Below are 890,561 nucleotides of genomic sequence, written 5' to 3' on the forward strand. Positions count from 1 at the left end.
CTTGATAAGTTTATGGAGGAGATGGTATGATGGGATTTTGGTAAGTAATTGATCTTTAAATATTCAGGGTAAATAGGACTAATCCCCTGACATGGGATATTAGATGGATGGGATCTGAGTTACCCAGGAAAGAATTTTCTGTGGTATCTGGCTGGTGAATCTTGCCCATATGCTCAGGGTTTAGCTGATTGCCATATTTGGGGTCGGGAAGGAATTTTCCTCCAGGGCAGATTGGAGAGGCCCTGGGGGTTTTTCACCTTCCTCTGTAGCATGGGGCATGGGTGACTTGAGGGAGGCTTCTCTGCTCCTTGAAGTCTTTAAACCATGATTTAAGGACTTCAATAGCTCAGACATAGGTGAGGTTTTTTGTAGGAGTGGGTGGATGAGATTCTGTGGCCTGCGCTGTGCAGGAGGTCGGACTAGATGATCAGAATGGTCCCTTCTGACCTTAGTATCTATGAATGTAGACATGATGGTTTGTCATCAGGGTGAAGCCCAAAATGGTCAGCACCAAAAATCATAGCACTTGAATTAAAGAAGTAACTCCACTATCTAAGAGTAATTTTCTTATCCTGATACTGGTCGGCCACTAACTGGAGACATAGTCAAATACCCCATGTCAATGCATTACATGTCCATAATGTCAATCCCTCCTATTATGTGCTAGAGCTAGTCAGAAAATTATTTTTCTTTAAAAATTTTCAGGTTTTTTTGGTCAGAAAACTGAAAAAAAAAGTTTAAAAACAGAAAAAGTTTATTTTTGGCTTCCCAAACCCCCCCACCAACCATTTTCAGTTCTGTTTTATGTTTTTTCAACAAAAAAAAATAATTACAGAGATAGTTTTGCAGAAGTTTTCAATTTGTTGACAAACCATTTTCTATGCAGTGTGGATACATCAGTTTGTAAATCAGTGAAAATATGGATTTTTTAGCCATAAGCGAAGCTGGATAGCTAGGAGAAAGCAGAGGAGCACCCACAACAAACCAAAGCACATTCATTTGCCAGCTAAACTGACCATTTTGTAATAATCTAATTTTGTAAGCAGGAAAGTAAAGGAAATAAAATGGGTTTCCAGGGGGGGATTTTGTAAATCCATTGCAAAGCCTTGAAGCTAGCGTCTAATTGGAGTAACTCACACAACTTTAACTATAGAGACAGGGGAAGTTACAATATAGGAAAGTGGCCATTTAAAAAGCAGAACAAGATGGCAAAGGTTTTTTGTTTTTTAAGAAAGGAATCATATATCTTATTAAATATGTTACCCTCACCATATACTAAACATCTGTACAAGTTATATGTTGGCTGTGACAAAGTTCCTGCTCTACCTTGGTGGGTCTTGAGCTTATTGGCAGATTTGCTTGCCTTGGAGCTTCACAACAGTCCTCAGCTTGGCTGTTTTTCTGAATTCACAGTCCAGGTTGACTCCTCCTGTGTCTGACCAGGAGTTGGGAGAATTTGGGGGGAACCCGGGCCTGCCCTCTACTCCGGGTTCCAGCCCAGGGCTCTGTGGAAGGCAGCTGTCTAGAGTGCCTCCTGGAACAGCTGTGCAACAGCTACAACTCCCTGGGCTACTTCCCCATGGCCTCCTCCCAACACCTTCTTTATCCTCACCATAGGACCTTCCTCCTGGTGTCTGATAATGCTTGTACACCTCAGTCTTCCAACAGTCCATGTTCTCACTCTCAGCTCCTAGTACCTCTTGCTCCCAACTCCTCACACGCACACCACAAACTGAAGTGAGCTCCTTTTTAAAACCCAGGTGCCCTGATTAGCCTGCATTAATTGATTCTAGCAGCTTCTTGATTGGCTGCAGGTGTTCTAATCAGCCTGTCTTACTTGTCTCCAGAAGGTTCCTGATTGTTCTGGAACCTTCCCTGTTACCTTACCAAGCGAAAAGGGACCTACTTAGCCTGGGGCTAATATATCTGCCTTCTATTACTCTCCTATAGCCATCTGGTCTGACTGTCAGATGGCAGAGAGAAAAATACATGTATTTTATATAGGAAAAGTGCATACACAGAACCATACACTATATATTGAATTGGAAATGTACCAAACTACATGTCAATGATATGAACTGCAAGTTCCACATCACTTACCTGTCCTCCATTTCAGTTGCATGCTAAAAGGGGAGCAGTGTTCAATCTGTATTCATATTATGGTGTTCAAGCCAGGATTGGAGTTCTTCAGGGGATAGAACTTTCTTAGCACTGAGATTTAAATTATTATGAACCTCATGTCAGATATTAGCCCAGAAGTACTTCAGGCATTTTTATCTAGGTTGGAACAAAAAATTTGCACAAACAAATCTTAATGTCAGTATGTGCTGCTCTTCCCATTTTATGTTACTTTGGGTATAAGGGGTTATAGAAAACAAGGAGTAGTTTAAGAAAGCATGTTCAAAACCATCTCTCTCCTCCAATTTTAAGAGATGCTGCCATACCACCCGATAGTCTCACTGTGATTAGATAGGTTTCAGAGTAGCAGCCGTGTTAGTCTGTATTCGCAAAAAGAAAAGGAGTACTTGTGGCACCTTAGAGACTAACAAATTTATTAGAGCATAAGCTTTCGTGAGCTACAGCTCACTTCATCGGATGCATTTGGTGGAAAAAACAGAGGAGAGATTTATATACACACACACAGAGAACATGAAACAATGGGTTTATCATACACACTGTAAGGAGAGTAATCACTTAAGATAAGCCATCACCAGCAGCAGGGGGGGGGGAAAGGAGGAAAACCTTTCATGGTGACAAGCAAGGTAGGCTAATTCCAGCAGTTAACAAGAATATCAGAGGAACAGTGGGGGGTGGGGTGGGAGGGAGAAATACCATGGGGAAATAGTTTTACTTTGTGAAATGACTCATCCATTCCCAGTCTCTATTCAAGCCTAAATTAATTGTACCCAGTTTGCAAATTAATTCCAATTCAGCAGTCTCTCGTTGGAGTCTGTTTTTGAAGCTTTTTTGTTGAAGGATAGCCACTCTTAGGTCTGTGATCGAGTAACCAGAGAGATTGAAGTGTTCTCCAACTGGTTTTTGAATGTTATAATTCTTGACGTCTGATTTGTGTCCATTCATTCTTTTACGTAGAGACTGTCCAGTTTGGCCAATGTACATGGCACAGGGGCATTGCTGGCACATGATGGCATATATCACATTGGTAGATGCGCAGGTGAACGAGCCTCTGATAGTGTGGCTAATGTGATTAGCCCCTATGATGGTATCCCCTGAATAGATATGTGGACAGAGTTGGCAACGGGCTTTGTTGCAAGGATAGGTTCCTGGGTTAGTGGTTCTGTTGTGTGGTGTGTGGTTGCTGGTGAGTATTTGCTTCAGATTGGGGGGCTGTCTGTAAGCAAGGACTGGTCTGTCTCCCAAGATCTGTGAGAGTGATGGGTCGTCCTTCAGGATAGGTTGTAGATCCTTGATGATGCGTTGGAGAGGTTTTAGTTGGAGGCTGAAGGTGATGGCTTGTGGCGTTCTGTTGTTTTCTTTGTTGGGCCTGTCCTGTAGTAGGTGACTTCTGGGTACTCTTCTGGCTCTGTCAATCTGTTTCTTCACTTCAGCAGGTGGGTATTGTAGTTGTAGGAATGCATGATAGAGATCTTGTAGGTGTTTGTCTCTGTCTGAGGGGTTGGAGCAAATGCGGTTATATCATAGCGCTTGGCTGTAGACAATGGATCGAGTGGTATGATCTGGATGAAAGCTAGAGGCAGGTAGGTAGGAATAGCGGTCAGTAGGTTTCCGATATAGGGTGGTGTTTATGTGACCATCGCTTATTAGCACCGTAGTGTCCAGGAAGTGGATCTCTTGTGTGGACTGGTCCAGGCTGAGGTTGATGGTGGGATGGAAATTGTTGAAATCATGGTGGAATTCCTCAAGAGCTTCTTTTCCATGAGTCCAGATGATGAAGATGTCATCAATGTAGCACAAGTAGAGTAGGGGCATTAGGGGACGAGAGCTGAGGAAGCGTTGTTCTAAGTCAGCCATAAAAATGTTGGCATACTGTGGGGCCATGCGGGTACCCATCGCAGTGCCGCTGATTTGAAGGTATACATTGTCACCAAATGTGAAATAGTTATGGGTCAGGACAAAGTCACAAAGTTCAGCCACCAGGTAAAAGAATGAATGGACACAAATCAGACGTCAAGAATTATAACATTCAAAAACCAGTTGGAGAACACTTCAATCTCTCTGGTCACTCGATCACAGACCTAAGAGTGGCTATACTTCAACAAAAAAGCTTCAAAAACAGACTCCAACGAGAGACTGCTGAATTGGAATTAATTTGCAAACTGGATACAATTAACTTAGGCTTGAATAGAGACTGGGAATGGATGAGTCATTACACAAAGTAAAACTATTTCCCCATGGTATTTCTCCCTCCCACCCCGCACTGTTTCTCTGATATTCTTGTTAACTGCTGGAATTAGCCTACCTTGCTTGTCACCATGAAAGGTTTTCCTCCTTTCCCCCCCCCCCTGCTGCTGGTGATGGCTTATCTTAAGTGATCACTCTCCTTACAGTGTGTATGATAAACCCATTGTTTCATGTTCTCTGTGTGTGTGTGTATATAAATCTCTCCTCTGTTTTTTCCACCAAATGCATCCGATGAAGTGAGCTGTAGCTCACGAAAGCTTATGCTCTAATAAATTTGTTAGTCTCTAAGGTGCCACAAGTACTCCTTTTCTTTTTGTGATTAGATACTATCTCTGAAAACAATTATATTTAATGATCATTTCTGCTTTCTGAGAACTTTGGTACAGAAAGGGAAAGAACCCCATGATTTTTTAACCTCTCCCTAAAAGGCAGTTTGGTGAGTGTTCCTCATTAACAACAAAGCTTTTGTTTTGGTTTGGTTTTTGCCAGGAAGATAGAACTGTGCACCACAGGAGAGGACAGGAAAGGTGGCAATCAAAGAGTGCCTTCCATTTGCTGCAAAATGATTTGGCAGGTTAAATATTAATGAGTGGGTCTGTAAATGAGAGTCTCGGGGACAACAAAATGGAGGGAAAAGGAATGGAATGAGTCCGGGGCACAACATAGGAGCCCTTCTAGCAATATCATCAAGGAATCTAAAAAGTTCACTTCAATTTAAAATTACAAGAGAAGCTACTGGTGCTATTATGGATCCATTTCCTCTGAATGATGAAAGCAACAGTGTCAGCTAAAGTAAGGAGTTTCTATTTGCTTTGAAGGTGAAGATCTGCTCAATACAAAGCCATAAAATATCAGGGTTGGAAAGGACCTCAGGAGATCATCTAGTCCAACCCCCTGCTCAGGACCATTCCCCAATTTTTGCCCCAGATCCCTCAATGGCCTCCTCAAGGATTAAACTCACAACCCTGGATTTAACAAGCCAATGCTCAAACCACTGAGCTAAAGGAAAGGGCGAAGGAGCCTGGTGAGACTGTGACTGGAGGGTGGAGGAGAGAAACTGTGAGTGGCAAGGCAAGGAGAGGGGATACTGAGACTTGTTGAGTAAGAAGAGTTTGAGACTTGGACAGTGAACATGGCGGAGGAGACTTAGGACTGTCTGGACAAGGCGCCTGCGACTGGGACAAGGAGCCAGAGGTGGCAAGAGAGAGGACTGGTACAGGAGCAGATTGGAGGGGACAGGGCAGAAGGTATCAAGTTGGGGGGGGCGGAGGGGGATGAGCAGAAGAGTCTGTGCCCACTAGAGAGGACATTTCCTTTCAGACCCTGGTATGGAAGCCAAGATTCCCAAGTCTCACCTTTTCTCTACAGTCAACAAATAGCTGTGACACCAACTGGCAAAGTGCGTGTCTTATCCCTCGCTACTGTTGGTCCACCAAGAGGATGACACTGTACTAGCACTGTCAGTTACTCTGTTAGCTCATAAGGCAAAAGCCTGTGCTGTGGATTTAGCCATTCCAGCCCTGCTGGTAAACTGTGTGGATGTCAATATGATGCTACATGATTGGAGCTGGGTAGAAAATGGACTTCCATTTCTGTGAAAAACTTTGGGCATTTGGAAAATATTTTGTCCTGAATTGGAGCATGGAAGCCCTGGGAGTCATGACTCTGCAGCAGCTTGCCAGGCAACCTGATGAGGAGTCAGGGAGCCTAGAAGCCCTAGAATCAATAGAGTCTGAGCTTCCCACAGCTTGGCAAGCAGGCTACCGAGGAGTCAGATGGGTAAGCGGCTGATGAACCATGTGATGTCACATGAGTAGAGCTGGGCAGGAAACACACTTCCAGCTACAATTCAGGATGAAAAAAAATGTTATGGAGCTGTAAATTGCAATATTTTATTTCAGAACAATCAAAATGTTCCCACTGCAGGAATGATTTTTAGAGTTTCCAAATGAAATATGGTCTCCAGGAATTGGAAGCCCTTGGAGCCCCGGCTTTATGATATCCTGCCAGACAAGCTGCTGACAGGCCAGTTAGCCTGGAGAACCACATGCTGCTCAGGAGTCAAAAAGGAAGGCGGGTGAGCTGGCAGAAAAGGTTGCAATGAAATTTCATTTCAGGGAATAAGTCACTTTCTATAAATCATCATTTTCTGACAGGAAAACATGTCATCAGAAAGTTTCTGACCAGCTCTACATATGATGGAATATCTAGTTTTCCAGTTTGCTTTTTTAAACCTGAGGAAATTACACACAAGAAAACAATGTTAAAAGACTATTAGTAATTTCACAAAGTCCAACACTCAGAAGTTAGGAAATACCAGAAGGGTTGTATGTGTACCTTGTATGGCAAAGGAGCCCCTTCATGAGGAACAGCTTGCAGGATCAAGGCCTTCAGGCAGAGCTGGTTGAAATATTTTGACAGTTCTTTGAAAGCCAATCAAAATAAATTGTTTTGTTATTTTCCACCTTGGGCAGTAAATAGGCCCTCTAGGTTATGAAGAAAGTTGCCATCCCAGAATGATAGCAACAAAGCCTTTACATCACCCCCAAACCATCATGCATTTTGCTTATGCCACACCTCTGACAGAAAAACTATTTAAGAAAATGTCAGTGGTGATATTTTTTTTTCATATTCCTTCTTCTATGAAGCCAGATTGTCTTAGTGTCTTGAGTTCAATTAGTGCAAGCCTTGGAGAAAGAGCAAAATTAACTTTGAAAAGTTCTAGACACCTAAAACTTATCTGAAATAATTTCTCCATACAGAATGAGATACACCAAGTCCAGACACAAGTTCTCTCTTCCTTTGGAGAGCAGCTCTCCAATTCTAGGAAGCTCTCATTTTTTGGGGCACATGATGAGATTAGAGCAGCACTGTGCCCCCTTGGGACACACTATTTCTTGTTGTTTCCATTGGGGCAGGATATTAGTTCACAGTCTCATGGCCCCCAGTTCAGATCCATGCCTATCAGGCACAACTGAGGCCTTTATGATTATAGCATTCACAGACAGTTCACATATTCATTCTAACCAACAAGTGAGGTCTAGTGCTCCCAATAGGATTCATAAAGAAGCGTAGCTTTTCCTTAGATGAGATCTCTCCAGGCTCCTTTTTGCTCGGCCAGAATTTTTCTCAGCAACTGAGCAGAGATAAAAATAGTATCTACTCTTACTTCAGTTATCACTACAACAACAAATCTTATATTCCCCCCAGGGGCCCTGCCATATGAGATTGACTTTTTAAAGTGATGTCGCTTATTGATCTCTTATCTACAACAACATTTAAATAGGTTGGCCAAAGCATGCTCTAGACATGTCCCCCAGGCTATTCAATGGGGAAATTATTTATCAAGTGCATATTCCATGAAGCCTGCCTTGCATGGGATCACACTCTGCAAGCCACAGTTGTTGAGCAGCATACCAATTGCACATATTGCTCAAAGATATATACTAGGAAAGACAGGCATCTGAAACCCCCCTGGTTACTTATTACTTATGACTATAGGGAGGAGAGAAAAAATGGAAACAGCTCTTGTTGGGGGCTTTGGCTGTTACTTCTATACAGATATTTGTTCCTAGCTGTTTTTTTATTTAGAATTCTGCATTCTACAGTCAGCATGTGCTTTCACAAGATCAAACTGAAAGTAATGATTCCCAGACAGATACCTGCGGGACATTAGTACTCTACAGCACACAAACATTCAGATTCACTGAAATACACTAATAGGAAAGAGAAAACGTACACCTAGATGAAAGCCTCAGCTCCCAAGGATGGGCAGATGATGTGCAAACAAAGCTACATGAATGGATCCCAACAAATATGTTGGAAAGTTGGATAAGAGAGATGCCATGCTCTGATGTCCTGTGAGAAAGGATGGGCTGGTAAAAAGGTAAACAGGGATTAGTAATGACTTTGTCATGCACTATGGTATTCCTAGCTTTCCGGTTTAATTGAATGTGTCTAGGGATTGTCCAAAACATTCATAGTGAAACTTGAAATCAGACATACATCCCCATGTTCTTCATAAAGTGCCTTTTAACATCTCCTGTACAGGTAGGTGAAGTAATAACCTGTTACCTGATATCCCTTCCTCGCTTCCTCCTTGACAGCTTTAGGGTGAGGCCAGCTGTCATGCTCCCCCATCCACTCTTCAGTGATAAGGAAGCAAAAATTAAACCCAGAACCAAGAACCGCAAGTCAGTGAAGTTTGCACAGCTTCAGTGTTGACCTTTGTGTTTCCAAAAAATGAACAATGTAGCAGAGTATCCTGGAGAATTGTCTGATAATCATATTTAGTGCTTCTCTAAAAAGAATTTATCTTCTCCCACATCTCTTCCTTCCCCCCCACCCCCAAATACACACAGCAGCAACAAGAGACACATACAAGAAGATATAAAGAAGGATAATCTACTATGCTCTGATCCAAAGCCATTGACAGCCATGGAAATCTTCCCATTAACTTCAACGGGTTGCGAATTGGGACCCAAATCCTTTACAAGCAATCTCTGCCAAGCAAACAGAGCTCTCTGACATGAATATTGGAAGGAATCCTAATAGTAAATTGTGCAGCTCATGTCAGGGGAACACTCAGTGAGTTTTCTGCAAACTGATGGGTAGCCAACCTTTGGGTGAGAGATTGTGTCACTCATGTTTAAAAAACTCCTAACCATGAGGGCAGCCCATCTGAGTAATCAGCAGCCACCTGAGCACATGGATGGGCTGCTGGTAATATATCATGATCAATGAGAAGGGACTGTCCTGCCAGTTTTGTGAAAAGCATACAAAGCTATCTGCAGGCATCAATTCTAGGAAAAGACCAGCTGGGTCTGGTATTTTGTCTCTCCTGCTCTTTTAATCAGAATTTTGGATTTGGCAAAAAATTGCATAACTTCATAATACTCAATCCTGGCTATTGTGTAAGGTTTAAGGAGTAAATATTGACTTATTTAAATATGAATATGTTATGTTCATTTCTCTTTGTCTTGCCTTTTGTGACACTATTGAACATTCTCCTTACTCTGATTTGGATTCTCTGAACAATTATAGCCATCTTCTTAGGCTCTTTTCTTACATTCCTATCAAAGATTATCCACCCAAGTGGAGAATGAATCCCTGTAACTCTAGACTAGAGGCTCTATGTTCCATCTTTCCCTTTTTACTCCAGGAACATCTACTCACATGACTTTCAGGTTAGTCATATGAATAAAGTCTGGAGGATCAGACACTTCATTAGTCAGCCATCATTAGTAAACTTTGTTGGATAACATCCATGATTTAAAAAATAAAATAAAAGCAAGTGGCAATATAGCAACAAATTAAAAATGTCTAACACCTTGGTAACAATGAGAAACACATGGTGTTGTCAAAAAACTCAGTAGAGATATTGTATCCAGTGTATCCAAATGCAAACACACAGCCACTCAAGTGGGGACTGAAATGATATTCAGCACAATTATAAGATGCCATTAGTTTCTGACATTTACACTGCACTGCAGTGTTAATAACACTTCCTCTGATCCTGTTACTGATCAAGTATTCTACTAATTTCCTAAACTAACGTGGATTCATTATTGGTTTGTGTTCAGTAACATCACATGTCTCATCCAAATGCAGCTGTGCAGGAATCTGAGGAAGTTTACTCCCTGTTTTTGATACTAACCTATTTTTTGATATTTCTGTATGATCTGTATTTAAGATAGCTTAATTTTCCTAGTCTGTGTTACAGCTCAAGGAAATGTTTCATCACATGGAAAAACCAGTAAAGTTTTGGTGTCTTGGGTATTTAGCTTTTTAGCATATATATAGGCAAGTATCTTCACATCTTCTTCCTTGTATCTGTATGTCTGTCACACTTGCATTCCGAGAAGGATGCAGTTTAGAATGTTTCTAGGTTTTTGCAGCCATCAACCATGTTAAAAGACATTATTCAAAGCCTGGCAAAATAAAACAAAAACCCAGAACACCGGGCAACATGTGACGGTTCTAAGATAAAGCTGAGCCATGCAAAACAATATATTCTCTTTGTTTGAATGTCTGTTGCTAACTCATCATAGTTAATATTTTATGATTTTTTTCTTTAAAATGTTGGTTGTTTTTCAGCAAAATTCAGTGTACAGAGTAGACAAGATATGGAAATATTTACATACACTATATATATTACACTATTTATTTTTCACATTGACATATAATAAATATGACTGGCAGCTTGCATTTGTGATGTCAAGCAGAGAAACAGAACTTCTACAGTGAAAACCCAGTTTCTTTGAAGATTTACCATGCTACCATGAGATCTTCTCACAGGTAACATAAAAGTTAATCAGGGTCAAGCTGGGAAATCAAAATTATCTGTGTTTCCACTATAAAATTTTGTTTTAAAATGTTTATCAAATGTCTCCTTGTGTTGGGAGTTTGGTGGAGAAGATTGTGTGACCTTAGTTTCCTGGTGCAGTGGAGCCAGAGGTCTGGCAAATTGTTGCCAATACACTGTCCAAGAATCCCATTATTGCCATTGGGGTGACTTATACGGGAGAGGAGGTGCTACCCAGGACTTATCCCACCATTTCTAATGTGGGCTAGGGTATTTGTCAAAGTATGGGTTCCTGTAATGACGCGGTACTAAGTCAAGAGGTTGAGGCCTCTGACACTATAGACGTAACAGGAAATTGGGACTTCTTGGGAGCTGGCTTCTTGTGGTGGATGCCTAAGCTCCACCTCTTTGGAGCCTTCTCTGAGTCATCTGAGATCTTCCCTTTCTTAGGCGAGATCTTAGCCAAAGTTGAAGGGGAACTGGATCTGTCTGGAGACAGATGTATAGGGGAGGGTCTCCTGACCTTACTTGAAAGCAGGTCAAAGGAAGCACTCCCACAGCAGCAGCTTCAGGTTGGTTTTCTGAGTCTTCTGAGCTCTGGATTTTAGAACCGGGCTAAAGTTACACTTTTGGGAGATATGGGACTCTGCAAAGCAATGGCTACACTTAGAGTGGCCGTCAATGATTGGGATAGGCTCCTAACAAAGGAGGCAGTGTTTGAAACCTGGTGAGCCAGGCATGCTCAGATAGGCCAAATAAGCTCCCTGGAAAAAAAATGTGGAAAAAAGGAGGAGAGGAAAAACTGAAACCTCTCAGAACTATCTAGTTAATTCAATACTAAACAACAACTACAAAACAAGCTGAGGCATACACAGTGCAGACTTCAATTCATCACTCTCTACTTTGTGAAGTTAAGCGAGATTTACAGCAAACAGACAATTTGGAATCTGGACGAAGTAGAGGTCAATGGAAGCCATAAACATGGACCTAATGATTCAACACTGTTCAGCAAATGTAGACTTAATTATTTAAGTGGTTATTTAATTAAGTGCATCTGATACTAAAATGAACTTGCTTCAGTAATGGTTTTTGTAATGGTTTTATCTGAACATTCTTTGTTCTGGTTGAAGTCCTATTATATGGGTGGTTAGTGAATCTAATCATGTAGTTTAATAGTATAGTAAGTGGTTGCATTGAACCCCATGGTTTAAATGGGCAAATTCAAGAAACCAGCTTTAATCTGCTAAAATCAGGAAGGAGACCTATGGCGGCAGAGTTCTTATTTGAGAAATACACCATAGATACTGAGTTTTATACATCCAATCAATGGTCATGATTTTTAAGTCACATTCTCCAAGAATAACTACTTATTATTTACTTTGCATTGCAGTAGCATCTAAGATTCCCAGTCGTGTGTGGCACTCTACAAACACAGAACAAAAATACAGTCTGAAATAAATTCTGGTCTGAGCCAAACTTGAAATCACTTGAAAGATTACCATTGCCTTGGATCAGGTCCTTAGTTCCAGCACTGAATATTGGGAAATAGCTCAAGTACCTCATGTACCAGAGGGTGGGTATCTCTTGGTAAACACTGATTTCCTATTGACAATTGGACTCTAGGGTTCTGTCTGCTCGGACCAACATGACATCTTTATTTGTTAGAAGCACAGTTCTTAATAAGCTAATTCCACCGTCCTTATTTGATCTTCAGCATTCATGTGCAGAGATGCTTGTTGCGTCAACCAAACTTTAATCCTAACAGTAAGAGCTTCTCAGCTGTGAGCTATGACCTCTCCCATTTCTTTTTCCTTGTATTTGTTAATATTTCCCAAAACTGCCTGGGTACTGCAGAGTCAAGTGATTAGTCAGACTTCCTCACATCCCAGCCATGTTTGTTCACATCATTTGCCCTCATCTGAGTTTGCAGCCTGTCATTAAAAGGGATTAGTAGGGAGAAAGAAGAAAAAATCTCCATACAGCCAGAAACTGCTTAAGAGAATATAAAGAACGAACAGTGAGTTTGTTCAAACCCAAAAGAAAATAGAACCAAATGCACAAACTATGATGGATTGGTTCAATTTAAGCTTGTAATGACATCTTAAAATACAATTACAGTTTTATCCTGGAGAGAATAAAACCACTGGCCCAATGTGAGACTAAGATAGAAGAGGAGGTTTGATAATACGCCTTTTTCTTTAGTTTGCAACCATCAGCATAGAAGAAAAATGGGGCATTTATTGGTCACATTAAGAACCTGTTGTCATCTGGCCTGCACCCAGGACACTATCAGCCAAGTTCTTTATCAATTATTGTGGAATGATATCTTTGCTAAAGTTAGGAATTACAGACAGTAGAAGCATACAATAATTCTACCTCAGCTTCAAAGTTAAAATCCAGGAAGAGAAATGTAACAGTTTGATGTTGCCAATATATTAAAATCCCCTAGAGAAAATAAAATTATTCCAGTGCTCATTTGCCCAGTGGTCTGTCATTCTTGAAACTATGCGTTAGAACTGATTGCAGTACCAAGCAGAAAATACATGACAGATGTCAAAATGTTTTAAATAATGCAGTATCTTAGGGAGAGAGAGACGAATGGACGAAGGCTGATAAATGAGAACAAAAGACCTGAAAGAAACAGAAAGGAGAGATGAAGGATGGTCTTGTGCTTAAGGTACAAGACTTTTACTCAGGAGATCTGGATTCTATTCCCAGTGATGCCGCAGAATCCCTTTTTGATCTTGAGCAAACAGCTTTGTCATGGTCTTCTATGGGTGCAGGAACAGACCTTTAATCTCATTGACCTTTGCATAAAATGGGAATAATACTTCCCTAGAGAGGAATTGTGGGGAAATGTTTGGATACTCTGATGATGAGCACCATAGAAAATCATAAATAAAGGTAAAGGGAAGTTTGCATTGTCACTCATCAGTATGGCTGTCAGATATTTAATTAAAAAGTCACTTTTTACATTATTTGACACAAAGGAGGGCCATTTTAACCCCTCTTTTCCATTAGCAGATGAATGGGTGCAATAAGTTGGCTAAAAGCAAAATCCAGTTGGTGTTACAAAGCCCTAACTCTGAAAAAAAGAAATTACTCAATGAACAGCTTCTTGTCAGGCTTTTGCACTGGAAAGTCAACTGATTTTTAACATTTGAGTATGTCAGTTGTCAACATACTATGCAAGTATCATCAATTAACAACAGTGAATTTATAGTCTTTGCTATGACACTCATCAGTGTAGTATCTGAGCACCTCACAAACAATAATACAGATATGCTTACTTTACACAGGTATTGTGAGTAGATTGTTGCCCCATTTTACATTTGAAAAACGAAGGCCCAGATATCTAAGACTAAATTTTCAAGACCACCCACTAATTTGGGATGTCTTGATTTTGGAGAGTCTAACTGCAGATAATTGCAGAATCAAGGCCTTTATTTATAGCCGTCTCTAGATGATATATAAGGGCAATATCAATATTGCATTTCTTGGTCATATAGCAAGAGTCTGCTTCACCTAGATACAGCTGTCCCCTTTATACTCTGACAGACAGACCTTACTCATGAAGGCATCCCACATACATCCCTGCATTCAGTGTCTACTGTATATTCAACAGCCCATTCTGTGATTCTTCAGGTCGGGCCAGGACTTAGGGTGATCCTGTGTGGTGATGCTATACAATACAAACTGTGATAATCAATTTGGGAGCTACAGAACCAGAGTCTAGCAACTTCAGTAAAGCATCCATGTTGTATTGAATTGAGTCCTCTCTCTTTTCGACGTCAAAGGACATTACAAGGGCCTAAGGTGATTCTCTTTTCAGAAATAAGGGCCCCAATTGGCTCCCATTCAAGACAGGCAGAGAACTGAGCCCTTTAGAGCAACCAAGCTATTCTAGTAGAGAAGACTTCATTGTCATGGAGAAAATGCAGAGAACATAATTTCAAGACAAATACAAATATGATTTAAATATTGCAGGGAATGTAACTTAAATGCCCCCCCCCGCGATACTTCTAGATGTGTTGTTGGGCTTCCTCCAGTAGTAAGGGTAACAAATACACAATCTAGAACTCAAAACTGTATATTTACTAAATAAGTGACTATAACACTGCTTCTATTTTCAAAATTGGGTGAAAAGTGGAGATCCAAAAGGAAATTAAATATCTTGGCCACAAGATACTCAGAGTTAGTTCAGTCATATATTAGTATTACTCAACATGACTAATACATTTGACATCTGTCAGCAGAAGCACTAGCAAATGCTGAGGGTTGAAAAGTGGAGAGTGAGCCCAAAACGAGCATTTCAAGAGAAAAAATACTGACACTGTTAAAAGAGCCAGAATCACCACATGATATTTTTCAGAGAATTTTTCTTTCTAAATCTCCTTACAATAGAACACCGCCAATTCCCTGCAAGATCTATGAACTTCACTACACAATGCCTGGTGCAACACGGTCACTCTGGCTGGCGCAACGGTCTTTAGTAGATAATGCATGTTTGATATAATTCTCTACATGTTGATCTGCAAACCTGGCGACACTCTGAAAAAGCCACCTGTCTTACCTCACATCTCCATGAAGATTTTAGGGCTAGATTATGCCACTTAGGCACTGTCAGAGTCATGCCATTCCAGAGAGCTCTCTGTGATTGGTGCAGCCTGCTACCACCCAGAGAGTTCAACTTGCTTCATGAGGTGGGGGAACATGGGGGCCTGTTACGAATTCCACTGAAGTCAGTGGGAATATTGCCACTGGCAGCATGGCTGGACCAAAAGCAGTGAAAGGTGGGAGCTGTTCCTGTGCTCCCCTGAGTACAGGGACTGTGATCGTTTCTGGACTTTGTGCCAGGTGTGGAAAAGACAGTTTCCTTGCACCCACACTGCTCACCCCTCCACCCGACTTCACACACATAGGAAGGTCCATCTCTCCCTTATTAGCAGAATGCTGCAGTGGATTTCACATCACTCCGATTGTTATTTAAAAAAATTAATTCAATATTAAAAGAGACAATGTATATTACATGAAGAGAGAGCCATGAAGCAGAACTTGTAGAACATATGCTTACTGGGTATTTTTACAGGGGCCCAATCGTGAAGTCTTTATTTAGGAAAAACCCCCATTTATATTGGTGGGTAAGGACTATAGGATCAAGCAATAAAGTTTGAAAGTTTTCTCAGAGATTAAACAATTTGTCCCCTGGACTACAACTCTTTTATCGAATATAACCATACCATCTCTTAAAGCACAGATGCATTCTAGGTTTACTAAAAGCAAGATTGCAGAGGTGAAAAAAAAAACCCTGCAGATGTTTAAAAATTGAATTTAGTTTGCAGCTTATTGAGGAAAAAAATTCTAAAATATAGGAAACCTCCACTTTGGCAAGACTATATTCTCTACCAATCAGGTCCCTGGCATCTGTCATACACCTTGAGAAATCTACTACAGTAACAGAAACAGAACAGCAATAACAAACTCAAATGCAATGAAAACAAATAGAAAACAAATGGATTCAAAGGTCTCCGCAGGGATCCCAGCCCATAGTAAAGAATTAGAACATAAGTACCTGTACTACAATTCCCATGAAGCACAGTGGCAGCATTTTGAATTTTTAAAAAATAAATTTTTGGCCAAAAAAATCAAAATTTTCTACCAGAGGGAGGGCACAGGACACTATTTTCCCCACTAGCTCTTAGTCAGTCAGTTGCACTATCCCTATTTTACAGAGGAAGGGAAGTGACATGCTCAAGATCACATAGGAAGCCACTGGCAGAACAGAGATTAGAATTCAAATCCTCCTGACTCTGCTCATTCAGCTCGGCCACATGAAAATCTACTGGTGTTCCAGAAGTGTCTCTTGAAACACTAGAGCTTCCAAAAGGATTTATCCAGACCCATTTTTTTAATATATAGCTTTTATGCGCCACATACTGCATATATTACTAAATTTTGGGTCTGACAGAACATGTATTTAACCTGCTGATAACCCAAGTAAAATTTAGCCACTGAAAGGGATCGAAAAAACCCAGTTAGTTAAAATGGCTTTTGTAGAATTGTTTTTGTTTCAATCATCCTTTCTTTTTGTATAAAGTGCTCAGCTTCACAATGGTACAGAAACTGAAATGCTTTGTGGATGCACTATACATAATATTCCCTAAAAAGCAACTGAAATGATGCCAAAGATAATGCTAGCTTTTAAACATCCAACCTGTGTTATCCAGTCTAAGATAGAGAAAGAACTTCAATCTTTATCTGAACTGAGCATTTTTAAAAATCTTTTCCCCTTCTGTTTCTGCTCCACCTCCCTTACAGTCCCTCCCCCTGACCCCCCATCATGAGAATCTAAGCTCTGTCCATGGACAGCTAGCAAGTGCTTACATCGGCAGTTCAGTCTACTGCAATCAGACTTTGATTTTTATTAGTTTGTTCATGATTCAGAAATTCACAAATGTTTTACACAAACATATTTCTTCCTATTTGATTGTTCATGAACTATTCAATTCAGCTACACCTTAGGCTCTTTGTTGATCCCAATATGCAGTTGGTCACCTAAGTCACATGGCATTGTTTCTGTTCCCTCACTGGATCATATAAACAGAAAAAGAGAAAGCAAATAGTTTTCAATAAGGACCGTGTAAACACTTTTACATCTACCTTCATGCAGACACATTTGTACATATACATGAGGCTTTCACTTTCCACAAGCACTCATTCACGAGGGAAAAAAAATCACCTGTAAGAATGGTGACAAAAACTAACAAAAAGGGCCATGAACTGAAGCTAAGTCATAGGTGTAATGGAAAGGGCAGTGGCCTAGCACTCAAGAGGCCTGCATTCATGTGTCTCAATGGACAACTCACTTAATCTACCTGCTGCCTCAATTCTCCACCTGTAAAATGGGGATAGTACGTCCCTAACTCACGAGGATGGTGGGAGGGCAAAATCCTTTCGTAATTGTGAGGTTCTCAGCTATTACTCTGATAAGCAAATAGACTTTATTTGAAAGAACAATCTTCCTCCACTACTTGGCCTCATTTAATCTACTCTTTGCCTCATTTCCCCGTCTGTAAAATGGGGATAACAATACTTTTGTCCTGTCTATTTAAAGTGAACACTCTTTTGAAATGCCTAGCAGAGTGGGGCCCCCATACACTACTTTGCCATGAAGACCACAAAGAACTTGACAACAGTTAAACTACTGGTGTGCCGAGACCTCTGCCTACCAATATTGTTTCATTGTTTCTTTGTACTTCCCTCTCCATCATTTTATCTGTACCTATCTGTTGTCTCTTGTCTTACATTTAGGTTGTAAGCTTTTGGGGGCGGGGAATGTCTTTTTTGTTCTGTGTTTGTACTGCACCTAGCACAATGGGGTCCTCAGAGGGGCTACAGACCAGGGCTGCCACCGAGCAGCAAACCTGTCCCACTGGAGAAGGGGGCTATTGAAGCTCTAGCTCACAAGGGATCACACCCACAAAGTTCCTAACTAGCAGAGATGTCCAGCCCCACTAATTGGCTGGGAAGCACCATTTAAGCCAAAAAGAGACCCAGGAAGTTGTTGGAGCAACTAGACTAATCCCTGGCTGGCTGCTATGGATGCTGTCTACTTGTCTGATTCCTGAACCCTACCTACCAGCCTGTTCCTGCACTCCTTATCCCAGAACCCTGTCTGTGTCCAGTTCCTGCTTTCCTGCCTTGCTCCAGGTTCCTGCTCCTATGCCTGACTCTGTCTCCAGCTCTGACCACTGACTTGGCACCCGACTAACAATTAGGCATGACCACCCATGCCCCGGTCCCTACATGAAGTTCTGGAATAATATCCAAGTTGCAATTTTTAAGATCATAAAGAGATAACTAACATTCCAACTTCCTCAACAATTTATATCCTGGCAAACTACTTGGTATTCTCAGAAAATCAAAATGCAAAGACCCAAGTGGGTTTTACTCTGCTTAATTGTGGTAAGAATCAAACAAGAATTCCTTAGGGGCTGGAAGGGTATACGAGTCTATACAAGGGAGGAATGGATTTCAGCTATAAGGGAATTTGTATCTTGTAGAAAAGTAATTTGTGATACATAGAATAGAATGGGAGGTTACAATTAACTATGGGAACAATTTCTAAGTTATCATGAGAAAGGAGTAAATATAGCCATCAAACAGACCTCCAAACACTGAAGCACATACATCCAGTTACAAAATTGAAATTATGAAAAAATATTTCCCCCCGCTTACCTGTGCTTGTTAAAGTTTAAAAAAATGAATTAAAAAAAAAAGCCAGAAGGCTTCAGCTGGTGTAAATGGAACCATGCTGTTTTCCACCAACTGAAGATCTGGTTCTCTGTATTATGCTACATATGTTAAAAATTTCAATTCAGATTTAAAAAAAGAAATGTTAGTATCAGACTCTACTGGTAATGTAAATCCCAGAGTGCATAACTCGCTCCTTTGCATTTGTGTCAAGCCTCAGAAACAAAGGAATTTCCTCTTAACATTGTTGGAAAAATACCCAGAGACATGATCAATACTCTTAATTTCTGTAATGCAATTGTATGGCTCATGATGAACAACATGCATTTAGAGTCATTATTGTACAACTGAGCATCTGTTCCCGTATACGGCAATATCATTTTAAACAAAAAAGAATTAGTGAATTCGTAGAACAATACAAATGGGCCCTATTAGTCAAATATAGGTTCTACAGACATTAATTCTCATGAGATGGTGTTGAAAGATGAGAAGCCAGTTTGAATTCACAAGGTATTCAGAAATAAAACCAAGATTCTATCCCCCAACATATTCCATTGCATCTAGATACTGCAGCTCTTCTAGTATATTGACTCTCTAATTTTCTCTGCTCTCCTGATAGTGGATCAGATCATAGGAGGCAACCCTGCTTCTGCTCAATGACAAAACTCTCATTGAGGTCAGTCAGTGCAGCAGTAGGGTCTAAATTCATGCTAACTACAGAAATGGTGGATATACTGAATGCGCTGAAATCAGTTGATTTCAACAGGACTATTTGAGGAGTAAGGTGCTTTTCAGTGTGAGAGTGGCAGAATCTGGTTTTAAGTGTTTATACACTTGACAACTACAATGCATTAATGCAGATGGTTTATAACATAAGAAATTCATGGTCCTTAACATTTTGCTTCATAGATATGGGAACCAGCAGTGTTCCAGTGTTTCCTATGATTACTATACAAAATGTCTGAATATACAAATATGGAGGTTAGATGACTGTAAATACTTATTTAGGCTAAAATTTTCCAAAAGGGACCACTGACATTGGATGTTAATTTTTCAGTGCCTAACCTGAGATACCTCAGGCTTGATTTTCAGAGATGCTAGGGCACCCAGGGCCTCATTGAGGGTGCCTATCTCCTCTGAAAATCAAGCTTGAAGAGTCTCAAATTGGACACCCAAGAACTGAGGCACCCCAAGTCAGAGGCCATCTCTGAAAATGTCACTAGATGGTTGTCTAGAGCAATTGCAAAGCATTAGGGCCACCACTGCATCACTGATAGGAAACCACAGTGGCAGGAGGGAATACGCTCACTTTCAAGTTACGTTGCTGCTGTTTATAATGTAAATTACAGCCTGGTACATATTCCAGGGCCATGTTTTATCCAATATGTAACTCTCCAAGAATGAACAAATTAAAGCAATTGTTTTACATCTGTTCTCATTCTGTAAAGTCTTTCTATTCTCACCTACTCAAAGGCATCAGAAAACAATTGTACCCTTGAAACAAAACAAAAGATGATTAACATGCGATTTAATATTAGAATTATAAGATCTTCCACTCTGTTTAACTAATCTCAGATATAAATTAAAAATATTTTCAAAACAAACTAGTAGAGATTCTAAAAGTATTAATGAATAATAAATAATAATAAATAAAAATAATAATATATTGCAGCTTTTCTTCTTCTGGACTTCAGATCTGCAAAGGTCAGTAGGCATTATTGTCGCCATTTTACAAATGGTGAAACGGATGTGCTAAAAGATAAAACAGTTTACCCAAAGTCACTCAGGAAGTCTGCTTGCAGAGCCAGAAATAAAATTCAAAGGTGGAATCCTGGCTTCATTGAAGTCAATGTCAATACTCCCATTGATTTCAGTGTGTCCAGGATTTCACTCCAGACCTCCAGTCTCCCACTCCTGAGCCTTCTTCATTGAGCCACATCATTTGATTTTGGTCTGGCTCAAAGTCTCTCTACTCCCTATCTGATCTTGGGTACAGCTAACACAAATGTCCATGAACATGTGGAGGCTTATGTTGGATGGGGGAGGTCTAGGTTGGATGTTAGGAAAAACTTTTTCTCTAGGAGGGTGGTGAAGCACTGGAATGGGTTACCTAGGGAGGTGGTAGACTCTCCTTCCTTAGAGGTTTTTAAGGTTAGGCTTGACAAAGCCCTGGCTGGGATGACTCAGCTGGGGATTGGTCCTGCTATGAGCAGGGGATGGCATCCCGAGGTCCCTTCCAAACCTGATATTCTGTGATTCTATGTCAGTCTCAGCCACTGACTAGTTTTTCCGTCATAGTAGAGAGACCAGGTGGTCGGGATAATCTCTTTTATTGGACCAACTTCAGCTGGGGAGAGAGAGATGAGCTTTCCACCTACACAGAGCTCCTCTTCAGGTCTGGAAAAGGTACTCAGAAGTCACAGCTTAATACAAGGTGGAACAGATTGTTAAGCATAAGGAGTTAACACATGTTGCAAGACACCATTCAGGGTGAAGAGGGCAGTTAACAGCTCTGCAGTCCTAGGACGAAGGAGGATTAGTGGGTTACAGATTGTTGTAATGAACCATAAATCCAGTTCATGGATTTGAATCCATGATTTTTAGTGTCTAGCAAAGTTATTAATGTAAGCTCACAGACTTGTCTTTTGAAGGTGTCATTCAGGTTTCCTTAAAGAACAAGGACTGAGAGGTCAGATCTGTTATAAAACAAGTTCTCTGCTCACTGTGAGTAAATTGATTGGCTCCTTTCTTTCATTACAATTGTATTAGTTGAAACCATGCTAGAAGGTAAAGGCCTAATACTTCTCCCATTGAAGTTGCTGGCATAAGACAAATTCAGTGGGAACACAACTGAGCTGTAGGTTTCTAGCAAGGGTTCAAAATACTGTTGTAATCCAGCTAGTACAATAACCTGCTGTCTAATGTACTAATAAGATTTAACTGAGATCAATCATGTAAGGCTGTTGAAGAGATTGGAGAAAAGTAGACTCACCACATGCGTGCCCTCTCACACCTGGACATGGCATAGCAGGCTCTCTTTATCTGGCACCTCCTGCCAATATCTGCCACCTCCTGAGTCGAAAGAATAGTAAATATGGCAGGCGACCAGCTTGGCTTAATGGTGAAATCCTAGCGGATCTTAAACATAAAAAAGAAGCTTACAAGAAGTGGAAGGTTGGACATATGACCAGGGAAGAGTATAAAAATATTGCTCGGGCATGTAGGAAAGATATCAGGAGGGCCAAATCGCACCTGGAGCTGCAGCTAGCAAGAGATGTCAAGAGTAACAAGAAGGGTTTCTTCAGGTATGTTGGCAACAAGAAGAAAGCCAAGGAAAGTGTGGGCCCCTTACTGAATGAGGGAGGCAAGCTAGTGACAGAGGATGTGGAAAAAGCTAATGTACTCAATGCTTTTTTTGCCTCTGTTTTCACTAACAAGGTCAGCTCCCAGACTGCTGTGCTGGGCAACACAAAATGGGGAAGAGATGGCCAGCCCTCTGTAGAGATAGAGGTGGTTAGGGACTATTTAGAAAAGCTGGACGTGCACAAGTCCATGGGGCCGGACGAATTGCATCCGAGAGTGCTGAAGGAATTGGCGGCTGTGATTGCAGAGCCCTTGGCCATTATCTTTGAAAACTCGTGGCGAACGGGGGAAGTCCCGGATGACTGGAAAAAGGCTAATGTAGTGCCCATCTTTAAAAAAGGGAAGAAGGAGGATCCTGGGAACTACAGGCCGGTCAGCCTCACCTCAGTCCCTGGAAAAATCATGGAGCAGGTCCTCAAAGAATCAATCCTGAAGCACTTAGAGGAGAGGAAAGTGATCAGGAACAGTCAGCATGGATTCACCAAGGGAAGGTCATGCCTGACTAATCTAATCGCCTTTTATGATGAGATTACTGGTTCTGTGGATGAAGGGAAAGCAGTGGATGTATTGTTTCTTGACTTTAGCAAAGCTTTTGACACGGTCTCCCACAGCATTCTTGTCAGCAAGTTAAGGAAGTATGGGCTGGATGAATGCACTATAAGGTGGGTAGAAAGCTGGCTAGATTGTCGGGCTCAACGGGTAGTGATCAATGGCTCCATGTCTAGTTGGCAGCCGGTGTCAAGTGGAGTGCCCCAGGGGTCGGTCCTGGGGCCCGTTTTGTTCAATATCTTCATAAATGATCTGGAGGATGGTGTGGATTGCACTCTCAGCAAATTTGCGGATGATACTAAACTGGGAGGAGTGGTAGATACGCTGGAGGGGAGGGATAGGATACAGAAGGACCTAGACAAATTGGAGGATTGGGCCAAAAGAAATCTAATGAGGTTCAATAAGGATAAATGCAGGGTCCTGCACTTAGGATGGAAGAATCCAATGCACCGCTACAGACTAGGGACCGAATGGCTCGGCAGCAGTTCTGCGGAAAAGGACCTAGGGGTGACAGTGGACGAGAAGCTGGATATGAGTCAGCAGTGTGCCCTTGTTGCCAAGAAGGCCAATGGCATTTTGGGTTGTATAAGTAGGGGCATAGCGAGCAGATCGAGGGACGTGATCGTTCCCCTCTATTCGACACTGGTAAGGCCTCATCTGGAGTACTGTGTCCAGTTTTGGGCCCCACACTACAGGAAGGATGTGGATAAATTGGAAAGAGTACAACGAAGGGCAACAAAAATGATTAGGGGTCTAGAGCACATGACTTATGAGGAGAGGCTGAGGGAGCTGGGATTGTTCAGTCTGCAGAAGAGAAGAATGAGGGGGGATTTGATAGCTGCTTTCAACTACCTGAAAGGGGGTTTCAAAGAGGATGGCTCTAGACTGTTCTCAATGGTAGCAGATGACAGAACGAGGAGTAATGGTCTCAAGTTGCAATGGGGGAGGTTTAGATTGGATATTAGGAAAAACTTTTTCACTAAGAGGGTGGTGAAACACTGGAATGCGTTACCTAGGGAGGTGGTAGAATCTCCTTCCTTAGAGGTTTTTAAGGTCAGGCTTGACAAAGCCCTGGATGGGATGATTTAACTGGGACTTGGTCCTGCTTTGAGCAGGGGGTTGGACTAGATGACCTTCTGGGGTCCCTTCCAACCCTGATATTCTATGATTCTATGATTCTATGATTCAATGGCCACTCCAGCCCTCCAGTGGTCTTCCTCTTCTCATGACTCAGTCCTCTCGCCAGGTTACTTATAATCCCCTACCCTCCCTTCCAGGGTAACAGAGTCCAGTAAATAGAAGTCCAATGTACACCAGATCTTCAGTCCCCAACTCTGACCCCAGTGGGCCTTACAACCTCTTATCTCAGGACACTCAGGAATGCTTAGCCTCTTATATTGGGGACTTTACACCACTTTTCCGAGTGACCGGCAGGGGAACCGAGCTCTCCCTCTCCTTTGGATTCTAGGCCAGGGACACCATAGTGAGCAGTCAAGGTGTGTCTGTTTAGATCTGGCCCCTCTTACGTTTCCCCTGCTTGAGCACCTCCCAGGGCTCTCTCCCTGGAAGTCCAGATCCTGCCTTTTTTTATCAGAGCTCACCACTGGAATTTGCGGTACACTGGTAGCTGCTCCATGTCACCAATTTTTTCTCAAGAAAGAACCCCAAGACCTACTCTTCCCCTGGGCTTCCTCATCCTTCTGCCATGCCTTTACAGTAACCACTTCCACAACTGGGTCTCATCTGATAGTGATCCTGGCACATCCTTTGTGTGCACTATTAGAGCTCTCCAGCTCCTCTTAACCCATTCAGTGTCACATTATAACTACAGCTTGGTAAAAAAGGAAAAATCAGTTTCATAAAAATGTTTGAAATGTTTTTCATTTTTCAGGGTTCAAAATGGAGCAGTAGTTTTTATGCAGAAATTGTCATGATTTATTTTTCTGTTCGCCTTCCGCTTGCTCCCCATTTTAAAAATGAGAGGAAAATAGGGTTTTCAGCCATTTTTAAAAAAGAAAGAGCAAAAGGGAAAAGGAGAGAAGGAAAAGGGGAGAACTAATTTGTTGGGGAGCTAATATTTTCATTTTCCGTTTTGTTGTAAAAGTTCTAAAACATTTAAAATGAATATTATTTGCAAAACTTTTTGATTTTGAAATAAAGGCAATTTTTTCAATTAAATCTTTCATAAAAAAAATAAAACCTATTGATCAGCTCTAGTTACAGCCAAGTTTGAAAACTGAATTTTCCCCCAAGTCAGATTGGCAGAGACCCTGGGTTTTTTTCACCTTCTGCAGCATGGGGCACGGGTCACTTGCAGGTTTAAACTACTGCTAATGGTGAATTCTCTGTAACTTGAAGTCTTTAAACCATGATTTGAGGACTTCAGTAACTCAGCCAGAGGCTAGGGGTCTATTTCAGGAGTGGGTGGGTGAGGTTTTGTAGCCTGCAATGTGAAGGAGATCAGACTAGATGATCACAATGGTCCCTTCTGACCTTAAAGTATGAGTCTGAAAATTGTTGCCAGTGCAGTTACAAACCATAGCATAGACCAATTAGCACACAGCGGCAGCCGAGCTCAGCTGTGTACTAAAGGCCAGCCCCCGTGCCGGGGTCCCAGCTTCCCAGCAGCCCGTCACGGAGGGTTCTGGGTTTCCCCGCGGCTCAGTGCGGCACGTTTGCGGGGCTAGGGCTCCTGGTGGGCCCTGCGGGGTTGAGGGCCTAGGGCAGCTGCTCAGCCCCGCAAGCTCTGGGGCAGCCGCATGGCGGGGAACCGGGGAAGCCAGCCAGTCCGGGGAAGCTGTGTGTGAGGGGACCGGGGCAGCCAGCCTGCCCCACAAGGTCCAGGGCAGCCAACCGGCCCTGCAGGATCCATGTCTGGGGCAGCCGTGTGGCCTCACAAGTTCTGGGGACTGGGGCAGCTGCGGGGCAGGAGTCCAGGGCGGGCAGCCAGCTGGCCCAGGATTGGGGTCTGGGTTGCCACTTCCCTACCACCCAGCCCCTGCATGTAGACCGAGCCTGACCTTTCTCAGACACTGTAACACAATCCTTCTTAAGAAAAAACCCTCAGATCTAAATGAAAACACACAACCGTTTGCTGAAGTCCCATCTACACTTTACTAAGTTCTAGTATATGTGGGCCTTGGAGAAATAAATTCTCCTCTGAAATCATTTCTTCCCACACTCAGATCAGTTTGAATTCTCCAGCTCCTTTACCTCCCTGGTTTCACTTAGTTAACAAAGGCCTCCCTTTGATGTAATAATCTCTCTCTTACTCTCTTCAATCCAATTTTAATTTCAGGAACTTTATTGGCATGATAAGATGCACAAGTGCTGCCAAAGTTAATACATCAATGTCTGTGTATAGGGCAGCCTTGACAGTGGTAATGAGCTAGATGGGTTTTAGATCATGTATCCCACACTGAATACTCTCCATTTCTGATTCAGTGGCAGGATGCCATACACGTCCGCCATACTGACCAGATCCTGCAATCTTCACTCATTCAAATAGTCTTATTGAATTCAATGGGACAACTCAGATGAGTAAACATTGGAAGACCCAACCAGGCTGATTCTGTTGCCTCCTTTCCCTCAAAGACATGCAGCACTGTCCTTTCTTGCATTCTAATGGAAAATCTCATTTCTGATAGCTAGAGGAAATATTTTTCTCATACTTCTCCCTATATATATATATATTTAAACAAGGAAGAAAACCTCTCTCTCTCTCTCTCACACACACACACACACCTGCACATTCTGAAATGTGGCAGAAAAATGACTTTCCGGATAAAATCATTTTGTGGTGATGTCACTATGAGCTCAAGAGCACAGTAACAGCACCCTTGGCACCAACACGCAGGAGATTGTTTTCAATATCTTTCTCAGCAGTATTGCAGCATCCTGCCGTGCACTAGGCACCCATAGGAGAATGTCAGTAACTTTTCTGTAGAAAAGCTTGGAGGGGTTTGTTCAACAGAATTTTAATCTCTCTCAAACAGCTCGTTACAGCCTGTACGTGAGATTTTTCTCGCAAGCGAATGTGTTGCATATTTTATGGCTGGCTGAAAATTGGCTTATTTAGAGGCTGCCTGATTTTTCACTGGATGTTTTATTCAAGAGTCACACTGTGCATTGTGACCCCAGTGGACCTAAGTCCTGACGCTTTTACTCTGGCTCAACTCAGTAATGAGGAGGGCCAATCATCCCTCTGGGTGAAGAGAATAGAGAAGGGAACTGTACCGTACTCCGTAAGATTAGCTCAGGGAGTTTTTGAATGCCTGTTCCACTGAAGGGCCTGTTGAGGAAAGGCCACTTTGAGATGGGGAACACAAAGTGATCCTGTGAGGCATCAGCAAATCTATGGTATTGCATAAATGTGTTGTGGGGAGACAAATGGGGTGCAGCTTCCAGCCCTCTTCAGTTGAAGCAAACCAGCTCAGTTGGGACCTGAGTGATTTAAGGAAACAGTTACTGAGCAGCCTATTTCACTAGGGCTAAGTGCAGGTAGTAAGCACAATAGAAGATAGGCCAGGACTCTATACGTAACCTTCTGTCAGATACAAATGGGTGGGCTCAATCTGTCCAGGATTCCTTTTCTTAAATTAAATAAAGCTATGGCCTGAGGCCCCACACAAAGCCATGCTACTATTTATGGCTCTGGGAAATTAAAAAACCCAACACTTCTTTGGTCACCTTTCCAGACATCTTCCCCCGCCCCTCCCTGCTCCCCACAAGCACTCCAAAATCCGTTGGGAACATGGCACATAAAAGTATCTTTTTATTTGGGGGAAAAAGGGAAAATAAGTCAAAAGAAACATGAAAATTCAGCATATATACTGGCATATGAGAAATTTCAGCACCTCCAATCAACACCTCAGTAGTTTGCTCAATGCCCTGCCCCCAACTCGAAAAAATAAACGTCCATATTATAGGGGTCCAGAATGGTCTCCACCAATGCCACCCCCCTAAAACCCTATTCATAAAGCAAATAAATCTCAGTGGTAGTCAGGGCATTCATGGTGGCACTCTTCTCTCTGTGCCAGACCAGACAGAACTGCGATTGGACCAGTTCTTTGATTTTGACTCTGCTACAACCAGCTTGGTAGGCCAGAGCTCTGTGAAGTCAGCACAGTATTGTTACCACCAGGGGTCCAAGTCAGGCCTTGCCATGACATCAGTTCTGCCCCACCACCCCTTCCTATCCATCTAGGGCTTTCTGCAGAGTTTCTGCTGATTCTGCTGCTGCTGGCTCAACCCAGTCCTGCAGATTCCTCCACACGGGGTACCAAATTTCCATGTGGGGAACCCATCACAGAACAAGACCTTTAGACAAAGCTTCTGATCTTTAGGACAGAACCCTTTTTCTTGGCTGAGCTGAGGCTCCATTACCCAAGCAAATCCATTACTTGTACTCTCAGGCTGACCCCTCAACCCAAGGCATATTCTGCACAATTGTATGCCTTTTCATCAGCCAAAACAAGACACATCCTTGTCCTCTTATATTAAGAAGCTGTCAAGGTTCCTTCCCCACTCTGAACTCTAGGGTACAGATGTGGGGACCTGCATGAAAGACCCCCTAAGCTTATTCTTACCAGTTTAGGTTAAAACTTCCCCAAGGCACAGATTTCCTTCTTGCCTTGGGAACCAGTTTAGGTTAAAACCTGGTACACTGCCACCACCAAGCGATTTAACAAAGAATCCGGGAAGAGCCCACTTGGAGACGTCTTTCCCCAAAATATCCCCGTAAGCCCTACACCCCCTTTCCTGGGGAGGCTTGAGAATAAACAAGATGAGCACAAACCCCTTGGATTTTTAAGACCCAAAAACCCAATCATATTCTTAAAAATCAGAACTTTATTAGAAGAACAAAAAAAAGATAAGAGAACAACTCTGTAAGATCAGAATGGAAGATAATCTCACAAAGTAATCAGATTCAAAACTTAGAGAACCCCTCTAGGCAAAGCCTTAAGTTACAAAAAAACACAAAAACAGGAATACACATTCCCTCCAGCACAGTGAATTTCACAAGCCAAAAAACAAAAGAAAACCTAACACATTTCCTAGCTAGATTACTTACTAACTTTACAGGAATTGGAGAGCTTGCATCCTTGATCTGTTCCTGGCAAAGGCATCACACAGACAGACTGACAAAAACCTTTCCCCCCCACTCCAGATTTGAAAGTATCTTGTCCCCTCATTGGTCATTTTGGGTCAGGCGCCAGCGAGGTTACCTTAGCTTCTTAACCCTTTACTGGTGAAAGGATTTTGCCTCTGGCCAGGAGGGATTTTATAGCAATGTATACAGAAAGGTGGTTACCCTTCCCTTTATATTTATGACAGAAGCCAACTTACCCAGTAGAATTTTTGAAGAAATTTATTCAAAAGAAGAAAAGAATTGACAAAAAGAGCAGAATCCAATTATTCAGGGCAGTGCCTTTTCACTTAATCTCAGCCCTGGATAAATGACAGCATCTGGAAACAACACAATCCCTTACAGGTGTCAGTAGTTGTGATGGGGGACCATCTCCCTAAATTATGTCCCCTAGTGGTCACAGCACTGGCTAACCTTATCATCTAGTGGGGTCAAGTCTGGAGGTTAGTGGTAGAGGAACTTGGGCCTCCAACTCCTCAGGTTCCAACCCAAGGCCCCGAGGCAGGCAGATCAATGTGAGCCCTAGGCCAGGGCATAACCCAGCCTGCTCCCTGGGTTACTTCCTACTACGTCCCTTCCTCTCCAGAGGCACAGTGAAGGCCTGGCCAATGGCCTGCAATGAATCCCCCCCAGAAGGGGTCAGGAGGTTCCCATCTCCACTCCTATGTAGATGCTCTACTGTCTTTTCTATGGTGGCTGGCAGCTCTGAGTTGAGATCTGCTTCAGGATGGTGAGGAGGTTCTACTAGATTCCTGCAGGAGCTACCAGTGCAGGTCTGCTCCCTTGTACTGACCACCCTGGCTGAGCTGTGCTTTGCCCATTTAAGCTCCACTGAAAGCACACCTAGCAGGCACTGCTGGGTGGAGCCTCCTGTGACCAGAGCTGCTCCTTAACCATCTATTCTCCAGTGTGCGGTTGGCACACTCCATCACACATCCTCCCACTCAGACTTGGAACTGAGGTATTGTCATCTATCTACCATTCCCCTCCAGCCCGAGACAAGAAATCTGCATTCTGGTGTGTCTTTCCTGGACAATAGAGTAACACTGTCTAGGAAAACATAAGGTAGTAGGGAGAAATACCACCTCATGATCCAGGCATTGGTATCCTTCATGGAATTCAGCCAACAGAGACATCATGGTCCCCTCCAGTAGGAAGGGACTCCCTAATAAATAATAATGGAGAACATCTATGGCCCACTTCAGAGCCTGGACTTCCTTTTTGATGGTTGAATAGTTTACTTCCTGAGAGAACAGCTCTCTAGTCATGTAGCGGACTGGATGTTCCTTGTCATCAATGTTCTGGGATAGCACTGCCCCAAGGCACACATTCAACACATCCATCTGTAGAATGACCTGTTTCAAGAAGTTGGGATGGAAAAGGACTGGGTTGTGGGTTAGAGGATTCTTTAAGGCTTTGTATGAACTCATGCAAACTTCCATCTATTTGACCTTTTTTGGGCTAGTGTCCTTTACGAGGTCTGGAATGGGGGCTGCTACTGTGACAAAGTCTGGTACAAATTGCCTGTAATAGCTGGCCAAGCCCAGAAACTGTCATACCTGTTTCTTAGTAGATGGTACTGGGCAGTTCACTAGTTGTCAATCAGTGGATTCAGCTGGTCTTTCCCCATGATGTATCTGAAATACATCACCTCCCTTTTCCCAGTGGACACGTAGCCAGATTTGCAGTGAACCTAGCCTTCTCAAGGGCCCAGATGTTCTCTCAGCTGAGACTATAGATGACTATTGTCACCAATATAGGTGGATGCACTTGTTCCATTAAGCTGCTGAAAGGTGACCATGGCCCCATGGAGACTGAATGGCATGGTCACAAATTGGTACAGGGCAAAGCGGAGAAGAAAGGACATCTTTTTGCACAATTCTGCCATCAGCAGGATCTGCCAGTATCCCTTTCCCAGATCTAAGGTGGAGATATATTCAGCTGTCCCCAGCCTCTCATCCAGCCAGAGCACTGGGTACATGTCAAACCTGGATATTGTGCTCACTTTCCTAATGTCGATGTAAAATATAGCTGACCTGTCCATCTTTGGCACCAGCATGATAGGGCTCCTCTGCTTGCTGTGGGACTCCTTGATGACTCCTAGATCTAGCAAAGCCTTCAGATCTTTGTGAACCACATCCCATATCCTTCTTCGCAGGGGCTGATGGCTCTCCTGGACTTTCTGCCCCTGGCTGATCACAAAGTGGTGGTAAATTAACTGTGTCCATCCTGCGAGTTAAGAACACTGAGGAAAATGTCTGGACCAGTTGTAGCATTTGTGACCATTGTTCATGTCAGAGCATATGAACCAAATTCAGGCCTGGAGATGTCAGGGCTTGGGGCCATAGCTCCAGCTTGAGTGGAAGTGATGTTATAAGCAGGCCTTCCTGATCTCTCCAGGCCTTTAGGAAGTTAACAAGGTATATCTGTGTCTCCTTTCTCTACCCAGGTTGATGAATCTCAGTCATTCAGCCCTACTCTTCTTATCACCTCCCATGGTCCTTGCCATCTGGCCAACAGTTTTGACTCACAGCTCTAGTAGCACTAATACCCTATCACTGGGCTTGAACTCATGTAACTTAGCTCCTCTAGTGTAGGTGCATTCCTGGAAATCTGAGATTTAAGTGAGGTTTTCCTTTGGAAAACACTCTAGAACTTTAGCCTCTCCTCTTTATACCTCTGGGTTCCTGTTCCTCCCAGGCTTCCCGATGGAGGTCCAAAATCCTCCTGGACTGTCTCCCATGCAGCAGTTCAAACAACAAAAACTCTGTGGAGGCTTCAGGGACCTCCCGTAGGGCAAACAGTCGGGGAGGTAACAGTCAGTCCTGGTAACGGACCACAAACTTCCTCAGCATTGCCTTCAGGGTACCGTTAAACTGCTCCACTACCCTGTGGTATACTGGTGTCTTGAGGGATTTAATCTTTAGCAGCTCACACAACTCTTGCATCAATCCTGATATGAAAATGGACCTCCAGTGTGTCAGGATTTCTCTCAGTATCCTAACCCTCGCGAAGAACTACATGAGCTCAGCTGCAACAGTGGGTGCATTTGTCGTGCATAGAGGAATAGCCCCACTTGTGAAATACTGCAAATGTTTCTATAAAAGTGCAAAAGAAACATTTTGCAATGCAAATTTTACTACTCAGAGTTTGTGAAAGAGAATTTGTAAAGAAAAATCTTAACGTGGTAAAGCTTTAATTTTTATTTTATTTTTTTAAGGTAAAATGAAAAGTTGAAGTATTACGGGTCAAATTTTCAAAAGTGGCTTGTAATCCTGCATGCCTAACTTGAAACACCCCAAAACTAGGTTTCAGAATAGCAGCCGTGTTAGTCTGTATTCGCAAAAAGAAAAGGAGTACTTGTGGCACCTTAGAGACTAACAAATTTATTTCAGCATAAGCTTTCGTGAGCTACAGCTCACTTCATCGGAAGCATTTGGTGGAAAATACAGTGGGGAGATTTATATACACACACAGAGAACATGAAACAATGGGTTTTATCATACACATTGTAAGGAGAGTGATCACAAAACTAGAGCATCCATAACTACAGATCACTTCTGAAAATGTAGCCCTTAAGATTACCCAGATTAGAGTGTTATCAATGACAAACGCATTCCTGCATGCATGTAAAAGGAAGTTTACATAGACAACTGGGATCACATTTTTTTAAATGAACTTCCAAAAAGACTTCAAGCAAATGTATAATTAAGAATAAGAATCCTGTCAGTATACATTGCTTGATTTAATCACTAACTATGCACACGTCCATAAAGAGAAGAGACACTATATTAGGAAAAAAAACTTTCCAGCAATTACAAATTTATTTCAATTATTCATTGTTACAGTCACTGAACTCTTCATGCTCATAACATTGACTAATGGTTTGCAGTTTTTACTCATTCTGAAACTTCATGTAGGCCCCAGTCCTGCAAACACTTAGGCATACGTGGAACTTTCCCCATGTAAGTAGTACCATTAAACTCAATGAAATTACTCACATGTGCAAAGTTCCCCATGCATGTACGTTTTCACAGGATCCAGGACTTAGGACTTTGTCAGTGTTCAGAATGAATTTATGTATAATGTACAATTCTATACTGCATTAATGTTGCTGTTTTCAGTGTTTGTATTACTAAATATTTTTACTCACTAATCTCCCTTCAAACAAACCAAAAACACAGAAAAGGCTGGTGGAAGAAAAGCACATCTGTCTGGAAGTCAGATCTTTCTCTATTGTTGTAAAGTTAACTCCTATTAAAATTGGTTTCCTTGGATGAACTGCATTTAAATCACAAAGGGTGTACATAATAATGTCCAACTTCTTCTTCAAGAACATAGGTAGTTTAAAGAACGTACATAGCAGACTGTATAATTCAGACCTCCAAACGAGTACACATCCCAAAAGAATAAACAAACGTCATCTTACCATCAGCAATCTGCTTCTGCTTACAACCTGTGGTAAGATGTGTGTCATCATCTTGTACTGGAACATATAAAATGCAATGGCAATAAATGAGGACAGCAAACCTGATTCACAAGTAGCAGACCCAAATTAGTCTAATTATTATATTTCTCCCTTACACAGCATTTTTATCCAAGATTTCTTTTTTATAAACATTAATAACCTAAGCTTCAAAACACCCTTTAGATAAGTGTTATTCCCATTTTACAATGAGTTAAATGAAGCACAGAGAGGACTTGCCCAAGGTCACAAATAAAGCCAGTGTCAAAACAGGTCAGATAACCTAGAAGCCCAGTCTCCAACACCTCTGCTCTCACCATTAGCCAACTCTTCCATCTACCTTAAATACTGGGAAATCCTTTTGATTTAACTGAAGTTCCAAGTCATCCTTTTATAAACCTCCTGACTGCACCATCTAGAAGTAAACACTGTAGACTGTTACCATGAGATCAATACTCCTGCAGCATTACCATCCCATTTTACAGATAAGGAACCAGAGAATTTAGCTAACCATCTTACAATGACAGTGTTAAGAATCAAGAATACAACCTACATCTCTTGATTCACAGTCTCCTTTGGTAATACTTCTAGATGATGAGCCTCCCTGGAAGTCTGGAAGTTTGATTTGAATATGTGGCCAGCTTTCTCTAAAGGAGATGAGTCTGTAAACTAGGCTAAAGTCATGCAAGAAAAGCCTATTTTGTTGATATTCCAGTCCTTCCACCTTTAGTTTCAACTGGAATGAAGAAGAGCAGAGATATGTGAAAAAGATACCGGGACCTTTCAATAAACAGTTTATCCAAAAGTAATTGCTGAATAAGTGAGATGCAGGTAACTAACAATGAACAATACAATTCTAAAACTCTAGTTACAAAGCTAGAAAAATAAAGATGTAGAGGCAAGGCTAAAAATGAAAAGCAAGCTCATTAACTTATGGTCAATTATGGATTACTTTTTCTATAAACAAACCAAAGTAGGCAGTAAGCATGTTTCCCCTTAGTAACAATACACCCTCATATGGAAGGAATCTCTTCACCTAACATCAAAATGCAGCCACCACTGCTGTGGAACATGGCAGCTGTTTGATAACACATAAAAACTCCACACAACAGTTTAAAGAATGAATTGAAGCACAATATATGCAGTTGAAATTGAGAGGGGGTGAAGCAAGCAGAAGCAATGGGAAAATGGGGTACTAAATCTGTCAGATCTCTATGACAAACAAGTAAAAGGAAATGAGTGAGACTCAATTACTGAAACCCTAAGCAGGGTGTAATTTAGGCAGCCTTCTCAGTTGCTCCCCAGCAAAAAGCTGATACAAACATTCTGAGGGTATCTTTAGGGATATTAATTTATTTCAGGTGATATCCTAAATCACAAACTTTTTGCCACAATGTTGGTGGAAAAAACGGTTCAGTAGAAATGCATCAAGTCCAGTAGAATGCCCAGTCATTCATAGTGATGAATGCTCTCAATTCTCATTAATTTATCATTTATATTACACGTCACCTAGAATACAATTATGATATTTAGCATTAATGTAACACATTATAAAGTGCTTTACAAATACTAGGTTTGTCTCTTCAAGACCTTGTTCCTTATATAACTACTTACAGCAGTGCAAGATGAGTGGAAAGTGGGTGCAAAGCACTAACAGTGCTGCTTTGTTAGCATTTCACATCCACTTTGCATAGCTGCAATTGACTAGAAAAATGCAAGGCAATGGAGACCGGGTTTGCACTAGAATCTTTTGCCAGTATAACAATGTTGGGTAGGGGTGTGATTTATTTATTTATAAATTTTTCCATTTATTTTCTGTAACATTTTTATGCTGGCAAAACCTCTAGTGCAGACACATTTATAGTGGCATTAAAATGCTTCTGCTGATATACTTGTTTCACTCTATGAACTGCTATAAACCTACACAACCAAAAGTAATTTTGTGCTGCATCTGCACTAGCCACACTGCTATAGTGTTGGTCTACACTTGCAGCAGCATGTAGGGCAGACATTGCACACCCAGCGAGCCTGGGTATAAATAGCAGTGTGCTGCTTAGGCAAGTAGAGACACATCAGAAGCCTAGGGTATGTACCTGACATGGCTCTCTACACACCCAAGCAATGCCTCCCCACATCTACACTTCTATTTTTAGCAGTGTAGTGTCCCACTGGCTCCCCCCGGCCACAGCCTGTCACAGCCACGTGTAGCTATCCACCACAGTGAGTGTGGATGCAGCCTTTCACTGTGCTGTGTAGCTACAGCTATCCTACCATCACCAAACATAGCCAAGGCCATAGTTGTATGAGCAAACCTTTTAAGTGTAGACCAGGCCGGAGAACTGGGTCAGTTAATTTCAAGAGGACTAACCCGCTGCCAGAGACTCAGGAAATGAGAGTCATTGATGGGAAGGAGTATAATTATTGGCACTGTGCTGTATTAGAACAACAGCATAAAACTTAACTCTCCCCCTGAAAAATAAAGGTGCTAAAATAGCAACTGGAGGAATAAGAGATAATAAATGAAAGTGGCATGACTCACTAGATTCAAATAAAAGCAAATAATTATTTTTCAGAATTGATCTTATTTGAGGGAGCCTGCCAGTTTAAAATGCAGTGGTGTTGCAGCTGTGTTGGTCCTGAGATATTAGCAATACAAGACAGGTGCGGTAATACCTTTTACCAGTCTGATACTAGTAATAACCCAGATGACTAAAAGTGATATATTGCCTCACCCACCTTATCAGTTTAAAATTTGCACTGCAAACAAACCAATCTATGATACTAGCTAATAATTCAGATAACTAAACTTGACTGCTTCTAGTTTATCAGTGATTATTTTTGCTTATGTTTTACCTTTCTCTCTCAGTTTAGACATTACATTTCAATACAGCTTCACTTTTGTTTACATACAGTTATACTTGTCTGACCACTGCAACCCTTTGGTTCCAACCACAGCAGAGCAATATTTTGTTTACACACAGTTGTCTCCTTGGAATTTGTTTGCAAAATGTGGAAACTTTCTATTGGTCTGCTGTTTTATAAAAGCTTGATTCAACAATATTTTAATCTGGAGCCAGATTTACATTGACAGCGTCTCTGTACATAGTCTAATATCACTATACTGTGGTCAAACAATTGATTAAGTAATTTCTTACCTGCTAAATGGATACCAACACCACTGACATTGCCAACCAGAGAAATGGAGACAGGAAAAATAAAGTGTTTTAAACCTCAGCCCTTATAAAGAGGACCAGGCCACCTGCACACAGTTTTCTTGTAACATCGTGATTTTAGACATTGTTTCAATTCCACATTCAGAGTGGTAATGAGACAGAAAGGATTCTGGTCACTCAAAATGAATGAAGTGAAATTTGCTAACTAATATACTTAGTGAAGCTACAAGGTATAACACACACAAAAGAATATTTTAATATAATATCTATATATTTTGGCTGACATTCACATCAGTGCAGAAGAGACTGCACAGATTCCACGTATGGACCTCTTCCAGTGTTGCCAACTCTTGCAGTTTACCACAAGTCTTGTTATGATAATTGGTGATTTTCTTTTAAAGCCCAGGCTCCTGGAGTCATGTGATTACACAGGACTCTTAGGTTCCATTATAAGGAAAAGTAAGTTTTTTAGGCCTTCATGATCACAGAAAAAAACTTGACAATATGAAGGCTCAAAAACCAGAAGGAAACTAAGAAGAAACATTGTTTTAAAGCCAATCAGTGCTTGGGGTTGGCAATATTGCTTTTAAAGAGTTTAAGAAGGGATGGATTGCAGCATTTGGATTAGATTGTGCCTGGGTCTCATGCAGGGATACAAAGTGGCGGGCACAAAGGCCCAGATCCTTAAAGGTAGTTAGGTGCCCACTGGGAGTTAGGTGTTTTAAATCCCTTTGATGATCTGGGCCAAAAAGCCAGCATCTCCATATGAAGCCACGAGCAGCAGCAGTTCTTATATTCTGCTGAGCACAAGAACTACTCCCTGATAGCTCCCCAGAGAGTCCACACCACTTGTATGGGCCACAGAAAATAGTGTACCCATTTCTCCTAAAGGGCTGTTAAAAGGCCAAGCTCCAGGAAGCATTGGACCAGATTTTCACTGCCTTGCATGTAGTGTGAAATGGTACCATTCTGATTTCACTGCACACACTTTGTAAGTAACAAGATGCAAGGCAATGCAGAAGTAGACCTAAGGCTGAGTTAATCTTGCAGCTCCTGTGGAGCAATATAACTATACTCCTTTCCCATGATGGACCTATACCTGAACATCACAGTCTGGCTTTTCATAGGGATGGAAATTCATAGCTGTTGAACAGTAAACCACAAACTACATTTATTGCTATTTAATACTAAATCCGAGGAAGCCTGTGTGATGGCCACCATATTGGCCAAGACCAGGGACCAGACCAGTGACCTCCGGACCTATAGGCAAGAGTCCTTATAGCCTGAAATAAAGAACCAGGGCCCAGGTGTTAAAGATACTTAGACATTGCTCTGCTCAGTATTGCAGTTCCTAACTCTTTGTCAGCCTGCTGCCCAGGGAACTTTCAGCCCCACGCTAGGCACTCAGGCTCCCCATACAAAGCATGGAGAGAGCTAGGTGCCCGAGGAAGGGATTTTCAGATGCCATCCACCTAAGCTGGAAAGCTGGTCAACAACGAAAGCGGAGGAAGAAAAATTCGCTATCACCCAGAGAGCAATGGAAAGGCGAATGTGCAGGATATCGCTTCATGACCATATACCGAATGAGGAGATCAGAAGGCATACAGAGATGACCGATGTAGTGCAGGAGATGTACGATGCAAAGTGAAGATGGGCGGGTCATGTAGTTCACAGGTAAGACAATAGGTGGACAACCCGCATCAGTGACTGGATCCCCGGAGACCACAAACAACTGCAGACTGAAAATGCGCTGGGCCGATCCCGTGACAAAACTCTTTGGCCAGAAATGGAAAGAACGTCTTCACAACAAAACGGAATGGTCTGGCGTTGACTTGAGCGATGGACAAGGACAAGCCGGACAAAGGTGATCCACCTAAGCTAGCCAGGAGTGAAATGCCTAAAAAAGGGATGGGGAGGGGAGAGGGCTTAGGTGCTTAATCAGCTGCTGTGGTTGACATGCCAGAGATACGTGCCTCTCTGCTTGAGATCCTCCGCTACAAACCCTCTCCTGGAGATAGGCACCTAAGGTAGGTCAGCTGCTTAGGTAGCCCATGTCCTCCCAGCCAAAACCATTTCTCTCACCATTGAGACCTCTTTCACACTCCCCTACATTTCTGTGTCCCTGGTTATCTACTGTTTTCCCCTTTACCTACTGATAGGCTGCCTTCAACCCTCCTGCTGTGGGGGTTGGCAGGTAACAGGTGTGAGGCCTGCTCTGAGTCTGCCTGTGGGATGGGCCTTGCTGAAGAGACTGGCAAGCCCCTGACTACCTAGACTAGAGAATCCCCCTTTGGGGCCTCCAGGCCTTTGGCTTGAGCTCTAAGCATCTCATTAGCTGTGGGATGGCATCAGCAATTAGGTGTCTTTGCCAATTCCAATAAGCAGCAACGTAGGTACCTAGGAGACATGGGCACCTCCAGGTTTCAGGAGCAGTGGCTTTGAAAACGTCAGTGGTGCCTGAACAGTAAGCTTGGGCCCCTAAATATGCAGATAAAGGGCTACATTCCTTTAAGGATCTGGGCCCTGGTTCTGTGTCTGGGAGCAGTAACAGACTCACCCCCTTGCTGCATAGAGGAAAAATAATTTGTGCTCACCAGTGGGTTAAAATTGCTAGTTATAAACATCTTAATTTGTAAATGCTGGCAAAGTACCCTTCAGGTATGAAGGATAAAGCTACCAATGTTTATTAAACTGACATGATTACTATGCAAGTCATTTTGTTAGGAGTTATTTTCTTTTCTTTAATGATTTACAGAAATAATTGTGTCCTGGAGTAATGTTCCCTGCCAAAGGGAATTTATTATTAGTTCCCCTGATTCTTTTCATTAGTTATTTTTCTAGGGCTTCTACAGTTTAAAGTGGGATCTCTTTTTACCTTAGTGGGTGCACTGATAAGCAGGAGGGCTGTTGGTAAGGTGAGGGGAATGTCGCATTTGCTGGTCCTGCCGGACCTCCACCTACTGAGTGGATGTTATTTTCTCAGAGGGAGAGGAGAGAGTCCCTAAGGAGATCAAATAGTCCAAGTACATTGTATTGCTGCTTATCAACAGTCAGAAGAAGGTGAAAAATATTTAAAGCTTTCAACGGAAGGCAGGTGAGCTCCTCCCAGGATCACTGAACTGTTCATTAGAGGGGTTCCTCATTTCCAAAACCTTTGACTCCACTGTTTAATAAAGTGAATTCTGTACCCAGGTGGAGAATTTACAGGAAAAGTTGTCAGATGAATGGGATTTATTTTTTAGGTCCCAATAACGCAATGAGCTTCACAAGACCCAGACCTCGCACATCAGATCCTTTTATCTTTCTACTTTGGCTCCATCTGTTTTTCAGTAGGGTATTAGACCAGAATGATAGCACATTGGGACCCGGCTGTGTAAGGTGCAGAATGCCCTCAGCTCCCTCTGACTCCCAAGTGGCGTTCAGCACCTTGCAAGATCTGGCCCTTTGCTCCATAAAACTTTTCTTTGTAACAGGTAACAACCCTAAAACTAATAGAAATGTCCAAATGGATTTAATTTGACAGTGCTCAGCTAATACAGAGTCTGTGGCAGCGTTATCTCCTATCTGGAAAATGGGGATGAGAATATTTACTAAGGTTCTGATTCTGCAAAGACTTGCACACACTTACAGATACACCCCCCACCCCCTTCACATACTGTCAAAGGCCCATAATTTCACTGGGCCTATACACAGTTAAGTATGTGTGTTTAATCAGCGCAAGACTGGGGCATTATCTATTGAATATAGATGTTTTGAGATTCAATATTTATATAGTTCTTTAAAAATATAATGCATTATGGAAGTGTGATTTTTATTATTTCATCTATGGGATGCCTTTACCACATTCAAGGAGATTACAACTGTTGAGCTGTTTAGATTTTTGGCCAGGAGAGCTGGATGTGCAAAAAATCCTGGCATTATTGGATACACAGATAATCTCTTACAAATCCAACCTAGTGAGTTTACACATGAGATTCTGAGTCACAAGATCTTGAATTTTGGCATACATTTTATCCTCATAATTTATAGCTATTGGCCTCCCATCCAATTAGTGGAATCTCTATTGGGATTTTCAGTAATAAATGCTTCTGAAAACAATTCTGTGGGTTTTTAATGACAAGAATTCATTATAAAGATTTGACAATGTATGGGTTAAAATCTCTCTCTACTTTGAGAAGAATTCTGCTGGGAAGCCATCTCACCCTGGGGCTTTTAAAAAAGCTTTATTCATTTCTGTTATTGCTTTATTAGGTATGGGAGCATACATGTTACTGCTGCTGGATAGGTTTAAAGCTACGTTAGGGAATTTTTTAAAAAATGATTTGAACATCTCACAGCATGCTTTAGCCTCAGGAGTGTTTAGCTGTAACATTTTCAAAATTTTGTTGATGGCTTTGCCCTTTATTAAAAAAAACTATCATCAGATGGTTTAAGTGAAGCAATTTTATTTGTTTTATTCTTTCATATAAGTAGGTAAGTGACTATCAGTTTTGCTTTTTTCAGAGCAGCAACTTGCATTTAATATGAAGGCAAAGAGACAGTATTGCTTGTAAATTCAATTATATTTATATTATAGTGCACTAATCTATTTCTTATTTTATTAGTCTTTATAAATTGACTTTCCAGAACTTCCACTTTCACTTTCCATTGTCTGTTCTGTACTGTTGCATTTTTCATGCTGTTTGGCTGTAATACATCCTGTAGAACTTCTCTGCTTCCATAACCCTTCCAGGCATTCAGATGTTAGGTTAGGACTTCCCATCTATCTTATTTTCCTGACAGATTGGTAGGAATAGGAGAGAAAAATGTTAATTCCCTTTCTATAATATTCAGCCCTCTCCAAGGTCCCAGTTAATTAAGATAATTTATTATCAGATCAATAACAGGCTTTCAACAATTTAACTTTGTATAAATCTAAATAAATAAAAGGTAATAAAAGTAATTTAATTCCAACAGCCAACACAAGCCTCACACAAAACATAATATACACATTAATCAGTTCATTATACTAAATCCCTTTTATAACTAGCCACCATGCTGGTATCGTGCTCACTCCCTGGGTTCTATTGCCTATTGCCTGGGTTCTATTGCTACATATAAGACCAGGATTGGGGCTGTAATGCAGTAGACCTATTGCATCTCCCTAAGGCTGAGTGGAAGGATGAGTGCATCTATCCAGGAAGGATGTAAACTGAATGTATCCAAACCCAATCGTTACTTGAAAATGCCTTTTTCTACCATAGTACAAACTTATTCACTTTTGACTCAGTGAGGATAATGACGAACAGGCTGAGAATTGTTATTGGATTATCAGGATGTGATGCTAATTAATCCACATGATCAGGAACTGTGTTAGTAGCTGAAAAAAGTTAATGGTTCTTTATTATACAGTCTGTAAAGTCCCTAACTTTATAAAGAGAAGAGACATTTCCACTTAGGTTCAGAATAAATGCAATTCTGCAATTTTATGATCAATTGTGGAAACAAATACAATTAGTGTTTACTTTCCCAAAGGAAACGGACATCTTTTTAATATAAAAATATACAGCACTAATATACAAACAGCTTCAGGGTATGTGATCATAATATTGCTAACACTAGGCATTCAAAAATGATGAGTTATGCTCTAAAAATCATGATTGTCTTAAACATCATGAGATCTTTAAAATAATAAATTTTGCGTTGTTTTTATTTGCCTTCTGGTGTCAGTGCCTCTATGGTTCATATTTTCAAGGCTCTCCTTCCTCCCCCCCCCATTTGAGGGCTAAAAACTTATTTCTTAAATAATGAACAGATTCTCATGGATTCACGTGAATCCAGGAGCTAGAGCTTTCAGAAAACACCTACAATTGTGAGAGTTGGTGTGGAAGGGTGGACTAGGTCCAGAGGCCCCCTGGCTGGAGGCCTTGCAGCCCTGCATCACCCAGCTCCACAATAGAGCAGTGAGAAGTCCTCCTGGCAGCCTAGAGTGGAAGCAGAGGAGTGGACAATCAGAGGGGTTGCTGGAACGACCAATTAGGGGCCAGAAGGGCCAGATAAAAGGCAAGCAGCAGAGCAGAGCCCAGGGAAGGCTGCCAAAAACCAGGTGCTTGGCTGGCTGAATACAGCACCAGCAGGACCATGAAAAGGTCAGTGTGGGCAGGCTGAGCCCAGGGGACTGAGCACAGAACCTGGCCAGGCCAAACAAGGGTACCAAATGGGCCCAGCTGGTCTGGTTGCAGACTGAGACCAGGGAGGGCTGCTGAAAGGACACTAGCTGAGGTTACCATGATAGGCCCCGGCTGGGCAGCTGAAGAAGGCAGTGCATCAGAGAGGAAACCTAAGGGCTACGGCCCCATACCAGGGTCATGATAAGAACTCGGGACTGTATACCCCAGAAGGAGGGACAGTGTGTGAGGCTCAGCCGGAGGACTGAACTTCTGAAGACCCACCTAAAGAACACTGGCCGGGGGAGGCGGCCGCTTGCGAGAGGCGGGTGCCACCCCAATGTAAGACCAAAAAACAAAAGCAGGCTCACAGGCTTACCCAACCAACCAAAGGGGGCCATCACAAGAGGTGAGTGCTGCATTGTGAAAAAGAACTGTGATTGCAGGTACACTGGCCAGAGAAAGGGGGCGCTCATGAGAGGCCGATGCCATTACAGTTGGTAACGCTGTGATCATTAATGCCTTTGGAAAATAATATAATTCCCATTTCCCCCCTTTATCTTTGAGCAGATACAATATTGTTGCTCCACTACTACAAAGATTGGGCCAAATTCTTTGCACACTTATGCCTGAGCTGAACTCACAGTCAAGTTTAGGGAAGCTGGTGAAAAACTGAAGCCAATGGAACTACTGTGGTGAGCAAAATTAAACACATCCATAAGTGTTTGGCAGATCTAGCCCACTTGCTGTAATTTTAGAAAGCAGTTTGCAAAAATAAAACCAAATTTATAGTGGTTATTAACAAACTATTTATTAATAATTACCACAGTTATCTGGTATACAGTTTTTCCTTATCTTTATCTTTATTTAGTACTGTATCCTGCAATAATTAATCAGGGGTTGAAATCACATAAGTTACCACAACATATAAACAATAATAAAAATATAGCAAACAGTCAAATCAGTATTCAACAGCAGAGTACAGTGCTTCTGTCAGCTGTTGCTCATCTCACATGAGGCTGGTCAACATAGAGCTTAACAAAGCTATGCACATTGTTACCGGGATGTTATGTGCAACGTTGCCATGGCTGCCAATACTTAGTAACATAGCACCAGCCCATATTCGCCACGAGGGGGTCTCCATTATGCTCCTGGCCAAGATCTGTGAGAAATGTGACTTGCCTCTGTACTCAGACCTCTTCAACCACCTGGTAAGTTCACCTGCCTTCTAGATACTCTTTATGGTCACTTATACCACAACAAGATATGACGGTGGAATCTGCTTGGCATAATGAGTGGTCAGCGATGATTGTCGTTAATCATTCTCTCATCACCGACCCAACCATCTGACCTGCCACATGTGGGCTTCCCTGAACCCGTTTCAAACAGGACAGGGCAATTGTGCGGCCAATCTCTTCAAATGGGGTTTCTCTAACGACCCACAATGTAGATGTGTTTCAGAGTAGCAGCCGTGTTAGTCTGTATTCGCAAAAAGAAAAGGAGTACTTGTGGCACCTTAGAGACTAACAAATTTATTAGAGCATAAGCTTTCGTGAGCTACAGCTCACTTCATTGGATGCATTAGATGTAGATGTGGTCAACTTCAGACTATGTTGCAGATCCATGACAAGTGCCTGCTGACTGCGAGCTACCAGCTCTTCACCTGGCTGAAGACAATGCTATGAAATGGCTAGGACATTGCGCATACACTGAGAGTACAAAACTGGTGCATTGTATTATATGAGCACTACATCCTGCCCTCAGTTATGTAATGTGCATCACAGAGTATGGCAAAAATTCACCTACTGCTCCTGCATGCACTAAAACAATAGTTAATAGATATAGATTGTGCACTGCTGGATGACAAGAGCACAAAATCCAGTTCTAAGAATAAAAACTATTTACGATGCAAAAATCAAACTATTGCAACTTATACAAAAATTGGTTTTTTTTTAACAAGGTTTCAGATGATTTCACCGTACACCAGCTCCTTTTTCATGACCCTTATTTGGAAATAACCTTTGTCTCACTAATTGATGCTCTGAATGGCTATCTACCTCATTAGCCGGAGTTTGCCCATGCAGCCTTCTTTGAATTTAGGAAGTTCTTTTTCTTTTTTCTTGGAGAACTATGCAAAACAAGTATGGGATCCCTTTGATCACGGAACAGAAATATCTTCTCCCCTGTGTCTAACAGCTCAATGGCTTCTGCAGCAGAAGCATTCAATGAATCAGGCTGGCCAGAAGGTTCCACAGGAGGGTGTCTAGACAAACATCCGAGATGAGAGAATGATGCTCTTTCCATGAGTGCAAGTTGCTTCTTCTTTAGCAGGCTATATTAAGAAACGGAAATTGAATTTAAAAATGATTTATAAAAATAATAGTTCCGGCACAAAATGGTTTGATTGACTGTATAGTCATATCCTGGCAAAAAATATTCATTGTACTTTGGGAGACTAATGTAAACCATATTTATAAATTGACATACTGTATGCATCATTTTCACCACCCCAACCCAATTTCCACTTCACTGTATGAAATATAGCATTCAATGAGTAAGCAGCACAAATCAGAACAAATGTTACATACAAGTGGGCAAAACATATGGAGCATCAATATTTCCCTTGAAAGGACTTTAATATTATTGTACAGTAAAAGTATAGGATGCTTTATGAAATAGGAGTTCCATATTCACATGCATTCTGAGAACCGGGACAACAGTGGTAGAAGATACGTGTTTGTGAATATTTTCATGAATTCTAAAACACTTCTCAAAAAAAGGACAACTCTTGGGAGATATGAGGTACAAGGAGTTGTATTTTCCCCCATATCAAGTATTAATTTTTCTTTACCTTTCTTTTCTCCTGTTTGCAGAATGCATCTTCTCCAAGCCCTTGCTTATCAGATCCTGCCTTACTTTGCTCTCTAATGCTTGCCATGACCCTTGGTGCTTCCTGAAGGAGTAAGGGGGGGAGGGAGGGAAACAAAAGAAAATCCTGAATTTTACATCCCCACCTTCAAAACAAAACACACCAAAAACAAACAAATAAAAATCACCACCACCATCTGGTTTTAGGTATTAAAATGAATGTTAATAATAACTTAAATACATTCTGCAGGAATGTTCAGTTATTTTTGCTATAATTTCCTGCCCAACAATATTTATTATGGGAGAGATCCTGGCTCACCCTGTGCTCCCCAGCAAGGAAGTGAGGTAGTGTAAGTTTCCTCCTTCATCCTCTGTGTGTTTCCCACATTCTAGGTTGCATTCGCCTTTGTGGATCTGCTACCCCCCTTCCTGTGCAGGTGGACAAGGACTGTGCAAAGCCTGGACTCCATTCTCACAACATACCAGCCAGCACAACTGAGCCAGTGCAGAAAGGAAAGTAATCTCAACCAGGAAAGACTGGGGAAAGATTACATTCCCCAGGGAGTGAGGGGAAAACCACACCAAACCGTGCCTCGGGACTGGAATTATGAGGTTGGACAAGTGCATAAATGTTTGCAAGACAGAAGCCTTGGAATGCAGCTAGTTCTCCATGGGGTATTGTCACTTCGCTAGACTTAAAAGAAAAAAACCAGTTACCTACCTTTTCGTAACTGTTGTTCTTCAAGATGTGTTTCTTATGTCCATTCCATTCGAGGTGCATGTATGCCCACATGCACAGGCATTGGAGATTTTTGCCTCAGCAGTATCTGTAGGGTCGGCTGTGGCGTCCCCTTGAGTACTGTGCTCATCTGCTGGTATATTGGGCGCCACCGACCCTACACCCTCTCAGTTCCTTCTTACCAGCAACTCCAACAGAGGGGTAGGAGGGCAGGTAATAGAATGGACATGAGCAACACATCTCGAAGAACAACAGTTACGAAAAGAAAGGTAACTGTTTTTTCTTCGAGTGTTTGCTCATGTTGATTCCATTCTAGGTGACTCGCAAGCAGTATCTCAGAGGTGGGCTCTGAGTTCATGGTCTTGCGGCTTGCAGCACGGCTCTACTGAAGCCAGCATTGTCCCAGGCCTGCTGGGTAAGTGCATAATGGAATGTGAACATGTGGACGGATGACCAGGTGGCTGCCCTACAGATGTCCTAGGCACCTGGGCTAAGAAAGCTGCTGAAGAGGTTTGCGCCCTGGTTGAGCGGGCAATCTCCAGAGGGGACACCTTTGCCTGATCGTAGCAGCAGCAAATGCAGGCAGTGATCCAAGAAAAAATTCTTTGAACAGACACTGGACAACCTTTCATCCGGTCAGCCACCATGACTAACGATTGCATCGATTTGTGGAATGGCTTGGTCCTTTCAGTGTAGACGGCTAGCACCCTCCTGACATCTAGGGAATGCAACCTACGCTCCTCCTCCAACTTATGTGGCTTTGGAAAAAAGACAGATAAGTAACTGTCTGATCACTTTGGGGAGGAAAGCCGGGTGTGTCCGCAGCTGGACCTTGTCTTTGTAAAAGACTGTATAGGGCGGTTCCGAGGTAAGCACCCTAATCTCAGAGACCCTGTGGGCCGATATTATTGCAACCAAGAAAGGAGGAGAGAGCAGGAAGTTAGAGGCTCGAAGGTGTGTGTGGGGGGGTGTCCCATGAGTTGTGATAGCACAAGTTTCAGGTCCCACAGAGGGACGGAGTCCCTGACGTGTGAGTAGAGGCACTTGAGGCCCTTGAGAAACCTGGCAGTCATGTCCTGGGTGAAAACCGACCTACCCTAGAGGGGTGGATGAAGGGCTGAGATAGCGGCCAAGTGGACGTTAAAAGATGAAAGGGACAGGTCTTGGAGCTTGTGATGCAGAAGGTAGTCCCGGATTAACTGCAGTGAGGCCCACTCGGGCTTTATTCAAAGTCCAACAAGCAAACCGCTTCCATTTGGTTAGGTAGGTCACTCTGGTGGAGGGCTTTCTACTGCCCAACAGGACCTGCTGGACGCCAGCTGAGTCCTCCTGCTCTTCTGTGTTTAATCATGCAGCAGCCAAGCCATCAGGTGCAGTGCCACCAGGCTCGGATGCAGAAGACTGCCGTGGTTTTGGGACAACAGTTCTGGCCGGAGCAATAGCTGTAACAGAGCAGCCACCAAGAAGTCCAGCAGCGTGCCGAACCAGTGCTGGAACGGCCAAGCTGGTGCTATGAGGATCATCTTTGCTCTGTCCTGCTTGATCTTCATGAGGACTCTTGAATTAACGGCACCGGAGGGAAGGCAGAGCCCCCGACCAGGGGAGTAGAAAAGCGTCCGACAGCAAGCCTGACGATCCCCCGAATCAAGCAGAAAACATGGCACTTCCTGTTCTGCCTGGACACGAACAGGTCCACCCGGCGAATTCCCCACCTCTGGAAGATGATGCTGACCACTTCTGGATGGAGGAACCACTCATGGTGAGATAAGAAGGTCCTGCTGAGGCCATTTGCCAAAGCGTTCCTGGCCCTGGGGAGGTATGCGGCTACGAGATGGATGTCGTGTTGAACACAGAAGTCCCAGAGCTTGAGGGCTTCTTGGCAAAGGGCAGACAATCTGGCTCCGCCTTGCTTGTTGATATAAAACACAGCCACTGTATTGTCCTTCAGGACCTGGACCACCTTGCTTTTTATGTGAGGTAGGAAGGCTTGGCAGGCCAAGTCAACCACGCTAAGTTCCCTGACATTGATGTGTAGGGAGCGATCGTAAATCGACCTTGCATGCTGAGATTGCCCAGGTGGGCTCCCCACCCCGAGACACTGGAGACAAGGGTCACCGACAGGGCAGAGAAGGGAACTCCCTCCAACACCAATGCAGGATTCTGCCACCCTGTTAGTGATGACAGCGTGTGGTCCGGGACTCTGACTACATGGTCTATGCTGTGTCTGTTGGGGACGTAGACTGATACTAGCCATGCTTGCAGGGACTTGAGGTGGAGCCACGCGTGCCGGACCACGTAAGTGCAGGCTGTGATCTGGCCCAACAACTGCAGACACGTGTGAGCAGTGGTGAGAGGGTGGATTTGCATGCACGACATCAGGTCCACCGTGGCTTAAAACCTGGCGTTGGGGAGGAAGGCTCTGGCCTGAGTAGAGTCAAGGACCACTCCAATTACTCTATGCACTGCACTGGAACTAAGGTTGACTTTTTCTTGTTTATTAACAGCTCCAGATTGCGACAGGTGGAGTAAATCAGATCGAGATGGCGCAACACCTGATCCTGGGACCTTACCTTTATTAGCCAGTTGTTGAGGTATGGGTAAATTTTAACACCTCGACGCCTCAGGTAAGTGGGCACTGGCGCTATGCACTTTGTGAACACTCTTGGGGCTGATGAGAGACCAAAGGGCAGCGCCGTGAATTGCAAATGGTGGTGGCCCAACATAAAAAATGGAAGAAGTGTCTGTGTCCTGGGAAAATGGAAATATGCATCCTTCAAGCTGAGGGTGGCATACCAGCCTCCCGGATCCATAAAGGGGATGATGGAGGACAGGGAGACCATGCAAATCTTCAACTTCTTGAGAGACTTGTTGAGGCAATGCAGATCCAGAATGGGTCTGAGATTCCCTTTTTGCTTTCAGGATTAGGAAATAGTGGGAGTAGAACCCTTTCCCTTTCATGTCAAGGGACCTCCCCCACCGCCCTCAGGCACAGGAGATTCTCAACCTTCTGAACGAGGAGTTGCTATTGAGAAGAGGGATGAGGAGGGACAAGACAGGGGGCTGGGAGGGAGGGTCGGCCATGAGCTGCAGGGTGTAACCCAAAGATATTATGTTGAGCACCCAACGATCCAACATCAGCTGTAACCAGGCTGACCGGAAGGGGCACAGGCGGTTGAGAAAAAGGTAGGAGGGTGGATCCTGGGATGTCACTGGGGTGTCGTCCTCATGTGCACTCTCAAAATGCCTGCTTCTGGCCTCCTTCGTTCCTGGAAGGGCCAGGCTGAGAGATGAACGGAAAGATGACAGGTAATGCCGCTTAGACCCCTTGTCTCTATCCTTTCTTGTTGGTGCTCAGCTGCGAAGTTCCCCTGGACCTAGACTGGGGGGGCAGAAGAGGTGGAGGACAGAACGACTTCCTGGCCTACTGAGGGGTATGAAGGCCCAAGGAACAAAGGGTGGTGTAGGAGTCTTTAAGGCTGTGGAGTTTTGCGTCTGTGAGCTCGGAGAAGAGCCCTGCCCCCTCAAACGGGAGGTCCTGAATGGTGGCCTGCATCTTCTGGGATAACCCAGAGGACTGTAACCAGGAGCTGTGCCTCATGACCACCTCAGAAACAACTATCCTGGCTGCCAAGTCTGTAGCATCCCAGGCCATCTGGAGGGCCTCTCTCGCCACCGCTGTGACCTCTTCAACTAAAGCATCGAACTCCTAGGCTCGGTCCTGTGGGAGGGCCTCCTTGTATTTGTTAAGGGAGTCCCATAGATTAAAATTGTATCCACCTAAGAGGGCCTAGTGGTTAGACACCCGAAATTGCAGGCTGGCCGTCAAGTAAGTCTTTCTGACAAATTAAATCCAGTCTCTTGGCATGCCACTGACTTTGCCCTGCCTGTCCCTTTCATTAACAGCAGACACGACCAGTGATGCCGCTGGAGGGTGGGTATACAGCTATTCAAACCCTTTTGCAGGGATGTAATACTTGTTTTTTGCCTTCTTAGAGGTAGGCAGAATGGAAGAGGGGGGGTGTGTCACAGCAGTTTGGCTATCTTAAGTACCCCTGGGTGGATGGGCAGCGTAACCCAGGCCGGGGTGGCTAGCAAGGGGCTAAACTGCCAGTCTGACTCGGACCATTGCCCTTCCGGTGACCAGGGCAGAGTTGTCGAGGCCTGAGTCTGTGAAATGACCCTGGTTGGCGACCAGCGAGGCGAGGATCGGTGCCTGCCCGATGAGAGGAAACAGAGAGGTGGAGACCAGTGCCGTGAATGGGAGCACTCCTGCTCTGTTGGGCACCAATGTCTGGGAGACCATGATGGTAACCTGCACCGCAGTGATCTTAGGCTGGAAGCTCACCAGTACCAGAGGTACGGGGACTGGTGCCTTGACTCCAGTGTCCCATGCCTCGCAGAGGGAGAGCGTGGCATCGGGAACCTGAGCCTACTGACCGGAATGCGGTGCCGGAGTCCTAGGCTGTGGAGATGGGGTTCCATGCCTACCGTCTGGAGACCAAGGATGCTCCGCTGCCCTATGGGGCAGTTCCATGACCAGCTTGCCCTTAAGTGTTGGTGTCTTAACCGAATCTGGCGCCTGGTGTGGCGTCTGCGGTGCCGGCTGGCCTGCTTGATCTTTCGCCACTGGGGCCACTTTGGGCAACAAGGGCCCCAAGAGAAGCCAGGGTCCCCTGCTGCCCCTGGGAGTGGGATACCTGGCCGGGCTAGGGGCCTAGGGAGTCTGACTGCAGCGGTACCCCTATGAAGCGGTACTCCTGTGAAGCTCCAGGGCTCTTCTTCTTTTGCAGCTTCTTAGGCACAGGCGAGGGGAAATGGTGCTGGGCAGAGCCCGGTGCTGGCAGAGCACTCCACACCGATGCCAAGGTGCTAGGCACAGGCTCCGAGTGGGACGGCTCCGACGCAGGACGAAGCGCAGTCTCCATGAGGAGGGCCCTCAAGCCGATAGCCCACTCCTTTTGGGTTGTAGGGTAAAAGTTCTTACAGATTCTGCACTTTTCCTTCCTATGGGACTCCCCCAAGCACTTCACATAGCTGTTGTGGGCATCACTAATAGGCATCAGCCCGTTGCATGACGAGTATGGTTTGAAGCCAGAGAACGGGGCATGCCCCACCCCAGGGTGAAGTCCCAGCCGGGACTCTAATTGCTGAACTAACCTAACAGTTAACTGAATGGCTAACTAAGTACCTACAAACTGTAAACAAAGAAAACAGACAATGGGTTGTACAGAACTGCTAATGCTCTTGCACTGCCAGTCATGGGCGGTAAGAAGGAACTGAGAGGGTGTAAGGTCGGTGGTGCTTAATATACCAGTGAATGAGCACAGCACTCAAGGGGGCCTCACAGATACTGCTAAGGCAAAAATATCCAACGACTGTGCACATGCGTGTGCACGCACCTAGAATGGAATCGACATGAGCAAGCACTTGAAGAAAAAATTAAGATCCCTATATTGCAAAAGCATCTGCATAAGCATGGAGTCCCACTTGCTTGAATGGAACTCAGGTGGGAGACAAGAATTTGTCTACATGGATTTCTTTGGAGACTGGGGCCTAAAATAGAAAAGTGATGAGCAATTAACCGTTGGTTATTGAGTTTGCTCTGTGAACATTTTAAGGATTTCTGCAAAACCTAAGACAGCACTGCCCACTATGTAGTGTGTTTATATTACCCTATAGGATTCAGGGAGAACCACACACTTTGTTCTGTCCAACCTGATGAAAGGCTGGCCAGGGATGGATCTATGGTGTTTCTTGCAAGGACTTAAAAGGGGAACTGATTACTAAAGCTGGGTTTGTATATGATGATACTGAAGCCTCATTAACTGTTTGGACCAAAGTGACAGTTATCTTATGAGACAGTTGATTATGTAAGATTTTTACCAGCCAAAACAGTGGAAATTTAGCTAGGTTAGCTCCTTTCCTAAGATCGCTATCATCCTGGGCTGAAATTTTGTAAGCACAGTTGTTCTTGCGAGTTGTCATCTCTGCAACTGACCTGGAAATTTTAGCTCCTGATTTTTGTTCAAACACAGAACACCAGACTGTTAAGGCCATGTCTCGATCTAAAGCCATACATACCTATATATTTAGTGTAAAGGTTTAGATTCGAGCTTCTGTGTGTAGTGCTTTGTTAGAATTGTGAGCGTCAAACTGCAATTTATTGCTTACTTTACATTTTATTTCCTGTTACATATAAGGTCAAATATATTTAAAATAAATGAAAAACTTTAGAAAGGACTACAGTAGAACCTCAAAGATACAAACATCAGAGTTATGGACTGACTGGTCAACCGGACACCATGGGGAACCAGAAGTAAGCTATCAGGCAGCAGCAGAGACAAAAAAACCCCAAAACAAACAAGCCAGCAAATACTGTACTGTGCCTGTATTTGCATCTTAAAGGTTGGCACATCTGGGCTGCCTATCCCTACTCCCACCCCCAACTCCCCACAGCCTCTTACAGGTAGGAGGTAGTGAGTGCTGTTTTCCCCTCTCCCTTCCCGGCTGGGAGGGGGACAAGCTTGCAAGCTCAGAGCCTGAGAAAGAAATTTCCCAAGCTGCTACTGAAAGCTGGCCTGGAGTGTAAGCTGCTGGAGCCGGAGCCCGAGCTCCTGCCTGCATCTTGTGCTCTGGAGAAACAGCTCAGTTTTAAAGGACCACAGCCTGCACTGCGCACTCACTGAAACTGCAGTGCCCCAGGGTGCCTCACTCATCACCCTTGCAGACAGGGGGCTAGAACCAGCTGTCTGTCCCCACCCTCACTCGCCAGGCAGCCACTGCAGAGCTATGAGCCCCCACTCTGAGCAGTCTACCCTGAGGAGCATCCCATAATGTCTTGTTCAGAGTTACGAATAACCTCCATTCCCGAGGTGTCCGTAACTCGTAACTCGGAGGTTTGACTGTAATTTACAGATCTTTTTACTCCATATACTGCATACCTCAGTTTCTCACAGCAACAGTTTACAACAACTGAAGCCTGCCATATTTAGTATAAATATTACTAAAATAAATGGTGAAAAGAAAAGTGTATAGATAAGCAAATGCAAATTAAAACCACTAAAATACATCAAAAGAAAATGTAGAAAATAAGAAAATGGAGGAAGAATATCTAAAAGCAAAGAATGAGTTGTTACATCTATGAACTATACAGATCACATTTTTCCTCTGTTAAAGTCAGATTGTAGTTAAGATATGTATAACTATGAAAAAGTGATCTAGTTCACATGATTTAGTCCCTCCAGGAATAACATTTCAGCAGGAAAACCCATTCATTTGCTTAACTGCTGCTCCTGTTGGTTCAATGGATATATATTCCCTTAAAGTAATAACCTTCGGCTGGAATTTTCAGCTATAAACTGATGCACACTTACCTCTTTCTACAGCTGTCAGCTTCCTCCCCGTTGATGTCACTTTCAATAACACTGTCTGAATATTTGTCACTGATTGAATCCAGAACAGAAAGAAGCTCAGTCTGTGAACTTGAAGGCAGCAGTAAGTTCAGCAGTCTGTGCAACATCCCCACTGGTACCATTGTCAGTTTGGTTAAATAAGCTGCCAATCGGAGCTCCTAGAGGAATCAATGATAAAAGTTCAGACATGTTCGGCATACCATGACGGCATGCCTCTCCGGCATGTGCTATTATGGGCTGTTGTGCCTTGCAGGTACATTGTACTCAGCACCCTTTGGATCTTTTCAAACAATTACCCAGACCACGTTAGTTCAACCCCTCTTTGCAGGGTCAGGTTTATTTACCATTCTAACATATACCCCTTAACAGAGTCAGGTTTATTCCTCAGCAGTAACTCACTTGTTTAGCCTCTCTAGTTCACGCCCTCTCTGGGACCATGAAAAAGTCCTGTTCAGTTTCCTGCACTGTTCAGCAGGCCTAGCCCTCCTCCCAGGGCTGGGTTGTACGTCACACAACCCCCCTGTCCCTCTCCCTCATACAAGAACTTCCTGGATCTCCTCCTTGAAGCTGGAGTTAGGCTTCAGGACAGTAGTAGGGTCTTATGCAGCTTCTCCTCCTGACCCTTTTCCCCAATCTGTCCTAGCCTCAGGCTGGGAGGGGTCAGCAGGCAGACCTTTCCCAGCTGCTGTCTTCTCCCTGTTAACTCAGGGTTCCTGCAGGAAACTCTTTACCCCCTGCAGTATCTACAGGCGTCTACCTGGCTTTTGAGGGAAGAGGCAGCATTTATACTGGCCCCTTCTCCCAGCTCATTTTTCTATTGGCCTGTCTAGTAGCCCTGTGCCTCTCTGCAAGGCTCCTGGCCCTACGGCCTTAAAGCGACAGTTATAGGATCTCTTCTCCAAACACTATTCATTCCCAGAGACGCTGTCCCTCTAGCTCTATCCCCCTTATGTCTCTATCTCTCTCTATTGGATCCTTAAAGAGCCATGCCACATGGCAGTGTAGACTGACCACTAGACACTACTATCCTTAAGGGGCAGACCTCCCCATCACACAACACTACAACAAAATAAATGATCAGTAACTTTTAATTTGAAACATTACAAAATTTACCACTTTGGAGGAAAAAGAATTCAACGAAAATCATTTTAAAGTCAATGCCTTTAGAAACCAGTGCTATTATCACTTGCTTCGTCACTTCCACCATGGACCCGTGTGTGCATGAAGATCTTTCACTTCTGGACACTGGGACTTCAGGATTATAGCCAGCCTGACTGTGCATTAAGTCATTATGCAGCCACATAAATGGCTGTGCAATGCCCCATTGTTTGGAAATTACCATGTAACTGTGTTCTAGAGCAGGTGGGGCCAACCTGTGGCTCCGGAGCTACATGCGGCTCTTCACCTAGGCACCGATTCCAGGGCTGGAACTATAGATGCTAACTTTCCAATGTGCTGGGGGGTGCCCTGCTCTGTCCTAAGCCCCGTCCCCACTCCACCCCTTCCCCCAAGGCCTCTTCCCCTGAGACTTGCATGCCCTCGCTCCTCCCCCTTCTCCCCCATAGCCTCCTGCGCATGTGAAACTGCTGATTGTGGTGGGAGGGGGGAGTACATGCTGATTGGTGGGGGCTGCCGGCAGGCGCGGAAGGGTGGGGAGTGGATGGGGGTTGTTGACGTATTACTGTGGCTCTTTGGTAATGTACATTGGTAAATTCTGGCTCCTTCTCAGGCTCAGGTGGCCACCCCTGCTGTAGAGTCTAAGCCTTCATTTTAAAAAAATTAAGTCTCTAGCCCTTATTATTGAAAAGAAAACCTTCAAAATGGGAAAGGAATGCACAACTATGCATATTCCTCAATCGGCAGACAGCATGGAGCAATTGCTAAGAGAGAAGTGTGAATGACTGCCATTCATCTCAAAGGGGCTACTAACTCTGAAGCCTAATGATGACAATTTCAATGTTAAGTATTTCACTTCTTTTCATTTCAGCAGAAGCATCGAGCTAGTGTGCTTATCCACTGTTTCCGGGCGTAAGGGCAGACGTTGGCACAGGCTGCCAACAAAAGCATGTTGCTACTGCCAAGCAGGGCTGCCCAGAGGATTCAGGGGGCCTGGAGCAAAGCAATTTTGGGGGCCCTTTAATTAATTAAGCGCCTTTTTAATTTTTACTCATCCAGCGGCACTCCAGGTCTTGGGCAGCGGGTCCTTCACTCGCTCTGAGTGTGTTCGGCGGCACTGAAGGACCAGCTGCCAAAGTGCCGCCGAAGATCCAAAGCGCCGCTGGGTAAGTAAAAGCGCCGCTGGGTGAGTAAGAGCACCGCAGAGGGTGGCCCTTTTTTTGTGATCGCTCCCCCTGTTTGCTCCACCTGGCTATGCCACTGGCCCTTCCATAAAAAAAGCTGCAATACTATAGAATACTATACTCTCGTGGGGGCCCCTGTGGGGCCCAGGGCAAACTGCCCCACTTGCCCCGCCCCACCCCCCCCGTGCAGCCCTGCTGCCAAGGGCTTCTTGTACTGGGAATTCAAACCTCCATTCCCTCAAATTTAAAATCATCTCTGCTCCTGTCTAAAGCGGAAAAAAAATCAGAAATACTCTGTCGCCTCTTGGATACTGCAAACAAACTCAGTTCACTTCCCACTCCTTTTTCGTTGCCAAGAGCCCTTTGTATGTCTGGTCCAGCTGTGAAAACTCCAGCATCCACCTGACAATTTCTACAGTGATCCTGTGTATTTCAGTACAAAAATCTATAGCACTTTGAAAACCTGGGGCTAGATGAAAACAACAAATTAAATGACCACCACAAAGGATGCTGCATTGGACGACATGAGAAGAGTTCGTGAGGATGGGGGGAGGGCAATACCACGTGTTCAGAGAATGTCCCACTGCGTAAATGTAGCTATAATGTGCAGTTCTAACGAGTATTAACTGCCATTCCCTCTCTCTATCCTATTCAGCTCTTCTATCTGCTCCCAGTAGATCTGCCATAGTTACACACTGGGCCAGCTCCCATCAGTTATAGCTGTTCTAAACTACCCACTGCTAGCACAAGCACTCCTGTGATAATCCCCCAGGGTCCTTAGAAAGCCAGCACCACTTCTGCACTGTTTACCAGCCTGTTTTTAGCAGATGCGGGTGATTAGTACCAAAGCCAGGTCACAGGCACAAGAAACCGCCAGGAACAAGTGAATACAGAACAGGAAAACAGCCAAAATCAATTTCTTTGTCCTGAGAGGATTCAAAATGTTACAGCTGCTGTTAGAAGTCTCACTCTTCTCTGTAACAGGCATTTTATACAGCAGTATAGAATGAATTTGCAGAAGAGATCAGGCAAATCCAGAGTTTGACTATCGTTAGGATTCTCAGAAAAGGGAAAGTTTTGCAGAGTAAGCCTTTCTATCATAAGAACAACACTCCACATTTACTCCCCTTCTACCTCTATTAAAAAAACAAACACGCACAACCCTCAACCCAAAATCAAAGACGCAAACAAAATTAAACTAATAATCAATGAACCAGACTAAAACATAATCCTACCCCAAGCAGAAATTTTACCCTGAAAAGGGAGCAGAGCCAGCTTCACTAATACTATCAGTTTTACACAGAAGGTGCTCAGATATGATGATGGGCAGCAGAAAAAAAAATCTATCCTGAACTTTGTGTGATGGTTTTGGACACCGTTGGCCCTTATGAAATCTTGCAAGAACCACTGAGGATTAAGGTAGGAATAAAATTCTTATTTCAGCCTATGAACCACCATCCCCTTTCCCTAAAAGTGAGGGGGCCTGCGGTAAGTCATTTAATTCAATAATGTATATATACATGGATGCCAAAGAATTATGACTGAGTTCTTGGCTTTCACCTTCAGCAGTTTACTCTTAAATGTTCTTGGATGTAGACTTTTTCACACTCTCTGACCTTTAACTTTCTGTATCAAGAATCATTCGGATTGAAGCAAAATATGTGCTGGTATTCTAAAACAGCAGTATTCAGTAACAGTATGATTTCTATCAAGTGCAAAGTGTCAAAATTCTGTCAAATGCAAGAAGAGTGACACCCACTAAACAGGTGCACATAGTATATGCCTGAACACAAAAGTGTTGATGTGTGTCTGTTTTCAGGTTGCATACAGAACCAACACAGATGCCCCCAGCCACCTTTCAACTAAATGGGAACAATGAATGTGCGAGAGGGAAGTAGGGTGGGTGTGCTAAGCTGGTATTGCTGGTCAGGGAGCATAAAGGCCTTGATTTGAGGACTACACTTGCCCTGGGCCAGAGCAGGTACTCCCAGCTGAGTCAATTAAGGGGGCAGGGCTGCACCTGGGCTATAAAGGGTCTGAGGCTGTTCATGAGGGCAGAGCTAGGAGGAGGACTGTAGCTGCAGAAGATGACTTCCTGCAGTGGTCCCTGAAGAATAGAGTTGGCTGCTCAGACAGCACCTCAGAGAAGAGGCAGCATGGAAGATTTGTTTTGTGTTTGTTTTTTGGAGGGAACTTTGTAAATAAAGAAACCAGACCCCAGGAAGTCTGTGATTGATTGAGAAAGACTGTATGGGATTTAAGGAATCCCGAAGAAGGGGAAAGCAGAGGTGGGGACACTGCAGAGGAACCCCTGGTCCAGAAGCAGGGCTCAGGTGGCGGCCATTCTGTTAGAGTCCCTTTTGAGTGGTTGGACCACATAAAAAGATTTGAACTAATGGATTGTTAGATGGAGAGGTCCAGAGTTAAATCTCTGCAGAAAGCCCAAGTAGGTGTCTTATTTAGGGTTGCTAGGTGTCTGGTTTTCAACTGGAACACCTGGTCGAAAAGGGACCCTCCCCATCCCGGTGAAAATGAGCGAGCGAGTGAGGGTGGGGGAGAGAAATTGACTGAGGGAGGGAGGATGGAGTGAGTGGGGTGGGGCCTCGGAGAAGGGGCGGGGCAAGGGTGTTCAGTTTTGTGCAATTAGAAAGTTGGCAACCCTACGCAGAAGGGACCATCATGATCATCTAGTCTGACCTCCTGCACATTGCTCACCCATTGTGCTCACCCACTCCTGTAATAGACTTATAGCCTCTGGCTCAGTTACTGAAATCCTAAAATCTTGATTTAAAGACTTCAAGTTGGAAAGAATCCACCATTTACACCATTTAAACCTGCAAGTGACCCATGCCCCATGCTGTAGAATAAGGCTGACTCTTGCAAAGTTTGGTTGAAAACTGCAATATTTTGAAATAAATTCATTGCAGTTCATAGGACATACTCAATGCTCTATGCACCACTCAAAGGCTGTGATATCACATAAAGTCCTCTGGCCTTCAAAGATGGGGTGAATTCAATGCTATATGAGTACTATACAGTAGCTCCATGGGAACAACTGTATCAGACAACACCAGAGGTTTCTTGCATCAGCAGCATCTGAGTTTGTGTTTCTTGAATTCGGTCAAAACAACCAATAACATAAAATTGCAATTTAAAACAGCAGAACTACTGTACAGACATCACATTGATTTGGACTGAATAACACATGTTGAAACAACTAATGCAAAATCAATGAGCTCTGTCCATGCTGTGATTTCACATTTGCTTTGCCCTTTTCACATGAATGTCTTCCTATATCATCTGTTGTATCTACAAACAACAGCTAGAGTACCTGGAGTATAACTGTGTGCTTACTCAAAACTAACCTTTCTATGGGCAGCAAAAGAGCCTGTGCTCAGCGTAACTCAAACAAACCTTTAATTGACTTAAATGGGAAATCTTCCTAAATAGGAACACTAGAGCCAAACCACTGAAACATAGCAGTCTAAGTTAGGCATCTGAATAAGTGGCCTGCTTTTTCAGCGCTGCTGAGCACCTGGAGTGCCCATTAAGTTGAGTGGGAGATCTTTCCACTTATGGCAGTGCTGAATATTTGCCCAATGGGGAAAATTCCATTTAACATTAAGAGGAAAATGGATGACTTGAAGAGGCAGAGGTAGCAACTCCTATAATTACGGCTGCCTAACACTTGCCATTCTAATCTATATTCTATACATTGTAAATCATAGATTTTATATGGTTTCCAACACTATTGCTTTGCTTTCTATAACACAGGATTAAACACTGAAAGACTAGGAACATGCTACACTATGTTTTATTAAAAAGAAAAGGAGTACTTGTGGCACCTTAGAGACTAACAAATTTATTAGAGCATAAGCTTTCGTGAGCTACAGCTCACTTCATCGGATGCATTTGGTGGAAAAAACAGAGTAGAGATTTATATACACACACACAGAGAACATGAAACAATGGGTTTATCATACACACTGTAAGGAGAGTGATCACTTAAGATAAGCCATCACCAACAGCAGGGGGGGGAAGGAGGAAAACCTTTCATGGTGACAAGCAGGTAGGCTAATTCCAGCAGTTAACAAGAATATCAGAGGAACAGTGGGGGGTGGGGTGGGAGGGAGAAATACCATGGGGAAATAGTTTTACTTTGTGTAATGACTCATCCATTCCCAGTCTCTATTCAAGCCTAAGTTAATTGTATCCAGTTTGCAAATTAATTCCAATTCAGCAGTCTCTCGTTGGAGTCTGTTTTTGAAGCTTTTTTGTTGAAGTATAGCCACTCTTAGGTCTGTGATCGAGTGACCAGAGAGATTGAAGTGTTCTCCAACTGGTTTTTGAATGTTATAATTCTTGACGTCTGATTTGTGTCCATTCATTCTTTTACGTAGAGACTGTCCAGTTTGGCCAATGTACATGGCAGAGGGGCATTGCTGGCACATGATGGCATATATCACATTGGTAGATGCGCAGGTGAAGGAGCCTCTGATAGTGTGGCTGATGTGATTAGGCCCTATGATGGTATCCCCTGAATAGATATGTGGACAGAGTTGGCAACGGGCTTTGTTGCAAGGATAGGTTCCTGGGTTAGTGGTTCTGTTGTGTGGTGTGTGGTTGCTGGTGAGTATTTGCTTCAGATTGGGGGGCTGTCTGTAAGCAAGGACTGGTCTATCTCCCAAGATCTGAGAGAGCGATGGCTCGTCCTTCAGGATAGGTTGTAGATCCTTGATGATGCGTTGGAGGGGTTTTAGTTGGGGGCTGAAGGTGATGGCTAGTGGCGTTCTGTTGTTTTCTTTGTTGGGCCTGTCCTGTAGTAGGTGACTTCTGGGTACTCTTCTGGCTCTGTCAATCTGTTTCTTCACTTCAGCAGGTGGGTACTGTAGTTGTAGGAATGCATGATAGAGATCTTGTAGGTGTTTGTCTCTGTCTGAGGGGTTGGAGCAAATGCGGTTATATCGTAGCGCTTGGCTGTAGACAATGGATCGAGTGGTATGATCTGGATGAAAGCTAGAGGCATGTAGGTAGGAATAGCGGTCAGTAGGTTTCCGATATAGGGTGGTGTTTATGTGACCATCGCTTATTAGCACCGTAGTGTCCAGGAAGTGGATCTCTTGTGTGGACTGGTCCAGGCTGAGGTTGATGGTGGGATGGAAATTGTTGAAATCATGGTGGAATTCCACCATGATTTCAACAATTTCCATCCCACCATCAACCTCAGCCTGGACCAGTCCACACAAGAGATCCACTTCCTGGACACTACGGTGCTAATAAGCGATGGTCACATAAACACCACCCTATATCGGAAACCTACTGACCGCTATTCCTACCTACATGCCTCTAGCTTTCATCCAGATCATACCACTCGATCCATTGTCTACAGCCAAGCGCTACGATATAACCGCATTTGCTCCAACCCCTCAGACAGAGACAAACACCTACAAGATCTCTATCATGCATTCCTACAACTACAGTACCCACCTGCTGAAGTGAAGAAACAGATTGACAGAGCCAGAAGAGTACCCAGAAGTCACCTACTACAGGACAGGCCCAACAAAGAAAACAACAGAACGCCACTAGCCATCACCTTCAGCCCCCAACTAAAACCCCTCCAACGCATCATCAAGGATCTACAACCTATCCTGAAGGACGAGCCATCGCTCTCTCAGATCTTGGGAGATAGACCAGTCCTTGCTTACAGACAGCCCCCCAATCTGAAGCAAATACTCACCAGCAACCACACACCACACAACAGAACCACTAACCCAGGAACCTATCCTTGCAACAAAGCCCGTTGCCAACTCTGTCCACATATCTATTCAGGGGATACCATCATAGGGCCTAATCACATCAGCCACACTATCAGAGGCTCCTTCACCTGCGCATCTACCAATGTGATATATGCCATCATGTGCCAGCAATGCCCCTCTGCCATGTACATTGGCCAAACTGGACAGTCTCTACGTAAAAGAATGAATGGACACAAATCAGACGTCAAGAATTATAACATCAAAAACCAGTTGGAGAACACTTCAATCTCTCTGGTCACTCGATCACAGACCTAAGAGTGGCTATACTTCAACAAAAAAGCTTCAAAAACAGACTCCAACGAGAGACTGCTGAATTGGAATTAATTTGCAAACTGGATACAATTAACTTAGGCTTGAATAGAGACTGGGAATGGATGAGTCATTACACAAAGTAAAACTATTTCCCCATGGTATTTCTCCCTCCCACCCCACCCCCCACTGTTCCTCTGATATTCTTGTTAACTGCTGGAATTAGCCTACCTGCTTGTCACCATGAAAGGTTTTCCTCCTTCCCCCCCCTGCTGTTGGTGATGGCTTATCTTAAGTGATCACTCTCCTTACAGTGTGTATGATAAACCCATTGTTTCATGTTCTCTGTGTGTGTGTATATAAATCTCTACTCTGTTTTTTCCACCAAATGCATCCGATGAAGTGAGCTGTAGCTCACGAAAGCTTATGCTCTAATAAATTTGTTAGTCTCTAAGGTGCCACAAGTACTCCTTTTCTTTTTGAGAATACAGACTAACACGGCTGCTACTCTGAAACATATGTTTTATTAATAGACTATTCATGCTACAAGGCCCATCTTTCTTCTCAGGCATATGGCAAGTTGGCAGGCTAAGCATTGGTGCGTTTTTACTATTATAGCTGTTGTGTAGTGGGATTTTATTTTATTTGTGTACTACATCTGTAAGGCTGTATCTGTACATTTATTGTGGAAGTTGGATAATGCAAGCATGCCCAAAGCAAAGGACAACTCCTTGCTCATGTTTTATATAACCAAATTAAAGCTCAATTCTCCAAGCATATGCTGTATAGAGTAGCTGATTTTCAATTATAATAAAGTGCTGTAAATTCTCTCTGATCACAAATGTCTTTGTCTTACTAAACTGGTAAATATCCAGGGTCACTTTGTTCACTTGCTAGAGTGCTAAGTTTGAGGAAACCATAAGATACATACAAGCAAGATTATCCGTCTGCTGAACCATGCTTTGAAACTTCCATTTAGAAAAATTCATACTATGTTCCTTCCAAGTTGCTTTATAATGCATCTATGCCGCTTGTTAGAAATGCAGCAAAACTCATTACAGGTGTGTTGCATCTTAACCACATTTAACATGCGTGAATTCAGCTTTGGAAAGAAAAAAGAAAAAAAGAAAAAACAACAATTTAAATACTTTACCTGTAGTGCGAGCGATTCCGCCCGCCATTACACTCAATGTAATTTTGACTATACGTGATTTTCGCTGACTGCAGAAACTATACGTGATTTTCGCTGACTGCAGAATAAGACTCGCCTGTACAGGAAGGCAATACCTTCTAGCTGGCTGCACTGTCCATCTACTTTCTGGTGATGCGAGACTTCTGGAGCAGCATCACAAAGAGTATTAAAAAGTTCCAAAACTTCCTATCATCCTTCTGCGGTAATTAGCACAGAAGAGCCATATTCTCTCCCCCTCCATTCAATCAGCGAATTAGTTACTGCTAAGCTACAGGACTTCTAATTCCTGTGGTCACTCGGGTTATGAAACGTCTTTATTTGCTTTTGGACCTCCTTTCCAGTTCATACAGACCCCAAAAGAAAGACACCACCTTTCATCTGAAACATGGAAAACTCCTTTAAAAACTAACACAAGGACAAAATCGATTTGGGGAAAATGTTCCCATTGAGTACAACAGCAATGGTAGTACTCAGCTATTGTTAGGGGGTTGTTTTTCCACCTTTCATCATGCATTAGGTGAATGCACCAACCGCTGGCTCTTTAAATGCCACAGAATCTGAATAAACACACACACTATCAGCGATATAGATGCCTGGAGCTGTAGTGGAGATAGTGTTTATCCAAACTCTGATCCTTCCAGATAACAGCAACAAAGGAACAACCTCTCCAAACATCCTAAAGCATTCCCTATAACAGGGAACATTTCAGGATAGAACTCTTCTGTAAATGAGCTATGGAACTGAGGAGCTGGCTTGTCTTGCGCACCCTCTAACTATGCTTACCCATGTATGCTCAGTAACATGGAAAGCGAACACCCAGACTGAGACCCTATTGTACTATTCATCCTCTGGTTTTAGTGTTCTTGATCCACAAATGCTGAGTGGATTCCCCAGACCACTTAATTGCTAAATAAGCTATATGATGGTAAATTTGAAGCTCTAAACTATTCTCCTAATTAGTCTAAGTGTTTATCAGACAATAGCATATTTAAATGCTTGTAATTCAACCAAGAGAAGATATTGGGAGTGTTAATAGTGGAACAGTGGACCTATGCTGTTTAAAGTCTGCACTGTTTGCAGCAACACCATATGGTGCAGAATAAATATTGTGACAGGGTCAGGCCAGATGGCTACAAGAGAGTGGTCAAAAGTAGATACATTAGTTCCAGGTTAAACAGGTCCCTTTTCCCTGGGTAAGATAACAGGGACTATTCCAGAACACTCAGGAACTTTCTAGAACTAATTAGGGCAGCAGGCTAATTAGGACACCTGTAGCCAATTGGGAAGCTGCTAGAATTAATTAAGGCTAATCAGGACACCTGGTTTAAAAAAGGCTGTCACTCCAGTTAGTGAGGTGTGCGCGTAAAGAGCTGGGAGTGAGAGGACTTGCTGCTGGAGGACCGAGGAGTACAAGCGTTAACAGACATCAGGAGACAGGTCCTGTGGTGAGGACAAAGAAGGTGCTGGGAGGAATCATAGAATCATAGAATATCAGGGTTGGAAGGGACCTCAGGAGATCATCTAGTCCAACCCCCTGCTCAAAGCAGGACCAATCCCCAACTAAATCATCCCAGCCAGGGCTTTGTCAAGCCTGACCTTAAAAACTTCTAAGGAAGGAGATTCCACCACCTCCCTAGGTAACGCATTTCAGTGTTTCACCACCCTCCTAGTGAAAAAGTTTTTCCTAATATCCAACCTAAACCTCCCCCACTGCAACTTGAGACCATTACTCCTCGTTCTGTCATCTGCTACCACTGGGAACAGTCTAGATCCATCCTCTTTGGAACACCCTTTCAGGTAGTTGAAAGCAGCTATCAAATCCCCCTCATTCTTCTCTTCCGCAGACTAAACAATCCCAGTTCCCTCAACGTCTCCTCATAAGTCATGTGTTCCATTCCCCTAATCATTTTTATTAAGAGAGGGGAATGTTGAACAGGACAAAAGATATATCTCCTTCTCTCTTGGAAAAGTACCCTGCAATCTTTAATTACCAAGCATACTGTTACCAGGGATTAGCAGAAAGGGCCTCACTTGAACAAACCACCCCAAGGATGATGCAAGTTTAGCTGTTCCTTAAAATGTAGCTTCTTCTTCTTGTCAAAACAATTTTGTTCCATGAATAAATAAATTATTAAAAATAAAGTTGGAAAGTCTCTTATCAGTATTGTGCAAATTACAAAAAAAGGTTATGAGTATGTACAGAATTTACAGTTTTACAAATTTAGAACTAAGCTTAAAAGATACCATCTCATGAATATTTATAATGTTGTGGGAAATAATCTACAAAAGTGTGCAGCGGAAATTTTTTCTCTCGCTGCAAGCTTTTATTCCTATCACTTGCACAAATAGAGTCTTGACAAAATGTTGTGAACTCTGTGTGCAGTAAGCTGTAGAGATGGAAATATAATGGGAGGCAATTTATTGACGAAACAGAATTCAGTGATTACTGGCAGCCATGTCTGCTTTCCGTATGTCAAACTGTCAAAGCCAGCGTGCTGTGGAGATGGTTTGATAAAATGTTTTAGATACAGAAAAGCAAAGAAGAAAATCAAACACAGCAAAGGGATTGAAAAAGTCTGAATTTAAAAAAAGTAGGTTGATAATGCTGGTCATGACAACTTTGAGAAAACATTTGTGCAATGAGCACAAACATACAGCAGAATAATGAGCTTTAAAACACACTAAGGCTTTGTCTAAACCAGCACTTTTATTGGTAAAACATTTGTTGATCAGGGGTGTGCAAAACACACGAGCCTGACCAACATAAGTTTCACCACCAAAAGCATCAGTGTGGACAGTGCTATGTAGGTGGGAGAGCATCTCCGGCCAACATAGCTACCGCCGCTTGTTGGGTCTGTAGTGTAGACATAGTCAAAGACACAAAACAACCTAGTCAAAAAAACAGATAGGTTATCTGGTATGTTGTCATCATCATAACAATGTTTATCCTTTGCTAAGTAATCAACAATTAATATTCTATTCTGTTAATTCACAGATGAAGTGGACAATATAACCTGCATCATGGTGGTGAATAAGTGACTTAAGTCCCAAAGAACTATAAGTAAAAAGATAGCAAGTCTTTCTTGGAGGAAAAATTTGGAAGGGAGATAATATGGCTGAGACTTTGCGTATTTGAATGTGGATTATGAAATTTGTTTCTTTAACTCTAGAGAGATAATAGTTAAAGGGACATTGCCAAAGTCAGGACTCCTAAAAATACAGCTATTTTGTTAAGCTTTTTACTTTCAGGAGCCCATTGGTTTTTTTAAAAAATTGGTTTAAATAATCTGTTGTGTATGTGAAAGATTATAGAGTGAGAGCCCTGGAGGCTGTCTTTTCCGTGGATTAAGGACAACACAGGTAGTAAAACTACCAAATTTCATAGCACTGCCCAGAAACCTCAGTCATGGCCTGGAGAGAAAACCTCTGAGTGAGGGACAGTAGTTCATTTTTTCATGCCGTTTAAGCTCAGACAGCCAACAGGAGTGACGAATAGTGTTAGCTGAAGACGTGGTTTTGTGATGTCGAAACCTGTTTATTTCTTCTTAAATAGCTGTGTGTGAGCATGTGTGTGTATATATATATATATATATATATATATATATATATATATATATATAAAAAAAAGAGAGAGAGAGCATGGTGTTTATTAATGTTCATAATACTGTTGGAGAATATTCACATCTCTGTATATGTGTACATATACATTTTTCAATATAAATATTCTCCAGCAGCATCAGAAACCTAAACAACAGCATTGTTCTAACACATGAAAACCAGAAAGTGAAACTGTCCATACACAAGTAACTCACCAGACAATTTTCACTGTCCAAACTGAGTGAAATGCAAATTGTATACAGACATGATAAACAATGTATTTACTATTGAGCACAGTGTTTACTATTATGATCTCAGAGAAATTAGTCTTTTTGTTCACTTAACTGATTTCCAGATACAGCAGAGATAAAAAGTGGGAATTCATTTAAATACACTCTTACCTGGCTGTAAAGTGCCAAAAATGTATCCATTTCTATATTCTCCAGAAGATCTTCAAGCACAACATCATTCCATTGCTCTTCTTGTAAGCTGAAGGGAAAGATGAAATTAGTATTATCTTCCCAGGCATAGTATTTCATATGATAAGAAATCAATGTCCAATTCATCCATTCAGAAAACATTTTACTGGCAGATTTTGTTAAAAGCTTTACCGCACACCTCTTTGAACAAACTAAGAACACCACACTTCTTCCCCTTTTCTCCAAGAGCCAGACCCTGCTGTGTTACTGTTCAACATATCTGATGACAGCAAGGCATCTCACGTGTTTTGTTGTGGCTGCATATTCCAATCTACAAGGAGCAAGGTAACGAACAAATGTTGCATGGGAATGAGTAGACTCCTGCTGAAGACTTGGCATGAAGCTTGGCCCTTTTTTCAATCAGTTTTCACATCTGTCTTAAAGTATTTACAACCTTTATCGATAGTTTCTTTCCATTCAAGTCTGTCTTTGGCTGTGTCTTCTATGTTCCCTATATTTATGCCGCATGAGTTGAGATTCTACTGAAAGTTTTTATGTTGACAACTCTTCCTGCTCACTGAGTTTCAGCTCACTACAGAAGATGTTTTTCAGGAGTCTATCAGCACCTATTCTGATAACATTACCTGTTCATCTAAGCTGGGCTTTAATAATCACTACCACAATGCTGGTTGTTTTCGCTCTTTCAAGGGTGTTCATGTTCAACACTTTGCTTTTCCAGCAGATCTTCAGAACAGAGCAAAGAGAGTGACATCTTTAAGACTCTTATCAGAGCCTGTACACCAACTATGAACAGCACAGGGGAAATAAAAGAACCGTTCTGTTCTGATTTGGATGACAATCAAATTTATACCCAGTGAAGACAATCTTCTACTTTTGGGAGACTTTAATGCCAGAATTGAAAAAGAAATGAGACTTGGAGTGGTGTAATAAAAAACAGAGTCAGAAAAACGAAGAGCAATAGTCTCCTGCTACTCAGCAAGTGTGCAGAGCATGAATTACAAAATTCAGATCTGAAACATCTTCAACACATGCAGATAGCTGATTCCGCTCTCCCTCTGTGACCTTTTCAAAGCTCACATACATTACTTATCAGGTTGTGAGTTTTCTCAGGCTAAGAATTGCTCACTCTAACTGATTATTTTCTTTTTTCAGACTCAAGATAATTTTTAATCTTTCTAAGTCATTTGGAACTGGGTTGGACACTTTTTGCCTCCACCAAGTTTTAAAGTTAGATTGCTCTATTTACTGTTTCTTTAAAGGGCCTGCTGACTGGTTTCCTTGGACTTCTGTCCTGGGACTGGAGGGAGAGTAATGACCTACCTACCTACCTACTTATTTTCCCCAGTCTTCTGCAGCAAGACACAGAAACATTCCTTTAGATCCCACTGTGGACTGGCCCTTTAACAATTAAAATAGCTCTGGGGATTCACATACCCCAGACTGCAAAGGACCCAATCTGAAATTCTTGATCAGGAAGTCAGAGGACAGGACTCTTTTTGAAGCCTGTCAATGCCACTCCTTACAAATCAGTCCAAGTGACACCTACTTAGTAATGCAAAGCTCTCTCTCATAGTGCGACATGAAACTCAAAGCATGTGTGTGTCTGCAGGTCTCTGTGATTCATACGGGTATTATTTCATTTTGCAAAATCTCACCCAGTTTACTTTGTGACACTTTTGTCGAGATGGCTATTACCACATAAAAAATATAAAAAAACTTTTACATTTTTGTTGCAGACACATCTTTGCTTTAAAACATGGTGGTTTTGCTCATGGTGGTAACTAAAAATGGCCTCTTTCACTAGAACAATTTGTTTATCTAAGCAACACTCATAACAGAAAAGTATGTTCAATGTGCAGCAGAATGGATGCAGGGTGGTGCTGGAATTGAAATTCAAGTGGCTTGCATTTGATTGGAAAAATTTTCCCAGAGACTATGGCTTTCATTCTGTTTTCTTGAGCCTGAGTGAATTGGAACCAACCCTGGTCTCCTGCTTGATAATGTGGGGTATTAGTATTAGCCCACTGGTTGATCCCAGAGAGACTGATTGTAAGGTAAAGCTCTGCATTTCAAATACATTTTCACAGTCAACAGATTTATTGTTATTGATATGGTATATTGCAATTGTGTCCAGAATTCCTCAGCAGAGAAGGGTGTTCTTCATGAAGAGGAAAACCCTTGCCCTGAAGAGTTTACAGAATGAATGTTTAGCTTGCTGGTTCTATATGGTATATTACATTCTCTGAAGACTGCTTGCAATGACTAAGATATAGAAAAAGGCTGTCATACTTAATACCAAAAAGCCTTACCTTTGCCGATGAAGATTTACTAATTTCTTACACTTATTCAATGCTTGATACAGCAGAGCAGACACCTGTCTCTCTGCATTACTTTCCACAACTTCATCTGAAAATCCCAATCCATCTGGAGTCCATCTGTGCCTATTCAATAGGTGCTGCTGCTGAGCCGTCTCCTTATGTAACATTTCATATTCCAACTTTCTGTCAAGTTCTTCAATCTCCTGGAGTTTGAAAATGTACAATGATAAGAACAATTCACAATTCACCTTGGAAGAACAATTTTCATTAGGAGTCAAGAAAAAGATGGTATCATTGGTTTGCAATATTACTTTATTCTGTTCTCATTCTTTCCAATCGCTTGTAGTTCATTGTGATGGCTTCACTAAACATGACTAGTATGCAATGAGCATCAGAACAATGCTTAAAGATATCAGTAAATTGCTGCTGTGCTAAAGGGCAACATGTCTGAAACCTTGCAATGTCGGAGACACTTGGAATGTATAATATCCATATGACTAAGACTGAAATGTCAGACAGCTACCTCATTTATAAGCAGGGTAAAATTACTGAAACACAACGTGAGAAATTCATGCAGACAGTTTTTAGTTATACTGAATCTACTACTAATACTAAATAGGTTTCAGATTGGAAAATATTTACCACTACTCAACATAATAGAATCAGAGTAACAAAACAATATCTCTACAGTCAAACAAGAATCCTTTCCAGAAATTATTTAGGAGGCCTAGCTTAATAGTGTTATCTTTGTCTTAACTGCATAATTAATATGAAATCAGGATAGCTGTGTGGTTAAAGCCATTAGACTAGGACTAAGGAGATGGGGCTCAGTTCCGAGTTCTGCCACAGACTTCCTTTCTGACCACGGCCAAGTCACTTAAGATCTCTGTGCCTCTGTTACCCATCTGTAAAGTAGAGAAGATAAATATTTCCTTTCTCCCATCCTTTGTAGGCTCTCTCTACTAAGACTAAGATCATGAGGGCAAGGAATGTCCCTAACTAGGTCTATGTTTAGGGTGACCATATTTCCCTAGGCTGAATACTGGACACCTGGTAAAATTACTCGCATTCAAGTGAGTTCAATCAATCAGAACTATGCAGTATAAATAGTCAAATTAACATCAAGTTGACTAAGCCCCTGTTAAAAGAAATACTGTGTAGTTGGATTCTTTTTATTTACCTACTTATCTTTAAGGCTTTAGGGTTCACACAGGGAGAGGTGACACACACTCCTGCACACCTCTCTCACACATGGGGGGTGACCAATTGACCCGACCCTTCCTGCCCGGCACTCTCCGCCCTCCATGCCCGGCTGGGTCCCTGGGACGGACCTGTCTCTCCTGGTACCTGGTGCCACATCTTCCCAAGGCAACATGTGAGAAGACATGCAGGGTCACATGTCCCCCCTCCCCAAATTTCTGCCAGGGTTCACACCAGAATGTGGCCAGCAGCAGCCTTTCAGCACTGTGCAGGAGGGAGGGAAGGGACAGGAGCTGCTTCCAGCTGCAGAGGAGGAGGAGGTGGGGAAGGGATGACCTGGCCCGTGTCTTTGCAGAGCTCATCTCTTCTCCCTCCCCCTGCCCTCCATGTGGCTGGAAGCAGCTTGTCTCTTCCTGCCGGCATGCACAGTGTTGAAAGGCAGCTAACACTTCTAGGCTGCTGCTGGCCACCGACATAACCCACCTGTCTCCATCTACAGCATGGGCAGGAAGAGGTTAAGCCCTAAGGATGCATCAGAGCCCAAGGAACTTGACTACAGGGAATCCAGCCAGAGAGGTGACTCAGCAAGGGAGGTTGCCTAGGGGACAGAACACTTCCACGCTCCCTGGGGGCAGGATCCAGGGTGTGTGTGTGTGTGTGTGTGTGTGTGTGTATAAAGGGTGTTAAGCCTCTGCCCCAGGGGCTGCTGTGGAGCCTGCATGTTCGTGGGGGGAGGAGGGGTGAACCCACTGGAAATCGCTTCCTGACCCTCCCCCCACTATTCCAGAGTTTAGCTGGGGGCTGGAGAGGCTTCCCTATGCCAGTGCTGTGCAGGGCTTTGGTACATGCAGGGCTAGCCAAGAGCTGGCACACAGTGGGGGCTGCACTGGCGGACCAGCAGGGGGGAGCAACTGGCCCCGCACGCTACATCTTTGCCCCGACACCAGCCTTGCACACCCACCCTCATTGTCGGCTACTGGACCCCTCCCGCCGCCACACTCACCACTGGTGGGCAGGAGGCTGGTGAGCAGGGATCTGGCCAGCAGCAGGGTCTGCCAGTACTGATGGGGGTGGGGGAAGCATGGGGGAGGGAGGTGGAGAGACAGAAAATATGGGACAATTTGCCTATTTTTTAAGAGAAAGTCAGAACATCTGCAGGAGGGCTTAAATAAAGGACTGTCTCTTTAAAAACAGGATGACTGGTCACCCTATCTATGCTCCCCACTTAATACAATGGGGCCCTATGCACGTCTATAACACAAATAACAAATGCAGACTAACTGCTAGTGCTGGAAATAAAAACATGCTATCTGTAGAGAGATTAATGAAGTTAACATACAGTTAACCATTAATTTGTTCTACTGAATGGTTACATCAATAGAGTTACAAGTTATCATCTGATGTGGTATTAGTGGTTTTTAATTAACAGGTTTCTAAGACCTTAAAAAATGTAGTGACAGGCAGGGAAGTTTAATCAGCAGGAGACAATCTATATAAACCAAACAAAACAGGTAGCATAAGCACAAATAGTAACAAACAGAAACTTCCCCAATCTAGGTCTCAACCTGCACTCACAGCCTGGATAAGAAACTCTACATACTCGCTCTCTCTCTCTCTCTTCTACTTCTCCTGCAGCCCTATTTATATCCTTCCTCTGAACACTGTGCAAGTGCTGTAGTTAACCCTTTGTGTATTAGGGTAGTGTCTCTGCATCCTGTTACACTGTTGTAATTATTGTATTATTTGTATTTTTGCAGAGCCTAGGAGTCCCAGTCAAGGATGAGGACCCCATTGTGCTAGGCGCTGTACAAACACAGAACAAAAAGGAGGCCCCTACTCCAAAGAGTTTACAATATAAGTATAACATAAGAGACAGAGGGACACAGACAGACAGATGGAGAAGTACAAGGAAACAATGAAATACCATTGGTCAGCATGACAGACAGTGGTCTCAGCACAACAATGGCTTTTTTGTAGGTATCACAGCAAAGATTTCAAAACAGGCAGTAAACTAAATGAAATTACTTTTAATGCTTTATCAGCATTGATCTTATTTCTCTTGTCACTGTACATAGCTATGAGAGTTTTAATACACTGTTTCATTAAACAAACTCAGAACAGCATGTTTAAACTAACATACTGTCACTTTAAGAAAGGCTCTCTGGAGAGGAAAGTATTAAATTTTAAGTTGGAGTTTTCACAGGGATATCTGTCTAAGGATGCCCTCTAGCAAAAAGGTTTAACTTTTAAAAACCCATTCTGTTTCTTCTACTTCAGTGCTCTGCCAATTCCCACTTTGATAGTCACAAATGGGAGACAAACAAACCCACACTTCCCTATGACTATATAGCATAGAACTAAAAAAACCAAACAGGATTCTGAAACTGCCAAATCTGTAAAAATTTGACAAAAGGAAGCAAAACCTTTTTCTGAATATTTTGTTATTTAAACTGTGTGCACATGCACAACGAGAGAGAGCGCCAGAGATAGACTGGATATACTCTGTGTATACAATAATTCAAGCTTATCGCATGACTGTGCAATTTATCACATAGCTCTCACTACCACAAATGTGACAAACTTTGAGAGCTGGTCATGAAAATTATTTACCAGTCTTTGCTCTAAGTTACTCCCCTGCCCTTTACTGTTTGATAAAAGAATGAAATATTAGTTAGTTATCCATTAAAAATATTACTTCATCTTATCAAGAGAGGCTGTGATATCAATTGGGACCTATTGGTGCTACTGTAATACAGATAATAAATAATATTATCTTTCTAGCTATAATATTCATATCTTCTGTTTAAACAGTATTGTAACTTTCTATCTGTATTTCTTTCACATAAAGCTTTTATATAAATGCACACACACATCCTGCCAAAACTATATAAATAATGGGCCAAATTTTCAGCTGGTATAAATCAACCTAGTTTGATTGCAGTCAATGAAGCTACACCAGCTGATGATCTGGCCCATGAACAGTTTACCCTTCTCAGCACTTTGTTACTTACAGGATTATGTGCCTCTAAAATCTGGGTACATTCTGATTCTGATAGTATTTTTGATGTGCTCAATTCTTCCAGAAGCAAAGCTTGTACACTTATGACAGCAGTGTAAACCTCCAATGTTCTGGACTTCTTATCAGTCTTTTGGAACTGTACAGCAGCAATGGACTCTCCAAGTTTATTCTCCCGAGAATGCAACTGATCCTCCTTTTCAAGCAGCAGCTCATTATGGACCTGGAAAATAATGAAACACCAAATGTAATAAGATTAACAAAAAACCTGATAAGCTTTTCTAGGGTTTTCAAAAATATATAATTATTTGGCTGCCACACGATTGACATAATACGCAAGGAAATTATCTGGGGTGGGGGGAAGAGGAGGAGAGAGAAAAAGAACAGTCATTGCTTGCACATTACTCAACACAAAAATATTAATTTTATTTAAAATATTTGTTTTCTTTAAAACAAAATTCAGATTTCTTAGCTACAGTGGTCATATACATAAGTTTCCCTTAGATAAGCTTGCCTCGGAATTTCAAGCAAGTCCCACAATTTACTATATTTGGGAAAAGACTGCATATGCTGAACTATAGTTATTTAAGGTAAGTGACAACTTTTTGAGTGAATTACTATCATTGCAGAACCCTGAAATTTTTACTGTTTCTATTGCTGTGTAGGACAGTCCCCTGTGCTCTCCCTGTCTTTTTGTCCCATCCATGGCTGTCTCTTGTCTTAAATTTAAACCATAGGCTTTCCTGGGAAGGGACTGTGTTTTAGTTTAGCACAACCCTGGCTTCCCAGTGATAGTCTAGTGCAAATAATAAAAACATAAAGTAACTATTGCTGAATGGGAGACTCATAGGAGACATCTCAAAAACTTTAATATGTTTTGGATGAATTTATTGCCACCAGTGATTATGGTACCTGACTGTAGCCACGTCTGGAACCTTGAACATATTTATGTTCTTCCCCATGCCTGCATTAGCCTATGTCTGCTTCTTTGCAACACCATGTGGGATGGGATCGTTCAATTACCTTGACTTGGATTCAGTTCTCAGATGGTTACTTCTCTCCTATTTCTGCCTTACTTGAGACTAAAAAATCTCTGTGTATGTCACAGTACAGATAATGGGGAAAAAAAGATCCAATGTCTAGTGGATAAAAGTATGTCAGAGGAGGTTTTTTTCATCTAACAATGGATGCATTCAGAAAATACCCAAGTTTAGTAGTAATTCTGTGTATTGTGTGTGAGACAGCGATCTTGTGGTTAAAGCACAGGGAATCAAGAGATCTGAATTCTAGACCAATTTCTGCCACACAGTCTTCCTTTATGTTTTTGAGCAATTCACATGGGTTCAAATTTTCAAAATTGTCCACTAACTTTTGGTGCCTAGGTTTTCAGATGCACAACAATAGATATGGAGGCCTTAATTTTCATAGCTGTCAAAAAAATCAATTGAAATCAGTGGGAGTTGCTCAACACCTCCAAAATCAGGAGCTTGGTATCTTAAGTCAGGAATCCAAAACTTGAGGCATTTCAAATTAGCAGACACTTGAATATTTGGGCTTCAATCTCTCTATGTATGTTCACCTGTCTGTAAAATAGGAATAATACATTCCTAATCCAATGATTTAATCATCATCACCACCACCATCATCATCCAAGGACATAATTATTGCTTTTGAAGTGCTCTGAGATTCTCAGATGTAAGGCATCATAAAAGTTTCAAGTTATAAAATATTAAAGTTATTGTATTTCAAAGGAGTTTTGTTTAAAGTTAGCTAATTAATTCCAAGGTGTTTCAAATTAATATAAATCCTTCCTTCTCCCCAATAAGACATTTTGTTGGATTGTCTCCTTTTGGTGAGGCTACCACTCCTGTTAATGGAAATGGGAATTGTGTGTTAACATGCAAAGGAGTCTATGGGCCTGATCCTCAACTGGTGTACACTGGAATAGCCTGAAGCCTAGACTGAAGTCAATGGTAATTACAATTTACACCAGCTGAGGAACTGGCTCTATATCCCTAGTTATCTCTGCACTAATGAACAGAGACAAGGCATAGTTATTCTCAAACTTCATAACTATATCACCTGTCTATTTATGCTAATCATAATTATATTAAACAATATATTAACCCCATTCATTACCTTTTAAGAATAATTTAACAGACTGTCACAAGGTTTTTCAGAGCCCTAAAATGACACACAGATAATGTGATGCACGTGAATTTTTCTCTGGCATTATTACTGACAAGACTGCTGTCGAGAGTGGATTGCATATCATTCAAATTTTGTTATCCAATATATAAAGCTAAATTCAAAATGTGATTTCAACCGAATCTTATTCAAGAGGATTCACGTGGCATTATCTAAAATTTCCATTGAATTATATGGGATGTCCTTGAACACAAGAGGAAGAAAGTTATCTGCAGAAAATTCTTCTGACCATCATCAACTAAGCCTAGCAGTACAAAGCTCTATTAAAGAGGAAAAGTGCATGCATCAGGTACATTCTAGATATTACTAGCATAATTCTGCCTTAACAGACAGAAAAATGTATCTTAATCATATTGTTATTCAATATAAATCTCTATCTTAAACAATAAAACAAAGCAAATATGGGGAAAATATCTGGAAAATACGAAATTGTCCCTCCCCACAGAACCTTTAGATTCTGCACCCTTAGCTAGTGGCCCAGAAATGAAAAGGAGGCTTAAAATAAATGCTGCTTTCATAATTTCACAGTATTGTGGAATTTATGAGGGCCTTGATTTTGATGGTCACATGGGACCACATATAAACTCTGGTTCTAGACTATCAGGGAAGTTTACTTAGAAATAAACTGGACTAGCTGTGGTGATACAGTGTTGTCAATTCCCATGGTTTCATTGTGCATCTTGTGATTGTTGATGTTTTTCATTAAAAATCCAGCTCCTGGAATCCAGTGATTACATAGGAATCTAGGTTTTTATTAAAATAATATAATTTTAAATCCTCATGGTTGTGGAGAAAAGCTTGAAAAATTTACCAGAAGGAAAACAAAAAGAATGCAACATTTATTATTTTTAAAAACTGCATGATTTTGGGGCCCAGCTCATGGTTTTTGAATGCGTTGGGTTGGTACTGTTTTGTCTTTGCCTATGCCCTATATTCAGTTTACCACATATTTCCGTGACAGGAATAGAGAAGAGCTGTTTCATGATAATCTTTTTCCCACTGTGCAGTCGATACTTTCTCTGTACCTGTGTGAATCTCAAGAAGATCAGACAGTTTTGCAAAGGGGCAGCTGGAATGTGTCAGATGATTACAATGGTGCAGACCGCTCAACATGGGGGGGGGGGGGGGGATTGCCAAGCTGCACAAATGCTTCTTTACAATATCAAAACACGTTAAAAACACCAAACATAACCATAGTAAGTCTCAGTACTGGCAGAGGAAGAAGCAGAGGGAAACATCCTTAAGAGACCCCTCAGATACGCCTCTTGTGAAGGAGGAGACTCCAAAATGATGTTAAATGGCTCCACTGTCCACTTAGGGTATGTTTACACTGCAATAAAAGATTAGCGACACGGCCGCGACTGACCCAAGTCAGTTGACTTGGGCTCGCTGGGCAATAGAATTGAAATGTAGATATTTGGACTCGAGCCAGAGCCGGGCTCTCAGACCCTGTGGGGGATGGGTCGTACATATACACTGCAGTTTTTAGCCCCAAAGCCTGAGTTAGCTGACCCAGACTCAGCCTCTGTGCAGCAGAGTTTTATATCGCAGTGTAGACATACCCTAAAGAATCTGCGATGGGACCTGGGTCTTTTTCCTCCAGAAGTGGACTGAACTAGGACGTTGGGGGAAGTTTTTAGACTTACTTTTGAGAGGCCTTGACCAGTGGGGATAATCCAGTTTACTGAGTTCTATGGGCAGAAAAGGACAGACATGCCCTTGCAGAGCACATCCACTGATGTGGGAGGCCCAACAAGTAAGTCCATATTCTCAGCACCTTCCTCCTGGCAGAGCAAGGGTTTGGAGGCTGGGAATAATAGTGGCAGAGCCCTCCTGTTGTGGCTCCTGCGGTCTCCTTACACATGATGCATGCACTACGTGGGCTTGTTTTCTGCTGATCTATTTGACTGTCTCCGCCAGAGTGGAGAAGGGAAGTAGCTCAGCAGCTGCTCTCATTCATTAAGGCAACAATCCCCCACCCCAATTTTTCATCTCATACATGAAGAAGGATTGGGGGCAGGAGGAGCGAGTGAGTGGGAAGAATACTGTTCACTCCTGCCCCCCAAATTATCTTGCAAAGCCAAGATGCTAAAGGCTAAAGCAGGATTGCTGAACTACTGTGGTAGAAAATGGGAGAGAAGGTGGAAGGTGCATGGGCAAACCTTGGAGCTCTATGGACAAATCTGAGCTGCCTCTAGTATCTGGAGAACAGCCCAAGTATCTCAGTTTGGGCCCAGACATACCCGTTTCTCATTTTTATGTCTCCATTTGTATAAGGGAGGACTCAAAAAATAGAAAAGTCTGGATATTCTTTGCAGAAAGGTAAGAAACCTGTTAAAATGGAATTGAGGCCCTTTGGTCTCTGTGCAATGCTTTCCATTGAAATGCTAATAACTTTACCATTTCTTTCATATCCTCACAATTCAGCAGTTCATGAGCATTCAGAGATGTATGCTGCATTCCAGCAGCCCAGATAGGAAATCAAATAAAGATAAAAACTTCCGCAAAACATCATGCAAATCAGGACTTTGATTTAGATTATACAAGACAGCCAGTTCCACCATGAATCAGAATTTTTTTTATCTTGTCAAAGCGAACTTCCTTTCAAAATTCAGATTGTTATTTCAAGATACTCTTACTTATTAACTAGCTGTGTAAGAAAGGCCAGGTGGCAGGACTGTGCCTGACTTCAATATCAAGGCAAAAAAATTGAACGCTTTCTTAGCATATGTCTACGCTGCAATCAGAAGTGTGGTTACAGCACATGTGGAGAGCTCTGATGTAATTATCTCAAATAACAAGAGCAGATAAGCTGCGGCAGCATGAATTGGGTATGTACTTGAGCAGCTAGCCTGTGCTGCCACAGCTTCACTGCTATCCGTACCATGCTAGATAGATCAAAGCTAACTCAGGTGTGTCTACATATGCTGTGGTGATGGAGTTTGAGGCCAGAAGGGACCACTAGATCAGAGCTCTGCCTGCACAGACTCTTCTCCCCACACAGCAATAATATCCAGCACCTCTTGTGTACTCCATGCTGGAGTGCATTTCCAGCCTTGAGTCTCCATGTGCTCCAGCTGTGCTAATGAGCTCTCCACACAGATCAAACAGGAACTCAACCTTTAAAAGTTCCCAGGGCTTTAACAGGGGAGCGGTTGTTTCCTGTGTATCTGACTGATGTGCAGTGGAGTTGAAAGTGCTCTCCAGAGTAGTCACAGCGGAGCACTGTGGGACATCCTCTGGAAGCCAATTCATTCAAATTATACAACGCAGTGTCTACACTATCCCCATGTTGACAAGCACAATGCCTCTCGTGGAGGTAGAATACAGAAGTAGATTTTACAAGCCACTAAGGTGGGCAGAAGGGACTCAATAGTGTAGACACATACATTATTAAATCGACCTAACACAGTTTATGGCTGTGGAACACTTGCTAAAGAATGTTGTGAAGACCAAAACGATAACAGTGTTCAAAAAAGAACTAGATAAATTCATGGAGGATAGGTCCATCAATGGCTATTAGCCAGGATGGGCAGGGTCCTTAGTGGTGTCCTTAGCCTCTGTTTGCCAGAAGCTGGGAACGGGCAACAGGAGATGGATCGCTTGGTGATTACCTGGTCTGTTCATTCCCTATAGGGCATCTGACATTGGCCGCTGTCAGAAGACAGGACCCTGGGCTATATGGACCTTTGGTGTGACCCAGTATGGCCATTCTGATGTTCTTATGTTGACCTAACTTTGCAATGTAGACCAGGCCCTAGTCTGACCTCCGGTATAGCACCATCCAGCACCTGCACATTAACCTAACTGAAATGAAACTAGAGTATTACAATTCACAGGAAACTAGAATATTATGTGCTACAGGCAGAGTATAGGAGAGACTAAGATGCACCAGAGGCCGAGGCCCCTGCAATGGCAGGGAAAGAATTATGTGACATATACCCAGATAATCCTGACAAGTGACCCGCATCCCTATACTAAAGAGGAAGGCAAAAAAACAAAAGAACAAGGTCCACCACGAAGCTGACCTAGGAGAAAATTCCTTTCCGATCCTACATATGGCAATCAGTTAGACCCTGAGCATGTGAGCAAGAACCAGCTAGCCAAGTGTCTGAGAAAGAGAATGTTCAGTGCCACCTCAGAGGCACTGACCTACCCCACAATGCCCCATCTCCAGCTGTGGCCTTCTCCTGATGCTTTAGAGGAAGGAGATAAAAGAAATCCTCTCAGAATACATGGGGGTTGGGAGGGGAGGGAGAATCCCTTCCTGTCCCCTGCTGGTGGCTGGCTGAAACTCTGAAGCATACGCTTCAGGAACAAGATTATAAACCAGAAGTGATCCCCAGGGATGTCGAGCCCTGCCCCTACCATCACAAATAACCCCATCATACAATTACACTCAGAAATGTGTCCAGCTCACTCTTAAAACTAATTACGTTGTTTGCCCCTACAACTCCTATTGAGAGACTGTTCCAGAACTTCACCCTTCTGATGGATAGAAACCTTCTAATATCCAGCCAGAATTTGTTCAAGCCCAGTTTATATCTGTTTGTTCTTGTGCGAGCATTGTCTTTTAGCTTAAATAGCTCTTCACCCTCTCTGGTATTTACTCTCCTAACGTGTGTAGAGAGCAATCATATGTCACCTCAGTCTTCTTTTTTGCTAGGCTAAACAAGCCAAGCTCTTCCAGTATCCTCTCATAAGATAGGCCCTCCATTCCCCTGATCATCCTAGTAGCTCTTTTCTGCACCTGTTCCAGTTTAAATTAATCTTTCTTGAATATGGGTACCAGAACTGTACATGGTATTCCAAGTGAGGTCTTACCAATGTCTTGTACAATGACATTAAATACTTTTCTATCGCTACTGGAAATGCCTCATACATCCTAGGATTGCATTTGCCTTTTCACAGCTGCATTACATTGGTGGCTCCTAGTCATCCTGAGAGTGATTCACATACCCAGGTCTCTCTCCTCAATCACTTCCAACTGATGAGCCCCCCTTATAGCAGAAATTCTTCCTATTAGATCCTAAGTGCATGACCTTGCACTCGTACAATTGATCTTCATCCCACTTCTGCAACTCCAATCTTCAAGGCCACCCAGAACTTCCTGTATAATGTTTTGTCCCCATCTGTATTGACGATGCCTCCCATACTGTGTCATCATTAAATTTTATAAGCATAATCCTAATTTTTGTGTCAAGGTCATTAATAAAATATTGAATAAGACTGGTCCCAAGACTGATCCTTGAGGAACTCCTAGTAACTTCCCTCCTGTCTGAATCAGAGTCTCATCTCTGATTACATTGCAGACCTAGCCTTAGCCTGAGCATATTGACTTGCAATGGGCTAAGTCTTTTTTGGAAAGAGTGCTGGACAAAGTACTATACTGTTGAGGATAGCTTCTATATTACCACTTTTCAGACATCAGTATTGCAATATGACAAGGTATTTCCAAAAAGAAAAGGAGTACTTGTGGCACCTTAAAGACAAAAGGTATTTCCAAAATGACTAATTTGGGGTGCTTCAATTTTAGGTTGCCCAGCTTGAAACAAGAGGCCAAAGGTAAAATCTTGACCCCACTAAAGTCAGTGGGAGAACTCTAAAGTGCAGTTACAGACTGAGAACTGAGATGCAGAGAGACATTAAGTGCCAAATTTTTAAAGGTATTTAGGTGCCTAAAGAAGCAGATAGGCACATTCATACCTTTAAAAGCCTGGCCCTAATTGACTTGCTCAAGGAAGTGACTTGACAGAGCAAGGAACTGAACTATGGTCTCTGGAGTCCTAATCCAGCACGCTAACTGCTTCTGTTATGACATCCATTCTACATATTAGGGCAGTTCCTCAGCTGGTGTGAACTGTTGTAGCTGCACTGACATAATTGAGCTATGACAATTTATGTAAGTTGAGGATCTGGCCCATTGTTTTCTTCCAGCTTTTATGTACACATGGAGGATACTAACCACGAGCATGCATTTTATTTTTGCAGTATCTTCAAAATGAGAAAAATATGCTTGAAGCATGATTTGTTTCATATGCACAATAGCAGTAACATCTGAGGGGTCTCTGTGGGGAAAGGAATGTCTTCAAAGAAGTTTACAGTGCATCTGTAAAAAGCTATGCAAAATTATTATAATAGAAGTATAAACACAATAGGACTAAATGTTTCCCTCTTTCTTCACAGGAAGCTCACTTTTAGATGTAGGATTTAATGAATTATACATGCATGAAGTCTGGAAGTGAATGAATGAATAATGCATAGATGAATGAGTAAATGACTGATTACCATCAATACAGGTTTCAAACTCATTAAAATATTAAAATAAATAATGAATAAGCAAGAAAATACAGCTTGATAGCTCACATTCACTTTATAGCTGAGGCAAGGACGTGAGCTTTGATAGTTGCGGAATTCGAAGGGGAAAAAAGGTGACAGTCACTGGCAGAAATACACACACTTTGTTGTAACTCAGTTACAATGAATCAGATGATCAACATTCTAAGGTTTGTTGCTCTCCATCCAATTTGGTAATATTATAGGGAATTTTTTACCTCGAGAACCAAATAGCCAGAGAAAGTAGAAATTTGGATTCCAGTTGTATGTTATTAAGCACCATCCTCAATAAGAAACATGTTATTGTGTAATGGGGATTCACTCAAGTGTGTTCAGCCACTTCTTATTTATGTAAAGCATTATATAATTAACAACTCTCAACCAAACAAAATATAGAGCTATTCAGACTGGCGCTCAAGATGTAACCATCAGCACAAATTCTTCTTAAGAGTAACCTTCTGTCCCCTCTCAGCTTCAAAGGCTACAATCATGAAAACACTTCATATTTGCTTAATCTGAGTAACCTCACTGAAGTCAACTCATGTGTCACACTGACTTCAGTGGAAGTTGGATCAAACCCCCAATTAAATAACCCCTAGCCAAAAGCAGAGGACTATTGTAGCACTAGACAGTGAAAACAGGCATATAAAATGCTGGTTCCTACTATAACAATCTAAAAGACTTTAAGGTCAGAACGGACCATCATGATCATGTAGTCTGACCTCTTAGGCACATTGCAGGCCACAGAAACCTCACCCACATCACTCCTGTAATAGACCCATAACCTCTGGATGAGCTACTAAAGTCCTCAATCATGGCTTAAAGACTTCAAGCTACAGAGAATCCACAATTTAAACTAATTTAAACCTACAAGTGACCTGTATTCCATGCTGCAGAAGAAGGCAACCCCCTCATCCCCCAGGGTGTTTGTCAATGTGTCCTGGGGGAACATTCCTTCCCAACCCCAAATATGGTGATCAGTTAGACCCTGAGCATGTGGACAAGACCCACCAGCCAGATACCTGGGAAAGAATTCTCTGTAGTAAATCAGAGCTCCCCTCCATCTAGTGTCTCACCATTGGCTGTTGGAGATATTTGCTGTTAGCAGTCGCAGATCGGCTAATGCCATTGTCAGCAGTTTCATCATACCATTCCCTCCATAAACTTATCAAGCTCAGTCTTGAACCAAGTTAGTTTTTTTTCCCCCACTGCTCCCCTTGGAATGCTGTTCCAGAACTTCACTCCTATGATAGTTAGAAATCTTGCCTAATTTCAAACCTAAACTTGTTGATGGCCAGTTTATATCCATTTGTTCTTCTGTCCACATTGGCACTTAACTTAAATAACTCCTCTCCCTCCCTGGTATTTATCCCTCTGATGTATTTATAGAAAGCAATCATATCTCATCTCAGCCTTCCTTTGGTAAGGTAATCAAGACAGCTCTTTGAGTCTCCTCTCATAAGGTAGATTTTCCATTCCTCAGATCTCTGCTGAAAATGCATCAAATTATGTGTCTTTGACATACTCTCCTGCTGCTGATTCCATCTGCAATTTCCTAATCAACTTATTTTCTTTAAATTTAAATGAACAACAAAAATCCATTAAAATAAGCCCTTCACTTGAAAGTGTTAACTTCCAATTTCCGTATTTGTTACTGACTTTAGTTGCTACTTGTGCCGTTTCTCTCTCACTTAATTTTTACAAATAAAGGAATTGATCCTAAGATGCACTGACCATCGTTTGATGAGGTCTATTAATATTAATTACTACTTGCAGTCCCAATAGTACCAAGAGGCCCTAGTTAGGGTCAGAGGCTCATTGTGCTAAAAGCTGTAAATATTTTGTGCTTGATTTCTGTACGTCCTATAGTCTTCTTGCTTATCTGCAGAACAGCACCAGACTCGTATTGGATCTCTTTTATAACGCCCTTTGTCTTTTGTCTTGTACAACTGCCACTTCCTCATGCCATGTACATGGGACAGCCTGAAAGCTGAGCAACTAAGACACAACTAGAGAAGAAAGGACATATTCTGTTTGAGTCCAACCTGGAAAACTATATAACAGATTTGCAGGCACCTCTCAGAATCAGGCCTCAAAACTCTTTCCATATCCTCCCAACACATTACCTCCTATCTATAATCCTTGCTCTCACAGCCCTTTTGGAAGACTATAAGAAAGACTATATTCTCCTGCTCCTTTCTTCTTCAGGTACCACTTCCACTCACTGAGTTCAGGAGCCTTCTGCAGTACTGAGCAGCTCAGAGCCAACGCTTTCACCCAGCATTCAAATTGTCAAAAAAACTCAGCAGAATAGTAGGAAGTGGCAGTAGTCAATGGGAAAGTAGTAAGATTTAACATTGTTCCATTTTTACATTTCTCCCCCACCCTCCTGAACTGGTCATACAATTTTGGGTGGCAAAGTGAGTGAGAAGAGGAAAACCATTTATATTAAAGAAAAAAATATAAAAAATACTAATGGGTTGGAATTTGAATGAGGACCTAGACAATGAATTGCAAAGGGAAAGAATGAAAACTTTATTTATACTCACAAGATAAGGATTTTTGTTACATTTCTGGTATACTAGTGATAATATGTGATCATTTTCCTTAATAATAATCTACTCTCCTCATTGGGATAAACTAGGTGGCCTTTGGTAGCTAACATGCGGCTCAACTCAAAAGAAGACAGGCAAGGACATTACAAAAGAACTCCAGAGTGAGCCTGGTGCTCTATCAAAATTGAAATAAACTCTCCATCAATGAAATGATAAAAGGGCTATAGAAGTTACACAAATCAAGCACATTTACTGCCTCAAAATATTAGTGTCACATTAAAGCAGAATTTTCCATAAATAAAACATACTGCATCAGTATTTCCTATTCTCTTGGGCCCCCTGGTAAAGGATATACAGATTGCAGGAAATGTAATCAAACACACTACACTGTCTATCTTAAATATATGAAAACTAATCTTGATAAGGCAATCATTTAACAGATTATTATTTGTATTATGTATCTATGGTATTCATATGACACTCGTTACTATAGTATCTCAACACCCACCTCATAATCTCTAAAATAAAGAGGCTTTTATCCCCACAACACCTCTGTGAGGTAAATAAGTGCTATTACCTGCATTTTACAGAGGCATGGAGAGATTAAGTAACTTGCCCACTATCATGTGGGAAGTCTCTGGCAGAGCAGGGTGCTGAATCTGGGTTGCACAAGTTCCAGGCTAGCACCCTAACTGCAGGACCATTCTTTCCTCCTGTCAGTATTATTATACTTATTGTAGTATTCTACTTTATCTTAAAGTAGAGGCAGGCTACTATCTTAATCTTCACTGTACAAAACCAAAGTAAAAGTTGGTCCCTGCCCCTCTGGCTTTACACTCTAAACCCCTGAGTCTGGCTTTCAGTGGAGCTGGAGCTATCAGAATTTGATGCTGCTCCACTAAGTCAGTGGGGCAAAACTATTGAGTTGGACAGACAGTGGGCACTAAGGGAAATTTTTACACCACTTCTGATAGGTCTATTGTGCAAGGTAGCAGCAGCAGCATCTGTGGAAGTCATGCAGTGGGTGTGCACCTCCTGTGTGGTGTGCAACCTGCTTCACAAGGGCTCCTTGTGTCTAGGCACACTGAAGAGAGTGGAACACGGGTGATTCAGAGACACGTGGAGCCTTGGGATCTGCTACAGTACAGATACTCTATTTTCTACCTGCGCTGAAGTCACAGAGGGTTATTTTTTCCTGGCACAGGGAGAATTCCTCCCCTTCATGCACCCAGTCCAACCCAGCTGTTCAGGCTGTGTTTCAGCAGAAGGATCTGAGTTTTAATGAGGGAGGATTTTGGTGATCTATGTGAAATGAGGTAATGGCCTACACTCAGTTCCCAGTGAACAGATGTTCCTATCATCATCACAGGCATCCTTGTTTCAGTAGAGAGGTCAAGGATCAAATCAGTCTGGAACCTGAATCATTCTCTCAGCCGTGAAGTGAGCTTTCCAGAGCAGAGTATTTCAGGCACACTGGAGGGGCTGTGAGGGACTTGTATTGTTATACCCTGCTCTGACACAGATGTACTGGAGGGAGCTCTCTGGGTCTTGCAGGGAGTCCCTTGTTAAAATTCTGCCACCTTGATTTCCTTTTCTCTGCCTCAGTTCATCCCTATGTTGATACTCTTGAATCGTCCCTGTTGAAATAGACTTATCTATGCTGCTCCTAAAAATACTTTCAAAGAGTAAATTATTTTGCCTTTAAAATACAGCAAAAGTCAAATATTTTGAAAACATTTTCCTAGCGGAAGAAACTTTTCAGGTTGCCCTATAAGCATTGTTACTGAAAGGGGTAAGCAAATTGATAGATTCCCCAGTTCCTCCAAGCTCATCTTAGTGAGTACATGCACCTCTGGGAAACTAGGTTTGTCACAGGCAAGATGAGAAATTTTTCCAGAAGCTCATTGTTGTGGTAGCTTCCTCACTGTGTTCTTGTGATAAACAGGAAACACCAGTATTCAGATATGGGAACTAGCCACCTTTCACAGAAACAAAATGAACTCTAAAATTTACAACTAAAATCACAAAGTGATAATCTATTTTAAATGCAACATAATCTTGAAAGTCCAGGAGACAAGCACAAAGAGAGATGAAATATTTTCCATACTTATACATATCACAGACTTATAGACTTTAAGGCCAGAAGGGGACCATCATGAACATCTAGTCTGAGCTCCATGCCTCTCTCTATCTTGGTCTTGCATGTATTTATAGGAAATTATTGTTATTTTGTAATTGTTGAGCATCAATGTACAGAACAACATTTACGTTTACCTTGCTCAAATTTTCATCTGTAATCGATTCATCATAGATGTGAATTTTATCCTCCAAAGATTTTTTCAGAACATCTATCTTATTTCTATTCTTGGATCGTTGTTTTTTTATCTTGGGCTGTGGCTGTAAAAAGTCATCACATTGTTTAATATTTTTAAAACGTATATGACATTACTATGTATTAGTAATATTACTATTATTTGTGGGCAATTTCCCAGTTAATAATACAAAACTGAAATCTTGACTTTCATGACAAAATGTTCCTTGGAAATGCATGTTCTATCTATGGCTTTCAGAGGACCCATTCAGTAATTTCAGACCAAGCCACAAAATGTGCCTAACTTTTTTTAATGCAGGTTTACATATTCATCCCTTCTATGAAAAGAAGATGCAATTGCCAAGTTGCATTTTTGTAATTTTGTCCTGCTAGCATAGGAGTGACAAATTTGGTTTTACACAAACATTTAGTGAATACTATATGCAATGACTTGATGAAATTTTCCTCATCCTTTTTGAAAGCCATAAAAAAAGAATGAGATATCATATTCATTTAAAAATTAAATTGTTTTCAAAATGCACTGTATGAATCACAAATGACCCATGATAATATTAAGGAGCACCCTACTACGTAATCTGATTATTCTTGACCTTTGTATTCTTTACAGGAATATAAACTGAGCATAATGTGCTCTCAGGGAAAAGATAACATCTATTCAACTCTATGGCTCTGCAAAGTCATTTCCTTTTTGAAATACAGAGCATTTTGGAAATCATTAAGGTTTTGAACTAGGCTAATTCCTAGTGCAATTAGCCTAAGTTAGTTTACACATTAAGAAAAACACAGTCAATCAAATTGCGGTCAGAGGGAGACATATCACCCTTTGTTATAGTGCTATGACCTACAATTCATAGAAGAAACATGTTTCTTTTTCTGTGGAGAAAGTTAAGGTAAAGAATTAATCTGTAGTTTATAACATTCAAGGCAATTAAGCATCCTCTACACAAAGTTAAATAGCCAAATAGAAAATTTGTTACCCAATTATCTAATACTTTCCTGGCTAGGACTGACTTCTTTACACCAATTGACCTCTTCTGAGATGAGAATTCCCTAGCTTCTGTTATGTACATTAGAAAAAAATGAAAGAGTACATCCTTGGGAGAGTCATGATTCTCCTCTTGGAATGGCAAGTCTGAAAGCAAGCCATTACCCACCCTAGAACAGAAAAGGGGACCCTCAAGCTTTTCTGTTTTTAAGTGGATTGGAGTGGACTTGGATTTTCCCCCAAAGAATCTCTAACTGACTCAGCAGTAGAGTCAGACTGAGTCCCAGATGCTGAAGAAGAATGACTCAGCATTGTGGATATGTCTCCAGAGGAGTCTCAGTTTGGGACATGGCGGTCCCAACAAATCTCCAGTTTCAGACTAAGGATCCAATAGGCTGGGAGCAGACAAAACACAGCTCCATTTTTTTTGGCTTCAGAAAGGGCCTCTTTAGAGATGGATCACCTCCTGGCTTTCTGCTTATTCCCATTATAGGGGATAGGGCCTTAGGAACAATTAGTCTACAAAGGAAGGGAAGGATGGAGGAAATGCATTTTCTCATTGCTGCTTGAAAAGCACCTTTAAATGCCAAAACAACAAGGAGTATTTGTGGCACCTTAGAGAATAACACGTTTATTTGGGCATAAGCTTTTGTGGGCTAAAATCCACTTAATCAGATACATTGAGTGGAAAATACAGTAGACAGGTATATATACACAGTGCATGAAAAGATGTATACTAATGACAAGGCAGCACTGAACTACCACAAATCACATTGTAGGAGGCAGGGAATCTGTTATGCAAGTGGAAGGTGCACTGGACCTCTGTGAACAAATCTGAGCTGCATCAAGCATTTATTGGAAAGGAGGCTGTTATGCTCCAATGCACCCCGGAATAGCAACCCATAAGAACATAAGAATGGCCACACTGGGTCAGACCAAAGATCCATCCAGCCCAGTATCCTGTCTACCGACAGTGGCCAATGCCAGGTACCCCAGAGAGAGTGAACCTAACAGATAATTATCAAGTGATCTCTCTCCTGCCATCCATCTCCTCTCTGACAAACAGAGGCTAGGGACATCATTCCTTGCCCTAAACCCCAAAACCTCAAATAAAACAAAGCAAGACATGCAGGTAGGTTGCCAATCAAAACATGTAATAATCATGAACTAGTTAGGTTAGCAAATGTCAGAACAAAACACAATAACAGTCTGAACAGCAGATATGTAGCACCAGACCCTGAGTAGATGCACACACCCACTGTTCAGCACACAAACAGAGCCTTAAACAAGAACAGGAACACCGACACAAAACAGGAGCAGAAACAGAGAAGAGGAAGCAGGAAGGCAACTCATCAGTCATCACAATTTCCTTCCTTCTCTCCAAAAGTTGAGTGGTACCTGGCCAGAGGCACCAGGTGATTCTAGGGTCATAAATTTATACCTCTGATTCAGCTCAAGAGATGGATGCTATTGCTGTGTACAACTTCCCCAACTGGTCAATGATATCAACGTACCAGAAAGAGTGTCCTCTTCCCTATCTGTTCCCCTTTCAGTAGGCAATATATCTTGCTATTCGAGAGGACATGCTTCCATGCTGATGATGCTCGTTAAAAAAATTAGGCGTTAATTACATTTGTGACTGAACTCCTTGAGGGAGAACTGAACATTTCCTGCACTGTATTTTTCCTGCATTCTGCCATATATTTCATGTCCTAGCAGTCTCAGAGATGACCCAGCACATGTTCGTTTTACGAACACTTTCACAGCAGATTTGACAAAACACAAAGAAAGTACCAATGTTAGATTTCTAAAAATAGGTACAGCACTCAACCCAAGGTTTAAGAATCTGAAGTGCCTTCCAAAATCTGGGAGGGACGAGGTGTAGAGCATGCTTTTAGAAGTCTTAAAAGAGCAACACTTAGATACGGAAACTACAGAACCCAAACCAGCAAAAAAGAAAATCAGACTTCTGCTGGTGGCATCTGACTCAGATGATGAAAATGAACATGAGGTGGTTCACTCTGCTTTGGATCGTTATCTGGCAGAACCCATCATCAGCATGGATGCATGTCCTCTGGAATGGTGTCCGAAGCATAAAACGGCATACGGATGTTTAGCATAACTGACACGTAAATACCTTGCAACGCTGACTACAAAAGTGCCATGCGCATGCCTGTTGTCACTTTCAGTTGACACTGTAAACAAGAAACGGGCAGCATTATCTCCTGCAAATTTTAACCAAACTTGTTTGTCAGAGCGATTGGCTGAAGTAGGACTGAATGGTCTTGCAGGCTCTAAAATTTTACATTGTTTCATTTTTGAATGCAGTTTTTTTGTATATAATTCTACATTTGTAAGTACAACTTTCATGATAAAGAGACTGCACTACAGTACTTGTATGACGTGAATTGAAAAATACTATGCCTTTTGTTTTTTTACAGTGCAAATACTTGTAATCAAAAATAAATATAAAGTGAGCACTGTACACTCTGTATTCTGTGTTGTAATTGAAATCAATATATTCGAAAATGTAGAAAACATCCAAAAATATTTAAATAAATGGCATTGTATTAACAGTGTGAATAATCACAATTAATTTTTTTAATCGCGCGATTAATTGCTATTAATGTTTTTAATTGCTTGACAGCCTTAATTATTATTTTTGATTACAAAACTTTGCACGGTAAAAATGACAAACAAAAGAAACAGTATTTTTCAGTTCACCTCATACAAGTACTGTAGTGCAATCTCTTTATTGTGTAAGTGCAACTTACAAATGTAGATTTTTTTTTTTGTTACATAACTGCACTCAAAACCAAAACAATGTAACTTAAGACTAGCCTACAAGTCCCCTCAGTCCTACTTCTTGTTCATCCAATCGCTAAGACAAACAAGTTTGTTTACATTTATGAGAGATAATGCTGCCTGCTTCTTATTTACAATGTCACCTGAAAGTGAGAACAGGTGTTCGCATGGCACTTTTGTAGTCAGCGTTGCAAGGTATTTACATTCCAGTTATGCTAAACATTCGTATGTCCCTTCATGCTTCCATCACCATTCCAAATGGTATTCTATTATTGTTTAACAGCACGATTAATCATTCGATTAATTGCAATAAATTTTTTAATAGTGCGATTAATCACAATTAATTTTTAATCGCTTAACAGCCCTAGAAATTATGAATGCAAAGGGATAACATCAGTAATCATCTGTAACTGTTAGCCGTGCAATCATGGGGTGAGTAATATCCACTGCAATTCTCTGCCGTGGTCTGTTTATAACTACCCATTTCAAAGAGGCCAGAGGAACAATAGTTCTATGCATTGTGCAGGCTGGGCATGCCCTCACATGATGCTCAATGTCCAAATGCAGCCCTGACCACCAAGCATAAACTACACCAAAGTTCCTTGCTTTTCATAACTCCCATGTGTCCTTAATGAGCCACATCCAGGACTGCTTGTCAACATGCTGCTGGAATAGTCACCCACACTCCTCTGTATAAGATATGTTGAGTAACATGTCTTCATTGTGAGCTCAGAAGGAATTTTGTAGAACATCGACAAAGTTTTCTTAAGAACAAGGTTCATCAACCTGCTTGTTCAGCACATATCACCTTGCACATGTCAGCATCTTCAAGAGTGGTATTAGTGGTCTACCCTAAATCTGTTGGCACATCTTTCAGTAAAAAGCATATGGGGTATGTGGCTGTTTCTGCATACGAGAGTGCCAACAAAGCAGAATTTCTCAAAAGAGCATCAACAATTAAATTATGTCTTCCTCTGATATATACCAAATCAAAGTTATACTGCTACAGCTGAATAATCCACCACTGTACCCTCACACTCAGCTGATCAATGGCCTTATGACAGAGACACAAATGATCAGTTTCTAAGGCGAAATGTCTTCCCACTAAGTAAAACTTCAAGTGTATAATAGCAAAAAACGTCGCCAAGACCTGTGGTTCAATCTGGGAATATGTCACTTATGTTGAGGTGAGAGTACAGGATGTAAATGTAACTGACAGTCCCTCCTGGAACAGAACTGCACCCAGCCCCCAATTGTATGCTTCACTTTGAATCACCATGGGTTTCTATAGAACAAAATAAGCATGGGATTGGATCCACCAGAGGGCTTGATGCAGGGTTTCAAAAGCTTGCTTTGCTTTTTTAGTCCAAACCAACTGTCCCTGGCTCTGGGTTAAACCCCACAGCAGTTTAGCAAGGGTACTAAAATGGGGCAGAGCACAACCACCTATATATTGAGCTAGGCCACGGAACAAACATAAATCAGTATCAAAGCAACAGCTGGTATCTGCTCAGGCATCAGTTTCACACCACTGACAGACAAAGAATACCCTAGAAACTCCATAGCATCCTTTGCAAAACTGCACTCGGCCCAATCAACTTTATGCCAGCTTGTTGGAGTTGGGTTAGCATCAGGTCCAGAATAACATTATGTTCAGAAAGAGTCTAAGCAAAGATGAGAATGTCATCCAAATAGCAACATGTACACTGGTTATTATCCAGGTGCTGAGAGACCACTCTGTAATACCTCAGGAGCAGAGACTAATCCAAAAGGGAGCTGTTGATAGCAATATTTCCAAATGGTTTGCTGACAAGTCAATAACAACTGCAAACTTTCAGGTACTTGCCAATAACTGGATTGGTAGTCCAACACAGAGAAAATCTGGGATCCATTTACCCACCAAGTCACCGCATTGAAGACAATTGAAACTGCTCATGTTTCACATATTTATGAAGGTCCCTAAAATCTGTGCTCAAATGAATATCACCACTCTTCTTGTATATGATCACAATGGGTGAGATCCAATCCTTCCACCTTCCAAAAGATACCCAATTCTGTTTGGATCTTCTCCATAATTGCAGGAAGAATGCAATGTGCAGGTGGTGCACATTTCCATGTTCAAATCCACCTACAGAGAGTATGCATATCCTATGCTGTCTCTCAATGAACTGGCCAAGGTAATTAAGGGGCCTAGGCAGCATAGGAGACCAGCTTGCCTAGGGCTGACCCTTTCATATCCCCTTCTGGTCTAGCCAACATAATCCCACCTGAAATATCCTGTGCAAGTTCGTAATACCAGGCAGAGCATCTGATGGCTTAAGAGGAGACACAAAGGTAGCAGCAGTCTGAAACACAGAACAACTTTCATCCGAAGTGCTAGCTAAGGCCTCCCTCTTAGCAACTGTCGAATCAAAAGTTAGCATTCTCACATCTTCAACCAGTAACTGTTCATCCAGTATGGTCAATCAGAAAAATATCCCTGAGCATGATCATCATAACATCCCCGAATTCACAGTCCCTGACCCATTACTGCAAATGACATGCAAACTCGTGTATGGTTTCGTAGGACTGCTGGAGAGCTTCAAAAAACATTTCCCTCTTTACCAGAACAGGTTTTAGAGTGGTAGCCATGTTAGTCTGTATCAGCAAAAGCACTTGTGGCACCTTAGAAACTAACAAATTTATTTGGGCATAAGCTTTCGTGGGCTAGAATCCACTTCATCAGATGCATGGAGTGAAAAATACAGTAGCAGGCATAAATACACAGCGCATAAAAAGATGGGAGTTGCCTTACCATGTGGGAGGTCAGTCTAACGAGACAATTCAATTAATAGTAGGGATACCAAGGGAGGAAAAATCACTTTTGTAGTGGTAATGAGAGTGGCCCATTTCAAACAGTTGACAAGAAGGTGTGAGTAACAGTAGGGGGAAATTAGTATGGGGGAAATTAGGTTTTCTAATGACCCAACCACTCCCAGTCTTTATTCAGTCCTTATTTGATGGTGTTCAGTTTGCAAATTAATTCCAGTTCTGCAGTTTCACATTAGAGTCTATTTTTGAAGGTTTTTTGTTGAAGAATTGCCACTTTTAGGTCAGTTTTTGAGTGATCAGGGAGACTGAAGTGTTCTCCTACTGGTTTTTGAATGTTATAATTCCAGATGTCAGATTTGTGTCTATTTATTCTTTTGTGTAGAGACTGTTCAGTTTGGCCGATGTATATGGCAGAGGGGCATTGCTGGCACATGATGGCATATATCACATTGGTAGATGTGCAGGTGAACGAGCCCCTGATGGTATGTCTGATGTGGTTACGTCTTATGATGGTGTCCCTTAAATAGATATGTGGACAGAGCTGGCTCTGGGGTTTGTTGCAGGGGTTGGTTCCTGGGCTGGTGTTTTTGTTGTGTGGTGTGTAGTTGCTGGTGAGTACTTGCTTCAGAACAGACTGTCCAATGCCAAAACGCTTGTTGCGGTACTGCATAGCTGCATCAAAGGAGGACTTGGGGTCCAGGAGCCCACCATAAATATCACTGCCATCACATGGCACCATGGAGCATCGGAGAGTTGTATAATCTGCAGATAGTTCCAAAAATTCTGAATAAAGTATCACCATTGAAGGCTGTGCCGGCAGCATGGGTTGCAGAACAGAAGCACTCATTGCCATGTTACACTCTGGTGTACCCCAGAATAGCAATCCAAAAAATCACCCCAAAGTAAGGCATGCCAGTAAACCGTGAGTCAAAACATGCAATAATCATGAACTGTTAAGGCCAGCAACAGTCTGAATAACTCTTGATAACAGTCTGAATTGCAGATATGCAGCAGCAGGCCATGAGTAGCTGCACACACACAATGCTAAGGCTCTGTGTGTGCACACATAAACAGGAACAAGAACATTGAATCCAGGTAGCAGGAACCAGGAAACAAAACAAAACAGGGATCAGGAAGGCAACGCACACACCAGTCATCACAAGAGGCATCGTGCTAATATGTTGGACTTGGGGAGAGGCCAGGATCCAGCTTTTACCTTCAGTAACTGACAAATAAATCAGGCCATACAGTTGGGAACTGACCCTAATTACATTCTGCTTCCAAAACACATGAAAAATGGTACATGTGGGGAAACCCACTCCTGAAAAAGAGGCAGAGAGTAAAAGTACACATTTGGGAAATGTAAAGCATTCCCATACTGATCCCACCTGTTTGTCGGATACTGCTAAGTTCTGATCCACTTTCAGCAGCTCCGCTTCCCTCCACGCCGACTGATACGCCTGAAGCAAAGCTCTTCTCCGAATCTTGGGCAAAGCTAAGTTATTGTCCATCTGAGAATAGCAGCAATGGAACTCTTGCCTCATTCTAAGCAATTCCTCTTCAGATAATGAAAGGGGCAAACTCAAAAGTCTCCTGTTAAAAAACAAAAACAAACACACGCTATTCTGTGGTATAAGCAAACTGGGACAGGGAAGAAACGCCCCCCCCAACTATCTTTAGAGATCCTAGGAACCTGCAAAATGTGTTCCCCTTCCCAGAAGGCCAGATTCTCCAGACAGCAGGGTGTTAGAGCTGGTAAAAAAAAAAGATTTTGGAAGAAATTAATTGTTATGAATTTTTTACATAAAATTTTAAAATATTGTCAACATAAATCAAAATGAAAAATGTTCAGGGTGGTTTTTGTGTGTTTGCACTCTCTCTGTGTCATTTTTCCATAGGGAGATATTGGGGGGAACGTGTAAATAAACCTGGAAATGGGGAGGGATGGGGGAGGACCTTTTGATTTGTTTTGAAAAAAAAATTCAAATGATACAAAACATTTCTCAGGAAGATTCTAATATAGTTCTAAAATCCATTTTTTCACTGGACAACATTGGTGAAAATTTTGCAACCAGTTCTTCTCTGCTCATTTCCTATTTTGAGGGCTTGCAACCCAGAGTGCACTATCCGGGGTGTGCATGGACTTCAGTAAAGGCTTATCTCCTGAACAGGATGTATAAAGAAGTAAAGCCCTTTGTGCCCTCCTTACCCTTACGGGCCCATATAAGGACCAGGCATGATGAATGTTTACTGGTAAATTCTCATTTTAGATCACTATAGAAAACCAGAGTTTCTTAGATACACATTTGTAAACATTCATAGAATCATAGACTATCAGGGTTGGAAGGGACCTCAGGAGGTCATCTAGTCCACCCCCTGCTCAAAGCAGGACAAATCCCCAACATCCCTATATCAGTTTTTTTAAATAGAAGGAATACTAGAAATTATTAAAATTCTTAGTAACATTTTCAAAATACCGTAGAGATAAGTAATAAATGAGAATGCTAATTATTTATCAAATCCCTATAAAAGGAAAATCTGCCAGCTCTGTTGGATGTATATGGATCTGTTACAAAAATGGACAGATTCCTCTCAAATTTAATCTGTTTACTTTCTGTTCTAGAGTTCATGTAACTACTGACTATTAATCTATGATATATAATATTTACCATAATGGTATGTCATAACCCAGTATTCTGTATTTTGACACATTCTCTTTCCTGTCTCCCTAAATTTCTACAAACAGAACCAGCTCAGAAGCAGGGAGAATTAATTTTTAAAAGGGCAGATTGATATTGCTTATTTTTCAAAGTGTGTGTATATATACAGAAAATAAGCAAATGTCAATCTGATAAACGATATACCACCTTTTTATGCCTACCTTTTTCAACAAAGCTATTGGGTGGGAATAATAATACTAATATCTTAAGCTTGTATCTAAGGCTTTGGCTACACAGAGTTAGCGAAGAGCAAACTGGGGTGTAAATCAAAGTGCATTACAGAACTTTGAGTTCATAGTGGCAGAGTCCACACAGCTGATTAATGTATGGCAGGCTATTGCACTGTAGGTTTACACCCCAGCTTGCTCTCCATATAGACAAGTCCAGAGCAACTCAAAGCACTTAACAAGGATGGCTAAGTAGTATTTCCCCATATTTATGGATAGGAAAACTGAAGTACAGAGAGTGTAAGTATCTTGCCCAAATCACTGGCAGCAAGTCATTGGTAAAGTCAGGAAACAAACCTAGATGTCTCAAAGACCCATCCTTTAACCACAAGATCCACACTGCTTCCTAGATTAGGAAAAGGGTTAATTAATGCACAAAAAGTTCTTATCCCAATTTTTATTAGGTATTATTCCATTTCATTCATCTTGGGACAGAGATTTTAAACAGAAAATGGCTAAAGAAATGGAGCTCCCACTGACATCACTAATACAAAATGCACCAGCAACTTTCAGCAGCGGCACAAATTGGGTAGGTTTGGGGAAGAGAGCATTTTTGCATTTGCCATAGGCTGCGGAGCTGGGAGGCCATGGCCTGACTACTTTTAAGCAATGGTCCTGTACTAAATCAGTACAGCTGCTGCCGGAGCAGTCTGGAGCATTGATCCAGATGAGCGGTTGCAATGCCACTGAAATTTGACCTGGCCACCTCTACGGGCAGACAGGGGGTGGTTGGTTTAAATTTCGGTGAGTGGCATTACAATCTAGTTCACAGGCTCACAATGCCACTGAAATTTGACCCTCTGTCCAGATGGCAGGGTAGGTGGGACAAATGGTGTTGCAATGGCACACAGGGAGTCTATTCCTGTATGGCGGAGCACAGGAGAATCCACTGAGATCTCAATTTCTGGTGGCACTGGCTCAAGCACTGTGTGAGTAAGAGAGAGGGGTGACTCCCCAGTCGAGGGACACCCTGGGTTCCTGCAGGAGAAGGGGGTTGGAGACTAGTGAGATTGGAACAGGGTTCTTGCTATGGGAGATGACTGGAATTTACTCCTCCCAAGAAATATCTGAACTGGCACCACTGACTTTCAGGCTTGGAAAACAGAAACTTTCCATCTGGTGACAGAAGGTTAACTCTTACTAGGACAGACTACATGAGATCAAATATTGAGTGTACAGCTTTATTCCCACAGTTCTCCAATTTCCCTCTGATAACTGGTGGACTCTGACATTTTAAACTATTTCATGGCTTATCTTTGTGTTATGAACAGTTCAGTGAAGCACAGAGGGCCAGATTCTGATTTCAGTAACTTTGGGTGTAACTATAACCAGGGTCATGGAGTTACTCCAGATTTACACTGGTGCAGATGAGATCAGAATCTGATTCTCCCCAGCGGAACAGAAGGGAATCATCTGAGTCCTGAGACTCCCCACTACTTTTACCTTTTCATCATTCTATTTTACCAGCAATACCACTTTGGATTGGTTAGGGTATATTAGGTACCTCTCCCCTTTAGAGTAAATCAACATAACTACTAAGTCTTGGGTGAGCGAAAAGAGGTTGGTTGATAGAAAGCAAACTGAGGTGCTCCCCATGTGTAAGTAATGTGGACTGCCACCAGATCACTCCAAGCTTCAACCAGCCCAGAAGGGACCTTAAGGCCCAAATTCTGATTTCTGTAGTGGCAATGTGCTGCTCTACCACAAGGCCAGTTTTAATACCTTTCATGCCATTGGGTCAGGAACAGTTCAGAAAAAACACATTTAACTTTAATTTTGCAGCAAATGAAAGGACCAATTTAATATTGGATGCTAAGTTGGAGCTCTCCCTCTTAAATTTAATTCTTGGATATATTTCTGATACCTGAAGGTTACCTGATAACAAGGCACTGTGTTACCTGACAACAAGGCACTGTGTTTCCAACATACAGTTTTGGTCGCTAAAAAATTAATCCTGCAAAAGTGGAAAAGTTGATCTCCACCAAACATCAATGCCTGGCTCAATGATATGGTGATCTTTCAGCTAGTGAATTACTGGCATTCCATAGAAGGGGAATGCCTGAAAAATTCAAAGCAATTTGTTCTGACTTTTTATGGGTCTATGACCCTGAAGATAGATAGCTTGTTTCACCTGCCCTCCCTTTATCCTGACCCTCTTTATTTACTTTGTGCATTATGCTGAATCTTGTATTTTGGTATATTTGTTATATATGAAAAAATTAATAAAAATTATAAATATATATATAACATTTGCAGCTTCCCCCTGCCCCAGTAGTTCTAAAAAGGAGGATATAGCCTATTCGTTTAAAGATTAAACAATAACTAATTCAAGCAGTTTTTAAAAACAGCACACTGATGCACTAACAAAGAGTTTCAGTTTTATAATTACAATATATTGTCTCCAGTGTTTTAGAAGAATGATTTTACTTTAGTTAATCACAGTGCCAACAGGTTGCCATTATTTCCATAAAATATGCCTATGATGTTTTTAGAAATTCTTCTCTGAATCAACCGAGTGTAGTCAGTCTCTAAATTAAAATATACATATTTACAATATTTTCATCCACCTAAGACACCTATCTGAAGGCATCATTTCCCCAACAGGCAGTACTTACTACTCCACAATATTGACTTAGATTTATACATAGAAAGGTAGTACATAGAAAAATCAGTGGATTAGAAACTACGGCAGATCTCTCATGCCATGCCTATGTTAGGAAAGGATTTTAAAGTGTTAATATTTTTGGCACAGAATGACTTCATAGTATCTTGAATGATCAACAAAAATAAAAAGCTATCGGTCAAAATAATTCTTGGTAAGAGACTAGAGCTGGTGTCTGGTGATCAAAATATTAAAACTAATACACAGTGTCAGAAAATGTAAAAACAGACATTTTTTAAAGAGCTTTTGATGGAATGTTGCATAATTGTTGTGTAGAAAAATGTACTGGAAAAATAAGCAGCTTTTAAGAATCTGATCTTTACTGTTGCTGTGTGAATAAAGATGGTATTTGACAGGTCTAACAGCAGCACTGCCAACTGGAATACATTGTCATAGAATCATAGAAGTTAGAAATGGAAAAGACCTAGGTCACCTAATCCATATCACTATTGGTGCAGGATTGTTCTCTACAGTATATTTAGAGATAAGAAGACGGTATCTGAAAGATACATTGAAATGGTTTATGGAAAATTATTTTCAATTTTGAAAAACCAAAAGTCACTGAAAAGTTAGAAATGAATGGATTTATTAATAAAAGACAGTTACCTTTTCCGTAACTGGTGTTCTTCGAGATGTGTTGCTCATGTCTATTCCACAACAAGTGTACGTGCCACGTGCACCGGTGCCGTAAGTTTTTCCCCTAGCAGTACCTGTAGGGGGGGAGCGCCTGCCACAACCTCTGGAGAGGTGCCTGCCTGGCGTGGTATAAGGGGAGCTGTGTGCTCCCCGCACCCTCAGTTACTTCTTGCCAGACAATTCCAACAGAGGGGAAGGAGGGTGGGATGTGGAATAGACATGAGCAACACATCTCGAAGCACACCAGTTACGGAAAAGGTAACTGTCTTTTCTTCTTCGAGAGATTGCTCATGTGTATTCCACAATAGGTGATTCCAAGCTATATCTGTTGGAGGTGGGTAGGAGTTCACAAGTTCCCAAGATAGAGGACACCCTGGTCCGCTGCCTACCTAGAAAACTGGGACCACTTCGACAAATAAGCATGGCGAGCGGAGGCCCGTCTACTTTCGAGGAGGACACACTGAACCTGCTCTGAGCACGTCTTTTCTTCTCCACCTAACCACTGAGCAGCCACGCCGCGAGGTGAAGAGCTGCCAGGTTGGGGTGGAGGAGGTGGCCCTGGTCCTGAGAGAGGAGGTCCGGGCAAAGCAACAACGGCCACGGTGGAGCTATCTCCACCCCCGTGAGGATCCCGTACCAATGCTGCCTGGGCCATGCCGGGGCAATCAGGAGCACCCGGGCCTTGTCTGTCTTTATCTTCTCCAGGACCCTGCTGATTAGAGGGAACGGGGGAAAGGCTTAGAGAAGCCGGCCTGACCAGGATAGGAGAAAGGCATCGGAGATAGCGCCCCTCCCAAGGGTCTCCCCTGGAGCAGAACCCGGGACATCGCTGGTTCTGCCGAAACACGAACAGGTCCACCTAGGGAGTTCCCCGCCTTTGGAAGAGCTGGTGGGCTACTTCTGGGTGGAAGAATCACTCATGTTGTGAGGAAAAGTCCTTGGTCAAGCGATCCGCCCTCTCATTCTGGGCGCCCGGTAGGTGAAAGGCCTTCAGGTGGATGTTGTGGGCTATACAGAAGTCCTACAGCCTGAGGGCTTCGCAGCAGAGGATTGAGCCCAGCCTTGCCTGTTGACATATTGAGGCCGTGTTGTCTGTGAGGACCCTGACTACCTTGCCCTCCAGCTCCTTGACGTTTATTTGTAAAGTCAGGTCTTGAGCTGACCACAGGCCTTGAGTCTGAAAATTCCCCACATGGGCCCCCCAACCCAGGTCTAACGCATCGGACACCAGCTCCAACGACGGGGCCCTGTCCCTGGACAGGACCCCTTGGAGCATGTAGTTTGGGGCGGACCACCACCGTAGGGCGGTGATCACAGAATCTGGCACAGTGAGGACCATATCCATCCTGTCTGTGGCCTCGGAGAACTTCAATGCCAACCAGAGATGGAGGGGCCTCATCCTGAGTCTGGCGTAACAGACCACATATGTGCACGCTGACATATGACCCACAGGTTATAGGCAAACCCTGGCTGTTGTCACCGGGAACCTTGTGACAGACTCGAGCCCCCCTTTGGCCTTCGGGATAAGGAAATAACAGGAGTAATACCCCTTGCCCATGAACTCCTTGGGCACCGCTTCTATTGCTCCTAGACCTAGGAGCCGCTCCGCCTCCTGCTTGAGCAAAGCTTCGTGCGAGGGGTCCCCCAAGAGGGGTGGGAGTATGGGGGGGTGGTTGGTTGGGGATGAAGTAAACTGGAGGGTGCAACCCTGGGAGATGGTGTTGAGGACGCATTGGTCCGAGGTTAGCCACGACTATTCCGGGAGGAAAGCACACAACCGGTTGGAGAAGAAAAGCTTTACTGGGGTGGATCCCTGATGAGGACTGGTGGGGTGCCCCCGAGCGTCCCGTCAAAAATGCCTTTTCCCCGCCTGCTTGCCCTTGGAGGGCCCAAGCTGGGGGGCAGGCTGAGACTGCCTCTAAGGGCACCTCTTATAGTCCCGCTGCTTCTTATGGGCAGCCTTGTACTTTGGGAGGGTGGCCTGGGGGGTAGTCTGCTGCGGCTTGAACTTAGGTTTTGCTGGAGACGGGACATAGAGGCCCAGAGTCTGGAGGGTCGTGTCGGAGTCTTTCATGCCATGCAGCCTTGTATCGGTTTCCTCCGCAAACAGCTTTCCCATCAAACGGGAGATCCTGCATGGAAGACTGCGCCTCGCTGGACAGCCCAGAGAGCAGGAGCCATGGACACTGCAGAAGCCATTGATCGTGCAGCCGTGTCCGCAGCATCTGAGGCTGCCTGAACGGATGCCCTAGTGGCCGTTGCCCCTTCCTCCACTAGCGCCTTGAACTCCTTCCTATCGCGCTCCTGCAGGAAGTCCTCAAACTTGGGCAGGGAGCCCCACAGTTTGAATTCGTACCAGCCCAGGAGAGCCTGATGGTTTGCCACTCGTAACTGGAAGCTCAAAGATGAATATACTTTCCTTTTGAAAGAGTCCAGTCTCCAAGAGTCTTTGTTCTTTGGGGTCAGGGCTACTGACCCTGCTGTTTCCTGTGGATGACTGACTCGACCACCAGGGAGTTGGGCGCCAGGTGGGTATACAAGTACTCATGCCTCTTAATGGGTACAAAGTACTTGCGTTCTGCCTTTTTAGAGATGGGGACCAATGAGGTTGGTGTTTGCCACAGGGCATTTGAAATCTTAGCCACCCCTTCATGGAGAGGCAAGGCCACCTTACCCGGCGCTGATGGGGACAACACGTTAAACAGGGAGTCCCAGGGCTCCTCCATCTTTTCTGCCTGGAGGTGGAGGCTTGCTGCCACCCTCTTTAAGAGTTCTTGGTGGGCCCTGAAGTCCTCCTGCGGGATGGAGGCGGGTAGGGACACTATCACCTCCTCTGGGCGGGGCGAAGAGGCTGGTGCGGTGCTCTGGGTGTCAGCCGGCACCAGAGGGTCCACCACCTGTTCGGACTTCGGGCACGGTGCTGAGGATGCACGTCCCACTGCCTCCTTTCTCGAGGGTCTGGAGAGGGAGGCCGAGACCAGTACCAGGATGGAGGCGACTGCGGAGATTCCAGCGGCGGCTTGGCTCTGGAGAACGGGGCCAACATCAGCAGTGCTCTGGGCACCGGCACGGAAATAACGTCTCGGGCTGCCTGGAGGGCTTCAGGCATGGACATCCAAAGAGGCCTGTTCTGAAGGGGCCAGGCTACTTCGCTCAATGCGAGTTGGAGGCCTGGGGCCCGGTGGGGATTGAGGACTGCCCGACATGGGCCTAGCCTCTGTCCCAGACTTCCCTCAGTGCCGCTGCGAAGAGGGAGTCTTCCTGGCCCTCCTGGCGTGCCCCATGGTCGGGGAGTGGTGCCAACTGGTTGATGGTACCGGAGGGTCGCTGCGTACCAATGCTGCTGTGCCAGGTACTGGTTCGGAGCAGCGTGCCGGGATCAGTGCCAACTCCACCAGGATGGCCCAGCGTCTAATGTCCCTTTCTCTTTTGGTCTGAGACTTAAACAACTTCCTCCTTTTGCTGATATGGGTTTCTCTCAAGCAGTGCAGTCTTCGTGCAAGTCACTTCTTGGCATAGAACACCTACAAGAGCCGCACGACTTAAACCCCAGGGTGCGGGGCATGCCCCGACCCGGGCTCACTGACTAACTAAACTAACTAAACAAATAACTAACTATACGTACTAACGCTGAACGAACGAACAGTTCTGGGGATGAACTACAGCAAAACTGGAGCAGAGCAGTTCCGCACCTTCACTGGCGACAAAAAGGAAATGAGGGTGGGGGGAGCGCGCAGCTCCCCTTATACCGCGCCAGGCAGGCACCACTCCAGGGGTTGCAGGGGGCGCTCCCCCTACGGGTATTGCTAGGGGAAAAACGTCCGGAACCAGTGCATATGGCGAGCACGCACAACTATTGTGGAATACACATGAGCAATTACTCGAAGAAGAAACAGAAGATTAAAAAAACCTCAGCCAAATACACTTGGTAACACAGACCTTTCTCACTTTCCCTGTCTGGGAAGAGGGAGGACACATCCTTGCCCACTACATGACCCTTCTCTGGCTACCATGGAGAGATTCATAGATACTAAGGTCAGAAGGGACCATTCTGATCATCTAGTACGACCTCCTGCACAGTGCAGGCCACAGAATCTCACCCACCCACTCCTATGAAAAACCTCACCCATGTCTGAGCTATTGAAGTCCTTAAATCATGGTTTAAAGACTTCAAGGAGCAGAGAAGCCTCCCTCAAGTCAACCATGCCCCATGCTACAGAGGAAGGCGAAAAACCTCCAGGGCCTCTCCAATCTGCCCTGGAGGAAAATTCCTTCCTGACCCCAAATATGGCAATCAGCTAAACCCTGAGCATATGGGCAAGATTCACCAGCCAGATATTACAGAAAATTCTTTCCTGGGTAAGATCCATCTTAATGCTTCTGTAGTCTGGATCTCTCTTGTCTGCTACCCCTGCAGAAAGCCTAATATCAGAAGCTCAATCCCAGTCGTACGCCCTCAAACTACAACTTTTAAAAGGTAAGCACCCAAGCACCAGGGCCCTGGTACAATGTCTCACATCAAACATTACATTTCTACAATAGCGTAGCTTATCTTAGATCGATTTACCTGGCCGTGAGGATGGTGGTGAGTGGACCGCTGCTGCTCCCCTATCAACTCTGCTTCCGCCTCTCGCGAGCTGGAGTTCCGGAGTCAATGGGGAGCAACGTTCGGGGATCAATTTATTGCGATAAATTGATCCCCGACAGATGGATCACTACTCGCCGATTCGGCGAGTAGTGAATACCTGCCCTGCCAGAAAATACTGGGAATACTTCTCTTACTTGCCAATAAATATTTCTTTGTTGTATTTGGGGAAAAACAGATGATATAGTCTCATCATATGGTGATAACACTCTTTCCATCCCACTAGTGTCTCTGGACGATGTTAAACAGAAGCTACTAAAGTTAGACATTTTAAAATCAGCAGGTCCAGATTAATTTGCATCCAAGAGTATTAAAAGAGCAGGGGTAGGAGCTTGCTGGACCTTTAATGTTGATTTTTAGTAAGTCTTGGAGCACTGTGGATGTTCCAGAAGACTGGAAGAAAGATAATGTTGTGCCAATTTTTAAAAAGGGGAAATGGGATGACCCAGGTAATTACAGGTCTATCTTGAGCAAGATAATGCAGTGGCTGATACAGAACTCAATTAATAAAGACCTACAGGAGAGTAATGTAAATTAATGCAACTCAACATGGGTTTATGAAAAACAGATCCTGTCAAACTAACCTGATACCTTTTTTTTGATGACGTTACAAGTTTGGTTGATACAGGTAATAGTCTTGACGTAACTTACTTAGATTTCTGTAAGGATTTCTGTTATTGCACAATTTTTTGATTAAAAAAATTAGAATGATATCAAATTAACATGATGGCATACATTAAATGGATTACAAACTGGCTAACAGATAAGGTCTCAAAATATAACTGTAAATGGGGAATCATTATCAAGCGGGTGTGTTTCCAGTGGGGTCCCGCAAGGATGAGTTCTTGCCCCAGCACTATTCCACATTTTTATCTGTGACTTGGAAGAAAGCATAAAATCATCACTCAAAGTTTGAAGATGACACAAAAATTGGAGGAGAAGTAATAATGAAGAGCAGAGGTCACTGATTCAGATCAATCTGGACCGTTTGGTAAATTGGGCACAAGCGAACAAAGTGTGTTTTAATATGGCTAAATATAAATGTATACATCTAGGAACAAAGAATGTAGCCCACACTTACAGTATGGGGGACTCTTTTCTGGGAAGCAGTGACTCTGAAAAAGATTTGTGGATCGTGGTGCATAATCAGATGAACATGTGCTCCCCTGTGATGTTAATGTGATCCTGTGATGGATAAGCAGAGTAATCTCCAGTAGAGGTTATTTTACTTCCATATGTGGCACTGGTGTGACCACTGCTGGAATACTATGTTCAGTTCTGGTGCCCACAATTCCAGAAGGATGTTCATAATTTGGAGAGGTTCCAGAGAAGAGCCACAAGAATTATTAAAGGATTAGAAAACATGCCTTAGTTTGAGCTCTTGGAGTCGATCAGTGTATTTAGCTTAACAAAGAGAAGGTTAAGGGGTGATTTGATCACAGTCTATAAGTATCTACCTGGGAAACAAATATTTAATAATAGGTTCTTTAGTCTAGCAAAGAAAGGTATAACACAATCCAGAAGCTGGAAGTTGAAGCTAGCCAAATTCAGACTGAAAATAAAGCATAAATGTTTAACAGTGAGTGTAATTAACCATTGGAACTATTTACCAAGGGTCATGGTGGATTCTCCATCATGACAATTTTTAAATCAAGTTTGGCTGTTCTTCTAAATGATATGCCCTATGAATTATTTTTGGGGAAGTTCTACAGCCTGTGTTATACAGGAGGTCAGAGCAGATGTTCATAATCATCATTTCTGGTTTGGGGATCTGTGAATCTCTGAATACTGAGAGTTTTGCAAACAAAGCATGGCATACACTGAATTAAAGCCTAAAAATTCTAAATCACCCTTATAATTTTAACAAATTCAGTTTCTTGGAATTTTCATTAAAAATCCCCAAACAAACCAAAGGGGCTAATTTTCACTAGCACAGAGCAAAGACAGCACATATTGACTGCAGTACAAGTGGTAGGTACTGTGAACTTGTGAAACTCAGGTCCAAAGTTTATAGCAAAGAATTGATAGTTAAAAATTAAGCCCACGTGTGTGTTAAACTCATACTTACTAGAGGCATAACCAAGAAAAGAAAATGGACAGATACTTACATGAACATTAACTGTTCCCATCTCCTTAGTTTTTTTTGTTCTGCAATGCTCTGTTCCAGCTCTTGGCTCAGTTTTTGCCTGGTATTCTCAAGCCATTCCCCAGTGGCCATATTTTTGTCATGTTCTTCTTTTTCAAGCTGTTCAGTCTGAATAGCAATTTCCTTTTTATGCTCCTCAACAATTTGTTGCAGGAACGGCTTTGGCACACTCAGTTTTAAAAGTTCTTGAGTGATTACTCCATATTGAAAGCGTTTAAGTTCTTCAATAGCTTTCTCTGTCAAAGTAAATCTAAGCACTTTTATTTCTTCACTGGCATCATTATCAAGCTTTTCAATAAGCTCTTCAAATTCAACAGCATGATCAGTCAGGAGCTTTTGCCAGTGGTTCAAGTAGTGGCTAACCTCTTTAGTGGTTTTGAAAATGTCGCCTATCAACATCTGCTCCCTTCTTTGTTCTTTCTGCTGATTCATTTATAAAAAAAAAAAAGATACAAGGTAAATGGAAGGTTTCAGAGTAGCAGCCGTGTTAGTCTGTATTCACAAAAAAGAAAAGGAGAACTTGTGGCACCCTAGAGACTAACAAATTTATTTGAGCATAAGCTTTCACGAGCTACAGCTCACTTCATAGAAGAAACCTCTTTTTAGTTCCAATCCCCCAAAATTATACATAACAGTTTTTTGTAATACTCAAAATGATAATTGCATTGCATAATATCAGCTCTGCATTCATATGTGTCCAAAAGGCCACTATTAATTTAGGTTGAAGTTAGACAGAATGCTAACACCAACAAAAACGCAGTGTGAAATTTATCTCATGCCCTGACACATTTTCAAATGTCTGAAAGGGTCAGAAATCTAATGAACTGGTAAAATTCCAAATGCAAATTCTGATCAAAGAAATAGAGGAAAGAAAAGAAAAATGTTTTATTGCTATTTCATATTACATTATGCAATATTTTCACTGTAAAGCTAGCCAAAGCTACCCTTGTTTTAACACAATTTATCATTTAAGACCACACCAGTGGGAAGTACAGAGAATACAATGGAAGTGTTGGCCCTCTGCATGATTGCCAGAGCTCCAAGGCATTTTATTCCATAGAGTTTGGAACCTCAGTGGGTTTGGAAGGTCATGCCGCCTGCTCCCACTGTGGTAGAATCTAACCCTGTAATCCCGACCTGATGAAATATCAAATTCCACAAATGGAAACTCAGCATTTTCTTCATGTATATCACTTACCTGCAGGTTTTCCCAATGTAGGGAAGGATCTGGTCTTCTACTGTCAGGCTATGAATAATTGCTCAGTTAAGACAATACAGTAGAACCTTATAGCTACGAATACCTCAGGAATGGAGGTTGTTCGTAATGCTGAAATGTTCATAACTCTGAACAAAACACTATGATTGTTCTTTCAAAACTTTATAACTGAACATTGACTTAATACAACTTTGAAACTTTACTTTGCAGAAGAAAAATACTGTTTTTAACCATCTTAATTTAAATGAAACAAGCACAGAAACAGTTTCCTTGCTTGCCAAATCTTTTTTTTAAAACTTTTCCTTTATTTTTTTTAGTAGTTTACGTTTAACGCAGTACTGTACAGTATTTGCTCTTTTTTTTTTGGTCTTTGCTGTTGCCTGATTGTGTATTTGCAGTTCCAAATAAGGTGCGTGGTTAACCGGTCAGTTCATAACTCTGGTATTCATAACTCTGAGGTTCTACTGTATATTGTGGTAATGTCACTAAAAATTATGAAGACTGATTTTCCTCTACTGTCCTAGCATGGATGTTTGTTATCTTCATCGTCATAAAAGAATTAGGCTTTATCTTTCAATTCAATCAGGGCTTTTTTCAGCATAATCCCAGGGTAAATGGTTACACTGTACATAATTACCTTTTGCAACATTTCTCGTCTTCTCTTAGTAAGGAGTTTCTGGTGAAGCCTTTGCTTTTCCTGTTTTAAATTATGATCCAACTTCTGTTTAACAGAATGCACTTCTGCCTGAGCTTGGTCTAGAAGTGGTCCCAAATGATTTTCAGACAAATGACCAGCTCTGTAATAAGAGTATTTAATACCTGTTAACTTGAATACTTAACAGTAGAGCGAGTGTGTGTGTGTGTGTGTTTGTACAAAGGCACAAAGTTATTATTTATTTCTGTTGCTGTAATGCTTAAGAGCCTCTAACAAGGCTTAGGATCCCACTGTATTGGACGCTATGCAAGCAAATAATACAAAGACAGTCCTTGCCTCCGAAAGCTCACAGTGTAGCATATAGATAGTACGCAAGAGGTGAATAAACAAATAGGAGTGTGAAAGGAGACTGGGAAGGAAGGAGGGGGAAAAAAACAAGGAGACCCGTACAAATATAGAGTTAGTGTTAGACAGAAGATGCTCAAAGTAATGTGCATAAACGAAAAAATTAGGGCGTGCAGGCTCAGGTGGTTTGATCACAGTCCTCATGTAAAGCACAGTCCTGACAACTAGTGAGAAAGAATCCAATGGCTCAAGACTGAAGGGGAAAGACAGGTGCCAACCCAAGAAGAAGTGGTGGTATGTCATAAAGGAAAACATGTTAGCATGTGGTGTGATAGAAGATACGGCACTGAAATGAGCACTTTGGAAGGAGAGGATTTGTAGTGTAGGATGGGATTAATGCAAGGAAAAAGAAGAGTATTGTGCAGAATTTTCAAATTAGATATGTTTTATATTTCTACATTATAGTCTGAAAATGTAAAAAGTCTCCTTTATATGTTACATTTATATATATATATATATATATATATATATATATATATATATAAAAATCAATCACACATGCACAATAATTTTATACACACTACAAATGATAGTTAGCAAAATCTGTGCAAAGACTTTCACTCACTTCTCCTATAATTTTCAAAATAAATCAAAAGAATTACCAGGATTTTGGATGAATAGCTAAATATAGCTACTGCACAGACCAAACTTTCCCAGTTTTACACATACAGGACATCTTTTGGATTCAGGGTAGACTTGCAAGATTATGACACCAGTCTAACTCCATTGACTTCTCTAATTCACACGAGTGCATAGGCTAGACGCAATAAAGTATAGTCAGATAAGTCTCTCTCCCCCTATAAACAACTCTAATTGCATTATAAAGACTGCTGTTATTCTTGTCACTCAAGAGTTCCCAAAATACTTTTGAACAATAGGGATATAAAGGAGGATCTTAAATCAACCAGGTTAGGCTTTTGGATTTTCTCAGTTATTACCATGACTCACAAGAAATATTTCTAATATTAAATACTGAGTATTCCCTAAAAGGAGGTTAAAAGGGTCAAAATGGAACCTGGGCTGAAAGTACTATCCCTAACACTGTGGATTTTTGTTCAAACACTTCCTCAATTATTCTCCGAGTACACGATTTTCAGAAGGGCTGAGCACTGTGCAGCTCACATTGGTTTCAAATGGAATTGTGTGCGCATAGCCCCTCTGAAAATGAGGACCTAATAACATATAGGGCTCACATGCCACTGTCCCAGCAAAGTCTCCAACACACTTCAACAGTTAGACTATGGGTGAAATCTTGTAGTCCTTTATTCAGACCTTTCTCAGGAAAGGATTGAGACCAATTCCCATTGATTTTGTGAATTTACCTAGGATTTGTCCATATGAATTTAGCTGTCCCACATTTGTTCCAAGTTAGATTTTACCTCAAATTCCCAAAATAATCAAATTAAAGCAAAGTTGAGGAATATTTATTTAGTTGTGTGGCTTTTGCATTTTACCCAAAGTGAACAGAGAGCTCCTGTTCAAAGCCAGCACCTGTTTCTCCATCTACTGTTTGAGAGTTTATAGTCAATTAAATGAGCAAGAGAACACTGTCCCCTGCCTATCAAACTTGCTTTAAATTCTAATGAGGAGCTCAGCTCAGCCTCCCTCCTTATCACGTAGGTTTGCTAAGTTTTGCAGAACTCAATTTTTTCAACTTCCATCCATCACCTTTTTTTAAAAAAAAAATCTTCTGTGGGAAAAAGTCCTCAAAGCAATCCCACCAACTGTCAATGTGCTCTACCTAAAGCCAAATAATATTTGTCCTTGCCTGAAACCAATTGATTATAAATTCCAATGATGCGACAGATAGATTGTGCAGTGCCAAGCCTCCCTTCAGCTTTGTGAACTGCAAATTCCATATATAGGCTCCTTTCTGTGCCAAATACAAGGGAAAACAAGGTAGTATAACATGTGGGTGGCGGAATTAGGAGGAAGAGAAAGTTATGCAAAATAATAATCAATCAAGCTATTACTTTTAAATACCTTTAATCTATTTTGTGCTGTGGGAATTACCCGGGAGTCTTTGCAGCCCCTTTACAATACCTACCCAGTGTGGAGTAAAAGAGGCTGCAGCAGGAATCAGTATTGAGGTCATGAGATGAAAGGTGGAGGGAAAGTGATGTAACATTCCAGCTAAGTGAACAGGGTGGTGATAGATACACACACTGATGATGGGGACTATGATATACACACATCTCATTAGTTCCAAGTTGATTTATTCTGTGGAATTTTTTTACACGTAAAAATCAAAAAGGCACTAAGATTAATTTGTAGGTAATTGTGGGTTCTACAGGGGGCCAGTAAAAAGGAATACGGATTGAGTTTCCAATGACACAAACAATAGAGACAAGGAGGTGTAGCCATCAGTTCAAGCAGAAGCAGAGTGTCAGTTAAATAACACTAATAATATAAAAAGAAAAGGAGTACTTGTGGCACCTTAGAGACTAACAAATTTATTTGAACATAAGCTTTTGTGAGCTGCAGCTGAATGCATCTGATGAAGTGAGCTGTAGCTCACGAAAGCTTATGCTCAAATAAATTTGTTAGTTTCTAAGGTGCCACAAGTACTCCTTTTCTTTTTGCGAATACAGACTAACACGGCTGCTACTCTGAAACTAATAACATAATGGTTGTACCTCTAAGACAAAAATGAAAGTGTCTCCAGGCTACAGCTCAAGACTTAAAAGTCAAAACTAAAAAAGGAGCCAATTAGAATGCCCAGTATAATTGGCAATTCAGAGTTATGATTGACAATTAAAAAAAATAGCAAAAGGGCTTCAAACTATAGTTTGTCTGATAGATAGGTTAGCTTGTGTAGAGTTGCATTATATCTGAAGGAGTAAAGGAAACCACAACTATTTTAGAAAGATCACTCCAGTGTGGACATGACTAAGGGATGGAATCTATTTGATTAGAAAGCCCATGTGATGGAAACAATAGGTGAAATCCTTGGCCCACTGAAGTCAATGAGAGTTTTGCCAAGGACTTCAGTGGGCTCAGGATTTCACCCAACTGGATCAGTATTCTGCAGATGTCCAGATCAGAATTGCAATGAGTAATTCCTCATAGTAAAATCCAGATCCAAAGAGCTGCTAAGCAAGTAATTAACCTTAATACAGATAGCAGGTGCTCAGCACCTGGTGGGGTCAGGCCCCAAGAGATTAAAGGCTTGTGCTCTGCTGACGCAATGATGATAACAATGGGTAAGTTAGCTACCGCAGTTCTATCTGGTGGAAGAGGACATCAAAGGACTGTTTGGAGAAATATTTATTGATGCAATAGACTCCACTTAAATGGAGAAGAATAAAAAGTACACTACTAAAGACATCAGTAAGAGGAATGTTTTGATTTGGACTTTACTGTAGATGATGGTAGGATTTAAGGCCACATATCACAGGAAATTATTGTGGTTTTATTAGAGATTAAAATCCATGGAAAAATTCATATTGCAATAGGAGTTCTTCAAATTCAGTAAATTGCCAGAACTGGATGATGTTATCAAAGGATTATGAAAGAAATGCAGTGTGAAGGAGCACAGTGCTTGGCGAAATGAAGCCATAGCACTTTAAAACTAGCAATTGTTCGGAAAAAAAAGCTAATCTGGTGCCTTTTTGACTATCTAGAACACAGGAATTACAGAATGGTGGGGCTCATTGTGCTACTGGGGAAACCGGTTATTAAGAGTTCCAGTAAGGTTAAAAGAAGAAAAGGAGTACTTATGGCATCTTAGAGACTAACAAATTTATTTGAGCATAAGCTTTCGTGAGCTACAGCTCACTTCATTGGATGCATTTGGTGGAAAATACAGAGGGGAGATTGATATACACACACAGAGAACATGAAACAATGGGTTTTATCATACACACTGTACGGAGAGTGATCACTGAAGATGAGCCATCACCAGCAGCAGGGGGGGGGGGAGAAGGGAGGAAAACCTTTCATGGTGACTTTGTGTAATGACTCATCCATTCCCAGTCTCTATTCAAGCCTAAGTTAATTGTATCCAGTTTGCAAAGTAATTCCAATTCAGCAGTCTCTCGTTGGAATCTGTTTTTGAAGTTTTTTTGTTGAAGGATAGCCACCCTCAGGTCTGTAATCGAGTGACCAGAGAGACTTTGTTCTCACCCATAACTATTTCACATTTGGGGACAATGTATACCTTCAAATCAGCGGCACTGTGATGGGTACCCGCATTGCCCCACAGTATGCCAACATTTTTATGGCTGACTTAGAACAACGCTTCCTCAGCTCTTGTCCCCTATGCCCCTACTCTACTTGTGCTACATTGATGACATCTTCATCATCTGGACCCATGGAAAAGAAGCCCTGGAGGAATTCCACCATGATTTCAACAATTTCCATCCCACCATCAACCTCAGCCTGGACCAGTCCACACAAGAGATCCACTTCCTGGACACTACGGTGCTAATAAGCGATGGTCACATAAACACCACCCTATATCAGAAACCTACTGACCGCTATTCCTACCTACATGCCTCTAGCTTTCATCCAGATCATACCACACGATCCATTGTCTACAGCCAAGCTCTACGATATAACCGCATTTGCTCCAACCCCTCAGACAGAGGCAAACACCTACAAGATCTCTATCATGCATTCCTACAACTACAATACCCACCTGCTGAAGTGAAGAAACAGATTGACAGAGCCAGAAGAGTACCCAGAAGTCACCTACTACAGGACAGGCCCAACAAAGAAATCAACAGAACGCCACTAGCCATCACTTTCAGCCCCCAACTAAAACCTCTCCAACGCATCATCAAGGATCTACAACCTATCCTGAAGGAGACCCAACACTCTCACAGATCTTGGGAGACAGGCCAGTCCTTGCTTACAGACAGCCCCCCAATCTGAAGCAAATACTCACCAGCAACCACACACCACACAACAGAACCACTAACCCAGGAACCTATCCTTGCAACAAAGCCCGTTGCCAACTCTGTCCACATATCTATTCAGGGGACACCATCATAGGGCCTAATCACATCAGCCACACTATCAGAGGCTCGTTCACCTGCACATCCACCAATGTGATATATGCCATCATGTGCCAGCAATGCCCCTCTGCCATGTACATTGGTCAAATGGACAGTCTCTACGTAAAAGAATGAATGGACACAAATCAGACGTCAAGAATTATAACATTCAAAAACCAATTGGAGAACACTTCAATCTCTCTGGTCACTCGATTACAGACCTGAGGGTGGCTATCCTTCAACAAAAAAACTTCAAGAACAGACTCCAACGAGAGACTGCTGAATTGGAATTAATTTGCAAACTGGATACAATTAACTTAGGCTTGAATAGAGACTGGGAATGGATGAGTCATTACACAAAGTAAAACTATTTCCCCATGGTATTTCTCCCCCCCACCTCACCCCGCACTGTTCCTCTGATGTTCTTGTTAACTGCTGGAAATAGTCTACCTTGCTTGTCACCATGAAAGGTTTTCCTCCCTCCCTCCCCTGCTGCTGGTGATGGCTCATCTTCAGTGATCACTCTCCTTACAGTGTGTATGATAACACCCATTGTTTCATATTCTCTGTGTGTGTATATCAATCTTCCCTCTGTATTTTCCACCAAATGCATCCGATGAAGTGAGCTGTAGCTCACGAAAGCTTATGCTCAAATAAATTTGTTAGTCTCTAAGGTGCCACAAGTACTCCTTTTCTTTTTACAGATTTATTTGAACATAAGCTTTTGTGAGCTACAGCTCACTTCATCGGATGCATTCAGTGGAAAAGTAAGGTTAAAGTAGTACAACACCTGGACAAGTATTGACTGGACAAGTCAACCCCTGCATAGTTTTTGTAAGGAAAATGATAAAAAGAGCTTTCTATCTATGAGAATTCTTTGGAAATGTTAACAAAATGGTAGATAAAGCAGTATGAATGTAATTCACTTAGATTTTTCCGAATGCTTTTTTGAAAAGGTCTCTCACACGAGAATATTAAGGAAAATGACTAATAAATGAATAAGGGCAGTCCTGCAGTTCGAACCAGTAAAGCAATTTAAAAAGTTACAGCGATGGCTGTTCTACAGTTCAAATGTCAGGGTACCAAGGTGATTGTCAGTATTTGATAAAAATTATTAAATAGATTTTGAACAAAAAGTAAAAGGAGTTGGTAAAGTATGATAATGACACTAAGTCAACTTGTTTAGTAACATGGAGGATTATGAGAAACTCTGGATGGATTTAAATATATAAATGAAATGGACAATTTGACAGCAGAGGACATTTAACTTGCATATATGTAAGAAAATGTGTATTAGCAGCAATGGTCTAAACTCCTAATGTGCTGATGAGCACTGAAGCTGTGGAATCTTCTGAAGCAAGAGAGGAGGTTGACTGTGGAGAGTTCAATGCAAATATCTGCTCACAATAGCACATGTATAAATAAAATGGCTCTATGAATTAAAGGACAGACAACAGCAGAAAATATTGCAGTGACATATCGTGGATAGGCCTCTGATTACTGTAATTACTGTTACTGAGGGTCTTTTTATACAGTGTTCTAGCATCCACTTGACCACACAGTTCTGGTTAAACAATAGGCTTTTGATGTAACCTTTTTCTTTCTGAATACCATCAGTAATTAGTTACACAAAGACAGGTTTCAGAGTAGCAGCCGTGTTAGTCTGTATCTGTAAAAAGAAAAGGAGTACTTGTGGCACCTTAGAGACTAACAAATTTATTTGAGCATAAGCTTTCGTGAGCTACAGCATCTGATGAAGTGAGCTGTAGCTCATGAAAGTTTATGCTCAAATAAATTCATTAGTCTCTAAGGTGCCACAAGTACTCCTTTTCTTTTTGTAGTTACACAAATTAACATAGGGCAATTTATCCATTAGGCAGTCTATTATAAACTTCAAAGAGACATATAAACAATGACATTATTTTACCAAAGATTCATCTAAATGTTAATATTCCCTTTTGATCTCTGAATCAGTAGCTATAGTGACAGACAGGAACTGTTTATTTACATGGCTAGAATTAAAGATACACACAATGAGTACAGCTTCTAACAGCATAGGTTTGCATTTCAAAGTTCTAGCCTATTTAGCATGAATGGCCTTAATTTCCATTTGCATACCTTTCTAAAATGTCTTTAAAGGTCACTTTGGGTTAGTTAGGCTGTGTCTACACTGCCACTTTCAGCGCTAAAACTTTAGTTCTTCAGGGGTGTGAAAACCTCCCCCCCAAGTGACAAATGTTTTAGTGTTGAAAAAGCAGCAGTATAGACAGCCTTTATCGATGGGAGCCGTGCACCCGGCAATAAAGCTACTACCCCTCATTCGAGGTGGTTATTTTTTATTCCTGGGAGAGCTCTCCCCCAGCCATAAAGCACGACTATCCTGCCCTCCTCACAGCACTGCTGCAGCCACGCTGTAACATGGGCAGTGTAGATATACTCTTAGCCTGCAAGCTGTTTAACCCTTTCTGGCAACATGTTACACTTTGCATATGGTTTGTTGCAATTATATAACAGTGGTAGAAATAATGGCTTGTGTAATTATATTTTAATCAAACGTCACACCTGTCCTCTTGCGTCTAGGGAACCATGTTCAAGGTATAAAATTTCTTTGTAAAGACAGAGTCAGATTCTCCTCCACATTCAGCATAGAGAAAGGGAGGCAGACTAGGAGCTGTTTATGGCTGATTACAGCTCCATAATTCACAGATCACATCTGCTCCAGCCCAGCTCCCTAAGGGAGCCAGCTGAGATTTGGCAGAATGCAGCTACACTCCCCCTCAACCCCTAAGCCAGTGTTTGTATGGGGGGGAGTGAAGGGACATGGTTAGCATGGGAACCAACTACACCGACTTTATGACAACTGAGAGCTCCCTAACCCTTGGCAGAATTCTCAGTAGTTTGTCCAGGCCAGACTCCAGCCCCTTTGCGCTGAGTGATGCAAAGAGGGCAGAATGGAGAGGGAATCTGGCCAAGAGACATCTGACTATCCATCCTTGCCTACTATATTATGGGCAAAATTTTCAAACTTGTATACCTGAAGTTAGAGACACACAATGGATGAGGTAATATCTTTTACTGGGTCAAATTTTGTTGGCAAAAAGAGACTAACTCGAAAGCTTTCTCTTCCACCAATAGAAGTTGTTCCAATAAAAAATATTCCCTCACTCACCTTGTCTCTCAAATATCTTGGGACCAACAAAATTACAACAGCACTGCAAATACCTAGAGTTAGAGTAAATCCATATTTAGGCACCCAAATCAGCAGCTTGATTTTCAAAAGGAGCTGAGCTATTCAGAAAAATCAGGCTTCTTATTTAATGCCAACTTTAGACAGTTAAGTTTCAAAATACTGGCCTCTAGATTTTGTTTGAAATTTTCTCTAGAGTCTTAGAGTGGCTGTTTTTATAACTGAAGCCCATTTACTTATTTTGTTAACATTCTTACAGTATCTTTTTCACATGAATCTCGATTGACTTTTTACCCAATATATTTTAAACATTCTATTAAGCTCTGCTTTTAAAAGTCCTTTACAGCATTTATGTCATGCCTGTTTTATGCTACCTCTTAATTTGTTTATGTGTATTCTATCTCATCCACATATTTTCCCAATTTCATCTCTAGATATAAAACAATTATGCATCTCAAAATTCCCTTTAATCCCATCCATAAGTATACGTTTAAAGTACCTAATCTACTGTATACTGGTTTTGATAAAGGAACATCTACATGTTGGATCATATTAAAGAAGTTCTGTATTAAAATCACGAGTTTGATTCCCCATAGTTTAAATTCCAGGGTATTACTAATTAAGAAGTCTCTTGGTTTTTGGTATTGTTTCTCTCCCTGTATGTGTGAAGCCATCAGGAATGTGCCATTTGCTGATTGATTCAGCAACAGCATGATGAAGCAATTCCCATAGACTGGAATAGGAAGAAATTCCTATAAAAATGCACTCTAGAAAGTGAGAACTTTGGGGTCTGATTCTGCAGACCAACTTCCAGGAGCATCAGATGTGCATCTGACAAGGCCCTGCTCCCTCCTCATGTCTAGGTCACCTGGCCAGTGGCTTGGCATGAGCAACTCTAAGACTGGAAACTATGATAACAACCTTGCAGAACCTGTGTGTGTGTGTGTGTGTATGAATGAATGTGTGAATAAATATGAAATTGAATGGAATGTTATAGCTATAACTAACTGCTTACTATGATTCTTTCTGTATTCACAATAAATGTGGTATTTTGCCTTTTCCCCTTTAATAAGATCCTGCTGGTTTTCATTTTATTGGTATATCATTTATTTGTAATGAGAGCAGTGGGAGTTGAAGGTTAAGATGAAAAAGCAGAGGAGATTAATAATATAATTTAAAAAGACCAGAATTTTGGTTCAGACTTTTCTTGCTCTTAATATTTCTTCTGCTCTGGTCTGTAAATATTCCCCAATTCCCCTTATAATTAAAGATTGAAATTCTGGCCGACCTACCATGGAATTCTTCTTCTTCTGGGTTTTGGGCATGATTCTCAGCTTTGCCTGCAGCAGAATGACTCTGGAGAATGTTCAGAAATACTACATTGTGTAGTTTTACAATATCAACGTCCAGAGAATGAAAAAATAGGCACAGGTCTTGCCAATCTTTTGAAAGCAAACATGCTGCGTGAGTGTGGGGGTGTCTGAAGTTATGGGAGGGTCACACAAGATAACAGAGTAATGTCACTTTGTTTTGCGAGGGTGACTAACTTTGCAGAATTTAGTTTAAAATTTGACACTATGAAAAAAAATCTGGGGAATCCTCCATCCAACCTTCCTATTACTCAGATAGTGAGAGGAAACACCATTTGCTGATGTTGTTTGTAGCTCTCGGTGCAAAACTAATCCTGTTGTAAGAAACTCAACTGCAAGATTTCTTTGGAAAGTAGATCCCTCCCCCAACTTGTAAATTCTTCCTCACCACTCTGAAATTATAGGCAATGAATAGCATGCAAAGTTAGAGAGAGAAAAGCATTGTTTTACATTAGGATTTCCTTACTACTCATGTTAGTGCTGCAGTATTTTGTGCAAGTGAATATCACACTGTATCACCACCAAAAACTACCCAGGCCTTGCCTTTCCACTACTGAGATTTTTTTCTTCTAATTCTCCTCTCTCTCTTTTCTAGTCATTGATTTTTTTTTTATTTTGCAACTCAAGTTCAATATCAGTTATTAAACAATGAACTAAAGCTACTTTTCCCGTTTAATAAACCCCACTTCTTCCTTCATTTTAGTAATCGGCTCCTATGAATTCATGATTAAATCTGCACAGTGGCCTATTTAATTACAGCTTCTCATTAAGGGCCTTCCAAAAGTAACAATGTCTACAGAACAACCAAAGAACTTTTCTCAAGGAGACCAAAAGCATAATATGATTTGAAAGTGATGTGAAATGATGGAAGGGTACAGGCTGCAGAAGTGGGGTCTTCATTACATTACAAAGGAGATGGTAAGATTGGTTTTGGACACGTAGTTGCACATACATTATGGTACCACCCAAAACGTGCAAAGCAGAGTAGAGGCATATAGGAAGACTGTCCTTGCTCAACAGAGCTTACAGTCTAATGGTAGTCATGACTAATCAGGTGACAGCTACTGTAATAGGTGGCTAAATAGAAGAGCAAAGGTTACAAAAATAAGGTAAGGTACTTGGCTCTAAATGAACAGTTATCCAGTCTCTAATGAAGAGCTGTTAGTTTTGCACTACTTGCAGATACAGAACATGATCTTTGGTATCTCATATCAATCTTCCTTTGGGCCTCTGAACTAGGGCTGTCAAACAATCACAGTTAATGCCTGCAATGAACTGAAAACAAAATTAACTGATTAATTTTTTAATGCGTTAATCGCATTCCTCTAGTGGGGAGGGATGCATCGGCGGTGAGGGGAGGGAGCGGAGGCCAAAACCCCAGCCCACAGCTCCACTGGCGGCATGGGGGCTGAAGTCCCAGTGTGCAGCTCCACGGGTACACTGAAGTGCTGAGCTGGAGCCCCGCACCCCGAGGGGGAGCTGAAGGCCTGAACTCCGTATGGGACCGGACCTCCGAGTCCTATGGGAGATGAAGCCCAGAGCCCTGAGCAGGACTGGAGCCCTAAGCAGAGCTGAAGTCCGGAGCCCCAAGACTATCTTTGAAAACATAGAAAATATCCAAAAATATTTAAATAAATGATATTCTATTATTGTTTAACAGTGTGATTAAAATGTCTATTAATTATGATTAATTTTTTAATAATTTGACAGCCCTACTCTAAATCTTATATTATTTTTACCTTTCAATTGAGAACAATAGCAGGAAAGAAAACAATTTAAATAGTAATATGTCTATATGGTCCTGTTACTGGCTGAGAAGTTTGGATTATATTAATCTATTTTATATTTATTTGTGCAATACATGGCACCCAGATGACTGGCAACTGGCACCATATAGATGTCTAAAATATATAAAGAAAGATGTGGGCACAGGATCAACAGAAAAATTAGTAATTTGCTTTCCTGCACACTGACACATTCTACTTTCCTGGCACATTCTTCATAGTTTCTCCACTTGCCAGGCTAGCAGATGCTTCAGCTCTCTTAGTACTAGCTAGAGTTCTCCCTCAAAGTGCTCTATATTGTCATGTAATTTTAACTGCTCATTTCACCAGCACCATTTCATCATTTTTATGTCTCCGTATTACCTTCAGGGATATTTCTACGGTATCCTCAAATACAATATCTGAATCAGCCCAGAGCCTATATGACTTAAAAGAAATACCCCAAAGCAGTTAAATAAATATTTTTTCTTCAATTCATTTTTACTTATTACTTTAGCCAACATTTATTCTTTACTATTCCCAGCAGCATGTGGCTTGTCTGCTAATAAAGATCTATACCAATTATATTATTTATAAGCTCAGTCAACTGTGGAGATCATCTTTCCTTTGGAAAACTTTTATGCATGCCAATTTGAGACCATATATCCAGCTCCTCACCCTACATGCTAAATTTAGAAGTGAATCAGAGCTGGACTTTTCATCTAGGTCTAGATTTTCATGTACATAGGGTCCTGTTCAGTAATTCTTATTAAAATATTCCCATTGACTTAAATGGGCTATTCACATCTGTGAGTACTATCTGAATAAGTAAAGGATCTATAATCAGCCCCAAACTCTTGCTGGCTTCACTGGGAGCCATAATCCTCCAGCAGCAGAATCTGGGCATCTGTTAATAAGTCTAACTGTACATGTTCCCATCTGTCAAGGAAACTGATGAAAATGCTTTATCTGACTCTACTTATAAGACACTGCATCAATCTAAAACTAAATGATCCAGTTAAGCAAATCACATATTAAAATCAAACATGGAAGTCGTTCTCTTGGACATGTATTTGTATGACATAGAGTGAGGCTGGGAGGAAAGAAAATAACCAAGATCTTATTTGAACACATTTACAGCAACACATAATTCAGATCTAGATCACACACAAGGTTTGGGACTAGAACCCTTAACTAATAGCTCCAAAAGCACATGCTTCTACCACTTGGGCTAAAGAATCTCTCTAGCCACTAATATTAGTAGAAAGTACCTTATTCTCTCAATGGGGCTGCTACCAGAGGGCAATATTAGTCACTCACACACAATGACCCTGATCCTGTAACATGCAGCACAGAAATAAACTGATATACCCATTTAGAGCCCCACTGAAGTCAATGAGCTCTAACTGGATATGTGGGTACTTCTGTGTTGTGGGATTAGGGCCAAAGACAGTATATTATACTAGGATGCTGAATAATCAATATGTTACTAAATATTTTATTGAATTATTTTAAAAATAATAAATCTTCTCAGTAAACTTTTAAATTCTATTCATTAACCTTTATTAGATATAGCTAAAATTATTTTTGAGGAATACCATAGGTCACTCAGATAACATAGGAGTGGAGACACCAGAAATAGTTAAAATAGAGATTATGTTTACCTTTCCATCTTGTTAATGAGACTTGTTATCTGGCTTGCTGCTGTGTTCAAGAGAGAAGAGGCTTGAGAATCCCATAAATGTATATTATTTATTAGGTACTCTCTGTAAGCAAATCTTTTACTCAGATGATACTTCTTACTAGCCTGCAAAAAATCCATTAGCTCTTCAATGTCCTCCTATAGGAAAGAGTGTGAACACATATGTGTCTTAATTAGAAGTTACATTCATTTTAACTAACACCAGAGAGAGTGCTATTTAGACCAGTTTTGTGCATTAGAAAAGAATAATATTAAACAGCCTTTACAAATAAAAAACAACAGTGAATTTCCATACAAGTTAGTTAAAAGTATTGTAAATTAGATGATTGGGTCAAGTTATTACAGTTGCATCAGTCTAACATAGTTTGTTGATCTTTGGGCCTGAACAGCCAGCTACTGAGCACAGTGCTTACTACCCAGAGTAGTCCATGGAGGTAAATGAGACTACTCAGGGTCCTGATTCAACAAGATACTTGAAGAACGTGCCTAAATTTAAGCACACGAGCAGTCCTGTTGACTTTAGCAGGACTACTCATGTGGCTAAACTAGACACATGCTTGCTGAACTGGGGCCCAAGGGTAGTAAGCTCTATGCTCAGTAGAAAGCATATGCAGAGCCACGCTCTTTTTAAAAAACAAAAAACATTCTCTTTCCCTAGAGCAATTTTCACTTTAAGATATAGTGTGAAATTTCCAAAAGTGCCTATGTAACTTAGGATCCTAAGTCTTAGGGTCTAAGTCACTTAAGCACCTTTGAAGAATTTAAAAAACAGGTCACGTTTTATTCAGATTTATAATGTAAAACCCAATTAGCCGGTACAGACTGCCTGAGTGAACATGCACAACTCCCATCATTACTGGGGACGGTTATGTACATGCATTAATAATTTTTGTCTAGACTTTAAAATTTCAAAATTATGGGACTGTAGTTTTGTATCTTATTTCTATTGTCAATCAGTTATAAAAGTGATAACATAGCAAAGCTCTACAAGTGGAGATAATTAGAGAAACATTTCACAAACATTACTATGTGATTGCTATCTGTTGGGAAGTTAAGAGTGGAATATTTACCTGTATTTTAGAGTAATCCTGCACTAATGCTTTGGCTGCTTCTAACTTCAATTCTCCCTTGAAAATGGCATTTTTTATCTGTGTAAAAAAGACATTATGGAGCTCTGTTCTCTGGAAAATAGCCAGCTGTCGATAAGCTTTCGCAAAGTACTCCTCCTGCCTCACCAAAAGGAACCTCTTCATGTGGTTCTGCTCAAGTTTGTGAATTTTTTCCAGAAGACATCTGTATTCTATAGCAGACTGGGAGAGGACAAAAAACAAAAACAAAAACACCAAATGATTACCAGTGTTTAATATATTTTAAAAGTACCAATATTACTGAGACCAATGTATTACTGAGACTAAGCTCACATGCATTCCATGCATACTATGCGCATTCCTCTTTACGTGATCTGAAATGAGCAGCTGTTTTGAAATAAAATAATATTAACATTACATCATAGTTTCAATATTCAACAGAAAAGCCAGTGCTAGAAGATGAAGTTGTTCATCTATCCATAACACAAAGGGTTACACATATTCAGCTAATAACCCAGATCACATTGCCAAGGCATAATGAAGACTTTTTGGAACTGAAGAAGTACCCTATAAAATTATTTACAACAAGTCACATAACATTCAATAGTGACCAAATATATATGAAATGTATCTCTCAGTCTACATTAATTCAGGAACAGTAGTAAAATGGAACACAGCCATACTAATCAGGACAGTGAAATGGCAATATGCATTACAATATAAATGCAATGATATGAAATTAGAAAACAATCAATTCTACTGCAATCCTTTAAAAGTTTTTACTAATAAAGTAGCTTATACATTAACAGACTATGTTTCTACTAATTAATCTGAAAGCATTATTTTAGAGCCACAATAATGGAACAGAACTAAATAGCAATTAATTTAAAAGCTGCTTTACAATAAATACTTTGTCATCTATGTCTAGTTAGAGTGAAATGTACTGAGGTTCAGCCTCAGATTGTATATAATAATTAAAAAAAAAGACACATGCATGCCCCACCATGCAAAGAGTGCTTCCTGGGTCATTAAAGGCAACAGTTACACTGGTTACATTGGTAACACTACAAATTTCAAACTGTTAATCTGGTGAGGTTTGCCCTTTGTACTATTGTACACACACACACACACACACACACACATTTACTCAATTCTACTGCAGAGAATAAAATAAGTAAATAAAAATTTCCAGCAATGGCTGTTTAAGTAATGCTGCAAAGACTTATTTACATACTTAATTCTACAGACTGCATATAGCCTCATTAAATTTGATGGGGCTTCTTGCACTGTGTGCAGCCACGCTTAAATCTTTTGGGGGGAGAGGGGAAGGAGGAGGGGCTTAGACCATAAATGTTGTGCACTACCATTCATCAGTCAGCAGAGGGAGCACAACGTATCTGGCAACTGTTTAGACTGTTTCAGAGTAGCAGCCGTGTTAGTCTGTATTCGCAAAAAGAAAAGGAGTACTTGTGGCACCTTAGAGACTAACAAATTTATTAGAGCATAAGCTTTCGTGAGCTACAGCATCCGATGAAGTGAGCTATAGCTCACGAAAGCTTATGCTCTAATAAATTTGTTAGTCTCTAAGGTGCCACAAGTACTCCTTTTCTTTTTGTTTAGACTGTGAATCCAGGTTCTAATAATGGCAGGACATACATCACTACAGTATCAACATATTACCTGTTTGCCATCCAAGATAAAAAAAAAACAAACACAAAAACCACAAAACTGACATCTTTGTTTTCCTCCTGTGCTGGCAAGAGGCAGGGCTTAGGGCTTTGTAACTCTTGTTTTTAATCCTTTACAAATTACTCAAATCAACATTTCTACTCTTCCATACACAATAGTAGGTTTATTTACTCTGTGAAAACTTGGCAAAAAAGTGAATTTTGCCTATATGTTTTAATCCTATGCCATTGAACTCCTTGGGAGATTTGCCATTGGCTTCAGTGGGAGTAGGAACAAACCTTTAAAGCTGAATGTGGCAAGGTAAGTGGTCCCAAAGCTACCATATGCTGATGCACAAAAAGCAAGGGAGCAACAAAATAATAACAACTCCAAATTCCACTACAAAAAAAAAAGCAAGAAAAAGAAATTTTAGCTAGACAAAAATAGTGTTGTAGCTCCTAAAAAGGACAATATAGACTATGTGATCATTGGCAAGGGAAGCATCTAGATGAGAGGTTCTCAAACTGTGGGTCAGGACCACAAAGTGGGTCACGACCTGTTTTTATGGGGTCGCCAGGACAGGTGTTAGACTTGCTGGGGCCCGGGGCCGAAGCCCGAGCCCCATCACCTGGGGCTGAAGCTGAAACCCAATGGTGTCACCCCTGGGCAGCATGGCTCAGGTTACATGCTTCCTGCCTGAGGCTGAAGCTCTTGGGCTTTTGCTTTGGCCCTCCCTCCCCCGCTCACCTGGGGCAGTGGGGCTTGGCCTTTGGGCCCCCCTATCCGGGGCGGCAAGCTCAGGCTTCGGTCCCCATTCCTGGGGTTGTGTAGTAATTTTTGTTGTCAGAAGGGGGTCACGATGCAATGAAGTTTGAGAACCCTTGATCTAGATACAAGGTAGCTATAATACATAATAAAACATTAATATGCATTTTGAATAAATCTGTTGTTTGGGGTAAAGCTTCATATAGATGTATGGGACAGAGAAAGCATCAGCAGTACACGAGTCCCTTTCTGTTCATTAGTCAGATACGTAACTCTGGTATTCGCATTTCTGAAAAATAAAGACGCTTAGCTTTTGCTTGTGCCTTATTAGCAATGTAAAGACATCTCCAAAGCTTACAACACAAATGTTGTCAAAAGAAAAGAAGTACTTGTGGCACCTTAGAGACTAACAAATTTATTTGAGCATAAGCTTTCATGAGCTACAGCTCACTTCATCGGATGCATTGTTAGTCTCTAAGTTGCCACAAGTACTCCTTTTCTTTTTGCAAATACAGACTAACACGGCTGCTACTCTGAAAGTTGTCAAAAGAATCAAACTTTCTCACAGTAATTTGTTGGGTGAAAATGAACAAATGATAGCTTACTTTTCAATCCAAATTAGTTATAGATTTAAACACACACATTTTTGGCTCGATGTAATGGCACAAAAAAAGAAAAAATTCTCTGCTTGTACCCCTTTGTGGTCCTGGAATAGCAATGGAATCCACTGGCATGGACCACTGCACAGATTTCAGTGCAGATGCCATTGAAATCACTGGTACTTGGAAGAGATGCTGTGGTCTGTTCTTTTAGAGCCCATTCAGAATCAGGCCAATCTTTCTAAAATAAGAAATCCTGGTAGATGTAGTGGAATATATCTGATGCTCCTTGTACACTTGTTAAAAAGTAGAAAAACTTAAAAAGTTAATTAGAGAGCAACTGTTCAATTAAGATTTGAATGACAACTAAACAGGTTGACAAGGTGGATGAGATATCTTTTACTGGACCAACTTCTGTTGGTGAGAGAGAAAAGCTTTCCAGCCACACACAGCTCTTCTTTGGGTGTGGGAAACACTCAAGAGTGTCACAGCTAAATACAAGGTGGAATAGATTGTTTAACATAAATAGTTAACACATCTTTCAAGGGACCATTCAAAGAAACGTGCATCTCATCCAGTGGACTAAATGCTCCAATAATAATTATGTGGGTGAAACCAGACAACCACTACTCTCTCCAGCGAACTCACACAGGAAAATGATAGAAGTCAAAAACACAATATCACCTGTGGTGAACACTTTTCACAAAACAATCACTCGATATCTGACATCTCAGTTCTCATTCTCAAAGGAAATCTGCACACCTTCAAAGGACAACTTTGGGAGCTTAAATTCATAACTTTGTTAGATACTAACAAAGATGGATTGAATAGGGACACTGGATTTATGGCATATTACAACAATCTATAACCCATTAACAACCTCCCACCCCCCAGGGTGACCAGACAGCAAATGTGAAAAATCGGAAAAGGGGTGTGTGTGGGGGGGGAAATAGGAGCCTATATAAGAAAAAGACCCAAAAATCAAGACTGTCACTATAAAATCCGGATATCTGGTCACCCTACTCCGCACTCCCCAGCTGCTTTTTTTCCTCCCTCTCTTCTTCTGACTGGAGGGCTGTTAATGGGTCACTTCACCTTGAATAATTCCTTGAAATATGTGTTAACTACTTATCCTAAACAATCTGTTCCACCTTGTATTTAGCTGTGACATTCTAAGTACCTTTCCCAGGCCTGAATAAGAGCTGTGTGTAAACTGGAAAGCTTGTTTCTCTGACCCGCAGAAGTTGGCCCAATAAAAGATATTACCTTACCTACCTTGTCTCTCTAATATCCTGGGCCTAACATGGCTACAACAACCCTGAATATAACTAAATAATTGAAACATGCAGTTACCTGCTTAAATGTATGACTCAACCTTCAGAACTGCCCAGGTTTCCTGCCCCGCACAGTTTGTCATTAAAGTACAAAATAGTTTTGGATATTAAGAGCCTTTGTTTAGACAAGCAAAACCCCAGTACCAAAACATTGTAACCCAGAGACATCTTTGTGAAAATGTGCCCCCGTTAAAATCAATGATTACATTCTGGTGAGAACATTTCATTGTCTGAATTTCCCAATCAATAAAAATATGCACCAGATAAAAAAGGAAATGGGGACGCCCTTTAAGAGCCACATCTGAGAGTTCAGTTCAGAAATTACTAGTGGCTGCTCTGGGAGATACTCATGCCTCAGCCAAGAATACACATCAGAAATAAAATCCAAGGCCTGCTTCCTCCCATGCCCATGGAATAATAGGAAAATGGGGGTTTTAGAGTAGGATTCTCATAAGCACTCAACACGGGCCTCACTCTGCTCCCAGCAGTTAAGCCAAGCTGAGCACTTCTGAAAAACACCACCCTTAGATTTTTAGCCATCTTCTGCACCCAGAGACAAACTTACTGTGTGAGAGAGAGAACAGAAGGAGGGCTAATCCCATCCAACTAACCCCATGTTTCCTATCTTAGTTAAGGTCTATATTGGCACACCAACCTTCTCCCTTCTGCATCTGGTGTCTCACCCACATTTCTCCACTTTGGATTGCTTCATTTTATTCCCCTGCAATGCCACTTTCCTCCACATTCCAGAGGAAAAGTAAATGACATGAAATATAGTATCTCTAAAGCTAGTAAAGATTCTTTCATAGATTTTAGTCCACTTCTCTCTGCTTCTATGAGTGCAAAGAGCACAACAATTGAGGGGGGCGGGGAGGAGAGGGAAGAAGGAGATAAGTGGATCAGCACAAGAACTGAAGGGTCTGGCTTTGAATTCTTCCCCAGCCCCTATCCTTAAGCCAGGATCTTTTAGTGGCTCCCATCACTTGGGACTTCTAAAACCAAACTGGACAAAGCACTAGAAAAGGTACAATGCTGGAAAGGTAGCTGGAGCAGCTTCAATGAGAGGCATGGCCAGCAAATTTCAGCTGAGTCCTTCTACCTACTAGTGTAAATATGTCAAAATAACAAGCAAATCCTCCCAAGAGTCACAGCTCATATACTTATTTGTTCCTATGGAAGAGTTCAACAGGTCTGCACCACCCTGCATCCTCATACAATACTCCTCCATCCAATAGGCCTTGCATCAAATCCTTTCCCACCAACCCCTGTACACTGCTATTATCTTTGGTGGGTCATTTTTATCAAAGTAACCATTTCTGCAAAAAATCAGTTTTATTAATTACCATAAAAGCACTAAACAACAACAAGTACACTGCATTCAAATAAAACATGATTTTTTTTTGGTAGCATATGCAAGCATGTGACAAAGAATTTAAGACACTGTGGTGGAAGTTTTCACATCTTGGTCTGTGGGAATATGTTCCTGATATGAATTATTTTATCTCTACAACTCACTGGAAAATGGGAAGCTTGAACAGCAGCAACATTACATTCAATACATAAGAATACACGTTCATGCAGGAAGTGCAGCACCAGTGGCAAATAATGAACTGTGTTGGTTACTCCTTCTGAGCCATCTTCTTAATCGAAGTTATGAGGTTTGACAAATATGAAACAATAATTTGGGAGTTTTCTTTTTTACGTTAACAGGGGTGAAATGTACAAAGACTACTGGAATTCTCACTAGGTAGCTGCACTAGCAAGAAAACAAAAACAGTGTGGCCATTACAGTCTAAAAGAGAAACCACAGGAAAAATAACATGGAATAATAGGAAAATGGTAAACATACAAATTGTTATGTTATTTTCATACCTGATTTACCTTCTCATTCAGTCGCTTAATTAATTCTTCAGCCTCATCATTTGCAGCTCTCTCTCGTTGGTGCTGAACCTCCATTTCTTTCCTAGTCTCTAGATTACATTCGGCAGTTAAAGCCACCATCTTCCTTGTATACTCCTCCTGAACTTCATTCTCCATTGCAAAAAATTGTTTTTTGAAAATTGAACCCATCCTTTTCTCCACATTAGGAGAGAGATTGTGTCTGAAAACCATGTTCTTCATCAACATGGCAATCACCTCTTTGCACATCTGAATTCGATATGCTTCCAGATCAGCATCTGCACGAGTCAGGTTTGCTACCTCCAAGCTGTAAAATATAATTAGGAGTGCTTAGGGCTTCCAATGACACACAATTTCCATCACCAAAAAAAGTTAACTAGCCCCGTTAGATTTTATACTACTGAATGGCATTCAGATCAGAGCAGGAAGATCACACAGTATTAGTCTAATAATAATAACACAAATTTGTCAGAGTGAGTCAATTTCAATAGTGTATCTTTAATGGAATCTGACTATTTTTAGGTTTCAGAGTAGCAGCTGTGTTAGTCTGTATCCGCAAAAAGAACAGGAGTACTTGTGGCACCTTAGAGACTAACAAATTTATCTGAGCATAAGCTTTCGTGGGCTACAGCCCACTTCATCGGTTGCACAGAATGGACCATATAGTAAGAATATATATATATGTACACATACAGATAAGTTGCCATACAAACTGTGAGAGGCTAATTAGTTAAGATGAGCTATTATCAGCAGGAGAAAAAACTTTTGCAGTGATAATAAAGATAGCCTATTTAGACAAAAAGAAAAGGAGTACTTGTGGCACCTTAGAGACTAACAAATTTATTAGAGCATAAGCTTTCGTGAGCTACAGCTCACTTCATCGGATGCATTTGGTGGAAAAAACAGAGGAGAGATTTATATACACACACACAGAGAACATGAAACAATGGGTTTATCATACACACTGTAAGGAGAGTGATCACTTAAGATAAGCCATCACCCACAGCAGGGGGGGGAAGGGAGGAAAACCTTCCATGGTGACAAGCAGGTAGGCTAATTCCAGCAGTTAACAAGAATATCAGAGGAACAGTGGGGGGTGGGGTGGGGGGGAGAAATACCATGGGGAAATAGTTTTACTTTGTGTAATGACTCATCCATTCCCAGTCTCTATTCAAGCCTAAGTTAATTGGATCCAGTTTGCAAATTAATTCCAATTCAGCAGTCTCTCCTTGGAGTCTGTTTTTGAAGCTTTTTTGTTGAAGTATAGCCACTCTTAGGTCTGTGATCGAGTGACCAGAGAGATTGAAGTGTTCTCCAACTGGTTTTTGAATGTTATAATTCTTGACGTCTGATTCGTGTCCATTCATTCTTTTACGTAGAGACTGTCCAGTTTGGCCAATGTACATGGCAGAGGGGCATTGCTGGCACATTATGGCATATATCACATTGGTAGATGCGCAGGTGAACGAGCCTCTGATAGTGTGGCTGATGTGATTAGGCCCTATGATGGTATCCCCTGAATAGATATGTGGACAGAGTTGGCAACGGGCTTTGTTGCAAGGATAGGTTCCTGGGTTAGTGGTTCTGTTGTGTGGTGTGTGGTTGCTGGTGAGTATTTGCTTCAGATTGGGGGGCTGTCTGTAAGCAAGGACTGGTCTATCTCCCAAGATCTGAGAGAGCGATGGCTCGTCCTTCAGGATAGGTTGTAGATCCTTGATGATGCGTTGGAGAGGTTTTAGTTGGGGGCTGAAGGTGATGGCTAGTGGCGTTCTGTTGTTTTCTTTGTTGGGCCTGTCCTGTAGTAGGTGACTTCTGGGTACTCTTCTGGCTCTGTCAATCTCTTTCTTCACTTCAGCAGGTGGGTATTGTAGTTGTAGGAATGCATGATAGAGATCTTGTAGGTGTTTGTCTCTGTCTGAGGGGTTGGAGCAAATGCGGTTATATCGTAGCGCTTGGCTGTAGACAATGGATCGAGTGGTATGATCTGGATGAAAGCTAGAGGCATGTAGGTAGGAATAGCGGTCAGTAGGTTTCCGATATAGGGTGGTGTTTATGTGACCATCGCTTATTAGCACCGTAGTGTCCAGGAAGTGGATCTCTTGTGTGGACTGGTCCAGGCTGAGGTTGATGGTGGGATGGAAATTGTTGAAATCATGGTGGAATTCCTCAAGAGCTTCTTTTCCATGGGTCCAGATGATGAAGATGTCATCAATGTAGCGCAAGTAGAGTAGGGGCATTAGGGGACGAGAGCTGAGGAAGCGTTGTTCTAAGTCAGCCATAAAAATGTTGGCATACTGTGGGGCCATGCGGGTACCCATCGCAGTGCCGCTGATTTGAAGGTATACATTGTCACCAAATGTGAAATAGTTATGGGTCAGGACCAAGTCACAAAGTTCTGCCACCAGGTTAGCCGTGACAGTATCGGGGATACTGTTCCTGACGGCTTGTAGTCCATCTTTGTGTGGAATGTTGGTGTAGAGGGCTTCTACATCCATAGTGGCTAGGATGGTGTTTTTAGGAAGATCACCAATGGACTGTTCACCTGCGCATCTACCAATGTGATATATGCCATCATGTGCCAGCAATGCCCCTCTGCCATGTACATTGGCCAAACTGGACAGTCTCTACGTAAAAGAATGAATGGACACAAATCAGACGTCAAGAATTATAACATTCAAAAACCAGTTGGAGAACACTTCAATCTCTCTGGTCACTCGATCACAGACCTAAGAGTGGCTATACTTCAACAAAAAAGCTTCAAAAACAGACTCCAAGGAGAGACTGCTGAATTGGAATTAATTTGCAAACTGGATACAATTAACTTAGGCTTGAATAGAGACTGGGAATGGATGAGTCATTACACAAAGTAAAACTATTTCCCCATGGTATTTCTCCCCCCCACCCCACCCCCCACTGTTCCTCTGATATTCTTGTTAACTGCTGGAATTAGCCTACCTGCTTGTCACCATGGAAGGTTTTCCTCCTTTCCCCCCCCTGCTGTGGGTGATGGCTTATCTTAAGTGATCACTCTCCTTACAGTGTGTATGATAAACCCATTGTTTCATGTTCTCTGTGTGTGTGTATATAAATCTCTCCTCTGTTTTTTCCACCAAATGCATCCGATGAAGTGAGCTGTAGCTCACGAAAGCTTATGCTCTAATAAATTTGTTAGTCTCTAAGGTGCCACAAGTACTCCTTTTCTTTTTGCGAATACAGACTAACAGGGCTGCTACTCTGAAACCTATTTAGACAGTTGACAAGGTGTGAGGATACTTAGGGAAATAGATTCAATATGTGTAATGACCCAGTCACTCCGAGTCTCTATTCAAACCCAAGTTAATGGTATCTAGTCTGCATATTAATTCAAGCTCAGCAGTTTCTCGTTGGAGTCTGTTTTTGAAGCTTTTCTGTTGCAAAATTGCCACCCTTAAATCTTTTACTGAGTGGCCAGAGAGGCTGAAGTGTTCTCCTACTGGTTTTTGAATGTTATGATTCCTGATGTCAGATTTGTGTCCATTTATTCTTTTGTGTAGAGACTGTCTGGTTTGGCCAAAGTACATGGCAGAGGGGCATTGCTGGCATATGATGGCATATATCACATTGGTAGATGTGCAGGTTAACGAGCCCCTGATGGCGTGGCTAATGTGATTAGGTCCTATGATGGTGTCACTTGAGTAACTATGTGGACAGAGTTGGCATGGGGCTTTGTTGCAAGGAGAGATTTCTGGGTTAGTATTTTTGTTGTGTGGTGTGTGGTTGCTGGAGAGTATTTGCTTCAGGTTGGGGGGCTGTCTGTAAGTGAGGACTGGCCTGTCTCCCAAGATCTGTGAGAGCGAGGGATCATTTTTCAAGATAGGTTGTAAATCTTTGATGATGCACTGGAGAGGTTTTAGTTGGGGGCTGAAGGTGACGGCTAGTGGCGTTCTGTTATTTTCTTTGTTGGGCCTGTCCTGTAGTAGGTGACTTCTGTACTTAGACAGTACCCATATCTCTCAGATTAAAATAAACAAAAACATCCTACAAATGAATGCTGTGAGGAGAAATACAGTCCTATCAGATCAAATATTTTAGTGAGTGTAAGCTGCACAGACTTTATGAAATGATTCCAAACTCACTATCCACCCACAGTAATACAGGTCTTGCCTGAAGTATTTACACTCCTCTGAAAGCACCACAGGAAAACAAAAAGCATGTGTTTTGATTAGTTGTTGATAAAACAAATTAATATAGCCATTATCTCTTTCACATGGAAATGAATCTAGTTCCAGAAAAGAGATTAGCAACACAAAGAAAAATAATATTTTCTACAAAAGGCCAACAGGCAATAAATATCATGCAGCATGTGAAGAGCCACTCATTTGTCACTAGAGTTAATTAATTCAGAAGGACAATTATCTTTTACAGAATATTTCTTTTCTAAATTCCCTGTCTCTGCCATTCCTGCACTAGTTGTAAGTCAATTCAGTATTAGAGAAATGGATTTCTTGCCCTTGCATGCACTTTGCATGAAAAGATAGCACTGCATGCTTTTGCATACAGACTATAAAAGTAGATTTTAATATACTATCACTTCTACGTGTTTGACAATGTAAGTCTTGAACACATATTTGCAGCTTAAATCTGGTTAAGTGTGACTGATATAAAAATTAAACCAAAATGAAAATAAAATGCATTACACATAATAAATATTTTTTCCAGTTATGGCAAATTACTGGTTTGATTGGTTCTTCAAGGTAAATCTCTGATAAGTTTCAAATGAGACAGCAAAGGCCCTGGAAAAGTTTGCAACATGTTTACCGTAATAATAAAATGCAGCTGTTTTACCTTAAGGAGCCTAAATATTAAATCCTACAAATTGTTCAGTTTCTTTCTCAAGCAATTCTTCATTTTTAAATTAAAAAAAAGAAGAAGTTTTTTTGGGAAACGTAGTTGATCAACAGGACTGGACAGCAAGTTCCTCCATTTATCCACTGAACAGGTACAGAATTGGCAGTGACAATGATGGTTTTTAAATCCCATACCACCAACTATGTCTCAACTGAAGGGAAGGGGCTATTTAAGCTCTATAACATTCAGTCCTTGGTCTCTTTGCAAATACTACAGTCAGTTGTACAACCAGTGCACACCAATCCCCATGGAATTAGATAATGCCAATGACCTTATTTCATTCATATATTCAGATATCAAACATGTTTAACTCTCCAAATATGGTTTCTTACTCTCCATAGGATTCTGTAGAAACAACAGGTTTGCAATACACACACACACACACACACACACAAATGTTTTTGTGCGTACGTGAATCCCCCTCGCCACTCCCCCAACTCAAAAAATAAAATTATGTTAAAAGAGTATTACAGTTACAAAGTCAAGCACTCGAAAGTTAGGAAATACTGAAATTAAGGATGCTTGTGCAATAGTTTGTGATCATGTAATTAAAGACTGTACAAAATGCATATATACAAGGGGGTTGAATTATCTCCCTGCTCTGAATTCTGGCACTCAGGGCCACCGCATTAGGTGGCTGCTGAGAGAAGCAACTGTATGAACAGTTCTGGTCCAGCCCCTGCAGCCCCAGGACGAAGCATGATCAGTTGCTCGGTGGGGTTGATACATATGCAGTCTAGTCAGTACACAGGAGCTATGAGGGGATGGAGCACGCTCGGTGTAGATGGAATCTTCAGACAATTTAGCTGCCAAACTCTAATAAAGGCATGTCCTCACTTGCAGAGGTAGAGCGCTAGGAGTTAAACCTGCCTTTGGAGACCGCAGCAGGGAAAACGCTGTCGTGTGTTTTCACTGTCAGCTGCAAGCACACTGGCATGGCCACATTAGCAGCTCTTGCAATGCCACAAAGAGCAGTGCATTGTGGTAGCTATCCCAGTGTGCAAGTGGCTGCAACGTACTTTTCAAATGGGGGTGAGAGGGTGGAGTGTGACAGGGAGTGTGTTGTGTGTATGTGGGGGGGAGAGAGAGTAGGTTTTTGGGGAGCTGAGAGCGTGTCAGCATGCTGTCTTCTAAGTTCAGACAGCAGCAGACCTCCCCGTCCCCCCCACACACACTCACAACAGCAGCATTCCACACTAATGGCTTGCTTTGTCCCGGAGCAAGTAAGCATGCTGGCTGTCAGAAACAGAGCTTTGAAAGGGCATATCTGCATTCCTGTAGCCGATTTCAAAACAATGAGAAGAGTGGCCACTTGACTTCAGGGGATTATGGGACGTTTCCAGAGGCCAATCACAGCGCAGGAATGCAACACCTCGTTCATACTGATGCCCGGGCGTTTCAGCTGGGGCGCAGCAAGCTTTATGCTTCTCGTGGAGGTGGATTACCAGGAGCGCTCCAGCTGCAGAGTCCAGGAGCTCTACGTGCTTTGCCAGTGTGGACCCATCAGGAGTTAGGGCACCCAGGGCTGCTTTAATGCACTCTAACTTGCAAGTGTAGCCAAGCCTTAAGTCTTCACTGAACACGTGCAAACAGATTTTTAGATGTTCATAATTTGGCCAAAATTGGGCACATTTTCACAGGGACAGCAAAAAGCAAATTCTTGACACAAAGGACATTTCTCTGCCAAATTTCAAGTCCATGCTCCAAAGCAGTGGCTCTCAACCTTTCCAGACTACTGTACTCTCTTCAGGAGTCTGATTTGTCCCAATTTTTACCTCACTTAAAAACTATCTGCTTACAAAATCAGACATAAAAACACAGAAGTCGCACAGTACATTATTACTGAAAAGTTCCTTACTTCCTCATTTTTACCATATAATTATAAAATAAATCAATTGGAATATAAATATTTACTTACATTTCAGAGTATTTTATATATCATAAATAAGTCATTGTCTGTATGAAATTTTAGTTTGTACTTTAGTTTTTATGTAGCCTGTTGTAAAACTGGGCAAATACCTACATGAGTTGATGTAGCCCCTGGAAGACCTCTGCGTTCACCCAGAGGTACGTGTACCTCTGGTTGAGAACCACTGCTCCAAAGCATGGGGGGGCACGTAAGCTTCTCAATAAAATGGTTATGCAATTTTTTTTTTAACATAGACGAAACAAATATTTTTCTCTAGCATCATTCTTGGAAAAGAGGAAGCCACTTTTGCTGAAGTTTTCCAAACAAATTCAGCCTTGGGCAGAATTCCAGCATGAAAAATTTCAGCCCAAAAATAGTTACAGTTTGGCAAAGTTATACAACCCCGTTTTCAGATGCTTCTAATAGGATGCATCAAGCAACCTCAGCTATAGGTATCGCTATGTGAGCCACCTAAAATATATTTGATTTCTCTTGAAAATACAGCAGAAAATAGGTAATTCCCACAACGTATATTTCACGCTTCAAATCTACTGGACAGATTATAACTACTTAAAGGTCAAGCTAACTTGACCAAGGCTATGAATGCCACATTAGGTTCTATTATAACCTGCGATCAAAAAAAATCCCCAGTAAGGAAATTAAATTTAAAATATCCATACAGTTAACCCATTATTAGTTCTTTATCTGCTCAAAAGCGATGAGCTTGTCACATATACATTTCATTTCTAGCCATTTCTCATCCTATTTCTATCATCAGAGGGGTACAGTGCAGCCAAGACCAACCCTTTACCTTGCCCCCACACTCCTGGTATATTTGCAGCGGTGGTGAATTGGTTGTCATACAAATGTACAGCTGCAGGGCTGTAAACTCTCCATATCTCCTACTGCTCTCTCTTCATTACCGTTTTCAGTATTCTTCTAAGGTGACACAAAACAAGCCCTACACTCACTGGCTAGTGAGATCTGACAAGAGTACACCCCAATGAGGTCTGGCTGCAGGTATATTATTCTCACAGTAACTTTAACTGACCTCTTGTGCATTACCACAAGATTTTTCACTGTGTGAATGCTTTCAAGATTCTTTGTAATACACACATGCAAGAGGGTTGCATTAAGGTCACTCTATGAAATTTATCTCTAAAGTGCACAGATTTCATGTGACTAAATCTCAGGGTAACACTGTAGTATTTCCCCTTTGCTAAGCAGATTTTGGGGCCTTCCAGGTCAGTTTCCCATTTGAAGCAGAAATTGGTGAGCCAAAGTGAGGGTTTTTTCTTAGTGTAATTTGAATATTTACAAACTATACACAAGTCCTGTTTCCTCCAACAGAAGTGGCCACAAACTACATGTTTGCAGAGACACAAGCTAAGATATTACAGGTCAATCATAAACTGACAGCTGAGCTTCTGTCTCTTTTGGAGTCTCCTGAAATCCCTCCTCTTCTTCAATACATTATTCCACATCTCTCTCTTAGCCTCTGGGCTTTCCATCTGGAAATCCATTTAGCCCAAACCTGCTCACTTAGAACCACATGGCTTCAAAACAGAAGCATTGTGTCAACTCTTCATTTGTGCAGCTGCTTTGCAATCCGAAGAAACCACAGAAAAGATCAGACTTCCCAGACAATGGGTGCTTTACCCCTTGATGACTGCCTGTGCAATGAGTTTCACCTTCATCTACATCAACTCATAACATGCATTGTATTTGTACTTTTCTTCATAGCAATATGAATTTAAGAATTTTTTTCCATATGATTGTAAGTAACATCAGTACAAATTGCAACTGAACTAGTAGAAGACAGCAAATATAAACAGGTTTTCAATATCCAAAACATTCACAGACAGCAAAATCTGTGGATCCACACTTTAACAGAGAATGATTAATGCAAGAGAATCAGACAGTCTAGAGAACCCTGAAATAGCCTGAAAGCTCACTCTTCAGATACAGAGTCACCCATCCACCACTCACTCTGCTTTCTAGTCCTTCCTACTCACTTAAGTGATACCCACAAGAAGTGAACAAAACCAAATGTTATAAAAAGTCCTCTAAGTTATTCCTCTCCATGCCTTAACAGGGCAACCTGTCCTCTTCTTTACTGTCTGGTTTTCTGGACAGGGACTGTTTTTAATTTGAGCTAGAATTTCACAGCCCCTTACTTGGTTGCAAAGGAGAGCAAGATTACTCCCCTCCTCAGCTGAATAAGGGCTGCTCACACTGTGATGCCAAAGGCAGGAGAGACAGCAGCAGTTGCTGGCCTGATGCTCCCCTTATGAACAAGTGGGTTGGAAGGAGGCTGAGATGCCCTAGGATAAGGAAGAGCCTTAGCTTTGCAACTCCCATCTCCACTCCCCAGGCAGAGCAGTTGGGCAGGCACACAGTGGAAGGGAAAAAGAAATGAGCTACTCCACAAAATGGAGCAAAGTAATTTATACTCCCCCCACATCGTCTGCTCTAACGGGGGGGGGGGTATCAAGGAATGAACTGAGCCACAACTCCTCCCTTGTCTCCTCCTGGGGTAACCCGGCCATACCATATCCCAGGGGTGGTCAAACCATAGCTCTTTTAAAGTTAAAGTGTGATTCCCGGAACCCCCCACACCTCACCATTTTCCACCTACCAGATGGAGGGTGGGGGGTTGGAACGCAGGGCTTTTGCCCTGCGGCAGGGCAGTGGTTTTCAAACTTTTTTTCTGGCGACCCAGTTGAAGAAAATTGTTGATGCGCATGACCCAATGGCGCTGGGGATGAGGGGTTTGGGGTGTGGAAGGGGGCTCTGGGCTGTGGCAGGGGGTTGAGGTGCGAGAAGGGGTCAGGGGTCTGGGCTGGGGGTGCAGACTCTGGGGTGGGGACAGTAATGAATGGTGTGAGGTGCAGGAAGGGGCTCCAGATTGGGTGGGGGGCTCAGGGTTAGAGCAGGGGTTACCCCAGGCGGCTCCCAGTCAGTGACACAGCAGGGGTACTAAGGCAGGCTTCCTGCCTGTCCTGGCACCGCGGACCGTGCTGTGTCCCAGAAGCAGCCAGCAGTCGGTCCGGCTCCTAGGCGGAGGCACACAAGCAGCTCCACATGGCTCTCGCCCGCAGGCACTGCCCCCCCCAGCTCCCATTGGTCAGTTCCTGGCCAATGGGAGTACAGAGCCAGAGTATGGGGCAGAGGCAGAGTATGGAGCCCCATGGCCCGCCCCACCGAGGAGCCGGACCAACTGCTGGCTGCTTCCAGGGTGCAGCGCAGTGTCGGAACAGGTAGAGACTAGCCTGCCTTAGCCAGATAGCACCTCCGAAGGGACTTTTAACAGCCCAGTCGGTGGTGCTGACCAGAGCCGTTTCGACCCAGTGCCTTACATTCTGCAACCCAGTACTGGGTGGCGACCTGCAGTTTGAAAACCACTGGGCTAGGGGCTTCCGCCAGAGATGACTGCTGCCTGCTATGAGTAGGGGGAGGGGGCACAATTTAAAGATTCGGCTCTTCCAATCGCTTGAGTCACATACCCCCAGGCAAATCCCCCCTTCTTACCCTCAGCGACCCCTCCCTTTAACTCCCAGGTGTTAGCTCTGCATGGAAAGACCTCTGCTGTAGCACCTTGGGGAGAGGCATCAGCAAAAGAAGCTAAAGTCCCGAGCCTGGGCAGGTGCCTCCCACGAGGCTGAAGCTCTGAGACACCCCCTCCCCACAACGCTGAAGTTCCGAGCCCTGGCAAGTGCCCCCCGGCTCTCCAACTTCTGAAGATTGTCATATGCAGCTCAGAGGGTCAGTAAGTCTGGCCACCCCATCATCTCTTTGCTCAGGACTGGGGACAAAAAGAACAATCTTTGTGTCTTGTACAGCAGGGAGCACGCTGTTAGCACCTAGCTACAATCCCTTAATAAGTAATAAGGCAAGTAGTTTCAGGTGAAGTCCCCCAAAAGACCAATGTTTACAACTGCTTGGATCATATGTGCCTTCACTTTGAGGTACATATTTCTTGAGAGAAAAAGTTCATAACCTGAGAGTCTGTGCATCTCTAGATCCAGGCAGGTGTAATAAAATGCTTTGTACTCTCTGTATTTTTCCTGCTCATCTTATTCATGTTTAAAAGGTCTCCCACCTCTTGCTGAAGCGAATTCACCATACCAAAAAATATGAAAGATAATGAAACACAATTGGCAGATGGAAATCTATTGATGAAAGAGATCAAAGTTCCAAATTTGGAAGTTCCAAAGTTCCAAATACTGGACAAATTGTGCAGTAAAGGACAGCAGAGAGATAGGTGACAGAAGGGGAAGGGAAATAGAAAAAGAGAAAAGATGTAAAGAAAAGGCTGCTGCAAATATCAAATCTACAGATTTTTTAACTCACTTGAATAGCCACAAGGTTTAAAGTGCTGCCAGAGAAGTACTGAGAGAGGAGAATCCCAGCTGTCAAACATGAAGAGGTAGAGAGTGGCTGAACATATGATGTTTTCAATAGCCCTGAGCCTCTAATGAAAGAAGAGAGCAAAGCAACCAGTGTCATGAAAGAACTGAGCATAAAGTGATAAAAAATGAAATCTTTCATTAACTATTAAAATAGTTGTAGGGAAAGGGGTGTTAATCAAAGCACATCACTCAAACTACAGACAGTACTGGATATACATAGGCTTTTGGGAGATATAATTTTGGGAGAAAGAACACATTTATAGATGTCAAATGTGATGCCTTTAAAAAAAGACAAATGAATTTATTTCCTTGTGACATGCATTTTAAAAAAATTTCTGTGTGAATCCAGAGCTCATGAAGATGAGGAACTCTAGTGGCATTGGCTTCAAAAGGCTAGAGGGAGGCAAGCTCTGTACAAGTTTTCCCCACACAACATTTTCTCACTAAGATGAGACCAACCTTATTTTCAGTAGACATTCATGTCTAGCTGTGGAAGACTAGTGAGTGATTAGTATTTGCATTACAATAACACCCAATGATGAGAGGTGTGTACACACTCACATAGCAAGAGACAGTCCCAGCCCCGGACATTCTGAGGAGATGAATGTGACTTGCCTTGCTCCCCTCCCAGAAGTGCATAAGGCAATTCCCCACCACCACCACCCAGTCTCTTGTACTGGCAACCCACATCATGGAATGGGGAAAACAGCCTCTGTGGGGCTGCTACTGCCTCTCCCACACAGTTGGGCGCAGAATGGGCAAGGGTGAATAACAAGCAGGGCCTTGACTCTGCCTCCACAAAGTTCCAGCCAGTGAGGGGAAGCAATCTCCTAAAGGTACAGTCTGAGAGCAAAGAGCGGGAAGGTGCATTTACATTCCGCCTGTTGCTCCGATTGTTAACTGTAAAATTAGTCCTCAATACAAAAGGCAAACAAAGCGTGGGAACTGAGACACATCTCAATTAAAGGACTTCCCTAAAGTCTCACAAGAAGAACGTGGTTATATCTAACTGCAATCGCAGGTGTGACTGCAGCTCAGGTAGGCGTACCCGCACCAGCTGTAATCTATACAGCATGGCTAAAAATACCAATGAAGACACAGCAGCACAGATCCCAGCACGGGCTAAGAACACGCTTGCACAGCCACATCTTCCATGCTATTCTTAGTCACACTATGAAGATTATATACAATTGCAGTGTAGACATAAACATATGGCACAGCCAGCAACTGAACCCAGATCCCAGTCTGGTGTCTTCACCACAACCTTATCTGTTCCTTTCATTAACCTCTCTAGCATTAAAAAAAATGTTAAGATAAGAACACTAACTATAAAAAGCAAATATTAGTTTATTGCTGTTGACAGATTAAAACAGGTATGAAAGGAATAATAAAACAGCAATAATGTTTATTTGCTAAATCATAAACTTGTAAGCATACACATAATCACAGGATTAATACCATAAGAATCTAGAAAGGTTTTTTTGTTTGTTCATTTGTTTTTTTAAATATATAAAGCTTCTGGACTATACTGAAGATTTTCAATTCCACAGAATACTTTACCATTACATGTACCAACATTAAAGTCTTATAAAATTGTCCAGCTTTAGGATTAGTTGCAGTTAAAGTAGAGAAAGAAGACAGAAGATATGAATAATCTCTCCTGAAAACCTATTTATACAGTAAAGTTTATAGGAAATTGTTCACTAATAAACATTCAGTTTGTACTGCTGTTAATTCTTCTATTTCCAGCAATATATAATTGTTCAACTGATGTGGAACCCTCAAGTTACGAAGCAGCAGCTAACCGTGTGATATTGTTGTTGTTACCCTCACCCTCTGTTTCCCTTCCAATTGTCTGTCACACTTTCTTGTTGGGCCTAGTCTGAAATGAGACTTTTAGGGCAGGGACCATACTTTCCTATGAGTTTGAACAGTATGCAGACCTATGCTGCCTGTGGGTATTTGTACAATACAGATAATTAGTAAGTAACATAACTAGTAAGCAGGCCTGAGAACAGGTCTTGTGATGCTTCAGATGGATAAGGTTTAGCCATGATTAACAGATAAAGTGCCAAATTCTCAGCACTTATTCCAACAGCTTCATGCTTCTGAAGTTGCACAAAGCCACTAATAAAGCCGTGCTAAAGGAGCAGCTAAGGGTCCCTCTTACCACAGAGGAACCCTCACTTGGTGTAAAATCCATGTAAGCTGACTCTATGCCACCTCTCTCCTCTGTGGGTGCAGGCCAGAATGCATGGTTCTCTGCCAGATCCCCACCTAAAGCAGTGACTGGCTGTAGCCTATATAACCAAGAGCACCCTCAGCGCTGCTGTAAATTATGCCAAGAGCCATTTCAGGCCCTGGCCAGTTCTGGAGAGGGGACATAAGAATGGCCATACTGGGTCAGACCAAAGTTCCATCCTGTCTTCTGACAGTGGCCAGTGCCAGATGCCTCAGAGGGAATGAACAGAATAGGTAATCATCAAGTCATCCATCCCTTGTCACCTATCCCCAGCGTCTGGCAAACAGAGGCTAGGGACACCATCCCTGCCCATCCTGGCTAACAGCCATTGATGGACCTATCCTCCATGAATATATCTAGTTCTTTTTTGAACCCTGTTATAGTCTTGGCTTTCACAACATCCTCTGGTAAGGAGTTCCACAGGTAGAATATGCATTGTGTGAAAAAATACTTCCTTTTCTTTGTTTTAAACCTGCTGCCTATTAATTTCATTTGGTGATCCCTAGTTTTTGTGTTATGAGAAAGAGTAAATAACACTTCCTTATTTACTTTCTCCACACCAGTCATGATTTTATAGACCTCTATCCTATCCCTCCTTTGTCATCTCTTTTCCAAGCTGAAAAGTCCTAGTCTTATTAATCTCTCCTCGTATGGCAGCAGTTCCATCTCTCTAATAATTTTTGTTGGCCTTTTCTGAACCTTTTCCAATTCCAATATATCTTTTTTGAGATGGGGCGACTACATCTGCGCGCAATATTCGAGATGTGGGTGTACCATGGATTTATACAGAGGCAATATGATATTTTCTGTCTTATTATCTATCCCTTTCTTAATGATTCCAAACATTCTGTTTGCTTTTTTTACTGCCACTGCACATTGAGTGGATGTTTTCAGAGAACTATCCACATTCACTCCAAGATCTCTTTCTTCAGTGGTAAGACCTAATTTAGACCCCATAATTTTATATGTATAGTTGGGATTATGCTTTCCAACATGCATTACTTTGTATTTATCAACATTGAATTTTATCTGCCATTTTGTTGCCCAGTCACACAGTGTTGAGAGATCCTTTTGTAACAGTTCACGGTCGGTCTGGGACTTAATTATCTTGAGTAGTTTCACATCTGTGACGCTATATGGAATCTGGGGGACACTTGAGGATATTATGAATATTAATATTGTAAAATTGCAATGAGTTGTGCCAGATATGCCATGTCAGACATCTGCAGAAATGTTATTATTTGCCAGATATGATAATCTCATTTATGTGTTTGTAACACCTTTGTATTTTGGGTTACAGATATGTATTGTGACGTGGCAAGGCCAGATGGCTATAGAAAAGTAGTGGGAGATAGATATATTAGCTCCAGGCTAAACAAATCCCTGGTACCAGGATAAGTGAAATGGCAGCTGTTCCAGGTCAATTAAGACACCTGCAGCCAATTAAGAACTTTCCAGAAGGCAGGGAGAAAGCTAGGTTGATTGGGACACCTGAAGCTAATCGGGGCTGGCTGAAACGAGTTAAAAGCCTCCCAGTCAGTCAGGTGGGGGTGCATGTCAGGAGCTGTGGGAAGAAGTTGCGCGGTTGGAGGGGCCGAGTAGTACACACCATATCAGGCACAAGGAAGGAGGCCCTGAGGTAAAGGTGAAGTGGAGCTTGAGGAAGTGGGAGCTTGCTGTGGGGGAAGTAGCCCAGGGAATTGTACATGTCATGTTTCTAAAAGGTCAGCTACCATAGCTGATACTATTAGGGTCCCTGAGCTGGAGCCCGGAGTAGAGGGTGGGCCCAGGCTCCCACCCCCCCGCTTTGCCCCCTGATTCATCACTGAGACTGGGAGACAACAGAGACTGTGCAAGGAAGGATAATTTCTCCTCACCTCCCTCGCTGGCTTATGATGAAAATGGCTCGGTAGACTGTGACCCTTGTCTCTAGAGAAAGAAGGGTTACGTGGAGGGTCACAGTGAGCCTCTGAGGCTAGTGAAATCCGCCAGGAAACGTGGAACCCACTGATGCAAGGACAGAGCTTTGTCACAGTATGTATTACAAAACTTGTGCTATGTTTCTAGATGACATCCCCAGACAGTTTGGCATGAGCACTGCCTAGCTTTGATGGCCCATTAAGAATAATCAGCTATACAACTAACCCATTGAGAGAAGGCAAGGGATATACCTTATGACTCAGCAAGGCATGAGGGGGCATGCCTATGGACAGAACTATAAGGCTTCCAAGCCACATGCTGAGCAGTATGTGTCTGAATCAAAGGAAGCACAAGCCACATGGCAAAAGACTATAAAAGGCAGCTTCATCTTCTCCATTTTGTCTTCAGTCCTGCTTCTTACCTCTGGAGGAACTTTGCTACAAACTGAAGCTCTGAACAAAGGACTGAATGAACCATCCAAGCTGTGGATGTGTTCCAGAGGGACTTTCAAGCCAGCAAACTAACCAATACTGCTAGGAACCTGATATATGGACTTTGAAGTCTTTGTATGTCTGTGATTGTTTTACCATTTAATATCTCTCTTCTTGTTCTTTCTTTTCTGTTTATAATAAATCTTTAGTTTTAGATAGTAAAGGATTGGCTGGCAGCAAGATATTTTGGGTAAGATCCAAACCTATACTGACCTGGTGACGTGGCTGACCTTTTGGGGTCTGTTTTGTATATGTGCACAGAGTTTAAAGTAACTTCTCAATGTAATGGACCTAGGTGCTGATTGGGAGCCAGAGAACTGAAATGCAATAAAGGGAGCTGTGTGATTTCATTTTTGCTCTTAATAACCAGTGTGGGGGACCAGAAGCACAGTTTGACTGGTTGAGGAGAATAACTTCAGTGTTACCCACCAGTCTTGGGGTATTTGCTCTCCCTTTTTCAGCCTGCCTTGACCTTGGCATTTCCAGTGAGGGCTGCCCCAGGCATCATGGGTCACAGTATCATCTGCAAATTTTGCCTCCTCACTGTTTACCCCTTTTTCCAGATTATTTATTAATATGTTTAATAGGACTCGTCCCAGTACAGACCCCTCTATTTACCTCTGTCCAGAAGGTGGTTTAGAGCCATCTTCCACATCCCTTCAGCTCCTCCAGCATAAACTCAGCATGGATGAGGACTAACCCACTGAATACAAGACAGTTGTAAAGTTACTAAGAAACCTTCTATGATTATCTGAGGATCCTCCAGCCTTGATCTGTTATGTCTGCTACTCCTTATTGCAAACATGTTTCACTAGAAAATTCACAGACTGAACAAACCTTCAAAAAAAATTAAATACTGCAAGGCACTGATGAAATAAGAGAGAGAATTCTTATGGTATATGGCAAAAAATAACTTGGAAAAGATGACAAATTGAGATAAGAGGTTATTAGATAAAATTCATGCTCTTCAGGGAGGAAAAAATGGGAAACGTACATGACTCATGGTAAAAATGTCAACAGACTAAACTATAGCTGTGCTAACAGGTGTCAATCTTAAAATCCTTTGATTCCCTATGGCTTACTGAACAGAGAAAAGGTGTTTCAATTACTAAGTTTACCCCTTTAAAAACTATTTAAGAAAGACCCTCAGTTAAAGGTCAGTTTAAGAACCTTAAAATAGATTTCATATGCATGAAGAATTATGAATTAATGGCTAGCTTTAAGAGTTCAGTTTTAGCAATAATACTAGTTATGCTACCACTATGGAGGAATTATAATTCTGAATCATAGTATTTCATGAAACAGTTATCATGCTGAAGACAGCAAGCTGAGGTCACAATCCTTCTTTCAATGAAGTTAATGGGAATGTTGCCATTGATTTTTAAAGAATCAGGATCAGCCTGTGATGTTGTTAGCTTAACAAAACCACATACAGACAAATATTATAGCATTATGCCTGAAGACCTGCTACCTTTTGCAATGATCCACTCAGATCTCACAAGCTAAGCAGGGGTGCATTGGGTGAATATTTGCATAGGAGACATCTAAGGAACACTAAGTGTTGTCAGAAGTGGTAATATTCCCCCATATCAGTGCCTAACAAATGCCCCACCTTGATATGAAGGGGCACTATTCTACCAGTGGCATCTGCTTTTAGATGACATGTAAACTGAGCTCTCACGGCTTGTAATCAAAGATCCAATGGTTCTTTTTTGAAGAATAAGGATATTTATCCTGGTAATCTTGGCCAGATGCCACCTGTAATTTCAAATAGTTATTTCCCCCTTCCCTCTATAAACATTGTGCAGTTTCACTGTAACATATTAAACATCTATCACATTTCACCCTCTGATAGCTTGAGTTTCAATGGTGGATGAAATGTGCAGCTTTTGTTGGAATTAAATTTGTACAATCATTCAGGATACAGAGCTAAAAATGCTGTGTGTATTTGCATGTGCTTACGTGCACATACTCCCAGTATGCAGTTATTAAAATATTAAAATTATCTATATTGGGGTAGTGTCTAGGAGCCCCAGTCATGGTTCAGGACCCCATTGTGCTCGGTACTGTCCAAGCACAGAACAAGACTATCCCTGTCCCAAAGAGATTACAATCTACAATAAATGTTTCCAATGTATTAAATCCAGAAGCTTTGAGTCCCTCTGTTTTGGCGTCCAAACTGAAAGCAACTTTCAACTGCTTATTTCCGATTTCTAATTTGGTGACTTCAAACTCTAGATGTAACGACAATCTGATCTTTACTCCTACTTTCCATCTGAATTCTGTGATAAAAAGAATCCATTTCCTTAGTGGAAAATTAAATTGAGATGTACAGTGAGAAATTTACATTTAGAAGGAAAAACTGAACTTCTAATATAGGAGTAAATTGTTTTTGACTTCCCTGCCAGTGCTCTCAGGAAATAGTTTGATCCTATCCTCCAATACATTGCCCTCATTACCCTGTGCCATGAGAGAAAATCAACTGCAGTGCATACGTATTAGTGATTTGCCAAGATAATTGGCAATATGTATCGTGTATCCGAGAGCAGGATCAAGTGCCATATTCAACTAGAGCTTTGTCTACATTGAGGGAAGGCAAAAATGTATAAAATGAGGATAAATAAAGTCAGAGCAAGGGCAACCCATTGGAAACTCTAAGATACCTTTGAAAAAATGGTTATTTCAGGGGTTTTGCAGAGGTCCTAACTAATAGCGCTCATCACACTGAGGATGCAATCAGTCCCCTCAGCTCTCCTTTCATTCTGTTTCAGACATAGCAGAGAAGACCTACAACAATTCTGAACATGATTTCCTACTGCATACTATTACAACATACATATTTGTTAGTCTCCAAGGTGCCACAAGTACTCCTTGTTTTTTTTTTTAACATACATACAGTTTATTAAGTTTCCTCTTGTTAGCATTCACTGCCAATGATCTAGCACTTGGAAATATAAGCAGGAAGGGATCTACTGAGAATGCAAAACAACCATATTAGTGGCATATCTTATAATGGGCATCCAAGATATGACAGACCACCAGATCACCAAACTAGATAAGTACCTATGAAGTACAACTAAATAAGTACCTATGAAATGTCTTGATGAAATATTAAAAATAAGTTTGGTTCTCAAAGTTATTCTCTTGACATTGCAAAATGTCCAAATTCCAAAGATATCCCGAAATATAAATACTGATCTAGTGCTCCTAGTATATTTATACCACGCTTATTTGATGCAGTAGTTACAAAAGACCAAAAAACTCTGCCATTTATGAACTCCTGAACCATCTCCTCAGCTACGTATAGACTGCGAACAAAACACCAAGTCCATTCCAATACAAATTGAGAGGAAAACACGAATAACTATGACAGGTGTATATGTGTAGAAGACAGACAGAGTCACACACAGAGAATGGATCAGTGAACCAAATCTGAATACAATGAATGTAGGCCATATTTCTGGCAAGTTGAAAACATACTGGCTAATATTCAGACTACCTACAGCCCATCCCTGAGAAGACAACTTCCCTACCTGAATACCCCATCTTTTGGCAGGGAATAATGACAAAGCTAGTCCTAGGTCAGGGAGCCTTAGACCTGCTCCTAAGAGTGGGGCTTAAGAGTAGGCCATCTCCTATACCCATGAATAAAAGCTATGTGCTTGCTCCTGCATATCCTGCTTTCAATGAAGTCAATAGCCAAACTCTCAATGACTTCACTTGGATTGGGCCCAAAATACTTGGAACTCAGAAACATCTAGTTAAATTGCTCTCTAACCCAGAACCAGCTCATGTCTTCCTCCCTGGACAGGAGATCGGCTTCCCAGGTGGGGAATAAGATGCACACAAAAGTTATGCGTGTTTCATCAAAATATGACCCCAAATATAAATTTCACCCCAATTCTGAATATCAGCCTATTTGCCAGTTCCTGTTATACAAGTACAGCCTGATTCTCCACTGCTGTACAACTTGCATAGCCATTTACTGATATGCAGAGTGGTGTAAAACTCAGCCCTCCTAATTTGGTAGCATTACGTACCCACTTCGCAGCAATACAACAACACAAGGTGTAAGGGTTCTTAAATGCTACAGTAATACAAATAAATAAAGCAGTGGAGAATCAGGCCCCTAAGTAACTAGAATTTGTTTTTTGTTTTAATTTGGTGTAAAGAAGACATTCATTTTCAGTATAAAGTCCATTGGAATTGCAGCTGTGACAGTTCAGTAGTAAAACACAAATGCGATCACTCTATTTTCAGCTTTTTAAATCTCCATCCTTGAACTGGACTGCCCAACTTTAATATTCTATCCTAGTATTAATTTGTGTAGATGTACACTGATATTTATCATTGGTCACAAAAATCCTCAAGAGAATGTTTAAGGTTGCATCCCATAGACCAAAGACACCAGAAAATATCATACCCTGAAGACAGCGAAAGATATCAGTACACGGTAGAGAAACCCCCAGTCATTAAGAAAATAAAAATTAAGTGCTTTGTAAACAACACACTGGTCAACTACACCTCAGTCTACCATATATGGACAATTAAGTTGGCAATCAGCTAGAAGCCACGAGCTGGACCAGATTAAACTGTCATTTAATCTGAATTTGGCTACTGTTTAAAAGTAAATGTATTATTGCTGTATTACTTTATTATTGTTGTATTATTGCTATACAACATTTACACTGGTTACTATCCATTCAGTAGGTTATCTGGAAGACAGCATCCATAAGAAACAACTGGATCTACGTCAACTACGGTGTATCACAGAACAATGCAACCCATGGAACAGAGAAGCTAAACAATCCTGCTTCTTGCCTTGTAAAGTTTACCAGAAGGTGACAAACAGCAGTAAGGGTAACCTATAACATGAATGGACAGTACTGTGTAGTAACTAATTACAAAACATTTATATATAAAGGCCTCATTTGTAATGTCACTACTCAAATTTCTGTTTTACTTTTCAGAAACGTAGCACTGTGGGACACATTATAATAATGCCTATCCCAGTATTTCAAACACTCAGTCTACTACTAATGATGATACAGGTGATAACTGTAATTGCCCTAATAGGAGTGTGTTGCTATCTGCAGCACCAAAGTAAAAGGGACAGACTACAACCCCAGATTGGAAAAACATTGCTATGATTGGAAATAAGGTGGTGTCCTATGTACACATACATACTATACGTATATACCCATATACACTACAAATATATACACATCATAGCCATATTACTCAGATGTATTAATTATCTGGGAGTGTCCCCAAGGCTCAATCATAAAACTACATTCCTCAAAGTCCCACGCCTAACATTTCCAGGCTCACCATAAGGGACTAGACACAATTGGCAAATAAAATCTGTCCATCAGTCATACAAGGGAATCTGTCCATCAGTCATACAAGGGACAGATGGGGCATGAATGTATTGATAGTAAAATAAGGTGACCACATAACAGTGTTTAGCCCACTGGGTCATCTCCAGTCCATGCAGTATGCTCTTCCGGGATGATGAGTAACAGGGCTGATATTGCAAAAGCACACATTCCTAAGAGATGCTAGACCAAGAGCACTGACGCAAACACATTCCAGAAGGGTGGTATCAGAACACCTCGATACCAACACATTCCCTAAAGAGAACAGGAACAGGCTGACCCATCCTAAAGATAAGTTCAGGATGACAGTGTGATGGATAGAAACGTATAAGGTGATGGGTGGTAACCGGCTATGTCACAGGAACAGTACGTAACTTGTTGGTATTGATGTATAAAATGGAGTCTCAGAGAGAGTGTCTTTGGCTGGCTAGGGGTTAGTGGAAAGTCCCGTCACTAACTAAGCTAGTCTATTGCAACAGGCATATATGTGTTAGCATACCTGTAACCGTTGAGCCACGGCACTAGGTCCGGGCTTCGTTGACAATAAACTTCACCAAGCGCCCTCGCTGAAAACTGTGGCTTTACTGGGCAGTTCAGTTGGAGCCTGCTGTATGGACTATCTGGCCAGAGTCGGTACAGCATGCAGAGAGAACACACACACGCAGCCAAACATCTGATGATATCTGGCTGGTGGGTTTTGTTCACATACTCATGGTACAACTGATCACTATATTTGAGGTTGGGAAGGAATTTTCCCCCAGGCAGAGATCCTGTAGGTTTTTTGCCTTCCTCTGCAGCATGGGGCCCTTTTCACTTGCTGGTTTGGACTAGAGTAAATGGTGGAGTCTCTGTCACTTGAAGTTTTAAAGATTTGAGGACTTCAGTAACTCAGCCAGAGGTGATGGGTCTATTACAGGAGCACGTGGGTGAATTTCCATGGCCTGCAATGTGCAGGAGGTCAGACTAGATGATCAGGATGATCCCTTCTGGCCTTAAAGTCCATGAGGTTAAACAGAGATAGCAAGTTGACAAGAAAAGCATAGCATTGCTTAATTGAAACTCGCACTAAATCATTTAAGTTTGCCACTGAAAAATTCATCTCTTCTCTCACCCTTTAATTTATTCCGATATTTGGTACTTCTCTTTTTCCTCTGAACCCCAAATGAAACAGAGGAAGTGGGCAGGAAAATCTAATTTTCTCTATCTACTTGGAGCAGTCTGTTTCTTTCAAAACATGGATTCCTTGGATAATACAGGCCACTTCTAAAAATAAACTTATTTAAAACAAAAGATCCTTACTCCAGAATAGATCAATGTGTTAGATACAGGAAGCCTCCTCAAGATAGCACCTATCAGAAGAAATAAGCATAAAATCTGAGTTTGCTTCCTATCTCCAAATGAGATTTTTGTTGAAGTTTGTTAATTTTTATCACAGAGAACTCTCTATTTCCTTGACCATTTTCATATCATAATATAAGATTATAGTTCATAGAACAGAAATATAATATTGGCTTGTGAGACACAAAATACTACAACATACCCTGGTGGGCATCTTGTTTTAATTAAAGAAATGGAATATGCGATACCTATCTGAAAATCCATGAAGAAATTGAACACAATTAAAGAGAAAAAGCAATTAATCTAAAATAATGGGGGAAGTTATTTTGGTAGCAATTGACAAAAGTAGAAGTTGTTTCATAATTTCCCTTTAGGGAATATAGAGTATGTCCTGCTTTCCCCCTCCGCCCCCCCCCCCAGGGAAATGCTGGTTAGCTAGCAGAAGTTTTGTTAAAAAGAAACCAATGAAATCTCATACAAATCCCCTCTCTTTTCCAAAAAATCCCCTAAACTCCACAGGGAATATCCATACCGTCAACTGCAGACAATAAGATTGATTCTATAAAAGGAAGATGTGGGACATTGTCAACAGCCATAATTCCTCCACCGTGAGATCATCAGAGATTAGGTAAGCAAGCACTGGCTGGATCAATACTTGGATGAGAGAGCTCCTGGGAAAAAAAGCAGGTGTGACAAGGTAGGTGATTTATTAATGAGGCACTCTGTCCTCAGAGATGATATTGAACCAGTGCTCCAGAAGGATATTAGAGGAGAATTCTGTTGCCAAAGGGTGCTGTCTTTCAGATGAGTTATTAAAAATCCTATGATCCTTCTCATCCGCCCAAGAGCAGTGGATTTAGCTTGGGTGTCCAGACAAATTCCAAATTAGGTAATGACACTCTGTTAACCTAAAGTTTACAGTGTCATTTCATTCAAAGAAAGCCTTCTTCACTTATGGCCCTCACTTGTTATGCTGGGTTGATGTGTGCTCATAAACTGATGCTCTGTTTCACCCCAGAGGGGGCTGCTGTGCACTTGTGGGAACCAAAGTGATTCCAATGGAGTTTATATGCTGTATAAATTAGTTAATAAAGTTTGTGAAGCATATTAGAATCCTAAGACTCTATACAGTAAAGTGACAGGAATTCCCCAAACCATCAAGCGAAGGCTTATCAACTGGGATATATGGATCCATATGTGCTCCCCAAAGAAATGCCAAAGGGTCTAGTCGGCAGCAGGCAACCAGCTACCTGAAAGGCAGGTTGTGTATGTATGTATGCAGGTATGGAATGAATGTATGTGTGTGGCATATGGGGAGATACAGTACAGCAGCTAGAGAAGACCAAACCTTTCCACATTGGTTCTTTTAACTTGCAAAGGCCTTTCCCCCCTGTTATTTTAGACGCTATGGCTGGAGCAAACCCTGTTATTTTCTTGTTGGATCTTCAGAGGGCAGGGCATTCTTTGCACTTTTGTTTTAAAATCTATCACCAACTCACCCACCACTTGCAGGGTAATATTTTCAAAATCACCTCCATGACTCAGGAGCCTAAGTTACATTTGGTATTAAGTCACTTACATGATTTACCTGCGTAATCTGCCCTGTGACCAACCATCACTCCAAAGAGCCTGTCACAAGGACTTCTTAAAAGACCTCCTCTGGTCCAATGGAGCTTAACTAATGAACAGTGCTCTGTATAATAAGTCTACTATTGTTGTAAAACACTTTTGTTAAATACTATGATAAAAAACCCAGTTAAAATAATTATACAGATTCAAACTGTCCACCTGGGGAAGGATGTTGGGCAAAGGGAGAGATAAATGAGGGAGTGCAGCTATAAGAACATATAAATGGAAGGGAGAATAAGAAAAATAATTTGGGAGGAAAGAGGTGAAGGGCAAAGACAGACAAAGATTTGTTTAAGCCAATGAAGAATATTAAAATAGCACATTCCTAAGTAATTTACACAAACTGAGGCTTTAATCCACTGTATGATTCTAGTTACACGAACATTCCCATTTGCAAGAATATTTACCTTTCTCAGATACTTTATATCTGAGGAATAAGACATTAAAGAGTCTACTTTCTTTTTCAAATTAGCCAAATATTTCTCATTTCCAAATGAAATATACTAATCCTAAAATGAGCTACAAAGATATTTGATCCGCTACTCTTAACAATCACACTGCAATTTTCTGAAAAAATAATCTAAGTTACTATATAGCTAGAAAGGACAAGACCTGCTGTGCAATTTACAGGGATAAGTATCCACATTATCACTGCATTACACAAGTCAAGGTTTCATTTATTTCACTTCCTTTTTCAATCTGAATCAAAATATAAGAAAAGCAATGATACTGCTCATTAGGATTTTGTAACTTTTTAGAAAAAGAACAGAACCCTTCCCTGCCAAAGTATCAATATTCCAGCACTCTCATAATTTTGCTTTTGGTTTTTACAGATATTATTCCATTTTTATTTTATATTTGCAGAATATTACCTGCCTCTTGACTTTCAGGAAGGTCATCATGAGATTGCACAAACAAATCCACTCTGTTCTCACAACAGACCTTTTTCAAGTTCTGCCGGAGAAAAGAAATGACCTTTAATAGCTGTGTGTCTGTCATATAATCCTGACCTCCCTTTCAACAAAATAAGCAGGATTCCTAGCTGTTGTCTACTGCCTTTTCTGACTCCACATACACAATATTTTCCTTTGAAAGCTGCAAATTGTTGCTCTTTAGATTCTGATCCAGGTATTTAAAGGCCCATGAAAGTTAAAAAAAAAAAATTTCCAAGAAATACTGCTGCACAAAAATATATGAACCCAGAGCACATCCTTCTTCTGGGTAGGAACAAGGCCATGCTGTTCTAAAGGCAAAATGTGCTCAAGAATAACAGAACAGATTCTCTATAACATTTTCCTGTGTTCAGAAAAATGCCCTTTGGCATGGTGAACACTTCAGGGGCTGAGACCAGAAATAGTGGATTTGTTCTTTTAGCAGCTTAATGAAGGGCTTGCCTACACAGGGAGTTTGGGCGCCGTAAGCCAAGGTGTGAATCTACCGCACACTACCTTGCCCCTCACTAACTCATCTCGTGGACCCTGCTACAGGCACAATAAACGTTTCATGGGAGTACATCAAAGTGTACTATAGAACCTCCAGTGTGCGGTAGGGTGCATAAGGCCATTTAGTGCACAGCAAACTAGTGCACTGTAGATTCACACTCTGGCTTGCACTAACTTGCCATGTAGACGAGCCCGTACAGTGTGTTTGATTCAGAAAACATGTGCCTAAGATCTAGATTAAGCTGCAATTTCTATATACAAGGCAATGTACAATATGCCTGTATTAGTTACCATGGATGCCCCTTTATTAAAGGGGTCAACAGCTTCAGGTAGTGCAGACGCGTGTCTGAAGAGACTCCATCAGAGAGAACTACAGGGCAGATATTCAGTATCAACTTTATGAGTCATTTTGTTGCTATGAAGTATAATGCAATAATAGTGACTTCTTACTCTTCTAAAGCTTGAAGCATGTTCTTGGAGTCTTCAAAAGCCAGTATCTCAATGATTTGGTCATTCATAATGATATCTTCATTAAATGGATCTCCTGAATTCAACTGTGAATACTCCAGTTTGCGATCTAGAGTAGGATCATATCGTATCTCCTAAGTAAACACAAAAAAAATCTTATATTATAGCAGATCAACTCTTAGAGTGGATACAACTCCTATTGTTGTCAGTGGAAAGACTCCCATTTACTTCAATAGGAGTTTGTGTGGATGCTATGTTTTGATATATAACTGAGCAGGAAACGAAAAGATTAAACCGATCAATGGAATTTAGGCGCTTAGCTCTCAGGCTCCTAAATCAGTTAGGCATTGCAATGCTAAGCACCGCAACACCTAAACAGCTTTAAAATTTTGGGCCAAAGCCCACTGAAGTCAATAGGAGTCTATCCATTGGCTTCAATAGGCTTTGGACCAGCCTCAGTGAATTATTTTCCACTCTAAATCTCTAGGACCATTCTATTTGTATTATGGTACATACAACCTTTTATATATACTTGTTGAACAAAATCACACATAATTCTGTTTGCAGTGTTGTTGTACACATGTTGGTCCCAGGATACCAGGCATTTGATGTGAAAAGGTTGCTGAGGTAGTATCTTTTAAATGGGCCAACTTCTGTAGGTGGATGAGACAAGTTCTGGAGCCACGCAAAGCTCTTCTTAGAATCATAGAATCATAGAATATCAGGGTTGGAAGGGACCCCAGAAGGTCATCTAGTCCAACCCCCTGCTCAAAGCAGGACCAAGTCCCAGTTAAATCATCCTAGCCAGGGCTTTGTCAAGCCTGACCTTAAAAACCTCTAAGGAAGGAGATTCTACCACCTCCCTAGGTAACGCATTCCAGTGTTTCACCACCCTCTTAGTGAAAAAGTTTTTCCTAATATCCAATCTAAACCTCCCCCATTGCAACTTGAGACCATTACTCCTCGTTCTGTCATCTGCTACCATTGAGAACAGTCTAGAGCCATCCTCTTTGAAACCCCCTTTCAGGTAGTTGAAAGCAGCTATCAAATCCCCCCTCATTCTTCTCTTCTGCAGACTAAACAATCCCAGCTCCCTCAGCCTCTCCTCATAAGTCATGTGCTCTAGACCCCTAATCATTTTTGTTGCCCTTCGCTGTACTCTTTCCAATTTATCCACATCCTTCTTGTAGTGTGGGGCCCAAAACTGGACACAGTACTCCAGATGAGGCCTCACCAGTGTCGAATAGAGGGGAACGATCACGTCCCTCGATCTGCTCGCTATGCCCCTACTTATACATCCCAAAATGCCATTGGCCTTCTTGGCAACAAGGGCACACTGCTGACTCATATCCAGCTTCTCGTCCACTGTCACCCCTAGGTCCTTTTCCGCAGAACTGCTGCCGAGCCATTCGGTCCCTAGTCTGTAGCGGTGCATTGGATTCTTCCATCCTAAGTGCAGGACCCTGCACTTATCCTTATTGAACCTCATTAGATTTCTTTTGGCCCAATCTTCCAATTTGTCTAGGTCCTTCTGTATCCTATCCCTCCCCTCCAGCATATCTACCACTCCTCCCAGTTTAGTATCATCCGCAAATTTGCTGAGAGTGCAATCCACACCATCCTCCAGATCATTTATGAAGATATTGAACAAAACGGGCCCCAGGACCGACCCCTGGGGCACTCCACTTGACACCGGCTGCCAACTAGACATGGAGCCATTGATCACTACCCGTTGAGCCCGACAATCTAGCCAGCTTTCTACCCACCTTATAGTGCATTCATCCAGCCCATACTTCCTTAACTTGCTGACAAGAATGCTGTGGGAGACCGTGTCAAAAGCTTTGCTAAAGTCAAGAAACAATACATCCACTGCTTTCCCTTCATCCACAGAACCAGTAATCTCATCATAAAAGGCGATTAGATTAGTCAGGCATGACCTTCCCTTGGTGAATCCATGCTGACTGTTCCTGATCACTTTCCTCTCCTCTAAGTGCTTCAGGATTGATTCTTTGAGGACCTGCTCCATGATTTTTCCAGGGACTGAGGTGAGGCTGACCGGCCTGTAGTTCCCAGGATCCTCCTTCTTCCCTTTTTTAAAAATGGGCACTACATTAGCCTTTTTCCAGTCATCCGGGACTTCCCCCGTTCGCCACGAGTTTTCAAAGATAATGGCCAAGGGCTCTGCAATCACAGCCGCCAATTCCCTCAGCACTCTCGGATGCAATTCGTCCGGCCCCATGGACTTGTGCACGTCCAGCTTTTCTAAATAGTCCCTAACCACCTCTATCTCTACAGAGGGCTGGCCATCTCTTCCCCATTTTGTGATGCCCAGCACAGCAGTCTGGGAGCTGACCTTGTTAGTGAAAACAGAGGCAAAAAAAGCATTGAGTACATTAGCTTTTTCCACATCCTCTGTCACTAGCTTGCCTCCCTCATTCAGTAAGGGGCCCACACTTTCCTTGGCTTTCTTCTTGTTGCCAACATACCTGAAGAAACCCTTCTTGTTACTCTTGACATCTCTTGCTAGCTGCAGCTCCAGGTGCGATTTGGCCCTCCTGATATCTTTCCTACATGCCCGAGCAATATTTTTATACTCTTCCCTGGTCATATGTCCAACCTTCCACTTCTTGTAAGCTTCTTTTTTATGTTTAAGATCCGCTAGGATTTCACCATTAAGCCAAGCTGGTCGCCTGCCATATTTACTATTCTTTCGACTCATCGGGATGGTTTGTCCCTGTAACCTCAACAGGGATTCCTTGAAATACAGCCAGCTCTCCTGGACTCCCTTCCCTTTCATGTTAGTCCCCCAGGGGATCCTGGCCATCTGTTCCCTGAGGGAGTCAAAGTCTGCTTTCCTGAAGTCCAGGGTCCGTATCCTGCTGCTTACCTTTCTTCCCTGCGTCAGGATCCTGAACTCAACCAACTCATGGTCACTGCCTCCCAGATTCCCATCCACTTTTGCTTCCCCCACTAATTCTACCCGGTTTGTGAGCAGCAGGTCAAGAAAAGCGCTCCCCCTAGTTGGCTCCCCTAGCATTTGCACCAGGAAATTGTCCCCTATGCACCAGGAAATTGTCCCCTATGCACCAGGAAATTGTCCCCTAAAGAAGATCTCTGTGTAGCTTGCTTCCATCAACAGAAGTTAGCACATAATTCTATGAGAAAGGAAAAGCGGTTCAGATAGTATACAGTATCTATGGATTCCCTTGAGATTAAGGATTAATAAATTCACCAGACAAGAAAACCTTTATAAACCTCTGATGCTGGGACAATTCTGCTACACTTTTATGATTTCTGCATCAAGCCTTATTCATAAAAGGGAGACTGATGTGAGCTATTTTCACTTACTGTGATTTCTTCTGAATTAAGAGAAATGAAAAAGTTAATAGAGCCTTTTTTCAAACACGATGCACACTGATAAGTATGGAACTTTCTTTCTCTTAATAAGCCATTATTTTATAATAAATGCAGTATTTATTGTAAATGTAAATAGGACACATGCCCATCCTTCTCTAACACTTGCAGAACTCTTCCAGCAGAAGTTTACGAGACACAAAAATTAAAAAAAGACACTGAAAGAACCATTTAGAAAAGGTGAACTGCAAAGACAAAATAACTGTACATTGTTCCCTCCCTCCCTTTGTTGCTCCTTTCTGATATATAAAGATGGCTTTGCATGCTTTTTTCTTGAAGGTTTATTCTGTAATGTGGAGGATTATATTTGAAATATTAGATCATCATCTCCAGATGAACCTTAGTCTAAATGTATGTCTACAGTTGCAACTGCACCTGGTACATGTGCGTTGTTGTTCCATATTTCCCCCCTATTGTTCTAATCTTAAGCCCTGAAGCACAGTCCTGAAAGACAGCACAGTGCAGGAAAGCTAGCATGCATGAGGGGTGTGGATGTAGGGCATGGCCTGGGTGCTCTCCAGGGCTGAGAGAACTGAGACTACAGTAAATCATGACCATTTCCTCAATCCCGCTAGCCTCATTGTACGAGCTGATGCCAATCAGAGGCAGGGTGAGGAGGCAGCAGGGGCCTCAGAGGAAGAGGAGCACGTTATTCTGCACCTTTACCCGGTGGACCCGATTGAGGAAGCCCCCCCGCCCCCCGAGCTGCAGCAGGAATCAGAATCCAAGGCTGCTAAGGATTTACTCCCTGGAATAGCCTCTCTTGCTCCGGTAATACACACCTGAAGCCAGCCCCCTCACCACACCCCACCCATGCTCTACCACGACATGGTCCCCAAGCAAGACAGCTGTAAAATCAATGATTTTATTGAAAACCCATGAACCATCATAAAGCATTTAGAGGAAGCTATAACAGATTATTAATATGCAGTCACTGTGCCCCTGGGTCTGAACAGCGACAGTCACTGGGCCACATGGACCAGAGGGAAAAGGGAGGGAAAGAGGGGACCTGCTGGGCAGGGGTGAAAGTAAGTCCAGTGACTTACCAGTACACTGGGGCCAGCTCTGGCCCCCAGAAGGGGCGGGGCCTAGGGCAGATGGGGCGGGGCTGAGGGGGTCAGAGCCAGCCCCAGCCCACCCTGTAAGGTAAGTGCCCCCCCGGGTAGCAGCAGCAGCCGCCCGGGGCTGCGTGGGCTACTTAAAGGGCCTGGGGCTCCCCTGCTTCTACTGCCCCCGGCCTTTAATTAGCCACCGGAGCCCTGGGGAAGTGGCGGGGCTCAAGAGGCTATTTAAAGGACTGGGGCGGCAGAGGCAGCTGGAGCTCCGGTCCTTTAAATAGCCCCTGGAGCCCGCGCTACCCCAGGGCTCTGGGGGCTATTTAAAGGGCCTGCGGCTCCCCTGCTTCTACCGTCCCGGTCCTTTAAATAGCCCCCAGAGACCTGGAGTAGCAGCAGCAGGTGGTGGCTATTTAAAGGGCAGGGGCAGTAGAAGCAGGGGAGCCCTGGGCCCTTTAAATAGCTGCCAGAGTCCCGCAGCTGCTACCACAGGGCTCCAGCAGCAGGCTCTGGAGGCAGTTTAAAGGGCCTGGGGCTCCAGACACTGCTGGAAGCCCCAGGCCCTTTAAATTGCCCCCTGGGGAAGCCTGGCTGCCCCAGTATGGTGCTCTGGCTCTTGCCGGTACGCCGTACAGAGATGTACCAGCTTACTTTCACCTCTGCTGGTGGGGAAAGAATCATATTATGACATTTATGATTGTCCAAAGATCCCAAACCACCTCCTTCCCCACCCCCTTTCCTTCCCCTTCCAAACAGGAGCCACATGGAAGGAGAGTGTGGGGGTGGGAGGGTTGATGATGGCCTGCCTAGGTCTGGGAAGGGAAACGGAACTGTTTGTCCGAGGAAAGTCAGTGTGTTCCATTCTCCCTGTGACCACTGCAAATGTTTACTACTGTTCCCAGTCCCTGGTGTGTCGCCTCTCCCCGTGCTGAGCCACTCTGCAGAAGCCAGGAGAAGTGGGGGTGCGTGGCTGAAGCATCCGCTCTGATGGTTCCACAAACACAGCACCGTGTCCCTTAGCAATGTAGAGGCAACTGGCTTGTGGTTCTAATCCGAAAGCTCTGGGAAGAAAATACACTTGTGGTGCTATGTTTCCATGTTCCTTTCAAATACTGTTCACTGGACATAGCAGCCAAGACTTTCTGGTGATGAAGCGGGGGGTGGGGGGATGTGTTGACATTCTCTGTGGTTCTTTGTACCTCTTCCACTAGCTGAGAATACAATCAATTTGCTCTCGAATTGCCTCCCAGTCCTGTAAGCATAATTCAGCAAATTTTCAGTGTAGAAGAAATTCAAGCTGGTTCTTCAGATTTAACTTCAAATGTACTTGGTCCACCTTCGTAGCTCACCACATCTCTCCATTGAGTAATATGTATAGCGTTGACCATCAGCAGGAACATCTCTCCAGCACTGGTGGCTAGGTGTCCTCCACAGGACCGGAAAGAGTTCTTTTTTCCATTCTGGTACCTTGAACACTTATGTTCTCCAAATGATGGCCAGCCTTTAATGAAGAGGGATAGCTCAGTGGTTTGAGCATTGGCCTGTTAAACCCCAAGTTGTGAGTTCAATCCTTGAGAAGGCCATTTAGGGATCTGGGGCAAAAATTGGGGATTGGTCCTGCTTTGAGCAGGGGGTTGGACTAGATGACCTCCTAAGGTCCCTTTCAACCCTGATATTCTATGATTCTACGATTCTATAAGAAATAGGTAACTAGGCACCGAATCCCACCCCAATTAGCCACTTGATGCACTATAAACCGTGCAACATTTTAACAACTGTACTTCACTTTTAGGCTTAGCTGGTTCCTGGTGGGCCACAAAAATAGTCTGAAGGAAGGAGGCATTTCTGGGATGCTGAAATGTATCAATATTCTGGGAAGGTAACAGTAGCATTTCTGGGATGCTAAAAAGTATCAATATTGTGGCCTTAGGCAACAAAGATATGATATGTGGTGGAGGAGTTCTTAGGTTCCTTCAAAGGAGAAATGACAGAGAATGCTAGGCTTGTGTTTGACTTGCAAGGACATTCCAATGCCAACAGGGAACCCATTCCACCAGGAGGGCAGGAGTGGCACTGCAGAGATAGCAGAGGAAGACTGAGAAGGATCCCGGAAGACCAGCTCATTGGCACTGACAGGAGGAGTCAGGAGCAATTTGAGTGCTTTAGGGCAAGGGAGGATTGGTTTCTTAGACAGGAGGAGGCACTCACAAATCAGTTCATGGAGCTGGAGTATGCCCAGAGGGAATGGGACCATCCACTCCCTGGTACAACTGGTGATAGAATGTTTTCGGGGCCTGCTGCCACCAGGGGGTGTTGCTCCTTCCTGGAATCGGGCAGCTTCTCCTCCTCATCCAGCTGCTGCCCAGGCTACAAATCACATCCACCACCTCACCGGGAAGAGCATGCTGGATGCCTAGCACTGCATACTCAACTGGCACCCAAAATCCCTCACAGGGCTGGGAACTGACAGGTAGCTATCAGCTGTTTCCGGCTTTCTAAGGGCAATACCCATCACTGGTATGGGTTATTGCACTGGTATGGGTTTCCAAAATCAAATGGTCTGGTGCTGGAGGGTTGGTGCAAGATGCTCACACAACTCCATGAAGGTCTGCAGCCACTGGTCGTCATCCCAGGTTTCCAAGATGATGTGGTCCCACATACCATGCTGGTTCTCCAGGGCCCCAAGTGGAGGTCCACCCATGGGAATACCATTGCTATCCCACCATTCAAAGCATCTGTTCCATGTGACCCCAGTGGATTTACATTCACTCTCTCAGTCTGCTGTCTTTCTCATCTCAGATTTTTCTGAACCCATTCCATTAAGAATCCGGTACTGCACCACATAACCATCTGTCCCATGAATAGGAGCAGAACTACATCATCATGGACTTGCTTAATTTCTTCAACACAGTTAGGCAGAAAGGAGAGATGACCGGGAACTGCCATCAACAAACATGTGAAGGAGGCGTACAGGACCAGCAACACGCAGCAAGGTGATTCCCAGAGTATCTTCTGTGATGCATAGGACTTGGGGATACTGCCTGGAAATGGGCTACGACTGCATACCAAAAAGGGGCAGTGTGGATACAAGCATATACCTGTACCCAGCATAGGATATGAGGACACTTGGCATTGGTATGGGGTACATGTTCTAGCAGTACGTGGACCCAGGGTACAGTGCAAGTGTAGACAAACTGTAGGGCTTGCCTACAGTGTGTAGTAATGTGCACTAGGGGTTGTAAAATCTAATGCACACTGCATGTTTTGCACTAACTGGCCCATGTAGACCTCAACAGCAAGAGTGGCCCAGCAAGGTCTACATGGGCCAGTTAGTGCGCAGCACATGCAGCTTTAGAATTCACACCCTTCCAGAGTGCATTGCCATGATGGGTAGACAAGCCCTTCTTTTGGCAGATGGAGAGGTTCCAGCATTATGTAACGTCACTAGTCAGGTCCTTCAAAGATCCTGCCAAGATCCTTGAGCAAAGAGAGGGTCATGAAAACCTAATATTTTAATTTAAATAATTACAGTAAATGGTGAAAAGTAGAACAAAACAACTTAAAAAGAGTTTGAAACATTCTTTGTATATCACAAAGAAGGAGAAAGGGGATTTTTTAAAATTAATTATATTTTGCTTTACATTTTGCCTTTAAGTATGGTTGGTTAAAAAAACAAGGTTGCAAGGCCCGCAATCATTTTCACTAAGACAAGGGAAATAAATATTGCACATTTGTACAAATCAAAGTACATACAGGTATTCAGCAAAATAAACTGGTGCCAGCTAGGCCCTCTGGGCCTTTGAAATTTGATATGCTGCACTGGAACACTTCCCAGAACTTCTGCCCCCAAGAACAGGAGTCTCAAATCACCTACAGTAGAACCTCAAAGATACGAACACCAGAATTACAGACTGACTTGTGGCACCTTAGAGATTAACAAATTTATTTGAGCATAAGCTTTCGTGAGCTACAGCTCACTTCATCGGATGCATTTGGTGGAAAATACAGAGGGAAGATAGATATACACATACAGAGAACATGAAACAATGGGTTTTTATCATACACACTGTAAGGAGAGTGATTACTTAAGATGAGCCATCACCAGCAGCGGGGGAGGGGGGGAAGGAGGAAAACCTTTCACGGTGACAAGCAAGGTAGGCCATTTCCAGCTGTAACAAGAACAGCTGAGGAACAGTGGGGGGGTGGGGGCGGAAAATAACATGGGGAAATAGTTTTACTTTGTGTAATGACTCATCCACTCCCAATCTCTATTCAAGCTTAAGTTAATTGTATCCAGTTTGTAAATTAATTCCAATTCAGCAGTCTCTCGTTGGAGTCTGTTTTTGAAGTTTTTTTGTTGAAGGATAGCCACCCTCAGGTCTGTAATCGAGTGACCGGAGAGACTGAAGTGTTCTCCGACTGGTTTTTGAATGTTATAATTCTTGACGTCTGATTTGTGTCCATTTATTCTTTTACGTAGAGACTGTCCAGTTGGTTTTCCTCCTTTCCCCCTCCTGCTGCTGGTGATGGCTCATCTTAAGTAATCACTCTCCTTACAGTGTGTATGAAAAAACCCATTGTTTCATGTTCTCTGTGTGTTTATATAAATCTCCCCACTGTATTTTCCGCCAAATGCATCCGATGAAGTTAGCTGTAGCTCACAAAAGCTTATGCTCAAATAAATTTGTTAGTCTCTAAGGTGCCACAAGTACTCCTTTTCTTTTTGCGAATACAGACTAACACGGCTGCTACTCTGAAGACTGACCTGGCAACCGGACAAACTGTGAAACCGGAAGTAACCAATCAGGCAGCAGCAGAGATTAAAAAACCAAAGCAAGTATTGTACTGTGCCTCTACTCTGTCTTAAAGGTAGGTACATCTGGGATACCTGTCCCCACCCAACCCCCACTCGTTGGGCAGCCACTTATAGCAAGACACTGGGGCTGCCAGCCCAAGGCAGTCCGAGACAGCAGACCAGGAGCAGCACTGGGAGGGGGACAACACACACACACAGGGACAAGCTTGCAAACTCATGCTGGAGCTGACTAGATTGCTTAGCTGCTGCTGAATCCTGGCCTGGAGTGTCAACTGCTGGATCTGAAGCCTGAACTGCGCTTTGTTCAGAGTTATGGACAACCTCCATTCCCGAGGTGTCCATAACTCTGAAGTACTACTGTACTTTTCCCATACAGTTTTTCCGCATCCAGTCTAAGGTATGCCCTCCTTGTGTCACCATCTTCCACTGGACTGTAGTGTTGGGCAACTCCCTATCTCCTTCAGTCAGTCAGTCTCAGACTAAAATGAATACTTGAGACAACGTGTGATGAAAATAGGCATTTTATAGCAGAGAGCAACAAGCACCATACCCACCAGCAAAAACAAAGGAAGACCCTTAGGCAACAGCAGCTTCCCCTAGGTTGAATAAATCTGTTCTCCAAGTTCTAGTGTCCTGAACCAAACCCAAAGCATCAAAGGATTCTCCGAAGTATATTTGTCCCAGTGTGGTGCCTATCTGGTGTCCTCCAGATTTCCTGTAGTACAATATTTGCCCCAGGGAACTACAGCTAAAGGGCTCTTCTGGATTTAAACCTAATTCAAATAGAAGGAATAAAACAGTCTCCAAGCCAGCCATAAACCCCCCCCCACACACACACACTCTCACTCTCCCCCTGCAACTACAAAAACCCTACCCTACATATACAACAAACCTTTCTAAAAGCCTTCATTCAGCCATTCACCCTGGAGATTCAGCAAAAACAGTGAGAAAGCTTTAAGTTGTAGAAATCAATAGGTGAACCAAGAAAAAACATCATGTTAAATCTTCCAGTTTAGGAAATAAGTCACAGTCACTCCCGCAGTTAGTGTGAAGGAAGTATGGATTGGCTTTAATACCACCTCCCTCCTTCCAGGCATAAACCTCACATTTGCTCAAAACCATACACATTTACATAGCTTGCCATCAAATTATCAATTATCCCTCATACTCATAGATTCATAGATACTAAGGTCAGAAGGGACCATTCTGATCATCTAGTCCGACCTCCTGCACAGTGCAGGCCACAGAATCTCACCCACCCACTCCTACAAAAAACCTCACCTATGTCTGAGCTATTGAAGTCCTTAAATCATGGTTTAAAGACTTCAAGGAGCAGAGAAGCCTCCCTCAAGTCACCCATGCCCCATGCTGCAGAGGAAGGCGAAAAACCTCCAGGGCCTCTCCAATCTGCCTTGGAGGAAAATTCCTTCCCGACCCCAAATATGGCAATCAGCTAAACCCTGAGCATATGGGCAAGATTCACCAGCCAGATACCCAGGAAATAATTTTCTATAGAAACTCAGATCCCATCCATCTAATATCCCATCTCAGGGGATTAGTCTTATTTACCCTGAATATTTAAAGATCAATTACTTACCAAAATCCCATTATCCCATCATACCATCACCTCCATAAACTTATCGAGTAGAATCTTAAAACCAGATAGATCTTTTGCCCCCACTGCTTCCCTTGGAAGGCTATTCCAAAACTTCACTCCTCTGATGGTTGGAAACCTTCATCTAATTTCAAGTCTAAACTTCCTGGTGGCCAGTTTATACCCATTTGTTCTTGTGTCCGCATTGGTGCTGAGCTGAAATAATTCCTCTCCCTCTCCTGTATTTATCCCTCTGATATATTTATAGAGAGCAATCATATCTCCCCTCAACCTTCTTTTAGTTAGGCTAAACAAGCCAAGCTCCTTAAGTCTCCTTTCATAAGACAAGTTTTCCATTCCTCGGATCATCCTAGTAGCCCTTCTCTGTACCTGCTCCAGTTTGAATTCATCCTTTTTAAACATGGGAGACCAGAACTGCACACAGTATTCTAGGTGAGGTCTCACCAGTGCCTTGTATAATGGTACTAAAACCTCCTTATTCCTACTGGAAATGCCTCTCCTGATGCATCCCAAAACCGCATTAGCTTTTTTCACAGCCATATCACATTGGCAGCTCATAGTCATCCTATGATCAACCAATACTCCAAGGTCCTTCTCCTTTTCCGTTACTTCTAATTGATGCGTCCCCAACTTATAACTAAAATTCTTGTTATTAATCCCTAAATGCATAACCTTACACTTCTTACTATTAAATTTCATCCTATTACTATTACTCCAGTTTACAAGGTCATCCAGATCCTCCTGTATAATATCCCGATCCTTCTCTGAATTGGCAATACCTCCCAGCTTTGTATCATCTGCAAACTTTATTAGCACACTCCCACTTTTTGTGCCAAGGTCAGTAATAAAAAGATTAAATAAGATTGGTCCCAAAACCGATCCCTGAGGAACTCCACTGGTAACCTCCCTCCAACCTGACAGTTCTCCTTTCAGTAGGATCCGTTGCAGTCTCCCCTTTAACCAATTCCTTAGCCACCTTTTGATGTTCATATTGATCCCCATCTTCTCCAATTTAACTAATAATTCCACATGTGGCACAGTATCAAATGCCTTACTGAAATCCAGGTAAATTAGATCCCCTGTGTTTCCTTTATCTAAAAAATCTGTTACTTTTTCAAAAAAAGAGATTAGGTTGGTTTGGCACGATCTACCTTTTGTAAAACCATGTTGTATTTTGTCCCATTTACCATTGACTTCAATGTCCTTAACTAATTTCTCCTTCAAAATTTTTTCCAGGACCTTGCATACTACAGATGTCAAACTAACTGGCCTGTAATTACTCGGATCACTTTTTTTTCCTTTCTTAAAAATAGGAACTATATTAGCAATTCTCCAATCATTCGGTACTACTCCTGAGTTTACAGATTCATTAAAAATTCTTGCTAATGGGCTTGCAATTTCAGGTGCCAATTCCTTTAATATTCTTGGATGAAGATTATCTGGGCCCCCCGATTTAGTCCCATTAAGCTGTTTCAGTTTCGCTTCTACCTCAGATATGGTAATATCTACCTCCATATCCTCATTCCCATTTGTCATGCTACCTTTATCCCTAAGATCCTCTTTAGCCTTATGAAAGACTGAGGCAAAGTATTTGTTTAGGTATTGGGCCATGCCTAGATTATCTTTAACCTCCACTCCATCCTCGGTGTTTAGCGGCCCCACTTCTTCTTTCTTAGTTTTCTTCTTATTTATATGGCTATAGAACCTTTTACTATTGGTTTTAATTCCCTTTGCAAGGTCCAACTCTACTCGACTTTTAGCCTGTCTCATTTTATCCCTGTATGTTCTGACCTCAGTTAGGTAGCTTTCCTTGCTGATCCCTCCCATCTTCCACTCCCTGTATGCTTTCTGCTTCTTCTTAATCACCTCTCTAAGATGCTTGCTCATCCAGCTTGGTCTACAACTCCTTCCTATGAATTTTTTTCCCCTTTCTTGGGATACAGGCTTCCGATAGCTTCTGCAGCTTTGATTTAAAGTAATCCCAGGCCTCCTCTACCTTTAGATCCATAAGTTCTTCAGTCCAATCCACTTCCCTAACTAATTTCCTTAATTTTTGAAAGTCAGCCCTTTTGAAATCAAAAACTCTAGTTGCAGATTTATTTTTGTTAATCCTTCCATTTAGTTTGAACTGAATTAGCTCATGATCACTTGAGCCAAGATTGTCCCCTACAACCATTTCTTCTATGAGGTCCTTGCTACTCACCAAAATTAAATCTAAAATGACATCCCCGCTAGTCGGTTCAGCAACTACTTGATGAAGGAATCCATCAGCTATCGCATCTAGGAAAATCTGAGCCCTATTATTATTACTAGCACTGGTCCTCCAGTCTATATCTGGGAAGTTAAAGTCTCCCATGATCACGCAGTTTCCATTAGTATTTATTTTATTAAAAACATTAAAAAGGGCTCTATCCATATCCAGATTAGATCCCGGAGGTCTATAGCACACCCCAAGCACTATCGTAGGAGAGGCTTTATAGTTATCTTCCCCAATGTAATTTTTGCCCAGACGGACTCTGTCTTATCCATTGCATCGCTTCTTATTTCTTTACATTCTACCTCATCATTGATAGACAATGCTACTCCACCACCTTTACCTTTGTTTCTGTCTTTCCTAAACAGCACATACCCTTCAATACCTGTAGTCCAGTCATGACTACTATTCCACCATGTTTCTGTTATCCCTATAATATCTGGTTTCACTTCCTGCACCAGTGGCTTCCAGTAGCTCCATTTTGTTACCTAGGCTCCTCGCATTGGTGTACAAACATCTTAATTTTTGCTGTTTGGCCTCACTCACATTTTGTACCCTATTAGGCACAGTCATTCTACAGCCAGTATAACCTATTAGACTAGTATCCACATCGCCCTCACTCCTTATATACATTCTTCTACCCACGGCTGTATCCTTTCTTACTTCGTCTTCTTCCCTCTCAATGCTAAAATCTGGCGTGGAGATTACCTGGACATCTCCCAACCGTGTCCCCCTAATTCCTAGTTTAAAGCTCTCTTTATCAGTTGTGCCAGCCTCGATCCTAGAAGTCTATTTCCTTCCCTACTCAGATGAAGTCCATCCCGAGAGAACTGTCCTCTGTCCAAGAATGCTTCCCAGTGGCCATACATCCCAAAGCCCTTCTTATAGCACCACTGCCTAAGCCATCTGTTGACAGTCATAATCTTGTCACACCTTTGTTGCCCTTCTCTAGGAACAGGAAGGATCCCACTAAAGATCACCTGAGCCTCAATTTCCTTAAGCGTCTTCCCCAGCCTTCCCCATAGTCTCCCTTAATACTTTCCAGCGAGAATCTAGCCGTATCATTTGTTCCCACATGAAGGATAATTAGGGGATTCTTTCCCGCTCCCTTTAGGATCCTTTTCAACCTCAGGTCTACATCCCGTATCTTAGCACCCGGAAGACAGCACACCCTTCTATTCTCTGGATCAGCTCTAGTTACAGGCCTGTCTATTCTTCTCAATAAAGAGTCCCCTATCACATAGACCTGCCTTTTCCTGGTGACAGTGCTATTCTCCAGTCTCTCCCCTGTTCCCTCTGGCTGCAAGTTCTTTCCATTCCTATTTACCCTTATAATCCTCTTCAACCCATCCTGTATCCTCCTGGGGCTCATATTTGGTGTAGTCTACCTTGACTCTTCAGCTTTTCCTATAGGACTAGCCTCTCTTCTCTTCTTCCTTACCCTTCCACCTTCAACAAGTACCTGCTGAGCCCCTTCTTCATTTTCCAACTCTGCAAACCTGTTCCTAAGCTCTATTTCTCCTTCACTAGCCCGTCTTTTCCTCTGCCTGGTTCTTTTAGTCACATCTTCCACTGACCACTTTCCTCACCCAGTCTCCCCTCAAAATTCCCCAGCCCTGTTTCCATCTGTGAGTCTGAGCTTTTCTCTTCAGATACCTCATATCTTTGCTCCATCATCTGCTCAAACCCCTTCCTAAACTCAACGAGACTTTCCACCTGCATCTCCAAACCTCGGATCTTTTCCTCCATCAGCTCTATCAGACGGCATTTCATGCAGAAAAAACTCTTACCGGGTCCCCCCTCCAGGATCATGTACATACCACAGCTTCCACATCCAGTCATCCTCAAACTGTCTTTCACTACAGGAGTCACTCCCACAGCTGCCTCCGTATCTGTCATCGCCTTCCCACCTAAGTCCTGTTAATCTGGGAAACACAAGTCACACCAAAAAGACCACCCCCCCAGCAAAAGCAAACCCCAAACAAGCACCACAATACAAACTCCCACTCAAACTCCCGTTTACAGCTCTGTTTGCTAGCTCCTGTGCCGCTGCAGCTGTCTGTGATACTCATTTGATAGATTACAGTATACTGTTAAATTTTGAGGCCACCAGCAAAATCCACACTGCAAGCAAGGAAAAAACAGCTATTTATCTATTATCAGCATATCGAGATTAGGAAAAATGGTCATGTTTTCAAATGTGTTAATAATTCATATATTTTTCAGTACAATTTAACACATACTGTAGACATGGATTAACACCTTTAAAATTTGATAGATGATTATGGCCAGTCCCAGGTTCCCTTCTAAGGTTGCCCATGCCAAACACAATGGAGCTATACAGATTTACATCAGATGAGATTCTAACTGAATATTTCAATTTATTTTTCCACTGCCAACTTTTCAAAATTTCAGGATAGTCACTGCATTTCTTAACTCTGGAAATCATTTTGAGAGACCATTTATGAGAAGATGAGAAAGTTTTATTGTAGAAAATATGACTCACCTGGTTTTTATTGAGGAAACTCCATCTTAATCTTCTAGTTTTGTAAACAGCAAAAAATGCAACGCATGTTAATACAAGAGAAATAACAAAAGCAACGAAGAATCCTGAAGCATGGATGCCATGGCTGTACAAAATCTGAAATTGAAAGAATGTAATCTGTAAACCACATTTCTTCCCAGAGATACATATGCACAAAAATCAGACACAGATTATAGCTGTAAACAATACAGTAAATTACTTTTAACAATCTTCACAAGAATATGGAATGACTAAGTAGTAAGACATAATTATAATAATTCTATTCAGATTTTCAAAAACAGTTTATTTTTTTCATAAATATTAAGGCCAGAAGAGACCATTATGATCATCGAGACTCACCAACTGCATAACACAAACTATAGAATTTCTCCAAGTTAAATATTAGGGAATGCAACTTTTGAGTGGCCAAATACTTATTGTCTAATTTTCAGAGGTGCTAAGCACTCACAGGTCCAGTTGAAGTTAATGGCAGCTGGGAATGTTCAGCAACTTTGAAACCCAGTCTGAAGCTGAGCACCTGAAATTAGAGGCCACTTTTAAAAAATTTGCTCCTAAACAGACTAATCAGCGAGGTAAAAAGGTTTTAATCAGCATATGTTTGTGATAAGAAAAGGAGTACTTGTGGCACCTTAGAGACTAACAAATTTATTAGAACATAAGCTTTCGTGAGCTACAGCTCACTTCATCGGATGCATTTGCTGGAAAATACAGAGGGGAGATTGATATACACACACAGAGAACATGAAACAATGGGCTTATCATACACACTGTAAGGAGAAAGAAAAGGAGTACTTGTGGCACCTTAGCGACTAACAAATTTATTAGAGCATAAGCTTTCATGAGCTATGGCTCACTTAGTAATTAATTGTATCCAGTTTGCAAATTAACTCCAATTCAGCAGTCTCTCATTGGAGTCTGTTTTTGAAGCTTTTTTGTTGAAGGATAGCCACTCTTAGGTCTGTAATCGAGTGACCAGAGAGATTGAAGTGTTCTCCAACTGGTTTTTGAATGTTATAATTCTTGACGTCTGATTTGTGTCCATTCATTCTTTTATGTAGAGACTGTCCAGTTTGACCAATGTACATGGCAGGAGGCATTGCTGGCACATGATGGCATATATCACATTGGTAGATGAATTTGCAAACTGGATACAATTAATTTAGGCTTGAATAGAGATTGGGAATGGATGAGTCATTACACAAAGTAAAACTATTTCCCCATGTTATTTCTCCCCCCCACCCCACCCCCCACTGTTCCTCTGATATTCTTGTTAACTGCTAGAAATAGCCTACCTTGCTTGTCACCATGAAAGGTTTTCCTCCTTTCCCCCCCCTGCTGCTGGTGATGGCGTATCTTAAGTGATCACTCTCCTTACAGTGTGTATGATAAAACCCATTGTTTCATGTTCTCTGTGTGTGTATATCAATCTCCCCTCTGTATTTTCCACCAAATGCATCCGATGAAGTGAGCTGTAGCTCACGAAAGCTTATGCTCTAATAAATTTGTTAGTCTCTAAGGTGCCACAAGTATTCCTTTTCTTTTTGCGAATACAGACTAACACGGCTGCTACTCTGAAACCTGTCATATGTTTGTGATGAGTGTTTTATTCATAAATGACAAAGCTACTCAATTTGGTCACACACTTATGCTAACTGCATGTGCCAGAATCAGGAATGGAATCCAGGAGTCAAGAACCACAAGCCAAACTGCCTTCCTTTTCAAATATATCCTTCAATCGCATCCTTAGGCTTAGGGTTTAGTTAACCTCTTTTAAATTCATTTTGTTTCTATAAAATGGGCATGTCTCACATGAGAATGGGAATATACAACTCAACTCTGAGATATTTGGATGAAAGGTAACATATAGCCACTGTGATAACGTTTCATTGCACAGGAATCACTTTTGTCATGTCCGCAACTTTTAAATAACTAACATGCGATCTCTAAGCATGGTGCATTCTATTTCTTAACATGCCGCCTGGTAAGCATGGTGCATTCAGTTTGAAAGCACTCCAGGAAGTCAATGGCAACTGGGTTTGTGTGAAGCATTTATCAAATCTGGCACTTGTTTTCAAATGGATTTATGTCAGTCTAAAAGAGCGGAATTTAGTACCTTATATTCAGGTTTAGGCCAAAATCCTGCAAACTTAACTCACATTTTGACTGTTTAATATATTTAATATATTTCTGGACTATGGTCCAGTTCACTAAAGAAAGAATCATTCCCAAACCTAAAATAGTCTACCCTAGTTCAGATTTAGTAGCTTCTTTGTATTTAGAAGATACTTGAACGATTAACTCAGGCCATTAATTTGCCACTTTAAGAGATTTAGAAAGTGGGTCCCAAGGCTCAATTCACAGTATTGTATTTGAAAAGCTCTTGACTGACAATTAATCTAATTGACAAAAATCTGTATTATTTTCAGTCATGCTTATTCTACAATAATGAAATACCTGGAGCATTTAAATCAATTAGTACAAAATGAGTTAAATAGTTATATGAATAATTTTACTATGTCTTGAATCCTTTCATATGCCCATCAATGCCTGAAATTACTAAATGAAAAAAGTACCAACAGTCATTTACCCATTTCACTAATAAATTACTAACATCTTAATATCTAGAAGTTTTTTCTCATCTTAAATTTCCTCCCTTCTGAAGTTCAGTCAGTTACTACCAGTTATGTCCCTTTGTATTATCTTCTACTCCTAAAAAGTACATTCAGAAAGTACAGGCTGATATTAATACCACTCTTACCCCACTCCTGTTATTATCCCTACTCCAAACCCCACACCAATCTTTTTCTGGGTTTAATTAAAGTTACAAATGTTTGATATTTCTGTGCTGAAAAAAGTATCATATTCATTTGTAACATTATTGTATAATGTCCAACAACTCCTCTCCTTTATGCCCTTCATAGAGTTGCAGACTTATATCTCCTCCACTCCACACACACTTTGAATAAAAAGAAAAGGAGTACTTGTGGCACCTTAGAGACTAACAAATTTATTAGAGCATAAGCTTTCGTGAGCTACAGCTCACTTCATCGGATGCATTTGGTGGAAGCTCACTTCATCGGATGCATTTGGTGGAAAATGTTTTTTCCATCAAATGCATCCGATGAAGTGAGCTGTAGCTCACGAAAGCTTATGCTCTAATAAATTTGTTAGTCTCTAAGGTGCCACAAGTACTCCTTTTCTTTTTGCGAATACAGACTAACACGGCTGCTACTCTGAAACCTGTCATTATGCAAGGCACTGAATTTAGCGGTACAGAGTTTTTTTTTCCACCAAATGAATCCGATGAAGTGAGCTGTAGCTCACGAAAGCTTATGCTCTAATAAATTTGTTAGTCTCTAAGGCGCCACAAGTACTCCTTTTCTTTTTGCGAATACAGACTAACACGGCTGCTACTCTGAAACCTTGAATAGTCACTTAGCTAACCTATACATACTTATATCTTTTAAAAAATATTTCCTCAGATGTCAATTATCTCCAATCCCCTAATTACTTAGGTTGCAGAGCCATAAAGCGACCGGCACATCCCTCTGGCAGCAGCTCCTAGGCGGGGGGCCAGGGAGCCTCCGCGCACTGACCCTGCCCACAGGCTCTTCCCCCAGAGCGCCCATTGGCTGATGTTCCCCACCAATGGGAGCTGCGGAGTCGGTGCTCGGGCTGGGAACAGGGCACAGAGACTCTCTCTCACCCACCCCCTGGACCACAGGGATGTGCTGGCCGCTTCCGGGAGCTCTTCCCCGGAGTGAAGGAGGCACTGGGAAGAAGGGGGGAGGAGTTGATCAGAGGGGCCCGCAAACCCCCTGGAGTACTCTCAGAGACCCCCAGGGATCCGCGGACACAGTTTGAGAAATGCCGGTCTTAGGGGGGATCAGTTCTCTGGCAGGACAGACAGCAAAACCGTAGAGCATCCTACCTTGGGCAGGCGACAGACTAATGCAAGCCTCTTGGCCTAAAGGTGGGGTGGCAAGGGGGACGCAGGCCCACCTGACTCCACTGGGTCTGCCACTGGGTCAGCGGGGAAATCTGGCCGTAACACAGTGTCAGCTTGCAGTCAGTAACCAAGCCGAACCCTATTCGGCTTCCCTGGGCTCCTTCCTACACTCCCATTCAGGGGATACCTGGGTTCTGGAGTCATCACTTGTCTCGCTGGGGTAAACGGCAAGTGGCAGCCACAACAGCTCTTCAGTGTTCCCGGTGCCTGGCAGCTCCAGCAGTCACTCCCGGTCTCTAGCACTGTAGTGGCCTCTGTCGGGTCTGAGGTCCAGCAATGGGGGAGAGACGTCCTGTTCCTCTGGTAGCTCTGCCTCAACTGAGCTGGAGGGTCTGCCTTTTATATTTCCAGTTCCTGTCCTGTCCCTCTGCTTCCAGCGGGGCAGTCACGGGTGTCCCGGCTCTGCCCATCAGGGGCGGTCACAGCTCTCTTCCTGCCCATCAGGGAGGAAGACCATGCCCCCTCACTACAAATTGGGATTATGTTTTCCAGTGTGCATTACTTTGCATTTATCAATACTGAATGTCATCTGCCATTTTATTGCCCAGTCACCCAGTTTTGTCAGATCCCTTTGTAGCTCTTCGCAGTCTGCTTTGGACTTAACTATCTTGAGTAGTTTTGTATCATCTGCAATTTTTGCCATCTCATTGTTTACCCCTTTTTCCAGATAATTTATGAATATGTTATAAGGACTGGGCCCAATACAGACCCCTGGGGAACACCACTATTTACCTCTCTACATTCTAAAAACTAATCATTTATTCCTACCCTTGGTTTCCTATCTTTTAACCAGTTGATGTAGAAAGCATCAAGAATATGGGTGGACTTTGTAAAAATTATATGAACTTTAAACTGGCAATTTCAGCAGCTAACAGAGTGTTGATGGAGAAATTACACCTTGAGAATGCATAACTGCAAAGTTGTTCAAGGGATGCCCTACAGAGGGGCTCAAGGAAAGCAACCTGGGGAGGCAAGTAGCTGACCAGAACAAACCTGCCTGTGTTCAAGGTATGTCCCACGTTGGTTGTACCAACAGTTATAGCCTAACTTGTCTTACACAAGCTGGTGTAACAAGAGGTGTTGCACAAAGAAACTAGATGATTCAAGCCCCAGTTATAAGAACTCAAAAGGTGATGTCCTGTTCTCTGATCGGATAGTGAGAGCAGACAACTCATTTTCATGGACTATTTCAACTCTTCAGAAGAAGCATGTGTTACCATATAATTGGTCTACACTAGCACCTCCAAGAAGAGGAACAAGGTTGGACCAGCCAGCAGAAATAGGATGAAATGGCCTCGCTCCTTCAGCACATTGCTACCCGAGGGAGTCTCAGTGATAAATTCAATAGGCACCACTGCAGTACAGAGGTTAACAGCATATGGGCCAGGGATGCTTCGGGATGCCAGCAACAGCAGAAGCAGCTGTGCTCTCTCTGCCTTTGTTACCCTCAGGAGTGAGATATTAGTTAAAATCACCCCCGCCTCTGGAAAATTGGGCCAGTATTCGGTGCCACTCCCCTATACTCAGTTTCATGCAACTGAGCGATTCTCTCCTCATTTCCCATGCCTCTGGCAGGCCTCACCTTGGCTGGTGCTGTGAGTGGTGTCATGCACAAGCATGCCAATGAGCACATCTGGCTTTGGGGAGCAAGCGAAGAGAGTTCTGACTCTTTAACTTTTGCTTTCTGTTGTGACTATACTGACAACGGTAGCACCGTGTTTTATCTGCAGCTGCCCCTGTTGCGGCCTTGAGGGTTCCCCCTCCACACCTGTGGAATGCCTGCGCCAGATAAGGAGGAGAAACATGTGGACTTGGGATGACATGTTCAGTGAGGTCCTGCAAGCCGGCGCTGCAGCACACTATGAATAGAGGGTCTGGAGGGTGAACACTGCAGACAGCCTGGAGAAGGACAGAGTGGAGAGAAGAAAGCCCCAGGAGTCACTGCCGGAAAAGGAGAGGGAGATGCACCAGGACATAATGGGTCTTCTCCAGCAGCAAACACAGATTCTGCAGACCCTGTTGACCTACATGTTCAAAAATCCCTTTGCATTCTATGGACATCTCCATTGTAGCACCTCCCTTCAAACACCACTCGACATTCCACATGGTATCACAGGCCATGTCTCTACTCCTACAACTCCACCCTGGGGGGACATTAAGGACAATGACAGCTTCACATTCACTGACCTGTGAAAGCCATGCTAGCTGTATATGTAGCTAAAATGGTCATAAATGTTCTTTCCTCTTGAAAAGTTCTGTTTTATTACTTTATTGAATTTTAAACATTTTCTTTTACATTGCACTTATTTTTCTTTTCAAATGATGTTGTTACTGAATAAAATCCCATTATTTGGAACATAATTCATCTTTATTAGTTCACAACAAATGCTGCAGGGTGCCTAGCAGTCCCAAAAGCCTCCACTTACCTGTTACTGTACAGTGTGACATAACTCATAGGATCAATGACAAATACAGTGTAATAATAATAAATGTACCGCAAGCATCTCAAAATTAATAAATACATTGACAGTGTTATATCCATAGATGTACACCAAGCACCATAAAATTCTTAACAGGCGCCAAAACGGCAGGGACAGGTAGAGCACAGTATACCACTAAGTGTTACTGAAGCTCACTGTTAAAGAGCTCCTTCCAAGCCTCCGTGAGCCACATTGCTCTGCACTGAGCACTTCATTGAGCTCTTCTAATAGCCCTGGTGTCTCGCTGTTCAAACTCAGAGCTACTCTATCTCTCTCTGCCCTCCACTCCAGCAGCAACTTTTCTCTCTTTGCTTTTTCCCCCTATTATGCAGGCCACAGGAGCAGCCATAACCATTGGGATAATTTTCTCTCTGAGATCCAGTCTTGTGAATAAACAATGCCAGCATTCCTTCAATCTACCAATACGACATTCCACAGTCATTCTGCACTTGCTGAGTCGGTAGTTGAATCTTTCCTTGAGACTTTCCAACTTTCCAATCAAGTTGGCCAACGTACGGCTACACAACACACAGGAGCAAGGGGTAGGCTGGGTCCCCCAGGATGACTACTGACATTTCAACATTGCCAATGGTAATCTGGAAGTCAGGAAAAAAAGTCCCTGCTTGTAGCTTTCTGAAAAGTCCTCTGTTCTTAAAGGTGCGAGTGTCATGCATCTTCCCTGATCAACACACACTAAATTTGGTGAAGCATCCCCAGTGATCCACCAGTGCTTGCATAACCACAGAGAAGTAGCCTCTCTGTTGATGTACTCTGTGGCAAGGTAGTCTAGTGCCAAAATAGAGATGTGTGCGCCATCTATTGTTCCACCACAGTTCAGAAACCCAATTGCTGCATATCCATCCACTATGTCCAGCACAATGCCAAGAATCTCAGTCCTGCATAGCAGGCGGCAATAAATGGCCTTGCATGCTTGCATGACAATTGCTCTCACAGTGGATTTTCAAACTCCAAACGCATTTCCCACTGACAGGTAGCAATCTAGCATTGCAAGTTTCCACAGTGTGATCTCCACTTGCTTCTCCATTGTCAGTACAGCTCCCATTCTGGTGTCCCTGCGCTGGAGGGCTGGTGCAAACTCAGCATTCAGATGCAGGAATGTGGCCTTGTGCATCCAAAAGTTCTGAAGCCACTGCTCATCATCCCAAACCTGCATTACGATGCAATCCCATTGGTCAGGGCTTGTTTCTTGGCAATGCAATGTCTGCAGTTGTTCCATGAATGCCACCAACAACCTTGAACTGGTTCTCGCTATGTCCCAGAGAAATCTGTTCTGCAACAAATCATCATGTGCCCTGATTATTCAGTTATTCTTGCAGCTCTGCAAACACTTGAGGCTTGCATGTCCTGTGCTTGCAACCCTTATGACAACAGTGAAGAGCTGTTCAGGCTCCACGTTTCTGCCAGAGATGGCAGGTAGCGAGGCAGGCCATGTAAATTCATGTGATTTTGAAAAAAATTATGGAATATAGATGATATTTTATGGGGTGGAACAGTTGCATGCTGGGAAGTTGACCCTTTGCACCCTGTCACCTCTGTTCAACTTGTGGCCCCACCATGTATTGCCAAAGCTTCCCAAAAGACAGTGGGCTGGACCGTGGTGGCTTCCACATCGGGATACCTACCCATGGTGCACTGCACTGTGCATCAATATCAGAACTCTTGGTGAGTATCCACTGGACTGACGCACGGAGACAAGTATTCATGCGCACAAGAGATATATTAACTGCAGCAGTAACCAAAATTTGTAGTGTAGACATGGTCTTATTCAAAACATTAAAACAAAGTCACCATCCACCATTAAGCAATAGAAATTCAGAGAACCCTAAGAAAGGTGGTATGGGTAATCAGTTAAACAACTGCTTAACTAAGGTTTATTTTTTGCCCTCTCTCTCTTACTCCTGCCACTCATTCATGGTGTGAACTTCCAGAAGTCATTATTGATCAGATTTTCAGAGATGCTGCACTCCCATTGACTTGAATGGAAGTTATAGGTGCTGACAATGATGGAAAGTCAGGCCACAGGTGTGCACAGTATTTATTATTATGCCCAGCATGGGATGCACAGAACAGGAGAACTTTTTGCGTGCAGTTTTTGCTATCTAAACAGCTTCTTACTTAGCATTAAAAACATTCAGCCAGAAACAAAGGCAAGCAGTTTTCACAGACCCTAATGAGCAGAGCTGCAAGGCATCTGCATGCCACTCAAATAGCACTCACATTTTTTTCTAGGCCATGGAACTAACTTGTTTTAGGCAACCAAGCATTTTACTCCAGTGAAGCAGAAGAGAAAATGCACAAGGTTTATAAAACTTTAAAGAGTGGTATGTCAACCATGTAAGGTTTCAGAGTAGCAGTCATGTTAATCTGTATCCGCAAAAAGAAAAGGAGTACTTGTGGCACCTTAGATACTAACACATTTATTTGAGCATAAGCTTTCGTAAGCTAATGCATCCAATGAAGTGAGCTGTAGCTCACGAAAGCTTATGCTCAAATAAATGTGTTAGTCTCTAAGGTGCCACAAGTACTCATTTTCTTTCAACCATGTAAGTAATCAGACCATTTGAGGGCTGACAGCTCTTTGGGACTAACTTAAAACATGGCACTATCATAAATACATTATTAATTATTTAGCACTCTGTGCTAAAAGTCAAATTACTGCCCAAATATATAAAACCATTGCCTTCACATGGATTGCATGCACTTGGGGCAGTCTTGCATATAAGAAACTAGACCGGGAACATTAGTGACAGCTGTTGTTAAGGATGAACTACAACCCACCTCTCCTTTTTTCCATTACTCATAAATTTCTCATGCAAATCCAATTTTTTCTGAAATGTTTCATGCTTGGTCTCAGCCCAGAAGGAAATATTGTGTATGGAAAACAAAATCCATTCAGCCTTTTTGAGCTCTATAAATATATTTTTAAACAACAGAATATACCACATACTTTCCGCCTTAAGTTCTAATGACAAATGTTGTGCATGTGTAGCTCAAAAAATAGTTGAATCAGTTTTGTTCGAATATCGCCTGTTTTGCAGATCTCAATGAGGTCTAAGAATCAGGCCAGAACTGGAAAATAGTAGTATAGAAGTTTGAAGTTATAGTAATATTCTGCGGGAATTGCAATACTAAATCAGACCAGCAGTCCAGCACCTTGTCTCACACTATGGCTAGTAGCAGCTGCTTCAGACGAACTTATAAACTACCTATAAAGAATGTTTTTCTTAATCCTGTCAGTTAATGAATGACTAATGCCCCTTAGCAAGAGAACTTAGAACCTAAATTTTTAAAAGTTCTTTCTAAAGTAACTGTGAATACTGTTATTATCCATTTAAATGCCTATTTTTTCAAAAAAAGTCTAAGCTCTTTTTCAGTGGCACTGAGTCCCCCACCTTAATAATGCACTATAGGAAAAATACTTCACATTATAAATTTTAAATTCTTTGTCTTTCAATTTAACTGAACATCCCTTGTTCTTGTATTATGAAAAAAAATGGCAAATAAGAGCTCCTGATTTACTTCCATGACCTGAAGAAGAGGTCTGTGGAGCCTGAAAGCTTGTCTCTTCCACCAACAGAAGTTGGTCCAGTAAGAGATACTGCCTTTCCCACCTTACCTCTTCCAATATACCAGTCATTATTCTGGTTACCTCTCTCATGCACCATTTAGCTGTCCCATCTCTAAACTAAAACAGTTCCAATATGCACACTTTCTCCACATACAGCACTCTTTCTAAGCCTCTAATCATTTTTGTGGTCCATCTCCTGACTCTTTCTATTTCTGCTCTATCAATGAGCATTAGGGTAGGAATAAAATAGATGGGAAAAGGAGAGCAAATGAAGAGCAAAGGAAACCATCTTATTAACTTATTTTTTCAATAGGACAAAACACTGATCACCTTGAAAGCAGCCAAAATTATATTACATACAAAAAATTACATTAAAAGAACATTATTTAAGTTGCAAAGTCAAGCACTCAAAAGCTAGGAAATGCCAAAATTAAGGTTGACAGTGCAACCTTAATTTGGTCCCCTTGTCTGTATGCATTATTTATACAGTGATTAATTATATGGTTACATATTATTTTCCCCACGGGATCCCAGCCTCATTCAGTAGGCAGGGGAGATGGTCCTCACTTAAGGAGCAGCTATTCAGTATTTTGTTCTAACCTCCTTTTTTAAGCAACATTCAGAGAACCCTAACTCTGGAACTTTTGAGTGTTCAGAAATTTCAAAAGAAACTTAGGCACTTAGGAGCCTAAGGGTTTGTCTACATGGTCCCGCAGTTTGGACCAATGGGGTGTGAACTGAAGCACACATTAGTGTGCTGCACTGTGCTATAACTGCCCTGCGTAGACCCTGTGGGAGTGAACTAAATGGTACCTAAATTAAATTTGTTAGTCTCTAAGGTGCCACAAGTCCTCCTTTTCTTTAAATGGTGCCTAGTTCGCGTTATGTAGTCCTGTAAACTTTGAGAATTAAACTAAACTGAATTAGGGCCACTTTAATTCTGAAAAAAGAAAAGCAGTACTTGTGGCACCTTAGAGACTAACAAATTTATTAGAGCATAAGCTTTCGTGAGCTACAGCTCACTTCATCGGATGCATTTGGTGGAAAAAACAGAGGAGACATTTATATACACACACAGAGAACAAGAAACAATGGGTTTATCATACACACTGTAAGGAGAGTGATCACTTAAGATAAGCCATCACCTGCAGCGGGGGGGGGGGGGGGGGGGGGAGGAGGAAAACCTTTCATGGTGACAAGCAAGGTAGGCTAATTCCAGCAGTTAACAAGAATATCAGAGGAACAGTGGGGGGTGGGGTGGGGGGGAGAAATACCATGGGGAAATAGTTTTACTTTGTGTAATGACTCATCCATTCCCAGTCTCTATTCAAGCCTAAATTAATTGTATCCAGTTTGCAAATTAATTCCAATTCAGCTGTAGCTCACGAAAGCTTATGCTCTAATAGATTTGTTAGTCTCTAAGGTTTCACAGTAGCAGCCGTGTTAGTCTGTATTCGCAAAAAGAAAAGGAGTACTTGTGGCTCTCCTCTGTTTTTTCCACCAAATGCATCCGATGAAGTGAGCTGTAGCTCACGAAAGCTTATGCTCTAATAAATTTGTTAGTCTCTAAGGTGCCACAAGTACTCCTTTTCTTTTTGTTAGTCTCTAAGGTGCCACAAGTACTGCTTTTCTTTTTGCGAATACAGACTAACACGGCTGCTACTCTGAAACCTTTAATTCTGAGTAAGAGCGTACATTCAGGGGTTTAATACAGTTTAACTAACCCACCTTAAATTCACACCTTTAGTTAATTTGTATTTACCTTCCCGAGTGTCCCTGTTTGACAAGCCCTTAGGCTCCTCAGTCCCTTTTGAAAATGGGACTTAGGTGCTTTTCACTCCGAATCTATAAAATATTTTATCTGCCCTGGAACTTTTCTTGACTATGTAAAAATATGAAATCAGCTCAAAGGTCAAGCCAACACTTACTGGTGGCAGAAGAAACAATTTCAATTTTGAAAGTAACCTGGACATATTGTTATCCTTTCGGCTTTGAGAAATCCAAGACGGTGGAGTATTTGCTAGTAATTCCCTTCCCCATACAAATCATATAACAGAAAAGAAAATATCAAACTTGTACAGTAGCCCTTTAATTCTCACTGTTCTCTTTCCTTGAAGATTCCATAACTTCACCTTCACAGTGGAATGCCAGTTCCTGTTTACTCAAACGCTGCACAAATGCTGCTGCTTTTATGCAGTACTCTTCTGCAATATTTCCTCTCCATTTCCACTTGTTCTGCAATTGTCCTATCTATATGACCTTTAGACTTTAAATGACACAGCCATGGCAACATAGCTTTGCAGTGAAATAAACTATTTTCTACTGCCTGAGTGCAAGTGATCAGTATTCCCACCACTCTGGCCACCACTACTTAATAAAGATTCCCTACAATGAAACAGCCTGCATGGGTAACAAAAGGAGGGAGGAGACGGGGGGAGACAGAGAATGAGTTTAGGTGAAGAAATTACTCTAGCAAGGTAAGCGATAGATGCAGAGAGACGTTCTCTAATGGAAATTTGAGAGAAACAGCACTGCTTGCTGAAATCACCTTATTCTGCAGGCTTATTTGGACCATTAGCAGCCACATATGTCACTAGTAAAAGAACAGAAATACATATTGGAGGGATGACTGATCAAAGAGCAGGATGGAAATTAAACTATTCCTCTTCTGCTGAATTTTTCCCCATCCAGTCCCCCAGCACAGGTATTTGAATCAGCAGAGTGTGTAGTGCCACTCCTTAGTAAATGTAAGACAACTTGCACCCTTCTGGAATGAGCACTGGAAACAAAAAACCCAATTCATGCTGGATCTGCCCAGCAGCAAGTTAGCTTGCTCATCGCCATTCTCTGGGGTTGAACAGCCTTCCATTTGGAAAACTGGATCTGAATATAGCATAAAGCCACAGAGCTTCTACATTAAGAATTCTGGTGCTTAAATATAAGCCTCTCTTCTGCCTGCTCTGTTTGGGTAACAGAAGGAAAAATCTCATTTGCAATTCACAGTCATAAGCATTGGCCAAACAAACCAAAGGCCAAATTGTGATTGCCTTATTCACACAAGTAGCTCCTTAATTTAACTTCCTGTAACTGACTTCAATGGGACTATTTTATAAGTAAAAGAGTCACAATTTGGCACTTTTTTATTATCCAAAAGAGGTAAGCAGAGGAATCCTTAGAAGTACCACATATAGTCAATTATCTATGATTCAGTGTTACCTTAGTCTTTTCCTCTCCTGTTATGGTGAATGATGCAGTCAAACTATGCTGTATTTTGTTCTGGAAAAGACATAGAAAAGTATCACAATATTATAAAACAAACTTAATTTATAAAACTGACACGCCATTCAATTACTGTACAGAAGCTTCCTTCACACACAACTCAGAGGCAAGCATTTTTATTAATTATTATCATCACTTATAACTACAAAAGTCTAATAGAAAAATGCAACATACTTATCTACTGCTAACAGGCAGGGAAGCAGCTGTTCTATGGGGCATACTCCCCTCCTAACTGTATGGCCCCACAGAACTTAATGGTGCTCCTCATAGCATTAACTTCTGCCTGGAGGAGTGAAGGTGAACCAAAGGCAGCATGGCTCCTAAAGGGACCACAGTAGAATCATAGGGCTAGAAGGGACCACAAGGGCCACCTAGTCTAACCCCCTGCCAAGACGCAGGATTTGTTGTGTATAAACCATCTGAGACAGTTTGTTCCATTGTCCTACTTTTTCTTACAGTGAGGAAATTTTTCCTGAGCTTTAATCTAAATCTGCTATGCTATAGTTTGAACCCATTCAAAATCAAGCTGGTTTGGCATGATTTGTTCTTATTAAATCCATGCTGGCTGCTAGTGATCACCCCTTCATCTTCTAGGTATTTGCAAATTGAATGTTTTATACATTGTTCTAGTAGCTTTCCAGGTATCGAGGTCAGGCTGACTGGTCTATAGTTTCCCGGCCCTTCCTTTCCCCCCTTTTTAAAGATGGTCACTATGTTAGCCCTTCTGCAGTCTTCCAGGACCTCTCCTGTCATCCATGAGTTTGTCAACGTTACTGCCAGTGGCACTGAGATTTTTTCAGCTAATTTCTTCAGCACCCTAGGGTGAATAGCATCGGCCCCACTGACCTGCATTCATTCAAATTGGTCAGAAGACCTCTGATGAGTTCTTTACTTATCCCAATCTGCATTCCTTCCCCTTTATTGTCCATGTTAACTTTGTTAGTTAGTTGTCTGGTCACATATTATTTTTTTGTGAAAAGACTGAAGAAAAGTTGGCACTGTGAAGCTCTGCCTTCTTATCATCTTCCATTACCAGCTCCCCTTCTCCATCCCTGATCTTTCTTTTTTGTCTAACATATTTGAAGAACCCCTTCTTGTTGTCTCTAACATTTCTTGCCAGCTGTAACTCATTCTTTGCCTTAGCTTTCCAGATTTTGTCCCTACATGCTTGCGCTATTCCCATGTATATTTCCTTGGTGACATGCCCCCCCTCCATTTCCTGTATGTATCCCTTTTGTTTTTTAGATAGCTAAAAAACTCTTTGTGCAGCCACACTGGCTTCCTGTGGCTCTTCTTCTCTTTCCTCTGCATTGAAATAGCTTGAACTGCCAGTCCCCTTTGACTTCTTTTCTTTCAACTGATCTAATTCAGGGGTTCTCAACCTTTTTCTTTCTGAGGTCGTCCCCCACTCCCCCCAACATACTATAAAAACTCCATGGCCCACCTGTGCCACAATAACCAGTTTTATGCATAAAAAAGCCAGGACTTGCATTCATCATCATCACTCCCATAACTGCATTGGTTGTTGGGGCACCATTATTGATGAGCAATCAACCAATTGTCTCCACCCCTGACAATTGTATGTCAGTGCTTGAGTCTCCGAAGTCCATTCCTGTCCACTCTTTTATGTTGTAAATCCATCTCTTCTTCTATCTACCTCTTCTTCTCTTCCCCTGTACTGTCCCTTGGAGGATGATCTTAGATCGGCCAGATGATCTTGTTATGACTAACTTCAGCCTGCACTTCTTCATGGTCGTCAGGAGGTCTTCATATGACCCAGCGCATTGGGTGATGACGTTGTGGACCTCTTCATTAGTGATGTGGTCGAAGTAGGAGGTGCCCAGAATTTTACGGCAGCATCTCATGTCTACTACCTGTATTTTCCATTAAAGTTCTGTAAGGGTCCATGTCTCGCACACATACAGAAAAATGGAGATGACCAATGCATGCAGCAGTTTCAGTTTGGATTCCAGAGAGATGTTCTTATTCCCCCAAATTGGCTTTAGCTTTGCCACTGCTGCTGCTGTTTGTGCAGTTCTTGCCCGAATTTCTGCCTTGGATCCTTCATCAGTGATGACTGCCCCCAAATACTTGAACTGTTCCACTGTCTCCAGCTTTTGTCCACTGACAGTGATAGGTGAACTGATCCCATAATGTTTGCTTGTGATCATCTTGGTTTTCTCTGCACTGATTTCCATGCTATATTTTAGGGAGGTTTCAGCCAATCATTTCACAAGGTTGGCAAGTTCATCTTCGCTACCTGCCAGGCCATCAGTGTCATCAGTGAACCAAAGATTTGAGATTGGTCACCCCTCAAATGCTAACTGTGCACATGTGATCTTCTAGTGCATCAGTCATTATGTGCTCCAAGTAGATGTTAAACAGTGTGGGCGAAAGAAGGCAGCCTTGCCGGACTCCTACAGTGGTGCAAAACCACTCTCCTATTTTGCCATTGACGAGAACTGCACTGCTGGCCTTGGCATACAGTTGTTTAATGGTAAGAATAAGCTTCCAACCAACATTGTACATCTTCGTGGTTGCTCAGAGAGCTCCGTGCCATACTCTGTCAAACGCCTTCTTGAAGTCAACAAAGACGTGGTAGATGTCCTGCTGGTGTTGTAAGTACTTCTCACATAGAACATGAAGGTTGAAAATCTGTTCTGTGGTACTTCTTCCAGCACGAAAGGAAGCCTGTTCCTCAGCAATGATATTCTCTGCTTGTGGCTTCAATCTGTTCAATATGACTTTCAACATCACTTTACTGGGATGGCTAATTAAACTTAAGCTCCGGTAATTCTGACACAATTGCAGGTTGCCTTTCTTTGATAGTGTGATGATTAGGTATTATGTCCACATGGTCCGCCAGGTCTTGTTGCAGATCTTGGTGAGTACATCTATTACTATTTCTCCTCTGAATTTCATTAATTTGGCTGGGATGTTGTCAATAGCTATAGCCTTTCTGTTCTTGAGTGATTTCACAGCTGTCTCCACTTCTTCATGTAGTACTGGAAAGTTATCCTCCTCTGTTGAATCTGGGCTGTCTAAGACACTGGGATCTCCATTTGTCTGGTGGTTGTATAGATCAGAGCAGTAGTTTGTCTACCTGTTGATGATGACCCTTTCTTCAGTAAGACTGTTCCCTTCTTTGTCTTGAATTGCATTAGCTTTGGTCCATCTTTCCTTTGTCATATCTTTTACAACCTGGACCTGCGTTAGGAGGTGGCAAGTAGGGCAACTGCCTGGGGCCCCATGCCACCGGAGCCCCCATGAAGCTACATTGCTCAGGCTTCGGCTTCAGCCCAGGTGGCGGGGCTCTGGGTCCTGGGCTTCAGCCCCATGTGGTGAGGCTTTGGCTTTCTTCCCAGCAAGTCTGATGCTGGCTCTGCTTGGCAGACCCTCTGAAACCTGCTCGTGGCCCCCAAGGGGGCCCCAGACCCTTGGATGAGAACCACTGGTCTAATTAATACCATGAAAAACCTCAAAGGGACCATGATGCCACAAAACCAAGCAGAATCAGAGGGATAGACTTACTGCGGAGTTGGAGCTGCTTCTCTTGTGAATCCCCTGATTTTGGACACCGTTCAATCTATTTCCTTAGTGAGTCCCCTCCCCCTTCAGCAAACTCCTTTCCCCCTTAAAAGAGGAATAGTTGGCAACGGAAGATAAACCATGGGGAGTTTCCTGGGCCTCCAGTCCTTTTCCAGTGGGCTAGAGGCAGTAAAGGGGGTTTGATAAAAGGACATAGACAGCTTTTTTTATTTGGGGAGGGCCAGAGTTAAATAATAGAACAACAGCTGTTAAATATAGTTGTATATAGTTGTTAAATATGGCTTTAATACTATGATTTAATAGTTTTATACCATGACTAAATTAATCCACTTTTAATAAAGTGAGAAAAATGATCTTCTGTTCCAAACTCAGTATTTCCTTTATTTATTAATGGAATCCCTAATTTTGGGGCCAGGGGGGAGGGAGGACGCTAAAGACCTCTAAGTCCCACTTGTCTATGCCTATGTGATATGGCCCTAAGTCTTCAAACTTCTCAGAAAACTCAACCCCAAGCAACTTCTAAACCAAGACAACAGGAAATACAGTTAGGCCTGAATGCACAAAAGGAGTTAGATACCTAACTCCCAGTTTTGCGACCACAGCAATGCATGAAACACCCACTGAACCCTGTAGGTGCCTGAACTTGCTTGTCATCTAATGTTTTTTCAGTAAAAGTTCCCGAGGCACCTATGTTCCTGCCTCTGAGCGTAAAGACTGCTGCCTCCCTCTAGGTGTCCAAAGGCCTCCCTCTAGGCATCCAGAGGCCTATCTCCCACCTAAGTCCCAGAGCAATTTACAAACCAGGAGATGACAGGCATTTAGCCAGCTATGTTGTGTGTGGGACCCAATCCAGTAAGCATTGTCTAAGCACACTTACCAGATCAGGACCCTCAGATGAGTTCACAAAAAAACAGTGGAGTGGGTTTGGGTCGGGGAAGAGGCAGCCCTCCCTCATAACTCACCTGAGAGGTGGCAAAATCCTGTTCAAATCCCTTCTCTCCCTCAGGTGGAGAAGGAGCCTTGAACTGGAGGTCTCCCACATTTCAGGTGAGACTGCTAACCACTGGGCTAAAAGTTATGCAGGAGGTCCTCCCTCCCCAACCTCCACCTCCAGCTTCTTGCTAAAACAGCATAGGTACCTAAATACAGGAAAGGGTTCACAGCTGAGAATTGCTGGTAGAGATAGGCACCTCCCTGCAGCCAAGACTTAGGTGCCTAACTCTGTGAGAGGGGTGAGGCTTAGTGCACACACACCTGGTCAGCATCTCCCATTGCCTAGCTTAGGTGGCTCCCTGCCTAGCATACTGGTGTTTGTGGAACACTGTCTAAGGCATTTGTGTCTCCCTATTCATTTTATTAGGAGTCTGGGCATCCAACTCAGGCTTTGTGAATTAGTGATTTTCTGGATGCTGTGATATAATGCATCACAATACCTCACTCCTTTCATGCCTGGCCTTAACCCTTAGGAAAACATTCACAGACAACTCATCTTCAGATCACAAAAAAATTGCACTATCAAATCAGTTTAGTGGTCCATTTAGTCTCTGACAGTGGACACTACCAGATGTTTCAGAGGGAGGTGCAAAACCCCCAAAAAGGAAATATTGCAAAAACGGGGAAGTTGTTTCCTAGCCCCCCATCAATTAATGGTTGACTTCTTTTTAACTATGTCTGTTCCAATTAGTCATTAAATGCTGAATGAAAAGAGAGACTGCTGAATTGGAATTAATTTGCAAACTGGATACAATTAACTTAGGCTTGAATAGAGACTGGGAATGGATGAGTCATTACACAAAGTAAAACTATTTCCCCATGGTATTTCTCCCTCCCACCCCACCCCCCACTGTTCCTCTGATATTATTGTTAACTGCTGGAATTAGCCTACCTGCTTGTCACCATGAAAGGTTTTCCTCCTTCCCCCCCCTGCTGTTGGTGATGGCTTATCTTAAGTGATCACTCTCCTTACAGTGTGTATGATAAACCCATTGTTTCATGTTCTCTGTGTGTGTGTATATAAATCTCTACTCTGTTTTTTCCACCAAATGCATCCGATGAAGTGAGCTGTAGCTCACGAAAGCTTATGCTCTAATAAATTTGTTAGTCTCTAAGGTGCCACAAGTACTCCTTTTCTTTTTGAGAATACAGACTAACACGGCTGCTACTCTGAAACATTTAAAGAATTGTCATAGATCATTCTTACTAAGATAGTCAGTCAGTCTTTACATAAAAGGGATTTTAATATGTATTTGTTTACATATATACAAAGACATGGTAAAAGAAGTGCCACAAACAAACAAGTACATTAAGAATGCCCACAATTAGGAAAGCAAAGCCATAGGGTAAACCTGAGACCATATTATAAAGTCAAATGAAATTACATTTCCACCAGCATATGGCACAACTTCCAACTCCTAGGAGGCTACAAGGAGTTCAAGCATGAGCATTCACACATTCAGGTTACATTATAACATACACATAAAACAAATGGATGAAACTTTGCTATTTTCTGAATGCACAGATAAAATGGAGAGAGATCCCAAATGTAGGGAGAAAATTATAGGCTAATACACAAATAATACAGCTCTAGCTTCTTTCATCTATTGAACTTGAGAGGCCCAGTGCTAAGTCACTCCCATCATTAATGTATAATACTCATGTATTTACAGATTCATCACAGTCATTCAGAGAATAGTGTCTAAAAGATTGCATCACTATGTGCTGATCTTATCATTTAGGCAACCAAGAGCAGGTTCCAGTATTCCCATACTGTGTGTACATAAATTGTAAAGGATAAAATAAAATGGAAAATGAAATACCAGTGATGAACTGTTGAAGGTCAGTTTAGCAGGCAGTGTCAAGACTCTGCCATCCCAGGTTTCTTTTGCATCAAGAAATGCAATGTAGTTGATTGAGTAATATTCTCCAACTGTTATAAGAGAAAAATCAGTGTGTAAACTAAATGTAGATGAGTGTATTACAGAGTCATGTCTTTATTTTCTTTATTAAAACAGTAAATACAAAAGGCTTGAATAGAATCTAGTAGAGTTACACATCCTTGGAGTTTTATAGGAAAATAATGGGCTTGATTTTCTGAAGTGCTGACAACCCACTTGAAGACAATGGAAGCTGCAGGTTTTCGGCACCTCTGAAACTCAGGCTTAACATAAATAACAGATAGCAATACCATTTTAGGTTCCACTTGTAGAATCCAAGCTGCGAGTCTGCATCAGCAGAAAGACCCCTTAGAACATGGATGCAGCAGCATAAGCCACTTGCAATCCTCACTTTACTAGAGGCATGAGGGGCAGGACCACCGAGCGCAGTGGGCAACATGGGCAAAAGCAGAGCAGAAGGGGATAGGAGAAAGTTCATTCTCTCTTCCACGAAGCCTCTACTGGTGAGGCTCCAATGGAGACTTGGATGGACCTTGGAGCGCCCTTCCCTAGGTGGAATCTGTGGGGAAGGCCAGCAGCAGTATCACAGCCTCCATTTTCCAATAAGATAAACCCCTCCCCCATCCAACCCCACACACACCAGCCACCAACACATGTTTAGCTGTCCCTGCAGTTACAGGGAGTACATATGCACAGTTCACCCCCTGCTTGGTACTTACAGTAGCAAATCTGGCCCACTATGTTTTGTGACATAACTGCAATGAAATCTGTATTAAGTGAGCATTCAAGATACCAATAAACATTTGCTTCATGGAGATGGTCTTAATAAAAGTGGAGAAGAACTGTACTCATTACTTGGGGGAAATACTTTGAGATGGCCTCTTGAAATGAGAATTAACTAGTAAGAGTGGTCTCCTGTACAGGCTTGTAGTTGATTCTGGGGTTGATCCTGCTCCTATTTTATACTTTCATGGAGTTTAAGGCCAGAAGGCACCATTAGATCATCTAGTCTGACCTCCTATATAAACACAGGACATTAACTTTCACACAGATACCCTTATTTTAAGCCCAATCAGTCTAGTTAGACCAAAGCATTTGAGTCCTCCAGAGACTGAACTGTTGTGTACCACGAGCAGAGAACAAGAGGGACAATGGTGTTACCAATGCCCAAGGCCCCTACATAGCAAAGAATTGATTAGGCAAGATATGCCTAGTAAATCCTAGCAGGTGACCAGCACCCCATCCTGCAGTGGAACATGAACCCCTACCCCCACTAAGATCCTTGCCAATATTACCTGGGGGAAAATTATTATATGGGCAAGACACATGAACCGGGCATCTAAGAAAGAGCATTCTCTATACCACCTCACAGCACTGGTCCACCCTGTCTGGGGTCCAGTCTCCAGCTGTGGCCAATCTCTGATGCTTCAGAGGAAGGCGAATCTTCTCCCCACCGCATACATCTGCAGGGTACTAAAGCCAAAAGGTTTTGTCACTGACTTCACTGAAGCGGAAATAGAATTTTAACTTAGAACACCTCCAAGCAATGAAGTTAACTGTGTATAACACACACTATCTGCAGACACACCTGTAAGTCATGGCATAATCTTTGTGCCCATCACTGGGAGATCAGTTTAAGGCGAGATGGGGCTGACATATCAATGAATGAGAGTACAACAAATGAGCTTTGTTCTTTTATGTCACTCTAGTTTAGATTTCTTCATAATGCATAGAAACCCCTTCCATTGGCATGGAAAACAAAATTCAATTCCAGCCTTTAATGAAGCTGTGCCAGATGTGACAATTGATCCGCTTTGTTTGCAATTCAGTACTGTAAGTAAGTTCTTTTCTCAGGAGGTAATTCTTTCTAAAGAATCTCTGGGTTGAAAGCCAGTAACTCACTGCCAGCAGTTCCAATACCCCATGATCTATGCCACCAACCAGGCCTCCATTATCAGAAATGGGCTGCAGTTATTAACTCCCTACCATGCTAAAGTCCCACATGGACTAATTTTACTTCCCAGGTTGTAAAGTATTCAGTTTTTAGCTATCATGCCATTGCTTATTTACTTTAAAAAAGTAATCATAATTTAACACCTCTGAAGATGTACTTCAAGAGGGTGCAGGGCCAATATCATGACCCAAGGAAGCAAGAAATTAATTTTGGCTTCCTTCCTTTCCCCTCACACAGGAAAATAAGGGATATAAGAACAGCTACTGGGAATCAGCAAGGGGAGATTTCCTGCAGGAGGGCAGGGCTCCACACCCAGTTTTTAGGTAGGGGATTGAAACCAAGCCTAGAGAGGGCTTGTATTTTGCTTTCATTTATGGGTATAAAGACTTGCTCTTATTTGTGGGTTGAACCCTATATATTTCAAAAGTCTCCCTTATCTATATTTCAGACAATGCTTTAGGTCCAAATTCTACAGTCATTTCCAAGCAGGCAAACACTTATGCCCAAGCAAACCCAATGGCAGGATCAGAGTCTTAGGTTATTGTAAGAGAGAATTTTTAAACATATAATTTCATTTTTTACTGAGTAAGTTATTTGGTTACCATCTGCATGACTCTCAGCTTGGATAAAGAAATTATCCAGATCAGATTTCTTTTGATATTGATCATCCAGGATTTTGTTTTTAAAAAAAATCTTTCTATTGGAATTAAAGTAATGCAGAAACGTTCTTTACTTGTGTCAGGTTTTGAAAGGGCTAAGTGTTACACAACGGAAGAGTCCAATTCTGCATCCACTGACATCAGAGAGAGCTCCAAGCTTGGAGACAAATTTGGCCTGACTCTCACCTCTGAGTTAAAAGAATATTACAATTGCAGCGTAGAAAACAAACCTTTCTGGAATTAAGATATATTAACTGTTAAAAGGTGCTTTTGTTTTAACCTAAATCACCAGAATAAACAATTAAATATCCTAATTTGAAATTTTCTTGTCACAAAAATTGTCTTCACATATTGAAAAGCAGAGGCACTGCATAATTAGTTACCTTTCAGGAATCCTCTCTTATATATCTGGAACCCATCTGTAGTCTTATTACCACTGGTTCCTTGAACATGGAGGCCAGTAATATTGTCCAGCAGAATGAGATCTGTGACATTGGATGCAGATGGTGTGTTGGTATTATTTATCAGAAGTCTTACATATGCGGTTTGGAGATCATGTTGAGTAGCCACCTAAAACCAGAAATACCAATAGTTTTGTTTTGGAGCAAAATGGTATTATTTAGCTGCAAATTACTAGACCCACTTAGTTCAGAGTGTGTGCGTGCATGTATGTGTTAAAGCTTTTTCTTTGAGGGCATTTTGAGTGACCTGCCGACAACATCACACTCCATTTGATTTCAAACTCCCAAAGAGATTTTAATCTCCTACCCGTCAAGGTGTTGCTTGGCAACAGTGCAATAGAAAAACCTGTAGGTTTAAATCCAGTATAACAGCTCATGCAGAGAAAGGACTGAGTGAAAACAAGAATCTGAAAATCCCAGAGAGATCTCATACAGGAGAATTGTAATGCAATGTTCTAATCAGGTTCTGGAAAATTCATAACACTCAGCTTTGGCAGCATGAAGAGAGGGCTCTTAATGCACTTCACACTTGATATCACTTCATTCTCTTGATGCAGTTTGATCTCCTATTTAGCCCCCTTCTGGGACACCCCGGTCTGCAAGGGTTATACTGCCCCTTATTCCTTCCATCTTAGGGGCTTTCTAACCCACCTTAGGACCTAGAGTTAAGGCTACGATTTAGTCACAGAGGTCATGGCAGTCGCGGATTCTTGGCCTTTACTGGACCTCCATGACTTCTTCTGCTTCAGCTGCCAGCAGCTAAAGCAAGGGCTCGAGGCAGGATCATATGCCCCTGCCCTGCTGCAACAGCTTGCAACTGCAAGCTGGATATCTGGAATCACGACCCTGAAGCCCCAAGCCCGCAGCTTCCACTGAGGGCTGCAGCCAGGGCCGTGCACCCCTACCCTGTGGCATCCCAGGACTGTGCACCCCCTGCAACTGTGGCCAGCTCCAGAGCTGTGGTTGCGCATCCCCCGCTGTGCTTCAGCACCACGGCTTCTGCCGGTGGCTGCAGCCGGGGTCGTGTGCCCCAACTCTGTGGCACAGCTGCAACGGGGGGCTGTGCACCCTGTCCCGCAGCATCCCAGGGCTGTGCGCCCCCCTAGCTGTGGCCAGCTTCAGAGCTGGGGATGCCCACCCCCGCTGTGCCACAGCCCCGCAGCAGCCAGGGGTCATGCTGCAGCTGAGGCCATGCGCCCCAGCCCTGTGGCTTCTGCCAGGGGTGGCAGTCGGGGTCACGCATCCCAGGCACCTGGCAGGAGCTGCAGCAGGGGCTGTGCACTCCTGCCCTGCGGCCTCCCCGGGCCATGCACCCCATCCTGGCTGCGGCCAGGGCTTGGGAGGGGCTAAAGCTGGGGCCACACACCCCTATCTCGCAGCTGCAGCCATCTCTGGAGCCGGGGGCTACACGGCACCCACACTGATGGGGGTCTTGGCCTATCAGTCCCCTGCCCACCCATTGAACTCCATTCCTCTCCCGTATTTAGCCCTGCCCTGGTTATTTTTAGTAAAGTCAGGGATACGTCATGAGCTCTGTGAATTTTTGTTTATTGCCTGTGACCTGTCCATGACTTTTACTAAAAATAACTGTGACAAACTTTTAGCCTTACCAATGGGTCCTGGGTTCTTGGCACTAACTGCCTCCACCTGGTGGCCAGGTGCATAAATTAATGGACAATAGCTATGACCTCTAAGGGTATGTCTATACTACCCGCTGGATCGGCAGGCAGAGATCAATCCAGCAATCTAGACGTCTAGTCTAGACGCGATAAATCGACCCCCGAGCGCTCTCCTATCGACTCCGGTACTCTACCAGGGCGAGAGGCACAGGCGGAGTCAATGGGGGAGCATCAGCAGTCAACTCACCGCAGTGAAGGCACTGCGGTAAGTAGATCTAAGTATGTTGACTTCAGCTATGTTATTCATGTAGCTGAAGGTGCATAACTTAGATCGATCCCCATCCCCCACCAGTGTAGACCAGGCCTAAGACATTACAATTTCTAAGAATAGATGACATTTTATTCTCCAAAGGGATAGAGTTAAATTGAAAGAAGTGAATGGACACATGTAACGAAATCAAGGATTCAAATGAGCAACCAATACCATAGCCCTAAGTAAATTAAGTAAAAATAACAAAAAAAAATGTGTTCGAGGTCTCCCCACAGACCCTAGGGGTTTAGTGGAGTTGGGACTCAATGAAAAATGCTGGTCTTCCTTGCTGGGAAGTAGACAGCTCTCCCATTAGGGTGGATTGGATCCCAGATTATCTCAAGCCCTGGCTGTTGATACAGGTGAGTGGAGTCTTTGGGTGCAGGCACAGTGGGAGTCTTTGGGCTCAGAGTCAGTCTCAATTCCTTGGGCTGAGAGTGACAATATGGAACCTCCCTGTTCTGCTGCAGGGCACAATTACTGGACTGCTTCTCCTCTGGCTGCTCCTCCTTGCAACCAGCTCTCTCCAACAAACACTGGCCTTACTGGGCTCAGCCCACCTATTGGGAAGTCCAAGCCATGTACTTGCTCTCTGGGGCCTATAGTTGGTCACCAGGACATGTCAGCTAGACTCTGGCCCCCGTAACTCTTCCTCATCCCAAACATGAGCCTTTCTATATTCAGCTCACATGTTGGGGCATTCCCAGCCGTATCCAGGGTGTTCAGATTCTGTAGTAGATGTAGGATGTATCTGTTATTATTTTCTTTCTGTGTATTGTACCTTTAAATTTCTAGGAGTCTAGGCTACAGCTCAAAGCAGCCATTTTGTGAGTAAGTTTAGAGCAGATTGCTACTGTGGAGACACACACTATTATGCTCTCTCCCTTACTCTGATTCTTCTTGTTTTTATAGATTATTACCGTTACTGTTATTTCTAGTCTAAATTTGTCTAGCTTTAACTTCCAGCCACTGGATCATGTTATACCCTTGTCTGAATAGCCAATTATCAAATTTCTGTTTTCCATGTAGGTACTAACCGACTGTGGTTAACCTTCTCTTTGTAAAGACAAACAGATTGAGCTCCTTGAGTCTTTCACTACAAAACATGTTTTCCAGTCCTTTAATTATTTTCATGACTATTCTCTGAACCCTCTCCAATTATTCAATAACCATCTTGAATTGTAGACCCAGAACTGGACACAGTGTTCCAGTAGCAGTCACACAAGAGGTACTATAACTGCTCAACTCTTACTCCATATACCCCTGTTTATACATCCAAGCCCTTTTGGCCACAGCCTCACACTGAAAGCTCATGTTTAGCTGATTATCCACCATGACCTGCAGTGTCACTGCTTTTCATTATCACTGCTTCTCAGGATGGAGTCTCCCAACCTGCAAGTGTGGTCTCCAGTTTATCCCACAGTTACATCGTTCAGCATTGGCTAAGAGGCGGCAGTCACACAATAACTAAAACCGGAGCTTCTTCTCTCACATATTTACACAGATTCAAACCTTCCACAACACTGTTCCATCTCTATTTAGCAGGCCTTGGCCTGGATCCACAAAGGGATTTAGCTATTATAATACCTAACTAATCTGCGTCTTGGAAATCACAAAACTCCACAACTCCTTTGTTAGGCATCTACGCTCTCTACTATCCAATGGATGGGGAGAGACAGGTGCCTGAGAATGGAATCCACAAAAGTCAGCATACACTAAGTGGGGGAACCACCTAAGATAGCCAATGGGAATTGCAAACAAGAGGGGTGTGGATTACAGAGTCATTCTCATCTCTCTCTCAATCTGGCCCAATGCATACTATTTCTATAAAAATTCAAACAGGAGAGACTGACCTCCCATCAGAATATCCCACAATCCAGTGGTTAGGGCCCTGACCAGAGAGATAAGAAGTCTGTTCCAATCTCTTCTTCTCATCAGGCAGAGAAGGGAACTGAACTGAGGTCTCCTACACCCTGGGTGAGTTCCCTAACCATTAGGCTAATGCTTACAAAGGAGGCTTCCTCCTGCTCCCTCGCCGTTTTGTGTGGAGGTAGGCATGCTCAGAGCACACCTACTGGATCAGGCCCTATACGTTTAATTCCACCCATGCTCTGCAAAAAATGTCTCCACTGTGAGGACAGGGGCACAAACAGGCTTCCATAGCCACCTTTCATGTGTGGCTCCTGTGTACACAGACGTGTGCTGTTTCTTTACACCTGTATCCGGGGGGGGGGGGGGGGGACTGGAGAAAATTCTAGGCAAATTCCCTAATGTGAAGTAAAAAGAGAAAGTAGTTTAACGGATAATCCTATTTTCCATACTCTAATAAAGTCCTTCATTCAGTGTTTGGCCCTAGCAACTCCTTACCACTTTCACAACAACAGCTCTTGCCTCTGATTGCAATTCTCCTTAGCTGGCCAAAGGGATGATGTCTTTGGATACATCTGCACATTTTTGAATGCTATAATAATAGTTAAATTGGAGTTCTGCCTTCCTCACTTCTGATTAGAAAGAGCCTGAAGATGAGTAGTTGGGAATAATAGGAGAGCTTAGATATTTCACTGACAAGCACTAGAGAAAACACTCAAACAGATAACAAAGAAGAGGGAAAACCCTTATACCTCACCTTCACTGAGGAGAACTTCTTACAGCTGCAGCTATCATAAGGAACAGATGCCCAGGGGCCACAATCTCCCTTAAACTGCTGGTCCTCACATGCACTTGCAACCTGCAGCTCTTGTTCCTACAGCAGACCCTGATGCTGTCGGCCTCAAGCAGAAGCAGCATCTCACAGAGACACTTGAGCAACTATAGCTTCCTGGGTTTTTTGTCCTCTGTTTCTAAAAGGAAATCAGCAAATGCTATCAGTCCCTGGACTAGCGCACAGAAGACTGGGGTGAAGAAGCAACAATGGGGGAAAGGTGGAAAGGAAAGGAAACAGTCAGGACAGAAGGGATGAGGGGGAGAGTAATCATGGAAGGGAGAATGATCAGGACCTTGCAGACAGAATCTTATGTTGGGGAAAGGGTGGAAGAACTTTAGGAATGATTCCCACATATCTGGTGTGCAAAACATGGGAATTCAGGTTACAGTAAGCGGTGTCATTCACCAAAAAAAACAAAAGGAAAAGAATCATTTATACCCTGCATCTTTTTATAAAGATTTACCAGGGCCCTGTATAAGATTATTGCAACTGTAAAGCACTAACATTGATGTTCTCATAATTTGGTGAATGACACAGTTTAAAGGGCACACTGATAAAATTGGGCCCCTTTTCCCCCCACCCCCAACATACAAATGGAGGAGCCAGGCCCATTACATGTGAGTCATCTGTACACCCTGGTTTCAGTGGCATTATCTACATGAGGAAGGGACTAAAGAATATGTCCCTGAATGAGTAAATGTATGTCATTTCCTTGCTGGTTTTGCAAAAGAAATGTCTCAGAAACATTCCTGAGATGGGGGAACAAAGTAGATCTTACTTTTCCATTTAAATTACTAGAGACTGCCATATGGTCAGACAGGTGTTAGGAGGAAAATGTCTGTTCAGATGTATTAGGATTCAAAGAAGAGGGCAAGATATGCAAGTTGAAATAAAATATGAATTTGATCCAAAGGTGGAAGACAATTCACATATAACCACTTTTTTTTTAATTTACAACTGGCAGCATTGAAAGATTATTTCCCGATAATCCTACCATCTGGAGCAAACTAGCTTTGATCTTGCGCAGCAAGACTTGGCCCTTTTTAACAAGACTGCCTAGGTTGTACTATGAGTAGCAGAAAGAATCAAATATGCAAGTGTTTCAAAACTCTCTCTCTCCAATATCTTCTTATAATAAAGGAGTAGTGAATCTGCTCTATAAAGCTTTCTGAAGTGGAAGGTTTTGTCTCATCACTTCATGTAACTGAAATTATCAACATTCAGTCTTGCTAATTATGATCTATGGCCATTTTGATAATAACACTACAGTTAATTAGGCTCTGCAATGTAATGCATATGTATTCTCCATTTCCTATTTTCCACTCTGTGCATATGATCTCATCCAGTTCATCAGGTCAATATTTTCAAACCAGCTGCTAAATTCCCAAGGCTTCTACGCTGGGTCATTTGAAAGGCTGAATCCAAGCTTGACTTAAAGCACGACACGCTATCTTTCTCCATGCAATGGACAGGCAGAGTGAATTGGCTGTAATTACAAATATTCAAACCTGATCTGACCAGTGTAAAAACGAAAAAGCAAATTAGGTGGATTCGTTAATCCATTCCACCTAAACACATTAAAAATTTCTTCAAATAAGATGGACTCTTCCTGCCATATGGACTTGGCAGTAGTCAAACGAAACCTACTTTAGGTGGATAGCTACTTTTTAGGGTTGTATAAAATACTTGGTCAATTCTACACCAACTAGCCCAGGGTTTAAAGGAGTCTTAATGGTTATACCAGACATTACAGAGCAAGGTAGATAAAAATCAGGAACAGAAACTGAAGGCTGTGTTTTCTCCCTTTGTACCTAGTCATCAATTGCTCCTGGGTGCTTCCTGCTTCGCTGGGAGACCCCATTTGGCCTCAATGGGATGCTCTTGCTTCAATCAATATCTACAGGGGAGAGCTCTTATCTTGCTCTTGAAAGAAGGTCTTTATAAATCCCTTGATACCCAGCCTCTTGCCTACTATTTACAGTTCAATGTTACATATTCACATTTATACAATATATTTATTCACGTTATTTGGTCATCTTATTCACTTGGGCCCTGAGCCAAAGTCACTGAAATCAGAATTTGAATCAGGTTTTTGCACATTAAGAAAAGTGCTTTTGTTTTAAAGGGCACTATCTTCTTAAAAAACAAGGTTGGGACTCACCCAAGTGCTCAGCATTGGTCTGATTCTGGTCTCATTGACATCAGTAGAGATGGGCAATAGCTGAATGTAATTGAAAATATTGCCCCAAGCAGTTAAACACATTTTTGTAAACCTACTCATGTTACAAGTAAAACTGAAAGAAAAAATAGCTATTTTTCCAGTTTGTTTATTTTGGACTAAATTTTTAAAAATCTGGCCTAAAATAAACGAACTGGAAAAATAGCCATTTTTCAAACCCAGCTAAGCAGTTTAAATGCCTCAATGGGAGTTAGGCATCTAAACTGCTGGTGCACTTCTAAAAATCCCACTAGGGGCCTATCTGCATCTTTAGGTACCTAAATATCTTTGAAAATCTGGCCCTTTGTGCATCTAACAGCAGTCTTTGTGTATAGTTATTTTCACTGTTATCTCTCTCAGTTTCCCTCCATTTGTGTGAGTTTTTCAAACAGCAGAAGGAGAGAAAAAATAGTTTTTTTAAATTGGAAAATGAGATTGTAAAGACCCAAATATTGCCAGATGTCTCTTTCACTCTATGTTTACACTAGATTTCCTCCACAGTATTGCTGTGGCTTATCACCTTATATACACATCTAATGGTGTTATCTATTTTTGTGGTTAATTTATGTATAATTAAATGTGGTGAACAGATTTAAATTGTAGGCATAGGTAGAGCAATAAGTAGGATAGTATTGTAGAGGTGTAAGATTGACAAGCATTTATGAGTGCGCATTAGGTTTATAAGCAAAGTCGGGCTGTAATGCAAGGCCAGCAGGCTGAGGCCTGTAAGATTTTAATCTTAGACACATTAGGCCTTAAAAGATAGGCATGAGCAGGTAACCAAGGAGGTACCAGTGAAGTTACAAGGTTACTGTAAAATATATGCTAAGAGGTGAATTTTGGAAAATATGCCACTACGTACCCATCAATTCTGCAAGATGCTCGATTGTAACATCATGGGGAATTCTGCAGTGATGGCAGGTTACCATGGGAACTTATTGATGTAAATGCTAATTAAAATAAGGGGAACTAAGAGGATAGCCTATGAAAAGCGAGGCACCCCAAATTTTATGGAGTGTGGAACTCCAGATAAGGGAAAAGGGATTGGAACCCTCATGCATATAGAATCATAGAATCATAGAATATCAGGGTTGGAAGGGACCCCAGAAGGTCATCTAGTCCAACCCCCTGCTCAAAGCAGGACCAAGTCCCAGTTAAATCATCCTAGCCAGGGCTTTGTCAAGCCTGACCTTAAAAACCTCTAAGGAAGGAGATTCTACCACCTCCCTAGGTAACGCATTCCAGTGTTTCACCACCCTCTTAGTGAAAAAGTTTTTCCTAATATCCAATCTAAACCTCCCCCATTGCAACTTGAGACCATTACTCCTCGTTCTGTCATCTGCTACCATTGAGAACAGTCTAGAGCCATCCTCTTTGAAACCCCCTTTCAGGTAGTTGAAAGCAGCTATCAAATCCCCCCTCATTCTTCTCTTCTGCAGACTAAACAATCCCAGCTCCCTCAGCCTCTCCTCATAAGTCATGTGCTCTAGACCCCTAATCATTTTTGTTGCCCTTCGCTGTACTCTTTCCAATTTATCCACATCCTTCTTGTAGTGTGGGGCCCAAAACTGGACACAGTACTCCAGATGAGGCCTCACCAGTGTCGAATAGAGGGGAACGATCACGTCCCTCGATCTGCTCGCTGGCATGAGTGTAACACAGAATAAAAAGGGCTCCTCAGCACGAATAGGGAGGAAGAATCCATCAGGAGACCCTCTACAGAAGGGTCTTTTTCTTTCTGAGGCCCCCCCTTCCCACTTGCTATAAAAATTCCATGGCCCTCCTGTGCCACAACAACTATTTCTCAGTAGATTAAAAGCCAGGTTTACAGTACGGGGTAGAAAGGAGAGCAATTGCCCAGGGCCCCATGGCACTGTGGTGCAGGGAGGGATATGCGAAGCTAATTTGCTCAGGCTTCTGCTTCAGTCCTGGGCCCCAGTGAGTTTAACACTGACCCTGCTCTCTGGTTTATTTTGGCAGACCCCTTGAAACCTGTTCACAACCCCCAGGGGGGGTCCCCTGGTTGAGAACTACTGCTTTACAGGTAACTATCTTGATGGTACCCTTGGGGATGCAAGATCAGGTTGAACCTCTCTAGTCCAGCACCCTCGGGACCTGACCGGTGCCAAACCAGAGAATTTGCTGTACCACAGGAGGTCAATATTGTGGCGAGTGGGTCTCTTTTTATTTTTATCTCAGTGAGGCGAATAAATGGAACACTGCTTGCAACACCGCCTAGCCAAGGCTTATTGGCTGTCTTCATAACAAAGTGTTAGTGTTGTTACAAAATTTTATTGTATGGCACAAGGAAATAAATAGATAAAGCATAAAAAACATAAAATAAAATCATGCCAAAACACAGATGTTGCTGGACCTGAGAGTGCTGGACTAGAGAGGTTCAACCTGTATGAAAACACTGATGTTGGATATTTTATGATATTTTGCCATCTTCACTTATGTATCTATAGCTGTGGCATTGAATATATGTGTAGTAAGGTTTTTAATAAAGGGAAGATTGATCATTTGCAGATGCTGTAGTGGTTACTGCTATCATTCCTCATGGGCTCCTAGAGTCTCCAGAACTAATGATATTTCTAATAGTGGTTCTCACCCTGCTAATTCTGATACCGGGATCTTTAGGGAGCATGAACCCATGAAATAAGTTACTATATTTAAGATACCATTGGCAAAATCAACTCATCAATAATAGAAAGACTAAACTGCTCAGTAATATTCTGTACTCTGTACAAAGTTAGTAAATGCTGCTGACTATTGTTTCAAAGCTCATTCCTCACAGATAATGTTGAAGTATTAGATTACATTTACTGTATAACAACTTACTCTCTTTATTATACAATGTAAAAGTATTTGTTTGTGTGTATTGGCTTTGGGTTATATTAGGGTTCTTATTTATATAACTGGACAAAAAATATTCACAGAAGATTTGGATCTTAATACTTCCTCAAATAAGAGAAAGCAGTATCTCAAAACTTACCACTGCACATTTCTGAAGAGTTATCCCATACCCAGAAGACACTGAAATTCTTGGCACATCTTCCAGCTGGGGAGGGAAAAAACAAAAATCTATGTTGTATATGGACCAATCTCAATATAAAACTACAAACACAAGTTGTGTAATGTAATGGAGAAAGAGAAAAAAGTTAAACCAATTCACAACCTTGGCATTTAAGAGCTCTGCCATCCCATCAATGAATCTTCTTTTATCTGTCTATACAAATTTGTTTAAACTATCTACTCCCACATATACTTATTAGCCTAAGTGACATATGTTCATTATTCTGTGACCAGACTTCCATGACAAAATGCATAAAGAAACAAATTCATCAAATGGTACAAATTCATTTTATTACTTAGAGAGTTAGAATGTATATGATATACACCTGACTGTACCTGTCACCTCAGGTTATAAGAAACTCATGCGTTTAGAAGATGTTACTGCTGAAGGTACCAAAGGTGAACATAATCATATGAGACACAATTAGAAACTGTATACTAATTAAGCAGTAAATTCCCAGTGATAGACTACTGCTGATCTTACTTCTCTACAACCCTTTCAGATATAAACATCAGCCACCTCTTACTGACCAGCTGCTGGCTAATGGTAGACTCTCGTTTGAACAAAATCTTCTTTGTCCATGAGGGGATCAAGGCAAACAGTGAATGGATCCCGTAAATATCTGGTGCTGCAGAAGTCAAAAGCAGATCATAGTCTTCATTTGTTCCCTTTAATTCTGTTCCCAGTAATTCTACAGCTGAAAGTGAAAGTAATACACTATGTTAGAACTAAAGCATCTGTCTCACGAACTCTAGATCCCATATGGCAAAAACTTGCCACTGTGCCTAGCAGTAGCAAAGAGGATCCAACCATTTTAAGAAGAGGTTAGATAAATACCTGTTAGGGATGTTCTAAGTTTACTTGCCCCTGCCTCAGCACAGGGGATGGACTAGATGACCTCATGAGGTCCCTTCTAGCCCTTCATTTCTGTGATTGAGGCCTGTCATAAATATAAAGGGAAGGGTAAACACCTTTAAAACCCTCCTGGCCAGAGGAAAAACCCTTTCACCTGCAAGGGGTTAACAAGCTAGGATAACCTCGCTGGCACCTGACCAAAATGACCAATGAGGAGACAAGATACTTTCAAAAGCTGGAGTGGGGGAGAAACAAAGGCTCTCTGTCTGTGTGATGCTTTTGCTGGGGACAGAACAGGAATGGAGTCTTAGAACTTATGAAGTAATCTAACTAGATATGCATTAGATTCTGATTTCTTTAAATGGCTGAGAAAATAAGCTGTGCTGAAGGGGATGTAGATTCCTGTTTTTGTGTCTTTTTACAAAAACTTAAGGTTTTGCCTAGAGGGATTCTCTATGTTTTGAATCTGATTACTCTGTAAGGTATTCACCATCCTGATTTTACAGAGGTGATTCTTTTTACTTTTTCTTCTATTAAAATTGTTTTTTTAAGAATCTGAATGCTTTTTCATTGTTCTTAAGATCCAAGGGTTTGGGTCTGTGTTCACCTATGCAAATTGGTGAGGATTTTTTTAATCAAACCTTCTCCAGGAAAGGGGGTGTAAGGTTTGGGAGGATTTTGGGGGGAAAGACGTTTCCAAACTGGCTCTTTTCCAGTTATATACCTATTAGACGTTTGTTGGTGGCAGCGATAAAGTACAAGGACAAAAGGTAAAACAGTTTGTACCTTGGGGAAGTTTTAACCTAAGCTGGTAAAAGTAAGCTTAGGAGGTTTTCATGCAGGTCCCCACATCTGTACCCTAGAGTTCAGAGTGGGGAAGGAACCTTGACAGGACCCTATTTTGCTAGGCAAATGCAGTATGAGACAATCCCTTCCTGAAGGAACATGACAAGGCAGGCACAGGGCAAGAAGAAAACCCAGGAACAGAGAGATGAAGTGACTTGCCCAAGATCAGGCAGCAGGTCAGTAGCAGACACAAGAACAGAACTAGGTTTCCTGATTTCCAGTCTAGTGCCATAACTGCTGGACCTTACTCCCTCTCACACCAAAGGAAACAACCTTAATTAGCAGGTTCTGTTCTCAGTGGGAAGTGTGTGCAACACTGGAACCAGTATCACGTTCTAAAATAATAAAACTATACAATTCATAATAAACTTCAGACAAAATTCTGCCCTCAGATATGTGCACACAATTCTTACTGGGAGCCCAGAGAAAAGGTTTCGTATGTGTACTGTATCTCCAAATGCAGAATTTTGTCATTCAGATTTAAAGCAAATTATATCTCAATTAACGGGTTTCAGGCTTAAACCAACTATTAATAATTTCAGCCCACAGTAAGATTTCAGAAAAGCATGAATAATTGAAGAGTTTTATAAACATGAGCTACCTAAATATAAAAAGCCTTGTGCTTCAAAGACAGTCTGCTAGTAAACTATTAAACATTCAGACTGTATTAAAATATTTCTAATTGGTGCTTTGTTCTCAAATGAGTTTCCGTTAAATTGTAACAGAATCAAATCAAGGGCCCCAATTCTAAAAAACAGTAATGCCAATATTATCTTAGAACATGCTGAAAAAAGATTTGCCTATGACGAATATCTCTGAAAATATAAACCAAAATAATTTAATAGCGTTAGTCTATTCAACACAAGTTCTTATATCACACTCACCACTGTACTATCTAAACATCTTCCAGATATGGATAAGGTCCAGTATTACTACGAATGTACACTCATGCTAAAACTTAGTTTAATCAAACTGGAGTTGATCAATAAATTGGAAGACAATTTAAATTAAAAATTTCTAAATTATTTCTGTTTGCGGGGTTTGCAATGGATATGTCCCATCTTTTGTGAAATGTTCTCACTACTTTTTACTGAATTTTTTTTAAATCAAACTCACGTTTGAAATCTTTCATTTAAACAAAAAACATGTTTGCTTACTGAAAACCCATGGTTTCAGTAAAATTTTTGATAATTTTGAAAACAATTTCCATATGAATTTCAATTAAAATAGTGCAGTAAAAATATTCTGGAAAATTTTGTGAGAAGGAGAAGGTTTTCATATTGTCCACTACTTTTTATTAAAAGTTTCATTTCAATAATGCGGTTTTTTCAACAAGAAAATAAATGTGTGTAAAAAATTTCAACCAAAGAAATGTGAAACAAACAGCATATTTTCTGCATATTATAAAGGATATTTTTCTGTTGTATTTTGTTGGGATTAGTTATGCTGAATTATGGCCCAATCGCATGTAGTACTTTTTGTAAGGTTCTGTTTGCACCTCACACCTCCTCACACCTTTCAGGACTAAGCCCTTAGAAGTGAATTTGGTGACTTAAATCAAAGCCCTGGTGAGCAGGATTTAACTAAACAATTATGATTACCATAATAAATGAGATGCCAATATAGACTCCAACCCTGAGATGAGAGCACACAGATGGACTTCTATACCCATGAAGCAACCTGTTGACTTCATATGCAGAAGTCAAAACTTATTATCAGTTGCAAAAGTTGGAACCCTATTGTGCTCATGAAGCACTTTATATTGAACTGCAAAATAAAAATATTGGAAAACTAAAACAATAAAGTCATTGCAACAGGTGAAAGGTGACACTGAATATTTTGCCATCAAGATTACAGTTAGATTCACTAAATCCCATATATTCATATTATGCACAATATCATATTACCTAGGTGTCAGATACATGAATTATTAAGAAAAATCTTTGCTGTCCAATTACAGACCATATTCTCTGCCCCCTTTCCTATGAGTTCAGGGGATAGATATGTAAGAGAAGAATCTGTTAGCCATTAGTAGTCTCTTCCATTTGGGTAATCTATGTGCAAAGAAATGGATCTTGCATTTGCAATAATCTCAATTACTGGTCATCATTAGGGACCGAATCTTGGAACTCCAGTGTTAAGAGGATTTACTTCTGTAGCTGTCATGTGTAGTAGACTTTATCCTCTAAGGACCAGCCATTATAGGGGGTATGAATGACACACATGAAGTAAAATGGGTCACACATTCTTTTTAAGAGAAAGCTGAAATGGAGGCAGCTATTAGTCACAAAAACAAATGCAGTAATCTGGAATTTAAGAGGTTCAGCTATAGTCTGGCAGGCAGTGGGTGCAGAACCCTGGAAGTCCACTCTTTGACAATCATAAACTTCTGCACCACATCCGAACTCATACAAACCATACTGGTGTTGTCAGTGTCAGAATTACAACAGATTGTAAGATCCTCAGGGCATGGGCCAGGTGTTAGATGTAAAGGGCCAAGCTCAGTGCTGATGCTCAGTTACCAATAGAAAAAAAATGTGCATTTTTAACAAAAAATACAGTAATTCTAATGGTTAGCCCTTCCCCCAAAGCTGCAAATTTGGAATCTGTTTTTCCTAATGAGTCCTAACATCAACAAATCTTTCAGTTACCTGGTCTTATTTTTGTTTTTCAAAAATGCATTTGTTTACTATATTTGTTTCCCCCCCCCCTTGGAGTTATTCTGTGTCCTCAAAAGCAGCCCTCACAAGAGCCAATTTAAAGTCCCTTCAATTACACACACCAATGAACAGACAAAGGTAGTAACTTACTGCACTTCAATTTCCAGTGTTGCCATTAGCTTTTCTGGTTTCAAAGTCAGATTAAACCAGAGGGTAGGAGGTAGGAAAAAAAGAGGGTGCTTTTCAGCAAAAGCTTATGTTACTACTGCTATGCCCGCCCTCTACACCAAACCTGTAGAACCAAGTCCTGAATCCATGCAAGTCAACTTGGGTCACCCGGGTCATGCCTGACCCTGGAGGAGAAGGAATGTTCACAGTAACTGAACCTGTTTTCACTGTGGGGAGCCAGGACACACCCTTTCCTCTTGTCTATCTTGAAAGAGCTCGGGGAAGTAGACCAGCCCAGGTCCAGTAGTGGGGGTACAACCTGGGCATCACCAGACTTCCATGCTCTGTAGAACCCAATTCAGGAACCGTGGGCTCTCTCCACATTTCCAATTGCCACTGCAGTTGCAGGTCTTGGAGCAAGCGCAGGAGACTCCCCTGCAACTAGCGATGACAGACTCCAGGGCTGCTGCTGACTTTATACGTGTCAAGACAGCCCAAACCTGTCAGATCCCTCTCCTGCCAAAATCCACACCGGACCTGGTGGACGTAATTGATGGGTTATCCCTATCATCAGGACTGGTGACCTAAGAGACAGTCCCCTTAGAGGTTGAAATGGAAGGGCATCAAGAAATAGTATGTTCTGATGTGATCTGCTCTCCATTCTTTCCAATAATTCTTGGCATTCCTTGATTGGAGCTGCATTCTCCATGGATCTCCTGGTGGCGGAGGAGCATTAGAGTCTCTTCCGAATATTGCCAGATAGCTTGCCTCCAACAAATCAACCAACCCCAGTGGTCGCATCCAGGGTCCCAGGATTGGATAAGACCCTAACAAGCAAGACCCTGGACTGTGCGGGGTAACCAGAAGAGAGCAGCCCCAGACCAGAAGCTCAGCCTCCTCGACAAGTACTGAGACTACCTGGATGTGTTTGAAAACAAAAATGCAGATTCATTATCCCCACACAGGGACTACACCTGTCCAATAGACCTATAACCCAGGACAAGGTGCCCTGTGGATGGATAGACACTATGTCTAAACCAGAGCTGGATGCATGACACGTGTATAGCAGCACAATCTCACAATGGACTTCATTCAGAGATCCACTTCCGTAGGAGGGGCACTAGTCCTCTTTGTTTGAAAAAAGGATGGGCCACTATGCCTCTGCATAGATCTTCATGCATTGACTCAGGTGACTATTCAAATCGGTACCCCCCACACCGCATCCTGGAATTGCCTGACTGCCAGCACCTTTTCAAAGACAACTTTTCAGACCTGATATGGGCACTCTGAATATTTAGTAATGCTGTTTGGTTTAACCAATGCCCTCACAACATTTCAACATTTCATAAACAATGTTCAGGGACATCCTGGATCACTACATAATCACCTACCTTGATGATATATTGGTGTTTTCTGAGAAGCCCTGAGCAGTACTGCCATAATGTCAGTCTGTCCTGGAGAGACTATGAAAGCTTAGTTTCTACGCCAAACTAGAGAAGTGCACCTTCAACCAGACCACCACTGAATATTTAGGTTACATGGGGCATTCAGATAGATATGCAGTAGGTGGAAGTCATCCATAACTGGACAGCACCCCAGACCCATTGAGAACTTCAGTGCCTCCTAGGCTTTGCAAATTTGAATAGGCGATTCATCGCCAAGGACTGTGAACAAAGAGCCCCCTGACTTGCCTCCTTCATAAAGCCATTTGATTCACTTGACTGCCTGAAGCCCAGCTTGCTTTCAACCAGCTCAGGACTGCCTTCACCACTGCCCCGATTCTGGCACACCCTGACCCAACTCACCCATTTATAGTGAAAGCAGATGCATCCAATGTGGCCCTCAGGGTGGACTCTCTCAGTGACTCAGACCCCAGTCAGTTCTTCAGACCTGTGCATTCTACTCTCAAAAAAATCATCCCCGCAGAGATGACCTATGAAATATGGGCAAGAAGCTGCTCCCAATCAAAACTGCATTAGAAGAATAGCAACATCACCTTGAGGGAGCTCAGCATGCAGTACAGGTATTTACTGCCCATAAGTACCTCCATTACCTCTACAAGACCTGAGCTTTGAACCCCAGAGGCAACTAAGGTGAGACCTGTTCTTCTTTTGATTCAAGTTTACAATTACCGGCTACTCGGGAAATTGAAATGGGAAAACTGACACTATCTGTCTGATAATCAAGAAAACTGACTATCACAAAAAGGGGAACACTACCGGGAAAAGGAGGACCTACTTCTGAGTCCCTGTTCCTCCACAATTCAGCAAGATGGGCTCTCCCTTATCTGATCTGCCTCAAAAGAAGATTCGCTTGCCCAAGTAATACAGTCTATGCTATTAGGAGCTAAAATGCACAGTTCCGTGCGGGATGGGATGACATATTTTGATGAACTCATAAATGTTCCCCTGGGGTGCCTTGACAGGAGGTGCTACAGCGGTGCCACGGTGATCCATTGGTGGGTCACTTTGGCTGCCCTACACCTCCCGCATGGTTGCCCTTTTTTATGGTGGCCCTGCATGCTGGCCAAAGCCCAAGCTTACATAGACTCCTATGAGTGCTGTGAATGTACCAAGATGTCCTGGACCAGACCTCTCGGAACCTTAGTACACCTGGAGACCCCAGCTAGGCCTTTGTCCACCATCAGCCTAGACTTGTGGAACTCCCAGCATCTGATGGTCACACAATATTCTTAACAGCCATAGACCATCTGACTAAAATGGCTTATCTCCTGCAACCACCTGTGTCGAGACAACAGCCCAACTCCCGGTCCATCTCCATGGACTTCCAGACCACATAGTTTTAGACAAGGCCCACGTTTACCTCCCGCTTCCGGCACAAAGTGTTCAGATTACTCAATGTCCACATCTCCACCTCCACCATCTACCACCAGAAACAGATGGATGAACCGAAAGGGTGAACCAAGTATTGGAACAGTACTTGAGGCATTTTGTAAGTTGTCATTAAGATAACTGTAAGCCATGCCTGCCTGATGTGGCACTCTGTCCCTCTCTAGCTGCACGTAGATCATCTAGAGATTAATGAATCTGCTACAGCCTTAACTAAGAGCCATGTGGTTTTAGCTCATGCAGTAGCGGCTCATACTCTAAACTTCCAAGGTCCTAGATTTGATCCCAACGCCTGGGCTCTATCGGCATTACAAGCAAGGGCTCATCCGGGATATCAACTGGGAAGTCTCTGAACCTTGGGACGCGCTTCCTCAGCTAGGAGAAATATGTAAGCCATGCCTGCTTGATGTGGCGCTCTATCCCCCTCTAGCAGCACTGAGACTATCTAGAGATTAATGAGTCTGATACAACCTTAGCTAAGAGGCATGTGATTTTTAGCTCATGCAATAGAGACTCATACACTAAACTTCAGAAGTCCCAGGTTCAATCCCGCCCAACTGCCAACCAGTGTCTGTCAGTGTTACACTCCACGGGTCGGAGCCTCTTCTTTGCTAATTATGAGTTCCAGCCCTGTTTTTACCCAGCACTACCGCCAGCCTCCCTGGTGCTACCACCAGCCACCAAGTGAATCAAACAGATCCATCTCGTTCAGGAGAAACTCAGGAATCACCTAGAAGAGGCAAAGACAGAGTTTCTGCTGGAGGACCCTATGAGGACAAGCACTACAGAAAGAATCACCCAGCAGGGCTTGAGTGGCAGCCCTTCCACAGCCCACTGATTATATTATGCTGGTATATAAATCAGGAAGCCACTGTGGGGAGCTGTATGAGCAATGACACAGACTGCCAGCTTGCTTCCTCTCCAGACTTTGCCTGGCTGTGGACCCTAGAATCTGCTTCTGACCTTGGTTTGTCCTTGACTCTACTATTTGCCTGTTGTCTGTAACCCACTGGCTGACCCTGACTCACTGATATCCGCACCCAGCTCTACCCCAGAACCACTACTGATCTCCTGACCACAGCTTGGTAGCTGACTGGGGCACACAGCCTCTTTCAGACTTCAATAGAGCACAGATATTGAAACTGTAAGCTGATTTTATTACAGCGGAAATTGTCTGAAGCAAATGAAGCTTCCATTAAAATATTTTTCAGACACTATATGTCTGGAGGAAATCTGTGAAATTCCAGTTATGTCTACACTGCAATACAAAACCCAAGGCAACGAGTCACAGTGCCCAGGTCAGCTGACTTGGGCTCACCGGGCTCAGGCTGTGGGGCTATAAAATGTCAGTGTTGGTGTTTGGGCTCAGACTCCAGCCCAGACTCTGAGACATTCCCCCTTGTGGGGTCTCAGAGCCCAGGCACCAGCCTGAGCCCGAACACCAATACTGCAGTTTTATAGCCCCACAGGCTGAGCCCCACACGCCTGAGTCAGCTGACTAGGGCCAGCCACAGGTCTTTTATTGCAGTATATACATATCCTAAGACCAAGCTCTGACTCAGCTTTGAGCTCAAGCCCCCCTTCTATCCACAAACAAATCAGTCTGACTCAGATCAGCAAGCACTCAGGACCTGGGTTCTAGACCCTGCTGGTTGGGTGGGTCAGACCCCAAGTCCTGTTGTGACTCAGGTCCAAGCCCTGTCAGTTTGCAGTATGAACGCAGCTCAAACCGCAAACCCAAGTCAGGTCCGCCTAGTGCAGTGTGGACACATAAGCACAGTTGTGAGACCCAGGTCCAGGAACTGTAAGCCCTGGTTTAAAATGCAGCGTGGATGCTTCAGCATGGGCTTGGAACGACCAAGTCCACAAGCCTGGATCTCACAGGCCCGGGATTACTGTGAAGTGCAGACATAGCTATAGCGACTGAGAAACAGAGATGCATCGTGTTTTATGATATGGCAAATGTTATTATAAAAACAAACTTTTTAAAAGCATCTGGCTCCCAGGATTCTCCAGCACTTCGAGGTTTAGAACAATTGGAAGGGCAGTTAAAATGAATACATACCTGTCATACCGAAGCAGTCTCTCTTTTTTTGAATCCGCAGCTTATCTGTAACAACCTACAGTTAACACAAAAGAAGAGTGACTATAAACCCAGGACCTTCTTTACAAAGTACATTTCGAATACAGTTTAATCTGTCTCAAATTGGAGATGTGCTTTACACTAAAGTACAAATTCTGATTTCTGTACTCAAAACGCATAAGATTATGAGAAGTGGCAGTGACTAGTGAATAGTGCACTAGACCTGGGGTCTGCGTTCTTATGCCTTTGCCCTAGCACTGATAGTAGCTTCCACGTAAGTATAAAAACCTCCAAGATTTGTGTATTATAGACTGGCTTTGTCGGAAACTCTTTTGACAGTCTTAAGCCCTGTCTACATTAAGGAAATTTGTACCAGAATAATACTTGCCTGCCTGCCATATTGAATTATAAAGATTAGATTTGAGATCTGTGCGGCAGGAACATCAACATTTTAAACCTAACCAGTGTCCCTTAAGTGACTTGATACAAGACGGCAGAACACGTTAGTATTAGAGCCAGAAATGTATCTCAACCCTGATCCCCATTCTGCTACTCTACCCTCTAGACCGCACACTCTTCTAGCTGATGATTTAGAAGATGGATAAGAAGATTGTTCTTTGACATATCTTGTATGTCCAGCCTGCCCAAAATAAACGTGGGATTTTCTTTAAGTCCAGTTGTGGTCAGAAAAGCAGCTCTGTAAAAAAACATCACCACAATTAAATACATACTTTCTCTATTTCACATCAAATCTGTTTATTTTATGGATACAAACATGTTTTTACTCTCAGTGGTGCAGGAACCAATATCAGTCAAGAAAAGCAAGCTGTATTCTGTCCGGTCTCATACATCAACAGAATTATTCAATGCATTATTGATGAAGATGAAAGAAACAAAAAGAACTCAATTTGCCTTTAAGGGTTAAGCAAGGGCAGGGAATTTAAAAATCTCCCTTGTTAATTGATCAAATTTAATCTGGAGTGAGAGGACAAGCAGCTATGGGAAAGCAACATTTAAATATTAAATAGTAAATAAAATATTTAAACATGAAGTAAACGTAAAATTACAAAGTATTATATTAATCTGTAAACGTGAGTTAAAAGGAGATAAACTAAGATGAACTAAAATTAATTAAAAACAAAGGTTCATTTTTAAATACATTCTAACCAGTACGTCATTGTTCTGTGGTCTCACTGGAGATTTACAGTAGATACCTAGCTCCTGGTAAAGATGTCTATACTTCTGTAAAATGTCTTTTGTATAACGCCAGTTGTCAAATGTGACTTAAAGTGATCTGTGTGGTTACAAATGTAATCCACAGTTTCAGTGTACAATAAAAATATTAACTCCAAAAATGAGTTTATGAAAGTCAGTGAACTGAAATTAAAACAGAGATCTGTGTTTTAGTGACTTAGAAAATGATTTACTGGTATGCAGTGGCATTGGAATAATTAGTATAGTGGGGGTGCTAAAAGCCATTGAATAAAACTGTAAACCTGGTATATGATGGAAACCACTTCAAGTCAAAGGGTGCTGCCGCACCCCCAGTACCCCTAATTCCAGCACCCTTGTGGTATGTGATTTCCTTATATGTAATCATTGATTCCCGCCCTGTCCCATCCACCCCCCCCAGCAAATGACAGTTTAGTCAGGGCTGAGTGGTTAGATTTGGAGTGGAGGCTAATGTATTGAAGATCTAAATTATAAGAATAAATCAAAATAGGAAACATGAAGACTTAAATAAAACTTACTCACATCTCTGCATACAGAATAGAAATTCAGCTCTCATGACTATTTACCCCGCCCCCATTATCAGAGCAAATGGAAGAGTGCACACAAATTAAAATCTGACAACCTCACAGAGGATGGGTTGAGGTGACTCTTGATTTAGGTAATACTATCCTACTTTCCAGAAGAATAAACTGATGCACAGATACTAAGTCTGACAATGGCCTTGTCTGCACTAGGAAATTCATGTCCATAGGAAGGGACTGTAGAAGAAGTTCCCCACCGGAGCTACCAACATTGTAGCTGGGAGTCCTGATGCAGACAAGGTGCTACCAGCCTCTATTATCATCAGATTTAAAGACATGTCTACACAGCAAAAGCTGTGCATGGGCTTGTCTGTTCAACTTGAATCCAGCTAGCATGGGTAACAAAAGAAGTGAAGAGAGCATAGCACAGGCTTCAGAATGGACTAGTCAGCCAAGCATGCACCAAAAGTCCATACCAGACTTGCACTACCCAGCCTGAAGCCTGGCTGTATTGCCTTCACTGCTATCACTACCTGGGCTAGCTGGATTCAAGCTACCTCACAGCTAACCTGTACACAGCTTTTCCTCCGTAGACACAACCTAAGTGCCAATGGTAAAAGACGACACACCAAGTATTTTTCTGTCCTTGTTGATGAAGCTAAAGGTGCACCAAAAAAAGAACAGCTGTGTCTCCTTTTACGCTTCTGTGGAAAAAGGAACCATTCAGAAAAGAGCTCCGGGAGGCTGCTTCCACGTGGAAAATCTAAATGCTGAATCTGTCTCAAAAACGATTATTGAAAAACTACAGCATTTGAAGCTCGATATTAATTACATTTTTGCCCAGTGCTACGATGGAGCTTCTGTGCTGAGTGGGCATTTAAAAGACGTACAAGCTCAAATTCAGGAAAGGATTACACATGCCTTTTATGGGAAATGCTGTCCTCACAGGCTTAATCTTGTCATTGCAAACACATGTTCCAGCATCACCCAGTGTCAGAGAGTCTTTACATTTGCTCATGCACTGTACATCTTCTTTAGCAGTAATTACAAGTATTGGGAACTGTTTGTTAAGGCACAGCAGGACCTAGGCCAGAAGGTATCTGAACTAGGTAGATTATATGAAACTCAGTGTGACTCCCTCTGGAAAATGCATGCATGATTGGCACTGTAGTGGAAAAACTGGAAGCCATTTCAGTTCAGAGAGCTGATGAACCATCAGTTAGTATTGCAAAGGGCTTGATGGCAAAGATAAAGAGATCCTTTCTGTTGAGGCTCTTGGTTTGGAAAGAATATTCAAGATTTTGCACAGGGCTTCAGAAGAACTGCAAAATGAAAACTTGAATCTATCAAGTGCCATGGAATTAGTAGCAAGCAATGTTGCTGCTCTTCAATAAATGAGAACATCTGAAAGCAAATGGAAGGAGATGTGTGATGAAGCTGAAATCATTGCCAAAGAACTTGAAATTGATATTCCAGGTCTGACAATTGCAACTGCTGAGCACAGCAATACAAAAATGGCAAGAAGACCTAACAAAATACCTCCAAGCTGGCCTTGGTTTTTGTTTATAGTACACTGGGTCATTCATCAACACATGATATTCCCAAGAGCACTCAAGAACCTATAAAATCTGATCTCTACTATCCTATTCTGGACACAATTCTTGCTGAGCTTGATAGACGATTCACCTCCAACTCCAGTTCGCTTTTTGCAGTAATTGCTTGTGTCCCAAAGAATGAAAATTTTCTTGGTTATGAGAAACTGAAAATAACTTCAGATCACTATGGATGACAGGCACCAATTTTGGCGATCTGGATGCAGAATCAAAGTTGCCAAGAAGCACATTGCACCAACAATCTGACTTCAATTTCTGAATTCTGGAACGTTCTCAATGACTTACCAAGAGGTTACCAGTCTTTGCTATCTACTGTAGATTATTGTGTTGAGCCTTCCAGTTTCTACAGCATCAAAAGAGAGGTAATTCTCTGTGCTCAAGAGAGTTAAGGACTACTTAAGATCCACAATGGGAGATGGGCATGTAAGAGACTTGGTAATTTTAGCCTGTCAATATGAAGCTTCAGAACACCTGGATTTTGCCAAGATGAGACCATAGCATTATCGATTGTTTTAGCTCCTATCTGGAGTGTGTGTTTGTTTTCAATAATTTACCTTTAAACATTCCTGGAACAAATTACCTGTCTCATTCTCCTCTTCACAATTTGGAACATAAGACATTTAGAAAACAACAGTTGCAGGCATAAGCAGATTTTATTGACTTTTATTTCTGTCTACTAACGATAGTGTACAAACTATGTTGCTGATATCTGTGTTAAGGCTTCAAAGCGGATACCTCAAGGTTTGGGATTATCTTGCTGTATTTATTTTTCGATTGTTCTAAATTTACATATAAATTTAACATCTGGCTTTAATTGCTGTATGTATATATTTTTTTCATCTTTTGCATAGAAATTAGATACACTGATCCTGTCAGCTAATTTCTATGTTATGTGTTTTTTTTTTTCTTAAAAAAAGAAAGCCCTAGAGTTTTCAAGTGCCTATGTAGTCCCTGGAATCATGGTTCAAATTGCCCCACCCCCTTAATTTGTGCCAGGGCTTGCCAGGGCACCGGCACCTATAGGCTTGGCAGTTCATTGCCCCGGCACCTCTGGGCTTGCTGCATCGGTTATGAAAATTAAAAAATTGCTTGAGTCCCAGTACTAAATTGCTTGGGCCTTGGCGCCTCTTCCATGACAAATTAAGCACTACCCCTGCCCCCAAATCTGAAATGGTGCCCCAACACCAAGGGCCTCATTTTTAGAAATGCCAAGTGCTCAGGATCTCTGAAAATCAGATCTGAAGTAGGCTAACGTCGGGCACCCAAGGTTAGCGGACGCCTTTGAACATTTGGACCTTTCACGTCTCTACAGTTCAGCTTCCTCATTTGACAAAATGGGACTCAACGCCTCTGTCCTAGGTAGGGTGAGGTTAGATTCGCCGCGGCCACGGGTGCGCTGGGAAGGCAAAGCGGTGTCAGATCACCCGCAGCCCTGGGCTTCTCCCCAGGCAGCAGCTCACACGCCTCGGCGAAGCGTCCTCTTACCTGGGCTGCCGTCGGGCGGCACCATCCGCCGCTCGGGAGGCGGGGAGCCCGGCCGCGGGGTGACTCCCCGGGGGAAGGAAACCGCGAGCCAGCGGCAAGGGCCACCGAGAGCTCGTGCCCGGCCCCGAGAGCAGGGGGATCTCCGTGCACCGGGCGGCTCGCGGGCCGACGCTGCCGCCCGGCGAAGTCTTTGCAATGGGGAGGATGCGGCCCGAGGCGAGGGGCGTCTGCCGCCGGGGAGGCCCGGGCTGGGAGCAGCAGCAGCAGCAGCACTCGCACAACGCAGCCAGCCGCCAGCAGAGCCAGCGGCGGGGAGCGGAGCCCCCCTGCAGCCGCTGCTCGCATGAGACAGGCGCTGGGGGGGGGGGGGAAGCAGCCGCCGCAGGCGCAGGAGCCCCCCCAGTGGAGCGCGGCTGCCGCGGCCAAGTCACGGGCCTGGAGAAAGTTTCTTTCCAGGGAGTCCGGCTCCAAACCAGGCCGAGCTGCCGAGCCACAGATCTGGCGCAATCGACTTCAGCCGCGATCGCTCTCCCCCCGGCCCGGGGAGGGGTTGGCGGGCGGGTGGGTGGGTCCCGAGCGGAGATTCCCCTTCCCCCAGGCCCTGCTGGAGTCCCTGGTCCCCAGCCGCGAACCTCGGCCCGCAGGGAGAGGGCTGGGAGCCGGGATGCCCTGGGCTCGCCAAACGGGAGCTGCCCAGCAGCCGAGCTCGCGGCGCTGCGCTGCGCTGGGTCCTAGCCCGGGGCCCCTCCCCCGTCCCAAGCGGAGTTGGTCCCCCCCCCCCCGCCCCGAGCTCTCTGTGCGGGCTCGCTCATGGCCTCTGCGGCTGGCGAGGCGCTGCCTGGGCCCTGCCGAGGGGAGGTCGGGCTGCAGTTCTGGGTGGAATCCTTGCAGCTGGTTCCCGGCTTGCTGGCTCCCGCTGTGCTGCTGGGGGTCGCCTTGGGCGTCGGCGCCGCGCTCCTGCTGTGTTTCTATGTGATCGGGCCTCTTCTGCAAAACAAGGTACGCGTTGCTGGATGGGATCCTTTGCAGGAGAAGGTTTTGGCTTCGGGCGGATTGAGTGGGTTTGGGTAAATACTCTGGATCCTACCTGATCCTGCCAGCCATGGCCTCCGCCTCCCAAACTGGAGTACAACAAACTGTCAGGCCACTCTTCCGACTCTAAAAAAAAAACCCCCCAAACCAGTGCCTGATGCACAACAGCAACCGGGTCTGTCACCTCCTGAATCAAGCCTGCTTTGGGCCTCTAACTCTCCAAATTGTAATGGGTACACAGAGAATACATGTTTCAGAGTAGCAGCCGTGTTAGTCTGTATTCGCAAAAAGAAAAGCAGTACTTGTGGCGCCTTAGAGACTAACAAATTTATTAGAGCATAGAAAGCTTATGCTCTAATAAATTTGTTAGTCTCTAAGGTGCCACAAGTACTGCTTTTCTTTTAGAGAATACATGTAAATGCTTCTGCTGTATCAGTATCTGGAGCATTACACATTCTGGTGCAACAGCATTGCAACCCCACAGCTGACACCTGGATTCTACTGGATCGAGCTGGCAGCACAAGAAAATCTGCACCCAACCACAATAATGCTTCAAAATCCCAGGTCTGACACATAGACCCTGCTGGATGCAGCCAGTTTTTGGCCCTCACTACCCAACTTCCTTTACTTAAATAGAGAACAAACGTAGGTGCTCCTGTTGCTCAAGCACATTTCTAATCAATGCATTTTGTAATGCAGCAACACTCCATAACTTGGTTCCTCCTGGATCCAGGCAGTTGTTGGCCCCAATTGTCCAAATTCCACTCGCTATATACAAAGCATCTTTAGCCTGCCTGCTGCACCTTAAAACTCCAGACTGACTCTGACATGCCCCAGAGCAGAAATGCCACAAAACTTGGATTCAGCATTGGAATCCTTTTGGACCCCACTGAGTTTTGTGTACCGCCCCAGAAATTACACTGCCAGAATTAAGAATAAGTGTACTTTTCTACACTTTAATACACTGACACATTCTGGTACAAGAAAGTGGCAAAAGCTCTGATTTGATCTAGGCGAAGGGTTCTCACAACCAGTTTTTTGGTGGCCTCAGAGCAGTGGTGGGCAACCTGTGGCCCACCAGGGTAATCTGCTGGCCGGCCACCAGATTATTAGTTTACATTTGCACAGCCGCCTGGAGCTCCAGTGGCCGCCATTCGCCGTTCCTGGCCAATGGGAGCTGCAGGAAGCAACACGGGAATGGCGAATAGTGGCTACTGGGAGCTGTGGGCGGCAGTGCAAATGTAAACAAACTGTCTGATGTCCTGCCAGCAGCTTGACCTGATGGGTCACAGGTTGCCCACCACCGCCTCAGAATGTGGCCACCAACTCTTGCTGGTGGCCACTCTGACAGTTTTTCCTAAAATACTTAATTAACATTAGGAAAAATAAATAAATATGCATATATACATGTCCAAATCATTGTAATTTATTTATACAGGGGGTTGGGGTTTTTTTATTTTTTTTGCAAAGTCAATAATAAAAATAGTGTACAGTTGTCTCTGTTCTTTACTGGACTTAAACAGAATATAAACAAAAATAAGGTGCTTTGCATGTTCTTTGTCCTTTGATGTTGTTTCTTTTGGGTTTTTTTTTTTTGGACTTGCTAGCTAGTAAGTCTGCTATTATGAAAAGTGATATTTGTATGTTTATTAATATCATTTTTCACAGAAGCAGGCTTGCTGGCTAGCTGGGAGGCAGTGAAAAGTGATATTAACAAACATACAGATATCACTTTTCACAGCAGATTTACTCAGTCCTGGCAAACTGGGGGACAAATTAAGCCCTGGATTGGGAAATGAGTGGGTGGGGAGGCAGCAGGGACCAGGGGTGATGGAACAGGAGCTGGAGGAGGCAGTGGGGGCCAGCAGCGATGGGAGGGGTGTTGAAGTGAGCCCGGGGCTGAAACCCAGGGGCCAGGCTGGAGCCCAAAACCCAGGACCAGGGCCAGAGGACATAGCAGTGGCCAGGGGCGATGGGGGGGGGGGGCGACGAGCCAAGGACCAGTGCCCAGAGCCCCATGGCCGGATCCTGGGTCCTGCGGCTGGAACCTGAGATGGAGGATGCAGTGCGGGCCAGGGGTGACAGACAGAGGGTCATGAGCCTAGGGTCAGAGCCCGAACCCCCATGGCCGGATCCTGGGGCCCCGCAGCTGAACCCCAGGGGACAAAGCCCGCTGCCACACAACCAAAGCTCAGAGCCAGAGGACATAGCGGGGGTCAGGGGTGATGGAGAGATACAAACCTGGGGCCAGAGCCTTCAGCCAAAGCCTGAAGCCCACAGCCAAATCCTGGGGTCCCATGGCCAGAGCCAGAGCCGCGTGGCCGGAGATGGAGCCTGCTGCTGCGCAGCCAAAGCCCAGGGCCAGAGAAGAGGCAGAGGGGGCCAGCAGTGATGGAGGGAGTGGTGAGCCCAGGGACAGTGCCCATTGCCACATAGTTGGAGCCCCAAGCCCCATCGCCGGAGCCTGCTGTCCACCACCCCAGGGCTGAAGCCGGAAGCCCGAGCCCCACTATCCCCGGGAAGGTGGGGAACTCACATTGGCTGCCTGCTCCTCTGCCAATTCGGGCTCCAGAGGGGGGCAGGGCCCAACTGCTGCTTCACTGCCCCCCACCCTCCTCCAACACCGCCCAGGAGGCCTTTACTGCACATTTGACAAACGCTGATCTAGGCAATTTTTCGCTCCTCAGTTTTACCATCTATATTTAATACAGATGCAGCTTCTTCTAGTCCACCACAATAACGCCAATTACCAGATATCATGGGGCAACAATACTACAAGAACCACTGTGAGCAACTGAATTCAGCTAGGTCAAGCTGGGTTTTGGCACTGAGCACCTGAATTAGAACATTACTATGCTATCATATTGGAGTTTTCACTTATACAAAGTCATCTCCTTGGAACAAGAGGATACCTTTTGGGACCCCATATATATATATATATATATATATATATATATATATATGTCAGTAACATTACTTATGAGATAAGATAAGCACTGGATGAAAAGCAGCTATCTCAAACTCGGTCTGTAAAACAGAGGTAGGAATTGAGTTGTAGTTAAAGGACCTGCAGGTCTGACTCCATCACCCATTGAAGACGTATTTACTCTATTTGTCAAGAAGGGGCACAGTCTGTGGTTCCTTTGAGACTTTTTTCTTGCTCCTTGATACCAAAAAGCAGTGGCCCAGAAGTGCCATTTTCCAATTTCACCTCAGTTGGAAAATGTGCCCTTCCTTAACTACTGCAAACTACCCATTCTGATCCACATATGCACCATCTTTCCACTACACTCCTTCAGGGTGTTCTCTACTACATTGTACTCCAGGATGTTCAGGTACTACAGAGATGAGGGCTGTAAAAGTATCTAGACTGTGTGTGGCCATACAAACATTTCAGATGGCCTGACAACAGCCTACTTACTGGGATATTTAGACAGACATGAGGACATCACCCCAGTTTTCTACATTTTCTGCTGGCTCCCTATCCAATAGTGGATCTTCATCAAGAGCCTGTTTCTAGCAGATGAAGCCCACAATCGACTGGAGCCAGTCTGTATCCAAGTGTCTCTTTCTCTGTCACCCACCTCATCAGCCCCAATCAACAGGAGTGATAAGACTGACAGAGTCTCAAGTGAAACTTTTGGCAGCCTAACATTCTCGGATACAGACTCTCAACTATCCAACTTCTAATATAGATGCATGCATTTAAACTGATTTAACCCTTGCTTAAATTAATTTAGCTTCATTTGGTAATGTACTGACAGAAGCTGGGATTTAAGCAAGGATTAAACTCATTTAAGTAGGTGTGTGTTAGGAGTTTTGCACCAGTTTAATTGTTGCTCTGCAGACGCCATACAAACGAGAGAGACCTGTTTAATTAGATTAATTTAAATCGATTTAGCTAATCCGCTGTCACTTTTCTTGTACAGACATGGCCTCTGGCTTTTCACTTTAGGGCACAACGGAAGACTTGCCTGGTTTGCAGAAGTCTTCCTGAAATAACATTGACCACAGAATAGCCATCAATGTCTTCTCCCAGAAACAAATAAGAACAATCCCACTTACAAAGCAGCAAAATGAATGAAGTATGGAGAGAATTCTCCCTTTTAAATTGAGACTATGTACCTAGATCCCATGGTGTTTTAGAAATATATGAAGTAGAAAAATAATGAGGCATATTGTATACATTTTACAACTTGCTTGGGGTGAAACTGCTATGTAGTGTTTTCCAAAGCACATGCTCTTTCTGATGTTTAACATGCACTTGTCTGATTTTAGTCCTCTTTGGAGAACTATGTACATTTTCATCATCTTTTAAAGAGTAATCCTGGTTGTTCCTTGCTCTTTATCACAACTGTTTCTTGAGACTCCTGCATTATGTACATTGTACATATCCATAGAATTATTTATATTACACCAGTTATTTTCTGAGAACAGCATTATTGATTTCTTTTGCATCAGACTTAGACCTATATAATATTGAGTTAATTTAATGTAACAGTGGTTGGCACTGACACAGTTGGAGGATCCAGTGCCATGCAGAGTGTACTCTCTGCATTCAGTGGGTGGTTTGTTTTTCTTTAGCCACACCTCTTTTACAACGATAACTCTGCACACACACACACGGAACAAGACTGATCATAATTAGGCCTGGTGGGAGAGAAGAATACTTGTGTAGCCATCTGCTTTCAAGACGAAGATTTGAAACTCTGCTTGAAGCCATGCTTTTGCTTGGTAATGGATGCACTTCAGGTACTAGATCAATGCATCCTATGGAGGTGGAAGCTTCTCTGATTCAATACCTCAATTTTTATATTGCTGTCACGGTTGGCTCAATATAGCAAAGTACAAATGTTATCTTTTGCTGTCTTCACCTGTCTGGTCATTCCAATACTGTGGTCATAAGGTATGAGTATTTAAAAAGAAGTCATTATTGCCAGTGCCTTCCAGCAGTGTTCTGTTCTTCTGTAATATCCTCCAGTCAGTTTTACCCTGTACCTGCAAACTTCCTTGTTGAGATAGAGCTTGTCCAGTCACGAGATTCTGGTAGATTAGCTTGATGAGGCGCTACTGGGATTGTTCTTAAATGTTATTTTATTCAACATCTTTATTAATGATCTATAAGAAGAGGTGGAATGGCACTTTAACTACATTCATAATACATTGGGAGGACAAAAAGAAATAGAAAGGAGTGAACTAATGGGGTAATAAATGTGGAAAGGAACTAAAGAGATTCAACTTGGAAAAATGCAAGTATTCACTGGGGATAAATAATCCAAGTTATAGGTGTTCAGTGGGAAAGAAATTCTTGTGAATAGTATTGGTGAGAAACACTATGGCTGAAAGTGGGCCACAAACTGAATGTGAACTTGCAAGGAAATATGAGACAAGAAAAGCAAATGCCTCTTTTGGGCTACATGTGCAAGAACATCTTGTCACGGTACTAGGAAGATAAAAGCTTTTTTCTTTTTAAACTATCTCGCACTGATAAAATTGTACATAGAATATGATGTACAGTTCTGGACGCCTCAATGTCTGAAAGATGATGGGAGGGAAGTCAGTGGAAAACAACAAAAATTATTGCGATAAGTAGGGGCTGAAGGGATTGAATAATATGGAAAGGTACTAAAAGAACTAATTACATTCTATATTGCCTGACCAGTCAACTACTAAAAGGAGAGTTTAAGTTTCTATAACAAGACTGGACTGAGAGGTAAAAAGTGGCATAGGCAATATCTTTTTAACAGCTCAACAAACAGCTAGTAAAATGGAGATATGATAGGAGATGGAAATGAAGTCAATGTAGGTAAGTTGAAGGGCATTTGCAGGGGCTGCAGAGCCCCTCCTCTTCTTTCCCCCCCAAAAAACATTGAGCCATCATGTTTGCCTAAACTGAGTAACCATATTATCACATTCTGTATAGGTTCTTATACCATGCTCACTACCGTAGTATCTGAGTGCCTTCCCGTTAAAGTTTATTATGCCATATGTCAAATGTGGTTTGTTCTCTCATCTTCTCTGCAGGGAGAAAGTGTGTACAGTGGAGGTTTTGGTGGGGGTTTTGTTTAATATACATGTTGCTATATGGTTGTAAGAGAAGGCAGGTCAAAGAAGTGCACCTTACACTTGGAGTGGAAGTTGGTGATGGACCTTAGCTCCCCTAGATACTCTTTCCCTAGTCTTAGATCCCCATCCCCTTCAGAAAGTTCTGTCACCTGCATCAATGAGATTTACCCTTATTAGAAAATGTTTCACTGAGAAGCAGCATGGAACAATGGTCCTCATCCAAGAGCTTTAGGTGATCTTTTGGATATCCTAGACCCACGTCATTGAGTGCCTTCAAGATACAGACCAAGACCTGGAACTTGACTCATTAGTCTATGAGAAGCTAGTCTGGAGAGTGGTGGACAGGTTTGATGTGAATGCAGTAGCCCGTACTACTGAGATGACACACTACAGCATTCTGTACTGGTTGAAGTTTCCTAAGCACTGATGCTTTCAAACTTGTAGCTTTTCTCACCCATCCTATACCTGGTGCATGGTCTATTCTCACTGATTTTTCCTAGTCCATTACTTGGGTCCAAAACACTGTGTGCACCTGTGTAACTTCATCACATGAGTAGTTCCATTGCCGCTCCTCAATACTGCAGTCATTTGATGCTGTGGGGTGGGGGTGGGAAGAAGGCGTCTTGGCACTGAATGTACAATTACCAGAGTCTTTCACCTTTCCATGGGCCAGATCTCCAGCTCTGGGGAAGAAGAGTAAATCAAATGTAGAAAGAAACTAAAGAAACTAAAAAATGTTCCCTCAGTCTATAAGCTTATTACTCATTTTCAGAAAACTGAAATAATTAGTCTAAAATAATCATTTGTACCTACTTTGTAACTTTCACAGGATATTACTATAAATAAAACAGGACCATCTAAGATGTCAGATGAATCGAGGTGGTTTGAGTTGCATTTTATTTTCCTGCTTTGGGATTTCAGAAAGATGATTCCCAAAGGCTTCTGGAAAGCTTTCGCTCGGATGTACACGGACATCTTGATGAAAATGTACCCTTACCCAGAAAGAAGAAAACAGAAACTCAAATGTCAGAGGAGGAAATGGTGCTCGAAGTAAGAATTTATTCCTTTTGTAGACGTCTATTTTGTCTGATATTCTAGCCTGCTTTACTTAGCAGCTGATCTAAATGCCATTGATTTCAGCAGGCCTGGGATCTGGCCCTTCAAAAGTTATGATAATTCCCATACAGATGTAATAAAGAGATTGGAAACTGAACGCAGTAAATCAGAGACTCAGTGAACAAAGGAATAAGGACCCTGAACCTAGAATCTGTTGATACCTGGAAATATGATTTCACTTACATTTACCTGGCACAATTTAACAGTCTTTACTCAGGCAAAATCCCATTCAAATCCACTGGAATTATTTCCCACTCTACCATCATATTACGAATTTGAGGGTAGCAGCCAATATTCCCGCTTCTTTCCCACAACTGCCTTGCCAGCACCCAGCAAATTTGGGTATTTCCTGTGAAGCATTTTCATCTGACTTTAAATTATTAGAATTCACAGCTGAAGAGGAGCCTGTAATCTAATTGCACAAATCCACTAAACTAGGGAAGTTTACTATAAAAGATTGAGAACCACTGGACTAGAGCATCAAGTCTTTAATCAGACTTAATATCAACTCATCTAGATATTTGCCTAGTTTTGTGACAGGCTATATAAAAAGCACTAACAGTCAGTACAAACTAAAATTTCATGTAGACAATGACTTGTTTATACTGCTCTATATACTATACACAGAAATGTAAGTACAATATTTATATGCCAATCGATTTATTTTATAATTATATGGTAAAAATGAGAAAGGAAGCAATTTTTCAGTAACAGTGTGCTGGGACACTTTTCTATTTTATGTCTGATTTTATAAGCAAGTAGTTTTTAAGTGAAGTGAAACTTGGGGTATGCAAGACAAATCAGCCTCCTAAAAGTGGTACAGTAGTCTGGAAAGGTTGAGAACCGGTGCTCTTGTCCTTACTCAGGCAAGACTCCCACTGAACTCACTAGGACTCTTTCTTGAGTAAGAACTGCAGGACTGAGGCAAAAATATCCAGCCTCTGGGTAAAATGGATCACAAAACCGTTATGTTAAGGTTCCACTCAGTTTGTTTAGATACTGAGAGTTGGATTCTTAGGGTTCAGTCCTGCTCTACTGTAATCCTATTGTTTCATATATCTTAGCTGATCTGTTTCTGTGTATGTGGGTACAGGTTTGCTCATTCATTTTTTAAGTGATGTGCTTTGAATATTAAAGGGCAGGTCAACTTTTATCATGCTACAGAGTGTTTACTTCATAACCCTTTAGAAGAAAACTATACTGATGAGATTCTTTCTTTGGCTCGTATGAAAGAGTTGTTTCTGGAATACATCCAACATATCTTTACATTAAATGGAAGAATATAATGCCTTGTAATTCAACATGTGAAAAATATAGCTAAGTTTTTCTTCTGTTATATCAAATTTCTGGAAAAGTGTCTCTTCTAGCTTGTGAAATGCAATAGCCTTTGCAATATGGTCAGACTTCTGTAATATGTATGGACCAAAACCTAACCCTGATACTCCCTAGGAAAGATCTGCCCAGGCCCTGTGCCTGAGGAGCGCTATTTCAGGCTGTGACAAAGGTCCAGTGATTTTGGAAAATGTCTTAGGTGTCTGAGAAATCCCCCAAAACCTGAATCTCAGGTCCCAAGTCAAAAGTTAGGTGGGTATGTATAGCTGCCAAGTTTTGTGTTGCTCCATTTGTGACATTTTATGCAAATCAGTTCATTATCTTTACACATTTGCAAATTTTTAAGCTGAAGTCAATGGTCATATAAGGTCAATACACTCCCTCCCAAGCAGTGGTGTGGATAAGACATTGAGCTGAACAAATTTTGACATCTGAAGAGTATCTGGGGAGTGTTTGGAAGCTTAGGCAGCTAAACTTGTGGTGTGGGGGGAGTATCTGTTTGGAATATGGGGGTAGTTAAGGCAAATTACACATATGCTCAGCTGGCCTCATTTTACCCCAACCCATTGAGCAAATCCAACTTGCCTTAGCTCCCCCGCAATCTCCACAAATTTAGCTATGTCTTCTAGCCCTCCACCTACCCTCTTCAGACTTCCGTACATGGGCATCAGTCTTTCCAGTGACAGCTGAAGACAGAGTGCGGGGTCAAATGAACAACCCTGTTGAAACCTCCCCAGAGCTGGCAGCTGGGACTAGAGGACTATCAGGGAGCAAGGAGCCCCCTCCAGAGACAGTTGAGAACAGGGAGAGCAGAAATTCAACAAGTCACAACCAAAAATTCAAAAGGATTGGGTTTTTTGAAGAGGTCTGATTGAGCCTCCCCTTCTGCTAGGGCCCACGTTTTCCCCATTCACAGGATGCTCTGGAGGGATTACTGCAGCTCCATGATCTTGGGAGATACAGAGGCCAGGGTCTGCAGATGACTGGTAGCTGGGAGAGGAGCTAATTTTACACCCCCTTCTGCAGCTCCATGGAACCCAGTTGTAACTAAGATGTTCATATGGCTGTCTGTAGGATTGTCAGACTGGTCTGGAGCACCCCCATAGTGGTACCAGGGGCTTTTGTATCCCAACTTAGTCAGGAGTTGGTCCACTATTGCAAAACCCACAAAATGTGTAAAGGAATCAAAGGAATTACTTTGATGATCTCAGTTCACTGCCTTTCATTTAAAACTGAGTTGGCTGCGTTCCACACAGTAAAGGGAGTCAGGAATGCAACTGTTTTAAAAATGTGTAGTTAAGCAGTGCTCCTCATTCTGCCTATAAAAAATAAGTTATGCTCACCCACAGCATGTCGGTCCTGTCTAGCCAGCCCAGTCCTTAGCTTGCAAATGGAAGTAGGTACAAGCGTTTTAACTGTAGCCAGTTCTTGTTATAGACACTTTAAATGTACTGTAAAGTTCTGATGGGAAATGAATTCTCATTTCAGATGTGTCCAAGATAGATGACAAATTTATGGCTGAATGGCTGAATGTTCTTGGACTAGTCGTGAACAGAAAATATTTTCTATTCATATCAATGATTAGTTTTTCCTTTGGGGAAAAGTCATAGAATATTAGGGTTGGAAGAGACCTCAGAAGGTCATCTAGTCCAATCCCCTGCTCAAAACAGGACCAACAACCACTAAATCATCCCAGCCAGGGCTTTGTCAAGCCAGGCCTTAAAAACCTCTAAGGATAGAGATTCCACGACCTCCCTAGGTAACCCATTCCAGTGCTTCACCACCCTCCTAGTGAAATAGTGTTTCCTAATATCCAACCTAGACCTCCCCCACTGCAACTGGAGGCCATTGCTTCTTGTTCTGTCATTTGCCACCATTGAGAACAGCCTACCTCCATCCTCTTTCGAACCCCCCTTCAGGTAGTTGAAGGCTGCTATCAAATCCCCCCTCACTCGACTCTTCTGCAGACTAAACAAGCCCAGTTCCCTCAGCCTCTCCTCGTAAGTCATGTGCTCCAGTCTTGTGCAAATACTTTGGCATGTACATAGCTTCATGCATAGCAGTAGTCCCATTGAAGGGCAGAATCAGGTCCTTAACTACAGTAATTTCTATAGTACACATGTCGCAAATATGAGAACACTTCTATAACACATTTAGGGCTAGTCTACATTGGCAAAGCTAAAGCAGTGCCACAGCAGTGCTTTAACGTGGCCTGTGTGGTCTCCCAGCACTCTAAACAAAACCACCTCCACGAGGGGCGCGGCACCCAGTGCTGGGGCACTGTCTACACTGGCGCTTTACAGCGCTGAAACTTGCTGCACTCAGGGCGGTGTTTTTTCACACCCTGAACAAGAAAGTTGCAGCGCTGTAAATTGCCAGTATAGACAAGCCCTTAGTGTATAGCCTTGTTATTTGTAGGGTGTTTTATCCCCTCTCTTTTTAAAAAAGGCCAATTTGTTTCAATTACTGCTGACAAAAGGTGTTCAAAGGCTAAGCCACCAATTCATTAACTAGCATAGATGAAAAATGCGCTTGGTTATGCTAGTACTTTATCCATTGCCATGCGTATATGCATATAAATCAGTGGGACTACTCAGTGTGAGCAGGGGTATGACGGTCTAGACGCCTGGCCCTCTCTGTCTTGCGGTTGTTGTTGAAACAAAAAATAAAGTTTGGAAGTGAAACAGACATTATGTGCAGCCACAATGCATGACCCATTTTGATTTTCTCTGCTCATTTCAGTGTTTGTTGTTGGGCTCCCTTAGTGCCTTGCCATTTCTTACAAAAATCCTTGAACTAGCAGCTGCATAAATTTCAGCAAACCAGATTGTTCCATTAGTAATACAAGAAATGCAAGAGTTAAAAAATCTCCTAAAACTTTGTTTGAAACAGTCTCAGTTATTGTATGTAGCCCACATTCCCAGTGTACTTTGTGTAACCCAAAGCTGATCACCACACTGCAGCTATGCGTGAAGAAGAAATGAACTAAAAAGCATGAACAGGAAGTCTGACTGGCTGTAATTTGCAGCCAACAGGCTGAACAGAATATATGATCTATAAAAAGTCCTTTTGAAAGAACCTCTGTCTTTTCTCAGGGGCATAGTTAAGGGTTTTCCAGTATTTATATTTTAAGTCATTCTTGAAAAATTATTTAATTTAATTTAGTTCTATATCATCTATTGTTTCTGTATTTAAATTTAAAATTTCTATTCAGACCATGGTAGCCTATCCTCAGGCATCTCCATTAGCCATATATATTAAAGAAATTTCAAAATGTCAAGGAAAACTGGATTTCTCTTTCATTGGGGGCGGGGGCAGGCACGGGGAAGAGAAGGAAAATGAGCTATGGTCTATCATCACTTGCTGGAGCAAAGTTCTTTTTGGAGATGGAGCTGTGGTAATAAACTTCCAAAACAATTACAAAACCATAGAAGGTTCTCCTCTTCTTTGGGCTTCATGCTCTGACCTGGACCATGAGAAGACGGTTCGTGTCAGAGTGTAAGTCCAAAACCAATCTGTGATCAATAAAATTCCTAAGCTATCCAACCAAAAGGGCTGCATGGAACTTCTGCTAAAGATCTAATCATAGCTGCTGTTCTTACTTAAGCTTACAGTACTTTTCTGTTGTTTCCATACAGGGAAATGAGTCTTCTTTGAACAGTAACATCACAGCATTTGCATTAAAAGCAAAAGTCGTCTATCCAATCAATCAAAAATTTAGGGTAAGAGTTTAGACTGTTTGTGAAAAGTAGTGACAGTCTTTCTGTGACTGTAAATTGTAAAGTGGGAAACACTGGAAGAAATTTACTATTAAGCCTCTTACCTTACAGTGGGTTGTTGTTTATAGCAAATTGATACAGCCTTATCCTATGTGGTGCTAGCGGTCCTCAACTGGAATGGAAATCTTCAGCATTTCACATGGGCCTGATCCAGTTTCCACTCTAGTCAACTGGAAGTTTTCCATTGACTTTGGCCCAAGAGACATTCAGCACTTTGCAGAATCTGGCCCTTAAACAGGCAATATATTCATAATTTAGTAGAAAAACATATTTCCCAGTTAAAAATATAAGTTCTGAATAGACATTTTGTTGTGTACAGTATTGCAAAAAATTGTGAAAGTATCCAGTATTCATGAGCTGTTCATCGTCTTAATATTATTTGGTATGAACCACGTACATTTTCTTTGTCCCTAGCCCCTTGCAGATGGATCATCCAATCCATCTTTGCATGAGAATCCAAAGCAGGCTGTTCTGCCTAATCAGATAATGGAAACTTCTACTTCAAGCAGCCTTGGATCCTTGAGTCATGAAGATAAGGAGGACTGTAGTTCATCTACAACAATACATTCTGCAACTAGTGATGACAGATTTCAGGACCGAGCCTTCCTGAAGGTGACCTGTTTCCCTGAAGTTCTGACTTGTGAGAGGTACAGAAACAACTTGCAATAAAGTTTGATCATTTGAAAACACATGCTTGTTTTTTTCAGACGAACTTCTATAGATTTGGTATGGATGAAGAATCAGGGTTCTTAAATCCATGTGTTGAAGCCATACAGTCCAAACTTAAATAAATTTGTTAGTCTCTAAGATGCCACAAGTACTCCTTTTCTTTTTGCGAATACAGACTAACATGGCTGCTACTCTTAAACCTTCTTGGAAACCAAGTAAACTGAATAATATTGTGTGTTGCAAATTGGTTTACTTATGACAGAATTCTGGGGAAAAGAGTACAGGCAACAATAACCTTGTTTAACAGCATTATGATGAGAAAAAATCCTTGTTACTGTATTGTGATAATACTACAATATTAGCTTTGAAAGGCTGTTGATCAGATAGGATCCAATCCTGCCAGATACTGAGCATGCTTTGTACAGGATGCTGAGCCCCCTCCACTCCCATTACAATCATTGGGAAGTAAAAGGATTCAGCCCCTCACAGGATCAGATTCATAATAAGCAACATTTTCAAAGATTCCTAAAACACTTCCTGCTGAAAATGATTGTTATTGTCTTTCTCACTCCAAACTGCATTGATGATACAATCATTTTATTGTCTTCATTGATTTAAAAACATTGATACAAATCTATACATAAAAATAACTATGGATGAGCAATGCACATAGTACAGTCTGAACTGCTACTACTTTCCTTTCAACACCTCCCAGTCTTTTAAAACCAGGATGCAAAAGCTTTTCCACCTACTAAGGATCAATCCCTGGACAGCAGTTTTTTTTAATATACTAGTAACTTAGGGTTTGATTCTGTCATGCTTATTCATGCTTGTTAGTTCCTTACCCAATCAGTAGTAGCACAGAAACAAACATGAGTAAGGGTGTCAGAACTGAGTCCTTAATACTACGAAGCACATATTTAGGGCCAGATTCAACCCTTACTTAGGGCTAGTCTATACTGGCAATGTTAAAGCACTGCCATGGCAGTGCTTTAACGTGGCTTGTGTAGTCACGGCAGAGTGGTGGGAGAGAATTGTCCTGGCACTCAAAAAAAAAATCACCTCCATGAGGGGCGTGGCTCCCACCGCTGGGGCACTGTCTACACTGGCGCTTTACAGCGCTGAAACTTGCTGCATTCAGGGGGGTGTTTTTTTCACACCCTTGAGCAAGAAAGTTGCAGCGCTGTAAATTGCCAGTGTAGACAAGCCCTTAGACTGAGCAGTACCTTACTCTTTAGTAATGACTAATAACTGCGAGCTGAGTCCTGCAAAGTGTCCAGTACACTGTTCCCAGCCCAGTGGGACAGCTCACATACTTAACCTTAAGCATGTGCTGAATTGGAGCCAGAGTGGTCATTACCCTGCAGGATCTAGCCCTGTATCATGGGGCGTGGAGGCAGGAACTCATGGGAGCCTACTCTGCCCATATCAATCGGCAGTTACTCATCCTGCAGTGGGGGAAATAGGTCCCTGCTCAGATACCATAGTGACAGTCATGCTGTAATAACACCGAGTCTATCCAGGTTCTAATTTTCGCTCTGCCACTGAGTTGCTGTGTGGCTCTAGGCAAATATCTATGTTTACCTCTTCGTATCCCCAGCTGCAACATAGGGAATAAGAAACTTTGTCACAGGGTGGGACATGGATCAGTCAGTTAATGTTACTGCAGCACAAGTGGAGATGTAAAACATTAAATACTAAGTGTTATTATTACCATTTTAAATTACAGCTCCCCCCCCCTTATTCTAACCATCCATCCATATTGTTTAGGCTTGCTGTTTATTTGAAGGTTGTTGTGTCTCTAATGTGTTAAAGCATTGTGTCTTTTTATCTCTTATTCCGCAACATTTTGAAGTACTTTGTATAAAAAAAATACAATATGAAAATTGAATTGACTGTTGTTCCAGGAAGACTGCTTTTGTGAGAATTTAGCACTTAAAAGAAAAAAGGAAACAAAATTACAAGAGTGTTACCATTTTCTATCAGTTTTGTTTTTGCAATGATGCTTTAGCACAGTGTAAGTAGATTGCTGCTAATGAATGTTAAACCTCTGCTTTATTTTAGTTTTGATTTTAAACTGTGCCTGTATAGTCTTCTTTTGAAAGAATTGCTGCTGCTTGATACCGAACTAAGAAGGGAAAAACAGGTGGTAGGTACAAATTTTTTATATATAGCCATTTGAATTAGAGATGGGGGCTCCTTTAGAAAGCTTAGGAACTAGTCAACATAATTCACTCTGCCTATCAGACTCCACTGAGGAAAGTATTGTATTTTTACTGCACTATATTTTATTTGTCTGTATGTCATGAATATATGGGCTCAATACAGGAGTGACGGGGTAAAATTTAATGCCCTGTGTTATACAGAAGGCCAGACTAGGTAATCTAATGGTCCCCCCGGCCTTAAGAAAGAAAGAAAGAAAGAAAGAAAGAAAGAAAGAAAGAAAGAAAGAAAGAAAGAAAGAAAGAAAGAAAGACTATAAATTTTGCATAAAATATGTTGTCCTAGAGCATGTAGAGAAACAAACATTTTGTAGATACATTTATGTCTTCAATTATGGGTGTTAATGCTTTGCAATGTCAAGGATTGTGCATTCTTTAGGTAATATATGAAAAGTCAATATAACACATCCATTACCACTGTGATGGGCACAATTGCCCTGATTCAGTTTGGTATAGAAGTCAAAGTACTCCCTTATTCTGCTGCATGGGCTACCCACATTACAAGTTACAAGAAGAGAGCAGCCTCCATTGGTTGGGGAGTAGGCAGACAGAGGTGTAGGGTGGATGGAGTCTTAATTGTGTCCCACAATGCATTGGGCAGCACAACTGAGCTGGGGCAGAATGAGAAGTATTCTGGTATTACAGAGGATTGTTTAACCCTCTGAGAGTCAGAATTAATTCGCTGGTCTGTTCCAGCATTGGCCCAGGTATGCAGCACCCCTTTCTCACATCCCATTGGAAACAAACCAGATGATTTTTTTGTTAACACAAATTGCAAATATTCTCATGATTTGTAAGCCAGAGTCAATGTTTTGTTTTTTTAAAGGGGGAGAAAAAAAAAAGCTTAAGGCTCTATTCTTCTCCAGTGGAGAGAAAAATAAAACCTGACCCCAATTAAAAATGTGGATGGGGGGAGGAGTAGAAGGGGAAATAAAAATAAAAGAAGCCTTTAACAAGGAGAGAAGGACAAACTGGGCAAAATGGACTTCTGTGATTAAAACAAAAGAGTAAGGATTTAATACAGAATGCAGACGGGATACAGATACGGTGCAATACAGAACTATTGTTACTGTTATGGGTGGGGTTAAACCACATTCAAATAGGAGGGTATAACCACTACCCTCATTTAAGTTGTAATAAGCAAGAGGTGCCTCCAACCAAAACACAGATACATGTCACTTGTCAGGATCCCAACAAGGGCAGTCAGGGCCAAGAGTCAGAGTAGGGGCAAATCTGGGTCTGGGAGGAGCACAGGCATTCATAGTCAAGTCCAGGCCAGGGTCCCAAGGGTCAGGGTCTGAGTCAGGAGGCAAAATCCAAATCAATCCAAGGTCAAGCCAGGAATTCAAGAGCAGGAACAATCATGGCGACCATAGAAGATCCCCACTGTTGCCTGAACACTTCCTGAAACACCCCTTGGATTTATATAGGGCAGGGAGTCAATCAAGAGCCATGGGGCTGCAGTCTGTCAAACCCTTGCGGTGGAATGTCCCACAGTCAGTGTCCACAGAGGGTTATGGGAAGTGGAGCGCACCATGGTTACATCTGCTGCTGGGTAGCAGCCTGGAGCTGCTAGCTACCTGGTACCTCTGTAGGCCTGGGTTCTAGACCCAGAGGGCCTTATGGTACCACCCAACACAAAGGCACTGGAAAGTCTGCTCAGGAATTTGATATATGTGGGCAGGAGCTTATGCTGGGTATTGCTTGGTAGAGTGGTGTGTATGTTGAGAGAAGCATCAGCAAAAAAAGCCAAGGACAAGCACTGGGAATGTGGCCCTGAAAAAAAGCTGTGATAAAGCTTTTGGGCTAAATGGAAGAAAGGGGCTTGAAACTGTGAGAAAGGATGCTATTGTTTGATCCCTGCTGTGTTCAGGAAAATGAGACATCACACATGCTTTGTAAATAAACAGGATTACATTGAAGAAACACCTGACTCCATCACCAATTTCTGTTGTTAACTGGATCAATCTACAAAATCCCAAATTTTTAGGTAACTGATCAGGTCAAAAGGGGGTAACATTACAATTATAGCCTAACTAAAGCAATCGAAACACTGGGTATAATCCTTTCACCCCCACTCCCACCACACCCAAACCTCCATTATGCTCACATTATGTCAGAAACAAGTAAATCTGATTAATGCAATTAGCATGTTTCAAGAGGTAGCATTTTCTAAACAGACTTTTAAACACTCTTGGGAAGGAGAGGAACCAGAGTAAGCCTGGAGAGTAGATTTGACCCATTCACGTGTCCTCTCTTGGTGGGCTCCTCCCCATCTTCTTGAAAAGGCATCTATGGGAGACTAAAAGAATTCTGGGATCAGTGTCTAAGATGATCTTCAATTTGTGTGAATTAAGAACAACGAATTTGATCTCAAGATCAATAACTAACTTGTAGACAGGTCTAAAAGTTACAACATTGTGCCATAACATAACAGAAACCTTGAAAGGCAGCTGATTAGACCATTTGATTGCTGACCAGAAGCTCCACTATTCCACAAAAGGCAGAGAAAAACTTTGAGTCATAAAACTGCACTCTGAGTAGCAGGAGTTGGTTTTCATTAGTAGGCTTTTGGTCCAAGGCACGGTCTTGAAGGTTCCATTTTAGTGCTTCTGAGAGTCAGGTCTCAAAGAAAGAAACTTCAGTTTTGACTTCATTATCTTCATAGTTTGCTTTAATTCTGATATTTTGACAGTATTTGAAATATTAGCATTTTGTCTTCCAGTTTGATTTTCAGAGGGTGCGTTCTGCCTTTCATACCCATAGTGTCAGCAGGTGAGGTACAAGTCATCATCTCTTGTAACCTACTGAGTCTTGTTTTACCAACCAGTCTATTGATAATAAGTTTTCCAAATACTACTCAACTGCAACGTTGACTTGTCAAGCGACTCCTTGAATTATTTTTTGTTAGCAAGGAATCCATCCCTAAGGATTTTAATAGCTTCCTCCATTTTGGATCCAGTATGCTAATGTTTCCCTTTCTTCTTGTCCTTTGAAGCCACACTAATGGCAAAGAGTTTGGAATTCAGCCATCAAGTGTTAACTTAAAGCTATTCCACTTTTTGAATATGTATTGTGGAGATTTCTATGGTGTCTACTTGGTGTAAATGAGAGAGGAAAAAAAAAGAGAGTCATATATCCTGCCGCTAAGCTGAACACATTCAAACAACAACTTTATTTGTTGACTTTCAAGATTAAGATTTAAAAACCCCACAATAATCCATTTACTATCTTTTCTCTCTGGCTTTCAAGGAGATAAGTGGGAGAGACTTGGGTGAAGATTCTGCCAAAGATTTAAAATATAATTTGTTATATTTTTGCTATTGTCGATATTGTGATCAGGGAAGTTGATCAGAGTCTATTTAATTGAAGGTCTGTTTTCAAGAGATCTTCCCAGGGCCTGGGATTTTCCCAGATCCTGTAACTCTTTGGTTACAGATGGTATACAAATGAGTGGCTTGGTTACAAATGGTAAACAAATACAGTTGAGCAATCCCAAGATGGCAGCTTAAAGGTGAAAGCATTACACTACAGGCATTTGTGAGGACATTACAGATGGGCACACATAAAGTTTTAGAAAAGATCCACCCTAATTTGAACATGCCGTTGTGTGATAGCTACCCAAAGCAGAGACATGAAGTCTGATGTTTGTGAGTCCCTTTGTTATCCTTCGATGAAAGGCCTTGCGTATGCTTTAAAATTTGTCAGTTGCCTTAGATATGTAAAGTTACATCTGTCCTTATAGGAGTGTAGGAAGTGTAAGAAATACTGGAAGATAATGAATGTTATCCCAGGAAAATTGGGAGAGTCTGAGCATGACTATTTTAAGAGTAAATTATATTTTCTGCTATTAATATATTTTCACTTACAACTCATCCTCATTCATACATGTAATCACCAGTAATGATTATCATTGTGACCTTACAAGTCTTATCAAATCGATTATGTTTTATATTTATTTCTCCTTTTTCACCTAGGTATTTTTTCAGATTCTCAGAACATACCTCTCTGATTTTTACCTTAAAAAAAGGATTACTGAAGGTTTGTACCAGCAAATCATTTTGACGCAAGAAACTGTAAGTGTCTCCATTGTTTAATATTTCAACCAATAGAAAATAAAAGTTAATGCAAGCAGTTTGTGAAAGTTCAGCAATATGCCCCTCCTGTGTTGATCTCTTTTACATGGAATAATGTCATTTGTAGTGTATTTCAAACTTTCCTCTTTTTGGGAGTGGGAAGAGGCAAAATTAAGTGAAAGATGTGATTGCTGAACCTCTGTGGTAGATTGTCCATAACAACTTGTGGCTGAATGTCTGTCTGTATCAAAAAATACCAATTACTACAGTGTTGTCTCCAGTCTGTTATGAGAAAAGCCTTTTTCACAGTTTATTCCTGTCAGGAAAACAGTGTTTTCTAGACCTTAGCATGAATGATTTCTAGGGGTATGTCTACACTACGAAATTAGGTCGAATTTATAGAAGTAGGGTTTGTAGAAAGCATTTTTATACAGTCAATTGTGTGTGTCCCTACACAAATGCTCTGTGTGCATTTAGTCAGCATTTAGTTGGCGGAGTGTGTCTACAGTACCGAGGCAACCTTCGACTTCCAGAGCGTTGCACTGTGGGTAGCTATCCCACAGTTCCCGCAGTCTCCGCCACCCATTTGAATTCTGGGTAGAAATCCCAATGCTTGATGGGGCAAAAACATTGTCGCAGGTGATTCTGGGTACATATTGTCAGGCACCCCCTTCCCTCCCTCCCTCCGTGAAAGCAACGGCAGACAATCATTTCATGCCTTTTTTCCTGGGTTACCCGTGCAGACACCATACCATGGCAAGCATGGAGCCCACTCAGCTCACCGTCACCGTATGTCTCCTGGGTGCTGGCAGATGTGGTACTGCATTGCTACATAGCAGCAGCTCATCGCCTTTTGACAGCAGACAATGCAGTATGATTGGTAGCCGTCGTCATTGTAGTCCAGGGTGCTCTTTTAACCCACCTCGATGAGGTCAGGGGCACCTGAGCAAACATGGGAGTGACTCAGCCAGGTCATTACCCTTTTAAGTTTCCTCTCATGGCGATTCAGTCCTCCTGGAAGTCCTACTGCACTGTCTTTTAATGAGCAGCCAGGAGACAACAATGGCCAGCAGTCATACTGCACTGTCTTCTGACGAGCACCCAGAAGATGATGATGGCTGGCCGTCATACTGCACAGTCTGCTGCCAGCAAGATGTATAAAGATAGATGAAGTTGATCAAAACAAGAAATAGACCAGATCTGTTGTGTATTCATTTTCTCCTCCCTTCCTTCCTCCCTCCCTCCGTGAAATCAATGGCCTGCTAAACTCAGGGTTTTGAGTTTTATCTTTGAGGGGGCCATTCTGTTTCTCCTTGATGCAAAGCCATCCTCTTTGTTGATTTTAATTCCCTGGAAACCAACCCTGTAAGCTATGTTGTCAGTCGCCCCTCCCTCCGTCAGAGTAACAGAGACAACTGTTTCACGCCTTTTTTCAGTGCAAACGCCATAGCACTGGGAACATGGAGTCCGCCCAGATCACCACGGCAATTATGAGCACTATAAACACCACACAGGTTATCCAGCAGGATATGCAGAACCCCATAACCTGCAAGAAAAACAAAACCAGGCGAGGAGGAGGCAACTGCAGCACGGTGACGAGAGTGATGAGGACATGGACATAGACTTCTCACAAAGTACGGACCCCTGCAATGTGCACATCATGGTGTCAATTGGGCAGGTTCATGGCGTGGAACGCCAATTCTGGGCACGGGAAACAAGCACAAAGTGGTGGGACTGCATAGTGTTGCAGGTCTGGGATGATTCCCAGTGGCTGCGAAACTTTCGCATGCATAAGGGCACTTTCATGGAACTTTGTCACTTGCTTTCCCCTGCCCTGAAGCGCAAGAATACCAAGATGAGAGCAGCCCTGACAGTTGAGAAGCGAGTGGTGATAGCCCTGTGGAATCTTGCAACGCCAGACAGCTACCGGTCAGTTGGGCATCAATTTGGAGTGGGCAAATCTACTGTGGCGGCTGCTGTGATGCAAGTAGCCAACGCTATCATTGAGCTGCTGATATCAAGGGTAGTGACTCTTGGAAATGTGCAGGTCATAGTGGATTGCTTTGTTGCAATGGGATTCCCTAACTGTGGTGGGGCGATAGATGGAACCCATATCCCTATCTTGGCACTAGAGCACCAAGGCAGCGAGTACATAAACTGAAAGGGGTACTTTTCAATGGGACTGCAAGCACTGGTGGATCACAAGGGACATTTCACCAACATCAACGTGGGATGGCCGGGAAAAGTACATGACGCTCGCATCTTCAGGAACTCTGGTCTGTTTCAACAGCTGCAGCAAGGGAGTTACTTTCCGGACCAGAAAATAACCGTTGCGGATGTTGAAATGCCTATAGTTATCCTTGGGAGCCCAGCCTACCCCTTAATGCCAAGGCTCATGAAGCCATACACAGGCACCCTGGACTGTAGTCAAGAGCTGTTCAACTATAGGCTGAGCAAGTGCAGAATGGTGGTAGAATGTGCATTTGGATGTTTAAAAGCGCGCTGGCGCAGTTTACTGAGTCATTTAGACCTCAGCGAGACCAATATTCCCATTGTTATTACTGCTTGCTGTGCGTGCCACAGTATCTGTGAGAGACATTTATGGCGGGGTGGGAGGTTGAGGCAAATCACCTGGCCGCTGATTATGTGCAGCCAGATACAAGGGCAGTTAGAAGAGTACAGGAGGGTGCAGTGTGCATCAGAGAAGCTTTGAAAACCAGTTTCAGGAATGGCCAGGCTATGGACTGAAAGTTCTGTTTGTTTCTCCTTGATGGAAACCTCCCCTCCCCCCTCCCCAGTTTCACTCTACTTTCCTGTAAGCTAAGCACCCTCCCCTCCCCCCTTCGATCACCGCTTGCAGAGGCAATAAAGTCATTGTTGCTTCACATTCATGCATTCTTTATTAGTTCATCACACAAATAGGGGGATAACTGCCAAGGTAGCCCGGGAGGGGTGTTGGAGGAGGGAAGGACCGGGTGGAGGAGGGAAGGACAAAGCCACACAGCACTTTAAAACTTATTGAATGCCAGCCTTCTGTTGCTTGGGCAATCCTCTGGGGTGGAGTGGCTGGAGGCCCCCCCCACCGAGTTCTTGGGCGTCTGAGTGAGGAGGCTATGGAACTTGGGTAGGAGGGCGGTTGGTTACACAGGGGCTGTAGCGGCAGTCTGTGCTCCTGTTGCCTTTCCTGCAGCTCAACCATATGCTGGAGCATATGATTTGATCCTCCAGCAGCCTGAGCATCGACTCCTGCCTTCTTTCAGCAAGCTGATGCCACCTACCATCTTCAGCCTGCCACGTCTCCTCGTGGTCATATTGTGTTTTCCTGCACTCTGAGATTGTCTGCCTCCACGTATTTTGCTGTGCTCTGTCAGTGTGGGAGGACAGCATAAGGTCAGAGAACATTTCATCACGAGTGCATTTTTTTCATCTTCTAATCTTTGCTAGCCTCTGGGAAGGAGAAACATATGCAGCTGGTGGAGGGGGAAAAAAGGGAGAGTGGTAATTAAAAAGGCACATTTTATAGAACAATGGGTACACTTTTTCACAGTAAACCTTGCTGTTAACATTACATAGCACGAGCTTTCATTACAAGGTCATATTTTGCCTCTTACTGAAGGTATGCCGGTTGGGTGTGAGAGATCACTCATGCAGGGCCAGGCAGCAGAATTCGGCTTGCAGGCAGCCATGGTAAGCCACAGTCTTTTAGCTTCTTTAACCTTAATAACATGTGGGAATGGTTTCAAAAAGCAGCACCCTCATTTCCCATATGAAGTAGCCATTGGGTTGGCAATTTAAAAGGAGGGGCTGCAGTTTCTGGGTTCACGTGCAGCAGAAACCCAACTACCCCCCCCCACCCACAATTCTGTGGGATGATGGCTTCACCCCTCCCCCTACCGCGTGGCTAACAGTGGAGAAGATTTCTATTCAGCCACCGGCAAACAGCCCAGCAGGAATGGCCACCTCTGAATGTCTGCTTACTAAAGCCACCCTATTTCATCCAGGTGACCATGAATGATATCACTCTCCTGAGGGTAACACAGAGAGTTAAAGAATGGATGTTGTTTGAATGCCAGCAAACACCAGGACCATATGCTGCAATGCTTTGTTCTGCAACGATTCCCATTACGTACTACTGGCCTGGCGTGGTAAAGTGTCCTACCATGGAGGACAGAATAAGGCTGCCCTCCCCATATACCTTTTGCAAAGGGTTTGGGAGTACATCCAGGAGAGCTTTATGGAGATGTTGCTGGAGGATTTCCACTCCATCCTCAGACACGTTAACAGACTTTTCCAGTAGCTGTACTGGCCGCAAATGCCAGGGCAAATTAATCATTAAACACGCTTGCTTTTAAACCATGTATAATATTTACAAAGGTACACTCACCAGAGGTTCCTTCTCCGCCTTAAGGGTCCGGGAGCCCACCTTGGTTGGGTTCGGGGGGTACTGGGTCCAGGTCCAGGGTGATAAACAGATCCTGGCTGTTGGGGAAACCGGTTTCTCTGCTTCCTTGTTGTGAGCTATCTGCAGCCTCCTCCTCCTCCTCCTCCTCATCATCATCTTCCTCACCCCCAAAACCCGCTTCCTTGTTACCTCCCACTCCTTGGACGGAGTCAAAGCACAGGGTTGGGGTAGTGGTGGCTGCAGCCCCTAGAATGGCATACAGCTCATCATAGAAGCGGCATGTCTGGGGCTCTGAACTGCAGCGGCCGTTTGCCTCTCTGGTTTTTTGGTAGGCTTGCCTGAGCTCCTTAATTTTCATGCAGCACTGCTGCAGGTCCCTGTTATAGCCTCTGTCCTTCATGCCATTGGAGATTTTTTTCAAATATTTTGGCATTTCGTCTTTTCAAATGGAATTCTGCCAGCACAGATTCATCTCCCCATACAGCGATCAGATCCCGTACCTCCCGTTCGGTCCATGCTGGAGCTCTTCAGTGATTCTGGGACTGCATGGTCTCCTGTGATGATGAGCTCTGCATGGTGACCTGTGCAGGTGAGCTCACCACGCTGGCCAAACAGGAAATGAGATTCAAAAGTTCACGAACCTTTTCCTGTGTACCTGGCCAGTGCATCTGAGTTGAGAGTGCTGTCCAGAGCAGTCACAATGGAGCACTCCGGGGTAGCTCCCAGAGGCCAATACCGTTGAATTGCGTCCACAGTACCCCAAATTCAACCCAGCAAGGCCAATTTCAGCGCTAATCCCCTCGTCGGGGTGGAGTAAAGAAATCGATTTTAAGAGCCCTTTAAGTCGAAAAAAGGGCTTTGTCGTGTGTATGGGTGCAGGATTAAATTGAGATAACACTGCTAAATTCAACCTCAGCTCGTAGCGTAGACCAGGCCTAGGTGTAAATTAATTATTTATGCTCACCTATTATTGTCAACAACAACATACTAGGGGGTGCAGTACCTGAAGGAAATTCTAAGCTGTTATCAAGAAAATGTACCTGTTTTTCTCTCTGTGCAATCATTCTCCTACCATATACTTTATCGAACTCCATTTCTGGGATTGAGGCTTTTCACACTACACACTTATAATTAATGTACATTGCTGAAAGCTGCTCTTAGTCACAGTTTGGATCACATTATGTTTGTGAGAGAACAGAAGAGAAAAAATGGTTCAGCACTAAGAAGAAATTGCTGGAAGGTTACCAGCTGTGCCTCACTTTTTTTAAAAAAAGAGGTAGTTAGTCTAGAATTAAAATTTCTCATGTTACGTCAGTACTAGTCAGTAGGGATTTAGATTGATCATGCAATCTCACAGTCAATGCATTAACACTGGAGCTCTCTATAATTTTATCTGATAGCCTATATCTCCATGGTTTTCTGTATTAAGGTCACTTCACTGCCTTTGATCCTCAAATTTAATATTAAAAGTTAATCATATTTAGAAAGAAAAGAGATTCAAGGAATAAATCCTTGTTTCAGAAGTAGATGCTGGATAGTGACAAACTTTAGACACATGAATATTACCAGGGTAGACAACTTCCATAATGTCTCCTAACCTTTAGGTAACGATGTTTGAAAGCACTGGCCTCTTCCTTCATCTAACAGAGCTACTGTAAGACATGTCAAGAGTTAAATATTGTTTTTATCTGAGGCACGCAGTGCAGTCTGGGGGAGCCTGGGGAGGAAGGATAGTCCAGTGGTTAGGACACTACCCTGGAACCTGGAAGATTATTGTTCAATTCCCTGCTCTGCCCCCAATTTCCTGTGTGACTTTGGGCAAGTCATTTAGGTTATGTCTACACTACAATTAAAAACCCACAGCTGGCACATGCCAGCTGACTTGGAGTTAAGGGGCTATTTAATTGCACTGTAGATATTTGGGCTCAGGCAGGAGCTGCGGCTCTAGGACCCTGTGTGGTGAGAGGGTCCCAGAGCTCAGGCTAACCCCAAGGCTAGTCAGGGGGGACTGCTTGTACACTGCAAAACAATAGGGCTTGAACCCTGGGTCCCAGCTTGACTCAGGCTCAGACCCTCCACCTCTGGGGGGTCCTGGGATCCTGGGTTAGCCTGATTGCTTTGTAAATGAAAGAGGGTTAAACTTGAGCCTGAGTTTCACCGGGGGCTTACATTGCATGTAGACATACCCTTGCTTTCTCCATGTCTCAGATCCTCAGCTATAAAATGGGAATAATAATCTCAATGCACATAGACTGCATGAGGGTGGTAGTTGTAGGATTATCGTTTCCCCACAAACAGACCAGGTGTTCCCCCCCTCCACAAAATACTTAGAATTTGTCAAAATGGAAGCCAAGAAATTTTTCAGTTCTCAGTTGCCTAAATAAAAATATATATAAATAAATAAATAAATAGTGATGTTATTCCATAAAAATCCAAAAGTTATAGACAGAAAAGTGAAATTTTCATGAGAAACTCTGATTTGCTGAAAAGCAGTTTTCTATTCAGAATGCTTCCAATCTCAGACGACTTCAAAATGTACACTTGTGTAGTTCAGAAAACCACATATCACAGCTGGCTCTATTCTTTTCCTAATGTAATAGACACGCAAGTTGTAATCTACACGGTTGCCTTTCTCAGCCACTCAACAAAATGATGCTGAGGGGCTTTGGTTTAATAACAGCTAGAGAACTTCCAGCTCTGGGACTATCAACCCAGCACATTTCAGAAGCACTAACTCACATGGAGATAGATTTTTTTCAGAAGAGCTCAGCTCCCGTTAGGCACCTAAAAAATAAGGGTCAGATTTTCAAAAGTTCCTGTTGTGGCATTAATGACCAGACTTTTTCTAAAGAGATCAGTGTCTAACATGTTGAGCCTCTTTTGAAAAAGAATCTACTCGCTTATTTTGATGCCTGAATGGGAACTGAGCTCTTGACAATCTGGTCTGTAACGTTTACAAATGTTACAAACATTGGGTTGTGGCATGACTGAATGGAGAAGACTGATCCTCAAACACTGTATTTGTATAAAGGGAAAATTACATTGGCAAGGAGCAATACCACTGGTATTAGCAGAAATATTACATTTAATATTATATTTAATCCTGCATTAGCAGGACAGTAGACAAGACACCTTGCTGTAATTAGCATTTTTTATTTCTTCATTCGCTGATTCTACATGAAAGCTTAATGGGATTTTGATGACAGAATATTTTTAAGGGTCACTAAAATGTGTTTGCAGTTCTTTAAGACATAAGATATTAATGTAATTCTTTAGGAGACAAAATCATGTGGCAGAAAACGGCTTGAGATAGAAGGCATGTTTGGGAAAGTGTAGAAATATGCATCTTGGTGGCAACCCATGGAAGAAAGATGAAGGACTGAGTTTTTTGTTTATTAAATCTGTTGGAAGACATTATTTCACTTACTCCATTTAAAAGTATTTGCTTACAAATATTAAAAGTCAACATTTTCAAGTGACATCTAAAAATGCACCTTACTGTTTTGGCAAGTATAAGTAAAAGTAAGTGTGTGTGTGTGTGTGTGTGTGCGCACCCACTGCTAACCACCTACATTTGCACACATGGATCAGGTATTCATACACCTACCATCCCCAAGCACAGCATGTGCATTTTAGAGACCAGTAAAAGATGGGGAGCCAAAATTGCAATCTTCTTGAAAATACTTGTGGGTGCACTAAAAGGGTTAAAAATATGAAGACTTGGATCAATGCTTAATGGTATCCAAAGTCAGTGGAAATGAACACCAGGACGGATTCTGATCTCACACTGGTTTAAACTGAGTTAAGTGGAGTTACACTTGTGTAAAAAAAGTGTAAATCAGGGCTGACTCATGCCTAATGTCTGATGTTTTCTCTATTTACTGCAAGAATGGCAGTACCTAGAAATAAAACTTCCTGAATTTATTTGTTGAATTTACTTTCATGAAGAATCATGGGAAGACTCAAACACTCTAATAAATTAGCATTTTTTAAACAGAAGCTGTGTGTATATTATTATTTTCCAAGTAATACTTTTTTCCTATTCAGACAAGCTATTTTCCTGTGTAACGGGTTTTTTATTTTTCCAGGATTTGAAAGAGTTACAGAAACAACTTACCTCCAGACTACTGAGTACTGAGATGTCGGGCGCTCGTAATTCAGAGTACCAGACCTTAGAAGACTTAGAAAGGAAAGAGAGGGAATATTCTGAACATATCCTCGATAACGTACCTATATCATTTTTATTCATCTCTGTATTTCTAATTAACATTTGTTCTGTTGATAGGGGAATCAATATTTTTTTTCTTTGTGGTCACTACTCCAGGATCAGTGTTTTACAAGTCCACTGATTCTGAAAGCATGTGTACATTCATCTAGCAAAGTGTTTCTAACTCTGGCCAGCAACTAGCATCTTTCTTTTCTGAACACTGGTTCTTGCACAATACACAGAGATGTCAAAAGCTTATTACTTTATTGGACTAGTAAAATATTTCAAGCCTTTGTATAATATGAGCTTCGGACCTTATCACATAATTCTTATTATAATCTTATGTTCTTTCCCCCACCTTAATTTAAATAGGATTTTAGGACCTGATATATCTTTTGAGCCACTAAGAGAATTAGTTATATATTTTGAAAAGATTACTGGTACACTTTTATGTAAAATATATTTCAGTAAAGGGCGACTTAGAACTGTATTTAATAATGTAATAGATTAATGCTTTATGTCACAAAATCTCAGATTAGCTATATCTTCAGCACTTGTATGAGGTGCTAGCTGTAGTGGTTCTCAGGATAAAGGCTGCTAAAATCATGTTGTAATTGAAGTGGCATTAGAGTGGAATAAGCAGGCTGGTAGTCAGAATTAAGTGATTCCTCTAGTTTTCATTCTTAGTGCATTTCCTGTTTTTCAAAAATGCACTGTTTAAATAAACCATACAGGCATAGACTCTAAACTCTTTTATACTCATCTGAGTTCAGTGGGATTATACTTGTGCAATGAAGGCAGAATGTGACCTGTAATATTTTTCCTTACATCTGATGCTCAGTTGTACCCTGTAAAGTATGCACACTTCATAGATAAACTTTTTCAGTTGATATAATTAAAGTATTACTAACACCTCAGTAACTCTTCTGGCTACGCTGCTTTGCACAGTGTAACATGTTTAAAGTGCTTTTAAATGCAAAAATATAATTTTACTGTTGACATTTGATCCTCATGAAATGATAATTTTTCAGTTCAATAGCACTAGTGTGTCAAAACTAATTTCTGAGCCAGGAAACCCGGAGATGGAAAAAGATCTTATTTATCTAGTCTGCTGGAAAATAAGAGGAGAATCTCTCAGACTGTCTTTCTCTCTCCATTTTTTTCAATATTTGAGTTAATGAGTATGAGAGACCAGTCATACTGTCTGGCTATGTATAAGCTTCCCCACTCTAATCTGTCAGTGCACTTTAGTCCTGACTTGAACAGCCCATATATCCTAGCCCTGGGCCTCTCTGACAGAGAAACCGACAGTAATTCTGACATGTCTGGTAGTTTGTGAAATGTGCAAGCATGAACTTCTATGATTTTCTATTTAATCTCTGTTCCTTTCACTTGATAACAGAAGTCCGACAGACAGAGATAGAAGCATGTGACATTTCTTGTGAGACTGTGAAGGCAATTCTTTAAAGAATTTATTGTTTAATATTCTGCAGAGTTAATCATGTGAAATGGATATTATTAGTGTCATCTAGCCTTACTGAGCTCCATGGGACAACCATTAGCGGATGTAAAATGTCATTTAATGGAGGTGTAATAACTTACATCAGATGAGGATCTGCCCCCATGTGTGGAGTTGCTCCTCACATCACAGTTATTATGTTATGGAAAGATTCTCATTGACTTCAGCCACAGATGGATCAGGCACTTGAAGAGCACCTCTTTTCCCTCAGTACTATATGGTTTTTCCTTTCCTCACCATGCACAGCAAATTGGCACCTCCAGAAAAAGCACCTAGAATGTAAAAGTACAATTCTTGGCTATTTTGGGGAACATTTAGTAGCACAAGTCCCGTTGAAAATTAAGTGCCAGTTGCTAGTCACAATCTCCCGCTTTATTATTATTATTACTATTACTAATAAATATTTATGATGATAGCACCTAGAGGCTCCAGTCAGGATTGGGGCACCCTTGTGTTGCAGCAATATAAAACCATTAGATGGCTGGACACTGCACAGACCCAAGCCCCTGTCCTGGAGAGCTTACAATATAAGGCCCTATTCTACAGATATACATGTGTTTAGCTTTATACATGTAAGTCATCCCATTGAAGTCAATGGAATGACTCGCATGTATAGAATTAAGCGCGTGCACAAGTATCTACAGGATTAGAGCCTAAAGCTGGTGATCTGTAGGTGGGGTATATAAAACTTTCTAAACCACATAATATGCTTACAATTTCTGAGAAGTTAATATAATGTTTACAAACTGAAAAGCTGCAAAAACCTCAGCTGTTAAAAAAACTTCTGCGTTTTAAACTAAAATCTTTCTAGCCATGCACTCCCACACTGCAACATTGTTAATAAAGTAACGTGTTAGAAAGTAATGACTGGCTATTAGCCTTTCTTCTGTCCCCAATTGTACTAATTAGCTTAGAGGTCCCCAAATTGTGGGGCCCACCCCCAATGCAGAGGAATATTTGGGGGGTGCAGCGGGCCTGTGCCAGTTCCCAGGAGGGACTGGGAGGGAGACCCCTCCTGCTGCGGCTGTGCTCCTGGCCCTAGATCCACCCCCAGCTGCAGCCCCAGCTTCGACCCCATTATCCCTGTCCACGTCCCCCCTGCCTGAGAGCCGCATCCCCGCTTCTGGCCCTAGCTCCAGGGGTGGAGGCGTGCATGACTCTGAAAAGTTTGGGGACCACTGAATTAGCCTGTTTTTAGTGTGTTGTGTGTGGGGAGTTCTTTTAAATAGCAATCTTAAATAAAATTGTATACTCTAACCTCCATAAAGACTCAGAATTAGCCAACAGGTACCATACACTGGTATCTGACATTACCAAGGGTGCGTCCCCATGTTTTAAAATATGAGATTTTTGTGAAAATGGTTTTGCCAAATGGTGACTTTGTAATGGCTTCATCGTGAATTACAATGGTTTGCCTCCCAGAATAGAACACCTTTCTGTGTTGCAGGGTAATTAATTTCTCAGGTTTTTAAATAGTATGGGGGAGTTTTAGGAAAAGGGGAAAATAATTGATATGTTTTAATTCCTACTGTGCAGATGGAAGCTTTCTGGAAGCAGGCAGACAAAGCCGAGCAGTTTCTCCTGAGCCTATCAAATTGCTCAAGTGCCAAAAGAGGAAAGATAATGATGAATCTGACTGAGAGAATGATTGCAGTAGAAGGATTATTAAGCCAGTCTCAGGATTTGCAAACAATGGTAAAGTACAAGAGGAGAGAAAGCTGAAGAGAGACTCAAACAGTCAATCCTAACTCAGAGCATAATGAGAATGTGTAATGTTTATGTTAGTCAGAATTTATGAATTAGGTAGACAACTTACCAACTGTGGCCTGTTTACTTTAACCTGTTATAAGGAGACTAGCTTTCTTGGTAGTTTGTAAAAACTCTTAAGTGAATGACCTCTCATCACTTTGATTCTGATTCTGAAAACACGACTATCCAGTCATGGTGGAATAAAAATGCTCTGCAAGATTTTAATGAGAGCAATGAGCAAGCAGCAAGAGTACTACACCTAATGATGGGGAAGAGAAATATTAACCTGCGCATTGAGACATCTTTTTTAAATGTATGTATTCTACCGTGCCTGGATGGCCATACTTCAAATTAAGAAGGGTTCCGAGCGCTCTCCTGACTTCCTTTGGAAATGAAGACCCTCAGCACCTCCTACTAACCTGGCCTTGAGAGAGGAAGCAGTAACATTTACAAGTATATTCATTTTAATGCAACAAAAAACACATACTGTTATGCATAATTAACATGTAATTGGACCAGATCCTTCTCAGTTATACCGGATATTAATGTAGAGTAACTCCACTGAAGTCACTGGAATTATTCTGGATTTACAGAAGTATAAATGAGATCAGAATCTGGCCCGCTATGGCCTCTAGATGCATTTTTTTCACCCATAAAATATTTAGTGGTTAGTAGCTAATGATTTATGATCGTGCAATCTAGGAGTCAAATAAAACAAATGACCTACATTGACAAATAATCTTTATAGGTGGTCTCTCTGCACTGTGGTCCACAGAAATACATGGACTTTCCTCAACTGTGCCTGTTTAATATGAATGTTCATAGAATAGAATATCAGGGTTGGAAGGGACCTCAGGAGATCATCTAGTCCAACCCCCTGCTCAAAGCAGGACCAATCCCCAATTTTTTCCCCAAATCCCTAAATGGCCCCCTCAAGGATTGAACTCACAACCCTGGATTTAGCAAGCTAATGCTCAAACCACTGAGCTATGTCTAAATGAATTATTTCTTATGTTTGGGTCCAACATTTAATAAGTTGTTCTACCTGACGTTGCCTTCATGGACCTTCTAGCTCTTTGAAGAAGGACCATCTTCTTCTTTAGTTGCTAAGGGTCACCCTGTCACGCTGTCTGAAGTTGCTCACGACCGCCTATCTCAGGGCAGACTGTCAAAAACAGGGCAGACATCCCAAACTGGTAGTGTTTTCTATAATTAGACTTCAACTCTGTAACAGATGTGAATTCCTTCAGTAGTCTCAGTGTATTAGGACTCACTCCACAATGGTATTGTAATCCTATAGCCGTGCTCATTCTTAAATGAAAACTGACCAGCGGGGCAGTATTTTAGGGGAAAAAAATCCTTAGATCTTATCCTTTTGCTCCATCTAGTGAATCTTTTCCCCCTCAGCATCAGGCTGTGTTGAACATTGAAATGTGCGGTGCTCACTTATTATTCATATTGCTTTATTCATTTTAGATTTATTTTCATTCCTTAAGGAGCCAGGAATCACTGGATGGAAAATGTAGACAGCTTTACTTAACCCTTTCCATGGTGCAAGTAAGCCCACACAATCAAATGAATGGGTCGCTGGAGGGCATAGTTTGTCTAGTGTCACTGGTTTTGTCTCTTGCATCATTGAGTATTGAATGGGTTAATGAAGGGCTCAGCATGTTACAGAGATTCAGCACTCTGCTTGCACTTAATTTTTTACATAGTATTTTTGTTTTGTTTTCAGGACATTCAGGAAAGAATATTTAATTGGGAGCGAACGGTGAAAATGGTTGATTTTTTGAAGACAAAGATACAAGAAGAAAGTAAATGTAGACTAGATGCTGTAGCTGGTATATTGGACCAGTTAACTATAAAGAGCAACCTCTCTCTTTCGCAGAAGGAAGAGCTTTTAACAGGCCTGCACAAGGCCTTCTGGGAGCAAGTAGCACATTACAATAATGGTAAGTACTTTTTAAACAGACATTTCCAACCTTCATCTTTAAAATTCATTGACCTATGAGCTTCATTTTGTTATTGACTTGTCTCACTTTGCTATGAAGAGTAATAACAGTACATGAAATCTCACTCTTTCGAAGCATACTAATGGATAAACTAGGAATGCTGGTCCAGATGCTCAAAGGAATGGAAGTGAGGAGCCTAAATACCTTCTTTGAGGATCTGGACTGCCATTCCTAGGGAGGGTATATGCTCTGGGAACAGGGAGTAAAGCCATCTAGATCTTGTTTCTGGTTTTGCCATTGACTTCCTGTGTGGTCTGTATAATCTCTCTGTGCCTCACTGTGCCCATGTGTAAAATGAATATAAGTTACATCAGCCTCATAAGGTGTCAGGGTTCCCTCCCCACTCTGAACTCTAGGGTACAGATGTGGGGACCCCCATGAAAGACCCCCCAAGCTTATTTTTACCAGCTTAAGTTAAAAACTTCCCCAAGGTACAAACTTTGCTTTATCCTTGAACAGTATGCTGCCACCACCAAGTGATTTGGACAAAGAACAGGGAAAGGACCACTTGGCATCCTATTCCCCCAAAAATATTCCCCTAAGCTCTACACCCCCTTTCCTGGGGAAGGCTTGATAATAATATGCTTACCAATTGATACCGGTGAACACAGACCCAAACCCTTGGATCTTAAGAACAATGAAAAAGCAATCAGGTTTTTAAAAGAAGAATTTTATTTAAAGAAAAGGTAAAAGAATCACCTCGTAAAATCAGGATGGTAAATACTTTACAGGGTAATCAGATTCTAAACATAGAGAATCCCACTAGACAAAACCTTAAGTTACAAAAAGACACAAAAACAGGAATACACATTCCCTCCTGCTCAGCGAATTTACAAACCAAAACAAAGAAAGCCTAATGCATTTTCTAGCTAAATTACTTACTAACTTTGCAGGAGTTGAAGGCTTGCATCCTTGATCTGTTCCCGGCAAACGTATCACACAGACAGACAGAAGCTTTTTTCCTCCCCTCCAGATTTGAAAGTATCTTGTCCCCTCATTGGTCATTTTTGGTCAGATGCCAGCGAGGTTACCTTAGCTTCTTAATCCTTTACAGGTGAAAGGATTTTGCCTCTGGCCAGGAGGGAATTTATAGCACTGTATACAGAAAGGTGGTTACCCTTCCCTTTATATTTATGACATAGGGGTATTGGGAGGGTTTTCTAATTAATGTTGGTAAGGGCTTGGAAATCATTGGATAAAAAGTGTTCTTAGCATCACAGAGTTTAAGGCCAGTGGCGGTTGCGTAAGTGCAAACCATTGTGTTATGTTCGCCTAACAGCAGATGGAACTGGAAAGTTTAAAACAAAAAACACAGTTGTGGCATCAGCCCTTTATAAAAGGCTATTTGGGGCTGATAATTGCAATTCAGTTCATCTCTCCATCTTCCTGAGGCTAAAATGAGTGTTCAGAATTAGCTTTTGAGGGATAACCCCCCCCCCCAAAGAACTAAACTAACTTTGAATGGGGGGAGCATTTTAGCTCTCTCCCCTCCCTTCCCCCTGCCATGAAATTTTGTTTAAACAGACAGGTATTTTGTAGCTAGAAAATCTGGAGCAGAATGGCTCACTCACCTGAAGTCCCTCATGCGCTGCAGAAGCTGGGATCTCCCAACAAACTAATAACTCCTGGTATCCAGGTTCCCCATTATACTTTTCAAGGGCAGGATGAAAGAGTCTTGTTTTCATATATTCAGTGCCATACACAGCAGGGAAATAGGAAGTATAGGCCAATATTTTCAAAATTGAATAATAATTTTTGGAGCCTCAATTTTGGAGTGTGTAAATTGATACTCCTTAAGGAGGCCTGGCTTTAAGAAAGTGCTGAGTAGCCACCCTCTGAAAGACAGGATTCTAAGTTGTCTTAAGTTGGACACCCAATACTTCAGGCACCTAAAATTACTAGTAATTTGGAAACTGTGTCCTTAGACTCTGTTCATGCAGTCATGGTTCCCACCAGCTCCCATGTATCAAGGTCCTGCATCTATTTGCAAGATGAAATCTTCTAATCCTGCAGCTCACAGTTACTTTGGCCTTGCTCTGCATTTTCACATCCCTTGGTGGGTTTTCACTATCTACAAGATTGAACCAAAGCTTGTCCCCCTACTGCTAAGTCCATATGAATAGATGCAGCACATAATAGTTCCCTACTCAATATGGATGAATGCTGACTCTTGGCCACATAGCCTACTCAGGAAAAAGTGAGGGTGGGGTCATGGAGAAGAGCACTGTAGTTTACTTTTCAGGCTCTCCATTGTTTCCCATGCCTCCATGCCCCATGGCTGGGGTCTGGGAGGGGGTAGGGGATTTGTCCTGTTCTGATTAACAACTGTTCTACTTTGACTTAAATCAAAATACTTTGACAGACATATCTAACCATCATTATCGCTTTGCTCATCACATGTGAGGAATTTATTACAGTTATGTATTTGATTTTTTTTAAACTGACTTTGAAGCCTACCGAGTTTTAACATATCTTGGAGTGATACCAGTTGAATTTAGGAATCAGAGTTCCACTGTCATTAATGGGAGTTGTGAACCTGTGCATTGCTCTGAATATTTACCACTTTAAATAAAGAGTATCTAGTCAGTTAGGAGCAAAGGTTTAACATATCACTACATTATTCCGTATTGATTTAATTCCGTGGTTTGCCACAAGAGTATTTATGTCTCTCGTCCCCTTCATAACATCTTGATTCAGCATTCCATTCCCCAATGGAAAGGGGAATCTTTCCATTCAACTCAGTGGGCACTGGGTCAAGCACCAAGTGGTGTAAGGTTGGAAGCTGGTTTTATATATTTATATTTGAAAGTTAAATACTTGCTGTCTTTGTTAAATAATTTTGATTCTAAAGTGATCAGTCTGGAGTAAAACCCTTTGTTTGCTAGCAATGCAAATCTGGCTTTCTTAGGATAATTGATTCTTTACCTGCCCTTTTGGCATGCTGTCCATGTCAAAGCTCTAGGAGCTGAACAGCCTGAATGTAAATACTCTCACTGGAGAGTTGCTTGTATTCTCAGCTAGTTTTGAATTGTGAGTTTTGCCATATCTAAAGGCCATCAATCCCCATTCCGCAGGTTTTGTCCTCTCTAAAAAAATTGGGAAGTAGTCATACGAACAACAGTTTAAGCAAAGAGTTTAATGGATGTGCCCTGCTAGTTCTTTAAAAGGAGGACATATATGCCTACCTCGGGGCTGTTGTGTGTTTCTAAAAGTAAGCCCTTAAAGTTTGAGTTCATTCCTTTTGTTTTTCTCTCAGTCATATTTGCATTGTTGCAAGACAGAGATGCAGCTGATAAGGCCTTAGTTTTATGCGAAGTAGGTACTTTTGTCCATAAGAGTAAAATCTGTACACACGTATTAAGCAACCTACTGTATTAAAAGATTATCTCAAACTTCTTGCATACAAACCCTCCCTTCGACATAGCAATTGCTTACACTGTGAGTTCAGTTGATAAAACTGCGTCACTCGGGAGGGGGGATTTTCCACACTCCTGAGCAATGTAGTTATGCCAACGTAAGTTTGTAGTGTAGACTAGAACTGTATTTCAAAATGTTTTTTTAAACCTCCAAGATTATTTTAGACTTTTTAGGGGGTGGCGGTTGGAAATGGGCACTGCACTATCTTGATTTTTAATTAAGGACTTTCAGTGCATTTTCAAATGATTTGTAAGAGAATTTATGTTCGGCGGCAGGCTGATGTTTATAATAAATTAGCACTGGGCATGAGTAATGCGCAGAGTTTATATAATGCACTGCTTTATCTCCCCACAACAAGAAACTTCCCATAGCTAAAACACCTTGATATGGTGGCAGAATAGCTGCCACAATGTAACATTCATTGTCTGTATTAATCTTTAGCTGCATGGTTTAATTGGGGGAGTAGTGAATTATTGAGGTATCTATAGAAAAAAAAGGTTAGTATTTTTTTGAGGGGGTTAGGTGAATAGCAGATGAAAAGACAGAGGTCAGGGAGGTTTGGATAGCAGACGTCTGGAACTGTAAGGCAAACTCATCTGGAGCTGGGGAGTGTCTGAAAGTTAGGCCTCAAATGTCTCAAGCTGGCACCCACCCTCACCAAAAAAAAAAAAAAAAAAAAATCAGTGGATACTGAAAGCTTTGGCCTAAGTGACTTGTCCAAGATCATGCAGCAAGTCAGAGGCACAGCCAGAAATAGAACCCTGAAGTCCTAGCACCCAGTCTAGTGCCCTATACACTGGACAGTGCTGCCACCCCTACAATAGAATATATTTATTTAAGAAATAAAAGTCAAACTGCTTGAACACAGGCTTTTTTTTAACCTATATCCATTTTTAAACCAGAAATGAAAGTTCACACACTTATTTTCCCCAAATTATAGATTTGTAACACCTAATCATTTACATTTTATATTCCAGAATGTGTCCAACAAGGTAAAGACCTAATCGTGAAACTCCTAGCATGTCGTGCAAGGAAGATAAGAGAGCTCAAACAAGCTCAGAAGGATGAACAAGGGGATCTCCTCAGTAAAACTCAGAAAATAGGAGAACTCGATGAATTTCTGAAGGTGACTGTGTAAAGATTTATATTCACTATTTGGTTTGTTTTAGGGCCATTGTAACGTTCTCTGAGGTTCTCGCAGTCCACCAGAACTGCCAGCTTGTGTCCTCATTTGACATGTCTACAGTAGCCTAGGGCAGAGTTGGGGATGGGGGACAGGACTGCAAAGGCCTGCCCCAAAATACTAGGGTTGGTTCTGCTTGTTAAAATTTTAAAGCCCTCTCTGAGATTGGGACTTAGCCACCTCTTGCTTGCTTGGGCAGCTGCCATGCTCCTAGCTCTTCTATAAACTTCCGGGGTACATCACTTAATCTCTGTCCCTCAGATCCGCCTCATGTAACATGGGGATAATAATACTTATGATGTGTTGTCTTTTGAGTTCTTCAAGGCAGGGAATCTCTCTTATTTTGTGTATGTACAGTACCTAGCCTGGCAGAGCATGTCTGGGGCATCTAAGTGCTAATGTAATACTAATAATAAGGAATAACAATGCTGTGGTGGCACCCTCCATGGCTGTAGCAGCTGCTGCAATGGGAACTCTCATACTGTGTCCGCAACCAGTGCCAAAAGGAAGTCCATGCAAAAGGCGCCCTGAAGTTTCCGCACTGTCAGCAGCACGCAAAAAAGAAGGAGAGGATGCAGGGCCAAGGGTTGGTCTACACTACAGAGTTAGGTCGACGTAAGGCAGCTTACATTGATCTAATTATGTCAGTGTCTACACTACAGCCTTGCTCCTACTGATGTAAGTGCCGTACCACACTGACATAATAAGCCCTATTCCTCACGTGGAGGTGGAGTTGTGGCAGCGTAGTTAGGGCAAAGCAGTGTCTGGGTAGACACTGCAGGTTACTTACATGGAGGAGCCGTGAAATTGACAAGAAAGTTGGACTGTCACCCCAGGATGGGTGGAAACAGCTAGAGGCTGGCTGGCTCCCGGCACCCAGCTAGGCTGCTGCTGAGGCTCCCCACAAGGAACAGGGAGCCTCCATGTGGCTGCCAGGCTCCTGGCAGGAAGCAGAGAGCCGGAAGCCTCTGTGCAGCCAGTGGGGAGCTGGGAACTTCCATTCAACTGCTGGGCTCCGTACCCTGGTGCAGCTGCTGGGCTCCCGGTGAGGAGTGGGGAGCTAATATCTGGGGGTGGGGCGGGACAGCCAGGCTCCCGGTGGGGGGCCGAAAACCTATGGGAGCTGGGAGGGTGGGGCAGTCAGGCTTCTGGCGGGGAGCTACACACAGAGCTGAGAGCCTGGATTCTCAGCCCCCCCACACTGGCCCTCTTAAGTTGGCAGAAATGCTCCTGGTGAGGACACACACCACCAACTGAAGGATGGTAGAGTGGACATGAACCACTGCAGTAATTACTGTGATGGCTGTAAGTCAACCTAACATAGGTCAACTTACGTATGTAGTGTAGACATGCCCTAGGCTACTTTCATATTGAGTGGAAATCCTGTAGCTTGCTGGTGCTTGTCTGCCCAGCTCCAGCAAGGAGCTAAAGAGCTGGCACTGGGAGATGGACCAGAGCCTGCCTCACCCAACTTTCCCACTACCACCACAATAGGAAAACACACTCCTCCTCTTGGTCCCACTCAGGCCATCTAGGACAGGCCAACACCTGTCAGGGAAGAGTGCCATTCTCAAGAATCTATTCCCTAAGTGACCAGTCCCTACAGTCACCCATCCCGATAACCAATCTGCTGCTACCACTGACAGCAGACACTGTAGAATGACTTGCCTACCCCACCAATGCTGCTGTGAGGAACAGCTGCCAGGTAGGGGGACATATCCAAAGGAGACCTTCTTCAGGTGCTGAGGACAGGGAACTTTGGTTGGTCAAGAGGAGTGAAGGAAATTGCTCTGGTAGGTGTGTTGGCTGAAAGGATTTGTGGAATTTGGGAGAGGAAGAGGATGGGATTCAGTGAAGACGGGATGCCTTTCTGGAAGATATGCTTTAGTCACACACATGTTTTTGGTCTCAGAAGGGTAACTAAGTGAAATTCTATGGCCTGTATAATCCAGGAAATTAGAGTAGATGTTCTAATGGTGCCTTCTGGCCTTAAAAATCTATGCTCGAAGCTTGTGAAGTAGAGGAGAATATTTAATTTCACATGAGGGGATAATCGAAGGGGTCCCCTGTTAAAAATTTTGGCAACACACGGCACTTGGCAGGGCACTTTGCTTTGAATTAATGTTAGTGGTTGTTCATGGATACTTTGATTTAAGACATGGCATTTTGATCAATAATTATATTATCTTACAGCAAAACTGGCAAAGTTAACAGTGATTTTATCACTGTTATATTTATTTATTTTATGAAACCCTAAATGGGGAAAGCAACAGGACTTCTGTAATTGCTGAGAACTATAGATTTTACATTATTTTAAAATTCATTGTCAACTATCAGGAAAAGAAATGATTTAAGGGCAGCATGTCTACTTACTAAGGTACCACCCCACAATATTAGATTGTTCCATTAATTTTAAAAAACAGTTTAAAATGTAAAAACTCCGCTAGATTGTTTGAGAAAACTTTTTTCTCATTACAACAAACTGACAGATTTTGCTGATCTCAATGCTACAACTTCTTATTGCAGTCCGAGTTTTGTAATTACATTGTGTAAGTTAGATAATGCAATTACTATACTTGGTCTGCAATGTTTCCTTGATGAAGTTTGGTTAAAGAACACTCCATGATGTACAGGGGGAAAAAACAGTGTAGGAGCAGGCTTCCCGCCATTTAAAACACGTATATCTTTAGTGGCATTTTATATCTCTTAGGCTCTTTGTCTTGATCAGATATAAACAGTTAATTTTATTATGCAGTTTTCTATTCACTGGACACTTTAATGTTTGTTTGTACTCCTATTTAATGGACTTCTTGATAGACATCCAGAGCATGTTAACTGAAATTAAGGAATTTTGTATCAATACTTCCTTCTGCAAAGGCAAGAAAAATTCAGTTGTGCAAAGAAAATGCCTTCATTTTTCCATACCATAGTCTTATAAATAACTTTGTCATCTAACCAGTAAATTGCATAGTAACAGTTGAAACCAATAATACATTTGTTGCAGGCTGGGGGATTTATAGCTGTTTTCCAATTTTTCAGCTTTTGTATTGTAGCACAGGATATAAAACTATGATGTTAAGAAATTCCTCCATGAAATATAACTGAGCCATGAGACGCTCTCACCCTTCTGCCCCAATAGTGAAACGGGTCCTTGTGAGCAGGTGACTCTCTCCTCTGCTCTAAGATAAAGTCCAAATGCTCTATGGAGAAACAAATGAACCACCTTCCTCCAGTATGACTATTAACAACCAAATAAGTGGGACTCTTGTTAATGCTATGCAGTAGCTTAGTGGAAATTTTCATGCTTTGTGTTCAAGTTCAAACCTGCCTAAGCTATCACAGAGATGGTGAATATTTATTTCCCTCTAAGATTATGTCCACACTTCAAGAAGGATGTTGAAAGATTAGAAAGTGTTGAGAGGAGAGCCATGAGAATGATTAAAGGATCGGAAAACATGCCTTATAGTGAGAAACTAAATAGATTGTTTCATAAGTTTATAAAAGAGAAAGGTGACTAGACAAATTCAGACTAAAAATAAGATGTAATTTTTTTTTAAACAATGAGGGTAATTAACCAGCAGAACAACTCAACAGACAAGGTAGATTCTCCATCAGTTGAAATTTTAAAATACAGATTGGATGTTTTCCTAAAAGATATGCTCTAGTTCAACCACAGCTATTGGATTTGAAGCAAGAATTGATTCAGAGAAGTCCTGTGGCCTGTGAGATATAGGAAGTCATGTGAATTCTTCTGCCCATTCTGCCCATATAGTCTGTCTTTTGACTGTAATGATATATGACTAAGTAGTTGAGCTACTATCATCAGCATTACCTAGGATTTTTGCTGCTTCTTTTTATATTGAGTATAGTGCCCATGAAAGGTGAACAGACTGAAAATACTAGAAAGTGAAGTTATCAGTTCACAGAACAGCTTTGTATACAGGCTGGTAGACTAAACATCTTTTCAGTGACCCACCCATTTTTCTCAACCCAGTTCTGGAGTGTTTATCTCTTTGGAGTGAGACAGTAATTCAGTCTATGCTGATTTAATCCTTTCTTCTTTGCTAAAGACTTTTGTTGACACCTGCCTACTTTAAATAGGTACAGAAATCGCCAGTTTTCCTTGTGTGAGCCAGTTTTCAGCTATACTGTACTGTACTAATTCTTTTCAGTCCTTGCTAATGATCTTCTACCACTCAGCTAGGACAGTATGCTGTTTTTCCCTACTAGCTTTTACAGTACTTGGATCCCTGATGCTGTCAAAAAAGCACCCTTGCTTTATTTGTCAGTCAGTAGCTTTCATGTGGACCATGGTTTCAGCTATTTAAAAGATATATTTTTACACGTTTTTTTTCCTATTTTATTTCTCTTAATCTTAGGCCTGCCATGAAATGTTAGAGAAGCAGAGACAGACACTGCATGATCTGGAAGAAGAGGATGACTGCCAAAGCACTGAGGCCGTTGCAGAGCTCCATCAGGTGATTTGTGCTAGTGGCTGCAAAAAGTCTGAAAATCTCCAATCCAGTTACAAAACAGAACTAGACTTCAGGCATAGAAACTTCAGAGATTTATCATTCATTTGATATTCTGCAGCTTTCAAGAGGCTAGGTTAGTGCAATAATGGGCTTGGGATTTAGTCTTTTACTCTAGGAGACCTGGATGTCACAAATGAAAATGAATTTGGTCTCCTCCTACTCAGTGATAGATGTGGGGTTCCTAGCACTCTAGATGAAGAACACTCATGACTTATTCTCTGACCACATGTCAGCTCTTGGTAATATAAGGGAGAACTTTCCTTTGTAGACTTGAAGAATTTTTCCTCTCTAAGTGACCACACATCTTTATGCTTCCACTAGAAAAGTTTGCCTACACAATCTCCCAGGGGTAACTAAAACTAGGAAACATTTTTAAATACATGTCTACCTTGCCAGATTACCTTGATTTGAATCCTATTTGCATAGTACATCAAATGAGACAACAGCTCATGCCGTGGTAGATCAACTTGCTACAACAGCCTGCCACACTATAGTGCCTGCTCCCCTTCTTTTGGCTTGCAGTATTCAGCTAAGAGTATAGCCAAGTGGTGAACCCATCAACCAAGGGACTCTGCAGTCACACCAGCAAACAAGGCTTACAGCAGGAAGACACCAGTGCCAGATACAAGGCAGGAAAGGGAAAATGCATCTCATGCCCTAATACTTTTCCCAGACAAGGTGGTTGGGCAGGGGTCGGCAACCTGCCGCGTGTGTGCCAAAGCCAGTACGCGAGCTGATTTTTAGCGGCACTCTGCTGCCAGCCAGGGTCCTGGCCGCCAGCCCCACTCAGCCCGCTGCCGGCCTGGATAGACGGAACCCTGGGCCGGCAGTGGACTGAGTGAGGCCAGCGGCCGGGACCCCGGCTGGCAGGGGTCGGCAGACGGAACCCCAGACCAGCAGCACGCTGAGACACTCAACCCACTGCCGGTCTGGGGTTCCATCCGCCGCCGGCCCCTGCCAGCCAGGGTCCTGGCTGCTGGCACCGCTCAGCCCACTGCCAATCTGGGGTTCCATCAGGGGGCCCCCGTAAATGTAAAATTTATTACTGGCATGCAAAACCTTAAATTAATGAAGACTTGGCACACCACTTCTCATAGGTTGCCGACCCCAGTGCTAGGGTGACCCCAGTCATAGAGGAAGTGCAAGAGAGACAAGGAAAGCATATGAGGCTTCTCGATTTACTGATAAAGTTCTAGGTACTGAGTTAATTTATTCACAGTATTGGTTCACTGACACTTTTAAATGAGGATCTGAATTTGTAATATTTAGTATTGGTCTTGCTAATTGGAAATTGTTGTTATTGGCAAAGTATTCATGCTTTGTCATCTTGTTATTATGTGTGTAAGATTAATGCTATCTAATGGTAGCAAAAATCAATGACCTTTGATTGAGCTGAAAGTGATTAGTTGTAATCTAACAGGCTCTGTTTTGATTAATTGTGACCAGTCTGGTGTGTCATATCTTTAGTCCATATCACACCTGGTTGCATGGGCATCTTAGTAAATGCTAATTATAGGATTGTGCATTTGTTCCACATTATCAGAGTTTTCATTGCCCTCTGCATTTTTTGTCTATCAGGTTTTGATAAAGTTTGAAAAAACAGAGCAGTGGCACTGTAGTTAGTAGAGGATGAACGCCTGCTGGAGTAAGTTTGTGTAACGGTTCTAGGAAAAATATATTTGAAGAACAAACTACTTATTCAGAAAGGGGGAAAAACAATTTGGATGGTTGTGTTTGTGAATCTGAATAGGTGCTTTCTTCAGGTAATTTTTTAATTTAAGAAGAGCAAGTCAATATGTTGACTGGTATTACATGTGATATGTATGTTCTGTACCGGAGTCATTAACCTTTGTCATTTCATTTGATGTCCTTAGCATCAAAGATATTTCCCCCTGAAGACAATACTTATGGAAGTTGTATTCCATTATTGGAAATTCTACTTCATGGACATTTTGAGACCAGTTTAAAATCCTATTTCTTGCAGCCTTGCTTTTGGCTAAGTTTTGTTTTCCATTAAAAATATTTGGGTGAATTAAATGTTTCTAATATTGACAGGTTGACAGAAAACTCCTTCTCACTCAGCCATAACTTGCTACATTCTGCTATTCCACTCCTGGGTCAGTCCTGAGTTGAGACTGCCAGTCATGTAAAACTAAAGCAACTTCTTCAATGGTTCAGCAAATCGACTGATATCTACCAGGAATTTACATTCAGAAAACTAAACTCACACCTGTTTTTACAATAAGCAGCCTTTTATCCATGTCCATCAAATGTGATCAGCTAATGCATCAATATCAAGTCCCCCTTACTCTCCTAGGCATAGCTGCTATTGATCGTATTAAAAGGATGACATCAGAAAGTACACTACATAAGAGGCATGGGCTGTGATTGAAAAGGAACTTACTGTACTCTCCAAAAGCTTAAAGTACAGGCTTGATCTTCAACTGGTGTAAACCAGTGTATCTCCACTGAAGTCAAACAGAGCTACCATGATTTCCACCAGCTTGAGTGTACAAGGAATAGTCATTATTAAAAATGTCTATTACGTGGGGCATGAAACAAAGGCAAAGGAGAATCCCAGGGAAGAAATTATGTCTCAGAGAAGCACAATCTCTTCCCCGTTTCCTCTTCTCTCCCTCTGCTGCACCTCTTGCTCCAGGGGAAGAGTAATTTATGTAGTTTCTTTATCTTTGAATCCCAGATGCTTTGGCTAGCACGTTAGAAAGCCAGAATCAAGGCTCCCCCTGCCCACGCTCCACTGTCTTGAAGATGCCATGCACAGCCCACTCTCCACCCATCATGCCTGGAAGTGAGGTGCAGCAAGGCTGCCTAGAGGAATGAGGGAGCTTATTCTCCTGCGTGGTTGTACTACGGCCAGGCACAATCAGGCCCTTCATTTCCGTTTTGCCATTGCCATTCCATGATATCTCCACACTCCTTCACAATGCGAAGACAAAGATGGCATGCATCACCGAGGCATGAGCAAGTGAGAGGCTCAATTCAAGAGGTGAAGAAACAGTCAAATAATTAGTTTGTTGTTCAATTAAAACTTCACATTTTCCTAAATGCAAATGTACGTTACAAAGGAGGGTAAAATAGTAAAAAATTGCTTTTCATTAAATAGATTGGAGCAAACAAGTCCTCTTCTCTCATTTGATTTTTAGAATCTCATTGGAAAATGAAGCCCAGCTACATTCATGAAAGGTTAATAAGTGTAACCTTCTGGTCACTCAGTTACATTTCCTCTTCTGTGCCTCATTCACTGGGGATGTGCATATGTTATAACTCTCACATCTTCTGTGGATCGGACACAGAATATGACACAGTGCAAAGTGACTAGTGTATTACATTGCTCAGTGCAGAAGAAGTATGTAATCTGGTCCTGACCATTTGAGGCTCACAGCAGTGTGAATCCCAGACAAGACACCACTAATGCTGGCTGCGGTCTTGGCTCACACCACAGATTGAACCAGGGATCCTCAGAGCTAGATGATTGAATCTCAGCAGCCCATCCATATTCAGGGAAGGTGGAAAATGGCAGTAGAAACATGCCCTTTGTCATGTAAAGCCTGGTAGAGTCTGCCATATTGAACAGGGTGGTTGTGTTTCTTCTCTTTTTAAAATGTTTGAGAGTGATTTAAGGTTTCATTCACCACAGACAGCAATAAGCAATACAAATTTTCCCTCGGTGCCCTGCCTGGAGGTGCCTCAACCTGGACCATCTACAAGGATGAGTGGAGTCCAATGTACATAATCAGATCTTTCAGTCTATGGCTGCTAATTAGAAACCCTTAAGTTATTTTTAACAGTCCTCCTGGAATTCAGAGCTAGTTTGGATGGTAGTTTGAATAAAATAGACAGTAATCCTTTAGGAAATGGACAGATTATAGGATTATTGGATCAAACTCATGGGTCCATCTGCAACAGTATCCTGTCTCTGACAGTGACCAGTAGCAGACGCTTTGGAGGAAGGTGCAAGAAATCCTGCAGTATATAGTATATATATAGACTCGTGATTTCCTGAGGGACAATTTCAGCTGGTAAAAATGCAATGACGTTTGACCCTGGCAGTTTTTAAACCAGTGACCAAATGGCACAAAGGCCTCTGTTCCACTATTAATTATCTGAATCATCCAATCGTTCATTTAAACAGTTCATTAAATTTATACTATAGACTCTTTTAAGCCTGAAGGAATCCACCAGTGAAGAGGTAGAAGGCTAGCGATATGGAGCTATCACACTGATTTTTTTTTAAGAAGCTGCCAGTTCTGCACCTTCTGATCAGCTCACTGACTTCTGCATTTTAAGAGTCACTGAAATTCTGTTCAGTAGTGTGGTGCTTTGCAAGTGATTTGCCAGTCAAGCCCTAATCCCTTACAACAAATGGGAGAAAGGATTTGGCATTTAATGTGTATAGACAAGCTAAACATGGTAGTCGATATGGAGCCCATCTGCCTTATTCTCCTGTCGCCTACAGTTTTATACCGATGCAACAGTTAAGTTCAACAGTTACTCCTGATTTCATAGATGCTGGAACTGGGGGTGCTGCCACACTCCCTGGCTTGACGTAGTTTCCATCATATGCAGAATTTACGATTTGGTTCAGTTGCTCTCAGCACGCCCACTTGTTCCAGCACCTCTGCCTGATTTACCTTGGTATACATGAACAGAGAACCTGACCCGTAGATTCAAGATCATGAAGAATGACAGGATAATCTCTATGCTGGTGTTGGCGTTAAAGTGTTGTGAAAGGGGAGTGCGAGTTTGACTGAATGAACTCTCTGGTGACTAGATGAAAGAATGTCAATTGATTGTACATGCCACTTACTATTTCCCATAGCTACGCCCCTCGTTGAGGTGGTTTTTTTAGAGTGCTGGGAGAGCGCTGTGCCGCGTTCCCACAAAGCATGTTAAACCGCTACCATGGCGGTGCTTTAGTGTTGCCAGTGTAGACTAGCCCTTAGATATAGTCTGTGGACCCCTAGGGGTCCGTGGACCACAGGTTGAAACCACTCTTGTAGGAGATCTGGGAATGCCTTGTTAGTTACATTTAGGCTCTAGAAAGCATGTTAAGGTTTTGTTTTATATGCAACTATTTGCTTTCGGTATTCTTACTCTGAGGCCAACTCTGCATTCAAAAGCAAAGTTGACCCAGGTACATCACTTAGGGGTATGAAAAATCCATACCTCTGAGCGATGTAGTTAAGCCGACGTAACCTCCGGGATACACAGTGTTTGGTCAACAGAAGAATTCTCCTGTCAACCTAGCTGCTGCCTTTTGGGGAAGTGGATTAACTACATCGATGGGAGAACTCCTCCTGTTACCGTAGGGAGTGTCTACGCTGAAGCATTATAATGGCACAGCTGTAGTGCTGCAGCTGTACCTCTGTAGCATTTCAAGTGTAGACAGGCCCTCCATCACTTGAATCTGTTTGTTGATAATAAACTTATTCTTGTTTTGACTACATACGAAGTAAACTTGTGATCTTCAGTTGCATATTATAATCTAATCTGTATTATTCCTCTGGAAATAGTGGCGCTAAGAGTTCTGTGAGTGGGATAGAGGCTGAGCACTCCAGAGGGAAGCTAGGTGGACTCAGGGGTTGCGGTGTGAGCCTACCACTGACCAGGCACCGAGAGCAATGCCCGCAGAGGCCTGGAAGGTAGCGCTTTTGTTGCCAGAGGCAGATGGTTTCAGGAAGCTGATCCACAGCATGTACAGACAAGACCTCCTCACAGCAAGGGTGGGTGTTGTCAAGGTACCTCATAACTCTGGCTGCGCCAGGAAAGCCTGACAGTAGTCGACTTCAAACAGTGGGGATAGACTGTGATGGGGTGGGGGCTGGGGGGAAGAGAAGAACTGTTACAATCTTTTTAAATAATTTGTGAAAAAGTTAATTGACATTTGAGTTATGCAGGTATTTTGTGCCCTTTGTACAAATGTTAATTTATCCAATCTACAATAATAGAATGGAGAAGTAGAGTAAAAATTAACTGAAATTTTTAGATTCAAGAAAAGGTGTCAGAGAAATCCTGATCAGTTAGAGGAGCATAATATATTGCAGGTTTGTGTAATTTATGAATTGCAGGGGTGTTTATTGTGTCATTCTCTGTTATCAGGCAGTAAAAATTACCTCTGTCCTGCCCTCTTGTGGACACTGAAAAAAGAAAATGAGGTGCTTTTTGCAGTTCTGCTTGAATTTTAGTGCCTCAGATGTTACCTAATCTGTAATCTTATCCTCCTCTTCTTCTGTGTGCTATGCTGTAGAGATATGAGAAGAGGCTGGTGGCTAACAATTCATTATGGAAAACAGAAGTTCATTTGAGGACAACCAAAAAAAGTAACTAGCAGCTGAGAGTTACAAAGTCCCTTGTAAAGGACTCATTTTTAAAGTATACTTCATCAAGTTTAGCATTGAGGCTATGGAAACTCACACTTTAATGTTGTCTCTAGTTCTCCTTCTAACAGGACTTCAAGAAAATAGTATCCTCTCTCTCTCATTTGATAAGAAGTAAAGATGCATAGGAATGTACGTTAAAACATTGTAACTAGTGGATAACATTAACAGATAAGTCAATAAACATTTTTGAGTGATTAAACAGTAATATGAAGCTAGCGTTAAGTGTAATTTTTTTTCCAGCTACAAAAAGGGCAAAATATGAAATTTAGGAGGTAGCATGTTGTAATCCTGTTCTAGGTTCTTAGTCCCAGATCTTCAAAGGTATTTTAGGCTCCTAACTTCCATTGATTTCAGTGGAAGTTAGGAGCCTAAAGACCTCTGTGGATCTGGGTCCTAGAGCCTTATTTTTCCTTCATATTCTCTGTGCAATCCTATTAACTAAAATATAAGGTTTCAGAGTAGCAGCCGTGTTAGTCTGTGTTCGCAAAAAGAAAAGGAGTACTTGTGACACAAGTACTCCTTTTCTTTTTTTAAAATATAAGGGTTGCATTTTCTAAACTGGACTGTAATTTTGGGTGCCCACTTGAGCTAGATGTCCAAGGTGCCGAGTACTCACTGCTCCCATTTACTTCAGGTGGATCTACAGGTATTCGACACCTATGAAAACCAGACTATAGAGGTCTCAGGTTGAGCAACCAAACTTTGAAGGACCCAAAATTTAAAGGTTTGGCATTGTGATTTACTAGGAAGTGTTGGAAGGCAGTGTGGAATAATAGATTAGGCATGGAAATTAGAACCAGCTGTCCAGGTTGTATCTAATCCTGGTTCTGGCACTAATTTGCTGATTAAATTTAAGCAGGTCATTTTAATTTTACTTCAAGCTGGGGGGTGTGATTTTGAGTTTAGCCAGGATGAGTATGCACCACAGCTCTCCGCCCTGTGTAAGTGCCTAGGGTCTTGGCTGGGCACACACTCGGGGCAGCTATCCCATGTCAGGGTATGTTAGAGATATTGATGTTTACCTCCCTCATCAGAGGGTTGAACTTAACAAAAAGCCTAATTCTGCAGTGCCTTGAACAGTCAATTACTCCCTTGTGAGGCATTTCTCTAATGTTGGTCTTAGATATTGCCACAGCCACTTACTGTATGTAGACCAGGGGTTCTCAAACTTCATTGTACCAAACTCCCTTCCAACAACAAAAATTACTGCACGACCCCAGGAAGGGGGACTGAAGCCTGAGCCCACCCAAGCCCTACCACCCAAGCTTGGGGGGCCAAAGCCCAAGGGCCCAGGGCTGATGCCCTCGGGCTTCGGCTTTGGTCCTGGGCCCCAGCAAATCTAACACCAGCCCTGGTGACCCCATTAAAACGGGGTCATGACCCACTTGGGGGTCCCAACCCACAGTTTGAGAACTGCTGAGCTAGAGACTCTTCCCCCCAATTGCCAATGCCCAGTTTATATGAACTACAACTCTGTGGAGTTGCTTGGGTAGGCTTCCAAACAAGATACCTGTTTTATTTTCTGGCCAGATGGGTAAACAGATTAATTTTTAAAACCAACCTGATTATCTTCTTAAATTTAAGCTTTCCCCTTCTTTATACACCAAGCTAGACACTGTTTCCTACTCTTTTGGGAGTCCCTTTTCTTTCTCCATCCCCCCCCAAAAGACTTTTTACCATAAATGTGTACCTCTATTTGTTATTCATCACTTTTCAGTGGAACAAGTAGTGGCATAACAAGAGTGCACTTGTTTTATTTTTAAGTGCAGCTATGGTAAGAAAAATTGTAATAGGATTCCTTCTTCCCCAACAGACTTGTTCCCTGTGTGTACTCATATATGCTTACTTTTAATCACTAAAATAAGTTTTTACTATTGTTTGTTCTGTTAGCAATTCTGGTTCTACACTGCTATAGGTGCGTGAGCTGGTTTCTGTTCTGATTTGTGCATCATGGATAGAGTTAATAATAAAGGCCTTGTCTTTATATCTATTTACCAAAATTATATTATAAAGTTAGTTTTACCACTATAACCTTCTGTTAGGTCACATTTATTCTGGCATGAGAGGGCTTTTTTTTTTTTTTTTTTTGGTTCAGAATGTGAGATTAACCCCCACTTGCAAGCTAAATTGAAAAAAAGCCACTCTTACACCAGAATAAGAGTGTCCACACAGGTGGTTGTACCAGTATAACTATACATTGTAGACAAGTTCCAACTGCAGGCAACTTCCCTCCAACTTCCCTCTTTTCCAGTCACTTTTTGGCGTAAACCAACAATACATAATACATATTAGTCAAAACTTGGAATCCAGCTCAGTGTTTCTCAAGGGCCTTTTCTCCATTATAATCATTCTTCACCTCACCTCACCAAGATCTAAGTTTACAATGTGTCTCGTGTTTTAATGTTGCTCTTTTGTTTGCGGTTAGTGAAATTCCATCAGCTGTATATTTCCCTTCTTTTTCCTGCGTGATTATATATGTCTCCTTTTTTGAAATTCAAAGGCATCCAGCATTTATCCAAGACCATTTCACTTCTGCATTTAAATTATGATATTTATTTATGCTTGATGAATTTCTAAGGACGATTTTTGAAAAAGCTTGAGGTTGGTGTCATTACAAACATGTTCATTAAACTCTGCAATCAGCTCCTCCATTAGTGGAATCAATTTGAATAAATTGCATTCAGTAAAAGTTCTGAAAAAAATATGATATGTCAAGAGATATTTGATGACCAGTCCAAAAATAAGATATGTATTGGAAACAGTACTTTGTTTCTCTTGTATAAAAGAAACTTAAAATTGCACTGGCTCATTAAATAGCAATATACAAAGCAACTTCTCTGTTTAGAGCCACATTCCACCACCCTTATTTTCATTGAGTAATACCTTACTCTGCAAGTAGTTCCTTGCAGAACAAGTGTATATTCAGCTTGAGTCAGACTGGCAGAATCTGGCCTCCATTAGCACATACAGAAGCTTTTTCCTAGGTAGGTTCTTACTTTACCCTCATCACCATAGTAACCGAGCATCTTCTTATGATGCAGTAGGCAACATGACTAAGGTCTGTCACAAAGGTTCATTCTTTCCCCACTTCCAGTCATAGGATAAAACTGTGTGTGCAGTGCATTGTTTGGTTTGGTAAGGTGGTGGATCATGTGGGGTTTGTTTTTTAATGTACATACTGCTCTGCATGTATGTTAGAGAAGGCAGGTGGAAAATGTGTGCCTTGCACTCGCAGTAGATGAGGTTTGTGATGGTCCTTATTTCTTATAGGAGCTCATTCCACAGTTCTTTCTCAGATCAGCCGCACAACATGCTCCTGACAGATGAGCTTCCCCCTTATGGTAGGACTTTTGAGAAGGGGGTGTCATTACAAATTAAATATCACACTTTCAGCAGCTAAAGGTTATTCAAATTTTTGCATATACAAATCATCATGGGTGCAATTATTAATCATTAGATGTCCAAGTTCTTATTTGTGTACTGTATTTATACCCATAGTTTTGTTCTTGGGAAAAATAAAAGAGGGAGGTCTGGCTGTGGCTCATCTGAAAAACTGTCCCTATAATTGTATTTTGAACTTCCATAACCAAAAAATGTCAAAGTGCTTTACAAAGAAATAATTAAGCCACTTTGATCTAGGGATCACCCCTTTCTCTCTCTCTCCCATATGCTATTCTATGAAGCAAAACACACAGCAAAACACAGTTCAGTTGGGTAGAATTGCTGTGCCCTGCTAAGTAGTGCAAGACAGGTTACAACATCTGTTTGAGCCTGCAGGAGGTACAGGCGGAACCCAGGCCCCTGAGAAATATTCAGGATATAATTCCTTTACTCCTTAAGCAGAAAGCCATGAGATTCTCAGTGACAGCAAGCGATCAAGACCTCTGCTTTCCATTTCATGCAGGAGATTTCCTTATGAGAAGCAATGCGATACCAGCACCATACTAGGGCAATAAATCTGGGGTGCCACCTATAGAAAGCCCAGTACGACTAAGTGGTGTGGTAATGGTAATCGGAAGTCTCTCATTCAAATATCAACCCGGTCTGACTCTGCTTGAGAGCTAGTGGAGCTGCAGTAGAAACAGGTCTGGCTGCAGACTACTCTAGGTACCTTTTAAACCATGTTAGTCCATAGGAAAGAAATAAGAACCGTAACAGGATCAAGAGGGTTAACTGCTGTTGAAAAGCTAGAGAAAACCCGATATTTACTCAGGGAAAAAATGAGTTAGAAGAGAGATAACTGACATTGTTAAAACATTAAAAGGGATCGTGAGATCAGATATGGAATCTTTTTGAGCTAATGCTAAATCCCAGGATTTGGAGACCTGAATTTTAGACTAAAGAAACAGCAGCAGAGGAGAGAATTTAAACAGGCCATTCTGCATAGAGATTAAGCTAAAACCGATTCACAAACTAGATAAGTAACTACAAAGGTGCAAGCCCTGCCCCCTCAGGTGAGATGGGAGCTTGTGGAACAACACAAGCTGGGGGTGGAGAGGCAAGGTTAGGGGTCCTGCAAGATGGAGCCACCTGAATGGAAGATTCTGTGTGCACTGATAGCTATGGACAGGCCAGAAAATCCACTACTGTTTGGATCCTCCTTGTCCTTGCCGTCATTCCTGGGCAGGCAGGAGTGTGTTAGGCCTGCAGAGACTACTTTAGCCATTAGACTGAACAAGGAGCCACTGAGCAACTCTGCTCCTGCTCCACAGAATAGGGTTGGAGGGATTCTTTCCCTTTCCATGTTTCCCAGTACCCAATCTAGTTACTTAGGCTGGGCAAAGGTCTCCCAAGTGCTCATCAAAACAAAAGCCTTTTGGGGCTGGAAACCCCTTCCCCAAGCTGGGGAGAATAAAGAAGAAACTCTATAAGGAGACCTGCATGGAGATACTAGTTGACTCTCCCCCAAACCTCATCCCTCTGTGGGTGTTTTCATGGGAGGAGATGTTCTGGACCAAATATGTTCATGTCCAGTAATATAACTTCACTAATAATTGCATATTGAAAGTGCTACCACAGTCATTTTAGATCATTTTACCTTTTTAAATTATTGTATTGGTTGTTAGCAAAGGGCCAAAACCAGAAATGGGGGAAGGAAAATGGTACTAGAACTGTTCTAGCTGATCATTGTATCCATGACCACCAATTCTGTGTTCCTTATTTTCTGAGTGCCCAACTTGACACAAGTTGACAGTTGGGCCCAACTTCCTAACGTGTTGAGATCTCACAATCAAATGAAGTCAATGAGTGCTGTGTTCTGAACATATCAAGTGCTATAAAAATGGTAACTATTTTGAAAAACCAGCTCCAAGACATCTCAGGCTGAATGGTTGGTGGACACTTTGGCCTTAACCTCTGTGCTTTAGTATCCCATCTGTAAAATGTGAATACCACCTTCTCTCACTGGGTTATTAGCCAGGATGGGTAAGGAATGGTGTCCCTAGCCTCTGTTTGTCAGAGGGTGGAGATGGATGGCAGGAGAGAGATCACTAGATCATTACCTGTTAGGTTCACACCCTCTGGGGCACCTGGCATTGGCCACTGTCGGTAGACAGGATACTGGGCTGGATGAACCTTTGGTCTGACCCAGTATGGCCATTCTTATGTTGTGATGATAAACTCACTTTTTGAAACGTACAGAGGGTATAGTGATGAGTGCCATAAAAGAGCCCATGAGAAAATTAATAATTCTGCATTTAGTGCACAATTTGGACAGAATGCAGTAGATGGGGCATGGAGCCACACATTGAATGCTAAGGTTCAAAAGAAATATGGGGGTGACTGAACGTTTGGTAATGGGATATGGAGTGTGATATATCTAGATGTCCAGTTCAGATCCAGGATGATGACCTCTGATGGCTGTTTGGCAAGATTATATATTACATAGAATGAACTGGTACTCAGTTCATAAAAGTCCACATCATCTGGCACTAGTCAGAATTTACCACCTGCCCAGTCCTTTCACTGGGGCCAAGGATCAAATGGGTACAGAGACTGAATTCCCCTCTCAGTCATAGGGTAGTTCCTTGGGTTGGTGCACATAGGCGGACTAATGAAGTTTACCCTACAACTGCCCACAGCTTATTTGTCTGTGTGTCTGACATACATTTTAGGTATTTTCACCATGACATATAGGTGTATGCAGAATCAGCGAGAGTTCAGAGGCTAAGAATTGTAAAGATTAAAGAGACAAAGCCAAATCCCCATTTATCAACAATGAAAGGAAGGAACAAACAAAAATAAAATTTGACACGACCCATAGCTCCAACCTGGGGTCCATTACTAGCCATTTGCTGTAGTACTGCAAGCCTGTCCTTCATCAGAATCTGAACCAAACTGCTGTCCTGCTGCTAATCTCTTACTTTATTATCCTGGAGGAGGTTCCCAGCCTGCCCTGCTTTTAAAGGGATAGCACCCTTTCCACACACAGTATGGTACTTATTCTTTTGCATCTTTTACAAGCACAACATTTAGTAACAGCCAAATCCTGTTTACCCTAATGTCGTTTGGCAAAACTGCCATCTGTGATCTCACTGTGTCCTCCACTTGGTCTTGAATTACTTAGATTTTCTTTTTAAATATTCAGTGATTTCAGTGGTATTATGCATATTTTAACATTAAACACATCAATAAATATCTGTGGAGTCAAGATCAGACTCATTAACTCATTGAGAATATTACAATTCACAGACCTAATCATGTAAACACATAGGTACATAACTTTTTACTATGCATTTGTATTACAGTGGGGCTAAAAAGACCTATTGGGGTCCCATTGTGCTAAGTGCTGTATTTACAGTTCCTCTCCCAAATAACTTGTTTAAGAAAAAAAAAAGACAGACAGGGAGTATAGTTACCATTTTAGAGATGGTAAACAGAGGCAGAAGGAGATTAGGTAACTTGCCCAGCATCACACAGGAAGTCTGTGGCATAGCCAGGAATTAAACAGATATATTTTGAGTGGTAGGCCAGAGCTTAAAGCACAAGACCTATCCTTTCCCATAATTCCAGTGGACTTACTCATGTGCATAAAACTTAGCATGGGCTTAAGTGATGGAGGAATTGGGGCCTAAATAAAACAAGATATGGGGGAACAGTTCAGGAGGAGGATCTGGGAGTTACTAATAATAAGGGGGAAGTATTTCCTAAAGAGCTGTGCAAGGAGGCAGGGAGATAAGGATAGTTTTCAAGGAGAGAGAGAGAGAGAGTGTATAAGAGAACAGGAAGCTAGATAGAAGCAGCAAGATAGAAGTCACTAAACCAAAAGTGGGAGAATGAAATGAAGGGCTGTGTAAGGCAGGAGAATTGGGATGTCAAGAGAGAGCAAGAGGAGGTGGACAAGGGAATGAGATGTAAGCAATGACAAATTAATCTGTCTCTCTGTTTTGCTAGGAACTGTGTTCTGGAACCTCCCACACTTTAGATGAGTTGATGCAAGAGTTATTTCTTCAGACTCTTCCTACCAAGACTGGTCTGTCTTTAAGAGAATGTGAACTTCTAAAAGAAGAATGTCAGGAGAATTTGATCCTTCAGTTAGAGAAATGGGACAGCTGTAGACAAAAGCAGTGGAAGCTCTTCCAAGAACAACTGCAAGAAGAAAAACAGGTATGGATTCAAAAATTGCGGCAGGTATCAAAATTCTCATGTCACAAACTATTTCATACTTATAGTCCGTTACAACTAGTTTTTCAATGTTCTCGGTTTCTTGGCTTTCACTTTGTGCCATCCTTTTAAAATGTATTAATGGTCCTGCTTGATTACATAGCACCTCTGGATATAATTTACATATGTAGAAGTCACACAATACTACCTTGCAGTGATCTCTTCAGCTGATTAAATACATAGAATCCAGTGAGATTATTTTCTCAAATCGGATAAAAATTAAGGTAATGATTGGTAGTAATTAGCAAATCAACTGCCACTAGGTGTTTAAGAAACTGTTTTCCACAACCATTCTTATGAGTTTCTCCATGAAAAGTGATGTGTGTGAGACCATATTAAGCGTCCTACTAAAGTTAGTTGTGTGATTTACCATACAGTGGTTTTACATCATTTAGAAAACTTGAGAATATAAAAAGCTTAAACAATAAATTAAATTAAAGTATGCTCCACCTGCCTTTTCCATGGTTTTGAGTTTTTCCATGTGCATCTCAAGTGGTGATATTATCTTTTCTTTCATAGGAGAGCGGAACAAATAGCTAGCCTGTTATTTCAGCTGTTCTGAAAAATAGTTATTTTAGTCACCTATTCTATTTCTATGTTGCACAAACATTTGGAACTCCAAAATGTTAAAATACACTAAAAAGTTAGGCTCCAATCCTGCAAATGCTTAAGTTAGCTTTTGAGTGGTAGAAGCGGAAATGCTAGAGGAAGGGTAGTGACTAATGAGAGAACATCTGACTTCAAAACTTTACATCTTTGCCAGCGTCTAAGTCTATTTAACAGTGATCATATGTAAATCCTATATTTCCCTACCTTTCTTGAATTTATAAAACCTGTTCTACCTTCTGATTATATGTTGGAGAAAGTCTCTTTAAAATATGTATAAAGCCAGTACTGAACTGCACTCCATTTGACAGAAAGACCCAGTTTTTGGAAGCTTTTGAAAGGGTCATTTCAGCTCTTTGAATGAAAGGTAATCGGTCCTGGGCGACATACATGTTTAGTCAATGAAGTGACAAAGGAATTAGGGTCCAATCCAAACCCCAGTGAACTCAATGACAGCCTTTCCATTGATTTCAGGAAGCTTTGGATTAGGCCCACTATGAACAGAAAAGGAGGTGGGAGTTTGAACTCGGGGACTGAGATTTCATGAGCCCGATTTCCCTCTGGTTGAATGGATCCTAGCCCAAGGAGAGTTGCAATACAGAATTGCCATCAAACAGCTGTGCATGATCAGGGAAAACAAATGTTTGAAAGTGGTGGCCAGAAATAGAAAAATCAAGACAAGGTGGCATTTTAGCCTGGAATAAGTGAGAGAGCAGAGAAATTCAGAGTTGTAAGTGGGAGAGGAAAGAAGAAAGGAAATTAGAAAATGGAGCAGAGGAGGAGGGAGAGAAGAGCTACAAGGGGAAAACAAAGAAACTGATGGAGAAAGAACAAATAGTCTGGAATCCCTTCATAATGATGCCATTTAGGCAACCACAATAATAATACCACTGGCATTCATTGACTAGAGAGCTAAGGAGGTAGTTTCATTAGCTCATCTTCTAAAGATCTGAAATTAGCTAGTGATAAAATGTATTGAGATATCAAGCTTGCTCGCCATACTGCCTTATTTCAAAGTCATTTATATTTATTCTAACCTAATTCTAACTTATTTATTCTAACGTAACCTAGGGGCCTTCAGCACATCTTCAGAATAACTGTATCTGTGTGGAGCATGTGTATGCGTCATTGCATGGTGAAGAGTACATTACATATCTTCCTCAGGGCAGGTCTACACTACGGCAGGGATCGATGCTCTGAGATCGATCCACCGGCGGTCAATTTAGCGGGTCTAGTAAAGACCTGCCAAATTGACTGCAGATCACTCTCCCGTTGACCCTTGTACTCTACCCCCAACAAGAAGAGGAAGGTAAGTCAACCCTGCGGTAATTCGACCTAAGGTACGTAGCTGGAGTTGTGTAGCATAGGTCGACTTACCGCGGTAGTGTAGACATAGCCTCAGTGGGGTTAATGCTGCTAGATAACGGCTGTTTAGACAGCACTATAAGACAGAATTCAGCAGCCATTCAGTTCAATCCCAAGCATGTATTCCGAATGTAAATGAGGCAGTTGAATACCCTCCAGTTTTAGTGCATCTCAATATTCATAATGTGATGATAATCTCAATATTCATAATATCATAATGTGATGGCTGAGTATAGGATAATGTTTCATATACTTTTTTTAAAAAAAGAATAAAGGCTTTAGCAGACAATTATGTTAATTATCATAGAATTATAGTATAGGAATATCTATTATAATACAATTATCACACCCCTCTCTAAATTGCCATCATAATTGACAGGTCATTTTTCAATGCAACGCTTTTCTATACAAGAGTTTTCATGAGAGCCTGTCCAAAATTGTGGAACAAACTTTCACAGGAACTAAGGGCTTATCTGCACTGGGAAATGGACAGACAGAAATGCGCCAGTCTAATTATACTGTTATAGCTATGATGGTATAACTGTCCATGTGGATGCTCTCCAAGATTTAGTGTCTTTTTTTGTTGTTGATTTTATGTCTCATTGGAATTGGTTTAAATTAAACCCAAAAAAGGCACTCAATCCCCGAAGAGAGCATCCACACAGGTATACAGCAGAGCTTAGCAATATAATTATACCAGCACAGCTGTGCTGGTAAATTTCCCTAAGAATCATCAAAGACCTCACCACGTTCCACTCCAAGTGTAAGGTGCACATCTTCGACCGGTCTTCTCTGATGTGCACGTTTAAAAAAAATAACCGAAAAAGAAAACCCAACCAAAACAAACATTTCACTGCAGACACAAGTCTTCCCCAGGGGCAAGGATGAGAGAATGAACCACATGACAAATGTTAATCATGGCACTTAATACCCTACTGGAAGGCACTCAGCTACTATAGTACTATATAGGAACCAATATATACATATAAAATACAATTTACATGGCATAATTATGTAGGGCACACAGCTCTCATCTGCATTTTGAAGAAAGTAAGAGCATATGATCAGCTATTCTATGTAATTCTTTAGTCTCTTCATTTCCAAAGTACTTTTCATAAGGGGACTGCATATTTCTTACTAAGGTGATTCAAGATGCCTTTAACATGTAGTGGATTGTATTTCTTTTTAAGTGTATTTTTCTTTGCATTTAGCGATTTAGAGCACATCTAGGATGGGAGTCCCTTTAGAAAAAAATCCTCTTTATTTCACTGCTTTGTGGTTTTTTAAGAGACATTTTGATAGTTTAATTTTGCCTGCAACCTAGAGGATACAACAGGTGCAAATGGGAATAAATTAAGAATGAAAAGAAGTGCTGTGCAATTTGCATGATAGCCCCCTAGCTCACAATTTAGAGAAAATAAAGTTAGGGTCTGTGCACTAGTTATACACAGTCAGATGCTGGGCTTGGTTAACTGTGTTACTTGGCATTCAATATGCATCACACACCATCTACAGGCTGGCGGAGCAACATTCCTTCCTATGTGCTAAAAATGTCAGCATCCTCTCCTCCTTTTTAAATTCCCCGGGGGAAAAAAGAGGGGAGGGGGAGGAGAACATGAAAGTGAGCTCATAGCTGTGTTCAATTTGCCATTGTGTCTGAGGGTAACTCACAAAATTGTATGGTTTTGGTTGCATAGTGGAGAGCTATTCCACTCTCTTGTTGGCTGAGAGCAGTGCCCACAGCTTCAGCAGATCACATAATTGGCCTGTTGCCAGGAAACAAAGCTGTAGCAAAATGTACAGAGACAGAGGAGGAGGAAGGGGCTTCCATCAGTGAGCCTTCCAGATCCGTAGTTTGGCTCCCAAAAAGGTCAGAGTCTGCTTATACAATCAATTTTGACATACCATGTGCATCTTATCTCCCTCTCTGAGTCTGGTGGATGCTCAGTATTTCAGTGACTGAAATAGCTCTTCTTTTCAAGTAGTCTAGCATGCCTTCTAGTTACATTCCTCTCCAACCTTAATACTCCCACTTCAATTATTGTTCCTGGATTGAGAGTGGACTGTAGTGGTTAGAAGGGGATGAGAAATCAGAGCTTTTAAGTTCCAGTCCAGCTGTTGACTCTCAGTACCACAGAGCGAGTCACTTAACCCATCCACTGTACCGCAGTTTACCCATCCTTAAACTGGGTATAATACTAACCTACCTGTGAGATTTTAATAGTATTTAGGGCCAAATTGAACCACTTAAACACAGGTGTGTACTGAAGGGGAAGTGCTTGGCATGCCACCTCAGGAGAGTTCAGGGAAGGATTGTGCTTCAGGAACATATAGTCACTCCTCGTGCAGCCTCATGCACAGGAGAATGGTATAAGCTGCACCAGCCTTCCTGATAGTCCCACTTTCTTCCTTCAGTGCTCCCAGCCTGCTTTGCAGGCTGGTACGAGGGCAAGGCCATGGAGTAAGAAGCACACTCAGAGGCCATACTCAGGTGGTGGAAATTAGAGCAGCCCCGTGGCGTATCTAACCTGTGCTGGGGCTCAGAGTCACACAGAACCACTCCGAGAATGGAGGAAACTGTAACCAGCTATAAGTGTTAACACCTTACACAGCTCCCTAACAGCCTGGTGCAGCTGTGGAAGCTCAGTGCAGTAGAGAATCCAGTCTTGTCTCCAGGCCTTCCATTTCAGTTTGCCTGACAAACACTTATCTGACTAGGGCCCAGATTCTCTCTTGACTTTGGATTTCATTGTGCCACATCAGTAGTACAAAGCATATACATATATGCGTATAAGGGGAGACCCTCTGTAGGCACAGAGCCAGCAGGTGAACCAGGAGAAAGGGGATATGGTTAGGGCTCCCTGGACTCCAGCAAGGCCAAGCTGCTGTCTTGGGACATTGGCATAGTTTAAAAGAAGACTGCATGTTGCTCTGGCCTGTAGCTGGAACAGACCAGTGCAGAGTTGACTGAGGACAGGAGCGCAAAGGAGGTATCACACTACCTTTGTGCACATGGCCTCGGTGTGTTCCTCTCTCTTATGACCGAGGATCTGGGCCTACGTGACTAGTTCTTTATGCAAGCCTGTTTGCAAGGGTTTTCATTGAGAGGGAACCTTGGAAACAAGGACCATTAAGAAGCTGAAAAATACGTTTTTATGTCTAAGGAGTCACCACAGGAACCTTTATCAGTATTTATGATCAGATCTTGTGCTAGATATTCTCTCAGTGAAAAATATGACTCACTCATTTTCTCTAAGGGGAAGTTTACCTAGCCTTATACACAATGGTGGTGCTCAACAAATAATTAACAGCAATGAATATATTTCCCTTCTTTATGATCATTCTGAGTTACTTGGCTTGTTTGCAGCCTGTCGGGAATGGACAAATTTGACTTTTTGTTTGATTGCAAAAATAGAGTCTCTCCTTAATAATTTAATCCACAAAATATTAGAGAATAAACTGGCATATAGACACCTAAAAATGACTTCTCTGTCAATAGCCAGCTATCCCAAAAACAATGGCAAGAGAGCAGCCTCTCGCTGTTCATCTCTAAAATCCCCTTCTGAAAATTAAAAAAAGTCTGCTCAGCTCTTCTCATAAGAACTGCTCAAAGAGCGAGAGTGAGTGCACAATACACAGCATAGTGGAGAAGTTTTAGAAACGAAAGGGCTCTGTAGGGATATGCAGTTAGCTAGGAAACAATTGGTAGCCTTTTCACAACCTAAGGTACAATTCAGATCAGATTTGTGTCACTCCCTGCTCTGTAACACTGACTGCTTAACTGCTCTGCTGCTGTGGCTCACAGCCTGGACACCAGCAGACAAGCATACAGTATCCTGAGTGTCTGTGTGCTGTGCAACCCTGATTCAGTACACTGAATTCAGCAGCCTGCCTACAACACCCCTACACTGGTTTCCACCAGCTTTGGTTACAACTGGCAAGAAGACCCCAAAACCCTCATCCCAAATTTTCCCAAAATCCTGTTTGGTCTGCAACGTCCAGCCCTTTCCTGGACCATTCAGAGAAATAATATAGTTTGTTTGCTCTTTTAAATAGATAATACTCAGCAGGTTGCCACATTAACTGCAGTTAACAATTACTTCCGTTCAAACACAGCACTGGGCTGGTTTAGCTTAAAAGTAAACCAAGTTGATTAACAAAAGGACATAGGTTATGTGATGCAAAGTAAAAGAAATAAAAGTTAAAGAGGGTTACAAACTAACAAAAAGTAAAAATGCACTTTCTAATGGCTAAGATTTAATTCAATAAGTTACTTTCATGGTTCAAGGTAGATATGTTATCAATCTTTTGTTCCAGGACACTTCAACCCCATTGGTTAAAGGGCCCATCTTTCCCAGCTTGCCAGAGCTCTGGCCCCTTGTTCAGTGATGGATGCCACAATGGCTTATTCTCTTTCTTTAAAACTTCCCAAACTCACACACTCGAGATGACCTCATGCTGTTCTTCCCTTCCTGTTCTTCCATCCTCCATGTTTTGGGTCACAGTTTGGTTAATTTCATTGGAGACATGTAGATAGCTGCCTTCCCTCCTGTCTGAGAGAAAACCTGTTTCTCTCTGTGTTTGGGCACAGACTTTAAAGTTTAATATGATTAATTATCCACATTTCCTCATATAGTATTAATACATATCTTTCACAACTATATTGATCATCAGTGTGTCTTTAGCTTCCAGAAAAGACCTTTCTTGATACACTTTTACAATATAGTAATATTGTATACAATTAGTTGATTCAGTTATTTATTTGAAGTTTTTAGCCCTATCCACCCCAAGGCAGTCTCCCACACACACAAGATGGCTTGTTTCCAGTTTGTGTAAATGTGCTTTCATGATCTGTGCCTGAGGACAGTATAATACACATTTTCTTTGTCTAGGGCAGACTGGGCTTATGCGCTGCTTGCCAAATACATTTCTACAACGTAATTCTAGCACATACTCATAACTCTTTGTACATACCCTGTACTCACATCATGGAAGACTATTCATGATCAGGGAGTTACTGCATCCGATGAAGTGAGCTGTAGCTCACGAAAGCTTATGCTCTAATAAATTTGTTAGTCTCTAAGGTGCCACAAGTACTCCTTTTCTTTTTGCGAATACAGACTAACACGGCTGCTACTCTGAAACTAGTTTTCCAGTGGTATCTTACATGGCATCATTTAGCTACAGATTATGACAATAGTGTGTTATGTATAGCGAGTATGTCAGTCCTGCCACAGGTTGCTGATACAGAGTAGTGAACTGCAGGTAGGTCTTTTTGTCACTGCGCTATCCATGAACAGAATGGCCCAAAAAGAGATATTGGTACAATTATTTTATTATTACAGGCATTTAGTTGGCACCCATTCCTGTTGTATCCAAGGGCTTTTTAAAGTTTAATTTGACACCGGCAGCTGCACCCTGCTTGCAGCTTTACCATTCAGCTATGAATCCAGGATTTCATCATTTTGGATGTCCTGGCCAAATAGGCTTGCAGCCCTTCCAAAAGTGGCTAGGTGGGCTCAGTAATGTCCACAAGGAGTGAATATCAGATAGGAAGACTCAGTATCAAGCTTTACCATCAGCATCTGCAAGCTTCTCACCTTGTCCAATTCTCTTGCACCTGCAAGAGTCTCATCTTGTTCCAGGGTCCAATTCTCTGCTGGGGTTAATGGGCTCAGCTCTCTCAACTTAACCAGTGCTTTGTCCACTTATCCAGAACATCTTCTGCTGGAGTGAGCACAGATCTCAAAGTGGATGGGAAGCAGTTTTTGAGATATAAAACTCTAAATTAAGTTTCTCTCTCAGGCTAACTAGTACCTTGAATTTCACCCAATAGTCATTTGACTCCAGTGCAGCCTAAAAATATAATGCTTCAGCCTTCAGTAATAGAAGAGCTTAGGGCATAAGTGCCCATATTGTTATAGGTTTAGTGCCGGCAGTATTGTTAATACAGCATAAGACAAAGTTAAGGACAGTCCCTGCCCCAAAATGTTTACAGTCTAAAAGACAGATATATTGATCAAACAAACTGCACTGGGAGAGCCAGGGGAGGAGAGTTAATTTAAATTTTGTTTCACAGATGCGTAAATTGAGACATCTGTAGATTAAACTCCATGTCCAAAGCAGCACAGTGGCTGAGTGGTAAAGTCGTAAATGGAATCTGTAAGTCCAGACCCCAATCTCCTTTTCCAACCACTAGACAACACTATCTCCCTTACCTTGTGAACTGTATAGAATATGCATTATTGTTATAGCCTGTTGGTCTCAGGATATTAGAGAGACAAGATGGGTGAGGTAATAAAAGATATGGTCCAATAAAAGATATTACTTCACCCACCTTGTCTCTCTGTATGGAATATGGCATCTGATGCAAGATGACAAAATTTTCACCTTGTTCAGGGAAAGTAAAAAACACACTGCCCTTCAGAAAGGATCTTCAGGTATGATTTTATTCAGGTGTTCCAAAAAAATCTTTGAAGCTCACAGACATCACTCATTAACATATTATTGTGCCTGTTTGTTTGGTTTCCCTCTGCCAGACAAATGAAGAGACCACAAAGTCAAATCAATGGGAAGCACATCTCAGCCCTGATCCAAGCTTTGGATCAGGCCCATATATATTGGAAAAAATACTCCTGAACAGCATAGCTTGACAGCAGGGGCATCTATAAATACTGCAGTGTGAATTCTGTATTTGAGAGCAAGGGAAATGAGGGTCTGTAACAGTGTTCATAAACACATAACAGAATAAAAACCCAATTAATAGTATTGCACCATTTAAAAGTGATTAAAATGAGGAAATCTTAACATTGTGGGGTTTTCCCCCTCTTCTCTTAGCTATGGACCAAGGAGTATGCTCTGTCTGCTGTGATGCAAAAACACCTGTATGAGAAACATGAGAAGATTATCCAAGGTGTTTTAAGCCGATTAGGTGGCCTCAGTGAGGAGTGAGTATGGTCTTAACACTTTTAAGAAATGCTGTAAAACTGCAGGTGTAATGCAAAAAACTCTAGGATAATCCAGGCTTGGGTGGGAGTGATGAAGAGGTTTTGAATTGAATGAGCATTAATTTTTCACTAACTAAAACTCCAAAAATCCTTTGATAAGGAAAAGCAAACATCCTCACTGTGTCATATTAATGCTTACTAGTAATCATGGTGGGTTACACATGGACCTTTCCTCCTGGTAGGACAATCTGTAGTTTGTCCTCAGTATATTTATTCTTGTTTCTGAATCATCCCTAACTTTGCACTCATAAATTTGCCTGCTACCTAGGAACTTGATTTCTCTGCCTCACTTTGTAGCAGGCCAGGGTTCCTGCTATACGCCAACCATTGCCTCCCACAAGATGAAGTGCTCAGTTCACTGGTATTCTCGCTTGACCTTTAATCCTTTCTGCTTTTAATCTGATACACAACGGTACATATCTGTTAATACACTTACTTCTTCCTGCCCACTCTCTCTTCCTGTCTTGATGAAGAAAACTACAACTTCATCCCCTGTCTTTCAGCTAAATGTCTTAGAGAGATACAGTTCCTTTGGGCAGGAGTAGCCTTCTCAATAAACACAACTCAACTTCTTCTCTCTGACTTTTTTCAGTAAGACACCAAGTGTCTTCATTGGACCATGACTTTGACATTGTCTGTTACTTTAAAATCTTTCTCCTAAAGTATGCATGCAAATCTGCCTATCACTATCTCTGCAATATTACCACTATATACCACAGTCTTAACACCACCTTTGCATAAGTCCTCATGTATTCCTTTATTTCCTCTGACTATTGCAACTCTTCTCTGTGACCTCCACATCCTGAGTCTCCATTATGTTCAGAAAGCTGATGCCACCCTTCTAACACACACAAGCATGCCTACTTTGCCCCACATCCTGAGACAACTCCATTAGCTCCCCATCCATGTCAGGAGGTGGCTCAAAATTGCCCTCTTTATTTCTTAAAATGCACCATGAACTTCCACTACCTGCTCCCCTCCACTCAAACGCTTGTCTCATCTCTGTCCCACCACACAGTACCATCACTGCTGGTGGCAAAGAGTGTTGTGCAGCTCCTGAAATTTGGAATAGCTTTCCCATATATCCACCCGTATATACATGCACTTTCCATCTCATTTCAAATGAAGAGATCTTTTACTGCATTATATAGGTTTCTTAATTTCTTTCCCTCCTCTCCTTTTATTTTTACTTTGTCACGACAATTTTCCAATTTTGTAATAATGACATCTATACTGTATAACTCTGTAAAGCATTTTGGGATACAATTTGTATGACAGCCCCTGCATTGTATTTGTTGTAACTCTTTCATCTATGAGCCATGACCATCACTGTTGAACATAAATACGCACAATATAGTAATTTGGTTGATAAATGGAGATTAAAAAGCCATGATCCCTTTCACAGGTCTGCTAAATACATATTACGGAAACACAGGCTCTTGCTGTGTTCAGTTCTCAGAAGGTTAGCTGTCCGAAATGTTGCTATGGCTACTCTGACTCACATGAAAATGTCCCAGAAGAAAAACTTGCTTCAGGAGCTAAGAGAGCAACATACTCTGCAAAAGAGTTCCTCACACTGTCAAGATGAACACCAGTGGCAACTACAGAAAGCAATGGTATTTATAGTTTCCTGACCGTTTTCACCATAGTTCTTGCCTTGTATAATGTCTGGCATTGAAAGCAGCATTGGGAGTCCCAAAAATTAAAGAAAGAAATACCCTCTATTCAAAAATTTACCCATCATTGACATGTCAGGTGCCTTAGCACAAGTATCATCATTTCAATAGAAAATTACGGTTTCCTGCAACCTTAGGTATACAAAGGACATCACTCCTCCTTTAACGGTAAGGCTCCTCTAGCAAGAACAACAAAGATTTTTGTTTTTTATTTGATATGAAAGCTACAGTTGAACCATACAGTGCTAGCATGTAAGGGAAACAAGCCCATGCAACAAGGTGAGAAATTCCCACCAGAGCAGCGAGTAATCATGCACTGTAAAGACCTTTCGTTGGGGTAAAGGGTTCTTATGTCTCTCAGCAGACCCAAAAATATGTTCTGTGGTGGTCATTCACTCCATTCTGACCATCTTCTCTTTTTCCTTCCCTAACTTAGCAATGTCATCTAGTTGATCTATTTTATGGGTTTCTAGAGTTGATGGGAGTTAAATATATTCATTGGCCCTTCTTGAGTGTCTGTCTCGGGGAAAGACGTATAGTTTGTATCTGCATGACCTTTCTGGAACGTTAATCTTCAGTTCAGTTATTTTCTTATGTATACTTAATATAGATTTCAAATATCAAGGTTCCCATCAAGCACTCAGGTTAGTCCCCAACCTATCCAACACTGCTGGATATGTAAGGTTGAATTTCCTATGAAACACAATGTAGTTGTATGACCTATGGGAAGTGCCTTCAGAAGCTAACTACACCTGTAGCAGATGAGTAGCTTCTGTGCAACTCAATCCTGGTCTTTCTTCAATTGCCTGCCTATTATTTGACTCTTTCTTTCATTCTGTGTCTTAAGAAGGAGGGTCAGCAACTTTGTCTGCAACCAGATGCCAGTATAATTTGGATACCCATTTGGTATGGCTTTGTCCATCAAAATATTCCCTATTGAATGTAAAGAGTCTTGGATATTATAAATAATGCCTCAGGTTAAAACAAACACATTTTTACCACATTCTTCCTGTTTTTTCATTTAACCTACCTCCCACTTGATACCCACAGGGACACTGATCTGCAGCAGAGACTATGTTCTCCAGCAAGATTCTGGATAGATCAGGTGCAGGGCATGAGGCATGTCCTTTTCACCCTCCCCTCTTGTACTGCTCTGTAGAGGCCAGCCACAAACTGGCCCTCTACAGAAGTGTACAGAACAGCACCTTATGATTCCCCCTGTCACAAGAGAAAGGGGAAGGAGCAGACTAGCAAAAAAAGACAAAATCCAAGAATGTTAAATGGGATCCTCCAAAACTAGACTCCAGAGCCCTTACATGAGCAAGGGTGGGAGGGGATAACTTAGATTGTCTGACAGAGTCTGTAAATTGTTTACTTTTTAAAGTATTTTTTAAAACTCATTTAAATTTGAGCATATGCCATTTTAGATGAGCTGCTAGATAGCGTAATGGGGGCAATGAATCTTCTAATTTAGTATAAAAATGTAAATGTCATTCAGGAAAACAGCAGCACAAACCCAAAGTTCAACTATGATGAGATGACATTTGTGCTTTGTAAAAAAAGAAAAACAGGTAAATAAAATTCCCGTTGGCTTAAGAAAAGAAAAAAAGAAATCAGAAACATCTGCCTGATTATAAATAAAGATGTGTCAAAACAGTCCAGCGTTAACATGGGCACCCTCACTCTCCAAAATACCTGTGGGTAGTTATAGTTCTACTCTAATTTCTTACTTTCCGTGAGGAATGTAGTTACTTCGAGCAGCTGCCAGATTAATTTTATTTTGTTGGAAGCTTACCCTCAAAATAAAAAGAAAGGGAGAAAGAAAGAAAGTGTGTCCACATTTAATTCTAAACAACATTGGTTTGAAATGCAGTTTTTGTGAACACTCTCTTCAGTGTTGTTCTGTTTTATCCCATCCTATCCCCTTACTCATATTAGTGTCAGGTTTCAGAGGGGTAGCCGTGTTAGACTGTATCAGCAAAAAAAACGAGGAGTGCTTGTGGCACCTTAGAGACTAATGAATTTATTTGGACATAAGCTTTTGAGGGCTAAAATCCACTGATTAAGTGAGTTTTAGCCCATGAAAGCTTATGCCCAAATAAATGTGTTAGTCTCTAAGGTGCCACAAGGACTCCTCGTTTTTTCATATTAGTGTGATATTTTGAAAGAACAAGATGCGTCACAGCATAAGGACTCAATCTGAAGGATTTGAAATCTGCTGTAATCATGGGACTCATCTGAATAATCTGAGCTCTACATAACATATTGTTTTTAAATACTGAACTATTTCTCCTGGAAGCTGTCTGCTATAATGACAGTACCTTGCTCTTATTTGGCACTTTTCATCAGCAGATCTCCAAGCGCTTTACAGAAGAGGTCAGTATTAGGACTCGCTGGTAAACAATTCAATTTTGCAAGAAGTTTCAAGGTTTCAAAATTAATTTTTGTTCCAATGCAGAACAAAAATTAGAGCTTCTGGAATTTTTTACAAAAAACATGAGAGACAGAGACCAACCATTCCCCACCACACACCTCCCCAGCCAATAGCCTAGTAGTTAGAACATTTACGTTGGATGTAGGAGACCTGGTTCAGTTCCCTGTTCTGCCAATTAAGAGCGAGTTGGTTTCTCTCTCTCTCTCTCTCCCCACCTTCAGAAATTCCAGCCTGGACCTGAGAAACTTCCTGATGAAATTTTCATTGAAACCATCACATTTGCACAAAACATTTCAGTTTTGGCAAAACAACAGTTTTCAATGGAAAAGTTTTGTTGAAAATTTTTCAACAAGCTCTAGTCAGTATCATTATCCACATTTTACAGATGGAAAAACTGAGGCACAGAAGTGAAGTGACTTGCCCAAGGTCACTCAGCAGTGAGCTATGCCATGTTATGTGTTAACTTTCTATATGCTTACAGGTGGGTAGCAAAGAGAATTTGCTTCAAAAATCTGGTATCTTTTCAGTGCTTCCCATTTGGGGGGACTTCTTGGGATCCAGCAAATCCCTAGATTGCTGTGTGTAAGCAGTACCTGACCAGCTTCTGCCATCACTAATAGGTATCAATTAAGTAAATAGCATTTATAGCAGACAGAGTCAAGGGATATAGAAATAATTGCAGTGCTTGGAACATGTTCCTTTGTAGAAAGTCTTTTTACGTTACTTATTCTCTCTGGCTTTTACTGAATATATGTTTAAAATGTGCCTCATTTTCCCCTTCTCTCCTCCTATACCCTCTGCTAGAGAAAACAGGTGTTTTGCATTACTGTTCTCTTGAAGGACCTTACAATTTACTGCCCTCATCAGCCTCTTATCTGAGTGCCTAAGCATAGTTCTTACTTAGTGTCTTGCACTGCAAAGGATCCCAAAGTAGTTTTCCTACTTTCCATATAAAAATTGCTTCATTCAAAATGCAACTGCCTCTGGGATGAAACACATCATCCTTTTAACAGTGCCTAGCAAAACTGAACAACAGTTTAGGACAAAATAGAAAAAAAATACAAAACAATTGAAACTATGGTAAGCAATTGTAGTTACCCAGATTGAAATAAAGCCAGGTCATTGAGGTTAGCACACTAGCTGTTGAAAGTAGTCAAGACCTCAATTTCAAATCTCATCTGAAAGAGGGCACCTTTACAAACACACTACCCCCTAATAGTACACATGGTGAACATTCTAAATACACAACCACTCACCCATCTCTGGAGGGAGCCAGAAATAGGTACATTTAGATGTAGTCAAAGATAGCCTTGTTGCAGGGGTAAAAGGAATTTCCTTTAAAAACCATATATACAATAGGATCAACTTTGATATAGCTATTAAGATCAATAGACTTATCCCAAGGATGTCTGTCTCCTAAAGAATCAAGAGTCTAATGTCCAGTTATTTGGCATTAAAGGTATGTAGTGGAATGTTAGCTCTCATAGATTTTATCTGATTATCAGGAATCTCACATTCTGGAAGAAGAGGAGAAGTTGGAGGAGGAAACTCAACAAACACGTTTGGAATTTCATCAGCAGTTAGTTGCAGAAATTCAAGAAGCTCTTCAGCTTGTGCAGCAGCACATGGAACAAGTGACTGGGCAGGCCTTGCTCCAGCATGCCCGGCAAGAAGCTGCTAATCAAAGCTCTGAAGACGGAGAGGACTTCAAGGTATTTGATCAGCCTTTTTAGGAAATGGGAAATACTTTGTCCGATAAACTGGAGGGACACTAGAGTAATTTATTATCCAGCATAAGAAAGCATCACAAGCGGAAGAACTACAACCTGTTATATGATCTAACAAATGCTGTATAGAGATGCAGAGCTCTTCTGCTGACTCATCCTGGCAGCCAGACCAGGTCTTAGACCCAACTCAGGAGCATAAGAGAGTTGAGAGCTCTCTCCAAGACAGATTTAGTATGGTTAGGAGCATATTGGGACCATTTACTACCCAACACTACCCATTTACGAGGAGTTTAAGGTTAAATACTATGAATTAAACAGAATTATTGCCAAGTCAGTCAAGATGAAAATTGGTTTACCCATATTAAAGTATATATCAAGATTGACGAGATAAGAGGAGAAGCTGCTTAATTTACTGTACAATGAAAAAATGGGAGAGCTGTGTGTGCATTGTAGCTCATTAGCAGTCTAGGGTGGAATGGGTTATGGAGACTGAACCCCTCCATCATAAAGGGGTCCCCTCCAGATGCAGATTGAAGCATATTAGTAGGGAAGTTTGCACTGTCACTATTCATATTGTACTGTTCTGTGGATAAACAGAGGGCCCTATTTTCCAGAACATCAATCTGGCACATTTCACAAGTACTAAATTCACAGACATGCACTTGCACACATACACACTCATACTTAGAAAATGAAGATTTCTGCAAGTCTTCTATTTTGCTTCTTAAGCAGACAGACATTTTAGTTATTCCCTTAATAAATTCATAGCTACTTGTACTGTATTGCAGGAGAGACTGACAGAAGCAGCTGTAGAGAGTGTATATGTGACCAGCAATGGTGTCAATAGACTGGTGCAAAGCTACTACCAGCAAATAGAAAAAATCATGGACAGGCATGAAGACAGAAAACTTCAACAACTGAAATCCCTTCAGGGTATGAAGAATAGCAGTAATTATATGGTGTTAAGCTTTACAGTTGACAAATGCCATTAATGTATGTGCAATATGTGACAGGGCCCCCTTCTTTGCTACCTGGTAAACCTCACTGCCTGGCCAGTTCACGTGGTTCTGCAGTCACAAATGTATACCAGGCTATTTATCTTTTGCTAAGGTGTATCCTCTTACATAAGAAAACTATGCAACATTGGTTTGTAGCAAGGACAAGCTTCCCCTGCAGCCCACCCCCACCTAAGCTTCCTTCTCAGCCACCTATGCTTCCTGTTTCCTCTCCTTATATTCTCCTCCCCCACCCCCACCCCCAAATTACCTTGTTAACCCAGGTGACTGTGACCACCTGGGTGGCAATCCCCTACCAGAAAGTGTATAATTGCCCTCAGCTGGGCCTGCAGCCTTCCTGAGGCTGCAACACTGTCAGTGATCAGGGTGCTGCTGTTAGCACCCTGTCACAGCATATAAAGATATCTTTAAATATCACAGAATGTAACAGTACATCACAAAGTAAATTGAATTTGTAATTTGCTTGCACCTTCAAAAACAATACAAAGTGCTGGAAGTATAATAATTATAGGCTTTGGTTTCCAAAATGTTACCAGTTTACCAAACTCAGACCTTGGCTGTACCAGACAATGACCACCACCTCCCATTCAGTTTTCTATGCTGAAGCATGCGATACAAGGGGTAGGAATGCATTTTAGAGCCTGCATTGTTGAACAGAAGCCATGCAGTAAAGCGTCCCGGTATGTGTCATTCAGGGTCTGATCCTGAAAGATGCTGAGTGAGTGCCCTCAACTCTTGAAGGCTTTGGCCCTAATTCAGTAGTGCATCCCTAGTCAGCTCTGAACTTAAAAACCTGCTTAAATCCCAGTGTCTTTGCTGGGCCTAAGCAGCTGGCTACAGTTAAGCATGTGCCAAAATATTTTCCTAATAGGGATGTATTTAAGCAAATGTCTAAATGGTTTGCTTAAGCAGGGCCTTGAATATCACTCATGACTGAGTGACAAAATATAGAGTGAGAGTTATGTCAGTTGCTCATTTTGTTGTCTGTCTGGGTAATATTAATGGTTCAACACATCAGTATTACTACTTACAAGCTGTGTGAGATTTAAATTTATAAGCAGCTGCTAAGAATGTGGTTTTGCTCTTTGATTGAAGATCCAGTTGGGGGGGGGGGGGGAAATACTGTCATTGCATTACTTGAGTATAAACCTACTAGCATGATAGAGCAGAAATTTATTTATGTTGGTAATAAAAACAGGAGTGTATTAGGCCCTCGATAATACTGTCTAGACCTGTGTTGCCCAAGACACACCCAGTGAAGAATCACAAATCAAACAAAAAGCAATCATGAATTACTAGAGTGAAAGAATAGTGAAGACCCATGTGCTTTTACTGCTATCCATCTTAGGTTTCTAATATCTATGAACCACTTCTTCTCTTTTGTGATTCTTGTTTTTATTGTGTTAGGAGACAGAGTTCTATAGCACTTTCATCTATCTTTTAATGCTTGCCACTGGCCATTAACCATAACCTGCCTGAGAAACTTCAAATTGGTACATTTTCTTCAGATGCTGCCCTGTGACAGCTGCTTCTTGCTCCTCGCTTCTTGTTTTGCTTTCTCCTTATCTTACGGTCTACTCTAGGTCCAACCGTGCCTGATGTACTGCTTGGAAACTGCTGCCATCTCGTCCACTTGGAAGTCTGCCGTACTATGTTCAGGAGAGGATTGGGCTTGTGTTTGCATCAAGTGCTCCCCTGTACTTAGGAAAACAAGGAGCCTGCTGCAACAGTTAGCACAAGTGGTGCCTGTACTCTTCATTAAAGCATAAGACTAATAAAACTAAAGAAGTTTAGAACCCGGGGACTACATCCATTCCTTGTTTTTTACTTCAGTGTAGTTAATCCCAGAATGGATTAGGCCCTTGAGTTTAGCTGGGCTTGTTCTTGCCTTCTTCACCACCCCCTCAAAAAGAAATCAAAAGGGGTACGCCTTGAAAACTTCACAACCTAGTTGTTAGCATGAAGGACTTGTAGCTAGCAGAAGTCTAGATTGTAACCTGGGCTGAGTTCTATGACCTGTCACTTGACTTTCTTGTGCATCAGTCTACTGGAAAAAGTGGATAAAAATAATAATTGCCTGAAAATTACCACCTACATCTGAGCCTGTCTGGAAAAGTGAATTACAAAAAGACTGACCAATTTTTCAACAAATTACAGTAGCATAAGTATACACACCAGGTGTATGTAAGATGTACTTTACACATTAAAACAGCACTAACTTTGGAAAGACTGGCATTGTATTGAATTGTGCCGATAAGAAAATTAAATTAATATATTGTCACAACTCAAAGTAAAAACGTCACAGGATTTGTTATTTTGAGCAAAAGATTTTACAGAAATGTTATTTTAGCAGAAAGAACTGAAAGTAACAGACTCAGAAAAAAACTAGAAGAAAATGACCAAACCTTGAAAGTAAAAATGAATCAAAGCACCCTGAACATGTCATCGGCAGTCCATCAAAGGTGAGAGCAGGCGGGAATATTACTTATTCTTGATATTTAAATCTTGAGAGTTGTTTCGGTTTTGTGAACTGACACACTGTGATTAAATAACTTCAAACAACAGACCACAAAAACTTGTTCTTGACATTTATTTGTGTTTTGCCTTTAAAGAAAAAGGAAAGTGTATTCTCAATTTGTGTGTATCCGAGCTCAGAGAATTGCTCTGTCACTATTAAAGCTGCCCCTACCCCATATAAACCTGTCCTGCGACCCCAGGTTGAGAAACACTGCTCTAGGAGATCAAAGGCACTAATAGTTCTCAGGAACCTCGTGAGTGATTAATAGCGCTAATAACTGATCGGAGGAAAGAAGCATTTCACATTCAGCAGAGTTACAGAAATTCAGGTTCTACTGTACTAATATTAATCTTTGGCCAGCAAAACAAGTCAAGCAAAGAATACATTTGCTAATACAAGTTTGGCTTAGTCTCAACTAAGCTGTGTAATACCAAGAGTGAAATTCCTAATTCTTTTCTCTTCCACAAGTAACTCCTCTTGGCACGTGGATGATACAGGGAAAGACAAAAGAGCTGATTTGAAAATACCATGCAGAATATAACATTGTTTTTTATGTCAGCCTCTAACCTTAGAACATTACAAAAGAGGGCCTGAATCTTACCAAAAGACTATCCAAAGCAACATATGCCCCTGCAGTTTGGAGGAAGAGCAAATCTACCAAAAAAGAAAAAAAATCATATTGCATTTAGTGACTATGGAAGCTGTTAAAATTAATTGCTTTGGCAAAATTAATGGTCTCTTTATGGCTGCCAGGGGTTATTTTAGTAGTTGGAATTTCTCACTCTGTAAGAAACTTTCTAAATAGCACAAAAATAGATCTAATCCTTAGGTTAAACTCGCTAAACCCTCTTGAACTAGCCTGCTTTCCTTTACCAGGATGTTGTTACAACAACAAAAATTCTTGGCTCAGTTTGATGTGCAGCAGCAAGTTCGTCTGGACTCTCTAAAACAGAAGATATTGGTATTGCATCATCTAGAAACACAGCTTGAAAATCAGCTAAAGGTAAATCAAGGTAAAACAAGTTGCAGGTATAGCTAGCTGAGGACCTGCACCTGCTTCTATTGAAGTCAGTGGCAAAACTTCTGAGAGGCTCTGGGGGCTTTTTCCAAAGCCCATTGAAGTCAACGGAAAAATGCCCCATTGACTTTAGTGGACTGTGGATCAGGCTCTCTAAGTTTGCAGAAGCCTTTTCAAGAACAGATCAAATAATGTGTTAAGTCCAATCCTCCTAAAGGGTATTGCATTTGCACAGAATACATTTGATGAGTAGTTTTTATTTTAATATGCCTTTTTCTCACCTCAAATTCCCTCTGGAGCCAGTTGTGAGCATGCCCACCCTATCAATGAGAACATTTTTGTCATCTCCACATCACTTTCTCTTTGCTGAGCAAAAGCAGAGGATATAGCCTTCTTATTATTACTACTACTAGTACATACTTCGGTTCACAGATGTGACCCTGGTGACTGCCTTGCTCTTCACACTTCTAAACCCACCTGTCCTCTCCATGAGTAGGCTAGGATGGCCTGGAATCAAACTGTTTGAACTTTGTTAGCATTCTTCTCTTTTTATAAAGTATCATAATAAGTCTTCCTTTGTGTTCAGCAAGCAGAACAGGATTTCATCACTGAGCTGGCTGCCTTGGCCCGAATTCCCCTCACAGTGCGCAAGCAGCCTTTAAATAGAAGCATTCAATCAGGTTAGTGTTGAGATGCTTGCTTGCTTGCGGTTTTGTTTTGTTTTGTTTTTTAAAAGCTTCATACATGGTAAGGGATTTGCAAATTATACTTACACCGTCTTTTCTTATAAAATTAGCTCTGAAAACAGGCAATATGTTTAGCCAATTTAGATTCCAATCTAGGCTCATATAGGGCCTCAGATTTTCAGGCCAGCACTTTTACCCATTTACCATCCCCAGATCAGTATACTCAGTGGGAAAATAGAGAGAAAGGTATTTAAAAAATAAATGCTCTTGGGGACCCCTCTGTTTAAATGGATTGAATTATTTATCTAACAGAGGACCCTCCTAAGCTCTTTCAAGCCCAGGACATTAGTTCACTGGCTATCCTCCTATCTGACCACACTAGGAAGGATATTCTGAAAGGCACAAATGGCAGTGAGGCACCCATCTCGCACTGAAAATCAATGGGAGTTGAGGACATAATTGCCATTAGTACCTTTGAAAACCTCCCCCTGAATGGGAAAGGGTTCCAAGTTATCTGCCACTCCTAGCTGAAAGTGGTGGACTTTCCTGCTGGATTATATCTGGTAAAAGATAGATATAGGCACCAAATAAAAAGATTCAGATCTGAACATACATCAGGGAAAAGAGAGAAACTCTGCTAAGTAGAGCTGCTTCATGAAAGTTACCATATCATCTTACACATTTGTGTGAGTCTTACCAGAGATATATCCAGCAAGTTAAGGCCTTAGCTAGCTTAATTCTTCAACCCAGAATTACTTTGACACCTTCAGCATCCTCTTCAGAAACACCTGACCATAAAGAAGGACTCAATTCACAGATTAAAGTTATTTACAATCAAACAGGCATCAGAACTGAATCACCCAGGTTTCTCTCTCTGAATGGGGAGGAAGGAATAATCCTCCTTCATTCCCCACCAGCAGCCGAAAAAAGTAAACTCCTATGAATAAGTACAATCATAGGGGCTTTGCATACTTACAGGAATTAACTGCAGCCTTAATTAATTCACTGTTTAAACTGGCAGGGACAAATTTGTTAAAATGAATCTAGTTTTGTGCCCTCCATTGTGGAGCCAAAACTGCAGGTGCAGTTAAATGAGCATGCAACCTCCAGAATGAAAATCCCTGACCATGTTGAATCCACTAATCGATTGCTGAAGTGAAATATTTAGGGTGAGGTTTCAGTTAGGAGCACAAGTTCAATTAAGAGTCAATGGCACTAATACTCCTAATTAACTCATTTAGGCACTTTTGAACCCACCCTATCTCATCCCCATGCTATCATCCTCCCCGCAATCATTGTTTGTGGTTTAACTATGAATGCAAAACTAGAGGCATAGTTGAGACCACACAAAAATATGGATCATTAACATCAAGTTTGTCTACATGTTTCCTTAAAATTACAAAGCAATGGCCTTTATTCTTTTGGTTGTAGCTCACAGCAATCTCCATTAGTTTGCTAATACACTTATCTGCTTAAAAACTACCTAATTGTGGCATAATGTCTTAAAGCACATTCTAAAACATGTCAGCCTTTGACAGGTGTGAAAAGAAAGACATGCTCACTGCACGGTAAATCATAATTGAAAGAAGTTACTGTGGTGATTTTAACCCACATTTCCATGCCTTTTCAGGAAAAAGCCAAAAATCAAAAAGGAAGAATCCCCACTCCTGGGGAAAAGAGGATTCTGGTGACTTCAATGAAAAATGACCAGATGCCTCCCAGGAACAGACTTCTGGATCAATCAGAAGCTAAAATGGATGCCTACTGAAAAGCATGTTTATAATAACTGATAAAAAATCTGTTTCTTAAGAAAATACATTGATTGAAAAAATATAGTATCTACATTCTTTCCTCTTTTGACCAGTATTCTTGTTAAAGCATGAACATACTCACTCTTCCCCATCATCCTTTTTAAAGGGAGGAAGAGCTTCTAAATTTGGCTTCCTAGTTTTTTTTCTTTTTAATTTTCACTTTAATTTTAGATAACAATAAGAAATTGTATGTTTCTGTCCAAGCTTGGTATTCCTTTCACTGTGTTTCTTACACATGGGGATAGTTTCACAGCTGGTGTAATTCAGCCTAGGTCTATTGAAGTCAGTGGAACTACGATGATTTACATCAGACAAAATCTGGCCACTAGTATCTAAATAGCCACTGCCTCTGTTTCCTGGACAAAAGCAGGTTTGTTGGTTGTTGGCTTCTGGAGGATCAGAGCTGACAGCTTTTGCTATCAACATAATCACTGTTTGAAACATCTCCTAGGGTGCTAACTAGACAAGTAGAAAGAGGCTCAAAGCTGAAGTGTGCCAGCTGCTTACTGGGGGGATAGCTCAAACTGGTTCACTGATTGCTGGGGCTTAATGCATTGAACAGATCCTTCTGACAGGCATTACAAATAGTTGCTTCTCAAGAACCCTATGGAGCCTTTAGGAAGAGTATTTATCCCCAGAGTGACCTTGGGCTGGGTTTGCTTTCAGAAGATGGCTCTTGTCCCTGATAGCATGATTACCATGCTTTCTTGCACCCTGCTTTCCTTCAGCAAACAGAAGACATTTGTAACAGGGGGAAAGAGCACAGGGCACATCAGTGTATATTTATCTTGTATGTTTTGGCAGGCCTAAGTCAGTTGCAGCCAGAAAGTGAAAGCCTAATATTACAATGTAACAAACTCCCTTCTGTTATTAAAATGGAGAATTTTGGTCTGAAATTTTATTTTGTTGGGTTTGTTTTGTTTTCTAATCAGAAACAAATTGCAGAGGCAGCATTAAACTGAAATTGATCAAGGGGAGAATTCAAAGATGCAGAAGAGGTGCAACATGTAGTGAAAACAGTTCTCAGAATTGTCTGTCAGCCTGACTGTTGAGTCCCAAAGCATTTTTCTGGACAAACTGAACTACTGCAAATATTTACTGAGCAGGATCATTGGGGAACAAATAAGGACCTCATTAAAAATTCTTATTCCACAACTGTGAAGCAGTATAAACAAAACTCCACTATATGGAGATACAGCATGTAGCCATCTTCCTTAGGCTGATAATGCAACATTCCTACTTGGTTCTGTACAAAAGAACAGGAAGCCAGCTTTGTCCACCAGCTAGAGCGCTGAGAAAGGTTTCCTTTTTGTGAAAAGTAGCTGGACTTGCAGAAAGTCCCCAGCTCGCTGAAATCAAGGGGAAAAAAAAGGGTTGGGGGGGGGTCACCGCCTCCAAAAGGAGAGCTTATTAGAGCTGGGGGGGGGGCGGGAGGGGAGGAAGAATATTCTGACCCTTTGGCCAGCCAGGATCCAGGAATTAGAGTTCCAGATTGGCATAAAAACTTTGCATGGTAATGGGTCTCTCTTAAAAATCTGTGCCTTTAGGTTGAATAAAGATCTGAGTGTAGCCACAAGCAAATTCAAGCCCATCATGTTGGGCAGTGGTACAAAGGGGGCCTCTTTCTGGCAGGGTGGGGATGGGAAACGAAGCCTGGAGAGGATAGATGGTAGATCTGAAAGGTCAAACTACAAAGTAAACAAAAATCATTTGTAAGTATTGACTGATAATAAGCAGTATTAGTTAACAGTAGACAGCATTAAAAATGAGGAGTAACCATAGCAAGGCCCTCATTGCAAAAGTACTGTCCACTGCAGCTCCCATTGAATTCTTCTGATAAACCAGGCAAACAGTTTCAAAAGAAAAGGAGTACCGGTGGCACCTTAGAGACGAACAAATTTATTAGAGCATAAGCTTTCGTGAGCTACAGCTCACTTCATCGGATGCATTTCAAAAGAGTTTCAAAAGAGAATGCGGAAGCAGTGTGCATTCATAACCCCAGCTGAAGTCAGATACTCCGCACTTCTGGAAATCAGATGGAGACAACAATTGAAAACCTGACAAGTGTTTGAATAGATAAAAACTTAAATCTAGGGGAAACCTGTGACAAAGTGACTTGTTCCCATAGAAACTGGAGCAAGTGACAAGTGAAGCCCTGTTACTAGAGAGGGCTCTGTTTGAGCAAGAATAGTACTCAGCATTCAAAGCAACAGGTATTTAAGCCCATGATTACTGAGGTGAGATGACTGTTGATTAGGGCAACAGAGCCCAACCACTCTCATTGTAAGAAACAGAGCTGACACTGATGACAAACATTTCCTTTTACATTCCCCCCCCCATCCTTTCCTTATCCTGGGGTACTGCATTTATTTAGCAGAACCTAAGGCTCTTATAGGCCCTTTCCACCTAGCATCTCAGGTCAGATGCATCTTTCTGAGCCATTAAAAAGCAAGGAAAAAAAGAAACAAACAGTTTAAACCATCACTAAATCCCCCCTCCTCAGCTCTTTTGGCCATAGTCCTTGTACAGGCCTTCTAGCATATTCTGCTGATCTCTTTAGAGCCTTTCCTAGCAAAGGTCAACAGGTTATATACTTCCTGATATGTAAGGCCAATTAACAAGGGCCATCTCCCAAAAGTACTCCTAAATGTTTAACCCCTGTTGGTCCTGGATACTACCCTGTAGTGTGTAGAGAGGAGTAGTACATTTTATTTCCAGGGACCAAATTATGGTGCTTTTACCATGGCTGGTTTCTCCCCTAAATGCCAAAAGAGCCATCACAAAGCCATCAGCCAGTGCAAATTGGTGTGTCACTCCGTCAAAGTCAATGGAGCTATGCCACCGTCTGAGGATCTAGCACAATACTTAGGTAAAGGGTTGATGCAATGGCACAATGTGGAAGTTATTACCGTTAGACAAAAGCATGTTACCATTATTGCAGGTGACATTTCCACTTAGCTTCAATGTAGGCTCTTACCTTGAATGTCTGGGTTTTGATCAGTGGTTCCCATGCAGAGCTGGTAGCATTCAGGCTGCAACCAGGTGGTAGCTATGCTGATTAAAATTACAATGGTGGCACACCAAGGGCTTATGGAGTTTAGATTTGGTGTGCTAGTGCTTAACATTGGAATGGCTGTTTTAGATTAACAGAATCAATAAAAGTCTAAAAGATATTTAAATGGACATGAGATGTCTACCGTAAATACAGTAGAGTGGGATTTGATCTATTTTTTATTTTATTTTGAAACAGTGTTTTACATATTGCTGTTTTTCTACTTGCACCAAGATGTAGAAATGTTATTCTTCATGGCTATCTCAGATTTGTATGTTATTATTATTATTGAGAAGAAGCAAGATGTAGTATCTGTTATATTTTTGCATTCCCTAGTCTTTAAGTCAGCTTTCAGTTTTCTGCGTGCTTTTTTATTATAGTTCATTATCTTTCTCCTTTTTTAAAAAAATTTCATTCCAAGCAGCTAATTGTTGTTGGCTGCATACAGTACCTAGATAATGTATTTAACTATGTTCATATCATATGAAATGTGTATTTAGTTAATCAATTGTAAAGTTTTCCTTAAAAGCACCTTTTAACCTATTTAAAATAGATTTATACTTTACTAATCACAACATGGTCCAGTGTTCTGTGTATTAAAGTACAATATAGTGTTTGCAGTTAATTTCTGAAAATGGAATAACCAGACCATGCACTTTATTAAACATGTTACATGCCACTGTAAATAGGTTAATCATTCTGTCAGTTAAGATCAAAATAATGCATGGTCTTTCCAAATTATACCTCTTACAGTGTTTTGCTCTGCTATTTGAATGGATTGCTGAAGTGCAACATTCATATTAACCTACTGGCTATACATTTTACTCACCTATTTCTCAAATGTTTTTAAATTGATGGAACATATTTGCCCATATCTGAGAATGGCCCTGCTGACCCTCCTCAGCTATCAGAGCTATGTAGCTAGCAAGAATGCAGTTTTTAAGGTTCAAGTGGCACATGCATTTTATACACTATTGTAAATTATACAAGAAAGATGCAGCATCCCATCACAATTAATATGTAGTTTAATCAATAAAACCTAGTTGCATTATAGCCATTGTGACTCATCCAGAAATTACTGAATTTTAATAAGAGAGACTGGAGATGACATTTTTTCTTCAGGAATGTGGAAATGTGCAAAAGAAGATCTCAAAATTTAGCCAGCAGTGCCCCCTTATGGCAGCGAACATAGTTGTTCTTCCTTCTGATAAAAAGTAGATCCAGATTCTCTGGTAGGGCCAAAGAGAGCAAATGTAGCTTCACATCACCTTTCATTCCCTGGCTTTTAGGGCTGGCCAGGGACTATGTCAGCTCCCTCCCCCACATAAGACAGAGAAGCTCCAGGGTTGCTCTAACTCAGTGTTTCCCAAACTTTGGATGCCGCTTGCTCAGGGAAAGCCCCTGGCGGGCTGGGCCAGTTTCTTTACCTGCCATGTCCACAGGTTTGGCCGATCGCGGCTCCCACTGGCCGCGGTTTGCCGCTGCAGGCCAATGGGGGCTGTGGGAAGTGGCACGGGCCAAGGGACATACCTGCCGCTGCTTCCCACAGCCCCCATTGGCTTGGAGCGGCGAACCGCGGTCAGTGGGAGCCATGATCAGCCGAACCTGCGGACGTGGCAGGTCAACAAACCGGTCCAGCGCGCCAGGGGCTTTCCCTGAACAAGCAGTGTCCCAAGCTTGGGAAACACTGCTCTAACTTATGCCTGGCTTCCCCTGGCCACTCCAACTGCTAGAGAATAGAACCATCTCACCCATCCCCTCACCTTTTCCCCAAAAATGCCATCTGTGTCTTTGCCACTGTCATAAATGTAAAGGGAAGGGTAAACACCTTTAAAATCCCTCCTGGCCAGAGGAAGAACCCTTTCACCTGTAAAGGGTTAAGAAGCTAAAGATAACCTCTCTGGCACCTGACCAAAATGACCAACGAGGAGACAAGATACTTTCAAAGCTGGAGGGGGGAGAAACAAAGGTTCTCTCTGTCTGTGTGATTCTTTTGCCGGGAACAGAAAAGTAATGGAGTCTTAGAACTTAGTAAGTAATCTAGTTAGATATGTGTTAGATTCTGTTTTGTTTAAATGGCTGAGAAAATAAGCTGTGCTGAACAGAATGTATATTCCTGTTTTTGTGTCTTTTTGTAACTTAAGGTTTTGCCTAGAGGGATTCTCTATGTTTTGAATCTGATTACCCTGTAAGGTATTTACCATCCTGATTTTACAGAGGTGATTGTTTTATTTTTTCTTCAATTAAAATTCTTCTTTTAAGAACCTGATTGCTTTTTCATTGTTCTTAAGATCCAAGGGTTTGGGTCTGTGTTCACCTATGCAAATTGGTGAGGATTTTTATCAAGCCTTCCCCAGGAAAGGGGGTGTAAGGTTTGGGGAGGATTTTGGGGGGGAAAGACGTTTCCAAGCGGGCTCTTTCCCTGTTATATATTTGTTAGACGCTTGATGGTGGCAGCAATAAAGTCCAAGGGCAAAAGGTAAAATAGTTTGTACCTTAGGGAAGTTTTAACCTAAGCTGGTAAAAATAAGCTTAGGGGGTTTTCATGCAGGTCCCCACATCTGTACCCTAGAGTTCAGAGTGGGGAAGGAACCTTGACAGGGTTCCTCACACAAGGATTTTCTCACTTCCCTTGGAAAATTATTCTGTTGTCTAATAGGACAATTCCATTCTTAAAAATATTTTCCTACTAATCAACTTAAAATTTTCCTTTGAGTTTCAACTCATTACTCCTAGTTATTTCTCCCTTTTTTCCATGGTAAATATGCCGCTCCCACTTTGATGGTGACACTCTTCCTGTACCTATAGACTCTAATTCACTGTCCACTGTCACTGCTTGAGTGGAATTCACACCTGTGCAGAGGGCACTACATGACTTAAGTCCCACTTCAGTCCTTTTTTGAGGGTGTAACTGGTTCATAGTCCTTTTGCTGCCTCTGTGCACAGGAGTGAAAGTCACCCTTTTTGCATTACAAAATTTTCCGATCTCTTCACCACATCGTGAATACACTTCACAGGTATTTTTCCCCAGGTGGCGTAGCTCATATTATCTAAGCAGAATCTTATTGTGTTACCTTCTGTCCATATTTCTAACCTCGCAGTCTCTTTGCATTACTTCCCTGTTTTCACATCCTAATGCAGTATCGTGTTCAAATGTCACTAATATAGAATCATTGAAATGTAGAGCTGGAAGGGGCCTCGAGAGGTTATGTAGTCCATCCCCCCTCTGCTGAGGCAGGACTAAGTATATGTAGAATGCTGCTTACCCCTTTTCCTGAAGGATCAACAGGGATGTTAAACAAGACCGCACCTATTGTCCTCTACTAGAACCACCCCCCAGCTCACACCATCATTGTATGTTGTTAATCTCTGTGTTCATCTGATATCTTTCAGTCCTGGTGACAATATCCTTATCCAAACCAATTTGGATTACTATTGTGACCATGACTGTATAACTGTAGCAGGTTTCACTCGGAGGCCAGCAAGCCCAGTAGACAGGCTGTGGTTCAACAGCCTTCCTGCCAATTTATAGGGGGTTTCACTCAGAGTCCAGAAGATGTAGTGGTCAAGCCATGGTCCATCATTTCCAATACTCCAGAGTTCTCCAGCAAGATGGAGTGGGGCAGGGCACAGAAAAGGTAGGTGAACCCAGTTCCTGCCTCTCCACTGGGTCCCAAGCCAGGGCCAAAGGAGGAGAGGCATGGAATGTCTCAGTTCCTTCTTTCTAGTACACCTGCCTAGCTTCCCCTGGGTTGCTTAATACCTCCCCTCTGTCTTTTCAGTATGGGCCATGAGCCTACTCCCCCCACTCCTAGCAAGAGTTCCCAATCAATCTCAGCAGCATAGTTTGTCAAATATATTTCCTTCCACAGTGCTTAGTGGTTCTCTGTAAGCAGGGAGCCAGGATGGGAAAAGGGTCAGGCCCCTATCCTCCCAGCTGGGGAGGTCTTATCCTCAATCCAGACTCCTCTTCTGTGTGTTGCTGTGTCCCCAGAAGCTGCACATTGGCTTCCTCCCTTTAGACAGCCCCTCACACACTCCCCCTGCTTGACATTGAGTCCCCTTTTGAGCAGATCCTCCATTTGGAGCATGTGCTGCAGCTCCTGCAGGGTGGGGTCCTCTTGGCCCAGTATTGCCCCTTCACTCCATTTATGGGTCTGTAAACCCTAGCAGAGTGACACTATATCTGATGCTTTACTGGCATCCACATATTAACATTTGCTGCATCCGCACTGGTCTTCTGTTGAGGTCCCTTCCCGCCTCTAAATATTTATTTTTAAGTAGGGGTTGGCCTTAGATTTACTAGTCAAGAAATGTTTTGCTCCTGCTTTAGTTAAGTGCACTGTCTAGCATGGTTCCCAGTACTAAGAGTCCTCAGGATGCTGCTAAGTAGCTTTGTCAGCTGACAGCAAGGTCGCAGGATATAGTCGATGCAAACTTAATGGGAAGGTACCAGGGCTTAATTTGTGCCACAGCTGATCTCCCGCACCTGTAGGCTGGGTAGTTCAGAGCCCCCGCACCTCTGAGCTTCCACGTCAGTTACGAAAGTAAAAAAATTACTGTTTTAAAAAAGAGGAGCCCCGTCACCTCTTTCATTACAAATTAAGCACTGGAAGGTATTCATCTAAACCCTGATTAACATATGGAAAACATGCCTTTTAGTGAGAGACTGAAGAAACTTGATCGATTTAGTATCTCCAGGAGACAGTTAAGAGGTGACTTGATCATAGACTGAAGGACCTTCAGGGGGAACAAAAAAATGACATTAAAGGACTCTTCAAGCTAGCAGACAAAGACATGACAGGATCCAATGGCTGGAAGTTGAAGCTAGACAAGTTCAGACTAGATAATAAGAGCCAGAGTTTTTTTAACAGTGAGGGTCGTTAACCACTGGAACAATTTACCAAGGGTCGGGGTGGATACTCCATCACTGGCCATTTTAAAATCAAGATTGGATGTTTTTCTAAAAGCTGCGCTCTAATTCAAACAGGCAGTCATTCAGGGAACTCTTATGGCCTGTGTGATGCAGGAAATCAGATTGTCTGATCACAATGGTCCCTTCTGGCCTTAGAATAAAAAAATATGCTGTAACTCAAACAGAAGTTATGAGTTTGATGCAGGAATTACATCAAGAGGCCCATGTTATGCATGACATCAGGCTAGATGATCATAATGGGTCCTTCTGGCCTTAATCAGTGAATCCATCAAAGGCCTCTCCAATGAGAGCTGCCTGGGCAGACCCCACTGAAGTCAGTAGATTCCACCTACTGAAAGCATATTGTAGGACTGGGATCCTATCGACTGGTATGGATGAGTGTGTCTGGGAATTATAGTGTTCTTTTTGCTGGCCACCAATCCATTTGTCTCCTGTATAAAACCTGGGCATAAACACAGCTAGCCTCTTCCCGACACAAAAATCCTTCTTAAAGGTGCCCTGCAAAGATTTAATATTGGTGTGGATTATAACACTTTTACTTTAACTTGATACTAGCAGCCTGGAACCAGCTAAACATGCAGTGTGCTACAGATTCATCACTGACTTAAAGCAAAGACTTCTGTGTATTGAATTCATTGGGCACAAATTAATGAAGGACAGTCATGTTTTATTTAGAGATTTAGGGCTAGGAGCGTCATGCACCTGAGAGGGGTGCAAAAATGGCGTTTTATAACCTTTACACACACAAACCTGGCCAGGCACTAGTTTAGCCTCCAGAGCAACTTAGAGCAACCTCAGAGCTGCTCTAAGTGATGCACAGCTGCACCAATCTCCAAGAGGCCATTTGGGCAACCGAATATCACAGAAGTACAGTAGCACTCTAATCATGCGTCTTTCCCCTATGTACACCCCTACACCAAGCGTTATGAGGGACGTGGCATGGAGCTGACTACTCTGGCTTGATGCTACCTGGGAATTCCCTTTATACTAGGGGCATCCCCAGATAGCTGCTTGTGCTGATTTTCCATCATCTTGGCAGCACTGGAGCAGTGCAAAGCCCCTGGAGCGTGGATCAAGGATCCAGCCTCTGACACCTAGAATGTGTAGCTGTTAACTTACTTCCTGAAATAGCGCTCCTATTCTTCATGGCCTTGCAGGTCTGTGTTTGTTTAACCTGCTCTATGCAGAAGAAGCTGCTGGACTTAGAGCTGTTTAAACTTTATGAATTGATACACATCATTTCATGTGCATCTCATCACACAAGTGTGTCACAGAATAACACATGTCACAGAGTGTGAGAACCATGAAAGTGAGTAGGTCTAATGTCTACTGTATTTCCCTCAAGACAACACCTGGCATCTGATTTAAAGAGGAAGTACCCCTACACTGCGCATCTTAGATGAATTAGAATACATTATTTTCGCTCAGTGGTTAATTTGCTTTTAAGTAAAGATGAGAATATTCCCACTGGAACTGTCATGGGCAATGCACGCAGGAACTCAGATAACAACATGCAAGAATCACACAAATCAGTTTGATTAGAAACACCATCATGAGGATTTAATGGTGGCCAGTGCAATGTACACAAAGAGTAATGATAAACTTCAATGCAATGATTTGTGGGGAGGCTGTTTAATGGGTAACACTATACTGGTTAAGGGCCAGTCTTAATGTCATCATTAACAGCACAACTGTAGCTTTGCCAAAGCCCTGAATAAGGGGCATCATGTTAACCATCTCAAAGAGTCATAACATTGTCCCTGGTTCCTCTCATGTGCTGGATGGAGCATTGTAGAGAGAGGGGAAATGGAGCCAGTTCTTCCTCCACTTCCCACAACACACACACACATGCACAACAATGGGAGAAGCAGTCACATGGAGGCTGCGCTCCTCTCCTTATGGCTACCTATGATGTGAGAAGCAAGGGGGCTTCCTACTCCCTGGCATGGAACCATAAACAGTGTCACAATCTGGCCTTTTGTTTATTCAGTTGGGAGGGGAGAGACCATTTACCTCAGCCTGCTCAAAGCCAGTCTGAGAACAGCATGACAACACTCGGATGTTTTAATAAAGCAAGGGTCCAGGAAAAGACTCCTGATCACTGCTTGGCTGGCGACGATGTAACAAGTTAACTCTGTTTAATTCACTCCCAGGTACTACTGCCTGTCAGAGAGGGATAAAACAGACACAGTACAGAATCCAAGTCCTATACTCCACTTCCTTAAAGAAGCAGCATAAATACCACGGAAAAGGTAGAAAGGCTTCTAGAAGGTTACAACTTACATGGACACATTAGCACCTCAGTCCTCAAAGTAATCAAAGCAGAACTACACTGACATACACTGACAAGTATTGAGCTCAGAACCATTAAAATTCAGAATAGAGGGCTTCAAAGTTGCCTTGTGTGTGTTCACGGCCACTTCAGCATGAAAAATATCATGAATAGCCAGTAGAACATTTCCTCTGGTTAGCAATGAATCTTTTATATTTTCCAAATAGCAAAAAATGGCGTCTTTGTCAATGTGAGTTACATTGTGTTTATTCTCATTTGTTTAGTCAAGTAAAAGCTCAATTGCTAAGGTCCCACAGAAATGGCACGACTGTCAATCTCAGGGTCAAACGTGGAGATGAGAGGCAAAGCTTTCTAGGGGACTGGCTCTTCTTCTGGACACCCCACTGTCTTCAGCACAAGGTGCAAGGTAGGTGGATTTTCAAAAGACTCTGTGGCTGAGATCCACAAAGGTAGTTAAGACTCCTAATTTCTGCTGAAATCAATGGACACTGTGCCTATCCACATGCGTCACCTACATGCAGTGCTACAGGCCTTTTGTCATGCAGCTTGATGCTGTGTGGGCACAATGCCCTGAAACAAGCGGTTGAGCGTGAATGAGCTCTGATTAAATAGTTTTGTTGGTGGCACTGCCCTGGCAGAATTTTTACCCCAGTACAACTTTCTAGTGTAGTTAAGCCTAAGAAGCACAAGTCCCACTGAAAGACATGACAATGGAATTTGGAATTTATGCTCCCAAATTACTTCAGCTCTTTTGACAACCCCCAACCTCAATCTTTTAGCCTGGCCTCCCCTTAGCATCAGCAGCACAAGCAAATAAGGAAAAGGAAATAGAAGGAGGGGCAAGGAGAAGGTCTCTTTCTCACACACTTACACATTGGAAAAGAGGAGGGAGGACATTTCCATCACACTCCCAAAGAAGAAGACAGTCCATTTGTGCATTAGTTTGTGATGTGCTCCTGATAAGAACATACAGAGAGATGGATCCCAATAGGCAATGCCAACTGGAAGATGGCTTAGATCAAGATGGAGCATTGCGTGCTGAGTCTGGGCTGTCTCTGGTGGTTGCTGTCCCATATTAAAAATGAGGATGGCAGCAATCTGCTCCACTTTATGCAAATCCGATACAGCCCCAGAGCTGCAGGTGGACTGCCACTGTAGCTGTTAGTGGGCCAAAGACCAGGCAACTAGAACTGGTTATATTCTTACCACAAACTCTATTCAGCTCAGCTGAATTGGAACATGCAAAAACAATTTTCAAGTGTGCGCAGAAAGTTATACATTAACGATCTTTTTGCTTTGAGGATGCAGTTTCTTTCAAATGATGTGGACCCAGAAGAAAACTTCCTATGGTTAGCCAGGGAACACTTCCACTGTAAAAAACCATTTTGGTGAGCAAGAGCACTGGAAGGCAGAAAAAGACACTTAAGGATCTTTTCATTTCCTTTATTTCACAAGCTTTGAATTCAGAAATAGAACCACAACTAGTAGATCTGATAGGGTATAATAAGTAAAAATGCATGTGATTACAAAGGAAAAACTTTGTACAAAAAAGTTTAAAAATCCAACGGTAATTTGAGTTATTCTTAAGTACCAAAACACTCATGCACAAGGAGAGCACTACTGCCCAGCTGGAGAAATCTCTGAATGGGATGGCAATGGCATTGCTGCGTAGAAGTTATGGCTCTGTCTAAAATGAAAACAATTAAGACACATACTTGGAATGTACTTTAGTGGATAATGAGAATTGCTATAGAGGCCACGTTGTCATTACACATTTTGAAGTTGTTTCTTTGTATCTGGGAGCAGTGCTTCGTGGATTTATAATAAATTCAAGATATTAACAGAAGCCACTTACGCTATTCTACTGCACACTTTAAAAATGTCCACATTCTTCCTTCTTATATATTTTAGTGGCATTGATCTTGGCATTGTGTCAATTGTTGGCAACGTGTTCTAAACAGATGCACTCACAGACTGCAACTTGCATAAATAACTTAGTAACATGCATTTACTACTCTAGTACAGCTAACAGGTGCAAAGGAACCATCATTTAGTTACAAGACAAAGATAAATCTTGTAGTCACTAAAGGGGAAATGGAAGCACCATGCTTTAAGGTGACTATGGCAAGAAAGCACAATTGTGAGGCAAGTAGTTCCAAGCAAATACACCACACTATTATCACTTCTTCCTATACCAAAAAAAAAAAGGAAAAAAAAAGAAAAAGAAAGAAAAACAAAAGACAACTCATTTTCCCCTCATTGAACTGTGGGTTCAATAACATGGACATCAAAGGGAACAGACATTATTCCATGATCCTTCATTCTTGCCATTCTGCCCATCATCTCTGTTCAGCCAAGACTGGTAATATTAGAGCGACCACCTGGGGGCGCAACAATGCGGTGTCCAGTGCGACGAGGGTTGTTGTCATCTACCTGAGCACCTGTAAAATAGCAATCCAGCCAGCAAAGCAGGAGAGTTAATAAAATGGGAACCGAAACGTCTGAAGAAAAAAATCCAATCAACTGTGAATTTTCACCTGACTGGCTCTATCCAGGATTCAATGTTTTTGCTACTTTGTTCTGACCTTTCATCTCTAGAACCTGTTTTTAGATCATTATCATCTTGAATAGAGTTCCACTGACTTCCACGCACGAGTGAATGCCTTGTGAGTGGATTCTTTTTGATGGATCAGAACAGGTTGCTATTCTAGGTAATAATTTGTCTCTGTGGCGTGCATTGACATTTCTGCATGAAAATGTTATATAAATATGGGGAGGCATTTTCAAAAGTGTCTAATGGCCAGACTTTTAAAGATGTTTTGGTGCCTTACTCTCATTGAACTCAATGGCAGGTAGATGCCCAAATACCTTTAACAATATGGTCCTAAGTGATTTAGAATCACAAGGCTTGCTGATATGCTTTTGAAAATCCCACCCACAAATTATCACTATTAGGGACAAATTTTATAAGTGCACAAGCAAAAGAGTTCCTGTATATTTGTACATGGTCTGTCTCACTAGTACCCCAGTGTATGGGTGTATCAAACTTTACAAACTGCCAAAAACATATGAAAAATCAGATAATTTTCCTTGGGTTCTCTACCATTTCTTCTCTTTGAATGGTTTCATTGGATTCCTAAAGGTGGGATTTTTCAGGGATAAAAGCATAGCTCTTGTTTCTCACTGGTCTGGGTTGCAATTGACCATCCATTACAATTTCTTAAAGAATTAAGAACCACTGGTGTACTAATTCTACTGCTGACTTTTGGATGTTATAGTTACATCACATCAAAATTAACCTCTGAGGAGAGAAGCTGCCTAGAATAATCCCCCCAAAATGATATTTCCAGTCTGCTTATTATGTGAGGGAATATCCTGCAATGGTGCTTTGGCTTGAATGGTGAGACGCATGGGGTGTTTTAGAATTATGATTAGTACTCAAGGTTTTTCAGATATTCATAATTGGTCATTTTGGTTTACCTGATAAGCTGAAATTAGATTGGTGGAGATTTCTGATTGGTGGAGGCTGATTTTTGGCAGGGGAGGACTTAGCTGAAGGTGCAGGCGTTGCATATTTTGGCGTAGCTGGGATGTCATACACTGGCCCATCATACATTCCTCTGGACACCCCTTGCAATCCTGTTACCTAAAATAAAAGAACAGAACAACTCAGACACTGAATGCACTGATATTCCCACCTGACAGTATATTCAGTCACACATACAGTTCACAGTATGTACGGAGCTGTATCATATACAGTCCCTGTAGCGAGGAGGCATGGCCTCCTTCAGAGGTGGACATGGAGGGAACACCTCGAGCCTCCTGGTGGGCGAACTAGGAGGGCCACGCTGCAACGCCGGAAGCAGAGGGGCAGGGCAGGAAGAGGAAGTATAAAAAGCCGGCCCAGCAGCTCAGTTCCCCAAGCTTCTTCCCCATTGCTGGAGCGGGATGCGGAGGAGAACCGTGGCTGCCTCGAGGACCAGCCTGAGCTTCCAGGGAGATCTGCCACTCCCAATGCTGCGGAGCTGCTACCGCTACCCTTGTATCCCAGGGAGACTGAGGACAACCCCTGAATGCAGCTACACCCGAGGGGGAGAGTAGGAAGGAGCCCAGGGTAACCAGACTACCGTCTGGCTGCGTTGCTGCCAGAAATACGGTCAGCGTGTTGCAGGTGCATTCCCCGCTGACCCAGTGGCAGACCACTCTGCCACTGTTAGGGCCCTGGGCTGGGATACAGTGGAGTTGGGTGGGCCCGTGTCCCCCTCTCCCTGCCACCTCTCCCCCGGGGGTGGCAGTACTCCCCCTCCTTAGGCCAAGAGACCTGCATTTGTCTGTCACCCACCAGAGCTAGGACAACAGACTGTGCTTGGGGCTCACCCCTGACAGAGCCCCATAGACTGTATTTGGTGCTACAGCTCTGCCTGACTGCAGCCCAGAGCCCAGACTGTGTGCTGCCCTGCTCTGCATGAACTGCTACAGCTCTGCCTGATGGCAGCCCAGAGCCCTGACTATTTATTGCCCTGCCCTGCTTGAGGGCTGGGCTTATAACTTGTTACCACCCTGTCTTGACCGTCGGCCAGAGCCCAGGGTTTGCAGCCCCGCCTGCTTGAAGGCCAGGGCCCATCGAGTACCCCTAATTCCCGCTTTCTTTGTTTTGAGAGTATTCCAGCAGACCAGACTGCGAAGAGGCGTGGCCTCCCTCAGAGGCCGATGCAGAGGGATTGCCACACTCACTTACAGTCCCCAAGTAAAAATGCATGTCAGTGGTTTTGTCTGAGTTTAAAAGGCTGTTTTATACTTAAAAAAACCTATTATATATGCCAATTTTATCCAAAGTCATGTTTCCAACGTTGTTCCCAAAGAAATAACAGTCTACTTCAAGAATCACATGGTGGGACAGCTGGATTTAATGCAGGAGGTCTGGAATTTGTGTTTTTCACAACTACATACTGGCACAAGTATACCTAGCAAAGTGTATTGGTGCCACATTGTCAATGAACAAAAGGTGCATTTTCCTTTATTGGAACAAGAGCATAGTATCATCTGAGAAATGGACAGTATTATCTACAGCCTTAACGTTCACCTCTGCCATGACACCTACCGAAAATTTAACAATGGCTAGGACAGCTGGTGGTGTCCTGTTATATTATATTATACAACCCATATTATACTAATCATGATTATTTCATTGTTCTCTTTTCTTCCTCACAACCCTGTTCAATTGTTTCACCCTCCTGTTGTCTCTCATCATTAGACCAGGTTGAAAAATGGTGACTTTTTTTTTTTTTGGTAAACAGTTTGAAAAAACTTTCAACTAGCTCTACACATACATAAATCACGAAAATTTGTCAGCTCCTTGGAACAGGCCCTGCCTTTTATTGCTTGTCTGTACAGCACCTAGCACACTGGGACCCAGGTCTCAGCTGATGGCCTTTAGGCACTAGCTCTGTAATATTCATATGAATGTTATGCAGGAGGTCAGACTAGATGATCATAATGTTCCCCTCTGGCCTCAAAACCTATGAATCTATGAAACAATATTATCGCTATCAAAGGTAATAACTGGAAGAGCTGGAGGTATGTGTCGCTCAGGAAACATTGTCTTACAGAACCCAAGGTTTCAGAGTAGCAGCCGTGTTAGTCTGTATTCGCAAAAAGAAAAGGAGTACTTGTGGCACCTTAGAGACTAACAAATTTATTAGAGCATAAGCTTTCGGATGCATCCGATGAAGTGAGCTGTAGCTCATGAAAGCTTATGCTCTAATAAATTTGTTAGTCTCTAAGGTGCCACAAGTACTCCTTTTCTTTTTACAGAACCCAAGGCTCTCAAAAAAGCATTCCAAAGAATCTGCAGTGCTCATTTGGATATTCAGTCTAAGGATTTTAGAAGACATTTTAGAAAGATCGCCCCCTATATGTTCTTGTGAAAGGGACATGGAAATATAGGAAAGCCCTGGCTGTTGAGAAGAGGGCTTGAGTCTGCTCCCATTTAAGTCAAGTTAAGTGTTTCCAGTGTTGTCAATGACAGAAGGATCAGGATCAAAGCTAAGCTGTCCTGCAGCCTGACCCAAAGATAACACTGGTGATGTTCCCCAAATGTACACCTTCTCCACTAGGAGAGTGAAGCGCCACAGAGGAAGCAGACACCAAACACAGCAAGGGGGGTGTCACAAAGGCAGGAGTTTATACCCCTGTACATATTCCAGGGTCTTATCTGTGACAGAAACTGCTGTGTAGATCCTTGTTGGATGTTCTATCACGTTACTTTGTTGTGCAAGGGTATTCAAATGAGGACCTCACAGTGGATTTGATCATCTGTAGGTTTTAAAATAAAGGGATTTCATTGATTTTACATGAGTGAGAAGAGAAGCAGTGATGGGAACATGCCTCAGAGGTCGATCTCACTTCTAGGAATCAGTCAGCAGAGGGAGCTCGAAGAGCACCAAAGTCAGTGCTCGCCCTTGCTTCTCCTCCACCTAACTAGCCACCAGAAAACAAAGATCTTTCCCCAAAATCCAGCTTCTACAGTGAGCTACTAGCCTAACTCCTGCAGTAAACTCAAGCCTGGGAGAAGGGTGGGCTTGAGAACGCAAGCTCCAGCCCCAGACAGAATGTCAAAGCACTGCCTACACAGCTATTCTACACTAGCCCAAGCCCCACTGGCACAAGTCCGTGGACCCAGGCTGGAAGGCTCACTCCTGGGTGCAGTATCATCACCCTCAGTGTGCCAGACACTTGACAGGCAGGTCCATATTTCAAAGTCTCTAATCCAAGTAGACAATGTGATGAGACAGAAACCGTGACTGGGCAGCAATGTTTGCAGCATATCTTAGTTGATGCATATGTCCTTTTTGTAATTTTTTTTTTCAAAGGAGGAGATATGTTGAATTCTATAATTTGACACCACTTGTATGAGGAGAACGGTGAGGAGAAAAGGCCTTTTGAAAGAAGTGGGCTGCCATCTCAAACTGCTTACAGTACATTTCAATTGCTGCCCTTCGTAATCTATTATATAAAATTTTTATAGTAAAAAAAAATTAGAGTAAAAACAACCAAAAAGCAGCCTTTTCTTCGCTGATGTTTGTGTTCCCTGACAAAGAGACCTCATTGTACAAGAACAAGAACAACAAAAGAGAATTTTCAGACAATTCACATCTAGTAACAAGCCCTATTTATTGGTTTCAGAGGAGCCGCATTGGTATAAATTGAAAACAGAACTGACCTAGTCATGGTCAAATAGGACACTTTACATGGTGTATGCATTTCATTTGCTAAAACATCTGTCCCGAGCCACCTGCTTCACAAAAGAGAAAGGCCGGAAAGTTTTGTGTTTTATATGCAAAAACAACTCAACTAAAGCTAATTCGCCCACAACAGTTGTTAAAAGCTGATAAAATGCCAAATACAGTGAATGCTTCCAATGTAGCATGTACATGGGAAACAGAAATACTTGATCAGCTTATCCAACATGCTAAGTTATGTAACAATTTAAAATGACAGCCTGTCGTAACCCCAACCCCACCAAAAATTGTGGTCCTTTGCTCCTTGTTGTTAGCTAAAATTGCCTTCTATTATCTTTCTCTTTCCTTCAGAAGACTGTACTTCATAGACATACAGGGCCAGATTCCCAGCTGGTGTAAGTCACTGAAGCTCCGCTGAAGTCAAAGGAGCTACACCAATTTACACCAGCTGAGGATGTGACCCATAGTCTTTTGGCAGCATTTCCAGTCTCACATGGATCCATTTCATTTAGGACAATAATGATGCAAAATGTTTTCTTGTGTGATTTCAAGAGAGCCTAGAGAGACCAAAAGATATGTGGAGTATTAAATAACAGGCCAAGTTTGAACCTACCTTATTCCTGATTTTGATGCGCTGGTAAAGGTATTCAGGGAAAGGTTTGCGAGGAATGAAGCGGCCCATTCCCTTATTTACATGCAGATTTCCATCTTCAAACACAATCTTTCCTTGGCTTATGACCACCAAGGGAGCACCATGGCATTCCATTCCTTCAAAGATGTTATATTCAACAGCCTGAGGATCCAACGACATACACTGAAAACTCCATGCAAGCTCAGTCTCAAGTCTGTTTTTCTTTGGTAAAGTGAAATACACTTTTATGGCCCTATTTTAATTCAGGTTCCACCTGCAAAGCACCTGCAAAATGTGCAAGCACGCTTGTTTGTTTGGATGAAAAAATAACTGCTTTCCCACACATAAAGATTTATTTGGATACTTTCCACTTAGTAGTTGCATTATTGAAGGTTAGATGAAAATGCGACCCTTACACATAATCAAAGGGTTCAAAATACACTTACCCCCAGGGACAGAAACCAAAAAAATGCTTTGGGGTAGATAAAAGTAATATACAAGCCTGTTGGGTATCAAACACAGGTCAGTTAGGGGATGTCTACAGTGCAGTTGGGAGGTGTGATTGCAATACATGTAGGTACACCTGCGATATCTTTGATCCAGCTAGCTTGCTAAACATATCAGTGTGGCCTCAGTGACATGGGTGACTACACAGGCTAGCCAACAGAGTATATACCTAGAGCAGGGGTGGGCAAACTACAGCCCGGGGGCCGCATCAGGACCTCCAGATGTTTTAATCTGGCCCTTGAGCTCCCGCTGGGGAGCAGGGTCCGGGGCTTGCCCCACTCCATGCGGCTCCCAGAAGCAGGAGCATGTCCCCTCTCCTGCTCCTATGCATCATGTGGAGCCCCCACCTAAAGTGTTGCCCCCGCAGCTCCCATTCGCTGGGATCCATGGCCAATGGGAGCTGCAGGGGTGGTGCCCGCGGACGGGGCAGCGTGCAGAGTCGCCTGGCTGTACCGCCACATAGGAGCCGGAGGGGGGACATGCCGCTGCTTGTGGGAGCTGGTTGAGGTAAGCACCCCCCAGAGCCTGCACCCCTGACCCCCTCCCATGCTCCAAGCCCCTGGTCCACCCCTGATCCTTCTCCTACCCTCCGAACCCCCTCCAGTCCCAGCCCAGAGCACCCTCCGCCACCCCCAACCCCTCACCCTCAGCCCCACCCCAGAGCCCGCACACCCAGCCGGAGCTCTCACCTTCACTGCACCCCAACCTCCTGCCCCAGCCCGGAGCACCCTCCCGCATCCTGAACTCCTCATCTTTGGCCCCACCCTAGAGCCCACACCCCCAGCCAGAGCCCACACCCCCTCCCATACCCCAACCCCCAATTTCTTGAGCATTCATGGCCCGCCATATAATATCCCTACACAGATATGCCCTTGGGCCAAAAAGTTTGCCCATCCCTGACCTAGAGTCCCAAGTGAGATTGTACTCAGCTAGCCTGTGCTGCTGGTGGTTACACTGCTATATTTAGCAAGCTAGCTCAATCAAAACTAGCTTGGGTATGCCTACATGTGCTGTCCTAATTGCATAACCCTTAGAGGCATTGACTCACCAAAACACTTTAGCAAGTGCTTAACTACAAGCATGAGACTTGGGAACATGCTTACGGATAAGCATGTGCTTAAGTGCTTTGCTGAATCGGAGCCTGAATGATTTAGATCTATTCTCTGCATTGCACCACTCCTGCCCTCCAAAACTAGAAAAAATACTTGGGTAGCAAGGTGTTTATTTTCAAAAGTGCCTAGTGATTTAATGTGTCCAACCTGAAACATCTTAAAGGGGCCTCATTTTCAGAGACTGGTATGCTCAGCCCCGTTTAAGGTCGGGCAAACACAAATTGAGGCACACAAACTCATTTGTCATTTTTGAACATGTAACCTTTTTTAAATAAAACATATTATTGGCTATCCAGTAAACTATCACAAATATTTAATGAAAATTAGACATATTTATGGAACTGTGACCCAGTATGGTGATGGACAGGATGTAAAATACCGACTAGATACATATGCAGTATAGTTGTAGCTTTTTCGGTCCCAGGATATTAGAGAGACAAGATATTACCTCATCTACCTGTCTCTCCTCTAGATTGATATGTAAATTAGATTAGATTAGATAAAATAAAGCAAACATATGGGCCTGATTCTCCATTATCCTGCCCCTTGTGTTGTAATTACACAAAGATCAAAGTGTTTGGAAAGAATACACAGTTAGTATTTTATGAAAATTGGGACACAGAATCAAAGAAATATACAATAAAGTTTCATAATTAAACAAGACCAAAAAAACCCAAACCCATCCATAATCTAGAACCCATATTATAGAAACACTGAATTAACCATAACATTTCAGAACATTTTTCGATCTGCTCAGGCAATGGGTGATAACTCATGCTTCAGAAGAAAAGAAAAGAAAAGAAAAGAAAAGAAGGGTGGGTTGGGGTCAGATTTGTAAAGGTATTTAATCATCTAAAGATGCAAGGAGGAACCTAGTGGGACTTTCTAAATCAATAGAATTTAGGCACCTAACCTGCTTAGGTGCTTTTGAAAATCCCACTACATGCCTACTGGCATCCTTAGGCACCAGAATACCTTTAAAAATCTGATGCTGGCTAAAAGGTTGGTGCAAATTGGCATGGCTTCACCGACGTCAGTGGAGCTATGCTGATTAGCAGCTGTTGGGGAACTGACCCATTCATTTAGCCAATTATACAATATTCTATATGCTGGAAAAATTCCTTCTGGACTGTAGTGGTAAATTTCTTATTCTCTGAAAGAAGAGATTTAATTACTTTCATCTTAATATAAACAATCATACTTTTTAATGCAGAACATCACATTATCCAGCTCTTACGTATCTAGCACATTGGGAGTTCATTTGCGTTAGAAGATTGGTAGTTCCAAAGCAGTTGTGTTTATAATGACAATATGCAATTTTTCTCTTACCGATTTATGGCTTTTGGCTGTAATAGTCTTCACTTTATCCGGATCCCAGATAACAACATCAGCATCTGAGCCCACAGCAATCCGGCCCTTTCTTGGATACAGATTAAAGATTTTGGCAGCATTGGTGCTGGTAACAGCAACAAACTGGTTCTCATCCATTTTGCCTGTGGACTACAAGCAGTTTGACATGAGTAAATTATGCTTCCAAAATGGAGATAGAATTGGTAATGTCAACATATAAGGGCATGTGCGTAGATAGACTGGAGAGAGGAAATAACGGATGGAGTTGCATGGTCCAAAGGTTTTATCAGCATGAATTTGTGAGGTCTGTATTATTCAGGAGCAGCAAACAGATGAGTGAGTTATTCACATCATCCCAAACAAAAGCCAATAAACCCTTAATCCAGACCACACCATCATGTATGTTGTATATGCTACATGTTTTATTACAGATAAAAGGCTTGTCTCAGTTCTGCTAAGGCCCCTTTCCCCCAGTTTCATATGTGAAGGTACTGTAATATCAGTGTAAATGATATATATCTGCTTTAAGGCACTTTTATACTGCCAGAGGAGCATAAAGGAGTAGCAGTACACCTGAAAAATCAGGCTGCCTTATTCTTATCCCTACACCTGCAAATCCAGGTTGCTTTAGTAGCACAAGTCCACTGTACAGGGCTTAAAGAGAGAGAAAAAATCATCAATGATCAAAGTTTAGAATAAATCTAAATAAATCTAATAAAGACATACAAAATCTTTGCTGCATAGAACAATGTTGTGATTTTACAGTCCAATATTTTTGGATTTTCTTAAGCTAGAAACAAGAGCAGCGTGCCCCAATGAAAAACAGACCATTCTCCCTGTTGTATGGTATAACAACACACATTTCTAGCCTAAATATAACATGAGCTACCAAGTCCACTACTGAATGTTGCCCCAACTGCTTCTCAGCCCAATGTAGTTTTGCAGCTGACATTCCATGTTTTGTGGGAGAAAAGAAGAAAAAATGTCTGTGGTTGATTGGGTTTTGTTCATTTTGCTTTTAAACAGCAGCTATTTGAAGCTGCTTCAGTGTTTGGAATCTTAGCAGTAGTCCCTGGCAAGTTGAACTGGGAAACAGTCCAAGTAAGGTGGTCACAGGTGCACTATAAATGCAATCATAGAGCTTTACAGTTTGTAACAAGCATATCAGCTTCACCTGTGTGTACGGGTGGGGAGAATGCATTGTATATTAGGATCCAAGAAACATCCAACAAATTGCTATCTTATGCCAACATCACGCTGCAAAATACTCCAGTATAAATTACACAAGGAGTCCTCATTTAAATGGCTTTATATTATAACCTTAAGCTTTGGTTCCCATCCATTTGTGGTTTCTCAACAATGATGTGACATTTCCCCAAATTAAATGATGTATTTGTCAAGTTTATACAAAGTCTATTTCAAAAGCGTTAAACTGCTTTGACTATTATGTCAGCTCCAAACATTCAATCTGACACAATACCAAAAAATGATGTACAGTCAATTAAGCCTCGGGACTCATAAAACATGATGTTTTTCCATTGTAAAAGAGAAATAAAATACAAAGCTTCTAACTGCGTTCCTACTAAGTATTTAAAAATAAATAATAATCTTATGGTAGCTTGTTCTATAGAAGCTCTCAGAATATGGGGAAACCACATGAATGCTGGCATAGAGCCCCGTGGCTTTCATTATCCAGCTAACAGCCAATTTTTTAGTCTATAAAGATAAGCAACTACTCACAACAGACTTGTCCCAGATAACAGTCATTCTTTCCTCAATTCCATTAACTCCTTCAGGAATCATAGTGAAGTTATCCTTTCCGATGGCTTTCTGGGCAGTGCTGTAGGGACAGTGCCCGCTTCCCGTCACCTGCAGGTCCCCACTAAGAAGAGTTAACACATGGTGTATTGATATTGCAGGATACACAGTTTCACTTGCCATCAAGTTGGGTGTGAATTTGTTTTTTTCAAATCTAGACATGAGAGGCACATGCTCTAACCCACGCTAGCCACTAACAGCCACCACATGCTAATCTGGTGGCTAAGGATCACTGAAGAGCAGGGGTGCTCTGGTGAGATCACCTTTCCTTAAGAAAACCCTCTGTCCTCAGCTTTACACCATCCAGGGATGTTAAGATAATCAACTACTGCCGAGATCAGCTGGGTTTTGCTCTGCTTTTCACCACAAGACTGGTACAAAGCCCACTCAATAGGGCTGAGGAGATGACTCCATTATTAGTGTTAACAAAGATTATCAAAACCCTGTATTAAATATTCTACTTTAAAGATAAATCCATAATCATGTGAAATAAAAGTAACAAGATGGAATACCAGATGGCTTTTTGTAGTTTTTTTGGTCTATAAATTTTTCATGGAATTTGTACAAGGAAAGCTCTCTCTTTGTACCTTGTGACAGAAAACAGGGAATGAACAGGCAAGCCTGCACTCTGATCATTCTGGCACCTTAGAGACTAACAAATTTATTAGAGCATAAGCTTTCGTGAGCTACAGCTCACTTCATCGGATGCATTTGGTGGAAAAAACAGAGGAGAGATTTATATACACACACACAGAGAACATGAAACAATGGGTTTATCATACACACTGTAAGGAGAGTGATCACTTAAGATAAGCCATCACCAACAGCAGGGGGGGGAAGGAGGAAAACCTTTCATGGTGACAAGCAGGTAGGCTAATTCCAGCAGTTAACAAGAATATCAGAGGAACAGTGGGGGGTGGGGTGGGAGGGAGAAATACCATGGGGAAATAGTTTTACTTTGTGTAATGACTCATCCATTCCCAGTCTCTATTCAAGCCTAAGTTAATTGTATCCAGTTTGCAAATTAATTCCAATTCAGCAGTCTCTCGTTGGAGTCTGTTTTTGAAGCTTTTTTGTTGAAGTATAGCCACTCTTAGGTCTGTGATCGAGTGACCAGAGAGATTGAAGTGTTCTCCAACTGGTTTTTGAATGTTATAATTACATTTGTGTAATGTTATCATTACACAAAGTAAAACTATTTCCCCATGGTATTTCTCCCTCCCACCCCACCCCCCACTGTTCCTCTGATATTCTTGTTAATATAACATTCAAAAACCAGTTGGAGAACACTTCAATCTCTCTGGTCACTCGATCACAGACCTAAGAGTGGCTATACTTCAACAAAAAAGCTTCAAAAACAGACTCCAAGGAGAGACTGCTGAATTGGAATTAATTTGCAAACTGGATACAATTAACTTAGGCTTGAATAGAGACTGGGAATGGATGAGTCATTACACAAAGTAAAACTATTTCCCCATGGTATTTCTCCCTCCCACCCCACCCCCCACTGTTCCTCTGATATTCTTGTTAACTGCTGGAATTAGCCTACCTGCTTGTCACCATGAAAGGTTTTCCTCCTTCCCCCCCCTGCTGTTGGTGATGGCTTATCTTAAGTGATCACTCTCCTTACAGTGTGTATGATAAACCCATTGTTTCATGTTCTCTGTGTGTGTGTATATAAATCTCTCCTCTGTTTTTTCCACCAAATGCATCCGATGAAGTGAGCTGTAGCTCACGAAAGCTTATGCTCTAATAAATTTGTTAGTCTCTAAGGTGCCACAAGTACTCCTTTTCTTTTTGCGAATACAGACTAACACGGCTGCTACTCTGAAACCTCTGATCATTCTGACACCAATCAGTTGTCCCCAGAAAAAGACAACACCTCAGCTTTGAAGGTCTCAGCATCACATAATACTGCAGTGCAGTTTCGCTGTCTCCAAAGGATTAAGGTTGAGCTGAACATGCTAGGATTTGAACAGTGTTCCCTCCCCATCTTAGTGTGTAAATTGCAGGTTTGAAACATCAAGAGTCCTTAGATTCAGAGGTTAAAATCCCAGCAGCTTTATAAATAACCAAGTGAATGAAAAAAAGGTCCGTTATCTGTCACATAAGTACAATTTGCTGAGGTGCCAATCCTATTCATTTATGGGAAACTTTCTGCATCATCTTCTGATCCTTTCCTATCCACAAAAAAATGAATCAAGCAACATCATGGGCCTTTGATTAGAAGACAAACCTCTTCGTTAATAGTGAAATAAGAGAGATTAGACTAAAAGTATTTTTTATATTAATGAGTTTCTTGTGTAACCGCAAATTACTAAGCACACCAATGGCATCACAGGATTTGCTTTCCATTTTATCTTGTCCTTGTTCTGTCCTCTAAGCTCATCACTGTCTTGTTGTATGAAAGTTTAATTTGACATAGTGGATTCTTTAATTTTCTACACATATTAATAAATACAATTGTAGGGACAAGAAACCCTCCTCCAGCTCAATTGGCCTGCCCATTCCAAGTTTATCTTTACAATGCAATCCTTTTTTCCACAACACTATTAATTCACTGCACCAGAAACTGTCTAGGACTTTCTCTCTTGTCCATGCTTTGTTTTAATTGCCTTTCCCAGTGGTTTGTTCCATATGCCCCTTGTGTGAAGTTTTTCTGCTGAGCACCACAGTGCTTAGCCTTCTTAGTTCAAGAGCATCACTTAGGCCCCAATCCAACAAAAAACATTCACCTATGCTTAACTTTAAGCAGGTGAATAGTCCCATTGCCTGAGTTTATTAATCAGTAAAATGGGTATAAACATTAGAACTGGTCAGAAAAATTCTGTTTTTTCCCATTAAAAATTTTTAGTTTTTGGTGAAAAATATCAAAAAACTAAAATATTTTCAGAGTAGCAGCCGTGTTAGTCTGTATTCGCAAAAAGAAAAGGAGTACTTGTGGCACCTTAGAGACTAACAAATTTATTAGAGCATAAGCTTTCGTCCGATGAAGTGAGCTGTAGCTCACGAAAGCTTATGCTCTAATAAATTTGTTAGTCTCTAAGGTGCCACAAGTACTCCTTTTCTTTTTGCTAAAATATTTTGTTTCTGAAATGTCATTATGGTGGCACATTGGATTTGTAGTTCAGATGTGTCATGCTCCCATTCTCCTTCATTGACCAGGTGGCCTGGTCATATTACATCTCCTATGAAGCACCACCATCTCATTTCTTGGTGAGGGGAAGCAGTGCATCATGGGAGACGGAGTCTGGCTGGGGAGCCCAGTCCATACATAAGTGTGGGAGCATGAGGTCTCTGAATTACATCTCCCATGAGACATCGCAGTGGCATTTTGGATTCCAGGCAGTTTTTCAACAAAAAATATCTAAATTTTCTGTGGAAAGCAGACATTTTTTCTTTTGGTCAAAAATCCAGTTTTCTGTCAAAACAGTTTCAACAGCAAATTTTCAACCAACCATCAAAAGCAAGCTAACCTTATGTTGTGAGGCTTATTTAATGTTTGTAAAATGTTGTGTGATCTACTGATGAAAAGTGCTATAGAAGACATTATTTATCATAATCATATTCATTCTTGGGTAAAAAAATATATATACATGCACTGCAAAGTATTAATATATAGGATTTTTTAAGCTTCAATGTATTGAAGTATTAAAGTATTAGACCTGAAAGCAGGCTAAGCCGCTGTCATGTAAGATCTCTGACTCTAAGCTGGGGGGGGGGGGGGGCGGGGAACATTTCTGCATGTTTGGAGCATAATGAAAATTTCCCTGATTTCCCAGTCTTTTTGCATGATTTTGGTATTAAAAGACGGCTTTATCTGGGTTACAATTCTAAAAATTCTATTGCCATTTTAGCTTTGCCAGTTTGACCCACATATTATTAATATGTCGGAAGCCTCTTGTGGAGAACACACGGCTGTGTCTGCTGCAGTAAAAACAATGATTTTTTAAACACTGCTACATGAGCTGGTTAAAAGTCTGATCCTGTTCCCACTGAACTCAACAGCAAAACTCCTAATGATGTCAATGGTGCAAGATCAGGCCAGAAAAGACCTTTTCCTGTTTTCATTTTAATGAACAGGAAGATCAAATAAGGGAGCTAATTTCATCTGCTCCCAAGGCCAGCACCAGTCAGAAATGAACCAATTTCTGTATAACCCCACCAAAAATACATTTGACTTAGGGCCAGATTCTGCTCTCATTAACATCTGTGTAAGTCCAGAACCAGTGGAGTGACTCTGTATTTACACAGGTGTCACTGAGCAGAAGTCATCCTCTACTGCACATACAGAGATGCATGGACATAGTCTCTGATGTACAAGTACCTAGTCACATGTCACCCCATGCTTTTATATCACCCATGTACATAACCTGTCAACCTGCTGTGGAAAACCTCACTTCTGGAAGAAATGTGATCTGCAAGTAAATGATCGTTTTTAATTCTAAAAATGTACTTCATCCAATGTATGGGTATCTCTGGAAGCAGGAATCAGCACAGTTAGGGACATAGAGCCACCTCCTGGTGTTAACTAGTGGCTTGGCTGGCAAACAATTACTCACTCTACTGTGAGCACTCTGTCCTGCTGGGACTCAAACGAAAGTCCCCTATCACCCCAAAGCAGCAGCTCCACCACTTAAGCCAAAGAAGAATCACAATGAGCCAGAAGCAGTAGACACTTTCTGGAGGTGATACCCAATCCAGGTTGCCAAAACACTGCTGGTAACTTGTTGAACATTTTCAGAGCTACCTGAACCTTTGTGGGCAGACAGATGTCATATTACCCCTTCTAACCCTTGGAATGACTAACCTCCTCCAGAAGGTTCTCAGCAAAACAACTCAGCTACCACCCCCTCCTTTCCCAGCCCCTATCAGCGGGATACCCATTTCTTCACTGTTCCTACCCCCTCCCATCTCTCTGATGGTAACCCTCCTCTCTCTCTCACCATCTCCTGATCCCTTTGCAGACAGCCAGCACACCCCCACCTCCCATCAGTGGGCTGACAGCCTCCTATACCAGGTCTGTTTCTTCCCAAATGCAAACTTGAATCCCTAAATGAAGTTGCTTTGGCATCCATGCTAGTTCCTCCTCACCCCTCAGCTGCCCTCCCAATGTGAACCATTTACCCCTGCTGGTTTCCAGCTGAGGAAACAGTCTGGGACCAATAGAGATGGGGCACAACAGGAGGGTAAGCTAGGATGGGGCCTAAGGCAATGTCGACATGCCACTGGGAGGTGTGATTCCCAGCCTAGTTGACAGACTCACACTAGCTCAGCTCAAGTTGGCGTGCTAAAAATAGCAGCATGGACATTGCGGCACTGGTGGTGGCTTGGGCTAATCACCTGAGCTCAGACCCAGGCTCTCAGGTGGGTTTGGATGCAGGCAGCTAGCTCATGCCACCACCCTGTGCCACAACCTCCCCATTGCTATTTTTAGCATGCTAGCTCGAGGTGAGCTAGCACAAGTCTCTCTACCTGTGCTGGGAATTACACTCAGAAAATCAGGCCTCCTAGCTGCCAGACAACCTCCTGTCTCATGGTCCTGTCCTAAGAGCTCATGTGTGTGCACATGTGTGCACACAGATTACAACAAGCACAACTTAAGGACAAGTTAATGCATGGGACTGTTTTATTGTTAGCAGAACTCATGGGAAAAGTACAACACGAGGTCTGTTCAGGGCAGAAGATGCGCCAAGATATGGCACCTTCTCACTGGTTAACACAAAACACATGAGAATCAAACTCCTATCTATCCCTCAAATGTAACATTACATTAGAAATGGCCATGCTCCCTCCTTGACCTTACTCCTCCTTGCCAGGAGTCCTCTAGTGAAAGAAGTGGATCACCTAAGAGAAAATCCACAAGTCTCCTCTCTCTCGTGTACCGAAACACTACCTAAAGACTGGGATGATGCATGCACCGGAAACCAGGGTTACATTTACTTTGGTGGAAGTTGTGAGAGCGATGGTTATTGACCTTTCAACCTGGAAGCTTTTTAATAATAAATAAGTCTCATTGCTGAATAAATCCTGTACCACATTTCTTCAGTTAAAATTGCAAATAACATATCACTCTTTACATCAAGTCTTGTTTGTTCTGTCACCTTCACAATAGATCAGTAGATTAACATCTGTACAATATACATCCGTACAACACTAATTCTCCCCTATCTCTATAGCATTAAACAGGCAGGCTCTTTTTAGTTATGCTTCTTTTGCTGTATGTGCATTATGCACACTACATAATCTTCCAGCCTATAAAGCAGGCCAAGGAAATCTGCCTCAGAAAGTTGGACTGTCAGTTTACTATAGCTTCTTTTAGTAATAATTCTGAGTCTGACCCAGCTCCCACTAAAGCCAATGGGAATTTTGCCATTAACTTTAATGATAGCAAGATTGGGTTCTTAAGGACTAATTCTATTGTAACCTAACATCTCTTGTCCATCATAATTTTATACATTAGGACCTTGGTTCAAAGCCCTTTAAAGTCAGAGGAAATATACCCATTCACTTCAATGGGCTCTGGAACAGTCTCGAGATGTTGCATCTGGCGTGGGTTTTGCACTCATGTGACTGGCTGTTTATAAACAATTAAAGGTTATACCATGCTAAGAGTGAGTTCAAGTGATCTGGTGTGGTTGGATCAGGACTCAAAGGTGGTGAGGTCACAAAGGCTGCAGCCTTGGCCCAGTTTTTGCTCCAATAATGTGTCCCATCTGTCCCCAGGCTGGCAGTGATTGGCTCACCAAAAACTAGAGGACCTGGGGAAAAGCAAGAATATACAGTAAATGGTTAAAATCCAGTTGCCAATGCATTATGCAGCTTACTGCGAACAGCCATGCATAATTTACATGTTGCTACATGGACAGCATAACTCCTAAGAAATTAAACAGCCCTGGCTTTGTCCGTATTATAAAAATGTAATCAGGCAGCTTGCCAAGTCACATATGCTTTTGATTGAAATATTTACAAAATTCTCTAATCTGGGAGGAGAGAAGTTCAAAATTGTGTTTAATTTCAATAATCTTATCAGCGCCACCTTTTCTCTGTTTTTAAGTGAGTTTGTGCAGTGGATTGAAGGCCCTGGAGACTGAAGTTCTTTATGGACGCACAGAACATGTGCAGCGCAAGCAAGCAGAAATGCAGGCTTTCTCATTGGTATACCTCAAGTCTGATCAGAAGGGGACACATTAAAGATCCAGAGGAGAGTTTGCTCTCACTCTTTGGCCTCTTTGCACTGCCCAGTGGCAGAGGTGCCAGTGGTCCAGAGTCAAATTAATTGCTGCTCCTGCTGCCCGTCATTGGTGATCCCCAGGGTAACCCATACTCCACAGCACTATAGAGCATCACAGCTGCCCTTCCCTTGCACTTCTATGTCTCTGCGGCCTGCCTCTCACCTGCCTAACTGTAAGTGAGAGGTGCTGGAAGTGTGGAAGGCTGAGGGAGAAAAATAGAACCAGCAAAGGACCAGGTGAGGAAAGAAAATGAGAGAAAAGAGAAAAGCAGAGACAATTGAGAAGAACAGAACATGCATTAAGAGGAGAGACAAGGAGCGGAGTCAGCAATAAAGTAGGACTTGCAGCCGGTGAGTATTAAAAATACGAAGGAGCAGAGCATGGGGGGAACACTCAACACTGCAGGGAGCAAAACCTCTCCCTCTGAGGTCCAGTGCATGCATTCTATTTCCCCCCACCCACTGCTAGCTCATGAAGCTTTGTAGCACTAGCAGTAACTGTCAGCAAGTGCTAGAGAGATACATTCTGGCAGCTGCCCCACAAAGGCTGAGAGTCCGTGCTAGGCCTTACAAGGAAAGAAGATAATCTTTGCAAGAATGAATAGCCAGCAGCTTGGGATAAGGGTAAGAGGTAGCGTGTGAGAAGGGAGGATTAAGATGCACATTTCAGGTAGGTGGAGGAAGGGGCAGTTGGAAGGAGAGTGTCAAGGTTGAATAGAGTGCTGGGGTCTCACTTCCATTTTCCCAGAAACAAATTGTTAGCACAATAGCAGCCATTTGAGTCAGTGACCCCTGCATTCAGCAATTTGGTTAGTTGCTAGAGCTTCCATTTGGTAAACTCATACCTAATGCACACCCCCTTTGGGGGGAATGCACTGAGTTCCATACCTCTCTTCCTAGCCAGTGCAATGATATCAGCCGCACTCTTACTCATCACCTTGGTGATATACACCGGACAGTTGATTCGACTGGCAATGGTGATGGCACGAAAAACAGCTTCCGCTTCAAGCTGAAATGGACAAGAAAACAGGCAGAAAAATGTAGGTTGAAAAGCGGAAGGAAGTGAAAATGAAATCCAGGACTGAGCCAGATTTCTCTCTTTTTAACAACAACAACAACAAAGGCCTTGTTCTGCGTGGCTCATATACTGCTGTGCAGTGTTGGATGGGAGGGAGAAAAAAGTCACACACAGCCTTGCACAGCTTGTGTAAGGGCCAAACACAATTCTAGAGTGTGTCCGCTCTACTTTTCCAGAGGCACATGGTGCCTCATGGGGGCAGAGCGGTGGTAAGAAGGCAAGGACACAGCTCTGCCTCTAACCCCATGCATTAGCTACCCAGTACTGTTGGCCTGGGGATTGATAAGCTAGAATATCGTAGCACCAAGCTTCCCTGTGCTATCCCAGGGCAATGCAGCTCGGTACCCCACTGCCCCTTGCTAACGGCACCACCAAGCCTTAAATAGTAACAAAGTAACATTATAAAGGACTTTGCTGCTAGAACCAAAGCTTCACTCCCTCCCCTATTAACTCTTCCAAATCCACATTTCTTCGTGAAGCCCCCTGTCCTTCCCCTAGAGTGACCAGATGTTCCGTTTTTATAGGGACAGTCCTGTTTTGGGGAACTTTTTCTTATATAGGGGTCTATTACTCCCCACCCGTCCCATTTTTTCACAGTTGCTATCTGGTCACCCTACCGTCCCCCTACAAACAAACAAAAAGGAAAAGGAAGGGGAAAACAGAGTCATAATTCATAGAAAGTCTCTGTACCCTCAGACAATGCAGGCTTAGGCCCAATCTCTACACAAGGATAAGACAACAGTGAATATAAGTATTTCTAAGGAACAGCATCAGCAATATAGGTTGAATTTAGCCCATAATCCACAGAAGGCTTTCAAACATCCTCCAGTAAGTCCCCTCTTTTCCTCAGTGTCCAAGCAATCTCCCAAAAGGAGCCATCTGGGACATGCATACAAATCATGTCTTCAGTTGGAGCGGCAGTGTCTTTCCAGGGCCACTAGAGGCCTCTCTTCACTGCCACTAGTCCAATAGTTGGCCCAATTCCTCTCTGTATAGCTACATCCCAATATCAGAAGTGTTACTTAAATCCAGAAAACTAGAGTGACCAAAATATTAGACACAAAGGTTATTGATAATTCTCTTCAAAGTCTTTATCCGTCAAATCTGTAAAGACAGCATCTCCAAAAGCACATGGCCTAAATCTTTACAGTTTAAGTACTTCTTTTAACTCTCTTCTCCTAAAATCAAAATGTTCACCCCAGCAATTATTGTTTTTCACCTGATGTTCTCCTAGGAGCCATTATTACAAACATACACACCTAATGACAAGCCAGAGTGTAGATTCATATCCTAATATGGGAATGGTTTATCACCAGGCAAGCCTAAGGAAGAAGTGGAGAGGTTTTGTACCTCAGTAATGGGGCTACCACATGTGATGGTAAGAAATACTTCAGCTTACTTTTTGGCAAATATCAAACTAGGATTTTCCCCAGGCCTGCACTCCCATTAACAGGAAAAGACTCATTAATTCAGAAAAATCCACACCCCTCAATGATATAGCTATGCCAACCTAACTCCCAGTGTAGACAGAGCTAGATCGACAAAAGAATGCTTTTGCTTACCTAGCTACTGTCATGTGGGAAGGTGATATTCCTACACCCACAGAAAAAGCCCTGCCATCAGTGTAGGTCCATCTACATACGAGGCTATGCCAGCATAGCTACAGAACCATAATTATGCCACTATAGTATCCATAATGTAGACGTGACCTTAGAAAAATCCTTTTTCAGTGACCCTATGCTGATCCATGCATGAACGGATTTTATTATAGGAGAAAAGTGCATAAATCAAGCTGACCCACAGAATCCTTCCATTCTCATGAATTCACAATATTACAATATGTAGATGTTTGTGAATATGTACAAATAGTAGGAAAAAACATTTATTAGGAGTATTTTTGGCTGAAATGTCTTGATCAGCTGATGTACAATATGTCCTGTGAATATTTTGCAGACTTTGTTACTAATTTTTAGCATGATGTCTCTTACTTAGAAAATTTTGCAGAGAATGGCATTATCAGAACAGGTTGTGAAAAGCAGATGGTTTGCTCTCCTCGCCTCCAACCCTCCATCCATCTACCATCTTCTCTTTTATTTATTTATAAGAAACCTACTTCCCATGGTGTATAGATGCCAGAAGACATTTCCAAGAAATACAGACTTAGTTAAGCCTCTTACCTCCTCAGGTCTGCTTAGGGCATGTCCCTCAGGTCCTGTGATTCCCATCTCCAGGATACGTTTTTGTTCCTGCAATGTAACAGACAAATGCTGACCACCTCTAGAACAACATACATTTATGTTAAACTTCCTTTAGTGTACCGAGGGAAACGTTTTCATACTGCCTCCCTATTTGTATGTGCAACTGATAGTGCCTGCAAAAAGGGAAGCAAGGATGAAAAGACCGGCCCTAAATATATTGGGCCAGATTTTTCACTGACAAACACCACATGCAACCTGCTATGGGCTTCAGTGGAAGATTTGTGGCTGCAAGGCAGTATAGAATTTGGTCTATTGTGACTGCCCCATGAGAAAAATGCTATTGTCCTCCCCTAAAAAGGAGTCTTATGAGAGAAGAACACTCAATGCCATGAAATATTGTACTTATTAAGGCAAATATTGTACTTATTAAGAACAACCCTGTTCTGTAATTCCTCCTTTACTTACACAATATTTTTTCTTCTTTCTCTCCTCCTAAGTAGTATCATTACTTTCTCAATCTTTTTGACAGTACCTATTTACCCTGCTGATTCTTCCTCTAACCCTTTCAGGGGTCTTGCTTACGTGGTCTAAATTTTCTGTAATACTTTTACAGTTGATCATGAAGATGCAAAATTAAATGCCTTCTAACTCCACTAAAAATGCACCCTTTGGAGCTATATTACTACTTAATGTTATCTTAAAAATGAGTATTCCAAGTATTCATTGCTCAGTCAGCTGATGTTTGTCAGCAAAATGTTGTGCCAAAGCTTCTTATGAAAGGACATGTGGGCAATCCTTATGATTTCATATAAAGATCATGCAAAGGGTGTTTTTTGGAGTAACAGTTTTTTGTTTTCTGATCAAAAAAGGTGATGGATTAATAGGACCTGCAGACATAGCAAAAGCTTTCTCACACAGAGCTATTAATGCCCCACAAATCCTGACCTGTCTCACCCTTAGGTCTCTAATGAGCAGAGCTGGCCAAATGTTATGATTCTGTGATATAGACAAATGTCCTCCAGAGACAGGGATGAAATCACTTAACACATTTTCATATGTAACCTAATGAATATTTGATCCCAGGTCTCTGGGGGTGAAAAGCTAACATACTACAAACCTACTCCAACAAGAATCATTTAGATTACACATATAGATTTGTTTCAGAGTAGCAGCCGTGTTAGTCTGTATTCGCGAAAAGAAAAGGAGTACTTAGAGACTCTAAGGTGCCACAAGCACTCCTTTACATAGATTTGTGTCTTTACTATACTGGGTGACAAATGGACAATCCATCATGACCATATATATAAATACACTGTACTAACCAGCCTGTCTCCATGCGACACATTTGGGTTAGAAAACCAAAGTATTTTGCATATATATTTTAAAATCATTTTAAATAAAATACACCTGTCACCTATGCATGCAGGATGCTGCAGACAATTAAAATGCAATAATAAGACATTACAAATACATAATATGAAAGAAGCGGGATGACAAAGAATGGCATCATTTAAAAATAGGCAAGTCACATCCAGAAGATGGCAGAATGAAGCAGACAGAGTGACAAAATTATCCACTGTAAGAGGATTCAATAGTGTTAATAAACTAGGACATGAGTTTGATGAGATAAACATTTGGGTTTACATAATGATTAATCATTCAAGCATCCACCATGAGCAGCTTTCTTTCCACCACCAGTATCTTGCTGTAGAATACAACTCTTTTTTTTTTCCTTTTCATTTAGCAGGAAATTTCAGCCTTTTTTTTTCCAAATTGGAATGGTTTTTTCACCTGAAAATGTTGCAATTTCCCATGGAAGAGAAATTCCAGTTCCTGATCAGCTCTCTTATCTACTGTAATTAGAACCATGCAGGCAAATCCCTGAGCCCATGTGAAGCTTCACTGAAGTCAATGGGACTCCACACAAACACAGGGCTCCACTGATGCATATTCCGTTGCAGGATCAGGGCCTTACATTGTTAATTCTTCAGGGCAGGGGCCATATTTTTGAAATCACTGTAATGTGTCATGTAATGTTATGATCATATATACTTTTTTTTAAAGAAAATAATAATCCTATCACCACAACCTCTTCATTTTGAGTCCATGGATGAACTCCTGGAAATCAATGGGAGTTCAGCCATTGACTTCACTGTGGCCACTGTGGCCAGGATTTCACCTTGCATCTGCTGTCTTACACATCACTGCTGTGGCATCCCGTGCTACTGGGACAGCTGTACACCATTAGGCCACGGTTTCCTGGGGGCACACTCTTGTGTCTCAGAGGACATTTTAAAGGGACACAGTATTTGAATTTCCTTAACTTGATTAAGTTCCAGATTCAGAGAGACCTCCCTTTCAAGAACTTGGCCTCATTTATTTTTAATCACTTTTTAGAAAGTTTTACAGGGTTGGGTTTTATGTTCCCTTTGTAGATGTTTATAAGGGTCTTTTCAGCAAAGAAGCACGAACAGGTCTGAAAGCAATACCATCAAATGTGCTTGGGTCCATAGCCTTGCCCCCCTTGCATACACTGACTTCTTCAGCAGCAGCAATACTGGGGTAAGGCCTCCCAACTCCTCAACCGCTCCCCAGCATCTTCACAGGATTCTCCCTGCTGCTTGTCCACCCAGCTGCCACTGCTCCCAGGGACCCAATTCTTGCATCCCCATGTCCCTCCCACTGAGGCCCCTTCTTTTACTCCCTACATCCCAGGCAGGGAGCTGTCAGGAGTATCACCTTTCAGCCTGCATGCTGTATCATTACACACATGGAATTCTATACTGGCATTCCCATAATCCACTGATTTATCATTACAAGAAATTAGATTCAGCAAGGAAGCTTTACTAGGCAGTCTCTGTTTTCCCACCAACACTTTCTCTGATTGTTGTACTAGCAGACAAGTTTCCCTTCTCCCCTGTCACATGAAACATATTCACTCTCTAAGGGAAACAGAAGAAGAAATGCAACTCACTCACCTGAGCTATCAAATCTCCATTTTCAGCATGGACCATGATTACAGCTCCAAGCCCTTTCAGAAAGGTAAAAGCTTCATAAAGCTGTAAGTGGTACAAAAAGGGTCATGTTACTGAATAAGGGTAATATGTTACTTGTTTCACAAACATTTCTCCTCATATTTTGAATCATATTTTTATGCTGGCCCTTGCACAAGTGTTCAGCCACCACCAGCCCCATGTACAATCCCTGCTAGGACCTCTGTGGCTGCTAGCTATTCCATGTCCCCAGTCTCCACACCAGCCTGTCACAGAGTGGTGCAACAGCTGTACTCCTGAGGAACTATGTGCCACCTATAGGCAACGTGTCTCCCTGAGGTCCTTCTAAGGCAAGGCAGCTACGCACCACCTCCAATACAGTCATGTGCCTCGTGACAGTTCTCTCGTCTGCAGTTTGAGTACAGGCAGCTAACTAAATAAATAGATATAAAAAAGCTTCCATGAATGAACAAGGAATAAGTCCACTAAATTGGAATAGCAGTTAAGCTATGGACACTTTTAGTACAGCTACAGTACCCATATGTTCCCTGAAGTATATACTTCACGCGCCTTTCTATAAGTGTGGGCACAGTTTCAATCTCATGAATGTCTTTCATTTACAGCTGAAGAATTCTACTGTTTTCTCTCATGGGTTTCCATGTTAGTTGCTTTCCAACATTCAAAAATAATCCCTGCAAAAGGGAAGCAATGGATTCTATTCCTTACACATGGGCTTTTCAAAAGCACCCAAGGGAGTTTAGGGACTGCCACTGAAAGTCAATGGGACTTGTGCTTCTAATGTCTTTAAGCACTTTTGAAAACCCCACCCTAAATTTTTTGTATGTGGTCTCACTAAGTAATATTGGAAGCCCAGTTTTCGAACTTGGGCACCTAATCTTATGGTATCCAGCCTTCAGCTGAATCACTCAAACAACTGCTCAATGGGCTTGGGGCATGTGAGCACTGATCTGAGCATGCAAATATGTAAATGGGCACTCTGCTTTAGCCATTCAAGTTTGAATATTGGATCCCTTGCCCCCTTCTCCACCTTTTCTTAATATATTTTGCTGTAATTAATTCCATCAAGAAGTTGGACTTGGCATGCACCTCTTCTCAAGAGGATGCTGTTACATTTAAAAGTCTAATGAAAACCACATGTATTGGAAGTGTAACAACAGTTGTTTAAGAGAAAAGGAAACTCAGCTCTGGAACAAAGTGGGAATGAAGCATTTGCTCAACTGAATAAGCAAACATTATTATTACTAACAGATGCCATTGTCCAATTACAATGATCTGCTGTCTGTGAATTAGAAAGCTGAAGAGGTTGGGTCTAGAACAAGTGCTATACAAACAAGCTCATTGTAATCTCCAACTCCAACAAATGAACTCAACCTTTCCCAAAGAACATGATTTAGCAGTTTGCAGTGAGTGAGAAACATGTGGGATTTCAAAAGCTATGTCACTTTTAATATTGCCACTAGTGTATCTTCTCTTCCCCCCCCCCCCAGCTCAGATTGAATATTCCAAAGCCAACAAGCGATGATATAAATCCAGGGCAAAATCTCAAGGGGTGTCTGTTACTTCCATTGAGCCTGATACCATGAAACACTAGTCACCTCTTTGCAAGGTGCTGAGTGCCATGTGCTCCCATCAGCCTCCATGGAAAATACAGATGCTCAGCATCTCTCAGGCTGCGGCCTCCAGAGAGACAAATTTCATATGTATGCATTTTCTCAAGTTCAGTTCAAAAGCAGTATGACTGTCTCAGGTAGCTCTAAACTTCTTAACTAATCAACTGAAAGGAGTTTACGTATATCAACAACGATAAGCATGCTGAAGAATACCTGACTGTCAGACATTTGGTAGAGATCTTTATAGGCCATGTAGACTTGGAAAGAATTGACACCTGTTCCAAGACAAAACACAAGGGAGTTGCAATGTTAAGTAGATTCTTAAAGTATTTTTGAATGTCTATTTTGGAGGAAAAGATTATTCAGGAAACTTGACACAGGACATTCACCTTGATTAAGTGATGACCCCTTTTGCTGGGCCCCAATGTACAGTTACTGCCCACCTCCCATTCCAGACTAGACCTGGAGCAAGCCAACCATCATTGCAATTGAGATATATATAAGATATATATGTGTGACCAAAGAGATACATTAAGCCTGCTAAGGCGGAACCAGTAGTCATTTCTTATCCAAGAAAACCCAGCCAAAGGTAATTAACTTAATTATAATCCTATGTGAGCATTCACTGGATAGACAAGCTGAAAGATATACTCCTAACCAAGTAATGCAAATTCTCTGTTGCAACTTTCCTTTTTCTCTCTTAGGGCCATACCCTGACCCATTGGCATCAGTATGTGCTTTGATTCCATTGGAGTCAATGTTCCCCCTGAAGTCAGTACAATACTGTTCTCGCAGCTGAAAATGGATATGGCTTAAGCTGCACTTTTCAGTTAGTGGACTGCCCATATATTGATGCTCAGAGACCAAGGTGCAGATTGATAATGTGGCACCCATCTGGCTATATGTCCATATAGGGTCAGAGATCCTCCCTCAGCCGGTATACATTGACCTAGTCAATGGAACAACATGGATTTACACCAGCTGAGGATCTGGCCCATTACTTATAAACCTAACTATTTAAACAAATACTTTTAAAATGTGCCTGATGCCTTCTCTCATGCCAGTGAGACCCAGCAAGGTCCCATCCCACATGTTATGAAAGTACCATTTAAGTCATGCCTATGAAATCCTGAAGATAGTCAAAGAAATGGGTAGAGCAATCTGTGTATCCTCTTGGCCAATATAGTACTTTCCTTTGTGATTTCTTTACATCATATGTGAGATTATGATTCATGGGTTATGTAGATTGGCTGCTGAAATGGTTGCAAGTCAGAGGAAGCTATCTGCACCTTTATGAACAGTTGCTCCTGCAAAATTTTGAACCTCTCTAATGCCAAAACCTCTTTGAATGAGCACTCTATTGATTTAGAACTTATTAACTGTCCAACTATGATGGGCCAATCTCATCAGCAGCTCTGAAAGCTCCATGGCGATCCCTGAAGAGCATATTAGACAAACTCAAAGTTGAAATGTGATAACTAAGCATAGCTTCTTAACTAACCTGGGATCACTTAGTCAATCAGTGTAAAGTACATAATAGGGTCTAGATCCTCAGTTGATGTCAATGGAGCAATGAAGATTCACATCAAGACAATTTATACCAGCTGAGGATCTTGGCTTAGATGTTTCCAGTTTTCAGAAGATATTATATATTAATTTTTAAAGCTCCTGCCATGTTGAAAAAAGTATGCTATTTTATTTGTGCTTTATTTGTGCTTTACCTCCATGTCTCCTATCACACATGAGTAATTCACACTGACTGAGACACACTACAGCATCAGTGAGAATGAAAGTGACCTCCAAATGCTATACCTCTCAAACAATCCACTTAGGACCCCATAATACATTCTGCTTTCTGGACCAATGAACAGATTCTTTCTTAAAGTAAATGCCAGGTCAAATTTGTATTGAAAACTCAAATTTTTATACTGGAAGCAAACTATTAACCCTGTTGTCTGCACCCGGCTCTTAATGTAAGCCCTCAAGCACATACGAGAGCCATCTGTGAGCCAGCTCTGGAAAATAACAGCTAATCTTTGATACAAGCTGCAGTACACTTGCTTGATAGTAAATCCAGCTGAAACTAGATTTAAATCCACATGATCAAAGATGATAGCAGGGGAAGAGGACTAATTTGGCACTGTCAACAATGGCAAATGCTGTCAGCCTATAAAATCAGCCCTATTATAAAAAGCATTGTAAAATTAGCTTCATTTTGCCCAAATTGTACATAATCCTGAAGATTGAAGACTTTAAAGGTTGATAGAATATTCTGTGGCCTAAAATCTGGTTACACAGCAGGTGTACTGTTATAGTAGTGCTGCTCAGGATGAAAAGTCCTATATTACTCCATATATGTGGTTTCTCACTGAAAAACTGTTTACACAGTAAACAAACTGTACTTTGTCTGTATAGTTATACAGTACAGTTCTATTTAAATAGAGCTTCTCAGATATGGTCCTTCACAATAGTCTACAAAGGACACTGAATGTATGTATTTGGCTTTCTGACACACAAGCCCAGATTATACTTTTAGCAATAAATACCTAATTGGTACTCAGGCACTTTGAGTGCACATGAACAAATAGGTAATGAACTATGTAAATGCGTGTTTTGTGGGCACAATTTAGGAACCTAGACCAAGATTTTTTTTTAAGTGTCTAAAGTTAGGCTCCAAAACAAGTGACCTGACTTTCGTAAGTATTGGGCCTCCACTATCTTCCATTAGGTGCTGCTGAATGGTCAGCAGTTCTGAAAATCAGGTCACTACTGCAGATACCTAAATGTGGATTTAGAATCCTAACTTTAGGCTCCAAGTTTTGGAAATCTTGGCCTTAATTTTGAAAATTAGCCATATATTTCCAAATCTCAGGTCAAAGCAAGTGAAGTGCCATGTGGCATTGTTGTTCAAAGATGTATAGCCTGTGACGACTGTCCAAGCACTCAAGGTTGGTCTCCTAATTTTGTTATCTTAATATAAGGCCTGCCTTGCACTTTGCATAGAGTTATTTCCATCTGTCAAGTGCCATCATTTTTAATCAGATAACATTTTCCCCTTGCTGATTTGAATTCTCCTCATCTGTACTGGCATAACTCTACTGCCTCTAATGGAGTTACTCCTGATTAATTGCAGTGCATGGAGTTTCAGGCCCACTTTACAGGGGTAAATGAATACAAAGGTTCATGGGCAGGGTATCTAGTACCTATATGCCTCTTTCGTGGGAAATAACAGGACTATCCGGAGTACTTCAGAATTGAGAATTTGCACATTGCTTAAAGAAAATGAAAACATTTTATTTTAATTAACTAACCTTTATCTTGCACCAGGATATCCAGCTCTTCTCGGATCCCATCATACCAGCCAGTGATATCCACATGGAGAGAGTAATCACAACAGGATTTGGTGTCAGCTGCCTCATGCCACTTTTCAAATGCGGTCAATAAACTCACCCCGGCTTCAGGGAGCACGTGATCAACTGAAATATAGATGAAGCACCTGTTACATAAATTGCACGTATTTCCTATTCTGCAGTTTCAGTGATTATCTATAGTGTACCTACAACAAAGCAGTATTTTTATTGGCACAGTATAAATTGCAGGATGTGGGACAGACACAGACCTCTCAAGTATTCCAGCTTTTGCAGAACATTCTGCATTGAAGCTGAATCTAGCAGCCTGTTTTGCTGTACCATGAAGTCAGAAAATGTTCCCAGACATGAGAGAGAGATCTAAACACCCTGTATCTTAGGGAAGGTACACTGAGCTGGTATGCAAGAGATCATGAATTCTGGTCTCTACTGACTGCCATTTACATTCCTATGCACTTCATAACTCTCATTATTGACCGAGGCCTTATACCCTTTTCTAGAAGGCTGTCATGAATTAGCCCATTCCTCTTTACCAATAAATTAATGAAGAGATGTTCAGGCAGCATTGGGAATAGAATCCAGGGCTTCAAAATAGCAGATTCAAGTCTTAACCACTCAGTCACGCTGGCTTTCAGAGTCAGCGTGATGATGACTGGGACTAATGATGCATATAGAATTACTCATGTTTGCAGGGTTGGGTGCTACTTGAATAATGAAAACACAGCAAGGTGTACTGTATCTTAACATATGCAAACCTTCTGGTGTATTAATGAATGTATAGAATTGAGCCTTTTACTGGGCATTTTTCAATTTTGAAAGAAGGAAAAGCATGTTAAGAAACTTCACACTATTAATAAAGTAGAGAAATCCTTAAATTAAACAGTGCTAGCAGCTACATTAAATAAACGAAATAACTTCCAAAAGGAAAAGTACAGCTATTTAACGATTGTCCAGAAAGAAATCTGTTTTAACCTCTTCATTGATACAAATGTACTGAATATAGCTGGCAGGTCCCACCTCATGTTCTTGATGCATTTGAACTTTCAATTGATTACAATGGAGCAGCCATTTAAAACATCTGCACAAACATGTGCAGTGGAGTCCAACAGAGAGACTGTTAGGAGAATGCTGTTCTGCCATCTTTACTGGAATATACTGAACAATATTATCCACCTGCTTAAAAGTGAATCTGGTTTTCCAGTCCAGAGAGGATGGAAATAAAAGCCTATTTAGACTTTCTAAATAGGCTAAAAGATATGGGAGCACCCAACTGAAGAAAAAGCAACCCTTTCCACTATTAAAAAACAATAATGTATTGTGTGCCTATTTTCATGGTCTTTTGGTGCATGACATATATTCAAAGCAAAGCACCATCCAGCAAAACTAGCCATCCCCCACAAACCACTTCCAACTCGAAGGGAACACAGCTCCATGGGGCAGCACCAGACAGCTTTTGCCATTTACCCCAGCTGAGGCTCTGCCCCACATAATCTTAGTCCAGAGGGAAGCAAATGCGAGGCAGAAAAGATGCGACTTGCTCAGCAATCTGATTCGCAAAGGACGAGTTTAACAGCCAGGACCCTCCTACCAGGACATCCTGCTTCCAGGGTGTAGCTGTAAGCAGGCTTCATACTCCGCTGGTCTCATATCTGATTTCTTATATCACTGGTTTATTACTTTCCACATTTTTATCAGTATCTGATATGACACTGTAAGCACAACACTTTATTAGAATTGTTGCTTTGCTTTGTTACTGCCTATATCAACTGATTAAAAAAAAAATCAGTGATAGCAAGTATAGTAGATCTCATGAATGTTATGTGAGAGAAATCCAGGACACACTTGTAGAGCTGGCTTGGCATAAATAACTTCCCAATCATGGCCACTAAGAAATGAGGCAAGGTGCACGGATAGTTAAGTTGTAAATAGGGGCTTGACAAGCAATATGCTGGAGTCAGGATGTCTGTGCTAGCTAACGCAAGTAGCTACACCCTAATGCTATGGACAACTGACAAGATAAATCTCAAATTAAAGAACAGGTTCCCACATGAACAGCACATGGACAGAGCATGCCGGACTGGTTCCTGCAAAGTAACCAAGCCAACCCAAAAATATGTGATGTAATGTATAGCAAATGCAATGTAATCAGCAAATGTATATAAAGGAAGAGGTTTTCTGTGTAACTTTGGATGTGTGGTACATCCTACACTCATCTCCTACGCTTGAGTCTGATCAACTCAACGTAGCTTTGCTGTTTGCCAAACAAAACGAGAGTGACAAAATCTGCAGTTGAACTGAGTGTTTTGGTTCCCAAAGAACTAGATGAAGTGTTCTCCCAGAAGCAGACATGGTGCTCTGGATAAGTCGGGTGGAAAAAGTTTCAGAGGGAATCCCAACAACACTACCCTATGTGCAGCTGATTTTTCTAAGGGTAACCTCATTTTCATGTTGATCCTGGTAAAGTTGTCTACAGTAATCAGTGGAGATTCAAGCCCCACAAGACCCAGACATTGATCTGATCTTAAATGACTTCTGAAAACAGCTATGTAGAATATACACCAATAAACCCAGTGAACATCATGTGAACTGAAAACAGCAGGTTCCGCTCAGCACCAAGATAGTTAGATTTGAGAGGTGAGAGTGTCTAGTACTTACTGATCATGGTGGTACCGCCTGCTAGAGCTGCTTTTGTGCCTTGATAAAAGTCATCAACAGCAGTCATTCCTTGGTAGGGCTTTTGTAGGTAAGTGTTGACATCGATTCCTCCAGGGATGACCATACGCCCATTAGCCTCAATGGTCTTTACTCCACCAGGAACAATCAAATTCTCTCCTATTTGTCTAAACAGCAGGAAAAGCACAAGGAAATTTCCAGACAAAAACTAAATTAAGACAGAATCAAGGTTGACTGCACATATCAATAATTTTGTATTATTAATATTTGTATTACCATTTAAGGTAAACTATATTACAGGGAAGTTGCAATTATTTCAAAACCAAACATTCTAAACCCAAGACATTCAAAATTAAAGTTAAACTTAAAAGAAATTCAATTCATTTTAAGGTAGGAAAATGCAGTTAGGGCACCAAAACAAACTCTAGTCACAGTTTCTTCAAACTTCCCCTATAGTTAAAAATCAATCTTGTGCATAGGCTACATTTCAATATATATGAATTAAAGGTCTTGTAATTCCTCTTGTAATTCTTCAGAACTGAAAGCTTCTTCTTCAGTAGAAATCTCAACTCTGTCTTATAGTGACACAATGCAAAATCCATACAATCATTAGGAAGGCATTTTAGTATTTGTGGACTCCACTTAGATTAAAATTGATTTTTAAAAACATGTTAGATTTCAAAAATTGTTAACCCCTCCTGGGGTCAATACAGGGCAAAGTAAAGGTTCTATGGGTACCACAACACTGCATTTCCACACCTCAGCTTGCTTTGATTTGTTTTTTGGTTAACATTAACTGTGAACTTCCTGGGCTTATACTATTTTGTTTTAGGATAATTACCACACCCCTGTAACGTAGTTTCCCCTAAATTACTGATACATATTCTTAGCCCTAACTCCCTTTCAATATAGATTTTCTGTGGGATAAAATAATATTTATGTGCATATATATATATATGTACTCACCCCAGACATATATAGATCCTGAATTTATTTTGCCCAACATTAAAGTGCAATAGCTACCCATGAAGTGAAACATGGCAACTGTTTAACAGCCTGTAGCAACAATTTAAGATGGGAAATGAATATAACTATTAATTATACCCAGAGGAAACTACTAGTAATTACTCAAACTGGAATTTGGCCAAACAACCAGAGTTTAAAAAGAACCACAGGAGATCAAGAGCTCATTTTTACATCTCATCCAAAGGACTCCACATCCAACAGCACCGTGTCCCATACTACAGTGGGACACAGGGCTCAGTTCTAGTCTAGAGGGAAGAGCACCAGTTTCTGAATTAACCACACTGCTTCCTGTAATATCTGGAATTTTGCTAGAAGTCTCCATTCTAAGTACTAACCAAGTTTAGCTAGTGAGATCTGATGCTAGCTCAGCTTGAGGTCATATAGCTGTGTGTGAAAATGTCCAACAGTCACCCAAATGTTGCATTACACTGGGAGGCATGCTGTAACATGTTTACAACTATGATAAATATTCATGTAGCTAATTATAGAGTGAAAAATAGGTAGGGAATTAGTACAGATGCATGAATGCAAGCAGACCAGCACAGCAGGTTACACAAAAGGGACTTAAGATGCTTCAGGATTCTTCAAATTTGAATTGCAAAGAAATATCACAAGGTACTCAACAAATGAAAATAGGGGGAAGATCATCAGCTTGTTTAAATCAGCATTTCTCCATTGTTTTCAGTGGAACTAAGTCAATTTACACCAGATGATCATATGTCCCTAACATTACAATCAGAGCTACATTGCTTTCCTTGTGTGGCAAGGAGATCTGAGAATGGAAAAAAAGAACTAAGATCCATCTCCTTTAAATTCTACTTTGAAACAAGAATAACATTCCAAAAACTACATGTGAACACTGTGAAAAACAAGAAAACCAAAAAATAAAAGTAAGCTGCTTTTATTTCCCCCTTAAAAATATCTTTTCAGATTCTGATTCAACTAAGCACTTAAGCACGTGCTTTGCCGAAAAAGGACGGGCTTTGTGATGTGCTTAAAGTTAAACATTTTAACACAGGCCTAAGTCCCGCTGAAGTCCCAGCGTGTTAAGCATGTGTAGAAGTGCTTTGCTGAACCAGGGCCTGAGCCATTCTCAGTCCATTGCAGAGCGTCAGTTTCCTCAACATTGCTGCACTCCATTATGTTGAAGTGAATGGATTTCACTATACTTGGCTGGTGCGGATAGCAAGGTGGTGCCACTTTTAGACAGCCTGTCTCACTTCTAGTGTTGCCACCCAGGTTAAGCCTGCTGGAAGAAGGCTGATCCTCACTGGCATTGCTCAGTGATTTTTATTCTGACTGTTTGACTGGAACACTGAGCAACAGTGTGTGTCAGGCTTCTTGGACAGTTCATTTTGGAATAATATTTGTATGCTAATGAGAAAGTGGGGTCATTTAGTTGCTGCTTACAAGTGAGAGAGAAAGGGAATCATGCTTATAGTTGTATTCTAGCTACCATGCAAATGTGTCCAGACACCATTTGATGCACCAGTAATCATTAGCAACTTGCAAGATTCACCCTCTCAAACAGTTGCCATGATCTATAATTTCCTGTGAACAAAGCAAGTAAGCAATATCGTACTACATGAACAAGTTGACTAGGGCATAATGTAGAGGCCCCAATCCTGAATCCACTTACTCACATGCTTAAATTTATGCCCACGAGAAATCCCCATTGAGGTCAGTGCAGTTACTCAGATTTGTAAACAAAGAACAAAGGGTGGAAGCCAGGCAGGTACTTAGGCACCTAAGTCCCATTTTTAGGAGCCCAAGTCCTGGTTTTAGGCACCACTGTGATCCACAAAACACCCACATGGCTGCTGCCTAACCCTGTAGGTGCCTACGTTTTTTTTCCTCTGGGTATACAGCCTCACTTTAGACAGCCTCTCTCTAGGCCTGAGCATGTTCACTACTGCCTCATGATAATCACCCAGAAGCTTATCTCCCACCTAAGCCCCACAGTGATTCAGACTGGGGAACACTAGTGTTTGGCTGCCCAAGTCATGCACAGGGGTCCCACCCTGTAAGCAGCTTCTGAGCATGCCTACTGGATTGGGCCCCTCAGACAAGTTCACACAGAACAACTGCAGGAGCAAGACTGCCCTTGTAATTGTTAACCCAGGGGTTAGGGTACTTACTTATGATGTAGGAGACCCCTGATTCAAGCCTCCCCCCCAGGGGGAGAAGGGATATGAACAGGAATCTGCCACCTCTTAGCATTGCGATAGAATCACTCTAACTCATTCTGTGGCCCACATCACATTTAAGAATTCCATTGTTTAATTAAAATGGAACAACTTCAGCAGGAGAGATTGAGGGAGCCCCACATTTGAATACTCCATAGCCTCACAGCTGGGGCACTTACTGGGAGGTGGTGGAACCCTGTTCAAATGCTTTCTCTCCTACGGAGGAGCGGGGACATGAACCAGGGGTTTCCAACATCCTGGGTGAGTACCCTACTGCTGAGCGAAAGACTATAAGGGACATCCTTGTCCTCCTCCCCTCCCCCCTCCCGCCCCCCCCCAGCTGTTTTGTTGAATGTCCCACATGCATCTAGGGGAAGATAAGTGCTTAGCCACCTAAGTTTGTGGATCACTAGGAGAGCTAGGCACCTCCCTGCAGCCCAGACTTAGGGGCTTATTTCCCTGAGAGGGGCAGGGCTTAGCACATACCCCTCTGGTTGGTGTCTCCCATTGGCTAGTTTAGACAGCTCCCCCTTCCCCCCCCGTGCCATTCTGGTTTTGTGAATCACAGTCTATTGCATTGTATATGGAGCCCGAGCACCTCCCTCAGGCTTTGCAGATCAGTGTTTGTTCCTGTGATTTTATATGTGCCTAAAAGTTAGAAGCCGTGATGGTCAGTTTTGCAATACCTAAGTCCCTTTGTAGATCCCACCCGAAGTGTTTGCAAGATCAGTGCCTAAAATTCACAAGGGGTTTCAGACTTCAAGATAGCTCAAAGGTCAACTCATTTGTTTAATTATATGACATGTTTACACAGACCACAGAGAATGTGCATCTGAACAAAATAGGGCAGCACTAAGGTGAAGTAAAACTCTTCTTAAAGGGACACTAATTGGCTGATTGTGCAGACCAACATGGGTGCTCCCAAGAGTTTTGTTAGCTCCAATTAAAATGAGATTTTCTTGGGATTTAAGCACTCCTGCTTCCTTTTTGCAATGGACATGTCCACTGCTGAGCAAATGCACAAGAGTCAGAAAGGGAAACTGACTAGAAACTAAGAAACATAAAACAGAATAGTCTTTCATTGTCCAAGATGAATGAGGTGCATTACATTTATTATATTCTTTCTGTTGTAATAATCTATGGAATTATTAACAACACAGGTATGGCTAATTATTTAAAGAACATAATTTTTAGTCTGACCGTGTCCATCTACAAAAAAGGAGCTCCTAAGACAGAGAAACAATGTATTATTTATTGATTGTTGTTATTTTTTCATGCACTAGCTTTTGGCCTCTGGAGACGTGCACTGAAAACCTGCATATGTCATAGGTGAAGAAAGTTTGGTGGGCACAAACTAGTCTCTATTGGATATTTATGAATATCACAACATCTTTCCACTTCCACAATTCAGCAAAACTAGCAATATTTCTTCTCAGCCAAGGTCCAAAGTGGGAAGCAAAGAACTGCACGAGGAACCTTGCATCTCAACTGTCTGAATCCATTCAAGGCTATCTGAAATCTGAGTTTCTGAAGCAATATGTTTATCCAAAGAAAATCTGTATTGCTCCTGCAGCTGGCATCCTGAAGTTGTTGCAGGTTCTGTTTGTGGTGAGAGAAAGAGACTTGCTTTAAATCCGATTACCTTGTTAAAGTTTAGGAATTCGCTTGCGTTTTTATCTTTTTATTTCTTTTGTAACCAATTCTGACTTTATACCTTGTAATTGTTTAAAATTTATCTTTCTGTAGTTAATAAACTTATCTTATTGTTTTATCTTAACCAGTTTGTTTGGATTAGACTGTGTGGGAAACTCCACTTGAGGCTGGAGCATAATCATTTTCCTTTGTTGAAATGATGGACTCACAATGAGCTTGTCCTGTCCAGGAGGGTTCTATACAGTACATTTCTGCACATTTGCAAATGTGCAAGATGCACATTTCTGGGGTCAAGGCTGGGACTAAGAACATGCAGGTGTCACCCTGTATGTAACTCATGAGTGGCTGGGAGAGCATTCATGTATTCAGCTGGGAGTTATTTTACATGGGAGTGGCTGTGTAGAAGCAGGACTGTGAGCGGTGGCAGTTCACAGTAAAGCAGTGTAAAAAACTAAAGCTGAGGGGATACAGCTGTTCAACAGTCCAGATTGTACCCTGAGGAACGTGACACCTGCCCATCTCTATATAAGTGTGTAAGAAGAAAAAACACAAAAAGCATCTATATTCAGTGCACAAGCAGCGATGTTCACAATGCGGGTGTACAAGAGAGCAGCCGTATATGTACATGGGACACACACTAGGGGTTCTGTGTGAGGAAAAGTTCCTATGTAGGGACTCAGTATCCACATACAGCACAAAAATGGCACCAATACCAGCAAGTGAAAATAGCTGTAACAAGCACCCCACAGCACATTGAGCAAGTAACCGTTCATCTTCGCCTGGGATCTCTTGCTCTAGAGATACCTGACAGCTCGGCTGGGCTTGTGCTACTACCTGCGCTGCACAGGCGTTGGCACAGACTAAGTCCTGTCAGAAGTAACTGAGAATGGACCCATTGCAGGTGCAAAGAACTCCAGTCACAATGACTAACGGAAACTTTTACCTGTCTGACACTAGCAAAGATGAAAAGCAGATTTTTAGAATAAATAAAATATTCCTCTACAACATACAACATTAACAGGCATCCACAGAGGTGTGCAGGCTGGAGGAGTCAAGCTCACTCTCATAATTAATATGCATGCAAAAAGGTTCAGTATTTTAAAAACCAACTTTATCAGTCCATCTTCCAGGTATATGTCTGCATAGAAGGAGTGGTCATCATTGATAATTCTTCCACCTTTAATGAGCAGTCGATCACTCTGAGGAAAAAAAAAGAAGAAACGTTTATGAAGTAAACAAAAATTGAATCAAGTCAAGTACAACAAATCTAACCTTTATACCATGGACCCATTAACATCAGAAGTGCCAGGGATGCTCAGTTCATACCAGGGGTGGCCAAACTTACTGGCCCTCCAAGCCGAATATGACAATCTTCAAAGTTTGAGAGCCAGGGCACATCTGCTCCTGCTGAAGTCCCAAGATGTGTTTCCTGTAAGCTGCACGCTTGGGCGGCCATGCAGTTGATTAGCAGAGCCGCGCACATCCAGCCTGTGTTCCGGTGCCCCCCCCCCACCCCAGCTGCTTTGCAGCCACATTGCTCCTGCAGCTGCTTCTGAGACCCTCCTGCTGGCTGTGTAGAGCGGGGGGTGAGGGAAGTAGGAAAGGAGGGTGCTGATGTCAGGGTGTCCTCCTCCCCCAGTCCCTGTATCCCATCTCCACAGAGCAGGGTAGAGGGGACAGGGCTCATCAGGATTCGCAGCAGTCTGAGGTCTGAACAAGCCTTCCGGTGAGTGTCTTAAAGAGACAGTTCTCGGTCTCTCAGAGACTTCCCCAGCAGTCAACACACATAATCTCTGTCTGTCTGTCTCTCTCTCTCACACACACACACACACACACTTTTTCTCTCTCTCCCCACCTCCCGCCCATGTACCCATTTCCGCAGAGCGGGAGAGGGCAGGACATGGTTCAGGAGGAGAGCTTTCAGTGTGTGCCTTAAAGAGACAGCAGACAGGCATCTCTCAGAAACTTCTCCAGTAACCAGCACACATACACAAACACAGAGTCTCTGTGTCACACACACAGTGTCACACACAGATTCTCTGTGTCACACACACAGTGTCCATGTTGCGCACACGAACACACGCACACAGTGTCCGTGTCACACACCTCCCAACACTGTTGTTATTGTTGTTCCTTCTTGGTACTTCCTGCAATACCCATATATTCTCTCTAATTTTATTCTTTCAAAGTGTGTTATTTCGTTTTTTTGAGACTGATCTATGCATTTCATAATTTTTATTTCTCTCTTGCACTACTTCTTTGAGTAGTGAGTTCTAAAATGCCTAGCTTGTCCTGGCTGGAGAAATTATCCCTATTTTACTTTTTAAAAATATATACTGTATCTAGGTTTTTTGTTTCTACTAGTGGCGCACATCTGCACATTACCTTGGTGCACATAACAAAATTTATTCTGCACATGGGTAGAAAATTGGTCCTGAGCCCCAGCAGGTGCGCCCCACAGGGCTGAAGACCCGAGATGCCCCTTCCCGCTGGGCAGCAGCCCCTAAACCACCACTCCGCTGCAAGGTAGAGGTCCCGAGCTCCAACACCCAACCCCCTCCCCCGCTCCATCTGGTAGGTGGAGAAGGGGAAGCGCGGAGGACTCCATGAGCCACACTTTAATGGTTAAAATGGTCACATGTGGTTCGCGAGCCAGTTTGGCCACTCCTGGTTTATACATTCCACCTATCATGTTGTAATCATGCCGCCTGAAAGGCATACATTTTCTGAGTTTTGTGTCTGGGTTTTAGTCTCATCACTCCCATCAAAGTGATGCCAGCAAGATAAAAACCACTTACCATTTTTTATAAATCCTGCCTGTGTTGCTAATAACACCTCATACAATTAACAATGACAAATGGAAGAACATAGCCTTCTACCTTATCTTAGAATCATAGGAATACAGGGCTGGAAGGGATCTCCAGAAGTCATCAAGCCCAGCCCCCTGTGCTGAGGCAGGACCAAGTAAACCTTGACCATCCCTGACAGGTGTCTGTCCAAGCTGTTCTTAAAATCCTCCAGTGATGGGGATTCCACAACCGCGATAAATAGAAAGTTGTTCCTAAAATCTAACCTAAATCTCCCTTGCTGCAGATTAAGCCCATTACTTCTTGTCTTATCTTCAGTGGACATGGAGAACAATTGATCACAGTCCTTTTTATAACAGCCCTTAACATACTTGAAGACTCTTATCAGGACCTCCCTCAGTCTTCTTTTCTTAAGACTAAACAGAACCAGTTTTTTTAACCTTTCCTCATAGGTGAGATTTTCTAAAACTTCTCTCATTTTTGTTGCTCTCCTCTGGATCCTCTCCAATTTGTCCACATCTTTCCTAAAGCCTGGCACCGAGAATTGGACACAGTATTCCAGCGGAGGCCTCATCAGTGCCAAGCAAAGTGGGACAATTACCTCCTATGTCTTATATACAACACTCCAGTTAATACACTCCAGAATGATATTAGCTTTTTTGCAACTGCATCAGACTGTTGTCTTAATTTGGACTCCACAATAGCCCCCAGCTCCTTTTCAGCCATACTTTCACCTAGCCAGTTCTTCCCCATTTTTAAAGATAGGTACCATGTTTTCCCTTCTTCAGTCCTCTGGCACTTCACCTGTCCTCTATGAGCTCTAAAAAATAATTGCTAATGGTTCCAAGATTGCTTCAGCTAGTTCCTTAAATACCTTAGGAATAATCTCATCAGGCCCTGCTGACATGAATACATCCAACTATCTAAATATTCTTCAACCTATTCTTTCCCTATTTTGGCTTGCATTCCTTCCCCCTTGTTGTTAGTACTAATTGTGTTGAGTATATGGTCACCATTAATCTTTTTAGTGAAGACTGAAGCAAAATGGGCATTAAACACATCAACCTTCTTGATGCATCAGTTATTAGCTCTCCTTCCTGCTAAGTAGAAGACCTGCATTTTCCGTCCTCTTTCTCTTGGTCCTAATATATTTAAAGAACCTCTACCTATTGTCTTTTATGTCCTTTGTTAGGTATAACTCATTTTGTGCCTTAGCCTGTCTGATTTTGTCCCCATATACTCGTGCTAGTCTTTTGTATTCATCTTTAGCAATTTGTCCATGTTTCCACATTTTGTAGGATTCCTCTTTGATTTTCAGGTCATTAAAGAGCTCCTCATGGAGCCATATGGACCCTTTACTATTCTTCCTATCTTTCCCTCACATTGGGATAGGTTGCAGTTGTGCCTTTAATACTGTCTTCTTGAGAAACTGCCAGCTCTCCTGAAATTCTTTTTCCTTTAGATTTTCTTCCAATGGGACCTATCTATTCTCAGAGTTTGTTAAAGCCTGCTTTTTTGAAGTCCAATTTTCCTTATTTTGCCGTTCTTACTTCTTCCTTTCCTTAGAATCATGAAATTTATCATTTCATGATCACTTTCACACAAACTGCCTTTCACTTTCAGATTCCCAACCAATTCCTCACTGTCGGTCAGAATCAAGTCTAAAATGGCTGTCCCCCTGCTTACTTCCTCCACTTTTTGAAATAAAAAAGTTGCCCATACATTCCAAGAATTTATTGAAAATTTTGTTTTGCCATATTACTTTTCCAGCAGATGTCTTTTCCAGTCTTGATGATACCCATTGACCTACAGCCCAGATGGACAGTGGACTAAAATGTGTTACTATCTGATGGATATTAAGTGGCCAATGTGAAATGAGTTTGTGGGCACAACCTAGTTCCTAGAGGACAAATGTCCACAAATGCCAAAGCCATCACATAAAATAGTAATTTTCAGTCTTGGGCCAGATCATACTACAACTCTTTTATGCCACTACCATACTGTACAGGAGCCATAAAGGGAAAACAATCACCCCCAGGACAATTCCCTCAACACAAGAGCAGCATAGACCTAGCATATATGCCCCTACAATGCCCCCTTTATAGCCCCTGTCACAGGGCCAGCCAGGGTCAGGGCTAGAGTTGGAAATATAAGAGTAATGGCCAAAGAGTCTTTACTCCAGTAGTTCTTGGTCCCAGAACAACCTATTGACTACAGTGGGGAAGCTGCCTTAACTAACAGCAGCCCAGTAAGCTCAACTGTGCTGGTTCCCCAGAGTAGCCAAGAACATGCACCTTTTCCCTTCCCCCTCCCCGATCCATATTTTCTGTGCTGTGCCTCACAAGAGCCAACACAGAATCTGGTCTCTGGTTGACTGTCTCAGCAGATAGATCAAGGACTCAATGGACATGGAGACTGAACCACCTTCTCACCCCTCCAGGTGATCCCTCCAGATTCATTTCAGGGCACTTTAGTCACACAGTTCAGGGAAGTCTGCACTGCTGCTGCCTGCTCAGTATCCATTCTGTGAATGGAACATTTCAGTCTCCAGGGCTAGATTTAATTACACTGTCACGTGGCACTGCTGTAGGGCGAGCTCTGGGAGGGCTACAGCCAGCCCAACCAAACTCGGCTGTGCAACATTAGTGCTTGAGAACGGAGTGGTTTACCAGTAAACAGACCAGTTTACTGACTTGGCTTGCCTTCACAGCCCAAGCTGAGTGACATGCATAAAAGGGGGAAAATTAATTAGTTTTCTGAGGGAGTTAATTCTGTGTGCATGTCTTTATATGTGAATCTAGTGTTGAGTAAGGGCTCTAGCAGGGATGTGCAAGGGAATTAATAGGGGGAAAGAGTTCCTATGAAAAACAAGAAGCCAATCAGGGTCCCTTTTCCATACCCCTCTGCGATCTAAAAGAGCCTCCCAGGGGGCAGAGCTATACTTCATCATAGTGCCATAGGGCCTACAAAGCTGGTCAGCAGCAGAAAGTGAGAGCCTGCTGAGTGTGTCCCATATGCACTCCACCATCCCCAATCCCATCCAGAATTTCAAAGAGCGCAGGGAAAGAAAGGGAGTGAGTGCCACGCAATCTCTCTTGGGAGGTACAGCACGCTCCATTCTCTGTAGTCTACCAGCTCTGCAGGTTGGTATGAGATGAGAAGAGGGAAAGAGTGAGTTCTGACCTGAATGAGCAGTAGAGTTACACACACATATCCACAACTGAAGGTTACTTTTGTAAAAACTAACTCAGCATGTTTTCACTTCTCTTGACCTCAGCTGTAAAAGTAAACTGGTTTTAGTCAGGTTTCTGATTCTGATGTACTAGCATCATGCAGCAGTGTTTGGATTTTGAACACTGCTGGCAAACATGTAAATACACAGAACTCTTACATAGTCATCTAAAAAATCAGCAATAGGGCATATGTAAACCTCATAAAATCCTAAACTAATTGCTAGTATCCATTTAAAGTTGATGAAAGCTGAATTACTAAAAGCCCATGTCAAGCCTTGTGTGTAAATGCTTAGGAATAGTAATTCATGTCTGAGTTGGAAGAATTTATGTTAATTTGTAGTAGCCTAACTCCTAAGTGGAGCACTGTTCACGATAGGAATAATAAGAGTCGGTCAGCATTTTGCATGCAAGTTTTCAGTGTTAGAACTGAACAAATAATGCCAAATATATATATCTGTAATATTTTGTGAAGAATTGTTCAAATGCTCACAGAATTTGCTGGTGCCCTGTTCCCAGTGCTTAGTGTTCTCATTTCTGTGAACATTCAAGTAACCAATTTACACTTGCAAAAATGTTTGCAGAAATTTCAAAACTGCACAGAAACTAAAGTTTAAATTCATGCACCCGAGGAGTCATGCTGGAAATGGTAGCACACCTCACCTAGCCAGGAAACAGGAATAATATCATGTGACTTATCTCACCAATCACAACTGAGCAACACAGCTCAGATTTCAACCATTCATGGATTAACAAATATTGAATTTGGAAAGATATTAGTCAAATAACTGTGAACAGTGAATAACTTTGAGGAAGCCATAACCTGTTTCTTCCTTAATCAGAAGAAGAGGTTACATTAACTGAATAAAATATCCATTATAAATAATGTGTTTGGTTCCATTCAGTAATAAGGGGCCTCTGATTCTTCTGTTGCTTCTTTTCAAAAAGATAAATAAGGATTCCCATTTTGCCTTGTATCTCTTCTAGATCCTGAACTTGCAAAGACTAAGCACAGGATTATTCACGTGCCTAAAGTTATGCATATACTTGATTCCTCAATTTAGAAAACGTTTAAGCACATGCTTATGTTTCCCCACCTGTAAAAATAGGATTATACTTAACTCCTTTGTAAAGTGTTCTGAGATCTGCTGATGAAAAACGCTACATAAGAGCTAGTTGTTATGATCTCAACCCCTGGTCAGCAAAGCATTTAATTATGTGCTTAATTTTAAACACATGCTTAAAATTCAGCATGGATATAAGTGGTTGTGGGTTTTTTTTCAGAATCAGGCCCACCATACTGTTCTGTCTTTCTATGAAAGATACATCTGATAATCTAACCATCCTGAAGAAAGAAGTTTTCAATATAATACATGAGGAAAGATCATGTACACAAAAGGTTGGAGACTTTTCATGAGATAAAGTATGCAGGGGACTCGGGGGTAAAATCAAGGCACTGAACTACAATGAAATATGATCCCTATGGGATCAGTCTCAGATGCTACTAACCTTTGGCTATGAAAATGTGGAGAGGAATGCAAGTCCCCATCCTAGAATTTGCCTTGCTGATCTCAGCTATTTTTCAGGCTCTCTATTGTCAGTAGTAACTGCAGTATTTTTTAATCAGTGGCCTGAAAGGTAATGATTTATTTTGAAGTGTCCTCACCATGGTGATTTACTACTATGCCTGCTGACCTGGACAGACCATCATCTTGTGGACTTTTTTTCAGCTCATTCAATTTCCCTTTAAAACATTAATATTGTTCTACTACAAAGAGACAGCATCTCATTTATCTGTTGGGGGAACATTACCAACATTTAAAAACATCCCGTCTGCTGCTGCTAATGGGTCACTAAAGCTTTCCATGCATCAATATTTTACATTTTTTTTTATAAACAGGCAAAGGTTAACAATACAAACAGCAAATGCAATAGGTCAGGGCTCTTATTAACAGACAGACAGAAAAGAGGCAAAAGTAGAACCCAGAAGGAACAAGCAAGGACAATAAGAATTATTTTGTTTCAGTAAAAGCTACACAATATAGTAATTTGCAACAAAAAACTATGCAGGCCCAAATTCTGCAAAACACTTAACCGTCTGGGTCACACTTTATCTTAAGAGTCCATGTATAGTTTGTAAAGGGTTAATAAATGATTAACAGATGTCACAGGTGTGTTAGAGACATGAGTACCCTGTGCTACAGATGGTTCTAAGTGAACCGTGGTAGAGAGTGGTAATTCCATTTTGAAGAGAATTTTGATATTTTGGAATTTGGTTTCATTCTCCTTCAGAAAGAAAACTAAAAAAATTGATATTCTCTGTGAATGGAAATGGTGCCCTGACTCCTGGGCAATCAACCAGGTGTAATCTCGCAGGCACTCTGCATTCTCCCTGGAAGCCTAGAGAGCCAGAGCCCAGCTGATGAGGAGCGGAGCTGGCAAGGTGGCAGGAAAGAAGAAAGGACTGATGAAATACTGCCTGGTTTTCACTGGAATTTTGTCAAAATCAAACTTTCTCGGCAAACGAATCAGCCAGTTCTGATGACAAACTATTGAGTTGGAATTTTTCCAGCCAGCTGTCCTCATAAGCACATCTGTAGAAAGTGTTACAGATTGTTACGGAGTTGCACAGGTCAATGGGTTGCTTATAACCAAGGATTATAACAATCTAGAATAATTGACCAATTATTAAAACATCTATTAATATTGGTTAACCCTTTATAAACTATTTATGAATGGAACCTTAATATAAAATGTGACCAATATGTGAAACTGCCATCCCTATTCAGCAAAGTACTTAAGCACAGGCTTAAAGTTCAACACATACTGAAGCACTTTGCTGAATAAAGGCCAGAGAAAATAACGAACAATAAATATCTCTCTGATCATCCTGTCTGCTTCCCTTTTATGTTGTATTCTGCTCCCTCTTCCTTCCTTTCTACATTGTATCTTGCTCTCTCTCCCTTCATCTGCCTCTGTTCTCTCTATTGTAAACTCTTCAGGGCAGGGAGTGTCTCTTATTGTACAATGCCTTGTACAATGGGGCCTCAATCTTGACGGGGACCAGCATGTGCTAACACAATAGAAATAATAAATAATACATTAGAGTTTAGGCTCAGGAGGAGACAACAGTGTAAAGAGGGACTGCCACTGTTTAGAAAATATTCAAATAGTGAGTTACCTGACCCCAGGCTCTTGAGCCACAGGTAGCTCTTCAGAGTCCAGGTTATGTCAGAGCCCTGCTCAGCCTCAATTTTAGGTAAACTGAGTCAAATGTTGCTCAACACATATGAAGCAGCCTGGAGAACATTAGTGGGAGACTGTGTGGGAACAGCTGAGAGCTACCTCACACATGCTGGGATGGCAAAAGCAAGTTGCAAGCATCCACCCCTCCTTCCATGCTGCCAGGAACAAGGGGGAAGACCGGCCATCATCTGGAAGGTGGAAGGAGAAAGATGAAAAGGAGATATCATATTTAAGGGAGAGATCCAAAATGATAACAAAGCGAAGTACTAACCTGAGATTGTACCAATATAACCTATTTAAAGCTAAATCCTCTCTCAGTTACACTAGAGATGTGGGATAGCTCCACTGAAATCAATGCAATTACTCTGCATTTATACTGGTGGAATCAAGACAAGAATTTGGCCCTAAGTATTCCTACTTCATCATCACTGCAATATAAGTGACGATATGGTCACAACAATGTTACACTGTCATCCCCTGAAACAACATGGTGCAAACCTAACAACAGCGCATCATGCAGCGCTTATCTGATGGCTCCTGGCATCTCCATTTTATGAGTGCATGACTCTCCAGTTCTTCACGGCTGAGCTCCCTGCTGTATATCACACAGCACTTATATACTATGGACAGCCACCTACTTGTATATGCTTTGCAGCATTTTTCTGATGATTTTTGCTAATCACAGCCTAGTTTGTCCTGCTTTAATCTGCCAGTAAAGCCACAGAGCTTAGTCTGTGACAACACAGCAATTATCATGGCAACAGAAGGAGATGTCACAAAGTCAGCATAATTTGCTGCAGGATCATGCAGGAGGAGGGGCTGTCTGCTCAGAGAAAGCAGGCTGTTATCCAGATACTACTATTGTCTGCATGGTATCAGAAAGAACAAATATCTGAAGGCTGGAGACTGATGCTTTTTGTACAAAGGTCTTTTCTTACAAGTCTGACACAATCTATACACAGGCCTTTTTAAGTATGGAAATGTATTTCCATGTACCCACAAATGACAAAATGCCTGGCAGAGATAAGAGATAAGTCTGAACCCACCCCAATGTTCAAAATTTAAACCCAGCTCCAGTCCTGAATTTTGCAAATGGCTCCCTGTAGTTTTAATGGGATAATCCAAAAAAATCTCTGGATCAGTACACCACCAAGCTTTGGGTTATTGGAAAATCAGATTCAAATGTTATGCTTGGGTGTACACAACAAAGTCAAAAGACATCTGTCTTCATATCCACCTTTTCTACTGAGCTAGAGGTGATCTTTTTAAAAAATATAGACATCAAAATATGAACAAATATTTTACACTGAAATTTCTTAGTCTGCTACTGAAATTACTGAGGAATTAAAATACCATCCCACAACATGAAATGTTCTAATGGGTTATCATGGCTAATTAATGTACTGTGTCCAATGAAAATAATGCAGCGGTACATCAGAGTGATTTGACACACATTGTCTACCATATTCATTCCAATCATTTCACAACTGCATAGTTTATTTTATTATAAAACCACACCCAAATCCCTACAAAATGGAGCGAGTTAAGAAAAGTGAAAATCTGCCTGAGCCATTCTATGCATAAGAGTCAGTGAGACAGTAAAATGTTTGCTTTAGTGTCCGCACAGAAAGTACCTCTAGTATTGTATCTGTACCTTTGTTCCACGTGTGGAACTCCCACTGAAGTGTTGTCCCCAGAGCCAAATAAACCAATCATCCTTTTTTAATTAACTACAATTACTTTAGTTGCAGGAGAACAATAACAACATAACAAAACCAGATCAAGCTAGCACAATGAACAGGTCCAGAACCATTTCATTCTTGGCTTCAGTCTTTAGCTCCTGTTCCAGCTGCAACCAGTGCCAATTGATCAAGTCTTTTGAAATGACTCCCAACCCACAATATTCCAGGCCTCAAAGGTGGCCACGCCCAGAGCCAAATTCATTTCTCGTGTAACACTACTGACTTTAGTGGAGTTATAGCAGCGATAAACCTGACTCACAGTCATCACAATTCTTAAAGTTCCACAGCTGACAATGGAGGGTTTACACCCAAATCTCAGGTAGCATATAGCCCTTAATATGATTATGTATCTTGCCCTGAATCATAATCAGAAACGGTCCTTTCTGTGTTCCAAATCCACTTGTATTTCCAATTCACTGCCTATGAATGTGTGAGATTTGAGAGAGGTGATTTGAGAAGTATTAGGCTTCAAACACGTGCCTCTTTGCTCCTTTAACATTTCCAAAGTAGAATACTCTGCCACTAAGCCTTTAAAAATATCTCTGGCTCCTCTGCTTTAGAGGGAAGATACATAGGCTGATGTTTGTGTTTTCCGAGACTAACAGGACATCAACAATAAATGATGTCCAAATAAATGCTTGGATTAATTTTGGCTAGGGGTAGGTTTTCAAAGGCTAACTCCTATTGAAAACCCCACACCTCTTTGTGCCTTTAAAAAATCTCCCCCACCCCCTCGGAAAGTTATTTCTCTAACAGACAATATACAGAAGAGTTTTGTTTTCCCTGAACATGGTCAGTTTTAACATTGGACGTGTTATGTTATGATTAAGCTGTTTTGGTTTTAGCAAGGTGAAGGAAATGATTTCAAAATATTAGCAGCAAATGAAGAAAGCCATCCCTTCCCAAAGCATGTGTGTCCTTCTGGAAAGGATCAAAGAAACCCTGTAAATGGGATTCCACAAAGAATTGCCTGTGTCAAAACTTTAAAATATCTTAGTTTTTAAACAGCATTCTTCTCTCTTTGGAATCTCCATGACCACATTATAGTGTAATATTAATCTTCATGAGAAGTAATATTTTAGCTAGTGTGAACACCAAATTATCTAAGGACCTAGCTTGTAACTCATTTATATCCTTGAGGCATCATTTCTGCTAGCACCCTAATAGTTTCACCTGCCCAAAAGCTTTTAAGCCTATTTTTTTAACAAATTTATTCTTCTATACAGTAATTCACTTAGGAGGGATTTCGTAAAATGTAGCAATGCCATAGCTTGGTGTACAGCCAAGTTCATTCATGTTTATTCATTTAAACAATCTGATGTCCCTTTTTTTTCTCTCTTTTGGAGACCTAGCTATTTATTCATCTAGCAAAATCTCATTGCTTTATCATGCAGTGTAAAAGGGTTACACTGTAAATAACAAACCTGTGTAAATTTCTTCACAATAAATGCCATCTTTTCATTGCTTCAGCAATATCAATAATGTAGACCCTGCCTATTCTGGCAAAACAATATGTATTGGAGTCAGTGGAAGAATCACCTGAGTATGGACTGGAGGATACAGCACTAAATGTGTTCCACATGTTGTCATTATATTTGTCTCCTGGGTTATAAATTTCCATTATGGCAATTCAAATTGAATTTCCAAATCTCAACAGGCTAGTCCCGGAAATGTCTCATCCCAGAGGAAAAAAATAAAGCAATCCAGCCCAACTTGTTCATGTTGTAAACCACAGAATCAAAGATCAAATTTATTAATGCTCTTTTTGGAAGCATGAATCAGGCCAGAAGGACAACTTTGGCTCTGGTGTGGAGCTGCACCAGGTCTGAATTTGACTCATAATATGATGGGTGTTCAATGGCCATTCTGGCAAAGAAGTTAATAGCTCATGGCCACAGAAAGAAAAGCATTTCATTAGATACCCTTCTTTGTCCAGAGTATCTCATGAGATCTAATGAGAGCTTTGGAGAGCCAGTGAATTTGAACAGGATTCAGTGTAGTAACTAGAACATTGGGCAATGTGTTTGCAGCAACTCATAATGCTTAATTGTGGGCCACTCCATGTTGAACTAACCAGAGCATCTTCAAAGCTCCTACATTCAAACCCAAGTACAGTGGATCACAGTAATTAATCAAAGCTAGAGGTAATGAATTCATGGGTATTCAAAGCCAGGTGCTGGACAATCAGGATGAGGCTAAATCTCTTGAATAGCCACAGATGGAAGGAGGCCTTTCTGGGACTGTCGTTAACTGGGTATCCAGTAGCAGAAAGAGCTCCAGAAGGACCCCCTTGTTTCTAACGATCACAGGTGATATGCCTTTGTTGGATGGTGATGTTTAGTATTAGCTAATCCTTCTAAACATTTTTCGCCTTCGTTGAAGCATCATCTCCAGTTTCCCTGGAGTTTAGCTTCAGTCAGTTCATGTTCGTCCAAGCACTGATCTCACTTAGATTGCTGCACTATAGATACACTAACTAGCTATCTCCAGTGGAAAAGTTAGTGTAGAAAAGGCTCAGGTGCTTTTACCACCATGTCATCTACAACCCTGCACCAGCACTAGAACAATGATGTGAGAAGCTATGAAATTGTTAGCATAGATACGGCCTTAAATCTCTGGGAGACGATGCTGACACTGGAAGTGAATTAAATGTATTGTTGAGTGTTCACATATTGCTGGCATCTCAGGCGATGGCATCTTACAATCTCCCCTAGCATCTTAGGCCATAGTGTCTTGCAGTCTCCTCTAGCAGTTTTACAGATACTAAATACAAACAGGAAGAAGATATCCAGGAGGGAGAGGAGTTATTTAGTTTAAGCTCCAATGTGGACACAAGAACAAATGGATATAAACTTGCCATCAATAAGTTTAGGCTTGAAAATTAGATGGAGGTTTCTAATCATCAGAGGAGTCAAGTTCTGAAACAGCCTTCCAAAGTGCGCACTGGGGGCACAAAACCTAACTGGCTTCAAGACTTATTTTGATAAGTTTATGGAGGGGATGGTATGATGAGACTGCCTACAATGCATGTAGCCCATCTGTGATTGCTAGCAGCAAATATCTCCAATCTCTGGTGATGGGACACTAGATAGGGAGGGCTCTGAGTTACAACAGAGAATTTTTTCCCAGGTGTCTGGCTAGTGGGTCTTGCCCACATCTTCAGGGTGTAAATGATCATCATAACTGAGGTCAGGAAGGAATTGTCCTGCCAGGTCAGATTGACAGAGACCGATGGGGTTTTTCGCCTTCCTCTGCAGCGTGGGGCATGGGTCACTTGCAAATTTAAACTAGTGTAAATGGCAGATTCTCTGTAACTTGAAGCCTTTAAATTGTGGATTTCAGTAACTCAGCCAGAGGTTCTATTACAGGAGTGGGTGGCTGAGATTCTGTGGCCTGCGTTGTGCAGGAGGTCAGACTAGATGACCATGATGGTCCCTTCTGACCTTAAAGGCTATGTCTAAGACAAAGCCTTATGGAAGTCTGCAATTTACCCATCTTGACCATCAGTGACCAGTTTTAGAGGATTGTGTCACCAAAAAGAACAATACCGACAATGCTATTGTGATCTCTCTTTGTAACCTGTTTCTCTCAAGCCTGTTTGCCTCTCAGCTCTGCTCACTTCAGTAAATTCTACATGTTACATCTAAAATTATTTTCTTTGTCCACTGTTATGAACATCTTCCTCATCTTCCTATGTTGGCTTCCTATCTCATTTCGCATCAAGTTCAAACTTCCCCTGATATATCTCACCTCTTGTCTCTTATTATACCCCATACTACACCCCCATAAATTACATTCTACCAGCTCCACTGCATCTCAGGGCCCTTTATCTCCTTCTCCCACTGATGACTCCAGGCCACTGTTTGGGCCACTCCTTTCTTCTGGAAGAGATCCTCATCTCTAACAGACTAAGAAAGTCTCTCTTACTGGTCCTGCCTCAATCCATACTTCTCGTGGCTAGTTGTCCACCGCTCGCTGCACACCCTTCCTTGTTCTCCTGTTAACTGAGCTCAAATGACAATATGAAATAATTTAAAATGTAAATAAATCATTGAACTAAATGACTCATGTACCAAGCACTTTGTTAATGTGTCACATCTCTTTTGCCTGTATTTTGTGTATTTAAACTGGCAGCTCATCTGGGCTAGGACCTGGTCTTCAAACGTGCCTGGAAAATGCCAACCGCTATAGAAACTCACAAAATTGACTAGGAGGGGATCTGACAGAGGTCTATAAAATTGTGACTGGTGTGGAGAATAAGGAAGTGTTATTTACTCCTTATAACACAAGAACTAGGGGTCACCAAATGAAATTAATAGGCAGGAGGTTTAAAACAAATAAAAGGAAGTATTTCTTCACACAACGCACAGTCAGCCTGTGGAACTCTTTACCAAATGATGTTGTGAAGGCCAATACTATAAGAGGGTTCAAAAAAGAACTAGATAAATTCATGGAGGATAGGTTCATCAATGTCTATTCGCCAGGATGGGCAGGGATGGTGTCCCTAGCCTCTGTTTGCCAGAAGCTGGGAATGGGCGACAGGGGATGGATCACTTGATGATGACCTGTTCTGTTCATTCCCTCTGGGGCACCGGGCATAGGCCACTGTTGGAAGACAGGATACTGGGCTAGATGGACCTTTGGTCTGACCCAGTACAGCCATTCTTATGTTCTAAATGTAATAATGAACAGCAAACAGTGATAGATGTTTCAATGCTTCATCACATCATGGCAGAGCCCCCGATTCCCCAACATTATTTGGAGCTTCATCCTGCACAGAAGAGGTGTAGATTGTGATGTGTACAAGCACCAGGTCAAAAGTGATGGGCAGGACCATGTATGCAGGAGAAGTCAATCCTACTTTAATGAGAGTGCAGCTGCACAGTCAACACGATTCCTGCCCAGAACACAAGAAAAGTCTAAGAAGGGAATATGTCGCTAACTGTCCTATTCTCATGATGAGGATGATGATTAAGCAGATTTCTACTTGGACTCCTGGTCCATTCCCTGCCCCTTCTTTACTCTGCACTCAAGAACAACAGGGTGAGAGCCCACTAAGGGCTTGGGATTTACTTTCACTCAGTGCAGAGGACTACGTGACGTGCTTAAGCTTATTCGCACCAACTCTCATCCTCTGCTTACGCCTGCACAGAAACACAACCATGCTACACTCCCTGCTGTACCCCATGGAAAAGGATTTATTGTGTCATTATTTATTATGTTATAGACTCAGAAGTCTACTAGGTGTTTCAAAGAAGATAGAAAGACAGAAGCCCAGATCCACAAAAGGTATTTAGGCTCCTAACTTCCATCAACTTCAACGGAACTTAGGAGCCTAAGTATAATTTTGGATGGGGGTTGAGTCACTGCCCAGAAGTGTTTGCAATCCAATCACTGGATTCTGCCACCCTTACACGGGTAGCAGTACTCCTCACCAGTAATTAATTTCATTGATATGACACAAAAAGTGGGAGAGATGAACAGTAGCAAAGGGACAGAGAGAAAGGGTGACAAGATGGTGACAAGATGCTCACATAGTCCCTGCATTCGGCATGTGCACAGCATTGTGGTTCAATTCAGAGTTCATTTTTTAAAAAATGTATAAAATAGGGCTGTTGATTAATCCCAGTTAACTCACGCGATTAACTCAAAAAAATTAATCCCAATTCATCGCAGTTTTAATCGCACTGTTAAACAATAGAGTACCAATTGAAATGTATTAAATATTTGTGGATGTTTTTTACATTTTCAAATATATTGACTTCAGTTACAACACAGAATACAAAGTGTACACTGCTCACTTTATATTATATTTACCTGTCTGTTCATTCCCTTTGGGGCACCTGCCATTAGACACTGTCGGCAGACAGGATACTGGGCTTGATGGACCTTTGGTCTGACCCAGTATGGCCGTTCTTATGTTTATTATTTTTTATTTCAAATATTTGCACTGTAAAAAACAAAAGAAATAGTATTTTTCAATTCCCCCATTACAAGTACTGTAGTGCAATCTCTTTATCATAAATGTAGAATTACGTAAAAAAAACCTGCATTCAAAAATAAAACAATGTAAAACTTTTGAGCCTACAAGTTCACTCAGTCCTACTTCTTGTTCAGCCAATCGCTCAGACAAACAAGTTTGTTTACATTTGCAGGAGATAATGCTGCCCGCTTTTTGTTCACAATGTCACCTGAAAGTGAGAACAGGCATTCGCATGAGACTGCCGTAGCAAGCGTCGCAAGATATTTACATGATATTTGTAGTCAAAAATAAACAGAAAGTGAGCACTGTACACTTTGTATTCTGTGTTGTAATTAAAATCAAATATATTTGAAAATGTAGAAAACATCCAAAAATATTTAAATAAATGGTATTCAATTATTGTTTAACAGCACGATTAATCATGCGATTAATCACAATTAATTTGTTTAATTGCTTGACAGCCCTAGTATAAAAATAAGGAAGGAACAAAAAGAGATTTTAAGATAGCAAGTATTTTTCACACATTTATTGTGGGCATCACAGAAGAGATGAATTTTCAGGAGGGATTAAAAGGAGAAGAGGGCGTTGGCTTGGCAGATTAGACTAGACTTGTTCCATACAAAGGGGGATGCGTGAAAGAAAGACATGGAGAGGTTCATGGGAGAAATGGATGAAGAGGGCATCAGAACTGGTATTGCAAGCAGTGAGCAGGAGTCCAGGAGCGACACGTAAGAGGCAAAGTCAGACAAGTAGGGAATAGCAAAATTATTTCCCTTCTCAGATCACAGTGAGCATTCTATAGGTAACTATTATTGTGCTGATTTCCTATCATGATTTTTGAGTCTCTGCCATGACTGGTCAGACTGAGAATGTTGTTTGGTTCTTCCACAAGGATACATGTACAGGAATGCTAGAACTAGGAGTGACAAGGTGCATCAGCACCCTCTAGCTTGAAGTGGATTCCACCATATTCAGTGTTTGCAATTTGGTTCAATGGCTCTCAGCATCCCCACTATGCAAATTGTTCCAACACGACTCTCTGTGTATAATACACACTTAGAGCCTGATATTTCAGTTCTTACCCATGGAAGAATCCCTCTGAAGTCAGTGGAAGTTTTGTCTGAGTAATGATTGCAGATATGGATTTTGGTGACGCCCTTCAATCATGTACTGGGAACAACAACAAAACATTTCCCAAAACCGTTTTGGAATCTTTGACAATTGACTAAACAGAGCCAACGCAACCCTTCACCATCACCAGACGTTGATACAATATAGGATATTGAGGCCTACCTCTGTTTTGCTTGCACATCCAGAATTCCTTCTGACTTCTGTGAGAGTTTGAGACACATGATTAGTACATTAGAGAGCAGTACTGAAAATCCACTGCAGAGCCTTCAGGAAGCAAGATTAAGGATCGATCTGTACTTCCCCAATAGCAAAACTCCAATTGATACAATGAGAACAGAGCTGGTGGCAGGTCCAAAAGATCAGGAAAAAAAAGTTGGAGATGCTATCAAGGGTGGTTTTGGTTGATTTTTTTGTTTGATAATTTTGGAATGAGCATTCATTATGTTTAGTAAGAGCGCTGGAGGCTTGAAGCTGCAAAATGTTTCTTTACCCATTTTTCCCTTTCACTCATTCACTAATGTAGAGTTTATCTTATGAACTGTGTTATTGTTATAAAGTCATAGACACGGATACCTCCTGTTAGGCTGTAGACTCTTCTGGGGCAGGAAATGTACACACTACGTAATATACAGAGCCAATACTATTTGTATAATTTGCTCCCCCACCCCCGAGGGGAAGAGTAAGGGTCAGAAACATAGTTCAAGTTCTGGGTCTGCCAACTTTGGCTATGTTCTTTTTGCCTTTAATTTGGTCACAAAAGCAGCACTGGTACTAATGGATATGCATGTGGAGAGAATTGGGCACCTTCCATATCTGGGGCTCTCTTTCCTTGTTCTTGATTATGTCCTAAGACAACAGGAAATAGTGAAAGCTATGACACACTGGATTTAGAGGCAAACATCTCAGTCAGTTCATAGAATATCAGGGTTAGAAGAGACCTCAAGAGGTCATCTAGTCAAACCCCCCTGCTCAAAGTAGGACCAATCCCCAATTTTTGCCCCAGAGTCCTAAATGGCTCCCTCAAGGATTGAACTCACAAACCTGGGTTTAGCAGGCCAATGCTCAAACCACTGAGCTACTCCTCCCCCCAAACTAGTTCTTCTAGTTTCTTTCTTTACTCAAAATTGGATAGTGCACTATTGTTGCTGAGTACAAATTTACATATCATTTGTATTAAAGTAGCATCTTAAAGCCCCAACCAAGATTGGCTCCCCTTTGTGCTAGGCAATATACACATTCACTTAGCAGAGACAGTCCCTACCTGGAACAGTTTACAATCTAGACAGAAAAAGGGTGGAGGGAAAACAGAGGCAAAGTGAACTGCCCGAAGTTTCACAGAAGGTTTGTGACAGATAGAAACAGAACATCGGTTTCTGGACTTCCAGTCCAATGCCTTTGCTACTAGACCACACTGCCTCTCAATAATTTGACACACCAATAATCAGTTGGGCACTGAAGGAGTCACACATCCCTTTATGGCATTTTAAAAAATAACTTTTGAAATATTTAAGCCCTTGTAAGCTCTGAAGTGCTTGCAAGTGTTGCAACACTGGCTGAAATAATGTCTAGCAACGTTCCTGCAGTGAGAGCTGTTTAACAAGTTTTCACACCTGCTTGTCAACCCATCCTTCATCAATTAAGATCTTGCACTAGGAACTGGCCAGTTTCCAAGATACCTGAGCATTGCTTGCTCCCCAATAAAAGCCCAAAGAAATGGAACCTCGTTGGAGCTCACCTCGACTTCTGCCTTTTATCTCTTCCCATGTGATGCTGCAGCATGGAACCAGTTCACACCATGGGATCCTATGTGGCCCGAATAAATACATTTCTGCCAAAAACAAAGTGTGTGTGTGTGTGTGTGTGTGGAGGGGCAGGGGGTTTTGTGTCTGCAAGTGACGTTTTTGAGTCAGACTTTGTGGCCTTTGGTGGAGGGCGTTGGTCTTGTGAAAGAATCAAAATGGTCGAATACACCAAGGAGGTTACAGTTTATGTGAAGCTCTGTCTATTCTTTATGCTCAGCCGCTGTTCATCGCTGTATCTCCGAGGGAAACAATATGCAAGATCAAAGCACCCAGATCCCCTTTGCAGGAAAACCATCCTGCAAATGGATGCAAATAGCCAGCTGAAGGTCCCCAGGAATTGCGATTAACTCTTTGACTCCTGATCTCTTTGGTAATATTGTTCTCGGAGATCTATTAATAGCACGGAGAGGTGTTGGCTCTCTCTCATCATGGCGCTCTTTAGGTCTCCCCATTTTTTAATTCACTCTTGGCTTGTTGCCCTTCCGATCCCCCTCTCCCCCATCAGTTTTTTTGCTCTGGATGCAAGATGTAATTTCTCTCTCTCCGTGCGCTGGGGCTCTCCGAGGCATTGTGCTGGCTGCCCGGTCCCCTCCCTCTTTTGTTCTGCTTCACGTCAGTGGCTGACTCTCCCCAAGACTATCACCTTAGCAAGAACCGCTGTCGTTTCAGCGCCAAGCACACGACCCCCCCCCCCCGCCCCCGAGACATCTTTTAATTTACTGCCATCCCCTCCGCCCCCCACACCCTGCGCGGATCCAGGGGAGGAAAAGGGGCAATAAAGCCGTCGATCTCCCCAAGACGGATCTGCCACCGCCCCCCAGAAAGCCACTGCGATTATTTCCAACCGAGCGATCACTCACCCACCCGCACACCCACAGCGCGGGGTCCAGGCTGGGGGGGAAGCAGAGGGGAGGGGGAACACTCCAGCAGAGCCGCTCTCGATCCGGATTCCGATCCGTATGAACACTGCTTCGTTGCCAGGCTGTAATATGCCCTCGCCCTTTGCTATCCACCAGCCGCCATAACCGACCATCTATCCCCACCCCCCGGGGATCCCTGATTGCTCAGCGCCCTGGCGGAGCAGCAATGCCCCCTCTCCGCCCTGTGGTTCCCGGGTAACCCCTCGCCCCACTCCCGGGCCCTGGGCGCCGCTTACCGTTATGTGGGGGATGCTCTTCTTGCCCTGGTAAGACATGCTGCCTCCCGTGAGCCCTGCGCGCACCACGCACCCCGGGAACAGCACAATGCAGAGATACGGGGAAGCGGGGCGGGGGAGCTATTCAATGGAGGCAGCGCTTCCTTCCCGGGAAAGGCAAATCTAGCCCCCTTTTTTCGGTTGCAATAACCCAGGGGCGCGCCTCCCCGAGGGAGTTGGCCAGAGCTCCGTGCAGCGGCTGCAGCAGCGCCCTCCCGGCTGCAAAGCTGAGCAGGATTCGCTCGGCGCAACCCAGGAAGCGTTTCCTTTCCCTTCTCCCCCTCCCCAACCCATCAATCCATCTGTGGCCTCCAATACCGGGGCTGGAAAACGCCGTTCCCCCCTCTCCCCCCCGCCCCAGTAGCGGGCCGATCCCCAACGCCTGCTCTCCGACAGACCGCTTCTCGGGCTTTCTACCAGGGCTGGGACAAAGCCCCGCTGCCCCGGCTGACCCACCGTGTGAACGTCCCCTCCCTGCCTGCACAGATAACGGGCGAGAGACCCACGGGCAGCAGCACATTGCAGCGCAGATGGGCTAGAACAGGTGGGATTCACGTGGGTCTCCCTCATTGCAGAGAACTCAGCAGATTGCTGATCGAAGCCTCTCCTTTCCCCGTATTTCACCTACATTGTTCCCTTACTGGCTGCTGAAGGCTCCTAAGGGGACCAGAGTAAGGGAAGTCAAAGGCTCAGACGCTGACCCAAAGTTTAAATCCTTCCGGAAGCCCTTCCATAAAATCACTTCTGGATCCAGGCCAGCGTTAAATTGCACCGAGTCATTTTTAAAATCAGGACACATCCTTGACCCTTTATCACTTTTCCACTGAAATCTGGCTTCAGTGCTCAAAGTTCCCGCTGTGGGTGGAGGTGGGTATGTACAGAATGAGTATTGCCGCAGGTTCTCCTCCCCTCTTCCCACGCCATTGTCTAAATATAGATTATGGGATGATTTCAAACCTTTCCCCCCAATTCAGGAGAAGCCAGCCCATTACTAATCTGGATTCACGTAAATACATAATTCCTGGGCAAGTTTAGAATACATGTAGTTGCCTGATGTGTGCAATTTTAAATAGGAGGCAGAACTCAGGAGGGAAGAGTACAAAGCACATGCAATGAGGCACCATCACTGTGCAGGGAGGGTTATCATTTTGACATAAAGTTGAGGTAATTAATAGGAAATAGACAGGGAAGGGAAGACTGCAGCACAGCTGGCTACACCTAGGGCCTGATGGAAGCCCTTGCAGTCAACCAGACCTCTATAAAGTATTTAGTGATTCCAGTTTCTCAAGTCACATATTTTATCTGGCACAAAACTACATCTAATGACCAGTACCATCTTTATGCTCTGTCCTATATCTACACACCAGGAAAGTGTACCAGATCCTGGCTCAAGACAAACAAAAAAGATTTCCGCTCCTAGGTTGTAAAAAAAAAAAAAAAGAAAGAAAGAAAGAAAGAAAGAAGTCATATTGACAAATATTCTGGCTGTGTGTGTTAAAAGCCAAATGGAGTGAAAAGTGGAAGTGTGGAGTGTGTATGCATGGGAAGCAAATGTGTTCAGAGATCCACTTACCAAAGTGAGAAAATAACTGCAAAGGTCTATTTAGAGAGGAAAGAACCTTATAATCTCCCAGGAAAGGCAGTGCCCTGTGTGTTGTGATGTAGAGGTGTCTTATTTATGACCTCTGCCACAGGTTTGTATGCTACAGAAGTGGGACTGCCCAGACTGCAAGAAGCTACTTGTTAGAGAACCCAGCTGCATTTCTTATTTCCTAATTTATCTTGGTATAGTCTTTGTCCTGCTCCAAAGGGGGGGGGGGGATTGAAAATCGCTTACCACCACGGAAATAGAGATCAGCCAATTCAGGAATCAGGCCATTATCCAGTGCTTAGCTCAGCAGTCCAGATATTAGACAATTATCGTCGTTTTAAAGAAACTGCCTGAGCTTTGGGACCCCATTCTGTTTGCTTACAGCTATAAACAATCTGCTACGGATACAATGAAACCACAGGAGGATCCAGGTGGCTTAAGATCAGCATTAACGGAACACATCTCACAATATAGACCGGACGGGGAGAGAGGTGGAGTTGATGTATGTAGAATTGGGTGGGTGCGTTTGACTCATCAGGGCTTTTGCAGCGCTAGGAAAAGTGAAACTGACGGCTCCCAGGTTAGGAGAGGCCCCTCAGCTCAGAGATTTCAGTTTAGGACTGAGCACCCTGCTTTGCTATGCTGGATGGCGCCATCCAATACAGCCTTGTGGGATCTGCGCCAGTGTGGCTGTAGATTCTGAATAAGGTGCCTTTTAAAGAGCCATAAAGGTCCAGAACATTAAAACGAGAGAGAGAGAGAGTGTGTGTGTGTGTTTTCCCCACTAGAATGTGCAGGAGCCCTTTGTAAGAAATATTTCCCAGGGAAAAACTGCCACGACCTTTGATTTTTTGGTTTGATTATTTAGTTTTTTTTTTAAAAGAAGCTGCAGGAGTGACGTCCCACGCTTCGGGAAGAAGCGGTATTCCTGAGCCCTCCTCGGGCTGCAGTAACCGCATCCTGGTGGATTTATTCTGCACACGGGGGGGGGGGGGACCCGCAGTGCCAAGCCTAACCTGGGATGCGTGGCAGTTATGCTCAAACGGGCGATCCCTGCAACAGCCCTGGACCTACCGGCAAGCCGCAGTAAAGCTTTGCAGCAGGGCTTGTGCTGCATCGCTTGGGAAGCCAACGCTCTGGGCTGTTGCAGTTGTGACGCTCCTGCCACCCCCCCCCCCCGTCCCCTTACCTTCCCATTGCCCTGGCCCTGCAGCAGCTCTTTCCCCGTCGGGTATCTGATCTCGATGCCGGGGGTCTTGTCGTCCCGGTCCCCGGGGGAGCTGACCACGGAGCCGGAGACCTCGCTGACGTCGCTGGCGGTCTCACTGTAATTGTCCCCCGCATCCAGCATCATGTCGGGTCTGCTGCCGCTGCGCGGGGTCCGGGAGCCCTTCTTCCCCACGCTGTAGGCATCGAAGTCGATGGTCTTGTTCTCGTAGGCCCCCTCCACCGAGGCGAACATGCCCCCGTATTTCTGCCGAGGGGTCTGAGCCGTGGTGCCCGGCCTGGCCAGATACACGGGCAGGTCATCTTCCTTGTTCCAGCTCCGCTTGCTCTCGGCCATTCTCTCTCTCTCTGCCCGGCTCTCTCCCTCCCTCCAGCGCCTCTGCGCCTTCCACTACCGGGATCGGCTGCTGGCGACCATAAACACGCGGGAGGGGACGCAGCAGCGCAGTGGCGGAGCTGGGCTTGGCTGGTGGGATCTGGGAGACGCAAGCCCCCCACCCGCGACGGGAAGTCTCACGGGGGCTTTCAAAGCAGCCCGGTGAGTCAGTCGGCAGCACGTGCACTAAAGTACAAAGGGAACGGGGGAGAGGATGGCAGCGCTAGGCGACTGGAAAGCCCTGGGCGAAGAGGAAAAGCACCGCACTAGCCCGCCAGTATAAAGAGCGATCCGGAGGGAGGGTGTACTCACGCCCCCACCCTGTGCAAAGCGGGCCCTTCCTGGCTACTCCTCCGGCCCCGCCGCAGAGATTGCGGATCCCCTGCGGCTGCCTGGCTCGCAGCGAAGCGCTGGGAATGGAGTTGCGTCCACCGACCCACCCACTCGCATTACCCGCTGTCTCCGGGGGAAGAGCCCGAGGTGCTGGCGCACTTGTGAAGCGAGGGCTTCCCGGGGGGAGGGAGGGGGTGCGCAATGGGCACGTCCACACAGCAAAGCACCTGCTGGCTCCTTCTTCTTTCAAAGGATCTGGACTTGGTGCCAGATCTCGCCGGGAAGCCTCGGTCTATGTAGCAACTTTGGGTTGGCTGCTGCTCCCCCAGCAGAAGTTGGTCAACGGCAGCAGCGAAGATTGGCCTTCTGTGGCATTAGGTGCAGAACGGGGGGGGGGGGGGAGGGGGGAAACCCACGCACAGCTCCTGGCTCCTGAGCAGGAAGGGGAAAAATCTGCTGCTCCTTACGGCCGCGTCCCTGCTTCTCTCTGGTGCCTGCAGCAGCAGCTGCAAAGGAGGGGGGGGCGATCTCCGTGAGCCCGGCCCCCGCTCGATCTCCAGTCTAGCCTCAGCCCGGAGGGCGGCGGTGGGTGAGGCTGAAGCGTGCCGGGGAGGGAACCGCCGCGCCGCCGCAGCCTGCCTCTGACACGGAAGTAATAGCGCCCGGCGCTGGTGCGAGCGGCACTGCAAATCCTCCCCGCCAGCAGGCCTCTGCAGGGAGCGGCCGGGACCCTGCGCTAGGAGGCTGCGCCTGCAAAACTGCCCCGGGGACGTGGGCGGGGAGGGGAGCGGACAAAAGGCTGGAGCGCGGGGAGCAGAATAATGCACGATCGCTGCCCCAGGCTTCCCGCTGTCTGCAGCCAGAGCCGGGAGAGCGCCTGGCTGGGAGCTGTCCCTTCAGCACCGGAATGACCAGCCCTGCGGCTAGCCCCACACCTGTGCCCGGAAAGATTGACAGCCCAGTTACACCACTGCGCTTGTTTTGGTGGTAGAGAAATCGACTTGGGATAAGAAAAGCAGTACTTGTGGCACCTTAGAGACTAACAAATTTATTAGAGCATAAGCTTTCGTGAGCTACAGCTCACTTCATCGGATGCCTGTAGCTCACGAAAGTTTATGCTCTAATAAATTTGTTAGTCTCTAAGGTGCCACAAGTCCTCCTTTTCTTTTTGCGAATACAGACTAACACGGCTGCTACTCTGAAACCGACTTGGGATAGAATCGCACTGCAGTAAAGTGCTTTCCCTAAACGAGCCTCTGTTCTTAAGCCATACAGGAGTCTGAGTGAAAGAAAACAACAGAAAATACAACGCTGGGCTTGCAAACAGGTACACACACACACCCCCCCCACACAAATATTTTAAAACTTGCATAAAATATTTTAATGGAGTTGCGCTTTCTTATACCAAGGATGAATTGGGTCATTATATTTAAATCACGACTAATCGTTTATTCCGATAACGATTTTTTTAACTGCCATTGAAGTCAACAAAGAGTGAATTATGACCCAGATTTCCAAAACAAATTAGGGGACATTTTTGTAAAGCAGGGCAAGCTGAGTGACTGTCACTGCTTTATGTAGATTGGTTCGGAAAGTCTAGCTTTTACATCTGTAGGTAGATTTCAATTCCAGGTGGTTTAAGGCAAGTAACTTAAAACAATGATATTTTTCTAAGAGTCAAAACTGTTTTCATAAACCTTGGAAATGCCCTTTGTACTGCAGCAGTTGCCTAAGGGATATTCTCTATGCTCTGCAATAATACACTTGCACAAAATGCTGCTGAGATTGATGAATAGGCTAAGTGAAGCTGAAGCATTTAAATCAATCAGAAAAACTATGGATTGTTGGTATACAAGGAAACAATAGATATGTTTGCTATTATACAACAACCACAATACACTCGCCCTTTAATTGTCTAAGGCCCTTAAAGCCATTCCTGGTGGGCCACAAACTGAAAACAATTGAAGATCAAATGTTCTGCAGGCCACAGAAGAAGTGGAAGAGTAGGAGTGAAACAATGCCCCCACCCCATTGAAGTCAATGGTAGAAGTCCCCTAGGAGTCTGGGAAGGAAGTTAGTTCAGAAGACTAACTTTCTCATACATACATTTTCCACAGATTGAAAATGTATATGAAGTAGATATAACATATCAATTCCAGATATAACATTTCAAAGGAATTTCTCTCCTGAGCACACTGATTTTTGCTCTCTTGGACTTATCAGTAACACTGGGAAATTGGGTAGATTCTTTGTATAACTGGGGCTGGAATGTTAACTACTGATAGTGAACTGATGGTTGGTTGACTGATTGTGACTATCATAGGGGGAAGGAGTGAGATAGTTAGACACACATACTCCTATCTTTTCCGAGCTGGCTTTAATAGGAGTTGCATCATCTATTAATGCCCCATGCTATAAAATATATATCCTGTAAAGATTTCATGGGTTTGTGAGGAAATAATTAAAATTATTTCTAGGCTGTGACTTACTGAAATACTTCTCTTGTATAATGGGCAGAAATTGATTTTTGTTGAGGGTAGCATCAGAGCTTATTGAGCAAGCTGAAAAAAATTAGTATATTACTCCTAGGGATAATAAATCTTCATATTCAATGAAACATGAGGTCAGTGTGTGTAATATTACATACATTCTGAATGTCTTCTTCAAAAATAACAGGAAAGTTCTCCAGTAAAGTGTAAAGGTGTAATTAATTTTCCTTTCCAATTAATTTGCTAGTCAGGAGAGGAAATTAGACCTCCAGAAAAAAATATTTACCTTTGATTGGCCAATCAGGAAGCAGAGATGTGCATATTTTTCTAATCGATCAAGGATGAACATTATCTTTTGCCGAAATCATCTAAAGCCACCAGGGATGTCCTCATTTGTATTTGTGACCTGTTTGGTAAAGATTGTTCACTTTTATGGAGGTAAACAATACAAACTTTTTGACAAATCTCCTAACATTTTCAGGTGAGCATGAACCAGGAGTTTTCTCTGGTCCAAAGTAATAATTAAGGTACTATTGCACCATTATAAAATATGACACTAAACCAATTTGTGCTTTACTTGGCTTATAGCTTTAAAATAGGAAATAATGTTTATACTCAGAGAAAAAAATCCAGGGCACATAATATTGTCAACATTGTTCACTGCTTTGAAATTAAAGTCCTTCATTAACGTAAGCCTCTTGACATTTTATTGTATTAATAACTGTGTTCTAAATGCTCAGATATTTGCATGCCTACAGTCCTGTCCTGTCTAAATTGCAGCTTTGTCACAAAGTTTGCACAGGAACAGACCTTACTCTGAGTCACAATCTGATTCTCAGTTACCCCCTCGGTTTGAAGGGTTTATCTAGAAAAGAGTGTGGTATGATGACAGTTTGTTTAAATATACCACTGTGGCAAAATTCTCTTATTGATGTTGTTTCTAATCTTGTCTCAAGACATTTTGGAAAAATGAGGCAGAATTTAAGGGAACATGCACACTATGCTTCTACTAATGGATCTCCTATCTATATGTGTATCATTAATACCAATGACATATGTTCCATTCAAAGGAGGCTAGATTCTTGAGGATAGGCAATTGAAGTAACACATAAGCAGGTTTGCATAATTTAAAAACAATTTTTATCTTATAAAAAACCTGTTGGCAAAACATATGTCAGGAGATCCTCAATTTTAATCTTAATACCCTTCAGCAATCAAGGCAAAATTCATGATCTTAAATGGGATTTTCTGGGTCTAAAGGCCTGGTGCTGACTTCCTCTCTCAGGGACTTGGAAATCATGTTTAGAGTTCAGATATTTAAATCTTATGGTACTGTTCTTGCTCAGTGCTGGGCACCCTGCTTGCAGGGGGAATTGACCAAAATTGGGTCTATGGCAGAATTGGGTCTATGGCCTTATTCTGAATCCAACAAATGTCCTATAATTAGATCCCCAAGCCCATCAAAGACTTACATTCTAGTCTTATCCTGCTAACACTTACACCTGTGCTTAACTTTATAAATCACCATACATCAAATTAAGCATATGTATATTATGCACTGCAGGATTGGGATCTTAGTTCCCTAGTGTGCAGCACCAGGCTTTTAACTTTTCATATAGCCATATAATTCCCCGTCAAAATCAACAGCATTGTTTAGAGTTTTATTTATACTGATACTTCAAAAGCTCTATCACCACAGTGGAATGAATAACTAATAATTAAACAGTTTAAATAAAGTTTTTAATTTAAAATATGCATACATTTGAATATACAAAATTATGCAAATTATACATTTAACTAACATAGAAAAATACATCTGGATAACAAGATAAAATGTCAACATATTTTACACAATTTTAAGTGATAGTTACAAATCTGTAATAATCATAAGGTAGACTTTGTGACTGCATTACAATTCTGTCCATCTCCTCTCTAGTTACCTTGAAATTAACATATATGTACATTTAATTACATGAAGGAAATGTCCAAAAGTGAAATTCATTGCTGAAAAATGTAAACAAGATAGCTTCAGTGTAACACATCAAAATGATAAAAGCATCTTTTATGTCACTCAAGTGAACACAATTAGCTGTTCCATTGTAATCCCCACTGGTAGGGGTGTCAAACTTTCTGCTTTTATTTACAACAATTTAAAAAAGGATCGAGCCTTAACTTTTGGATAATCTATATCAAACTATGAAGCCCACGTTTTTTGTGCATGCTTTGGCACTTTTTCAAACTGGTTCTAATTTGTGTCCCTAACAATCAGCTTTTCATGACTCCTAGCTAACATCACACTGTTGTGTAGATGAAAAGCTGATAAGACCTCATTCATATTTTGTGCATCCAAGGCTCTCAATTTAAATTTGGTCCCAAGAAGTGAGAAAATATCCATCCTTTTCAATTCAAACAAATACTTATAAGTCTTTACTCCTTACTTTAATTTACACGGGCTTCATGCATTCAAAACAAAAGCCAGAAGCCTTATTTATAAACAAGCTACAAAAATCTATGCCACGCTGAATCTTGGCATTTCCAGTGTAAGCCAAGGAGTGATATTATTTACACATTTTCCAACCCCCCTTTTTAGTTACAGGAAGCAGAACAGAAGATTTCAGAGAAGCAGCCGTGTTAGTCTGTATTCGCAAAAAGAAAAGGAGTACTTGTGGCACCTTAGAGACTAACAAATTTATTTGAGCATAAGCTTTCGTGAGCTACAGCTCACTTCATCGGATGCATTTCAGAAGATGACAATGTTGGAGGGCTTTATTTTTTTCATGTCTATATCCATCATTGCCAAACCCTTCATTCATAATAAGAGAAATTCACCCCACATAAGACCACTTAAGATCCATTTAAAACTCTAAATTAGTGGTGTCTAGGGCCTTGTGTAGGCTCTCTGCAGAGGAGTGAATTCCACCTAATATAAATTAATCTCTCTCAACATAGAAAAACAAATCTCAACAGTTCAGATGCTGACATATTTATATTTGGAAATCAGACGCTGCACATGTACAGTTACCCCTTTCATTGCATTTTACATTTACATATCATATTAACATAGCAAGAATCCATGTGACATAGTAAAACAATAATGAGCACAGATTTACACCACAGACAGTAACAACTCTAAATCAAGTCAAGCCTCCATACTCTCCTTAGCTCCCTTCTCCTCTGACCATGTTGTCCCCCTGCTGTGCATAGGCAGTGATGATGAGTGTATGATATTTATATATCATATGTGCTGCACAAGTAAAAGACAGGGTGAAATCTTGGCCCCATTGAAATCAATGGGAGTTTTACCATGGACTTCAATGGAACCAGGATTTATGCAGCACATCAGAGCTAAGCTGAACTTGCTTTGTTGGTTTGACTCCAACTTTAACATTCCTAGTTTGCTGATAATGACTGATAGCATGGATTCGAATGGTAGAATTTGAATTTGATGTTTTAGTTTTGTATCCTATTTTGGAAACAGCAATAGATTTTATAACCTAGGATATGTAAAGGGACAAAAATTCCTGCCCATAATACCATGGCTACTGATTTCTAATGCAAATATGTTTGGAGTCCAAGGCACAATATGTCTTAAAGGAATTCCGCTGAAGCAGGAAAGAGGTCTGCACAAGTTACTATACTGTAATCCCAAAGTCTCTTCCCCCTCTGGCTCCTTAAGGCACTAAATGATTTCCAAAGGATTAGCTGCAAAAGCCAACATGCACTTGTTTTTCCCACCAATGCAAATTCAAAATACTAAAATCCTTCATCTATATACTAGAAAGACAGGTAGATTTATGAAATATGGATGAGAATTTCCACTTTTTAAAGGCTACAGACAAATATCAATGCTGCCTGAATAGGAGGGTTATTTTGAGAATTATATTGTGTGCATAAAATATTTCTTAGCCAATTGTATTAGCATACATTTAACATAATTATCATTCAGTGATTCAATCACTATACTTCCAGCATCTGTCAACTGTGTTGGTGCAAATAACAGAATTCAATTTTCTAAGGTGATATAAGGACCATTGGTTGGTTAGAAATATGTCATGAGATATATTTTTAACGTCTTGTAATGCTCTGCACAGTAGAGTGTATGGTAATAAGTGAATTAAGAAATAAACCATATTTTATATGTAAAAATGTCCTGTGTCAATCTGTGTATTTTGTTCAAAGTGAGAGCAAAGGGGTATATTTACATAGGAGGACTTAGTAGCAGCATCTTAACATTAATTGCAATTAATTTGGTCAGAAAAATATTGTGCATATAAATCAAGCCAACCAAAATGCCCAGTTTTACATTTTGAGAAGCAGTTTACCATACACAAGAAAAGCAGCACCTTGTCAAATACAGGTAATCAGTAGCTGTTCCATTTTATTCTGTTTGAATTTAGCAGGTCAGCCTACTAGAGAGAGAAGCAAAAATAGTTCCTTTGTCCTGTACAAAGTTTGCTTAGTGAACGCATTTCAAACTGAACAGATTCTATAATAACTAGACACCGTTTTTTTCTGCTCTCCACAAGGAAACTGGAAATTAATCATTATGCTCCCTGCCTGGTCTAACCACAACCCACAAACTCACATTCATAGCTTTGCTGCTTTATCATCATCATTTGCATTAAAGATGAGATTTAAATTCCAAATCTTCTGACACACAGAATGAATCCACCCACCTACTAGTTTAATGAGCGAATAGTCTTTTATAATACTGGAAGACAATTTTGATATTAGGAGGTGTACAATTTAAGAGAGGTGAACGTGGCATATGCCACAAAAGAAACATAGCACAATCATTTTTTACGTGAAGTGAATGGCTTAAGGCCCGAGACACTAAAAAATGGACAAGTTCATTATCAACATTTATATTTCATAGTGGGAGACTGGTCATAAATGCCAGGAAACGATGTCTTAGTTTAACACTTCATTCAAAAATAAGAACTAGGGTCTAATTATATGCATGTTTTGCAAATAATATATGTGTTGCTTCTCTTCAGGTGGTAGAGTATGCTAATGGCAAGAAACCCACATATGACACCAATTTATTTTAAGAGCGCTTATGAGTCGTTAAGCTTCTAATGTTGCCATGCCAACTTGTCATCTCTTGCTAACCATAATCTAAAAATGCACATGAAATTAATCTGAGATGGGTTTACTTATTTTATTAGCCTTGTACCTCCCTTCAAAGAATTTCCGAAATTACTGGGAGACTAACCCCTGTAGAGATCAGCACATTCTAAAGGTTAGCTCAATTAAAATAAAATAAATGAAAGATTTCAAAATAGTTATCAAAACTGACAGTGCATTACACAACAAGGGGGAAGTTACGTAAATTAGTACCTAATTTTGCTCCCATTCAAGTCAATGGGAGTTTTGCTATTGACTTCAACAGAAGTATGCATAAGCCATTGAAGTAGGACTGTAAACACTCATATGTACCCTTACACAGTCTCATGTGTGCAAGTACATCCAACATATCTGCATGTGCAGATAGATACAATAATATGTGCTTACCCATTTTGGACGCATCAGTGTGTGTTCTGCATGCATTGTTACCATTTTGTGGGTGCACACACAGGACCTGGTTCAGCAAAGCATATAAGCACATGAGTAATCCAACTCAAGTTCAAAGGGACTGCTCACAGGATTGAAGGTAAATATGTGCTTATGTGCTATACTGAATTAAGGCCATAGTACACAATTCTTCCAACTTCTCAGTGCCTATAGGTCTGGGATGAGTATGACACTTACTCCAGTGGATGTTGAAGGCACTCGGCACCTTGAAAAATGAGTCCATCTACCGCCATATCCTGAGAGGTGCTACACACCCTGACCTCCCATAAAAACCAGTGGGATTGAGGTCCCATATGACCCTCATATATGCAAGATCCCTATAACCACATATGTAGGCATCCAAAGGTTGGGATTTGAGCAAAACATGAGAATTTCCTAAAAATACATTACAATATTAAGATTCTGTAAAAGATTTATATTTGATTGGATTGCATCACCAACTTCCAGTGAAGGATGAGGGTCAGTAAGTCATTGTGGCTTCTTAGCTTTTTCCTTAGCAAAGCAGCTATGGAGGCTTCCAGACTAGACACACCCTTTGTGACACCTTCAGCACTGCATTGCTTTTTCTTTTCTTGTCTGATTCGTTCTTCCCTGCATAAAAAGAAGGAAAAATACAAATAAGTAACTATAATGCTATGAAATAAATATGCAGCTAGAGTTCCACATTTTATTTATACAGGGATGTTATACAAGTAAGGCCAAGACAAAACATTTGATAATAGACATTACATTAATTCTATTCTTGTACTGCATGTCTTGGCATTCATAGGATTTATAAGATCTAGGCAGACTATGATCAATGGCAATATTGACTGGTTTGGAGACAACACAAATATACTGAAAATGGAGTTATCCTGAATACTTGCATTCTCTAGCTGATTCTGGAAGTTTTAGGGTAGGAGACTGCTTTTTAACCTTGCCTGGATCACTACCCCCTTTTCCATACCAGGGCCCACTTAGCAATGCAGGAAGAACAGGATGGTAAATCTCCTGACACCAGTTTGCTATCCTCAAATAGAGATCTCCTGAAGTAGGATTAACTGTGTTGAAGATTCTTAAGTGAAACTCACCCCTATGCAGCAAGCTAGCACAAATCCAATGCAGCACATAAGTCTCACTTTTTAAATCTTCAAAATAGGGAGTATTTAGGACTTAAGTGGTTCATAGGCCTTGAGTTGGGTCCCTTAGTGCTGAGCAGGGCGATAGTACTGATTTTTGGAAGTACAGGTGCCCTGCCCTCACTAGCATGACCTCACACATATGGTGCATGTGAGGTCTCAGTGTGGAGGACACCATTTTATTCTACAAAATGGCATCCTCCATGAGGCTCCAAGGAGGATGCCATTTTGTTTCTGTATAATTGCTGGAGTGGCATTCCGGCCCCACTACAATTGGGTGATCACATAGGCTCAGAATAGCACAGATATATAGGAACAGTGACGCTGAGCATTACAATACCCAACTTTTAGGCATCTAGAAAATTACAGGAACATGAAGCAATCCACAAAGACTTAGTTAGGCACCTATGCTCCCTACACATTGAAAGAGGAGAACTAGGTGACTTAGACTGCAATTCACAAAAGCCAGCACAGGAGGCAGCCAATCAGAGATGCTGAAGAGGGGCACCTAAACCCCACCCCTCTCATGGAGATAGGCACCTAAATCCAGGCTGCAGGGAGGCACCTACCTCTGCTAGTGATTCCCCTCTCCTGAAGTGACATGGCTTAGCCACTTAAGCCGCTTCTCGTGAGAATGTGTGAGGCAGGCACCTCACACCATACAAAGCAGCTGGAGGAGGTGGCTCGGGTGCCAACCCTATAACTTTTAGTCCAGTGGTTAGATTACTTGCCTGGGATGTGGAAGATACAGTTCAATTCCCCCCTGCCACTTGATGGAGAGAAAGGATTTGAACAGGCCTCTCCAAACTCTCAGGAGTGTGTTCTAACCACTGAGCTATGGGATAGTCTGATGTAAATTACCCTCAGTCTCTCCTGTTGAAGCTGTTCCACTATGAATAAATAATTAAAGAGTGATTAGAGTCATACAGTTTAAGGCCACAATATACTATAGCCCAGTAGTTAGGAAACTCACCTGAAAAGTGGGAGACCCCTGTTCAAATCTTTTCTCCCCATCAGGCAGAGGGGGGAATTGAACTTGGGTCTCCCAAATCCCAGTCAGGTACCCTAACCCAGTAGGCTAAAAGATATAAGGTGGGCAGCACCACCATCATCTTCCCCTCTGGTCAGACTTTGAGTGGGACCTGATCCAGAAGGCAGCCTATGAGCATGCCTACCAGATCTGATCCTGCATGTGAATTAGGTAGCCAAATGTCTATTTTCCTTGGTTCATGAATTGCTGTGGGGCTTAGGCAAAAGATAGGTGTCTGGATGCCTAGAGCGAGGTAGCAGTGTACGTGCTCAAAGGCAGAAATTTAATTACCTAGGGAACTTCTACCCTTACATACTTAGGTGCTAAATGAGTTTAGGTTCCTACAGAGTTTGGTGGGAGTTTTGTGAATCGTGGTGGACCTTAAAACTGGGATTTAGGCACCTAAACACAGATTTAGATACCTAAATCTGGAGTTTAGGCACCTAAGGACCTTTGGGATACCAGGTCTTAGTGCAGGGGAGTCCCCACCTACCTTACACCTTAGAACTCCATCTTGGGCCCCTAATAACGCATCAGCTGAGACTTGCTTCCCCCCCATGCCAAACACCTTCCTATTGCCTTCCCAAGACATCTTCTCCTCTCTCACTGCAAAGTAAAGCAAAGGCTGGATCTAGGCTATAAACAAACAGTCTTTGGTACTGCTTTCCTCTTTAAGCACACACAGGCTTTTGGAGTTCCTTCTCATCTCCAAAACAAGTAAAGCAAGTGGTGAGCAAGTGGCTATGAAAACACCATCTTTTGGGGCTTTCTTCTCTTCTTTGGATTACAACCTTTCTGGAAAGACCATAATCAAACCTAGAACAAATAAAACATACTTACAACATCTTAGATATTACAGCACTCACCATCAGCAACTACTAAGAGATGTTTGCAACTACCAAGAGATGTCATCATGCACCCTGGTATCATCTAATAGATATTTAGTAATTATTAACCAAGAGAAGTATCTGATATCTTAGTGGCAGAGCCAGTCTAACATTTTGAAATCAGTCTGCAGAAGTATTTTTCATTCACTTCCTTTTATACACAACTAAAGCTGCTTCATTGTGATCTCATTATGCACAGGACCAACCTAAGGATTTGGGGGAGGATCACTCAGATGATTATGTGGCGCTCTTAAAATTTAGTCTCATTTTAGAATATAAAGGGGTTGCTCTGTGGGATGCTGCTCTTCAGAAACAGTGCTCAGCTGTTTGCACAGGAATCAATCACAGTTGCCCACATTGATTAACCCTTTTAAAGGGAAGAAGGTCTAAACAGGACTGGAAGGTCTTGGTGCTTCCATGTCCAACATATTCTATTAATCTCCCTTCAACTATCACTGTTTTCTTTTTCTCTCTCCTCTTTCTTTTAATAGCATCTTGTCCCTTTCTCTATCATCTTCTTTTTCACAGACACTCCATCCTATGTTGCATAGCCCTGTTGCTCTTTCCCATGAAACATTGTCTATTTAAAGTGAGCTGTAGCTCACGAAAGCTTATGCTCTAATAAATTTGTTAGTCTCTAAGGTGCCACAAGTACTCCTTTTCTTTTTGCGAATACAGACTAACACGGCTGCTACTCTGAAATATTTCTTCTTTGATTCTCTTATTTTGTTCTTTTTGCCCTCTTTGTGTTCCTATCTTTCTGAAAATTCTGCTGCTCACTTATGCTCCATTCTATCCCTGCTGATCCTTTTCTCACTCTAAGCAACAATGGCAACATATATCATTACTATAGTGCTTGGCAAATATTAACTAACTAGTCCTCACAGCTGCCTTGTCAGATAGGTACTGCATTTTTGTATATGGTTTGTGGAAAAGGAAAGATGTGTTTAATGGTGCTGTTTTATCAAATGCTAATGCTGACTAAACATTTGCAAAGTGGTTAGGCACAAGGGTGCAGCTTTCAATCATAGTACTCAGGAGCTGGCTGATTTCATATTATAGAACAGAATAGCTTCGTAAGGATCCTAATATTTGTACTTCTGATGTGCTGAAAGCTACTGGCTCCATATTCTTTGTTTGTGCTAGTGCACATTCTTGGGTAATGACACAAAGGCTAGACTCTTTCTTTCACATCCCAGTATAAGGGCAATCAATTTCAGTCACCAAAATACAGAACTGCTAGTGCAGATGGTCATTAAACAAGACCTGTTTCTCTGTGACATTGAAATCTTGAAGGAACTCTTATAAACTAAAAGATAATATTGTGCAACCTAATCCCTGCACCCCATCAACATCTTGGAACATTGCAAGAGGGACATGAGAGGATTTAATCACAAATAAGAAGTAGGATTATACCACTGAACTAGACAAAATAATGTTTTAACAAGAAACCACAGGATTAATAGAAAGATAAGAATGCCTGATGCTGAATGGAAACCTTGCTCTGCTTGGTGAATTGCCGATATTTTTCAAGAGGAGTATATTTTTACATAAGGATTATCTCCACAATATGCTTGGGATTGGTATTTGGATTATTTCTCTCATAATAAAAGCTAGGGGCAGCTTCCGTTTGCTCACCTGACATTCTCTAAACTTTAATGACCTTTGTGTTTGTGAACTGTTTGCACTTATTTGCTACAGCTGTTTCTGCCCCTCCTCCCTCAAAGTACTATATCTGTGAAACATTTATAAAGATGTTTTCAGGAAATTTGATGTGAAAGGATGTTGACATTTCATGCCCCTGAAAATGTCCTTTCTTGTGGAATTTCAGATGAGTGACTGTGATGGGGGCCACTTGCCTCTTGCGAGCGCCTCCTGCTGGCGGGTGTGTGCCTGCACTCTCTGCTTTGTGCTGCTTGTCTGTGGTGAATCCTCCTGGCAGTTAACTTCTTGAGCAGGTTTTCACTGACTCAGCCCTCTGGCTGTGTCACACACAGGCCATATGTATGCAACAAAACAGTCCAACAGGGCCTATCATAGTACTCTGCTTGTTGCCTGCCTGCCGCCCTGTCTTGGGCTCAGGTCTCAAACTGTTCACAGGGCCTATCAATGTACCTTCATTTATGGTCAGCCTCTTCTGGGCTCACTATAGTATTGTCCCTGCTCTGATGTGGAGCAATGACTCCAGGGCTTCCTTTCTTGTGATCCTTCGACTTTGGTAGCCAGTCTCTCACCCAACTCTCCAGCTGAGTCACTAGGTCAGTTCAGTCCCCTTCTGCGGGACGAGGGGTTATCAAAGTCAAAAAATGTTGACTCTCTTCTGGGCCCTCAGCCCCTTCTCTGGACATGTTTAAACTCCCTTGCTCAGAACTTTGGCCACTCCACCTGTGGTGGGGACCTAGGCCAGCCCACTACTCTGGGTCCCAACCAAGGGACCCTACAGTTAGCAGCCACCTGTGCTGCTATTGTTCCCTGGGACACTTTTCCAGAGCTGCAGCTTTATCTTAACCCTTAGGTCATGGCTAAAAATCTCATTTGCATGCCAGCAGTCAGCCAGGATCACTTTCTTTGCTCCTCTGATCCCTGCCAGTAGCTGGTCTGACCAGGTCGTAGAACCAGCCAGGAGCACTGTGCTTAATCCTCTGGTTCCAGCCAGCAACTGATTCTGCTCTGTCCAGCAGCTCCTTTTATATGATCCTGCTGGAGTCTGATTGGTTGCTCCCTGACGCCTCTTTCTAATTGGCTGCTTCCCCCACAGCCACTCTAGGCAGCCTGGAGGCCAATCTTCCAGCTTTGACTTTTCTTTTTTTTTTTGGACCAGATGATATGTGGAAGCAGGTAGATAGAAATACATGCTGCAGAATGGTGTTCCTAAGGGCTGCATCTACACTGACAATTTTAGAGAAATCTCCCTACATAGTACTGGCAAGCATGGAAGTGACAGTTGAGATTGGCCAGCACTGATTTTAACGCTGTATAATTCAACCCTGCTCAGAGCCAGTCTAGACAACATGGTGGTAAAAGAGAGTAACTGGTCTACACTAGCATTTAACTATTGCTAGCACTAATTGAGCAGGATCAGTGTTCGTGCACGGGTGGGAGATTTCCCTAAAATTGTCAGTGTACCTATTGTCAGCCCTCTTGCCCAGTGTCTGTGTGCAATTTAACTTCCCAAAGATGAGCCAGTCCATCAACATGTCTGTTGCAAGGTGCATCTTCTCCACCCAGCTCTCCAACTCAACAAATGAGAACAGCAGTAAAATCAACACTTTGCACATTTGCCGGCTTTGCAAGAAGGCCATAGAGAGAGTATGATGGAATCAAGGTCAGGTGGATAGATCCAACACACAGTTCAGCAAAACAGCAACAAACACTACCGGAAGCAGGAGTAAAAGAAAAGGGAGTATGTGCACAACTGCACACCAAAAGGAGCATCTGCAGCAGCAAAGCTGTCTGTTCCAAATCCCCTCTCAGAGTGTTTTCAAAGCATTATTGATTTTTGGAATTGTGCATGGCACACACACTCATGAGACTTCAGGTGTCGGCTAAATATCTCTTCCCCTTGTAGATACCTATAAAGATAGGATCCTAAATGATGGCAAAATACAGAGGCATGCTTTTTTTTCTGACTGTATCAGAGAGGACAAAGTGCAGCCACTCCCTCTGAGAAGATGATCAAAATGGCTTCTGCTGACCCTTCCTAGTATGTGAGGTAGGTTCAGCTCAGCAGTAAACAAGAAAAAAACAGCACATGAGTCTAACCATTTCACTTCTGCCATGTGTGAGCAATCCCAGCAAAAAACTTCCAACTTGGGATGCATTGGAACACTGCCTCACAATGTTCTCAGACACTTTGTACATTTAGGGCCACATTCATCAGTACGCTCCTGGTGCTGTGTGCTGCTCTATGGATAAATAGGACCCGTAAACCCATCTTCAAGCCAGGTTTCCAGCTACTTTATGTCACTAGAGAGGTACAAACAGACCATGACATACTAGTGCATCTGGCTCTTTATGTTAAGCATTGATGAAAATAACACTGCTGTGACACTGTTTTGAAGACATGAAGGCTCAGGAAACAGTTCACACTTCCTGAAGGGCAAATTTCAAGTATTATTAATTTCTAGCTGAAAGTGCTGCTCAGCTCTAGCTCTGCCCTTCCTAAGGACTAGAAATTCCTCTCACTTTTGCACCCACTAAGCTCTACTGGTTTCCATGGCATCACTCCTGATTTACACCAGTGTGAGAGGAGAAACAGGCATTAAAGACTTGTGCAGCTAATGTCATTTACTAACAGATACATTGAAAACTCTAAGGGCAGAACAGATATTTCATGTAATACAGCTAACAGAGCTATATTCAGGCACTTTTCCATTTAAATTGCAGAAAAGCAAACTTCTATGTGGCATTACCTTAGCAGAAAAAGATCCATGGTAAATGATTTCTTACGTGTTCCAGGGTATTTTCAGATATTTTCTAATTCAAAAAATCTTTGTTTGCAATACATATGATGACCCATCAATGATAAAATGGACAAAAAATTTACAGTTGAAAGAAAAGTAATTAGAACAAATCTGTATTTAGTAATGAAACAATGGGAATGCTCAGCAGCACTGTAAGAAACTGTTATGTTACTAGTGGTTTATTGATATTTATGAAAACCCTTTGATTTCTGTGTTTGAAAAAATCAAATGGTATTCCATGTACTCTTTTCATTAGTGGCCTGCTGTTCTTGAACTTCATTTCTAATTGATGGATTCATGGGAGAGCTCAAGATGTGCTGATTCTCATTAAACTGCAGTAGAGATATATTGATCCCACTTACAAAGGACAACAAAGCTTGCTTATATTTCACAGAGATGCAGAAGCTTTCCCAGTTGCATCCATGGAAAAGAAAAAAAGCATTGCAGTTGTTGAAATTGTGGTGAATCAATTATTTTTTCCTTTATTGGCAAGGTGTAAGATTATTATATATTTTCATTTTAAAAACTGCACAGAGCATAAAGTTTATGGATCTGATTTTACACTGCTTTCCTCTAGGTATATGCCAGTTTGTTCCTATGGAAACAATGTAGCTACACTGGTGTAAAACTGGAGTAAAGCAGTGGTGAATCAGTCATTTTTTAGTTTGACTGTGTGTAAAATATGGAGGTTACTTACTTGTAACTTTTGTAATGCATCTGATGAAGTGAGCTGTAGCTCACGAAAGCTTATGCTCTAATAAATTTGTTAGTCTCTAAGGTGCCACAAGTACTCCTTTTCTTTTTACTTGTAACTGGAGTTCTTCGAGATGCACTCTGAATATTCACACTCTTGGGGATGCTCCAATCCAGAGCAGCTAAGTTGGTGGAACCTTCTAGTAACAGTGCCTGTTAGAGGTGCCTTGCGTCTCCCTTTCTGTCCCTAGCACTCCCACCAGATCCTGAGCATAGCTACAAGAGGGGTATGGCTCAGTTGCCATCTCAGTTCCTTTCAAACAGTAATGTGGAATACCAAATATGACATAATTAGGACTACACAGAAGCAGGGAAGGCAGGTGGGCAGCTTGAATATGCAGAGTGCATCCTGAAGAACTCCAGTTACAGGTAAGGAACTTCCATGTCATCTTCAAGTGCCCTCTGCATAGTCCCACTCTTGGGAAAGTGTGGTGAACAGTATCTCAGGAAGGAACGAAGGACAGAGCCCTACTTGAACAATGATTGAAGTCCCACCCTGTCAAAACAAGCATTGGACCTGGATTCTAAATCAAGAGCATAGCGAGTTGTAGAAGTGTGGATTGTTGTCCAGGTGGCGGCCTTGCAATCTCAACAATAGCAATGTGCTTGAGAAATGCTGTAGATGTGGCCACCCTACTTGTACTATGAGCTCTAAGAAGATAAGGAGGGGAAAACAAAGGTGATCTAAAGCTCTCCTCAATACAAAGTCTGACCCATCTAGATAGTGACTGAGCTGAAGTGGCCCAATCCTTTGAAGAACCTGTATAAGAGATAAACAATTTAGAAGAAGATCTGAAGACCTTGATTCTACCCAGGTAACATGAGAACTCTTTTTGTGTTTAAGGAATGTAATCTAGCATCTCCTTTACTCACATGAGGTTTCAGGAAAAAATAAAGATACGTTTATATATTGATTTACATTTAAATTGGAGGCAATCTTTCGAATGAATCTGAGGTGTGGTGTAAGGACCACCCTGTCCCTATGAAAAATAGTATTAGAAGGATCAGCCATTTGTGAATTCAACTCACTAATTCTTCTAGCAGTGGTGATACATCAATTGAATCAATACTAACTTCAACTTCCACATGGGGACAGGATGTCTAGTGAGCGGATCAAGATTCAATAGACAAACACCAGTCAGGAATGGTCTAGATAATATAGTCCTGCCACGAGTACAGGGGACTGGACTAGATGACCTCTCGAGGTCCCTTCCAGTCCTATGATTCTATGATTGCTATTATGAAAGCTGTTTTTATTGCAAGGTGAAAAAGGGAGCGATCTTGTAATGGATCAAAAAGGGTCAGATATTGAGTCTGTACTAACTTCAACTTCCACATGGGGACCGGATCTCTAGTGGGTGGATAGAAATTCAATAGAGTCTTCAAAAAAATTTTTCACCATGTTATGTGAGAACATGGTGTCTCTGTAACCTCTGTATTTACCAATGAAATAGATACAAGGTGTTCTCTAATAGATGACACAGATATACCCTCTTTTTAAAGTGTAACAGGTATTCAAAGATTATCTGTATGGGGGCTGAAACTGGATCTACATTCCTAATTTCTACCCATATAACAAATCTTTTCCATTTGCATTCATAACACCTTCTAGTCAAGGGTTTCCAAACATTAATAAAATTGGCTGAAATTCAGTGGAGCAGGAAATTTCTTTCTGTCAAAGTCCTATTGCCCAAGCTGTTAGATGTAGAGATTTGAGGTCTGGATGGAGCACTCTCCCCTGTTGCTGTGATTAAAAAATCCATTGATAATGGCAGAGTCCAGTAGTTGTCCTTGGATAAGAGGAGTAGGTTGGTGTACCATTGTTGTCATGGCCATTCCAGAGCATCTAAGATCATCCTAGTCAAATCTTGCTTTACTTTGTTTTGAACTTTGGAAACCAAAGTGAAAGAGAGAAATGCATACATTAAATCCGATCCATTGCCCAGTTTAGGAGAAAAATGTCTGTCAAAGACTGGCTGTCCACTCCGCTCACGAGCAAAACAGAGGGCATTTTGTAGTGAGACTGGTGGCAAACAGATCTATAGTCAAGAATCCCCAATATTTGAAGATATTCTGAATTACTGGTTTTTTTACTGACTTCATACATCTGAAATGATTCTCTGCTGAGGCTATCTGCCAATTCATTGTATTCTCTTAAAACATGTAAAGCTATCGGGTAAATGTTGTACAGTATGCACCAGTCCCATAGCTCTATCACTTCACTGCACAAGTGGATCAAATGAGTTCCCTGTTGTTTGTTCACGTAAAAAACTGTAGCCATATTGTTTGCAACAAGCTGGATAACTAAATTGCATATCTGTGGAAGGAATGCTTTTAGGGCCAAATGGATAGCCCACAGCTCCAATACATTTATATTAACTGGGATTCTTTGAAACACCTAGAAAGCTCTTTACTATCTGAGTGTGGACATGTGCCCTCCAGTCGGGCTTTGATACATCCATGGTTACTATGAGGCATAAGTCCTAGACAGCAAGCTGTGGACTGAGTCTATTTTAATTTTCCCAGTGTATCATCTATCTTAATGCTAAATAATCCATTTCCTTTGAAAGGTAAGTCCTCTATTTTAGCACTGGTGTCTAGTGGGAGAGAAGCTGAACATAGCCAGGCAGATCCAGTTGAATCTGAGCCATCAGTTCAATCGTGCATCAGTGATCCTTCGTTGATGGATCCCCAGGCTTTGATTTTAGGCCCATAGATTTGGATACAGGTCTGGAACTGGAGACCCTGATCTCTGATTCCACCCTATATGAGTGACCAGAAGAGCTGCTAGAGATATGCTTAGTCTTCCTCTTTCTCAGAACTCCAGAAGATGTTCTGAGCACAGATCCTTATGACTCCTGTCCAAATCCAAGGCTGGTGTAGGTTGTACCTTGGCTGAGGTCAGAGCCAAGGATCTGACCATCGGAGCCTCAGCTGACTTGGAATCACAGTCTGGCACCAAAGCTGAAGCTCTTATCACAGATCTGGATGACCTCTTGGATCTGGAAGTAGACACAGCTGACTCCAGTCTCCTTCTTTTTCCGCCAGACCCCTTTGAGGTCTCATATCTGGCAGGCATAGCAGTTAGTGCCTCCTGTAACAGAGGGACCTGCAGTCTGTTTTGTCCTTTCTTCCTGGCTCAGGGGGTGAATGTGCTGCATATTTGGCAGCATGCCCATGAGTGTTTCTCAGACAAGCATTTCAAGCATTGTACATGCGCATCAGAGGAAGGAAAGACTGCCGGACATGGCGCATATTTCTTGAAGCAGTAGTCCCTTGTCCATCATAGTTATAATTGACTTCTAATCTAATTACAAAAAATAAATTTTGTTATAGCTATAAAATATACTAATTACTTAACAACTAAGTTGCTACAGTATCTACTCATCTAAAACTATTACGATCACTAGCCTATTTTTTATTTATTATTTATGTATTTTATTTTCATTTAGGCTATGACACAAACTATAGAAAGAAGCAGATGTAAGATAGTTCACGTCCTAATGGTGCAGCTATTGGAAGGAACTGAGGCAGCAATGGCACCAATGCCCTTCCTATAGCCAGCTCCCATGTCTGGTGCAAGTGCTAGGGACAGTAAGGGTGGGATGAGGGGCTTCCAACAGGCACTACTGCTACAAAATTCTACCATCCTAGCTGCACAGGATCAGTGCATCCCCAAGAGCAAGAATATGTAGAGGGCTCTCGAAGAAGAAATGTTTGTTCTTTAAACAATGTCATCAGATTTAAAGTACGTAACAATTATGAACAGTGCCCCTTCCCCCAATGCTCAGGCTATGGAAATCTTTGGGTAGAATATCATGCTCTCTAATTTTCATGTTGCTCGAAGAAGAACAATTCTTATAGAGTTCTAATTGGGGCTGGATGAACACAGTAAAAAAAAAAAAGGACGTGCAAATATAATCCGCGCAAATTTGCATGAACAGTGAAATTCACCTTTGGATAGATTGCCATTTTATAAGTGCAGCCTACCTTTTTTTTTTTCATCATGTTCTGTGAACATGCATAGGACAGATAAATTTGTTTGCAAGAATATCTGTGAAAGTGGATATTCTTGCGAATACTCATGTATGCGTGCTGGGGCACAACAGTAAGGCTGGAAATGTTTGCAAAGCAATCCATGATCACTTTGATTTCTATCCTTTTGTTTTTGAACATTTCAGTCTTTTTAAACAATGAGTAGAAACAACACCATGTGACTCAGGTGACCAATCACCAGCAAAAAATATTTGAAGATGCAGTCAAGGCAGATAGTTTGCAAATAACCCAAAGGCTGAAATACATTTATGTAAAGCAATCAAAACAATTCAAATAAACAAAATAGCAAAAAATCAAAGCTTCTTTGAAGATAATTTTGAAGCAAAGAGAAGGGCTAGATTCAGCTAAAAGAATATTCATTACATGTTCACCCAACTCCGTGTCTAGTGTTATTTACCTCTCATTAAATCAATTATAATGTATTTAAAGGCTAACAATCACATATTAACCTCATACAACAGATAAAATAACAGCATGGCACCTCTTACAGGTGAGAACACTGCCTTCTAAGTGAAGTCACATTTCATCAGACAGTTTCTGTATTCCATTTCCCCATAAATAGCACACTGATGAAACGACGTGTGTTCACACAAAGAACAGATGATGCAGCAGAAGGAAGATTTGTAGGTGCACTGCACCATGGCTCAAAATTTCAGCAGGTTGTCACACATTCTGATCAATTTAAATGCCTTTTTCAACTGACCTTTACAAATTCCTATTACAAACAAAAGACACTGCAGTAGGTTGAATTTTGTTTTAAACCAGAAGACAATTCAGTATCAGTAAAAACAAGCTAGCTAGTTAACAACAAATCTATTACAGCTTAAAAAAATTCACATACAATAGCTCAGTTTTACTATAAACAGATTCACTAAATCATTTATCCAGGATCAAGTTCAAGTTTAGAAAAGGTTAATCTACTCATAAATACATACTGCTCATGAACCCCCACCCCCACAAGTCTAGCCCCTTACATTAAGTAGTACTTTACTACTCAGTTATTTCTACTGAAACCATCAAGGAACAAGGTATGATCCAATGCGAGCCAGAGTATCAGAATCCAGCCTATGGTTTGTTTTTAATAATAAAGATTTGGACTTGCACCATATATGCTTATTCTGTAAATAAAGCTGGAGGCTAACCACAGATTCATAGCTCCAGCGAACAGGTGCTAGATTTGTTAGCTGTAGTTCTGTCTAATTCTTAATTTAACTAAAGAACTGTGTTTGTTGGGCTAAGAGTTCAAATACTCTGGATAACAGCTGGAAGAACTTTGCATTCTTCAAGTTAGGTAGCTTTAGTCATCTCAGTCACACAAGGTGAAATTCACCCTACCACGTGACATCCAAATATTCAGGCTTTATGTGAGTGGAGTCCATGGAAGTTGGAGTTCATGGAGTCCAAATTCATCTCTAAATCCAGGACTAGAGTACAAGGCTGCTAAAGTAGTTCCCCTGGGCTGCTGCTGCAACCAATCCACAGTGATTGTGACAGGGTCACAGTCTCTGTTGGTCCTTCCCTGGATTGCTATTAGACCAACCCCATCTGTCCCTAAAAGAGATTTCTGCACCCGTCTTTACAGGGCCAATGCAGAGTGTGTAAGGTGTGTGCAGGTGCCTCTGCACAGGCTCTCAACTGGCAATCCCCATAGTTAGTCCTAGTGCAGGGGGTCTTATGAAGGTCCTCCAAACCTGGAGTGAATTTCACCCATAAGCAGCAATATTACTACTTACAGAGCTGTTGGGAAACACATAGTGTTACCATGACATAATTTAATGTATTATAAGGAATAAAAATGTAGATCTTTCTTAGAATCTAATACCTTGAAAATTATTAGCTAAGCAAAGAAATTTGCTATTTGTATCAATGGTTACAAAGGCAAGGAGCTGTATGGTTAAGTTTTACTTTCTGTAGCAGAGGATTCAGCATACACCATATGACCTTCATAGTGGAAAGTCAAACTTCTTTGTGATCATTTCCCCTTGGGCACTGAAAAACATGGAAATCAGACAAACTGAACATATTGGCCCCAAGTCTCCCCTTTATTTAAGCTGTTTTGCACTGCACCAATGGTGCAAAATCACTCTAAAGCTGGCACAGCCTGTATTGGGAGGATCACCCCAGTGGAGGGGATCCTTGAGCAGCTTAGGGCAGCTGTACTCTGTTCCAGCACCCTCCTCATGGCTGGCATAGGAACATGGCCAAGGGAGAGGCCACTGCATCCCACTGATTCCCCATCTCTATAATAGCCCCTTTGTGGCCACTGGTTATTAGCATAAATTAGAGAAGTCCTAAGGCTGCTCTAATTTACACAGATGCCAGCCCAGTGCATGGCTGAACCAGCATCAGCAGATCACAAAGATGGTTTAAAGATCTAACCGGCCAAGTTCTTAATATGGGGCTACTGTGTACGGATATTGCTGGTGTGCAGCATGTCGCAAACTCAGATCCTAAAGATTAACAGAACTCTCATTACCTACCAGATTATATTTTCACTTTCATATTCCCTTCTCCTTATCCACTTCCTAAAGATCTGTTACTTCCCCCCGTTATTTTTGTTTAATTTGAGATTGTAAACTCTTCAGGGCAGAGTCACTGTCTTTTTAAAATGTATCTGCATAACTCTATGTATATCTGCACAACAATAACAACAGAAGCACAACAGCTACCACCACCTAAACAGATGTTAGCTTCACTTCTGCTAGGTCAAAAGGGACTTACACTTCTCATATTCCTATCAGCACAAAGCTCTGCAGTCTGGCCAGCAGGCTTATGTAACAGTGATGCATCTGGCTTTCTACCCCAAATAAGAAAGTAAGCCAGAGTAAGTTGATACTGCTGCAATAAAACTGGGTCCCTGCTCATCTATGCCTTCATATCCTGTGTCTTTCATTCAGTGGGAACCACTGAAACCACAACATTCAATGCTCCAAGTACCTGCAGTAACCATGGTAACATCTGATATTTACAACAGGAAATAGAGTTGTTGCCATGTGGCAAATACTGCATTTTTATTGATGTCAGCTGAACTTAGTATAGTTTTTCTTCTGGACTGTGAAATTTTCAGGACACTGGCAATATTTTACTTTATGTTTGTACAGTTCCCAGCACAAATTGGAGAGGGTGCAGAAATGAGCCACACAAATTATTTGAGGGCTGGAAAAATGTCTTATAGTGGGAGATTTCAAGAGGTTAATCTGTTTAATTGATCAAAAGAAGATGGAGAGGTGACTTGATTACAGTGTATAAGTACCTTCATGGGGAGAAAATACTGAGTACTGAAGGACTCTGTATTGGAAAAATGCAAAACAAGAACCAATGGCTGGAAGTTAAAGCCAGATAAATTCAAACTGGAAATAAGGCACAATTTCTTAGCAGTGAGGGTGATTTAACTATTGGAACAACCTATTAAGGGTAGTAGTGGATTCTCCATCCCCTGATGTCTTCAAATCATGACTAGATGCCTTTCTGAAAAACCAAATACAAGTTACTGGGCTCAATACTAGGGTAACTGGTGAAATTTTATGACCTGTGTTATTACAGGATGTCATTATGGATGATTTAGTGGCCCCATCTGGTCTTAAAATCTAAGACTTTATAAACCTACAATTCTAGAGGATTTTTATAAATTGGAGAAGGTTCAGAGAAGAGCCATGCCTTATACTGATATACTCAAAGAGCCCAATCTTATGTGACAAAGTCAGACCAGACAGCTATAAGAGAGTGGTGGAACGCAGGTATATCAGTCCTAGAATGGTGAAGACTCTTTTCCCTATGAACTGCAAAAATGGTCTCTCAGATTAATTAGATACGTGAGCCCAATTAAGGGCTGTTGGTGACCTTTAAAAACTCCTCTTCTGGTGAGAGAGAGGGAGGAGGGATGAGAAATAAGCTGCAGCATGGAGAAAAGGCTTCTCCTAGGTGGAAGGCTGGTCTTCTACCCATAGGGAAAGCAATCCAGTTTACTTCTGTTTGGGGAAGGGCTGGCAACCATAAACCAGTGTAATAAGTTGGCGTTCTGTGGAGGGGACAAGCAAATGTGTATCTTTTGTATTGTGAGTTTGTTTTTGCTTAAAGGAACCACTCAGGCCTATCCTGAGGCCCACCTTGCAAATATTGAAAAATAAACCAAAGTAAATAACTAAAAACATCCAAAGTAGGACAGATTGACTCCAGGTCCACCCCCCAACCACCAGAGGGAGAAACACTGAGGGTGACGAGGCGAAGGAGATTTGCCGCATTATTTAGCTTAACAAAGAGAAGGTTCAGGGGTGACTTGATCACAGTCTGTAAGTACCTATATGGGAAACAAATATTTAATAATGGGCTTGTCATGCTGGGAGAGAAACTGTAGCTCTTCAGATGGCAGATCACCTAAATGTATTTAAAGACATTTTACATAGCCACATGCAAAAGCCTGCAGGATTGACTCTAGAACAGTGTTTCTCAAACTTTAGCAACCCGAGGACCCCCATTTTGTTTTAAAATTTTTCACGGACCCCGAAATCCCCCACTCAGCCCCAGGCCCTATCCCCTCTCCACCCCTTCCCCCAAGGTCACACCCTGACATGTCTCTTCCCCACCTCTTTCCACACCTCCTCTGAGCATGCCCCATCTCTGCTCCTCCCCCTCTCTCCCAGGGTCTCCTGCACGCCACTGAACTGCTGTTCCCTGGAGTGCAGGAGGCACTGGGAGGGAAGGGGAGGAGTTGATCAGCGGCGCCGGTGGACTCTGACATGACTCACAGACCTCTCCTCTGTTTTTTCCACCAAATGCATCCGATGAAGTGAGCTGTAGCTCACGAAAGCTTATGCTCTAATAAATTTGTTAGTCTCTAAGGTGCCACAAGTACTCCTTTTCTTTTTGCGAATACAGACTAACACGGCTGCTACTCTGAGACCCCCTGGAGTACCCTTGCATACCCTCAGGGGTTCACAGACCACAGTCTGAGAAACCCTGCTCTAGAATCCACCACGCTCTCCCTGAGCAACATTCCACCAACACAAAGGAGCAGTGAAAGCCAATGGATCTGGCCACTATGGAATTCTCACCAGTACAACAGGAATCCCTAGGTGATGTATGGGGCTAATGCAGTGACTCTATGCCAACCCATCTGTAGCCCCGGATGGATGGGGTACAACCTAGGGAAAAATGGGTGTGGGGATGGACAACCTCTGAACTCTGATTATTCCTGTCTGCCTAAGTGGCCTCTTGGGAACGTGAGTGGTTAGACATAAGTTAGGGTGGTCCTGAGACTGCTGTAAATGTAGATCTGGAGTCTACCTGACCCAGGTCAGGCCACAGTTAGAGAACCAAACAAAGGACCATAAAGCCACCTTTGTGCCCCCACACCTATCTTCTGATGAGCACTGCTCAGCCAGACACAAGAATAGTAGTTCCAGGTTTAATCCTGATAGATTAAATTTTCTCTCTCAGAAAAAACGTTATCCTTTAGGGCACAGGACCCATCCAAGTAACAAAGGAGCTGGGGGGACATGGAAAGACTCCTTTGGACACGAAGTCTTAGCTCCCTTCATGTTCTTTGCTGCAGGCACCCATAGCATCAACAAAAATGACTCTGTGGGCTAGCCAAGTTTTAGAATGAACAGCTTGATCATGTGACATCTGTGACCTTCAGTTGAAGAGACTGATCCTGCAAACTCTCCTCTCACTTCTCTTGAAGTGCTTTAGAAAGAGAAGTAGAGCTCTGTATTCACATGACATGTACAATTTGGCCCAAAGTACTAGAAAGTGACAGTTTTGTTGGCAATAAACTATTGCAAACAGTTTTATAACTAATCCCAGGCAAGAACAACATTTCCTAGACTCTGTTTTTATAGCTTTTCCCTGACTTGGCATATTATAAGCAGATTGTTCCCTCCATTTCCTACACGTTTTCAATCTGGCTATTTATAAAGCAATTAACCTTTAGGAATGACCTTTACACTAACATTAAAACCTGTTTGCCCTAGCTTTTGAAAAAACACATTTTCATCTTTTGAAAAACTGAATTAAATGCCTTGAAAATGTTGTGAACATAACCAAAATATAATATGAAGAATGTTGGCTGACATACAGTATATGAAAGATGGAAGGAATACAGTCCTGAGATTCAGACAGCCGATAGTCAGATGTGATAGTGTAAAGCAACTCAGAAAAATATGCCAGGATGAAAGAACATTGTTTTTATGCTTTCCTGACACAATGAATCTTTGCAGTAAACTATTCTCATTGATTTTTTTTTACCAGAGTAAACAAACATAGCATACTTTATTTTTACAAATCAAATACCTGCCCAAATTAGCTAAGAGTGGGATTCCTTGGCAGTTTCATTTATCCAGTTCTCCTAAGCTGAGACTGACAAACATGAAGCAATGACTTGGCATGGAGCTGCTTTTCTGACCTTACTTTTGCTGTTTTCTTGTTTCTAATGTGGCAAGATGGCCGATTTTATTCTGGTGGGTCCTGTGCTTTTCTTGGCGGGGAGCTAAGATGACACCCTTTGCCCCTGCTCTTGGGTGCCAAGGGCCCCGCTACTAGCCCGGAAAGGTGCTAGAGGAGGGAAGTGGGGGAGGGGTCTGGGTTTGCTCCTTGCTCTGAGTCCCAGCCCCTCTCAACCCCTGTGGGTTTCTTACCCTCATCCCCCTTAGGTGGGGTTACCCTTGGTCCTTAGATGCTGGGGGGAAGGGAGTCTCCCTGTCCTGCTGGGCAGCGTCTCCCTTACTTCAATTCTCAGGTCTTCCAAATCTCTCAACACACCTCTAAGCTCCTGTCCTTTCTCCTTCTCCTCCTCTCTCTGCCTGATGCAGGGGGTTTTTTTTAGGTTCCTAACAGGGCATTAATTGACTGCAGGTCCTCCAATTAACCTGCAGCCACCTTCCCTAGTTTACAGGGAACCACGCCTTAATTAGCCTTGAGCTTATATATTTCCCCTCTAGCACTCTTCCACTGCTCCCTGGCTCTCCTGTATCACACTAGGGAAATGCACAAAGCTAAAAAAAAAAATCTCTTTTTAACCTTTCTTTTCACATTTAGTGTAACAGTTAACCCTTGACTTTAGATATAGAAATGAATAGTAAATGTAATTCAGAATTACAATCATATTGATTACAATAGCAGAAACAATTAATTGAAAGAACAAAGCATTAAGTGAATTGCAACTCTGCACTGATTTCCCCATGCTGCTTTGCACTTTCAAGATGAAAAAGTCCATATAAAAAATCCATGCAGATACCTTGAGTGCTGTACCTTCACTGTATTTTCTTTAGTTTCTTTGGTCATCCAAAATTAATTTCTTCAAGAAAGACAATGGAGCTAAACCTTGCCTTCCATTCACCTTCAAAGAAATAGACAAACAGTCAAGCAAGCTTAGGTTTTCTCCAAAGTAAAATATATACATAAGGGCTCCAAAATGCATGTTTCTATTATACGTAATACAATGTCACAGCAAGTAATGGAAACATTTAATCAGGCTTAATGACTCAGTGACAATATGAAATCAGAAAAGGAATATAATCAACCACAGAAGAAGTAGAATTTAATTAAACAGCAATGTTGTTATTGCATGTGCACTTCGCTGACACTAAGGACTAGTTTATACCTTCGGGCCCAGCCCTGAGCAAGAGGCAGTGCATACACATTACCCACCCCAGGAATGGTTCCAGGACACACACTGCCATTTTTTGTTCCACAGATGGGTAAGTAAACTATAGCAGCCCTTGAAGAAGGCACAGCTTTGTTTCTGCTCACATGGCCAGCTACTCAGGCCAGCAAGTAGGAGGAGGCAGAGCCATGGATCTGTCCACTTCCTACTTCTCTCTGTGCAACCTCCCTCTTCCCCCCGCTTGCTCGCAGTGGGGAGTACTTGGAGAACCATGTCTGTGTTTCATGGCAGACCAAAGACCATATTTCCCCACACGTCCCAGCTTGGCTAGGTAGGACAAGGACATAATCGTGCCCTATTTGATTGTCTCACAACACCTCTATGAGGTTATTATGGTAAATATTATCTATGTTTTACAGATATGGAAACTGAAACACAGAGTTGAAGTGAAATACCACACAATACAGGATAAAGGGTATGCTGAGAGATTAATGAATGCCTCTGCTCCACTCCTTGTTGTTTCAGTTTAGCATACCGTGTTGTAATAGTGCACTGGGAAGAAAACCATTTGGATTCAGCAACACGGTTAGTTTGTACATCAAGGTTACAGCTTTGGCCAGCCATGTAGCTGTCCCCACATCTTACTAAAGTATGGGCTGAAATGCGTATAAGGCGGGTTTGGAGGGGAACCGCTAGTACTGACATAGCTGATTGGTCCAGAGAAGAGGCTAACAGGCAGATAGCAATGTACACTGGGAAGCTGGTGAGAGGCAATCGTTATGCGCAAAGGATGAACTCCCTAATCTCTCTCCTAAAGCTGGGGTGTATAACCCTGATGTGCGTGCAATGTACACATATCTGACATCCCTAGATGCTTGAAAATGTTTGTGATTAACCTATTGGGTTTCAAGGAATGACTGTCCCAGTTAATCTCTGGCAACCCTAATGGCAGGATCCAGTGAGGTTCAGGGACACTAGCTGGGGCAATTTAACTCACTCCAGTCCCTGGCATAAGGCTGAGAGTGACCAAAGCCAGAACCAGCAGTAAGGATTGAGACAAGGTGTTGGATTTCAACTTCCAGCATAGACTGAATCATCCATCATCAGTGCCATAATTCTGAGTATGAAGAAGAGGCAAGAGGATGTGATTTTGGTATGAAGCCAAATCCTGATGGCTGGCTGTGTGAAGAGAGGTTATGTGTGGTCTCTGTCCCATGAGTGAAGGACCTTTATTGCAAGCTACTAAGTATGGCATACTGCATTGGACACATTTGCTGCTGGTAACAACAGCAGTGATGTTAAATGTTAACTATTCAGAGTTCATAAGGTTCGGTTAATTTAATTAATAAAGTTGAGGTTACACATAATCAACTGCATGATAGCTTACCACTTCATGTCCTGTATCTACTCCTACACAGGTGCATAAAGGGGCAAAGATCTTTCACATTCCCATTTGCTGATTTTGAGTACTACCTTATCTTTCCCCTCTTGTGGATATGAAAAGAAGTGGTATTAATCATCAAATAATTTCCTTCGACTTAAATTTATTCTTCATTTAAGATGAAATATGACCCCACGCTGACATGAAAATCAAGGTCAGAGAACTGCATGCAGTCGATCAGCCAATGCTTTCATGCAGAGAGCAATATTTGAAAAGGAAAAACTGAAAAAACCTCCCTCTCTCTTAACCTGTATAAGTAGCAATATATGTTACAAGTGCTTGATCCTGTTTCCTTCTGTTTGGAAAATACTAGAAGTATAAATTGTATCATAGTAATGTAATCAGGAAGCTTAACATTAAGTTTCAGCATGCATCTCCTAAGGAAACCATTACAGTGTTTATATGGGGAAAATCCAACTTAAATAAAAATATAGAAAATGAAAAATGAAAATATAAATAATCAATGCAAGTGCTTTTTAAAGTTAATAGATGGCTCTTTTTAGAGACTGAAGGCCTCAAGTTAGAGATTGTGAGATCTCTTTCATACTCCTCATCAAAATATGTCGCATCTCCCTTGATAGCCACTATTTCTGCAGAACAGAAAAGACCATTCAATTCTTCTTTACCCCCAACAGAGTCACATTATTGTAAGCAAACAATACTGAAATATGAATCATGGCTTGATGGGGAGAACATCCTGAAAAACATGAACTTTTCATTTCATGTATGAGAACATTTTAAACATTTTTTTAAACAATTATGATTTTCTTCTCTGTTTCCTCAAGTCTAATTGCAGCACTGACATACAGCAACTAGTTTAAGTGATAGGATTCCTGGCAGATGTAAAATGACGCGACAAACTGTAGTCTGTCTTATTTCTCGCTTTCCTGTAAATGCATCTGTGATTATCAAACTAATTAAGCACTCCAAAGTTTTAATCCCAAGACAGCTTTTGAAATTGTGGTACCAGACAGGAGAGCAAAAGGTCAGATCCCTATGCCATTTTAGCCCCAAAAATGGAAGGAAACAGCCATAACCCATTTACCCTGAACTCTGCACCCCATACCGTCTCTTGATTTAAAAAGTTGCTGAGGATTTTGGATTTCCAGTTTATGCCAAATTATCCTTGCAAATCCTTTGTCTCTTCTCAAGTTCAATGCTATGGAATTTATTAAGAATGACACCAGACAGCTTCCAGTATGCTGTCAATGCACTGAAATGCTTACATACGTTTTGGAGAAGTTACACTTCTTTATTTGCTTCAAAGTACGTGAACCATTGTCTTTTGTGAGGAGAAATGTGTGGGCCTTTAAATGAGGGACATCCCCACCTACCACCATTAACGTGCAAATGATTTAAGCATATAGCTGTTATTTCAATTATCTAAATAGTATGAACTCTTGCATTTATGTATATCCCAACGTATGGGTGGGTGTCTCTCTCTTACTCTGTGTGACAGATTTTGATAGGTATTCAGCACTTCTGAGTGTTTGCTCTATACATCTACATATGAAACAATTTTTATATAAAGGTAATGTACACAACAACTCCCACTCTGATCTATATCTATATCTACTATCTAAGAGATAGAATAAATAAGCCAGATCCTGTGAATACTTATTCATGTAACTAGACTTGATGCAAACAATTTAATTCCAGCCTGAGTAAGGGGTTTTCAAGATCATGTCTTTTATCAACAGAGTTTATGGTCCAATTCTTCTCATATTGAAGTTAATGGGAAAACGTCTATCAACTTCAACAGGTGTCGGACTAGTTACTTTATTCATTCATTTAAAAAAGTTCATCTTCCTATGCAGTATCTGGGATGTTCCCTGGAGCTGTTTGGAAACAAAGGAAAGTGGGGAGTTCACAATTCCACTTTTTGCCAACTTCCTGATGAAACTTCGTTTCAGTGGAATTTTTCTGACTGGCTCTGAAGCTTACAGTCTTATTAAAAAATAACAAAAACTTGGATGAACAAACAAACAAACACCCATTTCTTAAAACCAGCTTAAAAAAAAGAGACCAAAATATGGAGAAAGTACTTTCTCTCAAGTCTTTTATATTCAATGGGATCATGAAATCATTCCTATCAAGGCTTCAGCAAAAGTGTGTGCTTTTTTGTTAGCTGTTCAGCAGCTGTGAGGAACAATCTATGACATAGTACAAAAGTCCTTTTAGTATGTGAAAGAGAGCAGCAGTGAGGGGAACTTAGCATCCAACAGCCTCAGGCCATGTGCTTTCTACCCATTTCCCATTCTCAAGGCAGAGTTAATTTTACAGCCAAACTTTTTAGCAGGATTCTGAGCACAAACAAAACATCCTTTGTACTTGGAGGGAGGCAAAGCAATACAAGCTGAATTTCTGATGTAGGGTCCTTTTCCCCCCTCTTAAATGTAAAATGCAGCCAATACAGTACTAGACACTCTCAGAGAGCTGGTTGACAGTCTCAACAAAGCAGGTAGCAAAAATGATCTGGCTTTTCAGGGTGACACACAAAGAAGAGAGCTGGGATCCTTTTAAAGAAATGAAATGGTTTCTTTGTAAAACAGAAGATGTCAAGAAGGTTCACAAGAGAGAACAATTTTAACTCTGTTTCATTTAGCTGGCTTACACTTGAGAGTTATTTCATTGTGGAGCAGCTTCACTCTGAAATTCCAAATGGAAGTACAATTCAGATGTGTCTACATTAAATTATTTTCCCATCAATGTTACAATTGCTACAGCTCCCTCAATGGAGTAACAATAATTTAAGTGCTAGATAGAAAAGGGTGCCTGCATTTTAATCACTGGTTTGTCTAACCTTACTCAGAGCAGGTTTTCCTATAGGAGGAAACTATCTGGCCCTCTATTGGTATTGCATTTAACTTCCTGTAATTTGGTATCTTATCAGTACTCAGTGTAGCCTTTTGTGCAATAATTTAGTGGACTTACCTTTGCCTCACAAAAAACATCCTTTCTTGGTCAAATATACCCAAACAATATCTCCTTTCCAGAAGTCAGGTTCACACCTGAGGTGAATTTTAGGATCATCTTCCAAGGACATGTAATTGTAGACTGCAACAAACTAAAATAATGTGTCATAACACTAGGACTCTTCAATGAATGGCACCTTTGTAATTAGTACCCTGTCCCACTTGAACAGCCACACGAAGTCTTAGCTTTCAGAGCTCTCTCTGATGCAGGGGAAGCCAAGAGCCTAATCCAATGATCTACCCGCCCTTAACATTAATCAGGGAGTGTGTGCCTATATATATATATATAAAATTCCTCCCTTTCTTACGTGGCTTGCAAGGTTACTATAGCAACCTGTATGTGACCTGCATAATCAAGATAGCTGGGAAGAGCTGTTAGTTAATGTATTTATGGGCATGAATGGGAAACTTTAAAGATTAATGGCCCAACAGATTCAGATATATTATAAATACAGCTCTAAAACACATTAGGCCAAATCCATGCTTGGTGTAACCCCACTGAAGTCAGTGCAGCTACACATCATGGATGAATTAGTCCCACTGCAGGAATATCCTATCATTAAAGTTTTGACTTAAAATATGTAAAAGGCAAACTGTTTTGTTCTTGGAGTAACGTGCAGCAGGCAGATGCTTAAGGGAGTATGGAAAGTTGGACCGAAAAGAGCACAAATAACTCAACTATGTCATCCATCTTCAGTGGCTTTATTTTGCTAGTTGCTAGTTTTGTAAATTAATAGCTAGTGTACTGTGTGTGTTTGTCCATTTTAGTCTTCTCAGTCTCATTTCATCCATTACAGCAGGTAGGCTATACAGAAAGGGCAGCCTAGTCAATGCAACAGCCAGCCCATGATAAATTTGTCTGCCCTAGTCTGCAGTCAATCATAGCTGGTGTAACATACCGACTTGATTTCACCAGCCACACATCAGCAAAGAATGGCTGACTGTCCAAATGCACCGCTGCTCTTTCCTCATGCTAAAAAGATGTTTGCATCACATACTGAAAAGATTATATGTGGTAGATTGTTCCACACAGCTGTGGAACAGCTAACTCACACACACACTTTGATGAAGCCAGCAAAAGAATTGGCACAATATAAACATTGGTGGAAATGGTGCTAGAGCAAGCTAGCTTAGAGCAGTGTTGCTGACATATTACAATATACTGGTCAACCACAAAGCCAAGAAGTCAGGGTTGAACACATGGCAAATATTGGACCATAGAAACAGAATGAAGACTTGAAAGCAGAAGAAGAGGATGCTGGCTTGGTCATCACCTGGACAAACAAAGGCCACTTTCACCGATCGTAAACTGAGGTGGGGGCTAAAAGTATGTGAACAGAACAAATACAAATATAATGACATGATGTAAGATTATACCAGGCTGAAGCACTTGCAGTAATGATGCATGAGTTGAAAAGATATTAGTGGGAAATCAATTGGTCTATGCAAAACAAGGTGGGATGGTAAAGGAGAATTCTACCATGATGAACATAAGGATATTGACATCGGGAAGAGAAGATGGTGGACAACAGGACAGAGTTGCATTGGTTCTGAAAGCTGAAGGCAAGCCAGGCTCTTATGACATTTAACCCAATATCTCCTTGTATGCTGAGGATGAGAGAGGAAGCAGGAGCCTTTTTAAAAGGCTTCCTAGTCATCAACTGGGTGGCCTCTTTTGACATCATCTGCGGGTCCCCCTTCATGCCCACAGCACATGGAGCAGTGCAGTAAGCCTTGTTTCAGGAGTCTGCACTGGAATACTAGTGAGGATTAGTAAAGTTTGGGGATTACTGGATAACAGTACCGGTTACACACTGTCCCACACTGCTCTGTGGGGGAATCATTTCACTCATATTGGCTCTAGCACTCAGTAATCCATAGACCTCACTGGGTATCCTCCCCTTATGCCCTTTAGCATGGACTAGTGATGCTTAGATGCTATAATGATGGGAGAATGAAAAAGCAAGCAGTCACAATATTCTAAGATGACTACAGTTCTAAGCCAAACAATTGGAACAAAGGGCTTGAAGGACTATTAGGTGGCACAGAGGGTAAGAGCATTAGCATTAGAGATGAGATTAATAAGTAAACATGAATTTGTTGTCTCACTTTATCCACATTACCAAACCAGCAGCCAGGTCAGCATGATGGTCCTTTCTTACTCACACCCTGAGCTAGTGGGGATGCTGCAGGTCAGCACTGAGGTGCATTGTCAGAACTATGCTGTCGGGATCATGGGTCTTGAATGTGGGTCCTTAGACTGCAGCCACCATCTGTCAGCATACTTGTACCAGCAGGAGTGTGGGCTAGTGGACCCTAGCTCACCAGAGGGACTGCCTTTGAAGCTCCTGATTGGAAGAGATATTTAACTTTTCTGACTGGCTCATTTTAAGCCAGAAAGAAGGCACAGGAAGTTGTCTCAGAAACTAGGGGAATCCCTGGCTGGCTGCTACATTGGACCTGTCCCATCCTGTTCCAAATATCTACTTATATTCCCCCTCCCATGGCAACAGACATTGACTCCAATCTTTGGCTTGACTTCTGACTCCATCTCTGACCCTTGGCTTGACTCTTGACTCTGGTTCTGGTTCTGCTACATTCGCCTCTTGGACCAGATTCTGTGCTCCACTTAGGACTAAATCAAGAATTGCCTCTTCTCTTGTGGGTTCCAGGACTACCTGCTCCAAGAAGCAGTTATTTTGGTGTCAAGAAACTTTATCCTGTCCTGAGGTGACATGTACCCAGTCAATATGGGGATAGTTGAAATGCCCCATTATTATTGAGTTCTCTATTTTTATAGCCTCTTTAATCTCTGGAGCACTTCACAGTCACCGTCACTATGCTGGTCAGGTGCTTGGTAGTGTATCCCTACTGCTATATTCTGATTATTAAAGCATGGAATTTCTATCCATACAGATTCTATGGTACAGTTTGGTTCATTTAAGATTTGTACTATATATATTTGTACTATATATATATAGTACACCTTTGAAAGCTTCGAGCTTCATCATCTTTGAAAGCTTCAAATACTAAACCAAAAATAATAAGCAGCTAAAATATTGTGAGTGACTTTAATGCTAATGGGTATAAAGGACTGATAGCACAGGCGAGAGGCAAGCAGAGTGCAAAATTTCTGCCTATGTTATGGATTGGGACATAGGTGTTCAGACCTAGTCGTCATAGTTTGGTTGAAACTATAGTAAAGAACAGAATTATGAGAAGCATAGATGAACACACTTTGTTGGGAAGAGTCAACATGGCTTTTGTAAATGGAAATAATGCCTCTCCAATCTTTCCGAATTCTTTGAGGGGGTCAAACAAACATGTGGACAAGGGGGATCCAGTGGATACAGTGTACTTGGACTTTCAGAAGGCCTTTGACAAGGTCCCTCATCAAAGGCTCTTCAACAAAGTAGACAGTCATGGGATAAGAGAGAAGGTCCTCCTATGGATCAGTAACTGGTTAAAAGGAAACAAAGAGTAGGAATAAATGGTCAGTTTTTAGAATGGAGAGTGGCAAATAGTGGTGACCCCTCGGAATCAGTACTAGGGCCAGTGTTGTTCAAATGATCTGAAAAAAGGGGTAAACAGTGAAGTGGCAAAATTTGCAGATGGTACAAAGTTAGTCACAGTAGTTAAGTCTGAAGCAGACTGCAAAGAGTTACAAATAGGGATGTAAAAGGTTAATTGGTTAACCGGAAAGCATTAGACTTACCATTAACGGGACCTTAACAATTAACCCCCATGGCTGGCCACGGTGGGGCTGGGTGGGCTGGCTGGCAGGATGCCAGCAGGAATGCATGCATCAGTGGGACCCTGGCCCTAGTTGTGCTGTGCCAGCAGGACACCCGGCCGTGGCAGGTGAGACACCAACCACAGACATGGTGGGTCGGGCGGGCCAGTGGGACCCTGACCCCACAGGCCGGAGGGACCCTGGTCCTGGCCGTGTCATGCTGGTGGGACACTGGCCCCAACTGCACTGGGCTGGGCAGATCGGCGGGACCCCAGCCCACGCCAGGCCAGGTGGGCTGGATTGGCCCCAACCATGCTGAGCCAGTGAGACCCCAGCCCCTGTTGCCTCATGCCATTTCACCATGGGAGCGACATCAGTTAACAGTTGACTGGTTAAATGATATAATTTTAATAGTTTAACCAATTAATTTTTTTCACCGATATTTACATCCCTAGTTACAAAGGGATCTCACAAAACTGGGTGATTAGGCAACAAAATGGTAGATGAAATTCAATGTTGATAAAAACAAAGTAATGCACATTGGGAAACATAATCATAAATATACATAGGAAATGGTGGGTTCTACATTAGCGGTTGCCATTCAAGAAAGAGATCTTGGAGTCATTGTGGATAGTTCTCTGAAAACATTCACTCAATGTGCAGCGGCAGTCAAAAAAGCTAACAGAATGTTAGGAATCATTAGGAAAGAGATAGGTAATAAGACAGAAAATATAATGGCTCTATATAAATCCATGGTACACCCACATCTTGAAAACTGCAAGCAGATCTGGTCATCCCATCTCAAAAACGATATCTTGGAATTGAAAAAGGTACAGAGAAGGGCAACAAAAATGATAAAGGGTATGTTTACATATGGAAAAGGAGAGATTAAAAAGACTTGGACTTTCAGTTTCGAAAAGAGATGACTAAGAAGGGATATGATAGAGGTCTATATAATCTTTACTGGTGTGGAGAAAGTTAATAAGGAAGTGTTATTTACTCCTTCACATAACACAAGAACAGGGATCACCCAATGAAATTAATAAGCAGCAGGTTTAAAACAAACAAAGTACTTCTTCACATAGTGGACAGTCAACCTGTGGAACTCATTGCCAGGAGATGATGTGTAGGCCAAAACTATAGTATGGTTAAAAAAAGAACTAGATAAGTTCATGGAGGATAGGTCCATCAATGACTATTTGCCAGGATGGTCAGCTTACAACCTTATGCTCTGAGTGCCCCAGCCTCTGATTGCCAGAAGCTGGAAATGGACAACAGGGGATGGATCACTTGATGCTTGCCATTCTGTTCATTTCCTCTGAAGCACTTGGCATTGGCTACTCTCAGAAGACAGGATACTGGGCTAGGTGGACCATTGGTCTGACCCAGTATGGCTGTTCTTATGTTCTAACATATACAATAATTTGGACCAGAGGCTGATGCCAAGGGATTTGGTTTAATGAGAACATAACAATAAATTTTATATTTAAATAGATTTTCACTTAAACACCATAAGTACTTATTCAGAATTTACTATGTGAAATGAGTGACCCAACATCACTAGTACATGCTCCCAGTTTAGTGAGAACAGGCCAGAATGCTATGTTTTGTTCCATTTCACTGTCATTCAGCCACATAAATAGGCTGAGCAAGTGAAGCTAAGAAAGAAATCCCTATCTTATCTGCCCATGAGAAGGTTTTCCTTTGTTTCTACTATCAGATTTCTCTCTGAGTATACTGCAGCCCAAGATTTGTTATAAATGAGCAGTTCTATCTTTCCAATCTAAAAGGAGAAAAATAAAGAAAGCTCAAGAAGCTCAATAAAGAAAGCTTTAGATGAGGATGTTTGCATTACATTTTTAGATGATCATTTTAATTTACATGGAGACATGGACAGTACATCATATTTGCACTCAGTGTGCATACATAGCTGATACGGGGAGAGTCTGTGAGTGATAAATTGGAGGATTGGATAAATTGGACGGTACATCACATTTGCATTCCACGTGCATACATAGCTGATAAGGGGAGATGTTGGTCTATGAGTGATAAATTGGAGGATTCCCATTTTAAAGGAAAGTTAGGACCAAGAAAGGGACCTTGTAAAGGATGTTCATGCCTTAATCATGCTGAAATCTGTAAAACTTGCCCTTATGCCTCAATATCATGTCATGCATTCATAAAAAGTCACAATTAATTATATAGTCTTTTAAGCTAACACTCCTCTTATGACAGGTTTCAGAATAGCAGCCGTGTTAGTCTGTATTCACAAAAAGAAAAGGAGTACTTGTGGCACCTTAGAGACTAACAAATTTATTAGAGCATAAGCTTTCGTGAGCTACAGCTCACTTCATCGGATGCATTTGGTGGAAAAAACCATTGCATAACATTGCATTACTCATAACCATAACTTTCCATTGATAACACAGATGAAGTTTCTGCTACCTCATGGGAGCTGGCACCAGGCTTTTGGTCTTCAGGGTAATCACTAAAGGCAAATGGTGAAGCTTCCTTTTTTGTTAAAGGACAACTAAACTGAACATTTGTCTTCTCAGAAACCAAACCAGAAGAACCAACAGTCTGAACGCTGATTTGAAATGGCACAGAAAGATCCAGATTTTCTAAAATAGTCTGAAATGAGAAGAGATCTCCATTTTAAAATGAGTTGAAGTCACACATTAGAGCAATACTACTATTCACATAGAACTTTATGTAACACATATTAGGCCAATTTTCCACTGGTACAAATGGGCACAAGCTCCTTTGATTTCAATGGAGTTTTGCCTGTTTACATCACAAAGAATTTGGCCCAGTGTGTGTGCACATGTGCCTGTGTAAAATAAGGAGTACATCAATGGGGACAGGGTAAAATGGTATAAAGATTTTATCAGCATAAGTTTGGGATGTTCACATTACTCATGAGTGTGAAAACCACTCATGAGTAATGCAGGTCATCCCAAGAAAGCCTTTGCACCATCCCCACCCCCCTGTTCACATATTCTGTATATGTCACATCTTACATAAGAAAACATTTTGCACGTTTAGAAAGATTTTAAACTATCTTCTTCTCATCTTCCCCTTTTGCAGGGAGGGCAAAGCACCTATTGGCTACCTGGGTGCATATGTGGACCCCTTGAACCCAGCTGTAAAGGGCTCAGAGGGAGTCATAAAACCCTTTAAAAGAACACTAAAAAAGCTTTTCCATTCATAAAAATGTCACTGTTGTCAAGTCTGTGATCTCAGTCCCTTCCAGGGCTAGAAACAAAAACAAAAGGAGTACTTGTGGCACCTTAGAGACTAACAAATGTATTTGAGCATAAGCTTTCGTGAGCTACAGCTCACTTCATCGGATGCATGCTAGAAACAGTGCAGGGTCACACAGGGAAGCTGGGAATCTCTCTTTTTCCAGAGGTAGAGAGTTAAACAAAATTCTGGACTTCAAGTTTAATATTTTTATGTCTAGAATATCCATTGCGGTCCAGGCCCATCTTGCCCATCCTAGGCCTCGGGTAGGGATAATTTGCATGTGTGGGGCAGGAGAATGCCACATGTTGGGGAAGGGGCAGGAGAAAAATATTTCTCTAGTAGGTTTTTTTTTTAATTTTATTTTGTTTTGTTTTTTAATGGCAGCTGTTTGAAGTTGCTCAGTGGTCTGGAATGTTGAAATAAGTCCTCAGATTAGAGGGCAGGCAAGGCATAATAAATTATAGGTGCATAATAAATTAATTTCTCCTATGTCTCTGCAATTTAGCACATCTTTCCTCTACCTAATGCATATTACCTACACATATGTGGTATATACACAAACAGGAAGATTGAGAAAAAACTAATCCACATAATCAGTTCTGTCAAAAGAATTTCTAATTGATTGACTACACTTGGAGTTCATTACAAAACATGTTTAAAAGACCAAATAACCAAACGTTGACAATTTATTGTCTACAGACAAAACAGTACAGTACAGAAAGGAAAGCATTAATACTATGCTAATCCTTCTGAGAAGCTTTTTACTCACAGCATGTAGTTTGTCTTACATAAAGGATGTGCTTCAATATATGTCCCTCAAACCACTTATATTTATAGTACAGTTGCTTACAAGTTTGAAAGCAATTTATACATCACTTAAGGTCCAATCCATGAGTTTGTATCAGTTCCTTAACTTGTTCTGTTCCTTTCCTTATCTCTGTTTTGGATATTACACTTGAAACCAGTTGCCCCTGAAGGTACATATACTAGGACACAGAACAGATGTATCTTGCCTTTGACAGACTTTATATTTGCTAATGCCAAAAGCTACACTGAGCTTTGCAAAGTATATACATCTCTTGATGCATGTGAACAGAGTTGTGGGAAAGATATTTCATTCAGTTAACATAACTGACTACATGCTGGGCATAATACAATATTAATATGGTATGCCCTACAGCTAGCATATATATATTGGCTAACGGTTACTTAAGAAAAAGCATGCTATTTAATTTTTAAAGGCAATGTGTTCACCACAACACACAAGGATACTAAATACACAGTAAGCACATATTTATTTATAAATTTCATACTGAGTCAAAGTCTGGAAAGAGAGAGACATGTATGAAAAGCATGGCTGAACGTTCCATGATATTACATGAAACAAATTACTTGAGTCACATGTTCAGTTAATCTCTGTTGCCTAACATAGCAGCATTGGTCTCTGTATACTTTCAGTAATAACTGGAAATGATACTATGAAATTGCTGCCAATAGTTGACTCGGAATGAGATTTGGCATTAAAACCCAACGATCGATGTTGAAAAGACTAACCAGGAATCATGCTGGTGGAAGGAAGCTGACTCGTTCTCACCTGGGATTATGAAAAGCCACAAAGCGTCTGATGGCAGATTTTCAAGAGGTAATAGGAGAGAAGCACACAAACCCCAGGTGGAATTAATTGTGCTTGATGATGCACATCATATATGATGTCCTAGGAACTGACCTAATGATGTCTCGCAACTCATAAGCAACCCAGTAGACTGGGTAGAACAAGCAACCATATCCTCAAAAGAATTTCAGGCAAATGATTTCGGAGATATATATGTAATACCAGGTACAATTATCTTGTTTCAGGTTCCTGCTCTTCACTCTAACACAACATCCAGTGATTATTTCTATTAGTTATATTGCTGCAAAAGGATGATGCTAAGCAGCACTATCTTCAAAAATTACACTGTAATCAAGAAAATAATATCCCCTCCCCCATCACTGCATTGCCTATGAAATTATCAGCTCAATGGTTTCTCCAAATTAAATACTGATAACAAATAATATCTTTCTACAAAAAACTCTGCTTACCTTAGTGCATGCTGAACTCGTAACAGATTTACGAAATTCCCCATCTGTATATATCTGCAGTGTAATATAAAGTTCAGTTAAAGGTTAACGAGAAAATAAATAGCTTGTTTAAATTACCTAATTTAGGTTGTGGAGGCTATTTGGAAATTTACCTACTGTAGCTATGAATTTTTAGGTGCTTATTCAATAGTGATTTACATTTTACTACATTTCATTTAGGGTGATTTGATTAAGTAGGATGAAGAGGCACATACCCTTGTGCTGGTTTTCTGCCAATGATTTCACAGGAGCTCTATGACGCTGGCAACGTGGAGAGTGTTCTCGCGGATAATTGCCATTGACACTAGTCTGTGAAAGAGTAACTTGTGTGCCAAAAACTCCAGCCTTTAAACATATTGGGCCAGATCCTAAAGTCTTTGCACCATTTTTACTCCGGGCCAGATTTTAATGAAGTTAGGCACTTAACCTTCTTAGGCAATTTTGAAAATACTAGGCACCTATCTGCATCTTTAGTCACCTAAATACCTTTGCAAATCTGATCCTCAGTTCCTATTCAAGCAAACACCAACTGAAACCAGTGGCTAAGGGCTTGTTTATAATGCCCTGGAGTTCAGATTATGAGGCTGTGAATTGCGGTGCACACTAGCACACTGTACACAAACTGCCCTATGTGGTTTCTGCTGGTGCGAATTGAAAAGTTCCTAGTTCATGTTAACAGAGTCCTGTTTGAAAGAGTACTACATTAAGGAGAACTAGGTACATTTTAGTTCACTCCAGCAGTGTACACAAACATCAGTTAGAGCACAAACAATTTGCTGCACTCTGCAATTCACACCTCCATAGTCTGCACTGCAGCGCAGAATAGACGTAGCCTAAGTAAGGACCACAAACCAGGTTCTGCCACACTTATGCATCACAAGCAGTAATCGATTTCAATGGGACTATTCAAAGAGTAAGGGACTATTCAGCAGAAGATGGTGCTGAGCAAGAGTTTCAGGGTTTGGAGCATTGTTTTGCACTTGTCAGAGTTCCCACAGGAGTACCACAGTGCAAAGACCTTACACAAAAAATCTTGTTGCTTTTTTTTCAAAATTTCCAAAGTCTAATACATACACAATAGTAAAGTGGGAAATGTAAATAGCATTCCAAAACCACTGCCCTAAAGTTATGACACATGTAAGGTACAATTTAAGGCAGTTTCAAGTAAAGCACACACACATATAAAAATATATACCTATGTCTGCCATAAGCCTGCAAACTATATACTTTGAAGATTGCACCTGCTCCTAGTGAAATCAAGAGGAGTTTTACCATTGTCTTTAATAAGACATGTTCAAGTCCTTGGTTAGGAGATTGCAATCACATCCCTTTAAAAATTCATCAGCGAACTCAGCCTATATATATACACACATGAATTCAGGTGCAGGCATGAATAAAAGAAATGTGTGGTAACTTATTGCTCTCACAGAAACTACAATAAGGGAGATAGGAAGGCAGGGACTGCATCTCTTTAAAAATTGGTTAGCATATAACTGATGTAGAGAATGATTAATATTATACCATTTTGACTACAGCAAATGGGAACAAAATATACCATACATCCACAGGTCTTAAATGCATTAGTCATTGGTACAACTGGGATGTTATATATTATATAATCACAAATTGACAATGGAATAGGGTTTCCAAAAGTCACTTCAAAGAGGAATTGTTCATAGCTTTTAAAGAAAAGTGATACACATTTATACAAATTAGAATAATTGGATAATAGTTAATTGAATTTATTCTTGCCAGGTTACAGTTCAACATTTTTTTTCAAATGATGCCAAATATAATGAAATATTCTTATAATATAATGAAATTATATTCACCCCTTATTCTGGACATGTAACATTAATTTTACATGCTCTTATTGAGGTAGCATGTTATATTGCAGAACATCATGTGTTATTGACAACCAATGTCTTGTATATCCTGGCAACCTTGGCAAATGAAATATTTTTCTTATTGCATTAGCATATTTTATATTTCTGATTAGAGCCATGTGCACCCTAGAATTATGAAGGGGAAAACTACTTGCTATCTTCCTTCTCCTGAAATGAGTTGGAGAGAGAGATGCAAAATGTATCATACAATTGGCAATTCAGCATCCAGGGAAAACCAAAGAACCGGAGCGTGGAGACTGAAGTACCCGCCGTCCAGGTCTGGAGAAGCCTGCACTGTACTGCTGACCTGCTCTGCAGAGATATAAAGGATTTCTATCTTCAGGGCTATCAATCTGGCACCTTGTACAAGAATTAAATTCACTTAACAATAAAGTAAAATCAATTTCCCTCATTATTATGGGCCAAATTATGATGCTTTTACTCATGTTGAGTATTTTTTCACTTCTCAAATAGCCCTATTCAAAGGATGATCCAGTGGCTAGGGCACTAACTTAGGAGACCCAGGTTCAATTCCCTCATCTGCTACAGATTTCCTATGTGATTAAGACAAGTCACTAAGTATACCTCTCTGTACCTCAGTTACCAATTTCTAAAATGGGGATAATAGCACTGCCCCTCCTCACAAAGGTGTTATGAGGGTAAATACATTAAAGATTGTGAGGCAGTAAAAATACCTACAATAGACAGATACTGAAATATTCAGCAAACCCAATGTAAGTGTAGCAGAATCAGGCTCCATTAATGTATCTGCAAAGTGCAGACAATGAACTTTTCACAAGCATTGCAGAAGATACAAAATGAAAAATTTGAAACCTAAACTTCTGCAATTAATAATGACCCCTCACTATTTCTAGGTTCATTAAATGGGAATTTTAAGTTTAGTTAGACCCTTGAAAAAGAAATACTCTTAAATGTCATTTTAAAATGTTATGATATTTAAGCAATATCAAGACTAATACAGGAGAACATATTATTTCTACTTGTTTTTTTTCTAAATTAAACTCAGTAGCTTTTGCGTCAATAGTCTTTGAACACGAGTATAAGATCTGCCTTTGTAATAAAAATGACTTTATGGATTTTATTTAGTGTTTATAATCAATGTGCTGTACTAGGTAGCATCCAAATATTAACACTTTGAGTATTTGAAATAAAAAAATTATGCATGTGAAAAAAAACTACTCATGAATATTAAATAAATGTTTCCTATTTATCATGGCATAAAGAATGTCGTGTTATGTAGTGTTTTACTTTGCATTTAAACTTACCCTGTATCCTGTAATGAAAGTTCCATTACTACATCCTAATTCATCTACTACCGGTCTCTCCCAGCCAATCATCATGTTGCTTTTTCCCACTGCTTTAATAATATAGACCGAACCAACTGGAGCAGGAGGTCCTAGAAAGAGAGAAAACATAAAACTAATGCAGCAAGAAGTTTCTGTCCAACAGCTTTTTAAACCACTGACATAGCATGGTCCTAACAGCGGTAAGCTACCTTTTTCTCTCCAGCAACAACCAGGAACAGGGTTTTACGTGCTCACCTTCAATAAAATAAATTATAGAAGGTATATGGAAACTGACATTTTATGTCTGTCCCTCCTCTTATTCCAAAAATAACATATCCTTAACAACAAAGTTCAAATGGGCTTGCAGACCTGACAAAATAAAAGGGAGGTGAACCAGTTGCTCTCAATGGGGCAGTATAAATAAAATGGAACTGATTGAGTCTAAAATGTTGTTATGAACACATGTTGTATGCAGTGTTGGTCCCAGGATATTAGACAGACAAGGTGGGCGAGGTAATATCTTTTATTGGACCAACTTCTGTTGGTGAGAGAAACAAGCTTTCGAGCTTGCACAGAGCTCTTCTTCAAGTCTGGGAAACATACTCAATGTTACAGCTAACTAAAAGATGAAATAGATTGTTTAGCATAAATAGTTAACACATATTTCAAGGGACCATTCAAGGTGCAGTAGCCAGGTAACAGCCCTCTAATCACAGGGAGGAAAAAAGGGTGGTGGGGGGGGAACAGAGATGCGGAGGCAGCGAGGGGCAACTGCTATAAGCAAATGAAATTTCATGGTCAGAGCATGACAGACCCAGCCCTTCCTGGCAACCACTCTAAGTCTGGAATTTCAGTAAGCTCTTGATACCACACAGAATGGCCAATATGGTTTAAATTGTTATAGGTCCAAATTGCGGCCTCCTCATAGACTAGACAATGCCACTCTCCCGCACTGTTAAACACTTTTCACAATTCTATTCCATTCCTGTACCATCAACCTTATTGAAAAACATGCAGTTGAGTAGAAAGGAGCAGTTGGTACTTTAAGCCCATTCTTACTTTCCTTGTGCACACAGAATACCCACTAATATTAAGCAGGAGCTAGTCCTTTACTGCTTTTCACTTGATTAGAGAGGGAAGGGGGTTAATCTTTATAGCCCCAATGAGCAAAGCATTTCCAGGAAATGCTTAACTTTAAGTAAGTGAGTAATTTCATCCCTAGTCAGAAAAGCTCTCAAGTTCTATTGTAAACTTAAGCACATGCTTAAGAGTTTTGATGAACTGGGACTTATGTTTTTATTATCACCATTTGCTTAGTTTTTATAATTAATTAGTAGTAGTAGTATCATTATAATTTCCCTTCTTATTTCTCTACCTCAGGCAATCAGAAAAGCGTTGTTGTTTAGCTTTGTTCCTAATTATAGCCAGTAACTACCTTTCCACATTAAAAGCTACATAGTCTGTCATCATTTGGATCAAACTGTTGAGTCATGCATGCTCCATTTGATTTCTTCAGTGAAGAATGATTAAAGGAGACTCCTATTTAACAGTCAAGCAGTAGAAATATCGAGGAGAAAAGCAAGATGAAATTGTAGAATATACGCAAACACGATAATGTCTGAGAAAGAGAGCTGAGAAATCCTCAGTGCATTAACTGGAAGAAGTGACACTTTTTATCAGAGAACGCTGATCCTGCACCCATAATAACGAATGACAGAACTCCTCTGTGCTTACGTAAGAGCAAAAGCAGGACTTAAAAATATAGTTGCAGTTAACCCTCAAAGGCCTAATTTAGGACAGATAACAGAGAAGGGCAGATGAGATCATAGTGAACACTGAAGCTAGAAGCCCATATTTGAACTCTGAGGAACTGAAAGAGAGGGTACTCTGTGCCTGGTTTTACCTTTGACTCTGAAATTCACTTCCCCATTAATGTGAAATTGAATCTGAGTCAATGACCTTCAGGACTAGTTTTAAGGCCTATCTAATCACTCAGGCCTAGAACCTTGGCATCTGTTCTGGGCTGCTTTGCCCTGAAACGGCACAAAGCAGCTGGAGAGCTCTCCAAAAGAGGTAGCTGAGGAGTCCCATGACACAGAGGAATCTAAGTGATATAAAGTAGGCATAGCCTGTAGCAAATGGAGGTCAGCTAGCAGAGAGAAGCAGGCCCAATCAGAACCTTAAAAAGTAGTTCTTCTATCCCCCCATTTACTGTTGTCTTCCCCCTCACCCTTCGTCTATCATTGTCTATGATTTGTCTAGCAAACTGCAAGGCCCTTGAGGCCAGGAACTTATCTTTTCACAAGGTTCACACCTCCCAAATACAGAAGAGTTTGGTTGTGAGCTGGAATTAACCTCGGGGCTGTACTTTAGCCTTTTTAAATTTAAGAAGGGGGCGGGGGACAAAAAACTGGCCATTAAACTAGTACCTGCAATTCTGACTGAAGAAGATTTTGGGGCATCATTCTGGGTGCCTAAAAACATTCATTAACCGTAAACAGCAGGCACAAAATTCAGTGTTCAGGTTGAGGCCATTTTGAAAATTTGGTCAAAGATGCCAACAGTTAACACGACCTACCTTTGTTGACTACTAGACAGAACCAGGAATATATTCTATCTGTACAAGTGGAATGCTGTTTATTTGTGAAAGTAAATTTAGTATAAGAAGGGCTTCAGGAAACACAAGAGTATTCTTCTAAAATGTATCTTGCCAGTTTCCAGGCAAGAAATTTTTTTAAATGGCTATTTGCAGTCCCCAGATACCTCTAGTATACACCAGCTGAATACTTAAAGGATGCAACTGCTTGGGTAAGCATAAATCAAGCTCTGAGGAAATGATTCGTCGCCTGAATGCTGTCACCATCAATTTACCCAAACCTTGGTACTTCCATAGATGTTGGCCTATTGATCGAGCTCAGCTCCTTAGGTTGACTGCACTGCCCTGTGTATTGATGTCTTTATTACATTTCACCTTTCTCTATTTTCATATTTTTATGGTATAAATTAAATAGAAAGAGTCTGTACATTTGTGTGAATTACGACTCCAGGGCAATGACACCAGTATTCCCGTCCAGGACCAACTATGAGATCATGCTTTTTATTGCATGTTCTGTTTGCACAAACAGTTGGAGTTTGTTCACTTTTGGAATAAGTGAAGAATGGTCTGGATCCTCAGGTGCACCCAGTAAGTGCTGAGCACAGCTAAGAGAGAAAAATGCAAAGGAGCCATTCACAATTTCCTGATCCTAGGGCAATTTTGGGTATGTCTACAGAGCAGTTGATTTAATTAATTGTGGTGTAGATGTTCGGGCTCTGGCTGGAGCTCAGGCTCTAGGAGCCTGTAGGGGGGAGGGTCCCAGAGTTCAGGCTGCAGCCTGAGCCCAAATGTCTACACTGCAATTAAACAGCCTCTTCGTCCGTATCCCACAAGCCCAACTCAGCTGGCATGGGACAGCTGCGGGCGTCTAACTGCAGTGTAGACATACCCTTTCTGCTGGCCCATACCCAGCATAGTTAAGGAACCATTATATTGACAGGAATTGCTGGAGCGCAGTGCACTGTATCCATATCCACTTCTGTTCTTGGTATGTCCCCACTTAGTACAGCTTTCCAGTCCTTCTGTGCCATTCTGGTGGCAGAGGGGGCCAAAACAAGTGCCAAGATCATGAAAAGATCATCTTGACCACTTGATTAATTGGTGCATATGAAGCTGAACACAGAAGTAAATTAGTGTAATATAATTTATTGTCTCTCCCTCAAGTTATTATAAATTAATCCTGCTTTCTAGTAAGGCCTCTATAGAAGTGGAAAAAGGGCTCCAACTTCTGCATTTCTTGTTAGCTCCTGGTGTTTCTCTGCTCAGCTAACTTGTGTCTGTATGATGGAAAGGGCTTATCAATCCATCTAAGTACTCACCCTCACTCTTGGCTAGTGGCTCGTTCCTTTATGCTGTCACTCTCTTGTCATTATTCCTTGGGAGCCACAAATTGTACAGTCAGGTATAAAAAGTTACTGTACTATGGTAAAATTGAGGTCCAGTCAAATGCAACTGTAGGTTAAACACATATTTAAAAAATAAAATCTTTCTTAACCCAATTTTACAATTCATTGAGCTGACGGCCTTCCTCTGTTGTTGGACATCCCCAATCCTAAAATAAAGAAGACGGGAGAAAATATCACTCGCACTCCCCTTTCCTTTGGGGGAAAAAGTCCTTCTGGAATTTCTCTTAGCCATTCCAATCAGCAAAATCTGCTAGACTGTACATATAAAGCTAAATTTACAAAGGGCATGGCCAGACTTACTGAGATAGGGAAGGGATTTATTGTTCTGTTCTGAAATCTATCTGGAAGGATTTGTCTGCTTTTTAAAACCCTAGAAGTTGGTACATAACAAATAATAATGATTTATACTTATATGGTGCTTTTTTATCCAAGTATCTCAAAGCTTTTTGCAAACTCTAAGCCTCAAAGCACTTCTCTAGGACTAAAAGATTGCATATCGTTTTGCAGTTCTGTACTACGGCATAGAGATGTTAAGTGCCTTACCCAAGATCCTACACCAAGTAAAGGAAAGCCAATAATAGAACGGAAGAGTTTTGATTCCCAGTCCCATGCTACACCACACCCCCCCTCCTGAGGTTTAGATGGGTTGAGTTTTTCTTCCCCTTTCCAGAGTCATACTGGCCATTCTTTATTTCATACCATTGTTTTCTTTAGTCCTGATAAGTGTTGTTGCCTTCGCTGGCTAACAGGGTATCATCACTTAACCTCACTGAAATCAGCTATCGATTGAGCAATGCATGGCAGTTCAATGGAGCAAGGTCAGCATATTCCCTCTCTTATCTTGCACTTTTCACACTAGCATCTAGAATCATATGGATGGTGCAGCTATGATGTGGAGTTCAGCTGGAAGAGTGAAAACACAGTATCTCTGCATATTGTTTACATCATCTGTGCCACAAATATCAAAATTAAGTCTATGTTTAAGTCAACCCCTCTAAGCTCCTGACATGCTGCAACCAAAGCCCTTGCACATACAGATCACCATTATATTCTTAAGAGTACTGTATGGTTTAAAATGTAGATTTCAAAATCAGTTATTGGGTCTGCTTTTAGGATCTGCCCCATGCTTTGCAATGTGGCAGCATATCCAGGAGTTTCTTTCCATCCTTAACATGTGTGAATGCTGAATTGTCAGCAAAAGATGCTACACAGTAAAGACCTAAGGAAATTTTTCTCTCAAATCTTGTTTCAGCTCCATGACTCTTGATTATTGGTGAGGGCCAAGTTATTCCCAATGCTTCTGTGAACCAGTTACTCCTGGGGGAATTCTGCGCCACTGCACATGTGCAGAATCTATGTCCCCCGCAGATTTATTTGCTTCCCCACAGAAAAATGACTGACAGGGAAGCAAAGGGAAGCCACAAGAGCGGTCATGCAACCCTCCCCAGACGTATGTTTCGAGGGCCCAGACAGCCGGCAGAGAGGTAAATTACTGTGGGGCAGGAGGAGGGACTGGGGAAGAACTGATTGGTGGCTCCTACCCTGCGCTGGGCTTAGTGGCTAGTCCCAGCTGGGCTGGGATGGACAGGACTTCCTCTTCCCTTGCACAGCATCTGGGGTCAGGTCAGACCCACCCCCAGATTTCTCACCCGGCTTAAGGAAGCTTTGCAAACTCCCCCCCTCGCTTCCTGCACCCATCACTCCTCAGCTGCGGGGGAGGGATCCCTGTACAGGGAGCTGCTCCTCCATTCATCCAACCCCTGTGCATCCAGACCCCCTGTTACTCAGACTCTCCTGCCAAGCCGCTACACTCAGAACCCCCAATGAGCCCCACTCACCCTGCATCACTGAGACAAGCCACCTGCACACGGATCTCCACTCCACTGAGCCCCAACCAGCTGCATCTGGACCCCCTCAAGGAGCCCCCCACACCCATACCTCCCTGCCAAGCTCTATCCTACCCACACCCAGACCCCCGAGATGCAGGGAGGGGAGGCAAGGAATATAGGAACATCACTTCTGCAGTGTCATTACCAACTTCCCCTTCTCTCTGCAGGATTTAGGTTCAGTTATATGGAAAGCTGGAAGCTGGGGGATGGCATCCTAACCCACTGGGATTTCTCACCTACATAATAAATTCTGTCTGGAATTCTGTGTGGAACCTCTCTGACAGGTGTTCCAGAAGCCATCACTGGGGAAGGAACCCACTGGAGCACAAGCTCAAGTGAAAGTGTGTTCCTGGAATGTTGTCCAACAGGTAGGAAAGATGGCAGCACTGGCACACAGTGTGGATGTTCCCAACCTCTGGCAGATCTAGACACATTCAGAATCCAAACTTCATGCCCATAAAACAAGGTGAATGACACTGAGTGCAAACTTGAAGACTTCTTTCCTCATAGAAGGAGTGATATGTCACTGAAACAGTACAGAGCAGTGCATTCTCTAGTCCTTTGTGCTATTGGAGACACTGGTTCTCTCAAAGTAAATGGCGAGGAAGTAGAAGAAATTTAATAATGATGCTACTTCCTTATCTAACCCATTAACTGCTTAGATAGTAAGGTGATGGGTGCTATAGAAAACTCTTAGACAGATCAAACTGTCATACACCATTGCAAACAGCAAAAACCTGGTCTAGACAAAAGCTCCAAAGAGCACACAAATAGGCACAGGGGATCTTGGAAAGGAAAGAAAATTAGGAGATTTATAATAATCTTATTTAAACACAAAGTGCCACCCCATCTGCAACAGGGATCAAATGACAGTTTTCTATGAATTGAATAATCAAATATTAATTATGTTTGCTTTCTGTCTCAGTTAAAGCTACTTTTAGAGGAAAAAAAAGAAAGAACTCCATAGCTGTCCAAATGTAATATACTTGTAATGAACATCAGCTCTTTCTTTCTTTCTTTCTTTCTTTCTTTCTTTCTTTCTTTCTTAAATGGAAAGCGTTATCCTGCTGAATTTTAACAAAATATTCTAGATCATTAGTCAAAAATGTGTGTTCTTTACATGGGTTTTTCATTATACAACTATATGGCTAGGAAATCAAACACACTGAATGAGAATCCCCTGCCTAGACAATATCTGTTCCTTTCTTTTGACCATCTTTTTTCAAGGCGTTCTTCCATACCTAGGGCCAATTGAGTCCTTGCCCGTTGAGTCCTTGCATATATACCTCCCATTGCTATGTCCATACTGCATAATCTCTTCTATTTACCTAAAGAATAGGTTTTTTAGATCATGTCTGAATATTGAAGAGGGACAAAGAATTTGATGATTCTTGGACAGGAAGTTTCAGGGGGCGGGAGAATCTAAACAGTGAGATGCAAAAAAATCTCAGGAGAACATAGAGAGGTTACAAACAAACATGTAAAAACCCTTTGTTCTAACATTTATGCAATATTTGCTTTTTAAAATGTGCAAATAATCTATCTACAAGGGAAGCCAAATCAGAATATTTCTGGCCATTAAAAGGGGCACATTGGTCCTTATCCAAAACCAAACTGATAGCATTATCCCAAAACACTAACCAAGGGAACAGACACTATATTATAGAGTGCACTACATTAATATCTGAAATAACTGCCACTTGATGTCTCAGTGTAAAATTTTCTCACCAGTGAAAATGACGGTATGAGAGCAGCTCAGGTATGTTTCTCCAAAGCATCTGCTACTACAGTTCCTGTCATAAATACAACTACCACAATACATGTAAGAGCTTCACTGCAAAACAGACATTCCCTGAATGAGCAGGGCATTCACTGGAAAATTAGCAATGTTACAATTTCAAGAGCACTTACAATGCATTATCGATAGGGTGGATGGAATGGAACCCCGGATCACTAAATCTTTGCCTCACCAGCCCCCCATGTTCACATATTCTTCCTTCTAACCACCCTGCCTTCCGGGACTCCTTTATCCTCCTCCTCCAAGCACCTCTCAACCTCCCAGTTGGATCATTCCTCTCAGTTTGTCTCCCCTTATTGGCTCCAAAAACAGTCTCTGGATTTCTCACTTCTGTGCTGGGCCTCCTCATACTGCCAATCCTAAACCTCTAGAATCTCTCTCTAATGTATCCGCAGTTATGTTCCCTACCACTGGAATTCCTACCTAGATTTTCTTCGTTTGTCACAGGCTTCTTATGTGAAAGACTGTAGTGGGTTGCACTCACCTTTGAGAGTGCCCCCGGGGTCTGGGCATGGTGCTGCCATTCTCTTCAGCTCACAGCACCCCATACAGCTATCACCTACCTCTGAGGATCTTCTATGGCTCAGTCCTCTGGCTGGGTCACACAGTTCAACCCCCTTCCGAGGTACAACTAACTCAAACAGAATAAGCTCCTGGCCCTTCAAATAATTAAATCAGCAGGGTTCCTCCTGCACTCCTACAGCCATTGTGGCCATCAGTAGGCCCTAACCCTAGCCTCTTTGGCTGTGCCTAGGAAGCATCTCTCTTCACTCCATGGGCCCTAGTCAGGCACTGCCTTGCTATCAGCAGACAGCTCCTTTTATTTTGGCCTGCAGGGCTTTGATTGGCTATTGCTGAGCCCCAGCCCTTCTAGTTGCTGGAGGACCAGATGTCATTGGTTCCCAAAATGGCTTCTCCCAAGATGCTTCTCTAGGCAAGCCTGAAGGTCTAAAAGTACTTGCTGCTCTTTTCCTCTCAGAAATCTGTTTCCTGGGGCAGGGTATAGCAAAGCAGTGGGACCTGGTATGCCCTGTCACATAGATTATAACATTGTTCTTTGTAGGAGACACCCAAACAGTCTTATGTGGGACTCAGGCCAGAACTCCATCCAAGGAGGAGTCCAAAAGCACTGAGAAAGTGATTCTCACAGCTTCTGAACAGGGTGTGGGGTACATTTTGTTCCATTGCACTTTGGGGAAATGGAAGATAAGCTCCACAGGGAGCTATATTTCCATATTCACTGCAATGGAAACCTACTGATTGCAAAGAGGATGGGATCTGTGGACTTTCCTGCTGGATGCCTGGGACATTGCTCTATCTGGCAAGAGGTCTCAATGGAGATAGGTAAGGAGTAGATAAACAATGGGTTTTCAGGAAGGGTTGGGGCTAAAGACTCACTCCTCCATTCCCTCAGCTCCAGGATTTGTGGAGTCATTTGTGGAGTCATTATTTATTTTTATTATTCATTTTATGTTGGGCACTCAACTCAAGGACACAGCATAAACATTTAGAGCTTGATGCCACACAGAGAGGATGCAGATATTACAAGTATAAATGCAAAGTCAAATGTAGGGCACAGGGCGACCAATTCCATTAATGAGAGCACCACCGAGTCAGCCCTCTCTGTTCACAGGAGCACTTAGTTCATTATCATGAGGAGGACTGCAATCAAGCCCTTGTCCGCGTATACCAAAAGAAGGACATGAGACACTGATATGGATTTAATCAGGCCACAACTTTAATACTAGAGGTCTGGGACTACCTGGCAGATAAAAGTGTACAGTGCAGGTAATTCCATGTTCATTCAAATAATTACCCAGGGCTTCCATCAGTCTCCTTTCATTTTCAACCAGGTCCACCAGCCAACCCATGGCTTGGACCTTACCATCCATCCCTCCCCCATCATAGGAGGGTTAAGGTGGGCTAAAAGAAAGTGGGATTGGGTCCTTGCTACCATTCATAGGTGCCCCCCCAACACACTTGTTTCGTTTCTTTAACCAGCACCTCCTTTACCAGGCCATTTACCTGGTCACTGGATGCCTTCCCCGTGGAGTACCTGCACTGGACATCCACTCCACACTTACAAAGTAAGTTGTGACATGCAGTCTAACCACTTTTTCTCCTCACCATAATAGGTCCTCCCTGATACCTGTGGGGGAGAAGGTGAAAAAACTACACTCAAGAAAGCCAATATGGTGGTGAGGGAAAAATTCCTTCCCAGCCCCCTCACAAATGAGTGACTATGGCCACAGCAAGTCATAACCCAACCTGATATTCACACCTTGGGAGGAGGGAGGATGGGTGTTGCCTTGCCTGCTGCGTGGAAAAAGGGCTTCCAACGCCAGGGCTTGCACCTTTTAAAGCCTTCCCAGGCAGTGAGTCAGCACTGCAAAGCTGAGCATCACCCTCCTTTTTGCAGCAGTTTCTGACCTCTTCCCCCCCGCCCCACTGTTTCAGGTGCAGTGTGGTCAATTTCCTTAGACATGTCAATTCTCTCTCCTAGCCTTTTTTAACCTGCCTTCTTGAAAGGAAGTGGGTGTACAGAGAGCTTAAGATTTACTATACTTAGCATATAACCTCAGGTGAATTCATTTGTGGCCTCCACTTGCACTTACACTGGAGTAAAACCACCTTGCACAAGCTTTAGTAGTAAGTGACAACTGTTTGAGAAAGACTGAAGCTGAACAAAACTCCAGATACAAGAAACAGCTGCCACTAAATTGCTTATTTTATGCAGAATCAGCACATTTGGAAGCAGTACTTGCTCTCACTGATCAGTGCGGGTGGGGTTGTCTCCTGACACAGCAATTTAGAGAAGCAGCAAAGCTATTTTAATTTAGAGCAATTCAATGGGTGAGTTTCCAAGTGATCTGAAGCTGATCAGCCACTCTTCCTTATGGCAAATAATTAAAAAACAACCAGCATAGGATCATATTTACTTAGAGCTATAAAGTATTCATCTCGAATAACTACATTTCAGATGTACATGATTAAACAGAAATCAAACTTAGCTATTCTTAATGCCCAGAGAAACCAGCCATCTGAACAAAACTGGGAAAAAAAAATGACACAGAAAACCTGGTGAAAAGAGAGAGGCCAAAATGATCAAAAATATACAGGACTGAATGCTAGACAGGGATGACTCACTGTATTTTTTTTTTTTTTTTTTTTTTACAGACTATGCCCCTACAGTTTCCTTGGCTGGTCTCCATCTGGTCATGCTGCAGTGTCATTTTTGCAGCAGTATAACACATGATGTTTCCAATGCAAAGTGTTTTTTAGATACTCAACATTACCCATCCTGCTTTTCATCCTTAAGGAAGTACGCCTTTCCTCTCCAGCCAGCAGCCAGAAGGACTGCAATTCTCACCCACTCCCTCCTGCTTCTATATACACATGGATTCTGTAGAAGTTTAAGGGAATAGATACCAGTGATGCTCAATTCACAGAACTATGCTGATAACACAATAGTCCAACTGTGAATATTTTTCAGGCTAAAGCATTGCTGTCCATTGCAAGCACTTATCTACCTTATGACATTATCTGCAATAGAAATTCTGTAAGAGGGGGCTGGTAACATGCTAGAATTGTTTGCTCAATAATGGGAAATAGATTTCAGTCTTCATTGCCCCACTGGTATGTCACAGAGGAGTTATTCTGAGGTCTCTCCTCTGATCACTAAGCAATCAAATAACCTTGCCGTACCTGACAGAAAAGATAATAGAAAAGACTGCTGAAAATATTAGTTCCTACCCTCAGATTAGTTCTATGAGAAACATGGCATTAGCCAATGACCATATACATCCCAAGTACTAAGATAACTGTTTCCCTTCAGATAAAAAAGGAGGTTCCATAAAGATATTGATCTATCAGCCATAATTCCAAATCCCAGGTAAAAGTCTCCAGATTAAAAATTAGGTATAGAAATAAAGTAAAATTTTCATAGGTACTCAAGTCACTTAGGAACTAAACCACATTTTCAAAAGTGGCTTAGAAACTAACTGAAAGGCAATAGGACTTTGGTGCCTAAGTCACTTTTGAAAATAGAATATTAGGCATTTTGGAAAATTTTACCATAGGCCATTTGTCGATCTATGTTTATCTGATTTGTATAGAGCGCCCTTTTGCTACAAAGTACTAGCACCTCCAAGTATATCTTGTGAAGGGAGAATAGGACTCAGTATGTATGTTTTATATAAACATGCACAGAATTATGGAATGGGATCTTCTTGACTGAAAAGTGAAAGCTGTTTTCTCAGACTCCAACAGAATCATTTCTAAGTGGTCCAATGTAATCTAATATTTTGCATTTAGAATTCAGCAATTTCATTGCAACAAAACACAATTTTTTCTGTAATAGCATTGCAAATTATCTCTCACAAGACTTCACAGCTTTGCTGTCCATAACAGAATTGTAAAGTCAAATGAAAAAACAACAAAGGCAGAGAGAGAATTTACAAGATATCTGTCAGACAAAACACATATTTTCAACTAGAATTTGAAAGAAGATGGAAAATCTGAGCAGTGGAAGGATACAGGATAGCTGCTCCAGATAACAAGAGCTGCAGGAGAGAAGGTTCTCATACCAACGGACACAAGCTTATGTGGCCAGCTCTTGGGAAATAAGAGAGGGAAGGAGTTAAAAGGGAGAGAAGGCCTGTAGGTTGGCCAGGTGTGAGTCTATGAAGGATTTTAAAATCAAAGAGTGCATTTTAGAACTGAAATGAATGAGCCTTCAGGTGAAGTTTTCTGAGGTTGCACTGAAAGTCTAAGTTGTCTGAGGTCACTCTTAATGTGATAATGCTTCTTTGCATGTCTGAGAAGGGCAAGGAGGGGGTGTTTTGCATTCCCACCAAAGGCCATAGAAAAGGGAGATTCATGTAGTAAACAAATCTAAATATCATAGTATTTACATTATTTATGTTTTTATTTTTCATATGCATCCTTCTGCTGGTTAATTAATATCTGTATATAATGTTGGGGTCAGAAAGAAACTTCCCCAGTGTGCAGATTATTCCACTGTAGCATTTCTTGAACCATTCTGTGAAGCATCTGGCAATAGCTACTGCAATGACAGGACATAGGCTAGATGGGCCATGGTCTGAGACAGTATGGTAATTCCCATGTTCTTATAGTTGACAAATGGAAAGCATGACATGGATATCTCTCCTCCCAATCCTGAAGAAAATCTCTGTTTTAAAAAAGTGGCCCTCAATATGAAAACCATTAATCTAACAGAATTTTATTTTATGCTAATCTATTACATGTTTTTAAAAATATTTCTGCTCCAGTAAAATGTCTCATATTTTACAGAAGCAATGACCACTTGCCTTGATGGAAGAATATGGACTCAAAACAAAGCAAAAAGTTACCTGCATCCAATATCTTTTCCTGCCACCTACCTGAGACAACTAAATGTAAGTCTGCACCTGGGGGAAAAGAGTCTTTTGTTCCAAAAATTAAGAAAGCTACTTGGAGAACCTGAGCAACTCATAAGTGAGAGACAAACAAAGTGCAACATATGTGTTAAATGTAATAATGCACACTCCATATGGATGGAATAGCTAAATTGCCCTCTGGTTTCAAAGAAATTGAACAGATTGCTTAGAAATATGTAACCCCATTTCCGTAGTGCAAGGAAGCAAACTCCATCCAGATGAAGAACATAAAAAGTATCAACTGCCACATTTTACTCACAGAAGGTCTTTTATCTACTGATCACTCAGTTTACAAGGGGATTCTATTGTGGCCAGGTCTCCCGTGCAAAGATAGTGGTAAAGAGCACCATTTGTCATTCACTCATTCAAAACACAGCACATTTACAGGCTTCCCCAATAAGGGATTGATATCACCTGGGGGGGGGGAAGCCTTTTTCAATATGTCATCATCATCATGGCAAATACCAAAGGGACATAAACCTCATTGCAGATGGAGCACCAGCTAGGTCCTTAAGGTGGTCTGGCTGGATATTTATGTGCCACTGAAACTTTTGGCAACCATATGCTCACTGGCTGTGTAGCAGCATTTCTTGGTAAACATGCTTCAGAATTCATTGGTCTCCCATCCTAATGTGTCTATACCAAAAAAGCTACCAAAACTGAGCCAGTGCTGAGGGAGGTGGTTGCTGGGTTTCGCTTTGAATATCCCCATTTTTGATCGTGTCCAGCCACTACTATTGAGCTGGTGAGAATCAAAAGCATCATTCTGGTGCTCTTCAGCCTTCCTCAGTTCCAGGTTTCACTGCCATACAATATAGTCGGTATAACCATGGTTCTATAGATCTGCAGTTTCATAGCAAGTTTAATGTCACAACGTCCCCACAGAGGCTGCTGAACGGCCCCAAACATGGTAACAGCTGCTGCTACATGAGTGCTCACATCTTTCAAGTATCCTCCAGCACTGCCTATGACACTGCCCAAGTATTTGATAATTGCCACCAGTTTGTTGTCCCACTGAGACAGGTTAAAACTGAGCTGGTTGTAATCTGGAGCTGGAGACTGCTTAAGGGTAATGACCAAGGACTCAGTTTTGTCTGGATTAATAACAAGACCATAATTGCTCATTCTTTCCTGACCAAATTGGCCATCAGCAGTAGTGATTCACCAAATGGAGCCAATACGACAATGTCATCGGTTCTCCAAGCAAAGAGTGGTCAACTGAACACCATCCAAATGTGCATTTGTTTAAAAACTACAGTCCTTACAGCTTCCCATTAACTCCAACATTTGGTTGAGAGTTACATTTTCTTTGTGAATTGGGAGTCAATTCCAGAGCCTCTTGATGGTTCACAGTACAAGCCTTTCCAGCAGTGCTATTGCTTAATGAGTTTTTAAGAAAAACAAACCCTCAGTTTCAATAAGTCAAACCCTGGTGTCCTTGCTCAGGTGGCTTTACTATGTGTGACACTTCAATGGAAGCTTCCCTTAATAAGGAGACCAAATGCTTGGCCCAATTTGAATCCGTGACTGAGTTAAATCATTTAGCGGGGAAGATTTTCAAAGGCAAAAAGGGCAGTTAGGCACCCAGCTCACATGAAAAGTTAATGAGACCTCAGCACTTAGCTCCTCTGTAACATTTTTAATACTATAAAATTATTTCTCTGTAATTGAAGCCTTAAGAGGCATTTTCTTATGTTTATAATATTTATTGCTTGTATTACTGAGTCAGATGGATGTCTCCCGGCTATGTTTTTTTTTTCTTGTAACATGGTTTTCTTTAGCCTGGAAACTTAATACTATGCAGGTCCAGCCTTTTAGATGAGAACTGCTATACAACAGCAGCTGTGGCTGAGTGACAGAATTAGATAAAATGCTTCCTGTCTGACTGGGCCATGTAACACAGCCCTTTACTTTCCATTACTCTTTGAGTTAAACTACTGACATAGGGCTAAGGGGTAGGGCCTAAATTGATACATAAGGACTACCGTTCTTCAAGGTGGTCGGTACTTCAATAATTCTAAAATATCAGGGGTCCCACTGTTTCAGGAAAGGAAGAGAAGCAAGAGTCAAGAAAGTGAAAATGAACAAAGCACCAATAACATTAATCACAGCTCTGGAGTCTACGTAAGAATGCTCAATCTAATAACAAAAGCGCTCAGTGGAACTGATGCACGTAAATTGTGCATGAGCTATGACTACAATGGTGTTCCACTACCACAGTATCATGGGTAAGCCCAACAGGCACACTGCACATGGTTGCACAATATGCTCCTCCAAAAGGTCAGGAAACAAAGAGATTAAATGATAGAGAAGGGGAAGGTGGGGGGAGGGTATGAGGATATTATGCATATGGGACCCAGTGTAAAGCACATTGATGGAAATGAGATTCTTTGCACTGATATTAAGGGGCACTGCCTCAGTCTCCTGGTTATGTTATTCAGTTACGTGATTTTGTGAGAATGAAAAGAAACAAGCCCCTAAGTTCCCAGGGTGTGTGAGGAGAGACAGAAAACAGAAGTATTATGGCCTTGGTTTAATAGAGAACAGAGAAACAGGCACAATCTGATATTTAGCATAGGATTCAAATCTAGTTCTCCATGTCCAATATGTAAATTATATGGAGGAGATTATGTGACCTCTTTTCTGATTAGAGTTGGTTTGGGGAACAAAATCTGAGTTTCTTTATATTCAAAAGGGTTAGTATCTACCATCAACACAAATTACCACTGCATAATAATAATAGTACAGTTACTTTATTTACAAAGTGCCTCACTACCAAGGCACTCAGGGAGTTGCACAAGCAATTTAAATTTAGTCCTTTTAAAATAGAAAGGAAAGAGCTTCTTCCTCACTGGAGTATTTTGATATCTTTTTCATTTACTGCCATTATCTGTGGTGGCCAATTCTTTTACTCATGGTGGAGCAATTTATGAAACTGAAGGCTGTGTTTGTCAGTGTTATTATTCTCTGCTCAGCACCCAGTTTGCCATTGTGGACAGTCACGCTCATCCTCTGCAGACACATATGCTTGTGGAGATTTGTAGGAATAGGCGAGATTATTTTTATTCTGACTTCCCTCCCCCTGCCTCGGCGCCACCAAAGAAGTGTATCAACCAGCTTCATTCTCTTTTTAATAGCTGCTTATTCAATTAAGGAGCATGAGAATTAAGGGAATTAGGAGGAGGACACAAAGCAGGCCTATCGACCCCAATATGAAAAAACCATAAGCTTAAACAGCCTCATAGAGAGAGGAGGGTACTTAACTACAGAAGGGATTTCACAACAGGTCAGGCTTAATCTTTCATGTATTTGACTATGTCTCTTTATACACTGTTCTTCTGCCTTGTGCAGCAGAGATATTTAATATTATGTAAGAGGAAATATGTGCTCAGCTCTCAGATAAACAGTGAGTTTGTCTTCTCCTTGCTCATGGGCTCATGAATATTAGTGCAGCTGTTAGATCTTACAGATGCCCATTGCCTGACCTGCATGTGCACATAATCTCTGACTTCTTGGGCATGAAGAGAACCTCTCTCAGGTATGTATAATTGAAGGCTTCTACATACATAAATGAGATTTTCCTTTGTCTTTCACATAACTGTAAGACATTTACCAATCGGCACCTGAATACCTACAACAAAACCAATACAGCTCATTAGTGTCAAAATAAAGGCAGAAACATATTGCTAACGGGAACCAAAAGGACAAGGGCAAACCCATTAGTCCTCAGGCAAACCTCACAAAAGGAGCCAGTTCCCAAATAATAGAAAACATAGGGATGACAAGCTGATAACAAATACAACAACCAGAAATCGAGGGAAAAGGGATCACGCCCGGAGAGGAGGAGTGTAAGAGAACTGTAAAGATGGCAGAGATGTACAGATCTCAGCCACACAGCAGCCCCTTATTCAATACTTCTTCCTATAGCGCAAATCATATAAGAGGAAAGAAAAATAGCAACAGCCCCACGCAAAGCTCCAATCACAAAGAGACAGACAGCACTGGTGTCATCCAGCTGTTGCCCCACCTCTAGCTTTTTGAAGCCTGCTCACTAGAAGGGACTGCCTGCAACTAGCTGTAAGTGCAGGTGGGGGCTACTCAGAGATGTAGTCCTAAACCCAGATATGGGAAAGCAGAGAGGCAGCACACAGCAGATGTTTAGGATAGTGGACAGCAATAAAAACTAGCAAAGTCCTGCCTTTCTTGTTGCTTTGCAGGTAGAGTGGCTGATTGGAGACATGAGAGAAAGAATTTCTTGTGGTTCTCAGGTTCTGAGAAGTTTTACAAAAAAGTGAGAATGTGCTTACGGGGCTTCCCACCTGAAGCAGCTTTTACCAGCCAGTCATGAATGTGCTGCATCACATTGTGAGGCCTGGGCCTTTCAGATGCTCTTGGTATTGTCTAAATAAAATGAGTAAAAACCCAAGGAAGGTGGAGGCATGACAATCTCTGTATTGTAATATAATTTTCAAGCAACAAGAGTAGGACTTCTGTCTGTCCCTCCATCCATGTTTTTATACCATGCCCATCAATACTGTGTTTGGGCACCTATTTCTGTTCTTGTGAGAACAGGAAACTAAGAGTCCTTGTTTGCTTTTATCTGTTGATGTTAAGCAGGGAGTCACTTGTCCAAATCAGATGCATAGCCTATCACACAGGTGATATATCTAATCTGAGGTAATTGATGATGCTGATTAATTGTTCCAAGTAATGAGTAGAAGGGAACATTTAATATATTGAGATTTGGGGGCAGATTCATCCGTACACTGGCTGCTTTGAGCCATTCCTGTTTTAACCAACTGAGTAAGCCAGACTTGCAGCTGATTTGCATCACCAAAGTGGCACAAAGTTGCTAAAGCATAACGGTGAATCTGACCCATTATCTATCATATGATACTCTGGTTTGCCACTGGATTGTTATAAACTGCTTTTTTCAGAAGTTATAACTTTTTATCTCTTCAGCATTTGTTTTACAACCCTGAATTCTGTAAGGAGTGAACACATCATTTTGCTTGAATTATGGGGGCAGAGGGGTTAACAAAAGTCCTCTAGTGATTAACTATCTGAGTTTGGATTTTCCCAGGTAGATTTAATCCTGGACAGCAAAGGTGCAGAGTGTAAGGTATAAAAACATGGTAAACAAAATAATGAGAAGGACACATGGACCCAGTCATTCATTATTGAGAATGCTAATTCATAGCTGCAAAAATACTCCTGTCTTGTAGAATTAGAGAGACCTAAGAGAGGAATGTCTAGCTACGTCCCTTGTTAGTCTGATTGGGTTTAAACATAGGTCTTCTAAGGCTATGTCTATCCTATGAGCTAAGTGTGTGATTCCCAGCTCACATACACATACTCACCCTAACTCTCATTGAGTTAAGGCTGGTCTTCGCTATGGGGAGATCAATGCTGCTGCAATCGATGCAGCAGGGATGGATTTAGTGGGTCTAGTGAAGACCCGCTAAATCAACAGCAGATATATCTAAATATCCATTTTATGGGAACTCAAAATCTGCAAGTGAACCACAGTGGATGCTGGCATAACCCACCACTTTTGTAATGAAAACCATGAGTTTTGCCAACTTATCTCCTTTCAAACGTTCTCCAGATCCTCCTCCTTCCCCAGTGGAGATTCCTTGAGTCCCAAAGGGCTACACAGACATGTGTGTTCCTTTGGGAATCTCTTGAATGTCCTGGAATTAATGACACTACAACTGGGACTTTATTATTTATGGGAAAGCTATTTCATGTCTTTTTTTTTTTTAGAGGTTTCTAAAATGTTACTGATAATCATTTCAATTTTCACTTTCAAACCTGTACCAAAGGAAGCCTGGAGTTGCAGGTGGTGAGGTATGAAAAATTATGTGAATAATATTTTTAAAACAATTCTAAGGTAGTTATTTTGAAAAATATGTGGCATATGCAGAATGCATGATGGTGTGGTATATTGGTTTTATTGGCATTCTTTTACAATGACTTTCATAACTCATTTATGACCTGTCAAGATAGTGTTGTGTCTTTTTAAATTCATAGCCAAAATAAATAGAATTGGACAGGAAGGGAATAGGATAGGATTTAGGCATGAGCTTTTTAGTGAAACTGAGAGTCAAAGAGGGAGAAAGCATCTTTAGAGATATTATTGTTTTTCTTGTTCTAATAAAGTTTCTTGTTCAGTGTTGGAAGAAAGTGAATACTTTTTTACCATTCTCACATGACAATGCTTATCAACACTTTATTCATCAGATCACCATATACTTCATATTATATTTATACTCTATTGATTTTTTAAAAGAGTTTGCCCTTAAGATTAAATGCTTTGGCTTTAACACTGGAAATCTCAAGTGTAAAAATAATAAAATCTGGGCAAATATTGCAAAAATATGCTCAAGAACACTCATTTCAAAAGGCACTATAAACCCTATTTATTTGTTTTCTGTGAACTTTTGCAAGAATTTGGATGGGAAATGAAAGTCTTGTGAATCTGTAGGCAGCTTCATGCTAAAAGTGTTTGTGTGGCAGATGTAGGGACCTGCATGAAAGAGCCCCTAAGCTTATTCTTACCAGCTTAGGTTAAAACTTCCCCAAGGTACAAACTATTTTACCTTTTGTCCTTGGACCTTATGCTGCCACCATCAAGCGTGTTAAACAAAGAACAGGGAAAGAGCCCATTTGGAGACGTCTTCCCCCCAAAATATCCCCCAAGCCCTACACCCCCATTTATGGGGAAGGCTTGATAAAAATCCTCACCAATTTGCATAGGTGAACACAGACCCAAACCCTTGGATCTTAAGAACAATGAAAAAGCAATCAGGTTCTTAAAAGAAGAATTTTAATTAAAGAAAAAGTAAAAGAATCATCTCTGTAATCAGGATGGTGAATACCTTACAGGATAATTAGTTTCAAAACATAGAGAATCCCTCTAGGCAAAACCTTAAGTTACAAAAAGAGACAAAAACAGGAATATTCAGCACAGCTGAATTCTAAACATCCTATTCAGCACAGCTATTTTACCAGCCATTTAAACAAAACAGAAATCTAACGCATATCTGGCTAGATTACTTACTAAGTTCTAAGACTCCATTACTTTTCTGTTCCTGGCAAAAGCATCACACACACAGACAGACCCTTTGTTTTCCCCCCACTCCAGCTTTGAAAGTAACTTATCTCCTCATTGGTCCTTTTGGTCAGGTGCCAGTGAGGTTATCCAAGCTTCTTAACCCTTTACAGGTGAAAGGCTTTTGCCTCTGGCCAGGAGGGATTTTATAGTTCTGTATACAGAAAGGTTGTTACCCTTCCCTTTATATTTATGAAAGTGGCCATATCGGAATCCATTTTCCTTCCATTCATAAATGTTTTGATCATTCAGCTGGAGCAGAAATAATATCATTTGATTAAGGTAACCACTCACAGGCCACAATTAACAAATAGAGAATCGCTAAAGACTTAAATAGTAGGAAAGCAATCCATGGCCACATGTTCATGTAACGTTTATTATTTATCCAGTTCTGATTTTTATTGAAATTGTTCACACAGAATAAAGGGCTACAGTCATGAATGTATTCTTTATGAACAGTTTGCCAAGCCCTAGTGGTAAACCCAGAGTCCCAGAGGGACTCAACTTGGCAGGACATCAATATATGGACCATCTGGCCTGTGATTGGCACAGTTTGGACCTAGCTTCTATACATAATGAATTATTATATTTAAAGAATTTGAAGGACATGTTTTGTTGATGTAATACATCCTCTAGTCTTTATTCATATATATATATAGGTACAAACTGACCTATCATTTCTCACCTGAACACTCTGTTGGGTGCTGTGCAGGAGAGGGATGGAGGGGAAGATTAAAGAAGTAAAACTTCAGGTGAACTGCTTCTTCTTATGTTGTTGAATACAGCAATCTATGGGGGTTACCATTAAAAAGTTGGCATTTTCCCAGTGCAGTATCTAAAATTCTACATTTGTCCATTACACTGACAAGAAAGCTAACTGATAACTGTTAGCCAATAGTAACTAATGGCAACCACTGTATTTGCACTTATTTTTGTATTTAGAAATAATATACTTGCTATATACATTTTTAATATGTAGGGGTTATTAGTATTTATTTGAAGTCCACTGTGTCTAAAAAGACACAATCTTGCATTTGTTTAATTAAACCATTTGCTTTATTTGATAATTCTCTTTTACACTATAGTAGTGGTGTTCAAAGGAAATGTTTATCAGAATCTATTACACCATATATACTGGTGCACATATGCAAAACATACTCCGGTAAGTAACCCTATTCACACAGGGTATTCCCACTGATTATTCACAAGTTTGGCCCCAACATCCCATTATAGGGCCTATCGTCTTATGTATTAACATGTTTAATATACCAGAGTTTGGCCTACAGGCTAAATTTATGAGTAAATATCCATCTCCTAGCTGATATCAGGAAGGCAAAGCTTCAATAAAAATGACTATTAATGTACTTTATCATTTTACCAATACAAATATTGCCATTTTTTAAATATACAAGTTTTCCATATTGGAAGGTTGTTAGCATTAAGCAAGGTAGTTTGACATTTTATTTACTATGTGTTTGTGTCTATAGAATTGTTGGCTAAGCTAAGAGATGCCATAGTGCTATTCTGATCATCAGCAGCAGGAGCCTGAATTTTGGAGCCCCAAGGGGGATCTTCTCTGTCTGTAGAGCATGCTGAGATATTGTTTTGCTTTTCCCTTGGGAGATAGTGCGTATTTATTATAGAAGGCGCCGAACAAGGATCAGTTTCATTATTGCCATGAGTAATTGCACCCTTACCGTCCCAAGCAAAAACCAGATGTTTCCCCATGAAAATACAGCCCTTGTACATATGTGTTAAGGTGTCCTCACAACAAGTCAATGCCATGCATTTCTGATCTTTGAAGGGCAGAATAATGGGCAAAATACTCACCTGCTGGGCTAAAAGAATGATCAACCAGCTCAGAAAGGAGGCGTGTGTAATTGATACATGCCAAAATGGGTACTTCACTGATAAAAAAAATAAAAATCCTGTTTTAAAAAGTACAGAATGATGGTTCCTTTACATCTCCTGAACTGGCTACACAATAGAGAATTTCTGGGATTATACTGAATTATACTGGGAACTCAGTATAATCCAAGGCTCCAGTGGCTTCGGCATTTTTACCACCATGTTCATGGTTTAAGCTGCTAAAAAAAATGGTAAACTGGTGACAGTACTGGTGGGAATGTTTTCCTAAAATTCACTTGTGCAGACATCTAATACAGTCTTATATAATTTTAAAAGTTATTCCTTGTGAAATAAAGCTTTCCAAATGGTAATTAAAACTCTTAGAGCCACTCCACTGAATCACTTAATCCTTATTCTTGAAGCACTATGATTACCTTGTATCGCCCTATATATCCTATATTGCCTTTTTAATATCATCTATTCGAATGTCCATGTCAAACTCTGACTCTGAGAACCAACAGCCTCCATCACTGACTGATTTGTGGGGTTTTCTGCTTTTTTCATCTCTTCCAGGTGTTATCCATAACTAAGAATAGAGGACAAGAGAAAAAGGCTACACTGCAGGGATGATACAACAGGCTAACCTTAATGTGTGGATGAAGACATCACTTAGACCAGATTGTGACTTCCTTTAGTCACGTTGATAAAAAGTTACTCTCACCAGTACTCATATTTCAGTCAACGGGACTACCTGAGTGAGCGAATTTTCCAATATGAGTAAGGGGCGTCCCGTCTGGTCCTTAGGAAACAACTTAAACTGTCATTAAGTGATATTTTTCAGATCCTAAATCCTATAGGAATACACTGCTTTATCATTCAGCTAAACAGAAAAATGTATAATTTAAGATGCACTGACAAAAAACAAATCTGCCTTTCATAAAACTTATGTCCATTATATATTTCCTTGAATTCCAAACGAAACAGTCTTTAAACAAATAAAGGCTTCTGTGAGACAGACTAAGGGACTGTGCCAACTTTAAAATAATCTATTTTAAGCAAGCAGATTCTCTGACCTATGTTTCTAATAACTGGAGTTGGCTAGAAAATGTATTGGAAACAAATTTTTACAACAAATTGAATAACATTTTACCGACATTTTTCTTCCATTTTGTCACCAATTCTGCTAACAACATCGCAAACCATCTAAACCTACTGAATTTTCAACATCTAATTTACCTTCCAATTTTCTTTCTTCCGTTAGTTTACTATTTTTCACTTCTCTCAGTTTGGATTGTGAAAATCAATTAAGTCAGTTTCACATTTATTTATAGCCCTTTACTTCAAAATATAATGTGAAATACTACAGGAAAGTCTTTATTTGTTTAAAGAAAAGGAGTACTTGTGGCACCTTAGAGACTAACAAATTTAAAGCTTATGCTCTAATAAATTTGTTAGTCTCTAAGGTGCCACAAGTACTCCTTTTCTTTAAACAAATAAAGACTTTCCTGTAGTATTTCACATTATATATTGAAGTAAAGGGCTATAAATAAATGTGAAACTGACTTAATTGATTTTCACAATCCAAATTGAGAGAAGTGAAAAATAGTAAACTAACGGCAGAAAGAAAATTGGAAGGTAAATTAGATGTTGAAAATTCAGTAGGTTTAGATGGTTTGCGGTGTTATTAGCAGAATTGGTGACAAAATGGAAGAAAAATGTCGGTAAAATGTTATTCAATTTGTTGTAAAAATTTGTTTCCAATACATTTTCTAGCCAACTCTAGTTATTAGAAACATAAGTCAGAGAATCTGCTTGCTTAAAATAGATTATTTTAAAGTTGGCACAGTCCCTTAGTCTGTCTCACAGAGAGCAGGTTTCAGAGTAGCAGCCGTGTTACTCTGTATTCGCAAAAAGAAAAGGAGTACTTGTGGCACCTTAGAGACTAACTTATTTGAGCATAAGCTTTCGTGAACTACAGCTCACTTCATCGGATGCGTTCAGTGGAAAATTCAGTGGGGAGATTTATATACATAGAGAACATGAAACAATGGGTATTATCATACACACTGTAAGGAGAGTGATTACTTAAGATGAGCTATTACCAGCGGCGGAGAAGGGTGGAAGAAACCTTTTGTAGTGATAATCAAGGTAAGCCATTTCCAGCAGTTGACAAGAACGTCTGAGGAACAGTGGGGGGTGGAGTGGGGAAATAACATAGGGAAATAGTTTTACTTTGTGTAATGACCCATCCACTCCCAGTCTCTATTCAAGCCTAAGTTAATTGTATCCAGTTTGCAAATTAATTCCAATTCAGCAGTCTCTCCTTGGAGTCTGTTTTTGAAACTTTTTTGTTGAAGAATAGCCACACTTAGGTCTGTAATCGAGTGACCAGAGAGATTGAAGTGTTCTCCGACTGGTTTTTGAATGTTATAATTCTTGATGTCTGATTTGTGTCCATTTATTCTTTTATGTAGAGACTATCCAGTTTGACCAATGTACATGGCAGAGGGGCATTGCTGGCACATGATGGCATATATCACATTGGTAGATGCGGAGGTGAACAAGCCTCTGATAGTGTGGCTGATGTGATTAGGCCCTATGATGGTGTCCCCTGAATAGATATGTGGACACAGTTGGCAATGGGCTTTGTTGCAAGGATAGGTTCCTGGGTTAGTGATTCTGTTGTGTGGTATGTGGTTGCTGGTGAATATTTGCTTCAGGTTGGGGGGCTGTCTGTAAGCAAGGACTGGCCTGTCTCCAAAGATCTGTGAGAGTGATGGGTCGTCCTTCAGGTTAGGTTGTAGATCCTTGATGATGCGTTGGAGAGGTTTTAGTTGGGGGCTGAAGGTGATGGCTTGTGGCATTCTGTTAACAAACAAAATAACAGAATGCCACTAGCCATCACCTTCAGCCCCCAACTAAAACCTCTCCAACACATCATCAAGGATCTACAACTTATCCTGAAGGACTTATCCTTGTCAACTGCTGGAAATGGCCCACCTTGATTATCACTACAAAAGGTTTTCTCATCCCTCCCCCCCCGCTGGTAATAGCTTATCTTAAGTGATCACCCTCCTTACAGTGTGTATGATAACACCCATTGTTTCATGTACTATGTGTATATAAATCTCCCCACTGTATTTTCCACTGAATGCATCCGATGAAGTGAGCTGTAGCTCAAGAAAGCTTATGCTCAAATAAATTTGTTAGTCTCTAAAGTGCCACAAGTACTCCTTTTCTTTTCACAGAGAGCAGACACAAAAGATTAATATTTTTATAACAATGGGAAAATCACATGGTTAAGGCTTTTTACCTTGTTTTATTTCTGAGGCTTTTACTCTTTCCAGTGCAGCTGATTTCTCCCCAGTAGGATTTTGACCTTTATTACTTGCTGACAACACATCTGACAAATAGCTTTTTGCTGTGGTAGCTGAGGTTGAGCCATCTGGTTTTTCTCCCAAGATCCATGTGTTATTCATAATGACATTTTTCTTTCTCCTTCCCTGGAGAACAGCACCTGCATGCTGATTTCCTGTATGACTGTGGAATACGTCATCAAATTTAGACAACTGATCCCTCCCATTTATGAGATGAAAAGAGCTCCTGTCTGAAAGTTTCAGTGAATTGTTCATTTTTGACACTACAGACTGGGAGGTCACATCTTGGGATGGATGGCAGACAGAGGACAAATTGCAATCCGCCTTCAGTTTTGAATTGGAAGAGGCAAATGAAGGTATCTGAGGAGGACAGAGGAGAAGAATATGTAATTTTTGAATGTTCACAACCACAAAAAGGCATATATCAAGATATAGTAAAACAGACTATGTGATTCTGTGCATAACGACTGCTGTCAGCAGTACTTTTCCATTTTATGAGCTGTACAGTATGTCTGTTATGCTTTCATTGGAATTTAACTCTCAAGCTCCTGTACTAGCAGGGAAATGACTACATGATCAAAAAGTTCTTTGCTTTTTGCCATCTCTAAGATCTATAGTTCTTTGATGATAATGGTAACATTATTAGTCCTTTATATACATGATTTACTGTAGTATAGATTACCAGGAAGCAGGGGCTGAGTGGCACAAATATATGGCTGTCTAAATGGTTCTGTTTGTTAATACATTATCAGAATAATACTTCTGTTACTGTGTTATTAGTATAAGGAGCAGTTTCTTGGCTTAAAACACACATCATTTGGAACATGCTTGACTCTTTAAGTGGCTACTGTGATAAAATAGAGAATGTGGTTTTGGTTGGTTTGTTTCAATTATTTATTTTCAGGTCATCATGAAAATTCAACAACGTCATGTTGCAAGATCTGGCATGGATGTTTTTTAATCTAGCAGTCTCTCATCTTCTTTGTTCAGTTAAAGGGTGGCTGTATTGCCTTGAAGTGGATAAAATCTCCTTCTTGTTTAGTATGGCAGCAGTCACAAATGCAATTGATCAGCTCTGTCCTGAACAGAATTCCTGCAGTTAATGGAAATTACTCCGAAGAGCTTCAGGGCACATGAATAATTGGATCATTAAAAAAAAGGGAAGAAAGAAAAAGGCAGATCAGTAGCTACATTTTGGATAGGTTTTGCTGTTTTCTTTTTGTTACCATCCTGAAATTTCCAAAGCTGATTTTACTGAGAGCTGCAAGGGTGAAAACAAACCTCAGATTTTTTTTCACATCCTCTAGGAGCAACTATCAATTCTTAAACAAAAGGTAAGAAGATTCATAATGAAATACACTGTGTGTTTATCTTCCTCAGATTGTCCTAACTACTAATAAAGAGGTTATTTAAATATTTATGTGATCCATGAAGTGACGGCTAAGAATAATTGATCTCATTAAATTAATAACTATGAAAGTGATTTATTGACCTGGTAATTACTGTGATGGTTTTGTCTAAGCTCTCGATGCAAAGCTATGATCCTCTCTGGGCATGTTAATTTTAAAGGAGAAGTAGTGCATTTGTTTTGAGTTATGTGAGCACAGCAGATGTCATCTGACTTCGGTAGAAAGCTTGCAGGAATTGGCCTCGCCTTCTCATTCACTTCAGCCTGGTAGGTCCCATGATTATTTGGCAATCCATTGACCTGTGAAGTGTCTCCAGCAGGATGCAGTAACTGCAACCAAGAATGCTGTTATTAGGAATTCAGGTTAGAAAAAGTTTCTGATAGGAATGGTTTGTTTTTGGATCAACAGTAGTCACTACATTAAACATGTTGCAGGAACATTTATAAAAACAATTTTGCAGAATCCTCATTTACAAAAATCAAGAAGGATAATACGTTAATTTTACTTTGAACATTTTTAAGTACCCCGGAAGCATCCTTTTGTCAATCCAAAGTGGAAATGTCTCTTACCATAGTATATGCTTGACTCTAGATAGCTCCTCGAAATCTCTCTCACTGCCACACTTTCAATCCCAAAATAAAAAAGCTAAGTGAAAATATCCATAGCTCTCCTACCAAACAAACGAAAAACCTCTGACCTACTTTTGTTCAGAGATCTTGGATCACTTGATGTTATTTCTCATTCTAGGGCCTAATTTTGGCCTAACGATTGATGGGCGCCCAATAATTAGGGCCTAATAGTTAATGGGAGTCTTTTCTTTTGATTTTCAATGGGGGTTAACAAACTGTTAATGAGTTAGGTCTTGTCTTCACTACCGTGCTACATCAGCGCAACTGCCTCGATGCTTGTCTTCACCAGATGCGCTATGTGAATGGAAGAGTGCTCTCCCATCAATGTAATTACTCCACCTCAACAAGAAGCAGAAACTATGTCAGTGGGAGAATGTCTCCTGGCAATGTAACATGATGTAGACGTTGCTTTAAGTCGATAGCATTTACGTCGCTCAGGAGGGTGGTTTTTTCACACCCCCAAGCGAAGTAAGTTACATCAACTTAAGTGCTAGTATAGACAAGCCCTTGGTTGTTATAATTAAATTTACTAACAAGACTGGTATGGAGACAGTGAGGTAAGCCAGAGGAGGTTTCAGGAAGTCACAGCAGGTCTGCCTAATTCTCACATACATCATTAGAATGCTGACAGACCATAAGGGATGGAGAGATTACAAAGGACAGTATTCAAATATTCTAGGGCATGAAGACATTGGTTCTAAAATTAGTGGATCAGAATTTACTCACAACAGGAAGCACAGTTTGAGCCAGCTCTGGTGACAGATGAAAGTCAGCAGTAGCAGTGCAGGTTCTAGAATGCAATGACCCACTCAGATGCAAATCACTGTCTTCCCCTGTGGGCATTAGAGTCTGTGAAGCTACCAGAAAAACACAGCATCAAATCATCAAAAGCTTACCATACATTTAGTTTCCTACACTCTACATAAAAATCCATTTGGCATTTGGTTAAAGTGACCTGATACATGAAATGTCCTTTTTACAAGTATCTGTTTCTCAGTACCAGCACTGTTTCGTGTCTCAGGATACTGAGGGCTCCAGGAGTCAAAGTACTGAAACTCAGTAGCGAGGTATATAACCATGAGCATTACTGAACAAGAATGTTCTAGATGTTTATCTTTACAATACTAACTAAACTCCCAGAGTATACACTGGGTTACATTTAAAACCTTGGATGAGTTTCTGGGGACAGGCTCTACTTTAATTGTTCTGAAGTCCTGGTCAAGAACCAGAGGAGGAGGAGATATTCCTAGAGCATTACAGACAGCACTGAGAATTTTGTTCCCAAAATGTGCCTCAACCCTACCACAAGTCATTTCCCTATCTTACTCTCAGGCTACATGTGCTTCTTCCTCAAAGTTACATGTTGAATTTTCAGATAATTTCTTCTATTAATTAACTTTTGCCCCTTCATTTTTTCAATAATTAATTCCACCTTTCCAAACTCCCTTTGGAATGAGTTTAGTCTTCCTCTATAGTTTCTACATACTATGCCAAATGGGAGGGGTGTAGGAGAAGAATCTGCTGGAATAGTTCAAAGAAATTGCCATTCCACCAGTAAGGTCACACATTGGTAAGACCTGAAAAGTACCCACATTTTTTTAAGCCTTCACGTGTTTGGAGAAGAAAGAGTTAATGCTTCTGGACAATTTTCACTGCACATTTTGTCTGAAGCTAGGAAGCAACACTTACCAGGAAAATAAAAGACCATCAAATAATTTAGGAAAATACTTTAACAATCGATTATGGATGCTACTCTACTAAGCATTTTTTTTGCTCTAGACATCTGTTTTCCTGCTTATATATTGAAGCAAAAACTGTTGTTAGACATGTATACTGTATTATGTGTGAGGTCAGAAAACAATTTCCCAACTACCTAAGCTACAAGCAATTTTATTTTAAAATAAAAATAATATTAACCTTGTGTGTGTGCTGTCTTCTCAGGCATTGCAAATTGCGGGGATCGTCTCTGTAAGAACAGATGTTAAAACAATTATTGATCAGAACTGCTTATCTGAATCAAATATGACATCCAAGAGGACACTGGGTCCAGCACTTTTTTAATATATATGTTATTTTGTATCCCACTATTTTCAATAATCTTTTTGAAGGTTAATGATAGCATGCCATGCCCAATGGATTTGCCCTCTTGTATTTGAAAAAAAAAAGTCTTCTCTATTCCTTCCCCTTCTCCCCCTAGGCTTTCTAATAGAACAAAAGTCACCTTTGTCTTCTCCTGTGGAGTCATAACTAGAGGCCTGATCCTGTGACAAATCTTGGGCCTTAAAAAGGGAGTCAAAGGGACTCATCCCCTTCCAGGAGTGATCAGCACCTAATAGGAACAGGCTTCAGAGCTGAACCAGAACTAGACTCCAAGATCCAGACCAACTCTCCTCCCTAAATGCTGGGTAAGTTCAGATTCTGACCATTTATGCAGAGATTTTTTATTATGGAGTTCTGGAAAGTCATTTCAAGCCTATTTTCTTCAAATTTGATACACATGACAGTAGGAGATAAAGCAGCATTTATACAAATATAGACCAGATTCCATTGCTCCACCCAAGAGGCCTCAGAAAAAGTTGTCCTAACATGACGGAGGAAGCAGTTCTACTGTTCTGTTCATCATTTAGCCTGTCCTACAAATCAAAGTGCTCACTCAGTTGGAGAAATTCTATACCTGGTGCTTCCTTTCTTTAAAGCTTCAGGAAAATGTATAAAAACCAATGTGTCCCATGAAAGCGGAAAAACTCTGGCCTGCATTGTCTCCAGAGCAGCTCCGGAAAGGAAATGTGATTCAGTCACAATTCCTCCAGAGCTCCAGGTTTGTAGGAGGGAGAGAGAAGAGAGGGGTACGCTGCATTGGCTCATTGCCTGGTTCAGCACAGAGGTTGGAGAGGTGGAGCCATGGCTATGCCCACTCCTTACCCCACTTGAAATACTGAATCTGCAGCATCTACTGTCCCCTATATGCCTGGACTCAAGAAAAGATCCAGACAGATCCTGCATAGCTGCATGTGTATTTGTGCAGATGGGCAGGGGGTGATGGAGGCCATGTTAAACTGTCTTAGTCCCCTGCACTGCAAGTCAGTCACAGGTTAGCAATCTGAAGCAAAAGTGAGATATAAACAGTCCCCATTCATGCCAGGTGAATCTGGTGTTCTTACCATTTAAACTATTACTATTTACCCTGAATAATGACAGGTTTCAGAGTAGCAGCCGTGTTAGTCTGTATTCGCAAAAAGAAAAGGAGTACTTGTGGCACCTTAGAGACTAACAAATTTATTTGAGCATAAGCTTTCGTGAGCTACAGCTCACTTCATCGGATGCATTTGGTGGAAAAAACAGAGGAGAGATTTATATAAGCACACACAGAGAACATGAAACAATGGGTTTATCATACACACTGTAAGGAGAGTGATCACTTAAGATAAGCCATCACCAGCAGCAGGGGGGGAAAGGAGGAAAACCTTTCATGGTGACAAGCAAGGTAGGCTAATTCCAGCAGTTAACAAGAATATCAGAGGAACAGTGGGGGGTGGGGTGGGAGGGAGAAATACATGACAAAGGAGGTGCTGTCGTCATCATGAATAGGTCGGAGTATGAACAAGAGGCTACTAGGCAGCTCTCCAACACCACTTTCTACAAGCCATTATCCTCTGATCCCACTGAGAGTTACCAAAAGAAACTACAGCATTTGCTCAAGAAACTCCCTGAAAAAGCACAAGAACAAATCCGCACAGACACACCCCTGGAGCCCCGACCTGGGGTATTCTATCTGCTACCCAAGATCCATAAACCTGGAAATCCTGGACACCCCATCATCTCAGGCATTGGCACCCTGACAGCAGGATTGTCTGGCTATGTAGACTCCCTCCTCAGACCCTTCGTTACCAGCACTCCCAGCTATCTTCGAGACACCACTGACTTCCTGAGGAAACTAAAGTCCATTGGTGATCTTCCTAAAAACACCATCCTAGCCACTATGGATGTAGAAGCCCTCTACACCAACATTCCACACAAAGATGGACTACAAGCCGTCAGGAACAGTATCCCCGATACTGTCACGGCTAACCTGGTGGCTGAACTTTGTGACTTTGTCCTGACCCATAACTATTTCACATTTGGTGACAATGTATACCTTCAAATCAGCGGCACTGCGATGGGTACCCGCATGGCCCCACAGTATGCCAACATTTTTATGGCTGACTTAGAACAACGCTTCCTCAGCTCTCGTCCCCTAATGCCCCTACTCTACTTGCGCTACATTGATGACATCTTCATCATCTGGACCCATGGAAAAGAAGCTCTTGAGGAATTCCACCATGATTTCAACAATTTCCATCCCACCATCAACCTCAGCCTGGACCAGTCCACACAAGAGATCCACTTCCTGGACACTACGTGCTAATAAGCGATGGTCACATAAACACCACCCTATATCGGAAACCTACTGACCGCTATGCCTACCTACATGCCTCTAGCTTTCATCCAGATCATACCACTCGATCCATTGTCTACAGCCAAGCGCTACAATATAACCGCATTTGCTCCAACCCCTCAGACAGAGACAAACACCTACAAGATCTCTATCATGCATTCCTACAACTACAATACCCACCTGCTGAAGTGAAGAAACAGACTGACAGAGCCAGAAGAGTACCCAGAAGTCACCTACTACAGGACAGGCCCAACAAAGAAAACAACTGAACGCCACTAGCCATCACCTTCAGCCCCCAACTAAAACCTCTCCAACGCATCATCAAGGATCTACAACCTATCCTGAAGGACGACCCATCACTCTCACAGATCTTGGGAGACAGACCAGTCCTTGCTTACAGACAGCCCCCCAATCTGAAGCAAATACTCACCAGCAACCACACACCACACAACAGAATCACTAACCCAGGAACCTATCCTTGCAACAAAGCCCGTTGCCAACTCTGTCCACATATCTATTCAGGGGATATCATAGGGCCTAATCACATCAGCCACACTATCAGAGGCTCGTTCACCTGCGCATCTACCAATGTGATATATGTCATCATGTGCCAGCAATGCCCCTGTGCCATGTACATTGGCCAAACTGGACACTCTCTACGTAAAAGAATGAATGGACACAAATCAGACGTCAAGAATTATAACATTCAAAAACCAGTTGGAGAACACTTCAATCTCTCTGGTCACTCGATCACAGACCTAAGAGTGGCTATACTTCAACAAAAAAGCTTCAAAAACAGACTCCAAGGAGAGACTGCTGAATTGGAATTAATTTGCAAACTGGATACAATTAACTTAGGCTTGAATAGAGACTGGGAATGGATGAGTCATTACACAAAGTAAAACTATTTCCCCATGGTATTTCTCCCTCCCACCCCACCCCCCACTGTTCCTCTGATATTCTTCTTAACTGCTGGAATTAGCCTACCTTGCTTGTCACCATGAAAGGTTTTCCTCCTTTCCCCCCCCTGCTGCTGGTGATGGCTTATCTTAAGTGATCACTCTCCTTACAGTGTGTATGATAAACCCATTGTTTCATGTTCTCTGTGTGTGTGTATATAAATCTCTCCTCTGTTTTTTCCACCAAATGCATCCGATGAAGTGAGCTGCAGCTCACGAAAGCTTATGCTCTAATAAATTTGTTAGTCTCTAAGGTGCCACAAGTACTCCTTTTCTATTTACCCTGAAGGCTCACAGGTTGATTTTCACTGAGATCCAGCCCAGATTAGAACATTATCTCCAACTCTGGCCACATTGTCTCCTTGTCCTCCAAATTCTCCCTCAGAACTTGATACACATCTCAGGAAATTTGGAAAATACACAATAGAGGTGGTGCCCCTGATAGCATTGTTATGGTCCAAAACAGAATGGAATGGAGTAGGGAGGAATGATACGTAATGATCAGGGCACACTGACATATTCTTTATTGGGAAGGGCTTATTTATTAATTATTATTATTATTGTGCAGGGCACGTTACAGGCAGGTAGGAAGAAAAGCTGTTTAGAAGAAAGATCTTCCAATCTAAACAAGCAACACACAAAGAACGGACAGACAAATTGGATGCAACAATTGACCACATTATTAATTATTATTAATTTGTATTACCATAGAGCCGAAGTAACCCAATCATGGACCAGGACCCCATTGTGCTAGGCGCTGAACAAACACAGAACAAAAAGACAGTCCCTGCCCCAAAAAGCTTATAATCTAAGTAACCATTAGTTACATACTTTCTATTTTTCAAAACCTCATCATGTTTTGTGTCTACGATTTTCAGTTGTCTAATTAATTACTGTTATGGATCCATAAGTCCAGTGCTCTTGAACAGTCCCTGGTAGGATCCATTCAGTGTGTCAATCCCCTTATAGTCACACTCTCTCACTGGGGTAAGCCCCTTGGCTTCACTGCCTCCTGGGTCCAAAGTTCAGAGCCTTCAGCATCCCTGCTTCATGCCATGAGCGCCCTTCTGTAAGTCCACCTGAGTCGGGCACCTGAGGGAGACTTACACACCCAAAGGAAGCAATGCACCCCCAACTTGCTTAAACTGGAGTGACAGTCAGTGTTGTAAAAGCAGGAGGGTTTATTAGATGTCTGGAACCCAGCATAGGAAGTCCTTAGTTAACATAGAAAACAGAAAGTGACAGCAAAGAGCATCTGGGTCAGTCCTGAGCCAATAGTCCTCTCTGACCCCTCTGTAGTCCCAGTCCAGAAGCTTCTCCTCCCCTCCAACAGCTCACAATGAACAACCCTAAGGGACCCCTCCTTAGTCCTTTGTTCTTGTTCCTGGGAAACAAGGTCACGTGGCCATCCTCCTTAGCCCTTTGTTCTCCAGCTGGTCACTCCAGCTGGCTTCCTGCAGAGGGTGGGCCATCCATGGTCGTTAGTTGCCAGGTACCAAATGTCCTGGCAATTGGAGTGGCCATTGTCTTTTTCAGGCTCTCCATGGGCATGGGCCCGGGCCCAAACCCCAGACAGCCAGGCATCAGTCACATTTGGATCTCTGCAAACAGTAAACAACCTTCTCCTCCCCCGCTCCCAACCTAGTTAACTATGCAGCTCATAGGGGAAACTGAGCCACACACAGTATTCGTACAAAATATTATGAAAAATTCCCACTCCATCACAATAACCATTACTATAAGGAGGTCTTCAGGAGTTTAGGCTTTTTGGAAGAATTCACAATGAGACCATGTTTAGAAATAAACTAGTTATTTCTCCACCTGCCTAGCTCTTTCTGTTTATATTAGACACAAATGTACATTAAAAGTGCCCCCAAACAACATATGCTCCTCTAACACAACTTACAGAAGTGATGCAAGATCTCTTGTACAGATCTTTATTTTTGACCACACTGAAATACATTCTAGGGATGAACAAAGCTGAAATTAATCTTACTGTTTAGTTGTGGCTTCTAAGCAAGTAAATTAATGATAGCAAACAATACTGCACGTGGTTCATTGTTTTGAAGTGAGGAAAGCCTTCCAGCACAATTTAAACTGAAGGTGCCCATCTTATTGGACTTAGACCATGATCCTAGAGGTGTTCCTTCCCTTAAGCTTATTAGTTCAATTTGTATCCTGGCATTAGTGGAAAGCCTGGTATATAAACAGGGTCACTGAAAACTGGTTTAAATATATAGTGTTGGGCTGTAAAACTAACCAATTGAGGAAATTCAGAGAGATGTCTGCGACCCTGTGCTTAACTCATGCTAGATCTTCGGTTGGTGTGAATCAGCAAAACTCCTTTGAAGTCACTGGAGAATGCTGATTTAGACCAGTTGAGGATCTAGCCAGCACTATTAACTCAAAGTCACATCTTCCAGGTTGTTCGTTTTATATCATATAGCCTTAATGTTGTTAACAATTTTTCATATGTTATTTAGTTGAGAGGGTTTTTATTGCAAAGAAAACATTTTTTGTCAAGTAGTCTTAATAAATTCATACTTAATGGAATGGATTGGCCACCAGCCAGTTCGGCCCTGATTCAGCACAACACTTAAGCCCGTGGTTAACCTTAAGCATTTGAGTAGCCCTATTGATGTGCATAAGCTCCTTGCTGCATTGGGAACTGTACTAACCCAAATGAAGTGGAGAATCAAAAATAACACTTTAAAAAGGGATCTTAAATAGCTTTTCTATGAACCACACTGTTATATTTTTTAAGTCTGATATCTCCTGAACCACAAAGGGTTCGTGGGCCTCATATAAAGGTTCTTGAAGTCAATGGAAAGATTCCCATAGACTTCAGTGGGTTTCCAGGACAGCCCCTATTTCACTGCAAAACCTTGAGTTCCAGCTCCCCAGTAGGATAAACAAGGTGTGTTTCAAGATATCAGACCTCAAATTTATCTCTGTTGAGAAATGAGTAAAATCAATTATCTATCAGGAATCTTAGGAGGGAGAACTCTGTCTATGTTGGGGTTTTCTATAGGACCCTTTGAAATGTTGGGGGTGATTTATGGGGAAAGAAGGAAATGTTTGTGTTTAATTCCTTTCTGATTGATTGTTTAGTTTCAGTTTGAAAGCTGGTCATAGCTTTGGAATGTTAGAAGTAGTTTCTGCTGAGAATAATAGTGACAAAATGTTGGTGAAATGGTCAAAGATGCAAAATAAATTCAATTTACGATAGGGCTGCATTATTTAATAGTTGATTATGAAAATCAAAAATGTATCACATGGATATAAATGTACGCTCTCTGTCTCCTCAGCCACTGCAATCAGTATTTGTTAAATTATGAATTAATTTAGGCTCCAATCCTGCATTGCAATCTACTAAATTGGACCATCTGCATCTGTACAGAGTCCCATTGCTACCGACTGGAAGCCTTTTGGGGCAGACATTCTGTCTTTTATTTGTCTGTTAAGTGGCATGTACATGTATGGTCTATCGCAGTGTATATATATTTAATGAGCCTGATCCTGCTGACAGCAAGGCCAATTAAAAAACTTAATCCATTATTTTTATGCTGGTACCTGTGTTTACTGAACAGGTCTGAACACAACTGGGTAAACATCTTTTAGCACTGTATTTTTTAATATACAGTAATTGATTGGCTTTTCCATGGCACTCATCCACAGCAACATCTGAGCACCTCACAAATATTAATTAATTTGTTTCCCCAACAGCTACTGGGAGCAGTGAAATGTTACCTCCATTTTAGATGAGAAACTGAGACACAGAGAAAAAAGTGACTTGTCCAAAGTCATACTCAAAGCATAAGGCAGAACCAAGAACAGAGCCCAGACTAATTCTTCTAGTACAACACCACTCTTCCGTCTCACATTAACTTTGAGAATAAATATTTCCAAGGATAGAATGTAATCACTCTGCCTGACATGTAAATTAGAGATTAATCTCTTTCTAGTTATAAGATTTTTGTGACAATAGATTAAAAGAATAAAGTCTTCCAATTAAAACTTTGTTCAAGTTTTTGCATACAAATTACAGTACACACCAATGTGCGCGTGCACGCGCGCGCGCACACACACACACACACACACACACACACACACACACACACACACACACACACACACACACAGAGTACCTGAACTATAAACCTGCTTGGTTTTGGGGAGTAAGGGAAAGTGAAAACTCCAAAAGATTATGGAACCAAATGACAATCTTATACCCCTTTTCTAATTGTAGTTGAACTGAACACAGTTTTGAGTTTTATCAAGGCCCCAATGTACAACTAACATACAATTAACTCACTCTTTTAACAAGATAGAGAAGCAAGTATTATTTCTGGCAGCCCTTAAAATGTAATGGATTAGAAGAACAAACAAACCTCTTCAGTGGAACATGCAGAAATACATGAAATACAGTGGAACATGCAGAAAAGAAACACCAGCATAACTCTATGGTCATACTTTGCCATAAGTCATTGTGTTGTCTTTGCCTGAATGGTATTACATTCCAAAACCCCATACATCTTCATGTTGTTTATATATGTCTGAGCACAACGGGAGCCAAGAAAGGGCTTAAAAGCATGAAACAAGTAGTTCTTATTGCATGTGTGTGTCACTTCTGCTCTTAAGTTTCTTGGTGCAATTTGTCTGCCAAACAAATGAAGTACAGTACTGAGAAAAAAAACGTTCCTTGGTCAATCTCTTAATGGCCATTCCTAGCAGAAAGGCCATTTAATAATAAATGCTTTAAAAATGTAATTAAGTTTTGTTGTAAACTGGCATATCTGCAGTAACCTGGCATATATCCACTCTGAACCATCTCTGTTTCTGCAGGTAAATAAACTAGCAGTTCAAAACTGAAAAATGAATAAACTGTTTCTAGGAACCAGTCCTGCAATGCTATCCTCAATATAATTCTGGGAGGCTTTGGAGAAAAAATAAGGCACCATATATTGTTTTTCTTTAATTTTTGGTAATATTATCTACAGGGTAAGCACTCCAATTTAACAAAACACTCTCTAACCCAAATGTCTTTATTCCTCCAGCCATATAGTAGGCTGCTGTATGAGGCTACCTAGTATTATGAACCCTTGCACTTATCAAAAGTATTTGAGAGACAAAGTGGGGGAGGTAATATTTTTTTCTTGGACCAACTTTCGTTGGTGAGGGAGACAAGCTCTTGAGCCACACTGAGCTCTTCGTCAGAACTGACCTATCTTGTCTCTGTAATATCCTGGGACCAACACAGCTACGACCATTCTGCATAGAACTGCATTACTACATTCTGAGCATAAAAGAAATTTAAATCCAAAATTAAAAATTGCACTGTGAGAAAATTGTGCCAGCTCCAAGATGTCTTGTTTGCTCCAGAAGGAACAGCTTCTTCAGAACCTTTCACGCAGACCCCAGATAGTTAAGCAGTAGTGATTCAGTTCCTTACAATGTATCTGAAATCCAGCTTCACATAGTATTGTCTCCATCATTCTCTTCACCTTCACTCTCTTCTTCTCCTTTGCCAGACAGAATTCGAAGTCATAATCTCTATGGCATTCAGTGTATTACTGGCCAGGGCAATCCCTGGGCATGAAGCCAGAGTTACAGTATCTCAATTTGGAGATTTCTTCCCTGTCCCCACCAATCCTGGATCAGTTTCTGAGCAAAAGCTGGCTGGATTTGTTAAGAAGTGCCACTGTCACAGCAGAGGTAGAATAAACACTGAATGCTGAGCTGTTACTTTTCCATCCCTTTCTTTATTGTGTTGCAGCCAGCATAAAACTGAAGGAATGCAATGGTGAATCAGCCTCAAAATGTGTCTATTTGACAAGGCAGAAGCACCAGAGCACAGGAGGTTGGAGGAGGCAGCCAACCCCAGGTCAGCCGGCCAAGACCCAATAGAGGGTAGGTTGGACACTAGGGTCAATGGAGCATTTTAAGAAATGAGAATAAGAAATCAGAGTGAAATAAATTTACCTTCAGCCCAGCCCTATGTTCCATTCTCAACTATCAGTTCACAGAATAGCTCTTCAAAGGAGGGATTTCAAGAGGTGTGGCAGGAGGATGAATACATTAAAGATTGTGAAGCTCTTTGAGATCTACTGATTAAAAGCACTATATAAGTGCTAGATTTTATTATTATTACTATTATTATTATTATTATTATTTATTATTATTATTTAACTGAAGACAGCTGCTCCAGTGCTCTGGAACACAGAGTGCTCATTCCAAAAGGGCACTCAAAAGCAGAAGCGGTAGCATGTAAACAAACAGTTTGGCAGCCACACTTTCAAACGTGACCTTCAGCACTCATGCGGTCACTGTTTCAGTAAAGGGAATAACCTACAAATATGACCTCAGATCCACTGCCCCTCACCAAGGATTTGGTACAATAAATCCAAAGATAAGGTGAAGGGAGCTACTGGAGGCATACTATGTTCAGGCTGAGGAGAGCGTGGGAAAATAGGAAGAAGAGCAAAGGAGGATGGGAAGAATGGAGACTAGATGGGTAATTCTCCACTCTATTAACAACAGTTTTCAACATCAGCAGTTATGTACTTTTTTGGGGGGTAGTCTTCACCTAGCCTAGCACTAGGTATATTCCATCACAAGCTGAACTTACAGTGATGCCCCACTTCTTATCACAAAATAGAAAAGAAATCTCTCTCTCTCTCTCTCTCTCTTTCTATATTTGGAGATGGGTGAAGAAGACATTTCAGGGAATTTGGGCATATTATGTCTATTATGTCTTCATCTGACTGTCACATGGGTGGCAGACGTACCATGTGACCTCCTCCAGAGATGATGGCCCAGTCTACAACGGGGGTAAATTGGCATAGCTCCACTGGAGCTACGCTGATTTACCGCAACTGGGAATCTGGCCCCATTTATTTTCTGATAAATGATACTTTGGGCCCCCTACCATTGATTTAATAAAAGTCAGTAAAATTTAAGAATACACATTTCACCATCTGGCTACATACATTTTATACAGAGTGCAGTATTGACTGGTACAACTGGAAATTTGTATGCATTTACCTCTCGATTGCAAACAGATGTAAAGGTGGTAGTGTACTCTGCTAGCGCCATATCGTTCACTAAATTCTTTGCCTCTTCATTGAAAATGGAATCCATAATTCCATGCCTGTGAAATTCCCTGACCAGCTGGGTAATCAAGCTGTTTCTTTCATGGCATTTCCGGACAAGGCAAGATAGCTTAGCCTATGTAGCATAACAACAAACAAACAGACATCAGTTCCCCAGTGTGTTTATATTTTTGGTCTAATCTGATTAAGCAGATTTTGATATCATAGTTTAAGACATAGCTCATATTCCTATATTTCTGAGCCATCAAGCTCTGCAGCATCAGAATCACAAAAAACACATGCAGATAACTAGTAATGGATAGTTCAGTTCTCTGTGTACTTGTTCCCTCTGGTGGCAAGGTGAACAGCAATAGTAGCAATGATATCAGCTTCCCCTCCTAACCCCGGGCCTGCAGTCCAATTAAAGTCAAATGGTTAACATTCAGGAGGGTCTCACTGGAAACAGGCATACAACACACTACAGAAAGAGTGTGGCTAAGCATACTGTTATTAAGAATAACCAAATGAAGCTTCAGAGTGGTAGCCGTGTTAGTCTGTATCAGCAAAAAGAACGAGGAGTATTTGTGGCACCTTAGAGACTAATTTTTTTGGGCATAAGCTTTCATGGGCATGCATCTGATGAAGTGGGTTTAAGCCCACGAAAGCTTATGCCCAAATAAATTTTTTAGTCTCTAAAATGCCACAAGTATTCCTCGTTCTTTTTGCAAATTAAGCTTGCTTTGTAACCAATGAAAAAGGTCAGAGATGCTGCAACAGTTTCAGCAAAATACATTACCTTGAGTGGAGCTACTGTCAGGTCAGCTTCAGTCTTTCTTTTCTGAAGTTCCTCAGTCTAAAAGAATGAAAAACATTTTGTACTCAGTTATTCAAGATTCTCTTTACAATGTTTTGGTAGTTTAAGGAGCTGCTTCATCACTGGCCACCTCAGGTTACTTAATCACAGCAACACCACATTAAAAGCCTTATTCTGATATCCATCATTATGTATGCATTTCCTCATGTACCCTATGAATCTTCTATACAGCTTCTCCGGAGAGTAGTTTCCCCTTTCCTCATCTATAACATGTGGTAACAGAAGGAATTTTCTCCATGAGCATTTGATGACAGATTTCAAATGTGTGCATAGATCATGTGTGCATGAATCTTGGCACAACTTTGGATAGACTTTGCTATGTTTTGTAGTCTTGTATAGCATCTATATTTTACAATGATGGGAATTTTAGAAATCCAGATATTGGAGAGAGGAGAGCAAGATTCCCCAGAGAAAAAATTTGGATGCCATTTTGCCTGCAGTTAGACTACAGGAATTATAATGGAGCTTGGCAGCAGCCTTAACCATGGAAAGACTATCATCTTTCCATGTCAGGCACTCAGACATTTTACTGCCATCTTTTCACTCCCTAGCCATGATCAGCTTTATGTGGCTGCACTGCACACACCATTTTATTGCCCTTATAACCATTCCTTAGAAAGAAGAATATTTTGGTCCTTTCATGTCAGAAGAATAAAGTGGAATCAGCAAGCTAAGCCCATGTTAGTCCACTCAGTTAAGCACGTAAAAGCCAGCTTTATTATACCTTTTCATACAGCTGAGCCTGAAGGCATTCCACTTGGTTTTGCAAGTCTTGAAACTGACTTTGTAATACAGTCTGGTCCCTTAGTTGGGATTTTAAGGTCAGCACTTGCTGTTCTAATCCCTTATTGGCTATCCTATCCCCTTTCAGTTCTTGGACTTCCTTCTGTGTGTATTCAAGAAAACAAATATACATATATTTTTAAGCTTGATGTATAAACTCATACAACTATTCTTAGTAGAGAATGCTAAAAGAATACCCAAAATCTGTCAATCAAAATGTGCACTTACCTCATATGTCAAAATTATTTTTTTAACCTTTAAAGCCAGTGTAGGTGTATAACTTAAAGTATCATAAATATATTAGTGTCTGTCAAACAAGAATGTTAAAGCACCTTTCGAACAATGAGTTCACAATACCCTTGTGAGATGGCTATAATAAGAATAGGTATTTCACATATGGGAAAACTGAGGCACAGACAGATTAAATGACTTATCCAAGGTCATAAAACAAGTAAGTGCCAAACAGTTCAGGAGTGCCCCACCCGCTGCTACTACTGCTATATAACACATCCCTTCTTTCCCACACACATTCATTTCAAACAGCCGTATTCTCTCTCACACATCTATTTTATTCTCTGAAAACCATTAAAATTAACTGAGCATCTAATATGTTATTTTATTTAAAAAGGTAATATAAGAGGTTATGGAATTTGGAGGAAGACAAACTTTTGAATGTAACTCCTGTTCTTTTGATTTGTTCTGTTTCATACATTTAAACTGAAAGGATTTGTGAGGATTTTAAATTCACAGTCTGAACCAATATATCAACTCCAAGATCTACCACCAAGAAACTATGCAGAATATACAGACTCAGAATGGGGCTGCATATGAAAAATATATATGGTCTTATGACCTTATATACACAAAAGTCTGGAATTATTAATTAGACACATGTAGTACTGTTCAATTTTCCCACACTGTGTTGTAAAGTATACGTTTAAATTGATTAAACTTTAAAACCTTAATTTAAAAACTTAAGTTAAATCCACCAAAACACCATTTTAAAATTACAGTATTTTTGAGACTACACATGCAGGAATGTAGTTTAATTTCAGCAGCTATTTATAACTATATAACTGGTAGAAGAACTGTTATTCATCTATGGTCTATAGCAAATATATATATATATATGGTGTTTTTCTTAATTCTGTGACCAACATCCTGGATTTTATATCACTGGACCACAGACCACAGTATCAGAGACGGCTCTGTTTCATAGTAAACAATAGTAAACTGCAGTAAACACCGCCAATATGGATAAAATTTGAGGTTTGTCATGAAACTCACCCCTTCTCACTGGAATTTTAATGAGTGAACATGTGTGTCTCTCTAATTTTTAGCTCCCTCTTGTGTTTCGAAAACAGAACACAAGTGTCTATTAGACTTGTGCAGCCAGGCTGATTAGGGTCGAGACATCAGGATCTGATGGTATCTACCAGTAAAAATAGCCAAAGGTATGGAGATAAGACGTGGTTTTTCTACGTTACTGAAATCATCCACCTTTTTATTCCTTAAGTAAATGCCTACCAGTGATTGCGGAGGATACAACTGCTGATTGAACTGAGGAGCTTTAATTCAGTGACAAGAGGAAAATAAAATATGATTCTCTTTGCATTATGTTTAGTTTAAAGACACTGACTCTTTCTGTGCATTTGCTGACCAACTCTGAAACCAGAAGAACTTCCAGAGCAAATATAGTACTGTTCATAGATTTTTAGGGATAGAAAGGATAATTTATGATCATCTGAATAACCTCCTGAATAACAAAAGCCATTGAAATCACCTGTTTTGGGGTCAGATTTTCATAACCGCTCAGCTCCCATTTAAATCCCCAAATAAGGCCAGATTTTCAAAACTCCCAAATAAGGGCCAGATTTTCAAAAGGGCTCAGGAGCCAGCAGCTCCCACTGTGAAACCTATGGCCAGATTTTCAAAATACTCAACATGCTGAAGTTTTTAAAAAGATACTGGGCACATAATTAGTTCTCTAAATGAGAGCTAAGCTCTTCTGAAATACGTGGCCCTGATTATAAATGCTGAGCAGTTCTGAAAAACTGTCCCAAGATTGGAGAGGGAGCATGTATAGTGGTTAGAGAACAGGACTTGGAGTCAGAAGTTTTATGTGGGCTCTGCCACTGATGTGCTATAGGACCTTGAACTTATCCTCTCAGTGCCTCATTTCCTCCCCTATAAAATGATTACCTCCTGTACGGCAGCTCAGAGCCCCATATCAACCTACTGCATGGTGGTGCAGAAAGTCTTGCATCTGCACTCAGCACCCCAGTTAATACCAATGATGTGTGCAGACTCTGAGGTAAGCGATAGACTTCAACCAGTGCTTCCCATAAGCAACAAACACTCATTTAAGAGCAAGCTGACAAGCAATCCTAGCTATATGTGTGGGATATCTTATCTCTCTCATCTAGACCATTAAACACCCTTGCATCCTCTCTCAAGCTCTGCAGAGATGATACAGTCTGTGAGGTAGGGTAGCTTAGCACTGAAATTAAGCTATAGTGATTTACAAATTGACTATGTTAATATCTTCCTGGGGTGAAGTGCAATCTTTTGTCTATGATGGCAACCAGACATGTCAAACGAACAAAAAAAAAAACACACAGAAATTGGGCTTGTTTTTGGCTTAATTGGCTTGTGAGTTGCTTGTTGGCTAATTTTGGTTTGTGGCTTTTTTTTTTTTTTGGATCAGCTCCTGGAAAGCAGGGGCAAGGGGAGGCAAGCAGGGGCAAAGGAGGGAGAGAGTCAGGGGTGCACAGCAGGCCCACCACAGTCCCAGCACAGCACGCCGGGGGGATCTAGTCACATAGTGTTGGGGTTCTTAGGGATTGGCTTGTTTTGGCCTTGGTTTGAAATGGGATTAACTTGATTTTTGGCTTATTGTGAAAGCCAGAGTGCTTATTTACATGAAAGTTGGCAACTGTGGTGGCAACTTACTATAAATACAGCTGCAATCCTCAGCCCAACCAGTTACAATCAGGAGGGGAAACATGCCCAGAAAAGCAGCTCATGTTAATCACCATGCCAAAACTCTTACATTTGTTTGTTTGTTTTAATTAAAAGAATGACTTTCTACCAAGCAAAATTCAGATCATTTTCTTCACATTGAACACAAAGCCATTATTATTTAGAGCTTCATGGTTGTAAAAAGGTTTCTTGTAAAACGGAAAATTCATACGGAAGCAAATTGAGAATAGAACATTTATTAAAATAAATTCACTCCATATCTCAGCAATAGAGCCTTGGCTATTGTTAGGATAGTTTGTGTATAATAAGAGCTTTTCTCCCTTTCAGTTCAGCTTCCCCTATTGTTTAATCCTGACAGTGAAGTCAATATCCTGTGTTTAATGCATCACAGACTCTTGCCATGGAAATAATTGCAGTGTCACATACTCATGAGGGGGCAAACTCTGCCTTCAGATGTATGTTTGTAGCCCCTTTGATCTCAGTGGGAGCTGAGTGTGTACATCCAAGAACAGAATTTAATCCCACGACCTGTTTGAATTGGACAAAGAGAGGGACTCTGAAAGTGGAAGGGGAAGCTATTGCATAAATGAACATCAGTAATTAGCAAACTAAAAAAATTTATGAAAGCAGGACAAGATCAGCAATGAAGATATTTATGGTTTGGTTTCAGCAACTTCTCAGGCATTAACATATTATTAGGAAGGAAGACCAACAAATTACAAAGTGTGTTTTCTAAGGAATGCTGCTACATGGCTGGCAATCACATGATCGACAAAAGTGTCAGTAGCAAGATAATATTGCCAATGATGGACAAAGACTGAACATCAAGATAGACTGTCTTAAGGACCTAGCTACAGATGGATCTGGGTGGCACTCAATCTGCAAGGAGGTTATGTCTCTTTGGGATTTGACTTGATGGTGATATTTATTTGAAGGAGTTCTTCAGTACAAATGTTTATTTAAAACTTTGTCCATAGTGCTTGTTGCAATGCTGTCTGAACACCTCATGAACATTCAATTAACTTACCTTCATGACACTCCTGTGAAGTATGCCAATATTACTTGAAGGGCTGGTTTAAAATTTTCCATCCAAACTGGTTTTGGATGGAAAATTGGATTTTCATCTAAATGAAAGTTTTCAAGAAACAACTCTGCTTTTTTCAAAGTTTTTGATCTTTCATCAAAAAAACAACCCCCTGAAAACCAAAACCCAAAATATTTAGACTCAGATATGCCACGTGCCTCATGGGAGATGAAGTTCAGTTAGTTCGTGTCTCTATTCTCCTCTATGGGCTGGGCTCCCCTAGACTACATCTCCCACAAGTCCCGTGACACAAAGAGGAGAGACTGTGGTGTATCATGGGAGATGTAAACCTACCAGGGAGATGGCTTAGAGAGGAAAGTGTGAGCATGACCAGCTCTAATTACTATCACATCCCACCATTGAGGAACTGAGGCACAGCGAGATTAAGTGACTTGCCCAAGGTAAACAGGAAACCTCTGGCAGAGCCAGGAAATAGAACCCACATGTTCTGAGTTCCAGTTTAGTTCCTCAACCTCTTATCAAGTCCATGTATAAATCTGTTTTTATATTTATTTTGCTTGAATTTTCATTTACTTTTATTATATAATTTCTGCTGTTTACTTTTTTAACTATATAATTAAACATACTAGTCAATGGAGTTACTCAGGATTTATGCTGGTTGAACTGAGAGCAGAATTTGGTCCAGCTGTTCCTATCATTCCTTTTAGGATTGTGTCTCAACTCCCCTGAACTGGTATTTATTAACCCCAAAGTTGAATATATAGATGTAAAGGATTCCATAAAGCCTAGCTGGCATCATGGCAAAACTCCCATTGACTTCAGTGGGGTCAGGATTTCACCTAATGTGTCCAAATAACGAAACTGATCCTGAGAGATGCAGAACATCCATATCTCAGTGGGATTTGTGGGTGCTCAGCACTTCGAAGATCAGGCCAAAAAACGGTAGTAATATGCCAATAGCAGCAGCACTGAGATACCCCTGTGGAATGAGAAGACAGCAGCCAGGCAAATAACCCTGGTACATCACAGTGTATAATGGTGAGGAAAGGGGAAACTTTAGCCAAGGATAGCACGGTGATCCCTGTTATAAAAAATTATGTGAATTCTTTAGTGTTCCTGCAGAGCAAAAGGACTTTGCTTTTAAAGTTGTCATCTACAATATGAGCAGTAAACTGCTCAATAGTCAGTTTATCTATTTTGGAAAGGTTGAATCATCCCTGCCTGGATTTGAACCTCTGCTTTCGGTAAATCTAGGTGTTTCAGGTTTGTTTCAAAATCTGTTATTCTGAACACTAACCCTTTTTCCGCATCCAAATTGTCTTCTCCCAAGGAGTACATTTTTCCTCCACTCTACTTACACACATACCATTAACTGGCAGCACTGCTTTCTAAGCCTTTTCCCACCATCTGCTTGTTTAAGTTGATGTAATTCAGAGAGTGCCTGTGTCAACTGAGTTCTGACCTCTTCATATTTTGCTTCTACAAAGCCAAGTTCTCGGTACCAGTTCTGAGCCTACCAGAGAAAAGGAATGAAAAAATAAAATTACAGATAGTAGTTAATATCACTTCCCAGTATGTACTTACAACCTACGGGCTGGATTCTGATCTTGCAGACACCAGCTTTACACTGGGTGTAACTCTACTGAATTAAATGGAATTAGACCATGTAAAGCTGGCCCCACAACCAAAACGGAACCAGGCCCTTGGAATAAATCCTAAAAGAAAATTATCCATGTGAAGTACATGCACTTGAAAACTCTGAGTGAAGCTCAATAACTGATATACACAGTATTTCAAAGTATCTTAAGTGAAAATCAGACTAAAAATAGGATTTTATCAGCAGGAAAAAATTAGAAAATCTTGCATTTAAAACACTGGAAACAGGGAACACAAACGGAAAAAATCATCTGTCTGTTTTTGCATTATTTCCATGATGCATTATCATAGATTCCACTATTAATTGTAATTTTGAAAATGTAATTGCGAGATGGCATGCAATTAAGCATGACTAATCTGCTACCCCCTTACATGTAAGAGCTCAAGTCTTCTTCCTTCTGACTGTTTGAAAACAAAGGCTACCCTTCTTCTAATTTAACAAAAGAAGATTTTTGTACTTTTAACATTTTCTTTTATTTATAAAAAGACCAAAGTTGGTCAGGTAAGGAGCTAATTACTGAGACAGTCCCTTCACATGTAATCTAAAAGTTTATTGGTCACCATCTGAACAGACAAATGCATGAACAGCATCACTCATTCAAAGCCATAAAAAACCCCACTTCTTCTATTCCTGAGAGAAATGAATTTATCTTTAAAACAATTTTTTTAAATAAATCTTTCATCGAACTATCCCTACATAAATTTGCCACTGTGCAATCTTATTACTGTTACCCTTTTCCTTGCTCACCATGTCTACTTGTTACTATGAGTTATTGTACCATGTCTACAACTATTTTTGCCAACACCTGTTTTGCAGCAGCTAGGAAATGTGAACTTGCCATCAAGCGCTGGAGGAATGTATTCCTATTTAGATAATGGACAATGTGGTTTGTTTTTGCAACAGAAAAAGATGAGGAACACTGAAGTTGGTCTGTTATGAAAGGCACAACTCAAGAAGAAGTTTCCTTTGCTTGGGGTTAGGTGGGTGATCTTTGGCATTGTGATGGCTGCACACAACGATGGCAATTAGATGGCTGCACACAACGAAACGTGGACTTCCAAAGGCAAGGGTACTCATTCAGTGAAGATATTCCGTAATTCAAAACTTCATGGTTACTTTGTGGCCTCTGAGTGGATACTGCAATTTGTTTCTCTTTATCCCTCGGCAAAGGAAATGCCTTTATGTGTACCTCAGGTTTTTCATGCTTCTGTGTCTTGAATAAACCCTTTTCATTTGAAAACTGGAAACTTTGCATTTAGCACTGTCTTAATCATCAGAGTTTCTAAGTTACCACAATCATTCATATTTATCTTTCCTAATGGGGGGAAAGCCGTTCTGCCCAGAATCTAGATGACAAACTCTTTGTGCAAGGGTCTCCTTATTAAGCACTTTCTGTTGTGACTCTGATAAGGCAATGCAACTGTAATTCAAATTCTGACCAATAATGAATGACTGTACACGTCATCACTTAACTGGGGGCATCAAAGAGACACAGGTTGGTTCTCTAGATCAGAGACTTTTTCCTTTTGTAATTCTTTGGAACACTGGTGGAAACAAGAAAAGTACGAGAAGAAAACAAGAAACGGATTTGCTTCACATAAATATAACAAATGGGAGATTACCTCTTTTTTGGCCTTTTCTAATTCCCCTTGTTGTACTTTTAGTTCTTCCTTTGACCTTTCCAGTTGTTCTTGCATTGCACTGTTGCTTTCAGATGTGCTGCCCTGGATAAAGGGCAGAAAAAGAAACAATTCCCTTCACGCATTTAAAGTAACACACAACTTCTTAAAGGTGTGTGTGAATTATTTTCAGCTCTTGAAAGGAGGGCTTTATAATTTAGGAAGTGTAAGAGTAAACTAGGTATGGTATTTCCATCTCTTTGTACCGTGGGTCAGATCAACAGCACAAAGGAGACATAAAATTGCCTTAAGGAATCAGCAGAGGATTGTCCTAATATAGAGGAATCTTCAACTAGTGTACATCAGCTGCTCTTGGCTCCTTGAAACAATGGAAGCCATGAGCCAAGCTGAGGTGGGCAGGGGTTGTATCGAGGACAGGAATCTATTTGCTTCTTCTATTTCCCTCTTCTCCCCAGGTACGCTAAGCACTGCTCTGTTGTAAGTAGGGATTTAGCCCTGTATCTTTCCCAGTATCTCAGGGCAAACTCAACATTTTTGGGATTCCCTTTTTAAAGAGATACAGATACATCCAAAAATATCTAAGAACATTTTGGACCTGATTCACCAGTACATTTATTCCTGTTTTATGAGGTAAACCTGGGCCAATGAGGAGGAATAATTCTGCTGGTTTATAGTTTCAAGGGAGGGGTTTTTTTTCTTATTTTTTCATTTAAATTACTAAGAATATTTGCATGAAAATAAGATCTTGGAGATAAATCTGCTCCTGCTGATCATCCTCAGCGGCAGTCAAATTCTGTATTTATTACATTACAATAGTCTCCTCAGAAATTAATTGTGATATTGGTGAGGTTTATGAATTTAGGGGGAGAAAAAGCAGGAGCAGAAGAACCATTAAGAAACAAAGATCCTGTGTTCAGGCAAATATCCCTAGCAATCAAAACAATGAAGAACAACACAATTTTTTTTTCTAAATGTGAACATTCTCCACAGTTTACATCACTGCTATGGGGCCCTAAAGACTTCATTTCTATGGAATATGTACCTGGACAGTAGAACTAGGAGGGAACTGGATTTCCATTGTGAAATGGAACAAAGCCAAAAAATTTCAAAATTTCCTGTGAAACAAAATTCTGAAAAAAAATTTCAGCTTGATCTAAATGCTTAGTTGTGATAGAACTGAAATGTCTCATTATGAATTTCAAGTTTTAAAAGGTCAGGATCATTGTTTTCTATATAATTTTTTTAGTTTGAAAAAGTCATTTAAAAAATGAAAAAATCAAAATATTCTGTTCTGACAATGTCAAAACAGGACATTTTGACATTGAAATGCTTCATTTGGTCAAAAATCAATGTTTTTAAAAAATCATTTGTTTCAGCTAAAATTGTCCAACCAAGTTTAGTGTAGATAAAGTGGCTTTCTACACTAGCCATTCTGACATTTGTGAAAAGAATGTATTTTTATCATAAAAATTGAAAACTGCTCCATTTGGGTTCATTTTACCTTTGCAGACTCTTGTTGCAGTTCCATATTCTCCAGCACTTTAACACAACATTCAGAAAAACTGTTGCTTGATATTTTGTCTTCCGTTTCAAAGGTTAACTTTGCCAGCTCTAGTCTCTGAGAAGTCTTTTGGAGCACCCTGGAGATCGCAATGTTTTGATCACCCAAAAATGCACTTATCCCAGCATTACTGAAATGGCATTTAGAAGTCTCAGTGTTTTTAGAACATCCCACTTGACAATATCCTTTAATGCTACCAATTTCCTCTTCTGAACAGGTGTCTTTATCTTTCCTAGTGAGATAGCTTGAGGGTTCTATAACTTGAATTACTTTTCCTTTAGTATGTATTTTACCAGAAGCCACCTCTGTTTCCTTTGCTTGTATTCTATGTGGTAGACTCTTATTTTCTTGCTTCAATCTTAGCAACTTTCCCTCTATTCCTGAAATTTTATCTTTTATCAGGTCTTCATAACTGATTCCAAGAGCAGACATTATTTCCTTCAATTCATTGTTTTCTTGAAGAATGTTCTCAATTACTTTCTGAGATTCTAGAAGCTGTTCAGAACTTTCCCTATGGACCCCATCCATATCATTTTTCAGTATATGTTTTTCCTCTTGTAGATCAGAAATTGTTTGGTAGCATTTGGTTTTGCACTCATTCAATTCAGAAATCATTGTCATGTGTTTGTCTTGTTCACATTTTAGCTCACTCAAACTTCCCAATAAAGTTTCTTTATCTCCTTCTAGTTGAGATATTATCTGTAAATTTCTCTCTCTCTCTTCTTCCAGTTCATGAGTTTTTTTTATGTATTTTTCTTTGTCTTGTAATAGTTTAGCTATTTCTCTGAAAAAGCTATTTCTCTCCTCTTTGAGACCAGAAAGCAGCTGGAAATATTTAATCTTCTTTTCATCAAGAGCTACAATTTTCTTGAGAAATGTATTTGATTCCATCACTGGTATTTCTTTTTCAGAATTTCTATCTTCCTCTTTAACCAGGTGAGAGACATTCTTGGAAAGGATTTCAGTCTCACCCAAGAGAACACAAATCGCTCCTGGGCACCTAAAATTCTTTTCTTTTGAAATACTGTTATAACATTTACCATATATTTCCTCCTTGGCTAATAACTTTTGGGAAGAGTCATTATCAGTTTCATGTACTGTTAATATGTGTTGAGAATATGCATCTATCTCCTCTTCTAGTGCACACATCTTCTGATAATATCTATCATTCTCTTCCTGTAACATGAGGAGTTTCTGTGAGTAACTCCCATTCTCTTTCATCAGTGCAGATATTCTTTGAGAATATATATCCATGAGCTTCTCTAACTTATCTATTTTCAGGGTATATCCATTGTTTTCTTCTGCTGCTGATAGATAATGAACATGTTCAAAATATTCTTCCTCTTGTGCTAACCCTTCATTTAAGTATAAATTTCTCTCTTGTGCAGGAGACAATATATTCAGTGGATACATATATTTATCTTCCTTCAGTGCAGACAGTTTTTGAGAGCATTTATTATATTCTTTTATCTGATCATTCATTTGTTTACATGATGACTTATCCTCAATTTCTCGTTCAGACAGTTTCAAACATTGCTCTCTCTTTTCTTTCAGTCCAACACTTTTTTGTCGACACACTTTTATTTGGTCAGTTAGATTCTTGGGTTGTTTACCCTTCTCTTCTGTCACAAAAATGTTCTTTTCTAGGCATCTTCTGTTCATTTCATCAAAGGTACAGATTGCTAAATGTTTTCCATGTTCATCCTTAAATTCAGAGTTCTCTTGGGGATATACCTCTAATTCCTTGTGTAGGACAGACATGTTTTGGTCACCTGGAATGCTTGCTGCATGAAATTTTGGTTCTGCTTTTTGCTCCCCAGTTTCATCATGTGCAATTTTAATTAAAACTTTGGTGGCTTTTTCAGAAATGCAAGTTATTGTTCTGATTTGTGCTTTCTCGTCCCTTTTTTCTTCTCGCTGAGATTTCTCTGGACCATTTTGATTTTTTTCATCACCTATTTCTTTATTTGGGTTTTTCTTTTCATCTGTGCTTTTCTGTATAGCTTTTTTATTTTGCAAACATTTTTCCATATAATGTTTTTCAACCTGGAGTTTGAAAATTTCAGTCTCAGTGTTAGCAACCTTTTCCTTTAGAGCTTCAGAATCTTTACCAGAAGAAACTCCTTTCACAACATGCAAGATGCCATTAGAAAGACAAAAGTTATTGTGATATGTCTGGCTGTAATTCAAATTCAGCATTTTGTTCACTGGGAAAACAGATTCTGATCTGACAGCTAGGACCCTGTGGATTTCAGGTTCTAGCAAGACAAACTGAGGCTCAATCAAAGTGGCAACCTTGAAGACAGGAGAAGGATTAGCTGGTTGATTTATAGCTTGTTCCTTTAAGAGAAAGAAATATTCTTTTTCTTTGGTCCCCTTACTTCTCCCATCATTGCTTAGCCTCTCAGAGCAAGATAAGATTAGCTGTCTGTTTTTAAGCTGGCTTGGAGTACATCCAAACAGAGAAGCACCATCTGATCTTTGTGTGCCGAGTATGACCTGGTAATAAAGAAAAGAGAAAGTGTCTCAAATTGAAAAACATAAGCTATAAGAAAAGTTGCCATGTTGCTATTTCATATATACTTGCCTTTTGACTTGACCGTCTTGAAACATTTTATTATATATATATTGTTAGCCAATATCATATAATCTATGAATGTCTTATACTCATGCTCATCTTCCTTGTTGAAATCTATTAGTAGTTAAAGTGTGGTAACCTCTGTTCTTTGTATGTGTTATGAGGTGATGTCTGGAGTCCCAGGAGGCCCGAAGTCTGTGTTGTTGCTGAAACAACTTCCTGGGACACCCTCCTTGTTTAAACAGGGTGCTTAGCCAATCAGAGGGCCACAGCATACTGTCACTCTGGCTGCCTTGGGCGGGACTTCCAGTAGCTTCTATTCTCCATAGTTAAAAGCCTCCCAGTTAGTCAGGTGGACGCAGATGTCAGGAGCTGTGGAAGGAAGTTGTGCTGTTGGAGAGACTGAGCAGTACACACCATATCAGGCACAAGGAAGGAAGCTCCCTCGCTGGCTTATGATGAAAATGGCTCAATAAACTGTGATCCTTGTCTCTAGAGAGAGAAAGGTTACATATAGGGTCACAGTGAACCTCTGAGGCTAGCGAAATCCGCCAGGAAACGTGGGACCCACAGAGGCAAGGACAGAGCTTTGTCACAACACATACAAAGAACAGAGGTTACCACACTTTAACTACTAATAGATTTCAACAAGGAAGATGAGCACTTAACATAAGTACTTAGGATAAAAACCCACCCATCCATATGCACTGTTGCTCTCTCTGTTGCCTATTCGGCACTTGAACATTATGTGGCGTTATCCGTGCCATTGAAGGTGAAATCCTGGCTCCACTGAAGTCAATAGTAAAACTCCCATTGACTTCAACAGAGCCAAGACTTTACCCTGAACACAGAATATGTCATCAGGAGCCATAGTCAAGATCCAAGAGCTGGAATTCATTATTTTATTAGACAAACAGAAAATCTGTGTGATATATGTATAGTAATAATGTCTGTAAGGGTAAAATACCAACATGTAAATACTATTTTTCTGGGTAAATCTGTCTTCTACTTAGAGCAAAATTTTGACAGCTTGTTCTGGAAGACATACATTTATACTAATTCCTAAATTCCCTCTGTCTGCTCCTTATTTATCTTGTGATTCACAGATAATGCTGTGCTTGCAAAGTTAGCAAATAATAGCAACAACTTTCTTCTCACCTGTTCAGTGTCAGCTATCCTGTGTTCTTCACCAGTTTCCACCAAGGCACTGGAGCTGTGCTCCAAAAATGGTATGAGAAGTTCCTTTGGCAACCCCTCCACATTATTAAGCCAGCCATATCCACACTCTGATGCTATCTCTGTTATGATAGAGCATTTAAACATGTGTAAGGCTGCTGAATGAAGTACGCCAAGTAACAAAAAATCTGGCATGAAGCATGAGAATGAAAAATATTGTAAGCTCTATACATGCAAAACCAATATGATATGTGATTAATCACACGCATTTTAATGGGCAGATGAACACTGTGATTTAATAATAAAATATACTAATAAATAATAATATTTACAATATAACCCCTTTTTCACAAACTAGTTAGGAATTGAGGAGTTCATAAAATTGAAACTTTCATAAAATTGGACATGTCAAAATTATAGTAGGTATGTTACATATGTTGCAGTATGGTACACTTTCTTTTTGTCCTTCAAATGAGTGCAAAGTAATTTCCAATGCACTGAAGGCATCAGAATGAGAAGGGATGTCACCTTTATTATCGACATAACTTTCATTATGTGATTTTTCTTCCATCTAGAAAAATGGTTCGTATAACCATCATTTATAAGATTGATGTTTGTAAAAACCAAGGTTCTACTGTAATATTAATAAGTTCTTATATAGGGTTTTCATCCACAAACCTCAAAGCACTTTACAAAAGGCGGTTAAGTGCTATCCACATTTTATAGATGGCACAGAGAAGTTATAGATGTGATTTTCAAAAATGGCCTACATTTGCTTCCATTGAAATCAACTGAAAAACTCCTATCGACTCCAATGGGAACAGCTAGGAGAATGCTGAGCTCTTCTGAGATCCAAGTGATCAGGACGTTGGTATTATATCTGATCTGAAAGACAACTCCTCCAGTCGCACAGCATACGCAAATACTACACTGCAACATTGGTTCAGTAGTGACTTGTAGGGAGATGTGTCTCCTAATGAATCACTTCTACAACTTCTTGCAGCTCCTAGGCTTTCCCCCGAGGTCTCACATTCAAGAACTACCAAAGACCAACTCTCTTGAGCTTATGAGATGTTGGGATCAGAGTTCACAATAGCATTGCAGCAAACCATATGCATCTGATCAACCCAAACATCCCCTTAGACACATACATATGCATCCCTTAATGAAACTCTTCCTTAACTATAGTGTATATGAAATAAAGCAGTATTCCTACTTGCTGTTGTATGAGACCGTTTGGTATGTTGTAGAAAAGATGGAGTTTGACTAGCTTTGTTTCTGGCTGGATCCAAGACCGCGTCCCTCTTCAGATTTATCTGCTCATCCTGGAAAAACAGGTCACCATTCTTAATGCAGAAAAAATGGGGAAATGAAAAGAAAAATAGTATAATAAAACTAGAAGTTTTAGTAATATATCACAAACTGCTGCACAATTTTCTTTATTGTGTTCCTTACATTTTTTTCCCAACCCCAATTTCTGCTTCCCAACCAATCAGACTTTGTAACAATAAATACTTTCTTTTCTATAGCACCTTCCATCTAATGTTTTCAACATGCTTTATAAATGTACAAAGAAAGTGGAGGTTGGTATTAGCCTGATTTTATGCATGGGGAAACTAAGGCACATAACAGCTAAGGGATTTGCCAAAGTTCATAGCAATAGTTTGAAGGAGTAGAACCCAGGTTCTGAGACTTGCAATCCTGTAAAGACCACAAAGACCATTCTTCCTTTCCTAGACATAAGAAGCTATTTAATCATGCATTACTCATGGCAGAGTGCAACAGCAAGGAGATCCATTTAAATGACTTGCATTATGGTCTCATGTTGCAGTGGGGAAGATTTAGGTTGGATATTAGGAAAAACTTTTTAACTAGGAGGGTGATGAAGCCCTGGAATGCGTTACCTCCTTCCTTCAAGGTTTTTAAGTTCAGGTTTGACAAAGCCTTGAGTGGGATGATTTAGTTGGGGATTGGTCCTGCTTTGAGCAGGGGGTTGGACTAGATGACCTCCTGAGGTCCCTTCCAACCCCGATATTCTATGATTCTATGATAAGAGATAGGTATTGAATCACACATATTTCATAGATTCATAGATATTAAGGTCAGAAGGGACTATCATGATCATCTAGTCTGACCTCCTGCACAACGCAGGCCCACCCATTCCTGCGATAAACCTGTCACCTATGTCTGAGCTATTGAAGTCCTCAAATCATGGTTTAAAGACTTCAAGGTGCAGAGAATCCTCCAGCAAGTGACCCGTGCCCCATACTACAGAGGAAGGCGAAAACCCCCCCAGGGCCTCTTCCAATCTGCCCTGAAGGAAAATTCCTTCCTGACCCCAAATATGGTGATCAGCTGAACCCTGAGCATATGGGCAAGACTCACCAGCCAGATTCCCAGGAAAGAATTCTCTGTAGTAACTCAGATCCCACCCCATCTAACATCCCATCACAGGCCATTGGTTTTATTTACCATGAATATTTAAATATCAATTAATTACCAAAATCACATTATCCCATCATACCATCTCCTCCATAAACTTATCGAGTTTAATCTTGAAGCCAGATAGGTCTTTTGCCCCCACTGCTTCCCTTGGAAGGCTATTCCAGAACTTCACTCCTCTGATGGTTAGAAACCTTCGTCTAATTTCAAGTCTAAACTTCCCAATGGCCAGTTTAACTTGGAGGTCCCTGGTGTCAGCTGAGATGACAGCAATCATACTAGTATAACTGAGGTGGTAAACCAGTAGCAAATAATTAACCCTTGGGAGGAAGGGGCGCATAGAAGGAATTGTGACTTTCTGATCATATCCATTTGTTTTTGTGTCCACATTGGTACTGAGCTTAAATAATTCCTCTCCCTCTCCGGTATTTATCCCTCTGATATATTTATAGAGAGCAATCATATCTCCCCTCAACCTTCTTTTGGTTAGGCTAAACAAGCCAAGTTCCTTGAGTCTCCTTTCATAAGACAAATTTTACATTCCTCAGATCATCCTAGTAGCCCTTCTCTGTACCTGTTCCAGTTTGAATTCATCCTTCTTAAACACGGGAGACCAGAACTGCACACAGTATTCCAGGTGAGGTCTCACCAGTACCTTGTATAATGGTACTAACACCTCCTTATCTCTACTGGAAATACCACGCCTGAAGCATCCCAAGACCGCATTAGCTTTTTTCACAGCCATATCACATTGGCGGCTCATAGTCAACCTGTGATCAACCAATACTCCAAGGCCCTTCTCCTCCTCCATTACTTCTAATTGATGCGTCCCCAGTTTATAACTTGTTATTAATCCCTAAATGCATGACCTTACACTTCTCACTATTAAATTTCATCCTATTCTCTGTGTGTGTGTATATAAATCTCTCCTCTGCTTTTTCCACCAAATGCATCCGATGAAGTGAGCTGTAGCTCACGAAAGCTTATGCTCTAATAAATTTGTTAGTCTCTAAGGTGCCACGGGTACTCCTTTTCTTTTTGCATCCTATTACTATTACTCCAGTTTACAAGGTCATTCAGATCCTCCTGTATGATATCCCGGTCCTTCTCTAAATTGGCAATACCTCCCAGCTTTGTATCATCCGCAAACTTTATTAGCACACTCCCACTTTTTGTGCCAAGGTCAGTGATAAAAAAATTAAATAAGATTGGTCCCAAAACCGATCCCTTAGGAACTCCACTTGTAACCTCCCTCTAGCCTGATAATTACATTCATTTCAGAACAGAAGTGTTCACAGATGTGTGTGACAGCGCAGAAATTTTGAAGTTATTTGATAAATTCACAAAAATACATCAGGCAACTTTTAATAAAATTAAACCTTGTTTTTCTAAATTTCAGGGTGACTTTTCATGCCTAAACACTCCTAGGTGGTGTCACATTGTCCATATTTTACAAGGAAATAATCCAAAAGGTAAGATGGCTACACAGGAGTGATATAATAGAAAATGCTGTGACACCATAGATTGTTACATGAAAATATGTATTATGGAATTACATTGCCTACCAAATCAATTCAGCTGTCCCCTCCCACATCCTTCTCCCCCATTCCATCCATTTCCCTGGGCTCTGATCTTTATTTCTTGTGAATACCTAATTAACAAAGGAACTGATGTTTTCAGTCAGTTGCCTGTCCCGAATTTGTTGATCATGTGCACACTGGGGAAAACAGCCAGAGCTGAGCTCAGTGCTCCGCTCATATCTCTGAGAGTGCTCCATAAGAATCCAGACCTTTCAATGAGCTTTGCGTGATTAGAACCCAGACCCATGTGGAGCTCACTGCAGGACCAGGGCCTAATTCAGTAATATTGCATGAAGAAGTTTTGCAACTATCCTAGCTTTCAAGGATTGTAGACATGCTATTAATGCAATGTTTACTGATAGCTTTATGCCTTACTATGATATATGAATGTAGGCACATTTCCTTTCTGAGTGAGTAACAGTCAAATGTTCCCATTCATTGCTTCAATAACAAGTATTAAATAATGATTCATCACATGGACTGGCTGAAAAGTTACTAAACTTTAAAATCCTCCATTTTATATTTCAAACTGTTTGTCATTTTACAGTAATGATGGAAGACTAATGAGATTAACATGTAAATCAGGACACTTTGCAAGTACTCCCTCTTGGGTACTACAAGACCAGTGCAATGAGAAGATCAGAACCCTACTGAAATACAGGGGGGAAAACCCTTCACCAGTACTACAATATACCACTGGAGGTCTCCCTCCTCCTTTTACTATACACAGCTTAAAGTTTTGCCTTAGTATCCTAAAATAAAAAAGAAAAGGAGTACTTGTGGCACCTTAGAGACTAACAAATTTATTAGAGCATAAGCTTTCGTGAGCTACAGCTCACTTCATCGGATCCGATGAAGTGAGCTGTAGCTCATGAAAGCTTATGCTCTAATAAATTTGTTAGTCTCTAAGGTGCCACAAGTACTCCTTTTCTTTTTTGCGAATACAGATTAACACAGCTGCTACTCTGAAACCTATCCTAAAGTAATGTTTCATGCTAGAATAATTCTCATTAATGTTTTACAAAAGAGAAAAAAATATAATCACCAATCCAGAAAATTACAAGTGGTGCTGTTGTTGCTGTTTGACATCACATTTAAGGGATTCAACCATCTATCAAACAGAAAGAAATATGCTATGTAAATCAATCATTAATGTAGTTAGGGACACTTTGCACACTGAAGGATACCTATAGTTCTGTTCCTTGGGTCTTGACATCTTCCTATAACACAAGGCTAAATATTAGACCCCATCAAAAACCTGTCAAAAAGGAGTTATTAATATGAAAGGGAAAATGGTCTTGTGGTTAAGGCACTGGAGTGGGACTCAGAAGATTTGGGTTTGATTTGTGTGTGTGACCTTGGGTAAGTCACCTAACCTCTTGGTTTCCATTCTGTGAAATAGAGATAATAATTACTTCCTTTATCTGTACTTTTACCTGCCTTGTCCATTTAGAGAGTAAATTCCCCAGGCCAAAAATTGCTCCTTAATGTATGTACAGCACCTAGCACTATAGGGTCCCAGTATCAGTTGGAGCCTTTAGGTGTGTATGTAATATAAATATTAATCAATATGTTTCAATGAAGCCCAGCTAACAATGTAAAACAAAGTGCACTTTCAAAACAAAGCCATATCTTTTAAAAACTTCAAATGTTAATAAGCCTGTAAATGAAGATTTATGGGATCCAGCCAGTTCCCCACTGTCAAATAACCCTTCAGCACTCACTGTCACCCCACCCTACCACCTAACCCTGCCCAATGGAAACTTCTGGCACTTAAAGTTTTACATCTGGAAAATGATAAGGGCTCCGAGCATTTAATGTGGATAAAATACTTTCTTGGCCTCCTATACCTCCGCCCACACACATTTATTTACTGCAATATAAAATGGACTTTTCAAATCCTTAACTGATGGGTTACGGTGCTGACTGTGATAGGGTGCAGAGATATGACCAGGTTCTCCGCTAACAAGAGGCTCCATTTTCCTTCTCTTTAAGTACATGCTCAGGAGAAGGCTGACTTGCTGACTGTCACTTCCTTCTGCTATGCCATGTCGTCAGCTTACTTTGACCTGCTCAAATATTGTTTGGTGTATTGATGAATGTTGTCTTTATCAGTGTAATGTGGTTGTCTTCTTTGACCGTGCCTGTCTATAAACATCATTCTTCTACTTCACTGATCCAGACAATAAAGAAATTCAAATGTATGCTTATGGCTTAAAGATTTTCATTTGCTCATTTTTGATAGAGCAAGATGGGATTTCAGTCCATACTTCAGAAATGTGTTATAAGAGGCAGTTAAACATGATCCACCAACTTCCTATAAACATTTGCCAAATGCTCTAAAGCAGTTTTCTTAGTATAACGTACTATTCTGTCTTTCTATCAAGATTCTTATAATATAAACACATCTCCGGAGTATCTGAAGGCTGTCCAAGAGATAATTGGTGTCCAGGGCTAACCTGCAAGATAATTAAATTCCTGTGTTATAAGTTCAAACACCATCACACCCAAATATAGTACAACGTTGGAGCACGTTGCTTCTTTAGATACTCAGTGTGAGATGAGATTTTGCACAATATGCCATGTCAGCCTCTAGTAATTGGATATCACTGTCTCCGCAAGACTTCTTGGCCAGCGATAACTTGCACTGACACAAAGAAACAAGCCCACATTGCCCCTTGCCAATGTGAGGCACATTTCCACAATAAATAGACTTCACTCTCTTCTTTAGTTATGTTCCTAGCTGTTCTTATTAGCCTAACAGCACCATAGTTATGCAAAGGTAAACTACTGTCCTCCAACTCCTTACTAAGGCAAAACTCCTACTGGCTTCAATATGTGGAAAATACTGGACTTCTGTGGGAGTTTCTGCCTCAATAGGGATGGCAAGATCTGGTCCTAAATGAATACTGGGCTCACTGAAGCCTTTGAGAAGTAAAACAAAGCTTTGGCAGAGAATTAGGGAGAGGATCAACAAATTCAATTGCCTCAAACAAGTCACTGTTCTACTGAATACTGAGAAGTAGGAATTTTCTTGTGAATTTTATCAGCTGAATAGAGTAACCATAGGACAAGATAAATCTCATTATCCTGCAATATGTGTAAGGGCAAGTTAACCTCTTCCCAGGCACACACGAAGGTGGAAGGTGGAACTTCAAAGGACAAAGAAAATTGAGTATTATTATTTCTCACTAATAAAGCCATGGAGGCACCTTTATCGTTAGCCCAGAGATAAGGCAACAAAACAGTCCATCAAGTTCTCCTTTTATATACCCTGCAGCATATTTTAAAAAGCTGGCGAAAGAGATGGGCTTCCTGTTTCTTAGGCAGCTTTAACTTCTGTGACCAACACTAACAGAGAACCAAAGCTCATATCTTAACAGCTTTATACGGATATTTTTTCCTGACTCAATTTTCAGACATGCTGTGACAGACTGACAATATCCTACCTTATTAAATTAAGCTTGTTGTATTAAAAATGCAAATGTTTATGTACTCTCATGGACTTGCATGGAACTTCCTCAGCTGGAAGACAGAATTAATGCAATCTCTGGGAGATACGAGGAACCTCAAAGGACTATTGGGGACAATGCGTGTATAGTGGATTTCCTAGGAAATAACTGGGGGTAAGGGGAGGACTAATGACACACTTCAAAATGCATCCTTTTGAAGCTACCTTCAGGAGAGAGAAACCAATTATCTGTTAATTACCTGATCCTGGAAACTCCAAATCGGAGACCCCTAAATTGTAGGAAGGGCGGACTAAATATGTCATGAGTGTGCTGTTCTGATCTGAAGCTGAGATGAACTTGAAACTACAAAGAAAACCCTTGGGTTGGGTTTTGAAGGATTGTTCCTTCCATACTTGGGTTGGGGGGACATCTGGTAAGTTTATTAGCCTGTGTGTAAGTTATTTTATTATTTTCAGTAGGGTTTCTCTGTAGTGCTTTTACCTTAAGAATAAAATAGGCTTGCACAGGAAGTTGTGGATGGAAACTTATAACTGTGGGCAATTATTCTGGTATTAGTCTCTGAAGAGAAGGCAAAAGAAGCTTGCTTAGATAACCTGTCTTTTTGCTGGAATAACACAGTGAGGGTAGGGAACTGTTCAGCCTGGAGATATTCCATTCAGAAGGGAGAGAGAGACATGGATCTCCACCTATGAGATGTGACAGCCTGGGAAGCCTGAGAGTGGTGCCCATGATGTACCATAGAGGGGGAGTACAGGTGCAGTTGCCCTGAACTGTGACACATGCATTCTCCCAGTCAGCCATACAGACCTCCTCTCTCTACCTACTTTAAATAAGCAGTCCCTCCATGGCACACTTCATTGTTCATGTCTGAGTGCCTCTCTGCCCCTCTAATAACATACCAAGGAAGCAACATATTGGCTTTCAAGTTTCTCTGCCTTTTATTCTCCCTTGTAATACCAGAAGTCAACAAATGATGTAAAATATCACTTTAGGGCCCAATGTTGCAGCAGTGAGCAGAAGAGTGATGCTTCCCACTCAAGTAGAAATGGTAACCAGTCATCCCACCACCCCAGAACTGTCAAGGAGACACATGCAATGAGGTTATTCTTAAACATGTGGGGCTCTATTTCACATCCCTCCCTAATGAGTATAAAAGTAAAAGTTAATCACATTCTGAATTACATTCACTTACCCAGTTACCACTGACAGCTTTATTTTCTCCATTTTCCATTCCTGCAGGCAATAGCTCCTTTTCTGCTTCTTTTGGTAACTTTGCTCCCAGTTTGTCCTTTAAAGTGATGTTTTCTTCCATAAGTTCCTCCACTCGTTCCTGAAGGTTGATTTCAGACAATTTCAGCTCATAAACACGACAGCAAGATTCCTCTAATTTCCTTTCCAGGAAATCTTCATTGTCCTGGGAGTGCTGAAGTTTAGTTAGTAGGTCTGCTTGTTCTCTATTATTACCTTCTTCTTTTTCCTGTAACCTTTTCAGATTTTGCTGCAGTATCTGTATGTGGCTTTTCATGTAATGATCCACATCTTCAATGAGAGGTTTTATTTTAGTTATATTCACATCTAAGTGCAAAGACCCCTGAATTCCATTGAATACTGCTTCCAGTTTGCATCGGAGATATTGTACAGTGCCCTCTCCTAGCTCAGAGAACAGAAAAGCTGTAGTGGCATTGAGATCTAGGACTTCCTTTTCCAGCCTGGACACCTGACCCTGAAGGGACAACTCCCGTTCTCTCAACACTGCTGTCTTCTGCTTCTGCTTTTGTTTGTAGTGCTCGAAATATACTGACTGACTCTTTACTTCATCCTCTTTTGTCTTCAATTGGTCCTGAAGTCGCCATAGCTTTTCTTTTTGTTTTCTTTCTGCCTTTTCTTGTTTTTGAACCTGCAAATTTCAGGGATTAGTATAGGAATGAAAACAACAATAGGCAAATCTATGATTCAGGATCTCTTTTCACAATAGTTTTTTCCTTTTCTTAATGAAGCAATAATTTTTCCCATCTCTTCTGAACCATCTTTTGGCCAAAGCCCAGGAATAATCTGAATAAAAACTTTTTAGAAAATCAATAGGACTATATGATGTGGAGGTCAGAGCAGAATTTGGCCCATTAGCTTGTTGTTTCAACCACCACCAAAATATCTCAGTTAAAAACCATGTTTGCTTTGATATTTAATATTTTAGTTCATTTTGCATAATGTAGGATACTCATCAAATCAAAACCCTTTTATGGATTAAAATGCACATAATCAGTTCCTAACTATACAACATATTATTGTTTAATATTTTATACTGTAGTAGTGTCCAAAGGTCACAATTAGGTTCTTAGTCCATTGTACTAGGTGCTCTTCAAACACATATGAAAAAAACAGTTTCAGTCCCCAAAAGCTTACAATCTAACATAACAAGTGACATATGAAGTGTGGACGGAAGAGGTACAATGAAATATATAAATCAGAATTGGTATATTCATAAGAGTCAGTTAACCCATTTGCTCTCTAATTTAGCCATCATTAATTAGCTCAACTATTACAAGGCCTCTGGAAATGGGGAAGCAGTGCGAAGAAGGAAAGCAAAGGGGGCCTTGTTAGTCAGATCACAGAGAGTGTTCCACATGTAAATGAATATGGATAATTTTCATTTTCAGATGAACCATGTTATACTTTACATGAATGCGTGGGTCATGATATAAAGTCCAAATGTGTCAGATGAAAGAAAAACAAACATTTCTTATTTTATTAACTAGTCCTGAACCAACTGAAGGCCATCACATAATGCAAACTTGGGAATTTTTCAACAGATACTGAAGCACAGAGACGGTCTGAATGAGGCATTTGCAGTATCCCGTTAAGTACTGTTTCAGCTCAGTGTTTTTCACTCCAATCTATTGATTTTTAGGGGGCTTGCTGATGAAACAAAAGTAAGGAGATTAACACTAAGCATGAAAGTCACGCAATGTCCGGCAGGATCAGACTATTAGGTTTAAATGAAATTACCTTCTGATGGGAGAATAGAAACTGTTTAGACAAATTCTGAAAAATATATTTTAGTTTTAAACTGGTTGATTGAGAAATTACTAAATTTAATATCTGTTATACTGAGACACTACACCCTAAAAGTACCGGAGGAGTTTGAATAATGCTACTATGGTCTCAGCTCCAATGAAGGGAAAATCCCAACCGTAACCACCACTTGGGAGAGAGTGGGAGCACTCATTGAGTGGCAAATACAGCTTTGGAGACCAAGTGTTCACCAGTATAAGCAATGAACCCTATAAAAATGCCAATGGCTAACTAATCAAAGGAGCAATTAGGATAGAGCAGCTTTTGCCCTCAGAATAGGAAATGGCTCTCAATTCGGGTGGAGTGGATTGTTTAAAACAGTCTTGGGTAACTGATTTTCCATCTTCCAAGTAATGGTGACAAATTGGCCAGGACCTGGAATGTAGATTTAGTTATGGGTGGGTCAGGATATGTGGTTGAGACGATCGCTAGAAAGAAAATCCATATACTGTGTCTGCAGGAAACTATGTGGTGTGGAGGCAAAAGTAAAATCTTGAAAGGTGAATTTAAAAATTTTTGGTCTGGAGGAAAAAAGAAAACGAAAGGGGTTGCTGTTGTCATGATCCCAGTGATTGCACAAGGGTAGAAAGAAGAGAAGACCAATTGATAGTCACATGGTTGAGGACAAAGAATAGGGTTAGATGGGTGACATCAGCATATGTTCCATAACAAGGTGGACCTATGGAAGAGAAGAGGAGCTTCAGAAACGAGCTGGCAGAGTTGGTGGTTATGGTTGAGAGTCACACCTTGTTAGTGGTTGATAGTGATTTAATCTGTCTTTTTAGTGAAAAGAGCCCAGAAGAAGCAGTGGTAGGTAAATTTGACAAAAGAAATGCAGAAGGAGAGAGGGGGATTGAGTGGGGTAGGCTTAATGGGTTTTTTCAGTGGTGCTTGCATGGTTTGGAAAAAAAAAGAATACCATATGGTGACATATCGCAGTGGAAAAAATAAAGTCCAAATGAACTATATTTTGATGAGAAGAAAACATATGAAAATGGTGAAAGACATAAAGGTTATACCAAGTGAGTATTTGACAAAATAACATGCGATATTAATAGCTAAACTCCAACTGCAACCTGAGAAAACAGGAAAGAAGATGAAATTGAGGAAAAAATTGCATTGGTAGGTTTGTAAGGGGTGGGGGTAAAAAGGAAGAGTTCCGCCAAAAAGTAATTGAAGGCTTTCATGCTTTGCCAATGAGGCAGTGTGCTGAGTCCACTTTTCTTTATCTAGTTATGGAATTATTTAGTAGGAGAACCAAGCCTACGGAGACACAGAGAAAACATATATTGATGATCTGGTCCTTTTGACTAACAGCAAAGAGGATGCGGTAACTATGGAATCAGAGTAGACATCAGTGTTGCAAAATCATGGTTTGAAGGTAAACCCAAAGAAAACTTAAATTATGTAAGCAGGGAAGGTTGAAGAAGAGCTGTTGATTGAAGTATCAGGAGAGAAGCTGAATCAGAAAAAAAATAATTTATGTACTTGGGAAGTACACTTAGTGCCATCAGATGGAGAGTTGGAGAATTGAAGAGAAGAATCTAATGTGAATGGGTGGAAGTGAAAATGGTGGCAGGAGTATTATTGGGCTGGAAATTAAGTAATAAACTGAAAGGAAAAGCATATGCTGTGAGTGTTTGTCCCTGCCTGCTCTATGGAAAGTCTTACAGAGATGGAAGAAAAGAAGATACAGGTAATAGAAAATAATATACTGAGAAGAATGGCAGGCGAGGGGAGGGCAGACAGAGTGAATAAGAAAGAAATTATGGGGAAGATGAATTTGGGACCCTCAATGATAGCCTGGAGAGCACACATTTGAGGTGGGCTGGACATGTGATAAGAATGGGAGAAGAATGATCAGCATAGAAAGCATGGGAGGAAGAGAACAACAAGAAAGGACATGGAAAACTGAGGTTGCAATGGAAAGACTCTGTCAAGAGAAGTTTGAAGAGAAAAGGACTGGAACTCCAATTCGTATGAACCTGTTCCATGGACCAGCAGAAGCGTCAAAGAATCATGGGCACCTCTAACCCAAGGTAAATGGGAAAAGGAGTTGAGAAGTGATGCAATACTGAGACACTACAGCAGTATTACAAGTGTGCCTCAGTGTGTGCAAGGATAGCACAGTCGTCAGCATACTGAAGGTCGGAAATAACAGTCCTGGTGACCTTAGTTTTAGAATGAAGATGCCACAGGTTGAAGAGCTGGCCATGCATGCAATACTCAATCCCAATTCTGGAAGAAAGGTGGTTACAAATAAGAATCAAGATCACAGCAAGATAGACGGAAAAAAGGGTTGGGTCAATAACACTGTCCTGCTTAACACCAGCACAGATGGTGAACAACGCTGCCTCCAACCCATTACAAAGGACAGTGGTGGTCATCCCATCATCAAGTAGCTTGAGAATGCAATGAACTTCAACGGACAACTGAACCAAGACAGCACCTTCCATAATACCTCACGATTGATGTAATCAAAGGCCTTAGTTAGGTCAATAAATGCCATAAACAATGGCTGATGTTTTCTCCACATTTCTCTTGGATCTGTCATGCAACAATCCACCCATGCATTTGACTTGCAATCCACCCTAGAACTTTTCTTCAGGGCTTATTGTAGCCTGGGACTTATCATAGCTTGGGGTTTTCCCTCAATATTGGGAAGACTAAGATGCTCCACCCAGCCTGCCCCAGCACAAGTTGCTTCCCATTCCCCCACAAACTGTCATCGGTGGTGAACTCCTGGAAAATGTTGAGCATTTCCCTTGGTTCCCAGACAGCCAATCTTGATGTGGAGATAAAACATGGATCCATTGTGCCAGCGCATCCTTCAGAAAGTTGCTTCGTCATGTCTTTATTGACAGAGATATGCAGAAGGAAACTAAGATCCTGGTCTACAATGCAGTAATCATCCTCACTTTTCTTTATGGGTGTGAGACATGGGTGACATACTGAAGCCATTTTAAGTGTCTGGAGTGGTACTACCAGCACTACCTTAGGAAGATTCTCTGAATTAGATGGGAAGATCATCACACCAATGCCAGCGTTCTCTCTAGCTAATATCACCAGTGTTGAGGCGAAGATTATGAAACATCAATTTTTCTGGGCTGGCCATTGTGTGCATGCTGATACTCATCTTCTGAAGCAAGTCCTCTTTTCTCAACTTAGTCATGGTAAGAGGGCTCATAGGGGACAGAGGAAACACTACAAGGACACCCTAAAACTATATCTTAAGAAGGGTGGCATTGATCCCATGAATTGGGAAGAGCTGGATGGTAATAGACTGCAATGGTGTTGCATTATACATCAAGCTCAGCCCAGTTTAAAGAGAATTGTTTTACTCAAGAGGCTGAGAAATGGCAGAGCAGGAAGGAAAGTATACAGCATTCAAGCCAGAAGTTGTGCTCTTCCCAAGCAACCACCTGTTACAGATGTGGAAACACCTGTAGAGCACGGATTGGACTCCTCAGCCATCTTAAGTCTCATCAATGACCTTTTCCCCCCAGCAGACATCATCCTTGTATCAAGGGATAGCTGCTGACGACTACAGGTATACTATACTACACTGCCTTTTGCTACTTTAATGAGCTTCAAATGAAAATTTTGCAGTTGTAACTACTGATGAAAAGGAAATATACCCATGGAAAATAAACCAGTAAAAGTTGCAATACTGTGAACTACACTATATCAAGTAGGCTTAGCTTAGATGGATATGTGCTGTTTGCTTAGAGAATTTTCATTGCTCCTCTATTCAAGGAACTCATCAGATGAGCTATGAACCAAAGCAGGGTGTTTATTTAAGGAGAAAAAAAAGAAGTCTACTGATAAGCATATTTTTTAAAAAAATCCCTATAGATTATTTCTATATTTATTTGCAATAGCACCTGCTATGTGCTAGGCATTTTTCAAACACTCAGGTATGGTCCACCATGTTCCACAGAACTGACAGTCTTAGGACAGACAAGTAGCCAGACATTAGAAAGGGAAGGGAATGAAAACAACAATAGGCAAATTATATATATATATATCCATTTGTTTCACTCTAAGGAAGAAGAGGGACTTACATGTGGACAGGGCAAGGTATATAATAAGGTATATAAGGTATAAGGATCATAGGGAGGCCAAACCATGTGTAGAAAGCCACATGGAAGTAGGCAGAGAGGTGACTATGTGAGATGCTGAATAAAAGTCAGACACCGCTGGGACAGTACTGACAAAGGAAAGTAGGGTGAGGCAGAATTAAGTAGAACTTTGAAGATGGAGTCAGGAATCTTAAATTGGATGCAATAGGGCAGCCAGTGGAGGGCTATAAAGCTGGGAGTTCCATGGTTAAATCAATGGGCAAGGATGATGAGTGTAGCAGCTGCATTTTGTTTGGCCTGAAGGAGGACAATGCATATGATTGACAGGCTGAAAAAGAGGCTGTTGCGCTAGTTGAGACATCCATCCATGTCTCTTTACAACCTTCAAACCAGTGGTTAGGTTACTTCCCTTAGATGTGGGAGACCCAGGTTTGAATCCCCCACTCTGGATCATGGACTTGAACTCAGATTTTCCCCCTTCCTAGTGAGCACCCTAACTGCAAGGCTCTTCTGGGATGGGCTTTCTCAATCTCTCCTGCTGAAGCTGTTCACTTTGTATAACTACTTAAATCTTCTTTGGGCCAAAGAGAGAAAGAATGACGCAATCTGTTACTCACCCAACTCTATCTCAGACTACTGTACCACAGTCCTGGATATAATGAGCTGATATAATGAGATTTAGCTATGGGGCTAGAAAGAGCAGGACTGATTTGTGGAGAATGAAGATGTTGGCCTGGACATCTACGGCAAGGGAAAAGGAGGAATCAAATGTACCCTAGAGATTGTAGACATAAGCGATGCGAGAATGGTGGTGGTGTCAGCAGTGACAGAAAAGTGGGGAAGTGGAAGGAGCTCTGATCCAGTTTAAGATGACATGTTATCGAAGACATGTCAGCCAGACAGGCTGAGATGCGAGAACCGATGGAAGGAGACGATTTAGTGGTGGAGAGATTGATTTGTGAGTCATCCACATGGAGATAAGCGAAAGCATTTCATTTAAACAATATCCTACTTACCAAATCTGTCAGTTCCACCTGAAGGTTTCGGAGCTTCCCTTTAACACGTAGGTTTGCATTTTCTACCTGCTGTAGCTTTGCATTCAGTTGGTCAACTGTTTCAAAAAGTTTCTTCTGTGACAGCTCCAGCTCCTTTGCTCTACATTATTGAAAAACAGGATTGCTTCTGAATCAATACATCACAATATTGTTTCTAGGGAAATAATCTATCATCAATTCTCCATTTACACTCTTTTCTCTCTCAACTATAACAGTAATTAACATTACATCACTGATAATTGAAAATTAATAACTGATCATTGATAAGTAATTGACAATTAATTATAAATAGTGTTTACATGCATGTAGCACATTTTACTGGAAACTCTCAAAGGCCTTTACGGGCTCTACTTAATTGTAAATGTCTACATTGCAATCTTTCTCTGGGATGCAGAGGTGCACAAGGAGGAAAGGATACTTGCAGTTTGAAATCCATAAGCAAACAGAAGTATTTGATTAGTGGTTTATGGCAGCCTGTTGTAGCATACAAAGTGGACACCTACCATAAATGGGCATACTTTGTAGCCAAAAGAGACATGGTTATCTGACGACAGGATTCTGCTAGACCCATGACTGGTGAATGTAAATGTTACCATCAGCAACAGTAACATCATATATTCCTCCTGTTTAGAGAACCAGTAGGAAGTACCCCACCATGAGTTATGCTGGCTTAATGCAAGACATACTGCCCTGTAACATCTCTTGTAAGGTATCTTTCATACTGGAAATTAAAGCTTGCTATGACTTATACCCATCTGCTTTGGCAATAAAGCTGAGATTTAGCACAAAATATGTTCCTTTCCTTGTTAGTAACCTCTCTGTAGCCTACGCTCACAACATGGGAGCCAGCTTAGATTCCTCCCTCTCACCCAGGACATATCCAAATCTTCTCCACATTCTAAACACTTCTAAAACCCAAATCATGTTCTGTTTTATGGGAAAAAATGCTTTTCTAGTCTCTTATAATCTCCTGTTTTAAATAGCACAACCTCCTTTTCTCCCGCCTCACTGATACCCGCCTCATCTTCCGCCAGCCTTTGTCCTACCTTAGGCCTTATCTCATTGTTATGTCCTCCCACAATGTTGCCCCATTCCTCTCCTCTTCTCAATCACATTTCCATACATTTTACCATATAGTTTTCTTTCCAAAGCATATGTTTAAAATAATTATACACTCACTTCTCAAACAAACAACCTCACAAAGTCCTTCCCTCCTCTAGATTTCTCTGTGATCCTGCAAGATCTTCAGGCCCCAGACTGTCTTTATTTGTGTGCACTTGGTACAGACTGAGACCTTTGGTAATAAACAAATAAAATATACTGATGCAGACAATTATCTTTGAACGTCCTTTTGAAACTACCCATATATCTTCTATCTCATCTAGCTTTGCTTTGAATAGCACTATTGCCATGCATCAAGAACCATTCACCCAGGGCAACTGATGCTTAATGGAGTCATTAGTTTGAGCAATACTCTTACTTAGGACCAGCAGACTAAATTATATCTAGCTTTCTGAAACGCTGATTTTGTTTGACAATGCAAAGCATAATTACAAATGTACACATAACTAACATCAACAATTTTTTGATTTCAAATAAACTTTTCACTTTAAAAAGAGGAAGAAATATAAACTATGTTACCAAGATATTCAAATAAGTCCAGTGGTCTTAAATGTGTGACTTATGTAATAAAACGATAGACTTTGATCATTATAATTATAATCTGATAATTCAGTCAATCTGGAATCCACGTTTTTATTCGTTCTAGAGTAGCAGCCGTGTTAGTCTGTATTCGCAAAAAGAAAAGGAGTACTTGTGGCACCTTAGAGACTAACAAATTTATTAGAGCATAAGCTTTCGTGAGCTACAGCTCACTTCATCGATGAAGTGAGCTGTAGCTCACGAAAGCTTATGCTCTAATAAATTTGTTAGTCTCTAAGGTGCCACAAGTACTCCTTTTCTTTATTCGTTCTAGAACTGTTAAGCTTTATTATGACATCCAATAGAAAAAGCACATATTTTACATACTTTAAAAGTCTATAATAAAAAACATGCATTTACCTGTTTCCTAGTGCAGAATTTGACTTTGTGTAGTCCTCTAAAATGTCTTTCAGTTTTTGCTCTGACTTTTCCAGCTGTTTTATTCTGAGATTCAACATCTCCACTTCAGCACTGTTTACTGCCCCTTCAGACTCCCTTGCACATCTTCTAAATCCTGGAAAATCCAGGAAGTATCAATTTAACATTAAGATTCAGAACATCAAATCCTTCATTACTGGGTGCTTTAACACAATAACAAAATTCTTTTCCTCTTTCAGATGAAGTGAAATTTATTCACATGAATAAAAATATATATTGTTTAAGTTTCACCACATGTAACACAATCTGAATGTTTCCTTTTTTCCGAAGATGTTTAAGTGCTCGCCTTAACTTCTATGGTGCTCGGATAATGTCTTTTGTCGATACTGAACACATTTATTATTCATGAGAGAACCACATACATTTCATTAGCCCAAAAGTCATTCAAAATGTATGAAGGAAGTCTCAGTTTGCAGCAAAAGAGAACTCCAGACAAGACATTATGAGTCAAATTCATGGAGGAATTATGCATCACACCTGAGACTGAAGTGGACGTAATTTCCTGGTAAACACAGAGGAAGATAACAATATGAAGTACATTTACGGGTTTACAATAGCTCTTCCACTCCTAGCACAACTGTGTCATTCTTTGGATTGTCTGAATGCAGAAAAACAGAAAGTAACAGAAGAGGCATTTACTGGTTCAAAAGGCAAATTATGAATATTTATGAGAAACATTCAGAATCATTAAGTGATAGTTAAAAGTGTCAGGATATTTCTGCTTTGGTCTTTTGTAGAATTATGTCCCAAAGTATTTTCTGAACACAAAATGTTACAACAGAGATAAAGCGACTCACACCGAACCAGAGAAATACTGGCTAAAGTCTTCTGACATACAGACATCTCGTAACGTTAAAAAGTCTCCTCTGCAACAGAAGGAAAACAAGAAAGTCTTGCTTGCAGCTAAAAGCCTACAGAAGAATGGTTTCAAGATGGTATGAGAAGATGCACATAACAATTCCATTATTTATTAACAGGATTTTATCTCCACATTTCAAGTATATCATTTGGAAAATATATCAATTATTATTTATTTGTATTGTATAGTCGTATTGCCTAGAAGCCAGAGTGTTATTGTGCTAGACATTGTACAAACATCCAACAAAGAGATGGCCCCTGCCCTGAAGAATTTACAATCTAAAGAGAGCTTGCATTCTAAACCTAGGTCATAGATTCATAGATACTAAAGTCAGAAGGGACCATTCTGATCATCTAGTCCGACCTCCTGCACAGCGCAGGCCACAGAATCTCACCCACCCACTCCTATGAAAAACCTCACCCATGTCTGAGCTATTGAAGTCCTTAAATCATGGTTCAAAGACTTCAAGGAGCAGAGAAGCCTCCCTCAAGTCAACCATGCCCCATGCTACAGAGGAAGGCGAAAAACCTCCATGGCCTCTCCAATCTGCCCTGGAGGAAAATTCCTTCCCGACCCCAAATATGGCAATCAGCTAAACCCTGAGCATATGGGCAAGATTCACCAGCCAGATACCCAGGAAAGAATTTTCTATAGTAACTCAGATCCCATCCATCTAATATCCCATCTCAGGGGATTTGGCCTATTTACCCTGAATATTTAAAGATCAATTACTTACCAAAATCCCATTATCCCATCATACCATCTCCTCCATAAACTTATCGAGTAGAATCTTAAAGCCAGATAGATCTTTTGCCCCCACTGCTTCCCTTGGAAGGCTATTCCAAAACTTCACTCCTCTGATGGTTAAAAACCTTCGTCTGATTTCAAGTCTAAACTTCCTGGTGGCCAGTTTATACCCATTTGTTCTTGTGTCCACATTGGTGCTGAGTTTAAATAATTCCTCTCCCTCTCCTGTATTTATCCCTCTGATATATTTATAGAGAGCAATCATATCTCCCCTCAACCTTCTTTTAGTTAGGCTAAACAAGCCAAGCTCCTTAAGTCTCCTTTCATAAGACAAGTTTTCCATTCCTCGGATCATCCTAGTAGCCCTTCTCTGTACCTGCTCCAGTTTGAATTCATCCTTTTTAAACATGGGAGACCAGAACTGCACACAGTATTCTAGGTGAGGTCTCACCAGTGCCTTGTATAACGGTACTAAAACCTCCTTATCCCTACTGGAAATGCCTCTCCTGATGCATCCCAAAACCGCATTAGCTTTTTTCACAGCCATATCACATTGGCAGCTCATAGTCATCCTATGATCAACCAATACTCCAAGGTCCTTCTCCTCTTTCGTTACTTCTAATTGATGCGTCCCCAACTTATAGCTAAAATTCTTGTTATTAATCCCTAAATGCATAACCTTACACTTCTCACTATTAAATTTCATCCTATTACTATTACTCCAGTTTACAAGGAAATCCAGATCCTCCTGTATGATATCCCGGTCCTTCTCCGAATTGGCAATACCTCCCAGCTTTGTATCATCCGCAAACTTTATTAGCACACTCCCACTTTTTGTGCCAAGGTCAGTAATAAAAAGATTAAATAAGATTGGTCCCAAAACCGATCCCTGAGAAACTCCACTGGTAACCTCCCTCCAACCTGACAGTTCGCCTTTCAGTAGGACCCGTTGCAGTCTCCCCTTTAACCAATTCCTTATCCACCTTTTGATGTTCATATTGATCCCCATCTTCTCCAATTTAACTAATAATTCCCCATGTGGCACGGTATCAAATGCCTTACTGAAATCTAGGTAAATTAGATCCATTGCATTTCCTTTATCTAAAAAATCTGTTACTTTTTCAAAAAAGGAGATTAGGTTGGTTTGGCACGATCTACCTTTTGTAAAACCATGTTGTATTTTGTCCCATTTACCATTGACTTCAATGTCCTTAACTAATTTCTCCTTCAAAATTTTTTCCAGGACCTTGCATACTACAGATGTCAAACTAACTGGCCTGTAGTTACCTGGATCACTTTTTTTTCCTTTCTTAAAAATAGGAACTATATTAGCAATTCTCCAATCATTCAGTACTATTCCTGAGTTTACAGATTCATTAAAAATTCTTGCTAATGGGCTTGCAATTTCAGGTGCCAATTCCTTTAATATTCTTGGATGAAGATTATCTGGGCCCCCCGATTTAGTCCCATTAAGCTGTTTCAGTTTCGCTTCTACCTCTGATATGGTAATATCTACCTCTATATCCTCCTTCCCATTTGTCATGCTACCATTATCCCCAAGATCCTCTTTAGCCTTATTAAAGACTGAGGCAAAGTATTTGTTTAGATATTGGGCCATGCCTAGATTATCTTTAACCTCCACTCCATCCTCAGTGTTAAGCGGCCCCACTTCTTCCTTTTTAGTTTTCTTCTTATTTATAGGTTTCAGAGTAGCAGCCGTGTTAGTCTGTATTCGCAAAAAGAAAAGGAGTACTTGTGGCACCTTAGAGACTAACAAATTTATTAGAGCATAAGCTTTCGTGAGCTACAGCTCACTTCATCGGATGCATTTGGTGGAAAAAACAGAGGAGAGATTTATATACACACACACAGAGAACATGAAACAATGGGTTTATCATACACACTGTAAGGAGAGTGATCACTTAAGATAAGCCATCACCAACAGCAGGGGGGGGAAAGGAGGAAAACCTTCCATGGTGACAAGCAGGTAGGCTAATTCCAGCAGTTAACAAGAATATCAGAGGAACAGTGGGGGGTGGGGTGGGAGGGAGAAATACCATGGGGAAATAGTTTTACTTTGTGTAATGACTCATCCATTCCCAGTCTCTATTCAAGCCTAAGTTAATTGTATCCAGTTTGCAAATTAATTCCAATTCAGCAGTCTCTCCTTGGAGTCTGTTTTTGAAGCTTTTTTGTTGAAGGATAGCCACTCTTAGGTCTGTGATCGAGTGACCAGAGAGATTGAAGTGTTCTCCAACTGGTTTTTGAATGTTATAATTCTTGACGTCTGATTTGTGTCCATTCATTCTTTTACGTAGAGACTGTCCAGTTTGGCCAATCTACATGGCAGAGGGGCATTGCTGGCACATGATGGCATATATCACATTGGTAGATGCGCAGGTGAACGAGCCTCTGATAGTGTGGCTGATGTGATTAGGCCCTATGATGGTATCCCCTGAATAGATATGTGGACAGAGTTGGCAACGGGCTTTGTTGCAAGGATAGGTTCCTGGGTTAGTGGTTCTGTTGTGTGGTGTGTGGTTGCTGGTGAGTATTTGCTTCAGATTGGGGGGCTGTCTGTAAGCAAGGACTGGTCTGTCTCCCAAGATCTGAGAGAGCGATGGCTCGTCCTTCAGGATAGGTTGTAGATCCTTGATGATGCGTTGGAGGGGTTTTAGTTGGGGGCTGAAGGTGATGGCTAGTGGCGTTCTGTTGTTTTCTTTGTTGGGCCTGTCCTGTAGTAGGTGACTTCTGGGTACTCTTCTGGCTCTGTCAATCTGTTTCTTCACTTCAGCAGGTGGGTACTGTAGTTGTAGGAATGCATGATAGAGATCTTGTAGGTGTTTGTCTCTGTCTGAGGGGTTGGAGCAAATGCGGTTATATCGTAGCGCTTGGCTGTAGACAATGGATCGAGTGGTATGATCTGGATGAAAGCTAGAGGCATGTAGGTAGGAATAGCGGTCAGTAGGTTTCCGATATAGGGTGGTGTTTATGTGACCATCGCTTATTAGCACCGTAGTGTCCAGGAAGTGGATCTCTTGTGTGGACTGGTCCAGGCTGAGGTTGATGGTGGGATGGAAATTGTTGAAAACATGGTGGAATTCCTCAAGAGCTTCTTTTCCATGGGTCCACAATGGTTCCCGTAACCCACCCAGCAATATTGTTAATCTATCCAACTATACTCTTAACCCAGCGGAAGAATCTGTCCTATCTCGGGGCCTCTCCTTTTGCCCCTCCACCCCCACGAACATGATACAGTTCTGTGGTGACCTAGAATCCTATTTTCGACGTCTCAGACTCAAGGAATATTTCCAACACACCTCCGACCAACATATTAACCCACAGAGACCTTCCTGCCAACACTACAAAAAGAAGGATTCTAGGTGGACTCCTCCTGAAGGTCGAAACAGCAGCCTGGATTTCTACATAGACTGCTTCCGCCGACGTGCACGAGCTGAAATTGTGGAAAAGCAGCATCGCTTACCCCATAACCTCAGCCATGCAGAACACAGTGCCATCCACAGCCTCAGAAACAACTCTGACATCATAATCAAAAAGGCTGACAAAGGAGGTGCTGTCGTCATCATGAATAGGTCAGAGTATGAACAAGAGGCTACTAGGCAGCTCTCCAACACCACTTTCTACAAGCCATTACCCTCTGATCCCACTGAGAGTTACCAAAAGAAACTACAGCATTTGCTCAAGAAACTCCCTGAAAAAGCACAAGAACAAATCCGCACAGACACACCCCTGGAGCCAGGACCTGGGGTATTCTATCTGCTACCCAAGATCCATAAACCTGGAAATCCTGGACGCCCCATCATCTCAGGCATTGGCACCCTGACAGCAGGATTGTCTGGCTATGTAGACTTGCTCCTCAGGCCCTTCGTTACCAGCACTCCCAGCTATCTTCGAGACACCACCGATTTCCTGAGGAAACTACAGTCCATTGGTGATCTTCCTAAAAACACCATCCTAGCCACTATGGATGTAGAAGCCCTCTACACCAACATTCCACACAAAGATGGACTACAAGCCGTCAGGAACAGTATCCCCGATACTGTCACGGCTAACCTGGTGGCAGAACTTTGTGACTTTGTCCTGACCCATAACTATTTCACATTTGGTGACAATGTATACCTTCAAATCAGCGGCACTGCGATGGGTACCCGCATGGCCCCACAGTATGCCAACATTTTTATGGCTGACTTAGAACAACGCTTCCTCAGCTCTCGTTCCCTAATGCCCCTACTCTACTTGCGCTACATTGATGACATCTTCATCATATGGACCCATGGAAAAGAAGCTCTTGAGGAATTCCACCATGATTTCAACAATTTCCATCCCACAATCAACCTCAGCCTGGACCAGTCCACACAAGAGATCCACTTCCTGGACACTACGGTGCTAATAAGCGATGGTCACATAAACACCACCCTATATCGGAAACCTACTGACCGCTATTCCTACCTACATGCCTCTAGCTTTCATCCAGATCATACCACTCGATCCATTGTCTACAGCCAAGCGCTACGATATAACCGCATTTGCTCCAACCCCTCAGACAGAGACAAACACCTACAAGATCTCTATCATGCATTCCTACAACTACAGTACCCACCTGCTGAAGTGAAGAATCAGATTGACAGAGCCAGAAGAGTACCCAGAAGTCACCTACTACAGGACAGGCCCAACAAAGAAAACAACAGAACGCCACTAGCCATCACCTTCAGCCCCCAACTAAAACCCCTCCAACGCATCATCAACCTAGGATCTACAACCTATCCTGAAGGACGAGCCATCGCTCTCTCAGATCTTGGGAGACAGACCAGTCCTTGCTTACAGACAGCCCCCCAATCTGAAGCAAATACTCACCAGCAACCACACACCACACAACAGAACCACTAACCCAGGAACCTATCCTTGCAACAAAGCCCGTTGCCAACTCTGTCCACATATCTATTCAGGGGATACCATCATAGGGCCTAATCACATCAGCCACACTATCAGAGGCTCGTTCACCTGCGCATCTACCAATGTGATATATGCCATCATGTGCCAGCAATGCCCCTCTGCCATGTAGATTGGCCAAACTGGACAGTCTCTACGTAAAAGAATGAATGGACACAAATCAGACGTCAAGAATTATAACATTCAAAAACCAGTTGGAGAACACTTCAATCTCTCTGGTCACTCGATCACAGACCTAAGAGTGGCTATCCTTCAACAAAAAAGCTTCAAAAACAGACTCCAAGGAGAGACTGCTGAATTGGAATTAATTTGCAAACTGGATACAATTAACTTAGGCTTGAATAGAGACTGGGAATGGATGAGTCATTACACAAAGTAAAACTATTTCCCCATGGTATTTCTCCCTCCCACCCCACCCCCCACTGTTCCTCTGATATTCTTGTTAACTGCTGGAATTAGCCTACCTGCTTGTCACCATGGAAGGTTTTCCTCCTTTCCCCCCCCTGCTGTTGGTGATGGCTTATCTTAAGTGATCACTCTCCTTACAGTGTGTATGATAAACCCATTGTTTCATGTTCTCTGTGTGTGTGTATATAAATCTCTCCTCTGTTTTTTCCACCAAATGCATCCGATGAAGTGAGCTGTAGCTCACGAAAGCTTATGCTCTAATAAATTTGTTAGTCTCTAAGGTGCCACAAGTACTCCTTTTCTTCTTATTTATATGGCTATAGAACCTTTTACTATTGGTTTTAATTCCCTTTGCAAGGTCCAACTCTACTCGACTTTTAGCCTGTCTCACTTGATCCCTACATGTTCTGACCTCAATTAGGTAGCTTTCCTTGCTGATCCCTCCCATCTTCCACTCCCTGTATGCTTTCTGATTCTTCTTAATCACCTCTCTAAGATGCTTGCTCATCCAGCTTGGTCTACAACTCCTTCCTATGAATTTTTTCCCCTTTCTTGGGATACAGGCTTCCGATAGCTTCTGCAGTTTTGATTTAAAGTAATCCCAGGCCTCCTCTACCTTTAGATCCATAAGTTCTTCAGTCCAATCCACTTCCCTAACTAATTTCCTTAATTTTTGAAAGTCAGCCCTTTTGAAATCAAAAACCCTAGTTGCAGATTTATTTTTGTTAATCCTTCCATTTAGTTTGAACTGAATTAGCTCATGATCACTTGAGCCAAGATTGTCCCCTACAACCATTTCTTCTATGAGGTCCTCGCTACTCACCAAAATTAAATCTAAAATGGCATCCCCTCTAGTCGGTTCAGCAACTACTTGATGAAGGAATCCATCAGCTATCGCATCTAGGAAAATCTGAGCCCTATTATTATTACTAGCACTGGTCCTCCAGTCTATATCTGGGAAGTTAAAGTCTCCCATGATCATGCAGTTTCCATTAGTATTTACTTTATTAAAGACATTAAAAAGGGCTTTATCCATATCCAAATTAGATCCCGGAGGTCTATAGCACACCCCAAGCACTATCGTAGGAGAGGCTTTACTAGTTTTCTTCCCCAATGTAATTTTTGCCCAGACAGACTCTGTCTTATCCATTGCATCGCTTCTTATTTCTTTACATTCTACCTCATCATTGATATACAATGCTACTCCACCACCTTTGCCTTTATTTCTGTCTTTCCTAAACAGCACATATCCTTCAATACCTGTAGTCCAGTCATGACTACTATTCCACCATGTTTCTGTTATCCCTATAATATCTGGTTTCACTCCCTGCACCAGTAGCTCTAGTTCCTCCATTTTGTTACCTAGACTCCTCGCATTGGTGTATAAATATCTTAATTTTTGCTGTTTGGCCTCCCCTCCAACCCCGCTGCTCCTCCATATCCCCCCCACCCCCAGCAGGCACGTCCCACTCCCAGTGCTGTGTAGAGAACCAGACCCTGTTCAGAGTGCTCAGCTCAGCAATAGCCTGGCCAGCAGGCTTCTTCCTTTCCTGAGGGCCTTTGGCTGGGCCAGCACCCTGGGAAAGCCCAAGACTGTCCGGCCCGGAGCAGTAGCCAGGAGGAGCCAAGCCCTGCATGTGCCAAAGCCCTGCACAGCGCAGGCATGGGGAAGCCTCTCCGCCCCCAGCTAAGCCCTGGAGTGGTGGGGGAAGGAGGGAAGCAATTTGAAGTCTGTTCACACCCTGGCCCTGCAGGCCCCACAGCAGCCCCCCCGGGCAGAGGCTTAGCACCCTCTTCACCTGCCTCTCCCATCCTGGGGCCTACCCCCAGGCAACGCGGGGCTGCTCCGTCCCCTAGGCACCTTCCTCCGCTGAGCCACCTCTCTGGCTGGGTTCACTGAAGCCCCTGTAGTCAGGTTCCCTGGGCCCTGGTGCACAATGCATCCTTAGGGCTTAACCCCTTCCTGCCCATGCTGTAGCCGAGGGACAGGAGGCAGCTGGGTTATGTCGCTATTCAGCAGCAGCCTGGAGGCGTTAGCTGCCTTTCGACACTGTGCAGGCAGGAAGGGAAATCTGCTTCCGGCCACTGGGGAGCAGGGGTGAGAGATGAGCTCTGCAAAGGCACAGACCAGGTTATCCCTTCCCCGTCCTCCCGCCCTGTGTCTGAAAGTAGCTCCCATCCCTTCCCTCCCGCACAGTGCCAAAAGGCTGCTGTTGGCCACATTCTGGTGTGAACCCTGGCAGAAATCTGGGGAGGCGTGCATGTGACCCTGTGTGTCCCCCATGTTACTTTGGGAAGACATATCACCAGGTACGGGTCCATTCCAGGGGCCCAGCCAGGCATGCAGGGTGGAGATCACCAGGCAGGGAGAGTTGGGTTGGTCAGTCACCCTCCCTGTTTAAGAGAGGCTTATGGGAGTGGGTGTGCATCACCCCTCCCCGTGTAAACCCTAAAGCCTTAAAGATAAGAAAGTAAATAAAAAGAATCCAGCTACAGCAGGATTTCTTTTTTAACAGGGGCTCAGTCAACTTAATGTTAATCTGAATGTTTGTACTGCATAGTTTTGATTGATTGCTATTGGGAGGACTCGCTTGAATATGAGTAATTTTACCAGGTGTCCCGTATTCAGCATAGGTATATATGGTCACGCTACTCATAATGATTTCCTGCTGAAATTTGCCAGGTTTGTAGTAAAAGGATATTGTTGTTTTTTCCTAACTGCCAGCCCTGCAAAGCCAACCTGGGTTTTGAAAGTCAAGCTGCATTTTTATTGCATCGTCATCAACAACATTACTAAAAGTTCTTCAGGCCCTATTACATCCTAATTTACATATTTAATCTTCAGCATAGGCCTATAAGTGACATCTGTGCAACTCCATTGCATTGCATAAGTTTGCATAGGTGTAACTGATAATGGACATGTAATAGAAACATATAATAAATGCTGATAATGGACCTATTCACACTAGTGATTTTATATGCATAAATAATTAAGGGCCTTTTAATTTTTTTCCCTTAGTGTCCTGACTTAATATGTAGCTAAAATGGCAACGTGAAAACAATGAGTAAAAAGTTCCTAGTACAGTGTATCATGTATTGTGAAAAATATCCTACAGATATAAGAGGAGAGGATGGATTGGCCATGATATAAGCATCAATTTAAAAATCTGCATTTGTTTCCATCCACATAATTCCATTAGATGTCCTTGCTAATAAATGAATTTCTATTAATTAATATGAATATAATGAAATCTGATGCAACATATTTAAATAGAAATAGCATCATGAACTGTCTGACTAGAACTAAGCACCAGTAACCTTCTAGTACATTCATGACTTGATCCTGTAAAGTGCTGAATGCTTCGGACCCAATTCAGCAAAGAACGTAAGCAACTGCTTGAACTTTAAGCACCTGAGTGGTTCTAATAGCTTCAATGGGACTACTTTTGTAATTAAAATTAAGCACATGCTTAAATGCTTTGTTGGATGAGTCCACAGGGTAATACATTACAGCCATTAATATAACTTGGTAATTTTATATCACATTAACTCTATGAATTTTGAATGTACAAGCGGTTGTGCAATTTACACAACCTATTGATCATAAAAATCCAGACAACTCCATTGCATAGTAGGAACAAACTTCAGTGCAAGGCTCATATTTCAAAAGTATTACCAACTCTGTATAAGTATCTGACAGAGAAAGGTCTTCCCTTAGTTAATTACACTTCGAATGAGGAGGATTAACCTAACCTGGATTTCTGTGTTCACTAGAAATAGATTCAACAGATTCAAGGTGTACTCCATCCCATTGATATGCTTTGTGAATACATTAGATGTGTTTTCTTTTTTCCCCCTTCTAATTTTTTAACATGAATTTCGTGTATGTGCATTGCATGTCCTCACTTTAGATCCATCCTGCAAACTGAGGCCACGCAGCACCTTGCAAGGGTGTTAAGTGTGGTTCAAGGCTTTTATCTGCAGGACAATTAAAGTACAGGTAACAGTAGAATTACCAGCTTCCAACCCATGTGCTTCACACCTGATCACGGAGAATGCAATGCATTCTTACCTTCACATATTTGAATGGGGAGGGAGAGAATCAGATGTCTACACTGATGTAAAACCTGTGTCAAGGAGGCCCAATATATTTTGCACAGGGTTTAATACAATCAGTTAACAAGTGATGGTTACTCTCATTCCTACAACAGATGCCAATTATGAAAGGTTAGTAAGATGAAAGTAAAAATCCCAGACTTCAAAAACCATGAATCCCATCAGCCCAGCAAAAAGACAAGACAAAATGCCACAAGCTCTATGAGGAAAATTCCACCTGTATCAGCAGATTCTATTGCTGCAAAATATAACACATCAATTCAAACACAAGAATTAAAAGGTACAAAAACAAACCTGTTCCATACTTTTGCTGCTTTGCAATGAGACCATCTCCTGTCCTTCCAGAGCACTTACTGCTGAATCAAATGCTGAGTGACAGTTTTGTTCTTGTGCTTTTAGTTTTATTTCCAAATTGGTGATAAACAAGCAGAGTTTCTGTTTCTTTTCTATGTGAAATGCACTTTTCAGTTGTGCTCTCCTTGCTTCTTTCCCATCACCTGCTTTAGGTATTGGCTTTCTTCAACCGTCTCAAGTTATGTCCTTCCTTTTTAATGCCTACACTTCTTTTTGCAGTGAAGATGTCTTCGTTCCAAGTTCCATCACTGCACTGCTGAAGTCTTTAATTAGATATGAAATTTCTCTATCGTTTAAAAAGACAAGTTCTCTAAACACTCCATTTTCTATTTGATTCATGCACTCTGTAGGGGGTCAGAATTTTCCAGCCTATTGGATCATGCCTTTGACTTGCTTGATTCTATATAAATTCAATTGTGCTTTGTGTCATTAGAACAAATCATTTTCCTTCTGTTTACCTCCCCACATAAACCAGCTTTTCTTGCATAACAGCGAGTTAGCCTCTTGGAGTCTCAACATTTCTTCAGCAGCTAATCCTGACTGATATTTTTATTTGAAGTCTATGTTCCTTTTATTTCATAGCCCAACCAATATCTAGGTGGATCCTCCTACTCTGAGACTTCTAGTCCTCTTTCACATCCAGTATTCAGCTCCCATCATATACCTTTCCGTCAGTTTTTTTTGTCATTATCATTTTCATACTGCCTCTAAAGTGCTAGAAACTATGAGAACTACCTCTATTTCTTGATATTGTCTTTCCAGATCTGAAATAATGCACTATAATTTATTGTCCTTCCTTTGACAATAGGATCTCTGTTGGCATTCTAATCACTGTCCACCGTTAACAACTTTCCCCATATCTGATTATTTTTAATCTGTAATTTCATTTTGTCTGCTAGTTCAAATGGTCAGTGTCAACATTTGTGTTTATTTAACTCTATTGGTTGGGGTAGTGTCATGTTTATTTCTTTGTGGTTAATGTAATTACACTTTTCCTTTATTTCCCCCAGGAGCCTATTGTGTTTCTCTTTGTATTCCCTTTCAGATATTTCTTTTACCATCATGTTCCTCTACTTGCCTGTTCCTATGTTGAAATTTTAGGTCAATCTTCTCTTCATGCTTTAAGACATAATTGACTGTGGTGTACTGTATGCTCTGCAGAGTCATATGTTGTGCTTTCCTGAGCTTCCATTTCATCTCAAGATCATTCATTCTTCCAATAAAATCCTTCTAAGTGATTGCTTTAATTTTCAAATAGCATTCAAAGATTTGATTCTCTGATGCAACTCCTATCCTCCCCACAGTTTTACTTAATCCAACAAGTCTAGCTCCTTCTCTTGCTGCAAGTTTACCTCTCTATGTCTCATAGACAACCACTAATTTCTGAGAACTCCACTTCACCTATTGGGTTGCTTTCACTAAACAGTTATTTCCTCTCTTTCCTATTTGTGTGGTTTCAGAGTCTAACAATTTAGTATGAATTTTACCAGCGTGTTTCTAAATCTTTTTTTCCAATTTTGTACAGTTTTTCCCCCTTCAGATATTTACTATGGCATTTACTGTCAGCATTTAACTTTTATATATATATTTTAAAAAGGAGCTTCTGTAGTTCTTCTGTGAAATACAAACCACCTTTGCTGAAAGCATGCAATATGGAGATACAAAGGACATGGTATTATAAGGACATGGTATTATAATAAAACCATTTGGTAGATAATAGTTCATAAAGCAGTCAGTAATTGCACTTGATATTTTTTCCCAGTGTTTGATTCTTTTTTGTAAATTCTGTATAGATTTTCTTAGTGTTCATGGTGTGCTGGTCCTTATCTGATTATCAAATCAATCCAGTTTGAAACTATATCTTTACAAAATTCCTAATTTTAATTCATATATCTTGCAGCTTGAAGTATTAGGCAAACTGTTTTATGACAAAAATGCTCCAATTTAGAGCTGCTCAAATAATTATTTTCTGGTTTTTGCACATGGATTCAGTTGTTCACTCCATAGGCTCTTTTAATATCCTACAGGACAAAGAGAACACTATAAGTTAAATCTGCTTTATTTAGAAATTTATGTTGGCACCCATCCCAAGCACCCAAATATCACAACAACTTCTTAAAGGGTGGAGATCCTCCTGTCTTTGCAACAGAAAACATCAAAGATTGGCATCACTAATAGACTCCAAGCTTCCCTGCTTCTCTTCACCATGAGGTACAAGACTCCAGCTAAAAGTTAGCTGAATGCAATTCCCTTAATATGACTAAGATCTTCTCTACACACAAAAGTCGTATTGCTATACCACAGTAGTTAAAGTGGTACAACTTCCCTACTGCAGATGTAATACTACTACTATCAATGTGCTTACATAGCTTATTCCCGTATGGGAAGGGGAATAAGCTATATCAGTATAAGGCATCTTTATACCACTATGACTGCATCCACACTAGGGATTGTACCAGTATAACTATAGCAGTTAAAAATCCTCCGAACTGGCATAATTGTACTTCTACAGAAATTGTGGACAGACCAGGCCTAGAACTATAGCTAGAGCTGGTCAACATTTTATTTTTAATGTTCAAAATTGAAAAAAATGTTTGGTGACTTTTCATACAAAAAACTGATTTATTACTAGCTTTTTCTAAAATTTCAAATGGTAATATTTTTTCACAATTTTTTGAAAAAAATTGTTCAGCATTTTGTGACTAGCTCTAACGAAGGCCAGACTAAATAAAATCGGATGAAACTTTGCTAGAGAAAATGATTTGGGGGTTGCTTTTATTTTATACTCCATTCACACCCACCACCAGCCAAATTAGCTCTGTTTCTTTTGATTTTTAGCAAAACAGATTAAAATCTTTTCAGAGTGAGAAAATTCAACTCAAAGAGTCCTAAGGCAAGTCACATTCCAACAGACTCTCCACTGCTCCAAACAGTTCCTCTCAACAAGACTTTACTGGGGTCATGGCAGAGGATAAGAATAACTTTTGTCTCAACCACAGTCATAGCACAGGAACATACTTTTATCCATATGGTAGGGATTCCACACAGATGCGTTAGCCTCCTTCCTTATTGCTGTATTACTCACAGGTCACGGTAATGTGTGGACATCCACAATGATTAATTAGTTAATTAATGAGGCAAGCAAAAAGCTGGACAACAAAACTATATGGTAAATACAAAATATTATCCTTTTCTTAGGTATAACATTGCTCAATACTGGAAAAGTGGCTGGCGTTCAACTTCAGCTTTGATTTTTCATTGGTCTTTTGTTTCATCATCTCAGCAAGTCTATTTCTCTTGCATCAAACCAACAAATAGTATTGGAATATATTGTGCCCATCAATACCCACCATTATTTTATTGAAGATCAATAAACAGCACAAGGAAAATGTAAAATACAAAATATACATAGCAGTTCAACATACTGAAGGGCCTGTCCCAACTCCCATTAACAGCAATGAAGAGACAACCACTGATCTTATTGGGAGTCAGTAAGTCCCAAATAGAGTACAAGCCAAAGTGAGATTGAAATTTCATATTCTGTAAAAGTCAATAAACAAAAGTCCCCATGACCTCAATATGCAGAAGAACGATCATGGGTTCAGACTTGGATCTCAACATAAATCAAATATGATGGTAATATTTCAGGGGTGACCATTATACTATCAGCCCCTCTTCTGCATAGTGATGTGAAAGTCTGGGTATCAAGGGTTTGCCCTGGAGAGGTGCTGATTATCTCCATCTCCCACTGTAGTCAATTTCCATCAGTGAAGTTCACAAAAGAGCCAAATGTAGTAAAAACACCTGCCCTCCTATCATTTGATTGCAAGCAGTGCTGAGCACTCACAGTTTCCATTAACTTTAATGGGATTACTGGGTTCTCAGCACCAATCAGAATAAGCAAGAGGGCAGAAGATGTGATTCCTGCATCAGGATCTTTGGAGATCATCAATGGATAGGGATAAGGATTCCAGAATGCTACTAATAGATGCATTTTCACCTGTTTGATAAAGAAGCCTCGCAAAAAATCTATCAGACTCCTTCAGAGTCACAAGTCAGTCCTGTTTCCCCTTGCAAAAGGGGAAAAGTAAGCCATCTACAGCTACACGTGGAACAAATTACATTCCCATTCATACTGTTTCAGCTCTGCTGACCAGCATATTGTGGAGGGGTTGGGAAAAGAGCCAATGCTCAGATTACTGCTGGCTCCATTCCAAGCTACCTGAACGGGAAGGGACTTAGCAGCTCGGTGGCAGCTTTCTCCTCTCGCATACAAACTGGTGATGAGAGTAACACACAGAGAGAAGTAAAGAGCTGCCTTGCACCCCTTTCCCTTGTGCAGGTGTATAAGGCAAGCCCTGCGTAAATTTGCATTACAACCTTTATAGCACATGGTGAAATTTCATATTGCTTTGTTGAGATGCACTCAGGTGATTCTTCTCTAAGCAAAAATGTAAAGGTTGAAATATTTAGGGCATGCATAATGTTAGTTTCAGGCTGAAAAAAGTTTGAGGAAAAGGGAGATAAAGAGTGAACAAATGACTTTTTTTTAAATTTGTGAGCCATCAGTTTTAATCCCTGGGGTTTAGAGTTAGGCATCATACTTAGGCATTTAAATGACAGGTTTTTAGAAGTGCTAAGCTCCAGCAACTCCCCTGGAGTCAATAGGAGCAGCGGGTATTCAGCATCTTTGAAGGTTGTTTTATTTAGGTACCCAAGTCAGAATTTAGGAGCCACATATTAGACATTGGGGGGATTTGATAGTTGCTTTCAACTACCTGAAAGGGGATTCCAAAGAGGATGGATCTAGACTTTTCTCAGTGGTAGCAGATGACAGAACAAGGAGTAATGGTCTCAAATTGCAGTAGGGGAGATTTAGGTTGGATATTAGAAAAAACTTTTTAACTAGGAGGGTGGTAAAACCCTGGAATGTGTTACCTAGGGAAGTGGGGGAATCTCCATCCTTAGAGGTTTTTAAGGTCAGGCTTGACAAAGCCCTGGCTGGGAAGATTTAGTTGGAGATTGGTCCTGCTTTGAGCAGGGGGTTGGACTAGATGACCTCCTGAGGTCCCTTCCAACCCTCATATTCTATGATTCTATGATCCTGGTTTGAATGTGTTGGTTGTCGTTGTTTCTCTTCATGTAGGCATTGACACGGCACTCTTCACTATGGTCTTCATCACCTTGCAAAGAAGAGTCTCAAAATGCAGCAAGATCTAACAGTCAGAAATTAAGTACATAAAATATAAAGAATACCAACCACATTTCTTGGCTCAGGAGTGTCATCAAGGCCACACAATGAATGCTAGTGAGAAAAACAAAAAAAGGAACAAAAACTATAAAATAAGATCAAAAGAAAATGAGAAAAAAGAAAAGAAAAAAGATGTAAGATATGTAATAAGGAATTCAATGACATTATTTTACAGTAGTTAGCCCCAGTTGAATTGATTTGAAAAGTATATACAGCATTCTGGGGTTTTTCTTCTGATCTTACACTGAAAACAGATGGCAATATGTAAAATTCAATATTTGATAGTAACTTTGCAAACTGTAACACCCAAAGATATGGACTCTAAATTTAAGGAATATGAGCCTGGGCAATGAGACCCGAGCACATGCTTACAGTTAATTATGTTCTTAAGTGCTTTCCTGATTCAGGGCCTAAATAGTCACAGGTACAAATGAATGGAAGTCAAGGTGTAATAAAATAATTATAACAGGTTGGTGCAATCTTAAACAGGAAATACCCCTCAGATATAATCTGATGGAATACAAAACAAGTTTTTATATATATTTTTCTCTAGATATATATTTTTCTGGAGTCTCTTCATTGTTGAGTAGGCAGGCTGGCATTCCACAACATTGTTGTGCATAATCTTAAGGAAGGAGACAGATTGGCTGAAGAACCCAAAGTGCAAAAATGCTAAACTACAAAAACAGAAAGTCTAGTGACAAAGAAACCTACCCACAACCACAGACTTCAGGAATAAATTACTACTGTGTCAAAAATGTACCACTTCACTTGACAGCAAATTCATTTTGCTCACTGTCATCTGCATGCACAAATCACACTGAATTCACTGACATGATAAATTTCCAGTAGAATAATGAACTAGAATTGATGCCATTCATTGATTCACTGCTTGAAGGCTGCTTGACCTTCTCTGGGTGCAGTCAAATGTGGAATTTAGTACCTCAGTAGCCCACAGGAAGAAGGCAAAATACAGCTTAGTGCACACACACACATGCACAAACATCAAAGAGTGTTAGAAATGCTATACCAATGTTATATGTCAGGGGTGGGCAAACTTTTTGACCCGAGGGCCACATCGGGGTGCGAAACTGTATGGAGGGCTGGATAGGGAAGGCTCTGCCCCCCAAACAGCCTGGCCCCCGCCCCCTATCCACCCCCACCCACTTCCCACCCCAACTGCCCACTTCAGAACCCCCAACCCATCCAACCCCCCACTCCTTGTCCCCGACCGCCCCCTCCCAGCACCCCGTCCCTAACTGCCCCCAGGACCCCACCCCATCTGTCCCCTGACTCCTATCCAAACCCCTGCCCCCTGACAGGCCCCCTGGGACCCCACCCCGATCCAACGCCCCCTGCTCCCTGTCCCTGGACTGCCCCGACCCTATCCACACCCCCGCCCCGATAGGCTCCCCGGACTCCCATGCCCTATCGAACCCCCCCAGAACGTCTGCCCATCCAAACACCCACCCCCTTACCATGTCGCTCAGAGCAGCAGGAGCTTGCAGCCCTGCTGCCTGCGCGGCGGCACAACGTGGAGGAGAGGGGACAGCAGGGGAGGGGCCGGAGGCTAGCCTCCCCGGCCGAGAGCTCAGGGACCGGGCAGGACGGTCCCATGGGCCGGATGTGGCCTACGAGCTGTAGTTTGCCCACCTCTGTTATATCTGAAAGTAGTCACAGAAGCAGTGTCCAGTGACAGAAGCTGGAGATCACAAAAATAATTCTGTAGGGAAGAGTGGGCAATCACTGGCAGTAACAATGCCAGTTTATGCCAGATAGAGGGAAGTCCCCCAAAGAAGATGGCTCTCAGTTGGGTAATTTCTTGCTATAGTAGTACAATATGAGAACATAAATACATGTAACCTGCGACCAACATTCTGGGGAGTGAATGTGGTTAAACTTTTTCTCTGTAACCTCTTTTGATACTTTCCTTCATTCACTGTCTTGATGAGTCAGCATAGGAAATATTGACAACATCTATCTAAAAAATAGCAATCTCCCTCTTACATCTGTTTTATGAACTATAATTATTTTGTGTCCATGGATTAATAAAATATATTTTTGTCAGAATTCATCTCTTCATATTAAATATTAACATCAAGCTCATTCTAATATTGTGGAATGACCTTGGAGTGGATACTATGGAAAAGTCAACACTGGGGAATAGGTCCAATATAGTGATAGCTGAGATACCACAGTGTTACTTCTGTACTTAGGTTAGATGTTAACTATGTTGTCTTGGACATCACCGATTGGTAACTATTGGCAAATACTTTCTTTTCAATGGAGATCAAAACCCCTTGAGAAAAGCATACCCTGCCCACCTAGAGAAGAACAAAGCGAGGAACAGAGAGAAAAACCACTCCAGGCACTGAAAGGAGGGTATTGCCCTATCCTTTCTCTTAAGGCAGCATGTTAAAACCAATCCAGGGTTGAGTCCTGGTAATTCAAGTAGGAGTCACAGTACCACTACAGATGAATGACTAAATGAAAGTGGAACCTCACTCCTCTAGGTTTGACTGCTCAGTTTAATCTCTGCAAAAGAGCTAAGTGTTTGCTTTTCTAAAGGATTTGTGCATATAGCACAAATGCATTTTTATAGACCTTAGTTATCTGAAAGCCCCTTTTATTAGAGGCGGTGCTGGTGTCACTGCCTATTATTAAGGTTCTCTAACACTTACCATTATAAGATCCTGTTTACTGTTGCTTACAATTTTGTTAAACTGTAATAATTTGAGTTGAATTTCTCCATGCCAGTTGTCTATCTCAGGGAAAATGGGGTTTTTTTTGGAAAACATCAGCCAAAATGGTTGCCAAAAATAATGGTAGGGGAAAATACATGGTTTTGCCCATGTTGTAAAAATTTGAGAACTTTTCTTTTGAATGCTCTAGCACCCCCATGTTTCAGAGGAGGGATTTGACATTTGGAAATCAAACCTGGGTGCAAGTTGGGCACCCAGAAAATGAGGAATAGACACTAAGTATCCACCTCTGAAAATTTTGGTTTAAATGACTTGCCCAGCATCACATAGGAACTCTGTGGCAGGGGCAGGGATAGAATCCAATTCTACAAGGCAGCATTCAACTGCCTTCACCATGAAACCATCCTTTCTCTTCCTGTACATGTGTGCCTCATTCACTACACCCCTTCCATTTTCTTAACCAAATGAGGCAAGAGTCCTCATGGACAACAGCCTCCTTCACTACGCACCCCTGATTCATCACCAGTGCAGGTCCATTCTGTACACTGAGTGAGGATGGAGTTCTGTGGGAAAAATAGCTGTGATTATGTAATTAGAGACTGTATTATAATGAATACCCACAAGGGGGCCTAATTAAGGTTGCAAATGCTATCTTAATTCTGGTGCTTCCTAACTTTTGCTTGTCTTTGCAACTTTAATAATTCTAGTAACATAATTGTTTGTGTAATCCAAATACTGTCATATCCCGTGAGCTGGGAACCTGAGCATGTTTCAGCCAATAGGGTGTGTCAGATAAGTAAGGTTTGGCAAAGAGACTCTCACTTAGTTTCTCCAAGTCCAGCTCGCACAGCAAGCCTCAAGTGATTTAGCCCTGGGTTTCTCAGGTGATTTAACTGAGAGCCAGTGCTTAAAATACCTCAACACGCCATCTTCCTGCTGAGTCCTCCAGAACTAGTTGTCTACAATCAGGGAAACTAGGAAGCATTGAAGCCTGCAGTCCTGAGACAACCATGTGTCTGGCGACCCCACTGACACAAAGCTTTTTGATTGTCATCTGAGACCATATGAATTTTCAAAGAATGGCGGCGTTTGAACCTAGGGTATTGATTTGGGACATCTCTACTAAGCAAGGAATATACCCTACCTCCAACATTCATCCCATACAATATGAAGTCTGCTCCTTTCCCATTCTCCATTAACTATCTGCGTCTAAAACAACTTGAGCAATTGTTCATACCAGGTTACCCTGATGTTAAGATGACTCCAGTGTTGCCAAATGTAAACCTGTTGTCTAGTTTTATGCCTGTAAATCTGTGCACTTCTTTTATCTGGGTTCCCCACCCCGCAATACCTCCTACTCTACACCTTTTTTCAGACCCTTCTACTTCCTTTATAAATCTGATGTACAGCCAAAAACAAGGTAGGAAAATAATAACTGTGTGCAGATTAGAAAAAGTTAATATTCACATGTTCTTTTAGTTTAAATAGTGCATTGGATATGGAGAGATTAGGCCGCATGAACCACGGAGGGCCAAATTCTGTCTATCCATAAAATAAGGAGGAAGAATAGTTTTGTGCTATAGGACTATGACTAAAGACAACTGGTTGTATTCTCAGCTTTGCCACAGTTTTCTTTTGTAAACTTGGGGAAATCATTTAGGGTGTGAATCTATAGGACCCTATGACTTCAGTGGAAGTCTTGGGCATATAGTAACCTGGTTTAAGAATTAGGACCTCAATCTCTCGAGGCCCAGTTTTCAAATTTGGGAGCCTAAAGTTAGGCACCTGAATATCCACTTTACAATACAGGTTTTTTAGTGCTTAAATATAGATTTGGTTTCCTTATTTTGGGTAATCACATTTGGAAACAGGCCTACAATGCCATATGATGGTGATAAGACGATTTCCCTACCTAACAGGTGTGGTCTGAGTCATTCAAGTTTATGCCTCACTGAGCCACTCAGACTAAAGGTGCCCTGAAGCCAATGAGGCGGGGAGGTTGCTCAGGTGTCCTGAATTTCCCCAGAAAATATTTATGGTAACTGACTATTTCTTAAATCTAAATTAAAGGACATTCATATATTAGTCCATGTTAGTCAGATTTTTTTTTTCAAAACCCAGTTAGTGAAAATGTAATCAGTGGGTATTCTGACCTGGGTTTCTCTCAATATGTAATGACGCAAAAGGTTTATACTCAAACCCCAACGTGCATGGCAATTCTTTGTTAATTTGAAAGTTTCTTTGAAATCTGAGTAAGAAAAGTTTACATGTTAATATAGGTAATCCAGATCTAGTGACAGCACATGACATTGCACTTCCACGGTGCACTCGGGCTTCCTGAAAGCAGCTGCAGAAAACTGTACATTGAAAAGAAAGTGGGATTAAAAAAAAACATGATCAGTTTCCAAACTTAGATCTTTTATGCATAGAAATTATACTTCTGGCATTTAAGGACAAAAGCTGTGAGATTAGAAGGCCATATTATAAGACAAAACTCAGGTATGACTATTGCTCAGCACATTTACCTTTTCCTCTATTTCTTTGAGTTGCCGCTTTTGAAGTTCTATTTTATCTTCTAGCTCTCGAATCCGCTACAACAAACAGGCAAAATAGAATGTAAAATATTTGTAAAAACCAATATTTATCCAGGAAAATGCAAACAACTTTTAAAAACCATGGATGAAAAGATACTCATTAATGTGTTTCAGGAGTTTTATACACACAAAATACCATGCACAGTTTAGGTCAGATACTCATCTGGAGTATATCAGCGTAGCGCTATTGAAATCTTTGTCTCATTGACTTCAATGGCGTTACAGTGATTTACTACAGAAGTGAATCTGGCCCATTCTGTTTACTAGCAGAAACACCCAAGCTTTAGAATATGGGCTTTCCCCATCACCATATTACCAGTTACATACAGACAAAGGGCAAGATTGGTACCAAAATCTTGTGGCTAAGAGTGAAATGACCTTTTCCAGGATTATTGGAGGGTTTTCACTTACCCAGCTAATTTCTAGTGGATAATATTTTACTTCACTTTAATCCCTTTTCTCTCTTTTCTTTACAACATAGCTATTCTTTTGGGGATACTCATGTGATATCAGTAGAAGATGCTAGCAGATCTGGGCCTACAGTCATTCCTCATAGAGCCTGAGAGGATCATCTTGATAATGCTCTGAGGAACCTGCCTGAGCAGGAATTCTGAGAAAAGTTCATCCTATGTAAGGACCAGTTCCAACTCCCACCAAAGTCAGTGGAAAGGTTCAATGGGAGTTAAATTGGGCTATAAATGAGGGTGCAGTTCTTCCTACTTTTAAGTAGGCTTCAAAGAGTTAGATTTTTGTTGGTAAATGTCAGTTTCACTGTACACACACACAAACTGGCATAGATAATCAAAATGTATAGATAGGCAAAGTAAGAAAAATGCTGCTTGGGAACTTATTAGAGTTTGATTTAAGTATATTTAGTTTGTATATTTTGAGAGTTGATGATGACCATTTGTGTTTTAATGGTTATAAAAGCTTTAATTTCCTGAATCTCAGCATCTACTGTCATTAAATAGTTATTGTCTTCCCCCCCACTCTCCGATAATTTCCCATAATGGTGAAAATTTAAATAGATGAAAATTTTAAAAGTGCTTACAAATAAACATTGACACGATTCTTTAAAATTATTAAACATTAAAATATAAATTCTGCCAACCCTACCATTAAGAATTATCTCACACTTTGTTTCCAGAAAGGGTTCATAAAATGACAAGTGTTGGCTCTACATTTCCTACCTTCCTTCAGTCCTTTTTTTCTCCTGTATATAAATCACATCCCTTCATTTCCTTTTATGTATTTCTAGGCCTTCTAGAGTGGGTATTTTATTATGTTTTTAGTATACTGTGTTTGTCTTAATTACAGGTACTTTGCTCTGAGTGCTTTGCTTGTGGGGTCCTATATAAATAACATTAAATTTAATCAGTCTTGTTGCCCAACCACCTAGCATTGTTCAATCCTTCTGAAATTGCTCACAATCCTCTCTAGCCTTTATTAATCTCATATGACATATAATAATTGAACCTTTTTCCACCTCACTATCCACCCTTTCTTCTAGCTCAGTGGTAAATATAACAAACAACACTGGTCCTAGTATGGAATCTTAGAGCAAGTTTGAAAATGTTGTCCTTGGGCTAAGGAAGAGTTGAAAAACAACCACAGCTTTCTTCGCTCTGACTGATTCATCAGAAAAGGGACTTAAACTGAACTTTATTAACACAAGAAAGATTCAAAAACGAGCTCAAAAGCAACTCAGAACATTGGTTTCAACCACCAGAGGCCTTTCTAGCTTTCAGCAAATCAGGCAGGGAGAGCACAAGTCCTTCCTTCTCCTTTTACTTTTATAGCCCATCCCAGATCACCTATGTGATAAGCAGAGAACTGGGCTCTCCTAATAACCCCTGAGAGTTTGGGACTCAGGGAATAACTTTATATCTTGTCACATGTAGAGAAACTTCTCCTCAGCCTCTTCTATAGCTAAATTTGGTTTTGCGAACATAGATCTGAAGGCCAGATAGGATAATTATGGTAATTTTGCATAATACAGATCATAGAACCTCACCCAATAACTTCTGCCTCAAGTTCATAACTTCTGTTTGCACTAGAGCAGGTGTTTTAGAAAGATATCCATCCTTGATTTAAACAGTTTGAATGATGGAGAATACCACACATCCCTAGGTGCATGCAACAGTACCAGGGAAGAAACAAGTATAATGAGAATACAGAATTGTCTTGAGAATCACAGAAAGATGGAGTTATACATTTCAAATCCAGAGACAATGCTCCAAAGTTTAGGTGTTTTCTCATCTTGACCCATCTCTATTTAGTCTTACTTTAACATGCCACTTTGCACACAGATATTTCATGGAGAAGTGGTCAGCTACAACTTCTACAGTTACACAGTGTTGTACGTTTCTGTATCAATACTGGTTTTGAATGTCGTGTGATTGAAATATAGTCAACCAAAATTCCTGTTGTATCATGCTGAGCCACAGAGACACAGACAGATGTTCAGAGTTATTCCCAAAATAATTAATACAAATATACAAACCAGATTGCTGTCATGTGAAAGTAGCATGTGTACCTTTGACAACCGTAATAAATGCCCGAAGCAGAGCTGAATTAATTTCATTCATCCCTGTTAGATCTGGATTAATAAATGCTTAATCTTTTCCTCACTTGAGACATATCAAGCTATCAAATGATCCGATGAAGTGAGCAATAGCTCACGAAAGCTTATGCTCTAATAAATTTGTTAGTCTCTAAGGTGCCACAAGTACTCCTTTTCTTTTTATCAAATGATCGTTTTTCTATATATTGCAGGGATTTTGCTGTCACCATAAGCAGCCCATGTGATGAGAAATAGCGGATGTAATCACCTTTGAGATTATGAATACATGATAATGTTTCCCTCCATATTATTTTAAATTATGTTTTGTTGATTGCCACTTACAACCATATTCCAAGTTTGAGTGACAGACTGTTTAATTCTCTGCACTGCCCGTCTGTGGTCTTTGTGATAGAATTTGACCATGTTGAGATAACTGGGGGGGGGGGGGAAATAACCTTTTGTCTCTCAAGAACTATCATGTGCACTCTTTTTTAATATATCCTTCAAACCTGTCTCTTACGGATATGTCAGAACTTGAAAAGAACACCTTATTGACCCAATGTTTTTCTAATCTTAAGAGGGAAACCCCAAGCACTGTAGCAAATGCTTTATATAAAAGAACATTTTTATTAGGACTGATCAGAATTTTTCAAATTTTGACAAAATTTCAATATGGGGAGGAAAATCAGGGCAATTTTTGATAAAGATTTATGAATCTTTCTCCCTGTTTTTTAACCAGCTATAGTCCTGATCAAATTTTTTCTAATTTAATTACCCTCTTATATATTAAATCATTTTTAAGTTGCATAACAAATAAGTAATATGATGGAGCTAAACATCAACCACCTCATGTTCTGCTATTCAGTGTAATCACCTCCAATTAAAATACTGAATTTCTCTTTTAGACTTTTTACTTGTGTTGTGTGCCTTTACTTGCACTTGGTGTGTTTGCAAAGCACGTTAACATTAAGAGTGAATCAGCATAATATATAAAGCATGACAAAAGAAAAGATGACTGTTTGAATGTGATAGGAGTTAAGTTAAGGTTCCACATAGAATGGATAATTGTCCAGTGCCCAAAAGGTATATTGAGAAGTAGCTTGTGCCTCTGTGGGACTGATTGTTTGCATGTGTGTTCAATGTTTTTAAATACAAGCAAAAGCCTTAGAGAAGAGAGAGTTTCTTCCCAAGACAATGACTTTGTCCCAGAAAGGGCTCATGTGGACTGTTCAATTTATGTTGTGCACATGGATAGGTATGATTCTCTTTTCTGATTGGGCAAGGGGGAGCTCTTTTGGTACTGCAGAAAGGGATATGGGGGTCATAGTTGATCACAAGTTAAATATAAGTCAATAGTGTAACGCTGTTGCAAAAAAAGCAAACATCATTAGCAGGAGTGTTGTAAGCAAGACACAAGAAGTAATTCTTCTGCTCTACTCCATGCTGATTAGGCCTCAACTGGAGTATTGTGTCCAGTTCTGGGTGCACATTTCAGGAAAGATGTGGACAGATTGGAGAAAGTCCAGAGAAGAGAAACAAAAATGATTAAAGGTCTAGAAAACATGACTGATGGAGGAAGATTGAAAAAATTGGATTTGTTTAGTCTGGAGAAGAGAAGACCGAGAGGGGACATGATAAGAGTTTTCAAGTACATAAAAGGTTATTACAAGGAGAAGGGAGAAAAGTTATTTTCCTTAACCTTTGAGGATAGGACAAGAAGCAATGGGCTTCAATTGCAGCAAGGGCAGTTTGGGTTGGACATTAGGAAACACTTCCTGTCAGGGTGGTTAAACACTGGAATAAATTGCCTAGGAAGGTTGTGGAATCTCCATCACTGGAGATTTTTAAGAGCAGGTTAGACAAACACCTGACGGGAATGGCCTTGATAATAGTTAGTCTTGCCATGAGTGCAGGGGACTGGACTAGATGACCTCTTGAGGTACCTTCCAGTCCTATGAGTCTATGATTCTATATGCTATTCAATCCCACAGGTCACCTACGTGGTGCAAAGGGCCTTGCACTGGCCCTCTACATCAGAGGGAACATCACTTGAGTTGACCATCTATCTTGGACTGGGGAAAACACCTCCTGCCAGTTCTGAGCAGATGCTAGCTGTAAACTAAACACAACAGAATTTGAATGAAGTTAAATTAAGGTATGTTATGCATGGCACCACATAGTGGTGTAACAGTGTAATATAGTTTAGCATTTCATTACAAAGCATCCGTGCTAAGAACCTATTGCTGTTCTAATCTCGGAATCACCCAGCAGATGTCTCTGCAGGTCAAGCTATGACCAGAATTGCAAAGTTCAATTAAACAAATCATTAGAAATAAGTATTAAAAATGAAATTTGTTTAACTGGTTTGACAGCTGTAAAGTCAAATGCTTCAACATTAAAATATTTACTTATTATTGTGCTTAGTTACATCTTAGTTAAGAGCTTTATATATATAATTCTTATGCAACATTTAGATTACATACACAAGCAAAACTAGGTGGTACTCAGATACTAGAGTATGGGCACCATAGATTAGATGAGAGAGACACAAAAAAAGGCATATAGAATTTAATACAGGCAGATAGGAGTTTTCAATACCATAGATGTTTAGAGAAAATTCAAAGGGCCCATTATTGAATGACTTTAAAGAAATTGCTACATCTACAGTGATTTATGACTTTACTTAAATGAACAGAGCATTCAACTGGCAATTTATTATTGATCATTCTCTTCAGATTTTTTAAAGATAGAGGTCTTCCTTACAGATAGGTGCAACAATCACAGCTGACTAAAGTCTCTAATGGACTGAGACTAAACCCCAGATCTCAACAGTCTCTGAAATCTGGTCAAAATTTGGAACCAACTTTGGGCCAGATCATGTCCATTACTCTGGCAGTGCAAAAGGCTGTAAAACTACCATACCAGGTGGGATCTTCCAGCATGGCAAAATCCTCAGATGGGGTAAAGCCAACATAGGTGTGTCTATGCCCACTTCTGCCATTTTTCTCATCCCAGGAAGAGAAGCATGTCTGGCTGGTCACGCCACTTGAAGGGCAATTACTAATAGACCTAGGTTAGAGCAGCCCTGAGACTGGCTCCAGCAGCTTTGAAGAGAATATAAAAAATGTGTAGCCCAATACTACAAATTGTTGGTATTTATTACCAAATGATCCTTTGGTAATCCTCCTGGGGCTGCCTAGTGGAAATGGTCCCACAAACAGAAATGAAGAACTGACATCTCATTTGCTAGCAGCTGCTAGGCTACTGATAGCCTCTCATTGGAAGAAGAAAAAAAGTACAAAACTTGAGGGATTTTTTGAAAAAATATGAGAGGTTGTAATTTTTGGAAAACCAATGTACCAATTGTGTACCCAGCAAAATAGACTGAGCACAAATAGATACTTAGATAATGGCTACCATTTATTCAGCACTCAGAAAAGTACATTCACCTTCCAAAAAACCCCAGCACACCTGTCCAGTTTTTTGAATACTAGCATTTGATACCCTGCACGCTGTGATGAATGTGTATAATCAGAAGTTTTGCACAATTTAATAAAATGACCAGAAACAACATGATAGCTAGTATAAAGAAGCTGGCTCTGCCATCAACCTGTTAAACAGAATACAGAGGATTATATTTCTGTATAATTTTCTCTAAAAAAGCTCCCTTTTGTGATTATCATAATTTTGTCTGTGATATTTACATGGCAAGGATTTGTAAACCTGTTAAAAATTCCTAAATAAATAAATAGGTTTTAAAAATGTTACATTTAGTTCCAGAAGCAAAGTGCAGTCCTATAGCGGACATACCCTAAACCACAATTAACTGATCAGAGGGCTTTAAATGAAAATGCCATTACCAAATACTGGGATATAATATTTTAAGTCCTTCCAAATTCAGGGAGAAAGGCTCAACAACACAGACTATGGTTTAAAATATTGCATAAAAGGCAATGGATCCCAAGCAGATTGTTCAAATATCTGGCCAGATCTAATGGAGCTATATTAATTTACAATTGACATATCAAGCAAACTGCTCTGATTTTCGGCATGGTTTGTAGTCACACTGTTTATGGTTCAGCCTCAATTAGACAAAGGTCATGGGGACCACTAAATAAGGTCTGAAAATCAAAGTTTCAGATAAATGAGAGAATAACCATGTAATGAATCGATGTCCGGGAACATTACCCTGTTTCCAATAACAAGGAGTTTCTGATAACACAGGTTTAGATAATTGAGTTTGTTTTATGGAACCAAGGACCATAAATAATGGTGCTAGTAGTGAAAAGAATAACACTGTGCTCCAGTTGTTTAATACCCTTGCATGGCTTAACTGAAATAAAAAAAATCTATCCTATTCAAAAGATAAGTGGATTGCATTCCCAGTACTATGCATGATGAAATAATTGCAAGGTTGATTGCAGAATAGAGATCCATCCATGTTAAAAGTTTGATTCCATGTATATAGGGCCTCTTCCAACAGACACTGGAGTCCCTCTATTGACTTCAGTGAGCACTGGATTGGATTCAACGAAAGTGGTAATAAATCAATTCTATGGTTTGGGAAATTTTGATACAAGAGGGATTTCTGGATATTAAAAATACTATAGGAAGTTGCAATTTAAATTAGTGTCCATATTGTATAAAGTAGGATCAATTATTTTAATTATATTTTGACCTTATTCACTTTTCTCTTAAATGTGTGTGTAGCATTGTAGACTCCTGTTGAGTATAGACCATGTCTTTTTTTCCTACATATGCAGAGTGCCAGAAATGGATGAATTCTGTTTTTCTTTCTTCTTGATCCCTTTTTAGACTATCATGCACATAATGCATATATTATATACAAATAAATTTTGAAACATGGATTCCAAGGAATTGCTTTGATCTGGCTATTTTATCACTGTGTGTTTTATGTTTGTTAGAGTGTGTATTGAGAGAGATATTGTCTGGTTTGGCAGAGCTGCCCATGAGGAATTGAGGACTGGGGCAAAGGTACTTCAAACCAGCCAGACACTCATGCCTCCCTACACCAGCTAGGATGGCTCTACACCACAAAAAGACTGCCCAACATAGTGAAAATCTTCCTGGGGGAAGTTAAGACAAATTTATGGCTGCTTTGAGGCACCAGAGCAGTGCAAAACAGTTGGATTGTATTGATGAGGTGTGTGTGTGTGTGCGTGTGCATACACAGACATGTAGCAGTATCCAGGGATACGCTAAGTTGCAACCTGTCTGCATTCTGGTCTGAATTCCATCCCCTCTACCAAGCTTAAGTACTCCTCCTTTGTGCAGAAAGGGGTGATTTTCACTGTCAATACAGCATCATCTTAGCACTGAAGATGACTATTGTCTAAATTACCATATCATTACTCCTATATTTCATACTAGTGTAACCCACACACTAGTTTAACACCTTCTGGGTGTGGTGTTCTGTCCCCTCTAGTGGCATTGAGACCACTTAGAGGAGGTGTGTGGGTTACACAAGCTACAGTTTTTATTTATTAAGTTGGTTGCTGTATTTTTTATGTTAAAGTCAATATCTATGTAATCAATGACATTGGATAGTTTTTGTGTTAAGCAGTATAACAAAGGTGTTTGCATCTTCATTTATATGTTTGACCATTTAGTCTGCTTTCCTGCATATCCTAACAAATGTACTATAAGATTGAAAACAATGTGGTCAACTAATGTTGGTCTAGCCAAGGAATGTTCTCTTAGCACTGCTACTGGAGTTGTGAAAACACAAGAAGAATGTACTAAGTAGGAGTTCAGAAATCACCTTACTAGTTCCCGTGACTCATTCTTATTGGATTTGCATTCATCAGCAAATCCAAGAAAACAATTTGGTAATTTTAGCACAAAGCAGACAAAGAAGGATTTGCTAAGCTGATTAGATACTCAGCTGTGAAATGTTTGAAAGGTTCAGTTTGATATACATTTACAGGATATGCACTATGGATGGGCTATCTCAGATACAAACATTATTTTGCAACCAGCCTATGGTCTAGAGTGTAGCTAATTCTGAAGCAGAGAGATTAGCCAGGGAAATGTTTTACCACGCATAATGAACGGTAAGAGGCAAGACTGTTTTTGTTATATTCACACTTTTTGTCATCTTCTCAACAATATTAACAAACAGATGTGTCTGATTTTAATAATGTTAATGCAACAAAGTAATTTTCAGTAGAAATGTGGGGACTTGTAGGTTAATGTATAGATTATCACAGAGGTTACTATAGACTGACTTGTCTCTGGCAATTACTCAGATCACTAAGCTGATGTGTAATATTCATTTATGGCAATAAATACCATATTTTCTGACTAAATTTATTCTTACTTCACCCTCTTTCTACCTCTTTATTAACCTATCATATTTTTAACTACACATTCTATCTATTTACTAACCTGCAAACTAAAACAAACCTTTAACTGGATATTTTGGCTGATTAAATACAAATATTATATGAGTGTTAAAGAATGCGTACTGGACAAAATAGCTCCCGTGTAAAAATCTTCACTGTATTTCTTACTACACATCATAAAGGCTTAAAACATTTCTCAGTGCATTTTCCTTGTGCCTTACTCATAAAAACAGATGCATTTACTCAGACTGTTAGGGCCTGATTCTGCAAAATTAACTTCACTGTTAGATGAGGATGCACAGCATCTCCCACAATGGGCTCTGCATATTGCAGAACTGAGCACTCAACTATCAGCTTATTCAGATTGATCTCTCTCTTGTACATGGGGAAACGAGAAACGCAATGCCAACAGCATTCCCTGATGGTAGGCATGGTGTCATCCTATTTCTCTTAAAGATCCAAAACTTGGGATAATTTCAACTATCAAGACATGTCAGCAATACACCTTTTGGGATGTACTGTAGCATCCTAAACCTCAGCACAGTCCTTCATTTACACAGCAGGTAACTTAATTCCATTTCCTCCTCTGCACCTCAACCCGAGAGGATAATGCTTTTAATTTTACTAAAGGAGGAACATTGTTCCTGCTAATCTTTATTATGCATTTGCAGTTCCTATTTGTCTTCATTGTGCAAAAATTAATATGTATTAAATCACATTTGTCTTGGTAGTAAATTAGTGAAGTTTATTACTACAACACATCTTAACATGATTGTTTCCCACAGCTGATGCTGGATTATTTGCTGAAATTGAATGTACAGCTCTTGATATTTACTAGAACATTAGGGTTTTTATTAGCATTGGTGCTCTTAATTTATGCTTTAAGAAAATTACTTCAATAAATGAATATTATCACAGGCTATCAACCATCCTATTGTTTCTCATCATGGGTGTGGTTAACTGAGGGTTTTTTCATTATTGTATCGCCATAATAAGCTTGAAGTTGTCAATAGTCCTGTTAAAATTCATTTATTTTCTTAAAGCATCAATTCAGAGAATCAATACTAATAAAAACCAAGCATGTGAAATATCAAATGAATGTCTATGCTGTTTAATAATTTTAAGAGGTTAAACTTTTTTTTTCTAAACCCCAAAGTTGAATTGAGCCACTTAAAATTATTAAACTTCATTGATACTCATTTTTTGGCATAACAATAACCACATTTGAAAAAAAAATCTCAGTATTTAATTTAGAAAGAGACATTCAGAAAATTGGATAATAGCTTTTCATCAAAACAATTTTTGTCTTTCTTGACCGATATGCATCTGTACAAATTTTTAAACAACAAGTAACCTTTGCATCATTGCAACTGGAAAATAATAATTAAAAAAGTCCTGATATTTAGAACTGCTGAGCACCTGCCTTTTGCATTGACTTTGTCTGGAGAGCAGAGTGCTCAGCACTTCTGAATAACAGGAGGATATAGAAAATTTCTGAGCTTCAGACACCAGAAATTGGAAGAGACCCACTAGAATGCCCCTGAACAGGAGGGTTCACAAGTACTGTATGTGTTTAGCAGCACATCAATAGTTCACCCTGAAGCTTATCACCCATTGCATTGCTTTATTCAGATGATAAAAGCATCAATTTGGCTGGCATTTGCAATGGGTTAGATTTATTTAGCTGAATACTTTCCCCAAACTCTACTTGGAGATTATGCTGTTCCATAAGTTTATGTAAGCAGGTTGCTTAAACTGTCCACTTTATCACATTATTGTTTAACCAGAAGATAGAGTTGTCCTGCATTCTTTGAGTGTTTCTTTTTATAGTTTTCCTCACTTTGGATCTCATGGATAAACTTTGTCAATCTTTTTATTCAGTAATGCTAGAGTCTATCTATGAGATTTTATTCTAAAGCATATTATTGTTCCAGTCAGAAAGGTAATGAGTAAAAACCTGAAAACATAGGTAAGTTCTAGTGTTCCATATAGATGTTCAATCAACACTGATTAGAATACATCATGGACCCATGTAATTCTTGAATGTGCTCAGATGCCATGTGATGAGTGCACTATAAATGCCTAGATCACTACTGGAGATAAGAGGTTATATTTTGCATTGTTCTCTATTACTCTTTGAATGTAAATGTTTGGCAAGTGTGGCAGAACTGTCCTCAATTTGTACATTTCATAAAAATAGTTTAAAATCAGAAACTGTGTGAGAAAGGATGGATCTTGGTTTTGTAGGGCAGTAGCTATACATCACCTTGAGCTCACTAGATGCAGACAGCAAACTTAGTGGTCATATTTCTATTTATTTTCTTGATTCTATGATGCATCTATGAGTTCATAAACAGGCCAGGATCTTTATGGTTCAGGACAACTCCCCAGGCTTAATCATGTCCCCTTCCTCACAGCCAGTGTCTTCTAGTTCAGGACTGGAAAAGCCTCTAGAGAGATAAATTAATTTCTCCCTACTAAAACAGAGTACTTTGATGATTCTAGTGTGGGAAACAATTGCCATAATGATTATATGGATACCTGGAGAAATAGACCACCACCTGGATTCACCCGAGATCTGTTTGAGCTTATTCAATACATCAGTTGTTGAATCCAATGCCTCTGTACCAGGCTGACAATTAAGATATTTTAAAGTATGAAGAGAAAAAAAAAGGAAACCTTGAAAGCCCAAATGTGCAATCTGAACACATAGGCTGTTGGGATTCTGAATATGCAGGGAGATATTCAAAACCTGGATTATATAGATAAACCAAATCCATGACTACTAGATCTTTATGTGAACGAAGTGAAGTCTTCTTCATGGAAATTTCCTACCAAAACATCTTTAAGGAATGTCCTGAAAAAGCTAACACAAGAATCACATACATTGTAATTTTTTTATTCTCATTTCTCTTCCACTTAAGTCTGGATATCCTATTATAACGAAAAGACCAATAGAGTTTAAGCAATAATATTATATTCTGCAAAACTAGGAAACGTCTTTGGTAAAGTGGATACCTTCTGAAATAAGGACCTTGGCTCTTTGCCCATTGTTGAAAGAAAAGACAATATCTGAGGACTGCATTTGAAATGGGTCATTCCCTTGGCAAACTATAGATAGTTCAGTTTTGGGGTATAGCCATTTATCTTTCAGGTGAAGTATAATTCATTTTCTGTTCATATCCATTCAATTTGCTGTAATTTCCTGTTATGTGTAATGCACTGCTGAATGGTCTAATGGGGTTATATGACCAAAGGATATACTTTAAAGCTATGGTTTAAAGTTGTGAAGAATGTGAGGGTATGTATTACGATTATATTATTTTAGGTATGAGATATGTGGGAGTTAAAATATGTGGGTGGAAGTGAGATAGTGGTTGAAACCCAAGGACTCTGTGAGGATCTACTGGGTTACTAGAAGCTACCCCAGAATGCTGGTTCAAAAGTCAGCAGTGGGATGAGGACCACTGGAGTGGCGAATGTGGAGACTTGCCTGCTGGAGGTGTCCGTGCTGGCTAAAGGTGCCAAGAAAAGCCGCTCTAGACTCCAAAGACTGGTACCTCAGGGATGCAGAGGCTGCCAAGAGGGTGGTGGTGAAACCAGACTGAGAAAACATCAGATGCCAGGGTTTATGAAAAGGAAGCCTAAGAACTGGGGTATAAAATAAGACTTTACAGGGCTTGAAAAGGACAATGCCAGATGGCCAAAAATTGGAGTTCATTCATAGGTGTTAATTGTAAACAGTAAATAGTAAATTACAAGTGTATTAATTCAGGCTGGTGTGGAGCTGAGGTAAATAGGGTGTTCCTACAGCAGCTGTCAAAAAACAGCTACCATACCTATCAGGGGACCACCCTCATGCCACCACTCTAGGCCATACCAGATCCTTGTAACAAGAGAGTGAAGGGTGCCCCTTTTTTAGTGAGAAGCTTGGTAGTCTCAGCAGATATCTGAGACTGGGTTGTAGGAAATCTGGGATCATGACAAAAGTAAACATGGTTAAGCTGTTTATAGGCAGGAATGCTTATGCTCTTAATCTTCCACTTATGTACATGTCTTATGCTCAGGTCTGGGATAGTAAAGATATCATTTTTTATGGTTCTTTTCTTTCTGCAAAGCTGGGCCCAGCACTAGAGAACATCTTTTAGATATTTATAAAGCACCCGTCACTATAATATTTAAATTCTAATGTGGCATTGGGAAAAATCTGATTTGTAGAGGTGATAAGATGAACTAATAGGTCTTTTCTATTTCTTTCTCCTATGATTTGATAAAAGGAAGATGGGACAGAGGAAACTGCAAGGGGGAAATTACTTTTTTGCATAAATAAATTTCTTTCCCTCTCTCCGATTGACAGCAACCGTGTCTGGAGCTGGGTGTGTATCAATCTGCGGTCCTTTAAAGATTTTCCAGCCCTTTCTCTGCATCGTAAAATACAGTAAAAACAAAAATAAAGATAGAAGTTCAGGTTTTATTATGCTTTCCTCTTGTGTTTGCATACTGCCAAATGAATTAACCTATCCTAAGTTAAGGCCAGGTTCTGTTCACATTAGGTAGGTCGCTACTCCACGAGCACCCCAGGAATGCTCACAAAGTAAGATCCTACTCAGTGTCAGTGAGGGTGACAGAACCTGATCCTCAATAACTTATTCATTTCAGCAGAGAACATCAATTCACACAATTACTTCAGTGCATTGATACATGCTGATCATTTTGATTAAACACACTTTCTTAAATGAGATTTAACATCACTGCAGCTTTTGCTCTGGTAACCCAGTACACTGCATTCTATTAAACAGCTGTCTCTGTCCAATGTTCTTTGTAACCACAGCATGGCAGTTTCTAATATTTTTTTTACTATGACGCTTACTATATTTAAAATTATCCCTTGGCCAAATATCGAAAAATCACGTTGCTGTGCTGGCTAGAGGTGCAAATTAATTCTTTTAAATTAAGTTCTTCATTAAAAAGTTTAATAATATACCCACCACTAGCTTTCAAAGAGCTTTGCAACACACCACCACATTTTTGTGGCGACGTGTAGTAGAAGCAGTTGGACTGCATTTACCTTATTGCGAGTAGCAAATATCACAAGCTGCTCACAACAGATTTTTAATTAACATATGTTGCCTCCCACAAGTATAAGGAGTGGTGTAAATCAATGCACCGCCATTGAATTCAATGGTGCATTGCCAATTTGCACTAGCTGAGGATGTGGCCCAAAGTCTGCATGTTTCAGTCAGAGTTTAATAAAAGCAGTTAGAGTTTAATAAAAGTATGACTTTGTGAGCTGATATAATTCCACAGAAAGGCCTGGTTTCCTTAATGCACAGCGGGGATACATGAATGATTCTGTGCATGATGAATGCACTGATGGGTGAGTTGTACATAAATCCCCACATATCAAGATGAAACTATACTACCAATCTGAAGTGTTTTAAATGTCTCCATACTAAGTTAATTTCAAGTGTTTTCACTAGGAGCAAAGATAGCATCCTGTGGCTGAGAACTCACTTCTTGTATCTGGACCAAGAGGCAGCCGGAGAGCTGTAAAAGCTCGCTCTCTCTCTCTCTCTCACACACACACACACACACACACACACACACACACACACAGACACACTGCCAATTTCAGTCAACATAGCACTCCTCATAAAGAGCACTTTGAGACTCAGCAGCTCCCCCATAAAGCAAATGCCACTCTCATGTTGAGCCACTAAGACCTTTATAGAGACCAGCTCCCTTCATTTGAGATGCTTACAACCCCATGCTCATTGATTAGGCACACTTCCTGCCCCTACTTCCCCACCTGCCATGCTGTCAAGGCTCACTTCATGCAAAAGCACAGAGCTGACCTTTGGCTTCCTCCACTATGGGACCTTCTCTGCACTCCCCTCAAGACACTAAGCTTGCTTGTAAACTGCAACCATTCAGGTTAAGTAAAAGCTGCATCCATTCTCTCAGGGCCCGTGGAGCTGTGCTCTAGAAGCCATCATGGCTAGAGCATCAGAAGAGCGTCAGAGGGAGACCAGGCCAGAGGCCTTGTAGGAGTCGTATAGAGAAGTAGGGGTTGAAAACCCAATTTCAGAGAAACTCAGACCTTTGAAATGACAAAATGAAGTTTCTATTACAAGCTCTTTCAAAGTTTCTCTGAAACAGGAAATATCTGTGTCAACTACTGCAGCCCCATCAGGGGCCACCTCATTCTCCTTAGTCCTGCCCTGCCATTAGAGTTAACAAAGGGGCAGGAAGCATGGTCAGTGCTCTTAATACAGTAGAGGATGCCCAAATATACAGATTATTATAAAGGCACAAATTTTTAACAGTGAGGGTAATTAACTATTGGAACAATGTACCAAGGGTTGTGCTGGAAATCTTTAAATCAAGATGGGATATTTTTCTAAAGGATATGTTCCAGTTCAAACAGGAATTAATTCAGAGAAGTCATATGACCTGTGTTATATAGGCAGTCAAACTACATGATCACAGTGACCCCTTCTGGCTTTATAATCTATGAATCCCCGTACACTGTTAATCAGCATTTGTTTTTTAAGAAGTGCACAGAACTTTGGGGTTGTTATTAATAAGCACTAGCCTCACAGGAAACCCACCAATACTGTCACTTGATTAAGAATAAATGTGTTTGCTATGAATGATTCTGTTTCCTGTTACAACACTGAGGGTATAAATAAAGCAAAAAAACACGACTTCATTTGAGACTGTGTAGTCTAGCAGACTGCGTACCCAACTGGAGCCAGGAAGTTCCAAGTTCTGATCCAGTTCTGCCACTCACATATTCTCCGTTGTCTTTGGCAAATTACTTACCCTCCCTGGCTCAGTTTCCCCACCTGTAATTCAGGAATAATGGATATTTGAAAATATTAAGTACCTGTTGGTACTAGATCTTAATTTCATATGCCCTGCTGTTGTTACACAGGTGCATTCTACAAAGTTATACTGTATATGGTGATGAGCATTGTACAAAGACTTCAGGTAACTATAGATGGATAAATGGACAGATATAAATATAGGTGTGGCTAAAAGAACAATGCCTATCGCAGCAAAACCAGTAAGAACTAAAAAGCTGTCAAGTACTAATGGACACATTTAGCAAATTTATTTGAGCATAAGCTTTTGTGAGCTACAGTTCACTTCATTGAAAGCTTATGCTCAAATAAATTTGTTAGTCTCTAAGGTGCCACAAGTACTCCTTTTCTTTTTGCAGATACAGACTAACACGACTGCTACTCTGAAACCTGACATTTAGCAAAGTTTTTTCAATATCTTCTCCTTCAAACAGGTGCATCAGGAAGACCTGATAGATTCTGGGGAGGGAGGGAGAGTAAGCCTGGAGAGAAGGGATGAGTTCTGTAAGAAAAAAAAAATCCTAAAACATAAGACCTGATTTTCAGAAGTGCTCATCACACACAGTACACATTGCTTGAGGCCAAGAACTTTTCTTTTGGTACTTTCATAGCTCAAATCTGACCAGAAAAAATTTGTATTAAGATTATATGCATTGGGTTTCCTGGGGTTTATATTTTCTATATTCAGTTTTAGCAGAGAAGAAATGATCAATGCCTGCAAATAGGAACCTATCAGAGAAATGCTGACCTAATCCAACTGCAGTAGTGTGACTGTCGCTCTTGGAATATTGTTCTTTCAGGCCAGAAAGGGCCCCAATATGTTTATATTTAATTTCATAGGTTTCTGATATGGTGTTTCAACAAAAACAAACCCATTTGGCAACAGTGATAAATTGAGGGACTGTCATTTGAAACTTTGCTCCTTTGAAAGATGCTGTGGAGTATTCAGGGCTAGTTTCCTTAATTACTATGTCTACAGCTTCTTGTCAGCAGGCCATATCATGCCACTGATGTTTAAGTAAAACTCCACAGTGATTCAGTGAGGAGCTTTGCTTAAAAATTGATGGCATTATATAGCCCAGTGTAATTTATGAAACATGAATTACAGCCCCCACCTTCATACACATCTGCCGACTGTTGGTATCCAGGCCGTGAGCCATTGCAACAGAGCATTTAAGGCACCCAGGGTTACAGGACAGGTGGTGACACAACCTCTCACTGGTCTGAGTTGAACCCCAAAACATGACATGTGCTACACTTCATTCGTATTACTGACATCCTTGTATTGTCTTTTACCCTCAATTGTGCTTCTAACAACCTCCTGTTGCATGTTGTTTCTATTTAGGCCCCAATCCTGCAACATGCTAGTAGGAAATTGCTGGCCTTTCTCCTCCAACCCAGGAGGAACTAAGGCCATGCCCAAGTCTCTTCCTCAAAGCACAGTTTATTAGTTCAAACAAAAAAACCCTCACAGAGTAACACAAAATAAAGCTATTCCATTGAAACAACACAAGCTGCAGGGGCCCAGGGGTCTTTCAATCTGTGCCGCTATCACACAGGGCCCAACCCCTCTCCCGCAAAGCTGCCCTTCAGCTGAGCTCTATCAGCCCTTCAGAGGGATCACCTACCTTCCCAGCTGAGTCTGATAGATGAAAGGGCTGGCTGACCCATGTCGCCTGGCCCTTAAAGGGGAAGGATACCCTGTTACATACCTGTCTTTTTTGGGGGCGGGAGAGGCAGTCAACTTCTCCCTCCAGGGTCTCAAACTTCTCATCCTTCTAAGATGTGTCCTATTTCTGCAGGAGGATTTCCTGGTGAAGTTTCATCACTTCCTCCTCCAATATCAAGTGCTTTGCTTATCAATTGCATCCTTCATCCTCATATGGACAACTTCTTGTTCCCTCATTACTGCTTGTGCCAAAACTTTGTCCCTTGAAGAGAGCATTCTGCCATCTAAATCTGCAGGCTGCTAGGTTGAGCCATTGGCCTCCACCCTATTCTTACTGGTCACAGAAACCTTCTTCCCTCCATCTCTCCAACCCATTCCTCGAGTGGCCAGCAGGGTAGTTTTAGTGGCTACTGCCACCACTTCTAAGTCTGCTCTGTACACCATTTCTGCATGTGTGTTGATCTTCAGGTCCAATCCCTCCCCCATATCCCTGGACCCCTGACCAAAAGAGAACACCTCTGCCCTCCTGCCTCACTTCAGGCACCTGAAGCTCACATAGTTCCATTAACAGACTGCGCTGTTCTCCCCACCTTGACACTGTCCTGGGAGCCATCCTTCTGAAACCCTACTGTGATGCTGGCAGACCCAGTGCCAGTTTATGCCAAAGCTTCTGGGTCTCACTGAACATTGACAAATGAATAGCCTTGGCAGAATTCACATGCTGCAGGTCAATTAGATTTATAGAGCATAACCCAGCAGTATTAAAAGTTTAAAGTTGATACTGAGAGGTTTTAAAGGTTAAAGATTAGACAGAATGAGTGTACAATTCTCATATGATAATCTTGAGACAAAAGTCCTTGAACATCTCTGCCTGCAGAGGGGAATATCCTATAAAAGGAAAACCCCAGACCTGGAACTGAGAGCTTTACTCTGAACTTTTGACCATGCATCCAAGGACCTTCCTGTACCATATGCCACAGAGACCATTGCATGGGAATTGGCCTGATTGCAGGATTTGGCAGCCCAGGAAGAACGTAAGGATGAGAACCTGATGGAAGAACTGTGGATCAGGGAAACTGATCCAACTCAAGTAGCAGTCAAAGCCAATGAGGAGGCTGACAAAAGAGCTCGCCAAAGATGCATGGCCAGCAAACAGGGTCACAGAGAGAGCCATCAAAGACACATGGAACAAACAGCAGCAGTCAGAGGCAACGCTGAAGCTGAAGAGAGGGCACACCAGAAGCAGATGGAAGCTCACACATTGCAGCTCAGACTACGGGAGCAGCAAAAGGAGATTCCCCAGCCAGTGAATACAACTCCTCTGCTCCTACCCCAAGACACAAGGGAGTGGGAGAAAGTCTGCCCAACTGATAAAGAGACTGACTGTATAGAAGAGTTCTTGTCCTCCTTTGAGAGATTGAGTGGGTTCCACATTATCTCAGAGAATAAATGGATGCCTATCCTCTTGACCAGATTAACCAGGAAGGCAAGACAAGTTTTTAATGATATGGAAGAGGGTGATGCTATGAAGTATAAGAAATGTAAAGAAAACGTATTGAAGGGTTTAAGATTACCCCTGAGTCCTCCTGAAGTATAGAAATCTTAAAATGTTTGACAATGTCACACATGTTGAATATGTGTACAAAATGTGTCATTTTATGAGAAAATAGATACTGGTGACAGGGGCTGAAGGTGACTATGAAAAACTGTTTGATCTGGTGGCCCAGGAACAATTGTTATGGGTAATTACAGACGAGCTAAAGGCAGCCATCTGTGACAAAAATAAAATAAAAAAAACCCCCACCTTCCACAATTTTGGAGTCTAAGGAAATTGTTGAATCAAGGGCTCATGGGGGGCCACAAATCTCAGGGGAAGGGAAACCCTCCTGTGCCCCAGGTTAAGAGGGAGGAGGGATATGGAAATAAATCTGTCCTCAACTTTGATTTAAAAAATTGCAAGCCCAGGTTTTAAAACCCTCTGCCCTAAGGGAAGGCAAGTCATCTGTCATCACTGTGGGGCTTCTGGTCATATAAAACCAAATTAGCAGAGGAGGTAAAAGGCCCACTGAACTGTATTAGGATGGCGTCTTGGGAAGGAAGTGAAGAATTTATTAAGAATGCTAAGGTAAAGGGCATAGATTGTAAGGGCTGGCGGGACACAGCGTCCCAAGTAAAGGAAAGTTTGATAAAGGCGAAAGACAAACTCTCTGGTAAGAAATTAAATATATTAGCTTTGGCTGAATTCTCTGTAACTGTACCTTTGGCTAAGATCCACGTCAAGTGGGAGGCAATTAAGAGAAATGTTGTAGGCATTAGGAATTTTCTACCTACTGATATTTTAATAGACAATGATATTTTAACCATGTCTAAGCAGGTTAATGTCATAACTTGCAACCAGTACTGCTCTGCCTCACCCACTTTGTCTGTGGGCAGCAAGGAGGGCTTTATCAGCAGAAGGCAGCAGCTTGTGGTCAGAGGAGGAGTTTGAAAATTCCACTACTTTGCCAGAATTTGCTCTCAACTTCAGTGAGACTCCAAAGGAGTTTACTGAGGCTCAGCAGGCTGATCCCTTCCTGGACAAGGAGAGGAATGCAGCTCAGAATAATACCCTGACTAGGGAAGGAAAGGGTAGATTTTTTCTAGAAGGATGTTTGATGTACCAAGAGGCTCTCTCAAGCAAAAAGAGGTGTCCTGGTGAGGTACTAAAGTCTTATTTTATACTCCAGTTTTCAGGCTAGTGCTAAAAGAGAAATGCAAAAGCAGATCCAGGAAAAAGTGGAAAGCATACTGTATATGGGGAGGGGGTAGCTAAATCAAAAAGCCCCTGGGCATCTATTATTGTGATACCCTAAAAAGGATAAAACCCTTTCTGAGATTGTGTATGGATTTTAGGAGGCAAAATGTTATCACCCAATTTAACACTTACCCCACACCCTGGATAGAGGGCCAACTGGACTTATTGGGTGGGACAAAACTCATAAGCATGCCAGATTTCACTTTGAGGGAATTGGGAAATTCCCTTAGATGCTGAGACCCAGGAAAAATCAGTTTTTACAGTGGAATCTAGTCTACATGAGTTTAAGGTTATGCCTTTTGGATTAATTAGTGCAGGGGCTACCTTTTAGAGGCTTGTCAATGAAGTACTGTTTATGTAGATGACTTGGTTATTTTTAGTGACTCCTGCCAAGATCACCTGAATGATATGGGAATTGTATTGCAGAGGCTTAAAGACACCAACATCACTGTCAAGGTCTCCAAAAGCAAGATGGGGAGTGCAGAGGTACCTTATTTAGGACACAGGTTGAGGAGTGGGTTTGTTCACCCTGATCCTTTAAAAGTAGAAGGGTGGGTTTGTTCACCCTGACCCTTTAAAAGTAGAAGCTATTCAGAACTGGTGTGAACCAAAGAAACCAAGAAGCAGGCCCAATCCTTTATTGGTCTGGCCAAACATTACCGGAGAGTTGTAAAGGGTTTAGTGATATGGTGGACCCCATAACAGACCTTACAAAAAAGAGGAGCCAGGTCAGGTGGTATGAACCCAGGCCTGTGAGAAAAGCTTCAAGGACATAAAAGAGGTTTTGTCCAAAGAGCCAGTTTTAGCCAGCCCTGATTTCAGCAAACCCTTTGTGCAGTGCACTCATATTTCTAACATTGGGGTGGGGGACGAGAGGCATCCTGTTGTCTTCCTGAGTAAAAAACTGACACCCCCCCACCCTCCCCGAACGAACTATGCTGTCATCAAGTGGGGCTGCTATGCCATTGTTTGGGCTGTTAAGCAACTTAGTCTGTTAAAACATTATTTTTTAAATTATACAATTAAAGCTTATCTTACTGTAACCATATTAGTTGGGAGTAAAGAGACCAATTCCAGATGGTTACACTGGAGCCTAGCTCTGCAAGAGTATAACATGGAAATAATCCATATCAAGGGGAAAGAAAATGTAGTGGCAGATGCCTTCTCAAGAATAGGGGGGTGGGGCCTTGAGGCGTATTCAGGAGTATCGGTGACACTCCTTGCCCCTGTTTGGGGGAGTTGGGAGTGCGACACTAGCAGCCTGGCTTGTAGCTCATTCCACAGCCCCTGGGCCTCCATGAACATGGACAAATGTACAGCTGGAAACCAGTCTGGCTCGCCTGTGCTAGTATTGTTAAAATAGATGTTAAGTTGAAAAGAATGTGTTTAGTATTTAGACTTTATGAAATGCGTGTAGGTTTTATGTATTAATGTATTGCTGCATGTATTAATCTTACATATATCATCTGCATCCCATGTCATAAGATAATATTTAAGAGTTTGCTCTTTAACTATAAAAATGTTTGCTAAGACTGCAAACCCCCATCATCAGGAGAGAAGTATTACCAAGTGCAAAATACTAGTTTAGCACAAAAGGTGTCATCTCCTCAACAAAGGAAGGCCTATAGACACCAGACAAAACACTGAGGAACATCAGTGGCTAAAAGACTGTTAATTGCTTCCTCCACACTCACGAAGACGGTACATGCACAAGCCATCGTCCCATCACAGCTCGAACACTGGGGGAAGGGAATAACTATCCCTGTTAAGGAGAAATTACCATCACTATGCTGCTTGGAATTCAGAAAGGGCAATATTCAAAGCATAAGAAAGGGATCCCCAAGCTGCTTAATTAATGTTAGCCTTAAAGGACATATAGAGGGTGCATATATAGCAGCAACTATAATCTTTTGGAAACTAAGACTGTAACTCATGTGTGTGTGTATGTTTACCTGCTTTAACCTTGTAAATAACTCCTTTATCTCTTTTCCTTAGTTAGTAAATCTTAGTTGTCATTATAGGACTGACTACAAGCATTGTCTTTGATTTGAGATCTGAGGAACAACTGACCTGGGGTAAGTGACTGGTCCTTTGGGACTCGGAGTAACCTGAATATTGTTGTGATTTTTGGTGTAAGGGACCATCTATCTCAAACGCAGGCTTGCCTAGGTGGCAAGATAGACTGGAGTGCCCAAGGGGACAGTCTGTGACTCCATGTTAAGGCTGTTCTAGTGCTTGAGGAGTTCACACTTGATACTGTGTTGGTGTACTATATAGAACACACAATCAGTTTGTGTCCTGTTTCGTAACAGTCTGCCCTGAGGTTGGCACTCATGGATGCAAGCCATTCTAGACAGCTTGACAACTATATTCAGGGCTAAGCAGGATTTGGTCCCCTGGAGAGTTTTCCCAGCATCTCGAGGTCAGAGCATCTCCTATTCTCACCTTCCCCAGTGGGTACTGTTGGTCTGCCTTGCTGCTCAGCTCCCTCGCCCTCCACTCTGTCCACTACCTCACCCACAGATCATGGCTGAAAATGCCCTATCCAGCTTTGGGCTCCCTCAGGCAGAATCTGCAAGAATTGTTTCAGAACCATTAGGCCCATGATTGTCTCTACAACCAATGGGTGATGAGGTCCCACTACCACTGGGCCACTACTCATGGAAATGGCTCAGTGTGGAACAGGTGAGGATATGCCTCGAGTCAGTTCCAGTCTGTCTAAAATGGTAGCTTTTATCTCTGGATTTGAGCCAGACTGCTTGTCATTCAAGGCTTGGTATACTGCCTCGGCCTCTCCTGTCCCATCAGAAATGGTGTCACCCTGGCCACACAAGTTGACTCCTTCCAGCTGGCAGCACTGGCCACTCACTCGAAGGTGCAGAGGAAAGCCTCAGGGTCATCTTCTGAGCCCAACTTCACCTACCATGGCCTGGCCTACCTCAGCTGCCCTCTTCAGGACCAGCAAGACTTCCTGGAGCCAATTTGTTCAGGTGCTTCAGGAACTGCTTTTGTTGACCCTACAGGAGTTGTGGCTGGCTGTTGTGATGCCAACAGCTGGATGTCTCCTCCCATCCTCAGCTGGATTAGATAATCAAACAGGGCTGGCTGGACACAGGGTCCCTGGCCCTTAAAGGTGCAGGCCAGCCTCTTACAGTGTTCTATGCAGGCAGACCCGGTCTATCCATGGAGCCCCCATAGCTCTGCTCACACGGAACAATTTACAAGATAGAGGCCTTAGATTATAAGCTCTCTGGGGCAGTCCGTTGTATTTTGTGTATGTACAGTGCCCATGCGGTCCCAATTCTGATTGGGGCTCCCTGGAATGACAGCAATATAAATAATAAGACTAGGAATAACTTAGCAAGGTGACAGTGATGTAGTACTCTTGTGCTGACAATGGTGGTGACAGTGGTGGTAACACTGACGTGGGGGGAAGTAGTGGTGAGTTACCTGCTGTGCCTGCTGCAGCAGCTCCATGCGCTCATGCAAGATCTGGCTATCAAACTCGCGGCTCTGCCTCAGGATCTGCCTCCGCACCTTCTCCACCGCAGCTCGCAAATCCTCCCTCTGCACTTCATTCAATGACTCACTCGCCCGCCTTCCAGAGTCCTGCTGCAGAGCGTTATACAGCGTGGCTTCCAGCTCCTGGATTTTCTAATGCCAACCCAAATCACACACAAACAGGCTCACGTTTAAATACAGCAGGCAAACAAACCAACATGACAACAACGCTTGCAAGCCAAGCTTAACAGGGAGGAAGGAGACAGCTAGAGAGCAGAAAAGCAGCACTCATGTGAGCAGTGAAGAGCGTTCCATATACCGTGCACATGTTCTTATGAGACTGTTTCCAGCATAGGCCTTGTGTTCTGTTCAGTTGAATGATTGATTTGTTTAATTTAACCAGAGTTCACAGTATGTGTTGGGAAAGACAAAAGATTCAGCATTTTCCCAGATGCCAAGTTTTTGTTCAATTCAACCAGGGCCCCCACTGCCAATTCTGAGTTAAAAGATTAGTGCCAAACAAGCATTTTCCCTCACTGCAGCTGGATTGTTAAATCAGCTAGGGAATAAAACTGTTTACAAGGCATCAAAAAGAAGACCTGCAAGTGATGTAACAACTTACTGCAAGAAAAAGCCTGTCACTCATTTCTCTCTCTCTGACCCTATTGTTCTAATCTGCTGTTATTCCAGGTTTCCTTCATTCTCTTTGTTCTGAGTTGCCATAAGCAATTCCAAAGACTCGTCTCTCAAGGGGATCAAAGGTTAAAGCACAGAATCAGAAATTTCATCGAGTAAAGAAACACCTGTGTTTTCTGGTCTGTCAGGGTACTTGAGGGCTAGGGCACACCAATAGATCTTTTGTTTCTTGTTAGTTTCTCATCAATTTTACTTTCAGTTTCTCATGCACTAACCAGATGCGGCAATATTTCGGAGGCGAACAGCAGAGAATGTTAAAATCCAAATAGAAATCTATATTCACCGACTAAACTATGACATCTTATTTCTCTTACAATTATGTTTTGTATGATCATATGAAAGAACACCATCCAGAACAACATTATTTGGATCTAAACTATCTGGTAGCAACCCACTAAACCTCACACCTTTGTGAGGTAGATAATTGTGTCCATTTTACAGATGCATAAACTATGGCAGAGAGAGTTTAAATGGGTTGCCCAAGGTCACATAGTATTAGGAATGGAACCCAGGTGCCCAATCTCCCAGTTACCTCCTTTAAACACTAGACCACACTGCTTTCCCTAAGAATCCTTTTCCAATTTGAAAAGCCTACAAAATGTAAACAATTCTTCATGTCACAATACTTCTGTTTCTTGCGTTTTACTCCACCTAATGAAGCTGAGTGCACTAATGTGCTAATTCAGAGGATTTTCCTTATTTTGTTGCTCAACCTGAGACGACCAAAACCTGTGATTTTATTTAAGAAGTCTATAAGAGGTTAAAATAGATAGGATGGAAAGGATAGACATCTCTGGGTTTGCAGAAGTTAATGGCAAAATATTTACAAATAGCTGGAAAAATAACATTTGAAATGTTTTATAGTCATTTTCTGCATATTTTACTCATGATCACTGTGCACACTGTTAGCCTAGCTCTGGCAACCAATTCTACCACCAAAATGTTGCATTTTGCACATTTTAGAATAACAATTCCAATTATTTTAACCCATTTCCTGCGTCATCTATCCTCCATTTAAGTAATTTTTGGTTTCCTAATCTAGCAGAACAAAAAATCATTTAAAAAAGAACCCTATTTAAATTTTTTCATCAAATTTTTATTGTATCAAATCTGATCAAGCATGAAAATTTAATGACTGTTCTTTTCCTACCATGTAAGCCTGGTCCAGAGCTTGTTTCCTGTAGTCGAGTTCTTCCTCTAAATAACCCTTCTGTTTACTGAACAGGTCCTGAGCAATAATAAAAACAATGGAGGGTTTGTTCTTTATCCTAACTCATGAGGAATCATAAAGTTCACCATTTTTTAGTATGCGATCTCTCAGTCACTTTCACCTGAAAGCAACTGAGAACCTAAAGCCATGGGTCATATTTATAGTTAGGATATTTAGAGTATTAGATTGATTAGTATTTTTTTAAAAAAAACATCATATTAACTATGTGTATCTAGAAAGCACCTTTCCTTTGATGATCTCTAAAATACAGTACAAACCTTAGGGGCAAGATCCTGCCTTTATCTGACAGAGGCACACACAAAGGAGGGAGAGAAGGGTGAAGCATGTCCACCATGTATGTAGTACAAGAGCCATTATTTACATAAGGCAGGCCAAGAAAGGGGAGAAAGTCATGTTGTTAAGTGCACTTCACTGCTCCTTTGAAAATGAGTAATATATGCCCCTGAAGGGTTCATGCTGCAGACCTCAATCTATGTACTAGCTTGCCAAGTGTGCAGCTATGTGCTCTAGTCAGCAAATTGTATTTGAATTAGGAAGTGGGGGGACTAGCTGATGTGGAGTCCAAGACCCCTCCTTAGTGCAAGGCAGAGATCCTGCTCCACTGCGAGCATAGAATAAAAAGAGGTTCTTTGTGCCCTCTGGTTCTCATCAGACTTGCCTGGCATAGGATAAGATTTGGTTCTAAATTTACATTACTCCTATAAAGGTAGGTAACTCTAGTCTGAGATGGGTAAACTGAGGGCCAGAGAGGTTAAGGGACTTTGCCTACACAGTTGCAGAAGCTAGTATTAGAACTCAGGATTTCTGAGTACTTTTCAATCACTAAACTCACTCATCCTCAGTAATAATACCTTATCTGTATGTTGCTATAGCACATTTTCTCCTGGCCAACCAGCCACCAGGTGTTTTACAGACCACCTATATATTATACATGGATGATATCTGCTGTCTCTGAAATGCTGAACAGATTAAGATTCCAGGGAACTCAATATCCAAAATGTTTCAGAGTAGCAGCCGTGTTAGTCTGTATTCGCAAAAAGAAAAGGAGTACTGGTGGCACCTTAGAGACTAACAAATTTATTAGAGCATAAGCTTTCGTGAGCTACAGCTCACTTCAAATGCATCCGATGAAGTGAGCTGTAGCTCACGAAAGCTTATGCTCTAATAAATTTGTTAGTCTCTAAGGTGCCACAAGTACTCCTTTTCTTTTTGCGAATATCCAAAATGGAAGCTCTAGGAAGACTGAGTCTTAGAATGAGACTCTAAATAGTTAGAACTTAGCCAGTACACAGAGGCCAGCAAACTTGCTCTTGAAAAAAGTGCTCTGGAACTTTTAATGAGCACAAGTAAACACCATAATCAGGCTGGAAAATATTAGCTTTATATGATTCTTTTTGTGGTGATGGTGCTCAAAAACAAGTAGTCCAGAAAGCAGAAAGGCAATTTGGTCAGACTTACCATTTATAGTCATTTTTATTTAAAGATAAACTTTTGTGTTTCCTCAACATATGGAACAAAAAGCAGTTTAAATATAAATCCATGTACCTTATAATAAAGGCCTTTAGCTTTCATTAAAAATACAAAATGGGCTAGTGAACGTATGTGTATAACGAAAGGCTTTTAAAAACAGAAAGCTTTTCCAGAAATTATTGGCCTATGTCAATAGTAAGAAAAGATGTTCAGATTGACTCCGGGTCTTGTTTGCTTTCAAATGCAATTCCTAGTAATGTCCGTGGGAATTGTGCACATAAGTATAGGGACAGAATTTGGACAAACATCAGTAATTAATAATAAATCAAAATTCCTATTTGAAATGTTATTTGGTTTAAAAGAAAACTGCTCAGCCCAGTAATCTGACAGTCTGACGAGTCAGTAAGCGTAAGAACTAATTATATATATTGTTCCTTATTATTGGAGGTACCCCAGTTGTTGAAATAAACCATTATTTCCTACAATGGCAGCATGGAGGTCAAATATGGGAGACTAGAACAAGGTTCCATGCTGTTTTCATTCTGATATAATTCATAAACAAACTGTAATGTTTAATGTTTTCAAACTTTATTAAACACTGAAGTTCTTTCAATGATCCATGAACCAATATAAAAGCAGAATGGGAACTTATTTCAGTCTTGGATGCTGGATGTTTATTTGGCAATGGCACAATTATTGTTAATTATTTTTTTCTAGTACAGCAGCACCCAGAAGAGCCCAATACAAGATCCAGGCCCCAGTGGGTGTGGTACAAACATACAATAAGAGACAGTCTCTGCCCTAAAGAGCTTGCAACGCAAGTAGACAGGAGAAAGGGTGAGAAGGGAAACAGGCACACGGAGGGGAAGTGACTTGCTCAAGTCCCAGTCTAGTGCCCTAGCTACGGGACCACACTGACTCGCAGTGTGTCAGATATCACCATCATTTAAGCAAGGTGGCCACTACCAGCAATAGGAGTCAGAAATTGTAATAAGGATGGGATTTTCAGAAGCACTCAGCATTGGTCTAACTCTACTCCCACAGGAAGCAGCTAGGCCAATGCTGAGCACTTCTGAAAATCTCAACGTAAAATACATTTTCATATTTATTACACAATTTATGCCGGGCAAGATGTGACTATTGCTTTTGAGACTGACAGATTGCTGAGCTGAGCAAATACATACAGTTATTTGGTGCGTAAATACTCAGAAGCTTGAAGTGAATATGAATTACAGATATCACAGATTGCAAATGAAAACATGTATAGGTCAAGTTAGAGAGACACAACATATTTGTTCCAATTTACTTTTTAAAATAATCTAGTGTTTTCCATTTTTTCCCTAAAAACATGTTATTTTTTTTTTACATTTTCCAACTTAGAGTTACAAATACAGTAATTCTTGGTGTAATACAGATAAGAGGGCCCACACCTTGCATTACATGATTATTAGTATCATGCCCCATTCTCAAAATCAGTGCACCAGAGAATGAGCCAGGAAAGCCAAATTCTAATCTTGACACTGACAGCCAAAAGCAAGAAAGTCACTTCACCCATCAGCCTCAGTCTCCCTTTCTGTAAGATGGGGATAATGTTGTTTATCTATCTACTGGGAAAATGTATGGCAAGGTTTAATCAGTATTTGTACATCAATTGGAAGATGAAAAGCGCTACATGCATGATAAATCAACAAAACTAAACATTTATTCAGAAAATCTTCATACAACATACAGCAAAAGGAGAGCTTAGTATCATATCAAATGTGTAGTGAAAGACTTAATTGCACTTTGGAATTCATCCATCCTTGAGAGGAAAGAGAGGTTATGGCAAAAAAGTGGAAGCAGGAAGAGGACTTCATTAGTTGAAATTACACACCAAAGGCCAAATTAATCCCTGGTGCAAGTCTACTGAAATTTGACCCCAAGACTCCAATTCTACTGAAATTTGACTCCAAGACTCCAAAGAACCTGCTGTTGCCAAACAAAATAATATACATAGAAAGCACACTGACAGGTTTCATAGTATTTGCTTATTATACCCTTTTGGGTGGTATTTTGCAGGTACAGCCATGTTTCAGTCTCAGTTGAATTAGTTTTTTCTGTACACATCAAAGGCATTAGCCATTAAACAGTGTTTTATAAATCTATTCCTGACAGCACCATGCGGTCATCCCCGCTACAAAGAAAACTGCAACAACTTAACGTGTCATCGTGTTTACCAGCTTCTCTCAGAAATGGAGTTCTAGCTGAGCAAGTGACTTTTTTAGAATGATCATTTCTTACCTTTTCATTCTCCAGGTCCATCATCTTCTGTGTCAGTGCAGCTTCTGTTCCTTCTATTTGTTTTAGCCACTATATGATCACGCAGGAAAAAGAGGAATAGAAAAAGGTGAGAATACAGCCTTTGGAAGGACGTCATTGAAAGTTAATTTGTTGATGACAGTGCCAATCGCATGCTTCATCCCCCTCCCCCACACTATTAACTGTTCAGCTTTTTCAAACTACAAATAAATAAATGAGAAGGAGGGAACTGGGAAGACGAATTATGAGTTTAGGCTGCTGCAGTGCCGGGGTTAATCCTTCCACCTCTAAAGGCCTAGGTTCAAATGTGACTGGAGTCAAGAAACCAAATTAGTTGATGGTTTCATCCTTGCTGCTCCCCAGGCACATTTGTCCACATCACAAACCCATCCCACTGGTGTCAGGGCCCAATCTTGCAATCCTTTCTTATGGTAACTTAAACCAGTGGGAGTATTTGTATGAGGAAGGATTGCAGAATCCATCCTTTATGTGGCGCAATTCACAGTATTTACTGGGAGCAAGCTCATTACTAGAACGAGAGGGGCATTGAAGGTGAACAGGGGTGTGTGCAGGAATTTAAATTTGACCACATTCTGTGCCCCCACTGCAGCCCTGGGGCCAGAAGAGCTTGCTCTCCTCACTGCAGGCCCAGGGCCAGAGGAGTTCTGTGTCCCCATGTCCCTGCTTCCCCTCCAAACCCCCGTTGGGCACTGCCCTGGAGGTAAAGATTAAGATGGGTAGGAAGAACTGTGTGAAGAAATTCATGCAGTGGCTACCATCTGATCAATCTCTTATTATTGCTTTAAAAAATGTGACCAAAATGAACTGTAAGATGATACACAGTGGAAACTACAGTTATGGGTCTTGAATATTAATGATGGCTAAGAGTATGCTAACATTCAGCTTTACGGGCTGTCAGGACGGATGGGAATTCTCATTCTTGTTCATGGTTTTATTTTATTTCATTTCTTCATTGGGTTACGGGATTCCCTTACAGCACAGTCTAGATAGTTTTTTTTTTTTTTTTTTTTGGTAGGGCCAGTTTTCACTGAAGTCAGTAGGAGCTTCACCATTGACTTTAGCAGGAGCAAGGTTGGGCACTTAGAATATTAAGTAGAAGAACTTTGGGGAGAGTGATGAATCTTTGTTAACTTTTGTTTAAATAGCTTGATTTAAGTCTGATATGTGATGTGATGTGATTTAGGGCTCTACTGATATTTAAGGATAGACGTTGGGCCAATAAAACATATTACCTCACCCACCTCTGTCCTATATGTACATGCAGACACACTAAAATGTCATGTTTTTAAATAGCTGATAGTCATTTCTTCCCTCACTACCTGATGAGACCTAACTACAGAATTCTTCATTTTCCTGCTAGCACCTGAGATCAGTAACACCTAAGCTTTAATTGCGCTGCACCTTTGACCTTAATTAAGAGCATCACCACAATAGGCAGCATCCTGCCTATTTAAGCATTAGACCCCATGTTCAGCAGCACCTTTTCAGTTCACTTTGAAGCCGCTTAACAGGGAGGCCCAGAACCCTTAATTCTTCATTTATGGTGTTTGCCTAATTAACGTGGTAAGGAAGGAGTCAATGGACTGAATGGTTGGATTTGGTAATTAGAGCAACTCAAATGATCTACACTTGTGACAGGAAGCTGTTTCGACAGTAAAGAGGATGGGGGAAATCTGATTTCTGATTTAAATGACTCTGTGATTGAAATCCAAGGTATCTGTCTTCCACAGATACATTTTAACATGCAGAAACTTCAGTGAGTTACTGCTACCTCCATGAATTAGGAGGATTGTTTAGTGCAGTGGTGGGCAAATTACGGCATGGGGGCTGCATCCGGCCCTCCAGACGTTTTAATCTGGACCTTGAGTTCTTGCTGGGAAGCGGGGTCCAGGGCTTGACCTACTCTGCACGGCTCCTGGAAGCAGCAGCATGTCCCACCTCCAGCTCTTACACGTAGGGGCAGCCATTGGGCTCCGCATGCTTCTCTCGACCAAGCGCTACCCCGGCAGCTCTTGTGTGTTAGTTAGAAGGACAGAACCAAACACTCCACCTTTTTGAACAAGCTAATTAAACAGTAAGACTACCATAGAAGTCCTCCTCTGGTCAGCTGAAGACTAACAGAAGTACTGTCAATAGGAATAGTTCCTATGAGGTAACCAAAAATAGATTTTTTGCAGAGGAGGAGTAAAAGATACCTGCTATTTTCAGAACCGAAGCCTCTTTTATAATTTCTTTTTCTATTGTTATAAAGGATTTCCCATATTGACAACAAACTCACAGTTTATTCTTATAGGCAGGATTGCTGTGATTGGACACTAATGGAAATAACCTGCAAGAGGTCACTAAGCTTCTATATAAGAGGGCTAGCTTGCGTGACCCTTACTCTCTCAAATAGTCCAATGATTTCAGTGACACTGCTCTGGTGAATATGAACCAGCTTGAGTGAGGACTGCAGAGTCCAGCCCTTATTGCTTGTGTAATTTTGCTCTTCCTTTTGTCTACTGATCTAGCCATTTATCATAGATTTTTCAATTTTTTCTCATTAGAGTTTAAGATCTATGATTGTCTGTTGTAACACAAAAAGAAAAGGAGTACTTGTGGCACCTTAGAGACTAACAAATTTATTAGAGCATAAGCTTTCGTGAGCTACAGCTCACTTCATCGGATGCATTTGTTGTAACACAGTGACAGATACAACATGTGTAATGGTTTATTCAGTTTTATTTTGTTTACACTGATAACTTAGTTGAATCATTAATCAATTAATCTGAATGGTGGAGTTTTCATGCTAGACTTCCATTTTGAAGTTCAGAAATGGACCTTTTGGTATTTTCCACCAAATGCATCCGATAAAGTGAGCTGTAGCTCACGAAAGCTTATGATCAAATAAATTTGTTAGTCTCTAAGGTGCCACAAGTACTCCTTTTCTTTTTGCGAATACAGACTAACACGGCTGCTACTTTGAAAGAAATGGACTTGTGCAGGTACAGATATAAAGCTATAAATGGCAGACTTATTGGGATGGGGCACTATAGCAGCTTCTTCAGTAGAAAGGAAATGTCTTCCTTCCTAGCCAAGTTAAATGGAATAATCATTGGCTTCATTACTACGTTCTCTCTACTAATGATGAAAGTGGAGAGCAAGTTCTACAGTCACATTGAAGTGGGTGACTTGTCTAATTTATCCATCCTGTGGAAAATATTTTTGGTCCTATCCTATGACAATGTTGAACTAGTGAAGATCACATTTACTAAAAGAAATGTATTTCCTCTTGGACCTCTTCCTTCTTCTTTCACTTGTACGTATCAGGAGATCATAATAATCTACTCTGTTTGATCACAGATCTACTGCTGAAGGATATGGACGATTATTACACAAGAAGGAAAAGGCAGCAGGATAAATCAATGGTGCGTGTGCACATGTGCATGTGTGTGCGAGAGAAAGAGATATCATACAAGTAATTCTCAAATTGAGAATATTATTTGAATGATAAATGGTTTGTTATATTACGTTTCAGTTGTCTGATTGCTACAACTGGTTTTTAAGACTATGGGAAAATGAAGTTGCTATTTCCAAGACCAGTTGACTATTTTTATTTTTATTTTTATACTAGTGAAGACTGCCAGGCATACCAGTCGGGAGATAAACATCCTTTAGTAAGGAGTTTAGAAACCTCTCCACTTAATACACAGCAGCACAACCAGCTGTACTGTACTAGCTCAGTGAAGTCCCAGGAGAGGACCAAGCCCTAACAGAAATGCTGAATCATGTTTTCATAATTCTATCTTCCCCATGTGGCACAAGGAGGGAGATAACAAGAGATGAATGCAATTTTCAAAAGTGCTTGAACTGTGTGATCCAAGAGGTAAAACATCATGCAAGTTAAGGTTATAATGAATTTCTCACTAACACACAGTTAGGTAAAGGAAAGTGTGGGACGTTAAAGGGCAGTATATTTTTAGACCGTTTTGAAAGACATACATTTGTGACTGTGTAATGGAAAGATATTAAGGGTCAATTTTTCAAGAACTAGCAGCCTGTGTTCTTACAAAATAATGCACAGGTAGCACATGAAAGGAGCGATCCTGTGAGGTGCTGAGCACTTTCTTTTTCTACTGACTTCCATAGTAGAGGATGGTATTGAGCTCCAGGAGGTTTTCAGAACCTTGGAGACCTGGGCCCAGAACAGGTCTTCATCGTATAACCCTGCAAAGCACTGAGAACCTTCAGTGATGTGCTGAGCACCCTCAATTCCTCAAAAGGTCACTGGGAGTTGAGGTTGATGGCATTTCCCAGATTAGGCTTCTTTTATCCAAAAGTTTTTTACAGCCTTGTTTTAATGGCAACATCTCCGGAGGAAGTTTTCATTTTTTAAGTTATATTTTAAATTTTTGAATGTATATTCAGGCCCCCCACAAGTACAATCCCAATAAAGCCACAGGTTATGATGCCTCATGCTCACATCCATGTTAATTTAACAGAAAAGCCATGCGTCACTGACAAATCATCCTTCCAGTTCTAGGATGGTAAGCTCAGTGTTTATGCAAACAAAAAACTTTACTGAAATCTACCTTTTCACAGAGGGAAAGTACAGTCCCAGCTTGGATTATTGCAACCTGTTCTTCATTTCTCAAATTCTAAAATACAGAAAAAGTGTAACTATATTTCACATTGGATTGTAAATCCATTCTTCAAAACAAGTGAGATAGATTTTGATTTTATTGTATGCATCACAGAGCATTGGCTCTCTTTATTTTTTTAAAAAACAAGCACAGGAAATGTCCAGTGACAACAAATAATAAAGCTAAAGTAAGTGAATACAGTCCCTATGCTTGTTAGTTCAATGCATCATTCTCACCATGCCTTGCAAAAAGAGCATGGTCTAGGGTGGCCTCAATCTAGTGGGTTTTTTTTAAATAGAAAAAATGTCAACTCATTAGACTGCCGTCCTAATGCAAAAAAGTCTTGCACTGAAACCAAGGGAGCATTGAAGAATTAGACCTGTTATTGAACAGAGCAACACTGATTGCTTTTAGAGTAGCAGCCGTGTTAGTCTGTATTCGCAAAAAAAAAAGAGTAGTACTTGTGGCACCTTAGAGACTAACAAATTTATTAGAGCATAAGCTTTTTGCAGTCAAATGCATCCGATGAAGTGAGCTGTAGCTCACGAAAGCTTATGCTCTAATAAATTTGTTAGTTTCTAAGGTGCCACAAGTACTCCTTTTCTTTTTACTGACTGCTTTGAAAGTGCTTTTGGATCTCACTGCATAGAATATAATCTAGAGCCAACCCTCAAATTTTGTGGATTAGACTCAAGCTATGGTAAAATCTTTCCTGTTTAAGGTATTTCTAGGGCACCCTTTATTGTAGAATCTAAACGTCTGTGTTACTATTTCAGGGAATCAATATAGAAAAATGAGCTTTAACTTATTTCCTACTCTTAATTTTGTTCTAACCTTTATTACACCTTTATTACATATCTTGTGCATTTCCTGTGCCACAACTTTGAGAGCCACTCACCAGCAACCCACATCTGTCCTGAAAAACATATATGTGACTCCCATTGAAGGGATTGCATCTATGCTGACAAAAATGGGCCCTAACATTTGGTATTGAATATGCAAATATAGCCATAAAAAGTCCCTTAATGCATATTTGCTGGCATGCCATTCCATGGGAGTAATTGAAATAAAGAAATTGTTACCCCATTATCTCCAAGGATATCAAGCTTCTTCATAAGTTCAGAAATATTCACATCCTGGAAAATATTTTTAACATTCATTATTCAGAAAGGAGAAAACGCATCATTAGATACTAATTTTTTTACATGGGCTTTATGCACTTTTGCATGCAAGAAGATTCCAAAAGCTGAATGTTAGTTTTGCATCACAATGACACAAATGCTACTGTTATGTTTACAGTGGATCAAATGGTACTCAGTTATATCCAGCAACCTGGGTATAAATGAGGACAGAATGTGTCTTAGCACATTTAGATTTATCAACTCACTGAAATGTTGAAATTGGGTAACAGGCTTAGAAAAAGATCTGGTTTGGGGAGGAAAAAAGTGCAGCAGATTGGGCTATTGACATTTGTGGGAAATAAGGTGCTTAAGTGCTTTGCTGAATTTGGTCCTCCTGAATACATTATAGGAATCATGACCAATGATGGAAAAGGTGCCACTTTTCTGACTGCAACTGTACATTCAGTATTGAATAAATGTGGAGCCATCTGACAAATCAACTAATCATATCATACAATTATGTTCTTCCCTACCTATATTTTCTACAGTTTAGTTCAAGCTACTTCTAAATATCTCAAGTGACTGGCCTTCATTTTCTTTGGAAGAAGAATACATGACAGTCTAGGAGACCTCTTTCCCCTGCTATTCATCCTAAACCTCCCTTTTCTCAGAACTTGACCATATCTTTTTCTTTGCAGAAAAAAAATATTTCTTACATCTGAATCATCTAAGGTAACCGTGATTTAAAGTGTTCATATGATTACACAAGTGTTTCTGATAATTTTCCTGGTTAGCCAACCATCGCAAGAGCTAATGAAGCCACATCTACCTTTATTCCTTCCTGTTGACAGAACAGCTGAAGTGCACTTCCATTGTTTTCAGGGAAGGTGGTTATATGGAGGTTAAATGCCGGTGACCTTCGCTCTCTCTCCTGAGGAAAGATTTCATTTAAAAAACAATATATGTGATTATACAATAATGTCAGTTTCTCCCCGACTATCCCAAGTTATTCAAGATAAACCTAAATTTACCGATATTAAGAAATCCATAGATCCTTATTTGCAGTCAAAGCACATGGTGGTTTTCATGCTCTTTAGTATCCTTTAAGGTTTTGGTGTAATTTGAGCACTAAAATCCTGATTCGACAATTGAATCCATGCAAGCAGAACCTCTGCAACATTGAAAGTAACAAGGCTCCATGTGGATACACAGGTCCACTTGTATGGATCCAATTGTAGGGATGGGTGACTTAGACATTCCTCTAAAGTATTTCATGTTAGGTGGAATCTTTTTTTTAAAATCTATTGCTTTCATGAGCAAATAATGACTATTGTGAAGAGGCTACAGAACAAAATATCAAACAGTGTCAAATCATATTATGACCTTGAAGAGATTGTGTCTATTCTGAAATGATATGCATTTTTGTTCTGAAAACTTTCAGTAATAAAGCTAAGTGTTAACCACAGTAAACCAGAAATGAAGTTAGCTAAACCCTACATTTCAGCATTTTAATTCCTCAAACCCAGCAATTCACCTACTCATCCCAGTTTTGTATAATACATTCTACTTTCAATTTACCATTTTCTGTGCCAAGAAGAAATCCTTTCATGTATACAATCTCTAAAATTATAACATCTAAAATATATTCAGCATATTTCACGCACTTCTTCAAAATAGTGATCCATTATTTCAGTGGAATAGCTGTATTCCTACTTTCAGCAAATGAGGGTCTTTTGTTAAATTTCGATGTGCTTGTGAAAGTGGCTGGATTGAAAGATCTGGAAGCTGAAGCTCGGGCTTTATTCTGAACAAGAGTAACTCTGCTGAAACCAGTGGAATTACATCAATGTAAATGAGATTAAAATCACCCCCCATCTTCTATTCACAAAACAGAGGTAGCATGGGCAGACAGCAGTTCTAGCCTCCCCACAGCTCCCTGCAGAAGAGTTTTGGCTCTGTTCTGCAGAGATAAGTAGTAGTGAAGGGACAGCTCAGTTTCCATGCTCATTCCATCCATAGTTTGGCTTCCAAAACTACGAATGAGGGAAATTTTGTTAGTTGATTTGTGATATGGACACTTGTCCTTTGGGAAAAGGGCTGCAACCACAGTGTCATTTCACAGGTCACCAAAGGATAATGAGTTGGTTAATGAGTTGCTCTAATAAATTTGTTAGTCTCTAAGGTGCCACAAGTACTCCTTTTCTTTTTGAGTTGGTTAATGAATTTGAAGCTGCAACCAAGAGGTGAAAGGCTCTGTTTCACATTGCCTTTCTCCTCATGTACTGTCTGCTAAAAAGTTTTTTTTTCCTACTTAGTAGTCTAATTTAAAAACATAGCCATGCCAGGAAGTGAGCTTGATGATATAACATATACAGAAGCAGGGATTCGATCCTGAATAGACCTAATTTAAAGTGAAATCTAAGTTTAATCTTTTGGCACATTAAACTTGTCAGTATTTGCCTGTGCTAAATGATAGACAATTGACCCTGTTTTCTAATCCACTCTAATTTTCATCTGAAAGAATTTAGTTTATCACCATGCATGAAAATATTTTCACCAACAGCTGCATAATTTTGCTAAAGCAACCACTCTGTAATTTTTGTGACTATGCACTTGTCCATCAGTGAGAGATTTATTTTGCATGCCTTATTTGCAATTTCATGAAAATCCTTCAGTTGTTATTCAGTAAATAGGTACTCAACAAGGAGAATAAACACATTGTACTGTACAGTTCAGTTTTCATTTGATTCTTTAGTTAAATGTAGGAAGTTCTTATGCTAAACATGCTTTGAAGAGTTTATTTTTCAAGATGTAATATGCACCAGGTTACTTTTACCAAAAATACTTAAATTTTGGAAAACTGGTTGTTAAATTAGCTGCCAATTTTAACTAACTTGTTGTGTAATTTAATTTAAAGTTGCTTAATAAAGCATACAGAATACAAGTTACTTTGCATTTTTAATTTTCCAGAATGACTAGTGAGACAATAATATCTCACAATGTATAATCTGTATTACTTGCCATGGACATCAGACTATACAGATGGTAAAAATAAAATGGTAAAATAAATGATTTTAAGAAGGGTCAAAGATTAAAAGCAGAATGATCACATAGCATGATGAAAATAAGATTTTCATCTTCACCATGGAGGTTATACATGCTAAGGATTTTGGTGGAATGAACTGGATGAAGAAAATTATGGAACAGTAATATTGAGAGTGTTTTGTAGTTTATTCTAGAATGTAAATGGTGTAAAAATGTTGATGGCCTTTTCAAACTGGATTTGCTGTTATCAGTTAATGTGACAGTGTGACAATGTATCACGCCATATTGTGGCAACAGTTTAGCATCATAACATTCCCTATGGTCCCATCTATGAGGTGATGAGCACCATCCATCCCCATGGAAATCATAGGCCCTATGTTAGAATTACTTTAATAAATAGCAAAAAGAAAAGGAGTACTTGTGGCACCTTAGAGACTAACATTTATTTGAGCATAAGCTTTCGTGAGCTACAGCTCACTTCATCGGATGCATTCCGATGAAGTGAGCTGTAGCTCACGAAAGCTTATGCTCAAATAAATTTGTTAGTCTCTAAGGTGCCACAAGTACTCCTTTTCTTTTTGCGAATACAGACTAACACGGCTGCTACTCTGAAACCTTTAATAAATAGCCTATTTCATTTACTCAAAGGAAAGTATTTGTGAAAGAAGCTTGCTCTGAAGAACACATTACTTTCACTTGCACAAGTTATATTTGTGCCTAACACCTATAATTTGCAGTTCTGGTTGTAAAATTTGACTTTTTGACATTTATGAATGTCTCATCCATGTTCTATATCAGCAGAGAAGAGACTTCAGGTAAGTGAAATTCTTTTAAAAATGTGCTAAGAAAATTTGCTCTTTTAAGTTTGTTTTATTTATATTAGTGTTGTCAATTTGAAAATCATCTTAAAAACAATTACAGGTTGATGTGATGTGTCAGATCCTTAGACTTCGTTGCATGCAAGATGTGAGAAGATGCGTTAATTGAAACAATGCCAACCAATCTGTAATATGCATACCAAGTGATTTCACATGCAGGAAAGGTGTAGTTATGGAAATGAAATAAATAAAAAAGGCAAAATATTGCAAAACAAAATATTTTATTAGGTGCAAAACAAACTATATGCAGTATATATTAGCTATTTTACATCTTCATAAAAATTAGTGAGCATTCTCTCCAAAACATATTAAGGCAGTGGTATTCATTTTCAGAATTCAGACTTACAGCATTTAAAAAAAACCTAAAATACTTCCACCTTACACATGCACCAGAGAACTTTACATGAATTTCAACTTGGGTTCAAACACAATTTCTGCTCCATTTGAGAGTTTACAACTGAGAGAATCTCTTACTTCAAGTTCAAGCACTCTGAATTCTAACAGCTCATTCTGGTCTTTTGCATCCTGCATCTCGTTCTTCAGCTGATTCTCTTCCAGCTCCATTTTGTAAATCTAAGATATAATAAAATATCATAACACTAAGCTATGGAAAAATCTGTATATTCAGCAGTTAAGTGCACTGATTCTTGACACTTATGGTTAAATTAAATTAAATTAAATCCTCAGCAAAGAATCCCTTATTAAAATAGTAGCAAGAGTTAAACTAAGTAAAAAAAACTTGGGGCCCAAAATTCCTTACCAGGTTCCGAATCCAGGAAACATATATGCATGTTCTTTACTTTATGCATCTTAGTATCACAATTAGAGTGGATTTGATTGCTCATGGGCATAAAGTTAAGCACACAAGTGAATGATTATAAGCACTGACTTCAAGTAAGGCCCACATGGTTGGACGGATGGGCCCCAAGTCTTGGGAATGAAGGAGCAGGACCACATTAGGAAGCACTTTACTGGCTCATGAATAGACCCAAACTCCTCACTCAGAGTGGACAATGATTATCCTTGCCTGGGGCTTTCCTGAGACAAGTCTACATAAAGCCATTTTGGAAGCAGATATCAGAAGTTGCGTATAAAACTGCAACTAAAGGGAAAAAATGCATGATGTTCTTTTCACACTCAATAACACTGAGATAGAAGTGAAGAGTATTTAAACTAAAGTGGTCTGTTCATATTTACTTTGCACCACTTTTTAATGTCATAGCACTTGCACTTAGTTCTTTAAACCTTCAAAAAGCTTCCCAACACTAACTAAATAACATTCACCACACCCCTGTGAGGTTGGCAGGCAAGTATTTACAGCCTCCATTTTACAGATGGAGCAACTGAGCACAGAAAGGTTACATAATTTGCTGAAAGCCATGCAGCAAATTGAGAGCCACTGTTACAATTCAGGACTTCCTGGCTCTCAGTGATGTGCTCAGGGCGAAAGGTATAATGTTTCCTTCCTATGGCCTCATCTTGGGAGGTGCCGAGTGCTCTCAACACCTTACAGGATTTTTACAATCAAATCCAATTTCCTCTCAGGCCTAATTATAATTCTCGAATCACAGAATATCAGGGTTGGAAGAGACCTCAGGAGGTCATCTACTCCAACCCCCTGCTCAAAAATGTTGTGCCTTGAGGCTGTAGGCTATTTAAACAACAGCAAAATGGAATATTGCAAGTGCATTACAGAACCTTTTCCTGAGTCCAACCAAAAGCATTCTTGTCTGACCTCCTTATTTATATGAAAACAAGGTGGTGTATAACAGCTAATACAGCATATGGCACAGCTTATAACATCAATAAAAGTGTCTGAATAAAGTATAGTTCTAGTTGTAGTTCTTTAGTCATGGATCTTTCTTTGCCTCTATTATTTTATTGAATTAATAATTTTAACTCACTAATTAAGAGGCCTCATTCTCTGAGCGCCCTCAACTCTCTCACCAAAGTCCACGGAGGGTATTCAGCACCTTGAAGAAGTCACTCAGCATCTCAGGCCCTAAATGGCAATTTTCTATTCTATTAAATCATCCAATAATACAATCTAAAGTGATCAATGTTGCTTGAAATACTAGGTTCTGCTTTTTTAAAATTTAATTTAAACAAGTGATCCTATTAACCAGGAAACAAATTAAGTGGCACTAACCATAATCTGAGATTTTTCTCCAAATCTGCTATACTTTTTTTTTTTTGCCAAAGCCCAGCTACCATTCCTTTATTATTATTGCTTTACATTTATATTGTGGTGAATATTCAACCTGATTGCATCTCACTGAGCTAGAGATTTTACAGACAGAGATTTCATAATAGCCCTTCCCCCCCAAAGAGCTCACAATTCGATAACGCTTTAATCTCAGACTCTCAGTGTAACAGTTTTTGGACAGGAAAAAAAAGTTAATTTTACCTTAACACTTCAACACTTAGCACATCAGTTTCTTTGAAGAGTAGAGATTAGATGGTACCTAGATTCTGAACACATACCTTTTCTAACAACTCCTGGTTTGTTCGGATAAGGAGCTGCTTTTCTTCTATCCATTTGGAATCCTGTGGGAGAAAAGAACTCAGTACAGTAATAAGAATTATATAATTTCAGTCATTACTGCACAACCAAGTATAAAATGAGTTCCACATCAAAGAGCAAACCCGTTGTAAATATTTTAAGGACTGAATAGCTTCCAAAACTGATGAAAAAGTAATAAATCCCTGTTTCTTTTTAGTTTGGCTTTTCTTCTTTCCTACTTTGTTCAACCTAATCATTTACACATTGAAACTTTAAATGTTAGCCTCTAACAATTTTGGAGTAATGTTGTCAATGTTAATTTAACGTATATGTTGTCACGTATTTGACCATCTTAGTTTAATATTACTGGTATTGGAAATTGTGCCTTCTCCTTCACTCAAAGGGTTTCAGCTTGCCCAGAAGCTCTGCTTTAAAATGTAGATCTTTTAGCTACATTATATATTCCCTTATGGGGAAGTGCAAGGAAAGCATTTAATGATCCATAAGTAGTGCAATGAGAGGCCAGAGACCTGCAGTTAGCAGTCCTCAGCTGGCAGTGAAAATGAGTCTGGTGTGAAGCCTTTCAGGTATGGAATAAAAGGGAAGGTGATGATGGCAGGTGAAATCATACAAGACTTCCTTCCCCATTAAAAGGTCTGTATTTCCATTTGATAAAATGGGGGCCTGAGCCAAAGTTCACCGACATCAATGAGTCTCTTTCCACAGACTTCAATGGACTTTGGATCAGGCCCATAAGGTCCAATCCTGCAAAAATTTACTACCACTGCGCTCAATACTGTTTGCGAGATCAGGCCCATATTGCTCTAACAATAACTTCAAATACTTACATGAGTGACACACTTATTCCACCAATAGAGAAAATGTATCTGAAATCTAAAATAAGTCTAGTTCAGTATTATGGCTGAGATTTCCTAAAATGGCAAGGGATTCGGACACCCAATACCCATTAGAAATTAATGAGAGCTGGGCAAGATAAGTCCAAAGCTGCTTTAAAATCTCAGCCCAAATCGTGTTGATGCAATAACTATTTTCATCAATGAACCTTTGCAGACACATTTCACACAGATTTTTTAACTACTGCCACAAAATAAAATGATCAGTTATTTTAGGGTATTTACTAATTTTGCATTCCCCTACAGACTCAAGACTGGAAAAGTTCACATTTATTTTCATGCAGAGGTTACTTCTTTGAAAGATGGAGGATTGTTTTGATTTGTTTCAAAAGAATTTACTAGACTGAATGCTTAAAAGGCCAGGAAATAGTTAAGATAAATATAAGAAAGGCCATACTGGGTCAGACCAAAGGTCCATCCAGCCCAGTATCCTGTCTACTGACAGTGGCCAATGCCAGGTGCCCCAGAGGGAGTGACCATAAACAGGTAATGATCGAGTGATCTCCCTCCTGCCATCCATCTCCACCCTCTGACAAACAGAGGCTAGGGACACCATCCTGGCTAATAGCCATTAATGCACTTAGCCTCCATGAATTTTCTCCAGTTCTCTTTTAAACCCTGTTATATTCCTAGCCTTCACAACCTCCTCAGGCCAGGAGTTCCACAGGTTGACTGTGCTGAGTGAAGAAGAACTTCCTTTTAAACCTGCTACGCATTAATTTCATTTGGTGGCCCCTAGTTCTTACATTATGGGAACAAGTAAATAACTTTTCCTTATTCACTTTCTCCACACCACTCATGATTTTATATAGCTCTATCATATCCCGCCTCAGTCTCCTCTTTTCCAAGCTGAAAAGTCCTAACCTCTTTAATCTCTCCTCATATGGGATCCATTCCAAACCACTAATAATTTTAGTTGCCCTTCTCTGAACTTTTTCTAATGCCAGTATATCTTTTTTGAGATGAGGGGACCACATCTGTATGCAGTATTCAAGATGTGGGAGTACCATGGATTTATATAAGGGCAATAAGATATTCTCCATCTTATTCTTGATACCTTTTTTAATGATTCCTAACATCCCATTTGCTTTTTTGACTGCCGCTGCACACTGCGTGAACGTCTTCAGAGAACTATCCATGATGACTCCAGGCTCTTTTTCCTGATTAGCTGTACCTAAATTAGCCCCCATCATATTGTATTTATAGTTGGGGTTATTTTTTCCAGTGTGCATTACTTTACATTTATCCACATTAAATTTCATTTGCCATTTTGTTGCCCAATCACTTAGTTTTGTGAGATCTTTTTGAAGTTCTTCACAGTCTGCATTGACTAGATGCATTGACTAGAATTAAAAGGACAAATTGTGGAGAAATGCAATCTAACATCCAGTTTAACATTTAAAAAGCATTTAGCGATGCTCAGAGGAAGGGAGGAATACAGTGGCAAGTGTTATTCTCCAGTTTTGGCCTGCAAAGCACACAGGAAAGAAGTTGACATGCTGAGGGGCCAGTTTTCTTTCCAGTCTGCTTTGCACACATTTTCCATCTACAAATTTGACTATTTTTATCTACAGTGAAACACATGCCTGATTTGGATTTCCTCGTTAAAAGTTTAATTTTGTGTGACAAACAAGATCCTTTCAAAACTTGGCTATTTGGGGTCTAATCTTGATTTCAGTGGAAACTGAGGGCGCTCAGCACTTAACAGGATCAGGTCCCTATGTATCTCCTTCCAGGGCCTTATGTTGTCTAATATTTTTGAGAGATGTGATATTATTAATTATTATTATTATTGTTATTATTATTATTATTTTTATTATATGATAAATAACCCTTTTCACTTAGTGCCTTTCATACAGGACCCTCAAAGTACTGTACAGAGGTAAATAATTATCATCATTATTATTATTATTCCTATTTTACATCAAAGGAAACATTGGCAAAAAAAGCTCAAATGAGGTTGATGAGAGCCTTTGCCACATTTGAAAATTGGATCACTTATTTAGCCATCTAAATATAGATTTGGGAGCCTAACATGAGGCACCTATTTTTGAAAATCTTGGCCCAGATTTCTGACCTTGACTCTTTTACTGTCTGCATGTTTAACTTTAGAAAAGTCATGTAAACTCTCTCTGCCTCAGTTTCCCTAGCTGAAAAATAAGGATGATAATAGTGCCCTGCTCTAAAGAGGACTGCCTCACCTCAGAGGGAACAGTTCATATTAACTACTAAATCATAATTATCCTAAGCTAAATAACAATTTAAAAAAATCACATTGTGCACAGAAAGTGAGTTTGTTTCAAATAGAAATTTATTTTGTCAAATATAGGTACTAACAATTTATTGTTACCATATAACCAACCAGTAAGCAGATGTGGATATGTCAGAGCCCCCAAGAGTGATTTCTGATGACGTTTTAAGGCTTAGTTTACATACAAACCCACAGAGACCATTTTTTTTATTGCACAATACCACCACCACTTGCGCATTTAATTTCTCTGGATTACTGGGTGATTAAAGAGTGTAGTGTGGTTAAGAATCTTAAAAGGTAATAAATGATCAAACTTAATTTCCAAGCAAACCTATTATATGCATCGATTAGGAAACAAGTCACAAAATTTATTTTTTTACATATATATTCATGTTCACTTCCATCTAATTTACATGCATAGTGTTTAGACTTTACATCTTCAGAGTCAAATAGGTTTGTTAATGCTTTAGGTATGCAGCAATTTGTCTTCAATACCTGCAGCTTTATTTACCAATATACTAAAGTGACAACAGCAGAGCCTCGAGAGGGAGTAGTCCTTACAAGTTTATTTACTCTTGGGAGCCCTCAGGGACTTGGAAGATGTTAGATTTTATAACCTACTGCACAATTCTGTTGTTTTGTTTTATTTTATTTTATACACACGCACACACACACACACATACACACACACTTTATTTACACAGCATTTACTAAGAACCTTGGCGCTTATGGGCAAGCTAACACTATTGTTTATATTCTCCTTAATTTGGTAAAAGGTTTCTTTGTACTCATGCAGCATTCTTAAGGAATACATCTTGCATAGAATAAATCATTATAAAATGAAGTGAACTTGAAATAAAAAGGTTTATGAAATATTACTATATTAATGTTATGTTTTATTCACCTTTCACAAATATACTTTTGGATACATCTCTATTTTACATCTTATCACTTCAGTTTTTAAATGAATTTTTCAACAATAAATATAGTATAAAAATAATACATCCAAAAAGTTCTGAGGAGGTACTTCAAGTTATGCAACTGAACATCTTTAAAGTGCACAATCATAGTTCTGTGCTATTTTCCTGAAGATCCTGAACACTATATTTGCCAAGAGCTAGCATTTATCCTTGCTAAGTACTGACAAAAAAAACTACATTTAGATCTAGGTCCCAATTTCAATTTAAGTGATGTGGATAAAATGTTGAAAGTAGCTCCCAGTAATCAAATACACATTCAGTGGTTCATTTTCCAGTTGAAATGTGTGTGGCAGTAACAATTTTATAATTCTTCCAGCCAGAGCACCAAAAATAGTCTCAATGGGAAATTCATAACATTCATTCTGTTGAAATTATGACCAAAACTTTTCCAGTGAAAGCAGAAAACCAGAGGAAGGAGAAGGGCCTGGGCTGGGCAAGAAAAGGGAACTGGTTTTAACAACCATGTGCATGCAGACATAAGCATATTTTGTTTTGGAAGACAAATCTTCAATAAGGTTTTTTCCAGTCTATACAATATGTTCCTTTAATCAGGTGGTCCAACCAGTGAAATGGTAACTAAGTTGCATCAGACACATGAATACACCAGCAAGCAATGAAGATGACAAGAGCACTGCTGCATGCAAGGGAGAAGATGATTTGACAGAGGTCATTAAGAGAGCCTTTTACCTGTCCTTTTTCAATCAGAGATTTCTCCAGATCTTCTATTTTTGCCTGGTACCTGAGGAGATCAGCTTGCAGCTGTTCACGAGTCTGAAAAGGTATAAAAGTGTGCACATACTGTCACAATGGCCAATTGATTAGGATGTACACTTCAGATGTAGATCCATTTTCTCAAATATTCAATTACTGCAGAATCAAATATTGACAAGTTCAATATTTCCTGTCCATTATCAGCCAGTGAGGTGAATTTGAATTGTTTTCAATTAAAACAAACATGTTTATTTGTATTTTATTTGATAAAATATTTACCTCTTTCATTTCCACACAACTCTTTTCCTTCATAAACTAAGAAACACTAATCTGATGTTTTCAATGGCAAAGCACTTTCTAAAAAACTGGTGCTATAAAATCAGTAACAAAGCCAGTAATGATGCTGTTTGCAATACTTGGCATTTATTCAAAATACTTAAAAAAAATTGCAATAAATACTAAATAAGTCTGCTGTGTGTAAAATGTGTATGATGATGAACTTAAATACAGCTCATTATACCTGAATACTGCATACAATCCAAAAATAAGAATTCATGCCATATGCCACTGACAAGCCAGTCAGTTTTATTTATATGATCTCAATTCTTCAAGATAAGTAAGTACTTCCCTTGTGGAGGTTGAGTTACTTCAGCTGCAAAGCATCCCCAATTGGGGCTTGAACAGATGGGGCGCTGAGCACCTCCTGCAAAGTACTGAGGCCATCATCCCTTAAGGACAACTGGAGGCACTTAGGCCAGAATTGTAAAGGTAGTTTGGTACCTAGAGAGGCAGGTAGGTGTCAAGTGGGATTTTCAAAATCCCTATTAGGCACTTTGAAAAATCCCACTGAGCACCTACCTGCATCTCTAGGCACCTAATACCTTTCAAAAGCTGGCCTTTGGTAATGAACAGGATCAGGCCCTTGCTGAACACACTGAATTTCACCCAAAAGATGTTGGGGGACATTCACTACCGCCCAGAATTGGGTCCCCTAAGACATAACCAATTGAAAACCTTCTAGACCAGTCAGCTGTTAAAAAGATAAATAAGTCAGTTAGGCCATAGGGTAAAAAGAATGACTATTTCAATTTCTATAATAAAAGTGCATTTCTCCAAATGTCTAAAATGCTATTACTGAAAAAATGAATCTCCAACGCCTCCCTCTCCCTCTAACATAGAGAAAACATTTAATGGTTTTATATAACTGTCAAATACATAAATGCCTGGGAAATCTTACTTTAATAAAATAAGTATTTATGTCCCTTTTTAAGAAATAAAAATAACTTGTTTCCTCATCCTGGGGACAAAAATGAAAGCCAGCAATGATTATGTGATTAAGAGCTGCATGGCTGGCATTATGTTTGCAATCCACTGTGCCCAACAGCAAGGGCACAAACTAAAGGCAGAAATTGATAGCAGATATGCAAAGGAAAACTTATTTTTTTATTTAAATTAAAATGCCACTTATTAGTTTTGGAAGGTGGAATATTTTCATGACATATTCTTCAACTCTCTTATTTACCATCATAAATTTTAGAGGCTCTGACCATGAACGTTAAGAGTAATGTTCAAATTCAATGGACACAATGAGGAAAAACAATAGGAAACAATCAAATGCACCAACCTAGTGGAGTGAGGACAATCAATGGGACACAACCATTCCGGGGTACAAAATATATTAGAAGGACGGAACAGGTTGTGGGGGGGGGGCAAAGGAGGGGGAGGAAGGCACTATATGTGAAAGAAAATGTAGAATCAAATGAAGTAAAAATCTTAAATGAATCCACATGTTCCACAGAATCTCTATGGATAGTAATTCCATGCTCTAAGAAGAATATAACACTAGGGATCTATTAACGACCACCTGACCAGGACAGTGATAGTGACGATGAAATGCTAAGGGAGATTAGAGAGGATATCAAAATAAAAAACTCAATAATAGTGGGGGATTTCAATTATCCCCATATTGACTGGGTACATGTCACCTAAGGACGAAATGCAGAGACAAAATGTCTTGATACTTTAAATGACTGCTTCTTGGAGCAGCTGGTACAGGAACCCACAAGGGGAGAGGCAACTCTCAATTTAGCACTGAGTGGAGCGCAGGATCTGGTCCAAGAAGTAACTATAACAGGACTGCTTGGAAATAGTGACCATAATATAACAACATATAACATTCCTGTGGTGGGAAGAACACCTCAAAAGCCCAACACTGTGGCATTTAATTTCAGAAAGGGGAACTATGCAAAAATGAGAAAGTTAGTTAAAAGAAATTAAAAGATACAGTGACGAGAGTGAAATCCCTGCAAACTGCATTGACACTTTTCAAAGACACCATAATAGAGGCTCAACTTAAATGTATACCCCAAATTAAAAAACACAGTAAAAGAACTAAAAAAGAGCCACCGTGGCTTAACAACCATGTAAAAGACGCAGTGAGAGATAAAAAGGCATCATCTGATCTGGGACCACAAACAGGAAGTTGGTATGGCCTCCTAGATAAAGATCTGCACTAGGACTCAGGAGATCCAGGTTCTATTCCCATTGTGACCACTGGCCTACTTGGTGACCATGGGCAAGTTTATTTTGTCTCTCTGTACCTCATTTTCGCCATCTGCAAAATGGGGATAATGATACTGGCCTTCTTTTTATCAGTTGGTCTCAAAAAGCTCTGCAAAATGCTATATAAAAAGCTAGGTATTATTATTAATGTGTGTTCCTCATTATTGCAGGGTAGAGTTAAGGTTGCTTGGGAGCCTGACAAACCCGCAACCCACCAGGTAGGTTTGTCATGGATGTCACGGATTTCTGTGACTTCTGCAGTTTAGGCAGCCCCTGTGCCAGATGCACCGGCTGCTGCTGGTGCAGTCTCAGGCCACCGTGCCTTCCTCCCCTACGCAGCAGCAGAGTTTGGATGTGGGAGGGAGCAGGAGGTTAGGGCATGGGGTGGGCTGAGGCGGGCTCTGGGTGGCGCTTACCTGGGGGGCTCCCCAGAAGTGCAACATCCCCCTCGTTCAGCTGCTAGGCAGAGGCGTGGCCAGACAGCTCTGCACGTTGCCTCCACCCAGAGCGCTGGCTTCACAGTTTCCATTGTCCGGGAACTGTGGCCAATGGGAGCTGTGGGGGTGGTGCCTGCAGGCGGAGGTGGCCAGTTTCAGTTGGATTGTCTTTCCAAATTAGAAAGCGTTACTTAAAAACAGGGCTATTTTATGATATAAAAAAAGTCAGGATAAGATGCATTTTGAAACCTCCTTTCCATACAGGCCTGATAAATCTAGAACAAATGTTTCACTACAATATTATTGAATCCTCAAAAGCACGTAATACAGTTACTACATGCAGTCCACTGACCTTCAAAGGCACACTTAGCATGAGAGATATCAGACTTCTGAGAAGTTTCAATAAAAATTATTTACCCTTGCTTCTCTCTCTGCATCTAGTGTCCCACCAACTTGCTCTTGAAGTAATGCATATGCTCTTTGTAAAGCTTGATATTCTCTGGTTAGTTGACAGAACCTTAAATCAGCTTCTTCTTTAGACGTACTCTTAAAAGAATAGAAAAGCAAAACAGTATATTATCTTCTCTTGCTTCAAACATTAAGCTCTCTGTGCAGGTAAAACAAGGTTAGCAGTAGTTTCAGAGATTATGCAGTAGCTAGTGGAAAATGTAAAATATCTATCAACTTCTGTAAAGATACTGATATGTAGAATTGATGGGAGGGAATGAAAAGGACAGGTGAGAACTTTATGCAGACCTGGGCTTTATGCAAAAGGGCCAAAGACTCTACCAACCAGAATATGAAAGTCTGTTAAATTGCTGCTTCCAAACCCATGTATACAGAGATATAAAAGGACAACACCAATCTTCCTCCGACAGCACTGATGACTCTTTCCCCCACTGGCAGACCCTAATTCCTAGTAGGTTTCAGAGTAGCAGCCGTGTTAGTCTGTATTCGCAAAAAGAAAAGGAGTACTTGTGGCACCTTAGAGACTAACAAATTTATTAGAGCATAAGCTTTCGTGAGCTACAGCTCACTTCATCGGATGCATTTGGTGGAAAAAGCAGAGGAGAGATTTATATACACACACACAGAGAACATGAAACAATGGGTTTATCATACACACTGTAAGGAGAGTGATCACTTAAGATAAGCCATCACCCACAGCAGGGGGGGGAAAGGAGGAAAACCTTCCATGGTGACAAGCAGGTAGGCTAATTCCAGCAGTTAACAAGAATATCAGAGGAACAGTGGGGGGTGGGGTGGGAGGGAGAAATACCATGGGGAAATAGTTTTACTTTGTGTAATGACTCATCCATTCCCAGTCTCTATTCAAGCCTAAGTTAATTGTATCCAGTTTGCAAATTAATTCCAATTCAGCAGTCTCTCGTTGGAGTCTGTTTTTGAAGCTTTTTTGTTGAAGTATAGCCACTCTTAGGTCTGTGATCGAGTGACCAGAGAGATTGAAGTGTTCTCCAACTGGTTTTTGAATGTTATAATTCTTGACGTCTGATTTGTGTCCATTCATTCTTTTACGTAGAGACTGTCCAGTTTGGCCAATGTACATGGCAGAGGGGCATTGCTGGCACATGATGGCATATATCACATTGGTAGATGCACAGGTGAACGAGCCTCTGATGGTGTGGCTGATGTGATTAGGCCCTATGATGGTATCCCCTGAATAGATATGTGGACAGAGTTGGCAACGGGCTTTGTTGCAAGGATAGGTTCCTGGGTTAGTGGTTCTGTTGTGTGGTGTGTGGTTGCTGGTGAGTATTTGCTTCAGATTGGGGGGCTGTCTGTAAGCAAGGACTGGTCTGTCTCCCAAGATCTGAGAGAGCGATGGCTCGTCCTTCAGGATAGGTTGTAGATCCTTGATGATGCGTTGGAGGGGTTTTAGTTGGGGGCTGAAGGTGATGGCTAGTGGCGTTCTGTTGTTTTCTTTGTTGGGCCTGTCCTGTAGTAGGTGACTTCTGGGTACTCTTCTGGCTCTGTCAATCTGTTTCTTCACTTCAGCAGGTGGGTACTGTAGTTGTAGGAATGCATGATAGAGATCTTGTAGGTGTTTGTCTCTGTCTGAGGGGTTGGAGCAAATGCGGTTATATCGTAGCGCTTGGCTGTAGACAATGGATCGAGTGGTATGATCTGGATGAAAGCTAGAGGCATGTAGGTAGGAATAGCGGTCAGTAGGTTTCCGATATAGGGTGGTGTTTATGTGACCATCGCTTATTAGCACCGTAGTGTCCAGGAAGTGGATCTCTTGTGTGGACTGGTCCAGGCTGAGGTTGATGGTGGGATGGAAATTGTTGAAATCATGGTGGAATTCCTCAAGAGCTTCTTTTCCATGGGTCCAGATGATGAAGATGTCATCAATGTAGCGCAAGTAGAGTAGGGGCATTAGGGAACGAGAGCTGAGGAAGCGTTGTTCTAAGTCAGCCATAAAAATGTTGGCATACTGTGGGGCCATGCGGGTACCCATCGCAGTGCCGCTGATTTGAAGGTATACATTCTCACCAAATGTGAAATAGTTATGGGTCAGGACAAAGTCACAAAGTTCTGCCACCAGGTTAGCCGTGACAGTATCGGGGATACTGTTCCTGACGGCTTGTAGTCCATCTTTGTGTGGAATGTTGGTGTAGAGGGCTTCTACATCCATAGTGGCTAGGATGGTGTTTTTAGGAAGATCACCAATGGACTGTAGTTTCCTCAGGAAATCGGTGGTGTCTCGAAGATAGCTGGGAGTGCTGGTAACGAAGGGCCTGAGGAGGGAGTCTACATAGCCAGACAATCCTGCTGTCAGGGTGCCAATGCCTGAGATGATGGGGCGTCCAGGATTTCCAGGTTTATGGATCTTGGGTAGCAGATAGAATACCCCAGGTCCTGGCTCCAGGGGTGTGTCTGTGCGGATTTGTTCTTGTGCTTTTTCAGGGAGTTTCTTGAGCAAATGCTGTAGTTTCTTTTGGTAACTCTCAGTGGGATCAGAGGGTAATGGCTTGTAGAAAGTGGTGTTGGAGAGCTGCCTAGTAGCCTCTTGTTCATACTCTGACCTATTCATGATGACGACAGCACCTCCTTTGTCAGCCTTTTTGATTATGATGTCAGAGTTGTTTCTGAGGCTGTGGATGGCACTGTGTTCTGCATGGCTGAGGTTATGGGGTAAGCGATGCTGCTTTTCCACAATTTCAGCTCGTGCACGTCGGCGGAAGCAGTCTATGTAGAAATCCAGGCTGCTGTTTCGACCTTCAGGAGGAGTCCACCTAGAATCCTTCTTTTTGTAGTGTTGGCAGGAAGGTCTCTGTGGGTTAATATGTTGGTCAGAGGTGTGTTGGAAATATTCCTTGAGTCTGAGACGTCGAAAATAGGATTCTAGGTCACCACAGAACTGTATCATGTTCGTGGGGGTGGAGGGGCAAAAGGAGAGGCCCCGAGATAGGACTAATAAGCGATGGTCACATAAACACCACCCTATATCGGAAACCTACTGACCGCTATTCCTACCTACATGCCTCTAGCTTTCATCCAGATCATACCACTCGATCCATTGTCTACAGCCAAGCGCTACGATATAACCGCATTTGCTCCAACCCCTCAGACAGAGACAAACACCTACAAGATCTCTATCATGCATTCCTACAACTACAGTACCCACCTGCTGAAGTGAAGAAACAGATTGACAGAGCCAGAAGAGTACCCAGAAGTCACCTACTACAGGACAGGCCCAACAAAGAAAACAACAGAACGCCACTAGCCATCACCTTCAGCCCCCAACTAAAACCCCTCCAACGCATCATCAAGGATCTACAACCTATCCTGAAGGACGAGCCATCGCTCTCTCAGATCTTGGGAGACAGACCAGTCCTTGCTTACAGACAGCCCCCCAATCTGAAGCAAATACTCACCAGCAACCACACACCACACAACAGAACCACTAACCCAGGAACCTATCCTTGCAACAAAGCCCGTTGCCAACTCTGTCCACATATCTATTCAGGGGATACCATCATAGGGCCTAATCACATCAGCCACACCATCAGAGGCTCGTTCACCTGTGCATCTACCAATGTGATATATGCCATCATGTGCCAGCAATGCCCCTCTGCCATGTACATTGGCCAAACTGGACAGTCTCTACGTAAAAGAATGAATGGACACAAATCAGACGTCAAGAATTATAACATTCAAAAACCAGTTGGAGAACACTTCAATCTCTCTGGTCACTCGATCACAGACCTAAGAGTGGCTATACTTCAACAAAAAAGCTTCAAAAACAGACTCCAACGAGAGACTGCTGAATTGGAATTAATTTGCAAACTGGATACAATTAACTTAGGCTTGAATAGAGACTGGGAATGGATGAGTCATTACACAAAGTAAAACTATTTCCCCATGGTATTTCTCCCTCCCACCCCACCCCCCACTGTTCCTCTGATATTCTTGTTAACTGCTGGAATTAGCCTACCTGCTTGTCACCATGGAAGGTTTTCCTCCTTTCCCCCCCCTGCTGTGGGTGATGGCTTATCTTAAGTGATCACTCTCCTTACAGTGTGTATGATAAACCCATTGTTTCATGTTCTCTGTGTGTGTGTATATAAATCTCTCCTCTGCTTTTTCCACCAAATGCATCCGATGAAGTGAGCTGTAGCTCACGAAAGCTTATGCTCTAATAAATTTGTTAGTCTCTAAGGTGCCACAAGTACTCCTTTTCTAATTCCTAGTAGCTGTCCCTTCCAACAAATATGTGCCTGGGGCAGAGCTTGACACCTGCTGCGACTAGCTCAATCAGCAGGACACTACCCCTACTTTAGACCTGAGAAAGAACTCCAGGAACCCTAGAGGGAATGAGGAGAGAAAAGTCCCTCACTCCAGTCAGCTCTCATTCTTGCATCTCCTTGTGCTCTGAATGGCAAATTTGGAGTTGGAGGAATGGGGGAAGAGAACAGCAAGAAAGAATACAAACAAAAGAAAACAGAAATGTAGGAAGAGAACTTTACAGATTCCCAAAGCTTGATGTAGCCTTAAAACACTAGCAGAGATTAAAGGAAAGTGTATGTTGGGGTGGAGAGAAAAATGCAGAGTTCCCTAACTGTGTTTATGTTTAGAATTTGAGTGCAGCATAAACTGGCTTGACAGAAAAAGTGAGTCAGAATATGTATCAGAATAGAGAGAGAACAGGGGACAGTGTGTATGAATGGGGGTGGCAGGGAGAGAAATAAAATGGATAGTGAAAGGAAAGAGTGCTGAATGGAAAACATTTGTGTGAAAGGCGGGCAGAGAGTGAATGGCTAATGAGAGAACTGAGGTAAGACATGTGGGTGAGGGAGGGAGGCTGTGAAAAAGAGAAGGAACAGAGACTGATAGGGAGGGATGAGAGAGAATATGACTCTGCACAATTTTATTCACTGACAAAAGTGCCATAATTTTGAAGGACCCGCATTGGACCTCGCTGCTCACCACCATGGACCTGCTGCATGTGCACGTGGACAGAGAGATACGCACCTGCTTTTCTCAGTCAATTAACCTGAGAGTTTTGGGGCAAAGTAATTTAAATACAGGATGATGAGCAAAAGTTGTATACTGGTTACAGAGCTCTAAGAAAAACAACAGTATTGCCAACTCCAGGCATGCAAAAAACATATGTCACGTCCAAAAATCATGACATTGGCTTAAAAATCATTAAGATTTCTTTTAAAATAGTAAACATTGGTGTCTTTTCATTTGCCTTCTGGGTTTCACATGTTCAAACTTTTCTCCACAATCATGAGGGCTAGATTTTTTTTTAAATGAAAGCGGAGATTCTCCTGACTCCAGGAACTGGGGCTCCAAGAAAGAAAACCCCAAACAATATCATGAGACTCAATAAAAATCACTAGGGTTAGGCAATCCCAAAATAACAATAAAATAAGTTGGGTAGAGTAGGGGAATCGGGGACAGGAATAGAAGATAGAGAGGGTATAACTGAAGGGTAGAACGTACGAGTTAGCAAACAGGATAGGGAGACCTTGATTTTACATCTTGTCCTTGGCCTTGCCATTCCTTACTGTAGCCCGGTTGCAGTGCATAACATACAGGTCCAGCAAAAACATGTCTACATATATTTACTACTTAAGCCTTAATAAATTGACAAAACTTTTCTCGATATCAAAAGCATAGCAAGAAGGGTCTGACAGTCCCAAAATAATCAAATAAATCATAATATTCTAGGAACAGCTATTGTGGAGCAGCCATGGATTTTGCCAGTGCAAGTGCCAATTGATTTTCTTATTTTGACAAGCAAGAGATATTGTGATAAAAGCAATTCTATTTCTCAAGCACTGCTGATATTTACCAAGTCTGATTTAACTACTCTGAACTCATCAAGAAGACAGACATTAATGCTGTCATTTATTAGCTGGGTTGCAACGGCTTAGCTAAATTAGTGTATTTTTCATAGATTTCAAGGCCAGAAGGGACCACTGTGATTATCTAGTCTGATTTGTATACCACAGGCCACAGAACTTCCTCCACATAATTCCATATTTTTTAGAAATCATCCAATCTTGATTTTAAAATTGTCAGTAATAGAGAATCCACCATGACTCTTGCTAAGTTGTTTCCGTAGGTTAATTACTCCTACTGCTAAAAATTTACACCTTATTTCCAGTCTTTTACTAGACTGTTCAAGTTGCAAATGCAGAAATACAGAGAAATAGGAAAAATATTAACATTCATTTTTATGTTTTATTATGAAGAAACTTTGCTACTTACATCATCCAAGTCTTCTTCTGGTGTTGCTGGCGTTCTGTCTGTTTTGTCCGTGTTATACGAAGTTACAGATGAGGTTTCAGAGTCAACAGATTCTTCATCAAATCCAAAAAACGTCTCCACAACATGCCTCTGAAATGTCAGTTTTTCTAGGTTACTAATAGGACATTCAGTAATAAGCTATAACCTGGTTAAATAGACAAGTAGACAGCAAAAAAGGTCTTCAGTAAATCCTAGTCTGGCTTTACTCCCAAGATGCTTTGATTCTTACCCACAAGGACAAGAGTCTCAAGTTGGGACACCTTGGCAGTCCCGTTGATTTCAATGGACCTACTAAGGGCTGTAGGATTAAGTAACAAACTGAGGGAGCCTGGGAAGACAAGAGTGTTGCTCCCTCCATGTGTATGCACCATTTGAATGCTGGTAAAGAAATAATTCCTTTCAGCATCTTTTACTAGAATGCTTCAAAGAATCAGATAGCATATTGCACTTGATAGCTGCCAAATACGGTCATGCTCTACCACAAGTATAAAATACACTTAACCACACAGAAAATCATCCATGTTTTGAGATATTAGGTAACCAACCTATTGAGATGCAACATACAAGAGGGTATTAAAAGAGGGGTATATCGTATTCAAAAAAGTTATTCACTGACATTTGTCATTCACATTATTAATAAAAACCAAAAAAAAATCAGAAAGTAGAGCTTAAAATATCGATTTTTCAAAATTATTGCTATCAACTTGAAGTTATCAGTTCATACATCTTCATTTGTCTGAAATACTATCATTTTAAAAATGAGAAAAATGGTTTCTCTAGAAAGAAAAAATAAATACTAGCATGTTTAAGGAAAATTAATCTTCAGTGAAAATTAATATTTCAATGAAATTTTTTTACATCACAGATAACATAACATTGAATTAATGGGTACAGAATATAACAGAACCACATTAAAAGGTACAGGCAAGTAGCGTATATATAACGCATCATGAAAGATATTAGATCAGCTACCAATGTCAGCAGCAAATAAAAAGTCATAACTGCAATGAACCTTTATAGGACTGATAAAAAAGTAAACTGGTCTTAAAATTATCAACCTTTCTGTGCTCTCTTTACTTCAGTTTTTTGATACATGCCCAGAATACAGTAACTCTGCAGGAAATTCTGCTGCTTCAAAAATAAAAGCATCATTTAGACATTCAATTGTGAAAGTTAAACTCTCTTAGTTCTGCTGAAGATCAACAGTTGCAGGAGGGGATACAGGCCACAGCTTAAATTAGCATAACTCATCAACTGCTAATCCAATCATTCTGTGCTGCTAATCAAACCATTCTCTGTAGGATGAGTGTTGAGACTGGCACCATGGCCTATGGAGAGAGAACAGGAGACCTGGGTTCAATTCCTGGCTGTGCCATTGGCCTGCCGGGTGAACTGGAAATTTCACCTCTGTTCCTCAGTTTCCCCATTTGTAAAATGGAGAGAGTGACTCTGACCCCTTTGTAATGTGTTTTGTGATATACTGATGTAAAGCACAATAAAGAGCAAGGTTTTACTGTTTTGTAGCATTGCCACTCTCACTAGAGCTAGGCTGACTTGAGCAGAGCAACTTGAGCGGAGTAACTTGAGCTAACTTGCTGTGAAGACAAACCCTTAGAATAGTTAAAAATTTCATTCACAGACTGAATTAAGAGCCTAATGTTTCTAATATTTCTAGTTTCTAGAAAAATCCCCTTTCAAATATGTTATGTTCATGTTGAAAAAAGTTCAAAAACTGAAAGAAAGTAGAAACCTGAATAAAGCCTGGACTTCACAACTCTGCAGAGGCCACAAATATAGACCCATGCACTTGAAAGATCTCTAGAGATCAGCCTTCCCTTTCCAATCCATCGGGTCATTAGGAATTGCTACCCAATCTATACAGAGGGAGGCAAAAAGAAAAGGGATTTAAGTACTAAAACCTGCTCAGGAACACAGCTATTTTTAGTTATTCAGTAAGCTCCAGGACTTTTCTATGTTATATGTTAGAACTATGTTTAAGACAAGACATTTGAGACGGAAATTAATGTGAGAATTTTAATTCTTTCCTCTAGCATTCATATTCTTCACAATCCTTAGCTTTAGAGAAAGTTTGTTTTCCTTCATTATAAGTCCCTTAGAAAAGAACAAATAGATCATGGTGCACAATGTGTATATGAACCACTGAAGAAACACCCAGCAATACTACAGGGAGCATCAGTAGCGTCATTAAACTCAGGACAAAAGTGTGTTCATCAACACTGAAATGTTCTTTGCAAATATTGAGACAAACCGTAGCTAGATTTATAAATAACTCAGCTTGAATACCTGTTGCTTTAAGAAGAGGTGATCTCAGGGAATAGAAACAAACACACAAAAGATTGGCCCTTTTGATGTATGTAATAGAGCCTTGTTGATTACAGGGATTATTTAAAAATAATAGCTACTGAACTATCAATATACAGATATATTTGTTACTCAGCATATTTAAACACATCATTGGTACCAGGCTTCCAGGAAATATCCACACATTTTAATAAATAATGTAAATGATAATTAGTTAGGGGAAATTAATGTTTCCCATGGTATGGAAACACTCGAAATCTTCAAGGATAGTCTAGGATTGCTAAATACTACACATATTTGTATATAATATTTTGGGTTTAGAGCAAATCTGTTTCATTCACTTTTTATAAACACTGCTAATTACTATGCCTGAATGGAGAATTTGCCTGTTTGTTTTTGAGTTGATTACATACTTGCTGGGACACAATGTAGTATTTAGCCATTGCACATTAATGGCATATTTATGAATTACATCATGAGATAAAAACACAAAATTGTCATTATTAATAATAACTATTTATTGTTGCCAGTGTGATAGTCTAATATTTGTAGCCATTGGCTATAAAAATGGATTCATATCCAATACACAACAAATTAACTGACCGGGAAACAGCTAGAGGGAAAAATATCAGACAGACAGTTGACACAAAGTTGATAAAGTGTTAAGAAAATTTTACTATCTGAGAATAAATACTATGATAAACAATATATATACACACACACACACACACACACACACACACACAGATCATGAAAGATCATATTTATTAATTCAAAAATCTGATTTAAAATAGATTTCTAAAATATATGTATTCTAATGTGCCTATTATTCTGCTTGCTATTTTTAACTATACTATTTATTACAGAATTTTTCTTAAAATGTGTAAAACTCTTGAAATTATATTTGTATATATTGTTTGTAATTCTAGAAAGTTGTTAATTAAAGGTGTTATTTTTGTGTACACATATTCAATCCTAAAGTTCAGATCATAACTGTCAGAGTAAAATGTCCATCTCAATAACTGAAAATATGCATAAGTAAAATCTGAAATATTTGGCAATAATTAGTGCAAATTAGGATGTAATTTTGGATTTCTATACCAATGTTTTCACACATACTTTTACAGTATAATTGTGCATTATATTTTTGCAATTAATGTTTAGAAGTTCAACAGGACTTATGACAGAGTAAATATATTTTCAGAACATGAAGATCTACAAAATATTCTGTATATCAGTGGTGATTCCTGTTGAGTCAAAACTAATTAGTCAATTTGATTAATGTTGACAAAATTTGTGATGCAGAGTCTGTGCCTTAAAATATATAGATGTTATTGCATACAAATCTCTATATATAATAGTACTACATTTAATTGAATTAGATAGGTCTACATGCATATGAACCATCTAATTTCTATATAGCTGCAGTAGCTTCATCTTCCCACATGATTTAAGTATCACATATTATTTTCAAGTGATTAATAGCTGATTTGTTCTAATTACAGCGTAATTCAGTTCATTGTGATTTAGCCACTTCTCCATTTTTGATTAATTTATAGCTTCTTACCTTTGTGTTTATAAGTCATTTCCTGGCAGCCAGAAAAATATAGGCACACCAGAGCACACAGACAGATAAAAAAAGAGAAATATAAGACAAGAAGTATGTACTCCATTGTGCTGGTCTGAAGAGTGAACACTTTCAGTTGTAATCACAAATACAGCCGATTTAATAAAGCTTACAAAGCAGAAATTAGTCTTCAGAGTCCCACAGTTTCAGTTATGGGCAATTTTGTTGATTTCAAAGCAATGACTCCAATTTTCATTTTATCATTGTAATTCCATTCTACAGAAAAAAGGCTTTCCAGGATTTAATGGTTCTGTCTCTGTCATATATTTCAAAAAACTGAAAAAAGCCCTGAACTAAAGTGAATCCTAAGCAGAAAAGAGACCTTTAAAATATTCTCATTACTTCAAGGAATCTGATGTCACATGCAATTATTAAGAAATTTCTATCAGCTCTGGCTGCTTTTTCTCATCGAAGAAAATCTAGGAGGTTGAGTGTGTGCGGTGATTATATTTCTTCTCTGGGTACCCTGCACTCAGATGTTATAAAGCTCCACCCCACGGTGCTCCTCTTTACCTCTTAGAGACCTGAGCTGGTTGCCAGCAATGTTCTAGAGATTCATACATCCCCTGACAATTAGAAAACTGCTCAGCAAAAGCTACAGTAGCAACAGTAACCTGGTGCAATCAGAGCTTTAGAAACGAGCAGAAGAAATATAGTTGGGAAAAACAGATAAGTCTTTGGTATTTCCAAAAGTGTGCCAGCTGAACTAAAACTTCTCACACATGAGAAGACTCTAAAGTCTACTGGACTAGGCAAGTAGACCAATTTTCCTATCAGATGTCTTAAGTACCACAATATGAATTGACAAAAATAAAACGAGTACTTGTGGCACCTTAGAGACTAACAAATTTATTTGAGCATAAGCTTTCGTGAGCTACAGCTCACTTAATCAGATATGTACTTTGTTCTAGCTAACAAGCAAAGCTGACTGCAGGCTATCAACATTAAAAAACAAACATGGAGGAGTTGTTGCTTCAGCACAACCTTTGCATGCTGAGAATTATGGAAGACAGATCTTAAAAGGTACCATCTCAGGGAAAAAGAACAATTGTTTGGATGCAGTACCTTCCCACTCATGAACATATCAGCACCTATTTATGAATTAACAGGTTACAAAATTAAATCTTCACTGCACAGCAATCCTTCCAACCAATCTAGAAAAGTTACATTTTTCAGTATTCTGGAGTCAGCACTAATCTATAAATGGTTAATTTAATCTCCCCAGTCTTTGTATTTAACAAATCTCTTTTTGCCCTTGGTCAAGGTTCTACTGATAGTGGCACAACTGAAGGTGCATGGGAGCCTGGTGCTTCACTCCACCTCTGGCTCCACCTCCAACATCCTAACCAGTGAAATGACCATCTGCTTCAGGCTCATTCATCTGGGTCACTATTCCCTTAGAAAAAAGAAAAGGAGTACTTGTGGCACCTTAGAGACTAAAATTTATTTAAGCATAAGCTTTCGTGAGCTAAAGCTCACTCTACTTACAGTGCTCAGGTGGCCCCTCTCTTAGACCTTTACCCTGGACATTCTTTTGGCTTCTCTAACTACTTCTTCCTACATCTTCCCCTGGTGCCTTTCATATAAGACCTTTCCATGGAAGCCCCTCACAGATTCTGTTCCAAGTCCTCTGGCCTGAGAACCTCTTCTAAAGTCTTTCTTCGCCCTGGTCTCTCTCAGACTGAAACAAAGCCAGCCCCTTTTGTGGCAGATACCACTTTCCAGCTTACATGCATCCGAACCTATTCACGTGGCCCTTCTCAGTAAGGTGCTCCCTCTAGTCAGGTGCTTCACTTGAGGTCTCCCCATTTCTCTTGTTCAGGGAAAGCCGGACATAGAAGGAAGAAGGTCCACACCCCCTCATAGGCTGTAGGTGATTATACTGAATGATTCTCAAAAGAGCCAGGCACAAATGCTTTATTTTCTCCAAGATAAATCTTAGTAAATTTCCACCAATGTCAAGCCCTCCCTAATCAACACAACCATCCTGATCATTACTTCTACTATTATACACTTATGTTATCATAGTCAGCTATGGATACAAATATCCAGTCCATCTGACAAACAAAGCCACAAACTAATTTCCACCAGTACTGAACACTTTCTGGGTTTCCACATTCACACTGTTCTAAACAACATCTTTGCTTTTATTGTCAGTGAACAGTGCTTGAAATCTAAGTAAGCTATGAACAGATTAAAGCGTCAGATGCTGTTCTGTCGATATTGACTTTTTTTTTAGCCCCCATTCTGAGACAAAATTGATTTTATCAGGGTGTTTGCATCTGACTTGTTGAGCTTGGGCCTGGAAGGCAATTTCAAATCAATCCAGTCTGCCTATGTTTATCTTAGCTTTGCTTATTTTTCTAAACTGTTGAAATAAAAATTTTGTGTGAGGTCCATTTTGCTTGCTTTGCTGTTGACCTGATTTCTGTTAATCTTGCTGGACTTGACTATTTAATTACCAATTCTAAAACATTCCAGATTTCTTGTCCTTGAACCCTGGGAATTGAGACAAAAGCATAGGCTGACAGCTAGTTACTGTCCTCAGATGTGTGCATAAAACACTCATTAAATTAATTTACTTCAGGACAAAGTTTTGGCTCTTAGTGAATTTCACAGGCAGCTTGTCATAGAGCTACATCAGATCTTTGAGACACGGCTGCCTTAAGTGGTAGTTGTGCTACTATGGTTCCCATTGACAGTGAGAGTTCTACTCAAGATACAACACCACAAGGAAAAACCACGGCAAATCTAATGTGTTTTTAAAAATCAGTTTAATCTAATCTGGAATGACAGACACTAAAATACATTAACCATAATTGTACGGTGGTTTCTCTGCATCACTATAGAGCAGAAAAATACATTTGTTTGGGTGCCTTAACTGCATTTCCAGAATTTGAGATTTTTGGATTACTTTTAGGGTTAATCCTAACTCTGAATTTCCTGAAATTATAATGCTTTTTTCTCTGATAATTACAACATCTCTGTATTACATTTTCCCTATATACTTTCAACCTTAACTCCATCAATGTAGGGTTTTTTTCTCTAGGAAGAGAGAGTGGAACAAAAATTATATACAAATGTTGATCTTGACCCTGCATCCTTCACTCAAATAATAGTATACAGAACATGGAAGATACAGTCTTCTGATATTACATGCTTCCTTCTAGTTACAACTTCACCCTTCATTACTTGAAGTCTGTCAGACAAAAGTAACCTAATCAAACACACCACAGGAGGCCTAGATTCTAAAAACTAGTCTGTGATCTAACCATAAAAGATTAATTTGAAGTACATGATCTCCCATTAACAACAGAAATGTGCAAATATTTACAAGGAAGTATTTACATTTTAAAAGCATAAATCAACGTTGCAATGCCACTTGTAGCTGGGGGGGGGAATTCAACCCTTGTTTTTTATTCCTTCCATAATCCAAAGCAATAATACTATCTATATAGAAATTGCAATGCAGACATGGGAAAGAGGGCTCCTTCAATAGTGTCTTTCCGCTTGATAATCACTTATTAGCATGTTCAGTTATTCCCTTATTCTTACTCTTTTTGACCTACCTACTAAGGCCAAACCATATCATAAACTGAGGGCCTAAAAACTCTGACTTCATGTCCATTTTTATGCAAGAAGCCTGGAAGGAAACTAGACTGTTTGCCAGGATTAGGCTTCTGAAGTTATTGTTGACAGCATTTAAGTTTCTTCGATGAATGCTGCACGCATGAAAAATAACCTACAGGTTATATGATAATATGGGCAGTTAGAACATTTGGAAACCTATTCTTGAGGACTTGAAGGCATCAAACCTTTAGGGCCTTTGGAGGTTCATTCTTTTATTTATGGGTTTTAAGTCAAGCTGGTGAAATTTTGTTCAATTTTTTTAAAATAAAAAGTGGACAATTTTTCAAAACCAAAAATGTTCACCCAAAATACTTGCTTATTTTGAAATTTTCCACTTTTTTAAATGAGAAAACAAAAAACATTGATTTTCAGTTATTAATTTCCTCCAATTTTTCCCTTTTCTCTCCATTTTTCAGTGGCAAAATGGAAAAAGGAACAAAGAGCGGGAAGGGAGTAGGGGGAAGGAGACAAAGCAGGAAAAACAAAAAGCATTTATATTTTTGCTTTTCCCCCACTTCAAAAAAATCAGAAAATTTAACTATTTACCAAAAAGCACACTTACCACTTTTTGACCAGCTCTACAGTGAGCTGAACAAGCATCTTTTCTCTCTTCCTTGGTTTATCCTTTCTCATGATATCTGCCTCCTTCCACACATCTGTTCCTTCAACACCCAGAATTCCTTCCCACACAAGAAGCACGAAGGAGCCAGCATCTCCGCCTCTAAAATCAGGTAGAGAATTTCCTGCTCCCCCAACCTAGTTCCCAGGAGCAGCGCTCACTTCACCCTTTTGTTTAGCTGGCTTTTCTTTGCGTCTCTATCTAGTGCAGCATGCCACACATCTCCCAGTGCCACCTGGCCTGCAAACTGGCAGAACAGTCAGAATTTATCATGGAAGACCAGACTTGGCCCATTCTCTCACCAGCTACAAACCTTGCCTTCCCTTCTCTTGCCACATTATCCCATGTAGACCCCCTAGGTACCACAGATACTGGCCACTCATCCAGGTGTTTAATACTTTAGGTGCAGCAAGTGTCCTAAGGGTTAAAATGTACTAAGTATGGGAAATGGAGCTAAATGCTGTTATTTCTCCTTGAACAATTTTCCTCCTCTTTTCATTACAGTACTCTGGTATTTACAATTCAATCTCTGATTTGCGTAGATAGCATGAAATAATATTCTGTATTGCATGTCTGTTAGTAGTTGTACCATTCTCCCTCATGAAGAGGGGATGGAGTCTGTAATCATAGCTATTGCTTGATACTTTATGTTTCCTCCTGATATAGTAGTTATATTCCTACTAAAACAATAGAGAAACCCCACTGATTTTTGTGCTCACGTAAGGCTCTGTATGGTGGGGCACAGATAATGAGAAAGCAGAATACTGAATAATTCCATCTTTTCCAGAACACCGACTCAGAATTGGAAGACACATTAGTCAGCAGCCGTTTATAAATGTTAATCAGCAAGACAATGGAAATGCTCCTAAATATCGATTTAAACATCCATAGTTGAGGCCCTTTTCTTCAGCACACACTGACTGGAGAGCAATTTTAAAAACACAAGCAGGAGACGGGGATATTGGAATCCTGTAGGTCAAGACATTTGTCTTCACTAGGTTTTCTAGTAATATTACACCTTCCCAAATCAGAGTTTATTCATCTCTCTTTTTCTACTCTAAAACATCAGCAAGGACAAGACATAATAGTTTATCTTATTTTGGCAAAAATATATTTTCAGGGACAATCATGTATAGCTACTGACAATTATGGTCACAAAACAAGTGATATAGTGTATAATGGGAATGCCATTCAGGATTTTGATGTCTTTACTGGACTGGATCTTTCTAAATTGTCATCCCATTCATGGGGAAAACAAGGAGTAGACACAAAAATTTCTTTGGCAACTGTGGGAAAAATTATTTAAAAGGTGAAATTGATAGGTTGTTGATGTGATAGGCAATGACCACTCAAATTGAAACTGATGATGGTTTTTTTTAAATTATGAACTGTGAATATGTTGAATTTATGGGGAAACTTTCAAAATCACCAGCTGGGAAAGGTCTAGCCAAGCATGCCCCATTAGGAGCTAATTTAACTAGTAATGTAAAAACATCTTCTAGGAAGTGAATGCAATGTTAAGAAACTACATAAACGATCATCATGTCCCCATTATGCCTCAGGCATTTAGGGCAGCGATGAAGCTCCTCCATTGCTGTCTGTTTCTGGCAAGTCTTTCAATGATTCTCCATCTGTGCCCCAGGTTTTTCAACTCGGCTTCCACAACTCTTTGTCATGTTGTTTTCAGGTGGCCTCATTTTCGCTTGCCTTCAGGTGTCCATCTTATTGCTACTCTGGTGATGGAATCAGTTTCCATCCAAAGCACATGGCCAATCCATCTCCAGAGCTTCCTGGTTGGAAGCTGGTGCTCATATCCTCTTGGCTGCACTGTGTCAATGGATCTTGGTTTCAGAAAGGTCTAGGCCAAAAGATACAGAGGATTTTTCTGAGGCAGGTTGTATGGAATGAAGACATTTTGGACATGTCATACTTTCTTATTACCCAGCATTCTGCGCTATAAAGTAATGTTGAAAGTACGCAGCTCTGATAAATTTTGAGTTTGGTTTTGACGTTGTATTTTGATGATTTCTGGACTGTAATTTAAGCTCCTGAAGGTGTTCCTAGCTTTACTGATTTTGTTCTGGATATCCTAGTTGATGGTGCTGTCCAAGTATGTGAATGTTTCTACATTGGTGAGAACATAATACTCTGTCTGTACTGGTGATGGTGAGGCAACATTAAAGGTCATGATATAAGTCTAATTGCAGTTGATTTTCAGTAAAATTTGCTGGCTGAATGCATTGAGTCAAGTTGTTTTTTCTTGTATACGGTGTTGGGTATGTGCTAGGACAGCGAGATCATCTGCAAAGTCCACGTCTTTAAGGGATGAGGAGGGTGTCCATTTAATGCCTCTTGTCATGTCTTCTGTTGTACACTGCATTACCCAGTCAATGGCAATGCTGAAAAGGACTGCAGACATGACACACCCCTGACATACTCCTGTTTTGAATTCAAAACTGAGCTCACTGTGATCAACACTGCACGTAAAGTTGAAATAGAAGCTTTTGGTGATGTTGATTATACAGAGAGGGATTCCATATGCCTGCAGAAAGTGCCACAGGCTGGTCCTGTGAATGCTATCAAAAGCCTTCTCAAAAGTCTATGAAGTTTATGTAGAGTTGTGGTTGCCATTCTAAGCATTGTTCTATTATGTTTTGTAGAGTGAAGATCTGGTCTGTGGATCCACACCCTTTCCAAAAACCAGCTTGCTCTTTCTGAAAATGCTATCTACTGCCTCTGATATATGCTTGATTATGGTCTTACACAATACTTTGCTTGGCAGAGATAAAAGTGTGATACTATGCCAATTATTACAATCACTGAGAGTTCAGTTCCTTTCTTTGCTATCTTCACTATAATGCCATTGGTCCACTCATCTGTCACTTTTTCCCTTTCCCAGACTGATGTAAATAGAGGAGCCAGGATAGATGCTGCTAACTCAGGATTTACCTTGGACAATTCTGCATCCAAGTTATTCTTGCAAGGAGATTTCCCATTTTTAAAGGATTTGATGGCTTGAATGATCTCTTCCCTTAGTTGGGGTGTCTGTGCTGATATCAAGATCTTCTTCTGCCTCCTGGATGTTTGCTTCCTCTTTAGGTGGCTTCTTGTTCAGCGATTCTTTGAAATGCTCTGTCCAGCGCATTTCTTGTTCTTTTTCTGTTGTTAGTAGAGGCCTTGTTTGTCCCTGATGAGAGTGTTTGTTGATGTCTGCCATTTACCACCGATAAGCCACGTCATTTTGTAGATGGTTTCTTGTTCATCACGAGCAGCTGCATCCTCTGTTTGTGTTCCCAGATTATCAATATACTGTTGTTTGTCCACTCTCACAAGGCATTTGATCTCCTGTGTGCCTTGCTATACTGCTTGCAGTATTTGTCCTTTAGCTTCTGGGATTTTGTATCAAACTTCAGGGCTCGTCTGGTTTCTATGGCGTCCCATGTGCTGGGTATAATCCACTTCTTCCTTCTTTTCTGCCTGTAGCCTAAGACAGGCTTCACTGCTCTGTTTATAAATTGCTGTTACTTTGTCCCACTTCTTGTTGATCTCCTCATCTGAATTCCTCTCCTCTTCATCAACGTCTGCAAGTGCCTGAAACCTGTTCTTTAACTGCAGAATGAAGGCTTTCTGTATTTCAGGGGACTTTAGTTTGTCACTCTTATAACATCTCTGTCCCTTGTTTGGTGGACCCACACTTCTCAGTTTTAGCTTGATGGAGGCTGTCACAAGGTGGCGGTCACTGCCAACATTGGCTCCCCTTCTCACTTTCACATCTGTCAGTGAGCATCACCATTTGCCATTGATCATCATATCATCAAACTGGTTCTTACCTCCGCCATTTGGAGAACAGGATGTCAGCTTATGAACTTCGAGATGTTGACTAAGTCATTCATATTGCAGAAATCAACAAGCCTCTCTCCGTTTTCATTCATGGTGCCACACTCGCATCTTCCCATTGCTCTGTTGTTTGTGTTGACCTTACTGACCTTTGCATTCAGGTTTCCCATGACGATAGTTAGGTTGTGGCATGGTATTCTCTCTTACTCTGCCTGTAATGTAAGGTGGAATTTGTCCTTTATTTCCTCATCACTGCCATTTGTCAGAGCATAGCACTGAATCAGGGTGATATTATTGTGTTTCCCTTTCAGTCTGGCTCTCATAAGTCTCCTGATGACGGTCTTCCATTCAAGCAGGGAATATTCCACTCCCTTCTTCAAAAGGATGGCAACACCCTCATGGTGTTGTTCATCATCCCTTCCAGAATATAGCAAAGTTTTTTCCCAAGGCTGTTGTTAATCTTCCTCTCCTATCCACCTGCTCTTGCTGACACCCAGTATGTGTAAGATATAGTGTCTCATCTCTGCTGTGACCTGAGCTAGCTTCCCTGTTTCATGCATTGTCTGTACATTCCAAAAAACAAGTTTGGTTTTTGTCTTGGTGTTGAGCACTTCAGTCTTCATGCCAGTGGCTTCCTTTTGGCTTTCATCACTGGCAGTCAGACAGGTCATTGATTCCTGAAGGCCATCACACACAGTAATGCTCGATTTCTCCATCACTGTTTCCGTAACGTATTTTTTTTTTATGGGACAGGTTTGTTAGCCCGGTGCCTAACCCCCAACCTGGAGGACCAGGGTGTCTGTTTTGTCTGGCCCCTCCCACACAGACCAATCTAGCCTGTTTGTACCTACCAGGAGCAAAAAGACCACACAGACTCTGAGGATCGTTAGAGCACGCAAGCTGTCATGCCACCACAAGGCATGGACATGAGAGGACATAAAACTATATAAAATTGATTCGTAATCACTCAATGTCCAAGTGAAACAGTCCAAAATAAAAAAAAAATCTCACTGTAATCTCTGCAAAAGTCAGTCGACAACTGTGCTATGACATGGTCAGAACACAAGTAGAACAACAGAGTTTTTGTTGGAATAATGAGGGCTAAGCCACACCAAACCTCATTTGCTTTCTGAGTCAAATTGTTCCAAATCTGATTTTGACCAGAGTAAACAGATGGCAGCACCCACAACATACTAGGCACATTCCAGATAGAGAAATAGACATTAGAGAAGGGGCTCACAGCCAGAGAGAGGGCAGGGAAAGGGTGCCATGTATAAGAAAAGTGGTCAAAGTGGTTTTATTATGTTTTGTTAATACACGATTATAGTAACACAGGATTTCTCCAATAATTAAAGTATTATAGAAGCTAGCACCCCACCTCTTTCCTTCATTACTGATATTCCTAGTATCACATAATATGGCTATCACCATCTCATTAAAAGGAAATTAAAGTAGTAAACTACATTTAATAAAAACAAGTATTTTATAATCCCAAAGACTACAGTTTAAAACAGTGTTAGGGCTCTTTATTGTACACTATTGAGCATATGATCAGACACAGAAATATTAATTTTATTTTTAAAGGGCTCCACTTTTATCTCTGCCACAGATGAACTTCCAAGGTGTTATGCCTAGCCTGAATGATACAGATCTGCTATAACCTCACCCTATATCATACTTTTACAAGGCTTATGGATTTCTTTGAAACTATTCTCTCTGTATAATACAAATGCAATATTATGAACACTGTTTAAAAATATTTCTAGCGAGACAGAACCAAAAATATATCCGAAGTCGTTCTTTCAGAACCTATACACTATAAAAGAGAAAGTAATAAAAAAGCACCACCATGAGGACATAATGAGTATGCCATCAAGAACACACTATAAATAAGGCTAGTATTTTGTCATGGATATTTTTAGTACAAGTCACAGACAGGTCATGGGCAATAATGAAAAATTAATGCAATCCCATGACCTGTCCCTGACTTTTACTAAAAATATCCATGACAAAATGGGAAGTCTGGGCATCTGCCAGTGGGCTGGGAGCTCCAGGGATCCCCTTGCCACCTGTGGTGGCTGGGAGTGGCGGGGGGTCCCACCTGCCGCCCGTGGTGGCCAGGATCTGCAGGGGGACTGCCAATGTCTGGGGCAGTGCCCCCGCAACTCCCTGCTTCTGTGGGTCTTTGGAAGTCACGGATTCTGGGACTTCCATGACTAAAGAGCAGCTTTAACTAAAAAGCAAGCGTTATTTCAATGTACAGCAGAACCACACTAATTCCCACTTCTGCTGACCTACAAATGTATGGCATGAATATACACACGCGCGCATGCGTTAGCAAGCAGCTTTTCAGTAAAGATTTTATAGTAGATTTCATTACTTAAAATAAATATATATCTATAAACTTAAAAATATATATTACTACGATACAACTACCATTAGACTTTGAATGTATACACTAAAACAAAATCTACCATTGTCTAAATAAATGAATACGTTTTGTTGTTTCATTTTTGCATTCCATACTGCACTCCAGTTCAAACTAGCTATGCTCCATTTTACTACTTATACATCAAATACTGTTCAAGTTAAATTTCTAAAGACAGAGGGCTACATTTTCAAATGTGACTAATAATTTGGGGCATCTAACTCATGACACCTTAAAAGAGCCTGATTTTTAGGAAGTGCTAAGCACCAGCCCGCAGAAAAATCAGATCCCTTTTAAAGTTGCCTGAAGTCATATTTGAAAATTTAGGCCATGGTGGCTACAAACTATTTAGATTTTCTTTTAAGGGGTATCGAGAGAGAGAGAGAGAGTGTGTGTGTGTGTGTGTGTGTGTGTGTGTGTGAAAACTTTGGCTAGGAACATGCACTTAGAGAGTGTTAATTATCACTAGTTAGAAATAATGGGTAAAATCATTCAACCGAGTTTTACCATTGACTTCAATGAAGCCCATATTTCGCCCAAAAAGTTTGTATGACATTTGCAAGATACAGAATAGCTGGTACACCAAACTCTCACCTTTGGAGGTTTCAAACTTTTCCTTTTTGGTTTTTTAGGGCGTAACAACCGTTCTCTTTCCTAGAGTAAAAGAAACGATTTTACTTCTTTAACACATATTTAGATTACACGTGACAAAAAGAAACATCATTAAATGTTTTCTTAAAGCATGAGCAAAGTTACAAACAGCATAAATACTTCTTGAAATATTTAAACAAGAACATTGCCTTGAATGTTTTTCCCTTGAACCTCAAGAACATTCAGCAATGTACTTCACAGGTTTATCTTGAAATTCGCAGGCAAAGGTTTGTAAAATACGGGGCACAGGTTTCTGACAGTTCTTTTTTCTCTGAATATTCTGGAAATATAGCAACACCCGTCGAGAGGCAAGAACGTGCCTGCCTTCTCAGGCTGACGATCAATAGCAAAGGCTAGCTCAGTTTTATTAGTCCTAAATCAGTCGGTCACATACATTCTGACACAGAACCACATATATGAAGATATTTTTTGTTTGCGGCTGCTTTTAAAAAAAAATAAAATAAAAAAGGAACACACAACGTAGGTTACTCAGTCTCCTAAGGGCAGAGGTGCTAAGAAGGTAAGGCACTGACTATTCACGCTTAGAGGACTCAGTTCTGAATACAAATTAGGAAGCTCAAGCACAAGTTCGTTATTTCTGATCCCAGTTACCTTGTGTCTTTTTTTTTAGCATCAGCTTTGAAGAAGATTGTAATAAATCTATGTTGTAAAATAAGAAGGTCACAAATATACTTAGGACTTTTAGGTCTTGCGATCATGCAGCCAAAGAATACTGACTTAACCTTCAGAGGGGGTAGCAGGAGAAGGTAACCGTAGGTAGAAAGAGACAAGAGGGAGGGAGGGAAGGAAAAGATAACGTGTAGGTCCTCCCTCCAAACTATTTTTTATCCTCTTTTACTCTGCTAACTCCCCACTCCCTTTACCCTAATTCCATTATCCTTTCCAGCTTTACTCTCACCTACCAATTTCTGTATCCTTCCCTGCAATTCTTCCAGTTTTAAAAGATTACAGTGATTTTAGGTTTCTAACTCTAATTGCTGCTAAAGCAGCTGTCTCTCATCTGCCGATATTGAACTACATCCTGCTGGAATACTCAATTCAGGGCTTCTTTTTAGTAATTCAATCCAGAAAGTGGAAGAATAATAAACTACCAATGCTTGTTTTGTAATGGTGAAGTAATTCATCTCTGCCAGCACACTGCTCCAGAGGAGAAAATTTGGGAATGTGCACAGTAATTCAGAATAATGATGGTAACTTAAATGGCACCTTCAAAGAATTCTACAAACTTTTATGGGAACCGCTTCATCTTCACCTAAATGTGCCAGCTTCTGTGGTGAAATGCAGCAGGTGTTTCATGTTGCACAGCAACACAACAGTTTAGAGTTGGAAGTGAAAAATACATCTGGTGGAATTTTAGGTGCAGTCACCCACATCAGAATCTGGCCAAGACACAAGATGTTACCTGCGTCCTGTCCTGCATACAGTATTGTAGGCATTTTGACCATGAGGGGTCAAGATGTCAGTTTCATGTCTTACTTCCCCAATACCACTAATGATGCAATGAAGAGCACCACTTGCTGATTCTTCAACATCATTTTCTGCAGTACCTTAGAAATCAACTTTTCAGGTATTCACCAGGCAAATCTGAGTTATGAGATCACCACTTGGTATGGCTGCAATAAGACCACAGATGCTCTAGGGAAACTCAAATTTACTACAAAGGGAATAACCAAAGTGCTGAAGAACTATTTTTCATGTCACTACACTGCCAGTTTTAACTATACTCAATCCAAATTAACTTGAATATTGCTCTCAGATGATAGGTTTGAATGTAGGTTTATGCATGTGTGTACTGAACATGTTTAGTATTACCACTGTGAGATCATCAATAACATGCTGCTGCTCTATGACTTGCAGTCTCAGGAATTCCATTTCTTGTTCCTCTCGTGTGCTACTGAGATCATTCAAGGAAGTGTGTCTCTTCAAAGTTGGCTGTGTGGATAACTTTTCTTTCTGCAAAAATCAAGTTTATTATTAACACAACCAATTCTTAAATGTCACTTTAAATACCTACAGAGTATATTCTGCATCTCACTTGGACATCTAAAACTAGGATGGAGAAAGCACTGGTGAATATACTCTAGAGAACAATCCTGAAGAGGGTCTTTACTATCTCTAGTTTATACAGGTCAAATTCAGCTCTGACACATGCATCCATGCAAAATCCCACCGTATGCCAAGGTGAATTTTAGCCCTCTATTTTATACCCTTTACACATTAAAGCCACAATGATCCTTATTCTTAATCAATTTTGTTTAATAAATTACAAAGCAAATAAAAATAAACACTCACATTTTAGAATTCTATCCACCACTAGCATATTGTATTTGACATTGACACTTTCACATGGCTTAGCTTCTGACACACCAGTATTTATCTGAGTAAGAGCCACACATTTGTTTTCAACTCTAAGCTACTAAGAGCAGCTGCTCTTACAAAGTAAACTCTGATATGTACGAGATAGTTACTTACCATTTCTGCATTTTCCCTTGTGAGAGTTTTAATTTTTTCTTCCATCCTCTGGATACACTGCAACATGTCCTCATTCTTTTTGGTCATCCTCTTGTTTTTCTCTACAAGGGGCTTCAGCTGACCTTCTGTCTCCCGAGAACGTTTCAGCTGCAAAGGGGGAGGTACCCCAAAATGTCAGTTAATCATAATCTGGGCTACAATGACCTGAAAGGAGGAGAAACACTTGGCTTTTCACTCCCCCTTTATTTCTCATTCATTCATTCATAAACAATATTCTTCTGCTTACACACCACAGCTGAACTATACCATATGCATCTAAAAACGTATAGCCTTAGCTTGTTACCAAAGTGAAACTAACATGGCAGTCAATGCAGGTTTGAGTTAAAAAAAAAAAAAAATCAATGGCAAGGATACAGCACTCACTATTAACACAACTGAAAATGCCCTCACTGCTAAGTCCAGTCTTTGCCGTTATACATCGTATTTTGTTCTTGGGAAGCACAGAGATTTCACATGGTTTATAAAAGTGCTCTCTTGATAAACTGTAAATCTTATTATGCATGTGCTTCCAGTGAGTTATTAGCCCTTTTCCTAGAGAACAAAATATGATAGTTACCTTTCACTCATTTAACTATTCTTTATTAGAAATATACCACGCTCTCTTATTTTAAGGAAATTATACCTAATGTGTAATTAGCACAACTAGGGAGTCAGCCAGAGGGCACAGATTCAATCTCAGGATTCTGCTGACATTTTCAGCTGCTCAGTTTTGTTCCCCTGGTTTTATGATGTCAGACAATCATCTCAAGTAAATTACTGGCCTTTCCCCAATTTGTGGTATTCAGTATTTTACTAGTTTTATCTCCATAATCCTCGGACTGTTCTGTTTCCCTATTTTTATCATCAAAAAGTCTTTAATATGCACTGGACTTTAACTGCAACTTCAGTAAGAAGCAGCAGCAGAAGACAAGGAATGCATCAGTGCTATGCTCCAATATATATTCTTTTAGAATATGTATGATAAGAAATGGCTATTTATTGTAACTGTGGTTCTTCTAGAAGTAGGTGTGCACATGTCCAGTGTGCCAGAGCCATAGACTTTTGCCTAGCAGTACCAGTAGAGGGACAGTGCTCGCACCTCATGGCTGTGGCCCCTCCTCTGGCTAGATGAGGCACTGCCCCAATCCCCCCTCAGTTCCTTTGCACTGAAGTCCATGAGAGTAGACTCCGATACAGAGGAGAGAGTGAGTGGGTCATGGAATACATGTCTGCATCACATCTTAAAGAACCACAGTTACAGTAAGTAACCATTTCTTCTTCGAGTAGATACAGAGATGTTTTCCATTTAGGTGATTCACAAGCAGTACCCCAATCCAGGGGCTCGGAGTCTACTGGAACAGGGATTGCAGGACTGCCCTTAAAAGGCCTGGGTCCACATCTCTCTGTAACCACCCTTCAGTAACCAGTCGTTGAGATATGAGAAGATATGGATTCTTTTCTTCCTGAGATACGTCACGATCACCACTATGCATTTGGAGAAGACTTGGGGGGGGCGCGGCAGAAGAGAGAACAAATGGGAGAACCATGAACTGAAAGTGGCATTCTACCACAAAACAAAGAAACTTCCTGTGACTCAGCAGAATTGCCACATGAAAGTAGGCACCTGAAGGTCCAGAGCAGTGAACCAGTCATTCTGAGACAGTGCTGGGAGGATAGCCAAAAGAGTGATCATGCGAAATCTCAGGTACTTGATGAATTTGTTGAGGCCATGAAGGTCAAGAATGGGTCTCATCCGGCTTTGGATTTTGGTATCAGAAAGTACTGGGAGAAGAAGCTGGGGCCCCAGTGTTCCTGCAGGAGTTCCTCCACCACTTCCAATGTTAGCACAGAGCTGACCTGTTCGACGAGCAGTGTCTTGTGAGAAGGGTCCCTGAAGAGAGATGTGGTGGATAGGTGAGAAGGGGTGCAGAGAAAAACTGGACTGGACTACTAGGCTCCAGCTGTCGGAAGTAATCAAATCCCAAGCATTGTAAAAACAGGCCAGCCTGTTCCCAAAGGGATGGGAGGATAAAGAGCACCGAGTAATGACTGGACCAGTGCTCCGGACTAAGGAGTCAAAATGGGTGCTTAGCAGTCCTGAGCCCGACTGCTTTCTCTTGGGGGATTTATCCCTCTTTGTAGAGTAGTCTCACTGATTCAGGGGGAAAGGTTGAGCAAAAGGAATGCTGCAGGCAGTATTGCTGCTGTGCCCCATAATGGCATCTTTGCACAGAAGGCAGGTACACTCCCAAGGCATCAAGGTAGCTGTGGAATCCTTAAAGAAATGCAAAGTATCATCAGTCTTGTCCAAGAACAAGACACGGTTGGTCAAAGGGCAAGCCTTCAATGGCTTGTGGGACGTCCAAAGTGAGCCCACAGATTTGAAACTAGGAAGCCCTCCTCACAGTTACCACTAGGGCCATCACCCTGGTCTGGGTATCCACAAAGTCAGGGGTGGACTTCAGGGTCATTTTGCTGCAAAACAACCTTCCACAACGAATGCCTGAAATTCCTCATGCTAGGCGTCAGGGCTGACAACTGGTCCTCAAATTTAGACATGGCTGACCAATTGAGGAAGTTATACTTGGACAGCAAAGCTTGTTGATTCACAATCCTCATCTGAAGGAACAAGGAGGTATAGATCTTTCTGTCCAGAAAGTCCAACTGCTTGGATTCTCTGTCCTTGGGGGTAGATTTGAACCTATCCTGCTGGGCCCTGTCATTTACAGCCATTACAACCAGGGAATTCGAGGCTGAGTGGAAATAGAACCCTTCAAATTCCTGCATAGGAACAAAATAGTGCTTTTCCAGGCATTTAACCACTGGTGGTACTGAGGCGGTGGACTCATGCCAGCTCAAGGAGTGCATCCTTAATTAGGAGGGTCACTCTCCCAGGGACAGCAGGCTGCAAAATTTCTAGCAATTTGAGTGTGTTCTCCTGAAGAAACTCCACGTGGATGCCAAGGGATGAGACTATGTGGCATAAAAGATCCTGGTACACTTTAAAGTCCTCTAGAGTAGAAGGGGAGGGTGAATCAGGCAGCCTGGCATCATCCTGCAACAAAGATGAAGGTCTTGGCTGGGCCACAACTGGCTCTTGCTCCCAGGAAGAAGTACCCTGGTGGCTCTGCAGGGAGGAAGACCACCAATGCTTGGGCTTGCAGCTGATCCTCAGTCACCCCCGTCAGTCTGGCGGGTAACTTTGGCTTAGATCAGAATGAGGAGCAGGATCTCTGCAACCAAGTAGTATCCCACTGAGTACAAGACCACCACTGATATGGGTAGAACATTGGTGGCCAGTAGGGGCCGGGTCAGGGACCTCTGCCCATCCATGGGGCACGTGCCAACCCTGGTCCATATTGATCCACTAGCCCTTGGAGCTTATCAGGTGATGCAAAGTCGAAAGATGATGACTCTGACTTGGATTCATAAGAACCCTGGGATCTTGGGGGCAAGGGCAGAGTGATGCCCGAGGGAGCCAATAGGCAGTCCAATTCATCTGATGTCCAGAATGAGGCAGGAATTGGTGCCCCCCCGATGAAGGAAGTACCGTTGGTACTGAGCATGCTGGTGCTACAGGCAGCTGCAGTCTCGGTGCAAACAGCGATACCAAAGCATCCAAGTGTGTCGATGTCAAGGGTGGCGAATGCCACCGTGGGAGCCTCTGTGGCATCAAATGCAGCGGGGCTGGAGAGGGTCCTGGTGCCAAGGTCCCCCATACCAATTCCAGGAGTGTCTGGACGTGGTGCCAACACGCATGACTCTGCTTCCATTGCAGTCAATGAGAGTTTTACCATTAACTTTAATGAGAGCAGAGTTAGACCAACACTGAATGCTTTTGAAAATTGCACCCTAACTATCCAGGAAAATACATTTCTTAAATGCTCCTCATTTCCTTCCATTTCTAAGTTGCTCTCTCTCACCCACAATACCTCCACTTATTCTAAGAGTTTCCCTGGAGATTAGTCAATGGTAGATTTTTCCATTAGAAAAACAAGCTTTGTAGCTCTTAGCCAGCGTAAAAAGTTCACAAAACAATGGTGGCATTGTCAAGTTTCATTACTTCAAAGAGTAATACAGTAAATTAGTTACATAGATTACATACATGTCATGGTGCAGTATATTACCAAATGCTGCACGCAAGCTACCACTCATAATTTTATGCCCATTTTGTGAGAGAACTATTTGTAGACAGTTCTGAAGAAGATGAAAAGGAGGAGCAATCATTTCAAAATCTTTTCCAAAGTTGAGTTTATTATGTTAAATTTCCTCCTCTTTGAAAAAAGATAGTGACTTTCACATGGAATGACAGCCTGGAGGACAACAGATTTAGTTCTGAACCCTGCAAATGCTCCATCCTTATGCCCAAATGAACCATTCAGAGAAAAGGAAAAGCACCCAGAAAATAGCATAATAGATGAAGTGAGCTGTAGCTCACGAAAGCTTATGCTCTAATAAATTTGTTAGTCTCTAAGGTGCCACAAGTACTCCTTTTCTTTTTGCGAATACAGACTAACACGGCTGCTACTCTGAAAACTGTTCTCTCTCTACACCAGCAGTTTCAAAGTCCTGGCTGATTAGCTACCATAGTGTTAGACACCTTAGAAATAGGAGACAGAAAAAAAATATTCCTGGGAAAGACATGAGGAAGAAAGAAATGCTGAATTCGCAAGAAAATTATGTAATTATGTAATTATTTTTAATTATTTATTATTGTTTAATTATTTAAACATCTTAACTTCAGCTGATGACCTCTACAGGGGTCATGTTTGGATGTAAAGGGATACCGTTTCTTGCTAGAATATACACATATTAAGTAAAACTAAAAAGCAATAAAGACAAAGATTAATTTTTTAAAAATCAGTTCTTAAGGGACCTCGTAAGAATCAAACGAAAAAAAATAGTGAATATCTCAGTCAAGCTACTTGCAAAGAATGCATGTGAGGAAAGGACATATAACAAGGGGACAAGAAATAAGAGAAAGTAAGTCAACCAAATAGGAACATTTAAAAAAATCTTTAAGTTTCAGTGTGTTAGCAACAGAGACAAATATTTAAACTCTGCCTGAAAACACAACTTCTCTGAGTTCCATTAAAATATTATCCTACAAGTCATCATCTGTGTTATTACTAATTATTTTACCAGTTCATTTCTTTCATCTGCTAAAAGGGTATTTCTGTCTTCCAGCTTCCTTATTACAGCATTCAGTTCAGCGATTTTTAGTTGAAATCTCCTTATGTCTCGTTCATCCATATGCTGTTCCTTTAAAAACATACAAACCAAGAAGGGATTTTTTTCCTTTCAAATATCATTTACTACACAGAAACATATAGTTAGATTGTAGCAGGCAGACTTTGCATTCAATGTATGCATACAGTATGGATATTGTAGAGAATATCTATAGACATTTGTATCATTGACTGGAAAATATTTTTAAATTGACATGAACTGTTGCAAATATTTCTTATAAGAGTCACAGGGTTGTACAAGTTGAAAAAGGGCAAGCAGCCAAAAGGTTAACTCTAAGCTACATCACATAAAAAATTTAAATTAAACCTTAAATTATGAAAGTAAGATCTACTACTAGTGTTCTTTGTACTGAGTCATCTCAGTCTCATGCCACAGTTAATAGCACAGCACAGAACATATTTATAAGATAGCACAGTACAGATTTGGAAAAGAATAAGTACAAATTCCCTTTTAATGTCTACTGCTGTTGTATAGAATAATTCATATTCATAAAATAAATAAATGTATGAAGGAAACAAATAGTTCATCATTGCAACGGAAGAAACACACAATCAGTCATCAATTACAAGTAATAATCTCACATTGTGGTCACTTTTTACCAGTTTAAAGTCTAAATTCAAATGTTTTAAACATTCTTCAAAATTCAAGAGGCATTTGTAGTTTTTAATAGTCAAAAAGTGGAGTTACTTTTACCGCAACAATGCAATGTACAGTGCTGTTACCAATGCAATGCTCCTTTGGCAAGGATTAAACATAACTCACAATTCTGTGGTTTCAGAGTATCCAGAAACGCTGTGAAAGTAGATACAGTAATTGACCTATGGAGACTATCTGCTTCTCTTACCGGGCTTCCCATCATTTCAGTGATATCCCCTACTCCAGCAGGAAGTTCCTTCTTGGGGCTACCATGGTACCGTTCTGCCTCCTTTACTTGGACAAGCTGTTCATCCAAAGCTTCTTTCTGAAGAAGCAGCTTTTGTGCATGGCCTGCCTGGACACCAAGATCTTTTTCCAAAGCCAAAATCACTCTGTCTTTGCCTTTTATCTCATCCATCTGCAAGGGAACAGAGCAAGAGAGAAACTTCTGTAACATTTCCAAGTATTTACAACAGGCAGCAAACATACCCACAAAAGAAAGTTCTGCTCTCAAAACTATAGTGGCCACCTAATTGTGACTCTTTAAAATCAAGCTGCATCTACCTGAAATAAACATTCTTTTTCCTCCAGAAAACATCAGTCTTCCATTTGCTAAGGTCCCAATCCAATGCCCTTTGAAATCAATGGTTACTTCAATAGAGGTTGGAGCAGGCCCTATATAACAAAGTGGTGGAAGCTAATAAATGAGCCAGCACTCTGATCACTTAGGCACCAATCAGCTCCCCTGGAGAAGGCTGATTGGGGATATGGAACTAATTAGCTGACCAGGCTAGTGAACCAATTAGCCATCAGATGAGAAGTATAAAAGACGACACAGGAAGGCAGCGAGGGGGGAGGACCTGGGCTAGCTGAGTTCTCAAGGAAGAGAGATGCCTGTTCTTGCTTGGCCCAGTAGAACAGTGCCAGAAACCTTGCAAATACTTCACTGCACAAGACTGTATTGGTGATGGGAATATAAATAAATTCATACAATTTGTCACCTACTGATGGCATCTGAGAGGTTTCTGAGGCTTGCCCTATTATGCTCTACATGAGGTAGGTATAAAACAAAGAGAAAAAATACTCTCTATTTGAGGATGCATAGTTTCCCTAAACAAAAAAAGAACCTTTCTTCACTATATTCTGGGAAAGATAGTCACCTGTGGTGCAGAGGGCCAGGAGGAAGCCAATGTACCGTTTAAATCCCAATGAAGCCTTATTTTGAGGCTTAAGTGATACATCAGCCTCCTGCTGCCCCTCTGTCTAGGAGTGAATTTCAGACATGACGAATCTATCCACAGACAAATGCTATTGAACCAAAATGTGTACATTTAATTCAAAATTCGGAAACATACTTAACTACCTTTCTTCTTGCTCCTTGTGATAAGATTAAAATGTAGATTAGTCTTTGCATAGAATGAAAAAGGAAATGTTTTATATCCACAACACGCTGAGTGGGTGAGACACTATTTCAGTATGGTAGGGAGAAACGTTTCCCTAAATCCTATCTATGTTTACCCAAATGTGTTGCACACACATCTCAAAACTACACAGAGCCTACTATCAGCAGTAAACTACTGTAGCTTACACTGGATGTGCCCCTCACAGCATCAGCAAAATTGACTTTGGTAATATTCCAAACACTAGGGGAAGTGACAATCTACACGAGTTACTACAGAAACAGATTTCTTAACATGTATGCTAACAATGTGCCATATATTTATCGGGAATGTGCTACATGCTTTCTTTTTCTATGTATTACCTCATTTCCTTCCTCCCCCCAGATATAAATCCATGGGATCATTAGAAAAAAACCCCCAAATTAAATCTAGTAAGTCATATCATATATAACATATTCTTTATCCCAACCCTACGTTAAGAGTGCATCAACCTTAATTAGTCAAGTGCTCAAAAAATCAGAAAATGCCAGAATTAAGGTTGACCTTGCAATTGTAACTCTGGTACTTGTATGTTTGCACTGCAATAAATTCTTTATTACACGATCACAGACTAATTTGTTTTCCTAGGGATTCTTGTCTTACTCAGTTCCAGTGAATGAGGCAAGGCTATGCACTGACTCAGGCTGGTACCTTGCTTCAGGCACTGTAGAAATTGAACCCTGTGAAGCAAAGAAGGCATGATCCACAGTAAGAGGAAGGACAAGCTGCTTGTTAAGAAACTAGACTGGTCCCAGAAGATCTGAATTCTACCACCACCTCTGCCACAGATTTCCTAAAGGACTCTGGGTAAGTCACTTAATTGTTCTGTGCCTCAGTTTACTCACCTCACTAAATGCATGAGGACATTAATTAATTAATTAACTAATTAATGTTTGTGAGGTTCTCAGCGATTATGGTGATGAGTGCAAAAAGGAAAGGTTTTCAAAATTTGTATGATGTGTACTCTTTGAAGCATGGGGCTACAATGAACAACAATAAAAAAAAATATTGAACAGCTGCCTCATTCACTGAGCACCATCCATCAAGTGCACTGAACCAGCCAGGAGTCCTTTGGGAAAATAATATCTGATCATAGAACTAAACACTGTGGGCAAAATTCTGACTTCAGTTACACAGGTGCTGTTCCCATTGAACCCAGTGAGAGCCATTCCCATGCAATGGAAAACAGAATCAGGCCCTGTAACATAATGCATACGCATAAGGAGGAAGAATTAAAGTTGCATGGAAAGCCTTAATTTTAGCAACTGCTATCTTCTGGGCGCTTCACTTTACTACCCTAATGTTCTTTTAATTTAAATTTTAAATGGAATTTCGTAGCTGTTAAAAGAAAAATGAAGAGACATTTTGGCATGTGTTGCTATTTGCTAAACAGCAGCAGCATGCTCTGTTCTATGTAATACATACAATCATTGAGGAAGAAACTCAAGCCCTGGTCTTTTTCCATGTACAGCTTCACAAATCATATTCCACAAGCCCATAATATATTAAAACTGAAGTTCCATGAAGCAATAGATGTTTTGGGGTGTGTGGTGAAGGGCCAGCGGGAGGGGTGTTAAGCAAAAAACTGCTTCCCTCCAGCCCTCTTTTTTCATGCTTAAAAACGGAATCTATTTTGGTGAAACTTTCAAGCAAAAATAATCACATTTCAGTCAAAAAAAGTTAAACCTCAAGAAAGTTATAAGAAACTGAAATGACCCCTTTGACTAGAAACATATGGGCAACCTTACTAAAGGCTTTGCTCCACCTATTTTTTAGTACACACATCTTGTAAAGCATTTTTCATTACAGCCACAAAGAGAGAGAAGAGGAAGTTTTTAAGCAATCATGCACAATTAATTTAATACATAAAGATAAACAGAACAGCGGCACAGTTGCAGTTAGACACCCATCTGTCTTATGTTGCTATGAGCAACAGTATCTCTAGGTTGAAAAGAAACATATCTGAGGATGAAATAATGAAAGAGAAACTATTGTTATCTTGGAAGGTTTTAGACAGACAAATTGGATCTTTTGATGTTGAAGGATTGTGCCTATTTATTGGGTGAATCTATATTAAGAAAAACATTTAAATATGCATTTTGAATCCAACTCTCTTCTCTTGGATCCTTTTATTTCTATCTTTAACTAAGAGAGAGTTATGAAATATCTGATGCAGTATATTCTTTAATGACAGAGGTTAATCCTATTTCAGCAGTTTAGGTCAAAATTCAGTTCCCCCCTTCCCTCAAATGAAGAGTTTCACCTTTGATCTGTCCAACATAACTAATGCAATCTAGCTGCTTCCTCACTTTCACAGCCTCAACCTGCCCCCACCACTGCCTCAGGATTTCTGCCTTCCTTCCACCCTGACCAAAAAGCAACAGACTTTTCCATTTTTACTTGTCTCCCCATTATATACAAAGACTAATGCATTGCCATAGGGACTACTGTACATTCAGTCTAACATAGCCTATAGCCATGTGGAGAAAAAGCTAAGTGTTGCCCTCTGATATTGCATATAGTAGTCTAGATCTTGGCTACATGAGCCCACATACAAGTCATGTACAAGTGTGCACAGCCAATACGTAATATAAATTAGACCAATCCTCTAACTACTCTGACATAAATCAGCTGATAAAAGCCTCTGGGAGCCCAAACTGTATCAAATCAGTTTTGCTTAGGTGTGGTCTTGACACTCCCATCTCCTCTGGCAGCAGCAGAGGGCTGGGCATGCCAACTCTATGCCACTGGAGGATCCCCTTTTGAACAGGAGTGGTCTTGCCAGAGATGGTCACACTGAATTTACAGGCAGAATGTGCTGGCAGCGTGGTGCAGATTTTATTTAATAGGGAAAAAAGGAACATGTTCCAGAATTAAAGTGACTTAATTATAATGAATTAATCTCTTTGGATACTTTGTTAGGTACTATGCTAATTAAATACACAAGCATTTTAACAAAGTGCTTGATTCTAATCTCAATTATACTTATCTTACATGAGTGTAACACTATTCGCTTTAATAGACTTACTGCTGATTTATGTTCATGCAAATGAGTAAGAATCATCTCTTCTCCCCGCGAGAAAATACCTGCAATGCTTGAGCATTTTAGCCACAATCTGTGGTTCCATTACAGTAACGTTCATTCACTATAAGGGATTCTGAATTTGGTTGCATTACATGACTGACAAGATTCTTTCCAATCTGGATAGTTAGGTTTTGAGCTCAAAAAGACACTTTTTCAGTTTGGCAGATCAAGAATGATGCCTGCAATTAAGCCACATAACAGGATGATATAGGCACTCACCATTGCTCACATTCTAATAGCATTGAAAGACTTTAGACTATTTTAATCTTTTTGTTTACATAACAGTGTATAGTGCACTTGCACATAATGGATGTAGGGGGAAGAGGTGGGGGGGCATCATCGGATTCAAACTGGTTTGAAATTACTCATTTTGATTATAACTATAATCTATTACACACCCTGAACCCCAAAGTAATATTACGGGGAAAAGAGGGGTCACCCATCAATGGCTGCAGAGGTATATCAGTGCAAAATCACAGCATAGGGTATTCCAATGTAATTTTAGAGTAAATATTGTGCAGTTGGTTAAAATTACAATTTTCTAAAGTATCATTTCTAATTTATATTTAAAGCACGTTTGTTGCATTGTCAAATGGGTAGTTATTAAATATAGCAATAACTTTTATCATTTTGGTGAGGAGATGGCATTAGTAGTCTGTGTCAACATCAAAACCGGATTTCTAAGAACAGGTATTTTTCCCCAACCACTGGGAGAAACAACCAGAAACAAATGTTTCAACAATATGCATCTTTCAAACATGAATGAGACTCAATACAACCATGCTGAAGAAGATCTTCTTTGGCAAATATCTCATACTTGCATGGATAACAATAAGATTAAGAAAGAGACTTTTAAAAGAGGAACTTTGGCCTCTCAAAGTTGAAAGACAAATTACCAGGGAATCAAAAGCTAGATTTACCAAGACAATAACATGCTCAGTTTTTCAAAGTGGAAAAAGCCAAGTGCTGCACTGCCAAGTGTAGGATCTTCCTCTCTACTCATCCATCTCAAAGCAATCTCCAAGCCAACTTTCAGAGTAGCAGCCGTGTTAGTCTGTATTGGCAAAAAGAAAAGGAGTACTTGTGGCACCTTAGAGACTAACAAATTGATTTGAGCATAAGCTTTCGTGAGCTACAGCTCACTTCATTGGATGCATAACTGTAGAACAGAATATACAGTGCTTTTCCCAGAAGTCAAATGTTTCTTGACAATACATCCTTGAGATTAAGAATAAGGATACCCTGACAGTGAAACAGATTAGTTGCTGGATGAGACTACCAAAGAAGGGAGGTGGATTTCAGATAAAACATTTAAAGAAGAAATTAATAAAGAACAATGACCTTTATGTTGCAAGGGAACAGCTTAGAGGACCTAAATGGACCCCTCTCAGCTCCGCCATCTATGATTCTATAAATACTAGTTGTGAACACAAAATATGGAGTGGGGAAGTGAACTAGGCAATGACTGTAGAAACAGACATTCTCTACAGTAGATGTATTCAAAGCATACTTTGTTGCTAATACAAATAAGAGCATCTAATGCCAAGATCTAGGAACAGTAAAAAATGGACAAAGTTATATTTTTAAAAGTGCCCAAAAGTCCCTTTGGGACTTGAATGCCAAGTCATGCAGTGATTTAAATTTCTTTTTTAACCAAAATTTTACTACCCCCCTTTTTTAAGATGGGATATAAGCTCTTATGCTTTAAGAGCATATATGCGGACATGTTTTGTAGAAACTTCCCGATGAGCAGGTTATTCCACAAGTGTTCATTACAAGGATTCTTGCATATTTCTCTGAAGCAACTGGCAACTGTCAGAAACAGAATATTGACTAAAAGATGGACCACTGCTCCAATATATTATGGCAATTCTTATGTTCACTGAGAAAGATGTTCAAAGTTAGAAAAACCCAAACTACTATTGATCATGGCAGGGAAAAATGAAATGGGGTAGGAAGAACAACAAACTTTTAAAACTAACAGTTTTCTATCTAGATTCCCTGACTTAAAATACTTCATTCTAAGGACTTCATTCATTACTTCATTCATTTTTGTTAAGAAAGATGCATACAGAATTACATACTTTGTAAAGAGATATGAAAGATGAGTCACATTTCAGGCCTACCAGCCTTGACAGTATTATGTGTGAATGCTAAGAATAAAAAAGGGATTCTTAAGTCATAATATAGGAGCTTGCAACTGGATCTGCTGGGTTCATGGTAAAAAAATGTCATGGTGGAATGTTTTATCCTTCAGCTTCTGGGCTGAAGCGTGAAAATCTTCAGAATGTTTAGACAACTAGTAATTTCAACAATGAAATGCCAAATGAGGAAGTAAGGTCTTTGCAGAAGGTTAGTTTATCCTTGGAATGTAACTGTGAGAAGGTCTCTGGAACAGATAGCAAGATCCACAGCTGAAGGCTATCACTTGACAAACAGCTGTGCATGACAGAGAGACATACATGTTTAAGGGAAAGACTGTAAGAAGTACACCAGGGACTCCACTCTGCTCAGCCCTGCATGACTGAATAAATCGGGGTGGATCCCCAGAACATCCTCGTTCAAACCCCCTTGTACTCCGGTACAGGAGCAAGGCACAATTGTAGCCCTTGCACTGAGAGGGACCAAAAATCTTCAGTGCAGCACTGTTGCTTCAGAGAAAGGAGAATGCCCAGAGGAGCCTCTTCCCTGCTCTTCAAAAGCAGTGGTGCAGGCTGCATGCAGGATTTGTGTGCATAGTGCACCTTGTCAAAAGGTGGTGCATTGGCTGATGACCCCCCTATACTCCTGGAGTTTTTACAGGAACAAGGTGCCTCTATACCACCATCAGTGTGGGCAGTACCTTAAAGGTGTAATTTAACACATGTAATGTGTAGATGATGGGCTCCCTATAATCAGGAAAAAGAAAAGGAGTACTTCTGGCACCTTAGAGACTAACAAATTTATCTGAGCATAAGCTTTGGTGAGCTACAGCTCACTTCATCGAATGCAACAATAACCCCTATAATCAGGGTCGCCCAGAGGATTCAGGGGGCCTGGGGCAAAGCAATTTCAGGGGCCCCTTCCCTGTCTCAGACCTCAGATTTCAGACATTCTCATAGGAGCCCCTGTGGGGCCCGGGGCAAATTGCCTCACTTGCCTATAATTAGGAGACTGGAGTATTTTCTTAGAAGGCGATTTGGATGAAACACAACATTTGTTTCTGGTGGAGAGTTAATCTTTTGCTAGTGATGTGTTTGTGTTGTTTTGTTTTTAAATGAAAGATAGTTACCTGAGAGCTCAGAAAGGGAAAAAGTTTCTCTGAACATACTGTATCAATCTACAAGAGTTTTATCCCTTTAAGAAACTGGATAGAATACAAAAGTTTCTAAACTGACTCTGATTACTTGTGCAACAAATATGCATGTTATTATTCTGTGTTGTTACAGACAAGCACAGTAGTCTCTGTTAGAGCCATGTGGAGAACGGCAGTTCCCTTTCAGGAAGAATTTTCAGATTTTGAAATTTAGCTTCATTACAAAATGGAATGAAAACTGAAAAATATTGAAACTTGCCACAGAGGAAAATTCCAAATTTTTATTTATTTATTTCAAGTAACTGAAAGGTTTCATTTTGACAAAATCAAAAAGTTTCATTTCAATTTATACTTTTTATCTGTACAAATTTGTATGATCATGGATAATAGAATACAAACTAAGAAAATAAAAACAAAAAGTCATTTCAAAACACACATTTGAATTTTTTTTGTTCTGACAATGTAAAAAAGGGATGTTGCAACATTGTTGGAACTTTTTCCCTCCTCTTTCATCTAAATGAAATTCCAGAAAAATCTACCTGATTTTGCAACGCATTTAGATTTTGACAAAACTACATATTCTAATGCAGTAAGGTTCTGTCAAAGTTTCTCTGGCCAGCTCTACTGTCTGTGAAGGCGCTGAAGTGGAAGTTCTTTCTAATTCATATAATTAGATCTTTTGGACTTGGAGGTAATAAGGATATTTAATAATTGTCCATCTAGCTTCAAAGACACACAGCTGATCAATGCTGCTCTTGAAAAGAATTATTTCTGCTCTGATTCAGTTAATAGCAGCAAGGATTTTTTTTTTCCTTACCGGGATGAAGGTGAAGTAATATCACATTACAGTTCAACCAATTACGTGAGGTTATCACAATGCATGATTATACAGTAGCAACAAAAAATCCTAATTCATTTAATGTTCAATATTCCAATCTTTGTAAATATGAGCTTGATCCTGTGTCCAATGAAGTTAACAGGAGCTTTGCCCCTGATTCAATGTATGGAAAATCAAGGCCCATGGGCCCAATCTTACTCTCATCAAAATCAACGAGTTTTTCCATTTACTTTATTCAGAGCTGTTTTCGGGACTTGGATAATTAGTAGGACTACATGAACATAATACTCACCAAGTTTGACTGGAGTTTTGCATGTGAAAGGATTGTAAGCTCTGACTTTATAAGGGCTTTTCTATTAAAGAATTACAATACCTATCAAAAACAAACTAAAGTCTAGTTACCTTCAGCACATAACAGAAACAAAATGAACATTCATTCATTCATTAACACACACACACACACACACACACACACACACACACACACGTAAACATGAACTGTGTGCCTAACTTGTCCCAAATTTTATGCATATTACTGCATAAAGTGAAACTGACCAATACTTCAGCTTCCCTCTTACTAAAATAATACAGCAAATGAACAGAGTGCAAAGTGAGTGACAAAATCAATTTAATGCATTTGTAATGACTATTCTTTGTATTATTTTCCACAGGAAGCAGCATGAAGCATCCACTGTGTATTTTAACACAAAGAGGTTTGCTCTGTCTAATAAGGGTCCTGCTGGTAGCTGTATCCCCAGTGTCACAAAGTGAATGAAATTTTATTTGTTTTTTCCAACAAATACAATAATGGTAATCTCCTTTCACTTTTACACAGTCAACAAAAATGGTTTGGATTGTGCTATAAAACTCACCAAGTGTCTGGCTGTAGTGGCTTAAAAGGATTTAATAGAAAATGTGTAAGCTTTAGTTGATACTCAAGTAAGAACAACTAAGATATATGTTTTAAAAATTAATAATTTAAAAGTTTAGATTGAGTAAAACATTAAACACTAATTTTAGTAAAATCTACTCTATAAGCAATTCAGTAAACAGAACATTTTGTCTTCAGTGTTAATCTGAGTTCTATTAAGTTTCTCCAGTACCAATCCAAGATGTAGGTGTGTGTGATGATGGATACAGAAAAATCTCCTTAGAAATCTGACTGTTAATACAGAGCTCAATCTGGAAACTAAATTTATAATTTTTTCCTCTAACATGCTGGTGGCCTTCTCTCTGGTGTAGCTTTTGATAAATGTAGGGTGCAAATTGCACAAGTCACTAACAACAGGTTCTTTACCCGGGCTACTACATACATTTATTATAGGAGATGAGATTGGTGAATTGCATAGAAACATGAGGACTTTATTTAGTACTTAGAATATACAAGTAAAATAGAACTCAGAGAAAAATATAATAAAGCAAGATAAATATAAACAAAGAACCCCCTACACTGTGCATACTCACAGCCTTATGGAGACTCTTGGAAGTGAATAGGGGAAGTACGTGGAGAGCAGTATGAGTGGGCTTGACAGTACAAAGACTTTAGCCATTCTGTCATCCCTAATGTCCCAACTAAAGGTTAATCAAACACCATATTTTATATCCTCTTTTCCTGACCACGCATGTCTGGGGATCATATTTAGATTGTTTTCTGGCCTTTAGTCCATGTACGGCTGTCTGGGAAACCGTAACTGGGGTTCCAATTGTTGACACCAAACATGTGCATAAATACGTTTCCCAATATTTCTAGTGTATCAGTGTGGTTAAATTCACAATTACACATACTAAAATACACCAAAATCTGTTGTTTTGTCTTTCTGAGCTGTTCTCATTTATCAAAAGCTACATATTGCAAAAGTTCCTACAAACCTTATGACATTAGGTCAAATACTTAAGCTAATTTATGTTAACTGCCAGTCCTTCCTAAACATCATGATAACCATTATAACACTACTGGGCCTTAAATAAGCTTATTGTAAAGCCTATTTTGTTTTATTGTGTTCCCCTTCTTTCATTATAGCGTTTCTTAAGCAGCTTAATTTAGTCTAACATATAGATTACCATTTATTCTCAGGTATGTATCTCCCAAGATCAGGTCAATGTCCAAAGGTCAACACTGGTAAAGGGCACCTTTTGATTTTCAGCATGGACTGACATTTTCAAAAGGCATGCACAAAAGTTTACGGACACTTTTGCTTTAACTTAGATATGCAAAACTTGCAAGCACACACGCACACTGGGGTTACGCATGTAGGTGCATGCATGCCTCCACAACCCTGATTTGCAACTACAGTTCAGAGGATTTCCACATTGAAGCTGCATCTACACAAAAGTGCAAACATGGCTTTGCGCACATCTGTTTGAAAAATCTGAGCCATAGTCTACAGTTCCAGAGAAGGCAGCTTGTATTTTTCACTTTACTAAAGATGTCTGACAGCTGAGTTATGTATAAACATTGTTATTTCCAATTTTAATTATTTGGATGTTGTTCACATACTTCAGTGACTGGGGAATATAAGTACTTAGATATGTTAGATAACGTAGACTAGGGATATTAGGTTACAATTTTTAAAATACCATTTTAAATTGTTACAAATTCTGTGACGGGGCAAGGCCAGATGGCTATGGAAGAGTAGTGGGAGATAGATATATTAGCTCCAGGCTAAACAAATCGCTGGTACCAGGATAACTGAAATGGCAGCTGCTCCAGGTCAATTAAGACACCTGGGGCCAATTAAGAACTTTCCAGAAGGCAGGGAGAAGGCCAGGTTGATTGGGACACCTGAAGCCAATCAGGGGCTAGCTGAAACTAGTTAAAAGTCTCCCAGTTAGTCAGGTGGGGGTGCATGTCAGGAGCTGTGGGAAGAAGTTGCACGGTTGGAGAGGCTGAGTAGTACACACTATATCAGGCACAAGGAAGGAGGCCCTGAGGTAAGGGTGAAGTGGAGCTTGAGGAAGTGAGGGCTGCTGTGGGGGAAGTAGCCCAGGGAATTGTACTGTCATGTTTCTAAAAGATCAGCTACCATAGCTGATACTATTAGGGTCCCTGGGCTGGAGCCCAGAGGAGAGGGTGGGCCCGGGCTCCCCCCACCTTTGCCCCCTGATTAATCACTGAGACTGGGAGACAACAGAAACTGTGCAAGGAAGGATAATTTCACCTCACCTCCCTCACTGGCTTATGATGAAAATGGCTCAGTAGACTGTGACCCTTGTCTCTAGAGAAAGAAAGGTTACGTGGAGGGTCACAGTGAGCCTCTGAGGCTAGTAAATCTGCCAGGAAATGTGGGACCCACGGAGGCAAGGACAGAGCTGTGTCACAATACATACACTGCAGCTGATTTTCTTATTGCTATTCATGTTGTCTCCTCATCCTATTTCTCTCTGCTAGGGCAATGAAAAAACTTTCCAGTTTCATCTCTCCAGTTTGTTTCTAGTAAATTTCATTTTCAGGTTCTCATACATTAGCTAAGATGAGCTGCAGTGTTTGAATTCCACATTTTGCAAGAGAATGTCTGCTTTTTAAAAACAGTTTCCATAGGAATTTTTTTTAAATAATTAAAACATTTCTATTGCTTGTGTCTGAAATCAGTTATTTGAATAGCATTGATATATGAGCAAAACTTTGATAAAGAATTTATTTTAAAATATTATTTTATGACTACTTTTTATAGGTCAGCAGGAGTCTATAGAAGCATTGCTTATGTGACAAATTTAATTTTAATATCTGTACATATATGAAAGCTCATTATCCAGTTTTCAAAGCTCATTTTCAACAGCTTGCAAGGTCCACACCTTCAATAAAAAATTAATACAACTTTTTTATTGTATGTACAGTCTGCTTGCTTGTTTTCAGATAATAGCCAACATGATCGATAGACAATGGGTGGATATTGTCTTATCTTCTTTCGTATTAGTTTTCTTGGTTGCAAATAAGAGAAGCCAAATGCTTGGACTGAAATTACTTGAGGGTGTCAAAAATCAGTCTTGAAAACTGGAAGTGAGAGACTAGCTTTTTACCATATATGAGAAAACCCTCATCAAGATAAAGCATGTATTTGTCCAGTACCTTGTTATATTTAAATGACTATAAGGCAGTCAGATTTTGAATCCTAAGTTTTATCCTTTACTCTCAGGCCAGTCCTGGCCCTAAAGCATTGGGTGAGCCTTATTAGAGTGCAGTGCTCTGTACTGTTGCTAAACAGCAAGACATGAAAGCAAACAGTGCACAAATTGAATCTCATTTTCAGACCTGTGCTGACATTATTGATGCTTGTGCAGAAAAAGGGAAATAAATGAAATATCCTCCCACACCCAAACCAGATTTATGACCTTCATTAGAAAGGCAGGCAAACATTCTTTTTTGCTAAACGGAAAAAGGGGAAGGCATTTGGGGTGTCTCCAAAGTTAGGAGGAAGTATTACAATGAAAAGAAAAATATTTCACCACCAACCATGAGCTGCTATTTAAACTAAAAACTGAAGCAAGACTATGGAACTAACCCCATTCAGAACACCTAACCAATTTCATATCATGTTGAGACTCTGCCGAGTATTTAAGAAAGGCTACTAATTCCTGTTTTGTCTTGTTTTACATACGTCAGTGGAGCTTATCCAACTGATTTTGTGCTAGTAAAAATTCTGGCCTAATTGTAATTCAATAACAAGATGTTTTCAGTTGTTGGAAACCTGAGCAAGATGGACTAGGTATTCTGTTTGCAGAACCTTAACTACCATGAAGCTGGAAAGGTATCTTATGGTTCTCACTCAGAGAAGACCAAGAGGCTCCATCAGTTGTGGGTGGGGCTTACTGTGGTTATGTTACAAATGACATATATGAGTAATGTTGCAGGCTTTTGCCATTTCTATAATCATTGTCAGATCATCACTGCAGACAACCCTGCAGAAACACTGACTCTGCTTCTGTTCTATTACTGTTCTGCCTATTTAAAACTTGATCTTCTAATAGTAAAAAAGGACACTGCCAAGGATGTTAGACGTAAAATTGTTTTATTCTGAGGGAGTGTGCACATGCAGTATGTGCTGTGTCCTCCCTCCCCTAGCACTATTTATCTGTTTTCTTCCAAGCAAGGATACAGAAATCAACAAGAACCTTGTGTTCTCATGGAGACAGAGTATGCAAGTTCTATGTATTATGTCATGTGATCACTTAGAATAATTTGGACTTCAACTCCTGTACTCTGTAGCCCTGTTTTTAGGATTGCCAGATTTTAAGAGACTGGGAAAGACATATGAAAAGGTAATTATGCTTACTAAAGTCTAAGGCCTGACAACCTTTAGAGCATTCTTAGTAAGTTGTAGCACCCAATAGCCTGTCAATAATCAACTGACTTAAGGGACAAAGTAACTGCAGGAGAGAGAGAGTGAGAGAGAGAGAGAGAGAGAGTGTGTGTGTGAGTGTGGAATGACTAACCTGTTGTTCTGTACTCCATTCAAGGAGAGACTATTCCTCTTTTATAATTTATCTTGCATGGTATTTGCATTCTTATCATCATTTTAATTCATTTTAGTAACCAAATCTCAACACTCCATACATGCAAAATATCATGATGCCAAATAGAACGGCCTTTTCATTATATATTACTGTAAGTCTACTATTGTGTCGTAATTTGCCCAAACATGGCAGTATCACTAGTGTAAAATGTAGTGGTTTGGATCAGTACGGTTGGATACATTACTTAACTTCTGTTTTGTTCATAAGGGGAAGGTTGCTGTCTATGGTGAATCTTATAATGGAGGAAAAGCTCTGTTACCCTGGGCCCACACTAACACCTCTGCCCTTTAAAGGAGTACCAAGAACAAGTGACAAGGGGCAATGATCCTTATTACTTCAAGAAAGTGATTGATATGGGCAATACTTTGGAAGCAGAAGGAACTATCTTCTCTTCACTCTGCCAGAGCGGTTCCCATAAAGACAGACTGCTGCAGCATGTACGCTGTACCTGAAATAGCTAGCACGTCCATCACAGAAAGGGTACCTCTGCTCTGCAGAGTGAACACATCTTGAATCCTTCAATAGAGAAGGTCTTGTAAGGAAAGGAATTTCAGGCAAAGAGGAAGAGAAAGCTACCCAATAACTTGTATCTCTTGAGTGGAAACATACGGCAGGGGTTTGGTACTTCCACTCTCTTTATGTGACAGGATGTAATGCTGTAGACTGGGGTGTGGAGTGGATTGGGGTGGAGCCAATACTCCTCTGTTCTGCAGGAAAAGAAAGAAGTGGGAATAGGGTGTTTATTATCCAAACAATAAACGATTAAATATGCTTCAAACCAGACTCCGATATCTTTCATGGGCAGCACAATAATGTTCTAATAGCTGCTGTAAACTGAAATATATTTATTGTTTAATTAAGCTTACCAGCCTGCGGATATCCCTCTCACATTCACGCTTTATTCTATTAACCTCATCTTGATGGGACTGATAAGCCATGCGCAGATCAGCAGCCTTCATTTTATCTGCCTGCATAATATTGTTCAAAGCTTCTTCAAGCTGCTTTTTACCAGACTTCAGCTCTAATATCTCCTGCTGCACCTTTATACGTTCACAATCAAATCCTTTCCGAGCTTCTTCCCTGGCTTCATTTAGCAATGCGGTTTTCACTTTGTCGGCTGCCCCATCTCGCAGCACGTTCACCGTCGACTGCAAGCGTTGTATTTCACTCTCTTTTATTTTTACCATACGAGCTACTTCCTGCTCATGCTGCCGGATAAGCAGCTCCCTGACAGCCTGGAGTTCCTTCATTTTCTCCTCATGGAGTTTAGCCTTCAGGTCAGAGATGTAGGCAGTGTGCTTGTGCTGCTCCTGCTCTCTTTCTTGTTTGACTTCCTGGATTCTCTCTCTCAGTTTACCCACCTGGAACATAATAAATAAAACTTGGTTTAACATGACTGCTCGTGATGCTGACTCTCCAAAACATACCATCCCAGGTGCCATTGCTATAAAATGGAAAAACTAGATCTGAGCACCTCAAAATCAGGGAAAGTTTGCATTTGGATCCAAACATTGTAGCTTGGGCCTCTCTCCAACCAAAATCTAATATATTTTCACCCTTAGGAAACTGGCATATTTTCTTTTAACATGTAAAATGGACGAAGAATTTCCAGGGTTTTTAGCAATCCACTAGGGGGCACTCTACTGGCTGATCATTTCTTACTGTTAGAAGGCATGGCAAGATATGACTCAGGAAAAGTGAATCCTGTTTTCTCCTGACTCCCTCCACTAAAATCTATTGCCAGAGCCTATTTTCTTGATGTGACCCAATCACCGCAAGCTGCCAGTTCTTGACTGCTCCCTTGGGGCTGGAACCAGTTTAGAGAAATGGGTCAGATGGGGAGAGTGGTGCTGGAATTATGGAGAATTAGGAAGCCTCTTTGTTTGTGGGGGGAATGTCAGAAAGCATTCCAGTGCTTGACGGAGTGGTGGATAACTTATTTGCTTTTTCTATGGTGTGCATATTGTTTCAGAATTTAAAAACCCTTAGACTAATTTATCCTCACAACACTCTTATTCTGTTGAGAAATATTATGCTCATTTTATAGATGGGAAGCTGACGCACAGAGAGATTAAATTACTTGCCTAAATTCACATAGGAAGCCTGTGACAGAGCAGGGAATTTAACCCAGAACTGCTGAGTTTTGGTCCATTGCTTTTACTACAAGACCCCTATTCCTCATCTTACTGCTGAGGGGGTGAGAAATAATCTCTCGATCAAGGGATGAAGAAAGGAGCAGGAACTACAAAGGAGGAAAGGCTCCTGTTGGTAGGGTGAGATTTCAGAGGTAAAAGCTGAAAACTAGGGCCTACAATTTCATTTACTAAGTTCGAGAAACCCACCTTAAAGAGGCCTGATTTTCAGAGACCTGGTACTCACAGCTTTTGGAACATCAGGCCCCTTCAAGGTGTTTCAGATTGGGCACCTAAAAATTGAGGCATCGAAAAGCACTAGACACTTTTTAAAATGTAGGCCAAGGTCTGTAAGAGTTAAAAGCAGTATTATATTCTATTATATCAATGCACACTGTGATGAAACCTCATTATGACGACACTCAGAAGGTTGCATGAATGGTGATGCTTTTTCTATGTGGAATTATACACTAGTTCAGAAAAAAAGTTTGCTTCCCCTACAGAAGCTTATTTGGCCCAGTATAAAATATTCCAACATGATCACTGTCAGTAACACACTCCTGCTATCTCCATCACAATGAAGGCCACAACATAGGCACAGCATATGATTCTGTAATCTAATGCAAAGTCACAGAACAGCAGAGAATTCAAAGACCTGTGCTCTTGAATGACACTATAAACATGCACACAACGTGGTGCTTCTGCTAGAATGAAGTTATTGCACAGCAGGGGAACGAAAAACTAACGCTGAAAGTGAGTTAAAACACTATTAATGGAATAAACACTGATTATGACAGCTGTAGCCAAAGCTAGGTATGCAATAAAATTCTAAACCAGGTACGTTAGAGCAGGATTTTACTGCACCAACACTATCATCTTACACCAAGAAACTGCCTAACAGATGCAAAGAGAAAAGAATATTGCCCTAGAATAATATATCTCATTATTGGAAATAGATCACATATCTTGGTTTACCCCAATTACGTTTTATCCATATGTAATTGCATCTTCAAAAGCTGATAGGGATGTAGGGATGATATTTATTTCCAAGACTGTAATCAACAAGTCCAGTTTTCAAACTTCCATGCTTAATTGAGGCCACCTAGTTTTGCATGTGGGCTTAAAATAAACCTTAGACCTCAGATTAGGTATTTATTCACGTATCCACTAATCTAAATGGCCAAATGTAGAAATAAAGACTGATTTAGGCATCCAAATTTGACAACTGGGACTAGTCCCACACTGATTTAAATATATCACAGCTATTATTTTAGGGATGGAAAAAGAAAGTTCATAGAATCTTGTTAAAACAAAACAAAGAAAACCTACACTGTCCCATGGATAAATCAGTTGCAACAATTTCCTAAGACATACAGTAGTTAAAAATCAGTCTTATTCATATATTGCAGGTGAAGGGTAGTTTTTAACCTAAAGTAGTCCTGAGTGTGATGGCGTCCAAGAGAATTTATTAACAACTGAGAAATTAAGTCTTGAAATACATGTTTCCAAACAGAATTTACCCTCCATAGACTAAGCAGAGAGGAAGCCAGGCTGGCTTAGCTTATTTTAGCCAGCAGAAGCAGCAAGGAGGGCCAAAGTTACTTAGGAGCCTACATCCCATTTTCAAAAATGCCTTTTGGATTTAGTGGCCTAAGTCTCGTGGGGAAATTGTTTTTTTAATTCAAGAGAGACAGTACTATGTGTGCATGGACCCATGTACTATAAACTGAAGCTGACAAATTTGTCAAGACATCCGCAGCTAATAAAAAAAAGATGTTTTTCACCCTGGACATCACTGATTTGAACATCTACTCTACTGGCCTTTGTAAATTAAATCTTTAGCCTATGCATGTAGATAAAACAATGATGCCAAAGCAATAACTAGATTTTCAGCAAAAGAATGCTAAAGGTCATTCTTCCTTGCCTGTCTTACACATTTTTATGTTAATCTGTATATGTTTAGGTTTGGACAACGTCTGAAAGAAACATTTTCTTTAACCCACAGACTACACACTTGAAGAATATGTGATTCCAGTTTTGTTTCCCTTTACAAGCCATTTGCACATGTGAAAGACAAAATAAATCAATATAACCATTGGGGTCTGTTCATTTACAAACATTTTTCATAGTTATCATAGCTGCCTACTTGCTCAGGCACATAAGTTATATATATTGTTTTATCCTCTATAAAAATAATTAAAATCCTCACTGTGACTTGAACTACGTCTATATTTTTCTCTCGTTTTAACTTGCATTTAAAAAACACTTCATTCTTGACATAATTACCCTATACAATACATTGTCAGACATTTAAGTGAGCTACTGTCCATCAGGATGGCCAGGAGGCAAGGGCATTATTGTCCATTTAAGGTCATTTTTAAATCAAGTGCAATAGCTTTCCCCAACAACTAAAATCTCCAGTCTGTATGCTTCATTACACAAAATGTGTACACCAGCTTCACTTATTTTCTGCCAGCACATGAACGGCCTGATCCAATGCTCACTGAAGTAAACAGCAGTCTTTCCATTGACTACAGCAGGCACTGGCTTAGGCTCTAAATGTGAATCAATTAAACAATAGCAGAGCTCTCACAGGGACAGCAACAGCCATCCTGGATAAACGAGATCACTTTAGGACAACTTTTTGGACTATCAACTTAGAATTCAATTAATATTTGTGTCATGTTCAAGGCTTACAAACAGAGAAGTTAAATAAAAACTTAAAATTTTCAGGAAGGTTGCAACGTAACATTACTTTAGTTCTTAAAATCCAGAACTTTAACACATAAGAACCAGAGAGAGAGAGAGAATAGACTACTCACTAAGGCAGAGAGGCAAAACTCACCCCATCTTGCTTTAAACTGCATCTTTGCAGACTGACTGCTGAAATACCTAGATCACACACTTCCCTCAGAGCAACCTAGCTTGGAAGCAGGAACAAGAAAACCTCTGAGAATTCAAGGCGATAGTGTGTAATTTTAACAGTTTTAATACACCACAGTTTAATACATCATAAACCAACACCGACTTTTGAAGGAATACTTTCCACTAAAACCAGGGCTTGAATAGAGTGGTAAACATACTGACTTTGTACTGACCACACTTGACACAATCATCATTAAAGTCAACAACAGTTTAGAGGCTGTGGTTCACACAATGCATTTCCAAACCAGATTAACGAACATTAGGTTATACGACAGACTACACAGCAGAACTAAAATCACACACTATGAATAAAAGCTTGTATCTTTCCATAATTATTTTAGAAGCAATGCTAGCCAAATTATACTAAAGAAACCGATACTTTTAAATATTCACCAGTTTCAAAAAAATAATGAATAAAACTATTTATCATGTAATATTGTAATTTCACCCATTTTAATGTGAATTAAATACTCATATTTTCAGATACAGATGGACTGCAATTTGATAACTTGTGCTGGGATCTCAGAAACATGTCCGTCTTCCCTGCAGATGAGGGACAAAGCTTATCTCTATGCTCCAGGTTATTGTTGTATTGATCCAGCTACAGGCAGACTGATCAATAAGCTTCCAAAAATTTTTTCATATGGAAAAGTTTATAGAATGAGTAGATTTGAAAGGATTAGATTTTTATTGATAAAGATTAATAAATGTTGATTTCACTCTACACACACACAAACATTTCCATCAATAACAACCAAACTTTACAGATAAGCAAATTAAGAAAAATGCTGCTTCAGAACTAATAGAGTTTGATTTAAGGATCTTTATTTTGTATATTTTGATATGTGATGTTGATAATTTGTGTTTTAACGGTTATAAAGTCTCAATTTTTTGAATCTCAACATCTGCTGTCATTAAATAAGTATTGTCCAACCCCCCCATAATTTTCTGAAACTGAAATTTTAAATTGGTAAAAATAAAAAAATGCTTAAAACCCGTACTTTTGTGGAATTGTGAAAACTTAAGTTGATAAAAATAGAAAATTGCTTAAAAATTATCAATATTATCGTGGTCTACACTATACAGTTAGGTCAACATAAGGCAGCTTATGTTGACCTAATTATGTCAATGTACACACCACAGCCTTGTCCCACGAATCTAAGTGCCATACTACACTGACACACTAACTCCACCTCCATAAGAGGTGTAGCGCTTATGTCGGTGTAGTTAGGGCAATGCAGCGTCTGTCTAGACACTGTGCTACTTACATCGGCTGTTGACTGTCTTGTCAATTTCACGTCCTGTCAATTTCACAGCGCAATCCTAGAACCTGACTGCCATGGCTCCCCACTCCCAGCTGGGCTGCTGCCCAGAGGCTCCCTGCTCAGAAAGCTGAGAAGCCCAGATGCCTGCCCCCTGCTCCCAGCTGAGAGCACAGAACTGAAAGCCCTGGCTCCCAGCTCCCCACACTGCCCCTCGTCAGTTGGTGGAAGTGCTCCTGGTGAGGAAAAGCACCATCGACAGGAGGGTATGATGGATATCAGCCACTGCAGTAATCACGGCTGTGGCTGCAAGTCGACTTAACATAGGTTGACTTAGGACTGTAATGTAGACATGCCCTGAACCTTAAAGCCAAAACTTAGAATATATTTTATGTATTCTCTATCTTTTAACATGCGCCCAGAGCCTTAACACGATTTCTTACATAAACTTTATTAATTAACCTCTAACTGTATGCAACAGGACAGGAAATATCAAATAGCCCACTAATGACTAAATCATGGGTTCTCTGAAATAAAGGAACATTTATTGAAAATAAGCTATCCTGAAAAGCTTAATACATTAAAGTATGTGAAATGCTCTGAAATGAGTAATTTTTTACTATGTTGCTGATTTATAATTAATAACATTACAAGGGTCACAATAACAACGCAAGAACAGGGATGAATTATCGTCTCTCTCTTTTCAACACCTGTCTCCCAAAATCAAATCAGTAAAAACTCAATCCTGCTTCCTCTAAAATCAATCAATAACAAAATTTTCAGTGAGTTTAATGGGAGCAGGATTGGGCCCTAGCTAAACAGTGCATCTTTGGCCTGACCTTGCAAATTGCTGAGCATCTCCGGTAAGCTGTTGTGAATCATCAACTCCCAATGATTCGATTCATGATCATGCACAGGACGCTTAGCACCTGGCAGGATCGGATCATAATGTTTCTTACTAAAGATATCCACAATGAATAACAGTCCTTCTGTTCTATTAATGTGACATGTACTATTGTTATCTTCTTAAAATTTTATTTTACTGTTATGCATAATTTCATAGGGCTCTATCCAGCAAGGTGCTGAGCCCACTCATTTCCTACTGAATTAAATGTGAAAACATTCTGAAATTAACTGTGTGCTGCTGGACATTCAAAGCCAAATTGCAATGCAGTTCTGGAATTCAATATATTGTAGGTTTGCAAGCTTGCCCTCCCTATGGAATTTAACAGGACTTAAACCAATAGGTTTCTACAGAAATGTAAGAGTTTCTATAAAAATCACTCTAAAATGCCTATACATTTAATAGAAAATTGCCCCTTTTTCTCACCTTTGTCCTTCCCCAGTAACCACCTTCAAAAGGTCCAGTATTGCAATAATGCTTCATTTGGGGTCCATCACTTCTACTCGGTTGCTGGCTAGCAGACACTGTTTTCAGGACCTACATAGCAGCTACCTTGCTGATGCCAGCTTGAGGGTTGAGGAATTAAGCTGAGGATCTGAACTCTAATAAGCTGTCGCTAGGCCACCAAGAAAGGCTTTGATGAAATACGGTTTTACACCCACATTGATCACACTGAAACTGCAGCTGTTCCAGTCCAATCAAAGAAGCTGTTTTGTTTGATCTTTTCAAAGGAGTTGGCTTTATGCTGAAAGGAATTGCTCTTGGAAGAGAATCAATCACACATTGTCTGCAGAATGGCCTCCCATGTCTGGAATCCATGGAGAATGAGAAAGCAGAGATTCATCAAGGATGTTGCTTTGGAGTGATTGTAGCATCTCTATCATGGTGGTATGTGGCACAAGGATGAAGACCAAGTGCCAAGTAACCCAAGCCAGAGTGAAGGACACTCAAAAACCCTACCACATAGCGGAGCAAAGTACAAAGAGGTACCCCTAGAGAAGCTAAAAGCTCTCCCCTTTCTGTCTCTATATGGGCAATTACTCAGCTCAGCCTTGGGACCCTGGATGACTTATAGCCTACATTGTCAAGAATTCCAGGATGCACTTTAAAATGGAGTACCATATTGCTATGGCATTATAGCTGGAAGCAAGAACAGCTGAGTGAGGAAGTTCAAATTGGAAATAGGTTGCAAATTTTGAAAATGAGAATGATTAACCATGGGGACAGATTACCAAGAGATGTGATCAATTATCTGAGGAATTGTCACAGACTGAAGTGTTACTAGATGAGGTTTTGGAATTAATTGAGAAATTTAACAGTAACAAGGCACGGGGACCAGATGGCATTCACCCAAGAGTTCTGAAAGAACTCAAATGTGAAATTGCAGAACTGTTAACTATGGTTTGTAATCTGTGCTTTAAACCAGCTACTGAACCCAATGACTGGAAGACAGCTAATGTAACGCCAATATTTAAGAAGGGCTCTAGAGGCGATCCTGGCAATTACAGACCAGTAAGTCTAACGTCCCATACCAGGCAAATTAGTTGAAACAATAGTAAAGAATAAAATTGTCAGACACATAGAAGAACAAATTATTGGGCAAAAGTCAACATGGTTTCTGTAAAGGGAGATCATGTCTTACTAATCTATTAATGTTCTCTGAGGGAGTCAACAAACATGCGGACAAGGGGGATCCAGTGAACATAGTGCACTTAGATTTCCAGAAAGCCTTTGACAAGGTCCCTCACCAAAGGCTCTTAAGTAAATTAAGTTGTCATGGGATAAGAGGGAAGATCCTTTCATGGATTGCGAACTGGTTAAAAGACATGGAACAAAGGGAAGGAATAAATAGTAAATTTTCAGAATGGAGAGGGGTAACTACTGGTGTTCCCCAAGGGTCAGTCCTAGGACCAATCCTATTCAACTTATTCATAAATGATCTGGAGAAAGGGGTAAAGAGTGAGGTGACAAGTTTGCAGATGATACTAAACTGCTCAAGATAGACCAAAAGCAGACTGTGAAGATCTTCAAAGAGATCTCACAAAACGGCAAATGAAATTTAATGTGGATAAATGTAAAGTACTGCACATTGGAAAAAATAACCCCAACTATACATACAGTATGATGGGGGCTAAGTTAGCTACAACTAATCAGGAAAGAGATCTTGGAGTCATGGTGGATAGTTCTCTGAAAATGTCCATGCAGTGTGCAGCGGCAGTCAAAAAAGCAAATGGGATGTTAGGAATCATTAAAAAAGGGATCAAGAATAAGAGAGAGAGACTATCTTATTGCCTTTACATAAATCCATGGTACACCCACATCTTGTATACTGCATATAGATGTGGTCCCCTCATCTCAAAAAAGATATACTGACATTAGAAAAGGTTCCGAAAAGGGCAACTAAAATGATTAGGGGTATGGAACGAGCCCCATATGAGGAGAGATTAAAGAGGCTAGGACTTTTCAGCTTGGAAAAGAGGAGACTAAGGGGGGATATGATAGAGGTATATAAAAACATGAGTTACCATTAGCCAGGGTGGGTAAGGAATGGTGTCCCCAGCCTCTGTTTGTCAGAGGGTGGAGATGGATGGCAGGAGAGAGATCACTAGATCATTACCTGTTAGGTTCACTCCCTCTGGGGCACCTGCTATTGGCCATTGTCAGTAGACAGGATACTGGGCTGGATGGATCTTTGGTCTGACCCAGTATGGCCTTTTTTATGTTCTTGTCCATCATCTAGAACTGGATTATGATGTTCCGGTGCTAAAATGTACTGAGTTAGAGAGAGACCAGAAAGGACATCAGGAGTCACTGAACCAGCAAACTCTCTATGGAATTTAGTAGTACTTAAACCAATAGGCTTTTATAGAAATGTAAGAGTTTCTATAAAAATCACTCTACAAATCCTTTACATTTAATAGAAAATCATAACCTTTCTGTAAGGTTTTGAACCATCCTGTGGGATTTAATTTTTTTAAATGTTATATTCCTGCAACCCAAGCAAGACATAGAACAAAGGGAAGCATTCTGAAGGGTTTACAGACATGTAGCAGTCTCTTTTAACTGAAGGTACACACCCACAATTGGTCAATTCAGTCCATAGTTTAGTAGTGCTTCTGGATTCCTTGACGATGTTGAGTGCTCACATACCATTATCTGCCAATAACACTTTCTATCATCTCTGGTTGTCTAGAAGACCTCATCCCATCCTGGCAAAAAATGGCCTGGTCTCAGTTATTCACACCTTTGTCATCTCTTGGCTGCATAACAGCAATGCAGTATTGTTGGGTATGTAGCACTCAGGCCCTAGGGACCAGCTGGTAGAGAACACTGAAACATCTCCTCAGCAACACTGGGTACCACAAACATATCAAACCTATCTCCGCTCCTGACACAGGCTTCCCATAGGATACTGAACCAAGGTCAAGATCTCAGTCCTTCCCTTCAAGGAGCTCAATGGCCAAGATGAAGACCATGGCTGACAACTTTGCTCCTCTGGCAAAATGGAACTTGCTATAGTAAGGGTAAATCTTGTCTATACAGGAGACAGCTTTTTGGGGTGCTGGTCCAAAACTTTGGAGTGAACTCCCTCAGAAACTAAGGATCATCACAAATTTCACGACCTTCCACTCCAAATGCAAGGCACATTTCTTCGACCTTGCCTTCTTTAACATAATTATATAGCCCCACTCATGCATATATATGTATTATATTACATATTTTAAAACTTCCAGAACAAAACACTCCACTGCACACATCTCTCCCTGGGCAGAGGATAAGAGACAACACATGATAGAAGTTAGTCCCACTGCTTAATGTTCTCCTGGAAGGCATTCAGATACTACAGTAATAATGAGTGTGGTATACGATCTCATACAGAATATCAGAAATAAAACATTATCCATCCTATAGAATTTAATTTTTATACACAAATCCTACAGAAAATATTCTAATGGACACTGCCTGCTCGCCTCCCATGGCCTCTCCACTATTAGATCAGACTCTAAGTTCAGTGGCCTCCCAACCTATAGTCTGTACCAGGCACCTCCTTCTACATGCCTCTATTCCAAACCCAAGGCTAAAAGTGGCAGAAGCAACAGACAGTGCATAGGTTTACAGCTACACTGCCACCACCTCAGTCCTCCTGATGTCAGAACCCGTACTTTCTATCCCACCATCAGATACCTCCAATTACAACTCTCTTGTTGCCGCCAGTCATTTTACCTGTCAGCCTTGCCTCACCCTGCCACCCACTTTTATCTATATGACCTTTATCACCATCCTTTTCCCACCACATCAACACTCCTCTGAATTCCTTTCCTCATCAGGCCCAACTTCACTGCTCACAAGTACTCTCTGTGGCACCTCCACACCTCCAACAAGATGTACACATGCAACCCAGAACTTCGCTTTCCTGCTCTCCCTATTCTCTCCCATTCTTTCTCACTCTCCTTCCTGGTGTCTCTTTAGATTGTAAGATCTTGAGAGTCATGTGACAATGTCAAAGAATCACGGAACAAGTTGCGTTATGCTCAAAACTGAACAAGGGACTTTTATTAAATTAAGGAAAATAGGACCTCTTATTCCCAAAGCTACCTGCCCATCTCTCTCTGCTTCACTTTGAAGCTTCTTCCTAATCTCTTACTAAGCCCTTGCAGTTGGGCTTCCTACTACAGATTTTAAGAATCGGTACACAATCTCACATGGGGCAGTGTATTTTTTGTGAGGAACCTAGCTCACCTTTGGACTAAAAATTATTAGAAATTGTTTCATACTGCACTGCAATATCATCTAATTTCCTGTTCTCCAGCACCTCCAGGTCTCTTTTGGAATTATGACCTACTCATTATCTCCCTCCCTCCGAGTGTGTGGGAGTGTTAATATCTTCCCCCAGAGGTACTGGCTTGAATTTTATATTGTTATCCCTGGCAATATTTGTAATGCTTTTCGGTCCCATTGTGTTGTATCTCTATCCATACCAACTTCGTACCATCTGTGAGCTTAATTAATGTGCTTCATTACATGCTCTTCCTAACAAAGAAGTCCATCAATCCTTGGACCATAACCCTTCCGCCACACCCAACTGAATCATGTGTTACTGTTCCAGAAATCTGATGATCAAATCTACTGTATTCCCTTCATCTACTAATTTTACATTATAATCAAAATGAGGCTGGCCTTATTTATTCTTTATAATTTTCTGCTTATTTTCAATATTTTATGACCCTTCAGATGCTTACAAGTACCCTCTTGTTTTCCCCCCTCCCCATTATTTTACTAAGGATTGAGAATGTAGGTTTACAAGACACAAACATAGAACTACCAAATCAGAATATCCCATCTTTTTCAATACATCCTGCCTCTAACCACTGGTCAGGTTCAAGTATCAAGGGGTAGCCTTGTTAGTCTGTATCCACAAAAACAACAAGGAGATGCATCTGAAAAAGTGATGTTTTACCCGCGAAAGCTTATGCCCAAATAAATCTGTTACTCTTTAAGGTGCCACCAGACTCCTTGTTGTTTTTGGTCAGGTTCAGATACTTCAAGAAAACCCAACGGACAATCATGGAATAACTTGCCCAAAGAGAAAGCTTCTTTCTAACTCCATGCAGTTAGTGGTTAACTTATGCCCTGAAGCATACATCTAATACAAGCATGGATGGTATTTACCAAAATCATCTTCTCTTCCTTATCTGAAGATGGTTACTATATTTTCCCCCTTCAATTCTCTGTTACCTCTTCATTTCTCTACAAATTGCTTATGGTTCAGAAAGTTAACTAGATAAATCCCTTTGTACCTGGCACATATAGCAGACAGAACTACTGATTTATATATGTTCAGTTCTTCCAAGTAATCTCTTTCTTGCTTTTTATCAACAGCAGTGTTTTAAATTCTTCTTTACATTACATACAGTTTACCATACTTTTCTTCATTATAAAGGAAGATTTAAAAGTATTGTTGCTCCTATAACAACATCATGTTGTTTTCTTAAGTTTCATACATCAAAAAGTTAAGTTTCAAAAACTCACTTTTCAGTCATAGCATTGTACTGGCTATAGATTCCATCTTGGCGGTACCAATCTTCCACACCCAAAAGAAATTTCAAGAAATCAGGAGATTTTATGGAGCCAATTAATTTAGAAATCATAAAACAAACACCGAGTCCACTGGGGTGAAATATCTCTTTTAGGCTGAATCTCAGGTGCTATTTCAAGATCTCAAAGCTTGTAAAATTTAAGACCAAAATTAGAATTGCAATGATCCAGGCATACCTAAAGAGTGCTAGCACTGTTGCATTAATTTAGGTGGAATATATGGGCCAAGGATGTTAATATAACTCAGCCACTGTCCAACATAATAAACAGTTTTATACAAGGTTCAGAGTTTGGTATTCAGAGGCCTCATCCTGCTTAGCACCATGGCAAATACACCATTAAAAATCCTTTGTAACGTTTGACTAGAGATACAGAAAAGAAGTTAAACTGGGCAAAGCATCTGAAAGACATGATATTAAATAAGGCTTTCACTTTAACAACATCCCTTTCTCTTTAGCTGCAGAGAGTTTTTAAAAGAGAAAAATATCCTTTTTGACAGTCTTTTAGATGGTATCTAAGATGGAAATAACTAACTTCTCTTTTCCTCAAAAGGACAGTTAAGATAGCAGCAGCAACAGCTTCAGCCCGCTTCCCAGAAGACAAAACCAGACAAACCCAAAAGGGAAGAGAAAAGAATAGCAGAGAGAGAAATGCAGCTTCCTGAACCTGTAGGGAGCAATCTCTGCCACCAATGCTCAACCAGCCAACATCCAAGCCATTGGGTGTAATGACTGAGCATCTGACCTTGGTTCTGAAATATTATGTCCTGGCAGGCTGGTGGTGTATGGGAGACTGTGTGGACATCTGCAAAAGGTTTGGACAGCCAAAACTGCCTCAGCAAATGAGAGGATAAATGTCAGGTCCTGCCCCCATGTGGGCTGCAGTGGCAGCTCCTGCAGCTCCTCTCCCGCAACATTGGGTCCAGCTCCTCACTCAGGCTGTGGGTTACAGAGTGAGCCCGCCCTGCACTTACCTTGCAGCAGCAGCAGCTGCTGTCCCACTGGGCTATGATAGATGCCCTGCAATCTGGTGCACAGGGTTGCAGCACTGCTCAGGTTTGGGCCAGGCACCCCCTTGCCTCCCTGTCATGACGGTGCTGCAGCCAGGCCAAACTTGAGAAAGTGGAACTGTGAGCCCTTGGACTAGAACAGAACACGTTCAGTGGGGAGCTGAGTCCAGCCCCGCATGATAGGATCTCTAGGAGCAACTAGTTTTTCATTTTATTTCGTTATTTAACATTTGCAAAAAACATGGGCTCCAGGCATATCAATCTGTTGAGTCTCCCAGGACTAGGATAGGACAAAGGCCTCCTTTCTGCTTCTGAATGAGGAGATATCTGGAGTAGGAGCTCCATCCCCTGAACTCTGGTGGAACCTCCTCTGTGGCTTCTAGATGAAACAATGACGCAGGGCCCTAAAGGGGATGTGGTAGTCATGGGCAATGATTTCTGACACCGATCTGTCTGACATCAAGGCAGATCACACCCGATGGAATAGGGCAAGGCAGCTTCCAAAATAGGTGCTCACTTGACTGGATCTGATGTGGCTCCATACATTTGCTGATGTGTCATAAGAGTGGGGCATGCTGCTGAGGAGGAGGAGGGGAACTAGGGCCCTTGTATTTTGAGTTTTTCTTGGCATGGTACTCCAGTGGCCTGTGGTGGTTGGATGCGTCTGTGGCCTCAAGTAGGCTTGCATACAGCATGGCTTGCAAAACAGGCTGGAATGTAAATTCCCAGGCACCACAAAGTGGCCTTTGAGTCTTTCAGGAGTATAGAGAATTTTCTTCACTTGCTCAATAGCTCTGTGCTCTCAAAGGGCAAGTCCTCAGCTTTAGCCAGGAGCTACAATGCTTTAAACATTGCCACCACTGTGGCCACAGACCTCTGTGCTATCTAAGGCATCCATTGTGGTGTCTCACTGTGGTGTCTGAGGCATCCGTTGCCACCTGTCTCTGCTACTAGCTCACCTTCCTTGTGTCTCTTAGCTCTTCTTTATCATTGTGCAGGAGCTTCATGATCTGATAGTACAGAGAACTCAGTAACAGCTCACGAGGTCATTTCCTCAATCAAACTCACTTCTCTCTAGGTGAAATCCTGGCCCCATTAACTTTTATAGAGCCAGGATTTAATCTTCTGTCTCAGTCCCTATCCCTATACTCTGACAACAAGAAACAACTAGTGTGGCCTAATCCTTTCAGATTTACTGTTACCCATTTATCACTTACTCGCATCTACCCTTTTACTCCTCCATTAGACACACTGATTAGTAGCATCCCCTCCTTCATTACCTGGATGGCAGGAATGTGTGGTTTGCAGGAGAGTATGGGGCATGAAGTGTGGATGGTGTCACCCGCACTGTAGGGGATACAGGTATTGCTGTGCAATTGTTCTGGCTGCATTAAAGAAGTGCTGGATTTTAGGGCAATGCAGCCTGGCTTCTTTCATTCACATATCCCTGTTTCCTTTCATAAACACAGAGTTTCCACCATGGCAACCATGGATGGCAACTCTCCAGCTGGGAGAATACAAGTTTAAGGTAACTTCCAAAGCAGATGGTTTCTAATGGCAGAATAATGCAGCAGTCACACTATCAGGCCACTGGCATTGCCTGTATATATGAGCTACTTTAAGAAAATGAAGCAAAATAGCTGAGAAATAAAAAATATATATTTTTTCAGATTTGATAGAATGGTGAAATTAAAACTGAGAATTGTCTTTTAAAACACAGTAGCACTGAGATACTATAAAAGGATAAGGAGTACTTGTGGCACCTTAGAGACTAACAAATTTATTAGAGCATAAGCTTCCGTGAGCTACAGCTCACTTCATCAGATGCATTTGGTGGAAAATACAGAGGGGAGATTGATATACAAGCTTTTTTGTTGAAGGATAGCCACTCTCAGGTCTATAATCGAGTGACCAGAGAGATTGAAGTGTTCTCCAAATGGTTTTTGAATGTTAAAATTCTTGACGTCTGATTTGTGTCCATTCATTCTTTTACGCAGAGACTGTCCAGTTTGACCAATGTACATGGCAGAGGGGCATTGCTGGCACATGATGGCATAGATCACATTGGTATGCCATCATGTGCCAGCAATGCCCCTCTGCCATGTACATTGGTCAAACTGGACAGTCTCTGCGTAAAAGAATGAATGGACACAAATCAGACGTCAAGAATTATAACATTCAAAAACCAGTTGGAGAACACTTCAATCTCTCTGGTTACAGACCTAAGAGTGGCTATCCTTGAACAAAAAAGCTTCAAAAACAGACTCCAATGAGAGACTGCTGAATTGGAATTAATTTGCAAACTGGATACAATTAACTTAGGCTTGAATAGAGACTGGGAATGGATGAGTCATTACACAAAGTAAAACTATTTCCCCATGTTATTTCCCCCACCGTTCCTTAGATATTCTTGTTAACTGCTGGAAATAGCCTACCTTGCTTGTCACCATGAAAGGTTTTCCTCCTTTCCCCGCCCCTGCTGCTGGTGATGGCTTATCTTAAGTGATCACTCTCCTTACAGTGTGTATGATAAACCCATTGTTTCATGTTTTCTGAGTGTGTATATATCAATCTCCCCTCTGTATTTTCCACCAAATGCATCCGATGAAGTGAGCTGTAGCTCACGAAAGCTTATGCTCTAATAAATTTGTTAGTCTCTAAGTTGCCACAAGTACTCCTTTTCTTTTTGCGAATACAGACTAACACGGCTGCTACTCTGAAACCTATAAAGGGATAGCGGCGCTACAGCACAATTGTCAGTCTCTCCCTGGGTTTACAGGGCCTGAATGGCTGGCAAGCTTCCTGGGCTGTTGTACTAAGAAGCACAGAAAGCTTTGTACCACCCCCAGCATTACAGTTTACTCATTTTATCTGTAGGTGACGGGGAGGCAGAGGGGAACAGCAATAACATTGGCTGTACTGTTCGCACACCAATTCTGCTGACTAATCCACAAGAAGCATTAAGAAGGGATCAGGCTGCAACTCAAACGCCACAGTTTAAAAGTAAACTCTAAGGAGGAATGTGCAAGAAGGAGAAGTAAAAATTACTATCTGTAAGTAGGTTTTTCATAACTTTCTGTTCCACAAAATATTTTAACATTTTGTCGCAATTTGTGATGAAAAATAAATGTCAGTTTCCCAGGGGACAGAAATTCTGATTTTCCACCAGCTCCATACTGAATTTATTATAGCAACTGAGCAAAATCTTGTTTGAAAGAAAAAAAAAATCTGAGTTTTCATCTGCAACATTTTATTTAAATTAACTATATAAAATAATAACAATGTGTAAGGCTTTGTCTACACTGCCAACTGAATGACAAAACTTTTGTCATTCACAGGTGCTTAAAAAAGCCTTCCCCCACCCCCGAAAGACAAAAGTTTTGCCACAGCAAATGGCAGTGAATCCTGCTCCTAGGGGGTGGAAGTATTTTGTCAGCAAAAGTGCAACAAACAGCGTTTATACTCTCCGACTTTTAGCGACACGGCGGTGTCGCTAAAAGCTGTGTAGTGTAGATGAAGCCTATGATCCAGCATCATTACCCTCTCAGAAAGTTATAGAGGGCACAGAAGAGGAAGTAGAGCTGGAGATCAGCTGATAGCCTAAGGCAGAATCACAACTCCCAAGATCTTATGAAGATTCTCCCATTCCAGTGAAGAACAGACTTCAGATGAAAGACCAAGCAGAAAAAAAATGTTAGTTGAGACCATTTTTATATCTTGTAAATGGCAGACAGAGAATTTTTTGCTTCTGCTTCAAAATCTACCTTAAAAATAATGATGGAAAAAGACAAGATGAGCCACCTGGGAGTGTTAGTGCGTGATAAAATGTTTGCTCTGATTACAGGTCTCTGAATCCACATGCAAAGGGATGTATGTGAAATCTTTTACTCAGCTATGTGAAAAATTTAGTGTAGAGATCAGAATTTATTCTTTACATGATTATCTCACCCATATTTATTCATGCTATGGGTTACATATAACACTTCTGAGACTATCTTTAACTGCACAAAAAATATTAGAGTGGATCTGGCAGTCTATAAAATTCTGTGTGTTTTGTAGGGAGTCAAGTGCACTGAAGGTGCTAAATGAATTAATAATAAGCCTACTGGTCCATCCACCTCTGAGATGCTGCAAGGATATAAAATTATATAAGCTAACAGCTGTTTAAATATATATAATTGATGAATGAACAAAATCTCTTGGGTTTGCCACTGATTATTCACATATCTGGAACAATTACAGTGTGAAGAGCAACATTTAGACCGCTGTTCCAAATGCAAATAGTCAACAACACATGCAATCTGATGGGGTCAAATCAGGACTGCATCAATGATTTCCACAGTCAGTCTGCATTCTGCATATGCACTTATGTGGAATGCTTTGAATGTGATTTAGGAGTTCAACTTTCCCTTCAATTCCTTTCACAGTTTGAAAAACTAAGCTCTGATACAAACCTCCTGATCATTCATTTTATTTCCTTTAGTCACATTTTGTTAATACTTCTCGATTTAGCAACACTGCATATTTAACAGACAGACATTTACTCCGTCTTGCAGTTATTAATGAAGATTTTAAATAAGACTGGACCTAGAACAATTACATTTCACTACACACCTCACTGTTTAATACTTCACTCTTTATTCATTTCATTCTGGCCATGGTCCCTCAGCCAGTGTACAGTCCATAGAGCAGTGTGGAGATCCAAGCCAATATCAACTAATTTTGAAAGTACATTATTTTTGAGAGACATTGGTGTCAAATTGTCTGCTGGTTCATAGCCTAACATACCACTTTGAAGCATTCTTAGAGCATGCAGACACATACCTTGCTTTTTTCTTGCTGGAATTCTATCTGGATGTTGGTCAGTTTAATCCGTAGTTCCTCATTAGCAGCCTGAACTGCTTCTATCTCCATGTCGGATCTCTCTCCCTTGGCACGGCTTTTCTTGGACATAGTTATTTTTAAAGTTTACAATAAAAATCCCTCCCGCCACACTGAACCAACAGCCAAGCAACCCTCTTTGTTAGACATTAACAATGCAAGTTGTCCTCAACACAGTCCTGCATATAATACTTTTCCATCATGGCTGATTTCTTTCATATCCTGAAAGAAACGGAGAAGAAGAAACAGACTTATTAGACTGCAGCATGGTTTGACAAAATGAGACATCAACAAACAAAAGTCATAATGGATTATAAAATAAATCTGTGTTATTTCAAGCAATTACATAAAAAGCATTAAAAATTTGTAGTACTTTTCTCTAGCATACCCAGTAAGTTACAGTATACTGTGCTTTTATAGAGGTGGAAAAGAAAGACCAGAAAAGTAAAAGTTGCAACATGTAACTTGTCCCCACACAACACTTCATTATCTAAATATGCACCCACTCCAACCCTGTTTCCCAGAAATTAATTTCCTTCTTGTCATGTTAAAGAGCAGATATTAACAAAAACATGAATCACTTCTTATTTAGGACCTGATCCTCAGACAGACTGAGCATTCACAACTGACACTGGCCCTGATCTTGTGTCATCTGAAGCCAGTGGGAGTTTGCCACTGACTTCAATAGGCGTCATTACATTTAATTCATGTTGTAAATAGAACAGGAAATTGTACAATATTAACTTAAAGTTCCATTACAACCTCTTGCCTTAAGGGAGTCAGGAAATAAGTCACCACTAGTTATTATTTACAGAAACAATTCTGTAATTCTGTAATTATAAATAGTAATATATTATAAGGTTGCATATGCTACAGAAAATTGCATGCCACCTGAAAATCAGATCCAAAAATACTAAGCTCCTTTAACTCCAGTTATATTCCCAAGCATGTGTCCAGGTAAAATGTTTGTTTATTTAAATCAGATTTATATAATATTCAAGTAGTGTATCAATACCATTCAAAGAACTCTAATTCCAAATAAGTAGGAAATCATAGATTAGTTTGCATACTGATTAGTTATAGAAACTAAATCTGATTTTCTTCCTGATCACCTATAGAACACCAAGTTATTCACAGAACGCAGGAGCAGCAGCACTTACTCTTGGCAGTGAATTAGTTGGCAAATTGACTTCAATTTTTTAAATATCCATTTAATCTTCATCACCAAATTATATGACACAATTTTGGCATTCTTAAGGTATTTGCAATTAGGCACACAAATATTGCTTTGGTACCTAATATGTTTGATATTAATTTTCCTTTCAAATAATAAGCCACTTCTCCCCCAGTAAATCTATTTAATGTATTTGCTAATTCAGTGGTTGTATTATTACCGAAGACAAATACAGTCTTTAGCACTCGGTGTTTGAGATCCTTAAATTAAAGACACTATATACAAAGTGTTCACAAACATTAACTTATAATGTAACAACAACAAAAATATGCAAGTAACATACTCAATTAACACATAGGTAAACAGATTTATAGGAGTCAAGTAACTTGCCCAAAGTAACACCTCTCTGCTCAGATTAGTAGCAAACAAGGAACAGAAACCTAGAATCCTGATTCCCAGGCCCTTGTTCTAATTACTGAATTAGATAACACTACTAGTGAGTATTTGCCACAGTTTCCCATTAGGATCCAGTATAAATAGACCAGAGACTCCTTTTTAATTTACTAAAATTTAAAAAAATTGTTTCGTTTTGTAGTCCTACCCCTACCTCCTTCCAACCATAAAATCTCATTGTGACAGGGTAGTCTTCCCCTTAAAGGTGCCTAGTTGTCAGTTCCCCCTGCAACATGTGGCATGGCCATTTATGTATACAAGAAATCCAATATAAGGATGGAATGGGGATATGGAGAGAGAGGAAGCCGTCTTGGGAGTGAATGATGCTTTTCACTGTATCTTTAAGGATCTGAGAAGCCCTGCAGAGAGAGCATGGCAAGGTTTCCGTCTTACCCAAACAATCAGGGATGGGGACTAGCATATATCCTGCATAGTCCCTCATAAAAGGTCAAATACCAGCAGAAGGCAGCTACCAAACCCTCTGAGCCTGAGAACTACATGGGACAGCTGAGGGAGAAGCTGGCTAAGGTCCTGCACTGGACTAAAATTACAACCCAGATGCAGGAGAACTGGGCACTCCTGGAGGTAACAGAGAGGTAATAACTGCCTGAATTACCCAGCTCCAGAAGAGCAGAGGTCTCCTGCCATAAGGAGAGAGAGAGAGAAACTGAGAAGTAACCCTGAAGGGACTGGGAATATGGCATAAGAGAACACTGGCCAGAAGAAACTTTTGTTTATTTGGGACTTTTGTTATGGTCTATTTTGTTTGAGATTTTATAACAAACCAGCCCCAAGGAGGGTATCATTGAGTCAAGAGGACCCAAAGTGGAGTTACTGAGTTCCTAAGATGGGAAACTGAGACAGAAAGTTCCTGGAAAGCCACACTTAGCCAGAAGAGGGTGCTGGAAGGCAGTCACACCCTGTGACACTCATCATCTAATTATTCCATACAGTTAAATTTGATATGATTTATATAAAGCCATTCATAATGTAGGTATCCCAAATAGCTTTAAAAATCAATTACATATGCGTAGTGCAGCGATTCTAGAGGTAAATGCAAATTCAAGGCAAAAAATCCAAACTCCATGTAACAAGAACCCTTCATGGCTCTTAAGTCTTTTTCTGCCTTGATGATGATGATGATGATGATTATTAATAAAAGAGAACAGCTAGCTACTCCATATGATATATTCCATTATCTTCTAGATTAGAGATGACCCATAATCAAAACATTGCCTCCACTACTCCCTACTTTTGTGGGAAATTTGGATTCAAATTCTGGGACCATCTTTAATGAAGAGGTTAAAATAAACCAAAGTGAGGTTGTAATTAGAAGTACTCAATGCCATGACAAAAGCTTTCAAAAGTATGAATTCCTTCTAAACTTGAAGGTAGACTGAGATTCTCAGATACTCTCCAAGGAGCTATTCCTGAAACCCATATCCAAGCAAAATTCCTATTGTATTTAGATATGATAGGCTAAATTCACATGGAATTCCAAGTAAGGAAATCAAAATCGCCCTCAAGTGTTTGGATTGCTAGAATTATTTTACATCTCTCATCTGATCTTTCGTAAAATACCTTAATATGTTTAGATAAGAGTAAGAACACTTGAGCTACAGATATTTTAGTATGTAAATTTAGAAATGGAATTTCTATCACAAAAGACAAACACCAAGGTGGCCTTATTTGACATGGGCATACAGGAAATATGGAGGACAGAAACAAGTCAAAGTTAAGTGATGTTGATATTGTAGTGGAAGTTACCACGTACTTTTGAGTCAATAATTGTACAGTATCCCTGAGCTCTGACTGAGCCAGGGCCATTCCATTTCAGTTGATTTAAGATATCCTCATGTGGAGGATGTGCCACATGAAGATAAGATGTGGAGATATTATGCCACATTAAGACCAAACTTTTTTAATATGGGTGCCTAAAGCTAGGCACTTCAACCCAGATTTAAGCATGAAGCAGGTAGCCTGATTTACAGAGCTGCTGAGCACATACTGCTCCCATTGACTTCAAAATTCACCTCCAGTGAGTTCAAGCTCAATGCCAGCTGCCATTACTCAAAACCTCTGGCAAATCAGGTACTTAATCCAGGTGAATTTGGGTATCTAACTTTAGGCACCTACACTGGAAAGTCTGGGGTTAACTGCATAAATGTAACACATTTTCATCACTCCTACTCAGGGTAACACTCACCACTTTATTTTTAAAAACAGTTTAAAGATTCAGAAATCGAGCAAATCCAGCACTATCCTCTCAATTGCTTATCAAATGGTTTGTAACCAGGATCATTAATTGCTAAATTAAACCTTTGCTCAATACCCTGTGCAGGGAGCAGCACACAATGGTGCCACCTCAGGAGCAGGCAGAGGAAGGAGCTGTGACTTGGAGAGGATCCCTTCTTGCTCCCAGGGGGAATAAGGGTGTAATTCTCACCAGCTTTATACCTGGTGCAGATACTTATGCCTCACTCACACTCTGCTACCTCCATCAGTCAATGTGTTTTGAGGGAAGCAGTGCTGCACGAGTCATGCCTTTCCCCCCTCCCAAACTAATGAGATTGGGTTAATACGATTTTAAAAATAATGTCATTTGGGTTCTCTCACTTTGCCTCCTGATTTTTGAGCCTTTATCATACACTTGGGTCCCATTTCCAAGCTTTTCTCTGTAATCACAAAAGCTAGAAACTAACTTTTGATTAAAATTTAAATTTAAAAGCGGAAATCATCATTTAATCACCTGGAGCTTGAAGCAAATCATCAAATATTGTGACACATGACAAAATCACAATAGTTAGCAACACTGGCGAGATGAGGAGAAGTCCAGGCACCTCCTACTTCCTGCCCCTCCCCATGTCCATCTCTGCTCACATCCTCACAGGGAGGAGCAATGGGCATATATAGCCTGTTATCAAACCCCACCCTATACCCGGCACCCAGATGCAGGTAGGCCATGCAATGAGAGAGTGTATATTACTCCCCATATTCTTCCAGTGCAGCTGCATTAGGACCAGCCATGATCTAGTCCTAAATAGGCTGAATATCCCACAGCTGTCAGTGCTCTTGATCAAGGGCATGAGGCAACGCAGTAAGATTGTGAACAAAATGACATTGGAAAAAGGAAAGAATATTCCACAGTTTGGCAAAATTTGAATCTTTCTATTCAGAAGCTTCAACAACTCATTTAATAAATTTACAAGGTGCAACCTGACATATAGCATCACAAAAGCACCCAGTGTGTAATCCTGCAGTCGTTAAGACAGGAAACTGCCATTGTCTTTGGTCAGAGTTATGTGTGTGTGTACTTTGAATGTATCATTGCCTTGGCAGTTCTTGAATACAAATTATATCATATGGCAAAAATGGAAGAAAATGATGGAGGGAAAAAAATGAATTTGAAACACTACTCCCTTCTTCTATAGTGACAAGTTCTCCTTGCAGCAGTAGTTTGTGGATTCTCAATTTATTAATTCCCTCTGCAGGGTAGAAACCATCACCCTTTAAATTAAAACAAGCATGTAAGAATAATGTAAAATAAAATAAAAAATCTTACAAAATGGTTTAAGATTCAACTGGTGACCGTTAAGTTTTTGGTTGGTGGGGGGGAGGAGATGGAAACGTTTTATGTAGTCAGCAAATCTTACCTAACCGATTTATTTTACAACAACTCTGCCAGGAAAGATTATGTCCCATTTTCATACCATTCCAGTGATGTTAGTGATGGAAAATCCATTAGACTTCTTCAGTGGTGTCAGGAAACCCCATCAGCTGAACAATATCAATCAATAGTTCCAATTTCTCTTCTTCCGACTTATCTTTTTATGGATACAAAGGATGCACTCTGTCACCATCAAAAGCCATTCCTTTCTTCAGGACCAGCACTGAAATGATTAATAGATCGTTCTAGACTTTTCTTCCTAAAACAAAATGAGAAATTGCGGTATAATATGTCTACCAATCTACAGATGTTAAACTTTAATGAAACATTTCAGCCACATGCTAACAAGTGGCTGATAAATGCTGTGCTGTAGCTTTATAAATGTGTTGTACTTTATAAATACTATGCAGCATGCAAGATACAAAAAAACAATTTTTCTCCATGTGACTGTGAAAAAGTCTAAAGTCCTAGGACTAATGTTTGCTTAAACGTTACAATAGAAGTCATGCTTTTGTGTCTTTGTAAAAAAAAAAAAAACCACTCATTTCTAAAAAATACAGACATATGCAAAGCAATTCTCTGCTAAACATATGGAATCTACTGGAGAGAAGTCTCTTTAGGGTACATGAGTCATATGCTTTCAGAATAGGAAATAGTGTGGCTGGCATGTTATTTTATATGCAAAATATTTTATATTTTACTAGAAATTTCCATGCAAAATTCAGAATTTCAGCCTTGATTTCAAAATTAATCAATACTATTCAGATTCAACTTGATTTCTAGCCGGTAAAATTGTTAATTAGTCAGTCATCATGACTGAAATAGTAGAATAAATAAAGAGAGGCAGAAAACACGTGGGCAAGAAATAATGTCAGTTAAAAAGAATCTTCCTACACATCAGACAAAACCAATTGCTGTTCTGTTTGGTTAGTAACTAAACTGTCAGGCAGAGAATGCTGATTCCATTTAAAAAAAATGTCTCTTTTACCAGGATTTTTCCTTCAGAGAATGATTTCATCTTTTGCCTTTAAGCCAAAGATTAATAATACAACGGTCTGCATGCAGCAAAATACTCTTTCCTATGATTTAGTGAATCCTAAGAAGGGAAAGTCAAGGACCCATAATGAAAGTAACCTTCTATCCATCAAGATGCTAAAGGGATTTTTTTAAATTAGATCAGTAAGCTTGTTTCTGCTATTGTTTCATCATAGAACTGAAAGGGACCTTGAAAGGTCATCTAGTCCAGTCCCCTGCACTCAAGGCAGGATTAAGTATTATCTAAACCATCCCTGACAGGTGTTTGGGGATTTTTAAGAGCAGGTTGGACAATGATGGAGATTCCACAACCTCCCTAAGCAATTTATTCCAGTGCTTAACCACTCTGACAGTTAGGAAGTTTTTCCTAATGTCCAGCCTAAACCACCCTTGGTGCAGAGGTTAAGGAGAACAATTTTTCCCCCGCCTCCTTGTAACAACTCTGTATGTACTTGAAAACTCTTATGTCCCCTCTCAGTCTTCTCTTCTCCAGACTAAACAAACCCAATTTTTTTCAATCTTCCCTCATAGGTCATGTTTTGTAGACCTTTAATCATTTTTGTTGCTCTTCTCTGGACTTTCTCCAGTCTGTCCACATCTTTCCTGACATGTGGGGCCCAGAACTGGATGCAATACTCCAGTTAAGGCCTAATCAGCGCGGAGTAGAGCGGAAGAACTACTTCTTGGCTCTTGCTTACAATGCTCCTGCTAAATACATCCCAGAATGATGTTTGCTTTTTTTTGCAACAGCATTACACTGTTGACTCATATTTAGCTTGTGATCCACTATGACCTCCAGATCCCTTTCTGCAGTAATCCTTCCTAGGCAGTCACCTCTCATTTTGTGTGTGTGTATATGTTTTGTTTATTTTTTAAAAAAAAATTTGTACCTGGTAAAATTTATAATAGACTTTGGATTTTTTGTTAAAGGAATATGCTATTTGTATAGATCTAGTAAGATCAACATGATAGTCTTAAATAAAAAGCACTTGCCTTGGGGAGGCTGCACTACATATTTTAGCAGTTTAGGATTGATGTTTAAGCATATTAAAACCAATTTTGTAGACCAGATATCCATGGTTTCCTGGTCTCAGACACTCAGTTTATAGAAGCATTTTCGGCACATACTCTTATTAGTCATTTTCAGGAAAAGCACACTTGGATATTTCTCCTTGCAAGCAACTAGCTTGGCAAGGATTTATAAAGTATTCGTAAGAAGAGATGGAAAATTTCTTAATTCCATTTCTAATACTTTATGAACATAAATTGGCCTATACTAGTCAAGGCTATTAACACAGATAATAATTACAAGACTTTAATTAAATGTCTTACATTTTCTAGCACACAAACCCAAACTGTGGTTTTAACTGAAGAGAGCAGTAGGTCTGTGGAATGAAGTAACATACTGAATTTTAAACAGTTCAAAGCTTGAGTGCTCTGCTGAACGGGGTGAACTTAAGCATACGCCTAACCACTTTGCTGAATTACAGCCTTAGACATTAGAGGATGAGAAGAACTCTAGAAAGGTGCCACTTACCGAACAAGTATTATTGAAGACACTCTGATTACCTTCCCTAGACTGGAGGAAGAGGTTAGTGAAGCTCAAAAGCCCTATCACCAACAGAAGTGTGTCCAATAAGAGACATTACCTCGCCCACCTTGTCTCAGGTAGTATTGATAACATTTAATCAGAGTCAAGCTGCTTGCAACTTATGAGCACATAAGCATGAGTGAATTGCAATTGGATCCTGAAAATTTTCCAAGAGTAGAGATTTTGTTCCTTGCAACAATTTTTACATACTAAACTGGAGAACATGTAGATCTTTTTATTTACAGCATGCAAATTCTTATATATTTACAATATTTAAGAATGAGAGATTGCAATCCCGGACATCAATCGCAACATCAAGAAAACCACCCAGGAAACTCACATTTACCACATACTTTAGATTCATGGGCATTTGATTTCACACTAATATGAGTTATTAAGTAGCACCATATTGAGTGCACAGAAATGGAAAAGACATACAAACTTATCCTTCTCCAATATTGTGTTCACAGTTCGGTTTATGAATATATCCTGCAGTACTTCATCAATGAGTATTTCAGATTCCATTTTTGAAACAAGGCTAGGACCTAGTTTTGTTTTGGTTGTACCTTCTTGTTGTGAAGGTTTCGTTCAATATCATAGCAGTACAGCCACCATTGAAATTATGATTGTATAGAAGTTCCCATTCTAACCCCTGTTTACAACCTCTCCTATCTTTCTGAAAACCACTGGGCTGAAACTGTTCTTGCTTGGTCCTCCCAAGGTGTGCAAAAAGAGGACTTCCCCTCTCCTCTTGCTCTGTTGGGCCTGTACAGGAGATAAGTACCGCTACTAATGTCCACAGAAGAGTTCCAAAGTTAATGGCTCCCTGACCCCACCTTCTAGGAGACCACAGCGACCTCTCTCACAAGCTTCACCAGCTGACAGGCGTTTCTGTAGCTGTAGGCCTGTTAAGGAGCCACACAATAGGATTGCTCTTATTCCGTGACACTCCTTAATAGTTTTGCAATTGTGGAAGGTGCCTGCTAGGACAACTTGCATTTCTTCTTATGCAAACCATCTCTCCCCATAACACTGTTCCCTACATCCCTCCACAACCTGACAATCCACTGTCCTCTAAAAGCTTCCAGCCAGCCACAGCCCCCTGTGGAGACACCAAGTGACAGGGACTGGGGAATTAAGCTGCTTGTCCATGTGGAAGCCTTTGTTTTAGTCCCTTATAAAGTGAAGTGACCTCCCACACATGATTATGCATTTGACAAGATGCACAGGGCCTGAAGTCCTTGTGAATCTTATGTGCACTTTACAAAGCATGCAGTGGTGCATTCTGTAAAGTACGTAGGGTACAGAGGGAGACTCATCTTTTAATATACCCCAGAAGCTGCCTGAGGGATGCAGAGGAAGTGCTCTCTCCTGAAAACAACTGAAAGCACCTGGGACACAGCACTATACATCTAGGTACTTATATGGGACCATCCTTGCAGTGCCTGTATGGTGTCTAACACATAGTTCCATATTATTGGACGTACATGTGCTACTTATAGTTTCCTGCAAACCAACTGGGTTTCAAACCTCAGAGTAGACCTGGGTGAGAAATGGTTTTCTCCTTCCATGAAAAATTTTCCATTCTGCATCATCCCAAAATAGACCTTTCAATATTTTTGGATGAAAAATCACAATCAATAAATCAATCACACCCACACAAATAGCCTGAGGGTGGGTTCATTCACATGGCATGTGGGAGACCCAAGTTCAAGACCCTGTTTTGCTGAAATTTTCCCGACTAGTTCTACCACAGACTAACTCATTTTGGGCTTTTGCAGGGGTATTTTTTTGGGTCTATCCCTGCATCGTCTCTCCTCATCCATTCAGAACACACGCACTACGAAACTGCATTCAAATTTTACTTGGGGTCATATGCTGGTACAATTGAAGTAGGTGGGAGTTTTGGTCTTGATTTCAATAGAAGCAGAAAACAATTCTTACATTTTAGGAAGAGTAACATCTATTCAGAATCCTAAACTTACTGTCATTCTGCAACCAAACCCCTTATCTGAAATAAACAGATGTTTCCTTACAGTAATAATTACTCCACTAATTAAATATATAACAAAATCTTCCATTGTACAGTAGACAAAGAGACTGTATGGCTCCCACACAATTTTAAATAAAGAACATGAGATGCCTTATATCTAAAGCTCTCCCAAAGCAAACTAAGGGGGAAAGTTTCAAAAGCAACTCAGGGACATAGGAGGGATTTAGATTTCAGTGTGTCTTGTTTTCCTAACCCCCCTTAGGCATTTTTGAATCTCTCCCCATAATTACTTAATTGCATGTACCTACTGTATTGTTAGGAGGAAGCTTTCTTGGATAAATGAAGAGAAAAAAAAATCACACAGAAACTAAGCTTCTGTATATTACCACCCAAAATAAATACTATTTTTTGAATTTATTGATAAAAAGTAACCACCACATAAATCGTTGGAAAACAAAATATAAAATTATGTAATGCAAGTACAGATACGCAAGTAATTCTACCAAAAATAAATTACATATTTATTTTCCCCCTACATAACATATACAATGTTGTCCTCGAAAGCAGCAATTACAAGTACTTGAACCATTCTAGAATCACTGATGTATTTTATTTCCCATTTGGCACTACTTTAAAAACACAATCAAAATATCAAGAAAAAAAATACAAAAAAAACCCAATAATCCACGGGCTAGTGATAAGGTTATTATGATATGTTGTGGTGAAACAGCAATTTCTTTATACTTGGAAAGACTGTTTAATTTGTGAGCACTGTATGATTTCTGACATCTTAATTATTCATTCTCTTGTTTTTAGAATACTCGGGTTCCATAAACAATGTTATACGTGATTACATTTTGATCAGTTAGCAACATTAAGCGCATAATGCAATGCATAGAAAGTCAGGAGAGCTGGGGTATGTTCGTAGTTCTAACATTGACCTGTTATGTGATTTTGGACAAGTTGTTTCACAGCTCTGTGTCTCAGTTTCCCATCTATAAAACAGGGATCATACCACCTATCCTCTTTCGTAAAGTGTTTGAGACCTATTGATGAAAAAGTACTAAGAATATTATTTTGGAAACAAGCGTCTTGGTTTTGGGATTTGCAATATTTGGGGTAAAGTGGGGGAATTGAGAGTGGTTTTGTTTTGTTTTGGATGCATATTTTATAAATACATCTTCCTTTAGGTTAGGTTTATTTTTTAAATAATGCATTTCAGGTTCCACACCGAGTACCTTTGGGTTGCGTGCTTTAAAGATGACTGTGCAATGAATTGCGTCAGCAGCTTCAATACATGAGGAAATGCAGTATTCCCTTTATCACTGACATGTAACACACAACAGCTGGGGAAAAAGCCTCCATCTTCCAAAGCTGTTGAATCATACATTACTTCATACTCAATTTATTCCTAGATAACAGTAAGATGCATAAAAACAACATTGCTTTTCTCTGTAGGAAAAATGGATACATCCATCACACTTACAATCATCTAGCCTCCTTTCAAGTATAACTGACTTGTAGAGTTCTAAGTGCTATTTAGAAAATAGCTCAATACACTGCATTTGGTGTAATATAGAATCTGAATGCATAGTAATTAGTCTCACACACCGCATTCCTTTGACGTACAACAACATTTACCATTTTCTTCCATTTCTGATTATTTTTTATAAAGCTAAACAGAACTTCTCCTGAGAAAATAATAGATGGAGGTAATCACAAAAATTCTCAGCTTAATAGCTCGTTTTGATCAATAGTTTTGTGGTTTTTTATTTTAGATTATTTTAATTCCATACGTTTCTGGTGTTCTTTAGCAATTTTTTTTTTGTTAAAAGAAAGACATGTAAACCGAACAGATACCCTGTTAGGGAATTCACAGTCTTCCTCTATATTTCCTTCTCTACCTGCTCAATATTGTGTTATATTAAATTGATCAAAAGTATTGACTCTTGTATCTGATTATTTGAAATAATATAAAAACTCATTGCGGTATTCTCTGAAGTTTCATTCATGGAGACAAATAACTCTTATATACTAGATTTTATAATCTATTTATCTTTATAAATCTATGCTTTGCAGCAATACTAATAAAAATTTTAAAAATTAAGACAAAATATTAGTCTCTCTATTAGCTAACATTAATTTACATAGTTCAGTAATTAACTGGGACTGCCCAGTGTTAAGTGATTTAACACCTTCATCTTGAGCTCTTTTGTATAAATTTGCAGCCACTAATCACACTGTACCTCAAATCAAATGGAAAATCCTATGTAGTGAAAGCCAATATTTATATACCATCAAAATATTCCCAATCATGCAGACTTTGTTTAATTATAATTTTAAGGCACCACAAACACAGTATGCTAATTATTGTAGTTAGACTTCTTCTCAGTGTAAAACTGAACCTTGTTTAAATAGTATAGGAACAGAAATAAAGAAGAAACTAGAAGTAACAAACCGGAATCAGAACTGAAGCAAGCAGAATGATAATCAGCAAAGGAGAACAATACAAGCAAAATGCTTAAAAGTTACCCCATAACAACACATCCATTTATTATGCTGCACATCATTCCAAGTTTATGGAGTTTTGGATACATACATTAATTAACAAACCGTGGGTTTTTTATATGCTTGAAGATAAGAACATCTGTACTGTAGTCAAATTTTCCAAGAGAAAATTTAGGGTCAGTAATCAGGATCCAACAATAATATTAGAGCTGCAAAAATAAAGCATTTTTCTGTTATCAAAACTAAGCATTTGTGGTCTCTGTCCTACCAGAGTGATCCACATAAGAGATTTATGAGTCTGCTACTGTTTTTATCTAATGCACATAGTTCCTTAGCTCTAGCAGTAGGGTCTTTGCTTTTAGCTCTGAAGATCCTGGGTTCGAATTCTTCTGTTAGCCCAAGCAGATTTGGTGAGGTTAGAAAAATCAAAATACTTCAGAATACTGGTTTATCGCGAATGCCCACTATCAGAAAAAGAATTGATGGATAATTACAGTTATAAATACTGTACCTGCTAGTAGACTTATTGTCTCTCTTTCTCAGAACAGTAAGAAAAAACAAATCATAACAACAAAGGAAGACCTTATTGAAAGTTCAAGAAAATGGATTTTAGTGGTAACCTTAAGTTTCTAGTAAGAGTTCTAGTCCAATTGTTCTTTGATTCAGAATCACCAAATTACAATATAAAATTATAAAATGGTACATTCTGAAAAGTATGAGTTCACCAATACAGAGAACTAGAGAAGGGCAATTATAATACCTAACTTCACAAAGGGGAAAAAGGAGGACCCGGGGAATTCATAGACCAGTCAGCCTAACTTGGACACCTGGAAAGATACTGGAATAAATTCTCAAATAAACAAGTTCACAGATTTGCTCAAATCTGTAAGATAACAAGGTGGTAAGTAATAACCAATATCAATTTGTCAGAAACAAATCATGCCAACCTGTCTAATTTCCTTCTGTGACAGAGTAACCAGCCTAGTGGATACAGGCAAAGCAGTAGACATGATATATCTGGACTTTAATAAGGCTTTTGACAGAGTTCCACACGATATTCTCATAAGAAAATTAAGAAATATAATCTAGATAAAATTACTATAAGGAGGGTGCACAACCAGTTGAAAGACCAAACTCAAAGAATAGTTATCAATGGTTCACTATGAAGCTAGGAGGGCATATCAAGTGGGGGCTCCCGGGGATCTGTCTGGGGTTTGGTACTATTCAAAATTTTCAATAGTGACCTGGAGGATGGAGTGGAGAATGTGCTTATACAATTTGCAGATGGCATGCAGAGAGGTTTAAAGCATTTTGAAGGACAGGATTAGAATAAAAAAGTGACCTTGATAAATTGGAGTAATAATCTAAAAGTCAGTAACATGAAATTCAGTAAAGACAAATACAAAGTACTACACTTAGGAAGGAAAATATCAAATGCACAAAACAGGGAATAATTGACTAGGCAGAAGTGCTGCTGAAAAGGATTTGAGGGTTATACTGGATCATAAATTGAATACGAGTCAACAGTATGATGCAGCTGAGAAAAAGGCAAATGTCATTCTAGGGTGTCATATGTCAGACATGGGAGATAATTGATACGCTCTATTTGGCACTGGTGAGGCCTCAGTTGGAGTATTGTGTCCAGATTTGAGCACCATTCTTTAAGAAAGAGGTGAACAACTTGAAGTCCAGAGGACACGTAGTTTAGGAAATATGTCTTGCGAGGAAAGGTTGAAAGAACTGGGGATGTTTAGTCTAGAGAAGAGAAGTCTGAGGGAAATAACAGTCTTCAAATATGTAAAAGATTGTTACAAAGAGGATGGTGATCCACTATTCTCCATATCCACAGAGAATAGTACAAGTAGTAATCAGCTATTCTCTGGCTCCTTTGCACCACTCCAAAGTAGTTGGGAACCTAACTTCACTAGCCAGGTTAAGCTAGAACTGTGCAAAGCGGCTGGAGCAAACCAATGCAAAAGTGGATGGTAAATGCTGCCAAAGTAGAATTATAAGTGTTCTGCACTCCCAGTGCACAGGTTACTTTGCAGCAAGCGAGATTCTGGTTAGATATTAGAAAACAACACTTTCTAGCTCTAAGGATAGTTAAGTACTGGAACAGATTGCCCAAGAAAGTTATGGAATCCCAGTTGCTGGAGGTTTTTTAAAACAGGTTAGACAAACACCTGCCCTGGATAGTCTTTGTTTACTTAATGCTTTTCCATGATTTTACACAGTATTGATGTTAGGCTACAGTTGTCCAAATCCTTTTAAATATTGGCACAGCATGCGGTTTTCTGGGGGGGTTGTTTGTTTATTTTTAAGCCCTTTGGGACTTTCCCAGTATTCCAAGATTTGTTAAATGCAATGACAAAGGAAGGCTTTCTTAGTCAGTGGCTAAGAGAACTCATTTCTTTCAAATAACCAATTCTTTTAAAACTCTTGAATGCAATTTATCCAATCCTGAAGATTTTAAAATATTTAACTTTACCAGCTGCTGTTTAAAGGCCCTCCCTTGTTACTGTCAGAACAGAAAGTAATGAATTATCTTTCTAAGCTGTGCATAAGTCAGACTGCAACTTTCCAAATATATAACAGAAATAGTTATTGAACACTCTGCTTTTTCTACATTAACAACAATTTTACCATTTCTGTCTAGTACTGGATCTATACCATTGCTATGATTTGTTTTCTACCTAACATGTTCTTGATAATCCTTCTGATTGTCTTTAACCCTACTGGCCACAGCGATTTCTCATTGATAACTTTAGCTTTCCTTATCAGTTGTCTGCTTTTTTTTTTTACTGTTAATTTATAGTCACTGCAATCAGCTTTCCCCTTTTCCACATACTGTTTTTTCTATGCGTTTTATTGCTGCTTTCGCTTCCCTTCTTAACCGGAATGACTTTTTAACGCACAAAGCCTTCCTTTGTCATTGCAGAATTGATAGTATGAAGGCATCTAGCAGAGTTTACTTAAACAATGCTCAATTATCATTCACACTATTTTGTTTACATTTTTCCTCCTAATAAACTTTGCTCATAATTGTTTTCAGCTTTGGTAAACTGACCCTTTTAAAGTGTCATGCATATCTTACTGGTTGGGACTACATTCTGTTTGCATATAAATGAAGTCAGATCATGGTCACTTGCACATAGGTAACCATTAATTTAGTTCAATAATCAATTCATCATTGTATTTCAGAATGAAGTCTAATATAGAATTATCCTGAATAGTATATACTTTTTGTTTCAGAGAACTATCATCTATAATTTTTTAGTAATTTTATGAATGTCATATCAGTAGCAGCATGAGATTTGCAATGCATGTCATCCAGATTTAAATATACCAGGATAACAGTTTCCAGGACACTGGTAATCATCCATGGAGCAAGGAGTGGGCCACATGGGCTCTCTCATTCTCTAGGATGCTCATCTTGCCTGGTTATTAGGGAGCAGAGAAACACTGTGAACCGCTTTTTATTCTCCCTAACCTGACAAACCTTACTGTGCTATTCAGATCACCCAATGAGCGTAGTTAGGCTTGTGAATGTGAGAGAGTAGTTCTGTGCTAAATATGTAACCCTAACATTTATTCAACATTACAGGAAGCTGGAAAAAGAAGGGATATTTCTGGCTTAAAAATTACCACTATTCTGACACACAACAATAAAGACAAATTGCAAGGGTACAATGTGCTGATTTTATAAAGTGACTGCCACCTCACCTATGTTCTAGAAAATACCCCTTATAATCAGCCAATAACTTTCTGTGTGAAAGAAGACATTCATAGTTCACAATGCCTAAGGCATACTTTCCACAAGCTTCAGATGACCTACGTTTCCTGCTTCACTTCTCTTCTCTCTGTAATAAATAGTGACTGAATGAGTAAAGCAAGAGCAGTCACAACTTCAGTAAGTTAAATGTAATAATACTTTGTTTTCAGCCATCGGATATAAATCAAATTAACTAGAATCATTTCCTGACTATACTGCAGACAAGCGGTTAGAAATATCAATTTATTAAGTTCCTAAACTGACAATCCTATTTTCTTTTCAATGGACCCATGGAGTGGAATTTTCGAAAGCACTCTTGGAGCAGAGTTGGGCCAATGCTGAATGTTTTTAAAAATACCACCTGTGATGTTTTAGGAGAAAGCAAAATGTCTTTATCCTTTATGTAAAAACTGCACAGGTTTCCTGTACTGAAGTTTCACAAGTGCTGTCCCGGGTAGTCATATCCTTAAATTGTATTAGAGACCTCTTTTCAAATTAGGCATGTAAAAAATTGTAAGAATAATACTTTTAAAAGTCCAAACTCCACAGAAAGCAATGATAAAGAAGCATCACGGTTGACATTTGAATGGCTCTGCTTATTGGAATGACAACTTCACTATAATGCAGCCAGGAAACGATACAATGTGCTAGGTGTTGTAAAAACCTATGACAATAAGGCCCTTACCAGACTGAGGCCTCTCTGTTTTATTACAATTAAAATGTTAAATTAATAAATATTACTTGACAGCATTACATGAGCCCAAAATAGTTTAATGAACAATCTCTCACAGGATAATTCCCTTGAGTCAGGAATCTCTTACAAAATTTGGGGGGATGTTAATTTCAAATTGGGGGCAGAGACTGGTCCTATCTAATGTTGCCCCTGCAACAAATACCCAAATCTTTGTCACCTCTGAACAAGTCTATTGTAACCAATATAATTAATGAAGCTCACTAGGGAGTTTCAAATGGTGCAGAACACATCTGACTGACTTTTCAAATAGGCTGGGCAATATAGCCATTGATATATGTATACATCTCTGATCTTGCTCTCTGCACTATTTACTTCTGGATTTTAGCCAAGGTGTTGTCATTATCTTCGAGACCCTCAGTCACCTGGGCTCATGTTATCTGAAAGACTGGGGGCAGCTGCGGGACACATTTGTGCACACTGCAGGGCTCTCTCGTGTTTTGGAAACTAGATTACATCACCCTACTATGGAAGTGTTTTGCTTCTCTTACAACAAAACCCTTCACTTAAAAAAGCAGAACTGGGGCCAAAGCCACAAAATGTGGGTTTAGATTTCAAACTCCCCAGAACGTAGGATATGGGTTTTTGGTCACTACTCTTGGTTTCTTTCAGCACTGTAAAGAAGTACCTCTGATACTCAGGTTGCTCTGCCCCACTGGTCTGGAGTTTTGGCAGCAATTTGGCAACCTTCCCTCAACACTGATCAGCTAGGCTTTTTATAGCTTCAGAGATTCCTATAAACTTTCATATCTCCAAGGATTTACATCTGCATTTAATTTTCTGTCACAAATTCCTATAATCTTCCCTCCCCAACCCTTGCTTGACAGCTACTAGAGCTAGAGTTTGTCAGGATTTAATGCACAATGTGGGGCTCTTATTTACTGAATTTGGATGAGGTATTTTTAGTTTAAAATTTTCAGTTATTCTGGTTGTCTGTGTAATTTATATGTTTGTTAAAATTTGTGCAATTAAAGTACCGTTTCTATGGCATGGAGGAGCTTCAGAAATCAATAAATCACACCAACATTGCTTTAAAACAGATGTACACACACTGCAGTGTATTCAACACAACAGACCATGCATTATTCAATAATGAATGCTGACTGGCATCCCTTAGGGCTCTGTCCTGGCCCCGATAGTTTTTAATCTATACACCGTGGACATATCAGCAACGGAGTTAAGGAAATTCATCTATGCGGATAACATTGCCCTAGCTTTCAGAGTAGCAGCCGTGTTAGTCTGTATTTGCAAAAAGAAAAGGAGTACTTGTGGCACCTTAGAGACTAACAAATTTATTAGAGCATAAGCTTTCGTGAGCTACATCCGATGAAGTGAGCTGTAGCTCACGAAAGCTTATGCTCTAATAAATTTGTTAGTCTCTAAGGTGCCACAAGTACTCCTTTTCTTTTTGCCCTAGCTGTTCAGCATACAAGCCTTCATACCATCAGCCATGCCATAACTCAAGATCTCAGCACAATGGCTGATTATTTCCAACACTGAAAATTTAGACCTAACCCAAAAAAACCCCATAGTAACAGCTTTCCGTCTGAACAATAAAATGGCTAATGCCAAACTTGATGTGCAGTTCTGCAGTGAGAGCGTCAGCCACGAGGCTAATCCAAAGTATCTTGGTATTACACGGGACCAGAGTTTGACCTTTCGAGAACACCTCGAGAACACCCGCAATAAGGTCAGGTGTCATGTTGCGCTTATCAGGAAACTGGCAGGAACATCATGGGGCTTCAGTCCACGGACCCTGCGAACCACAACAATTGCCTTGGTACATTCTGCAGCTGAGTATTGTGTGCCAATGTGGTCTCTCAGCAGTCAAACTAAACTCCTTGACACTCAACTCAATAGCGCTGTGTGAGGGATGCTCAAATTGACTCCAGTTGACTGGCTCCCGGTTCCATTACACATTCAGCTTCCACAGATTAGAAGAGCTGCCCAGACATCTCTCTTTCTAAACCATGTCAATGCAAACATGAGGATCCCGTTGCACAATGACCTGCAGAACCAGCCAAAGACAAGAGTAAAATCCCACAACCTTCCATGGAACCATATAAAGACCCTTACACCCAACTTCAACGCTGAGGCTCAATGGAGAGCCACATGGAACGTTTTGACCGCTCAAAACAAACAGCCCATCATTGACCCTGTCGAGGAACCACTGGGAATTTGATTTATGTCGGAAAGACGGGTGCAGACTGAATTGGATCAGGACATCTCGTGGAAGATGTGGACAAACCCTCTTTAAATGGAAAATGAGAAAAACACCTGATTGCGACTGTGGTAACCAGGCAGAAACGATGGAGCACATCATATCCGAGTGTCCCCTTCGTTCTTTCACTGGGGGCCTAAAGGACATTCACCAGCTCACTGATGCAGCAATGTGCTGGCTAGCAAATCTAGATACAAATTCACAGTCGTTACTACCTACCCAAACCATACAAAAGAAGTTTGGCACTACAGTAATAAATCATCAGACTGAGGCCCCAATGTGCAAGACACCGTACAATCACAGAGTAAGACAGCCTTAGCCCCACAGAACTTACCTTTTAAATAAAGGCAAAATGTAACAATTAGATGTAACAAACAAATGCAGAATGGGTGGGGAGGAGGAGGAGATTAACAATGACAGAGGCACACAGTTGTATAGACTAGCTCCATGCAAAACTTGCTAAATAAAAGGATTTTTTAATTATATCAACAAGACAAAACATAACATAAGTAATTGTTGCAGGCATTTGCAGCAGGAATGACAGTATAATTGGATCTTGAGAAAGGATCTGAAGGAAGGACAAGGTATTGACTTTATATATTACTTCAGGGAGGCGGTTTCTTGCATAAGGAGCAGCAAGTAAATGTAAATATATTGGAATGGATTGTTTGCCACGTTTTTAAAATGTTTTTGTCATCTCCATTCCCTGGATAGGAACAATGGAAATACAGTATAATCATGGTGGTATCACAGGTCTGCAGCATGTAAACCTCTGACATGAGAAAACTCCTAGCAGTTTGGAAACAGAAAATCTGATCGATCACTACAGCTGCTGAGACAAAAGTTCCCAGGGCAGCAGTAACCTTGAGCAACAGAAGGCCATTTAAATCTACACAGGGAAAATGATACACACCATAGTAACCCAATGGTCCAGGTTCAATTCACAACTCAGTCACAGATTCTTTGTGTGACCTTGAACAAATCACTTAATCCCTTGGTAAAATAGGGATTACACCTCACAGAGGTGTTATGAAGACAAATTAAAATACAAGGCTTTCAGACACTGAAGTAATGGGGACTTATAAAAACCTAGGGAGTGTTTATCATTTTTTCTAGAGATATTGTGGTTAACAGCTTACCAAAACTACTATTCTTTCCCTAATGTCTACAAAGGTACTTCTAACAAGTCTGTTCTGAAAACAATGTTTTTCTTCCACAAATAGCTCTGGAAACAGAATAGTCAAATAAAAGCTTTTACTAGATAGAAGAGTAACCAGGTGACTGACTCCCAAATACATCACTGAATATTGTTAGGCAGCCTACACAATACCTTAGACTGGGTATTAGATACCATGTGCACATCTTAAAAGCCTGAGAGAAGAGGAGGAGCCAAGCTCCTCTGCATGTATCATTGAAATTAATATCCCTTAAAGTTAGCAAACACCAAAACACAAATCCAGACTAATACACTGGCCAGACACCCTAAGCATTTGGAAATATATATATTTTAAAATAGAGAGGAAAAAGAAATGGGATGTTTATATTTTGTTGTCTTCTATAATAAAACATCCAGCGTCCCCATTCTCAACCTGGTCTCTCTCAGAAGACTGTGGCAAGCAAAGAGCAAAATAAAACTGACTGACCTAGTTCAACTCTCTTTTGTTTGAGCCTTAAAATCAAACACCAGATGGGGAGAAAGACAGATGTGCTACTCTTCCACCCACAACAACAGTCCCACCCCCAGAGATGCCACTCACAGATTGCTCAGAGGTCAGAATCCTTTCCTGCTTGGGCTTGACTCCTTCCTGCCTGGGGTGTAAAGAACGGCGGTACTTCCCCAAGCCCACTAAACTGTGGTGCCAAAATGAGCTGGCATTCATAGGAGATTATACAGATCTGCACAATCCTCGCTCCCTCCCTTTTCTTACATGCTTTCATGAGCAGTGAGTTAACAGTGTTGATATTTAAAGTATTCTCCCTGGCATTTGCGTTAGCACTCAGAGACAAATGGGGCAGGTGACAATCCTCAGAGATACTGTTTCAGAGTCTGCAAATGCAGGCCTATGTCACTTTGCCTCAGAAATGTAACCTGAATGTATTTCAGCCAGAGACTTACCTCTCCCCCCCATTGAAAGCTTAGATTCTGACAGCATTAAAGAGGTGCCGGTATGCTGTACTGGCATGTACCACTGAATCAGAGCCGTGAGTGAAACCCTCATACAACCTGCAAAGTTTAAATGTTTACAAAATATCTCTAGCTTTGGCATTACTGGGTAGATCTACAGTACCCTTTCCTAAAACTGAAAATGAATTACTTAAAAACACCACCTCTGAAAAGCAAGCAGCCTTGGAGGACAAACTGCCACTCTCTCTCTGCAGCTTCGAACAGCACTGACATAGGCATGACACGGAACAATAAGAGGCAGAATTTCAGGGAACTGACAACTGTCCTATGTGTAAATATCCTCCATCATCCACAAGCTACAAACTCCTCCCTACCACAGAAAGAATGCCAATAAAATTCACTTCTATACAACAGAAACGGCCCACAAAACTGATTCAAACACTGCCAACATTTACTGCAAAGGATGTTGGCAAGTAGGTCACCACACATATGCAATGTTTTCTGGGAATGACAAGAGAGTCAAACACATTGGTCAAAAATGCCTCAAAATCTTTTACTTATATATTTTTGGATAAAATGCCCAGCCCTGAATCCACAAACCAGAAAGATATTTATTCAGAAATATTAACAGTAGCAAAAAATACATCACTAGAATATGGTTCACAAAAGAGAAACCAGCGATTAGTTACAATTACAAAATCTAGAACTAATACGTGGCAAATCAGAATACAAGCTGTGTTACAGACCACAGATCAAAATAGACAGTCCCAAATATATTTTGAGGATCTTTGGGATTTAGCCAATGTAACACACAAAGAAACACACAAAGATAATCAACGACCTAACGGTGAAAGCTTGGTTGATGTATGCAAGAGATTATTGTATATGCAATTTAAAATCTCCTTGTGAATAATTCGCACTGGGGCATCCAACCACAAATTGTAGTAGTCGGTAACTGGCACATATTTTTTACATTGTACTTATGGATGAGCTGAATGCCTTCATAGCTTGGTTATTTGGGGCATTCAGGGAATTTAAAAAGTGATTTGTTGTTCACTAGAAAAATGCTCTGATCATTTCTGTCTGAGAAACTATTATTCTTTATCAAGAAATCAATCTGTTAGTTAAATATTCAATTTCTCATAGAAGAAAATGAATAGGGTATACTGTTTACTTGAATAAGTTTTAACATGTCAGCCAGACCTCCCACAGATGAATGAAAATGTTTATTCTCCTGGTTTCCTTATGAATACAACCTTTTCTCCTCCTAAATGACTATCCTAACAAGACCACTCCATAAATTGTTAACCTGTTCCATAAATTACCTAACTTAGATTGATATTTTTGACCATTTATATCTGGTCTATGTGTATTATCATGTAGCTAGACAGCAAGATTTATTCAATTGTATTTATTGGTTATAGTACAAACTGTCATATTTACAGATCCACGCAATCACTCCTCTTCTCTCCACCCAATTGAGTTAATAGCACTCTCTTCTCCTATGCCAGCCTGGGTTGTGTAGAGTCAATATCAGTTACCATACATATGTTCACTTGATTCTGCCATCTCAGTGCCATTAAACTAAAACTTCTCAAAATCCTCATTTCCTCAACTAACAGATTTTTCTGGCGCCAATTGTTCTCTCTAATCCCACCCTTGGGCCTTCTTGATAGGGAAAGATGTTTTGATTTGCAGTACAGTAGAGAACAGTCTGAGTGACGCTTCTGCAGTGCACTGTGACAAAACTAAAGCAAAACAAACATAACATCAAAATTACTGGTAGAAAAGACCTCTTAGTTCAATATTTCCCAAAAACCTGGAGCATGGCCAAAAGAATATCATCAGGAGTGAATGGGTAGCACTCTCAACTATTCCAGAGTCTCAGCTGTCATTAAAAATATGATAGTCTCAAGCAATATGGTCGCAAAAACATGACCTGAATGTAACTAATGCAGTGATGTTTGCCTGTGTTTGCAGAGAACTTGAAAACAATACCTCCAAGGCACAGAATCACAGAATCGTAGGACTGGAAGGGACCTCGAGAAGTCATCTAGTTCAGTAGTCCCTGCAACTATGGCAGGATTAAGTATTATATGGAACTACCCCATTTGTTTATTTCAAAAGGTGCTAATTCAAATGCCAATCATGATACTTTAAATGTTAACTAGCTTAGTACAAGAAGCATGAAAGGAGATAGAGCATTCTCGAGGGCCAGCATAAGACTCTGGAATGAATTCTCACAGGAACTAAGGACCATCACACGCCTGATAACCTTCTGCTCTAATTGCAAGGTGCATTTCTTTAAACTTGCCTTCTCTGTCATGTGTGCACGCACAACCACATGCGTCCTCACAAGGTCCCATGGCTCAGGCTTCAGACCGAGCCCAGACGTCTGCACAGCAATTTTTCAGCCTCAGAGCCTGAGCCTTGCAAGCCGGTGTCAACTGACCTGGGCCAGCCACAGGTTTTTTATCCTTGAGTAGGCATGGCCCCAGTCTGTTTTTCTGAAACCACTTCAATGTCTTGTCCGTTTAGTACTAATATGGGCAAAACAGAACTCCTGACATGGTTTCATTACCAACAAGCGATTCAGCAGGCAGGCAGAGTTGTAGGAAAGATCTTAATTGAGCATACATAGAGGCTGGTGTTACATGACTAAGGGATCTGTATTTGTGTGACAGCAGTCTGGCCTCAGCTTGCATTCCTGAACTCTAGATGTGTCTCATCCAACTAGGTACCTCCTTAAACTTTACCCTCTCTCTCCAGTCCCACTCAGAATACTACACTTGCCCTATGTTCCCACTGTTGACACTACCTTCTCTCAGTCACTCAGGCCTGCAAACAGGGAATAATTTTAACTCCTCCCTCTCCCTAGCCCCACACACGTAGGCAGAGTTCAATTCATGCTGCTTCTTCCTCCTCCTCATCTCCAAGATCAGTCCTTTTCTCTCCCTCACAAATGTCTTGTGCAGGTCATCATTATATCCTAATGTGACTATTGCAACATCTTCCTTTCTGGCCTTTCAAACATGCACATTGCCCTTCTCCACTCCATACAGAACATGGCTGCTAAAATAAAAATAACCCTCTTTGCTGTTGATTTGATCACATTGCTGTTGTTCCCAAATCCCTGTGCTGGCTCCCCATCGTCTACTGCATCAAATGTAAGAATCTTCTAACACTCAAAGCTCTGCAGAAACTTTGTTCCTTCCCTACTTGTCATCTTTCCATTCCAACATTCTCAGCCTTATCCGTATGTAAGCAGGGGAATAGTTCCACTGTTGTGGGGAACTTTCCTGGCTTCTGCACTACCCTGGTGAAGTGGGCTAGTGAAAAGATCTGAATCCTCGCTCCCACTTCCTTTACCCAGTGGCCTCCCTGCCCTTGAGGACTCCCCTTCCACTCTCCTGTCTGGCAGAGTCCTTGTAACCCCAACAAGGCTGGGCCCAGGATTCCTGGGGGGCTCGACCCCCAACCCTTCTGTGGTCACCTAGGACAGGGGCTAGGGTGTCTCCACTCCGGGGTACTCTCTCTGAACTGGGCACTTCTCTGACCCACTGACCATTACATACAAGTTAAAGCAAATGCAAGTTATTTAATCAACAATTAATTTTAAAAAGAATAAGGAAAAATGGGAAAGGTTAAAGGAAACACATCAACCCGCTCTGTGGCAGGGAACATCACAAACAGTGTCTCTAGAACGTCAGGGCCGTTCACAGTCTGCTCCTTGTAAGTCCCAGGCTTTCTTCTCAGGCCCTGGCTGTACTGCAGGGATGCTGTGGGCTGGACACTTGCTCTGGTGGTGGCCACATGCTCTCAGGCTCTAAGTGGTAGGACCCTTCTTCCCAGCGTCGCCCCTGCCTGGTGGGGGTTATGATCCAAGCCTGGCCTGCAGAGCCTCTTGGCTGAGGCGTCTCCCTGTGCTGGGCCCGCTGCCCGGGGTCCCCCTCACTCTCCCCAGCTGCTCACCGCACCCAGTTCCGGACTGCTCCAGCCCCAGCTCCACCACTCTGTCTCTGCACTGCTGCTGCTGCTCTGCCTCCAGCTCCCTGGGCTGCTTCTCTGGCCCCTCTGGCTCTGGTTACTACAGCTCTGCTCCCAGGACAGGTCTGCTCTGCAGGCTGCTTCTGTGACTCTGCTCCCAGCACTGACCTGCTTCCTGGGCTGCTTTTCTGGCCCCTCTGGCTCTGGTTGCTGCCACTCTGTTCTTTGGACAGGCTCTGCTCTCTCTGGGCTGCTTTTGTGGTCCCTCTGGATCTGGCACAGCTCTGCTCCCCCAGCTCAGCTTGGGCCCCTGCTTTCTCCTCCGCTCGGCGCCACTCTGTCTGACCCAGGCAGCTCACACGGAGGACAGGACCTCCCTGGCCACCTGACTCCCTGATTAGCCTGCTCGCCCTGTCATTCAGGCTGACCTGGAGCATTGGCCTCTCCCTATTATTCCTGGGGGCTGTCAGTCTCAGGGTCCTGATTCCCCATCAACCCTTCCCCCTTTTTAGTACTGGGAGCTATCAACTAAAACACCCCCCACTGAATGTTAGTAAGGGGGCAACAGTCCCCTTACACGTACATTTGTCAGCTTTTATTAATAATACTACCTAACTCTCCTATAGCACTTTTCAAAAGTAGATCTGAAAGTGCTTTATAACAGAAGTAAGCATTGTTACCCCCATTTCACAGATGGGGAAACTGAGTCAAAGGGCAGCCAAGTGACTTGCCCAAGGTCACCCAGCAGGCCAGTGCTCTGTCCACTAGGTCACAATCACCTTCATACTGAATCACCTCTTTCCATGCAATCTCCTATGTCTGGCACAAGCTTCTGACCACAGACACAACATGCCATCCCAATCCTTTCCACATTTATATCACTCAAGAACCCTCTTCTGCCATCCTAGCTAACTTCTATAAAGCTAACTAACATGTATAAAAATTCCCTTTTGTTCTCCTTCCCCTAACCTCTGGGTACCTGACAGTGTATTCTTAGACTGAGTTTCTTGTGGCAAGAATTATTCGTTTCTAGAAAGCACAGAGCATGTTGTGGGTGCTAGCATATGCAAAGAATACATTATAATTAATTAATTTAGACTCATGATAAGCCCACAAGGAACCTTCTGTTTTCTATGATCTGGTGCTTGTTTCAGATATAACTGTTTTTGTTTACCCTTGTGGGCTATACATTTCAAAAATAATTCAGAGAGATTCAGGCAGAAAAAGAAAATTTTACAGCTGACAATGAGCATTTCTTCAAGAGCTAACCCGTTATATAATCAGATAAACAAATTGCGAGAGCATTTGCAATAGCACCATCTGGTGTCAAAGATAGCAATATTGCTATCTTTGCATCAATGTTATTATCCCTGAAGTCTGAGTATATTATTCAATATTGGCTGCTATTTTGTATGTACTAAAATTTTAAAACATCTCATGTTTGAGGCATTCTGGTACTATGGTGATAAGTGCCACAGAAAAGCCGATAACGTCTGCAGTGCTCTGTTCTAATTCAAAACAGTACAACATTGCAAGCACTGACAATCTCTAAAATGCTGTGAAGTTTCAACACTCAGAAAAACAACAAGCTGTAGGGGAAGGAAAAAGAAGAGAGGCCGTTAGCCAACTACTTTTTTGATCAGATTTATTTAGTTGTTCATCGGATAATTGCAGGTTGGGAGCGTAAAAACCTTCAGGAAGTATGGGCTCAATCCTGGGAGGTGCTGTGCACTCTTAATTCTTAGCAAAATCGATTACACCTCCTTGGATCAGGCCCTGAAAGTGCTTAACATTTAAACAGAAGCACATTTTAGTAATCTCCTTACCTCAAACATTCAGCTTTGATGAGATTTCCAATTCATTACATAACTGTCAGTTTGAGAAGCGTTATATGTTCCAAAATCATTTAAATTTAAGCTCCACTACACTGAACTGTAATTGTGTCTGACAACCCCATGGTACCCCAACAAGATGGCTTTTGGGATTGTAGGTTTAAATGTCATCTCCCATCTACACTTGAAAATTGATCTGAAGACCTCCCCCGCAAAAAAAAAAAAATCACAGGACCTGTAGCAATTGTTGACACAGACAACTAAGGCAAGAACTGGGTGGCTCTGAGGGAAGTTTAAATTATGATTGATATTTGGGGAGAGGATGGGGAAAATATCAGTGACCACATTTTCAAGGATTTTTCACAAGCATTAAAGTTGTGGTTTGTTTTGTCTTGCTTGGTTTTTATTTTCAAATGAAAACTGAGATGACCTAGACTTTTCTAGATATCTCAGATGAGAAGGTAGGACCCAGGATCATAGAGTCTGATAGTACCAGTGGCTGGCTCTGTTAGTTATTGTCCCACTTAATACACAGCAACTAACTTAAATTTCTCTGTCTAAATTGTCATGACAAACCACCACACATCCCTCCTCACACATTGACTACATCACCATTGTTGGTACAAAGCCTTGAATCTGTTTCCTACAACAGATAAATGCCCTTTACTGTGTCACCAATTGAACAACAAAAGTCTATGAACTTGCAGAACACACAAGAAAATCAACAACGTAACACAGGAAAACCTGTGAAGCACAATTCAAACACTTAACAGGAAAAGGTTTAAACAATTTTACTATGTAATGGCATCCACACCCAAAATTGAACATGATCAAATCACGTTGGTCTTTCTCCAATTATGCTGCTTTTATTTCATTGCTAATACTGATGGGTAACACTTTGTTAGATGCTAAACTGAATGTATGCATGTGTGCATGACCCTCTGACATATTCATGCATATCTTTGGGGGCTTATGTGCATTTCCCTTCCATTACATAAGTGAGCCAAAAGCGATACAGCGGAGTTGCTATGTCTTCAGAGAGGAGAATGTTAAGAAATGTGATGTTATTAAACCTGTTATTAAGAGCCTGTGGGAACATCTACAAAGCAGTCAGAGGTTACTGCAGCATGTGTAGCCATACCCAAGCTAGCTTTGATCTAGCTAGTTCAAACAACAATAGCAGTGAAATCACAGCAGCATGGGTGCTCAAGTATATAGTCAGGGATCCTGGGCGGGACTGTACAGCCCGTGCTGCCATGGCTTCACTATTATTATTATTTGGGCCAGCTACATCAAAGTTAGCATGGGTAGGTCTACACGGGCTGCACTCACACCTCTGACTGCATTGTAGAGATACACTGGTTTCAAAGTAGCAGCCGTGTTAGTCTGTATTTGCAAAAAGAAAAGGAGGACTTGTAGCACCTTAGAGACTAACAAATTTATTTGAGCATAAGCTTTCGTGAGCTACAGCTCACTTCATCGGATGCATTCGATGAAGTGAGCTGTAGCTCACGAAAGCTTATGCTCAAATAAACTTGTTAGTCTCTAAGGTGCCACGAGTACTCCTTTTCTTTTTTAGATAAACACTGTGTAACTTCGAGTTATGACTTAGCACAGTGTTTCTCAACCTTTTTTATACCAGAGACCAGCTTGATGCCTTCCTAAACTGTGTCAGGAAGATCTCCGAGACCGGTCCTGTTTCACATATCGGTCATTGAGAAATACTGATTTAAAGTATTATTGGAACTATGCAGATTTGCTCATTTTTATTAAACTTTAGTTTTCTCACACACACACACACACACACACACACACACACACACACACACACTTTAATATATTAAACAAAAAAAGGTTGAACATCTTGAACTCAAATAAAATGGGTGCAATGTTTTTGGTTTTTAAAAAGGAATGAGGCCAACTTTAACATAAAGTATAGGTTCTATAAAAAGCTTTCACACGACCAATAGAAACATTTTTGTGAATTAAACAAGAGATCTACTAGAAACCTATTTTCTTATGCCAATAATATATGGCACCCTGAAGCGTCTAACTGCAAAACTTCACTATTGTGCTAAAAGACAAGATTCTGAAAATGAAACTAGATTTTCATTATCCAAGCCCACTGTCATACAAAAAAAAGTACAAAATAGTGAAAAGAAAATTATATTTTTAAAATGCTTTTAGTTTAAGACTTCACTTAACACGCTTATATGACGATCTCCCAGTAGTGGGTGTAGGGTTTTTTTTGTTTTTTTGGTTGGTTGGCTTTTTTGTTGCTGTTTTGCTGGACAGCCCTAGTAGTGGTTTTTTTTTTAAACTGTTCTTCTGAAAACCAAACACTCATGGCAACTATGTAAATGTTTCTCTGTACATTTTAAACCTGGTGCATTCTAATTTTATGTAAGAATAATCAAATATAAATATAGACATTTCTTCTTATTAATATAGTTACGTCCCACTTCATTCTATCCTTATAAAACTACACACGTACCTCAGCTCACACCATCCCTACTCTCAGTAATTTATATGTAGGACAAATAATACTCAATAATTATTAAAATTTTGAAGCCTTGAATCTACATCTTTTGGAAACCACTTTTACCATCTAGAATATTCCAGAAAGTTTAAAGGCACAATCATGTAATAGTTACTGTAGTTTTACTAGTATGGACATTGAGCCTGCGAGAAAAAAAACTGAGTCTCCTGACTTCCTGTCTACCCTTCCTTGATTGTTTATTGAGTATACACCATATAAAGCAATACAAGAGATTCATACTTTCTCTTCTGTATGAATATGCAAGTAGCTGGGATAGCACTCTGAAGATCCACTATCTTTAATATGACAGGTTTCAGAGTAGCAGCCGTGTTAGTCTGTATTCGCAAAAAGAAAAGGAGTACTTGTGGCACCTTAGAGACTAACAAATTTATTAGAGCATAAGCTTTCGTGAGCTACAGCTCACTTCATCGGATGCATTTGGTGGAAAAAACAGAGGAGAGATTTATATACACACACAGAGAACATGTTCTCATTTTCATGTTTCATGTTCTCTGTGTGTGTGTATATAAATCTCTTCTCTGTTTTTTCCACCAAATGCATCCGATGAAGTGAGCTGTAGCTCACGAAAGCTTATGCTCTAATAAATTTGTTAGTCTCTAAGGTACCACAAGTACTCCTTTTCTTTTTATCTTTAATATGGGACCATAAGTCTCAGTCAGTGATATGAAGTAGAACTTCACAGAAGCTGCTGGTTATGTAAATCTTCCTTTTTTTGTTGTTTGTTTGTTCACAACACACATGAATATCCAACATGGAGATGAATTCTTGTAAGTCACTGAGCAGAACATTGCTTAACTTATCTCACCAAGAACACTTCTACCTCTACGCTTATCTAACTGCGAAGTGCATGCTGAAACCGTGCCAGCACATGTACAGCCCGCCAACCCTGCTGCCTTTCTAGCAAAGCCTTGTGCTTAGAGGGTAGAAAAAGCTACCCAGATATTAACACACTGCACTATTACTTTGCTGTACTTGGAGAATTTCTGGGACCTACAAGGTAGGGGAAGTAGCTCATATTTGAACTGAGAGCTTGTCAGATTACAGAGCTTTACAAATAAATTATAAAAATAAACTATTACATCTTTGTTTTTAATGCAAAAATCAAAATTTTATTTGGAATGTTTTTAAGATGTACCAAAAGGGGAGGAAAAAAGTAATTTTGGCAAATTTCCACATTCATGAAACTGTGGAACAGGTAACAGTGGCTGAAAAATACCTGGCTTTCCAAGCTGCAGATGCTGGGAGACAGAATTTTCCAAGGAAAAGATCAGCCTTCCACAAAAGAAAACACACACACACACACACACACACACACACACACAGTTTTGTGGCAGTGTTGCAAAGTTCTCTTTTTCTCTCCACCCCAAACTCAAGAACAGACGCAATAACAGTTAAGAATTCTCATGCATTTCTTTTCCCATTTCTATCATTGTCACATAGATCTGCTGGAGCTTTAAAAAAATCCCCATGTCCCACAGGGTGAATTTCCAAGGAGTCAATATTATTCAGTGAAATTCACCAGGACGAGTGAAATTAAGTCTTTATTACTCACGTGAGTAGTCTTTCTAGCATCACCATGAAAAGCCAAACTCGTTTAGATGATTTATGTACAGTAATATAAAATGTTTAAAAGCACCTAACCGACTTAGATGCCCAAGTCCCATTTTGAAAAGGCATTTAAGCTCTTAAGTCCCATGGAAATGATCAATGATCAAAACACACGCACAACAGTCAGGAAAGCAGGCATAATGCTACAGACTTGATTTATTTAAATAAGGCAATTTAAATCAATGATTTAAACCATGATTTAAATCACCAAGTGGAAAGCCTTTATTTAAATAATCAATTTTAATCAACTTGTCCATTTGTACTTATTTTCTAAAAATGGCACATTCTCATTGGTTGATATCATGTTTGAATGATATGATTTATAACTAAACAGAGCCTTTGCGCTACATTTGGTAAATCTTTTTGCTATCTAGGAGTGTACATTTTAACTATATACATTTATTTAAGCAATTCTATAGCTTATTTTCAGATTCTTATTAATTGTATATTTTGGTATATTAGAAAATGGTGAATGATATACTGTTATATAATTAACTTTTTGCTCACGATTTGTGTCAAATTGCATTAGGATGGCAACTAGAATTTAATTACACTCACAAAATAGCATCCAAAATTTAGTTTTTTTATTAAACAAAACAACCTTAAATGTTTTGGATACATAAATATCTCTTATTGAAACATGTTTCATATTTACAACTAACTGAGTTATTAAAACAAGAATTAACTGCAGTCAGTGAATTAAGCTGATTATTTCAGTTGAGTAGTTGGTCTTAATGAGATACATAATGGTGTTTCCTGGAGTCAGAGGCCAGCTCCCAACACCTGTGATGATTTTGCCAGTCTCTTACACCCCACAGCACAGCCCAAGTCCCCAGCAGGATCAAGTTCTTAATACAATACATGACTTATTGTGCCACATTTATAAAGCTCAGCCTCAAAAGTTAGATGTTTCCCTCTGATTCTGTATATAGAAAAGCAGCTCCTTTAACTTAAAAGTTTTTGATAAAGATCATGAATTCAGCATATATATTTTTATTTAAATGTTTCAAGAGATAATAAGTTTAGACCTTAACATATTTTGTATTAAATTCAGATTTCATTTTAAAACTGGTTTGTTTTTAAAAGAAAAAAAATATAATTTAAATAAACTCAAAAAATTCAATTTAAATATCTGATTTTTTTTAATTTTAAAAGAATAATTTTTTATCTACCCTATAATGCAGGAGCATGGACAAGTATAAACATTTAAGGCTTTTGGAGGGGCACATGCTGAGCCCTCCCTCCTCCTAAAGCCCAGTCACAGAGGAGCTCACTCTCCCCATATGGACAGAGGAGCTCTGTACCCCTGCTGGTTACTGGGGGGGTCCATGCCCCTGCTTGCCCCCTTATGCAATATTAACCTCCATGTCTTATTTTTTAATGCTGAATTCCTGTTACAATCAACATATGAATGATTTCCGGTGGCCATTTTCATTAAGAAAAGGAAAAGTATTTATACTATTAAAAGATGATTACAGCCAGATTTGGGAAAATACTGAAAGAGAGAACTCATGAACCATCTAACCATCTTTTGATTATAACCATCAATTTCCTTTGACACCACTTGTATCCCCCTCCCATTTGCTTTCCTTGAACAATCATATAATAAGAGCCAGCTCTAATTTAGTACTTTTCATTAGTAGATCTTAAAACACTTCACATTCTAATATATTTATTCTCCCAACCGCCCAGGGAGGTAGGGAAGTACTATTATTGCCATCTTACAGACGGGGAAAGGAAGTGGAAAAAGGGATAAGTGAATTGCCCAGCATCACACAGAAAGTCGGTCATGAAGTGAACTTGGGACTTTGAAGTTCTAAGCTAATGCCCTAAGCACTGACCCATCGTTTCTCTCTGAATTTTGTACAATTTTGTGTGCAAGAATATCTCCATAATGAGAGAAAGTGCTGCAAATGCTCATGCAAATGTGTATATTCATATAAGCAGTTGTCAAAGTTCCTTCCCCACTCTGAACTCTAGGGTACAAATGTGGGGACCTGCACGAAAAACCCCCAAGCGTATTTTTACCAGATTAGGTTAAAACTTCCCCATGGTACAAACTATTTTACCTTTTGCCACCACGAAGCGTCTAACAAATATATAACATGGAAAGAGCCCACTTGGAAACGTCTTTCCCCCCAAAAGCCCCCCAAACCCTACACCCCCGTTCCTGGGGAAGGCTTGATAAAAATCCTCACCAATTTGCATAGGTGAACACAGACCCAAACCCTTGGATCTTAAGAACAATGAAAAAGCAATCAGGTTCTTAAAAGAAGAATTTTAATTAAAGACAAAGTAAAAGAATCACCTCTGTAAAATCAGGATGGTAAATACATTACAGGGTAATCAGATTCAGAACAGAGAATCCCTCTAGGCAAACCCTTAAGTTACAAAAAAGACACAAAAACAGGAATATACATTCCATTCAGCACAACTTATTTTATCAGCCATTTAAACAAAACAGAATCTAACGCATATCTAACTAGATTGCATATTGGCCCTTTACAGAAGTTCTGACCTGCATTCCTGCTCTGGTCCCAGCAAAAGCAACACACAGATAGTGAGAACCCTTTGTTCCCCCCTCTCCCCTCCAGCTTTGAAAGTATCTTGTCTCCTCATTTGGTCAGGTGTCAGCAAGGTTATCTTTAGCTTCTTAACCCTTTACAGGTGAAAGGGTTTTTTCCCTCTGGCGAGGAGGGATTTAAAGGTGGTTAGCCTTCCCTTCATATTTATGACAGCAGTCTTTTATGAATATGTTTCATGCAGCCATTTTAACAGGTCTTTTGGATTTCAGAGTCGTTGACTCAAGGAACAAACGAGCCCCCGTGACTGACTAACCTGTCCATTAAGACAAGTAGCAAGCTACTGATGGTAGTATTTAAAGCAACAGACATAGCAACAGTTCACAAGACATTCACAGGATGAAATATCTCTGCACAAACCTTTTTCACAGAATAATACCACACAAGCAATTTTGTAAAAGATGAAGCTTGTTATGGATAATTTGCTAACAGAAAAAAAGACAAATTTGTCAAATCCACTGGTCATTTCTAATAGTTTTCTCACCTCTGTAACATGCGTCTTAGACACAGAGCCAGCTGAACAAGGTAATCAGTCTAAATCAATTTGCTAATCTATGTTCAACTCTTGCTTTTCAGATGAGTAAGAACAGCACGGACTCAAGGATAAAGAGTATCTTTAAACAGCATTGCCTACGAGATTTAAAATCAGAGAGCTTTTGCTTCATCAGAAAACTAGTTTTGGAATGCAGCATTATTTTGCCTTCCTGCAAGTCAGCATCATCCATTTTTTATTATTAGCTTTTGTTTACAAAAATCATCCCATTATGTCTACCTGTGACCTAAGTTTGATCCTTATGCAATTCATCATAAGGAGCTAAATCTCATTGCGCAGCCAGGAGCAAATGCAGCTCATGCCTTCCTATTACAAACTAGAAAGGATTTGGGGTCACATTAGTTTATCATTTCCTCCAAAACTTTATTAGCTAAAACAATTCTCTGTTCCATATTAAAGCTAATTATGTTAATGAACGTTGAAAAATCTTCAGTCTTGCACATTTTTTCCACTAGTTACATATCTTTATAATGATCTAGATTTAGTGAATCCACACTCAAGCATTTAAATATAAGATATTAATGAACTACCAATAAGTTGTACTTACGTGTCATGCAAGAAAATCAAACAGTACCCAAATAGGCCCTACGGCACGTTCTTTGCTTCACATTTCTACTTCACTATTTTCTTCTTCAAACAAGTTCTCAATTAAAATTGTCACCCATTGTACAGATGTTATTTCCTGTAGCACTTGTCTTACTTGGGGTCAGATTTATCCTCCCATGATGAAAAAGCCACCAGAAGGGGAAACTCTGTGTTTCACCGTGTGAAGTTCTCAACACAGTGGAGGGGTTTGGTGACAGTGGAGGTGGCAGAGCTTTTGACATGCAAACCTTACAAGATCCACAGGGAAAGGAGGTCCAAAACTGACAGGCATTCTCTCCTCTGTGCTGATGTTGCCCCCTCACCACCTGCATATGTAACAGCTGCCTAATAAGCAATGCTTATATTAATCACTCCATCCTTTGAGTCAGACTTCTCCTTCCTAGGAGAAAAGACCTTGCAATGTGGAAATTAATATTGCTTCCAGTATCAGTTACTATCTCTGCTTTGGGACTTGCATCTTTCATGATCCAAAAATAAGTAAGCCATGTAGAGTGGCAGCTACCTGGCCCTCCTGATGCAGGCAGCCTTATTCCCATAACAGTACTGTAGAACAGATGAGGCAAGTTTGAGAGCAGGAGCAGATGAGTGGATGGAGCTAAGCTGTTGTCCCCACCCATTTTCCACCGACTTCTACTACCTTTTTCCTGTGTAAATAGAAGGGAGTATCCTGTGCTCAGATCTCTACAGCAGGTACCATTTACAGCAGGTACCAGGGGCTCTCAAACTGGGGATCGGGATCCCTCGGGGGTTGCGAGGTTATAGGGGGTCACGAGCTGTCAGCCTCCATCCCAAACCCCACTTTGCCTCCAGCATTTATAATGGTATTAAATATATAAAGAAGTGTTTTTAATTTATAAGTGGGGGGTCACACTCCGAGGCTTGCTATGTGAAAGAGGTCACCAGTACAAAAGTTTGACAACCACTGATTTACACAAATGGTCCATGTACATGACCATTCTCTGACACGTAGAAATCCAGGTCTCAATTTCTATGGATTATAAATACACAAAGGTCACCTGAAGGACCAGAAAAGTCTTTGCCAAGTAATGTAATAAGAAAAGCCAAAAAGGAATTTGAAGAGCAGTTAGCCAAAAATTCAAAAGGTAATAACAAAAGGTTTTTTAAGTATATCAGAAGCAGGAAGCCCGCTAATTAACCAGTGGGGCCCCTGGACGATCGAGATACAAAAGGAGCACTTAAAGATGATAAAGTCATTGTGGAGAAACTAAATGAATTCTTTGCTTCAGTCTTCACGGCTGAGGATGTTAGGGAGATTCCAAACCTGAGCTGTCCTTTGTAGGTGACAAATCTGAGGAATTGTCACAGACTGAAGTATCATTAGAGGAGATTTTGGAATTAATTGATAAACTTAACAGTAACAAGTCACCGGGACCAGATGGCATTCACCCAAGAGTTCTGAAAGAACTCAAATGTGAAATTGCGGAACTATTAACTATTGTTTGTTATCTATCCTTTAATTCAGCTTCTGTTCCCAATGACTGGAAGATAGCTAATGTAATGCCAATATTTAAGAAGGGCTCTAGAGGTGATCCCAGCAATTACAGACTGGTAAGTCTAACGTCAGCACAGGGCAAATTAGTTGAAACCATAGTAAAGAATAAAAAATTGTCAGATGCATAGAAGAACGTAAACTGTTGGGCAAAAGTCAACATGGGAAAAGTCACAAAGGGAAATCATGTCTTACTAATCTATTAGAGTTCTTTGAAGGGGTCAACAAACATGTGGACAAGGGGGATCCAGTGAACATATTGTACTTAGATTTCCAGAAAGCCTTTGACAAGGTCCCTCACCAAAAGCTCTTATGTAAATTAAGTTGTCATGGGATAAGATCCTTTCATGGATTGAGAACTGGTTAAAAGACAGGGAACAAAGGGTAGGAATAAATGGTAAATTTTCAGAATGGAGAGGAGTAACTAGTCGTGTTCCCCAAGGGTCAGTCCTAGGACCAATCCTATTCAACTTATTCATAAATGATCTGGAGAAAGGGGTAAAGAGTGAGATGGCAAAGTTTGCAGATGATACAAAACTGTTCAAGATAGTTAAGACCAAAGCAGACTGTGAAGAACTTCAAAGAGATCTCACAAAACTAAGTGATTGGGCAACAAAATGACAAATGAAATTTAATGTGGATAAATGTAAAGTAATGCACATTGGAAAAAATAACCCCAACTCTACATACAGTATGATGGGGGCTAATTTATCTACAACTAATCAGGAAAGAGATCTTGGAGTCATCGTGGATAGTTCTCTGAAGTCGTCCACGAAGTGTGCAGCGGCAGTCAAAAAAGCAAACGGAATGTTAGGAATCATTAAAAAAAAAAGGGATAGAGAATAAGATGGAGAATATCTTATTGCCTTTATATAAATCCATGGTACGCCCACATCTTGAATACTGCGTACAGATGTGGTCTCCTCATCTCAAAAAAGATATACTGGCATTAGAAAAGGTTCTGAAAAGGGCAACTAAAATGATTAGGGGTTTGGATTAGGGTCCCACATGAGGAGAGATTAAAGAGGCTAGGACTTTTCAGCTTGGAAAAGGGGATGGAGAAAAGATATGATAGAGGTATATAAAATTATGAGTGATGTGGAGAAAATGAATAAGGAAAAGTTATTTACTTGTTCCCATAATACAAGAACTAGGGGCCACCAGATGAAGTTAATGGGCAGCAGGTTTAAAACAGATAAAAGGAAGTTCTTCACACAGCACACAGTCAACCTGTGGAATTCCTTGCCTGAGGAGGTTGTGAAGGCTACAACTATAACAGGGGTTAAAAGAGAACTGGATAAATTCATGGAGGCTAAGTCCATTAATGGCTATTAGCCAGGATGGGTATGGAATGGTGTCCCTAGCCTCTGTTCGTCAGAGGGTGGAGATGGATGGTAGGAGAGAGATCACTAGATTCATTCCCTCTGGGATACCTGATATTGCCCACTGTCGGCAGACAGGATACTGGGCTGGATGGACTTTTGGTCTGACCCAGTATGGCAATTCTTATGTTCTTGTTTGTTTGTTTGAATGCAAGGAGGAGTTGTATCTCATTCTCAAACACATTAAAAATAAAAGTTTGCATCGTATATTTGGAATAAATTTGTCTATAGTTTATATAGTTTTACATCTAAAAAATGTACACATCCATGCTAGCAATGCCATACCTTTCTCTGGTCCACAGGCTTCCAAGACAGTTGTGTCCTAATTAAAGATGAAAATACGTAGAGTGGACAACACAAGTAGATGAATTACTGAATTTTCAAGTATGGGACATTTTCCCCCTCAAGTTTGATTTCTATTGATTCATCCCCTTCCTCTTCAATAAGGAGAAAATCCTGCACAGTATTAGTGACATCTGTCAAAACACAAAAGAACAAAGATGTAATCTAAACCATCTTGCTTCACTATGTGACGGAAGTGGCATCAGTATTGTCTAAAGATATGTAGACTGTAAGAATGACTAAGTACCCATCAAATTTCAATGGCAAAGGATTCACTGTTCTGTAACAGCAACTGCTATTAGGCCTGACAAACTCATTAAACCCCACATGCTACTTTCTTAGTACTCATCTAAAAAAGATGGTGCAAGGTGTCTAATACAAGCATATATCATACTGATCTTCATAATCGTTGTGAGCTGTATGTATAGATGCTATTTAAGGAGTGGTGTGTATGTACTGAAAATATGTATAATGACTGTCTCAGGCAGAGGTGACAGGTTTCATGCAGTCATATGTAAATTATGCATTCTAAGTCAATACAGTGGAAGTCCCACCTGCATACACAGTAAACAGGAGTATGTGAAGACACCTTGGAGCCAGCACCGCAGGAAAGAAACTATAGAGGTCAGCCTGGCTCTGTAGATAAAAACCGTGGGCTTTGAGATACAAGAGGAAGGGAGAAGGACTGAGGGACCAAAAAGGACAGTGCTTTTTGCATCAATGAACAGAGGATCCCAGCCAGGTGGGTTAGTGACAGTGGGAGCTTGCTTTAGGTGAGAAACTACTTTAATCAAGGATTTTAGCTGTTAAAATTAAGTTTAGAGGCATGTTATACTTTTGATTTTGTAACATAAATTTATGATTGTTTCACTATAGATATATTTCAGGCCTGTAATGTTATAAAGGACCTGATCCTGCATTGTGCAAGTCAAGCTATGTTTACACTGTCTCTCTGGGGACCACTTACCTGGCAATTTCTGAGATTGTCCAGTGACAGGGGCTGGATACCAGGGAGCACTCTGAGGAGTTGGGGGTTGGTGTGTGTCTATCACTACTCTGCACAGAGAGGCTGAGGCCTGCAGAGACATGAAAGTTGGGGCTTGTGCGTGTGTAGCCAGAGACTATTGGTTTCAGGGAGCTGCGCTACAGCAGGCACAGACAAGCCCGCTTCATGCTGAGGGCAGGTAGTGGGGAGGTATCTCACATCCCTTGATACTCGTAGGGAGAGTCACAGGTAGATTCTTTTTTGAATTAGGCATCAACCAACCATCCCAGATTGATGGGATCTGGATTCATGCGAGCACCTCAACCCCCTATGTAAGACTTGATTTCCCAGCACACTAATTTGCTGTTTAGGCCCATTCGTCAGTTTTGGGGAGCCAATTTGGACCTTGCTAAATGCATAAGATTATGGCCTTTTGAGGATTTCACTGTGTTTCCAACAATATATCTATTGATGGTCTTCAATACATGTAGAGTGAGATGAAAATATTAGCTAAAATAAATACAAAACAGACCCTGGAAAATCTGGGCGCTGATTTACATTACAGACCTAAGAAATACCAGATTCCGGACTAGCATCACTAAGCCATGAGATCACCACATCAAGAGCATGCACCAGCAGTAAGAAGGATCAAGAAAAGTGGAGCCTGATTTGCAGTTAATGAAGAAATCCTTTTCAGCACCAGTGTAAGCACACAGTCTCCATGCTATGTGAAAACTAAAACCCAGAGGAGAAAGAATTATGCAAGGTGCATGGATATGAGATGCTTACTATAAGAATGTAATTAAGGAGAAAGTAATAAAAAGGAACACTGAAACAATATTGAAAGATGATGACCTGCTCAGTTAGATATTGCTAGAAGAACAAGAACTTTTAAGTTTTCACAAGTACCTCTTTTCTCCCTGGCTAAACTTTCTTCTAAACTAAACAACCAACCAGCATTTCATGTTCCTCTTGATATTTTAAAACATGTAGTTAGGAGAATAAACAGGAGGACTAAAGACTTGTCTACATGGTGTGTCAGTCTTAATTAGAGGGGAGTAAATTCTAGTGCACGTAGTGCATTGCACACTAGCTGACCCATGTAGACCCGGCTAGCACACACTAAAAGTTCCCTAGTGCACATTAATGTAGTAGTGGTTGAAACAGCACTACATTAATGTGCACTAGGGAACTTTTAGTGTGCACCAGCAGGGTTCACATGCACCAGTTAGTGCATGACATGCTAGGGTGCACTAGAATTTACACCTCTCTAGTGCAGACTAATGCACCATGTAGACAAGCCGTAACTTGTACATTTGGGGCATGATCCTGCATGGTCTGAGCACTTCCTGAAAAGCTCCTGAAATCAGTGGGAATGAGGGGAGGACAGTAATCACCTTACAAGAAAGGTCCACAGCAGACTCGGAAACCTAGACAGACCCATTTAATATGTTAACTGAATTTTCTCCTATGAAGTCCAAGTCTCCAAAAAACAATGAACACTAGATTTTGAGGAAAAGGGAAATTAGAACGTAAAGATATGAAATGGTCTCCAAATATACAGCCATGAAAAAATGCTAACCAAAAACCAGACACAAATTAATAGCACATTCAGTAAGATCTGAATTAGAATTTGTATCCCCTTTTATGCTTCCCCAATGTCTTCATCTTGCTTTTTTAGCAGATGTCATTAGCAATAAAAAATAAAATATTCAGTTGTTGGGTCCAGTCCTCCAATCCTTAGTCACTTGAAGGGGACAACTAGTGAGCAACAATTGCTTGTGTAAGGACTATAAAATCAGGCCCTTCATAAATACATCAGATTGACAAACAATTGAATCTTAGTCACAATAATCAAGAAACAATCTTACAATTTTCAAACATATCATTAGCTTTCTGTCAGTTACTGAAGTTGTCCCAGAACACATTTAGGCCTTCTCTAAACTAAGTTTTTTTAAATGTGTTAGCCAACATATTTTAATTAAGTGCTTTTTAAAAATGTATTAGCACCTAATATAGACAGGGTTTGACACTTTTAATAATGTGTTGGCTGGTCCTGGGCAATTCCAAACATCTATGCCAAGTGCTAATAAAACGCACATGCTTTAGATTTAAAAAATAAACTGTTGCAATATAACAAAAGGGAGAGCAGCAGTGGTGAGAAGGAATGGACTGAAGACTGCCAGGGTACCTGATAACAGTCTTCAAATAAGCGCCTGTCTACACTTAAAACACAGCAGAAGTGCAGCTGTAGTGCTTCAGTGAAGATGCTATCTATGCCGATGGGAGGGCTTCTCCTGTCAGTGTAGATAATCTGCCTCCCCAAGAGGCGGTAGCTAGGTCGACGGGAGAATACTCCCATAGACCTAGTGTTGTCTACACTGAGGGTTAGGTCAGTTTCACTGTCTTGCTCAGAGTTATAACGACCTAATTTCCTAGTGTACATCAAGTCTAAGTTAAGGGCTATCATACAGAGGATTGCTCCTCATGTCCACTGAAGGCAGGACAAGTAGTAATCTGCAGCAAGGGAGATTTAGGTTAGATATTAGCAGAGGTGAAAGTAAGCCGGTATGCCGCCACTACCGCCCAGGGCCCTTTAAACTGCTGCCAGAGCCCCTGGCTGCCACTGTTACCCTGGGAAGGGGGAAGAAGGCACTTGCCGGTACAGGGGGGGCCGAGGCTGGCTCTGACCTCTCCCAGCCCCGCCCTTCCGCCCAAGGCCCCATCCCTTCCGGGGGCCAGAGCCGGCCCCAGCCCAGCCCCGTACTGGTAAGTCCCTAGACTTACTTTCACCCCTGGATATTAGGAAAATCTTCCTAACTAGAAGGATAGTTAAGTACTGTAATAGGTTACCAGGAATTGTCTAGATAAACTTGGTCCTCCTTAAGCATAGGGAGATGAACTAAATGACCTCTTGAGGTCCCTTCCAGCCCTACATTTCTATGATTTGTTTGAATCTCTCTCTCTGCATACATTCAGAGAGCAGAGCAGGAGTCTCAGTTAAGTACCAAGAAAACCCCAGAAGGGTGTGAGTTACTAAGCATGTTCAGTAGGTCTCTTGAAGTATCTATTAGAAAGTATCTATCATATAGAAAGTATCTATTATGGGATGACAGAGCTGCATGTCTTACAGATTCCCAGCCTCGGAGCTGAGCCAATCTGAGCTCAGAGAGAAGATGGTATAAAGACAGGAGTTACTGAGACCTACTCTAAACTTAAAAATTAGATCCACCGAGCTACATCACTCAAGGCTGTGAAAAATGTTGAACACTGAGCATTGTCATTAGGTCAACCTAACCCCCAGCATAGACGTAGCTAGGTCAACAGAATTCTTCCATCAACCTACCTACCGTCTCTCAGAGAGATGAATAAACTACATCATTGGAAAACCCCTTCTGTTGATGGAGGAAGCACTGTAGCTACATTGCTGTAGTGTAGACATGCCTCATTAGCATTAGGGGATTTGGCAAAAGACCACAACACAATGCCATGAGATGTGCCAGCTGGGTCATCAGCACCTGTAACATCCTGGCTGCAAGGATGATATTCCTGTCTGACACACAAACTGGGGCAAGCCAATCGTTTATTAATTGAGGAACGAAAGCTGCTTGCTAGGAGGATCCACTGACTAGTTTTTTTTTTTAAATACAAACTTTCAGTGACGCTGCAGCTATCGAAATGCAAATTTAAATAAACAGATAATCTTTTATTATATTGCCAGAACCTTAAAGATCACCCATGACAATTATAAAACACAGAATTAGTTTCAATGGTAATTTTGCCTTTAAGATTTTATTTTAATAGCCACATTACATTTTAAAGTTATGGTAAATAGGCTACAGCTTTTTTTTTTTTAAATGTTTCCATCAGGATTCAGGGATATTGAACACATCTCAAAGCTGTTGTACACCATACGTCAACAGTGTGAAATGACCTGAACATTACTACTTTTGCATGTGCAGCAGAATTCTGGTATGTTGCCACACCTATGTAAGCAGCCCATTACTATCATTGTTAATCACTGTTTTATTTATTCTGCATTCATAGACACAGAATAATTAGACAGCTTAGCACTACACTTTCTTAATTTTTTAATCTTTTACCATCTTTTAACCACATCCTGAATTGAAAACAAAGTCAGATCCTCAGCTGGTATAAATCTATATACTCAGTGGAGCTGTACTATTTATACCAGCTGAGGATCTGTCTTCCTTAAAAAAAAAAATCTTATTGTGGTTCAGCTGTGTTTGCTTGTACTAAGGAATTACATTTAAATGCTTTGCAAAGACAGACAATTCTTTACAGATCCTTTTGAATTTTAAGGGCACAAGACATTTTTTGGAAAAAGCATAACTCTTGCTCTCATCAAGGCTCCCCCTTTTAATAAATTATTTCCCTAGGAGCCCATCTAATTGTTTGACTGATTAAAAAAAAATAGAATCCCTAACTGATATGCCATTTTGACAATTTATTATCCTTTCAGTGAGAAATTGTTTGACCTCTTTCTGTAGTTAGTGTCAATTTTTTAAAAATACCAATCCATTTCAGCCTATCTTATCAGCTAGATGGAAACCTCCACTCACAATGGCATTCTCCGTGGCAATTAAAGCGTTGAGTATTTTAAATGAGGCTTCTTTTTGTCTGCCTTTTCCTATATTTCAGTTATTAAAATTGTATGCCCTTGCCACAAAGCTAATTTCTAATATGCATACTGGTACCTCCTGCGCTGTAAGAATTGTAGAAATTCTGGGAGAGGTAAATGAATTGGCCATGTTTATCTAGATTTTGGTCTCTCTGGGGCTTCCAGCTAGAAAGTCAACTGTAATAGCGGTTTTGGTGTTGTGACATCTGTCTCAGCGAAGGTCCTAACTCATCTCACATATAGTGGATCACTAAATATCAGACAACCAGGAGCAAATTCAAAACAGTGACAAAGAAGGGAGAAGTCCTAAATCCCTGACCCAAACCTGACACATCTAGCCCTTCAAAATGTTTCATTGTTTGCTTCTGTGGACAGTTTGTCATTTTAAAAGTTGGTCAACACAAAGCATAAACCACTGGAAATGAGTCAAATGATAACTTTGTATCCTTTTCAATTTCACTTACTTTCTCTGTAAATTTTGAGACTCCAAATCAGCAAGGTACACAAGCACTTATCTCATTTGGGACTACTTATTTATTTATGTAAGTACCTCAGAGAATGTTCTCCAAATAGTTTTAAAGGAGCACTTAATGAAAACCATTATCCATCTCTCCATTTATCAAAATACACTTTTAGGAATAGAAGTAAATTAGTAAAATTTCCCTACTCATTCCATTCTTTCCTATTAGAGACAGAGCTGAAATTTTCCTTTACTGCAAAGAAGTTAAATTTAACTTCAGTTTATAGCTTCTGACACTACTTTTTTGTGTATGTAATAACTAATTCTAGGGAGGAATCATTGTCTTGTGCTTAAAGAAATAGCTGTTAAAACAACAATGAAAGATAATGTGTTATGCTTGTAATGCTAATCCAAAAGCACACTGAAGTCAATGAAAAGATGCATGCTTTGTCAATCAATTTTGGTGAGGTCCTATGTGCACATTTCTTAATTCCTTGTTAAATTTGGATTTTATTTATTTTTAAATTGTGAGGTGAGTTTGGCACGAATGCTACTTTAGCTCACATAATCGCAGGCTCCCAATCCTCTAGGTGCCCTTATGATCTCACAGATTTCATTGCAGGAAATGGGCTTCCTATATACTTTTAGATAATATATTTGACAGGGCACAAGCATGAACAAACAGCAACAGTGTGTAGCACCACAGTACAATACAATTGTGAAAAGTACCTAGAAAACAAATGTCATCAGGATGCAAACAAACAAAATACAGGAAATTGTGTAAGGGATACGTTTTGCAACTCATCAATTTTTCACCCTATAAAATGCCTTGGCTCAGTTATGAAAAAAAAGCTATGAAATAAACTTGCAAGTCTCAGTCCAGGTCCCAGAGGCAAGTAGTGCCCCCAATAAATCACCTTATTCACACCTCTGGCAGCCTCAGTATAGCCCAAGTACTGTAGACTAAGAAGCTCAACCCTAAAGATGGTCCCATTAGCTCATGATGAGGATGGGGATGAGGCACAGACTGGGCAGTGCAGTAGGGAAGCCTACAATGCTGCTGTCCCTCTTCTGTGGATAAAGAGAAGATTGCAATATCTAGGATTGCTAGTCTGGCACATCTCACAAACAAGCAATCTAAATTCACACAGACATGCGCACCCATAAAATGAAACACAGTTGATATTCATTTCCTATCTAAAGGCTTCTCTGAAGATTCCACTAAATAGTCCTTTCTATATTTTATACTCTCTCTCTCTCTCTCAATATATATATACACACACACACACAAATTATACATATATATAATTTCTATAATATTAATTACATATTGTTCTGAATAAGATTCTCTGAAATAAGTGAAATAATGTACCTATAGGTCACTGTACAAAAGGGAAAGCTCAACTGTGACAAATAGATGCCTCTGTAACATACAAAAGAGCAAATTCCAGTGTCAATGATCTATGCTATGTAAAGTAATAGGAACTCAACTGCAAATATGGAGCACCAAAGAATGTTCTGATGATAATAAACCCCTATTTTCCTTTCCTCACCTCACTCTTGTGAAATGTGGCAGTGAATGTAAAACAGAGTTATGTGGCTCTTGTAAATGAAAAACACTCCTCTTTCTTCTCCCGCTGGAAAAGTGCGGTTTCATTGGCTCGAGCACTTTTATGGTGGGTGTTAAGTTCACAAGCTCACTAATGAAATAGTCTTTCTTGTAGTAAAGGAAGGAGGGTATAAAAGGAAAGAGACTGTCTAAAAATGTGATATGCTAAGAGCTCAGCTGGGTAGATCCCTCCCTCATTATAATGAAAATACCTTACCCACTAAAATAAAAGGATTTCTTTTAGTCAACACCAGCAATATTAGCTCTCCAAAAATAAAACTGCAGTAAGTGTGACATCTGTGGACAGCCTCTTAAGTCTGGTAATGCGCACATATAATTTAGAAGATAGCCAAATAAAAGTGGCTGCCATCTGCCCAAACGACATGAATAAAAAGGCAGATTTAGCCCAGCTCTCTGCACTGGCATAAAAAAAACTCACAAATATAAAATTCACATGCAGGTAGTGTAAGTACTTGTGGAAGAGGCAAGACTGACAGAATGGAAGGCCAGCCAGAGTTCTTTATACACAGAACAAACTCAGCAGGGACTCAAGCCTGCTTCCAGCTTGTCAAGCTTGGAGATGAAATACCTGATCCTGAAAACACTTACTCATATGAGTAACTTCACTTATCTGCATTGTCCCATGGTCAGAAAACTAACTCACACGGAAGTAAAGTTATTTCCACATGTAAGTGGTTGCACAATTCGGTCCACAGTAAACTGGGTAAGAACTAGATCCTCCAGGGGGGAACTTTCCAGGTTAGTTATTCAACAATGTCAGCCATCCAGAGAACATTTAATGAAGCCAAAAATACAGTCAGCACATCCATTTCCTTATTGTCAAGATCTCTACTGCTAAGGAATATATTTGATGAGAATGAAGGAGTGACTGGGACCAAAGTGCTAAAATAACTTAGCGCCTTTTAAGAAGCATTGCAGGTTGGGCTGAAGAAAGTGCATTATTTTGTACTAAGGTGAGGAAGAGAAGGGCATTTTTAAGTGCCTAATACTTCCCAAGTAATATTCATCTATTAGATCATTTTTCATTTATCCAATTCAGTATTTTGTCAATAAATATTCCAACTACAATTGCTGTACTATCATGTTGTTACTTTATATAGTCTCTTAATATCCATTTGTAAGGGCTCCCATCTATGTTATCCTACTACAATAAAGTGCTCTTACACATTCTTTGGACAATACAAGAACTGATCATTTGCGCATTGTGACGTGGTTTAAATTAGTCTCAAAATAGAACTGGGCATGACACTCCATACTAATTAGCGTGTAACAAAATGTTCAGGCACATGGTTTGAACGCACTTGTTTCATTTGAGTCAGGTGAGGAAATTATTGTTTTTTTAAATACTAAAGAGCAACAGCAGAGTCAACAAGGAGAAAGTTTGAATCCACCAGTCAGGAAGCACTGCATGATGACAATCAGCCCTTTCACAGGAGAGATGAGAAGGAACAGACTACAGATCCATGGTGCTCCCCAAATGGCAACATTTCCAAAACACAAGACCTTTTACAAAAAAGTCTAGTTGGTCAGCTGTTCAAAGAAACTTTTCTAATTTTTTAGAAATTAAAACTAACTTAACTGGCCCACACACTTTACAGTAGGAGTACCTTCAATTTAGACATTATGTTTCTCAACTTTTCTAGGAAAGTTGTTTTATATAGAAAGTTAAGTTTAATAAAAGCAATGGTTTCTAGCCAATGTAGAAGGAAAAAATACAGCTAATTTATATCAGTCTTTCCAGACAGCTTCTGTATAGCAATGAAATGCCCATTTATGACATGATGGGAAAACAATTTGGATAGACAAATTACTCCAGAGTAATGGGCTTTGATCTGGAAAAGAGGATTAGCAACCTCAGTCTGTAGCAATATATAAGAAAACTCAATGACTTTTTGGTAATTCTCCTGGTACTTCCTTGCAGAAATGGTCATACTCAAATAAATGGAGATATCCTGGTAGCTGCTAGGCTACTGATAACCTCTCACTGGAAAAAAAACAAATAGACCCAAATTAGAAAAGTGTTTCTAAAACATGTGAGATTATTATGGAAAACTTAACCCATCAATTCCATATCTATCAAAACAGAAAGAAGACAAAAATATTTAGGTATTTGGCTACCATTTATTCAGTACTCAGACAAAGTAATTGACCGCAAAATCCATATTTTAAATATTAACATTTGATAGACACACCTGGTTTTATAAATGAGCAGAATTAACAGTTTCACTCAATGTAATCAAGTCACCAGAAACAACCACCACATTCCGGGTGCTGTAAAAAGGCTCACTGCACTAAAGTAACATCCTGTAAAAAGAGACTGGACGATTACATTATGGCATGATATTTCTCTGAACAAAAGAATAAATTCAGAGGTAGCAATAACATTTTCTTTCTGATGTTTTCATTACTACTGGTACATCTGTAAAAACGTCCTAAATAAAGTAGTTATTTTAAAAAAGCCAGAAAACAATCCAAGATAAATTCATAAGATTTGATTACAAATTGAAATATACACAAACTCCAGCTGCAGTTTATGTGCCACTATCCTACTCGCATACATTATGACATTTCAGGTAGTGTTCCGAAAGCAGGAGTGAGGAGAAGGCTAATATTGCACTCCCATCTAGCTGAGCAGCAGAATTTTGGATTCCATTTCCTCACCTATGACCAGCCCACTCAGAGTTCTGGGTGTTTTGGCTAGGTTTCTGACCATGGACAGTCCAGTCCATTTGAAACCTTGTTCTCAGTAGTTTGCATCTCCCAAACTACCCACAAAAACTATTTATAATACCAGTAAGATGAACAGTGAAGCACAAAAATATGTTATTGCCAAGTTGGAGTGACAGGAGCCATCTGCTAGGGCAGTTAGGTAATGCTGGTTGGGGATACAAACACAGGCAGACTTCCCTGGTCACCTTAAAAGCAACAGTACCCAGTCCCCCTTCCTGTAACAATGGCATTGCCTGCAGAATTTGGAAGCCTTCCCTGGTTCAGTTTACACCTGGCTCAAAACTAAGGCTTTTATTTTATGTGAAAAAGCAGAAGGTAATGGTACTCAACCATAGAGACTACCTCCTAGCACTGGAGGAGAGAATGTTACGTATCCTGAAGGTGAGGCAATCCCTATGGGGACGTAGGGACATGACGCTGCTGTGTCCTATGTAGTACTTGCTGCAATAACAACCACTGCTTTATAATAGAAAAATATGTAGCCATTTGTTCCAATACTAGTCATTCTAATTCACAGTCTGTTTTCTTTCCTTCTTGATTTATCACCCTATGTTCCATTATAAAAGAGCCACTCATCCTTTCAAAATGTGTTAAGATGTAGTTTATTTGCTATTTTAAGCCTCTCTCACACATTCATGTACTTTATATTATCAGTAAAATATCTGTATATCAGGTTGTTAGGCAATACTTTGTATCTTTCTCATTCCTGCCTCCAGCTGTGGATTTCTGGAATAGGAGACGTTTGTTGCTTTAGGGCAAAGTAAAGTAATATTCAGCATGGATAGAAGTGGCAAATACATTGCCCTTAATGAATACTTGGTAAATATGCTGCACAGAACTAACAAGCAAGAGATGCACTACATATTGTAGTGACACAAAATTACACAGCTATTGCTTTTCCCTCTCCCCAACATTCAATCTTCATCTAATATATCAACTAGCACTTCAAAATGTTGAACCCTTCCACATGGATCCACTAAAGGTAACAGCTGAAGAGTGGCTGCTGAAAAGCAATAGAAAGATGGGTGGCTAAAGAAAACACCACAAAACAGAAAAGGCCTAAGCAAAGGTATAAGTACAAAGCTGCACTGGCAGAACCATCATGCTAAAAGGCAAGAAGAACAAAGATGATAGGGAAATCAGCCATGGTGGGAAGAAATCATTCATCTGTGCAATATTTACAACAACATGAAGAAGATTCTCAACCATTTAAAATGAACACACTTACTTAGCTCTTACAGAGCACTTTGCATTTTCAAAGGGCTATACAAACATTAGCAAATGAACCAAGCCTTAAACAAACAACACTCGAGAACATAAAAATGGCCATACTGATCAGACCAATGGTCCATCTAGTCCTGTATCCTGTCTTTTAACAGAGGCTAGTGACAGGTGCTTCAGAGGGAATGAACAGAACAGGACAATTATTGAGTGATCCATCGCTTGTCATCCAGTCCAAGTTTCTGGCAGTCCTAGGCTTCAGGAAACCTAGAGCATGGGATTTCATCTATGACTGTGATGGCTAATAGATCATGATGGACCTTTCCTCCATGAATGTATAGTTAACTTTTTTAACCCAGTTATACTTTTGACTTCACAAAATCCCCTGACAAGTCCCACAGGTTGACTGTATATTGTGTGAAGAAGTACTTCCTTAGGTTGGTGTTAAACCTGCTGCCTATTAATTTCATTTGGGGATACTTTGCTTTGAGTTAAGAGAAGTAGTAAATAACACTTCTTTATTCACTTCTTCCACACCATTCATGATTTTAGAGACCTCTGTCATATCCCTCTTTAGTCATCTCTTTTCTAAACTGAACAGTCCCAGCCTGTATGGAAATTATTCCATGCCCCTAATCATATTTGTTGCTCTTCTCCATGTTTTTTTCCAATTTTAATATAGATTTTTTTCAGATGGGTTGACCAGAACTGCACGCAGTATTCCAAGTGTGGCTGTACTATGGCTTTATTCAGTGGCATTATGATATCTTTTGTCATATTATCTATCCCTTTCCTAATGATTCCTAACATTCTGCTAACTCTTTTGACCATCACTGCACATTAAGCAGATGTTTTCAGAGAACTACCAACATTGATTCCTAGATCTCTTTCTTTCTTGAGTGAATTTAGACTGGGATTTTCTTTCCAATGTTCATTACTTTGCATTTATCAACACTGAATTTCATCTGTCATTTTGTTGCCCAGTCACTCAGCTTAGTGAGATCCCTTGTAACTCTTTGCAATCAGCTTTGGAATTAACTATCTTGTGTAATGCTGTAATATCTGCAATCTTTGCCACCTCATTGTTTACCCCCTTTTTTTCTAGATCATTTATGAATATGTTGAAAGCATAGATCCCAGTACTGATCCTTGGGGGAGCCCAACATTTACCACTCTCCACTGTGAAAACTGACTATTTATTCCTACTCGTTGTTTCCTATGTTTTAACTGGTTATTGATCCATGAGAGAACCTTCCCTCTTATCCCATGACTTCTTACTTGGTTTAAGAAGTTTTGGTGTGGGACCTTGTCAAAGACTTTGTGGAAGTCCACCTACACTGTACCAACTGGATCACCCTTGTCCACAAGCTTGTTGATCCTCCTTAAAGAATTCTAATAGATTGGTGAGACCTGATTCCCCTTTTCAAAAGCAGTGTTGACTTTTCCCCAACATGTCGTGTTTATCTACGTGTTAAATAATTCTGTTCTCCTCTTCTTTTAATTGTTTCAACCAATTTGCCTGGTATTGAAGTTAGGCTTAACATCCCTTAATTGTCAGGATCACTTCTGGAGCCTTTTTTTTTTTTAAATCAATGTTACATTAGCTATCCTCCAGTCATCTGACAGAGGATGATTTAAGCTATAGGTTACATACCACAGAAATTTCATATTTGAGTTTTTCAGAACTCTTGGGTGTATACCATCTGGTCCTGATAACTTATTACTGTTTAATTCATCAATTTGTTCCAAAACCTCCTCTACTAACATCTCAGTCTGGGACAGTTGCTCAGATTTGTCACCTAACAAGAATTTTTCAGGTGTGGGAATCTCCCTCCCATCCTCTGTAGTGAAGACGGATGCAAAGAATTCACTTCATTTCTCCCCTGTGGTTTTGTGTTGCTTGAGTGCTCCTTTAGCAGCTCAGTCATCCAGTGCCCCAACCCCCAATGTTTGGCAGGCTTCCTGCTTCTGATATCCTTAATAAAATGTTTGCTGTTAATTTTTGCCTCTTCTGCTAGTTGCTCTTCAAATTGTTTTTTGGCATGCCTAATTATATTTTTACTTGACTTGCCAGAGTTTATGCTTCTATTATCCGCTGCGATTTGACGTCCAATTTTTATAGGATGTCTTTGTCTCTAACCACCTCTTTTACTATGTTGATTAGCCATGGTGGCATTTTTGATCCTCTTACTGTTTTTTGTTTTATTTGAGGTATACATTTAGTTTAAGCCCAGATTATGGTGTTTTTAAATACTTTCCATACAGCTTGCAGGCATTTCGTTCTTGTGACTGTTCCTTTTAATTTCGATTTAACTCGATTCCTTTTTGTGTAGTTTCCCTTTTTGAAATTAATAGTTGGTTTCTTTGGTATTTTTGCCCTATAAGGATGTTAAATGTAATTACAATATGGTCACTATTACAAAGCAGTTCAGCCACGTTCACCTCTTGGATCAGATCCTGTGCTCCACTTGGGACTAAATCAAGAATTGCCTCTCCCTTTATGTGTTCTAGGACTAGTTGCTCTAGGAAGCAGTCACTTCAACATGGCTTTCATATATCTCTAAGAAAATCATTCCCTTCTCATCGCTGCTTATATAAGGGATTCATGCTGTCAGATTCAGAGCTGTATTTCTTCATTTTAAAGACAAATATGTCACTAAATATTAGGCATTCCACTGGCAATAGAGCTAAGCTATTAAACCAAAATCCATTTGATCAGCCTAGAGGTACAGAATTGCAGTTTTACTAAAATATCACTCAGATATTACGATACCACAGTTTAAACTGCCAACATATTTTATGGGATTTTTCGGTTAAACAGTAAACAAACCTAGTTTACTACTCTGTTGATCTTACCGTCAGGGTTTTGAGGCCCAATGCTCTGACTTGTCATGGGGGGAGGGACAATGATTTTGGAAGCTCTTTCCACTTCCTATGCTTCTTTGTCACCTCACGTTCCCCTCAGCTTTACATCTGGACCAGAGTAAAGCTTAACAAGAGCACAATTAGCACCAAGCTCCTGCGTATAAGGACTTCTTCAACAGTTCCACCAAATGAGTGGAACAAACATGAATGTTCCTAGTTGTTTTTAATATGTAGGCAAAGTAGGTGTTTGGAGCATCACTCCATTCATTCAAGTTTTTCAGTCAGATTCAAGAAATGGTGGCAGTACTGCTTCTACTCCCAATCCTGCCTCCATGGCTTCCTCTACTTCTGCTCCTTATGCATTCTCATCAAACCATTCCCCCTACTTAGCCTTAGAAACTAATTTTTACCATTTTGCCTACAACAAGTAATTGAGAAGGAAAGGTAATATTTAAAAAAAATATAAGTGACCAAAATGAGTAACATCCTTTACTGAAAAAAAGAAAAGGAGTACTTGTGGCACCTTAGAGACTAACAAATTTATTAGAGCATAAGCTTTCGTGAGCTACAGCTCACTTATTCGGATGCATTTGGTGGAAAAAACAGAGGGGAGATCAATCTCCCCTCTGTTTTTTCCACCAAATACATCCGATGAAGTGAGCTGTAGCTCACGAAAGCTTATGCTCTAATAAATTTGTTAGTCTCTAAGGTGCCACAAGTACTCCTTTTCTTTTTGCGAATACAGACTAACACGGCTGCTACTCTGAATCCTTTACTGAGGAACTATGAAATCTTATTACTGTCAGCCTGGTCTGTCTTCTCCTTCCTCCCACATTTTTTGTCTTGGCTGTCTGTTAACTACCCCTCACTTATATTGCCGTGTCAGATTTAGGTTGTAATCCCTTCAGAACAGGAACTGTGTCTTTACTTGTTTCTATCATGTTCCTAAGTATATTCTGATTGCTCAAAAAACATATTAAGTGAAAAAGCCCACAAGCTCCTAACGTAACTAGATGAAGTGGATCAGCAAAGCTCCTAACCATGTGCTTGAAGTTAAACACTTATTTTAAGCCCCATTGAGTCACTTGTAAGAAGTCTATGGGATATAAACGTGCTGAAGTGCTCTGCTGCATCAAACCTGTGTTTGTTAGCCAGTTGGCTTAATAACCTAGGCTGTATTTCACAAAAAGCTTAATATGGGAAAATCGAAAAAAACAAGTGAAAAATCTATACCACCCAAACCTCCATGCCAATGATTTCTGTCTTCCACTTTTTTCTTAACACAACAGATGTTGCTTACACAATCCACTACTAGAAATGAATATGCTACTTAAAGGCTTCATGGAATCACCAAGACTGCCTTCACTCTTATTTTTAAAAAAAGGAAAAATACCAATTTTCACTCCTTGGTAGTCATGTGAAGTTCAATAAATTCCATCAGTATCTTCTTCCCCAAAGCAATTCTGTGTCTTAGTTTGACAATCCACTTCAGACATGCAGACACCAAAGTGATGGACATGGTTTAAATGCCTACAGAGAACAGTCTCCTCTCCACGCAATCAGAGAGTTGTGACTGCTAACCCCTATAAAACCTTAATTTCTGGGAATTACAGGTCAATGAGCCTTACTTCAGTACCAAATAAACTGGTTGTAAATAATGGAAGAGATCTCTAACACACCACAGTGGACACAATGAATCTGACTTAGATGATGGTGCACTCTGCTTCCTTCTCTACACCTGAGCAGTACAGGGCCATGATTACACCCCCCCCCGTCCTTCACTGACCCCAAACAGGGCTGGATTACCCAATAGGCAGACTAAGCATGTGCTTAGAGCACCAGCAAAACAGGGGGCACCAAAAATATAAATATAAATATAAATATATTATATAAATATAAAATATATATATTTTTTAAATTTGATATTTCAAAAAAAGCATTGAAGTATTCATCATGGGAAAAATCAGAACTTTGTTAGACTTCCTTACACTCCACTACACACACTTCCTCCATTTTCCTGTTCTCTTTTTTATTACTTATCCGCACCTAAACCACGGGGGGCATCCTACTAATGTAGATCGAAATAATGCGAGGAAATCAGATCTGATCATGTATTGCAACAAATTTTGTTTTATTATTGATATATTCTTCAGAGTTATACATATTGATTTGTTTTTCTTTCATATTTATCTCTCTCTCTCTCTCTCTCTCACACACACAAATAGTGTACCTTGTGTAATTTGTTTTTGTTTTTTTTAAATTCAGATAACTGAGATAAGGGGCAGGTTGAAACATAACCAACTGAGTGGAGCACAGAAACAAACTGGTGGAAGAAAAACAAAAAACTAGTGAAATTTTTCAAAATCTTCCAAAGCTGACATTTTTCAAAGTGAATCTATCAGAAACAACAACATCTTCTCTCAGTAGCACAGACATTGTTCGAAAACCTGTAGGTGTTTCAGACACTGACCTTTCTTCTATTGGTGAAACAAATACCATTCCAGAACATGTGAATGTATCAGAGACTATAACTGATCATCCTACTCCTGGTGGTAAAACAGATGCTGTTCTAGAAGGTGTGGATGTGTCAGAGACTGAACCTGCTCATGCTGTCAATAATAGGAGAAAAGATCCTGGTATGTGGGTTGATTTATAACATTCCTCAATTTGAAAAGCCACATTGGTGAAGAAATGGCAAATCAAGTATTGCATTATTTGTGTCACGTTTGCAAAATAGATTTCTCAAAGTGCAGAGGTCAATCTTATGACAATGGTGCCAACATGTCAGGGCGTTATCAAGGAATGCAGAAGAAGCTTTTAGAACATAACAAGTATGCCATATTCATACCATGTGCTGCACACATTCAATCTTCTTGGCCACAGTGGCAATAAGTTTTGATTGCTGTCCGGTGACAGTAAGTTTTTTCTCAACAGTCCAGTTACTTTATACATTTTTCTCTGCCTCAACACACCAATGGGCAGTTCTTAAAACACATTTGGGCAATGATCGTGTGCTGAAATCTCTTTCTAATTCTCGCTGGGAGGCACATGCAGTGGCAACAAGTGCAATTCTGGAGTCCTACTCAAAGATTGTGGATGCATTAGAAAGTATAGCTGAAGACCAATCACAAAAGGGAGAAACTCTACGAGAGGCAGAAAACACTGCAAACAAGATGCAAGAACTAGAGTTTGTATTCATGTTGACCAGGTGGAATGAAATTTTACAACACTTTTACCACACCAGTCAAGCTCTCCAAGAAAAAGAATTGGATTTGAAAACATGTGCAGACCTCTGTCAATCATTAGCAGACCACTTACACACTTTGAGGAATGATTTCAAAAGATATGAAGACATATCAAAAGATATCTTGCCTGATACTAACTACAAAGAAGCCCAGTCCCCGCAAGCAAATCAGGAAAAAAACAAGCAAATGATAGCAGTGCAACAGAAACAGCACAGAATCCTAGAGACAAATTTTGCGTATCTACTGACTACGTTATAATTGATACACTTGAAGCTCATATGAAGAGGAGGGGTGAAATGTACAAAGAAGTATCGAGTAGATTTTCTTTTCTAAACGATATGGACTTATCTGATGAACAATATTCACAAGGTTCCCAAAAGCTAGTTGACTCATTCCCTGTTGACTTGAACATGAATCTCTGTGGAGAAGTATGGCAGTTCCACTGTTACATGCGCACAAAGTTTAATGAAACAGGAAAAATGAAATTCAGTCACATTGATCTTCATGACACAATACTGAAAGACTGAATACTATGTGTATTTCCAAATGTAGAGATCGCACTATGTATTTTTCTAACATTGATTACTAACTGCTCCGCAGAACGCCCTTTTTCTCAGCTGAAAAGAATAAAAAACCCTCAGAGAACAACAATGTGTGAGGACAGACTTGATTCACTTTCCCTATTGTGTATGGAAGTGGACATGCTTTGTCGAGTCAGCTTCGATGAACTTATCCAGAATTTTGCAATCAGAAAATCTAGAAAGAAGCAATTTTAATTTTGGCATACATGTAAGTTTTGTGTCATTTTGAAAAATAAAATTTTATGATAGTATTGTTTTTATTTTGAATTACATGGGTGGGGGGGGGCAACCATAATCTTTTCAGTGCTTAGGGCCTCTAAAGGTCTTAATCCAGCCATGACCTCAAACATTGCCAAAGCATGGTAATGCTGGTAGGGATTGATTGAACAATGACCACCTTTGTCCAAATAACGAACAATAAGATGTGAGGCAATACCTAATGCAGAAACAAACCTATGGTAATTTAATGTTCACTTTACAGGTTAGGAAATGTCAAGCTTAAAAATATCAGTTTATTGCATTGGACACTATTCTGCAACCTGTATTAAAAGATAAACCTATCATCTGTCTAACCAGCAATCAAAAACACATGCAATGTTGAGTAGAATCTTGTACCAATGTTAATTTTTTTGCATTTTCTCACTTTAGTATAGAAATAAGGAACAATGAAATGACATGTACAATTTTTAGAGAAGGGAATCTCTGATTCCTTCTGATACTTTTTTCTCTAGAGTCCTTCCCCTCTGTCAACCAAAGTTTAAGAGTTCGTCTACATTTACTGGAGGATTGACACTGCTGCAATCAGTGCAGTCAATTTAGCAGATCTAGTGAAGACCCACCTGAGGCTAGAGAAAGGCTAAAGGACTCCCTATTGCTACCAATGAAAGAAGTTATTCTTTAGTTCAAGTGGTAGTGGCTTGTGTTTTAGAAACTTGAAGGACAAAGATTTTCCCAAAATGTATGCTTTACTGGAGCAGTTCTCAATCCGCGGCCCAATTAGCACACAGCGGTGGCCCAGCTCAGCTGTGTGCTAAAGGCCACAGGGGCCAGGGCCATCTACCTGCCACGCAGCAGCTCCGGGCTGCCCTGCTGCGGCCAATATGGTTGCCAACTTTCTAACTGCACAAAACCAAACACTCTTGTCCCGCCCCCTACCCTGCCCCTTCTCTGAGCCGCCCCCCTCCCCACACACACACACCCCACTCCAGCCCTCCTCCCTCTGTCGTTCACTCTCCCCCAGCCTCACTCACTTTCACTGGGCTGGGCAAGGGGTTGGGGTTCGGGAGGGGTGACGGCTCTGGGATGGAACTGGGGATGAGGGATTTGGGGTGCAGGAGGGGGTGCCGGGCTGAGGGAGTGGGGGAGGGGGCTCAGGGTGGGGGTAAGAAATTGAGGTGTGGGAGGGGAGCTGTACAGAGCCAGGGCAGACAAGGCGCCTGCCTTAGCTCCGCTGTGCCACCGACCAGACTTTTAACGGCCCTGTCGTCAGTGCTGACCAGAGCTGCCAGGGTCCCTTTTCGACCAGGCCTATTCAAAAACTGGACACCTGGCCACCCTTCCAGCCGCCTGGCCACCCTACCAGCCACCACCACCTGGCCCTACCAGCGGGCTCCAAGGTCCCCATGCAGCAGGATCCAGGGTTGGGGTCCCTGCTCCATGCCTAGCTCTTTGCTCCTGGCCCTGCTCTATGGAGGGGTCTCTGGGTGGAAGGTGCTGGGCATAGGCGTTTGTGGGGGTGGGGCTAGGTGAGGGGCACTGTGGTTCTCAATGTGCGGCCAAGGTAACACTTTGTGGACCGTATATTCAGCTCACAATGATAAATATTTTGAGAAACACTGCTGATATGGCAATTGTGTCTGATGTCTGCAGCCCTCACGCTCTTTACATGGTGATAAGGCACCAACTTCAGACGTCCACTCACTCAGTTCCTCAGGTGGTCCTCAGAGCCTAGCTAGAACTGTTGTTTGGACACTTTGAAAGGTATCCGTGTTTATTTAGGTCTTTAAGCATCATGACTGATCTATTGTTTTGTTTGTTTTTACTGACAAGAGTACTTTATAGCAGTTTCTTTTTTGCTATAGCACCCAAATGTCACAGCAACATACAGTGAACAAACACAGGTCAACATTTTTATCATTTATGAAGGTACAGCAGATAGGTGTACATGGCACTTAATAAAAAGTCAGATCCCTGCCCTGAAGAGCCTACAGTCGGCAGACTCTTATCCTGAAAACCCATCATACGTGATTAGAACTTATTCAAACACGTAGTTCCAGTTCTCCTTGAAGTCACCTCAGTTCAGTGCCCACAACTTCATACTGTGGTCACATCATGCCAACATGTACTCTTTTCATACCACATATTTTATATTTCAGAAATGTTTATGGTTTTTAAAAACTTCTATTGCAACTCTTTCTTGTATCCCTCCAACTTTAAAGCCAAATGCCTTATCGTTACCATAGTTTCACCCTGTGGGGCCCAGAGGAAGAGAAAAATGAACGCTAACATTTAAAATTCCTGCAAAATCATAGTCTGATACTGTATCTGGGGTGCTTTTAGATCTGCAAGCAAATGTTATGTGGCCAGCTTGAAAGCCAGAAAACTCTCCTTTTCAGTGATATAAAGTTCCTGAAAGGTCATGAGATATTGGACACTAAACCTTTCACTCGTCTGGGATTAAAACTGCTGGTTCTAGTCACAGGTCACATTTACTTGCCTGTTTAATTTAAAAAGAAGAAAGGCAGATGTCCGAAACTGATCAAAGGTTTGGAATATTAGAATAAGTCTTGGCTGAGATAGATTAGTAGATAGAAGGCAAGTGAGATGATCAAAGGGGCATTGGAGATGTAATTCACCATAATGCTTATATTACAACATGATTCTGTATATTATGTATTCCCAAAAAAACAAAAAACCTTATCTACTAGAACTGGCTGAAATTTCAACAAGAAAATCAGGAAAATTGTTGATGAAGTGGATATGAATTTCACCCCGTTTTTTTAAAAACGGCTCTATCAATAACCAGATTGAGGTTGCTAGACTGCATGCCCACCAATGAATAATCTAAAACCCAAGGAACTAAGAAGGTAAGTCATTCAGCACCCCATCCACACTCCATCTCAGTTTCCCTTCTCATTCCCAATTACCTCACTTCCACCATCCACCGCGTATATATCTCTATTATCCTCCTTAACCAACATAAAGTGCACTATATAATATCCAAGAGAATAAATCACCATCAACTCCTGCTCCAAGGATCCCTAAGCTCTTTACAAAGCCTGGTAATTTTTCTTATCCTCATTTTATAAATGGTAGAAAATAGAAAAGTTCACTGTCTTACCCAAGGAGACACACTGAGTCAACAGTAGACCTGTGACGCAAATCCAGGTCATCTGAATCTCAGTTGCCTGGACTGCAGTATTACAGTTAAAATAAACTCTCACTGGAGGAAAACATGCATTTTATACTTCTAGAAACCTTCAATCAGTATTTCTGTAGGTTAGAGACACATTGTCTGAACTTTATGCAAGCTAAGCTATTCCTTTGCAGCTCAATTTGCACTAATCTCTTGTAAAGGCATTTTTTCCTAGCATCTAAATACATCTATTTCTATAGGCAAAATGACACATCACTGCATTTCTGAGAATTCAGTTAAACAGCTGAATGTACTAAAATGCTGCTCACTGAATGAGGGTTTCATAATGACCATAAAAATGATGCACTGTATTTTTTGTATCTCAGCAAATACTCAGCCTGCCTTTGCCCTCCTTTATATGTCCAGATACTTAAAAATCAAAATCTAGTTAGTCTGTTTTCCTCACCTACTCATGGAAACAGACATCCCCAGTCAGAAGCTACAAAGAGTGAACTGTAATAGGAGATGACAGAAGTTTCTTTCTCCCATAAGTCTTGGCCAGCCCAGTTACACATTGTCAAGCGTAACAGTCTGGAACAGGAACTGTTTGATACAAAGACATTATTATCTTTCAATGGAGAACTTCTTGCTTGTTTTACATGAACAAAGCACCATTTCCAATTAGAGTCACAGTAACAGGAAAAAATCAATCCCCGTGATACTCAGATATTTTCCTCTTTCGCAAAGAATCACTCAGGGATCTTTGCCAACCTCCTCCTGGCATTTCAGCAAGGACATACTAAACTGTAATTCCTTTACAGACAAAGTAATGTGTGAACATTCTGCTTATTAAAAATGGAAATTCTCTGTCAACTCCAACATTATTTATTACGTTATATGAAAAACCATTAAGCTGTTAGGAAAAAAGAGTTCTCCAGCCTTCCCTCAGGCTGCTGGGGTTCTTTTCTTGCCTAGCAGTACCACTTGTTATTACAGCAGATGATATAATTGGCTACTGCTGTTAATGAAATGCACCTACCAGTAGTATACTCAAGGGCAGACTTTCAAAGGTATTTAGGCATCTAGAGATGTAGATAGGCACCTACTGAGATTTTCAAAAGTGCCTAAGCAGGTTAGTTGCCTAAATCCTATTGAAGCCCCTGCTTTAATTGAAAAAAAAATTTATTTTGGAGTTCAAATTGTCTGTGCTTTCTTTCAGCCAATAAGAAATGGAGTACTTGTGGCACCTTAGAGACTAATAAATTTATTTGAGCATATGCTTTCGGGAGCTACAGCTCACTTCATCAGATGCATCCGATGAAGTGAGCTGTAGCTCACGAAAGCTTATGCTCAAATAAATTTGTTAGTCTCTAAGGTGCCACAAGTACTCCTTTTCTTTTTGCGAATACAGACTAACACGGCTGCTACTCTGAAACCTTTTAGCCAATAGTGTATTTCTGGAAAGTTTGAAGAAAATCCCTTCAGCCAGTCTTCAGTTATTGGCTCATACAGAAAACTAACTAGTCAGCTTTCTGAAAATGTTTGGTTCCTCAATAATTTAACAGTGCCCAAAAAAACAACAAAGCCTTCAAATTGCATGTCTGAAAATGGTCTATGACCTTACTTAGCAGTTGGCCCTTCGCAAGTGAGGAAAAGGGAAAAGGAGAAAGTGGGGAATGTTATATGTGATGGATATAAACCCTTTACCTCTGAGCATAGTCAAAAGGCATCAGCTGGGACTTATTTTTCAGTACCCAAGAGTGTGTGCTAGGCATCCATGACACGACAGGCATCCATTTTAACAAAGCCCTGCCATAGTTGCTACGTCACAGAGTACAGCATCTCAGACTGGTCTGTCCGGAGCTAGAGCTGCTTGCTTCAATATGAGGGTATGTCTAGATTGCAATGTACACCTAGGGTTAGTGGACCTTGAGCATCTACACTGATTCTTAATTTAGGGTTGACAATCTTCTAATCTGGGCCCGCACCCAGACTGAAGTATGCAGACACATGTCCAACCAACCACATCCCAGACTTCCTAGTGCCTTCCCAAAATATGGCCACTCTAGCCCTTTTTTCATGATGGAATGTGTGAAAACTCGACTGTCCTGCAAACTGCTCTGTCAAGAGGACAAAGAAAGTTGGCCTGTAAGATTGTGGCATACTTTTGACGACTCAAAGTACAAGATGAGCGGGACTGTGTCAACATTACAAAGCAATGGGGGACTTGAAGTCTGGGTCCCAGCTTCACTCAGACTTAGACCCTCCATCACTGTGGGAAACTGGGTCCAAGCCCTGCGTTAGCTTGGTTTGTGAGTAGACATAAGAGAGTTTAGACTTCAGCCTGAGTTTGAACTCTGGGTTTACACTTCAGTGTAGATATACATTGCATGGCTTAAAGATACATAGCACAATGGTCCCAACATGCAAATAAACTGATCTTGTTCCCGTTCAAGTAAATTAAGCTCCCATAGGGTTCAACTCTGCAGGCTACTAAGTACCAATGGACGAGACGCAGAGAAGCAAATAACTAGCTCCATGCATCATGGCCAACGTTTTCAAAACTGGTTAATTATTTGGGGAACCTCCATTTTCGGATGCCCAACTTGCTCAGCATCCACCTAGCCCCTGAAAAATTGGCTCTTTTTTAAAGATGTAAAAGATGGGCATCCTAAAATCACTAGTTGCTTTTGGTTAGCAGCACCAATGCAAAGAGGTATGCAAAGAAACAGGCACAGTGCTCTGCCATAAAAGTAACCCCAGGAGGGACTGATTAAAATTGAAGCAATCTAAAAATCACAAATTGTAATCATGATTTAAATCAGCAAGCCAAATTGATTTAAATAATCACTTTAGTTGCATCCAATGAAGCAAGCTGTAGCTCACGAAAGCTTATGCTCAAATAAATTTGTTAGTCTCTAAGGTGCCACAAGTCCTCCTTTTCTTTTTGCACTTTAATTGTGTTTTGCATTTGTATTTTTTATTTAGTTTCCGAATCAAAGGTTGATGTTTAGTGGTTGGTAACCATGGAAACATGTTTATTTGAAACTATATATAGTCTATATGCTAAATCTGGGGGGTGGGAGTTGGTGCCAGGAGGTTACACTATAGCTATACACATTTAATTAAGCCATTATATAGCTTAACTTACATTTCTATTGTGTTAGAAAATGGTGAATGATGCATTTCTTATTTACTAGATTAAATTTTTTTTACTTGGGATGTGTGTCAAGTTACACTTGGATTGAAATGAAAATTCAATTAAAATACACAAAAAAGCATTTTTTATTAAATAAATCTACCTTAAATGTGCTGGATAGATTAAAAAAGTTTATCAAAACACGTTTTGCATTTAAAACTGATTATTAAGTAAAGAAAGTGTTCTCTATAGCTAGTGAATTTAAATGATTGTTTCTGCACACTGTGTCCTTCAAGATTTTAGAACTAGCAAAGCTCATCCTCTTACATCTAGTTTTTATTTATAGAGTGGGAGCTGAAAGAGCAGAAAAGTTTGTTTTTAAACTCTTCAATCAGTTTCTCAACTTTGAATGAACTAGCAATTAAACTGAACTAGCTGAATAAACTGAAATGAAGAAAATATTCACTCTGCACCTACAAAAGGGGCTATTGCTGTCACAAGTTGAATTAGCACTTCAATAAATTCTGGTTCCAGATGCCTAGCCAGTTACTTCCACAAGTTCAGTGGTCTGACTTTCTTTAAAGCTTGGCAGCACACACATACTGCTTAGTATTATTAGTTGCATTTAATTTACATTTTAATAGAGTATAATAAATTTAGGCCTTACCATAGGTTGTCAATTTCAAATTTAATTTTAAATAGGTTTATTTTTAAGATATAAAGCTATATTTAAATAAAAATTCTAATTTAAACAAAAAAAATCAGATTTATTTTCATTTATTTTTCAAATATCATTGGGTTTTATCCACCCTGAGAAAACCTTTACATCTGTAAAGGCTATATGGAACAGATATGATTTGACTGATTAATAACTAATGATTCCTTCTAGCCCTCAAAAAAAATTAGAAAAAGTTATACACTTCTGTTTATCCCAAAATAGGATCCACTTACAAAGACAACAAGAAAATTGTTCATATAATATGAAACACTTTAAGGACCCTTTACCCATTCACCTCCCAAAGTATAGAAACAAAAATGGCTAACAGGATATTGCTAATCACCTCAGCAAGAATCTCTCATGATATGCATATGGATAAAGCCCCTCTCTCTCTCTCCCAACCTAGATAAAAAGAACTAAGTTACCAAGCAAGCTTCACACCCTGCTTTTTTATGCAAAGTTCATATGCCCATTGCACATTGAGTGGATCAAGACAAGAGATGGATAGGGAAGCTGCAAGTTAAACTAGAAATGTGGCTAATAAGGCTGAAGGTCAAAGTGGGCAAACTGTCACCCCAAGAAATCCAAGTCATGTGTTTTCACCCCCAAATTATAAACCAGACATTGTTTCCTTGTAAATCAAACAAACTATGAATAATTTGTCTTCCAATCTATTTAATCTCTCCTCCTTCCATGCCCCTAATCATTTTTATTGCCCTCCTCTGTACTTTTTGCAATTCTAATACATCTTTTTTGAGATGGGGTGAGGAGAACTGCACAAAGTATACAAGGTGTGGGTGTAACCATATTTTAGATTTTAACTCCTTTGTAAATCCAAGCAAATTGACCTAAAAGAAATGGAAAAGAATTGTTTTAAGCAATTACTTTTAATACTCTAAACTTGTCCTTGGTGCATCAATCTAGTCAATGAGAAGTAACCATACTCTTCAAAGACTCTTAAAGACAAGTGTGATAAATGTGTTAAGTACTAAGGAATTGAGAATTGTTGATCATAAGTAAACGTAATAAGAAATCCTGGTGATTTGCATTGTTCTTTGATGTAACTGCCCTCAAACCGTAGACTGTGACAATGGCTTGCAAGACTGTATTGGTTGTGTCTACGTTTGAGTGACAAACTGTTGATTACATATTAATGTGATTCTGGGTGAATTAATAAATTGTTGGTTCATTATGAATAACCAGAGAGAAATACTGTTCAGATTTAAAGCTGACCTGAAAAGAAATCAGCATTAAACTAGCAAGCTAACACTCCCCGGACTCAATAAAAAGGGGTTATCCTATTGGATTCTATTATATGTTGGTACCAGGGGTGAGGAGAGGAGATAGGGCCTGGGCAGGACACTGTGCGTGCAAATGACACCCAGACTAACCATTTTCATTCATTCAGAATATTCCTGCTGGTACCCAGCAAACTGCTTTAACCACATATGCAGAAGAAATCCACCTACAGACTACAAGACCGGACACAGACAGGAAGGGCAGATACAGATATAAACATACTTCTCACACGTCCCATAAAATACCCTCTCTCACAGCTTTCAGTGCCTCGTGACATATGCCGAGCACAATATTCCTTATGGCACATTAACCAACAGCAACATACCTCACACCTTATTCCACTTCACTAGTCATAAACTCCAAGCTCAGCAGCAGTATTTGGGGCTCAGCACTGTTCTCTCATTTCCACACTCATGCAAAATCATGTCCAAAATTTTCAACATCTTCTTTTACTGTGTCCTTCACTTCTTGCTTTTGCAGGTGTGCTGCGGTTCCGTTATTCCAGCCAAAGAGCACCAGACGTGTGAACTCATTCTTCCCCAGTTTATCTCAGTGAAGTATGAATTAGATGAATTGGGGCCATTTCTTTTCCTTCAACCTCCCTCTTTTCTTTAAAGAAAGGCAATTCAATGCAAAACAAAGACGAAAAAATGAGATAAAAATATAATTAACAAAAGACACGAGGAAACATAAAATCTAAGGATTTGCAATAGTCACTGTACGGAATATACTGCATTTATTTACAATATGGTTACTATGTAATGTTACTATGAAAGCCTTTAGATTTTCCTTTGTGTTTCCTAACTTTAGCATTTAACTGTAATGTTCCATAGACAGGCTTTTGGGGTCTTTGTTTTGCATTTAGTAAACTCTGAGTACAGAGATTTTATATTGTGCCTTGTTTACTGAGTATTTGGATAATCACTTCCTAGTGAATGAGATCTCAGACCACTGCTTGGGTCAGCAAAGCCATTTAAAAAAGGACACTAATGTATGCAAACGTGCTACTGCACCAAAATATCCATATTTATTAGGGCCAATAGAGCTGTAAAGACAGGAAAAGAGCACCTGTCAGCAGAAGTGCACGTTGCTAATAAAATAAAAACCACAATGTAAAGAGGCTAGTTTTCTCAGAGACATTTCAGCTGGTTCATATTGAATGCCCTTTCAGACATTAAGTAAAAGTTGTGAGTTAACATGTGCTACAGAAAAAAAATTTTTAAACTATCACACCATTTCTTATTCAACTCTTCTCTAAACCCTGTAAACCTCTCTAGTCATAAAACTACAACAGCCTAAAATGCAACAGTCATTTGGTAATTTTATTTAGCAAAACACCAATAGGAAAAGAACCATAAAACTTTACATACTTAACTCAAGAAAAGGAAAAGTAGAAATGAAATCATATAGTTTAAGTGGCTATCTCAATAAAAATATGATGAAGGAACACAGGATACATGTTCAAAAGCATGTCAGTGACTTGGCAGCCTAATTCCCATTGATTTTCAATTAAACTAAGGTTTCCAAGTCACTCGAATACTTTTGAAAATTTTACGCTAAAGCAAACTCTGAGCAGAATTCTGTCCACTGATGTACTGGCAATATTTTGACAAAAAAAGCTCCTACAAATAAAATTACCCTCTGACCCCATGGGATAGAGAGAGGCAGGTTGAGGAGTAATGTAAAATATCCCTTTGTTTTCGTGTTTATACAATAATGCTTTTGCACTGCTGCAATCAAAGAGGAAGGAGACACCACTTAAACACATGAAGCTGCACTTTTCTGGATATGTTCATCATTTGTTTCTGAAAAATAAATAGATACCAATGCTATGAACTGGTGAAATCTGCTGTGGGAAATCCAAGGTGATGACTTTTTCACCTGGGGCAATACGATTGATTCTAAAGGCCAAAACCAAGAGGCCCTTAAAATTGCTATTTAGAAGTATTTTATGACCCCAAGGATAAATCCAACCATTCCTGATAGAAATAACAATCTAGAAACGGGTGAGCGCCCTAATCACCCAAACCCTCCATTAGTTTGGTTGCAGAGTTTTAACAAAGGGCTTCCAGGAGATCAAGACCACATCTCAGAATTTTGAAATACAGTTAAGCATTTGAAGGACTAATAATGTTAATAATTACAGCAATAATAATCCACAGTAGCCAGTTGATCTACAGTATTTTATATCCTCAAACTTTAAAAACTGAAATCATATACATGCAACAAGCCACCAAATCAGCATCTACTGGTTTTGTCATGGTCGACACCCAAAAAGAGAGCATGGGTCAACCAATAGCAAGGGCAAACAGTTTTTGTTTAAGCTTGGCACATATTTAGGAAAGAAAAAGAAAGAAGTGGCCCGTAAGCTAATTTAGAGCTTGTCCAAAATACAAATACAACGAAGCTGGGAAAATGGGTTACACTCCTTGTTCGCTGACTTAGCTACAACCAGTTACCATTTGTAACATACATGGGACTTCAGCCCAGTTAAGAAACACAACTAAATTCTTGTCTATGCTACAAATGACAATTTTGTTGGCAGCGTAGCAGAGTTTACTGACATGGTTGTTCTTTTTGGCTAAGTATACACTTCTAATACCTTCCAGCTAATTCAGAGACCCAAATATGAAATCCAGCACTCAGGATACTATGTGGATTAGTGAAATATCCTCTAGGATTTGTAGGTCCATAAAACCAGTAAAAAGGATTACCAAGGCTGCGAAAATGTATTCTCATTTGTAACAAATATCATCTTGATCCCATATAATTTCACATTATTTAACCATTTCACACCACCATGTGAGAGAGAGTACGAGTGTGGAGTTCCATAGAATAGTGGTTCTCAACCTTTCCAGACTACTGTATCCCTTTCAGGAGTCTGATTTGTCTTGTGTACCCCCAAGTTTCTCCTCACTTAAAAACCACTTGTTTATAAAATCAGACATAAAAATATAAAAAAGTGCCACAGCACACTATTACTGAAAAACTGCTTACTTTCTCATTTTTACCATATAATTATAAAATACATCAATTGGAATATAAATATTGTAGTTACATTTCAGTGTATAGTACATAGAATAGTCTAAACAAGTCATTGTCTGGATGAAATTTTAGTTTGTACTGAACTCACTAGTGCTTTTTATGTAGCCTGTTGTAAAACTAGGTAAATATCTAGAAGAACTGATGTACCCCCTGGAAGACAACCTCTGCACAGCCCCAGGGGTACGCATACCCCTGGTTGAGAACCACTGCTGTAGAGCTATAGCTATAAAGGACAGAAACAGTCTCTGCCCCAAAGCAGTTACAACATAAATACAACAAAGTGATGACAGGCCTCTCTGGGAAACCCAGAGGATAGACTTATTAGTGTTATTATGAATTCATTTGCGGGGTGGCATGGTAGAGTTTATTTTCTTGTTGGTCTATAAACCACTTTAGAGGTGGCATATCTAGAGGTTAGAGCAAGGAACTGTGTGTGTCAGGAGATCTAGATTCCTATTCTGGACTTTTTTGCTTCATGAACTTGTGCACTTTTACCTCCTCTCTTTGCCCATCTGTAAAATAGGCATAATACCGACTTATCCTTTGAAACTACTTTGAGAGCCACAGATGCAAGGAGATAGAAATGCAATGTCTAATAATTATTAATGTTAAACATTACAACTAAGACACAAACTGGGAATATTGTGTACCTTGTTATTGCATTGTCCACTTGAATCCCAAGATACCACTCAAACTACTGAAATGCTATGAGATACATTTGCTTTGGCAGAGAAGACTCCATCTCCAATACAATGCACTGGAGCAGACATGTTCACTGCAGAGCTGAAAATTTCATTTAAGCAGGGGTGGGGGTGGGGGGGAAGAAATAATCCAGAACATATCAACATACTAATTGTTTGCCAATAATGTCCTATAATGCAATGTCTAGGACAAGACTGTCGTGTCTTGAACAGGCAGCATGAAGTCTATAAAGATGGAAATAAAAGCACTCAATTAGGGAACTTGTCATAAGAAGTCCAGAGAAGAGACTGTTTCTTTTCCTTTGTTTGTACAGTGCCCATCACAATGGAACTATAATCCTGACTGTGGCTTTTGGGTGCTTTCAAATGATAAATAAAAACAACAATAATCATTAAATCACTAGTTAAACAAAGACATATTGGAATGGATTTGACAAGCTAAAAAACAGATACCATACACAACAGATGTATAGCAGAGTTTTGAAAGTGGTTTCCATGAAGTGGACACCTATCCGCTATCTGTCTACAGGTGACAGAAGGGTGTGAATTATTAGAAAGAAAATTTAAAGTTGACAGATAAGTAAAAATACAGAAGTAGCAGATAGGTGTATTTCCTGGCAAAGCCCAATTCTCAAACTGATAGAGTCCTAAACAGCATTTACCCCAAATCGTTTTTGGTAATTTCACAACATACAGATGCACAACTTTTCTCAAAGAGCTGTTTGAGAAGTGACAATTATCCCGAGTACTTCCCCTTAGTTTATGCAAGATCTTAACTTTTCTTTATGTTTGTTTTTTAAGCACTAGTTTGAAGATGCACTCACACTTGTATCTGTCACAAAATACAAAAGGTAGCCATTTTCTGCTGCATTACACATTATAGAAGTTAAAGGATGTGACTGGAGTAGGTCAATTGACTGAACAGCCAGGAGTCGAGAATTTTATTTTTTACATACATATATACCTTCCCACTAAGCTACCACTCTCTCACATGCCAAGAGAAGATAATTTGATTGTTCCTAGCACTTTTCATACATCAAGAATCTTAAGGCACTTTCAAAGGGCAATGAGCTAATAGACTACCTTAGCAATCATTATACTTGCAATATTTATGTGCACAGCAATAGCCCTCACACAGCATTGGACATTAGAACCCATTTTAGTCAAAGAAGGGAAGTTTGTCCAGAACACAAAAGGCACAATCTACTCTCTCTCTCTCTCTCTCCTGCCTCTATCCTTTTAAACTTCTCTAAATATATTTAGTGTTTGTGAAAGATACTAGGTTAACTGTAAAAAGAAAAGGAGTACTTGTGGCACCTTAGAGACTAACAAGTTTATTAGAGCATAAGCTTTCGTGAGCTACAGCTCACTTCATCGGATGCATTCAATGAAGTGAGCTGTAGCTCACGAAAGCTTATGCTCTAATAAATTTGTTAGTCTCTAAGGTGCCACAAGTACTCCTTTTCTTTTTGCGAATACAGACTAACATGGCTGCTACTCTGAAACCTAGGTTAATTGTATACAAGATGAACTTTTGTTTATTCACAGAACAGGTGAAATATAGCTAATGGCAATGCAACATGTTCCACACTACTTTGCTAAAGTGTCTCTACAGTGATCTGCAAGGGACCTTGTTTAGGCCCCTTCTACACTAAAAGAACCAACATGTTATTTAACACAATGGTTTTGGCCAAAGCATATTGAAACATGGTGTTTCTCCTAGTGTGAGCAGAAAAACAAAGTTATAAGTATGTTAAAGAACTACATTTTAACTCTACCTAAGCTTAAACATTTAATCATGCTACAGCATGATGCAGCCACAACCATGCCCAAAAAACACGTTTAAACAGAATTATTTGTGTAGTACTGACAGGGCTTGAGTGATTCAAGTATTTAGTTATGTGTGGACCTTTGCTTTCTTGTGATGATAACTAAGGAAGCTTATTAGTGAAAAATTGCAAAGGTTGCTTCCATGAAGTGGATGACTACCTGCTAGGCACTGGAATGAGACCATCGACTCATATAAAGCATAAACCAAATATTCAAATTTGGTCACAGCTAGAGGTGGGGAGGTGGCATCACCATCATCTCTTATGTTTTGTGAATGGCACTTTAGTCCTCTTATGACTCTAGCTCTACATTTTCTTTTGTTTTATTTTAAAAAATGGTTAAAGATGCCTGAAATCAAAATGAAACAAAGTTTCTTCCAACTTTTCGATTAGCTGAAAATGTAAAAAAAAAAAAATAATAATTTAAAAAAAAGTTGACCTGAAAATTTTTGGTTTTGATTTTTCAAAACTGCTAGTGAAACCAAAATCATTCACTAGTCATAGCTCTTGTCATTACCCAAATCTCAGAGCAGAAACCAGTGACAGAGATTAAGATCTTCACAGACTAACATCGATCCACTGAGCAATCCAATACCTTCCCATCTCATTCAAAAAATTGACATCCTTCTCCTTTATGGCCCAAGTGACCCCCTCTCTTTAAGTCCTACTTAAACTCCCTCTGTTCTCTGGTCCCTTACAGTGCCCTCTCTGTGGACAAAAGAAGTGTATTTTGTCAAGTAGTAAGAGATTTTTCCCCCATCATAAATATAAAGGGAAGGGAAACAACCTTCCTGTATACAGTACTATAAAATCCTTCCTGGCCAGAGGCACAATATCCTTTTACCTGTAAAGGGTTAAGAAGCTCAGGTAACCTGGCTAGCACCTGACCAAAAGGACCAATAAGGGGACAAGATACTTTCAAAGCTGGATGGGGGGGAGAAAAGGCTTTTGTCTTTCTGTTGTGTGTGCTTGCCGGAGAGAGATCAAGAAAGCAAGCAATCCAACTCCATTAGAATTAGTAAGTATTAGCAAGGAAATGTGTTAGTTTACTTTTATTTTGGCTTGTGATTTTCTCTGTGCTGAGAGGAAGATGTATTCCTGGTTTTCTTTTTGTAATTTTAAAGTTTTTGCCCAAAGGGAAATCCTCTGTGTTTTAAATCTGATTGCCCTGGGAGATTAGCTTCCCTTCTAATTTTACAGAGGTGCTTCTTTTACCTTTTTTCTTTCTAATAAAGTTCTGTTTCTTTTAAAGAGCCTGACTGATTTCTCTAGAGTCCTAAGACCCAGGGGTTTGGGTCTGTGATCATTTTGTAACCAATTGGTTAGGATATTATTCTCAAGCCTCCCCAGGAAAGGGGGTGTAAGGGCTTGGAGGGATATTTTGGGGGAATAGGAACTCAAAGTGGTCCTTTCCCTAATTGTTAAATCACTTGGTGGTGGCAGCGCACCCTCCAAGGGCAAAGAGTTTGTGCCTTGGGGAAGTTTTACCCTAAGCTAGTAGAAATAAGATTAGGTGGTCTTTCATGTGGGTCCCCACATTTGTACCCTAGAGTTCAAAGTGGGGAGGGAACCCTGACAATCCCAAATGTGGCAGATAACACCAGTGCAACTTCTCTTTCCAATAGAGAAACATTACACTATGAACCAAGGGTATTAGGATCTAAAAGAGGAACAACACAGGAACTTAGGTTAGAAGAAAAATTACAGTGCAATATGAAGTCAGATTCATGAATGACCTAGGAGAACCACACCCATTTGTAGGAGAACTGGCAGTCCCATCTTTATCTTAATGATGAGTCCTTATGTCTACCTTCAATCCATGTCAAGGTACTACTGAGCATTTTCCATTAATTTTTGCATAATCTACCCTGAAAAAGCACGTGGGCTCAGGCCAACTACTTATGGATTTATGCACCCAGTTTCAAAAGTCTTGGCCCAAATATTTATTCTGGTAAAAATACATTTGCCCAAAATGGTTGAAATCAAAGCTCAACTGTAACATGATCAAGTATATATGTGCAATACGCTCCTCCATGAATTTCTGAACAAAGTCATACTTCACTTGTAGTGAACTTTCTACCTTATTCTTACAACCATCTTTTCACCACCAGACCAGGATAGAATAAAATAAGAGCGGCATGACAAGCACAATTTATGGAAGCCATCAGGACAAAGAAATTTGACAGTTAAAACTATTCTCCTACTGAAAGTTAAAAACAGCAGAACAAAACACACTTTTACTCATAATTCACAGAAGAGGAGGCAAGTACAGGAAGTGACATGAGACAGTGAGATATGCAGGTCATTCTATGTTCCAAACAGACGAGCTGCCTATTGAAAAGCTTTAACTATCTGTTTTCATACGAGCAAGACTACAGAACATAGTTCAGTCACGCACAACAGTCTAAGAAGTTTAGTTCTGGCTCCTCACATAAGAAATTCAGTGAAGAGTACAACTCGAAGTGTCAAGAAAGTCACTTAAAAATTAAGTTAATTTTTAAAAGCAGCAATTTGTATTTAAATAGGAGAAATTAACTAACTAATGACTTATAATGCTATAATTAGGAACTATAGAAGAAACTCAGTGAGGTAGTTACATTTCTATCATATACTACATGCTAATTTTTACTTCAGAACTTGGATTTACTCCTTGAAATGATGGACATGTGAAAAGAACACATTTTGATCTTTACATTCTTGATCTTTCAAAGCATATGTGGCATGAAAATATGTCAACACAAACAAGCAGAACTCCAGAACAATCAAGAACCACTCTCTCTCAGCTCAAAGAGCTGTAAGACAATACAAATATTTGCTAACCTAATACATGAAAACAGCTGTAGGTGGCATACAGATGTAGTCTTGATCATCACATGCACCCTTACACTTTTTTCCAATGTTTCCTTTTTAAAAAAAGCGGGCACCTATGCAAACCAAAGCAGGTCATAGCATAATACTTTTTCTAAAGTCTAAATTTCTTGACAACATGCTATGCTCCACTGCAGGGCCAGGTGATGGAACAGCAAGCCTGGTACAAATTTCTCTTTTCTATTCCTTGATTCAATTGGGCTACAGGCTCTTCATTCTTTAGTTACTCCAGGAAAAGCCAGACACTGATGGGGAAGCATAGGGAACTCAGACACTCAACGCTGAAGAGAGCACCTTGGTGTTGAATATCGATATTTGGGAGCTGCTCCGTGAAGTCAACCCAGCTGACTAAAATCAATTTATCTCCTGCAAAGCCACTGTACTTCACTTCCCTCTCATTGAGCATTGGTGAAATGAAGTCAAGCAGCTTTGGAAAGAAACAGTGAAAGAAAAACAGTAGAAGCATTGTATTGAATATCAACTGGGGATAGAGGGAAAACATGTAATTTTGGCTGCCCTTCATATATACCAATGAGAACATCAGAGCTCAGTTTCTCCCTGCTACCCAGCGCTTTCAGGAAATTATATTATCCATTCTTTTAGCCTCACAAAGAAATGCCTTAAGTGTTGGGGAAAGAATGATATCCCACCTATGAGAAAACACATTAAGTTTCATATGCACTCTTGACAACTTTCATCTAGAACCCTACTTAGCCATTTTCCAGCCATCTAACAAGTACATGGTTTGGTGTTTATTAAGGTTTATGCCATTATTCCAAGAAACCGAGTTCATCTTGATGAGAGAATCAAAAGACTCCTTAGAACCACTTGCCCGAAAAAAGATGAGGAGAGCATTCCAGCACCTAGTTTCTTTTAATGTTATTTTCCAATCACTAGCAGCCGTAACATTACCACTGGCTATAAATGTTAAGCCAAGCTTCTAGGTAATGTCTACCTTAGGGAACACTGCAAAATCAGCCCTGCTGCAACTCCCCAAAAAAGTTACCAATATTCTGTTTTACAAATTGTACTGTCAAGATACTAATCTGAAACACAACTTACTGTAAACAGAATTGTAAAATGAGAAATCTAAAAGACTTGGTCCAGTCCTGCATGTACTGTACCAGAATACTCCAGCAAATAAAGAACACCTCAGAATACAAAACCACCAAGCTCATTCTAAATATTTTATGATGGAAAATTAATGTTTGACACAAGCCAGACTAATAAAATAGACGTAAGACCTGACCATAAACATTTCATAATTAACTTCACTTAATCAGATGAAGCATTTTAGTCCTTTTGGTCTTGAACTTGGAAAGGTGCTGAGCACCAGATCCTCCCAGCAACTACAATGGAATTTACAGTTGCTCAACAGTTCTGAAGTTTAAGACCTTTATTAGTAAAATGCTAGGTTTTGTTAAGGCATGGAAGTTATTCAAAGAAACTGACAATACTCCAAATATATAATGTAAAATATACAATAGATTAAGAAGATTTGTAAAACCCCATATACTGCACTTTTGGCAATAAAAAAAAACTAAGATAGCGTATAACTCTGGGCTACTCTATTTCTCGTAGCCCTTAATTTAACAGGAGGGATGTGCACGCTAAAAGCAAACTGGATTTATCAGGTACGGGGGGAAGGGGACCTGAAGCAACTCTGTAAATTGGTGGAGTCCCCCTCTACACACACTCTAAATAGCAATACATGCACCGAGTCAAAGAATGAGGCTGGTCTCAGGTTTATTCATAGAAAGATGCTTCCAAAATAATATTGCATGATATCCTAGCCTAAGCCTTCTTCTCAGGCTTGGCTGCCCATGGTTAATTTACTCCAGGCTAAGCCTTCTCCACAATCCAAGTTACCCTTAGGACAGTGATTCTAAAGCAGGGGTATGCATATCCCTGGGGGTACACAGAGATCTTTCAAAGGGTACATCAACTCATCTAAATATTTGCCTAGTTTTACAACAGGCTACATAAAAAGCACTAGTGAAGTCAGTACAAACTAAAATTTCATACAAACAAAATGAGAAAGGAAGCAATTTTTCAGTAATAGTGTGCTGAGACACTGTATTTTTAGGTCTGATTTTGTAAGCAAGTAGTTTTTAAGTCAGGTTAAACTTTGGGTATACAAGACAAATCAGACTCCTGAAAGGAGTACAATAGTCTGAAAAGACTGAGACCCACTGCCCTAGGAAGCCTGCCTGTCCCCCAGGCACTGTGCCTGAGAACTACTCTACATCTCCTATATCTAGATAGGACAACAAGCTGTCTGCACAAATAAGATGCAAGTCAACCAAACCCACTTTCAATTTTCCCCAACAGGATCAACACCAGCTAACAGGGTGTAGTACATCTAGCAAACACTGCCAGCCTATTACAAGCATCGTAACATAGACATGCCACATATGCGATTTTAGAACATGCCACATATGTGATTTTAGAACATGCCACATATCCTTTGTTTTAAAATCCTCATGGTTTCTTTTAAATGTAATTGCTTTCCTCTAGGACTTGTCACAAAGCTATTAACAGAGTCAGTGGTATGCTGGAGAGGACTCCTGAATGATAAAATCTATCATTAAATTCAAGGAAAGATTGGGGACAAATTTCTCCACTGTCTAATGGAATTCACTTCATTTTTGCATACTGCTTAGTCTTCCCTGCCAGAGAGGAATCCTCGCTGGGACTGATAAAAATATTTCTGAAGAATACATTTGTTTCCCTTTGGAATACAGCAAATTTAGTCCGATTTAAAAAAAAACAGTAAAAGATACCAGAGATAGCAGGAAACCTAGTTAACACGGTGATGGGCGCATTATTTGTTTAAAGATATCCTTTGTACCACAGACACCTACCCTGAGATCTACACACACACACCCCCCTTTCCCTACTGCAGAACTGCAATACTAATTCCCTGCTTCTACAACCAACCAGTTACACATGCTTACTTTTAAGCATGTGAGTAGCCCCACTGAAATCAACAGGACCAATGGGATTATTCACGTACTCAATGTTAAGCATATGAATAAATACTTACAGGATCAGGAACTATGTTATACCCCCTAATATGCCAGGAATTTTGTTTGTTCTGGATAAACAAACATTTCCAGCAAGTGCACTTAATCTAATTTTGTTTGCCAAGAGATGTGGCCTCTGTTCTCAGTGACAGTTATGAGAAAATATTCTTCTCTGAATGAGAATACAAATAAATGTTCTGTATTACCTCACTTCCTTCTGCAAGTACATGCTCTACTTACAGATTCATAGATTCCAAGGCCAGAAGAGACCATTGTGATCATCCATTCCAACTTCCTATATAACACAGGCCATTTCTTCACACCCTGCCCACTCCCCATCCCCTCACACACAATAGGTCTATCACAGTTTAAAGAGGAAATTTTGTGGCTCCTCATTGTTAAGATATTGTTAGCACATCACTAAATAGACACTTGTTACTATCATGGATAGCTTCAGAATGAAGTATTGTAGATATTGAACAATTTATGTTTACAACTACCGAGGCAAGGGAGGAGGAAATGAAATGGCTAAAGTCTATATATTTTACTTGAGACACTTAGCTAAGCTTTTGAACATATCTTGCTATTGGTGTTCAAGAATCATCAAGCTACAGTCTGATTTTTGGTGGTTTTATTTTTTTTAAGTTCTGTTTCCAAACAGCCCATTTCACTGGACTACCAGTGTTTTTATTGTTTTATGCAGTGTCAACTCAAAGTCTAATGTTAAATCAATTTAAAGCTAACTTTCCTCTATTAAAAATATCAATTTCTAATGCTGCCTCGAGTTCTGTTAAAAATATACCGTATGATTGCCCAATTTCCCTGTTTGCAGACAATCCAAATACTACAACTGTCAAAGCATTTCCATAATTAGAGTTTCTCCAGGTATCATGATGTGCATGTGTCATTTTGTACAGAAGCAAATCTTTGTTCAGAGTGTGTAAAAAAAGAACATTTAATTATTAATTATTCATTACCTTTTCACTTATTGGAGGTTTTTAGGCTCTTTGAAGTGGTTGGCTGGCTGGCAGTTTTTCTACATAATAAAGATCAAAACACTTCATTAGCTTAGTACAGTACTTTAAAATGCTTGAAGCCTATGCATGCAGCACTCATTGCTCAGCAATAGTTCTCTCTTAAACTAACTGACCTCACCAGGTGCATCTCGAGTAACTAGCTAATTTAGATTTTCCAACTTCCTCTCCTTCGGGACAATTTTTTGGTTTGTTTTTTTTTTTTTGGTTTTGTTATTAGCTCTTCCCTGAACTATATTAGTTTTGTAGCTGTATCACCAAACAGGAAATTCACGGAGATAAAAAGCTTTTACCAGCATTCCCCTGCCTTTACATGGCTATTTATACAGAGTGTTTTTAATTCATATTATACTTTTTTTTGCCAGTGTCATAATAATAGGATAGATTTCCTTTCTCTTTAGTTTCTAGCTGATGACTTGAAACCATCAGATTTTTCCATTGCTGGTAAACTCATCTCTTGATGTCTTTAAATCAATACTGGAGGACTTTCTAAAACACAAAATTAGCTCAACCAGAGGTTATGGGCTTGATGCAGGAATCATTTGGTGGAATTCTACGGCTTGTGTTATGCAGTAGTTCAGACTAAAGGATCATGATAAGATACAATTGAACAAGACAGGAAATGTTAGCAAGATTTTTTTGCAGAGAGGTCAGGAAAGTCAGGAAAAAATAAGAAGAAAGAGGTAAGAGATTTCTACATTTCTGTGCTAAGTATCTCTGCAGGAATGTTGTGCAAGCACAAAATGTAGATCATATATGATTTTCCACTGAATAAGATGAAGACTTAGTGGATACTATCCCAATAGCATAAACCATTCTTATAGCCCATTACAGTTCAGGTGCCTTTTACCAGTGATATCATCTCTCCCTATTATGCCAAGGTATCTGAAGATGACAATCCCTAAATTTGACAGAGAATTCTTGGTGGGAGGCCCTAGCTTCTGGAATTCACTTCTTCTCTTTAGTCCAACAGAATCTCAAGATGTTGATCCTTGAGGTATTTATAAAGCCCACCTACTTACCCAGGCTTTTACTGAGTTGGTGGTTAAGTGGGGAAGTCTTGAGGTTTTTCTGGGCTGGGAAGAATAGCTGACACTGACCATTAAATATATTTTTATTTAAAATGTACATGTGCTTGAGTACTCATCATGTGGGTCATACACATTTAAATAGTAAATTAGTATTTATATCTATTTTTAGATGGAATAACAGATGGAAAAGACCTCCTTGAATACCTAATCCATTACCCTGCCATGCAGGATTGTTCTATAAAGTATATTTTTAGCACCTTGTCTTATCTACTTTTAAATGTCTCCAAAGATGGGGCTTTCATTATTTCCCATAGGAGAGTATCCCACAGTCCTATAGATCTCACTGAGAGGAAGTTTCCCCTGATATTTAGCCTAAATTTTCATTTTTCTAAATTTCATCTTAGTGGGATACAGAGAGGCCTCTCACAACTACATATCTCCTAAGGCTCTTCAGAGTAGAACTGAATCCTCTGACCATTACAAAGCCTCCAGCAGCCTCCACAACTCACTCCATAGTCTTTGAGACTCTTCCCCTACTCCTAGGTTTCCTTACTGAACTGTGGCAATATGTTAGGCTAGACATTTTCATGATGTGGCTAACCTAGCCATGAACATGCACACACAGCAAATTCTTCCCTAGGTGTACCCTTTACAAGTCTGGTGAGGGGGAAGAAATCTACTATGCCTCTTCATTATGCAGTTTTCAAAGACTTTTAACTCAGTCCAAGAAAAGTTGCTCTGGAACAAGTAAAATCACTTCACCTCAGAGTTATTTAAAGGTCACATTTCACCTTCCATCCCCCTATCCATTTTGCTTATAGGCTCATTCAAAGGAAGACTTAGAGATTTTACACACAGACACACAAACTGCTGAACCATATTTTCCCATACTTTCAAAATAAATTACAGGCATTTTACAAAAGCAAATGTTGCAGGCTTTGCACAGACCTAGTGAGGCAAGACACTTAGCTATACAGATTTGACCTGATTCATGCACCAGATGTGTTTTTCCTTACTGAACAGGAGTTAGTCACATATGAATGAAAAAGAAAAATTCAATCCCTGATATGACGTAATTTATGTGGTCAGAAGGAAATGGGACAAGGTGTTCTAAATCCTTGCAGATTAGTATATTCTATACAGCACATGAATACTTAAAAATGTGTGGGCATTTTAGAACACACAGATTTTCCACTGGAGAAAGATGCACAGTGTAGTGTTAAATTTACGGCTTCATATAGGTTCTCCGTATCTCAATATGCAGTCCCCCAAACACCCACACCCACACTTTCCTAAACAATTAAAGCCCAAAACACCATGGTGTGCCTATTTTCTTTAGTGCTACCAGGGATTTTCTCACTATGCACAATGCCAATCAGGATTGCAAAGACACTCTCCTTTTTAAGCCTCAGTTCATCACCCAATAAATAATTGAACAGTATTCTACCGACACCTCAGCAATTATTCAAACTTGTCAGAGGAATATTTCATAAAGCATCTTAAATACAATTAAAACCACACAACTTCAAATGCTGTACATCAACCTAGTGAGGGACAAATTCAACAATTATCACCACCTTATATTATACTGCAACAAAATAGCGATCGAGAATATGGATAAACTATAAATACATACAGTGTTGCAGGACCCCAAGGTCAAAGTCAACTGGCATCTCTCTGAAAAGTGCAGTGTATTTTTTGAACAGAGCTATACAAATTTGTACAATTTGAATTTGTGTTTTACATACAAGCTCCTACAAACAGGTTGTTGGGTCTAGTGTGTAGGTGCTGTTGATGGCCTGTGATATACAGGAGGTGAGACAAGATGATATTCTGGCCTTAAATTCTATGACCTATATTTACTTTGAGCTCAATCATGCAAAATACAGTGACATCAACTCCCATTCACTTCAGTGGAAACTGAGGATGCTCAGTGCCTCTCAGCATAAGAATGACTCTATTTTAAGATGCTAGTAGGACCAAAATTCAGCACTGCACTTTGAGTATGCGGCTGGTTTGATTGGTTGGGAGGAGTACTTTTAAAAAAAATTTGGTGGGTGCCACAGTTGGGAAGAGATGGTTAATATTTTTATATCTATTGATATCTATATCTATCACTTTCCACTGTAGTGCAATACAAATAACCCCAAAAAAGCCAATTAAAGCATGATAGATACCAATGCAATACCTTTTACATTAGCACCAATACCTCCAGTATTGGAGAGAAAACAACCAAGTCCAAATTTCACAAATGGAAAAGCCAATAAACTATTCTTTGTTTTACAGTTTGTGAGTGGGAAATTAAACAAATCAATGTAATTATTTCCTTTTAACCTTTTTACAAAAAATAATCTGTAGAGTTTAAGATCTATGATCGGTCTATTATACTTTTCTCTAGTTCTTGCCCAGCTAAACTGGTCTTAATCTGATATATAAGGGATACAAACCTATATCTGAAAACATGAAAACAGGGCTTTAATTTTTTATTATCTGTAAGGGGGGAGATTTCCAGAGACACAAAGGGAATCTAGGCACCCAACTCATGGAAGCTGGGTGCTTATCTCTCCTGTGTGTCTTTGAAAATATCCTCCCCCCAGATCTATTTTATATAATTTTTAGCTCCTGATCCTGTAAGAAGAGGGACTCCTTCTCAAATTCCAGGAGGCACTGAGCTTCCAAAAGCAGTGGGCCTTTCTTCTGTATAGAACCTTCCCTAACTGATAAGTGATAACTGATAAATGATCCCTAACCTTCCCTTACCTCTATTAGTAGGATACCTATTTTTGTTGAGCACATAATTGGACAAGTACTAGCAAGCCGATTATTTTTAATCTCATTTCTGATGTAACAAATAGTGCTCCTGTCTATTTTGCAGAGTTGCATGCATGTTGCAAGCACTTAGATAAAGCTCTGTAGTTCTGTGAGCAGGGAGGAATCTAGCTGAATGCCATTGCTGTGGGGACTTTCATCAAACTGTTGCTTACTGATGGGTTAACAGAGCAGGTGTTTTTAAAAAAGAGGAGGGGCATTAATCACCCATTATAGCAACAGCAAATATTTCCTGAATTCCAAGCCTTTTATATTTTTAAAAAATTGACAATTGTGATACAGAAACCAGGAAACCCAATAATTCTCTTACTTTTTTTTGTCTTGCCATTATATTTCAGAAAGCAAGCAAACCAGTGGAAATAATGTGTTAGTTTAAACTACTAACATTAAAATATTATCCAAATTACAGATTCAGATTCCAAATCATTTGTAATATATAAATCACAAAGTTTGTGGCCAACCAGCAATCCTTAAATCAGTTCACTCTATGTTTTTGTATAAGTAAGAATTATCAGATGGCTCCCAATATATGATGTTAACAGAACAATTGAAATATTTTTCTCATGTCACAAACCACCCTCTAATGCTACAGTCACATGACTGGACTGGAACTTCATCTTAAATATAGTGGTGCGGCAGCATAACTAAAGTTAAGTTTGTATCACAACTTCCGTTTAAATGTGGACCATTCTAAGTCATCTAAAATCAACATGTTTTGTTGGATTTCTCTGAAATTTGGTGTGCCTCAGGAGGGAGAAGGGTCGGGTTAGTGACCCAATTTGGGGTCATTTGAGCTTGACATTGCAGAGATATAAGCCTTCCCAAAAATAGCCTTTTTTCAAAAAGTTCTAGGTATGTTATTTGGCACAGCGCTAGAGATCAAACTATTGATGTGGTGTGGATCAAAATGGTCTAGATCTGTTGAGTTTTACCCAAGGCTCTGCATGGCACCCACTAAATCTTTGGGGGACCCAAATTGAGAATGGTATTTAAGATGATGTTCACTTTTTCACTTACGTAGATGTGTATTCTGAAAGGATTCAAAGGCACATACACCAATAAAGAAAAAAAAAGTGAAGTTTCTATGCAGTCACTTTACGCTTGCCTGGGCAGTTTAAGAGAATGTGCCGATGTCATTGCCCCAGTGAACATCCCGCCACTAGAAAAGGAGTACCAGTGGCACCTTAGAGACTAACAAATTTATTAGAGCATAAGCTTTCGTGAGCTACAGCTCACTTCATCGGATGCATAAGGTGCCACGGGTACTCCTTTTCTTTTTGCGAATACAGACTAACACGGCTGCTACTCTGAATCCCGCCACTGAAATTTCTAATCCAAACCTTTGTACACCTGTGAAATAAAGATTTAATAACTCATGTTCTTTCTACAAGTCATCTCTGTTACCCTACAACATGTTTTTATTTTATGTACAGGTTTAATGTGAACACAGCAGAACGGTCAACAGCCAGTCTAACCAAAATTTTTGTTATGTACAGTGGTAAGGAGATGGAGACAGAGGCCTGTGGAGGAGCTGGGGTAGAGGGTGGACAAAGGGGTTGCAGCTGCAGAGGGGTTTGCAAATGAGGATGGGTGGTAGAAAAGCCTTGGATTAGTTGTCTGAGAAAATCTGTTTTTTACTAGTGGAAGGCTGAGAGCATTGGGGAAAGGGGGAGACAAGCTACTTCCTCATCTGGAGACAGATTAATGTGTTTCCAGAGACGTACAGTGCAGCGGTTTGGTAATAACAGCACAGGTATCTGGACCGCTGAGGGGAAAGAAATATGTGCACTGCCAAGATTGCTAGCATGTGGATTCTGGGCAACTTCTGAATCACAAGATGGCAGAAGTTTGTGGGAGAATGTGGAGCTCAACACGACATGAGGATTGCTAACGACAGGGTGATTTGGGTACAAAGAGATGGCCTGTGCTGGCATCAGATTTTTCCCATTCTGTTGCATGTAACCAGTGACTTAAGAGGTTGTGATCTCTCTGACTTTGTGGTGATTCATTCAGGCAGAAATGATCTTGGCCATATTCCTGGTGTACACCTTATGCAACATGAGAGTGCAGATTTGGACTACAACAGAGATGTGCATCCAGAAGCTGTGATAGTTTTCTGCAGTTTGGCTGAGTGTTTGAATAATTTGCTACAGAGACAACATGAAAGCTATTAATATAGTGTTGGAAGAACATTATTCAGGAAATGGGATGGTTCATGGCTGACCAGAAAAAGTGTACTGTATGGCATAGAACAGTAGTTCTCAGACTTTTGTACTGGTGACCCCTTTCACACAGCAAGCCTCCGAGTGTGACCCCCCCCACTTATCAATTAAAAACACTTTTTTATATATTTAGCACTACTATAAATACTGGATGCAAAACAGGGTTTGGGGTGGAGGCTGACAGCTGGCGACCCCCCCTATGTAATAACCTGGTGACCCCCTGAAAGGTCCCGACCCCCAGTTTGAGAACCCCGGGCATAGAAACATTACAAGCTCTGACATCTCACCATCAGAAATGAGACAGACCTATTGGACGGGGCCAGAGGACCTTTCTATCAAACATAAAGCTGAGAGTCCTCTTGGCACAGAAACCCTGTCTGTAATTTCTCTTACTGTCCCTGCAACAAACTCCACCTTCCAACCATTCTAAAACACAACCAGGATCACCAATCTGTTGTAACACAGTTGTCCTTCATTCCAGGCACTACATGTGAGCCCAGTAAGGGAGGGGGGGAGAATAGCAATAGAAACGTTTATATACCAGGGACTGAAGACTTCAGGGAGATGCATTCCCTGCTTGCGATTAGAGGATGGGGCAGGGGAGCTAAGTACAGTAGATGGAAGGAAGCCAGGTTGGAGGGGAGGGAACGCAGTCAATGAGTCAGGGGCATGGCTGGGGAAGTGCACTGAAGCAGGGATGGGAGGGACCAGTTGATGGGAGAGGGGGAAACTGGATGGCTCAGTACAGAAATTGCGCGGCATGACATGTCCAACTACATAAATTACTATTAACATATCTTTTTTCCTATTCAAAAAAGGAGGAAATTCAATGGCAAAAAGCTACGTTAACACAGAGTTAAGGCTGATTGGTGGTATGTCATCCCCATGCAGAATGCTTAGTTGAGCAAAACTCAAAGCTTCTCAAAAAACCAGAACCATTAGAGGTTGTCCATGCCACGTTGACTCTGCCCTCTTTCAGCAACGTCCCAATATGCCCTGTCAACACACATACATTTACTTGCCAGGTCCACAGTGGGTGAGATGTACAAGCTCTTTACCTCCTTTTACAACCCATTCACTCTCACCCATAAGATTCCATCTAACACTCAGTCTTTATGGCCACAAGGGACCATCATGATCACCTGCATGTTTCAGGTCACAATATTAAAGGGGAAAAAAGGAGACCAGGGAAGATTGCCCAGGCCACCTGCCCTCTATCCTCTTCAAACAATGCCTCAATATGCACATACTCACATTGGTTGTCTGGAAAAGGGGGTGAACAAGGAGGTGGCAAAATTTGCAGACAATACTAAATTACTCAAGCTAGTTAAGTCCGATTGTTAATAGATACAAAGGAATCTTTGAAACTGAATGACTGCACAACAAAAGGGCAAATGAAATCCATTGTCGATAAGTGCAAAATAATGCACTTTCAAAAAAAATAATCCCAACTGTACATACCAAATGATGGGGTCTAAATTCACTTTTACCACTCAGGAAAGAGATCTTGGAGTCATTGTGGATAGTTCTCTGAAAACATCTGCTCAATGTGCATTAGCAGTCAAAAAAGCTAACAAAACATTTGGCACCATTAGGAAAGACAATAAAAACAGAAAATATCATAATGTCACTATATTAAATTGATGGCACATGGGATGGATAGGGATAGTGTCCATAGCTGCTGTTTGCCAGAAGCTGGGAATGGGTGACAGGGGATGGATCTCTTGATTACCTGTTCTATTCTTTCCCTCTGGGACACCTGGGATTGGCCACTGTTGGAAGACTGTTGATCTGACCCAGTCATGGCCGTTCTTACATACATCCACATCTTGAATACTGCATGCAGATGTGGTTGCCCCATCTCAAAAAATATATATTAGAATTGGAAAAGGTGCAGATAAGGACAACAAAATAATTAGAGGTATCGAACAGCTTCCATATGAGGACAGATTAAAAAGACTGGATCTGTTCAATTTAGAGAAGAGAAGAGAGAAGAGAGAAGAGAGAAGAGAACTAAGGGGGATATGATAGAGATCTATAAAATCATGAATGGTGTAGAGAAGTTAATAGGAAAGTGTTTGTGACATTGCACTCTAGCATATTTTCATAAAATCATATAATGAGTGTGAATATAACGTAACTGGAATATACTTCATGCAAAAGGTCTCTTGTAAGGTATCATTACAAAGCTTATAATCTACTGAGTGTGGTCATCCTATTTGTATAAATGTATCACTCTTGTATCTGCAACTAGAAATATAACCCTGAGGTCCTATTGTATGCAAAGTGTGGGCCATTAATGGTGGTTTGGAATCTTGATGGCTCCCATCAATTGAGACAATTGACTGTGGATGGCTCTGTTTGCTTGCAGGCCCTCCTGTGAGTCAGGCTGGGAGGAATGAGGGCTTTGAGTCTTACAGTGACATGTCATCATGTCACCTGAACTGGAATCCATCTTTAACCTGGTGCTTTTCCATTAAGAAGGAGGGGTGGGAACCCAGAGAGGGACAAAGGATTCCTGCCATGTGCAAAAGATATAAAAGGGGGTGGAACAGAACAAAGGGGGCGAAACAGAACAAAGGGGGCGGCAGTCATGAAAAATCCCCTAGCTACCACCCGAGCTGGAACAAGGGCTGTACCAGGGGAAAGGATTGTGCCCACACTAGGAAGGTGTCCTTTCTGTGAAAGAAACTTACTGAAACATCTCTGAGGGCGAGATTTAATCTGTATTCAGTTTTATTACTGTATTAGGCTTAGACTTGCGTGTTTTGTTTTATTTTGCTTGGTAATTCACTTTGTTCTGTCTGTTATTACTTGAAACCACTTAAATACTACTTTCTGTATTTAATAAAATCACTTTTTACTTATTAATTAACCCAGAGTATGTATTAATACTGGGCGAGAGGGGGAGAGGAACAGCTATGCATATCTCTCTATCAGTGTTATAGAGGGCGAACAATTTATGAATTTACCCTGTATAAGCTTATACAGGGGGAAACGGATTTATTTGGGGTTTGGACCCCATTGGGAGCTGGGCATCTGAGTGTTGGAGACAGGAACACTTCTTAAGCTGTTTTCAGTTAAGCCTGCAGTGTTTGGGGGATGTGGTTCAGACCTGGGTCTGTGTTTGTAGCAGGTTAGCGTGTCTGGTTCAAACCAGGCACGGCACTGAAGTCCCAAGCTACCAGGAAAAATGGGCTCAGAGGTAGTCTCGGCACATCAGTTGGCAATTCTCAAGGGGGTTTCTGTGATTCAAACAGTCACAGTGTTATTCACCTCTTCACACGTAACAGCAACTAGGGGGTCTACTAATTAAATGAATAGGCTGAAGGTTTAAAACAAACAAAAGGAAGTACCTCTTCACATAATGCAAAGTGAACCTGTGGAACTCACTGCCATGGAACGCTGTGAAGGCCAAAAGTATAACTGGGTTAAAAAAAGAATTAGATACCTTCATGGAGGATAGTTCCATCAATAGCAATTAGCCAATCAGGGATACTACCTCATTCTCCAAATGTCCCTAAACATCCAATCCCAGCTTCTGGTGGTTGGAGAACAGGGAATGCATCACTCTATAATTGCCTTGTTCTGTTCACTCCCTTGGAAGCATCTGGTACTAGCCACAGTCAGACACACGATACTGGGCTAGACAGATCATTGATCTAACCCAGCATGGCCATTCTTACGTTCTGATGTTCACTATAAGATTCAGAAGGTTCCAGATCCTTGCGCACACTCACACACTTAGCCAACTCCCCAGAAAGAATACCATACATGTACAACTTGAGAACCACTTCACAGATTTTTACATCTTCACACTTGCTCCCAGGATACCATCTCAACATACACCAGGGGCGGGCAAATTTTTTGGCCTGAGGGCCGCATCAGGTTTCGAAAATTGTACGGAGGGCCGGTTAGGGAAGGGAGCATGGCCCCCACCCCCTATCTGCTCCCCGCACACCCGCTTCTCACCCCACAGGCCATAGTTTGCTCACCTCTGACATACACTTTCACTGAACCATCATTAAAGCATTATACGCCTCTCATATTCCACCTCACTGCTGATAATATCCTTTGTAATAATAAAAGCCCTATTCCCAACTACCAACATAACCGACACAATTCTGCATAGAAATGATGCATATTGCATCCTGACTATACACATGCATCTTTTCCCTTTCCTCACATACATGAGGAGATGGAAAACAGATCCATACCACAATCATAGCTCTGCTACACACTTCTGACCTACTTCACTAAGCAGGTTGGCATTAAGGTTGTTAAAGAGTGCAAGAGACTGTTGTGCTTAAGAGGACAATCAGATGCTGATGCAGCTAGCAAACACCAAAGGGAATGAAGAACAAAAATGCTTTATCTTCAAAGTACTAACTTCAGATAGTAACAAATTATATTGTTTTAATTTTTGTAAACAGCCCCGACAGAACTGAATGGAAGTATTGCGGTATTACTTTGATTTACTATCACCAAAAATTAAAGGCAGATTTTTAAAAGTATCAGCAGTTTTCACTGGAGAACACTACACAAATGTGGATCCTTAGACATTCTTCTCCTTACAACTGAATTAGATTAAATTAAAGGAGGAGAATCTGCCTAAATAAGATTAACAATATCTAAGTAACCACAACTGAGCCCCCACTCAGAGAACTCCCATAGGAGGAACAAATGAACAACACAAGCATTAAGCCAATGCAGAAAAGGAATTTTTATAATTGTATTATCAAATCTACATGGTTCTTTGCAAAAATACATGAAAAGATAATGAGTCTGATTCTCCTCCTCCTTCCATCAGTGCTAGTCCAGTATAACTCCACTAATTTCAGCAAAATTAATCCTGATTTACATTGGAGCTTACAGTCTAATTCTGCTTGTTACTATATACAGTGAAACAGAGGACAACTAATCAGGCACAAGAAGTAATGCAGACATCACTGGTGAGATCAACAAAAGGAGGGTTGGAAAGACGTTCATTTTAAGGAGGAATCTGGAGAAAGAGAATGCATACTTGGCACATGTGAATAGCAAAGCTGGTCCAAGCATGGTAGGGATAATGGAAAAAAAAAAAACTATAAGTAGGTGTAAATTAGCCTGTGGAGGACAAGACAAAGGAAGAGGATAGGAGAGGAAATATAGTGGAGAATAATGGGGGGGAAGCATATAGGATTCTCTCCTGGAATTTATTCTTCAATAAGAAGCTAAAAAGGATTAAAATTTGGCTGGTTTGAATGTTTTTCCCTCTAAAATCATCACAACCACTTGACTTAAGAACAAATATTTATATATTAAAAGGGGAAAAAACATAACAGCAACCATATGATAGCCAATATGGTATGTCATTTGCATTTATGAACTAGAGCATCCTAGCCTTACTTGATTTCAGCCTTCTAGAATTAAAATGAAAATTTACAAGCAGAAGCACAAAGTCTATTTATTCCTCTTTACCCTGATGGATTGATGAGAATAGTTAGAGGTGGGCAGTAAACCTTTATGATACTTTGCTCATTGGGGAAAAAAAAAATCTAGTCATCCAGAACAAATGATGGAGTAGAATTTTGTAATCTTACTTGAATTATACATGTTTCATCACTACGCAAAATTAGGATTCAAAGTTTTCCCACAAAATGGCTAAATTTAAATGGGTTTATTGCCCTCCTATTGCCTATTTTGCATAGGTCTCCCGAAGCTTTGCCCAGCTAGCCAGAATTAAGTTCCTAGTCCCCACCCCTATTTAAAAAAAAATCAATTCATGCTTGATAAGAATGGGTTTTTAAGTTAGACAATAGTTAAAAGTGTTGTCACAGTGAGTGGGTTTTTAAAAACAGCTTTAACTTGCTCCTTTTGCACAGACAACAGAATATACAGATTTTAAATAAGATGAATGGGTCACTCAAATATTTTTACAGTGCAAAGATGCAAGAGGTGTTAGCAGCTCCTGTAGAGCTGTGTCTCCTTCAGCACGCACCTGACAAGAGGTGCACTTCACTACACAGCTAGATTAACTTGCACAGGCATGGGTAGCATGCCAGACTGCACTCTGAACACTAAAAAACAAGCAGTAATACATACATCATGCCAATTTTGGCGTCAGATCCAAGACTAGAAGCCCATTCTCTTGGTTCTGCAGCCACTACCCAGACCAGCAGACCCATACTGCCACCCACCCTCTCCATACTTTAGTTTGCAGAGGTACAGCCTTGCCTACCCGCCCCTCCATACCATTTCGCAACCACAATGTGGCCCTGGGGCCAAAAAGTTTGCCCACCCCTGGACTACACAGACCACGAGTCTGATCCAAAATGGTAATTAACTGTATTCCTTTGCTCAGCGCTACAGAAAACTCACAATGAAGACAGTCATGCCAATCTGCTACCTTTTAGGCTTCTTTTAGAGTGTACTGTCATAAATATAAAGGAAGGGTAAACACCTTTAAATCCCTCCTGGCCAGAGGCAAAACCCTTTCACCTGTAAAGAGTTAAGAACCTAAGATAACCTTGCTGGCACCTGATCAAAATGACCAATGAGGAGACAAGATACTTTCAAAGCTGGAGGGGAGGGGGGGGACAAAGGGTTTGCTCTGTCTGTGTGATGCTTTTGCCGGGACCAGAGCAGGAATGCAGGTCAGGACTCCTGTAAAGAGTTAGTAAGCAATCTAGTTAGATATGCGTTAGATTCTGTTTTGTTTAAATGGCTGTTAAAATAAGTTGTGCTGAATGGAATGGATATTCCTGTTTTTGTATCTTTTTGTAACTTAAGGTTTTGCCTAGAGGGATTCTCTATGTTTTGAATCGGATTACCCTGTAAGGTATTTACCATCCTGATTTTACAGAGGGGAGTCTTTCACTTTTTCTTTAATTAAAATTCTTCTTTTAAGAACCTGATTGCTTTTTTATTGTTCTTAAGATCCAAGGGTTTGAGTCTGTATTCACCTATGCAAATTGGTGAGGATTTTTATCAAGCCTTCCCCAGGAAAGGTGGTGTAGTGCTTGGGGGGATATTTTGGGGGGGGCAGACATTTCCAAGTGGGCACTTCCCCTGTTCTTTGTAAAAAGAAAAGGAGTACTTGTGGCACCTTAGAGTAACAAATTTATTAGAGCATAAGCTTTCGTGAGCTACAGCTCACTTCATCGGATGCATCCGATGAAGTGAGCTGTAGCTCACGAAAGCTTATGCTCTAATAAATTTGTTAGTCTCTAAGGTGCCACAAGTACTCCTTTTCTTTTTGCGACTACAGACTAACACAGCTGCTACTCTGAAACCTGTTCTTTGTGTAACACTTTGGTGGTGGCAGCTTTTAACCTAAGCTGGTAAGAATAAGCTTAGGGGGTCTTTCATGCAGGTCCGCACATCTGTACCCTAGAGTTCAGAGTGGGGAAGGAACCCTGACGTGTACAAAATACATTTTGAAGCCCAGAGAAAAGAGTAACTAGAATCAGTTCATGGTGAAGAGTTGCTTCCTGCACATCAATGTTTGAGCTAAAATTTCTGAAAGATCAAATTGCTTGAATGTTTGTGAGCACCTCAGCTCCAGGTCTAGTGTTCAAAGTGTACATAAACAAGTTTCTCTAAGGAACTACCAGGGAAAGTAACCTGTAAAGGCAACAGCATCTCATAAAAGATCCCCAATGGAATTGAAGAAGAACAGACTTTCATAGATGTTTGACTACTTGACACTCCTATATTTTTTATTTGCAAGTAGTCTTTACTTTGATGCCAAGTTCCCTAAATCCTGTTCTCTTTAATTAGCTTTGTACTATTGATCCAGTGAAAGGTTATTAGCAAGAACATACCATATTTCATGTAATACTATAATTCTTGCAAAAGCAGCTCCTCCCTAATTAAGCTGTCATATTTTCCCCTTAAAGGTTACATGCTACTTGATAAAGCTTTTGCTTTTATTTTATTTATATTTGCAGGCAGAGCCTAGATGCAGATTTTCTGTGACTGAATAAAACAGGAAAAACCTTATTACTTCTTTCAAAAATGAATAATGGACATCAAAGGAGAGGGCAGGGGACAAAACAATTGCCTAAACACTGCTTACAGTCTTCACCCTATATTATCGTGCCAAGCTGTCAGACTGAAAATCAGTATAAAAAAGGAAAAGAAAAAGAATTCTGACAGTAATTTATACCGTAAAATTCTTAAAGCTGTACAAATAATACGGATCCCGTTTGGTTCACTTTTCTTCATAACATGGGGGTTTTCTTGATATAATTGAAACATTTCTTAACAAAGACTAGGAAGATTCAAAGCTAATGTACCCCTGCACAATGTGTTACCCCTTCTCCCCCTGTGAGGCATTTACTATTTCCCAGGTTCTTTGGGAGGAGGCTGTTGTTCATGGCCCTAAAAAAATGTGTCCTAGACCATGAAATCTGGTCTCCCCCATGAAGTCTGGTCTTTTGTATACTTTTACCCTATAGTATACTATAGTATAGGATAAAAGTATACAAAAGTATACAGTATTTCTCAAACTGGGGATCCTGAGTCAAAAGAGGGGTTAGAGTATTGCCACCTTTGCTTCTGCACTGCTTTCAGAGCTGGGCAGCCAAAGAGCAGTGGCTGCTGGCTTGATCCCCAGCTCTGAAGGCAGCATCACTGCCAGCAACAGCACAGAAGTAGCATGGTAGGAACACATCCACAAAATTTGCTAGTTATGCCATGACCAACCCATGAAATGTGTGTCATTTCTCCACAGTTTAAGTAGACCCCTACTAATAAATATAGGAGAAAAAATTGCTTGACATTTGCAGGTTTCAGAGTAGCAGCCGTGTTAGTCTGTATTCGCAAAAAGAAAAGGAGTACTTGTGGCACCTTAGAGACTAACAAATTTATTAGAGCATAAGCTTTCGTGAGCTACAGCTCACTTCATCGGATGCATTTGGTGGAAAAAACAGAGGAGAGATTTATATATTTATATAAAGCTTATGCTCTAATAAATTTGTTAGTCTCTAAGGTGCCACAAGTACTCCTTTTCTTTTTGACATTTGCAGTTCATGTTGCCAGAGTTGATGAGAAAAAGAAATGAAAGCAGTTAGATGTTTAATCCCCAGACCTTTGCAAACAATACCTTAATTATTAAGACTACACAGACTGATATTAGTTACAACACTTTTGATCCAAAGCTATCCAAGTACGTGAAAAAAGATTAATTCTGACTCTTGTGGTCCCTTGAAATGTATTAACTATTTACGCTAAGCAATCTTTCCACCTTGTATTTAGAAGTGACAGTCTGAGTTAGTTTTCCAGACCTGAAGAAGAGCTCTGTGTAAACTCGAAAGCTTGTCTCTCTCACCAACAGAAGTTGGTCCAATAAAAGATATTACCTCACTCACTTTGTCTCTCTCATATCCTGGGACCAACACAGCTACAACAACACTGCATACATTTTATATATTTTTATAAAGGGCACATCCACACACTTTAGAATCCAGATACAGCTCACATGGTACTGGACATTAAATTAAAGTGAGGATATATATTTTCACAACATGCAATACCAAATATATTTATTAATAAAGTATATTTTTCTCTCTCACTTTTGAGGAAAAAAAGAAAAACCGCACACACACACACACACACACACACACACACACACAATTATATACATATGTAAACACACACACACACTGGGATAAATACAATCCTGTTGGCACCTCCTGTAACTTCAATAGAGCTACAAATTTAATCCCCTGTGATTTTCTCATTATTCATTAGCCAGGTAGTATCTAACTGTAAATTTCTATCACGTCTGTTTTATAATTATACTAATTATGTAATGAGTAAATACACATTAAGTTATGTAAAACACAAATATAAAGCATGCTAAGGGGAAACAAAATAAGAAGCTTTAGAACTTCCTGCTGGCAGTGTCCTTTCATTACCATTAAAAGAGATAATATAATATAAGGCTCATCAGCATTTCTATTTCATATTCTGTTTCCTCTATAATACACTGAGATGACAGCAGCCAGATCAGGTGTGCATTAAAAATTAGATTACATAATCATCTTATTATATACATGTATACTTAATATTATAGATGTATATACTTAATTTCATTTAAGAGAAATTTAATGAAAAGACATTAAAACACGTTGGCCTGTCCTCGATAGTGCCATAGTTTCTAAATCTGTCCTTTAATCCCATTCCTCACTACCTACAAAAAGGTAAAAATCTAACAGCACTACCTCCATAAACTAGCCACACAAAAAACTGTAAAATGTGCAGTTACACTTGTGCATATGCTCCATAAACACAAAAGGGAAAAGCCACACATTTAGTCTGATTTGGTCAGTAGTAGCGTGTGTTAGATTTTCCCTGGGACTGTTCAGAAAGGAGGAAAATGATCCGGCAGAAAGTATCTACTACATTGGCGTTGGCTGCTCTGTCACCTTCTAGTTCTTGAGCCCTGACTCCATGAAATACCTACAGAGAGGATTTCAGAAAGTAAAAAGGGAAAATGATGTGGGAGAAGCATGCTATTGAGCAGGCTTTTCCCTGTTCCTTTCCTGTCTTGTCCCCCCATATGTTCTCTCAAATAATAGGGGAAAGGAAGTATTATACCATTTTACGGGTGGGGAATTGAAGCAGAGATTAACTGACTTGACTAAGGTCACGCAGCTAGTCTATGAAAGAATCAGGAAATGAACCCAGGTCTCTCAAGTGCCAGTCCAGAGAATCATAGAAAATTAGGGTTGGAGGAGAACTCAGGAGGTCATCTAGTCCAACCCCCTGCTCGAAGCAGGATCAACCCCAGCTAAATCATCCCAGCCAGGGCTTTGTCAAGCTGGGCCTTAAAAACCTCTAAGGATGGAGAGTCCCCCACCTCCCTCAGTAACCCATTCCAGTGCTTCACCACCCTCCTAGCGAAATAATTTTTCCTAATATCCAGCCTAGATCTCCCCCACTGCAACTTGAGACCATTGCTCCTTGTTCGGTTATCCGCCACCACTGAGAACAGCCTGGCTCCATCCTCTTTGGAACCCCCCCTTCAGGTAACTGAAGGCTGCTATCAAATCCCCCCTCACTCTTCTCTTCTGCAGACTAAATAAGCCCAGTTGTTCCCTCAACCTCTCCTCATAAATTATGTGTCCGAGACCCCTAATAATTTTTGTTGCCCTCCACTGGACTCTCTTCAATTTGTCCACATCCTTTCTGTAGTGGGGGGCCCAAAACTGATGCAATACTCCAGATATTGCCTCACCAGTGCCAAAGAGAGGGGAATAATCACTTCCCTCAATCTGCTGGCAATGCTACTACTAATGCAGCCCAATATGCTGTTAGGCTTCTTAGCAGCAAGGGCACACTGTTCACTTATGTCCAGCTTCTCGTCCACTGTAATCCCCAGGTCCTTTTCTGAAGAACTGCTGCTTAGCCAGTCAGTCCCCAGCCTGTAGCAGGGATTCTTCCATCCTAGGTGCAGAACTTGTCCTTGTTGAACCTCATCAGATTTCTTTTGGCCCAATCATCCAATTTGTCTAGGTCACTCTGGACCCTATCCCTACCCTCCAGCGTATCTACCTCTTCCCCCAGCTCTGGGTCATCTGCCAGCTTGCTGAGGGTGCAATCCAACCCATCATCCAGATCATTAATAAAAAGGTATTGAACAAAACCAGCCCCAGGACAGATCCCTGGGGTGCTTCGCTTGATACCAGCTGCCAACTAGACATCGAGCCATTGATCACTACTCATTGAGCCCAACAATCTAGCCAGCTTTGCATCCACCTTATAGTCCATTCATCCAATCCATACTTCTTTAACTTGCTGGCAAGAATGCTGAGGGAGATCGTATCAAAAGCTTTGCTAAAGTCAAGGTATATCATGTCCATCGCTTTCCCCATATCTACAGAGCCAGTTATCTCACAGTACCTTAATCACAAAGCCACCTTTTTCTCAAAATAATTCATTCTTCCAATAAAGTAAATTGGAAAGGACATAAGAATCTGTTTCCTAGTTCAGGGTTTTCTTGCCTTCAAACTCATCTGTGAACTCTTGGAGTCCAAGTGTTCTCCATCAAAACACAGCTAGTACTGTATCCAACTGTGTGTTTTATAATTTTTCTTCTCCACAAAAGATGAGACTAACTTATCAGGAAGATCTGAACACAGAAAAGACATAGTAGTCAGAAATGCAATATGTTGACAACTACGCACAAGAGACCAAGGCCAATACATAATAGCCTCAGAGAAAGGTATTTCAAGGTCCTTGCATTTTTACATTTTAGTTTTGCAGTCAACCCTAATGGAACATTTAGAAAGCCGCTCAAATTTCCCAGCCGTATTAATAAATATATCCACTATCCTGAAGAAATAAAGGGAAGGCTTTTATAAATAGATTATTAATATTACGTAACTTACAAGGTCCTTGTCCTCTCCAAAAGCACTTCACAAAAATCATAATATTAAGTATAAATTAGAGATTTTTAGAAGACAGTCGCTACAGAAGTCAAAAGGGCTTTACAAATGTCATTTTACCTTCACTACATTCTAAGTGGACATGCAACACTTTTTGGGTATACTTCTCAGAGTCTAAAACTTAGGGTGGCTAATTGTTTTTTCTATTTCTGAAAACAGCTGCAAATTATTGTGGCCAGTTGGGAGAAGACTATAGTCTTCCTTCTGGGGCATTATTTAGGACATAAAATAGATAATCATTGTATCGCAATTTAATTATTATTATGCACCTCTGGCAATGACCCAGCCTAATCCTACTACATAGCAATAATATAACATTTTTCATCTTCAAAGAGTTTTACAGACATAAAACTCTCATAAATAAGTGGATCACACAAGTTGTTCTCCTACAAAAGGAGCTAAGAGGCTGCAACTGCATATACTGTACTTACAGGAGTTCTTCATATGTGGTGGGCAATTTAAAAACTAGGTTGCAACTGGAATTGTGATATCGTAAGAGCAATCAGTCACAAGTTGTAAATACTCTGGGGAAAACAGAACACACCTCATTTGTCCCATGTACTTCAAAACAGTACAGATAGAAAGGATAATCCCACCTTTTGATATAAAAGAAGCTTATTGCTTTGTTCTCAACATCACATTTCATATACACCTCCTTCATTCAGATCTCTAAAAGCCAACCTTCAAACTCTAAAACTGCAGACCTTGGCTCAATAACACCACTTACTCAATATACATACACCCCTGACCAATTCCCCCTCCTTTGTACCACCACTAACTAGTATTTCATTTTTATTTACATATTTAGGATTCTTAGAGAGGTGGGGAGGGATGGTGAAAAAGAACTATCCTCTAGACTTGAACAAAGACAGACATACAGACCACTTTTACAGACACATATCAGCAAGCTATCTACGATGCTGTTTGTCAGGGTTCCTTCCCCACTCTGAACTCTAGGGTACAGATGTGGGGACCTGCATGAAAACCTCCTAAGCTTATTTTTTTTACCAGATTAGGTTAAAACTTCCCCACGGTACAAACTATTTTCCTTTTTCCCTTGGACTTTATTGGACCACCAAGCGTCTAACAGATATATAACCGGGAAAGAGCCCGCTTGGAAACGTCTTTCCCCCCAAAATCCCCCCAAGCCCTACACCCTCTTTCCTGGGGAAGGCTTGATAAAAATCCTCACCAATTTGCATAGGTGAACACAGACCCAAACCCTTGGATCTTAAGAACAATGAAAAAGCATTCAGATTCTTAAAAGAAGAATTTTAATAGAAGAAAAAGTAAAAGAATCACCTCTGTAAAATCAGGATGGTAAATACCTTACAGGATAATTAGATTCAAAACATAGAGAATCCCTCTAGGCAAAACCTTAAGTTACAAAAAGACATAAAAGCAGGAATATCCATTCCATTCAGCACAGCTTATTTTCTCAGCCATTTAAACAAACAGAATCTAACACATATCTAGATTACTTCCTAAAATCTAAGACTCCATTCCTGTTCTGTTCACGGCAAAAGCATCACCCAGACAGACCCAGACCCTTTGTTTCTCCCCCTCTCTAGTTTTGAAAGTATCTTGTCTCCTCATTGATCATTTTGGTAAGATGCTAGTAAGGTTATCCTAGCTTCTTAACCCTTTACAGGTGAAAGGGTTTTCCCTCTGGCCAGGAGGGATTTTAAAGGTGTTTATTCTTCCCTTTATATTTATGACACGCCCCCCAAATCACAGATAAGGTGAAACACTGGCTGGGATTTTTTCCTGGAGCTCTAGGAAAAAACAGAGTTAATAAGACACAAGCACCTCTAAATATACTACCAAGTATATAAAAAGACTAACAATATTTTCCACAACTCAAGGACAATTTTAACCAGTTGATTCTGGGAAACTTTCACAGGAGAGTGCATCAGTCACTTTGTTAGAAGCTCCTGAGATGTGCCGGATATCGAAATCAAAATCTTGGAAAGCTAAACTCCACTGAATAAGTTTTTTGTTATTTCCCGTGGAGGTATGAAGCCACTTTAGCACAGCATGGTCGGTTTGCAGGTGGAAACGCCGTCCCCAAACATATGGGCGTAGCTTTTCTAGAGTGTAGACAATGGTGTAACATTCTTTTACACTGACTGACCAGTTGCTTTCCCTCTCAGACAGCTTCTTGCTGACAAACACTACAGGGTGGAGTTCTTGATCCGGTCCTTCCTGCATTAAAACTGCTCCCACATCATGCTCGGATGCATCCATGGTTACTAGGAATGGTTTGTCAAAGTCTGGGGCCCTTAGCACAGGGTCAGACATGAGTGTCACTTTAAGCTGGTTAAAGGCCTTCTGACACTCTTCGGTCTACTGAACGGCATTTGGCTGTTTCTTTTTGGTTAGGTCTGTCAGTGGGGTGCCGATTTGGTTGTATTGCAGTACAAATCACCTATAATAACCAGCCAAGCCTAAGAAGGATTGGACATGTTTCTTTGACTTTGGGACTGGCCACTTTTGGATAGCATACACTTTGGCCTGTAGGGGGTTGATAGTTCCTTGACCCACCTGGTGTCCAAGGTAAGACACTCTGTTTAGGCCTATTTGACACTTCTTAACTTTAACAGTTAGTCCTGCCTCCCTTATGCGCTTGAAGACTTTTTGTAGATATTCCAGGTGTTCTGCCCAGGAATCTGAAAATATGGCCATATCATCAAGGTACGCGACTGCATATTCTCCTAATCCTGCTAGGAGACCATCTACAAGTCTTTGGAAGGTGGTGGGTGCATTCCGCAGCACAAAAGGGAGTACATTAAATTCATACAGCCCGACATGGATGGTGAAGGCTGACCTTTCCTTGGCGGATTCATCTAGTGGTACCTGCCAGTACCCCTTGGTTAAGTCCAAGGTAGAGATGAACTGGGCCCGTCCCAGTTTCTCTAATAGTTCATCTGTGCGTGGCACTGGATAGTTGTCGGGGCAAGTTACAGCCTTTAGCTTATGGTAGTCCATGCAAAAACGTATCTCCCCATCTGGTTTGGGAACTAGAACCACTGGAGATGCCCATGCACTGCCAGAGGGGCAGATTACACCCATCTGTAACATATCCTGGATCTTCCGTTCTAGAGCAGTTTTATCTTGAGACAACACCTGGTAAGGTTGGACTTTAATTGGGCGAGCATTACCTGTGTCAATGGAGTGGTATGCTCGTTGAGTCAGTCCTGGGGTGGGTGAGAATGTCGGCGCATAGCTAATACACAGCTCCTGGATCTGCGGTCGCTGCATATGCCCAAGGGTCATGGAGAGGTTCACCTCTTCCACACCACCAGCACTTTTCCCTTCGTAGTAGACACCTTCAGGCCACTCAGTGTCATCTCCTCCCTGGGCTGTAAACTGGCAAACCTTTAATTCTCTGGAATAAAAGGGCTTTAGAGAATTAATATAGTATACCTTAGGCTTTCAGTTGGAGGTGGGGAATGCTATGAGAATTAACAGCTCCCAGGCACTCCTGGACCGTAAATGACCCTTCCCACGACGCTAGAGAGGTTCGGAGGGTGTTTTGTAGGTTGGTTACAAAGTTCAGAATGTTAGTTCCTGGAGAAGTGTAAATCCCTCCCATTGCTGCTTCACCAACTTCACTTAACCTCGCGGCCATATACAAGTTCAAATGGTGAAAACGCTAAACTGGGATGTGGTACAGCTCTGTAGGCAAAGACCAACTGCTGCAACACTAGGTCCCAATCACTGGAGTGCTCATTTTTTGAATTTACGTATCATGGCCCCAAAACTTCCATTAAACTTCTCCACCAGGCCATTTGTTTGATGGTGGTAAGGAGTGGCAACCGAGTGATTTACCCCATGAGCTTCCCAAAGGCTTTCCATAGTTCCTGCCAGGAAATTAGTTCCTGCATCTGTGAGGATGTCGGAGGGCCAACCTACCCTGGCAAAAATGTCTGCTAGTGCCTGGCACACACTTTTCGCCCTGGTGTTGCTTAGAGCTACTGCTTCCGGCCATCAGGTGGCAAAATCCATGAAAGTCAGTATGTACTGCTTCCCTTTGGGTGCCTTTTTCGGAAAAGGACCCAGAATATCCACAGCTACTCGCTGAAATGGAACTTCAATGATGGGGAGTGACTGGAGAGGGACTATGAACTGGTCTTGGGGTTTTCCCACTGTTTGGCGTACCTCACAAGACCGGACATAGGTAGAAACATCCTTGCCCATTCCCTCCCAGTGGAATGACCTCCCCAAATGGTCCTTGATCCTGTTCACCCCAGAATGGCCACTAGGATGATCGTGGGCTAAGCTCAAGAGCTTGACCAGGTACCTAGTTGGAACTACCAACTGTCTCTGAGGATGCCAGTCTTCCTGGTGATCCACCAGAAAGAGTTTCCTTGTATAAAAGCCCTCTTTCTACAACAAACCTGGATCGATTAGAAGAGCTGAAAGGCAGTGGGTTGCTCCGTGCCGCCATCCAAGCTCTCTGGAAGCTTTCATCTGCTTCTTGTTCGGTCTTGAACTGTTTCCTTGATGCTGGAGACATCAGTTCCTCATTGGATTGTGGACCTATGCTTGGTCCCTCTGGAAGCAACGTAGGGGATGGGGCTGTTTCCGTTGACCGTGAACCGCTCTCCACTGGTGCACTATGTTGGGGTTCAGGCTCTGGCTGAGCCTCTTGTGTAGGGTTATCGGCTGCTGCCGGTTCAGGTTCAGTGGGGCCCTCTGATGTTGGGGTTGCAAGTACTGGATTCAGTACTGGCAAGGAGTCTAGTGCTAGTTGTTCCGCCAGTTCCGGTTCTGGGACTGGGTCTGTCTCGGTCTCTAGGGACTGGATCCATTACTGCTGTTGCAGATATTGACCTGGGATCTGGGTCCATCACCTCTGACCAGGTCCTGGTAGAAGTTTCCGGAACAGAGCTAGGTGTGACTGCTTGTTTAGCCTGGCTGCGGGTGACCATTCCCACCCTCTTGGCTAGCTTCACATGATTGGTCAAGTCTTCCCCCAACAGCATGGGGATGGGATAATCATCATAGACTGCAGAAGTCCACGTTCCTGACCAGCCTTTGTACTGGACAGGCAACTTGGCTGTAGGCAAAGTGAAAGAGTTGGACTTGAAAGGTTGAATCGTCAGTTGGATCTCTGGGTCGATTAAATTGGGGTTCACTAAGGAAGCATGAATAGCCAACACTTGTGCTCCGGTGTCCCTCCACGCAGTGACCTTCTTCCCACCCACACTCACAGTTTCCCTCCACTCCGAGGGTATCTGGGAGATATCTGGGCCTGAGGACCTCTGGGGTGATTCTGGTGCAATGAACTGTAATCTGTTGGGGTTCTTGGGGCAGTTGGTCTTTACATGCCCTGGCTCGTTACATTTAAAACATCGTCCAGCTGACAGGTCACTGGGGCGAGGTGGGTTGCTGGAGAATGGTGTGGTGGGACGATAAGGTATCTGAAGGGTTCCTTGGGGGGTAGGTGAGGCCTTGGGCTGCCCCCGGTAGTAGGGTGTTGTCTGAGGTTGTCGCTTCTTGTATCTGCTCCAACTACGACCAGTTTTTTTCTTCTCTGACACCTCCACCCACTTGGCTCCAATCTCCCCCGCCTCGATTACAGTTTTGGGCTTCCCATCTAGAAAGTATCTTTCTCTTTCCTCAGGAACACCCTCTAAGAACTGCTCCATTTGCATTAGGAAGGGCAAATCTGTTAGATATTTAACACTTGCTCCTGATATCCAGGCATCCCAATGTTTCACAATGTGGTAGGCATATCGGGTAAATGACACGTCTGGTTTCCACCTTAGGGTTCTGAACTGCCAACGGGAATGCTCGGGTCATAGCCCCATTCTGACTCTCGCCTTGGTTTTAAACAGTTCATACTTGTTCATGTGTTCCTTAGGCATTTCAGCTGCCACCTCAGCTAAGGGTCCACTGAGCTGCGGCCTCAGCTCTACCATGTATTGGTCTGTAGAGATGCTGTATCCAAGGCAGGCCATTTCGAAGTTTTCTAAGAAAGCCTCAGTATCATCGCCTGCCTTGTAGATGGGGAACTTTCTGGGATGGGAAGCAGTTTACTGGGGAAGGACTGTTAGGGTTTGTTGGTATATTCTGCAGAGCCTTTGCCTTCTCCATCTCTAGTGCATGCTTCCTCTCTTTTTCCTTCTCCTGCGGTTCTTTGTTCCTTACCTCCATTTCTTTTTCCCTTGACTCCATTTTTCTCCTGTGGGCAGCCTCCATTTCTTTTTCTTTGGCCGCTTGTGCATCCATCTCCATCTGTCTGAGTTCTACCCATCTTTCATGTTCCTTTTGTCTTTCCTCAGCCTCAAATCTGGCTAATTCCAGCTTCTGTTGAACAGTGCAGTCTGTCGTCATCCTAACCTCTCTGTTTTTAACTAACTTTACACCCGAGAGTTAGAAAGAAAACCAAACCAAAAAAAAAAAAAAACACTTGACTTGTAACATTTTGCTGTGCTGTCCAGATACCTATGTTCTGTGATCGTGATTGTCAGCCTACAGAAAAATCCTTAAAAAAACCCAAAAACCTAACACCTTTGTCTCCAGGTAAATAGGCAGAAAACCCCTCTAGTTGCTCTTAGGTAAAACACAACTTCAGGTCTGTGAAGACTTGTGAATTTCCCTGCAGGAGATTAACTACCCTACCTTTAGGTAGAGAAAACTCCAGCTCACAAAAGACAATCCCCTTTTGTCTCTGCTCTGGTTCCCAAGCAGAGAAAAATCAAAACTCTAACTGCTTTCAGCTGAAAACCTGCTTTCCAGCAGCCCAAAGGAAAAAAAATATTTCCTTTTAAAAATCTGTGCTTCTGGTTCAAAAAAATCTCAAATTGATCTCAAAATGATTTCATATTAATCCCACTGCTCTGCCACCATGTCAAAGTTCCTTCCCCACTCTGAACTCTAGGGTACAGATGTGGGGACTTCCATGAAAACCTCCTAAGCTTATTTTTACCGGCTTAGGTTAAAACTTCCCCAAGGTACAAACTATTTTCCTTTTTCCCTTGGACTTTATTGCTGCCACCACCAAACGTCTAACAGATATATAACCAGGAAAAAGCCCGCTTGGAAACGTCTTTTCCCCCCCTCCAGCTTTGAAAGTATCTTGTCTCCTCATTGGTCATTTTGGTCAGGTGCCAGTGAGGTTATCCTAGCTTCTTAACCCTTTACAGGTGAAAGGGTTTTCCTCTGGCCAGGAGGGATTTTAAAGGTGTTTACCCTTCCCTTGATATTTATGACACTGTTTATCTCATAAAATAAATTACCCTGGTCTACAGAGGATGCCAAATGAATTGAACAATTGCTGACAACATAGGGACAAAGGTGTCTCGCCATAATGGCACCGCATGCACCTCTTGCAAGCACCCCCTTCTGGTCAGGTATGTCTGCAGTCTTTCAGTTCTGGTGACCCTAGTTGGTGGTTTCAAGCATTTTTTCAGTGTCTCAGCCCTCTGGCCGAGTCTCTCACACAGTCTGTGTGTAAATTCACATATGTGAATCAGAAGACACCCCTTCCGGGGTATACAGTCCACCAAGAGCCTCTCTCAGTATCCTTCGGTTGGTGTCTCGCTAGCTCTCCCTTGGCTCAGTCTTTAAAGTAGTTCTGGCCCTGGTATGGGGCCATACCCCCAGGGCTTCTTCCCTGGAGACATTATCTTCCTGCAGCCCTCCCAGGGCTCAGTCCTTACTCAGTCCCAGCACCCAGTCAGGTGCTCTCTTACTCCCCCAGTCCCTGCCTACACTGAGCTGTCTATGATCCTGCTGCGCTTTCTGCCAGCCAGCTCCAAGCAGCAACTGCCTGACTGGCTCTGATGCTCCTTTTTATATGGCCTTCCTGATTGGCCATTCCTGCAGCCACTCTAAACTGCTTGGAGGACTTCTCTTCTGTTTCTCTCTGGGACTGGGTGTAGCAGGACCCTGAGGTCTCCACTAGAAGTGCTCTGGGACTAGTCCACCCCATCACAGTCTCATACAAAGATCATGTGCAAAAGATCATTTCTAAGAATACTGGGGTTGGCATTCCAGAATCATCACAGCACACTATATTCTTGCAATTTAGATCAATTTTGAAAATGTTATACAAATCGTTCCTGAGCAGTTTTGTAGGCAACACACCTGATACAGCAACTGGGAGAGTCACTTATTGTCTTCACTTAAAATCTGGTGCATGTGCATGGCTTAGATTGTGGTATTTGAACAGATCATTCATACTTGAAACAGCACTCAGTATCTTCACAAATACAGGCAATAAGCCAAACTTGACATTCTGGATAACAGAAATAAAAACAAATGCTTCAGGATGACTCAGTGACTCAACTTTTGGGATCTTTGGCATCTTAGATTAAACCCGCAGTTGCTGGAGATAAGTGATTATGTGAGAATCTCATCTTTCACTTTAGGGAAAAAAGGGTTCTAACCCGTATAGTTAGGGAGATATGACCCAAGTTTGCCCTAACACCCAGAAACCAAATGAAAAGAACCCCAATTTTTTTTCTAATTTCATAATTTTTAAGGCAGTTTGGGACTTCCCTTGCTTCTCAAATCTCCACTATAGCCACCACTACTTTATCTCCATCCTAATTATTGATACAGTAGGAGACCCCTTCTGTATAATCTGGAACACAGTTTAAAATTCCAGCTCTCTGATCCTCCTTTCTTTCCTCTCCTCACATTTCTTCCTCCACCTCAGTATAAGCATTATGCTTTGGTTCTTTTATTGCTTTCCTAGATTTGTCTTTACTATTGTTCCATAGTAATTTGTATTCTCCTACACCATGTATCTGGATATATTTTGCAACACCTTCTGGAATCAGATCTTTGAAGGCCTAAGGGAAGCTAAAATTACTTTTTTTCTAAATGCCCCGGATGGTTCAGGGAAAAGAGGGAAGAAATTGATGTATGGACCTTTCTAGCGTAGAAATAACCTTGTTAGGTGCTTCTTCTTAGTGTATGCGCAACATGCCTCAGGTGGCACATGACCAGGATTCATCACCGTATTTGGTCCACCGGCTTCCCCGGCCTGGGCCAGATACCGCTACTATGATGCTAAGTGTAGTATAAATGCATAAAGAAATTCTAAAGACTTCAGGGCCACCCCTTGAGTTATACTCCTGAGTTTATTCTATGTGCTTTGATTTACTTCTGCTGACTCAGTAAAATCGCATAGCAAGGAGTACTGTTTGTGTGTTACTTTCAGGAATTTCAAAGACTCATTATGGTATTATCTCTGGATATTCAGGCTACAGAATAAACATTTAAAATGTTAATGGTGATGAGTAGAAAGGCTTTTCTAAATCTTTTCATTTAATTCATTTTCATAGATAACATCCATCAAGACCTGCATTTGTTCTCTGCTTTGAGCTGTCCATTTATTAAAGATGGCTAAAACTTTCTTAGCACTGAACACTTAACAAATTTTGTAAGTAGCTTCCAAGAGAAAGATATCAATACATGATTAAGTATCCAAATAAAAAATAGAAGTTCTGCAGTGCACTTCACTGGGCTTCCCTAACAAAATGAACACCACACAGCAGCATATATGCCTGACTTTTACACCACAATTACTGAGGATAATTGAGTAAAGGTGTTAATTATTTCCAAAGGTTTCTAGCTTTGCTCTTTCCATATTTTCTCCTACCTGATCAGGGATTCAGCTGGTTAAAAGCATGACAGGGTAACTGCAAAGGTTTTAAAATTGCTGTAACCACAAATAAACCTGCCGAAATCCTGAGAAGCATCCTGGTTTATCATCAGAGAGCCTACATCCAATCACATTAAGACTACTGATGTGCAATGGAAGCAGCAATTCTCTCAGGCAAAGAAAGGCATGAACAATTTTATTAGTAGGCTAAAAATATTCATAAAGCATTCACGGCTGGGAGATGCACTTTTTGTGAGTCTTAGCATTTATTATCACGACACGCTTCCAACCGCTTCTAACTCTTAGAAATAATGAACTACAGTATTGCAAGTGGAAACTTATATCAATAATGTAGTCATTACCATACAAGTAGCATACATCATTCCATGGTAACCCATTCTCACTCACCAGCAGTACACAAGTTGATTGGAATAGGATGACCCCAAATTCACTTTTTTCCTTTTAAGTATTCCAATATTAAATATTTTGATACAAATATACTTGTATTAAAACCTTTTTTAAACCTAGAAACTAATTCAAAGCAATTGGAGCTATATTTTGATATCATTAAATATCTTGGCTGGGATAAATATTGTATAGTTTAATTCACAGAGAACATGCATTATAAAAGGTAACATCTAATGGTAGAAGTTCAGAACTACAATACAGCATTTTGGGAAAGTCCTTTAACATAGTATGAAAAACTGAATTCTTTTTATAGGACTGTATTTTCCAGTAGAGGAGAAAGTGGCAGGACATCATCAGCAATGACATTTGTAGCCAAACCCAGAAACCACCTCTATCAGCACTCTTTTGGTTGGAAGACCAACAAATTACAAAGCATGTTTACCAAGGAATGTCACTACATGGCCAGCAATCACATGGTCACCCAAAAATACGGTGGCATGATTACAGCACCAATGATGGACATAATCTGAATATCCAGCCAGTCAGTCTTAAAGACTTAAGACCTAGCGAGAGATTCATCTGGTAGCGCTTGATCTGCAAGGAAGCTACTTCCTCTTGAGATTTGCCATGGTAATGATGAGACAGAAAACCTGAAATCCTGGGTGAAACTTCCAAAGAGTAACTGTCAATATAATATGTAATTAAGTTATCTTCAAAAGGGACATGGCCAACTTTAAAAAAAAACAGATTTTTTAGCTTACTATTATTACAAGTGATACCTATGGTTACTGTATGTGAAAAAAGTCAAGGAGGAAAAATAATTCTACTTTTTCCATCTGACAAAAAATACCTCCCACAGTTTAGGAGGCTGCTGAAATTGCTGATTAATACATTGAATCAAGGGCTCAAAAAAGGCACAAATCCCAGGGAAAGGGAAATCCCCCTCTGTCAAGCTGTCTAGAGTAGTTCACGAGCATGACTGCCAACTCAAGGCAGACCCCAAATTGTGGGTTCTATAATTAGATTTCACCAATCAAGTATCAAGTGGGTACTCCTCAAGCACTATAACAGCCTTATGATGGAGTCACAGACAGTCCCCTTGGACACTCCAGTCTATCTTACCACCCTGACAAGCCTGCCTTTGTGATTTTTGGTGTAAAGGACCATCTATCACAAAAATATTCAGGTTACTCCCAGTCCCAAATGACCAGGCATTTTCCCAGATCAACTGCACCTCAGATCACACACGAAAGGAAACGCTTGTAGCCAATCCTGTAATAAACTAACTAAAGATTTATTAACTAAGTAAAGGAAACAAGTGAGTTATTTACAAGGTTAAAGAAAGTAACACACACACACGAGTTACAGTCTCAGGTTCCAAGAAGTAATAGAAGCTGCTCTAGTGTACAAGTTCTATGTGTCCTTTAAGGCTAACTCAAGCTAAGCAGTTTGTGGATCCTTTGCATATGCTTAGAAATATTGCCCTCTTCAAATTCCAAGCAGCATAGTGATGACAATTTCTTCTTGACAGGGATTTTTACTCCCTTGTGCCAGAGATCAAGATGTGATGTGATGAGAGTTTGTGCCCATCGCCTTTTTGGGGGTCTGGGGAAAACAATCAACAAAGTAGTTGTCCACTGATATATCACAACAACCTTCTTTGTTGGGCAGAAGACGACACTTCTTGTGTAAACTAGTATTTCACACTTGGTAATGCTTCTCTCCTGACTGTGGGCTTTTACAGTTTTAGCAAACACTTTTACAGTTACAGAGCAAATACCACAAAATATTACCTTATAACACATAATACAGATATTATAAGTAAGATTAATACACACGCACACGGCTCCATGCGGCTCTCGCCCACAGGCACCTTGGCCCCCGTTCCCGGCCAATGGAGTGCAGTGCTTGGGGCAGGGACAGCATGTGGAGTCCCTTGCCGCCCGCCCAGGAGCCAGACCAGCAGCTGGCCACTTCTGGGGGCACAGCACAGTGTCAGAACAGAAGGACTAGCCCTGCATTAGCCAGGCAGCACCACTGATGGGACTTTTAAGGCCCGGTCAGCGGTGCTGACCAGAGCTGGCCACGACCCAGTGCCTTACATTCCGCAACTCAGTACTGGGGTCCGTGAGCCACAGTTTGAAAACCACTGTCTATATCACAATACAATTATCACAAATGGAATTCTTGCTGCATCTCAGAGTAGCCAAGGACTTGAATGATCATTGAACTACTCACGGTTAGAAGTGATCCCTTGAAAATAAGGAAGAGGAACAGTAGCAGTGTGTTATAGGGACAACTGCATCTTTCACGAGCACCCAAATTCACTACAAAATAAAACTATATTTAAAAAGATAGAAAAAGATGGATTATGGGTCTGATCCAACTCCCCACAGACGTCAACAGGAATGGAATCTCTCACTAGAATAGTAACAACTGCCATACTGGGTCAAATTAATGGCCCATCTAGCCCAGTATCCTGTCTCTGACAGTGGCCTGCACCAGACCTTCAGTGTGACTGTACTGAACAATGCAGTTGGAGTGATCCTCACCTATCTTTCCCTCCCAGTTTCTGACAGAGGTTATGGGTCACCCCAAGCATAGGACTGCATCCCTGACTATCTTGGCTAACAACCATTGAGGGACATATCCTCCATTGACTCGTGTGGGGGGGGGGGTTAAACCCCATTATACTTTTGGTCATAACAACCACCCATGGCAATGAGTTCTATTAGTTAAATGTGCATTGTGTGAGAAAGTATTTGCTCATTTGTCTGCTTCCTATTAATTTCATTGTGAGACCTCTGGGGTTTTTTATTGTGGGAAGGGGTAAATAACACTTCTCAATTCACTTTTTGTCCCACATCATTTATGACTTTTCAGACCTGTATCATATCCTCCTCATAGGGGTCTTCTTTCTAAACTGAACAGCCTGAATCTTTTAAGTTTCTCCTCATATGGAAAACCGTTCCATACCTTGATTCATTTTTGTTGGCCCTTCTCTGGAATCTTTTCAAGTTCCACTATATCCTTTTGGAAATTGGGCAACAAAGAAGTGGACACAGTATTCAAAATGTGGGTGCATCATGAATTTATATAGTAGCATTATGACTGGGCTCTTTTGACTGCGGCCAACATCCATCTTACTCAATACAAGGATGGACAGGATTGGCAACCATAAAACTCAACACTTGCCTCAAGTGCCATAAAGTGACATCTAAGATTCACTCAAGATTAAGTATGGTAACTACTAGTAAATCAGTTTTTAAATGGTGGCTAAACATTTTCATTATAACAGTGTTAGCGTATTTCCTATTTAAGTGCTTAAAAAGGACTCGTGGGCCTAATATAAATAGTAATGCTGAGCAATAAGTCAGGATATTTCAAAAGGTAATAAAAGAGTATCACATTAATCTGAACAATACTGTTTTGTCTAAGCATTCTCCATCTCAAAATATGATGTACAACAGGGGTTCTCAACCTTTTTCTTTCTGAGTCCCCCCCAACATGCTATAAAAACCCACAGCCCCCCTATGCCACATAACTGATTTTCTGCATATAAAAGCCAGGGCTGGTGGTCAGGGGGTAGCAAGCAGGGCAATTGCCTGGGGCCTCATGCCACAGGAGCTCCCGCGAAACTACAGTGCTCAGGCTTCGGCTTCAGCCCTGTGTGGTGGGGCTCAGGGCTGTGGCTTCAGCTTTAGCTTTCTACCCTGGGCCCCAGTGAGTCTAACACTGGCCCTGCTTGGTAGCTCCCCTGAAACCTGTTCATGGCCCCCCCAGGGGGCCCCAGACTCCTACTTGAGAACCACTGACGTACAGCATCAGTCCCACTTGTATATTCCAACACTGATGCCTATGTGTAGAGCTGCATCTAGCAATAAATCAAGGATGAAAGAACTCAAACACATCCCAACCCATAATCACTGAGACACAACCCAACATGCAGCAAAAAGTCAGATCAACATTTTAAGCATCTCTAAGAGAAGTTTTCCCTTCTACTGTGGAATTTCCATACTGTAAAGTAATTCAGCAAAACTACCACATGAATTATCTAGGATGCACATTAGCCCAGTATCTGCAAAATAGGGTAAGTCCTGGACTATTTATTTATTTTTTCCTCTTGCATGAAAAAAGATTTTCTTTCAAAAATCACAAATCAAAATTTAAAATGTCACCCAGATTACAAACTGTTCAGCACGTATGTCCTGTAACTTTTGCCTGCCCTTCACTTTCTGAATTCCAAACTGTGACCATTTGGTAACATTCAAACAGCTCAAAGGCACTTTTAACAACTCCAGAGAGACAGGCAGCAAAGCCATTACAAATATAAAAGCCCACAATGTACGCATCTGTTTGGAAGACCTCTGTTCTGATAAAACAGTGGGGAAGCAAGATGTATGTAGTAAAAATAGTAGAAAATACCAATAGGGAGCTTTACTGTATAATAATACAGAAAAGGACTAGATGAGACGAGTGTGTGAATAATATGTAACAAACTTTTTGAAGTTAAACTAACCAAGAATTATAGCGTGAACATGGCCGGTTCACTGTACATCTAAAAGTCCCCGCTTTCTTGTGCTGGTTGAATGGGAAGCTACGATTTCCAAATCTTTCTTCTGCATTGTTAGACAGGAGCTGTTGGGAGGAGACATAGAGAACAGGATGACCAGCTCCTTATCAGCCCTGTCTGTAACACGTAGGAAAAAATGGTGTGACATCATGGGGGACTTCTATCTGAATGATGAATGCTGGAGGTCTCAGGCTGCCAGTACTAAAACTTATTTGGAATTTCTAAAATATTCTAGAATGACAATTTCCTCACGCAAAAAGTGCTGCATCCAACACAGGAGAGTTTCTATGTTAGACCTGAATACTAGCTTTAGGGAATATAAAGAGAATTGCAACGCTATTAGTTCCCATTTGGATTATTACCATAGCCTTAAGAAGATCACTATCACCCTAGCATTTATAGATGTGAAGTTAATAATCCAAATGGGAACTAATAGCATTGCCTGATTTTGCAGACAGCTCCAGGCCCTCTGCTTGCCGCTCCTAGCTTTGCAAAACAGTAGTAGCATGAAAATAGCAAGGCTCAAATCAGTTTTACAGCTGCTATTCAGAATCCTGTGAGGGTACCTCTAATCTGTCAAGGATTATGACAATTTCAATTGGACTATGCTGTTTTGGAAAGCTATTATATGAGCAACAATAGAGACAAGCAGTGGAGCTACTCACAATGGAAGAAGGCCCTAAAAAAGAGGGCTGGGGGAAAGTACAGTAGGGAAGGACCAGCAACCTAACATCAGCCAGCAAGCTCTCAGGGAGTAGAAGGGACAGAAAAGCTCCATCCGGCTTCCATACTTTGCAGGAGTTTTCACATTTAACAAGAAACCTACTAGGCAGAGACAGATATGAAAGAAAGAATTCTCAAATGGGGTCCAGGAAAAGCACATTGGAAGAAATCCCCTCACACTCTCCCTGGCCTATTCCGATGACAGTTGTTGGGTTTTTCACAAGCATGTTGCAATTGAGACTTAGTCGTCTAAACCCACCCTCAACATTTGTATCCACCTCTGGTTAGTTGATATCTGCTCAATTTTTCAAGCTCTTTCAGTTGTCTTTGCAAATTAGATTAAAAACATCGTCAAATTCCAAAGACTGCTGTGCAGAACAATGTACAAAAATCTACTATATACAGACCAAATATTGTGTACTCTGAATATAATTGACACAGCTATTATATTTCAGGACAGTAAGAACCTTTAAAAAGGAGATACTAGTTTAGAAGACAACCTGCTGCAAACAACTGTAGTGCTGATATTTACAGTCATGTAAAGTTGTTCTTCTGGTTTTTAGTTATGTCTTCTAACGAAGCCTTGATGACATGTCCTATTCATCTGGTTTTAACAAAGAAAGAAATTAAAACTCATCTAACCTAATCACCTGGTTCAAAAGGATTAGTAACATCTGTCTCCATCTTCCTCAATATCTACCAAATGCATACGTATGTTTCTGCAAGTAATGGACCTGAACAACCACTTAAAAGGGGTACCATCAACAACAAAACTTCACTTTCCCATCAGAATCTTTTCATCCATTATATTAAAAACAACACAGATTTCTATAACTGAATGAGATTAGTGGGAGAGGGATCTATTTTTCTCCAGTTTTTTTACTTTGGTGCATTATATATAGTCATGGTGTCTGTGGGCTTTCACCACACAAAAAGGAAAGAAAACAGCAACACGTGCTTTTAAAAAAATAGGAGAGTGATAATAAGTACAAATATTAATGGGGAGAGGTTGGGAGAGCCAGGTAAAATACCTGAACGAGCTTAACACATTTTGTTTTAAATTGACTAGACTGCATTAACAGCATCTATTCTAAAGGTAAAGAAAATTATATAAATGTAATCAAATAGTCCATTTATGAAGAAGAAAGCAGTCTTAAATTAAGAGTAATTTAACAAACAGGAAGCTGTCAATCTTGATAATATGGAGATAGGAAATGCCAAATCAGCCTCGGAACATGAGAGATATTTAAAGTGGTTTCTAAGACAGTTACTAGTATTTTGCAGAACACATTATTTTAAACTACACTGAATATAAAGTTGCCTTACACTAATTTACATGCAAATGCAAGAAACATTTTCATTGTCTCAAACTGTTTGGAGAATAGGGTATTCCTGCTGGGAAGTATCAGTAAAATGCAAATTCCAATTGAGAGGCTGCATAATGTTATGAAAATACTGAAAAAATTGTTCCCAAAAACAGAATGTTTTTTTAAAAGATATAGTCCTAATTAATGGAATATTTAGCAAACAGAAGAAATACGGTAACTATCATTTCAGTTTTCCTTTTAAGATATTATATACATGACAATGGCTATATACCATTCCTTACTAAACTTATTCACTTCAACTTAATATTAGGTACATAATGATTTAAAGCCCAGAAAGGAGATGAGCACCACTGGATAAGAGCACCACTCATTGAACCATAATGAAATGACACTCCTAGACCAAGGTTGTCGCAGAATACATAGATATAGCCAATGACTTCAAATACAAGACAGTTAGGGATAACCGTCATTTCAACTTACTCTTTTTAAGCAAAAAATAATGAGGAGTCCTTGTGGCAACCTTAGAGACTAACAATTTTTAAACATTTCCATAGTTTATTTCTAACCAACACACAGTTGGCTCTACTACATTGGTAGTTTTATTGGTAGTTTTTATATTATAAAGATGTTCAGGCATCAAACTCTGCCCCCACAAGTAAGGGCAGCTCAATCTCCACGGTGTAAGGCTAATCCTTACATTAATACTGGACAGTAATTAAAGGTAGTTCAGTAAGAAAGCAAATTAAATTATACAACAGCCTGTAATCTTGTACCAACAATTGGCTGTCCGAGTGTCAGGGGAAGAGGAAGAAATGAAAAAAAGGAAAATAATTTGTGTTTGAAATCTATATCTAACTATAGAGTTTAACTCCTCTGAAATTACTATACCAAATTGTCTGTACTAGAGTGTAGAAAATCACTCTGCAGTCAATGCCACCCTTTGCCCTTGAGCCAAGAAAAGCAAAACCTTCTAATCCGGTGGCCATGATGAAGGCATCAATTCCATACACACACTGCAACAAAGTAAAGACAAAAACACCCACAAAAGAAGAGCAATTCTTGACTGAATGAAACCAAATTGAAATAAGGAAGGTGTGCCTAAGGAGCAACCATAAATCGGTAAGAGAGGGGTGAGGGAAACGATGCAAAAGTCTAGTACAGACATATGAGGAATCTAGGGGTAGCAAAGTAAAATTTAAATGTGATTAAGAGGAAAAAACAAAAACTGCTGAAATAAAATCAACTATGCCCAACTTTATATATGCCATCTACCAAACAACAAAATACTAAGAAATGTAGAACCATAGAGATGAACAAGGAAGTGCAAGAAGTTAACAGTAATAAGTAAAAGAAACTACATTCAAGAGGCTGAAAACGTTACAAGAGATAGGGATCAGAAATGCCATTCACCCACATCAACAGGTGGTGGAAATTGATGGGTCCTGGTGAAAGGGGGCCTATCCCAGAGGCAAGGGAGGGAGACACTCATCAAGGGACAGTAGGTAGCTCCTCTCCTGGGAGTCTCTGGCACCCATTGGCCTGCTGTGGGAGAGGGGTTCAGTTTGGCCAGCATTCCCCAGCTCCGAGGATTTAGCCCAGCACAGAGGCCATATGAAACCTCTTTAGGCTCCATTCCAGCAATCCACCCTGCCCATCTAAACTAGGAATGGAAACCCAGACAGATGCTGCGAGTGGAATTCAAATCTAGGATCTGTTCACAAGATCATGAAGAGAGGGGCTATCCCACAGTGCCAGGCACCTACAACACAGGGCTTTACCGATCAAACACAACTCCTTTTAATGCACCTGGAAATAAATTGGTTGCCTGTGCACACATTGCTCTAATCCAATGGCTCTCAGTCTTTAGCAACCTGAGGACCCCCATTTTTATTTAAAATTTTTCATGGACTCCCAAGCCAGCTTCTAATTTTCCCCAGGGGCGCTAAACCTCCACTCAACCCCAGGCCCCGCCCCCACTCCACCGCTTCCCCAAGGCCCCACCCCCACCTCTTCCCACCCCACCCCTTCCCCTCCTCTTCCCTGCCTCTTTCCACCCCACTCCCCACTCCTCCCTCTCCCCACCAGCGCCTCCTGAACAGCTGTTCCGTGGTGTGCAGGAGGCACTGGGAGGGAGGGGCCAGAGCTGATCAGAGGGCCGGCAGCCCCGTCATGACTCACAGACCCTCTGGAAAACCGCTGCTCTAATCAAATAGGCTACTGCATTCATCATACCTGTAGCTGGAGTTTCTTTAAGAGTGATCTTTAAGAGTAACCACATGGAGATCATAGGTTCACCTCCACAATGGATTAATCCAAAGGCAGAGAAAACATATTTTTCCTAACAACGATTAAGTCTACAATAGATAAGGCACGTTGCCTTTAACATGTACTGAACCGGTGGAGTTGAAGCCTAGGGGGAAGCCTAGATTTAATTCCCCCAGCATAGCATGTTAAAGTATGCAATACATGCCTACTTTAGAGTTTTAAAACATGTTAGTTAGAACATGTTAGCTAACATAACATCTTTAAATCCTAGTCTAATAAAGGCCACAAAGTGTGAGATTGTTTCTTCACGGCTGGGACTATCTAAATAGGCAAGACAAAGATAACTAGACTAGACGACCTCTTGAGGTCCCTTCCAGTTCTATGATTCTATGAAAGGAAGTATTACCCACTTTTAACAATGGAAAATTGAGGTACAGAAAGATTATAAAGTAAAGATTTCTAAAGTGACTGGTTATCCTGGGTACTTTCATTTTAAGCAGGGCAATCTGTGTATCATGGGTACCTTTATTTTTGGGTGCTCTGCAGAAGAGTCTGAAAAGCATGCTCCTTTAAAAGTAAGTGCTGAACACTCGCCCCTCTGAAAAAAATCAGGCCTTCATTACAGTATCACGAGTTGGGAAATCAAAAATTGAAACACCCTAAAATCACTTTGGAAATTCTTGCCCTAAGTGACTTGCCCAGGATTACACAGGAAGCCTGTGGCAGAGCAAGGAACAGAACTCAGGTCTCTCGCACCCCTGTCCAGTACTTTAACCATAAGACCAATCCCCCTCAGAACTTCAACAGAGTGGGTAGGACTAATCATGAAACATACAGTGTTAAACAACTGTAGTGCCCTAATCATTGTACACAATCTTATAAATGGAGTAGGAAAAATGACACTAGTTAATTTCAAGGAGGCATTAAAATATTGATGAAAGAAGAATTTAGAAACTAGGAGAGATGCAATTTCTTTACACAGAAGTGAGACTAATTGCTAATAACAAAGGTTTAGATTATACACTGTTTATTAGCCTTAAATATTTGGAAGAAAATATATGATGTGGAAACGTATACCTAATTCCAAAGAGGGGCTGGATCTATGTAGCCTCAAAGCCTTTGATTAACCTAGCTTTTTTGTATGTTTCTTGATTATATTGTGTCCAGCAGGAATTTAACCATGTAAAAGCTGCAAGTACATTTTAAAAAACTACATATTTATTTTAAGGGAACAAATTTAGATACGTTTCTAAAACATCTGCAAGTAGTTGTGAAGCATAGCTGAATTTAGACCCTCATCTTAACACCCAGCATAGTATTAGTGCAATACCATTTTATATCCTGCTCGATTCTAAACAAGCTCTACACAGCAAGCTAATCAAGGACATAAAAAAAAAAATCTAACTTTAGCCAAGCTACAGATAAAGCCAAGGTTAATAAATTCTATCTAGTGCCAACCATGCCCTTAATTATTAGACAGCATGGCTTAAGGAAAGCTGACAGATGGTGAATGGAAGAAAACAAGGACAAGTTCTCAAAACTATTAGAATGCTTAGAAAAGACTGAGTGTCTTGTCATTCAACAGATATTACAATAATAGCACCTTTACACACAATTTTGGATAATTGAAAACATTTATATGTGAAATGGAATCAGATGCCTGTTCCTCTGAAAGAAAGAGCCACACTGATAGATTTTAATCCTTTACTTACCTTTAAGGAATTGAGAACTGCTAGATAATTTTGCAATAGATTCATAGATACTAAGGTCAGAAGGGACCATTCTGATCATCTAGTCCACCCCCTACCATAACGCAGGCCACAGAATCTCACCCACTACTCCTACGAAAATCCTCACCTATGTCTGAGCTATTGAAGTCCTCAAATCATGGTTTAAAGACTTCAGGGAGCAGAGAATCCTCCCTTAAGTGACCCGTGCCCCATGCTACAGAGGAAGGCGAAAAATCTCCAGGGCCTCTTCCAGTCTGCCCTGGAGGAAAATCCCTTCCCGACCCCAAATATGGTGATCAGCTAAATCCTGAGCATATGGGCAAGATTCACCAGCCAGATACTACAGAAAATTCTTTCCTGGGTAACTCAGATCCCACCCATCTAATATCCCATCTCAGGGGATTAGAGCTATTTACCCTGAATATTTAAAGTTCAATTACTTACCAAAATCACCTTATCCCAATACATAGTTTGTATGTCCTAATGAGTGCTCAAGGAATAATTTTACTGTAATCTCCCAAGGACTGTCACAAAAATGTGATGTATTTCCAATGAAAGTATCCAAACAAGCAAAAATTTTGTTGTACACATAGTAAATAGGGTTTCCACAATTCTAGGTCATCGTATTCCATAAATTTAAAACCTAACTTTTTTTAAAATTAGTAAATAATTTCTTTTGTATCAGTTAATTTAAGACTTTGGATTAATCTAGTGCTTGATTGACTTTGTGATCTGGTTGCTCTGAATGGAGCTAGGCACTGTGCAAACTTCTCCACTCAAGCTTTGCCATGCATTATGAATACTTACCTCACTATACAACATCTCTGCTATTCTAGTCTTGAGTTGAGGCTTTCAGTCATGACAAATTGTGTGTTGATTTTTAGATGTGGACAAATATTCACTAGGAACTAGGGTGACACCACTATTACCAAAGGTGAAACAGGGAGGAATTTCAAATCTTTGATGCTCGTGGTCTTCATGCATTCTCTGCTGGAAACTGACACTATATCAGGGAAATCTGACTCCTGACCTAACAGAACTAAGGGTATGTCTTCACTACCCGCCGGGTCAGCGGGCAGCGATCAATCCAGCGGGGATCAATTTATCGCGTCAAGTCTAGACATGATAAATCGACCCCCAAGCGCTCTCCTGTCGACTCCTGTACTCAAGCACCATGAGAGGCACAGGCAGAGTTGAGAGGGGAGTGGCAGCAGTCAACTCACCGTGATGAAGACAAGTTGATCTAAATACGTCAACTTCAGCTACGTTATTCACGTAGCTGAAGTTGTGTAACTTACATCAATTCTCCCCCCAAGTGTAGACCAGGGCTAAGTTGAACCCTTTAAAAACTTTAAAAGGAGACTCTGTTTAACCAAAGAAAGGAATATATCTGTTAGACTATCCCAGTCCAAACCCTAATGAAGTTAAAGGGAGTCTTTGAATTGACATCAATGGGCTCGCAGTCAGGCCGCAGGATCCACCTGCTGTCTGCAGCCACATGTTTTACTTTTTCAGCTAGGTAGGTAGAAGAAGATTCCCCACAACCTTATGCCAATCTGTAACCTTCTAAAAACAAAGACATTGACAAGAGCGCACTAAGTTTATCTGACTAATGTGTATAATCATAACCTACAATGCCCAATTACAGGTGTCAATAGATGAGGTTTAGGAACAAATTGACTAGTTAAACAGTAATAAGTCACCAGGACCAGATGGTATTCAACCAAGAATTCTGAAGGAACTCAAATATGAAATTGCAGAATTACTAACTGTGGTATGATATGTATCTTATCACTTAAATCCAGCCTCTATACCAGATGACTGGTGGATACTAATGTAATGTCGATTTTTAAAAAAGGCTCCAGAGGCAATCCCAGCAATTACAGGCTAGTAAGCTTAACTTCAATACCAGGCATGCTGATTGAAACTACAGAATAGAACAGAATTATCAGACATATGGATGAACATGATACGTTGTGATCAAGTCAATACAGCTTTTGTAAAAGGAAATCATGCCTCAACAATCTATAAGAATTCTTTGAGAGGGTCAAAACATATAGACTAGAGATCCAGTGGATATAGTGTACTTGGACTTTCAGAAAGCCTGTGTCAAGATCCCTCGCCAAAGGCTCTTCAACAAAGTAGGCAGTCATGAGATAAGAGGGAAGGTCTTCTCATGGATCAGTAACTGATTAAAAGACAGGAAACAAAGGGTAGGAATAAATGATCAGTTTTCAGAATGGAGAGAGGTAAATAGCGGGGGTACCTCAAGGATCTGTATGGGGACCTGTGCTGGTCAACATATTCATAAGTTATCTGGAAAAAGAGGTAAACAGTGAGGCGACAAATTTGCAGACACTAAAAAATTACTCAAGATTGTTAAATCCAAAGCTGACTGTCAAGAATTACAAAGGCATCTCACAAAACTAGGTGACTGGACAACAAAATGACAGGTGAAATTCAATGTTGATAAGTGAAAGTAATGCACATTGGAAAACAAACCCAACTATATATACACAAAACGATGGGGGTCTAAATTAGATGTTACTACTCAAGAAAGAGATCTTGAAGTCATCGTGGGTAGTTCTCTGAAAACGTCTGCTCAACATACAGTGGCAGTCAAAGTGCTAACAGAATGTCAGAATCCTTAAGGAAAGGGATTGATAATAAAACATAATGCCACTATATAAATCCATGGTACACCCACATCTTGAATAATGCATGCAGTTCTAGTTGTCCCATCTCAGAAAAGACGTATTAGAATTGGAAAAGATGCAGAGAAGGTGATGAAAATTGATTAGGGGCATGAAATAGCTTCCAAATTAGGAGAGATTAAAAAGACTGGGACTGTTCAACTTAGAAAAAAAAGCTAACAAAGGAGGGGATATGATAGAGGTCTATAAAATCATGGATGGTATGGAGAAAGTGATTAAGGAAGTGTTATTTACCCCTTCAGAAACACATGATCCAAGGGTCACTCAATGAAATTAATAAACAGCTAGTTTAAAAAACATAAGGAATTACTTCTTCACACAACGTATAGTCAACCTGTGGAACTTGTTGCCAGGGGATGTTGCAAAAGCCAAAAGTATAACTAGGTTCAAAAAAAGAATTAGAGAAGTTTGTGGGGATAAATCCATTAATGGCTATTAGCCAAGATGGCCAGGGATGCAACCCCATGCTCTGGGTGTCCCTAAGCCTCTGACTGCCAGAAGCTGGGACTGGAGCATAGGCGTTGTATCGCTCGACAAACTGCCCTGTTCTGTTCATTCCCTCTGAAATATCTGGCACTGGCCACCATAGGAAGACGGGATACTGGGCTGGATGGACCATTGTTCTGACCCATCAGGGCTGTTCTTATGTACACCAAATGTATTAACTTCTCATTTGACAACAATGCATACTGCAGTTAAATGAATAGCCATTAACTTTTTTTGGCTATAGGTCAAGACTGAACAGCTTTGGGAGATGAAGAACTTGTTTAATACCTGCCTGGATTGTGCTCAGTGACTGTAATTAGTATCATCAGTCTCCTACACTGTAAAAAGATATTCTAACTTGAAACATAAAACTGATAAGTGCATAAATAACACCGCTTATAATTATTTATATTGCCAGATATTTAACAAGCTATTTTGTTCCACATTATTTATATAGCATTTTGGTGTGTGTGATATTGTATGAAATATGCAGGTCAAATACCTGTCAACTTACCATCTATGGGTCCAAATCCTGCTTTCATCAACTTCAAAGAGTGAAGGATCGGACCCATGATTTCAATCGGAGCTCAACAACTCTCAGCATCATGCCCATACAAATTCCGTGAGTCAGGAACTTCTTTTCTTTTGTCTCCTGAGGTGCTACATAATGGAAATAAAATGAAACAAAATAATGTATTTGTACTGATGAATTTTCATAATTAGTCTTCTCTATGCATCTGTTAGAAGCACTCTCAGGATGAGACCCTAAGACATAGCAAGGGATGCTGACTGTATCAACAAAAGATCATGAGAAATGAATTGTCAGATCCACTTCTTGATCGTGCTGATTGTATTTTTATTAGCAGGTATACTGAAATGAAGAGCAGTGTCCAGAGTAGCAAGTCTGCAGTGACCATACATCTGTAGTCAAACGGTTGCACTGTATCTGAATAACTAATGAATATTTAAATTACAAAATAAAATAAATAAATAAGTGCAAATAAAGTTTAATTTTGAATCCACACAAATTGGAAAAAATATATAATGAATAAGAAGCCAGGAGCAATTTTCTCTGTGCTTCACTTTTTAAAAAATTGCTACATTTCTAACTTGCCAAGAAGGTGAACCAGTCAGATAATTTGTTTGTCCAGCTAGATTATGTTGTCTTTGGATTATCCACATATTAGTTTAACAGTACAACCAGAGTGCACCATATTTAACTTGACAAGATAGGGTCCCATCTATGTAATACTGCATACTTTAGAATCTTCTAATGAGTTACCACAGCCTAAACCAGATATGCTAGGCAGCAAGACCACTAGTTTGTCTTCTTTCTAAACAATAGTGAGAACAATTTATTTGTCAAAAATTGCTGCACAACATAAAGAGCTCTCCAGTTAAAGATTATGATCAATATATTCAATACACGCATGACTTAATTTCTTTCTCCATTAACTCACATTTGTAACATGGAAGGTTTATTTTTCTTTGCAGTAAATTAACCAGACTACTGCTACTAATAAATAATAACACCATATAACTTTTCCATAGCACTTTTCATCAGTGAAGCCCAAAGCACTTTACAAAGGAGGTCAGTATCATTATCCCCATTACACAGATGGGGAAATCGAGGTACAAGGAGGTGGCATGAATTGCCCAAGGTCACCCAACAAACTGATTACAGAACTAGGAACAGAACCAAGGTGTCCAGAGTACTAGTTCAGTGCTCTACCAAGGAGGCCACATTGCCTATCCCAACTAAAAGAAGAGAACAGTTTAACAATGAGAATAATTAACCATCTGAATTAGTTTACCAAGGGAAGTAATAGATTCTCCACCACTTGGGGTCTTTAAATTGAGAGTGGGTGCCTTTCTACATGTTCAATTACAAGTTATTGGACTTGATGGAGAAATTACTGTGTGAAGTTCTACAGCCTGTGTTTTGTAGAAAAGCAGATTAATTATTGTAATGGTCCCTTCTGAACCTTAGAACAAGAACATTCTTTCCTAGGAACAGCTTAGTTTCCTAAAGGAAGCACCCAAGGGGAAATATTCTTTCCAGTTTCAGGCTCTGTCATTCACCCACCAACATGGCAGATGCACAGGGCACTACAGATCACCTGAGGGAGGAAGTCAGCCTTGTATCATTCAACATCCGCCAGATGATCAGGACTGACATTAATGAAACACTAAAGGGAGCTCAGTTCACTCCTTCAAGCAGAAGGCCAGCTATAGTGACAAGAAGCATACATAAAATAGTGAGAAAAGGTAATAAAAGGGTAGTGGGAGGAAAGTGAGAGTAACGCTCATAAATGTGCATTTCAGACCCAGGCCACTTGTCACAGAACCCCTTCCAGACCCCTTGAAGACACACGGTTTGTGGGTTTGGAAAGACAAAGCAGAGTGCAGGAGATAATGATATCACAGCTTGGGATGGGAAAAGGAAGAACACCTCTGACAAAGAAAAAAATTAAGAATGTGACATGATGATTGGTTTATCAGTTTAGAACATGAAAATCCGTATCTAATGTTTCTGTGTTTGGCTACAGCCAGATTGCCTGAAGCTGGGAGTGGACGACAGGGGATGGATCACTCAATTATTGCCTGTTCCGTTCATTCTCTCTGAAGCACTGGCATTGGCCACTGTCAGAAGACAGGACACTGGGCTAGATGGACCATTGGTCTGACCCAGTATGGCCGTTCTCATGTTCTTAAGATATTATATCAATGTTTTTTGAAGTACTTTATGCTGCACTCTAAATAGGACATGATTCAACAGACTTGAAGGGTATGTGTTATATGGACCATCTTAGTTTACCTTAGAAGTTCCTCAGTAACAGTGGCTATTTTTCTCAACACTGTTTCTAGTGATAAATTGCTACTTTGCATCACCACAGTGGGTGCTTTTTACACTGGAGATGGGATTCACAAAAAGCAGTAAGAAATGTGCTAGGTGCAGAGACCCAGGATTTTAAATTTCCACATCTTCTCTCGGGCCTTCTGATTACAGTCTCTGCTGCTACATCCGGTCAGCAGATTTCAAGAAAAGGAGAACATCAGCTGTGACAGGGATGAAGGAGAGACATGGAATTCTAAAAGCCAAACAAGGCCAGCAGACCATAAACATGGAATCTTGGCTTCAGATGGTAATTATTTCTCAGCAAAGCTAAGGCTATCATTCAGTGAAAAATTCTTCCACCAATGTATCCCTCTACAAATCAAATACAAAGCTGCTTCAGAGGGTAGATATTTTACATTTATTTTACTAAGATTTTTTAGTAGAAACAGTAGTGACTAAAGAAATAAATGGCTTTGTTTTGAAAAAATAAATTAGGGTAAAAAGGGGAATGGAGGAGGGAAGGAAAAGAATATATCTGGTGACTGGCAGCCTGAGCCCTAAGCTTGTTTAACTATTACATACAAACAGATCAGAGATTTGTTCTGTGATGGGAATCAGGCAGTCTGTGAATCCCATTATCTCTTCTACCACGTGGTCAATCACTCAATTAAGGTGCTGCTTTTTCACCATGAATATGCAGTCCAAACACTTCTATCAGGACAATTAGTCTGGGATGTGTCTCAGCACAAAGACTGTTTTTCTTAAGATTACCATACCAAGATTTCCTGAATTACATTTCATGCTTATCACAAGGACCTGGAAAGTGACAGAGTGTACAAGGCAATGTGTAACAGCAACACACAAAGCAATGGAAAAACTAAATCCAATATCTCTTTTGTTAAAGAACCCATGAATCTCTTTCCAGTGGTTACAAATGACCAGGCAGCACAGATAATGAAGGATTAGTATGTTAATTACCCTAAACTCATCAACTTGGCTTATCTCTTACTTTAACTACTACACTCTTTTCTCTTTTAAATGTAGAAACACTATTATTTTCATTTTTCTGAAATATCATCCAGATTAACTAACAGTCTGGTTAGTCACAAAAATAACTAAAAACAAAAGACATCAAGTTCCATGTCTATTTTGTTTCCAACTTCTATATCAGAGTTGGTCAGTTGGCAAGTGAGGAGATGCTTTTTTATGTACCAACAATGCAAATCCAAGCAGGAGTACAGGAGAGTGGTCACACACAAATGAATTCTGTCTCTTATACCCAGGCAGTGAAAATAATTCAACAAGGACCAAATTCTCAACCCCCTGGCAAGGGCCATTCACTTGGCATTTTGTACGCAGCATCTCCATAGGTGCAGAGGACAGACTCCTCCCCACCTTTATGGGTATCAACACAGCCGTTACTGCAGACTTTAGCCTGCACTGGCATGTGGCATATCTCTTCTCACTCAATCCAAGACAATGGAGCCACACGGCCTGCGATGTACGAGTCCCACTTCCTGGGTGCTGCTACATAGATCCACATCATGCAGAGATGTTCTAATCCCCCTACATGGCCTCTGTAGTTTGTCTGCACCCCAGCCCCCTGGATAGAAGAACCACAATACATTTAGAACCCAGAAGGGGTCTATCCATGGAGTGTTTTCCCATGGAAAGAAAAGCAGAAGGGTGATAGAGGCCTGATGCTAAGAGCACAGCTGAAAGCCCTGCTAGTGTGCACATTAGAGGTTTGTTATTAAAGAAAACTGCTATTATTACTTGGACACACATAGATCAGATACCCTGAGAAAAGGAATACAGTTTTTAGGGTCACTTTTCCAGCTGTAACCACACTTAGAAAAATTCCATTAAAACAAAGACATGGCATGGTATCTGCTAATTATATGTTTCAGAGTAGCAGCCGTGTTAGTCTGTATTAGCAAAAAGAAAAGGAGTACTTGTGGCACCTTAGAGACTAACAAATTTATTAGAGCATAAGCTTTCGTGAAGTGAGCTGTAGCTCACGAAAGCTTATGCTCTAATAAATTTGTTAGTCTCTAAGGTGCCACAAGTACTCCTTTTCTTTTTGCTAATTATATAATATCCAACCTGATATCTTCATATGCAAAGATTACATTGAATTCAGAAAGACTGAAAAAAGCATGTTTGTAAACAGTAATAAAAACTACACATTTAAATAAATATGAAGTTATGGCCATGTAGTGTAATCTGAATACAAATATAAATCAGTATAAGATTATTACGATCACATCACATAAATTCTTATAATTATGATTCTCCTACCCCCAAACACCTATGTCACTCACTCAGTCTTATACGGACAATCTCACTGGAGGAGAAGTGGAGAAAGTGTGCATTATATAACTGAGAAAACTCACACTGCACTACATACTGGAAAAGGCTTAACTGCATTTGACACAAGAGGCTGATATTTATCATGAGTGAAGAGGAAGAGAACTGCAGTGAATGAAAAAGCAGGTTATGTAGGAGGAAATGTTTTTTTGTTTTTTTTTACTAAAGCTGTGAAAATAAAAACAGATTACCCTGAGGGTGAGGGGGAAAGCATCTGAACAAGTTCTTTTTCTCAAAAGGAGAGCTTTACAAGTGATAGTTATAAAATGCAAAGACAAGAAAGAGCTCCTACTGTACATACCTATAGTATCTACATAAGGCACAAGGCATTCTCCTGCTAGACCAATGTTTCATATGAAAGCTGACAAAACAATTTGTTTTTTTCCTGCCGTGCCAAATGTGCAATGAGCACCAGTTTTCAGAACTGTGCTTTCTGTATTATGGGGAACAGACCGACAGGTTTCTCTCCTTGACATACTTCTACAGTGATTATTCCAAGCAGATCAAACTCTTCTGATATCAGAGAATAAAACAATGTACCTGCACATAGCTTACTATTCCCATCAGCCTGATTCAAGAGAGGAACAGAGTGTATAAACCCAAATTACAGGATTGTTTCTCCATTTACTGAAAGTAAAGATTTAGGCCCTGATCCTGTGATTCACTGTATATGACAGGACTAAAGTCAACAGGGCTCCACACAAATGAAAAAATCCAGCCACAACAAACTGCAGAATAAGGGCCTTGAACAGCCCAATATTGTTAGAAACGTTATCATGATTTTTGTTTTTAATTCAAAGCAAACTGTTTGTTTGGATTTAAACATTGTACTGCATTGTCTGTGACACTGTTCTAGCATTGGAGAATCAGAGAATAAAATGTATAAGTGAAGACTTGAATTCTTTAAATTCATTCACTTTTAACAATCTAAGCAATTGTTAGAAATACAAAGTGTTGGTGTTGTTTGTTTGTTTAAAGAACATGCAAATTTTAACTTGACAGAGCCCCTCTAAGACCAGCATTGATGACATGTATATCATCGGTGATCCCTCAAGGGCGAGGATGATTTCTTTCACAGGTTTTATTTTTCATGGGTCCTTTGGTGGCTGAGGAGTCCGATCCTTGAGCCACAGGCTCACTGGCAGACATTGCAGGTGGTGTTGGAAGACAGGGTTGGGCCATGATTGCTGCGTGACAGTTGTCTGTCCTTTCTTTGCTGGTGTTTTTCCTGCGACCAGGGCAATGCAATTTTCCTCAAAAGTGGACATTCTCTCTCCAACAAGTCTTTGCCAGTTATCCCTATCCTGGGCTGCTGTCTCCCTCCCAGTGTGTGGTGTAGATGCCACATCTCTTGATGTTTATCTTGAGAGTGTCTTTAAAGCGTTTCTTTTGGCCTCCCTGTTTCCTCTCTCCTTTGGTGAGTTGGGCATACAGCAGTTGTTTTGATGGATATATATGTTGATATACCTAGCAGCCCTGCTAGAAGTATTCCACAACCTAAAATTTTAACATGTTGGATAAAATGTACTCTGGGAAGAAGGCTCTGTGCACCACTTTATTCACCCCTTAGGCTCAAGCTGAATGAAAACCTTGGGGCCCTTAGGCTCCCATGAATTTTAGTGGGCTTTGGATCAGGGCTCTAATAGTATTTGCCCTTTAAAGGCTGAAGTGGGACACAAGGTCCTCTGCCCAGGGTGAATTTCACCAATTGAAAATTACCTTCAGAATGGGCAAGTATAGAAATTGGGGGAAGGTTCTTATCCAAGGGCATGTCTATGCAGGGAAGGGGACCCAGGAATAAGAAAAGTTCTGTGCCAAAATTTTCCCACCTCATCAACAAGGCTCCCGACTCAGACACCTACTCCTACCTATTTTTTCCACTCAGTCTTTTACCACTCATCCAATCTGTGTTTCTCTCACATCACCAACATATCCATTTCCCACAGAACCTCTTCAGGCTTGTCAACTCAAGGACATTACTGGCATAGTATAGTGGGATAGATGCTTTCCACTAAGCTGTTTCTGGAATAGCTCCCTCATGTGTGGGCATACTATTTTGAAATTCTGGATTAAAGATGCTTTTATTTAGGAGCAGCCTGTCCAAAGAGGGAGTTATTCTGGAATAGTGAGAGCAGAAAATAATTTTCTTGCTACAGTTATGCCGGGAAATTTTCCCGGTGTATTTTTTCTTTGTTGTTATTAATGTCAAGGCGAGACTACTAATGTAAAGGCAAGACTATTGGCCACGCAGTCCTCAGGTAGCATGCTACTGAGAGTAAGAAATCCTACAAGCTTACTACAAAAATCAGAGGCTGTCAAAGCTTCCTATTTAGTACGATGCCATAATAAATAACCACTGAGAAATGCCGCCATGCAGAAAATCCACAAAAATAAAAAATGGGACTGTGTAAGGAGTCAAGGAAAAGACAAAGTAACATGCATAATACCCTACAACTATAAGGTAACTTACTACAGGGGGAAAAAATACTGTACATCATTGCTGTCTAAGAGCCAGATTCTTCAAAATTCCACTCACTTTGGCACATTCCACCTCTCAGCCAGTCACATACTTTCTGCACCAGGAGAGTCAGGACTACAGAAGTCCAGACAGAACAACCTCTTTCCCCCGGCCACCCCCCCAATTCTGACATTCCAGTGTAAACCTGAAGTTCCCAAAGCTGTTAACATTCTTCATGACAGCCCTGAATCTGTCGTATTCTTGACAGACAAAAAGAATATGGAAAATTAAACCTACAAAAATATTTCCTCACTAGCAAAGAGAGAAATAAAGTGTGTGTTACGTGGAGAAAGACAAAACACATTCACATAAATAAATAAAATAAATAATAATAATAAATATGTTGGTCAAGAGCTGGAGAACTAAAACACTGGACAACATTTACACTATTGAATGTAAAAAAAATAAAGTTTACTCTTTATAATGTGTGGGGTTGTTTCAGAGTAAACTCTGTGATACAATAGTAGCCAAAGCACCAAGCAAAAGTTAAGGGATTATGTTGAATAGATGCAGCGAGTCACCTTCTCTAAGTCTATCATTGATGTTGGTCCACTGAATGCTCTTAGTTTCCCCATAGTGAAATTCAGTTTGCACTCATCTTTCTAAAGCAATTCTCATGAGACCCAATATGTACAACTAGGATAGAATGCACTTCTGATTTAAATAAAAAGTCAAGGAATGGGAGAGAGATTGCATGTGAATGGATTCTTCTTTATGAAAGAAAGATCTGCAATGTATTTGGATGGAATCCAGTCAAGAAGAAAAATGAGTTATAACAAAGTCTACATCAAGCCAGTGCCACCCAGCTGTTAATGAAAGATGAAGACAGGATCTGTTCCAATGAAAATGTCAAGATGCAGTTAAGTACATAAGAATGGCCATACTGGGTCAGACCAAAGGTCCATCTAGCCCAATGTCCTGTCTTCCGACAGTGGCTAATGCCAAGTGCCCCCCGAGGGAATGAACAGGTAATCTTCAAGTGATACATTCCCTGTCGCTCATTCCCATCTTCGGGCAAACAGAAGCTAGAGACATCATCCCTGCTCATCTTGGCTAATAGTCGTTGATGGACCTATCCTCCATGAATTTATCTAGTTCTTTTTTGAACCCTGTTATAAGTCTTGGCCTTCACAACATCCTCTGGCAAAGAGTTCCACAGGTTGACTTTGCATTGTGTGAAAAAACCCTTCCTTTTGTTTGTTTTAAATGACCCGCCTATTAATTTCATTTGGTGACCCCTAGTTCTTGTGTTATGAGAAGTAGTAAATAACACATCCTTATTTACTTTCTCCATACCAGACATGATTTTGTAGATCTCAATCATATCCCCACTTAGTCGTCTCTTTTCCAGGCTGCAATGTCCCAGTTTTATTAATCTCTCCTCATACGGAAGCCGTTCCATACCCCTAAACATTTTTGTTGCCCTTTTTTGAACCTTTTCAATTCCAATATATCTTTTTTGAGATGGGGAGATCACATTTGCAAGCAGTATTCAAGATGTGGGCATGCCATGGATTTATATAGAGGCAATATAATATTTTCTGCATTATCATCTATCCCTTTCTTAATGATTCCCAACATTCTGTTCGCTTTTTTGACTGCCGCTGCACATTGAATGGATGTGTTCAGAGAATTATCCACAGTGACTCCAAGATCTGTTTCTTGAGTGGTAACAGCTAATTTAGACCCCATCATTTTATACGTATAGTTGGATTACTTTTTCCAATGTGCATCTGTTAAGTGGCATCTGTGCAGGCTGGAAGCACTGTAAGAGTGATGCTCTTCACCTCTAGAGGAGGGTTTGCCTCATAGTCACAGCATCATCTTCCAACACCTCAGCAATCAGTTTAAGGAAGCCGTCCTGCAGCAATATCACCATCACAACTAGATCCCTCCACCCTATGGGATGGATTTTGAAGTGCAGTTTCACACACAGGGAAGGCAGAAAGGATTAAATGAAGAAATCGTCACAGTATCAGAAAAATGATAGACCCACCATACCCACCTATATGTATTTGCTTAGATTCAAGGTGAAAGGGAGACTATTTCCCACTCCACTGCAATGGGGTGGGGGAGAAAAAGGAGTTAGTGAGGAGAGGGACAAGATGGTATAGGGGATTGGTAAGGGAATAGGGAACCTTGCACCTTTAGCCCATCAGTTCAAATCCAGCCCAGATAGGTAGGGATTTAAACAGCATCTGACAGCTATAGGAAGTGTTACTGTGACCTCACAAAGGAATCCACATAAAAAATCATTCCAATTGTCACCATCTTGGGACATATCAACAAAATGAATGGACAGAATGAAACGCCCCTCAATCTACATGTGGTCACTACAGAACACAGCTAAGAAAAGTGTGAAGAAGATTGCACTATAGCTGTCTGTTCTTGCTCCCATTATATGAATAAAGGAAAGGAATTCAGTCTCCAGGGCCAGCAAGCTGCCACCTAGGTTGCTTTCTTTTAAAACAAGATGATGACAAGATACTAGAACAAAATTTCACAGAAGGGAAAAAAAAGGTTCCTCATTCTTACCTGAATAGCTAAATCAAAGCAAGGAGGAGAGTAGGTAAAGCTCAAAATGTAATTACCATTAGCTTTAACAGAAGTAACATATGTGCATCCTATAGAGGATATTCCCAGAAGACAATGTATTTCCTTTTCAGCACATGCTGAAAATTCAACTAAAGCAAAAGTGAAACTACGACATGCAGTAGCGTCACACTGACAATGACACTTCCGTACAGAACAAGGAGGTGACAGCTAAATAAACAAGGGTGACTGAAAATAACTGACAGCCATACCTTTTTAGAGTGGCTCCAAGATACTCAAGAGGTAAAAGGGGGACTATGGCTGAATTCAATGGCACTTTGACATATGACACATACATGAGGAAATATGACATGTACATGAGTTTCAACTTGGGAAATTGTAGCTTAGGCAAAAGATTGCTAAAATAGCCTGAAAGAAAGTAAAAAAGAGTGAGACAGGAGAAAACTTCACAAAGCAAACAAGAGAGTTGCTGAGTTGATCCTGCAATGACCTGCAACAACAGAGCCCTGCACAGTAATTGGGGCTGCAGTTAGCAACACCTGAAAGAGGTTCACACAGAGATGACCATGCAGATAGCTTGTCTCTTTTAACCTTTACATTGATTGATTAATCAGAGTTTCACCTCCAGAAAAAAAAATGTTAAATCAATAGTACCAGATCTTAGAAAAAAAGACCAAATTAGCTTTCTGCTAGCATTTCACACCTACTACCCAGCACTCCAAAAAAAAAAAAATAAAATAAAAAATAAGCCTGTAATGCCAGGGAACTTCCTTCATTTTCAACCATTCCCCACCATTAGACTGAACTAACAAACAAAGACACTGTGGACTATACTACCTGAAGGAAATGAAGCTCACCCAAACTAGTAATTTGTTTATTCATAGTTTCTAAAGGCCCCTTACATATTCCTTTAGGTCTCGTATCCTTTGCTAATCTTTCCAGGCTCCTGACCTCAGAAACGTAGTTTCAGTGAATCAGGAGAAACCCAAGTAAATATAGTGGAACATTTAAAAAAAAATCTACATATATTTAACAAAATCCCTCCACAAAGCCAAAGGATGGGGAGGTAGATAAATTAGTGGTTGCCATAAGACCCAACTATGGGTTTTTTTTCCCCTTAATTTCAAAAAAATTCCCCTCCACAAAGTCTCTTATCATATTATGGAGACATTGTGAACAATTAACAAAATGCACTGTGACTATATAGTGATAGGCTCAAAAGTAGCAAAACCAAGCATCAAACAGCAGGCAAGACAACCTTTCACTCTGTATTCCTGATTTCACAAAGTGCCTTCTCTAAGCTCCTCCACACACCCAGAGTCAGGTAGAATCCCAGCTTATCAGAACATACTCTAAACCCACCTGCAGGCAGATGCCTCCCAAAATTCTTTGGGTGTTTATATATGTAAAAACTACACACATTCTATATTAATAAAAGAGTACGTCAAATTCAGAGGTGGTTGTGGGGAGAAATTGGGGACCCAGGCATAAGAAGAGTTCTGTGCCAAACTTTTCCCATCTCATCTCATAAAGGGAAAAGAACCCCATGTTCCAGAATATTAAGAGAATGGATTTTCAGACCCGTCCCTGAACACAGCAACAAGGATAAGAGAACTCTATGTGCTTCCCCTTCACTTAAACCACAGGTCCCAGTAAAGTAAAGGGAGATGATGTAGGACTTTAGGTGAGGAACTGAGCTACAGAAGCCTGCAAAAGTCTTGAAATTAAGATATTCATGCTAAATTTTTTTCCAAAATTCACCATAATTCACACAAAGCCTCCAGTGACTGAGGACATCTCTGTTCCTGGAATACAGTGGGTTAAAAACTCCAAAACACACATTCACATAAACAGAAAATATTATGTTGTTTCTGTTTTTCAGAATTCAGAATGTATTGATTTTTCCCCATGGCATTTTTAGTTGAAACCATTAAAGAAATTCTCAATTTATCAGGAACTAGGTTTTCATAATAGTTTTTCAAAATAAAAAGTTTTGAAAATTTTTAAAAATTGAAGAGCACCTTTTTTTCCATTTCTGAAAAGAGGTCATTTTTCAAAGAAAAAATTTCTCACAAAAAATCTGCTCTACCTTGGAAAAATATTCAGTTGGTATCACTCCCCTAACTTACATCAGGCATAGCTCTGGGATGGTTTTACTGGGGTGGGAGAGTGAGTTAGGGTTTGAGATATGTTTTTCTGTATTGTTTAGGAAAACAATTTATATGAGTGGGTGATGTACGTTAATGATTGTCCTACATTTAGTATTAATTTTTAATGTAAAAATTATAGTTGAAATCTGCACATTTGTGGCCGTTGGTCTACGTTATGTATGTCTGGAATTAAGGCTGCTGTTAGTTGTTCAGAATGATGGTGGATGTGGGTGGATAGAAATAATGGAAGATGAGAAGGGAAAATGATGAGTAAAGCATAGGTCCAGCATTGAATGACTTTGCTTATTTCCTTGTTTTTTAGAGTCTGCATTGGAAAGCTATGCAGTGTAGCAACCTTACCTTAAAGTTAAAGATATTTGTGCCAAGACCCCACTAAATATATAATCAACATTGATATATATTCACATAGATAGCAGTCAATACATGTATGTATTATATACTCAATATGCCCCCTTGCAGAGTCCCAGCATCCAACACCCCTGCATACATTTGTCCCCTTTAGCTCCTCAACTCACCACTCCACTCGAGCAAACCATGAAATGCAGTTTCTGCCTTTGCCACCTAATATGTGCGGAAGTCAGAGCAGCAACACCGCTCCTGCAAACATACATGTATCAGTAGATCAGTAGTCTATTATCAGTAATCTCAATATCATGTAAAAGATGCATACATGCACATTTGCAGAAGCAAGGCCTAAGAATGTGATAATGATCTCTGTGAGGGGAAGTCACAAAAGAAAGGATTCTTGAAAGGAAGTGGAATTAATTTTCTTCCCAGCCATAAAGTTCACTAGATGCATTTTACACAATTACTCATTTGAAAATAAATTTTATTAGGGATTTAGGGTGGGGGGAGGATTATTGTTTTACATTGATAGCGTTTTTTTATTTTCAGGCAACAAGTTACATTTGAATCAATTTGAATCATTTAGGGGACTAATGATGTATGGTTGGATGATAAATGTGATAATTAAACTGTAAATATTTAACAGCATGATAATCAAAAAACACTGCATGTTTGCTGGTTTAAACTATACCCTCCTTCACTTCCCTTTTTAATCAAAAATAAACCCCTTCTTCTCCACTGAGCTCCATGCACTTGCAGAGGCCTAAAATCTGAAGGCTGTTTGTGGTGCTCAAGTGAACGGGGGAGGGGGGAGAGAAAAAACAGTTCTCAAATCTCAGCCAGTCATTAAAGATATATAGACAGGCAAACAAACAGGAATTACATTGAAAATAGACGTGCAGACTACTCATCCAAATCTCCAGAACAGTATGTTTTTTAAATGTTGACACAGAAAAGGACATTGAAGACAACCACTTGTGTGCTTTTAAGCAAGTACATTATATAAATAATGTTTATTAGGAGCCCCATCACCCTCTGAACACCTTGCATAAATGAAGGCCTTATCCTGCAAATCCTCTAAGTGCAGGCCTCTTATCTACTTCAGGGGGAATTCCATGCTCGTAGGGCTTGCAGTTTTGGATCCAAATCCTGTTGGCCTCTCTCAAATGAATAGTCCCCATTGAAATCAAGGAAAGCAAAATTTGATGTCAAATAATACCAATAAAAAAGGAAATAAACAAAATAGAAACCCTAAAAATACAGAGGGATGAATATAGAGACATACATAGGACAATTGTCCCCCCCCCCCCCGAAGGTCTGAGATGGATAGCTCAGCCTCATTCATGCCAGCTCCCCCTCCAGCAGAACAGAGCAGTGAGGGGAGCAGAGGGGCTTTACCCGATCTCCCTCAGAGAGTTTGTTAGGGAGGCCCCCACCGCCTTTAAACGAGTGGACAATAGCACCTAAGGAGCGATGAAATCCCTTTTAAGCAAGGCGCTCCCCAGCCCCACCCGAGCTCTTCTGATGGCTGCTCCAGAGTTGCAGAGAGGTGGAGACCACAATCAGCCGGACAGTGAGACCATCCTGCATCAGATTGAGCATCTGAAGGGCTAGCATCGGCGCCCACCCCATAGCCTCCTGCGTGGGGGCAGGCGGGGGGGTTAGGAGGCAGTTTTCCGCAGTGAGCAGCAGCCCCGGGGATGAATGCAGCAGGGTGGATCCCCACAGCTCTGCTCACGGCGGTGCTGGAGGTGGCAGCGCAACTTATTGCGCCCCACCCAGCAGGGCCGGGGGGGGGGGGTCCCGGCGCCGGGTCCAGCTCCCAGGGGTCAGAAGGGTAGGCGGGGAAAGGGCTCCCCCTCGCAATGGGCTAGAGAAAGGGAAGAGTAGAAAGGAGCAGCCTGGCACACAGCCCAGCCGTGCCCACTCCCCCAGGGCGGCACTTGGTACCCACTCGCCCCACGCCATCCAAGGCTCCGGGCTCAGCAGCAGCAGCATCCTTCGCCCCTCACCTCCTCACTCACCCCGCCCCGAGGTGCTCACCAGCGCCGCAGCGGAGCCAGCTGCCCGCCGGGCTTCCTACGCGCTCGCTGGGACGCGGCCCCCGGAGGAACCGGCGGCTGCGGCTACAGCGCCGTCTGGATGCAGCTGGGGAGCAGGCGGCGCCGCCCCGCCCAGTGTCTGTACCTAGAGACCGGCTCGGGCCCCGCCCCTGCTCCCCAGCTGGCCCCGCCGACCCGCCTCCGGGAGGCGGAGAGCGCCGCTCCCCCACGGTGCCCGCCCCTGCCGCGGCCCCTCCAGTCTCTCCGCAGCCCACCGGCTCCCTCGGGCTTTGCCCGCCCGAGCCCCGGGGAACGGCCTCGGCGGCGGCTCCAGCGGGCGGGTGAGGAGGCGAGGCCGGGGCGGGGAGAGCAGCGGCTGCTGCAGTGGGCGGGCGAGTTGCGGCGGCGGCCGTCGGGGCTGGCCCGGCTCGTGGGGGGCAGACGCGCGGGGTGCAGCGTTGCCCCCGCGCTGCAGGGAGCGGCGAGGCGGCCGCGCTGGGAGGGGGCAGGTGCCGGGCTGCGCTAAGGGCGGGGGCTTGGCAGGGCGGGGGGGGCTTGGTGGTGCGCCCGGGGCCCAGCCCCAGCGGAGGGAAGCCTCGTTCTCCCCTGGGAGTCGGTGCGCGCAGCCTCCCCGCCCACCCCTTGTGCCCAGCGCCTGCTGCGCGGAGCCTGCCCGGGCCCGCTAGTCTGCACAGAGACAGGCTGCCCCCGGCCCTGGGAGCGGGGCTGCCAGAGCGCTCAGGGGGGCGCCTCCTGGTCCCCGGGAAGCAGCCCGGCCTGATCGCTTGCTTGTTGGGCCATGCTGCTGGCATTCCTACAGCGCCCCACTGCCTGCCCGGCGTTGTATTACTACTCCCACCCCACCCCCCACTGTTCCTCTGATATTCTTGTTAACTGCTGGAATTAGCCTACCTTGCTTGTCACCATGAAAGGTTTTCCTCCTTCCCCCCCCCGCTGTTGGTGATGGCTTATCTTAAGTGATCACTCTCCTTACAGTGTGTATGATAAACCCATTGTTTCATGTTCTCTGTGTGTGTGTGTGTATATAAATCTCTCCTCTGTTTTTTCCACCAAATGCATCCGATGAAGTGAGCTGTAGCTCACGAAAGCTTATGCTCTAATAAATTTGTTAGTCTCTAAGGTGCCACAAGTCCTCCTTTTCTTTTTGCGAATACAGACTAACACGGCGGCTACTCTGATACTCGCTGATTAAAACCCATGGCGCAATCAGCCTCGCAGCATAAAGTGGGCCTTCCACGCTAAACTCAAACATCAGGCTCCCAGGGAATGAGACTTTTCACTGTAATTTCCCTTTGTTGGTGTGCTTTGTCCAATAGGCATCTTCCTGCATAGGGTGTGTCCCACCTCTTTTTCAGTAGAGCGGCTTAACTGCCCTAAAAGAGGTAGGTGGTGGTGTGCCCAGCAGTTATATTTGTTAATTAGCGCCATACATCGTATATAGGTGGCATACTGCTGGCTCAAGAAAGCCAGCTTATGGCTTTCAGAAAGCTAGACTCTTAAATATTAAGATTCCAAGAAGATGCGATCTATAGGTCTCCTTTTATTATTTTGACAGGTTTCAGAGTAGCAGCCGTGTTAGTCTGTATTTGCAAAAAGAAAAGGAGGACTTGTGGCACCTTAGAGACTAACAAATTTATTAGAGCATAAGCTTTCGTGAGCTACAGCTCACTTCATTGGATGCATTTGCTTCCAATGAAAGCTTATGCTCTAATAAATTTGTTAGTCTCTAAGGTGCCACAAGTACTCCTTTTCTTTTTATTATTTTGCGCAGTCACAATCCACAGATATTTGGCACAATTGTCAGTTTAATGCAACTGCTAGTATTTTTTCCTCCAGGCCAGACCTTTGTAGTTTCTAATCCCCTCTGAAGTCTTGTTATATTTAGAGGCTGCTGCTAAATATAGTATATGCTGGAGCCTCCCAGGCCTGGCTTTTGCCTGCTCTATTGTGACCTAGACAGACTGTGACTTTTATCTACTCTGTAAATTGGCTTTGAGCACAGCTTTGCTTTTTCAATATCTGCTTTCCAATATTGTCATCCTCTGTGGGTCATTGCTACAGAGCACTCTGGATCAGTCAGTAAAATGGGTGAAAGCGAACAATTCAGCCACGTGTACGGTCATCATGACAGAACAAGAAGCAAAGGTCTCAAGTTGCAGTGGGGGAGGTCTAGGTTGGATATCAGAAAATATTATGTTACTAGCAGGGTGGTGAAGCACTGGAATGGGTTACCTAGGGACAGAGGTGAAAGCAAGAGCCAGTATAGCATGTCAGACCAGACCGGCTTCCCCAGGCTGGTGCTTTAAAGGTTCCAGGGCTCACTGCACCACCAGAGCCCCAGACCCTTTAAAGAGCCACCAAAGCCCTGCTGCCACTACCCCAGGGGCTCCGGCAGCAAGGCTCGGGTGGCGCTTTAAAGGGCCCGGGGCTCCGGCAGCTGTGGGGAGCCCTGGGCCCTTTAAAGCGCCGCCCGAGCCCCACTGCCGGAGCCCTGCTGCCACCACTATCCCAGGGGTTCCGGCAGTGGGGCTCGGGCGGCGCTTTAAAGGGCCCGGGGCTGCAGTAGCCGGAGCCCGGGGCCCTTTAAATTGCCCCGAGCCCCGGGGCTCCCAGCTGCCTCTGCAGCTGGTAGCTCTGGGGGTGATTTAAAGGGCCCGGCCTGCCTCTTCCGGTGGAGGCCATGCCCCCTGCTTAGGGCTCTGGAGTACCAGTAAGTCCTTTAAGTTACTTTCACCCCTGCTTAGGGAGGTGGTGGAATCTCCATCCTTAGAGGTTTTTAAGGCCCAGCTTGACAAAACGCTGGCTGCGATGATTTAGTTAGTGTTGGTCTTGCTTTGAGCAGGGGATTGGACTAGATGACCTCCTGAGGTCTCTTCCAACCCTAATCTTCTATGATTCTATGATCCACCTAGGAACAAAGAATGGAGACCAAGTTAGAGCATGGAAGAATCTGGCATGGGAAGTAATGACTCTGAAAAAGATTTAGGGCTGAGTAGTCAAGTCACAGTGGGTAATCTGTTAAACATGAACCCCCAGCACAAACACTGTGGTGGTCATGTGATTGTCATAAATTGGCTGGCCCTTTAAGGGTAGCTGAACTCAGCCAGACCTGTCCAGATTAGCTACCCCATCAGCAGCAGCTGGTCCTGATCAGCTGGGTGATGTTTTTAACAGGTCTGAGAGACCTCAGTTTCAGAAAAACCATAAGGAACAAGTTGGGCTCTTGTGGAAGGACTCCAAGAAAATAGCCTGGGAGTCAGTGCTCTATGGCAGACTCAGCAGGCATGTCTTCACTGCAATTAAATACCCACAGCTGGTCCATGTCATCTGATTTAGACTCACAGGCCTGAGGCTATGGGGATGTTAAACTACAATATAGATCTTCAGACTCAGGCTAGAGGCCAGGCTCTGGAAACCTCCCGCTTCAACATTTGTTACAGCAACAACTAAACTCTGTGCATGTCCCCTCTGGAAGCCTGAGTCACACGAATCCCACAGGAGGAAACTGAGGCAGGGAACACCTGTAGCACCACACTTGGCCAGAAGAAGGCACAAGAGGGCAGCTATGCCCCATATGACAGGGATTCTAACATGTATAATCAGTAATTTTGAGAGAGGTTCTTTTACCTCTGTATTTGACACTGGTGCAATCGCTGCTGGAGTCTTGTGTTCAGCTCTGATGTCAGCAATTCAGGAAGGATGTTGATAAATTGGAGAGAGTTTAGAGAAGAGCCCCAACAATAATTAAGAGTGGCAAACATGCCATATAGTGCAAGACTCAAGCAGCTCAACCTATTTAGCATATCAAAGGGAAAGTTAAGGAATGATTTGATCAGTCTGGAAGTACCTACATGGGAGATAGAAATTTGAAAATAGAGAGCCCTTCAGTCTAGCAGACAAAGGCATAACAAGATCTAATGGCTGGAAGTTGAAGCTAAACAAATTTAGGCTAAAAAATAAGGTGCAAATTTTTAACACTGCGGGTAATTAACAGTTGGAACAATTCAACAGTGGATTCTCCATCGCTGGCAGTTTTTAAATCAAGATTGAACTATAGCATATCTTTTAGAAACATCCACCAGGAAGTAATTCAAGGAAGTCCTGTGGTGTGTGTTATGCAGAAGGTCAGGCTAGATAATCACTGTGGTCCTTTCTGGCCTTAAAAGTGTATGAAAATAAAGGGCCTGATTATCATAACTGGTCGTTGTTTCAAGATGTTACATAAATGCCAGATATTTGTTTTCTAGGAAATGTAAATAAATGTGAAGTATATAGAGGACTCAACATGAGCTAGTCCCATTGTCCTTCATGAGAATTTTTGTACCTGGTGTTGGCTCATGTCATCAAAGAGAGAGGGTGTTGTTGTGATCCAGGGGGAAGAACCTATAGGGTAATAATCATGTTCTGTATCAGAACTTGGGCTCATAACTAGTACTTCCATTATAGTGCAAATACAGCTATTGTTCTGATTCAGATAAGATGTCTAGTTTTAATGCTGCACATGGCTACCATATTAAAGTCAGGGCATAGAATTATAGAATATAAGGGTTGGAAGAAACCTCAGGAGGTCATCTAGTCCAACCCCCTTCCCAAAACAGGGCCAATCCCCAATTTTTGCCGCAGATCCCTAACTGGCCCCCTCAAGGATTGAACTCACAACCCTGGGTTTAGCAAGAAAATGCTCAAACCTCTGAGCTCCCTCCCTTTGAAACTAATAAATACCTACAGAAAGGGAAGCACCTCACTGCTTGGGGCAACAGCCCTGTCAGAAACTGCTGTACAGGCTCCAGTGACTTTTGAACTCACGACCCCTAGTTTACAAGGCCAGTGTGCTAACCCCTGAGCTGTGGAGCCAGGTTGTTTTTGCTCATCTTTTATATCTGTCTTAGTAAAGCTTACACATCTCATGCTGCCTCATATAAAACTAGTAGCTTGACCAGCAGTCTGTTGCTCAGTAAAATAAAGTAAAACAGACTGAGGTGTTCACTTCCTGCACTCAGTCACAAAAATGCACAGGACTAATACTGCTTTGTCAAGATCAGAGGTTGATATATTGTTGCTGCCTCCACAGGCATTATGCTACCAGATTTTAACTATTTTTTCAATACTTAGTGAAGCATATGGTAGAGAACACCTTGTATATGAAAGGTGCTGTATGACAGAGGTTCCCGACCTTTCCAGACTACTGTACATTTCACTTAAAAACTACTTGCTTACAAAATCAGACATAAAAATCCAGAAGTGCACAGCACACTATTACTGGAAAAAGTGCTTCCTTTCTCATTTTCACTATATAATTATAAAATAAATCAATTGGAATATAAATATTGTATTTACATTTCAGTGTATAGTATATAGAGCAGTATAAACAAGTCCTATGAAATTTTAGTTTGTACTGACTTTGCTAGTGCTTTTTATGTAGCCTGTTGTAAAACTAGGCAAATATCGAGATGAGCTGATATACCCTGGTTGAGAACCACTGCTATACAAGACCCACACAAGAAAATGTTAGGCCCTGCCTTGCTTCCATTGAAGCCAATGGGAATTTTGCCATTTAATTCAATGGAAGCAGGTCTGAGGGGACTATAAAGAGCAACTTTTGAAAAAAAAGTAATTTAAAAGTGTTTTACTATTTTCAGAACTAAATAGTTTGGAATTACAAAGGCACTTTGATTTCCCTATATCCATATTCCTAACGAAAAAGTATTGAAATAGTAAGAAAATATACTCTTTAATTCTTCTCTTGTTGTGATTTTTTTTTTAAATACTGATGCTCTGATCTTGAAGAACCTGCACTTAAGTCTGGAGCTCTCTTGCAGCATAGCAATGTCTTCAGTATGAGTTGTTCTGACTCTAAATGAACTTCTACAATTGAAAACTGACCTGTCACAGAAACATTTTTTTAAAATCTACCATCACTCAATCTCTATTGAAAGTCAAGTTGTAAGAAGTTCTTAAAAGTTCAGCTCTGAATAATTACAACTTAAACTTACATTCTGTCCTTCATGAAGAAGGATCCCAAAGATGTTTCCAAACTGATTTATAAAAAATGGACCAAATCCTCAACTTGTGAATTTAGAAGCCTCTCACTGGTTTTTTTTGTTTTGTTTTGTTTTTTTAATTGAAAGTCAGATGCACAGGTCCAAGCACAGACTTTAGCTTTACATCAGGGGCGGCCCACCTGAGCCTGAGACGGAGCCAGAATTTACCAATGTACATCGCCAAAGAGCCACACTAATATGTCAGCAGCCCCCCAACAGCTCCCCCCATTCCATCCTGCAGCACCTCCTGCCCGCTGGCAACCCCACCAATCAGTGCTTTCCGCTCCCTCCCCATGCCTCCCGCCCGCCATGATCAGCTGTTACACGGTGCACAGGAGACTCTGGTGGGGAAGGGGGAAGAGCGAGGGCATGGCAGGCTCGGGGGAAGGGGTGGAGTTAGGGCAGGGCCTGGGACAGAGCAGGGGGTCGAGCAGCAAGCACTTCCTGGCACATTGGAAAGTTAGCATCTGTAGCTCCAGCCCCGGAGTCCGTTCCTATGCAAGGAGCCACATATTAACCTATGAAGAGCTGCATGTAGCTCTGGAGCCACAGGTTGGCCACCCCTGCTTTATATTGTATGGTTTTCAACCACCACTGAAATGCAGCCACCTGCAGGCAACTGTTTAATAGTGCACAGCAACACTGCAACAATTATGTATAATATATTGTCATATTAAAACTTCTCACAGCTTGACAATGAATATTATTAATGTTATAACTGTTCAGGATAGGAAATGAAGAATAAACTATTCCTAGGGGAAACTTAAGGGAGGCTGAATAGAATTATTCACTTTAAGAGTTGGTTGTTTGGGTAATTCACATATGTGAATGACTTTTTTTTTCTCTGAAGGCTGATTGCAAGACCTTTATTTCAGTCTGAGAGGTTCACAGTAGCTCAGCTAGTAGTTGCTAGAGGGTCCTGAAACCTGCAGTATATTTTTATGTAATTACTTTTTAAAAATATAGTTGTAAAATTATTAATCACACAGTAGTAACACAGAGTGACCCCCCATTGGGGGGGAGGGGCTGACACAGGGATAGAATAGGGATTGCCCAGGCAAATGGCCAGCTGCGTATTTGCACATGGGATGCCTATACGCCCTCTGAACACCAAGAGAAGATTCTCTGTACCAATCCTGCCTAGGCAGGTGTGGAAGATCACCTAGGCACAGCTGCATCAAGTACCCTATGCAACTGGTTGCAGAGGGGCAGCAGCTCATAGAATAGAGTGATAACTTTGAGAGCTGCATTCTTGTGTTGGAGGCTGTGTTTCTACCTTGCATTTCACTTGCCTAGAGCCTAAATGCTTGTGCTTTGTGTGGATGGAGTGAATGCATAATTTGTTAGAACCAAATCTTTGTTTTAATAGTAAAAATGCTATTTTATGGGTGAAATTATACTCTCTATCTTGGATGTACAGCTGTGAAGATGCACTTCTTTTTCACTCAGTCCACTGACTTAATGTGTCATAGGTCAGTGTTATATGAAAAATAGCACATCACTGAGTATTCATACCAAATAAAGAACGTTTACAGAATACTAAATAGTCCAAGCAATCTAAATACAGTTAAGAACTAAAATGTTTCCCAAATGTAGCTTTAATCATTGTAGGTTGAAGTCAATATTAACAGAGCTATACAATTCTACCTTCCCTGTGTTTAAATATGTGTCTGTATATAATTTTCCCATCATCATCATACCTTGTTGCTCCAAAAACATGGCCACGACTTGGTGTTATCACTTAGCTCGTATAGTTCTTCAGGAGTACAGGATGTTGATGGGGGGCACTGCATCAGGCACTGGTCAAAGAATTGCCTAGGCTCTCCACATTCACGTTTGGGCCCTTCCTCAGCTCCTGCTTAGTTGTGTTGCCACCAGTCTTTGCTACTCCGACTTCCGCTCAATTTAGAGTACACATTGTTTTTGTTTGAGGTCTGTGCCTGGAAGAAGTTGTTCTGAAGCAACCAGGTTATTTGTGATATGTGAACTTCTGATAGCAATATCTGGGGAATAACATTTTTTAATTGAAGAGTGCTTTGCAAATAGTCTAAAATTTGCTAAAAATTCTCATGTATTATGTACATAGAACAGATGAGTTAAGTAAAGTCTGACAAGCTATGTCTTTGTACATTGCTGAATCACATAAAATTGATAGTGACGTTAACATATTTAAAAAATCAGTGGGCATGCTGCCGAATAGTGGAATAAAGCATTTGGAAATGATACCCATAAACTGAAGGGGAAACCAGTGAAGAGTTATATTAATCCATTGTTGAGGAGGAGCAATATCTGCGTCAAAGATACAGCTTTTAAGCATCCTATGACGATTGATTTCTAATGCCACATACATGGCTCTCTTGAACATAGATCTGTATGTTTAGATGATTAGCTGTAATAAAAAGAGATCAAGGATTACAGAGGTAAAAATAGAGGCTACTATGCTGCTTAAGAAGAAAATCCCCAAGGACTTGTATCTGTGGCTCACTCGAGCTTGTTTTAATACATAATGCACCATTCAGCTGTTCAGAGTTCTGCTAGAGAAGGCTGCTGAACTGGGTCTCTAAAACAGGAGAAAGTAAAGGCCAATTTTTCCCCCATTCCCTCTTTTTAGGGACTGTTATGTTGGATGGAACTCTATCTTTGTTCTAAGACTGGGGTCTCTCTCTTCTTTATATGAGCAATTTGGAAAATCGCCCTCCTTTTAAAAATAAAATAAAAATTCTGGATGCCAAGAAAAAAAGACAAAATGAATGTCCTGGAAAATAATCCAACTAATCCCAATGTTGAATGGCAGTCTTGGGTACTGCTGCTGAAGATGTTTAAGCAGTCAGATGTGCTTGTTTTGATGGCTGAAATCAACAGCATGTTTGCTAAATTTTTACGATCAGGCCTCCTTTCTTGTCACATCAAGCACTCTCTTTATTTGTGTGCTACTAGTGTTCAGTAGTTGCTAAAGATTGCATTTCAAAAAAACGTCACTGAGGTCTTGATCTATGAAGTACTGACATCAGTGGGAGATGTGTGGGTTTAGCACCTGGCAAGATCAGGCTTGGAATGAAGGTTTTGGGTCAAATTCTCTTCTGTTGCACCCACAAAAACTCTGTTGAAGCCAGTGGGAGTTGCACAGGATTAAATGAGAGGAGAATTTGGCGTGTGATCCTTGTCTCTGTATTTATCTCTGTATATACACAATATTGATCTAGATTTCTGTGGTCAGAGCTCATCTACACTAGAGGTTTTCACCTATGCAGCTACATCCAAATACACCAGTACAAAAAAGATTTATAGTGTAAGCGAGTTCTTGTGTCCAAGCAGGCTAATAATTGATGAGTGGGATTTTTAAAAGCGCTCTGCTTTGTCTTAGTTTTGTTTCTATTGACTTCAAGGGGAGTGCAAGCATTTTTATAAAATTCCACACTATCATGCAGGTTTTGTACAGTAACAGTAATTGTGTATTAAAGCTATAATGCATAAGAAATATCTTTCCCCACAGAATTCTGTGTATTGCTGCAAATGCCAATAGAGATGCGTTGTCATATATAGGATAGATAGAACTAGCTATGGAGTTGGAACAACAAACAGAAGGTACTGTGTGACTTTTGATACATTGTTTACACTACTTGTCTGTCTTAAATGCTAGTAATACAATTGACAATAAAACTACAATTTAGTTTCTTTGTCTATTGCTTCTGACCTTGTATAAGGAAACTCATTTTCACAATTACAGTATTTTATCTCCAGTGCAAACGCTGCAGTGTGGGTTAGGTTTACTGTTGATGGACAGCCTTTCAGTGATGCATTTTATAAACTTTATGGCTTTTGAAACTGCATCTGATGCCCAGTGGAGACTGAAAAGAGACCTTCTCTGAATCAATAAATTGAATAGCTGAGCTTCTCAGAGTCATTGTCTAAAATAAGATGTTTTGGAGTCTTGATTATGTGCTGTAATGCCCACGTTGCATAGATCACAGTAAAAAAGAAGGAATGCGTATTTTGAAAGTATGGGATAAACACAAGATTTTTAGTTAGTTACATCTAACATGAAGATGTTGTAGAAATACAGTGTAACATTGCTAGATAGTTGCGTTTACATACAGTCATAGATTCATAGATACTAAGGTCAGAAGGGACCATTCTGATCATCTAGTCTGACCTCCTGCACAGCGCAGGCCACAGAATCTCACCCACCCACTCCTACAAAAAACCTCACCTATGTCTGAGCTATTGAAGTCCTTAAATCATGGTTTAAAGACTTCAAGGAGCAGAGAAGCCTCCCTCCAGTCACCCATGTCCCATGCTACAGAGGAAGGCGAAAAACCTCCAGGGCCTCTCCAATCTGCCCTGGAGGAAAATTCCTTCCCGACCCCAAATATGGCAATCAGCTAAACCCTGAGCATATGGGCAAGGTTCACCAGCCAGATACCCAGGAAAGAATTTTCTGTAGTAACTCAGATCCCATCCATCTAATATCCCATCTCAGGAGATTTGGCCTATTTACCCTGAATATTTAAAGATCAATTACTTACCAAAATCCCTTTATCCCATCATACTATCTCCTCCATAAACTTATCGAGTAGAATCTTAAAACCAGATAGATCTTTTACACCCACTGCTTCCCTTGGGAGGCTATTCCAAAACTTCACTCCTCTGATGGTTAGAAACCTTCGTCTAATTTCAAGTCTAAACTTCCTGGTGGCCAGTTTATACCCATTTGTTTTTGGGTCAGTGTATAATACAAACATGGATCATCTTCAAAGGCCATATCAGTAAAATAGTGCCCAAGAATAGAAATAGTTCAGTTTTGTGGTCTATTGCCTGAAGATTTAAGCCAATATGCACAATAAAAGGAGCTATTTTACTAAAAGGATTTTTTTTAAACCTGCTGTTGCCCTGGCAACAAGGTGTGCTTCATTTGGGGGAAGGTTCAGGGGTTGCCTCCTGTAGGACTCACCTCATCTTATGAGTAGTAGGGGGAGTCTGGTAAAAATCAGTCCTATTTGGAGCTGCAAGGGGTGGGGGGAAGAATCAAGCTGCCCATAAAAATAGGAGAGAGTCCCCCCCGCGAAAAAGCTGCCCTTCCCTATTCCCTAATTACTGGATCTACCATTGGAAAGTTAGTCCATGTTGAAATGAGGTAGGGAAGGCTTCAGGCCCACTGTCCCTCACCAGGAGCAGTTCTTTTGTGGGATTAAAGGGAGCTGAGAGGTGAATAATAGATTACTGTGGTCTCCTCTCCAACATTCAACCCACTTGCTATTATGGCTTCCACTCTCCAGGAAGAAAACTTCTCTTTCCCCAGAAGAAGCCCTTGGGTTGGGTCACCTCCACTCCAGGTGGGAAGATACTGGCAGGGGGAGCGATGGAATTGGACAGAGGTCAGACAAGTACCCTATAGTACCCTTTGTCAGTGACAGTGTATCGTATCTTCTCAACATGTACAATATTCACCACTGGTACTTGGTTATGAGACCAAGAATTAAACAAAGGGATTTCTTCTAAGATTCCCAAATCAAATAAACTTCAGTGTTTCCCTAGCAGTAGGAAAGTTATCTGGAGGTAAAGAATGTTGATACTTGTATATTTGGTAGGGCTGTCAATTAATTGCAGTTAACTCACACGATTAACTCAAAAAAATTTTTAATTGTGATGTAAAAAATTAATTGCGATTAATCACACTGTTTAACAATAGAATACCAATTTAAATTTATTAAATATTTTGGATGTTTTTCTACATTTCCAAATATATCAATTTCAGTTACAACACAGAATACAAAGTTTACAGTGCTCACTTTATATTATTTTTATTACAACTATTTGTATTGTAAAAATAATGAACAAAAGAAATAGTATTTTTCAGTTCACCTCATACAAGTACTGTAGTGCAATCTCTTTATCCTGAAAGCGCAACTTACAAATGTAGTTTTTTTGTTACATAACTGCACTCAAAAACAAAACAATTTAAAACTTTAGAGCCTACAGGTCCATTCAGTCCTAATTCTTGTTCAACCAATCGCTAAGAGAAACAAGTTTATTTACATTTATGGAAGATAATGCTGCCCATTTCTTAATTACGTCACCTGAAAGTGAGAACAGGCATTCACATGGCACTGTTGTAGCTGGCGTCGCAAGATATTTACATGCCAGATGCCTCTTCATGCTTCGGCCATCATTCCAGAGGACATGCTTCCATGCTGATGATACTTGTTTAAAAAAAATATGTTAATTAAATTTGTGATTGAACTCCTTAAGGAGAATTGTATGTCTCCTGCTCTGTTTTACCTGCATTCTGCCATATATTTCATGTTATAGCAGTCTCGGATGATGAACCAGCACATGTTGTTCGTTTTAAGAACACTTTCCCTGCGAATATGACAAAATGCAAAGAAGATACCAATGTGAGATTTCTAAAGATAGCTACAGCACTTGACTCAAGACAGAGGAATCTGAAGTGCCTTCCAAAATCTGAGCGGGATGAGGTGTGGAGCATGCTTTCAGAAGTCTTAAAAGAGCAACACTCTGATGCAGAAACTGCTGAACCCAAACCACCAAAAAAGAAAATCAACCTTCTGCTGGTGGCATCTGACTCAGAGGATGAAAATGAACATGTCGGTCCACACTCCTTTGGATCACTGTCGAGCAGAACCCGTCATTAGCATGGACGCATGTCCTCTAGAATGGTGGCTGAAGTGTGAAGGGACATATGAATCTTTAGTGCGTCTGGCATGTAAATATCTTGCAATGCCAGCTATAATAGTTCCACGGAAAAGCGTGTTCTCAATTTCAGGTGACATTGTAAACAAGAAGCAGGCAGCATTATCTTCTGCAAACATAAACAAACTTGTTTTTCTGAGCAATTGGCTAAACAAGAAGTAAGACTGATTGGACTTGTAAGCTCTAAAGTTTTACATTGTTTTACTTTTGAATTCAGTTATTTTTTGTACTTAATTCTACATTTGTAAGTTCAACTTTCATGATAAAGAGGTTGCATTACAGTACTTGTATTAGGTTAATTGAAAAATACTATTTTTTTTACAGTGCAAATATTTGTAATAAAAATAATAAATATAAAGTAAGCACTGTACACTTTGTATTCTGTGTAATTGAAATCAATATATTTGAAAATGTAGAAAACATCCAAAAATATTTAAATAAATGGTATTTTATTATTGTTTAACAATGAGATTAATTGCAATTATTTTTTTTAATTGCTTGACAGCCCTAATATTTGGAAAAAGCATAATATTAATCACTGTTCAGTGTCATGTTCACATTTATTATTTCCATTTATAGTGGAAACATTTAAGAATAGATTATAACAGCATAAACATGATTAACAGTGAAATTCATCTTACATCAAAGGTTATGTCCTGGTGAAATACCATGTGACTGCCAGCATTGTTCTACCCGCTTTACAGTGATTACGGCATAATTATACCTAAATCCTATGAGAACAGGATTTAATAGACCATTATAGAAGATCAAACAGAAAGGTTAGATAAGGCATTTTTTTTTTTAGTCCATGTTTACTAGAGGCACCCTTAAATATAAAAACAACCCACAATTTTTTCAAACCCATGATTGAGCTGTGGATGGCCTAGTTAAAGTATGAGATAGTAGAAATTTCTTTCCAAATATGGATTTCTGAAGGCTGTTTTGTTTTTTTGTTTTTTTTTTTTTACTTTAATGACACCACAGCCCTTTTTTTCTCCAGTGGAGTCAGAGGAATATCTTCAGGAAGTCACATACTTCATGTGTATCCTTGTAATCTACCATCTCACGCACTGCAACACATTGTGTTAGCAGGACATCTGGACATAAAGGATCAAGCTTCCAGTGAGCCAAAGGTACATGTTCAGAGTAACAATACAGGACTGGACAAACTTCATATAATTTAGTAACAACCACTAAAATATGTTGTTAAGTGACTACTAATGGAAGGAGATCAGCTGTACATTAAGCATAAGAGACCTCATATATGGGGCATATGTAACATTCTAATTAACCATAATTGTACTTCATACAATTGTAAATAGTAGTAATGTGAAGACGGTATAGTGAAAGTTCCAATGTAACTGCTCTGCATATATAATAGTTCACTAAATGAGAGTCCTATGTGTTCACAAAGTGAGACTTTGCTTTGAGACTTGCAAATGAAAGGCAGTGTAATCCCAAGTATTTTATCTCCCCTCCCTCCCCAGAAAAGAAAAGGTGGCTGGCCTAAAGGGAAGAAAAGGAAACCTCCAAAGGAATTTTCAGCTCCTCGTGCCCCTACAACAGGGTAAGTGTGTTATATAATAGCATTATGTTGTTCAGATAATTTACTGTTCTCTTAATATGCGCTCTTGTATACAGTATATTAAAGCAACTTGGGACTCTGAACTGTAGAGATTTAGAGAATGCTAAAGGCTTTGGGAGTGGTCTCTGAGGGCAATTAAATATTTATAGCTTGGAAATGTTAGAAATCCTCAAACTGCATTTTGATGGACACCTTTTATTAATCCCACCAATACAAAAGTGAAGGGATAAACTGATATGGCTAAAGGGAATGTATTATAGGTTTAGCAGTCATGTGTCCTTGCAATCTATAGGTTAGTGCAGATTTGTGTACCCATATGGGAATTTTTCTTGATAATGATTTGAGGGAAGCTTCATTTAGTCATGTGAGAGTTGTATAACTTGCAGTTCCCTAACTTTATAAAGGATTAACTACCAGGCAATATTTCACATATATATTTCAATATATATGTAAGCACAAATGAATCTTACTAGTTTATGTATTGTTAATTGCTGATATATTGCCCACTGTTGGTATTAGGTATGTAACATTCTTGAATGAGTGGAGAATTAAAACGAAGGCCAAATATCCAGATTTGCCTTTTACTGAAATAACCAAGATGCTGGCTGCTCAGTGGTCTCAACTTTCTCAAGCAGGAAGGCAAGTAAGCCTTTTCATTATCATCTTATAGCTTATATTAAAAGAGGCAGCAAACTAGAAGAGGCATATTATAGCAAGTATTGTATCTCTTTTGCAGAAATATATTAAAGAAGCAGAAAAGGATAAACAAAGTTATATGAAAGAATTGAAAGCCTATCAAGACTCTGAAGCCTATCAAGCTTTCTTAGAGAGAAGAGCAGTTCACAAAGTGAAGACTCTGTGTGGTAAGTTAGAGAATTATAAATGTCAATTATTTTAAAGAAATGAAGGAATATCCCATTCATACCCTAACTAAAATTGCTAGGAAGAGAGTTCTGGGAGACCCAGGTTTTGAAAACATCTCATTGTTACTACATTTTTTTAATTTCATCAGGCTATTAATTATAATATCATAATTATTAAGCCTTAAAATTCAAGGAAAGCAGAGATATATTTCAGAGTAGCAGCCGTGTTAGTCTGTATTCGCAAAAAGAAAAGGAGTACTTGTGGCACCTTAGAGACTAACAAATTTATTTGAGCATAAGCTTTCATGAGCTACAGCGTGTTGAACGTTTCCATTGAAGAAATATTTGGCAATGAGTGTTTATGCAAGTATGTGTGATATTGTAGATTAATAAAAAGGTGCTTTAGTGTCTACATTTTATCTGATTTGCCTTTTAATTACTATTATTTATCATCATCTACTTTAGATTTACCTCCTTGCTTGCCCTTTAAGGCTGATTGTACTTTTAGAAACTGACAGGTTTCAGAGTAGCAGCCGTGTTAGTCTGTATTTGCAAAAAAAAAAAAAAAAAAAAAAAAGGAGTACTTGTGGCACCTTAGAGACCAACAAATTTATTTGAGCATAAGCTTTCGTGAGCTACAGCTCACTTCATCGGCTGCAAACTGACACTTCCTGGAATAAAGTGAAGAAAGGAAATAAATATTGGATTTCTAAAACAGTGCACCTCTTCTTACAAGAGAGGGGAAAGGGGCTGAATTGTCAGCAATTGTCTATCTTTACACCCTAAATTTGCCCAGCGTGTGCCTATTGTTTTTCAATTATGCATTTCAGTGCTTACAGCAGATCCTGTAATTCAAGTTTACAACTCCTTGACCCTGTATTCTGTAATTCAGATTAGAATTTTGGTGTGAGTATTATATCAGTAAATACCGATTGCTAAATAGAATTACTTTAAGTTTCTATTGCCTGTGCAAAGAGCTCTTGAAAGAGACTGGCAATTCATTTTCATTATTGCTTGTATTGCATAGTACAGTAATTTTGGTAGTTATCTTTGCAGTTAACACAGCAAGCTTCTTTCAGCTGGGAGCAGTTCAGTACACTATATTGGCAGTGATGTGACTTGAGCAATTTTAAGAAAAAAAACCTTTGTTAAAGGAATGTCATGCTATATTTAAGATTTTGCTAGGGAGTTGTGAGAGAGAATCTTGGACACTTCCTTTCAAATCCTCTGGAGGAAGAAAGAAAAGGAGTACTTGTGGCACCTTAGAGACTAATGCCACAAGTACTTCTTTTCTTTTTGCGAATACAGACTAACACGGCTGCTACTCTGAAACCTGGAGGAAGAAAATGCTAGAGAGGGCAAGTAGCTATTTTTGAAGATTCAGAGAAGTGTCTTTAAAAAAAAATACACCTTTGTGTAGATCTTATGCTAGTTTGGTGTGCTTTTTAATTTTAATGTGCTTAAAAATCTAATCCCATTGAAGGAAACAAGTATTTTTCCTTTGAAAAAAACCATTAAGAATTTTTATCACATTATAAAAGGATGGTCCCCTTAAGATTACCACTAATATATTGTGGCCAAACCTGGGCACTACTAGACCAGTTATTAGTTGAATTTTTTTTCCAAAGTTGCTTGACTTGTTCTCTGTATTACAGTTAAAATAATAGAACTTGTTTTTTCCATCAGGAACAATATCTCTAGGAAGTAGATCTGAGAATGAAGCTCTTTCTTTGTCAACAATAGATGTAAATACATTGAAACTGTATTTGAGGTGAGAGTGGGAGGCAGAAAGTTGAAAAGTTTTAACTAGTTAATGTCAGATAGCTTATTTTAATAACGACATACAGTGTTGTACTCACACAAAAACTATTCTAAAAAAATGCTAACATCACAAAGTCAAGCACTCAAAAATTAGGAAAGGCCAGAATTAAGATTGTCTTTGCAACTCTATTTCTACCTCCTTGTGTGCATGCATGATGATTAGAGCTTCTGGATTTTGGTTTTAACAGTGCCAATATAAAAAATAAAATGAAATTGATGTTTATCCAATGAACAGCAGAAATGGCTATTTTTATCTACAGTAGAACCTCAGAGTTACGAACGCCCAAGTTACAAACTGACCAGTCAACCACACACCTCATTGAGAACCAGAAGTACACAATCAGGCAGCAAAAAAAAAAAAAAAAATCAGGCAGACCCAAAATAAAAGCAAATACAGTAGTGTGTTAAACATAAACTACTTAAAAAATAAAGAGAAAGCAGCATTTTTCTTCTGCATTTTAAAGTTTCAAAACTCTATTAAGTCAATGTGCAGTTGTATATTTTTGAAAGAACAACCATAATGTTTTGTTCAGAGTTACGAACATTTCAGAATTATGAACAACCTTCATTCCCAAGGTGTTTGTAACTCTGAGGTTCTATCATAACGGCTTGTCTATGTGGACCAGTAATTGTTTATTACAGGGATGTACTTTCTAAAGTGCACTAATGTGTTGTGCATTAACTGTCCTGTGTAGACTCTGTTGGTGCACACTGAAGGTATGTCTACACTGCACACTTCTTTTGGCCACTACATGCTCCCCTGGCACAGGTATAAATAGCTGAATAGATTGTGAGGCACTACATAAGCAAGGAAAGGCATGCCTGAACCCTGTGGCTATGTTCCGTACACGGCACTCTCCTTACCCAAGCATTGCCTATTTTTGCAGTGTGTGTTCCACTGCTGGAGCCTTTTCGCCCCATCCCCTTCCGAGCCTTTCACTGATGTGTAGCTACATGCCACGGTGTGGACGCAGCCTGCATTTCAGTGCGGCGGGTAGCAACACATTCACAACATTCTGCCGCAACTGATGTACAGTCTAGACATAGCCTAAATGTTCCTTAGTGCACTTAATGTAGTGCTATTTGAAATAGTACTACATTAAAGGGAACGATGGAACACTTACAAAGAGATTACTCATACTAGTATATTCTACTGTAGTAAGTAACATATAAAATGTACATTATTCAATACAGTATATACAAAGAGAGAGCCCCGAAAAACCCCAATTTTTGGACATCTGAATAAAACTCAAAAATTGCTAAAAGTAAACTCTTTCAAATGAAATTATTAAACCCTGAAAAACAGAAGCGCTAATTATAATAAATCTTTAATTAAATGATCACATATTACTTTTCCCTTAGGATTCTTCCTCATTCAGTGTACACAATGGACGATGCTCAGTGCATGAATCAGTGTTCCTTGTCTGATTTTAAAAAAGCAAAACCAAATTATTTTACTTGGAATTGTGGCAACTTGAAATCTGCATTCACTTCAACATGGACATAAAGTTGTGACAAAAATTTATGGAAAGTAATTGCACTATTGAATATACTCAGTTGTTTTCAAACGTACTGCTAATAATGGCTTGTAAGTTGTTTTACTCTACATATTTGCCAATAAAGAAACAGGGCCAGAGGATGTTTAAGTGTGTGACCTGAGGCAGGCCATCAAGTTAGCCGAAGAGCTAGGAGTAGAAACCATTTCTCCATACTCAGAGTGCCAATCTCTCTCCACAGGATCAAAGTGACTCTTTACATGGACTATCTTATTCAGTTGTTTTACTATGCATGTCATTTTGTCACACTTAAAGGAACCTCTCTTGGCTGCATTTCTCTATTGTGGCAGCCTACTTTTTCTTATTTCATTCTCCGTTTACATGCCTCAGCGCTAATACTGCACCATCCATTTGGATAACTGTAAGCATCTTTTTCCCATGGGGGCACTTTACACCGGGTTTATGTGTTTTATGGTGACCCACCTTCTGTTTTAGTGACTTCTAACCCTCATTACAGCACATTTATTTATCAGCTTAGTGCCTTGATCAGTAAACAAGAAGACAATAATAGTGCTCTCCTTTGACATTATTGCACATTTCAACACTTCCTTAAAGGAAGAAATAAAACCACTTAGGCCCAAATCCTCTGCACAGACCAAGTAACTTATATCAGTACTGATGATCTCCATGAGAAAAAGTGGAAGGAATCTTGAACCCCAGGCAACAGAACTGCTTTGGGGCTGGAAGCCCATAGGAGGGGGACTAGAAGACTTGAATAGCAGTGGATTCTCCAGCCTCCACTTTCACCCACTGCAGCCTCGAATATCCCCAGAGTGACAGGGCAAAGGAGCTCCCATGATGAAGTCCAGTTAAACAGTATCACTGTCCCTTGCGCCCTCTGTGCCCATGGAGTCAGGATTTGCCCCGAAATAAAAAAAAAAACCCTACATAATTCTCATTGTCTTGTGAAATCTCTTTGTGACCCATGCCTTGATGGGATCTGGTTTGTATTAGGAGCAAAGGAGGTTTCAGGGTTTTTTGGTTTGGTTTGGTTTTTTTGATTCAGTAGGTAATGTTTCTTAATTACTCATTATTTAGCAGATATTGAAAGATCCTTCTAATTCTCACTATTCTGTCTCTTTCATCAAAACAGAGAGATGAAAGCAATGACCTGTATTGTCGGACATGTAACCAGTTTTCCAGTTCTTTTCATAACAAGAAAGAACACCTTATGGGAAAGCAACACGGACAGAATTTAACAGGTAGTATTAAAATTGTATGCTAATCAAGCTAGCTTGCAATTCAAACAGTCTATCAACTGGTAATGGTACTAATATAAGATGGTATACAAATCTAGTCCATTAAATAGCTGGCTCTTAGCCTCTTCATATAGCCTCTTCATAGTTAATATAATCGGTGTCCCATTATAAGACTGATTTTTCTCAAATATATACTTAGTAACTGAAAAAGAAAAATCATGCTTTCACATTTTTCATTGATTGGAATTTGTTTTAATTATTTTTTAATAATTAAGTATATTTAGAAATTAAAAACTTAGTGACTCATTTTTCTTAATAATTTTGTGAGTTTTTAATATTTTGTATAATATGTTTTACAAACAGCAGCTCAGTGACCACACAAAATTCCAAATTATAGAAACTTCGGCTTATACATCAGGCAACTTTCAAGGAAAGGAATAATAAAATGTTCAGGAAATTGCTATTTCTAAAACGAGGCACAAAACTCTATTCTGTGATGACCCTTATCATAGATGACCAAAATAAGGAGACTCTGATTTTTGCTTGTGATGGAGCATGCTTTACTCATCCAGGATTTTCACCATCTTTTCAAATGTACCAAGCAATCTGTTTCATTTTCTCTGACACAGTTTTCTTACAATTTCAGTACTAGTCAGAGAACTGGGATTTTGGTTTCCTACCATTGATAGCTTGGCAAGTACTGTTCACTCCTTCCATTTGATATGACCTAGTCTTTCCACCTTTTAAAAACTGGGAAAATTTGTGTTTTTGTGACATGCACACAAAATAAAAGATTAAAAAATAGTGAATAGGCAATTCCAAAAAACCAAAACCACTTTGATTTTAAAAGGATAAGGGTGTTAAGTGTGAACAGGACACTTGTCTGGCATATCACTTTCAAAACCCAAGCATTTCCTTATTAATCTATTTGCTTTATTTGTGTGTTTGCTTCACATTGTAAATCTTAAAGCACCCACATAATGAACGCATTATCCTTATTGAGAAAAGGAAATGCATATGGCATCGCAACAAAATAATCTTAACTCTGCTAATAATGCTATTGGTTCTACAGTAATTTTAAAAAAACAAACCACAAAACCCTCTAGGGAAAAATAAGTAGTGACGTATGTACACATTAGTGGTATGTAACGCTAAGCTTCAAACAGAAGTCCATATACATATATTTGTACAAAATCAACAATATTTTACTCTTTTTTTACTATTCAAGTACATGTATAGCAGTATTTCCAAGACAGATCAATTATAATTATTATACCAAAAATTTTCTACTGCCAATTGATAAATATATTTAACTGATATGTGTGAGTTTATACTAGAAGATGACCTCTGAAAGTGTGTTTTGAACTTCAGTGCCTATAAAGCTCACCGATTTCAGAGGTACCGTGGAGAGGCCTGGCTGCAGCATGTACAGCCGTGCTCCGAGTATGGGGTCTGAAATCCAGTCTATTAGATAGTTTAAGTGGCTTGTACGATGATAACGTGCTGAAAGGCCAGCTATTCTGCAGAAGCTTTATGTTGGAATCGTCTCTTTTTTCCGTGATTTAACAAAATGTAAATTACTGGCTCAGTTTGAATTGATAACATCCCTTTTACACATAAGTTTTGCTAATCTAATAAATGCTATATAATATCAGATTATTTCTGTCAAAAAAAAAGTATAATCACCAATAAAGGGGATGAGAGGAATACATCACCAGTAAAACATCAACAGCTAACGAGAACATTGTATTTAGGATAAATGACTATTTTTCCCTGTTCTGTGTGTAAGGAAATGTCTAATGCTGTCGCATGGTAACTATTGGTATGTGCCAGGTTTCAGAGTAGCAGCCGTGTTAGTCTGTATTCGCAAAAAGAAAAGGAGTACTTGTGGCACCTTAGAGACTAACAAATTTATTAGAGCATAAGCTTTCGTGAGCTACAGCTCACTTCATCGGATGCACTAAATGCATCCGATGAAGTGAGCTGTAGCTCACGAAAGCTTATGCTCTAATAAATTTGTTAGTCTCTAAGGTGCCACAAGTACTCCTTTTCTTATTGGTATGTGGTGACTGTTTAGTGCTCACCACTGTACCATCTAAAAGTTTTACTTCATATAAAAACTTCAACTATATTCAGACAAATCTTTGTTATTCCAAAAATGTGGAATCTGTTGTAACATCTTTGATTTAAGAAGAAGTGGTTAATTTTTGAAACCCATTTAATTGTTTTATTTTTTTATTTATTTATTTTTTCCAGGAGAGTTTGAGAAAGAAACGGCTGAGTTCTCTAAACATCAGAAACTGCAAGAAGAAAAGGAGGAAAAAGATGAGTCAGAAGAAATAATTGACTCAACAGATGTGTTTCAGTTTGCGGGCCTGACCTCCCAGAAGAACTTTGCTTCATCTGATTTTTGTTTTTTGCAGGAGTTTATCTTCAGACTTCTGAAATGTAAGTTGTATATTCTGAAAAATAAATTGTAGAGAGAAGTCTTTTTTTTATATATATATTAAATGCCATCAAACTGGAGCCAGAGGTGATCCCCATTACTAGGACAATATTATTTGAGGCCCATTACCTCAGTACAGCCTCAGCCTCAGAAGAAATCAGTATCCAGTTCTTCAAAGTCTAGAGTATAGAACTCCTCTACAGAAGTCCAATCTAGTACCTTTGCCTTGCTACTTCCTAGTATTGGCTCATACAAGTGGACGTTGTAATTGAGCTGTCAATTCAGTGGCCTCCCAGTGACTGTTGAGACTGCTACCTCGTTGGCTGCAACAGAGTGCTTATGCCTGATTCCTGCAGGTCAGCAGCCTACATCTGTTCCAAGTAGGCCAGAGGCTATGCTGTGGCTGTCCGTGCTGCCTTCACCCTTGCCTCAGGCTGAGGACACTCATCTGGGCTAGGTGCAGTTCCCCATTGGCACTTTAGTCAGGCTCCATCATCTTTGGGCCTGGTACCAACTCTTTACATCTTCTGGGCTGGTACCAGTCCTCCAAGCCACACTTTACTGGTGGCTAGGAAGCCATCCATTCTTCCTCCAGTATTGCGTCCTTGACATGGATCCAGTTCTTGGTCACCGTGGACCCCTCCTGTTTCCTGGAATACTCTGATTCCTCATCAGACTCCAAGGTAGGCTCTCAGGTATCCTGCTACTGAGAGTCTAGAGCTTCATCACATTCCCATTCCTGCACTCAGACAGGGTTCTGAGAGGACCTTAGCCAGGGATTGGGATGCCTGGGGGGCAGATGTGCCTAGGGCCCAGTCCTATACCAGCGCCCTCAGTGCCCCTACTGGATGCCCGGGGGATGCCTCCAGGTTCCAGATATACTTCATCACTTCCCGATACAAATAGGCTTTCCACGAGGGAGTCATCTCCTGTCAGTACTGGGAGACCTTTCACGGTTGGTACCAATGAGCCTTTGGATCTCAAGCCCAAGACTTCTTTCAGCCCATTCCAGAAGAGTATAACCCATCCTGGACCACAAGAGCAACCTTGGGAGCTTTCACCCTTGTCTGTCATGCAGGTGTCCTGCTCATCACCTGATGAGGTCCTCGTTTCAGAAAGATCCTCCCAGGTACTGGATGACTTTAAGGTACATCAGGAGCTCCTCAAGAAGATGGCAGCCTCCCTGGACATTCAAACTGTTTGTTTGATATTCTCCATCCCACCCCACTAGAGAGGGTTGCCCTGCCCATAAGTGAGGCCGTTGTGCAGCCAGCCAAAACCATCTGGTAAACCCCTGCCTCTACTCCAGTTGTGGCCAAAAGAACAGAACATAAATATCAGGTTCAGCTCCAGGGGTTTGAACAGTTCTGTTTACATCCCACACCAGATTCACTTGTTGTGGCTGTGGTGAGTGAGAGGAGCCATCATGGCAGAGGTGAGGCTACCGTCAGGGACAAAGATGCCAAAAAGCTTGACTTTTGTGTTAGAAAAATTTATTCTACAGCAAGTTTATAATTTCACATTACCAACCGTGGCACTGTGTGGTCGCAGTGTAGTTTTTCAAACTGGGAGGCAGTTTGGGAGGTTGCTGGCAGACTGCCAAAAGACTCCAGTTGCTCATTGCAGAGGGATGTTTCATTTCTCAATCAGTCATATGGCTTCTTTAAATGCAGCAGATTCCACAACTAGGGCCATGGCGACAGTAATGACTCTGCACAGATCCTCCTGACTGCAGTCCTCCAGGATTCCAACAACAAACAATTAACAACTTTCCTTTCAAGGGATGTGCTCTGTTCTCAGCTAAAACAGATAAGGCTTTGCACACATTAGTGGACTCAAACAGTGTTTGCAAAAAAGAAAAGGAGTACTTGTGGCACCTTAGAGACTAAACAAATGTATTTCCTTGGGCCTCTATATGGTGATGACAAAGAGGAGACAAGATACCATCTTCAATTCCAGCCCAAACAGTAATACTGTCCTTTTTCGTTTGGCTGACCAAGGTCACAGAGTAGAAAAATGATGCCTTCTACTTCCTTGCACTCTTCAGCTTGGCAGCCATAGGCCCCAAATTAGTCATTTTTACTCTTATGTCATGGACAGCATGCTATTTGACCTGGATCTCATTGATCTGTCCACATCTTTCTGGGGCAGGTTGTCCTTTTTCCTACATTCCTGGCAGGCCGTTATCTTGGATAAGAGTGTGCTAAGCATGGTGGAATTGAGATATACCCCCCAGTTCCTTTCTATCCCCACTCCTCTACCTAATCCTCTGCATAATCACAAGTAGAGTTTCCGCAGAGCATTGGCTCTTTTCCTGGATAGGACAAAACCCTTTTGGGTGTCTTTCCTGCTGCACATTTCTTATGCAGAACTTATGAGAGGTCATCCTGTTACAACTGAGAAGCTCTCAAAATGGATCACCAACTGCATTACAAAGTGTTATGCTGTCAAAGGAGTAATGCCTCCTGACAAACTTACGATGCACTTCACCAGAGCATGTTTGACCTCAGCAGCATTTGTGGCTATTATGGACACCTGTCTTAGATTCAGACATTCACCAGACATAATGCAATGTCTGCTGTATTCCAGGAGGATACAAATATAGGGGAGGCAGTTCTACAGTCCCTGTTACAATGAGACTCCAAGCTCCACCCCCTAGGGTAACAGCTTGGCAGTCACCTACACTGTGGACACATGCGGACACTCGAAGAAGAACAAACAGTTGCCTTCTTGTAACTGTTCTTTGAGATGTATTGCATACATCGATTATACAACTCACCCTCCTTCCCTGACACATCAGAGTCTACCATTGGTTCTGGTGCAAAGGAACTGAAGTCGGGGAGGAGCAACTTTGCCCTTTATACCCTCATTTTGGAGCAAAAGGAACAGAGTGGATGGGGCCGCCCCTACAGATACAGCTAGACAAAACTCTCGTGCACTGGTGCACGCAACGCACATACGCTACAGTGTAATAGAACACAGCTCCAAGAACAACAGTTACAAAAAGATGAGTAACTATTTTTTGTCTTTATTTCAATACATTGATAGTCATCTGTCATGCTGTGACTGTATAGTAGTTCGCCTTTGCTATCATATGTCTTCGTTATGTAGCGACCTCTAACTTTGAAATTGACTCTTAGTGGGCAGCTTTGGTGTAGGTAGGGTTAGCTATAATTTCAGTTCTGTTTCTTTTATGGTTTTTGTTCAAAGGTATGTAGAAGATACTACAATCTAAACTGAAAATTATTTTTTTAACAGTTAAAGACTTTGAACTTTGTGAACTGAAAAGAAGTTTGACAAAGGCATATGAAGACCAGGAAAGTTTAAAAAAGCAGCTGGAGGATCTAAAGGTAAATAATCCAATGTCTGAACACTAAGCGTGCCCACAGACATGAAGGTTTCTGTTCCTTTTGTAATCCTACTCTGCTTATATGAATTTTATGGTGAGTTTTTCTGTACTCTGAAAACGTTTGAGATCTGGTGTAAATTGGCACAGTTCCATTCAATTCAATGAAGCAACAGCAGTTTAAACCAGCTGAGGCTCTGTCTCCTTGTTGTTTTATATCACTCTTGTTGCTCATCTCTGAATTCTTTGAGGTATGTAATGTCCAGAACTGAACTGGTGAGGCCCAAGTACAGCAGAAGAACCACTCTATTTGTCTTGCCTGTAATACTCCTGTTCATGCATTCCAAGGGCCTGATCCTGCAGACAGGCATATGGACTTTTACCCCCGCCCCCCATGGAGTCCTGTTGATTTCAGTGGGACTCTTGAATAAGGCTTTGTGTGTCCATGTCGATTTGAGTATTGAGGCCCAGTGTGGCATTTAATTGATTGTGACCAGCATTAAATTTAGCCAGATTCAGACTTCTTGTCAGCAGGTCAACGCCACTGAAACAAGGAGTTCCTCATTTACACCAGGTCTCTTTTTGGCCTTTCCTTTCATAATCCACTTTAATTCCCAGGTCTTTCTTTGCTGCTCTTTTTCTATTACTTCCTACACAGTTGTCTCTCATTTTTACCACTATGTCCATTATTACTCAACTTCTTGAATTTTGGATAATTTGTATCTCAGTTTTAATCAACTGGCTTAATATGCTGTCTGAGCTTTCTTGTTCACATGCATGCACTTGTATTTGCAAATCTCAACCCCTTTGTAGTGAAAAAATAATTTGTCCTCCCCCTATCATTGGGCAGATTCCACTGTATACAAATGAGAAATGATGAAATTACCAGAATGACACTTGTGAATAGAACCAGAAGCCAAATAACTTTGCATTACCATGCTGAATTTATCTGATTAGTTCAATTTGGCAAATGTGGGCCAAATGTTCAAATCTGGGAATCAAAAATGAAATTATTTTGTCATTTTTTTCATGTACTGCTAGGTGACTATGTTGTGTTCCTAAGCTAAAACACCTTTTGTACAATTTTAGAATCAGCAGTTGAAGTTGGAAATGGATTTTGCATCTATAAAGGCATATAGCGGTACTTTAGAAAAAGAGTTTGAAAATTTAAATATGGTTCCAATGCTGTTCCAGGTTCATCTGCAAATAGTGGAAACGAGTAAGTCAATTTTTTTTCTGTGATTGATCTTTTGTTTTACTATTGTTCAACAGATACCATTAAAATCTTCTTCTGAGGTAGTTTCTGTGAATATGACCATGGGACTTCTGGGTTATTGACAGTATGTCAACACTACAATATAACACCCGCAGCTGGCCTTCATCAGCTGACTTAGGCTACAAGGCTGTTTAATTGTGGTGTGCATATTTGGGCTTGGGCTCTGGGATCCCATGAGGGGGAAGGTTGTTTAATAGCAGTATAGACATCCCCTGACTCCAGTCCCTTGCTATCACAGGCAACCACTTCCCATTCATAAACTTGTCAGGTTCTATCTTATCTTTAGTTAAGTTGTTTGCCCCCATTATTTCTGTTGAAAGGCCGTACCTGAACTTCACTGCTCTAATGGTTAGAGAACTTCTTAATTTCCAGCCTACATGTACTCATGTACTATTTGTTCTTGTGCCAACATTGTTCTTGAGCTTAAATACCCTCCCTCGTGTTTACGCACCTGATTTATTTGTAGAGAGCAATCATATCCCCTCTCAGCCTTCATCTTGCTAGGCTAAACAAGCCAAATGCTTTTAATCTATTGCAAGATGTGCTTTCACTCACCTGGTCATCCTAGTAGCCCTTCTCTGCACCTGTTCCAGTTTGAATTCACTTTCTTGAACATGGGTGACCAAAATTATACGTAGTGTTCCAAATGAGATCTTACGAGTGCCGTACTCAATAACATTAATACTTTCCTATCTCTACTGGAAATACCTCACCTGATATATCCTAGGATCACATTTGCCTCTTTCATGCTGGCATCACATTGCTGGCTCATAGTCATCCTGTGCTTGACTAATATACCCAGGACTTTCTCCTCCTCTGTTTCCAACTGATGAGTCCCCAGCACATAGCTGAAATTCTTATTAGTTCCAAAGTGCATGACCTTGCCCTTCGTACTATAAAATTTCATCTTACTTCTATAACTCCAGTCTTCCAGGTCATTCAGTTCCTCCTATATAATAATCCAGTTTTTATACATTTAATCTGTGCCATGTTAATTTTATATCATTCTTGTATTTTAATCAAAATGTCATGCGATGCCAAGTCAAAAGCGTTACAGAAGTCTAAGTATATTACGTTAACACTTACCTTTATCAAACAAATATGTAATCTCATCAAAAAGATTATCAAACTAGTTTGACAAGATCTGTTTTCCATAAAACCCAGGTTCATTTGCATTAATTACATTCTTTATTAACTGAGTCCTGCATCCTACTCCTTTATCTTGCCCAGGATCAATATCAGGCTGACAGGCCTATATTTACCTAGGTCATCCCATTTACCTGGGAAGTTAGTCTACTGTAATGACACAGTTTCCAGTAGTATTTATAGCTCTAATAATAATATTAAAGAGATCTCTATCCATATGCAAATCAAGCCCTAAGAATCTGCTGTAGAACATCTTTTACAATCCTTCACCAAAGTGATTTTGATCCAAAATAATTCTGTTTTACCCACGCAATCACTTCTTATTTCTTTACAGTCTACCACATTATTGATACACAGTGCTACTCCACCACCTTCTCTTTTACTTCTTTCTCTCCTGAGCAACACATATCCTTCAATACCTGAATAACAGGCACGATTGCTATTCCATCATGTTTCTATTCTTTCGATATCTGGTGTCACGTCCTGTATGGGTGTTCTGATTCCTCCATTTTGTTGTCCAGGTTCCTTACGTTATTGGACAAGCATCATTCTCTCTGATCTCACCCTGTTGCTAGCCAGATTCATTATAGTCCTTTTGCTTCCCATGCTCAAGTGTTCTGAATTAAAGGTGGAATAGTTACCACAAGGAAACAAGAATTTAAAGCCCTCTGGACTGGATCCCACCATATCTTACTGAGCTTTTGACTGTCACAGTTACCAGGCAACTGCATCTCTGACCCCTCCTGATTTCTTCTTGCATACCCCCTCCCTAAGTCCCAGTCCTCGAGCCATCCCCTCTCTCTTGGCGTGGGATCATGTGATTTGCCCCAGAGTGGGTCCTGGATTGTGCAACTATGGTTTCCGTCCACATGTCTGACTTATGTCAATACCCTGCAATTCTGTTCCCTCTGAGACCGTGACAGTGGTAAGCAGTGACCCAAAAGCCACCTTAAAGCAAAGCATCATTTATTTAGAACAAAAGCAGTTAAGAGAAGACCATCTTAAAAACAATAGGACACACTACACACATCTAGCTTACCAGGTGTTTAACCATATTCTATCTGGGGACTCTTCTGTAGAGCCTCTCTCTGTCAATTTGTCTCCCTGTAGAATTCACTGACACTCCCTGGAGAGCCTTGGCAACTCAATGGCCCCTTCTCAGGAATCAAATAACTTTTTAACTGTTTGTAGCCCATTTGATTCCTAGCCTGGCAAAACAGCTGTGTCACTTCAACCTAGAGACTTGAAGTATGCCCTTGTCTCATAATTGCATCTGATGTTTGCTGCAAAGTTGCTTATCTGGGACCATTGTGTATTGCCGTCTTGCTTGTTCTTCCCACAGCCCCCCATTAAGCTAAATCAGTGCATTCATACAGGAAAATTTTAAAACCTCAGTGTACAGTAACTTCCCCTACTGACCAGTGTTCATAACATTATTGCATATCCACATCTATCACACTGACATTCTACCTACTAGCTCACATTAGTAGGCACACATCTTTAAGGCATGTTGGCATATAAAGTTTCTGCCTTTATTTTTGCCTCTGCTGCTCTGAGGCTCTTAATATCCTGCACAAATATCACAATATTAGTCTTTTCCTCCTTTCAAGAAAAAGGTTCTTGATTTTTTTCTTTTCCAAAGGCTTTTGTGCACATTTTAATATTTTCGTGTTTATTTCTAAGTGTTATGAAACAGCTAGAAAACTGCTGGATAGACACCATATAGACACAAAATTATTAAAATGTATTTATGTAATAATGAAGTCCATAGCTGTACATTAGCTATATCAGTGGTAGAGCACAATATCCTTTAAATCTGGCATGCTAGAATTTGAGATGTCTTTGCTGAGGACAAATAAAGAATGCAGATTGACCTAGAGAGAACAGAAGTGCACAGAACTGAATAGCATAGAAGTATGGATAGAAAGTTAGGAAACAAGATTCATCTTGGAAAAATTAATCTTCCTGGAAAAAATTATCCAACCATCATATGCTTAATGGGCGACAGATCCTTGGAAAGCAGTAATGCTAGAAAAAGATCTAAAGGTAATAATGCACAGCAGTGCAATATAACAGCAAAACAGCCAGTCTGTATGTTGGGTTGCATATATGCAGTGGTATCATGTACTAAGGAGATGATAGTCCCTCTTTCTGCACCAATGAGGAGACCACTCCTATTATATTGGAGGTAGGTCAAGATGCTGATAAACCAGAAGGAGGTCCAGAGAAGTTTAACAAAAATTCTTGAGACTGTAATGATTGATGTATGAAGAAAGAGAATGAAACAGCTAAACAGGAATAGCATGACTCTTAATACAATAGAGGTATATGATAACTATGTACAAGTGTTTGTAAAGTATAAAAAGCCAGTAAGGAAATAATTGTTTTAGGGTAGTCTCAATGGTTATAACTAGAGCTGAATGGATAAAACTGAGGAAAGGAAAAAATAGGGTGAATAACAGTTTTTGATAATGAGATCTGATAGACTTTGAAATAAACTTTTAAGGAAAGACAAATTGATAGAACCCCTGTTGCTTGTCACCTGACACTAGACTAACAAAATACTTAGGGTAAGATCCAGGCCTCATTGAAATCAATGGCAAAACTCTCATTGACTTCAGCAGGACAAGATCTGCCCCTTAATGTTCTGTATGCAACAATCCTGTGTTGCCTTCCATGGCTTAGATAAGTTAACCTAATAGGTCGTCTCCTCCATTTTTAAATTCTATGGGTTAAATACTGAAATCCTTAACTCAGGCAAAATGACCCTTGACTCCAAAAAGAGCTCTACCTTCAGAATTTAGCCTTATGGATACTTTCGAAGTGATTAGAAATTACAATATGCTAAAAGCCGAGGCCTCAGAGCTATTTTGATGTGTGGTTCCCTTTGCTCACAACTGAACTCGATGTCTGAATCTTCTCACCTTTCTTGTTTTAAATAAGTACTTATGATAAGGGGTTTGCATAAAGTGAAACTATGCAGCCCTGTACTATGTTAGGTGGCTATATGAAGGCATTGACACTTCAGAAACAGTCAAACGATATGGTTGCTTTATTACATATTTAAATTTCAAAGACAAAAAAATTGAGACAGTGAGATGATCACTAATATATAACAGACTATTATTTTTGTTACAGTACATTCACATAGAGCCTTGAATGGAAACATCTGTAGTTATTAAATCTTTTACATTTTTTTTATATTTGCAAAGAACAGCTCAATTTTTCACCCTTTTTGTCAATTGGGAGCATTATTTCCATATGAAAATAATTTTTTCCAGTACTTATTCAAATTACTTTGCTTACTGCTGCTCTATTTCCAAATTTTCATTAACTTATATCCAGCAGTAGCTCCTCATTTTAAATTGGCACCATGTTAATACTCTGCAATTGCATAGAATGGAACATCTAAAATGTACCAGTTGTCAGGTTGTTAATAACAAAAAGTAGCTGCTTTTTAAACATGCTTGTTTAGCATGAAACTTACAATCATTTGTTTTGTAAATAGTATGGTACTTGTCACTGGCATAAATAAAATGTGTAATTGTACTTTAAAATGTAGCTGGAATTATGGTTATTTGATTTAACTGTTCCATCTGTATCACTTGCCTATCTGGAATGAAAATCTAGTATTTTTTCTTCCTTCAGAATACTTAGCACAAACAACTGTATGGTGTTTGTTGTTGTATCAGATATGAAACTGTGAAAAGTTCCCTTGCACTAGTCTTGCCTCCGATGACCAGAAATGATACAAATATCAGATGACAGATCCTCAGCTGGTGTAAATTGTCATACCCGTTATCCGCGGAGATAAGATAATTTATACTAGTTGCAGAGCTTTCCCCAGGATGAGTGAGAGAGGAGGGAATCCAGCTGGGAGGCAACTGGAGAGGGAGCTTAAGAGATTTTGTGGTAGGGAATCTACAGATGGGATGAGGATGGAGTAAGGAACCTGTATTTCAGAGGCAGCTAGGGAGGAATTTGGGGCAATCTTGTGATGAAAATAGATGTGAGGGAAACTGGGAGACTTTTCAAAAGACAGGAGGGAGTCTGCATCTGGGGGAAGAGGTTTGGGGACCTCTGCATAGTCCGGAATCAGGATCATTGGAGAGGTAGGTGGGAAGGGTGACCCAGGACACTTGTATGTGGGAGGGCAGAGAGGAAGTGCAGTGGAAGAGCCTTAAGAGCATGTGGATGGAGTCAAGAGACAGTTGGAAAATAGATAATAGAGGCAGGAAGCAATTTCTCAATTCTTGCTTCATGATCAGCAGAACAGATTTTTGGAAATGTATATTGAAGAGAGATAACGCTGGCACAGGGCAGTGCTGGAAAATAAAAAATAGTTTTAAAGAAACCATTCTGGCTACTGTTTCAGGCAGTGGGAGAAAGGAAGTAAGTGTCTGTAATTTACACAGCAACTAGACTCAGCTAAGAGAGCACAATAAAAAAAACCTCATATCTAGATGGACAGAAAAAAAACAAGATATTTTAAAAGGTATCCATAAATTGGGATTTTCAGAAATTCAACTTACTATGAGAATTACAGGTCAACTCCTACAAGTGCTGATTTAGTACCACGCCCCCTCAGCAGCTTTGGCTAGTGGTGCTCCAGCTATTAACTAAAGCTGCCTCCCACTTTCTGAGCAAAATTTCTGAGGAAATGCAGTAGCAAGAACACCTTCTGCACTCATGCAAGTAGTTTAGTGTGTGTAGCTGAATGATATGAAAGAATAATTTTGTAATTTGTTAAGGTCTACATCTTGAAGGCTTACAGAATGTTGAAAGTATCAATTTGTATGCTTGGGTATTGCATATTAAGCGCATAGGGTACAAGATACGATGGGTCTAGACTACATTAATCTTCAATTTCTGTTGCTTTCTCTGCAATGAGACAAGTAGTCATCCAATTTTTCATCAACTCTTTTCTCTCTCACCATAGCAACACATGCATAAAACAATCTGACGTTGTTATAGAAGAGTGGCTTTGTCACTGAAGAACATTGTATCCTTTCAAACAAACAGCAGCTGGCATTTACACTATCTTGTTTAATGGCTCTGATGTCTTGAGGGCTGAAGGAACCTTGCTCCAGAAACTAACATTCTCCCCCTCACCCTCCTGTCATCAGTTGTTTTGCTTTTGCAATCCAAATGTGAGCTTCAGAAAGATGAAGGAGAATGTTTCATATATTAAATTCCAAAAACAAAGTTAATTCAGCATTATAGTTTGGATATTCTTTCTTACGTATATTTAAAATATCAAGTTACATTTCCCACCGCAACCATAATTTGTATGAGTCCCATTGAGCACGTGCAGTTAGCTACACAATATATTATATATGATGGTAAAGTTTTCTGCATTCATATCGTTACACCCCAATTCAATGAATTACTGTACTTAAGCATATGCCAAATTACACATGTGAGTATTCCCATTAAGATCAATGGGACTCATCATGCGTGGAGCTAGGCATGTGCTTTAAATACCTTGCTGAATTGGAACTATGCAGTGTGGCAAAGGTAAAGTTGTAACAGGATCTTTAGATTGGAATTTCCCTATTTTTGAGCAATTCAGATCTTAACTACAATGTTTTATTAGAATTGTTTTGATTTAAATTTAGTGCATTGGTTGTTTTTAAAGAAAAGCACTATCGGAGAACTATGAGTGCATGTTTAGAACATTTGTGCAGTGTTCAAAAGAATACACTGAACATTTGCTTTGATAACTGATCAAATTCATATAAATGCATTATGTATATGAGATTCAAATAAATGTACTGAGTATATTTATCTGTATGTCTACAGGTATATATGTACACAGAGAGAAAAAATACAGCTTTTACTCCAAATCTAAGCTTGTTTTGGATTTATTTTTTTTTTTTTTTTTACAGAGAGTGAAGTTTAAGATTTGAAAAGATGGGAAAATGCTAACAAACATCATCCCTCTTCCACGGATATCTTCCCAAGTCTTTATTATTTTTAGGTAGCCTTCTGTGTTCAAAGGGTTTTCTTCAGAAACACATAAAATATGACTGGTATTAAATGATTTACTGAATATAATTATTTTTGTTTATGGCTGTTTTATGGTAAACTCAGTCATCTAAAACTAGTGGTTGTGTTTCATAAGCCGTTGTGTTAAAGTAATAAATTGCAGTCACTTTACATTCTCCTTAACTCTGAAGCATAAACCAATATACCCTTTCAGCTAATGCTGTAAATTACACTTCTCTGCTCTGAAGTTTGAAAATAAAAATAGCTAGGTTGGGAAAGATGTGTATGATGGTATGGTCTTCTAGGTTCTTGCAAAGGACATCTTACCAGGATGGCGACTATAGGCATTTGAGGGAAGAATAAATCAGGACGCTTGTTTGGTCACAGTCACAGAGTTCCTGATGGATGGAAGGCTCAGAATGTACTGTGTACAACTTCTGGACCCTTTTTTAATGTTACATTCAGCAGAAAGTATTTGTGAAGCTTTGCTCCTATATAACCCTTTTGGGGGAGTGTGAGTTGAAGGAGAATGCACTGTTAGGTTCTACTTTCATAGGACTTATAGAAATTACTACATGATGGAAAACTGAAGGTACAACTTCTGGGATGGATTCTGCTCACTGAAAACCCACAAGAACATTTGATGTGACATGTAAATATGAAGCATAAAATTGTGATTTGCTTTCAGCCCAGCTGTAAAGGTGTTCTTTAAAATCTACATTAGATGATGTTTTACTGGCAGAACTTTGCAATTGCATCTTATTGTAGAAATGACTTCTAGTCATAGGTGTCTGTATTACTTGTTTTTATGATGATCATGTCATCTGTCAGATTTTGTTTTCCTAACTGTAAAATGAGGATACTTAACCTGTTTCAAGGATGTTGAAGATTAATTAGTTAATGAACCCAATACTGCAAAATTCCTGCTCATGTGAGTAATACTATTGATATCAAAGTGATTCATCACAAGAGTAATGGCTACTCATACAAGCACGGGCTTTTCAGGATAAACACTGAGTAGAAGTACTCTTATTAATTTTGTAATGTAATAGTACTCTTTTACTTTATTAAAATTGTTTTTATAGATCTGGTCTGCAGCACTGAGCATGTACTATGGGACCAATATTACAGCCCTTACTCACATAAGTATTCATGCTTAGTAAAAGCTACTGTGTTGGCCCCTGTGTATAAGAAGCACACTGTTAAATTATACCCAAAAAAACGATATTGTATTAGCAGTAACAATATAGAATAGGGGGGGAAATCTAGTGTACTCCATATTAAAATGTTTCTGTAATAAAAGGTCTATTTTTCTGATAGACCTGGTCAAAAATGAGATGCGATTTTCATAATGTTGACAAAAAATTCATCCTCTGGCTTTTCTTTGGAATTTCTTTGAAAAGTTTCATCAAAATGGTGAATTTTGAGAAAGTTTGACCATCTCTATGTATGATGGGTGAGACACACAATATTGGAGGCTAATACCATCTCCTTATTTAATTGCAATGCAGGTGTGTAGAGTCTTCCAGCATATCTCTGGACATTCAGTTCTAACTCTACAGTGGGTTACTGTGTAAGATCACTACTGCAAGGTGCTGAGCCGTCTAAAACCTCATTGACTTCTGTTCAAGCTGGAGGTGGTCAATACCTCTTGGGAGAGAGTCAGCACCTTGCAGGATTGGGGACTGAGATCTCAAATTGACATCAGGGATTGTTTCCTATTAAAATACTGTTTTAGAAACAAAGCACCTGTAATATCCCATACTTAGACAACATTATTTGCCTTGAGTTCAAAATACAATGCACGTCTTCTGATACAGAAACAGAAGATTAAAATGACAAAGGACAAGTCGTCATCTTAGCTTTTCCCCCCTGCCCTTTGGACAGGAAACCTGCCTAATAACTCCATCTTGTGACTGTTATTTATTGGTGCCCTGTTCAGTAGGTATAACATGGTCTTTGACAGAAAAGCAAAAGGACCTTTTCCCTTCCCCAAGGTGTCTACAATATAATTATCCATTCAAATTTAATTACAGAATGGCTAAATTATTCTTAAACAATACCACTGTGTTTTCTGGTAGACTCTTGCACATGCAAATAACCATGGATTAAAGTGGGTTCATGGGGGGAAATGATGGTATGGGTGACAGAGCAGCTGACTGGGACCTAAAAGAAAAGAGAGCAGGTACCTCCGCTCATACATAAGGAATTTTATTTGGCCTAATTGAGGTGCTGTACTAGTAGGAATTAGTCCATGTGTGAATTGTTTGTACTTTGCTTTCATTATTTAGACAGTTCAGTGTAATGACTTTTCCCCAGAGACTTTACTCTATTACAGGTTTTACTTCCCAGTAGAGGCTTTTTCAAGCGAAGTTTGTCTCCAAGGGTAATGCTGGAGGAGGTTTTCCCTTGGGACACGCCAAAAAGATTGGGGCTTTGGAGTCGGGAATGAAGAAGTTGAGTTAACCCAGTTAAATCTTCCAGGAGGGGGTTCTTGTGTGTCTGGAAAACCCTTTTTTATTGAGAATCTGAATTAAATATGCTGGAAGTAGAGGAATTTAGCGTGCAGTATTTTGTGAGTTTGTATTACTAACTGTGTGTGTGTGTGTGTGTGTGTGTGTACGTGCACGTGCATAATAAACACTTGTGCACTGATTGGTCTTTTTTCTTTGGGGGCTATTTAATTTTCCTCCATAACAGAATACCCTACACTCAAGCCTCCACATCTCACCTGCCTTCTGAGGCCCTCCCCTCATTTCTTAAATAAAAAAAGTAGTAAACATTCAGTGCACCGCACAGATTTGTTGCTTGTTTGTTTGTTTGCTCATATGATGTATTCCATATGTTTTGCAGATAATCTAGATTTTTGTTCTTTGGTCAAGGACCATGTCTTTCTGATTGTTCTGTAAGATACCCCACTCCAAAACAATAATCCATTCAAATGGCATCATCAGATAAAGTTTCTGATGTAAGTATTACCTCTATTCTAAAATAAAGGAGTCTGCTGTTTTAATTTGATAACTTTAAAAAGAGCAAATTATATTTTTAATGAGGGAAAAGTTTCTCCTATTGTAATCATTAATTCATAGTATGTGTGTAAATATTAAACAGCTTTATTATAAAGTGAAAAAGGGATGTGAATTATCCATACTTTATATAAATAAGACACTGTAGGTATTTATTCTGTCCAGAGTCAGATTACTTGTAAATATGCAATAAACATTTGATCATTTTTTTTGTCCTATTACTTATTCTGGAAGGGTTCAATTTGTGCCTCTCCTCTTAGTGAATTATGCTCACCCGGACACTTCAGTGACAGATCTGCCCCAATTTTGTAGAACTAGATGATTCAGGGGCACGTGAGGCATTTTCCGGGGTTCTTTTGAAGATGTGTGCCTGTGCAGCTAGGCATCCTCTTGGCACACAGCTAAGGCTAATATTTTGTCATGGGTATTTTTAGTAAAAGTCACAGACAGGTCACAGGCAATAAAGAAAAATTCATGGAAGCTTGTGACCTGGCCCTGACTTTTACTAAAAATATCCATGACAAAATGGAGAGCCACTGGGCAGCTGCTGAGAGCCTGGCTGGGAACTTCGGGGGTCCCCCTTCACCTGTGGCTCCAAGCTCTGGGGTCCCCCCAGCCACCTCCAGCCAAGAAGTTCTGGGAGTAGTGGGGGTTACCTACCGCCCACAGCAGCTTGGAGTTTGGGGGAGCATGGATACCTCACAGCTTCTTCAAGTCATGGGCTCCCTGACCTCTGTGACAAAATTGTAGCTTTACTCATAACACATAACACTGCTCTGATGCTCAGCAAGATACTGAGTAGTGCAGTTCCAGGATAAGAGCTTCAATCTGGGCTCCCTGCACTCTTCCAGTTGCAGTTTTAGAGCATGGAAAGTGGGAGGAGAACAGATCAGTGCTGTCACTCCCTGCTCTGCTTCCTGAAAGCTGAGAAGGGGTGAAGATTCATTTAGCTACCCATATGTGGCTAAAATGAGGTTAAAGGACTAGCCAAAGATCACACAATGAGTCAAAGGGAGATGAAGCCTGAAGCAGAATGCAGGTTTGCTACTCTAACCACTAAACAATTCCTCTGATACAATTTGGAAATCATCCCCTGATACACAGCAAAATAAAAATACCTACAATGAGGTAAAGGGGAGAATGTAGAAGATACTTCAGCTAGTGAAAATTTCCTTGCTGTTGTGTGCACCTTTATGCTTAGTAAAAGTATTAATGAAAAACAACCTCTACCAGCACTTGTAATCTAGCTGTGGATATGGTGACCAATCTTTTCATCTGTTGTTCTGTGCTGCATTTGTGTAATTTTCTTACAGAGTCCCAATGAGGCCTGCTGGCAACATCTACTATTTGGCACTTAAGAAGAGGCAGAAAGAAGATGACCCAGAACTGCCAGCTGGAATATGCACTGCTGCTTTCATTTGAATAACCCATAGCATGTTCTGTTTTTTTTCTTTTCAGCTTTTGTTTCAAGTGACCACTATATTTCATTGTAATAGATGCTTCCTGAATAAGCTGGGGGTGGTCTTTAAAATGCGGGCTGTCTTTTTGGTTTACGGAAGAGAGAGAAACTGAAAAAAACTCACTCAAAATAACTTTCTGTTCTGGCAATAAAGAGATTTGAAGGTTAATTGAAACAACAACACATCCCTAGCCTTATTTTTCTAGAGTCTTTAATCTGTATAAACAACTATATGAACAATCTGTATGCACAACTCTCTTTACTATGCATTTTTGGTAATAAGATTGTTGTAAGATGTACCTAGCTCAGTTCAGGGTCTGAAACTTTCTGTTGGAAGTCTTGCTTCCCCCCATAAATCTAGGAAGACACTCTGATACACCTGGTGCAAATCAATGGAATTGTAGCTACTTAGACCACAATTTGAGTTTGGCCTTTTAAGCCCATGTTAATATTTAGGTGCATCTTTTACTGTGAATATATAAAATCCCCTTTTGCCTAATCTTTGGGATATCTGAGCATATTGACTTTGTTTTTTTGTTTGTTTTTTTTAAAAACTAAATGGCTAGCAAAATGAACAATTTATATGTGTGTTTTTGTGAGCACTACCCAGTGTGGTCAGGGATCTAACCAGCAGCATCTAACCCTCTCTCTACTGGATAGGGATGAAAAGTAGCTCTTACACCCCACCCACTCTTTTGAATGGCATTCTTAGCAAGAGAAAAGCACAAACATTTTTAAACTTCTGCAAGGCTGAACCTCAGCCAAGGAAGATTGTGCTCCCACTTTAGAACACTGGAGGACTTTGTGAAAGCACTGTGAAGTCCCCTACCATCAGTTACAAGAGCTTGAATGTCATATGTGGCAATGGGTCTGTCCTGAGTCAGACTATTCCCTTGAGAAGGAGTAGGTGTGAAATGTATAATGTAGCATTTTGTCACCACAGTAAAGGATTCCATCCTCCCATCAAGAAAAGGAGTACCCGTGGCACCTTAGAGACTAACAAATTTATTAGAGCATAAGCTTTCGTGAGCTACAGCTCACTTCATCGGATGCACTTTGATGCCGATGGAGCCCACAAGACTTTAAGAGTTGTGTTTACATTAGAAAATTAAAAAGAATTATCAGTTTCATTAGTTCTAACCTTTGGAATTAAATAAATGAACAATCACATTGCCAAATGCCCTGGCCTACTGCTAGTGACTGCAGTTTTGCTTTAGATTTGCTTGTTTGTGAGATAAGACTTTCAACTTAGTATGACAGTTAATATGTTCACCCAAATGGAATGCAAGTACATGAATAGGTCTCTCTGTGCCACAGTTCCCCACCTGTAAAATGGGGATAATAGCACTTTCCTACCTCACAGGAGTTCTGGGAGGACAATACACTAAAGAGCATGAGGTGTTCAGATACTATGGTATTAGGAGTCAGAGAAGTATCCAAGAAAGAATATTTAGTAATGTTTATTAAATCACTCAGTAGTAGTAATAAATCTCTTGATAACTATTTATATTCTTTTTATAGTTATCTTAACTTTAACCAAGAAATTGTAATTCATTTCACAACTCTCATTGTGCAAATGGATTGATTTTCAATACTTGTTGGCTTGACTTAATACCCATTTTTCTTTTTCAAGCAATATTCCCCCTCCTTCTCATACTAGGCTTTGGACTTCAAAGCTTACATTAAGTCCTGAACAAGCGAAGGCATTGAATGGAGCAGACGTCCTTTGGGGAAAGTCCACTCCTCCCCTGGGACAGCCAGTGCCCATCTTTTAACATGATCCCCCTTTACTCAATTATGGTCTCCAAAGGGAGTTTTATCTAAGTCCTCACCCTGATGGTTTTGCTGCAATGACTTGAGGGCAAGATGGTTCAAGTGAGGGGGAAATATAAGAATTTGCATCTCTCCATCTGTTACAGACAGCACTTCCCCTACAAGCGAACAATTATTCATTCTAATTAAACGGTTACTAATTCTAATTAAAAAGAAACTTAAATTGTGGATCTCAGTTACTCAAGTTTTGTTTTAAAACAAATGTTTTAAAGGACAAATTTAATAGAAGTGTACTCCTGTGTCCTGGTGTACTTTTTAATACAGCTGAAATAGATTTGCCTTCAAACATTCACTTTCATTGTTGCAAAATTCTACTAATGGATGAGACAGCCAGACTCTGAAACTGCTGTATGATAGCTTGGTCTTGTTTCTGTGTAAGCTAAGGCTTCTTCTGGCCTCAGTGGATCAGACTTTAGGTCTGTTTACTTTTTTTGCTCTTCCCACAGTTTTCACATTGGAAACAAAGGGCATAAATGGCGTATGTCTATAAAGTTAGGTTTTTAAATCTAATCCTATATACAATTAGTAACACAGAAAAGGGGTTAGGTTGGAGGGGGAACAGAACATGCAATTCTTTGTCTTTGTACGTGGCCCATTCTAGATGCATACGTGCCTCACGTGCACAAATGCTGAATCTTTGACGGGTAGGGTCCATTGGGGCCACTCCTGTGCTCTTTGTGTCCTCCTCACTTGAAGGTCAATGGAACAGGGCATCCCCAATCACCCTCTGGCCATCTGGGGCAGCGAGACAGAACGCTGCCTGATCTGCCCACTGCCTCATAGCAACCTCTCTTTGTATCATTCTCCTGGACTTTGGCAGAGACTATTATTTCAGTCAGTTTAATTTTAATAATGCGGTTCATTCTAGTGCAGAGGTGTGCAAGCTACAGCCCGCGGGACCGTCCTGCCCGGCTGCTGAGCTCCCAGCCGGGGAGGCTCGCCCCCGGCTCCTCCCCCGCAGCCTCAGCGCTACGCGACGCCAGGGCAGAGCGGGCAGCGTGGCTGGCTCCGGCATGGTAAGGGGATGGGAGGTGACAGGGAGGAGGAGGCGGTTGGATGGGGCGGAGGTTCGGGGGGGGGCTGGATAGGGCATGGGAATCCCGGGGGCCTATCGGGGCAGGGCAGTCAGGGGACAAGGAGCAGGGGGGTTGAATGGGTTGAGAGTTCTGGGGGGCAGTCAGGACAGGAAGCAGGGGGGATGGATGGGTTGGGCATTCTGGGGGTGGCAGTCAGGGGACGGAGCGGTTGGATGGGGCAGAGGTTTTGGGCAGGGCAGTCAGGGGATGGCAAATGGGGTGTTGGATAGGCATGGGAGTCCCAGGGGGCCAGTCAGGGGTGTGGATGGGAGTCGGGGCAGTCAGGGGACAGGGAGAAGAGGAGGTTGGATAGGGGGTGGAGTCCCGGAGAGGCAGTTAGGGGTGGGGGTCCCAGGAGGGGACAGTCAGGGGACAAGGAGCAGGGGCGGGTTGGATGGGTCGGGGATTCTGAGGGGGGCAGTCAGCGGGCGGGAAGTGGGAGGGGGAAGATAGGGAGCGGGGACCAGGCTGTTTGGGGAGGCACGGCCTTCCCGACCCGGCCCTCCATATAATTTTGCAACCCCTGTTCTAGTTCCTCAGTACCTTCCTGCCAAATGGCTGAGCCCAAACCAGATTTCAAGCCCTCCCCATCATGCAGTGGTCTTATCCCCTTAACCTTTGGACATACCCATTTCTGGTTTGTTTGGGTGAGGGCCCTGTTCCAGGCCTTTGCTCAGCATACCAGTCCTCCTCGAGAACCCACCTTTCCAGAGACACTCTGCTAACACTTTTTCTGTTGGAACAATCAATGAGGGAGTATTAGGTTCAGAAACATGTAGCTCACAGAAGAACCATCTTCCTGTGTTCCCTGGGGGTGCTTGACCCCCACTCTGCCCCATGCCCTACCCCCAATCCACCCCTTTCACCAAACCCCCGCCCTGCCCCACCTTTTCCCACCTCCACCCCATTCTGCCCCCTCCTCACATCTCTTCCTACCCCGCTCCCCGAACCTCCTGCACATCGCTGAACAACTGATCATGGCAGGTGGAAAGCGCTGAGAGGGAGGGGAAGGAGCTGATCAGTGGGGCCTGCCGCAGGCTGAAGGGCTTCGGGGGGGGGGGAGGAGCCGATCTGTGGGGCTGCCAATGGATGCTAAGCTCCCACTGTTTTTTTTTTCCCATGGGTGCTCCAGCCCCAGAGCACCCACAGAGTCAGCACCTATGGTACCTGAGACTCCAAAAAGGGACTATACCCACAAAAATTCCCATTCTTTCAGTGCCCCAGTAAGTACAGACTCTCCCCCAAAAGCTTCCTTGGCCAGTACTGAGAAGCGATATCCAGGTCTCTGCCCTTTTGAAAAGCCATCAGTCCCACAAATTGAAGTCTGTACTCACTGTGGCCTTGGCATTGACGCTTGGTACCACCTCTACCTTCTTAAGGCAGGGCACAAGTGAGCACTGTAGCAACGGTGATTTACAGCACCCATCCTCTTCCCCAGAGCAGGAAAAACCTAATGAGGAAAAAAGATTAATCGGCCATTTGACTCTTCTAAATCTCAGGGAAAGGCCTGATCAGGCTAGTTTGACAGGCCCTTTGACTCCTCCAGCACATCTGAAGCCAAGTCAACCCCAGTACCAAAGACCAGCACTAGTAAGGGCTCCCTCTCAGCTTTGGTACTAGGGTTACCAGATAGCAACTGTGAAAAAACAGGACAGGGGATGGGGGGTAATAGCTGCCTATATCAGAAAAAGTCCCAAAAAATGGGACTGTCCCTTTAAAAACAGAATGGATGGTCACCCTACTAGTACTGATATCAAGAACCCCCCGCTCCTCCCCAGCCAGAACAGGACTGAGTACTGGTATCAAGGTCTTAGCTGTGCCTGTGGATCTATTATTAACTACAGATCTAGAGTCCTGATGCCAATCACGGTGCGGATGTTACTGGTGCTGGCTTCTCTACTGCTGGGAAAATATAAGAAGTCCCCAGCACCAGTACTCTCCCTTCTACTCTTCAAAGATTGTTTCTTTAAATATAAACAAGCATAAACCATTCTGATCTGACAGACAGCAGGAGTATTTCATTTGAAAAGTAACATCAACTTGCCCAAGATCACACAGGGAATTTGTGGTAGAGAAGGAAACTGAGCGCAGATTTCCCAAATCCCAGACTAACACCCAGATCCAGACCCAAACTTCATCCAAAGTGTGGGTGTATTTAGAGCCAGAGGTTGGGCTAGGGCTATTTCTATATCAAATGTATTTTGCACTGAACCTAACTCCCATTAAAATCAATGGGAGTTAGGTGTCTCAGTACTATTAAAAATCTGGGCCTCTGGGCCTTACTTCCCCCAACTGTATAATGGGTGTAATACCACCTCTCTACTTCAATGGGGTGGTGTGAGGATAAATACATTTAAGACTGTGAGGGGCTCAGATACTAGGCAGTGGAGGCATATATGTACCTTTGAAAGACTGACATATCTAATTGGGGCAGGTGAGGCCAGAAGAAGTGGGAACTAGCTAGCAATTTGAAATCTGTACACACACAGTAATTATTTGATTTTCCCTACCCCAAGTGCCTCCAAATTTGACATGCTTCTGGATACAATGGGCTAGATTTATCCCTGGTGCAGTATAATGCAACTGACTTCAATGGAGGAATGACAGCGCATAATTTGGTTCAGTTTGATCAGCAAGGGCTTGATGCTGCTTCTATGGAAATTCAACAGCTAAACACCCATTGATTTCAATACCAGCATGACCAGACCCAAAGTAGTGCAGGTAGTTAGAGATCTAGTAGCCTGTTCACTTTAGGGCAGGAATTTAATACCGTAAAATACTAAAACAATCTTAAGGGTATATTGTAATGGAGAATCCTCTTCAGAATACACTGCTTTCCAAAATCCGTAACTTATTTAGGCACTTGGATACCACAGTAATGGATCTGGAGTAAGAACATAAATGGATTTTTCATTCATTTCATAGCTGGAGACATGGATTTAATTTGGTCTAAACATTTGCTAGTGAGATTTGTTTTCTGTCTAAGCTTCTATCAACTTTAATCAGTAAAATAAAAGTTTATACTGGCTGTATCTTACACAGTTCCTCAAAAGCCAAGATGAATCAATGCAAACTCTGCCTTGAGAATGTATTGTTATTCTTTATATTGTGTTAGTATCTAGGAGCACTAGTCATACACCAGGACCCCATTGTGCTAGCATTGTACAAACAGAACAAAAAGTTAGTACCTGCCCCCCAAAGAGCTTACAAATCCCTCTTTGTAACATAGCTGAATTGATGTTTCTAATATGGGGGTTTCGGGAAGCTCCTTTTTCTAATTATTTTAACTTTTCTATAAAGACTATCAATTTTTCCCATGATTGTCACTTGGCAAATAATACGCATTTTTACCCTCGTCCTAACTGTAGAGAATGTTTTAGCAGAGAAGAATGAGGTTTTCGGGTGCCATCTGGTGGGAGCCTTATAAATGTCAGTCAAATAATCAGGATTATGATTGTAAATAAAGATGATAGTAATCCGAGGGGGGGAGGAAGGGGAACAAATCCATTCTCTTGTTTGTGCATAATATAGTTTTGTCCCATACAAGTTTGTCAGATGAGAGTGAGAATACAGTTGATCTGACAAAATGGTGTTAGTGGAGAGCTACTCTTCATGGAGTCCCACTAATTTTGGCACCTTAGAGACTAACAAATTTATTAGAGCATAAGCTTTCGTGAGCTACAGCTCAAATGCATCCGATGAAGTGAGCTGTAGCTCACGAAAGCTTATGCTCTAATAAATTTGTTAGTCTCTAAGGTGCCACAAGTACTGCTTTTCTTTTTGCGAATACAGACTAACACGGCTGCTACTCTGAAACCTGCCACTAATTTTGTATCCAGTTGCAGGAGTGGAACTCTAATTCCTGAAATATATAATCAAAATGCTCATGGGAATAGGTGTTACATACAGCAGCTAAATATAAAATCTCCCTCTGGGAGGTAAGGTATTGAATGGGCAGAGAGGACATTTCAATGTACCTGATCCCTATGGCAATATGATTTTGTGTAACTACTATGGAAAAATGTAGGTAACTTTTACAATTGTTACAAATCATGAGCTTCTTGGTGATATAACTATATGCTAATTATTTACCACTCTCCCTTTCCTTCCACATCTCTGTCTATATATTTGTATTAAAAGATCATTTAGAAATAAAAGTGGTCAGCTCTCTGGACAGGAAACAATAAAGGTTTGAAGGTAGCCAACTCAGTTTCAGTTTGAATGTTTCATTGCTAATGTAATGCTTTTAAGGTTTTAAATAATGGGCCAAATTCTGCTCTCCTCAATACTAGCAAAACCCCATTCAAGTTAAAGGAATTGCACTGTGATAAAGTAAGTGAGAGTAGACTGTGACCTAATATATTTGTTTGTCTTATGGTTTATGGTCAGGTCAGAAGCTTATTTTATAATATGGCAATTTCACATTGTAAAAAATCTTCATTGTATCCTAAAAATATCTCTTACAACATCCTTTATGTTAAAGGTATTCAAAATTAAGACATGCTGATTAAGCTTCCTATGCAGGGAGCATACGTGACCTTACAGAGAGAGAGAAATACGGGGATAAGTTTGCTGACGTGTACCAAGTGCAGGTTTGGAGCCAAGCAAAACAGCTTGTGTTCTTGGAGGAGGAGGGTAGTTAGCTTGTGCCTGTGTCGTGCAGTTTAGAGAGCACAGATGGGAGCCTCAGCAGAAAAGTTTTTCACTCTGCAGCTAGACAGAAATGCTTTAATCAGACCAGTGTGGGCTGAAACTGAGCAACTGGACAAGAGGTTGTGCTTAGCTAAAGTTTTATTCTATTGGGGTTAATCATTTTAAAATTTATTTATTTGGTGAGTCTGTGCATTTTAGAGCACTCTTGGTAGACGACTATTGTGTGATTGTCACAACTGTAGCTGTAACTGTAGTTTCAGAACAGAACAGTTAACAGAACGCCACTAGCCATCACCTTCAGCCCCCAACTAAAACCTCTCCAACGCATCATCAAGGATCTACAACCTATCCTGAAGGACGACCCATCACTCTCACAGATCTTGGGAGACAGACCAGTCCTTGCTTACAGACAGCCCCCCAATCTGAAGCAAATACTCACCAGCAACCACACACCACACAACAGAACCACTAACCCAGGAACCTATCCTTGCAACAAAGCCCGTTGCCAACTCTGTCCACATATCTATTCAGGGGATACCATCATAGGGCCTAATCACATCAGCCACACAATCAGAGGCTCGTTCACCTGCGCATCTACCAATGTGATATATGCCATCATGTGCCAGCAATGCCCCTCTGCCATGTACATTGGCCAAACTGGACAGTCTCTACGCAAAAGAATGAATGGACACAAATCAGACGTCAAGAATTATAATATTCAAGAACACTTCAATCTCTCTGGTCACTCGATCACAGACCTAAGAGTGGCTATACTTCAACAAAAAAGCTTCAAAAACAGACTCCAACGAGAGACTGCTGAATTGGAATTAATTTGCAAACTGGATACAATTAACTTAGGCTTGAATAGAGACTGGGAATGGATGAGTCATTACACAAAGTAAAACTATTTCCCCATGGTATTTCTCCCTCCCACCCCACCTCCCACTGTTCCTCTGATATTCTTGTTAACTGCTGGAATTAGCCTACCTTGCTTGTCACCATGAAAGGTTTTCCTCCTTCCCCCCCCCCCGCTGCTGGTGATGGCTTATCTTAAGTGATCACTCTCCTTACAGTGTGTATGATAAACCCATTGTTTCATGTTCTCTGTGTGTGTGTATATAAATCTCTCCTCTGTTTTTTCCACCAAATGCATCCGATGAAGTGAGCTGTAGCTCATGAAAGCTTATGCTCTAATAAATTTGTTAGTCTCTAAGGTGCCACAAGTACTCCTTTTCTTTTTGTAGTTTCAGAGTGGGAGCCGTGTTAGTCTGTATCCACAAAAAGAACAGGAGTACTTGTGGCACTTTAGAGTCTAACAAATTTATTTGAGCATAAGCTTTCATGGGCTAAAACCCACTTCATTGGATGCATGCAGTGGAAAATACAGTAGGAAGATTTTATATACACAGAGAACATGAAACAATGGGTGTTACCATACACACTATAACGAGAGTGATCAGTTAAGGCAGCTATTACCAGCAGGAGAGAAAAAAACCCTTTTGTAGTGATAATCAAGATGGGCCATTTCCAGCAGTTGACAAGAACATGTGAGGAACAGTAGGGGGGAAAAATAAACATGGGGAAATAGTTTTACTTTGTGTAATGACACATCCAGTCCCAGTCTTTATTCAAGCCTAATTTAATGGAGTCCAGTTTGCAAATTAATTCAAATTCAACAGTCTCTCATTGGAGTCTGTTTTTGAAGATTTTTGTTGTAATATTGCGACTTTTAGGTCTGTAATCGAGTGACCAGAGAGACTGAAGTGTTCTCCGACTGGTTTTTGAATGTTATAATTCTTGATGTCTGATTTGTGTCCATTTATTTTTTTACATAGCGACTGTCCGGTTTGGCCAATGTACATGGCAGAGGGGCATTGCTGGCACATGATGGCATATATCACATTGGTAGAGGTGCAGGTGAACGAGCCTCTGATAGTGTGGCTGATGTGATTAGGCCCTATGATGGTGTCCCCTGAATAGATATGTGGACACGGTTGGCAACGGGCTTTGTTGCAAGGACAGGTTCCTGGGTTAGTGTCTTTGTTGTGTGGCGTGTGGTTGCTGGTGAGTATTTGCTTCAGGTTGGGGGCATGTTTATTCCCCCCCCCAACTGTTCCTCACATGTTCTTGTCAACAGCTGGAAATGGCCCATTTTGATTATTACTACAAAAGGGTTTTTTTCTCTCCTGCTGGTAATAGCTCACCTTAACTGATCACTCTCATTATAGTGTGTATGGTAACACCCATTGTTTCATGTTCTCTGTGTATATAAAATCTTCCTATTGTATTTTCCACTGCATGCATCCAATGAAGTGGGTTTTAGCCCATGAAAGCTTATGCTCAAATAAATTTGTTAGTCTCTAAGGTGCCACAAGTAACTGTAGCTCAGAAGCCAATAAATCTGATGCAGAGCTACACCAGTTCACAAGGCGAAATAAACATTTTACATTCTGGTATTCTTGGAGGGTGTTGGAAATTCCCATAGTCACCAAAATATCTAACGGGCACATGAAGGGAAATCTAAACCAAATCCTTTAGAAATCCTGGCAGATTTGTAAGTTCTATTTTCCTCTTACTGGTTTGGGGTTTTTCACTTTTTTTAAGGAGAGGTAGGAGTTAGTAATCCATAAAAGACAGTCAGGCATATATTGTGTAAAACGTGGCATATGTGTCTTTTTAAGCTGGCAGCCACCTCTATGGATAGAACACTCTAGGCTTTGATGAATCATTTGTTGATAGATATGGAATTCATTTCCACTAGAGGTCACTACGTGCAAATGATTATGTCTTCATTTTCATATCAATTATTTTTATTGGTTTACAGGAGAAAATTTGTAGCACACTTCACAATTCAAGAGGTTAATGGGACCCATCTGCATGAAATGTAGCAATTGACTGAAGACATGACATTTTTTATGTGCCCCAATTAAGCCACAGATTATTTCATTTTAAAATAAGGGAAGCTGGCTCAGCCGTGTACATCTTATATTAAAGAGTGTCAAATTCATTTCAACCAGAACCAAACCCCTACTAACATTGCCTAACTTTAGGAAATTTCAGATCCAATTCCAAATGCCACTGTTGGCCTCTTTCTTTGTAATGATCTGAGCCATCGTTTCTGATCCAAGTATCCATGTATTTTGGGAAAGATTGGATTTTTGGGCCCATCTAGACGGTAGCATGTGGAATGAAAGCTATTTTGTTACAGAGGCCACTGCAGTTCTCATAGGACCAAATGCTGATGCCACTGAAGTTAATATCAGGAGAAGCAGTATCTGGCTCATAGTGAAGTTATGTGGAAAAAAACCTCCTTCACCCTTATAAAATTCCAGTGTGTTCCTACAGTTAGACAGAAACAGAATTCTGGCTAGAGGAGTAGATGCAGTATTTCTCCATCTTATTCATCAAAACAGTTCAAATATAACATCATTACTTAATGATGCCACAGAGGCCACAGAGGCCATTTACTTATCCAAATTAAATGAGACATACTGTATATTGAGTATAGAAGTTTATACTTGGTTCATCATCATGGTATCTGAGTTCCTCCCAATGACGAAATAAATAGACAAGTAACATGTTCTAGGATATATAAAAGCTCATTGAGCAGGGCACAATGGAAAGATATTTTAACAGGGATTGACACATCCATTTTTTTAGTATTTATTGGATATAAAATATGATTCTTCACTGGTGAGGAATGGAATGAAAGGGAGTTGCGCCTCTGGGAGGGAGGGAGGGAAAAAATTGGGAGGGAAAAAATAGACAGAAAAATGTGAATGAAAATTGGGAGTTCATTAAGAATAGTTTATTGGATTGCCAAAAAGCCATGATTCCACAATCAAGAAAGAGGACAACTTTGGCTAAAAGCTCATCTTGGTTCAGTGGCAAAGTGAAAGCAGCAATTACAAATAAAAGAAGCAACATATAACAGAAGGGGGGGAAGGGAAAGGAAATAGCAATCAATATAAAATAGATAGTATGGAAGTGTAGAAAATTGATAAGGGAAGCTAAAGATATCAGGGAAAAATCCATGGCTGGCAGGACTAAGGACAATTAGGACTTATTTAAGCATATTAGGAACAAAAGAAATCCTAGCAGTAATACAGAACAATTGGGGGTGGAGATGATGAAATTGTTAATAATGATGCAGAAAAGGCATAAAAGTTCAAAAAATATTTTTTGTTCTATATTTGGAAAGAAGGAAAATGTAATCCTCTCACATGAAATATTTCACAGTCCATTAGTAACTCAGGATGAGATTCATTATCATCTAAGGATAAATATTTTTAAATGAGCAGGCCCAGATAACTTGCATCAAAGAGTCTTAAAAGAGTTGACTAAGGAGATCAGATCCCATTGTTGTTAAATTTAATAGCTCTTGGTGTGAAGGGACCCACCCTCTCTCTAGTGGAAAGGAAACTAACAAATTCTTCTGGGCCTGTTCAGCACTAACAAGGTGCCTCTTCAAGGTTGGCTCTGCCTGGAGTGGGGGAGGGGGGAGCTTAAAAAGGGAAAACCTGCCACAGGAAGGAGTGGTGAACAGAAGGACTGCTCCACTTCAGAGACTGCAGACAGAAGACAGGTTAGCTGAGAAGGAGACAGTCACAGGCCTCACCACTCCTTAAACTGCATGGACCAGCTGCAAAGCAGTACACCTCAGGAAAAGGATCCAGAGGTAGACCCCACTAAGGGACAATAGACCCTGATAGACCAAGCTCAAAGAGCTGCTTGAGAGACAGGCCACCTTTGTTTTTCTTTATTTTCACTCAGATTCCCCTCTCATAAGAGAAAGAGAGGACCTTTCTTTTATCTGTTTGTTTTACTCCAAGAACTCCTTGTGTGCTAGAAAGTGGGGAGAAGGACAGTATAAATGACTTGGCAGTAGTGTCTGGGGGGGCTTGACTATGGAGCCCCTGCCTCGCACACTTGAAATACCAGGAAAATTTGAGAAGACTAGGAGAGTGCTAAAGTTGTCCCCATATTTTAAAACGGCTGCAGGCTTACCCAGGAAACTATAGGCCAGTTACCCTGTCATCAACCCTGGACAAAATAATGGAAAGGCTTAATCAGGTTTCAGCTGATAAAGAATTAAAGGATTGGAATATAAGTAATGTCAGTCAACAGGGCTTTATGGAAAATGGGTTTTGTCAGACAAACCTGATTTCATTCTTTGATGAGATTACCAGTTTGATAAAAGTGATTGCATAGATGTAATACACTTAGACTTTTGTAAGGCATTTTACTTAATACCGCACAACATTTAGCAAAAAATAGCACTACAGAATATCAGTAAAGCACATATTACATGGGATATGAACTGGCTAACTGACATCTCAAAAAGTAGTTGTCAATGGGGAATCATCATCATCATCAAATAAGAGTGTTTCTAGTGAGGTTCCACTGGAATCAGTACTAGGTCTGACACTATTCAACATTTTGATCTGGAAGTAAATATAAAATCACCACTGATAAAATTTGTAGATGACACAAAATTTGGTGGTGTGGTAAATAATTATGAGAACAGAGCAGTCATACAGAGCAATCTGGATCACTTGGTAACTTGCATCCATTAAACAAATTGTGTTTTAATACAGACAAGTTCAAATTTATACATCCAAGAACAAGGAATACAGACCATACCTACATAATGGGGGACTAGAATGGAAAACAGTGACTCTGAAAAGAATTTAGGGCTCATAGTGGACATGTAATTTAACATGAGCTCCCATTACGATGCTGTGGAAAAAGGGATAATGTGATTCTTTTTTGTATAAACTGGGGCATTGTGAGTAGAATAGGGAGATGATTTTACCGCTGTACATATGGCATTGATAAGATATATACTGGAATACTGTGTATAGTTTTGGTGTCCATATTTTTAAAAGGAAGTTGAAAAATTGGACAGTGCAGAAAAGAGCCACAAAAATTATCTAAATGCAGGAGAAACTGCCTAACAGTGAGAGACTTAATGAGTCTGTTTAGTGTATCAGAAAGAAGTACGAGAGGTAACTTGATTACAGTGTATAAGTACATATATGGTGAGAAAATATCAGGTACTAATGGGGTTTTTAATATAGTGGGAAAGGCATAATAAGAACCAAGCTGAAGCCAGAAAAATTCAAATGAGAAATAAGGCACAAAATGTTTTAACAATGAGGGTGATTAGCCATTGGAACAAACTACCAAGGTATTGGTGGCTTCTCCATCTCTTGATGTCTTCAGATCAAGAGTGAATGCTTTTCTGGAAGATACGCTTCAGTCAAACACAATTAGACTTTAGTCAGACACAAGACATTTGGCTCAATACAGGGGTAATTGGGTGACATTTAATGGTCTGTGATATACAAAAAGTCAGACTAGATGGTCTAATGATCCCTTCTGGCCTTAAACTCTATGAATCTATGAGCAGGAGAGTGTGTGGAACTGAAAGAGTATGAGAGAAAGGAATGTAATAGAGAGGTCTGGTAGTTGGGAGGAGTGCGGGAATGAAGCTGGGCCACTTGGAAGTAGCAGAGATGGCACCAGAGAAAGGAGGCAGGAAGAGCTGTGTTACTGGAATTTTTGTCTCTAGTGCTGGGCCTATCTGATAGAGTGAGGGAGTTGCGTCTGATTCCAAAAAGGCATGATGGAAGGGAGTTTGCTTAGCCAGAGGAGTGCCTACCATACCCCTACCATCACTAGCAGAGACGGGTACCTTTCTGCAGCCGAGGTTTAGGTGACAAACTCCAAGAGAGGAGCTTAGCATAAATGCCTCTCGCCAGTATCTCTCATTGGCTACGTTAGGCAGCTCCCTGCCTAGAATGCTGGTTTTGTGGATCTCATTCTAAGGAGCTATCTCTCCCCATTCTTTGTATAGGGAGCATAGGTCCCTAACTCAGGCTTTACGGATCCTAGTGGTGTTCCTGTGATTGTCTAGGCACCTAAAAGTTAGGCATTGCAACAATGAGTATCACAACTCTTTTTTGTGGATGTGGGCCTGAGTATTTATCTTTATTTTCCTCCCTATTTGATCAAGCACAAATACTGGCCAATATGAATAATGGTAGTACTTTTGGCCTTTGAATACTAATCAAATATGGGGTACAAATTCTTCACATTCTTCATATTGTATGTCCCTTGTTGAAAAAGAATAGCCATGGGGACAAATAAAAAATTTGGCATCTGACTTGCATTACTGATCCACAGGGTCAGTATTCACAAAGAGGAAAACCTTGCCCCTTTCTCTGCAGGTGTGGAAGCCCGCAGCAGAAACAGTGCTGATTTGCCAGGAGGAACAGGAGTCCAGGCAGCTGGTGCAGATTGCTTGTGTGCTGCCAGCCAATAAGGATTTGGGACAAGGGCAGTGGAGACAAGCATTAGGCTAGGAGAGGAATTGGTAGGGGAGAATTTGGCATCACCAGCAATTTCTGCTTGTGTTCAGAGACATAGGCGCTGCCAAGGATATTCCAGCCTTGAATCTGAAATAATGGCTAGATGCTGTTTAGATTTGGGAGGAGGATTCCCCAGTCATCAAGGAACTCCCCAGTGTATACCCTCACTTCAGACTCATTTCACCTGCCCTTCATCCCTTCTCCCTTGCACTGTCCTTTCCCCTGTCTCCTCCATGTCATCTTTCCCTTCCCTTCTTATCCATTTAGCTTATCCCATCCTCACTAAACTCCACCAAATAAAATACAATAAAAATAAAGAAATATAAAAATAACCAAGGCACTAACATGTTGTTTGCTGCCATCACATTGTTCACTATGCTTGTGTCTGATTGTAATTAGATTGCAAGCTATTTGGGCCAGGGACTCTCTGTCACTCTGTGTTTGTACAGTGCCTGTTGCAATGGGTTCCTGTTAGGGTTGCCAGGCATCTGGTTTTCAACCAGAACACCCGGTCGAAAAGGGACCTTGGCAGCGCCGGTCAGCTGTGCTACAAGTTCAGTTGGCCGCAGTGCCAGCAGGGCAGGCAGCCTCCATGCGACTCTTGGAAAGTAGCCAGCATGTTCTTCCAGCTCCTAGGTGGAGAGGCAGCCAGGAGACTCTGTGCGCTGCCCCCGCCTCCAGGCGCTTCCCTGAGCGCCAGCTCTGCAGCTCCCATTGGCCGGGAACTGCTGCCAATGGGAGCTGCAACGGCGGTGCCTCCAGGTGGAGGTCATGCACAGAGCCCCCTAGCCACCTCACCACCTAAGAGTCAGCAGGATATGCCAGCTGCTTCCCGGGAGCCGCGTGTACTTCCTCCATCCCTGGGAAATGCCAGGGCCACCTGAGGTCAGCGCCACCCACACCTCCTCCCACACCCAAACCCCCAGTCCCAGCCTGGATCCTCCTCCCACATTCCAAACCCCTCAGCCACAGCTCAGAGCCCCCTCCTACCCCTAAACCCCACATTTCTGGCCCCACCTCAGAGCTCACACCCACAGCCCAGAGTCCATACCCCCTCCACAACCAACCCCCCTACCCCAGCCTGGAGCCCCCTCTTGCACCAAAACCCCTCATCCCCAGCCCCATCCCAGAACCCACACCCCCAGCCAGAGCCCTCACCCCAGAGCCTGCACCCCCTACCGGAGCCCTCACCCCCTCCTGCACCCCAATGCCCTGCCCCAGCCCGGTGAAAATGAGCGAGGGTGGGACAGAGTGAGCAACGGAGGGAGGGGGGATGGAGTGGGGGCCTCAGAGAAGGGATGGGGAAGGGGCGGGGCCTTGGGGAAGGGGCGGGGTAAGGGTGTTCAATTTTCTGCAATTAGAAAATTGGCAATCCTAGTTCCTGTGATGGGGCATATCAGACCCTCTGAGGCATCCTGCTGGAGGTCTTGTGGCCCTGCCACACGTCGCCCCAGAAAAGGGCAGTGGAGAGGGTCATCCAAGCTGCCCTAGGGAATCAGAGCAGTGATACAGTTTAGATAAAGGGACACGGCAGATGGCTGCTATCTGCAGGGTTGTTGGGCTGGGACCTGGGAGAGTGGGTTGGTCTGGGTCCCCATGTGGCACTGCACCCCATATTCTTCATAGTTGTATGATTGTGATATAACTATGATGCATCTGGTACAAGATATGTCTTGTGAGGTATCATTGGAAAAGCTATGATTTGCTAAATATGATTATCCTATTTGTGTGCATGTGTCACTTTTTATAACTAAAGTTAGTCAATATTCATATGTGTGTGTGTGTGTGTGTGTATGTATATCTATCTATATATATGACTGGAATGGTTTATGCTACATATGCCATGTAACACACCTCTGTAAAGGTTATGATCTACTGAATCTATTCATACTATTTGTATGCATGTATCATTTTTTGTATTTGACGTTATGAATATTGGCTGTGTACTTCCTTGATTTTTAAGAAGCCTTTGTAAAGCATTTGGTCAGCTTCTTGAGAAAGGAATGGGCAAATTAAGTGCCCGGTCAAGAAATAATTAACAAACAATGGATCTTGGAAGGCTCCAATTCACATAAGAAGTCTTCCTGGAGACAGTCAAAATAGCATGTGGGCAATGGCTGCAGCCTGTAAAAAGTGAGTCATGCATGGACATGTGACTTGCCCATGTGACTCCAAAACTCCATCTTAGAGCTGGACTTTGCATAGAAGAGAGGAGGGAGTCACAAAAGTCTATTTAAGCCCATGGGAGACCTTCCATTTTGTCTTCAGTTGGCTCAAGAGATAGCAGCTCCACCCCAAAGGATATCTGAAAGAAACTGGGACAAAGGACAGTAACTACAGGGGGTGTGAGTGATTGCTGGACCCAGACTAGAAGGAGACTAGTTTGTAAAAGGAAACTTACTGGAAAACTTCTGAGGGTGAGGTTTTATCTGTATTCAGTTTTCTTACTGTATTAGGCATAGACTTGTTTTGTTTTCTTTTGCTTGGTAATTCACTTTGTTCTGTCTATTACTTGGAACCACTTAAATCCTACTTTCTGTACTTAATAAAATCACTTTTTAACTTATTAATTAACCCAGAGTATGTATTAATACTGGGGGGCGGGTACAGAAACAGCTGTGCATAGCTATCAGTGTTAGAGAGGGCAAACAATTTGAGTTTACCCTGTAGAAACTTTATACAGAGTAAAATGGATTTATTTGGGGTTTGGATCCCACTGGGAGTTGGGCATCTGAGTGTTAAAGACAAGAACACTTCTTAAATTGCTTTCAGTTAAGTCTGCAGCTTTGGGGCACGTGGTTCAGACCTGGATCTGTTTGTGGCCGGCAAGTGTGTCTGGCACAGCCAGGTAGGGCTCTAGAATCTGAAACTGCCAGGGCAGGAAAGCAGGGGTGAAGTAGTCTTGGCACATCAGTGGGCAGCCCCAAGTTGGTTTCTGTGATCCAACCTGTCACAATATATCTATATTTCAAATGTGGTTATACCTGGGTGACACCCACTAGAAAAAATGCTTCTAGTCTAGTCAGCTGGTTGTGAAGGGCCTATTCAAGATAATTGGCCCTTTACAAGAAACAATAGGTCTTAAAAGAAGCTTATCCCCTACCTAGTGAGGCTTCCTGAGAGCACTCCAGACAGCCTATGAATAATGGCTGCTATGACTCAGCAAGGGCGTCTACATGATGCTGAACTCCATTTTGGTACCTGTATTTTTCCACAAACTGGACTAGGAACTGAGTTAGGAACAAAGGGTTCACACTACATGGTAAAGGTATGTAAGGTGGGAGTGACATTGTTTCTGGGCCTCACTCCCCACATGAGAACTCCTGGAAACACCTGAGGAACAAAGACTGAACTGGGAGAAGTGCTAGTCCCAGGCTAAAGGGATTTCTAGCCTGTGTATGGAAATATAGGATTTGAATTAGTAATTTCTTACCCTGAGTGATACAAGCAGACCACTATCTAGTATATTAGGGTAGCTTGCAGTTTGGTTTTGGGTTTTTTTGTTTTGTTTTTTTGGCTAGGTAATCTACTTTGATCTGTTTGCTATCACTTATTATCACTTACAATGTATCTTTCTGTAGTAATAAACTTGTTTCCAGTGAAGTGTCTGGAAAAATCCTAGCTCAGTTAACAAGGGGTGGTGTGCATATTCTTTTGCACATCGAGGAAGAGGCGAACTGGGTAACAAATTCATACTGGTCAGGTTTTTGACCAGGGTGGGACAGTACAGCTCTGGGGTCCTAGGCTGCAGAGTTGGGGGTATTTTGGCTGTAGCCTCTCTATTGTTTCATGCAGTGGCTAGCCAGAGCCTGAATGTAACTGCAGCTGGGCATGTCCCTGCCCATGTAGATGCTGGTGGGAGTGTAGGACTGGGAGCAGTCTGCAGCTTGTCTCAGCAGCACAGTGTGAGAGGGAACCCGACTGCTGAGTTAGAGGGCTCAGTGGTACCCCAGTTCCAGGCTGCACCAGGGAGGGGACACCTTACACCCTCCACTCCCTATTGGCCACTCCGGGAAGTGGCCTAGACTTTGATGCACCCCAGAAGGGAAACTGAACTCTTTAATGGCCCAGCAGGAGAGTTGGGGCCTAAAAGGCCCCGAGAGGGCAAGGACATTTCTTCTAGGGGAAGCCATGGAGTATGGTCTCGGCCTTTGTATCAAGCCGTTTATAGGCTGTGGGACTAATTAAGGACTTAAGCCCAACAAGGGCTACAGGGGGAGAAAGTGCAGGCACATACATACTTAACCGGGGGTGCTCATGAGAGGTGAGTGCAGCCAATTTTGGTCCCATTCTTGGTTGGTCCCTAGTCACTACCATAATATAGAATCTCCATTGTTCAGGATGTGTGCTAGAGCCTACACACTAGATCCTCTTCCCACTATACCAGTTTTAGGCTGGTGTAATGCCAATGAAGTAAATAGAATTTTACTGGTGTAAACTGGTCTAATAGAGTGGACAGTCAGGCCCAGCCTCTGGATTGAATGGGAGACAAAATATAAAATCTCTATCTTTGAGTACAGATCATTTGAGATCATTCGGCTATTACAAGATTTACTACTTACGGTGCATTGCCTCTCTTAATATATCTGTGTACACCAAGTGTGCAGATGCCACATTGCCATGCATTTCTGAATCCTTACCAATTTCACAGCAACAGACCTCTAGCTAATGCTGCCTGAATGAATGTTTAATTGCTTATCAGCTTCTAGAAACAGTACCAGTCAGAGTACAGAACGCTTTTATATATCCAGATGAATAAAATCTAATCCATTTCTGATTGTAACATGGGATGATAGAAGAGATCTTTATTTAAATTGTATGGTGTATTTGCATAGAGTAGAAGGGGAATAGACCAGAATAAATACTATTCTCTTGACTAATCTGGTGAAATTATCACTGAGAATTTCTTCCTCCTAGGAATTATGGGTGGTTACTTTCTCATCTGCATTGGTGTGATTTGACCCAGAGGTGGCCACATTTCAACAGCAATGGAGGTAGACAATTGTGAAGTGTTTTTTTATTATTATTATTTTAATCATTAAATGTCTATATAAATGTGAAGTATTATAGTTCACTGTGATCCTTTCTCATTCCAAATTACCTTTGTGATGATATGCAAAACATACCTCTGATGTCCCCTTTGGAGTATAGATAATCCAGTAGAAAATCGGAACTTCAAAGACTGCACCACATTTTACATCCAAAGTGAGGTTGAGCAGAGGCCCTCCAATGTAGGGGTTAACGGATACACCTAATCTTCTCAGTTCCTAGAGTTCACTGATGTATTGTATGTATACTAAGACAGTAATTTATTTCTGCTTGTATGCCAAGTACATGGTGTATATATATCGTCAAGCAATAGCATGTATTACTGTCTATCATATCTTGAGTGAACAGGATTTAAAAGAATTGGCCGGAGGCAACTAGTACTGACTCTAACTTTATACAGTATTTGTGAAAGTGATGATTTTGTTCCTGCACAAAATGACATGGTGGGTTCAATTATGGGATCCTTTGTTCTTGTTGCCATGGCATTTTGTATAAGCACAGTAAATGTCTAAAATGGGCTTGTAATCAAAATTCTTACAATAGTCTCTGACTTTTGTCTTTTCAGATGCAGTGATTGGCAGCTAAGCTACTGCAAAATCTGACAATGGCAACTGCAAACCAATCATGCATGATAAAACTCATTGGGCCAAAATGAAGCCACTGGAGTTGACAATGGATGTTTATACCATGAGTGAACTTGATTCATTTTCAAAGTATATTTTCAGCATGTATTGGATTTTAGCTGATTATTTCTGTAGAAGTTAGTGAGCTAAATTCAGCAGTGATATAAACTACACCTAAATTTTACATATTCGATGTAATCTTGTCATAAGTGGCAATGGAGTGTACTTTGCACCAACTTTTGCACTGAATAGCTTAGTGCAATGAGTGGGAGTTACTGCATGCTACCGAGACCATATTCAGCCTTGAAGTCAGTGGGAGTGACTTGTAACATGGGTGAATAAAACCTTGGGAATAGTATAAGCATAAGAAGCAGAGGAAGGCTTCATTTTCATTTTGCACCTTTGTGCTAGTTGTTTTACCTGCTACCACCCTCACTTCAGCATGTAGGTTACACTTGTTATGCATACCCACTGAATGCCAAATCAGTTGTATAGAACTATATCTTAAAGCAACTATAAATTGGTGGGTGGGGGAAGCAAATTGCAGTAGCAGGAGTCCTATATAAATAAAACCAGACTTCCAGCCTAAGGAAGCAACTGAACAAATAATACAATACATACATTTTAAGTCCTTGATAAAAACCATATTAGATTCAGACTACAAAAACTCACTTTCTTAAAAACAACTTTGTTTTTCTAAAATGTCATTCATTCAAAGCAATTAGAATTTAACTGCATGGCTGCTACATCCAGTAACCTTTTCAATTTGCCTCTGAGGTAAGGAAAAATTAATAATGAAAAGGTGTCATAAATATAAAGGGAAGGATAACCACCTTTCTGTATACAGTGCTATAAAATCCCTCCTAGCCAGAGGCAAAATGCTTTCACCTGTAAAGGGTTAAGAAGCTAAGGTAACCCCACTGGCACCTGACCCAAAATGGCCAATGAGATTCTTTCAAATCTGGAGGCCGGGAACAAAGGGTTTCGTCTGTCTGTTCCTGGCAAAAGCATCACACAGATCAGGAATGCAGCCTTACAACTCCTGTAAAGGTAGTAAGTAATCTAGCTAGAAAATGCGTTAGATTTTTCTTTTGTTTAATGGCTGGTCAAACAAGCTGTGCTGGATGGAATGTATATTCCTGTTTTTGTGCCTTTTGTAACTTAAGGTTTTGCCTAGAGGGATTCTCTATGTTTTGAATCTGATTACCCTGTAAGGTATTTACCATCCTGATTTTACAGAGGTGATTCTTTTACTTTTCTTTAATTAAAATTCTTCTTTTAAGAACCTGATTGATTTTTATTTGTTCTTAAGATCCAAGGGTTTGGGTCTGTGCTCACCTGTACAAATTGGTGAGGATTCTTATCCAGCCTTCCCCAGGAAAGGGGGTGTTGGGCTTGGGATACTTTGGGGGAAGACGTCTCCAAGTGGTCTCTTTCCCTGTTCCTTGTTTAAAACAGTTGGTGGTGGTAGCATATGGTTTGTACCTTGGGGAAGTTTTTAACCTAAGCTGGTAAGAATAAGCTTAGGGGGTCTTTCATGCAGGCCCCCCCCCCACCTAGAGTTCAGAGTGGGGAAAGAACCTTGACACAAGGCTTCCAAATGGTCAGGAAAATTTGGAATCCAGGGCCCATACCTTTATCTCTCGGCAAAACACATGGAGGGATATCACAATTTTCAAAAATTGGAGACAAAAATTAGGCTCCTAAATTCAAGGCATATTTATTATAGCTCTCGTTGACCTGCTGTGTGCACAGACGTTTTGAAAATCAGGCAGTTACTTTAGCTGTGTAAATATGGATTCAGGAGCTTTCATTTAAGCTCCTATTTCTGAAAATCTTGGCAAATATTCACATGGCTGTGTAAAAATTTATTGTTTTTTAAAGCACTTTGAAGATGAAAAGTGATTGTATAAATCTAAGTATTATTCCAATGAAACTTAATTTAGTACCAACATAGCAGTAACACTACAGCACAACTATAGACACCCCTTTCAATACACTCCAAACCCTATAGTCTTCTGTTTCCACAAAGTTTTATATCATAGTGTGACCCATGTTATTAACCACAAATCCTATGCACAGCTAGGACATATTTAGTGATATTTTCCCCTATTCCCATAGGAGCTCTTAAAATGTGGTGGTAATTTTGCCCAAGAGTCCTTCAGTAGAGTATACCCAAAGGGCAAGAGATTAAAACACATGAACTGTCTCAAGAGAATTGTTTAGTTTCCTCTGAAGAGGAGGAAAAAACTGAAATGAGTTAATCTGTTTATCCGGATTCAATTGCTTTCAATAAAAAGCTAAAATTTGTTCAGACTGTAGTGCCATTTGCTCCTGAAATGAACTCTAATTTATATCAAGTTTCGAACCCATGTAAAAGTCCCAATAAAGTAGAAATAACTGATTTTTTTGTGATTCACCACTAATTAAATATTACTATATAAGCACAAAGTAGCAATATTAGTGTATGCAGACTTGCCATGATTCCCCTTGGAATCTGATAGATGCTTTAGGGGAATCATTGTAATATATACTTTTTCAGATCCTCCACTATACACAGAATAAAATCACAGGTACAGTGGATTGAGTTTGTGATCTTCATAAAAGTGCTTCAGTTTCTAGAGAACTTCTCTATGCTGTCTGCTCGTCTTATCCCACCTATTATCAAGTTCTGCCTAATAGCTGCTGTCAGAAGTGAGTAAGTGCCAAAAAAGGACTAAATCCTCCTACTGCACTAAAAAAAAAAAAAGGCTGAATGTCAGAAATATTTGGTTAGGAGCAATTCAAGCAAAATCATTCTCATAGAACAACAGAAATAGTGTTTAAAATATCACAAATGTAACCAAGCAAAGTGATAAATTTACAGAGAAATGTAGGGATCTGAAACATAGTCCAGAAAAAATATTAGAGCAGGGATACATACACAGAGGAAAAATCTATTGTAAAAATATATGTATGTACATTAATTGAGCTTGAGTTAATTGAGTTAATTGCATTGAGTTAAAATTATTTAATCAAATTAAATCATGAAAAATGATTTACATAGAGATAGGACCAGTTTCATTTCTGTGAATTGTTTTATTTCTGAAAATGACATGCCCATACATTTGGAAATATACAGATGTTAATATTTCGAAATGTATATCTATGAATGTCATTTTCAGTATATATCACATTTTCTTCTCATTAGATGACATTTATTTAACATTTATTGCATCTGTTCATGTGTTTAAAAAAACAATTCATATAAAAACATAGGAATGGACACATTGGGTCAGACCAACGGTCCATCTACCCCCATAGCCTGTCTTGTTACAGTGGCCAGTGCAAACTGCCTAAGAAGAAATGAACATAACAGGGCAATTATTAAGTAATCCATCCACTATGGTCCAGTCCCAGCTTCTGGCAGTCAGATTTAGTGACATCCAGAGCACGGGATTGCATCTCTGGACATATTGGATAATAGCCATTGATGGATCTATCCTTCATAAACTTATCTACTTATTTTTAACCCCAGTTATACTTTTGGCCTTCACAACATCCCATGGCAATGAGTTCTACAAGTTGACAGGCATTGTGTGAATGTCTTATGTATGTTTTTTAAACCTGCTGCCTATTAACTTCATTCTTGTGGTATGTGAAAGGATATATAACAATTCCTTATTCACACTCCACATCATTCCTGATTTTTATAGTCCTCCTGTAATACCCCAATCATCCTTTTTCTAACTGAAGAGACAGTCTTAATCTCTCTCTTCATTTGGAAGCTGTTCCATATCCCTAATTTTCATTGCCTTCTCTGTACCTTTTCCAATTCCAATATATCTTTTCTGAGATGAGGTGACCAGAACTACATGCAGTATTCAAGGTATGGGTATACTATGGATTTATCTAGTGGCATAATGGTATTATCTGTCTTTTATATCCCTTTCCTAATGATTCCTAACAGTGTTAGCTTTTTATTTTTATTTTATTTTTACTGCCAGTGCCCACTGAGCAGACGTTTTCAGAGAATTATCCACAATGACTCTAAGATTTTTTTTTTCTTCTTGATGGTAAGAGCTAATTTAGACACATCCCACTGCATGTATAGTTGGGAGTATTTTTTCCAATATTCATTACTTTCCATTTATCAATATCGAATGTCATCTGCCATTTTGTCACCCAGTCTAGTGAGATCCCTTTCTAACTTTACTATCCTGAGTAATTTAAATATTTTCTAATTTTGCCATCTCACTGTTCACCCATTTATCCAGATCATTTATGAATATGTTGACCAGCACAGGTCCCAGTACAGATCCTTGAGGAACCCTGCAGTTTACCTCTCTCCATAGTGGAAAACTGACCATTTATTCCCACCCTATTCCTATCTTTTAACTAAAAAGAAAAGGAGTACTTGTGGCACCTTAGAGACTAACAAATTTATTAGAGCATAATAAATTTGTTAGTCTCTAAGGTGCCACAAGTACTCCTTTTCTTTTTGCGAATACAGACTAACACGGCTGCTACTCTGAAACCTATCTTTTAACTAGTTAATTTTCCATGAAAGGACATGGATTCCCTCTTATCCAATAACTGCTTAGCTTACTTAAGAGCCTTGGGTATAGGACCTTTTCACAGTCTACTTGGACTTTTAGAAAGCCCTTGTGTATGTGCAAAAAAACCAAGGAGTACTTGTGGCACCTTAGAGACTAACATATTTATTTGGGCATAAGCTTTCGTGGGCTAAAACCCATCGGTTGTTGACCCCCTCAAAGAATTCTAATAGATTGGTGAGGCATGACTGCCATTTACAAAAGCTGTGTTAACTCTTCCCAACATATCATGTTCATCTATGTCTAATAGTTCTCTTCTTTACTATAGCTTTCAACCACTATGTTTCCACTGTGCATGTATAATATTTCCACTGTGTATGTTACTACCCTTGTTTAATGGTTCTAGGGCTTTTTTCCCTTCTTGTGTCTTGCACAAAAGGGTGTTTTAGTCTAAGTCAACAATGAAATGTTCTGCACTAGCTTCGGTTCTAAAATTGATTTTTTTCGCCACTTAGTGAGATAACATCATCAGTTTGCTCTGGTTTGCATCCACTTGCCCCATGGCTGCACCTCAAAGTTTTAAGTTAGGCTAAAAAAACCCCTTCTGCTCTGTGCAGATTGAGTACTTTGCAATCCCATCGTATGATACCATTAAGCCTTATTCCTGTACATAAGTGGAATTTGACTCACTTTCTAACTTTGTACACTTTCTCCCACTCAATGATTTTTTTCAGCTTAAAAATGCCAGCACAGAACATTAGCACATCATAGAAAGCTGCCTTCTTCAACCAGAGAAGAAAAAATACACTAAAACCTTAGTGAAGGGAGTAAGAAATAGCACCCTTCTTTGGTTTCCAGCACCTATACAGATGCAGACACCATTCTTTAATGCTGAACAAAAGGTACAGAGGACCACCTTCATGGAGCATACTGGGGCAGGCTCTCAGCAAGCAAGAAACCAGGACAGGGGAAGATAGTAAATTAACTGTATTTAACGAACATAGGAAAGAAAAAGCAATTAAAAGAACTTGTATGATCTTTGATATTTGAGACCAGCTCCTACTATGGTTTAAAAAAAAATTAGGGTGAAATCTTAGCCCCACTGCAGCCATGACAGTTTTTGTTATTAACTGAATGTGGCTAGGATTTCACCTTTTTGAGTATGTGTGCACCTCTATTTGGAGAAAACATTTCTGGGAGAATAACACACATGCTAATCCCACTGAAATATCCAGCTGTATATTAGAAGGCACAATTTAGCTCATAAAACAAGAGATGGGGATTACAAAACAAGAGTATGATGGCAACCCCGTATTTCAAGGAAAGCAATCCCGATCTCAGGGTATGTCCCCACTACAAACTCTACAGTGGCAGCAAGCTCTGCAGTGCTGTAGTGCCGTATTATAAACACCAACGGTAAGGCTACTTCTGTTGCTGTTGTAAATCCTCCCCCGCAAGAAGCAGAAGCCAGGTTGACAGAAGAATTCTTCCTGTCACCTAGCAGTGTCTACAGGAAGCTGAAGTGAGCTGTAGCTCACGAAAGCTTATACTCTAATAAATTTGTTAGTCTCTAAGGTGCCACAAGTACTCCTTTTCTTTTTGCGAATACAGACTAACACGGCTGCTACTCTGAAAAGGGTACTTTAAGTATGTCTCTGAGGTCCCACTGCGCCAATTAGGTCAATCTAAGTTTTACGTGCAAACCAGGCCTCTCACACATAACTTAAATAACTCTGCCTCCTAAACTAGTCAAGATGTTTCTCCTCCCCAGCAGCAAGGAGATTGGTATCTGTAACCACGTGGGTGGCACTCAGATACTACAGCAGAACCTTAGAGTTACAAACTGACCAGTCAACCACACACACCTCACGTGGAAGTACACAATCAAGCAGCAACAGAGTTAAAAAAAAAATAATAAAGCAAATATAGTATAATACTCTGTTAAACATAAGCTACTAAAAAATAAAGAGAAAGTTTTAAAAAAATTTGACACGGTAAGGAAACTTTTTTCATAGTAGCAGCTGTGTTAGTCTGTATTTGCAAAAAGAAAAGGAGTACTTGTGGCACCTTAGAGACTAACAAATTTATTAGAGCATAAGCTTTCGTGAGCTACAGCTCACTTCATAGGATGCATTTGGTGGAAAAAACAGAGGAGAGATTTATATACACACACACACAGAGAACATGAAACAATGGGTTTATCATACACACTGTAAGGAGAGGTTTCAGAGTAGCAGCCGTGTTAGTCTGTATTCGCAAAAAGAAAAGGAGTACCGGTGGCACCTTAGAGACTAACAAATTTATCAGAGCATAAGCTTTCGTGAGCTACAGCTCACAGTGAGCTGTAGCTCACGAAAGCTTATGCTCTAATAAATTTGTTAGTCTCTAAGGTGCCACCGGTACTCCTTTTCTTTTTACTGTAAGGAGAGTGATCACTTAAGATAAGCCATCACCAGCAGCAGGGGGGGGGGAAAGGAGGAAAACCTTTCATGGTGACAAGCAAGGTAGGCTAATTCCAGCAGTTAACAAGAATATCTGAGGAACAGTGAGGGGGGAGAAATAACATGGGGAAATAGTTTTACTTTGTGTAATGACTCATCCATTCCCAATCTCTATTCAAGCCTAAATTAATTGTATCCAGTTTGCAAATTAATTTCAATTCAGCAGTCTCTCGTTGGAGTCTGTTTTTGAAGCTTTTCTGTTGAAGGATAGCCACTCTTAGGTCTGTAATTGAGTGACCAGAGAGAATGAAGTGTTCTCCAACTGGTGAAGCTGTTTCTGTGCGTGTTTCATTTAAATTAAGAGGGTTAAAAGCAGCACTTTCTTATGTGTAGTAAAGTTTCAAAGATGTATTAAGTCAGCATTCAGATGTACACTTTTAAAAGAACCATAACATTTCATGCAGAGTTATAGACATTTCTGAGTTATGAACAACCTCCCTTCCTGAGGTCTTCATAAGGGTGAGGTCTTGTTAGATTATGTGCACCATGCCTCATGTGGCACGTGCCCAGGAGTCATCACCAACTTTGGTCTGCTGCTAAGATCATTAGCCTCCCTGGCCTGGGTCAGGCACTAACAGAGCGTGTGAATTGAACACTGATCCAGTCCCCCCCACGCCGTATATACATCCTACTGTATATGGATGGGGACCAGGTTCGTACCTAGATAAAGCCATTACAGGAGAAGCCATGAACGACTCACTTGTACCAGTCATGATCCGGCCCCCCTGCGTTTCTGAACAGACAAGTCTGGGGAAAAACATGTTGCACTTTATTGTATTTATTTGTCCGTCCCACCACGCCCTATGGCTCAGGCATTGCCCTGCGCCACCGGAGAGCTGGCTTCACTTCCCCTGCCACAGCCTTCCTGTGTGGTTTCCGTTGCCCCCAGGAAGGCGATGCTAGGATGCAGTGATGAATATTTGAGCAGGCGTTAGGAGCCCCAGCTGATGGGAGTTATTAAGTACTGGAGATTTGCGGAAAGCCGGGCTCTCTCGGGGAGGCATTTCAGCGCCACAGGGAATCTCTGCAGCCTCAACTTCGGGGGGACGCAAACTGCACCGACTCCCTTTGGAGGCAACGGGCCGGCCTTCGCTCCCGCAGTCTTGTAACGCGGCTAACGCCTCTGATTCCAGCCTGTGGGCGCGGAGGGTCCAAACTTGGCCAGGGCCGGGTGAGGACCTGTTGTGCCTCGGGCTGCCCGGGGCAGGTCACGTTGCACCGGCCCCTCTGTCCCGTGCCCGGCTCCCAGGCCCGCTCGCAAGGCCCCGCGGGGGCAGTAACCTCCGGCCGCCTCCCGCTCTCGCTGCAGGAAACCACGCAGCGCGACTCCGCCCCTTCCTCCCCCCGCCCGCCACACCGGCTCTGCAACGTCCCCCGCAGCCCGCCGCTCCCCAGCCAGGGCCGGGGCAAAGCGGCTCCCCAGCGAGCGGGGGGCGGGAGCGGGAGCGCGGTGAGTGGCAGGCGGGCTGCCCCTGCGCGAGGCGCCGGCTGGCTCCGGCCGCGGCGGTGGGCGGGGCCGGCAGCTTCCCGGGCTAGGGCTGCGGGACGCGGGCGCCGCGCGCTGAGTCTGCGCGCAGCCGCGGGAGGAGCCGGAGCCCGACTCTGCCCTGCCGGGCTCAGGTGAGTGTTTGGAGCCGCAGGCGGGGGACCCCCCCTCTCCCGCTCCCGAGCTCGTTCCGCTGGGCACGACCACCCCTGCGGGCTGGGTACAGCCCTCTGCCCGCACGGCTCCGGGTGTTGGGTCTCTCCGTCCCTGCAGCTCTTGGGGGGGATCCTACTGCCTGGCTCCCGGTGGTCTCCCTAGCTGTGTGCACCCGCCTGCCCACCCCCCTTCCCGAGCTGTGCACCCTTCTCGCGAGCAGGACTCACTGCCTGCGTCCCCCTAGCTGTGAACCCCCCTCGGGGGCAGGGACCCCTCCCCAGCTGTGCGCATCCCCCTCGGGAGAGGGACCCACCGCCTGTCTCCCCCCCTTTCTGAGCAGTGTCCCCTGGAGGCAGGACCCGGCACTAGGACCTTGGCCCCAGCCTCGGGCAGTGCTGTAAGTTGCATTGTCATGTCCAGCTTCTTTTCTATGATCCAGCATCGTCCCAGCTTCATCCATTCCTGGGGCTGCTGCTCACTGCGGAAACCTGCCTCCTAACTCTCCAGCCTCCCCCACCGGGAGGAGGCTGTGGGAGCCAGACGGTGGCAGCCCCTAAGAGGCTCTCAGTTTCGTTTCAGGGGGGTGCACCCAAGAAACTGTTCTGACTGGGGCAAGCAAAGCATCTGCTCTTCTTCGCCCTTTTGAGATAGCTGCGCTGGCTCATCAGAGAGTGTGCCAAACACCCTTTTTTGGTAGGGAGTCCCAAACAATCCAAAAAGAAAAGGAGTACTTGTGGCACCTGTAAATAATAAATAAATGTATTTGTTAGTCTCTAAGGTGCCACAAGTACTCCTTTTCTTTTTGCGAATACAGACTAACACGGCTGCTACTCTGAAACCAAACAATCCAGCCTCAAATTCCGTTCCTTGCATTTGTGTTCAGTATTGTACAAACCTTGCTGTCCTTTGCAGGATCGCTTATTAATGCTTATTCAGAAAGTATTCTGAACATATACAAGGTTTTATACATGCTGTTTTTTTACTTGGCTTAGGACCTTTTTTAAAACTTGACCCTAACCACCCATCCCCTTTTCAGGATTTCACGCAAATCACAGGATGGGTATTGTCACTGGGGTTGTCTGTTGCCGAGGGCTTTTAACATGAAAAGACAGTGAGAGCACATGAGAGACTGGGTCACTGAATACATACTTGTTATGTTTCGCATTTTTAAAAGGCTGTTCATGTTATAAATCAAATGTTGTAAACAAATTTGCCTATGCTACTAGTAACCCTTTAGGTCATAAAAGTAAGATTTGTTTTAAAAATCACTTTTTAGTTCACTTTTGTCTATGCTCTGTTTACTTTCTGTATTTCTTTCAGCTTGGACAGTGAAGTCAGTTAAACTTTTGTTAAAACCCAGTTTCACATTCAGATTCTTGGTGCTACAATGGCTGGGTTTTAATCACTTCAGATGAATGTTTACTTGTTTAAAAATGTCCTCATTAATACTTTTTAATTTTAAAACACTTCTAAAGGGCTTGCATTTTATAAAAACTTTTTTTTACAAAGTTTTAATATTTGGCCTAATTGAAGGTGGCAATGTCTCTTTATTTTTTATAGTAAGTTACGTTTTTGTCCTCTCTTGGAAATGCTGGGGAAATGCTTTTCTCGCCTGTTAAAAGAAAAGAAATACTTGTGGCACCTTAGAGACTAACAAATTAACTAACCTGTTAAAGTAAAGAACTGATAGGAAGCCCCCGAATCAGTTACGGAGAATTTAGTTAACTGTGGCCAAGGAAGAGGATTCTTTCTTATTCCTTACTGTCAGGGATCCTATCTTCTGCCTTATTTTCCCCATCCATGTTCCCTTTTAAAGTAGCAGGGTTAAGTATGAATCCAACTAAGAGAGAACTTTTGTATCATAATGATTAAAAATAATTCTGCTGCTTTACTGGGAAAGGTCATTTTAATCTCTGCATTTTTTGTGCATCTGTTAAGGCAGAATTGTTTTAGTTATTTGTGATATGAAATAGAAGTTATAATATAATACAGAAAGCAAGTAGTCACCATTACTGTAATCTTTTTCTTGATAAAAAAACACAGCAAGTGAGTTGTCGAAATTACTTAGTACCTTACAAGGTAAATATTAATCATGTACATGTTTGTTGCTTTATGAGTTAGAATTTTTAGTTATCACACTACAAGCAGAATTCAAGTTGTCAGCCCAAATCATTGAAGTCAGTGATCTTTGAGACTATAATACTTTTGGGCTATATGTTCATAGCTTATTTTTATTACACATGGCTATGCATGTTTTTGGAAAATCAAGGATTAGAAGAGGTGTTTAATAGGCTGACTGTTAAAAGTAGCTTCTTCAAAGTTTGTTGTGCTCAGGCTTCAAATTCAGCTAAGTCAGTTTCAAACATGATATGATTTATCACACTTCTTGCTATGAATACACACATCCTTCTGCTTCCAGTCCTGTAAAAGAAAAAGTTCAGGTAACTTTTTTCTATGAGGGTTACGTATTTAAGGAACCTTTTGCAAAATAGCAGTGACCTTTTGATCTTCATGGGGGAGATTTTCAATGGGAGTTTTGTTCCTAACTGTCCTTTATGCCTTTCAAAATCCACCTCCTTAAAGATTTTGTCAAATGTTTTTCTATGAAACAGTGTTTACTTTGGGGATGGGCAGGGAGGCAAAAGGAGTTTGCTCATTTTGGATGAAATTCACCCCTATATACATAAATCCGAGTTCTTTGGTTAAAGGACTGTAGTGGGGGAGTTGGACTTTTTCTTCACGGCCATCTCATGGGCATGCCTCAGGGTCTGCAGCACATCCCTTTCATGATTTGAATACGAAGTGCAGATGGGCAGCCGCTGTTTTTTGTATAGATATTTGTACACTGACGCAGTTATGAGAGTGGATTTGGTAGTCCCGTCCTCTGATCTGCATTTCAACCAACTGTCCCATCTGCATTAAACTATTTAGGGGCAGCAGAGAAGCACTAGCTATTCCTGAATAATTCCATGTGTAAAAGATGCCTTAGCAAGCTTGCCAACGCTTTTATGTTGTTTCTGACTTTTTGTACATATTATCAGAACAAGAAACATAACATGTATTTGGGCTTAAAGAGGTTTGTACTTTGGTTTTACATAAGATGCATGCCACCTAATTATTAGTGTGCTTTTTTTCTTAATTATAAATTTAACTTTTTGCCTGCAGGTGAAATGGATTCAGATCCTGATCCTTCAAGTCCTTCTCACCCTCAGCCACAGCAAGTAAGGTCTCAGCTAAATGCAGCTGCTACTGTGAGCCATAGTGAGAGTAATCAGAAACCTGGTTCACCTTCAGGAGATTCATTGTCCTCTGCAACTTTTTCCCCGTTAGCTACCAGCCATTCTAACAGCAGGGAGAGAGCTGAAAGAAACGGTGAGTCTGAAATACTAATTATGCAAGATTTGCATATTCTAAAATCAAGACATTAGAGGTATTGTTGCTATAAACTCCTATACTTGAAGGGACATCTTCAATTTGAAAAATGTATTCCTGTGTAAATTTTTTTATGTATTATAAGATGGAAGATATGAGAGAGAGTTTTTCTTTTGTTTTTTGTATAATTGTCTGTTTCCCCTGTTTATTTTCTATGTCTGTGTTCACACAGCAACAAGAAAGAGAGATGGGTTTTTAACCACAAAAACTAATAAGGGGATTCAAGCACAAAGGCAATACAATACCAGAAACTGCTTTTAACTGACTTTTTAAAAGTAACTAGATTACACATTAGAGAGACAATGAGGGTGAGACAGTATCTTGGATTGGATCAATTTCTGTTGGTTTTCATCTCGGGGCCAAAAGACCAAACACATCAAGACACTTGATCATAGCCTTTAATAGGCTGAGAGGCTACTTACGCTTGATCTTAGCTCCGAGGAGCCAAGTGAAAGAGACAAGATTTCGCGCTTACACAGAGCTCTTTTTCAGGTCTGGGAAGGGTACTCCGATGTCACAGCTATATATAAGATTCTTAAGTGTAAGGGGTTAACACATGTTGCAAGAGACCATTCAAGGTGAGGTGGGCTGTTAACAACTCTGCCTTTGTAGGACAAAGGAGGGTTCGTGGGTTACAGATTGTTGTTGTAATAAGCCATAAATGCAATGTCTTTGAGTCGACGATTTTTAGTGTCTAGCAAAATTATGAACTTAAGCTCTCAGGCTCATCCTTTTTAAGGTGTTTTGCAGGTTTCTGATGAGGATGAGTTTTGAGAGGTCCGATATGCAGTGATTGCTTTGTGAAAAGTGTTCACTCATGGGCAATATGGTGGTTTTGTCTCTTATTTTTCTGTATGGGTTCATCTGAGAGTATAGTGATTGCCTCACTTCACCCACTTAGTTGTTGTTGGGGCATTAAGTGCACTAGAATGAGATACACCACGTGTTGTGATAGGCATGTGTGGGTGCACCTATGCTCTTGAATGAATTCACATGGAAAAATGTGGATAGGTTAGTAGGTATGTAGGAGTTCTGATCAGAATTCATGATAAATTTTTAAAATCAAGATGGTGCTTTCGAGTTGCATGGAGAGAGTCTTAATAAATTATTAAAAGTAATGGAAAGTGAAGGTGCTCTCCCCATAGTTCCTGGAATGAGACGTTTCCATTTGCAGTATTCTGGACCCCTGAAGTCAGATTTTAAACTTAGTCTGGAATCTCACACCTGCATACCACACCTCTGTGTTCCAGACTTAACCAGTCCACTGCGGTTTTTTAAAGCTCTTTTAAGTATTTGTAGGACTGGGGCCCAGAATTAAAATTCTTTCTTAAAGCTAATGTTAAAAAATATATATATATATTTAATACATAGGTTGAGAAAGGAGTGTCTGTACATCTGAGTATAGTCACTCATAATACATAGATTGAGAAAAGAGTGATTATACCCAGATGTACAGACACTCCTTTCTCACCTATGTATTATATAATTTTTTTTTTAACATTAGCTTTAATAAAAATTTTAAATCTGGGCCCCAGTCCTACAAATACTTACATGCTTGTTTACCTTTACGAAGTAAGTAGTCCTATTGAAGTCCCTGAGATTATTCATAAGCATAAATCTAAACACCATGTGTGTTTGGTTGGGTTTCCTGGTAGGGCCTCAGTCCTACAAACTGCTGCTCTTTCTTTCTCTGGGTTTAGGATAGAATTCCATATGAAATTGGAGTGATTTAAGATTTAATAATCCCAGCTCTAAAATAGTCTTCTATTTCTCATATAGAAGTTCCTAGAGGCCTTAATCAGAAAACAGGGACCCATCATGCTAGGTACTGTATACCAATAACAAAAAAGACCAAAGAATCTGTGATCCATGTAAGAGTTTACAATCTAAGTAACTAACCTTTTGCTTCCCTAACTTCTAATAATTTAAGTGCCACAAAGCATAACTTTAAACAAATATATCTTTGGTTTTATGCCAATAGTTTTCAGATTTACAATTTTCACCTAATTAGGGAGGGGCAGTTCTGGAATTAAGGCAGTTCCCTTGAGCCAATGAGCAAATTTTAGGGGGGAAAAATGATTTGTTGAATTCCTGACTTTCTAATTGCATCCTTAATATATCATTATCAGCTTTCTAGTCTCGCCCACTAATAAAGTAGTACAGAGCTGTTGAAGAATTGATACTTTTGACGTTAATTACATGATGATTATTAAGTTAGGATTCGAGCTAGCAGATACTTGTTTCCCCTCTCTCTCATCCCCCAGTTTCTTAGTACTCTTCAACATGAAGAAGAGAATAGCAACAATGTGAGAAATGTGGCATTGAACTGTATCATGCTTTGTTATAGTATCATTTTAAAACAGAAACGCATGGCTTCTATTCATGAATTATGCAAAATTATGAAAATATATACCTACTATCAATCTACTGGTACTCTGTATAAAGGATGCTGGCAGGTATGATATTCTCCCTTTCCAGTCAATATGGGTAATTTCTGATTCTGTATAAATGTCTAATTTTTTAAAATTCTACTAAACTCTTTGTCTCAATTACACATCTTTGCAGGCCCCTCAGTATGTTGACAATGCATTCTGTTAATTTAAAAAAAGCATTTACTTTTATTCTCCATTTTATTGAATGTGCCCTTGTTCTTGTATTATGAGGATAAACAAAAACATCTGAATAACCTGTATTATGATCATTATTTTGTATACTTCTATCATGTTTCTTCTCTAAATTATGTATGTTAATCCTTTTAACTCTCCTCATTTTGGAAGTCTTTTTCAATGCTTCTAATCACTTCAGTCACCCTTTTTTTCTGGACTCTCTCTTTCTTTTACGATTCTTGAGATGAGTAAAACTGAATACAATATTGAGGGTGTAGGCATACCATCAATTTATACAGTAGTAATATGTTTCAGTATGATTCTCTATCCCTTTCATAACTTACCCCAATATTTTAAACTTTGCTAAAGATTAAGCATCTGTTTCCATTGAACTGTCTGCCATGATGCCTGGGTCTTTTTCCTGCATGATTGATTACATTTAATTTAGGCAATGTGGCTGTGTATGTCAAATTATTTCATGCACTATGCATGACTTAGCATTTTTCTACAACGAATACTACCTACCATAATACTGATTCCTTGGATTTTGGGGAAGGAAAATCCCCCACTTCCTCCAAAAGTATCACCAAACATACAACAAAACCCAACCTAGAGCCTTATTTGAAACAGGGGAATGAAGTTCCTCTTCTGCCCCAGCCTTGACACATTCAAGTTTAAACATAAAATAGGGATATGGATAGAGTTTTTTAAAGAGATTCTGGTTACAAAGAAGAATAGGTTACTCAAAATGTATTAATGTTTTTTGCAAAGTAGTAGTACTGAAAGAGAAGGTGTTCCCAGTGGAGAATGATGGAAATCAGAATATCTTGTAGTTGTTTTTAAGTGGAGAGATGCTATGTTGCCGATGGGCCAAGGAAGAATGAGGAGTCCAGGCTATAAGTAGCCATGTTGAATTATATATTCTTTCCCTTTTTGAAAGGAAAAACATAGGATAGCAGGCTCCTCATTAGAGGGCAAAAATTGACTTTTTACTTGAGTGGGTTAAGGAGTCAGTAACTTGGAGCAGCTGCTGTGTGTCGTTAATACCTTTTTTGGTGGTGACTGAAACTGTGAACAGGTAGAGGAGAATGGAAAAGTCCACCCAAGTGTCATGCAGAAATATATGTGAAGCTGATTATTGTAGATAACTTTTAATAATTTCAATGGATTGTCACTGTAATTCCAAATGAAATACAGTTAGAATTTGCAAAATATTAAAGGTATTGACCACTTTCAGCTGACTCATTACATATATTTTACATATTTCTGTCAACTCTACAGACTTAAATTTGTAGTTGAAGTGATTTAGAAGCAGTAATTTCTATGAGTAGTAGTGACTTAAAGACTTATTTTGAGGAGGGAGAATTTATATACTGTGGTTCTTTTAAGAATGCCATCTTTAAAACATGCTTACAGTATCTCAAGCTCTGTATACCTTGCTAGTATGGTATAAACATATGTGCACTTATCTGGGATGGCCTACATAACTCCCTTGTTACTCTAGCACTTCATATGCCTGCCAGTAAAATTTTAGAGGACATGTCTATTTAGCTTAACAAAGAGAAGATTATGAGATGACTTGATTAGTCTATAAGTGTCTGCATGGGGAACAAATATTTGATAATAGACTCTTCAGTCTAGCAGAGAAAGGTAGAACAATATCCGATGGCTGAAAGCTGAAGCTAGACAATTTGAGACTAGAAATAAGTCGCACATTTTTAACAGTGAGAGTAGTTAACCGTGGAACAATTTACCGAGGTCATGATGGATTCTCCATTGCTGACAATTTTGAAATCAGGATTGGATGTTTTTCCTAAAAGATAAACTCTTGGAATTATTTTGGAGAGATTCTGCAGTCCATATTATATAGGTGGTTGGATTAAATGATCACGGTGGCCTTGGAATCTATGTATCTGTGTAATATATTTTCCCTAACTACTTCTGTGTATGCTATGTTTAAAGGTATAATAACCTTACGGAGATGTCAAGAGAACTTGTGTGTTCTGTGTAACCTCTTTCTCTTGATCTAGGGGACACTCCTACAAGGTGCTGAGCACTCTTCCCCAATCCAACAAATACTTAACATATGCTTAACTTTGAGAATACAAATAGTCCCACTGGATCAAGCTCCTGTGTTGAGGTATCTTGCATCAACAAGTCATGCAATTTCTCAGTACCTCTATTAATCTGCTGTTATGGAATCTGTGTGCTTTTTGAATGTTTTTGAAATAGTTGATTTCACAGTAGGTGGTAATGATAACATGAGGGTTTTTTTTATATAAATCAGTACTGATTTGAATGTAAACCTCAACATGAGGCAGAGACTCAGCAAACCTAAAGAGTCTGTTTTCAATAGAATGAACTTTCTCTTCCCACCTTCCCCTGTCAGGAATGGTTATAGTCTTTCTGGAGAGCACCTGCAGAAATAAATTTGTGTATAAATTAGGAGTGGGAGAAATGGTACTGGCTGAATACTAAACAAAAATCAGAGTAGTTAACTTTCTATCCATTTAGCAAAAAATGTGCCTTGACAGGGAATTTGTCAGTGAATGATGTGCGTACATGATTAATTAAGGCTTCTGGAGCTTGGAATCAATGAGTCATCTGTATACGTGTCTGCAATATACAGGAAAGCTAGTAACTGCTTAAAGCAAAAACAGTCCTGGCATTCCTCAGAATTGCAAGAGGAGGTGAAAGTACACAATACCTTGGAGAACATGGGAATTGACTACAAAGAGCAGTCTGGACCCTCCATCCCACTTACAATAACTTTTATGTGGTAGCTTGTAAATAGCTTTTGATCAGTTAGTGCAACCGTCTCTCCTAAAGGATGTTGACTGATAAGCTCCCTCCCCATTAATGATAGGGATAGGACATCCTGTGGCTTGGAGAAAGCCAGGGAATGGGGTGAAGGAGACTGTCTTTGTGTATATTCCTTTGCACACGGCAGAAATACTTACCTGCCATGGCCATTGTGTTCCATCACTCAGCAGGGTTTGAGGGGTCTAGTGGGCAAAGGGGGGGGGGGGATCAGAAAGCAGTATGACTGGGGAGTTTGAAAGGATTTTGAAGATGTTATGGCTTTAGGGTTTAATAATTAGGTGATGCTTCATCCATGTATTTGGTCTTACAGGCATTTTGTTTATTACAAGTCTATTAGAGAAGAGAAATAGGGTTCTGGAATCCTGAGCAGTCAGATGAAGTCAAGACTATAACAGGGTTCAAAAAAGAACTAGATAAATTCACGGAGGATAGGTACATCAATGGTTATTAACCAGAATGGGCAGGGTTGCTGTCCCTAAGCCTCTGTTTGCCAGAAGCTGGGAATAGGCAATGGGATGGATCACTTGATGATTACCTGTTCTGTTCCTTCCCTCTGGGGCACCTGGCATTGGCCATTGTTGGAAGACAGGATACTGGGCTAGATGGACCTTTGGTCTCACCCAGTATGGCCGTTCTTATGTAGTGTTCGTACAAATTGAGAACCCTGTGAATGGGGGTTATCTTTTACACAATGCTTGTACATATATTTGGGGTTCTACACATCCTTGGAGGAGTCTAGTTATTGTGTATATTTTACAGAAGAGTTAACTTTATAAATTGTTGTAACAGAGGCCTGGACTACACTTAGGACAACATAACTACAGTACTCGGCGGTGTGAAAAATCCACACCCCTGAATGCTGTAGCTATGGCCGACATAACCGCTGGTGCAGATGCAGCTATGTCAATCTAGCTGCAGTCACTTGGGAAGCCGGAGCCCCAGGCCCTCTAAATCACTGCTGGAGCCCCGGAGCTCCCGGCTGGTGCTATCGCTACACTGGGACTCCGATGGCAATTTAAAGGGCCAGGGGCTCCAGCTGTGGTAACAGTGGCCGGGAGCCCTGGGCCCTTTAAATCACTGCCGGACCCCCGTGGTAGTGGTAGCGCGGTGGCAGCCGGGAGCCCTGGGGCTCTGGTGGTGATTTAAAGGACTGGGGCTCCAGCCACTGCCAGGATCCCTGGGCCCTTTTAAATTGCTGGGCCCCGGGCAAGCTGCCCCTTTTGGCCCCCCTCATCAGTGGCCCTGCCGGTATGGTCGGCTGTGTACCAGCTCTTATGGGTACGCCATAATGGACCGTACCAGCTTAGTTTCACCTCTGGGACCAGGATTTTAGACCTGATAGTGTAGATGTCAGTGGCTTTATATATATATATATATATATATATATATATATATATATATATATATAAAATATGGAGGATAGCATTTCCAAATTTAGTTGTAGCCATTTTTTAATTCTAAAATTTATATTAATTCCTCTAGTGATTCCCGTCCGAAAAGATACGTATGCTTTTCATTTGTGGAGTTAAGTATCTTTGACAACTATAGCACCTGGAGGTAATTTTATAGAGTAAAACTTTAAATTTTTTTTTTTTTTTTTGCAAAGTGTGCGGGGGGAATAAGTTTCTAGTGTTTCTTTGTGTCCCTCTGTCTGCCCTACAAAATTCTCGTTACACCACAAAAATTAAAACATGGGGAGGTTTTGATATTGGCTGATGCAAGGAGCGCCTTCAAGACAGGGATAGTACAAATGTTTTAAGAACTGTCTATTATTTGAAAACTGGATACAAATATTTCCCAGTGAAGCTGACTGAGAGTACTTTCTTTCACTACTGTCAATACAGCATCTGCTACTCCTCAAAAGTGAAATGAAATTCCAAGGTCTTGTTTTTTTGTGGTATGTGTATTCTGAGATTTCTGGTAACTGACCCAAATCAGTACTATTGTTTTAAGGTTCTAATCTAACCACTAATCATTTGACCATTAATATAAGGGTCAAAGGTGTAATAAGTTCCAGTGGCTTGAAGTTGGAAAAATCAAATTGGATGTGACACAGCTTTTATCCATGAGGGTAGTTAAGTGGTGTAATTTACCACATTGATCATCACGTGGAATCTTTAAACTGAGTTTGTGTGTTTTTCTTAGAAAGATGCTCTATTTCAACTGTAATTCAGTACTATTCACTTATGTAATAAGGAAGAATAATTCCCTCCGTTTCAGAAATTATTGAAATTGTGTGTTGTGCAGCAGGTCAAACTGGATCATAGTTGTCTCTTCTGGCCTTAAAATCTATGAACGTATGAGAGGGATGTAAGATTTATGATCTTAACTATTCAAGTGTTTGGATTTCTTAAATTCTGTAACAAATTGCTAAGTAAAAATTATCCCTTGTTCTAAATATTTTGTTTTATAGGCTATATTAATGATTTATCCCGACCCTAGAATATAGAAATCAAGAGTTTGGTGAGGGATATTTCTGCACAAAGAATCTTGTGCAGAAAAAGAAGGCATAGCTGTTTTTTATAATTACAGTTGTGTGTGTGAATTATTTTAAATGACTTAAATGTTCATTGTACGATAATAGCTCCACTGGAAGGAAATGCAAATTTTTCTTGTAATGCCTTTAGAATCTTGCTTTCTTTTTTGATAACTTTTAAAATATGTAGACTCTATGATATCACCGCTTTCATTTTTCCACCTACACACTTTTTTACTGCTCTCCGTGATTTATCCACACTTTGTGGGGATGAAAAAGTTGCTCCCTTTGGAGCTCAATGTGATTTGATGATTTGCAGTTGTGGTGTGACTAAGACTCTTAACATAACTACAAAAACACTACTGCTCCTGGAGAAAGCGGGACTGAGTTTCTAGACTTTTAACAGCCCTGTCAGTGTGCCCCTACATGATACTGAAAATGGAATGTCTGACAACATTCATCATGAAAATACTTTATTCACAGTATTGTAAAAAAAAAATATTCCAAGCTTCATTTGCCCAACAAATTGAAATGCTTCTTGAAAGGTTAAACTAGCTGTGCATTTTATGGTATTAAAAGGCTTTATATTACATTTTATTTACCGGTATGGTTAGTATTGTCTGTTGAGCTGCTTTCCTTATGCTTTGACCTGGCTTCCGAGACTCAGTGCTATGGGTTTAGTGTAAACTGTAGCCCATAGAACTAGCTTTTGTGTTTTATTTTACTTAGCAGTAATGCAAGAAACCAACAGGCCCGTTTCCTGTAAGACATTGGCTTAAGAAAGTTAGCATAAGGCTTGAGACCTATGAACTTTAGCATAGATAAATGGCCAAACGGTTGCCCCAAGGTTTTGGGGAACTGGGAATAGAGTGTTTAAGGGGGAAGTTTGTACATAATGATACCAGGCAACAGCAGAAACATTAAACTGATACCAGGCTTGGATATTTTAGGATAAAATTGTTGGCAGATGCCTACCAAAAATTTGCTTTAGTGATTAATTGACATCTCTGGTAATAAGGTAAAGCCATTAATATGCTAACGTATAAGATAAAGGCACCCCAACATTATTAGAGTGAAGAAGTTGGATGTGGAGATGGGAGGCTGGGCTTTTGCATGAATATTCATGACAATCATCCATAGGCTCTATAGTAGACCAGGCCACCATGTAGAGGGAGTCAATCTTCGGTTAACAGGTAGGTCATTCTGGATCTGGACCATTGGACTTGATTGGCATGCCAGGGACAGAGCGGGTCTTTTCTCTCACTACCATATCCCCAAGGAAGCATGTGAGTATATAGGTATATGAGCATACGCCAGGAATGATATCAAAGATATCACTAATTCTGTATTACTGCTATTTGTTTATATGGTTTGGAGCTTTCTTGTCTTCACTAATTGTGCTGATTGGGCTTGGCTTTGCCCTTAGTGTGAGTGGTGTTGCTGTACATGATGCATGATCCCCACCAAATATTGAATTTGTTAATTTTAATTCTGTTGTGTCTGTTTCCAGAACTATACCCTACCCTCCGTTTGCAGTGCAGACGTACCCTAAGATCACATAACATGGAAGCTTTATATGTGGCCTTGTTATTGCAATGAGATCTGCATTGACAGACCTCTGTTCCTGCACAGAGCTCAGTTGAAACCTATACTTTTTTTGCATGGGTGGATTCAAGAGTCTACCCTCATGAATGAGCAGCTAGTGCAGAGGTGGGCAAACTATGGCCCACGGGTCACATCTGGCCTATGGGACCATCCTGCCCACCCCTGAGCTCCTGGCCGGGCTGGCTGTCCCCCTTCCCCCACAGCCACGCTGCCACGCGGCACAATGCTCTGGGCAGCAAGGCTGCAGGGCCCTGTCTGACCCAGTGCTTTGTGCTGCGTGGCGCTGCTGTCTGTCCTGGTGCAGCTGTGCCACTAGCCACCAGTGGTCCAGGCAGCATGGTAAGGGGGTGGGGGGGGCTGCATAGAGGTCAGGGGAGTTCGGGGCAGGGGAGTGGAGAGGGGTTGGGATGGTCAGAGGGCAGGGAACGGGGATTGAATGGGGGCAGGGATCCCGGGGGGGGGCAGTCAGGAAGGAGAGGAGGGGTTGGATGGGGGGCGGTCAGGGGGTGGGGGTTGGATGGGGTGGGGGTTCCAGGGGGGAAGACGGGAAGGAGGGGGGTTCAATGGGGTGGTGGGAGCAGTTAGGGGCAAGGGAGAAGGGGTGGTTGGATGGGGCAGGGGTCCTGGAGGGGCAGTCAGGAAGGGAGCGGGGGTTGGATGGGGCAGGGGGTCCTGGAGGGGCAGTCACGAAGGGGGCGGAGGTTGGATAGGGTGGGGGGTCCGGGGTGGCCATCAGGGGGTGAGAAGTGAGGGGGGTCTGATAGGGGCAGGGGCCAAGCCATGCCTGGCTGTTTGGGGAGGCACAGCCTCTCCAACCGGCCCTCCATACAATTTCAGAAACCCGATGCGGCCCTCAGGCCAAAAAATTTGCCCATCCCTGAGTTAGTGAGATCAAGGCTAGAGAAAACTGAAGAACAGCAGTAATGATTTGCAAAAATAAGTTGTGAGCATCTTCAGTCAGGGCCTATATCTATGTGCATGCTTTCCTTGTTCTATAAAGCATAATGCTTAAGGTCTGCTTTTAAATACTTTATTCCTATATAGGCACAATGCAGAACATAATGCTTAAGGTCTGCTTTTAAATACTTTATTCCTATATAGGCACAATGCAGAACAGTAGAGAACTTTTTGGAACTTGTGGAATGTGAGTAGGAGTATTTCTCCAGGGAGGCTGAAACTGGCTCTTCTGAATGCTTAATAGTACGATCTGATGACACTTAAAAGCTATTAGAACACCAATTTTTGTTACAGAATGTACAGATTACCCTTCAAAAAGTGCATTGATAATGGTCTAAATCTGCACCAGAGAGAACCATTTTAAATCATACTTCTAACAATCTCGCCCTCCCCAGGGAATATATGCCAAACTCCTTACGTTTACATATATTTTATAGCTACGTTTTCCAAAGCACCTGTTTGTAAAGTAAATCTTTTATTTTGTCATGTGTTTTTTTTTTCTGCATCTAGAATCCGGATCGGAGTTTAAAAGTAGCTTATTTCATTGCTCAAGCCATCCTGATTAAAGAACCACAGGCTGTTACTGGATAGAGTGTGATGCAGCATCACTTTGTAATTCTCTCTTTCTCCTCCTGAGTACTACTACTTCCCATCCCAAACAAACACACGCTATTTTTGTTTTTGAATTCTCAACATGTGGGATGAGAGAGGTTGCCAGCTCTGTTCGATATTATTATAAGGGGTAGCTGATAGTGACCCTATACTTAAGGCTACGATTTTTGCATGGGTATTTTTGTTAAGTCACGGATAGGACATGGGCAATAAACAATAAATCACAGATTTATTGAAGCCAGAGTCCTTCCGCCACAGGGCTGAATTATTGGAATTTTCAGGAAGTCGTGGAGGTTTTGTAAAGTCACAGAATCCGTGCCTGACCCATAGCTTTACCTATACTTAGACTGCCTAGTGCTTTCCATTATAAAATATTCTTGTGACCTTTTCTTTGAGAAGCTCTTAGCCCTCCATTGTTTGCAGCAGGCCTTTGATGTTTGGCAAAGGGAACTCCCTCAGGAAACACAAGTACCTTTTCTTGTTCCATTAAATTACATTCAGCTTTTGCTGACCAAGAAAGTGTTAAACAATTCCCATTTTCTTCTCTTGCTTACATTCTTCAGAAAAATTCTGGCTGCCTGCCATAATAACTGAACACAAACATTCTAAGCTGTGCTGATGCTATCCTTAAAGCAACAGCAGCAGATACTATACTAGTAATGTTTGGAAGCTGTCACAGCAGGTGGTAGGGGTGGAGGACGACGAACATAAGAACAGCCATACTGGGTCTGATCAATGGTCTGTCTAGTCCTGTGTCCTGTCTCCAGCAGTGGCCAAAACCAGAGATTCATAGGGAACAAACAGAACAGGGCGATTTATCGAGTGATCCACCCCTGTCTTTCCCTCCTATCTTCTGGTAGGCAGAGGTTTAGGTTGCCCTGAGCATGGGGTTGCATCCCTGATGATCTTGGCTAATAGCCATAGGTGGATCTATCCTACACAAACATCTTTTTGGAACTCAGTTATATTTTTGGTCATCACAACATCTCAAGACAATGCGTTTCACAGGTTGTTTATGCATTGTGTGAGAAAGTACTTGGTCTTATTTGTATTTCATCGGGTGACTCCTGGTTTTTGTATTGAGTCAGAAAGGGCAAAAAAACACTTTTCTATTCACCTTTTCCACCCCATTCATGACTTTACAGACCTCTATCATATTCACCTTAGTCGTCTATTTTCTAAGCTGACCAGCTCTAATCCATTTAGTCTCTCCTTGTTTGGAGCCATTCTGTACGTTTGATCACCTTGGTTGCCCTTCTCTGAACCTTTTCCAGTGCCACTATATCCTTTTTGACAAGGGTTGACCAGAACTGGACACAGTATTCCAGGTGTGGGCATACCATGGATTTATATAATGACATGATGCTATTTTTTTCTTATTTTCTTTTCCTTTCCAAATAGCTCTTAATATTCTGTCGGCCTTTTTTGACCGCTGCTGGACATTGAGCTGAAGTTTCCAGAGAACTAGCCATGGTGACTCCAAGATTTCTTTCTGATGTGAGTTAACAGCTACACATTAAGACTTAATGCTTCCTGTACAACTCTTATTTGATCCTCTTGCTTGCGCGTTTATCAGGGCAAGTGCCAGATTTGTGGCAAACATCTTTGTACATGATGCAAAAACACTCATATTTACATTTTTTCTAGCTATGTATTAAATAGACTAGACGCTAAATACTACTGGCCAAGTGTGAACTTAACTTGCATATTTGCACACGCTGATGCAGTTGATTTCTTGGCTCTCTCTCTCTCTCTCTCTCTATTAGAGAGCATTTCTGAAGTATCTGCTGTGATGTTAAAATGTGAATCTAGTACAAAAAATTTCATATTTGGCCATCTAAAATTTTTCCAAACACTGATTTCTTCCTCCTCCTTTTACAAGCCTTGTCATGTTCTCCCCTGAGCCCACGTACGATGCTTGTAGTCGTGATCATGAAAAATGGGTATGCCAAACAGGTTTCCCTCGTACACTTAGTGTGGGTGTCACCTAATGCATTAAGATCTTTTGTTCAATAGTATTTTCCATGCAGTTTTAACATTCACTTGTAAAACCTATAATTTCTTTTCAAGTTATATATATATTGCAAATGAATATTTTGCCTCCCTTATTGCTTCCTTTTTCAGAAGCTTCTTTAGTGCACAAGTTGGTGGTCATGTCATCTAATTATTTATTGACGTTTCCAGTCCAAAAGGTCTTGAGGTCCTTTACCTGTGTTTGTGTAATACGCTTGCCTAGTATGTGTGAAAGCATGACTCCCTCTAGCCTCACTGACTGTACAGCTGATCACGTTCTCACAGCCAAACAAGAAGTTCTTTAGCTCAAAAGGCTTATGACTTTTGATTTCGAAGGTTGTGGGTTTTGCACCCTTCCCACTCCTAGAAACCCCTCCACCCCATGAGTAGGCTGCTATGGTTGGTAAGTAGGTACCCAATAAACATTCTTATTTCTCCTTCCTTTGTTCTGTGTACGACATTATCTCTCTGTGCATGTTAAATAACTTTAATTTTAAAAATGACCTGGAAAGCTTTTTTTTCTTGTTCTGGGGAGAAAGGGTGGTCTAGTGGTTAGAACTGGGATTGGAGGCAGTTGTTGGGGTTATTTCTGACTGCCACTGATTTATTATTGTGACTTTAGGCATATCACTTAATCTCTACCTGTTTCCTTACCTGTAAAAGAGCAATATTAATACCTAACCTTTTGTAAAGCACTTTAAAATTCACAAATGGAAGGGACTTGCATGCTACAGTGGAGGGCAACATATAAATACCTGTAATATAAAATGCAGCATGCATTCAAGAAGAACAATGGTAGTTTGTTCTGAAGTATATGTTAATATGTCTGTCTTTGTAATATACTTTCGCTGTTCTGCTTAAATTGATGTGTGTGACTAGAGTCAACTTAGTTACTATGACTTACTTACACTTCCATCTTGCCCTATATGTGGGGAGGGGCAAATCTGGAATTCCGCTGCCATTGACTTGCACTGTGATATTGGACGGGAGATTGTATAACCTATAATCATATTTCTAGATCATAATAGAAAGGTATTTCTACCCTTTTTAGTTTTGGTGAACCTTGGGAATCTTTTACATCTTAGACTCTTGCATCAGAAAGGCTTGCTCCTTCCAGATATATAAGCTCTTTTTTTTTTAATATTTATATAGTTTAATCTCCCGAGTGCTGTAATACTTTGGTCTAATTGTGGTGGTTGGGTATCATGTGAAGGTGTTCAGTGGGCTGTGCTATACAGGAAGTCACACTAGATGATCTGGTGGTCCTGTCCTGTTCGGCCTTAAACTCTGACACTGTTAATGTTGAAGAGGATTATCTTGCTGTCTCCCAAAGATGGTGTTCATACACAGTGCTTTATCGAAGTTTTCTCTCCATATTTTTACTTGGATGTTATGCAGCAAAACATCACAAGCTCAATCTGATTATGAGACCCATAGACTTCTGGCTTCTGTAAATTAGCAAATAAATGAACAAATGGGGTGGGGGGGGGAATCATATTTGTCATACTTAGGCTTGGAAGGATTAGATTTTTATTTGTAAATGTTGGTAAATGTCAGTTTCACCCAACACCCACAAACCCATGACAAAATATTTCTATTGATAATAATTGAAATTAATTCATAGGCAAAATAAAAAAAATGCTGCTTGAGAATTTGAGTTTGATTTAAGGTTATTTACTCTGCATGTTTGGACAAGTGATGTTGACAATTTGTGTTTTAATGGCAATAAAGCTTGAACTTTTTGAATCTGTCTCTACTCATTAAATAATAATTTGTCTTTGCCCCATAATTTCCTGCGATTATGAAAATTTAAATAAACATCTGAAAAAAATGCTTAAAAATAAACATAGATGATTATCTATCAAAATTATAACAAATCAAATTCTGCCAAGCCTAATCAAATTCTGCCAAGCCTAATAATAATGCGCTTTTCATTTTCACAAATGTAGTTTAATTATCCTTAGTATTTATTTGTAAATGCAGGGTAGTATTGTTTTTAATACCTAAGACTTTACTACCGCATTCTCTATTAAATTTTGCAGATAAGTGGAATGGGATGGCTGGGGGATAGATGCAGTAAAAATAAGTGCCTGCTTCCACTGAAGTTAAAGATATCTTTCATAGAATTGATTGTAACATATTAGAGTGCCACTCTGTGTTAGTCTTATTAAGGCAGGTTATAGTTATTGGATATTTAACAAATATATTTTTACATAGTTGTATTATAAATGTAATTTATGGCTCTGTTTTCACCAAAAGGTCTTGTATTATTTTTTTCAAGTAAATACCATATGTGAAGTACTGTATAAAATTCTAAAAACTAAATAAGCTTAATGGTCTTGTAGCTTTGCTCTACTTATTTTATTATATCAAAAACTATATTTACATTTAGCTTGTATTTTGAAAGTCTTTTATGAGAATTTATATAAACATTTATTTACCGTTTGACAAAAATTGGTTTGATAGCCATATCTCAATAATAGTTTTATGAAACTTGGAAGAGTTTTTAAAAAAAAAATTGTACACAAAATTCCTGATATTATGAATATACAATCTGATAGGTATCATTATGAGGGTCTTTCAGTAGCAGTTTATAATGCATTTCTGATTGAATAACTGAATCCTCTTCCTGAAGCATATTTGATGTGACAGCTTTAACCTTTAAATGAAACACTTAAATGCCTACAGTAAATATTTCAGCAGCCATCCAGGGATCAAAATATCTTTTAGTAACATGAGGGCATAAAAGCAGCAGAGTGGAAAATGTGCATCTGCTCACTCCCATGCACTTCAGAAATCATTTGTATTTGCCTCAACTTCTACACACTTTAGCGCACAAATGAGGTGAAAAACTAGTAGCCTGTATTTTGGACCAGTTCTTTAGATCCTTCAGGGTGTTTGTTTCCACTTGGATTGTGCAATATTTGAAATAATTTTCTGAGGAAGTCTTTTGACATTTGTATACAGCTTAGGGGAGTTTATGAAATAAAACTGGCTTCTAAATGGGAGCAAAATATTGTAAGTAAATATTTACTTAGTTATAATGTGGATTTACCATTTGACAACTTACTGTGACAGATGCTGTCCTTCTATAGACCAAAAGGGTAGATATGACCTGATAGCCTTCTGTAGCAGTCTGCAGAAAAAATGGTGGTCAACTAGTTTAGTGACTGCCGTTTATTGTGTTCCATTGCAATGACGAGCTAAGAAAATTAAAAAGGTGCTTCACAAAAAATGTTCTGCCTGAGAACTGTATTGAGCTTTATGGTTGATTTGTTAAAGCACTGTTATGAATCGAAAATCAAGTTGACAATCACATTAAATTTCAAAAGGAATTCTCTATCTAAGGTATTTATATGGCCCCCATCCCAATAGCACCTGAACACCACCTAATCTTCAATATATTTATCTCAGAAGAGAGAAGTGCTGTTATCTCCATTTTATAGCTGGAAAGCTGAGGCACAGAGAAACAAAGCGATTTGTTCAAGGTCACACAGAGGGAGGAGTCCATGGCAGAGCTGGGAATTGCACCTGGAACACTCAAATCGCCTAATCACATCAGCCACTCTATCAGAGCCTCGTTCACCTGCGCATCTACCAATGTGATATATGCCATCATGTGCCATGTGCCTCTGCCATGTACATTGGCCAAACTGGACAGTCTCTACGTAAAAGAATGAATGGACACAAATCAGACGTCAAGAATTATAACATTCAAAAACCAATTGGAGAACACTTCTCTGGTCACTCGATCACAGACCTAAGAGTGGCTATCCTTCAACAAAAAAGCTTCAAAAACAGACTCCAACGAGAGACTGCTGAATTGGAATTAATTTGCAAACTGGATACAATTAACTTAGGCTTGAATAGAGACTGGGAATGGATGAGTCATTACACAAAGTAAAACTATTTCCCCATGGTATTTCTACCCCACGCCCCACTGTTCCTCTGATATTCTTGTTAACTGCTGGAATTAGCCTACTTTGCTTGTCACCATGAAAGGTTTTCCTCCTTTCCCCCCCCCTGCTGCTGGTGATGGCTTATCTTAAGTGATCACTCTCCTTACAGTGTGTATGATAAACCCATTGTTTCATGTTCTCTGTGTGTGTATATCAATCTCTCCTCTGTTTTTTCCACCAAATGCATCCGATGAAGTGAGCTGTAGCTCACGAAAACTTATGCTCTAATAAATTTGTTAGTCTCTAAGGTGCCACAAGTACTCTTTTTCTTTTTTCCTAGGGTTAGTAACTGTTTCATAATCATATCTTCTCATTTTGCTTACGCCTTAAATATGAACCTTACCCAGTATAGTGCAGTGCCTGCTGACCTTGCAAGATTGTGTGGTGCAGGTGAGGTTTTGGAATGAGCTTTTGAATGTGCAGCTCCCATGTGGCTACAGTAGAGCTGGTTGGGAATCTTTTGACAAAACAGGGTTTTGGCAGAGCTTTTAGCGGGAGCATATCATGGAGTATTAGTTGGTATCTGCTACAGACCACCAAATCATGCTAGGGAACAGTATGACAGGTGCATAAAGAGACTATGTATAACATGTAGAGGGGAAATGCTGTGCAGTCGTGGGGGATTTCAATCTGAGTGACATTTGCTGGAGATCTCTTGCTGCTTATACTAAAAAATCCTTGTAATTTCTAAATTCTATAGATGGCAGTTTCCTAACTCAAAAAGTGTTGCAGCCAGCCCGGTGACTTCTTTCTGTTAGGACAAGGTCTAATAAAGAGGAATGATCACAGAACTAAAAATTAATCTTGGATTTGGATTCACTTACTCAGCGAACAGGTCTAATTTATTACAGCAAAACATTCAGTAAGTGGTGATCAGTTACTTGCAAGTGGAACTTGCAAGGATGATCTCAGTCATCTCCTGTGCTGGAAAGTACAACTTCAACCTCTTTTTGTTACACAAACTTACTTATAAGTCTTTTGTTATGTTTTCTTATACATAGGTATTAGTTTCTCATTTCCATGTTAACTTTTCTCCCCTGTCAGTACTGATTTAATGTTAGTTCAAAATGGTATTACCTAGCGTTTTAGTTACTTTATCTTTTCTTTTTCTCACAACCATGATTACTCTACAATTTGTTATATATGCACAGTTGTTCTTATGCGTATACTCTTGAATGTTATCAGAAGAAACTCTTAACATTCTCAGCAGACTTCTATCAGGCCTAAATATGCCTTCCCTCCCCATACCTCCCACGATGAAGCCATAGACTCCTTCCTGTTTTCAGCAAAGCCTGTATTTCATATACATCTTTTTTTTTTTTCCCCAACTGCCTAACCAACCTTCTGTACTTTCAAATCAATGCATTTAACACCACTATTAGTATGGCTTGCACAGTTACAAAGCGCATTGATATCATTTATATCCACATATGTTCCCTCAGTATTATATGCTAATGCATCTCCCAGTGTATTTGTCATTTTTTGAATATTTCGACTCTCCTATCTTAAGGTTAATTAATGTTCTGGATGTCTGCTCATTAAGGACTGCACATTTAAATGCAATGGTGGAATATCTCTGCTTAGCTGTACCACAGAGTCTAGGACAGCATCAGCTTCAGCTGTTACATTGTGGATTTCATGCTGGGGAACTGGAAAAATTACCTTATCCACTATTCCGGTATCCTTTCTTGGAACTAAGCAGAACAGTGGCCAGTCATCATAACATGTTTGTGTCCCATATTAGAAGTATCTGACCCACTAGGTTATCCAATATTTGGCTTCTCCAGCCTTTGCTGGACCTTGTTCCCTATTACCTCAGCCATATTATGCAATTTCAGGTTTCTTCATCCTAGGTGAACCTATGTGCTGGAATGCACTCTGCAGTACATCACAACATAACCAGATGTACCACATCTCTTGGAACATCATGAGGAATCTGGGGCTTTCCTGACTCCCCTAGCCCATCCTTAACAGTATCTGAGGATGAGACACATTCCTTTAACCATGATAGGTTTCAATATATCTATGATCTGAACACTATACACTCTTAATGCCTCACTTGTTGCTGCTAGTATCATAGGAATGATCCATGTTTCATCTAACTTGCATCTTTTCTCAGCATAATAGACTCTTGATTGGTGCCAGATTAGGCGCTAATCTACTCCTTTTTTCTTTGGTCCATTTTTCCTACATCTTATTTGTTATGAACCCAGGCATTTCCCCACCTTTAGTCTACCTGTAGTTTCTGTATTATGAAACATGTCTTTGCCTTTGATATATTAGGATGATTTGTGATTCCCCCTCCCTCCCCACTATTTCATTGCTAGCTGTTTCTACTTCCCTAATTAGATGTCCTGTTATACTAGCTTCCTGAACATCCTTTAAATCCTTCCCTATATACTCATTGCTTTGTTTAACTGTAACAGGTTTGTAATTTGAACTTTCATTTTCTGATTTTCTTCCCACAATGCTGTAGTACTCACTTGATTCCATGCTGATGTTCCCAGTGCCCCAAGTCCTAGTACTGTTCCTACGTCTCTTCCATCTTCCCCTGAATAAGACCGAACTGCTGTGGTAATGTTAAAATTGGTTAAATTCAATACTACAGGTATCATTTGGTACTGAACATTATTGTACATAATCTAATGTTCACGATTTACCATTAGTCCATTGTTAAGTTCTGTTTCTGGCCATGGGTAATCCTCTTGCTTCGATTCTGGAGCAGGAGGCATTTTTACTCCAGTATGTCCAGTCAGTCTGATATCGCCTCTGATGAAAATTTTTAACCTTCATCTCTGTACATGTACATCCCCAAATGTTTGGACTGTGGATGTGAATTATAAGTGCAATAGGGACAGCTTTAGAGTTCAGATTGCTTAAGGAAGGAAAAAGTGTAATATAAGGAGGTGGTGGAGCCCTAGATAGTACTGTCTATGTTAATGATTTCTCCTTCCAAAAGTCTCGCTGATTGAGTTCCTGTCAGTTCTGTATTCTCCAGTGGCACTGTTTCCAGCAGTATTTGCAGAATCCTGTTCTGCTCCTCATGTTCCTGAGCTTTCTCAATTAAAGCCTCAGCTTATACACTGTAGCACCCTGTAGCTCAGTGGCCTTGTGTCTCAGTTCTTGTCTCTCACCCTTCTGCATTTCTTTAACTTGCATTTTATTTCTTTCTACCTTCTAGTGTCAGTGTTTCATTTTGCTTCACAAAAGCTCTGGCTGTCATTACCCAACCCTGAACAATTGCTTCTATCCTTTTCTTGGCAACCGTTTGGTTGCCAGAAAAATTGCTTTCAAGCACGTCAGCCACCACTTCAAACAGATTCTGGCTTGTGAGAATGTCCACCTCCTTAAGGGGACCCCTACCAGGTCTGGCCAGATATTCATTTACATATCTCCCCAGCGATTCCATCGTTGCTTAAACCCCATCAATTCCCTTAGGTTGTGGTTCCTTGGATACTGGCTATTAGCCCAATCTGCAAACTGCCTGGTTCGTTGGGATGTTAGCTTGAGACTCACTTACTCAGCAGATGAATTTAACAAATCTTTATTAAGGCAAACCTTTCAGGAAGTGGTAATCAGTTACTTTCAAGTGGAAGGCTCATCAGGACGATCTCCTCAGTAACTTCCAGCACTGGACAATACAGCTTCAACCTCCCTTTGTTACACAAAATTTAACTTTTTTTTTTTATCTTTTCTTATACATCTCTATTAGTGTCTCATTTCCATGTTAACATTTTTCCCTGTCAGTACAGGTTTAACATTATTTCAAACCCATCTTTTCTAGCTTTCTGACGACTTTATTTATATTTAATTCACAGACATGATTACTCGGCAATTCCTTACAGGTGCAGTTTTACCTACGTTTACTCTGTTAAACGTTATCAGAGCAGTTTTAACATTCACAGCAGTCTTCTATAAGTCAAAATATGCCTTTGCTCTCAACAGTAGGTTAGGTACAAGTGATCGTGACTTGATTGCATTTATAATAAACAAGCAGAATAAAGTCCAGAGCAATAATACATGGTGCTTGAATAGGGCCAATTGTACAGAGCTAAAAACAATTGAGAATCAAATCATCTAGGAGGAATAACTTAATCAGAAAAATTTGAATGATAATTGGAATCATTTAAGAACCTTACTAGATACCCAAAAAGCTACAATCCCACAATTGAGAAAGGAGGGCCATGTTCATTAAAAAATTGGCCTGATTTAGAGAGACAGTGAAGGCAGCTATTGAAAAATATATAACAAAGAGGAAGTTAGTAGTTATGAGTATATATCAGGAGTTAGGAATTTTAGAAAATTGATAAGGGAAGCCAAGAGACATAGAGAAATGTATGGCCAGCAGAGTTAAGGATAATGAGTTTTTAAAATATGTTGGAACAAAAAGAATCCAGCCATGGTATTGGTCTATTACTAGATGAAAATGGTGGTAGAATTTTTGATAATGATACTGAAAAGACAGAAGTGTTCAATAAATGTGTCTGTTCTGTATTTGAGGGGAAAAAAACAGATTATGTAGTCTAATCATATGGTGATAACACTTTCTATTCCACTAGTATCTCTGCAGGATTTAAATAGCAGCTCCTGAAGTTAAACATTTTAAAATCAGCAGGTCCGCTGCGTCAAGGAGTTTTAAAAGAGCTGGTGGAGGAGCTTGCTCCACCATTAGTGTTGATTTTTAATAAGTTCTGGAGAACTGAGGAATTTCCAGAAGACTGTAAGAAAGCCAATGTTGTGCCAATTTTTAAAAAGGGTAAATGGGCTGACCTGGGGAATTACAACACTGATCCCTGGCAAGCTAATAGAGCGGCTGATTTTAGGACTCAATTAATAAAGAATTAAAGGAGGATAATGTAACCAATGCAAATTATGGAAAATAGATCCTGCCAAACTAACTTGATATTGTGGAGGGGTTTTTTTGTTTTTTAAATAAGATTACAAGTTTGGTTGATATAGCTAATGTATATTTAACCTTCTCCAAATATTTGACTTGGTATCACACAACATTTTGCTTGAAAAAACAAGAATGATATAAAAATAACATGCAAACATTTAAATGGATTAAAATTAGGCTAACAGATCTGAAAATATAATTGTAAATGGGAAATCGTCATTGTGCTTCGTCCAGTGAGGTCCCGCTGGGATCAGTTCTTGGCCCTACACTATTTCAGTTTTAACAATGACTTGAAAGAAACTACACAATTTGCAAATGACACAAAAATTGGGAGAGTGGTAAATAATGAAGAAAACAGTTCAATGATTCAGAGCGATCTAGATCATTTGGTAAACTGGGCGCAAGTGAACAATATGCATTTTAATGGATAAAATTTACATTTAGCTGAATCTAGGAACAAATAATGTAGGTCATACTTAGAGTCCCCCATCCTATATCCTGAGAAGCAGTGACTCTGAAAGAGATTTGGCAGTAATGGCGGATAATCAGCTGACCATGAGCTTCCCAGCATGATTCTGGTCAAAAAAGCTAATGCAATCTAGGAATGCATAAATGGGAATCTTGAGTAGAAGTAGAGGTTATTTTGAAACTGGTGTGACTGCTACTGGAATACTGTCTAGTTCTGGTGCACGCAATTCAAGAATGATGTTGATAAATTGGAGAGGGTTCAGAGAAGAGCCACAAGGACTATTAAAGGATTAGAAAACTTGTCTTAGGCCTGGTCTACGCTGCCGCTTAAATCGATGTAAGTTACATCACTCGGGGGTGAAAAATATCACCCCCCCTGAGCAACATAGCTTACATTGACCTAACGCAGTTTCTACACCATGCTGTATTGGTGGGAGACGCTCTCCTGCCATCTTACCTTCTGCCTCTTTGGGAGGTGGACTACTGAAGTCAATGGGAGAGTGCTCTCCCATCGACTCATCACATCTTCACCAGACCCGCTAAATCAACGCTGCTGCATCGATTGCAGTGGTGCTGATTTAGCATGCAGTATAGACAAGCCCTTAGATTGAGGTCCTAGAATCTGTGTATTTACCAAAAAATGGTAAGAGGTGACTTGATTACAATCTATAAGTATCTACATGGGGAACAAATATTTGATAATGGGCTCTTCAAGCTATCAAGGAAAGGTATAACACAATCCAATGGTTTCTAGTTGGAGCTAAACAAATTCGGGCTAGAAATAGATGTAAATTTTTAAGAGTGAGGGTAATTAACCATTGGAACAGTTTGTGAAGAGTTTTGGTGGATTCTTCATCACTGATGATTTTTAATTCAAGATGGAATGTTTTTTCTAAAAGATATGCTCTAGGAATTATTTTGGGGAAGCTGTGTCCTGTGAGCACAATGGTCCCTTCTGGCCTTGGAATCTGTGAACGAATTTCTACAAAACTTTCAACAGGAAGGCTGCTTGGGTCAGGTGGTGAGAGAGCCCCCAGAATAGCCAATAGCCTAATGGCTAGAGCATTCACCTGGGTTATGGGAGACAACCCAGGTTCAAGTCCCTGATACGAGTTAGGCAAAGCAAGGACTTGAACCTTGATGTCCCACATCCCAAGTGAGTACCCTAATCATTGGGCTATTGGCTGTTCTTGGGGGGATGGGGCAGATCTTTCATTTGTCATGACAAATGTTGAAAGGTCTGTTTCATCCCACTGAGTAAGTAGAAATTTTTTTGGAAACTCTTCCCACCCAGTTCTAGGCTACAGCTCTGGGCTGGCTAGTAAAGGTGCTTTACTTCCTGTGAATTAGTGGTAATTTTTCCAACTCTTTCTCCCCTCCCCACCCTAATCTCTCACTCGCATGCATATTGAGCGTCTACATTTTGACGCTTGATATTTTGAAATAAAATTAGTGAGAATTTTTAAGGTGCATCCTCACAGAGCTTTTGCAGTTCTACCAAGCTTCAACTTTTCCAAGAAACTAGAAGGCAGTAGCTTATCATTCACAAGATAAATCAGGTCATGGGATTCCTGATAAATACAAAATGAGTTAAGATCATGCAGAAATCTGATTACCTTGTTTTTGGCTGGGTACGTGGACAGCACTGTTTTTCTTTTTGGGAATGAAAGCTAAAAATCACTTTGATCTGGTAAATATGGAAAAGAATGGGGAGGCAAACATAAATGTGGGACAGGATACAAAACAATGAGTTGTTTAAAAAGAAAAAGACATTGATACTGGTGTTTCATTTACTCCAAAGATTAAAAAACTGACCTTTCAAATGCACTGAATGTGTTTTTGAAGAGTAGCTTCTCATTCCTCAGATTCATAACACTCTAAAAGGCCCTGTTTCTGCCCAGAACAACAAATTTCTTAAGGGTTCAGGAACTCTTTTTTTATATTTTTTTTTCTTATTGGATTTGAACCGTGACAAGCCGTAGTATTATTAAATACAAATGCAGATACTTATCACATATAATGAAAACTTTTCTAATTGACAATTTTATCCTATATAAGTGGTTGGGATAGTGTTACAAATATGGGTTAATATTTGTAAGGGATGCCAAATAACACTTACATTTTTTTAAAAAGAAAAGGAGTACTTGTGGCACCTTAGAGACTAACAAATTTATTAGAGCATAAGTTTTCGTGAGCTACAGCTCACTTCATCGGATGCATTTGGTCGCCACCAAATGCATCCGATGAAGTGAGCTGTAGCTCACGAAAGCTTATGCTCAAATAAATGTGTTAGTCTCTAAGGTGCCACAAGTACTCCTTTTCTTTTTGCGAATACAGACTAACACGGCTGCTACTCTGAAACTTATATTTTCTGACACTCTTCTTGGTTAACATAATAATTGAATTTCATATTATCTTAAAGGATTTTTTAAATGGAAATGTTGCATCTTGGGAAGCATTCCAGTGAAAATTATTAAGGTTTGAGTAATTGCTGCTATAAATGTAATAACTTGCTAGAACTGCATTGCTGTTTCTATAAAACATCATGCTCTACATTTAGATGTTCTCCTTGAATTCTCTAGCCAAATGTACTGAGGACTCATGAAAATAATTGAATATTGCTAATAAATCAGTTTTGGTTTTGGGTTGCTTTGTAGAAGCCATGAAGGAGGAACCTGAAGTACTCTTTGAGGATCTGCTTGAAAAGGCGAAAGCTGGAGAACCAAAAGCCCAAACGGAGGTAATTTTATATGTTGTCACTACTATTTTTTTATACTCTTTAGAGGCCATTTATTGACTATGAATAGATAAAATAAATGTATGTTAGCTCTTTCTGAAATCATATCTGTAGAGATCACTGGAAACAGCTTTGAACATCTCTGAACACTGACGAAACTTCGAGCATTGTTGTGATTTAAATTCAGAAAATGTTACTACACACTTCCAACTCTTGTGGGGTCTTCCAAAAACTGTTCAGTTGAACAACATCCTTTGTTAGAATTTTTAAGTTGTTCAAAGTGAGATGATGCCAAATAGCTTCTTGGCCTGGAGGAATGTTCCTTACTTAGGAAGGACATCAGATTTCCCAGGTTCCAGTCCAGTACTAGCCTTTGGGGTAGATGTGAAAGTTAATTATAGATTGTAAGCATCTTGGGGTCGGGAGTGTCATTTGTTTTTTGTCCAGTGTCTAATACAATGAGAGAAGAGGGAAGTGTCCATATAGTGACTGTTGGATACTGTTTTGATTTTAATTTGTTACAATTGGAACAAAATGCAAAGCTCATTCAGCACTAAGGCTCGTAGGTACTACGACTATACAAATAATGAATAATACTAGAGGAATGTAACTCTGAGTTGTTTCAAGGTTTGCAAATGACTCAATAGCACCAACCTTGGGCCATTTGAAAATGTGCAAAGTATGTTTCCTGGTATGATGGATTAGTAAGGGCATTCATATACACAGGTTGAGATCTTTCTATAACTTTCCTCGTCTATGCTGAATAAATGCATTTAAAAAACCCTCTAGATACTGAAACTAGCTACCATTTGGCTGTTCAGTGGCCTACGAGAATTGAGTTGATCTTAATTCTGTCCCTGAAGATATTTGTTAGCAGTTTTAGGGCTTTTCTATACTAAAAAAATACATTGGTTTCATTAGATCAGGTTAAAATTCTAATTAAACCGGTACAAACACCTAATGGAGTTGCACTTAAACTAGTTTAATCCTCACTTTAAATCACTTCAGCTAAAATTGTTAAATTATTGACTTTAATTAAATCAGTAGAAACATATACGTGGTCAAACAGATGTGCTAATTTCGTATAGACAAGGCCTGAACGACACTGAGACTGAACTGTCATCTCACCGTCACAAATGGCCCTTCTAAGTTGAGAAGCAATGACGTTTGAGAAAATTGGAGATGGGGGTCAGGAGTGAGAATATCTGAGTGCTGCTGCACTCTGGTAAATATCCCAACAGAATAGTTAATAGTTAATAGTAATAGTTAGTAATAGTAATAGTAATAGTAATAAATAAATAATCTCTAGAACTGGTGCAAACATCCTGCACACTTTCACCCATGTTCTTCAGCTCTGGTATTTGAGGGCAGCCACAAGAAGGGAGCAGTCTGAAAAGTTCCTGGCCTTTAAAACAGCCAAACACCTTTGTGGGTAATGGTATTTTGAAGTTGGAGGATCCTTGCCACCAAAACCCTCAATTTGGTTCCAATTCCAGCAAAGAACAAAAACCTGTAATTTCTAGTTGATTAAGAAATATGTAAGCCAAAATGGTAGAACGAAACTTGTGGAGACACAGAGAAAAGTAACGTGTGTTGATGATTTGTCCATTTTGGCTGACAGCAAAGAGGAATTGGTAAATATGGTATCGGAGTAGACATCGGTTTGAAGATTATGATTTGAAGGTGAACCCAAAGAAAACTGAAATTATGCATGTAGGCAAGATGGAAGAAGAGATGCTGTTGACTGAAGTTTTAGGAGAGAAGCTGAATCAGAAGAATTTGTGTACTTGAGAACTACTACACAGCAGAGCCATCCTGAAGAGATCTTGAAAACTGAAAAGAACCAAATGTCCATGGGTGACAGTGAAAAAGGTGGTAGGAGTACTGTAGGACCAGCAATTAAGTAACAAACTGAAGGCAAAATTGTATCTTGTGTGTGTTTTTCCCTGCCTACTGCATGGTTTGGAAACAGTAGGTCTTATGGGGATGGGGGTGGGTGGGTGGGAAAGAAGACGCCCGTTGTGGAAAGTAATATATTGAGGAGAATGGCAGACAAGCGGAGGGTAGACAGTGCACATGGAAGAAATTAGAGGCAAGATAAACTTGGGACTCCTAATAATAGGCTGGACATGTTATAAGAATGGGAGAAGAACAAATATTAAAGAAAGCATGGGAGGAAGAGGACGGTAAGAAAGGATATATTAAACTGACTTTGGAGAGACTTTAAGGGAAATTTGAAGAGAGAAGATCAGAACTCCAAGACAGGACACACAGGTTTGGAAGGAGTGACAGAGTCATGGGCACTGCTGACCCTCTGTAAACGGGAAAAAGGATCGTGAAGTGTAAGAAATATATAAACAGAACTCCTAGGTTACTGCTGGAAAGTCCTTCTCTGTTTTCTTCTATAAAATCAAAACCTGTTTAAATAACAGTAAGCCACAGTCCCGGTTAATGATATTCTGGACTAATAAATTGGCTATCATCTGAGGAGTTTATTAACATAGAATATGGTCTTTGCATTCTTGTCAGGAAGATATTACTGTTGCACTGCAGCTTTAAACATTTTTAAATTAAAGTTGAGCAATAACAAGCAAAATTGGCTGTCAAAACACGGAGAAGATAATTGGTTTAAAAAAAACCCAAACCTGACATCTCTCTACCCTTCCTGGTTCATTCCACCCTTATTCCCCCTCCTCTGATGCCTATGTGTCAATAAGGCTATTGTCTTAAAAATATCAGTATGTTTTCAGGTTTAATTATGTTAGTCTCAAAATAAACCAAAAATTAGTTAGGAGCCTGGAGCCCTACTGTCCTGTGGAGAGGGACAAGAGGAAGGAGGAAAACAAGATTTAAAAAAAAAATCTTGTTTAAAATATGTAAACAGATTTTCTCTTGTCAGTTTGATAGCCAAGAGTGTGTCCATTGTGAGGATGGGGCAGGGTGGGGAGTGTGCATCTTCAGCGGAAGTGAGTGAAAAGCTGAGGTAGTGATATTTGTAGCTTGCTTACATCCTAAAAAATTGACTAGGAAAAAAAAATGACTCAAAATTCATGAACTTGGACAAATCACTGTAAGGTTATACTGAAATAACACTGCATTCTGTGTCTCAGACTCGGTTCCAGGGATTTGTGTACAGTACTTTTATGGAAAAATAACTGTACAGTAATTATGCAGATGAGACACCCACAATCCGAACTGCATAATGGAGAAGAGGCAGTGACATGTCTGTTACGGTACAGGGTCTCTGCACTCTTGACTGGTTGTGACCACTCTGTTTCAGTTAGCAGAGCACAGTGGTATGAGGGAGTGAGTGCTCATGTTAGAGGAGTAACCTGAAGATGTACACCGTTAATTTGGTTCTAAGTACCTCTTTCTGCCTCCTAGTTTTAGCTCACAATCTAAACAAAGAGCATCCTCAAGTTAACATTAAAACTACCTGACAAGCTGGAATGAGCAGGAATGGATATTCTATAACCACCTCAAGTCAAAAGGCTTCTAGCCATTTTACATTTTGGTAACTTGAAAATGAAAACATTTGTGCAAAAGTTTTATCACCAATCTCATTTTAAAGCCACTGTTGCACAATACTCATTCAGAAAGAGCAGATCACAGCCTAGCATATAGCATCTTTCAGTGCAGTTTCATGGAAAGGCTAGGTATAGGTTGCTCTGATTTTCTATTAATTAAACTCTTGAAATTAGTGGGGGGTGTTTTATGTATCTTTAGAACCGAAATAAGGGTAAAATGTTCTCTTCAAAAGGTAGCTACTTACAGATGCTGCTACTGTACCTTACAGAGAAAGCTCTATCACAAAACCCATGTCTTCGGCTGTGGTTCCTTGTGCAATAGTCATTCTTATGGCTGATTCCATGATTTGTGTTGGCAGATGTCAGTTTCTGGGACTATGGGATATGTTTAGAGGAGCTGTATTAAGTGCTGATGTTTTGGGGTTTAGTCAAAAACCTGGTGGCTATAACTATAAACACACTGTAGGAGTAGCTGTTCTTGGCACAGGTTTTATTGCCACATAATTTGTTCAAATCAATAACTTCCATATAAATCTTGCTAACAGTATGTTTGCGATGATGACAAATTGCCAGTGATGGTACTTGTACCTAAGCTACGTTCTTGACTTTCTGCCATTTACTCTCTTCTTTCATCTGCTCCTGCATCAATGTGCTTTTCCATTTCATTGAGTTGAGGTGTGCCATGGTAGTGATTGTACACTGTCAGTTTGGTTTACTTGGTCTGAGATCTCTTGCCTATTTGCATTTTTTCTGGTAGCTTCAATTCTATGTAGTGTACATTTAATCCTAAAGGTCCTGATCCTGCAACTGGATTTGTGTGGATGGGTAGTGTAAGAGTCCACCTGTGTGCGTCCAAGAACTGAGAATTGGGTCAGACCTGCTAACCTTCCAAGAGAAGTTCAGGTTTTTTATAAGGTGGGGATGTTTAGTGCTGCAGAATCATTCAAAAGAATAATTAACAATTCACTTCTACAGCATAGATTCACTGTTTTGGGGTTCATAATGATATGATACTCTAGGGGGTCGCATTATTTTCCTTTCATGTGTAACCATCACCATGATGATCTCCCCATGCACTCAGCTGTCATGGTGGTGGGTAGGCCAAATTTGATCAAGTGGCACTGCAACCCCATAAGCCAGGTCACAACTCCGCTCACACAAAGTCGAGTCAGTGGAGAAGACATGCGGTGCAACCCCGGAGGTTGCAATGCCCGGACTGGAGAGCCAAGCCCACTCAGCCGCACAGCATAGGAGCTGCCACTATGAGGACCTGACAGAAACCTCCCCAGAGCTTTCACCCCCAAATTATGTACTGGATCACAACAAGCTATAAATATTTTCAAATGCATCCTGACTCTGAAAAGGTTGAGAGCCACCATATCAAGGCCCTCTACAGAGATTACTTCATCTAAATTCCTGTCCATCACTGATACCTTGCTATGGCACTTCATTTTGCATTTTTAAAGTTGATCTTGCAGTACTGTATAAAAATGAATTCGCTTAGCGTCTGCTCTTTCTGTCTAGCATTACTAGTGTTCACTGCTGCATTTAGTCGTATACTACCTAATGTTAACTCATTTGTTGACTTCATCAAATGTGCCAGAAATCAGTCATTGCTTCTGCTTGCATCTTGTTCTGGAAGTTGATCTCCAGCCAGTTTGCTGAGGACAACTTACAACTGTGTGCCTCAGTGTTGGATTCAGCTTATTTGACCACCTCCTTCACAGATGTAGCCTTCACTCGCTGAGATAAAGAGAACAGAAGATATTTAAATAGCTAAGGAATTTTGTTTGTTCGCCATTCTTTCTAGATGGGAAAACATTACCTGAAATTAGCAGAAGATCAGGATGAAGAACTCAACAACTGTAGTGCTGTTGACTGGCTGATTCTTGCTGCTAAGCAGGGTCGAAGGGAAGCTGTCAAGCTGTTGCGGAGATGCTTAGCAGACAGAAGAGGTATGGGTTCTTTAGGAGCTTTAACTCTTTAGTCTATTTTAACTACAAATAATCCTCCATTAAAATATTGGAGGGACAGGTTAAAATATACTTAAAAATCTGGGTATATTTGGAGCAAATTATTTGAACTGCTGCTGATCGAATGTTAGAGTAGTTTAATTAAAAGGACAATATATGACTTTTCATATAGAAGTATTTGTGTCAATCATGTACTTGAATTCCTTCATTAGATTCTTATTTCTTACCAAAACTCATTGAAACTCTTTATCCTTGCCTTTAAAGTTAATTTCACACCCCACCTACATATCTGCTGCTGTTCTCTTCTCCTGTGCCTCTCATTCTCCCTTTATTCTGCTCAATCCTCTCGCCTAATTGGTTCCCTGTATCATATTCTCCCATTTCAAGATTCACGCCTTCCTTCATCCCACTTCCTACGCTTGGAATAGTCTTCCTCGTGTCTGCCAAGTATCTGATCTCTTCTTGAAACCCACTTCTTTACATAATACTTCCTACCTTGTTCTCATCCCCAGTGCTCTATCGATGTCATCTTTTACCTGTACTGTTGTCCTTTTGTCTTGTCTCCAGGCAAGATTACAAACTCTTTTGTGGCAGGGAACATATCTTATGCAATCCTTAAAGTGCACTATACATTTTAAGATATGTATAATATTTGTTGGTAAGCTGTGGACACAGAATAATGTAGGAAACATTTAGTTAACTTGAGAAGATGACATGTGAATCAACTTGTCCAAAAACTTAGAACTAAAGTGAAAAAAAATAACAAATTGTGGACATGTCTGTCACTTCTTCCTGAAATGTGGGATGATAATATCTAATGCACTTTCTTTTCTTGAGGCATCACTTCTGAGAATGAGCAAGAAGTGAAGAAATTATCATCCGAGACTGATCTGGAGAGAGCTGTGAGAAAAGCTGCCTTAGTTATGTACTGGAAATTAAATCCGAAGAAGAAGAAGCAGTTAGCAGTTTCTGAACTGCTGGAGAATGTTGGGCAAGTTGACAATGAAGGTAGGCATCTAGTATCCCAGAAAAGAAACTGATCCTATCTAAAACACAAAATTAAAAGCAGAACACAACTTAAAACCTAAAAGACTATATACAAAAATAAAATAAATAAGTGTGTAACTCATTCACGGAAAAATAATTGTGATAATGACCTTTATCAGCTGCTCACTCTAATTCTTTAAAGCTGATTCATATGCTGTCAGGAGTTTTGCTTATGTATGGTGACTCACTTAAATACCAGTGAGAACCACCAAAGATTAGAAATGACTAACTTTTTAATCAAAACTCAGTGTTTTTTTGGAAAAACATGCTCTTATTTACTTTAATTTTATCAGTAACAAAGCATTCTGAGTATCTTGCCAGATATTTGAAGTTACTAACTTGAAAATGCATCACAAAGTAAGCATATACTAATGATCTAAACCAGTGGTTCTCAAACTTTTGTACTAGTGACTCCTTTCACATAGCAAGCCTCTGAGTGCGCCTCCCTCCAATAAAGTAAAACCACTTTTTTATATATTTGACACCATTATAAATGCTGGAGGCAAAGCGGGGTTTGGGGCACAGGCTGACAGCTCAAGACCCGCCATGTATTAACCTTGCGACTCCCTGAGGGTCCTGACCCCTAGTTTGAGAACCCCTGATCTAAACACTATTCCTCTTTTTAACACTGTAGCTGAAATCAAATTGTACTATTACGGCCACTTTCTCTACTTTCAAAAAGTACATGATGAAATGAGTTCTGTTTTTAGCATTGTGTTGCCACTCAATCTATGCAGTTCTTTCAAGGAATTCAGCAGATTCTCGCTCAGTGTCCTGTTGTTGCAAATGGGTGGTAGACCCTAAGGATCACAGCTGCTCTAGAGGCAGCTTTGCTTGTCCCTAAGTAGAGCCGCCTTAGAGGATTTCTGCCACAGTAGGACTTGGTAGCATATGCCCTTGTGTAAACCTTTATCTCATTGGTTTGAGGTGCTACTGTCTTCTATATTTTTGCTACTTTAGCTAATGACATTTGTTGTCGTTTGTTCGCTTAATGACTACTTTGTGAACTTCTGTTATTGAGCAGATGGTGAAAAACAACCTGGCCCAGTTCCAAAGTCTGTACAGAAGCAAAGAAGAATGCTGGAACGATTAGTAAGCAGTGAACGTAAGTACGAGCTGTAGCTCACGAAAGCTTATGCTCTAATAAATTTGTTAGTCTCTAAGGTGCCACAAGTACTCCTTTTCTTTTTACATCCTGTTTGAAATGTAATGACCATGATTTAATTTTGTTTTGTTTTGCTAAATACTTTTGCACCAGCTGTAAGTTATTTCTCAACTACAGTATGTTAACATAATACGTTTTTATCATCTGATTACACAGCATTTAAGCTTAGCATCTAATGTACACAGCTCTTCAGCCTCTGTTACCTTGCTGTAACTGTTAAACTACACCCCCTCACTGAGAATTTCTCTCTCATATTTGTCTCCTGCATAAATACTTGATTTAAACAGACCTTCCGTATCCCACCAGCCCCCTAAAAGCTATCCTTGTGATTAGCTATCTTCACCTATCGCTCAAGAGACCCAGACTTAAATTTAAGGAAGAAACGTCTCTTCTTATGGCCAAGTAAGATGCAGTTTTCCTGGCATCTGAAGGGCACACCATCCAGCCCTCCCCAGCCGAAAGAGGTCACAGTGCTATTCAGCTCTGAAAAGAGAGGAGCAGCAGCTAAAGACACATCATAATTATTACTATCTTGGCTCTTGCTGAGGAGGGAGAGCCTCATTCACTTTTTAACTGGTAAAAATGCTACTGCTAAAAGGAAGCTATATCTTCTATAGGTTAAAAAGTTCTGGCTTGGCTCTTATGACACCTATACAAGAAAACTAACAGGTTTTAAAATAAAGACAAGCTTAAGCTTTAAAATTCTGATCTGGGGCATGAAGATTCCAAATTGTTGGGAAGGACTGGACTCCTAACTAGTCCGAAAATCGGGACTACTACTTGCTTAGTAGGTGAGATAGAAAGGTTGATAAAAATGATTGATGTAGAGAGAGGTGCTCTGTTTACCTTTCATGCAGTACAGGAATATAGAGATACCTGACTGTGAAAAGGCAGCAAATTTAAAACTGATGAAAGGAAATGCCCTCCTCACTCTCATCCATGTATCCCCACAAACCATTAAGCTGTGATACTTGCCACCACAAGATTATTGAGGTTGGGGCATCATAGGATTGAAAAAAGGATTAAACATTTCAAATGGAAAATAAAAACTACACTAGCTAGGATTTAAAAACAAAACGCATTTATAAGGGATATCAACCTTCCTCCTTCAGGTTGCAAGTCAAGAGTCCACTGCTTGGTGTTAAAAAGATAATCCCCTCCCTTCATTCCCCTTCAGGGTATGTAGGTATGTTAATTCATAATTATGAATTATGTGGTTTACCTCTTCCTCTGAAGCTTCTGATATGGGGACTGTCAAAGAGGATACCAGACTACATGGAGTATTGGTATTGATCCAGCATGGGAATGCTGTATTCCAACCATTGATCTGCAGCTGCTAATCTTCATATACATCACTTATTTCTTCGAAAAAGGAAAACCTGAAGAAATGATAGGAGGATTTAAAGACTGAAAACTAAGATGGTGAAGGAACAAAGGGACAAACAATCCATATTGTACTGAGAGCAGTGTAGTTAAACCTAAACTTCAGTTAAGGCCATGTATAGAACAATTCTAATTCCGTTTTCATACTAATATATAAAATGTAAAAATTCATATAAAATCAGTCTCACTCTTCTTTAGGGCTGTTTTAGATGTCCTACGGTTTAAAAACTAATCCTGTATAATACTAAAACTTCCCAAAAATTCAGGTCGAGATTCAATCAGGGTCACTGTAGTCCTCTCCTTCCATGTAGCCTGTGGCTCATCAGATGTATGTGAGACTCTGCACTGACAGTAACATTCTCAAGATGAACTGGGGCTTTTTGCTGGTTTTACATTAACTTCTCATATTTATGAGAAGTGCTATAATATAGTGCTTTTAAGAGAGAGGAAAGGACAATACTCTGGTTAAGGCAAAGGGATGGGAGTCAGGCCTGAATTTTATTCCCAGCCTTGACAGACTTTTCATATAGACTTGACCCACATAGAGCTTAGTGTGACCCAATTTCCACTTCTTGAAAAAATGTTTAGGGCCAAGACTGCCACATTTCTTTTTTCTCTCTCTCCATTGGAAAGCGTGCTGTGGTCAGAGTTCATTGGAAAATCTTTTGCTTTGGCACATACTGGATGATGCTATTGCACATTCCATCCCTTAGCTGCTGATCTTCTGAATTGTTGTTTCTCCTTCATTCTGATAGCAAATAAATGCAAAACAAGCCACTTTGTTCTGAATCCTTCAGCAGCTTATAGTGGGGGGGGGAGGGTCAGTAATTTTCTGAAGGCTTAAATGGCAGATGAAATAATAGGAGGGTAAATGAACCTACATGTAAGTGTAGGCAGAAATTGATGTGCACGTTTCTTTTTTTACTGCAAATGGGGGAGGCAGGGAATTTGTCATAACCAAACTGAAGAAAAATCTGAATAATAAAGTGTACAACATGTGCTTTTAATATTAATTGAAGAGAAACTTGGGTGTCAAGTTACTAATGGCGTTTAGAAATGAGAAGTTTTCATCAAACACTTAAAGTAGGAGGTAGGCTGTTCTCTCCTCTCCAGAGATGTGCTTGAGCAGAAGCAGCTATTCCTAGCTAATATTCACTTCCCTGACCCAATCAGTTTCATTTATGCTGTGCATTTTTCCAGAGGCAAGTTTTCTTCTGATTTAATGCATTGCCAACACTTGGAAGCCTGATTTAAGCCTGTTAGCAAAGATTTGAGATGGGGTGAACTCAGTAGGATGATATATAGGTGACATTGTCTGTCTGTGGACAGTGGTCATAATGCCTGAGAATGTAAATATAACATGCCAGCCATATATTATAAACTAAACTCTCCCCATCAGCATATCCCAGAAGTGCTGTCAAAGAATTTTTCTCTATTCCAACCCTCTCCTCTTCTTGAAAGCTTCCAGAGAAGGAGATTGCAGGACTTCCCTAGGCAGTTTTTTCCATTGTCCTTTCTGTTTCTAATTCTACAGCTGAGAAGAGACTCTTTTATAAATGTCTCCATGTATGTCCCGACAGAACAAGCTGTCTGTTCCATAAGGTCAACGACCATTGAAGTCAGTAGAAAGACTCCTATTGATTTTTGTGGGCTTTGGATCAGACCCTAAATCTGTAAGTGAATAGCAAAAAAAAAAAAAAAAAAAAAAGATAATCTGAGGGATCATAGGGATAAAGAGGAGTAAGGAATAAAACTTAACACATTTCTTGATGGTTCCTTGGCATGCACAGTGTGCAAGATTAATTACTTTAAAATATACACTTAAAATGTGCGAACAAATCAACATATATCCTTGTGAAACTGAAGATTAAAGTATATGATGCTGCTTTTTCGTTACGTTCCTGTACCTTCTCTTTATACCTAGAGTGCTGCTAGTAGCAGGAAGGAATGTTTGTGTAGGAATGTTTTAAAATTACAGTAAGACCACAAATCCAATACATTAAATCCTGTACTTTAAACCTCAGACAATTGTTTCAATTTCCTATGTGTAACTTGTGCTCAGATAAGAATTAAGCAGACGAGCATTCGTATCTTTGTCAGCTGACCCTCTAAACTTACTGTGTGGGAAGCTTGTTGTAGGTTTTTGTCATTCAAAAGTCTTTCATATTTGAAGCAATATCAGGTGCTTCAGTGTGTGGGGAAAGTTGGCATTAATTCTTCCTTATAATTGACATCAAACTTGTTTACCATGGAAACTGGCTAATCTACAGTGACTGGGACAAGCTGTTGGAGGCGAGTGAGACAATTGTGTACATGATCTTGTATCCCAGTACTCCTCAGGAGGTTCACAGGGGTTAATCGAGGCCCTCCAACCTCCATTCCATTTATAGGGCTGGAGGGGAGTCTCCTTGCCCTCTTGGTGTAGAAGAAGCCAAGTGGCAGCCCATGGCAGCCCTCACTCATTGAGCTCCCCTGCAGCAGGGCCTCAGGAAGTTGTAAGGAGCATAATGTTATAGCAAATTCCTCAGTTAAAAATATGAATTTTTGTACTTTATATGACTGGTTATTCTGGCCTCCAATCACCCACTATCCCACCCTGCAGCCAGGGCCTCACACATGCTCTACCCTCAGTGTTCCTCTTCATCCTGCCCCTCCCCTGATAACTCTCTTCCTCCATCCTTTTCAGCTTTCCTTTTTTAGAAACTCATTTCCCTCCCCACCATTTCTCAGACCCACTCTCTCACTTTACAGGCTCACACACGCATGCACTTGCTCGCTTGCTCGCTCACTTGCTCTCTCTCTCTCTCTCGTTTCAAAAAAAGATAACTCATGGTGATGCAATTATGTTACTCTTGTCTTTGTTTCTTTTAGTGCTATCTGAGATTCAAAGCTCTTCATAACAGGGAACATGCCTAAAATGTCTGTCGTACTTTGGGTGGACACTTCTTGAAAGAGTCATAAGGGATTTGTTTCTCAGGGTCCTTGGCTAAAATCCTTCTCCCCCACTATTGTATACAGCGGCAGTCTTGTGCCACTTTGTCCCCAACATGCCTAAATTTAAGTAGTGGCATATGTAGTGTATTTAAATAATTAATTTTGTGCTCATCTGTATTTGGAGAATTAGCAAATAAGCAAACAGACAAGATGAGAAAATCATGCTATTACACTATGTAAATGAGCAATGTTCAGTTTGGTGTCCGTTCAGTTTGATTACTTCTAATGATGGTTCATAGCATGCTGATAAATATACTTCAATATAGTTGGAAAAAAGTATATAATATCCAGTCTCGCATCATATCAAAATTATTAGATTAGATAGAGGGAGATTATATGGGGTCGTGTGTGTGTGTGACAGAATTATGAGGCATTGCTCATTTTACTGAGTTAGAGGTTTCCTAAATATAGTAGGAATTTATGCCGTGTATTCACCAGAGAACTGACTTCTGACTCAGTGCAGACTTTCAGTTAGACTCTGAGGAGTTCTTTTCCTGTGGCTCTGTCTTTTTTAACACGGCAGAGCTACTGAAAATTTAATTATTTTTACCCCCAAAATGTTAAAAGGGAGGGGAAGTCCTAGTTGTTTCAGATAAATAATAATGTGATCTGAAACCTTATAAAATTGCAGGGCACTAGAATAAGCATACAAATATCTTTGACAGATGAAAATATCTTTACTGTAGCTTTAATCCTGATGAAACTTGGACACAAAATATGAAATACATGCGGTCTAACCAAATGCAATATTATGTATTTCATACTGTTCTCAGATGAACATGTTCGTTCACTTTATTTCTTCTTTCTTATAATTTGTGTATTATAGTAATAAATACTGGTCTAAATATGACCCACTACACTTATAAGATGTATTGTATCAGGGGTATCTGTGTTAGTCTGTATCCACAAAAACAAAAGGGAGTCCGGTGGCACATTAAAGACTAAAAGATTTATTTGAGCATAAGCTTTCGTGGGTAAAAACCCCACTTCTTCAGATGCATGGAGTGAAAATTACAGATGCAGACATAAATATGCTGACACATGAAGAGAAGGGAGTTACCTCGCAAGTGGAGAACCAGTGTTGACAGGGCCAATTCGATCAAGGTGGATGTAGTCCACTCCCAATAATAGATGAGGAGGTGTCAATTCCAGGAGAGGCAAAGCTGCTATCTATAACAGATTTGAAAGTAGCTATAATTGAACCAAAAAAACAGACTTCAAAGAGAAATAGCGGAACTAAAATTCATTTGCAAATTTAACACCATTAATTTGGGCTTGAATAGGGACTGGGAGTGGCTGGCTCCTTACAAAAGCAGCTTTGCCTCTCCTGGAATTGACACCACTTCATCTATTATTGGGAGTGACATGCACATCCACCCTGATCGAATTGGCCCTGTCAGCACTAGTTCTCCACTTGTAAGGTAACTCCTTTCTCTTCATGTGTCAGTTTATTTATGTCTGCATCTGTAATTTTCACTCCATGCATCTGAAGAAGTGCGGTTTTTACCCACGAAAGCTTATGCTCAAATAAAGTTGTATTGTGACCACTTATTACCACCAAAATTAATTTGCTACCTCTGAACAGGTCACAAAATAAACACCTGTTAACAAGAGTTCAATTTCTCCATAATACAGCCACAAAGTTTATTTGAAAATAATTTCCACATCAGTCCTAGAAAGGCTGGTCCATGCTTTGTAATTAATGGGATGCTAGTACTGTAATTTTTGAGCTCTTTTTTTGTTATCTTCATTATAACTTGCAGCTAAGAACTATATTGCTTTGGATGATTTTGTTGAAATAACCAAGAAGTATGCAAAGGGAATCATCCCAACTAACCTGTTTGTGCAGGAGGATGATGATGATGATGATGATGAATTGGCTGGAAAGAGTCCCGAGGAACTACCACTGCGACTAAAGGTGAAAACTAGTTAAGCACCTATTGTTTGATATGTATTGAAGGACTCTTAGTTAATTTATTTATGGCCAAAATAGCCTACCTTCAAATGATCTACCTTCAAAACTTGTATCTAGTCACCAAACAGTATCATTGATACAACTTGTGTGAGTGTATAGTTGTGTATATATACACATACACAGTGTGATGTTTTTGTATATATGGCATAAATTTAGAAGGAAGATGGATTGAAAACATAAACATTGTTCTTGGAAGATGACTATATATCTTCATACTCACCTTGCAGAGGACAACATGCCTCTCTTTTGCCATATTTTGTATTTAGATGTATGTCTGCATTTATTAATTACAGAGACCGGTAAATCAACAAATTAAGTCTGTAAACTTGCATATACAAATTGGAAAACACAGCAATGGACTAGATGTGTAAGACAGCTCACTTTCTGTGAGGAAATTAAAGGATGAAACTGGCTGGCAGTGGTTTATGCAAATCAACGCTTCACTGTTAAACAGTACAAACAAAATCTAAACATGAGAACTGAGACACATGCATACATTGATCTAAATTTCCAAGTGGCAGCAGTTAGGGAACATCATGCTGCCATCAGCAAATCAGTTCTTTATTTGTCCTCCTTGGACATTGTTAAATGTTAAGGGACAAGAAAAGCAATATATCTCCTCTAGTGCTTCCAGGTAACTGACTTAATGTTCTGAAGATGATGTACTTGGAAGGGACACTTCACCAGTGAAAAGCCTTACTCTTAACTTCCTGGGCTTTCTGCCCCAGCTAGTATGAAATATAAATCTCTGTTGAAAGCTTCTTGGCCTTTCCCTTGAAGTACTTGATATAAAGGCATATGTTTGGCACACCATGGAAACTGAATTTTTTTGTGGTGTTTTGAGGCTGTGAAGCTACACTTGCCAACGTTTTTAGTTCAACATTTGCTTGAGATGTGGTCTCTTTCTAGATGGTCCTTTCCATCTGTCCTGCAGAAAGGCAGTGTCTTTTCTTACAGTAACTCCAGTGTTGTTTGACAAGTCACCCTGCTGGGCAGGTCATCCCCTGCAGGATAAGTAGAATATTAAAGGCTCTATAATATAATTGATGGTGGGTTAAAGGAATAATCCTAGATCTGTGCATAGGGAGGGAAATGAAATAGTACTAGCTGATTATAATAATAAAGAGATTGAAAAGGATTAATAGTTTTTGATAACTGCTTGCTTACGTACTTGGGAAGGAAAATTTTGGAAAAATGCAAACTACCTTTAAAGACTTAAAGCTTGTCCACAAGGCAAGTTACTGCATAGCAAGCCACAGTGTGAATCTACTGTTTGGCAAGCACCAGCTTAATGTCCTGTGAGAACACTGCTACAGCAATGTGAAAGTTCTGGAATGTGGCTTAGTGTACAGTTTAGCATGCTTTCACTGGGCTGTAACAATGTCCAAGTGGGACAGTACTGTGCAGCAAGCCAGCATGCCACAGAGTCACACCCTGGCTTGCCTTATAGTAACTTGTCACATGAACAATTGCTTAGTGTAAATCTGTATAACAATGCACTGTGTGTGACAGAATCACTGGAGAAGCGGACACTTACAGCTGAAGGAATGACACAAGATGGTACAGAATTGCAGCCCTGTAGTTCATCTTTACAATACCAATGGGCAGTTCAGTTGGAACCTAATTGAGCAGAATGCTAGATTAGGAAGCTTTTTAATAAAAAATGATGTAACCTATTGATGATGAAATTTTGTTATCAAAATAGAGAGGTAATGTAAACTGTGCCTCATCTGATGAAGTTAATATAAAAAAATGGTCATAGAGAAAATCCTATTTTGTCGTGCAACTCTTCTTGAAATAGAAGTATTTCAAAGCAAGCTAGGCTTGACTTACAGCTACTGCTTTAACATGAATATATATACTGTACATGTACAAAAGTGTTGTTAAATAAACTGTGTTCCTTTCTTTTCAGGTTGTAAAATATCCACTTCATGCCATTATGGAAATTAAAGAGTATCTTATAGATATTGCATCTAAGGCAGGAATGCACTGGCTGTCTACTATTATTCCAACACACCACATCAATGCCCTCATCTTCTTCTTCATCATCAGTAATCTGACAATCGATTTTTTTGCCTTCTTTATCCCATTAGTCATCTTCTATCTGTCCTTCATTTCCATGGTGATTTGCACGCTGAAAGTCTTTCAAGACAGTAAGGCCTGGGAAAACTTCCGTACCCTGACTGACTTATTGCTTCGTTTCGAGCCAAATCTAGATGTTGAGCAAGCAGAAGTGAACTTTGGGTGGAATCATTTAGAGCCATATGTTTACTTTTTGCTCTCAGTTTTCTTTGTCATTTTTTCCTTCCCTATAGCAAGCAAAGACTTCATACCATGCTCAGAGATGGCTACCATCTCTGTTTTCTTCACAGTGACAAGTTATATGAGTTTAAGCACTTGTGCAGAACCTTACACACGAAGAGCTTTAATGACTGAGGTGGCTGCTGGCTCCCTCTCCCTATTGCAGATACTACCTATAAATTTGGGCTATTTGAAATTCTTAGGTAAAACCTTCTTTACTCTTCCTATAGGCCACTTCTTCATACTAAATGTGAGCATCCCATGCCTTCTGTTCCTGTACTTGTTCTATCTCTTCTTTAGAATGGCACAACTGCGGAATTTTAAAGGCACCTACTGTTACCTGATTCCCTACATGGTGTGTTTCATGTGGTGTGAATTCTCAGTGGTTATTCTGCAAGAGTCCTCCTGTATTGGTCTCATTCGTGCATCAGTTGGCTATTTTCTGTTTCTCTTTGCACTCCCAGTTGTAATGGTAGGCATTGCACTCATGTGTCTTGTGCATTTCATAAAGTGGTTCATATCTTTGGAGCTCATGAAGATTGTGGTGACTCTTGTGTTGTGTGGTATTCCTTTGTTTTTACGATGGTGGACAAAAACTAACTTCTCCATCGTTGAAATGATGAGATCCCTAACCAAAAGTTCTATTGTGAAACTCATTTTGGTGTGGATTACAGCTGTAGTATTGTTCTGTTGGTTCTATGTGTACCGATCAGAGGGAATGAAAGTCTACAACTCTACCTTGACATGGAATCAGTATGGCTTCCTCTGTGGACCCCGGTCATGGAAGGAGACTAACATGGCACGCACCCAAATTGTATGTAGTCATCTGCAAGGACACAGAGTTACATGGACTGGGCGGTTCAAATATGTCAGGGTTACAGAAATTGAAAATAGTGCAGAATCTGCAATAAACATGCTTCCGCTTTTTATTGGTGATTGGATTAGATGTTTGTATGGTGAAACCTACCCTGTGTGTGACCCAAAAAATGTTACCATGGCGGAGGAGGAACTGTGTTGTCTCAAGTATCTGACAAAGCATGACTGTCACATGAAAAAGTTTGATCGATACAAATTCGAAATAACTGTGGGCATGCCTTTCAATGGCAAAAATGGAACTAAAGTTGTAGAGGAGGAGGATATAACCAAAGATATTGTGCTGAAGGCAAGCAACGAGTTTAAGAAAGTGTTGTTGAACTTGAGGCAAGGAAGTATAATTGACTTCAGCACAATTCTGGAGGGTCGTCTTGGCAGCAAGTGGCCTGTCTTTGAACTGAAAGCAATCACTTGCTTAAATTGCATGTCTAAACTTACACCCGCAGGAAGGCATGTGAAAATAGAGCATGACTGGAGAAGCACAGTGCAAAAAGCCATTAAATTTGCTTTTGATTTTTTCTTTTCTCCATTCCTGTCAGTTGCATATTGAACTCATATACTGGTTCAATGGTATCTTCAGTGTATACTGCATTAATACTACCAAAGGTTTGGCTTCTTAACAAAACCTGCTGTAACGATGTTCAAAATGTATGCTATTCCAGAGTATTGGTTGAGTTTTTTTATAGGTGTAAACACTGTACCCAGTCCTTGTATCCCGTAGGATTGAGGTTATAAATTCTATTTAAGTATTACTATACATGAATGCACAGAATTGCTGCAGAGTAGATGCATGAACTATTTTTTATCCAAAAAGAACTCTTTTTCTGTGGTACAACACTAGGGTATATTCATCTGCTTGATGTTAAAAGCACTTTACTCGTGAAATATTCACGGCATTGCCCTTATGTACTTTCACATGTAGAATGGATATCTTGTAGATAACCTAAGATGTAATGTTTCTTGAATTTATTCCGTGGTTTCTAGAGAAGTGTTAAACGTACAACTAGGTTGAATCTGGTGCCGTGTGATTGGCGTGTATAGAACTGAACTTCTTTGCTATTTATTAGATTTTATTTGAACAGGTCTTTTGGTGGTGGACACCACTTCATATACCAACAAAGTCGCAACAAGAGCTCAAGTTTCCATTTCAGTTTGATTTAAGTATTCTTCTTAAAATGAATATGCTGTTCACTGTAACTGGCTACGATAGCTATATATGAGACTATCAGTTATAATCCATGATAGCATGTGAATGATGGGCACCAGTTAGTAAGACTGGTATTGTGGTGGTACAGGTAATAGGCAAGCCAAATCAATTGAAAAGCGCTGTATAAAAAATCTACAATGGAGATGGAAATAAAATGTCTGGTTAATAATATGTATTGTGCAAATATATGCAAATACAAACTTGAATTAAAATGGGATTCTACACTCATTGCTTATGCTTTGACATTGTGAGTAGTTACTTCCAATCCAATTGTAACAGCTTTAAATTATAAACCTTATTACATTTTAGTATTTGGTTTAAAACACTATTCCAGTTTTGGAGTGCTAGACATTATAATTCATATTATTTCAAGATACAGTAGTATTGCAAGCTGTGAACTTCTTGTAGCTACATGATCTGAATAATACACTTTCCTTTTTTCTCCACTTTATTCCAATTTGTACAGTTCAGATTATATAGCATGATTATTTCAAGAACATATTGCAGTATTTGACTCTCAGAAAACCCTTTTCTTGACCCAGTCTTTCATTCCTCTATCCTTCCCTTCTTTTAAACATCTACTGCTTGCAAGGCCTATTAACGCAGTCCTTCTCTTCAGAGCACTACCTATCTAGACTCTAAGTTGTTCCAGGCAAAAACACTGTCTTCATACCTGTTTTTAAAGCCCCTATCATATTGCTGAAGCTGTACAAATAATAATGGAACTAATGACTTTGATCCATAATTTAGTAAAATTAATGTCATGTAACAAAAAAAACAACCAAAAACTTTGTCATTGTTTTGGTGTAGATGGACCCCCTTCTCTCTCCCTATCTCCCCCCCACCCCGTCCTGTTCTTTGATGTGGTTACTGTAGTTCCCATATATTCAACAATCCATGAGTGAGGTCATCCAAAATCATTGTCTTAAAATGTCATGAGACTGGAAAATACTTGGAGGGGGTGGGTGCGGGTTGTTGCATTTGTTGTTTTGAGCTGTGGGAAGCCATCTGCCTCAAAGTGCATGTGAGGCAAAGTTCAACCAAAACTGCACATGCAAAAATGCAGGCCTCTCTCCTTTTATCCTCTCCTAACCCGTGGAGCAGAGGAACTGCCGATCTGTCCCTCTACATGCCCTCTCCCCTGCCCTTATCGCTGTCCTGTCTCCTTCCCCTCTCCAACTTCCTCTTTAACATACTCAGACTCCTCCCCTACTCACATTTTCCCTTAATGATCTCCCTTTCTCCAACTCCCCCCCCCTTTATATATTTCCTTTCTGCCATTCCATATTCTCCAAGACCCAATCTCTTCCTTCTTCCTTTCAGGCTATGTCCTGCTTCAACCTGTCTCCTTACAGATGTTGGGCTAGTGAGGAAACTGGAGTCAGAGGTGGAAGCCATCTTGACTGGGTAATCTCACTTCCACATGCAAAGTCCAAAGTGAATGGTGGCTGTCTTGACTGGGAGGCAGTTTTGCGTTCACTCCCTTGTGGCCATTTTGAATAGGGAAACCTCATGAGGTTGGAAGCCAGGATTCGAAGATCATGTGAGACTTTACCTTGACTGTGGCAGGTTTGCTTGTTTTTTAAAATCACAAAAGTTCGCAACACGGTGCTTGTCCCTGTCCTAATTCCTGTGTCCTGTTAGCAGTCAGTGGCCAATGGGCAAAGCCCTGGCAGTTCACTTTCACTGGAACTGTTACAGGAGCTAGAGGAGAGCCACAAAGGAGAGCTGGTGGCCCAGGGCTTCTGTGTGGTGGCTCTGGCCCTTGGCTTAGGAGCAGAATCTTCTTCTACCAAATAAAAGGTGATGGGGAGGGATGCCGCCAGAGAGACTACAAAACATCACAAAGTTCCTATATGAAAAAATCTGGCATGAGACATGATGAACCTTGATTTTGAAACTGGTCAGTTTACCTGTTCTGCTGGTGCTGTGTGTGTGTGTGTGTTCGTTCAGCCCCTCTGCAGGAAAGAGGGAAGGTCAAACAATGTTCGCACTCTTTTAAAATGTCTACACTTATTCTCACTTTGAAGTTAAGTACTTGCTTTTTTTTAAATCATACACATTTGAATGTCTAGGTTCTTTTCAAATGTTTGAATCAAGAAAATTTGTATTCTCACTATTGAATAATGTTAAAGAGCCTGCTGTTTTTAGCTTTTACTTGGGCAAATCTATCCCCTTCAATGGAAGTTTTGCCTGAGTAACAGAAGTCAAGCTAATGATTCATCTGGGCTGTATCTAAGAAAAGCTATTTAATAGAGCACAGACAGATGTACAGAGCAACAGGAGTTAAAGGTGGTTCTATTCCTGATTCTGGGAATAATGCTGTGTGATGCTGGGCAAGTGATTTAGTCACTTCCTGGATCCCAGAACACACAGCTGGCAGGAAGAGGGGCTCAGACCTCTGCAGTGGGATAGTGCTTCCCTACATCCCAGCACATGGGCAGAAGGGGAGAAGGGGCAGAAGGGGAGAATTGATAACCCTCCCACTTCCATTCTCCAGCTCCTCCCCTACTCTTCATATTCTCCAACCCCTCCCCTCTTCTCCCACATCCCTTCTTTCCCATACCCCTCATTCCAATTTATTCCCCCTCCCCTCCTAGTGAGTGTAATTTATTTTCTTTTCCAAGAGTTTCAGCTCATTCTGAATATTCTGTTGTACTCAGATTATATCTCTTAAATAAATAACCTTGAGAGAGGCAGATTTTCCCCCCTCCCCTCTGTTTAAGGTTGGTTTTCAGATTTCTGCCCAGGCTGGATTTCAAAGTTCAGACTTGCAGGCTCCCAAAGGTGTCCATTGGTCCATTCGTTTTCATGAAATGTTCTCAGCAGAAAGCAAATACTCCATGGTGCTAAGTACAGCCTGAACCAATAGCTCTGAGATGTGCAAACCACTCCATTCATGTTTGTGGATGTTTCCTTTGCCTCTCCCCACTGCTGGAGTGTCTGATACAAGTTGAACACACCTGTTGTAAGAGGCTCCTCCCCCTAGTGTCAGCTGTGTGTTTTTAGGGCATGCTCCTGTCATGCCCGTTATCTTCCCACCTAAAAACACAGGGCTTCTATGATCCTGGTTTGGGGGGGAGGGGGGCTCTCAGACACCACTGATGGGACAGAGCGCCCCAAATCCCATGAAAGGGTAGGGAGAAAGGTCTGGTCCAGTCCCCCTCTCCGGACATGTCTTGTAAGAGAGGTCAGACCACCATAAATGGGAAAGAGGGCCCTCTAGCTCCTGGTGTGCATTCACGTAGGCAGGGGAAAGGGCTCAAACACTCACAGAAAGGGAAGCCCCCCCAACCCCCCAGCTTACATGGGGGTGGGGAGGTCAGATCCCCCTGGGGGGAGGGATAGCTCAGTGGCTTGAGCATTGGCCTGCTAAACACAGGGTTGTGAGTTCAATCCTTGAGGGGGCCATTTAGGGATCCAGCGCAAAAATTGGGGATTGGTCCTGCTTTGAGCAGGGGGTTGGACTAGATGACCTCCTGAGGTCCCTTCCAACTCTGATATTCTATGAATATCTATGGATGGGTAGGGGCCCCCGGTGCACAGATGTGGGGGGCAGCACTTGGATACATCCAATAACAACTCCCCAGAACCTGGTTCTCATGGAGGGAGGTTAGGGCAGACTTCTATACATGGGCAGGGTCTCCCCAGCTCCTGCCACACACATGGTGAAAGGGAGGAGGGGTTAGATATCCCATATCTCAGCTACTGTGGTGGTAGGAAGAGGGACCCAGACACCACCCAGAAAGGCAAGGTCCCTCCAGAACCAGGCTTCCATGAAGGGGAGCAAGGAGGGTGTTAGCCCCATAGGTGGCTAAGGCCCTCTTCCCCCACTCCAGATCCTGGCATGTATATGAGGAGCGGCAGGGGAGGGGAATCAGAGATGCCCAGATCCCAGCTCACATGGGTGTAGGGAGAGGGGGGCTTGGATGCCCCAGATCCTGCTGTGCACATAAAAGGGGACAATGTCAGGCTAACAGGCACACTACCCTTATTCTCCTACTGCCACTCACCCTATGTTCCTCCCTTCCTCACCTATCCTACTACCCATCTCAATTTATACCCCTTCCCTTGATGCAGCCCCAAATCCCTCTCATCCCATTTCCCCCCCCCCACACACACACATTTCTTCACCACCTAAATTGCCCCTCCCCTGCCAGCAATACTGACACATCTAATTTTGTTTTACAAAAATACTTGGATTGTATTCCCCAAAAATAACAAAACAAAAACCCATTACCTTGCTCGAGCCAGATTTTAGCAATATGCTATCTAATCTTTTCCAAATTTCTGCTCCAGGTGGTATGTAAGGTTGTGGTAGCCATATTGGTCCCAGAATAGGAGAGAGAGAGGGTAGGTTAGTTAATATCTTTTATTGGACCAGCTTCTGCTGGTGAGAGATGAGCTTTTGAGCTTATACAGAGAGGAGACCTGGGTGTAAGCTCAGAAACTTGATTCTCACCAACTGAAGCTGGTCCAGAAAAAGATATTAATTCACCTATGTGGTCTTTTCAAGGTGGGGCCTCGCAGGGACACTGGCTGGGTGTGTTTTAGGACCAAACACTCCTGCTTATCTGCTTGAGCTATCCATCTGGTGTGAAATTGTGAAAGCAAACAATCCTGTTAATTCTTCTGCCCCTGCATGCCTCCTATAATTCCTCTGGCACTTCAATTTGAGAGGCTTTTGAGACACTAAAATAATTTGTTAGTCTCTAAGGTGCCACAAGTACTCCTTTTCTTTTTGTAAAATAAAGTAGCAACATCTTTTTCAAATAAAGTTTTAATTTGATTTCCCCTAAAGGGCTGGTGAATACCAGGCTCGCTGTTGGGGGTAATCCTCAAGCATTGGACATGCTGATAGGATGATCTGAGCTCTTGTTTGCTCTGTGTCTGTGAGCAAAAGTCAGTTGTCAGAAGGAGGGCACGGATCAGCGTTCGCTTCGCACTCCCTGTCAGTATCCAGCCCAGGCCAGGGACGCTATTAATGATCCAACCAGAGGACCAAATTCGGTGATGAATCCTGGTCACGTGCCACCGGGGCATATTACTCATATGCTAAGAAGCAGCCCATTGTTTTAAAAAAAACAAAAAACAAAAACAAAAAAAACACAACTTTTTTGGAGGGTGGGAGCTGTTGCTCAGGAACTCCTTTGTCAAATGGCCCCAGATTTGGATCAGTAACAGAACCTCACCCACCCACCCCTTGAGGCCTACCAGATTTCGAGGCACTCTGAGTCACCACATAGACTTGGAGCACTTAGAAGAACTGAGCTTTGATTTGAAACCTGGCTTGGACCTTAACTAGAGCAGGGCGATTGCCCTGTTATGATACGAAAGCTTAGTCCAGTCCCGGCAGCCCATTCAGTTTACCTGGGACAGCAGAACGTGGTGACGGCTAATCTCCATCTAGGGTGTGAGGGTTTTTTGTGATTGGGGCACCCGTCAGGCTAGGACAGGAATGAAACCACCTGTTTGTTTCACATCAGTCATTAGGCAATAATCAGGGAATAACACCAAAGCAGGGACAGCAGGAGAAGGCTACTGCACCTCTTCAGGAGCTGCTGGGCAGTGCTTTCCCTTGGTATGCGCTAGGACCTTAAATTGTACCTTTGTTACAATGGTTCCAGAATTGCTGGGAGAAAAGAATGCCCTGGATGCCCCTCTTGGTCTGCCCCAGAACATCCCCTACACCAGACCTTACGTGGAGGGGGCACAGAGCTGGTAAAACAAGCTCTATGGCTCTTGCAGGCTGTATCGTCTCCTAGGGGCCTACACAGCTGCGTCAATCAAGCCTTCCCATTTTCACTACCAAAGTGTTGCCAACTCTGATGATTGTATTGAGAGTCTTGTAATATCTACTGTCTTCCTTAGAGCCTCAACCCCTGGAGTCACGTAGTTACACAACACTCTCAGCTTTCATTTAAAAATGTGAGTTTCTGCACATTATGGTCACAGATAAAAGTTTGAAAACATGATCTGAGCATAAGCTAGAGGCTCAATAACCAGAAGGCAAACAAAAAGAACCCCAGATTTATTATTAGGTAGAGGCTCATGATTTTTAAGCCAATTTCATGATGGGAGTGGGGGACAGATTCATGATTTTTGAACACCTGGGGGTTGACAGTACTGACACCACCTGACCAGGACTTTGAACCAGTAACGTACCATATGCATTTAAAAGTTTGTATCCAGCTGTTAATTACCTGCACCATCCAGCCCCACATCTACAATTTAGCATTGTAGCAAATCAATAATTTTACTGTATCCAAATCACACCTAAGAGAAGGAGATGTTGTGTTCCTTCAATATATGCTTGTAAAAAAGCCAGAAAAGAGAATCCAAGGTAAGAAACTGCCACTTTTGTACTGATTTATGTTCATTTGAGGATTTGTCCATAAACTGTACACATTCCAGTAGCTGCCATCTGGTGCATATACAGATCTAGATCATCTTTTGTTTTTACTAATAGCTCAGCAAATTTTGCAGAAACATAATGCAATTAGGCATATATTTTCTCTTGTGAGGCCAATCATTTATTTGGTCAATTACCAGTGACAGTTTCTTAAAAATTAGAATTTAAAGTTATTCATTGTCTGCTTCAGAATAATAATAAAATAACTGGATGGTTTTCATCCATGCCATCAGATGGCACTCAAAGCCTGCACTGTATTCTCTTTCCTTTTAATGTTTTCTCAAGAGGGAAACACTAAAAGGAGACCCTGCTTTTACTACTTCCGAGAGAGAAATGAAAATGAAAAATAAAAATCTCCCTTAGACAGAACATGTAACCATGTTCTCTGTTTTTGTCCTGGTTAACTCTACAGTGAGAGTGATGAGCAGACTAGCTATGCCTATGGTGGTTCCCACATTGAGGCCACAGCAGTGAGATAAGTATTTGCTCCACTTTGTGGAACCCTGTGATGAAGGCACATATAAGAACCACAGAGTACGTAATGCAGCTACACAGAGTGAGGCTGTATTAAACATGCTATCCAGACAATTTGCAGACTAGCTACTTTTTGAGGGGCTTACACACCTCATTAACATTGTTTTAATGTAGGTTTTAGAGTTTAATTTGTTTTTGGTGCTGTTGTAACTTTCACCACTGTGCAGCTCAGTCCTGATGTCACTCCAGGCAGGAACCGGATTTTCTTCTGGGTCTTGTTTTGCATCCAGCACACCACCAACACTTAAAAGATAATTAATAAAACTTGACTCTATAATACCTGAACAATAAAGGTATGTACAGAGGCCAGCTTACAATGGTTGCAATTAATTTGGGAATGAAGTACAAAGGCTATCTTTTTTTTTTATGGGACATTGACAGCCTCTCTTACTTTAGATCTATGTTAAATTCTCCAAAGCCTCCTATGCAACATAAATCGATTGGCATTTTGTTTGACAAGATGGTAGCTCAAGCAAAAAGCCCCATATGGTGAAGAGTTCAGAGTCAGCATTCTGTCAAACAGATTGCAAATCAAATGGAGATACTGTAGCAGGTGTTTTATAACAGCAGTTTGTTACTAGTCTTTTGGCTTAGTTTGAAGATGGTAGGCAGAATTTTTCTGACAATAATAGCAAATTCAGCAACACAAAGTGCCTTGCAGATGCTGCTAACTAACTATGGGAGATGCCAGTTCTTGGCAGCAGTAGCTTAGTGTCACTTTACATTAGAGATAGGTCTGAACCAAAATCCTGGCTCCTAATACCCTTGAACTTTGGGTGGGTTGGAACCAAAATCCAGGTCTAGCTCTCTGTCTTTTAGATGATTTCTTTGCTTTAAAAAGAGAAACATTGCACCAAAGCATTTCTTTAGATCCTGCTTCAGTTCCTCCCTCACTTTTCAAAAGGATCCCATGCTTGTGACAGCAGAGATGTTTCCATGACAACAATCCATTTTGTTGCCTCAGGCGAAGAATTATAACCTCAGTAAATAATTACTAAAATAAAGCTTCAAATGATAAATTGTTTAGATAATGGAAATATTGTTTTAAGAGAGTTTAGCTGCTTAAGGATGTAGTCCCCAAACTCAGGTCAGAGACAGAATCTGACTCAAATGTAGTCCCAGCTTTGTTTGTGAAATGATCCCAGTAATAAGGTGAGAAGTAGTTTACAAATGCTTTAAAGAGGTAGATGCCTGAGATTAGCGCTCCACTTTAGCTTGGACTGTGTGGGTTTGGTTTTGGTTTTTTTCCCTTGTGTAATCTTTTACATCACAAGAGTGAGTTGTAATAACTTGTATGGTATGTTCCACTCTCAGGAATCCTGCCTCTTCAAAGAGCTATAAAGAGGTAACTTGATTCTTGAGTTCTGATGTTAAGGTCTGCTCTATTCCCTAGTCTGATAAAAATGGCCATGTCTGTCTACAAGAGCAACCATTCAGATTGACCTTGGACAGTAAAGTGACAAAAGAATCAATACAGCTTCCCTTGCAAGTAATGTCAGGACATTTTACTTAGAGCTATCATAGAAAAGTCAGAAATTAACCTTTGCCAAGTGACATGCTGCTGAAGTTCAGAGCATAATTATTCTGTGTTTGTCGACAAATTGCAATTTTTGGTAGGGACAAAGTTGCAAAGGTGACTTAAATTTCTTATCAGTTATTCTAATATGCTGCATACACAGTGTACTTATGATTGTAGGTTAATAAAAGGGAAAAGATACAAAAATCAAATCAGGGCTGTGTAGAATATTCAGTGAAATTTGCGTATCTTGAAATATGGATTTGGACCAATTTTGGAAAACACTACAGATTTCATGGTTGTTTTTTTTTTCTCTTAAGAATGGGACCACAATTTTTTGAGCAAAACCTTCAATTTTAAAAATTTAAGGGTTTGAAATTTGTAATTTCCTTCCAGTAAAGCTTTTTTAAATTTCTAAACAAATGCAATTTCAAAACCTTGATAGTTCAATACAAACACTGCCATTTCATGACATGTTGAGGTCACAAAATGGTGCAAAATGGTATTGTGAATATTTTTGGGGAAAAGAGAGATTTTCCAAAATGTGCTAACTTTGCATGGTCTTGTGAATGCAATTAATATATAACACATCTGTATGTTGATGTGCATCCATAGCACTTCATTGGGACAAATAGTGGGCAGATGATGATGATGATTCATAGCCAGATTTGCAGTACATTGATTCTTCAGCCTTCTCCTTGTGAAAAATCCTTTCCTGTATTTATAAATGTCTGATTCATAAATCTCTCCTAAAGCTACTTCTGAAAATTGCTCAAGTGATCCTTATTTGTGCTACATTAAATGGGGAATCTCAGTGGAAATATTTCAGTCCTTTATTCTGAAAACTCTTTATCCTGGGATAACTGATCTGATTCCAGCTGAGATGCTTATGTTAAAACATCTTTCTGAAGCACTTTGAAATCTGTGGATGAAAACGAGCTATATAAATACTAATTTTTATTATCTCAGAAGCTATGCAAAATATGACTCAATTGTATTCTGGATTCAGGGTTTGCTCCTTGCTACACAAGGTTTGGGAAAGGGTAAATATCATAGGAACAGGTCATGCCTTCCTAAGGAAAAATCTGTGGGAATGGTTTCTGGGATGAGAAGAATTTTGCAAGATTCTTCTTGTGGAATTTGTCTCAAGAACTCCTTGGGGGATTAGGGTTGACACTTCGTCCCCAAATACCTAGGTTCTATGCAGGAAGCCAGTACAATCTCTGTGGAGAGCTTGTACCTCTGCACTGACTCTTAGGTCCCCTGCCTCCCCAACCTGTTTCTAGACAGCATGACTCAGATAGCTATGAATAGCTTGTCCAACAGAAATTATGTGAAATTCATAGAGAGACTATGGGGAAAGAGAATAGATTCCATTGTTCAGACTCATTTTTGAGACTGCATTTGTATAAGACAATTGTGTTTCTGTATAATGAACTGCTGCAGTGGTTTTGTGCATGGTACATGAAGGCTGCCTCTCTGTGGTAGATTTAACTCAAAAATTGAAACAGTCGAACTGGGTTTATAAGCATATGTGGTTGCTAAGATACAGTCACTCAAATCCTGTAAATCTTCTACTTAGAAAATATTCTGGCAAAATTGGCCTTTCAGTGCTGGCAGCACAGGAAAGAAGTATAACTTTCAGAAATGGACTGTAGAGATGCTCACCCATTTAGCCTCCTTTTGAATAGAAAAGCATAATGAATTAGAACCATGCATATTTGTTTACATTACATGTATTCAATACAGTGATGTTGCAAGGTGCTGTTGGTTGTTATCGGGTGAGTCTGTGATCCAAAGACAAGAAGGGTGCATCCAGACAGCCGGCAGTTCACAGCAGCGAGGCTCAGAGCCCGAGTCAATAGACTCGGCTCACGCTACGGTATTAAAAGCAGCTGTATAGAGATTCAGGTTCAGCTGGAGCGCAGGTTCTGAAGCCAAGGGAAGGGAGCCCGAACATCTGCACAGCTGTTTTTAGCCTCAGACCATGAGCCCGAGTCTGTCGACCCAGGATCTGAGATTTGCTGCCGCTTTCTGCGTAGATACACCCTAACAGACTCCATTAAAGTCAATGGGTGTGCCAAGCATTCTTTCAGATTCAACAGAAGGAGGAATTAAGTCACTTTATAGAGGAAGCAACAGCTGCAAACAATGGACTGTCAGAGCTAAATGTGTTGGGTGAGGGATTTCCCTGACTGCAAACACAGGAGTTAGGGTATCAGTTTTGCAGCCTGTGAGTGTGTTGGGATATGTTTACACTGCCCAGTTTACATAGGTGCTTGCTTGGATTTTAGCTTCCCCCCCCCCAACCTTCCACATAGAAAAACCTCAAACCTGGGTTCAGAGGTGCTTTAGGTGCAGGCTAGGATTTACCCAGCTGCGGGTGTGGATTAGAACCCTGGCTCCACTTGAACTCAGGCTGGAACCCGCTCACCTTGCAGTGAGGATGCAGGATACATCACTTGAGTGCCAATGTTCCTCCAATGCCTTTCTCACTGTTTCCCCAGCAAGACAGACAAGTTCTCCTGCAATGGACACAATTGACCAGGAAAGAATCCTAGCATGTCCCAGCACAAAGAGCCATAGGCTATGCCCCTACACGTGGCCAAGGGCAGAAGCTGTGAGGATGCAGTAACACGAGTAGGGCTTTGCAGTGAGGACACTCAGACCTGAGTAAGGCTAATCCGGATGCCAGTCACTCAGGTTAACTCTGCAGTATAGACACAGCCTTAGGGCCTGAAAGCCTGGAGAAACAGATGTGAGTGTGACTCTGAGAGGAAGCAGAGAGAGAGAACTCACTCAGTAGGAGCTGAACACCTGGTGATTTCTGAGAAAGGCAACTGCATGTTGTTGTTCCTGCTCAGGAAAACAGGGCTCTGTGTACATTGTTTATAAATAAACAAGATTACACGAAAGAATGTACCTGACTCACATCAACTATTCCGCTTCCGAATGGAAACAAATCTGTAAGGTCTTAAACGTTGGCTAATGTTGGGCCAAACAGAGAGCAATACATTTACTTACCTATTCACTTACTATTGCTAATTAATTTATTTGCTTTTGACGTTTAGCCTTTGAGATCTCTTTTTATTTAAACTTTGTACCCAGTTGGCCAATTTTTCTATTGTTTTTAAGTTTGATGAACCAAAGAATTTGCAGGATGGTGGTATCTGGGGTGAGAGCACAGACCCAGAAGTCAAGAGTTTGGAGTTCTGTTCCTGTATCTACTGCTGACTCGCTATAGTAACTCAGTCTCAGGTGACCTCCAGATTTTAGATATCCCTTTTCTGCATTTTGGGCGGCAGCAGGCAGGCGGGTAGACACCGTCAGGATTACCAACTGAAGACTAAATGGGGCCCAGACCCCTGAACACAAAACACTGTATATTTTATTGTAAAGATTTTTTTCAACTAGATGAGGTGGTCTGAAGTTTGACATGTCCTCAGAATTCATATATCCAATCTGTGATCCTTGTGGACTGCCATCTAGGCTGGTAGTGCAGATAACTAGCCTTTGTGAAACTTCTGCCAAAGTTTGTGAAACTTACACCCAAGAAATGCCACTCATGATATAAAGTGAGAGCCTGGGTTTTCTCATTATTTTTCCCATTACTAAAAGTGCCCACTATCTCAAATTGCTCCCACTGGGAGGCTACTGAAGCCAAACTGGGAGATTTTAGGCCGCTAAAAGTCCGGCAGTGCAGTGGAGCTAAGGCCGGCTACCTGCCTGCCCTGGCCACTTGCCCCTCCCGGAAGCAGCTGGCATGTCCCTGTGGCCTCTGGGGAGCCACCGACTTTGAGTGCCGACTGTGCAGCTCCCATTGGCTGGGAACTGCAGCCAATGGGAGCTGCAGGGGCACTGCCTGCAGGCAGAGGCAGTGTGCAGAGCCCCCTAGCCCAGGAGTCTCAAACTCAAATAACCATGAGGGCCACATGAGGACTAGTACATTGGCCCAAGGGCCACAACACTGACTCCCCTGCCCACTCCCACTCCACCCCTTCCATGAGGCCCCGCCCCGCCCCACCTCTTCCCAGCTCCCAGTCCAACCCCTTCCCCGAAATCCGCACCCCAACTCCATCTCCTCCCTGCCCCCAGGGGCTGCAGGAGGGGTGCATGGTGCGGCAGGGGCTTGGGTGCAGGAGGGGTGCGGGGGCAGCAGAGGGATCAGGGGAGGGGGGTCAGGGTGCAGCAGGGGTTTTGGCTGCAGGAAGGGTTCGGGGGGGTGGGCTCCAGCCTGGCGCACACCGGGGGCAGGGCAGGCTCCCCGCCTGCCTGCCCTGTCCCGCACTGCTCTGGAAAGTGGCTGGGACCTGGGGGGTGGGCACAGGGGTCTGTGTGTTGCCTTGGCCATGCCTCCAGGCACCGCTCCCCACAGCTCCCATTCGCTGGGAATGGGGAACTGCGGCCAATGGAAGCTTCAGCTTCCCAGAGCGGCGCGGGAGCAGGGCAGGCAGACGGGGAGCCTGCCATGCCCCCGGTGTGTGCTGGGCCAGCTGGAGCCACTCTAGGTAAATGCTGGGTGGGGGTGGGAGGCTATGTGGACCTGGTAGGCTGCAGAAAATAACCCCGCGGGATGCATGTTTGAGACCCCTTTCCCCAGGGGCCACTGGAATGTGCCAGCCACTTTTGGGAGTGGTGTGGGGCCAGGGCAAGCAGGGAGCTGGCCTTAGCCCTGCTGCGCTGCCCATCGGGAGCCGCATGAGGTAAGTGCAGCCCAGTTAGAGTCCGCACCTCTCACCCCCTTTCATACCCCAGCCCTGCCCCCCCACTTCTGCACCCAAACTCTCTTCCAGAGCTTGCACCCTGCACCCTCTCCTGCACCCCAGGCTCAGCCCAGAGCCCGGTCCCCACTCCGAACCCCTTGGCCCCAGTCCAGAGCCCACACCCCAACCCCCTACCCCAATCCAATGAAAGTGAGTGGGGGTGGGGGAGAGCAAGTGACAGAGGGAGGGGGGAACAGTGTGAGCGGGGCGGGGCCTCAGGGAAAGGGTGGAGCAAGGGTGTTTGCGTTTGTGTGATTCAACAGTTGGCAACCCTATTCAAGTCCCACCAAGATTGAGCCAAATTCCAGGTTGAGGCTCAGCAAGACACATGATCATCTCTAAAGTAGTTGCCCAATCTGCTGTGAGTGGTGTTTCATTTGGGTGACGTGCTTATTTTGTGGGTGGAGCTTGGAAGAGTACCAACCTTCCTCCCCCCCTCAATTTGGCCCCTGATTCCAGGTTAAATTATTCTTTTTGTTTGTTATTTACATTGGCTTTTTCCAGAACAGCTCCTTCTTCCAGTAGTTGAATCCATTGATCTATAGAAAGTTATAAGAGATTTATTCTTTTAAGGATATTATGGGCCCTCAGCTGGAATTGCTCATTGTCATTGTGTCAGTTTACACCAGCTTGAGACATTTGTCCCTGCATTTGGAGCTAATCTGTCTTTGGGTTGAAGAAACATTTGGTTCTGACAAGGTCTTTTCAGAAAGGGCTGTTATTTATTGCTGTGTTAGAAATTCACATTCTACTTGGTATGAAACCAGTGCTCTCTCCTCTTTCCAGATATTAGTTATTTTTAACAAATGTGATGGCTTTTCACAAAAGTGCTAAAAAAGAGCACCTTATATATAAAAAAGATACATTCTTTTATTTACTTAGGTCCTATTATTCTCATGAGCAGTAATGTTACATGAAAATAAAATATATGGTCACTGTTGTAATTAAAACAATTATTTAATGGAAATGTGATCAGTTATATGCCTTGTACCTTCTATTGATTGGCTACACTTAGCAAATGACAGGACGAGTCATTATCAATATTGTGACTGCTTAATCTGTAACCAGGGTAACACGTATAGATGTCGGAACCCAAGTCAGTCTGCCTAGGTCAGTTATACCTTGCCTGAAGGGTCCTCACATTGGGCCACAATGTGGAGTACGTCTTTACAGTGGATAAGTGCGTAAAGAATGCTCACCCACAATGACTTTCTGGCCCAGCAGCTGGGACTGAGACAAGAATACAAAGGATTTTCTGTATATAAGGTTTTTCTGCATTACAGCCCTGAGGAAAGTATTTTCAGCACTTATTATTCATTGTCATTTGTACAGCACCCAAAGCATTGTATGAGTTTTGAAGTACAAAGACAACATCTATCCTGCCCCAAGTAGTTCAGTCCTACAAAGCTTCAGAGGGGTAGCCGTGTTAGTCTGGATCTGTAAAAGTGGCGAAGAGTCCTGTGGCACCTTATAGACTAACAGACGTATTGGAGCATGAGCTTTCATGGGTGAATACCCACTTCGTCGGATGCATGTAGTGGAAATTTCCAGAGGCAGGTATAAATATGGAAGCAAGAATCAGGCTAGGGATAACGAGGTTAGTTCAATCAGGGAGGATGAGGCCCTCTTCTAGCAGTTGAGGTGTGAACACTAAGGGAGGAGAAACCGCTTTGGTAGCTGGCTAGCCAGACACAGTCTTTGTTTAATCCTGAGCTGATGGTGTCAAATTTGCAAATTTGAACTGAAGCTCAGCAGTTTCTCTTTGAATTCTGGTCCTGAAGTTTTTTTGCTGCAGAATGGCTACCTTTAAATCTGCTATTGTGTGTCCGGCGAGATTGAAGTGTTCTCCTACAGGTTTTTGTATATTGCCATTCCTAATATCTGATTGCTGTCCATTTATCCTTTTACATAGGGACTGTCCAGTTTGGCCGATGTACATAGCAGAGGGGCCTTGTTGGCACATGATGGCATATATTACATTAGTGGATGTGCAGGTGAATGAACCGGTGATGGTGTGGCTGATCTGGTGAGGTCCTGTGATGGTGTCGCTAGTGTAGATATGTGGGCAGAGTTGGCATCGAGGTTTGTTGCATGGATTGGTTCCTGAGTTAAAGTTACTAATGTGCGGTATGTAGTTGCTGGTGAGAATATGCTTCAGGTTGGCAGATTGTCTGTGAGAGAGGACTGGCCTGCCTCCCAAGGCCTGTGAAAGTGAGGGATTGTTGTCCAGGATGGGTTGTAAATCAGTGATGATGCATTGGAGAGGTTTTAGCTGAGGACTGTAGGTGATGGCCAGTGGAGTTCTGTTGCTTTCTTTCTTGGGCTTGTCTTGCAGCAGGAGGCTCTGTTGATCTGTTTCCTTATTTCCGTCTGTGTGTGGGATGTTTGTGTAGAAAGCCTCTACATCCATGGTGGCTAGGATGGTGTTTTCTGGAAGATCACCAATGCATTGAAGTTTTCTCAGGAAATCAGTTGTGTCATGGAGATAGCTGGGAGTGCTGGTGGCATAGGGTCTGAGTAGAGAGTCCAAATATCTGGACAGTCCTTCAGTGAGAGTACCAATGCCTGAGATGATGGGGCATCCAGGGTTTCCAGGTTTGTGGATCTTGGGTAGTAGATTGAATAATCCCTGTCAGGGCTCTAAGGGTATGTTGATTTGTTCCGGTGTTAGTGTAGGGAGTGTCCTGAGTAGATGGTGCAGTTTCTTAGTGTATTCCTCAGTGGGATCTGAGGAAAGTGGCCTGTAGAATTTGGTATTGGAGAGTTGTCTGGCAGCCTCCTTTTGGTAGTCAGACCTGTTCATGATGATAACAGCACCTCCTTTGTCAGCCTCTTTGATTATAATGTCAGGGTTGTTTCTGAGGTTGTGGATGGCATTGCGTTCTGCACGACTTAGGTTATGAGGCAAGCGATGTTGTTTTTCCACAGTTTCTGCCTGTGTATGTTGGTGGAAGCATTCTATGTATAGGCCCAAACTGTCATTTCGACCCTCAGGAGGAGTCCATGTGAGTTCTTCTTCTTGTGCTGTTGGTGGGAGGGTATTTGTGTATCAGTGTGCTGTTCAATGTTATCTTGAAAGTATTCTTTGAGTCGGAGATGACAAAAGTAGGCTTCCAGATCACCACAGAACTGAATCATGTTTGTGGGGATGGCGGGGCAGGAAGAGAGTCCCCGAGATAGGACAGACTCTTCTTCCGGGCTGAGTGTGTAGCTGGATAGATTGATGATATTGCTGGGTGAGTTAGGGGTACCACTGTTGTGGCCCCATGTGGCAGATAGGATTTTAGACAGCTTACAGTCCTTTTTCCTTTGTAGAGAGGTGAAGTGTGTAATGTAGATCTCCTGTCTTATTTTAGTAAAGTCCGTTTGTATGGAAGGTTGGTTATTTATGAGAATCTCCAGATTGGAGAGCTCCTTTTTGATGTTTTCCTGTTTGCTGTATAGGATGCTGATCAGGTGGTTCCTCAGTTTCTTTGATAGTGTATGGCATAATCTCTCATTGTGGTCTGTGCAGTCCTACAAACTTTTCCTTGCATTAGTAGTCCTGTTGCCTCCTGAGGGCCTATGTAAGTGTGTGCAGGATCAGACTCTAATTTTAGATATGACACAATTAGTGAGAAGAATGCAAATGGACAGGAGATGTGATTATGGAATCAGGAGGATGAGGGAATCAATAACATAGGCTGAAACTAGGAATAAAGTGGGCATAGTTCTTGTGCTGGCCTTCTCTGCGGAGGTGAATTTCATCCTAACAGTGGCGTTGGAAGGTTAGAAATGTCATCTTAATCTTACTAGATGGGGGAACTAGCCTCAAACTGAAAATTGGAGCAAAGTGGCTGCACTGACTGCAAATAACAATAGTAGGTGGCATTGAACCAAGAGAAGCAGCTCTTGTTGCCATTGTTTTTCACTAATCAATAGCATTAAAACAGGTTATCATGTGCTGTTAATAAATATGTTTGCTGAACTTTCTACAGCAATGGAGGTTGCCGTCTGGTTTATGTTTATCCTGCTGGGCACTAGGGATGAAGAGAGAAACTGCAAAGGGAAATGGGCATATTGCTTAATGTGTTTATTTGGAACTGAGTTTTATCCCACCACTATCTACTCGTATTTGATAAGCCAAATGAGACTAGGTAGGTCAAGGACTGGAAATGTGCCAGGTGAGGGGAAACAAGAGGTAAACGAAGGGAGAGGTGTATAAGACCATGCCAGTCTATCCTCCTGCCCTTTACACATAAACAT

At 40.8% G+C, this 890,561-nt stretch overlaps 6 protein-coding genes and 3 long non-coding RNA genes across 44 annotated transcripts; 4 read left to right on the top strand and 5 right to left on the bottom strand.

Moving 5' to 3' along the window:
* Positions 1-44,788: 44,788 nt before the first annotated feature.
* EVC2 (EvC ciliary complex subunit 2) lies at positions 44,789-218,921 on the bottom strand. 5 transcript variants are annotated; one of them, XM_038399537.2, is made up of 22 exons: positions 218,577-218,921; positions 213,707-213,761; positions 204,794-204,960; positions 204,183-204,248; positions 194,259-194,445; positions 191,185-191,294; positions 184,757-184,816; positions 171,424-171,558; positions 155,746-155,897; positions 129,630-129,954; positions 123,365-123,604; positions 122,257-122,432; positions 108,853-109,012; positions 106,962-107,419; positions 95,352-95,556; positions 87,305-87,427; positions 73,927-74,154; positions 69,707-69,918; positions 67,359-67,446; positions 53,765-53,961; positions 45,636-45,737; positions 44,789-45,116 (listed from the first exon to the last, which is right to left on the bottom strand). In XM_038399537.2, the coding sequence occupies exons 1-22, from the start codon at positions 218,919-218,921 to the stop codon at positions 44,846-44,848; spliced, it is 4,062 nt and encodes a 1,353-aa protein (XP_038255465.1). In that variant the 3' UTR covers positions 44,789-44,845. The 5 variants fall into 5 exon arrangements, with proteins under 5 accessions (XP_038255465.1, XP_038255464.1, XP_038255463.1 ...); XM_038399536.2 differs by having other exon boundaries at positions 106,962-107,422; XM_038399535.2 differs by having other exon boundaries at positions 129,621-129,954.
* A 465-nt stretch (positions 218,922-219,386) lies between these two features.
* Positions 219,387-298,715, top strand: EVC (EvC ciliary complex subunit 1). 6 transcript variants are annotated; one of them, XR_005292569.2, is made up of 20 exons: positions 219,387-219,575; positions 226,596-226,724; positions 231,761-231,844; positions 232,316-232,548; positions 234,635-234,719; positions 238,770-238,868; positions 247,359-247,496; positions 250,533-250,691; positions 252,481-252,697; positions 257,152-257,300; positions 261,737-261,835; positions 275,686-275,898; positions 284,764-284,873; positions 286,339-286,549; positions 290,549-290,755; positions 291,559-291,703; positions 294,137-294,248; positions 295,181-295,317; positions 295,909-296,002; positions 297,639-298,715. XR_005292569.2 is itself a non-coding variant. In XM_038399541.2 (20 exons), exons 1-20 carry the CDS (start codon positions 219,387-219,389, stop codon positions 297,713-297,715), a joined length of 2,877 nt encoding a protein of 958 aa, XP_038255469.1. In that variant the 3' UTR covers positions 297,716-298,715. The 6 variants fall into 6 exon arrangements, 5 of the variants coding, with proteins under 5 accessions (XP_038255469.1, XP_043368393.1, XP_043368394.1 ...); XM_038399541.2 differs by having other exon boundaries at positions 295,181-295,307; XM_043512458.1 differs by having other exon boundaries at positions 294,140-294,248; positions 295,181-295,307.
* LOC122459702 lies at positions 288,311-300,771 on the bottom strand. The gene is made up of 3 exons (XR_006280551.1): positions 300,601-300,771; positions 291,366-291,373; positions 288,311-288,322 (listed from the first exon to the last, which is right to left on the bottom strand). It is a non-coding gene; the product is annotated as an uncharacterized LOC122459702 (long non-coding RNA).
* Positions 300,772-310,005: 9,234 nt separating this feature from the next.
* Positions 310,006-372,389, bottom strand: CRMP1 (collapsin response mediator protein 1). Of its 2 annotated transcripts, none has more exons than XM_038400124.2 (14): positions 370,716-372,389; positions 347,910-347,998; positions 341,917-342,101; positions 339,205-339,369; positions 336,107-336,168; positions 334,248-334,328; positions 331,249-331,317; positions 328,882-329,002; positions 327,364-327,520; positions 320,682-320,823; positions 318,921-319,091; positions 315,955-316,134; positions 311,581-311,746; positions 310,006-310,541 (listed from the first exon to the last, which is right to left on the bottom strand). In XM_038400124.2, the coding sequence occupies exons 1-14, from the start codon at positions 371,088-371,090 to the stop codon at positions 310,450-310,452; spliced, it is 2,055 nt and encodes a 684-aa protein (XP_038256052.1). In that variant the 5' UTR covers positions 371,091-372,389; the 3' UTR covers positions 310,006-310,449. The 2 variants fall into 2 exon arrangements, with proteins under 2 accessions (XP_038256052.1, XP_038256053.1); XM_038400125.2 differs by lacking the exon at positions 370,716-372,389 and adding an exon at positions 367,897-368,244.
* Positions 372,390-376,575: 4,186 nt separating this feature from the next.
* Positions 376,576-758,422, bottom strand: JAKMIP1 (janus kinase and microtubule interacting protein 1). 21 transcript variants are annotated; one of them, XM_038400933.2, is made up of 26 exons: positions 758,294-758,422; positions 743,969-744,114; positions 688,912-689,195; positions 661,660-661,850; positions 628,802-629,017; positions 623,408-623,686; positions 605,122-605,616; positions 590,296-590,505; positions 589,344-589,463; positions 584,163-584,309; positions 583,503-583,643; positions 581,613-581,672; positions 566,517-566,645; positions 560,190-560,318; positions 556,750-556,833; positions 551,899-551,961; positions 549,889-549,987; positions 546,321-546,422; positions 545,453-545,506; positions 544,320-544,385; positions 539,710-539,778; positions 535,879-535,956; positions 533,982-534,185; positions 510,206-510,271; positions 504,988-505,032; positions 499,346-501,748 (listed from the first exon to the last, which is right to left on the bottom strand). In XM_038400933.2, exons 6-26 carry the CDS (start codon positions 623,534-623,536, stop codon positions 501,716-501,718), a joined length of 2,523 nt encoding a protein of 840 aa, XP_038256861.1. In that variant the 5' UTR covers positions 623,537-623,686; positions 628,802-629,017; positions 661,660-661,850; positions 688,912-689,195; positions 743,969-744,114; positions 758,294-758,422; the 3' UTR covers positions 499,346-501,715. The 21 variants fall into 21 exon arrangements, with proteins under 21 accessions (XP_043368396.1, XP_043368398.1, XP_043368395.1 ...); XM_038400923.2 differs by lacking the exon at positions 688,912-689,195; XM_038400924.2 differs by lacking the exons at positions 661,660-661,850; positions 688,912-689,195 and adding an exon at positions 756,421-756,502 and having other exon boundaries at positions 499,348-501,748; positions 758,294-758,413.
* LOC122459703 lies at positions 600,082-604,892 on the bottom strand. Its single transcript, XR_006280552.1, has 2 exons — positions 602,063-604,892; positions 600,082-601,342 (listed from the first exon to the last, which is right to left on the bottom strand). It is a non-coding gene; the product is annotated as an uncharacterized LOC122459703 (long non-coding RNA).
* Positions 654,035-658,633, top strand: LOC119855247. Its single transcript, XR_005292801.1, has 3 exons — positions 654,035-654,130; positions 654,574-654,685; positions 657,900-658,633. It is a non-coding gene; the product is annotated as an uncharacterized LOC119855247 (long non-coding RNA).
* LOC119855246 lies at positions 758,272-795,523 on the top strand. Its single transcript, XM_043512478.1, has 12 exons — positions 758,272-758,633; positions 759,630-759,695; positions 772,065-772,198; positions 772,553-772,632; positions 773,170-773,293; positions 773,387-773,513; positions 775,200-775,258; positions 777,984-778,092; positions 780,346-780,537; positions 783,794-783,885; positions 784,971-785,100; positions 792,192-795,523. Exons 1-12 carry the CDS (start codon positions 758,393-758,395, stop codon positions 792,203-792,205), a joined length of 1,368 nt encoding a protein of 455 aa, XP_043368413.1. The 5' UTR covers positions 758,272-758,392; the 3' UTR covers positions 792,206-795,523.
* Positions 795,524-825,677: 30,154 nt separating this feature from the next.
* Positions 825,678-873,319, top strand: WFS1 (wolframin ER transmembrane glycoprotein). Of its 6 annotated transcripts, none has more exons than XM_038399865.2 (9): positions 825,952-826,039; positions 829,227-829,282; positions 829,392-829,433; positions 854,567-854,649; positions 859,984-860,128; positions 860,984-861,154; positions 862,218-862,298; positions 868,499-868,653; positions 870,623-873,319. In XM_038399865.2, the coding sequence occupies exons 4-9, from the start codon at positions 854,572-854,574 to the stop codon at positions 872,432-872,434; spliced, it is 2,442 nt and encodes an 813-aa protein (XP_038255793.1). In that variant the 5' UTR covers positions 825,952-826,039; positions 829,227-829,282; positions 829,392-829,433; positions 854,567-854,571; the 3' UTR covers positions 872,435-873,319. The 6 variants fall into 6 exon arrangements, with proteins under 6 accessions (XP_043368414.1, XP_038255789.1, XP_038255793.1 ...); XM_043512481.1 differs by lacking the exon at positions 825,952-826,039 and adding an exon at positions 827,739-828,502; XM_043512479.1 differs by lacking the exon at positions 825,952-826,039 and adding an exon at positions 825,678-825,869 and having other exon boundaries at positions 829,227-829,433.
* The last annotated feature ends 17,242 nt before the right edge of the window (positions 873,320-890,561 follow it).

Source organism: Dermochelys coriacea, chromosome 4, assembly GCF_009764565.3.
Source record: "Dermochelys coriacea isolate rDerCor1 chromosome 4, rDerCor1.pri.v4, whole genome shotgun sequence".
NCBI classification, from domain to species: domain Eukaryota; kingdom Metazoa; phylum Chordata; order Testudines; family Dermochelyidae; genus Dermochelys; species Dermochelys coriacea.

Excerpts from the sequence above, each read along its gene's own strand:
- EVC (XM_038399541.2), top strand. The coding sequence starts at position 219,387 with ATGGCCTCTGCGGCTGGCGAGGCGCTGCCTGGGCCCTGCCGAGGGGAG. Across the intron at positions 219,576-226,595 it reads GGCCTCTTCTGCAAAACAAG|AAAGATGATTCCCAAAGGCT; the intron begins GTACGCGTTGCT and ends TTGGGATTTCAG. Across the intron at positions 290,756-291,558 it reads AAGACGGAGAGGACTTCAAG|GAGAGACTGACAGAAGCAGC; the intron begins GTATTTGATCAG and ends ACTGTATTGCAG.
- LOC119855246 (XM_043512478.1), top strand. The coding sequence starts at position 758,393 with ATGCAGCTGGGGAGCAGGCGGCGCCGCCCCGCCCAGTGTCTGTACCTA. Across the intron at positions 758,634-759,629 it reads GCGGCGGCTCCAGCGGGCGG|GCATCTTCCTGCATAGGGTG; the intron begins GTGAGGAGGCGA and ends TTTGTCCAATAG. Across the intron at positions 772,199-772,552 it reads AAGCTTCCAGTGAGCCAAAG|AAAAGAAAAGGTGGCTGGCC; the intron begins GTACATGTTCAG and ends CTCCCTCCCCAG.
- JAKMIP1 (XM_043512461.1), bottom strand. The coding sequence starts at position 488,292 with ATGTTGAATCTCAGAATAAAACAGCTGGAAAAGTCAGAGCAAAAACTG. Across the intron at positions 445,615-456,086 it reads CATCTGTTTGCAATCGAGAG|AGACGATCCCCGCAATTTGC; the intron begins GTAAATGCATAC and ends CTGTTCTTACAG. Across the intron at positions 412,967-416,123 it reads CTTTCATTACAGGATACAGG|ATATATACAGATGGGGAATT; the intron begins GTAAGTTTAAAT and ends ATTACACTGCAG.
- EVC2 (XM_038399533.2), bottom strand. The coding sequence starts at position 218,921 with ATGCGAGCAGCGGCTGCAGGGGGGCTCCGCTCCCCGCCGCTGGCTCTG. Across the intron at positions 184,817-191,184 it reads CCTTCAACAGTTCATCACTG|AACAAAATACAGCATAGTTT; the intron begins GTATTTCATTTT and ends TGTCTTTTCCAG. Across the intron at positions 129,955-155,745 it reads ATGCTTCAAGCTTTAGAAGA|CTTGGAGGTAGCAAACCTGA; the intron begins GTAAGAAGTCAC and ends TATATTTTACAG.
- WFS1 (XM_043512479.1), top strand. The coding sequence starts at position 829,232 with ATGGATTCAGATCCTGATCCTTCAAGTCCTTCTCACCCTCAGCCACAG. Across the intron at positions 861,155-862,217 it reads TGGGCAAGTTGACAATGAAG|ATGGTGAAAAACAACCTGGC; the intron begins GTAGGCATCTAG and ends GTTATTGAGCAG. Across the intron at positions 862,299-868,498 it reads ACGATTAGTAAGCAGTGAAC|CTAAGAACTATATTGCTTTG; the intron begins GTAAGTACGAGC and ends TATAACTTGCAG.
- CRMP1 (XM_038400124.2), bottom strand. The coding sequence starts at position 371,090 with ATGGCCGAGAGCAAGCGGAGCTGGAACAAGGAAGATGACCTGCCCGTG. Across the intron at positions 342,102-347,909 it reads CTGGAAGATGGACTGATAAA|ACAAATAGGAGAGAATTTGA; the intron begins GTTGGTTTTTAA and ends CCTGCTGTTTAG. Across the intron at positions 334,329-336,106 it reads ACCAAATGTCTGACAGTCAG|CTTTATGAAGCTTTTACCTT; the intron begins GTATTCTTCAGC and ends TACCACTTACAG.